Source organism: Schistocerca americana, chromosome 7 (genome assembly GCF_021461395.2).
Source record: "Schistocerca americana isolate TAMUIC-IGC-003095 chromosome 7, iqSchAmer2.1, whole genome shotgun sequence".
Lineage (NCBI taxonomy): Eukaryota > Metazoa > Arthropoda > Insecta > Orthoptera > Acrididae > Schistocerca > Schistocerca americana.
The window spans coordinates 479134706-480288138 of record NC_060125.1 but is presented as its reverse complement, the minus strand read 5'-3'; the positions used below and the strand labels follow the sequence as shown (position 1 = coordinate 480288138).

At 42.6% G+C, this 1153433-nt stretch overlaps 1 protein-coding gene across 1 annotated transcript; it reads left to right on the top strand.

Moving 5' to 3' along the window:
- The first annotated feature begins 553227 nt into the window (after positions 1-553227).
- Positions 553228-1119921, top strand: LOC124623028 (zwei Ig domain protein zig-8-like). Its single transcript, XM_047148820.1, has 6 exons — positions 553228-553264; positions 553482-553639; positions 732780-732990; positions 827459-827586; positions 1033600-1033768; positions 1119659-1119921. The coding sequence occupies exons 1-6, from the start codon at positions 553228-553230 to the stop codon at positions 1119781-1119783; spliced, it is 828 nt and encodes a 275-aa protein (XP_047004776.1). The 3' UTR covers positions 1119784-1119921.
- Positions 1119922-1153433: the final 33512 nt, after the last annotated feature.

Sequence of the window (1153433 nt, the reverse complement as noted above, 5' to 3'; positions counted from 1 at the left end):
TTCACAGTGCATGGCGTACCAACACAGTGTATCCAATAAGAATATCATGTCCATACACTTTCCTATCCACTCTCTAACTGCTAGTCCGTCCAACCACAGTCTCTCTTGCCGAGGGCGCAGAGCGCTGTCAGCGATATTAACACAGTCTATAGCGCTGCCAACATACAAACAAGCTACTTACACTATTATTTCCAGCAGCAAACATAGAACTCGAACAAGGACTGAAATATTTTAACAGACCCAGTTTTAAGACAGACAGTATGAGAAGATTAAATTAAATAGGCAAATAAAAGAAAACTTCGTCTATCCATCCTTTGCTACTTTTCTCTAAAAGTGGTTAGTGATAAGTAGTGGAATACTACGAAAAATCACCTATATTGTCCCATCGATTCTGATTTTTTGAAACTGCTCGAAAAGGATCATACCATTTTTTGGACTTTACGAATAGTCAATGGTAAAGCGTGAAAACTAAGGTTGAAGAGCTCTAGTTTTCGTGTTAATTTGTCCATTTTGAGCAGCTACAGCACATAAAGGCATATTATCTAGACATAGGCAGCAAATCACCTGTTTCCTGTATTCATAGTGAACTATGGATGAATTTTTAAGTTTCCTCCTAATGTGATGCCACATGTTTGTTGAGGCTACTCCCGTTTTTCATATTTTAAAGCACATTAAGCATTTTGCTTCATGATACCGCACTTCGTAAAACATTTTCCAGTCTAAGGATGGTATCAATTTGTAATACAGCTGATGTACGACGGCGACAGCGAGAACCTACCATACAGGCCAGACGCGACAAGTTTTTCACATTGCATGTACAAGTGTACCATTTAATAGACCACGACACATGGTAACAGCTACAATATTGTCTCATCAACGTTGTATCAATTCGTATGCCATGTGTCTGTTGCTTGTTTCTATTTGCATTATCATTGAAACAGCACTGACAGCTTTACCCATTTTCTACTACAACGCAATATTTCAAAGCAATGGAGATTTTACCATTAAAATTACTCGGTTTTTAAGAAAGATTTAATTTTAAATAAAAAAAATAGTACTGCTGCTAAGGCTAATTGAAATTTCGGCTTTTCTTACACGGTTAATAGTACAAAATGAAACATTTCTGTTATAACAGAGGCCAAATAAATACTGAAAAATATCGGTTACCGAGAACTAAAATACTGGCATCGGTTTTAACCGGTGTGTTTTCCCCATCCCCAGCATTCACTAAAGACATCCGTGGCTTTTGAGAAGCTGATCGATCATTGTACCCCATTCATTTTAACTACCTACGCACATTATGCTAGTAGGACTCCTGGCAGGACTTTTTGCAACTCCCGTGTGATTTTTTACAATCATCCTTCGCAATGTTCGAAAGTCCACATCCATCAGGACATGAAGTCTTCAAGGTCTTTTTTCGCTACCGTGTTTTTTTCCCTCTTTTTTTTCGTTTCCACTTTACAATCGCATCACCAACAGTCGACATGGGCAGCTTTAGAAGGGCTGAAATGTCCGTAATGCATCTGTTGCCCAAGTGACAACCATTAACTAGCCCACGTTCCAGTCACTGAGCTGTGCCTTCCGATCTATTCTGTTATTACTGTATCACTATCGAAAAAGCACTCCCCGCCTTCACTTATAATGGTAAGTCCGCCTCTCGCGACCTCTTGTGGTCCGTTCCACACACACACACACACACACACACACACACAGTGGTTTCCGTACAGTTTTGATAAGATAGCGTACTTACGTCCTGCTGCCGCCCGCTTTCTCCACCAAATTCTCTGCTGAAGCTCCTCACAAATGGTTGTGTATAATCCCTAACGCTTTAGAATGATCAAAAGTTCCAGCAGGCCGCTTAATAAGTTTATTTCTTTACGATCAGGATTTTGGCAGTTTTGCCAGTATCAAGGAGTAGCTCAGGTTGCAGTGAAGGAGAGGCAGAGGCGTTTGATCTACAACCAGGTCAGAATATCGATAAGACCAGCATAGGCCTGAAATAGACAGGGCGCAAAGCTAGTGGCTAATGCAGGACCCGACTGCACTGGACTATTACATTCTGGCGTCATGCAGTCTTAACTTCCGCTGAATGTGCTAATGAGTTATCACTCCGCTAGTTGAAGCTGTTGGTAACGCGCTCGACTAGCCCAGTGTAACAAAACCACGAAGTGCATCTGGACTTCATATTGGATCTTGTTTGGACGGCTTCCACACTGCTGCTGATGTACTTTGCTATGTTTACGGAATGTTTAATTTCTAATTTCTCCTATGAAATTTCCCGCCCCCATATGCAGCCAGTTTAGAAAGCCAAACGTAATCATTACGTTGTCCAGCTAATCCACGTGTGTCTAGTCGTTCTGGACTCGAATCTGACTCACATTTTTATGAGACACTGGTTCAACACACGTGACGGAATGAGTCTGTATCTTGCGGGACTGAAGTGTCCAAATGGAGCTGCAAGAATCGAATATCTAAAATCATAGATATTGTATGTAAGCTATAATTCATGAGTTGAGGAACAGACGGACATCTCGCAATTACGAGCTAAACATTCTATTGTAATCTATATAATACCTCACTTTTAATCCAATGCACTATATTAATTGTAGGTAATAAGAAGCACATGGAACAATAAAAGCGCTCAGTGACAGTAAAGGATACATAAAAGAGCGTGGTTAAGCTGGAATTGAAATGTAGTTCGTCCACAGTAAGGAGCGCACAGTAATTGGGATGGATATTACTTTCAACTTTATGTTATTCTTTGAACGTGTTTTTCATATTTCCAATGATAACTGCGAGTTGTTCGATGTGTCTGCCTTCCAAGTTGAATTAATAAAATTTTCTCAGAAAATGAACCGAGTTGTATTATGTTGATAGTTCCACTGATGTAGCAGTGTACCTAATTTTCTAAACACAGGATAAACAAAGCACGTCACCAAAATAGCTGATACAGTAGTAAGTAGGCTGTTTAGGTTTTTTATTGGTAACGCCACGTAGCGCTCTGTATGAAAATCACTGGCTGTGCTGTGTGCAAGTCTGTGGCTGGTTTGCATTGTTGTTTGCTATTGTAGTGTTGGGCAGCTGGATGTTAACAGCGCGAAGCGTTGTGCAGTTGAAGGTGAGCCGCCAGCAGTGGTGGATGTTGGAAGAGAGATGGCGGAGGTTTGAGAGTGGATGATATGGACGTGTGTCCATCAGAGACAGTGAATTTGTAAGACTGGATGTCATGAACTGATATATATATATATTATGACTTTAGAACACTATTGAGGTAAATACATTGTTTGTTCTTTATCAAAATCTTTCATTTGCTAACTATGCCTATCAGTAGTTAGTGACTTCAGTAGATAGAAACTTTCATTTAGCTGGCAGTATTGGCGCTCGCTGTATTGCAGTAGTTGGAGTAACGAAGATTTTTGTGAGGTAGGTCATTCATGAAAGGTATAGGTTATTGTTAGTCAAGGCTATTCTTTTGTAGGGATTTTTGAAAGTCAGATTGCGTTGCGCTAAAAATACTGTGTGTCAGTTTAGTGTTGATCAGAATAGGTAAAGAGCGAAATGTCTGAGTACGTTCAGTTCTGCTCATCTGTTTGAAAAGCAAATAATGTAAGAGGTTTATCAGCACAGTCATTTATAAATTTTTCTAAGGGGACGTTTCACAGTTTCTAACTGTCAACTAAGTTTCACATTCTATAATGTAATATGTTCGAAATTCTCCATAAAATTTTGGCATAATATAGGACTAACACAGCTATCTATCTAGGTCATTAGCCTGTTGCCCGCGAACAGCTCTTGGCATTGGTATCGTTTGACATCACTATCTCAGTTACGATTCTTACCAGAAATTAGTTGAATGAAGCTAAAGCAAATCCTCTAAACATACATGAAATAATCGTTGCTACGCAGATAAGTGTAAAATGGAATAATTTTTAGTTTCAGGTAACATATTAGTGAAAGTCTGTTGGGTTATCCTGTCAATCCCAGTAATGTTGCGAAAGGTCTTGAGGAAGACATTAAGGCTATAAACCCGTGTCCGGAACATAATCCAACAACGCTACAGAGCGTCGAAGTTATAGCCGCCATCGCCTGAGATTAATCCACCCCTTCAGCAGCCAACGTGACACTGAACGCTGGCAGACCACATGCGACACACAAAACTTCTGACAGTGTTGGTTGTTCTTCAGTGATAGCGATAGGGTGCCACAATCGCCAATGAAGAAGATGGAGCTAGCTACAGCATGACACGCCTAGTGTTGTGTACATAGTTCCGCGTAGTCAGCGCGTACACAACTATCCCAATAGAGCGCGCCCCGCTAAGCACAACAGCGCAGGCGCAGTGCTCGTCCGTCTCCGCACTACGAGGTGGCGCTGTCTTAGAGACGGACCAAATTCTGCTTCCGCCAATCCACGTATTAATATGTAACGCAGCCAATGAGATTGCTGCTAACGTAGAACCTTTTCTCCTCTGGATCACACTCGCGCAGTGATACCTGAACGCGCGAGGTATTATAACGAGTGTACAGACCTCCGATTAGTCAGTCTGCATTAGTCTGCATGAGTCTGTAGTCAAGTTTCAATCTGCGCCTAGTAAGATTACCATATTTCCTGTACATAGCCTGGCAGGGTCGCCATATGAAACTTCCCCTTTGAACAATTTATACATGACTGTCCTTAAACTGACACACAATATTTTGTTAGCGCAACGCAATCTGACTTTCAAAATTCCCTACAAAAGAATGGCCCTGACTAACAGTAAACTATACCTTTCACAAATCACTTACCTCACAAAAATCTTCGCTGCTCAAGCTACTGCAATACAGCGAGCGCCACTACTGCCAGCTAAATAAAAGATTCAAACTATGGAAGGCACTAACTACTGATAGGGATAGTTAGCAAATGAAAGATATTAATAGAGAACAAACAATGTATTTACCTTGATATCATCATATATAAATATAGCAGTTCATGACAAATTTCAAAACTCCGCCATCTCTCTCCCCACATCCACCACTGCTGGCGGCTCACCTCCAACTGCGCAATGCTACGCGCTGTTCACAGCCAGCTGCCTAACACTACAATGGCGAGTATTACAACAATGCAAAGCAGCCACAGACTGCACACAGCACAGCCAGTGATTTTCATACAGAGGTGGCGTTACCAAAAAAAAACCTAAACAGCCTACTTACAAAATGTATGGACACTTTGTCAAGTATCAGAGATATGTGAGAATAAAATTAACGTACCAATACCAAAGGAACTTCAGATTGTCAATTGTAAACAGCATCCAGAATCAAGTTCCGTAGTGTCTATCCTTTTCATTATTTTAAAAAATGTGTGTGAAAATTAATCAAGTTCGGTTTAAAGCTGGTCACCGTCAATCTGCTACTCTGAGCGTGCAAGTGGCATTTCTATCGTCTGACCTAACGGCAGAAGATAAACACGCCACGATAAGACCACGAGACATATTGGTGACACTCGCCTACTTCGTTAGAGCGACAGGTCAAATAATCTGATGGTGTGTGTGTACCGGAGGTCAGTACGCAAACCACACCTAGTCTCTTACGAATACGATGCAGTGTTGCCTTGGTGGATGTCGGTGCCCAACTGCAGTTTATTTTTCTCTTGTAAACCGAAAAACATTGGAGATTTCAGTGGGTTCCAAGAGAAAAATAAACTGCGGATGGAAACCGGTGTCCTAAACCGTCATCCACCAACAGAGCATGGCTTTCATAAGAGACAAGGCTTTTCTGCGAAGCTTCCCCACCGGTGATTGTGGCAATCAGTCGGGATGTATGAACAACAAACAACTTTGCGAGACGTTCCGCCTACGGTTCGTCAGCGTTCAAGTTCTCTACTGATGCCCACGGGATAGCCTAGCGACAGTCGCCGGCGGCTGTTACTTCGTCTCTCTGTGGCATCGTTGGATGACGTCTCCGAACACCAGTTCTTAACGTCGATTTGTTTTTCAAGACACCATATACAACCCGGGATAATTTGTCGCAACATTTCTGGGACACCCTGTGTCTGGTTCAAATGGTTCAAATGGCTCTGAGCACTATTGGACTTAACATCTATGGTCATCAGTCCCCTAGAACTTAGAACTACTTAAACCTAACTAACCCAAGGCCGTCACACAACACCCAGACTGTGTCTGGTATAGTCATCCTTATTCAAATAGAGAGAAAGTAAACAAGTAGAATACCACACTGCGTTCTGCAACGCTTATATGAGACAACAAGTGTCGGATGCTCACACAGAGCATCTCCGATGTAGCGATGAGATGCCGATTTTGAAACTTCCCCTTTGAACAATTATACATGACTGTGCTTAAACTGACACACAATATTTTGTTAGCGCAACGCAATCTGACTTTCAATAATCCCTACAAAAGAATGGGCCCTGACTAACAGTAAACTATACCTTTCACAAATCACTTACCTCACAAAATCTTCGCTACTCAAGCTACTGCAATACAGCGAGCGCCACTATTGCCAGCTAAATAAAAGATTCAAACTACTGAAGGCACTAACTACTGATAGGGATAGTTAGCAAATGAAAGATATTAATAGAGAACAAACAATGTATTTACCTTGATATCATCATATATAAATATAGCAGTTCATGACAAATTTCAAAACTCCGCCATCTCTCTCTCCACATCCACCACTGCTGGCGGCTCACCTCCAACTGCGCAACGCTACGCGCTGTTCACATCCAGCTGCCGCTGCCCAACACTACAATGGCGAGTATTACAACAATGCAAAGCAGCCACAGACGGCACACAGCACAGCCAGTGATTTTCATACAGAGGTGGCGTTACCAATAAAAAGACCTAAACAGCCTACTTACAATTTTCCCGAACGGCTATTTCACGAGTGTACCGTGAATATCAGGAATCCGATAAAACATCAGATCTCCGACAACGCTGCGGCCTGAGAAAGATCCCGCAATAACGGGACCAACGACGGCTGAAGAGAATCGCTCAACGCGACAAAAGTGCAACCCTTCCGCAAATGGCTGCAGTTTTCAGTGCTGGGCCATCAACAAGTGTCAGCGTGCGAACTATTCAACGAGACATCATCGATATGGGCTTTCGGAGCCGAAGGCCCACTCGTGTACCCTTGATGACTGCACGACACAAAGCTGTACGCCTCGCCTCGGCCAGTCAACACCGACATTGGGCTGTTGATGACGAGAAACATGTTGCGTTGTCGGACGAGTCTCGTTTCAAATTGTATCGAGCGGATGGACGTGTACGGGCATGGAGACAACGTCATGAATCCGTGTACCCTTCACGTCATCAGGGGACTGTTCAAGCTGGTGGAGGCTCTGTAATGGTGCGGAGCGTGTGCAGTTGGAGTGATATGGGTCCCCTGTTACGTCTAGATACGACTCTGAGAGGTGACACGCACCTAAGCATCCTGTCTGGTCACCTGCATCCATTCATGTCCACTGTGCATTCTGCCCAACTTCGGCAATTCCAGCAGGACAGTGCGACACATCACACGTCCAGAAGTGCTACAGAGTGGGCCCAGGAACACTCTTCTGAGTTTGAACACTTATGCTGGCCACCTGTCCCCAGACATTCACATTTCTGAACATACCTGGGATGCCTTGCAACGCACTGTTCAGAAGAGGTCTCCACCCCTTCGTACTCATACGGATTTATGGACAGCCATGCAGGATTCATGGTGTCAGTTCCCCCCAGCACAGCTTCAGACATTAGCTGAGTCCGTGCCACGTCGTGTTGCGGCGCTTCTGTGTGCTCGCGGGGGCCCTAAACGATGTTAGGCAGCTTCTTTGGCTCTTCAGTGTAAAATGAAATTCAGTTCGCAGCACGAATTTTTTCTGATCTTCATCAGAAACTAACCACTATACTAGAGCCTTCAATTAGTGACCAGCTTGGGTTACTTTTGCGTTCGGTGAAACAAGCTGAAAAGAAGAACTGAACATAAATATCCGTTGTTGATGTTTTGCAAATAAAATAAATGGCCTCTTTAGACAAAATGCTATCAAAACTGAAAGGACTGGATATTTCGTGTTGTTCTGATCGAACGATGACTGAGAGGACGAAATACAGCCAGTAGCAGGCTAACTTTCCGCCCCGTTTCAACTTCACGGTTCTAAGAAACAACAAAGAGACATTCGCTTAAACGAAACCCATCCCCTCCTTAGATTGCCTTAGTTTGGTGTGGTGTGGTGGGGACTTCTGAGCGAATTCCGGCTCTGAGAGATGAGGCGGGACGTTCAGCGGAGGGTAAAGGCTGGGTGAGAATTTAAGTTAAAGGGAAAGGTGTTGGCGCCGAGGGGGCGGCGAAAAGTGTGATTGCCGCGGGCGAGATTTCGTTTAAAGTTTGTAATGAGGGGCGTGCGGCCTAAGCAGGCCCGGCCTCGGAGGATGACAGAGCACCGCCGGAGCGCAGGCTCTGGATCTGGCTAGGCTGGGTTCCGCTGGGCGGAGCCCAGGGGGTGAGGTGTCTTCCTCGGAACAGAGTGTAATCGACTTTATCCAGCACTCTCGCAAATCACGGATAAGCAGAAAAACACAATATACGCTTCCTGAAAGTTATTCTGGACTGTTCGTCACAGCTGTTAGATGGAAGGACTCCTAGCAAATACTCTTGGAAAACAGAGAGAAATTACTGTACATGAATGTTGCTTTGGGAATGCAAAAATCCGATATTCACAATATACAGTTTGAACACAAAGTTCACTGAAAAGATTTCAGAAGTTATTCTGTGATATTTGTCTATCACATGCGTATTCGAAGAAGTTTCGGGCTTGCAGCCGGTCATTGATAACTACAATTCACAAGATTTCGATAGGGCACCTGCCAGTCATCTTCAGGTGAGCCATTATAAAATAAAGGCGATTTGCCCCGTTTCTTGGCGCGATGTGTGTATTCTACACATGGATTAAGATGGTGGACACAGATTGGCAACACTACTAAGCGGGTATCTGTGACAGAATGAATCTATGCTGTCCTCAGCGTTGTCAGTAACAGCGGCCACCAGCGTATTCTGTATTCATAGTTTCGAGCAAATCGTGGAAATGATGGGGTTCCCCGCTTTTTGCAACTGGTAGCCGCTTTCCGGCCATGCGCATGTCCGTGGATTTCTTGAAGATGCAAAACCAAATGATGTTACAGAAGCCAACATTATTGTCTTACTACGCTCCACTGAATTCCGGGTGAAGATACAATGACCAGCTATAGCAGAATTGGTTGGTTGCATGAGGAGAGATCAGGTTTGATGTTCGTAGTAAAGTTTTCCTACGATGAGCGTCTGATCTGAATAAGACCAGCCTCCGCAGTAACAAATCGATATTCACTTATGAGAGGATGGCTGACATTTGAGATGGATGGAAAACCGCTTTGACATACTTCTATCATGAATGAATTGTAGGCAACAAAGGGAAGCTAGGGATTTAGCAAGGGACATTTCCTCCTCGCCCACTTGCTTTTGACTGACAGTGCTCTGTTGATCTGCTGGCTATAATATTCCTTTTCTCCGAACCCTTTCTCTAGGTAGGCAAGCGTAGGTAGACTATTTGTATCCGAGACTATGTAGAATCTGAGTGCAGTCGAAGCACTTTCATAGTTTGTGACGTGCGATGAAACCTCGCCGATTGGAATCATAATTTTTAATTAAAATTCTTAAGAAAACTTAAAGAAATATCCACCCTTTAAACAAAGAATGTTTAAGGGTAATCAGTGTAAAAATAAAATATTATATTCACGCAAAACATGATTCTGTATAGGTGGTCTTACAAACAACTGAATGCCCTAGAGAGTAGCCATTCTTCAATCCAACCACAACATCCAGGAAAGGCAGAGAACGATTTTTCTCTATTTTCAAAGTGAATTAAATGTTCCTATCAATGCAGCTGAGGTGCTGCAAATACTCCATTAATTTATCTTTACAATCAGACAACACTATGAAAATTTCATCCACATACTTCCAAAATGAAGTTGGTTTCACTTCAGTTCTGCGTTGGCGATTGTGGGGGAACCAATGCGATCCCGTCAGTATTCTGAAAAAGTTCTTGTGCAACATAAAATTCTTTGAAGAAACAGAATGCCAAAACAGAGCAGTGGTGTATGCCTGAAATTTACTAATTAGTGCTAAAGACTCTGCGAGAGGCATTCCCTTAAAGAATGGTACTATATCGAAGTGAATTAGATTGCTGAATTACTTAGGTGAAGAGCTCCCAGTTTATCGAAAAAATCGGGAAGTTACTTATGTGATATTAGCATTTTCCCACCAACGGTCTCAGCAAGGAAGCAAGTCTTATCTGAGAGTACCGATATTACATACTATTGGCTATGAAGCAGAGTCTCTTGACGCAATTTAGGAAAGCCGTACGGCCAGGGTGCTAAACAAGTATGTGGTCTCAATCACTTGGTGCTCTGTAAGAGGAAATGAGTAAGAGTTCACAAGTTCAGAAAATTCCCATTGACCATGTCCTATGGGGTCATAATGAATCTTTCTATAGGTCGTGCCACTTAATAGACTACGCTTCTTAACCACATACACACTGCGAGGTAATAGCAGTTTTGCATCATCAAAAAAAAAAAAAAATGGTCAAATGGCTCTGCGAACTATGCGACTCTACTTCTGAGGTCATCAGTCGCCTAGAACTTAGAACTAATTAAACCTAACTAACCTAAGGACATAACACACATCCATGCCCGAGGCAGGATTCGAACCTGCGACCGTAGCGGTCGCTCGGCTCCAGACTGTAGCGCCTAGAACCGCACGGCCACTCCGTTTGCATCATCGTTGTCGACTTCCAGTAGCATTATTACAGGATTCTATTGGAGATTTCATAGTGCAGCCCTTTCTGCGGAGGTTAAGATCCTGTATGGAGTAAGGGCTTTCAAAAGTGCAGAGAAGTTTTCCTTTTTTATTTCTTCTGCAATATCCACAGTAAGGAATCGTAAGGCTTGTTCAGCACCACTCATAAGACTTAAAATATTGTGCTTTTGGAGTGGGTGCAAAATTCATTCTCTTACCTAACACAGACAGCACTGCATCACGCTCAGCATCTCCTACTAACCGCAACAGTCGTCTTTTTCTCCGACTGGCACTTTCTTCTGTCTATCTCTTCCCACAGTCTCCATCTCTTCCCCGGCTCTTCCTTACAAATATCTCGCTCTTCGCCATTTTGTCTCTCTCTGTCCCACTGCAATTGTCTTTGTCGCATTCCTCTTATCTCCCATTGAGACTGCTTGTTTCTTTCTTGCATACACAGTGCTGCCTTTCTGTTCAACCACCATCATCTCCTCTCCACACATGTCCTTGGTGATGGTTTACTCTGACTTTTGATGCCTATGCAAGGAAACTTTAACACATGGGTGTAGGAGTGCAGGAAAGTGAGCAAATTTCTTCGTGCTAAGTTTCGCCGGCTCTCTTTCTCAATTCTGCTTTCTCCTGTCACTTTTACTCCCACCGCTACTGTTTCCAGTCATGCCTCTTTCTCTTTTACTACCACTGTCTCTGACTGAGCACTACTCTCTCACTCTCCTTGGCTCCAGCTAGTATTCAGAATGAGATTTTCACTCTGCAGGGGAGTGTGCGCTGATATGAAATTTCCTGGTAGATTGAAACTGTGTGCCGGACCGATACTCGAACTCGGGACCTTTGCCTTTCGGGGGCAAGTGCTCTACCAACTGAGCTACCCAAGCACGACTCACGCCCCGTCCTCACAGCTTTACTTCTGCCAGTATCTCGTCTCCTACCTTCCAAACTTTACAGAAGCTCTCCTGCGAACCCTGCAGAACCAGCACTCCTGAAAGAAAGGATATGCGGAGACATGGCTTAGCCAAGCCTGGGGGATGTTTTCCGAATGAGATTTTCACTCTGCAGCGGAGTGTGCGCTGATATGAAAATTCCTGGCAGATTAAAACTGTGTGTTGGTAGAGCACTTGCCCGCGTAAGGCAAAGGTCCCGAGTTCGAGTCTCGGTCCGGCACACAGTTTTAATCTGCCAGGAAGTTTCATTCTAGCTAGTATTGTCTTCAGCCATCTCACTTTCTCTTCCACTATCTCATTTTCTCTCCCACCATCACTGTCTTCTCTCTATTTCTTTTCCACTGGCACTGCCTCTTCTCTCCTCCACCGTCAATGTCCATTTGGCTCTGTCTTTCAGCACCAAAGTGCGAATATGTTGGCGTACCAAAATTTTTGGTGATGATCAGCGAAATGAGGAGACTTTCGAAAATGAGCATATTGCCATTTTTTGTGCTCTGACAGAAACATTTTTCAGCTAGCTCTCTTTTTTCCGCTCTTACAAGAGGGTATGCTGCTTGAATACAACGAATTATGTGGGTCAGTGAGATTCTGACCGTTTATTTATATACTTCAACACATTCAGATACGTATGTGTTTTTTTGTAAGGTACTTACGCCACCACCTGGCACAATCGAATAATTTCCATGTCAAGACAGTCTCTATAGGCACAAAGTCATAAAAAATGTTGGTGAAAAAAATTGTGTCTACAAAGATAGTTTGGTGACATTAAAACCTTTTCGATGACCGCAGAACCCTTTACATGTGTTCACTGCGTCAATTAAAACTATGCTTACGCCTCAGACGTGATATTACGTTCATAAGTAAGGTACTATTGAACCTCAGGATCTCAGTTATGGATAAGGATATCGAAAAATTTTCAGTGTTCTCCGAGAACATCATTCTATGAATATATGTTACAAAATTCGACGATCCTCCATGAATAGAAATCACGTAAATGGCCATCCCCAGAATTGGTACTTTTGGTACCCAAAAAATACGGTTTTACGGCGTTTTCTCCACGAATCGCCCATGAACAAATAGTGCGTTTATAAGTCATTAAAGGGTCATCTTACAACACACTTAATACAAAAGAACTAACCAATTTACGCAATTTGCCTGGGCTGGAGGAAGTGTGTAATGTTTAGATTTTTGACCTTTACTACAGTATAGATACATTATGCCCGTTCTTCCGATAGGTATCAAATTGGTCGCTAGGCCATGAGCTATCTAAAGCAGTTGGTATCTCTGTGATCAATAGAACCCGATATTTGACCGCCTGAAAAATCCCATATTGATACCGTTCAGTGTCGTGCACGGAATGATATTTCTTTTGAGGTTGGCTTCACGCATACTGTGGTGGCGGAGAACACACCACAGCTTCCCACACTTGCAGCTCTACAACAAGAACCGGCCAACTCGTCACCATGTACAGATGGGAAAGCACAGGAAAAAAGGTCTCCCTTACACTGTTTTATAGTCTGAGCACTTCCTCTACGTCTTTCATTCACTCCATTACATATAGTGTATTACCTGTCTCCTTCTGAAGCGTCCAACTTCCAACTTGTCAAGTATAATGTCAGACCTGCTCCAGATGGAGTCCTTAATTTCACTACAGCCAAGGAGACCGTCATGTAACAGGTGCTCAAGTTTATTTCACATTATTTTCCAGATTATTCTGCTCAAAAAACTGGATGCGTGAGAGGCAATAGTTTTTGTGACCCTGCAGAGAGATTACCCGCCAGAATAAGGCTACTGATTAGAAAAATAGGCCTTAATTTAAGAAAGATATCTGAGAATGTAAGACTTGACTACAGCGTATTCAGCAATTGATATATGGCTTATGCGAAAACCGGAAAATAAGAAAGTGGAAATATTTTAATGTGTTGTTGCAAGAAGAATCTGAAAACTATGTGCACTGATAAGACAACAAATTAGGTGGTTTCTTGAATCGTCGAGGAGAGGAAAACAATGGTGACGTTGTGTAGAAGAAATGACAAGATGAAAGTGCATGAGGTTATACATTTCACAATATTTTCCATGATTCTAGAGGGAGTTGTAAGCCGCAAAAATTGTAGGGAAATACGTTGATTGGAATATATACTACAGAAAATTGAAGAAATTAGCTGGCAATGGATCTCTAAGATGAAGAAAATGGCGCAGGAGAGGAAACACAGACGACTGTATAAGAACAGAGACACGACTAATATCTGATTATGACTGGCACACGAAATTCTGAAAAAGACCGTGAAAAATTTGACTCAATTTATTCGCTTTCACTCGTTGAAACCCTGCGGAAGATGTAGATAGATGCGTTAATGATGAGTCCTTCAATGTAAGCAACAGTTTCACATGGTATAGAACGTGGAATGTATACGAGACTTCTCGGGCTTTCGTAAAATCAGTTGCTATATCCTCTACCAAATGGGTACTGCTTCCACGTTGCGGTCAAACGTAATCGTGTTAACGAACTTCCCGGGCCAGATGATCTTGAGCTGCCTGTAGTTCCTGGGTGAAGGCAGCTCCGCGTGATATAATAATGTAAGACTGCAGTAGTAGAAGCACTAACTACTTAATGCAAATGTAATTAGTGTACTCGGCGCCAGTGTAGTACCACGTAGAACTGAGCACTCATTTCCCGTCGAGTTTCTCGGCTGACATAAAATTTCTTTAGATGGCCCTATTAATGAAGGCAGCTCTTGAGTGGTGACACGGCAGTCGTAAATGAAACGTCCAAGAGAAAAAGAGAAGGACTCCGCCGATAAAGAGGAAGATTTTTATTAATATCTCCATTACCACAGTAAAAAGGCGTCGTAAGCCATTAAGCATAACGACTTAAGTTAATTAACTTCTTACTCAAAAGATTCCGCTATTAACATTAGCCATAATTCTCTCTAAGAATATTTTGTGTGCATTCATGTTTGTAAGACCTCTAATTTATTTACTTACGTTTCGAAAACTGTAAAGACCTCTCATTTCATTTAATTGCACCAGCACGGTGCTACATTTACGTTTCAGTCGCCTGTCGTATTTCTTTTATGACAAGTCTTCGGAAATTTTATTTTTTGTTATTGGTGCTCTCTTTAATAGATTTATATCCAGAATTTCATATGAAGAACAGAAACTTACTTAAATGAAACTATAGAATTTTAAATAAAGTGGTATGGAATGATCGGAAAAAAATCACTTTTTCACAATTTTCTTACAAATTCCACGATAAATGGTGGTCACTGGCGATTCATACACTTTGTAACCCACAGCTTAATGTCTATGTTCCACTTTTGCCTAATAGTGCCTTCAGCCAATAACTATATCCATCGTAAGAAGTGAGTGTAATTACTTTTAGTCAGACACTAAAACAAAAGTATCCAAAACCTTACAGTATCACCATTAGATGCTGTGATCATCCTTTAATATTCCTAACTGATCGTCGTGTTACCTTAACAGTAGTATGACGGAAGAACAGGCGTGAGTGTATTTCTTTCAATCTGACTAGAAATTGAAGCTAGTGGAGATATTTCACATATCGATCACAAAGAGGAAATTCGCTATGGGGCACCTTGGTGGACGTTTCCGACTTAACTTTGTAAAACACCACGGAACACTGAAGAATCCTAATGCATATACTAATGTAATCACCCAATTACAACTCTGATGCTTTTTCAAGGCACAGTAAGACCACATTTAAGCGTGTAAACCTCTGTTAAACTTAGAACCGACTTAGTTCAACGTACACTCCAGATTCAGAGCCACCAGAATGCTATCTTTTCGGAATATCGTTTTGGTTACCGCACTGAACTGGAGAGACTTCAGAATACACCGAGAGACATTAGTGGAGGGTGACAGGCAGCGTTCTTTGTCGAACTATGGCTGCATAAAATTTTTAAATGTGGATATAAACTGTTGCGAGTGGTTAGAGACTTTATTTCCTGACAGGCATGAAGAAGAGAACAAGGCAAAGAAGCTTATGGGTTGGTTAAACCCTATTTCTGGCACGTCTACACCATCTTCATATACACCCTGTGAATTATCATAAAATCAATGCCATAAGGTAGTTATCACAGCACGATAAATTAAAATTTTACTGTTACGTCCACGAATAGAATTTGGTAAGATTGATTGTTCGGTTTGAGCTGTTAGTAGACTAATTTTACTTTCAGGACCTTTGCATACTGTAAAATAATTAACGCACTGAAAGAGAGCCTGAGGATATTTGTATGTGACCTTTGTTAGCTTCTTTCACATTTTTCTACCACTTTAAATTCAAGTACATGTAATAGTTATCTATATCTTCACTAAAAGGAATAGGCGGTAATCTCCACTGCAAGATCAAAGCAACTTCATACAATAACAAACATGAATGTACAAGTGTAATCCGTATAAAGAACATCTGTATTAAATGTTTACTGATGTTCGTTGACAAATAATTTAGGAGTCCTAGACTTACCGCATCATATGTACTCGACTCATAAACAAACTTGACCGACTAAGACCCAGAAATTTCTGAATGTTCAAAATGGTTCAAATGACTCTGAGCACTATGCGACTTAACTCTTGAGGTCATCAGTCGCCTAGAACTTAGAACTAATAAAACCTAACTAACCTAAGGACATTACACACATCCATGCTCGAGGCAGGATTCAAACCTGCGACCGTAGCGGTCGCTCGGCCACTCCGGCCGGCTTTCTGAATGTCGTACATCTTTTAGAATATGTCGAATGACTTCAGTTTAATAATTGGGTTAATGAATGCAGAAAGCATCTCTGTGTACGTCTGGGAACATCCCTTCTACTTCTTTAAACCGCCACAGTATAATGCCTCCTTTCTGCTTCGTCCTCCACGGAAGGGCAGAGGTCGGTGACACAGAGATCTAACTGGTGGTATGTGAACAGTGCTTAGTTCAGATTCAAACCCTGTTAGCGGGAAGTACCTCAGTAACGAGCCTGATGCCGAATTGTCCAATTTGTGGTGAAACCACCGCTCCTGCCGTCACAACCACTAACGCTAATACCGTAAAAGCATTAGTGACGTGTGTGGTAACCTCGGTTACCACTCCACTCGTTTCACAATGCATTGCAGAAACTCTCCCTTTCCGGAACTACGTTATACTTTCACATAATGACACAATTAAAATATAGTGAATTGATTAATCATCCAATAGACAAGTATAACAGATATTATAGCATGTTACAAATGTTACAAAGTTAAGAGCGATTGACTGAAGCACTTCTCTTACAAGGCCGGTGAACAGGGTCTTCCAGAAGATTGTTGCTACAACTTCTTAAGATATCATAATTCTATTTTCACTCATATGAATTGTGAGGAACTGCTTATTAAATTCTGTTAAGTCACTTCTCATAGCCATATTAGTTTCAAGCATAACTGTAATAATTTCTCTTGCTAGTATCGTAGTCCAAAATGAGACGAATTAAAATAGTCAGTCAATTTTCAAAGTCAGGTTACTACGAGGGGAGTAAAGTAAGTAATGCAGCAATTTTTTCTGAAATCAGGTTTTTTTTTTACCTTCAGGGTTCCAATGTACCATATTATTTCCCACTCATTTGGCTACAAAATCCGATTTTTCAAAATAGTCTCCGTAAAATGGGAAGGACATACGCCGCTTTACTGGGAGGGCCTGTATGCTCGCATAGTTCTGTTCTACTGGTTGACGTCAGAGTCAACGCCTCACTGCATCAATAGCCTATCCATCATCCATGTACTATTTCCCGCGGAGACCATCCTTCATTGGGCCAAACAGATGGAAGTCGGAAGATGCGAGATCCAGACAGTAGCTTAGATACAGAAGAACAGTCCAATGAAATGATGAAATTCAACAAAATATTGTCACTATCAGCATCGTAAAGCGCAAACAATTCCGGACTGATGGTTTTTCGTTGCTCTTTATTTTCTTCTGTTAGGCGGTGAGAAAACCAGTGGGCGCACAACTCTGAGTACTCCAACTAAGGAACATGTTTGTCAGCACCATGTAATGGTACTTGAATTACGTAACCATTACGGCACCCCACCTCAACCCCTCGATACCAGCAATATTCTACTGTGTTTCTGTAAAATAGTTAACATATTTCTGTAACATTTCATTAATGTAGAGGTACCTCGATACATCGATATGTATATGTTGCAGTGATATTTTTCTTATTTGTATTCTTTCTTTTGTCACTATGATCTTCGACGTACTTGTAACTCTGATTTTTGGGCGCGTAAGCGGTTACTAGAGAGTCTAGCTTTGGTCGTCATGTTAAAAAGACGCAAATTGTAGTCAGTTTATGAAATGTGAACTTTAACAGTGAGGAAGATATTTTCAAGTATGTTTTATATTGTGAAGTGATGTTTTGGAACGAGTTTCGTGATATTGCAACAAAAGTAATAAAAAAGAAGTGTAACTTAAATTCGGAGTCCTGATTACTTTTTTTACATCACCATTGTCCTCATTTGCAAAAGTTTAATCTTCAAGAATGGTTTATGAAACACATCTATAAAACTTTTGACTATGCAGAATAACAACTAGGCCTCTTTGCATCGGAGCTTGGAATCATCACTACCTAGATCTTCGACGATTGAGCCATGAGTTCACAACGAGACCAGCGTCGGAAACATGAAAAGATGAGTGCCTAGTTTATCCATTATTTCAAGAAATGACTTTATTAACTGTGCTCTAATGACACCTGCCACATAATATTACTTTGTTGTTGCCTGAAAATGCAATACTTAACAGCGAGAGCAACACTACAATCATAATTAATTTTTGACCTTTGTTGTGGTAGGGTTGTTAGAACTACCAACACAGATATCCAGCTGAGCAGTAGAGTGTTTCACTGTGATCCGTTGATCACCTCGAATGAGAGTGTCCGCACGTTCCAACATTGCAAAAGCCACAACTGTTGCGGCCGGCCGGTTCGCAGGAAATCGGGCAATTTTCCGCGACCTTGTTATGATGATGACAGACGACACGCCCAACGACTCACCGTGGTTTTGTTCACTGCCGGGTCTCTGTAGACATTCTGCAGGGGCCTATGGATATCTGCGATGCTCTGTTTTTCCTTCAAAAGAAAGTCAGTGACCGTTCTGTTCTTGAAACGCAAATCTGTTACAGACGCCACTTTGAAGGTTGCGTATAGCGCCACCACCTGTAGGAGCTTCTTGAAACTATAGGGGCTGAAGCGGGAGTATTGCGCCATGTCTTGCTTTTTTTAACCGCTGAGAAGAAAGAATGAGTTACTTATTGAACCCTCCTCGCAATTACACATTGATACCTCACGACTACGATGGGATATCTTTAAGGAAAACACATAAAAAATGGACCCAAAGGTTTCGTCATTTGTTTTTTCATATAACACACTGCATTACTTAACAACAATATTATCATTACAATTTAAAAACTTATTAAGAGAGTCAGAATACTCACAAAACTTGAATAGACTCAATTCATTAAAAAGCAATTTTAACAATTGTGCCATTAAGAGCAGGGGATGAAAATTGGAAGTACACAGTTCCCAGAAATAAGAAAAACATCGCACCAACTAGACGTGGCTGCAAGCAGGTTCCAAAAACAATTTTTATAACCAAATGGATTATAATAACATCCATTAAATGTACTAACAATTTGCAAGCTTAGATAACCATTGCACAGTCTGACAACATTCACCCAAATATAGGAACTCACGGCACTGATTACAGCTGCTGAAAGGCAGTGCGTGTTGCAAACTTTTACTGACCATCAAAGTAGTCACCAGCATTGTGTGGGGAAGTCGTAGGATACTCTTAGCAGTGCCAGTTGTGTAGACAGTTCGAGCGGCGTGGTGTATTGCCCCACGAATTTGTAGCAGTTCTGAAGCGAATGCCGTGAAGTGTTTCCTTCCGTTTAGAAATCGAGTTGAACTGACAAGGGCTTAGGTCAGGGGAGTGCAGTAGGTGGTACAGCACTTAGCAGCCCCATCAGTCAAACAAATCAGTAACAATAAACTTCCCGGCAGATTAAAACTGTGTGCCGGACCGAGACTCGAACTCCTCGAGTTCGAATCTCGGTCCGGCACACAGCTTTAATCTACCAGGAAGTTTCATATCAGCGCACATCCCGCTGCAGAGTGGAAATCTCATTCTGAAATCGGTAACAGCTTGCACTGTACGTGCTCGAGCATTGTCCTGCAAAATGATGGTAATGTCCTGCTGAAAGTGTCATCACTTCTGTCTCTAAGCTGGTCGTAGGTTGTGTACCAAAAATGAATAGCATAGAGAGAGAAGTGATGAGACTTTCTGCAGGACCTGACCTGCGTAAGGTGGACTCAAGATTACATCTGTAACCACATTTATTGAAATGTATGTACGATACGCCAATGCTCACGACCGTTCTTACATAATCTTTCGAATACTAAACTGTAGACTTTCACGGCCGGAAATATCATGTCCATTATAGTTATCCAGTCTGCAACCACATTTATTGAAATGTATGTACGATACGCCAATGCTCACGACCGTTCTTACATAATCTTTGTAATACTAAAATGTAGGCTTTCACGGCCGGAAATATCATGTCCATTACAGTTATTCGGGCTGTTATGCCGTGGTCGGTTGATGTATTCTGTGTTGTTTCCCAACGTTTTGTCCCCGTCTGCGGGAGACATCTTCAAGGGGGTCTTAGCTCGATAGAAGGTCCAACACACCCACTGTCTCGCTACTGACTGCCGCTAAATTCCGTGTCCGCGCGCTCGCGCGCCGCGGCGTGACGTCACGTGTTTTGAAAACGTCAGTGCAGTTGGCCGCTGTCCGTTGCCGTCGATCGCCGTTGCCGTCACGCAGTAGTGGACGGGTGGTACACATCTTCTTTAACGCCGTCATCCATATGCCGTTTAATTTCACGCCCTCCTCCTTTCGATTGAAATTATTAGGGTGTTTAGCGATTTCGCTTGCCTCCCTGTAGGCCCATTCATAATATCCGCTTGTGGCAGCTAATACTTGCGTCTCCTCGAAACGAATATGATGGTGCCCTGGCTGGAAAGCATGCTCCGCAACAGCTGATCGTTCCGTTTCTCCTCTTGTAAAATTGCCCTGGTGCTCTTCCAGCTAGAGCTCTTCGAGCTACAGACCCCCTTGAAGATGTCTCCCGCAGACGGGGACGAAACGTTGGGAAACAACACTGAATTCATCAACCGACCACGGCTTAACAAAAAAAAAAAAAAAAATGGTTCAAATGGTTCTGAGCACTATGGGACTTAACATCTGTGGTCATCAGTCCCCTAGAACTTAGAACTACTTAAACCTAACTAACCTAAGGACATCACACACATCCATGCCCGAGGCAGGATTCGAACCTGAGACCGTAGCAGTTGCGCGGTTCCGGACTGAGCGCCTGAACCGCTAGACCACCGCGGCCGGCCACGGCTTAACAGCCCGGATAACTATAACGGACATAATCTTTCTAACAGAAAATGTTAAGAGTTATGGAGTTATTTTATCCAGAGTCGTCTCGAAGAATTTCGTAAGGGCACTAAAGATCCTGATGTCGTGCACCCGTGATCATCTAGCCCATCCATCCATCCATCAATTCATTCAGCAGTCATCACTTCGTCAATTGCCGGAGTGTTGTGGCGGAGGAGTGGAAGGAGGAAGGGTGGCAGTATAGTAAGAGACAGGGCGAACGAACGTCTGCCATATCGCGGCGGTTCAGCGGCCGACAAGAAGCACTACCAGCGGAGGACAAGTTGGGGGAGATGTTATTTCACGATATCAGGATGCGGCGCGCCCCAGTTCTCTGTATCTGAGGGAAAGCCTGATGTCCCCGGCTTGAGAACCGCAGCAGCTGCGAATCGTCGCGGACAAACTTGCTGCGTGGGAGTGGTGCGGCGAGGGATGGTTCCAGTAGGACGGGCCGCGCAGCGCTGTGGCTGAACGAGACTACTGCCGGGTGTGAGGGGGGCGGGAGACGGAGGGGTGTGGCGCGCTGAGTGGGCCGGCGGTCGGCGGTAATCGAGTTAGTCACACGCAGCCATTAGCGGCCGTCGGCAAACAGCTCGCAACTGGGCCGGCGGCGGCGGCCCCCGGAACTGCTGCCGCGGAAACACAACTCGGCCGCTGGCGCTGCTGCAATTCCGACGTCACTCGGTGGACACCGCCGGCGTTGTTGCGGAGGTTCAGACCGCGAGCGGCGCGGCGCTCGGTTTATGGCCGCGCGACGGAACGGCCACTCCGCGGCGGACTCTCTCAGAAGGGGTGTACGCTTTTATGGACACCGGGGCTAGTAGCCCACCGAACGAGGCAGCGCGTTAGCCTACATGCACATGGTGTTTGACAAGTCGCAGTACAAGCTTCTGTGGGTTGTAGAGAAGACTTAGGAGACAAAGTTTTGATAGGGAAGCAGCGCCCGGAAATGTACTGACTGGATATAAACTACCTACTGGCAGAAGTGAAGCTGTGAGGACGGAGCGTGAGTCGTGCTTGGGTAGCTCAGTTGGTAGAGTACTTGTCCGCGAAAGGCAAAGGTCCCGAGTTCGAGTCTCGATCCGGCACACAGTTTTAATCTGCCAGGAAGTTTCACATCAGCGCACACTCCGCTGCAGAATGAAAATCTCATTCTGGAAACATACCTTCCTAGGCCGGATCAAATGGTTCAAATGGCTCGGAGCACTACGGGACTCAACTTCTGAGGTCATTAGTCACCTATAAGTTAGAACTAGTTAAACCTAACTAACCTAAGGACGTCACACACATCCATGCCCGAGGCAGGATACGAACCTGCGACCGTAGCAGTCTCGCGGTTCCAGACTGCAGCGCCTAGAACCGCACGGCCACTTCGGCCGGCTCCAAGGTCGGATCGCTGTCAAAACGGAGTACATTTCCAAACACGTATCAGCTCTACAGATGCTCCGCATTATTCATAAAACTGAAGGTCATCTCACCCACTTTGATAAATTATGAATCTGGCACTTAACTGACCATATATTTACATCGGTATCTTCAGGGTACGACTGTAGTGTTGAGATGTGTCAGTACATATAAATCTTGTACTAGCCTAAATCGTAATAGCTCAGGGGGTGACTTCAGCTACCAAATAATGAAAGTTCTTTCACTTTACCTTCTGCGTGTTTCCGACACTCAGGCAACTGATTCACAACATTCATTCAGCTTCCACCGTAAGATAATTGTCAGCTCCTCGCACGATCTACGGAATTACATCTACTCGTTACGATTGCGCAAACATATCTAACTCTTTCATGGCATCTTCTCCTCAAGCGAGAGAGAGCAGAGATATAAAAATTATAGCAAAGAATCTAATCATTTACAAAACTTGTAATGAAAGCATTTCAACTGCCAATACACATACACTCCTGGAAATGGAAAAAAGAACACATTGACACCGGTGTGTCAGACCCACCATACTTGCTCCGGACACTGCGAGAGGGCTGTACAAGCAATGATCACACGCACGGCACAGCGGACACACCAGGAACCGCGGTGTTGGCCGTCGAATGGCGCTAGCTGCGCAGCATTTGTGCACCGCCGCCGTCAGTGTCAGCCAGTTTGCCGTGGCATACGGAGCTCCATCGCAGTCTTTAACACTGGTAGCATGCCGCGACAGCGTGGACGCGAACCGTATGTGCAGTTGACGGACTTTGAGCGAGGGCGTATAGTGGGCATGCGGGAGGCCGGGTGGACGTACCGCCGAATTGCTCAACACGTGGGGCGTGAGGTCTCCACAGTACATCGATGTTGTCGCCAGTGGTCGACGGAAGGTGCACGTGCCCGTCGACCTGGGACCGGACCGCAGCGACGCACGGATGCACGCCAAGACCGTAGGATCCTACACAGTGCCATAGGGGACCGCACCGCCACTTCCCAGCAAATTAGGGACACTGTTGCTCCTGGGGTATCGGCGAGGACCATTCGCAACCGTCTCCATGAAGCTGGGCTACGGTCCCGCACACCGTTAGGCCGTCTTCCGCTCACGCCCCAACATCGTGCAGCCCGCCTCCAGTGGTGTCGCGACAGGCGTGAATGGAGGGACGAATGGAGACGTGTCGTCTTCAGCGATGAGAGTCGCTTCTGCCTTGGTGCCAATGATGGTCGTATGCGTGTTTGGCGCCGTGCAGGTGAGCGCCACAATCAGGACTGCATACGACCGAGGCACACAGGGCCAACACCCGGCATCATGGTGTGGGGAGCGATCTCCTACACTGGCCGTACACCACTGGTGATCGTCGAGGGGACACTGAATAGTGCACGGTACATCCAAACCGTCATCGAACCCATCGTTCTACCATTCCTAGACCGGCAAGGGAACTTGCTGTTCCAACAGAACAATGCACGTCCACATGTATCCCGTGCCACCCAACGTGCTCTAGAAGGTGTAAGTCAACTACCCTGGCCAGCAAGATCTCCGGATCTGTCCCCCATTGAGCATGTTTGGGACTGGATGAAGCGTCGTCTCACGCGGTCTGCACGTCCAGCACGAACGCTGGTCCAACTGAGGCGCCAGGTGGAAATGGCATGGCAAGCCGTTCCTCAGGACTACATCCAGCATCTCTACGATCGTCTCCATGGGAGAATAGCAGCCTGCATTGCTGCGAAAGGTGGATATACACTGTGCTAGTGCCGACATTGTGCATGCTCTGTTGCCTGTGTCTATGTGCCTGTGGTTCTGTCAGTGTGATCATGTGATGTATCTGACCCCAGGAATGTGTCAATAAAGTTTCCCCTTCCTGGGACAATGAATTCACGGTGTTCTTATTTCAATTTCCAGGAGTGTATTTTTTACGTAAATGTAACCAAATTTAATGAAAATAATGTCATAACTAATTTTACAAAATGTACCTGGTTACTTTTCTTGTTAACTAACTTGAAAATTTTTCTATTCATATCAGATGAAAGCGGTGGTTTACAAAGGAAACCGTTTACGTAAAAATAGATTTATAAAGAATTGTTTTTATAAATTAAGTGATTGATACCCACCAGTATCGGACGGTAATTTAAATAAATACGGCTTGATTACATCACACGTCGTGCGCATAAAAAATGAGAAGACGGTGCAGTCGTCAGCTCTTGTTGCACTGGGACATCACATAACGTTTTCGTCCGGCTCCAACAACAGCTGTGAGAAACTGCCACGGCCCAACTCGGAGGGTTGACTCTCGTGCTCCAAATACAAGCCGCACCCTGGCTTTGACGTGGACGTCGTTGGTCAAGTAGAAGAGAACCTGAAGACGAATGGAAGAGACACAGAGCTAGGTTCTACGGGTAACCAGTCAATACAATGGACATGAATCGATGGAGGTGATGAGACAGGATGCTTACGTTCGTGTCACGTGTCAGAGTCGTATGTAGACCTAAGAGCTGTGTCATATCACTCCAAATACACAGGCCCGAAACCATTACAGAGCCTGCACCAGTTTGAATAGTCCCCTGCTGACATGCAGGGTCCATGGATTCATGAGGTTTTCTCCATACGTCAATCCGCTCAATACAATTTGAAACGAGACTCGTCCGACCAGGCAACATGTTTCCAGTCATCAACAGTCCAATGTCGGGTCGGTATGGATGGGCCCGGGCGAGGCGTACAGCTTTTTATCGTGCAATCATCAAGGGTACACGAGTGGGTCTTCAGCCCCGGAAGCCCATATCGTTGATGTTTCGTTGAATGGTTCGCACGCTGACACTTGTTGATGGCCTTGCATTGAAATCTGCAGCAATTTGCGGAAGGGTTGCATTTCTGTCACGTTCAGTCGTCGTTGGTCCCGTTATTGCAGGATCTTTTTCCGAACGCAGAGATGTCGGAGATTTCATGTTTTACTGGGTTCCTGATATTCGCGGTACGCTCGTGAAATGGTCGTACGGGATAATCCCCACTTCATCGTTACTTCGGAGATGCTGTGTCCCATCGCTCGTGCGCTGACTATAGCACCACGTTCAAACTCACTTAAATCTTGATAACCTGCCATTGAAACAGCAGTAACAGATCTAACAACTGCGCCATACACCATCTGTCTTATATAGGCGTTGCCGATCGCAGCGGCGTGTTCTGTTTACAAACTTCTGTATTTGCAAACGCGTGCCTATATGAGTTTCTTTGGCGCGTCAGTGTACTTCAGAGAACTGAAAACCAAACAGAGTCTTTGACTTCTGCTACACCAGAAAATCGTCTCAGACACTTATTGGGCCTCGTAACAGTTTCGGCTACTTGGAAATTGATATTAATATGAACACAATGTGCCGAAACCTTAATCGTTAAATTAACTTCCAGGATAACAGAATACGCAAGATTAACACATACGCCCATCGAGGTTTTAAGCTAAGAAGATGGGCATTAGCAAATCAACAAGCATACGCAATAATTCGCAAGAACCACCCAGCACAAATCCAAAGAAAATATGGGCGCTGAAACAAATGGACTGGTTAACATACGGTAATTGGCTTATGTTCGTCCCACTTGCCGAACGGCTGCTCGGTTCAGTACAGATTGTGTAACATACACACAGAAAACACGTTAAATTTACATAACACTCAAATGGCAAATAGCACGTGGCTTTTCTGATCTTAAATGAGAATTAAACCTGGTATAGGAACCTAAACGTGGAGAGTGAACACACTAGCAGTGCACATAAACGGAAATCTGTCGGGATCAGAACTAACTAACAATAAAAAATTTTAAGGTACCTGAATCTAGGAAACACATGAACCAGTAGCCCAGTTAAAGACTGATCTTCCTAGATCAAGCTTCACAGACAGAACACCTAGTAGTTGAATACACCGCTTCAGCTGTAAATATCTTTTATTATCACGAACGGTTTCGGGCTCTCATAAGCCCATCCATAGGTGTCGCAACTGTGCTGCGACCCCCGAGCGCCGCGGTGGACCTGTACTAGGCCGGTCGTGGTAATAAAAGAAAATTTACTACTGAAGCGGTATTTTCAACCTCTAGTATAATGCTCAGTTGCGGATGTTCGTCCAACAGGATTGTTTGTAGACAGTACAAGGCTAAACTAAAGCCCTGTTACAGTTTAACAGCTGTTTAACTCGGGCATGTCCTGACTGCCGGGAAACTGATACCTATTACGGGCGTCGGCCAAAATAACGGCCAGCAGTACGAGCCATATCACAGTACAAACCATATCACCTTATGGGGAAAACATCAAACGAAATTCAGTAGTAAAGGCACAGTGATTTTTACGAACTTTGCCTGACGCTTTACCGCACATGAGAATTGGTGCTCAGCGTCATACTTGCGTCATTCCTAGAAGAGTTAAGATAGGTGTATGTGGCCTCGTTCACCAACCAAGGGAGCAGGAAGCAAGCCTATCGAACACCAGGATTGCTCTGCTACCGCACAGGCAGCTGAAAGCGGCTGCTCTCCAGTAGGCGTAGGCACGCTTCTCAAAGTAAACATCCGCCATCCGAATGCGGCGAGCGGTCCTCCACAGCTAACAAGGTCAGGTCGTGATCCAGAGAGACTTTCTACCAGTCAACCCCAGCAGAAAGGCCTGCGCGCGCACTAAATCCTCCTCGGGGCGCCACAAGACCGCCACCCACCTAGCAGCCAGAGAATCTGTAGCTAGGTAACGAAACCCAAATGCGTTGCGCAAGGAAAGTTATCGCTGTGAGCGCGTGCACCGCTGAGATATCCCGTGGCACAGGCATCTACAGAGGTCACACGTCTCATTACCACCATTTTTTGCATTCAGTTAAGTGGGGGATTTTAAAGTTTTTTGAAATTTATTTTAGATCGAAACGGTGCCATACATTTCCGGACATGAATTTCTTATTACAACGTTATCTACTAAGTCCCCTCTGCAACTCCTAGAAGCCTGTATCAGGAACTGTGGAAAAACCTGTTCACTTTGCAGGCCACGTCATGGTGTGTGATGAAACGTACTCTGTGTACCAATATTTCTTCGATCCTATACTGTTCCAGTGGCGAGTGGAGATTGGGAAGAAACAATGTACGACGGGCTGGCTGACAGGAGGAGCTATATCAATAGAAGTGGTTGCCGTCGTCAGTTCCTGCTTTAATTATGATGTCACATACCATTTTCGTCAAACTGCAACAGCTGCCAGAAACTGGTGCGTTATTAACTACGAAAGTTAACTTGGCAGTGTGTCGTATGCTAGGAACAAACGGGCAGAACTCGGTTAAATCAGGGAGTGTTCTGAGTAAAGGAAGTCCCAGGCAACCAACTGCCGGCCGCTGGTGGCCGAGCGGTTCTGGGCGCTCCAGTCCAGAACCGCGCTGCTGCTACGGTCGCAGGTTCGAATCCTGCCTCGGGCATGGGTGTGTGTGACGTCCTTAGGTTTAAGTAGTTGTAAGTCTAGGCGACTGATGACCTCAGATGTTTAGTCCCATAGTGCTCAGAGCCATTTGAACCATTTTTTGCAACCAACACGGAGGTTCATTAATTACATACTTTCTGTTGGAGTATCAGTGAAAGACGTATGCAGGGGGTGTTCGTAGTAAAAGATTCATGTCTTACATAAAGTTTAGTGCTATGAATAACGAGATGTGAAAATGTAAAATTCCAGACGATTTGTCGGACAGTCACAAGATCGGCGCAACCACAGCTCAGCTGATGCCGAGAGAGCTCCACCCCCCCCCCCTCCTCCGACACCCCCATCCACCAAAATGTTTCCTTCACGTGCGTTAACGAGAGGGAGAATTCATTACATTTTTGGTGACAATGTTGATGACAAAGACAGATGACACTCAAGTACGTTCCTGGCATTATGATCAAACTCGTACCTTGTCTGTCGTATCCACTGTCTCACTATGGCGAGACTGGTCCTCTTCAAAATTCTGTCCACTGCAGCAGTTCGAATGTGGTGCTTGACTACTGTGGCGTTAAGTGGCTTCACTGTTGTTACTTGTTATTTGACGGACTGGAGAACACCCCGGTGAATTCGTTTGCTCCTAGTTCCCAAGACAGCTGTGCTACGAGGTCGCACGTGTGGAAGTTTTCAGCAAGCCTCACACAACTGTGTCGCAGGAAACACCAACGTGGCTTACAGAGGTTCATCGTTTTAAGATTACAGATATCATCAGCCACTCCGACCGTGCGACTCAGCCAGGAAGTTCAAGGCATGTGTTTGTACCTGGTGAGACGCCATAGCCGGCCGTTGTGGCCGTGTGGTTCTAGGCGCTTCAGTCTGGAACCGCGTGACCGCTACGGTCGCAGGTTCGAATCCTGCCTCGGGCATGGATGTGTGTGATGTCCTTAGGTTAGTTAGGTTTAAGTAGTTCTAAGTTCTAGGGGACTGATGACCACAGATGTTAAGTCCAATGGTGCTCAGAGCCATTTGAACCATTTGAGACGTCATAAAGAGTGTTTGCGTTGCTTCTGTTTGTTCACAAGAATCAGTACTCCTCCTGGTTTCGGCTCTCGGTTCCTTCCACATAAACACTTGAAAATTAAGACTTTGTAATCCTCTCTGCAAGTTATAATTAACTCCAAGATCTTCATAACTTCAGAACTCTATCAATCTTTCAGAAACATCCAGTAATGTTTTTCGAAATGTACCTCAGTAAACCTCAGACCAGTCCTCCCACGAGGGGAAAGCTGTGGCAGTACCGGCAGTCGATCCTGGGTTCTCCAAATGATAAACAACAGCTCTGACGACTCAACTACGGAGGTGCACTGACTGTAACAGAAAACATGTGTATGTGTTGCTTTTCTACTAGGTAAAGTCAAGCAGTAGACTTATCGGATGGTTATAATTAAAATGCAGCCACTGGCGGAATATTAGTGTGGGCTATAATTATCGATTGACAGTGAAACTTGGTAAACGTTGTAATCAGTTAATGCGACGCCGAATTACCTTGGAAAAAATTAGTTCTAATTCTGGTCACCAGGTGAATATTGGCACTCTGCGTGGTCTCGTCGACATCTCCAGTGCTCATTTTGAACAAATTGTGTACGTTGCCATTAACAATAAAACCAGTGTATGAATGCATGGTTTCGCGGCGATATGAACTAATAAAATTTTCTCGGGCTTCCAACCATGTCAGGTGGTTAAAATCCTACGAGCTTTCGACCGAACTCTCCTGAGTCATCGTCAAGTGGTAAAACTGACTGCTATGTCGTCATGGCCGCGTCGTTACATAGCCGCACTGCTGGCTGTGACGTCACTAGTGCTCTCCTCGTCGCCATATATGGTAATGTTTTCATCCCATGTCCATCGCGCCCGTTTTAACCTCGCGATGGCTGGGTCCCAAGCTGTGCTTAGCTGCAAACCGCCGTCCCTGTTGATGGTGTTTTCAAAGGTTTTAATTTCAATAGCTTCTTTTGTGATGCTATATCAAAATCCCTTCGTCCTCATAATGACAGATGTTTCGTCGAATAGAATTCGGTCTCCATTTTCTAAGGCGTGTTCTACCACGGCTGTTTTTTCTGGATAGCGTAGGCGTAAGCACCTCTCGTGTTCCGTCCGGCATTGCTCAACAGTGCATACTGTTTGGCCGACGTAGTAACAGCCACACTGACATGATATCTTGTACACTCCAGGCGTTCTAAGGCCTAGATCGTCCATCACAGGCCTCATGAGCTGTCGAACATTTTTTGGGAGCCTGAGCACCGAGCACCTCTCTTCATGAGCAGGCTAATCTTTCCCGACACTGTACCACAGAAAGGCAAAAACACAAGTTTCTTGCTTTCTTCTTCGGTGGTGTCCTCCGCTCTGTTGGTGTCTTTCTTGCGTGTCACACTAGATATAGCCTGTGGCACCTGTCCGTGGCTGTACCCGTCTTCAGGGAAGACTTTTCGGAGGTGGCTCAGTTCTAGTGGCAGACTTTCAGCTTCTGAGACGACTTTATCACGATGGACGAGGGTATTCAGAACGACACGCTTTTGTGCCGGATGGTGGAGGCTGAGAGCATGCAGATTCCGATCTGTGAGTGTCGGTTTCCTGTAGACACTGTGGCCGAGGTGCCCATTGGGTTTCCGTCGAACGAGGACGTCAAGGAAGGGCAATGCAACATCTGTCTCGACTTCCGTCGTAAACTTGATGTGGCCGTGAATGCTGTTCATGTGTTCTAAGAATTCTCCCAGTTTTTCACGACCATGGGGCCAGATTGGAAAAGTGTCATCCACGTAACGATAAAGGCAACTTGCCTTTTCTACCTACGTCCCATTCCTAATCTATTACATATGGAAATACACTACCGCCCATTAAAATTGCTACAAACGCGAAATTAAACCGACAGGAAGAAGATGCTGTGATATGCAAATGATTAGCTTTTCGGAGCATTCACATAAGTTTGGCGCCGGTGGTGACACCTACAACGTGCTGATATGAGGGACGTTTCCAACAGCTTTCTCATTCACAAACAGCAGTTGACCGGCGTTGCCTGGTGAAAGGTTGTTGTGATGCCTCGTGTAAGAAGGAGGAATGCCTACCATCACGTTTCCGACATGGTAAAGGTCGGATTGTAGCCTATCGCTATTGCGGTTCATCGTATCGCGACATTGCTGCTCGCGTTTGTTAAGATCCAATGACTGTTAGCAGAGTATGGAATCGGTGGGTTCAGGAGGGTAATGCGGAACGCCGTGCTGCATCCCAACGGCCTCGTATCACTAGCAGTCGAGATGACAGGCATCTTATCCGCATGGCTGTAACGGATCGTGCAGCCACGTCTCGATCACTGAGTCAACAGATGGGGACAACAACCATCTGCACGAACAGTTCGACGAAGTTTGCAGCAGCATGGACTATCAGCTCGGAGACCATGACTGTAGTTACTATTGACGCTGCATCACGGGCAAGAGCGCCTGCGATGGTGTACTCAACGACGAAACTGGGTGCACGAATGGAAAAACGTTATTTTTTCGGATGAATCCAGGTTCTGTTTACACCATCATGATGGTCGCATCCGTGTTTGGCGACATCGTGGTGAACGCACATTGGAAGCGTGTATTCGTCATCGCCATACTGGCGTATCACCCGGCGTGATGGTATGGGGTGCCATTGGTTACACGTCTCGGTCACCTCATGTTCCAATTGACGGCACTTTGAACAGTGGACGTCACATTTCATATGTGTTACGACCCGTGGCTCTACCCTTCATTCGATCCCTGCGAAACCCCACATTTCAGCAGGATAATGTACGACCGCATGTTGCAGGTCCTGTACGGGCCTTTCTGGATACAGAAAATGTTCGACTGCTGCCCTGGCCAGCACATTCTCCAGATCTCTCACCAATTGAGAACGCCTGGTGGATGGTGGCCGAGCAACTTGCTCGTCACAGTACGCTAGTCACTACTCGTGATGAACTGTGGTATCTTGTTGAAGCTGCATTTGCAGCTGTACCTGTACACGCCCTCCAATCTCTGTTTGATTCAATGCCCAGGCGTATCAAGGCCGTTATTACGGCCAGAGGTGGTTGTTCTGGCTACAGATTTCTCAGGATCTATGCGTCGAAATTGCATGATAAACGTGATCACATGTTAGTTATAGCATAATATATTTGTCCAATTAATACCCGTTTATCATCTGCATTTCTTCTTGGTGTAGTAATTTTAATGGCCAGTAGTGTATTTCTATACATCTTTATTGCGTTCACTGCGCCAGATTAGCACCTAGTGACGGGATTTGGAATTAATTTTTTTCCAGCCTAAATTGGTCCCCCAATAACACATTACAACATACACCAAGTTTCGATGTCATGCGCTTGTTACAACTCCTACTGGACCTCCGTGAGCAGCTGGTACGTAAATTCCCTTAAAGAACGCGTCTTTCCTGTGACGTACAATGAGAATTAGATCCTCCAGCTACTAAATCTCTTCCACCAAAATACAAAGATTTTCCTTACTCGTATTGCTTAAGGCTTGGGAATATCAAAAGTGTAGTGTGTCCTGTTGATGGCTAGCGCAGTTTTGGTGTTTACATCAGTCTCGGCTACTCGAGAAACGTTTAGACGCGCTGGAGATCGGACGTGATAATCCGACGGAATTTTCGGGCGGCTCGTGTTTGCAGGCGGATCACAAAGCTCGCTGCGGTGTTTGTATACAGGAGGCAACGCCAGCCAGCCAGCCAGCATAAAGGAATGGCCCGCCGCCAGCGCTGCGCGGACTCGCCGGCCAGCGAATGGCTCCCGAGGGCCGGCCGAGCTAATCTCGCTCCCAAACTGTTGTCCGGCCGCGCTTTTTCTCGCAAGCTGCGGCCGCTTGATTTAGGGTGCTATTCCGGGCCTAACTGCGAGTAATTCTCCGCACATTTGTCTCGCGGAATAAAAATGCATTAAAAAATAGACAGCAGTAATTAGGCGGCGCGTCTACAAATTGCAATAATAACAACTGCCGCTGAAGCGTAATGTTCGCACAGCTAACGGGGAAAGGGTGGACAGAGAAGAGGAGCCTTCAGATGTGGTGAAATTATGCGGGAAGTAAAACTAATGTCGTGCACCACAAAAGTGTTTTTTGGCAGATTAGTATTTGGGAAAAGCCTTTAACGTGCCTACCGATTTTAGTAATGTAGCCTGGTGCAACATAAAATTCACCCCAAGGTATTCATACCTGTAGAAGTCAAACAACTTACAACGGAGGTCACTAGAGAACGAGAAAAAGCTAAACGGGCCAAGGATAGGGCTAGATGCAGTTAATGGATTCGTCTACATCTAGACATATACAGCGATAGCCACCGTGTAGTGGTTGGGAGAGAGTACTTTTTTGCTGCTACTGTCATTTTCTCCGATTTCCTGTTCCCGTTGTGAATATTCCGCAAAGATCAGTGATTGTTTGCAACTCTCCATCTGACGTAGTATTTCTTTCATTTTACCTTTATGTCTTCAAGCGAGATGTGCGTAACAGAAAACAGTAAAGTGAGTGGTAACATTGTGGAGCCACATCAAAACCGGCAAAGCGAACCGACGCCACAGTCATTAGCGAGGTTCTCTGCAATCCCCAACAACCAGAGAGAGGCACTCTAGAAGACACGCCCTCCCTCTAAGCATAGTAGCGCACTTACGCAGAGGTCACAAGGGTGTCTAGCATGCAAGTGTCGTGCCCAGTGTGACACTGCAGCTAAAGCAGTCAACGTCGTAGTGCAACATTGTAGCTTGTCGATACTTTCTGAGTAGGTGCCTCGCTGATTCCTACGGATGGGCACCGCGATTGACACTTTGAAAGGTATGTGCTAAGATCTGATCAGGGTAGATCCAGAAAATAAAGTCGATAGTTGCCAACCGTAGGTATAATATCTTTGAGTAGGAGGATCTTTGATGGTTAAGAGATTCGAGAGCGCGCAGTAAAAACCCGCAGCTAGGTGCCCGGAGGAAGCAGACGTGTCGTGACAGCTTCAAGGTGGATCGTGCAACGCAATTGTTTTTGGTTGCACACTGAGCAGCCTTTAGCACATTAATGGGAGAAGCTATATAAGGATTTCAAAATGGGTTTTGTTAGATAATGTTCAGAGTTAGGATTTGTATGTCCAAGGTTTAGCGCAGTAAGCGTTTTGTAAAATTTTTTGTAAGATTGATTCGTGCTACAGAAATGTTGGAAATGGTAGTTTTTGTGTATGACCCAAATTTTTAACAATATATATATATATATATATATATATATATATATATATATTTCGTGCATCATCAAAGTGTTTTTTGGCAGATTACTATGAGGGAGAAGCATTTAACGTGCCTACCGATATTAGTAATGTAGCAAGATAAAATTCACCCCAAGATGTTCATACCTGTAGAAGTCAAACAACTTACAACGGAGGTCATTTGAGAAAGAGAGAAAGCTATATATATAAGTTTAAATCTAACAGCCTGAATCATAATCCACATTGAATATGAATATGAAAATGAGTAGTAAAGTAAAGTTACCCACCAATGAAAGAACGTAAAGAGAATGAGGCCTCTATAAAATACATATGTGCAGTTCATGGTTTGAAATCGATTTTGGTATAACTAAAGTTATCAGTACAGTTATTTCAAACAAATAATTTTATGCCATTGCACAACTGGCATTATTAAAGCCAAGACATAATTTCATTAAGTAAACATCAGCGCCAAAAGTTAATTTTTCAGTACCATTTTAATAGCAATGCACAAACGACATTATTCTCTTAAATTTTATTGCCGAGTCAAATACATGTTTCATTACTGGCAAAATGGAGGAGTGCACGAAACAAGTTCGCAGACGCAGTCAGATGCAAGTTTGTTGAATAATTATTTTGGAACAATTTTATCTATGATACTTTCAACTTTGAACATCGCCAGCGATGAAGAACCTCCAGGCCGCCGGCCAATGACGGTGTTATAAGCGACGAACACCTGAATACTAGCCCTTCTGAACAAAGTTGAGAATATGGCTAACGAGTTTAAATAAACCTTCCATTTTGTAACTGATTACCTATGTTTTCATGAAGTTTTCACCTTCTGGTTGCTGCTATAGCTATGTACAAAATTTTAATATCTTTGTGTTTATTGTCTACCCTTGTGTACTCCCGAATGTAGTTATACGTGTGAAGATTTATCTCTGATAATAATGAAGGAATCTACTGGGCATTCAATAAAGTGATATAGGAGCTGGTTTCACATTCCAGCTTATAACACATGTGTAACTTACCTCAAGTGCGTAATCACATACAAATAAATTTTCGGGAAAAAAGGTTAAAATTTTTTGAAATAATTTGTCAAGAAGTAAGAAATGAAATAAATTACACAAACATTTGATGGATCTTTGAATAATACTCGAAATCATGTAAAGCTGATGTTATGCTCTCACATTAGTGTTGTAAGGAGACTATTGAATGGAATTCCAGCTAATATCCCGTAGCACTATTTCAAATTCTAAGTTCTTAGTGACTGAACTTTAAATTGTCAATCGGTATGAGCGTCTCAGCTGCTACACATGATTTCATATGGTTGCAGTTCAAGAGAAAGCAGAGAAGTTTCATTTCACATTGTGGTTTTGATATTTTTTTACACTTCATTTATAGAGCGAGCAACGCCTGTTCGCAATATGTTTTAATTACCCTCAAATCACTAATTACGTCTTTCTTAATTACTCAGATCTCTTTCAGGCAATTAAATCTTTCTTTGCTAATCTAGAGTTGACGCTGGTCAGTTTGATACTCCATTCGGCCGTTCCCAACTCTTCGTTTAGCTATGAAAATTAGAAAAATGGTTCAAATGGCTCTAAGCAGTATGGGACTTAAAATCTGAGGTCATCAGTCCCCTAGACTTAGAACCTAACTAACCTCAGGACATCACACACATCCATGCACGAGGCAGGATTCGAACCTGCGACCGCAGCAGCAGCGCGGTTCCGGACTCAAGCGCGTAGAACCGCTCGGTCACAGCGACCGGTTGATGAAAATTAGAAGAAAAATCCATTATGTAATATGTAGGGTGTCTTGTTTTCACTCCGCTGAAAAGTTTGGCGAGCAACCGCTCTTTCAAAGTACAATTTGCCTTGACACCGCTCGGAAATGAGCTTATATTGGTCGCCGTATGAAATCTAAGCCCTCAACTAATTAAGTCACATTTAAACTAAAGTCCCCTAAGGCCCGACAACAGTTTCGGCGACTGATAATAGGCCAAGAGCACGTAAAGGGCACGTAATTTTGTTCAGATGATTGTGCTCTCTGCTGTTGTATCAGCCCAGATAGTTTTTAATAGAACGATGTGTGTTTTTATTGATATTTGTAAGCTCACGTACGTACGATTAGAGTCATGCGCCTCTCCTTGATGCTGAAGTGGAACTTTTGTAAAGGTATTCGAGAAATGTGCTAAAGCTGAGAGGCAAGGCGGTCGAAATCGACTGCCGCTGTGTAAACCCAGACAGCGTCGTAACATGCACAACGAAGTTGCGCGTTCGTTGCTAAAATATAAATAAATATTGCCTCTTAACCAAGTTTACACCACATACAGAGGATCGTTAGCGTTTTTTGTAAATTTAACTACATGCTAACGTCTAGCGTATGAGGTAAGTCGCAGGAAAACAGTTTGAGATGGAGTGGTTGTACTTGTATTTACGTGAACAGCTGTAGTAAAAATATGTAAGACTTGATAACAAAGGCGCCGTGTGGCATGAGAGCCCTACTTGAGTCTTTATTTCTTTCTTTTTTTATTTGTTTCGGGGGGGGGGGGGGGGAGGAGGGAGACCAGATGCGGCTGGCCTCGAATTCCTCCCCTGTGCAAGCATCTTCATCTCGGAGTAGCACTCGCATCCGAAGTACCCTAAAGTTTCTAGCGTCTACAGCTGCTTCTCAAGTACCACCGAAGTTATTCTTTGACTTCTGAACATATGGCATACGCTCTTCTTGTTAATTTTTTTCGTATGTTTCTCTCCTCACAGATTCTTCGGGGAACCCACTTCCTCATTTTGTCCATCCACCTAATCTTCCATATCCCTCTATAGCACCACACCTCAAATGCTTCATTTCTCTTCTTCTCCGGTTCCTCCCACAAACCACGACTCTCTTCCATAAAAATCTGTGCTACAGTCTTACAGTACCAGATTATCTTCCTCAAAACGATGCTGATGTTAGATACTAATAGACATCTTTTCTCCTGGAATGCTCTCATTACTAGTGTTAGTAAGCTTTTAATGTTCTTCCTTCGTCTACAACGTGCTATTTCCGTCACTGCTTCTCCGATATTGAGACTGAACAGTAGGCGCGAAATGCTGCATCCTTGTCTTAGGTTTCTAATCAGAGCACTTCGTCTTGTACTTTCATTCTTATTTTTTCTTCTTGTTTCTTGAAAATATTGTACATTATTTGTATTTCCTTATAGCTTACTCGTATTCTTCCCGGAATTTCGGCATATTGTACCATTTTATATTGTGAAACTCTTTTTCTAGGTCGAAAAACCCTATGAACACGGTTTGAGTTTTCTTAAAATTTCAAGCATCAGAAATATCTGTGTTTGTCTGTCCGACATTCATTGCTCTTTTAGAGATGTCTGTTCCTCTTCAACTGAACTGCTTACTGTGATATTTGCCATCTCAGTATCTGTAGCATTTAAGGATTTCAGACGAACATCATCATTCCGTAGTACTTCAGTATTCTAGTTATTACTACGTTCATTCTTCCTGGGGACAAACATTATATTGATTTACTCGTATTTTCAAAAGTTTTCGGACTCTTTAAAAAGTACTTCGTTTTATTAAAAAAATACTTCGTTGCGTACCTCGATTATACAAGAGTTAACAGTATTACCCATAATTCAAGCTGGATTACTTTTTCATACACATCATGAGATTGCTCTCCTGGATACTCCATGATATTAGTGGAAAATGAAAAAAATTGCGAAAAGGTAATCGCTCCCTTTTCCCTCCCTCCCTTCCTCCTCTCTCTCTTCCTCTGTCTCTCTTCCTGTGAACCATAATCTAACAGTCATATGCGGAAAAACTGTGTTAATACTCCGCCAGCCTGTATGCATACTGCGAGTAAAATCCTCTTGTCTAGTCTTACTTGTCTCCGAAAACAAGGGAAGGAAGGAAGTTAGCTATGCGAAGGACAACATAATTAGCAATGGGGCATAAATTACAATAGGGGAAGCAAATCGGCCATTTTGTTTTCAGAGCAGCCATCTCTGCATTTGCCCAAAACGATTTAGGGAAAGCACGGCAAATCTAGCGCTGGTTGGCTGGAAGGGTTTGTATACCACCTCCTTCTCCCGGAATGCAAATATCCCCTTAAAAGAATCCCACTGTTTACCCATTATCCACAACGTCTAAATATTAGTATTGCATTGTTTGTTGAGATGATCCTTTGCCGTATAACAGGCATTTTTCGTAGTTGCGAGATTACTATTCTACAAAAAAAAATGCTTAACTTTCTCTACCTATCTCTGAATGCCTCGTTGTCTGAAGACTCAGGAACGTTAATTGAACTTACCCCTAGTTTGTGTCACAAAGAGAACGAGTATCGGAAATCTAGCTAATGGACTTGAGATCGACGTATCTTGGATGTAACTTTACTAACTGTTTTCTAGTAACTTTCCCTTACGGTGTACATGAGGTCAGTGATCACAGGAGAAACAATGGTGTTGAAGGCCGGGTGGCCGAGCGTTTCTAGGCGCTACAGTCTGGAACCGCGCGACCGCTTCGGTCGCAGGCTCGAATCCTGCCTCGAGCGTGGATGTGTGTGATGTCCTTAAGTTAGTTAGGCTTACGTAGTTCGAAGTTCTAGGGGACTGATGACCTCAGAAGTTAAGTCCCATTAGTGGTCAGAGCCATTAGAACCATTTGAACAATGGTGTTCTGGTACGCACAATGGTGAAAGTTTAATGAACTAAACTGAAACTGAGGGAAAGTTTATTCACAAGGTAGAGAGTACTGCTGAGCAGCATTAAACGTAGAACGCGTGTATATTCCTAACACTATGGTTCCGTAAAAGCTAACTCTACTAATCATTATTATTCAGTGAGGATTAGGTTACGTCAGGGGCGCAACATGCACGCACCTATACTCACATGCAAAGTTCCGTACATTCGCAGAGTTACCGAAGATAATATTCACCATTTTATAGACGAAGTTGAGTAGACAAAACTGGCTGGCGCTTCGCAGGGGAAAGCATGAAATGAAGCATGAACAAGTTTGGCCACACTTGAATTTAGCTAAATTACGGCGAGATTATCACTCCCGAGAACTCCATACGTTTCCATCAAATGACTTTAAAGTTACGGAAAGGTACTAACTCAAAAAAATCCGGACTAGTTATCACCCCAAAATCAGAGACTAATTAAGCGCAGAAAAGACATATCATACTCACTATACGACAGCACAGCGACTCGTGTGCGAGTAGTCTCTTCCGTGGCTACTTAGAATCAATCTGTATCGCCTCCATGCACAGAGACCGAAAAAATCGGGACGTGGCGAAGTGACAGGTGAACAAGACCAATTCCTTAGTAGTACCAGATACATACTCCAACATGAAGACAGGTGGAACGACGCCTGTTTACTGTTTCTCAAAATTTTTACATTTCTTCAACCTGTTAAATCTCAATGAACGAGTCACTCGCGCATGACTCGGAAAGAGCCAATCGCGAGAGCGGCCATTATGAAAATCCGGGCAGATGATTGCATGTGTTTGCGATTACAGGTACATTCAGTCAGTATAGTGACTGCCAATGTTTGGGGTGATGGTTACAGATCCATGGTATGCTCTATATCACAATTTAATAAAAATTTAATATAAAATACAATTAAATTTCGGTTTCCATCGGGATGATCCTGCCTGACAAGGAGAAAATAAAAGAAAACAGGCAGAGAAAAGACAATGCACAACTTGACAGAACCACCAAATTATATGAAAGGTGGATCGACCACCGCCTTTCACTGTGTCTTTATCACCACACCAATATGATAGTTTCCAGCAAAGACCAGAAGCGTTTTCTTTGGAGTGGGAAACTTTCCTCCAATTAAAATGACATACTTGACCCGAAGTAGCTTCTTATTGCAATTTCTAAGTAATGGATGGACCAAAGTCTCATTACACACATGCGCTATCAGAATAGATCTATTATTTAGGCTCTTATCCCTATTCTGAACTATTAAGAACGCAATAACTATTCAAGGTTACGTATTCATACTTGCTCACATTCCGCAAAAGTAAAAAAAAAAAAGCGATACGAAAACGTAGGCTCTAACGAAGTTGAAATCTATTTTTACATGGAAATCCGTACATATAATCATACTTGCAATAACAGAATCCATCACCGGCCACACGATAGTTGTATTGGTGTAGACATTAGGTAATTTTTATCATAAAATTATGTCCACTTGTCAGGAAAATACGGTACTACCGAAAGTGGACAAATAATATTAACAAAAAACATCACCAGTACTAGCATTTAATTTCTATTGTCGTTGTTCTAGGTACACGATGGACATTGTTTCCTTCGCTTCTGTGTTTATTCTGTTCCCAGACACACATCTCGTAAAATTACTACAAGTAGTTTCTAGTCTTTCGTCAAAAAATAGGAGGCTAGATGCAGTTAAATGCCACTTCGGCATTCAGTCTCTAGAGAAATTAGCGTTTCAACAACTTCTTTCTTCCCCCTTGTCTACTGGCTGGAGAAAAACTCTTTCTCTAGCATATGAAACTAGCATTCTGCCACGGAGCGTGCGCTGCAGTGAAACCTCCTGAGAGATTAAAAGCTGTCCGCCAGACTGGAAAAACCCCATTACCTCAAAAATAACAGGCTGTGTTCAACTGACAAGTGTATTGTAGAGTGCCGCTATGGAACTGCAAACGTACTAAGTACATAAAAATACAATAGTTACGGACACAGACATATGTTATTGTAATGTGACGCTGAGCAGTGATCTCATTGCTTCTTTTAGTCCAGCTTTTGTTCGGCATGCCATACTATCAAGCAGAACTCACAGTATGAATGATCATGCAACTTGCTTGATCGACATCTTACATACATAAGTGTTACATTACCTTTATCGAGTCATCCAGAGCCGGCCGGAATGGCCGTGCGGTTCTGGGCGCTGCAGTCTGGAACCGAGCGACCGCTACGGTCGCAGGTTCGAATCCTGCCTCGGGCATGGACGTGTGTGATGTCCTTAGGTTAGTTAGGTTTAATTAGTTCTAAGTTCTAGGCGACTGATGACCTCAGAAGTTAAGTCGCATAGTGCTCAGAGCCATTTGAACCATTTTTTTTGAGTCATCCAGTCAGATACTTATATTTCTTAAGCTAGAAGCAGCTTTGATTTACGAATTTCATTACTTGTTAAGGCGGGTCGTATATTATTCGACTATTCTGCTTCATACAAATCCTGCTTACGTCATGTAATTATCCGAGCGAGATGGCGCGATGGTGAATGGATTTCCATTCGGGAGGACGACGGTTCAAATCTGCCTGCGGCCACACATTTTTAGAATTATTTTGATTCTCCTAAACGCTAAAAGTCAGGATAATTATTTTTAAACCTGCACGATACAGATCTCGAAACGACGTGTCTCGCTGCCGACTAAGGAATAGGAAGTCCGCCTTATCGTAATAGCACTTGCCAGCACTCAATACGCTAATGGAATAGTAAGGAAAATCGATAGTATTGGTACTGTGTACCCTCAGCCATGCGTTATACAGTTGCCTTACGAGTATGGTTGTAAATGTTGAAACAGGTAATTGCCGCAAATTAGCCTATGACACCGATACCGGCGACCACCCAAAGTCTACTGCACATGGAGTTATTGATGAAACCTAATATGGTATAACTTGGTAAAAGTTGGAGGGGATTGTTTTCGAAACGACTGGGAGGACAAATGCGTCGCTTAATGTAAAGGCGGACAGTGGAATCCTAGCGGGCTCTTCTGACGAAACAATGATTGTGTTGACGATCGAACGCTTCTGGTTTATGCTTCCATGCTGTTTAGTGGGCGATTTATGCATTAGATTCCTTATAATTCCTTCATTCGTGACATACTGAATATAAAGTCAGCCTGTCTGGTTACCCACTAAAAGTAGTTATGGTACTCCGATGAATTTTGTGGGTAAACGCCTGGATGAGGCAAAGCCGAGACTGCCGTGACGTCTCGAAGAAACGCAGCTGGTTGACCCTATCGACAGGAAGATTGACTTCTATGGTATGCTGCCGAGTTGTTTCGGTAACGATGATGTTGGAATTGGTAAACTATAGACCCGTTAGAGCCTCCCGAAGCCCTCGCTTCCAGTTATTGTAAAGTGTTGGCACCATTTTTATGTAGTGCATAACGTGAGCACGAATTATCGTGCAGTCCTGACATTCTGCACTGGTGTTCCATGAAAGTATACCCTCTGTATGCTTATTGGGCTGATGACAAAGGCTTGACTTCTGCAAGCATTGAAAGCTAATCGCTTTATAATTAAGTGGCTAATATGAACAGTCAAGCCTCTAAGACGTCGGATAAAGCAGTGTCTCCATCTTTTTTTCGGGAATTCTTCTCTGTATTTTCACCACATTTTCTCTCTATTTTAATTATAAATCATACCACGCCTCTCAATTTCCAAATTTCCATAACGGTTAAACTCAATAGAACGTGAAGAAAGACTTTCCGTTTATCTGTTAACAGAGCAAAAGTAACCTTTACCACTTTAAAACTTTGACTACTATGCCTACCTAAAGTTTAAGTTTATCCTCCTGGTGTTGAGTCTCCCTATGTTTTCACATCCTGTAGGTTTGCAGGCCGATTAAATCTTAAAGGCTATTCTGAACGAAACTTGACTAGCTTGAAGGGGCAAACCAGATGGCGCTATGGTTGGCCCGCTAGATGGCGCTGCCATAGGTCAAACGGATATCAACTGCGTTTTTTTAAATAGGAAGCCCCATTTTTTATTACATATTCGTGTAGTACGTAAATAAATATGAATGTTTTAGTTGGACCACTTTTTTCGCTTTGTGATAGATGGCGCTGTAATAGTCACAAACATATGGCTCACAATCTTAGAGGAACAATTGGTAACAGGTAAGTTTTTTAAATTAAAATAGAACTTATCATTTCTGAGAACGCATGCTGTTTCAGCGTGATTACCTGTAAATAACACATTAATGCAATAAATGCTCAAAATGATGTCCGTCAACCTCAATGCATATAACAATACGTGAACGACATTCCTCTGAACAGCGAGTAGTTAGCCTTCCGATTTGTTCGCACATGCACTGACAATGCGCTGAAGCATGTTGTCAGGCGTTGTCGGTGGTTCACGATAGCAAATATCCTTCAACTATCCCCACAGAAAGAAATCCGGGGACGTCAAATTCGGCGAACGTGCGGGCCATCGTATGGTGCTTCGACGACTAATCCACCTGTCATGAAATATGCTATTCAATACCTCTTCAACCGCACGCGAGCTATGTGTCGGACATCCATCATGTTGGAAGTACATCGCCATTCTGTCACGCAGTGAAACATCTTGTAGTAACGTCGGGTGAACATTACGTAGAAATTAGCATACATTGCACCATTTAGATTGCCATCGATAAAATGGGGGCCAATTATCCTTCCTCTCATAATGCTAAAAGGTATCAGATAGATTATATAATGGTAAGACAGAGATTTAGGGACCAGGTTTTAAATTGTAAGACATTTCCAGGGGCAGATGTGGACTCTGACCACAATCTATTGGTTATGACCTGTAGATTAAAACTGAAGAAACTGCAAAGAGGTGGGAATTTAAGGAGATGGGACCTGGATAATCTGAAAGAACCAGAGGTTGTACAGAGTTTCAGGGAGAGCATAAGGGAACAATTGACAGGAATGGGGGAAAGAAATACAGTAGAAGAAGATTGGGTAGCTTTGAGGGATGAAGTAGTGAAGGCAGCAGAGGATATAGCAGGTAAAAAGACGAGGGCTAGTAGAAATCCTTGGGTAACAGAAGAAATATTGATTTTAATTGATGAAAGGAGAAAATATAAAAATGCAGAAAATGAAGCAGGCAAAAAGGAATACAAACGTCTCAAAAATGAGATCGACAGGAAGTGCAAAATGGCTAAGCAGGGATGGCTAGAGGACAAGTGTAAGGATGTAGAGGCTTGTCTCACTAGGGGTAAGATAGATACTGCCTACAGGAAAATTAAAGAGACCTTTGGAGATAAGAGAACGACTTGTATGAATATCAAGAGCTCAGATGGAAACCCAGTTCTAAGCAAAGAAGGGAAAGCAGAAAGGTGGAAGGACTATATAGAGGGTCTATACAAGGGCGATGTACTTGAGGACAATATTATTGAAATGGAAGAGGATGTACACGAAGATGAAATGGGAGATACGATACTGCGTGAAGAGTTTGACAGAGCACTGAAAGACCTGAGTCGAAACAAGGCCCCCGGAGTAGACAACATTCCATTGGAACTACTGACGGCCGTGGGAAAGCCAGTCCTGACAAAACTCTACCATCTGGTGAGAAAGATGTATGAGACAGGCGAAACACCCTCAGACTTCAAGAAGAATATAATAATTCCAATCCCAAAGAAAGCAGGTGTTGACAGATGTGAAAATTACCGAACTATCAGTTTAATAAGTCGCAGCTGCAAAATACTAACACGAATTCTTTACAGACGAATGGAAAAGCTAGTAGAAGCCAACCTCGGGGAAGATCAGTTTGGATTCCGTAGAAACACTGGAACACGTGAGACAATACTGACCTTACAACTTGTCTTAGAAGAAAGATTAAGGAAAGGCAAACCTACGTTTCCAGCGTTTGTAGACTTAGAGAAAGCTTTTGACAATGTTGACTGGAATACTCTCTTTCAAATTCTAAAGGTGGCAGGGGTAAAATACAGACAGCGAAAGGCTATTTACAATTTGTACAGAAACCAGATGGCAGTTATAAGAGTCGAGGGACATGAAAGGGAAGCAGTGGTTGGGAAGGGAGTGAGACAGGGTTGTAGCCTCTCCCCGATGTTGTTCAATCTGTATATTGAGCAAGCAGTAAAGGAAACAAAAGAAAAATTCGGAGTAGGTATTATAATCCATGGAGAAGAAATACAAACTTTGAGGTTCGCCGATGACATTGTAATTCTGTCAGAGACAGCAACGGACTTGGAAGAACAGTTGAATGGAATGGACAGTGTCTTGAAAGGAGGATATAAGATGAACATTAACAAAAGCAAAACGAGGATAATGGAATGTAGTCGAATTAAGTCGGGTGATGCTGAGGGAATTAGATTAGGAAATGAGACACTTAAAGTAGTAAAGGAGTTTTGCTATTTGGGGAGCAAAATAACTGATGATGGTCGAAGTAGAGAGGATATAAAATGTAGACTGGCAGTGGCAAGGAAAGCGTTTCTGAAGAAGAGAAATTTGTTAACATCGAGTATAGATTTAAGTGTCAGGAAGTCATTTCTGAAAGTATTTGTATGGAGTGTAGCTACTATGTATGGAAGTGAAAAATGGACGATAAATAGTTTGGACAAGAAGGGAGTAGAAGCTTTCGAAATGTGGTGCTACAGAAGAATGCTGAAGATTAGATGGGTAGATCACATAACTAATGAGGAAGTATTGAATAGGATTGGGGAGAAGAGAAGTTTGTGGCACAACTTGTCCAGAAGAAGGAATCGGTTGGTAGGACATGTTGTGAAGCATCAAGGGATCATCAATTTAGTATTGGAGTGCAGCGTGGAGGGTAAAAATTGTAGAGGGAGACCAAGAGATGAATACACTAAGCAGATTCAGAAGGATGTAGGTTGCAGTAGGTACTGGGAGATGAAGAAGCTTGCACAGGATAGAGTAGCATGGAGAGCTGCATCAAACCAGTCTCAGAGCTGAAGACCACAACAACAACAACTCATAATGCCGCACCATATATTAACCCGCCAACGTCGCTGATGTTCCACTTGTCGCAGCCATCGTGGATTTTCCGTTGCCCAGTAGTGCATATTATGTCAGTTTACTTTACGTCTGTTGGTGAATGACGCTTCGTCGCTAAATACAACGCGTGCAAAAAATCTGTCATCGCTCCCTAGTTTTTCTTGTGCCCAGTGGCAGAACTGTACACGACGTTCAAAGTCGTCGCCATGCAATTCCTGGTGCATAGAAATATGGTACGGGTACAATCTATGTTGATGTAGAATTCTCAACACCGACGTTTTTGACATTCCCCATTCTTGCGCAATTTGTCTGCTACTGATATGCGTATTAGCCGCGACAGCAGCTAAAACACCTACTTGGACATCATCATTTGTTGCAGGTCGTGGTTGACGTTTCACTTCCTGTTTCCCGAAATAATGTAACTATCCGGCGAACGGTCCGGACACTTCGATGATGTCGTCCAGGATACCGAGCAGCATACATAGCACACGTTCGTTGGACATTTTGATCACAATAGCTATACATCAATACGATATTGATCTTTTCAGCAATTGGTAAGAGGTCCATTTTAACACGGGTAATGTATCACGGAGCAAATACCGTCCGCACTGGCGGAATTTTGCGTGATACCACGTACTTACACCTCTGTGACTATTACAGCGCCATCTATCACAAAGCGAAAAAAGTGTTCCAACTAAAACATTCATATTTCTTTATGTAGTACACGAGCATGTAAAAAAAATTGGGATTCCTATATAGTAAAACGCAGTTGATATCCGTTTGACCTATGGCAGCGCCATATAGAGAGCCAATCACAGCGCCATCTGGTTTCCCCCTTCTAGCTAGACGAGTTTCGTTTTTGTTTTGTTTTTTTTTTCTTTTTTTTTCGTCGTTTGATGCTTATTTCGTGAGATATTTGTCCCGGTCACTATCAATGGACCACACTGTATACAAGGTGTACTAAAGAAATAATGCAAAATTTTTTCTGAGTGGTGGATGGTTTCATTCAGTATCCTAAGACATGATTTTATTCTCCACTCCTTCGGCTGCAAAGCCCGTTCTTCAACATAAAGTCTGTTCAGTGCAAAATCCTTACGCCACCTTACTGGGAGTGTCTGTATGATTGCACGGTACCGCTCTAGTAGTATTCTGTTAGGCACCGCACACCTTTGATTACTCAAAATAGTGGACGAGTGTGTCTGCGCTGCCAACAGAGACGTCCAGTTGTGCAGCAAGGTGTTAGACTGTGATCCGTTCATCACCTCGAACTAGAATGTCCACACGTTGCAACGTTGCTGCAGTCATAGCTTTGTGAAGCCGGTCGGCACGTGTGAGATTGGACAAGTTGGAGTAACGTTGTTCCGATGATGACAGATGTCTCGGGCAGCCACTCACAGTGCTTTTGTTCACTGTCAGGTCCCTGTAGACATTCTGCAAGCGACTACGCATATTTACGATGCTCCAGTTTCCGGCAAAAAAAAAAAAAAAACTCAATGACAGCTCTCTACTGGGAATTCACCTCCGTTACAGACGTCGTTTTGGAGGCTACGTATAGCTCCCCCACCTGACGAAACTTACGAAACTCTACACGTCGAAGACGGAATATTCCAAGATGTCCCACAGCAAATTCTGCATTTTTTCAACTGAAATTAGCGAAAAAAATTCTGTTGCATTACTTATTGAACGCCGCTCGTGTTTACCCCATCTGTCTGCGTTTAGGGTCATACATGTGAAAATGTGAGAAACTTTCTTAAATAATGGTTCAAATTACTCTAAGCACTATGGGGTATAACATAGAGCTACTTAAACCTAACGACATCACACACATCCGTGCCCCAGGCAGGATTCGAACCTGCGACCGTAGCAGCAGCGCGGTTGCGGACTGAAGCGCCTAGAACCGCTTTTTTTTTTAAATTTCATCTCGTTCACCTTTGTTCGTTGCAGCTGCTAGGGGCGGACGTCGTAAGACATCCGTTTAAGTTCGTTGCTGATCGATTAACTGAGATTTTTTTTTTTTTATTATTATTATTACAGAGGGCAGCTAACCCTCTGACCGAACACGCTGAGCTACCGTGCCGGCTGTCACCTGACATCTGTTCAAGTTCGTTTGTTGATCGTTTTATTACAGAGGGCAACCATCTCTCTGACCGAACACGCTGAGATACCATGCCGGCAGATAAACTTCGGACTGCCTCATCTCGCTTTGTCTTTTTTTCTCTTTTTTGTTCGCTTTTGTTCGTTGCATCTGCTCAGAGCGATCGTCGTAAGACGTCTGTCTAAGTTCGTTGTTGATCGATTAACTCAGTTTTTTTTTTATTACAGAGGGCAGCTAATCCTCTGACCGAACACGCTGAGCTACCGTCTCGGCCACAGCGGCTGGCTTTCCTAAATATCTGCAAATCGTGTAACTGAGGCGGAACGAGAGATGTAACCCGATGTTCACCTAGTCCGATGTGGGAAACCACCTGAAAACACAAGGGCCCTCGTGTTTAATGTCCCGATGGGGGGGATTCGATCTGGGGCTGTCGAAATCCCGGAAGCGACATGCCAACGCACGCTGCTATGCGAACGGGTTTTGCAAGTAGTTTGAGACTCAAATAACTGGACAGTTTGAAGAATCGTTGTATTGGTTAAATGGCAGTTAGACTAGTGGTATTGTACGAGATGTCCCTACCGCTGCGCAAAGTGTGGAAACTTGCAGAACACCGATGCCGACACTTTCCGTTTGCTCGTGAAGCGCTCCATATGAGGCCCTGGGAAACGTCTGCTAGGGAAATTTACTACGGAGCACTTAACCACTGCCGTCTGGAGTGTGAAACTTTATCGAAATATGAAATCTGCCTTCGCAGCAGCACTGTGGGGGGAAAGTTAAGGAAAACAAGATTACTGGCGTATTCCGAGTGCTCACTTGAAGAAATGCCAGAGATAAGGACAGAGGCGCGGGTTGATGGACGGGGTGGTGTGGGGGAGGGGGAGTGCAGCAGCAGCAGCAGCAGCAGCAGCGCAAACAATAGGCGGGGGAGGCCGACTGGGCCGGGCCGCTTCCGGGCGTGCGCCGCGCCGCGGCTCGAGTGTTGGCGTGGGAGAGCCGGCAGCGCGCGCGCCTAATGGAAGGGCCGAGGTCAAGTGGCTGGCACAGAGGGACAGCGCAGCGCACAGCCCGGGGTACACAGGGCTGACACAGCGCGCCCGCCACCGCCGCTATGCAAAGCACTGAGGCGCCGTCCGTCCCTACCCAAGTCACGGTAGCAACACAAACACGGCCAATCACCTGAGTGGCCCGTCCTTTGTGCAACGCTATTACAAATGATTGAAGCGATTTTATAAATTAACTATACCCACATTAGCGATCGAAATGAGGTAGCGCCTAATACGTATGCAACACACATAACTCAGAGGTAATGCGGATACGATCTTAGCTCTTGAAATGTTTGTTGTTGTTGTGGTCTTCAGTGCTGAGACTGGTTTGATGCAACTCTCAATGCTACTCTATCCCGTGAAAGCTTCTACGGCATCGCGTGGATTGCAAGTCATCGCAGCTCGTCACCAGAGAGAGGGTGCGCTCTAGCTGAGGTCCAGAGTTCGACAAACTGCGAGGCAGCGGAGCGTTACCGAAACCTGTAAAATATACAGTTTTCAAACTAAGTTGTATATATTTAATGTTATTTAGAAGCTGCAGGACAACCAAAAGTAAAATGAGCTAATTAAATAATAGCGAGAATAAGGCTCAAGAGACATCAGAGATGCATGATGTATTTCATCGTAGTCACGATCAATGATATTACAGGTAATGAGGGGCAGGAAGTCCCATTAAATACTTTAGATACCACAGAAAATACTGCTGAGTTGGACACTCAGACAGTGATTGATGCAAGTATGACGACAGGATTCATAATTTAAGATGCAAGCCATGTTTTCAGCTATGACGAGTAAAATAGAGGAAAATGCTAGGGAAATAAAAAACTGGAAGTGACCAAGGAAAAAATAGAAGAACCTGCTACGGAAACTAGAAGAAAATAATCAAAAACTCGAAGCTACCAATAAGAGAATAGAGGAGAGTGCTAGAGACACTAAAGAACATTTGATAGAAATTATGAAAGAAATTAACAAGAACACAGCTCATTGGTTGGATACTAACCACAATTTAAAAGTGGTACATGAAACAGTTGAGAATATAATCAAACAGCAGTGGGCAGCGTGACAAAATTTGAAAAAAAGAGTCACCATTAGGGATGTAGCCGTACTAAATCACAGTAAATTTATTAAAGAATTACAATAGAACTTTAAAATTTTAGATTACAATTTTGATACAGACTCTGAATAAAAGTGAAGCAACGATCTCCAATGTAATTAAAAAATAGATGAAATAGACATATCTTTATCTAGTAGGATATCTTCAGCAGAAACAAGTACTAAAAAGATATTCAAAAACGTAGCTAGTTGTTGTTGTTGTTGTGGTCTTCAATCCAGGGACGGGTTGATGCGGCTCTCCATGCTAATCTATCCTGTGCAAGCTTCTTCATCTCCCAGTACCTACTGCAACCTACATCCTTCTGAACGTGCTTAGTGTATTCATCTCTTGGTCTCCCTCTACGATTTTTAACCTCCACGCTGCCCTCCAATGCTAAATTTGTGATCCCTTGATGTCTCAGAACATGTCCTACCCTTCTTCTTGTCAAGTTGTGCCACAAACTCCTCTTCTCCCCAATTCTATTCAATACGTCCTCATTAATTATGTACCCATCTAATTTTCAGCATTCTTCTGTAACACCATATTTCAAAAGCTTCTATTCTCTTCTTGTCCAAACTATTTATCGTCCATGTTTCATTTCCATACATGACTACACTCCATACAAATACTTTCTGAAACGACTTCCTGACACTTAAATATATACTCGCTGGTAACAAATTTCTCTTCTTCAGAAACGCTTTCCTTGCCATTGCCAGGCTACATTATATATTCTCCCTACTTCGACCATTATCAGTTATTTTGCTTCTCAAATAGCAAAACTCCTTTAGTACTTTAAGTGTCTCATTTCCTAATCCAATTCCCTCAGCATCACCCGACTTAATTCGACTACATTCCATTATCCTCGTTTTGCTTTTGTTGATGTTCATCTTATATCCTCCTTTCAAGACACTGTCCATTTCGTTCAACTGCTCTTCCAAGTCCTTTGCTGTCTCTGTCAGAATTACAATGTCTTCGGCGAACCTCAAAGTTTTTATTCCTGCTCCATGAATTTTTATACCTACTCCGAATTTTTCTTTTGTTTCCTTTACTGCCTGCTCAATATACAGATTGAATAACATCGGAGAGAGGCTACAACCCTGTCTCACTCTCTTCCCAACCACTGCTTCCCTTTCGTGCCCCTCGAGTCTTATAACTGCCATCTGGTTTCTGTACAAATTGTAAATAGTCTTTCGCTCCCTGTATTTTATCCCTGCCACCTTCAGAATTTGAAAGAGAGTATTCCGTCAACATTGTCAAAAGCTTTCTCTAAGTCCACAAATGCTAGAAACGTAGGTTTGCCTTTCCTTAATCTTTCTTCTAGGATAAGTCATAGGGTCAGTATTGCCTCATCTGTTCCAACATTTCTACGGAATCCACACTGATCTTCTCCGAGGTCAGCTTCTACCAGTTTTTCCATTCGTCTGTAAGGAATTCGCGTTAGTATTTTGCAGCTGTGACTTATAAAACTGATAGTTCGGTAATTTTCACATCTGTCAACACCTGCTTTCTGTGGGATTGGAATTATTATATTCTTCTTGAAGGCTGAGGGAATTTCGCCTGTCTCATACATCTTGCTCACCAGATGGTAGAGTTTTGTCAGGACTGGCTCTCCCAAGGCTGTCAGTAGTTCTAATCGAATGTTGTCTACTCCCGGGGCCTTGTTTCGACTCAGGTCTTTCAGTGCTCTGTCAAACTCTTCACGCAGTATCGCATCTCCCATTTCATCTTCATGTACATCCTCTTCCATTTCAATAATATTGTCCTCAAGTACATCGCCCTTGAATAGACCCTCTATATACTCCTTCCACCTTTCTGCTTTCCCTTCTTTGCTTAGAACTTGGTTTCCACCTGAGCTCTTGGTATTCATACAAGTGGTTCTCTTTTCTCCTCCGAAATTGTCATACGAACTGCACACCAGGGTCACAGGGACCCTCAGTTTATTATTTGCTGAAGAAAGTACCTGAATATAGAATATTTTATAATGAAATTGGACTCTCATATACTAAATGCACTTTATTCCACCTCTGGCGTGTACTTTTTCGATCAACGTTAGTATTAATACATCCATAATTCTAAACAACGTAAATCTGCCATGGAAACTGTTCAATAACGAAACTTGAAAGCGATATGGAACTAAAGACACTAAATGCAGTTTATTTTCACGAAGAAGCTACTCATTTAAAAAACGCACATCTTACTCAAATATTTCGAGATGTTCTCAGTTATTACTAAATCGATTCATTCATTCTTGCCACACTCTACCAATGTCGACTGTATTGTTGTAGGCAATTGGCTGGTCTCTTCTGTTAGGGGCAGCTGTGTTCCATAAAGACAATTCTAACCGTAGGCGACCGTATTTTCTTAATAGCTATCTGAAATACGGCAGCCTGATAAATTTCGCAATCGTCCACAACTGCATCAGCATCATGAGCTCCAGAATCACTTTCATCACGAGAGTCAATTGCGTCTCTTTCACGATCGAGACTTTCTAATATTGCTTCCCATATAACAGCTTTCGTTAGTAAAATGTCACTCTTATGTGTCATTTTCACATAAATGTACTTCACACTAGGCGACAGAATAGTTACACGATATGTATTCCACGTTCACAGTGACTCTTCAGTAAGCATTTTTGTGAAATTACTTAAACAACAATTGCTTCATTTACTGTAGTCTACGGTAGCCTACATTAGTTTTACAGGGCTGGTGCTTAGGTCCGTAGCGTTTATCCATAAGTGTAAATAACACAACAGTTACAATAAAACATACTTTACTCTTAAATAATACATAGGCCTTCACTACTCACAACAGTCTGCCAACGCTCGGATAGCTTTTCCGCTTTCGCGACTGTAGAAATCAAATAGTTTTGAGACGAAGAACTGGTCGAATCATGTTCGGAGGGTATTTTCATCCGGGATGGAAGTGCCTTGAAGATTGTTCGACAGAGAGAGGAAGAACTGAAAATCTTAGAGCGCAAGATCTGGTGGGTAAGGTGGGTGTGGAATGACCTTCCGATCCGACTGCTGTGTAGTGTTTTCTGTCAGTCTTGAAGAATGCGGGTGTGCGTTTGCGTCGGTTAGCACCACTTCATGAAGTCTTCCTGGTCGTTGGTCTTGGACAGCAACTGCAGGAGGTTTCAGTTGTTGACGATAAATAACAGCAGTGATGCTTACAGCTCGTGGAAGCAATACCATGCCTGGCTGTTTCACCAGAACCATTATATTATGCTTTGTGGATGAGCGCAGGTGTTTTTACGGGAAACTGCTGCTACGTTTGGGCACAAACATTCCTCTCTTTTTCTTACGATGATATAAAGACAGCATTTCTCGTAACCCGTAACAATGCAGAGCAAGAACTGTCCGTGCTTTTCACGAGCCAATTGATGACGAACCAGCAGAGATGAAAATATGGTCACCCGATGATTTTTCAATTTTGGCCTGGAGCATGCGGTACTCATACACTCGATTCTTGAACCTTCCTCATTCCGTGAAAATGCCGCACGATGGTGGAATGATCATAGTCCGTCACATTTGACAGTTCTCGAGCTCACTAACGCCCAACATTGTGGATTAATACGTTTAAACGATCTTTAACAAACCCCGTTGGTCTTCCTAAATGCGGAGAATCCCTAACATCAAGACAATCCTCCTTAAAACGAAAAAACCATTTTATTGCCGTGCTCTGTCCAATGGCATTATCCCCATACACGGAGCACATATTTCTGGCTGCCTCTGCTGCTGTCATCTTTGTGTTGAAAAACAGAAATGTTCCTATCTCTCCACATGCCGCTCCATTTTCTAGCTTTCACACTTCACTCACCACGTCCAGATGACAAAATAACAATAAGTAAAGTCAAACAACAAAACTGAAATACAAATGAAAAAGGACCATCGATAAGTAATCCCATAGAAACGGGATTACCAACATACAAAAACGCTACGAACGTGTGCTCCAGTCTAATATAAATGATTGAAGCGATGGTATAAATTCACTGTAGCTACATCAACTGACGTATTGTCACAAAACTGAACGCTCGTACTGGAAAACTCAAAAAGTTCCGTGGGTGCAGCTGCGGTTCATATACTACTGGCCATTAAAATTGTTACACCAAGAAGAAATGCAGATGATAAACGGGTATTCATTGGACAAATATATTATACAAGAACTGACATGTGATTCCATTTTCACGCAATTTAGGTGCATAGATCCCGAGAAATCAGTACCCAGAACAAGCACGTCTGGCCGTAATAACGGCCTTGATACGACTGGGCATTGAGACAAACAGAGGTTGGATGGCGTGTACAGGTACAGCTGCCCATGCAGCTTCAACACGATACCACAGTTCGTCAAGAGTAGTGACTGGCGTTTTGAGACGAGCAAGTTGCTCGGCCACCATTGACCTAACGTTTTTAATTGGTGAGAGATCTGGAGAATGTGTTGGGCAAGGCAGCAGTCGAACATTTTCTGTATCCAGAAAGGGCCGTACTGGACCTGAAACATGCAGTCGTGCATTATCCTGCTTTAATGTAGGTTTCTCAGGGATCAAATGAAGGGTAGAGCCACAGGTCGCAACACAACAGAAATGCAACGTCCGAAGTGTCGTCAATGCGAACAAGTGGTGACCGAGATGTGTAACCAATGGCACCCCATACCATCACGAAAGGTGATAACGCCAGTACGGCGATGAGGAATACACGCTTTCAATGTGCGTTCACCGCGATGTCGCCAAACACGGATGCGACCATCAGGATGCTGTAAACAGAACCTGGATTCATCCGAAAAAATGACGTTTTGCGATTCGTGCATCCAGGTTCGTCGTCGAGTACACCATCGCATGCACTCCTGTCAGTGATGCAGTGTCAAGGGTAACCGAAGCCACGGTCTCCGAGCTGATAGTCCATGCTGCTGCAAACATCGTCGAACTGTTCGTGCAGATGGTTGTTGTCTTGCAAACGTCCCGATCTGTTGACTCTGGTATCGAGACGTGGCTGCACGATCCGTTACAGCCATGCGGATAAGATGCCTGTCATCCTGAGTGCTTGTGATATGAGGCCGTTGGGCTCCAGCATGGCGTTCCGTATTACCCTCCTGAACCCACCGATTCCATATTCTGCTAACAGTCAATGGATCTCGACCAACGCGAGCAGCAATTTCGAGATACGATAAACCGCAATCGCGATAGGCTACAATCCGACGTTAATGAAAGTCGGAAACGTGATGGTACGCATTTGTCCTCCTTACACGAGGCATCACAACAACGTATCACCAGGCAACGCCGGTCAACTGCTGTTTGTGTATGACAAATCGGTTGGAAACTTTCCTCATGTCAGCACGTTGTAGGTGTCGCCACCGGCGCCAACTTTGTGTGAATGCTCTGAAAAGCTAATCATTTATATATCACAGCACCTTCTTCCTGTCGGTTAAATTTCGCTTCTGTAGCACGTCATCTTCGTGGTGTAGCAATTTTAATGGCCAGTAGTGTATTTCTGCCACGTGAGCACAGCAGTAAGTAGTTAGGCAAGATGGCGACAGGCGCCGACAAAGCTTACTTTGTCTTCAAATGCATACACGTCAGTCTGCCGTAACGGTATAATCACACTTCAGAACAAAGTTCAACAAAGACCCACCCTGACAACACCATTCGCCGATGGTATGCGCCGTTTAAAGCTTCAGGATGTCTCTGAAAAGGGAAATCAACCAGTCGGCGTGCACTGACGAGGAGAATATGGCTGGTGCCACAACCCGATTTCCCAGAAACTTTGGTCAGTGGAAGAGGGGTCAAAATAAGCGAACATGTATCTTGGCTTATCCGTAGGTATTCCACCTTTAAATTAAAGGGAAGGTCAGCGTTGGTCGTAATATTGATGGTTTATAGATTTTCTGAGAAAACGACCTTCAGAGTTTTCAAGGTGTTTTTTGTGCCTTTGCGTGAGTGAATGGTTCAACCGAAATGGTGACAGAGTGGCTGGTGTAGTGGCTGCACTCTTTCGTGTCCCGTATTCAAAAACTGATTATTATTATTATTATCTTTTTTTTACCTTCCATGTCCATACAGTATTAGTACACGAATGTTTTCCAGTTTATACTATAATAACGTTGTCCTTATTCGTTTACTAATAGTATCCCTGCTGAATGGATTTGAGAAAATAATAAATTAATGAAAAAATTATTAGAAATTGTTTCTAGTGAAATTCCATTGTTTATTTTGATTCGTAAGCAAGTACTAGCGCCAGTTTTCGGAAAAATGAATGGTTCAAATGGCTCTGAGCACTATGGGACTTAACATCTATGGTCATCAGTCCCCCAGAACTTAGAACTACTTAATTCTAACTAACCTAAGGACATCACACAACACCCAGCCATCACGAGGCAGAGAAAATCCCTGACCTCGCCGGGAATCGAACCCGGGAACCCGGGCGTGGGAAGCGAGACGGATAAATGATCCGTAATGCGTGGTTTTAGGTGAAATTATTGCCAAAGAGTGAAATCTTCAGCAATGGTGACGACGTTTCTTTGATGTGTGAGATTTACACGAAGAAATGTGGCTGTGGCAAACCTGCCTTCGCACGAAGCTCGTGGTCTACGGAATTTCTCTGTTTCAAAAGTTTCTACGACTGGTATGATCTAGGGGTAAGCACAAAATATTCCTGAAGAATAAACATAAAAATATAATACAAGGATCTAGAATTGATACAAGAGTGGAATACAAGAATCCGAGAGTTTGAGAAGACTGTGACCTCTGTAAATACTACACACATGTGTATTATGCAATAAATGTATGGCATTAATATAATGCTCTTCTATCACCTGACGTGATAACAGATAGTCGTGTATTAATCTTCTACAGACAAGAGTAGGTAAACGAAAGAAACAAAATGAAATAAAATAAACAGTAACCGGGTTTCGAACACAGGACGCAAAAAGCGAGAAGCTACGAGGCTAGCCACTGTGCCACCAGTTGAGCTGAGCTTATCAACTACTAAAAGGCATCCATATCACAGCTAAATGACGGTCATTTTCACAGAAGCGGTCGAGTAACTACGGGTAAGCCGAAACACATTTTCGTTTATCTTGGCTCTGCTTCAACTGAGCGAGATTCTGAGTAATCAGACTATGGCGCTTATCGTGTTGTTTTCGAGAGCGAAGAAACGGCTGACCGCGTGCGGGCGATTTTCACATGTAGTCCACACAAGTTGACGAATTACCCACGCAAGTCGACGATCAGAGCAAGCAGCAAGCTGAACATATCGCAATCGACCGTTCCTAAGATTTTAAGGAGACTGAAGACGAAACCTTATTGCTTGCAACTGTCACAAGCCCTACTGCAGATGACACTTTGATATTTAGGCTCAGTTTCACAGTCTATGAAAGAGGGTGCTTTTGGGAGAAACTCTTCTTCAGTTATGAAGAGACTTCTTTTTTTTGTGAATAGTGCAGTGAACTGGCTGAATGTGCGGGACGGAGAATCCCCGCGCATTCGAGATTTGCCTACAAATAGTATGTTCTTTGTGGCCTGCCCGTTCAATGTTTGTTGTCCCTTTGTCTTCAGCGAATAGACTACCATAGATCAGTCGTATCTGTACATGCCACAACTGAACAACTGGACACCAACAGTATGGGCTTCACCTGTCGACAGGATAGAACACCACCCCACTTCCACCATGATGTTCCGGAATTCTCAGACACGACATTGAGAAACCTATGTATCGTTGGCGTGAAGACTCATCAGTCTCACGATCAAACCCCATACGATTCTTTTGTGTCAGGTTAGGCGAAAGATTCAGTGTTTACGCCTCCTGTGCCAATAAACTTAGAAAAACTGCGAGCTCGCATTAACAGTGCTTTTCAACAGATTGATAAGGACAAGCTGCATCACGCATGGGAAGATATTGACTATCGACTTGATATCTGCAGCATCAGTAGGTGGGGGAAGGGGCAGAGGGGGCGTAATACACATATGGACCACTTGTGATCCGTGAGAAAAACTTTTTGACTCTTTCTATCATTGTATAAAGCCCTGTTACAATGTATAAAATAACATAGCTCCAGAAAAACTGCTAAATTTCCTCAATTGTGTGTAACAACCACTTTCGTGAATGATTCAAAGAGTCGGAATGAGGTTTTCGATAAAATACAGTAGTTTGGCTTTATGGGTTCAACTGCTTCATACAGTTCTATTTAACTCACTGCTGATGTCACAAATCTGAGACCGATTGAAGCCACTCAGTATGTTCCACTTAAGTTGCTTCTGATGAAAAGTTCTTCGTAAAGTATAATCTAAAATTGTACGTAATAAAAGACTTTTTTCTATAAATATTGGCAACTATCGCGTGAAGTCTAGCTCTCTCTCTTTCATCAGAAAACAGGTTGGTACGACATTCCTTGAGTTTTGGGAGACATTCTATAGAATTGTGCACTGTCTCCAAATGAGCAAAATACGACCATAGAGAGTATCAGACAAACTGAGTGACTACATTGATGAGTCTCTAGCAAATAGAACACCGCATGTCGTTGTTAACGGAGAGGTCTTCAGACGTAAAAGTAACTTCGGGCGTGACCCAAGGGTGTGTTGTAGGACGCTTGCTTTTGACAAAAATTAGGGATAAATGTGCACATATTTATACTGATGATTCAGGGGTGTATGGAATAGAATTACATCAGTATTTACTTCATGCAGACTAATACTTGTAGCTGTTATAAGTAGTATGTTTTTGGGGTGGTAAAGTATACATGACACAAGCAAGCCACTGAAGTTTATTTATCCCTGGGCAGCAAGTCAGGTATTGCAGTGTGTATGCCTCAAGGCAAAAGGATAGTCTATACTGACGGACAGGAATTGTTTTCAAGTCATCGAAGTTTATTTGTTTATTCATTTATTTACACGTCACGTTCCGTAGGACCAAATTGAGGAGCAAATATCCAAGGTCATGGAACGTGTCAGTACATGAAATTACAACATAAAAGTAATAACAGATAAAAATAAATGTTCATGAACCTGAAAAAAGTCAGTCCATAAGTTTAAGCAAACGCTATCAGCAATACAATAAGAATCAGCTTAATTTTTCAAGGAACTCCTCGACAGAATAGAAGGAGTGGCCCATGAGGAAACTCTTAGGTTTCGATTTGAAAGCACGTGGATTACTGTTAAGATTTTTGAATTCGAGTGGCAGCTTATTGAAAATGGATGCAGCAGTGTACTGCACACCTTTTTGCACAAGAGTTAAGGAGGTTCGATCCAAATGCAGGTTTGATTTCTTCCCAGTATTAACCGAGTGAAAGCTGCTTATTCTTGGGAATATACTAATATTGGTAACAAGAAACGACAATATGGAATATATATACTGAGAGGCCAATGTCAAAATACCCAGACTCGTGAACAGAGGTCGACAAGAGGTTCGTGAGCTAACACCGCTTATTGCCCGAACTGCCCGTTTCTGAGTAAAAAAAATCCTTGTAGAATGGGAAGAGCTACCCCAAAATGTAATACCATACGACATAAGATAATGAAAATAAGCAAAGTAGACTAATTTTCGTGTCGAATTATCCCTCACTTTTGATACCGTTCGAACAGTAAAAATGGCAGTATTAAATCTTTGAACACGATCCTGAAAGTGGGCTTTCCACGACAGCTCACTACCAATCTGAACACCTAGAAATTTGAACTGTTCAGTTTCACTGATAATATGCCCGTTCTGTGAAATTAAAACTTCAGGTTTTGTTGTATTGTATGTTAGAAACAGTAAAAACTCAGTCTTACTCTGATTTAACGTTAGTTATTTTCTACAAGCCATGAACTGAGGTCATGTACTGCACTATTTGAAACCGAGTCAATGTTGCACACAACATCCTTTGCTACCAAGCTAGTGTAATCAGCAAACACAAACATTTTAGAGTTACCCGTAATACTAGAGGGTATATCATTTATATAAATAAGGAACAGGAGCGGCCCCAACACTGATCCCTTGGGTGCCCCCCACTTGACAGTACCCCACTCAGACGCCACGTCACAGCCGTTATCAACATTGTGAATAATGACCTTTTGCTGCCTGTTGCTAAAATTCAAGGTGAACCAATTGTGAGCTACTCCCCTTATTCCGCAATGGTCCAACTTCTGGAGAATTATTTTGTGATCAACAAAATCAAATGCCACAGTTAAATCAAAAAATATGCCAAGCGTTCGAAACGTTTTGTTTAGCCCATCCAGTACCTCACAAAGAAAAGAGAATATATCATTTTCAGTTGTTAAGCGACTTCTAAAGCCGAAGTGTACATTTGATAGCAAATCGCATGATATGAAATGATCAATTATCCTTACATACACAGCCTTTTCAATAACTTTTGCAAGCACTGATGGCATAGAAACAGATCTAATATTTTCTACATTATCCCTTTCTCCGTTTTTATAAAGCGGCTCTACTACTGAGTACAATCGCTCAGGAAACTGACCATTCCTAAAGGAAAAATTACAGATATGGGTAAATACAGGGCTAACATGTGCAGCACAGTTCTTTACTATTCTGATAGACACTCCATCATAACCATGAGAGTCCTTAGTCTTCAGTGATTTAGTTAATGACTCAATCTCCCTCTTGTCTGTATTTCAGACATGTCTCGGAAAGGCGTTTGCCAAGAAAGTTATATGATTTCCTATAGAAACTAAATTTCTGTTTAATTCACCAGAAATGCTCAGAAAATCACTGTTAAATATTGTACATATATCTGATTTATCAGTACCAGAAATATTTTTACTGCGAACTGACTTTATATCGTCGACCTTGTGCTGCTGACCAGACACTTCCTTCACAATTGTCCGTATGGTTTTAATTTTATCCTTTGAATTAGCTATTCTATTTGCATACCACATATTCTTTGCCTTCCTAAGGACATTTTAAGCACCTTACAATACTGTTTGTAATGGGCTACTGTAGCTTGATTGTGACTACTTCTAATATTTTGATACAATTCCCGCTTTGTTCTACATGATGTCCTTATCCCACTAGTCAGCCAGCAGGGCTGTCCATTACTGCTAATACCCCGTTTAGAATGTTCTAATGGAAAGCAACTCTCAAAGAGCATGAGAAATGTCTTATGGAAAGCATTGTATTTATCATATATATTATCGGTACTATAAACATCCTGCCAGTCTTGTTCCTTAACAAGTTTTAAAAAACTCTCTATTGCTGTTGGATTGACTTTCCTGCATAGTTTGTTAGGTTAGGTTAGGTTAAATATGACATTGGTTTGAGTGCAAAAGCCTTTTAGTGTTAAAATTTGTGCATCATGGACTGAAAGGCCATTCACGCTTTTAAACAGAATGCCCATCTAGTAATGAAGTATGAATAAATATATTGTCTATGACTGTGCTGCTGTTCCCCTGCACCCTAATTTGAAAAAACACAGTTTGCATCAGATCATATGAGTTTAGGAGATCTACTAACATCCTTTTTCTTGCACATTCATATACAAAATTAATAATGAAGTCACCAGATATAACTACTTTCTGGTACTTACTACAAAGTGAATCAAGAACCCTCTCTAACTTGAGCAAAAATGTACTGAAGTCGGAGTTAGGGGACCTATAAACAACAACAATTAGAAGTTTAGTTTGACTAAATTCAACTAACGCTGCACAACTTTCATATATCTGTTCGGTGCAGTGTCGTGATACGTCTACGGACTCAAATGGAATACTGTTTTTTACGTACATAGCCACTCCCCCACTCTGCAAGGAACTACTTGAGAAACAGCCATCTAATCTGTTGCCTGGTAAAAGAAGCCTCTGAATTATAAAATATTTTAAGTGGTGCTCTGATATACCAATAATTATAGAGTCAATATCTATTAGCAGTTCACTAACTTTATCTCTAATACCTCTTATATTTTGATGAAATATGCTAATTCCTTCTCTACTTGGAAACGTTACATCCTCTGAAGTTGACCTCTTAGTTAGAGGGACTTCCTTTAAGCAGGTATACCTATCAGCTGACTTCAATCTAAAAAGGGTGCAGCTCTAATACCAAACTACTGCATGAATTTTTCCATGAGTGGAGCACTCCAAAACCGAATTCACGGAATCCAGACACAGAGGGCTCTAGTTATGCAAGTATCGATATATACAACTGTCTATACATATAATCCATAGCGGGCAGAGGATGACGTTATTTATGTGCCGAAAGTGGGCGTCCATAATAAAGTAACTTCTCAAAACGGCTGTTTTGGCGATTTTCCTTGGTAAATAGCAATGTTAGCAAAATGCAAGAAGACCCGCAGAGGATCGATACTTTTTCAGAGAGTGGCAACTACCTCTCAACATAAAAAATGCAGCGTACTGCGTATACATAAACAAAAAGACATATTACCGTATGATTACATGATTGGAGAACGCTCACTGAAAGCAGTTACTTAAATAAGGTATCTAGGAGTACGCGAGTGGAGCGATTTGAAGTGGAACAACAACATAAAATTAATTGCGGGTAGCGCGGATGCTAAACTGAGATTCATCGAAGAATCCTTGGGAAATGTAGTCTATCAGCAAAAGAAGTAGCTTACAAAACAGTCGTTCTCCCAATGTTGAATTTAGCTTCAGATCTTGGAATCGTATCAGACAGGACTGAAAGAAGAAATAGAGACGATACTAGGAAGAGAAGAACATTTCGTTGCAAATTCATTTAGCAAACACGGAAGCGTCACGTAACTGCCCAGTAAGCTCCACTGGCAAACGTTGCAAGAGATGTGTTCTACGTCACTATGTGCTGTACTGTTAAATTTCCGAGAGAGCACGTTCCTAGAAGAGTCGTCAAACATATTGTTTCCTAGCACAAATCTCGCGAAAAGACCGTGAAGATACAGTTAGAGAGATTCGAGCTCGAGAAGAGGCTTACCGGCAATTTACCTTCCCGTGAACCATTCCCGATAGGAACAGGAAGAGGAGTTGGGGACTCTGGAACACAAAGTACCCTCCACCATACATTGTAATGAGTACTGATATAGATACTGGCCTTGGAGAACAAATCTGTAGCCACTGGTTTTAAAACAGATGTATTATTCGTCTTCAATGACTTAATTTACTAAACGTCGGTTTCGGTTCTATTTCAAATATTCTCAGTTCTCACTCTATCGGTTACAAGAGTAATCCGTCCAAAGTTCAGTAAATTTACAAGCTTCGTGAAATAATTAACTGTCTTTATTATATGACGCAGCACCGCACGTGATCTCACGTTAACCATGGCAGACATCGTTTAGTTGGTGCATTCTTAGAATCAATGAGGTGCATTACACGGAACGTGCTAATCATCGTGATTTGCGACTGCTGCGTTGTTCATCTGTGTAACCACAGATATCTGTAGATGGTTCATATCGAACGGAAAGCAGTCATTAAAAAAAATTTATGCAGTCAAGATGGATATTAAATCTGTTTTAAAGATTGTACTGATACAACATAAATCGTCCGCACACGGAACGAGAAGACATTCTTGGACGAGAACCTGGTCCAGTTTTTTTGGCGCCAAAGCGGAGAATTTCATGTTCCACAGCATTCCGCAGTGTGAAAGACTGAGTAAGAAAAGTCAGAATTTTGCTTCGTTGAGAGGAATGTGGCAATGCGATGCAACGACGCAATCAACGTTACTGCCTGATTCGGTCACATTCACCCAAATAACGCCGGGAAACGTGATTTCTTTATAGCTATTGTTTATAACTGTGTGCACAATAAAGCGTGCCTAAACGCGCGCACACACACACACACACACACACACACACACACACACACACACACACACACACACAAGCACATTTATATAAAGTACACAACCTATAACACAATATTAAAGCAAATATTTTTCTTTTTCTTTCACTTTATCTACTGCACAAGAGAGCTTGCGCGGTTAGGAGGAGAATATTTTGTACGTTTTTATTTCAGATCCTATTTTTCACATTTTCTAAATATTCTGCTCCTGAACCGAAGCAGTGATCTAGCATGAATAACTTCACCAAAATTTTCTCGGTTTACAAGCTGCGTAACTTAAAGCACTTGAGCTTTCGATAGTTTCTCGGCTATCTTCATAAAAAGTTAAAAACACTGTCTACAGAGGCTTGGTATGGTGTCCTACTTACATAGATGTCATGTTAGCACTTGAGCTTTCGATAGTTTCTCGGCTATCTTCATAAAAAGTTAAAAACACTGTCCACAGAGGCTTGGTATGGTGTCCTACTTACATAGATGTCATGTTAATTAATGTCAAATTTAGTCCAGTGTGCCATTTAGGATGTTATAAATGGCCAGCATATACCCATTACTCACACTAATCATGGGCATGTACCCTGTAAACTGTCTCGTTACTAAACATTTAGATAAAATTTGTTTAAATGATAAACTGAACATGGACACTATTTGATCAAAACTATCCGGACACCCCCAGAAACATACGTTTTTCATATTAGGTGCATTGTGCTGCCACCTACTGCCAGGTAATCCATATCAGCGACCTCACTAAACATCGTGAGAGACCAGAAGGGGCGCTCCGCGGAACTCACGAACTTCGAACGTGGTCAGGTGAGTGGGTGTCACTTGTGTCATACGTTTGTACGCAAGATTTCAACACTGCTAAACATCCCTAGGTCCACTGTGTCAGATGTGATACCGAAGTGGAAACGTGAAGGAACACGTACAGCACAAAAGCGTACAGGTCGACCTCTTCTGTTGAGTGACAGAGACCTCCGATCATTGAAGAGGGTCGTAATGTGTAATAGACAGACATCTATCCAGACCCTCACACAGGAATTCCAAACTGCATCAGGATACACTGCAATTACTATGACAATTAGGCGGGAGGTGAGAAAACTTGGATTTCACGGTCGAGTGGCTGCTCATAAGCCACACATCACGGCGGTAAATGCCAATCGACGCCTCGCTTGGTGTAAGGAGCGTAAACATTGGACGATTGAACAGTATGGAAACGTTGTTTGGAGTGACGAATCACGGTACGCAATGTGGCGATCCGATGGTAGGGTGTGGTTATGGCGAATGCCCTGGGAACGTCATCTGCCAGCGTATGTAGTGCCAACAGTAAAATTCGGAGGCGGTGGTGTTATGGTGTGCCGTGTTTTTCATGAAGGAAGCTGACACCCGCTGTTGTTTTGCATGGCCCTATTACAGCACAGGCCTGCATTCACGTTTTAAGCACCTTCTTGTTGCCCTCTGTTGAAGAGAAATTCAGGGATGGCGATTGCATCTTTCAACGCGATGGAGCTCCTGTTCATAATGCACGGCCTGTGGCGGACTAGTTACACGACAATAACATCCCTGCAATGGACTGGCCTGCACAGAGTCCTGACTTGAATTATATAGAACACCTTTGGGAAGTTTCGGAACGCCGGCTTCGTGTGTGGCCTCACCTACCGACATCGAGCGCAGCACTCCGTGAATAATGGGCTGCCATTCCTCAAGAAACCTTCCAGCACCTGACGGAACGTATGCCTGCGAGAGTGGAAGCTGTCGTGAAGTCTAAGCGTGGGGAAACACCATACTGAATTCCTGCATTATCGATGGAGGTCTCCACGAACTTGTAAGTCATTTTCAGCCAGGTGTCCGGATACTTTTGATCACATAGTCTAACTTACCAATATGCAGGTCAACTTCAAAAAAAAAAAATGAAGTGATAGCTCCTTTCCTGTCCTTATTAATCACAGCTAGCAATCTAATGAGCCCGAAGTTTACGAGACATTTAAAAACATTGCATCATGTTGTGCTCTTTTGCTTCGTCACGGACAGCTGTCACGCAAGGAGACGTGCCGCTCGTTGATAAGCTAATACGAGCGTCATATTTCGTTCGGCAAAATCTTACATATCACGCCTGGACACTGATTTATTACTACTAGTCTCTGCGGTAGCCAGTTACGAAATTCGTCCAATCTGTAGTAAACATTTTATCAATATACCATAAACATTCAGTGATTTAGTGAACTTTTGTATCGCAGCTCTTTTGCGAAACACTTTGCGGCATAGCTTGATTTCGGTGCCTGAAGAGAAAAACATGGCCTACTTATCAAATATGATAAAATGCTTGAGTACTGAAGGATTAGAGGTAGACAAATCATGAACGGCTGAAGGGGCAGCAAATCGAATCATACGACTCGCTGAATGTGTGAACATTCACCTTGTGTACAAAGATAACATACACAATTATCTGCCAGTTTTTTGCCGTGAAGAATGTGAGCCATTCAGATGACGTGTTAAAAACCACCATTCTTAATATCTTTACTGTTCCCACGACGCTTATGACAACTATCACTTGTTCAACCACCGGAATTGCATTCTCCGTATTTATTTTCTTAGCTGTGATTCCGCGTCTTAGATCCTTTTTATATCGACTATAAATGCTTTGAAAAATATTTGTGTTTTTTTTTTTGTTTTACCTGTCCTGAATCGCTGTGCGATTACCAGAAACCAAGTAATCAGATTCAGTAAAGTGCGGAAGGAATTGTCTTGACCAGTACGCCACAGATAGACACATCAAAGAATTAACGTAGACTCCAATGGAGGGAGAAGGCCGTGTGAGACACGCCGGCGTCGTCCTCCGGAATGCATGGAAGTTGCAAGATGCATGGCACGGAGTGGCAGTTGCCATTCATGAGACGGCCGCTGGCCGCGGTCGTATACTGGAGACCTCATCCACTTGAAGACGTACGTACTGGTGCACGAAGCAGCGATGTCGAAAGAAGGCTGGACCATTAGGGATCGACTACAGCAACCAGGACAGGCCCACTACTCGCCTGTCGCAGTTTTAAAGATGAAGGTGTCATCAACCCGATGATTGATCTGAATGCCATACTGCTTTTCTAGGCGTGGTCCTATTGGCGTGCTGTGGCCTTCCTCCGACCTTCGCAGACAGCTGTGGCCGAGCGGTTCTAGGCTCTTCAGTCCGGAACCGCGCTGCTGCTACGGTCGCAGGTTCGAATCCTACCTCGGGCATGGATGTGTGTGATGTCCTTAGGTTAGTTAGGTTCAAAAATGGTTCAAACGGCTCTGAGCACTATGGGAACTTAGAACTACTTAAACATAACTAACCTAAGAGCATCACACATATCCATGCCCGAGGCAGGATTCGAACCTGCGACCGTAGCGGACGCTCGATTCCAGACTGTAGCGCCTAGAACCGCTCGGCCACGCTGGCCGGCGGTTAGTTAGGTTTAAGTAGCTCTGAGTTTAGTAGACTCATGACTTCAGATGTTAAGTCCCATAGTGTTTAGAGCCATTTGAACCTCAGACCTTTGAACTGGATCCCCCAACCAGTTATAAGGATCAGAGAGCATAATGTAGACTCAACTCCTGCATTTTTCAAATTAACACATACTGCAATAGGTGAAACTACTTAGGACTGAATGAGGATAGAAGACCAGACATTTGGACTCGAAATCATGCACTCTACTTCCCAGCCACGGAGGTGTAGAGGGAAAAAATGGATGTATGGAAAGTGGCTTTGATACACGTGTAGTCACATTTATTTTTATACTACATTTATCTAAATGTTGTTCACTTCTTCATGATCAAATTACTCCCATAAAAGTAAGAATACATATCTGCGTCAACATTAAAGTGAAAATGCTTAATTCACCAGTTATGACACAGTGATCTGATGCTTCCGTATCGCCGACCGGTGTTGCCGAACGGTTCTACGCGCATAAGTCTGGAACCCCGCGACCGCTACGGTCTCAGGTTCGAATCCAGCCTCGGGCATGGATGTGTGTGACGCCCTTAGGTTACTTAAGTTTAAGTAGTTCTAAGTTCTAGGGGACTGATGACCTCAGAAGTTAATTCCCATAGTGTTCAGAGCCATTTGAACCATTTGAGCTTCCGTATCATGTACGGATACCTAAATTTATTCTTGGATGTTTGAAATGTTGACTGCGTAATTAGCATGTGTGTGTGCACAGATCAGAATCTAGGTCATTACTGTTGATGAATACGTCTTTGAATCGTACTTAAATGTTCCAGAGTTCCCTGCATAACATATTGCCTGATTACTTCGCTGTTCACACCCAATAATTGTCTTCCGCTGCCACGCAGAAATTTAAATAAATTTAGCTCAAAGGTGACTCCAACTTTCCTCTGTAACGGTGCAAGCGCGTGGCGCCTGCAACGTCACCCTCGGGATCGGTGACGCTAATAGCCAGGTGCAAGACGTGAAAAAGAAGGGCCAGAGCTTATAAGTTGATGTAGGACGTAAGGTGGATTACTGGTACCAAATTCCACCACAGTTCTATCCAGCCCCACCGTGGACGTGTTACACGATGCGCAGGTCATCACTGCCCCTATTTGTCACCTTTCACTCTTCCTTTGACGCCTCTGCGATGACGGTCAGAACCGTGACGCCCAGCACTCAACTTTTCTGTCACAATGGGAGACAATTACAGGGACTCAAGAAAGTGACCCTGTGATCGTGTTGTGCAGTGTGGATTAGACTGATTATTGAGCAGCACACCACACTCATCCTTCCTGAGTTATGGTAGTAACTCACACTTCGTGAGAGTTTAAAACTTTGTACTAGACCGCATTCAAATCTGGACCCTTACCCTATGCGGACAAGGCTCTTTCTGGTTGAGTTTTCCAGACCTTATGGTTGTTTAAATGCTTCTGAAAAATTTACCAAGCTTCACAGAAGCTCTCCTTTATACCCTGTCGGACTGGGACTCCTGGAAGAAAGGCTATCATGGGGAAATGTGTTATGAACCATTCGTTAAATGCAACACATGACCTGTGTAAAAAATAGTAACTGATACCAGAGCGAAACCTTGACGAGTACAGTAGACCCTGGAATGCTTCTGCCACCATGACCGAAATGTGGTTGCTATTTTCTTGATTCGTCCGTCATGGGTTATGTTACTTTCAACTTCGTCTACTTCATGATGAATTTTAATGATCAGTGGGGTAGCCGTGCGTCTTGGTCTTGTTACGGTTCGCGCGGCTCCCCCCGTCGGAGGTTCGAGTCCTCCTTCGGGCATGGGTGTGTGTGTTGCCGTAGCGTAAGTTAGTTTGAGTTAGATTAAATAGTGCGTAAGCCTAGGGACCGATGACCTCAGCAGTTTGGTTCCAAAATCCTTACCACGTATTTCCAAATTTTTAATGATCACTTTCTCGCTATTCTCATTTTTGCTGCGTTAATTAATTCTGTCTTTTTCCCGTTATTCGCAATCCTTAGCCTGTACTCATTAGATTGTTCATTCTAGGCAACAGAACGTGCACTTCATCTTTGCTTTCACCTACGATGCAATGTCATCGGCGAATCTTATCGTTGATAGCCTTTCTCCCGAAGTTTTAATCCCTTTCTTGAACGTTTCTTTTAGTTCCGTCGTTGCATCTTCGATGTCTGAATTGAACGTAGAGGTCAAAGGCTGCATCCCTGTCTTACACCTTTTCTAATCCGAGCACTTCGTTCTTGGTTCTTGGTCTTCCAGTCATATTGTTCTTTCTTGGTTCCTATACATGTTGTATAATACCCACCTTTCCCTATAGCTTATTCCTATTTTCCTCAGAATTTCGAACATCTTGCACCATTTTGCATTGCCGATCGCTTTTTCTGGGTCTACGAATCCTTTGAATGGTGTCTTTTCTTCAGTCTTGCTTCCAGTATCAACTGTTACATCACAACTGCGTCTCTGGTGATTTACCTTCCCTAAAGCCAAACTGATCGTTATCTAACGGGACCTCGATTTTTTCCGTTGTTCTGTGCGTTATCCTGGTCAGCAGGTTCGATGCATGAGCACGCATATGGTCTAGCTATCTCCGAAATTGTGTGATATTTTGTCGAAAGGCTGATGGTATGTCACCTGTCTCATAGATTTGACACATCAAATAGAATACTTGTTTGGATGCCACTTCCACTAGTGATTTTAGAAAATTCCGGCGGAATGTTACCTAATCCTTTTGCCTCATCTGATGTCAAGTTTTCCAGAACCTTTTAAATTCTGATGCTAATAATGGATCCACTATCTTGTCCATGTTGATTCCAATTCTTTGTTTTATTTCTTCATCGAACAATTACACCTCCTCTCCAAATATGAGTTTCATATTACTCAGTGAAGACGTGGAACTATGATCATTTCCAGGCAAGTGTAATTGTATGCTTCTCTGTTCCTGATGATGTTTTCTTTTTCGGAACTCCACTCATAATACGCACTCACATACCCTAGGCTCAGCAAAGACGTATTTCCGTTGCGTCACGCAGCGCCTTACGGTTAGGACGTCATTTACCTTTAGATGTCAGATTAAAGTGGCTATCGCCATTAGTGTGCCATTCACGTATAGAATTTATTACTCTTGATTTCGGGTTTTAACTCTTTACTGTCGGAAACAAAGACCACAGAAAATTCAAATGGCAAACGACCCGAAACTACACTCAGCTGACAGCTGCATGATATAGAGTCCAGCAAGCCGGTACGATTCTTGTACGGGCCTCTCCTCAGTCTGTTAGGTGTGATGCTGTACGATTAATGATTGACACAATTTCTGTATTTACACAGTATCTGTATATTACATTACGTGGATCTTCAGACACTGTATAAAGACAGAAATTGTGTAAATCATTGGTATAATCGTATATTCCTCGACGAGCTAAAATGGCGATAATAATGCGATTGTCCCTCCCTGGGCAGGAATTACCAAGTGTGTGCACAGGGGGATAAGGATAATATACGAGGGTTGGAACTGTAATAGTGACAGATATATATTTACAGCTCCTACAAAGTAGAAAGTGTTTCAAAGTCTTACTGACCTTCAAAATAGTCACCAGCGCTGTGTATAATCCGTTGCCAGCGATGTGGAAGTCTTAGGATACTCTTAGCAGTGCCAATCATATTGACATTTCGAACGGCGCTGTCTATTGCCCGACGAATTTGTAGCGGTTCTGAAGCGAATGCCGTGAAACGTTTCCTTCAGTTTAGAAATCGAGTTGAACTTACGAGAGCTTAAGTGAGGGGAGTGCAGTAGGTGGTATAGCACTTACCAGCCTCATCAGTCAAACAAATCAGTAACAGCTTGCACTGTACGTGCTCGAGCATTGCCCTGCAAAATGGAGGTCAGGTCCTGCAGAAAGTGTCATCACTTTTGTCTCTGTGCTGTTCATTTTTGGAACACAACCTACGACCAGCTTAGAGAGAGAAGTGATAACACTTCCTCCAGGACATGACCATCATTTCGCAGGACAATGCTCAAGCACGAACAGTGCAAGCTGTTACTGATTTGTTTGACTGATGGGGCTGCTAAGTGCTATACCACCTACTGCACGTCCCTGACTTACGCCATCGTGAGTTCAAATCGATTTCTAAACTGAAGGAAACACTTCACGGCCGACCGGAGTGACCGAGTGGTTCTAGGCGCTTCAGTCCGGAACCGCACGACCGCTACGGTCGCAGGTTCGAATCCTGCCTCGGGCATGGATGTGCGTGATGTCCTTAGGTTAGTTAGGTTTAAGTAGTTCTACGTTCTAGGGGACTGATGACCTCAGAAATTAAGTCCCATAGTGCTCAGAGCCATTTGAACCATTTTAGCCAAACACTTCACGGCATTCGCTTTAGAATTGCTACAAATTCGTCGGGCAATAGACGTCGCCGCTCGAACTGTCAACACGACTGGCACTGCTAAGAGTATCCTACGACTTCCACAACCCTGGCAACTGGTTATGCACAGTGCTGGTGACTACTTTGAAGGTCAGTAAAACTTTGAAGCACTTGTCTATTTTGTACGAGCTGTAAATAAACAGTTGCCACTATTAAAGTTCCAGCCCCGGTGTGACATGAAAGTTTGGGTCGGTGGGAGGCGTGCACGGATAACCGAAGCAGTTAAGGCGACGACTCACAATATGAGGGAAAAACGACTAGGAGTCCCACTTCGGCACAAGTTTCCATGTGTCAGTAATAAAATGGCTATCAGAAGTTAACCGTATTCGCAATCTGAAAATTCATTTCATAATATCTGTACAATAAGCTGAAGACATACCCTTTCCATTTCACAATTTACACGATTGGTTGCCATAAACACTATGGCTAGAGGATATGACCCATGGCCAGTCCCAAACTTCCACATGTTACCCTTCCTGCGTCGCAGCTTTTACTCGTACACTCAGTACAGGGGACGACATGTTAATTGAAAGTCGTTGGCGAATATATTTCACGTATTTGATAACGGCTGTAATCGGCACAGTGCCTCTCGCATCGTTCTTCTTCACAACGCCGGCACTGCAGTATCGTACCTACTTCTTGGTGGGCCTTTTGCTATGTTTACTATCTTTAGGTAAAAACAGATTTATAAATAACGTAAATGTCACTGACCAATTTTGCTGGTGCGCAGTACGTCGTTTACTGAAAGGCTGTGCTCGTGTGCAATGAGGCCGACTCAAAGTTTCAATCCACCAGAATTCCTTTTACCATCCGGTTCGTTGTTTTGTTTCATCAGGTAGCTACAATGAGACGTGCACTCGACCACACAGTGTGAGCCCAATTTTGGGAAAGCAACTGACTAACTTAGTAATGTGTATCTCTTTCTATTAATATGAACGATTTAATGACAGACACTGAGACAGTTGATCGCCCAATAGAACTTGCGAAAGGCACTCTACACAGTTTCGCATCCTCCTGCAATGAACAGCTAAGTTAAGGCTGAAACGTCCCGTTGACGACTAGATCAGTAAAGACAGAGCACGTGCACGGGTGGGGGAAGAGGAAATGATTTAGGGAAATCGCAGAAAATGTAAATCTATTTGCCCGGATAGAGATTTGAACTGCTGTCTCTGCAAATAGGAGTCCAATACGTGAGCAAAATATCGGAAGACGTGTAGGACTGGAGTCGGTATTTACCCGCAGATAGAATACAACATATTTCTTTCAATGGGGCGAAACCGTCATGGATAAAAGTAGCTTCAGACGCAGGCAAAGAACGCGTTATGCACCTCTATGTTTCACGATATGTATATGAATAAAAGCAAAATTGAGGAAGAATGGAACTAATTGATACTCGAAAAATAATAACTGTAACGTACCGCCAAACATAGGTAAAATGTTTATTCTCATTCAGTTACACTATTCGCGATTGATCACTGTAAACAGAATCGTATAATATTAAGGAGCGTGCGTATGAAATGATCTAAAGCGAAAGGACTAAATATAATACGTTTTTGGAAAATGGGACGATGAATCAAAAGTTGTCGGAGAAATTCTAAGGAAACTGAATTCTCCCATGAAAGAGGTAGCCCATCAAACCAACGTTAGATCGATTCTTGAGTTTCCATCTGTCTTGTCCTGCTCGAGGTGGGATTTGGTTCATTAGTCCACCAAACCCCAGTGGTAGATGCTGAGAGACGTTGTCGACCGTGGGGAGATTTGTCACTTAAAATGCCGAGTATGAACATTCCCATACGCATCTCTCGAAATGAGCGTGACAAATAAATCAGTTACACCTTCGTTCATTTGAACTCATTCTACCCAGACATTTTCGTAAGTGTAACAGGAAACGAAATTACTTGAACGCCTGAGGACTCATTCTTTCTGAGCATTTTCATAAATGTAACAGGAAACGTAATTACATTTACAAATGAACCTGAAGGTAATGACCTACTACGGTAATATTGACACTGGAAGATATAGTGGCCGCGAGTGGCAGCAGCGATGCTGAAAAGACATTGTTGTACATTGTATCTCTAGCTTTGTTAGGACTTGGAGGTAATTTCTATTTTGTTTTGTTTTGTGTTGTCTTCCTAGCGGGAGTAGACGGAGGTATATATGTGGTTGTATGAAGGGGATAGTCTGCCATTACGATCAGAATTGTGACTATAATGTTTGGCGTCTATACAGAAAAGGTGCTAGGATAAAAAATTTATTATAATTCGAAAGAGCTCATCTTGATGAATAAATGGTGAATATAATCATCGTCAAAGACAACAAAACAGGAAAAAGTAATTCATTGTTATAAAAAAAACCGACACTTCACATTGGACATTATATATGATTAAGTTTTACAGGCAAGATTTACATCCTGTGGCGAAAATAATTTCAAGAGCCTGAATTTATATTAAAAAGGATCAAGAACAGCGACGAGCGTCATTGCCATCTTTTCTCAAAATTAACATTCAATAGCCCGGACGCGGATATATTCTCGCTACAACGGTTAAGGATCTGCTGACATTTTCATTCCCCTCCCGTTTTTCTTTGAGATTGTGCAGAACCATCAATACTAAGTCATCTATCGTCGCAGCTGTTATTATTATTATTTATATTATTTCCAGAGACTCATCAAGACTTTTTTGATAGGAAAAGTCCTGCACTTAACTTCACAAACATTCATAATATTCTTGTTTTAGTTTCTATATTTTTATGTACACAGTCGCATAGTATAGTTCACATTCATTAGTACATTACTGCAAATTAAGTTGGGAATAGGATAATATATACTCGAACTATGCTAGGGAACCGTGATGCTGATTGCGAAGTGTAAATGTGTAAGTAATGTTCTGCGTACGATATTCCACAGCAATATGAAGTCTAGTAATACACTCATTAGCAGCGGTTAAATAAATGGTATTTGCACGCCTCTGCCGACAGTCATGTTTATTCACTATTCGTTCAACTAACACATTCTTTTCGTATTTCAGTGACGCGCCACTCCAAAACGAGTTGGATTTAATACCACTTTCTACTTAAACACAAGTGCACCCTCCGTACAAGCGCTACCCGGAGAGGCTCATGCTGCTACTCCACACTGCAGATATCGTCCAGGCGGTGAGAATATGATGCTTTAATACGTGACTGACCGTCGACATTGCTAGATCGAAATGTATACGACCAGTCAGTGCTAGTGGAAGGGTCCAACTCAAAACAGTCGCGCTCCCGTGTTTAACAGTCACCAGGCACGGAGCTGGAAATTTTGCTATACCGTGCACGCGTCAGATGGAAACAGTAACGAAGGTAGTCAAAATATCCACGGGTGTGCTGCCGGTCTACAGTGTCCAACGGGCACAATATTTCGGCGATCATACATGTCGCCATCATCAGGTGAACTGACGGACTGAGCTCCTGTGAACGTGCCGGCACGGAGATCCGTACGCTATGGCTGCTCAAGGACGCAGATTTACCGGAGGGTGACGCTAAGAAATTGTTACCCCAAGGTCCGGTACCGCCTACACTATATGGACTCCCGAAGGTTCACGAAGAGGGGATACCATTACGCCCCATTGTCAGCAACATCAGGGCACCTACATATTTGTTGGCCAAATACCTGACGGGAATATTAAGTCCTTATGTGGGTAAATGCCCTCATCACATCCGTAATTCCGTGGATTTTGTTAAACGCCTTGACAGCTTCAGGTTGGATGAGTCAGATATCATGGTGAGTTTTGACGTCGTTTCCTTGATTACGAGGGTACCCCTGCGAGAGTCACTAGAATTGATTAGTCAGAAGTTTGACGAGAAGACCACTGAACTTTTTAGGCATGTCTTGACTTCCACGTATTTTCTTTTTAATGGAGAATACTACGAACAAACGGAGGGAGTCGCCATGGGTAGCCCACTCTCACCGGTGGTAGCGAATTTGTACATGGAGAACTTCGAGGAGGAAGCCCTGTCGTCATCCGTATGGAAACCGACTTGCTTTTTCCGTTACGTGGACGACACGTTCGTCATCTGGCCACATGGTATGGATAAACTCCTTGACTTCCTTACACATCTAAACTCCATACACCCCAACATCAAATTCACTATGGAGACTGAAACGGAGGGTAAATTACCTTTCCTTGACGTCTTGGTCAAGAGAAGGGCTGACGGCACCCTAGGTCATGGGGTGTATCGGAAGACTACGCACACTGATCTGTTTTTGCACGCAGACAGCTGCCACCACCCTTCACAGAGGAATGGGGTACTTAAAACTCTAGTACATAGGGCGCGCACTATCTCTGACGCAGAGAGTCTACCTCAGGAATTGGAACATCTGAGAACTGTATTTCGAAAAAATGGGTACTCAGAGTGGCAGATTCAACGTGCTCTCCGCCCAACCACTGCAGCACAACCTCTTGAGATGGATGAAGTCACGAGGGAGGAGGTAGGCACTGCATTTATTCCTTACACAGGCGCACTCTCGGGGAAAATCGCTCGCATTCTGAAGAAAAACCGGGTCGGAACTGTGTTTTGTCCTCCAAATAAAACTCGTGCTCTGGTGGGGAGTGCCAAAGATGACCTCGGTTTGAGGAAGGCCGGCGTGTACCAGATTCCGTGTCAATGTGGCAAGTCGTATATTGGTCAGACGATGCGTACCGTCGAGGATCGATGCCGTGAACACCAGAGGCACACTCGTCTGATGTATCCGAGCAAGTCGGCGGTCGCTGAACATTGTTTGTCGGAAAATCACGCCATGGAATATGACCGGACGAGGATTCTGGTACAGACGTCGAGATATTGGGACAGCGTTGTTAGAGAGGCCATCGAAATTCGCAGCAATGACGACCTCATAAACCGTGACTGTGGCTATAATCTTAGCAAGGCTTGGGAACCAGCGATCGGGCTAATCAAGAGTAAATCGAGCAAACGTATAGTTGTGACGACCACGGCGGACAGAGCCATCACTCCGACGTCATCTCAGACGCCGTCGCAATCTGTTCCACCGCGCGACCGTGGCGCGGGGCGCGGACGGCGGAGGGAGCGCGCCGCGGGCGGAGGGTATTTAAATCGGCCGCCGCCGCGACCGAACCCAGTTCCCTCTGAGCAGCCATAGCGTACGGATCTCCGTGCCGGCACGTTCACAGGAGCTCAGTCCGTCAGTTCACCTGATGATGGCGACATGTATGATCGCCGAAATATTGTGCCCGTTGGACACTGTAGACCGGCAGCACACCCGTGGATATTTTGACTATCAAATACGCCGGGAGAAACTCAAGAATCACAGTAACGAAGGTCTTCCGCCGACAGCAACAGTATAGCAAAATGTGGATTAAATGCAGTGTTTGACTGAGAAACCTCATGGGCCAAACCGTCAATTTACCGTTACCTGGCTTGATTATTCAGTGCACGAAGCAATCTCTAATTTTGTACTGTAGTCCTCTTGTGAAAACCACTTTATTTGCCAAGATCACTAAGTTGGCACAATTAGTGGATTACTAGTTTCGGCAATATGTATTTCTGATCAGAGATTCATAAAACCGAGCAGTCATAGTTACATCATACGCTGCTTACAGCACTCTGTCACTTGGGGACTATACAGTATACTTAAAACAGTAGAGGCATTAGAGTGACATGTCGGATGTGCTGTCATAAATTATATAAGTACTCATGGGACGTACGAAAGAGAAAAGATGTGGCAATGTCCCTCTTGGTCATGTCATTCGTATTCCAAGTTTTACATACTTTATGGTAGCACACCTGGGATGTTATTGTAATGCCTCGACTTTTTATGCATATTGTATGACTCTCATGTTTCAGAGCGGTTTTTGGATCTGAAGATTTAATACATATCGCTGAATCTAGTAATCCAGTAAAGGTTAAATAGTGATCTTCGCAAATTAATTGGTTTTCAAAAGAAGACTAGAGTACAAAACTTTATTTGTTACGGGCGGCTTCGACTCGTCGAGTAATTGATGTCTGCGCAAAAGCACCGTGCGTGGGCTGGCGCACAAAAGTGTTCAAGGATTTCATTAGGGAATGAACAGCGCAGGATGTGGCTTCGCTACAACTGATGAAAGTTCCGTAACCAACAATGAATAAATGACAGTAGATGCTGAGTGTGATTCCAAATTAAAGCCCACAAAAAAAACAACAACAAGGAAAAACTACGAACTGCGGTTCTATGCTGCCAGACAAGTGAGTGACGCGTTCCTTTGTTCGTATTGCGGTACTGCTGGAATCCCGACGTTCCATAACTGTCGTATGGTGCCTGCACTACCGGCGGTCGTGCGCAACCGAACAACGATGACTATTCATCGGTTCAACAAATCGCTACGCTGTTTTAAAGGACCTACAGGCGAAAGTATTTTCGTGGTTTTGTCAGCAAAACAAGCAGACTTCGACGCATTATACGCGGAAATTAACATTACTCTTTTATTGAAAGACAATAATTACACTAAAGTCACCGTGACTTGTGATGGTGTGCAGGACATTTCATACTGGCAGGACATGGCTCTTGATAGGATGTGTCATCGCCATGGAAGAAAATGCATTCTCTGAAACTTATTCCCATGCTAATCACGAAGTTGGCAAGGAGCTCCCGGTAGGGGTTCGATTCCTCATCCAGGGCGGCTGCCAAGTGCTGGGTGGCCATTGGTGCATGTGGACGTGCTGAAATGCGTCACTACAACGAATCTCAACGTGCTCCATGGCATTTAAGTCGGAGGGACTAGCACGCGACTCCATTCTGCGGATATACTCTCGTTCCGACAGGTCCTCCACCTGCGCTTTTCGGTGCCGTCGCGCACTGTTAACCATAAAAATGAAGTCAGAGCCGAATGCACACTTTAAAAGTCTCACATGGGGAAGGACTATAATCTCATAATAACGTTGACAGGTCAGTGTACCGAGTTCAGAGGGTTGGAGGGCAATACTCCCATGCAACATTATGCCTACCACAGTAAAACACCTGGACCAGCAAACCTGTCAATAGGTATTAGCCCTTTTTTCTTCTGCCTGGTTCCCACAAAGCCTTTTCGGTTTCAAACCGTCGTCACGGTATCTGTATACATCCAAACAAAGCATGAAGAAACCATAATTACATAAATACGATAAAGGGCAGTCAGTCATATGTCGGTAGAAGAAATTAATGCTTACAAAAGATAAAATATTATGTCGTAGCATATCATATAGGTAGCGCAAACGATATACAGGTTATTGAGTGTTCACTGTTCAGACTGAGGGATGCGATGACGGCGACAGCAACAAATAGACTTCGTTAAGCAAGTAGGAGGCATCGGAGACGCACACATGAGTAAGGAGTAACCAGGAGGGCAGTGGGTATGACTGAAAATAAAAGTGTTAAATATTTTTAGTCCTATGTTGCTCTAATTAATCATACAATAAATGTTCTAAATGAGAGCCCTTTAACGTTAGAGCAACGCCGGTATCGACGTAGTGGTGGTGGTGGTGGTTAGTGTTTAACGTCCCGTCGACAACGAGGTCATTAGAGACGGAGCGCAAGCTCGGGTTAGGGAAGGATTGGGAAGGAAATCGGCCGTGCCCTTTCAAAGGAACCATCCCGGCATTTGCCTGAAACGATTTAGGGAAATCACGGGAAACCTAAATCAGGATGGCCGGAGACGGGATTGAACCGTCGTCCTCCCGAATGCGAGTCCAGTGTGCTAACCACTGCGCCACCTCGCTCGGTATCGACGTAGTAATGCGTCCCGTGTTCGATGTGGTGTGTTCCGTATGTCTTTGGCCGCTGCAAGAATTCTTGCAGTTAACTTCTCCCGTCAGTCACAAAGGTGATCTATACATCGATTTTCATGTAATTCCTAAGAAGAAAAGTGTAACGCGGTTGTAGATCTAGCCAGTCAGTGTACAACTCCTTCTTGGCCCGTCCAACAGTTCCAGAAGTACTCGTTACTGCTCCAAGTACGGGCTTTTCAAAGTGCGCTGAGGCCTCACGTGGCAGAACTACGTCGTCCCTGTGGTATGCATGGATACTTCCTCCAATAGCGTCGCCAGGTGCTGTTGCGAGAACAGTGTGTATATTGGCCACCTGAGTCGAAAGAAGCAACATTTATGTCCGAAAGCAAGCAGTCGCCCACGATACTACCCCAGATAATTATTTAACTCCGATGATCTCACATCAATGTTGTACGTCGGTTTTCGTCAGCCCATCAACTTCGTTGTAACGATGTGTGAGAAAGGTACTTTTTGTTATCTCCTTCACCACTGCTGTACTTATGCTCACTCAGAATGTGTTTCTGACACCTAGTTGCTCAACGAAATACAACACAGGTCTGTGACAAAGAAAAAGAAAAGAAAAAAAAAACAGCATAGGATTTTTTAATATTTTCTTGTAAATTTTGACCTCTCAATAACAGGAAAAATGTTCAAAAAATTTTATCACATAGGTTTTTGTGTATATTGCAGTATCTATGGTCATTAGTAATAAACCTATTTGGTTTCATAATTTAATAATTATTAAAAATTATATCAATTATAATTGATAAAATGAACTTAAATTTAAAAAATTTACGATATTAACTATTCTTTGTTACCACTTGCAGGGTTTACCGTGAACTCCTGGGCGCCAGAAGCAAATGCAAACAATCTTATTGTTCAGTTTTATCGTGTTCCGACAAATCAAATGACGATTTGTATCTCGCATGAAATGAAAAGAAACTCTGAGTAGACATATTGCTATTCAAGTCAACAGTGCTGTTGTTTCTGTCTAGCCATGGCTACAAGAGGTTGCGTTATTTCTCCTAAACAGTTTTTGTTATATCTGTGGTGAACACAATTTTAAAAGTCAACAGAGAAACATTAGTGTTTTTTGAGGAAAGTTTATTTTGCTTACTTTAAACTGAAACTTGGTGATCAAGATAAACCATGGGCCCCACATAAGGTGTGTAGAAAATGTTAAGAAGTTCTTAGTTTGTGGTTTAAGGATAAGAAAAATGCAAACCGATTTGGAATTCCTATGATACGGCGTGATCAGAAAAACCATGCCATTGATTGCTACTACTGTTCAGTTGACGAAAAGGGATTCAATTCAAAAAACAAAAGAGGCTTAAGTTATCCTAACCTTGACTCAGCTACGCGTCCAGTGCCCCATAGCTCCGAAATACCTATCCCACAGCCACCTTCCAGTTTGGATGAATACCCGAGTGAGTTGTACGACGAAGTTACATTATCTCCTCAGGGTGAATCAAGCTCAGGTTTTTCTTCAGACGAAGATGAAAGGCCTCAACTATTTTCTCAAAGTGAGGTCAATGATTTAGTAAGAGATTTAGGTATTTCAAAAGACGCAGCCGAACTGTTAGATTCCAGAATTAAAAATAAAAACCTTTCATCATCTGGAACCTCATTTTCATAGTACAGACACCAAGAAAAAGAATTTACCCAGTTTTTCTCCAAAGAACGAAATTCAGTTTTTTGCAATGATGTGGAAGGACTCATGCATTGCTTTGATATGCAGTATGACTCATCTGAATGGCGCCGGTTCATTAATTCATTCAAAACTAGTCTTAAAATAGTATTGTTGCGCAATGGAAATAAATTTGGATCGCTTCCGATGGGACATTCTGTGCCTATGGACGAAAACTATAACGATTTGGCCATTAACCTGGAAAAATTCAAATGTCAGGACCATCAATGGATGGTTTGTGGGGACTTCAAAATACTCACGATGCTTTTGCATCAGCAGGCAGGCTACACTAAACACCCTTGCTTCTTATGCTCGTGGGATAATAGAGCCAGAGAACAGCAATGGACTAAAAGTGATTGGTCACCCCGAGAAACTTTAAAACCTGGAGAGAAAAGTGTTATCAATACTACTTTGGTACCACTAGAAAAGGTTTTGTTGCCCCCCTCTCCATATCAAATTGGGGTTGATGAAAGATTTCTAAAATCGCTGCAAAAGTGTGGGGACTGTTTTAAATATCTGCGTACAAAATTCTCGAAGCTGTCAGAAGCAAAGTTGAAAGAGTGAGTTTTCACTGGCCCCGACATAAGAAAACTATGGACCGACACCCTCTTTATGGAAAGTATCAACGAGAAGGAAAAAGAAGTTTCGGTGTCGCTCAAGGAAGTAGTGCGAAAGTTTTTGGGGAATACTAAGGATCCTATCTATAAAACCATTGTTCAACGGATGCTAGCGGCATACGAAGCTCAAGGCTGCAAGATGAGCTTGAAGGTCCATTTTTTACACTCCCACACAGACAGTTTTCCGAAAACCTGGGAGCTTACAGTGAAGAACAGGGGGAGCGGTTTCACCAGGGTGTCGGTGAAATCGAGAGATAGTACCAAGGAAGATGGGATGTCACTATGCTTGATGACTAGTATTGGATGCTTAAGCAGGAAACTAAAGATGGAAATTGGAAAAGGACTCGGCGAAGTATCAAGAAAAAGAAGAAAAGGTTCCATAAGAAACATGAATAAGTATTAAATTGTTCCTATATGTCTCAAAATAATGTTTCATTGGCTGTAAAAAGGAATTATGTTTGCTAATTTGCATAAACGAGTGTTTTTACCACTTTCTTGTGTTTGAATTTGCAAAAAAAAACATTATGTGATAGAAAAAATGGACATCATTTCTGAAATCAGCACATTATAAAACATATAATTCAGTAAAAATATTTCATGCAGCTGAAAAAAAAAAATTGCAGACCTGTGGAATTGTTGTAGGCTCTGTCGAACTATCTGCAAGTTTGGGCATTGGATATCTGAGCACATTTTAAGTGTTGATCCAACTGAACTGTTGAGCATCCGCAGTGACCGCAGTTTAATGTAGGAGGAGTGTCCAACGTGAAGGCACTGCAACAGCTGATCATCAGTTAGTTGTACACACATTAAGCAACAGCATACTTTGATGTGCTTTTGCGGTTAGCTGATGACTAGCTGTACTATGATTCAGTCTACGTATCTTCTCTTTTCATTCCTTGTATGGGATGGGAGATAGGAAAGAAATATACAATCTTGCGGAGTGCTGAAGTAGACACGAACCGGAGTTTACTAAACGTATAACACATACTTTATGCGCTGGTTCTGCGGTGCTTTAGAAGGCGCAGACGAGATGGTAGCCCCTGTTGCAGCCCATATCCCCCACCCCCATACCCTATCACTCTTCTCTCTGCGGACGCCACTCACGCACACGCGCCCCCTCGCCGGGTCTCCCCCCATTCTGGAGACTTGTAGGCGATACGTGTCTCGGGAGCCCGTCCCACCCCGGGCCGCCCCACTGTAGTATCGCGACGCCGGCGTCCCGACCCTGCGAGCCGTGGGCGCTGCCCTCCGCCCCAGCAAGTGCCCGTGGCGCGCACTCGACGAATCTCCGCCCCGCTGGAGCACCCGCCGCCAATGCCGCCACTACTCACCTCCCGCCTGAGTCAGCCGTATCGCCCTCACAGCTCCCAACACAGTTACCGCCGCAAATTGGTTGCCACTCTGCGCTGGAAGGTTACCGGGTAACGTGCATCGTATTCCTCTCGGTAAATCACTTGACCTCTTGACGGCGTACCTAATCTACATCTGTATCAATACTCCTCAAGCCACTGTGTGTGGTGGAGGGTACTTTTATTAGTATTATTAACCTCACCCAAATTTTCCCTGAAGTAGTCCTGAATAGTGAGAATGGTAAACGACTGTCACTCTACTTTCTCTAATTTTTACCATTTTTTTATTATGTAGCTTTCTTGTCTGGTCGGTGATACGTCACTGCATAAGTCGCTTGATTGACTTTCATGGATGATAGACACTTTCAAATTTCTGATGGCTCAAATGGCTCTAATCACTATGGGACTTAACATCTGAGCCGGCCGGTGTGGCCGAGAGGTTCTAGGCGCTACAGTCTGGAACCGCGCGACCGCTACGTGCACAGGTTCGAATCCTGCCTCGGGCATGAATGTGTGTGATGTCCTTATGTGGGTTAGGTTTAAGTAGTTATAAGTTCTAGGGGACTCAGAAGTTAAGTCCCATAGTGCTCAGAGCCACTTGAAACATTTTGAACTTAACATCTGAGGTCATCAATCCCCTAGACATAGAACTACTTAAATCTAACTAACCTAAGGACAAAGCACACATCCATGCCAGAGGCAGGATCCGAACCTGCGACCGTAGCAGCAGCGCGGTTCCGGATTGAAGCGCCTAGATCCGCTCTGTCACAGCGGCCGGCTTCACATTTCTGAACAGCATGACTTTTCTGTCGGTACTTCTATAAACTCAAACCGGGAGAAAGATAATCAGCTTGGTGCTACATCTCGCAGCCATTCAGCCTTGGTGATATTTCAATACTATATAAGAATATCTGAATTGTAGTTCATATCAAAATCATTTTCCGCATCAGCTAGATACAGCTGGGTGCTACACCTCGCAGCCATTCAGCCTTGGTGATATTTCAATACTATATAAGGATATCTGAATTGTAGTTCATATCAAAATCATTTTCCGCATCAGCTAGATACATACTGAGAGTTTAATTTCATACACAAGAGCAGTCATCATATATCTGCTTTATCACGTTATGTTTTCCTTGTGCCATCCTTCTCGTTGTCTGCTCAGAGGCATGTTTGTCATTTGCTGAGTATCTGGATGTCTTTGGACCTAGTTTCTCTGAATGTACGGACAGCTTACCCAACTTCCGTCTGTAGCAAGGGGGAACTCATCTTGGTCAGAGAAACGCTGGCGTACGATATAATCCGTCGCTTCATTTCAGTTTGAACATGTAGGATATGCACGCTATCTGTGCGCCAGTTTCCGGACAGCGATAGGGACTGTGCGAGAATCGCGAGCAGCCTCACTGCGCTTTGAATAGCCGTTGCTGTTCTTTATAACACTCTCGGTTGAGTTACAAAACCACATTTGCAATTGCGTCTTGGAGACCCCAGCATGATTTACCATTATGGAAGGGTATGAGCAGTCTTTCAATAGCGACATTCACGCACATATACATGCTTCATAGAGATTCAGGACAAATGTGACAGTAGACAAGAACATCTCGTTTTAGTCCTCAGCGTTGCATCTTGTGAATGTATAACGTTCAGCTTAACCGAGTCTTTAGTTCATTTCTTAGTAGGTTGCATCTATTACTGAATAACTTGGGCTTCCTTCCATAGGCAGGAATTTAGAATAATTTTCAATTTTTGGAATCTATAGAAGTTTTTGCTTTGTGCTCTATGAGTGGATCTCTGAGTGTGACTAGATTGGTGAATAAACCGTGTAACTGTTTGTGAGCAATGTGTATGGTTTCAACATTCAGTAGGCAAGAGAAGACCACTGCATTTTGTACAGATTTCAGTCCGATTTCTTTGTGCATGGTTGGTAGCCATTAGCACGTCTTCCGGCCGAGATTGTTCTGTAGTGTTCTGTGCTAGCAACTAAACCAGTTTCCCTGCAGAAGTTTCGTGATCTTTCTTGTCGTAAAATTTTATTATACTTTATCAGTTTTTTTTTAGTAGGTAGCCACGTAATTATTAGTGACTGTCAATGGCTCCTACCTTTTGGAAGAATTGTTCACAGGAAGCAGTTCCTATTTATTGTTCTTAACTGCAGTCTCACATAAGTTTCTTTTATAAATTTGTAATAATATTGTGCTAAAGTATTCGACCATCAAGGCTAACCTCTCTCCAACCCCATTTAAATCTTATTTCTTTCATTAAATTATTGAACAACTTCTTTCTCTGTGATGAATGTTTAGGCTGCGTGTGTACTTATGTAGCCATCTTTCCCTTGCCATTTCCGATTTCATCGCGTTAATCACAGGCATTTCAGTCCCTTTCGTCAGCAACCTTCAGTACCAAGAGTCCAGGAAAGCTTAAAGTTTTTCTATTAAATGTACGTTTGTTCATTTGTTTCCCATTTGAAGATTTAATCCTGAAATAACTGAACAATGAAAGGCATTGCTGGTGTTCTATAACTCACCCAGTATTTATCCAATTTGCTATTGAGGCTCTTCCAGGTCAGTTTAGCTCACACATGTACGATTTTTAGTATATTTAAGAGTATTCTTATCCTGGTTCTCTTGGAGACTTAATCAAGAATTATCAAGGTGTATCAACATTTCACTAATCTTCCTTAGTTGTTGCCTGTCCACTAATCGCTTTTTATTTCCAGGCAAATGTTCAGGGTAATTAAGTGGTAGGTCAGGTCTTGCAATAATGCATCAGGCTATGTAACAATAATTTTCCATCAGCCAAGCTAACCATATAACAAAACATGTACCGGTACATTACATTGGTACAAACCTCGTATCTGATTTTAATCCAACTTCCCACTGAACAATAGACTTGAAAGCTTAAACATAGCTCAGAAATGGATGACGATGTAGTATTAACTCGCTTTCTTGTAGGTCTGTTCTGTAGAGGTGGGGTTGGGGTGGAAAAGGTAGGTAACACCTGACAACTCGGCTGCCCAACGGGACTGGCGTGTTTTGCAGGTAACATCAGCATAGTTTCTAGGCAGTATAAGAGTCGACGGGAATGGCTTAGCAGAGAAAGGGGCAAAGACAATACGGGTATTGCTTTCATGTGTTCCTTTTTGGTACAAACTTTACAGTTGTTTTTAAACCAACTCCCCTATGAGCTAGAAGCTTTGAAATTTTAAACACTGTTCAGAACTGTATGACAGTGTGATAATAACTTCCTTTCTTGAATGGTGAGACTCATCTTGCGACTTACTCTAAGAATTTCCGGACGATACGCGGCTGAAACATCAATGAAAGAAATTTTATTTGTGGGGCTGCATGCCTGAAATATAATGGACTGTTCGTTACTCCACGAAAAGGTGAAAATGCACAGAAGGTATTTTGTTTGCAGCAGTCATTTCCCATTAAGCTTGAGACTTGAAACTTTCAACGTAGCTCAGAACCACATGCTCTTCCAGGTCTGGTGTGTGGCGGAGAGTACCTTTTTACCACTGCCATTTTTCCCTTTTTCTGGTCCAAATGTGAATGGTTTGTGGGTGAACGACTGCTGGTAGGCCTCCGTCTGAGCTTGAATCTCTCTAATATCTACCTTCACGGTCTTTTCGCGAGATATATGTGGGAGGGAGCAATATATAGGTTGAGTCAGATGAAGAGAAACTGGCATAAACTTCAAATTTACCACATGTGTCTGTTGCAGTTTCAGCAGAATGTTTGATATCGATGGAAACCTTCATAGATGCAGGTCTGAAAGGCAGGAAATCATTATTTTATTAAAAGTTAATGTTTGAAGTACCACATTTTTCAATCATATGCATAAACTAATATCTTCTAGCTCCACATAGGTTCTTGAACTTATACAGACAGTCCTGAAAATTAATGGTTGTGAATTTTTAATAAGTATGAAAAATCTTCGTAAGATTTAAAACCAAAAACGTGGGGTGCATGCGAAACATAACTGATGCATTAACAGTTCATCCTATTACTATTAAACATCTTACTAACACACGAACAACGCGTCCCCTTACTACTATGTATCACCTATTCCCCACACTCTTTGTTTTAAATCTTACAAGCCCTTTGTAGCTATTGAAAATCAAGTATCACAAATTTGCAAGACCACCTGAAGAAATATTTATTTTCTTAATCCGATTTAAAAATATATATATTAAAATTACGTTTGTATTTAAACAATTGTATGCGTTGTGGTTGTGTCATGAGATATTTGAAGGAAGAAGTAATATGCTGCCCAAGTCTTCTTGAAACTTTAGGTCGCGGAATTTCGACTTTCGGTCTCGGAATTTCGAAGTATGTCACTGTAATGTATTGAGCATCATTGTAACGCTGTAGCGCTTACTAAACGAGTCCGTGACTAAATGGGCTTCTCTTCTTTGGACTTCTTCCACATTTTCTTTATTCCAAGTTGATAAGGCAGCCAGACATTACAATCGTTCGATCAAGTGTTTTGTGAACTTCCTCTTCCTTGGATGAAATTTAATGCTGCTTATTAAAAGTACAGCGCCAGGACGCCAGGAAAGGCTCAAATAACGAAATTCTACATATTGTGGTTATGCAGTACAGTAGGGCGAACATATGATTAAATTGTAGGAAATTTGGAGGTGTAGACTGCAGAGAGTGCGATATTTAGTACAAAGAGTTGCCATTTCTGGCAGCAACAATGAATCCAACATGGCTAGACACTGCGCCGAATGGAACTTGAATGAGTGACATGGGTAGGTCATGCCATGATGTTTCAACTGAGTACCAGATTTCATTAATGATTGTGGATGGGAGCGGTGAGGTGCGAACATAAACCACAATGTTTCCAACGGGTGAGACATATAGAGAACGTCACGGCAGAGGCAGCATTCGAACGTATTCTGTATCAAGGTAGATCAGAACTGTACTGGCAAAATGCGGTCTTCCGTTATCTTGTTGAAAAATAACTTCTTGATGACCTCTATGATCGCTCTCATATAGCGGCTTCAACACGTCGGAAATATAGTGCCTTCTGTCAGAATTACAGGCTAAGAAAACGACTCAGCGCCACCATGCAAGGCGCAGGGCCAGAAGACTGTGACCAATGCAGTGTGGCTACGTTTGTTGTCCCCTGAGTTTCCACATCCGGATATGTCTGTGGTGAACAGACTACTGGGATCGTTTAAAAAGATGAGCAGCTGCACTCCTCTTTCCGGTGTCGTAGTTGTCGCCATGTGCATCACTGTCGTACCGCCTTTCTTTTACTGGGAACAGTGGAAACCGCTACTACGGTCGCCTTGTTGAAAATCCATTGTACTCCAAACGTTGTAGCACTCTCCATGTAGATACTTGTCAGGCTGGAATCAATCCCATATTCTTACTCAAGGTTCACAGACCTGCACGGCCTAGCGAACAACGCGTCTGTCATTTCATGGATCCAGTATGGCCCCCGTGACCCCATCATTGAGTATTCAAACGACAGTCATCGGATACCAACCAACGTCAGCAGTAATGTCACGGCACTACAAAGGGCAGGCTTGATAGCATATAACCTAGTCATCGGCATATCTAGAAGCGTACCGCATGGTTGAAATTAAAGTTCAGCTATTTACTGATAGGTAGCAGAACTTGGTAGGTATGCTAATGCGTTAATGCGGCGCCATTTAACGCTGGAAAAAGTTGATTCCAATTTTGGCAAAAAGGTGGACATTTGGCGCAGTACATTGGTGATATGACGGTACGATATCCACCCTGACATTTGACAATCCATAACGAGAGTGAACAGCGTGGCTATCGATGTGAGAGACTGTGCACCGTTAGCGAAACTGTTTTGTGGGAACGACAGCAATAAACAGTGATGCACTGAAAGAGTATCGCCGACGGAAAGGTTGCATTGGTTGTGCAGTGTCACGAGAATTGTACATCCCTTGATTAATAGCATGGAAAGTTCTGCAGTTTGTACTACACGGTTGCACAATGCTGAGGCGTGAGCGACTGCCTAACGCTTCAATCCTTACTTGAGTGCAACGATACCTAATGGGGCGGCTACTAGGGATTGGTGATCAATGGCCAGCTTCAGCTCGTATTTACGGATGGTATTTCTGTACAAGCTACAGCAACTTTCTGAACTCGCTCTGCGGTTTCTGGCACGGATAGAAGTTGATGACATGTGGCCAAGGAAAATTCTATGGAATAACTAGGCACATTATATACTACAGGTTGTAGTAAATACATAGAACTGAAAAATTTGGGGTCCTGTTAACCCCTTGCGTTGTGTACGAAGAGCCATTGCACCTGCCATATGTGACCGTGTGACGCGGATCCACAAGCACCCTTAGCCTCGGTTAGTTTTTTCCTGAAGACAGTACACTCAGAGTGACTATCAGGTATACCGTGACGTCTGCATCTTAACGAAACCGCCTTCTACAGAATGTGATTCCTGCTTTGGAAGAGCGTAACTGCTTGAAAATCACTGTTTTCGTGCAAGATATGGCGACACCTCATTTTGCTCGCCCAGTGAAAGACCTGCATTATGCAACCTTCCTTGCATTTCCTGCAAGATGTCCTGATCTGAATGCATTTGTCATTTCGCTCTGGGGATATGTAAGGGAATATTTTTACCAAGGACACGTTTGACTTCTACCTGATCTGGGGGCCAGTACACAAGATTACGTAGCTCAGATTACAGCGGGACTGCTCCGAGCAACTATTAATCATGTTGCTTTACCGATGCAGCATCTTTTCGACGTCTAAGTGCTCATACTGAATAACTGTGTAAGTGGCGTTTAGTAATAAAATCAACATTATGCCTTTGTCATTTGTTTGATCTTTCCTGCCCACGTACCTTTCCTAACCATTTCACTACCATACGATAATTTGAGCCCACAATGGACCTCTGCGAGTAGCTGCTTATTATTTATAACCATACGGTAGTACATTTAGCGCCGGTCTGACATTGATTACATGCCACTTCCCTGGTTCTTCGATGTTAGTGTCTAGTGGTGTAGATTTCCTTTCGATTCTATCAAGGCTCTACGAATCGCTTGTGCACACTATGCTGCTAGGTACACAGTACGAATACTGAGTGATGTTCTGTCCCTACAATTGATTATATTGTTCATAAGCACATGATAAGAAAGGAAATGCACCCTATTCAATTTTACAGCGGAGGAATATGAAACCTTAAATTTCGCACAAGATATTGATGGATGACCAGCATAATGTGGGTGGTAATGGGAAAGAAAGTAGTGAAATCCTACCTTTCCACTAAAGAAACACTCGAATAACACTAGTGAAGGGAAAATTCACAAATAATGAGAAAGAGAAACAAGGAAAATACTGTTAGTTTCCCCACACACATACAAAACCTAGAATGTGAAAACATACGGAAAATGAGTTACAAACACAAGAAATTGCTAGGATCGACGGCCCCAGTGGAAAACCAAAATTATTACCCTTAATAAGCGGGTATTCTAAGTAAGTGACTGAAGGTTTATGTGCGAGTGCAATCGACAATGATGTTACTTGACAGGCCACAGAGAGAGAGAGACAGAGACAGAGACTTTGTCTTTTCAAATTGTTGTTATTATTAGCGCAGATCGTTATCAGACTGAAAAAGATTCTAAATCCTCACAAAAGCGTTGGCCAACAAAACTAGGTTATTTACATAAACGGTAGCGATTGCTTTACTGGTTAACTTAACCGTTCAAATCAACAGTTCGTTATAAGAATAAACCATGTTATCTGGACAGGTGTGACCCTCCTAGATAGCCAGACGCGTTAGCACACCGTATTCGGGATCCAGGGAAGCTCGCCGGCCTTGGATATAATCCGTCCAGTGAAGTAAAGACCAGGATGTAGCTTTTAGTTGGTTTACTTCATCCGATGAGGTGAATACCGCGCAGTTAGCCACTTCCCGCTTCTGTTACAAGATAATCAAACATTTCGAAAACGTACTAACACTAGCATGTAGGCTAACACCACACACAGACAGAAAGAGTGCATAAATTCTGTCCCAGGGGTAAGGGATGGCGACAGGAAAGACATCGGCTACCCCCTACTACCATCACTGCAAAATCCTGAACAACATGTTGCCCCTGTCAAGAAACGGGATGAGTCACGCAAGAGAAAATCCTTACAAGTCACTATGTTATTACGTCGCACCTATAGCGCACAGGTAACGACACTAAATGTCTTAGTGTTGCAAAACTGATAGTCTGGGATAAGGACAGCACTTTCCTTCGTGATTTGGAAACACAAATTACATGTACTGTAATTACTGAATTAAGTTAACTCATTAACTCATTTGCAAGTGGTACATACCCTAAGAAGAAAAATGAACCAAATAAATTTTTCATATCAAGTATAGTACAAACACACTTATAAACGAGTTTGCTTGATTCCCACGTACATAGCGATAAATGGCTGTCGTAACGAATTAAGAGAATTCTGAACACGCTCGGAAGGATTTAGGTACTCATTCTTCCTACGTGCTCTACGAGAAGGGAACGATCGGAAAGGGTGAGACTGGACCTACGAATGGAATATTAGAGTAATAATATATAAGGGGTAGGCAAATAAAAACGAGACACCTGGAAACAAATTAAGCAAACGGCATTATTTAAAAAAAGATCGCCATAACTGTGAATAGATATACCTCACTATGAGACAAGACAGCGCGTAAGTGCCAAAAATTTTTGCAGTTACCTACGGAGCCATGCGTATATTCAGGCGTGCACCTCTTCAGTCGAATCCAGTCGATCGCCACGAATGCCATTCTTCAGGGGCTCCAAAAATATGGAAGCCGCGTTGGGAGAATCAGGACTGGCAGCAATTAGATAAATGCATTAACAGTTATGGTGGTTACTTTTTAAATAATAATGATTTACTTACTGTTTTCAATCTGTCTTGTCTTTATTTTAGTGCCCTTATATATGTAGACGTAAATATTCCACTCATCAGACTTTGCATTTTGGACTTTTTGTGACTGAACATGATTTTCTTCCCAAAGTGTCTCCTTCAAAGATATTCCTTGTGATTTCGCTGTGTTGAAATAGATGTCTAAACAAATTTCTCGTGTTTTTTTCTATAGAGTTGACCAGCGTTCATTTTTCACATATTTTACTTACAGTTTGCTCACTGCATTGTAGTACAGTCCACCTGCACTAACTCTGTATTTTCTTTTCCTTTCCTGATTTCTTAGTGTCCACTTGACAGCTGTAGCTCAGAACATTTCTAAAATAACTCCATAATTTTCTTGCTTATAATTTAAGTAATTTACTCTTGTTTCAGAAGGCGTTTGGCCAATTCGGTTTACTAGCTCTCACTTGTACATCCTATTTATCTATTACCGACTTTCCTGTTACATTCTCAATACGTAATGCATGCCGCCCTCTTTCTTTAGAATATCATCAACATATTTCATGAAACGTAATTGTTTCCCATTCATTTTTAGACCTTTTTGTCATTCTCAATGCTTATATTGCAGTTTCGACAAGTGTGAAAAATAATTGTGGAGACAGAGGATCCTGTAGTCAAACGCTTCTTCTTATTCTAGTCGATTTCTGTAGTCAAGACTGGACGGCCAACCTGCACTGCTGACGTGACATTGTTTGTTAACAACATCGAAACGCATGGGTCACGACACTTCGTTAGCTCTTTTAAGCAGCAGTTTACGCTCGGTGCACCTTTTTTTGAACCATTTTATATACAAAGAGTAACTAAGTACATGTGGTCCATTATTAGAGCACTAGTCAGTTATTCCATCAACACAGTTCTATTCATCAGCATTCTTCTGTAGAACCACACTTCGAAGCCCCTTTTTTTCTTGTCTGAACTGTTTATCGTTCATATCTCAGTTCGTTACAAAACTATCCCACACACACACAATTACCTAGTTATAAGACCTCCTAATATATAAATTTATTTATTTTAATTTATTTTAAGTATTTTCAGATACTTTTTTTTCCTATTTTGAGCTTCACTTTTAAATTTTCTCTTCGTGGGCCATAGTCAGCAATTTTGCTGTCCAAATAGTATCTCATTTCCTAATCCAAGTCCCTTTTCTTCGCTTGATTTACTTCGACTACATTCCATTCCCTTTGTTTGACTTCTGCTGATATTCGCCTTGAAACCTCATTTCAAGATAATATCTGCTCCGTTCAACTCCTCTTTATGTCCTTCACCGTCCCTCATCGACAAACCTTAAAGTTTTCCTTTCATTCTCCTGAACTTTTCTTTTCTTTTCAACCTTTTCTTTGTTTTCCTTCCCTTGTTAATCGATGTACAATTTTAATGACGTCAGGAATAGTCTACAACTCTACCCTATTTCATTATCAATTAATGCTTCCATTTTGTGTCCTGCTCTTTGTAACTACATAAACTGTAGTCATTTGTCGCTTCTTTTTAATTTATCTCTGATACTGTCAGAATTTTAAAGGTTGTACTCGAGTCATCAAAGGCAAAAATATCTCCCAATCCACAAGTGGCAGAAGCGTAGGTTTGCCTCTTTGTAAGCTACATTTTAAGAGGTCGTGTGTTACATCTCTTTAATTATGTGGCAATATTCTGTGCATACCACTGTATATTCAGCTGAAAATTACTTTATGTCCATGATTATGATTAATATTACCCATATTTGTTGTTTTCTTATGAGAATATCTGAATTATCCCTCGCAGTACCAGTGTTTATGTGTATATGTGATGAAGGGGAGGGGGGGGGGGGGGGGAAAGCGGGGTACTTTTGAAATTATTGTATACTAGTCAGTTACTTTATATTTTTAAATTTTGAGAGAGGATTAATGGCTTTTAATGAATTCTTCTACCAGATTCCATAAAAGTGTAAAATTTTTCAGCTTTACTTAACTCAAAAATTTGAGTCCTAGTAGTAATGTCACTTTCACCAATGTATGTTGTATTTAATATTTCCAGGAATGTTGTGAGAGCAAGTAAACAACAATTAGCGAATTCTGCATTCTTAAAATTTTTATGGTGGACATAAATTAACCATCTCACAACTCTTGGTAATGTGCGTTGTGGAAAATGCGTGGATACTGGTAAGGTTAGTTAACTAAATACAGAAGCTCCAATGAGAAAACTTTTCGTTATTCTACGTAGTTGACCTAATCTCTGTTAATGAATTCCTCTCGTCATCTTGCTTTTCGTGACCTAACACAGGATATTAGCAGACATTGAACTAATTCCGAGTTGACGAGAATATAGTCAGAACTCGATAGCAGTCCAGTCTGTCCGCCACGACTTGATGTCACAGTGCGCCGTTAAATGTCTGAACAGAGCGCCTCCTCGTTCAACTGGTGCTCTAATTACGTTGTGGAAGTGATCTCTTTAATGCAGTTCTCGAGTTTGTTGGTCTGTGTCGGCAGAAGCCGTGAGCTCGGCGAGTGGGCCTCATTCATATTCTGACTACGTGTCTCACCGGGACTCGTTGGGAAGTTGTGTCAACAACAAGGGTTAATGGGGCACTTGCAAAGCGCAATTGCCTTGGCCGAAATAATCAAGAACTCGGCGTGTGGAGCTACTGAAACCGTGCCAAATAAACGCTATTACAGCCACCCTCGCATATTTCTGCTGCCACCAACTTCAGACGGGAAACCTCGGCAAGATGTGTCAACATGATTATGAATAAATTAAGCTCGTTTTCTTATTTTAAAACAAACTTCTGAGAAATGGGATGTTTCTTGAAAAATTTTTGACTATGATCTCATAAGATTAAAGTAACACTTCATCTGTATGCTCTTCTATGATAGGCTGTCTACACTTTCTAATATTACAGCGGAATGAACTTGAAAGCGAAATATGTCTGTTTTCTTGAACGAAACAACCACCACTAAGAAAGAGAAATTGACAAATAATTAAATTAAGTGTATCGCGAACACCAATACAGGTTCGAGCAAAATTCACTGGGCACTGATTTAAACAAAAGATTGAATTTATGTTTCATTACAAAAACTAACAATACATACAACTATTTTTCTATGTTCAAACTCTTCTCCATCTTCATTATTATATATTTGAAGTATTTTTGAATAGTATTACACACTCTATGGTATAATGTTGTATGTCATACACTATTCGTCCACAAGGTGGTTTTGATTTAAAGTGTCTTCTCCATTCATAACCACAGCAGTAGCACCAGTCCTATGAAATATTTTTAAGCTTTCGTTAACATCATGACAATTCGGGAAGCTACAGCTGTAAATACGTCTCACAGATCACGCTTTCAGCAATTTACTACTTTGAATATTGTGTTTATTTTGTTTGTCTTTGCATAGCATACCAACTTGAGAAGGCGTAATTATCAGCATTTGGTAATAACAACTTAAGGAATTAAAACTTCCTAGTGTAGTATGTCTTGCTGTAACCTTTGTTTTCTTTTAACCAACTGTACAGTGACTTTTGCGCCAACCTGCATGCATCCCACAAGAGGCTGCTGTCAGGTTTATTTTGCAATCTCAAGAGAAGAATGTTATTAACATTATTACTGTTGATGTAATTTTAATTTGCATTGTGCTGATTACTAAATATGGCCTTCATTCATTCTTTTCAATCTTCTAATCCAAAATTCTGTCATCAACCCGAACTTTGGTTTGACTCAACATTACTTTATTAAGTTCACTCGTATTGTAGGTGGCGTGCTTTAGTCTTCCTGCGACCTTTTGAACGCAACCAGACATAGCGTGACTTCCACTTCCACGTGGACTCATGAAAACAATGAAACATACAGCTTTATACATGTATAACTCATTCGTATAGATGAAAGATAATATAAAAGAAAAAAAAGAAAAAAAAACTGATTGAGGAGCAAACCCTGAACGTTTGGTTCGTAGTCTGACAGTTGTCCATCTAACAACAATTTGTTACTTTTTTAGGAGCAAATTCTTGGTGATGGTTGTATTTTCATGAATAATATAATTTCTCCCCATGTTCTTGCCGTTTCTGTGCCAGTTTTCTGAAATACCTGATTACTTAAAATTGGAACCAAAGTATCGGTACTGTGTTGCACCTTATTTAATGATTTTCTACAAAACGGAGAATACTAAAAATGATGTTATCAGTTTACGCTAATCTTGCTCATGATGATTCAGATTCCCATAGCAAGTCCTGAGGAGTATTGATTAACAGACTGAAGTAATTTCAAAGGAGTAATTTCAAAGCAGTCGATGTTACAGTTTCCATCTCCCTACAACCCCGCAGATACTACTTACCTACATTTTTAACGTGCCACAGATAGCTAAAAATTTAATAATAATGACAATAAAACGTGTAAAACGTTTTAAAATAATAATAATTTTTACATCAGTATTAGTGCGTAGTTTAAGCATTACCTCCGAGAAATTGCAGTTCGGAGAATATAGCATTTGAACCGCATTCACACCAAAGTTTCTGTCGTGCAGTTACTTTAAGAACTTATAACAGTAGCGAACTCACAATTCTGAGAGCACAGTCGACGTGCGCATTCACTCATGATCAGCGCTTCACTTGGCACTAACACTACGACTGAAAACGTAAGTCTGAAGACTATAGCTTGAATATTACGTGCCTCATGCTGTAAAGAAGATTTAGTGTCTGTGAACTCGTATATTAAACGGAAAGTATGTAAAATTTTCCTATATTATGGGACGCGTGGCAGAATTAACGTGAATAGTGAGACATTTAACAAACCAGGATAATGTCGGAAAAAAAAGATCATCAGCCTGCGCATGAACTACTTCTGCTGTAAAACATTCGAGTGGTTGACACTCGTTGCCACCTCTTGCATGTCTTCTATTTTCAAAAATATTGCCAGGTCACTGCATATAACAGACAATAGTCACAATGAAGTAAATATTTTAGAATTGCAGCTGATTATATTTATTGTGTATGGGTCACGATGCAACAAGGAAGTTGTATGACGTTGGGGACTCCAAAAAGTAAGTTACATCGAGAAAATAAAACCTTCATTTAATCTTATCAAGTGAACAACTGACAAATAATCATACTTGGTGATATGCTGAAAATTGTTGCAAACTAAATTGAGATGATTGTTAACTTCATGTGGCTCATTTTTAACGGGAAGTTTACAAGAAGCAAAGATGAACAAGACTTTCACATCTGCACTGCTCGCAAAAACAAGATAAATCAGACAAAAAAATTTAATGTAGATAATTCAGCATTTAAGATGCGTAACCAAATGAGTCAACTTCCAGCAACTATGAAGTCGGATTACCTTACCACCCGAGCAAAACTTACAGTCTTCGATTACAGCCTGATGGCACCTGTCAGCATCGGACGAGAGTCGGGAACTCGGTCCTTTCAAAACTCTCTCCTGAACTCTCCACAGGCCCCAAGCTCTATTTGGAGCGGAGGTTGACAATGCTGCCAATTTGACGAACGAATACGTTTCCTTTTCTAACCAGAAACTGAGGAAAGTAGCTGAAACTTACCACTCAGTGCTTGCAAAATGCATCATTACGAGCCATGTGGCTGATACTGGCTTCAGATAATCTCCCAACACTGGTGATCATTGCCTGGATCGCCTCTGGTGGTGGGGGCGTTACTTTGGTTGGACAGTCCGTAATTTTGGAGAGGAGCAACGACATTACTACTGGTGGCACCGTGCCTGTGGCAAGCGAAGTGGCACCAAGATCTGTCTACCAGAAGCATTTCGGGAAACAGGGCCATTACTGCAGAATTGGCTGAAAGCTGGGTACTTCGACCAGTTGTTAATTTCCTGAAATAGGACAGTATGGTTGCGAATTGTTATACCCATGTATTGGAAGTGACGCGTTGCGTGACATTGCCAAAAATATATAAAACAATTTGTAACCATGTTGTTGTTGGAGCCTTCAGTCCTGAGACTGGTTTGATGCAGCTCTCCATGCTACTCTATCCTGTGCAAGCTTCTTCATCTCCCAGTACTTACTGCAACCTACATCCTTCTGAATCAGCTTAGTGTATTCATCTCTTAGTCTCCCTCTACGATTTTTACCCTCCACGCTGCCCTCCTGTGCTAAATTAGTGATCCCTTGATGCCTGAGAACATGTCCTATCAACCGGTCCCTTCTTCTTGTCAAGTTGTGCCACAAACTCCTCTTCCCCCCAATTCTGTTCAGTACCTCCTCATTAGTTATGTGATCTACTCATCTAATCTTCAGAATTCTTCTGTAGCACCACATTTCAAAAGCTTCTATTCTCTTCTTGTCCAAACTATTTATCGTCCATGTTTCACTTCCATACATGGCTACACTCCATACAAATACTTTCAGAAACGACTTCCTGACACTTAAATCTATACTCGATGTTAACAAATTTCTCTTCTTCAGAAACGCTTTCCTCGCCATTGCCAGTCTACATTTTATATCTTCTCCCCAAATAGCAAAACTCCTTTACTACTGTAAGTGTCTCATTTCCTAATCTAATTCCCTCAGCATCATCAGACTTAATTCCACTACATTCCATTATCCTCGTTTTGCTTTTGTTGATGTTCATCTTATATCCTACTTTCAAGACACTGTCCATTCCGTTCAACTGCTCTTCCAAGTCGTTTGCTGTCTCTGACAGAATTACAATGTCATCGGCGAACCTCAAAGTTTATATTTCTTCTCCATGGATTTTAATACCTACTCCGAATTTTTCTTTTGTTTCCCTTACTGTTTGTTCAGTATGTCTTATTTCAATAATTTCTGCAAAAACTGACACCTACCCATGAGACGCTCGTTTCCTGCTTTTGAGACACCATGAAAGGCCTTCTGCTGATACTACAGGCTTGCTGAGCACTCTAGACCCACTCGCTTCTCATTCCCAGTAAAAGTACGAAGCTCATGCCAATAGTAACTGAGCTGAAAGAAAAACATAAAACGATATGTGACAATCCTGTTATACCACCCACGTGAGATTTTAAATGAGATCTTTTTCTATCAGTCGTCTGTACATGTGTTTGGCAAATTAGTATTTCTGGTATAATTTTTTTCTTAGGCGAAGGTCTTCCCCCACTCAACATTTTGTGGTTTGTATTTTCTACCTGTGTACAAACCGTGTCGCATTTGTTGGTGATCGCACGTAGGGCAAGATAGACATGTGCAACTTTACCAGACTACAGTATTATGGGTCAGCGCCTAAGACAACCTGTGTGGTGTTCAAATCAAATGGTTCAAATGGCTCTGAGCACTATGGGACTAAACATCTGTGGTCATCAGTCCCCTAGAACTTAGAACTAATTAAACCTAACTAACCTAAGGACATCACACACATCCATGCCCGAGGCAGGATTCGAACCTGCGACCGTAGCAGTCGCGCGGTTCCGGACAGAGCGCCTAGAACCGCTAGACCACCGCGGCCGGCCTGTGTGGTGTAATGGGGCCAATTGTTTCTCTGATCCTGTCCACTAACATATTTCGGAAGATGATATGCGAATTCCCTTGTTCAAATAGTTGTTCAGTTACACTGCTCAGGAACTGCTGATCTGGGTTAGCATCGCCAGCGGCTGTTTTCATTTCACTATCATTTTCTTTTCCTTTCCTAAGCAGTACGGTTGTAGAAGATAAGAAGCCTTTAAAGAGGAATTTGCCATCATAAAAATGTTGAGCGCTGGCCAGAGGCGCAGCGTCAGGTACACAGATCGGCATTCGCGGCCTTTTTTTTCCTCAAGCTAGCTCTCTAAGTGGGACCCGGGACGGGATTTTTCTGTCGAAAGAACACAGAATTATTCGCAGAAAGCTTTTGGTAAGATAAGATGTCTCTAACTAATTGTGCTTTCTCACAGGGCTTTTTAACTATCGTTACGACGCCTCAAAATAATATTCGGCTTAAATTTTCAGAATCTAGCTTTCTGACAGGGTACTACTGTTATTTTCTGGAGAGTTCGAGCCTTTTTGCTGTGTCTACGTGCACATTATCTGACAGGAACTTGTGAGCACTGTGAGTTGGAGGGGAAGAGATTTGCTGTCTTCCACCACAATTAACAGTCCTATTAGTTCAACATAGAGATAATATACAAGGGTAGGGGATTGTTTACGTCTTCACTCGATTTTTATTGGTTTTCGCTCACAATCGTTGCCATTATTGGGCAGTGAGGTGCTGCTCCGATGAAAAACAGGAAAGTTGCAGAGTGACTAGGAGGAGCACGCTCCGGTCTAGGCCCATGCAGAGTACGGACTTCACTGTAAGCTTTTGCACAATATTAACTTCATTTTGGATTTTCGAAGAGGAAAGACTTTAGGTTAGGAGAGGTGAATGATGAGACGAGTGTTGCTGCCACTAGATGGAGCAAGTACAAAGGGACGGCGGAAACCGTATTCCCCAGCCGCTGCTGCCGCCAGCTTCCTTATCCACGATCCATATGCTTAGTAAGATAGGCCATCGTCATGCCCGCCGATGTCGTCCAGACGCTTTCAGCAGCAGGGAACACGATTTTAAAGCCACACATTCAGCTTGTTTTTCTCAATACCCAGTTTGGCAGTTTTATGGTATTCACTCCTATCTTTCCGTGCGCTTTCTACATTTAACTAACAACTTATGCAGTCACTCGCTGTGTCTGCAAATTACTAACGTAACTGTGTTTCATCCGCCCCATTCACCTGTGCCAAGATTAGAGCTACAGTCCCTAGTGCGTACGTCAATGGGTACCAGTGGGTGATATTCGTGTTTAAAAACAACAATCCTAATTTTGATAGTGACTAATTTTCCCTACTCATACCCAGAAGATCCTTCGTCCAATTAACATAGCTGTATGACAGGTGTGATACCTATTTATTTCATGCTTAATTGGGCCACCTATGTTAATATTCATTTAAATCACCCGTTCCCGTTGGATAAAAGTAAGCTTACTTTACATTAATTTGCATGATCGTTTGGTGTGGTTCCTCACACTATAAGTTACCAGAGTTTGGTTCTGTGCATCATTGGGGTATGCACGCAATCGCAACCGACACCCCACAGTGCGAAAGTCACTGGAAAGTCTCATGCTTGAAATTTATCAATGTGATCTAAAAGTCAGCCGACTGAAAATAAATGTGTCTGTAAATAGGAGCTGAAATGTATTTGCACAGAGAGCTGCAAAGGTATTAAAGGCAACAAACAAACACGGCAATGTAAAGGATGAAGGTCACATGATATCTATAGTAATGAATTATTCATTTTCCGAAGATCAACTTGGTATCGTTCAGGAATATTTTGCCAGTTTTCGGTTCGCACATGCTGTAGACATATTTGATGGGATGTACTCAGATGCTGCAGGCCGAAAAATTCAACTGTAACGAGATTAATCGCCTGCTTCTCGGAATGTGAACCTACTGCAGGTAAGGAAAAGAAACTGGCAACCAGCCATTTTGACAGACAACAAACTGACTTACGTGAGGGACGTGATGTTGCGTTAGCCTTAAAACATTTGGAGAGAGAAGTTAAATGCTTCGTGCACATGATGATGTTCGTAGTTTTGTGATGGAATTGAATGATCCGGAAAGGAAAAGCGTCTAGCATGCTGCACATGCATTCGGTGACCTACTGACAACTATGGAATGACAGAAGTGGATCATGTTTTCCTCTCTGATGAGGCATGTTTTCGCCTTATTGGATACGCGAGTTGTCGAGACACTAGGATTTGTCCAACTGAGAAACCCACATGTCTTTCACGAAAACATCTTGGACATTCAGGATACTGGAGTGTGGTGTGTCGTATCGCGTCGTAAAATAGTGGTGGGGCCTATTTTCTTTAAAACAACAGTGAATAGTTTTGTGTGAAGATCATTGTTGGACAGTTAGCTTCGCTACTAAGCACAGTTAAACGTTATTGTTGGTTGTAGCAGGACTATGCCACTTGTCATAAATCTAACGAAACAATTCCCTATTTCCTGGAATTTTTTGGTAATCGAATAGTCTCTAAGGGTTATGGCCCCCACTTTCTCCCGATTTAACGTTCCCAGACTTCTTCGTGTGGGGCTAAACTAAAGGAAGAGTATATGAAACAGGCCTCAAACACACTGGTGGAACTAAAGATTAATATTACACTGAAGATGAACAACATCAGTCAAAACGTCCTTCATAAGACATAGTAAAACGTGCATGCGTTACTGAAGGCGGTAACTGTTTTACTCCAGAAAATACAATGAACGGTAAGCAATAGTAACTCACAGAGTAGCAAACTATGGTTCGATGGCTACGAGACAGACTACAAACCAAAGGGCCAGAGTCCGGTCCACATTTAGTTTTTCTGCCTTTTATAACACCTATCATTTCTCCAAATCATTTATGCAAGAGGAGTTATAATTGACGCAACAAATTAGGTTCTGAAATCAGGTTCCAGTACACCAATTATTCCCCACTCTTTTGGCTACAGAACCCTACTTTTGAACATAATCTCCATTCAGAGCGATGGCCTTACGGTATCTTACTGAACAGGCCAACTATTTTGAGCACATCTTATAAACAACGTGAATGAGGTTAGTATGCTATGGACTAAAACAGGAATAATATGCCCAGTATACTCGTACATGGACTGCAAATCCACTAAGAACTAAGAGCACTTTCTCTTATTCGGTAGTGGAAAACATATCTTTCTACAACCACTTTCTATACATATTTTGAGACGAGGTAATGTGAAACAAAACAACAAAAAAAAAAAAAAAAAAAAAAAAAAAAAAAAAAAAACAAGTTTCCAGCAACAGTTGGTTCTAAAATGCGTACCTTAAGAGCTATAAGAACTTGGGCAGTAGGCCGGCCGGTGTAGCTGAGCGGTTCTAGGCGCTTCAGTCTGGAACCGCGCAAGCGCTACGGTCGCGGGTTCGAATCCTGCCGCGGGCATGGATGTGTGTGATGTCCTAATGTTAGTTAGGTTTAAGTAGTTCTTTGTTCTAGGGAACTGATGACCTCAGATGTTAATTCCCATAGTGCTCAGAGCCTTTTGAACCATCTGAACGTGGGCAGTAAAGCGATATACAGCGTGGTCCATTGATCGTGACCGGGCCAAATATCTCACGAAATAAGCGTCAAACGAAAAAACTATGAAGATCGAAACTTGTCTAGCTTGAAAGGGGAAACCAGATGGCGCTATGGTTGTCCCAATAGATGGCGCTGCCATAAGTCAAACGAGTTTCGTTCTTTGTAATTTTTTCGTTTGATGCTTATTTTGTGAGATATTTGGCCCGGTAACTATCAATGAACCACTCTGTATATACTAGTGAAGATGAAAAAGTTCATATAGCTCACAAGGTATGCATTTGAGAGCGAATGTCTACTACACATGTTTTTCTTCTTATGGTCCACACTAACATGTCAGAAGGCTTTTCAGTAGAGTTCTGGATCACCCTGTATGTACTTTGTGTAACATTGTAAATGCCTCTATCGAAATATGTTTGGTGGAAGATGGGGATGATGCTGGTTGGTGGTAATGACACACATGACAGTCCCTCTCCTGCCACGTCGTCAACATCAAAAATTCCTTCTCGAGAGTCCTTGACATAGACGTCGCATTCCGTTAAAGGTCTCTACAAATTTGAGAATTCAAAGCTGTTGAGATTTTCGTGGTCACTTGTTGAAATACTGCCTGTTAGCGCCTGTCTCGCGACCTTCGGCCGACGCTCGCTTTAATCGTTTTCCCGACGCTTCACCAGCTGTTAGCCATCAGCTATGCAGGGTGAATCTTTTCAGTGCTAGCCACTTGTGCTGGCGAAACGTCAGGAAAGTTGCTATACAAACGTTTGCCGAAGACCCATTGTCAGAACTGAACAGGTGATGCGTTTGTGTGAATCCCGCTATTTGGAATGGATGGCGGAATGCTTCGTCGTTCCGTTCTCTCGCTGACGTCCTGTGTGAACGGCGGCTCTGTTATTGAGAAGCGGCAGGTGTGTCGCCTGACTCTGTGGCACGGTGGGTGGGCGGAATGGGGACCGGGTCCGGCCGGCCTCGTTGCCGGGCCGCTCACGTACGGCGCCACCGGCGCGCCGACAGCCGCCATGCGACCCCGGCTCCCCTAACCGGGCGATTTATAGCGCGCCCTGGCCAGCGGCCGGCGGTCCATCGCCACTGGCGCCAGCGCAGCGCCGTCACGTGCGTCTCGGCCGCCACGGCGTGTCTGTTGACCGTTACGAAGACCGGAAACGATTATCATATTGCCATCGTTGGTAGGCGCGCGCAGTCACACGGTTTTTACGTCATCTGCCTGACAGAAAGCAGAGTGTGGCGGTCCTGCATCAGCCATAACTACAATAGTAGATTCTCAAAATTAAAAGCAGTCAGACATGTTGGATCGCTAGCTTCTGTTTTGGCTGTCTTGTTGTTCATGATTTACACAAAGATCTTACATTTCCACCGCCAAATGGTTTAAATTGTCTGTACACTGATCACCCAGAACATTATGACCAAACTACTATTGATATAAACACGTCCAGGCGATGGTATCATCACCTGGCGGGGAGTGACTGCTAGTCAGACCCACACATGGTGCATGCAGTATCAACGCCTGTGCGATCCGTACGTAGAATGAGGAGAGTGCGCGATCTGCCTAGGTTTGACCAAAGGCAAATTGAGATGGCCTGGAGGCTCAGCACGAACATTTCGGGAACTGTGCGGCTTGTCGGGTTTTCGACGAGACCTGTGGTGAGTGTCTTCAACACTTGGCGAAACCAAGTTGAAACCACATCCAGATCTCACTCGTCATTCTCCACCCCCCCCCCCTCCCCCCATCCCCCCCCAACCCCCACCCACTGCCGATGTCGGACGTCATAGACTGGACAGACTGATAAAACAGGACAGGCGGCGAAGTGTGCCAGAATTATCAGACTTCAGTGCTGGGAAGAGCACAAGTATGTCTGAACACACAGAGCACCCAACACTCGTAGCGAAGGGCCTCTGCAGCCGACGACGCATGCGTCTGCCAATGCTAACACCATGAAATGGCAACTGCGACTGAAAATGGGGACACTACCATCGGCTTTGGGCGTTGGTGCTACTGCAGAGCGTTGCATTGTCTGATGAATCCCGATACCTTCTTCATCATGCCAATGGGACGGCGCAAATGTGTCGTCTTTGAGGGGAACAGCTCATTGACCCCTCTACTGCGGGCAGATGCAGGCTCGCGGAAGCTCCATTATGCTTTGGGGAACATTCACGTAGGTATCCATGGATTCAGCAGAGCGCGAGCAAGGCACAATCACGACCAAGGAGTATGGTACAGTGGTTGCAGACCACATATATCCTTTCATGACGTTTATGTTCCTCGATAGCAATAGCATTTCTCTACAAAAAATGCAGCATGTCACAGGGCCAGGAGTGCGATGGAGTGGTTCGAGAAACACAGTGACGAATTCCAAATGATGTGCTGGGCCTCCAAATCGCCAGGTCTGAACCCAGTCGAACAAATATGGGATGCGAATGAACATATAGCACTGTTACCCCTAGGTTATATGGCCTTCCGAAGGTACACAAGCAAGTGCTTCCTTTCCGTCCTATAGTGAGTAATATCGGCGCTCCGACATATCATGTAGCCAAGCGTCTTGCTTCTCTGTTGAGTCCACAAGTTCATCGGTGTGAACATCATAGGAACTCGGCTGATTTCGTACGTCATTTGGAGCGACTGCGGTTGAATGAATGTGATATTTTAGTAAGTTTTGAAGTGGCCACTGTCTGCACTCGTGTTCCTCTGTCTGATTCGTTGCGATTATTAGAGGTTAGGTTTGGCGCCGAATTAACTAATCTCTTTCGGCATGTGTTCACATCCAACTACTTTTTATTCAATGACCAGTATTATGAACAGACAGATGTAGTTGTTATGGATAGTCCGTTGTCTTCTGTGATCACAAACTTGTTTATGGAAGACTTCGAGGAACGTGCACTGGAATCGGCGTCCTTGAAACCTACCTGTTTCTTCAGTAGATTCCCTGTCACTCTGCTGTCCTTCTAACAGCTTAAGAAAGGTTTTATCATCTTCTTATGCGAGATAAGACCATACGCCTGATATGTTTTTGTCTGTTTTCCCTACGTACAAATTTAGAAATTCTGAAGATGCCGCAACACGGCGAAACGCCTCAATAAAGCTTCTGCCGTCATTGTAACCTGAACTGTGTTTTCCTACTGAAAACATGTCAAGGTTCCTGCACGATTGCCGTAGAGTTGGAGGATATACACTGATCAGCCAGACCGCTACAACCACCTGCCTAACAGCCGGTATGTTCACCTTTCACACGGGTAACGGCGGCGACACGTCATGGCATGGAAGAGATGTAGACTCTTGACAGTCTCCTGCGACAAACCACTTTAATTCAGGAGGCTGTGCACTGATATGAAACTACATTTCTGACTGTAACTGTGTGCCCGACCGAGACTCGAACTCGTGAACTTTGGCTTTTAGGGGCAAGTGCTCTGCCAACAGAACTACCCAAGCATGACTCACGACCCCTCTTTACGGCCAGTACCTCGTCTCCTACCTTTCGCAGGAGAGCTTCTGTGAAGCTTGGAAGGTAGAAAACGAGGTACTGGTGGAAGCAAAGCTGTAAAGACGAGTCGTGAGTCGTGCTTGGGTAGTTGAGTTGGCAGAGCACTTGCCCACAAAAGACAGAGGATCCGTGTTCGAGTCTCGGTGCGGCGCACTGTTTTAATGTGCCACGAAGTTAAAAAACATCAATAGCTGACAAATCAAATGGACTACCATGAATTTCTTTTAAAGACTGAGGACATACGGTCCATCTATGCTCAGAGAGCTCTAAGAGCTGTAAAAGAATCTACAGAAACTAATTTATGAGAAACAGATATTGTAGAAATCTTGAGAATCCATATAAATCAAGACGTGTATTGAATAGTCTGAGTTTAGCTACGTTAGCAGTATAGATCATTATTAATGTATTTATTTTAATTTTATTTACTGATTGGTTTATCCTGGTCAGATCATCGTCATCAGGCCATATCTTACGTCTACCAGGCATTCTACATATCTTACTCTTAATGGCAGATACCTTCTGAAAAGATTCACATTCAGTAAACAGTAATAATTCCCATATCGTTGGTAGAATGGTCCCCTTCGTCTCAACTAGACTTATTTACTTTCTTTACCGCATCATGGGGCCGCAAGGCCATCATGCGCCCTGGGCAGTGGTCATGTATTTTTGTTCATAAATGTACATTTGAATATGTTTGTAACGACAGAAAGCTGAATCTAGTGAACTCAGGATCTGACTCGAGCAGTGTAAATGCAACGCTCCTTACGAAAGAAATCTTTGATCTTACAAGAGAAACGAGTGCAACGCTCGTTCTTTTTTCTGAAATACATAATATAACTGATTGTTGAATTTGGCCACTGCACACAACTAACACTCTCATCACAATTGTATAAAAAAATAGAGTAATGTAGATAGAGAGGTAAAAATTGACACACATGCTTGGAATGACATGGGGTTTTATTAGAACAAAGAAAAAAAACCAAGTTCACAAAATGTCCGACAGATGGCGCTAGTCAGTAAAACGTCAGTGACTGAGCATGACAATCGTGTAGAAAAGGAGCTCTAATGAGAGAGAGGATCAGATGCGCCAGCAGTCGCAGCATGTTGACGTTACTTGAAAAGGCGCTTTTAGTGAGGCTGTATTATCAGAATGGAGACTGTGCTAGTTCAGCGTTACGACCCTATCGCCATAGGAAGGGGATTCGAACGGGTAAACGTCCGTTGACAAATGCAGCTGTGGCGAGAATGATTTCGCAGTCCGAAGCCACGGGTTGTTTAGACGATAGACTCCTTAGTGGCCGACCGAGCACAAGGATTAATGCTGCTGAGACAGTTCAGGAAGAAATAGAGACTGTAGCGGGTTCGTCTATGAACGGGGAAGTCAGCGCTCGTGCAGTCGCACCGGCATTCCATACACTACTGTTTGATTGGCCCTGAGGCATACCCTCCGATGCTATCCGTACTAAATCCATCGGCATCATGAACTGTTACCTGGCGATTTAGTGAAGCGGAGGGCATTTGCGATGTGGGCGTTTCAAAAGATGGCGGAAGAAGACGATTGGTTGAGTAATGTATTGTGGACCGACGAAGCTCATATGACGCTCCGAGGGTCTGTCAACGGCCACAAGTGCAGAATTTGGGCTACCGAAAATCCTAGAACTGTCGTTGAAACTCCATTGCACGACGAGAAAGTCACGGTATGGGTTGGATTTACCACATCTACCGTTATCGGGCCTTTTTTCTTCGAGGAAATGAATGATTCTTGTTTTGTAATTGCTACCGCGACGGGTGAGAGGTACGCCGATATGTCACAGAATTGCATCATACCCAGCCTGGTTGATGAACACCTGCTGGAACGTACGATGTTTATGCAGGATGGCGCTCCATCCCATATTGCTAGACGCGTGAAAGATCTCTTGCGCGCGTCGTTCGGTGATGATCATGTGCTCAGCCGCCACTTTCGTCATGCTTGGCCACCAGGTCCCCAGACCTCAGTCCGTGCGATTATTGGCTTAGGGGTTACCTGAAGTCGCAAGTGTATCGTGATCGACCGACATCTCTAGGGATGCTGAAAGACAACATCCGACGCCAATGCCTCACCATAACTCCCGACATGCTTTACAGTGCTGTTCACAACATTATTCCTCGACTACAGCTATTTTATAGGAATTTTGGTGGACATTTTAAGCATTTCCTGTAAAGAACATAATCTTTGCTTTGTCTTGCTTTGTTATGCTAGTTATTGCTATTCTGATCAGATGAAGCGCCATCTGTCCGAGATGTTGTGAACGTTTGTATTTTTTTTCGGTTCTAATAAAACCCCATGTCATTCCAAGCATGTGTGTCAATTTGTACCTTTCTATCTACATTATTCCGTGATTTATTCAGTTTTCAAATTTGTACTGACTTTTTCATCACTCGGTATTTGTTATTTGTGGATCGCCTAACCATAGGAAAGTTGTAAGATAGTGAAGTATCTTGAAAGCTGAATGAAGATTGAGATTGACGGATAAAAAACTGATATAAAAACTATAGAATTAACAGAGCACAAAAATCTGGGATAGTCAAATCGAATTACAAAATGATGTTAACACTGTGGGGAGGTAAGTGTAGAAGTCTGCATGGAGGAAGCACCAGAGGACCTGCTGAATTGAGAAAATCAGAAAATCAAAATTAACGATGTAACAAGAACATACAAACTAAAGCCAAAATTAAGCCAGACGAATTGTTTGGACAAAGTAAGCAAGTAACTATCTGCTCAGACTATAGATCGTGCAGCGGCAATTGCGAAAATCATGTTTCGGCAGCAACAGCTAGCGTGCGCAGATCAGCACCGGACGGCGACCGGTGACAAAGCGATCTCAGCCACAGTGTGCAGACGAATTGTCGTTTAGCAATGAGTTTTACACTGTCCCTGAATGGCGATCGCCTGCAGACGCCAAAACTCCCTGGCGCAATTGCGCCGAGGCTTGGAAGAAGGGAGGTAGGCTGGAGGCGAGCTGTCTGAGCCGGGCCGGGTATTTGCGGCCGCAGCTCGGAGCCGGCCTGATCGCCGGCGGCGGATGATACGGCCGGCTTTTTACCAGACCAGAGCTGCAGTCCGAAGGAGCCAGGGTGCTCCCCCAGGGGACCGCGGACCCTGGCTGCTTCTCCACTCTCGTGGGAGCCCGAGGCCCAGCAGCAGCTCAGCTGTCCCCGTCCTCAATGCGCCGCGAAGCAGACTGCACTGGGTGTTAGTTCTGCGGATACCCACAGTGGATACTCCTTATAGCGGTGCGGGAGAAAAGCTGCAAACGCCGCAATGAACTAATCGCGAATGAAAGTATCTCTTATCACTTTCACGAACATTTAGACACTGCCTGACAGATCAGAACACTGTGCTGGATCAGAGATTACATCGTAGAACCTGGCCACTCATTCGTATTTCTCCTACCGACCTCACCCCACCGTGACCCAGTTTCCCTCACAACTTCAATTTATACACTCGCATTTATATAATTACAGTGCAAGCTACCATGCGATGCATGGTGGAGAGCAGTGCATGGCGGAGGACGCTCTGTACCACTGCCAATTCTACTGAGTTTTATCAAGACTCGATGACGACCCATTTGGCTTTAGCAAAGCGAAAAGCTGTGCGGTTTGGGATCCGCATCAGGTGGGACTGACGGATGACACCGAAAAACTACAAGGAAAGGCAGCTCGTTTTGTATTATCGCGAAGTAGGGGAGACAGTGTCACAGACATGATACGTGAATTGGAGTGGTAATCATTAAAACAAAGGCGTTTTTCGTTACGACGAGATCTTCTCATCAAATTTCAATCACCAGTTTTCTCCTCCGATTGAGAAAACATTCTGTTGCCACCCACCTACGTAGGCAGAAATGATCATCACGACGAAATACGAGAAATCAGGACTCGCACAGAAAAATTTAAGTGCTCGTTTTTCCCGCGTGCCGTTCGAGGGTGGAACGGTAGAGAGACAGCTTTAAGGTGGTTCACTGAACCCTCTGCCAGGCACTTTATTGTGAATAGCAGAGTAATCACGTAGATGTATATGTAGAGACACTTTTCTAACTTCGCGCTTGATGTTGGTAGCAAGACCGAAGAAAAATCAAGACACGTTCATAGGATATGTCGACATGGAAAAGGCGTTCCAAAATATAAAATGGTGTAAGATTTTCGAAATTCATAGAGAAAAAGGGTTAAGCTATAGGGAAAGACGGGTAATATACACTACGTACAACAACCAAGAGGAGACAATAAGAATGGAAGATCAAGAACGAAGTGCTCGGATACAAAAAGGTGTAAGACAGGAATGCATCCTTTCGCCTCTACTGTTCAATCTGTACATCTAATATTCAACGACGGAAATAAAACGTAGGTTACAGAGTGAAATTAAAATTCGCAGTGAAAGGATACCAGTAATAAGATGCGGTGATGACATTGCTATCCTCAGCGAAAGTGAACAATTACACATCTTTTGAACGGAATAGACAACGTAATGAGTACAAAATATGGATTGAGATTAAATCGAGTAAAGGCCTAAGTAATGAGAAATATCAGAAATGAGATCAGCGAGATACTTAACTTCATAACTGGTGGGCACAAAATAGATGAAATTAAGGAATTCTGCTATCTAGACATCGAAATAACCCATGACGGACGGAGCACGCTAATAGGCATCCGTCAGGTTAGACTAGATATTGTGTGGTTAGGTCACAGTACATAACTGTTAAGAGGGATGAGCGTTGCTGTAAAGAAATGGATGTCGAATTAATAGCATAGATATAGGAAAGCTAACTACAGGTGCCTGTAACTAAAGTAAATATGTCAATGAAAAACTCAGGATAAAGGAAGAATAGGGTTCATGGCAAAATCATTATAGACAGTACCGGAGCACGGACTGGACATGGACAACGAAGGAACTCAGCTGGTACAGTAGATCACTTTACAATGTTTTGCAAAACAAGAGAAACCGACTGGAAGGGCTTTCGAACTCCACTTCCCACGATTACAAGGCCAAAAGCTTATTCAAGCGTATAGCTGAGTGCAATATCAACCAGCCGGCCGCTGTGGCCGAGTGGTTCTAGGCGTTTCAGTCCGGAACCGCGCTGTTGCTACGGCCGCGGGTTCGAATCCTGCTTCGGGCATGGATGTGTGTGATGCCCTTAGATTAGTTAGGTTTAATTAGTTCTACGTCTAGGGGACTGATGACCTCATATGTTAAGTCCCATAGTGCTTAGAACCATTTGAACCATTTGAAAATCAACCACAATATTAATGATGATGATACTTAGTAGAGAAACTGAAACTTTAGTAGAAGCAGAACACCTACTGCACCCAGAATTTCTTGTTTGGTCTTATTGCTCGAAAGCCCCGAAGATTCGCTAAGAATCCCGAGAAGGGTTTTCATTTCATTCACTTGCAATGAAATCCGTACTGACGACCGAATTATTTCCTATGTCTTCAGAAATATAGAGGACCGTCCGTAAATTACGTAAAACATGTCTGCATTGTTAACCCCTGACTTGTTAATTTCGGAAAAAAAACAAGCTACCAAACAGTGGTGCATAAGTATCTTTATTAGCCTACAATATCAAAATATTTACCACTAGAGCAAACATTACGTTGCAACAGAATACATCTATGATACAATCACGTAGAAGATAGTATTGCATTCGTTGTTTTATTCCTAATTACGATGTGATGTTCCTTTGAACATGGATGCGTGTCCGAAGGAACACACACTCCGGAGTCTGACTGTTGTCAAATACAGGAAGTATACTCGCAGCAGCATTTATGGACACTGTATTGCCGGCCGCGGTGGTCTCGTGGTTCTAGGCGCGCAGTCCGGAACCGTGCGTCTGCTACGGTCGCAGGTTCGAATCCTGCCTCGGGCATGGATGTGTGTGATGTCCTTAGGTTAGTTAGGTTTAAGTAGTTCTAAGTTATAGGGGACTGATGACCACAGCAGTTGAGTCCCATAGTGCTCACAGCCATTTGAACCATTTTGACACTGTATTTATGTGCAGACACCGGACACGCAACCTCCATGTAAATTGCCTTTTCTATCCGGAAGTGTATATACAGGTACAGATTGTAGATACTTCGTTGATGATGTATGGAGGCTTGGTTCTAGCCTTGAGTCGAGCTTGGATTTGCAAATAATTAAAATTAAAACACTATGCAGCTGATGGTGGTCCATATTCGGAACTGTGAAAGCATTTCTTCCAGTTAGCAAATTTGAAAATGGTTACATTAATGATGTTTGAAGGCCTATTGAAAAAGGCCATTTTATAACAGGATCTGCTTCAATTTATATGACGTTATTCATCACACATGTTGTCGCTTATACTGCTCTAGCCAGGCAGAAGAACAGTACGGGAGATAATAGAGCCACTAAACAACGAGAACGAATTAGAAAATACTATCGGTTGTAATTTCTGTACGTTGTTTAAGAGACTTGCCCAAAACGGATATTCAGTCCGCAGTAAGGGCACAACAGTACCAACACAAATATTTTATTTCTACAATACAGCAACGCAACCCGCCTCTCAATGGAATTTATTTACAATCTCTTCAACCTTTACCCATGTCTCTCTCACTGAAATTAATCCCTGCAGAAGTACAAAGCTTTCACCTTTTAACAGGCAGAACTTTTGGCGTATTTCTTAGACTTGCGGTTGGTCAGCTGTTGTCGCCACAGCTCTTTAGAGTTCTCCGTGAGGAAATCTGGGCCTTAAAAACTTTAGTTTCACTGCAGCAGCGTTATGAATTTATTACGTGAGGAATTCTGCTGGCAGAACAAAGGGAAACCAGAAAGTGGGGAGAAGGGGGAGAAGGCCAGAGATGCCAGACAAGCCTCCCTCGTTAAAATAATCCGAAATTCTCATATTTAAAGGAGAAGTATCTACATGATCAAAGGAAGCTTTGCGCTTAGTGAACAATATTACCCGCTGTGTACAAAAGGCTGCTTCCTTTCTGTGATTTTCACGTGGAAGAAATTTAATCGCTTATGGCTCGTATTATGAAATCATCAAGCAACCGTCATCATTTTAGTTTTTATTTACTAACAGCTTATGAGAAGATGTATGAATAGAAATCTGGTGTACAATATGAGAGATATTGTCAGATGACCTCTATTGTGGCCATAATATGAAAATTTAACACATAATTCCCGAGGGGTTAACTATGAACTTAACTACCCTATTTCACTCGAAGAAGACATTTCTCGGCGACCGTCAGCTACAGACAAGATGAACTATGGTCCTGATCATAACTAACGTTGTAAAAGTGTGACTTTCTTGCAACAAAGAAAGAAATTCTCTGATCGCATTTAAGAGCTCTTTCCGAAATTACTGAAAACCCTAAATAAACGCTATTTTTAACGGTAAATATATAGAGAACTACGAACTTCCGCAGATATTACTCCTAACATTGTCGATTTTTCACTTAACAGTTAATTTCTTTATAAATGACATATACGCTTTGTGAGGTGATCACTACAGTGAGAGATAACAACCGTCCCAAAACATTCTTGTGAAGGTTACCACGAATATCCCCACTGTTGCTAAGTCATCAATTGCTCTCATGACACTTTTAGGACCTGTGACCACAAAGTGTGTCCATTCATTTCAAGCAAGAAGGAATTTCATAATAACATTAACAACTATAAAGGAATCTATTCGTCTGTTTCTCGTAGATCGTAATGGAAATTAAGGCTCACCCAAAAACTGTTGGCTAATAGGCATGGTGGGTTCGGTTCTTCACGTAAAAGGACTCTGACGCGCTATAAATTTTTACCCTTCCTTTTATTTTCTTCGTTTCATAGTTCAGCGTAACTTCACCAATTGGTTTCTTTTCTTTAACATCACAGTTTCATGACAGATACTTCACAATATTTTACTCCATTTCAGACATCTAACTTACGATACAGATAGCTTGCAACAACTTGTGCCATATCTCAATTACCGTCGTCATACTAACTCCATAAGGCCCTAAAACGCTATTACTACTGTCCTGATATTCCCATCACCGGCTGGATAGATGATATACAAAAATTAACAACAAAGATGCCATAGCTCGTAGCTCAGAGATATATGAAGACATCGCTCTTTACATCCAAAGAGTCTAATACGATTTACTACTTCTTGTTACATGTTTTCAGAATAGATCACACTGATACGCACATTGACAATAGCTTATAACTATAATTACCCTTTCAAATTAATCTGGTAATATACCTTCTGTTATTTTTATGTAGTAGTTCTGCTTATGTAAAAATATGAGAGTAATTTAGGTTTTTATATAACAATAACAATCTCCTTTGGATCGTCTCAGAAATTTAACGTGAATATCGTGTAGTACAATAAGAGAGGGAGAGATAGAGAACCACTGACCAGTTCTGTTACAAGGTGCACTTGCAACCAAATTTAACTCTACTTATTTTTGTCCATCCGTTTCCGTAGCTGCGGCCAGCGCATCTGAATGCAATCAGAAGGACTCGGGTTTGACACCTGGTACTGCGAGGTATTTTTTGTTTGGAAAGGTGACTGGGACGGAGTCCACGCCAATCTCGTAATTGCAGTTTCTGCAGCGGTCATTATTCAAAGCTTGGAAAAAGTAACAATTAAAAACACTAGGTATGTTTTATAAGAGACATTTCTCATGATCCGAAAATCTTAGAGGTATTCGATAAGAAATATGGTAACTCCCTTTCATAAAAATACTCAGAATATCAGAGTGTGGGATATAAAACCGAAAACGTTGGAATACGCGAAAGAATAAGACTTATGAGTCGAAATATGGCAGTATTGGGATTCATTATGAGCATTTGTTGGGACCTTTACGAAAATATTGTAACTTCCATTCAGATATTTTACTGCCGCCGTAGCTCATTTCGTGTAAGGACTGCGAAGATAAGATCAGAGAAATTAACGCTCCTACGAAGATATATAGAGAACCGTTTTTACCTCGCTCTGTTTGTCAGTGGTACAAAAGGGAACGAATAGTGGTGGCAAAAGGTACCCTCCGCCATGCACCATATGGTGGCTTGAGGAGTATGTGTGTAGAAGTAAATGTAGATCAGAAAAACGGAAATGTTACGCGGCAACATCTACAGATAAACACGTCACCAAGCAACTTTCGCAAGACGGAAGAGGATAGAGAATTTCATGGATATAGCTTATGAAAAGTTTTATACTTTTGTCTTTGTGAGGCAGAATATTTACAGAGACATAACGAGGAAATCTACATATACTGGAAGATGAAGATGAGAAAAATCTACACGTTAACTGATGGTGTTTGCAGGCGGTAATACGAATTCTTCCCAAGTACAGGAACGATCTCACAGTACAATAGTAAGCTGTTATCCCTGTGTGCAGTGTAATATTTAGATGGAAGTAAGAAACGACACATTAAATACTGAGCTGCACATGAAGGAAATTTTCTAAAAATAAGGTATGGAAATTGAGTAATGAAATATTCTCTCATAGCCGGCCGGTGTGGCCGAACGGTTCTAGGCGCTTCAGTGCGGAACCGCGCGACCGCTACGGTCGCAGGTTCGAATCCTGCCTCGGGCATGGATGTATGTGATGTCCTTAGGTTAGTTAGGTTTAAGTAGTTCTAAGTTCTAGGGGACTGATGACCTCAGATGTTAAGTCCCATAGTGCTCAGAGCCATTTGAACCATTTTGTACTCTCATATGTACTAGGTGCACGTTAATGAAAGACAAATTTGTAATAGGATTTTCCAGTCTCCAGATAAAGCTAAATATTTTAAATATTCTGTTCAGAAATAGCAAAAAAGATTATTGTCATGTTTCAAAGCCGTGGATGCCCGAACAGTAAAATCATATCTCTGAACAAGGGACAGAATCTTGTTCACAAGGGATACACAAAAATTTCTAGCTCACAGTTTTTAATACTTTGTGTGTTGGAGTCTTTTAAGTGAAGAGCTACAAAATCGGCAGCGTCATCCCAAAGATTTTCACCATGTTCGAAATGCTTCTTTTGAGTGAATATTTGAAGTAAAAACGCCTGACTTGACCTGAGGGATGAACAACGTGCATTGTGCACATTCTGTAACTTTTCTGTTATCCAAACCAGTATTTTTTCGCCATTCAAAGTGGTTAATAAATTAAATTTCTATCCCTGCACTTGAGAGGCTCCTATCAATAAAATATAAAAATTTTCTTCCCTGGATCGCTTAGCAGTTCTCCATATAAAATTTGGACAAAATCTTAGATGGTCGAGTGCTGAAGATTTTTCAAACTAGAAGTTGGATCCCTGCAATCATGACTTTTCCTTATTACTGATTCCACAATAGGTCCACCTTTCTTAACGTACCTTGTTTGTTAAAGATGGTAGCTCTTCTTCTCATATCAAGTGGCATTTCTATAACCTGCCAGTTCATAGAATTGCGTTTAAAATCTTCGTAAAAGCATAGGCGGCTGCTCTGTACTCAACGCAGCAGTGTGGTGAGCCATCCGTATTCTGTGGGACCAGACATTGAGTTCACAGCTCCAACAGAATTTCGACATAAACCATGTCTCCTTTCTACTACTCAATAACTTCCCTCATTTTAAAACTACTTCTAATACTCTTTGTGGACCTGGTATGACCATCGCTCGTTCATTGCATCTGTTAACCAAATGCATTGCAATTTTTTTTAAATTTGATTAACGGGTTCATTGTTAGTCTCGCTTTAAATAATGTGCAAGTGAATTCTTGTGATGCTACCACGAATCGTACCTAATTACATGATTTCACGGAGATGTCGAAATTAGCTGTTAGTGAACCTCTGCTGTTGGCATACTCTAAAAATATCACCCTGTCAGCTTACGCTAAACATATAAACATTTACCGTATGTTTTGGAATCCCTCCAGCAGCCATTCTAAGCTGACATCCCTGCATTTGGACCCACAAACACAACCGAAATACGTATGCTAACCTTCTCTTTTGTACTTGTTACCACTAACATATTCAAAGAAGTTTTCAAATGCTTGTACACTTCGGCCTCGGTTATAAGTTATTGATCCATCGCTATATAAACTAATGAAATGAGAAATCTGTCCACTACAAGTATCGGCATTGTTTCTTCATACTTTTCAATCGTTCTCTGATCATACATTAATTACATCTTCTTACATACTTTCCTAGTGATAAACATTAGTCCAGCAATATCTGTCATGGATCTATTATCATTTGCTGGAAATCGTCACCTTTGCAACAGCTGTTTTCATCCTTCTGAAATTTCCTTTTAACCAGCCATGTTTATATGACAACAAAAAATTTACAGTCTCCATGCCAGATGTAAATAAGGGCAGTCACTCAAATGTTTTCATGTTTTATAGGGGTATTTAGCATAAATACATAAAAAACCATGCCATTTTTCTTATTGCAGTACAGCTAGCCACACAAAAATTTTTCAGACCATAGAACATCAGACGTAGCGCTGTCCATGTGGCCACTGTATATTAAACGTAGTATGGAGGGGAAAGGAAAGCGTTTCTCAAGAAGAGAAATTTGTTAAGATCGAGTATAGATTTAGGTGTCAGGAAGTCGTTTCTGGAAGTATTTGTATGGAAGTGAAACATGGACGATAAATAGTTTGGACAAGAAAATAGAAGCTTTCGAAATGTGGTGCTACAGAAGAATGCTGAAGATTAGATGGGCATATCACATAACTAATGAGGAGGTACTGAATAGAATTGGGGAGAAGAGGAGTTAGTGGCACAACTTGACAAGAAGAAGGAAACGGTTGGTAGGACATTTTCTGAGGGATCACAAATTTAGCATTGGAGAGCAGCGTGGAGGGTAAAAACTGTAGAGGGAGACCAAGAGTTGTTTACACTAAGCAGATTCAGAAGGATGTAGGTTGCAGCAAGCACTGGGAGATGAAGAAGCTTGCACAGGATAGAGTAGCATGGAGAGCTGCATCAAACCAGTCTCAGAACTGAAGACCACAACAGCAACAACAACATAGAGGGGCTGCGGATAATATTTCCTTAGTAACGTGAGTTTCTTTGTAGATGGCAGGAAAGCAAGCAAGACCGGTGCACGGTTCGGATGCGTCCTCGGAAGCACAAACCCGCGTTCGCATAATGCCGCAGGTGGCGCCCGGGCCGATATCGGAATTACAAATCATCCCACATCCCACAGTTCATCCGCACAAGGACTCTTTTTCTCTGTGCCTTTCTTGTCTCAGTTGGACTTCAACCAGCGTGTTACATGAGAAAATACACGCACACACACACACACACACACACACACACACACACACACACACACTTACACTTACACACACGCACGCTCGCAAGTACACACACACACACACACACACACACACACACACACATACATGCAACCTAAGGCACCCACGTACCCACGCACCACATAGACGCACTTCCACATCTTGAAACGAAGTGAAACAGCTGTGGTGTCGGTCGCCACAAAGGAAAAATCTACTGATTGTGCAGCCCCAAGGCTACAATGAATCCTGCCACACTCTAACACAGTCCTTTATAAAACAAAGAATGCGGTACTCTGGGCATGCCATTACCTACATTTTCGTCGACTACATACTGCTGCTTGTTGAGACGAGCTAACGAAGTGGTTTACAAATAACACATTGCATTTTAGCTTCATAACCTCAAGCGGCACTGAATCTAACGCTTGCGAATCAGCTTAACTATTCCTGGAAGACACTACGCCAACACAGGAGTTCAACATTTTCTTTTAAGCTTAATCTGAGATTTTTAAGCGCAGGTATAGAGGAAAATATGTCAGTATTATTGAAGTAATTGTAAATTCAATTTTTAAGATAATATAGCATCCTACATTCATCGGAATGTAGCCTGGACAGTAGTTTTGGACGTTAACCTTGTAACAGTCACGCGTAAAGTTTGAAAAGTATCAATCATCAGTTTGCAGTTTGCAGGCGGACTGTCTAAAATGGAGATTGTTAAACAAAAAGCAGGAATCATGGGTTTTTTCTAATGTCTTATAAAATTTAAACCCAAGTAAGGGCATTACATTATACGGTAACGTCAGAACTAATATAGAAGTTAACATCCATAAACACGATTGGTCACAGTGTAAATGGTATCGGAGCATGAATTTACTCCTGTAATTATTTGTTTCGAAAAGATTATTCATTCTACCTCGACATTTGCGGGTACCGTAAGCGGAAAGAATTTTAGCACAAAATTGCTACGTCAAAATTATTTACCGTTACGGCTTGGAAGCATTTATCAAGTTAAAAATTCCTGATAATAATTACGAAAGCAGCTTTAGACAGTCAGCTCGAAGTATATTTAAGAAAATCCAGCATAAATATATGATTAACAGAGCGTCATTTACTGGCTACAGTCTATGGATTCAAAGAACTATTCATTTTGTTAAATAAAAAAGATGGAACGTAGGTTTAATTAACCCTGTTCACCTCACTTTTTATTCCACACTATCTACACGTATACGAGTTTATCGTTACCTATGATCAACTGTACGAGTATACCCCGCAAATACACCATTCGACAGGCTTACAGTTTGATGTTGTTTAAGCGCTAGCATAGTTTTCACTGGGTGTCACGCAACGACAATCTTCTTTTACCTTAGGTTTCGCTTACGATAAAATCTTAGCGTCCCCTTCAAACGACCTTCTTTTTTTATGATGAATAACATGGTTGGAACTGCATGTGAGTCAGTCTATTATTTTTTACTTAAAGATCCAGTTCATTTTAATGGGAAACTGAACTGCTCCATTTCTCGCTGTAATCAAAGCTCTGCTTGGCGGAATGGTCCCCTATTATATTTCACAATGTTATGGAAGTAGAAAACTAAAAGTTTATAGGCTTCCATATCGAAGATGAAAGTTATCGAGTCAGGGTGGCTCGTGAAACTTTGATATTCTAGCTTAACTCTAACAGTATCAATGGATTTTTCATAACGCGTATTACCAACGGGGAGAGGAGGAGGGTTACTTCATACCCACCCTAAAAAAACTTATAAAACGAAAACAAAATTTGTTAATCGTAGTTGACATATATTACTAACTCACGTTTTAAAGAGGTAGTGACGTATCAGAAAATGAGTAATATCAACACACTTTAAAAAGAGTGAGCCACCAGCAGAGGGGGCAGGATATTTTATGCTCACCCTATCAAAAAGCTAAAAAATGTTTATTTCGTTAATTTTTGTTTACTTTTATCCAGAACATATTATTGAAAGAAATACTGATGTATAAATAAGGTCCTCAACCTGGTGTTATTGAATATAAGTGTTCTTTACAGAATGTGACATCCACTGCAAAGACTAAATTTTTGGGTTAAGTTTAGCTGAAAAAAGGAAAACATTTATGGAGTCTGGTAGAAGAAATCATTGATGTTAAGATATATTCCTTTCAAAATTTTAAAATATAAAGTAACTGAGTAGATTACAATAATTTCGAAAGGTGGTCATAAAATATCCCTCTTCTCTCCCCCATGGTATTGCGAGGATTAATGCATTGCGGATAGCAGATCTGACGAAGATGAAGATGAATTAAGGCCAGGTTCAGATGAGAACAGAAATTTCTTTTAAGACGTTGAAAAGACATGCAACGGATCTGTTTGGGGACTTTGATTGGTCATACTATGAACTTTATATTTTAGATTTTCAGTACAAAAACAAAAAGCAAAAGTACGCAGACTGCGTACAGTGTAGCTCCCCAGAAGCTATGTGAAATAAAAAATGGGTAACATCTGTCGGTACTGAATTAATTTTATGGTAGCTTATACCTAATCAAAATGAAATAATCTTAAATTTAATGATATAGTTCTAATTTGAATGTTGATCTCCAATTTTGGTGGGTTTCTTTCACGCTTTATGGTTTACAAAAATAGTTAATATTAAAAAAAGAATTGCAGTTAACCAAAAAAGGTGTTTTCGTTACTTCCGTTTACTTTGCAATTCCCAGACCGTCTTTCAACCCTTTCTCTAACTCGAATTGATCCTGGAGAGCAAGTCCCTAGTTGTTCTTGGCAAGAAAAGCCGGTCCGGCTGAGCAGAATGTGCTGTGATCGGCAGCCTGCACACATGTTGTTCGTCAACTTTTTTCGGCAATTATGTTTGCATGCTTTTTCTTGGTCATAAGTCTACTGACTGGTTTGATGCGGCCCGCCACGAATTCCTTTCCTGTGCTAACCTCTTCATCTCAGAGTAGCACTTGTAACCTACGTCCTCAATTATTTGCTTGACGTATTCCAATCTCTGTCCTCCTCTACAGTTTTTGCCCTCTACAGCTCCCTCTAGTACCATGGAAGTCATTCCCACATGTCTTAGCAGATGTCCTATCATCCTGTCCCTTCTCCTTATCAGTGTTTTCCACGTATTCCTTTCCTCTCCGATTCTGCGTAGAACCTCCTCACTCCTTACCCTATCAGTCCACCCAATTTTCAACATTCGTCTGTAGCACCACATCTCAAATGTTTCGATTCTCTTCTGTTCCGGTTTTCCCACAGTCCATGTTTCACTAACATACAACGCTGTACTCCAGATGTACATCCTCAGAAATTTCTTCCTCAAATTAAGGCCGGTATTTGATATTAGTAGACTTCTCTTGGCCAGAAATGCCTTTTTTGCCATAGCGAGTCTGCTTTTGATGTCCTCCTTGCTCCGTCCGTCATTGGTTATTTTACTGCCTAGGTATCAGAATTCCTTAACTTCATTGACTTCGTGACCTTCAATCCTGATGTTAAGTTTCTCGTTGTTCTCATTTCTACTACTTCTCATTACCTTCGTCTTTCTCCGATTTACTCTCAAACCATACTGTGTACTCATTAGACTGTTCATTCCGTTCAGCAGATCATTTAATTCTTCTTCACTTTCACTCAGGATAGCAATGTCATCAGCGAATCGTATCATTGATATCCTTTCACCTTGTATTTTAATTCCACTCCTGAACCTTTCTTTTATTTCCATCATTGCTGCCTCAATGTACAGATTGAAGAGTAGGGGCGAAAGGCTACAGCCTTGTCTTACACCCTTCTTAATACGAGCACTTCGTTCTTGATCGTCCACTCTTATTATTCCCTCTTGATTGTTGTACGTATTGTATATGACCCGTCTCTCCCTATAGCTTACCCCTACTTTTTTCAGAATCTCGAACAGCTTGCGCCATTTTATATTGTCGAACGCTTTTTCCAGGTCGACAAATCCTATGAAAGTGTGTTGATTTTTCTTTAGCCTTGCTTCCATTATTAGCGGTAACGTCAAAATTGCCTCTCTCGTCCCTTTACTTTTCCTAAAGCCAAACTGATCGTCACCTAGCGCATTCTCAATTTTCTTTTCCATTCTTTTGTATATTATTCTTGTAAGCAGCTTCGATGCATGAGCTGTTAAGCTGATTGTGCGATAATTCTCGCACTTGTCAGCTCTTGCCGTCTTCGGAATAGTGTGGATGATGCTATTCCGAAAGTCAGATAGTATGTCGCCAGACTCATATATTCTACACACCAACGCGAATAGTCGTTTTTTTGCCACTTCCCCAAATGATTTTAGAAATTCTGATGGAATGTTATCTATCCCTTCTGTCTTATTTGACCGTAAGTCCTCCAAAGCTCTTTTAAATTCCGATTCTAATACTGGATCCCCTATCTCTTCTAAATCGACTCCTGTTTCTTCTATCACATCAGACAAATCGTCACCCTCATAGAGGCTTTCAATGTATTCTTTCCAGCTATCTGCTCTCTCCTCTTCATTTAACAGTGGAATTCCCGTTGCACTCTTAATGTTACCACCGTTGCTTTTAATGTCACCAAAGGTTGTTTTGACTTTCCTGTATGCTGAGTCTGTCCTTCCGACAATCATATCTTTTTCGATGTCTTCACATTTTTCCTGCAGCCATTTCGTCTTAGCTTCCCGGCACTTCCTATTTATTTCATTTCACAGCGACTTGTATTTCTGTATTCCTGATTTTCCCGGAACATGTTTGTACTTCCTCCTTTCATCAATCAACTGAAGTATTTCTTCTGTTACCCATGGTTTCTTCGCAGCTACCTTCTTCGTACCTATGTTTTCCTTCCCAACTTCTTTGATAGCCCTTTTTAGAGATGTCCATTCCTCTTCAACCGTACTGCCTACTGCGCTATTCCTTATTGCTGTATCTGTAGCGTTAGAGAACTTCAAACGTATCTCGCCATTCCTTAGTACTTCCGTATCCCACTTCTTTGCGTATTGATTCTTCCTGACTAATGTCTTGAACTTCAGCCTACTCTTCATCACTACGATATTGTGATCTATATCTGCTCCTGGGTACGCCTTACAGTCCAGTATCTGATTTCGGAATCTCTGTCTGACCATGATGTAATCTAATTGAAATCTTCCCTTATCTCCCGGCCTTTTCCAAGTATACCTCCTCCTCTTGTGATTCTTGAACAGCGTATTCGCTATTACTAGCTGAAACTTGTTACAGAACTCAATTAGTCTTTCTCCGCTTTCATTCCTTGTCCCAAGCTCATATTCTCCTGTAACCTTTTCTTCTACTCCTTCCCCTACAACTGCATTCCAGTCGCCCATGACTATTAGATTTTCGTCCCCTTTACGTACTGCATTACCCTTTCAATATCCTCATACACTTTCTCTATCTGTTCATCTTCAGCTTGCGACGTCGACATGTATAGCTGAACTACCGTTGTCGGTGTTGGTCTGCTGTCGATTCTGATTAGAACAACCCGGTCACTGAACTGTTCACAGTAACACACCCTCTGCCCTACCTTCCTAATCATAACGAATCCTACACCTGTTATACCATTTTCTGCTGCTGTTGATATTACCCGATACTCATCTGACCAGAAATCCTTGTCTTTCTTCCACTTCACTTCAGTGACCCCTACTATATCTAGATTGAGCTTTGGCATTTCCCTTTTCAGATTTTCTAGTTTCCCTACCACGTTCAAGCTTCTGACATTCCACGCCCCGACTCGTAGAACGTTATCCTTTCGTTGATTATTCAATCTTTTTCTCATGGTAACCTCCTCCTTGGCAGTCCCCTCCCGGAGATCCGAATGGGGGACTATTCCGGAATCTTTTGCCAATGGAGAGATCATCATGACACTTCTTCAATTACAGGCCACATGTCCTGTGGATACACGTTACGTGTCTTTAATGCAGTGGTTTCCATTGCCTTCTGCATCCTCATGTCGTTGACCATTGCTGATTTTCCGCCTTTAGGGGCAATTTCCCACCCCTAGGACAAGAGAGTGCCCTGAACCTCTATCCGCTCCTCCGCCCTCTTTGACAAGGTCGTTGGCAGAATGAGGCTGACTTCTTATGCCGGAAGTCTTCGGCTGCCAATGCTGATTATTTATCAAATTTTAGGAAGTGGTGGGGATCGAAACCGGGACCGAAGATGTTTTAATTATGAATCAAAGACGCTACCCCTAGACCACGGGTACTTGCATGCTTACTGCAATATAAATTATTTTTTGACTGTACGTCACGGCCCAATTTTTCTGCCTGAGCCGGGCGTCTCCGGCTGAAAGCGCCCCATGGCGGCAAGGACTTGCTTCGAACAATGCAATGTGTTGCAGAAACTTTCGTAAGGCACAGATTTAAAAACCTTTTCGTCTCAACATTCCAAACATATACACCTCCAAAAATTGCAGTTTCAAAAAGAAACCAAATTTTCGATTATTTTCAATGAGAACCTGTCCGTAACGCTACTGTCTCTTCAAACAGCAAGAAGGGCATAATAACGTATAGGGACTTCAGAAAGCTAATCACACAAGAAAAATTAGTCACTTCCACAAAACATCATGGTAACACCGTGTAACATCGCTTCTTGCATTGATACTGGCCTCCGTCTGGTGAGGAAGAGAGTGCACAAGTTGACTATGCCATATCCATCTGAACCCACTAGTTGGTCATTACACCGTGTAAGAGCGGAGAGTTGATTGCTAGCCTTCACCGAGTGTTCCAAATAACTCCAGGCATTTTCTATACGAATGCGGTCGATTACCGAGCGGGCCAGTTGAGGTGCAGTAGGGTGTTTGGATAGTAATCGAACAAGAAACAACTGAGTGCCGCCACATTATCTCGGCTGTTTTCAGCTTCGAAGAAACGTCCTCGCCATGATAATGTAGAATATTCGGGTTCATTTTCGCGGTAAAATGAGTGAGTGATCCACGTCGTTGTACGGAAACACTCCCAGAAGCTCCACAGAACGATCTCTAGACACTCCGTGTTAAACGCGTCATTTGGCCGCCGGTTCACTCGACATCTCGATACACTTGGAATGACATAAAATCGCAGTACCAATCTACAAGCATCTATTGGACTACCGTCCAATTCTGTCTGTACTCTTTGGCCGATTGAAGACTTGCAGCTTTACTTGCCACTGTGCGCTATGTTCTTTTCCGAGTCCTTTGCATACGGTTCCCTTTTCCCTTCTCAATGTTCGCTCAGAATGTAATTGAGGTGCACTTTCATTCGCCTGACAGCAACAACTGCAGTCGAGTTTGAGACCGTTCATCATTGACCTGGCTGGCATGTGTCTCAGTCCGTGTCGGTAAGAGTCCTCTCACATTACTTTCCTTATCCCGTGTTATATTGTTGTGAATGGTTCACCATTCCATGTAGCCACGAAAGACAGTTTAAGTTAAACTTCCTTTTTTATTTGCCTTTTCTTAATTCTCTCCAATATCGATCTTTTTATGTATCGCTTTCGGCACTGATACTGGCATTTCGTGAACTGATGCCCTTACTAACGCACATTCCCCACCCCCGAGAACCCTCTTTGCAGTTAGATGAAAATATTTTGTTACTGCGTCGCCTCTAGCTAAGAACAGTGATACACTACTGGCCATTAAATCTGCTACACAAAGAAGAAATGCAGATGACAGACGGGTATTCATTGGACAAATATATTATACTAGAACTGACATGTGATTACATTTTCAAACAATTTGGGTGCATAGATCCTGAGAAGTCGGTACCCAGAACAACCACCTCAGGCCGTAATAACGGCCTCGATACGCCTGGGCATTGAGTCAAACAGAGCTTGGATGACGTGTACAGGTACAGCTGCCCATGAAGCTTTAACACGATACCACAGTGCATCAAGATAGTGACGGGGGTATTGTGACGAGCCAGTTGCTCGGCCACCATTGACCAGACGTTTTCAATTGGTGTGAGATGTGGAGAATGTGCTGGCCAGGGCAGCAGTCGAACATTTTCTGTATCCAGAAAGGCCCATATAGGACCTGCAACATGTGCGCATGCATTACCCTGCTGAAATGTAGAGCTTCGGAGAGATCGAATGAAGGGTAGACCCACGGGTCATAACACATCTGAAATGTAACGTCCGCTGTTCAAAGTGTCGTCGATGGGAACAAGAGGTGACCGAGACGTGTAACCAATGGCACCTCATACCATCATGCCGGGTGGTACGCCAGTATGGCGATGACGAATACACGCTTCCAATGTGCGTTCACCACGATGTGACCAAACACGAATGCGACCATCATGATGGTGTAAACAGAACCTGGATTCATCCGAAAAAATGACGTTTTGCCATTCGTGCACCCAGGTTCGTTGTTGAATACACCGTCGTAGGCGCTCCTGTCTATGATGCAGCGTCAAGGGTAACAGCAGCCATGGTCTCCGAGCTGATAGTCCATGCTGCTGCAAACGTCGTCGAACTGTTCGTGCAGATGTTTGTTGTCTTGCAAACGTCCCCATCTGTTGATTCAGGGATCGACACGTGGCTGCACGATCCGTTACAGCCATGCGGATAAGATGCCTGTAATCTCGACTGTTAGTGATACGAGGCCGGTGGATCCAGCACGGCGTTCCGTATTACCCTCCTGAACCCACCGATTCAATACTCTGCTAACAGTCATTGGATCTCGACGAACGCGAGCAGCAATGATGCAATACGATAAACCGCAATCGCGATAGGCTACAATCCGACCTTTATCAAAGTCGGAATCGTGATGGTACGCATTTCTCCTCCTTACAAGTGGCATCACAACAACGTTTCACCAGGCAACGTCGGTCAACTGCTGTTTATGTGTGGGAACTCGGTTGGAAACTTTCCTCATGTCAGCACGTTGGAGGTGTCACCACCGGCGTCAATCTTGTGTGAATGCTCTAAAAAGCGAATCATTTGCATATCACAGCATCTTCTTCCTGTCTGTTAAATTTCGCGTCTGTAGCACGTCATCTTCGTGGTGTAGAAATTTTAATGGCCAGTAGTGTATGTATAGCTATTACAAAATAGGCCTACAATGTCGATCAGGCCCCGCGAACACATATGCTTTAGCGTAATTGCCTGCAAATCATCAGTTTTCTCCGTTCCCCATGTCGCCCACCCTAAGAACGTTCTGGACTGACAGTCTGGTGTCAAAAGTTAGGCCATAAAACTGGATTTTCGAACGAAATTCGCCACTGGCTTCACACAGTAATGTCTCCGTGTAAACCAGGTTTAAGTTCACGACTAACAATCAGAGAGCCAGTCGTTATAGAGGATATAAATGCCAGTCTTGAAAGTATTTCACTAGTAAACGAAATGTTATTTCTTGTACAAATCCGATGTCACTTTCAAAATAGAAATTCTACACTCTGGAAAGATACAGTTGCGCGGGTCTATGGAGCCATTTTGGAAACAGTGTAAAGATAAATATGATTAACGGAAGCCATTTCACTGGGTGTAAGGCCAGCACCAAAGCTGTCTGACTTCACGCTTCCGAGAAAATAACCGGTGCCCCCCCGCAACACGCGACGCTATGAGTAGCCTTTCAAGGCATAGGCTTGACGTAGCAGCGGCTGTGTATACAGCCAGCAACAAAGAAAAGCCGCAACAGGGGTGCTGGCCCGCTGGTTTGTAAACAGGTCGAGCCTGTGCTCCCCAGGCCCCGTTATTGTCTGGGCGCCTTTAGAGCGCCGCTAGATAAATTTAGGATGAAATCGATCCTCCGACTTGAGGAACAGCACCGCAGTACACGAAACCTGATATGAAATTTTAAAGCCACTCACTCCGAGGTGATAATAAATTTACGGCTTCCAAATACGGCCTTATGTAACGAGTAAAATGCTGCTGCGATGGTATGTTAACTACATTTAAACGTAAGTTTTTTTGTATATTACCGAGCGAGGAGGAACAGCTCGAGACAAGGTCGCAAATCCTTTATCCACATATATGTTTTATGAAAACTTATTAAGAGGAATTCTGGGTTGTTTCCTTTGAAGAGGGCACAGATGGTGGCGTTTCAAATGACCATCCGCTCCAAGCTTCCGCTCCGTTTTTAATGACGTCGACAAAGACGTCCTTATTTTCACTTTTCTTCTTTGAACTTCTGTTTTCGGTGATCGGTTGTTGCAGAACTTGAAATTACATCAGCATCTACCTCCGTACTCACGAAGCTACTTTGTGATGCACCATCGAGGATACATCGTGTGCCACCATAATAATCGAGGCTAGTGTGTTGGATATTTGACAGTTTTGGTTACTGTCCGATGTTGAAACACGTATGTTGTGTGGCGGCGATGGCGAGGCATTGCAGAGTCTCTGACCAGAGAGCTATCTGTCGTTCCTAGTCTGCGCTTGACCGCGCGAGAGTGCAGTTCAGTTGTGAGTTAGAGTTCGAGAGTAGTAGCGCATGTCAGATGACATAGTCTGTGGCAGTAGCGCGCGAGAGATAAGCGCAGTTGTGTGTGAGGAGTCGGGAGGCGTCGACATGGCACTCTGGTCAAGATTCACGACAAGGTATATTATTTTTAAATAAGGTAATGAAGCAGCATTGCGCACATTTGATAATGTAATGTAAATTAACTGTAACTAATTTGTTCAAGAATCGCCCCAATAATAATTTTGTTTTTGAACGAAGCATTTTTAACAAAGAATCCTTTTGAAAGAATATTTGGCTTACATTTCCATAAAGAAAAGTTCCCTTTAACTTCAAAAAAAAAAAAAAATATTTTGCGATGCATTTCCTCCAAGCTATGGTGAAAAATAAGAGCAGATGCAGTTTTACTGAGGTAAGAATTTGAGTTCGATCAGGGCCTAAGATCGACATTTCGGTCTATTTGCGTTTTCATTATCATTGAATTGTCTTTCATTTTTGTGGGTAGCTTACATTTGGGTCAGATTGCTATTGTATTTTCATTTAATTGTCATTGTCATTAAATATAATTACGGGGAGGTTACACTTAACACAACATTTTAATTTTTGTCTTTAGTAATTTTTGTGGGGAGGTTACACTTAGCTCTATTCCCATTAACATTTTTTTTAATATTGTCTTTCAAATTTCTCTGGGGAGGTTACAATGTACAGTATATATAACAAAATTTACCACATTACGACCACTGCCGACCAAGGCGGAAGTACCACAAAGCAGGTCGGCTGCTCGCGTGCTGGTGTCGTGTGGCGTTTATAGTCTCAAATGGCTCTGAGCACTATGGGACTTAACATCTGAGGTCATCAGTCCCCTAGAACTTAGAACTACTTAAGCCTAACTAACCTAAGGACATCACACACGTCCATGCCCGAGGCAGGATTCGAACCTGCGACCGTAGTGGTCACGCGGTTCCAGACTGAAGCGCCTAGAACCGCTCGGCCACCAGCGGCCGGCATTTATCGTCTCCTATTTGAAAAGCAATTATTGAACTCCGACTCAAGTGTAATTACCCGAAAATGTGCCCTAATATCCCAGTCTCCAAATAAGCGCAACGGATATTGAATTGGAATTGTCAGTGATTTCCCGGCCGGAGTGGACGAGCGGTTGTAGGCGCTACAGTCTGGAACCGCGCGACCGCTACGTTCGCAGGTTCTAATCCTACGTCGGGCATGGATGTGTGTGTTGTCCTTAGGTTAGTTATGTTTGAGTAGTTCTAAGGTCTAGGGGACTGATGACCTCAGCAGTTAAGTCCCATAGTGCTCAGAGCCATTTGAAACATTGTATTTTGGTCAGTGATTTGGCCATGGATCTGCATCTAACTCTGTACGTAGTCACTCTCGGTCTAACATAAACACACATGGATCTAAGCTGAAATGATACTAGCGCCATTAGCGGCAAAAAAGTCAGTCTTAAGGCTAATGTTTGCTTTTAATTAAATCCCAACTTAATTAAGGAAATAGTTATTAAATTTTTGCGTTCTAAGTCCCAATAAATTATCAAAAGACGTGAAGGGTCTTGAAATAAATGCGAAAAGAGCAGAATGTCACTCATTCAGTGACATAAACTGTAGAATCTTGTACAGTAGGTGTTGTATCCAAGGACCGAACCAACCAACCAACTTCGCACGCGCGCCCGGACCGTGACATCGCTGGCCACAGATCCTGTAGCGGCGTCGGCGTCTCGGGGCGTTACCTCCGACGGAAGAGGTGGCGCCATGGCTGAGCTCGGGTCCGCAGCGCCCTCTGACTTTTGCATATAAGGAGGAGCGATGACCCCGAGACGGACAGTCTATTGTCGATTGTCTATTGCTAGCTTTTCGTGGAGTTTATAGCGGAGCCATTGCAGTGTGATATTGTATTCGACTAGGCTCAGTACACGGATTACTCTAGGATATTACTTGGACTTGTATTGCTGGTGCACGTTTCGTCAGAAATAAAAAAAAAGTTCTCTCTTCATTCCAGCTGGCGCAATTCCTGTCATTAATTATTTTTCGGCCAACAGACATAGCTACATTCTGCTCACTACCCACACTTTATACAATTTGTGGTGGCTGCCCCAAAAGTACCGCCGAGGACCTTGGGTTTGGAAGCCGCCACAAAAGTAGGAAGCAAGTGAGAGGATGTCGTTATGGGTGGCCAGTATCCTCTTTCTACAAAAAAATTCTGAAGTGGATTAAGACAGTTGTTTATTTACATGAACTGTAAGCTTTTACTGAACTTGAATAGATTCCACGTGTTGGGGTACAAGCTTTTCAATCATTGTCTTCACGAAGACACAATCGGTAATCTTGCTATTACTCTAATCTGGTCCTGTTACGTACTGGCGTAGCCTAACGTCACTCTGCGAATGAATGACGGACGCCAAACTAGAGTGAGTCACTGAGTTAGTGACTGAGAGTGACCGTGAGGCCCTCCGGTCAGTGGGGGCCGCCTAAATACTTGCTGTCGAGAGGGGGTTGGCGGTTGTTGCTTGCGAGTGTGTCTCTGGCCGCTCTTTTGACAGCGGCACTTGATCCAACCCCAACCATCGATATTCGCGCTACATCTCTGCCGACCAGTGTGCTGAGGACAGCCTACACCAGTATATAAACTACAACTTATTCATGAAGAAATACTGTCGAATAAGTCTATAACTGCAGATGACTCCGTTGAAAGCAATGGAAAATAAACACAGTATTTCATGCGTGAGTAGCTTATATTTTTGCGGCTGTCTGTTCTTATGCGAAATGCAATAATTTCAGTGTTCCTGTCACCAACCTGACTCACCGTTATGATAATCGCTGGATAGACAGAAGTCCACCAGTTGCTTGGTGCTTGGTCCCCACACTCACCTGACAGAAATTCGTTACACATTTTCCTTTGTAGAGCCATTTCAGAGCGTTGCTGTATGCCACACCTGTAGAGGATGAAGCATAACTTTTTACTAGAATTCAGGTGGGAAATCAAAGAATACTTTCAGCTCCAGGACATATTGAACGTGTTCGTGACTCGCTGCATCAACGAGCAGTAGCCTGCAGACCTGAAGAGGGTGGGCATTCAGAACACATAAGTCAGTGAACTGGGTGCATCACTATGATAATAAAAAGGAGTTTTTCATGTTCTAGCTGACCGACTTCCGAATATGATACCTCAATACAGAACTTAAAAAAAAAAACAAAAAAAAAACAGGCACTGCAATATCGTATTTATCCGGTAATACTGGACAGCCGCTTTTAATTAAAAGCTCCTCCTCTGTACATGAATTAAATAACATGTGAACGAGTACAGGTTGTGACGAGGGAACGATGACATGTGGAAGTTCGTGGATCTGACCGTGACTCGCACACAGACCGAGCGAGGTGACACAGTGTTAGCAGCTTGGACTCACATACTGGAGGACGACCGTTCAAATCTCCGTTTCGCGCGATTTCCCAAACTCGCTCATGGCAGACGCTGGGGTGGTTAGGCAACAACCGACTTCCTTCCCCAGCCTTCCGTAATCCGATCTTCTGCTGCGTCACTAATGACCTCGCTGTCGGCGTGGCGTTAAACTACAATATAATCTCCTCTCGTTAACGGCCAGCCAAAGCGGTTAAGGCGACTACTTGTGTAAAACGGGAAATCCGGCTTCGAGTCCCGGTCCGGAACAAATTTTCGTCGTCGTTATTCTCTTATACAAATGAGGGTAATTCTTTTTCGGAATCGCGAATACATTTCATGCTTTTCAACAAATGTTCATTTCCTGACCCATGTTCATATGACTTATTTGATTTCCTGCGTGTGTTGAACCTCGTCCTGAAATATTGCCGTGTATTTTTGGAACAGCCTGTAGATATAAAAAGGTTGTGAATATCCCTCTGATAGATCATTCAATAATAGCTCTGTCTGCTGACTCGTGTGCAGTTTCTTACCAGAGTTAATGTGGAATATCAACAAGCAATCCAGGCTATAATCATTGTTTTCTTAATGGTAAGTGGATCGTAACTCACTGTTGCGCCTGTCGTTTACGGACCTTTTTTTATACCATTTCTTCAGTTCTGTCGCAGTGGTTATGTGACATTTCAGATCCTTGTCGCCGGCCGCGGTGGCCGTGCGGTTCTGGCGCTGCAGTCCGGAACCGCGGGGCTGCTACGGTCGCAGGTTCGAATCCTGCCTCGGGCATGGGTGTGTGTGATGTCATTAGGTTAGTTAGGTTTAGGTAGTTCTAAGTTCTAGGCGACTTATGACTTAAGATGTTGAGTCCCATAGTGCTCAGAGCCATTTGAACCATTTTTGAAGATCCTTGTCTTTTGCTCATTAGCCGACAATGCGTATTACAACGACAGTCTTTCGGAATTCAATGAACACAGAATCAACATGGACATCGCTGTCCACTGTCACAAAAATGGAGTCGTTAATTAAAGTTAGTTACTCAAATAACTTATCGAGTACCTGGTGATGTCGCTGTTCCACAGAATGATGTTAGAAATTTGATAAGAAAGCAGCAAACATGGTTATTTACTATAATATTTATTTCAGTGTCTCACTTATAAGACTGTAGTACAGCACACGTTTAAGATCCTAAGACATTGTGACACAAGTGAAAATAGAATTTTTCATTGGTCTCGTCTCTCATGAAAACGGAAACAAGTCAGTTTGCCAAACTATCACGAAATCTGGGTGACGCTAACTGGAATAATACCCTAGAGTATTTCAGAATGTTCGTATACTAATAAAATCCAAAATAAAAGGGTCGCTGCATAAGATCGTAGCGCTCTTCCGTAAAAAAAAAAAAAAAAAAAAAAAAAAAAAAAAAAAAAAAAAAACACAGACTTTAGTCATCAATATTATATTCTCCTTCCCTGTTTACAACAGTCTGACAACACTGGAGTTAACTTCTCGATTCCGCGAATGTAGAAATGATTTTGAGGCAGAGAAAAAAAGGTGTGTCAAATCTTATGGGACTTAACTGCTAGGGTCATCAGTCCCTAAGCTTACACACTACTTATCCTAAATTATCCTAAGGACCAACACACACACCCATGCCTGAGGGAGGACTCGAACCTCCACCGGGACCAGCCGCATGAGGCAGAGATTTCGTCGAACCATGTTCTGAGTCCATTTTCATCTGGAAAGGAGGTTCCTTCAAGATTTTTCGATAGCGGAGAAGGTGAAAATGTGAAGGTGCAAAATAGGGTGAGTAACGTGGGTACGTAATGGAACATAAGTCCTGCACAGTGTTTTTATTTTTTTGAGTTTGCTAAAAGCGTATGTGCTATATCGTGGAGAAGCCGCACTTCACGCAGTCTTCCAGGTCGTTGTTCTTGGACTGTGTCTCCAAGACGACTTTGTTGTTGACAGCAAATGTCAGCAGTGACGGTTACACCTCGGGTAAGCCATTCGTAGCACACTAAACCGTCGCTGTTCCACCTGATGTTAACATTATATTTTGTGGAAGATCAAATGGTTTAAATGACTCTGAGCACTATGGGACTTAACATCTGAGATCACCAGTCCCCTAGACTTAGAACTACTTCGCCCGAACTAACCTAAGGACATCACACACATTCATGCCCGAAGCAGGATTCGAAACCGCTACCGCAGCAGCAGCCGGGTCCCGACTGAAGCGCCTAGAACCGCTCGGTCACTTATGTGGATGCGCGCAGATCTATGTACGGGTAGCTGCTCCTCTTCGCTTGGGCACCACCATTCCTTTCTTTCCCTTATGTTAGCATCAAGACACCATTTCTTGTGACCAGTAACGACAGAGGATAGGAGTGGTCGGTGTTGTACTTGGGACAATTGATGACGAGTAAGCTCATTTTTGAAATTTTGGCTTAAAGAATGTGGTATTAATACATGCGATTCTTGAACCTGCCCACTGCATGCAAATGTCGCACGATGGTGGAACCATCACGGTTCCTCACATTCTCGAGCTCTCCAGTACACTAATGGGGACTATCGTTGTTGTGTTGGCAGAAGAGCCAACACCGTGTTACTAGAGGAGGCCGAAATGCACGCGTCTTAGCTCACGCAGGCTGGCGTGAGGAGGGAAGGACTATACTGACGTGAGGTCTGGAACATGACAAGGAATTAGAATTCAGAAAGCGGACGTAATTAGTTTGATATTAACCTTAATCCATTAATGATGAACGTCGCTCTTGACGGTACATGATTCACAATGTTATCTGTTCTGAAAACATTCGTAGTAACTGAATATGGCGCCTTGCCAGGTCGTAGCAAATGACGTAGCTGAAGGCTATGCTAAACTGTCGTCTCGGCAATTGAGAGGGTATGTAGTCAGTGAACCATCGCTATCAAAGTCGGCTGTACAACTGGACGAGTGCTAGGGAGTCTCTCTAGACTAGATGTGCCGTGTGACGGCGCTCGGTCTGCAATCACTGATAGTGGCGACACGCGGGTCCGACGTATACTAACGGACCGCGGTCGATTTAAAGGCTACCACCTAGCAAGTGTGGTGTCTGGCGGACACACCACAATCGTGGATTAATGCGCGTAAACGTCCTTCATCAAAACCAGACGTTCTTCCTGAACCTGGAGAGTCACTAGTGTCAAAACGTTCCCCCTTAAAGGGAGAAAACTGTTTCCTTGCCATGCTCTGTCCAGTGGCATTATCTCCACTCAAAGCGCAAATGTCTCTGGCCGCCTCCGCTGCTGTCACCCCTTTACTGAACTCAAAACAGAAGAATACGTCGGAAATGTTCCGATATCTCCACTTGTCACTCCATTTCTAGCGTCTACCGTTGCACTCACTATCACGACGTGTAAACTCAAATGGAAAAAGTGATCTGCAATTAAAAATAACAACTGATAAAAAAATCAATAGCAACCGGAATACAAACATGCAAAACCAAAACGCTTCGAATTTATGCACCTGGGCTGTTAGACTTTGTATCAAGATTCATAGAAATTATTATGTTCATTGTTCTAATCTGTATGTCACTGTACCATCATATTACTGTGAGATTAAAAAGCTAGAAATGCAGACGAAAATAAGTTAATGAGGCAGAAAATAAATAGTCGATCTCACTTTCACAGATGGGTAATATAGCTGGAATATAAACCGAATCAGTTTGAGGAAGAATAAATAAATGTTCAAGCTCTGCTAATGAAGAAATAGTTAATGCAATTTAACCTTCCCACTTCGCTTTAGAAAAATTTCGCAGTAACCCGTGGAATCATAGAACAATCTTGTATAGCTGACCGTTGTGCGAAAAACCGCAATAAAAATATTGCTACCCTCACGTGCTTAACGAACAAAAAGCTTACATCTAAAAAGTACAATTAATATACGGTGAAGCTGTATGAGATGGAAGCGACTAGGAAAACTGATGAGATGTTTTTTTTTTTTTTTTTTTTTTTTTTATAGCGCACTGATTAATTACGAAATGCTATTCAGACAATTAATTCAGCACATTATTATTAATTGCTCATCTTTTCACCTTCACTTTTTCGTAACGCGCTGTAGTGTCCCAATCTGTAAGGTGTTTCAGTAGAACTTGCATTAAACATAGGAAAGTAGTTGATAGGGTATTTAAAATTTATCCTGTATGTCATGCTGACCTTTATATTTCTTTCCATGTCCAAACCTGTGCACTGAACAGAGTTTATTGTACGTGCAGCCATTTCATAGGCTTTGTCCTTTTATTTGTTTCGCTGTTGCCAGCAGTCGCGTGTTGTGTGTTGACGCACCGAGTGTTTCCTGTGGTTTCGATGGCTGTGGTAGGCGGGCTTTGTCCGTGTGTTTAACACAGAAGTGAGACAGCCTGGAGCATCATTCCCAGTTTACAGTTTTCGCTCTGAAGCACTCAAACTTTAACCTTTACGCTATCAATGGTTCCAAAATATGGATTTGTGTTCTGCTACAGCAGATGTCCTCATGGGCAATTAAAGCAGTGGGAGCAAAAACGATAATAATAGATACTGACAATATGGCACCAAATCAAAGCTGCAAATGAGTATCTCGTATTTTTCGGTTTATTTTTCTCCCTGCCCTATATCGTGATGGCAACGGTAAAAGCTGAATCGTTACGACAGACAAACGTATTGCATGTGGCAGATACAATCGCTTAGCATTTTTCTATGTTTGAGATGTATGGCTTATTAATATTTATCTGGAAAAGCACTTCTTGGAATAGATTGTCGTCCATGCTACTGGTCTCTTACCAGATTTTATTCACGTGAGAACACCGTTACAGAGGAAACTGATAATGTTTTGTATAAAGTTAAGTAACTACGGTTTACGCAAGACGATTAAAATACAGTCTGTGCATAAAACTAACATCTCTAGCGTTTTTCCATCACCGTAATACATCTGCATCAACATGCTAAATCTACACTGTAACTCGGCAATTCCCAATTAAGTGCCTAGCAGAGGGTTCATCGAACCACTTTCAAGCTGTTTCTCTACCGTTCCATTCTTCAACGGCCCGCGGAGAAGAGACATCTTCCCGTGCAAGCGCTGATTTCTTCTATTTTATTCTGACGATCATTTCTCCCTATGTAGGTGAGCGCCAACAAAATGTTTTCATAATCTGAGGAGGGAGCTGTTGACCGAATTTTCCCCCTATGTAGGTGAGCGCCAACAAAATATTTTCATACTCTGAGGAGGAAGTTGTTGACCGAAATTTCATCAGTTTTAACTAGTACCATCCCAATTTGCGTATCATATATGTGGCACTCTATGCACCACTCAGCGAAAATATCAAAGGAGCTGCCCTTCTTTGAACTTTCCCGATGTCCTCCGTCAATCCTCTCTGATACGGATCTCACACCGCACAGCTATAGTCCAGAAGTGAGCGGACCAGCATTCTGTAAGCAGTATGTTTAGTAGACCAATTGCTTTCTCTGAGTGTTCTCGTTTGCTTACCTCACATTATCAAAGTGATCTTTCCAGATTAAGTTACTCGTAATCATAATCCCAAAGTAGTTAGATGAATTTGCAAACTCTAGATTTATATGGTTTATCGTGTAACCGAGATTTAGCGGATTCATTTAGCACTCGTGAAGATAACTTCACGCTTTTCATTATGTAGAATCACTATATAAATAAATCTAACATATCTCCAGAATTCTGGCTCATGGACAGCCGCAGTTCGTCTCAGAGTGTAAGAAGTCAACGTGGTACTTTGGGTGTGATATACAGCAACGAAAAACTGTACAGCAATAATTTGCGAACAATTGCTTCTAAGCCTTATTGAAACTACAGATGTTTTTGAGAAATGGCTACTATATACAAATTTTTATAGTTACAGTTATACAGACTGGAATGTTACATATGGCAAGCTGGCGCACCACTTTATTTTGCTATCTAAGCACGGCAATATCCCGGATTTACATTGGCCTAATAGCATCCTGGCATTTATCAGGATTTCGAGTCAGTCATGTTTATTAGCAGAAAAAAAATTTATCGTATTTCATCCTTGATAATACGGCGTAGCCCTTAAAACTCCGCAAGTCACCTTGCGGTGCGAGGCAAAGGGTACCCTGTATATCTACTAGCCATTTCCTGTTCATGTTCCATTCGCAAATAGAACAAGTGGAAAATGTCCTTCTATATGTCTCAGTACGAGACAAAATTTCTCTCCGTGGTCCTCGCAGTAGAACTGTTACGCAGACAGCTTTAAATGTCGGTTCTACCAATTTTCTCAATAGGATACCTCGAAACGAATGCTTCTAGCTAAATCCATTTGAGTTCCCGAAGCATCCGTAATACCTGCATGCTGTCCGAAACCACCGGTAACAAATCTTGCTGCTCAGTCTGAATTGCTTCCACGACTTAGTTTAATCCGGCCTCGTGTGGATCCTATACACTCAAGCAGTAAGCAGGAATAGGTCAGACTAGTGTGCTATACGCGGCCTCCTTTACAGATGGAACACACTTTCATAAGATTCCCGAAATCGACTATTCGGCTTCCCCACTATAGTCTTCACGTTCCCTACTGCTACTCCTACATGCTCGTTCCATTTCATATCGCGTTGCAATTTTACGCCTCTATATAACGTACGGCAACATCAAAACACTGCTTTCTCTCGATGGAATTACATTTTCCTGGAGACATATGAGTCTCAACTTTATCTTCGATAAGGACAGAAGCTGAAGTAATGAAATAAAACTTGTGCCACGGCCGGGATTTAATACCGGGTCTCGTTTTTATTAGACAGAGCGCTAACCACAACAACACCACACATAGCGGTATTTCATTCAAAAAGTTGGCCGAAATTAGTGTTTGATATTTTCTGTACTATCAGACTACAGAGAATACATTTGCAGGACAATAACGTACATACACACTTTGTAACATGAAATGAAACAAAATAATGGTATTTTTATTAGATTTTTTTATACGCTGCTCAGAAAAGTTTGGAATACTATCTTAAAATGTAGTCTACGATACCAGAGGTCTCACTGACTTAGGTACTTCATGCATTATCCAGTTAGAGCCCATGTAGTAGACGTTGCTTACTACTGGCATGCTTTACGTACGTTCCAATGTCGTATAAACATACCTCTGCCACAGTGGCAGTCTGGTATCCACAAGAGCTGCATTCAGTTTGTGTTCGGCAGTAACAAGCTAGGTAGAGACGAACAGCACTTTGATAGAGCCAGGATAGTAGCTTTACTTTCAGCAGGTCATACACAGGAAGATGTTTCCGACCGGTTAGATGTCAGTCAGAACTTGTGTGTCTAAGTTGCGGACAAAGTACGGAGAGATGGTAAATATGAATGATAGACCTCGCAGTGGTCGCCCTCGTATGTCAACAACAATGTAGGTTCACTTCATCCACTTGTCGGCTTTTAGGCGCCCATTGTCGACTGCCAGATATATTGCAACTGAATTCTCCCTGGGTATAGGAATTCCTATCTCAGACGAAACAGTGCATAGAACATTGCATCAGAGTGACCTTCATTCCAGAAGAACGATGAGAAATTTTGCACTGAACCAAGGGAAACGACGCAATCGAAGGACCTGGGCTCTTGCACGTCAACACTGGACCGTTGCAGAATGGAGTAACGTCACGTTTGATGAGGAGACCAGGATTGCTCTGGGCACTATGGGACTTAACATCTGAGGTCAGCAGTCCCCTAGAACTTACAAGGAAACCTCCCCATCGCACCCCCCTCATATTTAGTTATAATTTGGCACAGTGGTGGATAGGCCTTGAAAAACTGAACACAAATCAATCGAGAAAACAGGAAGAAGTTGTGTGGAACTATGAAAAAATAAGCAAAATATACAAATTGAGTAGTCCATGCGCAAGCTAGGCAACATCAAAGACAATGCGAGCTCAGGAGCGCCGTGGTCAGGTGGTCAGCGTGAGCGGATTCAGAACGAAAGGTCCTTTGTTCAAATCTTCTCTCAAGTGAAAAGTTCAATCTTTTTTATTTTCAGACAATTATTATCTGTCCGTCCGCCTGTCCGATGCGAGGTAACTGCGCCGTAGTATGGGGACGCTACACCTAAACAAACATCGAAACACACGACGTCAGTCGACTACAGCGCACGGAAGAGAAAGTATTCCTGCTAACGAGGCTCCCTGGCTGGCAGATGACCAAATTATTCCCTGACGCTTTACTACATGTTCTGTTATGCTGTACTTTCTTCTCGTCACTGTTTTCCATATGTTCCTTTCTTCGCTTACCAGTCCACCTAAGTCTTCTAAAGCATCACATCCCAAACGCTTCGGTTTTACACTTTGCGGCACTCCCACAATCCATGTTTCACTATAATTACATTCAGTGCTCCAAACGTGCATTCTCACAAATTTGTTTCTCAAGTTAAGGCCTATGTTTGATACCAGTATACTTATTTTGATCAGGAATGTTGACTTCGCCTGTGCTGGTGTGCTTTCTACTCCTTGCTCCGTCCACAATGGCTTATTTTGCTTCTAAGGTAGCAGAATTTCTTAAGCTTATGTACTTCGTCGTCCACAATTTTGAAGTTAACTTTCTCGCTATTTTCATTTCTGCTAATTATCAGTACTTTAGTCGTCTTCGCTTGACCCTCAGTCCATATTCTGTAATCATTAGACTGTTTATTCCCTTCAGCCAACCCTGTAATTCTGCTTCAGTTTCACTTTCATCGTTGATATCCTTTCACCCAGTATTTTAATCCCACTTTTTAAACTTTCTTCCATTTTAGTTATTGCTTCTTCGTGGTATAGATGGAACAGTAGGGACCTCATCACTGTCTTACACCCTTTTTACTCCGAGCACTTTAGTTCTTGGTTTTCCAGGCATGTTAGTTTCTGTTGGTTCTTGTGAATGTTGTAAATTACTCGTCTTTTCTGATATCTTACCCAAAATTTCTCAGAATTTCTCCTATCTTGCAGCATTTTACATTATCGAACACTTTTCCCCGGTCAACAAATCCTTTGAAAGTGTATTGATTTTGTTTCATTCGTCCTTTCATTCACAAGCACAATAGCAAGATTGCCTGTTTATTGACTCTATCTTTCCGAATGCCAAATTAATAGCGATCTGCGGACCCACAATTTTCTTTTCCAGTCTGCTGTATGTTACTCTCGTCAACAATTTGGATGAATGAACTGTTAAACTGAATGTGCATTTACCAACTCATGCTATCTTTGCAACTGTCTGGATGATAATTTTCGGTAAGATAATTCACGTCTCATAGACTATACACACGAAGATGAATGTTCGGTTGGTTAGCACTTCCTTCAAAGATTTTAGAAATTCCGGTAAAGTGTTCTTCTATTTATTTGTTCTCAAGTCTTCCAGCGCTCTTTTGAAATATAACTGTGATACTGGATCCCCTATCTGATCCATATCGACTCCTGGTTCATCTTCTCATACGTCATCAGGCAGGTCCTTCCCCTCACTGTACTCTTATCACCAATCTGCTCTCTCTTCTGAGTTCAACAGTGGGATTCTCCTTGCATTCTTAATGTTGCCACACTTGCTTTCAGTTTCACCGAATGTTGTTTGAGCTTTTCTATAAACGAATCAGTCGTCCCCACAGTCAAAAGACATAAGGTACAGAAAGCTACTTGAAAGTGGGAACTGTTTCCCGAAAAACTTAGTACAAAGTATTAGTAACAGGAAAATTACGTACGGTGGCTTGCGGAATGTGCATGTGTATGTACATGCACCTTAGTTTTTCAGTAAGAAGCCGAACGGCAGGTAATGTTACAGTTTTCAACTACTTCGCACAAGAGCGATCTTGTAAGGTTGTGTTCTTCTGCTTGTGTAGGCCTGTGTGTTCATCTCTTCCAGATGCTCAGGCCGAGTTTCAGCTCCGCACAGTCATCAAGTGATTTTTCAGAGCGCCATTATTGAAGTTACGTTTTTGTTGTATATTAAGAAAAAGAAACAAAGGACTTTCGCCCAATGTTATGACATCAAGTTTTGTCTTAAACTTGAAGAACTGCAATTGTGATATTTGAAAAGCTGATACAGGGTTATGGGGAACAATCCCTATCCAGAGAACAAATATTTCGCTGGCACAAAGCATTTTTGGATGGCCGAGAACACGCTGAAACTGAACCTCGCTCAGGAAGACATTCAACTTCAAAAATCGAAAAATCGATGAAAACGTCGAACATGTGCGTGCTCTAGTGAGTCAGACCGCTGTTTAACAGTAAGAATGATGGGTAACCTTTAAATTTAGTGGTAAGTGGCAAGTGGATGATGCATCGTGACAACACCCCATGTCAGACGGTCATTTACATCGCAGAACTTTTTACCTCAGAAGCCTCAGAATGAATTCCTGTTATTCCACTGCCCCGACCCCCTCCCCCCCCCCCTCCCCCACCAGACCGCCGATCCTTTTTACTTGATCCGACAATAAACCCCTTCAGTGTTAGATCGCAAAAGGCCAATGATAGTCACGGCAATTGACGCCCCACATATTGTCTACGATGCAACCATACTATTGACAGCTAATGTCAATTGGAGGCGGGATAGAGCTATATAATGGTGAGCATAGCATGAGGCTACGGAGTGTAGTTAAACTACGTAGTCGACGATTCACTCACAACAGTGCTACAGTGCTAGTGGTGTTGATGCAAAGCAGAGCTATGTCAACGATAAACGATACATTGAGTTACATTTACAACAGTTACCGAAGTTGACATTTCGTCAGAAATAAATCCAAGGCAATTCGCAGAGATAGAAAGAAGTGGCAAATAAAATATTAACGTTTTCGGAAAAGTGAGGTATTGGAATGTGTCGCGCTGTATACACCCGAATGTACGCCCTTTGTACGTGGGGAGTGCAGTGATGACGATACGCGCTTAACAAGTGACAGTGGTGTTCAAACAGATGTCGAGCCATATAATTCATTATCCTTGTCGGATAGGGACCCGCAAATCCTTTCTGCAGTGAAATATAGTAAAGGGCAACCGTTTTAGAAGGTGCGGTTACTATACATATTTACGTACGTGGAAGATCATCCGCATCATAGTAAGTAAACAATAATGAACAGATTTCGAATAAGTCCATAGCAATATGACCGTACAGTACGTTAGAAAAACTACGGCTGTACAAGGGAGGACAAGGTGCACTTGTTTCAAAAACTAATGTTTGATCACTTCAAGGTTGCTCGATACGATTTAAAGGACGTGCACGACTGTGACCTCCTACGTTATGCACATCAAACTGCGCGCGACATGGGTTACAGTGATTTCAGGAGAAGCAGTGCATGACTGCGTAACTTCAAACAGTATCACAGAATAGGAAGACGTAATATAAGGAAATTTCAAACAAAGCGGCAACTTAACAATGCACAGCAAACTCCGGAATCGGCCCAAAAATTTGTAGAGGAGATAATCGCGCAGTAAGGAATTTATTTTCAACTGCGACCAATCGGGATTTGCAGAGGAAATGCATATGAAAGGAGCAACTAATATCAATGCTTTAATGCATTCATATACAGTAACGCCGACCGTTAGTGTGGATGGTAAATTGGCTGGAAGAATATTTATTGTTCTTCGAGCAGTTGGAGGTGCTCTGCATCTTACGATTCTTCCGAGTGTCCGTAATCTTGCAAGGGCATTAGGGAATACTAATATCGCAGGAAGTGTTCATAAGAGAACTACAACTTTGAGCACTGCTTTTGGCCAATACCTTGTCAAAAACCTTGCTTTTGCTTGATTCCTGATCCTCATAGAAAAATCAAACTGTTTTAGAGAAAACTATTCATCCTGAAATGTGTGTGACATTGCAATTCATACCGCCTGGAACCACTGGACCAATTCAACCACTGGATGTTTTTTTTCCGTGCCTATAAAACATATTATCTCACTGTCTGCTACTACGCCTTAAGGATAACTAGTTTCACAATAAGCTACACAGAGACTGATCCGCAATGTGTTGTATGTTATGAAATTCACTCAGTTCACAACACCCTGGCACACCATTATGATTATATGTGCATACTTTAAGAGCGGTTACCTAACTGAACATCCAGCATGGTTTGTAACTCCCACGGAATTCGCCTTCGATCTTGATGATTCTAATCTCTGAGATCACTGTGGCATGCCATTTTTCATTCGGTGTTAATGATTTTTTTTCATTCGGTGTTAATGATTTTTTTTTTACCATCTCTTGAATGTCGACGATGTCCATTTTGTGAAGTGTAATACACATATCCCATACAAGATCGATGTGTGAAATTCCCTGACACTCATTTTCTGTCACCCTCCTGATGCACGAGGTGAGTCATTAGCAACTAATACTTTTCTTGTCGTAATTCTTTTTTTCAAATGTGTGTGAAATCTTATGGGAATTAACTGCTAAGGTCATCAGTCCCTAAGCTTACACACTACTTAACCTAAATTATCCTAAGGACAAACACGCACACCTTTGCCCGAGGGAGGACTCGAACCTCCGCCGGGACCAGCCTCACAGACCATGACTGCAGAGCCTCAGACCGCTCGGATAATCCCGCGCGGCCTCATAATTTTTAACAGACCACGTTCAAATGAGCGTCATTAAAGATTCAACTTGCGACCTGGCATTCAAGGGATTCCTTGTGACTCTTTTCATTTCCGAAATTAAAAAAAAAAAAAATGTATGAGAAGGACTTCATTTTTGGTCTCTGGAGAACATTCAAAAGAATGCTACTGACATGTTAAAGGTCATAGCAGGTGAAGCCTTTGAGCGCTGCTACCACGACTGGGAACGATTCCACCGCTGTATAAATTCCGAAGGGAACTACTTTGAAGGGACAATATCGTTGTCTGAAAGAAATAAAAGCTTTGGTACATAAAAAATCTGTCTCAATACTTTTCTCGCATACCTCGTAATTTAGTTAAGAAATATGTAACAGAGGATGAGTAGCTACAAAAATATTGCTCACGCGTGAGAGGTTCCGACAGCGGATTAGGCAGCCGTGTTCCTGGTGGCGCCAGCTAACAGAGGCGCGCAGTTCGCCCCCCAGCTTCTGCCTTTTACAAAGTGCGCTCGCGAGTCCGACCGAGCTCTCGACGCCCTCCCCAGCTTCGTCAGCTGATGAATTATCAAAAGAAAGGCGCGCGCTGCACAATGAGTAGCGCGTCGCCCCGGTGGGGTCGCGAGGCCCTCCAGGGGGGAAGAGGCAGAGTGTGCGTGCAGTACAAGCGGGGGCGTGTTTAGCCGAGCCATTCTGCGGAATGAGGGCTATTCCCCGGAGGCAGTTAAACCGAGGCCTGCGCGCTCGACCACCCACCGAATGCAAATGCGATGGTTGAATTTCGAGAACACACGCGGCATAGCAATCAGTGCGGGGTAATATGTGGCATTGGCTGGAGCGCTCGCGCAGTCTCTTACCCTGCTACTCGACACAGCCGACCCAAAACAGGGAGGCTCATTTAGTCTCCGCCTGTCACTGAACAACACTGAATTCCTCAGACGTGTTGTGTTTCTTGTTACGTATAAACGGCCTTAATTTTCGAGCGAGCATGCGGCGGGAACCTACCTCTAGCTTGCTCCGGACGAGGTAAGTCTCGGTAGCTTACGAATGTGGTCATATAGCGGTAATTATCATCTCGGAGAAATAAAATTACCAATTTACCTTGTTTATTTGTTCGAAAGTATATATATTTGCAGTCCGTGCACACAACACTACTGGAGGACGCACTAATGTATGATTATACGTTCGCAGAACATTCCGTAGTAACAGTTACATCCATTTCATATGAAAATATGCGTAAAAAGACGGATATTTCATCTTTACTACAGCACCTTTCAGTCTGAGCTCCGTCACCAAATTCAACGACTTCTAAATTGTCCATGGTATCGACATCTACCAACTGTTCATTTTGAAACGCCATTAATGCAAGCCTCCCCAGTTTCTTGAAATGACTGAGACACATTATGGATAAGGACAAAAACGTAGCACAGTGTTTGTTTATTTGGCTTTACAAATAAAAAAAGGCCAGTGGGATGCAAGCCATTATCTCACGGCACCAGTGTTGCTAACTTAACGCAAAAATAGTACTGAGCAATGATGAGAACATATACACATCTGTACTATCAAGATGTCTCCTTTCTACATCTGTCGAAATCACGTGAAGACTCTCACCACTACCGTTAGCAGAAACTGTTTTCATTCTAGTGGTTTCACATTCAAATGGTACCAGACAAGTTTTAGGAGAGAATTACGCGGTGTTCTACTAATGTAATTAATTTTCATGCAATTTTAAGTTATGCTGAAGATGGGATTCAAATTTTACAATGTGATCAAATGACATCTGGAGTCTCCCACAAATTGCCTGATCGCATAAGAATCAAGTTCGTAATACAGCATGATTCCGCGATGATGTACAAAAAGATAAATATATCGATTGGAAATAAGAAGCTATGGTCCGGAAAAGACTGAGTGGAAATTTTTAAGCGAAAATCGTTCTGAAACTCCCGATAGGACAATACATGTACCGTTTCTGCTGTTGCTAAGGCTGTACTTTAGGCAATCCCGACGACCACTTAGGTGTAGAGATTGGGTAATAAGTCAACTAATCCTATGCAAATGGCACACTGTGCACTGACATGAGCCGTTCTGGAGTACAATGTCTGTAGTGCAGAAGACAGCATTTATAAGATGAAGCCTGAACCAAATGAAATTGTACGATATTGCAGTGCCTGCCTTGTTCAGAACTAAGATGCAGTGTTCGTTCAGACATGCATGGTGCCCAAAGGAACATCCACTGCGTCGACTACAGCTGTTATTAAATCGGACTCATATGTAAGGCGAGGACGACGCCGTGATCACTTCAGTGCGGATGCACACCACACTCGAACTCTTACGGGAATCAGCAAAATGCTGCGAGTAATAAGGATAATGGGCAAGGGGCACCACGTAAGTAGTCAGCGGATGATCTCTGCCTCCGGATAGCGCAGTTATCAGCGAAACTGCGCAGTAAGCTGGAGGACCGGGTTCGGATACCAGTCAGGCACAAATTGTCTACCTTCCACGTTGATTTAAATCAGTGCCCACTGGGAGCTAATGTGATTATTTCCGTGGCGTCTTGTTATGAAAGTCATGGAATGTTTACACAGCTGTGAATACAGACAACCATCAGCTTTGTAATGGAATGACAACATTGAAAATTTGGGGGTCGGACTCGAACACAAATTTCCCACTTATCGCGAGCTGTAGCCTTACTGTAGGCTCCCGAGCGTGCTTCACGACCAGATCCTAACCCGATCGAGTCGTACTCGGTGACGGACTTTGTAGACATGATTTTCGCATATGGGCAAGCAAGTGGAAGTAGCAAAGAAGCGGAGATATTGTATAGAACCAAATACCCCTGTAGAAGACATCTGGCGCACACCGTGTTTCCAAGGCTGTTCCAACGATTATGTGGGATATGTACTTGGTAGGCTTTGTATACATGATTTTCGTGTATGGGCAAGCAAGTGGAAGCAGCAGAAAAGCGGAGAGACTGTACAGGATCAAATACCCCCGTAGAAGACATCCGGCGCACACCACGTTTCCGAGACTGTTCCAGCTATTATTGCACGCGCCTCATTGACTTGAGGAAGCGTTGCATGTTCTAAGGCGGGTGTCTGTATAGTTCTGAAGCATGTTCGGACAGCCTAAACTAAGGCTACAGCTCGCAATAAGTGGGATATTTCTGTTCGAGTCCCACTCCGGCACATACTAGGTTCCTACAACAAAACCCACTTGCTGTTCGTCAACAGATGTGTCTCCAAGACGGGGGCCCTACCCCACTTTGGAGCCGGCTAGGGTGGCCGAGCGGTTCTAGGCGCTACAGTCTGGAACCGCGCGACCGCTCCGGTCGCAGGTTCGAATCCTGCCTCGGGCATGGATGTGTGTGATGTCGTTAGGTTAGTTAGGTTTAAGTAGTTCTAAGTTCTAGGGGACTGATGACCACTGCAGTTGAGTCCCATAGTGCTCAGAGCCATTTGAACCAACCCACTTAGGACTGAGGGTTTATTGACGCCTGGTTCAGATATTCCATGAAAGTTGTGCACTGGCCTGCACGTTCCTCTGAGAACCCATCTCATTTCTTCTTGTGGGACCATGTGAAAAGTGTAAGATACTGAAAAGGTTCTTCTGCCAAGAATTCTCGCTGTCTGCGACACTGTTCAGACGACACCTAGGATATTAGAATGGGTACGACAGAACTTTATGCGACGGTGCCACACTGCGCTGATGCTGGTGGCCGCCATTTTGAACATCTGTAGTGAATGTAGCAGTTTGTGAAACTTGTGCAGGTAAATCGAATTAACTATTGCTGTACCGTAGACACATGATTTTTGATCCCTCTGTCAGCAAGTTACTTGCGCCGCTACTACTCCATAAACCGAGAGTATCATCTGAAGGTACAGGAGGAATTTAGTACGTCATGATTAGCGTTCCTCAAAGACCATTAATTTGAGCACTGCGTGAGGCTAAGGTTGAATTTGAGTAGATTCTCCTGTATACCATTCGACTCAGTCGCCTCCGGATTGGGGTCCCACACTTCAAATTGATACATTTATTCTTCTTTGCCACACATGACACTTTGTAGTATTATCAATTTATCTATAGTGACTGATGGAGCCCCTCACCAGACCGTCAAGACAAAGGGGATATGTATCGACCACCATGTCATACTCTGCGCTGCGGAGTCATGCGAATTTAGTATGGATGAACGTGTGGTCAACACACTGCTTTCTCGGCCGTCTCACAGACTATCCTGGCCGTTGAACCGCTGTTACTGGGTCAAGTAACTCCTCAATTGACATCAAGAATCTGAGTGCATCCCATATCAGTCCTCTCACCAAAGAAAAGTATGTTTGGCTGTACCGGGAATCGAACCCGTGCCCTCCACGTGGCCGCCATCTATTCTGACCACTCATCTACGGATGAGGAAAATATATTGTTTGAACTGGGTTGAAAAGGGGTGGAACGACCAAAAACATCAAAATTCAAAATTTTGAAATAGAAAACAAACAAAATGTTATGCATACTTAAATCCACTTCCTGCAAACCACTGTGAAGTGTTATTTACGGCTTCTGCTCATTTCATTCTCATATGGAGCGTGGAATGATTGACGTTTTAAGTGTGTCTGAGCGCATTCTAATTAATGTAACATTGTTCTCACGATACCAACGGGAGCGAGACGTAGGGAGTTGTAGCATTTTCGTACAATTATCATTTAATGCTAGTTCTTGATACTTTGTAAGTAGTATTTCTCGGAATAGCTTGTGTCTATCTCGAAGTGTTTGCCAGTTCAGTTTCAGCAGCATCAAAGAAAAACTGGACTATTTGTGATGCTATTCTCTGAATACATTCAGCATCCTCTGTGAGTCCTATCTGGTACGGATCCCACACACTTGAGCAATATTCTAGTATGGGTTTATGAGTGATATACAAGAAATCTGTTTTGGATAATATTTGCATTTTCCTAGCATTCTAAAAGGTGAACCGAAGCTTGCTATCTTCTTTACTTATGCCTGATCCTATGTGATCGTTCTATTCCATATCCATAGAAAGTTTTACCCTCAAATATTGATATGTGCTGACGCATTCTAACTGTGACTCACTCATATTATAGTCATACTTAACTACTTATTTTCCTTATGTACAGTGGAAAATTTTACATTGCTGAACATTTAGCCAAGTAGCCAAAACTTGCACCACTTTAAAATCTTTTCAGTATCTGACTGAATAATTGTACTTCAATACAGTTAAACGCATCATCACTGAAAAGTCTGAGTCAACTGTCTGCAAGGTCATTAATGTGCAACACGAACAGCAAGGATCCCCACACACTTCCTGGGGCACATCCGAAGTTACTTCTGCATCTGTCGATGAATCTCCAGCCAAGACCACGAGGTGCGTCCCCCCTACCAAGAAACCGTCAACCCAAACACAAATGTTGCTGGTTTCCCCATACAATAGTACATTTCATAACATGCGTACGTGTGATACAGAGTCAAATACTATTCGGAGACCGAGAGACTATTTCTCTACGTGACTTCCTCGGTCGATGGCTTTCAGGATGCGGAAGCTGTCGCATGCTCGCTAAGCAGTTTGGTGCAGTCACATAGTTTGCAGTTGCTTGTATTCTGAATGAGAATTTGTGGGAGGCGAAGATCTACATCCCGAATTAGTAAAGTGCGTAACTCATGTGGTAAAAAAAGCATGGAACTTATCTTTCTATGACATACTACTGAAAGTGTAATCAAAGTACAGCGGCAAAACTCGAAAATACCTTTCCAAAGGTAGGCATGAGCCTATGTGTATAAATTACTACTAATCAGATGTGAGGGTGATCTTTCAGTATTATGATTTGAGAAGAGTACATCAAAAAGAAAACTGCAAAAGGACTACTAAATGCAGAAATTAAATCACTAAAACAAATTAAGATAATGGGCTTATATACGCATCGATACATTTGGAGTGTAAGGGGATCTTTGTTCACCAATCGCAGAGGTGAAAAGAAAGGGTTAGATTGAATATGTAGTGAATATAAGAAGCGGAGGCTTTAGAACAGTGAAGGAGATTAGAAAAGTTGTATGCACAGGAGATCATGCGCTTCGTCCATCAAGTAGATCTACCTGTATATTATTTCCTCTCAGTAGTGCAGAAATACGTTGACCAATTTGGACATTTTATATTTGAAGAATAGATTCATGCACAAATCATTCAGTTTTTGTAATATAGAACGGGATTCACGTAGCGAAAATGTTATGTCTGCCGTATATCAGATGTGTTGCTTCAGTGCATAAACAACCATAGCTTAAATTCTTTGTGAACAGTTTATAGTGTAACGTGCTCATTTCTCTCTTCAACATTTTAAATGCAGTTATACTCCCTTGCATAGACTCTTTCCCACAAAATAAACAAATTACTTTCGTTAAGCTCAGAAAGTGCACTCGTTTGTTGCAGTATTCATTTCAAATCTTCGAAACGAATTCTGTAATCACATCAAGTTAATATCGAGACGTAAATAGAGCTGAGGTATACTGCTGCCGGCTGTATTTGAGACATGCTTCGAATTGCGACAGCAGGCACCAACGGAAGTCGTTCGCGATTGTTAGCTCATTGTGCCGAGGCAGTGTTTTGTTCTCAAGCAGTATTCAATTACGGCGCTGAGGCAGGACCCAATTCTGCGATGAAGCTGCTTGTAACTCTTTCTAATTACACTACCAGCCGAGGGATGAGTTGTCGTTTACTGCGGGATAAATGATTTACTTGGCACATCTGCGTCCCGGAGGAGAATAAATGAGTTATAGCGAAGTGATTCTAGAGAGAGCATAAACATTATCGCGAGTCATTATTGTACCAGACTTGGAACACAGCTTTCTGTTGGAGGGGAGTGTACACGGTATCAGTATTTTATTAATGTGGGTAATTTATGTTCACTGTACGAGCTCGTCTCAATGATACAAAAATGCCGTATCATTCTCCATTATTTACAATTAACATTAAATACTCCAAAATGTAATTTTTACCGATTTTATTGATACAATTGCCATTTTAATTAATGATAATATATAACTGTAATTTCGGTGGCATTGGTAGCACTGATCATAAAATGTCATTGCTACTATGAGGAGCTCTTCAACTCTTCTCCATTTTGCACATTAGCCTCGGAGGTCCGAAAAACATTATTTCACCACCTCTTCATCAAGACTGTCTTAATGATACTGTGATAGGTTTACCCAAAGATGGAGAAAAAAAATGGTTCAAATGGCTCTTAGCACTATGGGACTTAACATCTATGGTCATCAGTCACCTAGAACTTAGAACTACTTAAACCTAACTAACCTAAGGACATCACACACATCCATGCCCGAGGCAGGATTCGAACCTGCGACCGTAGCAGTCAAAGATAGAGAAGGTTTCAACCATATCTGACACGATTCATCTATCAGAAGCGATACCGAAGATGGCATGTTTGTGACCTTTCATTTGAAAATCACCTTTCATTTCAAACTGAAATAAAATTTACTGAGAGTGAGAGAAGACATGAGTATTATTCGTGGAACTCATCATTAATTTCTTAGGCAACAAAGAGCACCGACAACATATACATGTTACAGCCAGGATGTTGGGAAAACTTCCGGAAATAAGTGTTTGTTGAGGATCAACATGCGAGGGCAGTTCAATAAGTAATGCAACACATTTTTTTTCTGAAACAGGGGTTGTTTTATTCAGCATTGAAATACACTAGGTTATTCCCCAATCTTTTAGCTACACAACACTATTTTTCAACGTAATCTCCATTCAATGCTACGGCCTTACGCCACCTTGAAATGAGGGCCTGTATGCCTGCACGGTACCATTCCACTGGTCGATGTCGGAGCCAACGTCGTACTGCATCAATAACTTCTTCATCATGCGCGTAGTGCCTCCCACGGATTGCGTCCTTCATTGGGCCAAACATATGGAAATCCGACGGTGCGAGATCGGGGCTGTAGGGTGCATGAGGAATAACAGTCCACTGAAGTTTTGTGAGCTCCTCTCGGGTGCGAAGACTTGTGTGAGGTCTTGCGTTGTCATGAAGAAGGAGAAGTTCGTTCAGATTTTTGTGCCTACGAACACGCTGAAGTCGTTTCTTCAATTTCTGAAGAGTAACACAATACACTTCAGAGTTGATCGTTTGACCATGGGGAAGGACATCGAACAGAATAACCCCTTCAGCGTCCCAGAAGACTGTAACCATGACTTTACCGGCTGAGGGTATGGCTTTAAACTTTTTCTTGGTAGGGGAGTGGATGTGGCGCCACTCCATTGATTGCTGTTTTGTTTCAGGTTCGAAGTGATGAACCCATGTTTCATGGCCTGTAACAATCTTTGACAAGAATTGTCACCCTCAGCCACATGACGAGCAAGCAATTCCGCACAGATGGTTCTCCTTTGCTCTTTATGGTGTTCGGTTAGACAACGAGGGACCCAGCGGGAACAAACCTTTGAATATCCCAACTGGTGAACAATTGTGACAGCACTACCAACATAGATGTCAAGTTGAGCACTGAGTTGTTTGATGGTGATCCGGCGATTATCTCGAATGAGTGTGTTCGCACGCTCCGCCATTGCAGGAGTCACAGCTGTGCACGGCCGGCCCGCACGCGGGAGATCAGACAGTCTTGCTTGACCTTGCGTCGATGACGACACACGCTTTGCCCAACGACTCACCGTGCTTTTGTCCACTGCCAGATCACCGTAGACATTCTGCAAGCGCCTATGAATATCTGAGATGCCCTGGTTTTCCGCCAAAAGAAACTCGATCACTGCCCGTTGTTTACAACGCACATCCGTTACAGACGCCATTTTAACAGCTCCGTACAGCGCTGCCACCTGTCGGAAGTCAATGAAACTATACGAGACGAAGCGGGAATGTTTGAAAATATTCCAAAAGAAATTTCCGGTTTTTTCAACCAAAATTGGCCGAGAAAAAAAAGGTGTTGCATTACTTATTGAACTGCCCTCGTACATTTTCTGAACAGTGACCTCCATTTCTTGCCTGAAATTTTTAGAGATGTCAACGAGGAACAATGTGAGCACTTTGCGTGACAACTTCATTTGGTGGGAAGACGGAAATACGTTCTATCGCATACTCAGTGTGAGGGAGTGATTTCTCGAAGCATACAACAGTCCATCCGTCGGAGAAAATACTGTATTAGATGCAGAAGGAGAATGAGAAAAGGAAATATGAGACGATGGACACATAACTATCATGTAATGATATATGTGTCTTCTTATTTATAATTCAATAACATCCTTGCTCATACTGTAAAATTATATCACCTCTCAGTTCAGTTACACGTATTTAGCTAACATTCTAGAATATGCTGAAATAAGGCTGTGACAAAAGCACGTGAAAAACAAATGTGGCGAGATACAGCTTCAGTGCCTAATAAAATCACAATATTAAAAAATGACCTAAAAAGCAATAAACAAATATTTTTTTATTAAATTTGTCCTATTAATTCAACTGAAATCTAAATTTTCATCGAATTCAGTGTAACGAATTTATAGCTTACATTAACGAATGGAAGGGACATGGCACAGAGAGCTCTTACTACATGCGAAAAAATATCACTATTTACTTTCAGACGAAAAGTAAACAACTTCTGTAGTTTGCTTCCGTCTTTATAACCATTCAGTTGGTGGAAAGAACCTCATATATCAGACTATGTAAACTGTGCCTCAAAAATTTTTTGTGACTTCAACCATAGATTAGAAGCTGATGTTTTCTGTGAAAATTGCGTTGAAACGCTTGGCTTTTCCGTATTGGATGAGTTAAAATTTGGCAGAGATTCTGCATTTTAAGTACGCTGTTTGTGTCATTGCCTGTTCATGGAATAGAAGTATTACTCGTTAATAGTATACTTCATTCAGACAAATTAAGAACGTAATTATACAAATTGCACGCGTCATTAAGCGAACTTGTTTTCTAATATACCATGGTTTCTCCCAGGGCGCAACTAGTGCGTAGCTCTTTGATTTCCTGTGCTCTGGGCATTCAAAGCAGTCACAGAAATTAATAAACTGTTGTATTTTAATTTCGTTATTCCTCTCACTTTTCTCCTAAATTTCTGTAGCTAAATTTTCGTCAGAATGATTACAAATACCGGGTAGATGGTGAGAAGCTGTGAGCTACCTTCACGGTTGCAAATTAATTTCTGTGTACTTCCGTTAATAAGTCAATCGGCAGTCTGCAGGGCTGCGTGGGTTAATGCAGGTCATATGTTAACCATGACGCTGTGAATCGCAAATAATGATAAACACTTTCACTAACAAAAAATTTTATCGTTACTATACGAACAGTTACTACTGATTCTTGTTCCTCATATATAGGTTTCCCACTAATGATGATTAATGATCTTCTATTTCGTATTGCTTTATTTGGAGATCATAGTTCCCAATTCGAGATTTGATCAGGAAGATGCGAGAAAGGGTTAAAACCCTCCCTAAGGATAGTCATTTTATGAGACTAATGTCGTTTCGCCAGAGCTCGGACTCGAGTGCAGCTCACTTCAGTTAACTCGATTTATACGAGCAGTTCAACAAAAAGAAATCTTTGTTACAACAGCAGAGACCCACTGATGCTTTTATATTTAAAAAAAGTTTATTTTGTACCTTGCACATGGAAGTCGTAATCCCCTGCTTTGTGGCTTGCACGATCACCACGTCATTTTTATATCATATATCCTTTTACTGATACTCGTAAGTGTGACAACGGTATGAACAAGTATACTGGGGAATTTAGGCGATGTGATACTTTTTATAACAATGCCTGAAGCTATACGGACTTTGCTTTTCTTTTTACCGAGAGCGACCACTCATAAAACGGTACCACTATCTTGCGAAAGTCCCTGAGTACTATGCTGTATAGCGCCCAACAATTTTAAATCAATTCGTTCATCCATACAAAAACAAAATAAGGATCGTAGCTACTCATCACAGTACAAATTAGATACCCGTAGCTGCATTTCACTTAGGTAGTTATACTTGATTTCTGGGGGATCGGCTGTGGCCATGCGAGTAATTTTCTGCTTGGCACAAAAATGCATGAAATAGCAATCTTGGAGGAAGACCTATCCAAAGGCAGACTTCACAAGAAATGCCTAAACTACCAAGAACATGAATATCGCACGACATGCTTAAGGATATGGGCTTATTTGCGATAAAGTGAAAAAAGGAGGTCTCATTAGCAGACTTTAGGAACTGAACATTATGCACGGAGTAATCAAATAAACAAAAATTATTTGAAATTTCTGACGGACGTGCGGTCTCCACTAGCCGCAACGGCGGTATATGGGACTCTTTTAAAAAAATTGTAATGCGTTATACATTCAAACTACTGAAGGTAGACCGATCGATGGTCAAGATCAGTTGCTGGCCAAGCAGTATCCATACGTTAAGATTGGCAGAGGGTATCCGCTACGGCCAGGACATCAACATATAGAATTCTGTGAAAGCAACTCTTTTCCCATGTTTAATCATTGCTGAGCAACAACATAAGTAAAAGTATTAAGTTTGGCAAGGACGGTTGTATTTCAATTGAAAGTTGTCATTAATATTTTTGGAACTTAGTAATGAATAGCGCAATTAGCTCTGGTACTGGGTAAGACAGAGTTGTCTATGAGGGAAACGAAGCCAGATCGCAGATTGTCTTGACGAACTGAAGTGGTGTTCGACAGCGTTCTGTTGATGCTACGATGCGGTGGCTGTAGCATGTGGCTATATTCAGAAATTAATAGGTACACATGAAAAAGAGCTACGTTTTATTTAAAAATCTCTAAGAGTTTTCACACACAAAATTCTGAGGCATTTAGTTCCGGGATGCCCCCTTAGGTATAGATACTACCTCCGAATTTTTGTATGAAAGTAAAGTTTCTTAAATAAAACAAACGTTATCAATATTCTGCATGTTTGCTCTTCGTCTCTATATATTTGCAACAGTGTATCGCTAGAGGATTCCACGTTGTATCGTATAACATGGCGGCGTGTAAAGTAACTATGCTGGTGTGAGGGAAACAGCGTGCTGTAATCGAGTTTCGAATTCTAAGAGTTCGTCCATACATGGAACACACTCTCCTTCAGCGTGACAACGCTACACTACACACGAGAGCTGCGACACTGCAACAATTCGACGCCTTGTGTTCACCGTCACCGATCATCCTCCATACAGTCCCGATTTGGCCGCATCCGAATTTTATCTGATTCCAGAACTTGAAGAACACCTTGGAGGACTTCCGTTTTACATCTACATCTACAAAGATACTCCCAAAGACACAGTACGGTGCGTGGCAGAGGGTACGATGTACCACTACTTCTCATTTCCCTTTCGGTTCCACTCGCAAAGACAGCTAGAGAAGAACGGTTATCTAATACGCGTCTGAATGAGCCCTAATTTCTCGTATCTTATTTTCGTGGTCCTTCCACTCAATGTATGTTCATAGCAGTAGAGTTGTTCGACAGTCAGCTTCAAATGCCGGATTTCTAAATTTTCACAAAAGCGTTTTTCGAAAGGAACGACGCCTCCCCTCCAGCGATTCCCATTTGAGTTCATGAAACATCATCGTAACACTTACGTGTTGTTCGGACCTACCGGTAACAAATCTAGCAGCCCGCCCCTAAATTGCTTCGATGTCTTCCTTCAATCCGACCTGGTACGGATCTCAAACACTCGAGCAGTGCTCAAGAATAGGTCGCACCAGCTTCCTATATGCGGCCTCCTTTGCAAACGAACCACTCTTTCCTAAAATTCTTGCAGTAAACCGAAGTCGACCATTCATTTTCCCTATCACAATACTCGCATGCTCGTTCTACCTCATATCGCTTTGCAAGGTTACGCTCAGATATTTAAATGACTTGGAAGTGTCAAGCAAGACACTAGTACTACTGTATCCCAACATTACAGGTTGGGTCTTCCTACGTATTCACATTAGCTTACATTTTTCCACATTTAGGTCTAGCTGCCATTCATTACACCAACTGGAAATTTTGTCTAACTCGTCTGTATTTTTCGACAGTCACTCAACTTCGATACCTTACCGCACACCAAGGCTGCTCACCCCATCCGCCAAATCGTTTATGTATATAGAGATCAACAGCAGATCTATCACACTTCGCTGAGGCACTCCTGACGATACCCTTGTCTCTGATGAACACTCTCCGTCGAGGACAACATCTACATCTACATCTACATCTACATCTACATTGATACTCCGCAAGCCACCCAACGGTGTGTGGCGGAGGGCACTTTACGTGCCACTGTCATTACCTCCCTTTCCTGTTCCAGTCGCGTATGGTTCGCGGGAAGAACGACTGTCTGAAAGCCTCCGTGCGCGCTCTAATCTCTCTAATTTTACATTCGTGATCTCCTCGGGAAGTATAAGTAGGGGGAAGCAATATATTCGATACCTCATCCAGAAACGCACCCTCTCGAAACCTGGCGAGCAAGCAACACCGCGATGCAGAGCGCCTCTCTTGCAGAGTCTGCCACTTGAGTTTATTAAATATCTCCGTAACGCTATCACGGTTACCAAATAACCCAGTGACGAAACGCGCCGCTCTTCTTTGGATCTTCTCTATCTCCTCCGTCAACCCGACCTAGTACGGATCCCACACTGATGAGCAATACTCAAGTATAGGTCGAACGAGTGTTTTGTAAGCCACCTCCTTTGTTGATGGACTACAATTTCTAAGCACTCTCCCAATGAATCTCAACCTGGTACCCGCCTTACCAACAATTAGTTTTATATGATCATTCCACTTCAAATCGTTCCGTACGCATACTCCCAGATATTTTACAGAAGTAACTGCTACCAGTGTTTGTTCCGCTATCATATAATCATACAATAAAGCATCCTTCTTTCTATGTATTCGCAATACATTATATTTGTCTATGTTAAGGGTCAGTTGCCACTCCCTGCACCAAGTGCCTAGCCGCTGCAGATCTTCCTGTATTTCGCTACAATTTTCTAATGCAGCAACTTCTCTGTATACTACAGCATCATCCGCGAAAAGCCGCATGGAACTTCCGACGCTATGCTGGGTCTTCGAGCCACTCACGTATCTGTGGACTTATTCCATACGCTCGAACCTTCGTTAACAGTCTGCAACGGGGCACCGTGTCAAATCCATTAGGGGAAATCTGGAAATATGGAGTCTGCTTGTTGCCCTTCATCCGTAGTTCTAAGTACACCATGTGAGAAAAGGGAAACTTGAGTTTCGCATTAGCGATGCTTTCTAAAACCATGCTGATTTGTGGACATAAGCTTCTCAGTCCCAAGAAAGTTTATTATATTACAACTGAGAATATGTTCAAGGATTTTGCAGCAAACGGAAGTTAGGAATATTAGTGTGTAATTTTGCGGATCCGTTCTTTAACCCTTCTTATGTACTGGAATCACCTGCGCTTTTTTCCAGTCGCTTGGGACTTTGTTCTGGGCGAGAGATTCACGATAAATGCAAGCCAGGCAAGGCGACAATGCCGTAGGGTACTATTTGTAAGCCGGCCGCGGTGGTCTCGCGGTTTTAGGCGCGCAGTCCGGAACCGCGCGACTGCTACGGTCGCAGGTTCGAATCCTGCCTCGGGCATGGATGTGTGTGATGTCCTTAGGTTAGTTAGGTTTAAGTAGTTCTAAGTTCTAGGGGACTGATGATCACAGCTGTTAAGTCCCATAGTGCTCAGAGCCATTTGAACCATTTTTACTATTTGTAAAATCGAACTGGGATTCTATCCTAACCTGCTGATTTATTTGCTTTCAAATGTTTCAGATGTTTCTGTACGCCAGGTATGCTTATTACTATACGGGAATCCGTCCGAAGTCAAATCACGGTATGATTGTGCAATTTTCCTGTATGAACGATTTCTTGAACGTGAAATTTAAAACTTCGCCTTTCGTTTTGCTATCTTCACCTGCCACACTATACTGGTCAACAAGGGACTGATTGGAAAAGGGACTGATTCGAAATCTTAGACACGCTTAGCGATTTTACATAGATCCAGAATTTTCTCGAGTTCTCTGTCAAATTTTTTGCTAGGGTGTGACTGTAGTAGTTGTTGAATTCTTCGCGCATAGCTCTCTTCACAGTCGCCCGAATCTCTACTTACCTTCGCTTGTCGTCATTTACGCATTCCCTTTTGAACCGAGAGTTCAACAGCCACTATTTCCTTAACATCCGCCGAATTTCGTTATGAAACGGAGGTGGGTCCTTGCCATCATTTATCCACTTATTAGGCACATAACCATCCTGACCCGGTTTACAATCTGCTTAAGCTTTGCTATAGTTCCTTAGTATCCATCTTGCTGGAACTAAATGATGCCATTTCACTGTCCAAGTGAGATGTTAATAACTAATTCTCTGCTCTACCTAGGAAGAACACTCTTCTAACCTTCTTGATTGAATTATTAACTTTCATAATCATAGTTGCTATAATGACAGCATGACTGCTAATCCCCGTTTCTATACTGACGTTGTCGACAAGGTTCGGCCTATTTGTAGCTGCAGAGTCTAAGATATTTCCATTGCGTGTGGGCTGCCGAGCTGGGTGCTCAAGATAGTTTTCAGGACGCGTGTACCAAAGTAATTCGCATGACTACGAGTGACTATCTGTCTGTACCCCCCCAGCGAATCCATAGACACACCAGTCTTTACTCGGTGAGTTGAATTCGCTCGAAATAAGGTTGCATGATCTGGGTATTTACGCGCTATTGACCGTAGACTTTCTTTGAATGTCTCTAGAACTGTCACAGCACAATCGGGTGGCCGGTAAAAATACCCAACAACTAACTTGGGTTCACCTACACCTGTTATACCCGACCCAATGACTTCAAAGTCACACTCAACTGCGGTCTCAATAGAGACAATATTTTTGTCAACTGCAATGAACACTCCGCCTCCTATGGCTCCTAATCTGTCTTTCCGACATACGTTCCACGACGCGCTTAATATCTCAGAGCTCCCCACTGAGGGTTTCAGCCAGCTCTCAGTCCCAAGAACAATTTGAGTACGAGAACTTTCCTGGAGGGCAGTAAATTCTGGAACTTTATTACGAATACTTCAACAGGTTACTTATAATGTTTAGTTAGTGAAGAGGCCATGTAAGCAGAGGATGAGATTGAGGCAACGAGGTTATACATTCTAGAGTGACGGTATCAACAGACTGGTCTAACGTTGGGAGAAATGCTTTCGACGCCGGAGCGACTATGTTGATAAATAAACATGCAGACATGAAGGATAAAGATGGAGATTGTAAACTACGTATGTTTTATTTAAAAAAATTTAAGAGTATACAAACAAAAACTTCGGAACCATTACTTTTTGAGGTGCCCTCGTACATTAGCATGTACCGTAACGTAATTAGGCCCCACTCCGCAAGACTCTACACAGTGCGTGGCAGTGGATATTTGGTATCATTGCTGGACATTCGTTTCCTTTATCTCAACTGGAAACAGAATTACTTAAAAATGATTGTAATTTCCTCTCTCTGCGAGCTCCGTCCTCCCTCAGTTTGTTGTTGCTGCCGCGCGGGATTGGTTCAAATGGCTCTGAGCACTATGGGACTTAACATCTGTGGTCATCAGTCCCCTAGAACTTAGAACTACTTAAACCTAACTAACCGAAGGACATCACAAACATCCATGTCCGAGGCAGGATTCGAACCTGCGACCGTAGCAGCCGCGTGGTTCCGGACTGAGCGCCTAGCGCGCGGGATTAGCCAAGCGCTCTAAGGCACTGCAAAATCAAATGGTTCAAATGGCTCTTAGCACTATGGGATTTAACTGGTGTGGTCATCAGTCCACTAGAACTTAGAACTACTTAAACCTAACTAACCTAGGGACATCACACACATCCATGCCCGAGGCAGCATTCGAACTTGCGATCGTAGCGGTCGCGCGGTTCCATAAGGCACTGCGGTCATGGACTGTGCTGCTGATCGCTGCGGAGGTTCGAGTCCTCCCTCAGGCAAGGGTGTGTGTGTTTGTCCTTAGGATAATTTAGGTTAAGTAGTGTGTAAGCTTAGGGACTGATGACCTTAGCAGTTACGTCTCATAATACACTCCTGGAAATGGAAAAAAGAACACATTGACACCGGTGTGTCAGATCCACCATACTTGCTCCGGACACTGCGAGAGGGCTGTACAAGCAATTATCACACGCACGGCACAGCGGACACACCAGGAACCGCGGTGTTGGCCGTCGAATGGAGCTAGCTGCGCAGCATTTGTGCACCGCCGCCGTCAGTGTCAGCCAGTTTGCCGTGGCATACGGAGCTCCATCGCAGTCTTTAACACTCGTAGCATGCCGCGACAGCGTGGACGTGAACCGTATGTGCAGTTGACGGACTTTGAGCGAGGGCGTATAGTGGGCATGCGGGAGGCCGGGTGGACGTACCGCCGAATTGCTCAACACGTGGGGCGTGAGGTCTCCACAGTACATCGATGTTGTCGCCAGTGGTCGGCGGAAGGTGCACGTGCCCGTCGACCTGGGACCGGACCGCAGCGACGCACGGATGCACGCCAAGACCGTAGAATCCTACGCAGTGCCGTAGGGGACCGCACCGCCACTTCCCAGCAAATTAGGGACACTGTTGCTCCTGGGGTATCGGCGAGGACCATTCGCAACCGTCTCCATGAAGCTGGGCTACGGTCCCGCACACCGTTAGGCCGTCTTCCGCTCACGCCCCAACATCGTGCAGCCCGCCTCCAGTGGTGTCGCGACAGGCGTGAATGGAGGGACGAATGGAGACGTGTCGTCTTCAGCGATGAGAGTCGCTTCTGCCTTGGTGCCAATGATGGTCGTATGCGTGTTTGGCGCCGTGCAGGTGAGCGCCACAATCAGGACTGCATACGACCGAGGCACACAGGGCCAACACCCGGCATCATGGTGTGGGGAGCGATCTCCTACACTGGCCGTACACCACTGGTGATCGTCGAGGGGATACTGAATAGTGCACGGTACATCCAAACCGTCATCGACCCCATCGTTCTACCATTCCTAGACCGGCAAGGCAACTTGCTGTTCCAAGAGGACAATGCACGTCCGCATGTATCCCGTGCCACCCAACGTGCTCTAGAAGGTGTAAGTCAACTACCCTGGCCAGCAAGATCTCCGGATCTGTCCCCCATTGAGCATGTTTGGGACTGGATGAAGCGTCGTCTCACGCGGTCTGCACGTCCAGCACGAACGCTGGTCCAACTGAGGCGCCAGGTGGAAATGGCATGGCAAGCCGTTCCACAGGACTACATCCAGCATCTCTACGATCGTCTCCCCGGGAGAATAGCAGCCTGCATTGCTGCGACAGGTGGATATACACTGTACTAGTGCCGACATTGTGCATGCTCTGTTGCCTGTGTCTATGTGCCTGTGGTTCTGTCAGTGTGATCATGTGATGTATCTGACCCCAGGAATGTGTCAATAAAGTTTCCCCTTCCTGGGACAATGAATTCACGGTGTTCTTATTTCAATTTCCAGGAGTGTATTTCACACACATTTGAACATTTTGTTGTTGCTGTCAACACGAGAGCTGAAAGTTCGAGAATCTTTCTGCAGTCTGGCGCTAATTGGAATATCATCCTCAGTTGGGTTCTTCGAAAGCATCATCTTCTTCCTTTCAACAATCGTCAACGTATCACACTGTTCATTTCTGCACGGTTCTCATATTGATCGAACCTAGTGGTAACAAAGCTAAGAGTCTGCATCTGTATTTCTTCGATGGCTTCCTTTAGTCTGATAAGTTGAGGATCTCAGAGGCGCACTACTCAAGAATACGTAGCTCGAGTGTTCCTGAGAAATCTTCCAACGAATCGCAGTTACGTCTCATAATATTTCACACACATTTGAACATTTTGTTGTTGCTTTCAACACGAGAGCTGAAAGTTCGAGAAGCTTTCTGCAGTCTGGCGCTAATTGGAATATCATCCTCAGTTGGGTTCTTCGAAAGCATCATCTTCTTCCTTTCAACAATCGTCAACGTATCACACTGTTCATTTCCGCACGGTTCTCATATTGATCGAACCTAGTGGTAACAAAGCTAAGAGTCTGCATCTGTATTTCTTCGATGGCTTCCTTTAGTCTGATAAGTTGAGGATCTCAGAGGCGCACTACTCAAGAATACGTCGCTCGAGTGTTCCTGAGAAATCTTCCAACGAATCGCAGACGGCCATTCATCCTTCGTATGGTTGACCTTATGTGCTTGTTCCATCTAATGTCGTTTTTCCGCCGTATATCTAAATATTTAGCTGACTTGACGGAGCCAAGCAATATTACATTAATACTGTGTTCACACGTTACGTGAATTGTTTTCTATCGATCTGCATTAATCCTTTAAGCACGAGAGCTATCATAATGGACAGAGTAAATCTGTGACCCACAGTCTTCAATATATGTGTAGTGTCTTTGAGATCGTTAGGTTAGCACAAGCCTTTTTTTAGGTGGCTTCGGAGAGAATGTAGTAAAAAAAGGCTGTAGTGTGATGTAGACAGAGGGAGAAGCCGGAACGTAACGAGTCAAGAAATGGTTGTCATATGAGGAAGATTTGATGTAGAATAAGTGTGAAAGTGGTCCAAATACCAAAGAACATTGGTACTTCTGCCTCGATTAGTGAATATTTTGCAGGGTTTCACATAAAGGGCCCGGAACATAGACGAGTGTTGCATATCTGTTATCCTCTCACGTGGTGTGTAATTACTGTTGAGTTTGGAGAATGAAAGCAGAATGAAAATTAGGTTGTACTGTATGATGGTACACTTTAGAAAAGGAATGGATGTTAGTATTAACTGAGCAGCTTACAACGAGACGGACCAACGAAAAGCGTGCCCTCATTATGAGATGAAACAAAGTTATTAAGTTATCCGCTGTTACCAAAATAGATTAAAAAAATGGTTCAAATGGCTCTGAGCACTATGGGACTTAACATCTATGGTCATCAGTCCCCTAGAACTTAGAACTACTTAAACCTAACTAACCTAAGGACAGCACACAACACCCAGTCATCACGAGGCAGAGAAAATCCCTGACCCCGCCGGGAATCGAACCCGGGAACCCGGGCGTGGGAATCGAGAACGCTACCGCACGACCACGAGCTGCGGACCCACAAACAGATTAATAAAATGTAATCCAGCCCATCAAAGTTACAATTTCTTATATTACTTTCTTCAGTTTTACCTCTCTTAGTGAAGTAATATATAAAAATACCTTTATTAAAATGATTAATTCCGCTCGTAGTTCTTTTAACTTTTCTTATGTTTCTGGCCGTCAATAGATAATGATATGAAATAATAAATTGGTAGCTTCAATTGCTACATTGTGACAGAAAGTGTCTGAAAAGGTTGTAATGGTGTTGCAGGGTAGTTTGTACTGAGAAATATTTGTTGTGAAGAAAATCGATACCACTATTTACTTCTTTTACAGACTAATAATGGTAGTTATTAGGAGTAGTGTATCTTTAGGGTGATTAGTACTTTAAGGTATATGTGGCAAGAGCTAGGTTGATTGGTTGGTTTGGAGATTACAGGGACTACATCTACATCCACATCTACATGGATACTCTGCAAAAAACATTTAAGTGCCTGGCAGAGGGTTCATCGAACCACCTTCACAATTCTACATTATTCCAATCTCGTATAGCGTGCGGAAAGAATGAACACATATATCTTTCCGTACGAACTCTGATTTCCCTTATTTTATGGTGGCGATCGTTCCTCCCTATGTAGGTTGGTGCCAACAAAATATTTTCGCATCCGGAGGAGAAAGTTGATGGTTGGAATTTCGTGAGAAGATTCCGTGGCAACGAAAAACGCCTTTCTTTAACGATTTCCAGCCCAAATCCTGTATGATTTCTCTGACACTCTCTTCCATATTTCGCGATAGTACAAAACGTGCAGCCTTTCTTTGAACTTTTTCGATGTACTCCGTCAGTCCTATATGGTAAGGATCCCACATCGCGCAGCAGTATTCTAAAAGCGGACGGACAAGCGTAGTGTAGGCAGTCTCCGTCTCCTTAGTAGGTCTGTTACATTTTCAAAGTGTCCTGCCAATAAAACGCAGTCTTTGGTTAGCTTCCCCCACAACATTTTCTATGTGTTCCTTCCAATTTAAGTTGTTCGTAATTGTAATACCTAGGTATTTAGTTGAATTTACGACTGATTTATCATGTAACTGAAGTTTAAGGAGTTCCCTTCAGTACTCATGTGGATGAGCCCACACTTTCCGTTATTTAGGGTCCACTGCCACTTTTGGCACCATTCAAATATCTTTTCTAAATCGTTTTGCAGTTTGTTTTGATCTTCTGATGACTTTATCAGTCGATAAACGACAGCGTCATCTGCAAAGAAGTGAAAACGGCTGCTCAGATTGTCTCCCAAATCGTTTACATAGATAAGGAACAGAAAAGGGCCTATAACACTACCTTGGGGAACGCCAGAAATCACTTCTGTTTTACTCGATGACTTTCCGTCAGTTACCACAAACTGTCACCTCTCTGACAGGAAATCACAAATCCAGTGACATAACTGAGACGATATTCAATAAGCACGCAATTTCACTACGAGCCGCTTGTGTGGTACAGTGTCAAAAGCCTTCCGGAAATCCAGAAATACGGAATCGATCTGATATCCCTTGTCAATAGGACTCAACACTTCATGTGAATAAAGAGCTAGTTGTGTTTCACAGGAACCATGTTTCCTGTACCTATGTTGACTGTGTGTCAATAGTTTGCTTAAAGGTAATTCATTATGTTCGAGCACAATGTACGTTCTAAAATCCTGCTAGATATCGACGTTAAACTACAAGGTTATCAGTCCCTCAGAGCTAGGCATTAATGTTTATTTTCCCTTGGGCAGCAAGTTAGATGTTGAAGTGTGGGTCCGTGGAGGCAAAACTGTTGGTCTGTAGTGATAATGTAATCCACCAACTGGTGCAGTTGCGAAGTTGGATGCAGAGGAAGAGCAACTAACACACCGAGGTGGGTGCTTATTAAGTTTACAATGATCACAATACGTGCTGCTATACTAGCGCCCACTTTGGACGGAAAGCGTCAGTTTGTTTGCCGTTACTAACTTAATGATTTTTAAATTGGAATTTTATGTGCCCATTCGACAGAGCGGCCCCAAAGTACATTCGTTTTATCGAAGTAGGGAGACTAAGCTAGTATTTCACCAGCTGCTGAACAACACTTCTGCATGGCCGTAGCAGTCAGCGCGTTACAGGGTGGTGCTTTCACTGTTGTTGTATCGGCTATTGTTCGTGTTTTCCAGTCCCTCTTACTACAGATCGACAAAAATAATATGGCACTAGACTGATCTGGGAACGCTCTGTCGGACGGGCACGTGGAATTCGGAATTAACAACCATTTTCGTTGCAACAGGATGTAAAACGACGATATCCGTCTACGCTGGGCGTCGCATGAAAGATGTGACAAGCAGTATTTCTTTGGGATGACCGCAGCTACATTTCGCATAAACGAAACCACTAATAAAAAGCTTCCTCTAGTGCTTATTTTTGGCTACTGGTTTCGATAGATATAACTCATCTGCTGCTCTTCAAAACATTTTCGTTACAACTGCAAACATCGGCCGAGACACCAGAGAAAATGCGACTGACGACACCTAGGAGAGGTATTTAATTAACTATCAAACACATAATACGAAAAAGCGTTCCTTAACGTTAAGCACTGCTGGATGTTTATTTTTAGGAATGGTATGCAACAACATCTCCTTCCCAATGTTACAATTTGCAAAATTATATGAGGTCAGTCGTAGCAGTCTACAGAAATCCGTGCGGACGATCCCATATTACGTGAGGTTTTATTGTATGATTATTGACAGCATTAAGTGGTTCCCTTACGTTAATCCACATTTGGCACACGCTCTCATTCATACAAAAGAATAATAGTAATAGAAACTCTACCCAATCTATTCCGAATCCCTCTAAACTCACTCAGCGATGGCTCTTTCCGTATACAACAGCGGGACCATTTAACAGTCCCCCTGCGAATGATCATGAAGAACGGAAGTGCTACTATTTCGCTTACATGGAGTGGTGCTACAGCTGCTTTTGTCTATATTTGCGAAGCGTTGGATGTTTCCGTTATTGGAAACAGTTTATGTCAGAAAACTTCAAAACCCGCCAGAGAAGCCTGTGATGACGTCTCCCGTTGCAGGAGATGGATCGCTTGGCAGAAAATTATTCCTGAAATTTCGTGATTGCTGCTCAGAGCAATCCACGTCGCCATTTACTGTGAGAGAATTGTAAACGTGGCAATTGTTTGCTGTCGCTGTTTCGGACTCAACGGTATCGTTTAAGACTTGGACAAAATGTAAGAAAAATGTACAGGGGATTCATTTGGAAGCAGAAGAACACGTCAATTTTGAAATGGAGCGGTGGGCTGCGTTTGAACGTTGAAGACGAAATATTTTAGAGTAATTTTGCTAAAAGCGCCTTTACTTAATTGTTCGCATCCAATACCTGCTGGAGCCTCCAGCTGGAAGGAGTACTTTCGCGGAGCTTCGGTCTGCCGCTTCTTGGAGAGTCGAGTGCGTGAGAGCTGCCAGCTCTGAGATGACCGCGAAACAATAGACCGCAAACTCCAGCAGCTGCGACCATTCTGCACGCTAGTGGTGGGAGCTGGTGGAGGCAGCGTTGCCTGTTGGCGGGGGGGGGGGGGGGGGGGGGGGGGGGTAGAATCTGGAATTGAAAGGCGGGCGGAAGAAGGGGAAAGCGATAGAACGCTCTGCACCATCGAGTTCGCTACCGACATTTGGGACAACGCAATGTGTGGGACCTGCATTTTACAAGATCTGAATGGACTCTCGCTTCGTACCTTTATTGAACTTTTCGCCCCTCCGTGCAGTCATCAAGCTGGTACATCATCGGGCCTCGTAGCGAAATTATTTCTCTTTCTATCAGCGAACACTTGTCCGAGAGAGATGCTTGAAAGTGAAGAGGTATTCATGTTGTGTTGTCTGTTCTTTTTAGATCGGTTTCTCACGTCTACTCACCAATTTTTTTCCGGTGTTCCCATAAGCAATTCAGAAAACTATTCCCACAGGTAAAATTTATAGCTCCTTCCGATAAGTTTACTTCGGCCTCTCTGTTGCTTCTACGGAACTAAATGCTACATCCATTATTGTTTCGTAATAATTTCTGTCATACCTCGCTAAATTGTTAACTGCACTGTAAATAAGGTAATATGTTATATAATTTTTCAGCCTATTTCTTTTCAAAGACATACGTGGCTGTTCCATGGATCTGTTTATGTCAGACACGCTGTTAACTAACGATATTATTTTTTCCTATTTCCTTATGAGATGGTTTACCCACAACAATCGTAACGGTGTTTCTTTTTACCAGTTAATTTAGTTTGCATGGCAAGAACAGAGCCTTGCCTTACCTGTGACCAGGCATTTTATATCTTTTAAATTAAATTCATTATGAAAAGCGGGTTAAAAATTGCGTCTAATACACCTGCAGAATACTGACTTAGAAATTACAAATACAACAGTATGCATTAGCTGATCAAAACTGTCTAGACGGCTGTAAGCGGATATTAATAAGAAATGTATCCACCCTTCACTTCTACATCTACACCTACATCTACATTTATACTCCGCAAGCCACCCAACGGAGGGCACTTTACGTACCACTGTCATTACCTCCGTTTCCTGCTCCTGTCGCGTATGGTTCGCGGGAAGAACTACTGCCGGAAAGCCTCCGTACGCGCTCGAATCTCTCTAATTTTACATTCGTGATCTCCTCGGGAGGTATATGTAGGGGGAAGCAATATATTCGATACCTTATCCAGAAACGCACCCTCTCGAAACCTTGACAGCAAGCTACACCGCGATGCAGAGCGCCTCTCTTGGAGACTCTGCCACTTGAGTTTGCTAAACATCTCCGTAACGCTATCCCGCTTACCAAATAACCCTGTGACAGAACGTGCCGCTCTTCTTTGGATGTTCTCTATCTACTCCGTCAACCCGACCTGGTACGGATCCCACACTGATGAGCAATACTCAAGTATAGGTCGAACGAGTGTTTTGTAAGCCACCTCCTTTGTTGGTGGATTACATTTTCTAAGGACTCTCCCAATGAATCTCAACCTGGTACCCGCCTTACCAACAATTAATTTTATATGATCATTCCACTTCAAATCGTTCCGCACGCATACTCCCAGATATTTTACAGAAGTAACTGCTACCAGCGTTTGTTCCGCTATCATATAATCATACAATAAAGGATCCTTCTTTCTATATAATCGCAATACATTACATTTTTCTGTGTTAAGGGTCAGTTGCCACTCCCTGCACCAAGTGCCTATCGGCTGCAAATCTTCCTGCATTTCGCTGCAATTTTCTAATGCTGCAACTTCTCTGTATACTACAGCATCATCCGCGAAAAGCCACATCGAACTTCCGACACTATCTACTGGATCATTTATATATATATTATGAGAGCCTGAAGTCTGCTGGTGACACTGTCAGTCAGGTGGCAAAAAGTCCAAGGAGAAATACAACGCAGTGATCTTCAAGAGTCAAAACCGGAGAAAAAAGTGATGTTGGACGTCTAGAAGGAAGTCAACATTGTAGGTAATCCCAAAGATGTTCCATTGGGCTCAGACAGGGACTCAGGACTGTTCACTTCAGAAATGTACGTAAATCATTCCCTCACAGCTGCTGCTTCACAACAATGTGAGTTGTCATGATGATGCAGTCATCGTCTCCGAACCGTTCCTCTACTTTAACTACGAGAAACACCCAATTCCATAATATCACCCCTTGCGTACTTCACTTCTGGCTCTACACATAACGGCACTAACGTCCTACAGGAATTAACCGAAACTAAACCCTTCCAACGGCCTGCTATAGTGTCTGCGTTCATTTTAAGTTCCTGCTCACGATACATGTGCTAGCTGGAGTAATGGTAGCACTTTGGAACTCATGAATGACTCATTCCATTGATTTCATGTAATTGTTTACTACCACGTATCGCAGTGGTCGACGGTGCTCACCATTAGTATATTAGGTCTGCAACGTCTTGGTTCACATGTGGTTTTTCCTTGACATTTCCACTGTACAACTGCATCATCAATCGACTTGACCAGCTTCAGAAGGGCTGAAATGTCCGTGATGATTTGTTTACTTATACGAAATCCAACAACTACCTCTCGTTAAAAGCCACTGTGTTGCTGTTACTGCTTCACTACTGACAATATTCCATGCGGGCGAGGCCACGTCTCCTGGCATCTAGTGATTGATTCCACCTCTACTGGCAACACTCCCTGCCAAATTTTATACTGATGAGACCCACTTTCCTGACATCTAGTGATCAGTTCCACGCTGCTTATGGTGTACAGAAACTTTCAATCACATATTGTAGACATGTTAAAGGCAGGCAGACTCATACTTTGAGTACTAGCAGCATTGCACACCAGAAAACGGACGGAAGTGCAAGAGAAGTCTGTCTCACAGATGAGAAGGTAAGAAGCAGAGGAGGTGGAAGCATTTGGCTTACAATCTGAGAGGGAAACTGGCCATGCAGTTGAGTGGTGACAAGTCATTTGGCTTGTATTTATTAGCGTTTTCACATTTTAACAGGTGCTGAGGCTGTTCTCTACTTTGATGACAGAGCTTGAGAATTTCTCGCATGATGGACAGAAGAAAGGCGATGCAGGGTATGGTAGAAAAAAAAAATTATTCTCAAGTATGCAGATGGAACACGGGGATTCGCGGAAGCAGAGCCGGCCATGCTAGTGGTAGGGGGAGATGTGTTGTCAGGGTGAATGTTGTGTCGCTGGGTAACTGCCATGTGGAAGACAGCTTTTGTTTGGTTTCCACTCCGGCTAAGATAACAGAATATGGGAGTAAGAACTTGCATCAGCAGCAGTCGAACGCTCTGCTGTGTTCAGAATAGTGCCTTCAGCAGATCAGAATTTCCTGCTTCCAAAAAAACATTAAGAGCTGCAAAATTAGCAGCTAGCCGCAGGGACAGTTTTTTTTAACTCTACCAGGAGATGGGAAGTGAGACTAGCTGCTGGGAGTGAGAACGCCGAGTGGTAAAATTCATATGACGGCATGAGGCTGGATCTCATAGAGGGAAACGTTTTAGAGAAGGGGGAAGCATAGAAAAGTTATTGGAGTTTTTAATGTTATGCACTTCCTCGGTGGGATATTTTGTTGAAGAAGCAATTACGCCACCGGTGGACAGACACTAGCTGTAAAATTATTGGTAGACGCGTCCCCTTGGTGGAAGGAAAAGAGTGGGCTATTCGATTTCGATAGCCAAGAATAGAGCTCGACGTGGGTCTTGAGGCTAAACACACCTTACCAGACTGTGGTCCCCAATGCAGCGGCCAACTTGAAGTCGGCAGAAGCACGATGGTACTGCATTATACTTCAGAGACCTAGAGACGGAGGCAACACTCTGGTCATCTTCTGGAGATGATTTATGATGAGCAATAATTGCAGCGTCAGCATGTTAGGACAACCCTTGATCAGAATTCAGTCTAAGCATTGCAGTTAACTGTTCCACTTGCATCAGTCCGTTAGTACATGCATGCATGTGACACAGAGCCAAGCAGTCACTGCAGTCGATCGGTAGGAGAATCGTGAGTTATTTCAGTACGTCAGTTACGATTGAGATGCCGACTTTAGGATTTAGGCTTTGCCGATCAGAAGATTCCCTTTTCTAAATCCATCAGACACTTTCACATTTTTTAAACTTTGTCTATTGCCTTATACGTTTGTTTTAATATTTGTGCTTATTTGGCTAAATTAACACGTTCATTCAAATCATGCTTTTGTTAACACCTTCAATATTTTCATTTCTGATACTAGGCAGTGCCCCCCCCCCCCCCCGCCCCCCCCCTTTCTATAGGATCCACAGATAGGGCCTTAAAATTTATTTTAGTTTATTAATCCGTTTGCGTAATTTAATTTAGCATTGGTCTTAGGGTGTGTAGGATAATTAATTTACTTACTTTCAACAGATGCTTAGTTTTGCAAACCGGTGAATCTTTTAGAAACCTCAAAGTTTTGTAATAATGTAAGGAAACAGGTGCAACGGCAATATTTAATACGAAAAGTTACATTAAGGTTGAATCTCTACATCGATAGGTTCGAGGGAGACTGTCAAGTGTCAAATAATCGCGTTTACACGACTGTTTCAATATGACGATCCCTACTGTAAACAGATTGTCGGCCGTTTTGTAGCAGTACAAATTTTGCCTTGTTTTCCTCTCAAAGCAAATCGCTGTGTACGGCCAGCATCAGCTCGGGAAGAGACCAATCAGGCGACGAGATCGCCCTAGTGGTCGCGCCGTACCTGTTGACGGCAGGCGGGATGCTTCCTCCAGAGGCGCTTTGATCCATCAGCAGCGGGAAAGCGGGAGCAAGCGGCGCGGCCTCATCACAGCCAGCCTTTCATCAGCTCCCCGCTACTTCGCCTCCTGCGGTGCTGCAGCTCACAAAGTCGGCCGTTGCCTACTTTTCTGTCATCTGCGTCGTAACGAATCGGTTTTACCGGAATTCATTGTCATTACTGCCGCGATCGCCACCCGGAGAGGCGCTGGAACAGGTAATCTGGCAGCGCATTTCGGCAAAGGTGCAGGGTAGTTTCCAGAGATCAAAGAAGACGGGCACGAAGTTGATGAGAGTATCGGTTTCACCCTGTCCACCACTCTTGCAGTAGTTCCCTTCCGGAATGATGAATATCTTCGTTAATGTTTGAATCTTCGTTATTTCGATGACTGCAACTGCCGACACGGTACCAGTAGTGCTCTGGACTCTGTGTTTATTAGTACGAATCCTTTTTGTTTTACATGAAAATTCTCTTGTGTATATCAGTTTTACTACTGTTACTTCGATAATACATAACTAAATGATCCTTGAAGTATTATATTCAAATGATTAAAAAATGGTGCAAATGGCTCTAAGCATTATGGGACTTAACATCTGAGGTCATCAGTCCCCCATACCTAGAACTACGTAAAAGTAACTAACCTAAGGACATCACACACATCCATGCCCGAGGCAGGGTTCGAACCTGCGACCGTAGCAGCCGCGTGGTTCCGAACTGAAGTGCGTAGAACCACTCGACCATCAAATGATGACTGCCTACAAGAAGCAGAATATGAGCTATTAACAAATTTTATTTTATCAGTGATAGAGAACATCGCAGTTGTTTCCGTAAACATCACTGTAAAAAAAGAAGAATTGCCACCATCCACGCTTATTGATGAATTTAGGAGAGGCTTCAAATATTTGTAAAATAAAGTACTATCAAAATGTCAGTTTGGTTTCGATAAAGGCGTTTGAACAGAAAGTGTTATACTATGCTAGAAGTTTGTAACGGAAATTTCCTATCACCCTGTGTATTTAGCAACAGAAGGCGCTGCTTGCGGGGGGAGCGACTGCTAAAACTATGTTTTTGAAAATAGCCACAAGCCACTCTTACTCTTTTTTATTTACCGGTTTCGCTCTTTAACTGAACAAAGGTATCATTAGAACATACAGTTTAAAGTAAGTTTAGAGTACAGTAGTAAATGATGGCACTGACAGCGCCAAAGATGAAACTGAATTTCACCGCTGTACTTTAAACTGTATATTATGATCTTGCTCTTGTTCATTTGAATAACGAAACCGGTAAAATAAAAAATTAAAATTGTGACTTTTAGCTGTTTTCAAAAACTTACCCTGTGGATTAGTGACTTGCCGTGTAAAGTAAGGTTTTTTGCTGATGATGATACAGGTATAGTAATCACACCCAAGAAACAAGAATTATCTGAAAAAATTTGTTAATAACATGTTTAAGAAAATAATCAACTGGTGCTCTGCAAATGTATTCTCATTAAATTATGATAAGACACATTGATAACACCATTAATAAATATACAGGGTGGTCCACTGATCTTGACCGGGCGAAGTATCTAACCAAATAAGCGTCAAACGAAAAAACTACAAAGAACGAAACTTGTCTAGCTTGAAGGGGGAAACCAGGTGGCGCTATTGTTGGCACGCTAGATGGCGCTGCCATAGGTCAAATGGATATCCACTGCGTTTTTTTAAAATAGGAACCCCTATTTTTATTACATTTTCGAGTAGTACGTGAAGAAATATGAATATTTTTTCACTTTGTGATAGATGGCGCTGTAATAGTCACAAGCATATGGCTCACAATTTTAGGCGAACAGTTGGTAACAGGTAGGATTTTTAAATTAAAATACAGTACGTAGGTACGTCTGAACATTTTATTTCGGTTGTTCCAATGTGATACTTGTACCTTTGTGGACTTATCATTTCTGAGAACGCATGCTATTACAGCGTGATTACCTGTAAATACCACATTAATGCAATAAATGCTCAAAATGATGTCCATCAACCTCAATGCATTTGGCAATACGTGTAACGACATTCCTCTCAACAGCGAGTAGTTCGCCTTCCGTAATGTTCGCACATGCATTGACAATGCGCTGACGCATGTTGTCAAGTGTTGTCGGTGGAGCACGATAACAAATATCCTTCAACTTTCCCCACGGAAAGAAATCCGGGGACGTCAGATTCGGTGAACGTGCGGGTCATGGTATGGTGAATCGACGACCAATCCACCTGTCATAAAATATGCTATTCAATACTGCTTCAACCGCACGCGAGCTACGTGCGAGACATCCATCATGTCGGAAGTACATCGCCATTCTGTCATGCAGTGAAACATCTTGTAGTAATATCGGTAGAACATTACGTAGGAAATCAGCATACATTGCACCAGTTAGATTGCCATAGATAAAATGGTCGCCAGTTACCCTTCTTCCCATAATGCCGCACCATACATTAACCCGCCAAGTTCGCTGATGTTCCACTTGTCGCGGCCGACGTGGATTTTCCGTTGCCCAATAGTGCATATTATGCTGGTTCACGTTAACACTGTTGATGAATGACGCTTCGTCGCTAGATAGAACGCTTGCAAAAAATCTGTCATTGTCCTGTAATTTCTCTTGTGCCCAGTGGCAGAACCGTACACGACGTTTGAAGTCGTCGCCATGCAGTTCCTGGTGCATAGAAATATGGTACGGTTGCAGTCGATGTTGACGTAGCATTCTCAACACCGACGTTTTTGAGATCCCCGATTCTCGCGCAATTTGTTTGCTACTGTTGTGCGGATTAGCCGCGACAGCACCTAAAACACCTACTTGTTCATCATCATTTGTTGCGGGTCGTGGTCGACGTTTCACATGTGGCCCAACATTTCCTACTTCCTTAAATAACGTAACTATCCGGCGAACGATCCGGACACTTGGATGATGTCATCCAGGATACCGAGCAGCACACATAGCACAAGCCCGTTGGGCATTTTGATCACAATAGCCATACATAAACACGATATCGACCTTTTCTGCAGTTGGTAAATGGTCCATTTTAACACGGGTAATGTATCACGAAGCAAATACCGTCCGCACTGGCGGAATTTTACGTGATACCACGTACTTATACGTTTGTGACTATTACAGCGCCACCTATACCAAAGCGAAAAACGTGGTCCAACTAAAACATTCTTATTTCTTTACGTACTATACGAATATGTAATGAAAAATAGGGGTTCCTATTTAAAAAGACGCAGTTGATATCCGTTTGACCTATGGCAGCGCCATCTAGCGGGCCAACCATAGCGCCATCTGGTTTCCCCCATCAAGCTAGACGGGTTTCGTTCCTTGTAGTTATTTCGTTTGATGCTTATTTCGTGAGACAGTTGGCCCGGTCACTATCAATGGACCACCCTGTATACTTGGACAGAAATATTCATTGCGTGCAGTCAGTATAACAGTTGGAGCCAGCCCAAGACCATCTTGCAGACATTTATTTAGAAACTATAAATGTTCACAGTAGCCTTATAGTTATTCAATTATGATTTTTTTTTAATAACCGATTCCAGTTCAAAAGCAATGCAGTGCGCATAACTACAACTCCAGCAGAAAGTTTGATCTGCACTATTCTGGATTAAATCTAACTTTCGCACCGAAAGGGATGAATTATGATGCCCCAAAAGTCTTCGGTCGCTAGGTAAATAACATAATGAATCTGACACAGAGCAAAAAAGAATTTAAAAACAAATTTAAGAAAATTCTGAGTGACAACTTTTTCTGCACAACAGATTGTTTTTTTTAGATATAAATCAGTAATTTTACAATTATTAAACAAATGAAAGTATCTGATGTAAGGGAATCTTTTGTTAAACTGACATGTGACACATCATTACGAAGCGTCGTATTCACCCTACCTATGAAGCAAGTATGAATCTAATCTATTCCAAATTCGGTGCGGACTAGTACCTGTACAAATACCATGGTTCTGCCTGTCAGATCACTAGTCGACTTGTCGCCTGGTGTAAGCACATGTGTCCGGCAACTTGTCTGTAGTCAAGCTCACGTTCAGCATGCTCCATATCGAAGCTGCAGACTCGTATGCTGTAATGTACAGAAGCTTTAGTTGACCGCTGATGATGAAGACGTACATGTGTGACGCTATACTTTGCACTAACAGTTTCTAAGATATTCTGAAGGTTGACTTCGCTTTAAACGCGTCAAATATAAATTTTTGGATAATAAATGATCTGTCCATTTCAAGCAATACATTCAGAAGTCGCGTTAGAAGCGCTCTCTATTTACACTATGGTCTCAGATCTGTAGCGCGGCTTTATTCCAAGTCTTTTGTTAAATGAACTTTACTTACCAGAGTCACAGACTCCTAGAACCCCTGTCGTTTGAATTTCTCCCGTCAACTGACTTATCCCAATAACATCTCACTCCTGTCCTGTTACAATTCCATCCCATTATAAGCACAGCCACATCCTGTTTCTTTACTACAGCTCCTGCAATACATACATGAAAAATTAACTTATCCCACACACACTCACTACAGCTCCTCAAAAATGTCTCAGTTCCTTTTCTGTCCCATATTCCCATTGCATCTGGTAACATAGTGACTGAAAACATCTCCAGTCGAACCCAAAAGCAACTCTAACAATAATACAATCAGCAGCCTTACTTACTGTAAACCCACCACCATCGCTGAAATCTTTCACCACATCACGATACTTTCGTTCAATTGATGAAACTTGCCTTTGGTACCATCCTTTCGTATCCGTTTTCCAACATCTCTCGAGCCGAAATTTAGCTGCTGCCAACCCGCCTCCTTTGGCAGAATGAATTAGTAAATGTAAAACAGCATAGGATTTATTCGAATACACTGATAAGACTAGTCATGGGATACCACCTAATATCGTGTCTGACTCTTTTTAATCGGCTTAGTGCAGCAACTCTTGGTGTCCTGGATTCAGCAAGTCGTTGGAAGAACCCTGCAGAAATACTGAGTAATGCTGCCTCTGTAGCTGTCCATAATTGCGGAGGTGTTGGCAGTGCAGAATTTTGGCACGATCTGATCCCTCGGTTACGCACATAAATGTTAAATAGGATCAATACTTGGTGATCTGGGTGGTCAAATCATTCAATAGTATTGTCCAGGAGGTACGTCACACCAATCGCGACCGACTGTGGCCTGGTGACTTGGCTTATTATCTTAAAAAAAAAAAAAAAAAACTGTTTGGATTCATGAAGTACATGAGTGTCTACAAATGGTCCGCAAGCAGCCGACCATAACAAGGACCCAGCCCATTCCATGTAAACAGAGCCCATACCATTATGGGGCTACCAGCTGCTTGCACAGTGCCTTGTTGACAACTTGGGTCGACGGCTTCGTGGATTCTGCTCCACACTCGAACCATACCATCAGCTCTTACCCATTGAAACTGGATCATCTGACCACACCAAGGTTTCCCAGTCGTCTGTGGCCCAAACGATATGGTCACGAGCCAGGAGAGGCACTGCAGGTGATGTGCTGTTAGCAAAGGTAATCGCGTCGGTTTTATGCTACCGTAGACCATTAACACCAAATTTCGCTGCTCTGTCATACCGAACACGTTCGTCGTACGTTATACACCGATTTCTACGGCGCTCTCATGCAATTCTGCGTGTCTGTTAGCACTTAAAGGTCTATGCAAACGCCGCTGCCCTCGCTCGTAGAGACAAGGCCATCGTCCACTGTGTTGTCAGTGGTGAGAGGTAATGGTTGAAAGTTGGTATTCCCGGCACACTCTTGACACTGTGCACCTGGGAATATTGAATTCCGAAATGGAATGGCCCATGCGTTTACCTCCAACTACCACTCCGCGTTCGGAGTGTTAGATACCGCCAAGCGGCCATATTCTCATCAGAAACCCTTTCACATAAAGCATCTGAGTACGAATGACAGCTCCGCCAACGCATTGTGTACGCGACACTAACATCATCTGTATATGTGCATATCTCTATCCTATGACTTTTATCACTTCAATGTACACTACTGGTCATTAAAATTTTTACACCACGAAGATGACGTGGTACGGACGCGAAATCTAACCGACGGGAAGAAGATGCTGTGATTTGCAAATGATTAGCTTTTCAGATCATTCACACCAAGTTGGCGCCGGTGGCGACACCTACAACGTGCTGACATGAGGAAACTTTCCAACCGATTTCTCATACACAAACATCAGTTGACCGGCGTTGCCTGGTGGAACGTTGTTGTGATGCCTCGTGTAAGGAGGAGAAATGCATACCATCACGCTTCCGACTTTGACAAAGGTCGGATTGTAGCCTATCGCAATTGCGGTTTATCGTATCGCGACATTGGTGCTCGCGTTGATCAAGATCCAATGACTGTTAGCAGAATATGGAATCGGTGTGTTCAGGAGGGTAATGCGGGACGCCGTGCTGGATTCCAACGGCCTCGTATCACTAGCAGTCGAGATGACGGGCATCTTATCCGCATAGCTGTACTGGATCGTGCAGCCATGTCTCGATCCCTGAGTCGACAGATGGCGACGTTTGCAAGACAACAACCATCTGCACGAACAGTTCGACGACGTTTGCAGCAGCATTGACCATCAGCTCGGAGACCATGGCTGTGGTTACCCTTGACGCTCCATCCACAGACAGGAGCGCCTGCGATGGTGTACTCAACGACTAAACTGGGTGCACGAATAGCAAAACGTCATTTTTTCGGATGAATCCACGTTCTGTTTACAGCATAATGATGGTCGCATCCGCGTTTGGCGACATCGCGGTGAACGCACATTGGAAGCGTGTATTCGTAATCGCCATACTGGCGTATCACCCGGCGTGATGGTATGGGGTGCCAATGGTTACACGTTTCAGTCACCTCTTGTTCGCATTGACGGCACTCTGAACAGTGGACGTTACATTTCAGATGTGTTACGACCCGTTGCTCTGTCCTACATTCGATCCCTGCGAAACCACACATTTCAGCAGGATAATGCACGACCGCATGTTGCAGGTCCTGTACGGGCCTTTCTGGATACAGAAAATGTTCGACTGCTGCCCTGGCCTACACATTCTCCAAATCTCACACCAATTGAAAACGTCAGGTCAATGGTGGCCGAGCAACTGGCTCGTCACAATACGCGTCATTACTCTTGATGAACTGTTGTATCGTGTTGAAGCTGCACGGGCAGCTGTACCTGTAAACGCCATCCAAGCTCTGTTTGACTCAATTCCCAGGTGTCTCAAGGCCGTTGTTACGGGCAGAGGTGGTTGTTCCGCGTACTGATTTCTCAGGATCTACGCACCCAAATTGTGTGAAAATGTAATCACATGTCATTTCTAGTATAATATTTTTGTCCGATGAATACCCATTTCTCACCTGCATTTCTTCTTTGTGAAGCAGTTTTAATGGCCAGTAGTGTAGTAAGGGTACAGAAGTAAGTCGGACATTTGTGTTCCCTAGCATCCCTAAGAAGAAGGCAGTCTATGTAATAATGGTCCTAGCATGAAAAGTTTTATTTCAATAAGACTTAATACACTTTTCTGTTAACTGAGAATTTCACTGCACTGCAGAAGTGAACGGGTGTTGTTGGTTGAGTGTTACAACCCCGTCTTCTCGTCTGGATTAACAGGAAATTCCGATTTACGTTTCAGCAATAATGTCAACAGAACATTAGCCGTCACAGTGGAAGGCTGTAAGTGGTAAATCGGTGGCGTTACACCATTAAATGAATCCGTAACTCATATTGCCTCCGACTAAATCCCCAGAAAACTGTTACTTCAGCATTCCACCTACGGAACAGACACTCTGACCACAAACCAGAAGCTAAATTCCGAGGACAAACGTTGCAGTACTGCAGCACTCCGAAGTACCTCGGAATAACACTCGATAGCTCCCTAACTTTCCGACAACATCCCTCCAACGTGGCCGCAAAAGTGAAGACCTGTAATAATATCATTCAGAAGCTTGCAGTGCTGAAACCCTGAGATCAACTGCTTTGGCACTATCATACACTGTAGCTGAATACTGTTGTCCAACTTGGATGAACGGTTCTCACTGAAGAAAGATAGGTGTGCAACTCAATCAGACAATGTGACTTATCACAGGCTGCATACGTAGCACTCAAACTGCATGGCTACCACTTTTAAGTAGCATGCAACCTCCAGCTCTACGAAGATCAGATGTTCTCCTGAAGATAAGGAGAAACATTCAGAAGAACCCCCAGGTACCCGTACACAGCGATATATTAATAGCAGAACATCAGCGTCTGAAGTCAAGGAAACCACCTTAGCGAACTGCACAACATCTTGAAGCCTCAGACTTTAACATCAACGAAGTATGGAGAAGTCAGTGGGAAGAATCGTCAGTGTTCAACGGTCATCTGATGGAAAAGCCTCCCATGCGAGTTCCAGCTTTCACACTCCCCAGACGCCAGTGGAGAACCACCAACTGCATCCGAACAGGACAAGGGAACTGCGGATATCTAAAGCACAAATGGGGCTGGGCAACATCTCCAGATTGTGACCGTGGAGCTGCCCTGAAAACAATAAATCACATTGTTGGTGAATCCCCGAAACGAGCCTTCGGGGGTTCAATAAATGACATCCATCATGCATCATCTGATACGCTCAACTGGATCAACAGATTGGACTTAGAAATCTAAGAACTTGTGTAATGTGTAGAAAATTTAGCATAATACTTTGAACATTTGATTCTGTACATGTATTTTGCTTGTCATTTATTACACTGTATACTCTTAAAACTATGTATTTGATCCGAGCTCTGTATCACCATACGATAAATAAATGAATAAATTGCTTCCTCTATAAAATGAGTCTTAACGAAACCGTGGAGAGTCGATTAGAGCAAAAAGCGCTGTTCCTCGTGTTAATCTGTTCGTTTCATTAATAATGTGAGGGTAAGAAAGGAGACAAAGGTAGTACCGACAAACAGCCTAAGCCACCCGCAAAGCCACCCGCAAAGCACCAGGGGAAGCGCTACGCTTAACCTGTCCATCGAATGGATCATCATCAGTAGCGTCTAATGCCTTCGATCCATAAAACACTGCTCTGAGGTTTGGTAGTTAACCCTGGACTTCGGTAGAGATTTTGGTGATCTACTACTCTCGCACCAATTTTAAAGCAGAAATTGGATGAAATTGGAGGCGGTGTACGTAGAAATAATGAGCCTATGATTTAGTAAATTTCGCAGTCACAGCTAGCGATTAATTTCTTTGCGGATTGGCGGGCGACCGGGAGTTTTGTATTCTGTTGGTTTCGAATTTTCACTAGCGAACTTGTTACGAACCAGAAATCTGTCCTGTTAGGAAAAGTTGCTAAAGGAAATGGAAGAAACGGCAATAACTTCGTGGCAGATTAAAACTGTCTGTAGCCTGGGAGCCGAAACCAGTAGTCACCAGATTTTGCATAACACACCTGTTACTCGTCAATTACAAGAGCTATGAAATCTGGATTTTATCAACTACACGATGTTTTTGTATTTCTGATAATCTAAAGAAAACAGAAATCTTGATTACACTATGTTGTCTTCTAACTGCAAATAAGTCTGTCAAATAAATCATATATCATGCCCAATTTTAGAAGGTTGAAGGATCTACACCTCGTCAGCCACAACGGGAGTCCACGTGTTATTTTTTGTCAGTTTTTTATAATTATCGTTAACATTTTACGGTCAGCGCTCTGCTGTTGTAGCGACACGCGCCAGCTACAAGAGTACAGAACAGATGGAACACGACCATGTGTTCGCGTTACGACAGACGTAGGAGCCTGTTTCTAAGGCCTTCATCAGAAAAATGGTTCAAATGGTTCTGAGCACTATGGGACTTAACATCTGATGTCATCAGTCCCCTAGAACTTAGAACTACTTAAACCTAACTAACCTAAGGACATTACACATATCCATGCCCGAGGCAGGATTCGAACCTGCGACCGTAGCGGTCGCGCGGTTCCAGACTGAAGCGCCTAGAACCGCTCGGCCACAGCGGCCGGCCCTTCATCAGAAGCATTTTCCCAGCGTACACGTGTGAAAGACCTGATTCCTCAGCGGACCACAGCCGACTCTATCAGTATAGCCCTTTTCCTTCGAGTAGCATGTATCATGTTATAAATCGGCCGCATAGCATCCAGCTCGAGATCATGTGGTACATGGACTGCTGAGTGTACATGATGTACTTGTATTAGTGTAAAATATTATGTATTATGTATGGTAGTGTATGCCAAGTATATCATTTGTCACTTCTCTGGCCAAGGGCGAATAAATAAATTATTGTATAACGTGAGACAGCAGTGACCGCAAATAGTACAGAGTCACTACGAAGACGCAGTGTAAATTAAACTCTGGTGATATGCGTATGATGCAGACTAAAGCTCGGGGTAACGTTCTTAAAATTTGTACTGCGGGTGACTCATGCTGTCTATCTCTGGTCTCTCTCTTTCACTTTCTCTTTCACTGTCTCATTTTCGCCTTCGTCATAATACCAGCAACTTTTCCATATTCGGATAGAGATAACCCTACTTCTAAAATCTATCTAGTGCCGTGTCCATTGATATGTTAACATATGTCCTACCAAAATGCCTATTCGTCTTGTATTATGCACGTATTCTGTGGAGAATCCCATTTTACATTATTTCACCTAATTCCCACAATCCATTTGTAATACTACATGTCAAACCGTTCGATTTAATTATTTTCCCGTTTTGTCAACGCCCATAATTCATAACCATACGAACTGCTGCCTCAGACGAATATTCTGAAATATTTTGCCCCCAAATTATGGCTTTGTCTGGTACTGGAGGGCTTCTTTTAGCGAGGAATTCCCTTTCTGCCCAGGTATTTTGCATTTTATATCTTATTGCTTCTTCTGTAATATGTTATTTTCATTCCAAAGTAACAGATTACCTTCATCTACTTTGTGGTCCCCAATTTCGATGTTACGTTTATCGCTAATGTGATGTGTGATTCTCCTCATTACTTTCGCCTTTCTTTGGTTTCATCGTTATCAAAATTTTGAGCTCATAAATCTATTCGTTTCACTCCATAGGTCCTCCAATCCTTCTTCGCATTCACTGACGATAGAATATGGCTAATACGAATGCTGACTTGTCTTGTATGTTATTTACCAACTGGTTCATCTTCAAGACCGTGCTCACTGTAGTCATAATGTTATTAAAATACCACACTACATGTCACACGCCTTACGAAAACACAAGAGAAATAATGAAAGGGAAACTGTGCAGCTGTAATACACAATAAATGCGTGAGAAGCAGGCCCTGATCAGTTCGAATTAAGAACAGCAGACTGGCTCGAGGGAATCAACAAACAACATTCTTGGGGCTTACTACAATACTAAATCCATTCCTAATCGCTAACATTTATCAGAATTTTGAATTACCCTGATTGTTTACGCTAATGGGAATATGGTTCAAATGGCTCTAGGCACTATGGGACTTAACTTCTGAGGTCATCAGTGCCCTAGAACTTAGATATACTTAAACATAACTAACCCAAGGATATCACACACATCCATGCCCGAGGCAGGATTCGAACCTGCGACCGTAGCGGTCGTGCGGTTCCAGACTGTAGCGCCTAGAACCGCTCGGCATGCTAATGGAACACAATCGGATGTAGTTTGTTTCCTGAAGCGTCAAGTATCGAAAGGAAAAGTTAATCGAACATTAGTCGGACCAACGGTACATTGCTTAAGAAGTAAAATTTGAGGTCTTAAAAATGAGTTACGGTTACATCGATGACAGCCCCGAGCCAGATCTCCTGTAACGTGCATTGCACTGACACCAAACCACCGCCATTTGCAACTTCAGTTGTGTCAAGCGACAGCTTATTGGAGGGTCGAGTGCAAGTCTGTTGTGTTTTCTGATGAAATCCTGTTCTGCTTCGGTGCCAATGATGGCCTTGAGTTGGTTAGAAGGACACCAATTGAGGACCTGCAACCAACATGTCTGCATGCTAGACACACTGGACCTACATTTGGAGCTGTGGTCTGTGGTGCGATTTCTTATGACAACAGGAGGACTCTAGTGATTTTTCCACGCACCCTGACTGCAAATTTATACGTTAATCTGGTGATTCGACTTGTTTTGCTGACATTCATGAACAGCATACAAGGAGTGTTTTCCAACAGGGTAACGACTGTCCACATACCGTTGTTGTAGCTCTACAGAGAATCAACATGTTGCCTTTGCCAGCCTGATCACCAGAGCTCTCTAATCGAGTAGATAGGGGACGTTATCGAACAACAACTTTAGCGTCACTCTCAAACAGCATTAACCGTTCCTGTATTGACCGACCAAGTGCAACAGACATGCCGCTCTATCTAACAAACTGACATCTGGCACCTATACAACACAATGCATGGACGTTACATGCTTATGACAACAGGAGGACTCTAGTGATTTTTCCACGCACCCTGACTGCAAATTTATACGTTAATCTGGTGATTCGACTTGTTTTGCTGACATTCATGAACAGCATACAAGGAGTGTTTTCCAACAGGGTAACGACTGTCCACATACCGTTGTTGTAGCTCTACAGAGAATCAACATGTTGCCTTTGCCAGCCTGATCACCAGAGCTCTCTAATCGAGTAGATAGGGGACGTTATCGAACAACAACTTTAGCGTCACTCTCAAACAGCATTAACCGTTCCTGTATTGACCGACCAAGTGCAACAGACATGCCGCTCTATCTAACAAACTGACATCTGGCACCTATACAACACAATGCATGGACGTTACATGCTTCATTTAATATTACACCGGTTATTAATGGACAAGCATTTAACGCTTGCAATGGCTTATCTCGTATTCATTTTAACCTATTATCTTGTAATGTTAATGATTTACATATGATACATAGAAAAATTTATTCCAAAAATTTAATGACTCTATATTAATTATTTTCTGAAGTTGCGATTTATTGCCATCGATGTATTGTTACTGACATGAGCAGTAATTGTTTCTGTGGATTGTACGTAAACTTTTACACAGAGCAGAGCATGAAGTGTCCCTGAGGGCCGTGAATCTTTTAATCTTTTATAGTTTAAGCAAGAAAATGAAACACATAATTTTAATAGCACAACTACTTCAATTATAATTAATTAAGTTTTGCACGACCTTTCACTGTGACTTACCCACTGGGTAACTGACAATAACAAGGGATACATAAAACTGTTAATTTCATATGCGTTTGATGATTAAGTCTTTCAATAATAAACAATAGCAACAACTTAAATAAAAGGAATATATACACAAAATCACACAAAATCACTATTTACAACTTGCTATACCAACATGACTACTATAGGGCTTCAAACTACAATGACCCAGACTTTATTTCTGTAATTACAATTCATTAGTAATCTGTATATTCTGAGAAATGATTCTAATAATTTTTGAAAGTTTAACTCCGGAATAAAATTGTAGCTAATTACGTTTTTACTACGGACAGAACCGAGAATCTTTGATTACCACGAGGAGCATTTCGTTAAAATACTATTTGCATAATCAAATCATGTTACTTTACAAAGTTAGTAATAATTAATCATTTAAGCACTTTTACTTTATACGGAAAAGAAAACTCGGGAGCTTCTTGTAGCAAGAACAAGATCCTTTCAAGGTGAATGACACAGAATAACTCACAGATCGTAATATAAGATTAGTATTAATCACATATTATTCCAAAACTGTAGCAAACATTAATCCATGCATGCATTTACGGTATTAAAAGTTAATTCACCTGAAGTTGAATGCATTGGTGACCCTCTGTGTTTATAGAACGAAGTGATGTGGTGTAATCATGGCTCTTGATGCCCTACGCTCTATATAAAACTTTCTTGGCGTCGTAAATTCAGATTTTAGAGCAACCCAGTAATAGGCGTCATACACCGGTCAACAACAATCCAAAAAATGGCTCTGTGCATCATGGGACTTAACATCTGAGGTCATCAGTCCCCTAGAACTTAGAACTACTTAAACCTAACTAACCTAAGGACATCACACACATCCATGCCCGAGGCAGGATTCGAACCTGCGACCGTAGCGGTCGCGCGGTTCCAGACTGAAGTGCCTAGAACCGCTCGGCCACACAGGCCGGCACAGCAATCCACATCCGAGGCATAACTGCACCACTTTTGCAGAAATCTTTCCCTGACTGATCACTTGGGATGTTGACTTGTCGAGAGCTAGCCACTGACTACATGCGCCACAAAGACTTCTCACGCCAGTTCGCGATCTTCCATCTTTTTTCATACCAGTCTAAGTCCTTTCGTTTCCTTAGGATTTATCTCCAGCTCTCCTGTCGCACACATTTCTACATTTCCTAAACATGAATCAGTTATATATTACAGTGTTCTGCATGAAATTAAATTGTCCCAGGAAAGACCTTAACAAACTATTTCCAGGTTACATTTCAGAATGAGAAAAATTACTTAAATACATCTCAAGTTCAAGAAGTAACATATTAGAAATATACCGATATTAGACATAAGTGTTACAGTAGCAATAACATCAACGAAACTTACAACTGTTATCCCTTCACCGAGCATTTTAGTCTCACTCCTGAAACTTCCTTTTATTTACTTTACTGATTTTTCGTCTTATGGCATTGCTTCTTGGCTTTCACAGTTAGCGAGAAGGAGTACATACATCCTTGTCATGCACCCATTTTCATCAGAGCGCGCCGCGCGGAGTGGCCGCAATGTTTGAGGCGCCATGTCACGGACTGCGCGGCCTCTCCCGCCGGAGATTCGAGTCCTCCCATTGGGCATGGGCGTGTGTGGTGTTCTTAGCATAAGTTAGTTTAGGCAGTGTGTAAGTCTAGGGACCGGTGACCTACACAGTTTGGTCCTATAGGAATTCACACACATATTTGAACCTCCGAGGGCTTTGCCCTTGATTTTCCATTTACGTAGGTCGCTTTTCGTTACGCTACATGATGTATATTACCGGTGATTCCTGTAGATAACCCATATACTGCAATAAACACAAACTTTGTTGGAATAAACTTACGTGTCCTTAAGCTTGCCTTCATTTTATTCGGGGTCCAGTACAAATGACAATAACAGTCGCGCACTGAAGAATATATAATAGACGATAAAAACACTGAAGCTGAAAAAAAAAAAAATTATTGTGCTGCTCATGAATTCAAAATTTGTACTAGAAGAAAGATATCACAAGGAAGAAAGCGAAAGACTTTTCAGTTTAAAATCTGGAAAACAAGAGAAGGCGTAGACAGACCTCAATTCCCTAAGAAATAGATAACAACTCTGTTTTATTAGTAATTTTTGAGAACGTTCCTCGCGGAGAAACAGCGATCTGGCTTTTAAATGGATTGTAAACAGTCTCGACAGCAAACACATTTATTTAGATGGTCACCGCTACCGCCTATCATCATGGTCTGAGCATGCCCAACACTGACCGAAACCGGACGCAAACGAAATGAGTGTTTATGCAATCGAGACTGTTTATAATCTATTTTCAAAGTTGCTGATGTTGTCGGCGAGAGAGTTATAGTCTATTTATATAGCAAGTATGAGCGTATGTGCTGCTGTGGTTACTAATTAGAATTCTCGCATTAAGGCACTTCAGCGATGTCATCTCGTGAACATATGATACCGTGAGACGCACGCCCCAGTGCCCACACACCTACTACTGACGCATCCACGGGATGAGTCACTTCTCACATCGCTGCCACCTCCCCTCCCCGCCGCCACACTTAAACTCCCACCTACAACTAACCGACAACGGAGCCTTCCCGAGGTCAAGCCAAAACCTGTCTCTTTGTGAATATCCTACGACACTGTTTCCAAATTGCAAAACGCAGTTAACCTTATGCAAAAATCTTTCATATATGTTAAATCCGGGAAGTTATTACAATATTACTTTATGGATATGTGGAGGAACCAGTTCCACATCTAAATTTTGCGCAGCCTTATAATGTCATAGGAGCGCAAGCAAAAATGGAACTTCGCTGCTGCAGCGAAAACTTGTTTATCTACTTGCTCGTTCATCAGATGATGCGGTCATCGAAATGTTTCTATAGAAATATGGGCCTGGATAAAGAGACCGAAAGAAAATAGTATAGATCTACTATGAACGGAAAGCGAAGGATGAAAAATCTCACATGAATACTTACTGTCGTTCCGCTTGTTACCTACTTTTATCCGAAAACTGTTTGGAAATATCGGTGTTTTCTCTTCATTTCGATGGAATCCAACGCTCTTACATTTCTGATTGTCCAGATATCACGAATCATGTTCACACATGACTTATGCGTTTTTCGTAGTCAGGGAACATGTTCAATGCCAGCAGGGTATACTATGTGCGAACTGAGGGCATGCAGTGTTAAGCATTCATTTGTAATTATAATCACTCATCAGATGGCGCTCAGGAGGCCTCTCTGTGCCCCCTCAGTTTTAACTCCGCAAGTTGTAACTGTGATGACTTTGGAGATGAAAAGTGTTGGCCACATTCATTCTAAGATACATTCAAGCCCCCTTATGAGTACACACATCTGTTAAACTACACTTATGCTCATAAATTAAGTATAATGCTGATACATGGTGAAACAACGCTCTTGTGGGCGGTTTGCGGGTTTAAATCACCTCGGGGTATGATCATTCGGTGCATCTGACCTGCTGTCGTCGGACGGTGGTGCTCGCAGCAGTCCACATACGCAGAGGTGTGTTGGTGCATGTCAAAGTACGGTGCAGCGAGTAAGTGTGCAGAGATTTTGAGACGTGCTAATCGTGACTGTGTGTTGAAAATGGCCCAAAGAACACATATTGATGACGTTATGAGCTGTAGAATACTAGGGCAACTGGAGGCTTGTCAAACGCATCAGGTCGCAGCACGGGCCCTCTGTGTGCCACAAAGTGTGATCTCAGGATTATGGCAGCGATTCCAGCAGACAGGAAAGGTGTCCAGGTGCTACAGTAGGGGACGTCCACAGTGTGCAACACCACAAGAAGACCGATATCTCACCATCAGTGCCTGCCGACGGCCACGGACTACTGCAGGTAGCCTTGCTCGGGACCTTACTGCAGCCACTGGAACAGTCTATAGACGACTGAACAGACATGATTTATTCGCCTGGATACCTGCAAGGTGCATTCCACTGACCGCTGGTTACAGAAGAGTCCGTAAAGCCCGATGTCAAGAACACAGTACATGGTCATTGGAAGAGTGTTCCCAGGTGTAGTCTGAATAGTGATTCTCGCAGGGTTTTCATCTGGTGTGAACCAGGAACCAGATACCAACTCCTTAACGCCCATGAAGGGGACCTGTATAGAGGTCGTGGTTTGACGGTGTGGGGTGATTGGTGCACGTACACCCCTGCATGTCTTTAACAGAGGAAATGTGACAGGTTAGGTGTATCGGGATGTCATTTTGCACAGGTATGTCCGCCTTTTCAGGGGTGCAGTGGCTCCCACCTTCTTCCTGATGGATGATAACGTATGGCTCCACCGAGCTGCCATCTTGGAGGATTACCTTGAAGCAGAAGATGTCGAATGGAGTGACCTGCCTGTTCTCCAGAACTAAATCCCAACGAGCACGTCTGGGATGCTCTCGGTCCACGTATCGCGGCACGTCTTCAAACGCCCAGGACACTTCATGAGCTCCGAAAGGCACTGGTGCAAGAATGGGAGGCTATACCACAGCAGCGGCTCGACCACCTGATGCACAGTATGCCAACCCGTTGTGAAGCTTTTGTACGTCTGAATGGTGATCATATCACATATGATGCGCAGGAAACAGTGGCGTTTTGTAGCACATGTGTTTCGGGACGGTTTTCTCAACTTATCACCAATATCGTAGACTTACAGATCTGTGTCATGTGTGTTCCCTATGTGCCTATGCTATTAGCGCCAGTTTGGTGTAGTGCCACGCTTTATGGCACCACATTCTGCAATTATCCTTAATTTATGAGCATGAGTGTACATCAGTCATTTCAACGGAGTCGCGTTGTGAGCCTGTAGGAAACTGGGTGGGCTTGTCGACGGACTGCTGCGCTTCTGGGACAAAATGAATCAGTGGTGTATCATCGTTTACAAGAGTGGCCTGTGGAACATACCCACACCTGTAGATCATGTTACGAACGTCTGCGTAATACAGTCACACGTCATAATCGAAGCTTTGAGCAGGCTCAGGTTACCACCGAACATCATATGAAGAGAAATCCTGGCGCATATTACACCTGCTGGAAATCGTCTGCCTGCAGCACGCTCGAGATCACTTGTGCTCCTGGGTAGGAACCACTGTCACTACGACACCGCCAATCGTGCCTACACTGGTGTCGTAAAACCGTTGACTGGAGATTTTAACTGCGCTGATGAGAATAGGTTCCGTCTGTATGAGAATGGTGGACATAACCGTGTATGGCGTATAATTACTATACTTGGTAAGCTGCTTATTCCACAGTGCATCCGCAGACAACATACGGGTAACATCCCGAACTTCATGGTGTGGGGGGGTCATCAGTTACAAGTTGTGGTGGCGTATGGTGTTTCTGCAGAATAAACTAACCACTGATTTCCACATTGCGCAGGCTGTTATCCCCATTTCTTCGAGAGGAAGTTGAGGTTATTTTTCAAAAGGAGAATGCACGTCCACAAACTGCTACTGCGACGCTAGGAACTCTTCGTGGTGTACAACAATTTCCTTGGCCAGCAAGATCACCAGATCTCTTCTTAATTAAACTTGTATGGGACACAATGAAGTGGTAACTTACTTGTTGTCCAGGGCCTACCGATCTGCAACAAATGGCACAAGATGGCTGACAAAATCTACCACAGGATCCCATTCGGAACCTTTCTGATTGTTTATATGAGAGAATACAGTACCGCATTGTCGACAGAGGGGTTGCAGTGTGTACTGATTCCACTACCTGTGCATCCTTTGCTGTGACATGTTTGCTTCATTTGGTCTGGATTTGATATTGTATACGCCTACAACAAATAACTATATGTCACCTCAAGACTATGCAGTTTCAATGTTGTCAATAATATTATTTCTCAGGCAACAGTTGTAACCGCTTAACGAAATGGCATGCTCACACATTGCACGGATATTTTACACTTATCGGCCAAAACAACAAGACCGCTGCCGACCGCGACGTTGAATGAAGCTTGCTGGCGTTGCGGGCATGTCACACGGTAACGAAAGTAGGTATGTGGAAAAGACGTGGACGCGAGACCACCCTGTCGAAGATGGGCTGTAAAGCCACTCTAACAAAGTGCACATACTTATGACGCAGAGCCTGTGAACGAGTATCACAAAAACGATGAAGCTGGTCAAATTGTCACGTGCTACTGTCGTGAGCATCTACGGAAAGAAATAGGACAGTGAAACGAGCACTAGGGGCCAAATGGTTGGACGTTCACGATTCTTCACTGGACGCGGAATTCGGGGGCTTGTCTGCTTTGGAAAGCAGCGTAGATGGTTAACTGTGGAATCACTCCGTAGCAGACCACCTCTACGTGTTCACATGTTGAACCAACGCTATCGAAAGTTACAATTGCAGTGGGCACGGTTCCATCGGGATTCGACTGTCGGTCAATGGAAAAGAGTTAGCTCTTCGGGTGAATCACATTCTTGCTTCTCTAGGTCGGTGATCGTAACCATAAACGCCGCAGGCGGCTCGAAACGTGCAGCTCGCATGGACGCCGGCAGTGGGAGCAGCATTATGCTATGGTAAACATTCTGCTGCGATTGTACGGGACTTGTGGTAGTAATCGAAGAGACGCTGACAGTTACGAACCACCTGCAACCCTTCATGCTTAATGTCTTCCCTGGCTGCGATGTCATCTTTCAGTAGTATAATTGTTCGTGTCTCGCAGCCAGAACCGTGCTACAGTGCCTTGAGGAGCATTATAGTGAACTCATGTGGATGTCTCGACGACCAAATTCTCCTGAAGTAAATCCTATGAAACCTTTCTAGATTGCTATCGGTTGCCATCACCGCGTACCTAAATCAACGGCTTGCTATTTATGCGAATTGCATGATCCATGCATAGATATCTAATACCACGTGTCTCCACAAATCTACCAACAAACTGTCAGATCCCGGATATGCTACTTGTCGACCCCTTTCGATCTGCTTGACCGCACACAGACACCATCTCGGCTTGTTCGTGACATGAATACCGGATCGTTCTGCTGCTTACAGTACGCTGCGTCAATCACACAGCTTGCAACACATGAGGAACACTCGGCACTTGGTCAGAGGAACTTTGATTCGTCAGCGCCATCTACAGTGGCAACAACGCATATACGGACACATGCTCATAGAAAATTTTTCTTTCATTTCCAGTCAGGAACCCATCCTGGGAGTTTGTTGGCTTTATCGATGTTCACCCTGTGTAAAGGACCTAAAGAACTTGAGAATGACTTATGCATTACGAATTTTGTATAATAAATCCATTCTGACTGCATTTTTGAAGTTAAACTTGGTTCGCATGTACGCAACACTGAGAAGAAGGAGGTCAATTAAGCCAGCTGTAACGAAAACCAACGTTACTTGACAAGCACTTAAGAATGTTAGACCTCTAGTTGCAGCTATAATTGTCATGATCTCTTTTTGAAACAAGGCGATGACGTAGTACCTTAAACTCATGCAACTGGATAATCTCCCGTATGACCATCAACCTGCAAATTGCAGCTTACAACCTGGCTTGCTCTAAGTCACGTTTCCAGCTATGCACTGTTGTTGTTTTGGTACTCATGAATGGATGCTGTTGCATGACTATAGCGAACGATACTTTCCAACGCATTCAGCGCCTTTTCACATTCTGAACGATCTGAAGATGATTGCAGATAGCAAATGAAACTGGTTATCGAACATTAATTGTGATAGCAAAATTTTGGTCTAACTATTAAAAGTTTTACTTAAAAAATAATTATTTAATAAATTTACGCGTTTATCTCTTCCTTTTGTGAGAACGTTGGTACAATTCTCATTAAACAGCAATACTTGTAGAACCTGACTCAGTCTTCTAGCAAACTGATGAATTAGGCGATGGGTATTTCTTTCCAATTGTAGTAAAGCGTCAAAGGTATGAATGGTTGCACTTGCAAAAATATTAGCATATGAAGGTGAGATAACTGTCCTTTCGTGCCAAACTCCTCTGAGGAAAATTTCATCCAGCCTGTATACCTGACGGCATATGGAACTGTCTACATAAATACATTCCTTTCAGTCTATGACGTATGCTGGTCTGTTAGAGAGAACGTCTTGTGAGTGTGTACGGGGATGCAGAAAAGATTTGACAGACGTATCAGTTGGGTATCAGTTTGAAGAAAACTTGTCCATTTAACAGATATTGTCCACTGTCAAGTGTACCCAAAATACTGTACTTTGTCTTGAAATATAACAATCATTGTAAAACTGTGTGCCGCACCTGAAACATTTCTATCATGTGCTAGCGCTCTGTCGACTGAGCTATCCAAGCACAACTCACGCCCAAACCTCACACACTACATGCGCTGCTACCCTTTCTCAGATGATATTTGCCTGCAAAGGTAAATGTTCCATGTTCTTTTCCCGGACCAGCTTGCAGTGTTAACGTGCTAGGAAGTTTCAAATCAGCGCACAATCCGCTGTAGAATGAAAATTCATTCTGGAAAAACCTGTTTTCTCATTCAGGAATTTTTCCACCCTCTACTCTTCCCCACCCTCCTACCTTTTAAGCCAAGTGCTCTTTGGTTCGACATAAATCACTCAAAGTAAGTAACTTTCTTTAAATTTCATAACTTTACGTTAACATTGAATGAATGATTTGTGGAATGAGTATTGAACTCTAATTGTCGAGTTGCGTGTTGTAAGTGCAAGTGGTGTGCTTACTCTGTGTCATTGTTAGCGAAACTTTACGAGTCGGTTGAGCAAGGCAACTCCCTATAGCAATAAAGAAATACAATCACTGCAAAATACATTCAGCCCCTTAAGCACTGAATCCTAAAGGTCTGTTCAAAACTAATAACTTTCATCCCTGTGCACATGACAAATAAATTAAATTGTCTTACCACTAAAGCAGCAAAGGAGTAACGCAATATATTCTGGTCTCTCATAAATAAATATAAATATGGTAACTACAGGTTTACCAATGTGCAATGCTGGCCATAATACTTGAAATGCGTATGAAATTCATTTGGCTGATATACTAGAACTTTTAAGAAAATCCAAAGTCTTTGAAAAATATATGACCTAGACTGGGAGGCTGTACTGATTATTGAGAATTATTAACACTCAATTTTTATTAGCAATATTATATAATGCAAGTTATGTTTGTCTTTTCAAAAACATCTGACAATTGAAGTTACATTACTTACAATTGATTCACAAACAATGAGATTTAAACAACAAGTATTATCTAACTTCATCAGATCATTAAATTACACATATCTCTGTTAACAAATCTTAAAAGCGTTACAAAAATTAAATATTTAAGTAGCCTTTATATCATAACCGTTTATGTGCGTTCTGGGGTTACTCAACAATTACAAATTATCAGCCAACTCATCTAGACTAACGCACTGGCAAAAGCAGAAATCATAATTACTGAACATCTTTACCTAATTTGTACGAAGACTTCTGCTTCCATGTTCAACAATATTGACACACCTACATTAATCTAACTCTTGGTGGCTTCACACAGAACACCCCAAAAACTGCCTACTCCATCGTCTTTCCCCCTGCGACAGCTACCTACAACTGTGCGCCAAGCGCTCCCTTACTCCAACACTAGCAGTATCTTTGGCTCTGCGGTCGTGCACAGTCAGCGATCCGCATAAACAAGTCTATCAGAGACATTCATCGTTTGTAGTATACTAGTTTCATTTTGATTTATTAATATTTTATCTTATTCTGGTGCCACATACAAGTGTGCCCCAGTATACTCCTTTCAAGTTTCTCTTCTTTCCTCCGTAAGTGCTTCCCGCTTCTATTGGCAAGTAATAATGGGAAAATCCGATACCGCTTTTTTAGTTTTGAATAACCACTATTTTTTGGTATTTGTTTGGTCTGTGTTTATCCATTTCTTACTAATAAATGGATAAAAAACAAGCATATCAGCTTGCTGTAGCAGCAGAGCTAAAATTATTGGTTTTAAGTAAAGCTTCGTGTAGAAACGAGTACTGTTTTTTCGTAAAATATCCACTGCTTTGAAAAATTCGATAATTATCAAAACTGGGAAAAGCGTTCAGTACTATTTTTATAGCAACGCCTCCGGTAATAAACTAGCAAGAAACACGTGGTATAAGAATCACTACAATATTGCAGCGACAATAAAGTACCCATTGCTCTGTGGCGTGGCATATTAAACGGTACATGTGTACGTGGTACGTGCATCATTTTCCCTAACCTGGTCTGTCTTCCCGGGCACCAACTGCATTGCAGAATGTTACCATCCCTAGTTTGGTAGAACTTTATAAAGTGAGGTAGCAATGAACCACTATAATCCATTCGCTTTTAAAAACATGGCTGGAGGCACAACAAACCTGCGACACTCTGTAAGGACAACACTTTCACAATGTTTCGTGAAAGACAAGGTGAATTTAACTGATATATCTACAGTTTTATTGACGTGCTGTAAACTTGGGATGATAACTAAACTTGGAATAATAACTGAAACCTTAATTTTGCACTGGACTCGCATTAAGGAGGACGACGGTTCAATCCCGCGTCCGGCCATCCTGAGTTAGGTTTTCTGTGATTTCCCTAAATCGCTCCAGGCAAATGGTTCCTTTGAAAGGGCACGGCCGACTTCCTTCCCCATCCTTCCCTAATGCGATGAGACCGATGACCTTGCTGTTTGGTCTTTTCCCCTAAACAACCCAACCCAACCCTTAATTTTGTTAACAGAATAAAAATAGCATCAGCTGCTAGTAATTTTCTTAATTCACTCGACAGTACCGGTGGGCCTTCAAGGCCTGCTCGAACGATGTTTGTATTCCACGACCTGTTTCGAAGCTTAAAGCTTCATCTTCAGGTACCACCAAATAATTATGAAAACATGAATGTGTGCATTGGAGCCAGCTAGTCCTATTCTACCATCCGGTTGTTTGGTACATGAGTGTGACCCCTAATGACTGACGAGCCCGACCAACACATATTAATGTTTTCATATTTATTCGGTGGCACCAGACTATAAAGCTTAAAGCTTTGAAGCAGATCGTGGAATAAGTTAAGAAAATTACTGACAACTCAAGCGGAAGATTTGATCTATAAATGCGTTTCTCAGTTGCGAATGTTCACCTGATCAAAATCTCTTAATTTTTTTGTTGCTTCAGGGTAAAAAACTGATGTCATACAAAAGTGACTATGAAGGGAAGTATACAACTTGTAATCTTTCGCTGCTGCTGTCACCGCGCCAGTCTCATCCACCTTCGGAAACTTTGCTGGAGACAATGAGACCGATATCTGCCACTACCTCATCCCCATATCGCTTGTGATTACCTTCATTAGAATTATTCGATCATTGTTCCAAGTCGACGTTTTTTACTGGAAGCAGTAGCAATAAAAAGAAACGAAAATAGATTATTTCAGAAACTGGTTATTTCTGGTCAGTTTAACAGTCAGGTTAAAGTGGAGACGAAAAGGAACCGGATGTTTCAACGATCACTGCTCTCTCTACTGGCAAGTCACCGCAAGTGGTTGCGAAACGGACACCACAGCAACTCGCAGAGAAAGAGCTGTGTTTGGCAGATTCCTGTCCCTGCCAATTGTCTTGCTGAAATCAATCACCAAGTTACTTTAAACGAAGTTTAGGCCCCAATTGCGGTGCTCCCACACTGGGCAGACGCATCCCGCGGCCGAGAGACCAGAGAGTACGTAGCCTGTTGCACCTGAGTGCCGACTGGGGAGCCATCTGGTGAGTAATGGCCAGCTGCGTGGCCGCGAGCGGAGACGACGCCGAATCCCGGTGCGCCCGCTCCTGCTAATGTCGCCGTAATGAATCTCCGATGACCCGTGCCGGACCGCGACCCACATCCATAATTCATACGTGAACCCGGCCTGCCGACAGCGAGCCCGCAATGAGTCCACACACAGGCACCGCCGGCTATACGTCACGCGCAAACCTGTCCCAAGTACCATTACGCAGTGCATCATGTACTCCGTATGTGGTTTCGCTTTCAAATATGGCGCAGTTAATTTTTTTTTCATTGCCTCACGTGACTTTCACTGTAATTGATAGAGAAGAAATACACTAAGGTAAAAAAAGTCGTGGGATAGTGATGTTCACTTATACATATGGCGGTAGTATCTCACTCCCAAGGTATAAAAGGGCAGTGCATTGGTGGAGCTGTGATTCATAGCCAGGTGATTAATGAGAAAAGGTTCCTGGCGTGATTATGGCTCCACGACACGAATTAACAGACTTCGAACGCGGAATCGTAGTTAGAGCTGGACCGATGGGATATTTCATTTCGGAAATCGTTAGGGAATTCAGTATTCCTAGATCCACAGCGTAAAGAGGGTGCTGAGAATACCATATTTGAGGCATTACATAAGGACATTGTATTTGCCGACGGTCTTCACTTAAATGGGGTAGGACGTGAAACAGGCCGACTTGGAGCAGGAGAGGCACCACAGCACATTTTAATTTCCACTGTCAATACTTTTACAAATAAATTCATAAACCTTTGTTAGCATGACCAGGAAGGGTTGAGGATTCACACTCATAGCAGAGGAAGTTCAAAAACATAACAAAACAATTTTTTTTACATGTGAAATTTCATCATTTTTTCACTTGGTATTGGTTGCGTTTGTTGCTGTAGGTACACTTTTCTTCATAAGTAAGAGAGATTCTTCGATGAATTTTCTCAGCATGCAAACCATACTTACAGGTGTATGAAACTCCAGAATATCTCAAATCTGTTTGTGGTAAAAATTAAGATAATTAACTATAAAAGTCGAGTTTGCTCTAAACACGAAGTTTAAAACGTAATAGCCCATTCATTTTTCCATAGATTAAATAAATTCTACAGTTTCATACACCTGTAAGTATGGTTGTAAGTAGGCTGTTTATGTTTTTATGTTGGTGGCGCCACGTAGCGCTCTGATGAAGGTCACTGGCTGTGCTGTGTGCGGTCGGTGGCTGGTTGGCATTGTTGTAATACTAGTTACATGTTACCTTCCCACAGACTAAAACTCCACACACAATGAGCATGGAATTTTTAAATAAAATACGGAAGGGGAGTATTACAACAATGCCAACCAGCTACCGACCGCACACAGCACAGCCAGTGACCTTCATCAGAGCGCTACGTGGCGCCACCAACATAAAAACCTAAACAGCCTACTTACATGGTTTGTAAATTGTGCAAAATTCATCGAAGAATCTCTCTTACTTATGAAGAAAAGTGTACCTATATCAACAAATGCAGCTAACAGTAGGTGACAAAAATCATCAAATTTCACAGTTAAAATATATTATTTTTTCGTGTTTTTAACTTATACTGCTATAAGTGTGAATCCTGAATCCTTCCTGGTCATGCTGACAAAGTTTTATTAATTTCTTTGTAAAAGTATAGACAGTGAAAATTAAAATGTCCTGTGGAGCCTCTACTCCTCGAAGTCGGCCCGTTTGACGTCCTACTCCTTAACGATCGAGTGCAGCAGCGTTTGCGCCCAATTGTCAGTGATAATAGACTAGCAACAATTCGTAGAGTAACTACAGATATCAATGTGGGACATACGACGAACGTGTCCGTTAGTACAGTGCGGCGAAACATGATGTTAATGGGCTATGACAGCAGACGACCAACGAGAGTGCTTTTGCTAACAGCACGACATCGCGTGGAGAGCCTCTCTTGGGCGCGTGGCCATATCGCTTGGACTGGAAAAGAGTTGCCTGGTCACTCTAATAAATATTTTAGTTGGTAAGAGCCGATTGCAGGGTTCGAGTATGGGGAACACCCCATGAAGCCATGAATTCAAGGTGTCAACAGGACACTGCAAGGTGGTGGTGGCTCCATAATGGTCCTCTGGTCAAACTGAACCGATAACTGACTGGAATTGGTTTTGTTCGGGGTCATGATTACATGACATCTCGTCATGTAATCGCTTCACAGTTGTTCGCGATTGGGTTGAAGAACATTCTGAACAATTCTAGCGAATGATTTGACCATTCAGTTCACCCGACATGAATCCCATCTAACATTTATGGAAAAAACCTGCACCGGCAACCTTTTCACGGATACACTTGGACACAATTCACACACTGCGAGGTAAAGGTCCTCTGTGCGCAAGGATGACATTTCAATCCAGTTAGGCACCCGAACCTACCGCTCGCAGCCTCACCAGTAAATAATGCCATACGATTCCATCGAAAGACGACATTTATTGGGGCCGCTACGGTTTTTTATTGAATTATGAATGTCTTTCTTCAGAAATCGACGATGTGTTTGCAGCCGTTAGAGAGACATGTTACGCTCCACCCACGGCTCTTCCCTCATTTTTAGTTTTTCCTCTCTATGCATCATTGTTGCAGATGACGGAATGTAGCTAGTAATCTGCCACCTCGTGTCTTGAAACGCGAGGCTCCTCATCGACGAAACCTTCACTCCGAAGACGATATTAACCTATAGAATGTAAGTCTAGTGTGTTCAGGAAAAGTCATTAACTAAACACTACGTTACCACTGTAGTAACCCTAACCAACGCGTGAAACATCTTTAACCTCGACCGAATTATGAATACCTACAATATTAAAAAGAATTTGTAATTTAAGACAAAACTAATCGCCACTGTATTTCTACTTTCTAATTGTAGTTAGAAATTTGAAATTTGTACATCTAACTTTGCGACTGTAGAAGCACTTTTCTGAGAGGATACAACTAAAGACCTTGGCTGTAAACAATGATGAAAGACATGTTGGTTGTTTTGAGAAACTGTGCCGTAAAGTTTCAATAATATCTCGTAAATGAAATCTTTCAAGAACCATGCAACGTGATGTTTTATTCAGACAGGTCGTTGTTTTCAGATATATCTATGGTAACGACATATTTTCAAACAGGTGACTTCTACCAGAAATTATATTCTTCAGTTTTAACAATGGTTCGTTGATAGTGTTTACTTCCAAACTGAGTGAACTTAACATGGGTTGGTACTGACTTACCACTGTTTACCTGCAGCAAGAGCTTTACTACGAAACATCTCAAAAATACAAATTTACAAGGTCTCAATTGTCTCAGTTTGTGATACTTAGATATGAAGTAAGGATTTTTGTAATAATAAAGTTCAACTGAGTCTTAGTTATCCACATCTTTCTCAGGCTCGTACGGACAGACACCGAAAACATTTTCCAGCACACGTCACCGCTACTGGCAGCTACTACTGGCAGCCATGTTTTGGCCACTTTTCTTTTGTTTTCTTGGGTCATTAGTCTTCTGGTTGCTTGGATGCACCCACTAGAAGTCCTCCCCTGCGCCAACCTGTTCTTCTCCGATTAGCACTTGCAGCTTATGTACTCAACTATTTGAGATACATATTCTAATCTCTATCTTCCTCTACAGCTTTTGCCCTTACAGTTCCTTCTAATAGCAAGGAAGGAGGCAAATTTACTTTTATTTGTTATAAATTTTCGCCATTCTATTCCCTACAATTTATTAAAAGTCTAGTCTCACAGTTTTGGCTAAGAGAAGCAGTGGGGGGCCCCCAGGTAGAGTTCATACTCTCCAAAGAGACACACAGCAGAAGTCTTGAAATTTATTCGAAATTGGGAATATGGACAACTATCAGCTACATAATGAAATGACGACAGTGAAAATTTGTGCCAGGTCGGGAATCGAACCCGGATTTCCGCTTATCGACAGCAGTCGCCTTACCTTTTGACTATCCGAGCATGGCTAACAGCCAGATGCATGCTTGTCCGAAGGAACATCGCATCGTGTTTCGGAATAACACAGGCATTGCAATATCGAACCCAATAGAAGCGTTAGAAACTTGAGTCGAAGGCAGACTCCACTCAAGAAAGACACATTACAGGATTCCTACTAATTTCTCGCAGAGATGGTGGAATGATCGCATTGGAATGCCAGAGTTAAGCGTTCAAAGACCGTTGCTGTTTCTCTAGTGTAATCGGTATCTGCTGTTATGTGACTTTTTTATCCAAAACTGTCCCACAAGATATATAAAATCAGAGTGTAAACACCCATTAGACGGGAATAATCAATCGACACTGAGAAATGTAACATGACAGTAAAAGTGGTTGCTGGTAGTCAATTATCGTTGTTTATATTTCATTGAATTATCAGACTTTACATAAGAAAGAGGACGTTGAACGCAGATTGGGATGATGTGGCAATGCTTGGGCAGCAGTGGATTCACCTAGGTAAACAAAGGAACCACTCTCGGAGCAGTTCTCAGAAGGTCTTGCCGACAGGGGCTCAGATCATTGCTATGCAGTCCACCGAACTCTCTTTTGTAATACCACGCTTGGGTGACGGACATACAGCAGGTAGGATAGTTACTGTCTGCTGTGACGTTTTATGGCCCATAAATGGAAAGAGGAGAACACTGTTTTTGGAATGCTCTACTGTATACCAAAAGTAGGCTACGTTTCTTTGGATTAAGCTGTACGATATACAGTGAAGCGCCAAAGAAAGTGGTGTGGGCTCGCGTATTCAAATGCAGAGATAGATAAACAGGCAGAATACGACACTGCGCAGTTGACATGTCGGTTACTGCTGCTCCAGCAGCAGTTTATCACGATTTAAGTGAGTCTGAACGTGGAGTTACAGTCGGCGCACGAGCGATCGGGCACAGCGGCTTCGAGGTAGCGATGAAATGGGGATTTTCCCCTACGACCCTTTCGCGATTGTAGCTTGAAGATCAGGAATCCGGTAAGACATCAAATCTCTGCCATCGCTGCGGCCGGATATCCTGCAGGAACGGGACCAACAGCGACCTCAGAGAATCATTCAACGTGACAGAAGTGCAACCCTTCCGCAAGTTGCTGCAGATTTCAGTGCTGGGACATCAACAAGTGTTAAAGTGGGAACCTTTCAACGAAACATCGTCGATATGGGCTTTCGGAGCCGAAGGCCCACTCGTGTACCATTGATGACTGCACGACACTAAGCTTTACGCCTTGCCTGGTCCCGTCAGCACCGACATTGGACTGTTGATGACTGGAAACATGTTGCCTGGTCGGGTGAGTCTCGTTTCAAATTGTATAGAGCGAATGGACGTGTAAGGGTGTGGAGACACCCTCCTGAATCCATGGACCCTTCGTGCCATCAGGGGACTGTTCAAACTGGTGGAGGTTCTGTAATGGTGTGGGGCGTGTGAAGTTGGGGTAATACGTCTACATCCTATCTGTTCACCTGCAGCCATTCATGCCCATTGCGCAATTCGACGGATTTGGCCATTTACAGCTAGATAACGTGACATACTAAACGTCCATAATTGCTACAGAATGACTTCAGGAAAACTCTTCTGAGTTTAAGCAATTCCGCTGGCAACCAAACGACCGAGACATGAACATTATTGAGCATATCTGGAATGCCTTGCAATGCGCTGTTGAGAAGGGATTTCCACCCCCTCTTACTATTACGGATTTATGGACAGTCCTGCAGGATTCGTGGTGTTAATTCCGTCCAGCACTACTTCAGGTATTAGTCGATTCCATGTTACGCTGTGTGCGGCACTTCTGCGTGCTCGCGGGGGCCCTTCACGATATTAGGCAGTTGTACAAGTTTCATTGGCTGTTCAGTGTAGATAACATCTAGGAAATCTAGTGATAACCTGCAGTTTGAGACACATTTCAATGCCTGAGATGCAGCCCAGCGTTGGATTTATAAAAAGTCAATGTTCAAGCAATATAAGAAAAGCCAGGATTAGCTAATGTAAAAAAAGTTGGAGGTTAGTAAGAGAAGTTCAACTGTGTCACTGAGGAACCACCTCATTGGCCGTGGAAAGATACAGAAACAGGAATGCCATTTATCACCACTAAATGGTATGACGCCCTTTAGTGGTTAACCACCTGAAGAAAATCCCAGCATTTTCTCAGGAATATTTTTGTTGGTCAGCGCTTAGAAGATCCGTAGCCCAGTCTGCCCACACCCGCGCAACACGCGGAATACAAGAGTTTTGCTTTTAGTAAGCATTCGCAATAAAATTATTTCTTCACTGGGAACCTTCATGTCTTGATCACTGAGGGCCTTCATCGTTTAATCTCCGGGAGCCTCCATCCCAGCGCAGATGAGCTGTGGGTCTCCGAAAGATTACGAGCTGATTTCACTTAGCTGTTGGTGAGGGTCGTAGCTGCGACGTCAATAGCTGATTCTGCAGCCGTTTCGACTTCCACCTATAGTTTGCTATGGTGAGATGAAGACACGACTATGAGACGATGTGTTGGGACAGATAAGTTATTTTCGTAGTATTTACATCATTTCAAGCCTCACTTTGAAGACTTGGATTCAGGTTCAGATGAACAGCTTGTTTACACCTCCGACCACAAGTGCAGCACATTCCGTTCTATAGTACTACCTTCTTTTGCACTAAGATCGCGTCAGAAACGGTACAACTTCATGACTGCAATTGTTTTATTTACGCAATTATCAGAATCTTACCAGACGCATTTATCAAATGTGACAAGGTTTCATTTTAATATTATTACTGCTTGTCAAATTTCTTACGAGTCAGTTTAACAGAATAAACCGAATTAATTGTATTTATTGTCTCATTTAGTTTCCAGTGAGCTCCTAATTCATTATTCTGGAGTGTGTCTTGTTAGTTTATGTCAGATCATAGGAGCAGTTTACATATCTCCACTTTAAAAGACGATTTGTCACTTTAAAACAGTTATTGTATAATTTTTAACAATCATTTGGTTTTTTCTGTTCACATAGACATTAAAAGCCTCCTAGTATTTTATAATTAGCTCGATATGGACGTCCATGTGGACGTGAAGCGTAGAATAGTGACGCTGGAGTAAAGACTGCAGATCTAGGCGCTAGCAGTTGAGATGCAGTTAACTGCTGTACTGTGTTGGAGACATTCAAAGAGGAAAAAGTACTAGCGGGCAACTCTGTTCTTAGTATGGAACGACAAACGGAGCCCCCATCAGTGATTTTCGAACAAAAGCTAAAACATTTTGCATAAATTTATGTGTACTTTATTGTTTTGCAGTGACAGATACTGTGTGAGAACAACACAGTGATATTAATAATACGGTTGGTTTTGAACCTTGAACTTTCTTTCATAAATGCATATATCTGGCTGTACGTTTATGATCATGGAATAGCCGTATTTGTATTCGAAATCTCATCCCGCAAATTCTAACATATGTGTCGAGAATCGGCAAAATACCTCGTTCATATTGACCATACATTCGACGCTTCCTCGCCCTAAGCACGCAGTGGTCCAAATCCAATGGCCACCGAGCTAGCCGCTACGAAAAACTCGTGCATATTGACACTCACTGGCGAAACGTTATTGGTGTTCTTTTGAGTCTCACCAGCATCGTAATTCCGTTCGTACTACAGATAAATACGGGTGGTTTGCTCGCAGTGAAAGCATGACGTCGGTAATACCTCAGCCGTGTTTCATCATTGAGATGTAAGAACGGAAATTAGTATCTGATTAACAGCTGGATGTTTGCAGTTTAGTGGTGAGCCTGGAATGGCACGCGATCGGATGTGTTAAATGACAAACTCGTTATGCAAATCCACTGATTTGTTTCCCCGTACCCATACTGCTATTGAAGTGTTTCAACGAAAGAAAAAAGTCTTACACTTCTTTTGCCGGGTAGTTTTGAACTATTTGGCTATGGTTTTACGTTCTCCGTATATTCCTGACGAACCAAGTTCTGCTCATCAATCACCTCATGTAAATGTGATACATATTGTTCTCTGTATGCTCCGTCAAAATTTCTTATCTGTTGTACGTAACGAGTCTTTATATTTCACTGAGCCTCCCACAGTGTTCTTCTTGGCACATTTGTAAATTGTGAAGTTTTTATCTGTCCTAATTTTTTTCTTCTCTCAACTTCAATCTCATGCTGTGTTCACGCTGATTTTCAAGGTGCTCTTGTATTGTTTTCAATGCAGCATTAGGTATATGTTGCTTTCCTTAACAAATGCATTTCAGTTTGACCGAAGTATTCTTTACTTTACTTGAATCAGCAGATGTTGCTTCCATTGACAAGTAGGATTCCCTCGCTTTACATACAGAAACAGTCAAAGTTACAACTCTATGCCGATGTTATTACCTCTATTGTGTTGCTTGGTATTTGATGGGGACTGTGTGAAATTAATGTATGGGCTGTACTTGCTCCATGCCGATGTTATTACCTCTATTGTGTTGCTTGGTATTTGATGGGGACTGTGTGAAATTAATGTATGGGCTGTACTTGCTCCAAATTTCCGTTACACTGATTATTCTTATTTTATCTGTAAGATTAAGGATCAGAGAGTAAATATAGGTGATTGTATTTCTTTTAGTATGCTGTTTGCGGGATGCATATAAATCATTAGAGCTACACATGAAACTGAAATCAAGTTTCAAGCTCACGCCTGATAAAGTCGTTCTACATTGAACGAATGCTGCTTATCCCACTGTTGTATAAAGTTACATTTATTTAGTGAGAATTTTGTTCTTAGTAATGTCCAGGTTAATTATTCGGTGCCTGTAGGAATAATAGCAGTTAATTGAAATAATATTAAGATTTCTCTGCATAACTTTTAGTGTTCTTTTAAATATAAATAGCGTGAAGGAAAACATAAACCATCAATTTCGAAACCTGAGACGCTCTGAATAAGACTCGAATTGGAAATAACTATGATGATGATGATGAGCGTTTGGCGTATGAATTTTACTGATAAGCTGGAGTATATGATGTCTTAACTAATTTTCTGCATTTGGAGGGCAACATACTGCAAGAATTAAACCTGAGTTGAGGGAAGTTAATGGAAGCAATGAGACAGCAAGTGACACAGTGGTTGGGACGCACTGAGGCTTCTCCTATGGTAAAACAAATCTGAACGACAAAGAACGAAGGTATTGACCATCTCACTGTGAAGAACCGGGATTCAAAAGAAATCGGGAGACTCTGGTGTTCAAAGACCGACATAACACTATCGAAAACGTAAACCAAAAGGAGAAAAATCGCCCAAGAAACATTTTTTACATCTACTAGGTATGAACATAGGGTTCTCTCCTGCTGACATCAAAGCCTACCGAATAGGGAAAGCAGCCGCTAGCGCTACGCGCGTCCATACGAATACTTTAGCCGTGGGTTAGTGCTGGGTCTGTCGCTACGGCCCCAAGCCAAACGAACTAAGCATATTGGAAACTTGTATATTGGTCATTATCGTAAAAGACGAAGAACTATCATTGGGCAAGATCATACAGCCCTTTATTCTTTTTTCCTTTCTTCTCCTTCATTTCAATTGTCTTGGTGTGGGCTGTCCAGTGAGATGTTTTCGCTCCACTACAATGATCTCGGTCATTTGGCACATTACATAGACACACATGCTGCAGCTTTGCATTATCGAATTTTACCTTCTACCCCACTTTCTTCTGATACGCAACCGACGACCTTTCCTCGTTTCTTAGGATGAAGAAACCATTGTCCACTATTCGTCTCCACAATAAGTATCACGTGATTTTAGGGGTAGAACGTTCCCTGAACAGCCCAAATACAGATGCGTGTATCACCTAGGACTCCGACAAGGCCTCCATCGTTGAGGAAAATGTGTCTTATTAAAAAGTACACTTGGAGAGAAGGACTGGCACCATCATTAACTCTCGTCCTTGTTGTTTAATTTTTGGAGGTGATCATTAAAGCTCTATATGAGTCCAACATGGATAACAGTCCATCAGAGCTTCTAAAACCGTTGAGGGGAAATAGCAACAAAGCAGCTATTCACGTCAATGTGTAGAATTTATGAGTCTGCCGATATATCACATGCCTTTCAGAAAAACTTCATCCACACAATTCCCAAGATTTGAAGAGTCAACAAGTGCGAGAACTACGGCATAGTCAACGTAACAACTCTTATATCAAAGTAGCTGACAAGAAGAATAAAGAACAGAAGAATGGAAAAGAAAACTGAGGATGTGTGACAAGACGATCAGTCTGGATTTAGAAACGAAAATGAACCAGAGAGGCAGGTCTGATCTTACGGTTGATAATGGAAACAAGAGCAAGGAAAAATCAAGACACTTTCATAGGATTTGTCGACGCGGGGAAACCGTTCGGCACTGTCAAATGGTGCAAGGTGTTCGAAATTCTGAGAAAAATAGGAGTAAGCTACAGGGAGGGACGAGGAACATACAGTGTGTACAAGATCCAAGAGAGAACAATAAGACTGGAAGACCAAGAGCGAAGCACACGGATTGGAAAGGGTGTAAGACAGGGATACAGACTTTCTACTGTTTAATCTGTACATCGAAGAAGCAATGATGGAAATAAAAGAAAGGTTCAGAAGCAGGGTTATTATTCAAGGTGAAAGGCCATCAATGATACGATTCCCTGATGACTTTGCTATCCTCAGTGAAAGAGATTAAGAATTACAGGATCTGCCAAATGGAATGAACAGTCTATTGAATACAGAATGTGAATCGAGAGTAAAGCGATGGAAGACGGAAGTAGTGAGAATTAGGAAAAATCAAAAAATTGAGAAGCTTAACAGCCGGAATGGTGATCAAACAGTAGACGAAGTTAACGAATTCTGGTGCCTAGGAACTAAAACATCCCATGACAGACGGAGCAAGAAAGAGATAAAAGGCAGATTAGCATTGGCAGTAAGGGCATTTCTGGCTAGGGGAGGCTTACTGGTATCAAACATAGGCTTTAATTTGAGGATCAGATGTCTGAGGAAATACGTTTATGGTGGTGAAACAAGGACTGTGGGAAGAAACGGAAGAGAAGAAAAGCGAAGCATTTGAGATGTGGAGCTACAGAAGAATGTTCAAAAATTTGGAGGACTGATAACGTAAGGAATGAGGAGGTCCACCGGAGAATCGACGAGAGGAATATATAGAAAACATTGACATGAAGAAGGGACAGGATGGTAGGGATCTGTTAAGATATCACGGAACAACTTCGATAGTACTAAAGGAAGCTGTAGAGTGTGAAAACTGTAGGGGAAGACAGAGACTGGTATAGATGTAGCAAATAATTGAGGACATAGGCTGCAAGTGCTACTCTGAGAAGAAGATTTTGGCACAGGAGGGAAATTCGTGAAGAGCTGGATCAAACCAGTCAGAAGACTGATGACTCCAAGAAAGGAACAAAGTCCAAAAGACAGAGACAGACCACGAGGAAACTGCCAAATGGTTCAAATGGTTCTGCTCAGTATGGGACTTAACTTCTGAGGTCATCAGGCCCCTAAAACTTAGAACTACTTAAACCTAACTAACCTAAGGACATCACTCACATCCATACCCTAGGAAGGATTCAAACCTGCGACGGTAGCGGTCGCGCGGTTCCAGGCTGAAGCGCCTAGAACCGCTCGGCCACTCCGGCCGGAAAATGCCAGATCGATGGGACAAAGACCCCTGGAAGGTCGCTGGAGTTAACTGGCTAAATATCGAACAAGACCCGTTGCTCATCGAAGAAGAAGCTTCACACATAGCTAGACTCAAAACTAGGAGAGGCCACATTATTTATTGATGGAAGTTGCTAATGATGAAGCACTTGATGTAAGTGATGTTTGATACGTGTACAAGCTGTTAATAATCTTTTACCTTTCTGTAATTTATCCCTAATAATTTCATAGTTTTATAGAATAAATGCAATAGTGTATTTCAATTTCTTCCAGTTATAGTAAGAGTAATGGATTGTTATTCTGTCGGACATAGCAAAAGGCTTGGAAGTGCTGTTGAACAAACTGGACAATGTGTTGAAAAGAGGATATAAGATAGACATTAACAAAAGTAAAGAAAGAGCAATGGATGTTACAGTGGGAAATGAGAAGTGGACACAGTAGAGAGTATATAAAATGGCAAGGAAAGCATATTCTGAAGAAGAGAAAATTTTTAACAATTTTTCTAAAGGTATTTGTTGGGAGTGTAACCTCGTGCGGAAGCGAAACGTGGACGATAAGTAGTTCACACAAGAAGAGAATAGACAGGTTTGAAATGTAATGTTGAAGAAGAGTGCTAAAGGCTAGATGGGTACTAGAATAACAGTTGAGGATGTTCTGAAAGTAATTGAGAAAATGACACAACTTTACTAAAAGAAGGGATCGGTTGATAGGACACATTGCCCGGCATCAGGGAATTGTGGATTTGATAACGGAAGGACGTGTGGACGGTAAAAATTTTTACAGGGAGACCAAGGCTTGAATATAGTAGCTAGGTTCATATGGATCTTGGTTCCAGAAATTATACGGAGATAATGAGGGTTGGACAGGATAGAACAGCGTGGAGAGCTGCATCACACCAGTCTTCCGTCTGGAGATCTCAAAAACAACAAAGGGACAATAGCGCAGAATCCACGCGCAGTATGAAGGAAATCATCTCTCGCTTAACAGATGTCCTACGTGACCGCAGTAACTACATTGTTGCGTCGCTCCGGGGATGGCGTCTTGTCGCCACACATTACGCGCTCTCCCAGCTAGGCTTGGTTCAGGCGAGGCGGGTCGTTATCCGACCGAAAACGGCCCGCACCCGGTCCAAGGGCTCTGCGAGAGAAGTGATAACGCTTGTCTTCCGGGGGAGCGGGCGGCGAGTTGAAGACCTCTGGGAGAATGTGGAAGAAAACACTGTCGAGGACGTGACCCGCACTTAAAGGCCGTACAGCGAACAGCCGGTACCCTGCAGGGCGATAAGAAGAGACGGCCGCCGTCGCGTCGCCACAACCTGCGGACAAAGTGACTCCCGAGGAAGACACCCTGCTCCACAGTGCCTTCATCGATTCGACAAACTGCGCCGCGCGATCGGAGCAACTTTAATTTCCTCTGCTTATTTATTTAACTGGCGGTGCGTTGTGCGAAAGCAGGGCAGTCGCACGCGCTCTTCAAAAGCCAGAGGCTTCTGCGGGAAATAATGAAAGACCGATAGCTCTGCAGCAGTAATTTTACCAGTGGGTGGTGCGTAGTGTTTGGAAAGAGAAGGTCCTGTTTCCTATGGCTGCTGCATCTCGGGGAGGGACGCTGTACAGCACATACGAGTGACTACTTGCATACTGTAGTCATTAACTTATATTTGAAGAGTGGGAAATGTCAAACGTAAACTTTTCTTCCAAAAATCGTTTTAAGTGCTTTTGAGTTCTGGATATACTGTTGCATGTCTCTAGACTTGAAACAAGTGCCAAATCAGTAGAAATGTTCCATACATTCATTACTATCTACATCTACATATATATTCCGCTATCCACCAAGCAGTGTGTGGCGGAGGGCACAATTTGCGCCAAAGTCATATTTCCCCCCCCTCTGTTCCACTCGCGGATCGCGCGAGGTAGAAACGCCTCAGTACGAGCTCTATTTTCCCTTATCTTTGAATGATGATCATTATGAGATTTGAAAGTCGGTGGTAATAATATATGCTCTACATCCTCGGTGAAGATTGGATTTCGGAATTTAGTGAGTAGCCCCTTCTGTTTAGCACGTCGTCTATGTGCAAGTGTGTCCAACTGCAAACTTTCTATGAGATTTGTAACGCTCTCGCGATGGCTAAATGTACCAGTCACGAATCTTACCGCTCTTCTTTGGACCTTCTTAATCTCTTGAATCAGACCCAACTGGTAAGGGTCCCATACAGACGAACAATACTGTAAGACTGGACGAACTAACGTATTGTAAGCTATTCCCTTTGTTGAAGGACTGCATCGCTTCAGGATTCTACCAATAAACCGCTATCTAGTGTTCGCCTTACCCGTTACTTGTGTAATCTGATCATTCTATTTGAGACCATTTCGAATAGTCACACCCAGATACTTGACAGATGTTACCGCTTCCAAAGACTGATCATTTATTTTGTACTCGTACATTAACGGGGATTTTCGCCTTGTTATACGCAGTAGGTTACACTTACTAATATTGAGAGATAACTGCCAGGCATTACACCACGCATTTATTTTCTGCAAATCCTCATTGATTTGTTCACAACTTTCATGTGATTCTACTTTCCTTTAGACTACAGCATCATCGGCAAACAGTCGAAGACCACTGTCAATACGATCAACCTCATCGTTTATGTAAATCGTAAAAAGCAGAGGACCTATTACGCTGCCTGGGGCACACCTGAAGTTACTCTTGTTTCTGTTGAAGTTACCCCGTTCAGGACGACATACTGCTCCCTATCTGTTAGAAAACTTTCTATCCAGCCGCATATGACATTGGATAGGCCGTAAGCGCGCACTTTTTGTAGCAAGCGACAATGCGGAACTGAGTCGAGCCCCTTTCGAAAGTCGAGAAATATGGCATCAACCTGGGAGCCGGTATCTAGAGCCTGTTGTATATCACGCACAAAGAGGGCCAGCTGTGTCTCGCATGACCGCTGTTTCCTAAAACCGTGCTGGTTTCTGCAGATGAGCTTATAAGAGTCTATAAAGGTCATTATGTCTGAACACAAAATATGTTCCATGATTCTACAACAAATCGATGTCAGTGAATTTGGCCGGTAATTATGTGCATCCGATTTTCTACCCTTTTTATAGATTGCTATGAGGTATATGGTTTTCTTACTAGAGATTCAAGTGCCAAGCGTCAATATCTCCTCCATTTAATAGATACACACTTCTTGGGCACGCAGAATGCTTGTAAACTTTTATGTATCAATGAGACATCTTTTTAATGGAAGGAGGTCTTTTCAGTTGTAGAGAAACGGAGAAAGGTAAGCAAGGTCTTTGTACCAAAAGACTTACACAAGACTGTTGAGTCAGCGAAAGCTATGAACCGATTCGGAGTAATTACAATGCATACAACTGACTTCTCTGATTTTAAAAATACTGTTGAAAATATTGTCCATGCAGGTTTACAAGACCTGTCTTATTATGATTACAGCACCCCATTCTCAAACAGCTATTAAAAATATTAGCTCCGTAAGAGAAGAAGCTTCATCTCAAACAAAAGAAATGTTTATGAGATGAAAAACAGACATACATGTTGACGATGTTTCTATTTCCTTCGCAACAGCATAAGGGATACTAAAGGAAATTTGAGAATTTGTGATCACAAGTATCGAATTGGGTACGAAACATTAGTCAATACTGAGAGAGTTTTTCTTTAATTTACTTTGTTATTCCCTTGTAAAAAGTTTGAGAAATACGAGAAACGGTTTGTTGACTGCACTTCTACTACATAAAACATTACTGCTGTATTTGTTTAATCACAAATTAAACCTAGTGCCTCATTATTAATTGCCACTCAGGACCCGTCAGTCCCCCAGTATACCAGGTCAACGTTCATAATAAATTATTTACTTTATAATGTGTGTCTTTTTTTTGCGGTGATGAGATCAGCAGCATAATTCTGTGACAGCAGAATACATCTTTAAAATAAAATTTAAAAAAACACTAGGCTCCTCCCGTAAATAACTTACTTAACTTTCGGTTTCGTAGCTTAGAAGCCACACCATCATCTTGTTATTCAATATGTCTATTTATGGCTGCGGTTGTCCCTGCTAAAACATAATATATATCGATACAAGTTCGTAATTTTCTTTCGATATAAGTAAGTTGCTGATAAAAAGGGGTACATTATTTGTTTCTTCCTCTGACAAATGTGAGATTTTACGATTACTTCCTATAGTCATCTATTAATATCTTAGCATTAATGTCTACCCTGGACATGTAAATCAGACTATACAGCCACATTTTCATGTCTAACAAGAAATGTGTATAATATTTGTTACTACTTGTTGCTTACAAATACTACAAAGAAGAAAAGAACCTAATACTACAAGAAAGAAACAGTAAAAATTCAACATTCTCACAGTACAAAACTACAACTGACCGTTAATTAATCACCAAAATTCAAATATTAATGTTGGTACGAATGCGCTTATGACTGAAATCGTATACTTTTTATGGCTAAAATGAGTATTTTTCCCTTATTTTTCGTTCCCTGCTGCCGTAATTTCCTTGCGAAAAGTAGTTTCCACTACGATATCTGACTTTGGTAATCGATTCCACGGCGACTATCTCTTCTTAGATCCTTCACTCCCGCAATCTGTTGAAGATCGTCCCTTCACTGGTTGCTGACCCAGCTACTTTCTCTCCAACCGTATGGAACGTCTGCGTTCTGTGTATTTTCATGATATATACTTGTGAACTGCAGTAAAAATGTGCTGCATTAAGCGTTTTAACACGTCTTCATGGGATAGCTTTGTCCCCGGCTGTTGTTTGCAGTTGGTTTTAAAATAATTGCCCGATGAGCTACAAACCTGAAAGTTTCAGCGTAATCCAGAACCGGACGACAATATAACATTAACTCGCTATTTTCTTTGGTATTTAGTGGAGGGTAGTTTTTGTGCCATTACCATTTCTCCTTCTTCCTGTTCCAGCCGCGTATGGTTCGCAGTAGGAACTATTACCTAGAAGCCCTTCATGTGAGCTCCAATCTCTCGAATTTTATTTTTGCGGTCTTTTCGCGAGATGTATGTTGAAGGAAGTAATGTATTGTTTGACTTAGGTGAAGAGAAACTGAAATGAATCCGAAAGTTACCAGATGTCGCAATTTCACTACAGTGTTTGAAATCGATTGAAAATTTCGCACACGCTAGACTGCAGAGCAGAAAATAATTATTTAAATGAAACTAGATTCTGAATGTACCACTTTTAAATCGGACTAAGGAGCATAAAGTAATTTCTCTTAGCCATATGCAGATTCTTAAGCCCATACAGATAGTCCTGAAAATTTGTTGCTAGTTTTCAGCAGTTTTTAAAGTACTTCTAAGACTGAAAGCGTGCTTTGTACAACTGACGCGTGACTAGTTCATAACCTTAGTATTATATTACAAGTGCTTTTATAGCTATTATAAATTCACAATCATAAATGTTCAGGACTCTCTATAGGGAGTTGCGAATCTGTATATATATGCCATTGTGGTCGGTCTGTCTGCCGCCTGAGGAACGGGTAGACATTTCAAGTTGAAATTTATGTTAAATACTAAAGTCGCTTGGTGCTGAAGCAATTTAATCTAGTTGAACCAGGAAGTACAACTTAACTGATTTTTTTCGCCTGTTCACAATGGAACGAAAATCTACATAGGTGAGATGTATCCGCAAATTGCGAATCACTATACATCAGCTGTACCATTTACCAGAAACTCATGGAAAGCTGTGTTAGACCTAGACTCAAACCCAGATTTCTCACATATGGCGAGCAGTCGTCTTAATAACTTCTGCTAGCCGAGCACATCTTGGGGATCGATCCAAACTTAGATATGTGTTAGTGTCTCGTCCCATGCTGTTCGCACATTATATGATTCCTGCACAGGGAGAGCCGATGTTTTTCTCGTCAGTTTGCTTTCGCTTTCGCATGAAATAACATTGTTATTGCAGTGTGTGTGTTTAGAGTGTCTGATTTGTTGGATGCGAACATTCTTCAGACATGCATGCAAGTATGAAGGACATTTGCATCGATCTGTACAGACACTCTAGATACAGACACTGCAATAACCACTTTATTATTACGTTGTAATTTATGAATTTTATAGGGGTGAAAGAAATACCTTAACTTTCTGAATTTACCGAGTCAGACTTATTTTCTATTTTATTTCATTAATGCGCTTACATTAATAATCTGTTTTCTACTAACTAAAGCAGCAATTACCGACTATCAAAAATGGTTCAAATGGCTCTGAGCACTATGGGACTCAACTGCTGTGGTCATAAGTCCCCTAGAACTTAGAACTACTTAAACCTAACTAACCTAAGGACAGCACACAACACCCAGCCATCACGAGGCAGAGAAAATCCCTGACCCCGCCGGGAATCGAACCCGGGAACCCGGGCGTGGGAAGCGAGAACGCTACCGCACGACCACGAGATGCGGGCTACCGAATATCAAGCTCATTTCTGCTTTCTCTTTGTATTATGCTAAGACTTGCTTTAACGCATTAAAACTGTTCCCAGTGCTGGGTGTCAGGGTGATAGAAGCTGCCTTCAATCAGTTTCATCCCTCTTTGACGAATACTCATCCCAACTTCACAATTAGGTCACGTTTGTTTCAAGGGTGTGTGTGAAACTGCTGTAAATAACTGATGAGAAGAAACTTCCTGACAGATTAAAACTGTGTGCCTGACCGAGACTCGAACTCGGGACCTTAGCCTTTCGCGGGCAAGTGCTCTACCATCTGAGCTACCGAAGCACGACTCACGCCCGGTCTCACAGCTTTTCTTCTGCCAGTATCTCGTCTCCTACCTTCCAAACTTTACAGAAGCTCTCCTGCGAACCTTGCAGAACTAGCACTCCTGAAAGAAAGGATACTGCGGAGACATGGCTTAGCCACAGCCTTGGGGATGTTTCCAGAATAAGAGTTTCACTCTGCAGCGGAGTGTGCGCTGATATGAAACTTCCTGTTTACCCGACCGAGACTCGAACTCGGGACCTTTGCCTTTCGCGGGCAAGTGCTCTACCATCTTTTTTATTATTATTATTATTTTTTTGTTCGTAGGCACGAAACTCGACATGTTTACGTATTTGAAACAAATACCCATGTATTGAACTTGAGTTATCGTGTGCTGACATTCGTCGTCAGCCGTTACAGGAAACAGATGGCGCTGCAGATGTGGTCTCACGGGCGCTACATTCGCCGCTAGCACCATCTATAGGCAAATTCCGGTTTCATGTTTCTACACCTGGTGTGTGAATAGGGCCTCCCGTCGGGTAGGCCGTTCGCCGGGTGCAAGTCTTTCGATTTGACGCCAGTTCCGCAGCTTGCGCGTCGATGGGGATGAAAACGATGATGATTAGGACAACACAACACCCAGTCCCTGAGCGGAGAAAATCTCCAACCCAGCCGAGAATCGAATCCGGGCCCTTAGGATTGACATTCCGTCGCGCTGACCACTTTTTTTCACTTTTTCTCGGGTCTGCTTCCTCCCGTTCAACCCGTCCTTTACGCTCAACAATTTTTGCCTTCTCGGTACGGCTTCTCCGCCTTTAAGAGAGAATGTAACTTGATGATGTGGAAACGCGCTTCTTCTGACCGACAAACTAAGTATACCCCTTCTGCTGCTTTTGTTTGCAACATGGCTTGAATAAAAGTAAATGTAAATTCTATTGAGAAGGCATTCACATAACTGTTATGGAAACGTAACTGCTTTTATAACTTTCTTTCTCCGTGCGTGGTAAAACGGAAAGAAGCAAACTCATTATTGCTGATAAGTAAAATTCTCTACTTCAGAAAGGTAATGAATTAAAGTAGGCTTCTGCTGCTTGATGTTACACATAAATAACATAAATATGTCTTCCTGTGAAATGAAGGAATGAAAGAAAGAAACTAAATAAAGGGTAGATATCAGTTTCATCACTGTGTCCTATGCTTCCCTCAAAACAAAGTAATATATACATATAGGCTTAACTGGTCTATATTGATGATCTTCTCTGATTCCTTGCTGTTGAATATCCTCCTCTTGCTAGGTGAAGTGCAACCTTGTACCACAAAACATTCGTCTAATAAACTAAATGCTTCGGTGGATAACGTAAATTACGCACTTCTATTGGTTAAAGTATTGTTTTAGTTACAAAATTTGCGTAGTTTTCTTTGTATTTTTTAGTACACATCAACTTGTGGTACTCAGTTGTAAGGTATACCCAGAAGTCCTCCATATTGCTTGATTCTTTTGTTAGGAGGTAATGCATCGTTTGGTCTTTCAACCAGTTGATTGTGTTTCGTTTTGTTTTGGGGTAAGGTATACTGTCAGGGTTTAAAAATTCAGCAGGCGTAACGGCGTTGGGCGTAGTTCAGCTGACGCTCGCTATCTTTTGTCTTATGTAGAGCCATATGTCTTTTACCTTGTCACACAACAATCTATGCTCTTTGGTATCTGGTATATCACATAATGTACACAGCGGTGACTCGGCCAATCGAATAGAGTGCAGTTTAGAGTTCGTTGTAATTTTCCTGTTTACAGCATAGTACCAGGTCGATCTAACATACGTTGGCAGGTTCCGGCAGTGAATATTTTGCCATATTGTTTCTCAGTTATAACAAGGATACTTCTGTTCTACGTCGTTTCTGGGTTTGTCTTTCATCAAGTTATTGTAAAGTTCTTTCACCTTCATGATGTCTTTTTCAGGGATCCTTGCCTGTATGTAGCTGTATTCCACTAAAAAGTATTTCAAGTGGTATAGTCCGTTGGGTATGTGTTGGACATTTATGGGTGCACTGATGTCAGCAGGAGCTATTTCATTCAACAAATGTGCAGCAAGGGTGCCACGTAGTTCCTTCCATTGTTTGTATGTGGTTGAAAGGTATAAAGCTTGCGCTTTTTTGCTGATATCGGTGAGATTTAACCCACCCCATTTCGTAGGGAGCATCAGAATGTCATATCTGACTTTGAAAATATGACCGCGGCTGACAAAATGTACTAGTGCAGATGCGATACTTTTCGACAAAGGCGCAGGTGGTGGCAGAACTTGTGCTACGTGATTGACTTTGGATGTGATATATACATTTGCCACTATTACTTTCTGAAGTTCATCGAGTTTCCTAATACTATGTGCTTTTACAGATGCGCGTTTGCTGTTAAGTAATTTTCGATAATTCGCAGCAATAGTATGCTTGATATTTCTTTAAAATCTATGCCGAGACATTTCATGGTTACAAGCTCGCGTAACAGACTCTGCGTTTCCGTCCCAATTCCACAGCCGATGTTGAAAATCCCCGACTTTGTTCTATTTACTTTTGCACCTGATGCCTGTCCATATTTTGTTACTATTTGTAGTGCGCTCTCTACTTCAGTGCCATTCACGACTAGGAAGCCAACATCATCAGCGTACGCCTTGCACACGATCTTTTCTCCATGTATTTGTAGCCCTTGTAGATGTTTCATAAGGGAGGCAAGCAGGGGCTCGATGGCAATGGCGAAGAGTGCCATTGACATTGGACACCCTTGCCTAATGGAGCTGGTGACTTCAATCGGGCGGCTAATGTGCCCATTGATGACAAATCTGGCTGAGTTGTTTGTTAATGTATTTCTTACTACTGCAATGAATCTAGGAGGGAAGCCCATTGCGCCCATGGTCCGAAGGAGAAAACGATGATTTACCCTGTCGAATGGTTTATCAAAGTCGAGTGAGGTGAGTGCACATTTTATTTTGCAGACGTCGGCCGTAGAGATTAGGTCCCTGTAATCACAAAGGGTCTGGGGAATTCTCCTATCTTTGCCCACACTTGTTTGATAAGGGCCAGTGACGCTGGTCATTGTGGTTTTCAGCCTGCGAGCGAGGATGCGGCCAAAGATTTTGTAATCGCTGTTTAAAAGCGTAATTGGCCTCAGAGCGCTTACAGTTTTCGTGTTGGTGGTTTTTGGCACTAACACTACGAGTCCCTCACGAAATTCTTTCGGGATGTCATTTTCAGGGTTTAGTAGTTCGTTGCAGATGAGGGTTAGCTTGGCTTTTACGAGGTCACTAAATCTGCGATAAAATTCTGCCGGAATTCCGTCTTCCCCTGGAGCCTTAATTTTCATGCTTCCATATATAGCTTCTTCGACATCTTCTTCAGTCACTTCCGAGATGAGAGTTCGTGCTTCCGCGTGGCATACTTTGCCCTGGAGGTTGATCGTTAACTCGTCTTGAAGCTGTTCGTCAACTGGTTGACTGGACATTAAGGATTCAAAATGCTGTACGATTGCCTCTTTAATCTCTCTTTGCTTCGTCAGCTTCCTTCCATCATCAGTTGTTATTTCAGAGAATATCTTGCGAGACGCCCTTTTGCTTTCACGAATGACATGATAAATGGAAGTGACCTCGTGCTGTGCTATATTCTGGGCACGCGACCGTATTTGGTAACCTTCCAGTTGTTTACGCTGAAGAGCCAAAATTTTTGCTTTAATTTTGTTAATTCCTACGTAGTTGTCCACAACTGTTGCATCGGACTTGTACAAATCCCTTAGACACTGAAAGTTGTATTCTATAGTTGATTTGTACCAAAAGTTTTTGTCTTTTGAGCAATTTATGAAAAACCTCCGTGTTTTAGGTTTGGCATGTTTTAGCCACCAGTCAGCGCCAGAGTTGTACGAGCTAAATTTGCTTTCACACTTGTAAAATGCCTCCTGATAAGCTTGGTCTTCCAGATGTGACACCTTGAGCTTCCATGTGCCTCTACCTCGGTAGGTCTCTTGTTTTGTCAGATTGATTGTGCATATGTACGCAGCATGATCCGAGAAAACAGTAGGCCATATTTCGGACTGCAAAATGTGGTGTTTCAAATTATGAGTTACGTATATCCTGTCTAGAGGGCTCGCCGAGTGACTTGTAGTGTGGGTGAAACCAGGGGCGGCACCGTGCATATGCTCCCACGAGTCTATTAGTCTTAGGTCATTAACTATACGTTCCAGTTCAGTACACTTGTTGAAATTGGGAGTTTGGTCTTTGGCATGCAAAACACATTTAAAATCTCCTCCCAGGATAAGGTGTTCATATCGAGTTCCAAATAGTGGGACTAACTTCTTCTTTAAAGAACTCCGCTCTGCGGCGCCTGTTGCTGGATCCTGAAGGGGCCTATACGTTAATGACTCGTATTTTGTTTATTGTGGCCGCTATGTCTTTACTGTTTGGTAGTTTTACCACATCTTGGACTACTATGCCCTCCTTTGCGAGCAGATCTGTGTCCATTTCCGTTCCATGCCCTGGGTTTATAATGGCGTTGAAGCCAGGTACGTTACCGAGCTCAATGTCTGTCACTTCTTGTAAAAGGATAATGTCACTGTCAGAAGCATATATAAAATCTTTTAAGTTCTGTAATTTAAAGGAACTATGAATCTTATTAAGGTTTACTGTAGCGATCTTGTACGCTTGTATGTCAGACATTGTTCGTTCTATTTGATCAAACTTTAAACAAAATTCTTCCGTTTTGTCTCGCAAGCGTCAGCTTTAAAACTCATTTTAATAATAATCACCGGTAGCAAATGTTTCAGTGGTCTGTCCTTGGTCTTTAGAAATTTCGTTCACGGAGACGTCTTCGTTGAAGAAATCAGCCACCTTTGGGGCTGGAGTACCGTCTGTTTTAGTTTCTGAAACTTCTGTCATTTCTTCATCCGCGTTGTTATGATCGTATACGTCTGCCCAGCTGGTTGACGTTGTCGTCGTGGGTTGGACGAGTGAATCTTCAGGAGAGTGACACGCTTCTTGAGGGTGGGTCGATGCTTTCTTTGTTAGCTTTCCTCGGACGTCCCGTTTTTCCAGCGCAGAAGCGGAACGCTCCTCAGAAACTGGTGTCGCTTTCGTGTTGCCAGCCATCTGTTGGCTTAAGCTACTACCTATTTCCTTTGCTTTTTGTCGAAGTGTAGGAGCTGTCTCCTCTGCACCTTTGCGTGCCAGCCAGCGTTTCTTATTTTTTTTGGAGTGTTGCCTCTCGACGGACTTTCTTCAGTATTCAAGTTAGTTTCGCTTTCCTGCAAGGTGTGTCGGTCTTCAACTTCCGGCGGATCTGCTGCCTTAACAGTTGCAAGTGCCTGTTTCGGTGGAACTTCAACTGTTTCCGTAGATTGGCGGGACTCTTGTAGGTCTTCAGCTATGACGGCACTGACGTCCATCGGAATTTCAGTGTCTGGAGAATTTGTATTTGCACACGATTCAGGGGCTGAGGAAGCAGTCGGCCGTTCGCGTGCCAAGGCGGCGTAAGTTCCAGGCAGTGTTGTCATCACCGGTGGCCTGGCGGCCTCGCCGGTCGGCAGCTGTGCAACACACCGCTGTATACATTCTGCGCGAACGTGCCCAGGCTTGTTACAGGCGGCACAGTTTCGGGGTTGGTCGTCATAAATTACAATCACTCTATATCCGCAGACATTGATGTACGACGGGATGTGCTTTTGTAACTCTACTCGAAGCTGCCGTACTCCATTTAGTAATGGGAGTTTATGCGCGCTTGACCATTTCTCGGCAAAGTTGCTGAGCACTTCCCCGAAGGGTGAAATTACGGCATTAATTTGGTCTGTTGAAATCTCAAAAGGCAACTCGAAGATTCGAACTGTGCGAATGCCAAAACCAGCATGTGCAACGGTGACTTCACCAACGTTTCCATCTGAGTGTTTGAATTTCATGACACCTCCGGAAGACTCAAGTATTTTCTCGGACAACTCGGAACTACGTATTTTAACAAACACGACACAAGCTACAATCGACAGGTGGATCCCGATTATATCATTAAAGGAGAGCTTCACATCTTCTTCTAACCAATTCTCTACTTCAAACGACTTAGGTCTGGCATATCGAGAATCAAAGGTAAGTTTCAACGTATCTTTTCGACTTGGTTGAGCCATCACTGCATACTACTCATTACTTCTCGAAGTGTTCGATAAACAGAGCTTTAAGCAGCAGCAAGCGCAAGACTTACCACGCGGAAGCACAGACGGCGCAGCGCACACCACACTACGTCCTACCTCCATGCCGTCCGCCGGCGAACTGGCCATCTGAGCTACCGAAGCACGACTCACGCCCGGTCTCACTGCTTTACTTCTGCCAGTATCTCGTCTCCTACCTTGCAAACTTTACAGAAGCTCTCCTGCGAACCTTGCAGAACTAGCACTCCTGCAAGGTTCGCAGGAGAGCTACTGTAAAGTTTGGAAGGTTGGAAACGAGATACTGGCAGAAGTAAAGCTGTGAGACCGGTCGTGAGTCGTGCTTCGGTAGCTCAGATGGTAGAGCACTTGCCCGCGAAAGGCGAAGGTGCCAAGTTCGAGTCTCGGTTGGGCACACAGTTTTAATCTGCCAGGAAGTTTCAAATCAGCGCACACTCCGCTGCAGAGTGAAAATCTCATTCTGGAAACATCCCCCAGGCTGTGGCTAAGCCATGTCTCCGCAGTATCCTTTCTTTTAGGAGTGCTAGTTCTGCATGGTTCGCAGGAGAGCTTCTGTAAAGTTTGGAAGGTAGGAGACGAGATACTGGCAGAAGTAAAGCTGTGAGGACCGGGCGTGAGTCGTGCTTCGGTAGCTCACATGGTAGAGCACTTGCCCGCGAAAGGAAAAGGTCCCGAGTTCGAGTCTCGGTCGGGCACACAGTTTTAATCTGCCAGGAAGTTTCATATCAGCGCACACTCCGCTGCAGAGTGAAAATCTCAATCTGGAACCTGATGAGATGTCGAATGGCAGGCCTTCGTTTCATATATTTAATATGTGCCTCTGAGCCATGACCGGTATATTGGGATACAACAAATACGTTGATTTTAATACAAATGTAATACAACGATCCGAATAGCAGAGAATAAGATAGTGAATGACACATTGATAAAATGCTGTCCTACACTGATAATAGTTGTCCCCGTGCTCTGTTTCCAAAAAGATTATGTCACCGTATGTATGGGTAGAATAATTGTATGCAGTTAATGCCATGTTGATAACTTGTTTTGTGTTGATGGCAGCTGCCTGAGGGTCAAGTTTGGAAATTTGAAATTTATAGAATTTAGTTGAAAAATAATAAACTTACCTGAAAAGAGAGGAAACTGTAAAAGACCACTTTTTCTCGAAAATAATTATAATACGAAATATACACTCAATTACTGTACAGAAAATCACAATATTCCTGTTACGAACTTATGGCACAGAGTTTTTCTGCTTCTGTTACCTCATGAAACTGGCTGTTACTAGTAAAATACATTACTAACATGTTCTTAGTTAGCAACTGTACGTATGTTTCAGGAGTTTTCCCAGTGCCTTACAGAATAATAGTGTAGTAATCATCTGACTTGCTGACATGTTATTGTGACTTTTTCCAGTATCAGAATTATTAAAACCAGGACCAATATTCCTAATAACAGCAACGAAATCGATGCTAATTGGGACAGGGCAAATTCTTTCAGAGATGAGTAACTGCGGTTCTCATTTCAACTTAGTTCTTCAATAAATTCTCACGCTAACTGCTATTGTAATAAATGCTGGGCGTTTTCTTTCAAATGCTATCGTTCACCTGGGATTTTATTGGTCAGAAAGTTTTCCTAATTGCGAACTAGAATTGGCGTTCCAGAAGTTTGATAACTCTCGAATCCTCACAGCTCGTTGCCAGAAAGACGCCGTTTTACTGCCAGATCGACGGTGCTATCTCATTCTGATCTGTCGTCCCTGTACTTTTTTCATTAGTGACCACGAAGGAAAGAATAGCAGCATCAGATTGATAGCCATGCTGTCTTAACGCAGTCTTCTTTCCCTATTGAAGATGATATATCGTGAGAAAATACTTCATATATTTTGAAAATCATGAGTGCACAGCATTGTATTACAAATGTCCGTGAGAAATGACACGTTTTGAACACTCTGCGCATGTAACCATGCGATTGACAGCAGTTTCACGAGAGGGGCCGCACATTCAGGCACACATCGCAGCAGGCACTGCTTAGTTCCATTCTGTCAGCACTCAAATGGCACTCATGCACTGGAACTAATTTCTATTTCCTTTGCGAGTCCTTGAACACGTCAGATCCACACGCTGCAAGTGATTTTAGCATCCACAGAGAGCGCTGCTAACTGGAACTACTTTACCCTTCCGGAAAGTAGTTTGCAGATGGAAACCATTCCACAGATCTTGGGAAAATGGGAATTCCCCCACCCCACAAACACACACTCGTGCAGCTGCGGGTCCAGCTCACAATTGTCGGCTGACACTGATCGATAGCTGCCGCCTTAATAACAAGCAGTTATTTACGAGTCATCATTGCGCAGTTAAACGCTAGTTGTCTGCGTGTTCTTGAAATTAGGGCCAGACTTATAAACAGTCAGAGACTGCATCCGCAATGAACTTAATAACTGTCATAGATATCAGGCCAAACAGAAATCTAACAGTCTCCAGCGACACGCACCATGCATCACCCAATGCTGAATATTATCTATTCATTTAATATACGGGGTGGATGAAGAATAGTGGTAACACCACCGTAACGTGAAGAATGTACGCGACATAGCGTTCCCGTCGTCTGTAACTGATAACGGAAGGTCAGATGAAGTAGTGCAGTGAACAGATTGGATATGTTTGAGTCAGTTGCAGTGTGTACTGTCTGAAAGTGCGGAGGGCCAGTTCAAGTACCCTAACAGTATGATTAGGAAACACTAACTACGTGCGTGGATCAAGACTGTATTGCTTCAAGGCCCGATTGGCACGTGGTCGGAACGAATCACAGTGGCCGGCCGAATTGGCCGAGAGGTTCTAGGCGCTACAGTCTGGAATCACGCGACCGCTACGGCCGCAGTTTCGAATCCTGCCTCGGGCATGAATGTGTGTGATTTCCTTAGGTTAGTTAGGTTTAAGTAGTTCTAAGTTCTAGGGGACTGATGACCTCAGAAGTTAAATCCCATAGTGCTCAGAGCCATTTGAACCATTTTTTTTTAATCACAGTGTTTTCTTGTGGCACTGCATCTCATTGTCCTCCATGACAGTGTACATGCCACAGGGCGAACCCTGTGCACGATCTCCTGCGTGCATGTGGGTGGAAGACACTGGAACATCCACCGTATTCACGGGACATGTGTCTCTGCGATTATAAGCCGTTCTCCAAAATGAAGGCCGGCCGAAGTGGCCGTGCGGTTAAAGGCGCTGCAGTCTGGAACCGCAAGACCGCTACGGTCGCAGGTTCGAATCCTGCCTCGGGCATGGATGTTTGTGATGTCCTTAGGTTAGTTAGGTTTAACTAGTTCTAAGTTCTAGGGGACTAATGACCTCAGCAGTTGAGTCCCATAGTGCTCAGAGCCATTTGAACCAACCAAAATCAAGGAACCTCTTCGAGGCAACACAAGAGAAGACATCACCAGTGCCATAGGATGGACCATCCAAGAAAACAGGATGGAAGCGCTGGTAGTGGAAGACGTCTTGCATCTTTGTAGGGAAAGGTGATCGAGATGAGGTTCGATTATATTGATGGCATGTAATACAGTGAACGTCTGTCAGTAAATAATGACATGAGTTACAACCGTGTTACCGCTACTTTAACCAACCCACGTATATACCTATTACATGTTTTGTACTGTGTTACCCACTCTAATAGTCTTACAGATATCGCACTGTGAGCACATCCACAGCAAGTGTGCAAGCCTGCAACCGTGCACAGCCACGATGTATCTGTGGCAGGGATTTTGCTTCCTCCTACCTTGAATTTCGGGTGGTAAGCTTGATTTAGTGAGTACAGTTTTGTGTATGTTGGCACCAATGTCCATTAAAATTATAGAGTTGCGGTGAGTAAAGGAATAATGTTGGCAAACATAAAAAATGGGTATTTCCGTAATTTTACGATCTTCTCTCGTAAATAAAAACTACGTGCTCTAAACTCGGCAACTCGACGCGAGAAAATATAAATGTACTATGCTGACTTGCAACAGCGGCGCAGCTCCATGCCCTCACCGTTCACGTGAGACAGCAGCGCACGTGACTCGGTCGCAGTACGAACAGTTTGTGTGTGTGTGTGTTACGTATGGCCGGCTGCGACGTGACGGCGCGGTATGCCGGAAACGCGCGCGCAGCCCTGTGGAATGCGGGACGGATGGCGCCTGCCGCGCTGGAGGTATGCAGACCCGCGCACCACACCGCGCCGTTCAGTTTTGCGCAGTGTACCTACCGGCCGTGCGCGCAGCAGCCCGCAATAATCGTTCCTATTATTTCTTCGCGCCGCGCTGCTGTGTAAAAGTACCGGGCCGTTTATCTGGTGCTCTTCCTTTCTCGGTAATAAAACGCAATAAAAACAGAGGGGAAGCGCGGCAGTCGAAAAAATCTGCTCTTTACCAAAGGTGGCCGCTCCATGCCCCGCGGTGCGGGCCGGCTAGCGCACGGACTATCGATTTCGCCATCGCGTCCTGTTTACTGTTTACCCTCTGCGCTGCCCCTATACAGCCGCCAGGCTGCCACTGCTCGCGGTCGAGTCGTACGTTCTTTGGAACAGGCGCGATTATATTTCCACGAGCAATCCACATAACCGTTTGCACAGAGATATAGCGGGTGTTCCGTGTCATACCTATTGCCGTAATAAACAACTCAGACAAAGATTACGCCAACTGAATACCTGCGAATGTGGTGGGCTTAGATTCAACGGCAGCAGGGAATGGAAGAATAACAGTAAGAAAATAACTACAACTGTTTTGTAACATGACAATATAAACATACAAAAATAAAGCTACTTTTAATACAGATGCGTATCTTTCCATACATGTAAAATCTAAATCTGCTACTTATAACAGTCAACACTGCGTTCATGCACATTCGGGCCTCCATGTCGAGTTGTCCACAAGCTGGAACAGAAGAACGGATTGCTAAGAAAAAATTTCATTAGCAACCAGGGCTATGTGATTAATTACAGCACCTGTTTTATATCAGTTACTGCAACATATTCGTAAGCCCACATATGAAAGTAGTATCTGTGTTTCCACAGAATAAAGCGTGAGGCCCTGAGGAGGGCCTATTGCGTGTCACGCAGGCTTGATAACTTAACTAAATTATTTTTTATAGTTAGAGAACTCGCCAAATCTAATACAATATTTATCGACTTTTTTGAAACAAATCATTAATTGATAATTATTTTTCGAAACTGAAAACCTGAATTTCTTGTGTGTATTTCACATCTTAGTGGCAAACCATTTGCGCAAAGCCAATTAAAAATTTCAGAAATAGACGTTGCTGTCAATTTATTTGGTAAAAGTGGTTTTATCATGTACAAACATCGTCCACTCTGACCTCAGACAGAAATAAAGTACAATTTGGCAATGCCTGTTTTGTTAAGAGAAACGATGCAATGTTCCTGTGTTCATGGGTGCACGTCGGAATGGTTCTAATGGCTCTGAGGTCATCAGTCCCCTAGAATTAGAACTACTTAAACGTAACTAACCTAAGGACATCACACACATCCATTCGCGAGGCAGGATTCGAAACTGCGACCGTAGCAGCAACTTGGTTCCGGACTGAAGCGCCTAGAACCGCTCGGCCACAGCGGCCGGGACGTCGGAAGGAACGGATACTGGGGCAAATACAGCCATGACGAAATGCTATAAATGTATTCGCAGCTGCGAATACGAGCAACCATCAGCTGTATAATGGAATTTTGGCAATGAAAATTTACGCCGGACCGTAACTCGAATACCGATTTCTCACCTTGGGGGAGCGGCTGCCTTACCCGCTTTGGCTACCCGTGCCAAACTAACGACCAGACAAAATTTCCATATGTCGTCAGCCATGTCTTTACAACCTGTGCTCGTAAATCAGTTATGTATTTTCCCGTTAAGAGGAAATATTTTACTTGAAATTCACTTGCCCGGTGCGGGCGGTTAAGGCTAAAGCTTTATGACCACTGTCCACCGTGACGTTGGATGCAGCCTGGTGGTGCTGCGCGCTCGTGAATTGGTAACAAAAGCACATAAGCCGAGGAGCACGGACAGGGGATCAACCTAGCTAAGATATGGGCAAATGTGGAAACCCATTGAGATAAGCGACTTCGAATGGGCAGATTATTACTAGGCAGAGCGTGTGAACGAGTATCTCGAAAACGGAGAAGCTGGTCGAATTTTTTTATGCTACTGTCTTCAGCATCTACAGAGAGAGGTAGAAGAACAGTAAAACTACCACTAGGCGCTAAATGGTTCGGCGCCCACGACCCTTCACAGAACGTCGGCTCTGTGAAATAGGACAGATGGTGATCTATGACGCCCCTGGCGAAAGAGCACGATGCTGGTGCACGCACAAGTCTTTCGGATCACATTGTTCATCCTACATTGTTGAGATTGGAGCTCCGTAGCAGACCACTCCTACGTGTTCATATGTTGACTAAATAACATCGTCAAGTATGATTGTAGTGGGCACAGTTACCATAGGGATTCGATCGTAGTTCAATGGAAGCGTGTCAGCTCTTCGGATGAATCACATTTTTACTACAATAGATCGATTGTCGTCTCCACAAACGCCTTCATCGAGGTGAAAGGTGACTCGGAAAGTGCAGCACATCACGGAGATGGGAGCAATATTATGCTACGGGAGACCTTCTCCTGCTCTTCCATGGGACTTTTGGTAGTGCTCGAAGATACGCTGACAGCTGTGAACTGACTGCATCCCTTCATACGTGATATCTTCAGCGACGACGATGTCATCTTTCAGCAGTATAATTGTCCGTGCCTAGGAACCAGAAACTTATTACAGTGGTTTGAGGAGCATTATAGTGAACAAACGTTAATGCTTCGGCGACCAAATTCGCTTGATAGAAATCCTATGGAACCCATCTCGTACGCTATCGGGTGTCATCACTGCGTACTCAAATCAGCGGCCCGTTTTTTTACGTGTATAACATGACCTCTAGTAGACATCTGTTACCACATACCTCCAAAAACCTACCAACAAACTGTCGGAATCTTGATACGCATGATCAGTGATGTATTTCTTTCCAAATACGGACAAACAATCTATTAAGCAGGTCGTCATAATCTTTTGGCTCATCAGTTTACAATCATTGAGTGATTTTTCCAAAAATCATTACAGCTACTGCCCAAAGTGAGGCTGATAGCCACATCATGCAAATGCCGTGATGGTTTCTTTGATAGCGCATGGGCGACTTCCTTCCAAATCTTATCCTAATCCGAGCTTGTGCTCTTTGACTTATTACCTCGCTGGCGATATAACGTTACACTGCTCTCCCTTCCTTCCTTTTTGAATAGCTTTGCGGGAAATGCGCACTAAGAATAATGCATGAGCGAAACCGAAGCGAATGGGGAATCATTCCAGCAATGATACCGGCTGTAAAAGGAACGTAAAACACTTTGCTGAAAGCCATATTTTTATCTCCCAGCGCTTGGGAACGAAAACCGTCGCGAACTTACTTTGAAAGTTTTTGAAAGTCGATGAAACCATCAGCAGGCAAAGAAAGATAGGCTGTTTACGGTCTGTCGCGAGAAGAAGAAATTTGAAGCTGAACTTGAAAGGCGATTTGTCGACACAGTGTTGGTGCAGTTAGAAGTGCTTCGGTGCACACCGCTCAGTGCACATTCTTTAACATGCCATACACAAGTGATGTCCCCTACATGTTACCATGCTGATCAAATGACATCGTGAATAACGGTTTCAGAGGGTTCGGGATCATAGAGATGGGACCGTTCCTCATCGGTAACGTGTCGACTGGACAGATAAATTACATCGAGTGAGACCTATGGTAGGAATAGAATACAGCATAACAGCTGTGAATATTATGGTAACTATCTGCATCCTTTCAAGTTTCTTCTCGACGGCCAGGTATCTTCCAACAGGATAACCTCCATAGGCTATAATTGTGCTAAAGTGGTTGAAGTAGCATGATAGTGAAATAACTTTAATTTCTTGGCCACCTAACAGATTGTGGATGCTACCGGCGTCAAGTCCGCGCCGGTAACAAAGTGCTCGTAAAATAGGGGAATTGCGTGATCTGTGCGTAGACAACCGCAGGGAAACAATGAAAGAATTTCCGAATCCACACCACACACAATCGCTGCTGTGCAGCGGTCCAAAGGAAGATAACATTCTATAAAGCACGTTTTTTCTCATAAATGTCTTTTGTAACATAATTTTAAGTGTTGTGTAGGATGACAAACTTCGTTATACTGAATTGTGTTTCTTCACAAGGACGAGAAAAGAACCCTCTTTTCCAACTGAAATTTATTCTTTTGCACCAGACATGTTTTTCGTATTCATGTCAGTTGTTCAAAGGTACAAAATCACCAAAAAGGAAGAAAGATCAGAGGTCAATATAGAAGTAAAAGGTGATTGTTTCACCTACAGAGGCAGAAGAAGCTGTACAATTTTCATACACAGAAAAAGCAATAAGAAAGACCCGTCCAAGTGCAGAGAGATAAATCTGCTGAGTTCAGTCCTTAAAGCCGTAAAAAGTTGTGGGAAATATAATGAAGAAGAATTACAACCCTTGCAGAGGAGCAATATGTTTTTAGATCCGGTATTTCACGTATAGATGAAGTGCTCATTCTTAGCAAGGTCTTTTCAATATAACAGACAACCTTACCTTTTTTTATTGATTTACAATAGGTTTCAATACGATTCAGTTAACCGATGTTATAAACCTGCTCTAAAAATGGACGATCCCTTCCAACTTAATAAAAACAGTGGATGACATTTATTCCAAAAACTACGTACAGGCGAAAATTGGTTCCAGGTTAAATAGATGCGTAGCAGCTAATAGTGATATTAGACAAGGTGACTTTCTAAGCGCACTACTTTGTGATATAGTTGTGGATGAGGTGATAAAGAAGGTATTGACTAATAGTGGTTACGGAACGGGAGGCGAAGAAAAAAAAATCATATATTATGCTGATGATGCAGTTCAGTTAGCAAACAGTGAAAATAACTTTTAGAGACTTTTACATGTATTTAACGTGGCTGCTGAAACCCTAAATATGGTCATATCCATTCAAAAAACTAGATGTATGGCGAGATCTATAGAGACAGTTAGATGAAAACTAGAAGTGAACGGACAAATAATGCAACAGGTACCGACATTTAAATATGTTGTTATTGAACTGTCAGCGAAAATGTCTAAAATGGTTAAAGACCAAGTAGGAAAAGCAAATAAACGGGCAGTGTGTTTAAATAATACTGTTTGGAGAAACAAGCATGTAGAAATAGAGGCAAAGACAAGAATACGCAAAACAACAGTGAGTTATGTCATACACAGCCATAAGAAGACCGGAAACATCAGAAAGAAAAAGACTTTTGGAAACCAGAGAAACGAAAATTCTGCGAAGGATTACAGGGAAGACCCTGCTTGATACAGTGAGAAGTGAAAACTTTATAAAAGGAGGTATCGCAAGCTCCCATAATGAGTGGGTACATAACAATTCATGAATGGAACGAACACATAGAAAGGATTGATAACACATGAACAGGATGGTTGAAAATCGTAGGAAATATACTATTACCCGGTAAAAGAAGTATTGGCTGTCAAAGGAAAAGGTGGAGTGACAACCTCAGGGTCAACTGAGGGTACTGAGGGAAACAGGCTTTAGCCCAGGAAGAAAGGAAGATGAAGATGAAGGAAAATGTTAGGTATCTTCAGAGGTAGTGGTACAACTATGGAATATCACTTTGTTCTTCGTTCACAAATTTCTCAGTTTTTCACATTAAGTAAATGAAATATCTGTAGCTCTTACTGTGGGATGTTCTTTAATGCTTCCTATATTTTCGAACAGATACTACGTTAGGAACCTTTCTAATTTAGGCTTAACACAAACTTTGACAATTTTGACTCTTCACATTTTGGGGTACAAATATGAAATAATCCATTCATTTCAAATTTGTTAGAGTTAAAACAAATAATAGAAATTGGAGTAATTCATTGTCAAAGTAAACACAATAAAACATAATAACACGATCGAAAAACACGTAATATGCTATTTTCAGTTATGAAATATTGTCGCATTTTCTCTTGTGAAACCTTTAGATGTACGAGAGTCATTCAATAAGTAATGCGCTACATTGTTTTCAAATAGCCATTAATATAAATAGACAAACGTCCTTGACGGTGCTTCACATTTGATTTTTGTCCTGTGCGCCAGTGGAGTTTCTAACCGTTCTGGCAGCTGGTAGAGCCGTATTACAGCGTCAAAGTGGCGTCTACATACGACTCACGCTACAAGCAGCGTGGTGTTATTGAATTCTTGTGTGCAGAAAAAGAAACCATGGTGAAAATCCATAAACGTTTCTGTGCAGAGTATGGCGATGCAGCAGTTAAGAGGAGCACAGAAGGGCGATGGATAAAAAAAGTTACAGTCTCAGGAAATGCAGAAACAGAGTTCCTTTGATCAGCCACGCTCGGGACGTCCTATCACAGCCACTGCTCCAGACATGCTGAATCGCACGGATGCCGTTATTTGTGCCGACCAGCGCATCACAACTCGACAATTAGCTCTACAGTTGTCGGTAGCATTGGAAGTGCGTCTGCAATGATGGAGACTCTCGGATATTCAAACAGGTGCTCACGATGGGTTCCGTGAATGCTCACAGTGGACCACAAAATTGAAAGAAAGGCCATCTCATCTGAATTTTTTGAGGATTTTGAGACCGACTGAGAAGCCTCTCTGTCACGGATCGTTACGGGGGACGAAATCAGGGTACAACACTTTGCGCCGGAAACAAAAAGGCAGTCCATGGTGTGACTATCCTCATTCACCACAAAGGAAGAAATTCAAGACAAGCCACTCTGCCGGAAAAGTGATGGTGACAGTCATCTGGGATAGTGATGCCATCATTCTCGTGAATGTGATGACAGGACGGTCAACCATCAATTCAGAGGCATACGTGAAGACTCTAAAGAAATTCAAGAACCGTTTCCTACTTGTTAGATAGGACAATAATCCAGCAGCAATCTTGCTCCAACACGATGATTCATGCCCATGCACGTCTGAGAACCCGGGAACATGTCGACAATTTGGGTTGGACATCATTGCCTCATCCAACCTATACTCCACACCTGGTACTCTCGGACCCTCTAGGGGGAACATACTTTGAAGATGATGAGTGTCAGTCATGTAGTGAAAATATGGTTACGCCTTCAGGGGAAGAGCTTTTACCAGAAAGTAAAGCAATCTCTTCTACAACGTTGGCGTATGGCCATAGAACGTGATGGAGGCTACGTAGAAAAGTAGGACATGGAGTAGACATGTCCAAGTATACTTTCACCAAATTCTGACTCTTAACAATAAATATGTTCTGAGAAAAGAAATGTGGGGCATTACTTATTAAATGACCCTCGTAATATATGAAGTTGCTGTAGGTTTTCGAACCGAAATATCCTTCCTTTGTCGCTTCAAGAATAAAAGGGTAACCACCCTTTTCCAGCCTGCTCACGCAAAAAAAGGTTGTAGATATTATTGGCTTTGGCAAACTGAAATGCCGTCTGTTGAAGGTCCTTTCGGGTATATCCAAATTATTTTGTTTTCATTATCATGCCAAATTCAATCGGCTGTTGTTTCTGTTAGTTAGACAGAACAGTTTTAGCCCAAGTTCAGTCTTTGAGGCTAAAGCAGCAGGTAAATCTGATTTTACGTAGTTTTCAAGTAGCTCACCAGAGTACAGCAATTACAAGGCGAGAAGCAACAGTATTTCATATTACTATACCTATTTCACATTTGTACCTGTTACTCTATCCGTATTTATATTCTGTTCATGCAGCCTCTTGCAGTTGCACAGGGGGACAATTACTGAAATGTATGTGTGGTGTCACCGCCAGACACCACACTTGCTAGGTGGTAGTTTTAAATCGGCCGCGGTCCATTAGTACATGTCGGACCCGCGTGTCGCCACTGTCAGTGATCGCAGACCGAGCGCCAGAGATACTAGCACTCGCCCCAGTTGTACAGCCGACGTTGCTAGCCATGGTTCACTGAGAATTACGCTCTCATTTACCGAGACGATAGTTAGCATAGCCTTCAGCTAAGTCAATTGCTACGACCTAGCAAGGCGCCATTAACAGTTGCTATTATTTATACCGTACCGTCAAGAACGATGTATACAAATGATGGATTAAAGTTAAGTATCCCAGCAGCTACGTACTTTTCTTTATAGCATTCATTACGTATCCTGCTTCAGACCTCACGCCAGCCTGCGTGAGTTTAACGCGTGCATTTCGGCCTTCTCTAGCAACATATCAGTATGAATTCAAATCTGTGTAACTTCTGAACGGTTTGAGTTAGGATGTCCAGACTGCACGCTAGACCGCGGGGCATGATGGGAATTCGTATGCGCTGTGTGGTTTGGTTTAGCGACGAAATCCTCTTTCATTTGGATCGGTTCGACAATAAGCAAAATATGCGCGCTTGGGGGACTGAGAATCCCTGTTTAGTGATCTAGAAGTCTCTTCACCCTCAACGAGTGACTGGTGACGTGCAATGTCCAGTCATGGAGTAATCGGTGTGATATTCCTTGATGGCATGGTGACTACCGAACGGTACATGAAGTTTTTGGAAGATTATTTCATCCCCATTATTCATAGTGACCCTGATTTCGACAAGATGTTGTTCATGCAAAAAGGAGCTCGACCGCATAGCACCAGGAGAGTATTTGATGGAGAAGCACCGTGGGGACCGCGTTGTTGCTCTGGGGCATCCAGAGACCACTGGCTTGACCCTGATTGGCTACCATATTCTCAGGATCTGAACACATGCGACTCCTTTTTGAGGGGCTATATTAGAGAAAAGGTATAGAGCAATAACTTCAAAAGAACTGCTGAGCTGAAAACAGCCATTCAGGAGGTCATCGACAGCATCAATATTCCGACATTTCAGCGGATCGTGCAGAATTTCGCTATTCGTTAGCGCATCATCGCTGTCAATGATGGCAGACATACCGAACATGTCATAACCTGAATCCGAATATCTGCAGTGATGTTTACATGCTGAATAATGTGTATGCACGCCATAGTTTGTAACTGACTTAGGTTCCTTAAAATAATTGTCACCTGTAGATATGCTAAATGCACATAGTATATACTTCTTCCAGTCAATATTGCTTCAAATGGCTCTGAGCCCTATGGGACTTACCTTCTGTAGTCATCAGTCCCCTAGAACTTAGAACTAATTAAACCTAACTAACCTAAGGACATCACACACATCCATGCCCGTGGCAGGATTCGAACCTGCGACCGTAGCGGTCGCACGGTTCCAGACTGTAGCGCCTAGAACCGCTCGGCCACTCCGGCCAGCCCAGTCAATATTACTTTGCACGTAAACTACACCGTAATAAGCTGCACATGCTCGCACTGTTCTAGGTCACATGCTTCTGACAGAGGTATCAGTCGGACTTTTCTCTGATATTTATGATAAAACATAGTTGGAGTTAGAAACTAAAGCACATTGCTGCAGTTATTAACAATACCTTATGTTGTTTGCATTTGTATGTATAGTCCATGTTTCTGCCATAAACTTCACCTTGCCGGCCGTTGTGACCGAGCGGTTCTAAGTGCTTCAGTCCGGAACTGCGCAGGTTCGAATCCTCCCTCGGGCATGGATGTGTGTGATGTCCTTAGGTTAGTTAGGTTTAAGCAGTTCTAAGTCTAGGGGACTGATAACCTCAGATGTTAAGTCCCATAGTGCTTAGAGCCGTTTGAAACATTTTTTTAAAACTTAACATTTCAATGAAAGATACTGTACTCTCGTCATTAACACTGGCGCAAATCGACTTACAGAGGGTATGGAATCTTTTCTGAAGTTATTTGAGTAACAGTAGCAGCAGATGATACCAGGGAGACGGTAGCCCAGCGTTGATGTATTGCACGCGGTGTCCTCCGGCAACGCTCTGGCCGTTCGCTTTAAAACATTTACCGACTCCTAATGAGTAAACGATGGACAGGCTTCTGCCCGGCCTGACATTTGATTAATTATTGGCCGGCGCACAGCACGCTCCCTGCTACATCATCCAGGCCGTGGCAGCAGCTTCGCTGTACACTGCTCACCGTCCTATCATTAACAAGCAATATGGTAGCTGCCGCAGTAGCAATCCAGTGAATCATTTCCTGTCAATAGTAGGGCAAACCCAGTAATTAATTCGCGGGCGAGTTCCTGTGATTCTCTTGTCATCAGCTGTGGATGACATCACACTGCACTTCATGCTGACAAAACCGGAATTATAAAATTGCCTCTTTCCCTGTTTTCCCGCACGTTCCGTGCAATCATATGAGCTGAAGCCACTAGGTCGCTGGCTGAATAACTGCAACCAAAATATTTGCAGCAGAGTACAAAGTGTTACATTTACCTTGGCCACCAAAAGTAAGCTTATGTTCAGAAAAGAAATAAGAAATAGATCAAGAAAGGTTGTTTAGCTACAAGAGGTATGTTAACCAGCATGACTCGCTTTCTTATAACACTTGTTCGTTTCCACACTATGAACAGCCGTGCGTCGTTCTTTAAACAGTGCCCTATTCATTCGGTAATCATTTTCCTCTCCTCAAGACCAGTTGGAAAAGTAGTGTAAACGTAGTGTAAACAAAACTTTGTTAAAATTTTACACAAAATTGGATCTAATTCTTCTTTACCAGTGCATGTGCACACGATAACGTAATACATCCTCTTGCTGCAGTTTACAGCAAACAAATGGAAAGACAAGGAGAATGCACATCGGACATTACTGTTTTGCAACGGTTGACTAAATGACCGAGGATCAGTTTCGTCGTGTTACCATTTCTTTACTGGCAGCAAGCAGACGAGTTACATTAATAGAGAATGCGTTCTACAGGCAGATGTTATCCTCATCGAGATTGCTAACTGATCTTCCCCATGCCTTTCACAATAACAACTTCATGATCTACAAAATATTTTTCCATATGTCGTGTTGAGCGACTGATCATTGATATATAAATTTTTACGATGGTTTAGCGACGGCACAGGCTAAGGAGTGAAAGCGGCCGGTGGTTGTGAGGACGAAATGTATTTTAACAGTAGGCTTGTTATCAACAGGCTCTCACAGTTATGAAGGCCAACACAAGCAATAACAAAAGCCCATAAATCCAAATGACCACCTCCTAAAAATCGTAATCATAAAAGAAACGCAATTAAATCATCAAAGTCTTAAAAGAAAATGCTCCTATCGTGCAAAATCCTTTAATGGATGAGAATTGTATGACGAAATAAAAGTAACAGTAAAATAAAATCACATTTCAATGTACGTCAAATTACATCTACACCTACATCTACATGATTAATATGCAATTCACATTTAAGTGCTTGGCAGAGGGTTCATCGAACCACAATCACAGTATCTCTCTACCATTCCACTCCCGAACAGCGCGCGGGGGAAACGAACACCTAAACCTTTCTGTTCGAGCTCTGATTTCTCTTATTTTATTTTGATGATCATTCCTACTTAAATAGGTTGGGCTCAACAAAATATTTTCGCGTTCGGAAGAGAAAGTTGGTGACTGAAATTTCGGAAATAGGTCTCGCCGCGACGAAAAACGTCTTTGCTTTAATGACTTCCATCCCAACTCGCGTATCATATCTGCCACACTCTCTCCCCTATTACGTGATAATACAAAAGGAGCTGCCCTTTTTTGCACCCTTTCGATGTCCTCCGTCAATCCCACATGGTTAGGATCCCACACCGCGCAGCAATATTCTAACAGAGGACGAACGAGTGTAGTGTAAGCTGTCTCTTTAGTGGACTTATTGCATCTTCTAAGTGTCCTGCCAATGAAACGCAACCTTTAGCCCGCCTTCCCCACGGCATTATCTATGTGGTCTTTCCAACTGAAGTTCAAAAATAGTTCAAATGGCTCTGAGCACTATGGGACTTAACATCTCAGGTCATCAGTCCCCTAGAACTTAGAGCTACTTAAACCTAACTAACCTAAGGACATCATACACATCCATGCCCGAGGCAGGATTCGAACCTGCGACCGTAGCGGTCACGCGGTTCCAGACTGAACCAACTGAAGTTGTTCGTAATTTTAACACCCAGGTACTTATTTGCATTGACAGCCTTGAGAAGTGTACTATTTATCGAGTAATCGAATTCCAACGGATTTCTTTTGGAACTCATGTGGATCACCTTACACTTTTCGTTATTTAGCGTCAACTGCCACCTGCCACACCATACAGCAATCTTTTCTAAGTCGCTTTGCAACTGATACTGGTCTTCGGATGACGTTACTAGACGGTAAATTACAGCATCATCTGCGAACAACCTAAGAGAACTGCTCAGATTGTCACCCAGGTCATTTATATAGATCAGGAACAGCAGAGGTCCTAGGACGCTTCCCTGGGGAACACCCGATTCACTTCAGTTTTACTCGATGATTTGCCGTCTATTACTACCAACTGCGACCTTCCTGACAGGAAATCACGAATCTAGTCGCACAACTGAGACGATACCCCATAGGCCCGCAGCTTGATTAGAAGTCACTTGTGAGGAACGGTGTCAAAAGCTTTCCGGAAATCTAGAAATACGGAATCAACTTGAGATCCTCTGTCGATAGCGGCCATTACTTCGTGCGAATAAAGAGCCGCATTGAAGTCCGTGCCAAATTTCGCGCGTCTGTAAATTTTAGCCAATCTTCGGGATTTCACGTTCTTCTGAACTTCGCATGCTTTTTCCGTTGCCTCTGCAACAGCGTTCATACCTGTTTTGTGTACCGTGGGGGATCAGTTCCATCTCTTACCAATTTATGAGGTATGAATCTCTGTTGCTACTATGTCATTGAATTTGAGTCACATTTCGTCTACTTTTGCATAGTCAGTTCGGAAAGAATGGAGATTGTCTCTTAGGAAGGCTTCTAGTGACACTTTATCCGCTTGTTTAAATAAAATTATTTTGCGTTTGTTCTTGGTGGATATGGAAGAAACGGTATTGAGCTTAGCTACAACGACCTTGTGATCACTAATCCCTGTATCAGTCATGATGCTCTCTATTAGCTCTGGATTGTTTGTAGCTAAGAGGTCAAGTGTGTTTTCGCAACCATTTACAATTCGCGTGGGTTCGTGGACTAACTACTCGAAATAATTTTCCGAGAAAGCATTTAGGACAATCTCGGAAGATGTTTTCTGCCTACCACCGGTTTTGAACAAGTATTTTTGCCAACTATAACCCTATTAGTGGGGTATTTATTTGTTACGAGAATCAAATTTTCTCTGAACTGTTCAGCAACTATATCATCGGAGTCTGGGGGTCGGTAGAAGGAGATTATTATTAACTGAGTTCGCCTGTTAAGTATAACCTCCACCCATACCAATTCGCACCCTGATTGTTCCTCAACATTTAAGGTTCTTATAACACAGAATAAATAGAGTCCAAAGTACACCTAGAAAGCTGGCTATAGACTACAAATATCATAAGAATATTTGCCAACAATGACTAGAAAAATAATGAAGAAAAACTAAAAGAGCTAAACAACTCGTCAAGAAAAGTACTGCAACATTTAACTCTAGAATTTACCATTTTTTGTAAACAACGTTTTACAGTGCCAAAATCAAACTGCCACGTACTTCATCAAAACACAAGTTCAGCAACAACGGTCTACGTAAGGAACACAACTGTGCTTTCACAATTATCAAGACCAAGAAGAGGAATAACAAGAGGACATGCATCTAAGTGAACATTTTATAAAAACGATACCCATAAAATAATCGCAATAAAATCATGAAAACCCTTTAATGAAACAATCCAATCGCGGAAAATTTTGTAATGAGTGAAATCTTCATTCCAAAATAAGAAATGACAGTAAAATAAAGTAGCACATCAGCACCAGTCAAATTACAGTCCTAAAGTTTCCTCCTCAGTTAAAATTTAAAAAATTGTTCAAATGGCTCTGTGGTCATCAGTCCCCTAGAACTTAGAACTACATAAACCTAACCTATTTAAGGACATCACACACATCCATGCCCGAGGCAGGATTCGAACTTGCGACCGTAGCGGTCACGCGGATCCAGACTGAAGCGCCTAGAACCGCACGGCCATAGCGGCCGGCTTAAGATTAAAATTACGCAGGATAAATTAATTCCAAGGTGCAGATTAAGGTTTGGCTGTAGACAACAACTATTTCGGAAGTACGGTCTTTTTCATTGCACGCACTTGTCAATAATTGTCAATCCTTAACATGAAGAATTCGGCCATTTTTGTAAACAATATCTTAACAGTGCCAAAACAAATCTGTCACAAGCTGTTCTGAACATGAAGAATTCGGCCATTTTTGTAAACAATATTTTAACATTGCCAAAATTTATATGTCACAAACTTTGTGAAAACAACAGTTGCGACAATACCGGTGAATCTAAGGCAGTTGTACCTGTGAGCAGCTAGTCGGTAACACAGCGGGCAGACTTAGAAACAAAACACACATGGGAAGCCGTTGCGTTGAGCACACTGCAAAACACGCTGTCACTGTCTAAGGTTCTACGACAGACTTCTCAGACACCTAGACAACAACGCACTCTCCTTGCATTCGGGTCCCTTATCTCTGTGCTGTTTCCGGCCATACACCAGATATCTTCCAAGGCGTACATACCAGTCCCGTCAGTTCTGACCCTCCCCGATAGACTGACTACTACACTCGGATAGCGTTCATGAACCGCTCTGCTTATTTGGAACTAAGGTGAAGATGAAGTGTACGTTCCCAGGAGTAAATTTCCATTAAACCGAGTATGACAGTGAGACCAGATACTCACGTGTGCGAGCGAATCCACGTGAGTCGCAGCATTTTAGCAGAAAAAACCGCAAAGCAATTGTGAAAGTAATCCTATAAACGTCACTGGCGCTTGTTCCTGACATAGTAGTTTATTCCGTCATTTTACGTTCCGGCACAACCACACTCTCGAAAACCGCAACATATTCGGAAATGAGCAGGCAAATATTTGTGAGATGCTGGAAGTCTCCTTTTTCTTGCGCCTATGTCCAGCATCGGGGTAGGGTCGGCATGAACATCAACTGGTCAGATATGGTTAATGAAAGGGATGGCCGGATGACCTTTCTGTCGCCCACTCGTTACCCACTAACACGGAATATGTGTACCCTAACAACCTGCATGCACGTAGTTTTATTCATATGGAAGTGGACAAAAATTTTCTAAATATTTGCAAATATTGTAACTGAGATGGGAATAGGGTACCTTCCTGCATTTACCTAGTAGGATACTGGATGCCAACCATAAGCCACATGCACACTTGCCGGCACACCGGCTCTCGTCGCTAATCCGCCCGGCGGGTTCGATATGTGACCGGCGCACCTCTCTCTCACGGAAGCAGCGCTGTAAGGCGTGTACGTGCGGGTTCATGAGAAGCAATGGACACAGAAAATAAATGTACTCTTAGGTGCCTCCCTAGCCACACCATCTGAAATAGCGCAATATTCGGGAAAAAGGGCAAATACTCGTGACAAGCAAGAAATAGAAATGTCATTTCTGGTCGTATATCTCGCTAAAATTTCATCCGTTTTTTAATAATAGAGAATTCACAGCATCAAAGAAACTCATTCCTGAGTGAGCACACTCTTACATGTAAATTATTTCGAATATTGCAAACTATACACTCTTTTCATGAAGAGGAGAGTCACAGAATCTGTTATTAAGTGGAAGATGAAAGACGAAAAAAATATTGGCGTACAGCATGATGCTAACCCAGCTCAAACCCGTAATTCGCAAGACCAAGACAAGAAAATGCAGTTCTCGAAACATTATCATTAACTTTAGGATCCCCTGCAGTCTTTTACCGATGATGCGTCCTTAACTGACATTTAATTACACGAAAACGTGCCATGAATGATGTGTTTACGTTAAATATTCAATCCCACATTACCTCGAAGCTGCGGACTACCATAACAAGCGAGTTACGACACACAAACAACGAAATACAATAAAATCAACATAGTGTCTCCAAAGTTGATTGCTGTCGTCGCGTCGAGCGAAACATCATTTTGAAGTCAGTTCCGAATACGCTGAGCATGTCACGAATGCATTCCAGACACCACGGCCACTAGGTGGCTTGTTCATACCGGGTGAAGCTGAGGCTCTTCCACTATTGATATCATCGACGTCCCGGCAGGCTGGGTTGGAACTTGATCCAGGGTGCGACATCGTGGCACTGTAGTAAGAAAACCTGCCTACCCAGAAAAGAATCCTATACTACTCTCCAGTTCACGGCACAACAGCAGGATTCACATATTTTCTCTACTTTTAGTCAGTTAAGGGGAGTAGGACGTCTAAAGGGCCGACTTGGAGCACGAGAGGCACCACAGGACACTTTAAATTCCACTGTCTATAATTTTACAAATAAATTCATAAAAGTTTGTCAGCATAACCAGGAAGTATTCAGGATTCACACTCATAGCAGAGGAATTTCAAAAACACAACAAAATAAATTTTTTTTACATGTGAAATTTAATCATTTTTTCACTTACTATTGGCTGCATCTATTGATATAGGTACACTTTTCTTCATAAGTAAGAGAGATTCTTCGATGAATTTTGCCCAGCATAAAAACCATCCTTAAAGGTGTATGAAACTCTAGAATTTTCCAAATCTATTAAAAATATGGTAGAAACTGCGATAATTAACTATAAAATTTGACTTTTTTCTAAATACGAAGTTTAAAATGTAACAGCTCATGCATTTTTTCATAAATTAAATAAATTCTAGAGTTTCATACACCTGTAAAGTATGGTTTGTATACCGTGCAAAATTCGTCGAAGAATCTCTCTTACTCATGATGAAAAGTGTACCTATAGCAACAAATGCAGCCAATAGTAAGTGAAAAAATGATGAAATTTCACATGTAACAAAAATTTATTTTGTTATGTTTTTGAACTTCCTCTGCTATGAGTGTGAATCCAGAATACTTCCTGGTCATGCTGACAAACTTTTATGAATTTGAAACTTCCTGGCAGATTAAAACTGTGTGCCGGACCGAGACTCGAACTCGGGACCTTAGCCTTTCGCGGGCAAGTGCTCTACCAACTGAGCTAACCGAGCAGGACTCACGCCCCGCCCTCACAGCTTTACTTCTGCCAGTATCTCGTCTCCCACCTTCCAAACTTTACAGAAGCTCTCCTGCGAACCTTGCAGAACTAGCACTCCTGAAAGAAAGGATATTGCGGAGACATGGCTTAGCCACAGCCTGGGGGATGTTTCCCGAATGAGATTTTCACTCTGAAGCGGAGTGTGCGCTGATATGAAACTTCCTGGTAGATTAAAACTGTGTGCCGGACCGAGACTCGAAATGGGGACCTTTGCCTTTCGCGGGCAAGTGCTCTACCAACTGAGATCTTCTGTAAAGTTTGGAAGGTGGGAGACGAAATACTGGCAGAAGTAAAGCTGTGAGGGCGGTGCGTGAGTCCTGCTCGGACAGCTCAGTTGGTAGAGCACTTGCCCGCGAAAGGCAAAGGTCCCGAGTTCGAGCCTCGGTCCGGCACACAGTTTTAATCTGCCAGGAAGTTTCATATCAGCGCACACTCCGCTGCAGAGTGAAAATCTCATTCTTTTATGAATTTACTTATAAAATTATAGACAGTGGAAATTAAAATGTCCTGTGGTGTTTCTCGTGCTCCAAGTCGGCCTTTTTGACGTCCTACTCCCCTTAAGAACAGTCCAATCCTCTCACATGTATTGCGTAGTCGTTCTGGTTCAGTTATCTTAAGTTATGGAATCCTCTTCCACGTAAGTTCTTCCAAGTTTCCAAACACAGAACTGGTTTCGGAATTATACAGAAAATCATCGATGTTCAAAATAGAGGAGTGCTTCGAATGTCTGGAAAAAACTTCTAACCACCTTACAGATATTCGAAAACAGGGACAAATACCTCATTACGGCTTTTTTCTGTGAGACTGTTTGAAGAGGGTAACGAAGGATTACTTGCCATTACATATGAATCATGTGACAGTCGCAGTACATCTTAAAACCACCTTAGTTCTACGGAATGAAAACAGAATCTAATCTAATCTAATCTGCACCTATTACTCTTATTCTCTTACTCCTATTTGTAGAGGTAAATCGGAATCCTTTCATCTGATTTTCGGTGTTCTTGTGTTTCATTGTTCAGTTCGTCTGTATTTGTTTAAGAGATTTTGTAGTCTGTCAATGTCAGTTTTACTAATATGTTCTTTCCACTTACTTTTGTAATAACCTGTTTTTTTTCATTTAAAGATGTTAATCCTAATTCTGCTCTTATTTCTATATTTCACTTTCGATCTTGTCTTGCGGTCCTGCTACAGGCCACAGAAATCTCATTTCCGCGCTCAGGATTTTTTGTATATCCTCTTGTTGTTGTCCATGTTTGAGTTTCTTTCATTAGACATGATAGTGTAACAGTTTTTCTTCTTTGATTGCGGATGTCTACTTTCTTACTTTCCTTCGTAAGGTCCGTGGAGCAATAATAATCATGAAGAAAAATTTCTCTATTTTACGTTGAAAATCAATATCGTCTTCATGCGTATTATATGACGTTGTGAGCATTAAAATTTTTTATTTGATCTATTATTATCACATTTATCAGTGTTTTGGACGTCACTATCTTTTTTCCCGTAGTAAGCCCTCAGGTTCGTTTTGTTATAAGAGTTCTGCAAGTTGCGTAAAACATATATTCTCTGTAGTTGATAAGCTGTTCAGTGTAGATAATTCCCATTATTAGCAATAAATAAATATTAATCTACAACTAGCATCGTCAGTATACTCGTATATTCTGGACTTTTAGGACCAAACAGTAAATTGTTTATTCCCTTATACATTTCATTCGTTTATGGAGATGTTAGAATGGTGATGAACTGCATGTTTGTTTTATGGCTTGGTTTATTGCCTCTCTATTTGATTACTTTTCCTGCAGCATATACCTTTACCTTTATGACATTTATGAGATGTTTAACTAAACCTCTGTTGTATCAGTCAAAAAATTCAATGAAATGAAATTTATGAGATGTTTAAGTAAACGTCTGTTGTATCAGTCAAAAGCTTCTATGAAATCACAACAGTTTCATGATAATTACATAGTAAACATAGATCGTCCCTCTCCTGGACACTAATTGCTCTTGTTAGACGACCTCAGCAATTTTGCTTAGTCCTCGATTTTGACATATTCCTTGTAGGTTGTATTCAGTAAGCATTCCTTGACAGTTTTCGCAATTTGACCTGTCTCCTGTCATGAATACACTATCACTGTATATTTCCCCTACAATGGAAATGTTTGCTTTTTCATCATACATTCGTGAGTGTTATAAATCACTGACTATTTTATGTGGTAGTTATTTAAATAATTCGCAGTTGTTATTGTCAGTGCCTATTGCTGTTTTATTTTGTATTTCTTTTATCGCTTGGACTAATTCTTCCAACTCTATCTTATTCATTAAGTATTACCATCCGTATCTACTGTCACATTTCCCTGCTATGGGTACGGCTACGGCTATACAGGAATATTTCAAGACTACTAATGTAACAAACAGGGATCGCTGGAATGCTCCTTTTAAACGAAAAATGGTAAACGTACGGACAACGAAATCATTCAAGCGAAATTGACGCCCTCTGTGTTCCATGTACTAGAACCGTGACGAAAAGTTATAACACATGTTTCAAACGTCATTGTCCTGTTACTCTGTGACATAATGCTACCTTTACAATGACTTGAACTGCAGTCATTAAAAGGAATTGAGGAGATTAAATTGCAATACTGGGACAACAATGAATGCAAAATATTCTTCTGCGTTCGCAAAAATATAACTCTACATACGACGGTATTCAATATCATTTTGGATAACTTTCACCTCTGTTTAAATCGCATTCTCAGGAGGGAATATTCACGGTAATTTCTTCAACATATCCGTACCGAGAAAAATGTCTCATACTCTGAAAATGAAGAGAGAAATGCAGGTTTTATTGTCGGATGCTCGCTAGACATTTTACTGCTCGAGAGGTTCTGTTTTCCTTCTTGTTTTCTTTCCACAGTGTCGGATGCGTCTGTTCTCAGAGACAGGCGTCACTTAACGTGGAAATGTGTGTTCGACTAGCGCGCTCTGTTCTGCTTTGCATACTAACTCATGCAAATTCACTAATTAAACCTCGTCATACACAGGCGCGCACAGTAAAGGTTTCGCGCTTCACAGCCCAAACAAATGTGCTGTAACCGGAAATTACTGCAAATATTGAAATGAACAATTTCTTTAGTCTCCTCGCAAAAGGTCATAGGTACGGTCAATGAAACCAGTCTGCAGGCAGTGTAGTATATAAAGTAAGTATAATGTTGACCGTATGCGCAATAAAAGGTGTCGGACTTCAAGGTCGGGAGTTTTGAAGCTGTTTTCTGTGAGGAGTCATTCATTTTATGTTTGGAGAGTGTTTCATCTCTATTTTTCCGAACGAAGTTGTAATTTGATCTGTGACTGTAAATCAGAAAATGCAGAACCGTGGATGTCCTGTAGCGGAAATTCAGGTTGGAAGTGCGAACAGCAGTAGCTATAATAGATGAGACCGAAAATAAGTAAACATAAATAGTGACTCACATTACAGAGTTGCTGTTTTCTTAATTTAGTGTTTTTCCAAAACTGAAAATGATATAACTCATTCCAATACAGGATATTTATCACTGCCGAGGCAGGATTCAAACCTGCAACCGCAGCAGTCGCGCGCTTCCAGACTGTAGCGCCTAGAACCGCTCGGCCACTCCGACCGGCTATCACTCTTTTCCATGTATAGACCCTTCACAGTGCAGTTTCAGATATCTCTATATCTTCATATATTTCTTGCATTTTATGTATCACAATGTTGAGTAAATTAATTGTGTCTAATTGTATTTGCTCATAGCGATTAATGAACTTCCGTTAAATAGTAGTAACAAATCCATGCCTTGCTGGTTTATACAAAGACAAACACGGGCGACCAAAGTGTTACCATCATCATCATTATCAAATTCTGCACTTATTACACTTTGCCTACCCCATTTCCTTATAGAGATATCTGAATCTTTCTATTTGCTTTTGGTTCTCCCTGTACGTCCTCCTCCTTTGGTTTGCTTTTCTACAGTATTGTTCGTTGCTATCCTCCATCCTACTGATGTGCTCCTTCCATTTCCCAAGCAAGTATTTTATCAGCTACGGACCTGCCAGTAAAATTCACCTTGAAAGTAGTCATCAAGTATAGTTTATTAAGCTTTTATTTTCGTTATATAGAAGAAATAAATGCTTTATTTTTATTTCATGTTACAATATTACTTAGTGCATTGATGTGTGATTGGCCCACAGCCTTCGTATATTAATTAAACACTGTCGTTTATAAATGTAATTATTAGTTATTTTCTTATTATTTTATCTAATGAGATTGCTATGTCGAGTATTGTTGGGTTTTTACGCTAAAATCCAATATGCAGGAATGCACTCGTCTGTATTTACGCCTTTGTGGATATTTCCTTGGAGTTTCCTGTCTGAAAACGAGTATTCCCTTCATATAAATTGCATTCTCCGTGCATAAAAATTAAAATGAAGTATCTTCAACTTTTGTAATCCTGTCGTCCTCAGATGTGAATGATATTACGGTAAGTTCATAACTACTGCTTTGGCATCGTCTAACACCAACCAAATAAAACACAGCTTTTGTGCGATAGTCACTTTGGATTCGTTCTTTGCAAGGCATCTTCAGTGTCTTGGAGTATGTACATAGTGTTGTGTATATTGTGTTGCTTACGTTTAGAACGTCGTATAGGGGAAACCGGGAGTTGTCACGCGGCGGACGATCGCACTCATTGCAGTTTGTCAGTTGGAATGACTTCATATCTTCTGCAAGATGTGCTGCAACCTCATGCTACAAACACCAGCTAGTGCGGCATTGCCGCTCACCATATCAGACTGCTTAAGAAGCTTGCAAAGAACAGATTGTATTTTAAGGTACTTTTTTCTTATTTTGAAAGCACATTCAATGCAAGTTAAGGAAGATTTATATAGTTTATCTATCTTGTTATCCTATCACATGCGTAGCGATGATATTATTTGTCTTTATGTAGAGTTTTAGGGAAGATGGTTACATGACTTTCTTTTGTGGATATATAATTCATTTCAGTATAGGTTGCGCTAATCACAGGCACTTTTGTTGACTGCTTGATATTATCCCTCTATGGGCAACTCATATCTCCGAATTAGTGAGGAAATTCCATTAATTTCTTTATTCGATAAGTAACTGACTGAAGCATAAGTTATATTTTAGGTGTTGCAGAACTACGTAAGAACCACCAAAAAATGCAAGACGACACAAGAAACTTTAATAATTGTTTTAGAAGACATTAAAGGGGGCAAAAAAATTCGTGGAGTTTCAAGAGGCTTTGGAATACATACACTCAGATATGGTTTGTGATTACTACAAAATGGACGAAGTGAATCCTGAATGTAGTGCAAAAGTGTATTGAATGTGTGGTGGGTTTGGTAATGATGGCGAATTTCGGTCTAGACCTATAATTTGTAGCAACTGGAGTCTTTATGAATGCAGCTGGGACTGACAAATGAACTATAAATGTGATCTATATTGTTAACAAAACTACAAATTTCTGTTTCCCGTTTCAAACAAGATGTATTTTATTTTTATTTTTTTGTTGATAACACATATTTTTGTTCAAAAAGCACATTGTCTGAAGTTAACCAACAGGCCAGGTAAAAGCACGCTACTCTCATAATTATTAAACTTTTTACCTTACAGGAAATGCAGCAACATATGGTCGTCAACTAATATACAACACAAACTGGATGTCTTGGAATATTTGAGGAAGGGATGTGAGGCTATGTCATACAAAACGTAGCCAATATGAAGACTTTCCTAGAGGTTTGTGCCGCTCTGACAGCATCCCCTATACTGGTTATAAATGGTTCTGGTACTTTCTGCGGTTCTACCTACAGATTTCATGGATTTTCATCCACACCTTTGTTCTAGTTCCTTTGCTACAGCTGTTCTTCTTCCAATAACTGCCATTTGCAGTTTCTTCTTCGCACTTCAAGACTCTACGAACTAAACACCCGTTCTGGTGTTTTAGTGGTGTTGCGAACTGTAGTGTGCTGTTGCCAAGTATAAAATGTGTTTTTGTAGTATGTGATTGAGTGTATGCGGGGATATAATATTATTAATTTTTTGTAACTCTCTCTCTCTCTCTCTCTCTCTCTCTCTCTGTGTGTGTGTGTGTGTGTGTGTGTGTGTGTGTGTGTGTGTGTGTGTGTGTGTGACAGAGAGAGAGAGAGAGAGGGAGAGGGAGAGGGAGAGAGAGAGAGAGAGAGAGAGAGAGAACGTTGCTACACGTAAGTGGTCGTTATCAGAACAAGAACGGCTATAACAAAGGAACTTGCACGCAACCTATAGATCAACACCCACCGATTCTGTAAGCAGGAGTTTATTATTACATCATAGACAAGCAGAAGGTGTCAGAACCGTTTATAACCTATATGTACAACGTACTAAGTGAACAGTAAAACGAAAATACACTCCTGGAAATGGAAAAAAGAACACATTGACACCGGTGTGTCAGACCCACCATACTGGCTCCGGACACTGCGAGAGGGCTGTACAAGCAATGATCACACGCACGGCACAGCGGACACACCAGGAACCGCGGTGTTGGCCGTCGAATGGCGCTAGCTGCGCAGCATTTGTGCACCGCCGCCGTCAGTGTCAGCCAGTTTGCCGTGGCATACGGAGCTCCATCGCAGTCTTTAACACTGGTAGCATGCCGCGACAGCGTGGACGTGAACAGTATGTGCAGTTGACGGACTTTGAGCGAGGGCGTATAGTGGGCATGCGGGAGGCCGGGTGGACGTACCGCCGAATTGCTCAACACGTGGGGCGTGAGGTCTCCACAGCACATCGATGTTGTCGCCAGTGGTCGGCGGAAGGTGCACGTGCCCGTCGACCTGGGACCGGACCGCAGCGACGCACGGATGCACGCCAAGACCGTAGGATCCTACGCAGTGCCGTAGGGGACCGCACCGCCACTTCCCAGCAAATTAGGGACACTGTTGCTCCTGGGGTATCGGCGAGGACCATTCGCAACCGTCTCCATGAAGCTGGGCTACGGTCCCGCACACCGTTAGGCCGTCTTCCGCTCACGCCCCAACATCGTGCAGCCCGCCTCCAGTGGTGTCGCGACAGGCGTGAATGGAGGGACGAATGGAGACGTGTCGTCTTCAGCGATGAGAGTCGCTTCTGCCTTGGTGCCAATGATGGTCGTATGCGTGTTTGGCGCCGTGCAGGTGAGCGCCACAATCAGGACTGCATACGACCGAGGCACACAGGGCCAACACCCGGCATCATGGTGTGGGGAGCGATCTCCTACACTGGCCGTACACCACTGGTGATCGTCGAGGGGACACTGAATAGTGCACGGTACATCCAAACCGTCATCGAACCCATCGTTCTACCATTCCTAGACCGGCAAGGGAACTTGCTGTTCCAACAGGACAGTGCAGGTCCGCATGTATCCCGTGCCACCCAACGTGCTCTAGAAGGTGTAAGTCAACTACCCTGGCCAGCAAGATCTCCGGATCTGTCCCCCATTGAGCATGTTTGGGACTGGATGCAGCGTCGTCTCACGCGGTCTGCACGTCCAGCACGAACGCTGGTCCAACTGAGGCGCCAGGTGGAAATGGCATGGCAAGCCGTTCCACAGGACTACATCCAGCGTCTCTACGATCGTCTCCATGGGAGAATAGCAGCCTGCATTGCTGCGAAAGGTGGATATACACTGTACTAGTGCCGTCATTGTGCATGCTCTGTTGCCTGTGTCTATGTGCCTGTGGTTCTGTCAGTGTGATCATGTGATGTATCTGACCCCAGGAATGTGTCAATAAAGTTTCCCCTTCCTGGGACAATGAATTCACGGTGTTCTTATTTCAATTTCCAGGAGTGTATGTACATATTCCAGGCCACTGAAGATACCTTGATAAACATAAAGACGAAAAGCGTATCGCACTAAAATAGTGTTTTATTCAGTTGTGATTAGACTGTCCCAAACTAATGAACATGCCGCAAAATACACTACTGGCCATTAAAATTGCTACACTACGAAGATGACGAGCTACTGACGCGAAATTTAACCGACGGGAAGAAGATGCTGTAATATGCAAATGATTAGCTTTTCGCCCCCGAAGTTGGGCGATCGAGCTGCAGTGAAGCGGTAGTCCGACCGCAGCGCCGCCATCGGAGCGACTCTCCCTGAGGGACGCTTCCGGCTACCGTCGCCCACAAGGTTGGCGCCGGTGGCGACACCTACAACGTGCTGACATGAGGAAAGTTCCAAACCGATTTCTCATACACAAACAGCATTTGACCGGCGTTGCCTGGTGAAACGTTGTTGTGATGCCTCGTGTAAAGAGGAGAAATGCGTAACATCACGTTTCTGACTTTGATAATGGTCGGATTGTAGCTTATTGCGATTGCGTTTTATCGTATCGCGACATTGCTGCTCGCGTTGGTCGAGATCCAATGACTGTTAGCAGAATATGGAATCGGTGGGTTCAGGAGGGTGATACGGAACGCCGTGCTGGTTCCCAACTGCCTCGTATCACTAGCACTCAAGTTGACAAGCATCTTATCCGCATGGCTGTGACGGATCGTGCATCCACGTCTCGATCCCTGAGTCAACAGATGGGGACGTTTGCAAGACAACAACCATCTCCACGTACAGTTCGATGACGTTTGTAGCAGCACGGACTATCAGCTCGGAGACAATGACTGCCGTTAGCCTTGACGCTGCCTCACAGACAGGAGCGCCTGTGATGGTGTACTCAACGACGAACCTGCGTGCACGAATGGCGAAACGTCATTTTTTCGGATGAATCCGGGTTCTGTTTACAGCATCATGATGGTCGTATCCGTGTTTGGCGACATCGCGGTGAACGCACATTGGAAGCGTGTACTCGTCATCGCCATACTGGCGTATCACCCGGCGTGATGGTATGGGGTGTTGCTGGTTACACGTCTCGGACACCTCTTGTTCGCATTGGCGGCACTTTGAACAGTGGACGTTACATTTTAGATGTGTTACGACCCGTGGCTCTACCCTTCATTCGATCCCTGCGAAACCCTACATTTCAGCAGGATAAAGCACGGCCGCATGTTGCAGGTCTCGTACGAGCCTTTCTGGATACAGAAAATGTTCGACTGCTGCCCTGGCCAGCACATTCTCCAGATCTCTCACCAACTGAAAACGTCTGGTCAATGGTGGTCGAGCAACTGGCTCGTCACAATACGCCAATCACTACTCGAAACATGGTTCAAATGGCTCTGAGCACTATGGGACTTAACATCCATGGTCATCAGTCCCCTAGAACTGAGAACTACTTAAACCTAACTAATGTAAGGACATCACAGAACACCCAGTCATCACGAGGCAGAGAAGTCACTACTCCTGATGAACTGGGGTATCACGTTGAAGCTGCATGGGCAGCTGTACCTGTACACGCCTTCCAAGCTCTGTTTGATTCAATGCCCAGGCGTATCAAGGCCGCTATTACGGCCAGAGGTGGTTGTTCTAGGTACTGATTTCTCAGAATCTATGCACCCAAATTGCGTGAAAATGTTATCACATGTCAGTTCTAGTATAATATATTTGTCCAATGAATACCCGTTTATCATCTGCATTTCTTCTTGGTTTAGCAATTTTAATGTCCGGTAGTGTAAAATGTTTCAACTGCAAGCGAAATGACCACGTTAAACCACCTTTCCATTTCGGTTTCATACGATTGATTCTTCCTCTCTTCTTGAGCGTATGCACACGGTGTGGAGATGTTTTTCAGCATTTACACTCCAATCGGTCTTTGTCAAATAATATGTAGAGCCAGAGATTCTAGCAGGTTACGTGGAAACTCTGTGTGACGTAATGCAGGGCCTCTTAAACGTGCTGTGTGGGCGCTCCCAGTCTTAGGTTGGAGCCCCGAAGTTGGGCGATCGAGCCGCAGTGAAGCGGTAGTCCGACCGCAGCGCCGCCGTCGGAGCGATTCTCCCTGAGGGACGCTTCCGGCTACCGTCGCCCACGCCACCTGCCGCGCCCCCAAGTGTCCGCAAAGTGGCGTGCTTACGCCGGACCCGTGGACCCCACAGCCCATCCGTTATGTCAGAGCACTGGTAGCCCCACACGTGATACTACGGCAAAAGTTTGTATTCTCATCCTGTCCACAATGAAATGCACATACGCAGATGGCGGTAGTATCACGTACACAAGATATGAAACAGCAGTCGTGTGATTACGACCGCACGAAGGGAATTGGACGCTTTTACATCTGCATCTATATTTATACTCCGCGAGCCTCCCAACGGTGTGTGGCGGAGGGCACTTTACGTGCCACTGTCATTACCTCCCTTTCCTGTTCCAGCCGCGTATGGTTCACGGGAAGAACGACTGCTGGAAAGCCTCCGTGAGAGCTCGAATCTCTCTGATTTTACATTCGTGATCTCCTCGGGAGGTATAAGTAGAGGGAAGCTATATGTTCGACACCTCATCCAATAACGCACCCTCTCGAAACCTAGACAGCAAGCTACACCGCGATGCAGAGCGCCTCTCTTGCAGAGTCTGCCACTTGAGTTTGCTAAACATCTCCGTAACGCTATCGCGCTTACCAAATAACCCTGTGACGAAACGCGCCACTCTTCTTTGGATTTTCTCTATCTCCTCTGTCAACCCGACCCCGTACGGATCCCACACTGATGAGCAATGCTCAAGTATAGGTCGAACGAGTGTTTTGTAAGCCACCTCCTTTGTTGAACAGTACATTTTCTATCGACTCTCCCAATGAGTCTCAACCTGGCACCCGCTTTACCAACAATTAATTTTACATGATCATTCCACTTCAAATCGTTCCGTACGCATACTCCCAGATATTTTACAGAAGTAACTGCTACCAGTGTTTTTTCCGCTATAATATAATCATACAATTGAGGATCCTTCTTCCTTGTATTCGCAATACATTACATCTGTCTATGTTAGGGGTCAGTTGCCACTGCCTGCGCCAAGTGCCTATCCGCTGCAGATCTTCCTGCATTTCGAATGGTTCAAATGGCTCTGAGCACTATGGGACTTAACTTCTGAGGTCATCAGTCCGCTAGAACTTAGAACTACTTAAACCTAACTAACCTAAGGACATCACGCAGATCCATGCCCGAGGCAGGATTCGAACCTGCGACCGTAGCGGTAGCGCGGTTCCATACTGTAGCGCCTAGAACCGCTCGGCCACTCCGGCCGGCATATTTTACACTGCTCCTGCATTTCGCTGCAATTTTCTAATGCTGCAACTTCTCTGTATACTACAGCATCACACGCGGAAAGCCGCATGGAACTTCCGACACTATCTACTTTTAGTTGTAGCTATACACATGGGACATTCAATTTCAGAAATATCTAGGAAATTAGATATTACGAGGTCCACAGTGTCATAACGTACCAAGAGTACGAAATTTCAGGTATTACCTCTCACCACGGGCAATGCAGTGGTTGACGGCCGTCACTTAATGATCCAGAGCAGCGTCTTTCCGTAGAGTTAACAGACAAGAGACACTGCTAAAACAGGCAAGAGACACTCCCTTAAATAACTGCAGAAATCAATGTGTGACCTACGACTAATATAACCGTTAAGACAGTGCGGCGAATTGTGGCGTTAATGGCCTACGATAGCGGACGACCGATGCGAGTGTCCTTGTTAGCACGATAAAGCGTGCAGCGCTCTCTTTGGCTCGTGATCATATCGGTTGGACCCTAGATGACTGGAAGACCTTGGCCTGGCCGGACGACCACCGATTTAAATTCGTAAGCAATTATTCAAAACCAGTCTTAATGGTATTTATTATTATTATACCGCCAACCGGTTTCAACCCGACTTAGGGGTTATCTTGTGGGCGTTTACACCATTGGCCGACTGCTGGTGGTGTCACTCCTGTCTACATAACGGCAGGAAACACCAGTGATAGTTATTATTACAGATTAAAGCACCCAGAGATACTGAGGCTCAATGTCTCCTGTCTCCCCCCCCCCCCCCCCCCCCGGGCACTATCCCAAAGTTTGAGAAAACACCCATAAGGTTAATGACGCTCAATCGACTTCACTTAGATAAGTGAAAAATGAGCATTTTTCATCATGTTTTTCAGCCGGAAAAATATTTTCCGAAAAATCTAGGCAATGATTTTTATCCTCATATGTACCGATAAACGCAAAGCGCTTCAATGCAAGTAGCGCTGGCGTACCGACCAAAGCTCCTGAGTCATTAATTTTTGTTACCACATAACCAACCTGTGAAACATGAGCCGAGTCAGTTGGCTGTGCCTAAGGCCTCCCACATGTAAGTTTAAAGCGACCTTACAGGTACGCTGACTGACTGAAAAACAGTATCTTCTAATGAAATGCCCAGAGAATATAAGTTTTCTTTCACCTACCTTTGTCTTTTTACGATGGGCGTGGTAAAAAGACCACTCTGCAACAGACTAAGCGTAAACAAAATTACAAACTAAGGATGTTTTAAGGACATTTCTTTTTTTTTTTTTTTTACAGTTCATCCAAGGTGTATTCGTCACACATATGAAGTGACTGATATTTCATGTTGATTGAATATAAGGGTCTATTCGAATAGGAAGGAGAGGATTATTTGTTTTACATGCTAGAGTGCTAACGGTCATGTCTTGAGTGGATCTGAATGTTACATATTTTCGATGAAACCGCCACGAATTTCGTAATGCAATTCAGCCGTGGCGCACGATTAATCAGTCACTCTTATGATGAGTGACTGACCCTCGCTCTTGGTCGATAATTAGCATCTTTTATGGTTTTCACCATGTGGTAAGCCGCGCGGGTTGAGGCCATGTCACGGATTGCGCGGCCCTCCCGCCAGATGTTCGAGTCCTCCGTCGGTCATGGGTGTGTGTGTGTTGTTCTTAGCATAAGCTCATTTAAGTTAGTTTAAGTAGTGTGTATGGTTAGGGACCGATGTCCTCAGCAGTTTGGTGCCTTGGGAATTCACACACATTTGAACATCTGAACCATGTGGAAGGCGGAAGATGCGTGGATGCAGAGACGCTCATGCGCAGTTACAGCTCTCTAGCGACGATGCTCTTAGAGCGGTTACAAGCGGTGGTATTATTACCGGCGAGAACGCTCAGTTGTGTTTTAAGATTTTGCCTAGTGCAAGAGACGGCAACAGAGCGTGAAGTGCAGCTGATAGCCGGCGACAAACAACAGGGCTTAGTCTCTCGTCAAAAGACGTGAATTCTTCTTGAGAGTTCGCTAGCTGAGGACGCATTAAACGTATTTACTTCTACAGTTGTTTGCCTTGAGCCGTTACGAGAATGTACGTCACTTGGCCGTATGTCGTTCCCACTATGGTAGCCCGACCAGCATACTTCGAGGGGACTCAGTGTTTGTTACAATGGTTAGCTTCACCCTTCGCTAAGTTTTTTCAAGAAGTTATCCGCTTCGTCTAAGAAGCCTACCAGAATATATCATCCTGGTTTCCGGCATGTCGCAGGGTGGTTTATGAAGAGTTCACGGAGAGCGCGTTGTACTCCATGTTGTGTTTAGAATAATGTGAAACATCAGGTAATAGGTTTTCCGCTACGAAGTACTTACGTAAGTGTTGCCATTTACCGAAAGACGCTGTGCTGTCCTGACGCGATCGATTAAGTTATAGTAACGGTTAACCAGTACTTATTCGTTTCTGGACAGTAAATTTCCAGGACCGTTGGAAAATTACTTCAAGCAATATGGTAGTGGCCGCTGTGTAATAATTTAAAGCTTCAAGTACGTTAGGCTGTTGAATTTAGGACGGATTTTTTATGTGAATTTGATATTGTGTTACGGGTAGCATATTTATTTTGTTGTGAAAGCCTTAAAGCCTTGAAACTATATGTGGTTAATGTGATTCATTAAGACTCCATTGCTACAGCGACCTTCAGTATGTACACCAGAGCATGCAAGACCACAAGTCCGGTAAATTACAGTTGTAAACCTTGCATTTTGTTCACTTAAAATAACATCTTTTAAACATTGAAAATATATTGTCTTGAATTTCATGCATCATTACTGAATTTTACGAGTTTTAATTGACTGAAGAATTTGTTTAAATACTATTTTTAATCGTGAGTTTAGTATTTGTTTTTGGTCGGAGGTATTTTTAATTATATTCATTCTGATTAAAATTATTACTTCCTTCGTCCATTGTGGATTTGATTCATTTTGAAAGAAAAAAATTCAAATTGTTTTCAAACTCTGTGTGTTTACCTATCGAAATCATTTTGTTAAAAAGTAGCGTGGTATTTATTAAAGTCCAGCGCATCTGGGCTTCACTACCTAGTCCTTATCATTTTAAAATATAAGTTGGCTTATAAGATATTTGATTATGGTTCCTGTTTCGATATTTCTCAGGTTCTTCCAACCTTTATTAAATCACTATAGTGCCACATGATTTTAGGTAACAATTTAAAGACACATTTACATGCTTATTGGCAACATTTTCCTGTTGTCCAAAGAAAACAAGCCTACAGCTTAGGCACGTCTCCGCGGTACTTCGATTCCGGTCTTTAGTTCACGGCTGTGCTATCCCGTATCTGTCTGGGAGTGAGGACGTCCACTTTGTGGGTATACGGGATCTATTTTGCTGACCAGTATTTGCTAAAAGCAAAATAAAGCTATTCAGGACGGAAACTGAGGTTCGGTTCTACTTTGTTTGCAAAAGTATCAGCCATTCGTAATTTATTCTTGGACGTCTCTGTCTGCTAGTTTATAGCTATCATATTAATATTCAAAAGCGATTGTGTTCATTCGATGGGCATTAGCATGGATTTAATCACGTTACATTTGTATCGCAAATAACAGTATTGAATTCGTTGGTACAGCTCACGCAGAGTTTATGCTAATTAACTCATTTCAATACGACTAGGTGCTCTGTTATCTGATGATCTGTTACCTGTCGTGTTGTAAATAAGTTACAAATAGCTGCATATATTAATTATTATGACACTAATGATGAGTAAATAACAATCTGGTAATATTTACCACCTTCAGGAAAAAACAAATACTGGGATATTATTTGATACAAGCAAGCGATCGCCGGAAAAGTCACTTTGAACTTATTACTGCGCAGTAAATGTTGTTGATTCTGGACAACGCGAAGCAGGTAGGAAATCATCGCATTCAAACAAGCTTCCTTATGTAACTTCCACGTGCAACATTATTAAATGAATGCTTTAAATGAGAAACAGTTGCCATCGCAAATTTTTGCACTAAATCTTGAATAATATACTGTGTGTAATTTGAAATAGTCATTCATAGAAAATGTTCGCTGACGTAGTCAGAATTTTCGCAAAATGCGGGACAGCTGCAGACTGTCTCTACGACATGAAGTATTACGAAAGTATCTAATTTGTATAGCTTTAGGGGGTCTTCCATTAATGACAGTTCCTTGTCTAATGCTGTCCTTTACAATCACGTACTAAGGACAAAGAGTACTTAAATACAATTTTGTGTTGAAGATTAGTATGCTTACGATGGTTGTTAACGCATTTATTTACCGATTCGCAGAAAAAACTAAATCTCTTTTAGAAAATATAAAACACGTTGTTAAAGGACCTGGCGATGGAGTACTGAACTTGTAAATGCATTATTTGAACTGTGTTCATTAGATTTTAACGCGTACCAGTATGCATTTCTTTTTAACACTAAAACGTGAGACTTTTCCGAACAGTCATAAACAATAAGGTTTTCGATTTGTCAGAATATTGTTGGAAAAACTCGGTTATAAACAGGTGTAGAGCTATTATAAATAAGCTCCATTCATCATCCTCGTTTTATAACAGTTCTCATTTACTCCCATGTCTTTTGATATTCCGCTGTACGTATCTGCAATATACTTTACCTACATAATAGTGTCTGCTAGCTCTAATGTTTGTCTTGCACAGCAGATTTTCCATTTTCACCTACATATGTACTCTGTAAGCCGTTGCGGATTATATGTACGCAGAGTTTATGTGTACGAACATATTTGCCTTGCACCCTTCCTATTCCATTGGAAGATCTGCATCTAAAAGAAACGGTGATTATACCGATTTGAGTATGACAGTGTTATTCACAATTATCTCTGGTGTTAGCCACGCGACGTACCAATTGTTTGGAAGTATCATGATTTTCTCTTAAGTCAGAACGTGAGATCTCATTGGTTTGAGAGTAAGACCCCACACAATCCACGGCACCTTTATTGTAAGTTCTGCCACCAGAAACCAATGACTGTCACTGTAAGCTCTCGCTAAGGCTGTACTAAACAGTTACGACATGTGCAGCTTTCCTCTGAATCATCTCCATCTCTCCATCTATACTTAATTTTTGTGGCTATAGTGTCCGTAGTGGCTTCGCAGTTATTAAAGATATTTAAGAAATGACTTTGTAATAACTAAACATTTACACATACTTCACGGTATACGTTTAGTTTTTTTATCTCTAACAACATCAGTGGTATCACTTTTGTCTTGAAGTAAGAGATCAGATAAAAATGTTGCCAGTACGATGCTAAACAGCAGGGAGAAATACGCTTGTGGTGACGCTTAGTTGCAAAGGCAAATTTTAGACACGTTCAGTTCTTTTTCTAATCATTACCAGAAAATTCATCTTCTAGTTTCCCCTTGATCCATTAGAGTATCCTCATTTGGTGGGTCCCTGTCATACACATTTAAAACATCTCCCACATCCTTCTCCAAATGTGGGTAAAACATCAGGCGAGTAAGACAACAGACACTTACTCCAGTTCTCAGCAGTTCATTATGATGAAACCGTGGAACGCAAAGGAACTGAATGACCGTCTTCTGCTATGACTGATACTTGTGTGTGTTGTGTGTGTGTGTGTGTGTGTGTGTGTGTGTGTGTGTGTGTGTGTGTGTTTGTACGTACGCTGGTGTGCAGCAACCAGGAATTCGTTTTCCAGAATTATCACAGATGTCACAGAGCACTGAGTCTAATTTGTAAGATGCCCGGACTATCAGTTTTATACATTATGGTTTATGCTGTGAGGACTGCGACTGTTACAACGGAAAAAAAAACCAGATAGTTCTACGTCAGTCATGACATTTTATGAATTTCACATACTACGCTGGTCGGCAAAGGAAGATATTAGAAATGTTTACGAATATGATAAGTACTAGAGCGTATACATTTAAACCAAATGTGTAAACACTTCCCGAAAAGGCCATGAAGGCCCAACGGTACCGACCGGCCGCAGTGTCATCCTCAGTTCACAGGCGTCACTGGATGCGGGTATGGACGGGCATGTGGTCAGCACGCCGCTCTCCCGGCCGTATGTCAGTTTCCGAGACCGTGAACCAATTGTCGATACTGACTACCTTGGAGCCACTTTAACAAATGAACATTTAACCTTAGATTTGAAAAAAAGCTTTTCGTAATGTGTTACCATCCGACGTTTTCCATCGGCACTAGACTCAACATGAAATACGCGACGATTAGCTTTTCATCTTGCTGATTAAATGTATGAATGTGGTTCTGAGACAGATGCGATGGGTTTCTGACGCAATTACACTACTGGCCATTAAAACTGATACACCACAAAGATGACGTGTTACAAATGCGAAATTTAACAGACAGGAAGAAGATGCTGTGATATGCAAATGATTAGCTTTTCAGAGCATTCACACAAGGTTGGCACCGGTGGCGACACCTACAACGTGCTGACATGAGGAGAGTTTCCAACCGATTTCTCATACGCAAACAGCAGTTGACCGGCGTTGCCTGGTGAAACGTTGTTGTAACGCCTCGTGTAAGGAGGTGAAATGCGTACCATCACGTTTCCGACTTAGATAAAGGTCGGATTGTAGCCTATCGTGATTGCAGTTTATCGTATCGCGACATTGCTGCTCGCGTTGGTTGAGATCCAGTGACTGTTAGCAGAATATGGAATCGGTGGGTTCAGGAGGGTAACACGGGACGCCGTGCTGGATCCCAAAGGCCTCGTATCACTAGCAGTCGAGATGACAGGCATATTATCCACATAGCTGTAACGGGTCGTGCAGCCATGCCTCGATCCATGAATCAACAGATGGGGACGTTTGCAAGACAACAACCATCTGCACAAACAGTTCAACGCCGTTTGCAGCAGCATGGACTATCATTTTGGAGACCATGGCTGCGGTTACCCTTGACGCTGCATCACAGACAGGAGCGCCTGCGATGGTGTACTCAACGACGAACCTGGGTGCACGAATGGCAAAACCTCATTTTTTTCGGATGAATCCAGGTTCTGTTTACAGCATCATGATGGTCGCATCCAGTATTGGCGACATCGTGGTGAAGGCACATTGGAAGCGTGTGTTCCTCATCGCCACACTGGCGTATCACCCTGCGTGATGGTATGGGGTGCCATTGGTTACACGTCTCGGTCACTTCTTGGTCGCATTGACGGTACTTTGAACAGTGCACGTTACATTTCAGATGTGTTACAACCCGTGGCTCTACCCTTCATTCGATCCCTGCAAAATCATACATTTCAGTAGGATAATGCACGACCGCATGTTGCAGGTCCTGTACGGACATTTATGGATACAGAAAATGTTCGACTGCTGCCCTGGACAGCACATTCTCCAGATCTCTCACCAATTGAAAACGTCTGATCAATGGCTCGTCAGAATACGCTCGTCAGAATACGCCAGCCACTACTCTGTGGTATCGTGGTGAACCTGCATGGGCAGTTGTACTTGTACACGCTATCCAAGCTCTGTCTGACTCAAGGCGTATATCCGCCGTTATTACGGCCAGAGATGGTTGTTCTGGGTACTGATTTCTCAGGATCTATGCACCCAAATGGCGTGAAAATGTAATTACATGTCAATTCTAGTATAATATATTTTTCCAATGAATACCCGTTTATCATCTACATTTCTTCTTGGTGTAGCAGTTTTAATGGCCGGTAGGGTATATACATCTAAAAATGATACAGGGATGTCGAAACTAATCATGGATTTAAAAAATTTTGCAGCTGGGACAGAAAAACCGGATGGTTATAATTAAACTTTCTCTATTTAACACATTATAACACGCTAACTAATTACCGTATGAGCAATTAACTTGATAGCATTGGTGTCCAAAGTATGGGGTATATGATTTTCATGCGTCACAGCCATGCGTCATACCCATGCGTCCACTTCGATCTGTGGCCATCTGGTGCCTTGGCCGGCCGCGGTGGTCTAGCGGTTCTGGCGCTGCAGTCCGGAACCGCGGGACTGCTACGGTCGCAGGTTCGAATCCTGCCTCGGGCATGGGTGTGTGTGATGTCCTTAGGTTGGTTAGGTTTAAGTAGTTCTAAGTTCTAGGGGACTTATGACCTAAGATGTTGAGTTCCATAGTGCTCAGAGCCATTTGAACCATTTTTTTGAACCTGGTGCCTTGATCAGTCATTGTGATCCACAATCTCACACACCTAGCCTGTCGCGGTGCACTTGTTGATGTGTCAACAAGAGCTTGATGAAATCGGTGTTGCTATGGCAGACAATGCTGCGCGCAATTCCCGATCGACAGGCTATACTGTGTCACGACAGTTGAACATCCCGTGGTCCACTGTACCCAAGGTGCTTCGAGCCAGTCTCAAATGGTATCCGTACAAGATCCATATCGTACAGCAGCTTGCAGCACGGGCCGCACAACGACGTGTTAACTTCGCTCTCCATTTTCTCTCAACGATTGACGTTGACAAGGGCAAGCCGTGGATCCTCCTAAGGCCAGACGATGCTTATTTTTCTCTGATGTGTGAGGCGAACACACAGAACTGCCGAGTGTGGGATCTTCACCTCCAGTCAATGTGCATAACTCACCTCGGTATGGTGAACGTATTACCATATAATGTGGCTTCACGTCTACGTTCGTCATTGGCCAGTTCTGTTCTGAACAGGTTGGCGATCAAGGAACAAAGACGCCCAGTGTGACTGGCCAGCGTTACTGCGACATGCTTCGCGTCCTATCCATACCCGCCCTACAGGGAAGAGAGACGCATTCAACTCAACAGTTCCCGTGCAATATGGGGCTCCACCGGACATCGCTCGTGAAGTTCATTTACTTCTCCTTAACACATCTGGAAATGATAGAATTATCTGGCGTTTCCAAATGCTTGGCCGGCACGATCACCGGATCTCATTACCTTTAATTTCTGGTTTTGGGGCTTCCTGAAGGACAAGGTAAACCAGGAGAACGTTCACACATGTGCTGATATGTGGCGCAGCGTATCAAGAGAGGTAGCCAGAATACCTACCGACATGCTCCGTTCTGCTGTGCAGAATGTAATCCTGCGCTTTCAGACTCTTCTGGACACTGATGGGTGCCACACTGAACCACTTTTGTAACAGTAATGGTACTGGTATGTAATGGTATGATGTACCTTAGCAGCACATTAAAAGTGTTTCAGGTGAACTGGTTTTGCATTATTTCTCTTCCCCATGTCCTTGATATTGAACCTTTCAAGCCTGGCACTCGTGCAGTAATTAGTTTCTGTGTTATAACATGTTAACTGGGGAAAGTTTTATTATAACCAACCGGTATACTATAATGATTTAAATATCAATACAATTGCTATTCTCTCTCGACAAATATGCCATCTATAGTGGCATCAATCCCTTGTGATTAGACTTCTAATGAGGCCCACCATGACTTCCTCACCGGAGCCAGCCTCGTCATTTGCACACAGAGCCCTTAATTATTTAATGTATATATTCCTCGCTCTCTTGCTCTGCAGTTTTTATCCTCTGCAGTCCCTCTAGTACTATGGGGATTCTTCATTGTTGTGGTAACAGATGTTATTGCATCCTGATATTTCTTTCTTGTCAAAGTTTTTCCACATGTTCCTCTGCTGGTTGAATGTACGGAGAATCTCATTTTATATCACTCTGCCTAATTTTCTACATCTTTCTAAAGTACCACATCGCTAGTACTTGAGATCTCTTTCTTTCTGCTTTTCCCACAGTCCGTGACTCACTTTCGTGCTTAGCTGTTCTCCAAATGTATATTCTCAGAAATTAATTCTCTGAGTTAAAGATCATGTTCGATACTAGTAGATGTCTTTCGGTGAGGAATTTCACCTTTGCCTGCGCTAGTGTGATTTTTATCTTGCTTCGTTTGTCAACTGTTACTTTTTTTCCAAGGAAGTTAAATTCCTTCATTGCGCCTACTTTGCGACCCGTACGTGTGATGTTATGTTTATCATAAATCTCGTTCTTGTTACTCCTCATTACTAGAATCTTTTTACTTTTAATCCTGAATGTCTACTCGTTAGACCTTTCCAACAAATACGTCCTAAAATTTTTTCCTGCCTCTCATTGGGGATGGCAATGTCGCTAGCGAAGCTCGTAACTGATTTTTTTTTTCGCCCTGAATATTAATCCAATTCCTAAGCCTTTCTTTTATTACCGTCATTACTTCTTCGCTGTAGTGACGGAACTGTAAGAGCGAAAGAATACATACCTGTCTCATACAATTTCTAATCCTAGCAGTTCGTTCTTGGTGTATTATTCTCGCTCGATTCTATACTGCAAAACCCTATGAACTTGTCGTAATTTTTTTTAAGTCTGGCTTCCGTTATCAAGTACAACGTACGAACTGATTTTCTTCCACTCATCTCTACAGTTAAAAAGGTTGATCTTGCGAAATGATTGCAGGAAATTCCGAATAGACTTAATGCCGCGTAGACCCGTATTACAAGCCATTTCATATCTCCGGCAGGATTAGTATGTTTTGTAGGTCTCTTACTTCAATTTTCTACACACATAAACTTCCATCAAAGATAATTTTTCACTAGAAAGGTGCAGGCAGGAAATTTTATGTTGCCCCAACGACCGATATCATTGTTTCCATCTCAAGGAATTTTCCTGGCATTTGTCTACAACCTTTTAGGAAAAACACAGAAAATACGAATCTGATGGCAGAACGTGAATTTGTACCACTCTTCTCCAGAATATAAGTCCAGTGTCTTACTACTAAAAGTCAGCACGTATACCGAGCTCTTACAATAAAAAGACACCTTTCATTGAAAATGAAAATGTGTGGGAAATCTTATGGGACTTAACTGCTAAAGTCATCACTCCCTAAGCCTACACACTACTTAACCTAAATTACTCTAAGGACAAACACACACACGCATGCCCGAGGGAGGCCTCGAACCTCCGCCGGGACCAGCCGCACAGTCCATAAGTGCAGCGCCTTAGACCGCTCGGCTAATCCCGCGCGGCACAACTTTCGTTGGTTGGATATGGTAGCACCTAGGTGGTGCAAGGGTGACGTTATGTCCCATTTCCGTGTGGACACCACGGACCTGGTCGACTGTTTTATACGAAAGACGCCTTTTTATGACCCAGCATACTCACAGGATTTGGCGACCGATAGGCAATTCAATTTATCAACAATTTTTTCTATAGTAGTTTAAATGTAAACCGTATTGAAAGACGAAGACCTCATCAAGAAACAGCACCGCCACTGTGGCTACGGAGGGTTCAGTCGGGATCGGCCAACTGTCGTGTAATCCACAGAGAATGGACCATTGGATGCGGCACGGAGGGCCACGGATACACCAGACATTTTCGCCTGCCATTGTCGGATTAGCAAACCTGAAATTGTATGACAGAACATGTAAAATCACACCATATACGACCTACTATATAATAACAAGGAGCATATCTTTACTTAAGAAATAAATAAATAAAAACCCCAGTGGTTTGGAAGGCGCGTGAATAATGACCCAAAGTAATTCGCAATGAGCGAACCTTTTGCCGTAAAACCGTGTAGTTGCTGTTTAAGTAGTACCAAAAATCTAACAACCATGCAACGCTCTCACTATAAAAGTATGATAATATACCTTTAACCCAAACGGTGACGTTGTGACGAGTAGCATGATAGTAAGTGACGTCAGGATGGATCAGTTCTTTGGAATCTACGTACTGAGGCGTCCGTTATAGCAACAATGCCAACATGCGCCGTGTGAGGAACCGGCAGTCAGCAGTCGTATCAGAAACGAAATGGTGCATGTCGGTGTCGACAGCGGCGCATCTGGAGCAGAGAGGACCCTCGGCTAGATGTATAATCTAAACGTTGTGGGGTAGGGAATTATTCAGTCGTTATCGTATATCACAGCGCCCTCATAGCGTTGGGAAGGAAAGGTGAGGGTATGTTACTTCACACCCACCTTCAGTCAATCGCCGGATGTCTGCCTTCCTTTACATTAGCTCGTGTGGTAGGTAGGACACTCAATAGACAATTTATGTCGACCAGATAGGTGCGAATGTGACACAGTGCTGGCACAATGTGGCCAACAGGAATCGGCGCCACCTCCTCAGTCAGTGTACTAGGTCCTTGTCCGAAGTACGTAGGCGATGCATCGTCCGCAAAGAGAGAGCGCACACCCTATTGTGCACGTTTAACATTGCAATGCTGCCTGCGTGTGTGGGCAACGTTAGTGTGTCGTGGCGGTTCTTGAACACCCTACCCTCGCTAACGAAATGTCCTAAGGCCGCCTGGAACTTGGCAGCTACCGTTGCAGCCACTGGGAGAACGTTTGTGTAATGTTTAAGTTTCGGAGCGAGGTAGACGTTGACAAAACGTACCCGCATGATCAAATCAAGTGTTCGAAAGGTATAGAGACGAACTTGCATGCGGCTCACATTAAGTAGTCTGCGATACGTATCTGGTGCTGTACACTGCACGTTCCCACGGAAGGTCACTCCCAAACATTTCATCGCCGGAATCTTGGTAGTGGGCACTGGCGTACTCATATTCAATCCTGTACCCACATAAATGTAGTGCGACATGCACAGGTTGGTAAGGCTCCCGTCCTCCTCGCCGTATCGCTGAAGCAACGCCACCGCCGTGCTACATCGTTAGCCTTGGCACCCAATTTTAAATGCACATTACGGAGGCTAATGCCCTCCGAAAGTAGTCGTAGTCCACGAAGTGCAGGCTCGAGGGTGACGGCAAAGAGAGAGGCAGAAAGAGGGCACCCGTGTCGCACTGAACGCTCAATAGTGAACGTTGAGCGGTAGCCAAATACTAGGACTCCGGAAGGGGCTCCGCGGATGAGACGGAAAAAAACACCTGCCGATATTGGTGACAGTCCCATCTTCTTTAAGACAGCTACTAAGAAATGCCGCTCAACTTGGTCAAATTCGTGGTCTAGGTCAGCTGCCACGAGGGCACCTTCTAAGCGGCATGCCGACATTAGTGCCACCACATCTCTGCAAGAGCTTAACCTCCCAGACGTGTTTGATCAGCACGAATGGCATTTTTGACAGTAACGAGGAGGCGAGCACGAAGTATGCAGGCGAGCAATTTGTAATCCGAATCCAGTAACGTCAACGGCCGAGAGTCTTGCGTCTGTCCCCCCCCCCCCCCCCCCCCCCCCCCCCCTCGCCTCACCGCGCCACTCCGGTTGGTTTTGGCAGTGGGATGATCGTGTGCGCGTGCACTCGAAAAATAATTCGAGGTGGACGCGGAAGTCTGGATCCTGGAGATCGCAGGACATCCGGCGCCAAACTTCTCCCAACAGGTCAGAAAAGGTGCTATAAAATTCAATCGGAAGACCATCAGGTGCAGTTGATTTATTTCTCGCGCCACGCGGCAGGGCCATGCGCATTTCTTCCCAAGTGACGGCCTCCAAGAATGTGGCGTCACCTGACGCACTACCCCAAGGGAGCAGGTCGTGCAGGACGTTCCCAACGTCATTGTCAGGCCGTTGACCCGCTAGATAGAGAGCGCGATAGTAATCTGTGAGGACACAGGAGATGGCGTTGTGTGTCTCTGCACATTGCCCGTCCGTTGAAATAACTGCCGTGATGAGTCACCTCTTACGACATCTCCGTTCTCTGACGATGTCATAAAGAGAGGCACTTTCCTCTGGCATGGAATCTTGCAGTCTTGCTCGAACACGTGTGTCGTCCAATCTGTCAGCGGTGATCTGCAGACGCCAGGCCTGTATCCGTTGGACGGCTATTTGGCGCTCTGGCTAAGGTTGTTGCGACACTAGTTCTCGCAATACCGTGTAGTAAAACTCATAGGTCGGCCGGAGCCAAAGCTCCTTGTCTCGTCCATACGCCATGAGCGTGCGGCGAAGAGCTGGTTTGGTGCAGTGTGTCCATCATTGTGTCGTGGAATCATAGGTAAGACGCCGCCGCTCACATATGCATCTCTCAAAAATTAACGATGTTTTCCTACAGTGCCATATATTCCTACCAAATGCTTGATTGGGAAACTTGATTGCAATAAAATCTTTGAATGAAGCACTTCGGATACGGTTCTGAATTCACGACATCCAGGAATATGTGGCACTGTATGAAAATAACGTTTATTTTTTAGAGACACATATGGGGCCTGAAGATGGCACAGTGGAATACCGAAACTGGTAGTCAAAATAAAATAAAGTAACATCTCAGTTACACGGCTGTTGGCGAATTTCATTGATAATATATGGTAACCTTTGGGGCGCGGTCGCCACGCCCACTTTAACTCACCGGATCTCAGGCCGTAATCATCTGCAATCCACCATCTTTATTGAGAGTTTAGGCCAAACCTTTATCTCTATCACTTCGTTTATTACGCTCTCCCTAAAGCTGTTGATCCGTTTAATAATACAAGTCTCGTCGAATACAATTCGCACTCCGTTTTTCAGTGCATGTTCTACTACAGTTGACTTTTGTGGATAGCGTTGGTGGAAACAACTCTCGTGTTGTATGCGGCTCTGTTCACTAGTATGGACAGTCTAACCGGCACACAAGTGCCGACACCCACATGGTATTTGGGTATGCTCCAAGTGCTCTGAAGTCTACATAGCCTTTCACCCAGGCTTAATTGCTGTATCTTTGCTGCGGATCTGAAAACTGTCAATTTTCTGTCTCTTCAGGAGCCAGCTAATACACCCTATTATTGAGACATTAAACCGTAAAAACGCAATCTTCTTCGAGTCTCCTTCGGATACCTTTGCTTTCGTGGGTTACTTGGAACTGCTTGCGAAATTTTTCTGTTGTTGTAAGCGTTCTTGAAATCTTTACTTCAGTGGCTCAGTTCCCTTGAAAGGTTTTTAGCGTCTGAGAAAGTTTCAGTTCGGCGTACCAAGTCTTCAGAAAAGATCGTTTCTGTGCTAGGTGGTGGTAACTGGTAGCGTGCAGATACCTCAGAATAATTTGGTAATGGATATCGAACGAGAGCATGCATTCGTTCATGACTTGTCTTACATGATGGGTGCTGTCTGTGTACCCATACTTTTCTTGTGACACGCACGAATTGATGAACGTGATGATCAGTCCCTTTCTGTTTTTCACTGAGTCTGAAAATCCGTTTTACTTTAGCAGTCTGTGATACACACTATATCGTGTCTTGAGAAACAGCCATTCGCATGGTGTTTGTTTCACACTACCTCAGCCAACAGGGTTTCTGGAACAAACAAATAGAATGTGTCTGACAACCGCAGAGTGTATAGTACAAATCAGATGAAGGTATATCATTTGCCTTTGCTACACACATATAAAATTGTAGAGACGTCCAGCGTTTTCTGTAATTTTTCCCGATGTTGAACGAGAAACCTACCATAAATTTCTAAACGTATTCATAGCACTCCCTGAACATTAATGCCAACTCGTGAAAAGTTCTGAGTGGAGGCTTTGATAGGGTACCGAAAGAAAAGCTTTAAACATTGATGCCGGCCGAAGTGGCCGTGCGGTTAAAGGCGCTGCAGTCTGGAACCGCAAGACCGCTGCGGTCGCAGGTTCGAATCCTGCCTCGGGCATGGATGTGTGTGATGTCCTTAGGTTAGTTCGGTTTAATTAGTTCTAAGTTCTAGGCGACTGATGACCTCAGAAGTTAAGTCGCATAGTGCTCAGAGCCATTTGAACCATTTTTTTAAACATTGATCACCTCTCCTAATAAACAATTCCTCCTGTGAGAAGCTGACACTGAGGTCCTTAATTTCGTGTGATGAATGCGCTTGCGAAGGCGCGGCGAAAATGGACGAGGCCCGGATAGAGTCTCGTAAGTGCCCGAAATAATTTATAAGCTCTCCCGCGAACGCCGTGGAAGGGACGGTGGGTCGGCCGCCACGTTTTTACTCAGACCCGCAAAAGCCGGCAACGCCAGTCAAATGAGATTAAGCTCGCCATTCCGGTAATGCCAGTTTAGAAATAGAGAGCGGCTTCGCGTTTCAGCAGAATTAATCCTCGTAAGGGAGCTGAAAACCTGATTACTCGATCATTGTGGCGGGCTGGATTTTAACGAAGATCAACGACAGCCTAATGGCTCGACGGAGCACTGACTGTAAAAGCGCAGACAGATGCTTTACGAATGCCGACTGGGAGAGACCAGTATTGTATTGCTTGAGCGGGGTAGGATTCGAAATACTATGCAGTTCTTCCCCACCCCTCACAAAAAAAGAAAAGAAATTAACTGTGGAGAACAACTACATATAAAAAGAAAACACAGACATAGACTTACTTTATATATGTTCCTCGTTGATTTTATCCACACCTATGTCTTTACTCCACTTTACGGTATGTGGCGGAAGGTACTTTATATAACAGTGTAACTTCACTCTTTCCGGTTCCTGTCGCGCATGTTGCGCGAGAAGAACGATAGCTGGTAGGCCTCCGTGTGGGCTCGATAGTTTTGTCTTGATGGTCTGTTCGTAAAATATACGTGGAAAGAAGAAACATGCTGGCTTACTGTTCTAGGAACGTTTGCCCCTGTAAGTTAGCAGTAGACCAGACCCTCATGCATAACGCCTCTCTTGCAGCACCTCTCTTGCAGCATGGAGTTGGCTAAGCACCTCCATGACGCTTTCGCAGTTACTAAGCGACCCTGTGACGTTACATGCTACCTTTCTTTCGATCTGCTCTATTTCATCTATCAGTCTGGTCCGACAATATTTTTGTTTTGTTTTGTAACCCACTTCTTTTGTTGATAAACTACTTTTACTGAGGAGTCTACTAAAGAATCTCAATCTGGTATCTGCCTTTCTCACGATTAATTCTATGTGGTCGTACCAGTTCAGATCACTCCGTACTCATACTTGTATATTTTTTGTGGAACCCGGCCTAACTGCTTCCAGTGATGGTTTTGCTATCACAAAATAAAGGGTGTTTCTGCGTATGCATTCGCAGTATGTTACATTTGTTTATTTTGAGGGTCAATCGTCAATCCCTGCACAAAGCATCGAGACTCTGCAGGTCTTCCGACATTTCGCTACAATTTTCTAGAGTCGGAGTTTCTCTGTATACGACAGCATAATCCGCGAAAATCCTCAAGGAATTTCTGACGTTATCTACCAGGTCATATATATTCAAGTATATGTATGTATGTGTGTGTGTGTGTGTGTGTGTGTGTGTGTGTGTGTGTGTGTGTGTATCAACTGAAATGAAATAAATAGATCGAAGGGGAGCAGATCAATGAAGATGCTGCCATATGGAATGATATCAGAGGAAACCTTTTAGATATGCTGAACTGATAGTGATTGGGATCACGATCTTCTGCTTATTGCTTGATTGTGTGTTGGGGTATACATGAAGTCAATACTTTCGGCGTTCAGTTTCAATGGAGGATTTGCATGATATCATTTCCTGTAATTATAACATTATCAACTTCATTCATATTGACCCTTTAGTTTCGTTTCATAGCATTTAACTATTTCATAAACATCCCTTGTGCTCCATTTACTCTGTACCCTTCATAGATTTACCAATGGGAAACCCTCTTGCAGTAGTATCCCAAATCATTGGTGGAAACAACAGTAGGAATGAGAGCGTTAGTCTGGTCTGGAGGTGTTCTCTGACTGGCTAAAGATGAAGGCGATTGTTCCCAAATTCATATATCTGAGTGGGATTCTCTCTCTCTCTTTCCAAGCATTAATCCCGACTTGCAGGGTCTACTGGCTAACCGGATGTGGCATGTTAATTTTAAGGGATGGCTGGATGCCCTTCCTGTCGCCACCCCATACTCCCCAGGAATGTATTAGTGTATCCCAATTGTCTGCGTCTAATATAATCCATGGAAGAGTGCGAATATGTTCAGATGTCTGCGACCGTGTAACTGAGGCGTAACGTAGGGACCAACGCGTTATTCACCTAGAAGGATGTGAAAAACCGACTAAAAACCATATCCAGGCTGGACGGCACACCGGCCCTGTCGTTAATCCGCCGTACGGATTCGATACAGGGCCGGCGCGCCGACCCGAGTCCAGGAAGCAGCGCGCTAGCGCTTACCGAGTGGGATTCTCTATCTGGAACAATTTCTCTATCCGAATTAAATATTTATCTAAGATTTAACTTGATCGTAGACGAAAAGTGGCTGAAACAGATACCGTCGTGAAGAATAGCAATAACTACCTATAGGCATATCAAATTCTTTCAGTGTCAATCCTTGTCATATTTGATTACCTATTTGCGCTTTTGAAGTTATGCTGCATCTTCACTGTCAGTAGATGTGTGTATTGAACATAGTTACATTCTTGTTTCGAATGCATGGAGTGACGTAAAGGCAGAATTTACAAGGGCAAATACACGGTCGTTGAAGCAGATACAAAAATCTGTCCAATACGCCTGTTAAATTTAGAAGTGTTAAATTTGCAGGTGCACATACGAATTTCTGCTACATATTATATTACGAATATAAAAAAAGTAAAATATAGGGTAGAAATTTCCATGCGCAGTAGTGAAAAATTTAATTAGAAAGCTGTTTGCAATACTCTTTGTTTCAGACTTAGGAACGATACAAGTCGTCAGTTTTGTGCTACAAAAGAATGACAGACAGTACATTTCACTTTAGATTTCTAAAATGCTATAGAAAACGGACTGCAACGCTATTTGTCGCTGATGTTAAGAAAACCCTTTTTCTGCACGTGCTGGAAATCGTCTCATACATATACTTAATCATGCAATGTTGTCTAAATCTTTTCATCTTGTTTTTGGTCCTACTGTTACGATTCTTTGATAATTAGACAAGGTTCTTGCTACTGGCACAGTCTTTCCATATTCCTGCAGTATCGTCGAATATCTGCATTAAAGACTTTATTAATATTCCGTTTTCATGTATAAATGTGTTTTTTTCTTCTTCAAATAGCAATAAGATCTATTTGAGAGAACCTCTCTGTCTTACATTGACAATTAGCTTCATATTAATGTGATATATTCCGCCCTAAGTGTGTAAAATTCTGTACTTGCTATTTAATTTTCCATTTATTACACTCCTCAGTATTAAATCTACGTTCGGTTTCACTTTCGTTTCTCTTTGTATATTCCTTTTCACAGTTAGCTCTACCTGCCTGGTTATCTTCAAACAGCACGCCACTACATAGTCTAGAATTTTGAAAACAGAAGAAACAAAATACCAGATCATTTATAGATTACAAAGTATTTCGTTTGAATATGTATTAAAAGCAAAGGTTGCAAATGACACACTTGTTATTAGCCTCAGTTGATGTCCTTTCAATTTTGACCAGTTCTACTTGCTCCTTTTACATGCGTTTCGTAGCTTCTATTAAATGTTTATGGGCACTCCTTTTGAACAGCATCCACAAGAACATTCTTCTCGTTACATGCCCAAAAGCTTAACTGAATTAATGGAAATTATTTTTGATTTTAGACTGCATTTTCCTGATATACCACCATCCTATTTTGAATCATAATTATTTTTGTTTAAATGGACAACTAATTTAGCTATTTTTTTTTTGTAGTGATTACAGACTAACATTACAGATCATATAGAATAAGTTTTTTTCATCTGATCAATTTTCTACATGCAGAGGAAAATATTTGATTCTTTGACACATATTAACAATTTTCTGGATTTTGTATGGTTGAAGTATTGTATGATTCAGCATATCATAACTATACGTATCATTTTTGTTTTTCCCATTTTTAATACTTTACATTAATTTTTTGTATTTTATATGACTCTTAAGATGTCCCATTAGTTTGTAACCTCGTTACTACGCCCATGTACCCCTGTTTCGACATTACATATATATTTGTCCGAGACTGTATCTCGATTTTTTCTAATTATTTTTGATCTCCATTTTATATCGTTCAGTATATTGACATCAGGTACACTTCCTTGCAGCATGCTTCTAAATTCATCATTCTTTCATTACACTGACGAATTTCACACCTTTACTCCAGATGTTCTCCAATTACATTTCAAATTGAGTTCGAGATTCTTCTCTTCCTTTATAATGTAATTAACTGCTTTGACTGCACATTTTCTTCTTATTATTTGCTTCCGATACAGATATAATTTGGATTCAAACTGTGGAACGTGAGGTTTCGAGCGAAATAGTTGAGATTCATTTCCACACGGTTGTTGTTGTTGTTGTTTCTATCATAGGCTTTACTGTGTGATAGTACCTGTTACAGAACATACGTCATAACTGCAGTTTGCTCTCGTGTCTGAAAAGAATTTAGCTATTTTGTCTGTGGTGTAGAAGGAGTCTATAGTTTCCTATCTGCCACCATTTCACTGTATACAGGTTGATTAAGCTGCCCCTACCGGTGGGTTTTATGCAACTCTCAGTTCTTTCAGATACCATGTCTAAGATTTTACCATTCTCGTTAGTGTGTGCATACTGTTGGTATCGCAGAAAAATAAATGATCAGTATCTTTCTGTAGCAGATTGAATATAGTTACATTTTGTACCGGGATTCATTTTCACTACAGGCCATAGTTTTCGAATTATTCAAGAAAAATGTGAAAAGGCGATCTTCAAAGGCCTTTGTATTGAAAAACAAGAGAACCATGGTCTCGAGCTAAAACATAATTCAGTAAAAAATTTAACTACTTTACATTTACTACAAAAAACGTCCCGTTAATTTTTGCTGTTGGACTAATAGATTGCGCAAAGCGAGCCGAAGTATATGAAAATCTCTGAAGTGTTTTTTGCAACCTGCATAAAATGTCACTCATTTTATTTTTGTAGTCTTCACCCATACAGGAAATATGTAAATGGGTCAGGTATGAGAACATTGGTAACCAGCCACGTCAACGTTGTTGAAGATGAATCGGCCGTGGAATGTTAGATTCAGACCGTGTGTTACCTAACTGCTAGAATGTACAAGGGCCCCCGTCATTTTGGAAGGACATCCAACGCTTATGGGCAAAGGAACACCGAATTATACTCGCTTTCAACAATAACAGCGCCCTCCAAGGGGATGCGATACTACAAGTCTAAAAAACTGATTCTTTCTTATAACACACCAAGGATTTACAGAGAAATTTTCTTGAAACTTCTCCACAAAGGCATGTGGGTTAACGTTGAGCGAAAGATGTGAGTTACGAGTGCCTCGACCGAAAGTGCCTTCATCAGGAAACTCGGCGATCCACAACTAGCCAACGACAAAATTCGAATCGTGTATCTTCAGATTCTTGTCGAAGGTGTTGGATAAGCTGTAAATGATAAGAATACTGTCGGTTCATATTTAAGGAAGGCCGTATTCTTTTATGGGGAACAACAATACGTTTGGAACGCTGTGTGTCATCTTTTGCCGAATCTTCTACTTCCCTCACACACTATTTATTCGCATGTTTGCATAAACAAACCCGTAGCAAATGGACTATCCACATGAGAAAAGAAGACTTTGGGAACACCTGTATGTCTGTAACGAATGAGAACTAGGAGCATGTTACATGCGAATCAGTACTGGGAATGTTACGCAGCATTTGTGAAATGTGTGATGTTTTCAATTTAATACGTTCCGGAACAACACGTACCAACAACCACGTCAATACATGAAATCTGTTCCCAGTTTCGAATATGGACAATAATCAGCTGTATAATGGAATGATGAGAATGAAAATTTGTGCTTGGCCAGGTCTTGGAACCGGATTTCCGATTTATCGGAAGCGGTCGTGATAACCGAGCACGGCTTGGACCCGGACTTAGACATCTACGTTTCGTCAACCACGTGTCTACAGCCTGTACTCGGATATTCATTACGTATGTTCCTGTAGGTGGAGACATTTTAATTGAAAGTCGCTTACCAGGTATCAGCGGATAAATACGATATTGCCGTGCCTGTGTTGTTCACAAGTACGATGCAAAATTCCTTCGGACATAGAGGGATGCCGGAAGGGACTTTTCATCTTAATTCGGAACAACGCAGGCACTTCAGTATCATACGTGATCACGTAAACATCTATATTTTCGTGCAGTATAACGTACCTTGATGTTTCGATGCGTTAGGTACCTTAGAAACATAAAAGGCGAGCAGCAAACCTGAATCGTCAAACATATAACCATTCCAGTGACATTTCACGTTGGCGCATACTGCTGTAAACTAAAGGCAGCTGTCTCAGCCTAACAGAGATAGTACTATTCTATAACGCATATATCACAGCCATCAAGAGTACCACTATCTATCGTAAAATTTCTGTACAATATGTCAAGTCCTAGAAAATCGTGAAACCCAATACTACACTTGTGTGGCAAAGTGTGCATCCATATAGAATATCCAACTGCACACATTAACACTTAGCCCCGTTGACATGGGGGTCGTGCCTACGCTTCATTACCGAACTTCTCCAAATTTATGGTAAATTTAGGGCTTGGTGAGAAAATAAAGTGAGAGGAGTGGGGGCTCCAGATGGCAAAGCGTTTGGAAAAAGATAGCGTTTTTGTCGCGGGTTGGGTGAAGCATCGGCAATATATGTTAACGTTTTTTCCACACAGTGGTTGGCGCTGAGGAAATATTACAGAACAGTAAGTTGTGGGGCGTCGATTCGAGTTCGGATTCAGGAAATTACAATTTTTTATTTTCAATATTTATGTTCCCTACGCTACAAATAAATCGAGATAATGTTCAGTATATTGTATGTATTAATTTCAAAACAGTCATGAAAAGGAATGCAAAGGATGATTTCAAAGTGCAAATAAATTTCAAACAAAGGATTGTACTTACAGGTCCTCGAGCACTCTGCAAGTAACATTTCAAGAAGAGATTGTAATTAAAGCTTTCGAAACTTCACGCTGCGTTAGTTTCATTTTGACTTTTGAGAAGACTGCATCAAAATACATTCAATCGTACATCAGGAGCTATCCTCCATATATTTGGCGACTTGTTGCGTTTTCTTGGTTTACTACCAAACCAAGCGATTGTGGAAACTTTTTATGAAAGAAAACTAGAACAACCAAGTAATTCAAAAATACTGTCTTTATAAAAGAGGCATGATGCCGAAAAACTTAATGCTTCCGCCGTTTTTATGAAGAATATACCCCAGCGCGTGTAAATCATCAACTGTAAAATAATAAAAGTATGTAATATTACATACGAAATTCGAGGGTTTGCATTACAATCCATTCATGGAAATTCATTTGCAATCCCAAATTTTGGTATGCCTTTCCTTCTCATGCGTATTACGAAAATATTTAAAAAAAACCTCTTTATTTACCGGATAAGTAATGTAAAAACTGAAAATAAAATAAATTTCTGCATAAGAACAAGATCCTTCGAACATCGGATTACCATTCTGTGATAATTTCGCTGTGCCAACGGTTACCAGAAAATGGCTGATGCCGCGCCAGACCCGCGCCAAAAATGATATTTCCTTTTAAACATTTGCCCATCTGGAATTCCCGTTTCTGTCACTTTGCTTTTTGTCCAATTCCATTTCGTAAATCGTTAGGGACTTTATTAATCTGTGGTCTACATTGTCAAGAGTGTACCGAGGATACCAAATTTCAGGCATTACCCCTCACCACGCACAACGCCGTGGCCGACGGCCTCCACATAACGACCGAGAGCAGCGGCGTTTGCTTACAATTGTCAGTGCTAACAGACAAGCAACACTGCTTGAAATAGCTGCAGAAATCAATGTGGTATGGGGCCGACAAGATATACGGGCCTTGCAATGAATATGTGACATCACACTAGTCTGCTTGTCCGCCACATTGCGCGAACACTCGGCCCCATGCAGGGTCACGAGAAATCAATATTTAATTGATTAAGATTTTGTGGTATGCTATCGGGAAATTTCATGCATATAAATACGCAGTGAAGAATTATTAAACTAGTCTCAAACAGTTAATCGCTCTCCATCGGAGATATCTGCTGGCACTCGTATGACCTCCAGTGTCACATGCCGTGACGTACGCGCCAAGCCCTGGCGTTCTCGTGGGCCTCGACGTGTGACGTACGATGAACGTATGCTTTAGGACAGTACGGCGAAATTTGGCGTTAAGGGGCTATGTCAGCAAGTGACCGACACGAGTGCGCTTCTTAACAGCTCGAAAACGCCTGCCGTGCCTATCCGCGGCTCGTGACAATATCTTTGTACCCTATACAACCGCAAAACCATGGTCTGGTTAGATGAGTCCAGATTTCAGTGGGTAAGAGCTGCTGATAAGTGCTAACGTGTAGCGAAGACCCCACATAGCCGAGGAAACAAGTTGACAACAAGGCACTGTATAAGCTGGTTGAAAAATGGTTCAAATGGCTCTGAGCACTATGCGACTTAACTTCTGAGGTCATCAGTCGCCTAGAACTTGGAACTAATTAAACCTAACTAACCTAAGGACAGCACACACATCTATTCCCGAGGCAGGATTCGAACCTGCGGTCGCTCAGCTCCAGACTGTAGTGCCTAGAACCGCACGGCCACTCCGGCCGGCTATAAGCTGTTAGTGGCTACGTAATGGTAGGGCTGTTTGACATGGAATGGAATGAGTCCTCATGTCCAACAGAACATTGATTCGAAATGGTCATCTTCGGCTACTGGAGGACCATCTGCAGATATTGATAAACTTCATGTACCCAAAGAACGATCCTCCATGCCCCAAGGTCACAGTTCTTCGTGACTGGTTTGAAGAACATTCTAGACAATTCGAACAAATGATCTGGCCATCCAGATCACCCGACACGAATCGCACTGAACATTTATGGGACATAACTGAGAACTCAATTCCTACACAAAATCCTGCGCTGGCAACACTTTCATGATTATGGACGGCTACAGAGGCAGAATGGCTCAATGTTTCTGCAAGGGACTTCCAGCAACTGGGTGAGTCAATGCCACTTCGAGTGCTTAACTACATAGGGCAAACGGAGGTCAGACACGACATTAGGAGGTATCGCATAACTTTTGTCAGCTGAATGTATATAATGAGTTTCGAGGTAACAGTTGATGATGTATATGCACGGCCCTCCCGTAAGTACAATAAGCTGTTGGCTGCTTGTCAAAGAAGATATTGTTGAAGTAGGCCCAGAGGTGCCCCTAGGAAACTTCTGTCTTCTACGGCATAGAAACCTCAACATACTTTACAAAAATGGTTCAAATGGCTCTGAGCACTATGGGAGGTCACCAGTCCCCTAGAACTTAGAACTACTCAAACCTAACTGACTTAAGGACAGCACACACATCCATGCCCGAGGCAGGATTCGAACCTGCGACCGTAGCGGTCGCGCGGTTCCAGGCTGTAGCGCCTAGAACCGCTCGGCCACTCCGGCCGGCATATTTTACGCTGCAGAGCAATACAGATTTTTACATGGTTGTCAGTATGTGTATTACTGAGATATGTGGATTTGACTTCTGATTTTACATCACATGATAATGGAATAACGTAGTCTCGAAACTCCATCACTTCATCACTGATGCGTAACATTCTCAGTACTGATTCATGACGCATCTGTGCGATGACTTTACAGCAGATAATTACATGGTAACTTTCATTCGAATTAGTGAACACCAAAATTTTACGAAATCTTTAATATTCTATCTGAAGCACTCTGCGTGTGAACCTTTGCTGCTACTACTCTGTTGTAAGCTACGATATCATTCAGCGCTAAAGCAACGGGCTGTGAGGCTCACGTGTGTACAGCCGGTAACTCTCCCAGAGGCTTTGTCTGGTCGCCGCCGCGGTCCTAAATAAGGCAAAAATCTACCGGAAGGCAATTTGCGCAATTTGCAAGATCCGAAGCTTTGCTCGCAGCGAGCGCCCGCTTAAATTAGCCCACTGCAGGCAGCCCAGTACAGCAGAGCACTGTGCGGCCGGCCGCGCCGCGCGGTGGCCCGGCCAGGAGAGCAGAGGAGAGTAGAGGGCAGATCAGATTAGGCGGCGCCGGCTTAAGAGCTGCTTAATTGTGTTTAATGGGCGTGCCACGGCCCGTTAGGCGGACAATCTCACCGGCTGGCCGCCGCAGGCCCGCGAAAACTCGCCGGTCCCCCACCCGCCTGTTCTGCTTACTGTGCAGTCCACAGCCACCGCCGGGTGCGTCCGCTCACAGCTGACGTCACGGCACTGTAGGTGTCAACAGTGGGGGGATGCCTTGATTATATAAATATCTTTCTGATTTTTCTCTCTCTCGGGATTAGTACCATATCCAGAGCAAGTACCAATTACGTTCCTCACGACTTTTGACCATGCTCTACTACCTGTTGGCGTTACATCGAATCACTCGTTCTATTGTATTTTATTTTCTTTCGTCTGACCCCATTTTAATTCACTAGTCTCTGACGTGATATAATTAGCATTTTCCCCATTGCTTCGCCCGCATATGCATTCAGTGCATATAATGAATATGACTCCGCCTATCCTCTCTGTGTCCACATGTTCCTCCCTTAATCGGTCTACTCCATCCTCCCACCTCTATATATATATATATCTGCTCCTCGCCTTCTCTTTGAGCATTTCCCCCACCCCATCTCTGTAACGATATCTTCTTCCCCTCCCATCTGGCCATGTCCTCTCCCACCTCTCCTATTCCATCTCCACTTACTCCTATCCCTTTTCCACTCGCCCACCACATCTCTACAGCTTCCACCGGCATCATTCATCTCCAGCTCCACACATCTCTCTGTACATTTCCTCCTCCCCTCGTCCTGTCAATCTTCTCCTCTACCCATCTGAACCTATCTCTGGCCATGTTCATCTGTACATTTAGCCCCTGCAGTGGAGTTCAATAAACCCACCCAGTTCGAATCCAGTAACACACTTGTCACGCTGGACAGGCTACACATCAGGGGCTTGAAAATTAATTTGGCTCTGATATACAGACTGCCATGCAAAGCAGGTTGATTGGCAGGCCGATACTATTCCCAGACAACCTGCTTGTCGTGCAGGGTACATTATACGCCAGGGGCTGAAAACAAATAAGTTTTAGCCCCACACACCTATTGGAGCTACAACACTATACATTCTACTGTGCTGATACTGTGAGGCGCACTGCGCCAAATTTTGTTGATACCGCTCAAGATGTCTGCAAGGAGATCTCAAACTCTGATTTATACATGTAAAAGTCTTAACTCATTCATTCTGAAACCAATATACGCTTCCAGACCAAAAAGATTAAACAGCCACGTAGGGAATAAGAAACGCAAGGAAACTTTATATAGTGTGAGAGTATGTGCTGTCATATTAGTGATAAAATTGGCGAATAAAATTTACAGCGAACTAGTATGAGCCGACATACTAATACGACATTGCACCACCTGTGGTCTCACGCACAGATTCGTTTGGAAAGGCTGTCATAAAGCCATTGTATCCTCTCCTATTGCAAGCTGTCCAACAACTGGTGTAATGATATCGTGGACACGCGCACTGGGATGGTATTCACGTGGTTCTGAACATCAAATATTGGGGGCATATGGCCTACAGGAGTAGCCCAGCATCATGCTCATAGAGACGAGTGTCATTTGTGGATGAATATTAACCTGTGTAATTGTTCAGCATGGAAGTAACACGTCTGTATGTATGATGTCCGCAACATACCTCAGGATCGCCAGAGTTCCCTCAATCACTACCAACAATGAATCAAAGTCATACCTCATGGCTTGCCAAACCATGACGTCAGGAATAAAACCGCAGTTCTTCTCCAAAATATTGAAAAAGTTACCTCTCTCCACGTCACCGCCATACTAGCCGACCATTGTCACCCGCAGTACTGCAGAACCTCGATACAGCCCTGAACACGACGTGACGCCATTCATCAGTTGATAATGCATACATGTAGAGCAGTAGCTCCCTAGTCCTATTGCTGCTAATCTGAGAAACAGAACGGAGTTACACAGCATGTTCCAAGGGTCCATTACTTGTAATCTGACAGCAGGATCAGATGTGAAGCGGTAACGATGTTCGTGAGGACAATACGGCTATCGTCCATTGTAATCATCAAATGTGGTCGACTGGCACTTCGACGTGTATGTCTTCGGCCAAGTTCCCATGCAGTACATCATCAGGGTACTGTCGCACGCTAATGGGTTGGGGTTGGGTTGTTTGGGGGAAGACACCAAACAGCGAGGTCATCGGCCTCATCGGATTAGGAAAAGATGGGGAAGGAAGTCGGCCGTGAACTTTCAAAGGAACCATCCCGCCATTTGCCTGGAGCGATCTAGGCAAATCACGGAAAACCTATATCTGGATGGCCGTAAGCGGGATTGAACCGTCGTCCTCCCGTATGCGAGTCCAGTATGCTAACCATTGCGCCACCTCACTCGGTCACACGCTAATTCTTCACAAATCAGAGTACTGAGCGATTCGACCGGCCACCCAGATGGAGACCCACAATGGGGCCCTTCCAATTTCGGGTTCTGATAATATCTCACAAGACTACGCGACATCACCGTGTCGTTCACAGTGATCCGGCAACACCTGACACAGTTCACGCCACTTATATATCCTACCATACGTGGTTACACAAACACACTAACGTAATCTGGTGGCCGTTCTAAATGTCACAGAGAGTTGTTATTTTCACCGTTTACATGCCCATCGATAATCTGTACATGTTTGAAGTTACACTAACATAGAAGCATGTCAGCAGAGTGCTTCATTTTTTCTATCAGGGATTCTAACACTCTTCCTCATTCCTTTTACACCACTCTATAAATATTACACTGTCGCAGTCTTATATTATTCCCCTGTCATATGAACGACCAGAAATAACTACGACATTGACTCATAACAAATTATCTTTTGTCAGTCATTATAGCTGCTTCTTATTGCTTTTAACCTTACTACTTACATTGGGAAATATAAGGTTCCCCTTGATAAATCAGGTGTATACAACACAGATTGGATATAAAGCAAAGAAACTTGAAATGTCCAGACTTGAACAGTAGATAGCCGAATTGTCTGTAGCAAACTTTCTGAATTTTGAACCATTCAGGAAGACTGTCTTGCTTATATCATACTGCAGTCGACAAAATATTAATCGAGGCCAAAATTGAGCCTGAAGTTAACCGGACGTAGGTAACATGCCTAGCGGAACTCAAATTAACTGTCAGTGGTTTTTAGGGCTAACAGTTGCAGAATCACTCGGAGAAAGTGTACTCTCAGTAGCACGAAGCAGACGGTCTTGTGAAACATTTTTCTTGCAACTGTCTTGAGCAAGAAGTTAGACAACCCGCACGAAATGACACTATTTTAGACTTCATAGCTACAAATAAGCCTGACCTTATCAACAGAGTCGGTACAGGGACACTGGTTAGCCATCATGATGTCATCAGAGCGACGATGTTTAATGGATCACTAGATGAATAGATCCCTTAAGAAGGTTAGGAAAATTTTTGTACTGGAATTATCAGAAAATCACTTCTTAGCCTTCTACATAGACAATTAATGGACATCTTTTAGCATATACTAAAATGGCAGGTGTAGAGGAATCATGGGCAAATCTTGAACTGATTGTAAAGCCTGCTTTCGAGAAATATGTGCCCTGATGATGGCAATACCTACTGTGGATTAATAACAAAATTCGGAAAATGCTAAGAAAACAGAGATTATTTGACTACTTATTAAAAAAAGGAAAGAAGGAAGAAATCCCTACAGATAAAAGGTGAAAATTTTTACGCCTATAAGATAATCTGTTCGGGAAACAGACAGTACCACCGCCTTACGGTAGCGAAAAATCTCGCCTGGAGTCTAGAAAATTGTGGATCTAAGTAACATCACTAAGCGGGTGGAATGCTTCTTTCCAGCCATTCGTCAACTTTTGTGATGTCGCAATAGAAGACTGGAAAACGAGAGATGAAGTTTTAAATTTCTAGTTTAAAAAATACTTCACCCAACCGTATCGAGCAGGCATATCTTCTACTGAACGTCGCACAAACTTTAGTAAGAAGGTCAAAGATATAGATGTTACTGGTTCTGGAAAGCTACTAAAAGAACCAAAAGAAATAAGTCTTCAGGTCCGGGCAGAAGCCCCATTCCGCATTACAAAGTACTCTTCGGCATTGACCCCTTACTTGTCACGCATTGATTGCGACTCTTTCGCCCGGCGACAGGAAAGTAACTCAAGTCTCTGCCGTAAATTACGAGGGTAAAAGAAAGGACTTGTGAAATTACATACCAATGTCTGTAATATCAGTATTTTGCAGAAGATATAAAACGATAAAATTCCTCGAGCACGGTTTTAGAAACCACTACTCGTATGAAACTCAGCTTGCATATATCTCGCACGATATACTGTGACCCACGGATAAAGGACAACGAGCTTACGGATCTTTGATATGTGAGTGGCTCGAAGACTTCTTATGTAACAGAACCCACTACATTCTCCTCGACGGAGAGTATTCATAATAGACCAAACTGTAGCCAGTAGTATCCCAGGGAAGTGTGACTGAACCGCTCTGGTTCTTTATATATACAAATGATCTGCCTGTTAGAGTGGGAAGAAAATTACAACTCTTTCTTTAAGGTACGGCAAAATTTTGTCGCTGTGTGATTGCAGGAGAATACAGGATGAATTGGGCAGAATTTTTATTTGATCTGATGAATAACAGCTTCCCCTAAATGACTAAAAATGTAAGTTAATGCCGATTAGTGTAATAACAAAACCCATAATGTTTGAATGAAATGCTAGTGGTGTATCGGTAGTCACAATCACGTCGATTAAATATCTTCCTCTCCTGCTGCATCTAATACAAGCACACTTCTTCCTTTCGGCATACTAACTTATTTCCGAATCGTACGTAGGCTGATTCAAAAATGCCAGTCGATGGCTTTCGTCGCAATTTCTTTCCGTTTATTGCTCCAAATAGAATGTTACAGTGGAATGGATGTGGCGTATTATGCAATTTATGCACTCATATCTTTGTTCAGTTGTTTACTTAATTGTGTTTCCTATGCAGTTGTGACAGTTAAGCGGTACAGATAGCAGTACGGTGTAACATAGTCCAAAATACTTCACTGTAAGGTTCCTAAGAATCACATCACCCTGAAGTAAGTAACTGAATGCCGCTCTAAAAATAAAGGTATGCGTCTTTGTCTCCACTTACGACAGCGTTTCAATGAAGTCTTCACCATCAGGAAAATGATGTCCCCACCATTAGGAACAGTAATAACTGGTTCATTAACAAATACGATTGTGCAAAATAAAATATTGTATGATTTTTCCTTTCAAATTCTCCTTAATTTATTAGTTTAGTATTATATCGAATTCATAAGGTCTCTTTAAGAGGAAACTGGAACAGTTGTGGATGACTTTCTCGTAGGCAAATATCGTATTATATAAACAGCGTGCACTAAAATGCTTACAGCCTTAAAACGCACTGTTATTTCTTTTCTTTCAGTATTTTCCGGTGTGTATCGATACTGCAGAGTAGCAGCAGTAAAGAAGAAATTTGACAAAGACGTCCATAATCTATAAAACTTCTAGAATCGGGAATGCACAGTGTAATACGTGAGAACGGCTTTGTATTAAGTACTACATTACATGTTTATTTGCTTCTAGTATCGGAGAAAAAATTGCTGAAGAACCATAAATTTTGCGTTCTAAGTGCCTACAGCACAAAAAGGTTTTAAGATAACGTGTGGGACAGGTTTCACTTTCAGAATTTCATGCTATCTTCTACCCACATATCTTTTCACTCTCTTCCCTTCTCCACTCTTGTTAGATTTTCCACAAGAAGATCTCTGAGAAATGTCGCTTTGCAGAAGCAGATATTCCTTTCCTTTAGTTGTCCTGTTTTCTCAGATACCGGCCACACTACATATTTCTTCCTTCACTTCACGAGGCCATAAATTCAGTACAATGAGCCATGTGGGTTAGACAGTCTCCGCTATTCCTTAGATCGTGGCCAGTTTTCGTAAACACAAATTGTCGTGGTAGGTGGGGAAAGGTTTATGGAAGTATAAAATGACTATACAGAGGATTGTAAATTTGATGTTTCTGTGTTAGTAAAGTAAAGAGAGCGGCACAGTACATGGGGGTAAGCATAGAGTGTTACTAAATCATTTGCATTCACTTTTCTTCTCCTTCTTAGCTGCTGAAGGACAATATAGACCAAAATTAACGTAACATTTTGACAACTCGGTGGAAACTAATCAAATTGCGGCAGCATGTTACCAGAGGTCTCCCAGTCGTGCACAGAAAACGGATCGTCACATGGGGTGATGTAAACATCACTATAACTCAAAATGAGGTTGGCTTAGCAACGTAAGGTATTTTAAGGAGTGGGAAAGGATAGTGTTTGCAACTCAGCGAGTAGTTACAATGCCCTGTAGTGGGTTCCTCATTACAGCATGACACGGAGACAACAATCGGAAAACCTCACTCAGGGAAGAATCATCGGAAAACTGCAAGAAGGACGAAACGTGACGAGTGTAGCCCAGGGACCCGTACTGGTCACAGCACTGTTTCACGTACATGAGGAGCCTTCCGAAACCACAGGCATAGCTTCCCGAAGGAGAGGAAATGGTCAAGCACGGTCAACTACAGCAGCGGATGAGAGCACTACTGTGCAACAGGCAAGAAGGAACACAGGCCAATGAGCGAATGGAATTGCAACATTCAACGGGACTGCAACACAAGCAATCTCACACTTTACAATGGCACGGCGACTGCGGGGAGAGGGAAGGGTCTCCCTGGCCGACGACGAGCAAGCTGTTCCGTTGACACACACACATAGGCGGCACCGTTTATGATGGGGCCACGAAAATGGTATTTGGACCAGTGAGGAGTGGGGTCGCCCGCTCTTATGGGATGAGAGCAGATCAACTCTGAGTAGTGATCCTGGATGTATCCTCAGATGGCGAGAGGTGGGAACACGTCATTAACTCAGGAACATTGTCGAAAATGACCATTTTGGTTGTCCAGTTGTTATGCTATAGGGAAGAATACTGTTGGATGGGCGTACTGACCTCCCAGCTTTCTTACTTCTCCACAGGGTGTGTCTTTTCATGGATGCATTCGGTTCTGCCTTCGTTTTTAAGCGTAAGGATATGCGACAGCATCGAACAGTGCATATGGACAAACTATTGGAACGAGAGGATATTCGGCGAATGGGCTGGCCTGACCTTCCCCCAGATTCAGATCCACCTGTGGAATGCGTTGGAGAGACCTACATCAGCTTGACAACGCGCACACACAAGTAACGGGCAAGGCGAACTCTAGCTGGCGGTTTATTGGTAGAATCCTGAAGCGATGCAGTCCTTCAACAAAGGAAATTGCTTACAATACGTTCGTTCTTCCAGTCTTAGAGTATTGTTGGGTCTGATTCAAGAGATTGAGATGGTCCAAAGAAGAGCGGTAAAATTCGTGACTGGTACATTTATCCATCGCGAGAGCGTTACAAACCTCATAGGAAGTTTGAAGTGGGGCACACTTACAGATAGACGACGCACTACACGGAAGGGGTTGCTCACTAAATTCTGAAATCCGACATTCGCCGATGATGTAGAGCATATATTATTACCACCAAATATCAAATCACCCAATGAACACCATTCAAAGATAAGGGAAATTAGAGCTCGTACTGAGGCGTTCAGACAGTCGTTTTCCCTCGCGCGATCCGCGAGTGTAACAGAGGGGAGGGGGGGGGGGGGGAGGAGGAAATATGACTTTGGCGCGAATTGTGCCCGCCGCCACACACCACTTGGTTGCTAACGGAGTATATATGTAGATAATTATTGTGATAATAAAGGTTAATTTTGTGAAAAATTTTAAAATTAGACATTTGTTTCATATTATTAGGTCTCCAAGGGTTAAATCGATAATTTTAACGAAATAGCTGACTAAGCCTGTGGCCTGATAGCTTTTTCAATGAAGACCCAATAACGTACAATACCGCAAATAATTCGTAATTCGCTAAACCACTGTCTCTAGCGAAACGTCTCCCGGTACAAAATTAGACGCAGTCAAGTTCCACATAGAAAAGGCTCCAGAACATTTCTTATCTAGGAGTAATACGTTTCTCGTAGGGAACGAGGGTATATTGAATATTACAAATGACGCGCATGTGCTGTAGCTTAGTTGATTTTAGTGGGCTAATTTGAGGTAGTTTTGTGAGATCACAAGTGTACATTATCAAATTGTGAAACGTCCCCTTAGAACTATTTATACATATGAAACGTCCACTTAGAACAATTGTACAAGACTGTGCTTAACCTGACACACAATATTTTTAGCGCAACGCAATCTGACTTTCAAAATTCCCTACAAAAGAATGGCCCTGACTAGCATTAAACTATACCTTTTACAAATCACTTACCTCACAAAATCTTCGCTGCTCAAGCTACTGCAATACAGCGAGCGCCACTACTGCCAGCTAAATAAAAGATTCAAACTACTGAAGGCACTAACTACTGATAGGGATAGTTAGCAAATGAAAGATATTAATAGAGAACAAACAATGTATTTACCTTGATATCATCATATATAAATATACCAGTTCATGAAAAATTACAAAACTCCGCCATCTCTCTCCCCACATCCACCACTGCTGGCGGCTCACCTCCAACTGCGCAACGTTACGCGCTGTTCACAGCCAGCTGCCGCTGCCCAACACTACAATGGCAGACAACAATGCAAACTAGCCACAGACTGCACACAGCACAGCCAGTGATTTTCATATTGAGCGCTACGTAACGTTGCCAATAAGAAAACATAAACAGCCTACTTACATAGAGAAAACATAAACAGCCTACTTACATACAGAAAACATAAACAGCCTACTTACATAGCCCCCATGCTCCCCACAAAAAATTTTACAAAATTTTTTTGGGCAGTGGCCAATAATGATTTGATAAAATTTTTCATAATTACAATAACAAAGAAATCAAATGCACACACTTATTGATACAATGTTGGTCAAAAGCTAAAATTGTCTCACAGTCCATAAAGACAGTCCTAATCGTACATAACAGGAGAATAGCAGTGTTTTTCTCAAAGTCTGAGCAGTAAAAGAAAATGCACACGGAAGTAGTGGATTTCCATGGAGTCTTGAAGAAGCAGTGTTGTCCTCCCAACGGAAAGACAGTGCTGACTCTTGACATGCATACAGGTAATGGGCCACAACAGAGCAAACCCACAGCAGAGTCAGTCGTAGTTTGGAAGAATATTGGTAGGTAGGTCATCGCAGAACAGACCTACTGTAGTCCTGGTAGAGATTACGGTATTGGTGGGCCACCAGAGGTGCAGACCCACTGCAGTCCTTGTAGAAATAATGGTATTGGTAGGTCATCATAGATGCAGACCCACTGTAGTCCTTGTAGAGATAATGGTATTGGTGGGCCACCAGAGGTGCAAACCCACAGTAGTCCTGGTATAGACGGCCAGCAGCCATCCGTTGCGACTGTGCAGGTGCACAATCACCATCGAAGATTCTTGCAGAGAATATAGCAAGTCCATAAACCACCACTTGTGCACTCAGAAAGTTTTTCTTTTAATTGTCCTTAGAACCAGCAATGCTGTTATCCAGTCCCTTGCTGAATTATTAACACACGTGCAAACACTATCAGTCCCTACTTCTCACATATTGTCCATGTACTATGACCAACAGAAACGTGTGCAGTGAAATGTTACTTAATTTGAAGAACTGGTAACAATTACAATTTGGTAACATAAAAATACAATAACAAAGGTACAAAATACATCATTAAAAACATAACAATACAGATAACATTTGTAGTACAGGCTTTACAAAAGAATCGAACTAACATATACATCAATGGAATTATGACATGAGTACATACATAAAAGATCACAATAACTTTTGAAACATCTACTTCACACATGAGCATTAAACAGAACGGAATTAATAATGTATAACATCTTTACAAAGTAAATAACATATTATTAATGCCAATTATATTCGAGGATAACAGTATTCCTCATCATAGTGAATGTAGCTTAATATTAAAAGAAAAAAAAATTCTATGAAACTACACAGAGACAAGAAGAAAACAAATACACAAGGGTACACAAACACATAGTAGGATAACACAAAAGGGAAAGGACAGGGTTTGTTTTACTGCAGTATTTTGCATGGAGATCTCCCTTTGTTCATCATTATTCCCAAAAAGTCCTATCTATACCTGCTTTCTGTATTCTGTTCACATCCTCTGTCAAAAATAGTTTTTCTCCACTGTACAGTATCCTTCTTTTTCGCCCAACCCGTTTTCATATAGCTTCTCAACACATTTCTTCCAAGTCATCATAGTTAGTTTCTTATATAGTCTACCCCCTCTTAAGCTAACTTAAATCTACTGAGCTCAGATGCTAAACTAAGGGACGAGGCAATGCAGCAGCACATAAATGAGCAAAAGTCAAATTCAGTAACACTATGCCTGGCAAACAGCAGCAACTTATACCTAAACATGACATAGCGCAAGCAGAAAAAATATTACACTAAAATGGCCATGTCTAATACCTATGTCACATCTTAACATTAGAGTGATGCATCACAAAAACTTACGCTAGTAGATAAGTTACCAAATCGTAAAAAAATTATTTATGCAATTCCTGTGAAGGGAAATTTCTTTTTGTGCTCCCTCATTTGTTTTGGATGGATCATAAAATTATTTACTGGATCTGTAGGCATAAAATATTTATATTAGTACATATATTAAATTTTATTTTAACCATTGCTGCAGTGCAGCTAGAAACTTGATATTAAACAAAATGTGTAAATAAATACATAAAGCAAGCCATATGGCATTTTTCTTAACTAACAAGGCAATAGCTGTAAAATGTTTCTCATCGTTTCATTAGGCATTTCAGTAAATATCATAAATTACGAGCTCCACAGTATGCTTTCAACAAGGAGATGTCAGTAGCGCGGACAATGGCCTTCCCTTTCTTTTTTTTTTTCTACCTGTGCCGCTGAAAAGGGCTCGCAATAATGGCTTTTTCTCCAGGCGTCTGACACAGTTGGGTGCCCGCGACGCATTACGTGCAGGTGGTCACTTTGGTTTCCAACATCCTGTTTCACAAGTCAAGAGTCCCTACCCACTATTCATTACTCCTTACCTTATTACACATATACGTATCCATCGACACTCGTCAATATTTCGTCATTATAAATATGAAGCATATTCAAATAACTCGTATAGCCTCAGCCTATTAATCATAAACATACCTCAGCAGCATAATACACATCGTCGTCGTAAAAATAACCTCATAACACTTCAGTCAAATCTTAAAATCGTCGTAACTTCCTCCAATAATTAAAAAAATTCTCTGCTCATGTCAAAAGTGTCATCTGCCTCAAACGTACTTTAAAAATCATAATCCCTTTACCAAATACATCATTCAAAGCTCTCATAGTATCACAATGGTTCCGAAAAAATATGAACAGTTTACAATGCACAGACAAAATACAGTTTCATAAGTATAAAGTTACCCAACTGTGTATTGCGTAAACATCTGTCACTGATGTAATAAAAAAATGTTTATCTCTCAGTTAAATGATCAGATAGCTGTGTAATTTGTGTGTTAGAGAAATATGGTACCGATGTGTAAAGTTGTATAAGCAAATACCATATTAGCTAGGGTTCCTTGTGGTTGCCACACACATGGTACACAAAGTAGGCGTGTACCCCCCTGAGGATAAATGTAATTATACCCTCAGGTGTTACAAATTACAGCAATGGAATGAAATGTATCACGGAAAACTTTCTTTGTAATTAAAAAAATCTTTGAAAATAAGTGTTTTAAGTATAAGATTAATCACTCAAATGCGTGTCCTGTAGCGCTAAATGCGCGTCTTGCTGTAAGATAATTCTGTGGAACTGTCGTAGTTATCGTCCTCTGTAAGCAAAGTTCTGCTAAAGTCAATGTACTTACCTCATGATACACAAAAGTGAAATGCTTTACGTATAGATATCTTAGTTATTACGCTTATTGCCGTGATGAGGAAAGTACTGTACAGTAACGTATTGTTATGCCACGAAAAAGGCTGTCTCATTGTTGCTATACCACAAAAGTTACTACTAAAACATGTTTTTCTTCCTAGAAGAATTCAGAAAACTGTGCAGATATAAAACAGATACACTGCAAAAGCAACATTGTAAATTGTCACTCATTAGTAGCGTCGTGATAAAAATCGTGTAGCTGTCACATAAACTAACCTCTGTGTCATCTGGTATCTCTCAGAAAGTACTTTAAATCCGGAATGTATTTTCAAGTAAACCAAAATGTTGCATTAAAATCTCATTAGCAGTACAGGTAAATGTTCTAATCGTACAACTAACAAGCAAGAATGTACACACACAATTACACTGTGTCGTCTGTTCACTATAACAATGCATTCGTAATTTCTGTTTAAAAATGTTCCCTAGGTTCTAGACTGGATATTTAACTTCAAACATTGTTGCATGTTAACAGTTTCTTAATTCTGACAAAGCATACTAGAAATGTGAAGTGAAAAGTTTTATGGCAAAGACAAAGTTAAAAAGCAGATTATCTTTCAATAAATGGTTTTACATGTGAAATGTGGTGTAAACCCTTACTCTTCCTAGTACGCAGAGTTTCAACTTCAACGCAATTATCATGTGGTATACGTCGGATTCTGTAAGGTCCATTGTAAACTAGAAAGAATTTGTGACTCAAGTGTTTCTTCTTATGTGACAATGAATGAGCTTTAATGAGAACTTTCTGACCAATATACAATTTCTTTGTATTTGCTTTACCGTGTAGTTTTCTCCTTTTGTCTGCTGCAGATTTTATATTTTTAAGAGCCAAATCAATTATGTCTTTGTGTCGAAGTTTACGTGTATTTGGGAAAGGTACAAGCTCTCTGATTCTGTTCGGTGGTTCTTCATTCTTTAGTACAAGAGTAGGTGGTAAAGCAGTGGAATCATGAGGCATTTCATTCAGCACATTTTGAAATAAGTGTAAATATCTGTCCCAATGCTGATGCTTTCTGTGACAATAAAGTCTGCAAAGCTTATTGATTTCTTTCATAATCCGTTCAGACGGGTTACAATGTGGTGAGTACAATGAAATAAAAACAGGTTTGATTTTATGGTTGCGAAGCATGCGTGACCAAACAGCAGATCTGAATTGCGGTCCGTTATCTGAAATGACTTTACTAACGTGTCCAACTTCACGTAAGAAATTTTTAACAAAGGCGTTGGATACAGACCGTCCAGTGGCTTTACGTAACGGTGTGAAAGAAACAAATTTTGAAGTAAGTTCAACAGCGACTAGAACGTACGAAAATCCATTAGATGTTCTGACAAGCGGTCCCAAGAGATCAACAGCAGCAAATTCTTTTAATTTAGAAGGAATGATAGGAAACAACGGAGCACGATGTGAGACAGTAGATGGTTTCGCCTTTTGACAAAGTTTACAAATAGACAAGACTCTTCGAATTCGCTTTTCCATATTGTTAAAATAACAAGTCGTTCGAAGAATATGATAACATTTTCGTGGACCAAAATGTGCGTAGCTGAAATGAATGTACCAAATGAGCTTATTAACAAAATCGTCAGGAATGCAAAGTACCCATAGCTTGTCATCAACAGTGCAGCGTTTGAACAGTATGTTGTTTCTAACCAGATAATAATGCCGAATCTGTGTGTGTGTCCTTTCATGCCATTTGCTCTTGATGTCTTTCCAAATCGGATCTTTATCTTGTTCATGAGCAATGTCCTTTAAAGATGTGGTGATGAAGTTTTCAAAGGCGACTTTCTGAATGTAAAGAATACTGAAATTTTTCTCGAGGTTGCCTTGTGTGGTACTTTTCTCAAGCCCAGCCGGTGCGCGTGACAGTGCGTCCGCAACAATGTTCTCCTTGCCGGGAATGTAGACTATTGTGAAGCGGAATTCTTGCAGAAACAATGCCCAACGTTTTAACCTGTCATGATTTAATTTTGAAGACATAAGAAATTGTAATGCACGATGATCACTGTATACTTTTACGTGCTTACCAGAAAGAAAGAAACGGAATTTGTTAAATGCCCAAACGATAGCTAAAGCTTCTAATTCAGTAACGGAATAATTTTTTTCAGATTTGGTTAGCACTCGGCTAGCAAAAGCAATGGTTTTCTGAATGGTAGTGTCATTTTCTATGGCTTCTTGAAATAAATGGGCACCAAGACCGACTTTAGAAGAATCCGTGCTAAGGCAGAAATCTTGTGACAGATCTGGATGAGCTAAGATTGGCGCGTGAAGTAACGCTTCTTTCAAAGAATTGAATTCCAATTGTGCTTGTTCGTCCCAGTTCCAAATAGTATTTTTTCCAGTGAGAGAACAAAGTTTTGGTGTAACAAGAATTTGCATATTCAGAAAACGACGGTAAAAATTTACGAGACCTAGAAAACTGCGGACTTGTCTTTTTGTGGATGGAACTGGAATGGCTCTGATTGCTTCTAACTTTTCAGGATCCGGCTGAATCCCTTCAGAAGAAATAATATGTCCCAAAAACTTCACCTTTGTCCTACCGAATTCAGACTTTTCCAAGTTAACTGTAATTCCAGATTCTGCAAAAATACGTAACAAACTGTTGAGGATGCGATTATGTTGTTCCCATGAAGCTTCTGCTATCAGAATATCGTCCACATACAAGGTGATGTGACGTTTTAAGAACTCAGGTAATATGGAATTTAACCCACGAATGAATGCTGCCGAAGAAATGTTCAAACCAAAAGGAAGTTTCCGAAACTGATAACAAACGCCGAAACAAAGGAAAGCTGTGTATTTTCTACATTCTGGATGAAGTTCGATCTGATAAAAGCTGGATCTGAGATCAATGGAAGACAACACTTTTACACCATTAAAATTTTGAAGAAGTTCTTCCATCGTCTGCGGCCTGTCTGTTTCAGGAATAATGATAGTATTGATTTGTCTCGAATCTAAGACAAGCCTGATCGATCCATTTTTCTTCTCCACAACATGTAATGGATTGTTGTATGAGCTTACTGCAGGCTCAATAATGCCCTCATCGAGCATAGATTGTATTTCTGTTCTAACACGGTCCCTATAATGTGCTGGAATTACATATGGTCTAACACAAAATTTAGTATGCTCACGAACACGAAATTGGTATTGAAATCCCTTGATTGTTCCTGTTTTATGAGTAAAAACTGTGGAATGTGCCTGTAAAATCTCAAAAAGGTCCTGCCTATCAGTGTCATTACAATTCTCAATTGTTTGAATTTTATTCTGAATTAACTTATTAGTGTCAAATGCGCCGTCGATATCATCCCTGTCAGTACTTGCAGAGTGATTGTTAGTGTCTAGTTCCGTAGAAAATTCCGAACTGTTGTCTAACAGAACGTAAAGCCGATTAATTTCCTCATCATGGTTTGAGAGCCAATCTTCAAATTTCAAAGCTATTGACTTACCTTCTTTTTCAAAAGTTATTTCAGCATCGTGAAAGTTTAAGATTGCTTTGTATTCATTCAAAAAGCCTACTCCCAGTATAATTTCCGTCGACAATAATGGAACAATAAGGAAGTTCGTAGAGAAGCTGTGGCTTTGACAAAAGAATTCTAGGTTGGTTTGTTGGCGTACATCTACACTTTTTCCAAAGATTGCACCTTGTAATTTAATCTTACGTAACGGAAGTGTGGGGCAATCGTTCGATTTGTTGCATTTGCTAAAGGCTGTTTCACTGATTACTGAAATGGGACTGCCAGAGTCAAGTACTGCCGTAAATTTTACGTCATTTACAGTAATGTGAATCACAGGATATGCAATGTTGTTATGTTTTACGTCGTGTTCCTGGAGTAAGATGTCCCTAATGTCTTCCATTTTTACGTAATTACTAGCTACGGCAGCTGCGTCGTTAGTGTCATAAGAACGTTTTGTGGCTGCCAGTGGTGTGAGTCATTGCCTATTGTCTCTTTGTTGGCGCGCGTCGTTATTGGGATTTGGAGACCTAACTTCTACAAATTCACCGTGACGAGAGGGCCCTGCTCTGTTTGAATCCCGCCAGTTCTGATGCAATTCAGGTCTGTCGTTACGATCATATCGTCTGTCGTCACGTCGGTAGATTCCATAGTTTCTTTCTTGTCGGTCACATGGTGGAGAATTTCTCCCTGAATCGTAACTGCGCGCTGGTCCGTTGCGTCTAAAGTTATTCTGTCTCCCTTGATAGTATTTATTTTGGTTCCCATATTGTCTGTTTCTCTTATTGTCTCTGTGATAGTCATTACCACGGAGAGGTGATCTTTCCCTGTAGTTATTACTACTCTGCCAACGGTTGTCATACGGGTGGTGTCTGGTTTGGTCACGATTTGTGTTGTGAGAATAGCCTTGTCGTGTCAAGTTATTACTTCTTTCATCGCGGAATTGCGACGGATGTGACCTGTAATTGTTGTGTTCCTGGTTTCGCGTTCCGCGATTGTCAGTGTCAATTTCTAATTCTTGTAACAGTCCCTGAAATGCTTCAATGTCGTCTTTGCAACGCCCTGCCAAAATAATGTGTCGTAAATGTTCAGGTAATTTGATTAAGCAAATGCGGATGAGTTCTGAGGGGCTGTATGGGTTTGACAGGTACTGATTCTTGTGCAACATGTCTTCAAAATATTTCACAAGACTGGAAAATTCAGATTGTTCGAAATGTTTCATCATTATGATGCCATGTTTTACGCGGTCTTGTGTGGCTTGAGACCAATATGCTGAGAGGAAGGCATGGTAAAATTCTCCTTCACTGTGGCAATCGTGAATGACCGATCGCATTCTTACAGCTGGTTCATTCTCTAAGTAGCCACACATAAATTCCAATTTGTGCTCCAATGACCAGTTGGGAGGAAAACAATGAGAGAATTGATGGAGCCATGCTTGTGGATGAATGTCGTTGCCAGAATTCTTAAATGTTTTGAATTTACGTGTAGTAATGAACAGCTTATAGTCAAAATCATCATGTCGGCGAGTCGCATATCGATCATTGTTAGGTCGTGTCGGCCGTTCCATCTCAAAATTCGGTGCACATTCCCAATTTCTTTCATTACTTCCGAAATGCCCTGTGTTATTATTTTGCAGCTTTTCCGTGTTTCTAAGTCCCTCTTCCCGTGTTGGAGCGCGAGTGTCCTCTGAAATACGTAATTCTTGTATTACCTGTGTCAGCTGATCTTGTACTTCCCGGATTTCTCTTTGGTGTTGTGTATTAATTTGATTCTGATTTTGTTTGAATTTTCTTATTTGTTCATACTCTTCTGTGTCAGTGAAGGCTACGGGTCTTGTGTCATTCAGATCATCATCTACCTTTGTAGATAAGTTAGTGAATTGATCCGAAAGTTCGGCTACTTTCTCCGATAGTGTACTTATTTCCTCAGCGTGTTTTTCTGAACCAAGTTTCAGAGTATCTACTTTGTCCTTTAAGTTTTCCTGAGCTTTTGCAAGTTGCGTAACCGAATCGGTAGATGCAACTGAGTCAAATTTAGCCCACAAGGTCTCATGATTTTCATGAACAATGGTTTGCAGCTCTTTTACGGCTGCTTCGTGATTCTGTAATGCATTTTCATGCCGCGAAAAAATAGGTTGAAAATGCTCACAAATTTGTGTTTTTACGTCATTACAGACTTTTTGACATTTCGATTCAATGTTATGTAACTCAGTAGTTAAATCTTCACGCGTTTGTTCAAGAGTTTGTTCCAATGAGTCTAACTTTTGAAGCTGTTGCTGTGTTTGTCTCTGGTGTTGTTCCATTGTGTCTAACTTTTTAAGATTTTGTTCCATTGTGTCTAACTTCTGAAGATTTTGTCCCATCTGTCTCTGATTTTGTTCCATTTGTTGCATTAATTGCAATAGTAATGTATTAGTGTCTGGAATCTGTTTCTCTATGCTTTTTGGCAGTGCATTTTCACCGGCAACATTCACATTTTGACAAGCAGAAAATGTGTCTTGACTCATTTGAGAAAAAGGTGGGGACCCAAAACCTGAATCTACAGTATTTGCGAAATTGTGTCCTGTCATTTCGGATTCCTGAGGCGAGCTGTTGCCGACCGATCGATCGATAATGCTTCCCTCTTCACTAATTGTTTCACTGTCCACGCCATTGTTTGCCGCCCGCTCCATTTCCCTATGCACAATTACCAAATTACTACTTTGAACATCAGTTAATTCATTACTCGGTGGCGCTAACACACTGCTTTCATTTTCACTGCCATTTCTCAATTTACTTTGGAGCCTAGTATTACGTTTTTCACACGCCATTATTGTCACAATATTTCACACGATAACACAGAAAATCACAATTTGAATAGCAAAAATAAGAGAACACATTAATATAGCACTGAAAATAATATCTAGTTAATTGCAGCTGCGAAATACTTGGTGCAAATCTACATGCATGCCACAACTGTTTTACAGTACAACAATGAAAGACTGCAACTACAAAGGAGATTTTCTCTACAATTACGCGCTAGCAATAAACAAAAGCTACACTAAATACACAAACTACAAGAAAAAATCAGAAGATTCCAGTGAGGTATCCTAGGCTAAGGGTCGACATATGAAACGTCCCCTTAGAACTATTTATACATATGAAACGTCCACTTAGAACAATTGTACAAGACTGTGCTTAACCTGACACACAATATTTTTAGCGCAACGCAATCTGACTTTCAAAATTCCCTACAAAAGAATGGCCCTGACTAGCATTAAACTATACCTTTTACAAATCACTTACCTCACAAAATCTTCGCTGCTCAAGCTACTGCAATACAGCGAGCGCCACTACTGCCAGCTAAATAAAAGATTCAAACTACTGAAGGCACTAACTACTGATAGGGATAGTTAGCAAATGAAAGATATTAATAGAGAACAAACAATGTATTTACCTTGATATCATCATATATAAATATACCAGTTCATGAAAAATTACAAAACTCCGCCATCTCTCTCCCCACATCCACCACTGCTGGCGGCTCACCTCCAACTGCGCAACGTTACGCGCTGTTCACAGCCAGCTGCCGCTGCCCAACACTACAATGGCAGACAACAATGCAAACTAGCCACAGACTGCACACAGCACAGCCAGTGATTTTCATATTGAGCGCTACGTAACGTTGCCAATAAGAAAACATAAACAGCCTACTTACATAGAGAAAACATAAACAGCCTACTTACATACAGAAAACATAAACAGCCTACTTACAATTGTTAGTCTCGACTTCCCATAAACACTGTGGTACGTTGTAAACACGAATTTTCTTCTTCTGCATATATTTGGAGTATCGTGTCTCGGTTACGTTACACCGTATCTTGTTTGACAATATTCCCAGACCTCTCGTTGTGTAATATTTAAGTAAAAGGCTAATGTGATGTCTTAATACATTACGTACTTTATGCCGTAATCCTGTGACAAGGAAAGTATAATATTATCACGTAACATTAAGGGTACGGTATATTGATGGAAACAAGTCTCAAACATCCATGCCTAATGAAACTGTGTAATGTGGTATCCATAACAACGTACCTGCAATGGGAGTATCAATTTATTATTCAGTCCACAAATATACAGTAGAAAATAGAGGCGATTAATGCCCTGATTAATAGTTTAAGGGAGAACAGTGCGATCTGAACAGGATAACCGATTTCAAGTTACGGCGCCCGGACCGTACGACCTACCCTCCGTATATCTGGGTCCGGTGCTGTAATTACGCTAATGCCGTTATTGCAACTTATGTACCTCGCATCGAGCCATTCGGCAATAAACCGATCGCTATAAAGCAACGCCGATAATCCAATTGCACGGCAACTGCCTTCTAGGTACGGACGCGTGCCTTCGTTGTTGGTTCCGTTCCAATAAATAACTCGCGTTCTTTTATAGATGGTTGCTGCGATCAGTCGTCAAATATTAGCAGTTAACATTTAAGCCAACTGCAACTCAAAGTAGCTTGCAAGATATATTTAATCAGTCATCCGTGACAGCCATATTTTATTAAAACTCCAGAGGATATCCTGCCGCATGCAGCTCACTAGAAAAGTTTAAAAAGAGAAAAAAATGCGGTGCAAATTACAGGCTGCTGCAATCAAAAATAGACTCCATAAAATAGTACCAAATGAGATACATAAGAACACAGTAGCTTTCCTGGTGACTTATGGACTGTCTGAAACGAAGATATCTTTTTCCGGATAATTTATTCGAACAACGCCATCGAAAATCATCACATATGGAAGGGAAAAAATGAAAAAGTGGTTTCGTTTGGCTCAGTGGTCTGCTACAAGCCTTTCCATGAGACAGCACTTCGACGTCTTACCTGTCCATAACCCACCCAATTTACCCAACCGGAGAAAAGGAACCTGAAGCTTGACGTGGACTGCTCACATCATTGGAAATGAACGTCAGATTAAAACGAAGGCTGAAAAATCAGTTGGCATCAGAAATTCGCCCCACAACATCACGGTTTTCAGACACACGCTTTACTCCTAAGCAGCAAGGCCGAAACGTATACAGACACTTCGTCTATGGATTCTGATAATTGGGTTTGTGTGTGTCAAAATATGTGACATAAATGGCCCTGTTTTTTTATTGCGTTGAATTACAAATTTAAATATTTTACACGTAAGGGACAGTAGATCTCAGAGCTTGACAAAGTTTCAAATTGATACCTCTTCCCGTTCCTGAGAAAAAGAGAGTTTTGACGCAATCGCAGATAGACGGACAACAAATGGCGGAAAAAATGTGATAATTACAGATAAACAGTTACAAATTTTTTCCTTTACTTCTACTATGTAATCTTGCTTCTTGCCATTATGATTCTAGGTCATCAGGAAGTGCCCTATATGTTTTGGTGAGTGAGTTTTACAACTATCAAGATATGTGAAATAAACGGTAGTATCGTTTCACTGCATTGACTTAGAAGCTGAAATTTTCCACACTGCCAAGACACCGCAGACCTTAGTATGTGAAATGAGTTTCAACTTGATACCCCCACACTTTTCTGAGAAAAGGGCGTCTTAACTGTCTAACAAACAGGCAACAAAGTGGCCATATAATGGTTCCGTTTTTACCCATTAGGGTACGGAACATTAAAAAGGGAGTTCTTATCAGGTCTCATTATCTGTCGAGTTCGGCATTTGTTTTCGCGTAGTTCATAAAACAGTACCAAGAAAGTTTGTTCATTTTAAGCACATTTAACAGTGGCATATTAATCAGGTATTAATCTATAGTCCGCTGATAACGCCTTCATTAATTGACCGAATGGAGGATACTACCGTGACAGCGAGCTTTTGGACCAAATGTTTGAATGTTGTAGCATCAACATCTTCATCATCAATGTCATCATCATCATCATCAGCGTCCTAAGCTTCATTGAACCTTTCGCGTAATATTGTAAGAGGAAAAATTCCTGGATCTGCCCCCAATTCCACGTTTGTTTCTTTTATGCCTGCATGTGTTAGGCAGTATCGGCGTCCTTTTCTATACGTATATTATATGTACAGAAAAAAATGGTTCAAATGGCTCTGAGCACTATGGGACTTAACATCTGTGGTCATCAGTCCCCTAGAACTTAGAACTACTTAAACCTAACTAACCTAAGAACATCACAAACATCCATGACCGAGGCAGGATTCGAACCTGCGACCGTAGCAGTCCCGCCGTTCCGGACTGAGCGCCTAGAACCGCTAGACCACTGCGGCCGGCATTATATGTACAGATTACTTTTATTTCTGTCTAAGAGCAATACTTAAAGACAAACTGCCGATACCTACACCAAGTGTCGTCAGATCATCGAAGTTCACCAGTGGGATAGGTCACAGTCAGGGTCTTCGAAGTTGTGTTGGCAAGCGAGGTCCACTCAGCCCTTGCGAGGCCAATTGACGTGCTGTTTGTCTGAGAAGTAGCGGCACCAGTCATGAAAACTGACAACGGAAGGATGACGACTAAGGGTTCAGGATGTCATGACGGTCGGTCGGTGCCATTGGGCCTTCAAGGCCTCATCGGACGGTGTTAATTTCTTCTATAATTTTTTTTGTATTACGGCTTTCCTATAAACAAAAACATCATTCATGAACAGTCTCTTAGCGTACGACGATACAAGCTAGCTCATTTATATGGTTCAAAACCATTCACTCAGGTAATGTTCTCTTCTGTTTAGTTGTGTGCTACATAAAAATGTCACAACAAAACTGTAGCTCCCTTGATTTGTATATGATAGTTCCCAGCAACATTACTGTGGTAATGAAATGGAAATGAGCGTTTGGCGTCATTGGCCGGGAGGCCCCTCGCGGGGCAGGTCCGGCCGCCATATCGCAGGTCTTATTACATTCGGCGCCACATTGGGCGACCTGCACGCCGGATGGGGATGAAATGATGATGAACACAACACAACACCCAGTCCCTGAGCGGAGAAAATCTCCGACCCAGCCGGGAATCGAACCCGGGCCCAGAGGACGGCAATCCGTCACGCTGACCACTCAGCTACTGGGGCGGACATTACTGTGGTGATAAAATAACAAACTATCGTATCAGTGCTATTTTTCCGCTTTCTGTCGCGTCTGGATCCGTGTTTTTGTTTCTTACAGGGTCACTATTTCAGGTGTACGGAAATGTAATGTGGAGAAATAATAGATATAACTGAAACCAAAATTCCTGATCCACATTTTGGAATAAATAGTGGTTTAGGCAGTCATTTAAAATATCATCCCTGGGACAAACAAGTATTCAAACGCAAATGTCGTAGAATGCAGCCACGCGGAAGCCTTACTGTTTTGTATCATGTTGACAATATATGGCACTTCAGATTGGAGCCGCGCGACCGCTACGGTCGCAGGTTCGAATCCTGCCTCGGGCATGGATGTGTGTGATGTCCTTAGCTTAGTTAGGTTTAAGTAGTTCTAAGATCTAGGGGACTGGTAACCTCAGATGTTAAGTCCCATAGTGCTCAGAGCCATTTGAACCATTTGACAATATATGGTGGGTACGTACCAGGAGACGTACGTCGCATCCGCTAGACAACATTCGTCAAATAATTATTCCGGCCGCGTTTAGTGGAATTAGTTTGCTTCAGACGTTACGACCCTCCTATGCAAGCTTCCGTACCGATACCGGTTGTGAATATTGCGAACGATATTCTTTATTTAACCGAATCCGTAACATGATTCTTTCTGATATGACCAATTGACGCCTGAATTACTTCGGTTCTGCTCTTCTGGATCTTCTTTTGTAAACTGCAAGAAAGTAGTGATAGCTGCGTAAAGTAAAGAATTGTGTGATCAATGGTACACAACTTTTCGAGTTCTCTCATTGTCATTTACATGTCCCTTAATTTTCACGGCAGATTGAAACGCCAACTTGTAGGGGAAGGTGTGGAAAAGTGGTCACTGCTAGTTTTTGGTCCTGAACGGGACTGATATCTGCCAAGAAGAGGTCAAAGCTATACTAAAGTATACCATAATCGTTGTGAGTGACTGTGACAGGGGAATTTTGTTACGTTATTTATTAGTAAAAACTTTTCTCATTTTCAGTCGTCTGATCTAAGGAAAGGAAATTAGACATTAAAGTTCGACAACGATGTCGTAAGAGATTTTGCTGATTGATGCTCGGGTTGGGGAAGGACTGAGGAATAAATCGGATGTGCCCATTGAACCATCCCGGCATTTGCCTTATCGACTTAGGGAAATCACGGAAAACATATATCTAGATGGTCGGACGTGAGACTGAACCATCGTCCTCTCGACTGCGACTCCAGTGTGCGAACCACTGCGCAAAAAACTGGTTCAAATGGCTCTGAGCACTATGGGACTTAAAATCTTAGGTCATCAGTCCCCTAGAACTTGGAACTACTTAAACCTAACTAACCTAAGGACATCACACACACCCATGCCCGAGGCAGGATTCGAACCTGCGACCGTTGCAATCCCGCGTTTCCAGACTGCAGCGCCTAGAACCGCACGGTCACCGCGGCCGGCGAACCACTGCGCATCTTCGCTCGTTATGGCTAATGTAAGGTAAGTGAATTATGTTATTCTTGTTACATCACTTATATGTAGAGTAATACTTTTTTACAATATCATTGTTCAAACAATGTCTTTTGGCCTACATATGTAGTTGCTTGTTGATTCATGGCGGGTTGATAGTCATCTGTAAACCACTAATGCTGATATGGTGTCCGATAGGGAAAAATCATCACACTGCTCGTGGAGAAAAGCGGCAAGACGTTCATCGGAATAAAATTTAGTTAATTCCACGTATCTTGCATAATACAACAGATGAGCTTGACTTCTTAAACTGTTTTATTTGCGAAGACTTCATTCGTGGTTCTATTACTTAGTGACGTTTAATTAAGTTCAATTAAGTAATTTACACCCGTTGAAAATATTTGCTATAATCCGAAAATAGTCCTGAAAATGATCTGCTGCAATAGCTTACAAGAGTATCATTACGTCTAGAAAATATGCCCGAAAATGTGGAAACAAATATGGAATCGTGTTACGATCGCACTGGCCGCTTACCCCGCGGATTCGATATTCCTAGATTTCTATAAAAAAATTTACACAGCGCCACGCTGCCGACCGTTAACGAAGGTATGACCATACGGAATACGTTTCCAGGCATGTGAGGGACTCGATGGCTTCTTAAGAAACAAAACCCAGGACATTGTCTTCGACTGAGAAACAAAGATATCGTCAGGAGCGCCCCAGGGAAGTGTGATAAGAGCATTGTTACTTTCTATATACATAAAGAACAGTTGCACACATGGTCTACGGGTAGCACTCTTGACTACTAATCAAAATATTGTCCCTGCCATGCTCGAACCCCGACACCGCCTAAATTCTGAATAACAAGCGGCACTGCTAGCCGAAGACTTCCGGCATAAGAAGTCACCACTGTTCTACCAACGACCTTATCAAAGAGGGCGAAGGAACGGGCAGATACCCAGGGAACTCTCTTGCCCTTGGGGTGGGAAACGGCCACAAATGGCGGAAGAATCAGCACTGAGCAGATAATGTGTATCGACAGGACATGTGGCCCGTAATTGAACAGTGTCATTATGATTTCTCCATTGGAAAAACATTCCGGAATCGTCTCCCATTCGTATCTCCGTGAGGGAAATGCCAAAGAGGACGTCACAATGAGAAAGAGTGAAAAACCAACGAAAAGATAACGTTCTTCAAGTTGAAACGTCCCCTTTGAACAATTATACACGACTGTCCTTAACCTGACACACAATATTTTTAGCGCAACGCAATCTGACTTTCAGAATTCTCTACAAAAGAATGGCCCTGACTAACATTAAACTATACCTTTCACAAATCACTTACCTCACAAAAATCTTCGCTGCTCAAGCTACTGCAATACAGCAAGCGCCACTACTGCCAGCTAAATAAAAGATTCAAACTACTAAAGGCACTAACTACTGATAGGGATAGTTAGCAAATGAAAGATATTAATAGAGAACAAACAATGTATTTACCTTAATATCATCACAAGTCATAATATATATATCAGTTCATGACAAATTGCAAACCTCCGCCATCTCTCTCCCCACATCCACCACTGCTGGCGGCTCACCTCCAACTGCGCAACGCTACACGCTGTTCACAGCCAGCTGCCTAACACTACAATGGCGAGTATTACAACAATGCAAAGCAGCCACAGACTGCACACAGCACAGCCAGTGATTGTCATACAGAGGTGGCGTTACCAATAAAAAACCTAAACAGCCTACTTACATAGAGAAAACATAAACAGCCTACTTACATAGAGAAAACATAAACAGCCTACTTACATAGAGAAAACATAAACAGCCTACTTACATAGCCCCCATGCTCCCCACAAAAATTTTTACAAATGGTGTTGGGCACTGGCCAATACAGATTTGACAAAAATTTTTCACAATTACAGTAACAAAGATATAAAATGCACACACTTATTAATATTATGTTGGTCAAAAGATCAAAATTTCTCACAGTCCATAAAGACAGTCCACATTGTTCATCACAGTAAAAATGCAGAGTTTTTCTCAAAGTCCAAGCAGTAAAAGAAAATGCACATAGAAGTAGTGGATTTCCATGCAGTCTTGAAGAAGTAGTGTTGACCTTCCAACGGAAAGACAGTGCTGACTCTCGACATGCAGATAGGTAATGGGCCACAATGGAGCAAACCCACAGCAGAGTCATTCGAAGTTTTGAAGAGTATTGGTAGGTAAGTCATCACAGAGCAGACCCACTGTAGTCCTGGTAGAGATTACGGTATTGGTGGGCCACCAGAGGTGCAGACCCACTGCAGTCCTTGTAGAAATAATGGTATTGATGGATCATCAAAGATGTAGACCCACTGTAGTCCTTGAAGAGATGGCCAGCAGCCATCTGTTGCGACTGTGCAGGTGCACAATCACCCTCGAAGAGTCTTGCGGAGAATATAGCAAGTCCATAAACCACCACTTGTGCACTCACAAAGTTTTTGAAATTGTCCTTAGAACCAGCAATGCTGTTATCCAGTCCCTTGCAGAATTATTAACACACGTGCAAACACGAACAGTCCCTACTTCTCACATATTGTCCATATACTATGACCAACAGAAACGTGTGCAGTGAAATGTAACTTACAAGTTAATAATGACATGAACTGGTGACAATTACAATTTTATAACATAAGAATACAATTACAAAGGTACAAAATACATCATTAAAACATAATAATACAGATAACATTTGTAGTACAGGCTTTACAAAAGAATAGAAAGAAACATATACATCAGTGTTACAAAAATAGTGACATAAGTACATACATAAAATAATGAGAATAGTTTTCGAAACATTAATTTCACACATGAACATTGAAACAGAACAGAATTGTAAACAACTTTACAAAGAAAATAACATATTATTAATGCAACTTATATTTGAGGATAACAGTATTCCTCCTCATAGTGAATATAGCTTAGTATTAGAAGAGAAAAAAATTCTATGAAACAGTACACAGAGACAGGAAGAAAACAAATACTCAAGGGTACACAAACACATAGTGGGATAACACCAATAGGAAAGGACAGGGTTCGTTTTCAGTGTAACATTTGGTACTGCAGTCCAACCCAAAACTTCATATATCTTTCCTCTTGTTTCATCCTCTGTTTCCACCAAAAAAAATTCTATCTAAGCATGCTTTCTGTATTTATATGTTCACACATTTCTTACCTCATTTTTATTTTCCATGATCTTACCTCATCATTTATTTCCAAGAAAATCCTACCTATACCTGCTTTCTGTACGTTTTTCGTATAGATTCTCAATGCATTTCTTCCAATTCATCGCAACTCATTCTCTTAGAGGCTACCCCCTCTTAAGCTAACTTAAATCTACTGAGCTCAGATGCTAAACTAAGGGACGAGGCAATGCAGCAGCACAAAATAAGTAACACAAACAGCAATGACCAAAAAATTGGAAAATTGCAAAGCAAGCTACAGTAAATCTAAATTAACAGAAAAAATGCAAAATTACAACTAATATGAGCCAATGTGCAGCAACAAAAAATAAATCTGGCTTAGCAGAGTAACACAAATTAAAGTTCAGTAGCACTATGCCTGGCAAACAGCAACTTATATCTAAACATGACATAGCTCAAGCAGAAAAAATATTACAGTAAAAACAACAATGCAGATAAGGGAAATGTATAATGACATCTTAATGTCTACGTAATTAAAGTGGTGCACCACAACAACTTATTGTAAAAAAAATATTACCATCTAATTGAAAAGAAAATTATGTTTTACTGTTACTAGTTCCTTCTTATTGTTCTTTCCTTTCCAAGTGCTCCTTTTTTAAAGAATGTGGATCATAAAATAATTATTTAATAGATCTGTTGACAGAAAGTGTTCACATTAGCAAATGCATTTTATTTTATAAAAGCAATGCTGCAACACAGCTGGAAAACAGGTATCAAATGAAATAAGCAACTATGAAAAGCAAAGCATAAAAATATCATTCAGTAGTCATGTGACATTTCATAAGTTAGTAGAAATTCTCTCAACGCTCATAGAAAGACACTTGTCATAATCAGGTGTGCAGATGTACGAATATTTCCCATCAATTCATAAGCATTTCAGCAATTAGCACAAAGTGCGAGTAATCATATGTTTTCAAGTAACGAGGGTGTCGCATTAGCGATGAAAGGCACACCCTAATGGCTTGTTCTCCAGGTGTTTTCCTGTGCTCTGAAAGGCACGCGCTAATGGCTTTTTCTCCAGGCGTCTGACACAGCTGGGTGCCCACGACGCATTATGTGTAGGTGGTCCGTTAACTTTCTTACGGAAATATTTACGACACCAGCTTCCGCTTCGGTGACAGTCTCACATAAAAATATTTCACAGGTCAAGAATTAGCGTTGCAAATCTGTAGAAACAAAATGCTATGAATATAACAGTGTCCAAAAAATGTTCAGTGGCATTGTGATACATTCACACATGATTCACACATGTCATAACTCTTAAAGTACGATTCTTGGTTTCCAACATCCTTTTCATAAATCAGAGTCCCTAAACACTACTCATTATTCCTTACCTCATTATACATATACATATTCGTCGACACTTCTTCAATATTTCATCGTGAGAAATACGTAGCATAATAAACATTCCTCAACAACATAATACACATCGTCGTCGTAATAATAACATAATAAAACTTCAGTCAAATCTCAAAATCGTCGTAACTTCCTCCAATAATTTCTAAGCCTAAAAAGAATTCTCTGCTCATTTAAATAGTGTCATCTACCTCAAACGTACTTTAAAAATCATAATCCCTTTACCAAATACATCATTCAAAGCTCTCATAGTATCACAATGGTTCTGAAAAAATATGAACAGTTCACAAAGTACAGACAAAATACAGTTTCATAAGTGTGAAGTTATCCAACTGTGTAATTATGTAAACACCTGTCACTGATGTAGTAAAAAAAGTTTCTTTCTCTGTTAAATGATCAGATAGCTGTGTAATTCTGTGTTAGAGAAATATGGTACCAACGTGTAAAGTTGTATAAGCAAATACCATATTAGCTAGGGCTCCTTGTGCTTGCCAAACACATGGTATACAAAGTAAGCATGTACCCCCCTGAGGATTAATGTAATTATACCCTCAGGTGTTACAGATTACAGCAATAGAATGAAATATATCACGGAAAACTTTCTTTGTAATTCAAAAATCTTGAAAAATAAATGGCTTAAGTACAAAATCTCTCAAATGCGTGTCCTGTAGCGCTAAATATGCGTCTTGCTGTAAGATAATTCTGTGGAAGTGTCGTACTTATCGTCCTCCGAAAGCCAAGTTCTGCAGAAGTCAATGTACTTACCTCATGATAAACAAAAGTGAAATGCTTTACGTATAGATATCTTAGTTATTACGCTTATTGTTGTGGTGAAGAACGTACTGTGCTGTAACGTATTGTTGTGCTATGGAAAAGACAATCTCATTGTTGCTGTACCACAAAAGTTACTACTAAAACATGTTTTACTTTCCAGAAGCATTCAGAAAACTGTGCAGATATAAAACAGATACACTGCAAAAGCAACATTGTAAATTGTCACTCATTAGTAGCGTCGTGATAACATCGTGTAGCTGTTACATAAACTAACCACTGTGTCCTCTGGTATCTCACAGAAAGTACTTTAAACCCAGAATGTATTTTCAAGTAAACCAAAATGTTGCATTAAAATCTCATTAGCAGTACCAGTATGTGTCCTAAGTATGTAAGCCTTATAGTCGTTCCATAATCGTGCAACTAACAAGCAAGAATGTACAAATACAACACTGTGTCGTCTGTTCACTATAACAATGCATTCATAATTTCTGTTTAAAAATGTTCCCTAGGTTCTAGACTGGATATTTAACTTCAAACATTGTTGCATGTTAACAGATTATTAAGTCTAACACAGCATACTAGTAATGTAAAGTGAAAAGTTATATGGCAAAGACAAAGTTAAAAAGCAGATTATCTTTCAATAAATGGTTTTACATGTGAAGTGTGGTGCAATCCTTTACTCTTCCTAGTACGCAGACTTTCAACTTCAAAGCAATTATCATGTTGTTTACATCGGTAAAGAATGCTAAATCTTTTCTCAAGGCTAGCGTCTTTGTTATTTTTCCCTGAGCCAGCGGCCGCACGCAGCTGCCTGCTGTGCGAGTCATTGTCTGTCTCTTTGTTGGCGCGCGCTGTTATTGGGATTAGGAGACCTAACTTCTACAAATTCGCCTTGCTGAGAGGGCCCAGCTCTGTTAGAGTCCCGCCAGTTCTGATGAAATTCAGGTCTCTCGTTACGATCATATCGTCTGTCGTCATGTCGGTAGTTCCTGTAGTTTCTTTCTTGTCGGTTAAGTGGTGGAGAATTTCTCCCTGAATCGTAACTGCGCGCTGGACCGTTGCGTCTCAAGTTATTCTGTCTCCCTTGATAATAACAGTTCTGGTTACCATATTGTCTGTTTCTATGGTTATCTCTGTCATATTCATTTCTACGGAAATGCGATCTTTCTCTGTAACTACTATTCTGCCAGCGGTTGTCATAAGGGTGGTGTCTGTTTTGGTCACGATTTGTGTTGTGAGAATAGCCTTGTCGTGTCCAGTTATTACTTCTGTCGTCACGGAATTGTGACGGATGTGACCTGTAGTGATTGTTTTCCCGGTTTCGCGTTCCGCGATTGTCAGTGTCAATTTCTAATTCTTGTAAAAGTCCCTGAAATGCTTCAATGTCGTCTTTGCAACGTCCTGCCAAAATAATATGTCGTAAATGTTCAGGCAGTTTGATTAAGCAAATGCGGATGAGTTCTGAGGGGCTGTATGGGTTTGAAAGATACTGATTCTTATGCAACATGTCTTCAAAATATTTCATAAGACTGGAAAATTCAGATTGTTCGAAGTGTTTCATCATTATGATGTTATGTTTTACACGGTCTTGTGTGGCTTGAGACCAATATGCTGAGAGGAAGGCATGGTAAAACTCTCCTTCACTGTGGCAATCGTGAATTACCGATCGCATTCTTACAGCTGGTTCATTCTCTAAGTAGCCACACATAAATTCTAATCTGTGTTCCAACGACCAGTTGGGAGGAAAACAATGAGAGAATTGATGGAGCCATGCTTGTGGATGAATGTCGTTGCCAGAATTCTTAAATGTTTTGAATTTACGTGTAGTAATGAACAGCTTATAGTCAAAATCATCATGTCGGCGAGTCGCATATCGGTCATTGTTAGGTCGTGTCGGCCGTTCCCTCTCAAAATTCGGTGCACATTCCCAATTTCTTTCATTACTTCCGAAATGCCCTGTGTTATTTTGTGTCTGTTCCGTATTTGTATGTCCCTCTTCCCGTATTGGGGCGCGAGTGTCCTCTGAAATACGTAATTCTTGTACTACTTGTGCCAACTGATCTTGCACTTCCCGGATTTCTCTTTTGTACTGTGTATTGATTTGATTTTGATTTTGTTTGAATTTTCTAATTTGTTCATACTCTTCTGTGTCAGTGAAGGCTACAGGTGTTGTGTCATTCAGATCATCATCTACCTTTGTAGATAAGTTAGTGAACTGATCTGAAAGTTCGGCTACTTTATCCGATAGTGAAATCATTTCCTCTGTATGTTTTTCTGAACCAAGTTTCAGAGTGTCCATTTGTGTTGCAATCGTGTCTACTGTGACCTTTAAGTTTTCCTGAGTTTCTGCAAGTTGCATAACCGTATCGGTAGATGCAACTGAGTCAAATTTTGCTTGCAAGGTCTCATGATTTTCATGAACAATAGTTTGCAGTTCTTTTATAGCTGCTTCGTGATTCTGTAGTGCATTTTCATGACGCGAAAAAATAGGTTGGAAATGCTCACAAATTTGTGTTTTTACGTCATTACAGACTTTTTGACATTTCGATTCAATGTGATGTAACTCAGCAGTTAAATCCTCACGTGTTCGTTCAAGAGTTTGCTCCAATGAGTCTAACTTTTTAAGATTTTGTTCCATTGTGTCTAACTTTTGAAGCTTTTGCTGTGTTTGTCTCTGATTTTGTTCCATTGTGTCTAACTTTTTGAGATTTTGTTCCACTGTGTCTAACTTTTTGAGATTTTGTTCCACTGTGTCTAACTTTTTAAGATTTTGTCCCATTTGTCTCTGATTTTGTTCCATTTGTTGCATTAATTGCAATAATAATGTATTAGTGTCTGGAATCTGTTTCTCTACGCTTTTCGGCAGTGCATTTGCACCGGCAACATTCACATTTTGACAAGCAGAAAATGCGTCTTGACTTATTTGAGAAAACTGTGATAACCCAAAACCTGAATCTACAGTATTTGCGAAATTGTGTCCTGTCATTTCGGATTCCTGAGGCGAGCTGTTGCCGACCGATCGATCGATAATGCTTCCCTCTTCACTAATTGTTTCACTGTCCGTGCCATTGTTTGCTGCCCGCTCCATTTCCCTATGCACGATTACCAAATTACTACTTTGAACATCAGTTAATTCATTACTCTGCGGCGCTAACACACTGCCTTCGTCTTCACTGTCATTTCTCAGTTTACTTTGGAGCCTAGTATTACGTTTTTCACACGCCATTATTGTCACAGTATTTCACACGACAACACAGAAAAACACAATTTGAAGAGCAAAATAAAATAACGTAGCAATGGAAATAATGTCTAGTTAATTGCAGCTGCGAAATACTTGGTGCAAATCTACATGCATGCCACAACTGTTTTACTCGACAACAATGAAAACTACAACTACAAAGGAGATTCTCTCTACAATTACGCGCTAGCAATAAACAAAAGCTACACTAAATACACAAACTACAAGAAAAAATCAGAAGATTCCAGTGAGGTATCCTAGGCTAAGGGTCGACATATGAAACGTCCCCTTTGAACAATTTATACATGACTGTCCTTAACCTGACACACAATATTTTTAGCGCAACGCAATCTGACTTTCAGAATTCTCTACAAAAGAATGGCCCTGACTAACATTAAACTATACCTTTCACAAATCACTTACCTCACAAAAATCTTCGCTGCTCAAGCTACTGCAATACAGCAAGCGCCACTACTGCCAGCTAAATAAAAGATTCAAACTACTAAAGGCACTAACTACTGATAGGGATAGTTAGCAAATGAAAGATATTAATAGAGAACAAACAATATATTTACCTTAATATCATCACAAGTCATAATATATATATCAGTTCATGACAAATTGCAAACCTCCGCCATCTCTCTCCCCACATCCACCACTGCTGGCGGCTCACCTCCAACTGCGCAACGCTACACGCTGTTCACAGCCAGCTGCCTAACACTACAATGGCGAGTATTACAACAATGCAAAGCAGCCACAGACTGCACACAGCACAGCCAGTGATTGTCATACAGAGGTGGCGTTACCAATAAAAAACCTAAACAGCCTACTTACATAGAGAAAACATAAACAGCCTACTTACATAGAGAAAACATAAACAGCCTACTTACATAGAGAAAACATAAACAGCCTACTTACAAAGTTGAGGCATGAAATGTCAGAAGCTTGAACGTGGTGGGGAAGCCAGAAAGTCAGAAAAGGGATATTCAGCGGCGCAGACTACATATAGTGGGGGTCAGAGAAGTGAAGTGGAAAGAATACAAGGATTTCTGCTCAGATAAGTACAGAATAATAATATTGAAGGCAGCAGAAAATGGCGTAACTGAAGCAGGATTCATTATGAATAGGAAGGTCGAGCATAGAGTATTTTACTGTGAACAACTCTTTGGTAGAGTTTCTCTCATCAAAATCGACAGAAAACCAATATCGATAACACCGACAGGTATAGACACTGATGCCGCAAAACTGAAGACGAAGAAATAGAGAAAATGTATTAATATTGAACGGGAAATTCATATGTAAAGAAGTATCAAAATTTAATGGTCATGGGTGACTGGAATGCAGTTGTAAGGGCTTGGCACAAGGAATGAGAGAGGAGAAAGACTAAGGAAGTTCTGTAATAAATTTCGGCTAGTAATAGCGAAGTGCCATTGGAAACGGTCAGACGGAGATTCCGGAATCAGATACCCGACTATAAGGCATACACAGGAGCAAATATAGACTCAGATCACAATGTAGTAATGATGAAGTGTAGGCTGAAGTTTAAGAGGCTAGTCAGGAAGAATCAATGCGCAAAGAAGTGAGATATGGAAGCACTAAGGAATAAAGAGAATCGCTTGAAGTTCTCTAAGGCTATATGGACTGCAGTAAGGAAAAGCTCAGTAGGAAGCTCAGTTGAGAGGGATCTGTGAAAAGAGGTATCACGAAAGTTGGAAAGACAGACGTAAGGTTAAAGAAGGTCAACTGCGAGGACACTAAGAGTAACAGAAGAAATCCAGCAGTTGATCGATGAAAGTAGGGAGTACAAATATGTTCGGGGAAATACAGGAATAGAGAAATAAAGGTTGATGAGGAATGAAATAAATAGGAAGCGCAGGGAAGCTAATGGCTGCATGAAAAATGTGAAGAAGTAGAATAAGAAATTATGGTAGGAACCACTGACTCAGCCTGTATGAAATTCAAACCAACATTCCGTGATATTAACAGTAAGAATGATAATATTAAGGGAGCAACGGGAATACCACCTTTAAATTCAGAGGAGATAGCGGATACGTGGAAAGAGTATGTTGAAGGCCTCTATTAATTTCGAAGCCTGCAAGAGCTGAAAGGTGCGAGGATTGTCACACATTCACCTTAACAGCTCAGACATCAATCTTGCTGACAAGAATAATATACAGAAGAATGGAAAAGAAATTATAAGTTGTTTAGACGACGATCATTTGGCTTTAGGAAAGATAAAGACACCAGAGTGGCTACTCCGACACGGTGGTTGAAAATGAAAAGAAGACTAAAGAAAATTCAAGACACATTCATAGGATTTGTCGATCTGGAAAAAGCGTTCGACAATGTCAAATGGTGCAAGATGTTCGAAATTCTGAGGAAAATGGGAGTAAGCCGTAGGGAGAGACTAATAACGTACAACATGTACAAGAACCAATTGTTAATAATAAAAGAAGACCAAGAATGAAGTTCTCGGATAAAAAAGATGTGAGGCAGCGATGTAGTCTTTCGCGTCTATTGTTGAATTTGTACTTCGAAGAATCAGTGATGAAAATAAAAGAAAGTTTCAAAAGTGGAACTGAAATTCAAGATGAAAGGAGATCAGTAATATGATTCGCTGATTACATTCAGTGAAAGTGAAGAAGAATTTCATGATCTACTCGATGGAATGAACCATCTAATGAATACAGAATATGGCATTTGAGTAAATCGAAGAAAGGGGAAAGTAATGAGAAGTAGCAGAAATGACAAGAGGAAGAAAACATCAGGATTGATAGACGTGAAGTTAAGGTATCCTACTACCTAGGCAGCAAAATATCGAGCAACAAACGGAGCAAGGAGGACACAAGAGGGAGACTGGCCCTGGCGAGAGGGCATTCCTGGCAAAGAGAAGTCTACTACCATCAAACGTAATTGGAGGCAGAAATTTCTGAGAATGTACATTTGGGGCACAGCATTGTGTGGTAGTGAAACATGGGTTGTGGGAAAACCGGAAAAGAAGATAATCGTAGAATTTGACATGAGGTGCAACAGACGAATTTTGAATATTAGGTGGAATGATAAGATAAGGAAAGAGGAGGTTCTGTACTGAATAGGAAAGGAAAGGAATGTGTGGAAATCAGTGACAAGAACACGAGAGAGGTCTATAGGACATCTGTTAAGACACCAGGGAACTGTAGACTAGAGGAAGCTGTTCGGGGTAAACATTGTAGGGAAAGACAGAGCAACGAGTTGATGACGTAGGCTATAAGTGCTACTGTGGGATAATGAGGTTGGCACAGGAGAGGAATTCGTGGCAGGCCGAATAAAACCCGTCAAGAGACCAATGACACAAAAAAAAAAACAAAAAAAATCAAAAAAAGAGGGGAAAGAAATTATGTGGGCGACAGGGTAAGCGACAATTCTATGGCTGTTGCTGATGATGCTGTGGTGGATAGGATGGTGTCGTCATTGAATGACTGCAGGGGGATGCAAGATGACTTGGACAAAATTTCTAGCTAGTATGGTAATGGCAGATCAAAATGTAGAGGAATATAAGTTAATGAGGATGAGTAGGGTAAATAAACCCATAAAGTTCGAGCACAGCTTGACACAGTCATCTGCTCGTAATAGCTATAATTATTAGTCCGCAAATGAAGTAAATACTTATATGATGTTGTTCAGTATATTTTCCAGAATCATCAATAGAAACATCTGCACTTATACCCCCAACATCCTGTATGATAATTACAATGCTACAGTGTACAGAGAGGCCATTGGAACTCAAAAACTGAAAAACAATTCTAACAGAAGAGAAGAAAGGTTGATACTAGAGAATCTGTGGGGCTTTGTGCTAAATAACGCAAACAGCGCCAACTCTTCTTCACTATAAGCTCCATAAGAAACGCTGCTGCGAATGCACCATGTTAGGCACCACTCTGGCGATGTCACGAGCTGACAGTTGTTTGGATACGTATAAATGATTCTGCTTTCTGAGTTTGTTTGAGATTGTAACTGTGTTCTGAGTCGTTGTGTCCTCCGACGACGACTTTAGATGACGAAACTTTAGGCAGAGACATATAGCTTTCATCACTGCCTAATACTCATAAAACAAAATTTACCAGATGACAACAAAACTAACGATTAAGTAGAAGATTAAATGAAATGGGAGAGGACTCCAACGAGCGCTCAGCAGAAGAGCGTACCTCGGCAAAGTTCCGCGGCAGTAGCTCGTTCTCCCACAGCTAATTTGCCGCGCTTAAGCGGCCTGCGACACGAGTGTTGTCATATAATGAAGAGGGCCACGCGCAGTAAAGCCCGTTGCGTGTCACGACGCCGGCACGCAAACAGCGCCGAAGAGCGATGTGAGTGCGCCATGCATTTCACACACACACAAAAACACACACACATATACACGTAAGCACGCGCGCAAACCCGGATCCTGCTGGTACGACGCCATCGTCGTCGCTGTAATGTCTTATGGTAGGAGTGGTGGATGAGGAGTGCGGGAATGAAGGTGAGCAGGGGTGGGGGTTAGTGCCCGCCGGTATCGGCCCCCTATCGCCCGCTCCCCCTGTCTCGCTAACGGCCCCTTCCCTTATCTACACGCGCTTGTACAAGCATAATCTGCACTTCACATTCGCTTCCGCGCCCACTGGGAGCTCTTAACGTAAAGAGCGCTCCGCCATCCCGCACGCACGCACCTACATCACGCACAGCCGGTACCATGATGTTTCGCGTAAACTCATCGCCATTGTACGTCTGGTTTGACTTTGTACTGGACAGCAGTGTAGAGACAATTAATCAACTAGGAGCAATATTTAATGAAATCGTTTCGCCGGCCGGTGTGGTCGAGCGGTTCTAGGCGCTTCAGTTTGGAACCGCGCGACCGCTACGGTCGCAGGTTCGACTCCTGCCTCAGGCATGAATGTGTGTGGTGTCCTTAGGTTAGCTAGGTTTAAGTAATTCTAAGTTCTAAGGGACTGATGACCTCAGATGTTAAGTCCCATAGTGCTCAGAGCCATTTGATCCATTTTTGAAATCGTTTCCAAATAGAAGTAGGTCAGTTAAAGTGTCTCACCGAACCCTGCGTGTTGGTAGAAGGTTGCCGCTTACACATCTTGAGTCTAAAATTTATAAGTCATCACATCAAATATTTTTAAACGAAAATGATAAAATATTGGAATTATATTTTTCTGAAGTCTTGCATAATGATCAGTACTATTATCTGATGTACATTAATCAATATACACAGCTATATCTACATGCGTACCCGGCAAGCCACCACGCAGTGCTTGGCGGAGGGCAGCCTGTACCACCATTAGTCACTTCCTTTCCTACTTCACTCACAAATAGGGTGAGCGAAAAACGACAGTCTAAATAACTCCGCACGAGCCCTTAGCTCTCTGATCTTATCTTCATGGTCCTTCCGCGGAATGTACCTTGACGGCAATATATCGTCTTGCAGCAAGCTTCAAGTGCCAGTCCTCTAAATTTTCTCGGTAGCCGCCGTCGAAAAGAACGTCGCCGTCCTTCCAGTACGTTCTCGGAGCGTCTCCGTAACACGTGTGTTTTGTTCTAACCTACCGGTAACACATCTGGCGGCCCATCTCGGGATTGCTTCGGTATCTTCCTCCAGTCAGACCTCTGCGGATCCCAGACACTCGGGAAGTAATCAACAGTGGGTCCCACAAGTGTCCTATATGTGGTCTTTTCTAAAAAGGACCATTCGCATTCCCTGCTACAATCCTTACAAACTCATTCTATTTCGTTTTGCTTCGTAATGTTGCGCCTAGATATGTACACTACTGGCCATTAAAATTGCTACACCATGAAGATGATGTGCTACAGACGCGTAATTTAACCGACAGGAAGAAGATGTTGTGCTACGCAAATGATTAGCTTTCCAGAACATGCATACAAGGTTAGCGCCGGTGACGACACCTACAATGTGCTGACATGAGGAAAGTTTCCAACCGATTTCTCACACATAAACAGCAGTTGACCGTCGTTGCCTGGTGAAACGTTGTCGTGATGCCTCGTGAAAGGGGAGAAATGCGTACCATCACGTTTCCGACTTTGATAAAGGTCGGATTGTGGCCTTTCGCGATTGCGGTTTATCGTATCACGACATTGCTGCTCGTGTTGATCGAGATCCAATGACTGTTAGCGGAATATAGAATCGGTGGGTTCAGGAGGGTAATACGGAACGCCGTGCTGGATCCCAACGCCCTCGTATCACTAGCAGTCGAGATGACAGGCATATTATCCGCATGGCTGTAACGGATCGTGCAGCCACGTCTCGATCCCTGAGTCAACAGATGGGGACGTTTGTAAGACAACTATCTGCACGAACAGTTCGACAACGTTTGCAGCAGCATAGACTACCAGCTCGGAAACCATGGTTGCGGTTACCCATGACGCTGCATCACAGACAGGAGCGCCTGCAATAGTGTACTCAACGACGAACCTGGGTGCACGAATGGCCTATCGTCATTTTTATGGATGACTGCAGGTTCTCTTTACAGCATCATGATGGTCGCATCCGTGTTTGGCGACATCGCGGTGAACGCACATTGGAAACGTGTATTCGTCATCGCCATACTGGCGTATGACCCGGCGTGATGGTATGGCGTGCCATTGATTAATCGTCTCGGTCACCTCTTGTTAGCATTGACGACACTTTGAACAGTGGACGTCACATTTCAGATGTGTTACGACCCGTGGCTCTACCCTTCATTTGATCCCTGCGAAACCCTACATTTCAGCAGGTTAATGCACGACCACATGTGCAGGTCCTGGACGGACCTTTCTGGATACAGAAAATGTTTGATTGCTGCCCTGGCCAGCACATTCTCCAGATCTCTCACCAACTGAAAACGTCTGGTCAATGTTGACCGAGCAACTGGCTCGTGACAATACGCCAGCCACTACTCGTGATGAACTGTGGTATCGTTTCGAAGCTGCATGGGCAGCTGTATCTGTACACGCCATCCAAGCTCTGTTTGACTCAATGCCCAGGCGTATCAATGCCGTTATTACGGCCATAGGTGGCTGATCTAGGTACTGATTTCTCAGGATCTATGCACTGAAATTGCGTGAACATATAATGACATGTCAGTTCTAGTATAATATATTTCTCCAATGAATACCCGTTCATCATCTGCATTTCTTATTGGTGTATCAATTTCAATGGCCAGTAGTGCACACGCCCGAGTAAGTCTTCACATGTTATTCATTTCATTAAAGACTTTTGCGCAATAAAGAAAGCCTTTTTGTGACGCCCTCTGTATGAAGTACGTAATATATAAACTTCATAGTAAAGCGGTTATGGTCGCTTTTGAAATTTATAATCTAGCACAGGAATAAAACAAAGTAAAATATTGACGTTGCCGCGATGACTTACAGCTATATTTAACAGTTGACAGCAGAAAATGTCAGATTTACTCCTTGTTAGCCACTTTTTTTGTTAATCTTTGAAAGCATTGGCAAAATCGGTTTCATAAAGTTTCCCAAATATTTACAAACTGCTAGGAAGCACATGATGCCTTATGCTACTATCATAACTGATTTGAATATTTTTTTTACTTATACTTTTATTTTAAACGTTGTGAGGAGGTATGTGGCACCTATTACTTGCTGAATAGTTCATATATGACGCCAAAGATCACCAAGATAGATCGTTGGTGAGATTTGCCTATCCGTAACGGGTGTAAAGATTAATGTTTTCCGCGCTACTTCGAATGGTTCAAATGGCTCTGAGCACTGTGCGACTTAACTTCTGAGGTCATCAGTCCCCTAGAACTTAGAACTACTTAAACCTAACTAACCTAAGGACATCACACACATCCATGCCCGAGGCAGGATTCGAACTTGCGACCGGAGCGGTCGCTCGGCTCCAAACTGTAGCGCCACTTCATTCACATTATTTAATAATTTGTGCAATTAAAATAAGGTACTGATTTCCTGGTGACAGCAATATACTCGTATCTGTATCAACGCAACATAGAAATAGTTACGTAGGTTCAATATTATAACCATAGTATTCGTACAGTTTTACATCAGTGACTGCTCACGTCACTGGCTGCTACATATTGGTAAGAAGTCAGGACCTATTTCGTACCCCATGGGTCGTATTTTTCACTGCTTCTAAGTAAGCAGTGTTTATAATGACCAGATCATTAATCAGGTTGCACCTAACATATTTCTGATGGTAAAAGATCTCCAGCTCTTCTGGCATGTCGAGCAACCTCCCTTTCTCACCGTTATACAGCAATCTCACATCAGACGTCAAAGTCGGAGTCCTATGCTTTCTTGTAAGCAAATGAGCATCCATACTGAATCTCTCCGAGGAATTATTTCTTTCCAATTTATTATTGTTTGCGAATCGTGTAATTTAGGCGGGACGTGAGTACCAGCGCGGTATTCGTCCTGTCGGTTGCGGGAAACCACCTAAAAAGACATGCAGGCTGGCCGTCGTCGTTAATATGCAGGCAGGATTTGATCCGGGGCCCACACGCGCATCCCGTGTCCCGGAAGCAGAGGCTTAAAGGGCACACATATCTGGGAGGGAGGGTATGACAGCTGTTTTTATTATAGAATTTGACATTTGTGTGTCGAGTAGCTCTAGTGACAGCACGCGCACACGCACAAGCGCACGCGTACACACACACACACACACACACACACACACACAAACACACACACGAAACACAACACAAGTACGCTTTTTGTGACATGATCAAAATTTATCTGTTACTAACAGCATTATGATAACGTGAAAAATATTTCTAACAGACAATGTCATCATGTCGTTTCTCTCAGTCCTGTTAGATGCGTAGATGTTTCGTTCGCAAAGGTCGTGGGTGCCTGCAAAAGTAACGGAAAGGTCAGAGGTAGGGGAAAGGTACATAAGTGGAACCAACCAACCTTTAGTGCACCGTCTGTGTATTTCATTAGACTCTGGCTTAGCTCTGAAAACGTAGAGCGCGTTCCGGTTTACCCACCAGTCGAAGGGCACTGTATATCCACCCCTTTCTCCCTCTTCCACACACACACACACACACACACACACACACACATACAGACGCACACTTACACACTCACTCGTGCACATAGAGGAAGAAAGGCCAGGCGGTGTTCTTTACATTTCATTGTGCTAACGCAGCAGCAGTTCGCAGTCGCAACACGGCAGAATTATCCGCCGCTCCGGCGGTACCGTGCCCAGTCTGTCCTCGTGTACCCGTCACTTGTTTACTGAAAGGGGCCTACCTGCGAAAAGGGTATTGACAGAGCAAAATGAGTCGTAAGGAACCCTTGTTTGCACACAGCCCCCAGCTGGAAGAAACGCAAGCAAGTATCGGGACTCGAGACATTGATTACTTGGGGATTCCGCCTGCGGGGAGATTTCGAAACGCAGGTCTCGCTAAAATTTTTTGTGACCTGTAATCCCAGGCGTTCCTTTCATTATTCTGCTTGGCTCTCTCTCTCTCACGGCTGTCCTCCCTGCTCTTCAATACTCGCAGAAAAGCCTTTTCACTTTTTCTCTCTCTCTCTCTCTCTCTGGTCTCCGCTTCTTCCCACTAACACACTTTGTTTTTTTGTCCCCACTACCTTCCCTTGCTCCGCCAATCCGTTCATCTCTTTCAGAGCATAGCTTCGCTGTCTCTACTTAAACAGCAGGATCTCCAATTATTCACAGGGCGCTATCGAACGAAAATAAATCAAAATTAGAATGTTTCAAATATCTTGCTGTGTGACAAGAACGCTTGGCAGGTTGTAACCATTACTTGAAATTCTCTGTTAGGTGTCAAGTCGTATTTAGATAAAAAACGAAACAGCAATAAAAATCGTTTAACCAAGAAAAATTACCGCGCTGAAGTTCTATAGGACGTGCAAGATCAGTACAGAGATATAAGTATTATCGATTGCTGAGTCGAAAATACAGGGTAACCCGAGAGTCCGATAAATCTGAAAATTGAGTACTTTATGGAATAATGTAGGTTGAGAGATAAAACTAGACACACATGCTTGAAATGATACGATGTTATATTAAAACAAAAAAGAAAACTGTGCTTCAAGTGACCAACTGATGGCGCTTCACATAGTACAAAAGTAATAATTAGCATAACAATAGAGTTTTATTGAAGAAGATGTCCTTTCTAATAAATAGTCAACATGTCGGCTATCATTGATAAACACGGCCTCTATGCATGACTGAGCCCGTTTAGAACCACATGTACTGGGTCTGAACAGAGTAAAATTTTCAGAATTAACTAAAGTACAAAGCATAAATGGAACTTTCACTCTTAACTAATAATGCAAAATATCAAAGATACCTACAGCCAGAGCGTACATGCATCAGAAGTGCAAGTAAAGGTAAATCTTCTTGGTTAAAGTAAACCGACAATGAAAGCTGTACAGACACCTAAACCTAGAAAACACACGCACCACGAGTGCAGGTAAGGCCTATCTATTTAGATCGAGTTTAACACACAGTTAAAGATACCTCAATCTAGGAAACACATACACCAGTAGTGCAGGAAAAAGGAAGTTTTTCTAGACCAAGTACTCAGAGACAGAATTAGACAAAATGCAAGGCCTCTCTAAGTAGAATAAATGTTAAATTCGGAGATGTCTTTACTACCGGGATGGTAATCCATGTTATACACTTTGGACAAAACTACGACCAGCAGTATAATATGCCATTTCAGCTTATAAACAACAAACGAAATTCTGTAATAAAACCACTGGGTGTTTACGAAACATGGCGGACACTTTACCGCACACGAGAAATAGTACTCAATGTTTCTCCTGCGTCAGGCCTAGGACATTTAAGGACCAAATATGTGGTCATGTCTACCAACAAAGGCAGAGGGAAACAGACCTACCTGAGCACCAGAGTATGGTCCGCTACTGTACACGCAAAGGGAAGTGGCACCTCTCTAGTACGCGTAGGCATGCTCCTCAAAATAAACATTCGCGACCCAAACGCGGCGCTTCATGGTGAGTAATCTCAGGATGCAGTCCAACGAGACTCCTTCCCAGATAGTCAAACGCCAGCAGCCAGAGATCTAGTGTGTGCTGGGCGTACACGTAACTCCCGGTCGAGGACCTGCAGGGGTGCCACCAATACAGACGCTAAAGAAACCGTAGCTTGGTAATGAAACCTAAAGCCGTTCCACGGCAAAGTTATGGAGGTGAGTGCACATGTGGCTCACTTATGACAAAGTCTTTTAAAGGCGTTGGAAAACTTGTTTCTTTCTGTGTTATGTCGAATATCGCATCCTTTGCCAAACCAGTAGAGTCAATATCCATATCAGTGTTAAAATATGTATTTAGACTCAGCGTAGATACATTACCTGAACAGGATCCTCAGAGAATAATGTGCTTACTGGATCTGTTACGAGGGGCCACAGTAGTAGGTAACTTCACCTTCCCTGTCTTATTCACTTTCTGTTTTTATTTATTTATTTTGAGATTTATTTAACCTAGCACGTGGGAGAGGTAATGTATATGACATTAAAATAGTTTGTCACCTCATTAAAAGTGGAACAACAAAAATATTTTACAATCAGTTAGATATAAACTGCGGGTACATGTAGTACCGTATGTGAGAGAACAGGGGGCAGGGACAGAGAGGGAAAGTAATGGAACTCAAGTAATAAAGGGAGGTCAGAAGAAGTGGCGTGGCTAATTGAGAAACAGAAATAGATAGAAGAATAATCGTGAGAGGATGAAAGCATTTGCTTAAAAGCATTCAGAACCTCTGGCTACTATTGCGTACATTAAATTTCACTGTGTTTCAGTTGAAACGGAAGTATTTTTTCCCAGCTGATGCCTAACGTACACATTTGTGAACGTCAAACATTTTGATAACGCGCAAGTGCTTCCAGCTGTTGTGCATCACTATGAAAATATCAGCCAGTCAATATAACAGCGCGCAGCAGTTCGTGACCACCAGCATACACGGATGTTGTTGGTTCACTACATTCCACTGTATAATTGAATGTTGTTGTTGTTATTTTGCATGATAGCTATTGATTGATAATTTTACTATTCATTACAATAGAGAATATTAGTTTATTTAGTTCATAAAATGAAGCCATGTGTATGAATTGTATTTTGAAAATAGGTACACATTTTTGAATAAATCTTGCATCTAAAATCATTTAAAAAATCACCTAAGAGCATTACCTCATCAAAGAAAAATTTTCCTTCCTCCAGCAAATATTCAGGGCTGAAAGGGTTAATGACTGACTGAGGGAGAAAAATGGTCATGTAAGTTATTTATTTATGGAGAAGGATGCAGATGGATATTTTTAATTGATTCGATAAGAGTTTAATCCTTATAAAAAATGTTAATAAATAGATCCAGCTACATATGGAAGCAAGAATGGAAGGAAGAAGTAAGGGATTTTTGTCGACAACACAAACCTGGCAGAGGTGCAGACTGGAAGAGATTGGATCGGAAAACTTATCGGCGCCATTCTGAAAATACAAGTCCTTACCCACGAGTACGTAATTTGTCCTGTCGTTTGAAGGTTTTATTATCTGTTCATTTACTCAGTATGACTTTTGATTTGGAGTTTGCAGTCGTATTAGTTCGGCTTCGGACTATTTGTGGACAGCATTACATATCAACTTACGCACTGTAATAACTGACACAACCTAAAGACCACAGGAAGTATATTCAGAGTACACTATTCACATCACCCCTCGAATTACCCAGTGCCATTTTTGCTTCTTTCCAGTTGTAGTAAATAAATATATATTGTTCCATTTTGCACGACACTAATCGTTGCATAAAAACTACGCACCCATACTCGCATTAATGGAAGCCGCTCCCAATCGTTCACTCCACGACCCGGTCTGGCAGAACAACAGTCAATGCATTGGAAGCTCACTCCACTTCCTAGTTGATGGGGCATCCCCACGTCGCCTGTGAACTTGTGTCCAGCAAAGGTAGGACTCGATAGATCGTAGTAGTTAGAAATCTGTACCGCTACAAGTGATATTTGAAATTATGTGAGACTTATTAAGCTAATTTAACTCTACAACTGCGATTATTATTCTTCATCAGCTGTAGAATATTTCAGAAGAAATAAAAATTTCTGCAAAACAGGGGATAAAACGTGGATATCCTGCTTGTTGTGAGTAGTCGCCTTAAGCACTTCGCATATCTGAGCACACTTCCAGGAGCGGTCCAAATCACAATTTGTCGTGTTGTCTACTCTCCTTTGTGCTCGAATTATATTTCATTGATTCTCACAGAGGGTGGACTGTTTTCTCTCACTGTTGCCTCACTATGGCTTCAAATGCTGCAGTTCATTGTGAATACTGTGTTGACTATCAACTGCCGCATAAAGTTAAGAATAAGCTCGCAAAATGCGAGACTGGTTCTATATCTGCTATAGATTATTTCAGACCAAATGAAAATTTATGCCAAACTGGGATTCGAACCCAGATTTTCTGCTTGCCGCGAGCAGTCGCCTTAACCTCTTGGACTACCAGAGGATGCTTCCAGGAGCGGTCCAAACCTCCATTTGCCCCAGTGTTACTGTCCCTTGTGCTCGCACTATGTTATTCTGAGTGCCACATGAGGCGCTGAAAACACTAAAGACACTGAGCCAGTGTCTCACCCTGTATGGAAATGACGCTGCTGTACTGCTAGCACAAGGGATGGTAGAAGCGAAGAAAAATGGAGATTTGGGCCGCTTCTGGGAGCGTGCTCGGATAGCCGAAGTTTTTAAGGCCATCGCTTGCGACAAGCGGGAGATTCAGGTTCGACTGCCGGTCCATCACAAATTTTCATTTGTTCTGAAACTTTCTGCAGCTGATGTGGAATCACAGTCTGTGACTTCTTTCTTAGTTGAATGTCGCTGCTCATCGTCAACGCAGTGTCTCAGACATTGCGCTGCAGGTATTCAGGGTGGCTGAAAAGGGACTTGGAAAGAAATAGGCCTTCCTCTCCCTCCCTACAACCACTGTGTTTTAAGGATTAGTACGATACGGTACAACATGCTGAAGCCGCTTTGACGTTTCAGGCAGCTGTATGCCGGTTAGTACTTGCCGCGGCAGGAGGACCAACTGCGGCCTCCACAGACGCTTTGCGCTGTGCCCAGAGCTTAACTACAGGGCGGAGCGGTCTGCTAGCGGCTAGCAGCTGCAAGCTGCTCGCCCGAACAGCACTTAATGCGGCTGTTTACGTCTCGGCCGCAGGAAGCTCGGCGCCGCCCTTGAAGCCGCTAACTGCCGTGAACCTGCCGCTGCGCCGCCTCCACCCACGCAGCTCGCTATATATAGGTGGCGCAGAGTGCCTGTCGCGAGCGGGCGCCTCTGTTCCGCGGGCCACCGGGGTGGCGGTCGCGCCGTTTTAAGCCTTCTCGCAACTGCACTTCGCTACCCGTAAAGCTGAAGCACCCACCGTCTTTAAACGAGCGCCTACAAGAAGTTTGCGCCTACTTGCGCCACGCGACTCTGACTGGCGCACATCCAGCTAACCTTTTCCTTCGCCGAAGACGTGAAAATAGCAATATCCTCACGTCTAAATGTAGTTCAACGTGCCAAATGTGAAGTAGGCCACAAGAGGCTATACTGACGCAACGTAATGAAAGTGACTGAAGTCGGTGCTCCATTTGCAGCCCGCAAGCTGAGTACCAGTATCATCCCCTCTCCCCCAGAAAAAACCCACCCCTTCCCACTACCTGTTCCTTTCGATGATGGTATACGGAAATGAAGATTGTCGGCATTAATCTGCACGTGTACGGATTACGCGAGACGTAGACTATGAGCAACAGCATAGTGATAACTGTATACGAAAATAACGCGACAAATTATATTTAATGCGTTTATAGTGGACCCATAGTGAGACTAATTTCCTGTACTTCGACTTCTTTTTGTTCCTCTTTTCCAATTCACACCATTTCACGGCACGTAGGTTCCCTTCGTGCTCGTGAGTGTGCTAAAAGTATCTAGTGTTACATCAAACTGGGAAGGCACTGTTATATTGACGGAAAAACTCTTAGGTTAACGCCATATCTAGATAAATGTCCTAAAAGTAACACACTGAGGTTTCACTTCGTTCATAAATATATGGAATATAATTTAAAAAACTACGCAGTTTTACATACATTAATACAAATTAACAGAAACAACTCTGCTACCACCAATTACGTCGTCCGCCCCCGGTAGCTGAGTGGTCGGCACCACGGAATGTCAATCCTGTGGGCCCCGGTTCGAATCCCGGATGGTGCGAAGATTTTCTTCGCTGAGGGACTGGGTGTTGTCCTAATTTTCATCATTTCATCCCCATCGAGGAGCAAGTTGCCGAAGTGGTGCCAAATCTAAAGACTTGCACTCGGCGAACGGTCTACCCGAAAGGAGGCCCTAGTCAGACGACATTTACATTTACCTATTACGTTGCTTTCTGCTGTTCTGACCTCAGCGCCAGCTCGCCCGATCACGACGAGTCATCAGACCAAACTCAGTATTTATTTACCAGTAGAACTGGCGGATTAGACCTAAGTTCTGCTCCCAATAGCTGAGTGCTGCCTACAAGGCATTACGACGAGCGATCTATGATCGTCGGATATGTGGTTAATCCTTCCAGCCTTTGAGGACAGAAGACGACTGCTGACGCTGTTGCTTATTCTTTATTCGATCAGCTCCTCACATGGCCTCATGATGTTGAGTGGACGCCATCCCACGCTTCCCAACCTTAGAAAAACCGTGAGGAGGTAGCGGGAATCGAAGCCGGGCCTCCCGCAACGAAGGCAGCGACGTTAGTCGTTTGGCTATAGAAGCGGTCCCTTCTACGTCATAGTCACTAGCTTCGATGATAAGTTTATTCCTAATCTCATTTCCATTACGCCAAACTACTCATATCTTTCTTCAGCTTCTTTTCAGTCCGTAGCATTTGTTCATTACACTCTTAATTCATTTAAAGCGGTTCTCAAATTATAACTCACTTTTATTCTACTGTACGGCCAGCAGCATAATATACGTCTGATAACAACGTCATTATTAGAGTACATACAACAAATAGCTGCTTATTGTGAGTAGTCTTTACTTACGACAGAATGTTTCGGCTTTATAGCCATATTCAAGTACTTGCAGCTACAATTTTGGAAACAACAAGTATGGATGCCAATCTAATTCATGTTTAAGTAGCTGCATTGTACTCACCTATAGATTTATATGACATCCATATTATGTCATTAGTGGACCGTTTTATAACTGTCACACCTTTAATAAGGTGGTAAATGATGTCAAGATGTTGAAAATAAAATGTTAATTACGACGCCACAACAGTTTGACAATCTTCCCCTTACGACGCTATAGGTTTACAAAGATTAACAGTGATAATATTTTATAAACTAAAATGTGCCACGATTGTCTTTTATTGTTGCACCTACTGCTACAGATTAATCCATTTTCGTCTTCTAAAAGTTCAATAAAGTTTATGACGTAGTTCGTTTAAAATGTTTGTGGGTATAGATTTGTAATTCCTCAAGAATGTTCACTGCGAAACCGTTTGGTACTCTGTGAAAAATATGTAGTGCACTTTCGATCGCATCAGCAGTGTTATTTGGATTTTTCAAGTGTATAAATAAGCTGGACTGATTATATTCGCTCTCTCTAATGTGTTCTTTATATCTCACGCTAAAATTTCTTTCTGTTTGGCCAATGTAAAAGCTATTACAGTTGCCAAATGTTATTTTTTATATGCCTGGGTTATTACATTCGATTGGTGGTGGAACATTATTTTAGTGAAAGTTTGTTATTGGTTCGAAAGGCTAGTTGAATATTTGTGCATTAATCCTTTTCGAAATTCTATCAAGGTGACTGCTGGTACGCATCTTATTTTCTGTGTCGGTGATGTTTCTCGAGTTAGGCATATCTCGCTATGTATTGTGTTCTGCTTTGATGTTTTACATTTGTAGTATAATTTTGTAATTATGTTGTGACCAAAATCATTTGTATAGGCTACATAATGAAGTGTGTCAAGTTCTTTCTGAATTGCTGGCTTTTCTAATGGTAGGTTGTTTAATCTATTCGTTATTGAATGGAAAAATGATAGTTTATGAGCCACTGGATGACAGGAATTGGCATTTGTAATGTTGTCGGAAGTGTTATTCTTTCTATAGATATAAAATGTGTGGCGACTATCATCTTTGACATTGTGAGGTCTCGATAGTTAATTGTATTGTTTTCCTCAGTTTCCATACTGAATTTAATTTTAGGGTTTAGTTGGTTCAGTTTTTGGTGGATATTTTAGATATCTGCTTGGCTGCCATCTACCAGTATGAGGTATCATCTACATACCTAAAATAGTATACAATTTTCTTGAGAATAGGCAAATCTGAATGAAAGAAGTTGAAGTCCAAGTATTTCTTCCATTCCATAACGTTGCTTTGCTACTACCTTCCTTTTACATATGTTTGTCTGTCCATTTCAGTGACTGCCTGTTTCATGGATGTCCAATAATCTACAAGTGAACTGCCTACTGTGGATTATTCCCGCGATTCTCTCAAAATTCATTCTACTGCAAGTCAGTCTACTGTAATTCTTCTACTCTTCATCATTACTAAACTGCATTCGAGTCTGCAAATGCTCTTGGGTAAGCCCTACAGTCCATTATCTGATTCGAAACTCTTTTACCACGATGTAGTCCAGTTGGAGTTTTTCTGTCTCCCCTACTCCTCTTGTGATTTTTAAATAGTGAGTCAGCAGAACTTATGTAATCTTTCTCTTCTCTCATTCCTACCACGATGTCCATATTCTCCCGTAATTATTTCTTCGTTTTTATCCTCTATTATCACATTCCTCTCCACTCATGTTTTGTTACAATGTAATCTCCCTTCACATATTTAATTAGCTGTTCAGTGTCCTCTTATATTCTACCAACCTTTTTCTCTTTTTCTTCTGTTGTGCTTTATGAAACAAAGCTGAATAAACATAAAAGTTTACCTTTCCGATATGCGACCTGGAATTGCTTGTGGTTCACATATGTCAGACCCTGCAGCAGCTGGTTCGACGCCCCTCGGCGGAAATAACTTGAAAGAGTATGCTTCTTTCCGACGCTTTAGCCTATTCATTTATGGAGACAGAGAAAAGCGACTCTTTATACGTCTACGTATACTATCTAATTTCATGTGTCACTGCACAGATTGTGGGTACGTTTGGTACTTGTTATTTACAGTTGTTCGTCAAACTTCAAGAAAAAGATTTAAAAATAATAAAGTGCTTTTTTTCCAAAATTTATTATTATTTCAGTAACTCGATAATATATCAGGTTACCGTCCATTCATAGGCTGTTGCACGCAGCGACCGTTAAATTTGATTAGTAAATAATTCAATGAACTGTGACCAAAGCCCGACCAACAGGCATTACATGCATTGACCAAAAATGATTGTGCATTGAGAATGGCTAGTTTCTAGCTGAAATCTAGATCTGCCAATAAAAATTCCAAATGACGACTGATAGCGGAAGTCTATTATTGATAATATATGTTTCTCTAGCATTGTGTGTGTGTGTGTGTGTGTGTGTGTGTGTGTGTGTGTGTGTGGTGTTTCTAGTAGTATAATAATCCTGTGTCGAATATCAGAGAATTAATTATCGAATCAAGATAACCGTATTAATTTGTTGATTATTATTTGAAGTATATCTGTTATGTAGTGTTCTCCATTCGTTGTATCGAGGTAGTTTGACATCCTGTGTCGTATGCAGTAGCACCGCGTCTCTGACATGTGCTGTAATTAGTGTGATGTAATATGCAAATCACATCTCATATTAGGTGCGTTGGATCAGTTTAATGAAGCAGCCCCCGACAAATCCTATTATGTCGTTAGGAACCACGTGTAGCCTACTCCTGTCTTCCAATAAATTTGCCGCCTACACAGAGAACTGGACGCGTTTATTGGATTCGTCCGCAGATATTAAAAGTAAGGAATGATCAATTTGAAGTGTTTTTAATGCCTAACAAATAAGTATTACCCAAGAGAAATACATCTTTTGTTAGTGGTATATGTTGTAAGAAATCTAAATTCAACTGAAATATTAAGGAAACTGAGGTTATTCGTAGTCCCCTGTTGTCGCTGTCAATCTAGAACGTGCAATTTTTCTGTTATGCATCGAAGTGATCAGTTAGTTTCAATTATATGACAACTTTTTTTTGGCAATTGTGAAAGTAGTGAGAATAAGGTTTATGTGCGAAATGGGTAAAAGAATAAAACGGTTCTTCAAGAGCAAAGGACAACGTACAACAGTGATGTTGCCTTTTGAAGTGAGAGTAATGAAAGTGTGCATGATGACTCAATGTCATTGACGTGTCATGTGTCACAACCACTGACAAATTTACCGCATAAAAACCTCTTCGTGTTCTTCCCAGTAAAGGATAATGCTTGCTTGTTATTTTTGCCCCTGCACACACCATACAGCAATGAATAATGTTAAGTAGGCAAGTAGCAATAAAGTAATTCGAAGAATTCAACTCTCTATGCATACGCTATAAATCTAAAAAGTTGTGAATAGAAAATGGAGTACTGAAGTAAAGTTGTCAGTTAAAGAGACATACGTTCCCTATTATGGAAAGAAGTTTGCAAATAGGGTAACTGAAGCACTGTTCTGCACCACCTTGTGACGTCAATCGTTCGAACAAAAAGCTATAAAGTAATATTTTAATGTATGGATTTTGATGCTACTTGCTAATGTTGATAATAAAGTCTATACTAATATTAAGATACACTGTGTAATCAAAAATAGCCGGACACCTGGCTGAAAATGACTTGCAAGTTCGTGGCGGCCTCCATCTGTAGTTCTGGAATTCAGTACGCTGTTGGCCCACCCTTACCTTTGATTACAGCTTCCACTTTCGCAGACATACGTTCAGTGAGGAGCTGGAAGGTTTCTTGGCGAATGGCAGCCCATTCTTCACGGAGTGCTGTAGTGAGGAGACGTATCGATGTCAGTCGGTGGGGCCTGGCTCGAAGTCGGCGTTCCAAAACAACTCAAAGGTGATCAATAGGATTCAGGTAAGGACTCAGTGCAGGCCAGTCTATTACAGGGATGTTATAGTTGTGTAACCACTTCGCCACAGGCCGAGAATTATGAACAGGTGCTAGGTCGTGTTGGAAGATGCAATCGCCATCCCTGAATTACTCTTCGACAGAGGGAAGCAAAAAAGTGCTTAAAATATCAAAATAGGGCTGTGCTATGATAATGCGACGCAAAACAACAAGGAATGCAAGCCCCCTCCATGAGAAACATCACAACACCATAACACCACCACCTCCGAATTTTACTGTTGACACTACACACGCTGGAAGGTGACGTTTACCGGACGTTCGCCATACCCACACCCGGCCATTGGATCGCCACATTGTGTACCGTGATTCGTCATTCCACAAAACTTTTTTCCACTGTTCAGTCGTTTATGCTCGATACACCAAGCGAGGCGTTGTTTGGCATTTACAGGCGTGATGTGTGGCTTATGAGCAGCCGCTTGACCATGAAATCCAAGTTTTGAATTAACAAATTCAGACGAAGTACCCTCCTCTGACGGCAGCGCAAGTAAGTATTCTCTAACACAAGTGATCATAAATGCAGGAAGGACATCCTGCAATAGATTGTCCCAAGCATCTTGCGTCTACTGTTGCAATTCGGCAACGGTTCTTACAGGCCGAGGATAACGAGTAAGTTCCCGCTTCATCATGTCCCATACGCGTTCAATTGGCGAGAGACCTGGTGATCTTGCTGAGCAGGGTAGTTATTCCACACCACAAAGTGCATGTTGGATTGCAGCACAGCACTTCCCTGTCAAAGAAATGACAGTAGCACGGGAATAACTGCCTGTGCAGTGTAGCGGGTACTGTTTCAATAGGTACTTTACCCTGGAGAATCACCAACGGCGGCCGCGAGTTGTAACTGAGCCTCCCCCCCCCTCCTCCCTCCCTCTCCACACAACACCCCAACATGAAGCCTGGGATGGGACCCATGTTTCATCAGCGAATGCGCTCTGGAATATGCAGCTCATACACATGCATGTCCATAACACGCTTGCAAGCACAACCTATTGTCTTCATATGTTCATCAAGACAACAGACCACCTTTCCAGTCTGCAGTCAACTCTCGCAAGACACAGGAGTAGCCACGAGTGGCGGTGTCGAGGTGACAGCGGTAGCCTGGCCAAAGACACACGTGATATTAATCCTGCTGACGATAATGCAGTGGCAACAGGTGCCAGGATTTCGTCCCTCGAAAATGTCGGCCACTACTTCTCGCATAACGCTTCGATCTTGACGTGCGTCTACATTACGTGGACGTCTGGGACCTGGTCTATAGGTGTCAGAACGTTCCACCGACCGCCGGTGAAAGCAGCAACACATCACCGATACATTGTGCTCAACAAGTCCAACAATTCATCGATACGTCAGTCCGACTTCCCGCAAGCCCTCGGTTGAACCCCATTTAAATAGCTGAAGCTACTCAAAAGGAGTAAGTACCCAAGAATGAATATTACAAACAACTGCGCACCTCTATAATCAGCATAGCTACAGCCTGCAGTGGAGTTGCCTGAAGCCTACTGATTTCGGGCCACTCTATCAAATAGGGAGGCGTCAGAAAAAACACCTGTGAATGGATCCTTATATGCAACCCTTATTCTATGAGATGAATCTTATCGTTGTTGTTGTTGTGGTCTTCAGTCCCGAGACTGGTTTGATGCAGCTCTCCATGCTACTCAATCCTGTGCAAGCTTCTTCATCTCCCAGTACCTACTGCAGCCTACATCCTTCTGAATCTGCTTAGTATATTCATCTCTTGGTCTCCCTCTACGATTTTTACCCTCCACGCTGCCCTCCAATGCTAAATTGGTGATCCCTAAATGTCTCAGAACATGTCCTACCAACCGATCCCTTCTTCTAGTCAAGATGGGCCACAAGCTCCTCTTCTCCCCAATTCTATTCAATACCTTCTCATTAGTTATGTGATCTACTCATCTAATCTTCAGCATTCTTCTGTAGCACCACATTTCGAAAGCTTCTATTCTCTTCTTGTCTAAACTATTTATCGTCCATGTTTCACTTCCATACATGGCTACACTCCATACAAATACTTTCAGAAACGACTTCCTGACATTTAAATCTATACTCGATGTTAACAAATTTCTCTTCTTCAGAAACGCTTTCCTTGACATTGCCAGTCTACAATGTATATCCTCTCTACTTCGACCATCGTCAGTTATTTTGCTCCCCAAATAGCAAAACTCCTTTAGTACTTTAATTGTCTCACTTCCTAATCTAATTCCCTCAGCATCACCCGACTTAATTCGACTACATTCCATTATCCTCGTTTTGCTTTTGTTGATGTTCATCTTATATCTTCCTTTTAAGACACTGTCTATTCCGTTCAACTGCTCTTCCAAGTCCTTTGCTGTCTCTGACAGAATTACAATGGCATCGTCGAACCTTAAAGTTTTTATTTCTTCTCCATGGACTTTAATACCTACTCCGAACTTTTCTTTTGTTTCCTTTATTGCTTGCTCAATATACAGATTGAACAACATCGGAGATAGGCTACAACCCTGTCTCACTCCCTTCCCAACCACTGCTTCCCTTTCATACCCCTCGACTCTTATAACTGCCATCTGCTTTCTGTACAAATTGTAAATGGCATTTCGTTCCCTGTATTTTACCCCTGCCACCTTCAGAATTTGAAAGAGAGAATTCCAATCAACATTGTCAAAAGCTTTCTCTAAGTCTACAAATGCTAGAAACGTAGGTTTGCCTTTCCTTAATATTTCTCCTACGATAAGTCGTAGGATCAGTATCGCCTCACGTGTTCCAACATTTCTACGGAATCCAAACTGATCTTCCCCGAGGTCGGCTTCTACCAGTTTTTCCATTCGTCTGTAAAGAGTTCGCGTCAGCATTTTGCAGCTGTGACTTATTAAACTAATAGTTCGGTAATTTTCACATCTGTCAACACCTGCATTCTTTGGGATTGGAATTATTATATTCTTCTTGAAGTCTGAGGGCAATTCGCCTGTCTCATACATCTTGCTCACCAAATGGTAGAGTTTTGTCAGGACTGGCTCTCCCAAGGCTGTCAGTAGTTCTAATGGAATGTTGTCTACTCCCGGGGCCTTGTTTCGACTCAGGTCTTTCAGTGCTTTGTCAAACTCTTCACGCAGTATCATATCTCCCACTTCATCTTCATCTACATCCTCTTCCATTTCCATAATATTGTCCTCAAGTACGTCACCCTTGTATAGACCCTCTATATACTACTTGCACCTTTCTGCTTTCCCTTCTTTGCTTAGAACTGGGTTTCCATCAAAGCTCTTGATATCCATGCAAGTAGTTCTCCTTTCTCCAAAGGTCTCTTTAATTTTCCTGTAAGCAGTATCTATTTTACCCCTAGTGAGATAAGCCTCTACATCCTTACATTTGTCCTCTAGCCATTCCTGCTTAGCCATTTTGCACTTCCTGTCGATCTCATTTTTGAGACGTTTGTATTCCTTTTTGCCTGCTTCATTTACTGCATGTTTATATTTTCTCCTTTCATCAATTAAATTCAATATTTCTTCTGTTACCCAAGGGTTTCTAATAGCCCTCGTCTTTTTACCGATTTGATCCTCTGCTGCCTTCACTACTTCATCCCTCAGAGCTATCCATTCTTCTTCTACTGTATTTCTTTCCCCCAATCCTGCCAATTGTTCCCTTATGCTCTCCCTGAAACTCTGTACAACTTTTGGTTCTTTCAGTTTATCCAGGTCCCATCTCCTTAAATTCCCACCTTTTTGCAGTTTCTTCAGTTTTAATCTACAGTTTATAACCAATAGATTGTTGTCAGAGTCCACATCTGCCCCTGGAAATGTCTTACAATTTAAAACCTGGTTCCTAAATCTCTGTCTTACCATTATATAATCTATCTGATACCTTTTAGTATCTCCAGGGTTCTTCCATGTATACAACCTTCTTTCATGATTCTTGAACCAAGTGTCAGCTATGATTAAGTTATGCTCTGTGCAAAATTCTACCAGACGGCTTCCTCTTTCATTTCTTAGACCCAATCCATATTCACCTACTATGTTTCCTTCTCTCCCTTTTCCTACTGACGAACTCCAGTCACCCATGACTATTAAATTTTAGTCTCCCTTCAGTACCTGAATAATTTCTTTTATCTCATCATACATTTCATCAATTTCTTCGTCATCTGCAGAGCTAGTTGGCATATAAGCTTGTACTACTGTAGTAGGCGTCGGCTTTGTGCCTATCTTGACCACAATAATGCGTTCACTATGCTGTTTGTAGTAGCTTACCCGCATTCCTATTTTCCTATTCATTATTAAACCTACACCTGCATTACCGCTATTTGCTTTTGTATTTATAACCCTGTTGTTCCTCTTGCCACCGAACTTCACTAATTCCCACTATATCTAACTTTAACTTATCTATTTCCCTTTTTAAATTTTCTAACCTACCTGCCCGATTAAGGGATCTGACATTCCACGCTCCGATCCGTAGAATGCCAGTTTTCCTTCTCGTAGCAATTCATAAACTCGTAGGTTCCAAATGAATAATCTGTTGACCATGTTGTAACAAGTTACCCGGCCCACAGCTGAACTCCTCGTTTTCACTTCCCCGTCGATACAAAATTAGCCTTGTGCCGTCCGCGTCATGAATGATACAGGTTATTCCTACAGCCGCAGACAGCTCAGCTTGCCAAGAATTTTATAGCGAGAAACCGGAGCACCTTCGCGTCGCAAACATCCGCCCCCACTATGCGTAAGCTTTTCCACGGAATACAGCGCACTTCTTCAGCTAATTCGTTGCAGATCGTTGACGTTTCTTGTTTTATGCTAAACGCGTCGAAGCAGCTATTATGACACGGGTTCGTATTCGGGAGGAACGGAAGTAAAATCCGTTCAGAACACCTTTACTTATATCTACTGTAGTTTCCAACACTCGCTTCAGGAAAATCAAACAGCGCCTCCTACAAAGAAACGTAAGATCTCTGTCCATGCATGTAAGGTTTCCTTCCGTGCTCCCTTCACTAGTGTAATATTTTTCTCTTTTTATTGGATTACATGTTATGCAAATACTGTAGATCTTTGTCTCTGTTCGAAGCAACAGGTTCTCTCTGTAGGTTGTACGCTGTGCGCGTAGTCAAAGCAGAAGCCGTTGAAGTAACGACCAGTCAGGATTGTTGCCTATAATTATTTTTTAACCACGGGGCAGCTATTAATCTACAGCACCTTCACTACATTTACTGGAGGATTACTTTGTGAACAGCTCCGAAGTCCCTGTAGAATACCTCAGATGGTTTCAAACGATTTTAAACCAATGTGCATCAACAATGATGAGTAGTGAATGTTTCCACAGTGCATTGACAATTGGTTACCACAAATTAGATGATTAAGGAATTCTGTAACCTAGGCAGCAAAATAACACATGACGGGCTGAGCAAGAACAACATACAAAGGAAACTAGCATTGCCAAAAAGGGCATTCCTGGCCAAGATAAGTTTTCTACTGTCAAACATAGATCATTATTTTGGGGAAGAGATTTCTGAGAATAGTGATTAAAATTCTTCTGGGTATTATGCCGCGTCATTGCTTAAAACTAACAACAATTATTGTTATTACGGTTGTAAGTTTTTAGCAATGACGCGGCATAATCCCCAGAAGAATTTTAATCACTATGACACCGGCCGCGGAAGCCTACGTCTTATTTCTAAGAATGTTCGTTTGGAGCATAGCACTGTATGGCAGTTAGACATGGACTGTGAAAAACCGGAACAGATGAGAATCGAAGAAACGAAGCATCTGAGATGTGGTGCTACAGACAAATGTTGAAAATTGGGTGGACTGATAAGGTAAGAAATAAGGCCGTTCTCCGCAGATTCGGCGAGGAAAGGATTATGTGGAAAACACTGACCAGAAGATGGGACATCATGGTAGGACATGTACTGAGGCGTCAGGATATAACTTCCATGGGAATAAAGGGAGCTGTAACGGGGAAAAACTGTAGAGGAAGACAGATAATAACTCTGGATGAAGGTGGCAAGTGGAAGGCACAAGAGGGGAATTCGTGGAGGGCCGTATCGAAACAGTCAGAAGACTGATGACAAAAAGAAGTCTTTTACATATTGAATGCTATAGAGTGATATTTACGACGCCTCACTGTAAGCTATTCTATCCCTGCTTTGCGCTTAAAACTTTGTTGTATACTGCTGCACCACACTGACGGAACGATGCATTACAGGTTCGTACTCCTCAATTTTTTATCAAGTCGTATCACGTTAAACGCCACGTAGGACGAACCTACATAGGTAGTTCACACAAGTATTAAAGTAAATCTTCTAGCATCTTAATTTCTTCAGTCTTTGTTATACATGGTATTATAAAAAAAAAAATGAAGCACCGAGAATGGGAGGAGAAACGAAAAGTCACGAATCGAGGGGTGTGGGATATTATTGCAGTGATTACATAATAGAGTCATATTTGCTAAGAACAGTATGAAGCAATTTACGATAAGTAGCAACCCCGGATTCGATGCATGCAGTTAGTCTGTTAGGAAGGCCGATGTAAATCCGTGTCCTCTCCTGAAACAAGCTGGCCTACAGATTTTGAACCTGGTCCTTCATATCCTAGATGCTGGCAATCGCAAGGATTTGACGTCAGAGCTGATTCTACATGTGTTCTATCAGGGACAGATCTGGAGATTCAGATGACCACAAGACTACCTCAACGTCATGGAGACGTTCATACAGACGCGAACCACGAGTAGACTAGGATTGTGCTGTCGAAAAAGGGCACCACGATTCTGTTATATGAGAGCCAACATGTGGAAGCAGGACATTCGTGACTTTATGCCGACATATTTCCCTCAGTCACTACTATCGGCTGTGATCGGAAAGCACTCTCGATGGCTTCTCTCGCCATGACCTTAGGAGCAACATCACTGTGTCTCTCCAAAAAGTTTCAAGAACGAGACTTCTCCCAATTAACGGACGATAGTCATCCGCGTTACTTCCGATCCCCGACTAATTCCTGAACACTGTGCCTCCTTGTCACTCCACCACTCCATAAGCAGCCTTCTGTGCTGTGGTCTTAACGGCACACTAGGCGTAGGTTGACAATTCCCTAGTCTGGCTGTTGCTTGTCTCCATCAAACAGTGCAGGATTAGACAGAATATTGCGGTAGTTCCTTCCTTGTTCTCGCACGCCAGGCACAGATAAGAAGTGTCGATGTGTTTGGTATACAATACGGTGAGCCTCCCTTGTGCTTCTCAGACGTGGTCGACCTGAAACTTGACGACGAATATCCCTACACTCACTTCCCCTAGCAGTCCAACACCTGTCTACTCTCGCCTCTCAATGTACCACTGATTTGGATATTGCAATGTTCCAACAGCCAGCCAAACGGAGATTCACATTGATGCAGTTTCTAACTCTGAAAGACACTGATATCGTTTTTTGCACGAGTTTACGGCAACTTCGCTCCTTTCCAGCGATCACTCAACGTGTGACGTCATATGTGCCAGGCCCGGACAGTAAACGCGAACAACAGTAGTGCATTCTAGTGGCCGTTCAGTCACACAGAATCACTCACTTACCCGCCTGCGGTGCGTACGAGTACGTCAGGCCATGTCTTTTGTAAGAGTCAGTTTTTTTCTTTTTGGTCACACGTGTACATCTTTCTATGTATTACACAATTCTTTAGTACTGAAAATAAACTTTGGTAAGTTTGTAATCGAAGACTAGCTGTTAGGTGAGTAGTAGCCGAAAAACAGTCCCACAATGAATATTATAGCACCTCTTTATATTGACCTATTGCCGAGGACAGTCCGCTACAAGCAATTACAGTTAATTTCACTCCATGCAGGAAATACTACACTTGCGTCAGAGCAATGCAGATTCAACACAATACGGGCATGAATAGAGACAGAAACGAAAATTGCAGTCAGTATACATTGCTATCAGAGCACAGTCCACACGCCTGTACATACATCCATAAACCCTAAAGGTAAAATAATCGGCGAAGCACTGCCTCCACAAACAACTGAACGGGATACTGTTGTTTTATTTAGTTGTGGCTAAAAAATTTATATCGAAAAAACAAGTAATTTAAAAGTATGCAAAGTGCAATGCCGTTATTTAATTACCCTTTTTTTTGGATGAGTAGGCAACTGTAGTCGCTATCGAAAAATGGTAACACCATCGTTAATGAAGGGGATAATTAAACTTAATAATGCATTGAGAGAGTAAGCGAGGTGTTAATGGGAACAATTAATTTAAAAATGCACAGAGATAAGAGGTGTCTGAATATATTCTGACTCGTCATCGGTTAAGCATCCACACAGAAACTCTGAGTGCAAGATCGGTGCCAGTGCTCCAATATCGCCTCAAAAGTTACTGAAATGTTCACAACCTTCGTCTATCGTCCACATCAGACTAATGAAACGTGTAATTCTTTTTAAATATTGGAATTACAAACTTTATGTGTGCAGCCAATACATTTGAGATTTCAGTTTATAATGCTACTGCATAGCTCTTGAGAAATTTCATAAAGTATACTATATTTTTTATAAACCCTTAATCTCAATACGATACGTGAGTTATCTTTAGGCTGTTGACACAAACAACAGATAACAAGATCTGCTTGCCACATTAAACCACCGGGGTCTCGGTTTCGATTCTCGGCTGGGTTTGGGATTTTCTTTGCCCGGGGTCTAAGTGTTTGTGTTGTCGTCATCAATTCATCATCATCATCATTTGTGTAAGTGACTAGATAGGATTGTGAAAAGAAAATGGACCGTGTAAAAATTGGGACTTTGTACGAGGGCTGATGACCGCGCAGTTGAGCGCTCCACAAACCAAACATCATCATCATCATCATCATCACATTAAACCACATGACTTTATTATACAAACTAGTATCGAAGTGTTAAATAGTTTTGTGGAAAGAAAAAGGTAAGCGAGAGTCAGTGTATCGGTAAAACTGTAACCAAGAGTGATCATCTAGTTAGAAATAGGAAGAAAGGATACCCATAAGTCGTCAGGTGTGCCACAGTCAGTGGTAGCGAAACTTATGAATGCTGAGGAGACGCTGAAGCTAATTAAGAATAAAATGATTGCCGGCGTGCTACACAAAGTCTTAATATTTGTCACTCTGATAACAGCCAACACTAGTGTAAAATGGAAAATCAGCAAACTGAAGCAAAGGTCCCTCTTCCTTCATCAAGGTTTCGTCTCAAAATGGTTCTAATGGCTCTGAGCACTATGGGACTTAACTTCTAAGGTAATCAGTCCTCTAGAACTTAGAACTACTTAAACCTAACTAACCTAAGGACATCACACACATCCATTCCTGAGGGTTCCGTCTCATTTACTAGATTTAAAATGGTATGCAATAATAATAGCAGTGTCGTACACCCCACTAGTTGTCACTCTCCGTCAACACAGGAATCATAAACAATAGTACAACGAGTTCTCAGCAGAATCTACTTTCATGAATACAACTTGAAATCCATCGTCATCCATAGCTACGTCTGTAGCTATGCCAATAGAGAAAGGCGGCTTGGTGATGAGGTGTGAAAACAGATCTTCAAAAGTGGACACGTATTCGTAGTTCAGCCAGAACAGCAGACGATTTTCGATGTTCATAACTCAATGAAATATTGGTCTCACTTCGGGACAAGTTGCATGTCTTGCAGATAAAATGACTGACTTTTATATTTATATATCTTGACACAACGACATGAGCATTTCATAATGCTGTTTCGACTAGCCAGTGCACGTCCTTAGACTGTCATAAAACCTAGAACTCTTCAGTATTATTGACAACGTAGCTGAAACCGCTTGCTGCATCATGTGCGTTTACATATAATTATATATATTTTTAATCTCTACGTAGAAAAGTATTTGGCAGATATTATAGAAAATAAAAAGTTTCTTTATATCCTCCTTTTACTAATTCACCGGCTGAAAATGGCCACTAACTGGTCAAAACCGATAGTGGAATCGTGAACTGCTCAATCGATGACGTCTGAAAAATAAAAATAACAGACTATCGCTCCCGATTAGTGACGTGGGTCCCTGCGATCAGAAAGCACGTTGGGACTTCAGAAAGTTACACATGTCGTCGGACGCTACAACCATTCTGCAAGTAATGTTGCGTGTTATCGGAAGAACTCTGCAGTGAAATGGATAATACATACTTCGCAGATTGCGTCTGAAACGGCCTGATAGCTGGAAGCATACTCTATAGAGTATACGGGACACTACGATTTTTGTGGGAGAAACACCCAAATTGAAACGTAGGTTATTTTCAGGAAGTCGAACCCCACAAATTTTATACATTGGAAAAATGTCATACTGCTGCCTTGAACAGCTGGTAAAATACTTTTGCTTACACAACCAGTTTCAGTTGCCTGACAGTCATCGGGTTCATAAACGCTTTCGCAGTACCGTGTTAGACAAAGTATAAAATCATTATCGTCAAGTGATAAAACAATGTTCCATATATTGTTATCATATCGTAATATAATGATTATGTTCACAGCGTTAACGCCATGTATAGTTTTAACAAATGGTTCAAATGGCTCTGAGCACTATGGGACTCAACTGCTGAGGTCATTAGTCCCCTAGAACTTAGAACTAGTTAAACCTAACTAACCTAAGGACATCACAAACATCTATGCCCGAGGCAGGATTCGAACCTGCGACCGTAGCGGTCTTGCGGTTCCAGACTGCAGCGCCTTTAACCGCACGGCCACTTCGGCCGACAGTTTTAATATGAATGAGTACACTACCCAACACAATTTTCATAGGTTGGCCACGTAATTTATGTCACAATACGACGACAGTCGGGTATAATTCATGATTTTATCGTCTGACTGTAACGATGTTATGTTTCGTGAATACTTTTATAAACCTCATGATGGTCAGAAGACTGAAACTGGTTGCGTAAGTAAAGTATTTTATCAGCAGCTCATGGCGGTAATAAGACATTTTTCAAATTTAACGCAGATTCATAGCGAAATTCTCACTGTACGAGGGTCATAACATTGTCGCGTTCAGCCGTAGCGAAGTGGCGGCAACAACTTGTTCCAGGCATCACAGACGTGGGTGACGCTGACTGCCAAGTCCAGAATTTGCACCCTCTTTTCGGCAAGCTGAAAGAACACATGCGCGAGAAAGAGATTTTCCAACGATGACGTCATTCACAAAGCGGGTCCCGAATGGCTCCGTGGCCAAGGGCTGGATTTCTGCTGTCGAGGAATTCAGCAGTTGGTAGAACTTTTAATCATATTTTCCTCGATACATTTTAGTCTCATATTTATCTACTATAATGATGGAAGCTTTAATAAATGAATTAAAATTTGCGTGCCTGCCGGGACTTGAACCCAGGTCTTCTTGTTTACTTGGCAGAACTGCTGACACTGCACCACTGTAGCACTGTGAGTAACATTGCTGCACGGACTCACAAGTCGAATGCCCTCTCCAACACAAACTTCGGTTGATATCTTCATCGCAAGGGCTCTCCGACATTGGAATAGCACGCCAGTGATGGACGTAATGGGGAAATCCTGTACCTCAGGTGGTCATATACATCTTATAATTAAATTTTACGGGTTCAAGTACGGGCCTTCTCACAAGTTTTATTTCATTTATTAAGCTTCCATAATTATTGTAGTCGGTAGAAAGTTCACCTGTATTTTTCAGAGACTTGGTGACGATGTTGACGAATAGAATCGTGTATCTGTGTCACTTTGAGGAACAGTTCAGCATTCAATGAAAGTTACTTGGTCTGCCACAATAATGCGTAACTTAATTTTTTCAGTCCCCATGTTCTATCTGTCTGACGCAAGCTCTCGCCTCTGGCGTTCGAGATCAGGACGGCAATCAAGTGTATTTTCCATGGTCCCTCTACATAAATACTAACACACAGCTTTTCACTAGCCCAGTGTGTACTTCTTCGGACGTATTACGAAGGCACTCTCAGACATACAGAAAAGCACTTCGTCCTCAGGCCATAAGCGGCCCATCGGGACCATCCGACCGCCGTGTCATCCTCAGCTGAGGATGCGGATGGGAGGGCGTGTGAACGGCACACCGCTCTCCCGGTCGTTATGATGGTTTTCTTTGAACGGAGGAGCTACTATTCGATCGAGTAGCTCCGCAATTGACATGATAGGGCTAAGTACACCCCAAAAAGTAGCAACAGCGCATGGCGGCCCGGATGGTCACCCATCCAAGTGCCAGTCACTCCCGACAGCGCTTAAATTCGGTGATTTGACGGGAACCGGTGTATCCACTGCGGCAAGGCCGTTGCCAGACTAATAGAAAAGCCACGTTTAAATTATATTTACGACATGAATTGTATTCGTATCGACGGGAAGTTAAATCTGAACCTTACTTCCTTCTACTTAAAGGTTTTTATGGCTCTGAGAGCATTAAAAGCGCTTAGAAAGTGTTACGACAACAGGACTTAATTTCACTGGAAATGAATATTTCACTTTTTGGCATTTTAGTTGTCACGTGTGTTAAGTATTATGGCTATCTACGTTTTGTTTCAAATCTGTCTTCCAAAAACTGTCCAAATAGTGTTTGAATGGTACCAGTACTATCAGTCATGCTTAACTTCTGCAGACTATAAATAAGTTTGGGCTGGTGTTACAATCAAATTCAGTAGGCCCGTAAATCTTTTTGCTTTCACTAACCAAGCAGGAAGAGGTCAATAACACATGTAACGTAAATGCAGTGTTATAAACAATAGAAGGATTTGAACGTTTCACTTTGGAGTTCAATGGAGATTTTACGCAAGCGATTGTAAGACAAGTTTCCGAAAGAAATCTTCCTTGTTATTTAGCTATTCGAAAAAGTATGATTTTAACGTTTCACTCCGAAGCACGATGAAAAGTTTCAGCCATTATGAAATATAATAAGTCTGTTGGCAGTTGCAAATATGGACAACCATCAGCTGTGTAATTAAATGACGACAATTTGGCTAACCGAGCACGGTCACTGTCATACCCAAACTTCCATATGTCATCAACCATGTGTCCGCAAGCTGTGCTCGTACATCCGCTATGTATATTCCCGCATTTGAAAGTCGCTTGCCATTGTCGGCTGATAAATTCAATGTTGCGGTACCTGTGTTATTCCTAGTTAAGACGCAAAGTTCCTTCGAACATACGGACCTGGATCTTTGTGTCCTAATTCGGAATTACGGCCGGTCGGTGTGGCCGTGCGGTTCTAGCCGCTTCAGTCTGGAACCGCGTGACCGCTATGGTCGCAGGTTCGTATCCTGCCTCGGGCATGGTTGTGTGTGATGTCCTTAGGTTAGTTAGGTTTAATTAGTTCTCAGTTCTAGGCGACTGATGGCCTCAGAAGTTAAGTCGCATAGTGCTCAGAGCCATTTGAACCATTTCGGAATTACGATGCAAAGATCCATGCATGCATGTTCGAAGGGACTTTGCATCGTAATTTGGAATAACACAGGCACTGCAACATCGTATTCATCCGCCGACAATGGCAAGCGACTATCAAGTAAAATGTCTCAAATGTTCGGGAATCGCTACGGTCGCAGGTTCGAATCCTGCCTCGGGCATGGATGTGTGTGATGTCCTTAGGTTAGTTAGGTTTAAGCAGTTCTAAGTTCTAGGGGACTGATGACCTCAGAAGTTAAGTCCCATAGTGCTCAGAGCCATTTGAACCATTTTTTTGTTCGGGAATATACGAGGGTAATCTCAAAAGTAAAGGCTCCTATTTTTTTTATAAGTACAGAACGCTGTTTGTGTGGCAGTTGGTCACACTGTTATAAAGAGTGCTTCACGTGCTGTGTGTAAACATGTGCTCGCCGCACTGAGGCGCTCAGTCTTGGCTTGGCAGCCGTTGAGAATGGAGCTCCCGTTGAATGTTACCGTCAAGTGGGAATTGCGCGCAGTTATTCGGTTTTTGAATGCAAAGGGCACTGCGCCGATTGAAATCCATCGCTAATTGACGGAAATGTATGGCGAATCGTGCATCGATGTCAAAAATGTTCGTATGTGGTTTAGAGGCTTTTCAGCTGGTCGGACCGAAATTCACGACGAGCAGAGGAGCGGGAATCCGTCAATTTCTGAGGAGACAGTATTGAAGGTTGAGCAAAGCATGCTTGAAGATCGGCGGACCAGCCTGGATGATCTCTGCACGTTGGTTCCTGAGGTTTCCCGATGCACCGCTCACAGAATTTTAACGGAAACACTGAACTACCGGAAGGTGTGCGCAAGATGGGTGCCACGCATGCTGACTGAGGACCACATGCGGCAACGAGTTGATGCTTCCCACGCATTGCAGGCGAACAGGACAGATTTCTGGACTCAGTTGTCACGGGTGTCGAAACTTGGGCATACCAATTTACACCTGAGACCAAGCAACAATCACGCCAGTGGCGGCATCCTTCTTCGCCAAAGCCGCGGAAGTTCAAACAAACACGATCTGCCGGTAAAGTCATTACAACCGTTTTTTGGGATCGGAAATAGGTGTTGTTGGTCGACTTTATGTCCACTGGAACCACAAATAACGCTGACTGGTACTGTGAGACTCTGAAAAAACTCAAACGGGCAATCCAGAACCGGAGAAGAGGAATGTTGGAAGCAAGGGCGTACACATTCTCCATGATAACGCTCGCCCACACATCGCTCGGTAAACCGTTGCTCTCCTGCAACAGATTCAGTGGAACATAATCAACCACCCACCCTATAGCCCTGACTTGGCGCCCAAAGTTCCCTAAGTTAAAAGAATATTTGGCCGGAAAGCGATTCAGCTGCGACCACGAGGTGAAAGAAGAGGTTAATAACTTTTTGAACAGCGTGGCGGCGAGCTGGTATGACATGGGCATACAAAAACTGCCACAGCGTCTACAAAAATGCATTGGCAGAAGTGGTTATTGTGTCAAAAAATAGCTAAATGTTTAATCTGTAAACTAATGTAAACCATTGTGGAAATAAACAGGTCTATATACTTATAAAGAAATAGGAGACCTTACTTTCGGGATTACCCTCGTACATAATGGATGAACTAGTACATGCTGTAGATACGGTTGACGACATATGGAAGTTTGGGTCTGGCCGTGAGCGTGCTCGGATAGCCAAACGTTAAGACGACCGTTCACGATAAGTGGATTCGAGCTGCAGTCCGACACAAATTTTCATTGGCGTCATATCATTATACAGTTGATGAGAGTATATTTCGCAACTGCGATTACATTTCTTTTTTTCCATTAGAAATGTATCAATAAATTCTGATGAGACAAGGTTCTGGAGGGAGCCTGGTCGCGTTGTTTCTCAAAGGGGGTAATTCCTATATCAACCTTGCTCGGTAATTGACCTTAGAACTCAGGTTGTCTGTGTGAGAGAGTATTATGGTATACTTTCAAATACACGTCCATCGATCCAAGAGTCATGTAATGGCAACATCAAATGGAAAGCTGTTAAGATGAAGCCTGTTGACTGTGATTCCAGTTGTACTCCAGCAACTGTTTTGATACTCCTTTTCTGTAATGTTAGCTACTGGTCATTAATTTTTGTGGATGGAAGGTAGAGCTGCAGCTGATGGGAGACTCAGCCCTTTTAAATTTTGGTTTTCGAGACTGCTGATTGCGTCAGCATTCCTTAAAGATACATACCACGAGGTGTCACCTCTCACAATGGACAGCACAACGATCGAGTACGTTTGCTTAATGAACCAGACTGACGAAGTGTGAGCAAACTACTCCTTTCTGAGAGACAAGTGGCAATGTGTTACGCAACATTCGAAGTAAACGAGGATGTACGAGAGTAGGTCAATTAGATAAGTGGACAACATTTAGCGTTGTTGCGATAAAGCAGCAGAAACGAAGCGGAGGAAAGTTCAGTCGTAGCGCACAAGCAAGCCTTTTTAGGACTCAGCATCATAATCATCATATGATTAACTTGTAGCAGAGTGTAATGCCCAACACATTTACACACGTTGCTACATTTCTCTTTGCTTTCATTGTGGGTACTTGTTTTAGTAACGTAAGTAATCTAAAATAGAAGTGACGGTTCGAAATATTTTGTGTTTTTATGTACTGTCCTATACATAGTTATTTCTACCAGAGTTCTATAGTACCAAACGATTTTAGTGTTTCCCTGTTTCTAATATAAAAGTAATAAAAGTTTGCACCTGAAGAAAGGCAATAAGTTCTTCAACCATAGGACTGCAGGTGACAAGAGTATATCGTAGTTTTGCACGATGAGTCAAGAAAACATCTGCGGTCCAGCAACCCAGAAACCACGATCCACAATGGATACCAAAGCTCTGTATGAAGTGCTGATGCCGTGATGGCAGGATCATATTTTAGTGGAGAGAGTGAGTTCCTTTGTTGGGATTCGGTAGACACTCATTGAATATTGCAATGCTGAGTACCTAGAAGTGAGTTCCTACGTAACAATGTACAATTCCTGTCGAGCTCCGTTAGCAGAACTTTGGCTATGCTATTAAAATCGCGACTGAGCGCTCAATTACAGTAAAATTTTCAGTGTGGATGTTCGCAAGATAGCGAGGGTAGTCTAGACTTAACACCCATACTGAAGACCGATTTTGTTTAATGGTCAGCCTAACCGCAGGTTCTTCGATCTGTCTTGGCAAAATGCGTTCATTCTCCATTTTTCCTCTCACAAACGGAACATCTAAATATCTTTACAGAAAAACACAATAAAGTTTGCAGTTTTCATAGACGGATCACGTACACTAGCGTCTTCCCATAGAGAGACTGAGGATTTTAGCAACAGGACGGAAATAAAGTTAGCTGTCGAACCGCGATATGGCGATCAATCAAATTTAGTGGTACGGTGCTGGCGTTGTGTCATTCTGTACCTCACCGTGATACGAACCCACCCAAGAACGCCAAATGCCGCAGCGAGTGGGTGGACAGCGGCGTAAAGCTGAAATCAAAGGATGAGTCGAGAAGTAACCAACGAATAACAAATCAGGTGACAGATTCGGGATCTTTTGATAAAAAACAAACTGCTGCTTGTTTGTAACATGCATATGAGTTTTATTTCGAAGTACTTAAAACTTCAACTGCAGATAAAAGTATTAAAGTAATCACACAGAGGAAAGAATCATTAATATAACAATTCCCTACTTATCGAAGCACCGAACATACTACTAATTTGTTCAATATGGTGCGGACATTAAGAAGATTTCATTCTCAACAGAGCATCTTCTTGCTCATGAGACATGCACGAATACAGAAAAGCAGGCAGGTCCAACGGTTGTAACGGCTATGCGTAGTAAATCTCTGGGGAAAAATGGAAGCGGGCAGTTTCTACGGCCCAGCAGTCGCCAATTAGCCGTTCGCGCACCCAGTAGGTTGGCACCGCCCCTAACCTCTGAAGGTGTAGATTTACTAATGTGAAGCGCCGGCTATCTACATAAATCACTTTGTATGTATTGTATGTTAGCAGGGGGACTCGAAACGACGGAGAGGCTCCGTCTCAGCCGCAGCCGCAGTGGTCCACAACCAAACGACGACTACCGCAGTGCACTTCACTCCTCCGCCACCCCACACCAAACCATTGTTTCAGGATTATTGTGCGGTTCGGCACCCTGTGGACCCCCAACCCCCCCATGGAAAGTCTGACACCAGATGACTGTAACTCCTACGTTTGCGTGGTAGAGTAATGGTGGTGTACCCGTACGTGGAGAACTTGTTTGCGCAGCAATCGCCGACATAGCGTAGCTGAGGCGGAATAAGGGGAACCAGTCCGCATTCGCCGAGGCACATGGAAAACCACCTAAAAACCATCCACAGACTGACCGGTTTACAGGACCTCGACACATGTCCGCCGGGTGGATTCGTGCCGGGGACCTGGCGCTCCTTCCCAATCCGGAAAGCCGAGCATTAGACTGTACGGTTAACCGGGCGGGCATAAACCACCTTACTGCCATCACATTATCCATTGTGAAAGATCTGCGTGGAAGGACCAACTGCTGCCGCTCGCCGGCAACCGCATCTTTGCTATACGCACTGACCACGATGCTGCACTGAGTTGTTCATTACTTTGGACAGAGTTTAGTAATGTCGCACGGATTCGATCGCCTGTTTATTTGTTTGGCCATCGCGAGTATATAACAGTACCCTGACGTGACAAAAGTCTTCCAATACCACCTAATATTGTGTCGGACCTTGTTTTTCACGGCATAGTGCAGCAAATTGACGTATTATGGAGTCAAGAAGTCGTTGGAAGTCCCCTCCTGAAATATTGAGCCACGCTGACTCTAGAGCCGTCCATAATATGAAAGTGATGCCGGTGCTTGATTTTGTGCACGAACTGATCCCTCGCTTATGTCCCATAAACGATAGATTACATTCTTGTCTGGAGATCTGAGTGGCCAGATCATTCGCTCGAACTGTCGAGACGGTTCTTCAAATCAATCGTGAACTATTTTGGCCCAGTGACATGGGGCATTGACATCCATAAAAATTCCATTTTACTAGGTAACATGAACGAATGGGTGGATAGGGTCTCGAAGTAGCCCAACATAACGTTTCAAGCAGCCTCCAGCAGCTTGTACAGTGCCTTGTTGACAACCTGGGTCCTTGGTTTTGTGGAGTCTTCACCACACTCGGACGCTATCATCAGCTCTTACCAACTGAAACCGGTAGACATCTGACCAGGCCACGGTTTTCCAGACGTCTACGGTCAAACGGATATAGTAACGAGCCCAGGAGAGGCGTTGCAGGCGATGTCGTGCTCGTAGCAAAAGCAACAGCGACGGTCGTCTGCTGACACAGCCTATTAACGCCGCTCTTTCCTAGCGAATACGTTCGTCGTACGTCCCATACCGATTTCTGAAGTTACTTCACACAGTGTCGCTTGTCTATTAGCACTGAAAAGTCTACACAAACGCCTCTGATCTCGGACGTTAAATGAAGGCACTCGGCTACTGCGATGTCCGTGGTGAGAGGTAATACCTGAAATCTGGTGTTCTCGACACACTCTTGACGTTGTGGAACTGGGAGTATTGAATTACCTAATGGTTTCCGAAATGGAATCCCACATGAGTCTAGCTCTAACTACCATTCCGCGTTCAAAGTTTGTAAATTTCCGCCGTGTGGCCACAATCACGTCGGAAACATTTTCACGGGTGTTACCTGAGTAGAACAGTCTGATACAGGATCGGAAATTAATCTGAAATCTCGACGGCCAGTTAATGTTTATGTCGTGTGAAAACCGTGGCAAGCTCTTTCCAAATATACCGCCCGGGACTCGAGCACTGTGCCAGTCAGTTTAGGTGTGGTGGCGCGCACTTCATAGTACTGGACGCAGTGCTTGAGAAGTACGCTGCGATCACCACATAGGCTCCGGTCCGCTCCTCTAACTTTGGGAGGTGGCGAACTGGTTTCATCCGAACTCACGGCTTAGGATGAATGTAAAAAAGTAGAAAGAACATCGTCAGCTGTAATTTCATCTCCAATATATTTTACAGGTTACTGGTTTTGTAAGTAGGCTGTTTATGTTTTCTTATTGGCAACGTTACGTAGCGCTATGTCTGAAAATCACTGGCTGTGCTGTGTGCAGTATGTGGCTAGTTTGCATTGTTGTCTGCCATTGTAGTGTTGGGCAGCTGGATGTGAACAGCGCGTAGCGTTGCGCAGTTGGAGGTGAGCCGCCAGCAGTGGTGGATGTGGGGAGAGACATGGCGGAGTTTTGAAATTTGTAAGACTGGATGTCATGAACTGCTATATATATTATGACTATTAAGGTAAATACATCATTTGTTCTCTATCAAAATCTTTCATTTGCTAATTATGCCTATCAGTAGTTAGTGCCTTCCGTAGTTTGAATCTTTTATTTAGCTGGCAGTAGTGGAGCTTGCTGTATTGCAGTAGTTCGAGTAACCAAGATTTTTGTGAGGTAAGCGATTTGTGAAAAGCATAGGTTAATGTTGGTCAGGGCCATTTTTTTTGTAGGGATTTTTGAAAATCAGATTGCGTTGCGCTAAAAACATTGTGTGTCAGTTTAAACACAGTCCTGTATAATTGTTAAAAGGGGACGTTTCAGTTTCAACGATGTAATAGCACGTAAAATAAACCTGATTTGAAATTAGAGCTGACGATGTTCTTCATATTTTTTACATTCATGACCGTCTATAAATTTGGGAACACCAAGTTATTATGTACAGTGGAAAAGATATATGTCATAAAATCGCACTTTATAGTCTTCTAAATATTTATTAAGCTCAAACAGTACAAAGGTATATGCAGCTATTGATTTTAGATTCCGCGGAATAGGAATCCTTTGCGTTAATCATTACCTAGCATACTCTCGGCATGCGATTGCTCAAGTTTGCCAGGGTTTCGGTTGGAATTGGTGTCCATTCTTGCTGCGGGACCACCGACAAGTGTGGCCCCTCATGATTCCCCGTTTCCGGGTCCTCCTGTCCATTTCATCCCACAGTAGCTCGATTGAGTTTCCATCAAGAGACGAGAAGGCCATTCCATGTTTTTCAAAATTTTCTGAACCCCTGGAGACTTCAAATAGTTCTGACACAAGTGGGATATATGTTTCGGATCGTTGTCCTGCCACAAGACAAACCCTTTCCCAATTAAATTCGAACCAGATGTGTCGGAATATCGCATGAAAATCCTTTTGGTTCATTTTTCCATCTGCTTTCGCCAAATCTCCGACTCCAAAAGATCCTCATACCATTACAGAACTCCCTCCATGGTTCACATTTGGAAATATGCACTTAGGATTCAAGCGACCATGGGGTAAACGACGTACGAATTAACGGTGTTTACTTCAAAATACTTCGCATCAGGACTCATCAGTGAATAAGACTCTTTCCCAATCCCCTGCTATCCAATGTAGGTGTGTCGTAGCACACTGAAGCATATTCTTCTTGTTGAAAGGGCGCAAAAATTTGTTCTATGCTGTTACATAAACCTGGAGGTTGTTTCCTGCCGGACGCCGTCACACTGTTGACTCAGTCACTGGTGTACTGATAGTTGTGTTTAGTCCAGCATTCAGTTCCCGGTCTGTTTTGAATCTATTACGTTTACTGGTCACTAATAAATACTTTTCCTGGGTTCTGATATTTTCCTGGGTGCTCATGAACGAGGATGATAATCGTAGGAGCCTGTATATCGATGGCGATTTATGCTCTTGCATACTACCTTCACACAAACGGAACTACAACTGAACAGAACTGTAAACAACACAGTCGTGCTGTCTACTGGCGCCACTTGTCGTGTCTAGTAAAGCTGCTTCGACAATTGGGTCAGTTTGTATAAAACTCAGCGATACTAGCATCCACCAATATATATATTTGTGTAATATACTTATCTGTACACTACTGTGTCATACTTAATCGTTATTTAGACTACTATTCTAACTAGTAACACTGATATATATATCACTCCTTTCTTGCTCCGTTGTGATACCCAGCATGGTGTTTCCAAACTTAACGGATTTAGTATACATAACGACAACTGAACCACCATTCAACAAAGCAGGAATAAATGTACCTATGTCCATGAACATGGTTACATAGTTACGACAGTCTGCACTTCAGTTTACCGTGTCAGTAGCATCTGCTAAGGGGACTGCGAACATACTCAAACGGACATCTCACATAGTAACGGTAGCTTATCAATAGTAACGGTAGCTTATCAACTGAATAAATCAGGTAATATTGTTCGATGTGTCTACTGATAATACTGCATTTTGTTCACGATGGGGAGATTGATCCTGAAATGTTATTTTTCTATCGTGAGGCGTGGGGGTGTTTAGCAGAATATGTGAACTCTGGGAACAATGGAAGCTGGAGTGCTGATTACTGTAATCGGCAATATCAATAGAGTTTGCGTGATATGGAAACAGGAGTGTGACCTGAAATTAGAGCAACAGCAGTTATAGCCTACCGGTGGCATAATGTACTTAATACATGTAATGGAAATGGAAGTGAGAAGCTTGATACTTGGTGCTAATTAACAGAACAAATTCCAAGAGGAAATAATGGAAACTGGGTTCGAATATTGTTGATGAAGTAGTGCTAAGCAGTACAGACGATAATGTGATTTGCTCGCTTGCGGAGACTTATCAAGGGTAAGAGAAGCAGACATAAGAGTAGAGTCTTTACGGCAAGACACGGAATATATTAAAGCAAAACTCAGTGAAATAAATGGACAGGAAAGCTAAAGCTAACTGAAGATATAAACGTTCATTTGTTCAAAACATTAACTCTCGTAAAGGTCTTCACTAATTTCTCTGAAATTTTGAAGCATTGATGTATTCTAATACGGACGCATTTTCATGTAATTATTTGTAATGTATGTATAACATAAAAATAAATATGAAATACACCCTCCTGTCCAAAATTAAAGCAACAAACCGCTGTTTCTCCGCCTTGTGTCTAATTAACGACCGGCAGCTGTGGCCGAGTGGTTCTAGGCGTTTCAGTCCAGAACCGGGCTGCTGCTACGGTCGCTGGTGGGAATCCTGCCTCGGGCATGAATGTGTATGATGTCCTTAGGTTAGTTAGGTTGAAGTTATTCTAAGTCTAGGGGACTGATGACCTCAGATGTTAAGTCCCATAGTGCTTAGAGCCATTTGAACCATTTTATCTAATTAACGATATAATCATGCAAGCTGTCAACAAATGTCCGTACGATCGTGTTCTGCACGGACGATGGCATTTCGGTCAACGGACAACTACGCCAACGATGATGCCAGGGCACCTATCAATGTTTGCCTGACAGACCCACATTCGCAACGGCCGTGTACACAATCACAGACAGTGCAGTGTGGCACAGAGAAGATGCCTACTATACTCTCTGCGGTGGAAGGTAGTAGGAAGAATTGAAGCATGACAGTCGCCAACTCATGTAGTTTACAGCGATCGAAACTGTACCACGAAGACCTGGACTGGGGCGACCACGTGTGACATTAGAAAGAGAGGACCGTTATTTGGCGGTAAGGGCACGACAGTACCGCCTTAGTATTGCGCTGTAAGTGACATCTGTCCTCGCAGCATCCACGAGACGTGTTGTACCGAGGCAAACTGAGTAAAGAAGGATGCGACGGATTGGCATTTACTGTCGGAGAGCTGATGTATGTTAGCCTCTGGCGCGTCTTCCCAGGAGGGAACGTCTAGAGTGGAGTCGTCAACACGCCACCTGAACAGTCGAACAGTAGGCTAATGTTCTTTCTACAAAAGAGTCCCAATTTGATCTGGACAACGGTTCTCGACGGATCTGCGTCTGAAGCGAATGTGGAATACGATTTCGAGACTCGAATATTGAGTAAAGAACCGATATCGAGGAGGATCTCTATAGTTGCGGGCAGCACTGATAGTGACCATTCGAACATCTCCTCATGAAATTGTACTGGTGAATCGGAAAGGTTTAACTGCTGTCAGGTATCGTACAGCAGCTGCTGCGAGGTGCGCCAGACTTCGTAGCGATGGGTGATATGGTCGACCTCATAGAGCACGAGTGTTTGATGTATTCTACGAAACGGAAGATACTGCAAGCCTGGCCTGGCCTGCTCGCTCTCCCAATTTGAATCCCATACAGCAAGTCGGTGATCCACTAGGGAGATGAGTGGCATTGTGTCAGCATCCACCAATCATACTCCAAGATTTACGAGCAGATCCACAGGAAGAATGGGCATTATTGTCTCAACATGACATCGATGACGTTATTCGCAGCATGCTCCGTCGTTGTCAGGCCTCTATAGCTGCCAGAAGTGGTCACACCCAACACTGACCACATTAATCAGTTGTCGGAATGTGTGTGCATATCTGTTAAGTTGGAAATAACGAAGAACATTTTGTCTACTGTTATGCAAGTTGCAGTTGTTTACGTTCTGCATTCTTTACATTGTTTCTACTTTGCTATCAACTGTTTATTCTGTTTTGTGGAAAAGTGAACACAATCTTGCAATATTTCCATTTGCTGCTTTAATTTTGGACACGAGTTTAGAAAGAGAAAGAGTTATTACCAAAAACATCTCTAAAAATTTTTGACTGATTTACTTGAAATATTTACACAATACTATAACGAACATTCGGACGGTCATAATCTATAAATTTTTACTATATAGGGTAAATCACTTAAAACTAGCACTTGAAATATTACGGGAATGGCTCAAATGGCTCCAAGCACTATGGGACTTAACATCTGAGGTCATAGTCCGCTAAACTTAGAACTACTTAAATCTAACTAACCTAAGGACATCATACGCATCTATGCCCGAGGCAGGACTCTAACCTGCGACCGCAGCAGCACCGTGGTTCCGGACTGAAGTGCCTAGAACCGCTCGGCCACACCTGCTGGATCTACGGAAATGGAAAGTGCTATTGAGGTGCGGTTTTCACAGAGTATATTGGTAAGGAGGGGCTTTTACTGTTATCTAATAAACAGATTTTTAAAAATATACAGAAAGGATATTTCTGTGCTAACATACATTTTTTTAATGGAACCTACCTGTTGACATTAACAAACTGAAGTAGGGTAAATTAGAATGGTATACTGAAAAGTTCCCACCCCGATACTTATGCAACACCTGTGGTAGCACACACTAAAGAACAACTCAAGTGTATACGCTGATTATCCGCAGTCTGACCAGTAACGAGGCAACTGAGCACCATACGTTGTGTTCAAAATGACCACCGGCAGCGGCAATACACGCTTCTGGCCTGGTATGGAACAACTGCTGCGTGCATGCTAGCATTTCAGGAGAAATGTTTGAGCAGGCTGCAGTAATACGGCGTTGCACATCATCGAGTGTAGTTGGTATATACTAGTAGACAATGTCTTTCAGGAGTCGAATACTGAGAACGCGTCAGCCAAGGTACAGATCCTCTGCGTCCAATTCATCGATTTGGAAGCATCTCAGGAAGATATCCTGTAGTACTTCGTGCTCTATGGGCTGGAAAACCATCATGCTGGTACCGCAGGTGCTCTTAGTCTGCAGAGGAACTTCTTCCAGCGGCCGTGGAAGATGGTCTGTTAGTAGGCTGCGATGCATGTGCGCGTTCAGTGTTCCGTCTATGAGAAACGGGCCTATCAGCTGATTTTTTCACTATTGACACGTTAACGCTCCATGGACTCTGACGTTACACCTGATGGAGACAACGGGGATTGTCAACAGATCAGTAGAGCATGTGTCGGCGTTTTACCTATCCATGATTGGTAAATGTGGGTTCATAATTAAACAAGATACGTGATACATCTGGAGTAAACCTGTCGTAATGCCGATGTACAGGAGTTAACACGATTCTCATATTCGTTTCCATGCAGCTCTTGAGGAAGAGAGGTGTGATAGGGACGGAACCTATGCCAATGCAGAGTCCGTAGGACACTTGCGTGATTCGCGCGACTTTCTTGTGCGATTGCGCGGGAGCTAACATCTGGACTAGCTGCAACAGCAGCAAGAACATTAATTTCACCCTCACCTGTCGTCACTTCTTTCATTCAGTTACGTTGTTTAGGCGTTACACTGTCAGTTTCACGTTATAAGTTGAAGAGTTTGAGAAATAACTGCCCAGATGTTTGACATCTATTTGGATATCCGACACATACAACGTACAAAAGCGAACTGCATTACTCCTACATTTCCTTACACGATGAGCAAGTCGGGTTCCTCTGCATTGGTAAATCCCATCGTCCGTTCACGACCTACTGCTTCAACTCCCACACACTGACTTTCAAGTCATAATGCACTCAAGGATCACACATGCATACCGTAAGCAAACTTAACACCTTCTTATCTAGGTACCAACGCAGGTAGAATAGCACAAACAAGTGTCACTGTGGAAACTTTACACAGTACGGCATGACGTAAACGACTCACATTATATTCCTGCAAGAAGCATCACTGACATTCTAATTTACACTACCGTTAGTTTGTTAATGTAATAGGCATTTTTCCATTTAAGAAAGAGTATGTTGCACAAAAACTACACTTACTATGTATTATTACAGTCCGTATTTTGGCTAACAATACAAGCCCGTCACTACTAGTCCATTCTGTGAAAACCACACATCAATATCACTTAACCATTTCCAAAATATTTGCGATGCAAGTTTTAGGTCATTCATCCTGTGTGTTATATATAACTATATGTACAGCGTGAAAGGTATTTAAATCAACAAATCCTGATAGGTTGTATGGGACACTAAAACAAATATTTTTCTCTAACCTCTTAATTTCCTTTTTAATCCGGTAGATGGCCTATTCGCCCTCAGTTTTAATGACTGGTTTGTTACTGTAACGGTCCCTGTCGTGCCGGCAAAGCGCATACATCACTTTTCAATTGTATCAGTTGCTTCACATCTCCATTTAGTTTTACATCATGACACAGAACAGCTCTTGTTTACTAATGGAGTAATGCATCTGGTGCAAGTACACTGTTATGCTTACTACATAGCGAACAACAACGGACAAGCATCACAGCGGGTTTATCAACAACAGTACCTCATTTGACGTTTGCTGCTGTGTATCACATCTGCGTGCGACCGAGTCATTTCGCACATTAACTGGACGGGGACGAAATCGCACAATACGAACTTTGAAATTTGGCAATGCTGTCTTGCAGCAAGTGGAGCAACGTCCTTCCATCAGCTGGATAAATTGCCGCATGCTACAAGATCAATTGTGCTGTACGTCGACTCTTGAACTGACACTTTCCAGCCGGCCGCGGTGGTCCAGCGGTTCTAGGCGCTCAGTCCGGTCGCAGGTTCGAATCCTGCCCCGTGTATGGATGTGTGTGATGTCCTTAGGTTAGTTAGGTTTAAGTAGTTCTAAGTTCTAGGGGACTGATGACCACAGATGTTAAGTCCCATAGTGCTCAGAGCCATTTGAACCATTTGACACTTTCCAGAAAAGTAGTACTGCACAATGGCCTAATCAGTACACTGATCTGACCTCTCTCGACTTAACTGTGTAGGGAGAGACGAGCAACCTTGTTTACAAAGCCCCTGTTGAATCAGAAGGGGATTGGTTGCAAAGATAACAGCAGCGGAAGGAAAGATTAAGAACACTGCAGCATTCTTAGATCATGTTAAGCAGAACATGATCCGCCTATGTAACCTTTGTTTACAAGACAGTGGAGTCATTTTTGGATCTCTGCTGTAGTTGACGTAAGCTTGTTGCGTCAGTGTTGTTGTTTCCTGCTAATAAAGAATTAAAAGTATTTGCGTTGCCTTCTATCTACTATAAGTAAGATTTAATGTCCTCATAACATGGTACCTTACAGGAAAACACATTATAAAAAGTGTTGCCAATGTCCTGTGCTACGTCCAGAGTATGATGGTTTAATTACGTTGTACCCCGAAAAACTCCATCAGTTTGAAAAAGTCCTCACTCGAAAATATGACATCACGAACAGGAAAGTAGTAATAATGTCTTATTGGCTTATGATTAGAATACTACTACTGCTATTACTACTACTACTACTACTACTAACGACACTGGATTCGCAATAACATTAATAGGCTCAAGGTCAGAGTGAGGGGTTGAAACGAGATGGATAGAGGTTGGGAGGAAAATGGGCCAATAAAGTGGAAAGGAGGAGAAAGACCGTGACAGGGGCAGGAGGAGATGGAGAGAAAGAGGGAGGCGGTAATGGAAAGACAGAGAAAGGTCGTAAGAGAAGATGGAAAGAGAGAGAGAGAGAGGTCGTAGGAGAAGATGGAAAGAGAGGACGAAGATGGGTAGGGGGGACGGGAGGAGTTCATGGTCAGAGAGAGGGGGAGGAGAAGATGGACAGAGAGGGAGAAGCAGATGATCGAGAGGGGAGATGAGGAGGAGATGGACAAAGAGGAGGGCAGGAGGAGGAGATTAGCTGAGGAAGGGGCCATGAGTTTACGAGTAGGACATATCCAGTTCGCATAAATATTATAAACGTGTGCCTTCTCTTTCCCTTCTTTTCCATTTAAAGAAACAGCCACAGCAATACATGTCTCGGAACAGCTAGTTCTCAATGAAAATACTTGTTATACATGTTGTTATAAACAAATACCGTCATAATAGGCCATGAAGGTCCAATGGTACCGTCCGGACACCGTGTCATCCTCACCCTGTATGCGACACCGGATCACGATATGGATGATGATTTTTGGATTATGGGGCCCTCAACTGTGCGGTTATCAGCGCCCGTACAAATTTCCAATCTTTGGTCAGTCTAATCTCGCCACTTGCATGAATGATGATGAAATGACAAGGACAACACAAACACCCAGTCATCCCGAGGCAGGAGAAAATCCCTGACCCCGCCGGGAATTGAACCCGGGACCTCGTGCTCTGGAGGCGAGAACACGGCCGCGAGACCACGAGCTGCGGACATGAGGATATGGAGGAGCATGTGGTCAGCACACCGCTCTCCCGGAGGTTGTGACCAGTGCCGCTACTTCTCAAATGGTTCAAATGGCTATGAGCACTATGGGACTTGACTTCTGAGGTTATCAGTCCCCTAGAACTTGGAACTACTTAAACCTAACTAACATAAGGACGTCACACACATCCAACCCGAGGCAGGATTCGGACCTGCGAGCGTAGCGGTCGCGCGGTCCCAACCTGTAGCGTCTAGAGCCGCTCGACCATTCCGGCTGGCGCTACTTCTCAGTCAAGTAGTTGTTCACTTGGCCTCAAAAGAGCTGAGTGCACCCCGCTGGCCAACAGCACTCGGCAGATCCATATGGTGACCCACCCAAGTGCTAGCTAAGCCCGACAGCACTTCACAGGGATGATGTGACGGGAACCGTTGTTACCACTGCTGCAAGGCCGTTGGCATACATGTTATTAATCTTCTGCCAAGTTTCAGACGGTCGAGGTCCGGAAAAGAAACGTTACACAGCTACCTACCTTCCAAACATCACAGAAGGTGTCTTCCTTATTCTGCAGATAGATGGCCCACGCTAATATCTCCTGTACTCTTTCCAGAACTGGGTGATCTTTTGTGAATACTGGATAAGAGCAGAGTTGTTTTGCCGTAAGTGAAGTTCTAAGAGTGAATCGTGAGTCGTAACTGAATTGCAGTCACTATGACCTAGCAAAAGGTGAGGTACCAAGTGCTAACATGAAGTTTCCTAACAGTCCACCTCGGCAGCTCCATCGTCAGCGCGGCGCATTCCTAGGGGAAGGGGCTCGAAAAATTTGGAAATTCGTGGTAAGGTCTTATGGCACCACACTGCTGAGGTCATCGGTCCCTAAGCTTACACACTACTTAATCTAACTTAAGGTAACTTACACTAAGGACATCACACATATCCATGCCCGAGGGAGGACTCGAACCCCCGACGTGAGGAGCCGCCTGGACCATGACATAACGCCTTAGACCGCTCGACTACCCCACACGGCAAGGGCCCGAGTTCGATTCCCGATAGGATGGGAGATTCTCTGCGCTCTGAGACTGGGTGTTGTGCGGTCCATACGTTAGTATTGTCTTAATTGACATTACATTGTTCAGATGGCTAAATGGGCATGGCCAGAAAATCAATAAATTGAAAAAAGTTTCCTAATATTATACTCGGTTGTCGAGCGACGGAATCAGTCGGCAGAGCTTACCGTTTTTCCTTCACGAGTGAAGTTCAGTAGTTCTGCAACATGGACCCGAGCAGGAAATGTCGTTCAGAAAGAGGTGGGAGGACTCATGAATGGCCAGGGTAGACCATCGCAGGGGCCAGCGGCGGCGTCGGGCCGGTGAACCTGGCGTTCGCCCACACGTGCGCGACACGTGGCCACGAATAGCGGCGCGGTGAGGCGGCTGGCCGCCGGCCAGGCTGTCCGCGGGGCTGGCCCAAGCAAAGCAAAGGAAAGCAAAGCAAAGGCAGAAGCAGAAGCATAGGCAGAGGTAGAGGCAGAGGCGGGGTGGCGCGCGTGCCAGCATGCAGGGCACCTGCCGCTGAGTCGCGACACGCGGGCGGCGCCGCGGCTTAATAGCGCCTCATTATGCTAGGAATAAAACGGCCGGCACCGCGGAGAGTGGGCGGCCGGTCGGGAAACAAGGGGGACGAGAAAAGAGACGAGGCTGGGACTCTGCGCAGAGAGGGCGGTCCCTGCGAACCTTCGATCGTTCCGAGCTTCTCATCCTAGTCGGGAACCACTCGTAAATAAATCCCCTTATCGATACCCTTGCGACACAGTACGCCAACCGAATACGTTCCAGACGCGGCGCATAAAAACAGGATTTGGTGATAAAAACGGTAGGGTCAATTATTTTGGACAGCCTTTGGGCTAGGGACCACTTGTATATACAACAGAAGAATCGTCTCAGTGTCACTAACCTACAGTACAGGGTCACAGTATGAATATGACACACATCATCCTACTTAGGCATCTTGAGCGAATCAGTTGGGCCGGCCGTTGTGGACCAGTTGTTCTAGGCCCTTCAGTCCGGAACCGCGCTGCTGCTACGGTCGCAGGTACGAATCTTGCCTCGGGCACGGATGTGTGTGTTGTCCTTAGGTTAGTTAGGTTTAAGTAGTTCTAAGTCTAGGGGACTGATGACCTCGGATGTTAAGTCCCATATTGCTCAGAGCCACTTGAACCATTTTTGAAATCAGTTGGTTCCTTCTGCGTCTGATGTGGACTACGGTGATACTGACGGTACCCGAGCATAACAGGTGCTTCCTATAAAAAACCCAAGAAAATATTTTTTTCCCCATGATTAAGGGACCAATACCCAGTCGAGGAAACAAAGACGGCTATGGACAGATCTCACGCAAAATTTTCTAGACATCTTCATCCGTTTCCAGTATAGTTTGAAAGTTGCCCTACTTCAACACACAAAATGATGTATGAGGCGCAATATAAGTCTATATATTTACCTTGAAAACAAAAGGAAGTTCAGAGTCCACACAAGATTTCCTAATCTGACGTCTATGTATGTGATACATAAAGGGGAAAGGTTGTTACAAAACATTTCTAAAAGTTCTAGGGCTATTTTCTTCATATTTCTAAACGATACCCAATTTTTAGGCGGACGTAGATATATATATCACTTCGGTTCCGAGAGTTCCGGAACCTGTACAGAAAATTAGCATAGCTATCAACATAAACATCATTTCCGCCCTTTTTATTGGTCATGAAAGCAACACATTGTGTGTTGTACCGCCATACACCCAGACCTTCAGAGGTGGTAGTCCAAATTGCTGAACACACCGGTACCTCTAATACTCCTCAGCGGCGATTCGGTGTGGATCTCTCAGCGTGTCTGGTAAGTCACGTCGTCCATATACAGCCCTTTTCAATCTATCGCAGGCATGTTCGATAGCATTCATGTCTGGAGAACATGCTGGACAGTATAGTCGAGTGATGTCGTTATCCTGAAGGAAGTCATTCACAAGCTGTGCACGATTGGGGCGCGAACTGCCGTCCATGAAGACGAATGCCTCGCCAATATGCTGCGGATACCGTTGCACTAACGGTCGGAGGATGGCATTCACGTATCGTACAGCCGTTACGGAGTCTTCCGTTACCACTAGGGGCGTACGTCGGCCTCACATAATGCCACCCCAAAACATCAGGGAAACTCTACCTTGCGACACTCGCTGAACAGACCGGGTTGCCTCCAAACACGTCTCCTACGATTGTCGGGTTGAAGGCACATGCGACACTCATCGGTGAAGTGAATGATTTGCCAATATTGAGCATTCCATTCGGCATGTTGTTGGGGCCCATCTGTACCGCGCTGCATGGTGTCGTGGTTGCAAAGATGGACCTCGCCATGGACGTCGGGAGTGAGGTTGCGTATCATGCAGCCTATTGCGCACAGTGTGAGTCGTAGCACGACGTCCTGTGGCTGCACTAAATGCATTATTCAGCATATTGGCGTTACTGACATGGTTCCTCCGAGCCATAATCCGTAGGTAGCGGTCGTCCACTGCAGAAGTAGCCCTTGAGCTTGTAACCTCCCCCTCACTTATCGACCTTAATGACAGTGAAAAATTAAACCGCGTGTACCTAATGGAAACTTGGGAAAAGCAATCGTCACCGAAGTTAATCTGTCGGTAAAGAGGGAGGAAAGGGTTACATCTTAATGAAAGGAAAAATGCAAATGAAACTGGTGGAAATTAATTTTGAAAAGTGGTAAAGTTAATGAAGAAAGTAAATGTGCGGCCGTTACGTTAACAATTAACTAGCGGTAATTAGATATTTGAGATTTGGGGGAAATTACGGTCGCCAATCCTAAGGACAATTACTATAGTAACTGAAGAAGAAAGGTAATTACACATATAATTAGCACTAGAAGCGTGGCAACTGAAGGGTGACAAGTGTAGTGTGAAAACTGAAAGTTTGTCAGAAGTAATAAATTTCGCTACACTCTGACTTAATTTAGCAAAAGAATTAATAAAACCGGAAAATCGAAAGTTAATTTAGTGACTGAAGTTAATAGTGAGCTTTCTTTCTGAAGCACATCGAAATTCAGTAAAATACGGTTAGTCGTGGATTACCTCAACAATCATTTCAAAAGCAACTTGAATCTACGCAATTTAGAAATAAGAGATTTAACCTTGAACTTGAATTAAATGATTCTGAACAATTAACAATAGTAAAATTTAGCACGTACCAAGCTGAGCTGCAGTCACAGGTAAGCTAAAATACGGTAACAAAACTCGCACTCTTAATTTGTGCTTGCGTAATCTAAATATTGTAGCCAGCTATGAATACTTAAACTGAACTTTGAAATTAAAGCAGTGAAGTGCAATGATTGTACTTTAATGCTGGCGTCTGAATTTCAACGACACTCGGGTTCATTTCGGAAAAGGAAGGGACCCTGCTTGGTAATGCAATTGGGACAATGAGCAACAAAGGTTCATGCTAAGTTGCTGTAATTTTGCGAGGCAAATGGAACAATTTGAAAAGCTGAGGTCTGCCATACAGTTCTGAAACTTTACGTGCTTTTAGTCTTCCTTGTTGGTTGATTGAAGGTCTGAAGCCGTCGATCGAGGAGGTGGCGACAGTCACTCATTGTCGGCCGTCGCTTTTGCAGAAGCTGGATGTTGGCGCGCCTTCTTCTCGACATGGTCACCAGACGAAACGGGCTCTTGATGTGCGCCAGCTAATGCTTCCCGTCCGCGACGCCATGTCAGAAACTAACATCGCAAGTCGAGCGCAATTACATGCTGCCAAACCCCGAAAGCGCGGCAACTCGCGGGAGCTTCACACAACACACCTGCTCCACTCGCTACTCCAGCCAGACTCTCTCTGCCCGCGCTCCACGCGGCAGAGTTAACACTACCAAAGATCCTACACACTTTGATTCTTCACACGACCCATCGATGTAATCGTTCGATAGCAGTTTTCCCTAGGCAAGACCCAGCGTAAAAATACGAATAATATTTACGAAACAAACCAATTATACATCGACATAAGTGCATAAATATATATATACAAACAGTAAAACAATTACAATATATAAAGAGACAGAAATGTCATATCTTGAGGTAACAAAACAAGGAAAAAAAATAATAGTACAATAGATGGAAATAGGAGGATATGCATTTCCGGCGTTACAGGGTGCCTGAGTGAGGCACGTTATCGACAGTTCCTGTGTCTCTGTATCTAAAAAATGGTTCAAATGGCTCTGAGCACTATGGGACTCAACATCTTAGGTCATAAGTCCCCTAGAACTTAGAACTACTTAAACCTAACTAACCTAAGGACATCACACACACCCGTGCCCGAGTCAGGATTCGAACCTGCGACCGTAGCAGCCTCGCGGTTCCGGACTGCAGCACCAGAACCGCACGGCCACCGCGGCCGGCTATCTCTGTATTTCCTCCATGTCCGAAACATAATTTCTTTGATTCACTCCGAGACACTTCCCTTGTTGAGAGCCCTTCCTGGCACAAAGTAACAATGTGGATGCGATTTAACCGCGGTATTGACCGTCTAGGCATGGTTGAAGTACAGACAACACGAGCCGCGTACTTCCTTCCTGGTGGAATGACAGGAACTGATAGTGTGTCGAACCCCCTCTGTCTAACATCTACTGCTGATGGATGGTTGTTTACATCTTTGGGCGAGTATTAGTGACGTCTCTGAACAGTTAAAGGGATTGCGTCTGTGATACAATATCCACAGTCAACGTTTATCTTCAGGAGTTCTGGGAACCGGGGTGATGCAATGCTTTTTTTTTTATTCTTCCCGTTTTCAATAATCTTTATCCGTTATCGAGAAATACTCCAAAAACATATTTATCAGTGCCAAAACCCAGCCACGAATTTTAAAACGGCTATGCACAGTAAATGCCTGTAATTTTAATGATGGATTCTAAGATACCTCGCTCTCGATTGAAGTCGAAAATTCTACTCATATCTTTATCCGTCCCCGAAACAAAGATATTCATCGTTACCCTACATTTACACGTAAATTATGTACGTGTGTGTGAAGAAAAACAGTTTATGAAGCGATGTAGAACGGAGAAATGTGCTGTACATTGTCTCCGTTACCAAGTTGGTACATGATTTTCTTTTTTTATATAAAATCTGGTTTGTGATGTAAAATTAGTTTTTCGTTGCTTCAGTTTCACATAGCAACCTATCTAAATTTTTCTGCCCAATACATTTCTTTTCATATGAGTTACATGCCGTGCTGTATCAGGGAAGACAAGGAACCAGCGGAAAATTTCTCCTATCGGCGCAAAAAAATTGCGAATATTATTATGTTTATTTAAAAGTATCTGTCCGAAACTGGAGTTCCAGCTGCCTCATTCATTCTACCTCAGCACCTTTCAGATTATCTCAAAAGATTTTTCATGTGAACATATTCGCACATTCCTACGCGGAGAGAGAGGAAAGTAGCGGTGACGGAGAGACGAAAAAGTAATAAATACCTGAAGATATTAGACAAGTGATTCTGGTATAGAAAGAGTGAAGGAGAAAGGAGTTAATGATGGTGTGAAGGAAAGAGAGGAACACAGTGGCAGCCGAACATAGATGACTGTGACAGAACAGTGCTATGAAAAGAGTGAAGGGGACAGTGCAGTAGGGTGACGGGAGAGAGGGAGGGAGTAAAGAGGAAGTGGATGTGACAGAGCCAGTGATAAAGAGAGACGGGGTATGTGACAATGACATCGAGAAAGAGAGAGATAGTGACAGAAGAGAGAGCATCAGTTGGAAGGAACGAATGAGATATAAGTGGTAGGAAAGAGCAGTAAGTCTCAGTGACAGTAAGAGGAAACAGTAATAGCAGGACAGAACGAAGAGGGCACTGGCTGCGACAAAAGACACAGTGACAAGGAGACACAAAAAGATAATGATGATGGGTTGGGCTGAGTGAGTGAATGAGAATGGACAACTGGGAGTGAATAGATATAAGCGACTTACAGCCATGGATTAGTGGGTGTGAGTGAGTTACACTTACGGGAGCTTGTGTGAGTTTGAGGCGAGTTTCATGTTTAAAATTGTGCGGTATGTTTGAGCATGTCGAAATTTCTGGGAAATTTTTAAAGGTGCTGAAAAACTACAATAAGGCAGCTGATATCTTTTGCAAAAAATCTTTTAAATAAACAGGAACATATCCGCATTTATTCTGCTCCGATAGGAGCATTTTTTCTGCTGGTGCGATTTGTGTCGCTACTCTTGCTTCTCAGCAACATTCTTACCTCTACAATACACCACTCACCGTCAGATAACAGAAGTTACATCTTGTAGACCAAACCCGATCATAGCTCGGGCCGTAACTTCCTGTTAACAGGACATGTGAGTCGTCTATCACTTGAATACGGGACTTACTGCGTTTCAGAGCTATCTGCGGACGTCTTGCTATCTATTCCGCTTCCGTTTCTAGAATTATTTCGAAAGAGACATTAGCGAATGTAACATCTGCTGTCGCGAACGGCTGAGCAAATGTGACCATATTGACGCAAATTCGTACGAGTAATAATTGGGTTTCGATGTTTACTATAATTCTACTACAAATACATGCTTTTTGAGTGAGTGAGAAATTTTGGAAGCTCAAGAGGAAAGAAACTGCCCAGTAACACGTCTCGCCGGTCAGAGTGGCCGAGCGGTTCTAGGTGGTACAGTGTGGAACCGCGCGACCGCTACGGTCGCAGGTTGGATTCCTGCCTCGGGCATGGATGTGTGTGATGTCCTTAGGTTATTTAGGTTTGAGTAGTTCTAAATTCTAGGGGACTGATGACCTCAGAAGTTAAGTCCCATAGTGCTCAGAGCCATTTTGAACTCACCTCGAGCCTTTTTCAATAGGATAATTAAATATGTGCAGTAATGCTTCAAATAACGGCATAAACATATGGCTTTATGTTCCTGATGTTATTCTAAGTGTCCACTTACCAGAATGTTAAGCATCGTCGAGCATGACTCGTTCATGTTGTTGGCATATTCCCCTCTGACTTTCCGCAAAAGCGGAGGACGGATGGTGGCATACAGTTCCTGGTAACCAAACTTTGTGTCATTGTCTTGGATTAAATTCCAAATCTGTCTGAAGTGTCTCGTGGAGTGAGGATATGTGACGCTCTAGATTGCGATCCATCCGTCGGACAGGGATTTATACTTGGGGTCTTCCTTGGTACGATTCGAATGGAACACAGTAGACGCTGTCACTGAGTTTCACCGTCTCCCTTCACTCTTTATCGCACAATGCAAATACACAATTACACACACACACACACACACACACATCTACACTTTCCTGGTACACTTCACACACAACTCTCACAGTTTCGGAAGAAAAGGAGCCAATATACCTGAATGACAGGAAAGACCTCTCCAATTAGGCGGTTGAACCCGCCCCTCGAGCTCTTCCAGCCAATCGTAGTACACAACTGCTTATTACAACCGTCTTCGAAAACTTAGAGGTCACACGATATTGAATCCGTTTCGAATCCGATGGTATATTTAGAAAACAAAAAACTAATTATATTTTATTATTATAATTATTATTGTTGTTATTATTATGTAGAGGGTTACTGATTCAAAAATTGTTGTTTGTTTGAAGGCTGTGGTATGCCTTGTGTAAGGATGAGAAATCTGTATTATTTGTGTAATGACTTTCTTGGTGTGTGAACAAACAGAGAAGAGATTTCAATCTGGAGTCGGTATTATATCCAAGGTGTTAGAAGAAAATCTGTTACATACTTTGAGAGATGACGGTACGGACCAATAAAGGCAAAAATACACATTATACATGGGCTCTAAAATGCATATTATTCGATAGTGTCAAACACAAGTCTTCTACTGCACAAGTTCTCTCAGCTTTTAGGTTAAGCATTTTAGAGCTCGTGTTTGCTGGATGCTTGTTGTTGTTCCCCATACTATCACCTCTCAAAATATGAAATACCTTTCTAACAGACTGTAATTTACACCGAGGAGCCAAAGAAACTGGTAGACCTGCCAAATATCGTGTAGGGCCACCACGAGCACACAGAAGTGCCGCAACACGAAGTTGTATGGGCTCAAATAACGTTTGAAGTAGTGTTGGAGGGAACTGACACCATGAATCCTGCAGAGCTGTCCCTAAATCCGCAAGAGTATGAGAGGGTCGTGACCTCATCTTAAAAGCACGTTGCATGACATCCCAGATGTGCTCAATAGTGTTCATGTCTGGGGAGTTTGGTGGCCAGCGGAAGTGCTTAAACGCAGAAGAGGTCTGGTGTGTCGCGTTGTTCTTCTGGAATTGTTCAAGTCCTTCAGAATACACAACGGACAAGAATGGATGCAAGTGATCAGATAGGATGTTTACGTACGTGTTACCTGTCAGAGTCGTATCTGGAGGTATAGGCAGTCCCATATCACTCCAACTGCACACGCCTCACACCATTACAGAGCCTCCACCAGTCGAACACTCCCCTGCTGACATGCAGGGTCCAAGAATTCATGAGGTTGTCTTCGTACTCGTACACGTCCATTCGCTCGATATAATTTGAAACGAGACTCGTCCGACCTGGCAAATGTTTCCAGGCATTAGCACTCCAGTTTCGGTGTTGACGGGCACTGTCGAGGCATAAAGCTTTGTGTCGTGAACTCATCAAGGGTACACGAGTGGGCTTGAGCTTTCGGCTCCGAAAGCCCATTCGATGACGTTTCGTTGAATGGTTCGCACGCTAACACTTGTTAATGGTCAAGCGTTGAAATCTGCAGCATTATGCGGAAGGGCTGCACTTCTGTCTCATTGGACGTTTCTCTTCGGTCGTCGTTGGTGCCGTTCTTGCATGATGTTTTTCCGGCCACAGTGATGTCGGAGATTTGATGTTTTACAGGATTCCTGATACTCACGGAACATTTGTGAAATGGTCGTACGGGACAATCCCCACTTCATCGCTACGTCGGAGATGCGGTGTCCCGTCGCTCGTTCACCGATTATAGCTCCACGTTCAAACTCACTTAAATCTTGGTAACCGGTCATTGTAGCAGCAGTAACCGATCTAACAACAGCGCCAGTCACTTGTTGTCGCCGGCCGGGGTGGCCAAGCGGTTAAAGGCGCTACAGTCTGGAACCGCGCGACCGCTACGGTTGCAGGTTCGAACCCTGCCGCGGGCATGGATGTGTGTGACTTCCTTAGGTTAGTTAGGTTTAAGTAGTTCTAAGTTCTAGGGGACTGATGACCTTAGAAGTTAAGTCCCATAGTGCTCAGAGCCATTTGAACCAACTTGTTATCTTGTATAGACGTTGCCAACCGCAGCACCGTATTGTGCCTGTTTACGTATCTCTGTATTTGTATGCGCATACCTATAACAGTTTCTTTGGTGCTTCAGAGTATATACAGGATGTCTGTGCTAATAGTTGTCATGCGCTACTCCTTTGTTTGTCGACAGATATTTGCGATTTTTCTTTTGCTATGTGTAGCTGGAGGTAGCCAAAGCAAACACTGCTTATTACGACTTTCGTGCGAAGTGCAGTGTGGAGATAGAGCGTCGGTTTGTTTCCCCGTTGCAAACAAAATCAATTTGAAAGCAGAATTTTACGCGCCTATTCGACAGGGCGACCCCAAACTAGTCTACAGCCTTATTTGTTTTACTGATGTGTATTAACTGTGTAAAATACTAAGAATAATCAGTACTCCGACAGAGACTGAGCAATATTGCTACTGCATGGCGGTATAAGTCACCCCAGGCCAGGGTAGAACCGGTGCTTCGTGTTATACTATCCCTGTTGACATACATCTATAGCACGAACTTCGCTCTTTCGAACGGGCAAGTTAAATTCTGCTTTAAGGATCATTTCATTGTAACGGGAAACAAACCGACGCTTTCAGTCGCTTGAATGACCTGAGAGCGCTATTTCTTTTGGATAACTGCAGCTAAACACAGCAAAAGCTAAATTGCAAATATCCACCGAAACACCATAGAAAAAGCGTCTGATGAGTCTTAGAATATTTTTTAAGTGTCTCAGAATGTCAATAATATGCAGACAACTGAAAAATTATTGTCCTAGCAGATGACACAGAGCTACTGGGAAAGAAGTGGAACGTAATGTGTAGCTAACAGGGTAACCCATAACACTGGTACGTGACATTTAGAGAACAAATTAACCCTTAACTGCAACAAAACTTTGCTTGCTTTCACTCCGTTATCTCCCAGTGTGTTATATTGTGGGGCAACTGTATGCACATACCAAGAATATTTTTATCACGGAAAATGATAGATTTACCTGTGGTGTCAGTGCGAGAACTTCTGTAGGCCGTTACTTAGGTAATTCAGAACTCTAACTCTGAAATCCCAGTACACACCTTCCGTAGTGGGATTCCTTGTTAACAATATTGAATTATTCGGAAGAGAGTGCAACTTTCATTCCGTGAAATCTAGACGGAAAAACGATACGCACTTGGATAACAGTTCCTTAAGCTTTGTACTTATAGGCAATCACTATTACGCAAAGGCTTTCAGCAGTACAGAAAAAAAAATTAATAAACCCGAAATTTTTAGATTCAAGAAGGAAGATTTCCTTATGGCAGACTCCTGTTCTGTACAGGAGTTACTCGCTATACCAGAGAATAAATATCATTGTTTATACGATCTAAAAAATGGTTCAAATGGCTCTGAGCACTATGGGACTCAACTGCTGAGGTCATTAGTCCCCTAGAACTTAGAACTAGTTAAACCTAACTAACCTAAAGACATCACAAACATCCACGCCCGAGGCAGGATTCGAACCTGCGACCGTAGCGGTCTTGCGGTTCCAGACTGCAGCGCCTTTAACCGCACGGCCACTTCGGCCGGCTTATACGATCTACTCACAGAATTTTCAGTAATTGTTTTGTAGCATCACATGTCAAACGCTTATTTTCTCCTCCTGTCTGGAGTGTTAGTTGGCCAAGTCTGACTTCCATACTGGGCTACTCTCCCGAAAAATACTTTTAGAAAAGATTACTAGCAGTCAAATTTACATTCGATGTCAACAAATTTCTTTTTTTCAGAAATGTTTCTCATGCTATTTCCAGTCGGCGTTTTACATTCTCTTTACTTCGACCATCAACCGTTACTTTTATACCCAACTACTGAACCTCATCTACTACGTTTAGTGTTTCATTCCCTAATCCAGTTGCCTCAGCATCGAATGAATTAAGTTTTCTACCTTACACTGATTTTGTTTTACTTTTGTTGATGTTCACCTTATTATCTCATTTAAAGACATTATCCACTTCATTCAACTCATCCTCCAAGTTCTTTGCTATCTCTGATGGGAATTACTCTATCATCGGTAAACCTTAGTTTAAATTACTCTTCCTTGAATTTTAACTCTTTAAAACAGCTATCTCACGTTGTTACAGCAGTCAGTGGTGGTCAAATTTAAATAACGTCTTTTAAACATATGTTACGAAACAAATACTGGCTGAGATATGAGGCATTTTACTTGTGTCGGTCAGTCTCAGCTCTGATGACTATGTTCCTGTTGATGTTCTTTGGTCATTTCTTAACTAGTGTTTCACTCTGAAATAAGTCCTCTGGCTGTGACGCTTTTGCCAGAGCACTTATAACTGTCTCCTACATTAGCCCTTCTGTTTATACCATCCTAATGTTACACTGGCATTCCGTAGGGTGTGAAAAAGGTACGTAATGAATTACATTTCATTCATACCCATTGACGGATGGATGCTGCCTCATGCTCACCTGATGTACTTGCGCGTCTATAATACCTCGCCTCTCGAATTTTGTGCTTGTTGAAGGATAGTGTCTGTGAAATCTGCTACAGTGCAAGTGTAAAGCAACAAAACTATGCAAAAGGTTCTAAACAGCATTTATTTTGCATGTATAAAGTATATCAGCTGATTTGTCCATCTCCAATATCCCTCTGCAAGCTGCAAAATTTAGACCTGAGAGCCTGCTATAGAGTAAATAGAAGCTATCACAGGCTCAATAGCCCTTTTCTTAACACGTATTTGTTTGTGAACGTATAATTACGGCATCTTCCCTGATTGAAAAACTGTTTCTACGTACATGCCGCTGTCTTATTAGATGGGACAACAAGTCGAACTTTGGGGAAGAGGTTTGAAATTATATACAACACTCAGGACATTTCACCATCTATCACTAAGAAAGTGTCTGTACTTTATACGAAAAAGGTCTGAATCAGTAAGCGAGGAACCATCCATTAAGAGTTTCGAATGGAAATTTCGAAGATGTAATGTTTCCTAAAAGAAGTCATGTAAAAATCACTGGTGGATTTACTTGTTACGCTTTAATCCCCTGTGTGGGTCGTTACCCAAGGGTTCTGTTAGAGGACACACGGTAGCATCACATAAGAGTACAACATCGGTCATCGTCTTACAAAGTAAATTTATAAGGTATTAGAAGTAACAACAATGTTCTCTACTTTTTGTTTGATTCATCAGGTCATAATTTACTTATTGTGTTTTTTTCACACTATCGCTATCACAGTAGCAGATCGTCCTGGGTTTGTTCAGTTAGCACGACAGTCACGAAAAGGCTACGGAATGTCACGATAAGACGTTATCCAAAATACAGAATACTTCTGACGCATTGCAGTAAAGTATCCTGCAAACGAGAGATGCCGACTCGCTGCAGCCATCCATGACAGTGAAATAAAAGAGGTTTTGTCTAGTACATCCTTGTGTCCTTGTGCTGTACTGCCTGTAAAATATAGGAAAAGGGTGTGGGAAATGAGAGGACTGGGAGCGATGTACGTAAATGTCTCTGCTGATGGAGTACTGCAGAGTTAGCGGGCTGACGAAGACGGATCGCTTCGGGAACTTTGCCTTAGTACGACATGAGGGATGAAACAGTTGAAAATCACAAAAAATTGTGAATTGTGGCTCAAATGGTTCTGAGCACTATGAGACTCAACAGCTTAGGTCATAAGTCACCTAGAACTTAGAACTACTTAAACCTAACTGACCTAAGGACATCACACACACCCATGCCCGAGGCAGGATTCGAACCCGCGATCGTAGCAGTCCCGCGGTTTCGGACTGCAGCGCCAGAACCGCACGGCCACCGCGGCCGGCTGTGAATTGTGAAAAAATTAAAACTCACAATAATTATGTTACAGATAAAGGGGTGTAAAATGACAACGCGATCCGAAAATGAAGAACCCAGGTGAAGTAGGAGGAAAAATCCATTTTTTGCTTAACAATATTACGAGAAAGGAAGTTACTACTCACCATTTAGCGGAGTTGCTGAGTTGCAGATAGTCACGACAAGAAGACTGTCACAAATTTTTTGCCTAAGTCATTTACTGTGTCACTCGTGTTACTTAATGCATGTGTTTTACTGTGTACAAATGCTTTAGAGAAGACAGACGTCACTCACAATAGAACTGATTATTTTAATATACACTGAAGCGCAAAGAAACTGATATAGGCATGTTTATTCAAATACAGAGACATATAACCAGGCAGAATACGGCGCTATGTTCGTCTACACCTATATAAGACGACAAGTGTCTCTTGCAGTTGTTGGATAAGTTACTGTTGCTACATCGGCAGGTTTTAAAGATTTATGTGAGTTTGGACGTGGTGCTATAGTCGGCGCACGAATGATGGGACACAGCATCTCCGAGGTAGCGATGAAGAGGGGATTATCCCGTACGACCATTTCACGAGTGTACCGTGAATATCAGGAATACGGTAAAATATCAAATCTCCGACTTCACTGTCGCCGAGAAAGATCCTGCAAGAACGGGAATAACGACAACTGAAGGGAATCTTTCAACGTGACAGAAGTGCAAACCTTCCGCAAATTGCTGCAGAATTCAATTTTGGGCCATTAACAAGTGTCAGCGTGCGAACCATTCAACGAAACATCACCGATACGGGATTTTGGAGCCGAACGCCCACTCGTATACCCTTAATGAATGCACGGCACAAAGCTTTACGCCTCACATGTGCCCGTCAACGCCGACATTGGACTGCTAATGACTGGAAACATTTGCTTAGTCGGACGAGTCTCGTTTCAAATTGTGTCGAGCGGATGGAGAAGTACGGGTGTAGAGACAATCTCATGAATCCATGGCGCCTGCATGTCAGCAAGAGACTGTTCAAGCTGATGAAGGCTCTGTAATGGTGTGGGACGTGTGCAGTTAGAGTGATATTAGGCCCTGATACGTACAGATACGACTCTGACAGGTGACACGTGCATAAGCATCCCATCTGATCACCTGAATCTATTCATGTCCATTGTGCATTCCGACAGGCTTCGGCATTTGCAGCAGGGCAATGTGATACCCCACACGTCCAGAATTGATAAGTAGTGGCTACAGAAACACTCTTCTGGGTTTAAACACCTCCGCTGGGCATCAAACGCCCCAGGCTTGAACATTAATGAGATGGTCTGGGATACCTTGCAACGTGCTGTTCAGAAGAAATTCCATCCCTTCACACTCTTACGGATTCAAGGACAGCCCTGCAAGATTCATGGTGTCAGTTCCCTCCAGCACTACTTCAGACATTAAGAGTCCATGCCACTTCGTGTTGCGGCACTTCTGTGTGCTTATGTGGGCCCTACACCATATTAGGCAGGTGTACCAGATTCCTTCGATCTTGAGTGCAATTGTACAAGGGAAAAAGGAGGCCAAGGTAGTCTACTGGAATGAAACAGGGGCACCTGTGTAGATGTTGCATTGCCTCATATTGTTGGAGTTCGTCTGAATTTTAATACTGAGTTAATAAACTTGCGCTTAGTTAAAGTGGCTGCTGTTTTAATTCTCCACTTCTGTCTTCCATGTAAACCATACACTACATATGTTTAAAGATTATGTGTTTTCAGTGCTGTGTTGTAATGAGGTCACAGTTAATTGCTCCCACGAAATTCTATGCTTCACTGCCAGTTGTATGATGTACTACAACTATCAAAGTAATGAAAGTTGATAAGCGGATAGCAACACACAACAAAATGCCATTTTTCATGTTATTATAAACATTTTTGTACAGTAGTCTAGCATTACCTCTTTTGACTCAGAGCTGCTTCCTGTCACATTAGTTCCAGTGTGTTTCTCTGTTCGGTACAAAAATGAGTAAGTAACAGCTAAAATACGTAGAATTACTCCCGTAAGCGAGTACTAACAAACATAAAGGTTAGTGGAACAAGAGATTGGGGTATGAATCATTGTTTTTCAGCTTTTTAAGTTGTTCTCCGGTAAATTTTATTCATGCGGACTTATCCCTTATGTCCCATTGTGGTCTTAAAAACCATATTTTGCTTTTAACTAAATAAAATACCCCTAATTGGAAGCCATGTCTTTTAAGGGAAATTGGGAACATTTTTATAGCAAGTAGGGAACGCCCTGGGGGAACGTTGGAGTGTAGCGCTTATTAGTATCTGCCGCATTTTTATGCAAAGGAATTGAATTGTGAATCGTTCACTAATACAGCTCAGATTTATTTCAGCTGTCTGTTAAACGCTTTCCCGCTGTAATTTTGAAGACCTCTTGACATCGTTAATAAGATATGTTCCTAGTGTTGGGGCATTTCACTGACACAGTCTGAACCACCTCCTTGCTTTGAAAATGGCATCAATTGGGCGAAGAATTCAAAAGTTTTTGCAGGTTTGCCATAAGCATCTGAGGCCAATAAATTATGTCAGACCCTGTCGAGCTACTAAACTATGAGGTGTTGATAGCTACTATACACTCACTATATGATAGGCTCCACGAACTGAGCCCTCCACATACCGTGCACTAGACTTGTCATTGGGCCGTCAGCAAACATGGCGCCTTGCATCATTCGAAAACAGGCAAATTCGTGACACGTCAGACCACGCGAAACGCCTCCGGTCAGGTACTTACCAATTTTTGCCTTGTTTCGTCCACAGACAGTCGCTGGGAGACCTGGTCTTTAGCGAGAAACTCGGCTTCAGAATTCCAGTGCATTCAGTTCCCTTCGAAATGCTCCCTCCGAAACTGGTTGAGATGGCTTTCATTAATTGAGAGCAGCTGTTCCCGTTGGTATAGGACTGTCATTGACGAAACGTGACACTTGCATCTTGTCTGTGCCGACTAGGACCACAGCTATTGCATCATGTTACAAGGCTGTGAGTTACAAGCCACTCTTAAAAATAGACATACACTGAGGTGACAAAATCCATAGGATAGCGATATGCACGTATACGGGTGGCGGTAGTATCTCTTACACAGGGTATAAAAGGGCACTGGACTGATGGAATTACCATTTGTACTCAGATGATTCCTGTCGAGAGGATTCTGACGTAATTATGGCCGCACGGCTGCAGTTAACATACTTTGAATGCGGATTTGTAGCTGGAGCTAAACGCATGGCTCATTCCTTGTCGGAAATCGTTACGATATTCGATGTTCTTGCATCTACAGTGTCAATAGTATCCCGAGAGCACAAAATTTCAGGCGTTACCTCTCATGCCGGATAACGTACTGGCCGACGGCTTTCATTTAACGACCGAGAGCTGCATCGTATGCGTAGAGTTGTCAGTGCAGATAGATAAGCAACAGTGCGTGAAATAACGGCAGAAATCAATGTGGAACGTACACGAATGTATCTGTTAGGACAGTGCGGTGAAATTTCGCGTTAATGGGCTAGGGAAACGGACGACTGATGCGAGTGCATTTGTTGCCAACACGACATCCGCCCGCAGAGCCTCTACTGGGGTCGTGACCGTATTAGATGGACCTTAGGCGACTGGAAAACCGTGACCGGGTCAACTGAGTCCTGATTTCAGTTTGTAAGAGCTGATGGTACGGCTATAGCGTGACGCAGACGTCCCGAAACCATGGACCCAAGTTGGCAACAAGGCACTATGCAATCTGGTGTGGCTTTATTATATTTGGGCTGTGTTTTTAATGGAATGGACTGGGCCTTCTCGTCCAGACTGAACCGATCATTGACTCATTGACTGGAAACGGTTCTGCTGGGCTGCTCGGAGACCATTTGCAGGCATTAATGGACTGCTTGTTCCCAGACAATGACTGAATTTTTATGGATGATAATCCTCCATGTCACTGGGCCATGGTTGTTTGCAATTCGTTTGAAGAACATTTTGGACAGTTCGAACAAATGATTTGGCCACCCAGATCACCAAGGAAGTGACAAAATCGAGAGTTCAGTGGCTGTACAAAGTCCTGCGTTAGCAGCTCATTCGCAATGACAGCATTGCTCGATGATACTACAAGGGACTTCCAAAGCTTGTTGAGTCCATGCCACATCGACCTGCTGGACTAGCCGGCCAAAAGGAGTTAAATCACGACATTAGGAGGTGTCCCGTGACCTTAGTCACCTCGTTGTATTTGACAGTCCCTAGTTACACATCAGCAAACTGGGCTACATCGTTTACATTGAAAAAAACGTGATTTCTCTATTGTGGCATTCCATCAAGTCGCTACATCAATTCGTTCTACTACTTTGATACCAAAAAATGGACGGGATAGAAATGTTGCTGCGTCAGACGCGGAGTGGTGATGGGCTTCACTGCTGCGAGTTCCGTCAGCGATGGATACTCACATCACAGTACGCTGCTAGTCTTGCATACAGTACACTATCTGATCAAACTGATTACTTGATGTTATGAGAGGTGGAGCCACCAGTAAAAAAAGAAGCATAGTATTGTCAGCAGAAAAGCAGTAGCAGCAGAAATGTTTAGTCAGGAAAGCTAAGTGACTTCGAACGTCGATTGGTCATTGGATGTCAACTGAGAGACAAGTACATCAGGGACATTTCACCCTTTTGAAGCTACCCAATTCGTTTGTTGATGTTGTGATTGTGGTGGAGAAATAGGAAAGAACAACCCCAGATAAATCAAGCCAGACAGACCTCATGCGCTAACGGACAAGAATTGTCTAGCATTGCGTAGTGTGGTTGTAACGGCATGATCACTCGTGAGTTCCAGGGTGCTTCCAGCAGTCCAGATAACACAACGGCTGTGTAGTAGGAAGTTATTCAAAAAGGATATGTCCGAAACTGGAGTACCAGGTGCCTCATTCATACTACCTCAACACCTTTCAAATTATCACAACATATTCGCACTTTCCTACGCGGAGAGAGAAGACAGTAGCGGTGAGAAAGAGACCAAAAAGTAATAAATACTAGAAGATAGTAGACAAGTGGTTGTGGTATAGAAAGAGCGAAGGAGAAAGGAATTAATGGTGGTGTGAGAGAAAGGAGGGACGCAGTGGCAGTCGAACTTAGTTGACAGTGACAGAACAGTGCTATAAAAATAGTGAAGGAGAAAGTGCAGGAGGGGGACAGGGGACGGGGAAGGAGTAATGAGGAAGTGGATGTGACTGACAGTCAGTTAAATTTCTCTTTTTCAGATATCTTTTTCTTGCTATTGACTGTTGGCGATTCACATTCTCTTTACTTCGACAATCAACCGTTACTTTTCAGCCCAACTAGCGAACCTCATCTACTACGTTTAGTATTTAACTCCCTAATCCAGTTGCCTCAGCTTCGAATGAATTAAGTTGTCTACTTTCCATTAATTTTGTTTTACTTATCTTGATGTTCATCTTATTATCTGTTTTAAAGACATTATCCACTTAATTCAATTCATCCTCCAACTCTTTTGCCATCTCTGATAGGAGTTACTCTATCATCGGTAAATCTTAGTTTAAATTTCTTTTCCTTGAATTTTAACTCTTTAAAACAGCTATATAATGTTGTTACAGCAGTCAGTACTGGTACAACTGTACAACTGTATAGCAGATCCTCATGCACCGCACATTTCCGCAATGAAAACTAAGAACTCTTAAAGTGTAAAGGGAGACAACAATGGGTAATAGATTATTGGAAATGAGTGATTTGGAAATGTGAATCACGCTATAGCCTGTGGCAATCCTGTGGAAGGATTTACGTTTGGCGCCGGCCTGGAGAACGTTAACTGATTTCGTGTGTAGTGCCAACAGCGCAGTATCAAGGAGGTAGTGTTACAGTATAGGATTTTCTATGTATTTAGGATGTGTGGTTTCCTAACTGCGCTTGAGAAAACGTTAAATAAGGAAGGACGTAAATGCTTTTACCAAATAATGCACTGCGTACATTAGAGGAAAAGTTCAGGGAAGATGACTGTATCAGCACGACAACACCGTCTGTCAAGAAAGAGTATCTGTGGGACACCGGTTTGTGAATAGCAAAAGTCCAAGTAAAACCATTTATTTCCCTTACTTCATGTCTATGGTCACAAAATTTTTGTCATCCGACTACCGATTTCGGTCCATAACGACCACCTTCAGAGCCATTATGGTTTTTTATAAAACAGATCTGAAGATGTCATTGTAGACCGAAACCGGTAGTCGGATGACAAAATAATTATGACCATGGACATGAAGTAAAAGAAATTTATTCTATATTCGGGTCACTGTTCAATTCGCGACCATGTCGCAGCTTATGAAAACAATTTATCTGCGTGAGTCACTTTATTTTCTCCCACAACGCGTTTCGATAGTTTATAGTCTCATCTTCAGGTGGGAAACAGCAATATCTTGTTACATGTGTACCAACTGGTGGCAGTTAGTCGTTTGTTTTGGTTTCATTTTGCTAAAAGAAGTGTAACAGGCGCTTGTTTCCGTCATCTGGCACTAAGATTATACATTTGTAATGGTGATTGAGTTACTTACAATCAGTTACAGTGTACAGAACAGACCGTGATAAATGAACATATTTATTTGATTTGCCACACAGAAACACGAACCGCTACTATAAACATACCAAAGATTGTAGCGATGTAAAGAAACTGTACTTTGCCACCGAGCGAGGTACCGCAGTGGTTAGCACACTGCAATCGCGTTCGGTAGGACGACGGTTCATCCTGATTCAGGTTTTCAGTGAATTCAGTAAATCGTTTGAGGCAAATACCGGAATGGTTCCTTTCAAAGGGAACCGCCGACTTCCTTCCCCATTCTTACATAATCCGACGGGACCGATGAACTCGCTGTCTGGTCCCCTCCCTCAAATCAATCAATCAAGGTAGGGTACTAGGCCCTAGAGACCATTCATAGCCAGTTTACATTGTTGATCAGAGACACATAACAGCAATTATAAAATTATTTCTCTCTTTACAAAATCTTGTTAAAAGTATTACGTTGCAAAATAAACAACAGTAACAAAAAAATATTAACAAAAGAATATGAACAAACACATGCACATGTAACAAAATATAGCTGTTTTCCACCTGAAGGTGAGAGTATAAACTATTGAATCGCCACTTGGGAGAAAGTTATATGTGACATATATACTTTAACTTTCAGAAGTAGTTTTATAATTGCTGTATCTATCTCTGACCCACACTGTAAATTGGCTACGAATGATGCAAACTACCGTATCTTTACTTCGCTACAACCTGTGGTTTGTTAATACACTACTGGAAATTAAAATTGCTGCACCAAGAAGAAATACAGATGATAAACGGGTATTCATTGGACAAATATATTATACTACAACTGACATGTGCTTACATTTTCAAGCAATTTGGGTGCATAGATCCTGAGAAATCAGAACCCAGGACAACCACCTCTGGCCGTAATAACGGCCTTGAAACGCCTGGGCATTGAGTCAACAGAGCTTGGATGGCGTGTACAGGTACAGCTGCCCATGCAGCTTCAACACGACACCATAGTTCATCAAGAGTATTGACTGGCGTATGTGACGAGCCAGTTCCTCGGCCACCATTGACCAGACGTTATCAATTGGTGAGAGATCTGGAGAATGTGGTGGCCAGGGTAGCAGTCGAACATTTTCTGCATCAAGAAAGGCCCGTACGGGACCCACAACGTGCAGTCGTGCATTGACCTGCTGAAATGTACAGTTTCGCAGCCACGGGTCGTAACACATCTGAAATGTAACGTCCACTGTGCAAAGTGCCGTGAATGCGGACAAGAGGTGACCGAGACGTGTAACGAATGGCACCCCATACCATCATGCTTCCAATGTGCGTTCACCGCTACGTCGCCAAACACGGGTGCGACTATCATGACGCTGTAAACAGAACCTGGATTCATCCGAAAAAAATTATGTTTTTCCATTGGTGCACCCAGGTTTGTTGTTGAGTACACCATCGCAGGTGCTCCTGTCTGTTATGCAGCGTCAAGGGTAACCGCAGCCATGGTCTCCGAGCTGATAGTCCATGCTGCTGCAAACGTCGTCGAACTGTTCGTGCAGATGGTTGTTGTCTTGAAAACATCCCCATCTGTTGACTCAGGGATCGAGACGTGCCTGCACGATCCGTTACAGCCATGCGGATAATATTCCTATCATCTCGACTGCTAGTGATACGTGGCCGTTGGGATCCAGCACGTCGTTCCGTACTACCCTCCTGAACCTACCGATTCCATATTCTGCTAACAGTCATTGGATCTCGACCAACGCGAGCAGCAATGTCGCAATACGACAAACCACAATCGCGACAGGCTACAGTGCGACCTTTATCAAAGTCGTAAACGTAATGGAACGCATTTCTCCTTCTTACACGAGGCATCACAACAACGTATCACCAGGCAACGCCGGCCAACTGTTGTTTGTGTATGAGAAATCGGTTGGACACTCTGCTCATGTCAGCACATCGTAGGTGTCGCCACCCGCGCGAATCTTGTGTGAATGCTCTGAAAAGCTAATCATTTGCATATCACAGCATCTTCTTCCTGTCGGTTAAATTTTGCGTCCGTAGCACGTCATCTTACTGGTGTAGATATTTTAATGGCCAGTAGTGTATGAGTGGTTCGTGTTTCTGTGTGAAAAAATCAAGTCAAATTTGTTCGTTTGTGACGAACTACAGGGTTCTGTTCACTGGAATAGATTGTAAGTAACTGCATCACTATTTCAGATGTACAATCTTAGTGCCATATGACAGTCACAAATGGTTTTCGTAGCAAAATGAAACCAGTACAAACAAGTAATTGCTACAAGTTGGTACACATGTAACAATATATTGCTGTCTTCCACCTGAAGATGAGAGTAAAGCCTCGAAACGCTTCGTGGGAGAAAGTAAAAGATGACTGACAAAGATTAATTGCTATATTTGAGCCTCTGCTAAAACAGTCGCACTTTCCTTGAGAAACTGTCCAACTTAGACGACATAAAGTAAAGTGGTTCCTGTACAATAACATTCTTGAAATGGACTGGCCTGCCGACTTGATCCCAATGAAATATCTTTGGACTGAGATAGATCTTCGACTTCGCTCCCGAGCACAGCTGGTTTCGGCTTTTTAGGAAGAATGTACTACCATTCTTCTACAGACAAACAGCCACACCATTTAAAGTTCGCCAGCAGAATTCAAGCGGTCACGAAGGCGAAGGGTGGCCACACCCCATGTTCATGACCACTAACATGTGTCCGAATACTTTTGACAGTGTATATTTCCCCAGGCCGACCTGTGGGCTCTTTTACGAGGTGACTAACGCATTGTCCAGTTACATTATAGAAAAAGCACTTCGTCTTCATGCCACAAGTGGTCTACCGGGACCATCCGACCGCCGCGTCATCCTCATGCCGGATGTATATAGGAGGGGCGTGGAGTCATCACACCGCTCTCGCGGTCGTTATGATGGTATTCTTGACCGAAGCCGCTACTATTCGGTCGAGTAGCTCCTCAATTGGCATCATGAGGCTGAGTGCATCCCGAAAACTGGAAACAGCGGATGGCGGGCTGGATGCTCACCATGCCCGACGGCGCTTAACTTCGGTGATCTCACGGGAACCGGTGTATCCACTGCGGCAAGGCTGTTGGCCATTGACATTATAGAGGATTAATAATAGACGAGTACATCAACTCATTAATGCACAATGAATTGTAGAATGAGTTTATTTTTTCACTACGTCGGTAGTTTGTGGGACATTTACACGTTGATAGTAAAATCACTCGTAAGTTGAGAGTGTTCTGTAATAATTGTGTTTTTACGTTGCGTGTTTATGGAACAAACAAACAATTTAAAGAAATGCTCTTTTTCCACGGTTAGATCTTACTGTAGACAGGAAGACGATTAATAAGTATGGGTGTGTCAGAAATGGTTACTAAATACCGCCTACTGACTGCAATAAATATGCTAAACGTATTCATCGTGTTTGATTAATGCGAGTCGTTGAAGGTCCAACCCACGCTCATTACATCTGTTGTTCAGCGTCGGAATTAAAATCGTTTTACACTCTTTTCATCGAAATGTGGCCGAATCCAGACTACGTAATTGATATTTAAACCGCCATTACAAATGCGCTACACGGGAACCTAATTTAGCAACGGCCACCCCCCGTTTCTGCCACAGTCAAGTTTACACGGCCGCGGAAACAGAATTAGCAGCACTGCGTTAAGCCGTATACTGACGCTGCAAAATGGATTCAATTTTGAGCGGGTTACGTGCGCGAGCCACGCGACCCTGCGTCACAGGTAGAGCGAGCGTGTGTGGTCCGCCGCGTTGTGTCGCGTCGCGCCAGTCGAACGGCGACGGACCTCTCTGTGACGGCCCCCGCAAGCAGCCGGCCCTGGTAATCGCATTAAGGCGGGCGCCTGATCAGTGGCCAGTCGAAGGGTTTACGACCCGCGAGCCGGCGCTAACATTTAATGAAGCCGCTCGACCAGGTACGTCCGGAAAACATACGTTCGACGCTAGCCGGCCACGCAGCTGCCAGGAAAGGTGGAAAATTAAATAATGAACAAGTTATCCGCGAGTGATTTGTGTACCCTCGGTTAAAGATGTTTAAAATAGTCTCACATCTGCTGATAATGTTTTGGAAGGGCGTTATTATCTCGTCACGAGCGGATTTTACGGATTGGACTGTTCTTCATATCGCAACATCTGCACTTATATCTTTCGTGCGAGAAGTTTCGGGTCTTACAAGTCACTGTTGCAAGATACGCCCGCAAACTAAGCTGGCAAGTAATTCCTTTAATAAAATGAGCTGCGTAACATATCTACTTCTCGGTGTACAAAAGTCGATAAAATGTTTAGTATAAATACAGGGTGGCGCACGACATGTGTTACCATTTTGTTTTTGAATATAAACTTTATTGTCAATACAATCTGAAAGGAACATATACTACAATGAATAGCCGTCCATGGAGATTTGTTCTAACTCAGAACATGCTCAATATGTCCACCATTTCGTTTCCTAACTTCCTTCAAACGAACACTGAAGTTAGTGATTACCCTACGGCACATGTCTTCCGTAATTTCACTGCAAGCTTGAAGAATACGTCTTTACGTCTTCTGACAAGGGAACCTCCCCATCGCACCCCCGTCAGATTTAGTTATAAGTTGGCACAGTGGATGGGCCTTGAAAAACTGAACACAGATCAATCGAGAAAACAGGAAGAAGTTGTGTGGAACTATGAAAAAATAAGCAAAATATACAAACTGAGTAGTCCATGCGTAAGATAAGCAACATCAAGGATTATGTGAACTTAGGAGCGCAGTAGTCCCGTGATTAGTGTGAGCAGTTCCGGAACAAGAGGTCTTGGGTTCAAGTCTTCCCTCGTGTGAAAACTTTAATTTTTTATATAATCAACTTCGCTCTACAAAATTCCAGGACATGTTCAGATTTGCTTGGACACATGCCGGATTTGACGGTCTACACACGGAAAAAAATTGAAAACGTTAAAAACATATGTTTTGACACAGCACAGGGAAAACTGTGCGACTGTGAAACTGTTGCATTCATTTGTTGCAGTTTATGTGACGAACTCATGTTTTCATCACTTTCTTGGGAGTGATTATCACATCCACAAGAAAACCTAAATCGGGCAAGGTAGAAGAAACTTTTTACCCATTCGCCAATTGTACAAGTTAGTTGGGTCGACAACATATTCCTGTCATGTGACGCACAGGCCGTCACCAGTGCCGTATAGAATATATCAGACGTGTTTTCCTGTGGAGGAATCGGTTGACCTGTGACCTTGCAATCAAATGTTTTCGGTTCCCCTTGGAGAGGCTCGTCCTTTGGTTTACTAACCGCACGGTTTTGCGGTGCGGTCGCAAAACACAGACACTAAACTTATTACAGTGAACAGAGACGTCAATGAACGAACGGACAGATCATAACTTTGCGAAAATAAAGAAAGTACACTTTTCACTCGAGGGAAGACTCGAACCAAGGACCTCTCGTTCCGCAGCTGCTCACGCTAACCACGGGACCACGGCGCTCCTGAGCTCACCATATCCTTGATGTCGCCTATCTTGCACATGAACTACTCAGTTTGTATATTTTGCTTATTTTTTTCACAGTTCCACACAACTTCTTCCTGTTTTCTCGATTGATCTGTGTTCAGTTTTTCAAGGCCTATCCACTGTGCCAACTTATTACTAAATCTGAGGAGGGTGCGATGGGGAGGTTCCCTTGTGAGCTCCATTAAATCACGTGGACGTTTCGGGAAATTTTTTTTCTCTAGGTACCCCCAAAGAAAAAAGTCACAAGGATTGAGGTCTGGACAATTGAGGGGCCAATCTTGTCCGTCATTGGAGCGACCTGGAAAACAGAGTGAAATGATCCGCATGTCGAAATGGTCGTGTAAAAACTCCAACACAGTGTTTGCAGTATGTGGCCTTGCTCCATCTTGCATGACCACTGCGTGTTGAAGGGCAAGGCAGTAGCAAGAAGCTGTGGAATGAAGCTATTGCGAAGCATGCTCAAATAACGCTCGCTGTTCACAGTTTGTTCAAAGAAAAACGGTCCAATAAGTCCGTGACTGGAAATTGCTGCCCACGCTCTAATCCTCGGAGCATAATGTTGTCATCCATAAAGCACTTGTGGGTTTTCAGTGGCCCAAAAGCGTACATTTTGTTTGTTAACCACACCGTCTAAATGAAAATACACCTCGTCTGAAAACCAAACGTTGTTGAGAGTTTCTTCCCTATACTCCACCCACTCAGAAAACAGTAGTCTCTGCTGCATGAGTTCTTCAGTGAGCTTCTGTGCACAGGTCATCTTGTATGGGTACATATGGAGATTACTTTTAAGAATGCGTTGAACGGAGCATCTGGATATTCCCAGTTGCACTGTTGCCTTTCTACACGATTTCCCGGGACTTCTCTGTACAGCAACTCGCACCGCTTCAATATTCTCCGGCGAACAAACAGGCTTAGGCCGAGGTCGCTTCGCTTCCTATACTGCTCCTTCCTGTACAAATTTATCGTACAACCTGTGGATGGCCTTCTTGCAAGGGACCCATCGTGTGTTAAACTGTTGTCGAAAACGCCTCTGAGTCACAACAAGGCTTTTCGTTTCATGAAAAAGTAACACAATTGCCGATCGTTGCTGTGTCGTCAGTCTTCCATTGTCAGCCATTGTTGCTTACTAGTCTCCTAGCGGCAGTATCGTGAATTACACGTCATTTCGTAACTCATTTGTTTTTCCAGGCTCTGCTGATACTGCTGTAGAGATCCCAGCGAGATATCTAATGTGCGTCGTAAATTGTAAAAGAAACAATTGGTAACACATTTCGTGCTCCACCCTGTACATCGCAACGAGAAGCAAAGGCACATTAGTGGCAGTATGTCAAAGGTTTTCCGAAATGGAAACGTAAGCCGTAGTTCTAACTTTGACGTTATGCTGCGCTACACCCGCTGTCCTATGCACGCGGTTTGTCACAATGTCTAAATTTTGTGTTTAGTTACAGTAAAAAGAACAGATATTTCGGAAACGTATGAGCTAACTGGTTCTAGCATGTTTAAGAACGTCAGAGGACCAGTGACCGCGAGGCGGTTGTAGAAGCCTTCAACAACTGCTGTAACAGAATAATATCGAAAGACCACTCGCAAAATGTAAAGTAGTTATGGAAATATGTAAGGGCTCCCAGTGGCACCACACACTGTCCCGACACTCAGTAGATGACACAGCAACTGAAATGTGTGGTAGAAAAGTAATAGCGGAAACAATTTTGACGCCATTGCGGAAGACAACTATCGCACTTAATATTTTAGTACAAGTAACTGTCCAGGTATCAAAATTTTTAATTCATATTTTGGTACAAGTAAATAGAATGTGAGCTGGGGTACAACTTTTACTAAACCAGGGGTATGCTTCTAACCTATTGGTACAGCTTAAATTACAGATTTAGGTACACAACCTCAGTTTCTCTCATCAGTGCAAGTAGGAATGTCATGAATACTAGTGTCAGTGGCGTTAAAAACAGTTGAAATTCCTCCGATTGTACGAATCTCTAGGTTCCAATGAAATCCAAAACAGATTCTACAAAACTAGCGGCTGATTTTTGCCTTCTTTAACCGTAATATACCGCACATAATTCGAGCAAAAGGCTGTGTCCAGTAGTTACAAGATCGTTCAGGTCACTCCAGTCTACAAAACACACAGCAGACGTGATCCGCAAAAGTACGATACAATATGTATGACATCTATCTCTTAAAAATGAACCAGGCTACAGTGAATACAAACTTTTAAAAAGTAGGATTGACAGAAAATGCAACATTGGCTAAGAAGGAATGGCTAGAGGACAAATGCAAGGCTACATAAACCTGTATAACTATGGGAATTGTAAATGCTACCTATAGGGAAATCAGTGAGACTTTTGGAAGGAAAATGAAGTAACTGTAAGGATATCAGGAGCTCAGAAGATGGCAAGCTAGTAATAAGCAATGAAGGGAAATCAAAAGATAATACGGAGAAGGGCTGTACTAGAGAAATGAAGTTGTAGGTGATATTACGGAAAGGATGTGGCCAATATTACGCTCCATAAAAATTTTATAGAGCACTGGACTAAACTCTTGGAGTAAACGACATTCCATCAGAATTACGGAGTATGCTATCGTCCAAAGATAACGATTGCACACCTCAGTAGACAATTCTTCTCCATACGACATACTATAAAGAGGTCTTACTGCAATCCAAAACAGTGAACTGGAGAAGCTAAAGAAATGCGCTGTTTCTCAGCACTCAGCGCTTTCGCACGGAGGTCAATACATAGGCGAGTATGGAAGCACTTTGCCACAGTTCGTGGCCTCTGCTGAAGAATTCAGCACCATGGAGTAGCACAAAATAATTACTCAAGTCTCAGACGGAAATGTGTTTTTGTAAATGTTGAACATTAAAGAGAACAGTTTGTTAATTAGTGCATCAAGTGATGCTTTGTCAGTGGCAGTTGGAAATTATCAAACACTCCTTTTATACATTCATGTAGTAAAGTGCACTTTATATCATACGTTGCAATTCCAAAGAGGCATCTTGCAGGGCACTCAGAAAACGCACAGTTATGGCCAGACGGATGTAATTTCATCTGCTCATAACATCGAGATTGGTGGGAGAGCCAGCCATATCAAAACTATTCCACCTTGAAACATTTTCAGATTTCGAGTGTAATGTGATAATACCAGTTCCAAAGAAGTCAGGTGCTGACAGATGTGAATATTAACAACCAAAAGTGTTTACAGTGACTGAGATAACTTGGTCATGGAAAAGATCAGTTTCGGTTGCTGGGAAAGGTAGGAACATGCTAGGCATTACTGACCTCTCGACTTACCTTTGAAGACAGCCTAAATAGAAGCAAATGTATGTTTACAGCATATGTAGATTTAGAGATAGCTCTTGAAAGTATTAGCTGCAATAAACTCTCAGAAATTCTGAAAGAAGCAAGAATAAAAGACAGACAGCAAAACTTTATTATAACTTATTAAAAACCAGCCCGTAAACACAAGAGTCGAAGGATGTGAAATGGAACCCGGGATTGATAAAGGAGTGGGACAGAGTAATAGCCTATTTCCGGTATTATTCAATCTCTATATTAAACATTCAGTAAAGGAAACCAAGAAGAAACGTTGAAACAAAATTAAAGTTTAGGGGAATAAAATGATAACTTCATCATTTGACGACGACACGGTAATTCTGTTTGAGACAGCAAAGACCTTGGATCGACAGGTGAACAGTATTGACAGTATTTTGAAATGAGGTTATAAGATGAACATCAACAAAAGCAAAGCGAGGGTAATGGAATGCAAACGAAATAAATCGTGCAAATCATATAATGCGATGCTGATGGACTAACGTAAATCATTGTATCAAAACAGTCTTCGGGTTGAGCGCCTCAACAACTGTTGAAACTCATAGAGAAAATTCTGAGCTCAACTGCCATGAAGTAACGCGAATTGAACGATCTCTTCCATGCCTACCAATCCCAAAAACATTAGCTATGCGAAAAGTAACTCGCATTTTTTTTTTAACATGACAGCCTGAAGCCCGTTGATCAAGACAGGTAGATGCAGTATTTCTTGACTTCCGAAAAGACGTGGGCAAAGCAATTGATTCGATTCCACACTAGCGCTTATTAATGAAAGTACTATTTTATGGAATATGAAGAGAAATACGTGACTGAATTGAGGATTTATTGTTAGATATTCGGCAACTCGCCGGTAGGAATCCTGCTCGTGAACAGGTAGCATTTTCGTCCCTTACCTTCAGCATTACATTTGACCTATAACACTTAGGATGTTACTGTTTAATGCCAACAGTGAATGCCGCTAGGTTAAGCAATAACATACCCTGTATTTATTTATCTATAACAGTTCATATTTTACAATTAATTTTTTACACGATGAATTTTGAAGGTACATTATAAGGGACATCATGCGTCTAATATGACACACCTAGTCGGACTCCTCTCAAAATCTATTGAGTTATGTTATGTCTCACACTATAAAGGGTGCAATGGGTATCAGTGCAGAATTTTTTTTTATGAGGTGCCTTAATATGTACACATATCGGTGTGTTGGTTGTTTGCTCTGTATCGAAAGTCTTTCCACAAACTTCCCAACCTCGTGTATTCTGCCTGGCCGTACCCAGGAGGGAAGTGAATGACGACTGACAGTATAAATTACTGGATTTGCATCTACGCGTCAGCACTGTAATATATGGGCTGTTGCCGTCGTGAAAATGCACATTAGTGGCTCCCTTGTAGTTGGAGATACTACCCAGCCTAAAAACACACAACTTATAATATTGTTTCAGAACTGAATAGTAAAGGATAAAAATTACTAAATTCAGGTCGTGTCAGAGGTAGCGGCGGAAGTAAATGGGTCAAGTTGAAGACACTGTCCACCGAATAAAAAATAAGCATTCAGCAGAAAAGAGGACGGAAAATCAAAGGAAAAGAGACAAGCACAATCTTTAGCTCGTCAGGCGTGTTGCAAGAAGCTGTATCTATTTCGTAAGAGCAAATGGCGAGGGACCGACACATCAATTAACAGCCCGTGAAATGAATATAGCAGAAAAATGAGGTCACATTCGGTCATTACGAGGCGAGCCTAGCGTCAAAACCTCACGCTAGCTCCCTTTCACACTCCAGCTCTCCAGCGCTCGTCATGAGCTGATAATTGGGGGCGATGGAATTCACAGTAATAGCACTCAATTCTACGATCACGCCACTGTAGTTATTTTATGCCCTAGATGCTGCAGCACAGGCTATGAACTAGCCGAAGATGAACTCAAGGTGATAGTCTTCACCGGATCAACTTCATGCTGCTTTCCGCCTACCATTTACTGATGGTGAATCTGAGTCTCTTCTGACCAAACCACACTGCAAGAGTGCTGCCAATACTGGTCTTCAATGCGTATTTGAACAACAAGGCCTCTCGGGGCCCACGTTCGTGTTCAACAGTCAGGTGCCCTCGGCTGCTGTTCAATACTCAGGCGCCCTCGAATGCTGAAACTTACCAGGGAAGGGAGAAAATGAACCGACCCCACGACTACCGACACCAGGTACATCACGGATGGGTCATAAAGGATCATCGTAAAACTTGGAGTGGGACTGAGAACACACGACAGTCAGCGCGAGAACCACTTCAAGCTGGGTAGCCGCCACCCCGCTGGCCAGCTGTCGCCAGTGTCGCTCACATCGGCTCCTGGTCGTACAGACGCTGAGCTGACTCGATGGATGTCGGCTACAGCCCAACACGCCGCTGAATGAGCAACAGCTGAGGCCGCTGCAGAAGAACGAAGACTTGTAAACATTATGAACAAGTAACTGAACTCTAATAATGTTTTACTGGAGTCGTTGACGCTTCACAGGTTTCCAACAGCTGTCCTGATATCATGCAAAGGTGTCTGCCCTCAGCCCTCCGCAATAACTATAATTATTAGGAGGTGTTGTGTGCTGTCCTTAGGTTAGTTAGGTTTAGGTAGTTCTAAGTTCTAGGGGACTGATGACCATAGATGTTAAGTCCCATAGTGCTCAGAGCCATTTTTATAATTATTAGACCACAAATGACATACATACCGATGTGCTGTTGTTCAACACACCGTCCTTATTCACGAGTAGAAATATCAACATTTATACTCATTACGCGCTGTGTAGTTTGGAACGCGCTACACATTATTATTGACGGTCGTTCTTAGAGAAATTAATAATTAAGTGAAGCAATATATAACTCAAATAATAAAATGTGAAGGTTAATTAAATCTGGGGAGATGCCTGAGAAAGTTTGAGCGATATTAGACGCATGATATTCCACGTAATGATACCATAAACTAAATTTGCTTTCAGAATTCATCGCGTGAATAAATTGTTTCAGCAATCAAACTGTTATAGATAAATAAAAACAATTCATACTACTATCCACCAAAAGTTATGCACTGTTGGCGTAAGATACCAACTTGCTAAATTTTGCAGATGAAGAGCAATGCACTCTGAATGTATGGGATAAAAATGCTATCTGTTGATGAGCAGGTAATCCTAAAAGATCTAAAAGTACTCTTTCCGAACAGGTGTTGGAAGGATCAATGATACCGGCCGACCGGCGTGTCATTCTCAACCCATAAGCGTCACTGGACATGGATACGGATGACCGTTTGGTCAGCACACCGCTTTCTCGACAGTTGTCAGTTCTTGTGACCGGAGCCTATACTTCTGAATGAGTAGATTCTCAGTTGGTCTCACAAGGGCTGAGTACACCCCAGTTGCCAAAAGCGCTCGGCACACGCGAATGTCATTCATTCAAGTGCTAATCAAGCCCGACAGCGCTAAACTTCAATGATCTGACGTAAACAAGCGGAAAGTCCAATGGTCCCTTTTAAATCTAAGAAATGTGAAATTAACCATTCCTCGGAATGAAAGACTGTAATGTCTTACTACTGCAATTTTAATGAATACCTGCTGGGGTCAGTTAACCTTGGTGAATGATCAGATACGATCAGCCGTGTGTAGGACAGATGACTGACTTCGAATCATTGGTAACTATAGTCATCTACAGAGGTGGAGGGGTGGCTACGACATACGACGGCAGGCGACAGATACTTGAGACGAGGTAGCAGGCTAGTGTCGAAATTAACACTTTGTTTGACTCGTACAAGTGTGGTACGTCGATACAGGGTAACAACGACTCCCACACAGCACATGAGGAGAGCCAGATGACTGGCGACATGACAACGTCCAGTCAGCTGGCTGCAACACGCGCGCCCAGCTCTGCTGGCACGCCACCTAATTGCGTGAGCCCCGCCGGAAACACGAAGGCGGTTGTGAATCTGCAAAGGCAACCAGTTCTGAGATAATTGACTTCGCCACAGCGTAGGGGTTACCACACCACGATGACAGAAGACGGCTGCAGGCACGGTATTCGACCCACTGCCCCCTGTGCAGGTGTCCGGCTTGTCGATGGAGTTAGCTTGGAATATTTGCTGCGTCGTGGCACTGTGCCTGAAATGTGGACTTAGTGGGTGAAGCTGGTACCGTGACAGAGCCCCGAAGGCATGACTGCAGCTGGAGGCTCCTTGTGATCTCCTTAACTGGCATAGCCCTCATGTCCTAGGATAACTGATGGGCCGCGAATGAAACTACTACCAAACAGGCAGCTATTTCTACAAGATATAAGCGGACCTGTTAAGTCAATGCGCCTTTGCTAGTCACGTTTTCGGCTACTCCACTGTAATCTATCGGTGGACGGATCCTCTTGTCTGTACTGTGCATAGCTACTGCTCTGGTGGGTTTCACCAAGTATGCCTGGGCCCGTCTCGAAGTAATTTGCGTGCTGTGTTGTTATAATCAAGATAACAACACCCTGAGCTCTTCAGCTAATAGCAGTGGCTGCAAAAGTCCAGCAAATGTTCCCAAATATTTGCGCATAAAATAGAAGTGGCGCTGCAGTTAGATATCAGGAAAATTCTATGTTTACAAAAGGAGACTGCTAACAAGACGTGAGCGATCAATCCCAGAATATTGATCAGATATGCATGAACTATACAAAATTGGCCTATCAGAGGATACTGAACGTATAAAAAGAGGGGTAACACAAGTTTGCTCCGAGAAAAACGTCGCGAAAGTGGAGAAAACCTGAAGTGGCCTATGGTCAAGACAGATTCCGTGAAAGCTGTGAGTTAACGAGCATTTCGCCCTCATTTAAGTATGTGGCCCAAAGAGTCAGCCTTCAGGAATTGTGAAACGACCGCTGTAGTCCAGGAGGGGGTGCCTCAGAGGGCGCAGATTCACCACAAGATGGGGAAACTGACAGGCGTCTATTGTAATTGAGATCTAAGTGCTGCAGTGTGCGAGTGAGACAGACGAGAACCTACGTGATAGGGAAACCCACTAGAAGGCTTTTGTGGCCAAGGAGACGTAGCAGTGTTAAATATGGCTGACCTAAGATCGGCCACAAATGGAATCATCTATGAAAACTATTTCATTCTGTAGTAGTACAGAGAATCAAGCCAGAGTAATTTTAATCTGCCGTCCTCCATAAATTTTCATGGTGATTCCAATTAAACTTGAATATTGATGATGTCTATAATAGTTTAGGATTTACTGTAAAAGTAAAATCAACAAGTTTTGTAATCTGAACGGTTTTCGTCAATCTTAATGATCAATATTTCATATGGAAGCGAGTCATTAAAATGACAAACGTTGTAAATATCAACTCTGTAACTTCATTTGTTTGAAAGATACAGTAAATTTAAGTTATCAGTATTTTCATTTTAGCATCAGATCATCATTCCCTCCACACGAAACACATTGAACGGTGACAGCTGACACCTTGTTGAACTATTAGAAAATAGAGTATTGGCTCTAAAGCTTAGTACATAATAGTTACTTCCGTTCCTTATCTGTTTATCAGAAATCACATTGGTGGAAGAATACTGGCCGTGACATTCGAAGTTAAGAATGAAATTGTATTGGTTTTCTGTAAAATAGTTGAACGTTTTTTATGTAAAGTATATTATTGTTACTTTATTTAGAACGTGAAAATGGTCAAGCTTTGATTATTTAAATATGGCAAAATGTAAAGTAATGTAGAATAAGCTGTAGCCAATCAGATGGACGGCTTCAAGAAAGGGATCTGAATTAGTCAGTTGAGCGAAGATGTTCGGCGCGCGGGAAACGCGGTCGGACACGGGCAGAGGGCAGTTCTGGTTGAGTCACTATAGGGGACAGTTCAGATGGAGACACGAAAACGTACATTTCGGTTGGAGACACCAATGGGTACAGTTCGGATGCAGATGCTAAAGCGGACGGTCGGTCTTTAGGTAGATAGGAAGTCAAACGGCTTAGAAAATTTCCCGTTGTGTGGAATCGTGGAGGTCAGTCTGGTGTGAACTCTAACTTTTCACATATATAACTTGTATTTAGCGATGAGATTGTGAATTACAGAACTGTGTCTAACGGATATGCGCTCGGGTGTAACAGTAACCATAAATACGACAACTTTCGCTATTAGTTTGCTTTCTGAATAAACGTTATTCTAACCAAATCGCAATTGTGTGGTCTACAGCAGTTATGAGTGGTTAATTTAGTGCCCGATATCATTATCACTGTTATTATATTTTATGTTAAGTTTGCATTTCGCAAACTTGCCATCAGCCAGACAATTTAACCAAAGGGTCAAGAGTGTCTAATTCAGGGCGTGTAATGCGACACGTGCGGTTCAACCCCTTGACGAGTGTGAGCCAAGACATTTCGACGGAGAGGAACCGCATGTGAGACCGAAAATCTCTGGGATGTTAGCTCGCAAAGCCCACTTAATAGTTTCAGGAACCAAGATTGACGAATTTAGGAGCATACTATAACCCTATGTATCACCCCTGTAGGCTCTACAAAGAGAAAATTAGACAAATAACATGATGCATAGACACATTCAAGCAATCATTTTTCCAATGCTCTACACGCGAATGGAATTCGATTATGATAGGTCTACCAGATTTCAGAGAGAAGAAACCGGGACACTTGTGTCTATATTTTGTACCTTACTTCATTACTACACTTGCGCTTACCTTTCTTGTCAGTTGTCATAGTATTTTGAAATCGATAATGGGTCTATGACGATGCAACAGCTGAAAATTCGTTAACAAGAATTTATCTTCATTTTGTGAATTGGAAAGAAAAATGTAGGTACATTACACATAAATAAAATTCTTCTCTTCAGAAACAAAAAATTATTATATATAACTTTTTTACTATAATAGCCTGGATATATTTTCTGCAATGTTTACGCACTTACTAGGTACTTAGGCACAATTTGTTAATCTTATAAAATATGTAATATTACTAAAAATTATCAGATATAAATTAAACACTTCATATTAAAATTTAAGATTTCGGACTGTTAGGGCGAGCGTGCAAATTCATGGCAAAAAAGTTCAATAAGCATTGCTTACACACGCCACATAGCTCACATTCTTCTCGAAATTAACTTCCATATGCCTGCAGGCCTCTTAGGAGAAACGGTGTAAGTCAAGTGACGCTCTTTTATACCTCCTTCGATTTTGTTTCAACTTATTTTGACGGTCGTTAATTGAAAGACAGGGATAGGTACTATCTCCTTTCTTTTCAACATATTCCTTACTGTTTCTTTAAGCATAAGACGAGTTTAACCAAATGACGTAGGCCTATTCATTGTGAAAACATGTATTTATGTAACATTCTACTGCCAGGTAACCTGTTTTTAACCATTATGTAATGAAATGAAAAATGTTATTGCACACATTTTGTTTCTCGGTACACCAGGACATTTGTGTGTGTACAGGGGCTGTCCCTTCTAAACTGGGACGGTTGGTCAGCCTGTAACCCCCTGCCGCAGGAAGTATCCTCTGTCAAGCACTTGTGTTGTTTAAAAAATAGATATTAATGTAGATGTGGAGTGGAAGTTACGGACACGAATAAACTACCAAATTGAGCGGCCATATCTGAAACTGGATTAAAGCAAATTCACCAACATTTAGAGCCCAATGGGAATTTCGCTGTCATACGTAGAGGAGAGAGTGGATAGATGGACAGAGTACGCTGAAGGCCTGTATGAGGCGAGGGACTGATCTGATGACACGATAGAAGAAATGTAAGCCGATATGAAAGACATAGGGGATCCTGTATTGAAGTCAGTCTGGACAGACCTTTGGATGACTCTCCGCCTGCTTAGCTGTGGTAACACGTTTGCCTACCACGCAGCGGGGCCGGGTTTGATTCCCGGCCGGCATGGGGATTTTCTGCGCTCGTGATCTAGATGTTGCACTGTCGTCGTCATCCTTTCACCATCACCGACGGGACAGTCGCTCAATGTGGCGTCGACTGAAGTAAGAGCTGCACTCGGCGGCCGAACTTCCCCGGTTGGGGACCCCTGGCCAACAATGGCACACGATCATTTCCTTTCATTTTTTGGAAGACTTGCGATGAAACAAGGCATTAGTGATACCTAGTTTTCCTACGGAATTTGTAAAAGCATTTTGTGAAGCGGCCATCAAACGACTATTCTGATTAGTGTATAGATCTCTTGAGACGGGAGATATACCATCAGACTATCTAAGAAATATGATCCACACAATCCCGAAGTCAGCAATGGCAGATAAGTACTATCACACAGCACGTTCATCTAAATTGCTGACAAGAATAATGCGCAACTGAATGAAAAAAAATAGAGGATCTATGACAAGACAATGAGTTTCGCTTGCGGAAGGGTAAAGGCACCAAAGAGACTGGTCTAATGTTGTGACTGATAAAGGAAGCAGAACTTAAGAAAAATCAGAGAAGTTAATAGAATTTGTCGATCTAGAAAAGGCATTTGAAACAATGAAGTAGTACTAGATTTTAAAAATTCTGAGAGAAATACAAGTAAGCCATAGGAAAAGGTGAGTAACATACAATACGTACTTGAACCATATTCGCTGGTGACATTGCAGTATCCACTATAAAGTGAGGAAGAAGTACGTTACATACTAAATGGAGCGGTTAAATGGAGTGATGGTAAACCGAAGAGAGGCAGAAGTAATCAGACGTAGCAGAAATGAGATTCACGAGGAACATAAAATCAAAATTTGACTACACGAAGTAGAAGTTGAAGAATTTTGCTGGCTTGGAAGCAAAACAGCACATGACGGACAAAGCAAAGAGGACATAAAAAACAGACTAGCACGGACTGAGAGAGTATTCTTGACCGGAGAAATTTGCTAGTATCAAATGAAGGACTTATTTCAATATTGGTACAAGTCCATTACCTCCACTTTTATGTCTATAATGCTACTTAAATTAATGATCCAAACAAACAGAAAGAAAGGTACATCTCTAGCAAGAAGCCATATGCTTGAATATTTCTGGTATCTCAACTACAGATTTTTCAGCGCTCATTTAACTTTAGGATTCTGTATCTCAATATGGACAAAAATGGACTTGTACCACTATTGAAATAAGCCCTTCAAATGTAAGCCTTAATTTGAGGATGAAATTCCAATAAGTGTCAGTTTGGAGCAGAACGTTGTATGGTAGTGAATCATGGACGGTGGAAAAACTAGAAAATAAAAAAAATCTATGTGTTAAAGATGTGGTGCTGGAGGAGGCTGTTTAGAATTAGGTGGACTGATAAGGAATGAAGACGTTTTTCGTAAAATTGACTTAGAGAGGAAGAAATGGAAATCACTGACAAGAAGGGACGACGGGTTAATATGACATATGTTTGGGTATGAATCAATAATTTCTATGGTACCAGAGGGAAAAAATGTTCAAATGTGTGTGAATTTCTAAGGGACCAAACTGCTGGGGTCATCGGTCCTTAGACGTACACACTACTTAAACTAACTTATGCTAAGAACATCACATACACCCTTGCCCGACCGGACGGAAATGTAGAGGTTAAAAAGCTGTAAGGGAATATTTACAACAAATAGTTGACGGGGCAGCGTGAGTTGAAGCGGTTGGTACAAGACAGGAATTTGGGATGGGCAACATGAGACCAGACAGAAGACAACTAAAAATTATTACGAATATTATACTGTGATGTACGACATAGTCCTTTGTAGGCACATGCGAGCAGTGAAATTTCTCCCTGCAGCTTTATGCTACAGTCAACTACAGCGAATTATCTTTATCATACCTTTGTACTGAAATGACTACAAGCGAGCCGAACTAAACTGAGCTAGCGCGTGCATGAATTTTTTTGCATATGATTATTTTATTCTGTACAGCATTTTAACTATCGGTAGTTGGTGAGTGAGATACAACACCAAGCAAGGAACCTTACAGTCCGTTCAAAAGGCAAAACAGAAATGGAAAACAGAGAAAACAGCTTGTTGAAAGTCAACCACTTCGGTAGAAGTCACATATTCTTCGTAGCTCTCGTGTCACGAGCTGAGGGGGAAATGAAGGTCTTGCATGTAAAATTTGGGGCCGCAATCATCCTGACCTAGATGAAACTAGTACACGGCTGTTCACGCAAACACTGCCGAAAAAGGAGGATAACTAGGTCGTCTTAGGCACGCACACACAATACTCCTGCAGTCTTACTGTTCCTTTATTTGTACGCCTTGCATTTGTTCAGAAAAACAACGAGAGAAATGCGAATGATCAGCACACACGAAACTAACTTTCTTCTACGCAGTTACGTAGCTAACACAGTCTTGTTGCTTGCAGAGGAAAAGCCGTATATTACACATTTCAGCACTCCCTTGTTAAAATCCACGTAGTAGATGGTGTAAAATTATTTGAAACAGTATTTATGACCTTACAGTTTTATTGCATTGCGAGTTTACTGCCCCGAATCTGATGATTGCTTTCCAAATTTCTAACGTATGTATATGACTAGTATCTTCTCATCAGTAATGTCATCTAAAGATGAGTTAGGAATACCATGCAAGAACTCAGTGTCACAAACAATGCCCGGTTTATTTGAGCATCGTAATCCACAGACGTTGACAGTTTCAAAGAAAAAGTTGCAACCGTGGCCTAAAATTTGATCTGTATTGCCAAATGACTCTGGCATATCGCCATAACGTCATTCTCAATGACGCCATTTGTCGAGGTACCTATATCCATTTCTACATGTTAATCTGCATAACCCAAATATGCCTAAGGCAATAAATATACATGACAATAAGGAAATAAGATGAACCGTGGTTCGGATACCGCGTTACACTGATGACAGTCCTGTAACTGTCTAGCTCAGTTAGATCGCAGCTCAGAGGCATACCGCCTTCACGTGGACAATGTCTAGAAAAGCACTGCGGTTATCACAAAACCTTCCGACTGACGTCAGCTTTACTTTACCCTTTCGGAATCCAAAAAATGGTTCAAATGGCTCTGAGCACTATGGGACTTAACATCTATGGTCATCAGTCCCCTAGAACTTAGAACTAATTAAACATAACTAACCTAAGGACATCACACAACACCCAGCCATCACAAGGCAGAGAAAATCCCTGATCCCGCCGGGAATCGAACCCGGGAACCCGGGCGTGGGAAGCGAGAACGCTACCGCACAACCACGAGATGCGGGCCTTTTCGGAATCCACTAAAACAAATTACTGGGTGAATCACCTAAAACTTGCAATGCAAATATTGTGGAATTGGAAAGTGCTATTGACATGCTGTTCACACAGAATGGATTGGTAATCATGGGCTCGGATTGTTAGCCAATAAACAGATTGCAACAATATTTAGAAATTGTATTTTTTGTGCACGTACACTTTTTAAAAGGAATACTTCCAGCTGACATGAACAAATTAAAAGTAGAGTAAATGAGAATGTCAGTGGATTTCCTTGCAGGTTCTACAGCTAGTCGTTTACGAGATTTCGTTTTTTTTTTGTTTTTTTTTGTTTGTTTTTTTTTTAGGGCGGGGGGGGGGGGGGAGGCTCTGAGCACTATGGGACTTAACTTCTGAGGTCAACAGTCCCCTAGAACTTAGAACTACTTAAACCTAACTAACCTAAGGACATCACACACATCCATGCCCGAGGCAGGATGTGAACCTGCGACTGTAGCGGTCGCGCGGTTCCACACTGAAGTGCCTAGAACCACTCGGCCACTCCGGCAGGCTTCGTGTTTTGAAAAGTATCCACAACTACCCCTGTCTATGCCATTCAACCTGCGTAGTAGCTAGATACATTTTAGTTGTTCTTGCGTAAGTGTATTTGTCTGTTCGTTGGGTGCCTTGCATCTTCCTCATCGGTTAGTGACTGACAGTACGCCGTGAGTGGACGATGGGATTTGCCAATCCAGGAAAAGTCGACGTACCTATGGTGTATGGAGGCTGTAGGAAGAAAGCAGTTCGTTCTTGTAGGTTGTATGCGTCAAGATATCTAAATAGACGTCAGACATCTCGGCAGTTATTTATCAAACTCTTCAACTAATTGCTTAATATTGATAGTGTAACGACTACACAAAGCAACAGAAGGAAACAAATGACGACAGATGAGAGTGAAACTACGTTTCTTGCAGCTAATGCAGCTGATCCGCGCGTTAGCTCCAGCGCTATGTTCTTCTGCAAACTACCAGGAACCTGTGGTACCAACATGATGGCTGTAAAGTCCATAGTGCAACAAATACCAAAGCATGTCTTCGAATTCCTTCTAAACCCTTGAACTGCACACAGAGGATCCGTTACTTGGCTTCCCTGGATTTGATGCCTGTAGAGTTTTTCTTGTGGAAAATACTAAAAGACGCTGTCTACAAGGACTTATGAACTTCGCCCGATGATGTGCAACGACGTATTACTGTAGCCTGCTTGGACATCTCCGATGAAATTCTAGCACGAGTTCTGCAGTTGTTCCTCACTAGCCTAGAAGTTTGTATTATCGCGCCGGTAGTCATGCTGAACACAGCTTCTGATGTCTCGATACTGTTTAGAATCCAGATAACTAGCGTATACACATGTGCTGTTCTTTAGAGTGTGCTACCACAGGTATTGTACGAGCGGAAGTGTGGGAACTTTTGAAAATACCATATCACATAACGGCTTGCACTGCAACAAACTCTGCTGAGATTCTAATCTACCCTACTTCTAGTCTGATAATGTCAACAGGCATTTTACCATTTAAAAAAAGTGTGTGTCTGCACAAAAAGGAACTTTCTTAGTATGATTGTGTTACGTACATCAATAACACTTTCCATTTCCGCAATATTTGCGGTGCAATTTATTGGGTGATTTACCCTGTGTTTTGCCTCCCAGCAAGGGAGGTTACCTGAAATAAAATAAAATTGTTGTGACAAAAACGATACTTAAATGTGTCTAATGACTACTTTACACAGAAAATTGCAAAACAGGTGTTATGTTACAAAGCAATCAAGTGTTTCATGAATGAATGTTGAAGTTCAGATTATTGGGAACTACTTGGTTGTTATGCGCCGACTAGAACGCATTACAAAAATTTATGCATAGGGCCCTTCTTCCAAATGGCCGTTCCTTCCGATGCTAACAAACAGGATATTCAAGTATCTGTATTTATGAGCTATGTGGCAACGTATTCTGAACGACAGATTCTCTGTGAAAATTATCATGTGTGATAAAACTACAGGATGAAGCTATAAATCGAATAGAAACTAGGGCCAATAAAATTTTTACTGCTACCATAAGCCAAACTACTAGTCTCCCATTTCAAGATATTAAACATAGTACCCCTTCAGTTTTATATCATTTCAGAAGTCTGTTTGGTGCCCTTTCTTATCGCGGAAGATTTTTTATCTCACACGAATCCGATCGCACCATATACACAAGCAATCAATAATACTGACAGGGTGTGTGTGTGTGTGTGTATGTGTGTGTGTGTGTGTGTGTGTGTGTGTGTGTGTGAGTGTGTGTGTGTGTGTCTGTGTTTGTTTGTTTGTTTGTTTGCCTGCCTGCCTGCCTGTCAAAATCCATTCCAAAATGTGTTACTTTTCTTCTCTGAGCATATCTGACAAACAGCCAATCGCCGCATATTGTAAGACTTCAGTGACAACGTAATATTTGTTCATGCCTATTATCTTTGGCTATAGCGATGATGTACTCGAATATGGTGGTAGGTAATTAACACAAGGAGTCCCCTAATATATCCGGATACAATAAGTTTATCGAGGTGCGACTTTTGGGATCTCATCTCCTGTCGGTTTGACTGTGGTTTGTCATGGAATTAACTTGTTAACATTAGATCAACGTGTCCAAAAATCATGCCTTTGCTATCCTTGTCTAAGATTCCTTCTAAACCGACAGAGAAAAGTATTAAGTCTTAACTAGGGAGAAATGTTTGATGCATTGTTTTAATTCGGCTGCTATAAGTGTTAAAAATTACTTCCGTTAGCCGGAAAATTTGTAGCGTAATACACTATGCTTAATGAAATACCTCCTTTGATGCAAATAAACTTGTGTGTTTCGTTTTTCAATAACCAAGTCATCTGAGATAAATTTCTATGTCTTGGCTGCCCTGAGGTCAATTTATTGCTCACGCCAAAGACTGCGTAATGAACAGACAGTAAATTTTAGTGGTGTTTCACGCTAAAAATGATTTATATCGTTCCATTCTGGTTCTACGCTGTGACGAATATCGCTTTACGTACTATATGTAAAGGTGACGGCGCTAGAATGCCTGCAGATGTTCGGATTTTGGTACAGAGGACAACAATCTATATCAATCAATTCACAATAATACGGTTATTTGTAACGAAATTATATGTTTAATTCACAATTTCTAAGATAAAATGAATTTAGGAAAGACTCTCCATCAACCAGTGAATAGTATATTATGTGATAAAACCCATATTGCTGCTGTAAGAACTGAACCATATCTTTGAACCAGAACGTTACTTCCATTCTTCACAAAATCATGGTTTCATGACTATCTCAGAAATACTACCAGTATTGCCATTCCTCGTCATGCATCCTCACCTAAGTAACTACACAATAAACTAAACCACTCAACACAGTGTTGATTTTACGTGTCTCGGAACTACTATGGTCATCGTAAGTACTTGCGTGCAGCCGTTATTCTACTGCAAATTCTACATACTACCTATTATAGCACTGTACAGACAAATAATTCAGTACTTATAGTTAAATATTAGTTAGCAGATAACACCGAGAAAAGACGACGAAAGTGCTACTAAGCTTTTATTTTCCAAACTGTGCAGCTGGTTGTGTCTACTGAAGACCACAGCTCTGGTTGTCTTAGTTTCCGCGAATCGTTTGAATTAACGGGCTCGCTGACGTCTACCATTTAAGGACAAACAAATACTACATGTTCTGGATGTTCATACAGCCCATAGTCACACATTGCTTATTGTAATTTCTAGGTTTTAAAAACACAGCTGTAAATCAGTAGACTTATGTATGAGAGGAAGGTTGTTCCAGTCGCAGTCCAGTCATTCAGATGCAGTATATTCGGCATATTCCTAAATCGGTTGGATGACTGACGACGGAATGGTCCCTTTTAGGGAGCACCGTCAAATTGCTTTCCCAATCAAAGCTTCCACTCTATCTGAAATGACTTCTTCACAGACAGAGGAGGAGAAAGAAATTATTGTTTAACGTCTCATCGACAATGAGGACTTTAGAGATGGAGCGCAGTCTCGGGTTAGGTAAAGATGGGGAAGGAAAACGGTCTTGCCCTGTCAAAGGAACCGGAATTTGCCTGAACAGATTTAGGGAAATCGCGGAAAACCTAAATCATGATGGCTGGACGCAGGTTTGAACCGTCGTCCTCCCGAACGCGAGTCCAGTGTGCTAACCACTGCTCCACCTCGCTCGGTCTTCACAGACGCCACTTTAAAACCAAATATTCCATTTCCTCTAGTTTCAAAAAAATTTTGCGGCTAGAGACCACGTCTACAATTGAGATGGACCATTCCTTGATATCTGAGAAAATGGCATGAACACTTCCCACTTTATTGGGTTCGTCTTCTCCAAATTTTGTAAACTAGAGGAGAGAATGTCTGAAGCTGTCCCTTTTTCTTAAGCATTCTTATTTAATATGCGAAGTGTGACAGTTAAAAAATGGCTCTGAGCACTATGGGACTTAACATCTGAGGTCATCAGTCCCCTAGAATTAAGAACTACTTAAACCTAACAAACCTAAGGACATCACACACATCCATGCCCGAGGCAGGATTAGAACCTGCGATCGTAGTGGTCGCGCGGCTCCAGACTGAAGCGCCTAGAACCGCTCGGCCACACCGACCGGCGTATGACAGTTAGAGTAGCTACAATTACTCATATGTGCTTCGTAACTGTATCTAATGTAACTGTGGCCACGTGCTCCGCAAGCTTAAAAGACTGCATTCCTATTTTACACAGTATTTAATCCGAAAAATTTGTTCTTGGTATTTAATTCTTATTGTCCTCTCTTGGTTATTGTACGTAATGTATATTAACTTACAATTTCGAACATCAAATTCCATTGTAGAACGCTTTTCCTCGGCCGAAAATTCCAATGAACATGTCCTGATTTTTCTTATATATACTCCCATCATTAAACCCAACGTCACAACAGCTGTCTGATGCCTTAGCTTTCTGATGGCCAACCAGATTGTTATTTAACAATTCCTCGAATTTCTTTAAATTATTCTGTACATCGTTATTGTCATCAAAACAGGTATACAGGTATTTAGGCCGATTGTGTGAGAGTTTCCCCATTTTTCCGGCGGATTTTTCTTTTGGTCTCCCTTGTACTCCACATTTATTTCGTTCAAAAAATGGTTCAAATGGCTCTAAGCACTATGTCAGTTAACATCTGAGGTCATCAGTCCCCTAGACTTAGAACGACTTAAACCTAACTATCGTAAGGACATCAAACACATCCATGTCCGAGGCGACCGCAGCAGCAGCACGATTCTGGACTAAAGCACCTAGAACTGCTCGGCCACAGCGGCCGGCTATTTCGTTCAAAAGTAATTGAAGTTACTGTACTCCTGTTTTCCTCTTTCGTCGATTGAAGTATTCCTTCCGCTATCGTAGCGTTTCTTCACAGTTACGTTACTGGCACCTATTTTTATTTGTCCAGCTTCTGAGACTCCCCGTTTTAGGGACGTCCATTTCTTTTTAACAGGTCTTAACTGAACAGCATGCTGTGGTGTTCATTATCACATTATCTACAGCTTTACCAAACTCCAAACGCATCTCATCATTCGTCATTACTTCAGGATCCCTTTCACATCGTTTCATCTGGACGATTCTGTTAAACTTCAGTGTACATCATAACTAGTCAGTGATCCCAGACTACGACGGCTATAGTAGCCAGGCTGCATAAGGCGGCCATCGTTTTAGTTCCATGAAGTGTGCTGCAGCCTAGTGACGAATAACAATAGGAGCGGTGGGCGGTGCAGGGGGGGAAGGAGTGCAGTAAGGCAAATGACAGCAACCACAGGTAGGTACCTAAGGTGATGTGTGTTGTGAGTGCAAATTTAGGCTACAGATAGGATCATACCGAGTTCTTGGAGAGAGAGGCCCCCACCAAAGGTGTAGACACAGCGGGGAGGCCCAAAAACTGACCAGTTAAAATGAAAACGAGGTAGACATTGTAAGTGTTAAGCGAGAGAGGCGCATAAGTTCTCCTGCCGCCCGTCATTTGTCTGCAAGAGGAAGCCTTCCGATCAGAGCGAAACGAAATCGCATGCTATTTCGGCCATGTCATTGCGTCCAAGTAACATACAAAGAAATGACCTATAGAGCAAGTGTCACTTGGGATATGTGTCAACGGTGCTCTTTATTCACAAAACTGCTGCTTAGACGGCTAACTCGTGTTTTTGCTGCTGCTTCGCTACTATACTGTAAGATCTCAATGGTTGGCCACAGTTTTAAGCGGCCAGGAAGTTTCGTATCAGAGCACATTCTGCTGCAGAGTGAAAAATTCATTCTGGTACCTATAAAACGTTATTGTTATTAGATCACAAGAATTGCTGTAAAATAGTGGTTACAAATTTTGAACAACAAAAAATACACATGCAGTTATCCTAAAGTTAACAAGAGCTTTCGAATAGTATCGAGCGACGGCGACTTTCCATGCAGTTGAAGGTGAGGTCAGGTCCCAATGGTCTGAGAGCGCCAGCGCTGCAAATATCCGTATCACTGGCCGGCTGTTCACGCGGTGCTCCTCGGCCGCGCTGGTTCCCTTTCCGCGGCTGGCAGCCATCCGAACGGCGTCTCGCGTTATGCGGCGACGGCAATGCGCCGCATAAAAGTAAAAAGAGAACGAGAGGGATGGAGGGGAAAAATATGCGAAAAGCTTAACAAAAAACACGCGGCGAACGAATGTCGCTGTCACAGGGGCAGAGCGGCAGCCCACCGCACACGCCTGCCGCATAAAATAAATCCAGCAAACTGTATTTAGAATCCGCCCACGTGCGAAAAATATACACGCATGTGAACGTTGCCGCCAGGAATGAATTTAGTGAAACGTGTTTGACGCGAGCACTGTGATGTGGTTCGTTTAATTTGAGTGCGACGTTCGCGACGCGATGGTAGATTTGGCTTTTAACGCTGCGTTACCGCCATAGCCATTAGACTTTTTTTTTTCGAAATGTTCGTTAGCTAAGGACAAACAGAGATTCTAATACGAACGAATTGCCGTACTCGTCAAAACTTCCGTAGGCCAAGAGCGTAAGTTTACCTGGGTTGGGGAAACAATACAGTGGGAATAACATACGACAAACCCGTGCAAGAGAGGCAGTTATACACATTTTCTGTAATTTTAGAAACAGTCAAGAAATATAATATAGTCCTGACACTCATTGGTGCCATCGTTCTTAGAATGTGACTAACGAGAAATGGCGAGAAAGCCAAATGGCTCTTGACGTAATACGCCCCTAACGATGAATTTCGCTTATAATTCTTTTGCTACTTGATTTAAGAATACTTATTACACCTTTGCATTGTAAGCGCTATTAAAATATCAGGAGATACGATATATCGTAAAATAAATGTAGAGGGTGTAAAAACGTATGAACTAAATGATACAGGTACAAGGTATTGAATAAGAAGTGCTTTCTAAATTAAATATAATTACAGTTGTACACAAGACAATATAAAAATTGTATTTCATGCATAAGAAACATTCTGTTCTTGTATTAAGAGAGACACTATTTCGCACAGTCTAATAATATGCTCATTTCTACAGTTCACTCTTCTTTCAATATACAGTTGTTTTAATGTGTTTGCTTGATCTTCAAAGCTACTGAAGTTAAGATAGTTGTTTTTATATCTTTGGTGTAGCAACTGATTTCTTATTTGTGGGAAAACAGTTTTGTTTTCGTTGCAGTTATTGGTTCAAATGGCTCTGAGCACTATGGGACTTAACATCTGAGGTCGTCAGTCCCATAGAACTTAGAACTACTTAAACCTAACTAACCTAAGGACATCACACACATCCATGCCCGAGGCAGGATTCGAACCTGCGACCGTAGCAGTCGGGCAGTTCCGGACTGAAGCGCCTAGAACTGCTCGGTCACCGCGGCCGGCGTTGCAGTTATTTTCGCTACGTTTTTGGTAGCCTATTAAGTATGTTACATACTGTGGGCACTATGTTCCGTAGCAACTGTTAGTGTTTGTAAAATACTTTGGGTCGACGTGTACCAAATAAAATTTCACCTTATTGTGTAGGTATTCGAAGGTGTTGTACAACACTTCGTCTTCTGTTGTTTACTTGCTGTATGACGTTTCTAGAAACATATGTTCATCTTCACCAAATGTCTGGATGTTACCAGAGTACCGTAACTGAACTACCACGTACTATTTATTAGCTATCAGTGTTACTAGGTAACGTAGAGATAGGCAAATGGGGTGCCACTGTTTTGACATAGTTACTCTTTATTGCGCTAGATGCGAGAGCGTGCCGAAAAGTAATGCACCAGAATTTTTTATGGGGAAATTCTTTAAAGCTTTTTAAATAAAACAAATGTTAGTAAGATTCTACATCTTTGTTCTTCGTTTTTGCAGCCTTATGCTGCTAGAGGGCCCCGAACTGCAGAATGTGACACGGTGGTGTGTAACGTAACTACGTCTATGCCTGAGAAACAGTGTGTTGTAATCGAGCTTCGAAATCGGAGAATTGGTTCAAATCTGGAGCAACCTCTCCTTCAACATGAAAATACCAGACCACCCACGACCGCTGCAACACCAGCAACAATCCGACGGATAGGGTCCACTGCCACCGCCGTACCGATCCGACTTTGGCCCATCCGATTTTCATCTGTTTCTAATACATAAACAACACCTTCAAGGACTTCACTTTGATAGTGATGAAGCGGTGCAACCAGAGATGAGCTTGTGCCTCCTTCAAAAAATCAAACATTCTACAGTGACGGCATTAACAAACTGGTCTCCCGTTGGGAGAAACGTGTTCTTCGTCAGGGTAACAACGCTAATGACTGTGTAGACATGACGAACAAAGGTGTAGAATGTTAATAACGCTTGTTTCATTTGAAAAGCGTTAAGAGTTTTCACATAGATATTTCGAGGAAATTACTTTTCTGCAGGTAACAGTACACACCATCTTACAAATAAATATCTACTGAGTGCATTGTTTTTGAATATCGTATTAAACATTACTACTTAGGAACAACATGACACGCTGCTGTGGCATTGCATAACAAGAGTGTGCAAGTGTGTCGCGATTGTGTGCGTTACACAGTGGGTATCTGATGACGAAGCGTTTTAGATATGGTGCTACAGAAACATGTGGTTCTCCGCAGAAAAGGCGGAGAGAGAAACGTATAAGGAACAATTACGCGAAGAAAGGACAGAAAATTGCGACTTGTATTGTCGTATTAAAACCTTTCATGGTACTTGATTGGGCTGAAGAGGGTAAAAACTATAGTGGACGACAGAGATTGGAATACAGCTTACAGGTAAGCGAGGAAGTTGGTGTCAGTTATACACAGAGACGACATTGGAGAGTGAGAGGATTACGTGACGTCCGCATCAATCCAGTCAGAAGACTGATGACTCAAAACAATATACATATATACTCCACAATTTCTTGTATGAACGTTTGCAAATATCATTTGGTATACGGTAAACCGATCTTGCGTTTTACGGTACAGGCTAATTCACGACTGACAAAGTATGACTTAACCGTCCAAACATTATTGAACTAGCTCTAAAATTATACAAAATGTTAATCACTAAAAATTGTATAAGAGAAGCATCAACAGTATCCTCAAAATAGCTTCAGTATATTACGCAGAGCTTTAGTATGCCTTTATACGTACAAACACTGGACGAAACACATCACGTCTCGCAAAAACAAAAACGGTAGAAAATCACGAAAATTAATTTTGAGTGTCTCTAGTGCTCAGTACTTCGTGACATTAAAAAAAAGTCTGTCACTAGCAGTCAGTAGATTGAAATAGTGTTCGTATGTACACAGTCATGCGGGTGCAACACTCGCCTTTATATTTAACCATCAGGCTATATGAGCGCACCTCTAAGCAGAACTCAAAATACCATTGCCACTAATATTCCCTTAATTAGTTCAGAGCATGCGGGGGTCAATGTCCTTTCCAAAATAGGATAACTCCAGAGGAGGAAAGGATATTGTCAAAGCCGCAGCTTAACTGTACAATTAAACTCACTACCATAATATGAATGTATGTGGCTAGGATGAAATTTATAAATGCGCAGAACAAATGATATCCATAAAATACACCGAAAAATATATAACTGCATTATAATTCATGCATATCTACAGACAAACATGCGAATCACTGCCTATAGTGCTCCAAAGCAGCAGGACGAAAAATTAGTGACGATAAATGTTGAATATGCATCTCGAGTCGTGATCAGATAGAGCCCAAGATAAAACAGCTGCTCGCCAAAGTAGGATATGTAGTTCAAAATCCCAGTATAACACAAATTATCGGCACGATAATTCCACTGGATTAGATTTCTACATTTGTGAACGTATTTCATTGGCATCTTGTCGAATCATCAAATCTTCATTAACTTCATCTCCATTACATGCGATAATTTCATGTCAATTAAATTGATTCCACTAGAAGATAATAAAGAAGGAATGGCGGGCTTTAAAACCCCTATACTGCAAAAAAGTCGTGAGAGATCCCCAAGTACAAAAAGGTGAAAAGTAAGAATAAAAAAGACACAGAATGATGTTACAAGTTTAGATCGTGCATGAATAAATCAAACGACACAAGATGGACGATAATGTTGAAAGGTTATCAGAGAACGCGATAGAAACAGACAATAAATTATGTTAGTGGAATAGGAACACTTTATGTAAGAAATTTAAACGCAGTTTCAGGAAAATGAAAGATGCTGTCGATAAAATCCAAACCGATGATACATAATATATGTAATGTCCACACAAAAATAAAAATAAAAATAAATGTCGAGCGAAAGAGGAAACTAAATGTGGCAAAGACGGGTAAGAACTGCCCATAAAGTTGTACTGTCAATACCGTGACGCGCTAGCAGTGTTTGGAAAGTGTTGAGGGTCGTTTACGCAGGCAGCACGGAATGGGCTCCTGAAAAAACTCCACCGCCAAGGAAAATAAACGACTTCACCGCAAGATCATCACCCACTGCGCCCTGCTGCGTCGCGCCTTTGACGTGTTATTTCCCACAAGAATTTTATAACAGTATTAGCAGCTCCATCTTGGCAACATAACTGGTTTTTTGCGGCTTGTCGCAGTGAACATTGAGAGTTTAGTGACACGTACAATGTTGATGCGCTGCTTCCAAGACCATTTGTGTATCAGATCAGAGGAAGACGTAGGCGTACATCTTGTAACACAGCTGATCCTAGTTCAGACAAACCTATCAGTTGAGGTTATCCTTTTCTCACCTTTTCTTTAATATTTCTGAACCTAAGACAGGAAACGATTATGTTAAGAAGTAATCTTTTATGCCTCAACAGGGACTCATAGCGACTGATTATCATATCCGTTTCGACATAGATTTCATTCTGGAAAATTGTGATTTGATTCGTTTGAATAACAAACTAGAGAAAGGCCGCAGAACTGCCGTCCTCCAGCACTGATTGCAAATAATTACAGGATCTTGTTTAGAAATCTTTGATTACTGAACTCTTTCCAATTTGTTCCCTATAGATGAGACAGTGCTGTGTATGGACTGTAGCTGACACTTCTGAATTTAATTAAAGTTTGTTAAGAACCTATAACTCTTTACGTTTATGAATAATTTTTCTAAAATATAAGTAAATAGAAACATATTACTACAGGTTCTGGCAGGTGATCATGTTCTTCAGCAAGTTATAGAAAATACGTACAAAACTTACAGAACAAATTCAGTCTCTGCTAAGACTGAGACAGAGAATTATCAAAGTGGGGAAGAATCCATGCTGGCGTACGACGTTGTCTTATTTGGATGAATCAAAACGTCGAATAGTGAAGACAATGGTCGCATGACTTCATTGAAACCAAAAACAACATAAAACAAGTTGCTTTACATATTGCAGATGGTGTAGCCCTAGTAGCATCTTGATAGGATAACATAAAGTATTCTGAACATAACTTTCAGTGCCTTACTGAGAAATTCCATGCTGACATCAACACCGAAAAAATGAAAGTTATATCCTTCTATGAAAAACATCCAGCAGAAGGTAAGATCTGTTTGGCACAGTAAAATTCAGAAAATGTAGGCTATAATCGTTTCTGGAAGAAAAGACCTAGTTGAACAGCCACCAAATATACCAAACCAATGGGAGCTACTATAAGGACCAATTCCATATTGAAGAGCCAAAAATGCGGCTGGTCCCAGTGGAGGTTCGAGTCCTCCCTCGGACATGGGTTTGTGTGTTTGTCCTTAGGATAATTTAGGTTAAGTAGTGTGTAAGCTTAGGGACTGATGACCTTAGCAGTTAAGTCCCATAAGATTTCACACACATTTTTGAAGAGCCAAAGAACCTGGTATACCTGCCTAATATCGTGTAGGGCCCCCACGAGCACGCAGAAGTGCCGCAACACGACGTGGCATGGACTCGACTAACGTCTAAAGTAGTGTTGGGCGAGAGGGGGGGCGGAGGACACCATGAATTCTGCAGGTCTGACCTTAGATGCGTAAGAGTACGAGGGGATGGAGATCTCATCCGAACAGCACCTTACAAGCCATCCCAGATATGATCAACAACGTAAGATGTGAGGGGATTTTGGTGGCCAACGGAAATGTCTAACATCAGAAGACTGGTTCAAATGGCTCTCAGCACTACGTGACAACATCTGAGGGCATCAGTCCCCTAGAACTTAGAACTACTTAAACCTAACTAACCTAAGGACATCACACACATCCATGCTCGAGGCAGGATTCGAACCTGCGACCGTAGCGGTCGCGCGGTTCCAGACTGAAGCGGCTAGAACCGCTCGGCCACACCGGCCGGCCCTCAGAAGACTGTTCTTGTAACCACTCTGTAGGAATTCTGAACGTGTGAGGTGTCGTATTGTCTTGCTAGAATTTCCCAAGTACGTCGGAATACACAATAAACATGTACGAAAGCAGGTGATCAGACAGGAGACTTACGTACGTGTCAAATTTCAGAGTTGTATGTAGACGTATCAACGGTTCCATACCACTCAAACTGCACACGCCCCACACCGTTACAGAACCTCCACCAGCTTGAACAGTCCCTGCTGACATGCAGGGTACTCGGATTCATGAGGTTGTCTCCATACCCGTACTCGTCCATCCGATCGTTACCGTTTGAAACAAGATTCGTCCGCCCAGGCAAGATGTTTCCAATCATCAGCTGTCCAATGTCGGTTATGACGAGCCCAAGTGAGGCGTAAAACTTTGTGTTGTGCAGTTATCAAGATTATACGAATGGGTCTTCGCCACCTAAAGCCCGTATCAATTATGTTTCGTTGAATAGTTCGCACTCTGACATTTGTTGATGGCCCAGCATTAAAATCAGCAGTAATTTGCGGAAGTATCGCACTTCTGTCACATTGAACGATTCTCTTCAGTCGTCCTTAGTTCCGTTCTTGCAGGATCTTTTGCCGGCCGCAGCGATGTCGGAGATTTGATGTTTTACCGGATTCCTGATATTCACGGCATACTCGTGAAATGGTGGTACGGGAAAATCCCCACTTCACTGCTACCTAGGAGATGCTGTGTCCCATCGCTCTGGCACCGACTATAACAACAGGTTCAGGCTCCCTTAAATCATGATAACTTGCCATTTTAGCAGCAGTAACCGACCTAACAACTGCGCCAGACACGTGTCGGGCCGACCGCAGCGACGTATTGTACCTGTTTACACATCTCTATATTTCAATGAAGCCAAACAAATAAAGGCCAATGAAGAGGAAAGACTAACAGCATTTAAAATGAAATTCTTGAAACGAGATGGGACCACGAAAGAAGCCTTGTTGAAGGAATTTCAAATGGAACACATGACACATTATAGGCAGAACCACCGAAACCACTTGCGGTAACATTTACAATGAATAAGAGGGAGAAGGACCCCAAGATCAACGATATATTACCACCCCCAGCGTTAGGTCGACCAGTGAAACGACCACATGAAAAACCGACGAGACTGTAAGAGGGCAAGGGTCCCTAGGTGAAAGGAAAAGGGAAAATGTTGATACGCCGCAACCATCTATGTAGCTTTACAGCATGATACATTGACTGTGCTGGCCGCTGTGGCTGAGCTGTTCTAGACGCTTCAGTCTGGAACCGGCCGGCGGCTACGGTCGCAGGTTCAAATCCTGCCTCGGGCATGGATGTGTGTGATGTCCTTAGGTTAGTCAGATTTAAGTAGTTCTAAGTTCTAGGGAACTGATGACCTCAGATGTTAAGTCCCATAGTTCTCAGAGCCAGTTGAAGCATTTTGCACATTGACTGTGTTGATTAAAGATGGATACAATATCTGAAGTATGTACCCACGATGTTAAGTTCCGAAAGAGCAAGACTTAAACAGCAGAAGCGGCAGAATGAGTCTTTTATTTTTCAACAAACTGGGCACTTTTATTTTTCCTGGTAATTTAAAACTGTGTCCTTGGCCGTGACTCGTACTTGCTACTGTATAATTCGTGAATAGTCCTCTTATCGACTGAGCTATCCAGGATGGAATGAAAATCCGCTTTCAAAACTTCATAGTTCACGGATCCGGTATCGAGCCTCGGTCCGGCACACAGTAACTTTTACATGCGAGTATTATGGCTATCTGCATATCTATAAGTTCAGTGAAAACGAAATGTGTTAGCCTTGCACGTGACCTTATATACACACATAGTTTCTTCTATAAGATATAGAAATTGACTGTTAGTCAATAAATAGGAGATTGCAAGCGTTATAGGGAAGTGAATTGATTATCTTTTGAGTCCGTTGCAAAGCTAGTCTATCGCGGAGTCACAGGAATGCAGTTATTGCTGGCTCGAACAGTTTCACAACAATCACATGTATACCAACTGCCGGTGCGAAATGCGCCCAGCCGTATTATAAATACGTGATACTTGAATTACAAACAAGTTGTATATTGGACACCAAATTAGCGTCCTCCAGCAGACATGACTTAAATACCATGTAACACGTTCCCTAAATTTGATAATGGCCTTAATTCGGGGTTGAAGGATTAAAACATTTCCTCAGGTATGCGATATTAGCTCAAGCCACTTACTGACATCGCATGAGTGCCTGGTGATTTTTGTGTGTATCATCTACTGCCCTTGAAAGCGTTAAGTGTCCTGTTTTAAGATTGTTAATAGTAACACAAGGATAGTATAAATGAGTCATGTGTTTCCAAAGCCCCCTATTTTCCGAAGTTCTGCATGCAAAAAAATGACTGATGCATAAATAAAGCCATAAACACACAGAGTTTTCATTGTGCCTACCAGTTGGCATTATGAGTGCAGTGCCTTGACAAAATGTCAAGAAAGCAGGGAAAAAGTGTTTTGTATATTGTACTCTAAGTATGAGATATGTTTATCTGATACGGCAGTGCAGCGTGCATTCATAAGTAATAATGAAGAAGACACGGCATGTAACAGAGCGTTATGCGTTATTATCGACAATTCAGGAACACTGGTTGCCTCTGTAGATAGTAAAGTATCGGTCGACCACGTGTGTCAGATGCAACCATGGAGAGGGTGAGGTAGAGTATCGTACGCAATCCAAAAAGTCGATAGTCCACGCAAATCTCGAACGCAGCGAGCTATATGGAATATATTGCGACAGTGGTTAAATTTCGAACCGCACCGTCTGCAGCTCTTGCAACAATGAAACTCGAAAGATTATGTCTAGTGCCTTCAGTTTTGCTTCACAATGCAGGAAACACTTGAGGATTAATATTTCGCGTCCCACCTGATATTTAGCAATGATGTAGCTTTCCATTCATCTTGAAAGGTTAATCTCCACAACGTGAGAGTGTAGGGCATTGAACATCCTCTTGAAGTTGTGGTGCATGAACGACATTGGTCGAAAGATAATGTTTTCTGTGCAGGGTCACAGTAGAAACCGTATAGGCCGTTTTTCTTCTCTGGATAGACTGTGTCAGGTAGCTCTTACCTTGACATGTGGCAGTCGTGGTTGTTTCCACAACTGATTGCTGAGGCCAATAATTTCATCTTCCTACAAGGAGGGGCATTCCCTCATTTGAGCATCGGTACTCGTCGCTATGCGACGAACTTCCATATCGCTGTATTGGTGGAAATGGTGAAGATGGCGTGGCTCTATTCTCTTGGCCCTCCAGTTCGCTTTACGTAACGCATTGTGACTTTTTCCTTTGTGAATGCATTACGATTGTGTTTACGTAATCCACTATCAAAACACTGAAACAGTCCAGAGATCGCATCAGTGCTGCCTCGATGACATTTGATAGGATGTTGCTACATATGGTTTGGAACGAACTTGACTACCGCTTGGACGTATATAGTTTGACCAGAGGGGCACACTTAGAACGTTTGTGGATTACTAAATGCCAACTGTGTGAATTTACAGTTCTATTCGTACATCAGTCCACCTTTTTCATATAATATTTTCGAAAATATACAGTTTTGGAAAAAAACTAATCATTTATAGCAGCCCTATATTTTTTGTGGTGAGCTTAGATGCTATTTGAAAGCTCATAAGGTCAGTTCTTCCTCTTTAAGACGCTGGTATTTCTACGAATTGTTGTAGAAAATAGTTTTATGAAAATGACACTAATATATGGTCAACTTGTGTATTTTTGCGTTCTCTCTCACCTATTCGGGAATCAGTCTTCAGCGTTTTAGAAAGTCATAAGTACGCAAGTTGATGAATTGGTCCTCTTGACGAAATACAGCTGAAATCTCTAAACAAAATGAATGTTGTCTGGGTAGAATAGGAACAGTAGTATAAGCCACAACATGTATGTTAATAATGCATACGTTTCGCCTGCAACCCGGAACAAGGAAACACCTGAATAGCCTAAACAGATTATAGGACGGAGAAGCAGACGCACGCCGACATAACTTCGCGGAGATGGAGCGCCCATTCTCCTGGGAAATTGACCGGCTTCCCAGGAGAACACGGAGGCCAAGGCACACAGCTGCCCCTGGCTGCGTGGTTGGCCCGCAGCACAGAGCATGTCTGCCGGCTTACGTAACGGCTCCGACCACAGTCAGCACACTGCGTGTTCCACACAACCATGAAGCTCTGACAGCGGTCTTGATTGCATAATAATCTATGGGATTTCAAGTCCGCCTGTAATACCAGCAACTACTACTTTTAAAGCCCAAACTTCCTATCGTCATCAGCTGGTACTATTACTCACGTCCGTGAAATGAAAACATGCTTTAAGTAATTATTATTACATATTACTGGAATAACTTCAAAAATATGAATTCTATTGTGATTATTCCTTCTTGTCGAAATACATGTGCAATAGCTACACTGTTGAAGTGAAAACGCCTGTTCGCTTGTTGATCTAGCTTTCATGAGTAACAAAATACCGTTACATCTGAATCCATACCAAAGACGAGGATGTTAATTAAAAATGAGTAAGCCCACAACGGATAGATCATCTCTGTACGTCTTGGTCGCACAGTATTTATTTTGTCTGTGACGTCATCGTACCAGCACAGGGGCTTGCGCGTGACTGTTACAAATTACCTTTGTGTAAAATTGTATATTGGTGTAACACTTAAATGCGTTTGGCTAGACATTGATTCAGTTCTTATTGTGAAAAGCTTGCGAAGCACTACGGAAACTCAAAGTAAACAAATAAATATGTTCTCCACAATAGAAGATTTTTTGTCATAAGCCTCGTATACAAGCTGCCAATTATAGAAAACGCAGTTCGAAGGATATCTAGCACCGAAAGGAATCTAGAAAGTCTAAAAAGTCCTCTGCTGAGAGAGGGTGACAGCTAAGGCAACATCGAAACAGAACTAAAAATAGTGCAAAGCAATTGCGTAGCTGGATCATCGGACAGGTAACCTCTAAGGACCATATTCAGACGTCGTTGTAAGGTAATCCAGGAAGCAGTGGTAATATGGGCGTAGCTGGCAAAGACACAATGTCTGACGATTATGTGTCGCGATCAACAAATATCATTTTGTCGGCCAACGCTGACACATGGGGCATCGACGTGCGTTCCATTAGATTATATTACATTCAGTTTTCATTCAGAATAGGTGAATACATCAAATAGGAACTGCTAGTATTTACGGAATTAGTACACTGTCAGAATAAAATATTGTTATGCACTTTTAACAAATTTATCACACACAAAATAACTAATCTTGAGAGTTGTGACCTTGACTGCACTGTCTCTAAACTGAAACCTTATACACATTTTTACTTAAGTTTGCCTAACAGATGTAAGTGATTTAGATGTTTATGTAGATTCTTCTTATTCCTACTACTGACATTATTTATTGAGCTATTGACTGGTAATAGAGATATATTAATTAACGATTAAATATATTGAGAAGCAGTGATTAGAATACAAAGTTCCTTGAGCACGTTTCCACGTGAAGTTCTTGGATGGTGCCACGGTTGACAAAGATGTTACTGAGCAACCCACCAGAGAACCATAAATGGCTAATTGTTGGTAAGCGGTGATCCTCACTTTCCCAATGCCTTCAGCACAGACAAGTTCAGTTTTGCATGCAGTACGATTGGCTATGATCCTAGTGAGATATGAAATGGTTGAGGCTAGACACATTTACTATCAGAAATATCCCCCAGTGATACGAACTTGGAATTCATAGCGTGGGTCTGAATGGCGGGCGTTTGCCTGTATTTCATTTCACACAGAATTTCGTATAGAGTAAATTTGCCAATACGTTGAGAGATATGAAGAATGCATCTGTCTGAAACACAGCGTAGAGATGGCTCTATGGCTGGCCCGCTGGATGGCGCTGCCATAAGTCAAACTGCTATCAATTGTGTTTTTTTCTAAATAGGAACCCCCATTTTTTATCACATATTCGTGTAGTACGTAAAGAAATATGAATGTTTTTGTCGGACCACTTTTTTCGCTTTCTTATAGATGGCGCTGTAATAATCAGAAACGTATAAGTACGTGGTATCACGTAACATTCTGCCAGTGCGGACGGCACTTGCTTCGTGATACATTACCCGTGTCAAAATGGACCGTTTACCAACTGCGAAAAGGTCGATATCGTGTTGATGTATGGCTATTGTGATCATAATGCCCAACGGGAGATTTTCGTTTGCAGCTTATTTCGTGAGATATTTGGCCCGGTTACTATCAACGGACCACGATATATATATATATATATATATATATATATATATATAGCTTTTCAAAATGTATGTAAGGTTTTCGAGGTAGAATGGGATAGGAATGATGATGGAAATAGGATCACACTTGAGGAAGTGGAGAAAATGGTCAATAGATTGCAGTGCAATAAAGCAGCTGGGGTGGATGAAATTAAGTCGGAACTCATCAAATACAGTGGAATGTCAGGTCTTAAATGGCTACACAGGATAATTGAAATGGCCTGGGAGTCGGGACAGGTTCCATCAGACTCGACAAAAGCAGTAATCACACCAGTCTTTAAACATGGAAACAGAAAAGATTGTAACAACTACAGAGGTATCTCTTTAATCAGCGTTGTGGGTAAAATCTTCTCAGGTATTGTTGAAAGGAAAGTGCGAGTATTAGTTGAGGACCAATTGGATGAAAATCTCTTAGAGGTTGTCAGGACCAGATCTTTAGCTTACGGCAAATAATGGAGAAGTGTTATGAGTGGAACAGGGAATTGTATCTATGCTTTATAGATCTAGAAAAGGCATATGACCGGGTTCCTAGGAGGAAGTTATTGTCTGTTCTACGAGATTATGAAATAGGTGGCAAACTTTTGCAAGCAATTAAAGGTCTTTACATGGATAGCCAGGCAGCAGTTAGAGTTGACGGTAAATTGAGTTCATGGTTCAGAGTAGTTTCAGGGGTAAGACAAGGCTGCAACCTGTCTCCACTGTTGTTCATATTATTTATGGATCATATGTTGAAAACAATAGACTGGCTGGGTGAGATTAAGATATGTGGACAAAATAAGCAGTCTTGCATATGCGGATGACTTAGTTGTGATGGCAGATTCGATTGAAAGTTTGCAAAGTAATATTTCAGAGCTAGATCAGAAATGTAAGGACTATGGTATGAAGATTAGCATCTCCAAAACGAAACTAATGTCAGTGGGAAAGAAATATAAACCGGTTGAGTGTCAAATAGGAGGAACAAAGTTAGAACAGGTGGACGGTTTCAAGTACTTAGGATGCATATTCTCACAGGATGGCAACATAGTGAAAGAACTGGAAGCGAGGTGTAGCAAAGCTAATGCAGTGAGCGTTCAGCTACGATGTACTCTCTTCTGCAAGAAGGAAGTCAGTACCAAGACTAAGTTATCTGTGCACCGTTCAATCTTTCGACCAACTTTGTTGTATGGGAGCGAAAGCTGGGTGGATTTAGGTTACCTTATCAACAAGGTTGAGGTTACGGATATGAAAGTAGCTAGGATGATTGCAGGTACTAGTAGATGGGAACAATGGCAGGGGGGTGTCCACAATGAGGAAATCAAAGAAAAACTGGGAATGAACTCTATAGATGTAGCAGTCAGGGCGAACAGGCTTAGATGGTGGGGTCATGTTGCACGCATGGGAGAAGCAAGGTTACCCAAGAGACTCATGGTTTCAGCAGTAGAGGGTAGGGGGAGTCGGGGCAGACCAAGGATGAAATGTAAGGACTATGGTATGGAGATTAACATCTCCAAAACGAAAGTAATGTCAGTGGGAAAGAAATATAAACCGGTTGAGTGTCAAATAGGAGGATTCGGTTAAGAATGATTTTGAAGTAATAGGCTTAACATCAGAAGAGGCACCAATGTTAGCAGTGAATAGGGGCTCATGAAGGAATTTTATAAGGGGGGCTATGCTCCGGACTGAACGCTGAAAGGCATAATCAGTCTTAAATGATGATGATGATATATATATAGCTTTTAAAAATGTGTGTAAAATCCACACTACAGTATAGAGACAAGTCGTTGTTTGACATCGAAATGTTCTTTACCGATTTACTTCAAATTTTCCCGTAATGCGATCACTTTTTATGAGAGAATCATTATATCACAAAGGGTCATTATGTGTAAAATGCACAAGTGGTCGAAATTGTTATTGACAGAGTGATCACAGTGCTCTTTATTGAATAAAAAGGTGTAAGTCTGGTTAAAAATTTTGTTGCTCGTATTAAGTCGCTATCCACCTTCGGTTTCTGACAAGAAAAGACGGCCGCGCTAGCAGCAGACAGGGGAGGACGGTCGAGGGGTTGCGACAGCAGGGGTGGCGGCAGTTTACGATTAAAGCGGCGACGACGTCGCGGTCTGGTGAGCAGCGCCCGCAGACTCTGACACCTACCCAGGCGCGCCGAGTAATTGCCGGAAAAGTGCCGCTCCGGCTGCGGGTGAGGGGTGAGGGTGAGTCTCTGTCCCTGCCACCCCCGCCAAACAACCTTACCGTTCACGCAGAGTCAGGTTTCCGCTGCAGCAGTGGGGTGCATAATAATATTCGGCTCATATCCGGCGCAAATCCACAGCAACTTGACGATTTACATAACAAGTGTTTCCTCTGTCTCGGTTGTTCCTTCCGTCAACCCTTGACGGCCCCTAGAATTTCGGCATCAGAAAACGTTATTCTTCCTAACTTCTTGTCTCAAATCACCGTGTGCCGTACATTTCAAGAGCCACAATTTCAGGAAGAGATGTTACTTAATTCCATTCGACATTTTGTGAGTTACAGATGTGTTTAGTGTTCTATTAACATCGGTGGATGAGCGTTGTTAATCATCCGAATACTCAAACACAGAGTCTTGTCAAGGTACCTGAAAACAGCGTGACAATTCTACATCTATATGTACACTTCGCAAGACATCTTATGGTGCAGCGCGAAGGGGACTCCTGGTACCACTATCTCTTCCTCCCTTTGGTGTTCTATACACGAAATTCACTTGAGAAGAATGATCGTCGACATTGCATCGTGTGGGGTACTTCTGAAATTATCTTCAAATGTGTGTATATTATTCCGTTAAGAACGTTGTGCTCGGTCCTGCTTGCAAGGGCCTCCTGTATCAAATCACAAATTGCTCCGATACTCGATAATTTTGTATGTTATTCAACAAACGACTATGGGATGCTTTATACAAGGTGTTACAAAAAGGTACGGCCAAACTTTCAGGAAACATTCCTCACACACAAAGAAAGAAAATATGTTATGTGGACATGTGTCCGGAAACGCTTACTTTCCATGTTAGAGCTCATTTTATTACTTCTCTTCAAATCACATTAATCAGGGAATGGAAACACACAGCAACAGAACGTACCACCGTGACTTCAAACACTTTGTTACAGGAAATGTTCAAAATGTCCTCCGTTAGCGAGGATACATGCATCCACCCTCCGTCGCATGGAATCCCTGATGCGCTGATGCAGCCCTGGAGAATGGCGTATTGTATCACAGCCGTCCACAATAGAACCACGAAGAGTCTCTACATTTAGTACCGGGATTGCGTAGACAAGGGCTTTCAATGACCCCATAAATGAAAGTCAAGAGGGTTGAGGTCAGGCTTTTCGCGGATGATGCTGTAGTATACAGAGAAGTTGCAGCATTAGGAAATTGTAGCGAAATGCAGGAAGATCTGCAGCGGATAGGCACTTGGTGCAGGGAGTGGCAACTGACCCTTAACATAGACAAATGTAATGTATTGCGAATACATAGAAAGAAGGATCCTTTATTGTATGATTATATGATAGCGGAACAAACACTGGTAGCAGTTACGTCTGTAAAATATCTGGGAGTATGCGTGCGGAACGATTTGAAGTGGAATGATCATATAAAATTAATTGTTGGTAAGGCGGGTACCAGGTTGAGATTCATTGGGAGAGTGCTTAGAAAATGTAGTCCATCAACAAAGGAGGTGGCTTACAAAACACTCGTTCGACCTATACTTGAGTATTGCTCATCAGTGTGGGATCCGTACCATGTCGGGTTGACGGAGGAGATAGAGAAGATCCAAAGAAGAGCGGCGCGTTTCGTCACCGGGTTATTTGGTAACCGTGATAGCGTTACGGAGATGTTTAATAAACTCAAGTGGCAGACTCTGCAAGAGAGGCGCTCTGCATCGCGGTGTAGCTTGCTCGCCAGGTTTCGAGAGGGTGCGTTTCTGGATGAGGTATCGAATATATTGCTTCCCCCTACTTATACCTCCCGAGGAGATCACGAATGTAAAATTAGAGAGATTAGAGCGCGCACGGAGGCTTTCAGACAGTCGTTCTTCCCGCGAACCATACGCGACTGGAACAGGAAAGGGAGGTAATGACAGTGGCACGTAAAGTGCCCTCCGCCACACACCGTTGGGTGGCTTGCGGAGTATCGATGTAGATGTAGATGTAGATGTAGAGCGTGGAGGCCATGGAATTGGTCCGCCTCTACCAATCCATCGGTCACCCAATCTGTTGTTGAGAAGCGTACGAACACTTCGAATGAAATGTGCAGGAGCTCCATCGTGCATGAACCACATGTTGTGTCGTACTTGTAAAGGCACATGTTCTAGCAGCACAGGTAGAGTATCCCGTATGAAATCATGATAACGTGCTCCACTGAGCGTGGGTGGAAGCGTAGGTGACGAAACTAAAATGAGCTCTAACATGGAAATTAAGCGTTTCCGGACACATGTTCACATAACATCTTTTCTTTATTTGTGTGTGAGGAATGTTTCCTGAAAGTTTGGCCGTACCTTTTTGTAACACCCTGTAGATTCAAGTACTTATGCTCCATATATTTTCAATATGTGTGTATTAGTACACATAACTGTAGCAAGCTCCTCGTTTGTTCAGTGAACTAGATGCAGCATACGATCTAACAATGGCTTAAAACTGCAAATTTTAAAAATACACGTTGCATTAACAAATATAACTAAATTTAAGGTAAAAGTAAACTTCACCCATAGCTTCTGGCGATCCTCCACCAGTGGCCTCATTAGATGTAGTAACAGAGTAACAACAGAACAGATCAGTGGCTAAATACCGCATCGACAATGCTTTTAATGTCAATGGAATATTTGTTATTATGTAAACGACCAAATTGTACCTTGGAATATTTTTCAGTATCGGAAAAATTTTAATTTCTCACAATAATTATAGTAATTTTGAGAAACCGCTACAGCAAACGTCTTTTAAAAATGGAATAAGAAAATACATTAAACTTCTCTTACAGAGCGAAAGTCTTCAAGGTCCAATACTCTCCTCTACACAGGAGTTTAAAAGAATTGTGAAGGTCTCTTAAGCGGCAGTCATTTGCGCTTTAGAAAGGTAAGGGCACCAGAGAAGCAGTTCTGACTTTGCGCTTGATAATGGAGGCAAGCAAGACGCTATCATCAGATCTGTCGACGTAGAAAAAGGAACCTTTAAACATCTTAATCCATTTTACTTAGGAGACAAACAAAATTTGTAGAGAAACATGGGTAATGTACAACGTGTCAAACAACTTTTATTTGATTTCACTTACTGGTTATTGGTGTGCAGCAGAATAATAATATAACATATCGGTGTCTAAATACAGCATCTATAACGCTTTTAATGTCGGTGGAATATTTGTTCCTATTTAAACAACCATATTGTACCTTGAGACATTTTTCAACATTAGAAGAATAGAAAACTGGGGCAGAAATACTCCACTGAAAATGATGCAAGTTAAACAAGAAGTTTTTTGCCCCCTGCTGTTAAACCTGTAGATCAAAGAAACAATGATCGAAACAAAATATTTATCGTAGTGAGATTAAAACATCCTGTAAAAAATGATGGATAATTACAGGACCTGTTTAGTCCAATGAACAGTCACTGAGCCAAGAGTACGAAGTCTGTTAGAAAAGAACACAACCTTTGGCCCGGGAAAAACACTGGCTTACCTTTAACATAATCAACCTCAAAGTAGTTCCCTTGGGACTCCACAAACTTCTCCTGGTGGTGCTACCATTGCTGAAAGCATGCTGAAACCGCTTCTTTCGGAATGGACGTTAGCTCTGCTGTCGTAGCTGCCGTAATTTCATCTCTTGTATGAAATCGCGTTCTTTTCAATGGCCTCTTCTGTTTTAGAAACAGATGGAAGTCATAGGGAGCCAAATCAGGGGAGTAAGTAGTCAGTTGAAGCACAGGCATGTGATTTTTTTCTCCAAAATAGTCTGATGGAGGCGCCAATTTCCCGTTGTCCGCAAGTTCGGCCTTTTGCGCCGCAGAGCATCACGTATGCGACGGGGAACGTCCCTGTAGTACACTTTGGTGATTTTTGACCCTGTGGTGCGAACTCGTGGAGTACCACACCGCGGGAGTCAAAGGAACCAGTCATCAGCACTTCGATGCTGCAGTGAAACTGGCGGGCTTTCTTTGGTCTTGGTGATGAGAGATACTTCCACTGTGCCGACTAATATTTGGTTTCTGGGTCGTCCCCGTACTCGTCACCAGTGATTATGGTGTTCACCAAGTCGTGGTCGCTGTCTATGGAGTCAACATGTCTTTTGAGACTTCAACACGAAGTTGCTTTTGCTCCGCCGCCAGCAGCCTTTACACGAATTTCGCCGTCACTCTCTCCATGGTCAAATCATCGGTCACAATAGAATATGTCGAAAAAGTGTTGATTCACACCTCTTCCACAATTTCTCTGATAGTCACACGACGGGCCCACATGACGACAGCGTTCGCATTGGCAATGACCTGCTCATTTGGGATGTTGATGGCCCACCAGAGCGTGGCTCGCTATCCACCGATTGGAGCCCTCCTTAAACTGGTTGTACTACTCCTTAATCTGTGTGATGCCCATAGCATCGTCACTGAAAGGTGTCTGAAGCTTCCGAATGGTTTCCACCTGCCTGCCGCACAGCTTCTGGAAAAATCGGATGCAGTACCGATGCTCCAGTCGTTACGTCATTTCCATAGCAACGAAAAACGGACACAAACTACCTAACTCAACTGTTACTTACCAAGAACTGACACTATCGACAGGAGGGAAAAAATTCAGCATGCCCTCCAAGATTCAACGTCGGTTCATGCAAGTGAACTACATTAAAGTCCGTCTGGTATTCGCTAAAAGAAATAAGGTCGGGTACTTTTCTAACAGACCACGTATGGATTGAGATAAATCAACAAATTCGAAATTAATTAGTAGTAGCAAACGTTTTAGAGCGAAACTTAACATCTGAATTTTAGTCCACGTGGTAGATTGAACAGGTTAGTTCTGCTAAGTCGGGAACAAAATAACAGACAATCTGGTAAGTGAACTAGCACAGGAATGGAGTGAATTCCTGCTAAAGCAAGTCTCCCTAAGAGGAGACAATGGCCTTATTGTTAGAAACAAATTTCAAAAAGTCCGTGCCTAACGTTTGATGACGGATTAGGAAAAGAAAAGCTTGGAAGCGTTCCAGATGTGGTGTTACAGAAGCACGGTGAAAAATTACGTGGACTGATAAAATGTAACGGGGAGGTCCTTAGCAGAAATAGGCGAGGTGAGGAGCACGTGCAAAATACTAATAAGAGGAGATGGGATGACAAGATATGTATCAACACAACGAGGACTAGTTTCCATGGTACTGTAGAGAGTTTGAGGATGTAAAAACTGTAGGAAAAGAGAGAGATTTGAATACATCCAACAGTGTTATGAAATTGGAACAGAAGAGGAATATACCAGTGAGATGGTAGAGTATAGAGATTACGCATTTGAAACACAGTAAACAATAATTTTAATGTGTAATTTTTAATTACCAAATAGTATAACTTATAATTTCTTAAGTGCAACATACGAATGAAAAGGAGTTATCTCTATCTTTTGACACATACGGTAACTGATAGTCCTATGTGACTAAAATGGCTGGAATTGAAACAACTTCTGCGAATTGCTTGTCCCTAGCCTACCCTAGTTATCCCCCCCCCCCCCCCCAACCCCAGAGTAAAGGAAACCTGCAATTTAATATGGATCCCGAGACACGCGTTATTCCGGGCTAAGGCTAGGTTCAAGGCACGGACAAATATTTTGTGAGCCGACCCAGTTCATTATCGCAGCCTTTCGCTTTCCAAGCACGCGCCTTAGCACCAAGCCCACTTCTTAGTCGACCACTAGACCTGACTGCTAGCAATCGACTCAACCCAGTTCTTCCAAGGCACTCTTATCTGTAGCCTCAAGACATGGTGATGGGCTCGAGCTGTCTCGCATGGGTGTGACGTAGGCGGATACTGTTGCCTCTACTGTGCCTGTGTGTACTGCAACAGTCTTAAGCACACCGGTCGGTAGCACACTGGACTCGCACTCGGGAGGACGATGGTTCAATCCCACGTCCAGCCATCCTGATTTGGGTTTTTCGTGATTTCCCTAAGTTGCTCCAGAGAAATACAGGGATGGTTCCTGTGAAAGGGCGCAGCCGGCTTCCTTTCCCATCCTTCCCTAATCCAATGAGACCGATGACCTCGCTGTCTGGTCTCCTCCCCCAAAACACCGAACCCAACACCGGCACGTAGTTGCAGTCTCTGAGGCAGGGTGGCCCAAAAGTGTCCGTACTGTGTATTTCTCAATATTGTATTACTGAATATAAATTATTAGGAGACACTTTCAGTATGTCCCACACGAATGAAGGAAGTAAATGTTTCTGGAATGACTGAAGTAGAGTGATGAATTTCGAACAGATTGTAGATAATCTTAAAGATGCATCTCGAAATAACGGATAACTCTATATACTGGAGTGTAAGATGCTCGAAATTCTGAGAGAAATGGGGTAAGTTATAGGGTAAGGCGGGTAATATACAATATGCACAAGAACCAAGACAGAACAATAAGACTGGAAGATCCAAAACGAAGCGCTCGAATTAAAAGTGGTGTTAGGCAGGAATTTAACGTTTCGCTGCTACTGTTAAATCTGTACAGATAAGAAGCAAGGACGGAAATAAAAGAACGGCTAAAGAGTGCGATTAAAATTCAGCGTAAAAGGTTACCAATGATAATATTCGAATATGAAATTGCTACCCTCAGTGAAAGTGAAGACGGGTAGCAGGATCCATTGAATGGAATAAACAGTTTAATGAGTACAGAATATGGATTGAGAGTCAATAGGAGAAAGACGAAAGTAGTGAGGGGCAGCAGATATGAGATCAACAAGAAACTTAATATCAAGATTGGTGATCATGAAGTAGATAACGTTAAGGAATTCTGCTACCTAGGCAGGAAAATAACTCATAACGGATGGAGCAAGAAGCGCATGAAAAGCAGACTAGCAGTGGTAAAAAAAGAGCAATCTTGACCAAGTGAAATCTGCCAATATGAAACACAGGCCTTCATTTGGTAAAGAAATTACGGAGAACGTACGTTGGGAGCACAGTATCGTACGGTAGTGAAACGAGAACTGTTGGAAAACCGAAACCGAAGAGCACAGAAGCGTTTAAGATGGGGTGCTACAGTCCAATGTTAAGAAGTAGGTGGACAGGTAAAATAAGAAACGAGGAGACTCTTCGCATAATCAGCGAGGAAGTGAATATGTGGGAATCACTATCAAGATGAAGTGACAGGATGATTGGTTATCCGTTAAGATATCAGGGAATAACCTTCATGTTACTAGAGGGAGCTGTAGAGGGTAAACATTGTAGTTGAGGACATAGGGTGAAATACATCCAGCAAATAACTAGGGATGTAGTTTGCTATTGATACTCTCAGATGAAAAGCTTGGCGCAGGAGAAGAATTTGAAGTGGGCAGTGTTTATAGAGCAAGAAGACTGACGATTCCAAAAAAAAAAAAATAATAATAATAATAATAAAATAAAACAAAATAAAAAATTGTGCTTATGGTGGCGTGTTTCCTGCATGGTACAGTTCTTGTGGAGGTTGCTGAATTCCATCTAGCAGAGCCTAATGGCATTTTATCAACTTCCAGACGAAGGAATAGAGTGTCTGAAACTACAGTACCAAGCTACTGTCTCTGTGTATCCCTAGTTTCTTTTTTATGCGTTACTAAGCGACGTTAAGTATTAATGTTTTAATAGTGTTTCAGATAGTTTTTAGTTCTAGCATTGGTAGTTTTCACCATTGTAGGAACAATTTTGTAAATTTTGGGCCAGAATGCACTTGAATAACGATTACCACCTAGCGACAAGTTGTACAAAGCGCAGTTTCACGATAGAGGAAACTCCAGATCATAAATGCCCCTTTACCAACATTGACAAGTTTCTTTTTATGAGCGTACTGCGCCTCAGTTGTAGCGAGTTTTCTTTTCTTCAGAACTGATGCAGACCATGCGCCTCAGAACAACACAATCTGAATTCAGTATGCAATTTATTACGCACAATTGTGCAACATGAGCTTCTAAAAGAGCTATTGACACGCTCAAATTTGAATTAAATGGTCATAGATCATTATGTATACAGAAGGCGAGACTAGCTGATTTCATCTAGAAAAAATGAATTGCGGTAATGTAAATGAGCATAAGTGATAAGCAGCAATTTCTTTGTTTTAAACCAGTTTACCAACTAAATGAACTGTTTCCAAACTGGTGGTAACATGTTTTTTAACCGACGTCACATTTTTCAACACTGTAGCACAACAAACCATTCTAAAAATGAACCTTTTTGAGAGAACTGTAACGCATTGTGTTCCTAAAGCTACGTACTGTCGTGATACTCAAGACGAAGAAATACAGCATGCCTGCTTCGCAAACACATAAACCGGCTGCTGCTCGGTTTGCTTCCGTCAGTCAATCACAGCACGAGATCGCTGTCATCACGGAAATATCAATACAGGCAACGTATTAGCAGCTGCGTGTATGAACCACCTTCGGCTGTATGTTAAAAGTGACGACAATGAAAATTTGTGTTGGACTGGGACTTAAGCCTAGATCTGTCGCTTTCCATGAACGGTCACCGTAATTACTTCAGCTGGACGTGCACAAATCAAGTAGGAGTTGTGATACATGAGTGATGGCATATGGAAATTTGATCTGGCCGTGATTCGTGCACAGATAGCCGAAACGGTATAGTATATAGCCCGCGTATTTTGGGTAATTCGGGTTCGGTCTCAGTCTAGCACAAATTTTCACTATCGTCAATATGATACTTCTAATAATTTCCGGGTATGCAGCCGGATCCCGTCGACATTCTGCCACCAATGTCGACGGGATCCGGCTGCATACCCGGAAATTATTAGAAGAAGAAATACGCCGGGAAAATTTCAGAAGTCACGTCATTATGATATATAGTCAATGGTCGATATTCGCAACTGCGAATACTTTATTTCTTAACAGCTGTAGTCGTTGCAATGCCTGTTCATCTACATCTACATCATACTCCGCAAGCCTCATAATGGTGTGTGGCGGAGGGTACTTTCGGTACCACTGTCTCATTCCTCCAACCCTGCCACTCACGAACAGAGGGTGGGAAGAATGATTGCAGGCCGCAGTGGCCGAGCAATTCTAGGCGCTTTAGTCTATAACCGCGTGACCGCTACGGTCGCAGGTTCGAATCCTGCCTCGGGCATGGCTGTGTGTGATGTCCTCAGGTTAGTTAGGTTTAAGTACCTTTAAGTTCTATGGGACTTATGACCTCAAATATTAAGTCCCAGAGTGCTCAGCGCCATTTGAACCATTTTTGGAAGAATGATTGTCTATAAGTCTCTGTACTAGCTATAGTTTCTCGAATTTTCTCCTCAATAAGGGAGATGTATGTAGAGGGAAGTAATACGTTGTCCGACCCTCCTGAAAAGTGTTGTTCCGAAATTTCAATAGTAAATCTCTCCGTGATGCAAAACGCATGTCTTGTAACGTCTGCCAGTGGAGTTTGTTTAGCATCACCATAACGCTCTCTCGCCGGCTAAACGATCCCGTGACGAAACGCGCAGCTCTTCGTTGGATCTTCCCTATCTCCTTTATCATCCTACCTGATATGGATTGCAGATAGATGAACAGTACTCAAGAATCGGATGAACATGCGCCTTATAAGTCACTTCTTTCGTGGGTAAGTTACATTTCCTTAAGATTCTTCCGATGAATCTGAATCTGGCATCTGCTTTTCTTACTATTTTATGAGGGTCGTTCCACTTACGGTCTCTCTGGATAGTTACGTCTAGATATTTTACGGCAGACGCTATCTCCAGCTGTTTGTCATCAATAGTGTAGTTGTGCAATAGTGGATTTCTTTTCCTATGTATGCGCAGTGTGTTACATTTATTTACGTTCAGGGTCAACTGCCAGAGCCTTCACCATTCATCAATTCTCTGCAGGTCGTTCTGAAAATTCTTACTATCTTGTGGCGTTGCTACTTTGGTATAGACATCTGCATCCTCTGCGAGTATCTCTAAAAAGAGCATCCGTCGCTTTCTACTAGATCATTTATATATATTGTAATCAGCAGCGGTCCTATCACACTTCCCTGTCGTACCCTGGATGGTACCTTTACATCCGTCGTTTTTGTTCTGTTAAAAGCGACGTGTTGAGTTTTATCTGCAAGAAATCTTAAATCCGATAATTCGTATTTCTCATTAAACGACAATGCGGGAAGGTGGCAAATGCCTTACAGATATCAAGGAACACATCATCAATCTGAGTGCCGTTGTCCACTGCGGTGTGGGTCTCATGGAACAACAGAGCGAGCTGAGTTTCGTAGGATCTCTGTTTGCACAATACATGTTGATTTTTATAGAGGAGATGTTCACTTTCCAAAAACGTCGTAATTCTTGAGCACAACGTTAAAACACTTGATAATGGCACTTTGAAGCCGAAATCATGATCGTGTAAATGTAACACTGCAAATAAAAAACAGTCTAATGGCGGTATTGACTGTAAAGAAATATATTCCATAATTCTACAACAAATTTATGTCAACGGTATAGGTCTATAATTGTGTGGATCTGTCTTACGGCCTTTTTTAAAATCGGGAAAGACCTACACTTTTTTTCCATTTGTTAGGGATCCTTCGTTACTCTAGCGATGTACGGTAAATTATTGCTAGAAAATGAGCAATTTCTTTCGCACAATCTTTATACAATTTAAAGGTATCTCATCTGCTCCTGGCACCTTTCCACTACTAAGCGATTATAGTTGCTACTCAGTTCCTCGATTATTTATCTCAATATCTGCCATTTCGCGCGTTCGTAAGACGATCTTCCGCGGCTCCAAGTACAAGTGGCAGAGTGGCTGCCGCCTGCAGTCTTATACTGCGGAGGTAGAGGTCGCTCGTAGTCCAGAGCTGCAGGAGACGTGGCTCAGTGGGCGAGCACCACTGGGTCAGCCTAGAGAGCCTTTATAGGGAGAGAGTGGCCAATCGGCCCTTGCCAGCCATGTTTTTACCAGATTGCGCGCGGGACGTAAAATTAGGTAGCAACGCAAGCAGAAATGCTAGCCACTTCACGAGTAAATTAAGGCATGTGTTTGACGCATGAGACCAAAGCAGATCTTCTAGCTTAATACTTAGTACATGATTACAACAAATGACATTCGTCTTTGTTTATATAGTCCTGATAAATTTGTGAACAAATGTAAGTATCGTGAAGCAGTATGTCTGCCGAATTTCAGCAGCTGTATTTTATGGAGCAGTATAAACATTGACAACTGATTAATAAGAAATAGAAGTTTCATTTAATGTATCTCAGAGTAAATGATGCCATTTCAGATTTTGCCGTGCTGATATACATCGCTGAAATTGGTAAACTCGTCTCTTTCCGTCATAACTTAATGCATTTTAAGTGTGTGTCGGTCTTACATTTTCTTATGCTGGCTAAACATGTCATTCTGTACACACTTTTAGGAACTTTGTACCGCAGAAAATGGGAAACATATCAATACTTAGGTACTCTACTGAAACAGCAGAAAGTAATTCAAAATAGGTAACTGAATATCCACACGATAATTATAAGTTACAGGAATGTGAATAGCCAAGGCTTCAGAGACAAGTGTTAGTCGCCTGTCGGTAGTACGTAGACTTAGGGTACCGTACACATGTTAAAACTCATCGTGTCACTCAAGAACCATTACAACTCTAGAAAATACGTTTGAAAAAAACCTGGAAAAAAAAAGTTCAAATTGCTTGGAGCACTATGGGACTTAGCATCTGAGGTCATCAGTCCCCTAGAACTTAGAACTACTTAAACCTAACTAACCTAAGGACATCACACACATCCATGCCCGAGGCAGGATTCGAACCTGCGACCGAAGCGGTCACGCCGTTCCAGACTGTAGCGTCTAGAACAGCTCGGCCACTCCGGCCGGCTCGGATTACAACGAGCAGCATACATTCATCTTTACTTCGGTTTTTGCACCCAACAGCAGAGCAACCAGGCATTCCTCTTGATTGTCCTTAATGATTTTGTAGTTCATGTTATAAGTGACACTCAGTAACTCACATTAAATACAAATTTTGCCTCTAAAATTGCTGTGAAGTTTTAAAAATAACGTCATAGATCCGAGCAACAGAGGGACTGTAAAGTAATTTACATAAAAAAAATCGACAGAGAACTTGCAAAAGTCCTTCAATACCTGGCGTATTACAACCTGTACGCTGTTGTACAATGGAAGTGGCGTCCGAAGCGTTGAAGAAAACCAATAGTACAGAATCACACACAGTATCTATTTGCAATCGTACCAAGTCAGCGTAGGTTTGGTAAAAACATGGCCTCCTCGGCTCTCAGCCAATCAGCGACGCTATCACCATTGGCCACTCTCTCGCTCTCTAGGTCAGCCAGACCCATAATGACCGCTGCCCGTGTCAGATGGAATCTCGCTGTTCTGTTGTCACCTGTGAGACACGTATTGTGGTATCAAATGGTTCAAATGGCTCTGAGCACTATGGAACTCAACTTCTGAGGTCATCAGTCCCGTATAACTTAGAACTACTTAAACCTAACTGACCTAAGGACATCACACACATCCATGCCGGAGGCAGGACTCGAACCTGCGACCGCAGTGGTCGCACGGTTCCAGACTGTAGCGCCTAGAACCGCTCGGCCATCCCGGCCGGCTAACGTGGTATCGATACCTGCAGCCACAAACTGTGTTAAACATCTCTCTAAAATTATCTTTTATTACGACTTGTGATAAGTGTCGGAAAATGTGACGACGGTGTTTAAATCATAGGTGAGCTTTTGGTGCTATTTAGTAGTCCATTATGAAAGATAAACAAGAATGTTATATTAGCACTCTTCGGCCCTCCCACCGTAAACCTCTTTAGTAGTGACAGGCTTCCTGTAGCGTAGCCCGTGGACTAGGTTAGTCGCAATCGGTAAATGTCGCCCGAGTGTACGCCCCATCTCCTCCCAGCCGTGGCAACGGCAGCGGGGCTCTGCAGGTGGCGGTCGCATTCGTCACACGGCGCGGCGCCAAGATGGCTGCGGAGGCTGGCATGTCAGTGGCCAGCGCGTCGATATCGGCGAGAACCGCGCATACGAATCTCGCGGCTTGCGGCGGTCCGCGTGAGGCCGAGGAGGTGATGGAGGACTCTGCCGCCGTGACAGAGCGGGCCTTCACGGCGATGGTCGCGGGGGAGGGCGCAGAGGGCGAAAAGCGTAGGGAAAAAATGTGCGGCGAAAAAGTGGGGAGTGGCGGCGGGGGCGGGGCCGGGCGGGGGCGGGCGGGGGTGGACGGAGCGACGGGGCGGCCGTGTCACGGCCCGGTGGCGATTTTTATTCTGTTGACAGAGGCAGTCGGGGCGTGCGACGCGGCAAATGGCGTGGAATCTCCGAGCTGGCGTCCGAAACGTGTGACGCTCCGCACACGTGTGTGTGTGTGTGTGTGTGTGTGTGTGTGTGTGTGTGTGTGTGCGTGTGTGTGCGCGCGCTACGTCAGAACTTCCCCATGCAACGCTGGGTTTAGCTTTTAGTTAGATACGCTCCGGTTGTTCTCGGCCTGACGTTGGGTAAGGTACGGACTTGCGCGTCCAGGTGCATGGCACACTGTCTGCAGTGAACACCGTCTGCTGCTTTTCGTTAGAATCGAAGTGAACGCTTGGACACAGAGCGAGTAGGGGGAACTTGTAAGCTAGTGTTTCGACTTACATTTATTACCTTCCGGCTGCCCTGTCCTCATATATCACGCTTTCATTAAGGGGAGGTTCGCTATCTTTGGCCCGAAAAAAGCATGTTTTTGAGAATTTTTTTCTCGGGGTGTGCCATAGCTATCAGTGTCAAATTTGGTCCAAATGTTTAGTAATATTTCCTCTACAAACTGCATTTTTTTGACCGGAAATGTTGAAGACCAAAGGCGGAAGTGACGTCAGAACGAAACAAAATTTCGATGTAGACCTCCAAGCGCGGTACGTCACAGGTCAGCTGGTTCGTCTGAAATCGAAATTGATTTAACGTTAGCGAAGTACACAAGATTCTTTAAGAGTTGTTCCTCCCTTATTTGGGTCATAGGAAACAAAATGGCGGCCATTTGAAGTAAAATACGGTTTTTTCATCGATTTTTCAACCTCTCCGGCCAAGTAAAAATATTTATAGTTGATGGATCGGACTAAAAGTGGTATAACTGCTAGACAATTTAGTTAGCTTTGTCGGAAACAAAGAATCATGCCAATCGGTTCAGTAGATTTGAAGTAACCATACGCCACGAAAAAAAAAAAAAAAAACGTAATTTCGAGAAAATCGCGTTTGAAGTTTTGACTACATGTAAATGCAATATTACGCAACTTACGTTCGATCTACTATTCCGGATATATAAACTAAGCCTTGTTCTTCCTCATAGACGGGGTTCTGCTCGGTCTGGGCCATCCTGCGCTGCTCCAGAGCCGCTCGTACGGCCTGTGATAAGCGGTTTTCGGGCGCTTGAATTCGGTGGTCGTCTGAATGCTTGGCGGACTGCGTCGTATAGAGTCCCAGGGTGACGTCCATCGTTGTCATGGTCTTCAGAATTGCTGAATACCCTTCGTTGAAGATGCTCACTACCAGGAAAGTCTCAATCTCCACAGGCTTCTCACCAGAATGCATATGCTTTGGGGCTAACTTCAAAACACACGCGTTCAAGCTTTCATTTGAATGTTGTGTGTTTCCTCCAAAGTACTGATACAATAACTCGTCCTCCAAAAGAAAAAAAAACTGGTGCGTGAAAAAGGCCAATTTCAACCAGGTGCACTTTTTTGTTCAACCGCGAATAACAAACATTTTTGTTCCGTATTCGGAAAAACCGTTTCAGGGATGGATTCTAAACACTTCTATGGATCCAAAAATGCAATTTAATGAAAATCAATTTTTTTAAACTAAGCATAGTAAACCTCCCCTTAACATGTATCGGGTGCAGAACAAAAGATCTTGTATCTGAATCCGTAACAAGGAAAGCAAATGATCCATAAAACAGCGAAAATTTACTCCTAACGAACTCCCTAAGCCCGTTCAGCCTAAACGCTTTACGACCGAACTACACTGACAGAAAATATTAGTGTAGAGTACTAAAATTGTGGGAATACATTTGTCTAGGTAGTCTATATGTGATAAACATGGCACAATCACAGGTTAAAGTACGCCTGAGATAAGTCGTTGCACATGTGATATGCTGGTACATTAGTAACAGATGTAACCGTCATAATGACTGAAAACATCAAGACTGCATTAATTGTCTGTTGCAGGTCTCGGATGACAGTTTATGGGATGGAGTAAGACACTTGTCGCACTTCGTCAGCCTATACAAAGACGGGTAATGCTGTTTGTGAATAATGCCCGTTTTATCATCCAATAACAGAGACAGATCTGGTGGTCGAGCAGGCCACGGTAACATGTCGATACTCTGTAGAGCAATTTGGCTTACAAAAGCGAGCGTTATCCTATTGGAAAACAACCCCTGGAATATCGTTCATTTTTGACAGCACAATAATTCGAATCATCATAATGAAGTACAAAATTCCAGTAGGGTGTGTGGGATGACCATAAGAGTGCTCCTGTAGTCACCCCACGCCTTTAGCCCATGTGTGGGTCCAGTATGCCAAGTACGCCAAAAGATTATTTGCAGGATCCCAACTGGCCTCCTACTAACCAACACATGGCCCACACTAGCACAGAGGTAGAACCAGCTTTCATCAGAAAACACAACAGACCTCCACCCTCCCCTCCAATGAGCTCTCGTGTAACACTACATTTACGTAGAAAACATTTGAGTCAATTTACTAAAACGGCTAATATGGAAGTAAATTGACTCAAATGTTTTCTACGTAAATGTACGAATAGATATATTTTAATACAAGACGACACCAGTTTTTGTGTGTCACTAATTGTTTTATTTTATATTATGGAACATAATGTAATATTCTTTTATGAGTTTTACGAGTTGACTACGGAACATTTGTTATTATTTTATAATTAACAGTATAATTGTAACTCTTTTTAAATTGAATGGTTCCGCTTTCTGTTATTTACTGTGACTTAAATTTAGGTGACTAGTAATTACATATAATAAACTGTATTAAATTCCGTTGATCGCCACTGGGGGTGTTGCCGCCTATTCACGTGATCTCAGCACGCTATTTAAGACCATACGAAGGGTTAGTCTCACATAGTTTCCTGCTGTTATGTAGACAGGAGCGACACCACCAGCAGTCGACCATTGGGTAATATATTTTAAATTTACGTAATTTTAGCTGTTGTATAATGGAGTCTTTCTGACGGATATCTATAATTTCACAGTGTAAACGCCCAGAAGATGACCCCTACGTCGGTTTGAAACCGGTTGGCGGAATAATAATAATAAATGCGATTAAGACTGCTTTGAATAACTGATATTTCGAAGGGGCTCATGCACAATAAGTAAAGGGTAAGCGTATAATGATTTTGTGGACAATGTCCCGAAATTTTTTGAACAGACCTCACATACACTGGCAGGGCGAAGAATATGCGCATGGGTACACGGTAAGTCGTAGTGGATAAAACAGCGAACGGACGACAGAGATATATGATACCGTGACAGGAGGATTTCCAATATTTGAGCAGAATTTTAACATTGTACTCTCCGAAAAGTGTTTATCATCATGGTCACTGGACCTAGAAAGAGTATTCCGGATGCGTAAGTAATGAGGCACGTTTGAAGACATAAGACAATATATGGAAAATTAAATAAAGCCTAGCACTTGGGAGGCTACTCCAGATAACGTATTGCAGCAATGTAGTCCTGTACTTACAAAAGAAACTCATCATCTCGCCCCTCTCAGATTTAGTGATAAAATGGCCCAGTAGATAGATCGTCAAAAATTGAACACAGATCGAGCAAGAAAATAGCAAGAGAGTGTACTGGACTATGAAAGAGAAACCAAACACAGACATTGTAAGGTCCAAGCTTAAGGTGTGCAATATAGAGAGAAATGTAAGAACAATGGTTTCGTGGTTTACTGGTCACGGTGTTGGACTGCAAAGATGACATCAGTGTTCAGATCTCTCTCCTTCCATTTTTATGTACCACAAAATTATGTACCGTCCGTCCGGTCATTGACTTGTCTCTTCTCGTTCTGTAGTCTTGGCATTGGTTGTAGAATATGAGTCATGTGGTAAAAATGTTTTACCGCCGCAAGTAAATGTGATAAATGGTGAGAGCAGGCGAGATGCTGCATAGACCTCTCACAGAAATGAAAACAATTAATAAACGAGTGTCACCTATGTTACAATAATGGAATTCAAGAGTCAGAACATCCAAAACGGAACTTGTGTAGGACAAATAGGAGGTACGTAGGTCTGGAGGTCTCTCCGTTACACCTCGCTGTTGCAGACAGACGTTACATCACGACACAGATCAGAATACAGCGAAGAGACATGTTAATGAACGGATGGACAGTTCATAAGTAAAAGAAATTGATAGCGAGGAAGATTCTAAAACGGTCTCCACCTTCGTAGTCCGTGGCCACATTACCACAACGCCGTTGCTATTCAAATTCGTTCGACTGCGCACATCTTGAGTTTCGCCCGCTCACTGTTTCTACTTTGCTTCTTTTGTCCATTGCTTAGCACACCGTCTTTCTGTTTTCATGCTTGAGGTGTGCTCAGTTTTTAACGGGCTGTCCACTTGGCCATCTTGCCACTAAATCTGGTAGGGGTCAGGGGTCCTAAGAGGAGTTTCCATTGTCAATTAGTTCTTCTACGAATCATTTGAATTATATCGAAGTATTTCCGTAATATTTCCAAAAACTTGTACGTTACGATCGTAACAGGATCATCATTGTTCTTCTCGTCTCTGCAAAATCTTGCTCGTCATTAAACGCAAGGGGATATGAGGCTCTACTCCCATACTGTAATTCACAAGATCACATTTGTCTATCTGCATTTAATGCCCTATATGTAATGCAAAATACCTTTTCAATTTAACAAAATTGGAATTTACGCTTCGTTTCTCAAAATGCCATTCCTTTCTAAAATTGTTTCGCATCATCGTTGACACGCATCTACTTTGTAAACTCTGTGTTTGTTTTCATATGCTGTGAGTCAAAATATGAAGTGTATAATGAAAATTCTTTTTATGACCAAACGACAATGTTTAACAATGCAAACCATTATATGTGATGGTGAAAATACCAGCAACATTGCGAATATGTTTTGTTGGTAGAAAAGTGTGAAAAGGAATGCTCCAGACTGCCTTCTCAATTAAGCTGCACTCCAACACAAGCCTGTAGCACACCCATCTTAGTTACACCTTTGTAACAGAATTTTTGTTTATCCTATGGCAACTCACCAACAAACCAATGCATCATATGTTTTGTAGAAATTATGAAAGTTATCTGAAGATGAACTGTACAAATCCGAAACCCGTAACGGTACTTTTAGAATAAAGTAACACAAAACCAATTTGTGGTTTGTTGCTATACACCATCGAAAATTTATTTCGTGTAACAGCCGCCTTCTCCAGCCCTGATTTTATGAGACTAAATTGCAGATTATGTAAATAATTAAATTTTTTTACTAGTTCATCTTTCGATTGGCCACTGAAAGTGTTTACGAATCTGGACCAAGAATGTCCCATTGTTGTACATTTCCTTCTGGGCAGCAAAATGTTCTACTAACGATCTCTTATAGATAGGAAAGTGCCTTTCTGGTTCCCTAGTGCCGAATAAATCTGTTAATACAACATCCACAGCTCCTTCACTGATTTATCATCCCATTTTGATTCATTACAAACTGCCGATCATCCTCCAATGAAAAATATAGCCTTGGATACATTTTTCTGTAGGCTCACATGTAGCGTCCAAGACTGGGTCACAAGATGGGCTCTGAAAGCATTACTGCTATTAGCATACAGGTAAATTTCGTTAAACAAAAATTATAAATGGACATTTCAGTCAACTGTATAGTAATTTCGACAATCTTACCACAAGATTGTCCAAAACTCCCTCGAAGGCAAACCACCGCCAAAGCGTCATTTTTTGTGGTGGTGTGGACACAGGTGTTGCACGTTTGTTAATGGGTGACAATACCTAACATCAATAACATTTATGTTTTAAGGTGCATCTGAAGTTGGCTCTGGGAGTCCCGAATCAATTATGAATCAAAGAAATTAAAGATCATCGTTATAGGCATAGGCTAATTAATTACTATGGCTACTCATTTATTAAGTTCAAATAGGTAGCGAAATGGAAACCACAGTGAAATAGAAAGTGTGTCGTTTGCAACAGTTATCTACACTTTCGAGCTACTTCTCTGCAAAGCCGCCTCTCCAAGTTAGATATTTAGCGTAGCGGTACACCAACTGTCCAACATCCTTTCCGCCAACTGCCTACGCCCATTTGCAGCTCGCTGTCTCTGCCTGAAGTTGTCTTCATGGCCAACGGATCATGTGAGCAGAGATCAAATTCAGAGAGATCCATGTCGGGGCTGTATGTTGGGTGATCAGACACTTCCCACTGTAATCGTTGCAGGAGAGTTCTTCTAGCCCCTGCAGTGAGTGGCTGAGGATTACCGATTAATGGACACCCCTGCAGGATTCATGGTGTCAGTTTCCTCAAGCACTACTTCAGACATTAGTCGAGTCCATGCCACGTCGTGTTGGCTTTTCGGCGTATTATGGAATCTAACGTTTTGATGATTGTTGACGCACACACTCACAATGTATTTCATTATATGAAATATTAGATTTACTCAGACTGCACTTCGTTGGTGTTGAACTACAGTTTGGTATCGTTGGTACAGCATATAAATGACGCAGGAAATGGTAGGATTACCCTTAGAATCTGTAGCATTAGTAGGAACAGAAGCATAAATGAAGGTAGGAGAGATAAACTAGGAGCCTACGACGACTTCTCTACGTCTTTTCTTTGTTCTTTTTGCACATAATTAGAACTGCACTTCGTTCAGTGTTGGTTCACCTTATATATTATATCCTTACAAAATGTAAACTGCATTTTATAACTAATAGAAATTACTTGTTCGCATAACATCTGTGCTTTTATGTAGTCAAAGCAATCCATTTTCTGCAAGCATAGTCCACATACGCATAAATAAAAAAATCCTGCATTACAATTGTTGTTGTGACTTTGTGCGGTCTTCATCATGATCAAAGACAAGAGTATTGTTTTTTTTTTACTAAGTTGGTATCTCTTCTTTTCGAATCTTAGTAAATATATAGTTAAGGCTCACCGGCCACTTGACCATCTTCTTCTTCTGTGCGAATGCACAAACAGTGCCCGAACTCTTACGGGAATCGTCAACGCACCGCGAGTAATGAGTAGAATAGGCGCGGGCACCACGAATATAGTGCGGGACAACACGTTGAGTGTGGGTTTCGCGGGAGGCGTGCTAGAGATAAATCCCTGCAGTCGTGCTGTCCTCTGTGTCTTCGGTGGCTCAGATGGATAGAGCGTCTGCCATGTAAGCAGGACATCCCGGGTTCGAGTCTCGGTCGGGGCACCCATTTTCATCTGTTCCCGTTGACGTATGTCAACACCTGTAAGCAGCTAAAGGTGTTCATTTCATTGTAATTTAAAGAGTTTTTTTGTTATTATTGGTAATAAGGTTTCTGAACAACAGGAAAATATTATGTATCGACTCGATGAGTTATTCAAACTGTGTTTGATAACATTTTGTTTCACGTTTATTTTTTTAATCTATATTTTCCTAGGAAAATACGCTTTGTAGTGCTACGTGATTTTTAATACAACACATCTATGTTTCACTGTACAAATCAACAGTTTTCGAATAAACCTAAATTAATCATTGACAGTTTCAATCTTGCTATAAATACTGTTTGTTTGTAAATAAGACAGGAAGATAATCAAGTAGATCTTAAGTGTTCCATAGGTTACATGGCCCTTCGTATATTTCCACTGTTTCCAGACGGTCACCGCTTCCGATATCTGGTGGAATGTACGAGTATTAAGACGTTTATCACATATACCAGTAAAGTGATCGATCTGAGGTAACGCCTAATACGTATGCAACACACCTAATGTGCATGTAACGCGGTTAGAACTTAACTGACACTGAATAAGACTACTAGGAAAACTAGCATACCCTGCTCTTACTTACGATACCCTACATTAGCATGCTGTAGTTTTGCAACTCTACTGTTGACTAATTGTTCCTGATATATTATTAATTAGTTTGAGAATACGCATTTCACCATCTGTGTAACAAACCACGACTATATCAATTAAATGAAATACATCCATACATTGAAAGCCGATACCCCCCTCCCCCCCCCCCCCCCCAGTTTCCTGCCCCACTACTTAAGCTCGTAGGTAAAAATCACGTAAAGTTACGCGAAAACTCCTTCCCTTTATTTTGAATCATATACAGTCTGTTAAGTAAGAGCGTGGTCGGCATACACACAGATGGTAAAAGATATCGGCCAAGTTATTTCACAGCCCAACAGAGGTAACCTTTGTCCTTCATGCAGTATTCATAAGGAATTAATTTACTTTGAATTGTTGTTTGAGATGCAAAACACACTACATGAGTGCAGCTTACGAGTCACGCTTTGAGGCTGTGTTTTTCTGTAGCCACCCCAAAGAACAGGAAAAAAGTCATGCAGCGGCGTCTTGATACATGGGGATATCAAAGTCATTTATACAAAAGTGGGTAACACGCTATAACTTGGTAAAACTTGCATGACTTTAAAGAACGTGGCTGAATTGGTAAAGTGACTTCTGAAATGAAAAAAAGAAGGGGTTATTAACCGTTTTCGATAAGTCCATTCTTAAGGTTGCGCCACGAGCAAGCGAAATGTGCTTTGAAACAACTGCCAAGGCAAATTAGACGGGTTTGGAGGTATCTTCCATGTGAATATGCGGAAAACTTGGTTTCATGCATGCCTCGGAGATGACAAGCAATTACTGACGCTGCAGGTGATTGGAGGTATTATTAACTGGGACTGCATTTTTCGTTTTTCACATACGATGTCTATATATGTATTAGTGACTAACCCGACCGCGATATTAGCTAACACACTATATGAATCCCCACCAAGAGCGTACCGACCAAAGCTGCAGTCTATGTACACTGCTGGCCATTAAAACTGCTACACCAAGAAGAAATGCAGATGACAATCGGGTATTCATTGGACAAATATATTATACTAGAACTGACATCTGATTACACATTCAGGAAATTTCGGTGCGTAGATCCTGAGAAATCAGTACCCAGAACAACCACCTCTGGCCGTAATAACAGCCTTGATACACCTGGGCATTGGGTTAAACATAGCTTGGATGACGTGTACAGGTACAACTCCCCATGCAGCTTCAACACGATACCACAGTTCATCGACAGTAGTGGCTGGCGTATTGTGACGAGCCAGTTGCTCGGCCACCATTGACTACACGTTTTCAATTGGTGAGAGAATGTGCTGGCCAGGGTAACAATCGAACATTTTCTGCATCCAGTAATGCCCGTACAGGACCTGCAACATGTGGTCGTGTATTATCCTGCTGAAATGGAGGGTTTTGCAGGGATCGAATGAAGGGTATAGCCACGGGTCGTAACACATCTGAAATGCAACGTCCACTGTTCAAAGTGCCGTCAATGCGAACACGAGGTGACCGAGACGTGTAACCAATGGCACCCCATGCCATCACGCCGGGTGATACGCGAGTATGGCAATGACGAATACACGCTTGCAATGTGCGTTCACCGCGATGTCGCCAAACACGGATGCGACCATCATAATGCTATAAACAGGACCTGGATTCATCCGAAAAGAAATGACGTTATGCCATTCGTGCACCCAGGTTCGTCGTTGAGTACACCATCGCAGGCGCTCATGTCTGTGATGCAGCGTCAAGGGTAACCGCAGCCATGGTCTCCTAGCTGATAGTCCACGCTGCTGCAAACGTCGTCGAATTGTTCGTGCAGATGGTTGTTGTCTTGCAAACGTCCCCATCTGTTGACTCAGGGATCGAGACGTGGCTGCACGACCCGTTACGGCCATACGGATAAGATGCCTGTCATCTCGACTGCTAGTGATACGAGGCCGTTGGGATCCAGCACGGCGTTCCATATTACCCTCCTGAATCCACCGATTCCATCTACATCTACATCTACATCCATACTCCGCAAGCCACCTGACGGTGTGTGGCGGAGGGTACCCTGAGTACTTCTATCGGTTCTCCCTTCTGTTCCAGTCTCGTATTGTTCGTGGAAGGAAGGATTGGCTCTGAGCACTATGGGACTTAACATCTATGGTCATCAGTCCCCTAGAACTTAGAACTACTTAAACCTAACGAACCTAAGGACAGCACACAACACCCAGCCATCACGAGGCAGAGAAAATCCCTGACCCCGCCGGGAATCGAACCCGGGAATCCGGGCGTGGGAAGCGAGAACGCTACCGCACGACCACGAGATGCGGGCCGGAAAGAAGGATTGTCGGTATGCTTTTGTGTGGGCTCTTATCTCTCTGATTATATTCTCATGGTCCCTTCGCGAGATATACGTAGGAGGGAGCAATATACTGCTTGACTCCTCGGTGAAGGTATGTTCTCGAAACTTTAACAAAAGCCCGTACCGAGCTACTGAGCGTCTCTCCTGCAGAGTCTTCCACTGGAGTTTATCTATCATCTCCGTAACGCTTTCGCGATTACTAAATGATCCTGTAACGAAGCGCGCTGCTCTCCGTTGATCTTCTCTCTCTCTTCTATCAACCCTATCTGGTACGGATCCCACACCAGTGAGCAGTATTCAAGCAGTGGGCGAACAAGCGTACTGTAACCCACTTCCTCTGTTTTCGGATCGCACTTCCCCAGGATTCTTCCAATGAATCTCAGTCTGGCATCTGCTTTACCGACGATCAACCCTATGTGATCATTCCATTTTAAATCACTCCTAATGCGTACTCCCAGATAATTTATGGAATTAACTGCTTCAGGTTGCTGACCTGCTATTTTGTAGCTAAATGATAAGGGATCTATCTTTCTATGTATTCGCAAGCACATTATACTTGTCTACATTGAGATTCAATTGCCACTCCCTGCACCATGCGTCAATTCGCTGCAGATCCTCCTGCATTTCAGTAAAATTTTCCATTGTTACAACCTCTCGATACACCACAGCATCATCTGCAAAAAGCCTCAGTGAACCTCCGATGTCATCCACAAGGTCATTTATGTATATTGTGAATAGCAACGGTCCTATGACACTCCCCTGCGGCACACCTGAAATCACTCTTACTTCGGAAGACTTCTCTCCATTGAGAATGACATGCTGCGTTCTGTTACCTTGCAACTCTTCAATCCAGTCACACAATTGGTCTGATAGTCCATATGCTCTTACTTTGTTCATTAAACGACTGTGGGAAACTGTATCGAATGCCTTGCGGAAGTCAAGAAACACGGCATCTACCTGGGAACCCGTGTCTAAGGCCCTCTGATTCTCGTGGACGAATAGCGCGAGCAAAAATGTAGCAGTGAATGTACCCAAATTCGCGACGTCTTACCAACAGTGCGCGACGCTTACCGTTACGCTACTAGCTGCTGCTAACACTCATTGGATCTCGACCAAGGCGAGCAGCAACGTCGCAATATGATAAACCGCAATCGCGATAGGCTACAATCCGACCTTTGTCAAAGTCGGAAACGAGACGGTACGCATTCTCCTCCTTACACGAGGCATCACGACAACATTTCATCAGGTAACCCCGGTCAACTGCTGTTTGTGTATTTGCCTTGGCAGTTGTGTATGAGAAATCGGTTGGAAACTTTCCTCGTGTCAGCACGTTGTAGGTGTCGCCACCGGCGCCAACCTTGTGTGAATGAAAAGCTAATCGTTTGCATATCACAGCATCTTCTTCCTGTCGGTTAAATTTCTCGTCTGTAGCACGTCATCTTCGTGGTGTAGTAATTTTAATGGCCAGTAGTGTATTTATCAAAGTAATCAGCCCCCACTCTCATTAACTTGTCCCGTATCCCATGGATGTTGTTACGCAGCTGCTGACCATATTTCAGTTATGACAGCCGACATCCCCCCTGGCCTACTGTCATCCCTTCAGAAAAAAGATTCAGCTTGTTTCAATCCAAACGGACGATGGCCGGCGGTGATCTCGATAAGCCGTACGGCTTTTATCGGCGGGAGGCGGACAGCCGTCCAATCTCTGCAACAGCCCCTCCAGGGGGCGAGGGCCTGTGTTGCAGGCCCGCGGGCGCCCGGTGCTTGTTGTGTAGAGATATCGATTGGCAGCAGGTGCGGACGGCCGCCTCTGCGTGCAGCTGGGAGGCGGCGGAGGCGCAGGCGGCGTCGCCAGAGGCAGCGCCGTCCGGACCGGCGGGGGCGGCGGAGGCGGAGGCGGCGCAGGCGCCCGCCCCCGCGTCTACTGCGGACCCTTCCGGCCCCAGTACCGGCTCTCGGCGGTCTCTGCAAGTACATCGCAAACTCCGCCTGCACGAACCACTTCCTACGCTGCAGATGAAACTTGACTTCTGGCGCTGATCAGCTTCTGGGCAAACTCTGGAACTGGATCGCTTTATCAACCTCGCTGGAAGACCAGAATTGGCTTACTTTACAAATCTCTCCACCTCTCGTCGAGTTCTATCCGCTTGCCGGCTTTGTGGTTGTGGCAGTCGTACAAAGACATTCCATTCACCTTACTTGAAGCATGAGAGCAATTTACGCTTCCTCTTGTTGTTCTGCATCCGATCTCTGCCTGAGACTTGTATCGTCACTAATATATATCTTCTCTTCATAACAGCTAGTCACACCACTAGCAGTGCATCGTAATAATAAACCCCCCCCCCCCCCCCCCCCCCGCAAGTTATTGATAGTAAGCCTGAATGAAAAATGAAACCATGAAATATTCAAATACTGGATTTTTATGCGAAATTTGTTTACGAAATCCTCTTAGGTTTACTATAATGTAACAGCATCGTCTTCCTAACTGTGGTGTGAAAATGCAGTGTAGTCCACGACTCGTGAGTATCCACAGTTTATTTATCCAGTATTTGGAAAGAGAGAGTACTTAGCGGCATACAACTAACTTTACACATAATTTCAAACCTTTACGCCAAAACATTGTGAAAGGGGAAAAGTTTATCGGTTTCTACATTTTCGCGCTTGATGCATTAAAACTGCTACATGAAGCATGTCGTCTCAATTTATTACTTCTTTAATACCAACTGTATTCTCGGCACGTTTGAAAATATATTCACATGTACCACTGAAATGCCAGAAAAATTATATCACAGCATGATGCATAGTTCAAGCGATATCACGTCACGAGCACTGCCGCATCATGCGTGACGTTAAATTTGTTACTTCTTTGCTAATAACTCCATTCAAAACACATTTCAGAGACTTACACCATTGAATCTGCCTTAAAATTATATCACTGTACGACATATAATTCAAGAACTACGAAGTAATAAACGTTGAGTTGCTTGTAAATGAAATTCGCTAGAGATGGTGTACAAATTGTTACATATATGAGAAATACATTTGGAATGAGTTACGTAGGCAAATTCACGTGTAAACAGCGAATCCTAATACGCTGGAACGAATTCAGCCAAATTGCGGTCTAGAAAGAAATACTGTGGTGGCCCCCTGTTAGGGTGGGGTGATAACGCAGAGAGAAAAGGAGGAGTCGTAGGCGGACAGGAAAAGAAGGGACAGTAAAAGATGAATACAGGTAGACGGCAGGAAGAGGCGGCCAGAGAGAGGGAAGGGGAAATGAACAGAGAGAAAGGGGAAGGAAGAGAATCAGATGGTGGCTGGAGGAGACTGACGGAGGAGGAAGCAAGAGACTGACAGATTACATTTGGTATGGATATACAAGATGACAATAATTGAACTAAATGAAAAAAAAAACGTAAATAAGTTGCAAACTACGGGATGCACACACTTTATTCAACATGTAATCGTCAATACAGGTATTCGGATTTCGGTTATGACATGCTCGATGTGCCTGCCATGATTGGAGATGATGTGCCGCAGACGAATAGCGAAATCTGACTGACCCGCTGAAGGGTTGGGAAATCGATACTGTCGATGACGTCCTGAATGGCTGTTTCCAGCACAGCAATTGTTTTGAGTTTATCGCTGTACACTTTGTCCTTAAGATAGCCTGACAAAAAGAAGTCACAAGTGTTGAGATCCGGAGAACACTGCGACCAATCGTGCCCTGTGCCAACGGCCTCTGCACCGCAGAGTCAGAACGCGGTTCCCAAAGTACTCCTCCAGGACATCAATCTCCTGCTTCGATAGGGTCGAGATACGTCTTGCATGAACCACATCTTGTCCAATCAGGGTCAGTTTGGGTAATGGAGATGAAATCATCTTCCAAAACCTTCACGTACCGTTCAGTAGTCACCACCCCATCAAGAAATATCGCACCGATTATTCCGTGTCTGGGCATTGCACACCACACAGTCACCCGTTGAGGATTGAGCGATTTCTCTGTCGTGAAATGCGGATTCCCAGTCCCCCAAATGCGCCAATTTTGCTTATTGGCTACATTTTCAAGTGTAAATGTCCGACAACGATGTGGCGCGTGCGGATGCGCATACTAGTTCCCTCATGGCCCTCGGCCAACCTTGCAATCTGACGGTCCTAACGCAATCAGTTCAGAATTTATGAAGATCTTATTTCATTTAGTTCAATAATTGTTACCCTGTGTACATACAACACTATTTCCGATTATATTACTTCTGTTGGTAAACTTTAATGAAAAAACATTTTCGTTCTCCTAACAGAAATAATACAGATTAGATGTAGCAACATAAATATCATATGATGTATACCAAAATTTAATCTTTGCATCTACAGCAAACGTTAATGACAACTACATGTATTTCGCAAGAGATTTCTTTTGCTGATTACATATATGCATGTATAAATAGGGAAACGTATTATTACATTCAAACTACGAGATACTGTCAGTGGGATACGCTGCAGAACATCACGTATAAGGTAGGTCGAATTCTGCAGAACATCACGTATAAGGTAGGTCGAATTACAACGAACTGAAAAATCACATATGCGTAAAACACTACACCATACAATGTAAATAACTTATTATAAAGAATATGTGTCTTTTGTGTAATAGCAGATGGGCAACATCCGAAAGTAGTCTGTGAAATAAAATACTACCACAAAGAAGGTTTTGTCGAAGAATTAGTTAATAATACGACACATTTACAGTTCACTGAAAATGCTACTCACAAAGAAACTCCGTCGTGAGACTCAAGTAGTCTGAGAGTATTGTCGGCATCGATGACGACTTTTTCTGGAACTGCAGATGACCACAAGTTTGAATGGGTCTACGTGTGAGAGTAATTGCTGTTTCTCAACGTTTAATCACGACATATTATCTTCAATATCTCACTGCGGGCCAGCGATAACATATAAAAGGTAGTTTGGTCCGATGACTCATTCTTCACTCTCGTGTCAACAACAAACGCGCTTATTCATTGATTGGTACTTCCCACAGTTTATCGCGTAGATGACAGTTAATTGCTATATCTTTGACACTGTTGATATTCTCCCAACATAATTAACAGACAACCGTATCTGAGACCACTAAACTCAACCTATACCACAGATGTAGTCCTCTAATAAATGCGCCATCTCCAGAGCTGATGGAGTTACAGTTCTCCTTGCCAGCTATTTCTACACGTGGCTTGGCGAAGATTCGCTTGAACATGAAACGAGTCTGGTTCCACCATCGGCAGCATACTGCGTCATGCACAGAAATTAAATGAATATTACCTCTACTTTAATTTATGCATGAACAACGGTTTATTCTGCTATAATAAATTCACAATGTGCATTTATGTATTCCGTGATGAACAGCAATTAATATGTAATCTAATGCCACATATCATTCACGCAGTGAAATATAAATAGCTGGTGTCGTATCGCAGTGTTGTCTCACAATAAAGTTCTGCTGCAATTTAGTGGCACATGATAACCTAAAGGGCGTTCAGTAGTTCTTACTACGAATTAATTAACTTCCTGGAGGGGTATTAGTAGATGAAGTATCGCGTAGTAAAACATTCAGAAATGATCGATGGTATTCCCTCGCAAATTGAACCAGTATATCAAATACAGGTCTTAACTTTACAGGAATTTCTGGGAATATGCTTCTGAAGTACAGCTTTGTATTGTAGCCAATCGTGGGTAGCGGGGAGACAGAAAAAGAAGACAAAGGACGTATTCGAAATTCAGTGTTACATAGTACCGCTTAAAATTAACTGACAATTGCACCGTAGAGAATCGGCGGGGAAAGAATATGCACAAAATTCAGGTACAAGAAAGGAAAGGGTGTACATATTTTAAGACAGAAAAGGATTGTATTCATCTTACTCGGAGTAAATTCAAAGATGGGAGGACGGGTTTTGCAAGACTTACATGAAATAATGACGTTCGGTGCATGTACCTTTCTCATATGAACAAGATGGCAAAGAAAACGAAATCGTAGCGAGTTACATTAAACAAGCAGGAGACAAACCATTCAAAAATAAGTAATGAAAAGAAACAAACTATCAGGATAAAAGGGTAATTGGCGATCCGTAACAGTCTTTGAGAGTGAAATGAAGACGGTAAGGTACAACCTGAAAAACTTACCCAGAACGCCCATATATTTGACATCTCATTACTCTCATTGGTGGCAGACTCAATGCCACTTGACGACTAAGAGATGAGCGTCAAGAGGGCGTGACGTGTTAAAATACTCGAAAACGACAGTGTCGGGGCTAAATTCACAGGTTTTTCGGTCTATAGGATCATTGATGGCTGTTCATTCTGGAGCTTAATCCACATTTATTCGAACGGTGGCAATGCAAATCCGGACAGAATGATGCAATCATGTAAGATATCTTTTATTGTGTCTTTATTGTCAGGGAAGTCATTCTTCTTCTTATAAACATTCACAATTACAGTAGAATTTATATATGGACCATCTAGAGGTGGCAGAGAATAGAGGGTGGTTGTGGTAGAGCTCCACTTTGAGTTAATGTTATTGTTCATCGTAATATTATGTATGTTGTACATACAGTTTTGAAAATACGTGAATAATAAAGGAAATGCCGCGCGGAAGACTCTATGAGTGTTCTTGTTATCATTGGTTTACATCTGATGAACGTATCATCTGCGAATCCTGAACTAGTGCTGCAGTGTCCAGTTTGTCCAAAGAAGTGAAAAGGAATTGTAAATTATTGTCGTATCCTAGCGATTTAGGATCGACTGCAGTTCACAGGATTATTTATAGGTCTGATGGTGATCTGCTCAACATATCTAAAACCGGCAATCAAAATTATGCACACAGAGAAAGATCTAGGCTTCATACATTTCTTTATATCAACAAAGTGTTGCAGTCACATAATATGATAGTAAATAATATTACTCTGGCTATTCAGAATGAAAGACTAGAGGCAGTGGAAAAAGTAGGGGCAATTATCTAGTGTGCTACAATCTGGAGGAAACTTAATTTGGCGCTTTAACTGTCACAGACGAGTTCTCTGTATTCCGAGGTGAACATGGCTTTGTTGTCCCTGTACTGTCCCTCTAATGTTAAAACCTGTGCTAAGAGACGGTGTTCCAGCCAATATGAAATACTCAAGAAAATTATTTGATACAAAAGTTTGATTTTTGCACGTTTCATATCTGTTGTGTAAGACTTCGTACGCAATGGTAAGTAGAGATGGCGTACGGTGTGGTGTGGTAACTGTCGTCTTAGGAACGTTAAGCAGAAGTAGGTATGATTAGCGAACACGTTAACAAAACAAAACAGAGGATTTACTTAACGTATATTTCTCCAAACACATGGAGACTCATTAGAAATGATGCAATAAGAAATAGAGTCCAGCTTTCACAATGTCCACAAGGAGAAGTCTCTGCGTACTGAAGCACGGAAGATGAAGGTGGAGGCGCAACCAGGTGGCGTCTGCGTAGCAACTCATTGCGAAATGGATCCGAATGTGAGCGGACTGAACGGCTTCCACTGGCCATCCTATATTGCGGCGGCAGAGGGCGCTCAAAGTACACAGCTGCCAGAGGTGACGCTCAAAGGGCGCACACCATTGGTCTGCCAGATCCCGCGCGACAGTTAATGACGTCAGACGGAGACTTGAAATTCCGTTGACAGTCTTAATACGCCGCAGGGTGGTACTCATACATGATGCCACAATAGTATGCTGTGTCCGTATGATAAGGAACTGAATTTATGGTGAAGAATTCTCGGGCTTCCAGCCGGGTGGCGGTGTCTTCAAACTGCGACGTTTCGACGAATGACATACTCGTATGCCACCCGACTGGAAGCCAGAGAACCCTTCACCAGCTGTATACACCGGGAAAACATACATTCACATTGACTAAATTTATTTTCATTAGTCGTCTTAGTTACTGTGGTGCATCAAATTAAATATTGTTTAAAACGTAACACAAAATTTTTAAGAGTTTGCAGAGGTAAATACGCATTGTGCAGACAGTTTATATAGTTCATTTTTGCTCATACTTCATTTCATATATATATATATATATATATATATATATATATATATATATATATATATATATATATATATAACTAAGCAGATTCAGAAGGATGTAGGTTGCAGTAGGTACTGGGAGATGAAGTGGCTTGCACAGGATAGCATGGAGAGCTGCATCAAACCAGTCTCAGGACTGAAGACCACAACAACAACAACATATATATGTAAATGACATAACGAAATTTAATTTATAGTAGAGAGCAGAATGATACCGCATTTCGCTCTCAAGATATTTGTTTCTACAGGGTGAAAAGTATTTAAACCGACAAACTCTGGGAGGTTGTAGGGGACATCGAAACAAATATTTTTCCCTAATGTCATTTTTCCCTGTGAGGATTATTTAAACCGGTGGAGGCCGTATTACGCTCCTCAGTTGTTAGAGGCCGTATTACGGTCTTCAGTAGATAGAGGGCGTATTACGCTCTTCAGTTGCAGGCAACTGCTGTCCACCAGTGCAGTAGTGCATTGTCTCTGTTTACTAATGTAGCGATACACTTGGAGTGAGAACACTGACGCCGGCCGAAGTGGCCGAGGGGTTCTAGGCGCTACAGTCTGGAACCACGGGACCCCTACGGTCGCAGGTTCGAATCCTGCCTCGGGCATGGATGTGTGTGATGTCCTTAGGTTTAAGTAGTTCTAAGTTCTAGGGCACTGTTGACCTCAGACGTTAAGTCCCATAGTGCTAAGAGCCATTTTTTGAGAACACTGATATGGTTGGTGCGTACTACGTAGCGCACCACAACGGACGAGCTGCACAGTGGGTTTATCAACAACAATATCCCAATCGCCGTATCCCACATCTTACCACCTTTGCTGCTGTGTACCAACGTCTGCGTGAGACCGGGTCATTTAGCAGATTACCTGGACATGGATGCCGTCGCACGGTAAGAACGCTGCAAGTTGAGGAAGCTGTCTTGCAGCATGTGGAGCGGGATCCTTCAATCAGCATTCGTGCAATTGCACGTAGCATGGGGACGAATCAGACGAACGTAGGAACAGTCCTTCGAGAGCAGTCGTTACGTCCATTTGTCTGACAGCGTGTCCACAACCTGGAACCAGTTGGTTATCCACCCAGAGCACAGATTTCGGAGTGGTACCTGGAACAGTGTGAAATGCATCCTACATTTCCATCCTCTGTGTTGTTTACCGATGAAGCAACGTTGGGGGCTGATGGAGTCTTCAACATGCACAATTCGCATGTTTGGAGTGAGGATAACCCACATGACACAGTTACTAGCGCTCATCAAGTGCGGTTCTTCGTTAATGTGTGGGTCGGTGTTGTTGGGGACTGTTTAAGTGTGCCGTATCTGCTACCTAGTTGAAATCTCTTGGTCATAAAAAATGGAAAAGTAATTGTTGGTTTAATTAATTTGCTGCCAGAGCAATCTTCCTCTACTGCTAATAGGAAAAAAGACTTGAGGGAAAAATATTTGTTTTGATGTCCCCTACAACCTCCCAGAGTTTTTCAGCTTGAATACTTTTCACCCTGTATATCCGGCTGACACACGCGCGCTTCGGGCAGTACGCTGTCACGATTTCTGTTCCCGATGGAGGGCTAGAATGCAAAGTGTGGCTTCCTTTAAGGGTGTGTCCGGAAAGCTTATTTCAGTGCCAAACATCTGATTGCCTCATTCCAAGTAATTTCCAGCGAAGTTGAGACGAACACTGGCGACAAGGGGCGCTACAGCCGTACAAAAGTGGACGGATATACCTCTTCAGAGAAGTCTCTGAAATTAAAAATGTCTCCAGAGAGGGAGACAGCGAAAGAAGTGGAGCGGGGTGCGCCGGTGTGGCCGGGGCGGAAAGAACGCGGACAAGAATTCCGGAGCAGAGCTTAGTGCAAATTAATTTCTTCCTTAAGGGCTGACACAACAAATAAACACTTTAGCGCGGCCATACATCACGGCGGTGTCGGCGCGCGGGAGCTCCGAAGTTGTGCGCGTCGCTGGAGACGCTCCTCAAGCAGTGGGGCACCGGCGCCTTCAATTAGGCGGCACGTCGCGGCGCGGGGCGCCTCTGGGCGTCGCGGGGCCGGGCCGGCACAGCACACTGACAGCGGCGTCAGCTGCAGCCGCGCGCGCCTCTGATGCGCTCCCTACCCCGTGACGGACGGGCAGCGCCGGGCGCTGGCCTGTAATGAGGACGGGGGGCTCTCCATCACCAAAGTGCCGAGCAGAGTTGGCTGGCCCGGCTCACTTCGCCCTACACATCACTCACAGCGAGCATTAACATCAATTAAGGTGGCAGAAGTTGGGAAGGAAAACAGGTACAAGGAATGTAGCTGCGAAGAAACCATGGGTAACAGAAGAAATACTTCGGTTGATTGATGAAAGGAGGAAGTACAAACATGTTCCGGGAAAATCAGAAATACAGAAATACAAGTAGCTGAGGAATGAAATAAATAGTAAGTGCAGGGAAGCTAAGACGAAATGGCTGCAGGAAAAATGTGAAGACATCGAAAAAGATATGATTGTCGGAAGGACAGACTCAGCATACAGGAAAGTCAAAACTACCTTTGGTGACATTAAAAGCAACGGTGGTAACATTAAGAGTGCAACGGGAATTCCACTGTTAAATGAAGAGAAGAGAGCAGATAGGTGGAAAGAATACATTGAAAGCCTCTATGAGGGTGAAGATTTGTCTGATGTGATAGAAGAAGAAACAGGAGTCGATTTAGAAGAGATAGGGGATCCAGTATTAGAGTCGGAATTTAAAAGGGCTTTGGAGGACTTACGGTCAAATAAGGCAGAAGGGATAGATAACATTCCATCAGATTTTCTAAAATCATTGGGAGAAGTGGCAACAAAACGACTATTCATGTTGGTGTGTAGAATATATGAGTCTGGCAACATACCATCTGACTTTCGGAAAAGCATCATCCACACAACTCCGAAGACGGCGAGAGCTGACAAGTGCGAGAATTATCGCATAATCAGCTTAAGAGCTCATGCATCGAAGCTGCTTACAAGAATAATATACAGAAGTATGGAAAAGAAAATTGAGAATGCGCTAGGTGACGATCAGTTTGGCTTTAGGAAAAGTAAAGGGACGAGAGAGGCAATTCTGACGTTACGGCTAATAATGGAAGCAAGGCTAAAGAAAAATCAAGACACTTTCATAGGATTTGTCGACCTGGAAAAAGCGTTCGACAATATAAAATGGTGCAAGCTGTTCGAGATTCTGAAAAAAGTAGGGGTAAGCTATAGGGAGAGACGGGTCATATACAATATGTACAACAACCAAGAGGGAATAATAAGAGTGGACGATCAAGACCGAAGTGCTCGTATTAAGAAGGGTGTAAGACAAGGCTATAGCCTTTCGCCCCTACTCTTCAATCTGTGCATCGAGGCAGCAATGATGGAAATAAAAGAAAGGTTCATGAGTGGAGTTAAAATACAAGGTGAAAGGATATCAATGATACGATTCGCTGATGACATTGCTATCCTGAGTGAAAGTGAAGAAGAATTAAATGATCTGCTGAACGGAATGAACAGTCTAATGAGTACAGAGTATGGTTTGAGAGTAAATCGGAGAAAGACGAAGGTAATGAGAAGTAGTAGAAATGAGAACAGCGAGAAACTTAACATCAAGATTGATGGTCACGAAGTCAATGAAGTTAAGGAATTCTGATACCTAGGCAGTAAAATAACCAATGACGGACGGAGCAAGGAGGACATCAAAAGCAGACTCGCTATGGCAAAAAAGGCATTTCTGGCCAAGAGAAGTCTACTAATATCAAATACCGGCCTTAATTTGAGGAAGAAATTTCTGAGGATGTACGTCTGGAGTACAGCATTGTATGGTAGTGAAACATGGACTGTGGGAAAACCGGTACAAAAGAGAATCGAAGCATTTGAGATGTGGTGCTATAGACGAATGTTGAAAATTAGGTGGACTGATAAGGTAAGGAATGAGGAGGTTCTACGCAGAATCGGAGAGGAAAGGAATATGTGGAAAACACTGATAAGGAGAAGGGACAGGATGATAGGACATCTGCTAAGACATGAGGGAATGACTTCCATGGTACTAGAGGGAGCTGTAGAGGGCATAAACTGTAGAGGAAGACAGAGATTGGAATACGGCAAGCAAATAATTGAAGACGTACGTTGCAAGTGCTGCTCTGAGATGAAGAGGTTAGCACAGGAAAGGAATTCGTGGCGGGCCGCATCAAACCAGTCAGTAGACTGATGACCAAAAAAAAGGTGGCAGTCTGCGCAACGTAAGGCACTTTCTGGCGTACAATAAAAGTAGCGCCCCCTCTCAATAGGACAAGAAGTGCTGCTCTAGAGCAGTGGTTCCTAACATTTCTGAAACCACTACCCCTGAGTCCAACCGGATTTATCTAGTAGGCCATCTTCCCATTTCATCTGTAACACGCCACCCGTCACTTATCTGGTTTTGGTGTGTGTTCACCCCAGGTAATTGACTAACAGATCAACAGAGAGTGCAAAACTGCCGCAATATCGGATAACGCAAAGAAAGTAATAAGGCCCTGTGACTCCTGATTGAACTGCGGTGGCAGTGTTGACATTAACTGATTCAGAATTGATCCCTTTTAATTAAAAAGGGGTGCACATTGATGTTATATTCAGCTATTGAACTCCAGATGCAAATGTGGAACATAAAATTAATTAAGAAAGTGATTTGGAATTTCAATACTTGATTGAAAACAGATTCAGTCGATTAGCACAGATTTATTTTAACCCACGACCTTCAATCATCACATTACATGACTCTCCTAACAGGCAGTGGCAATAAATTGCGCTTGCGTGGAGTAAAGCGCGCTAAATCAAAAGTAATTCCTATCGACTGACCCAGGCGTAATGCGAAGTGCGAGAAGAATTCTACAATACACGGCCCATGAAACCCTCGTGGAAACTTTGCCGACGTGATGCAACAAATTAATCAGTTGCCGGAGCGGGCGTAATATCACCGAATACAGCGTGGCGACGCGGCGTCGTTATGCGGACGTCGGCCGACCTCGTGGTGCTGCAAGGCTGCGCTCGTCTATTCACTTCTAGCTATCTTGCTCAGTGCATAGCTGAACGAAAACTTTCTATCTCCAAGCTCAATCGTTCCATTTGCTAAGTCCTAAACTGCAGAGATGCTCACTCTTCCTCAGACTAGCTGGGAACGGAAGACTCCTACGGGGACTTCTCCCAGTCCGCTCTTCGCCTCGGTTTCCCCTCCAGCAAAATCACTTACGCCAATTGCAGCGCAAGTCGCGTTAATTATGCGTCGCTTCCCAGCGCCGACCAATGCCTGCTCCGGGAAGTGAACAAATTCCCACAAAACTTCCCTTCCTCTCAATTCTGCCATTTAGCTCCTCCCAGGCCACCCATCAAGGTTAGCGTCTGCACAAAACACCAATTTTTCCGGAATTCTGACACCCAGGAGAGTACTTCAAATTCCTCGGTCCTACGTTCCCATCGGAGGCCGGCGTATTTCATTCTGTCGCTCTTCACCTGATTTACTTCAAACTCCGCGGACCGTGAATTCAGCGTGAAGTTGCTATAGTCGCGAACACGCATATTTTGGTCTCTCTTGACCGCTCCACCGTAGCTTCGCGCGGCTTTCTCTCATGTTTCACTGAAAACGGGACGACGGACATTTATTAACAGGTGTACAAGTTCTCCATCCGCTTCCTGGTACTCCAGCATGGGGTCAACCACCCACTCACTGTCACTCATCTTAGGCAGCTGGAGGCCGCGCCCCGTTACCACTTTCTCAGAGCTCGAGCCACCCTAAGCTGCCTCTTGTCGCTTCCCTTCTCCGCTCCCAGCCGGCTTCGGTCAACTCTTGAACACTTCCCTGGGATAAACTAGCCTCCAGTAAATCGACGCGTTTCCACAAAGTTTTCATGTCGTGTGAATTACTTTAAAACCATCACCCGACATTAATTATTCCAATACATCCATACTGTACCCTCTACAAGATGCATTGTGCCTTGTCAGTCATTTTTTTTAGCCTTACTGTTCGCTCAACGTGAGTTAGGTGATCTTTAATGACTTCATGTAAGGGGCATAGTTCTTGCCATCTTACACATCATCAGCATGAACCCTAAGTCCCATGAGATACTAGCCAGTAGTTGTACTGCCCTCTGGGTGGACAACACAGTTTTGATAAATTTGAAGAAACACGTCGGCTCTCCTAGGATATTCATTTAACACGCTGAAGAGCCAAAGAAGCTGGTACGCCTGCCTGATATTGCGTATAGCCTCCGCGAGCACGCAGAAGTGCCGCAACATGAAATGGCATGGACTCGACTAATGTCTGAAGTAGAGCTGGAGGGAATTAACACCATGAATCCTTCAGGTCTGTACATAAATCCGTAAGAGTGCGAGACTGAACAGCATGTTGCAAGGCATCCTAGATATGCTCAACAATACTCATATCTTGGGACATTTTTGCCCAGTGGATGTGTTTAAGCTCAGAAAAGTGCACTTGAGACCTCTCTGTAGCAACCCTGGTGAAACTGCCCTGGTCCGTCGGAAAGCAGAATGGACAAGAATGGATGCAGGTGATTAGGCAGCATGCTGACGTACGTGTCACCTGTCAGAGTCGCATCTTTCAGTGTTCTGTCAAACTCTTCACGCACTATCATATCTCACATTTCATCTTCATCTACGTCCTGTACCATTTCCATAATATTGTCCTCAGTTTCAGTGTATAACTGAGAAATTCCACGCTGAGATCAACACCGGAAAAATGAAAGCTATGTCCTCCTATTGAGAACATCCATCAGATGGTAAGATCTATTTGGTGCAATAAAATTCTGAAAAGGTAGGATGTAAATCATTATTTCTGGAAGAAAAGACCTAGTTGAACAGCCACTAAATATACAAACCAGTGGGAGCTACCATAAGGAAAACTTCCATATTGAAGAGCCAAAGAACCTGCTACACCTGCCTAAAATCGTGTAGGGCCCCAGGGAGCACGCAGAAGTACCGCAACATGACATGACATGGACTCGATAAACGTCTGAAGGTAAGATCTATTTGGTGCAATAAAATTCTGAAAAGGTAGGATGTAAATCATTATTTCTGGAAGAAAAGACCTAGTTGAACAGCCACTAAATATACAAACCAGTGGGAGCTACCATAAGGAAAACTTCCATATTGAAGAGCCAAAGAACCTGCTACACCTGCCTAAAATCGTGTAGGGCCCCAGGGAGCACGCAGAAGTACCGCAAGATGACATGACATGGACTCGATAAACGTCTGAAGTAGTGCTGGGCGGAAACGACACCATGAATTCTACAGGTCTGTCCGTAAATCCGTAAGATTACGACGGGTGGAGATATCACCTGAACAGCACGTTACAAGGCATCCCAGATATGATCCTGGGTAAAGTTTGGAAGGTAGGAGACGAGGTACTGGCAGAAGTAAAGCTGTGAGTACCGGTCGTGAGTCGTGCTTCGGTAGCTCAGTTGGTAGAGCACATGCCCGCGAAAGGCAAAGGTCCCGAGTTCGAGTCTCGGTCGGGCACACAGTTTTAATCTGCCAGGAAGTTTCATGATCCCTAATGTTCATGTCTGGGGAGTTTGGTGGCCAACGGAAATGTTTAAACGCAGAAGACTGTTCTTCGAGCCACTCTGTAGGAATTCTGAACGTGTGAGGTGCCGAATTGTCCTGCTAAAATTTCCCAAGTCTGTAGAAATGCACAATGGACATGTACGAATGCAGGTGATCAGACAGGATACTTATGTACGTGTCAAGTTTCAGAGTCGTATCTAGACGTATCAACGGTCCCATATCACTCCAACTGCGCGCGCTCCACACCATTTCAGAGCCTCCACCAGCTTGAACAATCGCCTGCTGATAAGACATAAGAGGAGTCCCATATCACTCCATATACGCACGCCCCAAACCATTGCAGAGTGTCCACCAGCTTGAATCGTCCCCTGCTGACAGACAGGGTCCATGGATTCATGAGGTTGTCTCCATCCCGTACACGTCCACTCGCTCGATACAATTTGAAACGACACTCGACCGATCAGGCAACATGTTTCCAGTCATCAACAGTCCAATGTCGATGTTGACGGGCCCAGGAGAGTAGTAAAGCCTTGTGTCGCGTGGTCATCAAGGGAACACGAGGGAGCCTTCAGCTCCGGAAGCCCATACCGACTACGTTTCGTTGAATGATTTACACGCTGACTCTGAAATCTGCGGAAGTGTTGCACTTCTGTAACGTTGAACGATTCTCTTCAGTCGTCTTCGGTCCCGTTCCTGCACGATCTTTCTCCGGCCGCAGCGATGTCGAAGACTTGATGTTTTACCGGATTCCTGATATTCACGGTACACTCGTGACTTGATCGCACAGGAAGACCTCCACTCCATCGCTATCTCGGAGGTGTTGTGTCCATCGCTCGTTCGCCAACTATGACACAACGATCAAACTCACCTAATTCTTGATAACCTGTCATTGTAGCAGCAGTTAGAGTTTATTGACCAGAACATTTCTTTGAAATTTCCTGTCAGATTAAAACCTTGCAATGGACCGAGTCTCGAACTCGGGACCTTTGTCTCTTACTTGCAAGAGGAGTTCGGGGAGAAAAGAGCAAACTAAATGGTATCCACAAGCAGAATCGTTTGACAATGTTTTGGGGGGGGGGGGGGGGGCAGAGTGGCAGGAGTCGTCCTTTGAGTCATAGCCACGTCCCCTTCTCTGCAAAGGGAAGAAGGAAAGGAAGGGGAGACCAGGGAGAAAAAAACAAACCATACACTATCCAGAAGCACGAATTTTATCTTTCTCATTTTTTTATGATAAAGAAAAAGGAGGTTCGTCTTTCGAGTAAAAGAAATAAACACTCACTCAACTTGTAGTTGCAACTAGGGTTCTCTCGGTTCCTGATCACCTAGCGTGTCTTATATCTTCAGCTGGGTTCCTGAGTGATCTGTTTCCGATTGATTATTACATACCAAGTGGTCTGGAGTCGGAATCGAATATAGCTGCATGGACTGTCCACTACACGACACGCCACAGTGTGTTGGCGGATTTTGTTCCCACTACATTCGTTTGTCGTCTCTATTACAGGGCGCAGTAGGTCTCCATCGCCGTTGCCAAGGGTGGAATCAGGAAGGAGTCACATGTGGAAATGAGTTACAAATGAAAACACCCAACGAAGAAGAACAGTGCTGGGATGTTCTGCAGTGACTGCTGACTCGAGGGAGGCTACCGCTATCGCTTCCATCAGCAAGCGATGCCATAACCGTAAATGTTAACCAACGAAAAAAGGTACCGCTCTATCGTAAACGTTTACTAGCCGTGGACCTCCCCTGTCCTCGGAGAGGGAAAGGAATTCATATTGAACATTGAGCAACATTTCTGTGCTAACGAAGTAGCCGAGAGTCGCTATAATGCTGCGGCACATTGGGTTCGTAATTGGAAGTGCCTTCGCAATGTGTCGGATGCGCAACGCCAGGTAGAGATTGAGATATTGCGTCCTTTGGAGGATGTTCAAAGTCCGCAGTCAGTATTATACCATCCCTACTCTAATTTGGAGCAGAGGCACATGTAGTTAGGGGCCGTAGTATGGCGTATATCGTTCGTGAAGTCTAAACCCAGGCATCATCTGGCCACTGATGCTTAAGGAGGTGACACTCTCAAGGTGGTAATCCTGTCACGATTTGCATTGTTACTGAGTTTTCGACGTTAATGAGGTTACCCGAGGCTGCCCCTTATGTCGTGATCCATATGATGGTGATCCTCATATCATCACCGCCGCGAAGCACCATTCCGTGGTGGAATCGAGCATTATCCCAATGAGTCTACGGCGCAGGCCGTATAACAAGGGTTCCAAGGCATATAAGATCATTAATAATGGGCAATGTTGGCGCACCGAGTGGAATTTCTGGATGGCCAACGTTAAACGAACGTTAACGAGGACCCTCAGCGACGCATCGCATAAGTAGCCACATCACCACTTCGACAAAGCATTCTGGGTATTACGTGCTCCGCAGAGCTGAAGTCGGGAAAGAGAGGTCAAATGCTTGACTAAGGTCAATGGTAGTCATGAGTACACGACCCACCATTCGGTTTGTGACATGCACTACCAGTCCTTCTAAGAAGCTTACTGAAAGTGGTACATCTGGAGACTTTAGTTTTTGACATATCTCCAAAGGGGATGGAGTCTGCTTCTGGGCTCTGTCCGTGGCATCAGACACGTCGTCTTCTGACAAGCCCCGATCATGTCCGCTTTCAATGTCTGCTGAACATAGTCCAGCATTGTGGTCATGAAAAGCCCTGGGTGTATCCCATCGTTTGTTGAGACGTTTACCCTCCGTGTTGATAACGTTGACAAGCGCCCATCGCTGCCTCTTGCATTCCGTGAGTATGTGATACACTGAATGTCGTTCTGTGGGCAAGAGGTCTCGTCCATGCGCGCATACTACGGCTCCTTCCAAATGGAGGTGTGCGAGAGAAGCAAACTTTGCTTTGGCTCAGTTGATTTATGCCTGTCTGATTGTCTAGAGTGGTTGTTCAGAACATTATCCGAGAATGGTAAATTACAACTCCATTGGGTGTCTGCATCATGCATCTGCTTCTCTACCATACGTCATGAAGGTTTGCCTTAGGGCTCGTTTTACTCAGTCAGTCCTTCCTATTCGGGGCCGAGGAGTGAAGGCCACGACGTCAGACACACACAATCCATGTCTTCCACAACTACACAACAGACTGGAGAGAACAAGAGGACGGTTTCTTGCTTCCACGGGCTCCTGGTTCGCTGTACCCTGAGCGGACTGTGGACTATACCATAGATGTAGGCCGAGTAATCAGAAAAAGCTGTAGGCCACAATTCCGCATCACAAATAGCCGCCTGTAATGAGCGAGTGATAAAAATCCATTCGAGTGCGATGGGCGAATGACTGTTGAAGTGTGTGTATTCGTGGCTATCATGTGTATTTGGCGCCACCTGTCCACCAGCAGAAGACTGCTGATGAGAATGTCAAGCTCAGCTCATGGATAATAATGCAGAAGCTGGTCCAAATACGTTTGTGTGCAATTATAGTCCTTGACAATCACCAGATCCTCTATCCGACCCTGTCAGAGCAGCGCGATGTCCTCTGCAAAAAACTGGAGCGTTTCAGCCGTAGATATGTATCAGAAGGACGGGCTCCGTTAATCGTAGCGGCTATGATCCGTGCAGTCATCGGCTACAAAGCTTTCTCTAAATAGGACGTCGACGCCGCTGACGGTGAACGAAGCGTGATAGACATTAGTTGTGTAACCGAAGAGGTCAGGACCCCTTGCGATGTCGATGTCCGCAACATGAAGCATTGCTTGCAACGTGGAGGATTAATGGCACGTTGTGATAGAACTGAGGTATATTGTTGCCAGTCGACAAGTTTCTGCCTCAGGTGGTGTCGCCACGGACGACGATAGAATGGGATACCGTTGCCTAGACGCCACTGACTCACTGCCACTTACCTAGTCGCTGGAGCGGTAAGGGTACACTGGGTGTCGCCTTTACCTTCTTCCCTCTCTTCTGTTGTCGTGCGACATTCAACGGCATCTGCCCATGGCCTACGTTACCAGCTGCTGTTGTGTAGAAGTTCCGAAGGTCGGATCCCGTATCTCTTCGCTACGGATAGCTGATGGCGTCGTAACCAGCAGGCCGAGAGAAGACGAGGAAACCGCGTCTTAAACGTGAAAGGTGTCCTGTACGGCTGCCCACGCGCGTCCGCTATGCCCTCTGCAACGCCGTTACTTTTCTGTTCCGTCGTGCGGAGGACGCAGTCGTCGAGAGGTGCGCACAGTCGCTTTTTATGTGTGCGAGGTAACTATTACTTGCGGAAATGGGTGTCCGCGTCGTAGTGATAATGCTGATCAGCCATTGTCACTCCCTCAGTAAGGAAGGCCGAGGTGGGTACGACCCTATTGTCGACGTCCATCTTTTCTTAAAGTTTGCCCGTTGACGGTGACTGTGGGTGCTGCTGTATTGTCGTCGCCTGGGGTGGAGTCTTGATCTATGTCGTGTCGTCGTTGTTGGAATGCAGGACGTCAGCAACCACAGATGTAATTAGCGAAACCTTCCTCTTCACATTCACAGATTAGTATGTTACTGCATTCCACTCGATGCAGATTATTGGGATATGGACCATGGACTGTTAATATGTGGACCATATCTGGAGTAGGGGCAATATCAAGCAGTTCGTGCGTGTTCCTGATGCTTGTAAATATGCCGTAAACACGCGTTATAGTTCTCCTAGTGTCCCAGACAGACAGGCATTCATGTAACGTCACGGTTCGTAAATGGCTTTTATCAGTAATATGCGTCCATGTGATCTCGTACACACGATCATATTGCTCACGCCCCAGGCAATAAAGTTCTGTACTGTAACGTACCACGATATCATCGAAGATACCCCGAGGCTCAGCAGTAAACACTCTATATGTGAAGTGCGAAAGGCGCCGGTGAGCAACAGAAGTATGCTCCGATGACTTCGTCGCAGTATTGTTTTGTAGCTTTCTAATCTAAGGCGATGCGCCCAGACGCTGGCTGCATAACAAACAATGACGTTACCTTTCTGATACGACCGCACCATAAGCAACGGTAATTCTTAGTCACCAGTGTGACAAAGGCAGTCTTACGCATAATTTTAGATGGTTTCTGAGTAACTTTTATCGTCTAACAGAAAGTCTAAATACCTACAAGCAGCTATCAGAAAAACCTCAGGGAAGGATTGCTCGTAAAAGAAAGTCTGCCCCTTCAAAAGTTTGTATATGGTTTCATGAATAGTTACAGTTAGTTTGTTGCTCTTGCACCAATGCTCAATCAGAGCAAGCACATCTTTCCTCTTTTCCTCTACACCCGCCCTGGGGGCTGCAGACACAACTATTAGGATGTCATCTGCGTATGCAACAACTCTTTCAGTGGTATCTGCCCCACCTAATAGATGTAATAGGGGTTCAATACTTAGGTCTTTGAAGAGTGGACTACTTATGGACTCTTTAGGACAGACCTTGGTAACCATTTAGATTACCTTGCCGTGCCCCGGAAGTCACAGGACGCTACATCCACTACAATAACCTACAAAACTCTCATACAGACATTTGGAGATCCCGACATCTCGAAGGCGTGCGAACATAGCAGGCCAGATAACATTGTCGAATTCGCCTGTGATGTCAATTATGAGCGCGACTGCATGCTTCTATTAACCGCATCATCTATAGACTTTCGCTTTTTGTATCCATATTGAAAATGGTACAGAACCAAGAGCTCCCTGTGCGTCTGTAAGCGATTACAGAGAGGACGTTGCTAAACTTTCACCAAAACGTTTAATAAGCAAGCCGTTGTGGCCGAGTGGTTCTAGGCGCCTCAGTCCGGAACCGCGCTGTTGCTACGATTGCAGGTTCGAATCCTGCCTCGGGCATGGATGTGTGTGATGTCCTTATGTTAGTTAGGTTTAAGTAGTTCTAAGTCTAGGGGACTGATGACCACAGATGATAAGTTCCATAGTGCTTAGAGTCATATGAACAATTTTGAACGTTTAATAAGCAAATAGGTCTAGCTTTTCGGTGATGCCGGGTCTGTATCTTTTCATACAATGAAGGCTTTCACGACCGGATGTTTCAGCTGCTGAGAATTTTTCCGGGTTGTATGGCCGTGTTCTATGGAGCTCTTCAATCACTGACGTATCGTCCAAGGCTACCTGGGACATCTTCGGAAGTGCTCCTGGTTGTGCTGAGTCTTGCCAGTCGGCAAGTGGTGTTGCTTGTCTGTTAGCACTGACAACTCTACGCAAACGCCGCTGCTCTTGGTCATTAAGTGAAGGCCGTCGACACTGCGTTGTTGGTGGTGAGGGATACTGCCTGAATTCGGTATTCTCATGATACTCTTGACACTGTGGATCTCGGAATATTGAATTTCCATGTGTCTATCTGTACCTACCATTCCGTTTTCAAAGTCTGTCAAATCCTGTAGTGCAACCATAATCACGTCGGAAACCTTTCCACATGAATCATGGTTGTACAAATGATAGCTCCGACATTGCACTGCCCTTTTATACTTTGTGTATGCGATACTACCGTCATCTGTATATGAGCGTATCCTTATTCCATGACCTTTGCCACACCAGTGCATTCCAAGTCGCGTACACTGACGATCGTGCTACGAGTAACAGAGCATGACATGTACTTTTTACTTATTACTTACAAGAATGAAAGAATGGTATATCTACATGTGTTACGCAGTTGAGAATGAGCAATGCTTGAAACTCGCTAGTATTGCTTAATAAAATGTTATTTTTGAAGGGTGTAGTTTTTCAACAGTTGTATGTAAATGAATCACCATAACCAAATCGTAGAACACCATTTTACCTATGGCTTCAATAACTGAGATCAAACAGTTACAAGCGAACACCGTGTGACATTTCCTAGCACCAATACATTCCTACAGAGTCCTATGTTTTCATGATTTGTTTTGTTTATCATTATCTTTGGCCGTATGCATTTGCTGCTGCCGTGACAAGAGAACGAAACAAACGAAAGAAAGAAAAAGAAAGAGTGTCTATGTGCAATTAGTACTCGGGCACTGAGGATTCTGTATGAATTTAATTTTATATATATATATATATATATATATATATATATATATATATATATATATATATATATATATATATATTCATCCATCCAGGGAATCGAGAATCTCAACGATTTTTATCTGTTATCGATACTGGCAAGATACTGGTCCTGGGAATTCCAAGACCGAATCCAAACCTCCATAGTAGTTCCTCAGACGAGCCCGGATATACAAAAGACGCGAGCAGGGCACACCATTTCCGTCATTATAATATATATATATATATATATATATATATATATATATATATATATAGAGAGAGAGAGAGAGAGAGAGAGAGAGAGAGAGAGAGAAGATTTATTAAAACATTTTAGTTAACTACTAAAACATGACTACTACTTACATTTTATGTTTCCGTGCAGTAATGTTCGTCTATTATGCTTCTGAGGGATGATGAAAACGGTGACAAAATGCGTATCTTCAAACAGCAAAAAGTATTTTTCAGGTAACAAAATTACAGTTTAAGAAGTTTCAGATTCTTCACTTTACTTGTACTGTGAAACCTTCCTCTTGCCGAATTTCCTTTTTCTAGTCAAACGGGAGGTACTCTATAGGTTTTGGTGAGTGAATCTGCAAGTCTCAAACTATGTGACGACCTAGGATATTACATTTTTCAGGTCGCTGAGGTACCAAAGACCTTAATATGAGACAATACGAGAATTCACAACCTGTTCCACAAGAAAAAGACCCTAACAGACGGATAAAATTGACAAAAATATTTTTTTCTTGTTATGTTATTATAGTTTAACAGTTTTCAGATCTTTTACGTGATGTGTAAAACCTTGTTTCTTGCCAAATTCCATGATTCTAGGTCAACGGGAAGCACTCTATAGGTATGTATGATTTAGTTTTCGAATGTCAAAGTATTTGACGTAAATGGCCGTATGTTGTGATTGAATTGACTAAAAAGCTTAAAATTTTTACAACTCCAAGGGACCGTACGCCATAACATGTGACATAAATTTGAGCTGGATACGTCTACCCGTTCCTGAGGAAAAGATTGCTTAACACACGGACGAACGGACGGACGCATAAACAAGCAGTTCTATAAAGATTCCGTTTTTACGGACTGAGACACGTAATCCGAGAAAAAGAACGATTGCGAGAAGATGTGCGCCTTTTTCTTTCTGTTTGGCGGTGATAAGGCCTCCATCAACAGATTATGGTTATTTAATCTCTGCTCTTGAGACAATACGAGAATTCACAATAAAAACACAAATTTACCTTAAAAGCGTAATTCTAAAATAGTATAAATAAAATTAGACATGCAGTTTACATAAATACAGCTATGCTTCGATATGCATTGATTAAATCGTAAATTTTTCTGCAGCTAGCTCAGCAGAAACATGCTGACTTGGGAAAATATCCCCTGCAATTTGCGGAGAAACAGTTCTTATCGAATGACAGAACTGTGAGAAAAGTTTCAAACGAGATTAAGTAAGCCTCTGACTCAGAGCCGGTCATACGATGTGTTAGATTTTTCCACTTTATTGTCTTCTTGTGTTAACTTATACTGTATCCATATGCAGTGTGCAACACGCTTCGCCGACATTAATGTTCTATAACGTTGGTTCTATTACAATTAATAACTGAACACAGAATGGTTTCTCACCGCTTTGACCTCGAATCGCCCTTAAGGGAGTAGCAATTACATTGTTATTTAACTGGATTTGTAGAGCTCATGTGAAGATTGTGGGTATTTCCACTGTTCACTGAAACTTCTATATCCAGGTTACCCACTCACCCAGTCACCTGCTTACAGCCAGCTTCTATCGCAACAATTTCTTATTCTCGTGATGAAGCAACAGTCTCCTTCAACAAAATTAAAGCAGCAAAAATTCAGATAGAGCGCGACTTAGTCGAGATATTACGGGCTGTAAGATTGAATTATTGAGTGTAAATACCGTTTCCGATGCCTGAGTATTAATATCCATCACCTGTCCCCTTAGGAAATGTTTAGAATTCAGAATAAAGCCAAGTGTAAGGAACGTACTGTACTTAAAGTGTAGGGACTCCGATGAGCTAGATTAGTTAGTGTAAAAGCACGTGTATTTCTGAAAGCATTCCCACATATTTTTTAGCTCATGCCCGGTAAATATTCGTTGTGCCGAGGCATCTGGGAACGTTCCGGAGCCTACAAATCGGGGTAGTTTATCTGAAAGGCTGAAAGAGGTCGCTTCGGCTCCAGTGTTTATGAGGTAGACTCCCAGACAAACTTTTGTAAATAGTGAGGACGGCGTCTTGTCTAGAAATAGCCGATGACAGACGCTTTATTCCTACCACGTGTTGCGTAAGATCAATGTCCATTCTCCTAAGGAACCGCTTCGTAAAGACATTTATTAATATTTCTTCCCGAAACGAATTTGAATACTAAGCTGGATACTAGGTGCGGCAACAATAATTCTTTCACTTTATGCAGTTATCGTCATATCGTCCTTCATTACTGAAACTAAACTCCTTATCCACCCATCAGTGAGCAAAAAAAGAGCCATAAGCGATTGCTGTACCGCTACGGAATGGCTCACGATTTACTTGAAATAGAAAACGAAATTATTAATAGTAGTAATAGGGATGACTGATTTTAAAATGTCGGAAGCAGCTCCCATGCATTCTGGACAGCATTCCACTTCAACGGAACTGAGGAATCTCCATAACTTTGTGGTTTATGTCATGCTCAGAACATTTTCTCAGCCCATGTTCAGTTTCTCTGGTTCCTCAAGCCACTTTTTTCGTTTTTATTGTTATTATTGGTAGTTTCATGAGTTCTCTCATTTCTTTATGTAGTGCGGAAAATTAAAAATAAAGATATCTGCGTAATTTTACAGAAATACAATTTTACCGACGATCGTTGTTTTCATTGTCAGCTTAGCTTCTCTCACATGAACTCTGTTCACATTGCACACCATTCTCGTCTTTTTATTGTCCATTGTGTAGCTTCCTGTTCTCTCCCAGGTTATCTTCCGTCCATTTTTTTTTAGTCTTACTATTAAAACCGAACAGTTGTTTCACATTTCAGACCTTTTGATATCTCTCTCTTTTTCTCTAGCCGCCTTCTTTTACCCGACACAATTATCTACCACTAAGGCGTGGCTCCTGCCGCCTTTTACAATTTTCTTCGTAGGCCTCAAAATTTGTGATGTGTTTTCACCAACTATATTTGGTCAGAAAGTTGTAACTGTGACTTCTGTCACTCCTCCTTAGAGTTCTGTTTGTTGATGATTTAGTAGCGCTGTTTCTGTGCAATCTACAGTCCAGTTTCGAATAGGTGGCGTTTGACAGCTAGCGGGTTGGACTACTCACACCATCAGTGCACCAACGGGAACAATAGCAGAGTTCTCCGCTGTCGAAGGCATTCTGCCTTGGTAGTTTTCAAGAATGGAAGTTTTCTGGACGTGAAAAATTCACCAGTTATAAGGAAAAGCACAACATAATTACAGTTGACAACAGGTCTTTGATATGCTTCAAAACAAGGTAGAAATTTATAACACATATGGTTTTCAGAATCCTAACGTGATTTTGTAGGGAACGGAGACTTTAACGCGATTTTCTATGGCCGCAAAGAGCTGAGAGCTGTGATGACTCCTCGCAGGAAGTTACGTGCTACGACAGCGTCGCAACTTTGGCCGTTAAACGTCAGGTGCCAACTCCTTCATATCATATTTGAGCCATCAGCTGTGGAGGTATGTGATTATTCTGAACTGGTTTCGTTCATTGCAACCATGTTTGCAGGAAAAAACCTGTAAGTTCTGACTTTAGTGACTCCCCTGATTCGGAAGATCTTCGGGGTTTGATGAAGATCGTTTAAACGCATTAATCCACAATGATCCATGTCAGTGTAGTCGAGAAATGGCAAAAGGGATCAGTGGGTGACGATATGTGCACCTCTGCTTGCTCGTTGTCTATTGGCTCGTGAAAAACATTGAACATTCCTATCCTGTATCGTTACTGGTGACGACAAATGGTTCCTTTCAGCTAATGTAAGGGGAAAAAGGAATGCTTCAGTCCAAACAAAGCAGAAATTCCCCGTACAAAGATCTACCCGCATTCACAAAGGATAACGTTAAGTCACCAGCTGCGACATGGTCACCTATACAAACAGTGATCCAATACTGTCAAATGATTTTTATTCTAGTCTTTAATCACAATATGAATTCTTTAGACGATGAACGGTTTCAGTCCGTAATGACCATCCTTAGATCTTTTTACACCATGTTCAAAATGGTTCAAATGGCTCTGAGCACTATGGGACTTAACTTCTGAGGTCATCAGTCCTAACCTAATGACATCACACACACCCATGCCCGAGGCAGGATTCGAACCTGCGACCATAGCGGTCGCGCTGTTCCAGACTGTAGCGCCTAGAACCGCTCGGCCACCCCGGCCGGCTTACACCATATCCTAAAGTGATAAGGCCATAATGGCATCGTTAAAACATATAAATATAATCAGCATAGCGTCATCATATAGATTTATTCTACATCTTATTTTAGACCTATATGACGATGCTATGCTGATTATATGTTTTGACGATCCCAATATGGCCTTATCACTTTAGGACATGGTGTAAAAAAGATCTGAGGATGGTCATTACGGACTGAAACCGGTGATCGTCTAAAGAATTCATATTGTGATCAAAGACTGGAATAAAAAACATAACGTTAAGTACCTAATGGAACAGTGACCTTGCGGTGTGCTGTGAACTGCTTTCCTGAGGTGTAACCATCACTGCCGAGATGTACTGTCAACGTCTTGCAGACGCAATCCAATAACAACGACAAGAAAGACTACGTGATGTGACCATATTCCACGATAACGCCAGCCTGCATTCTGCTAGAATGACAAGAAACACTATAGAGAAGATGGGTCTCGGAAGCCATTCCGCACTCATCTGGTATTTGCATCATCCTGAGCCCCCCAGTTTTCAGCTTTTCCGCTCCCTATAGAACACCCTTCAAGGATCTTTCTTTTCTATTGAAAAAGCACTCCGAACATGGCTTGATAGGTTCTCCGCCTCAAAAACACGTGATATGTACACTCGTGGAATGAAAAAGATATTCCACCGTTGACAGATTGCTGTAAATAGGGAATAAGAGTACATTATAGATGACTAAATTACCTGTTATGTGTATCTATTATTTTTATAAAACTTACGGAAGAAAGCTACGAACTTAAGGTTGGTTGGTTTGGGGAAGGAGACCAGACAGCGTGGTCATCGGTCTCATCGGATTAGGGAAGGATGGGGAAAGAAGTCGGCCCTGCCCTTTCAGAGGAACCGTCCCGGAATTTGCCTGGAGTGATGTAGGGAAATCACGGAAAACCTAAATCAGGATGGCCGAACGCGAGATTGAACCGTCGTCCTCCCGAATGCGAGTCCAGTGTCTAACCACTGCGCCACCTCGCTCGCTACGAACTTAAGGACCAGTCTAATAAATATACGACGCGACGTCTATTATGAATCTACTGTTCTATGCCCGTGATTATTCCTGTCTAGCACGGACTCTGTCCCTTAGAAAGTTTTGAGCATTGTAAGTATCTTAACTAACAATAAACACAAACCCAGAGCAACTATTAAATTACCGCTCTATATATATGACAACAAAGGGAAAAACGGATATTTATATAGATGTTTGGATTTGTAACAGAATGTTATAAATTCAAACATCCACAGTAGCCGGGAAGGTATTCCTACTATAGTTCTATAAAAGGAGGTAAAATGTATTTGCTTGACACGGTGGTACTAGAACAGAAATGTGGCAACACATCAAAAAGTAGCCAATAACATTATTTTTTAGTATTCATGGTAATAGTTCAATGCATGGCACCTTAAGCCCTATACCTACTACGATGAAATCTAAGTAACTTTGATTTCTTTTGTCCGTATATGATATTATCACTAAGACTGAAAGTAATTATGCAGACACTCATAGTTAACTGTATCTATCGCTTCATAAACAGCGACTGCTATGACAGACTGTAGTTATTTTGAATGGAACTTACAGAATTGTCTTCACAGCGTAACTGTAGGAATGCCTGAACAGAAGGAACAGAGTGAACGCCGGCGGCGCATCTTTTTGTTGCTGTTGGCAGAAGAACCTCCATCCGTGCCAACAGTAGGTGGAAGCGAAATAGACCACTGTTAACAGCGCCCTGTCTGTCAGCTGGCAATAGTATCGGCAGACGAATACAACGTGCTGATAGACGATGCACACAAGCGAAGTGTAGCCCCGATTAGCGAGCGCATCTGGGGATGGCTACTCGGAAATGAGAAGACGCAGAAAGGAGTGGTCCGCAGATGGTGGTCTCGCCTTCGCGTTCTCGCTTCCCGAGCACGGGGTCCCGGGTTCGATTCCCTGCGGAGTCAGGGATTTTCACCTACCTCGAGATGACTGGGTGTTTGTGTTTCCTCACCATTTCACCGTATTTCATGAAAATGGCGAGTTTGGACCGAGCAAAGTTTGGAAATTTGTACGGGCGCTGATAACCGCACAGTTGAGCGCCCTACAAACCAAACGTCATCACCAGCAAAAGGGAGTTGCTGTACCAGCGAGGCTGTAGCCTCTCGTGGTATTGGTGCGTACCTACTGCCATGTGCACGGTAAAAGATTACCAACTTTCACTGTTAGATAGAACACGGTGAAGCAGACATTACCTTATCTCATTGATTCATTACTACAATTCCAGTGTTTAGTTCACATCTTAATGTATAAAATACAGATTTTTTTCCAGTGGCAAGCGACGCTAGCTCTCAGGCCTTTTTAACTACAAGTGTAGAAGAGATTTCCAAATGTATCCCTTCTTAATTTACGGAATACAATACACGCCCCCCCCCCCACCATGAACCATGGACCTTGCCGCTGGTGGGGAGGCTTGCGTGCCTCAGCGATACAGATAGCCGTACCGTAGGTGCAACCACAACGGTATCTGTTGAGAGGCCAGACAAACGTGTGGATCCTGAAGAGGGGCAGCAGCCTTTTCAGTAGTTGCAAGGGCAACAGTCTGGATGATTGACTGATCTGGCCTTGTAACAATAACCAAAACGGCCTTGCTGTGCTGGTACTGCGAACGGCTGAAAGCAAGGGGAAACTACAGCCGTAATTTTTCCCGAGGGCATGCAGCTTTACTGTATGGTACTGGGAGATGAAAAAGCTTGCACAGGATAGAGTAGCATGGAGAGCTGCATCAAACCAGTCTCAGGACTGAAGACCACAACAACAACAACAACAACACACGGAATACACTAACAAAAAAATTGCATTACCAAAAAAATAATTAATGTAGAGTAATGGAATTTTGGGAATAGATTTCTCCAAGTATTGTTCAACATTGCAATATCACCGGTTAATGTAGGGGCGAGATAAGCTGTTGCAAACGCGAACTGCTGGTACACTGACAACTAGTGCAACCGCCAGACGTTGAATACAAGGATGCAAACAGGTGTCCGTTGTGTTGCACCGGTGCCGGATGTCGGCTTGTGGGATGGAGCTGCATGGCCGTTACACTTGGTCGGTCTTTACAAGGGCGGTTAGTACTGTCGGTGGATGAAGCTGGAGTTGTCGTCCGATGTGGAGCCACATGTGCTCAATTGGAGACACATCCTCTGATTGAATAGGACGTGGGAACATGTCAACACTCCGTAGAACATGTTGAGTTACAACAGCGAAATATGGGCAAGCTTTATCCTGTTGGAAAACGCCCCATGAATTCCCTTCATGAATGGCAGCGTAACAGGTCGAATCATCAGACTGACGTACAAATTTGCAGTTAGGGTGCGTGGGATAGCCACGAGAGTGCCCTTGCTGTCATACGAAATCGTACCGCAGACCACAATTCCAGGTGTATGTCCAGTGCGTCTAGCACGCAGACAGGTTAACTGGCTTCCTCCTAACCAACGCACTACCGTCACTGGCGCTGGAGCAGAATCAACTTTCATCGGGAGACATAAGAGACTTACATCCTGCCCTCCAATGAGCTCTCGCTTCGCACTATTGAAGTGGGAAGTGGGGGTGGTTTCAGGTCAGTGCAATGCACAGTACAGGGCATCTAGCTCGGAGCTGTCCTTCAAGCAACCAATTTGTAATAGTTCCTTGAGTCACTGTGGTCTGAGATTGCTACTGCAGATGTATTATGATGTGCCAGTGCCAGACGCCCAACACAAAGGTCCTCCCTCTCGGCATAACCACGTGGCTGTTCGGAGTCCGGTGTTCTTGCGATCGTAGATTCTAGTCACCACCATTGACAAGAAACATGTCCTGTGGCTAAATTCCTGCGAGACCTGTCTGAAATATCACAGAAGAGAAATCCAACGTCTCATGGCTCTATTACACGACCTCGTTAATGCTCTGTGACGTATTGATCATAGTGTCTACGTCACCTTCAAGGCATTCTTGACTAACATCAACTCACCACGTCCAATCTCAAAGGTAACTAGAGTTGACGACCGTTCCATCGTATATTTGGAGCAAACCTGATTTGCATCCTCACAGTGACGCTATTAGCACCACTCTTATGAAACTGGTGCGAAATTACAATAAAGATCATTTTTAGATGTAGAAACACGCCTTTTGACGTTAGTTTATGTCGCTCAACTCCTTCTTAGTGTTGCAACTTTTTTCAAACTGTGCGTTTATAAACGTGTTTTATTTATGTCCAGGTTTCTCTATAAACCCGTCCCAAAAAATGGAAAACTTCTCACGATATTCTGAGAAGTCTCTTTGCCATGTACAACAAACGCGCTGTGCCCCGGTGAATTTGTTTACGCAGCTGATGACTGACGTTGCATCTGTGGTCACTACTGACCCTCCGTGCAACGCAGGGCCATTACCGCGAGGAACGCCGCCCCTATACGCATGAGGGCGCAGTAATTGGCGGCTAGGGGCGAATCAGTGCTCCCCTGTCCCATGAGCATGTTTACAGCCACCCAGAGTATTTGCATACATCTGCCATTCAGTGATGGGGGCCTAATGGACCGTCCGCCTGTCGCAACGTCTGTACCCCGGATTAATACACATCACGGTGAGGTGCTTCCTGCATTCGGACGTCTCGCATACTTACCAACAGGAGACGCGCTTTTTCGGAAGCACGCTGAAAGCTGTTACCAGCTGATTGCAAATGTGCAATAGGGCTACTTTGTTTCACAGCACACAATTACAGCACGCTTGTCTCTCGTTTTCGCAGTTCGAAGGACGTCAGAAAATAGTAGCCTTAGACGAAAGGCCGCACCTAAAATAATAACTTGTTATCATTATAAACATGTAGGTAACGATGTTATTCAACACATACTGATAAAATGGTTCAAATGGCTCTGAGCACTATGGGACTCCACATCTTAGGTCATAAGTCCCCTAGAACTTAGAACTACTTAAATCTAACTAACCTAAGGACATCACACACACCCATGCCCGAGGCAGGATTCGAACCTGCGACCGTAGCAGTCCCGCGGTTCCGGACTGCAGCGCCAGAACCGCTAGACCACCGCGGCCGGCCATACTGATAAAGGAAAGCAAATACATGAAAATGCTTACACTACTGACAGCGAGAATTATTAATGTACCTCACAGTTCACGAAACGTTTCAAAATACGAGATACTGCTCTTCCGGACAGCTGTTAAGCACTAGAAACTCTATGATATTCTACAGAGTTATAGTTAACGTGTTTTCCATAACTGAAGACTGACGTCTGAGGAGAAAGTCATTACTTTAAAAACACACGCGTACAATACTAAAAGACGAAATTAATGTATGCGTGATGTGTCACTGCGACGAAACTTGAACTGTTGTTGTTGTTGTGGTCTTCAGCCCAGACACTGGTCTGGTGCAGCTCTCGATGTTTCTCTATCCTGTGCAAGCTTCTTCATCTCCCAGTACATACTGCAACCAACATCCTTCTGTATCTGCTTAGTGTATTCATCTCTCTGTCTCCCTTTACGATTTTTACCCTTCACGCTACCCTCCAATACTAAATAGGTGATCCCTTGATGCCTCGGAACATGTACTACCACCCAGTCCCTTCTTCTAGTCAAGTCGTGCACACAAATTTCTCTTCTCCCCCATTCTATTCAATAACTTCTCATTAGTCATGTGATCTACCCATCTAATCTTCAGCATTCTTCTGTAGCACTACATTTCGAAAGCTTCTATTCTCTTCTTGTCTAAACTATTTATCGTCCATGTTTCACTTCCATACATGGCTACACTCCTTACAAATACTTTCAGAAACGACTTCCTGACCCGTAAATCTATACTCGATGTTAACAAATTTCTCTTCTTCAGAAACGCTTTCCTTGCCACTGCCAGTCTACATTTTATATCCTCTCTACTTCGACCATCATCAGTTATTTTGCTCCCCAAATAGCAAAACTCCTTTACTACTTTAAGTGTCTCATTTTCTAATCTAATTCCCTCAGCATCACTCGACTTAATTCGACTACATTCCATTATCCTCGTTTTGCTTTTGTTGATGTTCATTATATATCCTCCGTTCAAGACACTGTCCATTCCGTTCATTTGCTCTTCCAGGCCCTTTGCTGTGTATGACAGAATTACAAAGTCATCGGCGAACCTCAAACTTTTTATTTCTTTCCCGTGGATTTTAATTCCTACTCCGAATTTCTCTTTTGTTTCCTTTACTGCTTGTTCAATATATAGATTGAATAACATCGGGGATAGGCTACAACCCTGTTTCACTCCCTTCCCAACCAATGCTTCCCTTTCATGCCCCTCGACTCTTGTAACTGCCATCTGGTTTCTGTACGAACTGTAAATAGTCTTTCGCTCCCTGAATTTTACCCCTGCCACATTAAGAATTCGAAAAAGAGTATTCCAGTCAACATTCTCAAAAGATTCCTCTAACTCTACAACTGCTAGAAACATAGGTTTCCCTTTACTTAATCCATCTAATAAGATAGATCGTAGGGTCAGTATTGCCTCAGGTGTTCCAACATTTCTACGGAATCCGAGCTGATCTTCCCCGAAGTCGGTTTCTACCAGATTTTCATTTCGTCTGTAAAGAATTCTTGTTAGTATTTTACAGCCGTGGTTTATTAAACTGATTGTTTGGTAATGTTCATATCTGACAACACCCGCTTTCTTTGGGATTTGAATTATTATGTTCTTCTTGAAGTCTGAGGGTATTTCGTCTATATCATACATCTTACTCACCAGATGGTAGAGTATTGTCAGGGCTGGCTCTCCCAAGGCTATTAGTAGTTCTAATGGGATGTTGTCTACTCCCGGGCTCTTGTTTCGAGTTAGGTCTTTCAGTGCTCTGTCATACTCTTCATACAATATCATATTTCCCATTTCATGTTCATCTAAATCCTCTTCCATTTCCATAATATTGTCGTCAAGTACATCGGCCTTGTATAGACCCTCTATACAGGGTGTTACAAAAAGGTACGGCCAAACTTTCAGGAAACATTCCTCACACACAAATAAAGAAAAGATGTTATGTGGACATGTGTCCGGAAACGCTTAATTTCCATGTTAGAGCTCATTTTAGTTTCGTCAGTATGTACTGTACTTCCTCGATTCACCTCCATGATTTCATACGGGATACTCTACCTGTGCTGCTAGAACATGTGCCTTTACAAGTACGACACAACGTGTGGTTCATGCACGATGGAGCTCCTGCACATTTCAGTCGAAGTGTTCGTACGCTTCTCAACAACAGATTCGGTGACCGATGGATTGGCAGAGGCGGACCAATTACATGGCCTCCACGCTCTCCTGACCTCAACCCTCTTGACTTTCGTTTATGGGGGCATTTGAAAGCTGTTGTCTACGCAACCCCGGTACCAAATGTAGAGACGCTTTGTGCTCGTGTTGTGGACGGCTGTGATACAATACGCCATTCTCCAAGGCTGCATCAGCGCATCAGGTATTCCATGCGATGGAGGGTGGATGCATGTATCCTCGCTAACGGAGGACATTTTGAACATTTCCTGTAACAAAATGTTTGGAGTCACTCTGGTACGTTCTGTTGCTGTTGTTTCCATTCCATGATTAATGTGATTTGAAGAGAAGTAATAAAATGAGCTGTAACATGGAAAGTAAGCGTTTCCGGACACATGTCCACATAACATATATTCTTTCTTTGTGTGTGAGGAATGTTTCCTGAAAGTTTGGCCGTACCTTTTTGTAACACCCTGTATACTCCTTCCACCTTTCAACTTTCCCTTCTTTGCTGGGAACTGGGTTTCCATCTGAGCTCTTGATATTCATACAAGTGGTTTTCTTTTCTCCAAAGGTCTCTTTAATTTTTCTGTAGGCAGTTCTATCGAACCCCAGTGATATATACCTCAACACCATTACATTTGTGCTCTACCCATATCTGCTTAGCCATTTTGCATTTCCTGTCAATCCAATTTTTGATACGTTTGTTTTCCATTTTGCCTGCTTCATTTACTGCATTTTTATATTTTCTCCTTTCATCAATTAAATTCAATATATCTTCTGTTATCCAAGGTTTTCTACTAGCCCTCGTCTTTGTAGCTACTTGATCCTCTGCTGGCTTCACTATTTCATCTCTCAAAACTGCCCTATCTTCATTTGTTGGCCCCATTCTTGTCAATCGTTCCCTAATGCTCTCCCTGCAACTCTCTACAACCTCTAGTTCTGTCATTTTATCTAGGTCCCATATCCTTACTTTCCCACCTTTTTGCAGTTTGTTCAGTTTTAATCTTCAGTTCATAACAAATAGATTGTGGTCAGAATCCACTTCTGCTCCTGGAAATGTCTTACAATTTAAAACCTGGTTCCTAAACCTCTGTCTTACCATAATATAACGTATCTGAAACCTTCCAGTATCTCCAGGGCTCTTCCATGTATACAACCATCTTTCATGATTCTTGATCCAAGTGTTAGCTATGATTAAGTTATGCTCTGTGCAAAACTCTACCACGCGGCTTCCTTAACCCCCATTCCATATTCATGTATTACGTTTCCTTCTCTTCCTTTTCCTACTATCGAATTCCAAGTTGGACTATATGAAGAAAGAACTATTACAGTGTAGCAGGCAGCTGAAAGAAATACGGAATGCAGTGACGAGAAATTTAATTCAAGACAACAATTGCACTGAAGTCACGATGTTTTATGTTGGTCCCCTGGACATTACAAAACGCGGGACATGGTTCTTAACAGCGTTTCTAATCTCCACGGACAGCAACGTGCCCCAATATTCCCCATAAAGTTTGTAACGACTTTTTGTGGCAGGGAGTACCACTCCTCCACCAGCGCGGTTGACGACCGCAGTATGGTTATTGGTGGATGTGCTGCAACTTCTCACCCCAAAACACCCCACACTTGCTCGCTGGGATGTAAGTCGTACTAACGGGCAAGCCAGTCCGTTAGTCGACTATCGTCCGCCCTCGGTAGCTGAGTGGTCAGCGCGATAGAATGTCATGCCTAACGGTCCGGGTTCGATTCCCGGCTGTGTCGGAGATTTTCTCCGCACAGGGACTGGGTGTTGTGTTGCCGTTATCATCATCATTTCATCCCCATCGACACGCAAGTCGCAGAAGTGGCGTCAAATCGAAAGACCTGCACCAGGCGAACGGTCTACCCGACGGGGGGCCCTAGCCACACAGCATTTCCATTTCAGTTGACTCCCGTCTCGTTCGAAGAGCTCCTTGCCCTATGCTGTTGGATGCGGCCGCTCACAGTGGTCCACAAAAATGAAGTCTGGCCTAATGCATCCATAATAGACGCAATGAGATAAGTGTTACAATATTTTTGACTGGCGAATGTATAGTGTCGAAAAGTCACTACGCCCCTGAAATATTATTCCTCCCGACACCGTAACACCTGCATCGGCAAAACGATCATGTTCGTCATCATTCTGGACGTAGCTTCGGATGATGAGAAGTGGGAACGCGTAATGCATCCATGAACATTGTCGAGCATAACTGATTTGGTGACCCGGTGGAATGGTGCAGGGATGCATAATGTTGCATGGGCGATACTGCCCTCCAAATCTTTCTCACAATGTTATTGTGGCACCTTATCGAACTGCCCAGGTGGAAGTGCTCTTGGAACGAGAGGATATTTTGTAAATGGCATGGCATTTCAGTGCCTGCGACTTAAATCCCATCGAGAACGTATGGGATGCGATGGGGTAGGTGGTGCAGCACGTCCACGTGCGTCAACGATCATCCAGAAGTCGTGAATCGCGCTAGTGGGAGGATGGAACGCCCTACCAGAAGAAGTCGTACCAACCGACAGCCAGCATAGGAGCATATTATGGAGCATGGACTGGCAGCCACGGTGAACGCACACACTATTAATATCGATTTCCTGCGCCGTTTGTAATGTATAAGGGACCAAGTGAATCGCGCTGTGTTCAGTGTAACTGTGGTAATTCAATAAAGTGTCGTTTCTGTTCGTCTTATTGTGTATGCCTGTAAGTTACTGTCAGTTTTGTTCGTCTCATTGGCTATTTCTTTAAGTTTCCTTCAGTACTATACTGAAGCACTTCATTCTGTGTATCGTGAGGTTTGTAACTTGCAGTGTTAGATCATGCGAAAGTTATGTTCCTTCATGTTAAACGTTTCCATTTTTGTGCAGGTTCCCTTCGCATTCATATCTAATCGCTACGAAATGCAGTGCGCCTAGAGGGACAAGGTCCATTCAATATACTTCTTACAAGGGAACCTCCCCATCGCACCCCCCTCAGCTTTAGTTATAAGTTGGCACAATGGATAGGCCTTGAAAAACTGAACACAGATCAATTGCGAAAACAGGAAGAAGTTGTGTGGAATTGTGAAAAAATAAGCAAAATATACGAACTGAGTAGTTCAAGGGTAGATAGGCAACATTAAGGACAATGGGAACGCAGGAGCGCCGTGGTCTTGTGGTAACGTGAGCAGCTGCGAAACGAAAGGTCCTTGGTTCAAATCTTCCATCGAGTGACAAGTTTAATTTTTTATTTTCAGTTTATGTGACAAACTCTTATGCTTTCATCACTTTTTTGGGAGTGATTATCACATCCACGTGAAAACCTAAATCGGGCAAGGTAGAAGAATCTTTTTACCCATTCGCCAAGTGTACAAGTTAGGTGGGTCGACAACATATTCCTTTCATGTGACGCACATGCCGTCACCAGTGTCGTATAGAATATATCAGATGTGTTTTCCTGTGGAGGAATCGGTTGACCTATGACCTTGCGATCAAATGTTTTCTGTTCCCATTGGAGATGCACGTCCTTTCGTCTACTAATCGCACGGTTTTGCGATGCGGTCGCAAAACACAGGCACTAAACTGATTACAGTGAACAGAGACGTCAATGAACGAACGGACAGATAATAACTATGCAAAAATAAAGGAAGCAAAATTTTCAGTCGAGGGAAGACTCGAACCAAGGGCCTCTCATTCAGCAGCTGCTCACGCTACGACGGGACCACGGCGCTTCTAAACTTACACTCTCCTTTATGTAGCTTATGTGGCACATGGACTACTCAGTGTATATTTTGCTTATTTTTTCACAGTTCCACGCAACTTCTTCCTGTTTTCTCAATTGATCTGTGTTCAGTTTATCAAGGCCTATCCACTGTGCCAACTTATAACGAAATCTGAGGGGGTGCGATGGGGAGGTTCCCTTGTTAGTCATTTACCAAGTGGACGAATGAATGCTTTGCTAGCGACGTTCACAGGCACTACTATGTGGATGCACAATATAATCTACCTAAATGATTTTGTAAAGCAGTGCCCTTCAAACCTTTTCATCCCAAATGGCTTCATGACATGTGGTCTGTGAGGCGTCTCAGACTGAGAGATGAACTTTTGATACGATAGTCGCTCCAGTGAAACTAGTGCGGCTGAAGTTTGTGCATTTCATTTCTCTCAGCTTCATGTCGCCTCGTCCCTCGCAACTCGACGCTGTCATAACTGATACAGATCAATCACTCCACGTAATTCATTACTTTCGTTTTGTTCCATGGAATCGTGCAGATTGAGAGTTCAGTGTGTATAACAGAAAATTCTTTACGAAATTTCACTTACGTATTAGAAACCCATTAGTTCTTAATCTTTATATATTATAAATTACCTGCTGGAGTTACAAACGGAACGTCTACGGAAGTTACGGACATTCCCTTAAGGCGAGCCATCGGTGGCATGCGGAACCTATCTCAAATAAATGGAGTTCCATAATGGTTCGATAGAATAATACTACAATTTACGAAAATTAATTCCAGTACATCCCGGACAATTATCTTGATGCACGTTTCTGCTCAATTCCATAGAACTCACATTCATGAGCCACTACTTTCTTCGTACTACACGCAAAATAATTTCATACTTCTTTTTGATCAATTTGTTAATGCCTCCAGGTTTTACCACGGCTTACAGAAACACTGTATTGTGTGCTACTTGTAACATCTTAAGATTCCAGTCACTCGAATTGTCAAAACTTCATCTGCTCATTCGCTATTGTCAAGCTGCCAAGATTACCCAGGTGTGGTAATACATCGATATAAAGGGTCAGTCAGCAAACCTGTTCACCTCGATTGTTCCTGAAGCATTTAATGACATCGTAATTCTGTTTTCATCCAGATGAGTTGTGAAAAAGTCCTCACGAAATAACGTCAGCTTCTCTCCATATATTTGTGATGAACAGCTTCGCTGAATAACCCTGTATAGTCAAGCTGCCAACTATGACATAACTTTGGTGTCTCCGTATATGGACGTGCGTGGCTTAAGTGTTCGCTACACGCACTTCAACACGGCGACCGCTCTATCTCAGTAAGAGTTACGACGCCGCCTATAATAGGGGCGTATTTTTTATGTCAGCGGCTACTCCGCTACTCTGATTACACTGTGCCAAAAGCTGTTAGTCGAGCCTAGGCGGAAATTGCAAAAGATTCGGAGACCACTTCCAAGGCGTTGTTAGCTATAGCAAAGTCTTCAGATTAGCGTAATGAAAAGAACCTCTTGCTCTCCTTCCTGTAGTGTTCCTCTGTGTGCACTGTTCGTCCGACGTAGAAATTTTGATTATCCCAGCCGTTCTGAGTCATTCCGTGTCATTTTATGGCATTTTAATCGTCGTACTTAATGCAAATCTTACTTGAGATCCAATTATTTAATAAAGGCTATGACCATTGTTTCTGTAAACCGTTTGTGACTTAAATTACCGATGGGATTATGGGTATGCGATAGTGCTTGATGTATCAAAGACTGTTTCACTGTGCGTTTCAGTACCGTGTGAAGACAGTAGAGGTCGTGCAAGTATTACGTTGGCTTTTTCTACGTGTTCGAGGGATCCATCACGTTTAAGGCGGGCGAGGATGTCGAAGGAGAGCACAGCGTTGTCTTTTTCAACATCCAAAGTGAACTGTATGTGGCTGTTAATGCTGTTGTAATATTCTACGAACTTAGAAGTTTTTCGTGTCCTTGTGCCAAGCACCCAAATACAAGTTATATAAGGGAGCTTAAAATTAGATTGGCTGATAAAAACTGAGGTTGTCCGTGAGTACGGAATTACTTGGAGGTATACGCTAAGAAATTATGAAAAAGAAAATAAAACAAGAATGAAGTAATGAAAGTTGGTATCATCCAGAGATCACGGTGTCACAGCAAAGCCGTGAACGCATATCGACACCACACCCATTAAAGAGGGCTCGCAGCAGTCTCCAACGACACTAGGGAGCCGCTCCTGAAGCCCAGATCTCTCTTCCAGTACGCAGCGTCCTCGCACTGAGGTCAATATAGTGCTGAGCATGCAAGAGCTCATCCTTAGTCCCATACCTAAGCTATAGTAATGAACATCATAGTACAGGACCAAAGAGTAATTAAGCTTGAGAAGAACTGTTAGTGTTTTTAATGTGGAACATTGTACCTCATAAGAAGAATTCGTTAATTAGTGCATCAAGTTATGCTTTGTTTGTCCATGACAGTTGCAAATTATCCAGTACTCCTGTGGCATAGAATTGTGTCAACGTTAGGTACCCCATTTACCTATTATATAGTAAAGTGAACTACAGGCCGTAAATTCAACTAAATACCTAGGGATTACAACTACGAACAACTTAAATTGGAAGGAACACATAGAAATGTTGTGGGGAAGGCTAACCAAAGACTGCGTTTTATTGGCAGGACACTTAGAAAATGTAACAAACCTACAAAGGAGACTGCCTACACTAGGCTTGTCCGTCCTCTTTTAGAATACGGCTGCGCGGTGCGGCATCCTTACCAGATGGGATTGACGGAGTATATCGAAAGATTTCAAAGAAGGGCAGCACGTTTTGTACTATCGCAAAATAGGGGAGAGACTGACACTGAAATGATTAAGGTTGGACATAATTAAAACAAAGGCGTTTTCCGTTGCGACGGAACCATTTCACGAAATTCTAGTCATCAACTTTCTCCTCCCAATGAGAAAATATTTTTTTGACACCGACCTACATAAGGAGAAACGATCACAACGATAAAATAAGGGATATCACAGCTCGTAGAGAAAGATATAGGTGATCGTCCTTTCCACGCGCTGTACGTGTTTGCACTGTACGTGTTTGTAATACACTACTGTCCATTAAAATTGCTACATCACAAACATGACGTGCTACAGACGCGAAATTTAACAGACAGGAAGAAGATACTGTGATATGCAAATGATTAGCTTTTCAGAGCATTCAAACAAGGTTGGCGCCGGTGGTGACACGTACAACGTGCTGACATGAGGAACGTTTCCAACCGATTTCTCATACACAAAAAGCAGTTGACCGGCGTTGCCTGGTGAAACGTTGTTGTGGTGCCTCGTTTAAGGAGGAGAAATGTGTACCAGCACGTTTCCGACTTTGATTGTAGCCTATCGCGATTGCGGTTTATCGTATCGCGACATTGCTCCTCGCGTTGGTCGAGATCCAATGACTGTTAGCAGAATATGGAATCGGTGGGTTCAGGAGGGTAATACGGAACGCCGTGCTGGATTCCAACGGCCTCGTATCACTAGCAGTCGAGATGACAGGCATCTTATCCGTATGGCTGTAACGGATCGTGCAGCCACGTCTCGATGCCCGAGGCAACAGATGGGGACGTTTGCAAGACAACAACCATCTGCACGAACAGTTCGACGACGTTTGCAGCAGCATGGACAATCAGCTCGGAGACCATGGCTGCGGTTACCCTTGACGCTGCATCACAGACAGGGGCGCCTGCGATGGTGTACTCGACGACGAACCTGGGTGCACGAATGGAAAAACGTCATTTTTTCGGATGAATCCAGGTTCTGTTTATAGCATCATGATGGTCGCATCCGTGTTTGGCGACATCGCGGTGAACGCACATTGGAAGCGTGTATTCGACATCGCCATACGGGCGTATCACCCGGCGTGATGGATTGGGGTGCCAATGGTTACACGTCTCGCTCACCACTTGTTCACATTGACGGCACTTTGAACAGTGGACGTTACACTTCAGATGTGTTACGACCCGTGGCTCTACCCTTCATTCGATCTCTGCGAAACCCTAGATTTCAGCAGGATAATGTACGACCGCATGTTGCAGGTCCTGTACGGGCCTTTCTGGATACAGAAAATGTTCGACTGCTGCCCTGGCCAGCACGTTCTCCATATCTCTCACAAACTGAAAACGTCTGGTCAATGGCGGCCGAGTAACTGACTCGTCGTAATACGCCAGTCACTGCTCTCGATGAACTGCGGTATCGTGTTGAAGCTGCATGGGCAGCTGTACCTGTACACGCCATCCAAGCTCTGTTTGAATCAATGCCCAGGCGTATCAAGGCCATTATTACGGCCAGAGGTGGTTGTTCTGGGTACTGATTTCTCAGGATCTATGCACCCAAAATGCGTGAAAATGTAATCACATTTCAGTTCTGGTATAATGTATTTGTCCAATGAATAGCCGTTTATCATCTGCATTTCTTCTTGGTGTAGCAATTTTAATGGCCAGCAGTGAAAAAGAGAATTCTGAAGTTGGTTCGATGAATCCTCTGCCAGACACTTAATGTGATTTGCAGAGTATTCATGTAGATGTAATATTTCATGTGCTCTAGTGTCATATGCCACCTCACTGAACAGTGAAAGAACCCACAGTTGTGGCCGGACGAATGTGAGCATCGCCTGGTCACAGTAGATATACTTCTAGCTTTTTGCTCGCTTCGTTGCTGTCTTCATTTCTTGCCAAGTGAAAAAGGTGAGTGTGGCAGTGCAGTTGTACACGTCTCCAGAGAGCGCGCCACCTACTCGAGCGCTTTAGCTACGTGACGTGGGTAAGCACCGCGGAAAGCAAAGGCTTGTAGCGCTGCGGGTGTGTGGCTCTGTGACAGCTGACTAGCGCACAGTAGCTCGCCACGCGCCTCCAGCCGGCCGCGGAGCAGACACGGACACGGACGTGCGTCACGCGACGCCGTGGCCCGTGGGCGGCGCGCTCCACCTCATCTGTTCTGCCTCGGCGGGCGCGTCAGCGGCGGAACTACTCGTTCACGTAAAGGGCTGTGTGACGTTTTACAGCATACTGAGGAGGCGGAAGAGCCAACAGTTTTCTGCGGAGGTCACACACTGTAGTAGGTTACCAGTAATTCATTCACTTTGTAAAGCACTCCTACGTAATGCGCAGCTGACCATTAGACGTAGCGAGGGGTGGAGCCGCCAGTATAAAAGAGAAGGGTAGTATTGTGCTGACACTAGAGAAGCTGTTACAGCAAGATGAGTCTGTCAGAAGAGCTCAATGACTTCGAAGCTGTACTAGACATTGGATATCACACGAGTAATAAATCCCCAAATTGAATCGTTGGTGATGTGACTGTGAAGTGGAACAACCACGACTAAACCAACAAGAGGCAGGCATCATACACTGAAGAGCTAAAGAAACTGATACACCTGCCGAATATCGAGTAGGGCACCTGCGAGCACAGAGAAGTGCCGCAAAACGACGTGGCATGGACTCGACTAATGTCTGAAGTAGTGCTGGAGGGAACTGACATCATGAATCCTGCAGGGCTGTCCTTAAATCCGTAAGGGTACGAGGGGGTAGAGATCTCTTCTAAACAGCACGTTGCAAGATATCCCACATATAAATATCTTCAACATTTCGCGGCCCTGTCAGCAACTGTGTAATTATTAATTTTAATTTTAATAATTAACAGCCTCAGTTGCACTGTTTGCCTAGAATTTACCTAGGTTTCAGTCAGAATAACCCAACCTTCTTCAGAATAATAGTAACTACCGTATTTCCATAGTGGAAATCGTCAAGCTAAAACTACAAATCCCTAAATTATCGTCAGACTGAAACCTAGAGACATTCTAGGCAAATAGTGCAACTGAGGCTGTTAATTATTAAAATTAAAATTAATATCCCACATATGCTCAATAATGATCATCTCTGGGGGGTATGGTGGCCAGCGGAAGTGTTTAAACTCAAAAGAGTGTTCCTGGAGCCACTCTCTAGCAATTCTGGACATATGTGGTTTCGCATTGTCCTGCCGAAATTGCCCAAGTCTGTCGGAATGCACAACGAACGTGAGTGGATGCAGGTGATCAGACAGGATGCTTACGTACGTGTCACCTGTCAGAGTCGTATCTAGACGTATCCGGGGTCCCATATCACTCCAACTGCACACTGCCCACATCGTTACAGCCTCCACCAGCTTAAACAGTCCCTTGCTGAAATGAAACGTACACGGGTTCATGAAGTTGCCTCCATACCTGTACCCGTCCATCCACTCGATACAATTTTAAACGAGACTCATCTGACCAGGCAAGTTGTTTCCAGTCATCAAAAGTCCAATGTCGGTGCTGACGGTCCGAGGCGAGGCATAAAGTTCTGTGTCGTGCAGTCATCAATGGTACACTAGTGGGTCTTCGGCTCCGAATGCCTATATCGATGACGTTTCGTTGAATGGTTCGCTCGCTGACACTTGCTGATGGCCCACCACTGAAATCAGCAGAAATGTGCTCAAGGGCTGCAATTCTGTCACGCTGAACGATTTTCTTCAGTCGTCGTTGGTTCCGTACTTGAGGAGTCCTTTTCAGGCCGTGGCGATGTCAGTGATTTGACGATTTAGCGGATTCCTGATATTCTCGGTACACTCGTGAAATTGGTCGTAGAGGAAAATCCCCACTTCATCGCTACCTCGGAGATGCTGTGTCCCATCGCTCGTGCGCCGACTAGAACACCATCTTCCAACTTACTTAAATCTTCATAGCCAGTCATTGCAGCACCAGTAACAGATCTAACAACTGCCGTAGACACTTGTTGTCTTATATAGGCGTTGCCGACCGCAGCGACATATTCTGCCTGTTTACATATCTCTGTATTTGAATACGGATGTCTATACCAGTTTCTTTGGCGCTTTAGTGTATTTGACCGAAAGGGAACGTCGAGCATTGTGAGAGGTGGTTCTGAAGGAAAACTCGTGATTTCAAAAATGCTACCAACAGCTCAGCTACCAAAGTGGCTCAGCGTAGGGATTTAAAGGGAGTGGGATTAAATAGTCAAGCAGCCACATGAGCCTCACATTTCTGTTATCAGTTCTGAGCGACATATCTGTAGTCAGTACTAAGCGCCGCCTCAGGTCAAGTAATTAGCGACGTAACTGGACAGTGGATAACTGGAAACGAGTGGTTTTGCATTGATGGCTCTTTCTACACCCAGCCTGGCACTATGATGGAAGCGTTTTTGTTTAGCAGAAGACTGAAGAACATTACCTGCCATCATGTGTAGCGCCAACAGTGGTGCAGTTTGTGTTGGGGGGTGCTACTCCCGATTACGGTGCGGTTTCCTTATTGCGCTAAGAAAACGCTAAACGTGCAATGATTTTACAGCAGTACGTACTGCGAACACTAGGGTAATAGTTCGGAGACGATAACTGTATCAGAATGACGATGTTCCCTGCCATAAATTAGCATCTATGAAGCAGTGGCTTGTGGACAATATCGTTCCTGAAATGTACGTGGTGCGTTTTTTTTTTTTTTTTTTTTTTAAGTAAGTACCGTTTTTAAATTTAAAAAAGACTTGCTAAGATATCTCAATAACTTTATTTTTACATGAAACCTTGTACCTTAGTCTACTTTTCTACGTTATTTCCGTCAATATTGAGGCACTTGTCATAACGTTGTACCAGTTTTTGAATACCCTTCTCATAGAAGTCTGCCGCCTGACTTGTTAACCACTGCATCACCACTGTTTTGACTTCGTCACCGTCTTGAAGACGCTGACCGCCCAGGTGTTTCTTAAAGTGCAGGAACAGATGTTAGTCACTGGGGGCAAGATCGGTGCTGTAAGGCGGATGATCTAGAGTTTCCCATCGAAAAGATGTGATGAGATCTTTGGTCTGATTCGCCACATGCGGATGGGCATCGTCTTGCAGCAAAACGATGCCCTTGCTCAACTTGCCACATCTATTATTCTGAATTGAACGGCGCAGATTGTGCAATGTGTTACAGTAAGCTGCTGCATTGATTGTGTCATTACGAGACAGAAATTCCACAAGCAATACTCCTTTTCTGTCCCAAAAATTGTGCACATGATTTTCCGGGCAGAAATTGTGTGCTTAAATTTCACTTTTCTGGGTGAATCTGAATGCCGCCATTCCATGGACTGTTGCTTTGATTCTGGTGTGACGTCGGCCACCCATGTTTCATCGCCCGTAACAATTTGGCTAAATAAATCATCACCGTCGTTGTGGTACCGCTCACGGAAAGTCAATGCACTATCTAAACTCTTGGTTTTGTGCACATCCGTCAACAATTTCGGTAACCAACGTGCGCACAATTTTTGGTAATTCAAGTGCTCGGTCACAATGCCCTTACAATACACTACCAGAAACATTAGGAAAGTCATCCTGCAAGGAGGAAATCGTAAAGCGTCTGTTTTCTCTCACGTCATTGCCCACTTCGTGCACCAAACTTCCATTAACGACCGAAGGACGCCCACTCCATTGTTCATCATGCACATTTGTGCTGCCATCTTTAAATGCTCTCACCCACTTTCTTACCATTCCATCACTCATAATGTTTTCTCCGCAAACTGCACAAATCTCACAGATTTCCGCACGAATATCATACGAAAAATAGGAATTATTTTCAAAACGCTTCAAATGGCTCTGAGCACTATGGGACTTATCATCTGAGCTCATCAGTTCCCTAGACTTACTACTTAAACCTAACTAACCTAAGGACATCACACACATCCATGCCCGTGGCAGGATTCGAACCTGCGACCGTAGCAGCAGTGCGGTTCCGCACTAAAACACCTAGAACCGCTCGGCCGCAGCGGCTGGCTTTCAAAACGCTCTAGTTGCTCTTGAGTAATACACCACTACATTAGAACTCTGCAAATACTTAAGAAATATCACTATTTGACTATGTGAATTATGGGAAACGTTTTTTCATTAGCATTGACAACTTTTTTCGACTTACCCCATAAGTAGGCAATTTTCCAGGATCAGGACCTTTTCTCCTCGAAATTTACGAGACTCTACTATTTCCCGAGAGCCTTGCGTTTATTGTCCTTCCACTCACAAACCTTAACCTTTAGTGTCCTTTTACGCTCCTTATCGCATCATCATTTGGTTGCGTTACCCATTATTCCTTCATTTATAATTTTCGCAAAGAGCAGTTCTGTGAGTCGAGAACATTACTTAAAAATAGCCTGCGGGATAACCAATTTTATCAACAAGTGCAGCGGGGGAAATTTTTGACAAAAATGTTAGGCACAATACTGTTCATGGTTCAAATGGCTCTGAGCACTATGGGACTTAACATCTATGGTCATCAGTCCCCTAGAACTTAGAACTACTTAAACCTAACTAACCTAAGGACATCACACAACACCCAGTCATCATGAGTCAGAGAAAATCCCTGACCCCGCCGGGAATCGAACCCGGGAACCCGGGCGTAGGAAGCGAGAACGCTACCGCACGACCACAAGCTGTACTGTTCATGCGAACGGTTCTGTCGTACTCTAAAAATTGTAAGGGATTTTTTCACTCTGACATTTTTTGAATCTGTTACTTATTTCGCTAAAAAGATTATAATAAATTCTGTAATTTTGACATTGCATCAGGATCATAATTTTTGAAACACTAGTGGACTATATCTGTGCTTTGATTACAATGTGCAAGGTAAGCCAATATTATTATATATATTTCACTGAACCGCGTTGTCAATACTTGGCGTCCATGTGAAAACTGTAAAATATTTTGTGGCTAGCTGTCTTTCCGGTTTCTCATCTCAGAACGTTACTGTGCTATTACTACTCGTCGCAAAGTGCAGTACCAAATGGAAAATTCACCTTTAAGGAATACTCCTGCCACAGCCGAGAATCGAGTTCTAAAAGTTCACGTAATTGGTTATCTTCTTAAAACAAACAGCTTTTAAAAAAGGTCTTACCACAGATGTTAGGGAGCAGAGGAAACAGACTCGTAATTACAGTGAACGTGACGCCCGGCGCGGCTTTGGCCCTGTGCAGCCAGACGGCTGTCCGACCAACAGGTCCTCGACTAACTGGACGAGGGGATCGCATTCAGACCTGATGCCGCGCGTCTGGGGACCTCCTTTGATCGCCTCCCCTAACAAAGCCAATTTCTTTCAATCTCCACCTTCCCCACCCCTCTCCGTCGCATTCTGTCCCCTTCACGGCCAGTGTCAACCCTTCCCTTTTTGTCTACCGAGGGCTGCTCAGAATTGCAGTAAAGAAGGAAACGTGTCTTCCTGCTACACGTATTCTTCGTCGCTAGCGAATAGCGCTGGGCCTCCATTAGCACTAACGACATTTCCTGGCAAATGTAACTCTGCAACGCGTGTTCTGTTTTCTGCACCGTAGACGTAATGCCCGGCCCTTTGTATCAGGGATACTGCGGAGTGGAGACGGTGCCTGGGCTGGCACTGTGCAAGAGCGTACCTTCCCGTACAACGCTGCCAACCTTCCTTCTACTACGTTTGTTTATGCACTGGTGTTCCTTGATAAATTTTTATTAGCTGATTTATCTGTCCTAGGTTATCTTATTGTCAAAGCCGACAGAAACATTTAGGCTTGTGCCAATAATATGGCAGCTATGCTCATTATAATACAGGGTGATTCAAAAAGAATACCACTACTTTAGGAATTCAAAACTCTGCAACGACAAAAGGCAGAGCTAAGCACTATCTGTCGGCGAATTAAGGGAGCTATAAAGTTTCATTTAGTTGTACATTTGTTCGCTTGAGGCGCTGTTGACTAGGCGTCAGCGTCAGTTGATGCTAAGATGGCGACCGCTCAACAGAAAGCTTTTTGTGTTATTGAGTACGGCAGAAGTGAATCGACGACAGTTGTTCAGCGTGCATTTCGAACGAAGTATGGTGTTAAACCTCTTGATAGGTGGTGTATTAAACGTTGGTATAAACAGTTTACAGAGAATGGGTGTTTGTGCAAAGGGAAAAGTTCTGGACGGCCGAGAACGAGTGATGAAAATGTAGCACGCATCCAGCAAGCATTTGTTCGCAGCCCAGGAAAATCGACTCGCAGAGCTAGCAGAGAGCTGCAAATTCCACAATCAACTGTATGGAGAGTCCTACGTCAACTACCCGAGGCGATGGATCGGCCGCCAGGCAGCCCGTGACAGAGCACTTCATCACTGGCCTCCAAGAAGCCCTGATCTTACCCCCTGCGATTTTTTCTTATGGGGATATGTTAAGGATATGGTGTTTCGGGCACCTCTCCCAGCCACCATTGATGATTTGAAACGAGAAATAACAGCAGCTATCCAAACTGTTACGCCTGATATGCTACAGAGAGTGTGGAACGAGTTGGAGTATCGGGTTGATATTGCTCGTGTGTCTGGAGGGGGCCATATTGAACATCTCTGAACTTGTTTTTGAGTGAAAAGAAAAACCTTTTCAAATACTCTTTGTAATGATGTATAACGAAAGGTTATATTATGTTTCTTTCATTAAATACACATTTTTAAAGTTGTGGTATTCTTTTTGAATCACCCTGTATTTTCCTTGTATTACCGTCGTGAAGAGTTTCCTATCAGTATTAATATTGTTTCCAGAATAAGAATTTCACTCTGCAGCGGAGTGTGCGCTGATATGAAACTTCCTGGCAGATTAAACCTGTGTGCCGGACCGAGACTTGAACTCGGGACCTTTGCCTTTCACGGGCAACTGCTCTACCGTCTGGTGGAAGTAAAGCTGTGAGGACGGGGCGTGAGTCGTGCTTGGGTAGCTCAGACGGTAGAGCACTTGCCCTCGAAAGGCAAAGTTCCCGAGTTCGGGTCTCGGTCCGGCACACAGTTTTAATCTGCCAGGAAGTTTCATATAAGCACATACTCCGCTGCAGAGTGAAATTCGCATTCTGGAAGCATCCCCCAGGCTGTGGCCAAGCCATGTCTTCGCAATCTTTCTTTCATCGGTGCTAGTCCTGCAAGGTTCGCAGGAGAGGTTCTGTAAAGTTTGGAAGGTAGGAGACGAGGTACTGGCGGAAGTAAAGCTGTTAGGAAGGGGCGTGAGTTGTGCTTGGGTAGCTCGGACGGTAGAGCACTTGCCTGCGAAAAGCAAAGGTCCCGAGCTCGAATCTCGGTCCGGCACACAGTTTTAATCTGCCAGGAAGTTTCATTAATATTGTTTTTAAAATTTAACATTAGATGATGACAAACTTTGTTTACATTGCCGATATTAACAACACCTTTCACGCAGGCAGTCTGTGCCCCCAATATAAGAGGCCTCATTTTAATAACCATAGAACGTCCTTTCAATTTTCTGTTAGAGTTGCCACGTTAAGAGTTGACACCTAGGACAAAAGAAGAAAGGAAAGCTTTGGATGAACAAAATAAGAGATCTCTGAAGGAAGTACAGAGCAAAGAATGGGGTTGATTAGGCTGCAAAATGTGGGCACGTTCTTCAAGAAGATTTCTACATTTTACATTCTTAGAATAATGTCGAATTTTATAAAAATGTCAATCTTTAAATTTTGTATAATTTTTTGAATCTGTACTATAGGAATCACATTAGAAGTCCAATCTTTTGCATATTGTGTATTGTGCCTTGAAAGAAATTTCCTTTTTCCTCTCATGCATGATACCTCAGACATTATTTGATAAATAAGTAAAGACATGTCCTAGCATGTGTTCAGGAAGTTTGAATGATAGAAAAGATAATGTGGCAATAAAGGAAAAAAAAACGATGCGGGGTTCTGTTACACAACCTCTTTCTATGTATTATAATACGTATTACACATAATATGGAATTCAAAAATTTACAAATAGCTACTATGCAAATAGCGAAAATCATAACAGCCATAACGAAAAAATACGGATTATGTGGTTTTGTGAAAGGTAAAATAACAAATCATTAGCGGGTACTGTGGACAGCAGCAAAAATGACGTGAGACTACAAGTGTAAGATGGATTAAAATAACTTTATAGATCCCAAATAATGAAGTAAGAGAGAAGGAAAGTGAAACAACCGCCTTGGAAAAGGAAACCAATCATCACGGACTATAGCAAACCGGGAAATGAAAGCAAATTGAAGCATCCGATATTTGGTGCTATAGTAAGGATGTTGAAAAGTAGAGGGGCCGATAAGAAACTATGAGGTTGTCTGCAGTAACGGCTACGGCAGAAATATACAGGAAACACTACCCGGAAGAATGGACAGAATAATAGGACATGAGAAAAGACAGCAAGGAATAACTTTTACGGTACTTGGAATAGCTAGGCTAAAAACTGTGCGAAGGGGCAAGTAATGACATTGCCTACAAATGTTGAACAGAAGACGTTGGGACAGGAGATGATCCCGATAACAGTTCACACCCACTGGCGGGAAAAAAGGGAAAAAGAAATGGCATTCTAGCAGCTCCACATAACACAAGTCCAAGAGTATAAATACATGGCAAGAACAGAACTATCACGCGGCGTCGACATCTCGCTGCAGGATAAAGCGTCCCCCGGATGCAGCCTCCAGCTCTCCGTAGTTATCTTCGAACTATCCAATAACAACCCAGCATACGGTGTAGGGTATCACCTCGCAACCGAAATAAGACAGTAAATAGCTGAAGACCATCACGAGTGTGCATCAGTTGGTCACTCAAAAGAGAACACCTGCAAATTCAATTGAAACGTCGGTATTTTAGTTGTTTCAGTGCTTCATAATTGCTCGACCAACTACCCAAAATTATTTGATTGAAATTGACACTGACCGTGGAAGCTTACGAAATTGAATAAAAACTCATACGGAATACTGTTTTACACAGGTGGATTCGGCACTGGTACTTTCTATCGCTCCAGACTACTTTTGCAGCTGTAGTATATATTTAAATGCGAATTTGCATCCCAAGAAAGGTGTAACATTACGAAATGGGTACCATCTGAAAAAAGACACACTGTCGAAATCAGCTGATCGTCCGTTGCGGCTAACAGTGATTCCGAAATAGCTAAGGTGGAAAATGAAATTCCATTATCGATACAGGACCCCGGAAACCCCTATTGGAATGATGACACTACCTCAAAGATTTCAAGTTCCGACATACCGTATATCTGTTCAACGTAGTCGACACACACTTATCGTCTTCTTCATCCACGATGGCGACCCTCGATGTGTGCCCCTTCCTTGACAACTAAGGACCCGCTGTCGGCACCTTCACGGAATCCACTGATCCGTCTCGCCAGTGTAGCCTGCAGGCCCACTCCACGCTCCTCTCTCTCTCTTTGAGCATGCAGCGGGACTCGCCATAGCTGACTAGAAGCTATTCTCCAACCAGTACTGAGTGACTCGTTCGAGCCTTAATCCAGTGAATGTATTTCGTACCCCACGTGAATGTCTGTGGGTGAATATCGTTGGAGACGACCACATATAAGGGGCGTTCAAAAAGAAACGAGCCGGAGGCGTAACTACAGAAACCAGTACCTGTATGTTGGAAGTATTGACCCTGGCTGATGAAACACTTGTCCCACTGTGGCACAAGGCGGTGAATGGCTGTCTCATGAAATTCCCGGGGCTGCGTTGTTAACCAGTTCCACACTTACGGCTGGACAGCGTTGTCCGAGGTGAATAGTTTGCCCCTCAGATCGTTTGACCAAGAAGACCCTCTTCTGATTCACTTCTGCAGCACGGGACCACAGTGAATGCCCAGCGTTACTTGCAAATCTTGACCACCCTTCGGCAAGCGATCTAATCAAATCGACCAGGCAATCTCATTTGTGGGGTCATTCTGCTCCACAACAATGCAAAACCTCATACGGCCAATACAGTCGTGGCACTCTTGCATAAATTCAAATGGGAGGTTCTGGCCACCCTCCATACAGTCCGGTCCTCTCTCCCTCTGATTACGCCATTTTTGGAACCTTATAAAGGCTCTGAGGTGCAAGCGATTCACCTCGGACGACAACGTCCAGCTGTGCATGCGGAACTGGTTAACATCGCAGCCCCGGGAATTTTATGAGACAGCCATTCACCGCCTTGTGTCACAGTGGGACAAGTGTTTCATCAGCCAGGGTCAATATTTTTAACATAAAGTTACTGGTTTCTGTAGTTATGCCTCCGGCTCGTTTCTTTTTGGATGCCTCTTATTACATGGTTCAGAAGTCTTTTATAAAGGCGTTTGTCTGGAGTTTAGTCTGGTGCAGAAAGGGAACTTGGATGCTAATCAATTCATACGGGAAAAGGATAGAAGCTTCAGAAATGCAGTGTTACAAAAGAATCGTGAAGATTTAATGCATAAATCGAATAACTTAAAGGAGGTACGGAATCGATATGGAGAAGACTAAATCGATCTGTTGATAGGACGCAAGAAAATTAAATTTGCTAATGAGGGAAGTGTGGATGATTGAAATTGTTGGGGGAGATCTGATCATGAATATAGTATGCAAGTTTGAGTAGATGTAGGTTGCAATATTTATGTCTGTCTGAAGAGGCTTCCACAGGATAGACTAACGCTGGGAGATGCGTCAAACCAGTCTTCGCACTGAAGACTACATCAACAACAAACTCGCAGTATTAGTTGCCGAGGTCTTAGCTTTGATATCGTGAACAATTTACGTAATACCGCTGTTGACCTCGTAACGTGGCATATTCAGTAAAACCCGCAGAATTGTGCAGTGTCTTCTTGGGAAATGGTGATGTTGTCGCGGCGTGCTGTTTAAAATCTGGTGAAGCGTATATATTGCTGGCGGCGCCGACATGAATGAGGATCAGCATTTGTTTGTCTGCTACGAGGCGCGAGCGCCGCAGACGCTGTGACGTCAGGACGTCGGCTGACGCGCTCCGTCGCGCGTCGGAGCGACGGGCGTGAAATTGTCGGCGCTCACAATCGATAAACGTCGCCGAACGTCGCGTTTGCCGCCGCCGCCGCCGCCGCCGCCGCGGGCAGCCCCTGAACAGCGGGGCGGGGATTCACCGCACGCCCCGCCGGCTACGGCGTCGACAGAGGTGTGAAAGTCCGCGCCAGTTACGTTCTCGTGAGAGGCGACACAACATTCTGGACATCAACTTAATCGAGGAAACTGACAAGAAGTGATAATTTTGTATAAAGTGGTTTTGGGTGCTGGGCCGCGTCATTGTAACTACTAAAACAGCTATATTCCCGACGTTTCGACCGATTTGCTGCGTACCTCTTCAGCACCACCCCGAAGAGAACCGCAGCAAGTCGACCGAAACGTCGGATGTTTAGATGTTGTACTTATTACAATGACGCGGTCCTACACTCAAAATTACTTTATTCGAAATGACACCGGTCACGGATGCCTACGAACTTACGCAAGCGAGAATTTGTGAAAATGGAGCCGTTCGTTGATGTATCTGGTGTAACAATGAGTAAATCTAAGACTATAAATATGTGGATGAGGGGCATGAAAGGGAAGCAGTAGCGTTCTCGCTTCCCACGCCCGGGTTCCCGGGTTCGATTCCCGGCGGGGTCAGGGATTTTCTCTGCCTCGTGATGGCTGGGTGTTGTGTGATGTCCTTAGGTTAGTTAGGTTTAAGTAGTTCTAAGTTCTAGGGGATTTATGACCACAGCAGTTGAGTCCCATAGTGCTCAGAGCCATTTGAACCATTTTTGAAAGGGAAGCAGTGCTTGGGAAGGGAGTGAGACAGTGTGGCAGCCTATCCCCTATCTTATTCAGTCTGTATATTGAGCAAGCAGTAAAGGAAACAAAAGAAGAATTCGGAGTAGGAATTAAAATCCATGAAGAGGAAATAAAAACTTTGAGGTTCGCCGATGACATTGTAATTCTGTCAGAGACAGCAAAGGGCCTGGAAGAGCAGCTGTACGGAATGGACAGTGTCTTGAAAGGAGGATGTAAGACGAACATCAACAAAAGCAAAACGAGAATAATGGAATGTAGTCGAATTAACTCGGGTGATGCTGAGGGTATTAGATGAGGAAATAAGACGCTTAAAGTATTAAGTGAGCTTTGCTATTTGGGGAGCAAAATAACTGATGATGGTCGAAGTAGTGAGGATATAAAATGTATACTGACAATGGCATGGAAAGCGTTTCTTAAGAAGAGAAATTTGTTAACATCGAGAATAGATTTAAGTGTCAGGAAGTCTTTTCTGAAAGTATTTCTATGGTGTATGGCCACATACGGAAGCGAAACGTGGACGATAAATAGTTTAGACAAAAAGAGAATAGAAGCATTCGTAGCGTGGTGCTACAGAAGAATGCTGACGATTAGATGGGTAGATCACATAACTAATGATGAGGTACTGAATAGAATTTTGGCGAAGAGAAATTTGTGGCACAACTTGACTAGAACAAGGGATCGGTTGGTAGGACATATACTGCGGCAGACAGGGATCACCAATTTAGTACTGGAGGGCAGCGCGGAGGTTAAAAATCGTAGAGGGAGACCAAGAGATGAATACACTGAACAGACTCAGAAGGATGTAGGTTGCAGTAGGTACGGGGAAATGAAGCAGTTTGCACAGGATAGAGTAGGATGGAGAGCTGCATCAAACCAGTCTTTGGACTGAAGACCACAACAACAACAACAACAACAACAACAAATATGTGGACCGTAAACCAGGTAGCAGTCATTTAAAAATGTTACCAATTTTATGGCTTTTGATCGGTGAGACAATCTCTAATGATGATGCATATCAAGAGGGTAGTTGGCTGCTCTGAAATGCGTCAGGTCTAATGTTATCAGTTTTTAACCAGATTAACTTAATCGCGGATGAACCTGTAGAGCTGCCCTAGATAATCCGTTTGCAGGGATGACAGAGGGCATAGAAGTTCCCTGCCAGCTGGTGGTATTGTGAGATACAGGACGCTAACAACGAAATAAAATTTGTTACTTTGCTTTCCGAGCTGAGAATGTCAAGGGGGACCGAATTTAACATTGACAAAAACTTTATACTTACTTCTAACTCACCAGTATATTTTATTGATCGACTTTAAAATTAAGATGTTCGTAAATCTGAATCTGAATCACAGAATGAGACGTCAGTAGCCATCAGTAGTTACGTGCCCTGACGACGGATAAATCGTCTGCACTTTAGGTGTTTTATTGGTTCACAATGACGCTGTCTAATACGCAAAATGATATTACTGAATTTGACACCGGCCCTGGAAGCTTACAAACTGACATTAAAAAAATCGTATCTCATACTGATGAAAAACACTTGTCGATGAAGTCTACGAATACTACGACAGCGGTCACTCACTAAAATGACTGACGTGCGTCTTTATGTAGCAGTGAAGAGCGACGGTGTAAAATCACGACGGTAGGAGTAGCATCTGGAAATGGCTCATCGGTGATATCAACTGATCGTGTGATGTGCTGGCAGTGATTGTACAACAGCCAAGGTGGTAACTGTGGAAGAGAGCCTTTTCGCTCGTCGGTGCGTGGCAAGAATGCCATACCGTGTTCTCATATCAGTATATCAGAGCAGTATATCAAATGTTACATTCCAGCAGGAATATGCACGACCACTCACCGTAGCCCAGAAATACCTTGAGGAATATACAGACCCTAGACTGGTCTGCTTGGCTTCTTAATTTGTCATTCATACAGCACGTCTAGTTTTGCAAAGGGGAGTGAGTAGGCCTAACAACTCATGTCAATGTTGACAAGTGACAGCAGTTCAGCATGGAGTGGTAGTTGCATCATTTAATACTCGTTATGTGTTGAGCGTTTTCACAAAGTTACATGACTATTGGAATGGTACTTCATGGTACAATACTCTTCATTCCCGTCAACTTTGTAATATTCTGCGGTAATTTTGACAAACCGATATTACATTGTAAGTCGTATTGAAACACACCTAATGAGCGAGAAACCGTTTACTTGTGAGCTTATACTTTAGTAGATCACGTACCTGCCTCTACAGTTTCATGGAAACATGAATTTTAGGAATATTTTCCTCTTCCAGGGCCTTGTGACGGTGTTATCCATTCATAATTCCACTTTTCGTGAAAACGTGCTCTATGGACGCATTTTTATTAGACAGGTGACTGCATTTTGTACATTTGTATGAAACCAGCACGTCAAATCTGGTAAATCATTCATCGCCTTTCAACAGAACAACAATATAAGACCCTACCTGTACCATATAACTTTAACAACAGTGTCTGAATAACTGCAATGTTATGCTTGATGATGCAATGACGCAGAGAAAAATAATTTTAATGAAACGATTAACTATCATTATCTGTGACAACCTTCACCAGTGTTAATGTGAGAGAAACAGAAAAGCGAAGCAAGAACGCGAAATAAGTCGATTAAACAGACAGTACGAACGCAAACGCTCTTTGTGTGGGTCCAATGACTACAGTTCTGTGCCACAAACTGCCGGGCTGTCTTTGCCGGCCGGAGCCGCTAAAGGCTGTAGTTACTTTAAAGTACTAGCCTCTGCTAGTAACGTAGACAGTTTCGGTGAAGCCATAATGTCAGGCTTGCTTTAAGCACGTGGTAAATAAGTAGTCGAGGAAAGAAGGACGTACAAATACGTTCATGGAATGACAGGTATTCAGCCCCATTGCAAGCTGTTAACGAAAGTACGTGCATAAGGAACAAGTCCACATATATGTGAGTGGCTCAAAGAATTCTTAAGTATACAACCCAGTGTGTGTCCTCGACGGTGAGTGTTCATCAGAAACAAGGGTATCGTCAGGAGTGCATAGGTCATCGGTTCCTAGACTTAAACTAACTTATGCTAAGATCAACTCACACATCCATGCCCGAGGGAGGACTCGAACCTCCGGCGAGAGGAGTGGAGCAAACCGGGCGGCCTTTCCCGCAGGACAAGCCAAAAGAAAAAAAAACAACTGCAATATAAACGAATGTTTTGATAATTCGTCCAGCCCTTTAATCAGAGAGACAGAGAGAGAAAAAGAGAGAGAGAGAGAGAGAGAGAGAGAGAGAGAGAGAGAGAGAGAGAGAGATAGAGAAAGAGAGAGAGGGAGAGTACACTGGGAGATTCGTCAAAATGATTAGTATCTATGAGAATTGAGGAGATTGAAGCCTAGACAGGAACAGAACAAAGTAATATTACGGAAACATGGCTAGCATAATCCCACGGGCCGATTGAGGTGTAAACAGATGCGTTTCCACTAATTCATGACAGAAATAACAGCGGTTTCATTATGGTGAATGCAGAACTGCACTGAACTGAACTGTGAGGTCCGTACTTTCTACTAAAAACCTGTAGCAAGCACAAGCACGTGCTTATTAGGAGATCAGCAACCTACACCAACAAAGAACTGGCGACGACTCAGGACGAGAGGATCTCTCTCCTCAGTTTTGTTATCGAAGGCGCTGCACCTCAATACGCGTCCGCTGGCAGTAACAGGCTTGAAAGTTATGCTTCGTTCTGGGCATTAAGACCCGGCTTCACGGTTCAGAGGCTGGGTTTCCTGGATGGACGGTAATTTTGCGAACGGGCGAGAGGACGAGTATTTCTGCGCCACGAGGAATCCATGACAGGAGCTTCAAAGTAACGGCTCGACCGACCTTTGTGGCTATTCCCCATTTCGCGAGTTACTGTGAATAGTTAAATCGAGGCTCGGAAAATTCTTTCGCCCCTACGAGTCAACAGTCCCAGGCAAGCCTACGGTCATCTCTAAATGCCGGGGCAAGTTACTTTGATACCGTTTAACTAACGGTTAGCTTCATCAACATTTGCAATATTACAGAGCTCAAATTAAATGGAGCAAACTACCAAAACTTAAATACTACGCCCCCTCCCCCTTCGTAGGAGGTTCGAGTCCTTCCTCGGGCATGGGTGTGTGTGTGTTGTCCTTAGCGTAAGTTAGTTTAAGTTAGAGTAAGTAGTGTGTGAGCTTAGGGACCGATTACCACAGCAGGTTGGTCCCGTAAGACCTTACCACAAATTTCCAAATTTAAATGCTAAACAATGTGACACAGAAAAACGCTATAATTTCATTACATTGGTTTGTCTGTAACGTAATTCTAGCTGAAACAATGTTTCTACCGTGGGCGGGAATATGTAGAGTATGTAGCAATCGTGTCACCTATAAACATTTCTGTATTTGTCTCGTTGCTGAAGTTATGTTGCTTCAGGAAAGTTCGGTCAACCATAACATACTATCAGAGGCTCCGTATAGTCACTGTGATGGAGGAGGAAATGAGACAGGTGGACATTGCGGCAAATGCCAGTGCGAGTAAAGGTGATGTCTCCAGAACCTAGAACAATTTTCTGGCAACAGTATCGGTTGAGGATCGTCACATAAAAGGCCATGGTAGAAAAACAACGGTTGTGCAGGACCGGCTCTACGTATAACAGCAAGCAGAAACTCGCAGCACAGTGCTAGATATCCATGTCGCCAGTTACAAACAGGTGCAGGAGTGGAGGTGACAACACAAACGGCGCAAAATGCGCTCCATGATCAGGGATAACACTCCAGGAAACCTCTCAGGACTCCTCCTCACACGTGGGTTCGGAGAAGGGCTCTTGTTTCATCGGCACGAAACTACCCTTGGTGGATTAGCAGTGGAACAACACCCTTTCTTCCTTGAGACTCGTGTCAGTCTCCGGTCTGACAGCACTGATATTCGTGTGTGGATGCAACGAGGACAACTCTTACACCTCGCATGTATGGTACACCGCCACTCCTATCAAGGCGGCCCGTTCACGTTTTGGGGTGGAATAATGTATGGTAGCAGCACATCCCTTCTGCCGACGCATGGGGTGATGACAGATTTGAAGTATCGGCAAAACATACATGCACGCATTGTGCCTCCAGTTTTCGAACATATTGCAGGATCTACACTGAATGGCGACAATGCACACCCCCAACGTCACAATCATGTGAACACTTTCCTAGTGGAACATAGAATCTGACAGAATTGCCTTCATAGTCTGCAGAAGTAGACTACATTGAGGGTCCACTCTAAAGCGGTCAGTTCGCAATCGTCCTGTCCCGTCAGAGGCATTTTAGGGCACCATAGACGCTACCGTGAAGAAAGGCGGCACTATCCAACAGATTTATTTGGAAAATATGGTAAGGAGAATGCGTAACCACATTCCAGTGTCCAATTACAAGGAGGGCCAACTGGTTAATAAATGTTATGCAAGATGACAGTGAGAAGAAACAGTTATGTCTGCAATGGAATTTTTCTATGTTTGTTTTCCTGTTTTTTGTTTGCTTTTAACAAGTGGAAATGTGTTTATCTACTTCACTTTTGTTTCCTTATGGCTATACATGACACAAAAAGTGAGTTTAGTTTCCTACTACTTCAGTACCGACAATAACGCAGTCAAAAACATTTGCAGTGAGATGACAAAACTCATGGGGTACCTCCTAACATCGTGTCGTGTCGGACCTACTTTTACTCGGGGTAGTGCACCAGCTCAACGTGGCATGGACTCAACAACTCGTTGGACGTCCCCTGAAAAAATATGAGCCATTCTACCTCTATAGCATTCCATAACTGCGAAAGTGCTGCCAGTGCAGGAATGTGTGCACGAAATGACCTCTGTATTATGTATCATAAATGTTGGAGAGGATTCATGTCGGGCGTTCTGGGTGGCTATATCATTCACTCGAACTGTGCAGAGTGTCCTTCAAACCAATCTCAAATAGATGTAGTCCTGTGATACGGCGCACTGCTTTCATAAAAATTACCATTTTTGTTTCGAAACTTGAAGTCCATGAATGCGGTGCAAATGATCTCCAAGTAGCCGAATATAATGGTTCCCATTCAATGATTGGTTCAGTTTTTTTGCTCCGAGCACTATGGGACTAAACATCTGAGGTCATCAGTCTCCTAGGACTACTTAAACCTAACTAACCTACGGACATCACACACATCCATGCCCGAGGCAGGATTAGAATCTGCGACTGTAGCGGTCGCGCGGTTCCAGACTGAAGCGCGTAGAACCGCTCGGCCACACCGACCGGCAATTGATTCAGTTGGACCAGAGGACCCAGTCCATTATGGAGCAACCACCAACTTGCACAGGACCTTGTTGACATTTGGATCCATGGGCTCGTGGGGTCTGTGCCACACTCGAACCCTATCACAAGCTCTTACCAACTGAAATCGCAACTTATCGGACCAGGCTTCGGTTCTCCGGTCATCTACGGTCAAATGGGTATGGTCACGATCCCAGGCCATGTGCTGTTAGCAAAGGCACTCGTGTCGGTCCTCTGCTGCCATAGCCCATTAACATCAAGTTTCCGAGCACTATCCTAACGCCGCGCGGGATTAGCCGAGCGGTCTTAGGCGCTGCAGTCATGGACTGTGCGGCTGGTCCTGGCGGAGGTTCGAGTCCTCCCTCGGGCATGGGTGTGCGTGTTTGTCCTTAGGATGATTTAGGTTAAGTAGTGTGTAAGCTTAGGGACTGATGACCTTAGCAATTAAGTCCGATAAGATTTCACACACATTTGAAGATTTTTTAACACTATCCTAACGGATACGTTGCTAGTACGTCTCACATTGATTATTTTACGCAGTGTTGCTTGTCTGTTAGCATTGACAGCTCTACGCAAACGCCACGTCACTCGTTCGTTATCTGAATGCTGTTGAGCACTGCGTCGTCCGTGATGAGAGGTAATGCCTGAAATTTGGAATGCTCGGCACACCCTTGACACTCTGGATCTGGGAGTATTGAATTCTCTAACGATTTCGGAAATGGAGTGTACCACCCGTCTAGCTCCAACTACCATGCCGCTTTCAAAGTCTGTCAATTTACGCTGGGCGGCAATAGTTACACGGGAACCTTTTCACTTAAGTTACCAGACTAATCCATTGCCCTTTTATATCTTGTGTCCGCGGTACTATCGCCGCCCGTATATGTGCACATCGCTACCGCTGAGGTATGTCACCTCAGTGTATTTTGACCACTGTATTTGGAACGACCCCTGATACAACGAGTCATAAATTTCCGTAGACTGAATGTACACTATGTGATCAAAACTATCCGGACATCTGCCTGAAAATGACTTACAAGTTGGTGGCGCCCTCCATCGGTGATGCTGGATTTCAGTGTTGGTCCATGACAACTTCCACTCTCGCAGGCATACGTTCAATTAGGTACTGGCGGGTTTGTTGAGGGATGATAGGCCATTCTTCACGGAGGGCTGCACTGAGGAAAGGTATCGATATCGGTCGGTGAGGCCTGACACGAAGTCGGCTTTCCAAAACATCCCAAAGGTGTTCTATAGAATTCAGGTCAGGACTCTGTGCAGGCCACTCCATTACAGGGATATTATTGTCGTGTAACCACACCGCCACAGGCCGTGCATTATGAACTAGTGCTCGATCGTGTTGAAATATACAATCGCCATCCCCGAATTGCTCTTCAACAGTTGGAAGCAGGAAGGTGCTTAAAAAATTAATATAGGTCTGTGCTGTGACAGTGCCACGCAAAACAACAAGGGGTGTAAGCCCCATCCGTGGAAAACACAACCACACCATAACACTACCGCCTCCGAATTTTACTGCTGGCACTACACACGCTGGCAGATGACGTTCACCGGAACTCGCCATACCCACACCCTGCCATCGGACCGCCGCATTGTGTACCGTGATTCGTCACTCCACACTACGTTTTTCCACTGCTCAATCGTCCATTGTTTATGCTCCTTACAATAAGCGAGGCGTCGTTTGGCATTTACTGGCATGATGGGTGGGTCATGAGCAGCCGCTCAACCATGAAATTCAATAGAAATAAAAATATGGCGTTTCAGTCTTTGATCGCTATTCTTTATTTTCAGTGACCGGTTTCGGGCTAGCTGCCCATCTTCAGATCATATATTGCAGTTACAGAGTAACTTGTCAGTACAGTACAGTCAGTACAGCGAACCGATTGTTCTGTAGTGACACGTTACTCTGTAACTGCAATATATGATCTGAAGATGGGCAGCTAGCCCGAAACCGGTAGTTGAAAATAAAGAATAGCGATCAAAGACTGAAACGCCATATTTTTATTTAATGAACGATCGCGGAATTCCCATTAAGACAATCATGTCTAGTTTTGAGAAACAGGAAATCCAAGTTTTCTTACCTCCCACCTAACTGTCATAACACTTGCACTGGACCCTGATACAGTTTGGAAATCCTGTGTGATGGTCTGGATAGATGTCTGCCTATTGCACATTACGACTCTCTGTCGGCAGTTTCGGTCAGTCAACAGACGAAGTCGGCCTGTACGCTTTTGTGCTATACGTGTCCCTTCATGTTTCCACTTCACTCTCACACCGGGAATAGTGGGCCTAGGAATGTTAAGGAGCATGGAAATCTCTCCTACATTCGTATGACACAAGTGACACCCAATCACCTGACTACGTTCGAAGTCCGTGAGTTCTGTGGAGCGCCCCATTCTGCTCTCTCACGATATCTAATGGCTACTGATGTCGCTGGTATGGAGTATCTGGCCGTAGATGGCAGGAAAATGCACCTATTATGAAAAGCGCATCTTTTTTTTGGGTTGGGGTGGGGGGGGGGGGCGGTGCGGATACTTTTGATCACGTAGTGTACCTTCGGAACCGCCAGTTGTATTTTAGTAGGTCATTCTGTCAGGAAGGCTGCACAGGAAGACAGTCGTTCTACTTCACGCCTTGTGGTAGGCTAAAGAACTGTCTCTGCTCTACACGCTCAAGTGGAGGGAATCCATCCGATACGTTTCAAGCAAAGAAGCTGACGACAGGTCGTTCCACACAGGAGACAGAAAAACGGAACGCAGCTGCCGGCAAAGTTTAGTGGGCTACGGTTAACGGAAGTTTTCCGTTGCAGAAGAAGTGTGTTCGGAGCGATGGCGTGGCCCTTCTGCACGCGCGGACTCATAACTCTGGGCGCAGTTTTCTGGCACTGGTCCTTTTTTTTCGCCGCCCTTGTTTGGGGTAATAAACGACGGCGAGCGCCGCAGAGCAGAAAGCACTTGCGCGCGAGATAAGAAGCTGCCAGCGGCGCCGTGAGCCGGCGCGGCCTGCGTTATAAATGAGCCCTCAGCAGGCAGCAGGCAGCCGCCGGTCACGTGGTCGCGGCTGCAGGCGGCGGCCGGCGGCCCGCGGGCTCTGCTGCAGTGGCGCCCTAATTACGTTATACAGGCGCGGCCGGCGCCAAGGCGCTCCGACTAGGAACCGCCTGCCTGCCCGCGTTTTTGTTTCACTGGCCGAGCTATTGATATTCAGATTATGAAGCTGTCTCTAAATGGGCTCAATCAGCGCACGGAATCCGGTCCCTACTTAGAGACAATTGACAATGCCTGGAGTCCCACTCTGCTGCCGGAGCTGTAGGTAGCTAGTTAAGGAAGCTGCCCGCTGCGTGGAATAACTGCGAGCACTGCTTCGGTGTATAAGGAAAGGGGCGGTACGTAGGGCGTCTGGAGTTCGTATTACGAATTCTTTCCGAGCAAGACCACCTCGGAACAGTAGGCGGAAGTGACCTGAAGTTACAGACACTGTTGAAGTTCTGATCTTTCCGAAGAATATACCGGCTACTTTTGCTAAACTGAAGCTTTAAATTATAAAGTTTAATTTTTTATAACTTAATTTACACTGAATGTAACGGAGTTTGTGACGAACATCTTTGGAAGGTCACATAAATGTCCCACCTTTAGGCTGTACTGACGCCATCGTGGAATTTAGTGGGCGCGTCACCCGGGGGGGGGGGCTGCTGTTTGGATTTACATACATGTAAAGGAACTGAAGCGGCAGGGAGCAGATTGGCTATTGGTTTTGGCTGAAAATTATAAAAATATTTTATCAAATAACATTTATTTAACAATATTTCATATTCCGTGTGCACAGGTATACAATTAAAAACACCTTTAATGAATGCAGTCCTCCAACGTACACGCTTCTAGACATTTCCAGTTCATTAAAGATTAATTGTTGCAGCTGTGCTTCTGGGTACATGAAATTATTAAATTTACAGATCAATAGCACAAGTGGTTCTGAGGTACAAGGTATCGACCCATCCTAAAACACTTGTATTGGTAGGTGGTGGTATTCTCTACGTGCGACAGTGACGGCTGTAACACTACCCTTGCTACTGTTATACCATAACTTCAAAGGCTGTAGACAATAGTACAATGAAACTATGTTAATAACCCAATTATGGCATTTAGAAGCAGTGCAATGTTATCCTTTGAAAAGAATTTTGTGGTTTTGATCGTGATGTGCCTAATGGAGGTTGCCTATCGGATTTGAAAGTCAGAATTACGTAATTATACAACAAGTAACAGATAATATTTAACCTATTTAAACTGTTCAAATGATAAAGGAAAATGGTCGCCAGCCTAATTAGGCATAAGAATGTGTAACATTCCCGTTCAAAAAGATATATTTACGTAACTTCAATGGATAGCGACAGCCTATACTTTCCCACACGAGAGTGCAATGAACTCAGCCACGTTAAAGAGAGTGCTGACAGTAATAGTAGAACAAACCTATTCGTATAACATATAATGACACACACTTTTGCGTTCAGGGCATAGTCAAACACAATCGTTTCAATAACACTACACATGCAAATCACTGTTAAACTGAAAATTGGGCAGAGGCCTAGTCTTCCTTCATCAGATGTTTTCTGCAAAGTACAAATTTAAATAATCTTCACATGCAATAAGTTTCACACTATTATTTAAAGGCAAAGAAGTAACCGTTCTCTGGGATAATGACATTTATAGCAACTTTACCTTCAGTGAGGATAAAACAGTAAGTGGGTGCTCATAATTGATATTACACTCCTTAGAACACAATGAGCACACAATTCAACGTAAATATCAAGAGTAGTTAGAACTTGCTATAATCAAGTGACATTGTGCATTTGAGCAATTTTCAATCGGGAGGGGTAGCTTAATCTTGACCACTGTAGTAAAGCAAGCTAAATACATTTTCATAAACAATCTAAAGAACACCAACTTAAGAAAACAGTTTTTATGTAACGTGACTCACCTTGCGTATACTTTTAACACATTCTACAGTTAGTATGTTCACTAGGTATTGCTTTTCAAACCAATCATTTAGAACATTTAATTTAAATTGACCTCAGAATGGTTTGTTATCTATTATTTATTATCATACTTCTTTACTTTTTAAACCACACGTGAGAAATTTTGAAAGATCTTAAAAACAAAAAAATACGACACTGGGAGGTTCTCATAAAAGCTACACTTACTTCCTCCCTCGACCTCACCAAAATCCACAATAATTTTAGATAATTCATTTCACTCAGTGTTGAACAAATTTAATTGGGTAATGGTCTTTCCTTTTGAATATTAATATTCAAAATCAGGACACTCGGAATTTATAGTTCTAACGGAGAGGAATCTGAGAGGAGTTCTGATCAGGAAAAAATCAAGGTAGGTACATAAATTGAAAGTGCTGATCCATCACTTTACAAATCTATAATTCTTTAATTTCGTTGCAGTGATTGCGCCATGTGGTGGAGAGTACATCTTGGCAGGTGGATTTGCTGTTGGTAATAGTAAGCTCTGTCATTTCTTGGTGACAATGGTAGGTACCATTTCCAAAACAGGGCTAACTCATTAATCCATCCATCCGAGGCTTCGGCACATTGGAAAAAGGCACGAAAAGCCCTTTTCGGCACGAGCACAGTCCCGTGTTGTTACATGACTGTTGGCGATTCAGAAACCGTGCCCGACTAACTCGTTCTCCCACCTCTTTCTTCATGCCAACCACATTTTGCGCGCGCTGCATGATTCCGTTCCCGAGGGGAACCAGAACACCTTTTATACATATAAAGAACTAAGAACCCTAACTGAGGATCAGCACATATACAGTAGCAAACAAGCATTTTGAATAAAACTGATCAGTTACACATATTGACATTTCTACAAAGAAATGTTCACACAAAAATTACAATTATATACAGTAAGTTTTGTCTCCCTCCAAATGAGGCAAAGACTTTAACTGATAGAGACACTATCTTACATAGGATCAAACCATGACATCCAAGTTATTACAAAGGAAAAAAGCAAACACTCCTGTGGTATCGACACAGTCAAATAATATTTACAACAGTTTAACTGCGGGATGTTAAATGAAACAAAAAGGCAAAATAAATCTGCAAACTGTGTGTAGTGTCTGAGCTATGGTGTTACACGGCGCTGACTCTAGCATCCAGTCGATCGTACAGATGGCGAATACTGTCGTGGGATACGATATGCCACGCCTGCTCGACCTGTTCCACAAGAGTTGTTGGTCGCATGATTCGCGTATCGCACCATCGTATCCCAAACTTCCTCGTTTGGAGACATGTCCGGCGATCATGCCGGCCAGTCACTGCTTGCAGAAAACGCTGAGTTTCACGGGAAGTGTGGAGCGAGCATTATCCTGCTGGAACAACATATCGCATTCATGTTGTAAGAACGGCAAAAGAGCAGATCTATCAGCACGTACGAAACGCCAGTTAGCTCCCCTCCAGAAACACCAAAGGTGATCGAGAGGTGTAGCTTATCATACCCCAGTTCATACGGCGTGGGGGGAGGTGGTGGGGGGGGGGAGGCAGAGTGTCTTGGATGAATGCACTCAACGAGACGGTGCTCACCAGGACTACACCGTACCCTCAGTTGCGTGCAAGCAGAATCTGCTTCCAGAGCTGAAACCACTGCACGCCATTCCGAGTGAACCTCTGACGGCACCAGCCGAGTCATTCACGTCGATACTGTGGCGTGAGTGGAAGAGAGGCTAGAGGTGTGCGTGCCACTAGTCCCTGTACTAATAACCGGTTCGCAACCGTTCGTGTTGACACGTCCTCTTATCTGTGCTGTGACGGCTGCACGATCTCGTGCTGCCGCCCTGACAATCCGACGATACTGGCAGACGTCTGTGCCGCGTGGCAGTCCAGATCCCCTTCCGTGAGTATGAGATGACTGTTCACTTGACCACTGGTACCAGCATCGCTGCACAACAGAAGCAACACGTGTAACGTAAGTGGTGGCTCTCCGAAAGGACCATCCCGGCATTTGGAAGGGCACAATTTGATCCATTTCAAACTCACTCTGTTGACTGTAGGAAGCACGAGTGGGTCTCCATGGGATGTTAGCCTACTTGTTTCACGCGTTTGTATTACACTGAGTCTTCTGACTGTGAGCATATCTTATTAAATGGTTGACACAGATGGGGCTCTGGTAGCTGTACTACCACGCTGTCTGTTATCAGTACATCTACTATCACCCAGGTGGCTTACGCCGCCAGCGCATAAAAATCGACGTCTTCTTTCCAGATGTTCTAATTTTTCCGGCCGTGTATTTACTTAAAAATTACACTTAATGTCTCTATTACCTTAATGCATGAGTCTGGTGCCAGAATAGCTTTAAATTTATGTTACTTGAATTCTTCAACACTGTCTCTGATCGAAATGCTACAAATGCTTACTAACGGGAGAAAACTCCGAAAATTTCTTAATAAGCAAGACTCTTTATATTTGGGATGAAGTCCCTTCGGATGTACCACATAAACAGTACTGAAGGCTTTCAGCAAGACAGTAAGCGCAAAAATAACCTAGAAGAACAACTTTAAGTCTAGAGAACAGAAGAATTAATAAAAGTAAAGAAATCTTAAAACATTGTTCAAACGTTCAAATGTGTGTGAATTCTTATGGAACTTAACTGCTAAGGTCATCAGTCCCAAAGCTTACACACTACATAACATAAATTATCCTAAGGACAAACACACACAACCATGCCCGAGGGAGGACTCGAACCTCCTCCGGGACCAGCCGCACAGTCCATTAAAACATTGTTCTAGCAATTGAAATAACTAGAGGAAAAGTTGTAAACATGGACACCTTCTTCCATTTCTGACTTACAGATACTTTCTTTTGTAAAATTCTAGGTTTTATACCTTCGTTAACAACTATAACAAGTTTAAGAAATGATGAGTGGCGGAACCATGATTAGTATCCATTATTTCTATTCGAAAACAAAGATTTACAAAAAGCTTGTAAAATGGAACTTAAAAACACTAGGTGCAAATTGGGTCATCCACAAAATGATGCAAGAAATCTTTTGAAATATTTCAATGAAATGGGTTAAAACAATACAAAATGGTAGACTCGGCTACAGAAAACAACTTACGTACAGTTATGCATGAAATCTAAAGTAATTTACAGGAATCGCAAACGTAAGTAGCTCCTTCAGCGCAAGCACAATCCAATTGTGGCCACATTTGGCACATAACACATTTAATCCACACCTCTCCTCTCCTGTCTTGAGAGAACTTTTCATCAGAAAATGTGCAACTTGCATCGCTTGAGTCTGATGTATCCTCATCGTCCACATCAAGCTCATTATCGCTGTCCACAGGGTGAGGGCTGCAGGAGTCTGAAGAGTCCGATGAAGAATCAGATAGTTTTGTGGAACAAATTTTCTTTTTTTGAGGACCTTTGGATTTCGCACCTCTGTCCGCAGGGCGGCCTCTAACCGCAGAGAAACTCAACGGCCTATCGACAGCACTTTTGTCAAGCGACTTTGTCAACTGTTCTTCGTATGGCGTTCCAATGATGTGGCAGGCGAATGCCGATTTCGTCCCCGCGTTGTAGTTCTCTTTTTAATATTGGGGACAGGAGATATGCCGAATGGTGAAACCGCATTTGTTGAAGTCCCTGGAGAACTTCCCGGTGTTTCAATGGCTTCATCAACTGGCACAGCTAGAGCTTGATGTGACTGTACATCAAGGTAACTCGAAGAATCCAGAGATAGCAAGTAGAGTAGCATATGATTCAGAAACATTAGGCCTACGTTACACTGTGGAGCACGTTTATCCTGAAACCTACTCAGCAACTATGAAATTAGCGTCGGTGAAAATATAACGGTTCATAACCTCCGTGTTACTTTGAATCAGTTTATTGGTATCTCAGCTGGTTGGGTACGAAGGTAGGCTTGGCCAAAAACCTCCATAACGTCGTAAAGTGTGAGAGGACGCCCTTTGTGATGCAACAACCCCCTCACTGCCTCGCTGTAACGTTTTCAGAGTTTCCACGAACGTCTTATCTAGAGGCTGCAGTTTTTGGGTGCAATGTGGAGGAAGTGAGATGATAGTCACTCGGTGTTCTTTAACCAAGTCAATCACATCTGGATTTCGAACGTGCCTATAATGACCATCCAAGATGAGAAGGACAGGCCATTTCTCAGTCTGACATGTTTTCTCAATAAAGTGAACGAAACATTCGGTGAACAAATTGTTTTGAACGCATGCTGAAGGATGGGCTGTACTACCTGAACCAGGGGGCAGCCTCTCATTAGAGCTTAGGACATATTGGTTCTGGGAAAAATTGTCATTGGCTTGACGTAATGTCCCGAAGCGCTCATGCATGCGATAACTCTGATTGCAGCCACTCTTTCTGCAGATGTTAGAGCTGCAACTTGTTTCTTCCCTTTCATCCCTATCACTTTTGGAATTTTGCTTTCGACAATGGACAGGCCTGTCTCGTCCACGTTATACACTCGGTCTGCTGGATGTGTTTGTTGAAAGCGTTTGCCAATAAATCAAAGAAAACCATCACATTCTCTTCATTTAAGCCACGGCTGTGGCATATAAAGTTCCACAAGGTTTGCGAATTGACAGTTGCTCCTTGTGTGGTCTCAACAAAAAGGTCGACCCAAGCTCGTCCCGCTTCTCCTCGTCAAACTATTTCTTTGGACAAGTAAAGATGCCATTCTTCTCAGAAACGCTAAAGTGCACTAAAGAGTTTTTGCTCCATCTCAAGGAGATAAGAAACTAGCTGTTTTTCGAGGTCTCCATTTAAAATCGGTTTCCTGCCAAGCTTTGTCTTTTCAACTTCTTGCTCAGGGATTTTATCAAGTTTAAGAAATGTCTGCAAAGTGGTACGAGGCACTCCGAATGTTCTTGCAGCAACTTCCACAGAGGACTCCTTCGCTTTCACAGCTCCTATGACACGTATCATCTGAGATTTATCACACTGATGCAGTCATTGCGCTTTTTCGTTTCTGCATTCTGCAACGACGGACAATAGCACTAGTGGCTATTATCGCGTTTTGAAAATTTTATTTGTTTGTTTGTTACTGTGAGAGTTGTATATATGAGGTTTAAACAAAATTAGACTCACCATACACTCTAAAATTATTTAAATGTTTTATATTGTTTAAGAGAAAAGATTATGTAATTATGGGCCCTCCTTAAGTAGAGGCCCATTTGTACACCAATCCAGTGGGCTCATATTTACACGAACCATAAATATGGTTCAAATGGCTCTGAGCACTATGGGACTTAACATCTGAGGTCATCAGTCCCCTAGGAGTTAGAACTACTTAAACGTAACTAACGTAAGGACATCACACACATCCATGCCCAAGGCAGGATTTGAACCTGCGACCGTAGCGGTCGCGCGGTTCCAGACTGAAGCTACTAGAGCCGCTCGGCCACACCGCCCGGGACACCAACCATACTTAAGCAACATGGCCACTATCACGTCTAACCTAGAAGCGTGTGTAACGTAAAACGTGCTTCTAAAAGTAGCTGAAGATTCCGTTGTTCCGGATATCACTGAGAAATATTTTTAAATTAATCAGAAGGATATAAAAAGAAAACGTTTGCTTATCCCTGCCAAACGTTTGAAGTCCTGAACAAACACCAATTCACACAATAACGGACGCTGTAACTACACTGCTTGAAACAATGCTGCCAACGGTTCACTGCTACCATCTATCAACAACAAGCGCCGTTTTAAGTCCCGGTCGTCAGACTGCAGCACTTCCCATACCCTCTGCGTGAGCGGTGCCCATAATTACACCTGTGCCGATTTTTACATTGTAAGTTTTTGCATCTTTTCCTCTATATAATTAGAATTTTTATTGAGAAGAGAGCAGCAAAATGGTTCAAATGTCTCTAAGCACTACAGGACTTAACATCTGAGATCAACAGTCCCCTAGACTTAGAACTACTTAAACCTAACTAACGTAAGGACATCACACAAGTCCATGCCCGAAACAGGATTCGAACATGCGACCGTAACAGCCGTGTGGCTCTGGACCGAAGCGCCTAGAACCGCTCGACCACAATGGACGGCAAGAGGGCAACAGGTTTGGTTCGACGGAAAACAGCAACGGCCCATAAAATTACTCTAACAGCTGTTTAAAAATCACTATCTTCCCGCTAAACGTACTTTGGCCAGAGCTCAGTGCACAGTCACAAATCACATTAGATATATTGTATTCAAAACTATTAAAGATGCAGTCTTGCATTCTAAGGCAGCTTTCCTGACCCACAAGACGATGTATGTAATCAATTGGTCAAGCTGACACTTTTAGCAGTTCTGATACATGGAGCTTAGAAATTTATGACCTGGCAAGAAATTTTAATACAGCTAATAATTAAAATAACTTGATAATTTAATTAGTGTGTCACAAATATATTATATGTTTTCTTTTACTCAGAACGAAGCTTATTAAATTACACGCAACAACAGTGCCAAAACACATGAACAATCATCTAACTATTTTACCATACCTTCTGAGCATTGACCAGTTACGTGCAAACACGACCGTATTTGTTGAGCTCAATACGTTAGGTTAATATGCCAGCAACGACTCAGTAGGTTCCATTAAACATCATAAAACAAAACTGGGTCCTAAGCAGAGAATCTTATAGCAGATCGGACAGCACACGACAAATAATTAAAAAAAAAATCGCACGTTCTCTCGATAAATAACAAGGAGAGGCGAACCAGAATACTAGCCAGCTAACCGCTCTTGCAGAACTGCAACTGCCACCACTTCTACAGAACGTGGGCTGAATAAAACTAAACGGGCGTACAGCGGTCACCACTTAACGAACAACGTCTACAAACCTTGAATCTCACACAAGTAGAATGGTAAGATCGAACCAAGAAACTGATCACGATAGCAGTTCATTGTTCGGCATTGATGTTATTCCAGTATCGGCTTTCTTATAAATCTCTATCCAGCACCATATTACAAAACAGAGATCACTGGGCAACATACACAGCCCCTTCCGTCACGGCCACAGGCCCCTCTGCCGATACCAACAAGCCGCGGGCAACCAAGGCCCGCAAGCCACATTTGCACTCGCACTTCCTCGTCCAGGTCACTCTCCAATGTATTGCCTATCCTATTCCTGAAACGCGTTCCTCAGCGGGTGCCGCAGCCAAGGAACCCGGAAGTTCGTTCCGACAGAAGCGCCCAAAGAGCACAAGCAAAGAAGAAGGATCGATACTAAAAGACAAGTCGCAAGCATTGCTGGCGGACGGCACAAGAACCAACAGGGAAAAGTACGAATGAGAGGCCAAGAAAAAAAAAGCGTGCTGACTGGCAGTGATGAAAGTTAAGAATGTAATCATTCGCCCCTATTGTTCAATCCAGCATCGATGGAACGATTACGGAAATAAGAGCGCGGGATTTAAGTTCAGTGTGAAAGATGTCAACGATAAGATTCGCTGATGACATTAGTACAGTCAAAATGAGAAATACGTAGGTAGTTATGAGTAGCAGAAATCATATTATCGAGAAACTTAATGTCAACAGTGGGGAACACAAAATGCACGAAGTGAATGAATTCTGCTGCTTGGGAGAACGTGATGGTCGAAGCGTGGACAAACTGGTTCAAATGGCTCTGAGCACTACGGGACTCAACTGCTGAGGTCATTAGTCCCCTAGAACTTAGAACTAGTTAAACCTAACTAACCTAAGGACATCACAAACATCCGTGCCCGAGTCAGGATTCGAACCTGCGACCGTAGCGGTCTTGCGGTTCCAGACTGCAGCGCCATTAACCGCACGGCCACTTCGGCCGGCGCAGCGTGGACAGTGTCAAAAAAAAAAAAAAAAAAAAACAGAACACATTAAGGGAATGTTTCTGGTCAAAAGGAATCAATCAGTGAAGCCAGACAATGTCAGAAACGAGGCAGCGTTCGTAGAGTAATACATTTTTTTTTTCCACTGTAAAACCTTTTTTTGCTTGGACCTCAATTTTCATTATAAAATAATAACGTGATGACGAGTAAGTAGCTTTCTACAAACATCTTCATATCGTTCAAATGATAAAAAATGAATTGAATACGCATTTAAAAACGTAAGCTGCAGTCATGCTGTGACGTGCATACGTGTAGTAGACCAAAAAGAGTATGACAACATGTAGTTGAAAGCTTCATCGTGAGCGAGCCAGGTTGTAAACCATAATCTCGGAACATACTGGTAATAAAGACTACAAATGACCACTGCATTAGTAAATTTCCTGCAATTTTCACTAATGCAACACGCTATTTCACTTCTTTATTACCTGCATGTTGCGAGAATATTAGCATTTCTTGCCTGATGTTTGATTTTTACCTTTGCGACCCAGTTAGCCTGAACGCAGAATTATTAATTAGCAAAGAATAACTTACACGTCACATGAGGGAGCTGTGTAGGGTAAAAACTCTAGAGCAGTAAAGGGATTAATAGCACCCAAAGTCACTGGCGACGCGTTATGTTTCGTAGATCAGTTCGAGTCAGACTTCACCTCGTTGCACATTAAATCTCAGCTTTAGATTTTCGAAAACCTTAGTGTAACCTTCGCCTTCTTTCGTCCTAACAACACACTGGCGATTGTTTCACATCGTGCATGCTTTTACTTCAATACCAAAATATAGATAGCCAAATGGAAAAATAAAAGCACTCATTTCGGATTTCAGCCCCATCCCATCGACAGAAAAGTGATTGTAAGGTGCCTTTTCAACAGTTGCAATTCAACTACGTATTTTTCTACGCAGAATTTCTCGTGTTTGTTGTGAGAAACATAACCTATTTTCGTTCTACATTATCATCCAATATCCTGTTGGTAATCTGTATTCCAATGTATATAATATTCGCTGTCCTCTGGTAAAATGTTGTACGGACACTCCTAGTATTGAAGATTCTACCCTGTATGACACTTTTTTGAGTCACCAGTCTCCTGACTTGTTTGATGTGGCCCACCACGAATTGCTCTCCTGTGCCGATGTCTTCATCTCAGAGTAGCACTTGCAACCTACGTCCTCGGTTACTTTCTGGATCTATTCTGTTTTCCCCCACAGTTTTATGCTCTACAAATCCCTCTAGTACCATGGAAGTTTTTCCGTAACGTCTGACGTCCTACCATCCTGTCCCTTTTCCTTTTCGGTGTTGTCAATATATTTCTTTCCTCGCTCATTCTGCTGAGAATCTCCTCATTCCCTGTCTTCCCATTCCACCTCATTTTCGACATTATTCTGTAGCACCACATCTTAGACGCTTCGATTATCCTCTTTTCAAGTTTCCTCACAGCATGTTTCACTACCATACAAGGCTGTCCACCGAACGTACATTCTCAGAAATTTCCTCCTCAAATTAAGTTCTATGTTAGATACTAGTAGATTTCTCAAGACTTCGAATGCCCGTTTTTCCAGGACTAGTCTGCTTTGGATGTCCTTCTTTGTCCGCCAGTCATTGGTTATTTTGCTGCCTAAGTAGAAGATTACCTTAACTTCATCTACTTCGTGATCACCGGTCTTCGTGTTAAGTTTCTCACTGTTCTCACTTCTGGTATTTCTCATTACTTTCCTCTTTCTTCGATTTACTCTCAGCCCATACTCTGTACTCATTAGACTGTTCATTCCCTTCAGCACACCCGTAATTCTCCTTCCTTTCACTGAGGGTAGCAATCCCATCAGCGAATCTTATCACTGATATCCTTTCACCCTGAATTTTAATTCCACTCTTGAACCTTTCTTTTGTTTCCGTCATTGGTTCTTCGATGCATAGGTTGAACAGTTTGGGCGAAAGATTACATTCCTGTCCCACACCCTTTCTAATCCGAAAACTTCGTTCTTGATCTACCACTCTTATTATTCCCTCTTGGCTCTTGTACATATTGGATATTCCCCTTCTCTGTCTATAGTTTACCCCTATTTTTCTCACAAATTTTGAACATCTTGCACCATTTTGAATTGTAGAACGCATTTTCCTGGTCGACAAATCCTATGAACGTGTATTGATTTTTCTTTAGTCGTGCTTCCATTATCAACCGCAACGTCAGAATTGCCTCTCTGGTGCCTTTATCTTTCCATTAAGCCAAATTGATTATCATCTAATATATCCTAGGTTTTCGTTTCCATTCTTCTGTATATGACAAGCTTACTGAAACGAAAAATTCCTTGGCGGTATTTATTAACTCTTTCACAATTTCCAACGCTACACATAACGTGCCTTTCTATATAGCGTTTGAAATTTCATTGTTATCAGTCTCTCAGAAATTTATTTTTTGGTTCCTATATGCTGCCGTTGCTTTTTTCCTCTAATATTTGTTATCACAGTATTCCAATCAGGCATACCAACAGCGAGGACGTTTCGCTCTATCGTCACTGACAACAAGTAACTTTCAATGAGCCAGTGTCGGCCAAACCAGTGATTTGCTCTGCTGCAGCAGATCATGCCTGCTACTGACCACCTATCAGGTTAGCACTCTGCTCCTTAGAAACTGCAGTCCTGTTCACCTACTGTACTCCTAGATTTTATATCTTGCATCCATATATAATGGAATTTTTTAAAAGAGTAATAAAACGATTAAAGCTGATGGACCGTTGTGACGAGAATTGGACAAGTCGTGTGCCACTTGGTGTTCCTGGAAATAGCAGTGAGAAAACTGAGTACAACAAATAAAACTACCTGTACTTCCTTTTACCAAAGATGCATCTTTCATAGAGTGCTCTTTTTACTGAGAGGCGGATAAAATTCAAAGCATAATACAGAAACCAATTTTGCTTAACACTGGTACTGTAAGAGTGTTAGCATGACGTCATAGAGCTGTCTAGCTACTTAAGCGCGTCATAAGGAATAGGAAATTCTATAGTGGGTGTGTCTGTAGATCATTTTACCACAGAATTGCGATTTTTTTTATGCACAGGTCTACAGATCTGAAATAGGCTGTTGAAGATTATAAAGAACCGTGTGACATTAATGAAAATTTGTCACATTTATAACAACAGATACGACAAAGTTTTAGGCATGTTATATTAACTTTTATATCAATGAAATGGGATCGATTCTGTAACGAATGGATTTCATACATCCGTTTGGACATCCAGATTTAAATGAGCTCCCTGAATTGTTGCAATGACTTTCCGTCCATTAAAATTTCTTTTCTTTTCACAGTTTTCAACTGAAGATGTCTAATTTGCTTTCAGACAAATTGGAATCATGATTTCGTTTTTCCTTTTGAAACGAATAAGAACTTAAATGTGTCTTTTCAATATTTGGAAGTTGTACAATGAGACGAAATTGTAAACTTAAATAGATAAGATAATAGAAGCTCTATGCGCATACTTCATTTCTTGATTTCATAGACATTTTAAGCTAAGTACGCTTTTGTTTTTTCATAAATGTTTTCGCTTTCGTAAATGAGCTCCGATACCTTGATAATCAACAGAATCATAGCGATTGATTAACCAGGAAAACAGAGACGTTAACATACAGTTTTGAAGAAATCTGTACCATACTGTGCTGAATAAATCAAATGTAATGGATTTCCAAATAAACAGGTTTCCATCTTTGTCAGCATAATGGAACCTTGAAAACAATCCTATACGTATTATACATTCAAATATTTTGTGAAACTATGTGTGTTACTGTTTCACGCTGAAAATTCTGGACGGATCTGGAAGAAATATGGAATGGTTTTAGCTTATAATCTGAATTAATACACAGGCTACTTTTAAAATTGTGTAGTACAGGGTATTTCCCCCCTGTGAACCATGGACCTTGCCGTTGGTGGGAAGGCTTGCGTGCCTCAGCGATACAGATAGCCGTACCGTAGGTGCAACCACAACGGAGGGGTATCTGTTGAGAGGCCAGACAAACGCGTGGTTCCTGAAGAGGGGCAGCAGCCTTTTCAGTAGTTGCAGGGGCAACAGTCTGGATGATTGACTGACCTGGCCTTGTAACACTAACCAAAACGGCCTTGCTGTGCTGGTACTGTGAACGGTTGAAAGCAAGGAAAAAAACTACAGCCGTAATTTTTCCTGAGGGCATGCAGCTTTACTGTATGGTTAATGATGATGGCGTCCTCTTGGGTAAAATATTCTGGAGGTAAAATAGTCCCCCATTCGGATTTCCGGGCGGGGACTACTCAAGAGGACGTCGTTGTCAGGAGAAAGGAAACGCGTTCTACGGATCGGAGCGTGGAATGTCAGATCCCTTAAACGAGCAGGTAGGTTAGAAAATTTAAAAAGGAAAATGGATAGGTTAAAGTTAGATATAGTGGGAATTAGTGAAGTTCGGTGGCAGGAGGAACAAGACTTTTGGTCAGGCGAATACAGAGCTTTAAATACAAAGTCAAATAGGGGTAATGCAGGAGTAGGTTTAATAACGAATAAAAAAATAGGAATACGGGTAAGCCACCACAAACAGCATAGTGAACGCATTATTGTGGCCAAGATAGACACGAAGCCCACGCCTACTACAGTAGTACAAGTTTATATGCCAACTAGCTCTGCAGATGACGAAGAAGTTGAAGAAATGTATGATGAAATAAAAGAAATTATTCAGATAGTGAAGGGAGACGAAAATTTTATAGTCATGGGTGACTGGAATTCGGTAGTAGGAAAAGGGAGAGAAGGAAACGTAGTAGGTGAATACGGATTGGGGGTAAGAAATGAAAGAGGAAGCCGTCTGATAGAATTTTGTGCAGAGCATAACTTAATCATAGCTAACACTTGGTTCAAGAATCACGAAAGAAGGTTGTATACATGGAAGAACCCTGGAGATACTAAAAGGTATCAGATAGATTATATAATGGTAAGACAGAGATATAGGAACCAGGTTTTAAATTGCAAGACATTTCCAGGGGCAGATGTGGACTCTGACCACAATCTATTGGTTATGAACTGTAGATTAAAACTGAAGAAACTGCAAAAAGGTGGGAATTTAAGGAGGTGGGACCTGGATAAACTGACTAAACCAGAGATTATACAGAGTTTCAGGGAGAGCGTAAGGGAACAAATGGCAGGAATGGGGGAAAGAAATACAGTAGAAGAAGAATGGGTAGCTTTGAGGGATGAAGTAGTGAAGGCAGCAGAGCATCAAGTACGTAAAAAGACGGCGGCTAGTAGAAATCCTTGGGTAACAGAAGAAATATTGAATTTAATTGATGAAAGGAAAAAATATAAAACTGCAGTAAATGAAGCAGGCAAAAAGGAATACAAACGTCTCAAAAATGAGATCGACAGGAAGTGCAAAATGGCTAAGTAGGGATGGCTAGAGGATAAATGTAAGGATGTAGAGGCTTATCTCACTAGGGGTAAGACAGATACTGCCTACAGGAAAATTAAAGAGACCTTTGGAGAAAACAGAACCACTTGTATGAATATCAAGAGCTCAGATGGAAACCAAGTTCTAAGCAACGAAGGGAAAGCAGAAAGGTGGACGGAGTATTTAGAGGGTCTATACATGGGCGATGTACTTGAGGACAATATTATGGAAATGGAAGAGGATGTACATGAATATGAAATGGGAGATATGATACTGCGTGTAGAGTTCGACAGAGCACTGAAAGACCAGAGTCGAAACAACGCCCCGGGAGTAGACAACATTCCATTAGAACTACTGACGGCCTTGGGAGAGTCAGTCCTGACAAAACTCTACCATCTGGTGAGCAAGATGTATGAGACGGGCGAAATACCCTCGGACTTCAAGAAGAATATAATAATCCCAATCACAAAGAAATCAGGTGTTGACAAATGTGAAAATTACCGAACTATCAGTTTAATAAGTCACGGTTGCAAAATACTAACGCGAATTCTCTACAGACGAATGGAAAAACTAGTAGAAGCCGACCTTGGGGAAGATCAGTTTGGATTCCGTAGAAATATTGGAACACGTGAGACAATATTGATCCTACGGCTTATCTTAGAAGGTAGATTAAGGAAAGGCAGACCTACGTTTCTAGCATATGTAGACTTAGAGAAAGCTTTTGACAGTGTTGACTGGAATACTCTCTTTCATATTCTGAAGGTGGCAGGGGTAAAATATAGGGAGCGAAAGGCTATTTACAATTTGTATTGAAACCAGATGGCAGTTATAAGAGTTGTGGGGCATGAAAGGGAAGCAGCGATTGGGAAGGGAGTGGGACACGGTTGTAGCCTCTCCCCGATGTTATTCAATCCGTATATTGAGCAAGCAGTGAAGTAAACGAAAGAAAAATTCGGAGTAGGTATTAAAATCCATGGAGAAGAAATAAAAACTTTGAGGCTCGCCGATGACATTGTAATTCTGTCATAGACAGCAAAGGACTTGGAAGAGCAGTTGAAAGGAATGGACAGTGTCTTGAAAGGAGAATATAAGATGATCATCAAGAAAAACAAAACGGGGATAATGGAATGTAGTCGAATTAAGTCGGGTGATGCTGGGGGAATTAGATTAGGAAATGAGGCACTTAAATTAGTATAGGAATTTTGTTACTTGGGGAGCAAAGTAACTGATGATGGTCGAAGTAGAGAGGATATAAAATGTAGACTGGCAATGGCAAGGAAAGCGTTTCCGAAGAAGAGAAATTTGTTAACATCGAGTATAGATGCGTCAGAAAGTCTTTTCAGATAGTATTTGTATGGAGTGTAGCCATGTATGGAAGTGAAACATGGACGGTAAATAGTTTAGAAAAGAAGAGAACAGAAGATTTCGAAATGTGGTGCTACAGAAGAATGCTGAAGATTAGATGGGTAGATCACATAACTAATGAGGAGGTATTGAATAGAATTGGGGAGAAGAGGAGTTTATGGCACAACTTGACTAGAAGAAGGGATCGGTTGGTAGGAAATGTTCTGAGGCATCGAGGGATCACCAATTTAGTATTGGAGGGCAGCGTGGAGGGTGAAAATCGTAGAGGGAGACCAAGAGATGAATATACCAAGCAGATTCAAAAGGATGTAGGCTGCAGTAGGTACTGGGAGATGAAGAAGCTTGCACAGGATAGAGTAGAATGGAGAGCTGCATCAAACCAGTCTCAGGACTGAAGACCACAACAACAACAACAACAAGGTATTTATTTATTTGAAGTATATAACGTGAAATGTGGAGCAATAATTACTTTTAGAAAAATCTTTTTACTGTTGGGCTTTTGAACTGTATCGTAATAACGAAAATGCTTTTATTATTTAACGTGTCTCACATAATACGATTCAATGTAATGAATACAATCCTTATACAGTCCTCATCGTGTTTCATCCATACTTCCACCCAAGCTCGTTGCATTTTAACCGCTAAGCGTCAGGTGTGTCTTACAGCTTCTGAAACGCTTGAAGATCCATGACTACGGTGCTTACGAGCATAACGTGGTAGGATTTTAGTGAGGCTGTATCTGATTATGATATGCGAGCGTATCTGCTGATACCCTCCACACACTTGAGTAGAGATGACGTTGTTGCATGGACAAATATTATAAAATTTGTGCTGCACCAAACAATAAATTGCTTATCTTCTTTCTTCGTCGAATCAGAACGTTTATTATTCCTTCAAGATAAACCGTCAACCGGTACAGTGCGGACAAGAGACGACGCTGCGACATACCCTGTATATTTTCTAAACTCATCAGAACTGACGGGACTGTCGTAACGCAAGCTGGAGGTGAAGGTCGGTGTGTCTGTTACACTAATGCGTCACCTGAAGGACCAAGATTGTGCATTGGCACCTGGTTAGGCCTCACGGAGCTGAGAAGGCATATCGTCCAGGCCACCATCATCATCGGCGAAGCCAACAGAGAGACAGTTTTGATAACACACGAATTCCTGTCATCCCAACAAACTTGCCTTTCCAGTTCAATCGCTTCCAGTTCCCTTTGAAAGTGGCATTCTCGATCACTATAAGATTCAAGGACAAAAATAAAATTGGCAGGTATTCATCTGGGCACACGATGTTTCTTGCACGGACTAGTCTACATTGCCAGCTCACGTGTATCGATAACCATAAATCTCTGCATATACGCATAGAAGTTTCGGAACGTTGTTTACAGACACACAAAACAGTAGATTTCTGGCTCTCCTTACACACCAAGACAGTTATGATCTTCAGTGTATGTTGATTCATTGTGGACGTGGAACAGCGGCTGTTCAAATATTTACTAAAGAACAAACAACGGTGCAAATTGCGAAGTTCTTTTTTCTTCGCTACCAGTTTCGGAATTTTGGTACGCCATCCTAGGCCCCAAAAGCACCTGTAAAAAATTATCGATATTGGCATGCTGTTGTCGTCTGTTCCAGGATGTCGTGAATTCTACAACGAAAGCGCAACTTATTACTTGAGGTTTGAGTGTCTGTGCTTTTAGTGCAGAATTTACGACATCCAGAATCAGATGGCCCCAGTATGCCAAGATCGATAATTTTTTAGAGGTGCATATGGGACCAGAAGATGGCATATTGAATTGCCGAAACTGGTAGCTAAAACGTAATAAAATAACTTCTCAATTTGCACGGGTGTTTGGCGAAGTTGTTTATTAAAAATTATGATCTTTCCAGTGCTAGGTATATCGCAGACAGCCATGAAATAATTTACTTCCTACACTGGCACATTTAGTAATTCACTACTCGGTCGGGTAAACGTTTTTTCCTTAAGTAAACGAGTGGATCATGAGCGACATGTGTTCTGTCAGCTTCTGACGTTTCAAACTTCTCTTCGCGCGAATTGCTGGGCTCCGTGCGGCTCTCACCTCACTACCTCCAAGACATAAGAGGTAACTTTTGTACTTGGGAATACACGTGGATGCTGAGTTTTAACATTAACATTTGTTTACAAATAACTGGTTATCCACGTTAACCCCGCGGGGCGCAGCTAGTACAACATGAAAGTAATAATGGATAAGAATGTAAAGAACAACGTTGCTGTAATAATAACGCACTACACGTAAAACCTCTCACATTGTCCAAATTTTTTGCTGTGAATTCAGGAGCGTTACTCGTTTAATACTGGTTTTTGTTTCAAAAGAGAGTAAACGGAAAGACAGAGGTTACGTTCTCCCTCCACCACAATAACCTATTAAAATAAATTTCCCTCCCATAATTCCTTAAGTGACTAATGAAACTAATTACCTTTTGAAAATTATGACGTAATGGCATGCGCAGTGAACAGTAACAACAACAAAATAAAGGACACTGCATAGCTAGAACGCACCATTACACCCAGAAGAAGGCCGCTGCAATCGTGGCCGAAACGTTGGTTTTTCTCCAGCAGCAGTAGTTTTGTACATTATGACGCGGTACCATACCCAGAAAAATTTAATGTCGAGTGACTCTGGCAGCGGAAGCCGACGTAATTAAAATTGGAAGTAGATAAACAACATTAAATAAAAAGAAGTACAGAAAAGGTACTGGAAAAAATAACCAAGTAATACATGTTGACTCAGGTCAGTAAACACTGTTAATAATTTAGCCAATTACGATTTGAAACGTTACAGAGTCCATTTCACAGACAAAATGTATAAAAAATAACCAATGCCAGCTGTACCCCAGTAGAATGAAACAGATCCGCGTTACTGGCACAAAGCTCACCTCTAATTTGTTCAATGTTTTACGTAACCTGTGGCATTTTTCATGATCTGAATATGATACTTGAGCGCTTCAAACCTGTTATTTTGTAGTGTTAGCAGTGGTTGTGTCCTCTTCGCCTAATAATTACTTCTAACGCATTGCGAAATGTGGCGTTTAGCGGTTCAAACGCATTGCGAAATGTGGCGTTTAGCGGTTCAAAACAAAGAAAATAACCAAATGTGCAATACAGCTGAGTCTTACATATATAAAGTCAACTTGGTAACTGCCAAACGCATTCAAAAGACTAAAAAAGTTATTAACCCTCTGAAATGTACGTCTCTCAATGGAGAGCAACACCTTAACCAAAATACTTAGCACTACCCTAGTTACGTAGTTACCACATATACAGGTAATAAACCATTTTCGCAAGCATTATTTGCCAAACAGGCTAAACTTTGCAGTTTGTTACATTTCTTATCTATAAGTACATAAAAGCAGACGTTAGTAATTATTCAGTTCAACACACAAAATTACATGGAAATAGTAACGAACCACAGTTTGTTAATTTATTTCTCCTCTATTCGAATCTGGCGTTGAAATTAGCTGATTAACTCTTGTTTCATAACTTTTACTATTACCTGTAATGATCATTTTCCACTGAATGTCGTGCGACACGCATAAACATTTCGCAGCGTTCCACGAGCAGGGTGTAATTTTCGAACAATGTCTCGTTACGTGATCAATTACCTGAACTGCTGGTGCACGTGTCATGCGATCAGTAATCATTGTGGCCAGCTGACTTTTTCATTAATTCTGAACTTTTATTTTTATCTTGCGTCAAAGTGGTCTGATATCTCTGATACATTCCCAGCTGCCAGCTTTTAATAAGAGGCACGTACAAAATTGTAGATGTGTATATAATAGAGATGAAGTTCACTATTTCTTCCGTTAAATGACATTTGCTTCGTGGAAAAATTCAGTTTTGCCTTCTTTGGCAATAAGATAAGGTCTGAAGACAGAAAAGAGAACCATGCCTACTTTGCAGAGCGCCTTATGCTACGCCAATAAACGAATTAAAGAATTATAACATAATATATTTCGATTGCCGAGTATCTGAAGGAACTGTGTTGACTACACTACCCATTATTATTTCTGTGTGACCTTCCATTACAAAAAGTAGTCTTCACGAGGAAGAAAACAAACATTTCGTACTGAACATACGCTCTGCATTAGGCATTGCATCTCATGATAACAGCCGCCCTGATTCCAATGAACACTTTCTATCAATACTGAAGAAATCTTATCTGAAGTTGAACTGTCCACCTCGAAAATTGTAGACTTCAATAACAGGCTTCTATGTTAACAAAGATGGCTCAAAAACCCATATCTTCCTCAAAATAAGACTGAACTTCTGACATACCCTCTACATGTCTACATTCCACAGTAGAACTACATTGACTATCAACTGTTTAAAACTGAAAGTGATCCTACGTAATGAAAAGATGCAGATGACGGGTACACTAAATATAATGCAAAATTCTTCTGAATAGTGACTATTCACTGGAAGTGTCGAAGACTTCCTTTCTTCCCTGCAGCGTGCGAAAGCAGCATAAAATAAGAAGATGCAAATATCAGGACCATCCTGATAACAGGGACTGGGTGGGCTACGACAGGCATATTGGAGGGGATTTCAAGGTAATTTCCAGCTGAAAAAGACTGTCGTCAAGGGACACAAAACAGCTCTGTACACTATGAAAGTGGTAGAACCAGGCGATGGCCGTACAATATATAAGAAGTGATATTGGCTCCATGCTGGTGGTATTACATCCATAATACCGATATTATATTCGCTTAGTCCTGAGCTTCAGTTTCCTAAAGTTTTGCGACCTATGAAACTCTTTCACATCTAACACACTTTTCCTGAGTTCTGGTAAAGAAAATATTCTAAGGAACATATTAATATGTCATCCAGTGTTATGTACATATTATGTAGATATGTGATTCAGGTGCAGGTATATATATATATATATATATATATATATATATATATATATATATATATATATATGATGTGTGTGTGTGTGTGTGTGTGTGTGTGTGTGTGTGTACGGATTTTTTCCGAAATACAATCTGCAAGTCCACGATATTGGTGATAAGTTGAGAAAACCGTCCCGAAACGCATGTGGTACACAACGAGCTGGAGAGCTTCTGTAAAGTTTGGAAGGTAGGAGACGAGGTACTGGCGGAAGTAAAGCTGTGAGTACCGGGCGTGAGTCGTGCTTCGGTAGCTCAGTTGGTAGAGCACTTGCCCCCGAAAGGCAAAGGTTCCGTGTTCGAGTCTCGGTCGGGCACACTGTTTTAATGCGCCAGGAAGTTTCAAACTGCGTGAACTCGAACGGTGTTCGTGTGGTCCCCAAGGATAGACGTATAGCTGGTTTGATAAACTGGGCCTTCCAGAAGTACGAGATCATTCCGGCAATACCATTCGCCAGACCAGAAAGCTCCCTCCTCTAGTCTGATTTATACCGTTTTTAATCCCAGAACTTCGTTCTTGCTCTTCCATTCTTACTGAACCGTTTTCGCTCTCATACGTATCGTACTGCATACAATCCGACTTTAGCCTTAATTTACGCCTATTTTCCCGAGATTTGAAATATCGATCGCTTTTATCTGGGTTGGCGAATTCTACGAAGGCATCTCCGATTTTACTATGTAATGTTTCTCCTTTATGTATTGCAACGTCAGAACGGTCAGTTATTGAAAGGTACCTGGATACTCAAATGAACTTAATACAATACTGGCCATTAAAATTGCTACACCAAGAAGAAATGCAGATGGCAAACGGGTATTCATTGGACAAATTTATTACACTAAAACTGACATGTGATTACATTTTCACGCATTTTGGGTGCGTAGATCCTGAGAAATCAGTACCCAGAACAGCCACCTCCGGCCGTAATAACGGCCTTGATACGCCTGGGCATTGAGTAAAACAGAGCTTGGATGGCGTGTACAGATATAGCTGCCCATGCAGCTTCAACACAATACCAAAGTTCATCAAGAGTAGTGACTGGCGTATTGTGACGAGCCAGTAGCTCGGCTACCATTGACCAGACTTTTCAGTTGGTGAGAGATCTAGAGGATGTGCTGGCCAGGGCAGCAGTCGAACATTTCCTGTATCCGGAAAGGCCCGTACAGGACCTGCAACATGCATTCGTGCATTATCCTGCTGAAATGTAGGGTTTCGCAGGGATCGAATGAAGGGCAGAGCCACGGGTCGTAATACATCTGAAATGTAACGTCCACTGTTCAAAGTGCCGTCAATACGAACAAGAGCTAACCGAGACGTGTACCCAATGGCACCCCAGACCATCACGCCGCGTGATACGCCAGTATGGCGATGACGAATACACGCTTCCTACGTGCGTTCACCGCGATGTCGCCAAACACTGATGCGACCATTATGATGCTGTAAACAGAACCTGAATTCATCCGAAAAAAATGACGTTTTGCTATTCGTGCACCTAGGTTCGTCGTTGAGTACACCATCGCAGGCGCTCCTGTCTGTGTTGCAGCGTCAAGGGTAACCGCAGCCACGGTCTCCGAGCAGATAGTCCATGCTGCTGCAAACGTCGTTGAACTGTTCGTGCAGATGGTTGGTTGCAAACATCCCCATCTGTTGACTCGGAGATCGAGACGTGGCTGCACGATCCGTTACAGCCATGCCGATGACTGTCATCTCGACTGCTAGTGACATGAGGCCGTTGGGATCCAGCACGGCGTTCCGTATTACCATCCTGAACCCACCGATTCCATATTCTGCTAACAGTCATTGGATCTCGAACAACGCGAGCAGCAATGTCGCGGTACGATAAACCTCAATGGCGATAGGCTTCAATCCGACCTATCTCAAAGTTGGAAACGTAATGGTACGCATTTCTTCTCTTTACACGAGGCATCACAACATCGTTTCACCAGGCAACGCCGTCAAGTGCCGCTTGCGTATGAGAAATCGGTTGGAAACTCCTCATGTGAGCACGTTGTAGGTGTGAATGCTCTGAAAAGCTAATCATTTGCATATCACAGCATCTTCTTCCTGTCGGTTAAATTTAGCGTCTGTAGCACGTCATCGTGGTGTTGAAATTTTAATGGTCAGTAATACAGTATTTTTCATTTCTCTTACGTCAGTGACTGTATTACTACGGAAACCCTGTACTACATTTAAGCCGTGTCACGCCGCCTATGAACATGTCGCCACCTGGCGGCGCGTCCGCCACCAGCAGTAACAGTGTGCGCGAGTAACGGGTACGGCTGACAAGGACTGCCGGCCGGGCTTGTTAGCGCGGGGCTGCCGCTGAGAGACTAAGCTATTGCTGCAATTATGGCCGCGGCTGCAGCAATCCGTTTGGAACAGGACACTCGAGGACAGGCCGGTGCGGCGGCCGTAGCCTCGCCTATAAATTGACGGGCGAGACCGGTGGCTGGTGGCTGGCGGCCATGTTTATCGAGCAGCGGTGGAGGCGTCGGTTTCGGACTCGGCGCCGGCTGCGGCGTCGGCGTCGGCGGGCTCATTGACGCCGCGCGCAGGCGCCCATACGTCACCGCACTGTGACATCCGCACCTAATGGTGTGAGGGAAACTGGGGTGGGGAGGGGGAGGAGGCGCTCGTCTGCCAACTGGGTCAAGGACTGCCGGCGGCCGCTGACCGCCTCTCCACTGTCCGATCGCTGCCGGCTGGCTAGGTGCGGGAGGGCCAATTAAAGATCAAGTTGGCTACAGGCAGCTACAGTTTCATAGTGCAAGAGGACATACGCGGAAGGTTAGCGTACTGTCACAGAGCTGACACACACAGTGGTTACGGTTACTACAAGCCACACCACAAGTTGGGAAACGGGGGAAAATTTCTAGTAGTTTACTGTCGAGTTGAGATTTTCTTTATGGTCGTCAGTCTACTGACTGGTTTGATGCGGCCCGCCACGAATTCCTTTCCTGTGCTAACCTCTTCATCTCAGAGTAGCACTTGCAACCTACGTCCTCAATTATTTGCTTCACGTATTCCAATCTCTGCCCTCCTCTACAGTTTTTGCCCTCTACAGCTCCCTCTAGTACCATGGAAGTCATTCCCTCATGTCTTAGCAGATGTCCTATCATCCTGTCCCTTCTCCTTATCAGTGTTTTCCACATATTCCTTTCCTCTCCGATTCTGCGTAGAACCTCCTCATTCCTTACCCTATCAGTCCACCTAATTTTCAACATTCGTCTATAACACCACGTCTCAAATGCTTCCATTCTCTTCTGTTCCGGTTTTCCCACAGTCCATGTTTCACTACCATACAATGCTGTACTCCAGACGTACATCCTCAGAAATTTCTTCCTCAAATTAAGGCCGGTATTTGATATTAGTAGACTTCTCTTGGCCAGAACTGCCTTTTTTGCCATAGCGAGTCTGCTTTTGAAGTCCTCCTAGCTCCGTCCGTCATTACTTTACTGCCTAGGTATCAGAATTCCTTAACTTCATTGACTTCATGACCATCAATCCTGATGTTAAGTTTCTCGCTGTCCTCATTTCTACTACTTCTCATTACCTCCGTCTTTCTCCGATTTACTCTCAAACCATACTGTGTACTCATTAGACTGTTCATTCCGTTCAGCAGATCATTTAATTCTTCTTCACTTTCACTCAGGATAGCAATGTCATCAGCGAATCGTATCATTGATATCCCTTCACCTTGTATTTTAATTCCACTCCTGAACCTTTCTTTTATTTCCATCATTGCTTCCTCGATGTACAGATTGAAGAGTAGGGGCGAAGGGCTACAGCCTTGTCTTATACCCTTCTTAATACGAGCACTCCGTTCTTGATCGTCCACTCTTATTATTCCCTCTTGGTTGTTGTACATATTGTATATGACCCGTCTCTCCCTATAGCTTACCCCTACCTTTTTCAGAATCTCGAACAGTTTGCACTATTTTATATTGTCGATCGCTTTTTCCAGGGCGACAAATCCTATGAAAGTGTTTTGATTTTTCTTTAGCTTTGCTTCCATTATTAGCCGTAACGCCAGAATTGCCTCTCTCGTCCCTTTACTTTTCCTGAAGCCAAACTGATCGTCACCTAGCGCATTCTCAATTTTCCTTTCCATTCTTCTGTATATTATTCTTGTAAGCAGCTTCGATGCATGACCTGTTAAGCTGATTGTGCGATAATTCTCGCACTTGTCAGCTCATGCCACCTTCGGAATTGTGTGGATTATGCTTTTCCGAAAGTCAGATGGAATGTCGCCAGACTCATATATTCTACACACCAACATGAATAGTCGTTTTGTTGCCACTTCTCCCAAAGATTTTTAGAAATTCTGATGGAATGTTATCTATCCCTTCTCCCTTATTTGACCGTGAGTCCTCCAAAGCTCTTTTCAATTCTGATTCTAATACTGGATCCCCTATCTCTTCTAAATCGACTCCTGTTTCTTCTTCTATCACTTCAGACAAATCTTCACCCTCATAGAGGCTTTCAATGCATTCTTTCCATCTATCTGCTCTCTCCTCTGCATTTAACAGCGGAATTTCCGTTGCACTCTTAATGTTACCACCGTTGCTTTTAATGTTACCAAAGGTTGTTTTGACTTTCCTGTATGCTGAGTCTGTCCTTCCGACAATGAAATCTTTTTCGATGTCTCCACATTTTTCCTGCAGCCATTTCGTCTTAGCTTCCCTGCACTTCCTATTTGTTTCTTTCCTCAACGACTTGTATTTCTGTATTCCTGATTTTTCTGGAACATGTGTGTACTTCCTCCTTTCATCAATCAACTGAAGTATTTCTTCTGTTACTAGTGGTTTCTTCGCAGATACCTTCTTTGTACATATGTTTTCCTTCCCAACTTCTGAGATGGCCCTTTTTAGATATGTCCATTCCTCTTCAACTGTACTGTCTACTGCGCTATTCCTTATTGCTGTATCTATAGCGTTAGAGAACTTCAAACGTATCTCGTCATTCCTTAGTACTTCCGTATCCCACTTCTTTGCGTATTCATCCTTCCTGACTAATGTCTTGAACTTCAGCCTACTCTTCATCACCACTATATTGTGATCTGAGTCTATATCTGCTCCTGGGTACGCCTTACAATCCAGTGTCTCATTTCGGAATCTCTGTCTGACCATGATGTAATATAATTGAAATCTTACCATATCTCCCGGCCTTTTCCAAGTATAACTCCTCCTCTTGTGATTCTTGAACATGGTATTCGCTATTACTAGCTGAAACTTGTTACAGAACTCAATTAGTCTTTCTCCTCCTTTATTCCTTGTTCCAAGCCCATATTCTCCTGTAACCTTTTCTTCTACTCCTTCCCTACAACTGCATTCCAGTCGCCCATGACTATTAGATTTTCGTCCCCCTTTACATACTGCATTACCCTTTCAATATCCTCATACACTTTCTCTATCTGTTCATCTTCAGCTTGCGACGTCGACATGTATACCTGAACTATGGTTGTCGGTGTTGGTCTGCTGTCGATTCTGATTAGAACAACCCAGTCACTGAACTGTTCACAGTAACACACCCTCTGCCCTCCCTTCCTATTCATAACGAATCCTACATCTGTTATACCATTTTCTGCTGCTGTTGATATTACTCGATACTCATCTGACCAGAAATCCTTGTCTTCCTTCCACTTCACTTCACTGACCCCTACTCTATCTAGATTGAGCCTTTGCATTTCCCCTTTCAGATTTTCTAATTTCCCTACCACGTTCAAGCTTCTGACATTCCACGCCCCGACTCCTTTCGTTGATTGTTCAATCTTTTTCTCATGGTAACCTCCCCCTTGGCAGTCCGCTCCAGGAGATCCGAATGGGGGACTATTCCGGAATCTTTTGCCAAAGGAAATATCATCATGACACTTCTTCAATTACAGGTCCCATGTCCTGTGGATACACGTTAGGTGTCTTTCATGCAGTGGTTTCCATTGCCTTCTGCATCCTCATGTCGTTCATCATTGCTGATTCTGCCGCCTTTAGGGGAATTTCCCACACCTAGGACAAGAGGGTGCCCTGAACCTCTATCCGCTCCTCCGCCCTCTTTGACAAGGCCGTTGGCAGAATGAGGCTGACTTCTTATGCCGGAAGTCTTCGGCCGCCAATTCTGATTATTTATCAAAATTTAGGCAGTGGCGGGGATCGAACCCGGGACCGAAGACGTTTTGATTATGAATCAAAGACGCTACCCTTTTTTTTATTTCTCATTTTGTTCGTTTTGGTTCGTTGTATCTGCTCTGGGCGGACGTCGGGAGACACCCGTTTCAGTTCGTTGTTGACCTATTAACCCAGTTTTTTTTATTACAGAGGGCAGCTAGCCCTCTGACGGAACACGGTGAGCTATCGTGCCGGCGACCCCTAGACCACGGTTCGAACCTGAGATTTTCACATATGTTTTATTCGTATCTTACAGAAACTAGCAGTACGGCAATAAAGAGCCTTTTAAACAAGCCGCTAACGGCAATCAAGTAATTTATAGCAATACATCAGTTAAAATTTTTTTTTAAAGAAACACAGAAACTAGCAGTACGGGAATAAACTACCTTCTAAAACACGCCGCTAACGCCAATCAAAGTAATTTATAGCAACACAACAATTTTAAAAAAATTAAAGAACTTTAGTAAACGGGCTACTAAAATAAATACAAACTTTGTTAATAAGGTACGGTGAGGTAGTGAAGCTACCAACACCGCCATTAAAAAAAATTGAACAGGTCTCAGCAAACATACGATTAATGGCAATAAAATGAATTTAAAAACTTGGAGGAATTTAAAACATTTTATACAAAAGTGTCCTGGAATATCATTAGAACATAACAGATATGACGGACCCGTGTGAGGCGGCCACAAATCACCCACTCAGGGATGCTCAGGCTAGACAGAATACTCACCAATTTAAATACGCCCGTAAACACAATTGCCACTCATTGCTGGTCACTACAACAATTTTTAGCCAGCGAAAACTTGTTATAAGATGGCTTAACTTGCTGACAGAATTAGAGCTAACTTCGCGCAAGGAAACATTACACCACACAGTCCTGAATGAGCGACCACATGACCAACGAACAAGAAGCATGAATTTACTCATGATCCACGACAGAGTAGCGAGACAATTAAACTGCCCAGAACTACATCTCCCATCGGACAGTAACGAGAGGAGGAGGAAAGATTACTGTCTTCAGCTACACCGGTGCCAGGGACAGGAAACCCGGTTGCCGGAGGCCACAAGACAGAAGAGACGCTGGTTACACAAAATTATTACTCAATGATTAAACTTTCCACGAACTTAACTTGCAATTATGCTCGAACAGGCAGTACACGACCTCCGATGGCAAGGATCCGCACATCCGACAGCGCACGCGTCGCCAGCGTACCCAACACGCCACGGTTACGCGACAACTCGCTCTCACCGGACTTCACGTCTTCTCTGCAACGCTGACGGGTAGTGACCGCTCCTTCATGTTAGGTGTCTCCTTTTGAACTCCATTGTTGGAACGGAGTATTTAAAGAAGCTTGTTAACGTCTCACCAAGGTGAAATGAACAGCAATTAGTCGTTGGGCGATTCTGTATACAACCAATACGCGGGGAGCTCTTCCGTCAACTCGACCCGCTCGTTACACACAACCGACATATGTCACGTGGCGACTCGATGCAACCGACCACGCCTGCTTTGCGCTGGAGAGACACACTGCCCTCCCGTGTCCACACCACACTCTCTGCACGCGCAACGCCCCTGCTACCGCGCCACCACCCGATGTTACAACCGGTCAAAGATCTCACTTCCTCCATAGCAGTTTCCCGGAAGCAAATACGCAGATATCGATAGCAGAGGGAAAAAAACAACAAAGCAGCTACTTAATGACAGACATCATATCAAGCAAACTTGTCAGGGGAAGAAAGGAAAACCAATGCAATCTAAACACAAGGTGTAGCACGAGTCGATACACGGCTCAAATACGTAGCTGCTCTTTGAGGCGTAGTCAAAAGTTGTATACGTCATCATCATAATCATCATTATCGCCAACGATTGGGCCTTTTGGTCCATATCGTCTCCTTCAGAATTGGCCAAACCATCTTTTCACTGGTCCTCCTAACGATCTTTTTCATTAAAACTTCCGGAATAAGAGGCCGTGGTCAAACAGTAGAAATTCTTCCTCCTGACGTTACGGTGCCAACTCAGGGCAACATCTTCCGAGCTGACTCAACGACTGGCTACTGGACGGTGGAGGTCCCGTTTAGACATAGCACATAGAGGACGCCACCACTCGTCGCCTGCTGTCGACAGTGGAACTATCTCTGTTGTGTATTGGCAGGAGAGCCAACCCAGGAAGACTAAAGGAAGCCGAAAGGCACGCGTTTTAGCTCACGCAGGCTGGCGTGAGGTCTGGAACAGGAAAGGCAAATTAGACTTTAGAAAACGGACGTAGCTGGCGGAATACTTAACTTTATTCCGTTAAAGGTGAACGTCGGTCTGACGGTATATGATTAACAAGATCAGTAGCAACTGATAATGACGCCTTGCTAGGTCGTAGCAAATGTAGCTGAAGGCTATGCTAACTATCGTCTCGGCAAATGAGAGCGTATTTTGTCAGTGAACCATCGCTAGCAAAATCGGTTGTACAACTGGGCTAGTGCTAGGAAGTCTCTCTATAGACCTGCCGTGTGGCGGCGCTCGGTCTGCAATCACTGATAGTGGCGACACGCGTGTCCGACGTATACTAACGGACCGCGGCCGATTTAAAGGCTACCACCAAGCAAGTGTGGTGTCTGGCGGTGACACCACAATCTCTGACTAACGTCATTACTCTCGATCGACTGTCACATCGTTGGTGCAAAGTCGACCGCCATATCTTATCTAACTTTAAGCCTTCTTCTTTTCTGTTAAAATTATTGTGCTGTTTATAAATCTCTATAACTTCTCTGTAGATACGCGCATAATGATGCGATGTCTTAGCTAGCACGCTTGTCTCACTACTTTTTATTTCATGATCACCGTTTTCAAGAAAATGTTTCGCTACAGCAGATGGCAACGATGCCTTTCCAGACACATTTTCACCGGACCTTTTATCTTCCCTTTCCTGTCAGGATGCCGTCCCTCCAGTATGCTGGTTTTATAAATGTTCACTGTGTTCACTGTATATATATTCTTACCACCTTTACTAATATTGTTTTATTATATCAGTTATACTTAGTCTATTCAGTTCGGTCGGATTACTCATGTAACGTGTACTTCAGATAACGTATTCAGTTCTTGAGAAAAATTGACTGACGTGAACAGTGTAGTGAAATAAAACATTAAAGTTCACGAAATGCAAAATCTGAAATAACGAAAATGAATATAATTAAATGTCAAAGGAAACTGAGTGAGCAACATAACTAAAACTCAGTACCAAAGCACATTATGAACGTCGCGTGATTTGAAGTGCAAAGTTTGACTTGGAATAGTCACAAAATTAAATCACTGCTTCACTTCCAAGAAAACAGCTGTTTAACATCATCAACACGATTCACTGGTAGTTAATGTATATGACAGCACGACATCAGAAGATCCTGACTACAGACTGTATGCCCAGGAGTGGAACGTAAGATGTGCTCTAACACAAAGTGTCGTACCTCTCATTCTGCAAATGGTTCAAATGGCTTAAATGGCTCAAATGGCTCTGAGCACTACAGGACTTAACATCTGACGCCGTCGGTCCCCTAGAACTTACAACTACTTAAACCTAACTAATCTAAGGACATCACACACATCCATGCCCGAGGCAGGATTCGAACCTGCGACCATAGCGGTCGCGCGGCTCCAGACTGAAGCGCCTAGACTCATGCTGCATTCCGTTTTTGTGCCTGGAGTCAGACTGTTGACATTTTTAAAAACATCAAAAAAGATATTACTATCAGCCCTTGATATATCGACTAAAAGTAACGATTTACCGAAAGAAAAAATCTCAACATCAGCGTACAAAAATATCGTTGGCATATTGTTAATGTAGCATACTGCCGATTTTAGAGTTTTAGATTTAAGTACTTCTTTATTACTAGATATTCTGTACATCGACAAGCTAACTGCCTGCCTATTCCACTTAGAGCAAAACTTGAAAGAAAAACACTTAATTCGAAAAATTTTTAGTTAATAATGGGACGCTGTGCAGATGAAAATCTTGTGTTACAATACTTTTTTGGTCGACTATTGTGTTGTACTGTGTTGTTAATTAACAACAGTCTACATGCTGCATTTTCTTGTAATATTTCATTCGAGTTAACCTCTCATACCTTATTTTCTTAATATCTCATTGGATACATATCGAAATGAACCATCTTTTCACGGTGATGATGGGAAATTGCATGGTGAAGCAAAACGTTGCAATTTCTGTTGGTAGCGCCCAGCGCCGGTTACTTGAGCATTTCCGCTCACACGTCTGCACCCACCGCCAAGACATCTTCTCCTTCAGAAATCTCTTCATTACTTTTTGTAACTATTTTTGAATAATTCCAATGTGAAGAAGTAGAGCACCCGTTGTATAAAAATTATTTTTTTATGCAACTAGTGTGCTATTTCTTTGCATGAGAAATCTAGTTATTACATTCGCTGCGCCACACCCTCCCCCCTTGATAAATAAGAAAGGCTGCACAACACAAGAAGACTCTGACAATAATAAAATCCATCATTTCAAAGAAACTAAAAATATAACTTTAAAATCCTCAAAAACCATCACTGTGTAAGTATTCTACGTCAGTTTTCATCTCCATAATAAAGTATTCTAGATAGCTTTTCCCATATTCACAGAAAACAAATCTCATTCTTTAAAAAACTCAGCTGCACGTTACTATGCCGCAAACAAGAATGTCTCAGCGATGCACAACTCACTGACTAGCACGTCCACCACAGATAAAACTGCACTCTGAGTCAAGGACCTTTTTCATTACTCCAACACTGTTCTCATTCATGTTTGTCCCAGTACAGTAAGGATGAATTATTTACAACAGCAGAAGGCATATGACAGCCTCACTAACTTTAGTAGAGTATGTCTCTGGACTTTCTTTCCTAATGTTCTGCGTAAAATTCCACAGAAATAGTTAAATAGGTCTAACTTAGTTTCTATTCATTGTTTGCCCTATACGTAATACGTACCCTAAATATTTAAATGCATTAACTACGATCTGCTTGTCAGTTTGAGTCTTAACTTGGAAGGGTTGGTATCTTAAAGTTGCTACTGATTTTGTCTTCGTGATGGAGATGTTCAGATTGTATCCTTTAGCTATTTTACTTCTAGTAAGCCATTTTCATTCTGACTAACAATTACTTGGTCGTCAGAAAGAAGCTGTATGCTAATATCCTCATCGTTAATTTTTGAGTGTTTTATTGTCTTTAATCAATTTCTGGTTATTTCATCGATATACATATCAAAAAGGATGGGTGAGAGGGGACACCCTCAACTAAAGCCTTGATTTACTACATTCATGTTACGTCTGCTGCCAGCTAATTTTGTTTGTATTTATTTATTGATCTATAAACCCCCTACAGCTCTTATAATATAAGATGGAATCCCGCTGTTTCTTAATATTTTCCACAGTTTGTTCCGATTTATTCAATCAAATGCCATTTTCGTAGTCAATGAATGCAAAAAAGTTGATAAATTGAATTGATGATGTTTTTCTATTAGTTGTTTCACGGTGAAGACACAGTTAGAGCATGATCTCCCATTTAGAAAACCATGTAGGGCGTCAGGTAATACGGTTCCAGCAATTGACGGTTGTCGTTTTGTTCAAAGCCCAGCACACAGTTTATAACATGAACTCAGGCTGATACCCATGTAGTTCTGACATTCACGTCTGTTTCCTTTCTTATACATTGCTATATTCCACTCGTCAGATATATAACCACCTAGCCACCACATATTCATAAAACTGAGTATTCTTATTTTTGCAATATCTGGTACGTATATTATTAGTTCTGTATTGATTTGGTCACACCCTGGCGTCTTCCTATTCTTGCTAGACGTTATTGTATGCAGTAGTTCCTCCAACGTCATTAAACCAACGTTTCTATCTCGTTCAGACAGACCCACCTGTGTATGCTGCGCATCCGTCCACAGTGTTTTATAGTACTGCAACGAATTGAAAATCAGATATTGTGTTTATTTGCTTTTACTTATGACTGCTAGTAAATATAATAACGTAATTAATTTACGTGTCACTTTGCAGATACGTGTCTGCTGTGGTAGTACGCCCTGAAATCCTCGCAGAACAACAAAAACGAAGTGGTGCAGCACACGAATGAAGTGCAAATGGACTGCACCATTTTCTTTTGGCTGCTATAGTGGCGTGCTGCGGTAGTCTGGTGCGGTAATTTCTGTGGATAACGGCGTTGCAGATCTGTATACGCGAACGAACAAAAAAATTGATGAGGACTGGGTCCACAGCCTTAATGCGATTACTGATTCATATCGGTACACATTGTGCAGGAAGTATTTATTTTTTATGCAGGTTGATTTATTGTGCTTGCCATTTGGTTCATGAATACGTACAAACTAAACAACAGTGACAGAGTATCATCTGTATTTCACTGCAGTCTAGATTTCAGCTAACAGCGCAGCTGTCTTCAGTGCTAAGACCGCAAAAATAACATGAAAATAAGACACTGATAAAGCACACTAACCATGAACCAAGTTATTGTTGTACAAAATGCCAACGTTAGTAGCTTACATTGACGTTAAAATCTACACTGCGAAGTGAGCACTGTGTACACTGGAAATATGACTTAGTGTTTGAGCTCAAATACATTTAATACATAGAGGTGGGAGCGCTATGCTCAGTGTGTCACTCCTAGGTCGCCATATTGCCTTTTATTGAGGAGGTGGCTTTCAAAAGCTCCCAAAAAGGGTGCTTCTCGTTACCACTCGCTCACCGAGCAACAAGGTGCGAGGAGATTTTTGATGGCCACGTCCTACGTAGAAGGCGTGGTGTCGACGTAGGAGGGGTGCATTCAACCTAGCGGACCCATCCCCGTGTAATGATGGACGACAGTGTACCATGTTAGTTGAAACCGTACAACTAAAAATCTAAGCCGTCTTGCCAGTATTTACAGAGTGTTGACTCTTTAATGTAGTTCTCAACATCAATGTTCTCTGAAATCTGTTAACAAGCATATTATGAGCATTTCAGTGTACTTCAGTTCAGGTAGGCAGAATTTCAGAATTTCATTAGGTATTATCTGCATATATTTCTAATTGTGATTAAATTACGAATACAAATGCATGCAGATAATACATAATAAAATTAAACATTTTTTGATTATTAAATACAGTAAATACTGGACGATTATAGTTCCGTTGTCAGCTTGTTCTTTTTGTTTTAATATTTTATGCAGTAGAAAGTTTCACGATAATGGACTGCGGTATAGCATTATTTCCTCAATTTCTATTTTGATGTATATGTCTCCTGACAAAATAATATTTTATTATAATTATTTTGTTTAATGTTACTGTTATGTATAAAATTTTTTATCTTAATCAACTTCTTCATACATGAAAAATGGAAATACAGAGCGTTGGCCATCTTACATGGTGTAAACGGAGGTTAGTTGTGTAGGTCTCTAAACAAAGGTCCCAGTCTCATAGATGCTTCTACATGCGAAAGTTATATTGTAATATGCGCCATTGTAGCTATGTTGAGCCTCCATGACTACCTGTAATGCTTCTACATGCGAAAGTTATATTGTAATATGCGCCTTTGTAACTATGTTGTGTCTCCATGACTACCTGTAATTGTATGTCATTGTGCAAATGACATTTTATACACCTGTGACATGGTTCCATTGTGATGCGATTTTCGAATATCTGATTGCTGCGTTAGTCTACTTTTTTATTTCATAGTACTGATGATATCTCTGCTGTTAACTGAAATTTAGATCTGCAATTCAATAGAGGTGGTATGTCGATCGATGCTATCTGTCCAGGATTATATCACGGTCGTGGGGCAAAATTAACTCCGTGGAGTCCCAACCTGATGAAATAACTATGACCTTGATCAAGCACATTTCCGAATAAAATAGATGAATTGTTGGAAGAACTGTATGTACGAAGTCTCATATGGTGATTTCTCTTAACCATTCCGAAGTAGTAATTAAAAATTTCTCCGCTCCACCATGACCTCAATATGTGAGAGTGAATCCTTACTATCTGGATCTTCTTGTAACTGGCCAGTTACGAAATCACCACGACCGAGATACCTCTTGACATGCTCCCTGTGGAGCTTTATTACAGTTCAGCATTTTTATTCATTTACAACACTCCCTTGGTGTTAACGGGTTACGTGTCGCGGCGTTTGGTTGTGGTTGGAGATGTACAATTCTGCCACAGCTCGCTACGTTTCTCTAGAGAACACCTTCCTGATTCTTTCTCCATATCTCCCTCTCGTAGCTGCTTTTAGCACCAATTCGTGGCTCTGTTGAGATGTTCTATTATTTTTAAGTTAAAATTGTAGGAAAGTGAGGAGTTAACCTGCAGTAGAAAGCACAACGTATATTTTAAGGGATGCCATGTTCCATTATGGACTTGCCCATTACGCTGTGTTAACACAAAATTTGTGTGTACTCTCTTTGCTTACGGTCACACTATCACTTGCTGGTACATGACTCAAGTAGTGACCAAAATTCGTGTCTGCACACCACAAGTTGAACGGTGTGATTCTCGTAACAGTTGAATATTGTCGTCACAATCGTGGCCTCATACTTTATCCGCGCGTCCTGACTTATCGTTAATAAACAATTAATACAACTGTCTGTTTCACAATGGCTCTCCTGAGACGACCCTTCACTGTGGCTGCATCCATTAGACTCTCGATCAACAATAGTTCCCATGATAATTAACGCAACGGCCACCAGCAAGACGATGCACTGCTGCTCCCGCTACCAGATTGTCACCTACCAGCCAAAAAGTCCTATTTCCTGCCGATACAACGGAGCTTCCGGAAAGAGGCCTTCCTCGAATCATAGCAAAGAAAATTTTAGTGCAGCCTTGCTTAGTCAGCAGCAACTGAGGATGTTGTTCCCGGGCGGGTGACGCCGTATCACGTTAACCAAACTCCGTAGTACCACTGATACGTGTCTTTCTGCCCAGATTGTACGTACTGGGACAGACTGCGCCAAATTACGAATGTATTCGATACCCATTTTAACGTAATTGTTTCATACTGATCCCTTGAAGAACAACATACACCTTTAAGGAACGTGTCGTTTAATGTGTTATCATTTTAAATGTCGCTGATCCAAAACTATTGTTTAAATTTCCGTCCTTAAAACGATTCTTTTTTCCTAACTACAGCTATCCATTGACTCGATTATTATTTGCCGAGCGACAAGGCATGCTAACTAACATTGGACATCATTGTAAACTAGAGGTAAATTAAACGGGAGTGCAGTATTGCCAACAGCTGGTCTCGTATTCGGGGGGCGGACTACCGTTCAGTTACCCGGGTAGCAATTGATATTTTGAATTTCTTTGTCTTTGTTAAGGTAAATTCTGGGATGATTCCTTGGTGTGGATAATACACATTTCCTATGCCATCGTAGTACTATCCAAGATTTCGTTATATCTCTATTGGTCTCACCGTTGATGAGACGCTGAACTCTAATATTCCTCCCTTCCTTCCCTTGGAGCGTATAGCAAATGGAATTAAGTTGCGAAGTGGCTTTGATAGGATCAGAGTCCTGTTATTTGTAACAGCGCAGTGTGTTGACCACTCACATCTTCGCCGAGACATAAGTCACAACGCCCCACTCGGGACTAATGGGGCACGAACGAGTTATAACGGCCATTGATGTCAAAGCAGATATATTGACAGACATCTTACTGCTAAGATGAAGAGATGTTGAGTCAGATGTAGTAGCGCCGTTCAGGATGATCCTGTTTATTGTTAGCTTTAATGCTACAGCAGGGACTAGGATGTATGCAAACGGTCTACTGACGACGTAATAGGGTTCTAATCAGCTGAGGAAACGGTGCTGGAGCGCTCTCTGACATTCTAACTAGGATTTACAGCTATCGTGCTATGATTGAAAGGATGCTACCATAAACATTGATTATAATTTACTGGAAATATGCCGTCTGCTCTCGATGAATAAATTAACTTAGCTTGTTTAATAACTGTTGCTGAAACTATCGAAACAAAACAAAAGATTCTTAGGCGTACCTAATATATGAAAATCTGACTCCCATTTTCACAATAACTTTAGTTGAGTGAAAGAAGATAGCAATGGTAGTTAGGTAAAGAACATGTAAAAATTATGTTTTTAATGCAATCAAATTGCTTGCAAAATTTAATGAATAAACAAGCACAGCACAAACGACATGAAATCTTTTATGCGGCTGCAGTAATGAATATGTTACTAAATGGTACACTGCATGCGAAAAGTGGCGCACAGCTTTCTTTCGCTATTTCACAAGCAACAGAAAGACAAGCTGGCTGACAATGGCAGCGTATACTAGGAGAACCTACTACAAAAAGACTATAGCCTCAAGTGTCGGTCAACACCACACAAGAGACTGGTGTAAGTGGTGGAGTGTATCTGATACGCAAAGTAGCACAGGGAAATTTTCTCTATTTATGTTCATTCGGGACAGATAGGTGAAATAAATTGCACTTAGGGTAATTCATTGCAGCTGTGGGCTGAACGTAACTGTACTCATTCATTTTACAGCAGGAACTAACAGGGATCTGAGCTCTTTGCCAATAATTCATTTCCTCATTACTAGAGGGAGAAAGAGAGAGAAAGAGAGAGGGAGAGAGAGCGCGCAAAGTAAATTCTATAAGCATACGTGTATAAGTCAATCCAGAGCTACGAAGCTCAATACTTCTAACCTCTGCTCTTACATGGAGAACACAAATCAAACGTCTGATGTTATAAATCCTTAACGTGCACGACCTCCCTTCACTTTCTGCCGCTGTCAGAACTAACGAAATTTTAGGTATAATAGCGTGTAGCATGGCATCATCAGTAGAAATAACTAAGGGATATTAAGTCGCATTTGGAGTAGTTATGGATGACTACGATTACTTTCACGTCATCTCATAAATATTCCGCAGATATTTCAGCAGAAGTATTTATTTTGTGTTATTCGTTAAAAGGCGGTTCGTTAAATCAGGTGAACATAGCATACCTAATTCGAGAGGACGATAAGATTTCTAATCAGTGAAGATTCCCTAACCATAGTGGGTTTAATTTTAGGAAATAGGAAATGGAACCTTGCAGGTTTTGATCATTTGTGTACAATATCCACTCACGTTGAATAGGTATTCGATCTTTCTAGGTAGTGTCCTTGGGGCCTCTTGGGACTGAGTTCCTGTACGATGTCACTCGATTTCCTACAGTGGAAATCCAGTTTAGGACCTACCACTGTTTTTTATTTTTTGTCTTTCGAACTGTTGGCAGTCTTGACAGTTAATCAGAGATTCCATCCTTACGTTGCAGCTTTTATTTTCTTGTCCTTCGGCGATTTAGTTTCCATTCTAAATTGATGAAAAATGTTGGGTCTTCCCTATATCCCCAGTGTTGATCGTCTTATGATCTGAGATATATATTCACCTGACGATGTTGTTGTAACCAGTCAGAGGCGTACAAGAAGAGTTTTCGCACAAGTGAAGCTGTTTCCTAGTTTCCAGGTTTTATTTTAAATATTTAATACTGTAAGCCATGTATTACTTTTAGAATCTGCCTATATATCCTGAAGCAGTGTAACTTTTGGCGCGCAGATTACCCGGACTATATTTATCCTGTATTTAAGAATGAGAGAACTTAACGATTTCCTACAAACTTCACACGTAATTTGAAACTTTTATGAAACTTTCCCACTGACGTCCCACAGAAAATGATGAAAGGAAGGAGGTTTATCACTTACTATACTTTCGTTGTTTATGCAGTAAAACTGCAGCATCTGGCATGAAATTTTAATTTATCACTCATTTACCACTAATTCAATTCGCAGCCCGTTTTGCCGACAGCATCAATGAATACCACCGAATGTACCTGAAAAATTGCGTGATTACATGACACACTATTCGGGACATATAATGTTTTATGCATGGGAATTCCATTGTTTAAGGAAACAGGTTCTATCAGGTTTCGAGAGATTACTGATGCTATACTAGCGACCTGCCCCATCGTGCAGACGAGACCCCACTGGGCTTCTAAGGCCTCTCGCGGTTCTGTTGTCATCCAGTCAACAACCACATCACGTGATCTGGACTCAGTCTCTCGCCACGTCCAGAGGGCGTACTACTACTTCTTACTTTCTTTGGAAGAAATGAGAGATTGCCTGCATGTAAAAAAACGTAATTCACACATTGCAACCCAGAGGATGGCCTCTGATTGACGTCACTGGTCAATTCTCTCTGCGTTCTGATGATACACTGGCGTAACAGAATGATCAGATAGGGCGCCATGTGACTTAGTGAGGGCCAAAATTAAGAGGCGTGTAACCTGACTGATTCTAGACATACTGTGCCAGGAAAATGTGACTCTCATCGGTCAGTAGCACTGACTGCGTATCGTATTAGCGGACAGAATGCGTAGTTCGTTCGCATGTTGATAAACTGTTGCACTGGTGAAAAGTACGTCAACTTTACCGCATCCTATAACATTACCTCACAAATGGAAGTATATCGTTCTTTGAATGATAACAGAGTAAAATAAGAACCTGCCTTTACTCAGTGGGTGAGATATCATCTGCCTTTGCGCTCAGCAAGGAAGTTCGCCAGCAACTTCTGGTGCCTCACTAATTGTTTCTTTTACTGTATGTTGACGCTATTACCTGTATAACAGATTCGTATACGCACCATCTCTTTTGGCTACTAAAATGCAAGTTTCAGTTGCTTAATGAAGTTAAAAATATAGACTTCAATCCCTTAGTGCTGTACTGCATGCCTCAGAGCATGCACGTCAAAGATTCATCTTTTTTTTTCAGTTAAAAGGATTACTAAACTTTTGGAAGAATATTAGGTCCATTGAAAACAGTAAGTGACACGTATTAAAAAAATTTTAATATTTCTTTTAGACACAGTAACTGCTTTTACTTATGACCGGTTTCAGCGATATAATGGCTCTCTACTGAAACCATTGTAATTAACAAACATATGATAAGTTGATATATGTTGTCCAGTATGACAACATGTGCCCTGTTTCTGTCATCATATTGTGACTAAAGCCTCCAACACAACTGGCGAAAAAGTTGCACAACACTGTATACGCTGTGGCGACAGTATCCATTCAAAGTCGAGGGTCCACGGCTTCAGAGTCAGTTTCACTACAGAAATCGGCAAATGTTAAAGGAAACAGGCTAACACTGGGATTAAGCAGAAAAGATCAGATAAAAAATAACTAAAACAACAACAACGGTACAAGTTTATGTACTATGAACTGGTGTATTTATATGTGGATGAGACATTACTGGATATGTATACCTCTAATTCTTAGTCAGAATTAATAATAATACTTATGTGTACATATGTAATATTTCTCATTGTCGTATAGATAAAAAATCGGTGTACTGTAGTGTCTAAATTGAGAAATTAAATAAAACGTATTTACGTTATTGGGAGACTATCTTCAACGCTTTCACCGCTATCCGTACGCCGATTTTCCCTGGACTCCATGGCTCTGTGGTGTATATTCTTGTGGTTGGTAACTAAACTACTCTGTTTTTTTTTTTTTCAGAGAAGTACATTTTTCTACTTACACAAATTTTTGCGCTCTCTCCTGAATTGTGATTTAAATTCTGTATTTTTTTCCATGTGTTATGATATTTGGCACTTTTTTGCCAAATGGGACATAGAATTCCTCTTTTTGTTTCTGTTTTTGTAGTCTACGACTGTCACATCCCACAGATACAACCTATTTCCAGTCTCCTAACTAGAAATTGACTCTAAGGGCGTACGGACCACAGTAAGTCCTGTAACGTTCTCACGTGTTCCCTATTTCGATAAGGAACCTGAGGCTTGCGGCGTTTTTGTCACGACGTTCGTGTAGCACGAGAAAAATGTCGCGGAACATTCGTGAAACATGTCCCGCTACACGTTTTCAGCGACTTTGTCGCTAGGTGTGTAAGAGGCTTAAGACTTACCGTTTGTAAAGATGGTGAGTGCATAGCTGTAAAGACTATCGTAAAAAACCTTCGTACTGTATGTAGAAGAAAGAATACTTTTTTGTAACATTCGAGATTTGTGACTTACATTTAGAAAACACATATTGGAAATCCTGAGAAGTATCGACAATGTTAAGTGGCAACCCCTGACGTTTCCTTCTTTCGTGCGCAGCTGGCGGGTCGCAGCCACCTGGAGGCAGTGCTGCCAACCAACTGGGAGGCGGAGGGTCCGCCCCCTACTTCGACAGGTCGGCGTCGCGCAACGTGACGGCCCTGCTGGGGAAGACGGCTTACCTCAACTGCAGGGTCTACAACCTCGGCAACAAGACGGTAAGCCGCCCAGCCGCGAGGCGTTTTGCTACATTTTCTTACACGCTTCCTGATGCCGTATCATGTGCCTGTGGCACAGTGGAATAACTAGAGCCCGGATTATAAGTAATTACATATTCTTTTCTTTTATATGTACTTTAGTTATAACAAAAACTAAAATGCTGATGAATTACACTAGAAGGATACTTATTTCAAATTTTTCCGAGGAGCGTTCCTCCTTTTATTCTGCGCCAGTTTCTGTTGAAATAATACGGAATTTGTTTTGGGACTTCCTGGAATGTATCCGCTTCATGAAGTTTTGATAGGTGGTGACTTTCTACATAGTCTTCAGAAATAGTGTCTGTAACAGAGGAGATTTCCAAGCAGAGTTTTTTTTGGGAAACCATAATTGCTGATAATCATAGGCGCTTTCATAATGCCTTCAGACAACTGGCAGCGAACAAAAGTGTGGTGAGACGTTGAGCGAGGCATCTGCCATAATTGCAAACGAGATGGCGTTAAGCTGACCGATCACCCGCGTTCCTGCCGGCCGCACGCTGCTGCGACTCCGGCAATGTTGGAAAACTGTAATATGAGGTGATCGACTGATCACATTCAAACACCTCGTTACACCGTGGGACGTCTCTGTTGGTAATGGTCAGTATACTTCATTGATCTGTTCTTCCTCATCCACCCTATAGCCTGGGCCTCGCGTTGTCTGACTTCCACCAGCTTGGCCCAATGAAGGATGCACCCTCTGGGAAGCAGTACCTGGATGATGTGGAGGTTATTGAAACAGCAAAACACTGGCTCAGACGCTGGCCAGTATAATCACACGACGCAGGCGTAGGGGCCTTTCGAGTGAGGTGGCGTGAGGTTGTCGCACTGAACAAAGATTATGTTGGAAAATCGGGTTTTTTAGTCAAAAAGTAGGGAATAACATGGTGTACTGGAAGCCTGAGTACGACGAACCTCCTTTCAGAAAAAAATGTGTAGCATTACTTATTGAATGCCATTAATTTTATATATTTTTAGGAATAATACACATTTCACAGCATACTAAAGATTTTTTCGCATTTTAATATTTTTGCGGAGTTGTCTTCTATTTTCTAAGCCCCATACAGGAAAAATTTAAGCTTTCATTACTGTGTTTACAAACCAACAGCAGCCAAACAGGAAACGAACGACTAGACAGATTGGAGTTCACATCATCATTAATCATTGTTTATTGAAACATATGTATTTAAGAAAAATAACTTAAATCAGGTCGGTTAACAGGATCAAAAACAGCACTCTGAAGTTTTCAAATTTAAGAATTTATACACCTTCGTTCAGTGGTAGTTTATACAAGGCAATAGTTAAAGTCAAAATCTGTATCTGACAATGGTTCTTAGATTTAACACTCAGAATTTCCAACTCTTCGAACCACAACTCACAAAATGCTTCAACAAATCAACAAATAATTAACATTTGGAAACAGATATGGCTCTTTAAGACTCTTCTCAAAAGGTTAAAAACTTAATACCTGTAGAGGAAGGCAGACTAACTTATAGCTGCCTGGAGACAACTAGGAAAAAAAACACTTGAAATACACCTCTAATTTAATAAAGTAAACAGGACGGCACCCGTGGTCTCGGGGTAACGTGCTTGAGTCATAATCTAATAGGTCTTCGGTCCCGGGTTCGAATCCCGCCGATGCTTAAATTCTGACTAATAGTCATCATTAGTGGCCGAAGACTTCCGGTATAAGAAGTCACCCTCATTCTGCCGACGGCCTCGTCAAAGATGGCGGAGGAAAGGCTAGAGGTTCAGGGCACTCTCTTGCCCGTGGGGAGTGAAATTGCCTCTAAAGGTGGAAGAACCAACGAGGATCAACGGTATGACAATGCAGAAGGCAATGGAAACCACTGCATTACAGACACGCAACGTGTATTCACAGCACACGAGGCCTATAATTGAATAAGTGTCGTGATGATCTCTCCTTTGGCAAAAGGTTCCGGAATAGTCCCCCGATCGGGCTCAGGGAGGGGACTGCCAAGGGGAGGTTACTGTGAGAAAAGATTGAATAATCAACGAAATAATAACGTTCTACGAGTCGGGGCATGGAATGTCAGAAGCCTGAACGTGGTAGGGAAACTAGAAAATCTGAAAAGGGAAATGCAAAGTCTCAGTTTAGATGTAGTAGGGGTCAGAGAAGTGAAGTGGAAATAGAACAAAGATTTCTCGTCAGATAAGTATAGGGAAATATCAGTAGCAGCAGAACTGGTATTACGGGAGTAGGATTCATTATGAATAGGAAGGTAGGGCAGAGAGTGTGTTACTGTGCACACTTCAGTGATAGGTTTGTTCTTATCAGAATTGACAGCAAACAACACCGACAACGATAGCTCAATTGTGTATGCAGACGTTGCAAGCTGCAGATGAAGAGATAGAGAAAGTGTATGAGGATATTGAAAGGTTGAAACACTATGTAAAGGGAGACGAAAGTCTAATAGCCATGGGGGACTGGAATGCAGTTGTAAAGGAAGGAGTAGAAGAAAAGGTTACAGGAGAATATGGGCTTGGGACAAGGAATAAAAGAGGAAAAGATTAATTTAGTTGTGCAATAAACTTCAGCAAGTAATAGCGAACACAGTTTTCAGGAATCACAAGAAAAAGTAGTATAGTTGGAAAAGGCAGAGTTATGTGGGAAGATTTCAGTTAATTACATCACGATCAGAGAGAGATTCCGAAATCAGATACTGGATTGTAAGGCTTACCCCGGAGCAGATATAGACTCAGATCAGAACGTAGTAATATTGGTCTAGGCTGAAGTTCAAGACATAGGAAGAATCAATACGGAAAAAAGTGGGTTACGGAAGTACTAAGGAATGACATAAACGCTTCTTGTTCTCTAAGGCTATAGATACAGCAATAAGGAACAGCTCAGTAGGTAGTGCAGTTGAAGAGGAATAGACATCCCTAAAAAGGACTATAACAAAAGTTGGGAAGAAAAACGTAGGTACTAAGTAGGTAACTACAAAGAAACCACGGGTAACAGAAGAAATAATTCAACTGATCGATGAAAGGAGGAAATACAAAAATGTTCCAGAGACTCTGGTGTACAGAAATACAAGTCACTGAGGAATGAAATAAATAGGAAGAGCAGGGAAGCTAAGACGAAATGGCTGCATAAAAAATGTAAAGAAATCGGAAAAGAAATGATTGTCAGTAGGATTGACTCAGCATACAGAAGTTAAAACAACCTTCGGTGTCATTGAAAGTAAGGGTAGTAACATTAATAATGCAACGGGAATTCCATTGTTAAAATGCAGAGGAGAGAGCGGATAGGTGGAAAGAATACATTGAAAGCCCCTATGAGGGGGAAGACTTGTCTGATGTGATAGAATAAGAAACAGGAGTCGATTCAGAAGAGATAGGGGACACAGTATTAGAATTTAAAAGAGCTTTGGAGGACTTAAGGTCAAATCAGGCAGAAGGGATAGATAACATCCCATCCGGATTTCTAAAATCGTTGGGAGAAGTGCAACAAAACGACTATTCACGTTGGTGATTTGAATGTACGAGTCTGGTGGCATATCATCTGACTTTCGGAAAAATAGCGAAGACGCAAAAGCTGACAAGTGCGAGAATTATCGCAAAATAAGTTTAACATCTCATGCATCTTTTAAGCTCATGCTTACATGAATAATTTCCAGAAGAATGGAAAAAAATTGAGGATGCGCTAGACGACGATCAGTTTGGCCTTAGGAAAGCTAAAGGCGCGAGGGTGGCGATTCTGATGTTCCGGTTAATAATGCAAGCAAGACTAAAGAAAAATCAGGACGGGTTCATAGGATTTATCGACCTGGAGAAAGCGTTAGACAATGTAAAATTTTGCAAGATGTTCGAAATTCTGAGAAAAGTAGGGATAAGCTGTAAGGAGAGACGGGTCATATAGAATATGTACAACAGCCAAGAGGGAGTAATAAGAGTGGACGGCCACGAACGAAGTGCTATTATGAAAAAGCGTGTAAGACAAGGATGTAGTCTTTCGCCCCTACTGTTCAATCTGTACATCAGTGAAGCAATCATGGAAATAAAAGAAAGGTTGAGGAGTGGAAATCAAAATTCAGGGTGAAAGGATATCAATAATACGCTTCGCTAATGATATTGCTATCCTGAATGAAAGTGAAGAAGAATTACATGATCTACTGAATGGAGTGAGCAGTGTAATGAGTACAGAATATGGATTGAGAGTAAATCGAAGAAAGACGAAGGTAATGAGAAGTAATAGGAATGAGAAGAGCGGGAGACTTAATATCAGGATCGATAGTCACGAAGTAGCTGGAGTTATGGAATTCTGGTACCTAGGCAGGAGAATAACCAGTGACGGACGGAGCATGGAGGTTATCAAAAGCAGACCACCAATGGCAAATAGGGCATTCCTGGCCATGAGAAGTCTACTAATATCGAATGTCGGCCTTAATTTGAGGAAAACATTTTTGAGAGTGCACGTTTGGAGGACAGCATTATATGGTAGTGAAACATGGACTGTGGGAAAACCGGAACAGAAGAGAAACTAAGCATTTGAGATGTGGTGCTACAGACGAAAGTTAAAAATTAGGTGGACTGATAACGTAAGGAATGAGGAGGTTCTGTGCAGAATCGGAGAGGAAAGGAATATGTGGAAAACAATGATAAGGAGAAGGTGCAGGATGATAGGACATCTGTCAAGACAGGAGGGAATGACTTCCATGGTACTAGATGGGGCTATAGAAGGCAAAAACTGTAAAGGAGGGCAGAGATTGGAATACATCCGGCAAATAACTGAGGTCGCAGGTTGCAAGTGCTAATCTGAGAAGAAGAGGTTGGCACAGGAGTTGAATTCGTGGCGGGCCGCATAAAAGCAGTCAGAAAAACGATGAAAAGAAAAGCAGCTACTCAAATTTATAGAGCTGCTTTCAGGCAGACAGAGCGAGTTTCTTAAATCTCGCCCCATTGAGCAGTTATGCAATTAATAACAGAACGAGAGTCCACAAAAAATGTTCAAACGTGTGTGAAATCTTATGGTACTTAACTGCTAAGGTCATCAGTCCCTAAGCTTACACTCTACCTAACCTAAATTATCCTAAGGACAACACATACACTCATGCCCGACGAGGACTCGAACCTCCGCCAGGACCAGTCACCCTGTCCATGACTGCAGTGCCCGAGACCTCTCGGCTAATCCCGCGCGGGGAGTGTGCACGGATTTATATAATTTCCTTAAGGCAGACAGTGAAAATTCTCTTAAGGTATATCCTAGGAAACAAATAAGTGATTCAATTGGTGAACGTGTATGCATAACGTCTCGAGAACGCCATTTAAAGAGGAGAATCAAATGGTTCAAATGGCTCTGAGCACTATGGGACTTAACAGCTTAGGCCATCAGTCCCCTAGAACTTAGAACTTCTTAAACCTAACTAACCTAAGGACATCACACACATCCATGCCCGAGGCAGGATTCGAACCTGCGACCGTTACGGTCACGTGGTTCCAGACTGAAGCGCCTAGAACCGCTCGGCCACTCCGGCCGGCGAGGAGAATCAATAATTAGTACTCAGAACCAATTAGTAACAAAAGGTAAACATATAAGTAAATAAATAACTAAAAGGTGTGAAAAGCCCACCATATGAAAACATTTAAATATCAAACAGTGGAACAATTATATCTTATCAGCTGTAACTAGCCCTGAAACAGGGAATAAATTTGTTTTATACTTCAGTTCACAAATGACTAGTGGACAAACACATAAGAAACCTTCGGAGAATAATAACACTCAATAGTTTTACACCCCTTTGCTTTTTTATACCCAGTGAACGTCAAATGTACATGTTAGTTATTATCAACGGGCTGTGATTTCCCAAGCCCGGACGACATCTCTCTATGACAAATGCGATTCATACACAACCCACCAACATGCGGTCATCCTAAGAGGGCTCTACACTATGTCCAACAATAGCACTTGTCTCGAAAAAAGCCCAAAGATAAAAAAGTGTACAATTTTAATACAATTTTCAAACATTAATTTACATAACTTGAGTGAAGTCAACCCAAGGCTAGCCGGCGGCAACACATTCCACGAAGCCGATGTACAGAGGCCACGTTAACAGCCACAATACGAGCAGCACACACTGGGTCCAGGTCGAAGACAGTCAAAGCGTGCCACAACAGGAGAAAACTGGAACAGACTAAGGGTGCGTTAAATCCACCCTGATTCCCACTTAATACAACCCTGTGACACAGTACTTGTGCAGTCAACGGACGCTTAGATGGGTCCTCTTCAAAAACTTGGTCTAAGGCTAAACGTGGTCGCACTTAAAACAGTGTACAAAAAACTGAACTAAGCTCTGCCGTAACAGGCCATGAAGGCCCAACGGTACCGAACGGACGCCGTGACTGGGTGCGAAGGGGCATGTGGTTAGCACACCGCTCTCCGGACGTCGCTTTAGGAGCCCAGAGCCGCTACTTCTCGATCAAGTAGCTCCTCATAAAACACTGTACAGGATTACCAAACCATCGAATCTACAACTGAACATGGGAAATTGCACTGCAATAACAAGTGTCTCCGGGTATCACACGTTATCCTAAGCCCTTTGAAGGCAGTGCCTCAAGGTATTCAGTCGCGAAACACAACTCAAACCAATTTATCGGATCGGAAAGCTCCTTGCATAACGAGGTTTCCACCGGGAAGAGCCAACAGAAAATTCACCACGTTAACAGCCACAATACGAGCAGCACACACTGGGTCCAGGTCGAAGACAGTCAAAGCGTGCCACAACAGGAGAAAACTGGAACAGACTAAGGGTGCGTTAAATCCACCCTGATTCTCACTTAATACAACCCTGTGGCCACAGTACCGTGCGGTTCTAGGCGCTACAGTCTGGGACCGAGCGACCGCTGCGGTCGCAGGTTCGAATCCTGCCTCGGGCATGGATGTGTGTGAGGTCCTTAGGTTAGTTAGGTTTAAGTAGTTCTAAGTTCTAGGCGACTCACGACCTCAGAAGTTAAGTCGCATAGTCCTCAGAGCCGTTTGAACCATCAAAGAAAAGACATTTAAAGGGCTTCTAATCACTCCACGGCACGTCAACTTCGGCCGAACGGCACCTACTGACCACGGGCTCTGCGCAGCTTATCTCCTATTCACACTGTTGGGCCATTTCATTTTTCCAGTAGTCTAATTTTCCATTGTTGCATCCTGCCGTGTACCAGTTGCAGGAAGCGTTCATACTACAAATCACGTGTGCTGCCCGTGTTCCGGTTTCACCAACGTACGTCGCTGCTATCACTACGAAGTCTGTAGACGTATAGAGCTTTCTTGGAGCTGCTAAGAAATGTTGACTTAATTCCTCGGAAGAGCAGTATATCCCCCACATGGTCTAACGTAAAGAGGACTAGCAACAAGTAGTTTTTCCCCGGATCATTTTCATATTTTGTCTTTGCTATGAGATACAGGTATCAGTGTTACTGATAAAATGTAAACTAGAAGTTAGATTAAGAAAAGAAGATATAGAAAACTACCTTCAACTATTTACAAACCGTTATGTACCCAAAGGAGTAAGGGACGTAGGTCGGCCCAGGGAACAATGGAGCTAGGAAGCTGAAACGGACAGGTCCCTCGAACCTACTCCATGAAATTAAATGATGACGATGTTGACGACGAGGAACCTGGCTCTCCAGTGAATTTTTAAAACAGACAAACATACAATAGAAAATACGTTCATTGTTTGAGGGCCAACAGTATGTCACGGCTTGTGAACTATAGACCATGGTCAACTTCTTTTCCTTCTGATCGTGCGTGTATTCTTGTGTGTTTATTATGAAACATTTGCTTAAGGTATGTTACGCTGCGAAGAGTAACTGTGTATTATGGAGACAAGTCGATCTTGTCTTCATCAGGCAGTCACAGGAAGTCTCTTTACTGTAAACGTAATAGTGCTCCGCAAACATACATAACTGACTACAGGCGATGGTTTACCGATTTCGTTAAATGAATGAAGCGGGTTAAGTACACTTAGTTCCAGATGCTAAACAAAGTTTTCTTCTTCGTTGTTGTTGCTGTCACTGTTGTCATCGCATATTATGGAGAGATCGATATAAGGGTCATTTGGGTCCGTAAACTATCGATATCTTGCCTTACAATTATTTTAAAATCATCTTTCTGGAGTTCTGTTACTAGTGTACAATCGTTGGCTTGTTCCAGAAAAACTTCTGAATGATGTTTGTTCATATACTCTGGAATGAGGTTTCGCTCAGCAATATTCTCACAGCATCGATTCCGTGAGTATTTTAGAGAAACTCTCCCTCCTACCTTGTCAGACTAGTACGCATTGAACGAAGAATATCACGGAGAAAAAATCTTGTTACAGCGAAGAGGATTCTTCAGAATCAATCTCTCATCCTGATTTGGATTATGTGCTGTTTTGAAATTTCTGAGAGGGTTTACAAGTAGATAAGAGGCTGAATTAAACGTCTGAGGATGGTGTTTCTCCGACAGACATTTAATTATCTCTCTTTTTTTCCCCTTCAGTCTTCTCCCTTTATCTTTCCTCTTTGATCTGACATACTTCGTCTAAGCTTTCGCTACGCAATTACCGTTGTTTTCGGTCACTATCAATTACTTCCACAATACGGTGCTGACATAACTAGAACTCGATAAAATTTCAGTTTCTTTTTACTCGTTCAAATTATTATACAACCAAATTATTTCTTTAATACATTTCAGTTATATCTGAATGTGTGTGAAATCTTATGGGATTTAACTGCTAAGGTCATCAGTCCCTAAGCTTACACACTACTTAACCTGAATTATCCTAATGACAAACACAGACACCCATGCCCGAGGGAGGACTCGAACCTCCGCCGGGACCTCCAGTTATATCTGATATTGAAGCCAAAATAGGTACACCGATAAATTTCTGCAGTTGGCTTCTTCTGCAGTAACTTTCCTTGGAGTAAAATTATTTTATGTTTCCTTTATTCTTGTTTTATAATAGGAATAAATGTGACTGTGAAGTGTAAAATTGTAACATTTTTCTGTGCTTTCCTATACTAAACGATTTTGTGAAAAATTCAGCGCCTGTTAGGTGACATATCAGCCTACTTTTATTTATAGTATTTACATCATTTTCTTCAGATATATCGTCCACACACGTTAATAAGCTGTAGGATGGCCGCTCCATATATTACAAACTTATAATTGTGCTGTTTTAATAAGAATTTACCAAGTCAAGTATTATAAAGATCGATAAAGTAGATATTAGAGATTAAATAATGAAATTCGTGTTTGGTGTTCAGAAACGGCCTTGAATTTTCAAACCGAATAGAGCAAGTACTGTTATAAGTAGCGACACGCTCATTTTGGAACCGGCACGAAAAGAAGTTGCTCTGTAAAATACTTTCACTGTCCTTCGCTCATTTCATGTTACTTCAGTTGAAGCGTCAAATTAGAAACAAACAGCTCGAATGAAGCGCCGCTATCACGGAAGGCTTTCTGTTATTGAATTACCTTTTTTCTCTCTCTCTCTGAGAGAGAGGAGCCCTCTCAACAAAATCTCATCAGAACTGGAACCAGAAACATCGTTTTGCGTTAGAAGCCAATATTCGGACCGTAGTCTGCAAACCCCCATCGCCCCACCCCCTCGCTTTTTTTTTGCGAATGGATTTCTATTTCACATGCATGAAGCGAATCTCTTCGTGCAGGCCACGCAAGCAATAAGCAATAAATCCTCGGCGAGCTGTGGTGATTCACTAGCAATCTGGCCATGCGAGCCTCAGTGGCAGCCAGCTAGAACGGCCGGGGGTCCGAGTGCGCCGTGGGAAACTCGGCAGAACCTTCGGTCGCGGTCGGTAGACGGATGGGTGGAGAACACCGGCTGGCGTCCACTTACTCCTCACAAGCGACTCTAAGCCGCAGAGCTGAGCGACGTTCGTGCCACAGAGTTACGTACGATTTAGCAGCAACTGATACTTCAGAGTATCTTTGAGGAAGTACTTGATAATTTAGAAAAGAGAGATAGAAGGTTAGGGGAATCTTCAAAAACATTCGCCGTGCTGTTGATACTGTTTTGATTGGTGATAATTTTTATGGTCCTCAACAACTTGTCTACGTATTAGACAATATCAGCGCCAGAAAAACGCATCTTATGATTGTCACACCACAGCATGTCCCCTTTAGAAATGCAGGTCTTGGATTCAGTGGCTCCTTTATAGAAAAAGTAGACGACTTTAAGTAACTTGGATCTTGGCATAGTGAACATTGGCGACCAGAAGAGAGATCAAATGTCGCACAGGGAACGACCTGGCTCTCCATATTGTATTTATAAACGATGTCCTGACTGACTAACTTACTCACTGACTCGTCATCGCCCAGCACAAAGCGCTAGGGATAGAAACCTGAAATTTGCAGAATGTTTTGATCTTATAGTGTAGGTGTCGATTGAGAAGGGCGTGAAACAGGGGATGAAAGGCTTTGTGGAAATAAGTCTCTATTAACACAATTTTGAAGGTAGACGTACAAAAATTGGTATTTGATTTCTGGGTTAGAGATACATATTTCGACATTTTTGAATATTCAACCGTTATGAAATAAAATAATGGGTGGAAGTTTTTCTTAAATAAAGCATTATTAAAGAGCAACTAAAGTATATTTAAACATACAACTGTTCAAATTGGCATTTGACTTCTCGGTTAGAAACAAAAAATTTCATGTCTCATTGTTCCTGGAAATTCTACCCGTAAGGTGGTGAAACAAGAGATGAAATGATTCATGAAATTATTCTACTTTGAAAGCATTTTTAAAGGTAAATCTATGAAAATTTGAATTTAGCTTATCGGTTAAAAATAAAATTTACGAGTTCTAGTGTTTTGGAAATTCGACCCCAACGAGGTGAAATAGGGTCTGACTGATTTATTGCCCGTCATCGCTTGGGCCTAACTAGTTAGGGTAGAAAATCGAAATTTGGAGAAGATGTCTGTCTTATACTGTAGGTATCGTTTAGTACGGGATTCCTCGAAATTCCATCCCAAAGGGGGTGATGTAGGGGATGATGCGTTTTTCAAAATATGTCGCTATTAAGACAGATTTGAAGTTAACACTATGAAAAGTGGTATTTGGTTTCTTGGTCAAAAATACAGAAACTCGTGTTTCAGAATGTTTGGAAGTGCAACCACCAAAGGGCTAAGATAGTGAGTGTTAGGTTTTTAAAAATAGGTCTTAAGAAAGTACTATTAAGACATTTTTAAAGCTACGTCTTTTAAAAATTGGTATTTGGGTTCTCGGTTGGTAGTAAAAAAATACCTGTTTTAGTGATTTTGGAAATTCAACTCGTAAGGGTTTCAAATACTGGATGAAAACTTTTATTAAACTGAATCATTATGAAAAACCATTTTTTAAATCTAAAACTACGAAAATTTGTACAATTTTCAGTTAGAAATAAATATCCTGTTTTTCATTGTTTTTGGAAATTAAACTCCTGTAGGGTATGTAAGGATAACTTTTTTTTTTGTAAACACATGTTTATTAAAGAATTACTAAGGCGTTTTCAAAGCTCCTTCTTTGAAAATTGGTATTTGACTTTTCTGTTGGATATAGAGGAGTATGTGTTTCAGAGTTCTTAGAAATTCAGTCTCCTAAGGGAGTGAAATTGGGGATGAGTTTTATGAAATTCTTTTATTATGAAAGCATTTTTAAACTTAAATCCATAATAATCTGTATTTGGCTTCTCGGTTAGAATTACAAAAAATACATGTCCCACTGTTTTTGGAAGTTCAACACGGAAGGAGTGAATAAGGGATGAAAATCTTTAAGAAGATATCTTGTTATATCAAAAAATTTTAAAGGTAAGAATTGATATTTCACTTCTCGGTTGGATATGAAGAAGTATGTATTAATAAATGAAAGTTTCTACGAAAACTTCACCACAAGAAAGCAAAAGTCATGATTAACAAAAACCTCGGACTCCAGCTATCAGAATCGTTTTTTGGTCAGAAGTACATTCGGCAGGGACCGTGCTTCTATGGCCTTAATTAGCGTGTAAAGTTTAGAAGGTGTTGGAATGATATTTGTGATCAACAATAAAAGTTAGATTGAAGAAAATCAAATCCAAGAGATATATGTACAGGTCATACAGTCTACGTGAGCAAAGCAGCGGGCGTTAAGCTAGTGCTTTCATAAAATTTAAAAAAATTGCTATGTCCAACCAATCCAGATGCCTGAAGAATTAAATACAGGCTATTTCTATTACCCAACTTTAAACTCAGTGGAAAGAAATTTCCATGAAACGAATGTATGATCGTCTAAGTCACTGAATATTTTGTAGCAAAATATTTGATCAGGTGAACACCCGCAAGTAGGTAACATATTTATAGAATGAAAATGCGCTTCAGTTGCAACTAATTTTCTAAATTACTGGCAACTCAAGCGAATTTTTATTCTACAAAAACATTCTGCTGTATCAGAACCCATATTTCAAGTGGATGCAGACTACGTTGAAAAATAAGGTGATATGTTTGTTGCAACATTACTGAATTTTGTTCTTCAAAAAACGTATAAAACGACGCTCGTTAGTAAGGTAATCAGTGGAAAAACTGCTTAGATTGATCCCAGTGTAGTCTTGAACTTGACACGTTATACATGTTGCTGAGCTGGAATTCCATGTTGTAGGGGAATTTACATGAATAAGGAGAGACGTAGCCACTCGGGGCGCGTTTCTTCCGCGACGCCAGCAGGAAACATTTCCCAGAGCGGACTGCATAATAACAAAGCAGGCCGCGGTCGCTACACGAGCTGCACCCATTGTCTACCTGTCCGTGCGGCGTCGCTGCCAGAGCTACAGACACGCTAATTGCCGCCATTACCGCAGACAAACTCCGGACGGCTACTGCGAGACTGGCTCAGTAGCGACCACAGGTCTACCGGATACTCTTTCTCCAACGGAGGGCATTAACAAGGGTTAGGTCGCTGCCTGTCCAAGTACAAAGCTGCCATTATGTAGGTGTTCATAAGGCTTAACACGTATGATTCCTCTTCTCTTTCGGAAACGATTAAATGTTATTTTTTTATGTGATTAGTAAGGAGAGAAGATAGAATTATGTTAATGACGGGAGTGGGTTTAAAAACTCGGTCCAATCAGTGATTGTTGTTCCGCTACTAAAAGCGTGATGCATGACCGTAGAAAAAAAACATAAATACTCCAACGCTAGTTTCTGCGTAGAATAGGAATGTTTCTTTAAATGCATCTTACTTCGGAAAACAAATTTTGGAAAAACATGGGTTGTTTTTATAAATTGTACAATATGCATTTAAGGCTGCAGCAATGGCGGCCGATCAGTAGCATCACCGTGCTAGTAACACGAACGCCATTTCTGTCCCCGATTACAATCCTGTAAAATAAATTCAAAAACAAGGGTAAGACAGGAAAGAAATGAAATATGAAACAAAATAAATTAAGGTTTGTATTATTCGTAATTAATCTAAGTCCTACTTCAAATAATCTCACTTTCTACTTTCCATGCACACAGAAGTTACTGGTGCAGAAATAATCAGCGAAAGCCGTCTGTTGTTTTAAAACAGAAACATGACGAAAATATTTCACAGAGGTTATAATATCTACTCCATTTCAGATCTCTGAAAGCTGTGATCATGAAGGTACAAGAAGAAGGGAGAAGGCGCTATAGACTTACAGTGTACATGGTTTTGAAGCAACAGTGGACGTGGCCTGTCGCCGTCTTAAATAGCCGAAATCGTTTGCAGACTACAGTTCGCGAGTGCTTATTTTTCATTATTTATGTTGTGTACTCAGAACACCAGTTGTAAATACTAAAAATTACAGTGCTTACATGAATAACATAGTGTCACGAATGCATTTTCGAACGTTTTACTTTTATTGAATGCGTATTTTCTCTAGTAATATGATACATTTGGCCTCATTAATGTAACTTGTTTTTTGTTGTTATTTTTCGAATTACCAACAAGAGAAGCAGTTTAATTGCACTTTTACTGTGTTTGCACCGACAGTAAGTGAATCTGGAAATCCGAGATCAATGGCTGTTTGCTCACTGGTAGTGCTTCTTGTTCGTTACATTTTCAGCTTTCAACTCGTATGCAAAACATTTTTAATGTTCATGTTTCTCAAGAACTTACATACGAGTTCTTTATTACCTCGTAAAAGTCTACACTGAGGAAAGACGAAACGCATGCTATCGTATCTTGAATGATTATTGAAATGTCAAAGAAACATAAATGCATGGATGTGTACCTCCCTGCAGAAGAGAGTTCTTGTATCCTTAGATTGTCGATGCATTAGTATCATCTTAGTTTATATATGCTATCGGTTTGAAAGCTTACCTATCAAGAATCATTCAGTGTGTGCCCAGTAATAGCAATTTCCGGGGTAAAACGACAATATATTTAAATATATTCCAGCATTCTGCAAGGCTGTAAATACGATAAGGGAATTGTCTCAGACGTTTAGACCCGATAAAACGAATATTTTGTTTTAGCGTATATGTAAGACATTTTTACTTAATATTACCTAACTTGTGTGATACATAGATCTACCTTTCCAACACTAGTCTATTTTTTTTTTTTTCTTTTCGCGAAATAATTCTCGCCAGTAACTCTGTCAGTTTTTCTCGAATAACCGAACATACCACAATTCAAACGTGTGTCTGCTTTAACCGTTTGCTTGATTTTACTTTTGAATTTCAAAGGATATATGCCTTTACCGAACTTTGTTATATACCAATAGACAATCCACTAGTTAGTTAGTTCCAAGTTCCATGTACCATTTGCGTGGCAAATCACAATGATTTTTAACGAATCATTTTATATTAACATCAATTTTTTTGTAAAATTTCTTCAGTGTTCATCATTTATTAGTTTTCCTTAAATTAAAGACAGACACATGGTGGTAATTCTTACCCATCACCATTTACCCATTACAATGGCAAATAATCTGCGAATAGAAGGCTCTGACAAAGAGAAACGTTTTCAGTTTTGATAAAATCTTGTTCATCATTCTTGATTTCACATGTACAGAACTATTTCCGTGAGGTTAAGGCGATTATTTTTGTGATTTTTTTTACGGGAGTGGCTTGCCGAAACCGACAATATGAACATTTGTGTAATAATTATACAATTAGAAAAAAAACTCATTGAATTCTAGCTTGAACTTTATTCTCTACCACTGGCATCATTTGTCGTTGAAAAATGCAATAAATTTACTACAATACTAGCATTTTTTATCAGAACAAGCTTCACTTAACGATTATCGTGGTCACAATAAACGTTTATGAAAGCTGTGAATTTGGTGTAAAGCAACGACGTTACAGCAACACGATTTTCTTCTTGAAATGTTTTTCAGTATACATGTTCAAAGTCGGGCTTTCTCATCGTCGGATGGTTCCAATGGAAATCATTTATAGGTAACAGATAAAGAGCTAGTTTGGTAATAAAAACGGTGCAAGTTCCGAAATGATTTAATAACTGCAACTACTTAATAATATTTAGCTAATGGCACTAGCTAAATATTTTACGATGCGTCATTGTTTTCTGAAAGTGTAAAATCGTTTCTAATGTTTCCAGGACAGTGTAAGAAGATGCCTATTCCTGGCCAAGGGAAGTCTACTAGTATCAAACATAGGCCTTAACTTTGGGCAGGAATATCTGAGAATGTACGTTTGGATCACAATATTGTATTGTGATGAGACACGGACTGTGGAAAACCGGAAAAGAAAAAAACTTGAAGTATTTGAGATGTTGTGCTACAGAAGAGTGTTGAAAGTTAGGTGGACTGCCTACCTGAGGAATGAGGAGGTTCTCTGCAGATTGGGCGACGAAAGGAACATGTAGTCAACACTGAGAAGAAGAAGGGACAGGATGATACGATATTTGTTAAGACATCAGGGAATAGCTTCCATGGTACTAAGGAGCTGTAGAGGATAAAATCTGTAGAGGAAAATGAGGACAGGAATACATCCAGCAAATACTTGAGAACATAGGTTTCAAGTGCTACTTGAAATGACAGTCAGAAGAAGGAAAGAAAGGTTTTGCATTGGTTTTTCGTTTTTTAAAAGAAATGGTAATAGTAATATAAACTTTTGTTCTTCAAAGCCATTTCTATGACACCATTAAAAGTTGTACATGTATTTTTCCCATTGTATACGGTGTAAAAAACATCCAGTTATCATTATTCTATTGGGACTTGATCCATAACTAATGAACAAGGACACTTTGAGAAAGAAACCCTGAGCTGTTAATTTTGGTACAGAATCCTCAATGCCAATATCAATTTTTCGCCTTCTTTCTATGATATCAAATATAATACAATGTCCTGGGAAAACCGTGTTCATTGTGATCATTATATGTATTTCCGTATGGTTCACCATGATTGCTAGTATCTATCTGTTTATCAGACCATCCTTGGACCCAACTCAGGAGAGTGCAGTGCTTTACAGAACTTAAAAGTTCTGTGTTCAACGTAAAGCGAATTTTTAAGTCATTAACTCATTATTAGTATGGTCTTCGAATTTAACTGTATTACTTGCTCACTTCATCTAACATACACTGATTTATTTCAGTACGTAGGTACTTCACAAAGTCATTCATACAACCAACGTTCCTTCTTTTTCTATGTTGCTACCGATCTATGATGCTCTTAATATGGGAACAAAGCAAAAAGTTCGATCGGGATTAAATATTGTAAGATTTACAGTAGAAGTTTCATTCTCTGATTATGTTTTTTACAGATGTTAGTATGGGTTCTTTGCTTTCAGCTTTCATGTTATATCACCGTTAGGACTTTCAGAGATATAGCATCAGCTATTGATTGGTTGGATCTAACTTATCATCCCTATGGAATATTTTAGGGAATCCAGAGGATACAGAATTAACGGCGTCCGAACTAGGTTTTGGGCTCGACAGTTTCTAACTACTTTTCTGTTACACAGGTACTATGTCGCTGGCGTAACAGCTTGTTGTTTTTGCAAATGTTTTAATATCAGCCTCATGTTTATTTTATATGGTAACTGTCAACAGACAGAGAATTGGCTTTAATAATACACTATATTCAGAATGATTAGGTGACAGCTATCCATAGCAAGGAAATTGTAATATTTGAATCAGCCCTAACCTCTGATAAAGTCATATTTAGCTAACAGCTCCGTAAATGGAGGTTGCTACATAAATAAAAGACAAGTTGATTTTTCCATCTGTCCGGTAGATTAGACCACAGAGCCCTTGATACCTGTTTGAGCGAGACACACTTCGTCAAAAAAGCTTCCAAAGTACTTTGGGATCACGTCAGGCAGCAGACTTTCCTTTAAGGAGCACCTGACACCAACATCTGCTAAGCTCAAAAGCAGAAATAAAATGCTTCTTAAGCCCTGTGAGACTAGCTGGCAATCGTCAGCAGACACTCTTCGTGTCTCGGCACTCGACTGGTGTACTCCAGAATACAGTGCGTATGTTTAATAGTTTATACTATAGATGTAACATCCGACGATTCCAAGCACATTCGTAGTGATCAGGAAATCTCTACACTCACATACAGATTACCTATACTCCGTCACACTCCACTCTGTGATATCTAAAGGAGGAGTGCGCTACTATGTGAATACTAGCAGTTGGTTGACAACCCTATCTGAAATGATGTGTTCCTCTTGAGCCAAAACGATTCATATCTTATGACAACTAAAAATGAATTCAATGCCATGGATGAATGTAAACGCTACTGGCAACAAAACTGTCGTCCACAATCCCTGAAACAACACTGATTGCAGAAGAATTTCCCTGGATATGACCAGCCTCGGGAAGTTTGGACTACTCTGAATCGCATCCAAACGGGCCATGGATGTTGTACAGACGCTCTACACAAATTTGACAAATATTTATCACCATCTTATCATTGTGGTGCTCACTGACAGACAGCTTGTCGTACTGTATCAACATTTCCTGCACATGCCTACAAGGATCCTTTGCAGATTTCCTAACGGTGACGACTTGTAAACTGTATAAAACATCTTGATATTGGTCTGTAGCTATTGTCGTTTGTATTATACTCTGAAGAGCCAAAGAAACTGTTGTTGTTGTTGTTGTTGTTATGATCTTCGGTCCAAAGACTTGTAGCTGCCCATGCCACTCTACCCTGTGCAGGCTTCATCATACCCGAGTAACTAATATAACCTATATCTTTCTTAATCTTCTTAGTGTATTCATCTCTTGGTCTCCCTCTACTATTTTCACCCTCCATGCTTCCCTCCGGTACTAAATTGGTGATCCCACGATGCCTCAGAACGTGTTCTACCAACTGATCGCATCTTCTACTCAAATTGTACCACAAATTTCCCTTCTCCCCAATTATATTCAGTGCCTCCTCAATAGTTACATGATCTACCCTTCTAATCTTCAGCGTTCTTCTGTAGCACCACATTCCAAAATCTTCTATTATATTCGCGTCCAAACTGTTTATCGCCCATGTTTCACATCCATACATTCCATACAAAAACTTTCAGAAAAGACTTACTGACCTTTGAATCTATACTCGATGTCAACAAATTTCTCTCCCTCAGAAACGCTTTCCTCAACATCGCTAGTCTATATTTTATATCCTCTCTACTTCGACCATCCTCACTTATTTTGCTGCCCAACTAGCAAACCTCATCTGCTACCTTAAGTGTCTCATTTCCTAATCTAATTCCCTCAGCATCAGACAGGTTTCTTACATACATGTCACATGTCACAGACGTACCTAAACGTGTCGGTCAGACGTCCCATGTCACTCCAACTGTCCACGCCCCACACCATTACAGAGCCTCCACCAGCTTTAACAGTCCTCTGCTGACATGCATAGTTCACTGATTCAGGTGGGTGTCTCCATACCGTTACACGTCCGTCCACTCGATACAATTTGAAACGAGACTCGTACGACCAGGCAATATGTTTCCAGTCACCAACAATGTCGGTGTTGATGGGCCCAGGCAACGCGTTAAGCTTTGTGAAGTGCTGTCATCAAGGGTACACGAGTGGGCCTTCGGCTCCGAAAGCCAACATCGATTATATTTCTTTGAAAAGTTCGCATGCTGACACTTGTTGATGGCCCAGAATTGAAATCTGGAGAAATTTTCGTAAGTGTTGCATTTCTTTCACGTTGAATGATTTTCTTCAGTCGTTGTTAGTCCCGTTCTTGCAAGATCTTTTTTCCGGCCTCAGCGATGTCGGAAATTTGATGTTCAACCGGATTCCTGATATTCAAGTACACTCTTGAAATGGTCGTACTGGAAAATCCCCACTTCATCGCTACCTCAGAGACGCTGTGTCCCATCGCTCGTGCGCAGTCTATAACACCACGTTTAAAGTCACTCAAATCTTGATAGCCTGCCATGCAATTAGTGTGATTCAAAAACTCTTAATGTACGCCATACAATAAATAATAATAATATTTTAAGAATGATTTTTCATTCTGCAGCGGAAAATGCGCTGATACGAAGCTTCCTAGCAGATTAAAAATGCATTCCGCATCGAGACACTAAACCGTAGCAGAGTGAAAATTCATCCTGGAAACAATTTCCCAGTGTTTACTGATCCATTTCTGTGCAATATCGTTTCTTCCAACAATGCTAGTCCGTCAAGGTACGCAGGACAGCTTCTGTGAATTTTGGTAGGCAGGAGATAGAGTACTGATGGAAGTAAAGCTTTAAGGGTGGGTCGTGTTTCGTGCTTGGGTAGCATAGTCAGTAGACCACTTACCCGTTAAAGGTTAGAGTCCTGGTACAGCTGACATTTGCTATAACACTATCATTAACACTTGTTAATTTGTCATATACTCAAAGCGTTACCAGCAGACGACAATTCAGTAGCACACACATGAAAACTGTAGGGGTAACGGCAAATGAAACCTTCAGTCGTTCGATTTGCCTTCTAGCAAGTCTGTTGTGCCACTGATTCATATGAAGACTGCTGTAGTCAAAGTATTATGCACTCTCTTTTGCATGAAGACCAGACGTAAGGCCCACGTGAGAGGAAAATGATCGAACAGACGTCGCTACTGCGTTACCGCCATTCAAGAAGGAGAAAGCACTCAATGGCAGTGCGAACTACATAAAAGAGTCGTATAACCGACCGTGGAGGGAAAAGACGTGCGTGCTTAGAGGCTCTCAGGTTTCGAGAATGCCATGGCGTCCCGCTGGGAAAGATTACAGGCAGTACGTCACGTTTCACGACGATTCGAGAAAGCCTCGCAGTCACCGCAAGGTGTATGACGTCTGCAGGAAAGGCTACGAAGCCGCTTCACCCCACACACATCAGATTCACACGGTCTGGCTCTGTTCGGCACTTTACGATCTCCATCATTCAGACCCTCAATCATGTGGATACATCGCCGCATCTCTCAACAGGAACTAGCAGGGAGGATGCTGGATGTACACTGCTTTTGTCAGTGACGATAGCAACGATCTTTCACCGTCCGCAGTACTCTGTCGTAAAACTTGACTAAGCTGACTTTCTCAGTGTTGCCTCTACGTAACTAGGAAGCGCACAGAACGTTCAAATAGAATCAACGGCCAAACATTGTACGAGTAGTACTCGTAATCGTACATCAAAAATAAAGTAATAATACTAATCATCGAAGCAATGCAACCTCTGAGACTGTTACAGCAACACCTGCAGCACTAGCGCACATAGCTCCTTTCCATCTCAAATTTCTACAATCATCGCGAAGCATAGGCCCGGCCATACAATGAGATCATCGAATTCAGTATTGCAGAGCTCATCTAGTACACTAGACACCCTAGCACCAGCCAATCCCTATGACTTGTGAGTGGCAGGCATGCTTTTGTAGTCTATAATAAACCTCAGCGCTTTCAATGTGTTCAATGGTTCAACAGGCCGTCGGCATCATAACTAAAGTTGACCAGATGGATTTTTTTCTTCTTTTTTTTTTACCTGAAAACCTACCTGGATTAGAACATAAATAGACTCAGAAATACAGACAACGGAATTGTTACAAATGTTAACGGTGGCACGTATTTTCTTCTTCATTTAAAACATCAGTCTTTTGTTATTATCTCGTTCAACTACGAGGGTTATTCGGAAAGTAAGGAACCATCGGTCGCGAAATGAAAACCATAGTGCAAATCCAATGAAGTTCTGCACAGGTGTGTTCAGCAGTGTCTCTAGTATGCCAGTCTACCGCGTTACGTCGTTCTTTCTAGTTCTGAACACACAGGGAACAGATAAAGATAACTAGGATAATATTGTCTCCCGCCAAGTACTAGGGCCTGGTGAGGAATTTCGCCTGAACCTATGCAGCCAATATTACATAAATGTCGTGCGTTTTCTTCTTCAAGACAATTCTCAGCCACATTCTGCAGGGGCAATGAATATGCTCCTGCATAGTTATCAATTGGAAATGTTTGATTACCCACAATACAGCCCTTAATTTTCTCCCTCTGAGTTTATCTCTGCTCACATGAAGCGCTGGCTATAACGACAAAATTCTGGTACAGAAAACGAGCTGTAGGCCAGCGTAGAGAATTGGTGGAAAGCACTGCCGGCTGCCTTCTATAACGAGGGTTTTCGAAAGTTGGTACAACGCTGCGACAAACGTCTAAGTCAGATCGGCGACTATGGCGATAAGTAGCTGGAAGTTGTAGCTAACTGTTGCAAATAAAACAGTTTTGAGTTTCATTTTGGTTTCCATTTCGCGACCTATCGTTCCTTACTTTCCGAATAGCCCTCGTACAACAAAATGCTCAAAGAGTGGCTCCTGCTTTAATTCAGTTGCAACGGAATAAATTTAAAATATCGATTATCTCTGCTGTTTGACCTTGTATCGTTTGATAGAACAAACTGCACAGTTTGCCCTAAACTTCACAAGCGTGCCGAGCGATTCTCCAGAAGAATTTTGTTGAAACCTGATGTCTACGTATTTCCATTTGCCTGTCTCTGCACTCTTGATGATTATAATGAGGTCCCCCTTCCAATCTACATTATTAGTGACAATTCAGTGAACCAAGTGTAGCTCATCAGAAATATCCGCAGAATATTTCCTGTAGTTGGGTTGGGAAAGTCCCTGAGCTTCAAGCGCTAATAGAAAGCACAGAAGCTGAAATCGTTATAGGTACAGAAAGCTGGCAAAAGCCTGAAATAAGTTCTGCAGAAATTTTTACGAAGTCTCAGACGGTGTTCAGGAAAGATAGATTAGGCAGAATTGGTGGTGGAGTATTTGTGTCTGTCAGTAGTGGTTTATCTTGTAGTGAAGTTGAAGTAGATACTCCGTGCGAATTGGTATGTTATACTTAACAGCCGAACTAAGTTAGTAATTGGCTCCTTCTAACGACCCCCAGACTCCGATGATATAGTTGCTGAACAGTTCAGAGAAAATTTAAGTCTCGTAACAAATATATACCCCACTCATACGGTTATAGTTGGGGGGGACTTCAACCTTCCTTCGATATATTCGCAAAAATACTTGTTCAAAACCGGTGGTAGACAGAAAACATCTTCCGAGATTGTCCTAAATGCTTTTCCCGAAAATTATCTCTAGCAGTTAGTCCACGAACCCACGCGAATTGTAAATGGTTGCGAAAACACACTTGACCTCTTAGCCACAAACAATCCAGAGCTAATAGAGAGCATCATGACTGATACAGGGATTAGTGATCACAAGGTCGTTGTATCTAGGCTCAATACCGTTCCTTCCAAATCCACCAGAAACAAACGCAAAATAATTTTATTTAAAAAAGCGGATAAAGTGCCTCTAGAAGCTTTCCTAAGAGAGAATCTCCATTCCTTCCGAACTGACTATGCAAATGTAGACGAGATGTTACTCAAATTCAAAGATATAGTAGCAACAGCAATTGAGAGATTCATACTTCATAAATTCGTAAGAGATGGAACTGATCCCCCATGGTACACAAAACAGGTCCGAACGCTGTTGCAGAGGCAACGGAAAAAGCATGCGAAATCCCGAAGATTGGCTAAAATTTACAGACGCGCGAAATTTGGCACGGACTTCAATGCGAGATGCCTTTAATAGGTTCCACAACGAAACATTGTCTCGAAATTTGGTAGAAAATCCGAAGAAATTCTGGTCGTATGTAAAGTACACAAGCGGCAAGACGCAGTCAATACCTTCGCTGCGCAGTGCCGATGGTACTGTTACCGACGACTGTGCCGCTAAAGCGGAGTTATTGAACGCAGGTTCCCGAAATTCCTTCACCAGGGAAGACGAATGGAATATTCCAGAATTTGAAACACGAACAGCTGCTAGCATGAGCTTCTTAGAAGTAGATACCTTAGGGGTTGCGAAGCAACTCAAATCGCTTGATACGGGCAAGTCTTCAGGTCCAGATTGTACACCGATTAGGTTCCTTTCAGATTACGCTGATACAATAGCCCCCTACTTAGCAATCATATACGACATCGCGCTCACCGATAGATCTGTACCTACAGATTGGAAAATCGCGCAGGTCGCACCAGTGTTTAAGAAGGGTAGTAGGAGTAATCCATCGAACTACAGACCTATATCATTGACGTCGGTTTGCAGTAGGGTTTTGGAGCATATACTGTATTCAAACATAATGAATCACCTCGAGGGGAACGATCTATTGATACGTAATCAGCATGGTTTCAGGTTTCTTGTGCAACGCAGCTAGCTCTTTATTCGCACGAAGTAATGGCCGCTATCGACAGGGGATCTCAAGTTGATTCCGTATTTCTAGATTTCCGGAAAGCTTTTGGCACCGTTCCTCACAAACGACTTCTAATTAAGATGCGGGCCTATGGGGTATCGTCTCAGTTGTGCGACTGGATTCGTGATTTCCTGTCAGGAAGGTCGCAGTTGGTAGTAATAGACGGCAAATCATCGCGTAAAACTGAAGTGATATCAGGTGTTCCCCAGGGAAGCGTCCTGGGACCTCTGCTGTTCCTGATCTATATAAATGACCTGGGTGACAATCTTAGCAGTTCTGTTAGGTTGTTCGCAGATGATGCTGTAATTTACAGTCTAGTAAGGTCATCCAAAGACCAGTATCAGTTGCAAAGCGATTTAGAAAAGATTGCTGTATGGTGTGGCAGGTGGCAGTTGACGCTAAATAACGATAAGTGTGAGGTGATCCACATCAGCTCCAAAAGAAATCCGTTGGAATTCGATTACTCGGTAAATAGTACAATTCTAAAGGCTATCAATTCAACTAAGTAACTGGGTGTTAAAATTACGAACAACTTCAGTTGGAAAGACCACATAGATAATACTGTGGGGAAGGCGAGCCAAAGGTTGCGTTTCATTGGCAGGACACTTAGAAGACGCAACAAGTCCACTAAAGAGACGGCTTACACTACACTCGTTCGTCCTCAGTTAGAATATTGCTGCGCGGTGTAGGGTCCTTACCAGGTGGGATTGACCGAGGACATTGAAAGGGTGCAAAAAAGGGCAGCTCGTTTTGTATTATCGCATAATAGGGGAGAGAGTGTGGCAGATATGATACGCGAGTTGGGATGGAAGTCATTAAAGCAAAGACGTTTTTCGTCACGGCGAGATCTATTTACGAAATTTCAGTCACCAACTTTCTCTTCCGAATGCAAAAATATTTTGTTGAGCCCAACTTACATAGGTAGGAATGATTATCAACATAAAATAAGAGAAATCAGAGCTCGAACAGAAAGGTTTAGGCGTTCGTTTTTTTCCCGCGCGCTGTTCGGGAGTGGAATGGTAGGGAGATAGTATGATTGTGGTTCGATGAACCCTCTGCCAAGCACTTAAATATGAATTTCAGAGTAATCATGTAGATGTAGAAACGTATGACTTACTTGGCTCTGAGCACTATGGGACTTAACATCTATGGTCATTAGTCCCCTAGAACTTAGAACTACTTAAACCTAAATAACCTAAGGACATCACACAACACCCAGTCATCACGAGGCAGAGAAAATCCCTAACCCCACCGGGAATCGAACCCGGGAATCCGGACGTGGGAAGCGAGAGCGCTACCGCACGACCACGAGCTGCGGACTATTCCGGGTTACTGCATGAGCTGCGTGAGAGGCACAATAACCTGATTCACGGAATATGAACTTCCGTCTCCTCTACTTTGCTTCCAACAAAGTTCCAGGGTGGTGTCCTAGTTCTTTGGACTTCGCTTAGTTCGCTGGTATAGTGAAAGTCTTGAGACGCCGGTCGTGGTATCGACCGCTTTCTCGTTCTGAGCTCGGCTTCCTTATCATGTGTACGCTTCTGCTCGACAGAGACAATGAGTTAATAAAAGTCTTGTTTTCTACGTCCATCTCATGAACGGTTTTGAAGCATACTGGCAATATTAAATTGCTCCCACTTCCAAATTTCTTGACAGTTTTAATGTGAATGTTATGAAGTAGTAACCAACGTACAACACATCTGCCGTAGTTTTAAAACATACATACCACTACATAGCAGTAATGAAATTCAGCTGTATGACTTCTTACATAGACTGAAACGTATATTCTTTAGAGAACTGTATTACGGTTATAGATGAAGAAAGTGGTTTAAGGTTCATTTTGCGATGTATTCACACTTGGTATAGTTTCTTACAGCATTAAGGCTGTGTAGGAACTCGTGAAGAGACTGATGCATGCACTTTGTGATTTGCTATAGCTCAGTTGCGAAAGAGACATGAGCATATGCGGCCGCAACAACTTCGTGACATTGGTGTCCATAAGGTGCAATTTTAAACTAGCAAAACATGGAGTATCATGGCTGATATGAGTTTGGTTCACACTCTAACAAGAGCTAAGCGACTTCCTTTCTACTGAAACAGTCTCATATCAGTGCCGTGCATGTTGCTTCAGTAGGAAGATGGGGATTCAAAAATTATGGCCCGCTATTGCAAAGGAGAATGAAGGAAAGATTAGATGAGCATTTTGCAGAAAGTGTATGGGGAACCGACGAGCACGCAAGTCCAAATTCCCTTTCATTACAGGAGCGAAAGGGACATATATTTTAGGTTGGAGTCAGGGCACAGACAGACAGCACTGAAAGAAATTAGAGCAGAACAGGACCATTTTCCTGAAAAATTAAATTATTTTCTTTCATCGCAACATAAGGGGCTTGAGAAACAAGACAGATGAGATTGTTGTATGCCTGGATGTGGAAACTTCTAAAGTGATAGATATTCTGTGCCTCTCTGAACAACACGTACCCACAGAATTAAAGAAGTTAAAGTATCATAGATTACAGACTACATCATTTCCGTATAGTATGAACCCAGAAAGATGAGGAGTTGCGACATAAGTAAAAGTTGGACACAAAGTCAAAAATATTGAAACAAATAATTTTCTTATTGATGAGAATTAGATGCATGGGCTTGTGGGTTGTTACTGCAGAATACATGTCTGATAAGTGTAACAGCCTTCAGAACCCTTCTAGGAAAGATTCAGCTGTTTATCAAAAATCTAGATGTACTATTGAGCTACCAGTCAGACAAGAAGAAACTCTTAGTAGTTTGTAGAGATTTCCGTTTCTGTTTCTTAAATGATAAGAGCAGGAAAAATGAAACAGAATCTTTATTAGAAAATTTCAACGTAATTTAAGTAGTGAGTTTCCAACTCGTGTGCAGCAAGCTAGACACTGCTCAGAATGAATCAATGTGCACACAACTGCTAACCGAATACCTGATCATAACTAACGTTAAAACAGTTCGGAACCTTACAGCCCTGAGGCAGGCTATTACACAGCAATGACTCTTATTTGTGAGAACAGGATACAATGTTTTAAAAGTAGGTGAAATGGAATGAGAATTTTAGAAAGAGATGCTACGTCAAATTAAATTTATTCCATCGAAGTGTCAGTATTTGAAAGGTAATTTCCTAAAAAGTTACCCGAAAGATCAATACAAATGAAGAGGAAGCCTTGGATAACTAAGTGAATTTAAATCTCTGTAATAAGAGGAGGAAAATTTATAGAAAGGCCAGAGTAAGACAAGATCTGATATTACTTGCACATTAGAAAAAAAACCGTAGTACTTAAAGAAATGTCACTGAAATATCCAGAGGTATAAATAAGTAATGTAGATATTAAGGTAAGAACGATAGGGGTTTGGATCTGTGGTCTAGTGGTAGCATCTTTGCTTAGTAATCAAAACGAAGGGTTTAAACTTGACTGTTGTCTCTTCAGTATCGTAACAAACGCGTCGATACGCCCTTACGAAATCCTTACAAACTTTATCTGTCTTTGAGCCCTCACCTCTTCGGGTGCATGCTCACTCTAAGGGTCTACAGAGCTGACGATGGTCTGTTGGCAGGTTCTCTGGCGTCCTGTCTGTTTGCCTCATAGTCGGGAAATATATTTTGCCCCGTAAGTGACTCGTAAGATGATCATAATCAATTATGCTGTTCTTGTATTGTTTGAGGTTCCTGTCTGTGTCCTGTGATGTACCCTGGTACTTGTCTTCGTCTTTGGTTAGTGTACGCTGGTAATTTTGTGTAGATAGTCTATTTGTCAAAGTATTATTAGGCAGATCATTTGTATTTTGCATTAGGTTTCCGCTGTCTTCGTTATTAGGATACTGTCTGTCTACTTCGGGGCTATGTAGCAACTGAGTGTTTTCTTTTAGGCTATTTTCTCGTGTGTCTGTGCAGAGTGTACTGCCACCATATGTAAACCGTTGAGGCTTTGTGTACTGCCTGCTTGACACGTGGTCGTCAGTGGCTCCCTGCACACATATTTCGTCTACGTAATCAGTGATGTTAAAATATCTTTGCTATATTACGTCACACGGTTGCAGTGATGGAAGATAGTTCGTTTTTTTTTTTTTTTTTGGTCATCAGTCCACTGACTGGTTTGATGCGGCCCGCCACGAATTCCTTTCCTGTGCTAACCTCTTCATCTCAGAGTAGCACTTGCAACCTACGTCCTCAATTATTTGCTTGACGTATTCCAATCTCTGTCTTCCTGTACAGTTTTTGCCCTCTACAGCTCCCTCTAGTACCATGGAAGTCATTCCCTCATGTCTTAGCAGATGTCCTATCATCCTGTCCCTTCTCCTTATCAGTGTTTTCCACATTTTCCTTTCCTCTCCGATTCTGCATAGAACCTCCTCATTCCTTGCCTTATCAGTCCACCTAATTTTCAACATTCGTCTATAGCACCACATCTCAAATGCTTCGATTCTCTTCTGTTCCGGTTTTCCCACAGTCCATGTTTCACTACCACACAATGCTGTACTCCAGACGTACATCCTCAGAAATTGCTTCCTCAAATTAAGGCCGGTATTTGATATTAGTAGACTTCTCTTGGCCAGAAACGCCTTTTTTGCCATAGCGAGTCTGCTTTTGATGTCCTCCTTGCTCCGCCCGTCATTGGTTATTTTACTGCCTAGGTAGCAGAATTCCTTAACTTCATTGACCTCGTGACCATCAATCCTGATGTTAAGTTTCTCGTTGTTCTCATTTCTACTACTTCTCATTACCTTCGTCTTTCTCCGATTTACTCTCAAACCATACTGTGTACTCATTAGACCATTCCGTTCAGCAAATCATTTAATTCTTCTTCACTTTCACTCAGGATAGCAATGTCATCAGCGAATCGCATCATTGATATCCTTTCACCTTGTATTTTAATTCCACTCCTGAACCCTTCTTTTACTTCCATCATTGCTTCCTCGATGTACAGATTGAAGAGTAGCGTCGAAAGGCTACAGCCTTGTCTTACACCCTTCTTAATAAGAGCACTTCGTTCTTGATCGTCCACTCTTATTATTCCCTCTCGGTTGTTGTACGTTTTGTATACGACCCGTCTCTCCCTATAGCTTACCCCTACTTTTTTTAGATTCTTGAACAGCTTACACCATTTTATATTGTCGAACGCTTTTTCCAGGTCGACAAATCCTATGAAAGTGTCTTGATTTTTCTTTAGCCTTGCTTCCATTATTAGCCGTAACGTCAGGATTGCGTCTCTCGTCCCTCTACTTTTCCTAAAGCCAAACTCATCGTCGCCTAGCGCATTCTAAATTTTCTTTTCCATGCATCTGTATATTATTCTTGTAAGCAGCTTCGATGCATGAGCTGTTAAGCTGATTGTGCGATAATTCTCGCAATTGTCAGCTCTTGCCGTCTTTGGAATTGTGTGGATGATGCTTTTCCGAAAGTCAGATGGTATATCGCCAGACTCATACATTCTACACACCAACGTGAGTAGTCGTTTTGTTGCCACTTCCCCCAATGATTTTAGAAATTCTGATGGAATTTTATCTATCCCTTCTGCCTTATTTGACCGTAACTCCTCCAAAGCTCTTTTATATTCCGATTCTAATACTGGATCCCCTATCTCTTCTAAATCGACTCCTGTTTCTTCTTCTATCACATCAGACAAATCTTCACCCTCATAGAGGCTTTCAATGTATTCTTTCCACCTATCAACTCTCTCCTCTGCATTTAACAGTGGAATTCCCGTTACACTCTTAATGTTACTACCGTTGCTTTTAATGTCACCAAAGGTTGTTTTGACTTTCCTGTATGCTGAGTCTGTCTTTCCGACCATGATATCTTTTTCGATGTCTTCACATTTTTCCTGCAGCCATTTCGTCTTAGCTTCCATGCACTTCCTATTTATTTCATTCCTCAGCCACTTGTATTTCTGTATTCCTGATTTTCCCGGAACATTTCCTTTCAGCAATCAACTGAAGTATTTCTTCTGTTATCCATGGTTTCTTCGCAGCTACCTTCTTTGTACCTATGTTTTCCTTCCCAACTTCTGTGATGGCCCTTTTTAGAGATGTCCATTCCTCTTCAACTGTACTGCCTACTGCGCTATTCATTATTGCTGTATATATAGCGTTAGAGGACTTCAAACGTATCTCGTCATTCGTTAGTACTTCCGTACCCCACTTCTTTGCGTATTGATTCTTCCTGACTAATGTCTTGAACTTCAGCCTACTCTTCATCATTACTATATTGTGATCTGAGTCTATATCTGCTCCTGGGTACGCCTTACAGTCCAGTATCTGATTTCAGAATCTCTGTCTGACCATGATGTAATCTAATTAAAATCTTCCCGTATCTCCAGGCTTTTTCCAAGTATACCTCCTCCTCTTGTGATTCTTGAACAGGGCATTCGCTATCACTAGCTGAAACTTGTTACAGAACTCAATTAGTCTTTCATTCCTTGTCCCGAGCCCACATTCTCCTGTAACCATTTCTTCTACTCCTTCCCCTACAACTGCATTCCAGTCGCCCATGACTATTAGATTTTCGTCCCCTTTTACATACTGCATTACCTTTCAATATTCTCATACACTTTCTCTATCTGTTCATCTTCAGCTTGCGACGTCGGCATGTATACCTGAACTATCGTTGTCGATGTTGGTCTGCTGTCGATTCTGATTAGAACAACCCGGTGAATGAACTGTTCACAGTAACACCCCTCTGCCCTACCTTCCTACTCATAAGGAATCCTACACCTGTTATACGATTTTCTGCTGCTGTTGATATTACCCGATACTCATCTGACCAGAAATCCTTGTCTTCCTTCCACTTCACTTGAGTTCGTTTTTAGGTCTCTTAATTGTGTTATACCCACATGTTGTCGCCAGATGGCAGCACGCTGCCAATCTCTTGTTGTAGTTGATTAGGAGTTATGTTTGCTCTTGCATGTATAGTTTCTTTGCGTATCTATACCTGTGTTTTAGAAGGGGGCTAATGCCTGACCGCTTTAGCTGTAATCTGTGTTTGTGAACGTTGTCGATAATGTCATATTCGCTCTGTTTGTCTTTCGTAAAACTGCTTGTAGGTAGGGTAATCACGCCCTGCTGTCTTACCACATATCCTGTTCCTGTATTTACATGATATGCGTCCAGCTGCGACATACTCTCGGTATTCTGACTGGTTGTGACCCGGCTTCACACATTTTCCACAGACTGGTTCCTTATCGCACCGTTTTTGAGGATGATCTAGAATCCAGCAACTGAAGCCTTTCTGAACAGTCACAGAATCTTTGCTATGTAAGGACTCGAACTGAACATAGATTCTTTCCCTTTGCAGAACATGACCTACAGCATGTTATTTATTGTTCGTTTACCTTTTGTGCCTGTTCTGAACTTTATTCTAACTTCGTCGTAGCACTCTTCCTTAGAGATATTTTTGCTTAAGGTGATTTCGTGTAGGTCCTACTGGAAGTCACTTAGGTTGTTAATGTATGCACGAGACAGTCCACTGCAAATGTGACATGCTAGTACATTAATAACTATGTCATCGCTAGAATGTTGAATGAAAGCATGCAAAAGTGTGTGCATTGTGTAACGAAATCCAAATTGCTGCTGTAGGAGTTTAGATACTTTATTGTGATGGATCCATTTCGGCCGGATTACAATCTTCAGACCATGTCCATATACCATCAGTGGTCGCTGTCACTCTCTATATTCTACTGCAACGCGGTGTACATTTAGGACTCTATAACATTACAAGCTAATTTGTGGTTTGCGTCTGTTGTTAATTGTCCTTTCTCTTAATTTTTATAATTTAATATTTTGTCGTCAGACTAACAAATCGACACTTGTGACATTTGGTCAAAGATCTGTGACAACAGATTTTAAGTGTATTTGCGTGATTAGGACTAGAAAATACGTTTATTAATGTTAACAAATGGTTCAAATGGCTCTGTGCACTACGGGACTTAACATCTGAAGTCATCAGTCCCCTACAACATGAACTACTTAAACCTAACTAATCTAAGGACATCACACACATCCATGCCCGAGGCAGGATTCGAACCTGCGCCCGTAGCAGTCCGGACTGAAGCGCCTAGAACCGCTTGGCCACAGCGGCCGGCTAATGTTAACACTAGTCATGTGCACATATCCGGTTTACGACTCGTTTTACATCATGTCGGTAAAGGAATCGTCGAAATTATCAATGGAACGTATAAGTAACTAATTAACTAACAAACATGGCGATTTAATATTTAATAAGACAATATTTCCATAAACGAGAGCGTCAAATGACAGTAGTGTGTGATTAATTGTGGAACGAGTTATCAATTGTTTCAATTACAAGATCGTAGAAAATTATCCCAATGTATAGGGAGAAATACATAATTTCCATTTTGATATTCAAATTTTAAACTAAGTGCAGCGTTATTGTATCTATATATGAGTCTCTCAGACGTCCGTGAGTCTGGATTAGGTTTTTCGCAAGTCGAGTTCGAGGTCCAGAAAACCACGGCGAAATCCTGTAGTTCCACAGTTAGGATTTAAAACTAATTCCAGGCTTATACACGATAGCCGCCAGAGCTGAAACCCTAAGTCGACAAACTGTAACTCCCATCAAACTGTATCACTTCGGACACACTTTTAGTTCAAACTTCTTGCGCGGTCATTTTTTCTTGTCTGATTCTGTGGTCAAAGCTTGAAAGTACAGAACGAGGATGGAGGGCTCACAAAGCTGCTACGGATCACCGGCTGCAACGATATTGCAGAATGCCCAGATACGTCAAAGTGCTTGGTAATATTTCGGAGGAAACAAACAGACCACCGAATACCAAAGATTTGACTTTGTTGTTGATATTTAGATGACTGCGCGAATTGTTCTTTTTAGATCTTCTGTGAACTATCTAAGAGTACAAAGCTTGCTAATTCTACACAGTGCTCGAAGCTAAAATGGAAATAATACAGGTAGAAGACTTCCACGCTCAGTACGTGGTACTCACTCCAGTCGTATCACGACGCTCTGAATCGTTTTAACGGCCATCAATGCAAATATGACTTTTTTTTAAATTTAGAGACTTTGAATCTGGGAGATAACAACGGACTAATTTAATTCTAAAAAATTGTCTTGACGGAGACTGTTAAAAACGCTTGAAGACAGATGATTCAAGTTGGTGATAACGTAATATGTCACGCTAAAACAAAACAGTTAATCGAGAAAACGACAAAGGGGTTGCAAAATATACAGCGGGAACATGGACCAAATGATGGCGCCTTATATTCTACGTACATTGTTAGACAATGTAATTACAGAACCTGGAAGGATATCGAATAATGTTTATTCATTGAGCTCATAAACATACTGGGAATAATACGTGATACGGTTTGTACGTGATTTGGGAATATAGAGTGTCAAAAAGTACAGAGAGCTGCCAAATTTCCCAAAAACAGTGTCTCTAACATGGTTCATCTATTTCTACGTGATTATCCTGTAATTCGCATTAAAGTGCCTGGATGAGGGTTCAATGACCCACCTTCAAGCCGTCTCTCTACCGTTCCACTCTCGAACGGCGTGCGGGAAAAACGAGCACTTAAATTTTTCTGTGCGAGCCCTAATTTTTCCCTATGTGGAAGAGTGCCAGCAGAATGTTTTCGCAATCGGAGGAGAAAACTTGTGATTCAAATTTCATGAGAAGATCCCGTCGCAACTTAAAACACCTTTGTTTTACTGATTGCCACTCCAATTCACGTATCACGTCCCTGGAACTGTCTCCCCTATTTCATGATAATACAAAACGAGCTGCCCTTCTTTGTACTGTTTCGATGTCATCCGTCAGTCCCACCTGATCGGGTCCCACACCGCACAGCGGTACTCCAGAATAGGGAGGACAACCGTGGTGCAGCAGTCTCTTCAGTAGACCTTTGCACCTTCTACGTGTTCTGCCAATGAATTGCAGTCTTTGGTTTGCTCTACGCACAACATTATCTATGTGATCGTTCCAATTTAGGTTATTTGTAATTGTAATCTCTAAGTATTTAGTTGAATTTACAGCCTTCATATTTGTGCGACCTATCGCCTAATCGAAATATAGTGCATTTATTTTAGTATTCACGTGAACAACTTCACACTTTTCTATATTCAACTGCCACTTTTCGCACCCTACAGATATCTTATCTAAATCGTTTTGCAATTAGCTTTGGTCATCTGATGACTTTACAAGATGGTAAATGACAGCATCATCTGCAAACAATCGAAGACGACTACTTAGATTGTCTCCTACGTCGTTAATATAGGTCAGGAACAATAGAGGGCCTGTAACACTTCCTTGGGGAACACCGGATATTACTTCTGTTTTACTCAATGACTTTCCGTCTACCACTACGAGCTGTGACCGTTTTGAGAGGAAATCACGAATCCAGTTGCACAACTGAGGCGATATTCTATAGGCACGCAGTTTGGTTAGAAGACGCTTGTGAGGAACGGTGTCGAAAGCCTTCTGGAAATCTAAAAATATGGAACCAATTTGACGTCCCCTGTCGATAGCACTCGCTACTTCATGAGAATAACGAGCTAGTTGTGTTTCACAAGAACGATATTTTCTAAAGCCGTGCTGACTACGTGCCAATAAATCGTTTTCTTCGACGTACTTCATAATGTTCGAATACAGTATATGTTCCAAAACCCTACTGCATATCGACGTTAGTGATATTGGCCTGTAATTCACCGGATTACTCCTACTTCCCTCTTTGGGTATTGGTGTGACTTGAGCAATTTTCCAGTACTTAGGTGCGTATCTTTCTGTAACCGAGCCGTTGTAGGTAATTTCTGCATAAGGGGCTATCGTATCAGCATACTCTTGAGAGGAACCTGACCGGTATACAATCTCGACCGGAAGTCTTGCCTCTATTAAGTGATTTAAGCCGCTTTGTTACACAGAGGATTTTTACTACTATGTTTTTCATCTTGGCAGTTGTTCTTGACTGGAATTCAGGAATATTTACTTTGTATTCCCCGGTAAAGGGGTCTCGGAAAATCGTATTTAATAACTCTGCTTTAGTGGCACTGTCATCAATGACTTCAACGGTGTCATCGCGCAGTGAAGGTATTGATTGCGCCTTGCCACTGGTGTGCTTTATGTGTGATCAGAATCTCTTTGGTTTTTCTGTCAGATTCGTAGACAGAATTTCATTGTGGAAATTATTAAAAGCATCTCGCACTGAAGTACACGCTATATTTCGAATTTCTGCAATACTTACGAGTCTTGGGGATTTGTGTTCTTTTAAATTTGACATGCTTTTTTTCGATGCTTCTGCAACAGCGATCTGTCCCGTTTTGTGTACCATAGGGTATCAGTACAATCACTTATTAATTTATGTAGTATATATCTCTCAATTGCTGTGGATGCTATCATTTTGAAATCATTCCTCAACTTTTCTACGCTTACATGATCAGATAGGAACGAGAGAGGACTGTCTCTTAAAAAGGCTTTAAGAACGTTTTTATCAGTCTTTTTTTAAATAGATATACTTGGTGTTTCATTTTGATGGTTGTAGGTGTTACGGTATTCAGTATGAGTATAGAGTTGAGCTGACCTCGGATAATATACACGGGTACACCATTCCATGTTGTTTAGTTCAGTGCCAGAATCCATCAGTCGTAATATTTGGCGAATAGCAGCGTAGCGACCTTTGATAACCCATGGATAAATGTTTCGTATCAAGGAGGGGCGCGTAGGACGGCTAAATATGAGCAGTGTTTCTTTACTGAAGATTGGTGAAGGTAGCTTGCGGGCTCTAGAAACCCTTTATTGCTGTTCATTTACATTCATTAGACATCGACTCTACTTCGAGCACGATAAATACGTTGACATTGAGTTTCTCGATTATTTCAACCTCCGGAGGGGCATTGCAGGCTGTAACACCGACAGCGCGCTACAACTTGGCTGCTGAAAGTCGATTCCGTCGAGGTTGCAAATGCTGCGGAACTGTATACAGCCTCTTGTAACTGACTAGTCACACGTAGTGGGAATATGCTGTTGAGTTGGTGGCATGGCAAGCAATTGTCCAGGAGGCTGAAATAACTGAGCATATTCTTCTAAAAACCTCTCAATGTCCTCCGTATATCGTCCTTTAGAAATGATTCTTCCCTCAGTGCAGTTAAACTGACAGACTGTCTCGGTGCCGTATAGGCTGACGTGAAACGCCCTTCTCGTCCATTGTTTCTAGGTGGCTGTCAGAGTACTACGTGGAAGGTACACTTCCACTCAACTGGAGTTACTTTATCATTAATGGCGACAGTGTCTGTGTTGATGCAGTAACTGCATTTATAGCAATACGATGTCCATCAGACGCACATGAAAAATGGGTTCACATGTGAATACATACTAGCGCCAGCTCATTGTGACAAATAAAAATCTGTGCCGACCGGGACTCGAAACCGGGTTTCCCTCTTCATGAGTGGTCGTCTTAACCATTTCAAAGTATACGAGCATGTCACTAGTGCTTGTCCGAACCTCTACGTGTCAGTCAGTGACAATATAAACGCTCGCTCTTTCACGAAACTATGCATAGGAAGACGTGTGTTATGACTTTCTTCTCTCGCTGTAGCCCCACCGGGGTTGATTATTTTATTAATGGCGACAGTAACTGTCTTAATAAAGTTACTGCATTTATTACAATAAAACATCCTTCAGACGTGCGCGTATGACATAATCTCGCCTGGCGGGGCTAAACCGACGATACAAAGTAACAACAAAGGTGTTCCTATGCTTAGTTTCATAAAATTGCGAGCATCTGCATTGTGACACCGTGACATAAGGAGGTTTGGACCAGCACTGATGGCGTGTTCGGCACAAATTTTCATTTGTCACAAGTAGCTGACGCTAAAATTTATTCACAAATGTGAATCCAATTAATAAACTTTTCAGTCGTGACAGCCACAACTCTGCGTTTGACAATTTCTCGTACGTCGGACAAACTACGTCGTGTAAAACGTTGTGATTGTGCACTTGGTTCTTCCTTGTAACGGTGATGGTTTTCCAGCCGTAGAACCGAGAAGACAAGGCGTCCCATTCACCTAATTCAATTCTGGCGTAATGCGCAACCAGGAAAACTAAACCAAGTATGACTCATACTCAGTGCCAACAACAGGGAGAACTTCTACAGTCACCCAGACGTTACTTCCCCAGTTACTTGCGCCACTCATCCCAGTATTTCCACACCGACTGTATCAACACCACACTCCAGTGTGATGCTGCTCTACTTGCCACCGGCAACGGCCTTGCCGCAGTGGATATAGCGATTCCCGTCAGATCACCGAAGTTAAGCGCTGTCGGGCATGGCCGGCGCTTGAATGGGTGACCATCCAGGCTGCCATGCGCTCTTGCCATTTTTCGGGGTGCACTCAGCCTCGTGATGCCAACTGATAAGCTACTCGAATTAACAGTAACGTCTCCTGTCAAGACGCTGGGAGTGAGGTGTGCTGTCCATACGCCCTTCCTATCCGCATCCTATTTTGAGGATGACACGGCGGTCGGATGGTCCCGATGGGCCACTTGTGAGCTGAAGACGGAGTGCATTTTTTAATAGCTCTACTTGCCACAGACACTTGAGACAAAGTATTTACAAGGAGGAGTAAAATAAAAACGAGACAGATGGAGAAAAAGTAACTAAACCGTTTATTGTTTCAAAAATAATCGCCAGTTTCAATACATTTACGATGTTGCTGCGTCTATGTTGTTAAGAAGACATGCGCGCTTGTCCGAAGGGAAACTGCATTGCTCTTCTTAACAACGCATGCACTGCAATATCGTATTTGTCTGATGCAGGACAGCGACTTTAAATAAAAAGCAAAGAAGTCCTCCCTTGTACAGGAATTATCTAATGTGTTTACGAGTACAGGTTGTGACGCAGGAACGACGACATATAAGAGTTTTGTTATGACCGCGAGTAGGGCACTGGTAGCCAAAGCGGATAAGGCAACTGCTCGCGTAAAACGGGGAATCCGAGATCGAAACCCGATCGGGCACAAATGTTCATTGTCATAATTCCCTTACAGAATCGATGGTTGTTCGTTTTCGCACATGCCAATACTTTTCATGTAGTTAATACATTTATCCCAGGATGGGACAAGACGACCAATGACTTCATGGAAAAATATTTGCAGTAGCCTCCGGAGCCACTATAGTACCCAGGCGAACACTTCTACGTCCAAAGCAAGTAGGCGATCACATTTCTCAAGGTTGTTTCCGTTATGCTGCAAAAGCTTCGAGCCCCGAAGATATATCAGTCGATTTGCTTAGGATGACGAGGTGCACTCCTGGGTAATCACAAAGAATTTTCCATCAAGTCATTCACCGTCATGTGTCACAATCGATAAACGTTGTAACGCTTATGACGATTACTTTGGAAACAATAAACGGTATACTTGCTTTTTTTCCAACTGCCTCGTTTCCATTTTACTTCTCCTAGTAATAAGAATTTGCATAGCTTTCCTTCGACTGAGCCGGTCAGAAAAAGTGTCTACAACAGATTCTGCACAGAGGTGTCCCGTGTTAACCTTTGTTGAGAGCGTTGTACATTGTACACACACCCCGTGTCCCGTAACGGTAGAGTATGAGGACCCCCTGTGACTACCTTCCCTCTCTCTGTGAACATCTGCGAATACAATGCCTCTCACAGTGTCCAAAACTTTTACATATCTGACGTTCCTGTTCCATATATTACGCTTAATTTGACCTTCATGAGCACATGTTAGACACTTCATATCCACAGGGTAATTTCTATTAACTTTTAAAAACTCCCGGAGCGACGTAGATGGTGCTCAGCCAAGTAATTTAATATAAGAAACATGGGCCAGCAAATATTGGGAAATACTCCACAAGTGGATGGCAAATATTGAACATGTCACCACAAGATGTATCTTGCCGCACGTGCAGCGGTGGGGCCTCCCTCGCCAGTGTGCCTCCGGGCCTACGGGCTCGACTTTAGAGCTAGGGGCTCAGGGTTCGAGTCTTGCATCTCCAGTCAGTATTTTGTTTTGCAGTGCGTTAGGCAATTATTTGTTGACATTGAGGTAATATTTATTATTTTATGCACGGGTCTTGCGATCTCCGCAGGTTTATGGCAAAGTACAGTACAACAGAAACCTACCATTTGCGTTAAAAGTAAATAATTCCTTTCGAACTGCGAAGCTACTTGTAAATGTACGTGTTCTTTACTAAATTCAGTCTGCAGAAAAGAGGGATAGAAAGACAGAAACACTAAATTACAACAGTTTTTGCTTGGTTACAGCCAGAACAATAATTTTATAACTTCTACATTTACAGAATATCACATTTAAAAACGCGTTGGAAAACAGAGTGGCCTAGCGGAGCGATGTGTAGTACTGACCCCTACCGAAGAGGGTTAGATTGACAAACCCTGCATGTGCAGCAATGTACGTCATCTGGTACGTTCCATGTTCAATAATTGTCTTCCAATTTAGGGTATTTACCGACATTTGCAGCCCCATTTGTCTTATATTGAACAATTTATTTCAGTGTCTACTAGGACCATTCGGAGTTTTTAAACGATATGAAGACTCACCCTGTATATTAAATGTCACATTCTTTTCTCACATCAGTTTCAGCTAAGGTCACCGCTGTGTCTATTGCTTCATTCGAAGCCTTTGGGACTTCCAAACGAACCCTAAATGGCATTTATGATGGTTATCCCAGGGGAAAAAAAAACATTATGAAGTGACCCTACCCTCTTTTGCTCCTTCAGTTGTCTTATTTCTACCTAAAAATTAGGCATCTGATACATGAGACGTTGAACAGCATCCTGAGCAGAAGCTGTTTTAGACATACCACCATACGTACACGGTGAACGAGTTGTGTTGAAACTGTTTCATTCATGTTAATAGTACTTTCCAGTTAGCAGGCTGGTTTTATGTGTATCCCGATCCGGTACTCTTCCAGTTCGACATGGTGCCTCAGTGTTCTGTCCCTGCAAAGCCCTACTTCCCTCCATCCATCCTGTATGAATGAGTAAGTAGGCAGACGAGAGTATTTCAAAACTCGCTCCAGTACAGACTGTTTGGTAGTCTGGTGTGGTTTGATGTAGTATTTCCAACTCAGACGCCTGGGTAGGGAATGACGGGACCAAAGAAGGTAAACTAAAGGCGTGATCGAATCACCGCTTGTGTATATATAGTGGAGGGGTAGTTGGTAACTGTATGAAACGTCCCCTTTTTAAAAATTTATATACGACTGTGCTTAAACTGACACAATATTATTAGGCCAACGCAATCGGACTTTCAAAAATCCCTACAAAATAATGGCCCTGACTAACATTAACCTATGCGTTTCACAAATCGCTTACCTCACAAAAATCTTGGTTACTCGAACTACTGCAATACAGCGAGCGCCACTGCTGCCAGCTAAATAAAAGATTCAAACTATGGAAGGCACTAACTACTGATAGGGATAGTTAGCAAATGAAAGATATTAATAGAGAACAAACAATGTATTTACCTTAATATCATCAAAAGTCATAATATATATAGGAGTTCATAACATCCATTCTTACAAATATCAAAACTCCGCCATTTCTCTCTCCACATCCACCACTGCTGGCGGCTCACCTCCAACTGCGCAACGCTACGCGCTGTTCACATCCAGCTGCCCAATACAAACTAGGCACAGACTGCACACAGCACAGCCAGTGATTTTCATACAGAGCGCTACGTAACGTTGCCAACAAGAAAACATAAACAGCCTACTTGCAACTGTTCTTCCCACCCAGCAGGTGGCCCGAACATTAGGACAGAGAGAGCCGCGTGGAAATACATTTGGTTTTCGGTGACTGGATTGGTACGGTGTGGAGATTCCTTTTTTTGAATTTAAGTCAAAAGTTCATGGTAGTCATGAAACTTTCTCAAGATTGAAGTTCCAAAATTGTCCGCCTCGGTCGTTGCGTGGACCTCGCGACGGATTGGATACCCAAGGGGCCCGGGTTCAATTCGCCATCAAGGAGTAGAGTTTCTTCGCCTGCTATGTGTTGCCCTGATGTTGTATCATTGTAAATGTCGTATGTGTGCAAGAGCCAAGAGGGAATAATAAGAGTGGACGACCAAGAATTAAGTGGTTGGATTAAAAGAATGTAAGACAGGGGTGTAGTCTTCCGTCCACGCTGTTCAATCCGTACAGCGAAGAAGCAATGATGGAAATAAAAGAAAGCTTTAAGAGCGGAATTAAAATTCTAGGTGAAAGGATACTGATGATACGATTCGCTGATGGCATTGCTACCCAGAGTGAAAGTGAAGAAGAATTACATGATGTACTGAATGGAATGCACAGTCTAATGAGTACAGTATATGGAATGAAAGTAAATCGAATAAAGACGAAAGTAACGAGAAGTAGCAGAAAAGGGGATAGCGAGAAAGTTAACATCAGGATTAATGGTCGGGAAGTACATGAAGTTAAGGAATTCTACTACCTAGGCAGCAAACTATCCAATGACGGACGCAGCAAGGGGACATCAAAAGCAGACTAACACTGGGAAAAACGCATTCCTGGCCGAGAGAAGTCTTCTAATATCAAACATAGGCCTTAATCTGAGGAATAAATTTCCGAGAATCTACGTTTGGAGCTCATCAATGTATGGTAGTAAAAAATGGACTGTGGGAAAACCTGAACAGAAGAGATGTGGTGCTACAGACGCATGTTGAAAATTAGATCGTCTGGTAAGGTAAGGAATGAGAAGGTTCTGCGCAGAATCGGAGAGGAATTAAATATGTGGAAAAAACAGACCAGGAGAAGGTACAGGATGATAGGACATCAGTTAAGACAGGAGGGAATGACTTCTATGGTACTAGAGGGAGCTGTAGAGGCAAAAACTGTAGAGGAAGACAGAGATTGGAATATACACAGCAAATAATTGAGGACATAGATTGCAAGTGCTACTCCGAGATGAAGAGGTTGGCATAGGAGGGGAATTTGTGGCGGACGGCATCAAACAAGTCAAAAGAATGATGACTGAAATTATACTGTTCAGAAACCTGTATGGGCACACCCTGGAAACCAGTTATTTAAAAAGAAGACCTCCTAATCTTAGATTCTGTTAGGTAAATGCTAGTGTTTCAGGATTTGACTAAGTTATTGTAATTCTATTTCCTGATATACATGCTAAATTTCCTAATTTTAACTAGCTTTCTTTGTGGGCCGCATCTTTGGTGTTGGTGTCTTCAGCCAAGCACGTGGTCCTTACTTTGTCTCTCTTTGTGGCAGGATAGAAATAACATGATAGCCTGTGTTATAATAAGTACAACCATATACAAGTTGGGTGTGTAATTTGTATTTTAACCAGTTTCCTTTGTGAATCGTATCTTTGTTACAGTGGCGCTCAGCCTAGCAATTGATCGTTAGTCGGTCTCCTGACATGATAAAATGCTCGTGTGTTAGAATAAGCACGATAATACACAATTTGACATGTGAAGCCTTGTATTTTTGAATAGTTTTCTTTGTGAACTATTCTTCAAGTTTACGCCATGATCGAACCAAGTGATGGGTACTTTATAGTTCGTTGTTTTTGGGGCTTGACCAGGATTTTGATTTAGCAGTACATTAAAGAAAAATTCATTCTCTCTTAGTAACCGCTCGCTGTGGTCGCTATTGAGATTAGCATTACGGACGTACTATACACCAGTACAAATGCTATTAGATGCCATCAACAGTTTTTGTGCCCCAGCATCTGGGACACACAAAGTTGAGTAAATTAGGGGGAATTTACCGGTGGCTATTTGAGTAAATGAACGTTCCTCTTTTGGAACCCACGCATAATCATCGCTTCATCACCCACCGACCAGCGCTGTACAAGGTTAAATAAATCTAGTTTGTTTAAATTCTGTTTAAGAGATCACTTTTATCGCCAATCTTTCTAAAGCACTGAATAATTAATTGAGAGACCGTAAGCGCGTAACATATAAAGTCTAGTTTTCCCTAGCGCAAAGAAAGGAAACAGTTCAAATTAATGAAACCAGTTTAGATGCTAATCAACTCGAGTCACTTCTTTCCCCATCTTGTTCTCCCTGCGAGATATTTCACAGTATTATTTATTACAACGAAAGTGTTGTATCAGTAATATTACGGGATGACCATCCATATTAAGGTGACATAGAAAATCTCGGACGCTTATGAGTCCACTTTTACCACACCGCCGGCCGAAGTGGCCGTGCGGTTAAAGGCGCTGCAGTCTGGAATCGCAAGACCGCTACGGTCGCAGGTTCGAATCCTGCCTCGGGCATGGATGTTTGTGATGTCCTTAGTTCAGTTAGGTTTAACTAGTTCTAAGTTCTAGGGGACTAATGACGTCAGCAGTTGAGTCCCATAGTGCTCAGAGCCATTTGAACCATTTTTTTACCACACCTTACGTACTTCCAACTATTCATACAGGTTAACATTCGTTTTAGTCGTTGCGTAGTTAAATAATTATTAACTATCATTTCATATCTTATATCGGGACAAACCATTTGTTTTTGGGATACAATTTCTGCCGGGTGTATTTCGAATATGTATTTGGCTTGCCTAAATGCAAAGAGAGACGGTCTTGCAGCACCTATAGTAAAAATAAAAGAATGGCAGCAGTCAGAGCAGATACGTACAGTGTACACAAGGAAATAATGAAGAATCAAGGATAGGAAAAACAACCATATAGAGCCAAAAATCCTTAATATCGGTAGATACTCGTACTGCTGTGGAGGATACTCCTGCTCAGAATCATGGAACTTGCCGTTCTCTCCAGGTTGCCGTCCTTCTTCACTTCAGTACATCTTTTAGTACCATTTATAACGGAGTGTGAGATGGCTAGGTGGGACAGAGGTACTCCAGCAAATGCGGTGCAGGTACAGCAGAGAAGGTGGCTCATGGATACCAGAAAACCATAATTGCTATTCATTTACATTCACTACATTACGATGTCACAAGTGATGATGGCGAATGTGTTAAATAAAAAGACACGGTGTCTCTTGGTACGTCCTGCAGTTCTGACCACCTAATACCGCTGGTAGACCATTATGACTTTCGATTGCTGGGAATATGGCTAGCTGCATCGTGCCCTCAGTGACAGAGGACCAAGGAGTCCTCTGCTGGAACCTCAGGCGAGGATGACTATAACCCCACGTCGCAGACCCGACCCACAAGGCACCAGATTCCGGAGCTATCCAAGCAGCCGTGTGGTCAGGCGATGGACCGAGGTAGGTCTAGCGACAATGGTGATGGCAACATAATTGGTACAGGGCTGTGCGCACAGACTTGACGTCATATTACTCCCCAGCTGCTCGATAATGATGGGTTGTTTTCCGGGGTTTCAATGTAGCTACGTGGTGCTGACTTCATGGAAGGGTCTGCGTTTGCGTATCACAGGAAAACGTCCGGAACAGGGTCGGTGACCAAGTACTGTCTGTTTAAAATGGCTCTGAGCACTATGGGACTTATCATCTGAGGTCATCAGTCCCCTAGGACTTAGAACTACTTAAACCTAACTAACCTAAGGACACCACACACATCGTTGCCCGAGGCAGGATTCGAACCTGCGACCGCAGCAGTCGCGCGGTTCCGGACTGAAATGCCTAGAACCCCTCGGCTACCGTGGCCGGCTACTGTCTGTTGTCGTGCGGTAGTGGTTCTAACCACAGAAGCTTCCTGGAGGTTGGTAAACGTCCCAGGGCGTTGACGCGTTGGAAATATGATGTCATAGTAGCGTCACGCCGTTTCTGAACAGACACGGCGTTTTCTGGCAGTGGTCAATACTAGGAATCCAGCATTCAGTCTAAGGCACAGTGCATGGACTGTGTTTTATTCTGTTAGAAATGGGTGAGAGATCTGGAGAAGATAATGACCAGGACAGCAATCCAAAACCCTTTGTACCAAGCTAGGACTCGTAGGAACAGGAATCATGCAGCCTTGCGTTATTTGTTCAAAGATGACGTCAAGTCGAGATAGAGCACAACAGCCAGCCTTAACACGTCAAAAATATGAAGGATTCTGTCACAATTTTCTAGCTATACGAACAAGAGGTGGTCGTTTCGTGTATCCAATGGCACCTCAAACCACCACATGAGATGCTGAGCCCATACGACTCCACGTTACGAACGATACTTTTGTGCTTCTCTAAAGTTCCACACACAGAAACGTCCAAGTAATACTGTATAAAGAATCGAGAGTCGTCAGAAAAGACATAGCACGACTCGAGTTTCCAGTGCTTCGTGCTTCCTCGTGATAGGAATCCATAATGAAAGCCGCCGTGTTGACAGCCACTGATTTGCCAGACGTCGTCGCAGTTACTGTGTGACCGTACTCGATCCCATTTACTAACTAGAAGTACATCACGTGACTTTATGAACTAGCACACGGTGGCGAAGATTTTATTTGTATTATTTTGCGTTAATTATATCAAGCCGTGGAGATCCTATATGGCGTTGAGTGTGATCGCCCTGAACCGTTCATTCCACATTCGTCTTACGTCAGTGGGATTCCGAGTAACACAGGCAGCAATATCGAGAAACTATAAACCTCCATCTAGACGGTCCACAATCCTGCAGCTGTCGAATTCTGAAATGTGACTATTTGCCTCTTACCAATATAATGTGTTAGTACCAAACCATGGATTCCCAAAAAGCTCACAGCGTCACCTCGCCCTATTATGCTGGGGTAGTGTGTATCTGTATCATACTCCGTAAGCCACCTAACGGTGTGTGGTGGAGGGGACATTTGTACCACTAGCTGAGTCCTCCAACTCCGTTCCACTCGCGAACAGCGCTGGGAAGAATACTTGTCGGTAAGCCTCTGTACTGGCTCTAATTTCTCGACGTATTTGGGGAGTGTGGGGAAGTAATATGTTGTCCCACTCTTCCCTGAAAGTTCTTTCTCAAAATTTCGATAGTAAATCTCTTCGTGATGTGCAACGCCTCTCTTGTAACGTCTACCAATGAAATTTGGTGAACATCTCCGTAAAGCTTTCACGCCGGTAAACGATGCCGTGACGAAACGCACCGCTCTTCATTGTATCTTCTCTACCTTTTCTATCAGTCCTACTTGCCAGGGATCCGAGATAGATGGACAAAACTCAAGAATCGTCAATCTAACTCCTTATAAGCCACTTCCTTCGTGGACGACTTACATTTCCTCAAGATTCTTCCTATGAATCTCTGTCTGGCATCTGCTTTTCTCACAATTTGTTGTATGTAGTCATTCCACTTACAGTCTCTCTGGATTGTCAATCCTAGATTTTTACGGTAGATGCTGTTTCCAGTGGTTTGTCATCAATATTGTAGCTGTACAGTAGTGGATTTCTTTTGCTATGTATGCGAAATATATTACATTTATTTACATGCAGGGTCAACTGCCGTTTCTCGACGGTGCCAGATCAATGTATTTCTACTGTTTGCTTTGCTCCACTGTGTCATGGTCGTAGCTAAACACCCAACACTCGCCCAAGGTGATTATGCAACTGAATGTGTTATCTGGAGTGGTCTCATTCATGTACGCTGCTACCTGATTTCGAGTGCTCTTTGAGTAGGGGTTAGCAGTGACTGGACCTAGCGACCGGAGATCTTTTTCACGTTCAAAATGTCATGCTGAAAAATTATCCACAGTTGATTTTAATTTTTTCCAATGTTGCGTTGATTTTGGCACGCCGATGGTTGAGCACTAGTGCCTCCAGTTCTCTTGCGACTCTTCTTAGATACATAGCTACTTAGTTCAGAGGTCGTCAAGAGCCAATACTTAAAAAGTGGTGCGTGACTTCTGGCCGCATTTGTACCGATTTATTATTAACTGGTAACCTACATAAATTGATGTCTCATGTGCTCCAAATAAGTAGCTATCGAACGGGCGCGGAAAGTTGACCACCGGTCCCCAAGTACTGATCGTTAAGAGTCGGCACCATTCGGAACGCTTCGCGTCGACTGGTCTCTGTCTCAGATTACTGCCATCCTCGGAGCCCTCGTAGCTGTGACACGGTAATTTCCTAACGGAGGTGCTGTTTGTCTGAGCGGATGATTTACTGAGTAATAACAGTAACTGTACTCATATTGTGGACCCTCCCGCCGGAGGTTCGAGTCCTCCCTCGGGCATGGGTCTGTGTGTTGTTCTTAGCATAAGTTAGTTTAAGTAGTGTGTAAGTCTAGGGACCTCAGCAGTTTGGTCCCTTAAGAATTCACACACATTTGAACATTTTGAACTTACACTGAAATGCATCACGCAACATCATAAATGTTTACCAATTGCTCTGAATCTCATTTTTCGTCTACACATTGTGTTGTACTACAACAGCCTTTATTTAATATCATATTCCTTGCAACAAATGCGTACCGCATTTGAAGATGGCCGTCACTATAATGCGCGTTCATAAATACAAATTACTTCCGTGCCAAAATTTACAGCACAGCAGCTGATCGGTACGAGTCGCACGTGCACTAGGTTTGTCAGTACTGATAGACAAACAATAAAAACATTCCCACTCTCGCATTCCCTAAACGCGCAGTGGCTACGCTGCCCCTTAGGTAAGCGGCCAGCGTAGCGCACGGTAGAATTCACCAACGTTAGTGGTTCAAATAGTTCAAATGGCCCTGAGCAGTATGGGACTTAACTGCTGAGGTCATCAGTCCCCTAGATCTTACTACTTAAACCTAACCAACCTAAGGACATCACACACATCCATGCCCGAGGCAGGATTCGAACCTGCGACCGTAGCGGTCGGGCGGTTCAAGACTGTAGCGCCTAGAACCGCTCGGACACCCCGGCCGGCACCAACGTTAGTGAAACACATCTTAAATATTACTGTATCCGTATTTTTGGTTTCCTGCAGAACAGGAAAACTACACTCCTAAGAACCTCTTAACTTTAGCTGAAGTTTCTGCATTCAGATGTTGGTTCGTAGATGCATGTTATTATACGAGGACTATTCGAAAAGTAAGGTCCGATCGATCGTGAAATGGAAACCACTGTGAAAATCAACGATGTTCTATTTGAAACGCTTAGCTCCACCTTCCAGCTACCTATCTATGTAGTCTCTGCTCCGATTTAGACATTTGACGTAGCGTTGTACCAACTTCTCAGTGCCCTCGTCATAGAAGGACACCGCCTGTGTCCTGTTGTTTTCTGTCAATGCTCTACGCTGGTCTGCCGCTCGTTGTGTGTGTTAGAACGCTGTCTCCATAGCCAGCGGTTCATGTGAGCAGAGACGAAACTCAGGGAGAGTCAATTGCGGGCTCTATTGTGGGTGGTCAAGCACTTTCCATTGGAAGCGCTGCAGGAGCATCTTCATTGCCCCTGCAGATTGCGGCCGAGAAGCTGAAGGAAGCGCGTGACAATTATGTTATGTGGGCTCCATGACATCATGCGAAATCTCGCGCCAGGCCCTCATACTTTGAGGGAGACATTATTGTTCTAGGCATCTTTACGTGCTCACTGTGGCCTCAGAAGAAAAGAACTACGTTATGTGATCGACGTGCATATTAAAAACACTGCCCAACGCATCGGTCTAAAACTTCATTGGATTTTCACATTGGTTTCCATTTCGCACCACATCAAACCTTACGCTCCGAACAGCCCTCGTACAATAAGGCTGAGAACCGCAGGTTACACGAATGCTTGTTTCACAGTATGACGACCACCGTTTTAGTACTTCGTCACTCATTCTTACCTACCCACGCTGATGGCTTTAGCGCCATCTAAACACGGTGTCATGAGATAATTCTTTATGCCATATGCTTCTACCAACTCAGCATGGACTGTTGCAGCATTGTTCAATTGCAGAAAATTAATTTCTTCACGATACTCATTCTTGTCCTTCCCGCGTGCTCTGATACTTTGGCAAGGTGGTTTCAATGTATACAAAAACTGAATGAAAGTTAGAAGATCTTCCAAAAACGCTTCTAAAAATTATAGAGTCTGCTTACTGTTGCTGGTCCTCGTTCATTGTGCAATCAGATTTCGTGATAATGAACTGTACCTTAATGTTAATCTATTAATCTACGGCAATGTACATAGAAATGTGAGGCAGTTAAGTGCAAAAACTAATAGTGCTTGCTACGAAGGAGGAGGAAAAGTATTCACTTGGCTGTATTATAGTAAGCCATTAAACCAATAAAATTTCCCAGCGTTCTATAAATCGCTTATCCTGGCAACATCAACTGCTACGAATGTTGAAAGATTACGGTCATTGCCGAGTGATATTCTGATTTTGACCTGAAAGTAGGATAGACACATGGAAGAACGCGAAACTGTGGTATCAGAATCCAATACGGCATCAGCTTACCGGTGTTGAATTCCTGTTAGTACTTAAAAAAACGGCTACCTAGGCTGCGCTGAGGAAATGATGATATCGTGTGCAGATACAGCCACTAACAATTCATAGTACACATTGACCTGGTCAATGGACCGACATGCCACGCGAGCACTAGTAGATGCCGGTAGAGGGCACAAAGGTTGTATGGGAACGTGGTACCTTGTTTTTTCGAAAATTAGGCGTCGGTTGCAAATGAAATCGACAACATAAATTACACATTAACAATTAGTGTTGCTTGTCGTTAACATTATTAACATTTTTGACACAGTGGAAAAATTATGGGTAGTGTGCTTAGCATTTTAGCTCTTGTACAAACCCCACTAATTAAAACTTAAAGCTTATCAGTTATTAAAATTGGACCCAAGGAAAACCAGTTTGAAATAGATGAATGCTTACGATTGTAAGGTAAATTAACGAAAGAATTAAAACTGAAAGGTAATTATGCTACACAACAATTTACAGAAAAACTGGGTGAATGAGAACCAAAATTCAAAAGGCAGAGAACGTGAGATACTGCAGTTGTTATTGTGAAGAGGCCGCTCGTAAAGGAGGGTATATACGATCAAATATATCTGTATTCAAACAAAAAATTAGTTAGCTGACTTCATTTTCCTCGAATGAAAACTAATACTTTATTATTACCTCTCAAAACTGACGAAATATTTGAAAATATTCTTACATCTACGGAAGCAAAACTACGGCAGTAGTTGGAAACCGAATGGTTCACTTGTATCCAAGAAGTACACGAATGAGTCTTTGGATATTTCACACCTACCTCCCTTTGTTTAAGGTTCAACGGCGTTACCATGTTTCCAAGTTGTAAATGCCCGCCCTCTGTGGAGGGAGGGACGCACCAGTTGGCAACTTGTCGAGGAAGTAACTTCTGTCGAAACTCGCGTTAACTTCAGACAAGGTCGTCAGGAAACATTAGTCTTATCTCTAAAAGCTTTATTCGACTTGGTCTCCTATTACAAAGTACTGCGAGGTCCACGGAAGGGGGGTAGTTAGGATAAAATTAAAGCAAGAGACTCAGTGAGTTAGTAATCAGGCTTCAAGTTCCAGCCGACGGACCGATATCACGAGCACCGCTCTGCTCAAGTTTGCCGAACTGTAATGCCTTTGCTGGCCCTCTCTACACTTACATACTGAACTAGCTAACAACTGCACTCTCCTTTCTACGTGGTTTTGGGAATTAAATTTTTTCCAGTCACATATGGTTCGAGAATTTGTAGCACTTGTGCAATACAAATGGTTCTTGTCAAATTAAAATCAAGTGGAATTATACAAAAAATTGTTTAAACAAACAGAGAACTTTTAATTCTAATCCACTACATTTTGTGTGTGCTATTCTCGGTGCAACTACTAGAGTATTTGTGAATGTTGCTACGTAATCCGATTTCATACACGTAAGCTCAAATCCCGCAGAACTAGCATCCATATTTCGCAGAGAAATATAGCAGACTATGCCAACAGATAACGACTATCTCGGGAAGGACATATACTGTGTGTTACTAGCTCATTAGTGGAGACGAATGGACTTTTCCCGTATTAAAACTGACAGCAGACATTCCTGTGTGCCATCAAGCATGATTGCGATATGATACGATGTCTTACACATACCAGTTTCCTACTGAAGACTTTAATGTTGAAATTATCTTACGACAACGAGACTAGAAGTTAAAAAAACAACATTTAAATAAAAGGTGTTTCACTGTTGCAGTCACTTGACCCTACGTAGAATCCACAATAGTGAAAAATACTTGGCAGTTAACTTAAACGGGGACGGTGATATGGATAATGTTGAGGGGAAGGCAAACCAAAGACAGCGTTTTATTGGCACAACCTTGGGACATGCGACAGGTCTGCTACAGAGAGTGATTACACTACGTTTATCTGCCCGCTGCTAGAGCACTGCTCTGCGATTTGGGATCCTTACAGGATAAAGTTGTCGAGGACAGTGAAAAGATTCAAAGAAAGGCACGGATATGCTTTGCGAGGTGGGGTGGCAGTCATTAAGACAAAGGCATTGTTATTTTTGGCGAGATCTTTTCACGAAATTTTGCCGGCCGAAGTGGCCGTGCGGTTAAAGGCGCTGCAGTCTGGAACCGCAAGACCGCTACGGTCGCAGGTTCGAATCCTGCCTCGGGCATGGATGTTTGTGATGTCCTTAGGTTAGTTAGGTTTAACTAGCTCTAAGTTCTAGGGGACTAATGACCTCAGCAGTTGAGTCCCATAGTGCTCAGAGCCATTTGAACCATTTTTCACGAAATTTCAATCTCCAACATTGTTCACCAAATGCGAAAACATTTTGTCGACACCCACCTATATAGCGAGAAACGGTCTGGCAATAAAATAATGGAAACTGAGTTCACACGAAAAGATTCTAGTGTTCATGTTTTCCGCGAGCAGTTCGAGAGTGGAAGTGAAGATAAATAGAGCGAAAGTGGTTCGCTGAAGCCGCTTCCAGAACTTAATTGTTAGTTGGAGAGTATTCCTGTAAATTTAGATGCAGATGTAGTGTTATCCGTGTGGAAAATAGGTCAGTAGTCTTGGCGAAAGCCGCAATGTACTGAAATTGCACAGGGAGATAGTGTTCATGGTGGCGCTATTACACTTTGTTACGTCCTGTACTTCACGACGCAATTACAGCGTCATTTATTAAGAGAATGTCGAAAAAGTAACTCGGTATGGAGCACATTTCTAATGCAGAAATTTTCAGTCTTTTTCGTAATAAATCACAATCCTAGTGACTATTCTGCTAACAGAAGAATTAAGGATGGAAACAGAGCTTTCTAGTATCGACCGCAGTTAAAATTGTGGAGTAGCACTCGGAAATAAGACAAACCATGATCCAACTTCCCATTCAGTTATTAAAAACCAGGAAGGTTTATCACTTATAATTTAATGCTTATGAATATAAATTACAGCTACTCAAATTTAGGTAACATACTACTGCAAACAGATGTTGCGTTAAACAAAACAAAATTGTAGATCAAATTTATCCATTACAATATGTAAAACTCTGCTAGCTTTAGTTGTTTATTATTAAGTAAAATGTATCTCAAGGAACAAATAATGTTGGCACTGAATTAAGTATGAATAAGTGCAGTGTTTACTTGAAGTAAAGAAACGTCCAATAATTCATTGACGAACTGTGACAATACAATTCTGTAACGAATAAGAGTTTGTCAGTCACTGATCAGAGTGAATAAACGCACTAAGAAACAAGCAGAGCGACAGACTTGTTAAAGTCCGTGACGCAAATTATTCACTATGGTCATCGTCAGCTGCTATGAGAACTTCTGTTTATTTATTGGCAACTCCATAGAGTTCTGTGTGCACGATGCCCATACGGTAAATAAAATTAGAAGGAATGTCAGCATTGGCCGTAATTTTGATGATTTATTAATAGCAAAACTCGATTTTCGGTTACATAATTGTCATCTTCAGTGCTTTAGCGTACAAATTAAAGCTCATAGACACTACTGTCTAGTTATTAGCAGTCAATAGACTACGAGTGCTTACGAGCATTAATTTGTACGCTAAAGCACTGAAGATGATCATTATGTGATCGAAAATCGATTCTGGTGTTAATAAATCGTCAAAATTACGGCCAGTTGTGACATATTTATAATTCTACTTCTATTCATATTCACAAATATATTTATAATCAACGTCTGCTGGCTTCAATGGCCGAGCGGTTCTAGGTGCTACATTCTGGAACCGCGCGGCCGCTCGCATGTTCGAATCCTGCTTCGGGCATGGATGTGTGTGATGTCCTTAGGTTAGTTAGGCTTAAGTAGTTCTAAATTCTAGGGGACTGATGACCTCAGAAGTTAAGTCCCATAGTGCTCAGAGCCATTTGAGCCATTTTGAACAGGCTATGGCAATTGAGGATGGCAAACACATTCATAATGTCATCCACCAACAATTAGCGTAGTAGCAGCTATCAGAGCACTATCTGTGTCTATCCTTTAATAGATGCTCGCATTCGGAAGGGTCAGTGTGGGGCAAACGTCGGAAGCAAGCAGGCAACCACACCAGGTAGAAGCAGTCGTGCTCCAACAGCCAACTGAGCGAGTTTGAAAGGGGGTCAAATTGTGGCCTTCGATTCGTGGGATAGTCCTTTCGTGCAACGACGCTGGTACTAGTGGTCACAACCGTAAACGAGGTTCTGGACGTCCAAGTAGCACAGACGTCCGCCAGGGTCGTCGAATTATAAGAGCAGCAAAGGAAGCTCGTGCAGCTGCCACAGCTTGTGAGCCCAGACGTGTCAACACGAACTGTTGCGAATAGGTTATTAGCACTGGGACTGTGGGAATGCACACGACTAACCAATCTTCCACTCACAACATAGCATCAAACTACTCAGCTCGACTGGTGTCGTCAGAGGATCACTCGAAAGATGGAATGGCGCGTAGTGGCGTTCAGCTATGAAATCAGGCTCTACCTGCAGGCAAGTGATGGCTGTTTGCGCTTACAGCGTAGACCTGGTGATTGATGTCTCGTAGAGTGCATTCGTCCAAGACACTCTGGCTCCATCCCAGGCGTTATGGTCTGGAATGTGACAAGTCATCCGCTCACCTTCGGTGTTTCTGGTCAGGACACTAACTATCCCTCGGTACGTGCAGAATGATGTTGGACCCATTTCTTTTGTCGATCTGGCAACAGTTAAGGTTGATTTGTTATTCCACCAGGGTAACGCTCGTGTCACACATCCCGTGACACTCAAAGTGCCCTGCAAGACCTGCAGCAGCTTCCATGGCCGCACTATCTTCGGACTTGTCTCCATTCGAGTATGTGTGGGATATGATGGGACGAGAAGTGACTCGTGCGACTCGTCAACCAGCATTTACAGAACGATGTGAGCAAGTCTAGCAGCCGTGTAATAACGTATCGCTATCTGTACGATCGCCTGCACCCCAGAGTCAACGCCTGCGTTGCTGCCCGTCTAGGCGGAGGCTACACCACTTACTGATATGGGTGTTTTAACATTGGCCCATACTTGATACTCCAAAACCACTTGTGCTAATGATCTGTAAATTTTCATTTCACTGCCACTGTTTCAGCAATAAATCTTCATTGAATTGGAAACCTCAAAAGGGGTGTACAAATATTTTTTCAGGTAGTGTATATGTGGTTACAGATATGTCCGAAAGACACGACATATATATCATTAAGACGAGGACGGCCAATAATCCCTCCAGTGCAGATGCACACCAAGGGAAATAGGCGAAATATCACGATTAATGAGGGCGATGGGGCACTGCATATATAGTGTGTAGATACGTTGACTCTGAGTGCAGTCCGTGCAGTTGTGTTCACCACTATGTCCGGATGGCGTAGAGGTCTACCTATTAAGGAGGAGACCCAGGTTAGAATCCTGGTCTGGCACAAATTTTCAATATTTTCCCATTGATATAAATCAGTATCCACTAGCAGCTGATATCTTTATTTCCTTTGTCTCTTGATAATAAATAATGACCTATTCATTAATTTATGTGTGCAATAATTGCATCACCAAGTTGTCTCACTTTGTGACTTGTGTCAACACCTTTCCACTAGTGTGCCATACGTGTCCTTAATTTGTCTGTGAGCAGTTGTAACGTAGTTCCAATTAATAAATGTTTAAACAATAATAGTTCTTTCCCCATAACTCGTATGACTGGCGATGATTTTGTCGGAGTCCAGAGCTTTTCACGATTTTAAAAGCACCTTTGATTTCCTTGTAGCACACTTGCAAGCAGTCTCACATTTATATGAATGTATAGTTTCTTTTTTTTTTTCAATCTAATGTTTGAGTTGCTAGTGCATGATGGGTTCCATTCCTCTCTCATGCGTGCCGTTGCGGCCAAGCTGTTACCTGGTAAAACCCTGTCGCTGCTCAACGGCTCGTCGTTTGGCAGGTCGTGTCCGCCATGCTTTCGTTGCATCACACGCGTCCTCCATGACCCAACCGTACATCGCAATCTGCCAGCACCCGAAGCTCGCGACGACCTCGTTAAAATAATACAGGCAAGTAGGCTGATAGTAAGTGGCGACACCAGTACTTCTCCAGCGCCGAGCTGCAGAATTAAGTTAATTTCTGGCCAGCGTAACACATAGCTGGTTATGTAGGCATTCCTGGAATCAGGTAATAACAGTGAGTAAAAAGATCGACATGGAGAGAAATGAATAGTTTCAAGCAATTTTATGTGACAGCTAGTGTTGCCGTCTACCAAACCTACGGGTCGATAGTTATGGTAAAATACATAAATGACTTAGTAAATCGTAGGGTACGGTAGTATCGGACACATTGCTAGAAGATGAAAAGCGAATGTATGTGAGAGAAAATGAGAGCCTACGACTCCTCTTTGTTGTTTGTTTGTTTCTTTCTGTGTTTTGTACATATTGATAAAAGCACATCGTTCACCATCAGTCCACTGTATATGTTATCACCTTACAAAATAGAAATTTCATCTTGTAAGTAATAAAAATTAGGTGACAACGTAAACTCTGCGACCTTATGTAACCAAAGCAATTACTTTTGATGCAAGTGCAGTTTTCATGCATAAATCGCCATAATTATTGTTGTGGTTATATACTAGATAGAATGAGCTACGTCATGATCAAAGGTCCACAGTGTCTTGATATTATTGATAAGTATGGAAGTTATTGATAAATAACAAAACGTTGTGTACAAGCTCGAAGAAGTATTGAAGCAGTGTTTGATACATTTTTATTTTGAAGGTATATTTTACATTTTTGTTTTGAGGAAACTGCGTTTTCAAGCAAAGTATCAAAAACCTGTTCTTTTTTTTAAAATTTGTGCTCCAAATTTCCCAGTTTCACGTTAGAAATCAATAAGTTTCAAGTAAAATCAATGAGGGTTTGGTAAGTCGCTGGAGAGATCTGGCACTACAGCTGCACATACAAGTCTCCTAATTCCCATTGACTCCAGGGACGAGTCACAGCCCAGATGTGTTCGATCGAGTTCAATTCTGGCGAGTTGGAAACGAATGAAATTAGCTACTGTGTTCATCGACCCACTCCTGGACTTATGACATGGGGCATTACATTGTTGTACAATTCCTTGCTGTCGGGATAAATGATCCTCATGAAATGGTGTACATGGTCTTGAACCAGTGTACGATACTCCTTGCCATCCACGGTGCCTTATAAGATCTCTACTGGACCTATAAATGCCCACGTTGGTGTTCCCCAGAGTGCCAGCTTGTCTCCGACCCACAATACAGTTGTCAAAGAGCTGTTCAGCTAGAAGACGACGGAATTGCGTCCCTCCATCGGCATGATCAAGAAGGTATAGGGATTTTTCAGGCCATTCAACGCTCTGTCACAGCTCCCATTTCCAGTGCCGATGGCCGTATACCTATTTCAGCCATAGTTACTGACGCCATGGCACATACATAAATCATTGGCTGCGGAGGCCCATCTTTAGGAGCGTTCGGTGCACTGTGTGTTCAGACCCACTTGTACCCTAAGCAGTATTAAAGTCCTGTTTTACCAGTCTGTGGAGCCTCCGATGTCCGACATCTCTTATGCGTGGGGCCGCCCAATCCCAAGACGCCTGGACGTGGCTTCATTTTAGTTTAGTCACGTATTGAAGACACTGACCACAATATTCCTCAAAAATCCGACAAGTCGTAGTGTTTCCGGAATGCTCGTGCCGAGCCTCCAGGATATCACAATCTGCTCTCGATCAAACTCAGATAAATTGCATGCCTTCCGCATTCTGCACACGGACTGACTGATAGTACATCTACAGTGCATGTGTCTGACTAGCTGCCATTTCTCGCCAGGTGACGCTGCTTTTGCCTGGACGGGTTTATATCGATAGCAGGTCAGTGGTCATAGTGTTCTGGTTAAATGGTTGAAATGGCTCTGAATACCATGGGACTTCTGAGGTCATCAGTCCCCTAGAACTCAGAACTACTTAATCCTGACTAACCTAAGAACGTCACACACATCCACGCCCGAGGCAGGATTCGAACCTGCGACCGCAGAGATCGCCCGGTTCCAGACTGTAGCGCGTAGAACCTCTCGGCCACCCCGGCCGGTTTCTGTTCTAGCTGATCAGTGTCTGTCTTCACTCAATTTCTAGACAGTTCACCACCTCAGCCTTCTAGAGGAATTTAGCAACATATTGATCAGATATGTGAAAAAAAACTATAGATCTGAGGTAACGCCAGACAATTATGCAGCACATCTAACGTACAGTTAACACGGTTACAATGTTTACTGACCAAGGTTAGAAGGATAACCATTGTTGTTTGTGCTTACATTTGACAATCGATGGTGGTCTACAGCAGTTTTAGGTGTTTTATATCTCTAGTGGCAGGCGAGAACGGCCCTATGTTACGTCCGGACAAATGTTTATAGATGAAATTTTAGGATATGATGGGAGAAAAGCGCCTTCATCCTGAGTAATCGATTACTCTTAGATCGAATGTGCGTGATCGATCTTAGATTTACGAAAAGGATTGAGAACTCTGAGCACTACATCTCAAGGTAATGGTGCTATTACTGTCACACCGCTCGAAGTGGAGTACACGTGGTTAGATGCAAACGGGTGGCGAGAACTAGTAGATGCGCAGTCTGTACAAGCGGCAAAATGACGAAGGCACTCTGCCGGGCTCTGCTCAGCTCCACTCCCGCGATACCCGATCGTCGCGTCGCCAGAGAGCAGGGATCGGGGAGCGGGGAGCCCTTACAGCCAGACGTTCTAACAAGAGCCGCGCACCGCCGGCAGCGGGCTGCGTGTAGCGGCGCGGACTACAATACGGAGCAGACGAGCGAGGAAGCAGCGCGGCGCTGCGGAAAAGGCGCGGCGGAAACGGCGCCGGAAAGAAGAGCGTGTGGGCGTGTCGTGGGGGCGGCGGGGGCGGTGGGGCGAGGAGGCGGCGGCAGGCAGTCGGCAGTCAGCAGGCGGCTGTGGCTTCCTCACTGCCTGGAGACCGCGGGCCCGCGACTAACGAACCGAGCAGCGCCGCGCGCGCACAGGAGCACACGCCAACAGCTACGTGGGCGGAGCTAGCGCTGACTAAGAGGGCGCAGGCGGAGGACTACGTGTGGTATCACTGGCAGGTCACTGGAAACAGATGAACTGAGGCAGGTAACGGTAAATTGTCCAGAGACCTATAAAAACTGCTCTAGTTTGCAAAATTAAACAAGTACGATGGGCGGTCAGTAAATAATACAGGTACACCTATCCCTGGAGGCGCGTTTCAAGCAGAGAGCTGTCACTGAATTTCTTTCGGCGGATAACCGGAGCATCGCAAATATTGATAGGTGATTGCAGAATGCTTATGGATACTTTACAGTGAACAAAAGCACGGTGAGTCGTTGGGTAAGGCGTCTGTCATCACTGTAATAAAGCACTCCGTTTCAGGCCACAAGTGATCCATCGGGACCATCCGACCGCCGTGTCATCCTCAGATGAGGATGCGAATAGGAGGGGCGTGTGGTCAGCACACAGCTCTCCCGGTCGTTATGATGGTTTTCTTTGACCGGAGCAGCTACTATCCGATCGAGTAGCTCCTCAATTGGCATCACGAGGCTGAGTGCACCCCGAAAAATGGCAAAAGCACATGGCGGCTGGATGGTCACCCATCAAAGTGCCAGCCACGTCCGACAGCGCTTAAGTTCTATGATCTCACGGGAACCGGTGTATCCACTACGGCAAGGCCGTTGCCGCTCATCACTGTAAAAAGTCGCTCAAACAGGTCGATTTTCCCGCGCGCACACATCTCTGACACCAGCAGTGTTGGAATGTGTGGACACTGTCAATCGAAGTGATCGACGGATCACAGTCTCCCGGCGGAGGTTCGAGTCCCCCCCTCGGGCACGGGCGTGTGTGTGTTTGTTCTTAGCATATTTAGGTTATGTGTAAGCTTAGGGACTGATGACCTTAGCAGTTTAAGTCCCATAAAACTTCACACACATTTGAACATTTGGATCACAGTCAGACCCATCACTGCTCTCTGTTGATAATACTGACAAACTCGTCCACCAGTTGGAGTACTCAAAAACGCATGCCCGATGGGTTCCTAGCCGTCCAAAAGAAGAGCATAAGGAGCAAAGGAGAACCATCTGTTAGGAACTGTTTGCACGTTTGATGCTGATCGAGACAATTTTCCGTCGAAGATCTTCGCAGGCGGAGAAACATGGGTTCATCACTTCGAATCGGAAACAAAACTGCAATCACTAGGCCGGCCGGTGTGGCCGGGCGGTTCTAGGCGCTTCAGTATGGAACCGGGCGACCGCTACGGTCACAGGTTCGAATCCTGCCTCGGGCATGGGTGTGTGTGATGTCCTTAGGTTAGTTAGGTTTAAGTAGTTCTAAGTTCTAGTTGACTGCTGACCTCAGATGTTAAGTCCCATAGTGCTCAGAGGCATTTGAATTTTTTTTTCAGTCCCTGCACTGATACTATATCACCTCCCCTCCGACTAAAAAGTTCAAAGCCACACCCACAGCCGATTGAGTCATGGCGACTGTCTTTCTGGGACTCTGAAGGCGTTATTCTGTTTGATATCCTCCGTCATAGTCCAACGATCAACTCTGAAGTGTTTTATGCTTCCCTGAGGAAACTGGAGAAACGACTGTCCCAAAAATGCTGACGAACTCCTCATTATTCATGACAACCCAAGGCCAAAAACACGCCTGTGTACCCAACAGAAGCTCACAGCTGAAATGTTCTTTCTCATCCAGCTTACAGCACATATCTCGCACCCAGTTAACGATGCACTGTGCATGGGAAGCAGTATGATGAAAGGGAAGTTGCTGATGCTGTAAGACTTTGGCTCCGGCGTCAACCAGTACGGTGGTACCACATGGGCTTGCTCTCAATAAGTTGCGTGAGGCCGTGTCGTTGAACGGAGATAATGCTGAAAAATAGGGTTTTGTGGCCAAAATAGTGGAATGAACCCAACCAGCTTTCAGAAATCAGTGTGCCACATTGTTATTTGAACGCACCTCTTTTGCAAAGCAAAGAGTCAGACCGCTCTCGAGTTTCTGACGAAGATGTCGCATGAATTCACACCACTTTCCTACTTATTCCTACAAAATCAACTCGTCGTGCCAATCGAGGAATACAGATGCTTACAATAACAATTTAGCGTGCTTTGAGGCGTCGGTTGGTTATGAAGCCATACAAGTTACAGCTGTTGCAGGATCTACGACATGACGACAAACACAAACGTGTAGCATTTTCTAACGAGCTACGAGGTGCGCAACTTCGCTTCCGCCGTTTGCCGATAGGTGGCGACAACGGTAAGTAGCGGTGGAAAGAAACAGATCGCAGATTTCAGACAGTTAGCTTGTACCTCGGTCAACATAACCTCATTCAAACATTAGGCGATTGTGCCTACATCATAAAATTGTTCTTGATTGAAAATGTCAGTTTAGAGCCTAATTTTCGTCATTTGTGGGAGGTGTTACTGTTTTGTTTCAGTATGAAGAAAACAGCGGCTGTCTCTCATCAAATGCTCTCACGTACGTATGGTAAGGACGCTATTAGTGAAAGAACGTGTCGTGAGTGGTTTCAACGCTTCTAGAATGGTGATTTTAACGTCGTAAGCCGGCATAGTGGTGGAAGAGAGAATGTTTCCGAAGATGCAGAATTGGAGACGTATCTGAGTGAAGACTCGCGTCAATCTCAAGAAGAATTGCCACGATTGGTGGGAGTGACACAAAAACCCATTTCAAAACGTCTCAATGCTATGGGCGTGATTCAGAAAGAAGGAACTTGGGTCCCGTGTGAGCTGAAACCAAGAGACGTTGAACGGCGTTTGTGTGATTGTGAACACTTGCTTCGGAGGCAAAAACGGAACGGATTTCTGCATCGCATTGTGACCGGGGACGAAAAATGGGTTCATTACGATAACTCTAAACGCAAAAAATCATGAGGATATCCCGGCCATGCTTCCACGTCGACGGACAAACCGAATATTCACGGCTCCAAGATCATACTGTGCATTTGGTGGGTACAGCTCGGCGTCTACCATGAGGTGTTAAAACCAAGTGAAACAATCACAGGTGCTCGTTATCGAACGTAGTTAAGGCGTTTGAGCAGAGCATTAAAAGACAAACGGCCGCAGTACAGCGAGAGGGACGATAAAGTAATTTTGCAGCACGACAACGCTCGACTCCACGCTGCAAAAGAGGTCGAAACGTACTTGGAAACGTTAAAAAGGGAAGTCCTACCGCACCCGCCGTATTCTCCAGACATTGCTCCCTCTGACTATCACCTGTTTAGATCAATGGCCCATGGCCTGGATGACCAACACTTCTGATTTCATGAAGAATTCACAAATTGGATCGATTTGTGGATCGCTTCAAAAGATGAACAATTTTTTCGACGCGGCGTTCGTACACTGCCCGAAAGATAGGAGAAAGTAGTGGCCAGCGATGGAAAATACTTTAAATGGTACATGTGTAACCAATTTGTTTCAATAAAGCCTCAAATGGGGAAAAACGGCGATAGCACAGTTGTACACCTTGTCCTATTATAATACTTCCGCGCAACGCGTCGTGTTCTGTAGTGGAACGGCTTTCCACCGCAGTGACAAATGAAAGAAATACAACGTTCGAATTTGGAGCCTACAGAACCCACATGCACACACCGAACAATGATGAGATTTGCCGAAAGTCAATTTGTGTGATTTAAGATTCATCTGTTTACCGCCCAATCTTTCTCGTTGGAAACACGGTTAACGGCCATAGGCATGTTGCTATGTTACAAAACCAGTTGTCTCCGACGCTGAATGAGGGCAACTTAGTTTCTCCACAAGACGGGGCAACCCCTCAGTATAATCGCCAATTGGCTGAATATCTGAATGGAACTCTACCGAGCCGTTGGATTGATCGTCAAACAGCAGCCCTCCGCGGCCACCGGATTTGATGCCCTGTGACTTTTTCCTGTGGGGTTCGTTAAGGACAACGTTTATACACCAGTAATACCACAGAACCTGAAGAGTTCCACAACCCTATCCTTAATGCCACAAAATCAGTGACGATGGACATGCTTTAGCGTGTGTGAAAGGAACTCGAGTATCGATGTGATATTGTTCGTGTCGCTGATGCAGGACATGTTGCACATGTGTAACCTAAACTTGAAACTTTCATAAATATGTGACCCAAGATCCATAGATGCATGTTTCCCAGTTTAAAAAATATATGCATTCTAGTGTATATGTAGATTATATGTTCTTTTTGAATCACTGTAAAATTATACAAGCGGTCCTTCTCAAGTGTCATCAAGAGCATTTTATTTGGTGTTTTGGTAAATATTTCCAATATCGTTTTTGCAATGTGTAGCTGGAATCAATTCAAACAAATACCGGTAGTCACGCATTCCACAGTGCTTTCTTTCCTGTTATAAACAAAATTATTTTAAAGTTGAATTTTCACTGCCTTTTCGATAGAACGGTGACATATTAGCCTCGTGAGGTATTCGTTTTATCGATATGTGGTAACAGGGGCATTTAAAAGGGAAGCATAACCAGTACTCCAGAAGCGACTGAGTAGCGTTGCTGCATGGCGGTAGCAGTCGGCGTGAGCCAGAGTGGCAACCAATCTGTACTAGACTTCTGGTTATTCAGCCTATTTTACTGTCTATATAAATACGTACCGGTACTGGGAAAACAAATGTTGCAGTAGACTAATTTAGGACAGCTGTGACAAACAGGCACGTAAAATTGCGCTTTAAAAATAATTACTTTCGTAACACGAAACAAACCAATGCTTTCTGTTCACAATGGGTGTCGTATGAAAGACCTGATGGCCAGAATTTGTTTGGCTGTCTTCAGTTACTCATTACAAGTATCTGCCAAAATACCAGAAAAAATGCGCATGGCTACTCACTGGAGACTCAACAGGTATATGAAAGGATGGACAGCTTGAGCAGACCACCGTAGATATATCCATAATGAATAAATATATCGATGTCCAGTTTTCGCCATGTTACAATGGATAATATGATAGTGGGTAATATAGGTGAACCTCCTGACGTTTCTTAAGTAAATTGTATCGGGTATAGTTGTCGAATTATAACATCAACATATTTTCTTTTTTCTTTGGAGTTCGAAAGAAACACCTAAGAGAACTTCAGGGACATATAATTTATGGGACGTGATCAAATAGTATCAGGATAACAGCGCCGCAAATGGCCGTCCCGCCGTCAGGAGAAAAGGTTCCACAAATGTGTGCCCTGTTGTACGATATACTACACGGGTAAGTCAGGTGTGGTCCTTCTGTTTACCTCTGCCTTTGATGTCCATCAATCTGCGTTCTACTGTTGTATCAGTCAGATAAATAGCTCGTAAAGCTTGTCTGGAAGTACATGGCAAAACCTGCCGCCATTGGATAAGCAGCTGCAGCAGCAAGTCGTATACTCTTAGCTCACTTATTTGCTACATAGTTTAATTCTTAATTTCTCTGCGTGTTTTTGGTATTTGCGTTGTTTAATTCATAAGTATCGGGCGTATTGTAGTATTTGAGAGTTGTAGCATCGCGTTTTAGTACCTGAATAGTGTAAAATCGCGTAGTCTCCTTCCGCCGCCGAGCGGTGTGTCAGCAGTGCGCAAGTAGCAGCATTACTGCATTTACTATGCAATCTTGTATTTTAATAACCGTTTAAATTTTGTGTCGAATTGTTTGTGCTCTCTGTAGATTAGTTCAGACGTTCTTTGCACAACATTTTTTAGCATGGATAGGGACTGCAACTGCTGTGTTCGGATGCAGGCTGAGTTGGCATCCCTTCGCTCCCAGCTTCAGGCAGTGTTGGCTTCGGTCACACAGCTTGAGGCTGTTGCCAATGGGCATCACTGTGGGGTTCCGGATGGGGTTTGTCGGGGACGGCCAGCTCGTCCCACGCATCCCCCGATCGGACTACGACTGTGGCTGCCGGGGATACTGCCCACATTGAAGCTGATCCCTCACCTGTGGTAGAGTGGGAGGTCGTCTCGAGGTGTGGCAGGGGGCGAAAGATATTCCGGAGGGCTGAACGGAAGGCCTCTCCAGTTTGTCTGACGAACCGGTTTCAGGCTCTGTCTCAGGCTGATACTGATCTTCGGCTGGACATGGCTGCTTGTCCTGTTCCAGAGGTTGCCCCTCAGTCTGCAAGATCCGGCCGGTCGCAGAGGCTGGGCTTACTGGTAGTTGGGAGCTCCAACGTCAGGCGCGTAATGGGGCCCCTTAGGCATACGGCAGCAAGAGAGGGGAAGAAAACCAATGTGCACTCCGTGTGCATACCGGGGGGAGTCATTCCAGATGTGGAAAGGGTCCTTCCGGATGCCATGAAGGGTACAGTCGCCATCAACGATGTGTGTCGCTATGGATCGGAGGAAATCCTCTCTGGCTTCCGGCGGCTATCTGATTTGGTGAAGACTGCCAGTCTCGCTAGCGGGATGAAAGCAGAGCTCACCATCTGCAGCATCGTCGACAGGACTGACTGCGGGCCTTTGGTACAGAGCCTAGTGGAGGGTCTGAATCGGAGGCTGAGACGGTTCTGCGACTGTGTGGGCTGCAGATTCCTCGACTTGCGCCATAGGGTGGTAGGGTTTCGGGTTCCGCTGGATAGGCCAGGAGTCCACTACACGCAGCAAGCGGCTACACAGGTAGCAGGGGTTGTGTGGCATGGACTGGGCGGTTTTTTAGGTTAGATGACCTCGGGCAAGTACAGAAAGGGCAGCAGCCTCGAAGGGTGCGGGGCAAAGTCAGGACATACGGGGGCCAAGCAGCAATCGCAATTGTAATTGTGAACTGTCGAAGCTGCATTGGTAAAGTACCGGAACTTCAAGCGCTGATAGAAAGCACCGAAGCTGAAATCGTTATCGGTACAGAAAGCTGGCTGAAGCCAGAAATAAATTCTGCCGAAATTTTTACAAAGGCACAGACGGTGTTTAGAAATGATAGATTGCATGCAACTGGTGGTGGCGTGTTTGTCGCTGTTAGTAGTAGTTTATCCTGTAGTGAAGTAGAAGTGGATAGTTCCTGTGAATTATTATGGGTGGAGGTTACACTCAACAACCGAGCTACGTTAATAGTTGGCTCCTTTTACCGACCTCCCGACTCAGCAGCATTAGTGGCAGAACAACTGAGAGAAAATTTGGTATACATTTCACACAAATTTTCTCAGCATCTTGTAGTCTTAGGTTGAGATTTCAATTTACCAGAGACAGACTGGGACACTCAAATGTTTAGGACGGGTGGTAGGGACAGAGCATCGAGTGACATTATACTGAGTGTACTATCCGAAAATTACCTCGAGCAATTAAACAGAGATAACATCTTGGATCTACTGATAACAAACAGACCCGAACTTTTCGACTCTTGTAAGTGCAGAACAGGGAATCAGTGATCACAAGGCCGTTGCAGCATCCCAGAATATGGAAGTTAATAGCAATATAAAAAAAGGGAGGAAGGTTTATCTGTTTAGCAAGAGTAATAGAAGGCAGATTTCAGACTACCTAACAGATCAAAACGAAAATTTCTGTTCCGACACTGACAATGTTGAGTGTTTATGGAAAAAGTACAAGGCAATCGTAAAATGCGTTTTAGACAGGTACGTGCCGAGTAAAACTGTGAGGGACGGGAAAAACCCACCGTGGTTCAACAACAAAGTTAGGAAACTACTGCGAAAGCAAAGAGAGCTTCACTCCGAGTGTAAACGCAGCCGAAACCTCTCAGACAAACAGAAGCTAAACGATGTCAAAGTTAGCGTAAGGAGGGCTATGCGTGAAGCGTTCAGTGAAGTCGAAAGTAAAATTCTATATACCGACTTGACAGATAATCCTAGGAAGTTCTGGTCTTACGTTAAATCAGTAAGTGGCTCGAAACAGCATATCCAGACACTCCGGGATGATGATGGCATTGAAACAGAGGATGACACGCGTAAAGCTGAAATACTAAACACCTTTTTCCAAAGCTGTTTCACAGAGGAAGACCGCACTGCAGTTCCTTCTCTAAATCCTCGCACAAAAGAAAAAAAGGCTGACATCGACATAAGTGTCCAAGGAATAGAAAAGCAACTGGAATCACTCAACAGAGGAAAGTCCACTGGACCTGACGGGATACCAATTTGATTCTACACAGAGTACGCGAAAGAGCTTGCCCCCCTTCTAACAGCCGTGTACCGCAAATCTCTAGAGGAACGAAAGGTTCCAAATGATTGGAAAAGAGCACAGGTAGTCCCAGTCTTCAAGAAGGGTCGTCGAGCAGATGCGCAAAACTACAGACCTATATCTCTGACGTCGATCTGTTGTAGAATTTTAGAACATGTTTTTTGCTCGCGTATCATGTCGTTTTTGGAAACCCAGAATCTACTCTGTAGGAATCAATATGGATTCCGGAAACAGCGATCGTGTGAGACCCAACTCGCTTTATTTGTTCATGAGACCCAGAAAATATTAGATACAGGCTCCCAGGTAGATGCTATTTTCCTTGACTTCCGGAAGGCGTTCGATACAGTTCCGCACTGTCGCCTGATAAACAAAGTAAGACCCTACGGAATATCAGACCAGCTGTGTGGCTGGATTGAAGAGATTTTAGCAAGCAGAACACAGCATGTTGTTATCAATGGGGAGAAGTCTACAGACGTTAAAATAACCTCTGGCGTGCCACAGGGGAGTGTTATGGGACCATTGCTTTTCACAATATATATAAATGACCTAGTAGATAGTGTCGGAAGTTCCATGCGGCTTTTCGCGGATGATGCTGTAGTATACAGAGAAGTTGCAGCATTAGAAAATTGTAGCGAAATGCAGGAAGATCTGCAGCGGACAGGCACTTGGTGCAGGGAGTAGCAACTGACCCATAACATTGACAAATGTAATGTATGCCGAATACATAGAAAGAAGGATCCTTTATTGTATGATTATATGATAGCGGAACAAACGCTGGTAGCAGTTACTTATGTAAAGTATCTGGGAGTATGCGTGCGGAACGATTTGAAGTGGAATGATCGTATAAAATTAATTGTTGGTAAGGCGGGTGCCAGGTTGAGATTCATTGGGAGACTCCTTAGAAAATGTAGTCCATCAACATAGGAGGTGGATTACAAAACACTCGTTCGACCTATATTTGAGTATTGCTCAACAGTGTGGGATCCGTACCAGATCGGGTTTACGGAGGAGATAGAGAAGATCCAATGAAGAGCGGCGCGTTTCGTCACAGGGTTATTTGGTAACCGTGATAGCGTTACGGAGATGTTTAGCAAACTCAAGTGGCAGACTCTGCAAGAGAGGCGCTCTGCATCGCCGTGTAGCTTGCTCGCCAGGTTTCGAGAGGGTGCGTTTCTGGATGAGGTATCGAATATATTGCTTCTCCCTACTTATACCTCTCGAGGAGATCACGAATGTAAAATTAGAGAGATTCGAGCGCGTACGGTGGCTTTCAGACAATCGTTCTTCCCGCGAACCACACGCGACTGGAACAGAAAGGGGAGGTAATGACCGTGGCACGTAAAGTGCCCTCCGCCACACATCGTTGGGTGGCTTTCGGAGTATAAATGTAGATGTAGATGTAGATGTAGATGTAGATGCAGACATCTATACATTTATTCATTATGGATATATCTGGGGTGTGGCGGCCCTAGCTGTACTTCCGGGCATATACCTGTTGAATTTCCAGTGAGTAGCCATGCGCATTGTTTCTGGTATTTTGGCAGATATTTGCAAAGAATAACTGGAGACAGCCCAACAAATTCTACCCATCAATCTTTCATAAGACTGCAGTGAGAGTCGAGAAAGTGTATATCGTCTATGGCGAATGTCGCCAAACTATTACAGCAGCGGTACAGATGTATGGTGAGGAGTATCTAGAATATGACAGAATGTCTTTCCAAACATTATAAAAATATTTTTTTCTAGAAACTGGAAGAGTTGAGAGTAAAATACGCCAAAGAAAAAGAAGAACAACCAACAAAAGAAATGAAACTAACATTTCAGCAGCACAAACTCACAATACAAAAGTCAGTAAGTGTTATCTCGGAAGTACGTGAGGGATAAATAAACCGAGTGTTCTGAGAACATTATACTCCATCGCAGTTCATCCGCTTCAGACTTCACTGTGCCTACAGTTTCATGGCAAAGACTTTAAAAATGGTTACGGTTCACCGAATGTTATCTTCTATACGGAAAGGGCAAAGTGATGCGGCATGTCTATGCAAAATTTAGTTCGTGGGAGAAGCATTGTTTACAAACCATGTGAATCTTCTAAATATGCAATAATCGTCAGCTTAAAATCAACTCTAGCTCAAAGAAGTGGATAAAGCAGCGCTCTTGTTATGTTAACGTTTGGTGCGTGATTCTCAAGGCACCAATCACTGGTTCCTGTGTTATTGATGGGAAGCCAAATATACTCAAATACACTCCTGGAAATGGAAAAAAGAACACATTGACCGTGTCAGACCCACCATACTTGCTCCGGACACTGCGAGAGGGCTGTACAAGCAATGATCACACGCACGGCACAGCGGACACATCAGGAACCGCGGTGTTGGCCGTCGAATGGCGCTAGCTGCGCAGCATTTGTGCACCGCCGCCGTCAGTGTCAGCCAGTTTGCCGTGGCATACGGAGCTCCATCGCAGTCTTTAACACTGGTAGCATGCCGCGACAGCGTGGACATGAACCGTATGTGCAGTTGACGGACTTTGAGCGAGGGCGTATAGTGGGCATGCGGGAGGCCAGGTGGACGTACCGCCGAATTGCTCAACACGTGGGGCGTGAGGTCTCCACAGTACATCGATGTGGTCGCCAGTGGTCGGCGGAAGGTGCACGTGCCCGTCGACCTGGGACCGGACCGCAGCGACGCACGGATGCACGCCAAGACCGTAGGATCCTACGCAGTGCCGTAGGGGACCGCACCGCTACTTCCCAGCAAATTAGGGACACTGTTGCTCCTGGGGTATCGGCGAGGACCATTCGCAACCGTCTCCATGAAGCTGGGCTACGGTCCCGCACACCGTTAGGCCGTCTTCCGCTCACGCCCCAACATCGTGCAGCCCGCCTCCAGTGGTGTCGCGACAGGCGTGAATGGAGGGACGAATGGAGACGTGTCGTCTTCAGCGATGAGAGTCGCTTCTGCCTTGGTGCCAATGATGGTCGTATGCGTGTTTGGCGCCGTGCAGGTGAGCGCCACGATCAGGACTGCATATGACCGAGGCACACAGGGCCAACACCCGGCATCATGGTGTGGGGAGCGATCTCCTACACTGGCCGTACACCACTGGTGATCGTCGAGGGGACACTGAATAGTGCACGGTACATCCAAACCGTCATCGAACCCATCGTTCTACCATTCCTAGACCGGCAAGGGAACTTGCTGTTCCAACAGGACAATGCACGTCCGCATGTATCCCGTGCCACCCAACGTGCTCTACAAGGTGTAAGTCAACTACCCTGGCCAGCAAGATCTCCGGATCTGTCGCCCATTGAGCATGTTTGGGACTGGATGAAGCGTCGTCTCACGCGGTCTGCACGTCCAGCACGAACGCTGGTCCAACTGAGGCGCCAGGTGGAAATGGCATGGCAAGCCGTTCCACAGGACTACATCCAGCATCTCTACGATCGTCTCCATGGGAGAATAGCAGCCTGCATTGCTGCGAAAGCTGGATATACACTGTACTAGTGCCGACATTGTGCATGCTCTGTTGCCTGTGTCTATGTGCCTGTGGTTCTGTCAGTGTGATCATGTGATGTATCTGACCCCAGGAATGTGTCAATAAAGTTTCCCCTTCCTGGGACAATGAATTCACGGTGTTCTTATTTCAATTTCCAGGAGTGTATATCGAGTTCATAAGATATGCTGCTTCCAATGAATTTATTGGGAGACATCCCACTGGGTATAAGGCAAAGTGGGGCCAAATTTACGGATGCCCCTCCCACTGCGCATATGTAACGTCAGACCCCCTTAAGGAAACGTTTAGATAGTATTGAAACAGTGGTTCAGAAAACGGAAAATGGTTTGCACACCCACCACACTTAACACTTGTACACTTTTATCTGTGGCGACACTTAAAACAAGAATTTAAACAGGTGGTCTATTAGAAAACACCGTCGACTCTCGACACCGTTAAATGACGTATAATATCAGCCAGTGCTGACGTTAGTTCCAAATGAAATTCAGCGTGAAGTATTGTTTCACCAGAATCACTTTATAGCGTGCTCTGTGGTCAGGCTCAACATTTTGAGCATTTGGTATGACAGCTGTGATAATAAACACACGAACTGTATCTGAGTTACGTGCTAGCTCACATTTGGTATAAAAGGGCAAGCGTTTGTGCTGATATCCGAACACGCCTGCAGGATCGACATGAGCTTCCAAATGTCACGGAGTCCTCAAGTCTCACGCTCACTCATTTCGTGATGAGACAAATATTTTATCGAGATTTTAGCCCATCGTGGTATCGATAGATAACTGAGGGTTACAATGTCTGTGTTTATACAGCGTCTGTATCCTCACATTACAATTTCCTTCACACTTGAATGCAAGGTACCCCTATAAAATTGTTACCCCCGCTCCTCCCCACTTCAGTCCAATATTAAATTGATGATCTCTCGATGTGTCCTATCAACAGATTCCTGGTTTTAGTCAATTTATGCCAGAAACTTCTCTTTTTCCCTAGTTTCAATCAGTACCTTCTCATTGGTTACATGATCTACCCTTCCAATCACCATCGTTCATCTATAACACCACATTCGAAAATCTTCTGTTTTCGTCTGCTGATTCACTTCCCTACAAGGCTGGTGTTTCACTTCTGTACAAAACTGCACTCCAGACATGTAGACAAGGACTTCCTATCACTTACACCTAGGTTCCATGTTGACAAACATGTCTTCTTCAGAAACGCGTTTGTTTCTCTTTGGCAGTATACACTTTATATCCTCTATACTCCCGCCACTATTAGTTGTTTTATCGCCCATATAACAAAACCAGTCTACTGCTTTGAGTGTCTCATATCAAAACGTGTTTCCCTTAGCAGCGCCTAATTGACAGCATTCCGTTGGCCTTGTTTTGTTTTTGTTAATGCTCGATTAGTATCCTATTCCAAGATACTGTCCATTCCGTTTAATTGCACGTCCTAATCCTTTGCTGTATCTTAAATCAGTGAAGTTGTTTTTATTGTACTTTAGCTGTAATTCCCTTTCCAGATATTTTCTTGCTTTGCCTCACGATTTGTTTAATGTACAGATTGAATAACTTTTATGACAGGCTATAACATTGTCTCACTTCCCTTTCATGAACTTCGAATCTTATAATTTCCGCCTGCTTTCTGTATAATTTGTAAAGAACCTTCGCATCCCACATTTCATTATTTCACTTCTGCTACCTTCAGAATTTCAAAGAGTGTGTTCTAGTCAACACTGTCAAAAGCTTTCTCCGAATCTACAAAAGTTATTAATGGTTTTCCACCTGAGCTCTTGATTTTCAAAGATCTTCTCTTCTTTTTTCCAAATGTCTTTATAATTTTTCTATAGGTGAGATTCATTTTTCCACTAGTCGTATTTTTCTTCTAGGTCCCTACACATGTCCACTAGTTCTCCCTACTTAGCCGTTATCATTTCCTGCCAAACTCAACTTTTAGGCATTTGTATTCCATTTTACGTGCTTCATTTGATGAAATCTTTATAATTTCTTCTTTCATCAAGTAAATTCATTGTAGTCTGTGGTATCCAAGGATTTCTTGTGTGTCTCGCCTACCTAATTGACCTTCCGCTGCATTCACATTTTCATCTTTCAAAGCTGCCCACTATTGTAATGTACCCCTTCCTCTGTGTCAGTTCATCGTTGCCTAATGCTTCCTCTGAAACTCTCAAAGATCTCTGATTGTTTCAATTTATCCAGATCGCATTTCCTTGATTTCCTACTGTTTTGCAATTTCATCAGTTATAATCTATTGTTTATGATCAAATAAATTGTGGACAGAGTCGACCTCTGTCCCTGGACATGTCTTACAATTTAAAATTTGGTTCCGAAATCTGTGTCTTACCGTTATGTAACCAATTAGAAATCTTCCGGTGTCTCCAGGTCTCTTCCACGTATACAAACTTCTTCAATGATTCTTGAACCAAGAGTTAATGATTAAATTATGCTCTGTGCAAAATTATATTATGTGGTTTCTACCTTCATTCCTTTTCCCCAGTCCATATTGACCTAGTATTTTCCCTTTGAATTATTATTTAAAAAAGAAAGTTTTCTCTGTTTTTGGTGGTGCTCTTTAGTGGTAATTAAGAAATAAATTTTGATGAGAGGAAATTAACCGGAGTGCTGTTAGTTAAAAGAAGCAGCCAAGTAAAAAGAAATGCTAAGTTTAAATTACCACACTGCACAAATAAATTTACCACTAAGAGAGAGAAAATCGATAATTCCGGATTTTGTCTAAGCTGCTTTGATAACATGGAGCTGACTGACCGCGCACATTGTTTGTTGGCCGTATAGCGATCATTAACATCTAGCATTATGCATAGAAGTGCTTCCCGGAAACTGCGTTTAAAGATCGGCTTAACAGATCTCAGGGACGCACGAGTGGCTGCTACAAATCCGAACATCAATGATGTTCGGCAGCGGCCAGCAGCAAACGATATGGCAGCAGTCTTGCAGTCCTCGTAGCTGAAACATAGAAAAGTGGGCAGGCAAGGTTAATGTAGTTGAAACGAAACATTCGTATGCTATAAGAATTATTCATATATTGACGACACTTTTACATAGATAAAAACTTTACACACTGTCAATTATCTTTCATGTGCAACTGCCTGTACAAAATCATTCGAGAAAGCGATCATTAAGAGCGAGCGATCGACATGAGCGGGGATTTCATTAGGGAGCGGTCCTAAAGACGGAGGGACAGAGAGAGAGAGAGAGAGAGAGAGAGCCAGACGCCGTTCCTTTTTATTATACAAGCAGACAACTTAAGGCAACTTTATTTTCGTTTTTCCTCAGTCTCTTCCTGTTCTGCTGTTCTGGAAGCCTCTTTCGTGGAGAAATGTTCGAGAGGCTTGACTGCGCTCCTTTCCGGAGCAGCTGATCGCATAAAATTTGATTGTTGACGCCGCATGCGCTGCATCTGTTGCGTTATTAGCCAATTATAAATTGCAATTGCTCTATTTCGCTAATTTTAACATCTGTATGCTCTCTCACACTAAAGAATTAATAACAGTTTTACATTATAGGGCAATTTAAAGACAATACACGGAATTCATACGAAACTACAGCATTTCTTACATAGGTTTAAATAATTTATTTTAGTTTTGGGGTTTAAATTTATTTACACGTTGTAGGGAAGCAGCCTACTCACGCTGTAGTAAATTCACATCAGTTTCCATTGTGTGCCAGCCAGTCTGCTGTAACTAGCTCTGATGTCATAAATGTTGTGCAATACCTTAAAAATCAAGCAAATGACCTAAAACTTTTCTAGCATGTCAGGAATAATACTAAATTAATGTGTGTTAAATATCAGTTCGATAACTTCAGCCATTTTCGAAATTTGGACGTTTTTCCGAAAAAATCATTGGCGCAACAGAAAAGAGCTAGAGACTTCAAAATTTATATTTAGATTCATCTTTCATAATGATTTAATAAAAACAGTACTTTGGATTTCACAAATTAAGATTTTAGTGGAAATTCATGATTTTCTGGTTTTCGTCTCAAAACTGAAGGAAGCAAGATAGATTAAGTAGGCTAATAAATAAGGCTAGGATGTTTAGACTTAAATAGGTTGGAGGTCCGCTATGACTATGAAGATGTGAAAAGTTTCTTTTGAATACCTATAAAATTATAGCGATAGCGGATCTCAAAAGGGCCAGTTCAGAGCTCATCTACTGCATCCAGTGTAATTAAATTAATTCTCTCGCCCAAAATATTTAACTTAGCCACGTCAAAATTTTATTATCAATACTTACCTGCGTGCTGAATGCACGTTTAAATTAAGAGCTTCATCGGCCATCAGCAAAAGAAGCTATAAATTACTATGTAACTTGAAGTGGTGCGTTACTAGCCCAGCGGCTAGTCGGGAGAGCCGATTTGATCAGGCGTTCCCTTAGCCGTCCGCACCGCGGCTATATATTTAAGAACGCTGCGTGAGGAAGGCAGGCCCCACTTCTCTCCAGACGCTGAATAACATGCCATCTGTGTCGGGAGTCGCGTCGCATCGGTATCACTGCTACAAACAGCCTCGGGTGCCGTATTAAGTTACTAGAGATACGCGGAACCATGAAATCATTTCAAGTGAAGGGTTAATTCTGGGATGATTTTCATTATCTAGCTTCAGTTTGCGTATTGTCGTATTTTCACGTGCCGTCGTGGGACAGACATTCTACCAATTATTTAGCGTGGCGTTTGATGAAATACTCTCATCAAATTATGGCGAGCATTCTTTTTAACATTTAATTCGGACATTTATAGTTGCATCAGCGCATTAGACTCTGAACTGCTCTGTTAGTTAGGTTGTAGGGATACTTGCGTTTTTTTTTCAGTGAATTTCAGAATATACTCAACTATTTTGGAAAATCGTTTTTGATTAGAAATCCCGGACAATCTCCTAATTCCTCAGAGCTATAAGCTGCAGCTATAATGGTATTCTCAGATGAAGTGGGCACTAGGAACTCTAATTACAGGCTTCACGTTTTGTTAAATCACTTTCTGGGTGCTAAAAAGTAAATACAGAGCCAGTGTTGAGAACGGCGAAAGACAGCATTAACAACATTCTAAAAGCCAGAAACTGATTCAACATGCAAGCATTTACACAGCAATTTAGATTTTTTACAAATTATTCGCCGCCCCACAACGTAAAAAGAAACGTTACATCTTCTCTTCCATTACCTGTTATTGAATTCCGGACTCCGTTCACGATTGAGCTCTCCTCGCCCGTAACTATCAGAATAATTCACTTGATCTCGTAAAAGACGATTTTAGTCTCTTCATCTGAGGAGCTAGCAGGCACATGAAACTAAAATTTTGAAACGTACGGAATAGGAAACAGGAACTCTTAGATGTATATCTACGAAATAGGGTCGCCAATCGTACCTGGATACCCCAGTAAATATGAAATTGCAACTGAAAGACAAGTTTTCGCCTTCAGTTCCCAGTCTGTCCTATGGTTTTAATCCTCAGTGAAGTTCCATAACAGCACGTACTCAGCTGCGGAGGTAAAGATTTTTTTTCTCGAAATAATCCCCTAGGCCGTGACAGCCATTTCTCCTCTACATCTTTTCGTCCAAGAGTGTTAGTCCCACAAAGTATTCAGGAAAATTTCTGTGAAGCTTTAGCATGTCCATCCCTGTGACTGATGGTCTCTGGTACTTCCACTGTTCACTTCGTAATCTAATGAAACATATGCATCCGTCGTATTGATGTTCTGTTTTATATTGCAACCGGTTTCGGTGACTCGGTACACCATCTTCGAGCCTTAACTGACGCTGAGGTGGTGAACTCCAACCGCATACACGATGCCGTCAGCGGCCAACACCAATGAACTGTCTTCCATCACACAACATCAGTTACACCGTATTCTGCAGCAGCCAGTTCATTGATGTTGGCCACTGATGGGTTTCGTATACACGACTGGAGTTCACCTCCTCAGCATGTTTTAAAGCCTGAAGATTATGTGCTGAGTCACTGAAACTGGATGCAATATCATGAAATAATATCTAAACGACGGCTGCAGGTGTTTCATTTTATTACGACTCTTCTGTGAAGGTGGGTAACTAGTAGAGAGGTTAGAAAGTGCATCATGTAATAAAAAGGTGCACTTACGTTTTGTTTTAAATATCGATTTCGGTCAAATTCTAAACATAGTGTAGCCATAAAAGAATTACTCCGTCTTGTAATGTAACGTGGCACTGAAAATGATGGATCAGAAGGAAAATATACATCTGTACACACCAAAGCAGGTACTCTTTTCCTTGTGTGTTTGTCCCACACTGGCGTCACGTCAGCATCGGTATTGCCATCATCAAGGGGTGGACAGATGAGCTTCCTGTCACCAATCCAATACCCCGTGCGACAGAATATGCGTCCCACAAGGGTTTATGCATAGTGCTCTTCATGTGAAAATGAGCGCAAGTATTCCAAAATGTATGTGAATCATGTAACTGAAGTTGGACTTGAGTACCAGACCAGTATTCATCCAGTGGGATGGCGAAACTGCTGAGAAACGACATCCAGGCTGGTCCATCCTGTGACCCTCATTATTCACCCTATAGTTAGACTATATCCAGAGTACTTAACTTCCCTCAGCTGTTGGGAGGAGGTCAAAACCAACTGACAAATGCTTTGGTTTGTGGTTACTACTGGAGAAGCTGGACAACCTTTTTTCTGATATTAGTAACATAAATTGCACTGAAAGTGGTATGTCCCTAGCAAGAACAATAGTGCTTATTCCTACTAAAGAATCATTTTGCGATAAGACAGTTGTAGTTAAAATCTGTGATCAGGTGGAGTGTCAGGTTCAGTTACAAATTGGAGATCTGTACCATTAAAGAAGGAGATGTGTGGCTAAATTAGTATTGTTGTCTGTGGTGGGCACATGAAATTAGTGTGTAATGGGGTTTCTGGCGCATTTTGTTTGCACATTTAGGGGCAAGTATAATGCAGAATCAAATTATGCCTTTCCCCTTCTATTAACCTACTGTTATGGTAAATGATTTATGACAACCCAGGGACAATCCATCCCTCTGAGTAACCCTCAACCCCTTCCCTCCTCCACCCGAACCCCTTTGGAAAATCCCAACTTCATCAAAAGGTCTCTCCCCACTAAATCTCCAACTCTTGTAAATCCCAGGCCCCCCTCACCCCTCTCCCCAACCCCTCTCTTCCCCCTGATCTTCCCACCTTTCTTAGAAAAAATTGGCATGAAAAGTCTCTCAATCTTTGCTGGGCTGTAAGACTGGAGGGATGTCGTGACAAGAAATTGAATTCAATGTCAATAACATATAAAGGGAAATATTGTTTATAAAATTCACTTTTCATATTCTTTATTTAATCAGTATATGGAAGACAGGGCTCCCTTCGCTCCCTATACTAAGCTGTTGGTGTGGGTGGTATTGTGTTGGAAATTTTTAGAGAAAGCTCACAATGTGTGTAATTAAGCAGATGCTGGTGTTGGACAGAGAGGTGTTAAAAAACTAAATTACCTATAAGCATGCAGCTGAGGACTGTGTCCATAGAATACTACATGAGGAGCAACAGGAGGTGATAATGGAGGAGTGTAAGAAGAAGAATACTTTTTAGTAAATAATGGTGATGCAGTGGGAGAGTTTGGAGATTCATTTCACAACTCTTGCTAATCGAGGCTTGTGGTGGAACTGTCTGTCCTCTTTAAATTGGCCAGTCAATATGTGTAAGAGAGGAACACCAGACTGACTGACATAATTCCCAATACCATCAAAAGAACGCGATCTTACGGTCATGAATCCTAAAATTTGCTGTACTTGCAATACACTTGTAACTTCCCAGTACCACTGCGCTATTATGCGTGTAATGTGCTCGTGGGAGGGACCTTTATGTATATGGTTGAATTAACACAGCTTTAATTTATACTACAGATCTTTATGAGGACAGGTTTTTGGACACAATAATACAGTGCAGTAGAGTTTGTGGCTGGATCTGAACGCCGTTTTGAAGGGGATTGTACAGTGCAGTATTCGCACTGCGAAGTAAAGCTCTGTATCCGAACACGGTTCTCTGTTGTGTTGGTACACAGCAATAGCTTACAGAAGATTGTAGTGCTGTACCCGGGAGTTTGCAATTGGATTGCAAGTACAACAAATTTGGAATTTATGGCCAGAAGATCACATAGCCAGAAGTGCCGATGTCTTGGATATTTAGAGTGAAAAAAGGTGGGAAGAAGGACGACACCAACCGATGAACGCTTTGTTTTATCGGATAAATTACACCTAGAATGGTAAGTTCACTAGCAAGAAGAATTTAATTTAGCCACCAACAACAACTTAAAAAAGAAACTGACGTATGACATCTCACATCCCACAGAGAAACTTAACAATTCAGGAATTTATAAAATTACATGCAGTGCTTACAACAAATATTACATTGGCCAAACGGGAAGAAATTTTGGAACCCGCTTTAAAGAACACATTGACTGTTTCAGACTTAGCAAACCGAATAAATCAGGTTCAGCGGAACAGGTAAATGAAACAAGACATATTGTTACAAAAGACAACGATCTCAAAGTACCAGATAATATAGAAAAGTGCCGCGCGGAGAATAACGAGAACCTGAATGAATTGAGGGACTTAAAAAATTCACATTTCTTTTACAGTTTCACTACAGTACTCTTAGAATAAAAGATACACAACATGACAGTCGTTTAACTCTAGCCCCAGCAATAGCTTAGAAATACGTGAGATATGTAAAATAAATAATTATCATGATCTGTACAATAATATTGTGATAGGTGCTCAATTTGTAATGTATTTCGTCAACCTACATATGTAATAAGACAACTGGACGTGCAGAAGACATATAAACATCTGACACCACATAGATCGACAGATCGATTGTCAAATCGATAACAGCTGTATTTTGAGCGCCATCTTGTCCACTGCACTATCGATTTGTGTGTGTTCGTGTTTCCAAGTTACTATGACGTTAGTGAAAATCCACGGAAATAGAAACACCTCAGCTCATCACAACGAGACTGCCACACCAGAAGACCAAAGTGAGTGACTGTTACAAAACATTTTCATGCAAACATCAGTCCAGCTTCCAAAGCTCTTTCTGAGTTTTCTCTTCTTCCACAAGATAACCACAGCATATATTATGAAAGACTATGTAACATCCGTATGATCTTATTGTGAAATAGTTTTTGTAATGCCATTTAGCCTGAAGATGAGGAATTCTCTCGAAACATGTCGCACAATAAATAAATAATACCTCAGTTAACAAAGTTTGTGATTGGTAGCGATAATTTAAAAAAAAATTACATAAGAAGAATTTAAAAGTGCTTACTCCTAATGCAGAACACTTTTTTGATAGCATTGTGATAGATAAAAGCTGTGATCAAGTAGACTGTCAGGAGCAGTTAGAGAATGGGCAATGTCTAATGTTAAAAGAAGGAGATGTATGGCTCAATCATCTATTATCTACGTAGAAAATTCTCCACGTTCGTCACTGTAAGGCATGGTGTCAACGCGAGGCTGCCATTTCTCCTTCGCACAAACGGCAGCAAGAGGAATACTCGATAAAATCGGCAAGGTAGCACTTGAAACAACCAATTTTTAACAACGTTCTGCAGTTTAAATACTAGGGTAATATGAGTACTGGAATATTGAATGTTGTGTTAATAAGTCTGCAAGACTCTCAAGACCGAGAATAGTCTGTTAGTTATGCTCTGTCTGCATACATTTTTAATTATCGAACCTGTAAACTACGTAAAGACTCGCAATACTGGGAAATATAAGTATTGCAGACAACTTCAGTATTAAAGCAGGAGAAACAATTTACTCTCAGTACAAGACATTTTTCGCCACAATACCGTCGGATACAGATATCACAGAATTGGGACTGGTTCTACAAATAATGTTATGCCACGAGTCTTAAGAACAAGAACCAATGTACCAAACAGACCTAAACCATTCCACATTACACCAATAAATCCTTGAAGTGCAGTTAAAGTACTAAGTGCACGAAATACACTGGAAATAAGAGGTGGAAGCCGAAAACAACTGTCGCAAACGAGGAGTATAGCTGCTTTTTGAAGAAGAAGAATGCAACCGCTGATGTGCAAGCAAGACTAACACATCACTTTAACCACAGAGTATGGAAAAACCTGGATACAAGTGGAGAATGTAAGACATCATCATTTAATGTAAATAACAGTTGTAAGCGACTATATGTTGAATTGCTGCCCATAAAGAGCGTTTACTACGTTGAAGGATACACGAAAAATCTGTTTATAAAGCTACATTCCCATTTGGATACGCTTAAAAAGAATGGTTACGTTGTTTCTGAATCTTGTAGCCATGGTGGCAATGGTGTGAACGTACCAAAACAAACGTTTGCGGGGTTTAAGGCTGATGGGGTAATTACATTTAATGGCAATTCGTTTGCAAACGTAAAGTCAAACTTCTGTACGGAAATTCCAGAACATTGTGCAGCTGGTGATTTGTCAACATACACCCTGAATATTGTGGTGTGTTTTAATAACTGTGTTATGCAGGAAATAAGAGGGAAAACAAAAATTCTTGAATCCTCTTGTCTAGAAGAACTACATGAAGAAACAGGACTAGCCGTTGAAGTTATAAAGGAGATAGTTTACAGGAAACAAAGTAGACATGTATTATAATTCGAGATCATACTTTCTTTATACTTATAAAATTACTCACATGTAGACGTAGACTTATTAAATTTATTAAAACTGCACCAAACAAAAATATAGAAAGAGTTGTTTTTTGTGTGTAAATATATATGGAATAATTAATAAATGCCTTTGTACAAAACTATTTCTTTTCATATTCTCTGGTAACGTCCTAATGGAATCACCTATTTACAGTGATCTATGCACGTGCCTGTTCGATTGGGGAGTTATAGGACGGGGTTGATGTTGAAAAGTGGTTGAAACTAGGAAGCCGAAAGTCTAGTAACACTCGTTTCTTCCCTATATGAGGGTTATCCAGGCATCGACGCAACAAATGCTCAAACACCTCTGTAACGTCCCCCCCCCCCCCCCCCCCCCTGTTATAATTTTGGTAGATAATGCCTAGATAAATGTAGAACATGTATCAATGACTATTAAAATATATTTGAAAGCATTATTCACATATGAATACTTCTGGAAATCTGCAACATCAGCCTGCCATAAGACATCCAAAGGCTTAGTCATGCCTATGACGGTATGCTTTGAAGGCTGGTTTATGCAATTCTGTAACAACTGTCGCCGTAGTTATTCGATTATACCTCTCTCTGTAAGCTCAGAGTTTCCTAAAACAGCCTCACTCGAATGAGCAGTATTACCAGCAGCAGCAGTCATAGCCAGTCAATTAACTCATTGAGATTGTTGTAGTACCGTATAATACTTCGTGGGTCGACTGCTGACTCTTACATGCTGAATGTAAGTACCATCACCAATGCTATATCAAGAATCAAAATAGCATTTATAACGGATCTGTATTTCAAACAGTGTTAGTTTTCCACTTTCCTATGTACGCCAGTCAGTTGCAATATTTCACCATAAATCTCCAGATCTGTAAGTAATAATTTACAGTTTTTGTGGGATTTACGAAAGTAACGTTTATTAGACCCATTGTTCTTTGAATACCCGTTCACCTGTCTGTATTGTTGTTTTTTTCAAATTTATGTGTTGAGTGCCCAACAAGTATGATTTTTTTTCCCACTGACACTGAATGGTGTCGCTGTGAGTTTTAATGAAACACTAATTTCATAGAAAGATTTATTACCAGGTTTAAACGTTTCTCTCAGTATCTACTCTCAATCCTGACGTACTAACCTGTGCATTGATTACTTCTGTGCTGTGATGATCTCATGTTTACTCGACATATTGTTGTATACTAAGCACAATTCTTCATTGGGTGCACCTTACAAACACTCTGTCCACAGAAAAGTTATTTACGTTGCATACAAGCTGAGTAACCCTAATACCTAATTCGTTGGTCTGGATTTACATCTTCAGAACCTTATCTTAATATTCGAGAGGATGGAATTTTCTGTCTATGTATAGAAGAAATCTCTTTCTATGTATACCAATCCTCTCTGATAGAGTGTCCAGGGCGTGTGCGAACTTGTCCTTGGCGTGACTTATACTGACATACGCACCAATTTCTCTCTCTCTCACACACACACACACCCACCCACACACACACCCACACACACACACACATATATATATATATATATATATATATATATATATATATATATATATATATATAGGGTGTTACAAAAAGGTACGGCCAAAGTTTCAGGAAACATTCCTCACACACAAAAAAAGAAAATATGTTATGTGGACATGTGTCCGGAAACGCTTACTTTCCATGTTAGAGCTCATTTTATTACTTTTCTTCAAATCGCATTAATCATGGAAGGAAAACACACAGCAACAGAACGTACCAGCGTGACTTCAAACACTTTGTTACAGGAAATGTTCAAAATATCCTCCGTTAGCGAGGATACATGCATCCATCCTCCGTCGCATGGAATCGCTGATGCGCTGATGCAGCCCTGGAGAATGGCGTATTGTATCACAGCCGTCCACAATACGAGCACGAAGAGTCTCTACATTTGGTACCGGGGTTGCGTAGACAGGAGCTTTCAAATGCCCCCATAAATGAAAGTCAAGAGGATTGAGGTCAGGAGAGCGTGGAGGCTATAGAATTGGTCCGCCTCTACCAATCCATCGGTCACCGAATCTGTTGTTGAGAAGCGTACGAACACTTCGACTGAAATGTGCAGGAGCTCCATCGTGCATGAACCACATGTTGCGTCGTACTTGTAAAGGCACATGTTCTAGCAGCACAGGTAGAGTATCCCGTATGAAATCATGATAACGTGCTCCATTGAGCGTAGGTGGAAGAACATGGGGCCCAATCAAGACATCACCAACAATGCCTGCCCAAACGTTCACAGAAAATCTGTGTTGATGACGTGATTGCACAATTTCGTGCGGATTCTCGTCAGCCCACACATGTTGATTATGAAAATTTACAATCTGATCACGTTGGAATGAAGCCTCATCTTTAAAGAGAACATTTGCACTGAAATGAGAATTGACACATTGTTGGATGAACCATTCGAGGAAGTGTACCCGTGGAGGCCAGTCAGCTGCTGATAGTGCCTGCACACGCTGTACATGGTACGGAAACAACTGGCTCTCCCGTAGCACTCTCCATACAGTGACGCGGTCAACGTTACCTTGTACAGCAGCAACTTCTCTGACGCTGACATTAGGGTTATCGTCAACTGCACGACGAATTGCCTCGTCCATTGCAGGTGTCCTCGTCGTTCTAGGTCTTTCCCAGTCGCGAGTCATAGGCTGGAATGTTCCGTGCTCCACTAAGACGCCGATGAATTGCTTCGAACGTCTTCCTGTCGGGACACCTTCGTTCTGGAAATCTGTCTCGATACAAACGTACCTCGCCAAGGCTATTGCCCCGTGCTAATCCATACATCAAGTGGGCATCTCCCAACTCCGCCTTTTTAAACATTGCACTGACTGCAAAACCACGTTCGTGATGAACACTAACCTGTTGATGCTACGTACTGATGTGCTTGATGCTAGTGCTGTAGAGCAATGAGTCGCATGTCAACACAAGCACCGAAGTCAACATTACCTTCCTTCAATTGGGCCAACTGGCGGTGAATCGAGGTAGTACGGTACATACTGACGAAACTAAAATGAGCTCTAACATGGAAATTAAGCGTTTCCGGACACATGTCCACATAACATCTTTTCTTTATTTGTGTGTGAGGAATGTTTCCTGGAAGTTTGGCCGTACCTTTCTGTAATAAATATATATATATATATATATATATATATATATATATATATATATATATATATATATATATATATATATATTACTGGAAGTTGTGACTCTACCCAACATCATATCAATAACAATAAACCTGTACTGCGTGTGTATCCAGCAGTCACCACCTATCTTTACAAATTCGTTGAATGAAATGTCAGTTCATCAGTGATCATGGTAAATGGGCTTTGAACTCAGATTGGCTAGTTTGAAGGCTATAAACTGGTTTGCATTATTCCTCACGAACTGTCGCAGCATGCTGGAATATTTTTGACTCAAATAAAATACGTCAGCACAAATATGACCAAAACAAAAATATCGTAGAATCCGATCCTGGTTTTCCACAGCAACATTGTGAACTGTGAACATATTGTTTGGCTTTAGTTTTTCTGGCAGAGATTTGTGACTGCTTTGACTCAATGTCTTGTATGTTACACCATCGACACTTTTCAGTATCTTTTACAGCAGCTGGTACTCAGGCTGAAACAGCGTTTTCGAAAATGCACATACATGCTCAGAGCAGACTGTATCAGGGTGTGACAACAGCGAAACCAGAACATTTGTTTTGTCACAGTTGGATGGACCTAAAATTATTTTTCGTATACCATTAGGCAGAAGTATTTCACTCTTCTTCATTATCGTCTTCTGCTCTTCTTCTGCACCACCACATGACGAGTACCTTACAAAAAAGTTGTGATGCTTCACCGACCCTGCCATGATACTGACTATATCAGGTTTTGATGAGCAACAGGTTTTTATAAAACCATATTTGTCACCAATTGAACTGCAATTGTCACAGCGTTTATCTGCACTTGAAAGTATGGTCTATAATTCAGTTTAACAATGACTGAAGACGCTGGCTATTGTGATAAGGTGATTCAGATATCTTGTTGGTCCTGCAGTTTTTTAGACATTTCAGTGAAAGTACTGGCGGCAGTAACATTGTAATGAGAGATATAAACAAAATGAAAATGTGGTTTTTGTTAATATAGATATTTTTATTCAACAGCCATACATTGGGTGCACTATGCCAAAAAAATCAACTACTTCTTTCTGTATCTTCACACCTGTACAAGATTTAGCAGATGAAGCTTTCTTGCTGGCACAAAATTCAGGTTGTATTTCTCTCAAACTGTCGAGTGTTCCTTTGGCTTCTTCTTCCAGCACCACACCGATGCAGTGTTCCAAATCGTCTGCAGGCACACTATAAGGACAGAGACAACAGTTTGAACACAAGGCAGCCGCCTGTTCCATCGTTACAACGCGAGAGATTTTACCAAACATAGTCTGAACAAGTTTGCAATGGTGGAATATTCCAGACAAATGATCGTCATCCATATCTCACCATGAGTGCCTCCCATCATGCAGTGATGTGGAAGATAGTGTCAAGCCAGAGGATGAGCGAGATAGACAATACTTGGAGGTCATTTGTCGACTGATGTAGGCTATTGCACGATGCAGTTCATCCCATTCCAATTCCATAAACCACACTTTAACACCTCTCGGCTCATTTTCAGTCTCTAAAACACTTGGATCATTTTCAGTCTTTAAGAAAAAAGGCAAGTCACTGTCCGCTGATGCTTCTATGCCAATATTTAAGCGCTTTGAACTACTAACAGTTAAATTATAAGTTGAAGTTAAAAGCAGTAAAGTTCAGGGAGAAAATGGCTGCATTCACTAAATCGATACTCTGTCCTTGCCGTAACACCAGAATGTCCTGGAATAGTACGTATTGACCTGCACTGTGCAGTGTAGAGCCCCCTAGTAAATTTGGGGACACGCTCTGTGTCTTCATCATTGAGTGGCATGGATAAAACTAGCTCCTTGTCCTGCTCCAACATGCTAACCAGACGCCATATAGGCTCCCATGTGCCACCCACGTTGCAGGTCTGGTCACCTTCAAGGCTACTGAGATGAAGAATAAATGTTATTTGTGTCAATTAAATATTGATAATAATAATGGCAACTACAGAGAAATATAAAGGAAGACATGTAATGATTACTAGCTTTTCTGTTTCTTCCTATTCTGCTGGGAGGTGCTGGATGATCTCAGATGCTGTTGCTGTTGATGTCTCTTGATTCATCCACTGACTGACTGTGAATGGCCAACTACCACGCTCACCTCATATGCCATGACGTCACGATAACCTGACTGGATGCTGCATTCCTGCATTGCCATTTGTTAAAAAATTATTCACTAATTTGAGTGCACCCTGGTGGCAGCATTGTGGTCTAGATCAGTTAGGCTGGGGCTGTTGAAGAACACATGTTCATGTCTTTCACATGTGGACTAGCCACTTCAAAAAAGCTAGTCAGTTCCAGCACGAGCAACGATCTGTGTGAATTGTTAAATGCAGCTTCAAACCCTTCCACTTCATCATCATTATTTGCTGAAATATCAGCACCTTCCATTCCTCATGTATGCAGTCCTCGGCTGCATGCTTACAGGTAATACAGCTATTAAAACCTATCTCTGATCGACAGCAACATCTCGTTAGTTGAACGAGCCTTTCCCGCCAATTTCCAACAGAATGGAACCATAAATAAAGAAGATAAACCACCTTGTGTCCTTCCACACCAACAGCTCAGTACAGACAGCGATTTTTCCCACCATTTTCCAGGGAAGGGATGTGCCCAGTCTCCTGCGAAATGATTAAATAAAGAATATGCCAACTGAGTTTCATAAATAAACAATATATCCTATGTAATGTAATTGACATTGATTTATATTTCTTGTCATGACATCCTTCCAGCCCAACAGCTCAGCACAGACTGGCTGGGGAGGAGGAGAGGGAGGTCGAGGTTTGGGGGATTTTTAGAATGAGAGATTAACCCCAGGATGTCATAGGACAATTACCGCAACAAAAGATTAAAAGGGGGGGGGGGGTAATTTGTCTCTGAACGTATGCTTGCCCCTCAATGTTTGTAACCAACAGAAACAAAATGCGTCAGAACTCGCCTGCGCCACTCTTCACCAAATCAAGTTCAAAAATGGTTCAAATGGCTCTGAGCTTTATGGGACTCAACTTCTGAAGTCATCAGTCCCCTAAAACTTAGAACTACTTAAACCTAACTAACCTAAGGACATCAGAAACATCCATACCCGAGACAGGATTCGAACCTGCGACCGTAGCGGTCGCGCGGTTCCAGACTGTAGTGCCAAATCAACTATTGTAACACAGTTATCAAATGTGAAGTTTTGTATCTAGGGAAAAGCTCACAGTCCACAGAAGATGTGATCTGGATAATAGCCTAACAGGAGAATGCAAAATTGTAATTAAGATGCTTGACCCAAAAGATCATAAGATGGATGCAGACTAGAATCCCTAACGACAAAGCCTATCGGATCTCGCGGCGTCACAAGAAAAAGAAGATTTAAATTCTATGGGGGTTTCCACAGTCTCCCAACAACAAGACTCACTCATAAATCTACGACGTAAATACAACTCAAAACCATATGCCAAACTATGAGAGTCAAAAAGATTTAGAAAATACACATTCAATTCCATCAGACTTTTCAACAGAAACACACACTGATAAGCCAAAACACTATGAGCACTGCCAGCCACTATAATAGGTACCGCCTGGTGGTGTCCCAGGCACGTGACACAATAGCAGTTAAGCGTAGCAGACATGCACGGCGAATAACGCCAGCGATTATATGGCTGCAAATGGGGAAATCCTATGAGACAAGCGAGTTTGGGGAATGACAGATTATTATTATTCAGAGTCTGCGAATGAGTACCCGAAAATGGCGAAGCTGATCGTATGTTTACATGCTACATTCACGAGCATCTATGGAAAGAGCTAGAAGGACACTAAACTACCACTAATCTCTAAACGGTAGGACGTCCACGACACTACACAGAACGTGAGGTTCGGAGGCTTGTCTCCTCTGTAAAGTAGTATAGACGGTGATCTGTGACGTCTCAGCCGGAACAGAACAACTCTGGTGCACGCACAAGTATCTCGGAGCACACCGTTCATCATACATTGCCGAACATGGAAATACTCACCAGACCACACCAACGTGTTCGTATGTTGACAAAGTTACATCGTCAATTACGACTACAGTGGGGATTCAGGTCTGTCAATGACAACGTGTTAACTCTTCGGGTGAATCACATTTTTGCTACAGAAGGTCTATGGCAGTCTCCACAAATTCTGTCATCGAAGTGAACGGTGCCTCTAAATGAGCACCACGCCATGGACGCCGGCTGGTGGGAGCAGTATTATGCTACGCAAGATATCCTCCTGCGTGTGAATGAGCCATGTGGTAGCTGACACCTGCAAACGATGTGCCTCCCTTCATGCTTGGTGTCTTCCCCGACGGCGATGTCATCAGCATTATAGTGAACTAAAGTTGATGTCTCGGCGATCGAATTCGCCTGATGTGAATCTTATGGAATCCATCTGGTTTGCTGTCGGCCACAGTCACCGCATACGCAAATTAGCGGCCTATTATTTACGCGAATTACATGAACTGTGCACAGACATCTCAGGCCACATCCCTCGAACAACCTGCTAACAGTCTGTCTCACACGCCTGATACGCAGAATCAATTATGTATTTCATTCCAAAGATGGCCCTCGAAGCTATTAAGCAGGTGGTCACAATATCTTAGCTCGTAGATGTATACAAAAAAAATTCACAGACAGGAAGTACTGCAAGAGAATGAAGTCACCACTATTGCAGGGGAAAGTGAACTGATGAAAAAATAAAGATAAGAATCCACGGAGAGAAAATGAGAGCTTTCTGGAAACTCCAGAGATGTAAACTTAAAAGCTTTTCGTGATCAATAGGTCCATCCACACTTAATAATAACAATAATTATCTTTATTAGCCGACTCAACAAACCCGAGTGGATGTGTAAGCTGAAGCACAAGTAAAACACCTATTGCTCACATAACAGAAAGCAAAATAAAGATATTATACAATATAACATGCAGCAAATATGTCTGCCTCTCAACATGCGTTTGACATTACAACATGGTGGGCATAAAACAGTATAGATAAGCGATTATGAAAGCAGTAGAAGAATGACCATAAAGACCCAACGTTCTAACGAATTAGTACTGGACATATCCAAAAAATACCCTGTTAGAAACAGACACTCCAAACTAATACCATTAATTTCTGTCAATTAACAGGGAGACTATACTCGTATAAGAAAACACACTGAACCGGGTTACCCGCTGTTAACCACAGGCCACAATAAGTTATGTTAGTGATTGAGACGACGCCAGCAGTAAACAAACAAACCAAAAAGAAGTTCAACACAGTCTGTTGTATATAAGAAGTGAAGCTATAAAATATTGGGATTATCACTGTAAAACTTTTTATTCAAAAAATATGTGTTTAGGTATTGCCACTCTCAGCATACTCCCCTCCTCTGTTCCTACAACGATTCATGTGAATTTTTTTCCATTGGTGGAAACAGAGCTGGTAGTATTCGTCTGTGAATTCCTCAATTAATCTGCTTCAACGGAATGCAGTCTTGTTGCTTTTAATGCATATTTGACGTTGAGGATAGATAAAAGTCACATCGTTCTATGTCAGGCGTATAAAGTTTGTGTTCGAACGCTTTGTTGCTGTTCTTTGCTGGAAAGCTCTAACAGATCATGTGGTGCATTGTCTTGGCGCAGAATTCATGACAAATTCTTCCACAAAATTGCCTTGCACAGTCTGTGTCAGATCCTACAGTTTCAGCAATCGATCGACTCGTCAACCGACGGTATGACCGAATCAGATTACCTATTTTCTCGATCTTTTCATTCGTGATTGATTTTGAAGGGCACCTTCAACGTCATATCTGCCATCATGGAACCACGCAGAACCTGCGTACATGATAAACAGTCATTGCTATTCACTTATTTTAGTTAAAGCTAGGTTTTCTGTGGCGGTTTTTCCAAGTTTCATGAAAAACTTTACCACAGTTCGTTGCTCTATTGTTATAGGTATCATGATTTCGGAAAAACGAAATAATAACTCTTACACAAGGTGAAGGCCATGGCCACACTGATTTGTCTATAGACACCATTCGACCGAGAAAGCTTCACCCTTCAAAGCTATTAGTCGTTGATCTTTGGTGCATGTTTACTTACGCCATGGCAGCATCTATCCTGCCATTTCATATGCACACTTCACGTGAAGCGAGGACCCCCAACACCCCTGCATCGATTGCAACCAAATTTCGCACAGACACAGCAGGCCTTATGAATATCAGCACTTTGGAGTTTATAAACTCCTTGCTCTGATAGGAGCAGAAATGGGAGCAAAGCGTCTGTAATATAGGCTAACCTGAATTAAAGGCGTGTTACATGGGAACAGTTGGTTCAAATGGCTCTGAGCACTATGGGACTTAACATCTGCGGTCATCAGTCCCCTAGAACTTAGAACTACTTTAACTTAAGGACATCACACATATCCATGCCCGAGGCAGGATTCGAACCTGCGACCGTAGCAGTCGTGCGGTTCCGGACTGAGCGCCTAGAACCGCTAGACCACCGCAGCCGGCATGGGAACAGTACCAGCCTGTTAAATGAAAGAGATTTGGAGGAAACCTTGCATGTCAAGTGCAAGAAATGGGTTTTCAGTCTCTGACATATACGAAAGGCATGATGTGTTGAAGGAGTTTCGACTTGCTCTGTTGCTTAGCATGGCAGTCTTTACATGAGCAGCAGATAAATGATTTTCAAATCCCTGGTGTGTAGCCACCCCTGCTTAACATGTGTATTGTGGGAGTAATATCAGTCTGCGTTACTGACCTCTATTACAGTGCTTCATGTGCCGAAGAGCAAGCCTGCGATAGGTTGAGATAGATAGAAGAGTGGATGAATAGAGCGAGAGGAAGGAGGAAATGGACAGAGAGAGGGGTGGAGGGGGAGATAGATAGGACAGGAGGAAGGCAAGAGGGGTAGGGCATGTGGAAAGAGTTAGGGGAAGGAGGGTATGGTCAGAGGGCTGGAAGAAATAGACAAAGAGAATGGGACGATGAGACAAGGAGACAGAGAGAGTTGAAGGGCAGATAGGTAGAGTTGGGAGGAAGAGCTGAACGGACAGGAGTATGATGTGGAGTCAGAGAGGTGGAGAAGGGAGTGTATTCAATACAAGTGTCAAATGCATACACAGGTGAAGTTGTGGGGAAGAGGCTGGTTTACAATAAAACATAGATTCCTAGGGCTCAACACAGTAGGTCCCAAAGTAGTCTCAGTAATACAGAAATATAATTGCTTACATAATTTAATTGAAAGCATGCCAGATGCATAAAAACATTTGCACTGAACACAACAGGCACCCCCTCTTCTAGCTGTTGTGAACGAACATACACCACAGCTGATAGTGGGTCGCATCTTGGGAACATTGTCTTCATCAGATCAGTGAAACCGAGTCCCAGCCACTCACCCACATGGGACCCTCTCCTAGCTGCTGTGAACGAACATACACCAAAGCTGATAGTGTGTCGCATCTTGGGAACACTGTCTTCATCAGATCAGTGAAACCGAGTCCCAGCCAGTCACCCACATGGGACGAACTGACGCCTTCTGTTGACAGCAAACCCAGACGCCAGACTGATGTGAGGAACCTCCTGCTCCACTTAATCCAGTTGACTGCCCTCTCGATCGCTAAGCTATTGTGTCTTCTTGCTAGCCGTCTGCAAACTGACACAGCTCTGTTGACGCTCCCTGTAGCTGTAATGTGGCAGCATTAGCGCTACAGATTGGCCGCCATGCATCCGGCGTCCTCTGTATGAAGCGCCGACAGATCACATTGGACATGTTCCCAAAATGGATGGGATACAGTTGTGCTGCATATCAAAGTTCAGTAAACAATGTGGCAGGAACAAATTTAGATAGTCAAAATAAATAAATAAAATATTATGGCTGTGTATTAAACTATGCAGTTTCTGATCACTGATGAATACTGTCCAACACCACCTATACAAAATATTTGAGGAGAGAGCTGCTGCACTTAAGTGTGAACCAGCTGTGAGTAGTCAGAGGACAGGGCTGGTCAAGGTTTGTGCTCCCGCATCACACGCTCAATCTGTGAGGGCAGCTGAGCCTGTCCAGCACTCCAGCTTCCCCCACCACTGCACTACTCTGAGTAGGTGTGGCACAAGATACAACTACTACTAAGAGTGAAAATTGCAGTATACTGTTACAAGCAGGATTTTATCACATGTGTCTATTTTCAACTTTCTTTTTTTTCTGCCAAATCAATAACTTTTGTTACTTGCTTGGGAAGTACATTACATACTGTTAATTTGGTGAGCCAAACTACAAACAGCCGTACGTACAGGCATTTAACGTTACGTTGTGATGATTACAAATTAATACATGTTGCAATTTCACATGTGTAATATATCCAGAACAATAGTTCGTGATACATTCGAATATATGGATTTGTGCAGATTAAAATCTGTTGCACTTGAACGTTGTGCCACGTTGTCAATTTCATAAGAGAAAAAACGCATTGAAATAACTTTAGCAGCCGGCCGGAGTGGCCGAGCGGTTCTAGGCGCTACAGTACGGTCGCAGGTTCGAATCCTGCCTCGGGCATGGATGTGTGTGATGTCCTTAGGTTAGTTAGGTTTAAGTAGTTCTAAGTTCTAAGGGGACTGATGACCTTAGAAGTTGAGTCCCATAGTGCTCAGAGCCATTTAACTTTAACAGCTTGTCTGTATAGTCGAGGATATTGCTTTTGGGGTGACATTTTATAAAAGTTTTGTAAATACCTAGATTGGACAAACATGTCGTTGAGCAGGGTGTACATTCTTTGTCCGTTAGCTTAAGTTGGAAGTAATCAGGTATATTTACAGGCAATAGCGGGAAAGAAAGCTGACACATAAATAGAAATCCGTCTTCATTCGCGCAGTTTCTTGGAATCTCTTTGAAAAATCAATATGAAATATTTTACTTAATAAAACGTAGACGGGCGTGTATGGTCCACAAGTGAGTACCTTGACTTATAGGAAATGTTCCGTGTCATGGTTCTGCTGATATTTTCCTAGGACTGCCTCTTTTTTGATGTCACCCTTGTCCGTCATATGTTACCAAATGATTCTCCCCTTGCATTAATTCATTTAATGAATTAAATAAATACATAGTGTTGATCACAAAAAAATTTATCACCATTCTACTTACCTTTAATTCAGTTTTTGTCCTAATGGGTGCCTGCACTTCAGTCATCATTCACTGTCGTTTGTCAGAAGAGAAGTGCCTGAGATTATCTTTCTTTTTGTTGTTGCAATGACGTCCCAGTAAGTGATTCCCCCGTCGATCATTGTGCAATGACATATTAAGACTTTGTATTGCCTTTAAACGTAAGGCAGCTCCCATCCAGCACTGGGCATCTCCAGTTTTTACTTTTTACATAAGTATGTGGGCTCCATAGTACTCCTAATGCCGAACGCAAATCTAATTTTGCGCAAGTAGTGTTGTCAGTAAACTACTTGGCATCTGACAAGGCGAATGCTCCGCTGAAGTGTCGCTCGGATGCATCCTTGCGTTTCCTCTTCCTCCTCAACTCTCGACCCCACTCTACGCTCAGAGCGTTGCAGCGCAACCGGAGCGCTGGCGCTTGCGGAACGCTGTTCGGCCAGGGCTGTACTCGGATAATCCACTCGCCAAGGACAAGGTCCTGGGCTCCATTCCCAGACTGGTACAAGACATTAATCTGCCAGAAAATTTCATAACTCTCCAGAGACGGCTTAATAGGGAAACATTCCAATTTCCCCTCCCTCCCTTCTCTCTCTTTCTTTCCCCCCCCCCCCCTCTCTCTCTCTCTCTCTCTCTCTCTGCCTCTGTCTCTGTCTCTGTCTCTGTCTCCCTCTCCCTCTCTCCTGAATGTGAGTGTGTATACACGTATGTGTGAGTGAGAGAGAGAGACAGAAATGAAATCTTTCACTCTTCAGCCGACTGTCAGTTGTGTTACATAATTTCCAGCAGATTAAAAATATGCCATTGTGGATCCTGTGTATGTTAGCGTGTGTGTGAAAGAGCGAGAATAAAGAAAAAATTAGGTTTTAATCTTCATCGTCTAACTACCAAGCTGGATGAATGTCCTATTTTGTAGGGCTAAAACTAAGAGTGGTAAAAAAAAAAAAGACGTGCACAACAACTGGATACGTATTCACTCAAATTATAGTACAATAGAAGGTACTTTCAGATGTCGACTGATATTCATACCTCAGCAGCCTTATCTGTAGTTACCGGGACTTATATGCATACATCGCCAGCAGAACTGAGAAAGCTACAGTCGAATGCGATCCATGTGGCAGTTAGGCGTTCAAGTATGTCCACAACATACTATCTGTGGTCCTCTCCTCTATAATTCTACCGGCGGCCCAAAACACATGTGACAACTGGAATATGTCAGAAAAATCTCCACTGAAGATTGATGTCTCTCACCAGCCCCTCTTGACGCGAACTTCGAAGACCAGCTATCGCGATAGCGTTTTAGATGAAGTGCTGACAAGAAGCCGTCTACGCACCCTGTCTAAAATCGTCGCTGGAAGAAGACCGAAGCTTGCGAGGCATGTCATACACATGAACTATCGAATCGTTCCCAAATCAATACTGTTCTGGAAACCAAAGGATGGGTACAGAAAAAGAAGAACACCTCGAAACAGCTGGGAATGAGCTTTTGCAAAGTAACTTCAGTGCATGGACGTCAACTGCGAGGAAGCTGAGAACCTGTAAGCTCACTGAGTTCGGTGAGAAAACTTCTCACCTGATGTGCTACCTAGCATTGGACAAACTAAGTCGAAGTAGGTAAGTCTTCTCCCGCAGATGTCTTTACACTGCGTATGTCGAGGTTTTGGCTCTATCTCTTGCGAAAGTAAGTATCTGAAATTTGTATAATCGCTCCAGGAAGTGGCAACAAAACGAATATTCAAGACGGCGGTAAAATTTGTGTGTCAGGTGACATACCATCAGACTGTCAGAAACAAATGTCACCCACATAATTGCGAAGGTAGCAATGGCAGATAAGTGTGAGAACTATAGCACAATTACCTTAATGGCTCATGCATCCAAGCTGCTGGCAAGAATGATATACGCAAGAATGGAAAAGGAAATTGACGATCTATTAGATTACGATCAGTTTGGCTTTAGGAAAGTAAAGGCTCCGAAGCGGCAGTTCTGCCGTTGCAATTGGTAAAGAAAGCAATACTGAAGAAAAATCGAGATGCGCTCGTAGTATTTGTCGATGCAGAAAGAGCGTTTGACAATATAACATGGAACATGGTGTTCAAAATTCTGAGAACAATAGGAAGAAGCTACACGGGTAATGTAAACTGTATCCAACAACGATGGGGTAACAATAAGACTGGATGACCAAAAATAAAGTGCTAGAATTAGGAAGGGTGTAGGGCAGCTATATGTCTATCACCCCTTTTGTTCAATCTAAACACAGAAGAAGCAATGACGAAAATAAAAGTTTGAGGTATCAATGATGAGACCTCCTGAAGACACTACAGGCTCCAGTGATAGTTAAGAATAGTTACAGAATCTATTGAATGGAATGAACAGTCTGACCACTACGGAATATGGCTGAGAATACACAGGAGAAGACAATAGTTAACAGAGGTAATAGCAATGAGAATAGGGAGAAACTTAACAACAAAATTGATTAAAAAGTATATAAAGCTGAGGAATTCTGCTACGATGGAAGAGAGGTAACCCACGATGGACGATGGAAGGAGGACATTAATAGCATTCTAGCACAAACAAAGAGAGCGTTCCTCGCCAAGTCTGTTAGTATCAAACACAAGCCATAATTCAATGAAGAAATTTCTATGAATGAACGTCTGGAGCACAGTATCACGTGGTTTGAATCGTGGACTGTGGGTAAACTGGAAGAGGATGGAAGAGTTTGAGATAAGGTGCTACAAACGTCTGTTGAAAACTGGGTGAACTCACAAGGTAAGAGATGAGGAGTTTCTCCTCAGAATGGACGAAGAAAAGAGCGTAAGCTAAACACAGGATGCTAGGACATGTGTTAAAACACCATGAAATAGCTTCCATGGTACTAGACGGAGCCGTAAAGAGTAAAAACTGTAGAGGACAACAGAGATTCGAATACATCCAACAAACAATTGAGGAAGTAATGTGCAAGACTGCTCTTGACCAATGATGCTCATTTATGACAGCGTACGCTTGGAACATTGCACTGCACGAGTTGTTTCTTTGTATGTCGGTGTTTCCTAGAACCTCTTGTGCTGTGTCCATGGCACACAATCAGTGCGATGAGTCCTCGGGAGGCGCCGCTGCTACATTGAAACAATGGGATCGCGTTTCATGCGCTGCTGGGCCAGAGTAAAGGGGACAGATCTGATGTCGCGCGTGAGTTACGCTCAAACACCGGTTGGCTACGCGGAGCAGATAACGTAACCCACTTAGTTACTCCACTGGTTGTTGACACTGTTGCCGGTGTTGATGCGGTGTGGTTGCTGCTGATGGAAGATAGTCTTGGAAGCCAGGTGTTCTCGAATGACCGCTACCATTGTCACTGGGGAGTCTGACATACTCCTGTCGTGATTTTCTTCAAAAATGTCCTGGCTAATACCCAATCTTCATTAAATAAGATTTTACCTAATGCAGTTTCTAGAATGAAATGCTCAGTACGCTTCAGGCTTTCGTGGTATTTAATCCATTTTCTTTTTCGGAACAGAAAATACGTTGCTAATTTTTAACCATCACTTCATTAATGGAAATTACGATATTCCTTTCTTCATCATGATGAATTGTGGAACTATGAACCTTCGCAGAGATCTTTTCGAAAGTAGTATTCGCCTAGATTTAGTGACCATATTATCGTTCATGTTATCTTAATGACGAAAGTACTTCATTTACATTATGTAAATGGCACAGGCGATTACAATCAAATCACAGTTTCTGTAGTGAAATATGAGATCCCCAGTTTATGCGAGAATGACAGAATCTCCTACAATTAAGAAGTAATCACGTAACGAATTTTTTAATTTGTTTATGTGTATGTGTGTGTGTGTGTGTGTGTGTGTGTGGAGGAAGAAAGAGCGAGCGTGTGTGTGTGTGTGTGTGTGTGTGTGTGTGTGTGTGTGTGTGTGTGTGTGTGAGAGAGACAGAGGGACAGATTGAGAGAGATGGGGTGGGGATTCTTGGTGTTTATACCCTGATAACAATTGACACCGCTTTCAAAATCAGAGCAACCTGTAAATAGTTATAGTTGCGTAGGCTCCCGCAGTCAGGATCAGTTCAAAAAAAGTATTCAGTGTCGTATCACGTCATATACGAAAATATACCGCTGAATGTACCAATAAAATTATTTGACTCTACGACATACAGTTCAGGAGACATGAGGTCATAAATACAGCTGCATGAAACACAGCCACATCATCCATAACGTTTTAATTTATGACATATTTACAACCAGCTATATTGTAAACAAATTTCGCAGACCGTATGCAAATATATACTGAGTGTACCTCAAAAACAATATCATTGTACAACACATTGTTTATGAGATATGACGTCATAGATGGAGCTGCGTGAAAACGAAACTGAAGGACAAAATCCGCTAGAGATACAGGTGAAAATTTCTGCAGATGTGTGTGAAATATGTTAAATATAAATGACGAGTGTAAACATTTTCTTTTTAATCTCTGTACTGATTTCAACCAAACCTGGTAAACATATCACTGACTGGAAAGAGATATTGCGGGGGCAAGAAGCAGCAGACTCCTGCTGGGGTAGGAGTGATAACATGGTGACTGAAGGGGAAGAAGAGATGAACAGAGGAATGAGGGAGAAGGAGACTGAGAAAGTAAGGAGGGAGGAGGAGGAGGAGGAGAGAGAGAGATGGGGGAGGAGGAGATGGATAGGGGAAGCGGGAGGAGGAGATAGATGGTTAGGAGGAGATGTATCAGAGTTGGGAGAAGTGTATGGACAGTGGGGGAAGCAGCACATGGACAAAGGGCTCAGGAGCAGATAGGAGAGAGTCAGGTGGGGCAGATGGAGAGCGAGAGGGGAGTAGCAGATGTGGAGGGGGAGGAGCAGATGGACGGCGAGTGGAAGGCGGAGGAGGTGGATAGAGAGTATGGCTGAGGAGATGAACAAAGAGGGGTCCGCAGCTCGTGGTCGTGCGGTAGCGTTCTCACTTCCCACACCCGGGTTCCCAGGTTCGATTCCCGGCGGGGCCAGGGATTTTCTCTGCCTCGTGATGACTAGGTGTTGTGTGATGTCCTTAGGTTAGTTAGGTTTAAGTAGTTCTAAATTCTAGGGGACTTATGACCATAGATGTTAAGTTCCATAGTGCTCAGAGCCATTTGAACCATTTGAACAAAGAGGGGAGGGGGAAGTATGAGACAGGCTAATAGTTCAAAATGGCTCTGAGCACTATGGGACTTAACTGCTGAGGTCATCAGTCCCCTAGAACTTAGAACTACTTAAACCTAACTAACCTACGGACATCACACACACCCAAGCCTGAGGCTGGATTCGAACCTGCGACCGTAGCATAAATAAATACCCAGGGAGCGCCCGGTACTCAGCGTTACACAATTCTGTAACTTTATTTTTTTAAAAGATATAGTAAATTTAAATTATCAGTATTTACATTTAAGCATTAGATCATCATTTCCTACACACAAAACACTCTGGACGATAACAGCGCGACACCTTATTGAATCATTAGGTAATAGAATATTTGTTGTAAAGTTTAGTGCATAATAGTTACTTTTTTTCTTTATTTATTTACCAGAAAGCACACTGATGCACGGCTACTGGCTGTGACATTCAAGTTTAAGAAGGAAATTGTATTGGCTTTATATATAAGAATTTAACAATGGACATTATTGTTGCTTTATTTTAGAACGTGAAAGTGGTCAAGCTTTGATTATTTAATTATGTTAAAATGTAAAATAATATAGAATAAGCTGTAGCCAATCAGATGGACGGCTTCCGGAAAAGGAACTGCCCGAGTCATTTGAGCGAGGATATTCGGCACGCGGGAAACAAGGCCGGGGACGGGCGGAGGGCAGAGCCGGTGCAGACGCCAAAGTGGACAGTTCGGCTGGAGACACCAATGGGAACCGGATTGAGTCGCGAAAGCGGACAGTCGGTCTTTAGGAAGCTAGGAAGTGATACGACTTAGAAAATATCTCGTTGTGTGGTATTGCGGGACTTTGAGCGGTGAGCAGCCGCGCGCCTCGTGTAAACTCTATTCGCGTAGTTAACGAGGTGGAGTGTTGGACTTTTAATTCACGGTGAGAGTGTGAATGAGCGAATTGTGTCAAATGGATATGAGCTCGAGTCTAACAGTAATTCTATATACGACCACTACCGCTATTAGTTTGCTTTCTGAATATTCTAAACAAATCGCAATTGAGTGGCCTACATTATTTATGGGTCGTTAATATATTTACCCATATTATTTCTGCTGTTATTATATGTTATGTTAACTTTGTATTTCACAATCTTGCCATCACTCACACAATTTAACCAAAGTGTCACAAGTGCCTAATTTAGGGCGTGTACCGAGCGAGGTGGCGCAGTGGTTAGCACACTGGACTCGCATTCGGGAGGACGACGGTTCAATCCCGTCTCCGGCCATCCTGATTTAGGTTTTCCGTGATTTCCCTAAATCGTTTCAGGCAAATGCCGGGATGGTCCCTTTGAAAGGGCACGGCCGATTTCCTTCCCCATCCTTCCCTAACCCGAGCTTGCGCTCCGTCTCTAATGACCTCGTTGTCGACGGGACGTTAAACACCACTAACCTAACCTAGGGCGTGTAATGCTACACATGCTACCCCGAGACGAGTGTGAGTCAAGAAATTGGCATGTGAGCCCGAACATCTTTGGTATGTTAGCTCGCAGTTGGTATGATTTGAATTTTAATCTAATGTCTTCCGATATATTAATTTTCAACTGGATGCTGACGACTTCTACGTATATTCGTTTTTATGGAGGAGGATGCCATTAGCAGACGAATACGTCTGCAGCGATGGGACAGCCAACTAACGGAGAATTCTCTGAAAACGCAGTTGTAGAAGTGACTTCCTCTTTTTAGATCCGTCTGTTTCAACGGCAAGAAAATATACTTTCAACCTAGCTATCATTTGTTACGTTTATGAACCGGGTCTTTAAATAGGAGCTACCAACATAATTCGGACTTTTATCGATTCAGTGGAGTAACCATCATTAAAATCTGCATCGGACTGACTAGTACAATTTGCTTCGTGCTAGATTCCATTCGGGGAGATCCTTGATTCTGGTATGTGCCCACAAATGTAGATCCTGATGTTTAGAGTGTGAGAGTTGCAGTCGATCATCGCAATGTCCTTCATTTATATGTTAGCCTGTAAAAGCGTACGATCTAATTTAAGTGCATAATTATACCGTGATGTTGGATCCTGCCCGGTGGCGTTGCGGGTACCTGACACGGTAACAAAGTATGTAAGCGGAGCAGACGTGGATGGAGGATCGCCCTAGCGAACATATACGCTGCAAGTGTGCAAATCCTTGGAGATAAGCGGCTTTCACATGGCAGATTATTATTACGCAGAGCCTGTAAAAAAGTACCTCGAAAAGAGGTAGAGGGACAGTGAATCTACCACTCAGCGTTAAATGGACGTCCACGACGCTTCACAGAACGTAGGGTTCGGAAGCTCGTCTGGTCTGTAAAGTAGAACAGATGATGATCTGTGGCATCTCTGCGGAAAGAGCACAATGCTGGTGTACGCGCAAGTATTTCGGAACATCACGTTCATCCTAGACTGTTGAACATGGCGCTCGGCAGCTGACCACCCCTACGTGTTCACACGTTGGCAGAATGACATCAGTTACGGTTCGACCGTCGATCAACGGAAAAGTGTCGGCTCTTCGGGCGAATCACATTTTTGCTACACTGGGTCAAAGGTCGTCCCCACTAACGCCGTCATGGAGGTGTACGGCGGCTCGAAACGTGCAGCGCGCCGTGAACATAGACTGGTGGGAGCAGTACGAGGTGCATTCAAGTTCTAAGGCCTCCGATTTTTTTTCTCCGGACTGGAAAGAGATAGAAACATGCGCATTGTTTTAAAATCAGGCCGCGTTCATTGTCAATACGTCCGAGCGATGGTAGCACCGTATGGCAGATGGAATTTTACCGCCAGCGACGAGAATGAGAACTGTTTTAAATACTTAAAATGGCGACGTTTTCCATACTTGAACAGCGTGCAATCATTCGTTTTCTGAATTTGCGTGGTGTGAAACCAATTGAAATTCATCGACAGTTGAAGGAGACATGTGGTGATGGAGTTATGGATGTGTTAAAAGTGCGTTCATGGGTGGGACAGTTTAATGAAGGCAGAACATCGTGTGACAACAAACCGAAACAACCTCGGGCTCGCACAAGCCGGTCTGACGACATGATCGAGAAAGTGGAGAGAATTGTTTTGGGGGATCGCCGAATGACTGTTGAACAGATCGCCTCCAGAGCTGGCATTTCTGTGGGTTCTGTGCACACAATCCTGCATGACGACCTGAAAATGCGAAAAGTGTCATCCAGGTGGGTGCCTCAATTGATGACGGACGACCACATGGCTGCCCGTGTGGCATGTCGCCAAGCAATGTTGACGCGCGACTACAGCATGAATGGGACTTTCTTTTCGTCGGTTGTGACAATGGATGAGACGTGGATGCCATTTTCCAATCCAGAAACGCAGTGCCAGTCAGCTCAATGGAAGCACACAGATTCACCACCACCAAAAAAATTTCGGGTAACCGCCAGTGCTGAAAAAATGATGGTGTCCATGTTGCGTTCCAAACGGCACTACGGTAACAGGTGCATCCTACGAAAATGTTTTGAAGAACAAATTCCTTCCTGCACTGCAACAAAAACGTCCGGGAAAGGCTGCGCGTGTGCTGTTTCACCAAGACAACGCACCCGCACATCGAGCTAACGTTACGCAACAGTTTCTTCGTGATAACAACTTTGAAGTGATTCCTCATGCTCCCTACTCACCTGACCTGGCTCCTAGTGACTTTTGGCTTTTTCCAACAACGAAAGACACTCTCCGTGGCCGCACATTCACCAGCCGTGCGGCTATTGCCTCAGCGATTTTCCAGTGGTCAAAACAGACTCCTAAAGAAGCCTTCGCCGCTGCCATGGAATCATGGCGTCAGCGTTGTGAAAAATGTGTACGTCTGCAGGGCGATTACGTCGAGAAGTAACTCCAGTTTCATCGATTTCGAGTGAGTAGATAATTAGAAAAAAATATCGGAGACCTTAGAACTTGAATGCACCTTGTATTATCGTATGGGTGGCATTCTCCTGCGTGCCCATGGCACCGTGATAATAATCGACGATAGCCTGACAGCTGGGAACCACCTGCGTCACTTCACGATTTACGTCCTCCCCGACGGCGATGTCATCTTTCACCAATATAACTGTCCGTATCTCGAGGCCAGTGATTTGAGGACCATTATACTGAGCTCACGTTGATGTTTCGGCGACCAAATTTGCCTAATGTAAACCAAATGGGTCGCTATCGGGCGCCATCACCGCGTACGCAAATCAGCGGCCCGTTATTTCCGCGACTTACATGACCCGTGCGTAGTCATCTAACGCCACATAGTTCCACAAACCTACTAGCAAACTGTCCATTATAATTTTCCGGGCTGTTATGCCGTGGTCGGTTGATGAATTCTGAGGTGATTCCCAACGTTTCGTCTCCGACTGCGGGAGACATCTTCAAGGGGGTCCGTAGCTTGATGGAAGGTCCAACTCACACACTGGCTCGCTACTGACTCGCTACTCAGTCAGTAGCGAGCCAGTGTGTGTGTTGGACCTTCCATCAAGCTACGGACCCCCTTGAAGATGTCTCCCGCAGTCGGAGACGAAACGTTGGGAATCACCTCAGAATTCATCAACCGACCACGGCATAACAGCCCGGATAATTATAATGGACATGATATTTCCGGCCGTGAAAGTTTGCATTTTAGTATCTACTAGCAAACTGTCGAATACACGCAGGATAAGCGATGTATTTCGTTCCAAACAGGTATTAAGCAAGTTGTCATAATACTTTGGCTCACCAGTATTTCTTGTGCCAACTAACGCTATGGTGTTGCTAGGCTCTGCTGCATAGATCAGAAATAGAAAATAACTTCTATTTCTTTGGTTTAGATGGTCTTTCAGTTTGTTCGGCGTTTAACACGAGCTTGTCTCTGGAGGTTGTCAATAAGTCGACGAACCGCATTACGATGAGGTACAGCTGTTCCCGGGAATTTTTCAGCAAGTACCGCCAGTACTACATCTGCGTCTGGTTCGATTTGTCGAAACGCATATTCTAGAAGAAAAATACGTCGAAAGCAACACAATTTAAAACCAACTGAACATGTAGATACTACACATTGCATTCAATTGTTAAATGTAACGCAACATTAGAATGAGTTAAAAACCAAATCGCTTGTCTAAATAAAAAGTTCTGCCAACTAGCGTTCTGTCAACTCTGTTTCGAACTTCGGCCGTATACTATATCTGTAGTCCGTTGCCGGGAGATTTTCCGAAAGCACTGTAGTGGCTCGGTGGCAACAATTGGAATAACAATGTGGCGTCGGAAAATGCAAGTGCGTGCTGTGTCCCAGCAGTGCTCTTCTATTTAACCCTCTGAAGCCTCATTTCAAATCATCAGTGTACTGTGGCTCTTGGAACTTACTGACTCTCACAAGCTCAAGAAATTGCTACAAGCAGTAGCTTTGCCCTAGCCACATATTCTTGACACCTCACTCGCAGATAAATCACGTTTCCCACTCTTCTCGCAACTGTCTTCGTGTTGGCGTCAAGTTGATACCTGACAGTTGCAACGGGCTGGGCGCGCCAGCTTCGTGGGCCTAACTCAAGCAATGACATAACGCGATTTCGTAAACGTCCCTACGGTAAAGTCACAGCTCTCTAGACGGCTGCTGCCGTCTGGACTAGAGCTATTTTCTGCGCGTAGGCCACAGATTCTGTTACCCACTGTGAAATTATTATTGACTCATACAAAACACACCTGAAAACTGTCATTGTGTTTACTGTGCCAAAGCTACAAGAATGGTTTTTACCGTTTATAATACATTCAGTATCTCATATATTCTGTAATAAAATTGAAACGAGAGTGGCAGTGAATGTATGTAATACAAAAATAAAAGTAGTTACAGTCGATAAAAGCAATAAAACGTAATAATTGTAAAGTAATGCTGTACTATTTTGTGACACGCTGTATTGTAGTGTCACAAGTAAAGAGCTATTTGAAGGGTTGTGCTCCTGTACACGCGTCCTGCTTGTTGAATACTGCTCCACGTCACTCGACGACGGGAGAAATAACTGGCTGTGTTCTCTTGAGACGACGTCGTTGAATAGAATAACGAAGTCCACGGAATGTCTAAATCAAAATAGCTCTGTGATGGTTTGGATAACACTGACCGCTAATTCGAGTCCAGTTTATCAGATCTATCTACGGCTGTTGCAGCCACGATTGCTTCATTGTCGTTCACGTCATCTTGCGTGCCAGTTCTTGGGCAACGTCGGCACCAACAGTGTTGGTCCAAAGTGTGGATCGATGAAATGGCATTGGAACCAACGTTGGTAGCATTGTTTGTACGTATCCGTTCCATGTCGATGTTTCGACCGAACATCAAAACACGATGGGCTATTTTATCCAGCTTGGTTCTTTGTTTGTTCGTCCGTTTGTTCGTCGTCGTCGTGTTTATTTCGAAGTTAAGATTTTCACAATGTCTCAGCAACAGTGTAGCTATATTATTCAAACATACAGCCGCAAATGCAACGGCCGCGATCTGTGCGTGACACACTTTTACTTTGGCTCTATGTGGCTTCAAATGGACGTTGGTTCCAATGTGTGAGCACTCTCCAATAAATACTGACCGATGTTGGTGCCAGCGCTTGCACCAATGTGTGGACCAAGTTCATAGCAGGCAACTGACTTACTGATCGGTATTTGCCACACTCTGAAGACGCAATGTATTGTTTTGTACGTAGTACTACATTTCGGTGAGCTGTATTTAGCTGACATGGAACAAGTGGGGAATGCTACGTCCTGAGCGGCCATTTGTGGTACGGCTTGCTAGCCAAATCCAGCAATTAAATACTATTTATTAGTTAAAAGAGACATCAAATAAAATTATCCAGACAAGTAGAAAGAAGTTCCTCTTCAATGAACCCATCAATGTACTTATTACGAGCTACCATGGCTGACAAAAACGTGAAAACCCAAAAAGAGGAGGAGAAGCGAAAGAGCAAAGGAATCATACGTTGAAAGTATGTGTTAACGTAATGAATACAAATTCGAGTCAGATTTTAAAACAACTTGGCAGTATGATCCCTCTTATAAGTAAGACGTTGCTCCCCATCTGGCTAGGACGTACACACGTCAACAAAGTATTGCATCACCCCGGTTTCCACAACTCCTGAAGATAGACTGCGGATATTATATCACAGACACAGCTCCTCTGACTGTTCAGAGTTGTCACTAAACCCACGCAAAGATGTAAACAACCATGCGGAGGCAGCGCCTATTAGACAGAGGGGGTCCGAAAGCCAATCCGTTCCAGTCATTCCACCAGGAAGGAGGTACGCGGCTCGTGTTGTCTGTAGTTCAACCGTGCCTAGACGGTCAATACCGCGGTTTCTATCGTGTTCACATTGTTACTTTGTGCCAGGAATTACAGCAAGGGAAGTGTCCAGGCGTCTCGGAGTGAAACAAAGCTACGTTGTTCGGACATGGAGGAGATACAGAGAGACAGGAACTGTCAATGACACGCCTCGCTCAGGATGTCGAAGGGCTACTACTACTGCAGTGGATGACCGCTACCTACGGATTATGGCTCGGAGGAACTCTGACAGCAACGCTACCACTTTGACTAACGCTTTTCGTGCAGCCACAGGACACTGTGTTACTACTCAAACTGTGCGCAATAGGCTGCATGATGAACATCTTTCCTACCGACGTCCATGACGAGGACCATCCTTGCAACCACGACACCATGCAGCGCGGTACACATGGGCCCAAAAACAAGCCGAATGGACCGCTAAGGTTTGGCATCACGTTCTATTCACCGATCGGTGTCGCATATGCCTTCAACGTGACAATCGTGGAAAACGTGGTTGGAGGCAACCCGGTTATGCCGAACGCCTTAGACACACTGTCTAGCGAGTGCAGCTAGGTGCCGGCCGGTGTGGCCGTGCGGTTCTAGGTGCTTCAGTCTGGAACCGCGTGACCGCTACGGTCGCAGGTTCGAATCCTGCCTCGGGCATTCATGTGTGTGATATCCTTAGGTTAGTTAGGTTTAAGTAGTTCTATGTTCTAGGCGACTGATGACCACAGATGCTAAGTTCCATAGTGCTTAGAGCCATTTTTTTGCAGCTATGTGAAGGTTCCCTGATGCTTTTGCGTGGCATTATGTGGGGCCGACGCACGCCCCTGGTGGTCACGGAAGGCCCCGTAACGTCTATACGATACGTGAATTCCATCCTCCGACCGATAGTGCAATCATATCGGCGGCATATAGGTGAGGCATTCGTCTTCATGGACTATAATTTTCGCCCCCATCATGCATATCTTATGAATGGCTTCCTTCAGGATAACGACATCGCTAGACAAGAGTGGCCAGCATGTTCTCCAGACATGAACCCTATCGAAACTGCCTAGGATAGATTCAAAAGTGCTGTTTAGGGACGACGTGACCCACTACCACTCTGAGGGATCTACGCCGAATCGCCGTTCAAAAGTGGGACAATCTGAACCGACAGTGCCTTGATGAATTTGTGGACAGTATGCCACGACGATTACAGGCACGCATCAATGCAAGAGGACGTGCTACTGGATATTAGAGGTACCAGTGTGTACAGCAATCTGGACGACCACCTCTAAGGTCTCTGTGTATGGTGGTACAACATGCAGTGTGTGGTTTTAATGAGCAATAAAGAGGGCGGAAATACTGTTTATGTTGATCCCTATTCCAGTTTTCTGTACAGGTTACGGAACTTTCGGAACCGAGGTGACGCAAAACTTTTTTTGATGTGTGTATGTACTGATTTGTTTGCGAAGGCTGTCAGTGAAACCGTGTGCTCTTTCCTGAGGTGAGCTAACCCCCCCAAAGGATTAGATCTGGTCCTCGATATCCTGAATACTGGCTCTTGGATAGCGTTGGCGTCCGAGCTGGTCCCACACAAGTTTTAGAATGGACAGATCTGGAGATCTTGCAGGCCATTGGAGGACCGCAACACCACTCAACAGTACATAGAGGTATGTTTTATGCATTGACCGGCATTACCCTGTTGAAAAATGACACCAAAATACTATCCGATTGGGGGTAACACTTTAGAATGCAGGATGGCCGTGGCGTAGAATTGTGCCATTAGTGTTCCCAAAACCTCTATCAGACGTGGCCTGAATTCATATCTGATGACTCACCACACCATGACGCTAGGAGTAACACAACTGTGTCTCTCAGATCGGTGGAAGAAAGAGACCTCTTCCCAGATCGCTGTCATACTCAGCGACGTTGGTCACTTGCAGTCCGCGCTTCCCTGTCATGGCACCACGTGCCTATTGTTGGGACGGTAGTTACCTAGTCCGTCTGCTGCTCGTCTCTGACCAGTGACATGGGATGACATAAAATTGTGGAGCTGGGATTCCATTAGCTGGCCGGGGTGGCCAAGCGGTTCTAGGCGCTACAGTCTGAAACCGCGCGACCGCTACGGTCGCAGGTTCGAGTCCTGCATCGGGCATGGATGTGTGTGATGTCCTTAGGTTAGTTGCGTTGAAGTAGTTCTACGTTCTAGGGGACTGATGACCTCAGAAGTTAAGTCTCATAGTGCTCAGAGCCATTTTTTCTGGGGTTCCATTATTTATTCTCGGATGGAATGCGCAGATGTGTGAGTGTTGTGATGTGTCTGGTGTATAATATAGCGATCCACCCTTTTGGTAGGCTGATTACGTCGACTGGAATTTTGACGATGAGTATGCCTGCCCTGACGTTCCCGTACAGTTCACTGTAACATCCGACTGTTCCACACATCAAGATATTTCGCGATTTTCCCCGGCGGCAAATTGGAGACGCACAATATGGCTTCTGTCTGGTGGATTTAACGCTATCTCACACGAGTACACGGCATCTCCGTGTCCTTCACATTGATCACTTGCTATCAGACATTGCTCACCACACTACCAGGCAAACTAACATCAAGAAACACGAAGAACACTAATGCATTCTGGTGACCGTTCTCCAGTCAGAGAGAATTGCAACTCTAAATGATTGACAAATATTATGATGGGGCCGGCCGGAGTGGCCGTGCAGTTCTAGGCGTTACAGTCTGGAACCGAGCGACCGCTACGGCCGCAGGTTCGAATCCTGCCTTGGGCATGGATGTGTGTGATGTCCTTAGGTTAGTTAGGTTTAATTAGTTCTAAGTCCTAGGCGACTGATGACCTCAGAAGTTGGCCATAATGCTCAGAGCCATTCGAAGAAATTAAACCTGGAGACATTTGAACCATTTTTTTATTATGATGGTGTGTACTTGTACTCAAGGTACAATGACATCTCATCACGTCTCCAACTTTCCTTTCACACAGTATACAACTTTTGTAAAAAAAAAAAAAAAAAAAAGAAAGGCAAGATATAAAAGCCTGAATTATTCTGTGCCTTGTCGGTTTGTCATGAACAATGTCCCAGGAACTGATCCGCAATGGCTTTATAGAGAGATGGGGCCCCTCCACGCCCGCACCAACGTGGTGACCAAACCAAAAGTTCTACTGTCACCTCCGTAAACATGTTAGTTATCTAGTAAGTGGATCACAGGATGCTGGGCTGTGATGTTGTCCGTGCGTCTGGGTAAGACTACGCATTAACACGGTCCATCAGGTGATAGATAGTGGACGAAACGCGAGTGAGGGTAGCGATTTGAGGAGCAGAGGGAAAAAAGTGCCATGGCTCGTGCCGTGGGAAGAAAACCTCTGCGACAGTGGGATGGGTAGTAAGAGTAGTAGTGGCTTACTAGCTGCGATAGTTCATGCAAGGTTGGATTTGTTGGTATGGGTATCATGCATCATTACCGTGGCAAGCGATGGCGATATATCGTAGTTGCTGCAGCCGCTACATTCCTGGAACAATCAAAATCATCATACAGTAGTGGAAGATCGGTCATAGATCATCTCACTGGGTGGGGGATGTGTGGAGCTGGCTGTTGGTCGTGGATTGCACGCCTTGTAGACAACAATGACTTTGCGTTTCGGTGCGAGACTGTGAGCAACGCTCACCAGTTACTTATTAGGAAAGTTATTAAATTGTTCCATGCGCATGAAAAATATTCTTGCGATATGTGTGGCTTAACTTACGTATCGATTATAGATCGTTTATCTTTGTGAGTGTTAAGAGGGAGGAGGGGGGAGGAGAATGGGCACGGCCAGGGACAAATTTATTTGCCTGGAATACCGCAAAAGATCTTATTGATGATTGTTTGAAAACACTTACAATAAATTTAATCAAAAGTGATCAATATAAAACACTCGTGAAAATTTAAAATAACAATAGTTGATTGTGCGCTAATCCATCACAAAAACAAGAAGACGAAATACCAAGTTGCAACAAGCTGAACTAAGCAAGGACGCATTGTAAAATTATTATTTTTTTGAACTCCGAATAGGTTCAGAACCCAGTCACAGTAAATTGCTTTTCACTTATTACAGAAAGTCTAAACAGTCAAGTACATGGATCCCAGCCAATACCTTTCGCAAGCTTACTCACTCTGGTAACATCAAATGGACTAGGACTTCGACGTCCACTCATCAAGGCCTTCACAACATCAGAAATTATAAAGCCCGACAAAACTGACCGGCACTATAACAAATAAAACACGTAATTAGGCACAGCCTTAAAACCTATAATCTTAATTACAATAAGGGGAAACATAAGCATGTAGCTAGTGCACTAAACTCTTTAAGCAGTCAATCTTCTGAGAAGAAAGGGGAATACTATTAACTCGGTACAGAGAATAATGATACTATCAGATCAGAAACTGCAGTTTCTTCTTTAGCTAACGTATCAATTCGCTGTTCAAGTTCTATCACCTCTTATTCTGGTAACGGTGGCAACACAGGACGTATGAAGTTCACAAATTGCTCACCATGTAGTTTTCCTCGGCGGTGCTCATTCAGCATTCCTAACAGACGCAGATCAACGTTAATGAAGCCGGACGGCTTTCGTTTCTGAGGAACTCACATAACGAGCGCAACTTGAATATCAGGTGGGTCCAATGCCGACACGCGGCTTCACACACAGTCACAGCCCAAGCTGCCTTCCGTCGTTGTGACTAGCAAGCCAGGCACGACGTAATCTGGTACAGTTGATGCTGTCACAGCACCGTGAATAAAATAACTAGTACCCATCGATAAATTTTGTCTACCGCACATGATGGTCTGCCGAGACGGTGATGCAGTTCATTTCATCAAACAGTACCTGATGAAAATCCAACGTCTCGCTTATCACGGGGCTGCGACAAACTACACTACTGCCCATTGAAACTGCTACACCAAGTTGAAATGTAGATGATACACGGGTATTCATTGGACAAATATATTATACTAGAACTGACATGTGATTACATTTTCACGCAATTTGGGTGCATAGATCCTGAGAAATCAGTACATAGAACAACCACCTCTGGCCGTAATAACGGCCTTGATACGCCTGGGCATTCAGTCAAACAGAGCTTGGATCGCGTGTGCAGGTATAGCTGCCCATGCAGCTTCAACACGATACCACAGTTCATCAAGAGTAGTGACTGGTGTATTGTGACGAGCCAGTTGCTCGGCCACCGCTCACCAGACGTTTTCAATTGGTGAGAGATCAGGAGAATGTGCTGGCCATGGCAACAGTCGAACATTTTCTGTATCCAGAAAGGCCCGTGCAGGACCTGCAACATGCGATCGTGCATTATCCAGCTGAAATGTAGGGTTTCGCTGAGATAGAATGGAGCCACGGATCGTAACACATCCACAGCGATGTCGCCAAACATGGATGCGACCATCATCATGCTGTAAACAGAACCTGGATTCATCCGAAAATATGACGTTTTGCCATTCGTGCACCCAGGTTCGTCGTTGAGTGCACCATCGCAGGCGCTCCTGTCTGTGATGCAGCGTCAGGGGTAGCCGCAGCCATGGTCTCCGAGCTGATAGTCCATGTTGCTGCTAACGTCGTCGAACTGTTCGTGCAGATGCTTGTTGTCTTGCAAACCTCCCCATCTGTTGACTCAGAGATCGAGACGTTGCTGCACGATCCGTTACGGCTATGCGGATAAGAGGCCTCTAATCTCGACTGCTAGTGATACGAGACCGTTTGGATCCAGCACGTCGTTCCGTATTACCCTCGTGAACCCACCGATTCCATATTCTGCGTACAGTCATTGGATCTTGACCAACGCGAGCAGCAATGTCGCGATACGATAAACCACAATGGCGATAGGCTATCATCCGACCTTTATCAAAGTCGGAAACGTGATGGTACGCATTTCTCCTCCTTACACGAGGCATTACAACAACGTTTCACCAGGAAACGCCCGTCAACTGCTGTATGTGTATGAGAAATCGGTTGGAAACTTTCCTCATGTCAGCTCGATGTAGGTGTCGCCACCGGCGCCAACCTTGTATGAATGCTTTGAAAAGCTAATCATTTGCATATCACAGTATCTTCTTTCGGTTGGTTAAATTTCGCGTCTGTAGCACATCTTCGTGGTGTAGCAATTTTAATGGCCAGTAGTGTACTTGAGGTAAAGACGTGAGATTAGTACGCTGCGACCATGAAACGGACTAAATTCTCAGTGTAAATGAAGTCCTTACTGTGGACACAGTGGTAACATATCTAGGAGGAGTGGTTTCATTAAAAGTAAACCTTTAAACCGTGGGTAATTTCCCATAATCCCGGCGTTATTTCGTTCGTCGCGATCGGCCATGCAGCGAGCGGAGGTCGCGCCGTTTGTTGGTGACGGTGAGAACCAGGCGAACGAATACGCAGGCGGGGCGTAAGTCGTTTTCGAGTTTTACGGCTCTGGCCGCCATTGATCGCACTGGCGGCAAGCGGTGACGGAGGCCCGCCAGCGATTTCGGCGCGCCTCACATCTATGCTTTCCCCGAGGAGCCGGAGGGCGCGACGTAAGTGGAATGTGGCCATCATTCATGCTCAAACAGATGGCGCGGCAGTATGCTCTCATGCGCTACGGTGCGCCACATTTATTAAGACTAGCGTCTCCTCAGATCTACATCACACATGGTGAACGTAATTTTCCGGTCATCTTACGAGAGGACCTTCAGACTTGTTAGTCACTGATTTTGACGAGTCTTAGGTATGTAGGAGAGGAACTGTTCTAAGTACTCGGCTAGCAGGTTTCCATGCGTCGGTCTCCAGTTTCCGAGAAAAAAAGTTGAAGTTTTATGCGTACCTGATATATCCACAACGTTGATCGTCTTCTGATCAAGGAAAAGTGGCGCAGCTGCTGAGGTTTACTGCTATCGCGATGACAGTCATAGTCCGTGTACGATTTTTTGAGTTTCATCGTACAGAATATCTTTAAATAGTATATGTCATGCACAAAATAATCATTTTAGTTATAGTAATTTCATTAACAAATTGATCATTACAGCAAATTTTCTTCAAACGTGTATTTCGTTTGTAGTTCGTAGTTAGAAGGCCAAATATTTTTGAAAACGTTCGCCTGCTTCGTTGAGAGGTCAGATTTGAACGCACCGTTAACGATGAAATTTCTGTAGACGATGAAAGAGAGCACCAGCCTACCCCAATGTACTATACTATGCCAGCCCTCTGATAATTTTTCCAGGCAGGTTGAAATTGTCACGAACAAAAAAATTTCAAAATGGTGCACGCTTGCTAAAGACTAACGAACAAACCACTTGGATCGATGAAACCATAAAAGTACAGTCTGCTTTCACAGGAATGATCAAATCAGCGTGGTTCGCATCGAAGCTGATGGAAGAAAGAACAATCGTTTTGAATATAAATTTACTGTGTCTTCCCGAAAAATCCATGTGTCAGCAAGACAGCTGCTTCCGTTAAATGTGCATGGCGCTCTAGGAATCAGTTTATCAATTTCTTCTACGATAAATATCATCCGAAATTCTGTATAGCAGAACAAGCAGTGCAAGCTATCTCTAGGAAGACGATATTGTATTCTGTTATGAAGCAAACTGTAAACGCATTTGAAGAAAGTTTGCTGTAATAATTGATTCAGTAATGAAAGTATGTGTCGTGTCGTAGAGTATTGTGCTATTTCAGCAAGACAACAACAAAACCAGTTACTTATTATTAACGTAAAATGAGGTTTTATGACTGCTTTTCTCGGCTAATGATTGTTATTTCGTTAAAGAAATCTCCACCTGGGAACGTGTAGCGTTGTTGTCTGTCAAGCAGTGTAAATGACACTAAGTTCATGCACAGAAGTGATCATATATAACCAGCAAACAAGCTAAACGTGTGAGAAGCAATCTCAACCATACAAGAGTAATGATTTTTAGCAATCTTCAGTTCTGTAGCATAATAGTCTTATTATTAGTTACAGATCGTCTATCGAATTTACCGCTACTGTTATTCGAGGTGGAAACACTTTCCTTTAAGGGTAATGAACAGTTTTGTCACACAATACCACACGCACACAACACTAATATATTTTTCCCTGCCAAAATATTTCATAAAACTTCTTACGAAATACAGGGCTCCATACATCAGCATGTAATTGGTATCTCGTAAGATGCTGTTTGCATTGACATAAGTTCATTTAGAGATTATTCATAATCTAAGTGTAATTTATGGCCCCAGAGTGGGTACTGGGACAATAACACACAATTCTTATCGCAGTAATGACCAACAACATTTACGTCTGATTAAAAATTCAGTTTCAAACTGCCGCAATATTTCACTAAAATGGCGGCTAACCTAGAACAATCACTTATCGAATCTCCTTCAGGCACTGTTTTACTACTAATAAGTAACATATATTAAATCCATATTTATAGCCTTACTATATTCACAAACATTTGAAAATATTTGTCGATGTTAATCGTTTATTATTCAGCATTTACCAATAAACCGCGCTGTCGATCAGTAACGCTAAAGGCTGTTCTCCATTGTAGGTGATCAGAAAAACTTAACATTAATATATGACAAGAATCACAATGAAATAAAATTCCAAGCAAAGAAGATTCATTTTAATGACACAGAAACTCTATTTTTCAAATATTAATTAACAACAGACCTCTGTGTTACCAGATGTCAATCCAATCCGATTAGTACAACAGTTCGAACACCAAGAAGGATTATTCTAGAACAATTACAGATAGCAAAAGATTGAGATTTTCTTCATCTTTTTTCATGGGTATTTTCCGAGAGATAATTTCTTACAGAATATTAAATTATGTCATTGACAATAATTATTTATTTTTTTAGTAACGATGAAGTCCTTTTTTTATAAATATCACGAGAATATTCATTCACATTCCACACACAACGCTGTCGCGAATATGATTCTGAATAATGTATAGGCGTGGATGTTACAATTACTACTGTGGAAATAACTATTTTTGAATAATTTTGCATGAAACATCCTATTTAATGATATTCAGTACGATGAAATTGAAAAAAAGTACACACGCTTGATTTGAATTTCTACCGTCAGTGTGATAGCCTTGCACTTCAGCCACTGCACTACTTTCATTTGGCTGTAAGATGACTCACGTCACGACTATATGGGGATATGCATGAAACTTCAGCAGCTGCTAGCCACATACTCAGGCAAGTCCTTCTACAATACACCTAAGACTCAAGAATATCCGAGATTAGCAAGCTGTTGAGCTGTTCTGGTGCGGCCATATAACTAAAGGGCACTTCAAATTTCTAATTATTCAATTACCTGTGATAACCACTACGAAAGTGATAACGCAGTGGTAAAGCGCGAGAGACAAATACGCAATGGCGACTGTGAAAATTGGTACCAGGCCATCAAATTAAGGTTTTCCAAGATTTTCGTAAGCCACTTAAGGCGAACACTAGAATGGTTCCTTTGAAAGATCACGAATGATTTCTTTCCCCATCCTTACCAATCCGAGCTCGTGCTCCCTCTATAATATCTCCGTCGTTGACGGGACATTAAACTTCAGTCTTATTACGGACAGCAAAATCATTCTATACTTCCAGTCAGCTCTGTCTTATTCGCAGTAGATTTAGAAGCAACTATGGCTTAAATTGCATGTCTTTAGCATTGTCATCCATGTGTTAAAGCACATCCTGTTAATGAATCCTGTAGTATAGTGATTACCACGTTGATTTATAGCTACCACACTAGAAGACATTGCTGTATATTGGAAAATCGACACATTATCACATCGATCACGATGAAGCTGTAATTACTGCGAAATCGATTGAAAATAAGTTAAAACTATAAACATAGTTGAGTGTCCTCCATAACAACGACGAAGTTAGCATGAGTTTGAATTGGAAAGTATTTCTTTTATTTACCGTTTGGCATAAACATTTGGATATGTATGGTAGAGTGGACATTTAAATTACTCCAGATTAGGAGTTAAGGAAACAAGTACAACAAGTTCAATGTACAGTAATTGTAAAACACATAAAATTCTTAGTAAAATAGACAGTACCATGTTTTATGCAGCAGACTGTCCAATAACCAGTAAAAATGGTATTTGGGATAGCAGGTAAAATGAACAGTAATTTGTGCATTAGGATGACCAGTTAAACGTAAATTAAAGTCAGCAGTAAAAGGCATATTAAAATGAAGAATGAGATAAGCAACAAAAAGGACAATGAAAAGAACAATAAATTTAAGCTAATAAAGTTGACTGGCTTAAGTTCCATGGACAGCAAGCGTAATTCTAATACATTAATGTCTTACAAGGGGAGGCCGCCAATTGTGAAATTCAGATTCGATTCATACTGTGCATAATAAAAGCTCATGGCCAGAGGTGTAATGTGGCAAAGCACCAAGATGCACTTCTCAGCCGTTGTCGAGAAAATCGACAGTTAAAAGAAACCGTTGCGGTGAAATACTCTCGACGCTTAATAATTTTCTACAGCGTCGTGGCGCGGCGATAAGCGCTCGGGTTCGTAATCCGAAGGTCGCCGGATCGAATCTCGCGCCATGCAATTTTTTTTATTATTAGTTTTTTGTAATTTTGTAATTTTCTCGACAACGGCTGAGAAGTGCACCTTGGTGCTTTGCCACATTACACCTCTAGCCATGAGCTTTTATTATGCGCAGTATGAATCGAATCTGAATTTCACAATTGGCGGCCTCCCCTTGTTAGCAACCCAGCCAAGAAACTGCAGCATCTTTCATAAAGGTTTGTTTTTTATGACGGGTATGCTTCGATGTTGCACTAACACACAATATGATCAGCTGTCTGACGCAAGACATCGCAGTCACACTGAGAGGTTGACGATTTCCCTCGTTTGTACAGAAAGTCCTGGCAGGCTTCATGTGATGTCCGAATCCTGTTAAGAGCTTTTTGCTGTCTTCTGGGAAATTCGAACCCAGTAGGTCTACGGCGGTGTAAACAGCTGCAGATTCTAAGTCAACGCAGCCAAAAGATAATGCTATTTATGTCACACATTTTGATGCTCGCAAGCTCACTCCTCAAAACCTATAGGGTACTTCCCGTTGATCTAAAAACATAAAATTTGGCATAAAGGTAGGTTTCACAGTACATCCAAAAGAAAAAAATCCGAAAGTTGTAAATTTGTAACTATATCACACGGAATTTTTTTGTCATATATTATCTGGTACTCTGTCTGTTCCTTCGTCTATTAATATCCCTTTCCATCAGGAACGAGTAGACGTATCAAGTTGGAAATTGAGTCACATACAAAGATCTACAGGCCCTTGGCGGTGTACAAAATTGAAGCTTCAACATCAATACGGCCAAAAGATACGGTAATTGATGTCACAAATTTTGATACTCGCAAACTCAGTCATCAACACCAGCAGGGTACTTCTCGTTCGCCTACAATCGTGAAATCTGGCATGAAGCGAGGTTTCACAGTACAAGCAAAGAAATAAAAATTCTGAATATGGTTAATTCTTAATTATATCACGCGAAAAAATATTTCTCTTGTCTTCTTTTCCGACGTCGGATTTGAAATTAAATCATTTGGTAGTTCTGTAGTTAGACTGACTGGGTCGCAATGGTAAAAGTCAAAGATTAGGCAAGGAATGACTTAACTGTCGATATGACGTGTTTCGGAACTTATCGATCGCCAGATATCCAGGAGGGACTGCTACATGCACGTATGGAGTTTCAAGTTGTACGTGAAACAGACATTTGCAGACTAGTCATCCCTTGTCTGATGTTAGATTTTTACCTTTGCGACGAATTAAGGCTGAATGCAAAGCTGCTGATTATTATGAGAATGGCTGCCTACCTCCTGCATGACGTTATGTTGCATTTATATTACTGAAATTAAACCATACTCGAAAACCTTGGAATACCTGGGAACGATATCTTGCCAGTATCAATGTAGGAAACAGGCAAAAATGTTCGAGATTCTCGATTTCCGATAGGGATGAACTGTCTATATACATACTTACTTTTGTACAGAACCCTCAGTACGCCAGTTCTACTCAAAACTGGTCTTTTTTTTTCGCTAGGTGTTTTCCAACATATCCAGTTTTCTGTATGTAATAAACCTAAAGTACCTTTATGACTGCAGAATTTGCACTGAGGAATATATGCCGCACTTTTAATTCTACCAGCAACACTGTTAATAACGAACACAGTATTTGAAACCTGTGCGCTGAATGAAATAAAAGTATAAACTGGAGCGGAAGTGTTGGCGTTGGTATCGTTTAATATAACCTCTTTTACGTTAATCTTCATATGTCAGCTGTCTGTTGTTCGAACCTCCTCCAGCTGTTATCCATATATGCTTCCCAGTATTCCTCGTTTTCTAGGAGAGAACCAGTTCACGCTTTTTGGCGTTCTTTTTCCCTCATTTCTTCTACGTTAGTCATACCGCAGCGGCTTATTTCGTCCCATTTTATCCGTATTATCTGCCGTGATCTTCATTCCCTATTTTATCGTTTTAATCAGCGTTATAGTAATACCCTGTAGCTTCTAGCTGCAGCTAAGCGAAAACTTTCCTACTTATTGCTTGAAATATGTTCCCAACGCAACATATGCTACAGTTGAAATATGTATAAAAATCTAATACATGTCTTTACATTTGATAATACACTCGCACTATTGCCAGCTGCCTTTGATCAAATGCACCAGACCGTCTGCATGTACGAACGTATCATATTGACATCATAGACTGTGTTGCAGTTACATGTAAGCAATCATGTCATTCGATTTAACAATTATAAAGTGTATGTATTGATATACGGTGACTACTTGTTACTTGGCAAGCACTCTCACTTGTCTGTTTGAGCAAATACCTGATGCATTTCAGTAAACACTCCTGAAATGAACACATTCCGAAGCCGGTACTATATCCCTTAGATTAGATTAGATTCAGTTTTCGTTCCACAGGCGCAAAAAATGAGAATATTCTCGTGGGTGTGGAACACTGTTATCCACTATCAATAAACTCATCTTACGCAAAATACCTAATCTTGACTGTTGTGACCAAGTGTTGTCAAAACTGAAATCTAACAGATATTTTTACTTAAGCGGACTTAACAGTCTCTGTTAAGATATTCATCTATGGAGTAGAAGGAGTTGCCCATCAAAAAGTCTTCCAGACTCTGTTTAAACCGAGGTTTATCCGAAACCAAGTTTTTAATGGTTGCCGGCAATTTATTAAAAATGTGTGTTTCTGAATATTGGACCCCTTTTTGGACCAAGGTAAGTGATTTTAGGCCTGGTATTGATACTGTGTACTGAGCTACTGGTTGAAAATGGAGATGTATTACTTGCAACAAATATCTTTAAGGAATAAATATACTGAGAAGCAGTAGTTAGAATACAAAGTTCCTTGAACAGGTTTCTACAAGATGTTCTTGAATTTACACCACAAATTATTCTTATCACATGGTCTTGCACCCTAAGAACTTTTTCTCGGTTAGATGAATTGCTCCAGAATATGATCCCATACGACATGATGGAATGAAAGGAGTTCTGGTAATATATTCTTAGCCAAATACTTAAATCAGTTGCCAAACCGCGTATACCACTAAACTGAGAATACACTGAAGACATCAAGTGATTTCACAGCAAAAAATAATACTTTTCCAATTTATTTTATGTTTTCAATCACGTAATTTTCTGTGCAGTGTCTGACAAACACTAGAAATTTACGGCTATTTTTCAACTGATTTTAATCAGTCAAAACGTACATTTCGTTATGTTTTGAAATGGATTTCGGCTCCAACACTATCCCCAGACCAACAACACATGACGTTCACTTTCCATTGTTGCTTGATAACTGACCAAAGTATTAATTCATCAAAGATAGCGACTCTGCCACTCCATGGGTACTATTACATTTTTCCGAGAATGGTCGCATAACCGAAACCATTTACCCAATACAATTAAATCTAAATTTAGACTATTTTAAGGTTAAGTCTTTGAACTGTCAAGTGAGTTCGATATTACAGCCAGAAAAATAAAATTTCACTCATAGCTAAGGCCTTAAAAGAAAATGAAATACGTTTGACAACTATCAATTTTATTATTCAGCTGGAAAAATGATTAAATTACTAATTTTTGGTATAATCATCTGTGATTAAGTCGTTAAGGATATTTATATACTTATGGACATCGACAGTGAGTATGAGTTACTTCGAAATATTGATGTACCTGTCTGAGAATTTCTCTTAAAGCAAAAACAGACGTAATTTTATCCTTTTCTAGCCTGTTGTGGCACCTCTCACGTTAGTACCTATGGCTCCTGAGGGGGGAAAATACCGGAATTGCGCGTTTTAGAAGGGGGAGACACCCAAAGGTAATAAAGCAGACGATATCCTTCCACAGCAATACAGGTAGACTGTATTGCAGTAAATTTCAAGTGTTCTGAGCATGACTCCTCGGCGCGTGTGTTGACTGTCGCAATCCGGGCGCTGATTGACTTTTCGCGTGACTCACAAGCGAGTTATTGCATAAATTACTGGCTAAGGGAAAAATGCTGTAGTTTACGCATGAAATGCTGGCGCTCAGTGTGTCAGAGACATTTGCTGGAAGAATATGAAGTGTCCTGACACACCCTCGGTCACAAATTACGGCTAGGTACATGATTTTCTTCATTATTCTACTTTCGCTACTGCTTCAGTGCGAGAGTTAACACCACGAAACTTTCGGCACTTGTGATACAGGCGCTGCGTGAGGTGGAAGTTATGAAGCTGAGCTTCTAGTGTGATATGTAAACAGAAATTTAGCATTTACATTCTTCATTGTGTACGTCTTGAGTACTTTCGTTTGCAACAGCAAACTTTGATATCTTAACAGTTTTTATGCAAGGGAGTAGCACATAATGTGAAGTGAATTTTGCGCGATTAACAGAAAATTTCGTGAAACAAGTGTGATGTTTAGAACGGGTAGCATTAGTTGGACCGTCGTCTCTAGGCGTATTATTAATAGATTTTGGAATACAGAAGCGTTCTGATGCAGAAGTTATACTTTTGCGATTTAGCTACTGCCTGATTCTAATAATAATACACACGTCAATAAAAGTTTTGCATCATTCCGATTCCCAGAACTCCTGAAGAGAGACGTTGACTGTGGATATTGAATCAAAGATATGGACCCTTTGACTGTTCAGAGATATCACTAAACCCGCCCGAAGGTGTAAACAACCATGCATGAGCAGCGCCTATTACACGGAGAGGGTCCAACAGCCGATCAGTTCCAGACATTCCACCAGGAAGGAGGTACACGGTCGTGTTGTCTGTAGTTCAACCATGTCTAGACGGTCAATACAGCGGTTGGATCGCGTCAGTATTGTTACTTTGTGCCAGGAAGGGTTATTAGCAAGGGAAGTGTCCAGGCGTCTCGGAGTGAACCAAAGTGATGTTGTTCGGACATGGAGGAGATACAGAGAGACAGGAACAGTAGATGACATGCCTCGCTCAGGCCGCCCAGGGGTTACTACCACAGTGGATGACCGCTACCTATGGAATATGGTTAGGAGGAACTCTCACAGCAACGCCACCTTGTTGAATAATGCTTTTCGTGCAGCCACAGGACGACATGTTAACGACTCAAACTGTGCGCAATAGGCTGCATGAAGTGCAACTTCACTCCCGACGTCCATGGCGAGGTCCACCATTGCAACCACGACACCATGCAGCGCGGTACAGATGGGCCCAACAACATGCCGAATGTACCGCTCAGGATTGGAATCACTTTCTCTTCACAGATTAGTGCCGCATATGCCTTCAACCAGACAATCGTCAGAGACGTGTTTCGAGGCAAGCCGGGTAGGTACACTGTACAGCGAGTGCAGCAAGATGGAGATTCCCTGATGTTTTGAGGTGGCATTATATTGACCCGACGTACGCCTCTGGTGGCCATGGAAGACGCCATAACGGCTGTACGATACGTGAATTCCATCCTCCGATCGATAGTGCAACCATATCGGCAGCATATTGGCGAGGCATTCGTCTTCTCGGGCGACAGTTCGCGCTCTATCGTGCACATCTTGTCAATGACTTCCTTCAGGATAAGGACATCGTTCGACTAGAGCGGCCGACATGTTCTCCAGATATGAACCCTATAGTACATGCCTTGGATAGATTGATAAGGGCTGTTTATAGACGACGTGACCCACTACTACTCTGAGGGATCTACGCCGAATCGACGTTCAGGAGAGGGACAATCTTGACCAACAGTGCCTTGAAGAACTTTTGGATAGTAGCCATGATGAATACAGGCATGCATCAGTGCAGGGGGACGTGCTACTGTTTATTAGAGGTGGTGTTATGTACAGCGATCTGGACCACCATCTCTGACGGTCTCGCTGTAAGGTTGTACAACATGCAATGTGTGGTTTTCATGAGCAATAAAAAGGGCGGAAGTGATTTTTATGTTGATCTTTAATCCAAGTTTCTGTACAGATTCAGGCACTCTCGGAACCGAGGTGATGCAAAACATTTTTGACGTTGTAGGAATGAATGAGCGATATCTGCAGATTTAAAGAACATCCATCGTATACATCCCGTTCTACTACATAAACTGTTGAATCGGTATACGACTGGTTTTTCCTAAATCATTCCATCACTGGGTATTACATTACACCACAATGTATTCTATGACACCCTAAAAAAGGATGACGTTTAGGATGGTGCATTGCCATCTTACGCAGCCTACCATTTCTTCTAAGTGAAATATCGAATACTGTCACACATATTGCTGTGGAGACAGTCAATTTCAGCGGTCACAGTCATTCTGCCCAGGGATTTGTCAAAGAGGGCGGAGGTATGGATACAGGTTCAGAACACACTCTATCCCTGTTGGTGAGGAGCTGCTCCTAAGCGCTGACGGATCGGCAGTTGTGAATGGCATTTCATGAAAGACACATAAATTGTATCTGTAGAAAATATGGTCAGTGTCGAAAAATTTTTCGTCATTATCTCTCCATATACTAGGAATTACGGATCACTTTCCCACTCGGATTTGCGGTGTGCGCCTACAAAGGGGGAGGTGACTGTGACGAAAGGAAAACATTTAATGAATCGAAGCGCAGAATGTGTTAGTGAAGCTTGAAAATGTGAAAAGGAAATGAAACGGCTCATTCTACATATCAAGAAGGAAGTGAATAACATTAAAAATAAGGTAATCGTAATTTCCTATTAGAAGAAAAAAAGGTAATATGAATAGCAGCAAAAAACTGTATTACGGAAATACGTAGCATCCGCTGTGAATTGGGAGGTATAGGAAAGAATGAGTCACCATGAACAGTTCTCATCAGATACAATAACAAATCCAATAGTTATAAATTCCCCCAAGCAAAAGCATCAAAAGTGACGAGTTTCGAAGAAGGAAGTCTTGAGGCTTACTGCTTCGAAACGCGTCAGTTGTAGTGCTTTTGTATTATGAAAGGTGGTGCAGCGTACATTTGGATATTGATTTTTAACAAACACGAACTCGTAACCATCATGATACAACCAATAATTATAGTTCAAGTAGGAATACCGGCATCACAATCAGAATATGAAGAGATAGGGAGGCTATACAAGCAAGTAAAATGATTTGTAAATGAAGTGCAGTTCCAATAATCATGTGAAATCAAAGAAATCTGTTGTAGGAGAAGGGCAGAAGGGAGAGCTATAGGTTGACACTAGGACTGCAGATAATTTTAAAAATATCGGGAATACGATCTACCGATATTTAAAAAAAGTATCATTATCGGTTCTGGATATATCGAAGGATTGTATCAATACGTCTAGTATTCGACGGAAAAAATATCGACGTCAGTTTGTATACAAATATCGGCGGCGCTTTGTAAATATACTGTCAGTTGTAGAGCTGTATATTTAAGTGTTGATTTATTGTTAGATATTCTGTACATCAACAAGTAGCAGCCAGCCTATGCCTTTAGAGCAAGAAGCAAAAGGAAAATAGTGCGATACACGCTTGGCAAGAACCACTTTGATAACTTGGCAAACGCACGTAAGTGGCACAATAAAAGGAGCTCGATGGGTCCGTCCTTAGGGTCACTCACATACAGGATTTTTCCGGAACAGTTCATGTCGACTTCCCTATTTTTTTCATTTCTGCCAACATCAGCGACCTAGCATTCATAGTTTCAAAATTTCGTACTGAAGCTAAAATTTGCAATTACTGTTGGTACTGCAGAGTGCCGATTACGTCAGCATTTCCCCTCAGGAGTCTCCACCCATCGCAGACCGCAGTCTTGTCTTTTAGATTTTTGTTCATCATTTTCAGCAACTGTTTTCGAAGAATGCCGATGTGAAGAATGAGCATACCACTTGCGTTACAAACGCTTCTATAACGCAACTGCTGTGCTGTTTACTCACATGGCAAATCTTGTTATTCAATTTACACCACATCCCCCAAATGCAATCGGACTACTTCTGTTGTGCCACATATACTCGCTTGACGCAATCGAAAGAGAAAGATTAGGTGTGATGAAAGTCCAAAAAGTAGTGAGACTCCTTCACACACCGAAAGTAAAATTATGTTCCACTACAATTTCAAAAGAACAACATCAAATATTTACAAAAATTTGTGAAACAATCTAATATAAAATAATAATATCGGCACTCGGTATTGCAATATTGATATTGATACATCGATCTATCAGTGAAAAAACAATCGCCAATACGTATTTCAATGCTCTTGCAGACAGTATCGATACATCGATGTATCGCTGTTTTATCAACAGCCGTTGTTCATACGGGCTCGGTAGTGGGAATGATAGACAAAGCCAATCACGATAAGCTCACGGTTTTGACAAGTTTTCTTTTTTCCTGTAGCCATAAAAACTTTTATTATGTGTTATTTTTATCCACTTGACATTTTGTGAGTGACTTCAGCGTAAAATGAACACGTTTGGCAACCAAAGATTTTAAGACATGCAGATGACAGCATAATCTGTTGAAACCGGTTGTCTTCAATAAAAATTATGAGATCTTAGCTATTGAATGGTGTTTCACAAAAAAATGCACACGTTAGAGTTTTGCTCGACGGTAATTCCCCTCAAGAAATTGCTATGTTATACCTAGTCTCAAATTTTACTTTATTTGCCCGATTCCTCCTTCGAAGAGGAAATACGTTTTAACCTTGCATAGATAGGACGTATGGTTAACAGAAAACAAGTAAAGTAAGAAAGTTACTTTGATGGCAGTTTTCGAACTTTTGAAGCCTTTACATTAATGGCTCTAGAGCGCAAACAGCCTACTGTTAGATCTTGTACTTTTGAATCACACAGATTTCTGTTAACTTTCCAGAATAACAGTTAATAGGAATACACTACTGCAGCATCGGTGCTTCAATTAACTGTATTGTGGCCCCAATGGGAGGCAGATTAATAACATTAAACCATTGCTAATAGTCTGTTTTAGCCAAAAACGCATTTGAGAATACAATGACAACTCAGAAGGTTTAATAGATCAAGTTCCGACGAGACGATTTAATCACTGTAAGGTGCAGTATCAGCGGATTAAAAATCGACGCTTTTTATTTTAAACTGAAGTACTTGAAGTGGAGAGCAGCTACCTGGGCTTCTTACGATATGTGAGTTAACACTAAAATCTCAGAGTCCTAATATAATATGGTCTCTAGCCAAAGAGTGTACAGGAAATAATTCTCTCGTATAACGGACTATTTCATTCTAAAGTTATTACAGAGGCAAATTACGCAGAAAGTAGCTTCTGAGAATTCATTGGTGTCACAATAACAGGTATGCTCTAAATACAAATAGTATTTGGTAAGAAATTTTCTTAAATCATGAGCAAAGACGATGGTTTGCTCAAGCGCAGATACCAGAGAGCTACAAATTGTCTTTAAAACGTATGTAGTTGCCAGCAATCCTCTAAGTCAAATTCCAGTAGAAATGGAGAAGGTACGCAGAGAAGATCGAGAGGACTAAGACATGCTGGACCTCTTCCCACTGCGCTGGAACATTTGGGGAGTCCGTCGTTACTGGCGGATATCTGCAGGAAGCGTTTAATTTGTCGCCTCGTTATTTCAGCAGAGCGCTCCTAAACTATGGTCGAGCAGACAGAACTGTCGCTGCGGGCATCGTTAAGGTCTCGCAGTAAGGAGCTTTCCGCTGGAGTGGCTTACGTCGCCAAGTAAGTCACGTGCCGCAGTTTATCAGCATCCAGAGGCTGGAGGCGGACTCCATACGTAGCCGTCGATGTGAAAGCGGAACGGTGCAGATATACTCTGAAGCAGGGGCTATCACGAACGAAAGCACTTGTTCATACATTACTGTAACAACAACTGGGAAGCCGAGGATATATTTTGAGAACGAAGATTATGTTATTGCTTTTCGCACATTTCAAGTTTGTGAAGTCTTCAATAGGGACATCGGAACGTCTTATTTTACTAGCAACATGGCTTTTGATTTGAGGACTCGGAATCATCGTAACGAACCAATTAGAAGTCCAATATTTTCGTAAAAATAAAGCACTTGAAACAGTTGCCGCCAAAACAGCAAAAACTAAGTCAGATTGGAAGAGGACAATGGCTACGCCTCGTAGGTGTAACACGTTATTACACTATTGCCCATTAAAACTGCTACACCAAAAAGAAATGCAGATGATACACGGGTATTCATTGGACAAATATATTATACTAGAACTGACATGTGATTACGTTTTCACGCAGTTTGGGTGCATAGATCCTGAAAAATCAGTACCCAGAACAACCACCTCTGGCCGTAATAACGGCCTTGATACGTCTGGGCATTGAGTCAAAGAGAGCTTGGATGGCGTGTGCAGGTACAGTTGCCCATGCAGCTTCTACACGATACCAAAGTTCATCAAGAGTAGAGACGCATATTGTGACGAACCAGTTGCTCGGCCACCATTGAACAGATGTTTTCAGTTGGTGAGAGATCTGGATAATGTGCTGGCCAGGGCAGCAGTCGAACATTTTCTGTATCCAGAAAGGCCCGTTCAGGACCTGAAACATGCGGTCGTGCATAAACCTGCTGAAATGTAGGCTTTCACAGGGATCGAATGAAGGTTAGAGCCACGGGTCATAACACATCAGAAATGAAACTTCCACTGTTCAAAGTGCCGTCAGTACGAACGAGAGGGGACCGAGACGTGTAACCAGTGGCACCCCATATCATCACGCCGGATGATACGTCCGTATGGCGATGACGAATACACGCATCCAATGAGCGCTCGCCGCGATGTCGCCAAAGACGGATGCGACCATCATGATGCTGTAAACAGAACCTGGATTCATCCGAAAAAATGACGATTTGCCATTCGTGAACCCATGTTCGTCGTTGAGTACACCATCGCAGGCTCCTCTGTCTGTGATGCAGCGTCAAGTGTAACCGCAGCCATAGTCTCAGAGACAATAATCCATGCTGCTGCAAAAGCCGTCGAACTGTTCGTGCAAATGGTTGTTGTCTTGCAAACGTTGACTCAGGGATAGAGACGTGGCTGCACGATCCGTTAGAGCCATGGGGATAAGATGCCTGTCATCTCGACTGCTAGTGATACGAGGCCGTTGGGATCCAGCATGGCGTTCCGTAATACCCTCCTGAACCCACCGATTCCATATTCTGCGAACAGTCATTGGATCTCGACCAATGCGAGCAGCAATGTCGCGATACGATAAACCGCAATTGCGATAGGCTAAAATCCGACCTTTATCAAAGTCGGAAACGTGATGGTACGCATTTCTCCTCCTTGCACGAGGCATCACAACATCGTTTCACCAGGCAACGCCGGTCAACTGCTGTTTGTGTATGAGAAATCGGTAGGAAGCTTTCCTCATGCCAGCACGTTGTAGGAGTCACCACCGGCGCCAACGTTATGTGAATTCTCTGAAAAGCTAATCATTTGCATATCACAGCATCTTCTTCCTGTCGGTTAAATTCCGCGTCTGTAGCACGTCACCTTCGTGGTGTATCGATTTTAATTGCCAGTAGTGTAATTATTCAGTCTTTAGAACGCACTCAATACACGAAATCTGGTGCAGTAAGGTGGTGCCATGAAAGGAACACAACGAGGTGAAAAATATATCCAGGGCATTGTAAATGACGTACAGTCTCAATAGGACAGAACCATTGCTACTAAGGCAACACCACAGTATTATTAGAATCGTATGCGATGACGGGCCAGCACCATGACACCTGCTCAATATCGGAACGCAGTGCAATAGCCACTCGAGGTGGCTGCAAATCCTTGGTAGGTCTTGGGAACTACAATGGTTTGAGACAAATGGGGAAATGCCACGAGAAATGCATGTTTGAACATGAAACCTAATGTTGGCCTAGCCTGCAGGTTGCGCTGTTGTATCTGGCCACGAATGCACCTCTGTAATTTTTGGACAATACGGTTGTGGAGATTAAGCAGTGATTAGTATGATTAATCAATTATTCAAAAACAGTCTTAAATGCATTTTACTGCCGCAGTTTCCTGCCGTTATGTAGACAGAAGTGACATCACCAGCACTCGGCCAGTGGTGTAAACGCCCAGAAGATGACCCTTACGTCGGGTTGAAACCGGTTGGCGATATAATAGTAATAAATGCGATTAAGACTGTTTTTTAATAATTGACCTCCTTAATGCCTGCAATGTCATTCGTGGTCAGAACAGTGTTCTGTGTTGTTGTGAGTAAATTGTGTTGGAGCTGAGTGAATTCGAAGGGGGGTGAATTATTGGCGCTCGTACTCTGTGTGTCTCCGTGATCGAGAAAGCCCAAGCGTTTGGTATTTTAAGAGACACTGAATCCAAAGTTTATACTGCATACAAGGAAAGCGGGAAAATGTCATCCGCTAAGTTACAACTCTGACGAAAGTGTGTTAGCTGAGTGATTACGACGGGCGGTAATTGAACAGGACTGTTAAGAAAAGTCAGAGAACGACAGCTGCAAATGTCACTGCAGTACTGAACGTTGCAGCAAAACAACTAGAAGGGATCTCCATAATCACGAAATTGCAGAGCGAGCTGGAAATCCAAAACCACTAATCAGTGATATAAATGTCTGTAATAAGGCAAGATGTGCCCATGTTATAAAACCTGGGCGATGATAGAAGTCATTTGACTGTAATGAGTCCTGCTTCTACTGTTTTCAGAACGTCCACGTCTCAAGAATGAAACAAGGCGGGGGTTCGATGATGAGTTTGACAGCTGTTTCGTGATATTCCATGGCCAGTATGGTTACTCTGCAAGGTCGCATTAAAGCAAAAGAGTATACGACCGTTTTCCTCGATTGGGTCCATCTTGATACAATGTTTATTCCCCAACTGTGATGCTCCATTCGAAGACGACAGGACACACAGCCCGTATCGTCCAGGACTGGTTCTCTGAGCACGAGGATGAATTGTTGCAACTCTCCTGGTAACCACAGGCATCATTATCATTGAACTTCTGTGTTCTGCCCTGGAGGGAGGGGTACTTGATCTCTATCTACGTTATCTGAACTTGTCACTACTTTGGATGAAGAGTGATATAAGATTCCCGAGAATACCACACGGAATGAATAGAAGGTATTTTGAATACTACAGGGTTTCCCACACCCTATGGGCATGGTAATGCATTGTGTTTCCATATATTTGTCAACGCACTGTATCTGATATCACACTGTATCTCTAAAATGGGTCATACGCTTCCCGTAAATTACTGTCTGATTAGTGAACAGTCAGCGTGACTTCACTGTCAAGCTCCTAAAACTGTTTAAACACGAAATCTAATCCAGGTTCGACGTACAGATTTAATCTATTGCAAAGTTTCCTGCCAGCTCACTCTGTGTTGCACAGTACTCAAGTCGTCCGAATGTTAGAAGTGCACAATATCATTTCAGTATAGTCGTTGACACGGCGCATTGAATCAGGAGCACATTAGCACAGTGACTATATTTCCTTTTTGAACACTTTAACGCTGCGATGGTTGAATGCGTTTGTTTTGTTGAAGAACAAAGCATCAGCCATTGAGTTGAAACCAGTACCTCTCTTTTGTTCTTCTTCTCCAATTCATATAAGTTTGCACATTTCCTTAGTTTTCTTAAATACTCATTTTGAAATTTAACAGTTCTCTACATTCCTTGCGGGATTACTGCATCCGTTTATTCCAGAGTACACTTTTCAGAGATTACACTAACCGCCGGCCGCTTGGCCGAGCGGTTCTAGACGCTTCAGTCCGGAACCGCGCTGCCGCTATGGTCGCAGGTTCGAATCCTGCCTCGGACATGGATGTGTGTGATGTCCTTAGGTTAGTTAGGTTCAAGTAGTTCTAAGTCTAGGGAACTGATAACCTCAGATGTTGAGTCCCATAGTGCTTAGAGTCATTTGGACCATTACACTAGCCAACAAAGTTTTACTTGTTTATGTAACTGGCGTTACCATATGCAATCCGGCTGTGCTCGTAGCAAAAATGTTAAAGAAAAGGTAGGTCTCCTCTCTTTTTGAAGTTACGATAACTTTACATTATTGTGTATACAAGCCCATGCATGTATTTACTTTGGTGTTACCCCTCGGAGGAAGCTCGCTGGAGGCGCAACCGTTTTGCCTCGCGCTTGTAATTTTCAGCTTGTGATTCCCTGATTAGTGTCCAGCAACAATCAGCTAACACTGACGCACTCCACTTTCCCTGGTATCCCATTTCCATGTCCGAAATTTGCTGGCGGAAGCGTTCTCCGTGTTCGTGGGTTACAGTACCACAGTCGTCAGGAAAGAAGTTCAAGTGGGAATCTAAGAAACGTAACTTGAAGCACATGTTGCACCCCAGTCTATTGTAGAAGCGCAAAAAATTTACAAATCCTTGTATTTTTCTGCGCTCTTATTTCCTAGAAAGAATGTTGACATTTGAACAAAGGCATCCCTTTTCATCGCCTTGCCGGTCGGTGTGGCCGAGCGATTCTAGACGCTTCACTCGAACCGCGCGACCGCTACGGTCGCAGGTTCGAATCCTGCCTCGGGCATGCATGTGTATGCTGTCCTTAGGTGAGTTAGGTTTTAGTAGTTCTAAGTCCCATAGTGCTCAGAGCCATTTGAACCATTCTCTCTCATCGCCTGTCAGGATGATATTGAATGCTCATCTTTGTACAGTTTTCGTATTCGGAGATCCCCGAAATTCCCTTTTTTTTTTTTTTTTTTTTTTGCTTTCGCCTAACACGTGGATACATCTCCAGCAACAAAGAGAAATGTTTCCCCGTTTTTGTTTATGGGCTTAATGAAGTTTTTCGTTAGGCCAATTATATATGAAGAGCAGGGAGAATTATGTTCTTGGATTCGATAAGCGCCTCGTACCTAACATTCTGAGATCCTGGTTCAAGTAACTGAAGCTTAGGCCAATATTTCCTTCTATAATGAAGTGCATTGGCGCGACTATCCCAGAGGCACAGGAAGCGACAGAATCTGGAGTATCCATGTTGTAGCTCAAGTAATATACATACGACTTTCATATCCCCGGCAATCTGCCATTTTAATTTCTGATAGTTCAGTCGCAATAATAAATGTTTCATGTTATCACATGTTTTTTTCATGTAAGATGCATAACCAAATGGAATTGATGGTAACACGTTACCATAATGCTGTAGCACAGTCATGAGACTTTGGAGGAACCAATGGTCGACGTCCATTTTTATAGTCCATGCCTATAGCTGTCATTAATCCCATTACATCACTACAAAATCCGAAGTTCTTTTCACTTTCGGAAAGTGGAAATAATGGAATATGGTGGCTACGGGAGGCAGTCACATTTTCCGTCTTATCAATACATTTCCATTGTTGTAGTCCTGACGCCTACTCTTCAGCTTTACCTTTCGACAGTTCCAGATCTCTCATTAGGTCACTAACTTCACACAGAGTTATTTTGTTAACCTCTGTAGACTCATCGTTACACACAAATTCAGAATCTTTCGAAGAACTAGGTTTTGTAGGTGATGGTACGGCTGTCGTTTGACTACCCCTCTTCACTAACACAATCAGGTGGGACAGGAACAGGCAGTTCGTCTCCGTGAGGGACCTGTCGCGTGGCCGGTATTTTAGGATTTGTCAAGGAAGACTTTTTCTTCTTGGAAATACGATGTGTTAATGGAGTTGTCATAAAAGAATAACCGATACATGTTTGATGGTTCTCGGCAAATCATGGGTATAGTAAAGTCTATGCAAGATCTTGTACGATTCACACACGAATGAAGACTCGAGACACAAGACAGGCGTTTGCATCATAGATGGGAGTCCAGGGAGTTTTCCTCGCCCCCGATTTCCCATCCGAAGTACAGTCTGTATGTCTCCCTGGTGTATGGTGTATATGAAGGTAGTATCTGTTCCCGTGAGAACAGATACCACTGATGACCGTGCAGCTTCTCTAGAATGAAATGATAGTTAAATCGACACCCTACCAGGAAACAGGTGTTGATAAACATCAATGGAGACATGTTGAAAATGTGTGCCCCGACCAGGACGCGAACCCGGGATCTCCTGCTTGCATGGCAGACGCTCTATCCATCTGAGCCTCCGAGGGCACAGAGGATAGTGCGCCTGCAGGGACTTGTCCCTTGCACGCTCCCCGTGTGACCCGCAATCCCAACATGTCCACACCACTACATGACAATTAAATAGACACCCTAGCTGCAAACAGACGTTGATATGCAATGATATACTCGTATATGAACGCCTGTTTGCAGCTAGGGTGTCGATTTAATTATCATTTCATAATATATGGTGTTTTAGGCCCGAAGTATAGCCTGTGAGCCTTCGTAATATATGGTGTTGTTGTGTAGCCAGACCACAAATGTAGCAAAAATTGTCAGCACTGTTTAAGCATTTGTGGGACATATTGAATCACAATGACCACACTCAGGAACTATACTTAGTAACACGTTCACCCAGCACGGCTTGTAACAGACTAAAGCTACGCTTAAGTGAAACATGCTACACTTCTCCCTTCCTCTTCCCCTTCCCCCTGTTTCTACGAGCCCGGGCTAAAAAGACCGCCAAAATACCCACCACCATTGTTGTCTGAAACTTCATCACTCTGTCTAACATCAGAGGGGCTCTGGAGCCTATACATGGTGAACATTAATAAAGCCGACAAACTGCAGGGACAGCATCTTGACGGGAAATGGAGGAAAGAAGGCCCTTTGAACCTGTGTCCGGCAATTGTGCGTACAACGGCAACATATCGTCCTAGAACTCAGTACAGAGCTCCATCGCATCCACGTCACAACAGATATTCAAAGCGACTCCATGGGATTGCAAGTGATACGGGTAGCAGCGGTGGCCATGCAGAATACACATAATCGTACTTCAGCTTCCACCACGTGGCGGGCCACTTGCCTGGAGACTGTATTAGGGTTCGTTCTCAATATCCTGTAGAGCCCATTCCACCAAATGTCGTGTACGTAGGCACAGTCCACCACGTTCCTGCAAGTTCGTCTGTCTCGAAGGACCCATGATGCCACAAACGCCCAGACAAGGGCTTAAAGTGTCGTGTGATGTGATTGGTGTCTGTGAGGGTTCTTGTTTTGGTATAGCTGCGTTGCCTTTTGACCGTTCTCATTTCTTGGCCCTAGACAGACACTATCTCGGCCTGTTCCAGATATGAATACTGCACCATCCTGATGCTTACAGTACGCTGCATCAGTCACAGAGCCTGCAACACACAAGGAATAGATGACACGTAGTCAGAGGAAATGTCTGCCACTCGGGAGCGACGTCTATAGTGACAACGGTGCATTTCTGCGGACATGATGATAGGGCCTTTTGTTCCCCATTTCCATTCAGGAACCTGTCACTGCAATTTGTCGCTTTTATTAATGTTCACTCTCTATAGGAAGGGACTGACAATGAATATTCATAAAATATAACTATAATCAAATTCTCAAACCTTAAACTTCGAAGCTAGAGCTAATTCGAATTTTTCATTGCAGTTTTCGTGGTGGATGTAGCTTAAAAACAATTATTTCATCCCAGTTAACATTTTCACCGTTGGCTAATGTTATCTTTGTAAGGAATAATGTGCAACACATTATTTATACAAAAATCCGTCTGCAATATCTCACTTCTACGTACAAGCGATTTCATACACATGTCCCTTTTCTCAGTCGAATCTCCGTGGCATCTTTACCTAATTTATGCCTCTGTGTGGTATTGAAAGTTTTAGTTGGCCACGCTAGTAATGTCTCCCTCTCTCCTTGCATTGTCAAATTAACAGGACTTGCGTCTCTCATCTGATCTCTTCTTTCCCCTTGGGAGTTTTGATAAACTGATTTATTCCTTTTTTCTGGTAATCATCATTCTGTGTATGGACATTAAATTTTATAACAGAATTCAAATACTGACTAAATCTTCTTCAGCTTCGAGCTGTCATCATTCGGAAATGCGTAATTTGTGTGCCTGTTTTGTTCATTTTCATTAAGATGCATATCTTAAGGCTCACAGCAGCCTATTTGTTTATCTTGAACGATTCCAGTCCACAGTTTGGTAGAGTTTCTGTGCCGCGAGCGTGGTACTAAGCGTTTTCGACGCTCCAGACGTGGCTATGTACAGCACCATCCCACTGAGAAGTTCTCGTTCGCTAATGGACGTTGCCAGACGTACTTTGGACTTACACCCAACTTTAAGCAATACCTTCATAAAATTTTATGCTGGAGCTAAGGTTATTGCGTGGAAACCTTAATTCCTGATATAACAACGGAGAAAACACTCAGAGCGACAATAATGAAAATGCTATAAATCATTTGCAAATTAGATTATATTGATGACGAGAACCACTTTTCCTTCTTGAATTATTGTGACGATATCAATTAACGATTTTAATTAGAATTTTTCATAGTTATTTCTATAATACACTCCTGGAAATTGAAATAAGAACACCGTGAATTCATTGTCCCAGGAAGGGGAAACTTTATTGACACATTCCTGGGGTCAGATACATCACATGATCACACTGACAGAACCACAGGCACATAGACACAGGCAACAGAGCATGCACAATGTCGGCACTAGTACAGTGTATATCCACCTTTCGCAGCAATGCAGGCTGCTATTCTCCCATGGAGACGATCGTAGAGATGCTGGATGTAGTCCTGTGGAACGGCTTGCCATGCCATTTCCACCTGGCGCCTCAGTTGGACCAGCGTTCGTGCTGGACGTGCAGACCGCGTGAGACGACGCTTCATCCAGTCCCAAACATGCTCAATGGGGGACAGATCCGGAGATCTTGCTGGCCAGGGTAGTTGACTTACACCTTCTAGAGCACGTTGGGTGGCACGGGATACATGCGGACGTGCATTGTCCTGTTGGAACAGCAAGTTCCCTTGCCAGTCTAGGAATGGTAGAACGATGGGTTCGATGACGGTTTGGATGTACCGTGCACTATTCAGTGTCCCCCCGGCCATCACCAGTGGTGTACGGCCAGTGTAGGAGATCGCTCCCCACACCAAGATGCCGGGTGTTGGCCCTGTGTGACTCGGTCGTATGCAGTCCTGATTGTGGCGCTCACCTGCACGGCGCCAAACACGCATACGACCATCATTGGCACCAAGGCAGAAGCGACTCTCATCGCTGAAGACGATACGTCTCCATTCGTCCCTCCATTCACGCCTGTCGCGACACCACTGGAGGCGGGCTGCACGATGTTGGGGCGAGAGCGGAACACGGCCTAACGGTGTGCGGGACCGTAGCCCAGCTTCATGGAGACGGTTGCGAATGGTCCTCGCCGATACCCCAGGAGCAACAGTGTCCCTAATTTGCTGGGAAGTGGCGGTGCGGTCCCCTACGGCACTGCGTAGGATCCTACGGTCTTGGCGTGCATCCGTGCGTCGCTGCGGTCCGGTCCCAGGTCGACGGGCACGTGCACCTTCTGCCGACCACTGGCGACAACATCGATGTACTGTGGAGACCTCACGCCCCACGTGTTGAGCAATTCGGCGGTACGTCCACCCGGCCTCCCGCATGCCCACTATACGCCCTCGCTCAAAGTCCGTCAACTGCACATACGGTTCACGTCCACGCTGTCGTGGCATGATACCAGTGTTAAAGACTGCGATGGAGCTCCGTATGCCACGGCAAACTGGCTGACACTGACGGCGGCGGTGCACAAATGCTGCGCAGCTAGCGCCATTCGACGGCCAACACCGCGGTTCCTGGTGTGCCCGCTGTGCCGTGCGTGTGATCATTGCTTGTACAGCCCTCTCGCAGTGTCAGGAGCAAGTATGGTGGGTCTGACACACCGGTGTCAATGTGTACTTTTTTCCATTTCCAGGAGTGTATTAGCAAGACCCGTCTTGTTAAACTCATGAAATTCTCATCATCGTCTCCCCACGTCCTTCCCTCTGCCCCAAGTAGCCTCACTCCATTTGCCCTTCTACCTCCTCTCCCGTCACTCCTACCTCTAACATAAACCTGTTTAAAAAACTGACTGCAGTTGCAAAACACAGTACTCTGTTACGAGATTTTGAGTAGACAAGACGAGATGCTCACGCCACTACTTACGTAAATACTACATTTATGCACAGTTATATTCTTTTCTACTTATTGTAAAATATTTGATGGTATATATTTAGTTTTACTTTATTTTAGATCTGAAGATGATCCTGAGTGATCGAAACAGGTAATCTAAATAAAAATGTAGCTGAGTTGGAACAATAAATGAGAACTATCTTAAATAATTCGTTACTGCTTCTGCGGCTAAAGGGTGCCGCAGTTGTAGATCCTGCCACAAAATATTCAACACTGCGGGATCAAACACGACATGCGACCAATGACCTACTGCTATGGAGCTAGTTACCAGACAGGAGAACGGTAACCAGTCTCAGACTCCTAAAACGTTCAAACAAAAAAATCCGTGTTCGTTAAGAGCAATAAGGGAGAAGAGGTAAGAAAAGACCTAGACTATGATCTTGAGTAAGTGGAACGGATGACTTCAGGAGAGATGTCCGGGAATCTAGATTAAGGGCAGCTGCTGATTCACGGTAACACACGCCCCCACATCGCAGACGTCGTGACACAGTACGCCTACTCAAATGGGAGACGCTCCAGCATCCACCCTGTAGTCCTTACCCCGTGCCATTATCACGCCTTCGGTTGACGATTCCTGTTGAGTGGTGATGTGAACAGACAGCTTCACACGGCAGGACACGGTGTTTTACGAAACGAGCATCTTCAACTAGTTGTGTCGGTGGGACGATGGCCTCAGTGCTCAGGGCGGATTGGAATGATTGTCATACGGATTCTGGACTGTACCGCCTTCTAACGGGAACTTTTTGATTTCTCTTTGTATTCCTAGACTCATAGATTCAACATACCAGCCTGGATAGTCGTTTGCTTGTCAGTTATCCTAGTAAATCTAGAAATTATTTGTTAATCGGTGTTATAAATGAACTTCCTAGTTACCTTATTACATGGACATTTCTTCCTGAACCAAATTATTTTAGTGTTTCACCAGCGTCGTAAAAAATTTCATAAACGTCCGAATAACAATGTGTTTGGAGTCAGCTCGGTAATGGTAAGCTAGTGGGACCCAGAATCTGCTCGTCTGCCATACACGCCACACTTCTTGTCCCGATCCACACTGATTTAGTCACGTAGTCGCTCTGTGCTTTCTGCTCACTAAGCAGATACGTTTTTAGTAAACGAGTATAAGTTCTTACATGCCATTAGTGTTGCGCTCTACAAGAAATATGGTTCGGTAGTTTTGGTACAGTAGCTAAATGAAGAAGTAAATAGTAGGATTACTAATAGTAGTTGTAGCATTGGTAGGGGAGAAAAACTTAAAGGAATGAGTAAGAGAGAAACTGGTAGCCCACGCCTCCTTTTTTTTTTGACGTAGTTATAACCTCAAATCACTCAGTGTTAGTCCATTCTGTATTTTATATCCATGCAGAATATAAATTGCATTTATATATACATGGTGGTCCATTGATAGTGACCGGGCCAAATATCTCAAGAAAGAAGCAGCAAATGAGAAAACTACAAAGAACGAAACTCGTCTAGCTTGAAGGGGGAAACCAGATGGCGCTATGGTTGTCCCTCTAGATGGGGCTGCCATAGGTAAAACGGATATCAACTGCATTTTTTTAAAAATAGGAACCTCCATTCTTTATTATATATTCGTGTAGTACCTAAAGAAATATGAATGTTTTAGTTGGACCACTTTTTTCGCTTTGTGATAGATGGCGCTGTAATATTCACAAGCGTGTAAGTACGTGGTATCACGTAACATTCCTCCAGTGCCGACGATATTTGCTTCGTGATACATTACCCGTGTTAAAATGGAGCGTTTACCAATTGCGGAAAAGGTTGATATCGTGTTGATGTATCGCTATTGTGATCAAAATGCCCAACGGGCGTGTGCTATGTGTGCTGCTTCGTATCCTGGACGACATCATCCAAGTGTCCCTACAGTTCGCCGGATACTTACGTTATTTAAGGAAACAGGAAGTGTTCAGCCACATATGAAACGTCAACAACGAACTGCAACGAATTATGATTCCCAAGTAGGTGTTTTAGTTGCTGTCGTGGCTAATCCCCACATCAGTAGCAGACAAATTGCGCGAGAATCGGGAATCTAAAAACGTCAGTGTTGAGAATGCTACATGAACATCTATTGCACCCGTACCGTATTTCTATGCAGCAGGAATTGCATGGTGACGACTGTGAACGTCGTGTACAGTTCTGCCACTGGGAACAAGAGAAATTACGGGACGATGACAGATTTTTTGCACGCGTTTTATTTAGCGACGAAGCGTCATTCACCAACAGCGGTAATGTAAACCGGCATAATATGCACTATTGGGCAATGGAAAATCCACGATGACTGCGACAAGTGGAACATCAGCGACCTTCGCAAATTAATGTATGGTGCGGCATTATGGGAGGAAGGATAATTGGCCCCCATTTTGTCGATGGTAATCTAATGATGCAATGTATGCTGATTTCCTACGTAATGTTCTACCGATGTTACTACAAGACGTTTCACTGCACGATAGAATGGCGATGTACTTCCAAGATGATGGATGTCCGGCTCGTGTGCGGTTGAAGTGGTATTGAATTGCTTATTTCATGACAGGTGGACTGGTCGTCGAAGCACCATACCATGGCCCACACTTTCACCGGATCTGACGTCCCTGGATTTATTTCTGTGTGGAAACTTGAAGGATATTTGCTATCGTGGTCCACCGACAACGTCTGACAACATGCGTCAGCGCATTGTCACTGCATGTACGAACATTACGGAAGGCGAACTACTCGCTGTTGAGAGGAATGACGTTACACGTATTGCTAAATGCATTGCGGTTGACGGACATCATTTTGAGCATTTATTGCATTAATGTGGTATTTACAGGTAATCACGCTGTAACAGCATGTGTTGTCAGAAATGATAAGTTCACAACGGTACATGTATCACATTGTAAAAAACGAAATAAAATGTTCAAACGTACCTACGTTCTGTATTTTAATTTAAAAAACCTACCTGTTACTAACTGTTCGTCTAAAATTGAGCCATGTGTTTGTGACTATTACAGCGCCATCGGTCACAAAGCGAAAAAGTGGTCCAACTAAAACATTCATATTTCTTTACATACTACACGAATATGTAATAAAAATGGGTGTTCCTATTTTAAAAAACGTAGTTCATATCCGTTCGACCTATGGCAACGCCATCTAGCGAGCCAACGATAGCGTCATCTGGTTTCTCCTTTCAAGCTAGACAAGTTTCGTTCTTTGTAGTTTTTTCGTTTGACGCTTATTTCGTGAGTTATTTGGCTCGGTCACGATCAATGGACCACCCTGTATATTTATAATTATTATATTTTGACTAAAGTTCAGTCTTGATCGCACCATTTATGTTTTAATGATATAGGTAACCGGTTTCGGTTCTTTTTACAAAACCATCATCAGACCCATGGCACCCTTAGGATGGTAGGCGGAGCTCTCCTAGCTGCTACGCAGTCAACTGATCGGTTCTTTTTACAAAACCATCATCAGACCCATGGCTCCCTTAGGATGGTAGGCGGAGCTCTCCTCGCTGCTACGCAGTCAACTGATCAGTTGACTGCGTAGCAGCGAGGAGAGCTCCGCCTACCATCCTAAGGGAGCCATGGGTCTGATGATGGTTTTGTAAAAAGAACCGAAACCGGTTACCTATATCATTAAAACATAAATGGTGTGATCAAAACTGAACTTTAGTCAAAATACACTCCTGGAAATGGAAAAAAGAACGCATTGACACCGGTGTGTCAGTCCCACCATACTTGCTCCGGACACTGCGAGAGGGCTGTACAAGCAATGATCACACGCACGGCACAGCGGACACACCAGGAACCGCGGTGTTGGCCGTCGAATGGCGCTAGCTGCGCAGCATTTGTGCACCGCCGCCGTCAGTGTCAGCCAGTTTGCCGTGGCATACGGAGCTCCATCGCAGTCTTTAATACTGGTAGCATGCCGCGACAGCGTGGACGTGAACCGTATGTGCAGTTGACGGACTTTGAGCGAGGGCGTATAGTGGGCATGCGGGAGGCCGGGTGGACGTACCGCCGAATTGCTCAACACGTGGGGCGTGAGATCTCCACAGTACATCGATGTTGTCGCCAGTGGTCGGCGGAAGGTGCACGTGCTCGTCGACCTGGGACCGGACCGCAGCGACGCACGGATGCACGCCAAGACCATAGGATCCTACGCAGTGCCGTAGGGGACCGCACCGCCACTTCCCAGCAAATTAGGGACACTGTTGCTCCTGGGGTATCGGCGAGGACCATTCGCAACCGTCTCCATGAAGCTGGGCTACGGTCCTGCACACCGTTAGGCCGTCTTCCGCTCACGCCCCAACATCGTGCAGCTCGCCTCCAGTGGTGTCGCGACAGGCGTGAATGGAGGGACGAATGGAGACGTATCGTCTTCAGCGATGAGAGTCGCTTCTGCCTTGGTGCCAATGATGGTCGTATGCGTGTTTGGCGCCATGCAGGTGAGCGCCACAATCAGGACTGCATACGACCGAGTCACACAGGGCCAACACCCGGCATCATGGTGTGGGGAGCGATCTCCTACACTGGCCGTACACCACTGGTGATCGTCGAGGGGATACTGAATAGTGCACGGTACATCCAAACCGTCATCGAACCCATCGTTCTACCATTCCTAGACCGGCAAGGGAACTTGCTGTTCCAACAGGACAATGCACGTCCGCATGTATCCCGTGCCACCCACGTGCTCTAGAAGGTGTAAGTCAACTACCCTGGCCAGCAAGATCTCCGGATCTGTCCCCCATTGAGCATGTTTGGGACTGGATGAAGCGTCGTCTCACGCGGTCTGCACGTCCAGCACGAACGCTGGTCCAACTGAGGCGCCAGGTGGAAATGGCATGGCAAGCCGTTCCACAGGACTACATCCAGCATCTCTACGATCGTCTCCATGGGAGAATAGCAGCCTGCATTGCTGCGAAAGGTGGATATACACTGTACTAGTGCCGACATTGTGCATGCTCTGTTGCCTGTGTCTATGTGCCTGTGGTTCTGTCAGTGTGATCATGTGATGTATCTGACCCCAGGAATGTGTCAATAAAGTTTCCCCTTCCTGGGACAATGAATTCACGGTGTTCTTATTTCAATTTCCAGGAGTGTATAATAATTAGTTCATCACTGTTTTCAAAAACTGTTTATCCAAATTTATAATTATTGGTATTTTGTGCACAATCTAAGTCAACAGATTCCTAATGTTACTGTTAAACACGAAAGTAGTTTATGATTAAGAGGAAAACACTGATCAGCCAGAACATTATGACCACCTATCTCAGTGTGGGTCACGGCACGCATAGCACTGTCGACGCGTAATGGCATGAAAGCAATGAGGCCCTGGTAGTTCTCTGGAGGGAGTTGGCAACACACGTGCACACACAAGTCACCCTATTCCCGTGAATTCCGGGGAGGGGGACGATGAGCTCTGACGCCACGTTCAATCATATCCCAGATGTGTTCGATCGGGTTCAGATCTGGTGAGTTGGGAGTCCAGCACATCAATCGGCGCTCGCCAGTGTGTTCCTAGAACCACTATATCACACTCGTGGCCTTGTGACGTGCTACATTATCTTGTTGACAAATGACTCTGCTGTCAGAAGACATGATCGTCATGAACGGTGGTCTGCAACCAGAATAGATTAACCCAGGGCGTGACTTTGTTGTTATCATCTATCATTTCCGATTTCTGGATACGTGATGAACAATGTTCACGCACTCCTGCACCCTGTCTGGGTCCTGAGTTCTTACAAGGTCATATCGGTACTTTTCTCGATATACTCTGTCAACATTCTCTTCGGTTTTCCTCCCCAGATGTGACCTTATGTCCACGTGAGCATTATTGCTATTTCTAGTGATCCTTCTGCTCTCAAGATAAGTTAAAAGTACCCAAGTTTCATCTGCAGTATTTCTTCCAGAACTGCTCTACTGTTTACTTTTTCACTCCATAAAATCAGTTTTCTTACGATCCACTTTTTGTATTGTCGAAAGATGTAGGAAACTGTGGGAGCGATCAGAGATTCAGTCTTTCCTTTTGATTTGATCAGTCGTGGCAGATTCCTTCTTTACTTTTACTAATGTGCTTAATTTAACTGCAGCGGCTTCGAGGACGTACCCTCGCTGTTATAGGAGGTGCTCTTTGCTGTCGTAGATCTTAGCTCCCTCAATGGTTTCTACGTCCATCACCGTATTGGCTTTTATTCCAATTTTCAAAGTAATTTCCTTCCAAATGTAGTCCTTATGATACTTTTTCTTGTTTTTTTCGGAATACTTGTAATGTCATCTTCACAGCCTATTACAATTGTTGCTTAATCTGCATATGATAATTGTTGATTAAAATGCCTTGCCCCTTTTTTCAAATCTGATTTACATATCTGCTTGGCCTGCAATTATCACTACATATTGACCTCAGAGGCGTAAAAGAAATTGAGATGTCTGACGTACAAAAATATGGTGACCGATGGAAATTAGTGGTCAATAAATTATTTCTCGGTATCTATCACTTGCGGCCCAAATACTGCTAATTTAGTTTGTTTGTTTGGAATAAAAGGGCTAATGTACAAAACTCGCCCTTTGTGGACGACTCGAAGTTACTACCCTCCATACAGAAAAGAAAGGTTATATACTTTTATGGAATGGTGTCTGCTCAATCGGATATGTCCGAAAGAGCAGACACCATATCCATATAAGTATACAGTTCTGGCAATACCGGCCATGACCCTCTTCTGTGCGGATGCACACATATTCCCCGAACTCTTACGGGACTTGGTAAGAATGTCCTCCACGAGTAATGAATGTGTTAGGGTGGGACACTACGAATATAGTGCGTGGACATATAAGGTGAGAATGTGGGTCTCGCGGGAGGCGTGCGTGAGATAGTCCCTGCAGTCGCACTAGCCTCTGTGCCCTCGGTGGTTCAGATGGATACAGCGTCTGCCATGTAAGCAAAGAGATCCCGGGTTCGAGTCCCAGTCGGGGTACACATTTTTCACCTGTTCCTGTTGGTATATATAAACGCCCGTCAGCTGCTGAACGTATTAATATAATTCTAATTTCGGTAAAGGTTATACGTTTGATATTCTTGAAGAAGTCGAACTTATTAGGCGTATATCTCTTAATGATGGTCTCATTCTCAATGAACAGGTACAATGGCAAAATGCAAATTTCGTTAATGACTGCAAGCCGCTATTTGAAACTGTCTCATATACTGTCGATCTTCGGCTAAAGATCTTTACAAACTGTTCTAAAACATTGTTTCCTTCCTCTTTTGCCGGCCTGATGGCCGACCGGCTCTAGGCGCTACAGCCTGGAACCGCGCGACCGCTACGGTCGCACGATCGAATAGTGCCTCGGGCATGGATGTGTGTGATGTGGTAATGTCCTTAGGTTAGTTAAATTTAAGCAGTCCTAAGTTCTAGGGGACTGATGACCTCAGCAGTTAAGTCCCACAGTGCTCAGAACCATTTGAAACATTTTCCTCTTTTAATATACGAGGCCTGTTCAGAAAGTAAGCTCCGATTGATCGCCAAATTGAAACCACAGTGAACATCAGAAATGTTTTACTTGTAACAATTAGCTACACCTTTCAGCTACTTCTCTACGTAGTCGCCGTTCTGACTTAGACTTTTGTCATAGCGTTGTACCAACTTTTCAATAGCCTCATCATAGAAGGCAGCCGCCAGTGCTTTCCGCCAAATCTCCACGCTGGCCTACTCCTCGTTGTCTGTGTCAAAATGTTGTCTTCAAAGACAGCAGTTCATGTGACCAGAGATGAAACTCAGGGGGAGACAATTGCGGACTGTATTGTGGGTAATCTAACATTTCCATTTGAAAACGATGCAGGAGCATCTTCACTGCCCCTGCAGAATGCGGCTGAGAATTGTCGTGGAGACGAAACAGCACGACAGTTATGTAATGTTAGCTGCATAGCTTCAGGCGAAATTTCTCACCAGGCCCTAGTACTTGGCGGCAGACACTATTTTCTAGACATCTTTACGTACTCGCTGCGAGCTCAGAAATGAGAAGAGCGACGTGATGCTAACTGGGGTTATACTAGAGACACTACCCAACACATCTGTGCAAAGCTTTATCGGATTTTCATAGTCGTTTCCATTTCGCGACCGATCGGAGCTTACTTTCTGAACGCCCCTCGTATAAATATTTTTTAATTCTATGGCTGTAATTGTACAGGTGGCTCTCATTGCTCGTAGCGGTGAAATCAGTTGACAAACCTTTCTGTCTGATGTCGGTCCTAGTAGCTTTGCTACATTTATCATTTTATAAGTTTTACTTATTTGACTTGAACATCATAACTATCCCACCATGCAATGTGTTCTTAAGGTGTTAGATATGGCTGTTTCCTTCTATATGATTCAGAAATCTTTATAGGTAATTCTGATGAAGATACCTTTAGCAGGTGAATACAACGAAATTTTTACAACCCGTTGGCTGGTGTTATCCTTCATTAAAACTTGAATACGGTTGTTGTAGTTCAGCCTTGTTAAAGATTGCGAGTACTGGTAATGAAGTGTTCTCTGATCTGTACAACACTATTCCAGTATCTCCGCCGGCCGGGGTGGCCGAGTGGTTTTAGGCTCTACGTTCGCAGGTTAGAATCCTGCCTCGGGCATGGATATGTGTGATGTCCTTCGTTAGGTATAAGTAGTTCTAAGTTCTAGGGGACTGATGACCTCAGATGCTAAGTACTATAGTGCACAGAGCCATTTGAACCATTTTCAACCAGCATCTCCGAGTCGGAGCTAAAGTAAACCGGCAAACTCTGTGGCACAGACGGACACGCAAGTGGCTGTGTACGGTAGTGATGAGAGCGACTGGATCCGGCGCAGAGTGTAGAGGGCGGTGTAGGTGCAGCAGAGACATCGCTTTGAACTGCGGGTGAAAAAATACGAGCGGGCGGATTTGTCGGAAGCCGGCGCCCGGCGTCGAGGGCAGCTGCGGCACGCTCTTACTGCCGCTGCGAGGCGTCCCCCATACACAGTGGCGCGTGCTGCGAGGGCCGCACCACGCCGCGGCCGGCCGGCTCGCCACGCCAGTCGAGCCGTATCGGAACTCGGCCTCTTGCTCTCTCTCTTTTCTCCCTTCCGCTTAATCAAGTTTAAAACCTGACTAATGGATTCTCTCGTTCCCCCAATTTCCCGAGCCACAACAAGGCTGCGCTTCCGGCCGCATAAATCTGAATGTGATTAATAACCGGCACGGCCAGGAGGATAGGCCGGTCGCCGCGCCGCGGGGAATCCCCCTGGCGGCCCTCAGCGGGGGATCCCCCTGCCCGCCCCGAACCGGCGGGGAAGCCCCGCCCCTTTTCTCCCCGCACACCCGCGCACAAACGGCGGTACGCATTCACACGTGGACACACACACACACACACACACACACACACACACACACACAATGGGAAGCGTCGCGACGCCCGGGGAGCGGGTCGGGCGTCGCCTGCGGCGTTTTAATTAATGAGTCGGGATCGCCGCTACGCACAGCAGCAGCGCGACGCCACCGACGCCGCCGGCGCGAATTAAAGGTCTGCCGGCGACGAGGACGGCGGCGACGAATCGACCGAGCATAAAACACCAGCTCCGCGTGCCGGCTCTCTTCCTATTAGGACAGAACATTCTGTCTCCTCCCGCCGGCGGAATATTTACTCACCTAACAGATAGCTCCGTGAAGCGAGTGAGAGCGAACGTTGCTCCAGTCCTCAGGAGGACACAATTTCAATTATGTACCCCTCGACGTTGCGCTCCAGTTAATCTCTTTCTTGCGTTTCAGCGATAAAAAAGTATGGGTCGTATGTAGATAGGAGCTACGAAGAACGTTAAAAAATTTCGAGGGGGAATGGACTCTTTCATTAAAACATATCTCGAGACTCATCGGTACAATAAATTTTCTGTTTCCCTTTTCCTTTCTCATGTTGATACATATCCTTAACTGACCTACACTACTTGCATAGGGATATCGGTTTCACGTTGCATACTTAGAAAATGAAACAATTGTTTTAAAAATTGAAGTTATACAAACAATTCTGAATGTGGTCGTTGTGAAAATTCTGAAGTCAGGTTTGTACATCGAAAATTCCGGGGACCAAAAGTTATGCACTTGAATGGAGTGCTAAGTACTAACCCAGTTATATATGCCTATGTGTACGTCTGTATCTGTAAATATCTTTTCAACGCAAGAAATGCTCTGGATAGAGGATATGTCGCTGTCACGAATCTTGTTGGGGTGAGTAATGTTATCAGCTCTACAACCTGGTGAGAATTAGTTTGGCTCGCTCATGTTATTATACTAGGTTATTTTCGCTTCTCATCCGCAACTCAGGTAAAGTACTACTACTTATATGGCGTCGAGAGGCGCCTGAAAGCTTTAGTCAGTGCTTCCTGCTGCTTACAGCTGTATACGTTTCACAGTGGAATGGACAGTTCTGCAACCTCCATGACGGATGGCCCACTTACTTACTGTGGTGTCTTGCCCACTCGTGTCATATAGGGTGCCTAAAGGATGCCGCGTCCTCGGAATACTATGAAACAGTTCAAGCCATAACATTAATAGTTTTACTTCGATAAAGCAGATTGACAATAATTAACTTTGTATTTAGAACAAGTGTCGCAAGCGTTGGGCGACATGCAAACAGTAATTTTCTTCTTCTGGTAAACCTTGCGGGATGTAAGGTCGTGGTCCATGAAACTCTTCAGCTCCTAACGTTTCGTCCAGTGCTTCGCTGGACATCTTCAGAGGGGTGTTTCTCCTCCGGTGAGTCTTGCCGACTCACCGGAGGAGAAACACCCCTCTGAAGATGTCCAGCGAAGCACTGGACGAAACGTTAGGAGCTGAAGAGTTTCATGGACCACGACCTTACATCCCGCAAGGTTTACCAGAAGATATGTCATCCGGTCGTGAAAGCCTTCATACTATGAGTAATTTTCTTCGCTATATACAAAGTCGAAACAAGCAGTGGATATGGATCACTAATAACTCATATCTTAGCACTCTCTGCTAGGCCGTGCCAATACTGTCCACTAGTGCTCGGCCGAGGCTGGCAAGAGGGGCGCTTATATTCACTACTTGCAGATGTCGCTCCTGTCGTGACGCGGCTATTGGCTCGCGTCGCCTCACCGCCCCCTCTGGTCTTGCGTTCTTCCTCTTCGTTCCGGCGCTTGTGGTTACGCCAGAACACTTATACTACTGACCAAACGTATCGGAACACCTATTAGGGAACACTGATATGAGGTGTATCCGTCCTTGAACTCTGCTGATAACACTTCCAATGAGGTGTCTGAATGTCTGTGGAGCAATGGTAGCCTATTCTTCCTCAAGACTCGAAACCAGAGATAGGGTATTGTAGGACACTGAACGCTGAACACAATGCCCTAAGATATGTTAATATGCTTCCACATCTCGTGTTTCCTTCAGGGTAGTAAGGGAACAACATTCTAACTACCACCATATCGTAACGCCACCTACTCCGCACTTTACTATCGGCACTACATGTGGCGGCAGGCAAGGTCCTCCAGGCATTAGCCAAACCCAAAGACTTCCATCGGATAGCCATTGGGTACAGCGTGATTGATCACTGGAAATCACTCGTTGACAGTCATTCACTGTCCAGTGGCGTCCCTCTTTACACCTAGCGTTGAGTAAATGAATGTGTGGTGTACGACGAGCTGCTCGTCCCTTCCTTTCAAATCCCTAAGAACAGTCGGAGTGGGTAGAGGCATGCTTTGGAACTCACGAGTGATTCCTTCCGCCCACTTCCACTTCACAGTGGTCACCGGTTCCTGTCCATCAGTACACGAGGTCCACCTCGTCTTGGACTAACTGTGTTGTTCTTTCGCGTTTACACTTCACCAACAATCGACATGGACAGTTGTAGAAGAACTGAAATATCCCTGAAGGATTTATTACTCTGGAGACATCCAGTGACTCGTCCAGGCTCGAAGTCAACGAACTCTCCCAACCAACCCATTCAGCTGTTACTGCTTCTCTACTGGTAAAATTAGCTGCTTCCTTATTTACTGGCTGGTCCACCTCTCATCACATCTGGTGGTCAATTCATCATTACATGCGGGGTGTTTCTGATCATACGGTGTACGTTAATTGACAGCATAGGTGGTGAAAGTCTGCAGCGCTCCTTGGCGATCATGTGGGACGGTCGCTTTGCTGTCTAAAGACCCTCGCTGAATTTTCGCGTAGTTGTTGTCTAGGTAAACTGCTGGCCTTTTTAAGTTGTACTGACACTCTACACTTGCCTACATATTCTGCTGTCATCGATTTAGTATGCTGACAGTACTGTATTGATCGCACATGCTCCGCTATAAGTATTGATGAAGCCATCTGTCTCACCACTGCAGGCCATTACACAATCGTAGCTAAGCACATACGCTTCTGGGGTATGAAGCTTGTCATAGTGGAACTCAGGTCGTTTCTTATTTCTTTGTTGCTGTAGTACATATTTGCTTCCCCCTCGCTACAGGACGTGGAAGATTCTGCGCCAACAGTGGTTTGAGTTTCGTCGTCTAGGAAGACAGTTATTGAAAGCAGCAGGCCGGTGGTGCTTGCGGAGCTCCACCGTCTACTGATGTAAGCACCACACTGCAGGTAACAGAACGCACTTACGCGTCTTCAGCGTCACCTGCCAATATGTAAACAGTATTAAATCGTGATGACAGGTTTCATCGGGTTCGTCTATAACGACCAATAGAACCTAATATCAGCAATAAACATCAGATACCCATCCCCGTTGATTCTTACGCCGCATAAAAACGCAGTACACTAGGTCGCCTACTCCTGTTCTGATATTATAACAGAAGTACTAGTCACACCCACAGACCGCGTGGTGTGGCCGCGCGGTTTAACACACCATATCAGGGATTGCGCAACCCCTCCCGCCGGAGATTCCAGTCCTACCTCGGGCATGGGTGTGTGTGTTGTTCTTAGCATAAGTTAGTTCCAGTTAGTTTAAGTAGTCAATAAGTCTAGGGACCGATGACCTCAGCAGTTTGGTCCCAAAGGAACTCACACAGCCGGCCGGTGTGGCCGTGCGGTTCTAGGCGCTTCAGTCCGGAACCGCGCTGCTGCTATCCTTGAGTTGGTTAGGTTTAAGTAGTTCTAAGTCCAGGGGACTGATGACCTCAGATGTTAAGTCCCAAATGCTTAGAGCCATTTGAACCAAAATTAGAGAGACTCGAGCGCCAACAAAGTCTTACCAACATTCGCTCTTCCCGCGCATCATTCCTGATTGGAACAGAAAGGTTGGGATGTAATAATTATATGCACTGTACTCTCCCACATACCACACATGATTTGCAGTGTATAAATGTAGTTGTAAATATTGGAAGGCATACACGCGCGACATGGATGCGTACGGCTCATGACAGTACTGGCAATAAAATTACAAAGGAAACCTATCCCACCAGCGGAGGTCGCATTTATTTATTTATCCGCATCAGAAGCCAAGAATGATCAAATATAAATTTCTTTACATTGTAGTACTTAACTACAAAGCATATCAAATCGTGTCTGCCTAGAATCGTACCAAATCACGTCAATGGTGCATCTCAGAAGGCACTTGCTGAAGTTCGTGAAGTGGGTGGTGGTTTGATCTTCGCCTTATTCGCAGACAAGCGTACTCTGCAGCAGAGTGAGAGCGCAGGCAGTAATTCTGTCTCAGGTGGTGTACCCTAACTGGTCAAAGTCAATTTGCGAAGCATGTTGTTTCTAACTGACGCTTACTGTGCTGTTTATACAGTGCTTATAGTAAGTGAGGATGCGATCTGTTCTTACATCTAAATACTCAGCTGTGGTCAACGGTGCAACTCATCATTCTCCTAAGCTACTTGAAATTTGCTTGAAGCCTGGTCGGTCTCTAAAAGGACGACCCGTATCTGAGTTTTTGAAGAGTTATGCTTCAGTTGGTTTTCTTTGTAGTAATAGCTTAGTTTAATCAGGGCTTCTGAGAGCTTTTATTCAGCAACCTAGTGGGTTTCCTGAGTCGCAATAAGAAACTTCTAGGAGTCCTGGAAGGGGCTGCGGTGTTCTTATAAATGTTGAAGAGAATTAGGGCAAAACACTTGCTTATGATAAGCCTCGTGTTGTTCTCTCCATAGAGTAGTCGGACCTTGATATTCACAAAGAACAAGTGGTTTGTTAAAAGATTGCATTAATCTGGATAATCTTATAATCGTTTGTTGTATTATATATTTTGCAGAACAGTGTGCGATGATTACCTGCGTCATATGCAGAAATAAGACGATAATGGCTACTCCTGTCATTTTATGATAAGTCCAATGTAATTGTACTGCATCATATGCAGGACCAGTGAAGTGTGTATAAATTACCTTCTGGCGTTCTCTGGACAGTTTGGTAAACTTTACATATCGAATGACTGAAGATGATGACGTTGTGATGAAGCAATAAGTTTACCAAGTATGAATGAAATTGGTAGAGCCATTTCTGAGTGGTGCGGGTAGATACAGGGAAAACACACAAAATACCCATTCACTCCATAACACACATTTTTGTTCGCTGATTTTCCAGATTGTGTCCGTAAAAAGGACGGTAAACAAGACTGCATAAATAATGTAATCTCATTAATTAGAACTTCCTACTGGTTTCCAAGGTTGTTCAGGAGAGAATGCAGGCATATTTAAAACAGTGAATACATGGGAAACAAGCGTGTTTTATGATGGATCGATCGATCTCTGATCAGATATTTGTATTGAAATTATCCAAACCAAAATAAAGTAAATACAAAAAACAATGACAATATTATTTGTCGATTTTCAGAAGACAGGCGTAGAATATTCCATGGGTTTTGACATAAAAAGTGGAGTCAGGTAAAGATGTAGAATATTAACAATACAGGGAGCACCAGATGCAGGAAGCGAGGGAAAAGTTAGAATCAGCACGAGAATAGAGATGAAGTACCGGCCTTTGCAGATGAGGTAGCAATAATTTTTTAAAATTTATAGGATCTGAAATTAATGGCAGGAAAACATTTTTTAAAAAGAGGGGTAATGGATTATATGTAAAATATGGGAGAAGAAAATTAATGAAGGTAGAAAGAAATTACAAAACACAAGAGGCGAAAAATCATGCACATGTGAACACTATGTTTAAAGAAGCACAAGAGTTTAGATGTAGGGGAGGGTGAGGGGGTTGTGGCAAACAACAGAGATGATAAGAAACAAGAAATAGATGAGAGAATTAAAGCTACATTCAGAGCGTCATATTAATTCAGCCAAAAATTTTTGCAAGAGGAACCAAAACAAGTATAAGACTATAATCACACCAGTATATCTATAAGGAGCAAAAATATGGACAATAGATAAATATGCATAGAGGAAAATAAAGGTTTTCCATAATAAAATCCTACAGATGGTATTTGGACCAATTTGTGATGGAGGGGAATGGCGAAGAAGAAATAACAGGAAGCTCTTGGACTATACAGGGTGTTAGGGATATACGTATTGAGATTGTGCTCATTGGTACCATAATACGTACCACTTCAGAGTTTTAGTTCTTTTTTTTTGTCTGCATGTAACAGTGTTCCCGCGAACACATCACACAGTCGTAATTTCCTACGCTTGCCGTCACATACTGTGTTTATCGTCCAGCAGCCCCACACTTCATTACCTAACCTGCTCCTCGGGAAAAACAAACACTGAAGCTTGCTTCTGTCATGTGTACTTCAAGTTACTACCTAACCTACTCGTAACAGCTATAATTATTCGTCTGCAAAATAGCAAAAAAGCAAATACTGATGTAATTTTGTGCAGCAGACTAGCCTCAGCCATCAATAGAAACATCTGCACTTGTGCCCCTAACACCCACTTTAATAAGCGGATGTTGTTGCTAACGCCAAGTTAAGGGCTGAGATGGGCTGCTCACATCTACAGAAGAGAGCCAATATCAAGATTGAGAGAAATACCAGAGAATGAACCAAAATGACCGAGATGTTTAGGCAGACTCCAGATGGCCACTGTTTTAAGATAACCAGAGCAAGGAAATAAGATGTCAACACTGTGGATGAGGCTATTTGACGACGCCAAAAACCGACTGTGAATCGAGCGATCAGGAGAGCAAGTGTTAGGGATATATAAAGTCTTTGCTTTTATAAATAACAGGTAATTGACAGTAAAAATAATAAATGCTCAAATTTTCATCGCAGTAGACGAAACTTTAAAAAGACAGATATGGCAGAGGCAAATACGCCATGCAGTGCCGCCTCTTAAATCACGCGCGTATAGGAGGGATAGCCTACCGGCCACTGAGACCCGTTCGTCCTTTGGCGCGACAAATCCGTACCGCCGCTCGCCACACGTCCTCCCCAGCCGTATCACCTGCGGGTAAACAACCCCAGCCGCCGGTGTTTACTCTCGTTTTTAATCTGTGCTCGGAGAGTCACGTGCGGCAGATTTCCCAGCGGGCGACTCGCACTTCATTCCCGAGCAACTACCAACTTTTTCCTCAACTGCGCCACACAGCGTCGCTAGCTTGGGGCAAGTTTCACCAGAAACGGCTGTCGCTTGTTTCGCAAGGCGCAACTTTCTGGCGAACGTCCGCACAATATGGTTAACCGTGTTGATACCTCGTGCACTTATTTCGTCACGTCGGGCTGCCTGTGATCCATGTATTTCATTTCTCGGCTCGCAACGATGAATTTTTTCGGGCTGCCTCCGTTCGCTTTTAATATCTACAAAACTTCAGACGCGTCTTTGCTTACGTAGAGGAAGAACTTACTTAACCGTAAAAAACATAACGAATTATTTATTATGTTCTGTAACGTGAATTTTAAAAACTTTTTGTTGTTTTCCATATTCCTCCATAAAAGCTTTTGCAAAATATTATGATGTTTTTGGATTAATTTTCTCCCTGCGTGGATGCGATTGCGCCTTCTTTAGTCATGAATGTTCAGTAAATCTTGACCAAAGGCCACTTCCATCATTTGTTTAACTAAGTTTTTGAGAAATAGAGCGAGTGTCCTCCTAGTGAAAATTGGAAACGTCGTCTTCATCCATTATGGTGTGTTTCACAAAAATTTGCAAAACAATGAAATTATTGGAGTAGGGGAATTAATTCATACTACAATTATATAAATATTCCCCCTACCACTAAGCCACAGTAACACATGTAATGTATGTACATTTCGTAATCAGTCTTCTGTTTCTTATAATCCCCTTACGTATATTCTCTTGTTTTAAACTATTTAGCGAAGCAGTGTAACTTACTTGCCATATAACAATAACATAGCAACAGTATGTGACTGATGTTCAGTGAAAAGTATAAGCAAATTTCAGCGTCAGCACGCGATAGTACTTCGTCTGTGTATTTTGTAGTCCATTGTAATGCCATAACAACTTCCACACACAGTACGGTTGTATATTGTGCAACTATTGAAGAAGGAAAAAATAAAATGTACTAAAACATTTTCGAAAGGAATCGAAGCATGTGTCTATGGTATGGTCCCTAAGGTGTCTGCAGATACTGTAGAATTTTCACCTTATTTTGCCATATCTGTTTCTAGATAGTTGAGCAGGTACCTTCTGATGTGTCAGCGTTTCCAGCAAATATTTTCTACAGCCGTGTCTGTTTATCAACGTTGTTTCTAGTACCTACATTATTTTTAACATCTTACTCAATTTAAACGTTTTCTTTAACATTTCTGTGCCATTCTGACGATACAAACCAGAAGCAAAGCGTCATATTCTCCTTTAATGTTCCTCTTTGAATCTTATTCGTTAATATATAAAATGATAAATTAGCTGTTCCAAATCCTGGTCCGATAATAGTTTTATTCTGATAATAGTTTTATTCAGTTTGAGAGCTAGGTGTCATATGCAAGTACAGGGGAAGGAAAAACATCTGCACTTCGCGGTCGGCATGTGATTCCTCATTCCAAGTGAAGACAAAAGTGTACGTAGCAAAACCTACACCTGCCAAAAGGATTAATATAGAGGCGATTCTAAAAGAACAAGACTCTGGTAACGCTGAAACGCTGTGTAGCGTAGCCAAGAATAGGTACCATGAACTCTGCACTCTGCTAATGCCGTCCCGTTAGCTCAGTGATAACGTGGCAGTGCCTTGGAAAACGAATGTGCAGACTCGTCTGTGTTCGACTCACGTTCGCGCCAAATCTAAAAAAAAAAAAAAAAAAAAAAAAGCACCAAACTGTATCTAGCTTACACCTTAATAATGCGGTGTCTTGGGTATTTCTGTCTGTTACTGTTACTCTTATTTAAGCATTAAGACGTAACATGGACCTCTTACAGACGTAAACTACCAGTTTGTAAACGTTTAATTTAAAGTTACGCAAATTCATTCCAAAGCGTGGCGATCCACCATCATGCTGAAACCACAACTGTTGCCGATCACCAAGTGGAGCGTTTCCAAATGCGTCAGGAAAAGTATCACAAAGAAACGTACTCCACAGGGACGCATTCAACTTGCAGGGCAACAGGTAAGGGCCGCAAAGGATTCAGTCCACGATTCCTGCCCACATGTTTATGCCATAAACTGCCTGAAAGCCGAGTTCACGGGTGAAATATGGGTTGTGTTCCGACGACCAATAACAGCTGTTGTGGTGGTTGATAATACTTACACGAGTGGCGCTTGATTCGTCAGTCCATATAACATTATTTATAGAATGTTCTTTATCTTCCACTTAGTGCAAAAGTCATTCACAAAACAGTACGTGTCGAATGTGGTCATCTGGCCGTCGGTGACGAGATGAAGTGTAATCATATGGCTCCAGGTTTTCGTCGAGCAACATTTCGGCAGTCAGTGTTTGAGATACCTGCAATTGTCTTGCAGTATGACGGGTACTCGCCGATGAGACTGGTGAACAATATCCAGAATCACATATTCTTTTTGATGTACATCTAGTCCTTGGACTACTTCCGTCCATTATATGAGGCCTAAGATTACTGATTTTCCGAAGACATTACTTCAGGCGACAAAAATATCCTTATCAGGGTTGCGTCTCTGAGGTCCGCTTCCGTAGCGTAGCGATAGCGTTACCGCCTACCACGCAGGGGGCCTGGGTTCGATTCCCGGCAGGGGACTGGGTGCTGTGTGTCCATCATCATCTTCATCATCATTGACTCGCAAGTCGCTGATGTGGCGTCACCTAAAAAGGACGGCAGCCGAACTCCCCCGAATGGGGCCGCCCGGCCAACAATGCCATACGATCATTTCATTTCATTTGCGTCTCTGAGGGCACACTGCAGCAAACGCGAGAGCAACAGAAGCAGGTTGGTTATCGGATGTACTCATCACCAAAAGCATATCGACATGCTCATGGTTGTCTACTCCATCGGAAAGCCACCCTACATGAACTTGATAAGATTAGCCAAGGTTGTGCACTGCGTTGTTGGTAGGCACATGCGTGCAGTTTAATGGACCCCACTGTCATGTAATAGGCTATTGTCATCCGACAATACGACGTCGTGCTTAAAAACGACGAGAACTAGGGAATGGACGTCTAAAAAGTAAAAAAGGAAGCTGATGATGTTCCTTACCATAGCTCCATGGTAGATGTGGCTTTGATGTCCGAGCAGTGCTACTCACTCACCGACGACGGCTGGTACGGTCGTGCACTGCACGATGCTACATTGTTGCCAGCTCCTCGTTTTCACACTTGTGTTTTCAAAATGCCCCCGATTTCATTTTGTTAGATAACTTTTGACTTGAATCAGGAGAGGAATCGCAAACCGACGACCGCCAAGTGCGGCATTTTATCTTCACCCTGCATATGGCGAAGAATCTTCAATCTGAAAATTATTGCAGGCAAAGGCTATCTAATTTCCAAACGTATTATCAAATTTATTGCGTCAAAGCTGAAAATAATTTTCTAATATTTGAATACTATAGGAAATCAACATGTTTTCCGTATAATCTCGTGGAAGAAAATTGTGGAAAATGAAATCGGCAGCATCCTGTTCAAATGAGCTAACACGGTACTTGTCTCGAAATCTCGGATATCAACTGAGTTTTAACGTTGTTGCGCCGTATGAGTCGGTTGTTACACCACTGTGCCACCCCATTCGGTCACCCAATCTAGGTCTACACCTAAACCTGGCAAGCTGCCGTCCGGCAGTGGGGGAGGGGGGGGGGGGGGGGGGAGAGGGTGCGTCATGCGCTACTGTCACTTTCCCATTCCGTGTTCCAGTCGAGAATAACGAGGACATAGCGCCTTAGTTGCTGAAACGATTACCCTATTTACTCGAATCTAAGCCGCACTCGAATCTAAGCCGTACCTAAAAAATGAGACTTGAAATCAAGGGAAATAAAAAGTTCAAGAATCTAAGCCGCTCCTGAAATTTGAGACTCGAGATTCAAGGTGAGAGAAAAGCTTTAGACCGCCCCTCCAAATCGAAACAAAGTTGGTCCACTGTAACATGAAACACAGTTGAGGTCGAATGGGTGAAGATACAGCTACAGTAGTTTGGTTCGAGTCGTAAGCTTAACAGTTAAGCTTTACCAAGTTGCCATTGCTATGTGCCAGGCGCTCCGTCCGTATTTACGAATGTACCCTTCCTTTTTCGCGTGCTTCGTCTGGTTTAAATCGATTGCTTATTTTGCTTTGATCTGATAAGTGCCGGTCTCTTTGTTATAAGTGTTTTCGTCAATCTAAGCTGAAAATGCATTATTTTACTGTGTGGTGCATTGTTTGTTGCATTCTGATAATGAGTGTTTACGACCTGTCGCCGGTCGCGGCATGGCTTGCTTTTGTACGCGCTACCACGGCTTATAGTAAAAACAACGAGAGGAATTATCTCACAAGCGAAACAGTGGCAATAGACTGCTGTTTGTTGTTACTTACACTGCTGCTTTCTTTGATAATGATCAACAAGAATCAAATAATAGGCTGCGTATGTAAGATAATGTTCTGAAAGAGAGTTTAGAACACTTTTCTCCGTTTGAAAATCTTATCAGACTCCTCTTTAGTACATTACATTCTGCACAGTAATTAGAGTCATCTTAGATTTAAATATCAAGTCAGTTGCCATGCTTCATTTCTGACTGTATCACTATTAAGTATAAGAATAATACGAATATAAACATGACATGATATGTATATTCTCACGCGTCTGCTGTTGTCTGACTGTGGTTTCGTAGTTTATTAGGCAGACAGGATTTAAATGAGATAGCAGCAAACACGAAATAATACATGGCATGATGAAACTTCCTGGCAGATTAAAACTGTGTGCCCGACCGAGACTCGAACTCGGCACCTTTGCCTTCCGCGGGCAAGTGCTCTACCAACTGAGCTACCGAAGCAAAGGTCCCGAGTTCGAGTCTCGGTCGGGCACACAGTTTTAATCTGCCAGGAAGTTTCATATCAGCGCACACTCCACTGCAGAGTGAAAATCTCGTTCTACATGGCATGATGTTTACATTCTTCCAGCTTTTCTTTTAATTTATCTATTGACGTGGAGGTTTTGACGCCAACATTTTTCTTTGTACCTGCAAAGCATGCCTGTGTAGCGTTACATATATTCGACGGCAGAAGTTAGTTGTGGCAGCACCTACCAACATTTTTCAGAACTTCCGCTTACTTTACACTCGATTCTAAGCCGCAGGCGGTTTTTTGGATTTCAAAAACCGGAAAAAAGTGCGGCTCAGATTCGAGTAAATACGGTGGTATTACGGGTATGCCAAGGTAGGGGTTCTGATTACAGTCTGCAAAAACTACCACCTTTCTTTGAAAAAAATTTAAAAAATTCATAATTAAACACACTATGTTCCTTTATTTTCTCAGTTCCCTTGCTTTCCTTCATACTCGCTCATAATTTCTGTAGTTTATGGTATATACGTGTGTCTATATGAATTAAAATGCACACCAGTTTTTCAACTGGGCGGTACGAACTTTCAACAAAGTGTGTCGTGGTTTCCGATAATGCAATGGGGCCACATTGAAGGCCGTGTAACGGAAAAGAACCCGTCTCAATTTGGTTTGCTTTTACGCTAGTGAGCCCTGTGGCGGGTGTGCTCTTTTTTGTGAGCATTGCGGCGAAATGCCGAGGAAAAAAGTTTAGAGTAACCATTTGTTTAAAGTGGAAGCGAGTATTATTTGTCTGAACTCAGTTGGCCGTAAAGACTGCTTATATCTGAAATAAACGTGCGTTGCTGCGACAACAGCGGTTATATATAAATGTAACTGTATTTATGTAACAATATTGTCTTTCTCTCTGGCAGAAAGGCGTAATACGGATTTCGTTTACCTACCAACGCTAGCTACTGCTATTTACGAGACACAGAATTAACAAGACAGATTTTCACCTTTAAACACACTGATTTAAGTCTGTTGCACTGAATACTTTGTGGGCATGTGGTGTCACATTCACCTGTATCAATTAATTCCCTCACCAAATGTAAGAAATAATAAACGATTTTCAGTTTTCTCGATCAGTAGTCGCAAAGAGTATGTCACGTAGGTTGCTTCGCCATTAGACGTATCGGAATAGTAGAATAATTTAAGTAGAGTAAGTGTACACCAGTCCTTAACTCCTTGCAACGAACTGCACAACTTGCTAAAATAAGCAAAGAAAAAATGAAAACTAATGACAGCGTGGATCACACTTTATTCAAATGGAACATACTCGCAATCATTCAGTAATTAATTTATTATAGGAGTACTATTATCATTAGTCTTAATCTACGATGCTGTGATTTAGTAATAAAGTACTTTTTTTTTTTACTACAGTCAGCCTAACTTAGCTGAACACTGGCGAAAGCTCAATCCAGGAAATGCTTTCAATTATGTATTGTAATTGTTCCTTTTCTGCAGCTTATGTCTTGAAATCAAGAATCAGGTGAAACTAGAGTTTTTTGCGAATTTAAAAAAAAAAAAACATATCTTGGCTTGTAGCACTTAATTCCTATATGGTTATCCTCTTTAAAACTGAAAAGTCAACAAAAAGGAACTGAAATTGGTACAGAGGCTGGTTAAATACCTAACTCCAAAATATAAATACTTGTATAAAAGTTATTACCTTTCGATAATTTATATTTCAGTGAATATCGTGCGGACAGTGTAACGCAATGCATTGTACATTATTTAGACGTGGGACAAAATTCAAGTATTAATTGCGTGCCGGCCGGAGTGGCCGAGCGGTTCTAGGCTCTACAGTCTGGAACTGCGTGACCGCCACGGTCGCAGGTTCGAATCCTACCTTGGGCATGGATGTGTGTGATGTCCTTAGGTTGGTTAGGCTTAAGTAGTTCTAAGTTCTAGGGGACTGATGACCTCAGCAGTTAAGACCCATAGTGCTCAGAGCCATTAATTACGTAGATTAAGTCTCAACTGAAAATTAGAAACACCCTCTATTCACATAAATGTTAGTACTAATGGCATTTTTGTGTGTTTGTAGCACTAAAACAATATTTATAACTTCAAAAGTCATGTTTAGAGAAAAATAAAAATTAAAATGTAATGTTATTTTTAAGAACGTCGACAATCATCATACTGCCCAAATTACTGGGCCCATTTGAAATAGGAATGCTAAACTGTATTTATATAGAATCTAGCCATTATATAGAAGAGATGTTTTTACTTTAAAGTTACCATCATCTGTTAGATATTTCATCTACATTTGAACAATTACCAATTACTCTCACAAATAAGTCCACGTGTAAAAACTTGCTTAGCTTTGCAATGGTGTGTCATGTTTATTACGAAAAAACTGCGTTGGAGACGTGTCACATGTTTTACGGGCACGAGGATTTTTGTAATTTCCACACTTTTCAAAGTGTTTCTAAATATTAGTGCCATTTTTATACTGTAATGTGTATGATACGCACGTTCAGCTAGAAGAAACAATATATCAAAAGTATTACTAAAATTGGCGACATTTTATCAATCCGCTTCTATAGGTTTGATGAAATCTATCGTAGCTATGTATCTATTTAGGTGTCAACCTCTTCATATAACCTGTCCATATACATCCACCGAGATATATGGGGGAAAGTACTTGCGTTTGCTGTCGTCTGCAGTGTCCTGTTCGTTAATACCACTGATCTGATCGAGCAATTTGAAATTTAGTACAGCGTGACGGTAAACCCATCGTCCTGTAATAGTGTACAACGTTATTTAAAGTTACTTCGTAAACTGTATCCTGAATATCATTTATTTCAATAGTTACAGGATTGTGATCACTGGATTATTTTTCCATTCCCACACTACAGTATTTTGTGTCTACTCATACTGTTTAACGTCTCATATCGCGTAACCGCCTGCATAATTCTTCATTACCGCGTAATATCCAACGAAACGCCTGTAGTCTCATGAAGCATTAATTTTATTAGAACACTGGACACAAATTTGTCTTTTGTGGTAATTACCACATGATACTTCGGCATTATCTGCATTGTTCCCAATCTCCCACCACAGCTGCGGTAACGTCAAGTTTTCAAGAATTATTACACACACCTTTGGGAAATTTTAGTGGAAGAAGTTTCCATGTGCACTCAGGGTACGTTATCTTCCCTGCAGGACCAAGTTTTACCGACAAACTTCGACTGCTACCGAAACTCCGTATTAGTGCTAGAGTCAATTACCTTAGTTCACTTTCGCTTGCGTAACGTTACTGAAGAATCGCAGGGAATTAGCAGAGAACTCTCACTTCCATGAAGGAACATATTATTCGCAGAACTTCTACTCTTTCGCAGACTTATCACCAGCAATCTTGCTCTAGCGCCATGTTGGTTTACATTCTTACTGATGATCTACAAGTTTAAACATGAATCATTTGTTCGTGACGATATTATGTACACGATACACACTTTTAGGTTGTAGCCGTCTTTTCTAGATTTGAAATGTGACACGCATTACTACTAACATATTATATTAATACTGCAGGTGCAGGCAATTATACACAGCTGTCTAGCTTATTAAGCGGCGAACATTGATAGCTATGCTTAATGCTTTTGATCAGCTTTACATGTTTTTAGAAATTTTCACCACTTTATAAACCTGTGGCTAGTAAAACTTTGACTCTGTATCAATATAAATAGAGTTCTTCGCGTGGCATCTGTATGATTGTGTACCAATTAGTTTCTATTTAGAATATTTGATGATATGGGTATATTCTCAGCTATCATGTTCGACTGCTCGTTCGACGAAAGATCCATACCTAAAATCTAGGAAGTTGGAGAGGCGTACTGCTATACATGAAAGGAAGTGGAAGTAATCAACTAAAGTATAGATTCATTTAACAGACATTGATTTCCGGTACGATTTCGGAACGTATTCTGTTGTCCAATACTATGAAATACGTGGAAGAAAACTATCTGTTGTCACATGACGAGCACAAATTCAGAAAATATCGTTCTTGTGAAACACGACTGGCTCCTCTTTCAAGCTAAGTAATGAGCACTATCCATAGTGGTTTACTGTTGACTTCAATATTTTTTTTTCAAACTTCTAAACATCCTGAAGGCTTCTGAAATCGTCGCTCACAGGCGTCTCTTAATTAAATTACGTGCTGTAAGCTGTGCAACTGAATTCGCGATTTCCTGATAGAAAGTTCCTAGTTCACAATGATGGACGAGAGCTTACCTACTGAAGCCGTAGTTATATCTGGCGCTCTCCAAGGAAGCGTTATTGCCCCCTAGTGTTGTCACTTTTCGGGCAAGATATACAAGATACCTACATTTAGCGAAAACTGGCATTTAATGCTGAAGAATAAAAAGCGTGATTTCCTCCTCTTAGATACTACAAAAATACCTAAAATTCCGGTTACACGATAAATCGCACTAATTACAGGTTTTCGACTCAATACTGAGGGATTACAATTATGAATAACTTAAACTTAGAAACTGGGGAAAGGCGAACCAAGAATTACGTTTTAGAGGCAAGCGTAAGATGCAACAAATCTACTAAACGGACTGATTACGCTAAGTCTTTGTACCCTCTTCTGAAGTAATGTTGCATGGTATTGGAATCTTACCAGTTAGATTTATTACCATTACCCTATTCGAAAACGGACCGGTTGTTTGCCTCCTCTGCCAAACACTTAAGTGTGAAATTCAGAGTAATCATATGAAAAATTCGCATATATTTGTTCATTTTCCATGTATGGAACAGTTTTCTTCGAATTCTTTCTGTTCGGCGTCTTCATTACTTTGAAACTGTTCAAATTCGTTACAGCTCGGAGACAAGAGATGTATTGGTAAATACTGAAGGAACGTACACAATTTCAAGTTTATGAAGGCGTTGGAACGCTAAGCGGTGGAGCTCCTGCGAAGAAAATAATGTTTTTAACTGTGGAAGGAACATGTGGAGACATGTGTGGAATCAAACTGGTCTCATTTTAATGTGAAGATCATTAACCGATTTTTTTTTATTGAAACACCCGGACTTCCAGGAGGCTGCAATGACGGACAGGTAGTAAATAGTTTTTTACTTTCATTTTGTTGACTGGTAATAACTAATCAACAGGCAATTACTTAGCACGTTGATTAGCCCCCTTTCTTCTGTCAACGTGGTATTTTCGGAAAAATGTCGTTGAAGAGCTTTTTTTCTATATTGAGCCTGTCATTATATCACATCTGGTAATAACTAGCGGTGGCCTCTTTTGTTTCTTGTTTGTACTCGAGGACATAATGAGTTACAGTACGACGTAATACACTAACTTCACTACTTGGAATCCGCCTGAAAATTGAATCCTTCAGAAATATAAAATAATAAATAACGAAATAGAAATTAAAATAAGGTGAAAAGATTGTGCTTGGAAATAAAGAAAAGGTACGTTGAAAAATAAATAATGTTTTAGCCGGCTTCCATGACTGAGGTTGAACGGAAGCTCTACTTTACAGATCGTCAGGCCTCAGACGGAAAGAGTAAAGAACACTTTGACCTACTAATTGGCCACGGAAACGAATGTTGAATATTCATAGGCTGCTCCTCGAGTAGTACAAAGGAGCACAGCAGTTATGTGGAAAAATACATACGATAAATCGGGAACAGAGAGAGGAAAACGAACCAGCATTGAGGAGCGGGAAAAGCGGACAAAGAAAACCAGAATGAAAAGAACACTCCGAAGTAAGAACGGAAGGCCTATAAGGAGGAGGACACACGGTAATTAATGGAATTATAAAAGGCGTATCAAGCATTTAAGGGAATATATAACAGTGGACACGAGGCAGGTATTACGTAAAAGCGTTTACTGACAAATGTGACATGACAGTCTCTCTTGGACAATACAAACTGAAATCCGCTTCAGAACTCAGCTGGTACGGTTATCATAAGAAAGAACACTATATAGTAGCCACTAGACGACGAATTTCCGTTATAGTTCCAATGGGTGAAGTAAATAACTGAAATTCGGTACGTAAGTCTTCCTGGATAGCCTGACTTTTGACAGAGTATCTACAGAAATTGCCTATACAGGGTGAGTCACCTAACGTTACCGCTGGATATATTTCGTAAACCACATCAAATACTGACGAACCGATTCCACAGACCGAACGTGAGAAGAGGGGCTAGTGTAATTGTTTAATACAAACCATACAAAAATGCACGGAAGTATGTTTTTTAACACAAACCTACGTTTTTTTAAATGGAACCACGTTAGTTTTGTTAGCACATCTGAACATATAAACAAATACGTAATCAGTGCCGTTTGTTGCATGTAAAATGTTAATTACATCCGGAGATATTGTAACCTAAAGTTGACGCTTGAAACCTCCGACGTTCAGTTGCGTGTTGTAACAAACACGGGCCACGGTCGGCGAGCAGTGTCATGCGCATAATGCATCGTCAACGCATTCACCCGTTTCATGTGTCGCTACATCAGCAATTACATGGTGATGACTTTAATCATGGAGTGCAATTCTGTCAATGGGCATTAACAGAGAATGCGTTGCAGCTCTACCTGTTTACCGATGAAGCGGGTTTCACAAACCACGGGGCAGTGAATCTACGGAACATGCATTACTGGTCCGTGGACAATCCTCGCTGGCTCAGACAGGTAGAGCGACAGCGACCGTGGACTGTAAATGTATGGTGCAGAATCATTGGCGACCACCTCATTGGTCCTCACTTCACTGCAGGGGCTCAAACAGCTGCAATATACATCGCGTTTCTACACAATGATCTGCCAACGTTGCTCGAAAATGTCCCACTGGAAACGCGTCGACGTATGTGGTATCAGCATGAAGGTGCAACTGCACATTCCGCAATTAACACTAGGCTGACTCTTGAGAGGATGTTCGACGGGCGTTTCATAGGACGTGGAGGACGCATAAATTGGCCAGCCCGTTCTCCTGATCTTACACCTCTGGACTTCTTTCTGGAGGTACGTTAAAGGAGAATGTGTACCGTGATGTGCCTACAACCCTAGAGGATACGAAACAACGTATTGTGGCAGCCTGCGGCGACATTACACCAGATGTGCTGCGGCGTGTACGACATTCATTACGCCAGAGATTGCAATTGTGTGCAACAAATAATGGCCACCACATTGAACATCTACTGGCCTGACATGTCGGGACACACTCTATTCCACTCCGTAATTGAAAACGGAAACCACATGTGTACGTGTACCTCACCCCTCATGGTAATGTACATGTGCGTCAGTGAAAGAGACCAATAAAAAGGTGTTAGCATGTGGACGTAATGTGCTGTTCCAGTCTCTTCTGTACCTAAGGTCCATCACCGTTCGCTTTGGATCCCTACGTAATTCGGTGCTCTCCGATACACACGATCGAACAGCGGAGGAGTGGTATTCAAGCTTCAACTTTAGGTTACAATATCTCCGGATGTAATTAACATTTTACAATGCAACAAACGGCACTGATTACGTATTTGTTTATATGTTCAGATGTGCTAACAAAACTAAAGGGGTTCCACTAAAAAAACGTAGGTTTGTGTTAAAAACATACTTCCATGCATTTTTTTATGGTTTGTATTAACCCATTACACTAGCCCCTCTCCTCACGTTCGGTCTGTGGAATCGATTCGTCAGTATTTGATGTGGTTTACGAAATATATCCAGCGCTAATGTTAGGTGACTCACCCTGTATAGTTGATACAAAAAATGAAATGAAATTATCTTGTGGGATTGTTGGCCGAGAACCCCGTCCGGGGAAGTTCGGCCGCCGGGTTGCAAGTCTTATTTCAGGCGACACTACATTGGGTGGCTTGCGTGTCGGTAATGATGATGAAAGGGTTATGAGGACAACACAACACTCTGTCCACGAGGTTAGAAAACCTCCAATCCAGCAGGGAATCGAACGTGGGCTCGTTGAATAATAACCAAAAACGTTACCATTCAGATCAGCAGGCGAACATTGGATACTCAGGAAGCATGAATAAAAACACATTCAGTAACAATATTTTCGTGTTTTACTAAATTGCACGGTGCATTTCGTACCCCATGGTCCCATCAACAGGTGCAACTCGTCTAATACATAATTTTCCTTTGCTTTTGAATGAGGTGAAATGTATATATATCATCTAATTTTCTAATAAAAGGGTAGGAAAAAAATCGTGTAATTTAATAAAACGCGAAAAATTGGGACTGTACGTGTCTTTTTTTTTCATACCTATATGTCTTGCACTACTCAAGCGTCAGAATACGAATAAAATTAGAATATACAGAATCACTTGAAATATACACCCCCAATTGTCAGTGCTATTGATGTGCAGTTTTCACAGAATGGATTGGTAGTCGGAGGCTCGTACTGTTTAGCGAATACACAGATTGTAACAACACTTAGGAAGTGCCTATTGGCAGTAACAGACTAAAAGTAGGGTAACTTACAACATAAATGGAGTTTGTTGCATGGTAATAGTGCGTGTCGTTTACAAGATATCCTATACTGAAAGTTTCCAAACCGAGACATTTTTGTGTCATTGAACCGGCGTACTTCCTCGGTACGATGTTGTTATGTTTGCTTGTGTTTCGTGAGTGCATTGCGACTTGGTAGTCAGTTAGTGTGTGACAGTCCCAGAAGCACTTAGTGATTGGACGATGGGATTTACAAGTGCAGAAACAGCAGACATGCTCATGGTGTATGGAGAATGTAAGAAGAATGCAGTTCATTCTCGTACAGTGTATGCGGCAAGATATCCCAGTAGACGTCAGCCACCTCGGCAATTATTTGCCAGCCTCATCGTTTACGTTAAAGTAGTAATGTAACATCTTTACAACGTAACAGATGATGTTGATGATGATAATGATGATCGGTTTGTGGGGCTCTCAACTGCGCGGTCATTAGCGCCCGTATAAATCCCAACTTTTACATAGTACTAAATTTTTTACAGGTTACGATCTAGCCACGGTCACGAACTATGATGATGAGAATGAAATGATGAGGATATCACAAACACCCATCCCGGGGCAGAGAAAATTCCTAACCCGGCCTGAAATCGAGCCCGGGACCCCGTGATCTAGAGGCAGCAACGTTAGCGACTAGATCAAGAGCTGCGGACCGACGTAACAGAAAGAAACAAGTGACGACGAAAGAGGGAGAACTTAATGTTGTTCTTGCAGTTGTAGCTGATCCGTCTGTTAATTCCCACGCAATTGCACGAGAAAGTGGTAACAGTAAGGCAGGTGTCCTAGGCATTCCCCGTGAACACTATCTCTTGCACATCTCTCTCCATCAAGAGCTGCATGGAAAGGATTATGAGATTCGTGTTAACTTCTGTACATGGGAATTACGACAGGAAACTCCAGATGTATCATGTAGTGATGAAACTAGATTTACCAGTCATTGCCAGGTTAACCGCCGAAACATGTCGGTTGACAATTGCCGTTGACTTCGTCAGGTGGAACGTCAACGTCCATGGAGCGTAATCGTGTGGCGTGGGGTAGTGAACCATCAGATCATAGGCCCGCCTTTTTCGTAGACGGAACACAGAACGCGCAGAAGTATCGTAGTCTCCTAAGGGACCAAGTTCCACGGATGTTAGAAGACGTTCCTCCGCTGACTAGGAGGAAGCTGTGTTATCAACATGACGGCTGTCCAACCCATAGTACACGAAGCACTTCAGCATACCTTCACGAACTGCTTCCATGTCGTTGGAATGGATGCAGGAGTCTTGTACATTTGGCCCACCCGTTCCCCGGAATTTACCCTGTAGCTTTTTCTGTGGGGGAAGTTGCAAGACATTGACTACAAGGACATATCATGCATATGCATAGACGTATAAGTGCCGCCTGCTCGGACATCTCCACTGAAATGCTAATCTATCTATAGCAGTCGTTACACACCAGACTTGAAACACATATTGTCACTCCCAGCGGTCATTTTGAACACAACCTGTGATGGTCAGTAGTCTCGTTACTGTTCAGAATCCGCATAACTATTATATGCACTTTTATTGTTCTTTTATGTATGCTACCACAGGTATTGTACATGTGTCGGTGTAAGAAATTTTCAAAATACGGTATCTCGTAAACGACTAGTGCTAGAGTCCTTTAACAAACACCACTAACTTTCTACTTTACCCTAATATCAGTCTGTTAATGTCAATAGGCACTGTTCCAACAAAAAAATTTATGTTGGCACAAAATATATATTTTTAAGTGTTATTACAATTTGTTGATTGGCTAACAATGCGAGTCCCTGACTAAAAATCCAATCTGTGAAAACGACACGTCAGTAGTACTGTCCATTTCCTCAATATCTACGGTGCAAATTTGAGGTGACTCACCGTATATATACAATCAAGAGAAACGAAACTGACATTCTACGGTTCTACGGTTCGATGAAATGTTAGATACCTTAATTGAACAGGCAGGTAGGTTAGAAAATTTAAAAGGGAAATGGACAGGTTGCAGTTACATGTAGTGGGAATTAATGAAGTTCGGTGATAGGAGAAAATGGACTTCTGGCCAGCTTATAAATACAAAGGGTTATAAATAAAAAGTCAAATAGGGGTAATGGAAAATGTTCAAAAAAATGTGGGTGAAATCTTATGGGACTTAACTGCTAAGGCATCAATCCCTAAGCTTACACACTATTTAACCTAAATCATCCTAAGGACAAACACACACACCCATGCCCGAGGGGGGTAATGCTGGAGTGGGTTTAATAATGAATAAGAAAATATGAGCGTGGGTAAGCTACCATGAACAGCACAGTGAACGCATTATCGTAGGTCACGCCTAGCACAGTAGTATAAATTTATATGCCGACTAGCTCTGCAGAAGATAGAGAGATTGAAGAAATGTATAATGAGAGAAAAGATATTATTCAGATAGGTAAAGGAGATGAAAATTAAATGTGATGGTGGAATGGAATTCGATAGTAGGAAAAGGAAGAGATGGATAAATAGTACATGAATATGAACGGAGGGACAGGGATGAAAGGGGAAGTCGCCTGAAGTTTCGAACAGAGCTTAACTTAATCGTCGCTGACTGTTGTTTTCAGAATCGTGAAAGGAAGCAGTACACGTGGAAGAGACCTGGAGGCACCGGAGGGTTTCAAATTGTTTATATAATGAGTGTGGAGAGATTTAGGAGTCAGGTTTTAAATTATAAGATATTCCATGACCAGATGTGCACTCTGACCACACTTTATAGGCTATGAAATGAATATAAAAATTTGAGTAACGGAAGAAAACGTAGGAAATTAAGGAGATGGGACCTGGATAAGTTGGAAGAACCAGACCTTGCTGAGAGTTTCAGAAGGAGCGTTAGGCAACAGTTGACAAGAACAGGGGAAAGGAATATAGGGAGAAGACGAATAGGTAGCTTTAAGAAATAAAATAATGAAGGTAGCGAAGGATCACATTGCTAAAAACAAGGCCTGATATAAATCCTTGGATAACACGAGAGATACTGAATTTAACTGAGGAAAGGAAAAAGTTTAAAAAAACGGCTAATGAGGTAAAAGGAAGGAAATAAATACGTTAAAAAATAAGCAAGACAAGAAGTGTAAAATGGCTAAGCAGGAGTGGCTTAAGGACAAGTGGGAGGGTTTAGAAGCGCACTTCACAAGGGCAATATAGACACTGTCTACAGGAAAATTATAGATTCCTTTGGGGATAAGAGAAGCAGCTCTGCGAATATCAAGATCTCAGATGAAAATACAGTCCAAAGCAAACAAGGGAAAGCTGAAAGGTGGAAGGAGTATATGGAGGGTCCACACAACGGAGACGAACTTGAAGGTTTTATTACAGAAAGGGAAGTGTACGTAGTTGAAGATGAGGTAGAAGATATGGTACTGCGAGAAGAATTTCACAGAGTTCTAAAGGATCTAAGCCGTAACAAGGCCCCGGGATTAGACGATATTCCGCCAGAACTACTGATAACCTTGGCAGAGCCAGCCAACGTAAAACTCTTCCATCTGGTGTACAAGGTGTATGAGGCAGGCGAAATACGCTCAGACTTCAAAAAAATGTAGTTATTCCAATCCCAAAGGAAACAGTTACTGACAGGTGTGAAAATTACCGAATTATCAGTTCAATAAGTCGTGGTTGCAAAATACTGAAGAATGGAAAAACTGGTAGAAGGCGGCCTCGGTGAAGACCGATTAGGATTCCGGAGAAATTTAGGAACGCGCGAGGCAGTACTGATTCTTCGACTTGACTTAGAGGACTGGTTTCGGAAAGACAAACCCACGTTTAGAGATTTGTAGAAAGCTTTTGACGTTGTTAACTGGAATACTCACTTTAAAATTCTGAAGGTAGCAGGGGTAAAACATAGAGACCAGGCGGCAGATAAAAGAGTCAAGAGGCATGGAAAGGAAGCAGTGGTTGAGAAGAATGTGAGACACGGTTATAGAATTTCCCCGTTGTTATTCAACCTGTACAATGAACAAGCATTGAAGGAAAAGAAACAAAAATTTGGAGAAGAAAAAAAATTTTTAACGTTTATCAGTGACGTCGTAATTCTGTCACAGCCAGCACAGGATTTGAAAGAACAGCTGAACTGAATGGACAGTGTATTGAAAAGAGAATATACGATGAACATCAATAGTTGCAATAATTATTTGGAGAAGAGGAGGCTCGCACAGAATAGAGCAGATGTTCATTTTAATTGAAGACTTTGTCATATCTGAAAACAACATATCGTATCAAAAATAGTTACAATTCCAATTTTTTTTTTTTTTTACTCGGAGGGTGACATCCAATGACACCACACCCGACCATCCATCCCACCTCATGGCTGACGGGGACAATTTTGGAACCTTAAATGGGAACCTATGTTTCGTATTGCAGATTACGAATCTACGACAAAATCAGTAAGGTTTGATATGAAGTATTTTCTTCGTTTCGGCACAGATAGCACTGTAGTCGGAGGAACAGAAATTGGTGCACATCGTAATTACGACATGCTATGCAAGGCCCTTGAATATACAATAGCACGGGGAAGCCCACCTCCATGCTATAGTATTTAGCATCTTCTAATTGGAGACCACATTTCCAACATTGTATTTCTCTGACATATCGAACAAGGGACTACCCGACGCGAGACTGCGGCCGTTTCTCGAGGCGAAGGCTACTCTACTTTCCCAATTAGAGTAAGAGTTCAAACGTATTACCGCCAACTTCATTTCACTCAGTATCCACTTATCAAATGACCGCACACAGGACAAAAGCATATTTTCGGAAATGTCACCAAAGGCGTTTCTGATGCGATCGCCCATGACTTTACGGCTTGTTGGCACTTGCTTGTGCACCTTATCTTTTAAACATCCCCGCAGAAAGAAATCCGGCGACGTCAAAACCGGTGACATAGCGGACAAATTGATAACGCCACCTCTGCCGATCTACCTACGAGTATAAACACCGTCTGATACCTCTCGCGCTTTAATTGCGTAATGAGCTGGGCAGCTATCATGCTGAAACCACATACGTCGACGAACGTCCAGGGCAACATCCTGCAGCATTAACGGTAGTTCCCGTTCCAAAAACGTTCGATATTAGCGTCCGTTCAAAGTGGCGTCTATAAAATAAGGGCCGGTTGGAGTGGCCGAGCGGTTCTAGGCGCTACAGTCAGGAAACGCACGACCGCTACGATCGCAGGTTCGAATCCCGCCTCGGGCGTGGATGTGTGTGGTATCCTTAGGTTAGTTAGGTTTAAATAGTTCTAAGTTGTAGGGGACTAATGACCTCAGACGTTAAGTCCCATAGTGCTCAGAGCCATTTTTGAATAAAATAAGGACCATTGTGTTTGTTCCCCATGATGCCACACCACACGTACACCGTTGATGGTCAACTTGCTGTAACCAATGGGGATTGTCTACACTCTAGTAATACATGTTACGCCGGGTGAAGCGATCATGGTTAGCGAATGTAGACCCATCGCCAAAGATCGTGGGAAGTTTTCCATTTATTGACGTACCCATTCCCAAAACACTACGCGGTTATTGAAATCAGCGCCATGCAGATCTTGATGGAGTGACACGTGGTATGGATGATACTTACGAAGATGCAATATTCTGTCAATAGTACCTACGGACACGCCGGAATTTCAGTGTAACTGTGTGGCGCTTATCCGTGGGTTGTGATGCACTGGCGCTAGTACAGCTGCTTCATTCTGTTCTCCTGTAACATGTTTGCTCCATTTCCTTTTGCCGGTCTGTACGGTGCCATTAGATATAAAGGCATTCACAACCTTGCAAAAGAAAGAACGAGAGCGAGCTTTTTCTGGAAAACGCTCGGCATACAAGGCAACAGTAGCCTCAACATTTCTCCTACAGTCTCCGTAAATCAGGATCAATTCAGTTTCTTCTTCTGTGGTTGCCACATTTATCCACTGGCACGTATGTTCGCCAAATGATAGGTAGGTGTGCAGGCAATAAACATTCCTCAGGTGTTGTAATGTATTGAACCGCTATCTGTTCTATTCTTCACGATACGTGATCTGCGGTCGCACCGTACTGCCTCTTGTGATACGTCGTAGTTCGTACGCTTACAAGGCCACGTTGATGCGTCGAGTAGTCCCCTGTTCGATATGTCGAAGAAATACAACGTCGCACGAATGTGGCTCCGTTATACATGCCGACGTCACAAGCTGAAGATGAAGAGATAGAGAAAGTACCGTGTATGGGGATGTTGAAAGGATAATACATTACGTAAAGGGAGAGGAAAATCTAACAGCCTTGGGGTACTGGAATGCAGTTGTAGGGGAATGAGTAGAAGAAAAGGTTGGGGGAGACTATGGGTTTGCGACAGTTAATGGGAGAGGAGAAAGACTAATTCATTTCTGTAATAAATTTCAACTAGTAATAGCGAATGACCTGTTCCAGAATCACAAGAGGATGAGGTCTACTTGGAAAAGGCCGGGTGATACGGGAAAAGTTCAGTTAGAGTACATCATGCTCAGTCAGAAATTCCGAAATCAGATACTGGATTGTAAGGCGTACCCAGGAGCAAATATATACTCAATCACCATTTAGTAGTGGTGAAGAGTAGTTTCAAGTTGAAAATATTAGGAAGAATCAATAAGCAAAGAAGTGGGAGACGGAAGTACTGAGAAATGACGAGATACGCTTGGAGGTCTCTAAGGCTATAGATACAGCAATATGGAATAGCTCAGTAGACAGCACAGTCGAAGAGAATGGATATCTCTGAAAGGGGCAGTCACAGAACTTGGAATTAAAAACATAGGTACAAAGCAGGTAACTGCGGACAAACAGTGGGTAACACATGAAATACTTCAGCTGATGGATGAAAGAAGGACGTGCAAAAATGTTGAGGGAAATTCAGGATAAGTCGCTGAGGAATGAAATAAATAGGGGGTACAAGGAAGCTAAGATAAAGTGGCTGCAAGAAAAATGTGAAGTAATCGAAAAAGAAACGTTTGTCGGAAAGACTACTCATCAAATAGGAAAATCAAAAGAACCTTCGGAGAAATTAAAAGCAAGGGTGCTAACATTATGAGCGTAACGGGAATTCTACTGCAAAATGCTGAGAAGAAAGCGAATTGTTAAAAAGAGTACACTGAATGCATCTGTGAGGGAGTAGATTTGTCTGATGTGATAGGAGAAGAAACAGCAGTCAATTTAGAAGAGATAGGGGATCCAGTATTAGAACCAGAACTAAAGAGAGCTTTGGAGGATTTAAGATAAAATAAGGCAGAAGTGACAGACAACATTCCATGAGAATTTCTAAAATCATTGGGGGAGAGTGTCAACAAAACAACTATCCAGGTTTTTGTATTCCGCCTGGATAGGCGGCGCGTGGATCTGCTCCTGTGAACTGCTTCTGCAAAATAGGTCGAGAGTGAAGGACGCAAGTAGGAACAGGAAAAGGTGAAGTACTTCGGTACTGCGTGTAAATTTAAAGCATCTTTACTATGGGAAGAATATGAATACATAAATTGTTACTTACCTTTGGCTGAGATGAGCATGTAGGTGCGAAGCCGTACATCAATCAAAGCTAAATCCGACTAGGAGTTACAAAGACAAAATCAGTAGTGGCTCGCACACTATGCAATAGAAACTATGTTGCTTGGTCGTCTGCTCGTGATAAAAATGGGCTGAATCTTGAGCGGCGTTCGTAGAGCTGCACAGTGCCGGCTAGAGGGCACTGGCGTCGGCGAAGATCTCACGCTCCCGTAGTGCCAACCTTAGAACGGGCACCTACGCTGTGGCATCGTAGCTGTCGACAGCACACACGTAGCCGTGTAGAATGTATGATCTGGCAACGTACCGTCTAACTCTCGGAAAACTATCATCCAAACAATTCCGAAGACTGTAAGAGCTGGAAAGTGCATGATTTATCGCACAGTCAACTTAACAGCTCATGCATCCATGTTGCTAACAAGAATAATATATAGAAGAATGTAGAAGAGAATCAAGGAGATGTTAGATGACAATCAGTTTGGCTTTAGGAAAGGTAAAGGTATCAGAGAGGCAATTTTGACGTTGTGGTTGATAACGGAAGCAAGACTGAAGAAAAATCAAGACAAGTTCATGGGATTTGTCGACCTAGAAAAAGCGTTCGACAACGTAAAATGGCGGAAAATGTTCAAAATTCTGAGAAAAATAGGGGTAGGCTATAGGGAGGGACGGGTAATCTACAATACGTACAATAGCTAATAGGGAATAATAAGAGTGGACTACCAAAAACGGAGTGAGCGGCTTAAAAAAGGTGTAAGAGAGGGATGAAGCCTTTCGCCCCTACTGTTCAATCTGTACATCGAAGAAGTAATGACGAAAATAAACGACAGGTTCAGGAGTGGAATGAAAATTCAAGGTGAAAGGATATCAGTGATAAGATTGGCTGATGACGTTGCTATCCTGAGTGAAAGTGAAGAAGAATTACATGATCTGCTGAACGGAATGGACAGTGTAATGGATACAGAATGTGGATTGAGAGTAAATCGAAGACAGACGAAAGTAATGAGAAGTAGCAGAAATGAGAACAACGAGAAATTTTAACACCAGGTTTGATGGTCTCGAAGTAGATAAAGTTAAGGAATTCTGCTATCTAGGCAGCAAAATAACCGGTGGCGGACGGAGCCAGGAGGACATCAAAAGCAGACTACCACGGAAAAAAAGAGCACTCCTGCCCAAGAGAAGTCTGCTAGTGTCAAACGTAGGCTTTAATTTGAGCAATAAATTTCTGATAATGTACGTCGTACGGTAGTGAAACATGGAGTCTCGGAAAACCGGAACAGAAGTAAATCGAAGCATTTGAGATATTGTGCTACAGACGAATGTTGAAAATTGGGTGCACTGATAACGTAAGGAATGAGGAGGCTTTGCGAAGAATCGGAGAGGAAAGAAATGTGTGGAAAACATTGGCAAGAGAAGGGACACGATGACAGGGCAGCTGTTAAGACATCAGAAAATAACGTCCATGGTACTAGAGGGAGCTGTAGAGGGCAAAAACTGTAGAGGAAGACATAGATTGGAATACATCCAGTAGATAATTGAGGACGTAGGTTGCAAGGGCTACTCTGAGATGAAGAAATTGATACAGGAGAGGAATTCGTGGCGGGCCGCATCAAAGCGGTCAGAAGACTGATGACTCAAAAAAAGAAAAAAAAATGGTTCCCATTGAAGATTTCAAAGTTGCGCACGCCACTCAGGCACGGGGTAGGTTGGTGGGTCGAATGTGAAATCGTTGGATGTCCCCTTCCGAGACAAAAAGTTTATAACTTTTTTTGACCCGATGTACAGTTTTCGAGATATTACAATGTCTTATATCTTCCGTTAAAATGAACACGCTATCTACCGTCTTTAATTGGATGTCTGAAACATTTCTTAAGAACTTTGGGACTTGTCTACAGAACAAAACCAAACTACATTTACGTGTTTTTCAAAGCATAATGCTGGCCATTAAAACTGACACTCTAAAAAGGATAGCAATTAATTAAGTTTTACTTGACGTGCGTTTAAGGTAAACTGGAAATAATGTAGCATTAAGTCTGAAGATGATACGGAGGTATAAAATGTGTGAAATTTAATACACAGAGCTGCTCTTTCAGGCAGAAGGGGTAGGCTCTTATCTTCCAGGATTCTGAGCTCAGTTAAACTTGAATAACAGGTATTCCGTGCTGCTGTAACCCTGTAGTTCCCCTATCCTTGCGCTTGGCGAGAGGTAGCATTCCTGTCTCTTGGCAATCCATGATAACTTGTTTTCATTGGGTGAGAAATCAAGACAATGTGCTAGCTAGGGGAATAGCCGAACACCTTCTTTACGAAGATGGTGAGAACAGCATAAGAGAAATCTGGCCTTGTGATGTCTTGTTGAAAGACGTCGAAGTTACTGAAGATGGAAAACAGCCTACCAGTTTCAGAGATACAAGGCTCGATTGCTTGCTTGCTGAGCATCCTTCATATTTTGAATGGATTTCACAGGATGGATCAATTGCTCGTCGTTCAAGTGCTTTTACTACTGATTTAGTTTAAACTAGATGAAAAGCGTTCACAAAATATTTGAATCTCCTCGAAAGTGTTAACTGGTTCTCACTGCCGAATTCTGTATCTACAATGGTCCTTACAAAAAAACGTATTGTGATACATACATTTATTCAGACTGTACGTTCTTTGTTTCATGATCCTGTATCTCTTCATTGTCAATAATCCCAGTGAAAATATTTTATTCTAGTAAGTGATATATAATCACAAATGTCATTGTATGGAAAATATGTCTCCGCGCAGCGTATAAGGCTCAAAGATGTTACAAAATCTGCAAATAAATCTGTATTCTACACTGTGCCTATCAGAGATTTTTATAGAGATGATTTTGAAATATGAGACATCGTGGTAATTTCAGCATTTGTACACAATTCTGGTAACATCAGACTGACAGTTCCTCTAGGAATCTACCATTCCAGAGGAAATGGAGGAAATAAAAATTAGATCCACAAAGAACTATCTACACGCTTGTGAATTAAGTCAGAAAGAAGACTTACAATGTATACCTATTTCTGCCGTATTCTAATGTCTTTAATTTTGAGAAAACATTTAGTGTAATCTCATTAGTTTCATACAAACTGTTTAATCTATGCACCTAGGGACTGATATAAGTAATTGCAAATTTATCCATCTTAATGTTTTACGCCAGTTTTACGTTTTGCTTTATTTTCAGTTTCACGGATTATTTCACATAGATAAATTCTATTGTCAGTTTGAATACATTTCCTAAGTTTCAACACTTTTTGCTAAAGAAACCTTTCCTCCTGGATCTACGATTAACGTCCGACATTTATTTTGCAAGATGTTACCCACTTTGATTGGTGTTAGAAGTGTGACTGATACTATTATGAAATATTTGAGCTAAAATTACGATCCAGTAACAATCTCTAAATGTATTTCAGATTCTTGAATCACTTAAAGTCCGGAAAAGGATCACACTTATTACTGTCACTGGTCGCAGCATATACACATAGGTTGGTTAAGAGGTGGTATAGCCACGACAAAAATACTTGTTTTTGCCGGAATTTGTCACAGCTTCTATCATCTCCTTTAGTAACGTAAGGCTCAGGCAAATGGCACCGAGCAACATGGTGCAGTAGTCAGCACACTACGAGTAGATTCGCATTCAGGAGAAGGGCCGGCCGGCGTGGCCGAGCGGATTTAGGCGCTACAGTCTTGAACCGCGCGACAGCTACGGTTGCAGGTTCGAATCCTGCCTTGGGCATGGATGTGTTTGATGTCCTTAGGTTAGTTAGGTTTAAGTAGTTCTAAGTTCTAGGGGACTTATGACCTAAGATGTTGAGTCCCATAGTGCTCAGAGCCATTTGAACCATTTTTTTTTTTTTTTGCCAAATCCGCATCCGGCTTTCCATATTTACGTTTTCCTTTATTTCCCTAAATCGCTCCAGTAAAATGCCTGGTTGGTTCCTTTAAAAAGAGCACGGCCGATTTCCTTCCCCATCCTTAATACAAAACGAGATGGTGCTCTGTTTCTAATCACCTTGATGTTGACGGTACGTTAAACCCAATCTTCCTTCCTTCCTTCCTTCTTTCAGATAAATTTCATCGAAGAACAGGGTCTGCTGTATCATATGACACGCTTAAACATGTTAACTTTATTAGTACTTTTACATATTATTAAAATTTAAACTATATTACACGACGAGGTCCTTTAGGCGAGGACTTGCCACGAGAAGGCTTTATATTGTCTTGTACACTAAGGTATTTACATAAAAGTTTCCCATCGATTTGAGGGTGCCTTGTTATTTATTTACATTCAAAAATACACAGTTTTGTGAAATCACTGAAAAATTATTCTTTTAAAATCTATACCTAAAATATTGTTTTGTACAAGACAGATGACTAGTTCTTCACTTTCGATTACGGATGGAGAATAATGAGGTTCCCATGGATACGATTTCGTTTATATCTCTACTGAAACATGAGGGTAACCGTCACGGAAATTTCTGAGATGTCGATTCTGAAGGCATTAATTGTATGCTCTTTGTAGCTCTGTCATCCTACTTTTCCTGTGTAGAAGGCAGGGCCGCTAAGGCTGTAGACTGAATACTTCACAACTTTCTTCTATGTCGGTTACTCGTATAAAGGAAAATATTTGTTGTCGGTAAAGAAGAGAGCCGTACGTTACTATTCTTAAAAAATAGTGGATTTCAGTGTCTAAATACGTACTTTTACCCAAATGGGTTGTATCCTGTTGGAATTATATACTGCTGAACAATCCATTTGTGACTTATTTCTCTTGGTAAGTATTACCAGTAACTGAGATATAAGGGTGTTACCAGATGAAGAATGGCGTTAGCAAAAATTACGGGCATTGTCTTGTACGAGTACCAGTTAACTACGTTTTCTCAATAAGATGTCTAGAGTACAACGTTATCCTTCCTCTAACGTTTCTATTTTATTCCCTTAAGACTCTGTGTTGCCCTTCCACATGGACTAGTATGCTATGTAAGCCAATTACGACACTAAAAGTATCCGTTTAATTTTCTTTGATATTTTTTCTCCCATCTACTTCAGTACACCTCCAAAAATTACCAGTGTTTTAGACATGGGGGAGCTAATATCTTACATGCGATAACACGTATGATGCACAGCACCTTCCTAGATCTCGCACAACAGTCTTATAACGCAGATAATGGTCGAGATTATAATAAAACTTACAAATGCTGTGTGTGTATGTGACTATTTCTGGTGCTTAGCAAAACGGTATGTTATTGCCCCAAAGTTTCTGACAATGTGTGGAAATGTGCACCCTCAAACGTTCAAATTTGTGTGAATTCCTAAGGGACGAAACTGCTGAGGTCCTCGTTCCCTAGAATTACACACTACTTAAACTAATTTATGATAAGAACAACACACTCAACCATGGACTCGAACCTCCGGTGGGAAGGGCCAAGCAATCCGTGACATGGCGCCCTAGACCTCGCGGCCAATCGGCGCGGTGCCGTGCATGCTCCTGGTGGACATTGGGAAGCGGCGTGCTTTTAGATTCGCTGCACTGAATGCCAGTAGCGAACCAGTTTGAAGCGCACCGGCGGTCTGGAGGCTGGACATTCCATTTCGAGCAAAGGATAGTGCTGATCCAGATATGTGACTTCTAGGGCTCTATCACTGAAAAATATACGGAAATAAAAATTAAAAACTGAAGGGTACTGTTCAATGACCAATTCGCAGATGCTGAGCAGGATCATGGGCGTAAGACGGTAAGCATGCTGGAGATCAGGGCAAGGGACCGAAACCGTCACTGGAACGGGAATATAGGTAAGAATTTCAGAACCGATAACACAGTGCACGGGGGAAATAAGGAGCATAAAATGATGTGAGACTGCTCCAGACTCACAGTTTGACTGCCATGGTACCTGAAGTAGGCAACTTGTATCTGTTGATACGGGGTGAACGTTTACGTCGATTTGTTCCGATCCACTTCCCAAACACTGTTCAGCGACTGGGTTCTGATGAGTCATACGTATACCTACAACACTGAGCACAGTTTCGTTTCGTCAGAGGAATGTGCACATTGTGAAGATGGGCAGGAAAGCGTTCATGAAAGTACAGTATTTCAGTGGCATCATCAAACCATTCAGCAAGGTCAGCAGTGTGTTGTGATACACGTGTGTTTACTTGTCTGGCAGGTGTCGTGGGTGCGGCACAGGGACGTGCACCTGCTGACGGTGGGCAGGTACACGTACACGAACGACCAGCGGTTCCGCGCCATCAACCAGCCGCTGAGCAACGACTGGACACTGCAGCTCAAGTACCCGCAGCACCGCGACGCCGGCGTCTACGAGTGCCAGGTGTCCACCACGCCGCACATGAGCCACTTCGTGCACCTCAACGTCGTCGGTGAGTCTCATTTCATTCGTTCACGCAGGCAAGCCAAGCGTTCCTGTTGTTGGTAGCCAAATGTATTGACATTTTTCCCACTCGCTTATTTTACTTAGTAAATGGTGTTAACTCACGGTTCACTAGTAGCGGCAGTAATCCATAAAATAACGTCTTTCTCTTCAGGGAAAACCGCAGTGCTGAAGATGGGTACTGCTGTGAGCGATCATAAACAATCCATGCAAGTAGTAATGCAAAGGACAGCTGAGTACCGCACCAGCGAGGGTGCTGACGCTATATAGTGTAGTCCGTCGGTCGACTAGATTGTGAGGAATACTCACAGCCCTCTGCATATTGCCGGAAGGAGGACGTGTTTGTCAGTCTTTAGTGGCTCATAGGAGGATTAATGTGGGATGGGGGGGGGGGGGGAGCACAATCGGAATATCGTGTAGTGTAGCTGACAGCGAGCGCAAGACCGAAATTTATTCGAACACTCAGTGCTCCGTGAAAATTTTAAAATTCGTAAAAACATTTCGTGATCATCCAACTACATCTACATCTGCATCTATACACCACTGGCTGTCTGAGGTACTTTAGAACCCTATCATTTCCGCTCTCTTAACCACACCATTCTTGTACCTTGCATGTGCATTCTAGAAACTTTCACACTGTCTTCGTGAAGCACAACACCACTGCTCAGTGTATATGCAACTTGAGATGGATGAACATCTCCGAGAAGTTGTAGAAGGTCTAGGTGTTCGTTTTTCCCGTGCACTGTTCGGGAGTGGAATGGTAGAGAGATAGTATGATTGTGGTTCGACGAACCCTCTGCCAAGCACTTAAATGTGAATTGCAGAGTAGTCATGTAGATGTAGACATGTAGATGTAGATGCTTACGTAAGGAATCCGGTATGATGTGGTTTCTTTGAATCTACAACCTCTAACTGTTCCTCCATGTAAGAGTTTTAGACGGATGGGCAATGCTACAGAATACATCTAATATGAGTTTTATAACCAACGTCCGTCGTGGATGCATGACATTACAATGAGATCCAGTTTAGCAGCTGTTTCTGCTGTTCCTAGTTTGATGTTGCCTTTTCGACGTGAGCCGTTCAGAATTTCGTGATGGTAGTCCATCACACCACCGCTGCCGCGTTGCCATTGGATTAGAAAGGGTAATTGTCACCCAGAGAGAACAGATTTTCCGCGTCTCACCCCTTTTCCATACGCCAACGTCGTCCCATTTTTGTGTTTAATCCTCACCGCTGTTTACCCATTTATTGAGATCAACATGACTTTACAAGGAATTAAGATCTACACCTGTCAGTAATTCTTTTGTGGATCACCCAGTTCAAAAATGGAACACCACATTATCCAAAGCTGTATTCCTTGTGACCATACCGAGCGAGGTGGCGCAGTGGTTAGACACGGGACTCGCATTCGGGAGGACGACGGTTCAATCCCGCGCCCGGCCATCCTGATTTAGGTTTTCCATGATTTCCCTAAATCGCTCCAGGCAAATGCCGGGATGGTTCCTTTCAAAGGGCACGGCCGACTTCCTTCCCTGTCCTTCCCTAATCCGATGAGACCGATGACCTCGCTGTCTGGCCTCCTTCCCCAACACAACCAACCAACCAACCTTGTGACCATAAAGCGATTTTTCTCTTTCATTCATTCCAACCCAAGTTAATAACTAAGGAACAAACGCTATATATACTCTTCAAATTACCTAGTGTTGGTTGGCGGTGGCTCCATCTAGTACATGAAACCAAGAAACAAACATGTCTTTCCAAATGAAAGACCTCGTAAAACTCTTGCTTTACACACTTCAGTCGCAATCTCCTCACCGAGCGAGGTGGCGCAGTGGTTAGCACACTGGACTCGCATTCGCGAGGACGACGGTTCAATCCCGTCTCCGGCCATCCTGATTTAGGTTTTCCGTGATTTCCCTAAATGGCGTCAGGCGAATGCCGGGATGGTTCCTTTGAAAGGGCACGGCCGATTTCCTTCCCCATCCTTCCCTCAGCCGAGCTTGCGCTCCGTCTCTAATGACCTCGTTGTCGACGGAACGTTAAACACTAATCTCCTCCTCCTCCGCAATCTCCTCAGGATCCCCTTACAGACATCGCCCCCTTCCAATTTCTTCATTACTTTTCCCTCCTAGTCTTCCCTGCGTCTTTCCTTTTCTTTTGCCTTGTTTGACATTTTTTCGCCCATCATAGAACTCTGTCCCCAGAGGAGCGGCGCAGTGTTCATGCATCCCGGTTGACATACCATGTACCCCAATTCCTGTTGTGACAGACAATTCGCAATTTTTCACGACACAACTTTTATTGATGTAACTTCACAAGGTTAAAGACTGAACATACAAATGAAAGGTAACAATAAATAAAAAGTCTCCTAATTGAGGCAAACAGAAGTTCACTTCTTATTTTCCACAGACGATTGTGGTAACACACTCACACACTAGTAACAGTCCAATTCCGATACGAAGACGTGATCTTCGACGGTTGCAGTACACGAGGTCGGCCTTCGGCTTGAACTGAACTTCGGGCCTGGTTCTAGCCCCTAAATAGCTGTCTCCAGCCAATCAGATTTCGGCGTAGTGATACTTCCTGCAGGCCGTGGATGGAGCTCCACCTGCAGGAAGTAGTGCTCGGAATGTCTGTTTCCATTATCTTGTGTGTAAATAACCGGTGTTTACCATCGTGCTTTTGGGTACGCCTCTGGGCATAGACAACCTCGTCCTGTGTGGTGTTATATGGGTTGCCGGCCGTCTGGGGCTACCTTGGCTCAGGTATAACACTTCCAACCATCCCCCCCCCCCCCCCCCCTTCGTATCACCAAATCAGACACGAGCATGAGCAAAAATTTATTCATTTTTCCGCAGAAAATTGTTATAGTGAAACTGTCCTTCAGTAAATCTTCTTGGTGTGACACTGATGGAGAAGCCCACCCAACGTTTCCGATGGTTTCGAAGATCCTCAACCATAATGTTGTGCTGTTCGATTAAATTAACTTCCCTGACTGCAGTGTATTGATACTATCGTTTCATATCCACATTACTTGTTCCTAATCTTCGATATCCCAAAATTGATAATTATAAACAAAGTAATGCAGGAAATACAGGGAAGTCCAAGATGTTAATTAAGACAGAAAACGCTGATGGAAACTACAAAGATTCTCTACTCCTTGTGAACGCAAATGATACGTTAGTTAACTGCTCACGTGAAAAGCGGAACTCTGAGAGCGTCGTTTCCTTCCGCAGAACATAATGGCTTCTATCCTTTCCCTCAGTAACGGGGCACGTGTCAGATTTTTACGTATGCTATGCTCCATGTTTTAGTGAGCCTACCACATTCTTTCAGGAGGTGCTACAAATTGTACCCTTGGTTCGTCATGCACATTTCGCGTCTTTCAGACACTTATTCGCCTTCAGAGCTTCTCACTCCACTTTTATGGACAAATAATCGTCGTATGTAGGCGGAGGTACCTTTAAAGTCCCATCGACGACGGGGTAATTACAAACAGGGCACAAGGCCAAATTGGGCAAGGATGTCGAAATAAGTTGGGCTTGTCTATATCTAGTAAACCATCCGTGAATTTGGCACGAAAAACCCACATACGAGCGCCCACGTCTACATCTACGCGATTACTCTCCTGTTCACAATAAAGTGCCTGGCAAAGGATTCAGTGAACCACCTTCAAGCTGTCTCTATACCGTTCCGCTCTCGAAAGACGCGCGGGAAAAACAAGCACTTGAATTTTACTGAGCGAGCCGTGATTTCTCTTATTTTAACGTGAGCATCATTCCTCCCTATGTAGGTGGGTGCCAATCGTAGGAGAAAATCGGTGATTGAGATTTATGAGAAGATCCTGTTGCAACGAAAAACGCCTTTGTTCTAATGATTGCCACTCCAATTCACGTATCATATCTGTGGCACTTCCTCCCATATTGCGCGGTAATACAAAACGAGCTGCCCTTCTTTATGCTATTTCGATATCAGCCGTTAGTCCCACCTGATCCGGTTGGTTGGTTTGTTGGGGGAAGGAGACCAGACAGCGAGGTCATCGGTCTCATCGGATTAGGGAAGGACGGGGAAGGAAGTCGGCCGCGCCCTTTGAAAGAAACCATCCCGGCATTTGCCTGGAGCGATTTAGGGAAATCACGGAAAACCCAAATCAGGATGGCCGGACGCGGGATTGAACCGTCGTCCTCCCGAATGCGAGTCCAGTGTCTAACCACTGCGCCACCTCGCTCGGTCACCTGATCCGGATCCCACACCGCACAGCAGTACTCCAGAATAGGGCGGACAAGCTGGTGTAAGCAGTCTCATTAGTAGGCCTGTTACATCTTCTAAGTGTTCTGCCAATGAAATGCAGTCTCTGGTTTCCTCTACCCAAAGCATTATCTATGTGATCGTTCCAATTTAGGTTATTTGTAATTGTAATCCCTAAGTATTTAGTTGAATTTACAGCCTTCAGATTTGTGTGACTTATCACGTTATTGAAATTTAACGGATTTGTTTTAGTACTCATGTGAATATCTTCACACGTTTTTTAAGGAATTTCATTTGTACCTCGTGCCTACGTATAAAGTCTATCAACCATTTCGCAATATTGTAAGGTTATTTCGAGTTAACAAGAGAGAAACAGCAACATTATTGTACGTTTTGGCTTCTGACAAATGACTGTAATCTTCAAGAATATTCTACATCATGATTTCATCCCCGAAATTGAAATGTCCCATCTGCATGACGGTTATTTGGTATAACGAGGTGGGGTACTAGCCGCGGTAGAACAGTCAAATTGCACCTGCTCCATAACGCGGCCGGGTGAAAGCAGAAGCTTTTTCGCTGTAATTACTCTCCGCACACGTCACGCATTTGGCATGAATTCTGGGCGGCAGATTTAATTAACAAAGTGGCGCTGTCGGGGTTTGTTTGAATTGAAACATCTCCGCCGGCCTATTTATTCTGCAAGGTACACAGGCGGTTTGCATATGTACACCGAGTGGTTTAAACACTGATACGTGATCTGTTAACTACTCTAGTTGATGAGACTGTTGTAGTTACAATTGTAGCAGTCCGTGATAAGCAGTTACTGTAGCACTAATCAACAAAACTCGTGCACCAACTACCGTGACTACAAAGTTCCTGACAGCACTTCGGCGCCGCTGGTTTTAATCACTATGCAGATTACCCCGTTGCCAGGAACATAAACGATATCTGAAGTAACAGTTACCCGCAACAGACACAGAATCATAAAAACACTGGTAGTGCAACAAAAAAAAATAATAAAATAAAATAAAATAATAAAAAAAGATGGAGAACAAAGTAACGTTTATACTGGAAACAAAACACGAAGGAATTGCCCAAATGGATGTTACGTATGTGACAATCAAACAAATGGTTTACTGGAAACAAAACACGAAGGAATTGCCCAAATGGATGTTACGTATGTGTACAATCAAACAAGTGGTTACAATAAGAGAAAAGTAGGATTATTTATTCAAGAGAAAGAGCTTCATGAATTGAGCTAGTCAATAACACGTTGGTCCACCTCTGCCGCTTATGCAAGCTATTATTCGGCTTGTCATTAATTGATAGACATTCTGGATGTCCTCCTGAGACGTATCGAGTTGAATTATGTCCAATTTTCGCGTTGGATCGTCAGTATCTCGAGCTGAGTGTAGGGTCCTGTCTATAATGCTACAAAAGTGTTCAGCTGGGAAGAGACCGGACTCCTTGAGCGCGAAAGTAGTTTTCGGCAAACACAAAAACAAGCGTTAGAGACTCTCGCCGTGTGACAAGTAAGCCGCTATGACTTGCCAGGGAGGGCAACAGATAGTGGTTGGTATCACCACTGTGCAGGGCGCCTCCAGACACAATCTTCTGCCTGGAACATCACTGACTGGAGTAGAACTGTCTTCAATGATGAGTCTCAATTCAGACTGAGCCCCCGTGATCAGCGAGGACCTGTCTGGAGTCACCCACCATGCGGCCCGATAACAGAAATCATGTTCGGTTGTGCCATTTCATTTCATAGCAGGATCTCTTCGGTTGTCATCAGCACAGTGATACGTCGACGATGTTGTACCCCACATTTTCCTTTCCTTCGTGGCAAGCCATCCTGGGCTTACATTTCAACAAGATAATTGTGCATTTCAACATGATAATACCAAACACTACCTTGGCCAGCAAGGTCGCCGAATCTCTCCCCAAATGAGAACGTTCGGAGCATTGTCGACAGAGCCCTCCAACCAGCTCGGGATTTTGACGATCTAATGCATCAACTTGACAGAATACAGCACGTTATTTCTCAAGAGGACAACCAAAAACTCTGTCACTCAATGCTAAGCCGAATAACTGCTTACATAAGGGCCAGAGGTTGATCAACGAGTTAATGACTGGCTAAGTCGTTTGTTTGTCTGTGCATGTACGTGACATCTACCTATTTCAATCCCGTTTGGATAATTCCTTCTTGCTACTTTTTTTTGTCCTAGGGCGAATGTAATACGCAATCATCTGATTCCTGAATCGTTAGGTATTACAGCAGTTGTTCGAAAGTGCCAGTACTGTGCAATAGTTAAGAGGCTTGGTTGTTATTGTCAAGGAGCGATATTCTCATTGTGGCCGACCATCTCCAGCAACTTCCTTTAATCACTTTAAGCGAATCCTGGAATTGATTCATAGAAAGGGGGACACCCCTTTATCTTCTCTCATTTCATCCTGTCGGAGCCAGTTTCTCGTCTCAATGACCTTCATAAATCGACGAATTGGTAATCTGTTCGTATAAAATTGTTTCGCTTGTTGGAACATTTACAACTTAAAATCACTGACAGTGATTTATGGAACAGCAACACCTATTGGCGTTAAGTATCCGTAGGAGATGTAAGTCCTCCAGTTTAAATACCTTGGATCACGTTTCAACAGTAAAAATATCATAAAAATGGATATAAATGAAAGAACATACTCAGGGTCAAGGTGTCTGTACTCACCAAGCAACCCACTCAGAAGTAAAGCTTTGTCAATCCCCACAAAGATGAAGATATACAACACTATCATCTACCCCTTAGTATTGTACGGTTCAGAAAGCTGGACGCATACAAAGAATGAAAGAGAAAACCTGAATGTTTTCGAAAGAAAAGTAATGAGAAAAATCTGGGGAACCCTGTTGGAGAATGGCGTATGGATGATTCGAAAGAACAATGAAAAATATCAGTTAATGAAGCAACCCACTATCATCCAGAAATTAAAGAGTAGGAGACTGCAATGGGCTGAACACGTGGCTAGAATGGAAAACAACAGAACCACCTAGAAAGGATTTGATAGAACTCTCCAGGCAACAAGACCATTAGGCCGACATCGTAAAAGGTGGAAAGATGACACAGAGAAGGTCATCGCAACATTAGGAGTTTTCTCAGGTTGGAGAGAGGCTGCGAGAGATAGAAGGCGGTGGAAGCAAATCGTTGATGCAGCGCGTGGTCTACAGGGCCTGTGATCACTGAGAAGAGAGAGAGAGAAGAGAGAGATGTACGTGATTTTAAATCCTGTTTCTGTGATTCAACAATGATCTCTAGTAATGGTGATTCTACTGACAATTCAAATGTACGTTTTAAGGGAAAACAATTTCTAAACAGCTGAACAATGCGACAAAATTAAAGGGTGTAAAACGGTTTGTCAATATTGTCTGGATGTCTGAACTCAAAAGACATATTTTATTTGTGATTTAACAGGTAGAAAGGATTATCTTCCGATGTATTGCAGCCCAGTTTCTTCTCTGAAGATCCTGCCTGAACGGAACAGTTAGATGTTTATGCCGTATGTATTGTTTCACGGGATGTGTCGATCTGGAGAAAAGGTTCTCCAATGTAAAAATGACGCACATTAGAAATTCTGAGAGAAGTAGGTGTAGCCCGTAGCGAAACCCAGGCAATGTACAATACCCATAAGGACCAGGAAGGAACGATAGAATGAGAACTTCAGAACGAATTGCACGGATTAGATAGGGAGTAAGATGAGGATGTATCCTTTCGCTCCTACTGTTCAGTCTGTACATCGAAGAATCAATGACGAAATTATGATAGGGTAAGAAGCGTAATTGTACTTCAGGGTGAAAGAATACAATGATAAGTTTCGCTGATGACACTGTTACCCTCAGTGGAAGGGACGAAGAGATATCAGATGTAAAGCATGGAAAGAGAAATAAACTGTCCTCACACTACGGACTGACAAAAAACCGAGGACAGACGAAATTAGCAAGGAGTAGCAAATATGATCACAGTGAGGAATATAACATCAAAGCTAGGGACAGGAGCAGACGAAGAGAAGAAATTTTGCTACGTTGGAAGACAAACAACTTACGAGGAATGAAACAAGCAGGACATGAAAAGCAGACTACCCTATACAAAGATTAACTCAAGGCCAAAAGAAATCTAGTATAAAACAAGGTCTTAATATGAGGAAACAATTTCCGTTAGTATACGTATAGACTACAGAACCGTGTGAAAGTGAATCATGGACTTTGTGGAAAATTGAAAAGAAGAGAATCGAAGTGTCTGTGCTGTGGTGCTATAGGGTGACGTTGATAATCAAGTGGACTGAGAATGTAGAAATAACAAAATTATAGGGCATAAGGTAAGATATCGGTGAATAACTGGCAACGAACTAAAGCTGTGGAGAGTACAAACTATTATGAAAGACAAAAATCGGAATATATTCAACCAATAACTGAGGACTTTGGTATAAGTGCTACCCAGAGACGAAAATGTTGGCATCTGAGAGCAAGTCGTGGCAGGTCACATCAAAGTAGCCAGTGGGCTCAAGACTCCAAAAAAATATGGCTAATCAGATTGGAACTCTATATGAGTAGACAAATTATTAAGCCACATTATGTTACTTCGGAATCAGGTTTCCCGTCGATTCCGAATTTGGGAGAAACTGGATGGGTTCTTCACTGCGTACTAACGACGTAATGATAGTGATTCATGTCGTTCTCTTTCGAGTGGAAATTAGACTCTTAAACGTTCTTAAAATTAGTATATAATAGGAAACCGTTAACATGAAAATAGTTTTATATAATAGGAAACCGTTAACATGAAAATAGTTTCTCACGGAATTTTGTGTATCATGTTCTATACAACCGACGTTTTAATCATATATATTTGAAAATTACTTTATTAGGCAATATGGTTTACAACCACCTTGATTACAGTCGAGATACTTGCACCTTTAATTTCTTTCTCGAAGTATTACGCATATCAAGTTTGGTTTAGAGAATCTCCCTAAACTTTAAGATGGGTACCATTCGAAATCGTGAATACACAATATTATGGACACAGGAAACATCAAGCTCTGCTCATTCCGGCCTCAAAAAGTCACAGAGGTCTGCTCATGTGTTTAGATGTCATCACTGTCGGCTGAAACATCCTTTCAGGTTTCCCCACAGTTATCCACTTCGGTTCAAATTATGAAACTTTGGAAACCATTTGGGAAGAGCTCCTCGTAGCAAGTTTAACATGGTGGACAAAACAACACCGGTAACGAATCTTTCTGCGTAAAGAAATGTGAAACTTTACTGTCCAGGAAGAAAATAGGGTTGAAGTGTGTCTTCAGTATCACAGCGTCCTTCGGAAGCAAATTTCCCTAAAAAAATTCCTTAGGTTTATGACAGATCCCACGACGCTCATTGTTCCCGTATATTCAAAAAAGAAATCGGTATGCCAATATAACATGTTTTCATTTATCCACGGGTTCGCTGTCGGCGTTTCATCGCTTAGTATTTGTCAACATTATGAGAAGAATTGAGCAAGGGGGCCGCTCGAGCATCCCAGTTACAGACTGCTCATGACACTCACTTAAAAGCTCCCACCAGGGGTTTCCTTCCCCGGAAAACTGTATCCAGTCATGTTATTGTACTCGATGATATGAACTTGAGTTTCGTATCTTGACGCTGCACAAGAAATAACAAAATCATATACCGCATAAACACCGTTAAGCCATATTCCCGTTGCCTTTAATGTTTTCGCCACTAGTGTTGCTGTCCATAACATGACAGGCAGACTGCTTCTATCACTTGGAGTGGGGAGAAAGAACGTGTAGACAGCTAATTCAGGAAATTAAACTGCGGTGGCTGCTTCGCTGAAACTACGAGGTACATCCCTTACAAAAGCGCTAAAAAAGAATACATGTGGAACATCATAAGTCAGGTTTCAGATTTCAGTGTCGCTGTCCAGGTTACTACGGCTCACCTATGTTAGATTCTCGCCCCACTCAACCCCCCCCCCCCCCCCCAGCAAATGCGGCAAAAATTGATAAATTTAAAGTGTGTACTTTCTTACGGTGCGTGTTCTTGACCGACGTTCCTGTTAAAGAGACACTGGCGTGAGATAAGGGATTCAGATACCTGTTAGGCCAATGGAATTAAGGTACTCTATTCATTCTCTCACTGGAGACAAACACCGAGATGTACCTAGGAGCCACATGACCTACACGTTGGCAGAAATGTACACACAAATTTCTATACCGTTCTGCCGTGATAGTACTCTCTCGCTAAATAATTTTTAATTGCAGAGCTAGAACATAATAAAATGTCAGCCAACCAGTGCAAAGGAAACTACACTCCTGGAAATGGAAAAAAGAACACATTGACACCGGTGTGTCAGACCCACCATACTTGCTCCGGACACTGCGAGAGGGCTGTACAAGCAATGATCACACGCACGGCACAGCGGACACACCAGGAACCGCGGTGTTGGCCGTCGAATGGCGCTAGCTGCGCAGCATTTGTGCACCGCCGCCGTCAGTGTCAGCCAGTTTGCCGTGGCATACGGAGCTCCATCGCAGTCTTTAACACTGGTAGCATGCCGCGACAGCGTGGACGTGAACCGTATGTGCAGTTGACGGACTTTGAGCGAGGGCGTATAGTGGGCATGCGGGAGGCCGGGTGGACGTACCGCCGAATTGCTCAACATGTGGGGCGTGACGTCTCCACAGTACATCGATGTTGTCGCCAGTGGTCGGTGGAAGGTACACGTGCCCGTCGACCTGGGACCGGACCGCAGCGACGCACGGATGCACGCCAAGACCGTAGGATCCTACGCAGTGCCGTAGGGGATCGCACTGCCACTTCCCAGCAAATTAGGGACACTGTTGCTCCTGGGGTATCGGCGAGGACCATTCGCAACCGTCTCCATGAAGCTGGGCTACGGTCCCGCACACCGTTAGGCCATCTTCCGCTCACGCCCCAACATCGTGCAGCCCGCCTCCAGTGGTGTCGCGACAGGTGTGAATGGAGGGACGAATGGAGACGTGTCGTCTTCAGCGATGAGAGTCGCTTCTGCCTTGGTGCCAGTGATGGTTGTATGCGTGTTTGGCGCCGTGCAGGTGAGCGCCACAATCAGGACTGCATACGACCGAGGCACACAGGGCCAACACCCGGCATCATGGTGTGGGGAGCGATCTCCTACACTGGCCGTACACCACTGGTGATCGTCGAGGGGACACTGAATAGTGCACGGTACATCTAAACCGTCATCGAACCCATCGTTCTACCATTCCTAGACCGGCAAGGGAACTTGCTGTTCCAGCAGGACAATGCACGTTCGCATGTATCCCGTGCCACCCAACGTGCTCTAGAGGGTGTAAGTCAACTACCCTGGCCAGCAAGATCTCCGGATCTGTCCCCCATTGAGCATGTTTGGGACTGGATGAAGCGTCGTCTCACGCGGTCTGCACGTCCAGCATGAACGCTGGTCCAACTGAGGCGCCAGGTGGAAATGGCATGGCAAGCCGTTCCACAGGACTACATCCAGCATCTCTACGATCGTCTCCATGGGAGAATAGCAGCCTGCATTGCTGCGAAAGGTGGATATACACTGTACTAGTGCCGACATTGTGCATGCTCTGTTGCCTGTGTCTATGTGCCTGTGGTTCTGTCAGTGTGATCATGTGATGTATCTGACCCCAGGAATGTGTCAATAAAGTTTCCCCTTCCTGGGACAATGAATTCACGGTGTTCTTATTTCAATTTCCAGGAGTGTATATTGGAGACACAAAGAGTTCATACAAAGGGCAATTAAATACGGAGGCTTTCAGAATGTAGGCATAAACAATTTGCGTAACTCGTCTAGGATATCAGTGTTGAATGAAATAATACATTCCTCTTGTTGTGTCTGAAACTAGTGGTGCGTCAGTAAGTGTTTTACGGCAGCGTAGCAGGTGGCCGCATTGTGTCTGTTCTCTATGAGATGCCACGTCGCTTGGACGTTCATCAGTGCTTTTTGAACATCGTATGACATAGTGGTGCACGTCGAGCTAGCGTTCAGGTAATTGAGGAGGCAAGAGTGAATTCTATGTCTTCTACGTTAAACCTTATGTAATTAAATTCATATTATTCACCAACAGTGGGAGTCAAATTAGCCACAGTACTGTGTGTTTCCTTTAATTATGAGGGCTGCCCAGAAGATACTGCACTGCCGTTTTTTCTTTAACAGTTCTTTATTGAACATAATGAGAATGACACATACGAAAGAACGATGTTTTACGAATATCTGCACACCTTATTTTTCCACATAATCTACATCCCGTTCTACGGCCTACCTCCAGCAAGAAACTAGGTCGTGTATGCCCTGTTGGTCCTGATGGCAGGGCCAATGCTTCACTGTGTAAAGCACCTACTCTTCGTCCTCAAAAGTCTTCCATGAATGGCATCCTTTAATGTCCTCGCGAATGATATCATCACCTCGCTGCAACATGTCACCTGTGACAGCCATGGATGGTCTCCCCAACCGCTGCAAATCGCCGAACCACCTTCTGATGATCTCACCCCCCGTGTCCATCGACTAACTGTACTTCTATCGACCACATACGCTTCACAGACTTTTCACAAGCGTTTGTGAGTATTCCCCACAGTTTCTTTGTCTGCAATGAGAAATTCAACGACGGTACGTTGCTTGTAACGTCCAGAACCTACAGACTCCATTTTCAAACTGTACCGCAGCAGCGCTATCTGTCGGAAGTGACGGAAACTTGGCGCTCTCTCTCAGGAGACTTCAAATAGTACATAAGCAATGTTTTGCATTCATAGCATTGTTTTCGGCTGAAAGAAAAGATGCGGTGCATTACTTTCTGGGTATACCTCGTACTTTCCAAAGATTCATTCCGCAGACGAAATAGTTGTGATGAGCTTTACATTTCCACGAGTTAAGCTGACGTATATAACTAGTCTAGATAAGGCTGTGGATTGACTTCCTGCTTGTTACGAGCAGATGTCAGCGGTAGACTTGAAGGGCCTCTTCCTGTCGCAAACGATTCTCAGAGTTTGCCGATTTCATGTACCTCACAATGTTGCCTAAGCAGGACCCCGATATAGCACCAATCATTCGCCTGATGCTAACTGCCATGCAGTGCACAAATCTGGCTGTAATTACACTATCGGATCTAAAGTATTCGCATACCTGTTAGTGACTATTAATATAGGGTATTGAAACGTCCCCATAGAAAAATTGTACATGACTGTGCTTAAACTGACACACAATATTTTTTTAGCGCAACGCAATCTCACTTTCAATAATCCCTACAAAAGAATGACACTGACTAACATTAACCTATACCTTTCACAAATCACTAACCTCACAAAAATCTTCGTTACTCGAACTACTGGAATACAGCGAGCGCCAGTACTGCCAGCTAAATAAAAGATTCTAACTACTGAAGGCACTAACCACTGATAGGCATAGTTAGCAAATGAAAGATTTTGATAGAGAACAAACAATGTATTTACCTTAATAGTGTTCAAAAGTCATTATATATATATATATATATATATATATATATATATATATATATATATATATATATCAGTTCATGACATCCAGTCTTACAAATTTACTGTCTCTGATAGACACACGTCCAGATCATCCGCTCTCAAAACTCCGCCATCTCTCTCCCCACTTCCACCACTGCTGGCGGCTCACCTCCAACTGCACAACGTTACGCACTGTTAACAGACAACAGCCCAACACTACAATAGCGAACAACAATGCAAACCAGCCACAGACTGCACACAGCACAGCCAGTGATTTTCATACAGAGAGCTACGTGACGTTACCAATCAAAAAACCTATACAGCATAGTTTCATAGCCCCCATGCTCCCCACAAAAAATTTTACAAATTGTTTTGGGCAGTGCCCAATAATGATTTGAAGAAATATTTCATAATTACAATAACATAGATATCAAATGCACACACTTATTGATACAATGTTGGTCAAAAGCTAAAATTCTCTCACAGTCCATAAAGACAGTCCTGATCATTCATCACAGTAAAACTGCAGATTTTTTTTCTCAAAGTCTGAGCAGTAAAAGAAAATGCACACGGAAGTAGTGGATTTCCATGCAGTCTTGAAGAAGTAGTTCAAATGGCTCTGAGCACTATGCGACTTAACTTCTGAGGTCATCAGTCGCCTAGAACTTAGAACTAATTAAACCTAACTAACCTAAGGACATGACACACATCCATGCCCGAGGCAGCATTCGAACCTGCGACCGTAGCGGTCACGCGGTTCCAGACTGAAGCGCCTTTAACCGCACGGCCACACCGGCCGGCGAAGAAGTAGTGTTGTCCTTCCAAGGGAAAGACAGTGCTGACTTTTGACATGCAGAAAGGTAATGGGCCACAACAGAGCAAACTCACAGCAGAGTTAGTCGAAGTTTTGAAGAATATTGGTAAGTAGGTCATCACAGAGCAGACCCGCTGTAGTCCTGGTAGAGATTACGGTATTGGTGGGCCACCTGAGGTGCAGACCCAGTGCAGTCCTTGTAGAAATAATGGTATTCGTGGGCCATCAAAGATGCAGACCCACTGTAGTGCTTGTAGAGACGGCCAGCAGCCATCTGTTGCGACTGTGCAGGTGCACAATCACCATCGAAGAGTCTTGCGGAGAATATAGCAAGTCCATAAACCACCACTTGTGCACGCACAAAGTTTTTGGAATTGTCCTTAGAAGTCTTGCAGACAATATATCAAGTCCATAAACCACCACTTGTGCACTCACAAAGTTTTTGGAATTGTCCTTAGAACCAGCAATGCTGTTAATCAGTCCCTTGCTGAATTATTAACACACGTGGGAGCACTAACAGTCCTCTTTTTTCACATATTGTGCATATACTATGACCAACAGAAATATGTGCAGTGAAATGAATGCTTACAAGTTACTTAATTTGATGAACTGGTGTCAATTACAATTTTATAGCATGAGAATACAATAACAAAGGTACAAAATACATCATTAAAGAACAAAACAATACTGATAACATTTGTAGTAATACGGGCTTTACAAAAGAATCGAAATAACATATACATCAGTGTTACAGGAATTATGACGTAAGTATAGCGAGCGCCAATACTGCAAGCTAAATAAAAGATTCTAGCTACAGTAGGCACTAACCACTGATAGGCATAGTTAGCAAATGAAAGATTTTGATAGAGAACAAACAATGTATTTACCTTAATAGTGTTCAAAAGTCATAATATATATATCAGTTCATGACATCCAGTCTTACAAATTTACTGTCTCTGATGGACACACGTCCAGATCATCCGCTCTCTGTTAACAGCCAACAGCCCAACACTACAATAGCGAACAACAATGCAAACCAGCCACAGAATGCACACAGCACAGCCAGTGATTTTCATACAGAGCGCTATGTGGCGTTACCAATCAAAAAACCTAAACAACCTACTTACAGTATGTCTACCCTTTACCCTTATGACAGCTTTAATTCTGCTGGGGCCCCATTCAGTGATATGTCTGAAAGTCTGTGGAGGAAATGTAGCCCATTCTTCCTCAAGAGCAGGAACTAGAGACCATACTGATGTGGGACGCTGTGATCTGGAACAACGTTGACGCTCTAATTCATCCCATTTAATTAGGTTCGTGTGGAGGCTCTGTGTCGGCCACTCTATTTCGGGAATATTATTGTCTACAAAACAAAGCTTCACAGATGCTGCTGTAAGACAGGGTACGTTGTTTTCCTGATAGAATCATCGTCTCAGAGCTGTTCTTGTACTGTACCTAATACACAACGCTGTAAAATGTCTTCATCCCATTCCGCTTTTAGCGCTTTGCCAAGCGCAAGAAGGGGAGAATTCCATATCCACGAAAAACTCACCCATGTCGTAACATCATCAACTCCTTACCTCACTGTTGGGATTACACGAGGTGGCAGTCAACGTTATCCAGGGATTCGTCAAATTCACAACTTTCCACCTGATTGCCACAGGCTGTTGTGTGATTCATTAGTCCAAATCATGCGCATCCACTCACCCAGCATCACTATTTACACCACCTCAAGCGTCGCTTAGCACTGACTAGAGATATGTGGCTTATGAGGAGCTGTTCTACCGTTATACTCTGTTCCCCTCAACTCCCCAAGCACAGTCATTCTGCTAGTTGCACTTGTGGTAGCACTCATGAATTCACGAGTGAATCCTTCCACTGTTTTAATGCGATTTTTCGTTATCGCTCTCTGCAATGTTCGACGGTCCCTATCCACCAGTGTTTTAGATCTGCCTGTTGCTGTTTTAAGTGTTGTTGTTCTTTCACGTTTCCACTTGAGAATCACATCACCAACAGTCGATTCTGGTAGCTTTAGAACTGGGGCGGCCACGGCGTGCGAAATTTCACGCAGGGGCGCCAAAGTGCGGCCTGTCACTCGGGTTTGCTCGGTCCTTATCGGAAGTATACGGTGCGGCGTGACATTTCACATAGTAGTGCGATGCGGTACTGTCTCTTCCGGGTTGGATTTGGATGAAACTCATCAGTGTCTATTACGTAGTCACATAATCGTCGGGCACTACAGGTATGGTCTAGAGCGGTATTACACCACAACGGAACGGGAATTTCAATATTTAGTTGCCGATCAAAGAGAAAATAAGTTGGCGGACCTAAAAAGATGTGGTGTTGTACAGCAAGCCACTCTCAGCGTCAGTAACGCACGGAAATCATTGTATGTGTGGTGTTTATATTTGTTTTTATATGCTTATAGAAATCCAATGCGTTTACAGTCCGTTCTGTTCTTTTTGATTTCCAATCGGAAACCACCAGTAGCGGCCCGCCATTTAAAGCAAGCTACAAAACGGCGCTGGGATGTAATACACCTTTCAGCGGTGGCGAGTACCTTAAAAAGTGTATTGTTGAGGCAGCGGAACTCGTGACGGGATTGGAAGTACAAAAGTTTTCTGAAATTAGTATGTTGCACTGCCATGGCAGCGGATGTCAACAGGCACTTAATTGATAATGCCAGCAAGTTCATGGCGTTATCAGTTGTTTTGGGCGAGTCCATCAACATTTCGAACACGGCCCAACTTGCGATTTATGTTTCTGTAGTCGGCAGCAATTTGCACTAAGCATAAAAACTGTTAGGTTTGGTGCCAATGAATGACACAACCAGAGGAATCGACTCTCTGGAAACTGCTGAAAGTCAGATGGAGCCGGTGGTCTGAATTGGAACACGTTGGTCTCAGTTGCCACTGACGGAGCGCCAGTGATGCGCGGGGCACAACGTGGACTCTTGGCATTGTTGCGCAAAGAACTATAACGATCAACAATTTGTACGGAATTCATTGTTCCGTGCATCAAGAAGCACTTTGTCTAAGATTGCAGGGGTGGAGAACGTCATGAAACTGGTGTTCTGAATAGTAAATTATTCTGTCATACGGTATAGAACACTGTTAGTTTCAACAGTTTTTGATAGAACTGCAGGAACAATATGGAGGCGTGATTTACTACAGCAAACTATCTTTTTTAAGTCGAGGGTCTTGCTTGGAACGATCCTTCGAGTTAAGAATACGTTAGTAATCAATTTACAATAGAAAAAGGAAAAGAGGAACCTACATTAGAAGATACGGAATGGATTGCAGATCTCGCGTATTCAGTTGAGTTGACATCCTCAATAAGACGCTGCAAGGTGAGAAGCAATTAATATCTGATTTAACGGGGAAAGTTGGATTCATTTAAAATGAAAATTACATTGTTGAAGGAACAGCTTCTGCCGGCCGAAGTAGCCGTGCGGTTAAAGGCGCCGCAGTCTGGAACCGCAAGACTGCTACGGTCGCAGGTTCGAATCCTGCCTCGGGCATGGTTGTTTGTGATGTCCTTAGGTTAGTTAGGTTTGACTAGTTCTAAGTTCTAGGGACTAATGACCTCAGCAGTTGAGTCCCATAGTGCTCAGAGCCATTTGAACCATTTTTTTTTTTTGAACAGCTTATGAAAAAGGGCACCGTCCGCTTCCCTGAACTCTCTGGTGTTAATGAAAATGCGCATTTTGAAAAAATACAGGAACACCTTTCAGATCGTTTTCAGGACACTGCCAACCTCGCATCTGTTTTTTAGACTCTTTCAAGATCATTTGTTGTATCAGTTGAAAGCGCCCCCGTTGATTTGGAAATGGAACTGATCGATCTGCAATTTCATTCCTTATTGAAAGATAAACAGTGTTAAGTTAGAACCGTCGAGGAATTGTACGAATGTTTTCCTCGGGAACAGTTTCCACGTTTCCATAACGAGCTTGCAAAAGTGATAGCCATGTTTGGATCAACTTATGTTTCTAAATTTTGTTTTCAGTAATAAAACTAAATAAGTCAAGGTTACGTGGTAGCCTCAGAGACGACGATCCGATAAACTGCCTGTACCTGTCAGTGTGCCTACAGTTCGTACAAGATACTGACATTTATGTCTGCAGCGAACCTGAAGTAATTAGATAATGAGGGTAATTTTGTTCTGTTTATGATATATTAAGTTGAGAATAGTAGCCATGGCACTGTCGATAGAGAAGTGGTCAATAGCAATTTCTTTTTCTGTCAAATGTAGTCACGATAATTTATTCCGTTCCTAACGCTATGCTATAGAGACTATTTGCTAAATCCGCTGGCCAAGAATCAACTCATTTTCCCAATTTTTTTTATTAAGGAAACTACAATAACCCACCAACAGTAACACACTCTTCAGAAGCAACAAAACAATAACGATCCCTTCTGCGGGTCAAGCAAATAACAACTGATTCTTATAATCAGGGTTCCCTTCGACTTTATACGGGTACAACTGTTCCACGTCGAAGTCGGCTGTTAGCAGCTAGTAGATAGCCTAACACCACGGAAGCGACGTCTCACAATCGTTGCGGAAGAGAGGATAGTCAAGGTGGCACATCGCTGAACAGGCAAATATTCTCCGCACACGGCTAGTCTAGAACTGCCTGCTGAACGGCCGGGCGCCAGCTTATCTAGCCCCGGGCGGAAGGATATTTCCAGGACTGTTTGTACACACGTGATCTCCAAGGAATATTTCTTCGATTGTCACGCCCCCTTCCTCCGCTGCTGGTTGATGCCCTCTGATAGACGTTGACCGTACCCACTTGTTTGTTGTCGACTATGGTACTTGCTGGTAAACATTCTTGCGTTTGCCAGACTTCACAGCGGAGTCGGCAACCAGCGTCGCTGGTTTGTCTGCAAAGTTGACGCTTCAGAAGGCGTCTGTGGTTACTGCAGCGCTATTTATTGCCTCTTTTTAAATATGTCAACTGGAAAGTAAAATTTTTACGTGTAACAATGTGTCTGGCATAATATTACTGGTGTAATGCCACTGCAAATTCAACTATATTTTATTTGTATTTTTTTATCGTCTCTTGTATCAAGCTGGCCGCTGCGGCCGAGCGGTTCTAGGTTGGTTAGGTTTTCGTAGTTATAAGTCTATCGGACTGATGACCTCAGATGACCTTAGTGCTTACAGCAATTTGAACTATTTTTTCTCGTACCAAATTCCAGGAACAGTACATTGCCACTCGTTATTCCACATAGCTTAAGCTATTCAGCTTCCCTAATATAGTGTAATACGAAATCAAGCCACACGCAAGCCGGTCTGTGTTCTGTGCGCCACCGCTCTGCAGTCTGAGCGGCGCGTGTGCAGTTTCTGCAGAGAGAGAATAGAGTGCTGGTGGGGGAAGCGTGCACTGAGACGAGAAATAGCGGCCCGCGTGCGGAAGCGCCGCTCGTGTGCTTATTTTCTTGCCGGCCCTGTTTTAGAAGTGTTAGAATGTCGCTGATGGATTAGTTACTTAGGTGACATCCAGTCATGAGTCCATATTCGCGATGAACGACCCCTCCTGACTGAGACGTTCGTCTGTTACTGTTCGCTGCTGAAAACACAGTACTCCACGTCCCGTTTTATACTTGCAGGTCCGCCTCTCGTGATTTCTAGTAGTCGATTCTGCATTACATAGGGGTCTGCAGATACTTTCAGTCAGTGAGTGTTTTTCACGTGATAATTCAAAAAGTATTAGTTTTCAGGATATGTGTGATGAAAATAATATAACTGTGAAGTGTTCTAACTATACAACGAGATCCAAAACGCAACCTCCTTCTTGACCTTTGACATCATGGATCCAATTGATAGACTTCGTTATATATACAGGATAAAGGTTAGGTTAGTGCGTAAGTTCATAACGTTTTTCCGTAGGCTCATAAACACAACAGACCCATACAACAGAGACTTTAATCATCAATAATATATTCTCATTCACTATTTACAACAGTCTGTCATCGCTGTGGGAACTTGTCGAATCACGTGATTTTGAAGCGAAGAAATAGGAGAACCATTTTGGGAGTGCATTTTCAACCAGAAAGGAAATTCCTCGGAGGCTGCTTGATAGAGAGCGGAAATCTTAGTGCTCAAGAACGGATAAATAAGGTAGGTGTGGAATGACTTCCCATCCCAGCTCCTGTAGAGCGTATTTTGTCAGTCTAGTAGAATGTGGGCTGGCGTTATCGTGAAGTACCACTTCATACAGTCTTCCTGGTCGTTGTGCTAGGACTGCGTGTACAAAGCGTCTCAGTTGATGACACTAAACGTCAGCAGAGATGGTTACACCTCGGGGACGCTCTTAGTACAACATACCGTCGCTTTTCCATCAGATGCATAACATTTTCTTTCGTGGACGCGCGCAGGACTTTATAGAGGGAGTTGCTGCTTTGTTTGGAGTTAACCATTCCTTTCTTTTCCTTAATGTTAGCATAAAGACATGATTTCTCGTCAGCAGTAACGATATACTATAGGAATGGTCGGTCTCGTTTATTAAGCAATTGATGACGAGCAAGCAGAAATGCACATATGGCCAGCCACCGATTTTTGTAATGCTTAGGGCATGTGGTATCCATACACCCGTTTTTTAAACCTTACCCATAGCATGAAAGGGTTGCGCCATAGTATAATGATCACAATTATATTTACCAATTGTGGAGAAAAATGATGTGCATCATTGTGGATTAATATGTTTAAACAATCCTTCTCACACCTCAATGGTCTTCCTGAACGCGGAGTGTTACTAATGTGGAAACGGTCCTCCGCAAAAGAGAAAACAGTTTCCTTGCCGTGTTCTGTACACTGGCATTATACTCATACACGGAGAAAATGTTTCCGGCTGCCTGCGCTGTCATCACCCCTCTGCTCAACTCAAACGGAAGAATACGTCGGAAATGTTCTGTGTTCAAAATTGGCACTCCTGTTACTAGCATTCACAGCTCAACTCAGTTCCTCCAAATGACAACATGTAAACTCAAAAACAACATTGACCTAAAAAATGAAAAGTTGCACCCAATGAATAAACCAATAGTATCACGAATGTGGAACAAAAATGCTACGAACTTACGCACCAACCAAATACGAAATTGTTTGGAGTGCTTCATCCATAAATTACCAAGAACAGGCATTATGAGAACCGAGGATAATGCCTAGAACTTCAGTATACAAGCAGATTCCAACTTTTAAATCATTGCAGCATCAGTGACGACAAGTGTGACTTAGAATGAACACAAAAGTAACTAACAGTTCTGTTCAGTACGAGCAACAAGAAATAGATTTCAGGTTACCTGATCAGTCATCACCAATGTTTCACGTCTGAGACTGGAAACCTTGAGTGTAAATGGACAAAGTTCAAGAGTATTGTACGACATTCCCTAGACAAGTATGTACAGTGCAAATTTATTCGACAGCTATGTTAGAAAGCTGCTCAGAATGCAAACTGAAGTTCACCGCAGATTTAAATATTGTCAAAGTCCCGATGACAAAGCCAAGAGGAAGCCAAAATTAGTGGAAGAAAAGCCACCTGTGACGAGACATCAAATTTATAAGTAAAATTCTGTGCACATATCTGACATAAACTTTTAATAAGTTTTGGTCAGATGTTAAATCAGTAGGCGGATGAAAGACATTTGTCCAGACACTCCATGACCATAATGGCGGAAAGGGTAACACAGATAAAACTTAAATACTACATTCCGTATTCCAAAACTGTTTCATCGGAGAAAATTATACTGCAGTTCCCCCTTTCCATCGCTACCCTAACACCTAAATAACAGAAGTCGAAACAGGGGCCGGCGGAGTAGAAAATCAACTAAAATCGTTCTACGGAGGGAAGGCGACTGTATCTGACAGGATAAGGAGAAGTTTATGTATAGAGTATGTGAAAGAAATTGCTCCTTTTCTAGCAGCAGTCTATCGCAGCAGGGTGGAGAAGAAAACCATTTCAAGTGACTCAGAAAAATTTGTAGGTCATTCCCGTTATTAAGAAAGGTCACCAACTGGAAGTCCACGAGCATTGGCCTCTGTTATTGACATCAGCCAGTTGCAGATTTTCGAAGGAAATATGTGCTTGCGAGTTAAGATCTTTCTGGAGACCGAAAATCTTCTCTGGAACAATCGGTTTGGCTCGAGTAAAAAAATAATATTGTGAAACCCAATGAGCTCTCTTCGTCCATGATACACAGAAAACGTTAGACACAGGCACACGGGAGAAATTGTGACACATTTTTGCATTGTCGCTTCAAGCCAAAAGTAGTAGCTTACAGAAACGTTTAGACTGGATTGAATAGTTGCAAGAAAATAAAACACTGAATCTCATTTTGAACTGAGGGGAATATTCTGTCGTAAAAGCAACTTTGGGCGTAGCTCAAGTGAGTGTTGTGGGACAGGATGACCATATTTCCTAAATTAAAATGTGGGACCAAAATTAAAAGCTGAAATAAATCGACATTGTTGGAAGTGGTCGTTAATACTAATTTTTTTATGGTAGATTTGTAATAAACTACTTGGTTTGTGGTGTAACTACATAGACCATCGTATAATCTTGTTAAAAGTCGCTCGAAAAAAACCATCAAAATACGTTGCATTACTAATCGAGTATATATTTTATTGTTTTATTGTTGTCACATTCAAACAAAATGTATCACTTTATCATAATAAGGTCTTTAACTAGAGTAGAAAATAATTATCATCCACATAGATTACATATTTCACACTTTACCTGGAAGTTTCGCCGTGGTTAAGATCTAAAAAATCTATTTTGTTGTATTTGGCAGATAATGTGTGTCAGTCAGGAGTCTGATATTTGCGAACAGAATTTTATAATAATCGGCATATGAAGTATCCTGAAAATGAATCTTAGATATAATTATTTCGGTAACAGTTTCCACGCTGAACCTATTCTTTTCATCAATCCATAAAGCATTCGTGATCCAGGAGACTCTAAATGCAATATTGAGCTATAAATGCTTGCAGCAGATATCTTGAGATTCAAGGAAGCTGAAGACGATAGACCTCCTTCAATCTGGTTAGTCAATGAGGGTATTTCTTCTATTCTTTGGGTGTGTCCACATTTGTTCTCTATTTTGTTATGCTACACGTGACTTAGAAACATGCTTTTTCAAAATATACTGGGCAGTAAATGAAAAAGGGTCAATATATATCCTTTAGGAATTTTGACGGACAGTGGGGCACATAAGGTAAATAAGGACGATCCCGTAAAATACGGGATGTATGATCACCCTACTGTAGGAACATTTTGATCATAATGAACATAAATGACATAGTTGTTAAATTCGCAATCTCCATTAGGCAGTTCGCTGATCAGGCAGCTGTAAATAAAGAAGTCGCAATACTAAAGAATTACACCTAAAGGCAGGAAAACCCTAAGAAGCGCTACTCGTTGTGTGAACTGGCACTTGAGCTATAATACAAACAAATTTAAAGTGTTAAGTGTAAAAAGGAGAAAAGATCAATTTCTACAAGAAAAAACGATTGCAGAATAATCACTGTAGGCCGTAACGTGCATTCGATACAGAAGAGATGTTTTAAGATGGATAACAATATGAGAGTAATCGCAGGTTGCACAGATGGCAAAGATGACTGGTGAACCCTTGCTAAGTGTAGACTAAACATGAAGAAGGTAACTTACAAATGTCTCTTTACAAAAATGCTTCAGTAATGTTCCATGGTCAATGTGCTCTTACAAAACTAAGCAGACGGTGGAAGTAGTGAGCTGCAGAATAGTTACGCATTTCGTATTAGAGATACTCCACCATCTCTTACGGCAGAAGTGAATCGTTGTGCACCACAGCATTGTTTATAGTCCGAATTTTTAAACTGAAAGTTCACTGTGGAACCTACTAATATATTGAAATTGTACATCATCTTGTTGAAGAATGCCACTACCGAGCGGAAACACGATCGTCGTCTGCAACCAGTGTACAATACTCCGAGGCCGTCATGGTGTCTTGCACGAGTTCCACTGAACCCGTGGATGTCCATGTGAATGTTCCGAAGAGCATAATGGAGGCGCCACCAGCTTATCTCCATCTTGCAGTACAGTAGTCAAGGAGCTGTTCCCCTGGAAGATGATGGATTCGCACCCTCCCATCAGCATGATGAAGGAAGTATAGGGTTTCATCAGACCATGCAACACACTACCAGTGCCCCAACTTCCACTGATGATGGTTGAGTGCCCATTTCAGTCATAGTTGCCAATGTCATGATGTTAACATTGGCTGAAGATGACCACAGTAGTGGTCGAAACTGGTCACCGTAATAAATAAATTGTGATCAAGACTGTTTTTGATAATAAATATCAGTACAAAATTAATAAATACGGTAGTCAGGCCTAGTATCTGTTTCTGAGAGTGTTTGCTTGGACTTGAAAAAGAAGATTCTGTCCAATAAGTCTGCAGCATAACTGCAGCGAACTGTGAACTGTGCATAAAACTGGAAAAAGAGACAACAGAGGCGTTTGCCGTGTAGAAAATTGGATGGAGTAATAATAAAATTAGGAGTTTCTCTACAAAATAAGGTGAGAAAGAGAAAGCGTGGGAAATATTGACAGAGACAGGAAGAGAAGGCATGTGTGAAGACAGCAAGAGAGAACGGCATTTCTACTGTGGGAGCTAGCTATTGGAGGTAAAAACTCAGAAACTGGAACACATCCGACAAATAATTGGGTTAGAGTTTGGCACTGGAGAGGAATTCGTGGCAGGCAGCATGAAATTAGTCATAATTGTGACCCAAAGAAAAACATCTATTCACATTGAGGTATACATGCCTCTGCTAATAGTATAGTTTCTCTGCAAGACATCTAACTTTTCGTAACAAACTGGCAGCACAAATTAGCGTTTCATTGCCTACAACAGCGTCACTACACAGAATAACGTTTACTAACTTTAAGAGGCAGCAACCATATACAGGGTGTTACAAAAAGGTACGGCCAAACTTTCAGGAAACATTCCTCACACACAAAGAAAGAAAACATGTTATGTGGGCATGTGTCCGGAAACGCTTACTTTCCATGTTAGAGCTCATTTTATTACTTCTCTTCAAATCACATTAATCATGGAATGGAAACACACAGCAACAGAACGTACCAGCGTGACTTCAAACACTTTGTTACAGGAAATGTTCAAAATTTCCTCCGTTACCGAGGATACATGCATCCACCCTCCGTCGCATGGAATCCCTGAGGCGCTGACGCAGCCCTGGAGAATGGAGTATTGTATCACAGCCGTCCACAATACGAGCACGAAGAGTCTCTACATTTGGTACCGGGGTTGCGTAGACAAGAGCTTCCAAATGCCCCCATAAATGAAAGTCAAGAGGGTTGTGGTCAGGAGAGCGTGGAGCCCATGGAATTGGTCCGCCTCTACCAATCCATCGGTCACCCAATCTGTTGTTGAGAAGCGTACGAACACTTCGATTGAAATGTGCAGGAGCTCCATCGCGCATGAACCACATGTTGTGTCGTACTTGTAAAGGCACATGTTCTAGCAGCACAAGTAGAGTATCCCGTATGAAATCATGATAACGTGCTCCATTGAGCGTAGGTGGACGAAACTAAAATGAGCTCTAACATGGAAATTAAGCGTTTCCGGACACACGTCCACATAACATCTTTTCTTTATTTGTGTGTGAGGAATGTTTCCTGAAAGTTTGGCCGTACCTTTTTGTAACACCCTGTATACCGGGTGGTTATAATGAAAGTGCGGCTGCTTACAGAGGTCCCAGCGTGGTCTGTAACTATCGTATGGCAGCGAAACTTGGCTGATATGGTAATGCGGGACCGATTTACGTTGGAAAAAAATAATTCCTATTTAGGGCATCAGGAGGAAACCTGGCACTGTGAAAGAAAGGAAGAGATATGAGAGTGTTTTGATGTGTTATGGATTCGGAACCTGACTTGGGCTGCAAAGTTCAGACAAGTGAGTAATGCCAGTCTGTTGACCGTGGGATGGACAAATCTTGTGACACTGTACTAACACTAGTACTACCTGGGCCTCATACTGCATGGTCAGTGACTACTACAGCAACCTCTTGAATAGCTTCCACAGAGATAGGACGCTTTCCTCTTCCGTGTTTTCTAATTTCGTTGTGATCTTCTTTAAACCGTTGAATGCAGAACTGTAATTGATGCCGTTCACACAAAACGGTTTCACTAATAGTGCACGATCTCTGTTCTCGATAACCGTACTGTCCACTCACGTTATGGCTTGTCAAGTGGCAGGCAGCGTGGCAGTCATATCGTCAAACAATGTGTGCAGCACCATATTTGCAATGGATGGTTAGCACTAGAACTATTTTTTTCCAGCGTAAATAGGTTCTGCGTTAACACATTAGCATATTTACGTAGTTTCGCTGCCACTCAAAGGTTAGAGCCCACACTGGTTGCAGTTTAGCTATGACCACCCAGTACGTCATATCATAAATTCTTCGACAACTGCCGATCCACAATACCTGATCCTCCAAAATGAAGTGGGCATATATAATTACATTCTTCACCCTTCCAACAATTTAGCTCTGTGTACAGCACGGCGCAATGAATATGATAGTTGGTTTTAATCCTTGGTACGTCTCTGGAAGAGAGCTAAACCTCTCGACCTTTATTTGGGCTAACAGGTTTCTGTGACGGAGCAGATTTATCAGTTGTACTGCGCCTTTTTCTGTTTTCACATGATAAACTTGCAGACACATGGGCCAGCCAGCAAGGCGCAAAAGCAAAGTTGTTTGTCTAAACAATGAAGGTCATTAGTTTGTTTTGGAAGTAATTGCTTTACACACTACGCTGCCTGGCGTTGCAAATACATTGTACTAGTCGAAAAGAAATGTCACAAGCTGGAAGTTAGAAGTACCCGTGCATGAAATGTATCCACAAAGTTTATTTCCGCAGTCGTCATTTTCGTGAAACACGGAGCAACTTCACAAATCCCTTATAAGTTTCATAGCTATGCCATGATTTGCATGTCAGGCACTGTGCTTCCCTGGTCACAGCAGCTACATATGTCAACTCATCCGCTGTGTGTATGTCGGAGGCAAAGTTTGCGATTTGCTCGATACGCCCTGAAAGCTATATAAAACTACACACAAACCTATTAGTAACTGATAACGATTCTATTTCCTTCAGAGTATAAATTTCCTGTAGTAGCCGAAAATAGTTTTCAATACATGTTTTCCAGTTTCCTAATATTTGCAAACGTAATGAAACCTCGGATTTCTGTATGTATTGAAGTTATTGAATTAACTGATGCATGCAATAAAAATTTATGTGGTCCATCTTATTTTCAGCTTTGAAGTGATTCGTGGAGATACAGGTTAACGGAATTTCCATCGTGATTTTAAAGGCAGAGATTGGCAATAATGAACAGTGCACGAGGGTCGTTCAATAATTACTAAAATTCAGTTTTTTCTCGACCAAATTATGTTGAAAAAATTCGGAATTTGTTGAGAGACATCTTGGAATAATCCCACTTATGTCCTGTAGTTTCATGTAGCCTACAAAATAGAATCTGTAGCGGAGGTGCGTCATCTGCTGTGGTGGTCTGTCACGTATTCCTACTATCAGCAACATTCGCATCTAGCAGCGAAACGGAGATCATAAATTACAAGAAAATGAAACGCCTACAGCCGTCCATATGATATTATTTATTGTGTAGCTAAAAGTTTCGCGGCTTCAATGGGCCATCTTTAGGCCGTAGCTGATGCTGACCACATCAGCATGAACTATGGCCTAAAGATGGTGCGTTGAAGAGCCGAAACTGGTAGCTACACAATAAATAAGATCATAAGGACGGCTGTAGGTGTGTTATTTTCTTACAATAGTGAACTGCTGTGGTCCTCAAAACCTCCAGTCAAAAGGATGGACATACAGAAACGAGATCGTGCGAAACTCAACCACAGCTTTTTGCACGTGACTGCCTGAAAGCCATGCATCAAGGCGGTCAGATAAATGCAGTATTTCTGGACCTCCGAAATCCATTTGACGCTGTACTACGCTTACTTCTAGATGGATAGAGAATATCTTGATCGGGAAGAATGTGTTATCTTTGACAGAGAGTCATCGACGAATGCAGAAGTACTATCAGGTGAGTCCCAGGGAAATGTATTGGGACCAGCGCGATTCATGTAATATCTTAATGATCTAGCAGACAATATTAAAAGAAAACGTTGACTTTTTGCAGTTGAGACGGATATCTACAGAGTGTTTCACAACTCAGTTTACTCACTTCTAGGGGATGTACAGGGGGCATAGGAGGCCTTGTTTTACATTGGAGCCGAAATCCGGAAACGGTTCGTTTTACAAGGGAAACAGGAGGCACTCAGTCGCGCGCTAGATTTTTCTTACGCAGTTTGCCTGTTATGCTAGGCTACACACATTCAGGCTTGTTACGATGACGCGATGTCACTTGATGTTCTCGGTTTCCATCTTCCTTGTTTTCACACTCACTGGTGATACGTCAGTTGACATTACGGTGACCAATACTGCAGTAACAGGATGCCTGAGTTCGCAGAGTAGATCGATATGCTATTAATTTACGGTGAAGCTCGCCGTAATGGAAGAGAAGCTCAACGTCTGTACCATGAGTACTTTCCAGATCGTGTGATTCATCTCATTCCGTATTTGCCAGAGCAGAACAATGGCTGCGGGAAATTCACAAGCGATATAGCAAATTGAGGTGCTCCGAGAACGCGGCGTACTGTGGTATTGGAAGAGGAACTGCTCCATCAAATTGAAGAGAACCCATCATCGACGAGCACTCGATCCATTGCACTTGACTTGCACGTGTCTCATTCGTCTGTCTCACCTGTTATGCATAAACAGCAATCCACCCTTATCTCCTTCAGTAGGTACACGCCACGCTCCCAGTGGATTTTGTGCCACGTGTCAATTACTGTACTTGGTATTTGAAACATGGGACTTAGGGAAAGACGGGATTCGTTGTGAATGGGGCCTTAATCAGTTACCATTGGTTGCTCAGTTTTCTTTTTAATCACGTACACTTTATTTTAAACCAGTTGCAAATAAAGTTGGCAATAATGAACAATTATCAAATTTGACTGTTAAGAAAATATCTAATTAAAAATCCTTTAGACAAATTGCATTCATGGCTCAAGGCCTTATTGACCAGAAATTTAAATTATTTGTCGTCTGAAGGCCCCAATAGTAATAACTCAAAAACCATTTGACGACTGAAGGCCTCGATAGAAAACTCCTACTAAAATATTATAAAAAAAGGACAGTCATAATAAGAGAATATTTTTCGACAAATTCCATTCACGGCTGAAGGCCTTATTAATCATCATCACAATCTGATCAAATCAAGAGAAAAGTTGGCCTCAGACATCAACATGGGAAAGTCGCTCAATTTCGTAAACGATGAAACAGGCAGCCAAGAGTTGTATTTACTTAACCGGATAGCAGCTCAAACTAGTGACAGTTTAAACGCCACCCAATACTTTTGAAACATCTACCTTACGTCTGATAACGAAAACAACGATGGAGTATCCCAGGCAAGGAAGAACTGGAGAACAGCACTGCATCTTCTGAATCCAGTGTTAGAACATCCAGAAGCAGAAAGAACCCACTACGACCAAAGTAGTCCAAAGAAACAAATATCAGAACCACAATCAAGGAGGCTGCCTAACTACATGCCTTAACGGACAGCAGCGGCAAGGCGAGGAAAGGTACACTGCCGCAAAAATCACTAACCTCCACTGCAGGTAACTGGGGCGATATCGGCCACTAGGTAGAAAAATACCACTGGTTGAACTTCATCAATTAACACAAGGAACTCAATGATTAATAATAAAAGGTGGCGAATGGGTAATTAATTTCGCCAACTCCAAACACTTCACTCGTTGCTCTTCGTCTCAGCGACCCTGTGAGCAGCAACGCGCAAACAAACGGCGTTATCTCAAAATAGTGGAGATTTCACTACTGGGTTAATGTTCGCTCAACTCAAACGTCCTGGGTCCGGTAGAGAACGAGGTTGTCGCCCTCGCAACGACAGCCCCTCGATCCGGCAGTGTCTGCATGCCGCCAGCAGTCCCAGCATGTCCGCGCGCTGTCGGACCTCACTGCTGCTCCAATCCAGTCGAACTGCCACACACATTCCGACCCGGAAAACCCTTCTAGTTCTTCCAAAGATAGTACCACGGTACTAAGTATCGATAACCGCTACTGCTGCCACTCTTGGACATGCAACGCTAGCAATTGTAGTGGCGCCAGTAAACACAAGAAGAAAACGAGACGCCACTATCCCTATTACACGATGCCAACCTACCAGTGGCACCAACACGAGCTGGAACACCCCATTTTGTTGCTTTTCCGCAGTTTCCAAGGCGAGTTTTCTTCATTGACGAAGCACTCTTGAACGCTCGAAATAGCCACATTTGAGATCAAAGGAACCCCAAAGCCACGTGTACATGGAGATTTCAACACAGTTCTGGGATCAGTGTCTGGGCAAGTATCTGCGGTGAACGTGCGATTGGGCAGAACATCCTTCCTCCCCACCTAACAGGTGCCAAGTACTTGATATTCCTGCAAACAAGTGCTGGCACTGATTGTGGCCCCAGCAATAGGTTTTGCAGCTCGCTCCCGAAACCATCTGAACGTAATCTACGGTGACAGCTGGACCGATTGAGGAGGACCACATGTTTGGCCACCATGATCCTCAGAGTTACCTCCTTTGGAATTTCTCTTGAGATGCCAAACAAAGGATTTTGCTTGCGACGCAGCTGTTTAGTCGGAGGAAGACCTAGTTGCACGGATCATTGCTTCAGCAGAAGTGATTGACCGTACAGCATGCATGTTGAAGAGAGCTTATGCGTAATTACTGCGCAGATGCACAGTGTGCACCGAACTTGGTAATCGTGAAATCTAACAGCTGTAGTAATATCTCAGTAAATAGGAGAGAATGTGCACATCATGTTTTCCTTGTAACATGGAAACGAAGCGTTTCTCGACATGTATTCCTATGTAAAGCTTGATCTACTAATTCCCACCCTACAACCTCTAGAAGCTTGTAACGTGAATTGTGGAACACCCTGTATAACGACGTGCTATCTGAAGCGGCACGTGCGGTTCTAGGCGCTACAGTCTGGAACCGAGCGACCGCTACGGTCGCAGGTTCGAATCCAACCTCGGGCATGGATGTGTGTGATGTCCTTAGTTAGGTTTAATTAGTTCTAGGCGACTGATGACCTCAGAACTTAATTCGCATAGTGCTCGGAGCCATTTGAACCATTTTTGAAGCGGCACAAATAGTCACTCAGATCTGAATAACAGTGTGTTGCAAACATGAAAAGCGTGCTACAAGTGCTCAAAAAAGTAAAATTCTGCACTTCACAAGTTGCTCAAATGTACTATGACTTATATATTAGTGACGCACAACTGGAATCAGTAGACTCATAAATTACCTAACACTAACAATCCGTGGAGGACTCGGCTGACCAACAAAAACGCCCGCTTACATGTTCACAGGTTTTCAGCTGTAAATTATTATGGTCCTAGTACAGAAGAAGTTCAGATCGTCGACAAAAATAGCTCACTGTGCCAACGTGGAACTCCCAAAACTTCGTTCAGAGCTACTCGTAGGGTATTTGCTTCTGTATTTCTTTTTGCAGTTGTTCTTCCTTACCAATAGCAGCAATATTGCGGGAGATTGTATGGTACCTGCTCCTAATGTGTACCACTGCTATAAAATTCGTACCCCTTGTGATGTGAGACATTTTGTGAGGTTAGGTAGAACTGTCTACCTGTTGAAGCCATATTGTCAGTTAGGAGTTCCGTGTAGTGAGAAAGAGATCGTCTGAAAAAGGCGTTGCGTCTGTTGCAGTTTCCATCAAATTTCTTGTGTACGTGATGTAGAGGCTTGCTGTGATGACGTTGAGGAGCAGACAGCCCCTCGGTGTGATTCGTTCCGAGGAAGGTGACAAAGAGAAAAGGGAGACGTTGCCTATAATGCACCACTATGTTTGCGATACTGTTCCGGTATAATTAAAGAAACGTGATCATATAGTGGGCTTTAAAAATGCATACAGCATTATTAGTTCACCATAATGTTCAGTAACAATGTGGTGGATTATTTAATGCGTTCCTTATCCTAAGTAATTAAATAAATAATTATTTCGTGTTATAGTGTGGCAAAGGAAAGGAGCTATTCAGGGTGTTTTACAATGTTTTGACGAATTCAATTCTGAATAACGCGTGCTGGAAACAAGATACAGCTACGGTGGCGCCGTCTGTTTGTAATGTGGAATGTCAAAGTTTCACCTGAATAATCATGTCGTACTGGTCGAAGTAAAATCTTCAGTTCTCGGTGGAGAGCTATTTTCACTACAGTGGTTCTGACACGCGCATGCAATGAACCTTTCTGAGCATTTCAGTATTCAGCAGCGACATCCAGTTCCTGTTCGTGAAGCAATATTGAATGGCGTAAGAAACTTCTCTGCAACTGTGATTGCATCCAATTAAAAATCAACCAGCCCTCGGAAAATTGTCCGAACTTCCGGGAACATCAAACGTGTGCGGAGCAGTTTACGGGAAAGCCCTCGTCGTTTCTTACGAGAAAGTGTCCAAGGCTTAAAGCAGTTACAATATCGCATTCACGGTGGAATTTCCAGAAGTCCTCCAGCAGTTACGAAAGATGTCTTTAATAGTGGATGAAATGCCTCGAGTACTGTGTAGCCCCGAATGGCTGTCTTTTGTCCGAAGTAATATTTCATAGGCGAACTTGAATAAATGTTGTACCTTGTGTAAAATGTTCAACTTTGTTTTGTAGCTAGTTTTTCTGTTATTCAAATCTGAAATCATTAAAACATTGTAAACCACGGTGTAGAAAGTGGAGAACCAGTGAATTTCACTTAGCTGTAAGAGTATATGGCCTAAATCAAAAATTAAGAGACATGCTGAAAGTAAAAACAAAATTGCGAACAGGGATTACAAAAATTTGGCCGCAGTAAAGTGTTTTCCAACGAAGTTGAAAACGAATTGGAACAGCAAATTATTACATTTGAAGACATTAATTTCTGTTTGAACATCTCTGACTTAAGAATACGTGTATTCGGTATTGCAGAACAAAACAGATTGCCCCATATATATATTACAGAAGAAACAGTGGTACATAAAAATGGCTAAAAGTATACATTTAAAAAATATCGCCGAATCCGAGGGGAATGATCAAAACTCTAAAAGAAACACACTGAAATTAAAAAATGTGGATTCATGCAAAGTGTCCAGGAGTGGGTAAAGGCGTGGAAAAGTGAAAGTTAACCCATCTGTGGGCTGTATAAAAATGATTGATTGAGAATCTGGCAGGGTCGTACACAATGAACGTTATCTTGACAGGGTCATACACAATGCAAGTTATCCTGGAAGGATAGGACACAAAGAAAGTTATCCTGGGATGGGAAGCCACAATGAAAGTTAACACTTGGGCTGACTATATAAAAGTGATGATTTGACTGAGAATGTAAGCAAATTTAGTTTACTGACAACATTTACTTTCCCAATAATAAAAACAAAGACAGACATAATTAAAGTCGAACAAATTCTCGTAGAATATCATAAACAACTAACAGGTGGTTTAACATCGCAATGGATATGGATCCAGGGTTGCAAAAGTGAGTCAAGTACTCTGGTCCTAAAAATGTGTATAATGCAATCTGAATTGCTCTGACGCTGATCGTTGATCTATAGAAGTCTCGATGGGTGCAGCTAAGAGCAAGTGGCGATTTGTATTTCTTATGCCCTGCCGGCCGGAGTGCCCGTGCGGTTCTGGGCGCTGCAGTCTGGAGCCGAGTGACCGCTACGGTCGCAGGTTCGAATCCTGCCTCGGGCATGGATGTGTGTGATGTCCTTAGTTTAGTTAGGTTTAAGTAGTTATAGGCGACTGATGACCTCAGAAGTTAAGTCCCAGCCATTTGAGCCATTTTCTTATGCCCAGATAAGGCCGGAGCAGCAGTACTTTACCCTGTTTGCTTCATGCAGCGATGTAACTTGCAGCTGGCGAGTCGTGTGCGGCAGAGACGGGGTGTAAGGATGCACCTGTGAATCGATCACGGCCACGAAAGGATCGCAATTTACTCACTACAAGAACCCTGAAATCACGGTAGACTTCAGTGTGTGACACGCCCGTTTTCTTGTCGTACCAAGGACCAATTTGGCTCACTTCTACGACAGAGCACACAAGGATGCCAAACGTCAAGACTGGTAAATCAAAATCGAATAAGTGTGCCCTCAGCAAAGGAGTAGTTTGAGACGTTTGAAGTCACACTGACGGTACAGTAAGAACTTCACGACAAGCTCCCCAGTCTAAACTACTCGCAAGTGAAGTCAGTCTCAGGACAGGTCCCAAGTACCAACCACACATGCCAGAGCTTCGACCTGAAGTTGCTTCCAGACCTAACTCCAGACCCCAAGTGCCTCACACCTCTCCAGATAAAAATATTCCGTTTTTCCCGCAAAGTGCGCGATAGAAACCGCCTTCACCCCGTCTTTAGACAATCACAGGGCTTTAGTGGCCGTAAATGTACCCTCCTACATGACTGCACAAACTCATGTCGAGTCTGCGCAAGAGTTAAGAAATTTTTCTCCAAAGTCGCGTCGCTTTCCGTGGCAACAAGTGAACAGATACAATCTTAAAGATCTTTAGAAACTCTTCCAGTCCACATGTGGCATAACAGCAAACCAGTGCTTAACTGTATTGGTTAGAAAGTCTTGGTTGCCATTTTTGTTTTTTTATTTTTCAACGACGCGTTTCGCCTTATTTAGGCATCTTCAGGTTATCTTATCTAGATGGACGCGGGAGGAACCAAAATCTCCACTTTCTACAGCGTGCATTTAGCGCCCTACCAGGCTCCATCAACGCCTGCTCAGGCCGTTAACTTCCTAGAGCCTCGCTCAAGTTGTAACAACATCTTTATGAAAAATAGGTGAGAGAGTAACTTGTCCTCTTTCAAAAGTTATATTGCAATGCCTGCAAACAGTGGTATAACAAACAGAATAAGGAAAAATTCCTTACAGGTAGACTAGTTCACGCCTTCTGGCTCTGGAATATTGTTTATATTGGTTGTAAAATCTCAGATTTTGGTGCGTTTCGCGTCCATCTAGATAAGATAACCTGAAGATGCCTAAATAAGGCGAAACGCGTCGTTGAAAAATAAAAAACTAAAATTGCAACCTAGACTGTTTTTAACCAATACTTAAAGATCTTTATCTAAATCGCCTGTGCCTTGGAGCATGTTAGTACTAGCTGTGAGGTGTCATAAAGATTCTATCTCTCAACGTTTCTCAGACGCCACGGTTTCTTCTACTACCGAGTCGGTCAATGGAAGTGTGTCACAGGCCTATTTGCAGTATTGGCGAACACGAAAACTTGTAAATTTTTATTATGCGTGACACAGCACACAGTGCTCGGTCTATGATTCCACTGTGCAAACGCATCCCTTCAGTCTGTCGCCCCCAGCCCAGTCTTTGGCTGGCGCCAATGCACGTATAGCTCGGCATTGTCCTGCTGGACACCTATCTCGACTAGAAGGTGCTCTCTCTGCCCTCTACGGCCATGAGCCTGTCCGTCAAGATTTACTGAGGCATGGACTCGCCACCACTCGCTTACAAGTTCCAACATGCCGTTTCTACGAACTAAGAACCATAAAAATACCTCATGCATTTAGCGCCCTACCAGGCTCCATCAACGCCTGCTCAGGCCGATAACTTCCTAGAGCCTCGCTCAAGTTGTAACAACATCTTTATGAAAAATAGGTGAGAAAGTAACTTGTCCACTCTCAAAAGTTATATTGCAATGCCTGCAAACAGTGGTATAAGAAACAGAATAAGGAAAAATTCCTTACAGGTAGACTAGTTCACGCCTTTTAGCACTGGAACATTGTTTATATTGGTTGCACAATACAGGGTGATTATTATTAATATTTAAAAAACCCCGAAGAGACGTAGACGACGCTAAAATAAGTAATTTCATATGAGGCAGAAGGGGTCAGAAATGTTGGGTTCAAAATGGCTCTGAGCACTATGCGACATAACATCTATGGTCATCAGTCCACTACAACTTAGAATTACTTAAACCTAACTAAGGAAATCGCACAACACCCAGTCATCACGAGGCAGAGAAAATCCCTGACCCAACAGGGAATCGAACCCGGAAACCCGGGCGTGGGAAGCGAGAACGCTACCGCACGACCACGAGCTGCGGACCAGAAATGTTGGGAATTACCACAAAAATTGATATGTTGCACATGTGACATCACCAGATGACGTACCTCGTGGCCGTGTTTGGGCGTGAAGGGATGATGGACTGTTCGAGCAAACGGAGCAAATTGCGAGCATTCTTAATAAATGTGATGTTGTAAATGTCTAAACTAAAAATCATTTTCTTCGCTGTAAACAAGTAAAAGCTATTCTTATTCTTTGTTTCTCTCCATTTGTGAATTCTTTTTTTGTTTGTAGACATTATTTACTAGTAACGGCGCAAATGGGAAGCTTACACTTATTTATATTTGATGCAGTATGGTAGGTTTTTGTTGTACTGTACTCAGCGGAGACCACGAGACCATTAAATAAAATAATAAATATGAACTCAGTGTAAACAAACCAATGAAAAAACTTCTGCTTGCCAAACGTAAGACTTGAACCCCGTGCTCCACGCGCTAAATTCGCGGACGTGGGTCCAGAGTTACACAGACATAAGTAGTTGACTTGGGGTGGGCTAATCAAAAGCAACAGACCAATAAGCGTATCCACCGCACGTGCGGCGACGTATATTATCTGGTGAAGTCACATCGTAAGCAACATTTACCAGCCACTTTTGGGATATTTCCCGCCGTTTACAACCCCATGTGTCTTATATTAAATTACCGGTCTTAGTGCTACCCACGTCACTTCCGAGGTTGTTAAAGGTTGATGAGAATCACCCTTTACAAGCACCCATTAGTAAAAATTAGGATACCAGAATCCTAATCTGTACTACTTCTAGACGTATAGAAAATTAATTGTAATGTGTTCATTTTTCTCAGAATTTGCATTCCTTAAATCAGGTGCCAAGAATAACATTGGCATATTAGGACGGCATCCTATAAACAATTTTTAATCAGCAACTTACTGTTTAGGCTATAATAAATAAAAGCTCAGAAGTGGGAAAATGTAGGCTTCTCTCCCCTATGTTTGAACAGATGATGTCACAGTTACAACTTCAAGGGAACGAAATTGGACGAAAATCGCCTTTGCCAATTCTGAATAACGATAGAACACGATTTTCTAAAAACTTATATAGTAATTGTGTTACATTCAACAACTCTTAAGAACTACAACGCTCAGCTAACCTGTTTCAGCACTTGCTTGCTATCTTCAGATATGATTATTGCACTAATGGATTTATTAAGACATATAACAACCCCGGTTAAGCCTTCTGATTAGGACGTCTTATGAAACATGTCAAAAATACATGATATCTTACCATATGAAAAAACTTGGACATAATAAAATTAATATATAAACATAATTTAGAAGTTCACTTACGTCCATTTCAGCAGTACGCCAAATTTTTAAAAAATCTCCTAAAAGTTCCTACTCGAGACCGAAATGTATTTCTCCTGCCACCGTTTCCTACGAACCCTCCAAGCAGCTGCGTTACATGGATACCGGAAAATTGGACGCTCGAAAGGTCCCTTCGCTCCATTATGCTCAGAATGCTGATGCCCACGTCCATTTATGACATTACCTCTGCCGTAATTTTATTCAGCTGATGGCGAAAGTATCGCTTATCCTTTCCTTATCAAATTGGAAATCTTCTCCTCATCAGCAGTGAAGAGTGTTCTCAAACACAAACACGATAAGGAGAAGTCGAACCGAAGGGATGAGATGTATGAGATGGAGCAAAGAAAATCGTTTTGCTAAAAAGGGAGTTTCTAGTAGCTCCTCAGAAAACCTATTCCCCAGAAAAAATGGATTTGCCCGTGGCGCGATGAGTTTACTACGGATGGCTACAGTCTCATTAACGTAAGGAATCATGCCATCACCACTGTATGTAATTATGAAGAATTTCTCTTTCGAATTCCTACCTGAGAAAATGTGTTGTCTTGTCTGCCTAAATAGGCGTTCTCACACTTTTTGGCACTGTGTTAAGAGTAACGATGCTTTCATTTAAATAATTACTACTACGTCGGACCTGTGGTCTAGGGATAACGTGCTAGATTAATAATAAAACGACCTCGGTTACTGCTTAAATTTTCATTAATAATGAACACTAGCGGCCGAAGACTTCCTGCCTAAGACGTCTCCCTCATTCTACCAACGGATCTCAAATAGGGCGCACGGAGGTTCAGGGCCTTCTCTTGTCCTGGAAGTCAGAAACTGCCCGCAAGGGGGGAAGAACCATCCACGATCAACGGCATGAGAATTCAGAAGGCAATGGCAAACACTGCATTAAAGTCATTTAACGTGAGTCCACAGGACATGAGGCCTGTAACTGAACAAGTGTCACGAAGATCTCTCCATTGGCATAAGATTCCGGATTAGTCCCCCATTCGGATCTCCGGGAGGGGACTACCAAGGGGGAGGTGACGATGAATAACCAACGAAAACATAACGTTCTATGAATCGAGGAGTGGAATGTCAAAAGCTTGAAGGTGGTACGGAAACTAGAAAAGGGAAATGCAAAGGTTCAATCTAGATATAAAGGGGGTCAGTGAAATGATATAGGAAGGAAACAAGGACCTACAGTCAGGTGAGTATAGGGATATATCAGCAGCACCAGAAAATGGTATAATGGCAGTAAGATTCATTGTGAATAGGAATCTATGGTAGACAGTTTGTTGCCGTGAAGAGCTCAGTGGTAGGGTTGTTGTCATCAGAATCGATAGCAAACGAACCCCGATATCGATGGTACAGGTATAGATGTCGATGTCGCAAGCTGAAGACGAAGAGATAGAGAGAGTATATGAGGATATTGAAAGAGTGACACAGTACGTAAAGGAGATGAAAATCTAATAGTCATGGGGGACTGGAATGCAGTTATAGGACGAGAAGTAGAAAAAAAGGATACAGGAGAATATGGGGATGGGACAAGGAATGAGAGAGCAGAAAGACTGATTGAGTTCTGTAATAAATTTCAGTTCCTAACGGGGAATACTCTGTTCAAGAATCACGAGAGGAGGAGGTATACTTGGAAAGCACCGGGTCGTGTGATAAGGGGATCTTTAAGTTCTATTACAATATGGTCAGACAGAGATTCCGAAATCAGATATTGGATTGTAAGGCGTAGGCAGGAGCAGATATACACTCAGATCACAATGTAGTAATGATGAAGAGTACGCTGAAGCATAAGAGATTAGACAGGAAAAATCAATACGCAAAGAAGTGGGTACAGAAGTACTAAGGAATGACGAGATATGGTTGAAGTTTTCTAAGAATATAGATACAGTCATAGTGAATAGCTCAGGAGGCAGTACAGTTGCAAACGAATGGACATCTCTAAATGGGGCAGTCAGAGAAGTAGGAAAGGAGAACGTAGGTACAAAGAAGGTAACTGCGAAGAAGCTATGGGTAACAGAAGAAATACTTCAGCTGAGCGAGGAAAGAAGGAAGTACAACAATGTTCAGGAATACAGAACTACGAGTCACAGAGGACTGAAATAAACGGGAAGTACAGAAAAGTTAAGACGAAATGACTGCTTGACAAATTTGAAGAAACCGAAGTAGAAATGGTTGTCCGAAGGACTGACTCAGGATATGTGAAAACAACCTTCTACTCTGGGATGAAGAGTTTGGCACAGGAGAGGAAATCGTGGCGGGCCGCATCAGACCTGTCAGAAGACTAACGGCTTGTCTGAACACATGATAGAAGAAGAAATTGGTGTCGATATGGCTGACATAGTGTATAGAATATTTGAATCGAAACATTTGAGATGCTGTGCTACAGAAAATTCGGTGGACTGAGGAATGAGGAGCTTCTGCGCAGAATCGGAGAGGAAAGGAATATGTGGAAATCTCAGAGAATGAGAAGGGACTTGATGTCAGGACGTCTGTCAAGACAACAGGGAATGACTTCCGTGGTACTAGAGTGAGTTATAGAAGGCAAAAACTGTAGAGGAAGACAGACATTCGAATACATCCCACACTTTTGGAACATAAACAAGAGATCAGTTCATGCACAACACCCCGCACAGGAAACACTTTCCCAATTATGGACAGCTATAGAGGCAGTTTGGTTTGAGAGTAAATCGGAGAAAGACGAAGGTAATGAGAAGTAGTAGAAATGAGAACAGCGAGAAACTTAACATCAGGATTGATGGTCACGAAGTCAATGAAGTTAAGGAATTCTGCTACCTAGGCAGTAAAATAACCAATGACGGATGGAGCAAGGAGGACATCAAAAGCAGACTCGCTATGGCAAAAAAGGCATTTCTGGCCAAGAGAAGTCTACTAATATCAAATACCGGCCTTAATTTGAGGAAGAAATTTCTGAGGATGCACGTCTTGAGTACAGCATTGTATGGTAATGAAACATGGACTGTGGGAAAACCGGATCAGAAGAGAATCGAAGCATTTGAGATGTGGTACTATAGACGAATGTTGAAAATTAGGTGGACTGATAAGGTAAGGAATGAGGGGGTTCTACGCAGAATCGAAGAGGAAAGGAATATGTGGAAAACACTGATAAGGAGAAGGGACAGGATGATAGGACATCTGCTAAGACATGACGGAATGACTTTCATTGCACTAGAGGGAGCAGTAGAGGGTAAAAACTGTAGAGGAAGACAGAGATTGGAATACGTCAAGCAAATAATTGAGGACGTAGGTTGCAAGTGCTACTCTGAGATGAAGAGGTTAGCACAGGAAAGGAATTCGTGGCGGGCCGCATCAAACCAGTCAGTAGACTGATGACCAAAAAAAAATTGAGGCAATATGGCCCAGTATTGCTGGAGGTGACTTCCAACGCTTTAATGAGTACATGTCACATCGAGATCCTGCACTACCCCGTACAAATGAAGGTCTGACACGGTATTCGGAGTATCCCATGACTTTTGTCACCTCATTGCCTGTATGTGCGGCTCGAGCAGTGATATTACGTGAGGGACTGTGGATTCTTCACACACTCAGGCTTGATTTAGCAGCAACATTTATGCAGCAGAGATTGACCATCAGGAACCTTTTAAGTGATTTTCCGATGTAGACAGAATCTGTGCTGAAGGAGAATAATTCTTTGCCATTTAACTCTCACAGGAAGACAACAAATCATCTGCTCCAGGTCCAAGACATGTATGATGTAAACTGTACAGAAAGAGTGACAAGAAGTATCTATACAGTGAAGTGCTGGGACTGTTATAATTTCATCTGTGGTGACCACACGGAAATTGTTTGCAAAAATAATTGCAGGTCATACATTATTGTTATTGTCCTTTAAATATCAACAAAAGAACAACTCCTTTGCTAGATGTTCATTATTTTAACCTACAGCTGGGTTTGTTATTATTTACATGTGATTACCTATCCAACACCCCGTAGCGTTTGGTTTATGTGTTTTATCAATCATGATGTGTGCTTGAATCAATGAAAGCACTAAAATTGGTAAAACTTCGATTATTTAGAGTGTAACAATTGTAAGTTTGAGGAGGTGAAAGTTCACTCATCTTACCATTTGTGTATTTACGAAAAGATGTTATATCTTAAGGGTTACGCATCATCTAGGAACTGTCTTATATGAGGTTCAAGCTCTAGATCATTATTACTGAGACTGTTAACCCGATACTCGTACGGACGCAGCACCCCAGCAGCAACGAGGAAACCAGGCATCATCTGTTCTTCTACAGTGCGCCAAGCGGCCAGTGTATCATACTCAAAACTACTTTAGGCCTACCATCATTTCAGTACCTTGATGTTGAAAATAGCTGTCCTTTGTGCACCTAACTAAGTAACAATCTCATTTGGACTTCAAAAACAATGTCTAACAAAGTGGAAACAGAAAGTTGATTTTCATAATCCCTCTGTCCCCTGTGGTTTACCGGAAGTTAAAAATACTCCTCCCCTCAAAGGGGCGAGATTGTGTGGAATGAACGAGCGTGAGAGTTTTCCTGTGCCGTGGGGCTCACGTGTACATACTCCTGTTTAACAATGGAGATGTAGAATGAAGATCAGGGAGTTAGCGGCTGCTGTCTGTTCCGCTGACAAAGAAGTGCCAATTAAGGCCACAATATGAAGAGCAGTTTGGTTCTGGAATAGTAAAGGCACCAAAGAGGCAGTTCTAATGTTTTGGACGATAATGGGGTCAAGGCGGATACGTTCATAGCATTTGTCGACCTGGAAAACGCGAACGACAATGTTAAATGCTGCAGGATGTTAGAAATTCTGAGGACGATAGTGGTAACCTTAGGAAAAGACGTTTGATATACAATATACGACACGAAAAAAAATATAAAAATGAGACTGGAGAGCGAAAAAGAAGTGTGTAAGACAGGAATGCGCACATCGCCCTTTCCTGTTGAATGGACACATCGAAAAAGCGGCGACAGATGCAAAACAAGAGGCTGCGGAGGGGGATTAAAATTCGAGGTGGAAGAATATTAATGATAAGATTCAATGATGGCATTGCTATCCTCAGTGACAGTGAAGAGGAATTACGTATCTACTCAGTGCAACTAACAGTAACGATTACACAGTACAGACAGAGGGTACATCAAACGTCTAGTAAAGTACTGACAAATAGAAGAAATGAGAACAGCAAGAAACTTAATATCAAAGTTGGTGATGACAAAGTAGATGAAGTTTAGGAATTCTGCTACCTAGTCAGTAAAGTAACCCATGACAGAAGGAGAAAGGAGAACATGAAAGGCATACTAGCACTGACAAAAAGGGCATTCGTGGCCAAGAGAAATCTGCTAGTATGAAACGTAAGCCTTAATCTGAGAAAGGAATTTCTGACAATATGCGTTGGCAATGAATTGCACGGTAGTGAAACATGGACTGTGGGGAAACAGGAACAGAAGGGAATCGAAGCATTTTAGATATGGTCCTACAGAAGAATGTTGAAAACTAGTAGGGCTGAGAAGGAAAGGAGTGATGAGATGCTCCGCAGAATCGGGGAAGAAAGGAATATGTGGAAAACACTGACAAGGAGATGAGACAGGATGATGGGATATCTGTTCACACAAGGAGAAATAACTTCCATGTATTAGATGGAGCTGCGTAGGATGAAACTGTAGAGGAAGTCAGACATGGGAATACATCGAGCAAGTAATTGCGGACCTAGGTTTCAAGTGATACTCTGAGATGAAAACTTGGACAAAGCAGAGGATTTTTTTTTTTTTTTTTTTTTTTTTTGGAACTTCAAGAAATAAGTCAGGAGACTGATGACACAAAAAAAGCATGTAGTTAATTGGGAAGAATTTAGCTCCTCTGAGGTATGACAGCCCCTTTCCTGAAAAACAGTAATACTATGAAACGTCCCCTTAGAAATATTTATGAATGACTGTGCTGATAAAATTCTTACGTTATTTGATTTTCAAGCAGCTTTTGCAGAACTGAACGTACTCAGACATTTCGCTCTTTATCTAATCTGATCAACACTAAACTGACACACAATATTTTTTTAGCACAACGCAATCTGACTTTCAATAATCCCTACAAAAGAATGGCCCTGACTAACATTAACCTATACCTTTCACAAATCACTTACCTCACAAAATTCTTCGTTACTCGAACTACTGCAATACAGCGAGCGCCAGTACTGCCAGCTAAATAAAAGATTCTAACTACTGAAGGCACTAACCACTGATAAGCATAGTTAGCAAATGAAAGATTTTGATAGAGAACAAACAATGTATTTACCTTAATATTGTTCAAAAGTCATATTATACATATCAGTTCATGACATCCAGTCTTAAAAATGTACTGTCTCTGATGGACACACGTCCAGATCATCCGCTCTCAAAAATGCGCCATCTCACTTCCCATATCCACCACTGCTGGCGGCTCACCTCCAACTGTGCAACGCTACGCGCTGTTCACATCCAGCTGCCCAACACTACAATGGCAGACAACAGTGGAAACTAGCCACAGACTGCACACAGCACAGCTAGTGATTTTCATACAGAGCGCTACGTGGCGTTACCAATAAGAAAACCTAAACAGCCTACTTACATAGCCCCCATGCTCCCCACAAAAAATTTTACTAATTGTTTTGGGCACTGGCCAATACATATGTGTTAAACTTTTTTTCACAATTACAATAACAAAGAAATCAAATGCACACACTTATTGATACAATGATGGTCAAAAGCTAAAATTTTCTCACAGTCCATAAAGACAGTCCTGATCGTTCATCACAGTAATATAGCAGCGTTTTTCTCAAAGTCTGAGTAGTAAAAGAAAAATGCACGTGGAAGTAGTGGATTTCCATGCAGTCTTGAAGAAGTAGTGTTGTCCTTCCAACGGAAAGACAGTGCTGACTCTCGACATGCAGACAGGTAATGGGCCACAACAGAGCAAACCCACCGCAAAGTCAGTCGAAGTTTTGAAGAATATTGGTAGGTAGGTCATCACAGAGTAGACCCACTGTAGTCCTGGTAGAGACTACGGCATTGGTAGGCCACCAGAGGTGCAGACCAACTGCAGCCCTTGTAGAAATAATGGTATTGGTGAGTCATCAAAGGTGTAGACCCACTGTAATCCTTGTAGAAATAATGGTATTGGTGGGCCATCAAAGATGCAGACCCACTGTAGTCCTAATAGAGACGGCCAGCAGCCATCTGTTGCGACTGTGCAGGTGCACAATCACCATCGAAGAGTCATGCGGACAATATAGCAAGTCCATAAACCACCACTTGTGCACTCACAAAGTTTTTGGAATTGTCCTTAGAACCAGCAATGCTGTTATCCAGTCCCTTGCTGAATTATCAACACACATGCAAGCACTAACACTCCCAATGTCTCACATACTATGCATATATTATGACCAACAGAAATGTGTGCAGTGAAATGATACTTAATTTGAAGAACTGGTGTCTATATAATCATAAATTTACAACATAAGAATACAATTACAAAGGTACCAAATACATCATTAAAGGACATAACGATACAGATAACATTTGTAGTAAAACAGGCTTACAAAAGAATAGAAATAGACATACATACCAGTGTTACAGGAATTATGACATAAGTAAATAAACAAAATAATGAAAATAGTTTTTGAAACATTAATTTCACACATGAGCATTGAAACAGAACAGAATTAATAGTGTCTATAAACATCTTTACAAAGAAAATAACATATTATTAATGCAAATTAGTTTTGAGGATAACAGTATTCCTCCTCATAGTGAATGTAGCTTAGTACTAGAAAAATTCTACAACATAAATCGTATTAGCTAACACATAAAGACAGGAAAAACACAAATTCACAAGAGTACACAAACACATAGCAGAATAACACAGGAGGAAAGGACAGGGTTTGTTTTCAGTGTAACATTTGGTACTGCAGTCCAACCCAAAACTTCATTCCATAGAACTTTCGTCATATTTCAACGTTTGTTTCCACCAAAAAAAAAATCCTATCCAAGCATGCTTTCTGTATTTATATGTTCACATATCTCTTACCTAATTACTTATTTTCCATTATCTTACCTCATCATTTATTTCCAAGAAAATCCTACCTAAACCTGTTGTCCCTAAACCCTACTTTTTTGTTCACATCCTCTTTTAAATACTTTTTTGGCCAAACCATTTTCTTATAGCTTCTCAATGCATTTATTTCCATACATCACAACTCATTCTCTTATACAGCCTACCCCATCTTAAGCTAACTTAAATCTACTGACCTCAGATGCTAAACTAAGGAACGAGGCAATGCAGCAGCACAAAACAATTAACACAAACAGCAATGATAAAAAATGCAGATTTGCAAAGCAAGCAGCATTATAGAAATTAGCAAAGCAATTGCAATATTACAACTAATGTAAGGCAATGTGCAGCAAACAAGAAAAATAAATCAGTAGTAAACTGGCTTAGCAGAGTAACACAAATTAAAATTCAGTAGCACTATGCCTGGCAAACAGCAGCAGCATATGCAATAACTTATATTTAAACATGACAAAGCTCAAGCAGAAAAAATATTACATTAAAAATGGCCATGTTTAATACCTATGTCACATCTTAACACTAGAGTGATGCATCACAATAACTTACTCTACCAAAAAAATTACCAAGTAGTTGAAAAGAAAATTATGTATGCAGTTACTGTTATTAATCCCTTCTTATTGTTCTTTCCATTCCAAGTGCTCCTTTTTCGAAGAATGTGGATCATAAAATTATTATTTAATAGATCTGTTGGCAGAACGTGTTCACATTAGCAAATGCATTTAATTTTATTTTATAAAACCAATGTTGCAACACAGCTTGAAACCTGATATCAAATGAAATATGCAACTATGTACAAAGTAAAGCATAAAAATATCATTCAATAGTCATGTGGCATTTCATAAGTCAGTAGAAATTATTTCAACTCCCGTAGAAAGAGGCTTGTCGTAATCAGGTTTGCAGATGCAAGTATCTTTCCAAGTAATGAGCATGTCGTATTTGCGATGCTTTCTAGAAAGGAATCTCAATAGCGAGGTTAATGGCCTCTCCTTTTTTTTCACCTGTGCCTCTGAAAGGCACACACTAATAGCTTTTTTCCAGGCTACTGTCGCGCATCTGGGTGCTTACAGTGACCTACCTTCCTTACTGAAATATTTACGACATCAGTTTCCGCTACAGTGACAGTTTGATACAAATAAAATTTCATAGGTCGAAATATTTGCGTTACAAATCTGTAGACACAAAATCCTACAAATATAACAGTGTCCAAAAAATTTTCGTCGGCATTGTGATACATTCATGCATATACACACATTTCATAACTCTTAAAGTATGATTCTTGGTTTCCAACATCCTTTTTCACAAACCAGAGTCCCTAACCACTACTCATTATTCCTTACTTTATTACACATATACACATTCGTCGACACTTCTTCAATATTTCATCATAATAAATACATAGCATAATCAAATTCCTCATATATCATTAGCTTATTGATCATAAACATACCTCAACAGCAAAATACACATGGTCATCGTAATAATAACATCATAACACCTCAGTCAAATCTCAAAATCGTCGTAGCTTCCTCCAATAATATCAAAACCTAAAGAAAATTCTCTGCTCATTTCAATGGTGTCATATACCTCAAACGTACTTCAAAAATCATGATCCCTTACCAAATACAACATTCAAAGCTCTCATAGTATCACAATGGTTCCGAAAAAATATGAACAGTTCACAAAGTACAAACGAAATACAATTTAATAAGTGTGAAGTTATCCAACTGTGTAATTACGTAGACATCTGTCACTGATGTAGTAAAATAAATGTTTGTCTCTCTCAGTTAAATAATCAGATAGCCATGTAATTCTGTGTTAGAGAAACATGGTACCGATGCGTAAAGTTGTATAAGAAAATACCATATTAGCTAGGGCTCCTCGTACTTGCCAAACACATGATACACAAAGTAAGCATGTACACCCCTGAGGATTAATGTAATTATAACCTCAGGTGTTACAGATCACAGCAATGGAATGAAATGTATCACGGAAAACTTTCTTTGTAATTCAAAAATCTTTAAAAATAAATGGTTCAAGTAGAAAATTAATCACTCAAATGCGTCTCCTGTAGCACTAAATGTGCATCTTGCTGTAAGATAATTCTCTGGAAGTGTTGTAGTTATAGTCCTCTGTAAGCAAAGTTCTGCTGAAGTCAATGTACTCACCTCATCATAAACAAACGTGAAATGCTTTGCATATAGATATCGTAGTTATTACTTACCTTACCATGATCAAGAAAGTACTATAATGTAACACATTATTGTGCTAGGGAAAAGGCTGTCTCATTGTAGCTATACCACAAAAGTTACTACTAAAACATGTTTTACTTTCCAGAATAATACATAAAAACTGTGCAGATATAAAACAGACACACCGCAAAAGCAACAATGTAAATTGTGTCACACATTAGTGGCGTCGTGATATAATCGTGTAGCTATCAAATAAACTAACCACTGTGTCATCTGGTATCTCTCAGAAAGTACGTTAAATAAAGAATGTCTTTTCAAGTAAACCAAAATGTTGCATTAAAATCCCATTAGCAGTATATGTTCTAAGTATGTAAGCCTGATAGTCGTTATGTAATCGTGCAACTATCAAGCAAGAATGTACAAACAACAACACTGTGTCGTCTGTTCACTATAACAATGCATTCGTAATTTCTGTTTAAATAAGTTCTCTTGGTTCATGACTGGATATTTAACTTCAAACATTGTTGCAAACTTACAGTTTCTAAGTCTGACAAAGCATACTAGTAATGTGAAGTGAAAAGTTTTATGGCAAAGACGAAGGTAAAAAGCAGATTATCTTTCAATAAACGGTTTTACATGTGAAATATGGTGTAAACCTTTACTCTTCCTAGTACGCAGAGTTTCAACTTGAACGCAATTATCATGTGGTATACATTGGTAAAGAATATTGGAATTTTTCTCAAGGTTAGCGTCTATGCGGCTGCCTGCAGTGCAAGTCATTGTCTGTTCCTTTGTTGGCGCAAGTCGTTATTGGGATTAGGAGATCTAACTTCTACAAATTCACCTTGTCGAGGGGGCCCTGCCCTGTTTGAATCCCGCCAGTTCTGATGAAATTCAGGCCTGTCGTTACGATCATATCGTCTGTCGTCATGTCGGTAGATTCCATAGTTTCTTTCTTGTCGGTCACGTGGTGGAGAATTTCTCCCTGAATCGTAACTGCGCGCTGGACCGTTACGTCTAAAGCTATTCTGTCTCCCTTGATAATAATTATTTTGGTTCCCATATTGCCTGTTTCTATGATTGTCTCTGTCATATTCATTACTACGGAAATGAGATCTTTCTCTGTAACTATTACTCTGCCAGTGGTTGCCATATGGGCGGTGTCTGTTTTGTTTACGATTTGCGTTGTAAGAATAGCCTTGTCGTGTCCAGTTATTATTTCTTTAATCGCGGAATTGCGACGGATGTGATTGTTGTTTTCCTGTTTTCGCGTTCCGCGATTGTCAGTGTCAATTTCTAATTCTTGTAAGAGTCCCTGAAAAGCTTCAATGTCGTCTTTGCAACGTCCTGCCAAAATAATATGTCGTAAACGTTCAGGTAATTTGAGTAAGCAAATGCGGATGAGTTCTGAGGGGCTGTATGGGTTTGACAGGTATTGATTCTTGTGCAACATTTCTGCAAAATATTTCACAAGACTGGAAAATTCAGATTGTTCGAAATGTTTCATCATTATGATGCTATGTTTACTCGGTCTTGTGTAACTTGAGACCAATATGCTGAGAGGAAGGCATGATAAAATTCTCCTTCACTGTGGCAATCGTGAATGACCGATCGCATTCTTACAGCTGGTTCACTCTCTAAATAGCCACACATAAATTCTAATCAGTGCTCTAATGACCAGTTGGGAGGAAAACAATGAGGGAATTGATGAAGCCAGGCTTGTGGATGAATGTTGTTGCCGGAATTCTTAAATGTTTTGAATTTACGTGTAGTAAGAAACGGCTTATAGTCAAACTCATCGTGTCGGCGAGTCGCATATTGGTCATTGTTACTTCGTTTCGTCGGTTCCATCTCAAAATTCGGTGTACCTTGCCAATGTCTTGCATAATTTCCGAAGTACCCCGTGTTGTTATTTTGTGGCTGTTCCGTATTTCTATGTCCCTCTTCCCGTATTGGAGCGCGAGTGTCCTCTGAAATACGTAATTCTTGTATTACCCGTGTCAGCTGATCTTGTACTTCCCAGATTTCTCTTTGGTGTTGCGTATTAATTTGATTCTGATTTTTTTTTAATTTCCTAATTTGTTCACACTCTTCTGTGTCATTAAAGACTACCAGTCTTGTGTCATTCAGATTATCATCTACCTTCGTAGATAAATTATTTAGCTGGTCCGAAAGTTGGACTACTTTCTCTGATAATGAACTAATTTCCTCCATGTGTCTTTCTGAACCAATTTTCAGAGTATCTACTGTGTCCTTTAAGTTTTCCTGAGTTTTTGCAAGTTGCATAACTGAATCGGTAGATGCAACTGAGTCAATTATAGCTTGCAAGGTCTCATGATTTTCATGAACAATAGTTTGCAGTTCTTTTATGGCTGCTTCGTGATTCTGTCATGCATTTTCATGCCGCGAAAAAATAAGTTGAAAATACTCACAAATTTGTGTTTTTACGCCATTACAGACTTTTTGACATTTCGATTCAATGTTATGTAACTCATTAGTTAAATCATCACGTGTTTGTTCAAGCATGGTGTCTAACTTTTAAAGCATTTGCTGTGTTTGTCTCTGATTTTGTTCCATTGCGTCTAACTTTTGAAGCTTTTGCTGTGTTTGTCTCTGATTTTGTTCCATTTGTTGCATTAATTGCAATGATAATGTATTAGTGCCTGGAATCTGTTTCTCTATGCTTTTTGGCAGTGCATTTTCACCGGCAACATTCACATTTTGACAAGCAGAAAGTGTGTCTTGACTCATTTGAGAAAACGGTGAGGACCCAAAACCTAAGTCTACAGTATTTGCAATATTGTGTTGTGTCATTTCAGATTCCTGAGGTGAGCTGTTTCCGACCGATCGATTGATAACGCTTCCCTGTTCACTACTTGTTTCATTGTCTACACCATTATTTGCCACCCGCTCCATTTCCCTATGCACAATTACCAAATTACTACTTCGAGTGTCTGTTACTTCTTTACACAGTGGTGGCGATATGCTAAGCCCGTCGTCACTATTATTTCTCAGTTTACTTTGAAGCCTAGTGTTACGTTTTTCACACGCCATTATTGTCACAATATTTCACATGATAACACAGAAAAGCACAATTTGAAGAGCAAAAATAAGAGAACAAATTAACATAGCACTGAAAATAATATCTAGTCAATTGCAAGCACAGCTGTGAAATACTTGGTGCAAATCTACATGCATGCCACAACTGTTTTACTGTACAACAATGAAAGACTGCAACTACAAAGGAGATTCTCTCTACAATTATGCACTAGCAATAAACAATAGCTACACTAATTACACAAACTACAAGGACAAAATCAGAAGATTCCAGTGAGGTATCCTGGTAGGGTCGCCATATGAAACATCCCCTTACAAAAATTTATGAATGACTGTGCTGATAAACCTCTTAAGTTATTTTATTTTCAAGCAGCTGAGCAGAACTGAACGTACTCAGACATTTCGCTCTTTACCTATTCTGATCAACACTAAACTGACACACAATATTTTTTTAGTGCAACGCAATATGACTTTCAATAATCCCGACAAAAGAATGGCCCTGACTAACATTAACCTATACCTTTCACAAATCACTTACCTCACAAAAATCTTCATTACTCGAACTACTGCAAAACAGCGAGCGCCACTACTGCCAGCTAAATAAAAGATTCAAACTACGGAAGGCACTAACTACTGATAGGCATAGTTAGCAAATGAAAGATTTTGATAGAGAACAAACAATGTATTTACCTTAATATTGTTCAAAAGCCATATTATACATATCAGTTCATGACATCCAGTCTTACAAATGTACTGTCTTTGATGGACACACGACCAGATCAACTGCTCTCAAAAATGCGCCATCTCACTTCCCACATCCACCACTGCTGGCGACTCACCTCCAACTGCGCAACGCTATGTGCTGTTCACATCCAGCTGCCCAACACTACAATGGCAGACAACAATGCAAACTAGCCACAGACTGTACACAGCACAGCCAGTGATTTTCATACAGAGCGATACGTGGCGTTACCAATAAGAAAACCTAAACAGCCTATTTACAGTACATTATGACAGGATGAATACGACCCTCTTTAGTTGGAGTTTAATTGTTAACTTCTGCCTCGAAAGTCGCATGATCCGAAGGAAAACTATTTCTGAACTTTTATTTGGCTCATTAATTAATTATTTGTTTGGCGTTCCACATTTTCTGCGACTGAGTGCAGTGCAGCGAAAAATTTGGCTTGTGCAATGTAAATACACATTAAATCAGATGGTAACAGATAACCGCAGTAAGAGATCTGGTGGGACCTCTTTTGGTCATCGATAAGAAAAATGAAATGACATTCGTTCCCTTCCTCACATTAATTCGTTGTACTGCCATAAGGCGCTGTACTTCGTTTGTTTCCCTGTGTAGTTGAATTGTATTGCTGATAACTGGTTTGCAAATGTTTTGCTCTAATAGCCAGTGATGTTGAAAGTGGGCTGTCCTGTTTGGAATGGCGATTCTCAGGAAGTTTTGGTCGTAAATGTGAATGAAGTTGCGAACCTGATAAATGTACTCATCCTGCGATATAATCGTACTCTTTGTAATGCTGTATCAGAGACTGGAGATGATGATCAGAGAGGTTAACTTTGCCTTTTCACAGTAAGTCAGAGAGTAGCAGCAGCAGAGAGTGTTGAACAGTCTGCCAATGTACTTGATTTACAAAGGGTGGAAGCCAGCCAGCTGTGTAGTGGAGACAGCAGGATTCTGTCATTTCTGTTATATTTCGGGGAAAGATATTGAGCAAATAAGATTATATCAATGGAAGAAAGATAAAAGCCAAACTCAGTATTGCATATGGTTGAAGTTTGCTATGGGAAATTTGTAAAGAAGCATATGGTCTTGTGTTACAGTTCAATAAAGTGTCAGGGGAGGCAGTTGTACGCAAGAGAGTTATTAAGATATCTTTTGGTAACTTGTCTAGGTGCGAGAACGTTATGAAAAGTTGTATTGTTGTTGTAGCTTAATGAAGCGTAGTTAAAATTGGAGCCTTTACTCTCATTTATCAGTCATTACGATTAGTCCCCCATTTTCATTTATTCTCATGACTGTTTGTACACTCGTATCACAAATCGCGAGTTGTATACTAAAAAACGTTCATGAAGATTGATAAGATACTGCCTTGCACTGTACATGACAAGTACGTCAAATGAAATTAGATTTTCGACAGTCACATCATTATTCCTAATAGCAACAAGGTACAGAGCAGACGCGTGTTCCGTACACAGAGGTTGGCTAATACATTTTATTATCATCAAGGCTCATGTGCACTGTATGGTACAGTGATTGTCATAGTGTATTTGTGAAAATAGTATCAGTATCATTTCGGACCAGTAAAAGGTATCAGTAAAATGTTGTTGTTGTTCTTGTAATCCTCACTCCAGAGACTGGTTTGATGCAGCTCTTCATGCTACTCTATCCTGTGCAAGATTCTTCATCTCCAAGTACCTACTGCTACTTACATCCTTCTGAATCTGCTTAGCGTATTCATCTCTTGGTCCCCCTTTACAGAGTTTACCCTCCACGCTGCCCTCCAATACTAAATTGGTAATCCTTTGATGCTTCAGAATATGTCCTACCAACCGATTCCTTCTTCTGGTCAAGTTGTGCCACAAATTCCTCTTCTCCCCAATTCTATTCAGTACGTCCTCATTACTTACGATATCTACCCTTCTAATCTTCAGCGTTCTACTGTAGCACCACATTTCAGAGCTTCTATTCTCTTCTAGTCTAAACTATTTATCGTCCATGTTTCACTTCTATACATGGCTGCACTCCATTCAAATACTTTCAGAAAAGACTTCCTGACTCTTAAATCTATACGCAATGTCAACAAACTTCTTCAGAAACGCTTTCTTTGCCATCGCCAGTATACATTTTATATCCTCTGTACTTCGACCATCATCAGTTATTTTTTTCCCCAAATAGCAAAGATCACTTACTATTTTAAGTGTCTCATTTCCTAGTCTAATTCCCTCAGCATCATCTGAAGTAAAAATGTTATGTTGTGAACTTTCAAGCGGCTGTTTTAATTTTTACATTCATTTGCTGTATAATTACAATAGCAGTTCTGATACAGTGACAGTTTGAAAGACTAAAGATAGAGATTAAATATATTAAGGGCCAACATTTTAAACTGAATCGTTTTGTTTTGCATTCAGATGGCGTATGTAAATATCATTGAAAACTGCTTTTGAGCAGATGAAATTTTGTTGTATCGGCTAGCCCGGATTTCGCATCGTTTACCGTGAGCTCCAGATATTTCGTGCTCTGAGATTTAGGTACTTAGATATCAAAAATAAGTTTTACACATTTCTCATAAACCAACTTGACACTTAGGAATGCGAATTTAAATATGCTAGAAACTGTCAGTTTATCACATTAGACGACCCCACCAATTTCTGCAGGACTTGCAGTGCTGATGGAGAGGTTTGCATGTAGTAGTACTAGTAGTAGTAGTAGCTTTATTCATCTGTACATCTCTTTTTACAACGGTATAGGACACTCCAAACCATTTACAATTTTAGACCAATTTAAAATAAGCTGATTTATATATACATACACTTAGAGAATTCTAGTTAGAGAAAATCATTGGATTTACTCCTGGTATACAATAATTTCTTATTATTGTTTATTTGCATAACTTTTTTTTACCAAACCCCTACCGTGTTTTATCTAAGTAATCCAGCAATGTATGAAATGTATTGCTTAACAGGTACTTTTTAGCTGCCTTTTTGAATAAGTGAATTCTTGCAATTTCTTTAATCCCTTTTGGTAATTTATTGTATCTAGGTATAAAATGCTTTTTCGAGTTTTATGCTTATTTTTTTTTGTTGGTAAATTAAGTTGCATTTGCTCTGGTTCCATGGTCATGGACAGAGCTGTTTGTGCAGTAACTACCAATGTTATTTTTGATGTGTACAACTGACCGGTAAATGTATTCTCATAGAACAGTTAAAATCTCCAGTGCTTTGAATAGATCTTTACAATGAGCTCGACTACTAATTTTGGTTATTATTTTTGTAGATCTTTTCTGGAGTTTGAATATTGTGTTCCTATTTTGTGCATTCGTTCCCCAAAAACGAAAACCATAGCTAAGAACTGAGTATACATATGAATAGTATGTAACTAAAAGACACTGCATATTACACACCAACAATAGGATTATAAGGACATAACATGCTGATGACATTCTGTTTGCAAGTACCTTTGTGTATTCACACCACTTCAACTGAGAATCAATATTCATACCTAGAAATTTTGCATCTGTTACGCTGTCTATAGAGGTGCCACCCACACTTAATTTAACGTTGTCGTTTTCCTTCTTCAAACCGAAATTTGTGGTATTAGTTTTCTTTATGTTCAATGTCACTTTATTGCTTATTGACCAATCATAAACTTCCTTGAGAGTTTCATTTGCTTTCTCTGTAAGGAGTTATCTTATTTTCTCAGTGACTATAATATTGCTGTCATCAGCAAAGAGAATTTTTTCACCATGAGTAACACTATTGGGAAAGTCATTGATGTGTATCAGGAATAGTATTGGTCATAATATGCTACCTTGAGGAACCCCTGTGTTAATGTATTTTGGTTCTGGTAAGAGTTTCACTAAATGTTCAGATCCACTAGAAGTATGTCTTATCTATCTGCAAGATATTATCGAAACCACTCATTAGCTACACCTCCTTTTCCTATTGCTTCTAATTTATTTAATAGACTCTTGCAGTTGACTGTATCGAAAGCCTTAGAAAGATCCAAAAATATGGTGGTGACACATTCATTTTTTCAAGAGCCTTAATTACAACTTTGTTGAATTCTACTATGGCTGACTCCATATTTTTGCCACTTCAGAGACTTCACTGTGATTCGCTTAAATGATTGCATTTATTCAGGTAATTCATTAATCTGTCTTTCATAATTGCTTCTACTATTTTTGAGAATGGTGACAGTAGGGAAATGGGGTGGTAATTTTCTACATTACCTTTCTTAAGCAAAGGTACAACTCTTGCCTGTTTTAACTGCTCTGGAAAAGTCCCTGATGTGAAGGATTCATTTATTATATTTGTTAAGGGGCCTTGTATAATCACTATGCATTGTTTCATACATATATTGGTACTTCATCTAGTTTTTAGTTTTTGAATAGTTTTATTGCCTTCATTTTTTGTGGTTGGAAGTAACATCGTTGTATTTAATGCAACATTATTTATAGGTGTTTCTTTTTTTTTTGGGGGGGGGGGGGATTTTTGCTGTGACTTTTCTTCAATGCTTGAATATTGCTGGTTTACATAGTTTGCTAATTGTTGTGCATCATTTATTATCTTATTCCCCCCCCCCCTAACAGTATGTTATTCTGCGTTTTTTTGCCTCCCGCTGTTTCCGACATCGCAGCACCCTCTGGACGTGTTGTATCGAGGCAAAAGGAGTACAGAAGGCTTCTGCAAAGTGGTCTTTATTTTCTGAAACCTGCTGCATGTGTACCTCTGAAGCGTCTTCACAGAAGGGAACGTCTATAGTGGCGCCGTAAACATGACACCTGGCTGGTCGAACATTGGGCCATTGTTTCTTCCACAGGTGAGTCCCGATTTGGTCTGGAGACTGATTCTCGACGGATTCGCATCTCGAGGGAACGTGGAACACGATTTTGCTAACCAAACACAGTGGACAGAGACCGATATCGATGAGGGTCCGTAATGATGACGGCAGATATTATGTTCATGACCTTGTACGGTTGAATGGACAAGGTATCGCGACGAGATCTTGCGACCTCATGTGGGGATGTTGCGAGGTGATGTGGACCAAGACATCATACTGATTGACGGTAACAGCCGCGTGGAGTGGCCGTGCGGTTTTAGGTTTCCATGTCACGGATAGCACGGCCCTTCACACCGGAGGTTCGTGTCCACCCTCGGGCATGGGTGTGTGTATTGTTCGTAGCATAATTTGTTTACGTTAGTTTAAGTAGTGTGTAAGTCTAGGGACCGATGACCTCAGCAGTTTGGTCCCTTAGGAATTCACACACATTTGAACATTTTTTGACGATAATAATCATAGAGCACAGCTGGTTGACATTTTATTGGAAGAATTTGCATGCCTGGCGTGGCCTGCCGATTTGGATCCCATAGGGCATGTCTGGGATGCACTAGAGAGACGTGTTGCATCACTTCAGCATCCACCAACCACTCTCCAAGATTTGCGAGAGCTCCGCAGGAAGAACGGGCGTTATTTATTACCTCAACACGATGTCGATGACATTATTCACAGTATGCTCCATCGTTTCCAGGCCTTTGTTGTTACCAGAGGTGGTCACACCCCATACTGAGCTTATTAACCAGTTGTCGGAATGTGTATCTAAATCCATTAAGTTGGAAGAAACCTAGAAGATATTTGTCTACAGTTATGCATGCTGCAGTTGTTAACATTCTATATTCTTTACATTGCTTCTACTTTACTGTCATCTGTTTATACCATTCCATCTTTAAAAAAATGCAACTTTGCAAAATTTATGTCTGTTGCTTTAAGTCTGGATCTAGTATATATAAGCAGCATACCCTGCTGTTAGCCGGCCGCTGGTGGTCGAGCGGTTCTAGGCTTTTCAGTCTGGAACCGCACGACCGCTACGGTCGTAGGTTCGAATCCTGCCATGGGCATGGATGTGTATGATGTCCTTAGGTTAGTTAGGTTTAAGTAGTTCCGAGTTCTAGGGGACTGATGACCTCAGAAGTCAACTCCCATAGTGCTCAGAGACATTTGAACCATTTGAACCTAATTAACCTAAGGACATCAGACACATCCATGCCCGAGGCACAATTCGAACCTGCGACCGTAGCAGTAGTGTGGTTCCGGACTGAAGGGCCTAGAACCGCTCGGCCATAGTGGCCGGATGAAACGATGTGTGAAAGAGTCCTTGCACCAGCAGAGAAACAAATCTCACACATTTTCATTTATTAGCTGATACTTACAAATTCAGGGTGAAAGGTATTAAATGTTACGATTCTCTTACGATATTGCTCATGATTTACATGAGCCATAGGCTGGAATAAACAGAATTTGGCTTTAGTGTAACGCAGAGACAAACAAAAGTAACGAGGAATAGCGTGACGTTTACACCACACTGCACGACCTCAGTTGGTTTAATTCAGAATTACAAGGGTTGAACAAAAATACGGAAATAGCGCGAGAAATATGTGCTTCAACATAAATGCAAGTGCTAACCAAGCCGATAGGTTTAAGTGCTATATACGACCACGAACGGCATCTGTGTAATTTCCTCCATACGTTACAAGTGTCAGTAGTGGTCAGAACAGTGTTTGTTCTGTGTAGTTGTCAGTGAATTTTGTCGTAGTTAAGTGAATTCTAATGTGGACAAATTGTTGGTGCTAGAATGGCGGTTACTTCCGTGACGAATGTAGCTGAAGTGTTCGATATTTCAGGAGGAATCACATAGAAAATTTATAGCGCATACAGGGAAAGTGGACAAACTTGGCCCGTTGTCACAACGCGGGCGAAAGTATGGGTTGAGTGATCGTGATGGATGGCCATTGGGAGGACTCATATGAAAAATAAAGTGGCTTGTCATCTGATTGTGTGCTTATGCAATATCGTCTAAGTTATGCGACTGGATTCGTGATTTCCTGTCAGAGAAGTGACAGTTCGTAGTAACTGACGGAAACTCATCGAGTGAAACAGAAGCCATTTCTGACGTTCCCGAAGACACTGTTATAGGCCTTATGTTGTTCCTTGTCAATATAAACGATTTAGTAGACAATTTGAGCAGCCATCTTAGGTTGTTTTCAGGTGATGCTGTCGTCAATCGTCCAGTAAAGTCATCAGTGGTTAAAAATTATTTGCAGAACTATTTAGATTAATATCTGTATGGTGTGAAAACTGGGAATTGGTCCTAAACATCGAAAAGTGTGAGGCCATCGAGAAGTAAATGCTAGAGGACACCCGTTAAACTTCAGGTACACGATGAATCAATCAATTCTGAAGGCCGTAAATTGAACTAAATACCTAGGAATTACAGTTACGAACAACTTAAGTTGGAAAGAGCACGCAGAAAATGTTTTATTGGCAGAACACTTGGAAGATGCAACAGATCTCCTAAAGAGGCTGTCTACAGTAAGCTTAACCGTCCTTTTTTGGAGTACTGCTGCGCGGTGTGGGATTCTTCCAGATATGATTAACGGAGTACATATAGAAATTCTTGAGTTTCTCCCGGCGTATTTGATAATCAAAATATCCACGGGTATGCTGCCGGTCTATAGTGTCCAACGGGCACTATAGACCGGCAGCATACCCGTGGATATTTTGATTACATATAGAAAGATCACAGAAGGGCAGCACGATTTGTTCTAGCGAGAAATAGGAGCGGGAGTATCACGGACATCACACACATCCATACCCGAGGCAGGATTCGAACCTGCAACCGTAGCGGTCGCGCGGTTCCAGACTGCAGCGCCTACGACCGCTCGGCCGCCCTGGCCGTCGGTTAGTTAGGTTTAAGTAGTTCTAAGTCTAGGGGACTGATGACCTCAGATGTTAAGTCCCATAGTGCTTAGAGCCATTTGAACCATTTGAACATATCGTTTCAATTACCTCTGCTCTAGGGCACGGAGTCCGCGTTATGGTAAACTCTACGCTGTCACTATAATTGTTTGAGTAAGTCAGTTTCATTGGAGGAGGGTAAGTTTGTAACCATTTCCAACAGGAGAATGGCTTTCTTCCTCACTTATACAGTCTTTTCGCATATAAATCTACAAATATTACTGTGCCTTACATGTATAGTGCACCAATTTCAATGAATCAGATAACTGTCTCCGTATTCGAATACAAAATGCTGTATCTGTCAGTGAAACCGATTTTTTGTGATCCTTGCAAACCCATTGGCATGGCTTCATTGTTCCTGCCCTCGTACCCAGACATCAGTAACAAAATAGATCTCGTAAACAATTTATTACTAGCGTTCCTGCAAGAAATTTATGGCAGTATTTTACTTCAGAAGCTGCTTGATACTGACTTTCTGTAACGTACTTTAGTGGGATTTCATAAATGACTACATTATGGAATAGTTTCACACTTGTGCTCTCCAGAAAGTGAATTTAAAAATTTGAAAGTACCGGGTGTCGGCGCTAGGGTACATTAACAGCTGAAGTAGTGACTATAACAACGCTACTATCGCAAGATAAAAGTAGACGAGGAACAAACGGGAAAGGGGCATAAAATACAGTACTAAATTTGTAATGAACTTTTTATTAGTGTCACTTTGAACACATTGTGAGTTCGAATAAATTTCCTTGACACAGATAAAGTTCTGTCCACAGATCGGAACATCTTGGGAAAGCATCGCCTGTGCAAAACTCAGTTTGTCTTTTTCTCTCGTGATTTCCTAGAATCCATGGATACGGAGCAACAGGCAGATTCCATGTTCCTAGATTTCCGGAAGACATTTGACACGATGACTTAGCTCCGAACATGCTGTTCCCACGTTTGAGAGAAGCTCGACGACTTTTTAAGAAATGGAACGCAGTACAGCCGGCCGTTGTAGCCTAGCGGTTCTAGGTGCTGAAGTCCGGAACCGCCCTGCTGCTACGGTCGCAGGTTCGAATCCTACCTCGGGCATGGATGTGTGTGCTGTTCTTAGATTAATTAGGTTTGAGTAGTTCTAAGTCTAGGGGACTGATGATCTCAGATGTTAAGTCCCATAGGGCTCAGAGCCATTTGAACCATTTGAACGCAGTACTTTGTCCTTGGCGGCGAGTGTTCATTAGAGACAAGGATATCGTCAGGGGCGCCTAATGGAAGTGTGACAGGGCAGCTCTTATACTTTGTATACATGAATGATCTTGCGAACAGGGAGAATAGTAACTTGCTGCTATTTGCTGATGAAGTGTAGGGGTATAAGTAATGATTTAGACAGAATTTATATTTGGTGTGATGAATGGCAGCTAGCTCTAAATGTAGAAAGTAGTAAGATAATATGGATGAATAGGAATGACAAACCTGTAACGTGCAAACACAGCATTAGTGGCGTGCCGCTTGACACAGCCACTTCGACTAAACATGTGGTCGTAACGTTGCAAGACTACGTGTGGTTGGTAGTATGGTAGGCAAAGCTCGACTTCGTTTTATTGGGAGAATTTTGGGGAGGAGTGGATGGTCCATAAAGGTGACAGCATATGCAACGCTAATGCAACCCATTGTTGAGACTTGTTCGAGTGTTTTAGATCACCACCAGGGCATCCAAACAGTTCAGAGGGGTGCTGCTAGGTCTTTAACCGCCAGGTTAGTTCTGTTTGCAAGTATTACGAAGGTGATTCGTGAGCTCAAATTCGAATTTCTACAGATAATACGATACCCTTTTCGAGAGGTACTACTGCATACATTTAAAGAACCGGTTATTATTTTATTTATCCGTATGGCCCGGACCCCCCGTCGGGCAGACCGTTCGCCGGTCGCGGGTCTTTCAATTTGACGCCACTTCGGCGACCTGCAGTCGATTAGGATGAAAGGATGATGATGAGGACAACACAACACCCAGTCCCTGGGCGGAGAAAATTCCCCGACCCTGCCAGAGTCGAACCCGGCCCCAGAGGAGTAACCATCCGTCACGCTAACCATTCAGCTACCGAGGGCGGACAAAGAACCGGTATCTGAGACCGACTGTAGAATCATTCTACTGCCAGCAACATGCATTTTTCTTAAGGATCAAGAAGACAAAATGCGAGAAATCTGGGCTCGTATGGAGTCGTTTTCCCATTGATCTGTTCGCGAGTTGTACAGGAAAAGGAAGGAATAGTAGCGGTAGCGGTGCCCTCCGCCATACTCCGTACGATGGCTTTCAAAATACGTCTGTAGATCATTGTGTAGATGTAGATGTACATGTACTTAAAGAAAAGTGATACAACTAGTTTCCGCCGCCTTTACGAATAATATTGTACTTAATGTTCTTCAGCATTCTTAATATCGCTACTGTATTCACTTTCCAGGGGGCATTACGACGACAACTATTGCCTGTTGCTGTGGTATTCGCGTAATGAGTACTGGTACGACGATCTAGAGTCAAAGCGTTGATTTACCAGCACACGTTACCTCTGACGACCTGATAAAAACTCACACAATGGAAACGAGGATAGGGAAAGTCCGTGAGACAACTTCTCCCTGAAAACTGCACGTAGCAACTTATTACATGTAGTGGGGGGCGGTTATTTCTTTATTGTCACTTTTTGTCTCGAATTTTTAAAACACATACTGAATTCAACGAAACATTTGTTACCTCTTGCACTCTTTGAAATGGACACGCATTTGTTCTGAACTTCATCTCCTCTTTGCTTATTTCGGTGCACACAGAACTCTGTATTGGATGGCAGAGGGGGCTTTGGGAGAAAACCGTGCGTTACAAGAATGCATTATGGAAGAGGCTAAAGGACTGCCATCCCCCCAGGAGACACAATAGCTGCTGCCAACACCACATAAATATGTATTGTGGTCATAAAGCAATACTTCATGTAATTTTACGACGCCCTTACTTATTCTGAAACAGTATATGATCTTTTATACTCAGGATGTAATCAAGTAAAGACTGACGTAACTAATGTCCGCCTTGCTTTGGCACAAGTATCTGTTATTTTCTAATAGCTTACATGTCAACACTTCTGAAATAACTCATCTTTCAAACTTCTGAGAAGCTTTTATACGGATATATTGTGGGAAGATTGCCGGCCGCTGTGGTCGAGCGGTTCTAGGCGTTTCAGTCCGGAAGCATGCGGCAGCTACGGTCGCAAGTTCGAAACCTGCCTCGGGCATGGATGTGTGTGATGTCCTTAGGTTAGTTAGGTTTACGTAGTTCTAAATCTTGGGGTCTGATGACCTAACATGTTAAGTCCCATAGCGCTTAGAGCTATTTGAACCATTTTTATTGCGGAAAGAAGGTTCGTGCATAGCGTCTCGTCGATTACTGGGTTATTAGAGAGAGAGGATCCGCTCGGCTTTTCTCCGAAACAAGCCCATTAATTAGGTCTGTTCGACCTTTAAATTCTTACATGATCTGAGTTCAGACCGGCGTGAGCCAGGTCGGTTTCTATCCTAAGATTATTAATCCAGAGATAATCAGAGCAAGACCTCGCACGGAAGAAAGTTACATGGCATACGTAGTCACGTTGTGTATGTACAACAGAAGTAAACTGTCCAGTTACATTAATGTAACCACGTGTCAAAAGCGTGAACAACTACCTTTTGCAGCGCGGACGCCTGCGAGACGTGCAGGAGGAATCACTGAGTTTCTGGAATGTACCGACAAGGATGAGGAGCCATACCGACTCCAGTACGCGGCTAGGTGCGCTAGCTTTCTCGGATGAGGAAGCATGGCGAATTCTCCCCTATAGAAGCCGTCCCAGCAAGTCTCGATTGGGTTTAAATCCGGGGTGTTTGGTGGTCAACGAAGTAAATTCCTACAGGTGCTCTTCGAACGATGCACGTTCATTGCGAGTTTTATGACATGATGCATTGTCCTGTTGGTAGATGCGAACGTATCTGGAAGAAACGAACAGTATTTACGAGTGTGCATGGTCCCCAAGGGTAGATACATACACTACTGGCCATTAAAACTGCTACACCAAGAAGAAATGCAGATGATAAACGGGTATTCATTGCAACAAATATATTATACTACAACTGACATGTGATTACATTTTCACGCAATTTGGGTGCATAGATCTTGAAAAATCCGTACCCAGAACAACTACCTCTGGCAGTAATTACGGCCTTGATACTCATGGGCATTGAGTCAAACAGAGCTTGGATGGCGCGTACAGGTACAGTTGCCCATGCAGCTTCAACACGGTACCACAGTTAATCAAGAGTAGTTACTGGCGTATTGTGACGAGCCAGTTGCTCGGCCGCCATTGACCAGACGTTTTCAATTGGTGAGAGATCTGGAGTATGTGCCGGCCAGGGCAGCAATCTAACATTTTCTGTATCCAGAAAGGCCCGTACAGGACCTACAACATGCGGTCGTGCATTATCTTGCTGAAATATAGGGTTTCGCAGGGATCGAATGAAGGGTAGAACAACGGGTCGTAACACATCTGAAATGTAACGTCCACTATTCAAAGTACCGTCAATGCGTACAAGAGGTGACCGAGACGTGTAACCAATGACACCCCATACCATCACGCCAGGTGATACGCCAGTATGGCGATGACGAATACACGCTTCCAATGTGCGTTCACCGCGATGTCGCCAAACATGGATGCGGCCATCATGATACTGTAAACAGAACCTGGATTCATCCGAAGAAATGACGGTTTGCCATTCGTGCAGCCAGGTTCGTCGTTGAGTATACCATCGCAGGCGCTCCTGACTGTGATGCAGCATCAAGGGTAACCGCAGCCATGGTCTCCGAGCTGATGGTCCATGTTGCTGCAAACGTCGTCGAACTGTTCGCGCAGATGGTTGTTGTCTTGCAAACGACCCCATCTGTTGACTCAGGAATCGAGATGTGGCTGCACGATCCGTTACAGACATGAGGATAAGATGCCTGTCATCTCAACTGCTAGTAATACGAGGCCGTTGGGATCCAGCACGGCGTTCCGTGTTACCCTCCTGAACCCACCGATTCCATATTCTGCTAACAGTCATTGGATATCGGCGAACGCGAGCAGTAATGTCGAGATACGATAAACCGCAGTGGCGATACGCTACAATTCGACCTTTATCAAAGTCAGAAACGTGATGGTATGCATTTCTCCTCCTTACACGAGGCATCACAACAACGTTTCACCAGGCAACGCCGGTCAACTGCTGTTTGTGTACGAGAAATCGCTTGGAAACTTTCCTCATTTGAGCACGTTGTAGGTGTCGTCATCGGCGCCAACCTTGTGTGGATGTTCTGAAAAGATAATCATTTGCATATCACATTATCTTCTTCCTGTCGGTTAAATTTCGCGTCTGTAGCACGTCATCTTCGTGGTGTAGCAATTTTAATGGCCAGTAGTGTGCTTGTGTTGATCCATCGTGCCTTTCAGAACGAAAAAATTACTGTGGGATTGCTCTCCGGTCTCGACCCTCCCCAGAAATGTTGCAGGTATTTCAGATTTTTCACACCGCACACACTAACGGCCATCTATCGGATGGAGCATATCATCTTAAAATGTCATGTGTCGTCACAAAGTGGATGTCCACTTGCGGTACTTAGGTGTAAATTCCAGCCCTCTTTGCCGATGAATAGCAATCACCATGGGTGCATGAACTAGACGCCTACGACGGAGACCCACGCTCAGCAACGTTCAGTGAACGCTCGTTGAGGAGACAATGTTGGTAGCCCGTTGGTTCATTTGGGCTGTCAGTTGCCCAACAGTTGCAGGGCTGTTCGCCCGTACACATCTCCCCAGTCGTCCTTCACCCATGTCACCTATGGCCAGTAGTGCATCACAGTTACTTCGGCGCCAGTTTTGGTAGCAGCATTTTGCCACACACAGTGTAGTTTAACCAAGGCGGCACGCGCACAGCTTACAGACTTAACCATTTTGTAAACGCTTCCACTAAGGGCCTGAAAACAAATGATGATGTCCTTTTGGACGTCAAATGGAACGCTCCATTTCCGCATTGCGGCAACGACTGCGCTGTTTCTCCACGTACCCCCGACGCGCTTTATATAGTCTCCACTGCTTGAGCCGCCACCTGCCATCTGTGAGTAGTCTTTTCACGTTCTTTTAGAACATAAGAATACTCTCATTAATGTGGCTGAACCTTGTATTAGTTCATGAAAAGGCCCATTACTATTAGACAGGCTTAAACCAGCATCAATGAACATGAGGAAAGTCAAACCTGGTAGTAAAGGAAGGCAGGATTTGGTTACGATTGTGGATGGGGCCGTAATCAGATACTATTGGTTCCCTTTTGCAATTACACACATTTATTGTAACACGGTAATTCCAGACTCAGCAATAAATCATGATATCACACGTTATTAATGAAGGAATAAACAACTGTGTAATTAATAGTGCTTCCAGTGCGTTACAATTTACCAAATAAGCATAAATTACAGACACAGCAAATAATGTTTTAAAAACAAGCCAATGTGATCCCAATTAGAATTTTAAGGCAAGTAACCACAGACACGGTTGAAGGCCTTTAACACCAAGAACGGCAATTATAAAAAATTTAGCAAACATACTGTAAAACAGCAATGCAATAGCCAGGTTAATTTAAAAAGACAGGCAACTGGTCACTAAATGAATGAGACAAACTGATGGTAAACTTGGTAGCAAAATCATTTAAACCTGCTATAACGCCAAGAATGGCAATTATATAAAAAAATTAGAAACGTACACTAAAACACCAAATACAATAATAAAACACAAGAGCCAGTCACAGACGGTGCACCAGGAATCGACCTCTGAGTAGGTCTAGCAACAAACACTTTCGAGAGCGATGAGATAGGCAGCCAAGAGTTACATTCACTTCACAAGGTGGTATCTCAGACTAGTGGCAGTCTAACGAATGACTAAGGATAATCTTACTGAGGCTACCTGACGTTCAGTAAACCAAATGCAAAAATGTAAAAATACGCTAAAGCCGGAACTGGCAGTCTGGACTCCACCCGCAGAATACTGTGCTTAGAGCACCCAGAACGAGGAAGGAATCAATACCATCAGTGTAGAAGAATCGCCAACCAACCTACAATCAGCTGTCAAAACTACACGCCTCAGCAGCGGCCTGGCGAGGAAACATACACAGCCATTACGTACACTAACCCCCAGGGCTGGTACCTGGGGCATTAGCGGTCACAAGGCAGGAAAAATACTACTGGTTGAACTTAACAAATAGTAACAAATTAAACGCAATAAATAGTAATTAGAAGTCTAGGAAATCTAATCAGATCCGCCTTCCGCAAGCTTTCCACTCACTGCCCTTCGCCTCGGCGACACTACGAGCAGCAACACGAAACCAAGTCACTGGAGAATTGCAAGATCTCGCAATGGTAGAGGTTTCTCTACTTGAATCCAAATGCACTCAACTTAAAGCTTGCAGGATCCGGTTTAACGGGGTCGTGTACCTTCGTGACCACAGGCCTTCGATCCGGCAGTCCATGCGCGCCGCCAGCGGTTCGAGCATGGTCTCGCACTGCGCGGACCTGGCTCCTCCTGAGTCCCCAACCGAACTGCATACTGACACGACCCAGAAGAACAAAGACAGGGCCACAGTTACTACACGTCTATAACAGCCGCTGCTGCCTCTAGCGGACAGGCAATTCTTGTGAAACCAATTGGCGCCAGTCAACACGAGAGGAAGACAAACAACCGCAACCATGTCAGCTAAACAATACAGTCTGGCCTCCAACAGTGGACGGAAACCTACAAACAGCACCAATGTCGAGCCGCAGCATGGCTGAGAAAGGGGTGAAGGAGGCGCGTGACAAAACACAAACAACGAAGTTAGGACGAAAAAAAGTGGCGCGACTGAGGGACAGAAAGAAACAGAAGCATAACTGTGAGCATAATGCGGCGTTTCCTATACTGGGTGACAGAAATAAAACTAATAATATGACCATTCTTAGGGAAAAGGTTGTGACGTTGACCAAAGGAAGCGTATTCTTTACGGCAACGGGACATTAAATTGTTTGCGGAGTTCAGGGATAAATAGGAGAGAGCGTAGGAGTTAGCAAATATTTCTGTTTTATGGATGGACTCAGTAAGGATACTAGATGAGTGAGAACATGATATCTTGTGTTGCGGCGAAGATGAGGCGGAAGGCATCTGAAATGTGATGTGAGATATGCGCATATGCGCTGAACAGCCGATGAAAAAAACCACGCAAATGTCTGGCCGCAGCTATCGTAACGGGTCGTTTGAGGCACTGATTTCATCCAACACATGGATGTTACTGTTGTAAAGCGCATAACCGCAGTTAGTTCAGTCAAATAGTTGAAATGGCTCTGCGCACTATGGCACTTAACTTCTGAGGTCATCAGTCCCCTAGAACTTAGAACTACTTAAACTGTAAGTAGGCTGTTTAGGTTCTTATATTGGTTACGCCAACGCCACGTAGCGCTCTGTATGAAAATCACTGGATGTGCTGTGTCCAAACTGTGGCTGGGTAGCATTGTTGTAATATTCGCTATTGTAGTATTGGGCAGTTGGCTGTTAACAGCGCGTAGCGTTGCGCAGGAGGTGAGCCGCCAGGAGTGGTGGATGTGGGGAGAGAGATGGCCCATTTTTGAGAGCGGATGATCTGGACGTGTGTCCATCAGAGTCAGTAAATTTGTAAGACTGGATGTCGTGAACTGCTATATATTATGACTTTTGAACACTATTGAGGTAAATACATTATTTGTTCTCTATTAAAATCTTTCATTTGCTAACTTTGCCTATCAGTAGTTAGTGCCTTCCGTAGTTTGAATCTTTTATTTAGCTGGCAGTAGTGGCGCTCGCTGTATTGCAGTAGTTCGAGTAACGAAGATTTTTGTGAGGTAAGTGATTGATGAAAGGTATAGATTATTGTTCGTCAGGGCCATTCTTTTGTAGGGATTTTTGAAAGTCAGATTGCGTTGTGCTAAAACTATAGTGTGTCAGTTTAGTGTTGATCAGAATAGGCAAAGAGCGAAATGTCTGAGTACGTTCCGTTCTGCTCAGCTGTTTGAAAATCAAATAATGTAAGAGTTTTATCAGCACAGTAATTGATTAATTTTTCTAAGGGTACATTTCAAAACCTAACTAACCTAACGACATCACACACATCCATGCCCGAGGCAGGATTCGAACCTGCGACCGTAGCGATCGCTCGGTTCCAGACTGTAGCGCCTAGAACCGCTCGGCCACCCCGGCCGGCAGCTAGTTCAGTCATCCGAGAGACGGATTACATCTCAATAGTGGAGGTTCGGTAGAACGAGTATTTATCTGAGTGAACGTTTCGCATCCTGTGAAAGCATACTTCGAAATTTCTGCGGTACACAGAGGCAAGCAGAAGCCTGCCTGCACTATTTCAGATTTTTTCTGTCCAGCAGAGGACCTCATCAAACGATGAAGTTCATCAATAATTTTTTGATATGAAGTCGGGATACTGACGAGAGGAATAACCGTTGACCACATGTGGGTGATTGCATGAAAATGATTTTTAAAACACCACTGGTGATTTTGACTTGCCACAATTCTACAAATTTTCATTTTTTTTTTTTTTTTTTTTTTTTTTTTTTTTTTTTGCTATCGATATAGAGGAGTTCCGATTTGAAGAAAAGACACTATACCTCCTCGTTTCACCATCTGGATGTGTCCACTGATTCCAAGAAGAAATTGTAGCTATTTCGATCTGGAAATGCACTCTTCTCATCAGACCAGCGTTGAGCACAGGCGCAAATTCGCGTAGCAGCAGCGGCGGCGGCCACGGCAGCGGCGCTGGTGACGTCACGCGGTAATCGTCGCCATTAGTCGGCCGGAAGCCGCAGTGAGCACCTGATGGGCGCCGCCCGGTGAGGCCATTCGGTGGCCGCCGGAAGTCATTTCGCCAATCCCGTCCGTAAACACAGAGCCGAGCCGCTGCGAATCGCAGACTGCCCGCTGTTGGCAGCCCTGACGTAGCCGTCACTCCGCCTGACTGCCGCACACATTCAATAACGTTGAATGACAGTACGTGACGAGGCGCAAAGCCTCCCCCGCCGCTGTAATGGTAGTAATTGCGTTTATGCTGCATTTCTCTCGCCCTCTCTCCGTATCTCTCCCTCTATACCAGCCACACTCATAAAAGAACTATGCAGGGCAAGCACATGTTGTTTCAGAAAGATTAATTCGATTTTATAAGATTGTAATCCCTACATGAATGAAGAAAGAAACCGGAGGTAAATTTTATCCTACGCACATGACAAAAAAGTTGTTTCTTTTCAAAAGCAGCACCGATATTTTGCAGTGGCATATATCTTGAAGATGAATGTACTTACAACTTTAAAGTTCCTTTTAAAGTTACATTTTGGATCAATGTTTTCATTGTCATTTCATGAGAAACATCCAGACGAAAATTGAACTTGACGCTTACTTTTGTGACCCTCCAGACAGTCTAACTCATACAGTGATATCTTCGCAGTTTCTTAACCAGTTTGTTTGATAACAGACTTCTTTTGATTAGGAAACCACTCGTTTCTGCGTCCTCCTTGATTCGTCCGACATTGGCTATTTTGCTTCAAGGTTGCAGAATTCCTTAAATTCGACTATTTCGTGACCATCAATTACGATGTTAAGTTTTCCGCTATTCTCATTTCAGCCACTTCTTTGTAACACTTCGACTAACTCAGGATACTAATTTCATCAGTGAATATTATCATTGATACCTTGTCTCTCTGAATTTCAAATACTTCATTTTCATTTCAAGTGCTAATATTTACATTTTGTCTGATTCCAAGTCATATTAGCTTATTGTTAGTTTTTTGTTTTTACTCAAGTAGTTTAATTATGAAGTAGGAAGACCGACAGCTTTCTTTATTCCATAATTTCGTCAGCTGGAGATACAAGCCTTTCCCTCAGAATACGTAACACCTGTAGTTCAATTTGAGTTAAAATGTAAAGGAAAACAAATCAAACCCAAAAAGCCGGCCGGAGTGGCCGAGCGGTTCTAGGCGCTACTGTCTGGAACCGGGCGACCGCTACGGTAACAGTTTCGAATCCTGCCTCGCGCATGGATGAGTGTCATGTCCTTACGTCAGTTAGGTTTAAGTAGTTCTAAGTTCTGGGGGACTGATGACCTCAGACGTTAAGTCCTATAGTGCTCAGAGCCATTTGAACCACGTTTTTGAAACCCCAAAAAAGGTTAGCGTCACTAACTAGAAGTAGCATGTTCGATCCCAACCACGTCTTTAATTCTGAATATAAATGATCAGCAACAGCAGGAAAGCTTCCCTTAACAAGAACTCACTCTCTTACTGCCAACGAGTTTGTGAAAGCTGCCCATCGCACTCTGAGTATCTGCTCTTTGGATGGGATTCTATCCCTCAGGTGCGAAGATGAGGAAGCATAACGCAATGAAGACCACTGCATTAAGGACAGATGTTATGTATCACCAAGACTTGCAGCTTGTAAGCGAAAAAGTGTTATGTTGTTGTACTCATCAACAAAATCTTGCTGATTAGTTTCCCGTTCATTTGTCCAGGAGATGGCTGCCAATGTGGAGGCAACCATAAGAACCAACGAAAAGGTAACATCCTTCGAGTTGGAGCGTGAAATGTCAGAAATTTGAACGTGGTAGGAGACTTAGACAATCTGAAAAGGGAAATGGAAACGTTCAATCTAGACCTAGTGAAGAGCAAACAAGGAAACTGGGAAGAAAGAAATTTTTTCTGATCAGACGAGTATTTGGTAATGTCAAGAGAGGCAGGAAATGTTGTAAAGGAGAAGGATTCACTATGAATAGGAAGGTAGAGCAGCAGTAGTTCGCGTATACATGCCGACGTCTTAAGCAGAAGATGAAGAGATGGAGTAGGTATATGAGGATGTCCTAAGGGTAATTCAGTATCTAAAGGGAGACGATAATATAATACTCATGGCTGACTGAAATGCGGAAGTAGGGGAAGAAATAAAAGACAGAGTTGCGGGAGAATATGAGCTTAATAGTACGAATGGCAGAAGAGGAAATGCGTTCTGCAACAAAATTAAGTAATTAATATCGGATACACAGTTCAAATATCGCAAAAAGAGGTGATGTACTAGACAAACGCCAACAGGCACAGGAATGCTGCAGGAGGATTCGGTCTTGAGACGCAGAGATTTAGAAATCAGATTCTCGCCTTTTGGGCATACCTAAAGGCAGATGTGGACTCAGATGATTGTTTACTGATGATGGACGCCCGGAGAAGACATTGTGGAAAGAAGTTGGATGCTAAAATATTGTGGACTGGCCAGATGCGTTTGAGGTTGTCTACGTCTCAGTACTGCGATGATGAATATCAAAGTAGGCAGGTCACTTGAAGAACATTTGACACCTTTAAAAATTACAGTCACTGAAGTTTGACGGACATCATATGGGGAAGGAAGGTACATGCGTAAAAATGTTGGGTGAACGAAGAAATATTTCGACTGATCAACCAGACAAGGAGGTACCAATAATTTAGGAAAAGACCGAAATGTAGCAGTGTGAGTCGGTTAGAAAGGAAATAATTATGAAATGGAGAGAAACCAAGGCAAAACGTGCAGGTTAAGCTTTAAGAAATCGAAAAAGGTTGGTCGTCTGAGATACTAATTCGGCATATGGAAGAAACAAAATAACCGTCGATGAAATTAAAAGAGAGGACAAAGAGTGCAGTGGGAATACTGTAGCACTGTTATTTGCAGATGAGAGAGCAAATAGATGGAAAGAGCGCACTGACGGCCTGTACGGTGAGAGGATACGTACGATGACATTCTAAAAAAAGATATGTGAGTCGACTGGGAAGACATACGAGACCCCATATCATAAGCGGGGTTTAACAGAGCCTTCTAAAACACGCGTTCAAGCAAGCCTGATGCATAACATTCCATCGGAGTTCCTAAAATCATTGGGGTAAGTGGCAACCAAACGACTATTCACGTTGGTATGCAGAACATGTACATCACACAATCAGGTTAATGACACGAAAAATATAAAGGAGAATGGAAAAGAATATCCAGGAGCTGCATGGTCATTTTGACATTCGGAATTGTAGGGACACTAGAGAGGCAGTTCTGACATTGCGATCGTTCTTGGAAGCCAGACTTAATAATGAAGGCACGATCAGTGGAAATGACTCTCTAGCAGAAGAGTCCGACATGTGAAATGGTTCAAGGTGATTGAAATTCTGAAGGAAACTAGAAGTGAGCTATGGATAAAGACGGGTAATATGCAGTATGTGTAAGAGCCATGAAGGAAGAGTAGTAATTTCACTCCACGAACGATTTACTCGCATTAACAAAGGCATGAGAAGAGATAGAAGCTTTCGAAATGTGGTGCTACAGAAGAATGCTGAAGCTTAGATGGGTAGATCACATAACTAATCAGGAGGTATTGAATAGAATTGGGGAGAAGGGAAGGGTAAAAATCGTAAAGGGAGACCAAGAGACGAATACACTAAGCAGATTCAGATGGATGACGGTTTCAGTAGGTACTGGGAGATGAAGAAGCTTACACAGGATAGAGTGGCATGGAGAGGTGCATTAAACCAGTTTCAGGACCGAAGACCACGACTACAACAACAACAACAACGATAAATAAAGAATTTCATGACTTATGTCACGTCCTACGACAGTTAGTTCTATTAATCTCACATCTGAATTTTAACTCCGCGAGCCCGCATTCCGTCAGAGAGCGCGCATGTAGTGTCACAACTACGCACGTGCCTCCTCGCCATGGATGGAGTGATGTTCGAAGATGGCGCAGAACATGGCAGAAGTCACTCGCGTAGCAGTTGCCGTTGCCTATGCGTCTCCGCACCAATTTTTCGCATAAATTTGGCGATGTGAAGTGGCAGTCTCCAGCGGGAAAAAGTCACCATAAGAGGGCTGAATGGTAGTTAAACGGAGTACCGTGACAAGAAGTCGACGTCATCCGGCTGCAACACCGAAACATCATGGCGCATTCTCGCAGTTAGGTAACTGAACAGCACTCGCATCCAACTCCTATATTGTCTCTGTCTTCCCATACAGCTTTCACCCTCTAAAGCACCCTTTACTACAATGGAAGTTATCCCCTGACATCTTAACACATCTTCAGTCATTAAAATCTCCGTGTTATGAGAATGCTGTTTTTCTACAGCTACTCAATAAGTGAAAGACCATTCCCGTTGCTGTTATGATCATTAAGTTGTAGACCGATTTCGGCCTTCACATCTAGATAATACTGAAACTGATTTGTTAATTTACAGATGTACCATACAAACTTCTACAATGGTGAACCAAAACATTATGACCACCTGCTTAATAGCTTGTTTCTCCGTGTTTGGAATGAAATACATCACTGAGTCCGCGTGTCAGGAATCCAACAGTTTGTTAGTAGGTTTGTGGCGTTAGATGTCTACTCAAAGGTCATTTAATTCGCTTAAATAACGGGCCGCTTATCAGCCTAGGTCGTGAAGGCGCCCAGTAGCGACCCAGATGGGTTCCGTAGCATTTACATCAGGCGAATTCGGTCGCCGGAACATCAACTTGCTCTTCATACCACTGTATTGATCGGAGGCACGGATAATTACCGCTGAAAGATGACATCGCCGTCGGGGAAGACGTCAAGCATGAAGAGATGCGGGTGGTTCGCAGCTATCAGCGTGTCTTCGATTACAGCCTCAGATCACATGCAAGCGCAGGAGACTGTCTCTCATAGCATTATACTACTCCCGCCAGCCTGCGTCCGTGACGTGCTTCACGTTTCGTGCCGCCGTTCAACTCGAAGACGGCGTTTGTGGAGACGACCAGCGACCTAGTGTAGCAAAAATTTGATTCATCCGGAGATATTGATCGACAGTCGAATGCCGATGGTCCCATGCCCATTGCAGTCCTAACTGACGATGTCGTTGGGTCAACGTGTGAATACGGAGGGGTGATCTGCTGCTGCTGCTGCTGCTGCTGTTCAACAATTTACAATGAACGGTATGCTCCGAAACATTCGTGGGAGCACCATCATTGTGCTCTTTTGGCAATGACGCCATAGACCACTATCTACGGTACTTTGCAGAGCAGACAAGCTTCCGTATTCCACGTTCTGTGACGAGTAATAGGCATCCAACCATTTAGCTGCTGGTGGTAGTTTCACTGTCCTTCCAGCTCTTTCTGTAGATGCTCACGATAGTAGCACGAGGACATTCGACCAGTTTCACCGTTCTCGAGATAGTAGTTCCGAGGCGTTATGAAATAATAATTTGCCCTTTGGCAAAGTCGCTTATCTCACTGGATTTCCCCATTTTGAGCCAGATATTCGCTAGTGTGATCCCCGCCCGTGTCTGCGCAACACCACCTAGACCACAGGCCTGCGCGCACACTTGTGACGTCACATACTGATGGCCGGGTCTGTATCGGAACGCTCCTGTTAAGCACTCTGCAGCTATACGAACTTTACGAGTTTTAGAGCTGAGACCGCATTGAGATTCTCGTGCTTCCTCTCCTATATGTCCTTGTAATGAAAGTATGGAAATTTGTATCATTGCGTAAAGTAACTGAACAAAACTGCCCTATGTTATTTCAAGATGTAAAATTATTTTGACAATTTGCCTTAAATACGTGATTCTAGGCTTGAATACAAACTGTAATTTTAAATCCTGTCTTTTACCTCAGGAGCTACGCTTTCTTGCAGCAAAAATCGGCAATGTGCAACAACAAGCAGACGTTTTCGGTTTTAAATAAAGCAGCTGGAGCCCCTACAGAATTTAAGAATTTGTTTCCCTGGTTATTTTCGTAAATTTTCCTCTCCACTTCAAAATTTGCTGACCTCACACGAAACTCAAATCATTCTATGAAATGGACCACCTCCTGACATAGTGTTTAATAAATCAAAAAACCCGAAAAATATTTTACTTCCTTGTTTCTCCAGATATCCTTGATTGAAATTCGTGTCACAGAGTGCTCTTAATTTAATCATAATGCACTTACTTCGAAATTCTGCTTTCTATACTGCTTAATCTGTCGAACACTGAATTCATTAAAGCAATTTTCTAAGGTAGTTTACTCAAATTGAAATTATTTTCGAATAGCTGCATGTATAAAACTGAACTAAATCATTCTGTAGCTCTTCCAAATAAAAGTACTGGAAACTCAATAATCTGGTAGGAATGATAAGGAATACTAAACATTTTCGAGTCACACTAATTAATATAAATATACTGTGTGACAATAGTTGCTAGTATGAGAGACATTTCATAGCCAGCTTCGTGTTAACCTCGCAGCAATGGTCCAGAATTAAGAAACAAATTATACTGGTACGTAATACGTAACTGCTTTTTAAAACAATTGGGAAATGTGGCGCAACGGAAACAAATAACACGCTAAAAAAATGTTGTCACTTACTTACCCTTGAATGATGCGTACACACAAATTCCTGCCTGGGTATAGCTGCAATCCAGTGATTTCTCAACTTCACACATTTGGGAAATCGAAAAATGTGCACTTTCGTGCCATATTGGGATTTATCATTTCCCTGGCAAAAGGGAGCGCAGCACTTGGATCCCATACTTCGAAGAACTGTAGGCGAATACTGTATGAAATATATGTCACTTTTAGGTGTCACGCGCTTTCAACACAACATACACGCCAACAGGACTGCCGACTGAAGATAAGATGGCCAACAGTTTGTGACGTCACGTGCCAATATGGCCGCTGTGCGTAGGACTTGTATCTAGAAGGCCTTGGTCTGCGCCGCTTAACAAGTCACGTGACCGCACCACCACCAGGCGGCATCTGACGTCACGCTGGGCAGTGGCCATAATGTTTTGGCTGATGAGTGTATAAGGGGCGATCAAACGTTTCTATTTAAGGTCGTTATTGCAGCGTATATGCAACCCAGCGTGATTCCGATGCTAGTATGAAAGCTCCGACAGGTAGGCAGTGGTTAGTGTTCCCTTCGAACAGAAACTTTTTGATCGACCCTTACATATGAGGCTTAGTTTCCATGTTCAGCACTAATGCGTTCTACATTGTAGGTGGGTGTTCCGATATGGAAACTGTTTCCACATCGCACGTTGCGCATGTCCCTTATATCAGCGCTCTGATGACATGGAGCAGCAGTAATTAGCCTCATTGATTCCACGACTCTGAAGCCCGAAGGGATTAGGTTAAAATGTTGCTTTTCGTGGTACGTACACTGTTCACTCTGTTAATGTGCGTCAAACACATCCCTTTTCTCTTATCAAAGATCTACGCATTTGAAACATGAACTAAATTCAAATTTACGCTAAATCAGAATTAAATTACTTCAAGGGAAATTGTATTTCACACCATGAACTACTCGTGTCACTGGTGAAGAGTAACTGGTAGTGGAGCTTTTCTAATTTATTTAATTATGTGGTAGTCGTTGTTAGTAATTTACAGTACTTGGAGTTTCTTTTTCTTCTCCACTTTTGTTACACGGCTGCACCGTGCGACAAGCGAGATTGCGCTGTAATTAAAACACAGGAGCCCTACTCGTGAATAAATGGTTTCAGTTTTCATTCTGTGAATCAAGATTTAATTTTTCCTTGGTCTACATAAAGCGTCTCAGACGAGCGAGGGAGCAATTTCTGTGGAAATTCGAGCACTCTAGGTGTTACCTAATGAACAATAAAACAAGCGTTACCTAAATGATCAGTAAATTAAATGTATACATCAACGTGATTAGAAGTAGCACTTTCTAATTCCTGTTAAAAAGTACCTGTATGTATCTCACAGAAGAAGCGTATGACATTCGTTAGATAAAATAAAGTACACGTGAATAAAAATGTAACTGGATGTTACTCTACACAATCTTAGTCTGTCTTGGAATAAAAATCTTGAGAGATTCGACATTTCCTGTTAAAACTGAAACAAAAATATAGATTAGAATGTCCCACTACTTAATGACAAAATCAAGGTAGCAGATGATATTTGTATAATAAGAGACACATAAATGACACAAATGGGAAAAGGAAGGCGCGAATTAGATGTAGACTCCTTTAACTGTCCACTACGTCGTTACTGACAAGGGATTCAGAGAATACAGGGTAATCTCATTCAGGATGCTTAGACAGGTCTTTGAAATCTTTGAAACAAACATTGAATATGTATGTACAGAACGAGGTCAGAAAACAACTGTTTTGTGGGCGTTGTTCACTTCATTCTAGAGATGGTAAGCAAGACAAGAATAGACGGTTGATATGTACTTCAATTAGATCGACTTTGCCGGCCGCGGTGGTCTAGCGGTTCTAGGCGCTCGGTCCGGAACCGCGGGACTGCTACGGTCGCAGGTTCGAATCCTGCCTCGGGCATGGATGTGTGTGCTGTCCTTAGGTTAGTTAGGTTTAATCAGTTCTAAGTTCTAGGCGACTGATGACCTCAGAAGTTAAGTTGCATAGTGCTCAGAGCCAGCCAGCCATAGATCGACTTTGTTTGGTTGTGACTGATTTATAGTACTGTCGTTGATGGACGACTGGATACGTACAGGACACTGTTGGGAACGGTTGCAATAATAAACAGCGGTGTCTGTTTATTTCGGAGGAGAAACACCGATCAGCAGAAACGTAGCTACGACCATAACCGAATAATATAGTTCGCCTGTGAAATGCATGGCTTTTTTCAGGAGAATGCATATAAAACAAGTTATCTAATAACATTTTAAAACAATAAAACCTCTACGCTTTAGTATAAGACTCATTCCGAACTTCCTTTACAATGCTTACAGTTAGCGTTTCAACCTAAGGTTTAGTTCAGATTTCTACCCATCTTCAAACAAATTGAAACGTGTGCATTAAGCGATAACGAGTCCATAGTAGAAACAAAACATAAATGAAACAAAAGTTCACCGATAAAACTGAATTGTAAATATGAATACAAATTTTTATCTCACTTCTAAATGGTCTATGGGTAATCAAAACGTTCCGGGCTCAGAAAGTGTTTCAAATAAAAGTGTTTCAAATGAAAATTATCAGCAGTAACGGCCGAAGACTTGTGGTATAACGACTCTCCCTCGTCCTTTCAACGGCCGTGTCAGAGAGAGTGAAGAACGTGACAGAGGTTGCAGGCACCCTCTTGTCTAGGGGTTGGAACTGCCTCTAAAAGGCCGAAAATTAGCAATTATCAATGTCATTATGATGCATAGAAACACATTAGCTGTATCCACAGGCCTTGTGGGCTGTTGATTGGATGAGTGTCACCTACTAGCAAAAGCTTCCCGATTAGTCCAGCGTGCGGATATTCGCGAGGGGAAAAAATTGTTCAACTGGCTCTGAGCACTATGGGACTTAACTTCTGAGGTCATCAGTCCCCTAGAACTTAGAACTAATTAAACCTAACTAACTTAGGGACATCACACACATCCATGCCCGAGGCAGGATTCAAACCTGCGACCGTAGCGGTCGCGCGGTTCCAGACTGTAGCGCCTAGAACCGCTCAGCCACTCCGGCTGGCTCGCGAAGAGACTCACAAGGAGAAGATAGATATGAGAAAAAATGAATAACCAACGGAAGGCTAACACTCTACGAGACGGAGCGTGGAGTGTCAGAAAATTGAATGTTGCAGGGAAAATAGAAACCTGAGAAGACAAATGCGAAGTGCCAATTGTGGCGTTCGCCGGGTTATTCAGTGGTTTGGTATTTAACTAATTTGTAAATGGAAATGGTAATATTATTTTATTACATTGAGTAATTACTAAATAATGTTTCTCCCGGCTAAAGATTTGATCAAGTTGCTAAAGAACTCCAAGTTACCGTCGTGTTAAAGTGTTGTCTGTAAGTTGTGTAAGTGTCACTAAATCACAGTTCATACAACAGATTCTGTACAACTGATTAAGATGGAAGCAGTTACCTTCAGCAAAATGATCATTAAAACCACCGAATAACAGCCGCGCACAAGACTGACGTATGTTACCTGAAACAATATTCTTCGCAACTCGTGCGTAATTAATTTCGGCTCCATACATCAGCTAGAAAAGTTTCTTATAAGGATCGTACTATGAGCACTGTTTTTAAAGAACCCATCTGATTCGAATCATTTTCATTAAAATGAGTTCAGGACCACCGGTGCACATTTATTTTTACACATTTGTATTACGTTCAGCATTTATGTCTGCAGAGTTCCGTAATTGGAATTTGCCGCTGAGACAATTGTTAAGATGGCGGCAGACAATTGATAGAGACTTTCTATTGTTAGACCAAATAAGTATTTTAACTGCTTATTAAACTTTACAGAAACTCTACTTTCGTATTGTACACTATTTAGACTTCTTCAAGCAAACATTTGATCTGTTTCTAAGGAAAACACAGACAAAAACGCGATACAAATCGCTATCATCAATGGCTGCGCTCCTTGCAGCGGAAAGAAACAATTAACACAGATAATACCTACTGAGAGAGGAATAACAGTTACAAATAATTATTCACTCATGTTTATAATATTAATGAACTCTATTTTCAAGCAATAATTAACAAATAATTACAATTTCTTAACAGACCTCAGTTGGATATGCGTCTTGCGTGCTGAACCTACAAAGGCCATCCAACAAAAGGTAAAAACAAAAGGAGACAAACGCAGATCATAATATCACTTTACAATTATCATTGTCTTTGTATGATACACATCGATATGTCCAATTATATCGTAGAATATTCTATAAATAATTAATTCACTATAAGTTTTCATTGTTTTTTCATACGTCGAAGACATAATGTTTTTAACTGTTAGAGGCATAATTTTCTCTCGTCGTACTGTAGCCAAAAGTTTATCTCGTGGATGTTACACAATCAAGATATTGAAAGGCGTCTACTGGGACACGCTTGTATGTGGCACCAAAATAAGATAAGAATATTAATAAATTAAAGTGAAACTAGGATACTAAAATGTCTCTGACCGGATCGATAATTCGGATCGCTGACTGTGCGTGACCACAGAGCTAAAGATAGCGCTTTGTGGGAGTATGAAAGCGCTGGGCACACAGTTGTAGGTAGTAGCTGTCTTTGAGGGAAAGACAATGGAGTAGGCGGTTTATGTGGTGTGCTGTGTGGAGCCACCACTAGTTAGATTAGTGTAGGTATGTCAATATTCTTGAACACGGAAGCAGAAGTCTCCCGGCAAATAAGGTAAAGATGTTCAGTATTTACACTTTCTATTTTTGCTAGCTCGTTAGTATAGATGAGTTGGCTGATAATTTATAATTGTTGAGTTACCCCAAAATGTACGTATACGGTTTTGATAAAGAGGCAAGCTAAATATTTCATTTTTTTAGTGCATTTAGATGTGTTAACAGAGCTACGTGTAATTTGATGATTGGCGTTTATGTTGGATTAATGAAGTTAGATAATACTTGCTGTTTCAATCTCATTGTTTACGAATCAGTTGTCAGATGTTTATCAAAAGCCAAACTTAACTTCCAATATAATTTTTCTATAAAGAACTGAGTGTTAGTAATTCACCATTATCAGTACCGTCTCCCAATCGAGGTCATATATTTCTTAAAGAAGTTGAATTTTCTTAAATGTTCTCGTTTATCAGCCAAATGAATTTCATGTGCATTTCAAGTATTAAGTATAGCATTGCACACTGCTGAGCCTATAACTAGCATATTCATATTTTTTATGAGAGACCAGAATATATCGTGTTGCGAATGGCGTCCCTTGGTATAGACATCCATGTTGTATTCACCTGGTTCCAAAGTTCATCTGTGGTGATTGGCACTGGGTCACAGCGGTGCACCCGTCGGTACACCGTATCCCCCACATTACACAGTAACTTGCACATTAAATCTCTTACTGTTAATCCATATATTGGGTTTTTTCACACATAAAAAAATACGTGTTTAGGAAGGAGCAGATATAGACTCTGATCACAACGAAGAGCAGACTGAAGTTTATGCGAATGGTCCGGAAAAATCAACGAGGAAATATGTACGCATTGAAATACTGAGGAATAATGAGATACGGTTGAAGTTCTCTGGCGATGTACATACTAAGATAACGAATACTACAACAGGCAGTTCAAATGAAGAGGAGCACTTGAAGCTGGACGTCAAAGATAGAAGAAAGGTAAAAACAAAGAAACCTTGGGTAACAGAACATTATCGACGAAAGAAATAAATGTGAAAGATTCAGGTAACGACATGAGAATAGCTGAATAAGTTACTTAGGAGTGAAATAAATGGAAGGCAAAATGAAATGGTAGCAGTAGAATCATCCAGAAATCATAAGAAAATGATTGTCGGAAGGACTTATGCAGCATATAGGAAAGTTAAAAAAAACCTTCGGTGAAGTTAAAAGCAAGGGTGGTAACGTTAAGAGTGCAATAGAATTTCCACAATTAAATGCAGAGACAAGAGCGGATAGGAGAAAAGAGTACATTGGATGCTTCTATGAGGGGAAGGACTTGTCTGACGACGTGATAGAAGAAGAAACAGGAGTCAATAGGGAAGACATAAAGGATCCAGCATTAGACTAAGAATTTAAGAGAGCTACAGAAGACTTAAGATAAAATAAAACCGAAGGGATGCATAAAATTCCCTTTCAGTATCTAAAATCACTGACGGAAGCGGCAACCATATGACTATTCAAGTCGGTCTGTAGAATCTATAAGAATATGCGAAATACCATCCGCAGAATTTCGAAGACAGCAAGAGCAGAGAAGTTCGAGAACTATCGGACAGTCAGCTTAACAGCTCATGCAACCAATTGCTTACAAGAATAATACACAAAAATAGTGAAAGTGTGACAAATATTCACGTAGGAGGCTAGCGAGTACTCTAGTAAATATGATTAAATCTGTAGTTAAGTTGGCTAGGTGGCAAAAACAGTCATACAGTAAGTGAAGAATGACTTTATTGACGTATTTAGAATTAGTTTTATCTTCGGAAACTCAAGTGCAGAGGTAACACAAGGACAGGAGCGTGCACGTAAAATGAGGTAGCAGAGTAATATACAGAAGAATTGAAAAGAAAACTGACTATATTTTAGATGACCGTCGGTTTTGCTTTAGAAAAGGTAAAGGTGTCAGAGGGTCAGTCATTATTTTGCACGACTAAACAAAAATCAAGACCAATTCATAACATCTGTTGAAATGGACAAAGTGTTCAACAATGTCACATGGCGAAAGGTGCCCGAAATTCTGAAAAAGGAAGAGTACGCTGTAGGTAAAGACGAGAAATGCACAAAGAACCAAGAGGGAACAATAAGAAAGGAAGACCAAGAACGAAGGGCTCAGATCAAAAAGGGTGTAATACAGGTATGCAGTCAGTCCCCCCTACTGTTCAGTCTATACATCGAAGAAGTAATGACAGAAATAAAAGGTAGGTGTAAGAGAAGGATTAAAATTCAGGGCAATGGGATATCAGCGACTAGATACGCTGATAATTTTGCCATCCTCAGTCAAAGCGAGGAAATACTCAGGATCTTCTGAATGTAGTGAACTGGCTATTGAGCACAGAATCTGGACTGAGAGAATGCCGAAGAAAGACGAAAGTAATGAGAACTAGCAGAAATGAGAGTAGGGTAACGTAACATCAGAATTAATGAATTCTGTTACGTTAGAAAAAAATAAAAGGACATAAAAAACACACTTGCACAGGCGAAAAGGGCATTTCTTGCGAAGAATAGTCTACAGATATCAAACACAGTCCTCAATTCGAGGAAGAAATTTCTGGGAACGTACGTTTGCAGCCAGCATTGTATGGTAGTGAAATGTAGACAGTGGGAAGACCACAATGGAAAAACATTGAAGCGTTTGAGACGTGGAGCTGCAGTGGAATACTGAAATTTACGTGAAGTTTTAACGTAGGCAATAAGGATGTGCTTCACAGAATCCGTGAGGAAATTATGATTTGGGAAACACTGTAAAGATGCCCGGACAAGATGACAGGATACATATTAAGGCATCAACGAATGTCCTGCATGGTACAAGAAGGAACTGTAGAGGGTAAAAACTGAACAAGGAGGCAGGGCTTGCAATACAATAACAAATAACTGAGGACATAGCGTCGAAGAGCCCATCTGAGATGGAGTGATTGGCACAGGAGGGGAACCGTGGTGGGCAGCGTCAAACAAGTCAGAAGACTGATGAAAGAGAAAAGACCCTCTATTTGTTGTATGTGCAGGATGTTTCACAATTCATGTTATACAGTTACACGCTTCTAGAGGATGTAGAGGGGAACTTAATAGATCAAGTTTTACTTGCGAATTCATGATCGCAGACGTCATCCAACGACGCTACAGAGCGTCAAAGTTACAGGCCCTGACGCCTTTAAATGTATGTATACACAGGGAGATTTTGTGATGACGTTGTAACCTTTCTAGGATGATGAGAGAAGGAAAAATGTATCAATCTGAGGTAAGGGTCCCAGTACCGGAATCGTACGAGTTTAAAGTTACAATCGAAAACCGTTCTGATACCTCTGACATTGGAATACATGTACTGGTACTGTTGTTGCTTAGATTGTAGGGTAAACAACTTTCAACGCTGGATGTACGGACCAAAAAATGAAAAAAAATATGTCGTAGACATGGGCTCTAAAGTGCATAATTTAAGAGTTACGGGTACTTTTTCAATAGAGGGGAATTGTTTCGCCGTGCCCTCTACAACCTCTTAGAAGTGTGTAACATGAATTGGGAAACACCCTGTATATCTGTCACCCAGGAACTGGTACCAGGAGAACACAGCACTAGCACACTATCATTCCTATAACCCCTACATTACAGAGACATTGCCACTTCCAGCCCTCCCGCTCCTAAAGTAGGAAAGCGGGATATAGCATATAACAAATACGCATATAGACTCTTGATTGCTTCTTCCCTGCTATCTTGTACCCCCCAGCAACGAAATGGCAATTTTATTTGTACAACATTTGATCCCTCGAAGATTATGTTGGTTATGTTGGCTGTGGTAACAAACTAGATCCCGTCACAACTGAAAAACTGTTCTTTCGCAGTTGAGAAATACACACACAAAATACTATCGGAATGGGATGTAAATCGGTTGATAGATGTTGTGTCCATGTAAAGGCAAGCAACGGGTTACAATTTCATGAAAATTGGACATTTATTCGGTGCGTCATTGGCTAATGCAGTTGACGGATGTCCTCCTGAATGATATTGTGCCAAATTCTGTCCAACTGGCGCATTATATTGTCAAAATCCCGAGAGGGTTCTAGGGTGTTGCCCATAATGCTCCAAACGTTCTCATTTGGGGACCGACCTGGCGACTGTGCTGGACAAGGTGCAGGATTTTTTAATATCTTTTTAACTGTCTTCCGGGTGGTACGAATTCAGCCATTGAAAGAGTGGAACAAACATAAGAAAGACACAACACCCATTTCTCGAGCGGAGAAAATCTCCGACGCGGCCGGGAATGGAATCGCGGCCCCTTGGATTAGCAATCCGCCGCGCTGACCGCACAGCTACCGAGGCAGACTAAGGTAGGGGTTAACGTAAAAGAATTAGTTTTTTAAATGGAACTTGTACTGCAAATTATTCAGAAGACGAAGTAAATATTCCAGAATTCGAATCGAGAACAGCTGCCAAGATGAGTAACGTAAAAGTAAATATCCTCGGAGTAGTGAAGCAACTTAAATCAGTTAATAAAAGCAAGTCTTCTGGTCCAGACTGTACACCAATTAGGTTCCTTTCGGAGTATGCTGATGGATTAGCTCCATACTTCATAGTCATATACAACCGTTCGCTAGACGAAAGATCCAAAGACTGGAAAGTTGCACAGGTCACACCAATATCCAAGAAAGGTATTAGGAGTAATCCACAAAATTACATGCCCATATATGCAGCAGGATTTTGGAACATATATTGTGTTCAAACATTGTGAATTACCTCGAAGAAAATGGTCTATTGACACACAGTCAACATGGGTTCAGAAAATATCGTTCCTGTGAAACACAACTAGCTCTTTATTCACATGAAGTGTTGAGTGTTATTGACAAGGGATTTCAGATCGATTCCGTATTTCTGGATTTCCGGAAGGCTTTTGGCACTATACCACACAAGCGGCTCATATTGAAATTGCGTGCTTATAAAATATCGTCTCAGTTATATGACTTGATTTGTGATTTCCTGTCAGAGAGGTCACAGTTCGTAGTAACTGACGGGACGTCATCGAGTAAAACAGAAGTGATTTCTGGCGTTCCCCAAGGTAGTGTTATAGGCCCTTTGCTGTTCCTTATCTGTACAAACGATTTGGGAGATAATCTGAGCAGCCGTCTTCGGTTTTTTGTAGATGACGCAGTCGTTTATCGACTAATAAAGTCATCAGAAGATCAAAACAAACTGCAAAACGATTCAGAAAAGATATCTGAATGGTGCGAAAAGTGACAGTTGGCCCTAAATAACGAAGAGTGTGAGGTCATCCATATGAGTGCTAAACGGAACTCGTTCAACTTCGGTTACACGATAAACCATTCTAATCTAAAAGCCGTTAGTTCAACTAAATACCTAGGTATCACAATTACTAACAACTTAAATTGAAAGGAACACATAGAATATGTAGTGGGGAAAGCTAACCTAAGACTAGGTTTTATTGGCAGGCACTTAGAAAATGTAACGGACCTACTAAGGAGACTGCCTACACTACGCTTGTGCGTCCTCTTTTAGAATATTGCCGCGTGGTGTGGGATCCTTACCAGATAGGACGGACGGAGTACATCGAAAAATTTCAAAGAAAGGCTGCACGTTTCGTATCATCGCGAAATATGGGAGAGAATGTCACAGAAATGATACAGGATTTGGGCAGGAAATCATTAAAAGAAAGGCGTTTTTCGTTGGTCCGGTATCTTCTCACGAAATTCCAATGACCAACTTTCTCCTCCGAATGCAAAAATTTTTTTTGACACCGACGTACATAGGGAGGAACGATCGCCACGACAAAATAAGGGCAATCAGAGCTCGTACGGAAAGATATAGGTGTTCATTCTTCCCGCGCGCTATACGAGATTGGAATAATAGAGAATTGTGAAGGTGGTTCGATGAACCCTCTGCCAGGCACTTGAATGTGATTTGCAGAGTATCCGTGTAGATGTAGATGTAGATCTGCTTATGCACAGGGGCGCTTTCAAATGAAACGGCAAACAGCCTCAAAAATGGTGTAAGAGTGGCAGTGACCTAAAAACATTTAGAAGACTGTGTAATTCTTTCAAGACCACAATGAACTCTTCCGACCTCGAGTTTTGTTTAACGTCTGTGAACATAGAAAACTTCACTGTGATTCTCAGAATTTGACCCTCCTACAATCCGATTTTCGTTTTAAAAGCATCACTCAGATCAGAAATAAGCTGTTTTACAGTTTACAATGTTCTACTGTCTATTGTACAGTAAAGTCAAATTGAAAAAAAAGTGTCGTAGCTTTACTCCATTTTCCTACATAAATAAACGATAGTGGGTTTTTAAGCGAAAATTTGTTCGAGACCTACCCCCTGAATACGAACAATACTGTATTTGTTCAACTTCATCGAAAATTGTTGCAACTAACAGTGGAATATTGGGTGCGACTTTAGAAATATTACTATTCGTACCATCACTTTCTTCACTTGTTCCACGCCTGAAAATCTAACATAAAGTGCAGAGCATTACAGCTCGTATACCGATCCTTGCAATTTCTTTGGTGTTTCATTGTCCACCAAATTTTTAAATTTATATCTGCCTGTTATTGGAACGTTGTTTCATACAAAATTTTCAGTGAATTCCTCTCCTGTTCCAACTTTTTCATCTCAGAGTAGCACTTGGAACCTCCCCATTATCTTCTGTTTGTAACCCAATCTCTGTCTTCTTCCTCTACAGTTTTTAAAATCTGCAGGTCTCTCTAATACCATGGACAGATGTACCCTGATGTCTTATATGCCTATCATATATTCTGTTCTCCTTGTCAGTGTTTTCCATTTATTCATTTCCTCGTCAATTCTGCAAAGGATCTCATCATTCCTCACCTCATCAGTCCACCAAATTTTCAACACTCTTCGAAGCACCATATCTCAAACGCTTAGATTCTCTTATATTCCAGTCCCCCCAACCGGTGCGCTTTTTACTACCATACAGTACTGCGCCTAATTGTACACTCTCAGATATATTTTCCTCAAATTTAGGCCTATGTTTGATACTAGTAGAATTCTCTTGTGATTCCTTAAGGTTTTCCTGCGTACTGAATATTCTATGAGGTTTCGTGAGTGCAACCGGATCGTGTTGACTTCTTGCCAATTATTGTGGCTAGAAGTCAACATAATCCGGGTGCAATCACGAAACCTCATAGAAAAATTCTCTTGACTCAGAATGCACTTTTTTCCAGTACTACACTCCTTTTTATGTCCTCCTTGTCCCGTCCATCATGGATTATTTTGCTGCCTGGACAGAAGAATTCATAGACTTAGTATACTTCGTGATTCGCAATTATCATGTTAAGTTTCTCGCTCTTCTCATTTCTGGTACTTCTCATTGCTTTAGTCTTTCTTCGGTTTACTTTCAGTCCATGTTCGGTATAAACAGACTGTCCATTCCATTGAGCTGATCCAGTAATGCTTCTTCGCTTTCAATGAGGACAGCAATGTTATCAGTGAATGTTGTCGTTGATATCCCGTCACCCTCTTTTTGTCCCCATTCTTGAACCTTCCTTTTATTTCTGTCATTACTTCTTTAATATACAGATTGAACAGTATGCGCGAAAGACTGCATCTCTATATTACACCCTTTTAAATCCGAGCACTACTTACTTGGTCTTCCGGCTTATTGTTCCGTATTGGTCATTGAATATCGTGTATATTACCCGTCTTTCCCTACGACTTATCACGATTTTTCTCAGTATTTCGAATATCTTGCACCATCTGGCATTGGTGAAAGCAGTTTACGGATCGACGAAGCCTATTAACTTATATTGATTTTCTTCAGTTTTGCTTCCATTATCAACCGCAAAGCCGAATCTTCCTCTCTGCTGGGTTTATCTACTCCAAATCCCAAATGATTGTCGTGTAAGAGATACTCAATTTCCTTACATATTCTTCTGTATATTAGGCTTCTCAGTATCTTGGATGCATGAGCTGTTAAGCTGGTTCTGCGATAATTCTCTCACTTATACTCTTATTGTATTCGATAGTTTGTGGATTATGTGCTTCCGAAAATCAGATGGTATACCACCTGTCTCATACATTCTACACATCAACTTTCATGGTATGTGGTCAATTCACCAAATGATTCCAGTCGAATTTTGTAGATACCTTCTCGTATACTTGATTTTATGTCTCCCAAAGCTCTTCTAAATTCTGTTTTAATACTGGGTCCCCTTTCTTTTCCCTGTCGACACCTATTTCTTCCTCCAGTAAGTGTCAAGCCCGTTCGCCCTCTTATTGAGGTCTTCAGTGTACTGTTATGTAGTCTTTCCACTTACCCGCTCTCTCTTCTGCATTTACAGTGGCAACCCCGTCGCATTCTTACTGTATCCTTGCTTTTAATTTGAGCGAAGATTTTTTTAACTTTCCTACATGCTGAGTCAATCCTTCTGACAATAATTTCTTTTCGATATGTTCACGTGTTTCAGGCAGCAATTTCGCTTTAGCTTTGCTGCACTTCCTATTTATTCCGTTCGTAAGTGACTTGTATTACTGAATTTCCATGAACATTTTTGTATTTCCTTGTTTCGTAGATCGACTTTAGTATTTCTTTTGTTACCCGCGGTTTCCTCGTAGCTACCTTCTTCGTAGCAATATTTTTTTCCTTCCAACTTGTTTGGCTGCCCGTTTTAGAGGTGTCCACTCCTCGTCAACTGTACTGTCTACTGCGGTATTCAATATCACAGTATCAATAGCATCAGAGAATTTGAAGCGCATCGCTTCGTTACTTAGTACTACCGTTTCCCTCTTTTTTGCCTACTGATTCTTCCTGACTAGTCTCTTACTCTCAGTCTACCCTTCGTCATTATCAAAATAATGATCTGAGTCTACATCTGCTCCTGAGCACGAATTGCAGCCTAGTACATGATATCGGAATCTCTGCCTGACCATCATGTAACCAGATGAAAATATCCTGTATCTCGTGCGCTCTTGTGATGCTTGAACAGAGTATTCGCTATTAAGAGCTGAAATTTATAGTAGAACTCAATTAGTTTTTTCCTCTCTCATTCCTATTGCCAAAGTTGTATTCTCCGGCAAACCTCTCTTATATTCATTTCCCCACCACCTAACTCCAATTACTCGTGGGTTTCTCTTCATCTTCTGCATATATGCCTGAAATGTTATTTCGTTGTTGGTTTCCTACGGATTCTGGTGCGAGCAACCGTATCACTGAACTTTTCACCGTAACTTACTCTCTGCCCTACCTTCCCATTCATAACGAATCCTACTTCTCTTATACAGTTTTCTGCTGCTGTTGATATTACTCTGTACTCCTCTGCTAGGAATCCTTTTCTTCATTCTAGTTTAGTACTCTCACCCCACATTCTCTAGGTTGTGTCTTAGTGTCTTTCTCTCCAGATTTTCTTGTTTCCCTAGCACGTTCGAATAGATGACATTCTAGGTTACCGATTGTAGGGGATTACCCTTTTGTTGGTTTTTGAATATTTTTATGATGGTCTCAACCCTGGCAGTCCCCTCTCACAGACCGGAACGGGAGAACGGGAGATAACATCAGGACTCTTTTTCAATTACAGGCCACATGTCCTGTGTGTACACTTTATATGTCTGTGATACAGTGATTTCGATTGCCTTCTGCATCCTCGTGCCTTCGATCATTGCTGATTCTTTCGCCTTTTAGGAGCAGTTTCCGACCCCTAGAGGAAAAGAGTGCCCTGAACCTCTCTCCGCTGTTCCGCCCTTTTCGACAGTGCCGTTGGCAGAACGAGGGTGACTTCTCAAAATAGAAGTCAGCATGCACCATTGCTCATGATTTTTATTCAAAACTTAAGCTGTGACTTGTTTCGAACCCGGGACACAGGACGTTTTGATTACTTGTGAAATAGGCTACATTTGGCTTTCTTCAGGTCACCAACGAACAGCGAACGCTAAAAAGCTCTGACACCTCGATTCTCAAAACTGCAGGCAATTTCACCTGCCGAAAAATGCCATAACGCAACACTAAATGCTATGTCGCACTATAGCGTTACTTCCGAGAAGATTCGGCTGGATTTCGATCTTCACCAGGCCCACACACTGTGCTCGCGAACGGTTTAGCACCCCGTCGCAGGCCCAGATATAATGAAAAAAACATCGATAAATGAAAGCATAAATATGTACATAACTGCATGTATAAAGAGTAACTGTTGACATAATGGTTGTTGGGGAAATAAAGTAATCGGAAGAATATTTCTTCAGTTTAGACTGCAGGAAAATATTTTCGTATTAATTGTTCCAGTCATTAACTACTGTGGCGGCACCTTATAAATGGAAAGTGATATCCCTGTAGTGGCACCTTACATAATATATTTAATTGAGGCCGGCCGGTGTGGCCGTGCGGTTCTAAGCGCGTCAGTTTGGAACCGCGTGACCGCTACGGTCGCAGGTTCGAATCCTGCCTCGGGCATGGATGTGTGTGATGTTCTTAGGTTAGTTAGGTTTAAGTAGTTCTAAGTTCTAGGGGACTGATGACCTCAGTAGTTAAGTCCCATAGTGCTCAGAGCCATTTGAACCATTTAATTGAGTCAGTATACACTAGAATGTCAAATTTTGCGATGATGTAATACATTGACGTGCATCCTATTATATCTTTTAACGAAAGTGGGAATCACACTCCTACCTTAATCACTATAGTCACCGATTATCGGACACGCTTTGGGGCACCATGTCACGGACTGCGCGGCCCCTCCCGCCGGAGGTTCGAGTCCTCCCTCGGGCTAATGTGGTTGTGTGTAGCTCTTAGCATAAGTTAGTTTAAGTATTGTGTAAGTCTAGGGACCGATTACCTCAGCAGTTTGGCTGCTTAGGAATTCACACACACACACATTTGAACCAATTATCGGATAAAATGTAATCTTGTTTCACGGACAAGCGCATTAAGTAAAGAAGACTCAGTCTCTTCGAAGACCGGCGATTGCATTTTAGGGATAAATAATAGGTAGCGGTTTTCAACGGAAATTCTTTGTTACTTTCTGGTGTGAAGATGGTATCGAAGTTCACATTAACATAACTGTGTTAGTGTTTACTTTTTTAAGATTGACATTCTACTCGGAACAGGTATTTTATAATAACTTCCAGTTCCTATGACGTGCGATAGCGGCTTTATTAATTTCCTGCGCCTTCTATGTTTTTTTATTTTAGTCGATACAGAAGCAGGATATTTCAAAGAAAAATGCACGTTGCGGAACTTCGGCGAGGGATGGATCGTTGTGTTATGTAAGTATTTCAATTTCGTTGAAGTGTCGTTTCTAATATCATGCATTAAGAAGTTCTTGCTACGCTGCCTATAATGTACATAAATTTTCAAAGAAAAATTTCCCTTATGTAATGTTATCTCTTTCTAGGGTTCTAATTTTTGTGATTTTAAATTTAAAGAAGAAGGTAAAATGTTGGCGAAGGAAGGAACCATCATATTGCCAGAAAGAGGAGAGAACATAAAGTTGTGAGAATTAGAGGAATGTGTTGAACTTACAACGTCCTTGCGGCGTAAAATACTTCTGCAGGAATGTATTTCATTACTGATTCGATATTCGCCTTATGCCATGAAGTCGTCGTTGGAAAGCATTGAACTTTGTGACACGAAACAGTGATATTGTTAATAGTTGATTGCAAAGTAGTAGTTTGTAGAAGAGTAATAATTACATTGCGACTTCGCTAAAAACACAGAATGCTGGTTTGATTTATGAATGTAGAAATGCGAATGCAATAGTGTGCTTAAGGCGTGCATTCAACAACTAAAATAAAGATGTAAATAATTTTTAGAACATTCCTCGTGGAGTAAAAGCTATCTGGCTAGAAGTAATTTAAAACTTGATTAAATAAGTCTCTACCGGAACAAAACATTTATTTGCAGTGCTTACCGGTTTCGATCAGAATGTAATCATCTCTTCCGACCACCTATAACATCATGGTAGGCGGTGGCGGTGAACAAAACAGGCGTTATGAATACACGAACCTCAACTCCGCCGCCTACCGTCATGGTATAAGTGGCCTGAATATGGTCAATTCTGACCGAGAGAGGTGAGCATTGTAAGTAAACGTTTTGTTGTGGTCTAAAAAACTAAACTCTGCCCGAACAGGGCATGAATGTCCAACGGCACCGACCGGCCGCCGTGTCATCCTCAGACCACAGGCCCGCGGATATGGAGGGTCATGTGGTCAGCACACCGCTCTCTCGACCGTATCCCAGTGGCTTTACTTTTCAAACAAGTAGCTCCTCAGTTTGCCTCAGAAGCGCTGAGTTTCATTGCAGTCTGAACTGTTTTTTACTCCGTATTTGAAGTTTATGCATGGCTTAAAATGTTGTTATTCCACAATTAAGTTCATCGTACAATAGATCTACCAGATCGAGCGAGGTCGTGCAGTGGATAGCACACTGGGCTCGCATTCGGGAGGACGACGGTCATAATCCGCGTCTGACCATCCTGATTTACGTTTTTCGTGATTTCCGTAAATAGCTTCAGGCATAGGCCGGTATGGTTCTTTTGAATGGGCACGGCGGACTTCCTTCTCCACTCTTCCTTAATCCGATGGGACCAATGACCTCACTGTTTGGTTCCTTCCCCCAAATCAACCAACCAACTAACCATTGCCATCTACAAGGCAGCCAAGATGTCGATCTACTAGTAGCTAGTCCCGAACACGAAGAAAGTAGAATCCGTTTTCTTATTTTTTAATAAAATAAAAATCAGAATTTTTATGGATGAGGATTATGACATCAAAATAGCGTTCATACCTTGAGACATGACGTTACAGCTAATATGGCCGGAAGACAGTGATTTGTTACATCGTGACACTATATGACGTATCTTTGAAAATAGTTCCAATGCCGAATTTTCCACTTTTTTAGCAGTGGTACACTTAAATCGAGTCATCTTGTGTGAAAATCTATGATTTACACTTACGTAGCAAATAATTTTAGACGGATCAAACTGTGGAAGCCCTAGTTATCAGCTAGGTGAACCGCCTTCACAGCACTGTTACGTTCAAACAATACTTCGCTGTCGATATCGGCTCTAGATTAACCCTTCCTGAGCCGCAATTGTTTCAGCTGATATTGCCGCGCTGGAGCAAACGAAGTGGAACGCGCCGCTGAATAAGCAGAGCTGCACAGCCACGAGGTGGTGCAGCGCCGTGCAGTGGGCGCTGCTACGGAAGTGTGTGTGTGTGTGTGTGTGTGTGTGTGTGTGTGTGTGTGGGCTGCGCTTCCGCACCCTACGCCCTAACTGCATCTACGTCCGCTTTTGCAGAGCCGACGACGGAGATCGTGGGCGGTCCGGACCTGTACATCGACCGCGGCAGCACCATCAACCTGACGTGCGTGGTGCTCTTCAGCCCGGAGCCGCCGGCCTACATCTACTGGAGCCACAACGACAACGTGAGTACACCGCTGCCTGTCTGCGGCTGCTCACAGCACTGCGCCGCATTTACCACAGCCGCGCGCCGTCGCCGTGCATTCTGCTATACGGCGGAGCGGGGGAAACTAGTTGGAGAAATGTATCCATTCTATACTACAATTCAGGAAAATATTGGAGGGTCCGACTGTCAGAATAGACGGTTCACCAGTTCTCCGACGACGTGAGACACGCTACCTAGGAGTTATCATTGATGAGAAGTGGAGTTTCGGAAAACACATTGATACTGTCATCCAGAGAGCCCTTCAGATATTGAATAACCTCAGTTCAATAGGCCATAAAAGATTCCATCTTCCTCCACACCTAATTAGACTCTATCATAACCTCAGTTGTGGGCTATCTACATCTACATCTACATCTATACTCCGCGAGCCACCTTACGGTGTGTGGCGGAGGGTACTTATTGTACCACTATCTGATCCCCCCTTCCCTGTTCCATTCACGAATTGTGCGTGGGAAGAACGACTGCTTGTAAGTCTCCGTATTTGCTCTAATTTCTCGGATCTTTTCGTTGTGATCATTACGCGAGATATATGTGGGCGGTAGTAATATGTTGCCCATCTCTTCCCGGAATGTGCTCTCTCGTAATTTCGATAATAAACCTCTCCGTATTGCGTAACGCCTTTCTTGAAGTGTCCGCCACTGGAGCTTGTTCAGCATCTCCGTAACGCTCTCGCGCTGACTAAATGTCCCCATGACGAATCGCGCTGCTTTTCGCTGGATCATGTCTATCTCTTCTATTAATCCAACCTGGTAAGGGTCCCATACTGATGAGCAATACTCAAGAATCGGACGAACAAGCGTTTTGTAAGCTACTTCTTTCGTCGATGGCTCGGGAGACTGGGCGCACAGGCTCACGAGGGTTGTGCCCGCCATGGCAGTGAGAAGGGTCCAGAGAAGCATGGTATTAAGATCTGTGGGTGCCTATAGAACATCTCCAGGAGGGCCCTATTAGTTATAATGGGGCTCTGCCCTCTGGACATAAAGATAAGAGAGCAGGCGGCTTTGTATTGGGCAAAAAAGGGCAATTATGAGAAGATCCTAGATATCATGGGTATTAGGGTGGGGGTTAAAAGAGAAATAAGGAAAAGAGGGGAGGAGCTCTGGTAGGAATCCTGGGAAGCAGAAGAGGCTGGACGCAGAACTTTCCAGTTTATACCTGATGTAAGGGAACGCCTGGAACTGAAATACTTTGAGCCTACTAGAGGTTTGATCCACTTTCTCACTGGCCATGGACCCTATCCGACATATTTATGTCGATTTGGGAAGAGGGATACACCTGCGTGTGACTGTGGCAATCCGGAGGGTACACCCGAGCATGTAGTTTACGAATGTCCCCTCTTCAATGATATCGCAAACAAGCTACAAGAGAGACTACCAAACTATGACACATACCAACTACTCAGACGAGAGGAAACTTTTCAGACGTTAAACACATTGGCTAACAAGGTATCTCGAAAAGTCCTAGCTGAATACTTAAGAGAGATACATGAAATAATAATAATGACAATAAACACCGATTGCGTCCAAGAGCCCTATTCCCATGCCGCCTGTGCGTGGACTGGCCGACTTCATCTCAGTTGGAATCCGCCACGTGCAGGATTAGGGGGAGTAGGGGTCAACACCACCGACTGTGACATACACCCAATAAGACGTAGGATAAGTTAGTTTGTAGGACTTAGTTGTAGGCTGTTACGATAGGAACTGCAGCGAATTTAACATCGAGGCCTGCCCAGTGCCAGGGGCATGCTCTTCGGGATTAGCTCGAAGAGCAAGGCAGATCAACTAGGTTTATATCTTTTCACTGGCACACATGTGGCGCTGCAGAATATATACAGATTAAAGTAGACATAGGAATTAGGTATAAACAGTAGATGTTAGATATTAAATGCCCATTGTTGTTAATAACTGTAGCTCACTTATTAAAACTAAAACTAGCTGCAAACTTAACGTAAATGTATAACTGTTACGACCCACTAATGTATTAAGGAAGTGGGTTAACTTGTATGATTATAATGGTTTTGTTAATAAAGAATTTTTTTTTTAAATATTGGAGGGCCCTTTTCCTCAGTCAGCATATAACAGACGCTGAGAGCCTGAATGGTAGAACTAAATTTTTTCCACTACTGAGAAATGAAAGGTTTTGCATATCATTTAATGTAAATTCATGCTTTAAAATAATTCGTCATGCTTAAGGCTTGTTGACTGGACCCTTTCTGATCAGTTAATTTTAAAAAAAAAATAACGTAAAAATAAAAAAGGAATAGTTGTATGAGTAGCTGTGACCATGCATTACACTCTGCATGGATCGCAGTATTTCTTTTGAGTTATTTTAGTACGTTCCTGGATACAATATATTTATGCAGTTGCAGCGGCAAGACGAGGTAAGTTGTCTGTTGCGTGCAGAAGCATTGCAGTATAATTGTTAGGAGACTGAAGTGCAAAAGAAACTGGTGTAGAAATGCGTATTCAAATACAGCGCTATGTAAAGAGGCAAAATACGGCGTTGTGGTCGGCAACGCCTGTATATGACAACATGTTTCAGTTGTCAGATCGGTTACTGCTGCTACAATGCCAGGTTATCAAGTGAGCTTGAACTTGGTGTTACAATCGGCTCACGAGCGATGGGACACAGCATCTCCAAAGCAGCGATGAAGGGGGGGGATTTTCCAGTACGACCATTTCACGAGTGTACCGTGAGTATGACGAATCTGGTGAAACATCAAATCTCCGACTTCGCTGCGGCCAGAAAAAGATCCTTCAAGAACGTGACCAACGACGGCTGAAGAAAATCGTTGAACGTCACAGAAGTGCAACTCTTCTGCGAATTGCTGCAGATTTCAATGCTGGATCATCAAAATGTGTCAGCATGGGAACCATTCAACGAAATATCATCGGAATAAGCTTTCAGAGCCGAAGATCCACTCGTGTACGCTTGATGACGGCACGGCACAAAACCTTACACCTCGCCTGTGCCCGTCAACACCAACATTGGACTGTTGATGACTGGAAACATGTTGTCAGGTCCGACGAGTCTCGTTTCAAATTATATCGACTGGATGGACGTGTACGGGTACGGAGACCACCTCATTAATCCATGGACCCTGCATGTCAGCAGGAGACTGTTCAAGCTGATGGAGGCTCTGTGATGGTGTAATGGGACGTGTGCAGTTGGAGTGATATGGGACCCCTGATACGACTAGATGCAGGTGATACGTATGTAAGCATCCTGCCTGATCACTTCCATCCACTCACGTCCATTGTCCATTCCGGCAGACTTGGACAATTCCAGCAGAACAATGCGACATCTCATACTTACAGAATTGCTCCAGAGTGGCTCTAGGACACTCTTCTGGTTTTGAACACTTCCTCTGGCCAGCAAATTCCCCAGACGTGAACAATATTGAGTGTGCCTTTCAACGAGCTGTTCTGAAGAGATCTCCAAGGTTTCATACTCTTGAGTATTTATGGACAGGCTTGCGGGATTCATGGTGTCAATTACCTCCAGCACTGTTTCAGACATTAGTCGAGTTCACGCCACGTCATTTTCCGGCACTTCTGCATGCTCGTGGGAGCCATGCACGATATTATGGAGGTGTACCAGTTCCTTTGCCTCTTCAGTGTATTACAGTTACTACAGATATTTTAGTCACTTGTACAACAAATACCTTCTTTTTAGTCCCTAAAAGTTGGAGTGCAGCTTTTTCCTCTCAGAAATTTACTCGTAGTGAAATGTAAAGTGGTACAAATCAAGAGATTTACCATTCTTTTTAAAAACGTTTTGGTGAAGTGGAACATTTGAGAAGGAATAAAGCAATACGCTGTCTTTTAATCTCCATTATTGCAAATTGTTTATAAAACATAAACATAATGTGACACAGTAAACGTAAGTCTGCCCTTATTGCTCACGTTATGCACTTTTCTCTCACAAGTTGAATTAAAATAATGACATTCTTTTTGTTAATTACTAGGATGCTACCTACAGAGTCTACCTATAGTTCAGGAATGCGCTCATCTACGGATTATAAATAAGTTGTTGTTAAGAAATGTCGAACTTTCTTAAAACGTAATTCTTGTCTTGCTGATATATGAAGAGTAACAGTATTGTGAAAAGGAAGCTGCTACTCAACTTATAAGGGATATGCAGAGCCGCGAAAGGACTGTCAGAAATTAGCTTTGCGCCAATAAGGCCTCTGTCAGATATAGACAACACAAACACACACACAGTCACACAAACGCAACTCAGACACACACACATGACCACATGACTGCAGTCTCTGGCAATTCAGTTGAGACTGTGTGTGTGTGTGTGTGTGTGTGTGTGTGTGTGTGTGTGTGTGTGAGTGAGAGAGAGAGAGAGAGAGAGAGAGAGAGTTGCGTTTGTGTGAGTTGTGTGTGTGTGTGTGTGTGTGTGTGTGTGTGTGTGTGTCTGTTGTCTATTTTTGACGAAGGTGTTACTGGCCGAAAGCTGATTTGTGATAGTCTTTTTGTTCTTCCTATCTGCGACTCAAGATCTCCTCCACGAAGTGAGTAGCGTCTTTCCTTTTCATAATATTGTTATAGTCTATCCTGGATTTTCCATTGTTTGATATTTGGACTTTATAATGGAGCATTCTATTTACTCCATTTCACCGTCCGCAACATCTTCCTCTGCCAAAGGGTCAACATGTCCAGGTACAGATACCTGAGCCGACCTAGCAGTTATCACTTAGTTGAAGAAAGCATCGTTCACCGGAGGGCAGTGATGTATGGAAGAAGCTTCATCATGTATTTCCTTTTTACCTTGGTGAAAGGTCGCACAGCATTGTTGAGAGGGATGAGTTTTATGGTTGTTGAGTTTAATGTGTGACATCACAGCTCGATTCGTGTAGGCTTTAATCTGGACTTCAACATGGATGCATACTTCCCTTATAAAGACAATTTCAGTATGTAGACTAGAGGACTTCCCTCACCGACACACTTCATTCTGGATAGAGAAACATTAACTCTTCGGATATGGGGCTTAATTATGACAGAATTTCTTTAAAAAGAATCGGAAAATGCTGTCCAAGAATTATTAAACAATATGCAAAACGGTTTACTATCATTGCTTCACTCATTTTTCTAAAAAGATCGGAAAGTCGCTTATTTTATAGGTTTAACTGAGAAGAATAGACTCTTACAGTATGAGCTTTATACTACAATAAATTACATCATTACAGTACAAAACCAACAGGGAGTGTTTAAAAAAAAACATTTCCTCGTATTAAACATCTTTAGAAAGCAAAGTTATTTAAAGCAATCACCGATAAAAAGAAAACACTCGCTCACTAGGTGCCTGGCTTCCTACTAAGAAGTTATTCCACCGCATCGGTAACCTAAGGGGACATGCAGTGCAAAATATGTGGTCAGTAATAGGGAATAAGAAGTTCATTTTTACATCTACATTTACATACATACTCCGTAAGCCACCATATAGAGCATGATGTGGGGTACGTTGTACCACTACTAGCCGTTTCTTCCCTGTTCCACTCAAAAAGCAGAGCAAGGGAAATGCGACTATCTACATACCTCTGTAGGACCCCTAATTTCTCTCATCTGCGTGGACCTTACACGAAATGTACAATCGTGGACAAAACGAGCGAGGCCCCTCGCCTTTTCGTTATGCTGGTCCGCACGGCTTTGAAGTCTGCTACGCAGCATAACAAACTATCTGAACTTTTTTAGACTGTTTTCAATAATTTGTAAGACTATATTAATGCTGATTAGTGTGTTAAACACAACACGTAAATTTTAGACAGAAATGAAAGAAGAAACGCTAATTGGTATGAACTGTAATAATAAAAATGATTTTCAACTTATCGAGATAACATAACTGTTTTATTAAGACAAAGAACTCCAGATCGTTACGAATTAGCAAAATATTATCCGCATTCGGTCGCGAAATGGTCTGTTTCAACGTTCAGACCAGTCATACTGGATTACCGTTGCTGACCTACCATGAAAGTGTGCAAATTTAGCAATGCTGAAGATTCATAACGAAATTCAGTTAAAAATCATTCAGTGCCACACTTAAGTCAATTCCATTATTGACAGAAGCGGAAAAAGTAGGCAGTAACATGTATGAAATTTACGAGAATGTCATACAGACATCCACAGGGCGCCAGTACAGAATAAAGGTAGCGATAAAACGTATTAGGGGCGCGAGAATTTCTTAAAATTGCTTTACTGATATTTTACCTGCCTCCTTCGAAATTAGAACCGAAAACAAACCAGACTTTCTTTCACTACGCTAGCAGACAACCCAGGCAAACAGCCTTCTATTATTACCCCAGACATGAATAAGCCGGCAATTTCGCAATGAAAATGGCAAAATGGTATGCAGTTTCTGTTGCATAGAGCTTTCTGGACTCAAAAACATGAATTTTCTACCTTTATGTCACCGTTTATGTGACAATTATTCGGGATGTTTATCGAAATAACAACATACATTTATTAGCGAGTAAATTAAGTAGGATAATTCTGCACCACCCCAGGAAATAAACGGCTACATAGCTGCCAAACGTATTCTACACTGTTTCGAATCCTCCACTAGTCTCGCCACAGCCAGAAAACGTTCATTATCCGACGTATTTCTTAAGCTAGCTAGCAATGGGAATGTTTGCACTTCTAAAACGCGGTGGCAATAATGATGGGATTTGAATTATCACGTGTATAGGCACATGTATTTTCCAGAATGAGATTTTCACTCTGCAGCGGAGTGTGCGCTGATATGAAACTTCCTGGCAGATTAAAACTGTGTGCCCGACCGAGACTCGAACTCGGGACCTTTGCCTTTCGCGGGCAAGCGCTCTACCAACTGAGCTACCGAAGGTTGGAGACGAGGTACTGGCAGAAGTAAAGCTGTGAGTACCGGCCGTGAGTTGTACTTCGGTAGCTCAGTTGGTAGAGCGCTTGCCCGCGATTGGCAAAGGTCCCGAGTTCGAGTCTCGGTCGGGCACACAGTTTTAATCTGCCAGGAAGTTTCACATGGATTTTATTTGCATTCCTGCAAACGTGATTTGGATCGAAAGCGTAGCTACGATTAATATGCTGATGTATCCACTGCAACTAGAACATTTCGAATAAAGAGTAGGGGGTGTTATTAATGCGGCCCTCATCTTTAGTAACTGTCGTAGCTCTTTTCGTTGTTAGGATTTCGTCACCCAAACCGGTAAAAACGGAACCCTACTAGTATCACTTTCTTGACCGTCTATCGGTCTACCCAACCCTTAAAACCCGTTTACCTCGAGAACGGGTAGACACAATAAGCGGAAATGTATCTCACTTCTTGCGGTAACCGGTCCCTTGGTGGTGTAAAAAAAGTGAGCTTCTATGTCAACGCAATCTAAAGATACGGCCGTTCATGTAAAGAAAATATGCGTGAAAGGTCAAGAAATGGCTCCAAGAACCATGCTACCAAACTGCTTAAGTCATCAGCCCCTAGATATAGAACTACTTAAACCAACCTAACCTAACACTCATCCATACCCGGGAAGGATTCGAACTGATGGCGCAAGCAGCCGTGAGATCCGCGACATGACGCCGTTGAAAGCACGGCTAACCTGCGCCGACAAGCTGTTAATATCATCTGATGTTGCTAAAAAGTTATTTACTTCTGGTGAATGATTTTCTGTGCAGTTCATTTAAGATAGAATAACTAAAATATATTTGATGTTACGGAAGACGAAGGACGCCGATTTCATTTCCCTCTCTTTACTTATGATGTTAGATTCACAATCTGAGCTTACTTATTATCCATAACTACACTTTAGCGCCACAGAGATATGTGAATGCAACACATTGGCTTATACTCGAGGTATTTCGTTTCCCATGAAGTGGTGGCAGACAATGCTATGTCGTCTTCGAAGCGCGAGCTTCGTCAGTGCAAGATATCTCAGCACAGCTGAGCGAACGTTTTCTTCCTGCTGCTAGTCTAATGGACAATGGCAATACTGTAGAATACTTTTGACAACTATGTGACCATCGATTTACGTTCGTGAGTGGTTCATAATTATGTTAGTAAATTCACTCGATATTTTTATGTTCTTTAAATTACATTTGCTACATGATTCGCATTGAAGACGTTGAAAATGTATGTTATTTGGCCCAGGAAGCACGTTCCAACAGAAACTGATGCTTACATTGACATTTATGTTGCGAATCAGTCGTCTTACCCATCACATTGATAACGAGGATCCTCGGTCCGTTTTGCTACAGTTGTTTCATAGCTTACAAGGTAACCTCCCCATCGCACCCCCCTCAGATTTAGTTATAAGTTGGCACAGTGGATAGGCCTTGAGAAACTGAACACAGATCAATCTAGAAAACAGGAAGAAGTTGTGTGGAACTATGAAAAAAAAAAAGCAAAATATACAAACTGAGTAGTCCATGTGGAAAAGAGGCAACATCAAGGATAGTGTGAGCTCAGGAGCACCGTGATCCCGTGGTTGTGTGGAACTATGAAAAAAAATAAGTAAAATGTACAAACTCAGTAGTCCATGCGCAAGATAGGCAACATCAATGAGAGTGTGAGCTCAGGAGCGCCGTGATCCCGTGGTTAGCGTGAGCAGCTCCAGAACGAGAGGTCCCTGTTTCATGTCTTCCCTCTAGTGAATAGTTAATTTTTTTATTTTCAGACAATCATCATCACACGTACTGTTTATCAACAAGTGTAGGAAATAATCATACAAATGTTCGACAATCGTTCGATCCCTTAAGGAACTTTCCGATTCCTTACAGTTTGGAAAATATTCATTGATCTTGTTATTGAAGTCGCGAGCTATATTTGCTGGATTCATATTGCCCACGGAATACATCTCACGTATTTAATGCACTCTCGTCCAAAGTAGCGAACAGTTAACTGCCAGCCAGGGAGCCTCGTTAGCAGGAATACTCTCTCTTCCGTGTGCTGTAGACGACTGACGTCGTGTGTTTCGATGTTTGTTTATTTTTAGCGTCCCCATACTAGGGCGCAGTTACCTCGCATCGGACGGACAGATAATAATTGTCTGAAAATAAAAAAATTAAACTTTTCACTCGAGGGAAGACTTGAACCAGGGACCTCTCGTTCTGGAGCTGCTCACGCTAACCACGGGATCATGGCGCTCCTGAGCTCACACTCTCCTTGATGTTGCTTATCTTGCACATGGACTATTCAGTTTGTATATTTTGCTTTTTTTTCATGGTTCCACACAACTACTTCCTGTTTTCTCGATTGATCTGTGTTCAGTTTTTCAAGGCCTATCCACTGTTCCAACTTATAACTAAATCTGAGGGGGAGGGGGGGGGGCCATGGGGAGGTTCCCTTGTTAGTGGTATTGTGTGTTGGTGGCGTTGCCAGTTTACATACTGTGCATGTAACACACAATAAATGTGTTGGATGCCTCCTGTGATCAGTTTACTTCAAAAACGTTTGTTGTCATCGTAATTCATGTAACTGGCTCTTCGACTTTTAATCTGACAATTTGTGGAAGAATTGTTTACCTTGCTAGTCCTAGTTTGAAACATTGTCTGACAGAAAACGTAGGCATGAAGGAGTCAGTAAAAGCAATTATTCGCTATTATAGCAAGCTTTTGAATCCACTGGACACTTGAATTCTCTATATTGATTCTGAGAGTTTTGTTATTTCTATTGTTATTTACTGTCTCAGTGTCATCCGTGAGAATAAAATCAAAGGCAGTTGGATTAGGTTCCTGATCTATAAACTATGATTTAATATTCTGCGCTGCTAAATAAATTTTGATGGTTATATTCTTTACGTAAAACAGAGTATCGGTTTCAGTTCTAGGATTGACGATAAACTTCAGAAATACAATTGCAGAATAGAGGCATATCGATTATGGCTCCTCACCATCAACAATAGATATTACCCATAGTTTCGTATTTGCTATTTGACCGTCGTTACCCTTTAGAGACCAACCTGATCTTTCCACAATGCCATTTTTGACTTGCTTCTTAATATGTCCTATAACTACAGATTTATTGAAAATATTAACTGTTAAATACGCTATTCCACAAATTAAAAACTTCCAGTTATTCTTCATATCTTGAAACTTACTACCGTTCACTTTCACTGAAGAAAAGATACATAATAATAACATGAAATCAAAGATTAGAATGTCAAACCATAGTGTGAATGGTTAAAATGAAATGAACTAAAAATCATCTTCTTGTCTAAATCACGTTACTGTTCCAGAGAACTTCGGCACCTCTCAAAATGTTTTACACCTCTGATGTTTGGCCATATGTCGACAAATAGTGGGTCTCATGGTACAGCACTGTTTAGCCGTCACAAAATAAAGCCTCAAATATCAGTAAATAAAACTATTCTTCTACTGTTGCTCCTAATCGCATATACCAACCAAAAATGGTTCAAATGGCTCTGAGCACTATGGGACTCAACTTCTGAGGTCATCAGTTCCATAGAACTTAGAACTACTTAAACCTAACTAACCTAAGGACATCACAAACATCCATGCCCGAGGCAGGATTCGAACCTGCGACCGTAGCGGTCTCGCGGTTCCAGACTGTAGCGCCTAGAACCGCACGGCCACTCCTGCCAGCATATACCAACCGCCCTCTGCTGCGACAACGACTCTAAGTCTATTGAGCATTTGATTTTTCTCTGCTTTTTCGGGCCTCCTTACCACTCCTTCTGGCCCAACCTTTGTTCTCCAATTACTCCTTCATCGGCGAGCTTCTCCTCAATATTTTTCATTTGTGCTGAATCGTTTTGTACCCTTCTTGCATAAACACGTGTGTCATGTATTTTTGGAGACTGCATGAATATATAAGGTGAGTATTTCTTCTCTTAGCAAATTAAATATTACATATCTTGCTGTGAATTAATTTGTTTGTCCACATTCCACTTACTGCGTTTCCCTAAAATTATGTAAAATATACATCTGTTAAAAAAAAAAAAAAAAAAAAAAATAAAAAAACGAAACTTGAAACATCTGTTGCAGCTGATTGGTGAAGGGCTGAAAAAAAAAAAACCACCTCTGCTGATGCTGCTTCGTATCGCGTATGTATAGCCTCCATCGGCTTCCACAACAGCTCTAAGTCTGTTGGGCGTTGAGCCCACAAATCGAGCCACATAACTAGGAGATTCAAGTAACTCATTCCAAGCGTCATGAATCACACAGAAAGCTGTCGGCGAGTCGACGGTGACTGCCCCTTTTCTCGTATTACTCTGACCATTTCTGCTCAAATATTCTCAATGGGATTCATGTCAGCTACTTTAGGTGGCCATTCCATTACAGTAATATTAATACGGTCGTCGAACCACCTCTTAACCACACGTGCCATATGAATAGGCGAGCGATCTTGTTGGAACATGATCTGATCATCGCCAAATCTTGCTGTCAAAGAAGGCAACATCACGTTCTCCATAATTGATATATAACTGCGCGCATCGAATCTTCCTTCCACTTTGCACAGAAGCCTACACCCTTCGACCGATATCCATGCCCATACCGTTACCGACTCCCTGCCACTCCTTCGGCAACAGTAAATATATTTATGCCGGTAAACATGTACTTTTCCGGTTGATGCCGTAGATAAAACTTTTTCATCCCTGAAAATCACTCGCCTCCAAAACTGGAGAGGTTTGTCGACATTTTCAGCAGCAAAACCAAGGCGAGCTTCTCTGTGCAAACAGTCAATGTCTCTTTCACAACAGCGCTTCTTGCTCTCAGTCCACCTTCCCGTAGACGACGAGTGACGGTCTTACTGCTAACACTGAGACCCAAAGTTTGCTGAATTTGTCGTGCGTTGGCAAATGGGTGGTTCTCACTGAAACGGCGTATCTGCTGATCTTGAGTTGCTGTTGTTTTGCGCCGACGGCCATAAGGCCTCCCATTCAGGTTACCACTCTCTTCCTTTCGTCTAATCCACCTGGCTACCATCGACTTGTGAAGACCCATAGTTCCTGCTATATAGCCATTTGAAGATCCCTCTGCATGGAGTGGTATTATAGCGCCCTTGTCTGCCTCAGCCAGATGGGCCATTTAGCGCTGACTGAATGACTCGTCGCGGGTAGTATCTGCTGTGGAAACAGCGCTAGCAGGAAACAGACTGCCTCCTCCACGACGGCAGCCACACCGCAGTGGTCAAGTATGTGTAACACGGAAATCGATGGCATAAACGAGAGATCGCAAGCCAGTACCCGTGTCATTACATAGTGGAGCAACTTATAACCTCTAATTTTTCTCAGAAGGGACTGGTCCACTCTTGTCATGTCTTATCCTGATAAATATTATATGAAATGAAATGCTTACGTTTTGCATATGAGGCAGGCCTAACGCAACAAACATTTCTGAAATATCTGAGGCAACCTGAAGAACACATCGTGACTTTTAGGTATAGAAGGTAGACTTATAAGAAGTAAAACGTGTTTATCCTCGCTCGCCATGTTTCCAAGTGGCGCAGTTTACTCTGAGGCATACATAGCTCTCGCCGGGCGTAAGAAGCGACTCGACTAACGAGGGGAACTCGCCAGGTGTCATAGGCTGATTGTCCGGAAACTTTGCTCAGTGAAGGAGAGGACAAAATAAGCGATCATGTGTTTCCACTTATCTGCAGACACTCGACCGTTTCCGAGAAAACGACAGTCAAAGTTATCAACGCACTGTTGCTATAGTGTAGATACTTTCTGCAGCCGAGAACGCAATTGAAGCGGTGGCTCAGTGGCTACCGTCATTCCTTCTTAACTTTGATTCCCGTGTTCGAGACCATACTGTTCTTTTCATTATTTTTCTTTCCTGCCTAGCAGAATTATCTACGAATGTTTTTCTTCTAATTTATGTTGAAATAATGTGCCCTTTTTTCCAATTAACTTTATCTGTAATTAATGAATTTAAAAGAAATAAACGAATGAGAGAAGCTGATCTAAAATCATCTAGTGTGCCTCATGTATCGTTATATCCAAATGGTTTATAAATGTTAATCTACATTCAGATCCGATGATGGCACTTTTAGTGTGTTGAAACCGGTTATCCAGTAAACAGTATTTGAGCGATCCTGGCTTCTGAATTATTTCTACAACAGAGTGATCGCCCCACTACGCACTATGTGTTCCCTTTTTAACTTCTTTCTTTACACAGTAAATTAACTGACGAATAACGACAACATTGCTTCACAATAAATTGTAATAAACATGCGTAGATAATTCAGAGAGTGAGGGGAAAAAAAAGGAAAAACCGAAGTCGCGATGGCAGCCGCAGAGCCACCGCTTCAGTTGATTCCTTACCCGCTAAGAGGTATCTACACTATAGCACAGCACATTGAAAACTTTGACCGTCGTTTTCTCAGAAGCGGTAGAGTGTAAGCAGATAAGCCGAGACACGTATTCGCTTATTTTGTCCCCTCTTTCACTGAGCGAAGTTTCAGCAAGATCGAGGTATGACACTTGGCGTGTTCCCTCGTAAGTGGCGTGCGTTGCGATTCAGTAGACAGAATGCGTCAACTTTCCTCGACTACTCATTGACATGTTTGGAAACTTTCTTTCTCGTAGTGGCACATTGCATTATGTGGGTTGGCTTTCCTGATAACGATCTACTAATGGACTTTGCTCCTAATTTAAGTTACTGTGTAGGAGACCTACTTCAACTACTTGAACAGGAAATGTTTGTTTATTTGGATACTCCGCTTCTTAGTTGCTCTATTTCGCTATAATGTTTTCCTTTGTTTCAAAACGGCAAGTTTAGATGACCACTGCAACTTGGTAACATCAGTAAGAATTTAATACTTTGAAACAGTTATGCGTGGTGTACGAGGAGTGTACTCAGTTGAATGAGGAATACATTAAACGCGAAAGCTCCGTCCAACAACAATAATTAACTTTCGATTACATGACAGAACACAAGTCGAAGTACTGTCAGTTCATCTCAGTACCCAGTAAAACTTAAACTGGAACGATAGAAAACATACTTTTGTGGGGAAGGCAAACGAAAGACTGCGTTTTATTGGCCGCACACTAAGAATACGCAAGAGGCCAACTGAAAACACTGCCTACACTACGTTTGTCCGTGAACTGCTATAATATCCTTGACAGATGTGATTGACTGTGCACACAAAAACGTCCAAGGAACGGTAGCACGATTTGTAATGTCACGAAATAGAGGAGAGAAAGTCCCAGATTTGATAATCGAGTTGGGGTAACATTCATGAAAACAAAAGCGTTTTTCGTTGCCGCGAAAACTTTTCTGGATGCCAAAACACTATTTCCTCGGGAACTTACACAGGAAGAAACCATAGTAATAATGTAATTGAAGGCTCGTAAGAAAAGATTTAAATGGTCCTTTTTCCCACACACTGTTAATGAGTGGGACGGTAGAGAAATAGTCCGAACCTTCTGCCAGGCACGTAAGTCTGGATTGCAAAGAAATCCTGTAGATGTAGTCATGTAGATGTAACAACGAAATTATGTTGTAATTGCGACATGTGAGTTACATTTGATTTGAACATCGAAATTGTTTGCTGTTTATTTACTTTTTGTTCATTATTTTCAGCCATATACAAACACCTAGGTGCGTTAAATTGATACTGAAATAGTCATGCATGGACCAATAACAATAAATTCTTACCTACTTGTTATGGTACTGCAGTATCCGCCAGCGTCTTCAGAAGTGGATATCGCATACGACGTTCCTAGGGTGTTTATAAATGGATATTGCAGACGACTTCGAACAAAGTTTGAATGTAGCTTCGTAAAAGGTCCGTGATCAACCGATCTGAGCTGCTGGCGAATACAGTTTATCCTCACTACAGAGTACATATTATCATTATACATGAGGTGAATAGGGTGTCGCCGGGTTCGGTGGCCGAGAGGTTCCAGGCGCTTCAGTCACGAACCGCACGGCTGCTTCAGTCGCAAGTTGGAATCCTACCTCGGGCATACATGTCTGTGATGTCCTTAGGCTAGCTTGGTTTAAGAAGTTGTAGGTCTAGGGGACTAATAACCTAAGCAGTTGGTCGCATAGTTCCTGAAGCCATTTTTGACTTTTCGCGTAAATTTTCTTTCCGTAAACGGCCGTATCTTTCGATTGCGTTGACATAGAAGCTCACTTTTTTACACCACCAAGGGACCGGTTACCGCAAGAAGTGCAATACATTTCCGCTTATTGTGTCTACCCGTTCTCGAGGTAAACGGGTTTTAAGGGTTGGGTAGACCGATAGACGGTCAAGAAAGTGAGACTAGTAGGGTTCCGTTTTTACCGGTTTGGGTGACGAAATCCTAACAACGAAAACAGCTACGACAGTTACTAAAGACGAGGGCCGCATAAATAACACCCCCTACTCTTTATTCAAAATGTTCTAGTTGCAGTCGATACATCAGCATATTAATCGTAGCTACGCTTTCGATCCAAATTACGTTTACAGGAACGCAAATAAAATCCATTTGCCTATACACGTGGTAATTCACATCCCAGTATTTCCACCGCGTTTTAGAAGTGCGAACATTCCCATTGCTAGCTAGCTTAAGAAACACTTCGGCTAATGAACGTTTTCTGGCTGTGGCGAGACTAGTGGGGAATTCGAAGCAGTGTAGAATACTTTTGGCAGCTTTGTAGCCGTTTATTTCCTGGGGTGGTGCAGAATTACCATACTTAATTTACTCGCTAATAACAGTATTTTGTTATTTCGATAAACATCCCGAATGATTTTCACATAAGCAGTGACTTAAAGGTAGAAAATTCATGTTTTTGAGTCCAGAAAGCTCTATGCAACAGAAACTGCATATCATTTTGCCATTTTCATTGGGAAATTGCCTGCTTATTCATGTCTGGGGTAATAATAGAGGGCTGTTTGCCTGCGTTGTCTGCTAGCGTAGTGAAAGAAAGGTCTGGTTTGTTTTCGGTTCTAATCTCGATGGAGGCAGGTAGAATATCAGTAAAGCAATTTTAAGAAATTCTCGCGCCCCCAATACGTTTTACCACTACCTTTATTCTGTACTGGCGCCCTGTGGATGTCAATATGACACTCTTGTAAATTTAATACATGTTATTGCCTACTTTTTCTGCTTCTGTCAATAATGGAATTGACTTAAGTGTGGCACTGAATGGTTTTTAACTGAATTTCGTTATGAATCTTCACGCATTGCTAAATTTGCACACTTTCATGGTAGGTCAGCAACGGTAATCCAGTATGATTGGTCTGAACGTTGAAACAGACCGTTTCGCGACCGAATGCGGATAATATTTTGCTAATTCGTAACGATCTGGGGTTCTTTGTCTTACTAAAACAGTTATGTTATCTCGATAAGTTGAAATTAATTTTTATTATTACAGTTCATACCAATTAGCGTTTCTTCTTTAATTTCTGTCTTATATTTACGTGTTGTGTTTAACACACTAATCAGCTTTAATATAGTCTTACAAATTATTGAAAACAGTTTAAAAAAGTTCGGATAATTTGTCAATTTCACGCCTGTGCATAGTATGTTGGTAGCACTTCGTCGCCTTGCCTGTTATGCTGTGTAGCAGACTTTAAGTCCGTGCGGACCACCTTAACGAAAAGGCGAGGGGTTTCGCTCGTTTTGTCCACGACTGTACAGTGTCGGCATAGAAATCTTTCACCAATCAACTTCAAGTGTGTATGCCATCACAGGCCTTTTTTAAAATCTACGAATAATATGTGGACATCTACACTGAAATTCCATGCCTCTCAGTTACTTGTCTTAGGGTGAATAAGTGATCTAGTGTGGATCTGTTTCTGTGGAAACCGCATTGGTAGTCCCCAATCAGTTCTTCTCTCAGCCTGTTTAATAGGCAGTTCGGTAAGATTTTGAAGGTGACACCCAGTAAGGCAATTCCTCTATAGTTATCACAAACAAGTGGATCATTCTTCTTAAATACGGGGCACACTTTAATTAAACTCTTCCAATAAATTTAAGCCGGCCATTGGCCTTTACTTCTATCGCGCTTACCTGCAACTTCCATTTCATATCACTTTGCAGCATTACACCTAGGTATTTAATAGATGTGACTGTGTCAGGTACCACACTACTAATGCTGTATTTCTTACTCAAATGCATCAACTTACATTTTCCTACATTTAGAGCCATTTATTACACGAACTACAAATTTTGTCTAAGTCATCGACGACGACGAGACCTTCCCGTACACCACAGTGTCATCAGCAAACAGCCGAACATCGCTGATCACCTTGTCCGCCACATCATTCCTGTACATAGAGAGCGAGATCCATGTTGCCACACTTCCCTTGGTCACTCCTGAAGGTACCTCAGTTTCTTAGAAACACTCGCCGCCGAGGACAACGAACTGGGGTCTATTACGTAAGATGTCTTCGAGGAACCTGTTCCATATGGTCGTACCTGCGATCACAGTCTGTATTGGGCCTTTCCAGAAATCTAGTAATATGGAATCTGCCTCTTGCCCCATCATCCATAGTTTGCAGGATACCGTGCTAAAGATGCCAATCTGAGTTTCGCACCAGTGAACTGATAGTAAGCATAGTGTCATTTCAGATATTCCACGCACTGATGTTGAATTTTGTTCTGAACAGGGACGAATTACTCTTTTTCCACAGAGTACAGTTCTGGAGCCACTCTTGTTGTTGCCATATATAAGCGGTCTTGCATCTCACACTGATAAAGCAGAAATTGTGCTCTTTGCTGACGATGCGATAATCATAATCAGACTCAACAGAGCAGCAACAATAGAGCGAGCAGTAAAAAAGTGTTTCTGAGTGGTTCACGACAAACTGTCACTTATATAAAAACACAGTTCATTCATTTCTCTACTAGGCGAAATATACCACCAATAATAAGAAAGAAATCGTTCAAATGGCTCTGAGCACTATGAGACTTAACAGCTATGGTCATCAGTCCCATATAACTTAGAACTACTTGAACCTAACTAACCTAAGGACATCACACAACACCCAGTCACCACGAGGCAGAGAAAATCCCTGACCCCACCGGGAATCGAACCCGGGCGCGGGAAGCGAGAACGCTACCGCACGACCACGAGCTGTGGGCAATAATAACAACCTAACACGATAAAAACATACGGTAAAACTGATTAGTCAAAATTATTGGCGTGGATAGCCATGAGAGCGTTAACTGAAAGCCACATGTTATCGATACTCTCAGATGTTTGAGCCCAGACTCATATGCGCTACGTCTGACTGCTGATTCTGGCGATGAAAGTGTAAGCAGATTAGCTTGCTCTCCCATTCATTCTTGTCATTGGGAGTAATTTTCTGTGGTAATAGGGGCGAAGTATTCATTGCACATAAATGTGCTGTGGACCACCACTGCCGCGTGAAGTGGCCGCACGGTTTGAGGCGCCATACACGGATTGCGCGGCCGCTTTAGACGGAGGTTTGAGTTCTCCCTCGGGTATGGGTGTGTGTGTTGTTCTTAGCATAAGTTAGTGTAAGTTAGGTTAAGTAGTGTATAAGTCTAGGGACCGATGACCTTTAGCAATTAGGTCCCTTAGGCATTCACACACTTTTGAACATTTGAACCATCACTTGGCATCCGGTACTAGGTAAGTACATACAGATATTTCCATCCATTCGGCGTTTCAGCTGTACGTTTCGTACCATTGCTGTGTCTTGTCAACTGGCATCTACTCATCTTCCAACAGGTCGCCGTCTCAGCCTTCATATCTTACAACGTAAGAAGAACTGACGAACTTTTGCTGACGACCTGGTGATTCTTTGTCAGAACATTCTAACAGCACAAAAATAAGTTGGGATATAGAGGTTGTTGAAAAATAAGGGAAAAGAGTAGGTCTCCAAATACAAACTGCAAAATACATGTCTAGCAACGCTACAGTACTCAAAATTCTGAAAATTAAATGAAGGAAAATCGAGAGACTTTCTGAGTTCAGACATTCAGCCGAAACCATCCAGAAAAACGGCCTGGAAAAGATTTGTTACGAAATTCGTTGTGAAAGAATGGAAAACGCTTTCTGGCCTACAGAAGACATATGTTACAAAAATGTATCTTAGCACACATGAAACTGAGACACTACAAAACTTTCCAGAAAGGGAGTCTTTGTGGATCTGGAACACTCACTTCAAACAGAAAGAGAGTCACAGAGGAAATGCAAAAGAGAAGAAGAAAAATTTTTAAGCGCAAATTATACGAGAAATTCTATACACAGATAAATCCAGTAAATAAGCTGAACAGTTTGAAACTTCCTGGCAGATTAAAACTGTGTGCCGGACTGAGACTCGAACTCGGGACGATTGACCTTCGCGGGTAAGTGCTCTACCAACCGAACCACCTAAGCACGACTCACGCCCCGTCCTCACAGCTTCACTTCTGCCAGTACCTCGTCTCCTACCTTCCAAACTTTACAGAGCACTTTCCCGCGAAAGGCAAAGGTCCCGAGTTCGAGTCTCGGTCCGGCACACATTTTTAATCTGGCAGGAAGTTTCATATCAGCGGACACACCGCTGCAGAGTGAGAATCTCATTCTGGAAGCTGAACAGTATACCCAAATTTTCTCGTAATTCTATGAGACTCACGGTAAAGCTAATATACTCGTAAAGGAATGAAATTGATCAGTATAGTAAAAAAAGACCTAAAAGTAGCAAGAGTAAAACAACTTGATTATCAAAAACACAGATGTACAGTACTGATGTTCCACAATAATATTTATTTTGCAGTACGTCATATATATGAAATAAATATTATTGTGTAACATCAATACTGTGTATTTAATTTTCTAATATGAATGCAGTTCTCCACGTACCGACGAAAATTACATGAATAATACTTGAATTATCAAACAGAAAAAAATTTTAGGAAGAAAGTTCACTACTGAAATCGTTAAAGTACACCGTGGATGCAAAATAGTTGTGTCCTAAACCTGCGCCGAGGTAGCTGTGATGCATCGCAAGCCATAGATGACAGGGGCGAACGACGGCTGCAGAGTTGCGAACGGACTAATAAACGTGCAACTGATGAGTAATTGAACTCCAGAAGAACCAAGGCGCAACCAACAGTGTCTCCTCTAACTACCGTTCAGCGAATGTTGCTTCTCATGGACCTCTGCAGCAGGTGCCTTGCTCATGCAACCCAAACTGACTGCCGTTCATCGGCGACGACTGCTAGATAATTGCATGGTAGTGCTGGAACTGGACTTCTGCTTGGTGGAAATAGGCGCCATTTTCAGATGAATCACGTTCTATGCTCTATCGAACAATGGCCGCTGGCGTGTACGGTGAGACACGTCTGAAGTGAAACATCTTGCAAGACCGAGGGAGCATTATGGTCTGAGGAATGTTTTCGTGGCAGTCCCTGGCTGATCTCGTCATTCTCGAAGGCACAATAGATCACCACAAATATGTTCTTATCCTTGGGAACGGTGTCCACCCTTATATGAAATATGTTTCCACTCCGCACGATAGCATTTACGAGTAGGACATGCAACGTGTCAGACAGTTCGCAGTGTATGTGCGTGGTCGCGAGACAAGCAAGATGACTTTACGGTACTGTCATGACCTCGAAAGCTCTCCGATTCCTACCCAGTCAAGAATCTGTGGGAAGGCACAATAGATCACCACAAATATGTTCATATCCTTGGGAACGGTGTCCACACCTATATGAAATATGTTTCCACTCCGCACGATAGCATTTACGAGTAGGACATGCAACTTGTCAGACAGTTCGCAGTGTATGTGCGTGGTCGCGAGACAAGCAAGATGACTTTACGGTACTGCCATGCCCTCGAAAGTTCTCCGATTCCTATCCAGTCAAGAATCTGTGGGACCACCTTGATCGGGCTGTTCGCGCCATGTATCATCAGCCGAGAAACCTACTGCATCTGGCCACACCACTAGAGTCAGCCTGACTCCACAGCCCGGTCTGCAATTACCGAACCTCGGTGACTTTCTTCGTGCACGTCTCAATCCGAAAATGCTATTGTTTAGGCTTTTCACTGGTGGTCACATTAATGTGAATAGGCACTGTACATGACATTACAATTTAAAAATGTTTACATGTAAGCAGCTTTATATAAACACTGCTAAACTACTTCTTTAAATTAGCAGAAAAAATGTGTGATTTTGTACGTGTTGTGTCTGTTCTTTCAGACACCTCCGAAGAAACAACCACCATTAGTATTTCGGTAGCCGCAGCCTAATATAGAGGGTGATCCATTGATAGCGACCGCGCCCAATATCTCACAAAATAAGCATCAAACGAAAAAACTGCAAAGAACGAAACTCGTCTAGCTTGAAGGGGGAAACCAGATAGCGTTATGGTTGGCCCGCTAGATGGCGCTGGCGTAGGTCAAACGGATATCATCTTCGTTTTTTTATTAAATAGGAACCCCCATTATTATTACATATGTAGTACGTAATGATATATGAAGGTTTTAGTTGGATCACTTTTTTCGCTTTGTGGCAGAAGGCGCTGTAATAGTCACAAACGTATTAGTACGTGGTATCACGTAACATTCCGCCAGTGCGGACGGTATTTGCTTCGTGATACATTACCCGTGTTAAAATGGACCGTTTACCAATTGCGGAAATGGTCGATATCGTGTTGATGTATGGCTATTGTGGTCAAAATGCCCAACGGGTGTGTGCTACGTAAGCTGCTCGGTATCCTGGACGACACCATCCAAGTGTCCGGACCGTTCGCCAGTTAGTTACGTTATTTAAGGAAACAGGAAGTGTTCAGCCACATGTGAAACGTCAACCACGACCTGCAACAACTGATGATGCCCAAGTAGGTGTTTTAGCTGCTGTCGCACGCTAATCCGCACATCAGTAGCAGACAAATTGCCCGAGAATCGCGAATCTCAAAAACGTTGGTGTTGAGAATGCTACATCAACATCGATTGCAACAGTACCATATTTCTATGCACCAGGAATTGCATGGTGTCGACTTTGAACGTCGTGTACAGTTCTGCCACTGGGCACAAGAGAAATTACGAGGCCATGACAGATTGTTTAGCGACGAAGCGTCATTCACGAATAGCGGTAATGTGAACCGGCGTACTATGCACTATTGGGCAACGGACAATCCACGTTGGCTGCGACAAGTGGAACATCAGCGACCTTGGTGGGTTAATGTATGGTGCGGTATTATGGCAGGAAGGATAATGGGCCCCCATTTTATCGATGGCAATCTACATGGTACAGTGTATGCTGATTTCCTACGTAACGTTCTACCGATGTTACTACAAGATGTTTCACTGCATGACAGAATGGCGATGTAATTCCAACATGATGGATGTCCGGCACATAGCTCGCTTGCGGTTGAAGCGGTATTGAATAGCATATTTCATGACAGGTGGATTGGTCGTCGAAGCACCATACAATGGCCCGCACGGTCACCGGATCTGACGCCCCCGGATTTTTTTCTGTGGGAAACGTTGAGGGATATTTGATATCGTGATCCACCGACAACGCCTGACAGCATGCATCAGTGCATTGTCAATGCATGTGCGAACATTACGGAAGGCGAACTACTCGCTGTCGAGAGGAATGTCGTTACACGTATTGCCAAATGCATTGAGGTTGACGGATATCATTTTGAGCATTCATTGCTTCAATGTGGTATTTTTGGGTAATCACGCTGTCACAGCATTCGTTCTCAGAAATGATAAGTTCACATAGGTACATGTATCATATTGGAAGAACCGAAATTAAATGTTCAAACGTACCTACGTTCTGTATTTTAATTTTAACAACCTACCTGTTAGCAACTGTTCGTCTAAAATTGTGAGCCATATGTTTGTGGCTACAACAGCGCCATCTATTACAAAGCGAAAATAGTGGTCCAACTAAAACATGCATACTTCTTTAGGTACTAGACGAATACGTAATAAAAATGGGGGTTCCTTTTCAAAAAAACGCTGTTGATAACCGTTTGACCTGTGGCAGCGCCATCTAGCGGGCCAACCATAGTGCCATCTGGTTCCCCCATTCAAGCTAGACAAGTTTCGTTCTTTGTAGCTTTTTCGTTTGACGCTTATGTCGTGAGATATCTGGCCCGGTCACGATCAATGGACTACCCTGTATATGACGAAAGAGAAATTCCGAAGTCAGCTGTAATCGAGCACTGAAATAAATTCATTGGCGACAAGTGATATGTGCTGGACCGGGACTCGGACCCGGACTTTTCGCTTCTCTCGAGCTGTCGCCTCAACCACTTCCGCTGTCCGAGAGTGCGTCCCGTCAAACACAAATTCCCGTCGCACACTACACATGATTTGTCTCCTCTCCATTATCCTAATTGCTCGCAGCCTGACCTGATCCCGGCATGAGTCGAACGAAGAGTGCATCTCTCTGAAGGTATCAATATCTGCTGTCATGGAGCATATACTGTATTTATTTGTGTGGTGTTTTTTCTTTCGGACATGTTTAAAAGAACAGACAATTCATGTTTCTGCAGCTGTATACATATGACGAAAAAGAAATTCAGGCATCAACAGTAATCGAGAATTGAAATAAATTAAACGGCGACAAGTGAAAACTTATACTGGACCAGGACGCAGACTTCAAGAACTAGCTTATCGCCAGGGATTGCCGTAACCACTTCGCCTATCCGAATTCGAATCCCACCTGACACGAATTCCCATATGTCGCGTACTGCATACTTAGTGCCCCCTGTCCATTATCCTCGTTCCTCGCAGAATCACCTGGTCCCCACAAGAGGTCGAACGAAGAGAGCGTCATCACTGAAGGTTATTATATGCCATCAAGGCGCACATATTTATAATTAGCATCGAATTAATAAGATTCCGGGATCTAATTGACACAGTTTTGGTTACAGTTGTGTCCTGTTTTCAATTGTAAGCAGATGCTCATCAAAGAGAAAAGAGAACTGAATCTAAATGGCTAGCCACATAAACTCCTGAGTGAGTTGCGGTTTTAACGTCAGTGGTATTCAGAATAAAACAAGACACTGAGTAAATCAGTGTTGGGTCTGAATATCCTGTTCGGAAAAGTCGAAGCAGCTCATTATTAAATGCTGGTCGGAGAAATACTTCTACTAACTCTTAAGTAATTTCTGGAGTACTATGAAAACGATAATTAATATCAAGTGGACCGAAACAATAAATACATAAATTTAAACAGATAAAGTACTTCAGTTTTCTTTAAACATACCAAGCACAGGTTGGAGAGAGAATAAAAATAATTTAATACATTTTTAGTGCAGAAACAGAAAATTTCTAATCACAGATAGTCAGTTGATAATTCTGGCAGCTCACGGTGGAAATCGAAGTACCGTACCCTCCACTGTGTAACTAAAGTGCCGTGTGTCTGATAATTTGCCTGTTTGTAATTTTCGGGGCAACATCGTTTCGTGTTTGTCAGAACGTTTGTGAGGTGGCACACAGTCGCTTCCGTAACATGTGCACAGCTCATTTCATAAACAAACATAGGCCGTGTACATAAGCGCAATGTTTGTGTTGTTTTCTTGTGTTGTCGAGTGTCCCAGAGAAGAAACAGCGGGTGTTGTTCTGTTATTACACAGAGCATCCCGCTATCTATTAATTAGGTTGATACCGAAGCGGAACATTCGTAATTTCCACTAAACTCAGAGTACGAATAATGGTTCTGAATGTAATGCAAAGTTTTTGTCCTTTTCTTAAGGGAAATTACTATGTAAAACAGTACGAAAATTATTAACAACGTCAATAAATTCTCTCACAGTCACATAATTTTGATACAGTTATGTTCTAAAAGCAATTATATGCTCCTCATTCGTTTTTGTTACTGCTCCTATTTTATTGTAAAAAAAAAAAATACAACTACGGCTGAATAAAGCAGCATTAATTTAGTGCTATTAATGTAACAGTAATACCCACTTTTGTCTATGTCTACGCACTCCAGCTTCCATTTAGTACTGCTCGGTTACGTATCGGCTTTGTCGGGGGCACATTATCAGTGATACCCAACGGTAAGAATAGGTGAAGTGTTTGCCTCTTGTGTGCGCTCACTGAATGCGTTGGAAGAGCAGAACAACGATGCTTGACGAACTGTAGTTGCAGAGACGGCAATCAAGTCATGGCACATTTGCATCAGTGCATATGAGCCTTCGAGAAACCGAATCCTTCCGTGTTACAATGATTTTGTATTGCAGCCATTTTCATTAATATGAAAGTAATTTTACAGAAACAAATGGGGCTGCCTTAACGAAGCCAATAAATCCTATTTACAATATTGCTCTGTAATCAGCCGCCAGAGACCGTGTGTCCCTCATTGCAAAATGCTCAGAAGCTGTCTCTGAACAGCCTCTGAAAGCCTGTCGGTGGACTTCTGGTTCAGCTGTGTGATCACCATTACAAAGATGGCCGCAACATATTTTTGGGCCACCTGTCCATGTAGAGCGGCTGTCATCAAACTTTTTTGCTTGAGAACCAATACTGACGTTGTGGGGTGACACCTAGCGCCGCTTATGTGCCGACCTTACTATTAATTTGGAACCTGCTTATGTTAGCGTGTTATAAGCCACCAAGACTAGCTACACTAAGGGCGCGATAAGTTGGCTGCCATCCCAAAGTACTGATCGTTAATAGTCGGCACCGTTTGGAACACTTCGTGTCGACTGTGCTGTCTTCCAGATTGCTGCCAACCTCGGCGATCTGTGACACTACATTTGTGTGGTGAAGTGTTGTTGGCTTTACTATATGTACAGAAGACTTCGATTAGTGAAAGTATTTGTACGTACATTTAAATTCACTATTGAATAAGGAAGGACATGCCACAAATTTTGATAAATGATGTAAATGTCAGCTTTATTCTACTTACTATATTGTCTTACAACAGTCTTAATTGAATGTTCGTTGCTACAAATAAGTACCGCATTTGAAGGTGACATTTTCAGTAATGAGAATTCCGAGTCCACGTTAGTTACGTGTCAAAATTTATGCTTCATTATTTGTTTATTTACCACTTATTTAATCTGACCAGATTAGGCCTTAAGGCCCTTACTTACATATGACCAGAAACAACAGATACCATAAATAATACAAAAATATTCACAGAAATAATAATAGTGATAATGGTAACAATGGTAATAATATAGCTATTCGGTACGAATTGTGAACGCCTATAAGTTGTCAATTCTGGAAGAAAAACAATACAATAGTCCCCCTCCAACACCCTTTAACCCGCAGTGGCACAAATACTTATCCTTCTGACCTAATATAAGCGGTCATCTTTGCATAGCTCCTAGCCGAATTCACGAATGTCAATTCAAATTAAGCAAATATTAAAATATTACCGCCTCTGTAAATATTTTTGTTTGTTCCTGAGCATTAAAACTGAGCTCTTAAGAAAATCTGAAAGTTAATTGAAGCTTTCGGATTTTGTTGTTAATTTATAGATGAGTATTATTATAAAATACGGCTGAGAACTGTTAGCCGCACGAATACTTGATTCAGGCTGCATTCGGCCCACAGGTCACAGTTTGGCGACCACTGATGTAGATATTTGGTCGCTCATTTACCAGTTGCTACTTCGGTCTCAATATCTTTATCACATATGATGTTCCTGGATACAATATAACACAATATTTAAAAAAAAATTATTTTTTTAAATTTTTTCATCTTCGAGATCTAAAAACTTCACTTGTTGCCAACAACTGTGTCTTTTCGAAACATTATTAGATCCTATATTGCATCTTCCTGCTGTAATTTATCCAGTCTATGCTCTATATCTTTTCTACTGTTTACGAAAATTGTTTACTCATCTGCGTAACATAGTGAATACATTTTGTCCTGTCCAATTAACGTAAACATTTCTGGATAATTTTTGTAGGAAGCCTCCAGCGCTTAGTCTTTGTATATTAAAACGGATATAGACCATAACCTTGCTTAAGATCTTTGGTGTTTTTAAAGCTTTCTGTTATTCTTTTCCTCATGTTTACTTTTAGTTCAGTCTCTTCACATATTCTCATAACTATGTTACTCCACATATCCCGTCATTTTCGTCTCTTCGTGGCAACTGCAATTTCAAATCTTAGAATCATGCATACTTTTTCCAGATCCGCAAAACTCATGTACATTTCCTGTGTTCCATTCTGCTGATAATCCAAGACAGTGGATATTGTGCAGAAGTGATGTGCCAGCCTAAAGCCACTGTATTTTTACGAGGAATCTGTCATTTCTGTTCGATATTTCCCTTAAGGATGCTACACAAGTGATTTGCTATTGAAGGTATTACACCAATTACCCTACAATCTAAATAAGACTTCCAGTTTCCCATTTTATAGATGTTACGAATAAAAGACATGTTCCAATCCCCAGGTATGTCCTCCCCTAGTTCTGTTTTGTTAAAAATTACACAAAAATATTTTATTGTCTTTTCATCTCCATATTTCAAGAGTTCCATTCTAACAATTCCTCAAACAGTGGGCTTATTACTTCTTGCTCTCTTTAGAGCGTTCTTCACATCCTCTGTTATTTCTTCCTCTGTCCTCTCACATTCTAAAACCACATCCTTTCTCATATAATGCCGTCTGTTCTCTTGTAACAGTCTACTGTAATGTGTTATCCACTGATTTGGTGATATTACCTGTATCGTACCCCTGTGTCTTGAACAACTCTCACACTGCTTGTTGTCTTTCATACCTCAGGAGATTTCTTGTAGCCAATCGTATTATCATTTCGTGCAGAAACATTTTCCCAGTTGTGTTCTTACTGCTTTTTCTCCATCGCTTTGACTCTCTTCATCAAAACAATGTTCTCTTTTGAACCCTGAACAATCTTATATTATTACGATTCGAGGTAGGATTTATTCTTCTCCGTAACAGAATGTACGAAATCCCGCTCAGTTTTTCCTAATACAGTATTTATTTCCTTCTTGTCTTATTCCCTAAGGCTTCTGTGGGTGCTTGGAAGACTGGCTTCAGGTGATCATACAACTATTCTTGTGTGCCCATCCTGTCGAGAAATAGTTCTTTTTTCTCCTGCTTAGTTTAGTATAACAGCTTAATACTATTTAGTCTCAGTTGAACTATTTTAAATATGGGTCCCTGCAGTCTAATTTCATTTCTGTGCTTTTGTCCAGTAGATCTCATTACTTTTAAAGGATAACTTACTCTCCATATTATCATACGGTGCTCACCTGCACATTCAGGTTGTCAAAATACTCTTTACATATTTCACCCTCAATGTTCTGTTCCTGCGGACTATCAATGATAGACCTAATATCTCGTGATACTGTCTCTTAGGTGTGCGTGGGTATTTCCTTGTGTTGACATAAAGTATTTGCAAATACGTATTTACATCCTCTACATATCTGCTGTTCTCTGTGACGACTTTGCATCCTCTCTCTAGTGTCTTGCCACATTATTTTCACCGGAAACTATACTCCTTGAATCTTCAAATAACATTATCTCGTTATGGGTATTCATTCGAATAATTTGTCGACTTCGTTAAACTTTATTTTTAATTTACATATTCCAAGACTCATTTCGGGTTTTGACCCATTTTTAATTGGCGTAACACATTCATATTTTCATATTTTGTATTTGTCTGTCGACAGCTTTGAAAGCTGCAGCTGCCTTGTGCCAAATAATTGTTTTATTTACCACATTTCCCAAATTATATGTTCATGTTTAATTTATGTCTCAAAATGTTAGCTTCTCATTGATCTATTAGTTGGATGACCGTTTCTACTAATTGCAAATATACAACATTTTGTATCATTAATGTTAAAGAAGTTTTCTTGTAATATAGTCTACACTAACCACAGCGGATCGAAAGTTTTATGTTCGTCAACGAATGTAACACTATTCATGTCTTCATTCACAAAGAGGTATGTATGAACTTCTAAGGTGAGCAATACTAAATCTGCAATAACAGTTGACTTCTAAAGCAGTTTTTTAATGTATAAGGCAATTTTAGCTAAGCTTTAGGTGTTTTTACGGTGTAAATAAACACATATTTGCCCTTTGGCGATGCTGCACAACACCAGCACATTAGCGAATCTAAAAGTATATGAAATATGCATATAAATGCCAAATAACAAGCTACAATTAGGAGACTGAATCAACTGAGAAAACGTTAGAACAAATTAAATATACGGCCCTTTAAAGGTAGAAGCTGAAGGAATTTTGATCTGGATAGGACAGCTGCAGCATTCAAGACACAAACGTCGAATAAAAAATGTTACAAGGCTACGGCTCCTACTGTAAACTTTTACGTAAAAGGTTGAGATACATTAAGAAATACACATCTGTGTTAGGAAACTTCAGTGAAGACGATCGAGTTCATCTAGAATCCACTCATCATCGCGTCCAAAAAACGTCTGAGCTACGCATTTACATCAATAGAACACCAGTTATCAGTTATAGACTGTCCCATAACTAATATTAGCTGTAAGAGCTTTACATAAATGTTATATTAACTTCAGAGACGCATATATGTTGTTGTTATCATTGGCGATAACTTTCATTGCATGGTGTAAATGCCTAGCTGAGATGTTTTTTGCACACGGTGATGGTTTGTTCCTAGACCGAAATTTGTCACCTTAAATTATATATATTGATACACAGCTGTGTATTTCATAATGCGGTTCTCAACCAATACTAAAACTGTACATCACCATCTACACAAAATATTTGATTTAAAAGTTGACAGGAACCTCCCAATGAAAGACGTTGCTCTGTTTGTAATATTGCAGGAGAAATGAAATAAAGCCTCACTATTATTCCCTTATAAGTGTGACCGCACTCTGTTTCAGATAACTATCCCAAGAGGTCTGCCTATTATTAAGGATGAGTTGTAACGCGAACTCCCATATTCTGTTGTGACAAAAGGCATGGGAGACATCCTTATATCGTCTCGAACATCCTTTTTCCCGGCTTATCGCGGCAACTCGACTTGGAATGCACTCAATGAGTCGTTGGAAGTCCCCTGCTGAAATACTGAGCCATCCACATTTACAAAAGTGCTGTTGGTGCAGGATTTTGTCTGCGAACTCACCTCTCGATTATGTCCCATAAACGTTCGCTGTGATTCATGCGGGTGGTCAAATCATTCACTCGAACTATCCAGAATGTTAGCCGATGACATGGCGCATTGACATCCATAAAAATTCCATGATTGTTTGGGAATATAAAGTCCACGAATAGCTACAAACTGTCTCGAAGTACTTCATAAAAGCAGCCGAACACAACCATTTACAGTCAGTGATCGGGTCAGTTGGATCAGAGGACCCAGTCCTTACCATGTAAACACAGACCACACCGTTGTGGAGCCACTGGCAGCTTGCACACTGCCTTGATGAGAACTTGGATCAATAGCATCGTCGGATCTGCGCAACACTCGAGCCCTACGGTCAGCCGTTACCAACTGAAACTGGGTTCGTCTTACCACGCCACGGTTCTTCAGTCGTCATGAGTCCAACCACTAAGGTCACGAGCCCAGGAGAGGTGCTGCAGACGATGTCGTATTGTGAGCAAAGGAAGTCGCGCCACCCGTCTGTTGTCATAGCCCATTAACGAACGCCAAATTCGCCTCACTGTCCGAACGGATACGTTCGTCGTGCGTCCCGGGTTGATTTTTGCTGTTATGCCATGAAGTATTGCTTGTCTGTCAACACTGACAATCCCACGCATACGCCACTGTTCTCGGTCGCTAAGTGGAGGCCGTCGGCCATGCGTTGTCTGTGGTGAGAGGTAATCCCTGAAATTCTCTACTCTCGGCACACTCTTAACACTGTGGATTTCGAAATATTGAATCCCCAAACAATTTCCGAAACAGAATGTCCCATGCATGTAGCTCCTACTACATTTCGCGCTCAGAGTCGTGCCGCCGTAATCACCTGAGCTCCGCCAATACACTGCCGTTTCACACCTTGTGTACGCGATGCTCCTGGTGTCGAATATGTTCATGTCGCTAACGCATGACTCTTGTCACCTCGGTGTGTATCATAGAATTTTATGCTTACCCTTTGTTTTCCAAATGAGGAGGCGAATAGCTGTTGTCTTACTACGAGCCACCATGCATGGAATTTCGCCCGCCTGGCACACTTTTCAAACTTTATCAAGGCTCTAAAAGGAATTGGCGTGTGAACTAGACTCCAGTAGTACGACTCGACTGCAGAATGACGAAATGCCCTTCCCAGAGACATTTACTGTGCATAAAATTTCATTAGGAATAGACTTGAAACCCGATGCTTTCTGGCAAACATTTAAATAAATGAGACATTAGACAGACAAGGCTGGTTACGACTGTGAATTTAATCCAGTGATTAATAAACCCCACGCGGAACACAAATCCCAACATTAGGCTAGCAACAAAATACCGGGTTATTACAAATGATTGAAGCGATTTCACAGCTCTACAATAACTTTATTATTTGAGATATTTTCACAATGCTTTGCACACACATACAAAAACTCAAAAAGTTTTTTAGGCATTCACAAATGTTCGATATGTGCCCCTTTAGTGATTCGGCAGACATCAAGCCGATAATCAAGTTCCTCCCACACTCGGCGCAGCATGTCCCCATCAATGAGTTCGAAAGCATCGTTGATGCGAGCTCCCAGTTCTGGCACGTTTCTTGGTAAAGGAGATTTAAACACTGAATCTTTCACATAACCCCACAGAAAGAAATCGCATGGGGTTAAGTCGGGAGAGCGTGGAGGCCATGACATGAATTGCTGATCATGATCTCCACCACGACCGATCCATCGGTTTTCCAATCTCCTGTTTAAGAAATGTCGAACATCATGATGGAAGTGCGGTGGAGCACCATCCTGTTGAAAGATGAAGTCGGCGCTGTCGGTCTCCAGTTGTGGCATGAGCCAATTTTCCAGCATGTCCAGATACACGTGTCCTGTAACGTTTTTTTCGCAGAAGAAAAAGGGGCCGTAAACTTTAAACCGTGAGATTGCACAAAACACGTTAACTTTTGGTGAACTGCGAATTTGCTGCACGAATGCGTGAGGATTCTCTACCGCCCAGATTCGCACATTGTGTCTGTTCACTTCACCATTAAGAAAAAATGTTGCTTCATGACTGAAAACAAGTTTCGCACTGAACGCATCCTCTTCCATGAGCTGTTGCAACCGCGCCGAAAATTCAAAGCGTTTGACTTTGTCATCGGGTGTCAGGGCTTGTAGCAATTGTAAACGGTAAGGCTTCTGCTTTAGCCTTTTCCGTAAGATTTTCCAAACCGTCGGCTGTGATACGTTTAGCTCCCTGCTTGCTTTATTCGTCGACTTCCGCGGGCTACGCGTGAAACTTGCCCGCACGCGTTCAACCGTTTCTTCGCTCACTGCAGGCCGACCCGTTGATTTCCCGTTACAGAGGCATCCAGAAGCTTTAAACTGCGCATACCATCGCCGAATGGAGTTAGCAGTTGGTGGATCTTTGTTGAACTGCGTCCTGAAGTGTCGTTGCACTGTTATGACTGACTGATGTGAGTGCATTTCAAGCACGACATACGCTTTCTCGGCTCCTGTCGCCATTTTGTCTCACTGCGCTCTCGAGCGCTCTGGCAACAGAAACCTGAAGTGCGGCTTCAGCCGAACAAAACTTTATGAGTTTTTCTACGTATCTGTAGCGTGTCGTCACCATATGACAATGAATGGAGCTACAGTGAATTTATGAAATCGCTTCAATCATTTGTAATAGCCCTGTATATGTAGTTCCTCGTATGTGGAAGTTACTCTTAATGTAGTCACAAGAAAACACCAGCAGCCCGCATCTCGTGGTCGTGCGGTAGCGTTCTCGCTTCCCACGCCCGGGTTCCCGGGTTCGATTCCCGGCGGGGTCAGGGATTTTCTCTGCCTCGTGATGGCTGGGTGTTGTGTGCTGTCCTTGGGTTAGTTAGATTTAAGTAGTTCTAAGTTCTAGGGGACTGATGACCATAGATGTTAAGTCCCATAGTGCTCAGAGCAATTTTTTTTTAAAACACCAGCTCGAAACAAGACGTGAAAACCGGGAATCCACAAAAATGGAGAATAATCCTGCATTAACATTAAAACAGACACACGCAACCAAATAACACAAATTCCTCCACCAGTATTTAACTACACTGTAGCAAAATGTCGTGCTCCATTCACGCTTCAGTTGAGTCACAGCTTTCCACTAAACTTGATAAGCAGTTAATTATTATCTGCATCGGCTCGCAACTAAACAGAAGGAGGCACTACGCTTAAATAGGCCTTAGGTGATTTTCAAGTTAGGAAACAACAGTGCTGATGGCTCGTGTTCCTTGCAGGTACGAACATAGGAAGAACTCGAATAAAGAAATGACTGGTTATAATTGCACGAAAAAACTAAACGACTCGAAATGAACAACATCCATGAACATGAAGCGAAATTAAAGTAGCGTTTTCCTAATATAGCAGCAATACAGCACGTTTCTAAGACATCTGTTCTTACCACATCGGCGTCTTACTCAACAAACATCATCGCCAGTTGCAAGTCAGTTGTCGTTGTCCGGAGGCGCCCTTTGAGGGTGGGGGAAGGGGGGGGGGGCGGGTTAGCCAATGGTTCAGGAAGCCAGAAGAGCGAAAGAAGCTCTTACTCACCGAAAAGGAAGTGCGTCAGTCAACCATTCAACGCTGATAACAAAGAAGACCAGTCTTTCCCTAAGGGACTGGGGGTTTATCTCATTGCCAAGCACCAAAAACAGCTTGTCCGAATGGGGCAAAAATCTTTTGGTGTGATCCGGGACCTTTCTGGCCAAGGTAGAGCTTGGTAAGCATGAAGAACCGTGGACTCTCTCGTTGTGTGCGTGTAGGCATTATCTTGCTGAAATTTAAGTACAGGATGGCTTGCCATGAAGGGCAACAAAACGGAGCATAGAATATCGTCGGTGTGTCGTTGTGCTGTAAGGGGGGGTGAAGATGACAACGAAAAGAGTCCTGCTATGAAAAGAAATGGCACATTATACAATTAACTGCTGGTCATCGGGACTTCGTTTGGAGCGGGACTCATAACTGAAGACATTTATAGTCGAGTAAATGAGATTCCAGGCCGAAGACATCTGGAGATACCATAGACAGCCTTGGTATACTAACCTGACTATCGTCTACCATAACGCCAGACAACCTGGAGCGATGGTCTTCAGTGCCATATCTTTCCATAGCAGGACATCTTTGGTTGTCATCTGCAGCACCCTTACGTAAGTCTACGATGTTCTACGCCTCATTTTGTTGCCTTTCATGAGGAGCCAACCTGGACTTACATTTCAATAAGATAATGCCCGCCCGCATACGGCGAGAGTTTCCACTGCATGTCTTAGTGCACGTCAAAGCCTACATTGGCCAAGAAGGTCACCGGATCCCCGCTAAACTGAGAAACTTTGGAGCATTATGGACAGGGACTTCCAACCAGCCGGACGGAGTGGCCGAGCGGATCTAGGCGCTTCAGTCTGGAACCGCGCGACCGCTACGGTAGCAGGTTCGAATCCTGCCTCGGGCATGGATGAGCGTGATGTCCTTAAGTTTGTTACGTTTAAGTTCTAGGGGACTGATGACCTCAGATGTTAAGTCCCATAGTTCTCAGAGCCATTTTAACTTTCACGCAACTCGGGAGTTTGACGATTTAAGGTATCAGCTGAACAGAATTTGTCACGATATCCCTCAGGAGAACATCCATCAACTCTATCGATCAATACCAAGGCGAATAACTGCTTGCATAAGGGCCAGAGGTGAACCAACGCTTTATTGAATTGCTCCATTTGTTAAGCTCGTTCTCTTGAGTAGTTCATTCAGAGTTTTTTTTTTAAAAAAGGAAAACACTGTGCTCCTTTATTATTCACATCTACAGATCTCCGTCGCATTCCATCTTTTCTCTTAGATTGCATATAAAATTAATCTGGTTTGCAATATTTCTTCAAGTAGTTATGAGTCTAATAAATGACGACATGAAACAAAGGGACACTTTCCCGATGAATTACTGTGCCTAGTCGCAAACAACTCCTTCAAAAACTGCTGCACCGCAGGAGCCCAAAACTGAAATTTCGCACAGTCTTTCGTTGTTTAACATTCATGAATTCGTGCAGCGGCTCCACCACACTCTGCAAGTTGTCGATGGTGTCGATGGCCGAACGAACTGTGGAACGGGTACGGCTCGTGTTGTATTGGGGGCGCATTGAAGCCCTGTGCCTCTTGTAATCGATTGTGCGCCAGGCAGCACGATCCGTTATCCCCGGCGACGACATGGCTCCACGCCCGTACCAATACATCCCGCATTGTCATGCTTCATGATTCGTGACGGCCCCTGAACGTTCACGACCCACGTTCATTACATTCAGCTTCAAAGACAATGTTCTACAACCCACCTATCAATCACTTACCTTTCAAAACCCGATCAATTTTCGTGTAGCTAGAATCAGTTGAATACGGGAATAACTAGAATAGGAAAAGTATCATTCACACAGAAATACAGACACGCGCGCGCGTGCACACACACACACACACACACACACACACACACACACACACATACACACACACACACACAGAGAGAGAGAGAGAGAGAGAGAGAGAGAGAGAGAGAGAGAGAGAGGGAGGGAGGGGGGTGAGGGAGAGAGAGAGATAAAGAGAGACGTATACCTGCCATGGTCTAAGCAAGAAGTATTTCACTGTATGCACGAAACAGGCAAAAGATAAGCTGTAACTGCATTGCACATGTATTTCACACTTTTACTTATTATTCATGTCTTTATATGAAGACACGTTGTCACAATTCCAGTTTAACAACACTGTTTCAAAACTAATGTAACACGGTATTCCTCAGCAAAATTACTGTGTGATTGTTCCCTACATAGTGCTGTGATTTGGTATTCAAGACGCTGAGGCACAAGACGAATTAGTACTAACGTGAGAGTAAATCAGTTTCGCTCAAATTCGTAACTTTGCTCCCCGTTACAAGGTAAAAGCGTAAATAATCATAAAGTTGCCTTTCCTAAATCGGAATTATCATTGGCTAAATACATACATACACAAAATCGGTTGTCGTGACTTTACAGAAGTGACATCAGGATCGAAACATTCTTGAATAGTTAAAATCAATGAAATACTCCATAATTTGTGAATCCGTCTAGATAAGAGACGTTCTTTTAATAACACTGCAAAGCAAGACTGACGCTACGGGTCTCTTCGATGTAGTACCTCAGATAAAATGTCACTGGCAGTAAGTCTGATTTTCTTAAGATATTATTCTGGAGCTTCATCTTGCGTAGATGGTATCATTACTCTCTCTCCGACGGAAAGTTCTCCTCTCATTGCCATGAAATTAATCTTCAGTTCATTTTCGTCTGGTGCGTTTTCTTGGAGTAGCATCTCAAGAAGTAAAAATAATTTTCAGCAGAACACATGAACTTAGTTGCAGTGAATCTGTCACGTTCCTCAGTGAGGAACAAAGTCAAAGTTTGACATCTTTCATGTTGTGGGGAAAGCTTCACATGTTAAACTATAACTGATTTTCAGCCTACTTACTCCTCCTTGCTTTCCGATCAGAAACATTAAATCACTATTGCATCTTACTAGCCGTGGGTGTGAGGAATGATATGACAGCCGGTTCTAACACAGGAGGTCATCAGATGATACTTCAGTGGGGTTACATAACGCCAACCTACAGATTCGATCAGCTGGTGGCGAACTGGCCTTCCGTCTTCTGTTATCGACGGCTCTGTGGCCTCTTAGTCCGAAATCAGATTTTGAGTGACAGCCTTACTAGATAATATATCAGTGTGGTAGGTTTCATCTACTAGTTCGTCATGTGAAACAGTTAATCAAAGTCCAATCCTTGAGATTTCCTTTCTGATTACACTCTGGTCCCAACCTCCCGACCTGCAACGGAGTTCACCGTAGACTGTCTGGAACCTGTAGGGAAAAGTTAGTTTTATTACTTGCTTTTAAACACTCGCACTCAGATCTATTAATTGCCTGCTGTATCAAACATCAATTAAACTGCTATGTGTTCACAATAACACTGACACATTTTCGCATCTTACATAGCCAAACATTGATTCTCTTGTAGGTCATCAGTTCAATTCCCTTAATAAGGAAAATTTTGCAAGAGCACACGGGTGCGGAGTGGAAGGACTGAATGCTGGGAGGGTGTAAACATATTTCCCTAGCTAATACTACTTTATTGTAAAACAAAATTGTACAGTAACCAGAAATGCGACTGGACTTCAGAAGCAACAGCAATAAAATAAGATATGAAATTGCTCAAACTCTGAAATTCAGGTAAGGAGGTATTTTAAAAAGTTCTATGACCAACTCCAACAGGTAATCGGAACCTAAAGCACTACAAAATGCAATAAGAGAACTAAAGTATATAATCATTCCACATTAAGCACTGCAGCACGGCATGATCAGCCAGATGAAAGTAAACTTCGGCAGAACAGGGAGGCATTTCAAACGAGGCATTTCAAACACAAGAATTCTACAGACTACCAGGAACAACACCGCAAGGTACGCTTCCGCCGGCACTGCTCTGTGTAGTCGGCGCCGTTGCCTCTGTGCCAGTGTTTTCGCCCTTTCTGAGGGCTAAATGTCTTATATTACGCCTGGTTCAAAGTAATTTTATTTTGACCGGTATTTAGGGAAAGTTGGGATGTCATCGAACCAAGGTGGCAACCGTGTGATTTATAGGGGCACCACTGAATAAATTACCCTAGTCTGTGGCCCCACCGATTTATTAAAAGGAACTCCCTCACACTCTTATCTGTAAGGGCGACGTCGGAAGTTAGTTGTTTTATGCCTATACCAATCGTAAGAGAAGTTGTCCGATTACGCCGGTGCATGTGAAGTATAGAGGAAAAGCAAATATGCCGCTGCGTGGTGTCGGGACGCGAGGATGTAAACGTTTCCGTGTTTGTCTTGCAGACTGACAACTTACGGCCATGCACGCCTTTTACCCATGAGATGCTATGGGAAAAATAATGTTGAACAACCTCAATAACTCGTTTGATAATGCCTTATCACATTTCAGGAGTTACGTCCACTCGGTAACCATTGATATAAATACATTCTTTCAGTCAAAATCACAACTGTATATACTACCTGAAGTGTGCAATTTAGTCAACAAAGAGCACCAGAACAGTAGAACTGATTGCAACAGCTTCTTGAAAACTGATATGACTGAAAGAGAAATTCAGCTTAATAACGACTATATTTATGTTGGAACGAAGGCACATGCGATACTGAAATGTTTAAAGGCGAATGTCCTAATGGAAGAAATAAACAAATTTAATGTAAGTTGCCGGGAATCTTTTTGTGAAAATAATGTTGCAGATAAAACAGCGCTTCGACTTCGATAAGAAACTTTTCGACCCATCGAAATAAATAGATACCGAGGTAGCAAGAAATCTGCAGAAACAGAGTTTAAAATATGTTTAGTGATTTTAATTTTTTGGTAACAAAAAGCAACATGCAAAATGCAGACAAAGAATGGAGATCTTAACCTCTCATGGAAGCCAAACATTTTCGGATTGAAGGTGAGGAAGAAATAAAAAAAAATTCCAGCTGAAATTTATTGGAATAACATTCTAAGCTAGATGATCATTATGACAATTTCGTTTAATAAAACCTCAAAGAGATCATTAAACTTTTACTGGCAGTTCCATCGTCAAACACTGAGGTAGAAAGATTATTCAGCGTTTTCAAAAGTGTAAAAGCAGTCACAACATAGACTCAACAACGAAACACCGGGTTGCTTCATACACAACTAGGAGAGCTAGCATACAGTTGATACGTTTTACAACCAAACAGTGTTATGCTAAATGCCGCGAAAAATAATACTTCCGTGTCTGGTTCTGCAAATTTATGAATACCTTGTACAGAGTACTGTAGGCGTTTTATGTGATTAAGTACACGAAATCCTATGTTGGTTTTTATTATATTTATATGTCCTAAATATAGGCATCTCTATCATTCTTTAGGAAATTTTAAGGGTAATTCCGAAATAAATTAGGGTAAAACCAAAACTTGTAGGTCGGAACACGGCTCTGTACTGCCCTCCCAACTCTACCACCACCGCGCACCCCCGTTGCTCGCTCGCCGTCCTGCCAAGCCGCCAGCCGCCAAGCTGCACGTTCCACTGCTCCCGTGAAGACTGCGCATCACGGAACACCAAATTATGAGTCACGATACGCGAACAGAGGTCGACAGCAACGCTCCTAGCGACATGGCATGGAATTATGAATACGAGAAAAAATGATGGAAAAAATCGTACTTTCCGTTCAAAATACCAAATTTAGATGACAGAATTTCTCATTTGCTACTGTGCTAGGAGCCTAACGCATAAAATACAATGTGTGCGCCTTGAAACATACCCGAGAAACCTCAATCGTAAACCAAGATTAACTTTTTGTAGTTGGGGTCCACAGGTATATAACATTTTAGCAAACGATGTCGTGGTCGTCTTTCGACTTCAAATTATTTGTTTGGAAAATCCAATAATGCTATTTAGACCGTTCTACCATTATCAAGTGAAAATAATTGCGCCCTATCATTCTACGAATTGCATTATGAATATGTTACTTGTATTCCGATTTATTTTTCAATGCATCCATAATACACATCAAAAATGTTTTGCACCACATCGGTTCCTAGAGTTATGGAACCTGTACAGAAAATTGGAATACAGATCAACATAAACATCATTTCCGCCATTTATATTGCTCATAAAAACCACACATTGCATGTTGTATCACCATACAGCGGGAGCTTCAGAGGTGGTGGTCCACACCGGTACCTCTAACACCCAGTAGCACGTCCTCTTGCATTGATGCATGCCTGTATTGGTCGTGGCATACTATCCACAGGTCCATCAAGGCACTGTTGGTCCAGATTGACCCACACCTCAACGGCGATTCAGTGTAAATCCCTCAGAGTGGTTGGTGGATCACATCGTTCATAAACAGCCCTTTTCAATCTACTCCAGGCATGTTGTAAAGGGATCATATCTGGAGAACATGCTGGCCGCTCTAGTCGAGGGATGTTGTTATCCTGAAGGAAGTCATTCACAAGATGTGCACGATGAGGGCGTGAATTGTCATCCATGAAGACGAATGCCTCGCCAATACGGTGCCGATATGGTTGCACTATCGGCCGGAGGAAGGTATTCATGTATCGTACAGGCGTTACGGTGCCCTCCATGACCATCAGAGGCGTACGGCGGCCCCACACAATACCACCCCAAAACATCAAGGAACCTCCACCTTGCTGCACTCGCTAGACAGTGTGTAAAGTGTTCAGCCAGAATGGGTTGCCTCCAAACACAAACGATTGTCTGGATGAAGGCATTGCCACACTCATCGGTAAAGAGATGGTGATACCAACCATTGCATGGTGTCGTGGTAACAATGATGAACCTCGCCATGGACGTCGGGAGTGAACTTGCGCATCATGCAGCCTATTGAGCGCAGTTTGAGTCGTAACACGACGTCCTGTGGATGCACGAAAGCATTATTCAACATGGTGGCGTTGCTGTCAGTGTTCCTCCGACCCATAATACGTAGGTGGCGGTCACCCACTGCAGTAGTAGCCCTTGGGCGGCCTGAGCGAGGCATGTCATTGGTAGTTCCTGTCTCTCTGTATCTCCTTCATGTCCGAACAACATCGGATTGTTTCACTGCGAGACGCCTGGAAGCTTCCCTTGTTGAGAGCCCTTCCTAGCACAAAGCAACAATGTGGATGCGATCGAACCGGATATTGGCCGTCTAGGCATGGTTGAACTATAGACAACATGAGCCGTGTCCATCCATCCTGGTAGAACGACTCGAACATATCGGCTGTCGGACTCCCTCCGTCTAATAGGCGCTACTCATGCATGATTGTTTACATCTTTTGGCGGGTTTAGTTACATCTCTGAACAGTCAACATCCGTCTTCAGGAATTCTGGGGATGTGTATAAGGTGGAATAAATGATTCCATTTTTTTTAACACAAAACAGAAACTGATTTCGTAGCATAGGGATCCGTGCACCTTTGCAACTGCTCAATTTAAATGCACTGTAAGTATCACAAGCTGCGACATGGACACGAATTGGTCAGTGACCCGAAAATAGGATAAATTTACTTTACTTCACGTCCATGGTCACAAATTTTCAAGGCAGGAGACTACCAGTTTCGGTCAGCAACGGCCGGAGCAAGTGCTAAATAAAATGTCATCAGATCTGAAGATGGTCATTGCTGACCGAAACAGGTGGTCTGAAGACTTAAAATTTTGTTACCATAGACGACAAGTAAAGGAAATTTGCACTGCAAGTATACTGTTTTTATTCTACTTTGTTTTCGTCTCAACACGTATTTTCGTACTTTCTCTCATTTAGTGGCAGAATTCGTGTTCTATTTTTCTACATCTTGTCATGGAATGATGTTGTACTTCGATTACAAATGGCGTTGCTTGCAAAATTTTCAAGCATACTCATTTAATGACTAAGGCATTCGCCCTTGCCAATGCTTTACAGCGACCGTAGAAAAACATATGTGTTCGCACGTTATTAACAGCTACTACAAGCAATACACTTCAGCAGAAATCAATATACTAAAATCATCCTTCCACTCCAGTAACTTTTGATAACATTTAGCACATCCTTTCATGCTTTCGTCATCGGAATTCCGTATAACTGGAGTTCACTATATGCATTAGCATTCGTACGGTTGAAGTACGATCACACTATACCACACAATACCCTGAACAAATATGCACTTCGATGCTGAAAATTCTTGTTGCATAGTAGAACCTGGAACGATATCCACCTTGAACTGTACTAGTCCCCATAGTTGCATTAGCTTTAGGCAAACTGGTATAACGTGAGAGAGTGTATAATTAATAACTGTACTTGGCTGCCTCACTTTATCGCTAACTTAAAACATGCATGTTCGACTGCCAGGCCATGTTTGGCTGTATTTATTTGGTCAGCTTTGCAATTAGAATATGTAAGTACATATTTTATTTTTCAGTGGCTATTATTTGACGTTCTAGCCAAGACTGATACACCACACCGCCACTTTCTGCGGAAGTTCTACAATGACGATCACTGAAACTGCCATTGATTTTTCAATTCTCTCTTGAATGAAGGCCGTTAAGTTGTTACACATGCCTCTTGGCGAAGGGTTCTAGCTGTCACGAGTCTTCGCACGGTGGCACCACATGTAAACTGTTGCTGGGAACAGTGCACAGAACACACAGGGTGGACAATCTGTTATGAGCCTTTGACCTGTCTAGAAACTCGCTCTTATTAGTTACTTTATATCTAAAGGGTTTTCTTCGGGTTGCACAATGTAAGAGGGGGATCCTTAAGATTGTGATCTAATGAAGTAATAGTTTGAGTTATTTTATTGACATGCTTATCAAATGTTGAGCCTCCATCTGAGTGAGATGTTTCAAGATTTATTCTCCCGTATGTAGTAATTACTTCGTGGAGTACGGTTTGTGGATTGGCTAGCGTATTCCGAAGAGTTTAACTTCGGGTGGGGGCCTGGAAGGAATTTTATAGCCACAAGTGGGAGTTAGTTAGATAAGAATAGTAACATTTTGTTGTGGTCAGCGCTACGTTGCTTATTTTTTAGATAATCAGAGCCATATTCTGCTCTAGCTTGTAACTGAGTCGTCAGTATTTAACTTAAGTATTGACGGCTGGCTTGTATCGTATGGATCTCCTTTCCACAATAGCTATCAGTGCTACTCATGTATTATCGTATCTTTTACGAGTTGTTTTGTTACATTTCCTGCCATATAAGTTTGTTTTCTAAATTTTTGTTACCTAAATGCACCTGTTTAGTTAGTAAATCCTTAAGTGGTCACTCTGTACATTAAAAACGTAGATCTCGCACTACAACATCCTGTGGTACGAATTGTAGGTTGCGGTCCACAATTTATTTCAAGACGCCTCTCCGAGACTTCAGCTGTTTTCACGTATCCTCCATTTGGCTGCATATTGGAAGTTGCCACTTAGGTAAATGGAAAATTTATGCAATCAGATGCAGTTTTCTAGCAGAACTGTAACTCGCTCCCCTGCGGCAGACAACTACCATGTGTTTCGATCTATTCCTCGCGATAAAATCCGTGACTAGCAGTCGGTCGATTTTGATTAACGTGTCTAGCAAGGAGAATATGTACTGGAACCAGAAATGTCATTTCAGAAGGTAGCGTCAGTAGAAATTCTTACGTATCAGATTACTCAGTAATGTCGGCGTTACTGTGTGGGGTTCGTCACGGTAGGCACACTAGAATTCGCGCGGCAGTATAAAGAGCATCTTCTGACCAATTTATACGAAGTGCTGTGTGCCACTCTAGGGTAAACGGGCTGGGCAGTTTCTCCGTTCCGCCGTTATTACTGCACTGGTGGCTGTCAACTGGTGACATCCTTTGCTAATGCCTGCCATCGCAAAAATACATCTTGCTCGACCCTCAACAGTAACGTATTTCTCTCTCGTGCGCCCTATCCTCATGCAGTGATGGACGATCTTTTTAACTCTTCTTATATGTAGTAACAGGTGCGATTTTTACAAAGATTATCCTCCGACGTCCAGTGATGCATGTAATAAATATGCAAATAAATAAATGGCATTCTGAGGAGGAGGGAGAGGAAGAGATTAGTGTTTAACGTCCTGTCGACAACGAGGTAGAGCTTAAACTCGGGATTATGGAAGGATGGAGAAGGCTATCGGCCCTACACCTTCACAGGAACCATCCCTGAATTTTCCTTAAGCGATCTAGGGAAAGAACCGAAAACCTAAATCTTGATGACCAGAAACTGGTTTGAACCGTCGTCCTCCCGAATGCGACCTGTGTGATAACTAATGCGTTACCTCCCTTGGTTACAGTATGAACTAATGAGACTCGCACTATTCCTTCTCTTATATTGTTAAATAGTTTTCAATCATTGAACATTTATCTCTTTTTTATTAATTACTAATCAGTTTTAGCAAGTAACCAACTTTTATTTCAGTTAGAAACCAAAGCGTATATGCTTATGGCACATACATTTGTAATATCGTGATGGAAATCTTTATGTTCTATGTAACGTGTAACAGCCATATACATGAGAGTACATTCCATTTGACGACTCAGGTTTGGGGCGTAGTAAGGTGTGATGGCGACAGATCGTATCATTAAAATTTACTCGGCGAATACCTCAGTTCTGCGTTAATGCATCCACTGTTGTAAAATTTACAGACTTGTTGTGGCCTCTTAAATCTCATGGATGTTTATCTCCAGAATTCTCCTTCAGCTAATTAATACGACATTTCAAAAGTAAATAATGAGTTTACGACAGTCAAGTTTACTTCTTTACTTCATTTTCACTTATTGCTATACATATAAGGTGATCAGATTTTAGATAACAACTTTCACTATTAATGTCAGAGAGACCTGGAACTCAAGAGGTATGTGACTGCCCTAACAACGTTTCACGTGTGGAAACAGAGAAAACTAACAGTTTGAAATCGCTCACTCAGTACTAGATATGACTGAATAAACGGCTGAACATAGTGAATAACACAGATCTGCAGCTAACTGAAAGTTCTGTTCCAAACTTTTCTTGTTTTGTTTTCCTATTAGCCATTGTCCAGCATTTTAAGAATTTCGTGTGGTACTAAAAGGTGGGAGTACACTTATTTAAAAACATAACAATTTGTTTTAAAATTGATGTATTATGATCACCAAAAAGATCTGCTTTATTAGTTGGTACTCGCTGTATGAAATCCGTTTACTCCTTTGAATACAGCTTGCATTTAAATAATGTGACTGGCACCTGCTACTCTTAGTCTATCACATTCACAACGATTGTTTGGCACGTGTGTTCGCTGCAGATACCTGGAGAATCCTACTGACTTCCACACGCTCAATATTCAGTACAGACGACCCATCGATTATTGCGCGACTTCTGTATAAAGACGTAATATAGGAATTTAAGGAAGATGGTAAAATATAAATGTGTCCTGCAATTTATGCAGGAGGAACGGTGAAGCTTGGAAAGTAGAAATACTGCCAGAAATAAAGCTGTATGGGGTCTTAAGCTATGATCGCATAGCTCAGTCGGTAGAGTAGCTGCCAGCGAAAGGGAAAGGTCCTAGTTTCCAGTCCTGGCCCGCCACACAGTTTTAATCTGTCAGGATATTTCAAAACTTCGTGTACTCCACTGTAGAGTGAAAATTCGTTGTGGACATGAGTCCCTCGGGCTATAATAGTGTCGGTTCAGCTGTTTCTAATGTAAAAGATCTCACAGCTGTTTCTCAGTTCACTGTTTCTCACTTTGACCAATGTACAGACGACTACCTTGGCTTCTTCGCGAACCTGTTACGTAGAACACACCGTCTGCAACGGAGGGAGCTACTGGCCGTGCACTCTCCTCACGCAAACAGCTGCTGCTGGCACAGCATTTGTACATCGGCACCGTAAAAGCAAAGTGGAATTTAGTCGTAAAATGGGGCGTCGCACACGGCCGTAAAAGACTGCGCAGAGGCAGGTGAGCGCTTACTGGCGTTACTGGGTAGACACCAGACTCTCGTGTCTGCAGCCACCGGGCTATAACCACCCGCGATTGCCGAGTCCGTGGCTTAATATAGAGCGCACACTGCGTCGCTCAAGAGTGTATTCTACCCCAGCGTGGTTTTAACATGTGGCAACAATTTTTGGTGCACAAGTGTTGAGTCTCTGAATCTCCAAGCTCCCACTTCTCAGTCACTCAGTATTCGTAAATCAGACGACAACCTAGTTGCGTAGCGTCCCTTCTGTTCATGATGACAGCGATGACGTGTCGCTGAACACATGAGAAACTGGAAGCGTAAGCAGCCAAGACTGTTGAGATTGCCGCATATGTCGCGAGGGTTGGCTATGACTGGGAGCAGGGCCCTCATATTTCAGTCAGTGGCGTATTAGAGCTGAGGACTGGTAACTGGCTAAGAATAATTGGTCCTTACACAGCACGCGGAAGCGCACGTGGACGAGAAGCTTTTCATGTTCCGTGACGTCATAACGTGGTATTTCACAGTCAATAAAATTTCTCTGGATTTGTGACCGCATATGTAAAACTACCGACGTTGCAAAAGACGTGGCTGTTATCTAATTCTGATAGGCTGTTAAGGATGGAAGGGAGGGATAATAGAAGTTCTTTAATAGTGTTTTTGTTTTTTCTTTCAATTGGTGGAGACCTAAAGATTTGATTATTTTTTTGCGTTACTGCTTGTAGCTGGTGGAAATCGGAATGGGAAACCAGGCGGCAATTCTATCGTGGCGTTGCAATAATGCAAACACTAATCAAAACGTCTGGTTTCCACGAATGAAAAGAATAATAAAAACACCATTAAAGAACTTCTAACATCCCTCCCCTTCATCCTTAACAGCCTATTAGAGTTAGATAACAGCCATCTCTGCAGACATATAAGAAACAATGTTTTCTCATTCAGTAGTGAACAGAAACACCCTGAAGGAGGTCACTTATGACAGTACCTGTAGCGTCGGTAGTTTTTACATATTGACAATGCGGTTAGAAACCCAGAAAAAATTTTGTTGACTGTGACAATAATCACGGATTCATACGTTTATATTGTGCCATTTCACATTCTCCAGGACTCTGATGCGTAAAAGGCTGAATACGAGGTGTGCTATAAATTGATGGTTCAAATGGCTCTGAGCACTATGGGACTTAACATCTATGGTCATCAGTCCCCTAGAACTTAGAACTACTTAAACCTAACTAACCCAAGGACAGCACACAACACCCAGCCATCACGAGGCAGAGAAAATCCCTGACCCCGCCGGGAATCGAACCCGGGAACCCGGGCGTGGGAAGCGAGAACGCTACCGCACGACCACGAGATGCGGGCATAAATTAATGGGACTGGTGCTGTTTCAGAATAAGTATGCAAGCGCCAAAGATAATCGACCAGTAGCTGCGAAGCGTGAAGATTTCTCAGTCGAATGTTGTACATATGGCGTCTGTAGACAAATCAAAGTGGCTGTGGTCTTCATTTGTGTAAGACCTGTTTTTTCTTTTGCCAGAAAAATGGTGAGCCATATAAGAGAGCAACGAATTGTCCCGGAGCACCGTTTGAAACATAAAAAACTGCTACTGAAACCTATATTCTACTTAAAGAAGTATCGGCAAAGACTGTTTATTCATTCACGCGAGTTTTCAAGTGGTTCAAGCGTTTCCAGGATGGCCGAGAAGACGTTGAAGATAACTCCCGCCTAGGGCGGCTTTCAATATAAAAACGGATGGAAATATCGAAAAAGCAGGTAATATGAGGAAATGACTATCGGTCACAGGTGTAGTAACTGACAAGCAATGCGTAAGACAAATTTTAATAACGTGGGAAATGTGTGTGCCAAACTGGCGTCGAAAATTATCACGACCGAAGAAACAGAAGCTCTCAAAAATATTTGTACTTATACTTTGGATACTTATAAAATGTTCCTAATTTCTTCTAAAGGGGGGTGAGATGTGAAGAATACATGTTTTTCGCTTGTGATTCAGATAGCAATCATGAATCCATGTATCTGAAGAGCGGAACTTCACCGCGAAAGAAAAAGCTCGAAGATTCAAAGCGATGGTTTTTTTTATTTTTATTTTTAGATGTTCATGGAACTGTGTATCTTTATTGGGTTCCTGGAGGTGAAACTATTAATCAACATTACTACCTTGAGGTTCTTGCTCAAATCCGTGCGAAAATGAGGAAAAAAAACAACGCGTATTGTGGCAGAGCAAGTTATGGGATCTGCATGAAGACAACACACCGGCTCATACTTCACTGTCCGTTAAGAGGTTTCTAGCGACGTACATGATTCCAGTGTTACACCACGCACATTGTTCGCCTGACCTAGCGCCATTTCCCTATTATCTATCTATTATCTAAGAAAAAGCGACACATGTCATCAAGGAGCTCACAGGTGTAGACTTACAGCACTGATCCTAACAATGGAAAATTCGTTTGGCTCTGAGCACCATGGGACTTAACTTCTGAGGTCATCAGTCCCCTAGAACTTAGAACTACTTAAACCTAACTAACCTAAGGACATCACACACATCCATGCCCGAGGCAGGATTCGAGCGTTGTAGTGATAAAGAAGAGGAGTATAAAGGGGGTGACAATAAGTACAAACGTATATTTGTGAAATAAAATGTATTACAACAGTAGTCTTGAAATTTTATAGCCACACCGTGTAAAACAAATCACATATCTGATTCGGGCAATGAGATACTAGACTGCGTTCTACGTCAGAAGTAGAACTTGGAAGACGCCACACTGGATTACAACATTTGCAGTTGAAGGCCGTATTACGTGGCATTTATGTTATGAACACATGCAGTTCCAAAGAACTCGAACGTTGACGTTGTCTCGAAAACGCGTCGTTTTTTTTATGCTATTTGTTGCAGTAGAATGAGAAGAAATATCATATTGACGGTTAAAGGGTTTTCGTATTTGGTCGTGGTCGTTTTATAACTTGCGAATTATGAAAGTATGCCATTTCAAGGCAACGACGCCTTGAAGATTTATTTTGAAATAATTTGTAATAATGGAATAGTTACTGGCATATCAGCGGTTAAAACTTTCAGGATATCTGAACGTCAAAGACATCCGCAACACCAGTTCATCGAAAGAGGCGCGGAGTTGCGTAAGTCAAATAAAGGTGAGCCGCGTCTCGGCTACCTCCAAATATTTCTTTTACTCACCTATGCGTTTTTAAATTTTTTGAGGCTTTTTTGTTAATTTAATAGAAGAATGGTCTGTAGAGTTCGATGTTACGCGTATAAAAAGACTCTTTCTGTGGTAACTCTTATAAATTTTTATCGCTCTATTTCTAGTGGAAAATTTAAAACTGGTGCCCTTACTGACCAGACATGGTACTTCTATTTTTGCCTCGTGTCATGCTCATAAGTTTTAAGTTTTTTGTATATATGTAAAATAAAGACAAAACTACATGTCTAACATATGGATAACGGAGAATTGCCCGTTTAATACAGACAGAGTAGCTCTTTTATGTGTGACAGTTTTCAAAATCAGACTGTATGCTTTGCTACGCAGATACAACCGACAACCGCCGTTGGAGAAGGCTGTAGTCGCGAATCATGATGCTGAGTACGTTCCGTGCGATACACCAGCCTGTTTCGAAGTGTGCATTAACCACAATGCACAATGGAAGCCACGTCTTGTATGTTCCACGGTGAGAAACATATCTCTTGTGGGAACGACTGGAATGCTGGTTAAGGATTGGACTTCACGGCAGTGGAGTCTCCGACTTGGCTTCGGTTGGACAGGAAATGCAGGAAATTAATGTAGGTGGATGGAGAGGACTGCCTTCTGTCTTCGCCCAAGGTTTTAGATAAACTTGTACATAAAAGTCTCCAGCAGCTGTCAATTTTAGTAGACTTCTGAAGTCTCACAAATATAGAGAATTAGAAGACTGTACAAAAACATATTTCTGTATTCACTTCACGAGGATAAGACGTACAAATGCTGATATCAAGCTAACTTCAAAAAAAAAAAAAAAAAATTGGGCGTGGGATGGTAGTGAGGACCGAACCCTAGCCAAAGGCTGAGCAGTCTCATGCGCTGTTATCTGCACAATGAGAACAACTGACACTAAATGTATGTGGCGGGCAACTTGAATCTACGCGCACGACGGGCTAATGGGCTAACGTAGAAGGTAATTAACTCGAAAACGGCACAACGTATCGAATGTTTTTCTTAAAACTTATTTCTCAGCATAACCTGCTCTGCCATAACCTTCCAAGCTATTCAAACTCTTCCCGACCACCCTTTGTGTAAGTGTGGCTAAGTTATTCAGTATTTTAGGAGCAGTGTGTAAACACTTCACTATTAGATATTAATACTAACGTTTGTTCGTATTGACGTCAAATGTAACAAATGACTCCCAGCTCTCTCTCGACGCTTCAGCGCGATGCGGCATATTATCTTACCTTTCCCACAGTTCCTCCTCAATTGTTAGTTCTGGAGAAGGTGTCTCCCGTTCCTGCTTGCTTGTAGAGTTACAGCATCGTAACATATAATAAAAAATGACCCTCAATATTGCATAAAAGCCACATCTAGCTTCCTACCAACAATTTCAGAAGTATCTTCCTCAAAGGGAACTAAGAAAGACCGGCCTTCCTGCCTTTAACACTCACCTATGAGAACAGCATGGTCGGCCCAGAGCAGCGTCAGCTTATTGAGGCTCATTTAAGAACGACTCATTATTCCGAGGTTTCCAACTTGTCCAAGAAGATACAAACACAAGTGAACCTTGAGAGAAAACTGACAGGCAGTACATGGGGAGCAACCACATCAGTTCTCCGAGGACCATCCCTTGCACTGGTATACTCGGCAGCAGAATACTGTGCACCAGTTTGGCTCCGAAGGACCCACGTAGCGGAAGTAGACGTCCAATTGAACTCACTTATGAGAGTAATTAGTGTTACAGTCCAGTGTACACCTACTTGCTGGCTACCAGTGCTTTCAAACATCTGTCCACCAGACCTCCGTCGAAAGGCTGCTCTTTACAACCTCTGTCAGCAAGTTTCTGATAACAACTCGATCCCTCTTCATGGCGATTTGCTATCACTGCCCAGGAAACGCCTCAAATCTAGAAGACCAGCATATGAAATGGGAGTCCAATTGCTATCCACAGGATTCGACCAGGACGCAGAGTAGAAACGTGAGTAGCAAGCTACAAGAACCCGAAACCACGAAGTTGTAGACAATCCAACAGTTCCAGTTCCAGGCTTCCACCAACCAATTGAGGTGTGGGTGCAGTTAAACAGATATCGGACTGAAGAGGGTAGGTGCAAATACAACATGCACAAGTGGGGCTTTTCAAGTGACAGTGTCTGTGACTGTGGTGACACCCAAACAATGAGCCACATTGTGAATGACTGTCCAATCAGATGCTTCCCTGGTGGCACTGAGAAGCTCCATCAAGCATCCCACGAGGCACTCCGCTGGATCGAGTCCATCGACATCCGAGTGTAGTCTGAGCCGTTTTAGAACTTGTGTACTATATATAATTTCACATGTTCATTTTTATATATATTTCCTTGTTTTGCTAATGTGTATCACTGTAATTGATTCATACGATAATAATAATAATATTAAACGTGCCATCAATAAAGTTAGTAGTAAAGAAGTAATAAATTAAAACGTCGTGCCTAATGAGGCAATTTTACTGCATGGAAGGCGAAAATGTAGTAAGCGATTATCTCTGACAGTAAGTGATGTGTATACCAAGTTTGATTGAAATCGGTTCATTGATTTAGAAGGAGAAAAGGAACATACGTATATACACACACACATACTGTGGTGACAAAAGTCATGGGATAGCAATATGCACATATACAGATAGCGACAGTATCGCGTGCGCAGGTTATAAAACACAATGCATCGGCGGTGCTGTCATTTGTACTTAGGTGACTGCTGTGAAGAGGTTTCCGACGTAACTACAGCCGCACGACGCGAATTAACGGACCTCGATCGCGGAAGGGTGGTTAAAGCTAGATGGGACATTCCATTTCGGAAATCATTAGGGAATTCAGTATTCCGAGATCCACAGTGTCAACAATGTGCTCCGAATACCACATTTCAGACATGTCGTCTCACCACGGAAAATGCGGTGGCCGACGGCCTTCACTTAACGACCGACAGCAGCGGTGTTTGCATAGAGTTTTCAGTGCTGACAGACAAGCAAGACTGCGTGAAATAATTGCAGAAATCAATGTCTGACGTACGAAGAATGTGTCCGTTAGAAAAGTGCGTCGAAATTTGGCCACCAACAACAGATCACCTGCAGCGCCTCTCCTGGGCTCGCGACCATCTCGATTGGACCCTAGCACTCCGTCATCAGGCCACATGTGGACCACCGGAACCATCCGAACGCCATCTCATCCTAAGATGAGAATTCAGATAGGAGGGGCGTGTGGTCAGCACACCGCTCTCCCGATCGTTATGACTGTTTTCTTTGACCGGAGCCGCTACTATTCGTCGAGTAGCTCCTCAATTGGCATCAAGGCCGTTGCCCCGATTGGACCCTAGAGGATTAAAAAACCGTAGCCTGGTCAGGTGACTTCTGATTTCCATTGGTAAGAGTTGATGATAGTGTTAAAGTGTGATGCAGACTCCACGATGCCATGAACCCAAGTTGACAACGAGGCACCGTACAAGCTGGTAGCGGCTCCGTGACAGTGTGGGCTGTGCTTACAAGGAATTGGCAGTGCCCTCTGGTGCAACAGAAACGATGATTGACTTGAAGAGGTTACTCATGGCCTTCATGCTCCCAAACAACGATGGAATATTTATGGATGACAATGTACCATGTCAACGGTCCACAATTGTTGATGATTGGATTGAAGACATTTCTGGACAATTGGAGAAAATGATTTGGCGACCCAGATCGGTCGACATGAATGCCATCGAAAATTAATATGACATAATCGAGATGAATGTTTGTGCACAAAATTCTGCACCGACAACTCTTTCGGAATTACAGACGGCTATAGGGGTAACGTGGGTCAATATTGTTGCAGGGGACTTCAGTGGCATCATTATGCAACGTCGAGTTGCTGCACTACTCCGGGCAAAACAAGGTCTGTCACGATACAAGGGGGTTTCACATGATTATTGTTATCTCAGTTTATATAAGCACACCCATTTTTATAAGAATAATGGATAATGTAAATCTCAGCGTTACAGTCGGCGGGAAGATGTTCAAGTAAGTGTACACACACAGTGCTCTACATCTACACCTACGTCTACGTGATTACTCTGCTGTTCACAATAAAGTGCCCGGCAGAGGGGTCAATGAACCACCTTCAAGCTGTCTCTCTACCGTTCCACTCTCGAACGGCACGCGGGAAAGACGAGCACTTAAATTTTTCCGTGTGAGCCCTGATTTCTCTTATTTTATCGTGATGATCATTTCTCCCTATGTAGGTGGGTGCCAACAGAATGTTTTCACAATCGGAGGAGAAAACTGGTGATTGAAATTTCATGAGAAGATCCCGCCGCAACGAAAAATGCCTTTGTTTTAATGATTGCCACTTGAATTCACGTATCATGTCTGTGACACTATCTCCCCTATTTCGAGATGATACTAAACTAGCTGCCCTTCTTTGTACTTTGTCGATGTCATCCGTCAGTCCCACCTGATGCGGATCCCACGCCGCACAGCAGTACTGCAGAACAGGGCGGACAAGCGTAGTGTAAGCAGTCTCTTTGGTAGACCTGTTGCACCTTCTAAGTGTTCTGCCAATGAGTCGCAGTCTTTGGTTTGCTCTACCCACAATATTTTGTACGTGATCGTTCCAATTTAGGTTATTTGTAATTGTAATCCCTAAGTATTTAGTTGAATTTACAGCCCTCAGATTTGTGTGACTTATTGCGTAATCGAAATTTAGCTGATTTCTTTTAGTACTCATGTGAATAACTTCGCAGTTTTCTATATTCAGGGTCAATTGCCACTTTTCGCACCATTCAGATACCTTATCTAAATCATTTTTCAAGTCGTTTTTATTATCTGATGACTTTACAAGACGGTAAATGACAGCATCATCTGCAAACAACCTAAGACGGCTACTCAGATTGTCTCCTATGTCGTCAATATATATCAGGAACAATAGAGGGCCTATAACACTTCCTTGGCGAACGCCGGATATTACTTCTGTTTTACTCGATGACTTTCCGTCTCTTACTACGAACTGTGACCTTTCTGACAGGAAATCACGAATCCAGTCCCACAACTGAGGCGATACTCCGTAGGCACGCAGCTTGATTAGAAGACGCTTGTAAGGAACGGTGTCGAAAGCCTTCTGGAAATCTAAAAATATGGAATCAATGAGACATCCCCTGTCGATAGCACTTATTACTTCCTGAGTATAAAGAGCTAGTTGTGTTTCACAAGAACGATATTTTCTGAATCCGTGCTGATTATATGTCAATAAATCGTTTTCTTCGAGGTACTTCATAATGTTCGAATACAGTATACGTTCTAAAACCCTACTGCAAAACGACGTTAGTGATATAGTCATTCCAGAAGAAAGAAGGATTAGAGTTTGTCCCGTTGTCAACAGGATAATCAGGGACGGAGTACCAGCCCGGATTACGGGAGGATGGGGAAAGAAATGGCCTGTGACCTCACCAGGCGCTTACCGTCAGTGATTTAGGTAAATTTGGAGATCGCCGGACAAGGCAACAGCGTATTTCATTTCAGTCACATACCTAGCGATACGTAGCGAAGCATTACGTAAGTAGCGAACTGTACACGCCTGTTCTGTTGGCAATGAGGCGGAGAGGAAAGGTGTCGAAGGCTTTACGAATGTTAGGAAGCATTAAGCCTGCTTCGGCTGCACAATCAGCTGCATACCTCGTATCTCGTGAATGGAAGGAGGAGCAAATTGTCTCACCATCGGTAATCTGGGAAGCGTTGTTGGTATTTAGTGAGGAACAAAATACAGAGATCTGAGTTATTATAATCAACATCCGACGCATGAAAGGTTCTGGGTTTGTGTCCTGGTCCGGCAGATTTGATCCATCAGTAAGTATTTTTTTTTAATTAATCACAGACTCATTCTTCGTAAGTAATTTTCACGTATCACGGACTAGATTCTTTTCAAAGTAAATAAAATCTCTACGTTTCAAACAGTCAATAATTGCTGTGCCAATCGTTGCGCCTGTCAGCGACCTGGTGGTAGTCCCGCTGCGCCCTGCACTGCGTGTGCGGCCGGCGAGTTTCAAAGCGGCGTCCATCTCGCTGGACCGTTCGCTGGATTCTGTTCTGTTTAAAGCGGCCAGACCGCCGAGGGAACAATGGGACAGCGCAGTTTATTGACGCTGCCCTCAGAGCTTTGATCTCGTTGAGTTTTCTGCGGCGAGTGTTCAGTTAATGGCAAGTGGTTATTACGTCCGGTTCAAGGGCTTTCACTTGCCCGGAATCAGAATGAAACAAGCCCACCGCTAGCCGGGAGCTGCGTGCGCACGCGTGACTGACGGTTCTGCTGCATTATAACGCGCTCCCTTTCGTCCTCTCTTTCTCTCACGCTCTCTCTCATTCTCTCTCTCTCCCTCTCTCTCTCTCTCTCTCTCTCTCTCTCTCTCTCTCTCTCGCTCTCGCTCTTCTTTGATGCTCTCATTATCCCGGAGCTTTACATTTCCCGTCTCCTGACGCGCTCGCTGTGGAGATGAGCTTTAACACGCTCCTGTTTGCAAGGGGCTGCAATTTGCTGGGCGAGGCACTCAGTTCGCTTTCTTTCAGCCCTCGCAGCCGCTGCGACGTGTAAGAAAAACAGTGCAGCCTTTTACCCAACATAACTGAACAAACGAGAACAGTATTGTCATCATTATTTTAAACATAACGTTCGGCAGTGACATCTTTCACACTCGTCGCGACTTTCACATTTTGCAAGTATTATTGATCAAATAATAAGAACGGCTTATGGTGTCATATTCAACACCTTAATCTAAAATAAGATTTTCGTTGTCTTGACCACACGATATGTGAACATATCGAGACATACACAAACGCGTTACTCTAACCAGTGCACATGTGACAGAATGCTCAACGAATACATTCCAAAACGGCGCGCATAAAAAGGGGATTTTTCCGGTCCTCATACTTCTGGGTCTATTGGTGACAGAAAGGTAGTGTCATGTGTTTGGATATCCCTTGGGCTAGGGACGATTTGCATACTCAATAAAAGGGTAGTCTTACGACAACTATTCTATAGTATTTTGCTTCAATATTACGCATTTCCCCCAAGTTGTGTAAATGGAGTAAATCGGTTAAATCTTTTTGCATTAGATGTGGTCTATAGTGCGCCATTAGAGGTTTATTGAGGCACGATTTAATTCATAGGTGCTTCCCGAGAAAACCCGAAAAAAGCGTTTTTCACCATTTTATCACAGACATCGGTGGATATTTGAATAACTAACAGCAGGAAAGTGCTCATATTTTGAGATTTGTTCTCTAGGAATTTGCCTACAGGCGAAATCTTCCCGTTTTCAAAAATCCTTATCCGTTATCAAGAAACACCGCAAAATATGGTTTTCCAGTACCAGTTCCCATTCACGGATTCCAAGACGGCTATGCACAGCAAATCGCTGAAATTTTTACGGTGTACTTCGAAGACCCTGTCTCCTAAAACTTTGAAAACTTTCTTGATATTTGTTTCCGAGGTAAGGCAGTTACCCGGTGTGACTCGAAAACATATTGTTAGGTGACGTATCACGAGGAAATATGGTGTAAAGTGTCTCCATTATCTTCAGAAGGATTCTGGGAGCCCATTGTTCTACAAATGAAGCACATGCAAAATTCTTGTCCACATAAAATCAAGTCTGGGTTCTAAAATTAGTATTGCGTAATTTCAATTTTACGCGAATAAACTACTAAAATTTTGCGGTAGCAGGGAAAAGACTGGAACCAGCGGAAAAGTGCTCCTATCGGAGCAGAGAAAACACGAATATGCTATTGTTTAAAAGGCTCTAACTCAAATGTGGGTTCTACCTTCCTCAAAACCTTTAACAAACTTTCCAACAATTTCGGCATGGGAACAAATTCGTGCTTTATTATGCTGGGAGAGAAGCAAATAGAAGCAGTGAGGAATAGATGGAAAAGTAATAAACACTGGAAGATAGCAACCAGCGATGGTCATATATGATGAAGACAATGAGAGTGTGATAGAAAGAGAAGGACACAGTGACAGAACAGCTATAGGGAAAGGGCGAAGAAGGCATGCAAGTGGGAAAGGAATACAGAGAAGTAGGAAGTGAAAGATAATTAGAGGCAGTAATAATGAGAGACAGGGCGTATGACCATGACAACGATGAAGAGAGGGATAGTGACAGTAAGAACAGTCTGTTACAATGGAAAGGAATGAATGAAAAAGTAGTGGTAAAAGAGAGCAAGAGGGAGAGATTGCCAGAGAACGGAGACTGTGTTAATAGGACAGAACGAAGGACATTGAGCCTTTGAAACAGGAGACAGTGACAGACAGAGAGAGGTAATGACAAAGAATTGGACTGAATGACAGGGAGAATGAACGTATGGGATAGGTATGAGCGACTTACAGCGATGGAGTTGTGGGCGTGAGGGAGTTACAGTTAAGGGAGGTTGTGGGAGTAAGAGATGAGCTGGATGTTAAAAAGAGCGAGAACATGTTTACCTGCGCCGACCGCTGTGGCCGAGCGGCTCTAGGCGCTTCAGTCTTGCACCGCGCTGCTGCTACGGTTGCAGGTTCGAATCCTGCCTCGGGCATGAATGTGTGTGATGTCCTTAGGTTAGTTAGGTTTAAGTAGTTCTAAGTCTAGGGGACTGTTAAATTCAGATGTTAAGTCCTATAGTGCTTAGAGCCATTTGAACTAAATTTGTTCGCCTGCCATAACTCATGGGAAAATTTTAAAGGTGCTGAGGCAAGTAGAATGACGCAGCTGTGGTAGAACAAATTACGGCTCGATTGTGTGATTACATTAAACAATAGTTTTAAAACTTTCCTACACGTGACTTTATTCGTTAGGTTGAAGATGACATTTAAAATTCAGTGATCCTCCCTTTTATTTAAATACAGCACACAATGTGATACTATATATCACTAATTATATGGAGATGTTTGATACAACTTTATTAATTAGAAGTGTAGGGCAGAAATATGGGATCACCGCGAGAAATGCATACACGAGCATAAACGAAGTTCTAACCAATACCACGTGTTACACTTTTGTAGTATATTTGACCACAAAGAGCACCAGTGCGATATCCTCAGTGCGTTTGGAAGTGTCAGCCTTGGTCAGGACAGTATTCAGTGTACAACTGAGTGTGTTATGTCCGAGCTAAGTGAACTCGGACGTGGCCAAATTCTTGGTGCTTGCATAACGTTTGCTCCCACGTACAAAGCAGCCAAGGCGTTTGGAGTTTCAGGAGAATCGTATTAATGACTTATGCTTCATACACATCATCTGCCAAATCACAACAAGTAGGAAAGTGTGTGTTGAGTGATGGTGGCGGTTGGTCATTGACCAAGATGGAATGTAAGAGGACTAAAGCTGCGCAAATCACTACAGAACTGTATATAAGAACTCGCGATCCTTGTCAGCACCAAAGCAACACGAAGGGAGCTCCAAAAGGAGGGACTGCAGGGCGAGCTGGATTTTCAAAATTCAGTCATCAGTGATGCAAACGCTCTTAGCAAGAAAACGTGGTATCGAAGAAATTAAACCTAGAAAACCTGGACGATGGAGGAACGGAAGAAAATAGTTTTGTCGGATGAGCCTTTTTGCGCACTGATTCCAACTTACATCCCAAGAGTGAAACATGATTGGGGATGGATGATGATTTGGGCAGCCACATCGTGGTGTTTCACGGATCTTATGGTTAGTTTGCAATGTGGCGTTATTGCCTAGTATTAAGTGACCATTATGACAGATCACGTCTATCCCATGATACATTGTTCTCCAATGATGACGCTGTTTTAAAAAACGACAGAGCGCCTGTTTACAAAATTCGTATCGTTCAGCACTGGTTTTGTAAGCATAAGAATGAATTGTGACTTCTTCCCCGGCCACTACAATCACCTGATCTCAATATTATCTAGATTTTTAGTCTACTTTGAACAGCATATGCATGATCGCTATCTACCTACATCATTGTTACCTGAACTCTCCACTCTTTCGCAGGAAGAACGGTATACGATTCCGTTGAAAACCACACGGGACCATTATGTATTCATTCCGAGGTGACTGCATGATGTTTTGGATGCCAAAGTTTTTTCTGCGTGTATTAGGCGTGGTGACGTGTTTGGATTGTGTTTTTTATCATATTTTTCTTGTCTCCCTGTCATTCTTCCAATGTAAAACAAAGCCTCACCACACAACACATTACTTCGTAGAGTTAATCACAATGAGATAGTTCGTACTGAGTATTCTAAGGTGACAGCGAAACAATAGAGTTTTTCTAGGGCCAGGAGGAAAGGATTATCAACAAGGAGAATACAAAAATTTCGTATTTAAAGACTGTTGGTTGCAGCCGGTGAATTTTTAGTATGTAAATGTCCTGCATTACGCACTACGGCTAGTTAACGAAACAGGGATTATTTTTCCCAGGTCTGTGTTAGCTCAGGAGATTTAACATGTATCAATTTTTCTCTGTCATTATAGTTCGGAAGTACATCAGTTGTACTGTATTTACTGACGGAAAAGTAACCTGAAGCAGTATGGTTTGCTAAAACTCAGTGGCGTAGAGAAAGTTATATCTAACAATTAAAGATCAGAAATCTGATGTAAATGACATAGCACCCAGACAACGATCGGTTATTACTGATTATTTGATGCAAGACAACCAGATACACATGTATCATACCGTCGAGGGTTATCGAAGCAGTTGATAAAAATTGCTTAAGTATGAGAGATTTTTATGTCCTGCTAATATTTTTACTACAACAATAACACAGAAAAAACTCTGTTTATCTTTAGTGTTTCAGTCATAATCATTTCTCACAATATAGAGGATTTAAATACATGCTGATGGAAGCTGCAACAGAAAATTGTAGCTCATATGCTGCATAATCCTTCAGGTACTAGAAGCCTTTGCTGGATTTTAAATTTAAAGAAATTTGTTTAAAAATTCTCTTGCATACAGATCAGGCAATGTAAATGCCTCCGGTGATAATTCCTGTACCTTGAAATAATTTGTTTTTTCGTGTTATTAAGAAGTAAATGCGAAAAAATAAGTTACAAGTTACTATGGCAGGTCAAATGACTTCTTTACTTGTCCTACTCCTCAAAGTGACACGGATGTCTGACGTGTAGTCGCATTTGGAACGTTCTGTCAATGGTTCATGGTTCAATTACTCGACTATAGAAATGCATTCCTTGGTTACGGACCAATTCGAGAACCGCCATGTGAACGTCGTCATCGTTGGAGAATCTTTTCCCCCGTCCCCCGCTCTATGGCCTTTCAGCAGTTCTGCAATTACCGGTCAGCATCATCTACGTCCGTTGGGCTTGCTTAAACAGTTGGCTCCATTTCAGTAAGGCTTGAGACGACGCTGAATTTGGTCCACATACCACCAGAATTTCACGGTGACATTACACCTTTTGCTCACAAGGATCGAACCGTCCCGCGTACTACAGTTTCAGAATACGTTCTCAGTTGTCAGGCACATCACTCGCATCCTGTGACGCACGTGTCATCAGTACTGTAGTAGACTGTGACTGCAGAAAACCTAGAACATGTACTCTTTTCTGAGAATGCGTTATTCCTATTGAGCAATAGTCCAGCGTGGGACAGCCAGTGCAACTTCTTTTCTGAATCCCTAGTTATATGTACATGATTCAACATAAATAAAAAAGTAAATGTTCATTTGTTCTCAATATTAAATCTCCTGAAGTACTGCTCCATTTCTACAGTGTGGAACCGCGCGACCGCTGCGGTCGCAGGTTCGAATCCTGCCTCGTTCATGGATGTGTGTGATGTCCCTACGTTAGTTAGGTTTAAGTATTTCTAAGTCCTAGGGGACTGATGACCTCAGATGTTAAGTCCCATAGTGCTCAGAGCCATTTTTTGAACTGCTCCATTTACTCGTAAATTTTGACACTACGTTGCATTCGAATACGTGTGTGTTTTTATACTGGCTGTCTCAAACTTTTTGGGTGAAACTAATGTAGTTGACAGTGGGTCCATAACCGATTAGTTTGAGGTAGGAAACCAATGAACGGAAATCCTTATTTATTGTGTTGTGGGCATCCACAACGTAGCTCATTGTTCAAAGTGACGACCGCTAGTCACAATGCAAACATGGCAATGGTGCATGAAATTCTATTGGACTCTCTCAAAGATGCCTGGCGTCTGTTGTGCCAGGAGAGAGGCAGCTTGGATTCTATCAAGTAGGTCTTCATTTGTACTTATGGGGGTTTCACACATCAACGTCTTGGCGTAACCGCAGAGGAAAAATTCTAGAGGTGCGAGATCCGGCGAACACCACTGGCCATGAGATAGGACCTCCCTTTCCAATCCAAAAATGAGGGTACGTGCTCCTCAAATGTTCGCGTATATTTACATCTAAGTGGGCTGGTGCTCCAATGTGTTGAAAGCACATCCCTTCGGCGAGCACAGTGGGTATACCCTCCAAGAACTGTGGCAGCACATCTCGCAGGAACACCAGGTACTGTGGACCAGTCAAATGGGGAGGCAGTACCGAAGGTCCTATTAGACAATGTCCGCCCGTGCGTTGATAGAGTAGTTGCTGACGGCCACCAATTTGGGTGGCATGGGGTTTTTTCTCACTCCAGACATGGCTGTTGCGGCTTTTGAAAACACCATCATGGCTGAATGAGGCCTCGTCCATGAACAATAGAAATTGTACAAATTTTGGTACTGCACCCCTTTGGCGGATAATCCATCGACAAAAGTCAACGCGGGGCTCAAAATCAGTTTTTCCCAGTGTTTGCACACGTTCGTCATTGTAGGTGGGTAATATGTGTTTCGCTAGTTCTCTGCACATTGTATTCTTCGAGGTGTGCGTTTCACGGGCAGGTTGACGAGTGCTTATTTCTGGGCGGTCGGCCATGTGATCCAGGACCATCTCTTTAAAGTCTTATGCTCGTACATATCATTGGCGGGAACCTCGATGGGCTTTCTGTGACGTGAACAATCCCGTCTCTCGTAAGTTGGTATCTACGGAGATCCCAGTTCGGATGACGCCTGTTGGAAAAGTGCTATCTGCCTTATGGACACTACTTCCTGCCGCACAGCACGTCAAATGCGTGTCTGCCAACTCTCATGACGAGTAACGTTCCATCTTCGACTACGCGTCATGCATTGTACACAGTAACAAACCCCACCATGGGCACATCAGAAGCTCTCTGATGCAGTGGACAACGGATATTAGGGATAGAGATGCGTGTGCTGCATAGATTAATGTGCCAGTGCGATACACGGGTCAGGGGTTTACGCTGTTTATGATCCGCTGCCTGTATCAGTGTGCAACATATTCTCGTGATTTTTGCGAGAGTGCGAGAGTTCTGCATGTGCTGTTGCAATACAAATATAGAGACTGGCGATCATCGCTTTACACAGTTACTACGAGCTACGTTGTTGATATGCGGTCTACACCGTATATGTCCACAACACAATTGAAAATGCATTTCCCATCATTCGTTACCTAAGTACAATCGATTGTGGGCTCACTATCACCTGTTTCAATTTGACCCAAAAGATTTGAGACACCCTGTATAACTACTGGCTTAATATACAGCATGCTATAAAACGGTACAGAAAACTTAGAGACGTTATAGATAGTGTCATGAGGATCAAATTGAGGACAGGAACCCGTTTCCGTAACGTCATCCAACGAAGCTACAAAGTGTCGAAATTACAGGCCCGGGACATGCCGCTACGCAACCCCTTCGGCAGCAAACGCGACCTTGTACGCTCATGAACCGTAGGCGGAACGTCTTGCGATGTTGTCTGTTGTTCAGTGAAACTAGCTGCTGCCTAGACAGGCGTCGTCTCCTATGAATGTGATGCTGTCTTGCTTCGGTGGATGACAGTCCGCAGTTCACTTTTCTCCTGTGCACCGAAAAACAATAGAGATTTTGAGGGCTCAGGGTAAAAAAATATACTGCGGACGGAAACCAGTGTCCGAAACCATGAACCACCGAGGCAACAGAGCACCGCATTCATAGGATATGAATGTTGTCTACGCAGCCGCTAGCTCCATTCCCTCCACTGGTGATCGTGGGAATCGTTCGCGTTCACGAAATAACAAACGACATTGCGAGACATTCCGCCTACGGTCCCACCGGATACAAAGTGGTTAACTAGCAACAGGCACCTGCGCCTGGTGCTTTGACACTCTGTAGCATCGTTAGATGACGTGTCCAGACACTGGTACCTATTCTCACCCTTCAAATGTGTCGGTATCGTTTTCTAGCACACTGTACATGATATATAAATATATATATTGTATTGTATATAAAAGGGAAACTTATTAACAAAAAATCTGTTACAATAGAATGCTAGAAATAAAATGCTGTGATCTGCTCTGATATGCTTATGTTTAGTCTCGTTTCCCTTCTTGCAGTCAGTGAAATGTGATTCTCTCTCTCTCTCTCTCTCTCTCTCTCTCTCTCTCTCTGTGTGTGTGTGTGTGTGTGTGTGTGTGTGTGTGTGTGTGTGTGTGTGCTAAAGAAAAATTGTATAGAAGACAATATGCTGTTTTGTTTCCTGCCACGCAATCTGTTTTCTCAGAAAACAGAAAAGTTTCAATTATTGCTTGTCAGTTTGTGATAAAAATATTACTACGGAATCTGAATTTGCAATAATAATAAAGAAGGATTAAGAACACAGACGGCGAGTAGATGGATAGCAAAGTGGGTGAAGGAAATGTAAATAGAGAGCGAGAAGCTGGAGATGGAAAGAGAGAGGTGGAGGAGGAGGTGGAGAAAGAGAGAGAGAGAGCGAGGTTAAGGACAGAGAGGCGGGCGAGGAGGTGATTAGGACATATTTCCAGTTCCCATACATATTTAGCAGTTGCAAAGCATGCGCGGTAGGTTAGTTCGAGAATAACTTTCAACCTGCGTGTAATTAAATGCTATGTTCAGAAACCTCATTTGGTTGTTTCTCGAAACAGCAAGCAATCAGGACAACAGGTTGCGCGATGAAACCCCAGGGCAGAGAATTAGTTCATTTTTCCTCGGCAACGGCCATTTCACCGCATCGTACAACGCCGTGTAATCTCGTCTTCACTGGCGCAGACAAAAGTTTGTTTTGCTGTGCCCGACTCGCATCCGTTTGTTTGGATAACTGGCGACGAGAACTTTACACAAAACAGAACTCGCCTGCAGAGCTACACAGCGACTCTGCAGAACCCTGCACAAGCAGAGGTGAAAACGTATCGAAGAAACGAACAGCTCCATAAAAGTTCTCTTACCAAATCTGAAATATCTTCGAAATTGTGATGCTGCAGGCATTTCGCTACCAAATGATACGAACGATAAGATAGATTCTCAGTGTTACAGACACACTAAATCTTATCAGTGTAAGGGCGCCCATTTCTCGGTACAAGAGGGGTGGTGTCGTAAACACCGCCCCCACCTCCCCATTAACTCCCATGCAAAGGAACCAAATATAGTATAGTAAGGCGTTTTTCTCTATAGTTAGTAATTTAAAAGTTGGTATTATGTAGGTTTTTAATTGGGTGGTAAGTGATACTTTTTAATGGCTAATTACGAGGCTCCATTCACCTTCAAAAATATTTGAAATATTTCATACCTCTAGGCCTAGACAACGCTCCTAAAAAGTATCGTGTTGGTGCTTTTGTATCAGTGTGCCTATATATCATGAACCGTCACTAACTATAGCCTCAGAAAATGTGATTCATATAACGTATTTAAGATTTTTATTTGTTGTTATTCAAGGTAATACTCATGGTCGCCGCGGAATGTGATGCCATCGGAGCTGATGCTATGGATCTAAGAAAATTAAATAATTTTCGGTACCGGTAATATGGCAGTGGTCTGCGGTTCAAATCACCCACCCCTCTCGCCCACTACCGCTCCCCCCCCCCCCCTCCCCTCTGCCCCACCCCGTCCTCCGCCCACTTCTTCTGCGATTCGCCTATCCATATTTAGGTTTTCCTTTTGGGCCTTCACTAAAATGCTTCATAGAAATGACAGTTCCGCTACTTTCGAAAGGTAACTACAGATTTACCTTTGTATCAGCCAGTGCCACAAACATATGCAATGGTACGTTTATAGTGAACATAGCAGTTTCTGCGCAAGATACGTATTGTGATTGTAAGAAGAAAGCATACAAAATATGACATTTTTTCTTCCATTATTATGTGATGTTCTAGTTCCTAGTAAAAGAAATCGCAAAACACGGACTTAGTACATTTACACCAACAGAATGTTGAGTATCTACGAAAAACATGAACTATTTTTGACGACCATTGTAATGTGGGAGTTATAACATATCATAAACAGCTGAAAATAATGAAATAAATTTTTGCACTCGTGAATACCCCTACATGAGCTTCTAAGTCAGTGGTAAATGTTATATCTTCCTAACATAGAAGGACATATTGCTTTTTGAAAATCAGTGACACTGCAGAATGCTAAGACAGGCTTCTTATCTATTAGAGAGAACATTTTCTCGAATATGTATGGGAAATGTTCTCTCATGTTATCAAATAAATTAGAATATTTCTTGGCTATTTTTGCGAAAAAGTAGTTAAAACTCTCACATGGACTGATTTACAAGAAACAATAACTTCCACGGTAGAGAAAAAGAGAGAACCTTGTACTCAGCATGCCATGACGCATGCACTAATTGCTCCATGTGCTTCCTGTCAGAAGGTCGACGGAGCGTTTGTATGGTCAACAAGCTCTAGAATTTGCCTCTATTGTTAAGATAATTACATTTCTCGAATCAAGATATTACCACCATTATGTGGAGACTTGTTAGAGGACTGTTCGCAGTGTAATCCGATAATGCTCTTCCGAATGACATCCGATACAATCCACGACCGTTCAATAATAACCCACGACCCAACAGATTTGTTAGGCGATGGAGTAATCACACGCATATTTCGTACGATTGCTTGAGAGATGTGCTCATTACAACTAAGACAATTTTACATGAAGACGTAAGCATCCTCATGACCATGAAATGATCTTCAGATCCTCCTGATAAAATTCGTTAACCGGGGTGGAATATTAAAAGTTCAGTATTGGCTTATCGATTGCGTGTTCCATACGTGTGGTACGCACGAGCTAGTTGCTGTCAGATACACTGATATTCTTAGCTCCACTACGATCTCGCCAGCCAGGACAGGCTATCCGTGGGATAGGAGTTTCATTGGACAACCTGGCCTCATCCCCTTGGATCCACCTACGACCAAGACAGTAACGTTGGCTGCTATCAAGGCTTTAACGATCCATCACACCTGACACGAGTCACGCCAAACCATGAACAAAACGGCGTGGCCTCCTGTACGTTGCTCTTCCCGGCCGACGCTCTCCCGCAAACACGGCAGGTAGCCGGCCGCAGCAACGCCACAGCGCTTTCTGGCTAGGGTAAGAAAACAGCAGAGCGCGAAGCGGGAATTTCTAAAGGAACGCGCAACTGACAGAGAGGAAACGCAGAGAACCACCCGTGACATTTCGTCACGTTTCACCTGGAAGTAAACGAAAGCACGGTAAGTCGTGGGGCGAGGTGTCTGTCATCATCGCAACTAGGACTAGAGAAACCTCTCCAATCTCCCGCGCACCCACCGGGCTCGCTCACCTGTGACTCCGGCAAAGTTCTCCTCCGAAAAACAGTTCAAAGCTACACCCTCAGCGGGTAAAGTCGTGGTGACGATCTCTCTGGGAAAATGCAAGACTTCATACAAGTCTGAAGGCGATAGGAGCTCACAGATCTTGACTGGATCGTTCTTTCTCATCCACCCTACAGTTGGGGTCTCGCTCCTTCCGACTTCCATCTCTATTTTGCAATGAATGATGCACTCTGCGGGAAGCAGTACGTGGATGATAGAGACGCAGCAAGGCATTGGTTTTGAACTCGACCGGAAGAATGGTGCCATTCAGGCTGTAACCTCCGCCTCACTTATCGACCGTAATGACAGTGAAAAATTAAACCGCGTGTGCCTAATGGAAATTTGGTTCAAAACTGGCTCTGAGCACTATGGGACTTAACATCTATGGTCATCAGTCCCCTAGAACTTAGAACTACTTAAACCTAACTAACCTAAGGACATCACACAACACCCAGTCATCACGAGGCAGAGAAAATCCCTGACCCCGCCGGGAATCGAACCCGGGAACCCGGGCGTGGGAAGCAAGAACGCTACCGCACGACCACGTGCTGCGGACAATGGAAATTTGGGAAAAGTAATCGTCACCGAAGTTAATATGTCGGTAAAGAGGGAGGAAAGGGGTACATCTAAGTGAAAGGAAAAATGCAAATGAATTTGGTGGAAATTAATTTTGAAAAGGGGTAAAGTTAATAAAGAAAGTAAATGTGCGGTCGTTACGTTAACAATTAACTGGCGTTAATTAGATATTTGAGATTTGGGGAAAATTACGGTCCCCAGACGCATGGACAACTAGTACAATAAATGAAAATGAAAGATTAATGCACATATATTTAGCACTAAAAGCGTGGCAACTGAATATTGACGTGAAAACTGAATGTTTGTCAGAAGTAATAAATTTCGCTACACCTTGACTTAATTTAGCAAAATAATTAACAAAACCGGAAGCTTGAAAGTTAATTTAGTGACTGAAATTAACAGTGAACTTTGTCTCTGAGGCACTATGAAATTAAATAAAATAAGGTTAGCCTTGGGCTACCTCAACAATCATCTCAAAAGCAACTTGAATCTACGGAATCTATAAGTAAGAGATTTAACTTTGAACTTGTATTAAATGATTTTGAAGAATTAACAATAGTAAAATTTAGTACGTACAAAGCTGAGCTGCAGTCACAGGTAAGCTAAAATATGGTAACAAAACTCGCACTCCTAATTTGAGCTTGTGTAGTCTAAATATAGTTCTGTTTGGTTATTGTAGCCAGCTATGAAGACTTTAACTGAACTTTGAAATTAAAGCAGTGAAATGGAATGATATTTCTTTAATGCTGGCATTTGAATTTCAACGACACTCGGGTTCATTTCGGAAATGGAAGGGACCCTGCTTGGTAACTCAATTGGGACAATGAGCAACAAAAGCTCATACTAAGTTGTTGTATTTTAGTGATGCAGATGGAAAAGTTTAAAAAGCTGAGGTCTGCCATACAGTTCTACAACTTCACGTGCTTTCAGTCTCTCTTGTTGGTTTATTGAAGGTTTGAAGTCGTCGATCGAGGAGGTGGCGACACTCACGTATTGTCGGCCGTCGCTGTTGCAGAAGCTGGATGATGGCGCGCGTTCTTCTCGACACGGTCACCAGACGAAACGGGCTCTTGATGTGTGCCAGCTAATGTTTCCCGTCCGCGACACCGTGCCAGAAACTATCATAGGTAGTCGAACGCAATTACATGCTGCCAAACCCCGAAAGCGTGGCAACTCGCGGGAGCGTCACTCAACACACCTGCTCCACCGCCCTACTCCAGCCAGACTCCGCTCTGAACGCTCTCCACGCGGCAGAGTTAACACTCCTCAAGACCCCAAACACTTCGGTTCTCCACATGACCTATCGATGTAATCGTTCGATAGCATAGTTTTCCCTAGGCCAGACCCAGTGTAAAAATACAAATAATATTTACAAAACAAACCAATTATACATCGACATAAATACATAAATATACACTCCTGGAAATGGAAAAAAGAACACATTGACACCGGTGTGTCAGACCCACCATACTTGCTCCGGACACTGCGAGAGGGCTGTACAAGCAATGATCAGACGCACGGCACAGCGGACACACCAGGAACCGCGGTGTTGGCCGTCGAATGGCGCTAGCTGCGCAGCATTTGTGCACCGCCGCCGTCAGTGTCAGCCAGTTTGCCGTGGCATACGGAGCTCCATCGCAGTCTTTAACACTGGTAGCATGCCGCGACAGCGTGGACGTGAACCGTATGTGCAGTTGACGGACTTTGAGCGAGGGCGTATAGTGGGCATGCGGGAGGCCGGGTGGACGTACCCCCGAATTGCTCAACACGTGGGGCGTGAGGTCTCCACAGTACATCGATGTTGTCGCCAGTGGTCGGCGGAAGGTGCACGTGCCCGTCGACCTGGGACCGGGCCGCAGCGACGCACGGATGCACGCCAAGACCGTAGGATCCTACGCAGTGCCGTAGGGGACCGCACCGCCACTTCCCAGCAAATTAGGGACACTGTTGCTCCTGGGGTACCGGCGAGGACCATTCGCAACCGTCTCCATGAAGCTGGGCTACGGTCCCGCACACCGTTAGGCCGTCTTCCGCTCACGCCCCAACATCGTGCAGCCCACCTCCAGTGGTGTCGCGACAGGCGTGAATGGAGGGACGAATGGAGACGTGTCGTCTTCAGCGATGAGAGTCGCTTCTGCCTTGGTGCCAATGATGGTCGTATGCGTGTTTGGCGCCGTGCAGGTGAGCGCCACAATCAGGACTGCATACGACCGAGGCTCTCCTACACTGGCCGTACACCACTGGTGATCGTCGAGGGGACACTGAATAGTGCACGGTACATCCAAACCGTCATCGAACCCATCGTTCTACCATTCCTAGACCGGCAAGGGAACTTGCTGTTCCATCAGGACAATGCACGTCCGCATGTATCCCGTGCCACCCAACGTGCTCTAGAAGGTGTAAGTCAACTACCCTGGCCAGCAAGATCTCCGGATCTGTCCCCCATTGAGCATGTTTGGGACTGGATGAAGCGTCGTCTCACGCGGTCTGCACGTCCAGCACGAACGCTGGTCCAACTGAGGCGCCAGGTGGAAATGGCATGGCAAGCCGTTCCACAGGACTACATCCAGCATCTCTACGATCGTCTCCATGGGAGAATAGCAGCCTGCATTGCTGCGAAAGGTGGATATACACTGTACTAGTGCCGACATTGTGCATGCTCTGTTGTCTGTGTCTATGTGCCTGTAGTTCTGTCAGTGTGATCATGTGATGTATCTGACCCCAGGAATGTGTCAATAAAGTTTCCCCTTCCTGGGACAATGAATTCACGGTGTTCTTATTTCAATTTCCAGTAGTGTATATGTAAATTGTAAAACAATTAGAATATATAAAGACACAGAAATGTCGTATCTTCAGATAACAAAGTAACGAAAAATTTATACTACAATAGATGGAAATAGGAGGATATGTATTTCCGGCGTTACAAGGCATACAGGCCCTCCCAGTGTTACGGACGCCAAAATCATCTAGACGTACTGTATACTGCATAGTCTATAGTATTGTAAACTACTGTATAATACTCCAGTATTGTCAATAGCTATACACAGGAATAGAAACAAACATTAAACAAAGTCTGTATTATTATCAGGTAGCTGGATAACAGCACTGTGCCCGAAATAGGCCAATCGCAAACCTATACAGCACTAAATATTTTAAACCAGCATTGCTTTGGATTTTTCTACTTATAATGTCTCTGAAGAACGTACATCGCGCTGTGGGCTCTCGAGAATACCAACTGTTTGTTTCTCCATGGTTATTAAAATACACCTTCTGCAGAGGGTATCTGTTTCATTTATTCATCGATTACGGATCTCGATGTTAACTGGAACATTCGGAAAATCGAACGAAGATGGAGCAAACGAAGAATCTACGAGACGCAGGCGAAAATAAATTCTGCCAAACTACTCAAGCAAATGCTAACCGACGTGAAACAATTGCCGAACGAGAGGTGCTCATGTGGAGCTCGCGGACGGGCGGGATGTGATGCCGGGTCTTGTGGCCGCCACCGTGCCGTTCTGTGAGCCACGCTCCCCCTTTGCCGGAAAGTTTTAATCTCAAGAACAACACGGGAAGCGGTGACTGCCGCGCAGAGTTACGCTAATGCGGCCGCGGAACTTGCGGCAAGTTTTATATTAAATTTCAGAGTCCCTACTTCCTGCACACGTTCAGAGTGCGTGCTCGTGTCAAAGCGCGAACCGGGAGAGCTTTTCAAAGTTACGCGACCCATATCCCTCCTGGCGGCACGTACGTCGGCGGCTAAACCTAAGGATTCATGGAATGCCTGTAATGTTTGTGCGCTGCTGGTTCGGATCTGCTTTGAACGTGCCTGAAATTAGCTACAGTAAAAGGGCAGTAGGTCGTAAATGAAAGGGTCGGTGCAGTAGAGGGACTCGTGACCTCCCGCGTCAAATCAGTCAGATTTATAATTTGAGGACTATTTGAAGTCGGCCTCAACTGAAGGTTCATTGAAGTAGATACCATCTGCAGCCTGGAAGCAGAAACGTCTTTGGTGGTGGTGGTGGTGGTGGTGGTGGTGGTTGTGTTGGTGGTGGAGGAGGAGGAGCAAGACATGAAGTTTAGAATATGCATGATTCAGGAAGGAACAGATTTCACTGGATCCTCGTTTACTCTGACCAGTTGGAATCTTAAATCAGCTGGATTCCCGAAAATCCGGATTATCCGGAAATAAAAAAATTTCAACGATTATTTTAAATGCTCTAATGCAGAGGGGTCCAAAAAATGTATCCACTATTTAAAAGTCCATAACTGCCAAACTAATTGACGGAGTTGTCTCATCTTTGGTAGTGTAATAGTTTGTAGTTCCGTCAATCGCCACACAAGCATTGTATTGCGTTGTTTTGTTTTGTCAGATGACAGTCGCCAGGTAGTCAGTGTTTTGTTCTTAGTAGCACCTAGTTACTCGAGTAAATATGGATGGCGCAAGGCTTACATTCGATGAAAGGAAGTCAGTTATGAAGTGGTCTTTTAAGTAGGGAAACATTTATGAGGTTCCACGGCAGTGGCGAAATGAGTATCAAACAGAGCCACCGACACGTTTAACGATTCGTCGCATTCGAGACAAATTTGAAGCCGAAGGCTGTGTTAAAGATGTACACAAACAACGATCTGGACGACCTCTAACAGTAACAAGTCCAGCTAACTCCCGTCATGTGTTAAAACAATTCCCTCGCTCACCACAGAAGTCTGTAAGACAGTGTGCCCGTGAAACTGGAGTGAGTCGCTCAAGTGTTCGGTGAATTTTGAAGACAGCAAAGTGGAAGTGCTACATCCCACGATTGCTACACGCAATGAACGAGGACGACCCAGATCGCAGAATGGCGTACTGCGAGTGGTTTACTAACATGGTGCGCAACGATTAAGAGTTTCCAGAGATGATTGTGTGGCCTGGTGAGGCACAGTTCAAACTCAATGGTACAGTAAATCGCCACAATTGCATCTACTGAGCAGCCGAAAATCCGAACGTGAAAGAAGACAAAGCCGTGAATTTGTCAGGAGTAAACGTGTGGCGTGGGTTGTCTTAACGGGGCTTGATTGGGCCATTCTTTGACGGCACAGTTACCGGTGAGGTGTACCTACAGAAGCTTCAGACATCCATTTTACCTGCCATCCGAGACTTGCATGGAGACGGAAGAGTTTATTTTCAACACGATGGTGCCCCAGCCCACTACCAAAATCGTGTTATGGCGCATCTCGACGAAAATGTACCAGGAAGATGGATGTGCCGTAGAGGTACTGTGGAGTATCCACTACGTTCTCCAGACCTAACTCCTCTGGACTTTTACCTGTGGGGAACACTACAGGACGTCGTTTATCGACAAAAGCCACGCACATTGGATGAGCTTCGAGAATCCATCGTACATTCATGTGCAAATATTCAACTGAATACGTTGCAGTCAGTAGTTCATGCCCCAGTTCGGCGTCATCGTTTGTGTGTGGATGTTAATGGTGACCATTTCGAGCACCTACAGTGATAATCTTTAAGTTGGCCCTTAAGCTACACTTTCACCAAAAATTAGACAACTCCGTCAATTAGTTTGCAAGTTATGGACTTTTAAACAGTGGATACATTTTTTTGGACCCCTCTGTATTGTAAGAGACGATTAAAGAGTTTACTTTCGAAGGATGTACAGTCCAGAATCGGTATGCCAATTATGTGAAATCACCATGAGCATTGAAGCAATCATCTAACCGTCGCACAAAGTTGAAGACACCTGTTTGGTAAAACACCGAGTTGCGCTGCATGAAGAAGTCCGTAAAAGCCTGCTACGCATTCTCGTCCGACAGCAATCTTTGACCCTTGAAGGCCTTTTTTTAAGGGACCGAAGGCTTGATAATCGCATGTCAGAGATGGCTACTTTGGGGCGGGTGCTCAAGTGTCTCCCATTGGGTTGCCCTAACGTTTGCTTTATGACATTTGCGATATGCGGACGTGCGTTTTATGCAGCATCATCCATTGTCGTGCACCATTCCACAAGGGCGGTATTCGACAGACACACTGCCTCTCCGATGGATGTCACCAGCCAAGGAAAGAATAACAGCACGTTGTTTCTGGTTGTACACATTTGGTAATAACATCGCCATTCATCACTTTTCCATATTTACTGCACGCGCGCCAGCAAGACACAAACGCCACACTAATACCCTGCATACGAGTTTCACTCCAAAAGAAATGCACGCTATTTTTGTAAAAATGCAGTTTTCATTCTGCATGTGTGAAAGTTTTACAGTGTGTAGATACGTCCTTCCCGCTTGTTTTCAGACTTAGTTCAACCTGTTCCCGTCAGTGGAGCCGTCACAGCATGTCTTCAAGGTGGCTGCTGAACTTGACGTTCGTCAGAAGCAACGTGCTGTCATAGAATTCCTGTGCTGTGAAAACGAGACGGTGGGAAACATCCACAAGAGGTTGAAAAAGGTGTATGGAGATGCTGCTGTCGATCGCAGTTCAGTTAGTCGGTGGGCAAGAAGATTACGTGATGAAAGCGGGCACGGCAATATTGAGGATGGTCCTCGCAGCGGCAGGCCTCGTACTGCACACACTGCAGACAACGTGGAGAGAGTTAACGAACTGGTGACTGCTGAAAGACGCATCACTGTGAATGAATTGTCACGCTACGTTGTGATAGGGGAAGGAAGTGTTTGCAGGATACTGAAAGTGTTGGCGTTAAAAAAGGTTTGTGGCAGGTGGGTTCCCAGGATGCTGACAGTGGCTCATAAAGAAACAAGAAAAACGGTGTGCAGTCAACTTTTGGAACAGTAAGAGAATGGTGGAGATGAATTTCTTTGAAGAACTGTGACAGGTGATGAAACATGGATCCATCATTTTTCACCAGAGACGAAGAGGTAATCAATGGAGTGGCATCATGAAAATTCACTCAAGAAAAAATTCAAAACCACACCTTCTGCTGGAAAAGATATGGCTACAGTGTTTGCGATTCCGAAGGATTCTTCGTTGTGGACATCATGCCAAGTGGAACCACAAATTCTGATGCATATGTGACGACACTGAAGAAACTTCAAGCTCGACTGAGTCGTGTTCGACCACATCGGCAAAAGCAGGATGTTTTGCTTTTGCACGACAATGCACGGCCACATGTATTCAAAAAACCATGGAAGCGATCACAAAACTCGGATGGACAACACTGAAACACCCGCCTTACAGTCCTGACCTGGCTCCATGTGACTATCATCTCTTTGGGAAACTGAAAGACTCTCTTCGTGGAACGAAGAGAGTCGCACGCTGCCAAACAGTGGCTCCAACAGGTTGGTCCAGAATTTTACCGTGCGGCTATACAGGCGCTGGTTCCAAGATGGCGTAAGGCAGTCGAGAGAGATGGAAATAATGTGGAGAAATGAAAATATTGTTCCTAAAGGATGTATCTACACTCTGTAAAACTTTCAAACATGTAGAATAAAAGATGGATTTTAAAAAAAAAAGTAGTGTGCGTTTCTTTTGGAGTGACCCTCGTACATGTCGGTGCATCAGAGTCGGCGTACGTTGTGTATAGCTGCAGCAACGCACTCGTACCGAAACATTTTCATTGCCTCTTAAACATTTAATTTAATGCAGACCCAAAAACTATACTTTATTTTCACAAAATAATTTTGTCAGATGTTGAAGAACATTGTTGTATACGCTGAAATAATACGTTTTTTGACCGAAATTGTTACGTCGTTTATGTGCAGCCATTTCACCTGAAATTGTTTGTCCCAGGCACTTCATCTGTTGTCGTTATTACATCGAATACTGTTCGGTTACTATGCTTAAAAGGAGAACAACCAAAGGAAATTGAGCAAAATCCAGATGAAAAAAAGGTATGGCTTAATATGGGCCGGACAAATGAGGTTTCACTTTAGTGATTTGAGATGATGAAAAAACAATCACAATAATCACCTTAGGCGGTTTATACCAGGGAGGAAGTAGAACTACTGTAGAAATGATGATGAAGGAATGTGCACTGTAATCATAAGAAGGGGCTGAGAGAAAACACGAAATATCGCATTAAGGGTGAATGAAGGAGCAGCCAGTCATCTCAGATAAATCATGGAGAATTCGAAGTACTATAATTATCTACAGCAATATTTATCCTCTACAACCCACCGCAAAGAAAAGGGCGTAAGATGTGGCTCTAAGTACTCTGGGGATAACATCTGAGGTCATCACTCCCTAGACGTAGAACTACTTAAACCTAACTAACCTATAGACATCACACACATCCATGCCCGAAGCAGGATTCGAACCTGGGTCCGTAGCAACAGCGCGATTCCGGACTGAAGCACCTAGAAGTGCTCGGCCATTGCGGCCGGCGGTGGAAGATATGTATCACTGTAAAGGTTGTCAGCGCTTTTTCCCGTTCATTCACAAAGGGAACACGGTAAGAAAGACTGCTTAAACGACTGTGAGCTCGCTACAATAATTCTAACATTGTCTTCGCGATCCTTATGGGAGCGATACGTAAGAGGTTATAGTATATTATTAGATTCATCATTTAAAGCTCGTTCTAGAAACTTTTCCGGTATGGAATGAATTTATTTCCGCTTATGCTCACAAACTTGTTTCGTCCTCAGACTACCAGTTCTGGTCAGCAGTGACCAACCAACTTAATATCTGTTTTAAATACATGTAATAATATAATGGTGACACAGTGGCATGGCCGAAAGACACCACTATGGCTCCATTATATCAGGACACGTTTTTAAAACATGTCTGGCGATGGTCATTCCTGACCATTACTGGTAGTCAAAGAACCTAACAAGTTTGTGACCATAGACGAAAATAAAGAAATTTATTCTACACTTTCTGATTCACTGTTCTGTTCGCAGCTTGTGATTCATGGGACAGTTTGCCTCTATAATCAAAATTCTGCAATTTCAATTCTTTCAGCAACTTCATTACACTGTCCCATGGGTCAAACAGCTTGCGACCGTTCATGCTGGTATCTTTGTATCCGTTCACTGTAGCCTTTTAGTCCTATTTTGTAAGAGTCCCACACATCTGAACTGTAGTCTAGGCTGGGTTGCTCGTATGTTTTGTATGCCCTGTCGTTTGTAGATGAATTGAACTTCCCTAGAATTGTACCAATGAACCGCAGTCTGCCACCTACTTTTCCTACGTCTGAGTGTATGTGAGCGTTACATTTCACATCCTCGCAGATTATTACACTCAAGTATTTCTATGAATTGACTGATTTCCGTTTTACTTACTTACGGGTATATCGTAGACATACGATACTAAGTCTTCTTTCGTTTTGTAAAGAACGTAATTTCACATTTTCTCGATCATTGCAGCACTTCGAAATATAGTCGAGAGATGAATGAATATTTATGCAGCTTCTTTCAGCCAGTACTTCATTATTGTAACAGTATCCATCTGCGAGAAGTTTGAGTTTATGATTAAAAATCGTCTGCAAGGTTTTTAATAGGCAACATAAACACAGTTGCCTGAGGTACACCTCAAGTTAGTTCTCTATCCGTCGCTGACTCTCCATCCAACATAATGTGCGTGTCTCTCCCACCTCCCCCCCCCCCCCCCCATTCAATCCAGTCACACATCTCGCTTGACACCCCATATCACTGTATTTTCGACAACATACGTATTTGTAGTACAAAGTTTAAACACCTTTCGGAAGTAAAAAACACTGCATCCACCCGGATGCCGTGATCCCTGACTCTCAGGATGTCATGTAAGAAAAGCGCGTGTTGTTTTCCACATGATGAATCTTTTCGAAAATCATGCTGAATCGTGCTGGTTGGCATGGAGGAGTCATTCTGTTCAAGATACGTCTTTGAATTTGAGCTCAGAATATATTCTAAGTTTCTATAACAAATGGATGTCAAAGCTATTAGGTAGTAGTTCTGATTACTTCTGCAGACCTTCTTGCAGATGTATGTGACCTGTTCTTTCCTCCAACCAGTGGGAACAGCATTTGTGCGAGGGGTCTTCAGTGTATTATGTTAAAAGAAGGGCTATATCAGCTAATAGGGATTCCATCAAGCCCTGGGGCTTTATTCAGTTTTAATGACTTCAGATACTTCTCAGCTCAACTAACCTAATACCCGTTTGACTCACCTTTGCAGTGTTGCGAGAGTTAAATTGGGTATTAGGCCTCCGTTTCCTTTCGTAAAGGAATGTTTGAAAACGGAGTTAAGCAACTGCGCTTTTCGTGTGCTACCCCTAATTTCAGTTCCTGTCTCACCCATGGAACACAAACTTTGGCTTCGACCAACACTTTGTGCTTCTTACAATCTTTTTATACGGGCACAGTTTCTTTGTGTTTTGTGAAAAATCATTCAATAATATTCTGCTACGGTAGTTACTGAAGGCTTCACGCATTTCTCTTTTGACAGCCAAACGTGTTTCATTCGCCGTCTCTCTATCTATAGCCTTATGCTTTGTTTTACATCAGTCACAGTACTAATTGCTTTTTATAAGTTTCTTCACACAGACACTATACTATGAAGGGTCATTCCCGTCGTGAACTGTTGTACTAGGTTCATATCTATCCAGAGGATGTCGACTGTTCATTCATACTAGATCTGTAGTTCCACTACATGCTCTTGTCCTAAGTCAAAAGCTTCAAGTTCCTCATTCATATATGACACTACTGTTCAATCTGGGAATCCTCAAAGGGGTCTGACCTATTTCGTGCCATTGAATCCGATGTATTTTGCCAGACAAAAGTGTGAAGCACACTTATGACATGGCCACAGTCAATGTACTTTGTACATGTACACACCCTTCTATGTGACAAGTACCAAGGCCACTAGAGTTTATTATTGTTTTCGTGTTTAGTGACGCTACCAGGCTTTATAGGGTTCATAACTCACGTGAACATCCTTAGATATTGAGTGATCACTGTGAAAGACACGGATATGCCACGTGCTTGTGTATCATAGGATTATCAGCACCTTCCAGAGTTTGGAATGGGTCTCTTTGGGTGTCTGTTTTCTCTGCTGCTGGATTATGAAGTCTCTAGATTTGAGGGTCATTCGGATGTGACGGTTACCCGATGATGGACTGCGTGGGGCCCTGAACGAGGGCTTATTCGTCAACAAGTGTTTCGTCAAGTGTCCAGTTATCTCAGTCTCATCACCAAAGGGGAGAGTGAATCCTTGTTCTGCACCACGCCGTTTGTGCGTTGTCAGCGAGTATGGCGCTAACTTGGATAGAGGCCCTATTCTTCCAATATTTTGGAAGACACATAGGTGATATTCTTGGCGTCGTGTGGGTAACTTTCGGGTATGACTTCCAGTCCTGCGTCCTCAGTCCAGATATATAAAAATTTTTACACTAGAATAATGCTTGTCCAGACAAGTAACTGTCTCTGCGAACCAAGTGCATGATGATGATGATGAGCACGATCCCAGATCTGTCAGCGATAGGACACGTGTGGGACCAGCTTTTACGTCAGCCCTGTCCCTGTGCCAGTATCAAGAATATCAAGGACAGCTCAGTCAATTTCTTCGTGTGGCGTACCACAGCAGTGCATTTGTTAAAAGACATTTTAAACTTTCGCATCTCGGCTGTTGGCGACAAGTACTCCGATTATTGAAGTTCACACACTTACAGGCCATTTTCAAGAGCAGTAGGCTCCAGTGTATTGCAATATATCCGATTTTTAAACGGCGGACATTGGATGCGCTCGCTCTTGGACATGATATCACTGCCGTTCAATACTTGGGTGGTACCTGCTACACTACTGACCATTAAAATTGCTACACCAAGAAGAAATGCAGATGATAAACGGGTATTCATTGGACAAATATATTATACTGGAACTGACATGTGATTACATTTTCACCCAATTTGGGTGCATAGATCCTGAGAAATCAGTACACTGAACAACCACCTCTGGCCGTAATAACGGCCTTGATACGCCTGGGCATTGAGTCAAACAGAGCTTGGATGGCGTGTACAGGTACAGCTGCCCATGCATCTTCAACACGATACCACAGTTCATCAAGAGTAGTGACTGGTGTATAGTGACTAGCCAGTTCTCAGCCACCATTGACCAGACGTTTTCAATTGGTGAGAGATCTGGAGAATGTTCTGGCCAGGGCAGCAGTCGAACATTTTCGGTATCCAGAAAGGCCTGTACAATACCCGCAACATGTGGGCGTGCATTATCCTGCTGAAATGCAGGGTTTCGGAGAGATCGAATGAAGGGTAGAGCCACGGGTCGTAACACATCTGAAATGTAACGTCCACTGTGCAAAGTGCCGTCAATGCGAACATGAGGTGGCCGAGACGTGTAATCAATGGCACCCCATACAATCACGTCGGGTGATACGCCAGTATGGATATGACGAATACACGCTTCCAATGTGCGTTCACAGCGATGTCACCAAACACGGATGCGACCATCATGAAGCTGTAACCAGAACCTGGATTCATCCGAAAAAAATGACGTTTTACCATTCGTGCACCCAGGTTCGTCGTTGAGATCACCATCGCAGGCGCTGCTGCCTGTGATGCAGCGTCAATGGTAACCGCAGCCATAGTCTCCGAGCTGATAGTCCATGCTGCTGCAAACGTCGTCGAACTGTTCGTGCACATGTTTCTTGTCTTGCAAACGTCCCCATCTGTTGACTCAAGGATCGAGACGTGGTTGCACGATCTGTTACAGCCATGCGGATAAGATGCCTGTCATCTCGACTGCTAGTGATACGAGGCCGTGTGGATCCAGCATGGCGTTTCATATTACCTTCATGAACCCACCGATTCCATATTCTGCTAACAGTCATTGGATCTCGACCACCACGAGCAGCAATGTCGCGATACGATAAACTGCAAACGCGATAGTCTACAATCCGACCTTTATCAAAGTCGTAAACGTGATGGTACGAATTTCTCCTCCTTACAAGACGCATCACAACAACGATTCACCAGGCACCGCTGGTTAACTGCTGTTTGTGTATGAGAAATCGGTTGGAAACTTTCCTCATGTGAGCACGTTATAGGTGTCGCCACCGGCGCCAACCTTGTGTGAATGCTCTGAAAAGCTAATCATTTGCATATCACAGCATAGTCTTCCTGTCGGTTAAACTTCGCGTCTGTAGCACAGTGTTGACTGGAATACTCTCTTTCAAATTCTGAAGGTGGCAGGGGTAAAATACAGGGAGCGAAACGCTATTTACAGTTTGTACAGAAACCAAATGGCAGTTATAAGAGTCGAGGGACATGAAAGGGAAACAGTTGTTGGGAAGGGAGTAAGATAGGGTTGTAGCCTCTCCCCGATGTTATTCAATCTGTATATTGAGCAAGCAGTAAAGGAAACAAAAGAAAAATTCGGAGTAGGTATTAAAATCCATGGAGAAGAAATAAAAACTTTGAGGTTCACCGTTGTCACTGTAATTCTGTCAGAGACAGCAAAGGACTTGGAAGAGCAGTTGAACGGAATGGATAGCGTCTTGAAAGGAGGATATAAGATGAACACCAACAAAAGCAAAACGAGGATAATGGAATGTAGTCGGATTAAGTCGGGTGATGCTGAGGGAATTCGATTAGGAAATGAGACACTTAAAGTAGCAAAGGAGTTTTGCTATTTGGGGAGCAAAATAACTGATGATGGTCGAAGTAGAGAGGATATAAAATAATGGCAAGGAAATCGTTTCTGAAGAAGAGAAATTTGTTAACATCGAGCAGAGATTTAAGTGTCAGGAAGTCATTTCTGAAACTATTTGTATGGAGTGTAGCCATGTTTGGAAGTGAAACATGGACGATAAATAGTTTAGACAAGAAGAGAATAGAAGCTTTCGAAATGTGGTGCTACAGAAGAATGCTCAAGATTGGATGGGTAGATCACATAACTAATGAGGAAGTAGTGAATAGGATTGGGGAGAAGTTTGTGGCACAACTTGACCAGAAGAAGGAATCGGTTGGTAGGACATGTTCTGAGGCATCAAGGGACAACCAATTTAGTATTGGAGGGCAGCGTGGAGGGTAAAAATCGTAGAGGGAGACCAAGAGATGAATACACTAAGCAGATTCAGAAGGATGTAAGTTGCAGTAGGTACTGGGAGATGAAGAAGCTTGCACAGGATAGAGTAGCATGGAGAGCTGCATCATACCAGTCTCAGGACTGAAGACCACAACAACAACAACAGCACGTCATCTTCGTGGTGTAACAATTTTAATGGCCAGTAGTGTACAACATATTGGCGCCTACTGCATTTGAAAATGGCTTGTGAGGCCAAAACTGGTCAACCGTGGGAGGGTTAATATACTGGATATTTAACAGCAACAGTCGAGGTGGAAACCTTTAAAATATCTTTTATTGAAGACATTTCTTACACTAGTTGTGGGCCAGCTAGCCTCTGGAGTTTATACAACGTAACACACTTCCAGCCGAATCATTGCATGGATCCAGGCCAGTGTGGGTGCGACGTCATACCCATAAGTGGGCTAATTCAAGGTAGCTCTGACTCGCTGAAATAATAACACAAACCCCCTCATTCCATGAAATTTCATTTCTTTTCCTCCTTCCCTTCTCTGTGCTTCACTCTCTTTGTCAGGCAATTTATCCAACGTGAATGGAATTCCTAACTGTTCTAAGTAGGTATGTAGTAACAATTTGCAAGATTACGCCCAAATCTGATCAAACTTTAGTTGGATGAGTTTTCTCCGATTACAACATGTGATTGAGGAACTGCACTAGTGAATTAAGACTTTCTCGGAAGTTTTCTGTTACGTCATAAGGTGAGTGTGGTAGTCTTTAGAATGATCCAATGGTATTTTGGTGCTGATACTGAGTCTTACCTAGAGAGTATAGCATGAAGCTTCAGTTCCTTACATCGATAGGTTTGAGTTTCTTCTCTCTTGAGACAAACCACCGCCTCCATTTCCCATATCCTTCCGCTATAAGATTAATTTTTCCCCAAATATTTCACTGCTCTTAATTTCTGGTTTTGATAAGATTTCTGTTCCTAGTATTATGTGGGATTCCCTTTTACGGGCTTCTTGAACTCTAGAACTTTGCTGTGATATTTGTGCGGCATTTTTTTCGATCTTACATGAACACTTTCCGATCTCCTACAATTACCACTCTCTGTATGTAATGGAGAGTCGTCTAATTACCATACATGGCCAGCTACCTGGATAACATCCTCTGATGAGTAGTACACATCTCCATTTATGGCGCAGGCCTAGGCAGTGACAGCCTAGCTCGTTACAGAACTTTCGTAGTCTGTAGTTGAAGCCTTCCACTCGAGCCAGAACCAGGGCTTCGATCGGTTCTGGGGACAGTGTTGCAGATTGTGACCTTCATTCAAACTCCATGAGTAACTCTGGTATTCCCAGACTCCTCATCAACAGCTGGAATGATCCAATTATGCCGGCCGCGGCGGTCTCGCGGTTCTAGGCGCTCAGTCCGGAACCGTGCGACTGCTGCGGTCGCAGGTTCGAGTCCTGCCTCGGGCATGGATGTGTGTGATGTCCTTAGGTTACTTAGGTTTAAGCAGTTCTAAGTTCTAGGGGACTGATAACCACAGAAGTTGAGTCCCATAGTGCTCAGAGCCATTTGAACCATTTGATCCAATTATGTTGTCAGATCCTAGACGAAAGGCGTCGTTTGTTCCAACGTTCTTCACAATCTGCAGTTTGTTGCACCTTGTTGCCTCAGTGCCTGCTGGAATAGCTGCTTCAGCATACTGCGTGAAGCCCACATGCATACGGACTGAGTCAACGCAGTGCTGTTTCCCATCACGTGCCACAAGTTCAGGAATAGGTATCATTGTTAGCCACTAGTTTCAAATGCTGATGATTAGTAGATTCCTCCTCTTTTGCATTTGTCTCCCCTTGACGCGGGAGACAGTGAGTTTCCCAACTAGTTATGTGGGTCTCACTGGCTCAGTTTCAAATGCAGTGACGATAACATGTCAAACGTGCGTTATGACAGAAGATTACCCAGTAAGAAAGGAAGTAACTGGCAAGGAGATTTTGGGTTCGTGTCCCAGTCAAGCAGAGAATTTCGATTCGTCAGTATTCGTAATGAGACGTCTCGGCACACTGGTGAGTGAGATACATATTCAGGACTCATTTTCATTTTAGTGACTTTATTTTTTTCCTTTGTATTTCCTACTTTAGTAACAGATTCCAATTCGCGATAAATTTGCAGAGTTATTGGCTTATCACAATTAATAAAATACTCCTGGCTATTATGCCGTTGTCGAATGGATTTCACATTAAAAAACCTCGTTTCGTTCCTGCCTGCGGAGGACATTTTTAAAGGGGAGCACAGCTTCTTTGAGTGTCTGATTCACAACCTAGCCCTAGTGACAACAGCAAAGGTACGTTTACGGGCGCTTCCGCGTGATGTCACGTGCTTTGTATATCCGAGCGCAAGTTGCCGGTGTCGGTTGCTGCCATCCACTGTCGGTATCACCCCATGATGCATCAGGATCCAGATGTCATTCGTTTCAAGCCTTCCTTTTTGTATTGAAGTTCCTCGGGTGTTTAATAGTTTCTTTGGCACCTCTTTATCGGCTTTCAAGGTACCCAATTATGGCTGGCAGAACAAGAGTCCTATCAAAATGAATGTGGTGGTCTCCTGGCTGCCAAGCTTGTTCCGCAGCAGTTGTCCTTTCTCCAGTTGCCCTTGTACTCTTCCAGTCTTTTTTGACGATCGTTTTTGTAGTACTCGCGTATACCTCCGAACAAATACACAGAATCCCAGAAATTCGCGCTTTTTGCAGGGTTCTGCGAGCAACCTTGGTCAATTTTAGGTAATCCTTTTCTTCCGGATGGGTCTTTAGATTACCACGACGTCCTGTTTTGTCAAGATTTTTCCTTTGCGGTCAGTAACGTCCTGAACAAAAGGCAGGAAAATATCGATCTCACAGTAGCTTAGGCGTCGCTATGATTTTTGCGCTGCCTTTATATAGCCCTTTTTACCTGAGCAGATGAATAACAGTTCTTGAGCGGTGCCTTGGTGAGGGGTTCTAGTTCCGCATCAAGAAGGTCTGGTCGGGAAAGCTCTGTACGCCAATGTTTTATGACGCCTCGCTTTTGTTGCAGGTGATGGCTTTAATCCGGTTTCAATAAACTGTGTGGCATAAACAGCAATCATCTTTCTTGAAAACTTCGGCTCAAGAAAATTTAATCTTCCATCTGCCTCCTCAATGATGGTAAAATGAATCTCCCGAAATGTGCTCCTCAGATGGGGACCATACTTTAGGTTTTACTGTGTAATCCATCCGATCACGGTATAATAGCCCAGAATATTTTATTAACTGACATGTCCGGCCGTAAAAGCTTACGTTTTACTGGCGTATGTGCCAGAACTGAAGCCACCTACATGACCCTTCTTCTATGCTCTCTTTACATTTTAGTTGCGCAGCACCACATTTCTCAAGAGATCAGAAAGTGTACGTCAGCGCCATGATCACATAAGCGCTCTTTCTCTCGCCACAGGTGATGAGTAGCTCCCGCCTCAGCAGAAGTCTGATTTCACAATATACTTGCCTAAGTGTTTGCCAGCGGCGCATGCCGTCATACACGGTGCAGCACGTGAAGACGGTAAACATACTGTACGGGCTTCAGGTGGCTTTTAGGCAGATTAAACGCCGAGAGGTGGCCTGTCGCGCTGTCAGTTGCTCGGCCCCGAGTTGTGTTACTATTCATCAAAGGCTTTCAACGTAATTTCGGGCTCCTGCTCTGCAGTACGGTTGCTTAGTATGGTACGTCCAATGTTGGATGTAAATCAGTTTTATAAACAAGTTATTCTTTTTACTGTAACAAAAACTTTCCATTAACATTAACTTTAGAGAAGTTTCCTCTATTTTTAATGCAACTGAAAAAAATTGGTAGAACGATAATGAATTTCTAGGTAAATGACACTTCTGCTGCCAGCATACAACAGATGCATTTAATTTTAGTTTGAAATTATAGCATACGAGTCCAACGAAAGACGCGATACAAGAGAAAAACGCTAGCCACAGTGGTATGGCAAAGATCTCACAGTTTCAGATCCTACATTCAGTGAAAATTGCATTTTTAATTTACGGAAATTCAGTGAGTATAAATTACAGTTCAAGGACGTAACAAACGTTTAAATTAAAACTGATCACCAAAGTACAGAAAATGATAGAAAAATAGATTTCCCATGGAGGAAATATGCAGATTTAGAAACAGATAGTCTCCTTGGCCACATGGCATATGTGATGAACTAATAGAATACGGGGACAGCCATTATATCAGCGGCTTCATATTTTGCTTAACAGTATCATGAAGGAAGATAGGACACCAATAGATTTAAATTAAAGCATTAAAATTGCAATATATGAAAAAGGAGACAAGCATGTATGTTAGATAATTACCGAGAAGTTACCCCGCTTGATATCACCTTAAAACTATGAACATCAGTGACGAGATACAGAATACAGAATTCTATAAAAATAGCAGAACAACACCAAGAATTCAGGGGATAATAATCTAAAAATTATCTTATTCCCAATCTGGATTCAACACGTTTTCATTTGCAAACGTCAGGAGTTTACAAAATAGTCTGCGACTCTTGTCCGGCCTATTGCATGGGACAAACAGGACGAGCTATATTTGTCAGATTTAGAGAAAATTTTTTAGGAAAAAAGGCTAGTAATATTCATAATTCATCTTTTGCTGTACAGTTGCTAATCACAGGCCATAAACACAAAGAAATGCAAGATGTTAGTAACCTACATTCTGAAAAATATGGTTTCCCACTCGATATCCTTGAAGAACTACAAATTTTCAAACACCTGTCGCTTAAAAAGGAGTTTTATTCTTAACGAACACTTGCAGTTGCGTAATAAAAACTTATTTCAAGGCTTAGAGCCGTTACTTATAACTGCCTGATATTTGGAATTTTCTTCACAGTAGTGTCGGGAATGTCGGTTTCCTTTATTCAGTTGCCATTTTCAGTCTTCTACTTTATTTAAAACTACTTGTAAAAAGGCTGATTTACTATCTTTGCGCCGGCCGGAGTAGCCGAGCGGTTCTAGGCCCTACAGTCTGGAACCGTGATACCGCTTTGGTCGCAGGTTCGAATCCTGCCTGGGGCATGGATGTGTGTGACGTCCTTAGGTTAGTTAGGTTTAAGTAGTTCTAAGTTCTAGGGGACTGATGACCACAGCAGTTAAGTCCCATAGAGCTCAGAGCCATTTCAACCAACTACACTCCTGGAAATTGAAATAAGAACACCGTGAATTCATTGTCCCAGGAAGGGGAAACTTTATTGACACATTCCTGGGGTCAGATACATCACATGATCACACTGACAGAACCACAGGCACATAGACACAGGCAACAGAGCATGCACAATGTCGGCACTAGTACATGTATATCCACCTTTCGCAGCAATGCAGGCTGCTATTCTCCCATGGAGACGATCGTAGAGGTGCTGGATGTAGTCCTGTGGAACGGCTTGCCATGCCATTTCCACCTGGCGCCTCAGTTGGACCAGCGTTCGTGCTGGACGTGCAGACCGCGTGAGACGACGCTTCATCCAGTCGCAAACATGCTCAATGGGGGACAGATCCGGAGATCTTGCTGGCCAGGGTAGTTGACTTACACCTTCTAGAGCACGTTGGGTGGCACGGGATACATGCGGACGTGCATTGTCCTGTTGGAACAGCAAGTTCCCTTGCCGGTCTAGGAATGGTAGAACGATGGGTTCGATGACCGTTTGGATGTACCGTGCACTATTCAGTGTCCCCTCGACGATCACCAGTGGTGTACAGCCAGTGTAGGAGATCGCTCCCCACACCATGATGCCGGGTGTTGGCCCTGTGAGCCTCGGTCGTATGCAGTCCTGATTGTGGCGCTCACCTGCACGGCGCCAAACACGCATACGACCATCATTGGCACCAAGGCAGAAGCGACTCTCATCGCTGAAGACGACACGTCTCCATTCGTCCCTCCATTCACGCCTGTCGCGACACCACTGGAGGCGGGCTGCACGATGTTGGGGCGTGAGCGGAAGACGGCCTAACGGTGTGCGGGACCGTAGCCCAGCTTCATGGAGACGGTTGCGAATGGTCCTCGCCGATACCCCAGGAGCAACAGTGTCCCTAATTTGCTGGGAAGTGGCGGTGCGGTCCCCTACGGCACTGCGTAGGATCCTACGGTCTTGGCGTGCATCCGTTTGTCGCTGCGGTCCGGTCCCAGGTCGACGGGCACGTGCACCTTCCGCCGACCACTGGCGACAACATCGATGTACTGTGGAGACCTCACGCCCCACGTGTTGAGCAATTCGGCAGTACGTCCACCCGGCCTCCCGCATGCCCACTATACGCCCTCGCTCAAAGTCCGTCAACTGCACATACGGTTCACGTCCACGCTGTCGCGGCATGCTACCAGTGTTAAAGACTGCGATGGAGCTCCGCATGCCACGGCAAACTGGCTGACACTGACGGCGGCGGTGCACAAATGCTGCGCAGCTAGCGCCATTCGACGGCCAACACCGCGGTTCCTGGTGTGTCCGCTGTGCCGTGCGTGTGATCACTGCTTGTACAGCCCTCTCGCAGTGTCCGGAGCAAGTATGGCGGGTCTGACACACCGGTGTCAATGTGTTCTTTTTTCCATTTCCAGGAGTGTATTTTTGCAAACTTTCATATTGCCTGTTATCTGGGTATTATGTATTACTAATGTGTGCTTAGAGCTATGTAATTATGCTCTTAACGTAGATGTTTGTAAGTTTGGCGCTTTGTTGGAAGATGGCACAACTAATCCTCGTGTCCATCTCATGGCAGTGTCAGCTTACATGCCGTTTAGTCTCATGCCTCTTGCGCTGTGTATGTGCCAGTCAGTCTTAGCTGGCTGGCTTCAGCAATTAACTCGTGTCGCAACTTGCAACTATAATTGCATGATTCTCTGATTGAAGTCATTCTTTTTTATTACGACCAATACTTTTGTTATGTGAGTTCATGTAAGTACAGTTTTCTAGTTTTTATTTGAGAATTTTCACATCTGCAACCATTTGATGTATATTACCTGTACCTTATATATTTTTCTACGTAGCTTTTACCATTCTGATGAAGACAATCTTAGGCTATCGAAACCTGGTTAACGCGTATTTTTTTTGTTTTTTTTTTTTTAAGTGGGCTACGGGTTTGCTGACTGTTGCATTTTGTTTTTTATATCACTGCATACTTGGTTATTTCATCCATTTTAATGCTTTATAGTATCAACAAAGTTGTCAACATACCTTTTGTGTCTTGCTCAAGGCTATCCCGACGGACTAGTTCTGTATATGGTTCTTGTGCGAGATGTCTGACGTCGTTATGAAAATTTCACGATATTTCAACGGCACTACTGACCGACATCTTCAGGTGCGACGAACACACTGCTTTGTGATTAATGTCGGTTTGTTCGTTAAATAAATTTAGAGGGTTATTGCGTGCAATACTAAGTAACACACATCCATAGCAACAGCATAAACACAGTACAACAGATATAAACACCAACAAACCATCACAGATCGTAAACCATAAAAAAATTATTTTGTGAAAATAAAAATATGATGTCATAATCGCAATACGAACGAGACGAAATTTCAGGTAAAAATCATAATCAGAACCAAAACTAAGAAAATGATCGGAAGATAGCCGAACTTCCACACATCACCTACTTCTAGTGACAACTATAGAAACAGGTAATATTGCTGATCCAGTGTCATCCAAGCTGTCAAAGGGCAAAATGATGCACAACAACTGACTAACCTATATCTAACAATCAGATATAACAGTACGTCTACAACGAATGTCCAAATAACGTCTAAATACAATTTCCAACCAAGGCAGTATATGGCAGCATCGTTATTACACGTAAGATAAAACCACCAGTCTGATGTTACGGTCATATTTACATTTTACAAAAAATGGTTTAAATGGCTCTGAGCACTATGGGACTTAACTTTTAAGGTCATCAGTCCCCTAGAACTTAGAACTACTTAAACCTAAGTAACCTAAGGACATCACACACATCCATGCCCGAGGCAAGATTCGAACCTGCGACCGTAGCGGTCGCGCGGTTCCAGACTATAGCGCCTTTAACCGCTTGGCCACCCAGCCCGGCTTACATTTTGCAGTATCAAGACTGTCACCTATTAATGTATTCACAGAACACATGACGATGACAATATACCGAAATGAGCTCATTGCGACTTACGTAAAAAGACACCTATAAGAGGACTGTAACTGGTATATGAGTATCATAATCATGTCACTACAAAACTTATTTTGCACTGTGGGCCGCAACGGAAAAAATGCCACCAGTTGCTTCTACAAGACAGATTGATGGAGGTTTTTGAAAGTGTCACATATCCCTCTAGTCGAATCTTGAGCATGGAATGCATTTCATACAAACTATTCAAGAAATTTTCCTTCTAAATTATGTTTGGTTGAACTTCAAGTAAGACAGCCGACATTAAAAAATAAAAAGAATGAGCACAATGCAAGAAATAGACTAACGATATCAGATATGAAGTTTTTAAATCAAATTGTTGTAAATGGTATGAAGGTCGAATAATGTTTCATTTACTTAGTGGCTATGTTCCTTTCTTAGATCTCTAGACGTTGATAAAGCATTGCTTACTTTTCGAATTAGAGATAGTAATTTTCAGCGCCAACCTAAAAATATTGGTAATATCTTCGGATATTCCGGATTTAATCATGTATAGGTGCAATTTCAGATAATTAACTCAGAGATGAGATTCATAATCGTATTAATAAGACTAAGAAATTAGTAAATACTAATGTAATATGCGCAGATCTTAGGCGTCAAAGAAAGCAACTATCACGAAATATTGAGTGTAAAACTATAGATTCCGTGAGATACGGCACGTTATGTGTGGCTCCTGTAAAATTTAGTTCTTGGGACACGTCACGTCTGCAAAGAGAGCCGGCCGCTGTGGCTGAGCGGTTCTAGGCGCTTCAATCCGGAACCGCGCTGCTGCTACGGTCGCAGGTTCGAATCCTGCCTCGGGCATTGATGTGAGTGGTGTCCTTGTGTTAGTTAAGTTTAAGTAGTTCTAAGTATAGGGGACTGATGACTTCAGATGTTAAGTCCCATAGTGCTCAGACCCTTGTGAACCATTTTTTTGCAAAGAGAGAACTAACAGTCGTGTCAAAACTGAGTTCAGCAAACATCCCTGTAGACTGAACAGGATAAACTGCTTCAGGAAACGAGAGCTGATCCGTGTCCATATCGTTGAACTCGAAATTCGAGTCCGCAGCTCGTGGTGTAGTGGCTAACTTTGCTGCCTGTGGATCACGGGGAACCGATGACCACGCAATTTGGCCCCTCCCCCCCTCTCCCCCTACCCAGAAACCAAATCGGAATCAAGGGGTCCCAGATTGTATTCCGGGTGGGTTGGGGATTTTCTCTGCCCGGGAACTGGGTGTTTGTGTTATCCTCACCATTTCATCATTGTCATCATCATTCGTGACAGTGGCTAGATTGGATTGTGAAAAAATTGGACTGTGTACAAATTGGGACTTTGTGCGGGCGCTGATGACCGCGCAGTTGAGCGCTCCACAAGCCAATCATCATCATCATCATCATTGAAATTCGAATAAAGCTGCTCGCAGTTATAGAAGGTTATTCATATTTACGTCCGGTTTTGAAGAAGACGACTGAGAGAAAACTTGACATACAGAAAATAAGTGCATTGCAGTGGATAGATGTGAGAGGTTTTAACCCATATTACAGTTTTTCAATATGGGTATTGTTTGTGATGAGGTAAACGTCAGTATGACAGTGACAATCTTGCCATACATGAATGACAAGCATTGCTTCATTATTGACAGTGTTTCTACATACGTGTCAGCTAGTGGTGTCCTGTGCAATTACGCCACGGCGTGTATCACGTATCGAAATTTGGAGAGATAATCTGTCCACTAATCTGGGTCATTTCTGAGCATGTCATGTAGCTTTCACGATCGGTCTTCCGAAACCGCCGAGGTAGTTATGAATTACCCTGCATGTTGTGTCTACTGCCTCCAACTACAGGGTGCTTATTTAGGTAGGACTACCTTTTGAAGTCTCGTAAGGAGACCCGTCAATCTCGGCTCTATACATTCGAGTAATTGTCGGTTTCAGTCAGATTACTTGCCCACAAACGGGAGTCCGAAATCGTCGCGTAATTGTGGTTGCCCGTCTGTTCCATAATTCGTGTGTTATCGACCGGGATGGCAGCTCGTCGGCGCGAGGCGGCGCCGGCTGGAGGTTTGTCCTGGTGACAGGCGTGCGCGCCGGTGGGCGGTAATTATGCGGTGCGCGTCTCCCTGGGCTCTGGTCGATCTGCAGCGGCAGCGCAGACCGCAGACCGGCCGTGCGTGTCACGTCACGCAGGGTGCCCGCATGTCGGCGGCTGACCGCCGTCTGCCCTGGCCGGGCGCCACGCGGACAACGTCGGCTGCCAGCGGCGCACTACTTTTCGTGCGTGACGTGTCTCTCGCCCGACAGTCACGTGGTAAACAGGTGTACCAGTTCACTCATCCACACCATTCGTCTCCTTCAGAACATTCTACTTCCTGACAACATCGAATAAGTACTCTTAGAAGATATCCGGTTAGCACACTTGACTCGCATCTGGGAGGACGATCTTTCAAACCCGCATGCGGCCATCCATGGCGGCCTAGACATCAGACGCCGACGGCACCACTCACAATCGCCCATCCGGCCTGGATCTCCGCCCCCCCCCCCCCTACCTTTTACAAATCCCTTCAGATCCTTGAATGCCATGCTCTCCGCCTCGCCTATCGCATCCGTCTCCCCTCCCCCACGCGGATCCTGTACGACCTAATTCCGTTCCCCCACCTCCTCCTTTTCCTCGAACGGATACGGATCCTCAACACCTCCCGTAAACTCGATCCTCCTCACCCGCTTGTCTCACCCATCCTCTCCCACCCCCGCCCGCTGCCGCGCATGTATTCACACGTCCCACCCGGCCTCCATCTCTCCACCCTCCTTACCTTCTCCCAAGGTGGCTTCCGCCAGCTCCCCCTCCCTGATGATGTCCTCCTCCCCTCCATCTACCCCTCCTATCAACTTTGATCCTCCGCTCCCACTTCCTGTGTCTTTTCCTTTGGGCACTCTCCCTCCCTTCTCTCTCCTTTTCCCCCCATCCCCCCTTCCTCCACCCCTCTTCCCCCAGGCTTCCCCTCCCCCTTCCCCCCTTCCCCATATCTTCCCTGCACGTGGCATCTCTGCTCTCCCCTCTCCCTCTCCCACCCTCCCCTCCTCCTCTCTTGGCAGGTCCCCGCACTCGTACACACTCAGTGGACATTCGCGCGCCGGAGATCATCGCCATCAGTGTGTCGTGTGTGTGCCTTCGTTTTGTGTTTAGTGTTCTTTCGCCGTCACGCCACCACTGTTCACCTGTGCCGTCGCAGTCGTCCGTGTTTTGTGCGCCGTGTCAACTGGTGTTAGTGTTTTCTCTCGTCCAGCGTGAACGGCTCCATGTTCATTGTTTTTCGTGTCTACAGTTTCTGCCCGCCGTTTTTATTGTCTTATCTGTGCCAACTATATGTCATATTTATTGTACCACTCGCGACTGAAGAGCAGCGTAATATGCTGCTGACAGCCCGCCTTTGTTTAAGGTGATTAAAATAACAATAAGGGAAAAAAAACCACTCACGATATCTAAGCAGGTGTGGTTGCCGCGAGCTTCGCTCCTACGGAACGGACGTCACTGGAAGTTATACTTCCGCAAGTCCGCGGCCAGAACAGCAGGTGATAACAACAGTGTTCCTGCTAGGCCACGAGACAGCATGCACGCCTACGCTAAAGGTCATTGACGTACCGCACCTTTTCCGGTACCTGCAGCATCACGCGCAGCAAATGGGTAGCCATTTAGGCCGGCGCGCGAGCGTAGGCTGCCAGACGCGTCGCAATGAGCAGCGTCTGGCTGTGCCCTCGACCACCATCTTCCAGGACAGCACGCTACCTTATCCCATGCACTTAAACAGCGTGAGTCTGAGGCAGACACCTATATGCACATGCGGGGGAGAAGGTTTCCCAGAACACACTGTCTCTTTCTGCGGGCAATACGCGAACAGTAGACATACATTACACTTAGACTACAGACATACAGACATAGATATATACACAGCCATTAGAGACGAAGAACAATGGGCACAATTAAATGCACTGACAAACAGTATTTCAAAAACAACACATGAAGAGTATATGCGGACACGACATTACAGACATGCCTATGTGCAGCATAAGAGAAATCTTCAGAGGATGGACAGCGATACCCACAGTGACAGCGAAAATAGTGACAATAAGGAGGAACAGGAGGAGGAAGCTGAGATGTGACAGTAAATAAGCAAAAGTGATGGCAATCTAGCCAAGAAAACACCAAATGCTGTACATGGATGGGCACCAAAAGTAGTTTATACATAGGATTAGCAACAAATAGAATAAGCTACATTATTCTCTACTAATAACTATTTGTGTGTGTGTGCGTGTGTGTGTGTGTGTGTGTGTGTGTGTGTGTGTGTGTGACTGGCGGTCAACGGCTCGAAGAAACCATTCCGAGGTATTCACCGTCAGTCACATTCGGTGATGGTACTAACAAATCTCTCATCTATCCTATCTTCTTTTCATATTCTTCTTAAAAAACAGCAAATTTCATTTATATTTCAACCTTAAATAATTGTTATTTTGAAAAGTATCATTCTTTGTAAATGTTGTAGATAAAACAAAAGGAAAGAAAACTCCAAAAAGATAAAAAACGAAAATATTAAGATGTACGACCTGTTTTATACATCAGGTAACAGGTCTATAATTTGGCAATAAATAAATACCTGTACCATCTGGACTCTGTGGTCGTCGACATGCTAGCCGCGTATAAATTATGCGCGTCTTTTGGAAGTCAGTGCTGGAAACTAGAGGGATCTGCAGAGATTGAATAAGAGTCCCTAACCGTTCTTTCCACCAACCTTTCGTCTTCTTAAGTTGTGTCCCCAGCGTGGAACACAGCTCGTCGCTTATATCGCGAGTAATTGGTCGCAACACATGGTCGGTATCTGCCGTAGAGGGACGAATTACAATTCTACTAGAAAACTGCATCTGATTGCGTAAATTTTCCATTTACCTAAGTGGCAACTTCCAATATGCAGCCAAATGGAGGATACGTGAAAACAGCTGAAGTCCCGGAGATGCGCCTTGAAAATAAGTTGTGCACCGCAAACTACAATTTGTACCAAATGGCTCTGAGCACTATGGGACTTAACATCAGACGTCATCAGTCCCATAGAACTTAGAACTACTTAGACCTAACTGACGTAAGGACATCACACACATCCATGCCCGAGGCAAGATTCGAGCCTGCGACTGTTGCGGTCGCACGGTTCCAGATTGAAGCGCCTAGAACCGCTCGGCCACATCGGCCGGCTACAACTTGTACCAGAGGATGTTTTAGTGCGACATCTACCTTATTAAAGTGCAGAGTGACCACTTAAGCACTTACTAATTAAACAGGTGAATTTTGGTAACAAAAATTTAGGAGACAAACTTATATGGCAAGAAATGGAAGAAAAGAATTCGTAAGAAATGCGATATTACAATGAGTAGCACTGATAGCTATTATGCAAAGGAGGGTGCACCCATACGTAGCTTCTGGAATACTTAACTTTAATCCATAATTGGTGAACATCGGTCTGACGGTACATGCATCACAAGATAAATAGCAAATGATAATGGCGCCTTGCTAGGTCGTAGCAAATGACGTAGCTGAAGGCTATGCTAACTATCGTCTCGGCAAATGAGAGCGTAATTTGTTAGTGAACCATCGCTAGCAAAGTCGGCTGTACAACTGGGGCGAGTGCTAGGACGTCTCTCTAGACCTGCCGTGTGGCGGCGCTCGGTCTGCAATCACTGATAGTGGCGACACGCGGGTCCGACGTATACTACCGGTCCGCGGCCGATTTAAAGGCTACCACTTAGCAAGTGTGGTGTCTGGCGGTGACACCACACTCAGTTACAAGCTAGAGCAGAATATGGCTCCGATTATCTAATAAATTAGTAATGTAGCGCTGACCACAACCAAATGTTACTGTTCTTATCTAACTAACATCCACTTGTGGCTATTAAATTCCCTGCAGCCCCGCGTCATAAAGAGATATTACCACCCCAACCAGAAGTTAAACTCTTCAGAATACGCTAGCAAATCCATTAACCATGCTCCATAATATAATTATCATAGAGAGTAGAATAAATCTTCGAACATTTGACTCAGATTAAGGACCGACATTTAACAAGCATGTGAATAAAATAAATCAAACCATCACCTATCGGAGCGAGGTGGCGCAGTGGTTAGCACACGGGACTCGCATTCAGGAGGACGACGGTTCAATCCCGCGTCCTGCCATCCTGATTTAGGTTTTCCGTGATTTCCCTAAATCGCTCCAGGAAAATGCCGGGATGGTTCCTCTGAAAGGGCATGGCCGACGTCCTTCCCTAATCCGATGAGACCGATGACCTCGTTGTCTGGTCTCCTCCCCCAAACAACCCCAACCCCTCAACACCTATCTTAAGGAGCCCCTCTTACATTTTGTAACCCGAAGACAATCCTTTCGATATAAAGTAACTAATAAGAGCGAGTTTCTAGACAGTTATAAATCATGCATCCTTTGGAAGCCAGATCTGGAAGCTGGAGGGATCTGGAGAAATTGAATAAGAGTCTCTGACCGTTCTTCCCGCGAACCTGACGTCTTCTAAAGTTGTGTACCCAGTGCAGAAAACAGCTTTTCGGTCATGGGATCTTCTTCGGCGGAGGCTGCTATGCTGTTAACTTGAACGTGTGATTGTGCTTTTTATGGGATGCCACTTACATAGGTAAGTCTCTGTATCTACAGAGGGCAACATCCGTAGTACTGACAATGATGGTAGGCGACACTTCTCGTTACTGTGTCCTGTTTTGTTATATTTTAAATAATCACACATTTTACACGTCTTTTACAACACTCGACACAGCTTTCTTAATTGCACGGTAACTTTTGTATCCACTTACGATATAGAATATGACATGTCCGTTCCTCCTGAACTACCGAGACATAATTACACGTCCGTTCTTCTAGAACACCTGAAACAGAGTTACGTGTCACTCAGGGAGAAATAAGACGCCACTCGATTGCGACAAAATGACAAACAACGAACGGCATCAACGCGAGCCGGCCTCGGCTCATCTAACTTTATTCAGTCCTCAGGAGTTCGTTCATCTTTAAAGAGTGTTGCGTTATCACTTACCAACGGCTTATTTGCAGGTATTGAGAAATTTAATGCTTTTTTTATTCAGGAACTTTAATTTTGCTTACCACTGAGAACTATTTATTGTTTTTTACTTGTGGGAGAACTTTATTTAATTTCGACTAGACCAAAATTTTCCTCTGTAATGGCGACTTTGTATAAGTTTGTTCGAGAAATAAACTTGTTGTCTTGTGACTATCTGTCTCTCTAGTGGATAACTCCTTCGAACCAGACGTAGCAGTCTTATCTTTCTGATGTCCTTGCTCATATCGCTGTCGTTCTCCCCTTACGTTCTTCATTACCACAGTGGTAACGACCAGGATTATGTTCTCATAGGCTGGCGCGACACGTACCGGGTGGTTATAATTAAAGGGCAGCTACTCACAGTGGCCCAGAATGGGCTGTAATTGTCGTATGACACCGAAACTTGGTAGATATTCTAATGTGTTACTGAGAAACCAACTTACGCTAAAAAAAAAAATTAGTTCCAATTTTGGCAACCAAGTGCAAAACTAGTGCTGTAAAGCATCTCTTAGACGTCTCGGTGCTCATAGTGAAGAAACTGTGTAATCGGCGCTTAATAATGTAATCAACATTATGCCTTTATCACTTGTTTCACCTTTTCTGCCTACGACCCTTTCCTAATATATGACATACGGAAACATTTCTTCAATACGTCTATCTTGCATTCATAGCGCATGATTTGAACGTGGTGACCAAACCTTGAACAAATTTTTTTCCAGTATAACTTGGTTCCTCATTAACACAATAGAATATCCACCAATCTTCCCTGCCATACGACAATTCAGCCTACACTGTTTGTCTTTGAGTAGCTTTACTTTAATTATAAACGTCCGATATATATAATCGGCCGCTCTGAGCTCGACTGCAGTCCACCATTAGCAAGGGAGGGTGAACCGTTGACAGTGGCAGTCACTCGTGCTGGAGAAACCTCAAGAAATCCTCGGTCGAAGAACCCCGCGCAGATTCCAAAAGGTAACTTATCAACAAGTGGCCACGACAGCCTCAACAACTTGTAAGATCGCCTCGTGATAGTGGCTTCGGAGAGGAAGATAACCTGCAGTTTCGTCCAGGTACCCAACGGTAGCCACTTATTGATGATTAGACCTCATAAAGCTATCTTACTGCGAGGACGCTGAATGCTAGTTGCATCCTCTTTTCCAAGTGGTCCAAGATAATTTCTGCCTTAGCAACATTAGGTGATCTTGAGGGCTAGTCAAGATGCGATGATGCTGTTCACTATTGGTCAAACCAGGAACATTTGAGTGCAGCTTTGTGAATATGACTGTTGTGATCTTGGAAGAGGGGAGCGTCCACATCATTCTCATCATGAAGACTTGCGAAAGGACTACACTTGGTCTTCTAGAAAGTTGAAGTAAATTTCCTGATTTATATTCAAAGTTCCCTGAATGAATCGCCACAAGTGGTATGAAAGAAACCCCCAAAATTTCACGTAGCCAAGAATGGCTTTAATAACAACTTCAACACATTGAGTGTTAAACGTCTCATTGCTCCGTCGGTGCTCTCAACTCTATGAATCATTAGGAAAAAGGGAAAATCGCAATTCGTCGGACTACATTACATGTCTCTGTTCAACTTCTGTCACGTTTATGTTGCTTGTCCCATTGAAAACGCCCAGTCTTACAAGCCGCTGTTTGAAATAGCGTTTGCGAGGTACACAACTCGATATGTCCATTTGATACAGTTCCTTTCGCAATCTTCGTTCATAAGCTTATTGACAGGGAACTGTTTTCATTGACGGCTGCAGTTCCTGTCCCGATTAAAAACCGAATCACACTGTGAGTGACACTCGTCTTCGGCGGCTGCCGGTTATGATCATATTTACGAGCACTGTTATTATGCCGTATTACATGGCTGCGAGTGGTATGCTAATCTTCAAAGATACCCTGGACTGCCTCCGCTGACTCACTGACAAAACGCAGAACTTCATCCACGGGCACGTCCCAAACAATAGAAACTTTCTGCCACTATACCACGTTTCCACGTCAATCAACCTTACAGCACTCATTCCGTACAATCGACTGGCCTATGCACACCAATTCACTTCCATGACTTAAGTCAGCAAAAGGGGTTCACGTTAGGGCTAGGTACAAGCTGCACATCATCTACACCGCTACAAAGTGCTCAGTGTGCTGTTTGCGGGGACTGGTTAACATTGTTCATTGAGCTCATAATGTCGTTGTATTCGGCACGCTCTTCTTCCATCCATGTAAAAATATTTACATTTTGATAACAAATATAGTAAAATGTAGTGGCGCGCAGTAAGATTCCGTCTGAGGGCATTGCTGCAGCGTATATGCAACGTAGCGCGAATCTGATACGGGCATACAGGTGCTGACATGCAGACAAGAGTTTAGTGTGTCACTTGTATTTTTCTGACGCGCTTGTGGTAAATGCGGAAACATGAATTATGGCAACGTTATTATCAAATGCGTTCAAACGAGGCCAACGTGCTGCTTACCTTTCAAGACTGCCGAAAGACAAATAACGGTAGAAATTGATTGGAGAATGAAGAATGTGTGTGGGGCAGCATGTCTGTCTAATACCACAGTTGTTGAAAGGAACTGCTTTTTCATGATAACGCACGTACCCATTTCGGAAACGTAACGCAGGTGTTAAGCCATCTCAAGCGGGAGCTACTCGAGGCCCCTCCCCCTATAGTCCTAATCTCTCGCCATGCGGTTATCACCCCTCTGATCCGTTAAAGAGGGACTTGAAGGACAACGATTCCTCTCGGACGAGGCTGTGCAGCAATCAGTTATGGACGTCTTCATGCAGCGGGACACGGATGTCTAAAACCTGGAATTTCGGTCAGTTGATTAGCTCAACGCACACGGAGGTTCTTCCTGATTGGCATATCGATTGTACGGCCTTCGAATGGGACTTTTATTCGCCCCTTGCTTTTTAATCATTTTATTTTAGGAACAGTTCCGTTAGCTTTCATATTCCTTTACTTCTCTATTTTTTTTTTTTCACACTTTAATACTTAGCTTTCAGTAGCGTTAGGACATTTATACAAATTTTGTGTGCAATAAAAGAATTGAGATCATAGTCAAACCATATAATAACGCTCTAAGACAATCCTCCGTTACCGTTAATCACAAAGATTTTCAGGTTACTTCGCCTCTACCGTTTTCATCGTGGTTTGTCCAAGTTTCTTCATTGCACTTAAGTATCCACAAAACAAAACAGTTACTGTTTATTGTGAATGATGTGTAATTGTACATAGAGAGTGTAACGGGTGTAAGTGAAGATTTCTGTTGGTGACTGAGGACTGTGACCGAACAACATTACATCATTATTTACATTTGCAGACTAATGATTATAGTCATTGTAAGTCGTATGTTTTTAGGTTGGTTACCTCCAGGTACATGAGGCAAGAGCAAGCAATTAATGCTTAATTTCGCATGGACAATAGGGCAGATGTTGAAGCGTGGATGTATGTACGCAAAGCGGTTAGATTGTACCGACAGGCATAATCAACCCACTTATGCAATGTGACTTTGTAAGTGACAGCAAGTCGAAAAATGTTTTGACGTGTTTGTGAGAAGTTTGTTAGAGAAAAACAACTACCACGCTGATGTGTGTCATGTAATTAGGTACAACACAAGAAATGTCTGCACTTACACCAATAACAGCCTGTATAGTTCTCAATGTTCTCCTTTCGGTTAGTAGACCATTGTGCACAACAGAGCAGTAGATATTGAAGTAACTTTTCTGAGAATGTTTTATCAACGAAAACAAAAACAGTGACAGTTCCTACAATATTCGTTTATCTACTAAACTGGTGTTTCATCTTACAAGGCCAACATGTGAAAATAACTATTGTCCTCGCACACATCACTAAAATGTAAAACAATTCTGCGTTAGATGTTAGGTATGAAAGGCGGGCTGAGTTAACTCACCGTATAAACGTCACGTCAGAAAGTCTAGCTGTGAGGCATAAGACACCTTTTCATGCTGTCAGATACCACAGACTTCATACAGTCAGTGAGAGACAGAACACTGCACGGCTGCAGTCCAGTCTGAACACATAACCACTGACAGACATAAAATAGTGCAAGCAACGAGCACCAACAGAAACAGTAGCAAAACGTTATTATTAGTAAGCGATTGCAACTTAACAATCTCGTTACAAATGTCTGCTTCCAACATAAGTATCCCTCCTCACATACGTGTGATGTTACCTTGTATTGTAGCTCTTAAACACAAGTAACAGCTCACAAAACATCAAAATCATTCAAACAACTCTACATGCGCAACTGGTAACCATAGTGTCAGTATGGTCTTACGTCGACAATACGTAGTTTATGTGATCGAAGTGCATTTAAAACGGCCATTACTAATGGAATCATGTGGCGATCCTCGAACATGTATGTTTTCATTCGAGAGCTCTTATCTTTTGTGAATTCTTCGGAGAGTTTTAACATTACACAGACCTCAAGCTGATTTTTTTCTATAATGTCGAAATCGATCCCAGTATTAGTTCAATACTGAAAGAAGAATGCCAATAAGCGGTAAATATGTGTGCCCCAATAAATACGTAAAATTTTTATTAAATTAACTCTCGATTATTGTTCTATTACGAGTCTCATTTCTTGCGTACTTTTACGTAATGGGAAAAATTCGTAATATTTTTATTTTATTTTAAGACCTGTAACTGTTTGGATTTATTTATAGATGGATGCTCGACCTATAATCGGTCATACTAAGTACTGTCTGTACCTATACAAGCATACTGCATCATTGCACTGATTACTTTTACAATCACCGCTGATAACCAGGTAATTATCACGCAGTTATTGGAAAGTACGCTCGGAAAATTATCAAACTCTCTGAAAATGAAAACTCTAAATTGACGCATGGAAGCACTCTGTTATGAGCACGACGGGGAAGAGCGCTATGTTTGTAATTAACTTCTGTGTCAACAGGAGAGTCCGTAAAATTGCCATTTGAGTGGAACAGTGAGGTCCTTTTGATCAAAACGAAAGCTAATGCAACATTTTGATTCATGGGAATATCGAAAGAACGATTTAGGCTCGTAGTTTTCTGTGATACCCACACACGAACATGATGATGTAGCTCGCCAAGTCAACGGACCGTTTAAATTTTTTGCTCTTAATTATCTCTGCACTGTTAATATACTTCCTTTTGACGGCCATTTCCATTAGAGAAGCAAACTTCAGGAAAATATTGTTCACAGAAACACAAGAGGTATTCGTTCATACTTTGTACAAGCTGTGAGGCAATTAGAGCTACATTCCAAAATTTTTATACAAAGAGATGTTTCATTTAATTAGTTCACTAAAACATCGCTGAAAAATGACACCTCATACTCTGACATTACTTCTGTCTAGAAGGTCGAAAGCGTTGTATTATTATTTGTTCGGGATAATTTTATGAAAAAGTGGCTGGCTCGAGGCAAATATTCGAAATACGTAACGACTGATAACTCGATGTTTAGCATTTGTCCACCAAACTACAGGAAAATACTTTCCACTGCTTATATTCCGATAGTCCTGCAGTTCAAGCTTTTGTAGCCTGAAGAACAACAAGCGTCAAAGTAGTAATATGAAACTGGTTATTAAACATGCGAGAATAAAGCGACAGATGGACAGAAAATGAAGGCATCAAAATACTACAACCTCTGGTTGCCCTCAGTGCACAGTTTTGAATGTAATTAAGAATTCGTGGACACATAACAGATTTATGCCTGCAGAAAATGAGTCACGGTGTAGAGACTACGTAGATCTGTGTGCTTCGATTTTAAGATAACTAACAGTACCCCATCATAAGTTAGGGCTTCCATCGAATAAAAACACGCTGATTCACTCCTACTGCCTACCGTCGAGTCGAAGTCACTGCCCTAAAATGCTCCTGCTAAAGAAATATGCTTCCTTAATAAACCTGTTAATTGCAAATAACACAGCAGTCATGACGTCACTGAATTTTCGATTTGCGCCTACTGTGGTTTCTCTCCTTAAGCCCTATTTCCTTGAGAGTCCACGCTGGTTACCCAAAGTAAATATAAGTATTAGGCCTTCAGAGCTACTGAGTATGTGGCACAGTATAGTTCATGCATCAGGGTGACTCAACCCAGAACACTCTCGTGGGACCTCTAACACTCATTCTCTATTCGGTGTTCCTGAACACCAGACGGACAGTAGTATCCACATGGCGTTGTGGATCGGACCAGAGGCTAACCTGAAGTACTCCACCTTGCTTTGTAAAGTTTCCCGACTGACATACTAGGTTCGAATAAGTGAAATATCTATTCCAGGCTGCCGGCAGCCTCACGTGTCTTTCGAAACAAACTATGAAAAACCATCTACTGTTTACAGCAGCGATTTTGCGCGGCATGGATTTGACAAATCCTTGGTATGGTCTCCCAATTCCCATAAACTAAGGGGAAGATAGTGGTCTCTGGTGATGGACCTGGCTCTCGATATCCTTACAGAAGTATTCCATCGGGTTCAGAACAGGCGAAATTGGTGTCAAAAGCCAAATCATGAGTTCACTATCTTACTTTGAAAATCATAGAAGTATTATACTGGTCGTTTGACAAAGTAATTAACATGTCGGAAGAAGCTGTTGCCGTCTGGAAGACATCAACCGTTAAGGTATACAGGTGGGCCGCAGTAATGTTCACGAAGACCACACCTCTCACGGTGCCCCTCAGACGCACTGCGTCCATGGCGCGGTGCATATTTCTACAGCAGCTGCCGTTCAGCCGCCTGATGGTCACGCCCACGGACCTAGTTAGACATGTTAGCAAGGTACAACCTCCGTGCTGCCGTGCCCAATCCAATCTTAATTGTCTATGGGAGCACAATGGAGTCTTCTTCTGCGGAAATCACGTGTTCTAGAACTACGCTGAACGCTGTTCTCCTTAACACGGTAATTTCATGTTCTCGTTAGATAAAACCTCTCCTCTTTTATTGAGTTGGCAAGCCTCCACGCGTCGACGTCTCTGAAGTGTGGCTTCACAGTCGTTGAATCACTTTCAATATACAGGGTGGTCCATTGATCGTGACTGCGCGAAATATTTCACGGAATAAGCGTCAAACGAAAAAAGTACAAAGAACGAAACTTGTCTAGCTTCAAGGGGGAAACCAGATGGCACTATGGTTGGCCCCCTAGATGGCGCTGCCATAGGTCAAACGGTTATCAACTGCGTTTTTTTTTAAATAGGAACCCCCATTTTTATTACATATTCGTGTAGCACGTAAAGAAATATGAATATTTTAGTTGGACCACTTTCTTCGCTTTGTAATAGATGGCGCTGTAATAGTCACAAACATATGGCTCACAATTTTAGACGAACAGCTGGTAACAGGTATGTTTTTTAAACTAAAATACAGAACGTAGGTACGTTTGAACATTTCATTTCGGTTGTTGGAATGTGATACATGTACCTTTGTGAACGTATCATTTCTGAGAACGCATGCTGTGACAGCGTGATTACCTGTAAATACCACATTAATGCAATAAATGCTGAAAATGATGTCTGTCAACCTCAACGCATTTGGCAATACGTGTAACGATATTCCTCTTAACAGCGAGTAGTTCTCCTTCCGTAATATTCGCACATGCATTGACAATGCGCCGACGCATGTTGTCAGGCGTTGTCCGTGGATCAAGATAGCAAATACCCTTCAACTTTCTCCACAGAAAGAAATCTGGGGGCGTCAGATCCGGTGAACGTGCGGGCCATGGTATGGTGCATCGACGACCAATCCACCTGTCATGAAATATGCTGTTCAATACCGGTTCAACCGCACGCGAGCTACTTGCCGGACATCCGTCATATTGGAAGTACATCGCCATTCGGTCATGCTGTGAAACATCTTGTTGTAACATCGGTAGAACATTACGTAGGAAATCAGCATACATTTCACCATTTAGATTGCCATCGATAAAATAATGCCCATAATGCCGCACCATACATTAACCCGCCAAGGTCGCTGATGTTCCACTTGTCGCAGCCATCGTGGATTTTCCGTTGACCAATAGTGCATATTATGCCGGTTTACGTTACCGCTGTTGGTGAATGACACTTCGTCGCTAAGTAGAACGCGTGCAAAAAATCTGTCATCGTCCAGTAATTTCTTTTGTGCCCAGTGGCAGAACTGTGCACGACGTTCAAAGTCGTCGCCATGCAATTCCTGGTGCATAGAACTATGGTACTAATGCAATCGATGTTGACGTAGCATTCTCAATACCAACGTTTTTGAGATTTCCGATTCTCAGGCAGTTTGTCCGCTCCTGATGTGCGGATTAGCTGCGACAGCAGCTAAAACACCGACTTGGGCATCACCATTTGTTGCAGGTCGTGGTTGACGTTTCACATGTGGCTGAACACTTCCTGTTTTCTTAAATAACGTAACTATCCGGCGAAAGGTCCGGACACTTGGATGATGTCCTCCAGGATACCGAGCAGCAAACGTAGCACACGATATCGACCTTTCCCGCAATTGGTAAGCGGTACATTTTAACAGGGGTAATGTATCACGAAGCAAATATCGTCCGCACTGGCGGAATGTTACGTTATACCACGTACTTACACGTTTCTGACTATTACAGCGCCATCTATCACAAAGCGAAAAAAGTGGTCCAACTAAAACATTCATATTTCTTTACGTACTACACGAATATGTAATAAAAAATGGGAGTTCCTATTTTAAAAAAACGCTGTTGATATCCGTTTAACCTATGGCAGCGCAATCTAGCGGGCCAACCATAGCGCCATCTGGTTTCCCCCTTCAAGCTAGAAGGAATTCTGTTCTTTGTAGTTTTTCGTTTGATGCTTATTTCGTGAGATATTTGGCCCGGTGACTATCAATGGACCACCCTGTCTACTTACGACACTAGCACGCGAACCGCTGACCATCTTTACCGTGCACACAACGCCACCAAGCCAAAGGTCGTTCACTCTCGCGGTGGACAATGGTCATAATGTACAGACTCACGATTGATTATAAGGAGTGATAAAAAAGTTTCCGTTTGCAGGATGTACAATCAAGAACTAGTATGGAGATTAGGCTAAACTGCCGTGAGCATTGGTACAATTATCCCATGACACACCACGCTGAAGATACCCTGCTGCGTCCATAATTGAATGCTCCATATTCTCGTCCTACTGAGACTTCGACCCTTCTTGGCTTTTTTAATGGACCCAAGGAGTGATAATCACATGAGGAGAGACCAGGACTATAGCGTAAATGCTCGAGTATCTCCCATTCTGATATCTCCCAGATTCCCCGCCGTCCTGTGTCGAATGGCGCCTAGCACGCAACTTGTTTCACCATTCCACAATGGTGGTTTTCAGCCGGTGTGTTGCTCCATAAACAGTCTTCATTCTCTGACTGATGTCTCCTAATGTTTGTCCTTCGGAAGCCAACAGAAGAATAACAGCACGTTGGTCCTGTTTGGATACATTTTGTAAAAACATTGCCTAGTTCATATTTCCGCATTTACCACACGCGCGTCAGAAGGGTACGAAAGCCACAATAATACCTTGTCTACAAGACGGTGCTTATACACCCGCTTCAGAGTCGCGCTACGTTGCATATACGCTATAGTAAAGCCTTTAAATGGAAACATTTTGTTCGCCCCTTACATATAAATACTTTATGGTTTTCCTAATGTCCCATATGGAGAAATCGAGAGTCCAAGGATTCCGTGACATCTGGGAAGTCACGTCGTTTTCATTTTCCCTATGGGCCCACTGACTTACTTCCTTTGCCTATCTATTACCAACTATTCATTCTAAGTAGTCATACGAAGGTAATCGCTCTTGCTGAGAATAACGTCCATTACTTTATCTTCCACTTTCTTTGTTTTTCTGAATTTTTCAGTCCTGATAAAACGGACACTTCTTCAGTAATAAACCATTTACATTGATAGCATTTACTTTTTTATGTGTACTTTCTTTCCCGCAGTTTTGACCGATTATGAATATGCGTGGTTCGTATATATTTTTTAGTGTTATCTTTGAAAACTTATCACTCTAAAGAATTGTGCTTAATTGTAGGATAACACTTGTCTGGTTTTATTTTTAATGTCGTCTACATCTTGCTATTGTCAGGTATAGTTGTACAGTGTTTAAAAGAAGAACAATGATAACTACTACAATTCTTAATGTCTAAATCTTGATATGCGTGACCACACACTATTACAGAATTCTGTTTGTCCTGTGATTACTATTTAAGGCCGACTTCCTATTTTCCTAAAAATAAGGTATAGTCGTCACAACGTACGGAAATAATCACCCAGTAATCAAAGAATTGGAAATATTGTTCGTTATCTCCCACTGACATTCCCATCAACAGCGTTCACTTCTATATGTGTTTGATATTTCTTCCAGACAAATTTTAAGTAACGGAAAAGTCGGTGGACAACTATTTCGAGGCCCTCTTCTACTTTGTAGTTCTGTTATTAACAAATTATCCACTGTAACAGAGTTTTCGAATCCAAACTATAGGACTTAATGCATTTACATAGGGTATTATTGCGCCATTTCTTCCCATGGTATGCCATAATTTACTTAACGCTATTGAACCAGGCACGTTTTCTACATCTGTGACTGTTAAGAGAATTCCACACACGTTTTTTTATTTTTTTGGGTCCAAAATACAGTCTACACATTACCGGTTAGGTAGGAACCCAGTATGGTCTCCCGATTCTTTAAAAACTTTGTCAATTCTGTTTTCTAACAGTCATCCGTAGAACCGAGTGAGATACCGTTGTGGTTAACGCACTGAAGCACAATTGGAGGACGACAATTTAAATCCGCGTCCGGGCATCCAGATTTAATTTACCATTACTTCCTTTAAATAGCTCCAGCTAAATGCCCAGATTGTTCCTTAGAGAGGGCATGGCCGATATTTTTCCCCGTCTCCAATGACCTCGCTATGGACGGGACGTTAAATACTAATCTTCCTTCGTCAGTAGGTTCTAGCCGCTGACCCAATTTCCCTTATGACTCAATCACTCCTACAATTCTTTCTTAAAAATACAGTATATAATTGTTTTCTTTTATGCAATAGGCGCATCTCCGCCATTTAAGCAACTAGTAAACGCTGTTGGAAGGTTTTCCATTAAAATGTTGAGTGGAAACATTTCGCTAATTAGAAAATTTAGCAATTTTGAGTCTGTTAACACTTTACTTATTCTTTGTCATCCTCGATTTCTGCTCTACTCTCAAACAAAATATTCAGCATATAATTTTTTTGCATTCTGATTAGCCATTTCCTGTGGTATCCACGATACAATCCCTGAGCTATTTAATGACTTCCTAAGCTTTTTTTCCTCTTGCAAAACTATTCTCTAACAAATTTTCCTCTCTAACAGCTAGTATATTATACAGAATGTACTCTGCACCAAGGTGGAAAAGGACGCCATCGCACTTTACCTCTAATTGTGACAATAAAGATGTGTTGAAGCTGACAGTTATAGTAGATTTTCTAGTTAAATGTCAATAAAACCGAGACACTACTTAATAATATCAAGTATTGTCACAGACTAACGTGATGCTTATTGCAAGAAAATACTCTTGATGAAACTGACAAGGTGCAAAAATTTTAACATTATGGATGCAGTTACCAAACAAAGAGCACACATTCGACAAATCCATTCTAACTTTTGTTCCAATGATCTTTCCCGAAGCAGGTACTGCCGTAATCTTATAATTTTCGTGGATTGTAAGGTCACTGCTCACTCAATTGAGAGACATACCACATAATATAACAGTTAGTACCCTCCAGTACAGTAGCAGAATTTATTCGTCTGTTAGATACACAGACACATCGGTTTGTTGTCTTCGTCGTTAGTAACCTCCAGAACAGGGATGGTCAAGAACTCTGCATCTGTGCCGATCTCTCTCGTCTGGCTGCACACCAACCCCACCAGTCTCAACAGGAGGATTATCGTCCCTCAGTTAGCCACGTAATCGTGACATACTTAGGTTCATGACCGGAAAGAACTATTTCGCATATATTGATCGAAATATTGATATAATTTTTGCAGCGCAGTATGCATATGTGAAAACTGTTCCCATGGGAAACTTCGCAGAACGCCGGGACAATTTAAAAGTAAAAATTTGCCTGTAAAACGGGAATTACATTACAAGCCAATGGCATCAACCTTCTGCATTGTCATTTGAAATGGCAAAGTGTCTCGGAAACAGCTCGTAAAAAGATATGAGACTGGCAGTGCCCTGGAAACGTTCTGAAAACTGTTCGAGCGATTCTATCGATGCCACAACGAAATCCTCAAATCAGTTTTTTCTTTAATACCAAGTAGAGGGATACTGACAGTGTTGTTTGTCAAAAGTTGTCCCTTGCACAATGTGATTCCTTTAATGCTTCCACTTTCCCCATCAAATCATACATGAGTCACATCTCACCGTCTGACTGAGGATGTTCAGGTGTGCCACCAGGTCCACTAAATATACGAGGTCTACAGCTCATTAAGGAGCTTTAGCTTTCAGGTCCTGCTTTCCTTCTTTCCTTCAGAAATTCAACGATACTGGGTAAAATCAAAATATTGTTCAAAGGATGACCCTAGACGTAATCAATATGCCTCGTATTACGTCTCCGTACTCTTCTCTGAGTGTCATCGAAAACTTTTGACGCTGGTGGTGTAATAACCCATACGACTGCAGCAAATTTATTGTTGTTACCTCTAATTTCATCACGTGTCCTATGTCTGCAAATTTAACACAAAGTGTTGCTCTACGTACAAATTAATCAGTGTCGTACAAATCGTCTGTTGATCATTGTAACTTTTTCCTTTTTAGTTGCCAATTAAATCTTCAGAATCTTTGAGTGTGGTTTTGTAAAGCCTTTCTATAGCGAATTTTTGATGCCTGGTTATTGTGCAACTGCATAATAGACAGTGAGTGTCCTCGTCCTTCAACTCGAGAAAGAACTGTGGTACCCATTCCTTTATAAAGCTTGAGACGAAATGTCGCTATATTGCCTCTTTTTGAGTGAATGTTCCTTTACAACAGCCACTAGACACTTTTAACTTCTTCACCACCAAGAGTCTATCGAATTGAAGAAAATGGTGCTAAGCGAAAAATGCTTCACGAAATACCGGAAGAAACACTGTCACGTCACACAGTTAAATGAAATTTCGAGCCATAGCATGGCGTTTCCAGAAGGATCAAGTATAGCCGAGATGCACCCAGTGAAGTTGAGACGTGCCGCCTAGTGGCGAGACAGATGACGCCCTGGCCTGCACATATGCATCGCGTTGTGCACACGTGAAATTTTGCAGGCTGTCCCCAACCCTGCTCCAATCTTGGATCTAATCCGATTGTACTTGCTTTCATAAGAGGCTGTGGCAGGATGACGAACAATTCCAGTGCAAAATTCTTGAAACTAATACTGCTGTAAAATACACTGTCTCCTCATCCTATGCTGACATCATAACGTTCGTGTGATCTCATAGATCAGCATATTGCAACACTGTTATCAAGCACAGTTTGTAAGATTGTACTGGGGACTTCTCACTGTGTTGAATTATTAAACATGAAAATTTCAACATTGAAGGAAGTCTGAAAACAGGATGGTGATATTTGCTATGAATGTGAGCTCGTCCCATAGCATAAATTTTGTTTTATGTCCCGCTACTGATCCAAAGAGGTGTACAGATCACGCACTGATGTACTTCACTTACAGCAAAGATGTAGTGAGGAGTGGCTAACTATGCATCTCTTTTGTCACAAATCTTCTTTCCCTATGGAGCAAACTCAGCTCTGACATGGTCGTATGATACCATTCTGTGCAATTCTCCTCTTGTTCTATACGTTTTGGTCATTCCAGGGAGTTCTATAGCTCTACCTAAACTGCACTGGTTGCGAATACCGTCGAGTCTGGAGCCATTAAACTGTTGTAACTTGCCACAAATTAACGCTGCGGAACCCAGGTCTGACAGCACGCAGTGGGTGTTGTTCTGACGGATAGCTTAATATCCGTGGCAATAGCATAATTCACCTCCTCATTTCCTAATAACGGCGACGTAATACTCCAACTCATAACGCGCAGCGAAACACCAATGACACGATGACACGCCGTGTGGCGTAATATTAATCGTTCTCCCAGCTACCCCTTTTAACTGACACCATTTCTGTCATTTCCAACCTTCTCTCATTTTCAAGTGACATTCTAGATCTTTTAGTTTTGTTATTCTGTGGTATCTGCTATCAGTTCCAGGTACCACTGTATCGGTCTGGAAGAACGTTTTCGTCGTTTACAACGGTGCTGTTTTAGCTGAGTTTCCTCAGTTACACAACGTCATTAGCTGTAATTAAAATCAGAGCTCTTCTGAGCCTAAATTAATTAAACGCTCTCCACAATGACGATGGCTTGTGAATTTACTCTTGTCTGGATTCGATTAATATATTTGCACCAGCTCAGTACAGCAACAGTACTACACAAATCCAACTTCTGGATTTCATTAAAGTAATACGATGACTTTGGTAACTACAGTTTATTCTTGATCTCTGGTCCAGAAGTTCACTTGCGCTGTCGTGTTCTATAGCTCGGTGCATGTTCAACATCGGTAAAAAAATATACTATCAGTTCTTAGTATTTTCATTTAAACAGCTGATTGAAGTGACACATGACTGTCATCTGACAACTTTACAAACTGTTGCCAACCTACATCTGTTGGATTTCACACAAATAAAATCTACACGAGCAATTCTCTTTCATGTACCGTTTATTGTCTACACAAAATATATTTAAATACATCAGTATCCTGACCAGCTTACGGGTTCTGATATCAGAAAAATGAATTATGAAAACGTTTATACTAATATGAAATATCGGTTTTAATTTGAGGAAGAAATTTCTGAGAATGTACGTCTGAAGTACAGCATTGTATGGGAGTGAAACATGAATTGTGGGAAAACCCGAACAGAAGAGAATCGAAGCATTTGAGATGTGCTGCTTCGGATGACTGTTGAAAACTGGGGGGACTGATAAGGTAAGGAATGAAGAGGTTCTGCAACGGAGAGGAAAGGAACATGTGGAAAACACTGACAAGGAAAAGTGACAGGATGATAGGATATTTGTTTAGACATGAGGGAATGACTTACATGGTACTAGAAGAAGCTGTAGAGGGCAAAAACTGCAGAGGAAGACAGAGATTGGAATACATCCAGCTAATAATTGAGGGTGTAGATTGGAAGTGCTACTCTGTGATTAAGAGGTTAGCACAGGAGAGGAATTCGTGAATGGCTGCATCAAATCCGTCAGAAGACTGACGACAAGAAAATATACAAGTATCTTAATAAAATTCAAGGGCCTCAAGGATAGCTCTTCCTTCTTTTATATCAAAATTAACTTACACCAATTTTATATTGCATGTGAAACCATTTCAATGTGTTTTATTATGTTGGCAGCCAGAGTCCAACACTTACAAAAAGCAAAAACTTATGAAGTTCAAAATAGTTTTGAATTAATGTTCCATAGATGACTTGCACCACAATTGATAATGATATGGAACTAGTCGTTTGACAATCACATCACAAATTAATTGGTAAATATTGCTACACGCTGAACATTTATATACATTTTTAATGAAAAATATTGTGGTAGAGCTAGTATTTCCTCTCCACCACCTTTTAGATATTACAATAGTAGAATTTATTTTACATAATAGAGTGTGTTGTCAAAGACAAATTTTTTCTGTATGTTTTCAAATTCTAGTTTTCTGTCTGTCAGATATTTTGTATGACTGGTCAAGCGATAAAAAATTGTATTTGCGGTTTTCTGCACCCCTTTGTGCTACATAAGACTTCAGTGGTGTAATGACTCTACTTTCTCTTTTGGAATGGTGATTACGTTTATTATTGTTTCTCCTTTTTAATTGCAGTGGATAACTTACAACATACTTTACGAGGAAATAAATATACTGTGAAGCATTAGACAAAATGTCCTACTCCTTAAACAGATTACTATTAGATGATAGAGGGTGAGCACAACCTATTATTCTTTCCACACATTTTGCAGTACTGAAGACTTTCTTTCTTAAAGATTAGTTACTCCAGGGCATTAGTCTGTATGAATTTTTGAACAAAAATATCTAAAATATATCAACTTACTGATTTTTCTCTCCGCAACAGTTTCAGTGGGTCTATATGCAACTGTGGCCAAACAAAGCTGCTTTAGAAGTTCCAAAATGAGCTTTTCCTAATTCAAATTTTCATCAATGTGGAAACCTAATAACTCTGAGCTTTTCACTCTATTTATTATTTCACCGCCATGTGTTGCACTTATCACTTGTGCAGCGTCTCTAGATGTGAAGAACTGAATACTTTGTGCCTTTCTTTAAAGCTGAGAGTGAGACGATTCGCAGAAAATCTGTCAAGCTTTAAGAACATTGTTTACCATTTGTTCTGATGCAGCACGTATGTTAACGTGAAGTGTCTCATTTTAAGGTAAATTTAATGCTATATCAAAAATGCTCTTACGTTTAGTGGAGTCTGTAATACTTTTGTTTTGGTTTATTTAACATTATGATCTATTTTCTAGCAATATGTAGTCAGTTGCTGCGTTTGCATTGCAGCTGAATGTGTAAATAATGATCTTTTGCTTTCGAGCACCTGCTTAATAAATGCTACATTCTAAAACATTCACGTAACTGAATCTGACTATTATGCAGTTACCCGTTGTTCATATCCTATAGAATTTGGGTATTAGCCAAACGAATTGGTGCCAGGCATCGTATTACCGTATCATGTTCTTCGGTTGTTATCGAAACTCATTTTGTGGAAGCCCAATATGGGGCACTGAATTAAACTGGTTTCAGCTTTAGAAATACCGATTTCTGTCAGCGGTTCCTGTTATAAATCCACAGCATCGCAAATTCCACAATAAACCAATTCCAAAACGCAGCAAAATGGAAGTGTATTTATGTAACCTGCCTCCAGCTCTGGTTGCGTCCACTGCTCGGCTACGTCCTGCAGCTCCTGAGAGTCCCTATGAATGTGCGGCGAATGTACAGGAGTGTGTTTGAACGTACGTTATGCTCCGCTAAAAAAAAATGGCCTACTGATATTGTCATGATTTAGGCACAATATACGATGGACTCGTACATTACAATAGGTGCTAGTTGTTAAGAAAGTTAATTAGATCCATTTTCCGTAGATCATGTTCGCGATAATTTTATGGTGTGGACCGACGTTTGGGCATAAAAGTGAGAGCCTCGCCAGCTTCACGACAATCAGACTTAACCCTTGACGACGATGATGGAGACAGTCATCGAAAGCTTGAGATGTTATCCAAATTTGACTCTTCAAGTTCAACGAGAACTTTTTAACCAACGCAGCAAACGATTGTATAGAAAAATTATAGCTAGCTTCTAATAGACTTCTAATCGACCTCATATTCATATTAACAAATTCAGAACAACAAATCCCTGAATAAAATGCCGTTAACGGGTAAACGTGATGCCGAAGCCATAAAATCTGGACTATGGAGCAAAGCATTTTGGTCGGTTGCACGCTGTTTCCAAGATCTGGCCACAAGAGTCAAGCACTGTGTGGGGGGGGGGGGGGGGGGGCGGGGGGGGGCGAGGAGGGTCAGTGATCTTCAGATAGCGATACTGTGGTATTCCATACGTCTCATGGGTACTCTGCAGGGTCACATTACTGCCAGAGATTATGTCACCATTATGGCTGATCACGTCCACCCCATGGTGGAATATATGTTCCCATATGGTGATGCTGTGTTCAAAGACGACTGGGCCGCTGTTCGCACACTTCAACTAGCACTGATTTTGTGAGCGAGACGGTGAATTGTCGCATCTCCCATTGCCACCACAATCACAATATTATTGAGCTTTTGTGGTCTACTTTGGGGAGAAAGATGCGTGATCGCCATACAGCTCTATCATCATAACCTGAAATGGTCACTATTTACCAGAAAGAATGATATAATACAATGAGGTGACAGAAGTCATGGGATATCTTTTGCCCAACGTGGTGTAAGAACTCGACGTGGCATGGCCTCAACAAGTCAATGTAAGTCCCCTGAAGAAATATGCAGCCATGCTGCCTCCACAGCCGCCCATGATTGCGAAATTATTGCCGGTGTATAATTTTGTGCACGAACTGACCTCTCGATTCGAGCTGGGTGGGCCAATCATTCGCTCAAAGTGCTGTTCAAACCAAACAGGAGTAAATTAGACCCAGTGACATGGCACATCGTCATTCATAATAATAGCAGTTTTGTTTGGGAACATGAAGTCTATCAATGGCTGCAAAAGATCTCTAAGTAGCCGAACATAACCGTATACAGTCAATGATGGTTTCTGTTGGACTAGAGGACCCACTCCATTCCATATAAACACAGAAGATGGGGCCACCACAAACTTTTACAATAGCTTGTTGACAACTTGGGCCCATCTCATCATGAGGTCTGCGCCAAACCCGAACCCTACCATCGGCTCTTACCAACTAAAATTGGCCTCATCTGACCAAGTCGCGGTTTTCCGGTCGACAATGTAATCACGAGCCGGCCGGTGTGGCCGTGCAGTTCTAGACGCTTCAGTCTGGAACCGCGTGACCGCTACGGTCGCAGGTTGGAATCCTACCTCGGGCTTGGATGTGTGTGATGTCCTTAGGATAGTTAGGTTTAAGTAGTTCTAAGTTCTAGGGGACTGATGACCACAGAGTTAAGTCCCATAGTGCTCAGAGCCATTTGAACCATTTTTTTGTGGTCACGAGCCCGCGAGACGCGCTGCAGGCGATGTCGTAATGTTAGCAAAGGCAGTCGCGTCGGTCATCTGCTGCCATAGCCCATCAAGACCATTTTTGGTCGCTCTCCCCTAAAGAATACCTTCGACGTACGTTCCGAATTGATTTCTGCGGTTATTTCACGCATTGTTGCTTCTTTGTTAGCACTCACCACACTACTCAAACACCGCTGCTCTCGGTCGTTAAGTGAAGGTCGTCGGCCACTGTGTTGTCCGTGGTGATAGGTAATGCCTCGAATTTGTTATTCCGGAAAACTCTTTACACTGTGAAACGCGGAATATTAAATTCCCTAACGATTTCCGAAAAGGAATGACCATTACACCCAGCTCCAGCTATCATTCTGGGCTGGAAGGGATTCGCTGATTCAGTCTCAGGAACTGAGGAGGACGTGAAGCCCTACGACCTGTGGTTGCTTCAGCCATTGGCGGGTGTCACCTTTGCCACTGGCAGGAACCTGGGAACGGAGTGACCAAAGTGATCCCTCTTCCTGGCGAGAGGAGCCAAAGAAGACTTACGCGTAAGTAAGGCACTGCGAAGGCACCCACACCACCACTAAATACAAGCTCTGTGTCTGAGGATAAGGTGGAGATTCTGGCGTCTGCTGAGGACCTAGATCTCGGCCGGCCAGGATGGCCGAGCGGTTCTAGGCGCTTCCGTCTGGAACCGCGCGACCGCTACGGTCGCAGGTTTGAATTCTGCCTTGGGCATGGATGTGTGTGATGTCCTTAGGTTAGTTACGTTTAAGTAGTTCTAAGTTCCAGGGGACTCATGACCTCAGATGTTAAGTCCCATAGTGCTCAGGGCCATTTGAACCATTTTGAACCTAGATTTCGCTGAGCCCTCAGACACAATGGATGTCGATTGCACAGGTACTCATCTGTTGGCAGCAGGTGACTCTGAGGCATAGACTGCCTCACTGAGAGTTTCATGCCCAGTGGGGTGGTACCCTGCTTGCTGGCCGAGGTAGGGAAGCTGATGGTCAGGTAGGCTTTGCGTATATTGATGGAGGAGATATTGAACAGCACTCTTTGCTAGATGGCGGTAGCGTTTTCACTGGAGAGCTGGCGGACATATCTCGTGCTCTTGAGCACATCCGCTCATGCCCTGGTGAGTCATTTCCCCTGTGTGCTGACTCCTTGAGCAGCCTACAAGTTACCGACCAATGTTACCCTCGTCATCCTTTGGTAGCGTTCATTCAGGAGCCCTTCTGTGCCCTGTAAAGGTCCCGTCGTTTAGTGGTGTTTGTGTGGACCCCAGGACACGTCGGAAACCCATGCAACGAACTTGATATGGCCACAATCATGTCGGAAACCGCGTTAGATTAATCACCTAAGTACGTATGACAGCTTGACCAATGTGCGGCCCTTTTATATGTTGTGTACTCTATACCACTGCCCTCTGTTTATGTGCATGAATTTGTCACCTCAATGTAATATTGCCTTGACAACCATACAAGATCTTTATGTATCCATTCTGAGACGAAAGGAAGTTGGTTTCGATGGGAACAATTTATCTACACTGTTACAGGCATGCTAATGTGTTGTGTCTTTGGTGACACCGCACTTCTGGCCACCCAATGTGTATCCCTCGACCAAACCATGAATATAAAATTTGAAAAATTAGAACTCGCGCGAATTCTTACAGTAGTGAGACAGCAAGTAACGGTTACAATGGAACAATAAGTAGTCTCCGCTATAAACCGTAGGTTCGCTTGCGGAGTATAAAAGTAGAAGCAAAGACTGAAACATATAAATCAGTTACATTCCTGTTGGTTTTTCTTATTTATGCGTATCCAGATTTCAAGGTGTAAATAGCCACCTTCAGCGCATTTGAGTGAGTCACATTCCGACAGTCCCGCAGCAGTACATGTCGACTCATGACCTTACGGTGCATAGGCAGAAGGGAATGAATTGTAATTCAGTCAAATGCACTGAAGACGCCTATTGACAGCTGAAATCTGGATACGCAAGAATAGTAAAACCCAATGGGATTGCTTCTGACTACTGTGATCCTATCCTCCTGTCTGGGTTTAACGGTTCCTTTTGGAATCAATGTTTGTTATTAATGTAAATGTGGGTGTAGATCGATCATCCTTCTTGAAGACGGGAATGACGCGGTAACAAGGTTTGGCCGAAGAACCATCTGTGAAGCATTTAATTGTGAATTGAAGAGTAATGTATATGTGGATGTGCACCAGTCGGCGTTCATAGGTACAGTGTTGTCTCTACAGAAAGGCATTGGCTCAATAATAGCACTTCAGACTGGAAAGGGTAGGAGGAGTGCAATCAGTAAGTCACCCTACCCGCTGGTACTGCATGCTGGAGAGAGTCGTCAGCGGACGTGGCGTCCTCATTAACGCGCGCCGGCGGCGACGGCGAGACGTCGTCTGCCCTGCCGCGCCGCGCCGTGTGTGATCGCATTGCGGATTCCAGGGGCGCGCGCCGCCGCCCACCTGCCACCGCTGACGGAATTTAATTAGAGCGGCCAGGCCTCGCCTCGCCTCGCGCGGACCGGCGGCGGCCGTGCATCGTGCGCCTAATCAGGAGCCGTCTGCTGCCCGCGGTACACCGGAGCAGCGCGGCCGGCCGCTGCAGCGGGCGCTGCCCCAGCCGGTACATGATAGGGTTCTCTTGGTTACATTACCTTTAGCAAGGGGGAAAAAAAAGATCCAAAACAATGCTGCGCTGAATCTCGCTGCCTATTACCAAGCAATCTTACTTCATCTTCCCCGTCGCCATTTCACCTCATTTTGGTTTTTCACCTTTCACCCGCAGGCTTCCCGCAAGGCTGCTGCAAATTGATTATGCCAACGCGGGACACTAAGAGATTCCAGAAGAAGACTCCAGCAAGGGGACTAAATCTCGTGGAAGAATGAAGGGCAACATAATGCAGACACTATCCTTCGAAAACCATGAACGTACTTGAATCTGATATATAAACCTCAATCAGTGTCCCATGCTGAGAACCCACAGGAGGAATACTTTGTATGTCATAGACTTTTCCACAGCGATTCACGCTTACGTTGGTGATCAGCAGTCAACCGTTACTATCAGGTGTTACAAAGGAAAAACGTTAATGAATCAGTGCAGTGCAGATTCAGACTGCTGATGAGATTACTCCTCAAATGGGTCTGTTATGGGTCAGTTGCGTTAGATTGAGCAAGTCATTGATTTAGCTATTCACAAAGTTCTGAAACTACGTGGTCTCGACTACGGATTGGCCTATGATGTAAGACCAGTTCTGTGGTTACACTAAGTCAATTTAGTCAAACCCCACTATAACGCTGACTTCTAGGGGAACGATTTCCATTCAACAATTGTTCAATACAAGCGCACCAGCGGTTATGTTGGCCGCTATCAGAGTGGGCAATGCACGACTTAGTTACACTCTAAGATAAAAGATGGACATATCACGAACATATGTGACGGAAATCCGTAGATGTGATGTACATGTACTACCAAACAAGTGATTACAATGAGCAAGTCAATAAATCATTGGTTCACCTCTGGCCTTTAAGCAAGCAGTTGCATGGCTTGGCACTGATTGACAGAGTGTTGGATTTCCTCCGAAGGATATCTTGCTAAATTAGGTATCGCTAGCGCGTTAGATCGACAAAATCCCCAGCTGGTTGGAGGGTCCTAGCCATAATGTTCCAGAACTTCTTAATTGCGGAGAGATCCGGCGACCATGCTGGCCAAGGTAGATATTCGCAAACTCGAAGACAAGCAGTACAAACTCTCATAAGTATGCGGGTGGGCTTTGTGTTGCTAAAATGTAATCCTCGGATGGCTCAGTATGAAGCAAAACAAATTGGGGCGTATAACGTAGTCGACTTACCGCTGTGCTGGAAGGGTGCCACGAATGACAACCATAGAGGTCCGGCCATGGAAAAAAATGGCGCCGCAGACTATCCCTCCTCCACCATATGGGGGCGATAGTCATTTTGGTATGCCATAACTGTCAGAGGCATCTCAAGACACGTTTTCGGGCTGGTATCTCTCTGATTGGAGTAGAAGTGTCCTCAGTCCTGAATATTGCTACGAACTCTGCCCCGACGGCCTGCGAAGACGTGTCTGCAATTGTGCCGGAGTTTGGTGAGATACCATTTTGATTGGTGCCCATCATATGAGCTGCAGCCAGGAGTGATGGTGAGGGGTGCTGTTTATTTTCGTAGCAGGACTCCTTTGGTTGTTATCTCCGGCACCCTTAAAGTACAGCCGTACGTCGACGCCTCTTTTAGTTGCCGAATGTCCTCCTGAGGGATAGCATGCCAAATTATGTCTAACTAGCGCGTTGGTTCGCAACCAGACAAAATTTGGCCAGATATCCCGAGCTGGTTACATTTCAGCAAGATAGTGCCCACCCGCACACGGCGAGTTTCTACTGTTCGCCTACGTGTTTGCCAAACCCTACCTTGGCCAGCAAGTCAACCGATCCCTCGCCAATTGAGAACACGCGGAGTATTGTGGATAGGGCCCTCAAATTATCTCCGGACTTTGATGATCTGACGCGTAAAATGGACAGAGTTTCGCACGATATCCATAGGAGGATATCCAACAACTCTGTCAATCATTTCCAGGCAGAATAACTGCTTCCATAAGGCTCAGAGGTCGACCAAAGCGTTACTGACCTGCTCAATTTGTGAAGATCTTTCTCTTGAGTAAATCGTCCAGTTTTACTGAAATTGTAATCATTTGTTTGTGTATCTACAACACAAGTACCGGTTTCCCACCCTCTTTCCGATAATTCCTTGGTAGTGCGTCGTTCTTGCTGTGTATTTGTTGGCCTGACTTGTGAAAACCGAGCGGCCGGTCGTGCACCGTCGTATCCAAAATCCCCTTCATCAGACATAATCAACCCATAACACTTTTTAGTAAAATGATTAAGACAAAATTAGAAATAAATAAGAAAATCGCTAGATTAAATCCATTGGGTTTATGAATGTGGCAAAACCATAAACTTACAGTTTACACCGAAGAAATGTTTAGTAAATTGAGTGCACGCTTATCAGAATGGTGGCCGTGCATGGATTGCGAATACAAAAGAAAAGGACAGGGGGAAGTGCTAGAGAAGGGCTAGTTGAAATCGCGCTCCGAGTATTCCTTAAAAACTGAATTATGTGTAGTGATAATAATATTAATAATAATAATAAAATCGTGTGGCTCATCAGTCTGGTGCAAGTCTTTTTACTGGACCCCAATTCGGCGACTTGCGTGTCCCTAACCTACCCGAGTAATCCAAACAGCGAAAGTGAAACAAGAGCTCAACATGGGACCCCAACCAAGTGTTATTTCTGATGATTCCTCACATCCTTCAAATTTGGAGACTAGATTAAAACGAAGACTTAAAAATCAGTGGTCCTACCGAGACTCATTCCCGCGACGTATGCGTTTACAGGTATTCGCTGTATCGCTAAGCCACCAGGTGCACCATGTATGTAGACAGTTTACCTACAGGTTTTGATGAGTGAGTTTGCGAGCATCAAAAATTGTTACATAATATAAGGCAGTCTTATTTGATTGCGTCGACTTAGAAGCTTTAATTATTTACACCGCCAAAGGACTGTAGACCTCAGTATTTGACGTTAATTTCAACTTGATAGGCCTGCCGCTTCCTGAGAAAATGGGGTCTTAACAGTTGGACAGGCAGACAGAAAACTGACAGACAGACGGACAATAAAGTGTTCGTATAAGGGTTCCAGTTTTACCGACTAAGATACGGAAACCTAAAGAACAGTTAAATAATTAGCTATGTAGTGCAAGTAGGGCGTTGGATGGCGACACACATGCAAGCGAAGTTAGTTAACTACAAAGTAATTCAGGGAATCAACAACGTTCAAAGTCCAAAACAGTTTCCTATTATCAGTCGTTACATAAACTAAATTTAGTTATCCTCAATAATCATTGAGGAAACACAGCACAAGTCCATTACATACAAATATAAACATAAAATGCAGCAGGTAATTACAGTTTTCAGTTTTCACACGCTCTAAACGAAATTACAGTTTACGTGGTCGTGCGAATTTAACCACCAAAATCACAGTGAAAGACTCTTAATCCAAATAAAATTTAGTCCACAACTCATGTTCATGAAATTATTGCAATTCACTATAGTGTTAAAGTATTTACTTCACCTACGGCTGCTCGGCAGGATAGCCTCCTGACAGAAAAATAGCAACTACCAATAGAATACCACCGAGAGAAGATCTTGATGTCCTGTCGCTCACCCTCAAATGCTGTCAGTGATGTCACACAATAATGAATCGAAGTTATACACTTAAAGAACAACCACCATTCAAATTTAAAGTTATCTGTACAAATTCATAGTGTACTGGATTACAGAGATAATCGTTGTTATTTTATGACCTCTCATTAAAATAACAGAACAGTGCTAAACAAGTTATTAACAAAGTTCATGTAGTATGCCTAAATTCAGTTTTGCAACATGATAAAGCTTTGCACAAAATTACAAATTCGTATGAATAATAAATTGTGGAAAGTCATGCAGCCTTCATATTATGTTACTCTAAAGGATTAATGGTACTGGCAAATACGCACTGCCTGAAACAGGTCGGCCATGTGTTTTGCAAGGAACATGAAAACGCAACAAAATAGTGCTCCCACAAAACCCTGTTGGTCGAAGAAGCGGGGGAATACCATAACTTTGAGACTGGGATTACGTATAAACAGTTCTAAAGATTATTTGGGCTGCTAATGCAACACACTTGACAGGGATGAATGGTATGTTGTCCTAGAGTAGGCCAAGGCCCTGCAAAAGCTGTAGAACCAGGAAGAACAAGAAGAAGATTTGTATATCAACTTTTAGTGAACTCGTTTATAACATATCTAATTTGAAAAGTAATTTATTATGGTGTTTAATGAAGTCATCAGCTTTAAAACGAGGCATCATATGCGAAGATAGCTCCAGTGACTTGTTTATTAATTTTATAGTCTGTCATAATTAAAATAATAGAAAGTTTTATAATAATCATACCAGTTTCATACTCGATGTTGCAATGAGCTCGTATCGTGGAAACCACTTTTCTAGTGTGCTGAGTTGTTCTTCAACATAATTGTAGGTTGTGTAACATAGTTTAATTAAAAATAAGTCTTTCGTTTTGTACTTCTCAGCTTGCGTTGAGACATCTCTACAGGCTCCAGCCAGGCGTGCACGGTGCAACCTGGGGAAAACCAGCCTCTGGCCGCTCAGTCATCAGCTCTATTCGCATTCTGCACATGCCTTGCTTGCCCCTCCTGCATGGCCCCTGACACGCGATTATCATGCGATGTTTATGTTAACAATACAGACACTGATCACTAGTGATACGCCTCTCACTTCCCAACAAGCAAAGAACTACGCTATTTTATGGAACGTAAAGAATACGTGTTGGTGGTGCAACACAACGGCTGAGAATTTTACTATATGTGGTGCAAAGCCGAAGAAGCTAAATAAAAGATACATACACGGAGAGAGAGAGAGAGAGAGAAAGAGACAGAGACAGAGAGAGAGAATACTGACACTGCAGGTGGAGTTGAGGAGTAGTAGTTGTAGTTTCGAGGGTAGACCACATGAAAAAAGAATATAAAAAACCGCCGAAGACAGTAAGATGAAAAATAATGCAATAGAAACTACAGCGTTAAATACTGTTTATTATTTTATTTATCAACAAAATCGATTTTATTGCTATAAACATATACACAATAATTTCTCTGACAAGTATAAATGCCGTATTTGTGTTTTTAGTTTGCTAGCCCTGAGATATTAGGATACCAATGAGTAATGATATCAGTATTTTTGGTTGGACTCTGAGGCAGTCGTCTTCACAGCTCATTTTGTGTTCAGCAAACATATGTCACTCTAATGAAGAACGAACAATGCAGATAACTTTGTTTCACAAACTATCTCGAAAGTATTAGTCACTTAGGTAATGTAAATTATTTCCGCTAACAGTGCACGTAAATAAAGGACATTCGACTTAAAACGAGACGGGAAAAAATAAGGAAATTGTTCATTATTTCAAAAGTAATCATCATAACTGTAAATACGTTTATCCCACAGTGAGACAAAACGGTCAATGTTTTCGCGATAAATGTTTGTGTTTGACTACGGAACAATGATCGTACCAGGTGTGCAGCTCTTCGTCCGAAGCAAATTGACAGCCACGAACGTCTTTCTTCAGGGCTCCAGAAGAACGAAAATCGCATGGAGTCTGATCGGAACGGCATGGCAGACAAATAAGTGCTTCCTAGGGCAATTTGTGCAGTGTAATGGAAACAACCCAACGTGGGGGACAATGTATTAACCGTTATGACGATCACTTTCGATGTAATGAATGGTTTGCTTACTTTTTCATCTATGTAGTTTTCGTTCCATTTCCCCTTATAGGATGATAACTGAAAATATTAAATGTCACGCAAACGGCTTGCAAACACTTAAATGTTATAGACATATTTTTTACTCGTTTTAGGTTAGTTTTTATAATCAGAGGGACCGTAGTGAAAAAAGAAATATCCTCCCGAACAGGCCATGAAGGCCCAACGGTACTGATCGGTCACCGTGTCATCTTCAGCCCATAGGCGTCACTGGATGCGTATACGGAGGGGCATGTGGTCAGCGCACCGCTCTCGTGGCCATATGTCAGTTTCTGAGACCGGGCCGCTATCTCTCAATCACGTAGCTCCTGAGTTTGCCTCACAAGGGCCGATTGCACCCCGCTTGCCCACATAGATAATATTGTGGGGAAGGCGAGCGAAAGGTTGCGTTTCATTGGCAGGACACTTAGAAGATGCAGTAAGTCCACTAAAGAGACAGCTTATACTACACCCGTTCGTACTCTGTTAGAATATTGCTGCGCGGTGTGAGATCCTTACCAGGTGGGACTGACGGAGGACATCGAAAGGGTGCAAAAAAGGGCAGCTCGTTTTGTATTATCACGTAATAGGGGAGAGAGTGTGGGAGATATGATACGCGAGTTGGGATGGAAGTCATTAAAGCAAAGACGTTTTTCGTCGCGGCGAGATCTATTTAGGAAATTTCAGTCACCAACTTTCTCTTCCGAATGCGAAAATATTTTGTTGAGCCCAACCTACATAGGTAGGAATGATCATCAAAATAAAATAAGAAACATCAGAGTTCGAACAGAAAGGTTTAGGGGTTCGTTTTTCCCGCGCGCTGTTCGGGAGTGGAATGGTAGAGAGATAGTATGATTGTGGTTCGATGAACCCTCTGCCAAGCACTTAAATGTGAATTGCAGAGTAGTCATGTAGATGTAGATGTAGATGCTTGCCAACAGCGCTAGGCAGACCGGATGGTCACCCATCCAAGTGATAGCCCAGCCCGACAGCGCCTAACTTCGGTGATCTGGCGGGAAACGGTGTTACCAGTGCGGCAAGACTGTTGGTTCGGATCGTAGTGAAATTTATGAAATATCTTTTACGTGTACGAGGATAACGTCGTGGAGGTCGTATAGGTCCATGTCAGGTCTGTTCTGACAGATCGTGTAATGAGATGCTTTGGAGAGGCTACAAAAGAGCATGCGGAAGATTCATAATTTGAACAAGAATCTGCTGTAGATGATTTCGTTACTGTTCCTACCGTTTCAAACACTGATAACTGATAGTAGCCTGACCTACACAGTGTCAAGTGCACCAGCGGGTGAATCGCATGTGAACAGATGCAACAGGTACGACAGATTGCCAGTGCTTGAAGAAGGATTTCATGAATGTCGTGAAGCTTCCTCTGATACTAAAGTAGCTGCAAATGTGGAGTTACGTCCATGGTCTAAATCTGGTTGTGAATCACAGTCATGTGCAAATTTTTTTCTTCAGAGGGCATCTGATTACTAATAATGGTTGACACACATAATTTCCAACAGACATTTTCTTAATTTACCAGTCAAACTATCATGTGAAATTTTGTGCTTCTGATTTGTTGGTTTTACCACTCAGTAACACACCATGGACTTAGAAATACCTAATAAATAGACCGGATCTATTTTTTACTATTCTGAAAATGTATTTCATTGTTATTCTAGATAAAACATTTTTCACTTGGAGCTTTCGCACTACATAGCCGCTTGGTCACGAGTGACAATGGCACACGCCAGTTGTTTCTATGATGATTATCTCGGTATTACTATAATCACACAGTGAGACATCATTATGGGAAAATTTCGTGCAACCTCTAAAAGAGAGTTCTTGTTGATATGCGTTTTGCATATTGCGTAGAATTTGTCTTAAAAAAATGTCGCTTAGTGTGAAGTGGGATAGGATACAATATTGTGAGGAACTATTAGGCAGCAATGGTGTCGAGCGTCTTTAGCTGCAAGACGTTAGTACGAGTATGTGCGTGCAACGCTTTCTCATTAGGTGCTTTATTCCCACAGATTACGTGGTACGCTATACAGCTTCCGTAGGCGAGGGAATTAATTCCCATCTGTCACAGTCACGATGATTGGCCTGATTTAGCCGATGTACACGACGTACATTGTTAGCTGTAAAATATTGAGAGATTATCGGAAAAATAATTAAATTTTAAGAAGCTCAAATATAAAGTTCGACGGGGAATATAACACCTACGAACTTTGTTCATGAACTTGCTTAAAGAAAAGAAAATGAGCGGTGAAAAGCCTGTGAACTTCGGTGAGTTATCGAAAAGTACGACAGATAATTAACGTGCGAAAATCAGAATTAGAACTGTGCGGCTGTGCAACATGTAATTAAAAAGAGCATTGGCTTCTATTGAAATAAATACGAGCTTACCGAGTATCGGACCACATTTGCTACTGGATTCAGAGCTTCATTGCTAAAAGAACACACAGAACGTCGCTCTTAACGGAACGAAATCGACAGATGTAAATGTACTTTCCGCAGTACGCCAAGAAAGTGTGATAGGACCGTTAATTTTTACGAAGTATATAAATGATCTAGTACAAAGCGTTCGAATCTCTTTAAGACTCTTCGCATATGATGGTGTTGTCTACAAGAAAGTATCGACGTTAGAAGAAAGTGTCGATCTGCAGAATGACCTGCAGCGAATTGCTGAATGGTGTCGGCTCTGGCGGTTGAACCTGAACGTCAATAAGTATGACGTACTGTGGGTACATAAGAAAAGAAATCTAGTGCTGTGCAACTACACAAACTGCTTAAAATAGGATCGAGCGTACAATATCTAAGAGTGACTACCCAGAGCGACCTTAAGTGGAATGATCACATCATTCAAATACTCGTAATAGGAAAAGCAGATGCCAGGCTCAAATTTACAGGACGAGTCTTAAGGAGATGTAACTCATCCATTAAAGAAGTGGCTCCCTAGGTGCTTCTTCGACCGATTGTTGAGTCCTGTTCATCAAGCTGCGATGCTCACCGCATAAAGCTGATAAAAGAGATACAGAAGATCCAACGAAGAGCGGCGCGTTTCGTCAGGGGATCGTTTAGTCGACACGAGAGCGCTACAGAAAACATCAGCAAACTCCGATGACAGGCACTACAAGAGAGGTGTTCTGCATCACTAAGAGGTTTTCTACTGAAATTCTGAGAGCACTTTCCGCGAAGAATAGGACAACATATTTATTTCTTCGACATGTACCTCGCGAAAAAAAGAAGAAAAAATTCGAGAAATTAGAGCTAATGCAGAGGAATACCGACAATCATTCTTCCCTGTAGACGACGGCATCTAAATCCATTCTCGTTTATTCTTCAATCTCAGTTGCACATTTTTAAGTAATCGAAACATGTCTTGAACTTGAAAATGCGCTGCTGAGACGAAGCAATAAATGAGAATTACTTTAAATCGTTCTTCACATGTACCATTCAAGAGTGGAACAGAGAATTTGGGATCAGTTGGTAGTACAAAATGTACCCCCCGCCACTTGCCGTCATGTGGTTTGCGAATTGCTGATGTACTTGCAGATATAATGAAAAGGGAGGCATGTGTAAACGTGACTATAAGTCGCCTATTTGACACGAAAATCTGTTTGACTATACTGACTCGAATTTGACGGTTTTAAAAATGAAGTTGATTTCAGCATTCATCAAAGGTGAACATGCCATAGGCATGGAAGGAGAATGGTCCGCAACTGAGGGAAGCAAATTATTGCAGTTATAATGTTACATATCTGATCAGTACGTAAAGAGGCAAATATTTTGCTGCACTCTTTGACTTACGAATTATTGGAATAGTTGCTAGCATTTATTGGAAATTTGTGGTAAGGTCGTATGGGACCAAACTGCTGAGGTCATCCGTCCCTAAGCCTACACACTACTTAATTTAACTTAAACTGACGTACGATATGGACAACACACACACGCATGCCCGAGGGAGGACTCGAACCTCCGACGGGAAGAGCCGCACGAACCGTGACAGGACGCCCAAGACCGCTCGGCTACCCCGCGCGGCGAGCATTTATTGACACCACCTGATCACCTTCGAGCATGTGTTAAGTTTGCAATGAAACTTATTGTGAGAGATGTACTCCACTGGAAGCTATAAATTACAGTACCTTCAAGGGAGAACGAATCGTATTTCAAATTTCATGAAGTATACCACATGCTTGGATAAGCAAATGATCGGTCCCGGCGGAGGTTCGAGTCCTCCCTCGGGCATGGGTGTGTGTGTTTGTTATTAGGATAATTTAGGTGAAGTAGTGTGTAAGGTTAGGGACTGATGACCTTAGCAGTTAAGTTCCATAAGATTTTACACACATTTGAACATTTTTTGAAGCAAATTATCAGTATCAAGTGTTCAGCATTTCCGCGCAATTGCACCACGCGGGTATAAGCAATGTCATGGTGGTTCTGTAAACAGGGAAATACTTGCTGTAGGTTTATCATTATTGCATTTGAAAGCTGATTTCTTATGACAAGATCATGTTACGTCTCGTGTAGAATGGGGAAACGTCTACCAGGACGGGTCGCAGGACGACAGCAGTAGGATCGTCCCATATAGAAAATAGGGTTCATTGTTCGATGATATTTCTTCCCACGTAGGTCTGTATAACGCGACTGTCGTGCCAATATGGACAGGGCAAATGGGGTGCTAGTCAACGCCATGCAGTATCGTAGCTCCCACATGTAACTAGCGCCTGAGATGACATACTGCTGTTGCGTGTCTCCCTCGGAGTGCTGGGGACCGAATGTCGGCAGGTCGCACAATTCAAACGTCCGCGGCTCCACTCGAACTGCGGCATGGTCAAGAAGTCAGCGAGTGGACCACCAGAGAGCGACGCCACAGGCCGCGACAGAATCTCAATCGTCGGGCGCAGCTAGCACCAGCGTGGCCCAGTCGAGACTATGTTCTGCTTCCGAGGCCCAGCCAAACAGCCAGTCAGAAAGACGTACGAGGCGTGTTTTTTAAGTAAGGTCCGTTTGAACATAAGAACACAACGAAAGGTTTTTTCAAAAAAGTAAATTTATTTTCAGAACGTACATACTTCGCTCTATTTTTCGACGTAGTTGCCAAGTTTGTTGAAACTCGTATCATACCTCTCAACCAATTTTAAAATACCCTCTTCATAAAAACTTGCCGCCGATAACTAAAAGTTCACTGCTGTTTACACGTCGTCGTCATCATTGTAACGGTTGCCACTGAGGTGTTGGTTGAGGTGGAGGAACAGATGGTAATTGCTCGGCGCCACATCAGGACTGTAAGGGTGGGTGGTCTAAAACTTCCCGGCCGAAACTGTCCAATAAATCACGGGTCTAACATGCAGTGTGAGTCTTGCATTGTCATCGAGAAGGGCAACTCCCTTTGTCAGCATGCCGCGTCTTTTGTTTTGAATCGCTCTGCGTAGCTTTCTCATGGTTTGGCAGTATGCATCTGCATTTATAGTGGTTCCTCGTCGCATGAAATCAACCAACAAAACACCATGCCTGTCCCAAAACACCGACGCCATAATTTTGAGCTGGGACAGAGCCTGTTTGGCCTTCACCTTTACAGGTGAGTGTGTGTGTGTCTCTATTCCATGCCCTGTTACTTCTATTCGATTGTTATTTGTGAAACCCATGTTTCGTCTCCAGTTACGATCTGACTCAAGAAACCATCACCTTCTTCGTGATAATGAGTCAAGAATGTCATCACACACACAAATCTTTGGTTTTTGTGGTCCTCTGTTAGGAGTTTCGTGACCTAACTGGAGCAAAGTTTCCTAAACTTAAGGTGTTCAGAAACAATGTTGTAAAGCATTGACCTCTACACGTCATGAAATTCCTTTGAGAGACCTGTCACTGTGAATCGACTGTTCCCACGAATCCTCGCTGCAGCTGAAGCCACCAAATCGTCTGTAATGAAAGAAGGGCCACCGGAGCGTTCCTCATCATGGACGTTGTCACGGCCATCTTTGAATTTTCGTACCCACTTACGCACTTTATTTTCACTCATAACAGTAACACCTTACACTTCGCAAATCTGTCGGTGAATTTCTGCAGCAGACAGGTTCCTTGCTGACGGAAACCGTATGACTGAGCGAACCTCACACGCTGCGGGCGAGTTGATACTCTTAAACATTTTGAAAGCACAGAACAGAACCGTACAGATTAGGTACAGAGCTGAAACGGAGCACAGTTGTTCCCGAGGCATGCCGGTTCACGATGCACGCACTCGTTGGGGTATAAGCGCGAACTACTAGTACCTACAACAAAACGGACCTTACTTAAGAACACGCCTCGTAGCACTCCACACATCGAGGATCTACGATCGCGCTACGGTAGCTGAAGGCAGTGACATCATCAGCCTGGAATCGATAGACCTGACAAGAGCTGCTTCCACTGCTGCTCTTCAACCTAGACATAACGCCCCAACGAACTGGTCTCCACCATTTCGGCCCATCCCGATTTTGTCAGCGTTTCAGTGATTGTAGCTGGGAACGTTAACCGTTTAACTACCCGTACTCAGCAAGGACTTAGCGTTCACAACGTGTGTGCTGCACAGTGACTTGTCGGAACTTTAACTCCTGCTTTAACAGTTACATTGTCCAGTAAGGACATGGATGCATGCATGTCCAAAGCGACACTGCATCGCACTTCCGAACAACACAGGCACCCCAATATTGTATATGTTAGTGTGTCCAGCACTAGCCTAGTGGCGTCTTGCAATCCATACAAGGGAGGAGAAGAAGGTGTCAAGAATAAATGGAAGTCAACGGGGAAAAATAATGGAAAACAAAATTTACGCTCCATTATGTAACGATCAGTTTCGCTTTAGGAAACGTAAAAGTACTATAGGCATGTGTTGAAGCACTTTTAACGTTGCACCACTCAGTGGCAGTAAAAGTTATGGGAAGTTAAGGAACATCCTGTGTACCTACAGGACATGTGGCCTGTAACTGAAAAATTGCCATGATGCAGCAGTAGCCTGCCGCGTCGCAGGCAGCAAAAGGGGAGTAACCGATTTTGTGACTTCTACGAGTTCCTAAACAGGAGCGAATTCTATAATATCATCTGTGTGTTTTAATAGTTTAGTTTCTTGTATTTCCGCGTGTTTATTTAACATCTAATAGCCACAGTTCTCGCGTTTTCGTTTGCAGCGGAAAGTAAATCGATTTTGTGACACATTACAAGTTCCTAATCAGGGGCGAATTATTTAGTTTGACCTGAGTGCTTCGGTAGTTAGGTTTTTGAATCTGTGCGTGTCAGTCCAATTGATGAGACACAAGTCTTGCGGTTTTGTGGGTGTCTATATTAGAGGTGCGTAGCACGTGCCGATATTCTGTTTATCTGCGTAGTTTAGTATTCCTACGGTCTTTAGTATGGACAGGGACTGCGATTGTTGTGTGCGGATGCGAACGGAGTTGATGACACTTCGCTCTCAGCTGCAGGCTGTGATGGCTTCGGTTACACGGCTTGAAGCTGCAGTGGATGGGCACCACTGTTGTGGGCCGGCCGCAGGGATCCAACCGACGTCCAGCCCGGCCGAGTTCTCCTTTCGGTTCTCACCAGTGGACAGCCTATTTACTGCTCTTACTGAGGTTGACCCCTCACCTGTGGTCGATTGGAAGGTTGCCCAGGGGCGTAGCAGGCGGCAACAGTCATCCTAGGCGGCCGCACGTAAGGCATCCCCGGTTGGTCTGACAAAACAGGCGCTGTCTGTGGCTGACGCTGTCGCTGAGCCAGATACTGCCGCCCGTCCTGTTGCAGAGGAAACCTCTCAGCCTGCAAGATCCGGACAATCACAGGGGGTTGGATTATTGATAGTTTGGAGCTCCAACGTTAAGCGCGTTGTGGAGCCGTTTATGGACATGGCTGCCAAGAAGGGAAAGGAAACCACTGTGCACTCCGTGTGCATACCGGGCGGAATCATTCCAGATGTGGAACGGCTCCTCCCGGATGCCATGAAGAGCACAGGGTGCAGCCAACTGCAGGTGGTTGCTGACGTCGGCACCAATGATATGTGTCACTTTGGATCAGACGAGGTTCTCTCTGGTTTCGAGCGGCTAACAGAGGTAGTTAAGGCTGCAGATCTAACCATTTGCAGCATGTACTGAGTCGAGTGGAGGGTCTGAATCAGAGTCTCAGACGGTTTTGAGACCATGTAGGCTACAGATTGCTCGACTTGCGCCACAGGTTTTTTGGATTTCGGGCTCCGCTGAATAGATGAGGAATCCAGTATTAGCAGGAGGCGGCTACAAGGGTAGCAGGGGCTGTGTTACGTGGACTGGGTGGTTTTTTAGGTTAGAGGATCTCAGGAAAACACAAGAAGGGTTTCAGCCACAAAGGATGCATGCCCAACACAGGAAGAACGTAGATACAGGAACCATCGGTATAACAGTTGTAAATTGTCGTAACTCTGTTGGGGAAGTACCAGAGCTCCAAGTGCTTACAGAAAGCACTGATGCTAAAATCGTTATAGGCACTGAAAGCTGGATAAAGCCAGAGATCAGCTCAGCCGAAATTTTTGCGGAGAACCTAACGGTCTTCCGAAAGGATAGGCTAAACACGGTTGGTGGTAGAGTGTTTGTTGCTGTTAGAAGTAGTTTATCTTGTCGCGAAATTGAAGTAGATAGTTCCTGTGAATTAGTATGGGCAGAGGTTATTGTAGGAAACCGGAATAAAATAATAGTGGGATCCTTTTACCGACCTCCCAACGTAGATGATACAGTTGCTGAAAGATTCAATGAAAATTTGAGCCTGATTTCAAAACACTTACCCGACTCATGCGATTTTAATTGGTGGTGGCTTTAATTTACCCTCGAAATGTTGGCGACAATACATGTTTAATTCCGGAGGTACGCATAAAACATCATCCGAAATTGTGCTAAACGGATTATCTGAAAATTATTTCGAGCTGTTAGTTAAAAAAATGGTTCAAATGGCTCTAAGCACTATGGGACTTAACAGCTGACGTCATCAGTCCCCTAGAACTTAGAACTACTTAAACTTAATTGACTCAAGGACATCACACACATCCACGCCCGAGGCAGGATTCGAACCTGCGACCGGAGCAGCAGCGCGGTTCCGGACTGAAGCGCCTAGAACCGCTCGCCCACAGCGGTCGGCAATAGTTCATGAGCTCACGCGAATAGTAAATAATTGTGTAAACACACTTGACCTCGCAGCAACAAATCATCTTGATTTAATAACGAGCATAAAAGCGGGTACAGGGACTAGTGAACACAGGGTTGTCGTAGCGAGATTGAATATTGTAACCCCCAAATCCTCGGAAAATAAACGAAAATTATACCTACTCAAAAAAGCCGATAAATATTCACTTGACGCCTTTTTGGGAGACAATCTCCACTCTTTCCAAATTAATGATATAGGTATAGATCAGATATGGCTTGAATTCAGAGGAATAGTATCGGCAGCATTTGAGATATTTATAACAAATAAATTAACAAATAACGGAGTTGATCCTCTTTGATACACAAAATAGGTCAGAACACTGTTGCAGAAATAAGGAAACAAACATGCCAAATTTAAACAGATGCAAATCCCCAAGATTGGCGATCTTTTACAGAAGCTCCAAATTTAGCGCAGACTTCATTGCGCGATGCTTATAATAGTTTCCACAATGAAACTTTGTCTCGAAACCTGGCAGAAAATACAAAGAGATTTTGGTCGTATGTGAACTATGTTAGCGGCAAGAAACATCCAATACCTTCTCTACGTGATAGCAATGGAGATACTATGGAAGACAGCTCTGTCAAAGTAGAGTTACTAAACACAGCCTTCCGAAATGCCTTCACAAAAGAAGACGAAATAAATATTACAGAATTCAAATCGAGAACAGCTGCCAATATGAACAACGTAGAAGTAAATATCCTCGGAGTAGTGAATCAACTTAAATCACTAACTAAAAGCAAGTTTTCTGGTCCAGAATGTATAGAAATTAGGTTCCTTTCGGAGTATGCTGATGCATTAACTCCATACTGGACAATCATATACAACCGTTCGCTCGACGTAAGATCCGTACCCAAAGACTGGAAAGTTGCACAGATCACACCAATATTCAAGAAAGGTAGTGGGTGTAATCAACTAATTTTCGGGCCCATATCATTAACGTCGTTGTGCGCCAGGATTCTAAAACAAATACTGTGTTCGATAATTATGAATTACCTCTAAGATAACGGTCTACAGACACACAGTCAACATGGGTTTAGAAAACATCGTTCTTGTGGAACACAACTAGCTGAACACAACTAGCTCTTTATTTACAAGAAGTGTTGAGGGCTATTGACAAGAGGTTTCAGATCGATTCCGTATTTCTGGATTTCCAGAAGGCTTTTAATGCTACCACACAAGCGGCTTACACTGAAATTGCGTGCTTGTGGAATACCGTCTCAGTTATGTAACTGGATTCATGACCCCTGTCAGAGAGGTCACAGTCAGTAGTAACTAACGGAAAGTCATCGAGTAAAACGGAAGTGATTTCTGTTGTTCCCTAAGGTAGTGTTATAAGCCCTTGGCTGTTCCTTATCTATATAAACGATTTGGGAGACGATCTCAGCAGCCGTCTTAGGCTGTTTGCAGATGGCGCTTTCGTTTATCGACTAATATAGTCATCAGAAGATCAAAAAAGCTGCAAAACGAATTAGGAAAGATATCTGAATAGTGCGAAAATTTGGCAGTTAAAGCTAAATAACAGTGTGAGGCCATCCACATAAGTGCTAAAAGAAATCCGTTGAACTTCGGATATACGATAAATCAGTCAAATATAAAGGCCACAAATTCAACTAAATACCTCGAACAACTTGAACTGGAAGTAACACATAGAAAATGTTGTGGGAAAGGCTAACCAAAGACTGCGTTTTATTGGCAGACACTTAGAAAATGTAACAGATCAACTAAGGAGACTGCCTAAACTACGCTTTTCCGTCCTCTTTTAGAATGCTGTTTCGCGGTGCTTGATCTTTAGCAAATAGGACTCACGGAGTACATCGAAAAAGTTCATTGAACGGCAGCACGTTTTGTATAACGGCTAAATATGGGAGAGGGTTTCACTGAAATGGTACAGGATTTGGGCAGGACATCATTAAAAGAAAGGCGTTTTTCGTTGCGACGGAATCTTCTCACGAAATTCCAACCACCAACTTTCTCCTCCGAAGGCGAAAATATTTTGTTGACATCGACCTACATAGGTAAAAACGATCACCACGATAAAATATGGGAAATCAGAGCTCCTACAGAAATATATAGGTGTTCGTTCTTACCGCGCGATACACGAGATTGGAATAATAGCTAATTGTGAAAGTGGTTCGATAAACCCTCTGCCAGGCACTTAAATGTGATTTTTACAATATTGTAGATGATTTCTCCATTAGCAAAAGCTTCCAAACTAGTCTGTCATTCAGATCTCCTCTCGGAGACTGACGAAGGGGAGTTGACCGTCCGAAAAATGTTGAGTAGCCAACGAAAGGGTCGCGTTCTACGAGCTGGGGCGTAGATTGAGGGAAGTTTGACTGTATTAGGGAAGGTATACAATCTGGAAAGGGAACTCTAAGGCTCAGTACAGATATAGTGGGAGTCAGTGAGGACCATGGAAAGAAGACAAAGATTATGGTCAGACGAGTATAGGTTAATATCATCAGTAGTACAAAATGGTATAATGAGAGTGGGATTCGTTATGAATAAGAAGGCGGGGTAGAGAGTGGGTTACTGAGAACAGTTCAGTGATAGTGTTGTTCTCATCAGAATCAACAGCGACTCAACACTTACAAAATTAGCTCAGGTACACGTGCTGACGTCGCAGACAGAAGATGAACAGATAGAAAGTGTATGAGGGCACTGAACTGATGGTTCAGTATGTAAATGGAGATGAATGGGTTGGAATACCGTAAGAGGTGAATGAGTAGAAGGGACGGTTGTGGGAGAATATGGGCTTGTTAGTAATAATGAGAAAGGAGAAAAACTAATTGAATTTTGCAATTAATTTCAGAAGTGCTGACTGGTGGTATTAAATTTAAAGTTAAAATGATATTAGTGATAAGATCCAATTGTGACATTGCTACCCTCAGTGAAGATGAAAGTAGTGAGGACTTGCAGAAATGAGATTATCAATTAACTTAACACCAGATTCGATGACCACGAACTGACGAGTTAAGGAATTCTGCTACCTTCGAAGACAAATAACACGTGACGGCTGAAGCAATAATGACTCGAAAAGCAGACTAGCAGAGGTACAGAGGACATTCCCATCCAAAACATTCCTACTAATATCAAAAATCGGCCTTAATCTGGAAAACAATGTTCTGAGAACCGTCTTTTGATTACAGCTCTGAATTGAAACGCATCATTAAGAACGACGAAAACAAGGAAGAAGAGACTCGAAGCTTTTGGGTTACGGTACTACAGAAGAGTGTTGCAAATTATATGTACTATTAAGATAATAAATGAGGGTGTGCTCCGAAGGACTGGCGCTTAGAGGAACATGAGGGAAACATGAAAAAGAAGAAGAGACAGGATGATAGACAGGTGTTAGTCCAGCAAATATTAGCAGCCACCGTAACTGAGGGAGCAATAGAGATAAGACCTGCACGAGGCGACAAATATTGGTGTCATACAACTTGTAACTGAAGACTCTGTGTGCAGGAGGCACTTTGAGATGACGTGGTTGGGACATGAGAGCAGTGCATGGCAAACATCATGAAGTCAGATTGAAGCCTGTTGTTCCTCCCTCACAAAAAGTTTTAATAGTGCCTACTCCTGTCAAGGAACATGTAGGGCATCGTTGTGCAAAAATGTTCTGAAAACAGGTAGGTGGGTGTGAATTAAATAACTAATAATCATAAAGGAAATTGGTTTATATCTCTCTTCTCCATTCGTGGAGCAGTGTGTAAGACAAATATGATACTCTCGAGCACAGAGACACACATATTTCCTACAAACCATCCAATATTTGAAAGTTATGAGCTACGTACGTTACAAATAATTTTCATGTTATGGGCAGCACATGTAGCAATGGAATAAATCAAGGGGCACTGTGATGGGGTTGTGTTACCGTGCTTAACAAGCTGCGCGGAGTGGCCGCGTGGTTTGAGCCTCCATGTCACGAACTGCGCGGCCCCTCTCGCCGGAGGTCCGAGTCCTCCCTCGGGCTTGGGTATGTGTGTATTGTTCTTAGCATTAGTTAGGTTAAGTTAGTTTAAGTATTGTGTAAGTCCAGCGACCTATGACCTCAGCAGTTTGATCCCTTCTAAATTCACACACACACACACACACACACACACACACACACACACACATGCTTAACAGTATCCTGCCTATGGTGCCCCACTTCATAGACAAAAAACTATTTCCCAGTGGATTGTTTGTTACAAACGCCTATAAATTAAGTTATGTCTTGAACTATCTTGATGTTTATTTATTTTGGTCATTCCTTTTGGGAGCAGAAAGATTCAGATCAACTATTTAAAACTGCTATGTGGGGCTTGACCATGATAATGAAGAGTTCCTTGATATTGCTCATTATATTGCTTTTTTTGTAGATTTACTAGGTGCTATGCCCAAAAACGTTACAGATCGTGGGCTGTTAGTGAAGATAGGCTTAGTCATTATTCTTTTTGAGGTCCGCTCAGCTGTAACAAGGAAACTCGATTTATTTCAGCAGTGGCGTTCCTCTTCGAATGCTATAATTAAGTGACGTGGCAAAATTTCAGTGAAAATATCTTATGTTCCATTGGACTGTGGAAGGATGATGAAGGCCATGGCCCTGCTCTTCCTCAGAAATCATTCTTGCATCATACTTAAGCTATTTCTGGATATCACGGGAAACGTAAATGTAAAAATTTAGACTGGATTTTGAAACTCTGTACCTGAATACGATTTCAGTGTGTTGACACTGCGCCATCTCGCTCCATTTGAATCAGGCTACTTCCAACACACCATGCAAGCTGTTTTTATGACTTGCCAATATAATTGTCTAGAGATAAGATACAGAAAGTTGATGCAGTACGTTGGCGAAACGATCGCCAATACTTCTTCTTTGCGAACAGAAGCGCGGACCAAAGTGGTAGGTAATGCCATAGGGTAGTAGCGAGAACGAAATCTCCGTTTGAATGAAGCTAGCGGCATGAGCCAACCGAGAGCGCAGTATGTGCCCTGCGCCAAGAGCCTCTTTACATCGTTTACGATGTCGTATATCTGGGTTAAACCGCGACAGGAGCCAGAGAGTTGACGTCACCCTCCTTGGAAACATCCGGTCGGAATAAACTTACACTATACTCGCATTGCTGTTGACGTTAACGTTATATATTCTTCAGTCTTCTGCCTCATTCTAAGCCGTTATTTACTCGTTCCATGTAATTCCTAATGTCCTTAGGTATCCCTTGTTTGTAAAAAAGAAATAATTAATTTATGTACGAAAGCTACACCCTGATCGAATGACTTCATATTTTCTCAGTACTTTTTTTTTACAGATAATGCTCTGTTACGATCTATTAATTGAATTACACAAATAGATTAACTGTGTCTTCTTCGTACGTGTGTGTTCTTTTTTCACATGTGTCTCGCGGTGACACAGTGTTTTGGTTCCTTAAATAAACAGAGTACGTCACTTTGTAGGCCTGTGTGCGCAATCCAACATTTTCATATTTTACTACTACGTATGTTTTAAGTGCGTGATTGATGTCTACGTTGACTACAGATTCGCACAGAATGTTCCGTCAGTGATGTAGTCGTTAATGTTGGAGTAAGACTTTCTGTAGCTATACCACCATCTTATCGTCATATTGTCTTCCGACTTGTAGAAAAAAACTAACGTTAAATCATAGTAAGACTCAGTTTTTACAGTTTCTAACACATAATTCAACAAAACCCGACGTTTTAATTTCACAGAACAGGCATATGATTAGTGGAACTGAACAGTTCAAATTTCTGGGTGTTCAGATAGATAGTAAACTGTCTTGGGAAGCCCACGTTCAGGACCTTGTTCAAAGACTTAATGCTGCCATTTTTGCTATTCGAACGGTATCTGAAGTAAGTGATCGTTCGACATAAATGTTAGTCTGCTTTGCCTTTTTTTCATTCGCTTATGTCGTATGGTGTGGTATTTTGGGGTAACTCTTCCCATTCTAAAAGGATATTTTTGGCTCAGAAACGTGCGGTTAGGGCAATAAGTGGTGTACGTTCGCGAAGCTCTTGTCGGCCTCTGTTCACTAGTCTCGATGTTTTGACATTGGCCTCTTGTGTAGAAAGGTGTGCGGTCTATTACTGCATCCATTTTCAATAAGCTGCCCCAAGAATTCAAAAATCTTAGCAGTAATCCATACGCTTTCAAATCGAGACTGAAGAGTTTCCTCATGAGTCACTCCTTTTTTCTGCTGAGGAGTTCCATGAAAACTTAAGCTGATTCTTATGCTTTATTGCTGACTGTGTTTACTGAAACTTATGGCTTGACTTTTTTGGGTCATAAACATTTTACTTTATCTGTTATTACCTTTATGTTTTAATTTCATGCACTGACACGATCCATGATCTTGGAGAATTGCTCCTCAATTTGATCCTAGGGAACTTGACGTGCAAATAAATAAAAAATTAAACTACGCCCTTTGGAGTTAGCATTTGGATGGTGAAAGACCAGAATTTCGGAAACCGGGTGGACAAATTGGCGGCCTTGGCTATTCGAAAGTTATCCATTGTCCACTGTGTGAGACAGAGATTGGTCGTTTAACAGTTCTCTGATGCCCTTGTACATACATACGAAATGAGCCGTGTAATAATTTGTATGCAAGTCACTGATTTATTAATATGCATAAAAAGGACGCACTAGGTAAATCCCATTGGATCAGTAATGTTGACTAATGCAACAAATTTGTAACTGAAAGAAAACAGATGTTTACTAATATTACTCAACTATCATTGAAAGATGGACTGACAACAGTACATATTCAAAAGAAATTTATTAACAAGTATCCATTAATGAAGTACAGCACCACGGCTAACGTGGACCTTGTGTAAGCGAAGTACGTTGCTTAAAACGTTAAGTCTAAAAATCTATAAGCAAACAAGTCAGGAAGCACTTTTCCTCCACCAAAGGCGATTCAACATTACGCTGGAGGAACAAATGGCAAGTTACCACCGGATGGGAGTGATTCACAACTGTTACTATTTATAATGTATGTACACTGAAGATCCAAAGAAGCTGGTACCTCTTCCTAATATTTTGTAGGGCCCCAGCGAGCACACAGAAGCGCCGAAACATGACCTGACATGTACTCGAATAATGTCTGAAATAGTGCTGGAGGGAACTGACACCACGAATCATGCAGGGCTGTTCTGAAATCCGTAAGATTACGAGAGGGTTGAGATCTCTTCTGAACATCATGTTGCAAGGCATCCTAGACATGCTCAATAATGTTCACGTGTGGGGCGTTCGGTGGCCAGCGGAAATTTTTAAACTCAGAAGAGTGTTCCGACAGTCACTCTGCAGCAATTCTGGGCCTGTGAGGGGTCGCATTGTCCTGCTGGAATTGCCCAAGTCCATCGCAATGCACAGTGGACACGAATGGATGCAGGTTATTAGACAGGATGCTTACGTACGTGTTACCTATCAGAGTCGTATCTAGACGTATCAGGGGTCCCATATCACTCCAACTAAACACGCCCCACATCATTACAGAGCCTTTACCAGCTTGAATAGCCCCCTGCTGACATGCAGAATCTACGGATTCATGAGGTTGTCTGCATGCCCGTACACTTCCGCCCGCTCGATACAATTTGAAACGAGACTCGTCCGACCGGGCAACATGTTTCGAGTCATCAAAAGTCCAATGGTGGTGTTGACGGGCCCAGGCGAGGGTAAAGCTTTATGTCGTGCAGTCATCAAGGGGACACGAGTGGGCCTTCAGCTCCGAAAGCTAATATCGATGATGTTTCGTTGTATGGTTCGCGTGCTGACACTTGTTGATGGCCCAGCACTGAAATCTGCAGACATTTGTTCTCTATTAATATCTTTCATTTGCTAAGTATCCCTATCAGTTGTTAGTGCCTTCAGTAGTTTGAATCTTTTATTTAGCTGGCAGTAGTGGCGCTCGCTGTATTGCAGTAGCTTGAGCAGCGAAGATTTTTGTGAGGTAAGTGATTTGTGAAACGTATAGGTTAATGTTAGTCAGGGCCATTCTTTCGTAGGGATTTTTTTGAAAGTCAGATTGCGTTGCGCTAACAAAATATTGTGTGTCAGTTTAAGCACAGTCATGTATAATTGTTCAAAGGGGACGTTTCATATGTCGACCCTTAGCCGAGGATACCTCACTGGAATCTTCTGATTTTTTTTCTTGTAGTTTGTGTAATTAGTGTAGATTTTGTTTATTGATAGCGCGTAATCATAGAGAGAATTTCCTTTGTAGTTGTAGTTTTTCATTGTTGTACAGTAAAACAGTTGTGGCATGCATGTAGCTTTGCACCAAGTATTTCGCAGCTGCGCTGGCAATTAAGTAGACATTATTTCCATTGCTATGTTATTTTACTTTGCTCTTCAAATTGTGCTTTTCTGTGTTATCGTGTGAAATATTGTGACAATTATGGCGTGTGAAAAACGTAATACTAGGCTCCAAAGTAAACTGAGAAATGACAGTGAAGACGAAAGCAGTGTGTTAGCGCCGCAGAGTAATGAATTAACTAATGTTCAAAGTAGGAATTTGGTAATTGCGCATAGGGAAATGGAGCGGGCGGCAAACAATGGTGTAGACAGTGAAACAGGTAGTGAACAGGGAAGCGTTATCGATCGATTGGTCGGAAACAGCTCGCCTCAGGAATCGGGAATGACAGAACACAATATTGCAAATACTGCAGACTCAGGTTTTGGGTTCTCACCGTTTTCTCAAATGAGTCAAGACACATTTTCCGCTTGTCAAAATGTGAATGTTGCCGGTGCAACTTCACTGCCGAAAAGCACTGAGGAACATGTTTCAGACACCAGTGCATTGTTATTACAGTTAATGCAACAAATGGGACAAAAGCTACAAAAGTTAGACACAACACTTGAACAAAATCAGAAACAAATGGGACAAAAGCTTCAAAAGTTAGACACAATGGAACAAAATCTTCAAAAGTTAGACACCACACTTGAACAAACACGTGAAGATTTAACTACTGAGTTACATATAATCGAATCGAAATGTCAAAAAGTCTGTAACGACGTAAAAACACAAATTTGTGAGCATTTTCAACCTATTTTTTCGCGGCATGAAAATGCATTACAGAATCACGAAGCAGCCATAAAAGAACTGCAAATTATTGTTCATGAAAATCATGAGACCTTGCAAGCTAAAACTGACTCAGTTGCATCTACCGATTCGGTTACGCAACTTACAAAAACTCAGGAAAACTTAAAGGACACAGTAGAAAGACACATGGAGGAAATTAGTTCATTATCAGAGAAAGTAGTTGAACTTTCGGATCAGCTAAATAATTTATCTACGAAGGTAGATGATAATCTGAATGACACAAAACCGGTAGTCTTTAATAACACAGAAGAGAGTGAACAAATTAGGAAACTGAAACAAAATCTGAATCAAATTGATACGCAACACCAAAGAGAAATCCGGGAAGTACAAGATCAGCTAACACAGGTAATACAAGAATTACGTATTTCAGAGGACACTCGCGCCCCAATAAGGGAAGAGGGACATAGAAATACGGAACAGCCACAAAATAATAACATAGGGCATTTCGGAAGTTATGAAAGAAATTGGCAATGTGCACCGAATTTTGAGTTGGAACCGCCGAAGCGACGTAACAATGACCGACATGCGACTCGCCGACATGATGATTTTGACTATAAGCTGTTCATTACTACGCGTAAATTCAATACGTTTAAGAATTCTGCCAACGACATTCATCCACAAGCGTGGCTCCATCAATTCTCTCATTGTTTTCCTCCCAACTGGTCATTGGAGCACAGGTTAGAATTTATGTGTGGCTACTTGGAGAATGAACCAGCTGTAAGAATGCGATCGGTCATTCACGATTGCCACAGTGAAGGAGAGTTTTACCATGCCTTCCCCTCAGCATATTGGTCTCAAGCCACACAAGACCGAGTAAAACATGGCATCATAATGATGAAACATTTCGAACAATCTGAATTTTCCAGTCTTGTGAAATATTTTGAAGACATGTTGCATAAGAATCAATATCTTTCAAACCCATACAGCCCCTCAGAACTCATCCGCATTTGCTTAATCAAATTGCCTGAACATTTACGACATATTATTTTAGCAGGACGTTGCAAAGATGACATTGAAGCTTTTCAGGGTCTGTTACAAGAATTGGAAATTGACACTGACAATCGGAGAACGTGGAAACAGGAGCACAACAATTACAGGTCACATCTGTCACAATTCCACGATGAAAGAAATAATAACTGGACACGACAAGGCTATTCTCACAACACATATCGTGACCAAAACAGACACCACCCGTATGACAACCGTTGGCAGAGTAGTAATAATTACAGGGAAAGATCACCTCTCCGTGGTAATGACTATCACAGAGACAATCAGAGAAACAGACAATGTGGGAACCAAAACAATTATTATCAAGGGAGACAGAATAACTTTAGACGCAACGGTCCAGCGCGCAGTTACGATTCAGGGAGAAATTCTCCACCACTTAACCGACAAGAAAGAAACTACAGGAACTATCGACATGATGACAGACGATGTGATCGTAACGACAGACCTGAATTGCATCAGATCTGGCGGGATTTAAACAGGGCAGGGCCCTCTCGTCACAGTGAATTTGTAGAAGTTAGGTCTCCAAATCCCAATAACGACGCTCGCCAACAAAGAGACAATAGGCAATGACTCACACCGCTGGCAGCCACAAAACGTTCTTATGACACTAACGACGCAGCTGCCGTAGCTAGTAATTACGTAAAAATGGAAGACATTAGGGACATCTTACTCCAAGAACACGACGTAAAACATAACAACATTGCATATCCTGTGATTCAAATTACAGTAAATGACGTAAAATTTACGGCAGTACTTGACTCTGGCAGTCCCATTTCAGTAATCAGTGAAACAGCCTTTAGCAAATGCAACAAATCGAACGATTGCCCCACACTTCCGTTACGTAAGATTAAATTACAAGGTGCAATCTTTGGAAAAAGTGTAGATGTACGCCAACAAACCAATTTAGAATTCTTTTGTCAAAGCCACAGCTTCTCTATGAACTTTCTCATTGTTCCATTATTGTCGACGGAAATTATATTGGGAGTAGACTTTTTGAATGAATACAAAGCAATCTTAAACTTTCACGATGCTGAAATAAGTTTAGAGAAAGAAGGTAAGTCAATAGCTTTGAAATTTGAAGATTGGCTCTCAAACCATGACGAGGAAATTAATCGGCTTTACCTTCTGTTAGACAACAGTTCGGAATTTTCTACGGAACTAGTCACTAACAATCACTCTGCAAGTACTGACAGGGATGATATCGACGGCGGATTTGACACTAATAAGTTAATTCAGAATAAAATTCAAACAATTGAGAATTGTAATGACAATGATAGGCAAGACCTTTTTGAGATTTTACAAGCACATTCCACAGTTTTTACTCACAAAACAGGAACAATCAAGGGATTTCAATACCAATTTCGTGTTCGTGAGCATACTAAATTTTGTGTTAGACCATATGTAATTCCAGCACATTATAGGGACCGTGTTAGAACAGAAATACAATCTATGCTCGACGAGGGCATTATTGAGCCTGCAGAAAGATCATACAACAATCCATTACATGTTGTTGAGAAGAAAAATGGATCGATCAGGCTTGTCTTAGATTCGAGACAAATCAATACGATCATTATTCCTGAAACAGACAGGCCGCAAACGTTGGAAGAACTTCTTCAAAATTTTAATGGTGTAAAAGTGTTGTCTTCCATTGATCTCAGATCCAGCTTTTATCAGATCGAACTTCATCCAGAATGTAGAAAATACACAGCTTTCCTTTGTTTCGGCGTTTGTTATCAGTTTCGGAAACTTCCCTTTGGTTTGAACATTTCTTCAGCAGCATTCATTCGCGGGCTAAATTCCATATTACCTGAGTTCTTAAAACGTCACATCACCTTATATGTGGACGATATTCTAATAGCAGAAGCTTCATGGGAACTACATAATCGCATCCTCAACAGTTTGTTACGTATTTTTGCAGAATCTGGAATTACAGTTAACTTGGAAAAGTCTGAATTCGGTAGGTCAAAGGTGAGGTTTTTGGGACATATTATTTCTTCTGAAGGCATTCAGCCGGATCCTGAAAAGTTAGAAGCAATCAGAGCCATTCCAGTTCCATCCACAAAAAGACAAGTTCACAGTTTTCTAGGTCTCGTAAATTTTTACCGTCGTTTTCTGAATATGCAAATTCTTGTTACACCAAAACTTTGTTCTCTCACTGGAAAAAATACTATTTGGAACTGGGACGAACAAGCACAGTTGGAATTCAATTCTTTGAAAGAATCGCTACTTAATGCGCCAATACTAGCTCATCCAGATCTGTCACAAGATTTCTGCCTTAGCACGGATTCTTCTAAAGTCGGTCTTGGTGCCCATTTATTTCAAGAAGCCATAGAAAATGACACTACCGTTCAGAAAACCATTGCTTTTGCTAGCCGAGTGCTAACAAAATCTGAAAAAAATTATTCCGTTACTGAATTAGAAGCTTTGGCTATCGTTTGGGCATTTAACAAATTCCGTTTCTTTCTTTCTGGTAAGCACGTAAAAGTATACAGTGATCATCGTGCATTACAATTTCTTATGTCTTCAAAATTAAATCATGACAGGTTAAAACGTTGGGCATTGTTTCTGCAAGAATTCCGCTTCACAATAGTCTACATTCCCGGTAAGGAGAACATTGTTGCGGACGCACTGTCACGCGCACCGGCTGGGCTTGAGAAAAGTAACACAGAAGGCAACATTGAGAAAATTTTCAGTATTCTTTACATTCAGAAAGTCGCCTTTGAAAACTTCATCACCACATCTTTAAAGGACATTGCTCATGAACAAGATAAAGATCCGATTTGGAAAGACATCAAGAGCAAATGGCATGAAAAGACACACACACAGATTCGGCATTATTATCTGGTTAGAAACAACATACTGTTCAAACGCTGCACTGTTGATGACAAGCTATGGGTACTTTGCATTCCTGACGATTTTGTTAATAAGCTCATTTGGTACATTCATTTCAGCTACGCACATTTTGGCCCACGAAAATGTTATCATATTCTTCGAACGACTTGTTATTTTAACAATATGGAAAAGCGAATTCGAAGAGTCTTGTCTATTTGTAAACTTTGTCAAAAGGCGAAACCATCTACTGTCTCACATCGTGCTCCGTTATTTCCTATTATTCCTTCTAAATTAAAAGAATTTGCTGCTGTTGATCTCTTGGGACCGCTTGTCAGAACATCTAATGGATTTTCGTACGTTCTAGTCGCTGTTGAACTTACTTCAAAATTTGGTTCTTTCACACCGTTACGTAAAGCCACTGGACGGTCTGTATCCAACGCCTTTGTTAAAAATTTCTTACGTGAAGTTGGACACGTTAGTAAAGTCATTTCAGATAACGGACCTCAATTCAGATTTGCTGTTTGGTCACGCATGCTTCGCAACCATAAAATCAAACCTGTTTTTATTTCATTGTACTCACCACATTGTAACCCCTCCGAACGGATTATGAAAGAAATCAATAAACTTTGCAGACTTTATTGTCACAGAAAGCATCAGCATTGGGACAGATATTTACACTTATTTCAAAACGTGCTGAATGAAATGCCTCACGACTCCACTGCTTTACCACCTACTCTTGTACTGAAGAATGAAGAACCACCGAACAGAATCAGAGAGCTTGTACCTTTCCCGAATACACGTAAACTTCGACACAAAGACATAATTGATTTGGCTCTTAAAAATATAAAATCTGCAGCAGACAAAAGGAGAAAACTACACGGTAAAGCAAATGCAAAGAAATTGTATATTGGTCAGAAAGTTCTCATTAAAGCTCATTCATTGTCACATAAGAAGAAACACTTGAGTCACAAATTCTTTCTAGTTTACAATGGACCTTACAGAATCCGACGTATACCACATGATAATTGCGTTGAAGTTGAAACTCTGCGTACTAGGAAGAGTAAAGATGTACACCACATTTCACATGTAAAACCGTTTATTGAAAGATAATCTGCTTTTTAACTTTGTCTTTGTCATATAACTTTTCACTTTACATTACTAGTATGCTGCGTTAGACTTAAGAAACTGTTAACATACAACTATGTTTGAAGTTAAATATCCAGTCTAGAACCTAGGGAACATTTTTAAACAGAAATTACGAATGCATTGTTGTAGTGAACAGACGACACAGTGTTGTATTTGTACATTCTTGCTTGTTAGTTGCACGATTACGTAACGACTATAAGGCTCACATACTTAGAACATTTACCAGTACTGCTAATGAGATTTTAATGCAACATTTTGGTTTACTTGAAAATACATTCTGGGTTTAAAGCACTTTCTGTGAGATACCAGACGACACAGTGGTTAGTTTATGTGACAACTACACGGTTTTATCACGACGCTACTAATGAGTGAAAATTTACAATGTTGCTTTTGCAGTGTTTCTGTTTTATATCTGCACAGTTTTCTGTTTTATTCTGGAAAGTAAAACAGGTTTTAGTAGTAACTTTTGTAGTATAGCTACAATGAGACTGCCTTTTCTGTAGCACAACAATAAGTTACTGTACAGTACTTTTTTCATCACGGCAATAAGCGTAATAACTAAGACATTTATACGCAAAGCATTTCACTTTTGTGTATTATGAGGTAAGTACATTGACTTCTGCAGAACTTAGCTTTCGGAGGACGATAACTACGACACTTCCACAGAGATTATGTTGCAACAAGACGCACATTTAGCGCTACAGTACACGTATTTGAGTGATTAATTTTGTACTTAAAACATTTGTTTTTAAAGATTTTTTGAATTACAAAGAAAGTTTTCTGTGATACATTTCATTCCATTGCTGTAATCTGTAACACCTGAGGGTATAATTACATTAATCCTCAGAGGGGTACACGCTTACTTTGTGTACCATGTGTGTGGCAACCACAAGGAACCCTAGCTAATATGGTATTTGCTTATACAACTTTACACATCGGTACCATATTTCTCTAACACATAAATTACACAGCTATCTGATCATTTAACTGAGAGATAAACATTTTTTTACTACATTAGTGACACATGTTTACGCAATACACAGTTGGGTAACTTCACACTTATGAAACTGTATTTCGTCTGTACTTTGTAAACTGTTCATATTTTTTCGGAATCATTGTGATACTATGAGAGCTTTGAATGATGTATTTGATTAGGGAGCATGATTTTAAAGTACGTTTGAGGTAGATGACACTATTGAAATGAGCAGAGAATTTTTTTTAGGTTTTGAAATTATTGCAGAAAGCTACGGCGTTTTTGAGATTTGACTGAGGTGTTATGATATTTTTACGACGACAATGTGTATTATGCTGTTGAGGTATGTTTATGATCAATAAGCTGATGCAATTATGATGAAATATTGAAGTGTCGTCGCAAGATTGACGTGTCGACGAATATATATATGTGTAATAAGGTAAGGAGTAATGAGTAGTGGGACTTTGACTTGTGAAAAAGGATGTTGGAAACCAAGAATCGTACTTTAAGAGTTATGAAATGTGTGTATATGCGTGAATGTATCACAATGCTGGCGAAAATTTTTTGAACACTGTTATATTTACAGGATTTTTTTTCTACACATTTGTTACGCAAATTTTCGACCTGTGAAATGTTTATATGAGACTGTCACTGTAGCGGAAACTGCTGTCGTAAATATGTCGGTAAGAAAGGTAAGTGACCGTGACGTAATGCGTTGCGAGCGGCCAGGTGTGCCAGTTGCCTGGAGGAAAAGCCATTATTGCGAGCCCTTTTCAGCGGCACAGGTAGAAAAAAAAAATAAAAAAAGACGCCATTAACCTCGCTTCTGACATTCCTTTGTAGAAAGCATCGCAAAAACGACACGGTCGAACTTGAAAACATACGATTACACTGGATGCCTAATGAAATGACGAGAAATATTTTTATGTCTATACACCTGATTATGACTACTGTCTCTCTAGTTGAGAGATTTTTCTACTAACTTATGAAATGCCACATGGCTATTGAACAATGTTCTTATGCTTTGCTGTGTACATAGTTGCTTATTTCATTTGATATCTAGTTTCTAGCTGCACTGCTGCATTGGTTCAAATAAAATTTTGTAGATGTACTAATATAAATATTTTCTGTCTACAGATCCAGTAAATAATAATTTTGTGATATATTTCAAAAAAATGAGGGAGCACAAAAAGATATTTCCCTTCACAGGAACTGCATACATAATTTTCTTTACAATATTTGGTAATTTATTTCATAGAGTAAGTTATCGTGATGCATCACCTTAGTGTTAAGATGTGACGTAGGCCATTTATACTGTAATATCTTTTCTGCTTGAGCTTTGTCATGTATAGATATAAGTTTTATATTTTTTATATTTGCTGCTGCTGTTTGCCAGGCATAGTGCTACTGAATTTTAAACTGTGTTACTCTGTTAAGCTAGTTTTACTACTGACTTATTTTTCTTGTTACTGCACATTGCCTCATATTAGTTGTAATGTGAATTGCTTGGTAATTTAGATTTACTGTAGCTTGCTTTGCAACTTTCCATTTTTTTTGTCATTGCTGTTTGTGTTAATTGTTTTGTGCTGCTGCATTGCCTCGTCCCTTAGTTTAATATCTGAGCTCAGTAGATTTAAGCTAGCTTATGAGGGGGTAGACTATATAAGAACCTAACTATGGAGAATAGGGAAATAATGCTTTGAAAGTTATATGAAAACGATTTGGGCCTAAATGAGTATTGTACAATGAGCCATATTTATTTTGAAAGAAATATGGTTAGAATACAGAAAAGAGGTACAGATAGGACTTTTTGGGAATAATGATGAACGAAGGGAGATCTCCAAGAACAAAAAAGGTTTTGCTCGCAAAATACTGCAGTACCAAATGTTACACTGAAAACAAACCCTGTCCTTTTCTCCTGTGTTATTCTGGTATGTGTATATGTACCCTTGTGTATTTGTCTTTTTCCTGTCTTTATGTGTTTAGCTAATAAGATTTATGTTGTAGAATTTTTCAAATACTATGTTATTTTCTTTGTAAAGATGTTTAGACATTATTTATTCTGTTCTGATTTAATGCTCATGTGTGAAATCAATATTTCGAAAACTATTCTCATTATTTTATATATTCACTTATGTCATAATTCCTGTAACACTGATGTATATGTTATTTCTATTCTTTTGTAAAGCCCCTATTACTACAAATGTTATCTATATTGTTATGTTTTTAATGATGTATTGTGTACCTTTGTTATTGTATTCTTATGTTATAAAATTGTAATTGTCACCAGTCCATGATATTATTAACTTGTTAGTTACATTTCACTGCACACGTTTCTGTTGGTCGTAGTATATGGACAATATGCGAGAAGTAGGGACTGTTAGTGTTTGCACGTGCGTTAATAATTCAGCAAGGGACTGGATAACAGCATTGCTGGTTCTAAGGACATTTCAAACAAATTTTTTTGTGAGTGCACGAGTGGTGGTTCATGGACTTCCTATATTGTCCACAAGACTCTTCGATGGTGATTGTGCACCTGCACAGTTCCAACAGATGGCTGCTGGCCATCTCTACAAGGACTACAGTGGGTCTACATCTTTGATGACCCATCAATACCATTATTTCTACAAGGACTGCAGTGGGTCTGCACCTCTGGTGGCCCACCAGTACCGTAATCTCTACCAGGACTACAGTGGGTCTGCTCTGTGATGACCTAACCACCAATATTCTTCAAAACGTCGACTGACTCTGCTGTGGGTTTACTCTGTTGTGGCCCATTACCTGTCTGCATGTCGAGTCAGCACTGTCTTTCCGTTGGAAGGACAACACTACTTCTTCAAGACTGCATGGAAATCCACTACGTCTGTGTGCATTGTCTTTTACTGCTCAGACTTTGAGAAAAACACGACAATTTTAGTGTGATCAATGATCAGAACTATCTTTATGGACTGTGAGAAAATTTTAGCTTTTGACCAACATTTATCAATAAGTGTGTGCATTTGATTTCTTTGTTATTGTAATTATGAAAAAAATTTTTCAAATCTGTATTGGCCACTGCCCAATCCAATTTGTAAAATTTTTTGTGGGGAGCACGGGGGCTATGTAAGTAGGCTGTTTACGTTTTTTTATTGGTAACGCCACCTCTGTATGAAAATCACTGGCTGTGCTGTGTGCAGTCTGTGGCTGCTTTGCATTGTTGTAATACTCGCCATTGTAGTGTTAGGCAGCTGGCTGTGAACAGCGCGTAGCATTGCGCAGTTGGAGGTGAGCCGCCAGCAGTGGTGGATGTGGGGAGAGAGATGGCGGAGTTTTGAAATTTGTCATGAACTGCTATATTTATATATGATGATATCAAGGTAAATACATTGTTTGTTCTCTCTTAATATCTTTCATTTGCTAACTATCCCTATCAGTAGTTAGTGCCTTCAGTAGTTTGAATCTTTTATTTAGCTGGCAGTAGTGGCGCTCGCTGTATTGCAGTAGCTTGAGCAGCGAAGATTTTTGTGAGGTAAGTGATTTGTGAAACGTATAGGTTAATGTTAGTCAGGGCCATTCTTTCGTAGGGATTTTTTTGAAAGTTAGATTGCGTTGCGCTAACAAAATATTGTGTGTCAGTTTAAGCACAGTCATGTATAGTTGTTCAAAGGGGACGTTTCAATATATATGGCAGTTCATGACATTCAGTCTTACAAATTTCAATACTCCGCCATTTCTCTCCTCACATCCACCACTGCTGGCGGCTCACCTCCAACTGCGCAACGCTACGCGCTGTTCGCATCCAGCTGCCCAACACTACAATGGCAGACAACAATGCAAACTAGCCACAGACTGCACACAGCACAGCCAGTGATTTTCGTACAGAGCGCTACGTAACGTTGCCAATAAGAAAACATAAACAGCCTACTAGCACAGCCAGTGATTTTCATACAGAGCGCTATGTAACGTTGCCAATAAGAAAACATAAACAGCCTACTTACATAGCCCCCATGCTCCCCACAAAAAAATTTTATAAATTGTTTTGGGCAGTGGCCAATAATGATTTGATAATATTTTTCATAATTACAATAACAAAGATATCAGATGCACACACTTATTGATACAACGTTGGTCAAAAGCTAAAATTTTCTCACAGTCCATAAAGACAGTCCTGATCATTCATCACAGTAAAATTGCAAAGTCTGAGCAGTAAAAGAAAATGCACATGGAAGTAGTGGATTTCCATGCAATCTTGAAGAAGTACTGTTGTCCTTCCAATGGAAAGACAGTGCTGACTCTTGACATGCAGACAGGTATTGCGCCACAACAGAGCAAACCCACCGCAGAGTCAGCCGAAGTTTTGAAGAATACTGGTAGGTAGGTCATCACAGAGTAGACCCACTGTAGTCCTGGTAGAGATTACGGTATTGATGGGCCATCAAAGATGCAGACCCACTATAGTCCTTGTAGAGATAATGGTATTGGTGGGCCATCAAACGTGCAGACCCACTGTAGTCCTTGTAGAAATAATGGTACTGGTGGGCCATCAAAGATGCAGACCCACTGTAGTCCTTGTAGAGACAGCCAGCAGCCATCTGTTGCGATTGTGCAGGTGCACAATCACCATCGAAGAGTCTTGCGGAGAATATAGCAATTCCATAAACCACCACTTGTCCACTCACAAAAAATTTGTTTTAAATGTCCTTAGAATCAGCAATGCTGATATCCAGTCCCTTGTTGAATTATTAACACACGTGCAAACACTATCAGTCCCTACTTCTCACATATTGTCCATATACTATGGCCAACAGAAACGTGTGCAGTGAAATGTAAGTTACAAGTTACTTAATTTGATGAACTGGTGTCAATTACAATTTTATAACATAAGAATACAATAACAAAGGTACAAAATACATCATTAAAACATAACAATACAGATAACATTTGTAGTAATACAGGCTTTACTAAAGAATAGAAATATATATATACATCAGTGTTACAGGAATTATGACATAGGTAAATATATAAAATAATGAGAATAGTTTTCGAAACATTAATTTCACACTTGAGCATTGAAACAGAACAGAATTAATAATGTCTAAACATCTTTACGAAGAAAATAACATAGTATTTGAAAAATTCTACAACATAAATCTTATTAGCTAAACACATAAAGACAGGAAAAACACAAATATACAAGAGTACACAAACACATAGCAGAACAACACAGGGGGAAAGGACAGGGTTTGTTTCCAGTGTAACATTTGGTACTGCAGTATTTTGCAAAAAAAACCTTTTTTTTCTTGGAGATCTCCCTTCATTCATCATTATTCCCAAAAAGTCCTATCTATACCTGCTTCTTGTACTTTTTTCGTATAACTTCTCAATGCATTTCTTCCAATTCATCGCAACTCATTCCCTTATATAGTCTACCCCTCCTTAAGCTAACTTAAATCTACTGTCGCGCAGCTGGGTGCCCACGACTCATTACGTGAATGTGATCACTTAACTTTCTTACTGAAATATTTACGACACCAGTTTGCATTACAGTGACAGTCTCATATAAAAAATTTCACAGGTCGAGAATTTGCGTTGCAAATGTGTAGAATCAAAATCCTATGAATATAACGGTGTTCAAAAAGTTTTCGTAGGCATTGTGATACATTCGCACATTTACACACATTTCATAACTCTTAAAGTACGATTCTTGGTTTCCAACATCCTTTTCCATAAATAAGAGTCAATAACCACTACTCATTATTCACATACGGTTTCGTCGACACTTCTTCAATATTTCATCATAATAAATACGTAGCATAATCAAATTCCTCATATATGGTAGCATCATCTTATTAATCGTAAACATACCTCAACAGCATAATACACATCGTTGTCGTAAAAATAACATCATAACACCTCAGTCAAATCTCAAAATCGTTGTAGCTTTCTGCAATAATTTCAAAACCTAAAAAAAATTATCTGCTCATTTCAATAGTGTCATCTACCTCAAACGTACTTTAAAACCATGTTCCCTTACCAAATACATCATTCAAAGCTCTCATAGTATCACAATGGTTCCGAAAACACATGAACAGTTCACAAAGTACAGACAAAATACAATTTCATAAGTGTGAAGTTATCCAGCTGTGTAATTGCGTAAACATGTCACTGACGTAGTAAAGAAAAAAATGTTTGTCTCTCTCAGTTAAATGATCAGATAGCTGTGTAATTTATGTGTTAGAGAAATATGGTACCGATGTGTAAAGTTGTATAAGCAAATACCAAATTAGCTAGGGCTCCTTGTGTTTGCCAGACACATGGTACACGAAGTAAGCGTGTACCCCTCTGAGGATTAATGTAATTATACCCTCAGGTGTTACAGATTATTGCAATGGAATGAAATGTATCACGGAAAAACTTTGTATCATTGTACTTCAAATATCTTTAAAAATAAATGTTTTAAGTACAAAATTAATCACCCAAATACGTGTACTGTAGCGCTAAACTGTGCGTCTTGTTGTAAGATAATCTCTGTGGAAGTGTCGTAATTATCGTCCTCCGAAAGCTAAGTTCTGCAGAAGTCATTGTACTTACCTCATGATAAACAAAAGTGAAATGCTTTGCATATAGATATCTTAGTTATTACGCTTAATGCCGTGATGAAGAAAGTACTGTGCTGTAACGTATTGTTGTGCTACGGAAAAGGCTGTCTCCTTGTAGCTATACCACAAAAGTTACTACTAAAACATGTTTTACTTTCCAGAATAATACAGAAAAACTGTGCGGGTATAAAACAGGTACAGCGTAAAAGCAATAATATAAATTGTGTCACTCATTAGTAGCGTCGTGATATAATCGTGTAGCTGTCAAATAAACTAACCACTGTGTCATCTGATATCTCTCAGAAAGTACTTTAAATCCAGAATGTATTTTCAAATAAACCAAAATGTTGCATTAAAATCTCATTAGCAGTACCGGTACATGTTCGAAGTATGTGAGCCTTATGGTCGTTACGTAATCGTGCCACTAACAAGCAAGAATGTACACACACAATAACACTGTGTGGTCTGTTCACTATAACAATGCATTCGTAATTACTGTCTACATATGTTCCCTAGGTTATAGACTAGATAGTTTATTTTAAAACATAGTTACATGTTAACAGTTTCTAAGTGTGACAAAGAGTACTAGTAACGTGAAGTGAAATGTTTTATGGCAAAGACAAAGTTAAAAAAAAAAACAAAAAAAGCAGATTATGTCTCAAGAAACGGTTTTACATGTGTAATGTAGTACAATCCTTTACTCTTCCTAGTGCTCAGAGTTAACTTCAAAGCAATTATCATGTTGTATACGTCGGTAAGGAATGCTAAAATTTTTCTCAAGGTTAGCGCCTATGTTATTTTTCGTTGAGCCAGCCGGCGCACGTGTCTGCTGGGGTGCGAGTCATTGTCTGTCTCTTTGTTGGCGCGCGTCGTTATTGGGATTAGGAAACCTAATTTGTACTAATTCACTTTGTCGAGAGTGCCCTGCTCTGTTTGAATCCCGCCAGTTCTGATGGAATCCAGGTCTGTCGTTATGATTATATCGTCTGTCGTCATGTCGGTAACTCCTGTAGTTTCTTTCTTCTCGGTTAAGTGGTGGAGAATTTCTCCCGGAATCGTAACTGCGCGCTGGACCGTTACGTCTAAAGTTATTCTGTCTCCCTTGATAATAATTATTTTGGTTCCCATATTGTCTGTTTCTCTGATTGTCTCTGTGATGGTCACTACTGCGGAGAGGTGATCTTTCCCTGTAATTATTACTACTCTGCCAGTGGTTATCATACGAGTTGTGTCTGCTTTGGTCATGATTTGTGCTGTGACAATAGCCTTGTCGTGTCCAGTTATTATTTCTTTCATCGCGGAATTGCGACGGATGTGACCTGTAATTGTTGTGTTCATGTTTTCGCGTTCCGCGATTGTCAGTGTCAATTTCTAATTCTTGTAAGAGTCCCTGAAAAGCTTCAATGTCGTCTTTGCAACGTCCTCCCAATATAATATGTCGTAAATGTTCAGGTAATTTGATTAAGCAAATGCGGATGAGTTCTGAGGGGCTGTATGGGTTTGACAGGTACTGATTCTCATGCAACATGTCTTCAAAATATTTCACAAGACTGGAAAAATCAGATTGTTCGAAATGTTTCATCATTATGATGCTATGTCTTGTGTAGCTTGAGACCAATATGCTGAGAGGAAGGCATGATAAAATTCTCCTTCACTGTGGCAATCGTGAATGACCAATCGCATTCTTACAGCTGGTTCATTCTCTAAATAGCCACACAAAAATTCTAATCTGTGCTCTAATGACCAGTTGGGAAAAAAACAATGAGAGAATTGATGAAGCCATGCTTGTGGATGAATGTCGTTGTCAGTATTCTTAAATGTTTTGAATTTACGTGTAGTAATGAACAGCTTATAGTCAAAATCATCGTGTCGGCGAGTCCCACATCGCTCATTGTTACTTCATTTCGGCGGTTCCATCTCAAAATCCAATGCGCCTTGCCAATTTCTTTCATAATTTCCGAAGTGTCCTGTGTTATTATTTTGTGGTTGTTCCGTATTTCTATGTCCCTCTTCCCGTACTGGAGCGCGAGTGTCCTCTGAAATATGTAATTCTTGTATTACTTGTGCCAACTGATCTTGTACTTCTCGGATTTCTCTTTTGTACTGCGTATTGATTTGATTTTGATTTTGTTTGAATTTTCTAATTTGTTCGTACTCTTCAGTGTCAGTGAAGGCTACAGGTCTTGTGTCATTCAGCTCATCATCTACCTATGTAGATAAATTATTTAGCTGATCCGAAAGTTCGACTACTTTCTCTGATAATGAACTAATTTCCTCCATGAGTCTTTCTGAACCAATTTTCGGAGTACCTACTGTGTCCTTTAAGTTTTCCTGAGTTTTTGAAAGGTGCGTAACCGAATCGGTAGGTGCAACTGAGTCAATTATAGCTTGCAAGGTCTCATGATTTTCATGAACAATAGTTTGCAGTTCTTTTATGGCTGCTTCGTGATTCTGTAATGCATTTTCATGCCGCGAAAAAATAAGTTGAAAATGCTTACAAATTTGTGTTTTTACGTCATTACAGACTTTTTGACATTTCGATTCAATGTTATGTAACTCAGTAGTTAAATCTTCACGTGTTTGTTCAAGCGTGATGTCTAAACTTCCGAAGATTTTGTTCCATTGTGTCTAACTTTTGAAGATTTTTTTCCATTGTGTCTAACTTTTGAAGCTTTTGCTGTGTTTGTGTCTGATTTTGTTCCATTGTGTCTAACTTTTGAAGCTATTGTCCCATTTGTTGCATTAATTGTAATAACAATGCACTGGTGTCTGAATTATGTTCCTCAGTGCTTTTCGGCAGTGAATTTGCACCGGCAACATTCACATTTTGACACGCGGAAAATGTGTCTTGACTCATTTGAGGAAACGGTGAGAACCCAAAACCTGAGTCTACAGTATTTGCAATATTGTGTTCCGTCATTCCCGATTCCTGAGGCGAGCTGTTGCCGACCGATCGATCGATAATGCTTCCCTGTTCACTAATTGTTTCACTGTCTACACCATTATTTGCCGCCCGCTCCATTTCCCTATGCACAATTACCAAATTACTACTTTGAATGTCTGTTAATTCATTACACAGTGGTGTTGGTAAGCTACGCTCGTCGTCACTATTATTTCTCAGTTTACTTTGGAGCCTAGTGTTACGTTTCTCGCACGCTATTATTGTCACAATATTTCACACGATAACACAGAAAAGCACAATTTGAAGAGCAAAAATAAGAGAACACATTAACATAGCGCTGAAAATAATATCCAGTTAATTGCAAGCGCAGCTGCGAAATACTTGGTGCAAATCTACATGCATTCCACAACTGTTTTTCTGTACAACAGTGAAAGTCTGCAACTACAAAGGAGATTCTCTCTACAATTACGCGCTAGCAATAAACAAAAGCTACACTAATTACACAAACTACAAGAAAAAATCAGAAGATTCCAGTGAGGTATCCTCGGCTAAGAGTCGACATATGAAACGTCCCCTTAGAAAAATTATACATATGACTGTGCTTAAACTGACACACAGTATTTTTTTAGCGCAACGCAATCTGACTTTCAGAAATCCCTACATAAGATTGGCCCTGACTAACATTAACCTATACCTTTCACAAATCACTTACCTCACAAATATCTTCGTTACTCAAGCTACAGCAATACTGCGAGCGCCACTACTGCCAGCTAAATAAAAGATTCAAACTACTGAAGGCACTAACTACTGATAGGCATAGTTGGCAAATGAAAGATTTTAATAGAGAACAAACAATGCATTTACCTTAATAGTCATGATATATATAGCAGTTCATGACATTCAGTCTTACAAATTTCAATACTCCGCCATTTCTCTCCTCACATCCACCACTGCTGGCGGCTCACCTCCAACTGCGCAACGCTACGCGCTGTTCGCATCCAGCTGCCCAACACTACAATGGCAGACAACAATGCAAACTAGCCACAGACTGCACACAGCACAGCCAGTGATTCTCATACAGAGAGCTACGTAACGTTGCCAATAAGAAAACATAAACAGCCTACTTACAATATGATGAGGAGGACGACACACCACCCAGTCCATGAGCAGAGAAATTCTACGACATATCCGAGTATCGAACCCGGGCCCCTTTGCATGGCATTCCACAACGGTGGTCACTCAGTTATCGAGGCGGACGGAAGCAAGATAATTCATAACAGATGAAACGAGGAGGACATGCTAAAAAGAGTAGCACAAGGAAAGAGGTCATCCCCAGTCATAAGGAAAATCCTTTTTCGTGTATTGCATCTTCCCACTGGTTTGGTGCAGCTCTCCTACCTTGTCACTATCCATTTGTACATCGCGTATTTCTTCATATTCCGCTTGTGACACTCGCATGAATACCTAAACTGCTGGCGCCGGTTTGAAGTCGATTCTGATGATAACAGTCCTATCACTGAACGGTTCACTGTAACTAACTCTTTGTCCTACCTTTTTATTTATAAGGAATCGTACTCACGTTACACCATTTTATGCCGCTGTTGATATTATCCTGCATTCGTCTGATCAGACGTCCTTATTTCCATTTCGTGTCAAGAACCCCTACTGTATCTAGATTGAGCCCTTCAGGTTCCACTTGTAACTTTTCTAGTTCCTCTAGGACGTTCATACACCTGACATTTCACACTTTGACAGCCCTCTCCAGGAGATCCAAATTGTGGACTAATCAGCAATCTTCGACCAACGGAGGGACCTTCATGACAAATTTTTAATCGCAGACCACGTACATATCCACTGGATAAACATTATGTACTTCCATTACGTTCTTCATGCTGTTGATCATTGATTCTTTCGCCTTTCAGGGGCAGTTTCCCACCCCAAGGGCAAGACTGGGCCTGAATCCGTCCATTCCTTCACCCTCTTTTCAAGTCAGTTGGCATAACGAGGTGATTCTTTGTAACGGAAGTCTTCGGACTCCATTGCTGATGGTTTTTACTCAGAATTTGAGCAATGGTTGGAATTTTAACTGGCTCTGAGGACGTTCCTATCAGTAGTCAAAGATGCTGCCCCGAGTTCCGGAATGCCATAAGTCTACCAGTGTCAAACATGAGCCTCAATCCGAGGAATAAATCTCTGAGAATGTGGGTTTGGATTATAGCATTGTATAGAGGTGAATCATGCGCTATCGGGAAACCAGGCCGGAAGGAATGGGATCGATTTCGATGAGGCAGTGTAAAAGACTTTTGAATCCGCTAGGAAAGACACACATGTAGATCACTGAGCAAAAATAGGACAGAATGATAGTACATGTGTTAGGATATCAGGGAACTTCCGTGGTACTAGCGGGAGCTGTAGTGGAAGACGGACTTTGTAATAAGTCCACTAAGTAATTGAGGACGTTGGGTGCAGCTGTGAATGAAGAGCCTGGCATATGTGGCGAGACGCATCAAACCACTCAGAAGACCTATCAGAATTTGGTGGGGAGGGGATGGGGGATGGGGGGGATAATACCCTCCACCCACTGACGATAGTATTAGTTGTGGGGAATAAATGTAGATACGCTTGTACAACACGCAGGATGAATGGTGAATGCATACCATTAAAAACATTGCTGAAAAGCTGGTTGAAGAAAGTCTTCTGATGGTAGAACAAACCAAAATTGATTTACTCATGGATTTCGCTTACGAGGACAGTTTCTATAGCGTGAATATTACTGGAACACTATCTTATACTAATTACTGCAAAAAAAAACTAATTGGTAAATAAAATTAAGTAAACAGTAAGTAAGAAAATAAGCACTCGAACCTTGTTTATACGAAGTTGTTGGGGGCTGTACGTCATCCAAATTATCGAAAATCCAGACAGTACGGAAACACAGAAAAATTAGAATGACGTTGGTCAAATGCCACAGGCTAACACACTACACATGTTGCAACGAACTGTGACGAGTCGAGATTGTCACCACTATACCCAACGTGCAGATCACGTCAGTACGCTGGCTGTAGACTATCTTTCCAATATGACACTGTTGAAACTCCAACAAAAATTTAGAAGGAATGATTTTCATCAATTATCCATATTCCGTTCTAATCAGTGCTTCGTTATCACTATGAGCATTACCACTTCCTCTCTCTTTGATATTATTTTACACTCTGATCGAGTGAATTCCTCTCCTGCTCGAACCTCTTCATTCAGAGTAGCATCTAAAGCCAGCGTCCTCGATAAATCGGGACCTGAGAGAACTTCGGACATGCTTTACAGGGTTATCACAGGGTTATTCCTCGACTACAGCTATTGTTGAGGAATGATGGTGGACATATTGAGCATTTCCTGTAAAGAACATCATCTTTGCTTTGTTTTACTTTGTTATGCTAATTATTGCTATTCTGATCAGATGAAGTGCCATCTGTCGGACATTTTTTGAACTTTTGTATTTTTTTGGTTCTAATAAAACCCCATGTCATTCCAAGCATGTGTGTCAATTTGTACCTCTCTATCTACATTATTCCGTGATTTATTCAGTTTTCAGATTTATACTGACTTTTTGATCACCCGGTATGTACCATCTCCCAAGAACACTACCTGGCGGCGTATTCAAGTAGCGAGACGAGTGGCTCGCTCACTATAGGCCCTTATACACGCAGCAATTTATCGCTCCACCGACCTACAGATCCACCGACCAATTTCGTGGCAGCTTACACATGTCCCAACAGACTGCACTCCTGAGACCAAAGCGCTCCCGTGTTTTTGTGATTTGTTTGTCTTAAGTTCACTGAGTTTTTTGTTTCTCTTAAGTACACTAAGTTTGTGTCCTACGACGTTCCTCTTGGCGTTACAGAAAAACCAAAACGGAGGTTTGCCTTTGCGGTGTTAGAGGTAACAACTAAAAAACAAAAGAACAAAAAAGCCGAGAGAGCTTTGGGCAAAGAAGTAGCTAATTCAAGGAAATAAATTCTGTGACATTCTGTTACTTAAGCAGCTGGGAGCCGATAATTTTTGTAACTATCTAACAATGAATGAATCACGCATTTCAGAGTTGCTGAACATCATTAAGTTACTCTTAACAAAAAAAATTATTCAAATGGCTCTGAGCACTATGGGACTTAACCTCTGAGGTCATCAGTCCCCTATAACGTAGAACTACTTAAACCTAACTAACCTAAGGACATCACGCACATCCATGCCCGAGGCAGGATCCGAACCTGCGACGTAGCGGTCGTGCGGTTCCAGACTGAAGCGCCTAGAACCGCTCGGCCACTGAGGCCGGCCGTGAAAATTGCAATGTGATTTATAGTTGATAGAGGGAATGCGTCATAACACAAAGGAAGATAAATAAAAGAAAAGATGTGAATGTAAGCGTTACTAATTTCTTTACGTACCGTAAATGCTGACCTGTAAGTTTACGAAAGCCATTTCAGATTCAAAGAAGAATGGCTACACATGGTTGTGGCGCACATCATCCAATAAATACAACAAATAGATAAGAAATTAAGCACTTAGTAGGCATCAGAACTGTAAACCAATCCCATACTTTAGTCTCCAAAGGAGAGGGCTTGGATAAAGGCTGGACTTCTTTTTTAACCGTTACAACAATGAAGCAAGTGTATTTTATGAATCAATGTCCATACTTCGGTTTTTAGATTTCATTTCCGGTAAGTATCGGAAATAAAACTTAAAAGCAGAAATACAGAAGGTCGACAGACTCTTATTCTGTATGCCAGACCAAATCATTTTTACAAAATTGTTAAGGATTTCGTGGCCACTTGTCGACAACTGCCTGTTGGCTTCTGTCTCGGTTTCTTCGGCTGATGTTCGATGATTTTTATGATGTTTCGCCAACACGAGTGGCTGTCATTGTCAAAGCGTCACCCTCCATTGGAGTGCACCACCGGAAGTGGATGGGTGAAGCCTTCAGGATGCCAGCCACTTGTACTGGCGATAAGTCAGAAAGAAACCTCAGCCAAAGAACTCAAGACTGAAGTCTACAGTCCTTAATGATTACTAATTTGTTAAAAAATGAAAAACGTGTTTAATTTCTTGCATCTGTACTGCTGTACTCCTCGCACTATATGTCCCACGATCATCTGTAATCTTTAAATTCCTGCAGGAACTCTGCCCTTAAAGTTTCGTCCACCTCCCATCCTGTCATGTATCCCGAAGAGAAAAAACTTCGTTGGTCGGTCGGCCAAAATGCATACAAATGTCCAGTTTGTCAATTGGAGGGTCGGTCGGTCGGTTAGTGCGTGTGTAGGGCCATATGCGGGTGTAGCGCTGGGGTGATACTATGCCCTCTAGCGACCGTCTATATCCGTTGCCTCCAACGGGCATTCCGCGGAGGCGGATATCAGACTTACAGTGCCGCAGATAAAGTTTGATCTGGTGTTAAAACGAGACCCAGAGCCGAGAGCCAGACAACAATGTTGGACACTATACGAAATGGGAGGATATCTCCGGCAAACATCTGGCAGAATGTTGAAAGACAGTCGACTAGATGGAAAAGGTCGTTGGTGGGACTAAACTGGTCGCAATCGGGGGGCGGGGGGGGGGGGGGGGGGGATCCCAAATTGCACTCCACGTGGGCCACGGCCCTTGAAGTGCAATTACTGTGCCGATTGGCGCGCAGCCCGCGACTCTGGTGATTATCGATACGCTCGGGTCACGGGGTCGCCGCACCGGCACGCCGCAGTCGGCACGCTACCGCCCGGAGGGCACGCAAATATTTCTCCGCAGTCGGACGCAAATATTTATGGGCTGTAATGGTGGCGGCCGTGGTCGCGCTGACCGAAAGGAATGGGCTTTGTTCCACACACACACACACACACACACACACACATGCGGTAACAGTCAAGCGGTGGCGACGGCCCAGTCAATCTCAGGAGACACAAATAAACCGGCACCAGGCGCCGACAGCTGAATTCCACACAACCTGCTGAATGTTGGTGCAAACGGGTGTCAGCTCGTGCGGTGTTATTGTGGCAGGAAACGGCCTGCGCGAAGTGACGACGTGAGTACACGCAGCTCGTTGTGGGCACACTTCTGTTGAAAGCGGACAGTTATACGCGAATTCCTCTGTCTACAATCAAGACTGCTCTATGTCTCTCTCCATTGGCACTGCTTGTATCTAACATTTCATTCGGAATGAACATGGAACGCATTTAACCCTACGGCACGTTCAGAGACAGGAATGAGTCTACATAACTCTAAAAATATTTTAAGGGAAGCAGATAATAAATATATGAGATATTTGAAATGATTTGTTTTTCTCTGTAACTTACAAAATATTAAGTGGAACCTATATTTATTTACGTGGGTAACCGTAAAAGTTGCTACTTTGTCTGCGGAGTTATAAATATCATTTGTTTGGTTATTTTGTCAAGAGATATAATTTCTTGAATAGGACATTAGTTTAATAATGGATAACATACAGTCAAGAGAGATGCGGAACTGTATAAATTTTGAAAATATTAATGATTATATGGAATCCGCCTCGATTGCAAATAGAAACCGGATATTGACCTAGGTTTCGGCGCGGATAACCACGCCATCTTCGGTACAAACTAAAACTACAAACTGCCTAAAGAGGCATGGTTCAACATTAATAAAGAACGCACAAAAGTGCAAAAGACTCGCATAAAACGTAAAAGAAACGGTACGTGTGTACCATGTCATAAGCTGTACTTTTCTCAAACGACAGAAGCGTGCTTCCCCACCCCAGCTAACGAAACCTATGTCAGCATCCTGTTTCTATTTGCAATCGAGGCGGATTCTGTATAATCATTAAATTATTCACGATTGCTGACGCTCTGCAATGTTAAAAGTTCTTTGAAAATATTCATGGCAATAGTCTCAGTTACAATGAGTCACTCATGATGACGAGCTTCGATAGCATTTAGTGTTCATATGATAAATCACGAGGTGTGAAAAGTCAAAACTCTTCTCTCCGTGGTATCTAGCATTTTACTCTACATGACATACGTCACAGTTGTTGTCACAACTGTAGTACAATGCTGTCCATTTTATGTCACAGCTTCTGAATGTCTTCTTCCAAAGAATTGTGACGCTTCAAACTCATGTTTAAGCAGATCTGAAGATGACCATTAAACGTGGTTGACACTAGTTGACAGATTTGATTAATTGATGCTGAGGCCGTTAAAATAAATCAGCTTAGCTCAAATTTCTATCAATAAGTTTTAAGGGTGGTTGTAACACGTAGCACGATTACGAACCCGGCTGTATTCAGATGTATGTTCTAGTGGCGGAATGTTCTTTTCAATGGAGTGTTGGAAAGAGCGCCCATTTTACTGAATGCACAATTCAGTGCATCTTGTAACAGACCTGCGAACGAGATGTAAGGTTGCTAGTGTCTCTTAGCGACGCGCTTTGTCGAAGACGCTTCTGGAGTCGTGGTCGATTTTACTGTAGAATATTTGATTAGATTGACGTTTACAAGGCACATCAGAATGAACAAAGAAACGTGATTCGGCATGCCATGGATATTCACGTATTAATAAACATGGCGTACACACCCAACGAGTACGATGACATGTTGCTGGCGCTTGGCGAAACCCGAATCGATGCCGATCCAGCAGCCGCAATTTATTCCGTGAGACATTCTCGTTGAATTGCTTCATCAGTAAAGACGTTCTTACTTTCTTATGAGAAGTTATTGTGGTCATTGGTATCAGCTTTATATCAGTGTGGCGAATAAAACACGGTTACAGATTTCATCCGTCACTTGCACAAGAGTAACAACGGAACGCTTTCAATTGAAGACTTAACGTGCTCCGAATGGACCATGTGTAAGTCCATTGTGGATGGCTTACCAGGCGTTGTGTGCTCTGATGAATCCACACTCACAAGCTATCCTGTAGCGAACTGCCATAATGGGTGTTAGGTGCCACAGAATATAATAGATGAATAAGTCATATCTGTCATCAAAGAAGGTGGTCCATTAACGTGTGGTTCTATATCCTGTATCATCATTCGATGATATTGATGCTTCCGGGATTCTGTATGCCTCTCTGACGATTCCTCGGTCCTCACGTTTTGTCGTCTCTCTAGGTCGACCGCTTCCTTCTTGACGCTGTGTCCGGCCATGGTTGACCCATACCTGTCAACATCATCGAATGGTGGCACTGCTCCTCTTCAAATGTTGAGCCATTCGCCGATTACTCCAACCTGCTTCTTTGAGCCCTACTACACGTCCTTTCTCAGATGCTGACATCTGCGTATACTGTTCACGCGCCTTTCCGCTGGGCGTCGTTACTGTCCAACTGAAGACACGGAAAGATATTTGCAAAAACTTTATGCCAACTGAGTGATGATATTGCGCTGCCACGTCATACGTTCACCTATCGGCCGCCAAAGTTTACAGTTTTACTTTTTCCATCTACATTTGTATGAATATTGATTTGTGACCAGGTTACTTAACTTCTTCGTGGTACACCGTTTTTTTTCTTTTTTGTCTTAGAGTGCACTTTACCTTTATGACAGAAAAAATAGTTGTTTACAAGTTTATAACTAGTTGCAGTAGCTCTCTGCAAAATAATAAAATAAAAATGAGATATTCTACTCCGCAGAAAGAGTGATGTTTCTTAAGTTTACCTATTGCAATAAATATTTCTTTCACTTATTTTTTAAGTTACAGGAAAGCATCTTATCTGGAACACAGCAAATCCCAATATTTTACGGTAAAAACTAGGTATCCGTTACATTATCCTGGAGTTAGTCGAGAGGAGAAGTCAGTGCGCCGGCACGTGGTTTCAGCCTCTCACCACAGTCATCCACACGACGAACTTCCCAGTTCAAAGAAGATTGGAAGAAACCAATGATAAATCATCTCCACTAGGAACGTGGCTAGAACGGCAACGCCGGATTCTTCAGTCTGTGATATTCGCTATTTTTGACTTCATTAAAACAGCAAATACGAGTAGTTAATACTTTCAGCCAGAAGGCAAATACTTGTTTATAAATAATGATTAATGTATAATGAGGCGTCGCATGGCGACGGTGGAATTTTCTAAATAATGTAATTCGTCGTCTTTGGGCGGCAATATAAACAGAAAAATACGGATAGATATGCGATCCTTCACTATTTTGTTCGCTGGAGAACAAATGAAGCCTTGAGCGCTAAAAAGACTTGTACGGTTTTTCTCAAGTAAGACGGACCCAGATTTGTGGCAGTCTGATCTAATTTTTACCAAATGTATAAAAACGTGTATGTCTGAGTTGAGTGAAGTGTAAAGAACTGTTATAACTTACCGTGACGACGCACGAGCGACTCAAAGAAGACAATGGCTATATAAAAGAGCGCTCAATGGACATGATACGGACATAAAAATCTACCGTCATTGTAGTACTAAGCTTAAGACACCAAGATTAGCAGTCCAATGTGCGTGTTACATTGATAAAAAGAAAACGTTTTATCGTCTTCTTGCATCAGCTTTAATATTGAATTTCCCTTTTGTGTGATGTTACAGTTGTTTTTGCGCCCTTAAGAACATTCTGGTCCCTTAGGAAATTGTTTTGTCATAACAATAACTTCACAACCGGGTATGATCGTATCTACGATCATGAAGTAATTAGAAAGACGATAATGCGATTTCTTAATCAATAGCACGCTAGTTGTGACTGCCTCAAGCCACACGAAACTGCAAGTAAAAACTAATCACATCTCATAATGCAATATTTTATGACAATGGTCAATCCATTATTCTAACGCCAATTGTGATTGATAAAACAGTAAGCTAAATCTCAATTTCCAACTTTCCATTGAATAACAACATCACTTTTATTTTGTAACATCACAAGTCTGTTCCCCTAGGTTCACTCTCTGAATATGGTACTGTTTTGAATTTCAGATAATCTTAAAATACTTTGAGATAAAATAAATAAATAATTCCTTTTATTGACGAAAACAGCTTATACCTTATGGCGACGGCTTAGGATCATGTCAACTGATCAGAATATGGATAATCTCATTGCATTTTGCAGCAGTGTCCAGAGTGACAAAGATACCGACGTCAAGCTCATGTAATTGTACAAAGTCAGCAAGCAGGACCTTATTTGCTCCTACTCCGTTTGACAGGTGCACTTTACCTGATATTAATGCTGGATGTGGTGCTACAAAAAAATGGTTCAAATGGCTCTGAGCACTATGGGACTTAACATCTGAGGTCATCAGTCCCCTAGAACTTGGAACTACTTGAACCTAACTAATCCAAGGACATCACACACATCCATGCCCGAGGCAGGATTCGAACCTGCGACCGTAGCGGTAGCACGGTTCCAGACTGTAGCGCCTAGAACCGCTCGGCCACTCCGGCCGGCTGTGGTGCTACAGCTGATGGGCAGTGTCTCCGTGGCACACTGACATTTCCGCACCGAACGCACCATCACATTCACATCTCAGTGTATGGACACCTGAGTAACAGGTACCTCCAACTTTCAGTAAAAGTTCTGCTCCCCAGTCAGCATGATCAACGCCTCTCAATTCTACTGCTGGTGTGTGGAAGGCCAATAGAAGCTGAACTAATTGGTAGGGATTTAGCTCTTGTTTCAATGCGCATAACATAATAAGAAAATTCGTATGTAGCAAAATTTTATGTGTCGTTGTATGTATTCATTAACAGTAGCAGCTGAAACCTGGTAGTCAAGGGAAGGCACGATTCGGTTACAATTGTGAACGTGGTCGTAATCAGTTACTATTGGTTGCCTTTTACAGTTACACACAATTTATTTTAAACCAGTAATTCCAGACTCAACAATAAATAAAAATACCACACGTTATTAATGATGGAATAAACAACTGTGTAAATAATAGTGTTTTCAGTGAGTTACAATTTAGCAAATCACCATTAAATACAGTAATGGCAATAAATTAAGAATTGTTTAAAACTCGCTGTAATTTTTTACGAAGACGTTAGCCATGTTTAGTTTTTTTCCCCCTTTCTTCACGTGTGTAAATCCTGGTAAAATAAACATCGAATTTCTCTGGATACGATTTCGGTAATTACTTGACCCGATGTCACTTGAATATATATTAACCAAGCCCATCACATGTACTAGTATGTGAGGGACGCGATTTCTCGTGACGATTCCGTGGTGAAAATCTTCTTTTAAAACATATAGCTTCCTATCAGCCCACAAGCCATAGCATATAGTCCTCATTTTAGTATTAGTCATTGATGCTCAGGCATTAAGAGAAGCTTGTAATAATCAGTAGCAGAATCAGTAGCAGTTCCATTTAGCTCCACCCCACATAGTCCCCCACAGATGGATAACTTTCAACACTAAATCTACCGTGCTTTGTGCAGTCCCTCGTCCAACAACTTCTTACGGTGACTAGCTATAGTAATGTTTTCATTCCATGTGTGTGTGTGTGTGTGTGTGTGTGTGTGCGTGTGTGTGTGTGTGTGCGGTCATTTTTAACTACATTCCCGTTGTTAAAGGCGTCAGTAAACTCCTTTCATTTAGTTTTTCTTACAAGGCTCCTCAATGTGTTGAGTAACTGAGGCATGAAGGAGATACCTTATCCCTTGGAACATTTCATAAATCGGAACACCAATATCATGAGGATTACAAGTTTCTAAACAAGAATGAATTGCTTGTGCACATCATTAATTATAGACTGAAAAACCAAAGAAGCTGGTACACCTGCCTAATCTTGTATATGGCCCCGGCGAGAAAGAGGGGTACCGCCGGCCTTTGCGGCCGAGCGGTTCTAGGCGCTTTACTCCTTAACCGCACACCTACTACGGTCACAGGTTCGAATCCTGTCTCGGGCATGGATGTGTGTGATGTCCTTCGGCTAGTTAGGTTTAAGTAGTTCTAAATTCTATGGAACTGATAACCTCAGATGATAAGTCCCATAGTGCTTAGAGCCGTTTGAACCATTTTTTGGAGGTGTGCCCCAACACGCACTCGACTAATGTCTGAAGTAGTGCTGGAAGGAACTGACACCATGAATCCTACACGACTGTCCAAAAATCCGTATGAGTACGAGGGGCTGGAGATCGCCAACGGTAGTGTTCAAACTCGGAAGAGTGTTCCTAAGAGCCACTCTGTAGCAATTCTGGACGTGTGGGACGTCGCATTGTCCTGCTGGATTTACCGAAATGCACAATGGACATGAATGGATGCAGGTGATCAGACAGGATGCTTACGTACGTGTCACCTACCATGGTCGTATCTAGACGTATCAGGGGTCACATCTCACTCCAACTGCACACGCCCCACATCATTACAGAGCCTCCACCAGATTGAAAGGTCCCCTGCTGACATGCAGGGTCCATGGATTCATAAGATTGTCTCCATATAAGTACCCGTCCATCCACTCGATACAATTTTAAACGACACTCATCCGACCAGGCAACTTGTTTGCTGTCATCATCAGTCCAATGTCGTTGATGACGGGTGCAGGTGAGGCGTAAAGCTTTGTGTAGTGCAGTCATCAAGGATACGCGAGTGGTCCTTCGGCTCCGAGAGCCCCTATCGATGATGTTTCGTGGAATGGTTATCATGATGACACTAGTTGATGGCCCAGCATTGACATCTGCAGCAATTTGCGGAATGGTTGAATTCTGTCACGTTCAACGATTCTCTTCAGTCGTCGTTGGTCCCGTTCTTGAAGGATTTTTTACGGCCTCACCGATGTCGGGGATTTGAGGTTTTACCGGATACCTGATATTCACAGTACTCTCGTGAAATGGTCGTACGGTAGAATCCCCACTTCATCGCTACCTCGGAGATGCTGTGTCCCTTTGTTTGTGCCCCGACTATAACATCACGTTGAAACTCACTTCTGTGTCGATAACCTTCATCTGTAGCAGCTGTAACAACTGCGCCAGGCACTTGTCTTACGTAGGCGTTACCGACCGCATTGCCGTTTTCTGCCTGTTTACGAATCTCTGTATTTGAATACGCATGTCTACACCAGTTTCTTTGGCGTTTCAGTGCATAATCATTTTCGGAGTGTGTGAATTAATATCGTACTCTTAGATAGGCGCAAATTTGTTACGCATTTAATACAGGTAAATTTCATATGCAAGAGGCGTCTGTTGGACGAGCGCAAGTGGAGATGATCTGTGTCAGGAGACACTCTCCCAGTTCGCTCCTTGGCAGTTTTCCTCGAAATGATTGTGGTGACATGTTGCCGCTGCTAGGCAGAGTGAAAAAAGATTTAGAATTACTTATTTATTTCAGTCAGTTAGAATCTGTGTCTTGACTTGCTTTTGACATCGATTGCCGACGCCTAAGAACTGCGACGTAAGCGTCTATCAATCCGCTCTTGGTAGCTGTTGCCGCACTCGCCGTTCTTGACCAGCAGCTGGTATGGCGGTGTGGCTCCGGCGCTGGTAGTATTGCGATGCCGCCGCAGTCAGTCAACGCCCATCTCGTCATCTGTCGAACTAAGCTGGCGGTTGCTGTGCAGCCGTGTAGTACGATGTTCCTGGCCTGCCGTTCAGGTAGGCTCCGGCCCGTCCCCCGAAGCATCAGGAGCGTTGTGTCCAGGCCCAGGACGATTGAGAAGCCGGCCGCTGTGGCCGAGCGGGTCTAGGCGCTTCAGTCCGGAACCACGCGGCTGCTACGGTCGCAGGTTCGAATCCTGTCTCGGGCATGGATGTGTATGATGTCTTTAGGTTAGTCAGGTTTAAGTAGTTCTAAGTCTAGGGGACTGATGACCTGAGATGTTAAGTCCCATAGTGCCCAGAGCCATTTGAACCATTTTTTTGATTAAAGCTAAGATTTTTGAATTCTTGTTGTAGCTTACTGAAAATGAATGCAGCAGTATATTGCAAACCTTTCTGCACCCAAGTCAAAGAAGTGTGATCCAAATGCAGATTGTACTTCTGCCTAGTATTAACTAAGTGAAAGCTGCTAATTCTTGGGAATAAGCGGTTCTCAGACTGCCGTGCTTACTTAACGAGTTTGTTGTAATGTAGGACTCCGTCGCGAAATGTTTTGAAACGCGTTTTGCATTAACAGTAGCGTTTATTTTATCAAGTGACGAAGATGACATGATGTTGTCTAGCTTCTCTTCCTGTTGCATTTCTGCTGAAGTCCCCCGTCCGGTTTTCCAGAAGTGGTAATGTTGTGTCTCCCCCTGACCAAGTCTCGGTGGTGAAATGTTATTCCTCTCGTTCGCCTCGTGTAGACACCGCCGTAATGTAAGCGAGATAGCTTCGTCTTGCGTCTTCGAAAGTTTTAACCGTTTGCTGCCTTGCACAAAGTTGGCATACAACACACAGATAAACTTACAGGGTGTACATAATTTAATTGATCACTTGAATTGATTCTGTGACTGGTAGCGACCAAAGACAAGAGATTGCTGAGGCACCTGGCATAAGTATTGAGCATTGCATAACGCATTTTATTAACTAAACCGACTCATAATTTAATTTAAGAACAATTTCACTTTGCGAATATCGCAATTTTAGGTAACCATAATTTTCTTTGAAATACTCTCTTCTACCATTCGGCTCCTCATTTCTAAATTAATGCCTGTTTCAAGCGAGCAACTTTCTCTTCAAAACAGAGTAATCTCTGTGGATCCGAGTCATGTGTCTGCACGTAATTCAGCCAGCGAGCACGTCGCGGCTGTATTAGCCATGCCAGTGATCAACGTAAAATCTTGAGTATGCTGCAGACTGCGAATGCACACAAAAAGGGGACTGTATCATCGTCTGCTAACATCGTAAATTAACCTTCTCTCGCCGCCCTCACTTCTAAATGCCTTGTGTTATGGTGTCTTCTTAATCTCTCGGCTTTTTGTTTGCTTTGCAAAGATTGCATAAAAGCGCCGTATTTCTGCTGGTAGTGTTCTCCCACAAGAAAGACGAAATATCTGAAAGCGAAAATGTATATACGTCTAACAGTTCCTGGATAAAGAAAATGCCTACACTATGCAAGGAAGTAGATGGATAAACGTTTTTAATGGGAATTGTTTCATCAGCAACTAAGTTAGATCCGTTTAACGGGAAAAACAATTTTCAATGTTATTTGGCGCACTGAAAGAAAACTATGTACAAGCGATAAAGTAAGAAAAGGTTCTATTTACTGTGTTCTAATAACGTTCGATGTGCTTATATCTAATTTTTTCTTAAGTCATTAAATATATGCCGCTTGAACTGCTTGAACAACACTTCCCCTATTCTGTCAGTTCTCAGGTTCAAATGGTTCAAATGGCTCTGAGCACTATGGGACTCAACTGCTGAGGTCATTAGTCCCCTAGAACTCAGAACTAGTTAAACCTAACTAACCTAAGGACATCACAAACATCCATGCCCGAGGCAGGATTCGAACCTGCGACCGTAGCGGTCTCGCGGTTCCAGACTGCAGCGCCTTTAACCGCACGGCCACTTCGGCCGGCAGTTCTCAGGAATGCGGAGAATTTAAACGAGCCTTATCAGTAACGTCTGCTATGAATATTGCTTCGGTAATTACTGAACATTGTTACCATTGCTTTTTCCTAAATTTTTTTGTTATAGTTTGATATTTCTGTAAAATGGACGGTCCCTGATGAACTGCACGGCAGGTAACTCTAGCAACACACTGTTTTGTTATGTTGATAATTACTACTTTGGATCCATATTTCGTGTCGTGTTGGTTTAGCCCCTATTATGTGTAAGGCATCTTCAATGGCCTATTTGTACATATTTTTATTTATACTTTCTGTTCTTTACACTTTGAACACAATTTATAGCATGAAACAGTGCGTACCTTAATAGCTGCGGCTACTTGTTCATCTTCGTTACTGTGTAGCGCATGTATTCTACTGAAGAAGTGCCCATAGCTATTAAGGTATGCATTTTAGAGCCCGTATTTACTGCACGTTTTTGTTTTGTTTTGATCAAAACTATCTCCTTCAAAAATATGGAAAGCAAAGAGGTTGCAGTAGAAGAGATGTGTTTCATCTTATCAAATAGGAAGAAGGCCCATAACTTTTGAGGTAGGCATTTTAGAGCCCTTGCCTACTAGACATTTTTTTCTTGTTTTGATCCTGACTACCACCTCTGAACGTTGCTTACCCTACATTCTTAGCAACAACAGGAAAGGTACATGTAATCCTCTTTTCAGAGGTATCAGAACGATTTTCGCCTATAAAACTCGACTCCAGCGTTTCTTTACCAGCCGCTTGCCTAAAATTAACACGAGGGTGCGCTGAAAAGTAATGCCCCCGATTATTTGTACACTCCTAGAAATTGAAATAAGAACACCGTGAATTCATTGTCCCAGGAAGGGGAAACTTTATTGACACATTCCTGGGGTCAGATACATCACATGGTCACACTGACAGAACCACAGGCACATAGACACAGGCAACAGAGCATGCACAATGTCGGCACTAGTACAGTGTATATCCACCTTTCGCAGCAATTCAGGGTGCTATTCTCCCATGGAGACGATCGTAGAGATGCTGGATGTAGTCCTGTGGAACGGCTTGCCATGCCATTTCCACCTGGCGCCTCAGTTGGACCAGCGTTCGTGCTGGACGTGCAGACCGCGTGAGACGACGCTTCATCCAGTCCCAAACATGCTCAATGGGGGACAGATCCGGAGATCTTGCTGGCCAGGGTAGTTGACTTACACCTTCTAGAGCACGTTGGATGGCACGGGATACATGCGGACGTGCATTGTCCTGTTGGAACAGCAAGTTCCCTTGCCGGTCTAGGAATGGTAGAACGATGGGTTCGATGACGGTTTGGATGTACCGTGCACTATTCAGTGTCCCCTCGACGATCACCAGTGGTGTATGGCCAGTGTAGGAGATCGCTTCCCACACCATGATGCCGGGTGTTGGCCCTGTGTGCCTCGGTCGTATGCAGTCCTGATTGTGGCGCTCACCTGCACGGCGCCAAACACGCATACGACCATCATTGGCACCAAGGCAGAAGCGACTCTCATCGCTGTAGACGACACGTCTCCATTCGTCCCTCCATTCACGCCTGTCGCGACACCACTGGAGGTGGGCTGCACGATGTTGGGGCGTGAGCGGAAGACGGCCTAACGGTGTGCGGGACCGTAGCCCAGCTTCATAGAGACGGTTGCGAATGGTCCTCGCCGATACCCCAGGAGCAACAGTGTCCCTAATTTGCTGGGAAGTGGCGGTGCGGTCCCCTACGGCACTGCGTAGGATCCTACGGTCTTGGCGTGCATCCGTGCGTCGCTGCGGTCCGGTCCCAGGTCGACGGACACGTGCACCTTCCGCCGACCACTGGCGACAACATCGATGTACTGTGGAGACCTCACGCCCCACGTGTTGAGCAATTCAGCGGTACGTCCACCCGGCCTCCCGCATGCCCACTATACGCCCTCGCTCAAAGTCCGTCAACTGCACATACGGTTCACGTCCACGCTGTCGCGGCATGCTACCAGTGTTAAAGACTGCGAAGGAGCTCCGTATGCCACGGCACACTGGCTGACACTGACGGCGGCGTTGCACAAATGCTGCGCAGCTAGCGCCATTCGGCGGCCAACACCGCGGTTCCTGGTGTGTCCGCTGTGCTGTGCGTGTGATCATTGCTTGTACAGCCCTCTCGCAGTGTCCGGAGCAAGTATGGTGGGTCTGACACACCGGTGTCAATGTGTTCTTTTTTCCATTTCCAGGAGTGTATGTGGAAAATCTCAAAGCTTTTTATATAAAACAAACGTTATTAACATTCCACATCTGTATTTTTCATGTCTATGTATTTGCACCCCTCTGCCGCTAGAGGGCTCTCGTAACTATGTCGGTGCATGAGCAACAATGTGCTGTAATCGAATATCGAATTCGGGGAGTTCGTCCACACGTGTAGGAACCTCTCCTTGAGCACGACAATGCCAGGCAACACACGTGAGTTGCAATATCTGCAAAAATCCAATACTTTGGGTTCACTGTCATCGATTACTCCCCATACAGTCAATAGCTAACACCATCCAATTTTTATCTGTTTCCAAAACGTAAAGAACACCCCCGAGAATTCACTTTGGTAGTGATGAAACCGTGTGTGCAGCCAGAGGTGTGGGTGTGGCTCCACCAACAAAACCAAACATTCTACAGTGACGATACCAACAAACGGTCTCTCGTTGGAGAAATGTGTTGGTGCCAGGGTGACTATGTTGAGAAATATATAAGTAGATTTCAAGAATAATGTAGAATGTTAATCATGTTTGTTTTATTTACATAGCTTAACGTGTTTTCACTTAAGAATTTGAAGGCATTACTTTTCAGTATGACCTCATAAATTTACTCTTCTCCAGTTCTGCAAGTATATAACCCCAGCAGAGCATCACCTTGCTTATTGAGATTATAAACATTTCTGGCACTTTCTGCTTTCCTATTATACAATAATAATTTAAATTCCTACTTCCATATTCCGTAGTTGCTGATCTAGGTCTGCTCTTTTTCTTGTTTTACAGCTATCCTTCATCTCTTTACTGCTATACGAAATTTCGTTCCCAAAACATTAGGAAATGGACACTCGTTTTGATGTTACGTTTTAGATGGTGTTGCCAACTGTTGAATGTTATTGCAAACCACTGTGTGTGTTATATCGGTGATCTGTGTGTGTGTGTGTGTGTGTGTGTGTGTGTGTGTGTGTGTTGACGTGTGTGACTTTTATTTGTTCTATAATGGGAGATCAAAATGATTCCGTTCGAAGGCAGTGAAATCAAAAATCGGAATGGCAATGAGGCAAAACCGCACCATGTTGAAGATAGCCATTTGGTGAAACACCGTCTCCTGCTGCGTGAAGAGGTCCTGAAGAGGCATACTGCACGTCCTCATCTGACGGGAATCGTCACCCCTTCAAGTCCTTTTTTAATGGACCAAAGACCTGATAAAAGCATGGAGAGAGGTAGGTACTATAACGGAGGGTGCTGGAGTGTCTTAACTTGTCCGTAATAAATGAGGCTGTTCTCCCAAATCGAACGGCGTCTTGTGTCTAACTGCGACCAGCATGGAACTTGGCGCACCATTCCACAACGGTGGTTTTCGTCAGACAGTCTACCCTGTACAGTTTATTCATTCTCCGATGGGTGTCTACCGTTATTTGTCCTTCGGCAGGGAAGAAAAGGACAGCAGGTTGGCCCTGTTTGGAGGCACGTCGCCACTGTTCACATTGCAGCACATACGTCGGAAAGACACAAAGGCCACTCTAATTCCTTGCCTACACATCGGTGCTCATATATCCGCAACAAAATCGCGCTACGTTGTGTATGCACTGCAGCAACGCCATCAAAGGGAAACATTTTATCGACCCTTATAGTATAGTTTGGTGTGTGTGTGTGTGTGTGTGTGGAATCTTTCGTGTGTAGCTATGACAATAACTGTTTCAATATATCTGATTAGGGGGATCCAAAGTAATATAAACGAACGTAATGCTACTGAGGGAGACAGGACAACAAATTCAAAGATGTGAGACACGGTTTTGAGGAAATCGACCAGCCATAAGAGGCGATATAAAGAAAGAGAATAAAAGGCAAGAGGCCATACAGTTGTTTTACTTCCAACGAATAACACAGCTCTACAAAATAAAATTTTTTTTTCGTTGCCAGGGAAGTTTGAACGAAAATGGGATATTGTTATGATACTCATTCCGAGTATATTTGTACTTTTTCCAAATTGGCTCTGGTTTTTGAGATATAGGTTATTTGTGGAAATGAGAGTTTCATGTGGATAATATCGACTGCAGGGTCCATATATGGTGTAATGTATTTGCTACCTGTTTTTTAATTAGTGATATTGCACTATCTTTATTAAACAATTGTGCTCAGGGAGTGCATCTGTGTGGTTGAGGATTACATCATGCAAACATCACACTGTCAGCATGTGTTCAGTCCTGTTGTGCGGTGCGTGTGTTGAAGATATTGAGGGTTGTGCAGATTTGAATTCGGCGGTACTCGACATTCATTTGTTGGCCGAGGTAATCCCCGCAACAGCCGATAGGTAGCGTTCAGTGTAAACAAGAAAAATGGCGATGGTCGAAAGTCACACACATGTGCAGTGCAGCTTCAAGGAGATCAAGACAAGGCGTGGGCACCCCATAAAGTTTGTAAATGCTGTGTGGAGTGCTTACGGCAGTGGACAAAACGAAAAAGGAAAAGCTTAAACTCCAGAGTGCCTATGGTATGGCGAGAGCAGAAGAACCATACAGATGATTGCTATTTTTGCATTGTTAATGCGAAAGGTTTTAATAGGTTCGAAAAACGAAAGTGGGAATATCCCGATTTGGAGTCAGCAAGAAGACCGGTGGTGCACAGCAACGATGTTCCTGTACCAACCTTCACAACATTACCCACGCTAACATCATCAGATGACGATGTGCACGGCGAGGAATGTACAAGTAGTGGTTCGGAATACGAAGGACGTGAGACACAACCCCAGCAGTTCGACCAGAAGGAGCTCAGTGACTTGATAGGAGAACTCAATCTTTCAAAGCAAGCATCAGAAATCTTAGCATGCAGGCTTAAGGAAAAGAACTGTCTTCATCCAAGTGTTAAAATAACAGCTTACCGGACGAGAGAAGAAAACCTTCTTCCATACTTCAACCAATAAGACGTTATAGTGTATTGTAGCAATATACCTGGACTTTTAATTGCATTGGGGCTGCCGGAATATAGACCACAGGACTGGCGTCTCTTCATAGACAGTTCCACTACAAGTTTAAAATGTGTTCTCCTACACCATGGCAATCGTTACGCATCTATTCCAATTGCCCACTCAACAAAACTTTGTGAAGCATATGCTAACATCAAGATGGTTCTGCAGAAAATTCAGTATATGCAGCACCAGTGGTTGATTTGTGTTGATTTGAAAATGGTGAACTTCTTGCTTGGACAACAAAGTGGATACACAAAGCACCCATGTTTTATCTGCATGTGGGATAGTAGGGCAAAGCACGAACATTGGAAGCAGAAAACATGGCCTCCAAGGGAACATATGGCTGTTGGTGAAGCAAACATCATTAATGAACCTCTGGTTAGTAGGGACAAGATTGTTCTTCCACCATTACATATTAAGTTAGGACTAATGAAGCAATTCACCAAAGCTTTAGACAGAAATGGTAATAGCTTCACATACATCTGCAATATGTTCCCTGGACTCAGTAGTGAAAAACTTAAGGCAGGAATATTTGATGGTCCTCAAATTCGCAGGCTCATCAACGATACCAATTTTACAAGTGTCATGACTGTCACTGAAGCATCGGCCTGGAACAGTTTTGTCGCTGTTGTAAAATGTTTTTTGGGCAATCATAAAGCTCCCAATTACGAGGAACTGGTCAAAAACATGCTCACTAACTTTCAAAACTTAGGAGCTAACATGAGCATAAAATTGCACTTCCTTCACAGCCACTTGGATCGATTTCCTCGTAATCTAGGTGATTTCAGTGAGGAACAAGGAGAGCGGTTCCATCAAGATATGAAAGGAATAGAGGAAAGATATAAAGGAAGATGGGACAGGCATATGATGGCAGATTATTGCTGGAATCTGCAACGTGACTGTTCTGAAGAGACCTATAAAAGGAAAGCGTGCAGGAAGCGGTTCGTCATGGACGGAAAATGATATACTTATAGAGAAACTTTTCAGTTATGTTTTATACGTGGACAAATGCCTATCTGGTTTTCATAGAAGCTATTTATAAAGATTATTTTCTTTTTTCATTGTACTTTGTAGCGCTCGAGTTCAGTATTAGCAATTTTTTCTAATTTTTTGAATAAATCATGCATTATCTCAAAAACTAGAGCCAAACTGCATAAATGGTTGCTATATTCGTCCTCAGCACCACTAACCCATCCTAAAGCCACTCAAATATCCTTGGCAAGAAAATGAGTGTTGACCAATGTAATCGATTGAGGCAAAGAAATTCTGTCTTGTGAAAGGAATTTAATATTCAACAAGGCTGTTTATGAGGATATGGTCATGTGATGATTTGAGATTGCAGGTGCTCAGAAATTTCCTTGGAGACGTTTTTTACTAACGGACAAACGAAACATCCTCATCGACATTGCAAGGTGTTGCAGCAAGCTTAGATTTACTTCTGGAGACGGTCGAGTGGATACCAAAACACACAACAACTATTACATCACTTTATTGTTATTTGAACAATATAATGCACTAAACATGCAAACTATCCATGTCCACATGAAATACAGTGTATATTACTGTCGCTGAGCTCTGTGACTTGTCGTTTGTTACAGTACGGTATGTTTATCTCATCTCAAACTACAGTTGATTATAAAATTTGATATACAGTTCTTAATAATATTTCTGTTAGTTGCTAGCCGTACATGATTACCTAAGACGACACTTTCATCGTAGGCGATAATTGCCAAGTGGGCTAAGCGGCGCTGCGCTGTGACAAAAGTAACCTTCCGACAGCGGCTCCATATGGTACCTCTTAAGGGCGTGTCTACATCGACGTTTCTCATCCGTGCTGCGTCAGGCCGCGACAGTCCTCACTTGTAATTCCGTCGTGAGGTACCAACTTTGAGCTGGCCCAGCGGAGGTTCGAGTCCTCCCTCTGGCGTGGGTGTGTGTGTTTGTCCTTAGGATAATTTAGGTTAAGTAGTGTGTAAGCTTAGGGACTGATGACCTTAGCAGTTAAGTCCCATAAGTTTTCACACACATCTGAACATTTTTGAACCAACTTTGATATGGGGCCTCTTCTTCGAATGACATACGATGTGTTTCTCGAATTTTCTATAAATCCTCCCTCTCTAAGGCTATGCAGCAGGAACCTTAGTGATATGTTACCAGTAAGGAAAAAGTCTGCGTTGCAATGACAGCAGAAGCTATATTGTTACGTTTCCGCTTTTCGAGGCGTCTTCAGAATTTCCACACGGAAAAGTACATAAAACAGATTATGAATATGGTCATGTCTAGTATGGGGAGATGGTAAAAGTATTAAATAACATTCGGAAACCAGACTGAAGGGGAACGTACGTTTAGTAAGTAGGGGTAGTGCATTAGTCATAAATAGCTAAAATTTTGGTATGTACCAAGAATGTAAAAGCAAAAGATTTTAAGGCGTTTAACTGGTCTAACAAGGAAAAGCCAAATGCGTAGCGGATCCGTACAAGAGACGCCGATTGTTGCTTTGACTCACTTGCATCTTGAAACATAAACATTGGAATACAAACTGTAGTGGCCGTGAATACAGTACTTCAGCACACATTCGCACGCTAAGTAGAACTGCCAGGTAGGAATCAGCCGACGCAGCGGACGGAAGCTCCGCTAGGCAACGTTTACGTGTTAGGCAGTACAATAAATAAGAAAAAACTAAAACATGTTGTCAGTAAATTCAACGCAAATGAAAAATAAATTTGAAACAGGTAACACATGTTAAATAAGTGCAGAAACAGTTGATGCAATAAAATATCTAACACATGGTTCATCTGTTGGCATCAAGAGTAATGACGAGATGTACGTAAGAAATACATACCAATTACAACTCCTATACGAAAGAGACATAATTTATACAAATTTTTTGAAAGTCAAATGTAAGAGATAAAATCACTCCGACCGCCGTGTCATCCTCAGTGGAGGATGCGGATAGGAGGGGCGTGGGGTCAGCACACCGCTCTTCCGGTCGTTATGATGGTATTCTTGACCGAAGCCGCTACTATTCGATCGAGTAGCTCCTCAATTGGCATCACGAGGCTGAGTGCACCCCGAAAAATGGCAACAGCGCATGGCGGCCTGGATGGTCACCCATAAAAGTGCCGGCCACGCCAGACATCGCTTAACTTCGGTAATCTCAAGGGAAAAGTGTAGCCACTGCGGCAAGGCCGTTGCCTAAATATAAGACATAGGCAAATTAACATCTTCATGAGGAGAACGATTTTCATCGGTGAATTATAAAACTTATGATTATAGGTACTCGGTTCAAAAAAATGGTTCAAATGGCTCTGAGAACTATGGGACTTCACTTCTGAGGTCATCAGTCCCCTAGAACTTAGAACTACTTAAACCTAACTAACCTAAGGACATCACATGCATCCATGCCCGAGGCAGGATTCGAACCTGCGACCGTAGCGGTCGCGCGGTACTCAGTTGGTCATTAAGTCTTCAAAAGTCAATTTCTTTCTCTTAGGCGCACGGTGCAAAATTTGAAGCGATTCTAATGCAGGTTCTATGTATGCTCTAGCTTTTAATGCTCAGCAATCGATGAACTATTTTTAGTTGCTCCGTTATTTTTAGTGAGCATATATTCCTGAAATCTCGTCCTAAACATTCAACCTGTCTGCTCAATATAAGTAGTAGGGCATTGACAGCATGATAATCTGCAAACGCCAGAATGAGAGAAATTTTGTTTGTAGGGCTGCTCATTACATATAAAGTTAAATGGGTCTTGAATTGAGAGCTGTAAGCTGCTTTAATATTACAACTCTTAATCGCCTAGCGAGCTGATAGCGAATGTTACCCAAGAACGTCTGCACAACAAACTGCTACTTTTCTAAAGTTTTTTTGTTTGTTTTGTGTACAACTTCGTACAGAGTGACAAGGAGAGATGGGCTACAGAGTGTTGCAGCAGCCGCCAGCATAGGACAGCTGGACAGGAGCAGATTTAACACAGTAAACAGAAGATTTACTTAACTTATATTTCTCCAGGCATACTAAACCTCTTTACAAATACTGCAGCAAGAAGCAGAGTGTAGCTGCCACAATATCAACAAGGATGAAACTCTCTATACCAAAGCACGAATAATTGCTGCGGCACAGGCTGCTCGTATTCCTGAGCCACTGGAGGCATGGCTCAGTGGGCATGCTCCATTGGTTCCGCTGGATTCCACGCGACTGCTATTAGCGTCTGACGGAAACTTGCAATTCAGTAGGCAACATTGGGATGCCTGTGGAGTGCTAATGATATGTGATCCCACATTTTGTACACTTTATCGACAGTGCTCGGTTTACATCCATTAGTACCATACTAGGAACGAACAATAAATTGGCTAGTACGCAGTGAACACTGGCAGTGGTCGAAGGAGGTTCGCAGAGGCGGGCTAAGGTGGCTATGAAAATACTCATTTTACGTTGATATACACTACTGAGCATTAAAATTGCAACACCAACAAGAAATGCGGATGATAAACGGGTATTCATTGGACAAACATATTATACTAGAAGACATGTGATTACATTTTCATGCAATTTGGGCGCATATATCCTGAGAAATCAGTACCCGGAACAACTACCTCTGGCCGTAATAACGGCCTTGATAGGCCTCGGGATTGAGTCAAACAGAGAGTGACTGTGGCAATGTGACGAGCCAGTTGCTCGGCCAACATTGACCACAGGTTTTCAATTGGTGAGAGATCTGGAGAATTTGCTGGCCAGGGCAGCAGTTGAACATTTTCGGTATCCAGAAAGGCCCGTACATGACCTGCAACATGCGGTCGTGCATTATCCTGCTGAAATGTAGGGTTTCGCAGGGATCGAATGAACGGTAGAGCCACGGGTCGTAACACATCTGAAATGTAACGTCCACTGTTCAAAGTGCCGTCAATGCGAACAAGAGGCAACTGAGACGTGTAACCAATGGCACCCCATACCATCACGCCGGGTGATACGCCAGTATGGCGATGACGAATACACGCTTCCAATGTGCGTTCACCGCGATGGTGCCAAACACGGATGCGTCCATCATGATGCTGTAAACAGAGTCTGGATTCATCCAAAAAAGTAACGTTTTGCCATTGGTACACCCAGATTCGTCGTTCACCATCGCAGGCGCTCCTGTCTGTGTTGCAGCGTCAAGGGTAACCGGAGCCATGGTCTCTGAGCTGATAGTCCATGCTGCTGCAAACGTCTTCGAACTGTTCGTGCAGGGGGTTGTTGTCTTTCAAACGTCCCCATCTGTTGACTCAGGGATCGAGACGTGGCTACACGATCGGTTTCAGCCATGCGGATAAGATGCCTGTCATCTCGACTTCTAGTGATACGGGGCCACTGGGATCCAGCACGGCGTTCCGTATTACCCTCCTAAACCCATCGATTCCATATTCTGCCAACAGTCATTGGATCTTGACCAACGCGAGCAGCAATGTCGCGATACGATAAACTGCAATCGCGATAGGCTACAATCCGACCTTTATCAAAGTCGGTAACTTGATGGTACGCATTTCTCCTCCTTACACGAGGCATTACAACAACGTTTCACCAGGCAACGCCGGTCCACTGCTGTTTGTGTATGAGAAATCGGTTGGAAATTTTCCTCATGTCAGCACGTTGTAGGTGTCGCCACCGGCGCCAACCTTGTGTGATTGCTCTGAAAAGCTAAGCATTTGCATATCACAGCATCTTCCTCCTGTCATTTAAATTTCACGTCGTACCACGTCATCTTCGTGGTGTAGCAATTTTAATGGCCAGTAGTGTATATAGCATTGCGAAACGTGGATTATTGAGTCGATTATATATGACTTGCGCCAGATGTCAAAATTAATTTCAGTATTAGCGCGTGGAAGTTTTACATGCAAATAATTAAGCACTTTGTGTGGCACCATTGTTTCAAACGTGATTCTTATTGAAAATTTCGGCTATTCGAGGCAAGATTATGGCATTACAAGGCTGTCGGTGAGAGGTGACCGGTGCGAAATGTGGCGTTTGCCCTGGCGGGGACAGCGGCCCTCCGTGTGGGCCGACACGGGCTGAGGGGGCGCCGGCGAACAATGGCGGCGAGAGCGGCCTGGAGGGCCCTCCAGCTCCAGCCCACAACAAAGGACGCCCGGCCGGCGGGGTCGCCGCCGCTTCCGGCCGGTGCGGCGTTCCGGTCAGGACGCGCCGCCCGCCCGCCTGCGAGGTATTCCAGGCCCTAACGACAGCCGTGCGGGGCGCCTGCCAAAGGCCGCGGGGGCACGGGCTCGCACCGTGTTCTCACTACCAGGAGCCTAGGACTAGTAGGGTTCTACCTGCTTATAGATTAAAACACGGTGATAGACTCTCCAAAATGCACAGAATGGTGGCTGTCGGAGCATGTAGATAATACAGCTTCCGTGCATCAGCAAAGAGTCTACGCCGGCCGGAGTGGCCGTGCGGTTCTAGGCGCTATAGTCTGGAGCCGAGCGACCGCTACGGTTGCAGGTTCGAATCCTGCCTCGGGCATGGATGTGTGTGATGTCCTTAGGTTAAAAAATGGTTTAAATGGCTCTGAGCACTATGGGACTTAACTTCTGCGGTCATCATTTCCCTAGAACTTAGAACTACTTTAACGTAACTAACCTAAGGACATCACACACATCCATGACCGAGGCAGGATTCGAACCTGCGACCGTAGCGGTAGCGTGGTTACAGACTGTAGCGCCTAGAACCGCTCGGCCACTCCGGCCGGCTGTCCATAGATTAGTTTAGTTCTAATTTCTAGACGACTGATGACCTCAAAAGTTAAGTCGCATAGTGCTCAGAGCCATTTGAACCTTTTTGACAGAGGCTACTAGGTAATCATAATAGATGAAAATCCAAACAGGACTAAACACCTAACTGCAACGTGCAAGAAAGCATTAGCATCCCTCCAGGTCATACAAAATAGAAAAAGCTCTTCCCTCTTGAACTGAAAAAGGGACTTGTACGAACATTAATACTTTGAATTATTGATTACATCGATGATATTCTGCAACAATCTTCTCAGGAAGGCTCACCGTGCCTAGATCTGGTTAAGAACGCCTGTGTTTGACGTATTTAGGATGTTCAGGTATTTCAATCTCACCATAATGTGGTCCGCGGCTCGTGGTCTTGCGGTAGCGTTCTCGGTTCCCGCGCACTAGGTCCCAAAGTGCTTCTCACCAAACATCTACCATGCTCGCGGCCAAAACAGTGTCAAAAGTATGCCCAGTAGTACTACCAGTCTTTTATTAATTTTTTTTCATCATTTGTACTATATTGTCTAGGAGACAAGCATTACTTAGTGGAAAGTGCCAACTACTCACAATTATTATTATTATTATTTCTTTTTTTTTAAATGATTTTCTTTACTTTGTGCCCATAAAATTCTATTGTTTACTCACACTCTCCTTTCTGCATCTCTTACATAATATGACAAAATTTTCTCTCTTCTTCAATTTTGGTATAATCTGTAGTATATCTAAAAAAGTTCCTTACACTTCTGCTCCATCTATCATGGTGATGTTTCCCTCATACTGTCCCACCTAACAGTGTAAACTAGAGGAAGAGATCAAACCAGAATACACAATGTGCCTGTGGCATCACAAGTGCATCACATACAGAAACATAAACTCAAAATCAATGCATCGATGCTAAATATAAACAGTTATGCCTGTCCTGCAATGTCTCAATGTCTACCCCCCGCCCCCCCACCAAAAAACGACAAATGACCATGTAAAAGGGTTTAAGGAACAACAATAAGAGAAAAACGAAAAAGGAAAAATATAATAACGAAAACCTATAAAACGGCAGTAATATTAACCAACACTACGAATATAATAGGTTAATAGAATAAAATGTATTTTTTTAATGTATCGTTGTTAATATATTTAAATAAATGTATATGGTTACAAAAAAAAAGGCTCGATTCCCGGACGGGTCAGAGATTTTCTCTATCTCTAGATGACTGGGTGTTGTGTGTGTTTCATTATCTTTTCATCCTCATTCACTCGCAAGTCGCCGTAGTGGCGTTAAACAACTTGTGGAGCGGCGGCCGAACCGCCCCGCGAGGGGTCTCCCGGCCACCAATGCCATACGCTCATTATTATTATTATTACCATCACGTGCACAGCTATACTGACTGCTTGTGGACAGCAGCAGAGGTTTGCATATACTCTGTCTCTTCTAAATTCTTGTCAACATACGAGCATCGTCCCTTAACACTCTTGTCTGAACAACATGAGAGAAAAACGCATTCCTATCCATTGTGTCCCACTTCTTTGTTCTGCCACTTTCTCGAAGTTCTTATCAGTAGCAGGAGCCAGACTCTGTCATCTCTGTCATAGTCTCCCTCATTGTATTCTTTTTTTTTTCTTCTGACTGGTTTTATGCGGCCAGCCACGGTTTCCTCTCCTGTGCCAAATTCTTCATCTCGCAGTAGCACTCACAACCAACGTCATCAAATATTTAGTGGATGTATTCAACCTGTCTTCCTCTACAATTTTTACCATTAACGATTCCCTTTAGTACCATGGAATTTATTCACTTATGACTTAACTGATGTCCTACCATCCTGTCCCTCCTTTCTGTCAGTGTTTTCCACATATTCCTTTCCTCACTGATTCTGCAGAGATTTCCTGTGTTCTTACCTTATTAGTTCATCTAATTTCCAGAACTCTTCTGTAGTACCACATCTCAAATCCTTCGATTGTCTTCTTTTCCGGTTTTCACAAAGTCCATGTTTCAGTACCCAACAATGCTCTGCTCCAAACGTACATTCTCAGAATTTTCTTCCTCAAATTAGGGGCTATGTTTCATAGTCGTACACTTCTCTTGGTCAGGAATGCCCTTTTTGTCATTGGTAGTCAGCTTATTATGTCCTCGTTGTTCTGTCCGTCATGCATCATTTTGCTGCCTATGTATCACAATTCCTTAAATTCATCTACTTCGTGATCACCAATCCTCACTTTCAGTTTCTAACTGTTTGCACTTCTGCTACTTCTCATTACTTTCGTCTTTGTTCGGCTTACTCGCAATTCGTATTCTGTACTCATTAGACTATTCATTCCATTCAGCAGATCAAGTAATTCTTCACTTTCAGTGAGCAGGGCAGTGTCGTCAGCGAATCTTATAACTGATATCCATTCACCTTTAATTTTAATTTAACTCTTGATGTTTAAAGTCAATACCGCCGTTAGACTGTTTATTATTTGCAGTGTTACACGATCATGATTTCGGCTTCAAGGTAACATTACCAAGTGTTTTTTGCAATGGCACCTTGAAGCCGAAATCATGATCGTGTAAATGTAACACTGCAAATAAAATACAGTCTAATGGTGGTACTGAATTTAAAGAAATATACACTCCTGGAAATGGAAAAAAGAACACATTGACACCGGTGTGTCAGACCCGCCATACTTGCTCCGGACACTGCGAGAGGGCTGTACAAGCAATGATCACACGCACGGCACAGCGGACACACCAGGAACAGCGGTGTTGGCCGTCGAATGGCGCTAGCTGCGCAGCATTTGTGCACCGCCGCCGTCAGTGTCAGTCAGTTTGCCGTGGCATACGGAGCTCCATCGCAGTCTTTAACACTGGTAGCATGCCGCGACAGCGTGGACGTGAACCGTATGTGCAGTTGACGGACTTTGAGCGAGGGCGTATAGTGGGCATGCGGGAGGCCGGGTGGACGTACCGCCGAATTGCTCAACACGTGGGGCGTGAGGTCTCCACAGTACATCGATGTTGTCGCCAGTGGTCGGCGGAAGGTGCACGTGCCCGTCGACCTGGGACCGGACCGCAGCGACGCACGGATGCACGCCGAGACCGTAGGATCCTACGCAGTGCCGTAGGGGACCGCACCGCCACTTCCCAGCAAATTAGGGACACTGTTGCTCCTGGGGTATCGGCGAGGACCATTCGCAACCGTCTCCATGAAGCTGGGCTACGGTCCCGCACACCGTTAGGCCGTCTTCCGCTCACGCCCCAAAATCGTGCAGCCCGCCACCAGTGGTGTCGCGACAGGTGTGAATGGAGGGACGAATGGAGACGTGTCGTCTTCAGCGATGAGAGTCGCTTCTGCCTTGGTGCCAATGATGGCCGTCTGCGTGTTTGGCGCCGTGCAGGTGAGCGCCACAATCAGGACTGCATACGACCGAGGCACACAGGGCCAACACCCGGCATCATGGTGTGGGGAGCGATCTCCTACACTGGCCGTACACCACTGGTGATCGTCGAGGGGACACTGAATAGTGCACGGTACATCCAAACCGTCATCGAACCCATCGTTCTACCATTCCTAGACCGGCAAGGGAACTTGCTGTTCCAACAGGACAATGCACGTCCGCATGTATCCCGTGCCACCCAACGTGCTCTAGAAGGTGTAAGTCAACTACCCTGGCCAGCAAGATCTCCGGATCTGTCCCCCATTGAGCATGTTTGGGACTGGATGAAGCGTCGTCTCACGCGGTCTGCACGTCCAGCACGTACGCTGGTCCAACCGAGGCGCCAGGTGGAAATGGCATGGCAAGCCGTTCCACAGGACTACATCCAGCATCTCTACGATCGTCTCCATGGGAGAATAGCAGCCTGCATTGCTGCGAAAGGTGGATATACACTGTACTAGTGCCGACATTGTGCATGCTCTGTTGCCTGTGTCTATGTGCCTGTGGTTCTGTCAGTGTGATCATGTGATGTATCTGACCCCAGGAATGTGTCAATAAAGCTTCCCCTTCCTGGGACAATGAATTCACGGTGTTCTTATTTCAATTTCCAGGAGTGTATTATGACTGTGGTCCCACATTATAAAAAATTATTAAACGCTTGAACCTTTCTTTTATTTCCGTCATTGCTCCTTCAATGTACAGATTGAAAAGAAGCGGTGGAAGACTATATCCCTATCTCACACCACTTTTAATCCGAGCACTTAGTACTTGGTCTACAGCTCTTATTATTCCCTTTTCTTTCTTGACCATATTGTATATTATCTATCTTTCCCATATAGCTTAGCTCTTTTTTCTCAGAATTTCGAACATCTTGCACCATTTTACATTATCGAACACTTTTCTCAGGTCGACGAGTCCTCTGAGGGTATCTTGCTTTTTCTTTAATCTTGCTTCCATTATTAGCCACAATGTCACAGCTGCTTCTCTGGCTCCTTTACCTTTCCCAAAGCCAAACTGATCGTCATCTAACAAACCCTGAATTATCTTATCCAATCATGTGTATATTATTCATATCAGAAACATGAATGATAAGCTGTAAGTGCGATAATTCTCTCGCCTGTCGGCACTTGCAGTTCTTCGAAATTGCCAGAGTCTTGTATTCTACACACCAACGTGAATAGCCGTTTCGCTTGCCACTTCTCGATATAATTTTAGAAATTCTGGTGGAATGTTATCTATCGGTTCTGCCTAATATGATTTTAAGTCTTCCAGCGCACTTGTAAATCTACATTCTAGCACTCGATCCCCTTTCTTTTCTGTATCGACTGCTGCTTCTTCTCCCACCACGTCATCAGATAATTCGTCCACCTCATAGAGGCGTTCAGTATATTCAGTATATATTACCCTATACTCATGTGACAAGAAATGCTTGTCTTCTTTCAATTCCCCCCCCCCCCCCCCTTTCTGCATTTGATACTGGAATTTCCACTGCGCTCTTAATGTTACCGTCCTTGTTTTATTTTCAGCGAAGGTTCCTTCCGACAATCATTTCGTTTTCGGTTGCTTCACATTCTTAATGCAGGCCATTAAGACTTAGCTTTCCTTCACTTCCTGTTTGTTTCATTCTTAGGTGACTTCTATTTCTATATCCCAGAATTTCCGTGAGCATATTTGTACTTCGTTTCTTCATCAATCAACTGAAGTATTTCTTCTGCTACTCATGGGTTCTTCGCAGTTATCTTCTATATGCCGATGGTTTTCATTCCAATTTCTGTGACTGCCCATTCCTCTTCAACTTAACTGCCGACTAAGATATTCATTATCACAGTATCTACAGGCTCAGAGAACTTCAAGCGTATCTCTTCATTCCTTAGCTATTCCGTATCCCTCTTCTTTGTGTAGGGATTCTCCTGAATAGTCTTTTAAACAGTAGCCTACTCTTTATATCTGCTCTTGGGTACGCCTCACAATCAAACATCTGATTTTGGTATCTGCACTTGATCTTTGTGTAATCTAGTTGAAATATTTTCGTATATCCCGGCCTTTTCCAAGTATATCTCCTCCTTTTGTATTTCTTGATCCTAGTATTCGCTGTTGCTAACTGACATTTATTGCAGAACTCATTCTTTCTCCTTTCTCATTCCTACTACCAAGCCGTATTCTCCCGTAAACAATTAATCTGCTCCTTCCCCTACAACTGCAGTCTGATCCCCATAAGTATTAGATTTTAGTCCCTCTTTACGTACTGTATTACCCGTTTAACATCCTGACATACTTTCTCTATCTCTTCATCTTCAGATTGCTACGTCTGCATGTATACCTGAGCTATCTTTGTCGGTGATGGTTTGCTGTCGACTCAGAGGAGAACAACCGTGTCACTAAACTCTTCGCAGTAACTCACTCTCTGCACTACCTTCTCATTCACAACGAATTCCACTGCCGTTGTAACCGTTATACCATTTTCTGCCGCTGTTGATATTACCCTATACTCATGTGACAAGAAATGTTTGTCTTCTTTCAATTTCACATCACTGACCTCCGCCATAACTAGATTGAGCCTTAGCGTTTCTCTTTCCAGAATTTCTATCACCACTATCAAGTTTAAACATCTGATATTCCACACCCCGACTCGTAAAACATTACCCTTTCGTTGATTATTCAATCTTCTTCTTAGGATCTTTTGTGAGTGGAGAGATCATCATGATACACTACTGGCCCTTAAAATTGCTACACCATGAAGATGACGTGCTACAGACGCGAAATTTAACCGACAGGAAGAAGATGCTGTTATGTGCAAATGATTTGTTAGAGCATTCATACAAGGTTGGCGCCGGTGGTTACACCTTCAACGTGCTGACATGAGGAAAACTTGCAACGGATTTCTCATACACAAACAGCAGTTGACCGGCGTTGCCTACCGAGCGAGGTGGCGCAGTGGTTAGCACACTGGACTCGCATTCGGGAGGACGACGATTCAATCCCGTCTCCAGCCATCCTGATTTAGGTTTGCCGGCCGAAGTGGCCGTGCGGTTAAAGGCGCTGCAGTCTGGAACCGCAAGACCGCTACGGTCGCAGGTTCGAATCCTGCCTCGGGCATGGATGTTTGTGATGTCCTTAGGTTAGTTAGGTTTAACTAGTTCTAAGTTCTAGGGGACTACTGACCTCAGCAGTTGAGTCCCATAGTGCTCAGAGCCATTTTTTTGATTTAGGTTTTCCGTGATTTCCCTAAATCGTTTCAGGCAAATGCCGGGATGGTTCCTTTGAAAGGGCACGGCAGGTTTCCTTCCCAGTCCTTCCCTAACCCGAGCTTGCGCTCCGTCTCTAATGACCTCGTTGTCGACGGGACGTTAAACACTAACCACCACCACCACCGGCGTTGCCTGGTGAAACGTTGTTGTGGTGCCTCGTGTAAGGAGGAGAAATGCCTACCATCACGTTTCCGACTTTGATAAAGGTCGGATTGTAGCCCATCGCGATTGCGGTTTATCGTATCGCGACATTGCTCCTCGCGTTGGTCGAGATCCAATGACTGTTAGCAAAATATGGAACCAGTGGGTTCAGGAGGGTAATACGGAACGCCGTGCTGCATCCCAACTGCCTCGTATCTCTAGCAGTCGAGATGACAGGCATCTTACCCGCATGGCTGTAACGGATCGTGCAGCCACGTCTCGTTCCCTGAGTCAACAGATGGGGACGTTTGCAAGACAACAACCATCTGCACGAACAGTTCGATGACGTTTCCAGCAGCAAGGACTATCAGCTCGGAGATCATGGCTGCGTTTACGCTTGACGCTGCATCACAGACAAGAGCGCATGCGATAGTTTAGTCAACGACGAACCTGGTTGCACGAATGGCAAAACGTCATTTTTTCGGATGAATCCAGATTCTGTTTACAGCATCATGATGGTCACATCCGTGTTTGGTGACATAGCGGTGAACGTTCATTGGAAGCGTGTATTCGTCATCGCCATACTGGAGTATCACCCGGCGTGATGGTATGGGGTGCCATTGGTTACACATCTCGGTCACCTCTTCTTCGCATTGACGGCACTTTGAACATTGGACGTTACATTTCAGATGTGTTACGACCCGTGGCGCTACCCTTCATTCAGTTCCTGCGAAACCCTACATTTCAGCAGGATAATGCACGATCGCATGTTGCAGGACCTGTACAGGCCTTTCTGAATACAGAAAATGTTCGACTGCTGCCCTGGTCAGCACATTCTCCAGATTTCTCACCAACTGAAAACGTCTCTTCACTAGTGGCCGAGCAACTGGCTCGTCAAAATACGCCAGTCACTACTCTTGATGAACTGTGGTATCGTGTTGTAGCTGCATGGGCAGCCGTAGCTGTACACGCCATCCAAGCTCTGTTTGACTCTATGACCAGGCGTATCAAGGCCGTTATTACCGCCAGAAGTGGTTGTTCTGGGTACTGATTTCTCGGGATCTATGCACCCAAAATGCGTGAAAATGTAATCACATGTCAGTTCTAGTATAATATGTTTATCCAATAAATACCCGTTCATCATTTGCATTTCTTATTGGTGTAGCAATTCTAATAGCCAGGAGTGTATTTGAAACAGAGGCCACATGTCCTGTGGATACACATTATGTGTCTTTAATACAGTGGCTCCCATTGTCTTCTTCACCCTCATGTCATTGATCATTGCTGATGCTTCCGCTCATGGAGGCCGGTGGTGTGCAAGTGTAGGTAGTTACATTGAAGCTCCATCATTTATTTTGGGTGCTTCATGTTTCTTGTTAGGCAGAGTATTTTAAAACATAGCTTGCTATACAACGCAGCGTAAACAAGCTTAAAATTGTGGGTGACACTGTGCAGTCCGCTTTGAAACACCACCAAACCGGGGAATTTCATTCACAGAATGGTCATAAGAGCATTAGTCATTCTGTCACGTCTCCACGTCGACCCATTTTATTAAGCTGACGGCATGCTGCCGAAAGGTACATACACATCACTTCAGTAGCAGTAATGACACCAGTCATGGACGGTGACATGAACTGCCTGGTACCAGTAAAAAACATGGGCAGCGCTCCAAAGTGATGATTGTCGCTCATGTAAAGTGGTTGATATTATTTTCCCTGGTGAACTGAGTTACCATATCGGTTACAGATCTCGGTTTCATTGCTGGAGGTATCTTTTCCTTCCATCACTAAGGTTGTAACATCCCCTTTTTTACTGTAGACGAATGGAATATGGGAAGGTACATTTACTCCAGAGCCAGTTTCCAACAATGTGAAATGCTGTCACGGCTGGCGACATGTTTAAGTTTATGTCCAGCAGTGAGTCGTGCTCGGATAGCCTAATGGTAAGAAGACTGATCGCGATAAACGGGAGGTCTGGTTTCGTGTCCCGGTCCGCCACAAATTTTCATTGCTACCCTTCCATTATACAGCTGCTGGTTATCCGTATTCGCAACTGTGAGAACACTTCATGTATTTCATAACGGCTTTATTCAACGCAGTAGATGTATGCATGTACGAAGAATCGTTGTATCGTATTTCTGAACAACTTAGGCACTGCAATATTGTTTCATCCGCCGACACCGGTCTAGCGACTTCAATTAAAATTTACGAACTTCCAGCCTGCTGGAGTAGTTTGGATTAACAGCTTCTTTTTAATCAACAGAACGAAAAAACCAGTAAAGTTGCAAATATTTTATTTTTCATTCGAGACCCAATTTCAAATCATGTACATTTAAGTGCATACAGTTATCTATACTTACAGTGCATACAGTTATCTGAATGCATCACATATTATTTGATATCGTCGAAAACGCCATTTTCGAATTTGTTATGTTGATTTGAAAATGAGTATCTCCTCGAAACTAATCATCGAATGAAAAATATAATATTTGCACCTTGAACTGGTTTCTCGTTCAATTCAATTTAAATATCACCCTTGTACTGGGAGTTACATAACGAATGTACGAGTGCAAGCTGTGGAGCCTTGGCTGACGACATATGAAAGTTACGGTCTGGACGTAAGTTGTGTTCGAATAGCCTGACAGTAAGGCGATCGCTCGTGATAAGCGGGATATCCGGGTTCGTATCCTGGTTTGGCACAAATCTGCATTATCCTCATTCCGTTATACAGCTCCTGCCTGTCCGTATTCGCAATTGCGAGTACATAACATATATGCGAAAGGTTCTCCAACAGCCTTCATCGTGAGTAACGTGGCATCTTACGCGTATTTACGGGTCCGTCACTGCTTCAGAAGAATTTGTTTACCTTAAAACGTTGTATATCCACCTTCTTTTCACTCAGCTGCTCGAGTGGGCAATGGAGAGCCGTTGCTAGATTTTCTTTTTGTTGATTCCACATATTTCTTACATTCAGAGTAAAGCGCTAGTTCCGTCGATGCAGATAAAGTTCAGAGACAGACGGAGGAAAAATAATATCATAATGTGAGAGTATCGATCATACCTGCTTGTTTACGCAGCCCACTGTTTATCTGCAGGGAATGTGGCGTGCCGTACTCTCTGAGGAAGGAAAATACTGCTCCCGTTTCCACAACGTTACTTTACAGGATCCATGTAAACACATGTTGTATAGCTAGCATTGACATGAGTAAATAACATGGTTCTCAAATTACTGGCATGAATGTGATCAGCTCTGTCGCAGCACATTCACCTGAGTTGTTTTTTTGTTCGAACAGCTTTTCAGAAGATATCAGCCGCTACTGTAGGCTATACCAGAGAATTTTTGATAACAAGGTTAGTTATATGTAAATTACAAATCACTACATTTGTTACAATGACGAGTTATTTACCATTACCAAGCAAAGATTTCGTGTCTTCCTTTAAAAATATTCTCACTGGTTTTAAAACATCACAAGTGGACCGATGATTAAGATAAGAGATTTTCAGTATTGGAGAATAAATATCCATCTTGAGATCAAGACTCATTGTTATTCTGCCAGAAATTCCAGTATGTCCACAGTTTCCCATTGGCTAATTGTACTTCTATAAGTTATTCCACATGATTCTGCTGAAGAGGGACAATACTATTGCTTAAGAAGCTGCTGCATAATATTTTGTTTGTTGCTCTTAAGGATGCAAGCAATAAACAAGTACAGCGAATGTTGTGTGGATAATCAAAAATTCTGCAATAACAGACACAATTCCACCAATTCAGGGCTTGTCTATTACCGTACGAAACCATGGTACTGGAAGCTCTTTTGAAGAATTGAATTTTACAAGTACAAATTCTCCTTGAGGTATCTTAGACATAGTTATGGAAACGTACCATGCAGTAATACGTGCAACTGTAGATTATTTTCAGGGTAAATGTTGTATACGTATGCAAAAATTTCTATACAGGTTGAAGGGGTTATAGGTACAGATATTTTGAATGTGGTACCTTAATACGTACCCATCGTCTGTTTGCTGTTTTTTCTCTGTAGCTAACAGTCTTCCCGTTGACACATCACATACCTCAGCACCTGATGTTTTCTGCAGTGTCGTATCTGTGCCACGATGTGGACTACGCCTGTCAGTGTTGACTGACCGTTTTGTTTCCAATTTACAATAATTGCTCTGCTGCCCAGGGGGGGGGGGGGGCGGGGGGGGGAGCACATTAATGGCTCGCTTGTGCCACTCCTGCTTGGAGATACTAACTCTCCCAAAAACATGATATACGCTATGTAATCAAAAGTATCCGGACACCCCCAAAAAATACGTTTTTCATGTTAGGTGCATTGTGCTGCCCCTTCTGCCAGGTACTCCATATCAGTGACCTAGGTACTCATTAGATATTGCGAGAGAGCAAAATGGGGCGCTCAGCGGAACTCACGGACATCGAACATGGTCAGGTGATTGGGTGCCACTTGTGTCATACGTCTGTACGCGAGATTTCGACTTTCCTAAACAACTGTAGACCCATTGTTTCCGATGTGATATTGAAGTGGAAACGTGAAGGGGCACTACAGCACAGAAGCGCACAGAAGCGTACGGGCCGAGCTCGTCTGTTGACCTACAGTTGAAGATGGTCATAATGTGTAGTAAGAAGACGTCTATCCAGATCATCACACAGGAATTCCAAACTCTATCAGGATCCACTGAAAGTACTGTGACAGTTGGGGGGGGGGGGGGGGGGGAGGGGAGGGAGAAAACTTGGATTTCATGGGCGAATGCTGCTCCTAAGTCACACATCACGCCGGTAAATACCAAACGACGCCTCGCTTGTTGAACAGTGGAAAAAGGTTGTGTTGAGTAACGAATCGCGATACACATTGTGGCGATCCGATGGCAGGGAGTGGGTATGGCGAATGCCCAGTGAATATTTGCCAGCTTGTATAGTACCAAAAGTAAAACTCGGAGATTGTTGTGTTACGGTGTGGTGGTGTTTTCCAAGGAGGGGGCTTGCACCCGTTGTTGTTTTGCGTAGCAATATCACAGCACAGGCCTACATTGATGTTTTAAACAGCTTCTTACTTCCCACTGTTGAAGAGCAATTCGGGAATGGCGATTGCATCTTTCAACACCATTGAGCACATGTTCGTAATGTACGGCTTGTGGCGGAGTGGTTACATGACAATAAATGCCAGTAATGGACAGGCCTCCACAAACTCCTGACCTGAATCCTACTGCACACCTTTGGGATGTTTTGGAACGCCGCCTTCAACCGACATCGATACCTCTCCTCAGTGCAGCACGAATAATAGGCTGCTATTCCTCAAAAACCTTCCAGCACCTGACTGAACGTATGCCTGCGAGAATGGAAGCTGTCATGAAGGCTAAGGGTGGGCCAACACCTTACTGAATTCCAGCATTACCGATGGAGGGCGCCACGAACTTGTAAGTCATTTCTAGCCAGGTGTGTAGATACTTTTGATCACATGGTGTACTTCTAAGAGCCACAATTATTAACCTGCAAGTGATGTAATTGTGATCAGTAGACTGTCGTCAGTCATCAATAAAAATATCGGCATTTATATCCGTAACATCCTGTACATGCTTTATTCATAACTCGTCGTTCATTCATTTTTTTTTAAATCTTTCTTCGATCCCGATCCCCATTTTTTATCATTTCTGTTCCTGTACAGATATGTCTTAACTTCTCACAATGCTGGCAGTGATTTACACACTTCGATGTACTCTAATTATAATATTCCTTTGTCTTGTTTTGGACCCATTTTCACTACAACATAAACAACAACGCCCAGTGATCCAGAGGGAGACTGGGAAGGATATTTTCAATATGCCCAGAGACTGCACAATATTTTTGGGTAGCGCAATATGTTTCTAAATTTTTTGATTTGCTCAGTAACATTATGCTACCTTTCATTCTCACCGCTACCAGACTCGTAGTCGCACATGTATTTCTTCTGTTTTAACTATCTGTGAAAGTTTTTGGTGCCCTGTGGAAATAGAGAAATTTGTTAGGATTCGAACGCTGTCAGTGGTGCCTACAGTGACCGGAGTCAATTTTCCAATCTGACGACCTTGACAACTAACTTTTAAATGCAAGAACACAAAGAACGAATGACGAGGCAGCAGTGAGAGCTTACATCCGTTTAGGCAGGAAATGAGGGAAAGTCTAATAGGTGGATGAAAATGACTTTGTTCTGTCATTTTTGAAAGAATCGTAGGTACTTTTGTGCACAAAATGCTTCAGAAATTATCGTATTTTTGTATGCTTCAAAGAATAGAAAATATTTAAAAGCTAATTCTACCCGTTCCTTGCATTGTTTGTTTAGTGGGATGTAACTACATTTTATTTAAATGGCTGAGACACTGTTAGAAAGGTATGGTAAGCATTGAAAATCATGGATATATTTATGATATGACAGTGTTCACTGGATATAGAAGTTGAACACTGTAAGTCATATACAGTAGGATTGACATTGAATTGTTAGTTTTTTTCTTATGCCCAAAGACAAGTCTGTGGTTACAGCCCTTGTGTTGAATATTTAGTCTATAGTGTGAAACCGTTTTCTGTGCTCGTTATTGCCACGTAACAGTCATTTGAAACTTTTCTAACTTTTATTATCTGACAGCGCGATATTAATAAAACCTGCGTAATATAATGTCTGTTATTTAAAATTACATCCCACTGCATTCATACTGCATGCGCGTGCTGACCTGTCCTCCTGAGCATACCAGTGCCCTATTACGTTTATGTGGGGATGATTGGTTGAGTGCATCGCTTCCATCATGGTGAAATCGCTGTAAACTAGTGGCTGTCAAACCTTTTTGCTCAAGTGCCAATATTGACATTGTGGGCTGACACCACGGGCCCCGGATCCTCCGATCTTATTATTAATTTAAGAGCTCCATAAATTAGTACCTTATGAGCCTCCCAATATACTAGCTGTAGTTATGGAGTAATAAGCCGGTCGCAGGAGACAAGTAGTGATCGTTAAAAGTCGCTACCATTCGAAACATGTATCTGCTCTTCTCTGTTGGAGACTGCTACCACTCTCAGCGACCCCAAAATTCCGACACTCTAGTTATCTGACGAAGAGGTCTTGTTTGTGTGAGCGGATGATTAAGTGACTAATAACAGTAACTGTACTTATATTTACATGGATTATCCAGTATGAGACACAGTCACAAATGATTGTAAGTCTAAAGACGTTACTGAGTTTGTAATTAGTTGTTACTGAGAGGGCAAACTACACTCTTCAGAAATTCTTAACGTTAGCTAACGTTTCTGTATTCGGCTGTTAGTTGCTACAAGCGCATTGTTTGAAACTACTACAGAGAACCGTGGGCCGCACGGGTACTTGATTTGGGCATCAATTTGTCAAGCACTGCTCAAAATCTTTAACGTGGTATTCGTGGAAAGGGGACTTTATGAAAATCGGAAAACCACAGTTGTATAAGATTTGGAGCTGCGAATTATTATTAATCATTTTCATTCTTGGGACCAACTGTTACTGTACAGAGCTACAGCTCAGTCGGCCTAAGTTGATCCTGACAGTTGCGGTGGTTTGGGCAAAGCAGCTTCGCGGGCCTACCTCGACCTGTAAGGTAACGCGATTCTGTAAACCTTTCTATGGCAGTGCCTCATTGTTGGTACAGCTCTATAGAGAGCTACTGTTTTCCTCTGCAGCCGTTAGTATTTCGCATTTGAAAGTTGGCAACAGCGCTGCGAGTTGTCAGGGATCTTCTTAAGCCATTTCGACTATAGTACCCACTTCACCAACTTGGTAGAATAAGATAAGAATCCGCTTCGGTTCTAATTGGTATTAATGGTCCACTCACAACCAAATTCAGGCGATTGTAAGTCCATCTTCAGTTGTACAAAAACCGTGAAACGGGTGGCTGCCACGCACTGAGCACCAGGCTGCGGCTAGGTTCAAATGGTTCAAATGGCTCAGAGCACTACGGGACTTAACATCTGAGGTCATCAGTCTCCTAGAACTTAGAGCTACTTAAAGCTAACTATTCTACGGACATTACATACATCCATGCCCGAGGCAGGATTCGAACCTGCGACCGTAGCGGTCACGCGGTTCCAAACTGAAACGCCTAGATGCGGGTAGGTGACAGCCGCACATGAACCTGAGAACTCAGTTGCGGATGTCCTTTGAAACAAATTTTATTCAACAACTTGGTCAACAGTGTTAGGTACTTCGCTAAACAATGAAGTGAACAGAGTGCTTTGGTTCTTTTTCATTCTTGAAACTCGCACCCTTTTGCACCATCAAATGGATTTTAATTCTTTATATTTTGACAGTTCCGTGCACACTGTCTCGATCATGCTATCCGGGCCATGGGTACACAGCACAATCTCTTCTGCCACTTTGTCACTGTCGCTACCTTCCTGCAGGTTATGGCTTTCGGAACTGTTCACGTGTTCAAATGTGTAAATTCGTAAGGGACCAAACTGCTTAGGTCATCGGTCCCTAGACTTACACACTACTCAAACTAACTTATGCTAAGAACAGCACACACACCCATGCTGAGGGAGGACTCGAACCTCCGGCGGGAGGGGCCGCGCAGTCCGTGACAGGACGCCTCAAACCGCGCGGCCATTCCGCGCGATTTTTGGAACTGAAACGCTGGCGTTTCTTTAGGGTGGTGTCCCCGCCTGCGTGTGGCGCGTTCTGATCACAACAAGAGTTAGGAAGAATTCGGAGTAGCAACATACGTTTCTCGCATAGTAGTCTGGCGAACACAACTGTTTCTTTCAACGACCCCTTTTCTCACAGTACTCCTGTTACCAGTGAATGAAATCAAGGGATGCATTGCAAATTTATTTACTAATTTACCCATTAAATTAATGAAGTGCGTATTAATAAAAATGAGGTGACTTCTGAGGTGTCCGATGACATGATGACCTTAAAAATTTTGAGTAACTGGAATGTTATCAGTTTTGGTGCATAATGTAGGAAAAAATAAAATATATCTTTTTGTGCAACAAGAAACAAATATTATTCGACATGGTCAATTATACTGAAATAAAATTGGTAACGTGTAGATAAATAATCGCATTATAATATCAAACAGGAGGAAAATACTTTTTAGTACGTCGCTTTCTAAAACTGGTTTCAGACAGCAAACTAAGAAGTGACTCATACTGTTGGACTCAAATGGCATGAAGCAGCTTGGCCATTCTCATGGAAAGAAATTATCGTCAGAGATGAAATAAACGATAAGTCGCATGGTAGGCTTGAGGCTGAACCCTCGATCTACGGGTCTGAAGTCTGCTCTGCTCTGTATTTGTATTGTACTGAAAACAGAGCACAATAGTGCAGATGTCGACGGTATGCACTGTCTGTCCTGTTTCGATTTTTTAAAAGTTTATTTGCTGCCGCTTAGAAATGACCTGCCACCTTGTCACTAAGGCAAATCGTAATTTGTCTATATGAAATTGTACATGTACACGAGATGAATCTTGCTTGATTCATCTTATTTTCAATAAGTTTAAGCAGTATTGCACCTTTGAGTACTTATAGATTTAAGAATATTTAAGGAACTGAAAATTTTAAAACTAGCAATTTATATATAGAACACAGTAATTTAGGGAGGTAGAACGGAAGTCGTGACGTATAGGAGGGCGTTCAGTAAGTAATGCATTATATCTTCTGTGAAAGCAGATTGCTTCTATTCACTATTCCAATAAACCATGTTTTCCCCACTATTTTGGTTACAAATCTTTATTGTACAACGTAATGTCCGTTCAGTGTCACACCCTTACGCCGCATTACTGCGAGGATCTTTATGTCAGAGTGGTACCACTCTGCTGGTCGACTTCGTAGCCAGCGTCCTGCTACATCAGTACCCCACTCAGCATCCACGTATTGGTTCCTGCAGAGTGCATCCTTCATTGGGTAAACCTGATGAAAGTGGGAAGGTGCTATGGGATGTAGCGTCGGTGAGGAAGAATACTGCAGTAAAGTTTTCTGACCTCCTCTCGGGCGCGCATGCTTGTGTGAAGCCTTGTACTTGCTTTGCCATGGAGTTACTTTGCATTTTTGTGGCGACGAACACGCTGGGGGCGTTTCTCCAACTTCCTGGTGGTGACACGATACATTTCAGAGTTGATTGTTGCACCATGAGGGAGCACATTAAACCAAAATTACACCTTCAGAGTCCCACAAGACCGTCGCCATGGCTTCGTCGGCTGAGGTTTTGGCTTTTCTTCGCAGGACAGGTGGTGTGGCGGCCACTCCATGGATTGCCGGTTTGCTTCACTTTCGAGGTGATGAATAACCGTTTCATCGTCACAGACGGTCAACCTCGTAGTGCGCAAGCAATTACGCACAGGTGAAATGAAATGATCGTATGGAATTGTTGGCCGGGATGTTCTATTCGTGTTCGGCCGCCAAGTGCAAGTCTTTATTTCATCCGACGCCACATTTGGCGACTTGCGGCAGATGATGAGGATGAAATGATGATGAGGACGACACAAAACCCAGTCCACGAGCGGAGAAAATCTCTGACCCGGCGGGGAATCAAACCCGGGCCCAGTGCAAGTACGTTACCTCCCAGTTAAGCAGGCGTACGACGCACAGATGGCCGCCCTTTGTTGTTCTCCATGGTCGTCTTTTAGGACGCGATGAACACAGAAGGCACACGCTTCTGAATACCCCAAATGGTGGAGGGGCGTGTCAGCGCTACCAACAGAGACGTCTAGCTGAGCAGCAAGATGTTTGATTCTGATCAGTCGATCACCTCCAGTGAGAGTGTACGCACGTTCAAACATTGCAGGAGTTCCAGCTGTGTGCTGCCGATCGGAACGCGGGAGATAGGACGGTTTTGCGCTACCATTTTGCGGTGATGACTCGCCTGATGACTGACGATTGTTTCGTTCACTACAATTTCTCCGTAAACATTCGGCTAGCACCTATGAATATCTGCGAAGGTCTGGTTTTCCGCCAATAGAAACTCAATGACAGCCCTCTGCTTGGAACGGAGCTCCGTTACAGACATCACTTTGAAGACTACTTCCATCCCCTCCACATATCGGAACTTCGTGAAACTTTAGGGGCTGATGCGGGAATATTCCACGATGCCTCACAAGAATTTTCGCATTCTTTTAACCGAAACTGGTCGATAAAAGTGTTGCATTACTTAATGGAAAAAAATGGATATTTGTGATAAGGACTATGAGAGAAAACTACTGAGGTCATCGGTCCCTACGCTTACGCACTACTTAATCTAACTTAAACTAACTTACTCCAAGGAGAACACACGCACACCCGTGCCAGAGGAAGGACTCGAACCCCCGACGGTGGGAGCCGCGCGATCCGTCACAAGTGACTTAGACCGTGAGACTACCTCGCGCGGCATTTTCTTAACGAAGGCCCCTCGTATTGTAACTTTGTGGCATATTTCGAGGGTTGAATGAAAAGTAATGCCTCCACCTTCGTTAATTGGGTTTGGATGGGAATATTTTAGTAAATCAAAGGCAGAAATAATCCTTAGAATGTGATCTTTAATTACCAGTATTAACTTTTCCACATAATCACCAACTATTTGGATACATTTCTGCCAACGATGAACAAGTTTTCTGAAACCGTCACGGAAGAAAAAATGGCTCTGAGCACTATGGGACTTAACATCTGAGGTCATCAGTCCCCTAGAACTTAGAACTACTTAAACCTAACTAACCTAAGGACATCACCCACATCCATGCCCGAGGCAGGATTCGAACCTGCGACCGTAGCGGTCGCGCGGTTCCAGACTGAAGCGCCTAGAACCGCTCGGATACACCGGCCGGCGTCACAGAAGAAGCCGACACACTGTTTCCGCAAACACGTTGCGTCTCCAGGTCGTAATGGTGTACCCACATTTCGTCTCCTGTCGCAATTGAAAGGAGAAAGGCGTCACCTTCATTCTCGTAATGCTGGAGGAGTTCCTGGCAAATTTCAAGTCTGTGTGCTTTCATTTCAGGAGTCTGCATCCGGGGTACCCATCGTGCACAGATCTTCCGATAGCCAAGCAAAGCAATAATGTGACCCACACGTTCTTGTGAAAAGTCAATTGTGCTTGCAATTTCTCTCAGAGTGATACGACGATCGTCCTGAATTAATCTGTCAACATTTTGCTTGTGAAACTCGGTGGTTGCTGTCACTGGACATCCAAAGCTTGTTTGTCACGCAGGTCAGATGTTGCCGCCTCAACATCTTTAAACATACTCGCCCAACGAAGCACAGTACTCACATCAACAAAATCACCATAAACTGCTTTCATTCTCTGATGAATCTTCCTTTGGGGTGACACCTTCTGCTGTCAAGAATACAATGACTGCACGTTGCTTAAATCGCATTTACCGACCGTCTGCGCAGGGCTCCATACTTTATTGTGTAACTTCACAACGGTTCAGTGCTAAGGCTCCCCGCCAACTGCAGCTGTAGAGAAGAGGCTACGGAACAAGCCAGTACCTGCCGCATACCAATGCTGCCAATTGTTGAAGAGTTACGAAGTTGAAGGCATTACTTTTCAGTCATCCGTCTTATAAATACGGAAAGCTTTCCTAAAGTAATGAAATACTTGCATATCAGAAGAAGAACTGGAAGATAGTAGGAAACTACGTAGATACAGGGTGGTCCATTGATAGTGACCGGGCTAAATACCTCACGAAATAAGCGTCAAAGGAAAAAACTACAAAGAACGAAACTTGTCTAGCTTGAAGGGGGAAACCAGATGGCGCTACGGTTGGCCCGCTAGATTGGGCTGCCATAGGTCAAGCGGATATCAACTGGGTTTTTTTATATAGGAACCCCCATTTTTATTACAGATTCGTGTAGTACGTAAAGAAATTTGAATGTTTTAGTTGGCCCACTTTTTTCGCTTTGTGATCGATGGCGCTGTAATAGTCACAAACTTATAATTACGTTGTATCACGTAACATTCCGCCAGTGCGGACGGTATTTGCTTCGTGATACATTACCCGTGTTAAAATAGTCCGTTTACCAATTGCCGAAAAGGTCGATATCGTATTGATGTATGGCTATTGCGATCAAAATGCCCCACGGGCATGTGCTATGTATGGTTCTCGGTATCCTGGACGACATCATCCAAGTGCCCGGACCGTTCACCCAACAGGTACGTTATTTAAGGAAACAGGAAGTGTTCAGACACATGTGAAACGTCAACCACGACCTGCAACAAATGATGATGCCCAAGTAGGTGTTTTACCTGCTGTCGCAGCAAATCCGCACATCAGCAGCAGACAATATGCGCGAGAGTCGGGAATCTCAAAAACGTCAGTGTTGAGAATATTACAACATGGATTGCACCCGTACCACATTTCTATGCAGCAGGAATTGCATGGCGACGACTTTGAACGTAGTGTATAGTTCTGCCACTGGGCAGAAGAGAAATTACGGGACGATGATAGATTTTTTGCACGCGTTCTATTTAGCGACGAAGCGTCATTCACCAACAGCGGTAACTTAAACCGGCATAATATTCACTATTGGGCAACGGAAAATCCACGTTGGCTGAGACAAGTGGAACATCAGCGACCTTGGCGGGTTAATGTTTCGTGCAGCATTATGGGAGGAAGGATAATTGGCCCCCATTTTATCGATGGCAATCTAAATGGTGCAATGTATGCTGATTCCCTACGTAATGTTCTACTGATGTTACTACAAGATGTTTCACTACATGACAGAATGGCGATGTACTTCCAACATGATGGATGTCCGGGACATAGCTCACGTGCGGTTGAAGCGGTATTGAATAGCATATTTCATGACAGGTGGACTGGTCGTCGAAGCACCATACAATGGCCCACACTTTCACCGGATCTGACGTCCCAGGATTTCTTTCTGTGGGGAAAGTTGAAGGATATTTGCTATGGTGATCCACCGACAACGCCTGAAAACATGCGTCAGCGTATTGTCAATGCATGTGCGAACATTACGGAAGGCGAACTACTCGCTGTTGAGGGGAATGTCTTTACACGTATTGCCAAATGCATTGAGGTTCACGGACATAATTTTGAGCAGTTATTGCATTAATGTGGTATTTACAGGTAATCATGCTGTAACAACATGCGTTCTCAGAAATAATACGTTCACAAAAGTACATGCATCACATTGGAACAACCGTAATAAAATGTTCAAACGTACCTACGTTCTGTATTTTATTTTAAAAAGCCTACCTGTTACCGACTGTTCGTCTAAAATTGTGAGCCATATCTTTGCGACTATTACAGCGCCATCTATCGCAATGCGAAAAAAGTGGTCCAATTAAAACATTCATATTTCTTAACGTACTACACGAATATGCAATAAAAATGGGGGTTCCTATTAAAAACAAACGCAGTTAATATCTGTTTGACCTATGGCAGCGCCATCCAGCGGGCCAACCATAGCGCCATCTGGTTTACCCCTTCAAGCTAGACAAGAATCGTTGTTTGTCGTTTTTCGTTTGACGATTATTTCTTGAGATATTTGGCCCGGTCACGATCAATGGACCATCCTGTATATACTAGAGATCCCACCACCTTGATAAACCGTGTTGCGGAATCGGAAGGAATATTTTGCTATCTTTTCTAAACTATTCCTTCCTTTCATGCTTAGCATAAAATATTTAACACATTACCTTACTATTGTAGTCAGGAGTTGGAAGCTGTTTTTAATAAATGGGAGTCCAGCTCCTTAAGGAATCGGGTGTTTTACTGGTTCTCTTTTCTAGGAGAAGACGTAACCTCGCCTACAGCGCCTGCCGCGACAGTGGCTAATGTGTGTGCGTGCTATGGCGCTGTTGCAGATCATCAGCTACGACAGCCCGCGGGGCGGCGTGACGGTGATCACGGAGAAGGGCCCCACCACGACCAGCTTCCTGCTCATACAGCGCGCCACGCCAGCCGACTCGGGCCGCTACCAGTGCAACCCGTCAAACGCGCAGGCGCGGCCCGTCAACGTGCACGTCCTGCATGGTAAGTGGAGCCCCTCGACCAGAGTGAGCAACGCACAAATTTCCGTAATTAAACGTCAGCCGTGAATGTAAGCGTAGGCTTTCGCGCCCCTTACCACGTTCTGTAATATTCTTCTGGATATGTCTCCGGATCGTCGATGTGTAAAACTTTCAGACTATTCTGTCACTGTTGCCAAGGGGCTTCCTCGACGATTTTTTCCCCAAAAATTAGTAAAGACTCCCTGAGGAAGGACACATGTGGCCGAAACGTCGAAAATTTTACAAAATGGCAATGCAGTCACATACCATGAAGAATTTTACTGACTATCACCCATCAAGTTTGAGACTATCATGTACGAGTCTGTTATACGACATCGTGCCCAACCATAACTAGTAATCTCACTTCACATTTGTTGGCGCTTACATCGACTGGAGAAATTAACCCTGCTTCTCTACATCTACAGCTACACTACAACTCTACAACTCACGTAAGTGTTTGGCAGACTATTTCTCTACCATTCCACTCTCCAACAGAGAAAAATGGACACTTAAATCATTCTGTACTTTCTCAGATTTCTCTTATTTTATGATGATGATGATAATTTTTCCCTGTGTATGTTGGCGATTATATAATATTTTCACATTCAGAAGAGGAAGTTGATGTCTGAAAATTCGTGAAATGATCTCGCTGTAGAGTAACACTCCTTTACTTAATGACTTCCATCCCAATTCGTTTATCATTCCCGCGACACTTTCTCCCGTATTTCGCTATAATGCAGAACGAGGTTACCTTTCAACTTTTCCGATGCCCTCTGTCAACCTTATCTAGTAATGAACCAGTACAGCACGGCAGTACCCCAGCAGAGGACGATGATGGTGATGAGAATGTCTGGTTTGTGGGGCGCTCAACTGCGCGGCTATCAGCGCCCGTACAAATTCCCAACCTTTGCTCAGTCCAATCTCGCCACTTTCATGAATGATGATGAAAGCAGAGGACGAACACGCGTAGTCTAGGCAGTCCCTTTTGTACGTCTGTTGCATCAGCTAAGCTTTCTGCCTACAAAACGTAGCCTTTGGGTTGCCTTCCCCACAACATTATCCATGCGACTGTTCTAAATTAAGTTGTTCAGCCTCTTTATGTGTAGACAATGTTCCGGCAGTGTCAAATCGTCTTTCTTCCAGCATCACACTGAACGTTGATGGTACTGGATTGTGGAGGGCTCAACATCGTGGTTATCAGCGCCCGTACAAGTTCCAAGTATTTCCGTATCTAGTATCGACACTTCAACAACGATGATGAAATGATTAGGATAACACAACCACCCAGTCCCCGAGAGGAGAAAATTCCAGACCCTGCCGGGAATCGAACCTGGGATCCCGTGATCCAAAGGCAGCAACGCTAGCCACTAGACCATGAGCTGCGGACCACACTGAAAGTGGTAATAACCACTACATACGACTATCTATGGAACTACGCCGCCCTAACAGTGGAACATTTGGGGGATTTTGTTCAATGGTTGGGTTGTTTGGGGAAGGAGACTAGACAGCGAGGTCATCGGTCTCATCGGATTAGGGAAGGACGGGGAAGGAAGACGGCCGTGCCCTTTGAAAGGAACCATCCCGAAAATTGCCTGGAGCGATTCAGGGAAATCACGGAAAACCTAAATCAGGATGGCCGGACGAGGGATTGAACCGTCGTGTTCCCGAATGCGAGTCCAGTGTCTAACCACTGCGCCACCTCACTCAGTTTTGTACAATGATGAGGAAAGATAATTCGTACTGGAGTGGGATGATACCGCCGGTACGGCCAATGCACGAAGCACTATTTAAATAAGCTCCAGGCAGTCACTTCAATAAGGTATGTACCATACCTCAGTGTTATCATTTATCAACGACGACTCTAAGAACGCAAGAATCTTATTGAAAAACGAAGACTAGCTACATATGGTAACAGACTGAAGTTATATATGTCTGTATCTAGAAGAACAGTGACTATCATGAAACTAACGTATGATAGCACATATAACAATTTGAAGACGTGGAAAGCTACTCATTGTTAGCTACTAAATAGCAAGCCAATCATTTCTACCTACGACCTCGTCTACACTGCCACATTTAGAACACATATCAAATGTATTAAAACTATTTCAGTACGTGCTGTCTTGGTCCGTATAAGTTGCGTATTTCGTTATCGAATACAGTCATGTCTCACAACCATTGGCTGTTACCGACGCTATGCCGAAGGCGGCAGGTGGACCTTTCGCTGTTAAACCACTAGCGACTAAGCCTTATTCTGTAGTGTTATTCACACCCCTCCAGAGCGGCATGCTCCATGCTACTGTCCCCTACTTTCACCGACGGTATATCAGCCATGCGTTTATATTATTTTATGCGTTTGACTGTATTCTAGTCCTTTGACAACAAAGGATGTGTATTACCCTTTTTCATGGAGTAAAACGTTCTCATAATGATACTATAACAGTTCTAAACCACTCGAAGCCGTACCGATTAAGACTTTTAGGTCTATTAGTGAAATTATTTTATTGTAGTTTTATTGATCGATGTTTTCTCCACGGACAATGTCCCGAGAAACTGTTATAAAATGCGATGCCTTCTCGCTCGTATTGTTCGCCATTTACATGCTGTCTCATTAACATGTATGTGTATCTCCTGATTATAATTCCGGAAAACTGACATACTATGTAAAACAAAAACGAAGTTGCAAGAAGCCTAAGACCTTTTTTTTTTTTTATTTGGCATCTTCGGGGTACGTTATTAATGTGAAAGCATCTAATTTTCCAACTGCCTTTGCCACTGTACGTTTCTGGATCACTCCAAAGGTGCTCTCAGTATTCTAGGACAACTGCTTCGACAAAGCAACGTTGCGTAATTTTGTCTCTAAGTAAACAGGTTGGTTTGCTCCCTGCTTAAGCAGCAAAATTCGCTGTAAAGCAATTTATCTCTTAAAAACTATGAATCTAATTCTGCTCATTACATGCCAGTTAAATTCCATGTATATACTCCAAAAGCCATTACAAGGACATTCTCAATTTTACTCATTCTTGGGCTATTCACAGATAGAACGTTGCAACAAAGACGACATGTTGTATGTTTTACACTTTATCCGTAATTTAACCGTTGTGTTCGTTACGCAAGCTACATGTTAGATGAAGCGATATTTTCCTCGATTCTTACTGCAATGTACCTCGCTGGAATAACACGAGTATGTCACTCGTGATGCATTCATTCAAGTACTTTATGGCCTTAAAGGCACTCGAAATTGCTGATCTTTTCGCTTATATTTATTATTATTACTATTATTATTATTTCCACAAAGATAAAAGATTAGTCGTCAGCTGAACAAGAAGACCTTTATTTGGTTCACTTTACCGGTTTCAACAGTTCAAACTGTCGTCTCCACGCTTGAAATAGATTAAAAATCGTAAGTAAAAACTAAACTAAACTCCGTCGAAACAGGTCATGAAGGCACAACGGTACCGACCGGCGGCCGTGTCTTCCTCAGCCCACAGGTGTCACTGGATGCGGATATGGAGGGGCATGTGGTCAGCACACCGTTCTCCCGGCCGTATGTCAGAGACCTAAGCCGCTACCTCTTAATCAAGTTGCTCCTCAGTTTGCCTAACAAGAGCTGAGTGCACGGCGGTCTGCCAAGCGCTTGACAGACCGGATGGTTGCCCTCTGAAGTGCTAGCCCAGCCCGACAGCGTTTAACTTCGGTGATCTGACGGGAACCGGTGTTACCACTGTGACAAGGTCGTCGGCAAATAGATGCTAAGATAACCTCAGGATAAGAATCGGACCGCAGTGACCTTTACAATTCGGTAAAAGAAGCTAAAGAATTTGTCCGCACACTAACAAGTCATTCCATTTCTCGGTCACATGTGAACCAGATAAAGGTCTTCTTGTGCTGCTGGCGGTCATTGATCATATAGTCTGCAGCTACTCAACTACATGTTAATTGCAAACATATCCGCCAAAGTTAGAAAATTCTTTATCAACCGAAGTCTTACACGAAGTCACTATACACTTCCTCAGTTTCGGGATCTTTATCCCACCATCAGTTGTGTCTGAAATCTAGCAGTAGTAGGGCGTCAAGGTTATGCCCCAAGAGCTAACAGGCTAATGGCTATCGTAGATAGGCTGTCAAATATTAATACGGATGCGGTAGATGTTCGCCTATTAGTTGTTAGCGCCTGGACATGACGCACTATTATTGTTAGGTTTCAGTTACACCTGATGATGGGGCTAAGACGCCGAAACCATGGTAGTGCAAAAATTTGATAAATAAAGTATTTTATAACTGAGGCGGATCTGTTTATTATTAACATGTCACTGAACGGTTGTGGACGTCCCACAAACAAAAATTTATGCTGAAATACAGCTATGAACAAAATTATTATTATTCACACTCGTTGAATTAATATATGTACATACTGTTGAAAAGTACCCGGACGCTGCTTTGTTATACAATGAGGCGGAGAGAAGACGGGGAGTGTCGTGCCATTAGTAGAGAAGCAATAACAGCAGAATGTGTCGGTCTGGAGAGCTCAGTAACTTCGGACGTGTAGTAGTCATTGAGTATCAACAGAATAAACATTCTGTCATGATCAGTGGAGCCTTTCTAGAACTGCCCACGTCGACTGTTAGTGATGTAAATGTGCTGTCGAAATGCAAGTAACAACCGCAGATGTACAAAGACCAGGCACATCTCATGTACTTACGGACCTGGACCGTCAGGCATTGCGAAAGGTGATTGCAAGTAATCACATGAAGTTAGCGGAAGGAATGACTCGTGAGTTCCAATGTGCTACCTGCTGTACAGTTAGCACAAAGATCGTTCGTAAAGATTTTGTGGACTGGCAAGACAGCCAATCCACTAGGACGGGATGCCGAAGGGCACGCTTTTAAAGCTCACGCAGGCTGGCGTGAGGTCTGGAACAGGTAAAGTAATTATACTAGCAAGAAAAGTACGTAGTTGCTGGAATATTTAACTTTAATCCATAATTGGTGAACATCGGTCTGACGGTACATGCATCACAAGATAAATAGCAACTGATAATGGCGCATTGCTAGGTCGTAGCAAATGACGTAGCTGAAGGCTATGCTAACTATCGTCTCGGCAAATGAGAGCGTAATTTGTCAGTGAACCATCGCTAGCAAAGTCGGCTGTACAACTGGGGCGAGTGCTAGGAAGTGTCTCTAGACCTGCCGTGCGGCGGCGCTCGGTCTGCACTCACTGATAGTGGCGACACGCGAGTCCGACGTATACTAACGGACCGCGGCCGATTTAAAGGCTACCACCTAGCAAGTGTGGTGTCTGGCGGTGACACCACAAAAGAGATAAGGAGATCGGAAACAGGGACCGAAAGCTTTTCTGTAGTCTGTGTTAAGCGAAGCTCGATGTGGCGTAAAGAGTGACGCCATTGGAAAGTGAATGACTGGAAACGAATGATTTTGGGATGATGAATGGGCCGTGGCGCGGTTGCTGGAGTCACCTTTCGAATTCCCGGCGCCACTAGCTCGTTTTCTGTCATGCGATTTACCTCTGGTTTGCGGCCACTAGGGTCTTTGCTCGAGATGGTTGATGAGGAAGGGGCGTGTTGTGGAGTGGCGAGTTGGCGAATGGTAACAGACTGAGAAGGACGGTGTGAGAGGTCCACCCGGCTAGCAAGGCGACCACTTGGGCAACCGTATTGGGCACGGGGTTCGGCAAAAGGTTGCTGGCCACATCTGGGGATTGATTTGAATCCGTGGCTGACTTTGAGTGCCGTCTTCGTACGTAGCCTGGGCAGCCAGTTCTGGGACATGACGTACCGATGAGTGAGTTGAAGCTAGTTTCGCCGTGCTGAATTCTGGGCCCCCTTTGGAACGGGCAAGCTTCAGCTCCGATTCCTAAACTTCTGTTAAGGTTTGGATTTTGAGGTCGTAACTATTATTTTCTTATTGATACCCATAGGCCATCATTGCGATTTCTTGGCTGATCTATCTCACCACCAGTTGGTTCCTTGGATTGTGCCTGTTGTTTGCTTTTCTTGAGTCGAGACTGGCCTTGGTTGTTTGTTAACAGGATATCATAAACTGTGTGAGACGATGGTATTTCGTCCGCAGCTCGCGGTCGTGCGTTAGCGTTCTCGCTTACCGCGCCCGGGTTCCCGGGTTCGATTCCCGGCGGGGTCAAGGATTTTCTCTGCCTCGAGATGACTGGGTGTTGTGTGATGTCCTTAGGTTAGTTAGGTTTAAGTAGTTCTAAGTTCTAGGGGACTGATGACCATAGATGTTAAGTCTCATAGTGCTCAGAGCCATTTGAACCATTTGAACCATTGATGGTATTTCCTGAGCCGGAGCGATAACGTGTTCCTCCTATTCTATGCTGTGGCCGCAGTACTTATATGGTTTAGTTTTAGCCGACTTCCCTGCCAAAGTTCTTCGAAAACCAGGTAAGTACCTCTCTTGAATGAGATTTTCACTCTGCAGCGGAGTGTGCGCTGATAGGAAACTTCCTGGCAGATTAAAACTGTGTGCCGGATCAGATTAGAGTTCGGTAAGTGCTCTACCATCTGAGCTACCCAAAAAAGACTCACGACCCACCCTCACAGCTTTAATTCCGCCAGTACTTCATCTCCTACCTTCCAGACTTCACAGAAGATCTCCTGCGAACGTTGCAGAACTAGCACTCCTGGAAGAAAGGTTTATTGCGGAAACATGGTTGAGACACAGCCTGCTGGATGTTTCCAGAAGTTTGGGAGGTAGGAGACGAGGTACGGGCGGAATTTGTGAGGGTGGGTCGTGAGTCGTGCTTGGGTAGCTCTGATGGTAGAGCACTTGCCCGCAAAAGGCAAAGGTCCCGAGTTCGAGTCTCGGTCCGGCATACAGTTTTAATCTGCCAGGAAGTTTCAAGTACCTCTCTTGTAATACTGCCGAGTGCCAGTTTCGAAAAACCTTCAGGTATTGCAGATGTCATCGCTCTGTTACTTATATTGGTTTAGGAGGTGCCTGCGTCTCGAAATTTGTAATTTCTGAGGCTATGTAATTGGGTTTGGCAGCCTAGTTTTCTTTCTGGCGTTGCGCCGTCGTTGTTGATGTGATATCTTGCTGTGACGTGGGTATACCCTTTGGCTGGTTATTGTTCCCTTCTTGTAATCAACCTTACTTCCTTAATATTTCTTTTGCCGGTCTGTACCCAACCAAAAGGGTCTCTGAAGGCTGGTGCTCTCGTTGTAGCTTTACTTGGCCTTCCTATTCGGTGAAGTCTTGCACTCCTTGCGTATGAGCCTTCTGGTGTACCCGTTGTGAGGAGGCAATTCAAACTCTAGGTTACTTAACTGAAGCAGTTATTCATGAAGGCCCCCCTTTTTTCTATTTGATAGTCTTACTTAACTGAAGCAGTTATTCTTGAATGCCTGCCTGTTTTCTATTTGGGAATTATAATTAGCTGATTAGTTGAAGAGCTACCTGTTGTCTATTTGGTAATTTTACTTAACTGAAGCTGTTATTATTGAAGGCCTCTCTGTGCCCTTTTAATTACATTAAGAGCTATTTCATAATTTGGGATAGCTGAAACTCTCTGTTAATCAAGGTCTACTCTTTTCTGCAGTCCTATTATTGAGATCTGATATATTAATCTACGTTACAATGAACTAAAACTGATTGCCAACGGTCTACCTTTTCAGAGGTATTTATGTCAATAAGATAGCAACAGGAGATGACACATGACGGTACATGGGACCTAACCTTTCACCTTACATCCCTTTACCCATAATTGTAGGTTTCAATGGATTACGCTGTTCCATACGAAATTCCGATGGATAGTTGATGCCTGGAGAACGTTGGATGACATCATGTGCATTGTCAACAATGAACTACGGAAGTGGTGGTGTTACGGTATGGTTTGTGTTTTCGCTTGGTTCTTGTGTGATCCCGTTATTGTTATCAAAAAAGTCTAAATGCGGAGGGAAGGATATGATCACATTTTACAGCATTATGTACTGCGTTCAGCGGAGAAGATTTGGGGACGATGAGTGATTGGGTCAGCATGGAAATGTACTCTTGTCATATAGCAGCATCTGCGAGGAAATGTTCTGTGGCCAGTAACATTCCTGAAATGGACTGTCTTGTCGAGAGTTTCGACCTGAAGCCCATGATACGCCTTCTCTGGTTTCAGGTCTTGAAGAGGAATGGCTATCATTCCTCCACGTATTAAGATACATCATCGAAAGTGTCCTCAGTTGCGTCTGAGTCGCCGTAAAGGTGAAGGGTCGACACAGCACATATTAATGTCCGCAGGTAGGTGTCAGGATACATTTGAACAGATAATTTATACGACATGAGAAATACACATAAAATTTTTTGTGTGTGTATAGGAGATATATGGAAACCTTTTCATGTGACGAAAATGTCACTTGTGCCCCGTTTCCGCGTTAGGAGTCAACGTAGGTCTTGACGCTAGAGATTATTTCTCGAAATGATGTCCATTTCCATTAATGCACAATGACATCCGTGATAATGATTGTCTAAACGCTCAAAATCCAGTTATTTCACGGATAATGGTTGCAGCTTCAGCCGAACATACGACGTGCGGACTGGAATGTCCTACGGTGCATCATACACTAAATGCTTCATCTCCTCATACGGAAATAAGTCCATTTTAGTGAGATTTGGATAACATGGTGGCCATGGTACAGGCTCACTCCACCAAATACAACAACTGGGGAAAATACTGCTAAATCTTTTCTGAAATCACGGCATTACGTAGTGGTGCCTGACTGCGTGCTGGCCATTGTTCAACATTTTCGGTAATGTTTCATGAGAAAAGGTACTGTAGTGTTCTCCATCGAGAGTGTTAGACGGAAGATGCACCCCAATCAGATGGTCGTGAGCAATACCGGCCCACTTGCCTATGATAAATGTCCATTGATGGTGGAACACATGTATTGGGTTAGAGTTCTCCAACCTCCGGACATAGCTATTATGACTGTAGCATATTTTTTCCCTGGTGAAGGCAGCTTTGTTTCAATGTGTTTATCAGCAGGCGCCGTAAGAAGTGTTACTGTAGAATATGTCATCATTACAGCCGAGATGTCAGCAATAACATTAAAGTGGAGCACAATGGTTATTTATCTTTCTATCTTTATTTCTGAGACCACAGTAATAATGACGCCATCTGGCCTACAATAGAAATTGTGTCGCCTTATGAAGCTCGTATCAGATAAAGGTTTCTTAGACAAAAATGTCTTCCTCTACGTTCCATTTTCAGGTGCAGTTGGTGACAACTACCGAGGAGGAAACCTATAAGACATCTTTTAACAAAAATTCTACTGCGGTACCCCACAAAAAGTTAATGATTCTTTCAAATGATGTAAACTAAAGAGCAGCAAATTTCATCCTAAAACGTTACCTGCACCATTACCGTGTAGGCAGCACTTTTGTTAAAGTATGACTCGCATTCGCGAGAAATAAGGATCGATTCCTTATTTGTCCATGAGAATTTCCAGCGATTTTTCGATATCTATTAAGGCAAACGGCGAGGATCCTCATCGTCCATCCGAAGTTTGTGTTTAGTTGCTTACGACATTGTCACAGCCTAGACATTAATCCCTAATCATCACAGCCCAAGAAGAACAAGTCTGTAACCGACGTCCATCTTGAGAGACCTCCCATTTCTTCCCTTTTCACAAACATCTTTCAACCCCAGTCGATTCAGAACCTCTTCAACAGTCATTGCATCTAGCATTCGTCTGCTGCGTTACATTTCAGATGCTTTCATTCTCTTCTTGACAATCTTATTTTTTCGCGGAAGGTACACCTAAATACTTTCGCGAAAGTCTTTGTTTTCCTTGCTCTTGAGTTTTTGCGTTTTATATTCTGATAACCGCTCCATCGTCAGCTATTTCCACGCCCAAATCTAAAAAAAAGCAAGAAATACATTTATACTGTGTTTATACTGCTCTTAGTGTTACTTTGTCAATCCTATTCCTTCAGCATCACCCGATTTAATTAGACTACATTTCAGTATTTTTCTTTCACTTTTGTTGATGCCTTTCTTTCAACCACTCTTCAAATCATTATTCACTCCGTCCAGTTGGAATTCCAAATCCTATCACCCATGAAATAATCTTGTTATTTTAAAGGTTTAATCTTTTATCTCCTGTCCCTTCAATAACTTTTACAAACTTCTACTTGGTTTCCTTTACTGTTTTCCTGACAAACAGTTTCGACAACACGGAGGCAAGGCTTTTAACGGTGTCTCAGTCCCATAGCCATTGTCTCTTTTTCTTCTCCTCTGACTAACAAAGTGCAATCTGGATCTGTGTAGGTAGCGAAAAAGCTTTCTTTCCCTATATGGGGCGGTCACAAACAGTCTGAAAAGCTTGTAAGGTTACCGGGTGACCAGGTAGGTTGTGCTGAGAAACAATTGTTAAGAAAAGATTCGAAGAGTTCTGCTCTTTCTGATACAATTAGTATCGATGTTAGCCAAGCGTGTCGTAACGCGTGCAAATTCTAATGGCACGCCAGTGCCAATGTTGCCAAACGCGTTTGTGAATACAGAACGAGAGAGCGATACAAAAATTAGACATGGGACGGTAGTAAGGATCGAACCGATAGGAAGTGTCCAAGCATTTTCTAGTTGAGGAATACGCGCAATAGTAGCTTAGCGTCCTGTGCCAAGCGTCGTAAGGATTTCCAGAGAGTCTTTGATTACGGTCGTAAAAAGAAAACTTTTGTGACGCAACGCAAGTATTCGAGAAACTGAGAGACTTGGTTCTAAATACAGTCCCTCACATTCCCAAGTAACAATACATGCATACATAGGGAGAGGGATGAGATGCCTCTTCGACGGGAGAGATGTGATGGAGGGGCGTTATTCCAATGCGACGCCTTTGAAAGGTGATTCCATGCGGCAGTCACTAATTACGTGGATCGTGACACGGCAGAGTGCGGTCGCTCTTGGTTACGGGTTCCCCTTTTTGCTTTGTGTGTGTGTGTGTGTGTGTGTGTGTGTGTGTGTGCACTAGCATACGTGGCGCTGATACACATCTCATTATAGCGCTTGCATTATCTGTGGCCCAGAGTTAAGCCGTGTGTACTGCTACTCATTCAGTGGTTCGCGTCACACAATGAAACACCTATTGAATGAGCGCAAAACGTTGCCACCTTTTAGCAAATAACTTGTACTGCCGTAGGTAATAAATGTTAACAAAACCTACCTTGCATACGTGTGCAATTTAGTTTTCGATCTCACAAGAGACAAGTGAGGAACATAAAAGTATTGAGGCTTTTCCTTGCTTTGTTGATATACACTGAGCTGACGAAAGTCATGGGATAGCGATGTGCACATATGCAGATTGCGGTAGTATCGCATATACAGAATATGAAAGGGCAGTGCATTGGCGGAGCTGTCGTTTCTACTCAGGTGAATCATGTGGAAAGAACCGCGCTGGCTAGCCGCGCGGTCTCGGGCGCCTTGGATCGGTTCGCGCGGCTCGCCCCGTAGGAGGTTCGAGTCCTCCCCCGACCATGGGTGTGTGTCTTGTCCTTAGCGTAAGCTAGTTTAAATTATATCAAATAGTGTGTAAGCCTAGGGACCGATGACCTCTGCAGTACGATCCCATAGGCTCTAACCACCACCACGTGAAAATGTTTCCGATGTAATAATGGCCGCTCGAGGGAAGTGACAGACTTTTGAACGCGGAATGGTAGTTGCCGCTACAACCATGAGACATTTTATTCCGGAAATCGTTATGGAATTCAATATTCCGAGATCCACAGTATCAAGAGTGTGGCCAGAATACCATATTTCAGGCATTACCTCACACCACGGATAACGCGGTAACCGCTGGCCTTCGCTTAACGACCGAGAGTAGCGGCGTTAGCGCAGAGGTTGGGATGTTTTGGGGGAGGAGACCAAAAAGAAGGTCATCGGTCTCATCGGATTAGGGAAGGACGGGGAAGGAAGTCGGCCGTGCCCTTTCAAACGAACCATCCAGGCATTTACCTGGACTGATTTAGGGAAATCACGGAAAACCCAAACCAGGATGGTAGGACGCGGGATTGAACCGTCCTCCTTCCGAATGCGAGTCCAGTCTGCTAACCACTCCGCCACCTCGCTCGGTCTTTGCTTACAGTTGTCACTGCTAACAGACAAGCAACACTGGGTGAAATAACCACTGAAATCACGTACCTGTTAGGACAGTGCGGCGAAATTTGGCGCTAATAGGCTAAGGCAGCAGACAACCAACGCGCGTGCCTTTGCTAACAGCCGAAAACGCCTGTTGTGGAAGCAGGAAGGGACGCAAGTGGTTCCAAGCTGTCGGCATGTCTCAGGACCCTTGCAAGTACAGGAGAACGTCTCCCATACCACAATAATGTTCCCACCAGCATGCGTCCTGCGTGCGCTGTGCGTTTCAAGCCGCCGTTCACTCGAAGAGCCGACACGTTTCCATTGATCGACAGTCAAAGCCCGATGGCCCCCTGTGCCCACTGCTGGCGTAATTGGCGACGTTGTTGGATCAACATGTAAACACATAGGGGTAGTCTGCTGTGGAGCTCCATGTTCGTCAAAGTACGATGAACAGCGAGCTTCGAAACACTTTTGCGTGCACCAGCATTTCTCCGACAGAGATGCTGCAGATCACCTTCTATCCTACTTTACAGAGCAGACAAGCCTCCTAACCCCACGTTCCGTGAAGAGTCACGAACGTCCAACCATTTAGCGCTTAGTGGTAGTTTGACTGTCTTCCTGCCTCTTTCCGTAGATGCTCACAACAGTAACCCATGAACATTTGAATTTGACCAGCTACGCCGTTTTCGAGATACTCGATCACAGGTTCTGCGTAATAATAATGTGCCCTTTGTCAAAGTAGCTTTTCTCAATGGATTTCCCCATTTGGAGCCAATATCTTCGCTAGGGTGATCCCCTGTCCATGTCTGCTCCCCTTACAAAAATGGCTCTGAGCACTATGGGACTTAACATCTGAGGTCATCAGTCCAGTCATCAGTCCACTAGAACTTAGAACTACTTAAACCTAACTAACCTAAGGACTGTAGCGCCTAGAACTGCTTGGCAGCCAGGGCCGGCGCTCAGCTTACATACTTTTGTTATTGCGTCAAGTGCCCTCAACGCCGCTGGCGGCATCCAACAACGCGGTTGACAGTGGTCATAATATTTCGGGTTGTGAGTGTATCCCTGCTTACACTGGTGCGATGCTGTGCCACTTACACCACGTTGAAGTCAATTAATTGTGCGCTTTCAGAACCACTGAACTTAGTACTCTGACAGTAACTGACAATTTGAAGGTGTCGCCTTACCACAGATAATTCTGTGTACGGAATAACCCAGAAATGTTGCGATACTCTTCGAGTTGCTGTAGGTGGTATCTTGAGGGTCATATAGAGAACAGGAACCCATGCCCGCAAACCGTGTCCAACAACGCTATACAGTAGGCAGCACATTCGGCAGCAAATGTGATTTTGTACACTGACAAACCGTAGACATGTCATGCGGTGTTGTTTGTTTTTCAGTAATAGCTACTGGCTGCCACGATCGACAGTCGAGTACGTGGAGCTAGCTGCTGCGTGGACAGGTCTTGTCTACTATGAATGCTAAAGAGCAAAACGTGGTCACCGAGTATGGCAAAGAAGACATGGTTAAACTCGCTGGAAGGCGTAAAGCGTAGTCCTATGTTGTACTAAATTCTTTCTCCGAAAATTATTTTGAGCAATTAGTTCAGGGGCCAACTCGATTGCTAAATGGATGCAACAACATACTCGACCTCTTAGCAACAAATAACACCGAGAAAATAGGGATCATTATGACTGATACTAGGTTTGCTCACCTAATGGTCGCCAGACTGATAGTCGCAGTACCGAAAGCCATCAAAAATAAACGCAAAATACATCTATTTAAAAAAGCAAATAAAATTCGCCTGACGCCTTCCTAAGGGACAGCCCCCATTCCTTCCGAACGAACTATGAAAGTGTAAACTTGATGTGGCTTAAATTTAAAGAAACAGTGTCGACAGCAATGGAGAGATTTATACCGATTAAATTAGTGATAGACGGAACTGACACCCCATGGTACACAAAAGAGGTCAGAACACTGTTGTACAACAAACGAAAAAAACATGCCGAATTTCAAAGAACACAAAATCCCCAAGACAGGCAAAGTCCTTCAGAAGCTAGAAATTTAGTGCATATTTCAATGCCAGATGCATTTAATAGTTTCCACAAGGAGACTCTGTCTCGAAATCTGGCAGACAGTTCAGAGAGATTCTGGTCGCTCACAGAAAGATCAGTACCTAAAGACTGGAAAATTGCTCAAGTCACACCAATACTCAAAAACGGATGTAGTAGTAAGCCGGCCTGTGTGGCCCTGCGGTTCTAGGCGCTTCAGTCTGGAACCTCGTGACCGCTACGGTCGCAGGTTCGAACCCTGCCTTGGGCATGGATGTATGTGATGTCCTTAGGTTAGTTAGGTTTAAGTAGTTCTAAGTTCTGGGGGGCTGATGACCACAGATGTTAAGTCCCATAGTGCTCAGAGCCATTTGAACTATTTTTGATGTAGGAGTAATAAGCAGAATTATAGGCTCATATCACTAATGTCGATTTTTAGTAGGGCTTTAGAACATATACTGTATTCGAACATTAGGAAGTACCTACAAGAAAACGATTTTTTGACACATAGTCAGCACGAATTTAGAAAATATCGTTCTTGCGAAAAACAAAATAGCTCTTTATACTCATGAAGTAATGAGTGCTATCGACAGGGGATGTCCAATTGATTCCATATTTTTAGATTTCCAGAAGACTTTCTACACCATTCTCCACAAGCGTCTTCTGACCAAACTGCGTGCCTATAGAATATCACCTCAGTTGTGCAACTGGATTAGTGATTTCCTGTCGGAAACGTCCCAGTTCGTAGTAATAGAAGGAAAGTCATCGAGTAAAACGGAAATAATATCCGGCGTCCCCCAAGGAAGTGTTATTGCCCCTCTATTGTTCCTGATCAATATTAACGACATAGGAGACAATCTGAGTTGCCCTCTTACATTATTTGTAGATGATGCTGTCATTTACCGTCTTGTAAAGTCATCAGATTGTATACCAGTTACATTCCTTTCACAATATAGCTGATACAATAGCTCCGTACATAACAATCATACACAGCGCCTCGCTCGACGTTAGATCACTTCCTAAAGAATATAAAGTTGCACAGGTGAAACCAACCCCCATAAAAGAAAGCAGAAGTAATTCGATGAATTGTAGACCCGCATCACAGATGTCTATCTGCAGTAGGATTTCGGGTATATGCAGTGCTCGAACATTATGAAATACCTCAAGCAAAATGATCTGTTGACACATGCAGCGGATTCAGAAAATATCTTTCTTGTGAAACACAACTAGTTCTTTACTGTCACGGAATAAGGAGTGCTATCGACTGGAGAGCTCAGATTGATTCCATATTTCTAGATTTCCAGAAGGCTTTTGACACATTTCTACATAAGCGACTTCGAATGAAATTGTGTGCCTCCTGAGTAATGTCTCAATTGTGCGACTGGATTCCGAAAGACCACAGTTCGTAGTAACTGACAGAAAGTCATCCAGTATAACAGAGTTGATATCAGGCATTCAGCGAGGAATTGTGACAGGCGTCTTCTCAATACAGACTGTGACATTAAGACTAAATATTTGTCTGCCATTGTTCAGAAAGAGGCTTTTTTTTTTTTTTTTTTTTTTTTTTTTTTTTTTTGCTAATGATTGTTCTTCTCGACAATTCTCGTAGCGTTCAACCGCTGCTGCCACCATTTTTTGTGGCCGGAAGAGGCTGAAGACTAAGAGACGTAACACATCAGGAAGCATGGTGCTCGAATTCAGACGCAAAAAAGCAACGACCTATCGTCGGAAAGATGTAATTCCTTGCTTATCAGGAACTGCCACAAAATACACGGTTACTCATAAAGTGTCTAGGGCACTGATTAAGAGAGTGAGATTATCTTCTATTATTTTACGACTTAGTAGAATTTTCGTCAGTAACAAGGTGGATATTTTCTCTCACAAGCAGCTCTACTAACTATTATTTTGAAATTTTCGTGCAAAACTAGGCAGTGGAATTAAATAGTGCTCTTTCTTGTCCCATCATTTGAAGTGAGACACAGAGTTCATGGTGTTAAGCCTTTCAGTGGTTTGAACTTTGACAGTGATGTAGGTGTTAGTCATTCCATGCAGTTTACTTCGTTTCTATGTTCAATACGTCTGGGAGTGGAAAAGTGATATGTTTAATTGTTACATAAAGGAAAATCCAGTTCTTCAGAGGTGGATTGATGATTGATGTTAATACATTTGAATAGAAGAAATATCCGGTATTTCTGTTTTCTTTTCTTGGTTCCGAGTTACTTAGTTTGTAGAGGAGAATGACAACGGGAACAATTTGTAATTCATTATGGGTGTTCGATTCGTGGAGATATTTTCCAGCTGTGTTTTAGAAGTATCCAGTTTCTGCTGCCTGCTGATGTTTGTTTTCGTACGTTTTTGGTTTCCTGATTATTTTCTTCTTACGACTCCTTACAAAACCTGATTTGAAAATGTACTTTATTACTCGAACCTCGTTCTTTCTAGTTGCCATTCTATGCCTGATGGGCCTAGATCGTAGCAGAAGTGTTTCCACTGTTTTATTTTCACTGTTTCCTTATAATTACTGTACTTTTCCGGATTCCAGTTTGACGAAATTCCCACCGATGCATTCAGTCGCAGAGAAATCTGTGGCAAAGGTCCTTGTATCAATCCTTTATTTGCGTTGTCCACCGTGACGATGTGATTTACACAGGTAGTATTACATTTTACAGACTGACGAAGTGAAGTGTTTACGCGATAAGAGAATGGTACATTTTGGAAATAGTTGAACTAACATCGTTATTATGCTTCATTAGTTTGCGTTCCTTCTTGAGAAAAACGAATAATATATGCAATAAATTTTACACACAATTTTATTATTTTGCTGTTACCATTGCACGTCTGCTCAATGTTTTTCTCCCTGGAGCACACACAGAAACACACTTTGTCGAAGTATACGAACTCGTAGTAGTTGTAGCGCTATGCTCCGCGCGCAAAACAGTCTTGTGGACTTGCGGGATAATGTTCGCAAAGGGAGCTGAGCAAGAACCAGCTGTAGAGCGGTACGGTTGATGTGTACGTAGGGGACTTGTAGAAGGCTTCTGCAGGGTACTAGTCATACTACGTAGCTTCCAACTAATGCCCCAAATCCGGCTGGCAGAATCCTCGCCTAAGTAATCTCTCTCTAGGCGTTACACAGCAAGTGTGCTAAGTCTTCCCCAGAGTGCGCAGGGACGACGCCATGAGCTTACACTGCACTTGCACGTTCGTCGCTATGTCTTCAGCAGATAAGTGGTTTAGTGAAAAAGTTTAAACTTCAGACGATGTAGCTTGTAATTTCAGATACGTCATTCTAGACTAACTTTATGAATTATTATGAAACTATTGGTGGGAAATGTAGATCCTCGTACGTAAAACAGGAATTCTGTCTATCCACGACTGTGTCTGTGTGTCATAGATGCTACTGGGCGTAGCGATTAATTACATCGTACTATTTATCATCGGCCACTGATACACTCATGTTCTAATTAGCCTAAAATTAACGTGATGATCTGTGACTGGAATTTGCTTAGCGACAAGATAGTACATCTACATCTACGTCTACATCTACATCCATACTCCGCAAGTCACCTGACGGTGTGTGGCGGAGGGTACCTTGAGTACCTCTATCGGTTCTCCCTTCTATTCCAGTCTCGGATTGTCCGTGGAAAGAAGTATTGTCGGTATGCCTCTGTGTGGGCTCTAATCTCTCTGATTTTATCCTCATAGTCTTTTCGCGAGATATAAGTAGGAGGGAGCAATATACTGCTTGACTCCTCGGTGAAGGTATGTTCTCGGAACTTCAACAAAAGCCCGTACCGAGATACTGAGCTTCTCTCCTGCAGAGTCTTCCACTGGAGTTTATCATCTCCGTAACGCTTTCGCGATTACTAAATGATCCTGTAACGAAGCGCGCTGCTCTCAGTTGGATCTTCTATATCTCTTCTATCAACCCTATCTGATACGGATCCCACACTGCTGAGCAGTATTCAAGCAGTGGGCGAACAAGCGTACTGTAACCTACTTCCTTTGTTTTCCGATTGCATTGCCTTAGGATTCTTCCAATGAATCTCAGTCTGGTATCTGCTTTACCAACGATCAACTTTATATGATCATTCCATATTAAATCACTCCTAATTCGTACTCCCAGGTAATTTATGAAATTTACTGCTTCCAGTTGCTGACCTGCTATATTGTAGCTAAATGATATGGGATCTTTCTTTCTATATATATGCAGCACATTACACTTGTCTACATTGAGATTCAATTGCCATTCTCTGCACCATGCGTCAATTCGCTGCAGATCCTCCTACATTTCAGTACAATTATCCATTGTTACAACCTCTCGATATACCACATCATTATCCGCAAAAAGCCTCAGTGAACTTCCGATGTCATCCTCAAGGTCATGTATGTATACTGTGAATAGCGACGGTCCTACGACACTCTCCTGCGGCACACCTGAAATCACTCTTACTTCGGAAGACTTCTCTCCATTGTGAATGACATGCCGCGTTCTGTTATCTAGGAACTCTTCAATCCAATCACACAATTGTTCTGATAGTCCATATGCTCTTACTTTGTTCATCAAACGACTGTTGGGAACTGTATCGAACTGGTATAAGAAATACCAATGTTCCAAAGAAAATCAGCGTCTTTTGTAGTACGTTCGTTTAACAAGTGTGAAAGTGACACGGAAGTGTTTATAGAACTCCAACGGCAGATACTGCAAAGGGGGAGGGGGGTTGCATCTCGGTGTAATTTACCTTCAAATTTCCGAGTGAGTATGTCCCTAGAAGACTCAACCAATTAACAGGATGGCCAGAAACAGTATTGAAAAGCTTGTGAAGATGTTGCAGGCAAAGTTGTGCTGAGAAATAACTTTAAGAAAAAATTCTACACGTTGAGCCGAGATCATTAGCACTGACGATAACCAATCAAGCTACTGTTCCCCGAAAATTCAAACGGCCCGCCAGAGACGGTGTCATCAAATGCCAACTTCTTTTGGTTACCTAACCCAAGAGAGTGGTAAAAGAACCAAATGTCGAACAGTGCCGCGCGCTGTCAACTACGCTAGATCAACTGACACTAGTTAAATCTTGTGTACCGCTTCAATTGCGCAGTCAATGGCCTGACTGATTAACTTCAGTGCCGGTTAACTCGGAAACAAGGCAATGAGTACCCTGTATCAAATCCTCGCGGCAAGACCGTGATAGTAGAATTAGGTGCTAGCTCACACGTAGAGCTTTTCCAAGATCCATTCCCGACCCTCGAAAGCTGCTCTCATATGGAATACCCCCTTAAGCAGAATATAATGGTTAGTTAATTTTTAATATTACTACTGTGCGATTCACTGACAACTTTTTGGGTGCTAGAAAGCGCATCTCACCATATGCGGCACATTATTCTCTTAAGCACATAGTATTACTATTGCAAAAAGAGAAGAACATAACTTCATAAAATATGCACCACTCATTTCAAAAACGAAAATATAAGCGGCATAGCTTGACAGAACACTACAAAGCGTCCTATCACAAAAGAAAAGCAGCGTCAAGATGAAAATGTAGGTTGAAATCTACAGAAACAAAACTGAATATTTCATATGTAGTACATCACCCTCATTCCAATAGATACGTTGCTGCAGTCAGAGGTGAGTCCTAACATAGAGCTCGCGAACCTCGACAATTTCTGGGTTATCCATGCTACATCGCCTTTAATTTTCTGTCATCCATAATTGGTATTACGTCCGTTAGTTCTGTTACATTTTGACGGTGTATCAAACTGTACATTGTTAAGCTTAATGCCGCTGATAGACAGCGAGGACACTCGAAGACAGGAAATCGGAGGTACAACGCAGAGAGCAGGCAAATGTGTTAGCGCTTAGGTTACACTTGATAAACAGTAAAGGAAGAAGATTGCGAGCTGCAGACGCTCTGGTCAGCTATGCCAGAGTAGAAGTTTCACTTCAGAGAATTAGCTGGTAGCTCCATCCATCGCGTAAGCACGTAGCACGACGTCGCTGTAGAAGATGTTCTCATAGAAGTACCTCTTAACACAGGCAGCAAGCTTAATACTTTCCCCTGAGTACTGCAACGTCAGTGAGTTTACACACGTTAGCGTGAGAGGGGAAAAGGGTAGGACTGCTGTAACAGTGGTCCCAATTCACGAGAGGCCTCGGACGTCGCCAACTGATGTAGGAAACTGTCGTTGCTAGCCGTAATAGAAAGGACAATGACGTTTACCATTATGAGATTTTCATTCTGCAGCGGAGTGTGCGCTGATATGAAACTTCCTGGCAGATTAAAACTGTGTGCCGGACCGAGCTTCTGTAAAGTTTGGAAGGTACGAGACGAGGTACTGGCAGAAGTAAAGCTGTGAGGACGGGGCGTGAGTCGTGCTTGGGTAGCTCAGTTGGTACAGCACTTGCCCGCGAAAGGCAAAGTTCCCGAGTTCGAGTCTCCGTCTGGCACACAGTTTTAATCTGCCAGGAAGTTTCACGTTTACTATTCACCAACTGCTTTTTCTACCAAACATGGAGACTGTTAATGTAAAGGACGGGAACATCCACACCTACAGAGTACGAGGGGGAAGGACCTGAAAGTAGTTGGCGAAGGGCATCAGGGAGGTGCAGAACCCAACGTGAGACTGGCCGATGTCCATAAAGTGCCAGCGCTTGGCGGGCCCACGATATATAGAGAGAAGTACTGCCACCACAATCCTTTGAAACAACCTTGTTTTCTTGTTTTTTTGTTTTTTGAGACGAGTTATCAGACCGTTGGTATCTGAACTCCGTGTCGCTCGTCGCCAGCCTCGAGAAAGCTCCGACAAGTCTTTTATTCTCATTTGAAGTGCTTCTCTCATAGTTTACGACTTACAGTGCTGCTGATTGCTAGTTCTGTTAGCTCTCACCCCACCGACTAAAACACTGACTTGTTTCGTACACTGTTGCATTCTTTGCTTTTTCTAATGCTTAGGATTAACCTTCAATGTAATAGTTAGTCTGGATTCAAATACACCACTGGCCATTAAAATTGCTACACCACGAAGATGACATGCTAGAGACGTGAAATTTAACTGACAGGAAGGAGATGCTGTGATTTGCAAATGATTAGCTTTTCAGAGCACTCACACAAGATTGGCGCCGGTGGCGACGCCTACAACGTGCTGACATGAGGAAAGTTTCCAACCGATTTCTCATACAAAAAACAGCAGTTGACTCGCGTTACCTGGTGAAACGTTGTTGTGATGCTTCGCGTAAGGAGGAGAAATGCGTATCATCACGTTTCCGACTTTGATAAAGGTCGGATTGTAGCCTATCGCGATTGCGGTTTATCGTATCGCGACACTGCTGCTCACGTTGGTCGAGATCCAATGACTGTTAGCAGAATATGGGATCGGTGGGTTCAGGAGGGTAATACGGAATGCCGTGCTGGATCCCAACGGCCTAGTAGCACTAGCAGTCGAGATGACAGGCATTCTATTCGCATAGCTGAAACGGATCGCGTAGCCACGTCTCGATCCCTGAGTCAACAGATGGGGACGTTTGCAAGACAACAACCATCTGCACGAACAGTTTGACGACGTCTGCAGCAGCATGGACTATCAGCTCGGAGACCATGGCTGCGGTTACCCTCGACGCTGCATCATAGACAGGAGCGCCTGCGATGGTGTACTCAACGACGAACCTGGGTGCACGAATGGCAAAACGTCATTTATTTCGGATGAATCCGGGTTCAGTTTTCACATCATGATGCTCGCATCCGTGTTTGGCGACATCACGGTGAACGCACATTGGAAGCGTGTATTCGTCATCGCCATACTGGCGTATCACTCGGCGTGATGGTATGGGGGGCCAGGGTGGCATTGGTCGCACGTCTCGGTCACTTCTTGTTCGCATTGACGGCACTTGAACAGTGGGCGTTTCATTTCAGATGTGTTACGACCTTTGGCTGTACCCTTCATTCGATCCCTGCGAAACACTACATTTCAGCAGGATAATGCACGACCGCATGTTGCAGGTCCTGTACGGGCCTTTCTCGATACAGAAGATGTTCGACTGCTGCCCTGGCCAGCACATTCTCCAGATCTCTCACCAATTGAAAACGTTTGGTGAATGGTGGGCGAGCAAGTGGCTCGTCACAATACGCCAGTCACTACTCTTGATGAACTGTGGTATCGTGTTGAAGCTGCATGGGCTGCTGTACCTGTACACGCCATCCAAGCTCTGTTTGACTCAATGCCCAGGCGTATCAAGGCCGTTATTACGGCCAGAGGTGGTAGTTCTGGGTACTGATTTCTCAGGATCCATGCACCCAAATTGCGTGAAAATTTAATCACATATCTGTTCTAGTTAATGTATTTGTCCAATGAATACCCGCCTATCATCTGTATTGCTTCTTAGTGTAGAAATTTTAATGGCCAATAGTGTAGATAGCGTTATATAGACCCCTTAGATCGTCGACTTTTTGTTGCGAGTATCCTGTCGAGTTCCAAAACAAGCCTGCTATCACTGGAAATGCAGACTGAACTACCATCCTCTGTCTTCCCTCTCTCCTATGTTAGCACATGACAGGTTCTTTTAGCTAGCAAAATGCCAAGAGTAAGGGACACAGATATTCATTACGCAGAACTGTAATACTTCGTTTCGGAAAACGGCTGCAATAGATCATAGCTAGCGTCCTCTAAAAAGCGTAATGCAATAATAAAAATTATTATCATGGTGCCATCGATCGACCGGTCCCAATTAGTGGTATCGATGGTATATGGGAGTACACCCGTTCTTAACTGGTGATAACGTGTTTACTCTCTTTGCCCCCAGGGGAGCAGTCTTGTCCTTGAGTGATTTGTGACTTCAATACCGGTGATGGACAAGGCCTGGTACGTTGCCACGTGGCTCTATATTGTGGTCGAATAAGTCCGCCTCGTCGCCATTCTAATTCTCATGCGCTCCTGCAGAACAGTCCTGACTATAAACTTACTGGAGAACCTTGAGAAGGAAGTTAGCCTGTTTTCGCACGACACAGAGCAATCACTCCGTTACCCCAGAACGATCCCATAACAATAATTAGTTGTGGAGAACCTTACGTTAAACTGGCCTCGGATCTCAACTGTAAATTAACACTGAACATTTGCCTTTTCTGCCTGTTGTGGTTAATACTGTACTGCTGTCTTCCTCTGCCGGACGGGGTAGCCGAGCGGTTCTAGGTACTACAGTCTGGAACCGCGTGACCGCTGCGGTCGCAGGTTCGAATCTTGCCTCGGGCATAGATGTGTGTAATGTCCTTAGGTTAGTTAGGTTTAAGTAGTTCTAAGTTCCAGGGGACTGATGACCTCAGAATTTAAGTCCCATAGTTTTCAAAGCCATTTGAACCACTCCTTTTTGTCTTCCTCTGTGTCGTCTGCTAACTCTTGAGAACAGTCTGCGACAGTTTTCAACATGGCTGTCTTTCAACCATCGTATATAAGTTACATTGGAGAAATAACACAGCCAACCTGTTGCAAATAATTGGTTAATGCTTCTACCTAGGTTTCGATACCTCTAAGGATGTCTTCATCAGAACAACAAATTTAAAATCCGTAAAGATTCATTCGGAGAAAGAAAAGTCAGAGTTTATAGCAGACTTGCTCACCCTTTGTTACTCACACCTTGCAGGGAACAACATCAATCGTTTTAAATTTTTCATTCTGATGAAGACATCCTTAGAAGTGTCGGGACCTAGATAAATGAATTAAACCATTATTTCCAACCAGTTGGCTGTGTTGTTTCTCCAGTGGATAGTGTTTTACTTTTAAATTTGCCACATTAGCTGGGACACCTTTTAAAACGCGTAAATTTGCGTTTTAACGATGTGTTATTTAAAACTGTTCTTGTTTCTCTCGTATAGTTCTGCGTCATATGTTTACCTTAGTATCTTTTATTACCATTTACAAGGCTCCGATGGGCTTGTTATGTTTACATCTCACCATTGTGCTGAAATAAAAGTTATATAACGACTTCAATTCAGGCCTACGTTGCTTATTAAATTGTGTTGTTTTATTAAATATTGAGATTTGTTTCCAAGGAAATATTATGTTCTGAAATTTAATTTCCATATAAGTTTAATATTGTGAAATTTAGTGATTCTGTTAGCTCTTTGAAGGCCTTTACTGCGAATGAAATGCTTCTCTCCTGTTAAATTTTGGTGGTTTAGTTGATAATGGTCTGTTGTGATACAACTATCCAGGACAATCATGTTACCCTTCAATAGCTACAGTAATCTGTATCAGTTTCAACATGCTTACTGCACACCTCTGTAATATTTATTCTCTCCTGCTCCCTCCCCCCTGTCCTCCCCCAAACACAATAACATCCCCGCCTCCCCATTACCCAATTGACAATTCCTTGATGCTTCAGGATGCTTCCTGTCAACCGATTTCTTCTTTTAGTTGTACCATAAATTCCTTTTTTATCTAATTCGACTTAGCACCTGCTTATTAGATATTCAAAAATGGTTCAAATGGCTCTGAGCACCATGGGACTTAACATCTGAGGTCATCAGTCCCCTAGAACTTAGAACTACATAAACCTAACCAACCTAAGGACATCACACACATCCATGCCAGAGGCAGGATTCGAACCTGCGACCGGAGCGGTCGCGCGGTTCCAGACTGTAGCGCCTAGAACCGCTCGGCCACACTGGCCGGCTATTAGATATTCAATCTACCCATCTAATCTTCGGCATGCTTCCGTAGCACCACATTTTAAAACATTCTATTCTCTTCTTGCGTGAGTTGCTTATCGTCCGCTTTTCAGTCCCGCACAATGCAGATAATTACCTTCAGAAACATACGTTTCTTCAGTAATGCTTTACTTGCTACTGCCAGTCTGCATTGTACAGGCGAATCACCTAAAACTGGCACTGCAAATATTGCGGAAAGGGAAAATTCTATTGATTCTTCACAGAATGGATTGGTAGTCAGAGATTCATACTGTTAGCCAATAAACAGATCGTAATAACACTTAGGAAGTGTAGTTTTTGTGGAAACGCTGTTTCAAATGGAACAATGGCTATTGACTTTAACAGAACATAATTTTGGGTAAATTAGAATGTCAGTGTTGTTTGTTGCAGGATTCTAGTTCGAGTCGTTTACGGGATATGGTATTTGGGAAAGATTTCACAACGATATTTATACCACACCTGTGGCTGCACACACTAAAGAGCAACACAAGTGCATAAATTAGTTAAGTTTATTATGACCGGCAAAAGACAACTGACCATCACAGGCTGTGTTAAAGATGTTCACCTGCAGCCGCAATACACGCTTCCAGTGTGGTGTGGAACAACTGCTGTACATGTCCTAGCATTTCAGCGGAGGTGTCCGAGTAGTCTGCAGTAATACGTCGTTGCATATCATCGGTTGTCGTTGGTATGTCTGTAGATAGCATCTCTCAGCTTTCGCCACAGAAAAAATTCTACTTGCGTCAAACCAAGGGAAGGGGCTTGCCAAGATACAGGTCCTCTGCGTCCAACCCAACGATTTGGAAATAATTCTTGAAGACATGCTGTAGTACTTCGTGCTCTGTGGACTGGACAGCCATCATGTCGGTATATAGGTTCATCCCAGTCTGCAGAGAAACGTCTTCTAGCACCCGTAGAACACGGTCTGTTAGGAGGCGGCGATACTAGTGCTTGTTCAGTGTTCCATTTAACTATTGTACACCACATGTTGACACTCGATGGACTCTGACATTGGATTTTACGAAGCCAACAGGGATTCTCTACAAACCAATAGTGCATGTTTCTGAAATTTATCAGTATATTACTGGTAAATGTGGCAACACAAGCAGGAAGATTATTTTCCCCTCTTCTGTCGGCACTTGTTTACTTCTGTTACGTTGTCTAGGTGTTACACTACCACTTTCGTGTAACTGGTTGAAGAAGTTGATAAATAAGTGCCGAGACGGCTGACGTCTATTGGGATATCTTACCGCATACACCGTACAAGAACGAATTTCATTCTTTCCACATTCTTCATACACCACGAGCGTGTAGGCTTTTTCGGCGTTGGTAAATCCCATCGTCCACTCACGACCTATTGCTTGTGCCTACTGCACTACATTCCTGCAACCATCAACACTGACATTCAAATTCACCCTGCTTGAAGTTTTTTAATGTCAATAAGTAACGTTTCATTTAAATAGTGAATGTTTGCACACAAAATACACTTTCTACGTGTTATTACAATCCGCTGAACGTCTAAGACTACCAGCCCCTGGCTACCACCCCATTCTGTGAAAACTGCACATCAGTAGCACATTCCATTTCTGCAATATTTTGCTGTGCAAGTTTTAGGTGATTCACTCTCTATATTGCAAAATATTTTCACGGTATCTTCCGTTTTATTTCTATTCTGTTTATATGTTCCTTCCAGTTCGTCTTACAAGGGAAGTTCAAAAAAAAGTTCAAATGGCTCTAAGCACTATGGGACTTAACATCTGAGGTCGCCGGCTGGAGTGACCGAGCGGTTCTAGGCGCTTCAGTCTGGAACCGCGTGATCGCTACGGTCGCAGGTTCGAATCCTGCCTCGGGCGTGGATGTGTGTGATGTCCTTAGGCTAGTTAGGCTTAAGTAGTTCTAATTCTAGGGGACTGATGACCTCAGATGTTAAGTGCCATGGTGCTCAGAGCCATCTGAGGTCATCAGTCCCCTAGAATTAGAACTACTTAGACCTAACTAGCCTAAGGGTATCACACACATCCACGCCCGAGGCAGAATTCGAACCGGTGACCGTAGCAGCAGCGATACAAACATTTTAAGCTCATTTCTGACAGCGTCGTTACCTAATCTATCTTCTGCTTTACGTAGTTTAACTAGTCTAAGGTTTTTAATTTCTGACATCACGCTTCGATTAATGTCATCGTTGTTTGCTGTCGATGATGATGTTTGGTTTGTGGGGCGCTCAACTGCGCAATCATCAGCACCCGTACAAAGTCTCAGTTTTTACACAGTCCATTTTTTTTCACAATCCATGCTAGTCACTCTCACAAGTGATGATGATGTTGAAATGATGAGGACAACACGAATACCCAGTCCCCTGGCAGGGGTGTTTGCTGTCGAAGCCTCAGATCCGTAAAGCAGCTAAGATTTTATACATTTTCCGTCGCGTTTCTTTAGTTACCGTTTCTTTTAATGCTTTTCTTCTAGTTCCACGGACTCCCTGAACTTTTACAGTTTAATTATTTATGTCTTCATCGCGATGAAAAGAAATATCACAACCCAGGCTGTTACTTGCTCGATTATTTCATTTTGTTCCATTGTTTTTGATCGGATCTGTTGTTTCCCTCGCAATGAAATTGCTTTTGTTCATTTTTCATAACTATGCAGAAATTATAATTTTGCCAATCTGGGGTACATTAAAAATATTTCATTGTAGTTCTTCTTCTGATGTAGTTATTATAGTTTATTTATCAGCATAAATTACTGGTTTCATATAATGGTTCCCCTACAGTTTATGCTTTTTGTTTCCTCATTCCACCTGCAATGCACCGGCGTGTAGAACTTAAGAATGAAAGTAACTTCCGAATGATGTGACACCGGTAGGTAACACAGCTGGATGAAACATGAATCATGTAAATAAGATCTGCTATACTGTAGCATAGAAGGTAACTGAAACGACACTTTATTCAAAGATAGTACTTACACTGAAGTCAGCGCGTTTTGTAATGGTCCCTTGGTCATTACAAAAGACGAGATATGGCTCTTAACAGAGTGTGTGATCACCAGGAAGGGCAAAGAATGCTCTCCCATGTGCTCCCAAACTGTCCACAAAGTCAGTTCCGTTCCTCCACTAGGGTCGCTGACAACTGCTGGTAGGGCGTGTCCCCATCGCATCCCACACGCCCTCCATGGGATTAAGTATCAGGAACGGCCAGGCAAATCCATTCGCCGAATATCGGCCCCTTCCAAAACCCCTTCACCTAAGCGGTTCGATACGGTCGCGCAGCCGGCCGCGGTGGTCTCGCGGTTCTAGGCGCTCAGTCCGGAACCGCGCGACTGCTACGAATCCTGCCTCGGGTACCGATGTGTGTGATGTCCTTAGGTTAGTTAGGTTTAAGTAGTTCTAAGTTCTAGGGGACTGATGACCACAGATGTTAAGTCCCATAGTGCTCAGAGCCATTTGAACGGTCGCGCATTGTCACCCATAAAAATGATTAGACATAAATGCTTCCGTGACGTTGACCAGTGAGTGTATCATGTCAAAAGATCTGGAGGTCAGTTCACCCATGCAAAATTATCGGTCCCCAAATCACGAGACCTTAATCACCAAAACGATCAGGTTCGATAATGTTAGTGGGTGCATTACGTTTTCCACCTTTCGGCGTATGAGGGTACGTTCAGAATCACTACTCAGACTGAATTTGCTTTCACGTAAGGAGAGTACATGTCCTCGCTTCTTGTCGGCCCAGTGCCTGTGCTCTTGGCACCATCCAAATGGTGCAGGCAATGTGTGGGTGTAAACAGTACACAACGTACTGCTCGTCGGGCAAAGAAGCTGTCTTTAACCAATCGCTATGCCAGTGAGGAGCGAGAGTTAGCGTCGCTTGCACTCCTGTTAACGTGGTTGCGGTAGCAGCCGGTGCTTGACGTTAGTGCTGTCCTGCCTGTTCCACACCGTAGCGGTCTTCTGCTTCTATTGGTACGAGGGCCACTCCAAAAGAAATGCACACTATTTTTGTAAAAATACAGTTTTAATTCTGCATGTGTGAAAGTCTTACAGTGTGTAGATACATCCTTCCCGCTTATTTTCAAACTTCGTTCAACCTTTTCCCGTGAGTGGCGCCGTCAAAGCATGTCTTCAAGATGGCTGCTACACTTGACGTTCGTCAGAAGCAACGTGCTGTCATTGAATTCCTGTGCTGTGAAAACGAGGCAGTTGGAAACATCCACAAGAAGTTGAGAAATGTGCATGGAGATGTTGCAGTCGATCGCAGTACAGTTAGTCGGTGGGCAAGCAGGTTATGTGATGAAAGCGGGCACGGCTATATTGAGGACTGTCCTCGCAGCGGCAGGCCTCGTACTACACACATTCCACACAACGTGCAGAGATGTAACGAATTGGTGACTGCTGACAGACGCATCACAGTGAACGAATTGTCACGCTACGTTGTGATAGGGGAAGGAAGTGTTTGCAGAATACTGAAAGTGTTGGCGTTAAAAAAAGGTTTGTGCCAGGTGGGTTCCCAGGATGTTCACAGTGGGTCACAAAGAAACAAGAAAACCGGTATGCAGCGAACTTTTGGAACAGTACGAGAATGGTGGAGATGAATTTCTTCGGAGAACTGTGACAGGTAATGAAGCATGGCTCCATCATTTTTCACCAGAGACGAAGAGGAAATCAATGGAGTGGCATCATGCAAACTCACCCAAGAAAAAAAATTCAAAACCGCACCTTCTGATGGAAAAGTTATGGCTACGGTGTTTTTCGACTCCGAAGGACTCTTGCTTGTGGACATCATGCCAAGTGGAACCACCATAAATTCTGATGCATATGTGACGACACTGAAGAAACTTCAAGCTCGACCGAGTCGTGTTCACCACATAGGCAAAAGCAGAATGTTTTGCTGTTGCACAACAATGCACGGCCACATGTCAGTCAAAAAACCATGGAAGCGATCTCAAAACTCGGATGGACAATACTGAAACACCCGCCTTATAGTCCTGACCTGGTTCCATGTGACCATCATCTCTTTGGGTAACTGAAAGACTCTTTTCATGGAACTAGGTTTGAAGATGATAAGATGATGACTCCCTTGTGCACACTGCCAAACAGTGCCTCCAAGAGGTTGGTTCAGAATTTTACCGTGCGGGTATACAGGCGCTGGTTCCAAGATGGCGTAAGGCAGTTGAGAGGTATGGAAATTATGTGGAGAAATGAAAATATTGTTCCTAAAGGATGTATCTACACACAGTAAAACTTTCAAACATGTAGAATAAAAGATGGATTTTTAAGAAAATAGTGTGCATTTCTTTTGGAGTGACCCTCGTAGTTGGCCATGGTCGACAACCTGCTCTACTTCTGGCAGCAGTGCTTATGGTTCGGAATGCTGCCACGTATATGAAACAATGCTGTGAGCAATGCTGAACTCCTGGGCTACATTTGTCACACTTCATCCTCCTTCCAGTTTCCCGTGAATCTTCCCGTGTGAAGTCATCTAAATGTCACCGCGTCATACTGTAATGAAGAACAGCATCATGGTGCACTGCAACTGTTTGACAAACACTTTTACCAGAATGTGATTTTCACTCTGCAGCAGAGTGTGCGCTGATATGAAACTTCCTGATGGTTAAACTGTTTGCCGGACGGAGACTCGAAATCGGGACCTTTGCCTTTCGCGGGCAAGTGCTCTACCATTTGAGGCATCCAGGCACGACTCTCGCCCAATCCTCACAGCTTTACTTCTGCCAGTACCTCGTCTCCTACCTTCCAAACTTTACAGAAGCTCTCCTGCGAACATTGCAGAACTAGCACTCCTGAAAGAAAGGATATTGCGGAGACATGGCTTAGCCACAGCCTGGGAGATGTTTCCAGAATGAGATTTTCACTCTGCAGCAGAGTGTGCGCTGATATGAAACTTCCTGGCAGGTTAAAACTGTGTGCCGGACCGAGACTCGAACTCGGGACCTTTGCCTTTCGCGGGCAAGTGTTCAACCATCAGTGCTACCCAAGCACGACTCACGCCCCGTCCTCACAGCTTTACTTCTGCCAGTACCTCGCCTCCTACCTTCCAAACTTCACAGAAGCTCTCCTGCGAACATTGCAGAACTAGCACTCCTGAAAGAAAGGATATTGCGGAGACACGGCTTAGCCACAGCCTGGGGGATGTTTCCAGAATGAGATTTTCACTCTGCAGCGGTGCGCGTGCTGATATGAAAGCACTTTCCCGCGAAAGGCAAAGTTCCCGATTTCGAGTCTCGGTCCAGCACACAGTTTTAACCTGCCAGGAAGTTTCAAATACTTTTACCATTCCTTCAACTGCCGCACTCTGTTGAACCAGCGCCATTCGGCGCTGACCTGACAGCACGTCACGTCCAATTTTCTTTGCACGAATAGAAGACCTCTAACAGCATGCTCCCGCATTTTCATTCATTTCAGCTGAAAGTTAATTTATGTTACTTTACCGGAATCGTCTTTGAGCTTTGCAGAGCAGTGTAAAATTGATTTTTGCCAACTGCCGATTGGTGAACTTTTATCCACGTCCTCGCACTGCGCCCGCAGCTGCGCGTGCGTGGCGTGACGTTAGCGACAGACGAGGCGCGCTCCATCATCAGCGGAGTGTATCGCGGGGATTAGAGTGCGGCCCGCCGCCAGGGCGCGCTCGGCGGCCGCAATTCGGCAGCGCCTGCCGATGGGCCAGTGACAGCCCTGCCGAGGCAGCAATCCGTCAGCCGGCCGGCGGGCGCGCCACTATCGGAGTCGATGCGGGCCCAGATAGTCGCTGCAGATGGCAGATTTACTGCCGACTGCGGTGTCGCACTCATTAACGGCCGTATCGATATCACGGCGGCCCTCGATCACTCCGAAACGAAGCGGAGCGGGACCGCCGAATAAATCTCGCGGATAATTCGCAGAGAGAGCCACGCTCGTGTGCGAAGGTGCCGGCCGCCGGTCGTCAGCGAGGGCGTGAAATGTGGTGTAGACGGCGGCGGTCGCCCATCACCGGCGGCGCTATGTTCATCTTCCGCCAGTCGCCTGACCACAGCCATTCAATAGGGAACCTGAACACGTGGCAATCATCGCGCGTGACTGCAGCTCGTAATACTGTACAAGAGAAGAGAGACTGCTCCTGTGACTGGGGGAACATTTATCGTAGCGTATTACTCTGCTTCATAATGATACCAAGTGGAATATCTTCAGCTGATTAGCCTGAGCAAGAGGTTGTAAATAAAGGAAGAATCGCTTGTCATCCTCATTAGAAATCACCAACGTGCTCCGTACACTGGCTTTGAACTCTCCAGCGAATGGACCCAGCAAGATGTGCGAGCCCTACCATGAACCTCTGACGTCAAAATGGTAGGCTTGTTCACCACATTTCGGGGACGCTCGGCTGCGTGAAGGGCCAAAGGGAACTTAATCGAAAATATGACAACTAAAGCTCTTAATTTGCCCGCCCGGTTGGCCGTGCGGTCTAACGCATGGCTTTAAGGGCGGGAAGGAGCGCCTGGTCCCCAGCACCAATCCGCCCAGCGGATTTGTGTCGAGATCCGGTGAACCAGCCAGTGTGTGGATGGTTTTTAGGCGGTTTTCCATCTGCCTCGGCGAATGCGGGCTGGTTCCCCTTATTCCGTCTCAGTAACACTATGTCGCCGATTGCTGCGCGAACAAGTTCTCCACATATGCGTACACCACCATAACTCTACCACGCAAACATAGGGGTTACACTCGTCTGGTGTGAGACGTTCCCTGGGAGGGCCACCCGGGGCCGAACCGCACAATAAACCTGGGTTTGGAGTGGGGCAGCGGAGGGGTGAAGTTGACTAGAGCAGTCGTCGTGGGGTTGTGGACCACTGCGGCTGCGGCGGGGACGGAGCCTCTCCGTCGTTTCTAGGTCCCCAGTTAACATACAATACAATACAAAGGTCTTAATTTTGTCGTGTGCTATCGAGAACGTGCATGCATTCAAACGCTCAGTGAAGAATTATGATGTTTGTCCAGAAAGTAAGATCCGATCGGTCGCTAAATGGAGACAACAGTGAAACTAAGAAACCTTTTATTTGCACGATTAGCTACACGTTTCAGATACTTCTCTACGTAGTCGCCGCTGCGACTTAATCTGTCGGAGCGCTACACCAAATTTCCAACACCATCGTCATAGAAGGCAGCCGCCTGTGCTTTCCGATAATACTCTGCTCCGGTCTATAGCGCGTAGCCTGCGCCCTGGTGTTGTCTTCGCATCCAGCGTTTCATGTTAACAGAGATGGTACTCTGCACGAGATAATTAGAGCTGTTTTGTGGGTGATCTAACACTTCCCATCGAAAAGGCTGCAGGAGCGTCTTCACTGCCCCTGCAGAGTGCGGCTGAAAATTGCCATGAAGAAGGAAGTGCGTGGCAGTTGTGTTAGGTGGGCTGCATTCATTAAGGCGAAGCATCTGAGCAGGCCCTCCTACTTGGCGGGAGACATCGTTGTTGTAGGCGCCTTTACTCTCTCACAGCGAGCTCACAACTGAAAAGAGCGTCTTCAAGCGATCGACGGTCATACTAGAGACACTACCCACCACATCTGTGCAAACCTTCATCGGGTTTTCACTGTGGTGTCCTTTTCGCGACCGATTGGAGCTTACTTTCTGGATAACCCTCGTATTAAACTCTTCTGAAATAGTTACTCGCTCCTTGCCGGAGACTCGTGAGACCTGTAGTGTCACGTGATGTGACGTAAGCGCCACGGCCTGTCTTTCTCGTGGCCTCGCCAGTGAGTCCTGTGACGTCATCTCCGAACTCACTGTCTCTGTGTGCCCGTAGACTCATCAACTCGTGAGCCTCCGCCACAGCCCGCTCCTCAACTGAACCTGTTGTAGAGTGGAAGTGAACTCGACTTGCTCAGGAGATCGAGTACACGAGATTGCAGCTGTAAGAGCCGACTCGGGACATTCGCGCTAAAATTGCAACCACCGTAAAAGAAATTTTCACCATTAAGCTACAAATTTCGGTTCCTTTACTTCACATAACCTTGATTTCGGCGTTATAGACCTTTTCACCTGCCAGTTGAAATGTCAAAATGTTTGATCTGCCTTAATGACAGAAGTAAACGTAAGGTCTGACGGTTTTTATACACCAACATGACTGCTTATCAATGAATATTTTTACGTCCATTCATGCATCTATACGGCGTAATACAGTGCCGCTACTGACAAGTTTTCTGCAACCTTTAACGTCTTCAAGAACCACATCTGAGATTTTCGTATTCTCTCTTTCACTACACACAAACTGTTAACCACACACAAGAAAGGAACCATAAATTTTATAGGATACTTAATGTAGTTGAATTTTGTGCTAAGATAAGTGTTCTCTGGAGGCCATAGTTTTTGAATTATTCAAGAAAAAAACGTTTTAAGGTCACTTTTGCACATTTTTCTTGAATTCGAGACTTTTAGCCTCTAGTGAGAAGAATTAGATTTCCTACAATTAGTTCCTGCTCATGTTTTCCGTAGGGCTACTGGTTTTCACATGCAAGTGGGAGAATATAAAAATCTTGTGCGTAGTATTTGAAGTCACTGTGGGTTGCATAAAACTCATCGGTAGGGGTAGCTGAATCACACTGTGTAGATAAAACGTTTTCGAAGATTACTCTAAATTTATTTTAATATTTAATATCGGTTCATAGAATGTCTACCAATTACGCTGAAATATACACACCTTCTAGGCGTTGCTGAGTCTGTACTAAAAGTATCAGAAAACTTGACATGAGGATGAACTGCACTCTCTGATGGCGATTAATCATTAATACATATTGCAGAAATGAATGATAACCTACACAACTCGTAGTTAGTTTTTTGTCGTAAAGATATAAAAGTGATGCTGTTCTGAGTGCAGTTTTCATTTGACGTAGCACGTACGTTTTCTCGTGCTGGAAGAGGATTAAACCAGAATAACTATTTTGTTTGCACTGGGCGAAATTTGTGTGTCCTTTGCCTGAACTCTGAACAATAGCATCCAATTTTTTTCCGATATCACTTCTCCTCTAACGGAATACATTTACAATTGTGAGCTTCGTATCAATTAATATTCCTCTTACATTCTTCACGTACTCACAAAGCCGGCCGCTGTGGCCGAGCGGTTCTAGGCGCTTCAGTCCTGAACCGCGATTCTGCTACGGTCGCAGGTTCGAATCCTGCCTCGGGCATGGATGTGTGTGATTTCTTAGGTTAGTTAGGTTTACGTAGTTGTAAGTCTCGGGGACTGATGCCCTCAGATGTTAAGTCCCATAGTGCTTAGCGCAATTTCAACCATTTTTGAACGCACAAAACACAACGTAATGGCCATCTGACCCCGACAACCGATCATTAGCCTTGTCAGTGCTACTTTAGAGCAGCAAGATCATACACTCATCTTCCGTACTGGCAATAAGTCATGATCAGCCTTACACTCCAGCATTCTTTAGTAACTAGAGAACGAGACTAAGAGTATGAAGAAACTGCAGACTCTTCATGGTTGGGACCGAGCGAGGTGGCGCAGTGGTTAGCACACTGGACTCGCATCCGGGAGGACGACAGTTCAATCCTGTCTCCGGCCACCCTGATTTAGGTTTTCCGTGATTTCCCTAAATCCTTTCAGGCAAATGCCGGGATGGTTCCTTTGAAAGGGCACGGCCGCTTTCCTTCCCCGTCCTTCCCTAACCCGAGCTTGCGCTCCGTCTCTAATGACCTCGTTGTCGACGGAATGTTAAACACTAATCTACTCCTCCTCCTTCATGGTTGGGAGGCTACAGCGCAGATGAAGGAAGTCTATGAGCACTGATGTGACAGTAGCGCGTTGATTTGAGAAGTTTGCAAACCAGAACATTACTATCGTACTCGCTCCATTACTATCTTTATTTGTTATGGTACCTGGATCTCATAAAAGTTCCTTACCCACTAAGAAATTCTCCCTCTGCTAATGTTAACAACGTGTCCACGGTACTTGTCTCACTTGTACTGCAACTGCTGTCGGTGTCGCAATTGCACTTAATTCTTAAGCTGTATTGATCTGGAGTCTACAAATTATTTGTCCCAGCAAAGTGATAGGAGAGGCATCGAATCGTGGTCGGGCACTGTTGATTGAAATGGACTGGTACTATACGTGATTCGGATATTCAGGTGTAAGAAGACTGTTCCGTAACATAGTCGAGAAGTTGTTTTATTGCCGACATTAGCATTGGTCAAAATTACAAACAACATTTATCAGAAACTCGAGTACTCACAAGGATCAATGATTTAGAACAACGTGCAATACAATCCAATAATGTTACAAAATAGACTGTCCAAACACAACAAGCAATAAATAACTTTCCTAATTTAATCAGTCAGCCTTGCTCGCTGGTGCACCAACACGAAGCTTTAATGCTGCTTGCAAGGAGAGCACCCTACAAGTATCTGCGGGCGTATATCTCTTCTTGGAATAGGGGATAGCAACTTGATGCTAAGTTTCTAGATATCCAGAAGGCTTTTGATACAGTTCCTCACAAGCGCCTTATAATCAAGTTTCGTGCATATGGAGTATTATCTCAGCTGAGCAACTGGATTCATGACTTTCCTGTCAGAAAGATCAAAGTTCCTCGTAACTGACGGAAAATCGATGAGTAAATCAGAAGTGATATGTGGCGTTCCCTTCTGATGTTCCTAATTTATATAAACGACTTAGGAGACAATTCGAGCAGCAATCTTAGATTCTTTGTTAGTGATGTTATCATTCCCCCCTCCCCCGTGAAGTTGTCAGAAGATGAAAACCAATCGCAAAGTGGTTGAGACATCTGTAAGATACAAAAAGTAGCAATCGACAGTAAATAATGGAAAGAGTGATGTCATCCTCATGAGTACTAAAAGAAGTCCCCTAAATATCGATTATGTGATAAATCACACAAATTTATAGCCCGTCAGCTCAGCTAAATACCTAGGAACTGCAATCACGAATAACTTACATTGAATAAGGGGAGGAAACCAAAGACTGCGTTTTTTGGTAGAACACTTAGATGATGCAACAGGTCTACTGATGAGACGGTTATCCGTCCTCTGCTAGAGCACTGCTTTACGGTATGCCATCTTCACCATAATGGATTGACACGATAACTTGTTCTGTATTATCACTAAACAGAGGTTAGAGTGTCATGGATATGGTACACGAGTTGGGATGGCAGTCATGAAATCAAAGGTATCTTTCGGTGGTGGTGATGGGGAGTGGGGGTGGCTTTTCACGAAATGTCAATCGCTAACTTTCTCCTTCGAATACCAAAATATTTTTCTGACACCCATGATCACTGTATAAAGTAGAAGAGATCATGTCTGGCGCGACGTTCGGTTTTCCCGCGCGCTGGTGGAAAATAGAACGGAAGATGAATAGCGTGAAAGTGGTTCGATGAACACCCTGTCAGGCACATCGGTGTGAACTACAGAGTAGTCTCGTAGATATAGACTTATCGTGAGAATCTCACAACGATGAAGTTATTCTGGCTCTTACATTCTTTTCTTATTCACAAATATTATGTTGGAGTATTTTAGAAATTGAAATACGCAGTACTAAGATTTCATATTATTTATTTTATATTTATTTCTGTACCGACTTTTGGGTTTCTAGGCCATCATCCGACACTATAAAACTAGACAGTTCGCGCAATATCAGATACAACTTCTTTCTGGACAAGTATTGTCATTTCCTTAGATCTGTGTAGATCTGACGACTATATATGCCAAAAACATAAATTTCAGAGCTTCAGTTTTATGTAAGTGTAAATCATGACGTATTCTGCATTGCTGTATTGAATGTTTTAAACTGTACAGAAACCGGTATAAATCCTTAAACTCATTGACTGCATGACGTAAATACATTGAAGAACTAAATAAAATGGTACACCTGCCTAATATCGTGTAGGACCCCCGCGAGCACGCAGAAGTGCCGCAACACGACATGGCAGGGAATCGACTAATGTCGGGAAGTAGTGCTGCAGGGAATTCACATCATGAATCCTGCAGGGCTGTCCATAAATCCGTAAGAGTAAGAGGGGAAGGAGAGCTCTTCTGAACAGCACGTTGCTAGATATTCCAGTAATGCTCAATAATGTTCATGTCTGGGGAGTTTTGTGGCCAGTGGAAATGTTCAAACTCAGAAGAGTGTTCCTGAAGACAATGTATAGCAATTATGGACGTGTGGGGTGACGCATTGTCCTGCTGGAAACGTCGACGTCCGTCGGAATGCACAATGGACATGAACGGACGCAGGTGATCAGACAGGATGCTTACGTACGTGTAACCTCTCAGAATGGTATCTAGACATATCAGGGGTCCCATATCACTCCAACTGCACACGCCCCACGCCAATACAGAGCCTACACCAGCTTAAAAGTTCCCCTGCTGACATGCAAGGTCGAGGATTCATGAGGTTATCTCCATACCCATAAACGTCCATCCGCTCTATACAATTTGGAACGATACTCGTCCGACCAGGCAACATGTTTCCAGTCATCAACAGTCTAGTGTCGGTGCTGACGGGCCCACGCGAGGCGTGAAGCTTGGTACTGCGCAGTCATCAAGCGTACGTGAACGGGCCTTCTGCTCCGAAAGCCTATTTCGATGATATTTCGTTGAATGGTTCGTATAATGACACTTGCTGATGGCCCAGCATTGAGATCTGCAGCAATTTACGGAAGGATTGCACATCTGTCAGGATGAGCGATTCTCTTCAGTCGCAGTTGGTCCAGTTCTTCCAGGATCTTTTTTTCGGGTCGCAGTGATGTCGGAGATTTGATGTTTTACCGGATTCCTGATATTCTTGGTACAGTCGTGAAATGGTCGTGCGGGAAAATCCCCACTTCATCGCTCCCTCGGAGATGCTGTGTCCCATCGCTCGTGCACCGACTATAACACCGCGTTCAAACTCACTTAAATCTTGATAGACTGCAATTGAAGCAGCAATAACCGATCTAACACCAGCAACAAACGCCTGTTGTCTTACTCGTAGGCGTTGCCGACCGCAGCGCCGTATTCTGCCTGTTTACATATCTCTGTATTTGAATACTTTCTTTGGCGCTTCAGTGTATAATGAAATGATCTCGTGGAATTATTGGCCAGGAGACCCGCCTCAGCGGTAGTGCGCTTGCCAGATGTATGTTTTCCTATCTGATGTCACTTTTGCGACTTGCGCGTCCGGAATATAAGATGAAATAATGAAGACAACACATACACCCAATCGCTGAGTGAGGGAAATCTCGAGCCAGCTACAAATCGAACTAGGGATACCAAGATTTAGAGGCAGCACTAAGCCACGAACTGAGGATTGACTGACGAAAACATTGTGCTAAACAAGTTGTACATGTATCTGTTCAGGTCTCTCAACTGTACACAAACTGATAAACTGTCATTAAGCATACCGATAAGCATACTGAATTACATGCATGATATCGATCTGGTTTTACACTTTTCACATAAATTTCGACATCCATGTTACGTAATGTCTTATATCATTATTTTAGTTTCCAACAACTCACATTCTCGTCGCAACAACTGCTGCCGTACAACGACTTACAGCTCACAGCTTCACTCTTACTATTATTGTGGCCTAACACTTGGTCTTGTATGTATGACTACATGTATGTATGTATGACATGAGAAAGTATGACTACATTTATATTTTTACAATTCCAGTTTTCATAGTTTAAAATGCAATCAAGTTTGTTCAAATATATTTAATTGCGACAAAATATTCAGGACAAATGAAAGACCGATTTTAAATAAACTGTTTTGTAAAGCATTAAGTTTTTCTGTGATAAATTTCGCAACATAAATCCCGTACCAATTAACTTATTAATATGCACGGAATCATCAAAATCAAATTGCAATTACAGTCCCAATCCTTCATCGTTTTATACAAGTGGCACTGGTAGAAAGTATACTGAATATGGTAGAAGTTACGTTTCAGAACATAATGATTACAATTTTCTGCCGACTTCTGAAATTTTGTTAATATGTATTGTTCTGTATGTCACTTATTATTACCAGTTCGGAAATCAGTTATGAATGCAGGTTGGAAACAAAACATAATATCAAATGTATTTGCTCATGCACTGAAGTTACAGTGCATCGGGATGTATATTTGGAATACGTATTTTGTATGTACTCTAAATTGTCAGTCTCTGTCAGTTACATTAGAACTGCTAGATTATTTGGTTCATACACTTCGTTAAATTGTGTGGAGCACACCAGCTACTAAGTTTCCTTTTATGGAGAATAATAACTGTTTTTAACGTTTATTGCAATTTTGTCTCAAGGCAGTTGTATTTATTGCTTTTTGATTAGTTGCTGTCTGTTTCATAGCATTAAGGATTCATCCTCAGTCACTTAGCGTGATAATCTATGTCTTATTCCCCCACAATTTTAGGACAAGACAGCAGTGTCTGTCGTGACTATAACGCGGCTGACAATTTATCTGAACCTGAGGGAATATAAGACATCAATTATTACGCTACATGCGTGAAGATAAAGCTTTATAGTTTTGAAATCGATTGCAGGTATTAAAAAAAGGCTCATTGGAGACAAAACAATAAGAAAATGGGATAAATGAGAAAAGGGGATACGTACAGTAGTATTTAGTCAGCGTAATTTTACACCATGACATTTTGTCTTACCTCTTGATTAGGTCTTAACCCAGTTTGAGTAATGGCTGACGAGCTCGAATTGTGAAAAGATTGGTTAGAGAAAACTAAATCTGGAAGAATGGATGGGAATTTCAATCGTTGTCCTCTCCCATGCTAGTCCAGCGCCGTATCAACATTATCACCTGGCTCAAAAAGATAAAGCAATATGTGTTTTAATGTTCCTCTCCAGAAAGTGTTCAAAACAGGTGATAATCAATCATGAAAAGTTGGCAAACACACTTTACCGCTCAGTTATACTTCTGGTAAATCCTCTTGTCACACTGGCAGCGGCTGGTAGGAGGAAGAGGAGAACGTTTACTGGTTGCACTGTAATACATACAGCATAGCACGGCTACTTTTGAACGAAAGAACTAAAAGAGACTACAAAGTATAAAAAATCGAGGACAGGAAATTAAGAAAATTTCGTGGAGTATGGAAGGACTACCCGAGCGGAGCCAGATGACCATTTGCACGACAGGCCCGATATTCTCCAGTAATGATTGAAGGAGTTGACAAACAAGATAAATCTTAACATCTAACTGGTATCTCAACCACATTCCAAATATGTCCGCCCCTGGTAGCTGATTGGTCAGTGAGACTGAATGTCATGCCTAACGGCCCGGGTTCGATTGCCGGCTGGGTCGGATATTTTCTCCGCTCAGGGACTGGACGTTGTGTTGTCCTTATCATCATCATTTCATCCCCATCGTCACGCAAGTAGCCGAAGTGGCGTCAACTCTAAAGACTTGCACCAGGCGAACGGTCTACCCGACGGCAGACCCTAGCCACACGGCATTTCCAATTCCATTCCAAATATGGATCCAACGTCCACTGCTCTACGTTTATGGTTGCGAACTAGGGAGCTGGTACCGCTTTCTTAATCCTGCTAACGGAGATCGATTATGTCATACCCTCCAAATGATGATAAAGATTTAATCACGTCTGTGATAATTAAGACGACCACAGCTGTATTTCAGGTACACTGATTCCGCCACAACCGCCTTCGTTCCAAATGAAAATTAGACGTACATTTACATCTACATATACGTACATATTCCGCAAGCCACCGTACGGTGCCTGGCGGAAGATATCCTGTACCACCAATAGCCGTTTCCTTTCCTTTTCTACTCGAAAATAGAGGGAGAGAAAAACAATTGTCTATATGCCTTTGTGTAAGCTCTAATCGTATCTGATCTTCGTGATCCTTACACGAAATGTAGAATCGTTCTTTAGTCAGCTTCAAATGTCGGTTCTCTATATTTTATTAATAGTAGAGTAAAACATTTTTCAGTCTTTGATCACAAAATTGTTGGGCTCTTAGCCTACCGGTTTCGGTCAGCGATGACCGTTTTCAGATCTGTTTTAAAACGTTCTAATATAATGCAGCCATAGTGGCTTCTTTATATTGTGATTTGGTTCAAAACACATCTGAAGATTGTACTTATTGACCGAAACTGGTTGTCTACAGGCCTAACAGCTTTGTTTTTCTTCTTGATGCAATAATTTACCATCAGCCGTATGTATTGTAGAAATTTATTTTATTTTATGAAGTTCTATGTGCTACCAGTTTCGGCATTATATTGATGCCATCTTCCGGCCCCACTCGTCATAGTCGTAAAATAACTCCTTCCGTGTATAGCGATTTTACGACTATGACGAGTGGGGCCTGAAGATGGCATCAATATAAGGCCGAAACGGGTAGCACATAGAAGTTCATAAAATAAAATAAATTTCTACAGTACATACGGCTGTTGGTAAATTATTGCATCAAGAAGCTTATGCCAACCGTCGTCCCACGATCCATAATGGATCAACGAAAATTAACAGTTTTGTGTTCAAAGACGGAAGTAAAAGATTCATTCTACATTTTCTTTATCATTGTTCTATTCGCGACCACATCGCAGCTCGTTTCTCAACAGTGTTCCTCGAAAAGAACATCGCCTTCTGTCAAGGGACTCCCATTTGAGCCCCCGAAGCATCACCCTAATACTTGCGTATCGTTTTAACCTACCGGTAAGATATCTAGGAACCCACCTCTGAATTGCTTCAGTGTCTTTCTTTAGCTCGACCTGGTGCGGAATCCTAACACTGTATCAGTGAACAAAAATTGGCTGCTCTAGTGTTCTGTACGCGGCCTCGTTTACAGATGAGTTCCACTTTCCTAAAATTCTCTCGTTAAACCAAAGTCGACCATTCGCCTTCCCTACTAGAATCCTCATATGCTCGTTCCATTTCATATTGCTTTGTAACATTGGGCGTAGTTATTTAATCGACCTGACTGTCAAACAGGACACATTGCTGTATTCGAAAATCATATGATTGTTTACTCATCTGCATTAACTTACATTTAGAGTTAGCTGCCATCCAGCACATCAACCAGAAACTCTGTCTATATCTTCTTATGTCATCCTGCAGTCACTTGTCTTCGACACCTACCCGTACATCACAGCATCATCAGTAAATTACCTCAGATTGCTCCCCGCCCTGTCTACCAGATCGTTTATGTATACAAAAAATAACAGCTATCCTATCACACTTCCCTGGGACACTCCAGACGATGTCCTTGTCTCTGATGAACACTACTGCTCGCGAACAAAGTACTCCGTTCCGTTACTCAAAAAGACTTCGAGCCACGCACATAACTGGGAAGTTGTTTCGTATGGTCGTACCTTGGTTAGCATTCTGCAGTGGGTGCCGCTTCAAATGTTTTTGGATAGCTAAGAATACGGAAACTACCTGTTGTCCTTCATCTATAGTTCACAAGATACCATGTGAGAAATGGGCAAGCACAATCTCGCACGAGCGATGGTTTCTAAAACTATGCTGATTCGTTAACAGAAGCTTTTCCATCTAAAGCAAATTCATTATATTCACGCTGAGAACGTGTTCATGACTTTTGCAACAAATCAATGTTAACCTGTAACTTCCTTTACCCTTCTTATTTATAGCAGTCATCTGTGGTTGTTTCCGGTAGCTTGGGCATTTCCGTTGGACGAGAGACTCGCGTTAAATGCAAGCTAAGTAAGGGGCCCAAGGCGTAGAGTACTCTTTGTAAAACCGAAATGGGACTCCTTCCAGGCATGGTGACTTATTTGTTTTCAACTCTTTCAAATGGCTCTGAGCACTATGGGACTTAACATCTGAGGCCATCAGTCCCCTAGAATTTAGAACTACTTAAACCTAAATAACCTAAGGACATCACACACATCCATGCCCGAGGCAGGATTTGAACCTGCGACCGTAGCGGTGGCGCGGTTCCAGACGGGAGCGCTTAGAACCGCTCGGCCACACCGGCCGGCTTTCAACTCTTTCATTTGCTCTCTACGCCAGCGATGCGTATGTCCTCGACATGGGAGTCTCTACGATTGGCAAACTACGGTATGTTCATACGATCCTCTTGAGTGACCTATTTCTTAAACGCGAAATTTAAAACTTCAACTTTCCTTTTACTGTCTTTCTACTACCACAGCAGACTGTAAAATGAGTCACTGGATAGAAGCATTAGACCCGCTTAGCTATTGTCTTAGGTTCTTTACAAAGCATTTCGCTACAATATGACGGCGGTAGTTATTGTATGTTGCTCGCATCGATTGTTTTACAGACGGACGAATGGCTGCTAACTTTTGCCTGCCGTCATTCGCGCGCTCCCCTGTGAACCAAGAGAGCAGAGGCCTTGGCTTCCCCAGCACTTTTCGAAACTGCTGGGGATCTTTTCCGTCCTTAATCTACTTACTCGGCACATATTTCTCCAGAGCAGGAATTGAAAATCTGTTTAAACTCTCTTCGCAGTTATTTTAGTCCGTCGTATTGGAACTAAAAGTCGTCAGTTTGTTTTGTAAGTGGGTTGCTAAGAGCAGATTATCTGCTCTTTCTATCAGAAGCACCATCCAAGACTTCTTGATTGATTTATTAACTTCAGTGACTAATCATAGTCGCCTGGATGACATAATGATCACTAAGCCCTGTCTTTATACTTACGCAGTCTAGAAGTACGGCCTATTTACCGCTACTGGGTCTAAAATATTTCCACTGCGTGTACGCTGTTAAACTGTCTGTTCAAGACAATTTTCGGAAAACGTGTTCAGAAGTACTTCGGGAGATTGTGCCTGAGCCCCCTGCAGTGAATCCACAGACATCCCAGTCAATTGTCCAGTGATCTACAGCTCTACAAGACACGGATTAGGCTAATAACTACTTAACTAGGAACATAATATACAGAATGTAGCTCACATAGAAAGGTCACTAACAGTATTCGTAATTAATATTCAAAGTGGCGGAAACATGTGTCACGATTCCAGAACCGACCAGACAGAGAACGCTAAAAGTACAATGTGGAACACGAGGAGCTTGCTAAAGCATTTACCGGCAGTATTGCAGACTCCCAAGGATGATCATTTGCCTGACAGTGATACCCTACTGGTACAAATGGAGATGATTCATTTGTGGTATTCATTGAAGGTACGGGTAACTTTCATAGTATTCCGCTTGTCATCTTACTCTCCTAGAACGAATTACGACTACACTCTGTATGACAAACATCACTCACAAACTTATGTTTTGGTAACGTTCCCTGACGACAATGACTTCCAAAACGACACACTGAAAAAGCCAAAATAAATTTTCACTCTACAGCGGAGTTTGCGGTGCTATGAAACTTCACGAAAGTTTAAAACTATGCACCTGCCTGGGACTCGAATCTGGAACCTTTGCTTTTTACGGGTAGGCGCTATACCGATTGAGCCATCCAAGTGTGATTCATGGACCTCCCTCAGAAGTATGAAAAATGTCTAAATGACTTACCACCCACACTAGAACGATAACACGTAGACCATTTTTTCGGTTAAGTTTTAACACAAAGAATCTGGGGCCGCTTACTATGCTCACACCAATCTGTAACACTTATGTCCTGTTAAGTATTGCGAAAAACAAAAATTTTGACTAAAGACAGTAGATGAGATTTATTCATTTCAGTCACAATGAAAATAGTCGTCCAATTCATTGTTCATTTCTTCCATAAGCTTCCAACAAAATGACAACCAACACTGCTTTATTAATGAATGTGGCGTTCGTACATAGTAATGTGGTCCTAAATCTTATTAAAACTATCGCTGACAATACATTTGCAAGGTGTTGAACGCTTCAGGAGGCTAGCAGTACCAATAGCAAAGCGATGGACTTCGAGGAGAGTTCGAACCCAAATTAGCGGTTACTAGACAGAGGCGCTTTGTACTAAAGCGGACGTTAATCCCTTCACTTGGACTTGGGTCCACCTCTGCTCCCCTCTGGTTGTAAGGATACAGACGCTACGCCCATCACTGTAATTGGGGTTAAGTGGACGCTTTGAGTGAAGGACAGCTGGAGCGTTCTTGGACAAAGTACGAGTACACAGGGTGTTGCGCTATCTGAAGCGAGGTGGCTTGCTGCCAGCTTTATCGCGCCTCTAGATTCCTTCTAAAGATATCGGAGGCAATAGTATTGTTACATTAGGCAAAGCAAGTGCCAAATGAAGATGATGCAGCATCACAGAAGACACCACGATATTCATTCTGTACGAGAAAGCTAAAAAAAATAAATAAATAAATCTTAATAACCCATCGACGATGATGTCATTAGAGATAACGTTCTCTAATGAATATGACCTTGAGGCAGATCTCAGTATTTGGGGAAACAACCAGGCGCCGTTTATCATCAACTGAAATAAACTATACCGCAAGCCTCAGAAGCACCCGTTCTAGAAAGTACTTAATCCCGATATGAGTGATTTTTCATGTTATTGCAGAAATCCGATGAAGCGAAGAAAATGGCTTTCTTTACATCCTAATGTCATTTGTTTTATTCACATGATTCTTGTACGAGATGTGCCATGAACGCACCATATTTTGTTGCAGTTTTCCTTGAATACGTGTTCTTTAAATCTATGCCAAACTGCACAACGAGAACCATGTCGTCCATCTTTTAACCATTTCAATTTGACACGTTTCTTCTAGTGGCCATTTTCGCAGCAGCTGTATATAAATTGAAGTTGTTTCAAAGGAATTTGTGTGAGTGTGTGTGTGTGTGTGTGTGTGTGTGTGTGTGTGTGTGTATGTGTGTGTGTGTGTATTAGAGAGGGAGAGATATTTCTTTTTTTATTAAAATAAAAATTATTTAATTTATTTTTATTACTATTTTTATTCATTTATTTATTTTTAAAAATAATAATAATTTCTCTCCCTCTCTAGTAAACACGTACACACACACGCACACACACACACACACACACACACACACACAAGCACAGACACACACATTCACAAAACAGTTGAATGAAGAAAACTGAGAATGTTGGTAACACTTAGAAATCAAATGAAACTTTGCATTAAAAAGATGGCAGTTACAGTGACGTGTAACGTAAACAGTGAATTGAAAGTTAACTATAAGATGTCCACCTGGTTGTCAGATGAGAAAAAGCAGTTTGCTTAGATGCAATGAATTAGAAGTTACTTGTAAGCACCTTTCCATTTCATAAAAAAGTTAAGGAACTGTTTTTAAACCTGTAACCTAGATGTGAAACCATAACGTATGAATGAAAATGGACAAGTCATGTAATATTTCAGGACACTTACTGAAGATGCCTTGTAAGAAATGAGAAACGCGTCTGGATGCATAAATAAAAATAAAAATTTCGATATGCAGCATGCAAAAAAGGCATTTTCTTTGAAACAACTGCAATTCATTGCACTTTGATTTACGTGAGCATCTCTTTCGAACGGGCTACTGACCTGTTACTATCCTAACAATGTGCTTCTCAATTAGTTCGATATTCACTCTCATTCCATCGTCATAACGACTCCACACACTTTTGGAGTAATTCTGCAGTTCGACGCATTAGCACCAAGAGACTTCTTTTACAGATGCACCGCTCTTTCTGACAGCAATTCTAGCAAATTATACTTCATTAACCTTCCGTAATCCTATTTCGACAGCTTCTTAGTATTACCTCTAAGTATGTGGGCCATTTGAAATGTTTCAAAAGATTAGCGGATACTATGGGCTATTTATCTTTGTTGTAGCTACTATATCGCAATTATTGACAGTTAAAATGTTTTTACATTCAGTGAACTACGCAAGAACAATTTCTACGCCATTCTATATTTCCTTGAGACCTTCAAGCGACGATACTTTTTTGCAGACTGCCCAATGGATCAACCGGAGAGCGCCTGAAGCCATCCGACTGTTTGAGAACTTCAGAGATCCTACAACGCATGCCATTCAAACGTCCAGAGCAGAAATACTGATTTTGGTTAATTCCTCCATACGCATCTTCGTTTTTGCACGCAAGGACTTCCTTTAAGCTGTTAATCAGGGGTTTAACAATCTGCATCCAATTCTCTCTCTGTGACTTACTTATATTCTCGAATGCTCTATGAGATAATCTACTATAATATTCCCACCATCCTGTTACTTGTCCACATATGCTAGTGCTTCGTATTTTGTGCTCCACCAGGATTCTCAGTTTTTTAAGATTCTCCTGAAGGACCAGAGATGAAATATTTGTTTTCTATGTCTTCAAGTTTTATAATCGATTTCCTTTGCTGAAGGGGTAAAAATTTAGAAATTTATTACTCGTATGCCAGTATTTGAATCCAGTGGAGCTTTTCGGTGAAGTTTATCTGTACCTCATCAGTTTGGTTCTTACGCATTTATTGATTGGCTATCTTCTGTAATCACACACCCCATAGTACTCTTCTACTAATGTATCTCCAAAGAATTTGATATGAAGCTACCGCTTCTTTTTCGTGTAGCTACTTCGTCGTCTAAGCCTATGTATTGTTTGTACTTTAGTTAAAATATTTACTACTGAGCCGTCCGCTAGTTTATTCTTGAGAGAAAGAAACATTTTCTGGTATGGTGTCTGTTTTATTAAACAGATCTCTGTCTTGCAGTGCATTACTACTTTGAACTAGGAATAATATGTGGGCAACTTCCATATTTACTCTATCCTGAATTTAGCTTAATCGTTCTCTGTCTTTTAGGCATTGTGCCAAACCGTATTGACGATGTGTTACAACCAAGCAGTAATACTTCTGAACAAAAAATAAGTATACTATTTTTGAATTTCATTGCCAGTGTTCAGACCTAGTTTTAGAATATAATAGAAATTTCTCTTTTGTTTTTATACCCTACTCATAGCACGATTATAAATATCTTACTATATGTTATATTGTTGTATTTATCGAACTTCACAAATATAATAGAAATTGACCTTTCTTGTTTCTTCCTTGTTTCGTTGCTTATGGTTATAATTAAATTAACGGTGCTCAGACTGCTGCACAGCGGACTGTCTACATCGCAGACGCAGAAACATCGTAGTTATATTCATTAACGGCTGCGCTCGTGGAGTACGTTGCAAAAAATTAATAATTTCACTTTCTGCCACCAGTTTAAACTACGGCGCTGTAAGCAGTTGCAATGTGGTGTGGGCGCAGGAAAGGGGGGAAGAACGATCGAACACATGGGAGCGGTGGTTCCGGCGTATTTGCTAGGGTATGGGTCACAAGTTACGACTTGCGTTCAGTGTAGTCTCCCGACTCAAAAACATGCTGCATCCGTAGCACGACACGGTCGACAGTTGCTAGCAGTATATCCGTTTAATCAGAGTCATTTGTCGTGGTATGCTATCCTTCGGATTAGAAAGGATCCAGACACATCCGTAATAGACACGATCTTTCAGATATTCCCACATCCAGAAGTCACATGAATTTAGGTCAAGATATCTGGAAGGTCTCTAGAAGGTTTCACGTGGCATGTGGTGCCGCTCCATCTTGCATGAAAACAGTGGTGAGGACACAGTTCTTACAGAGCTGGAATCACAAATTGAGCCAGGAGGTCCTTATAACGTGATATCACAGTACACTTAACAGACGTGCAGGTTATCTCCTCGAAGAAATGCTGACCATTGGATTAGGGAGCTTCTGAAACCGCAGCGAACAGTCATATAAACTGAATGGAATGAAGGTACTTGTGCCAGTCAATTGGGCATCGAAAACCAGTCCGAAAAATCGATATGTCTCCACTACAGTGAGGGGATCGTCAGTAAGGTAAAGTTCAGGTTCCGGATGAACGGTACGACACCGACAGAATTGCATAACACACGACTTTGCGGCCGGAAACTGGAAGCCTTGGGCTAAAGCCCATGACTGCGCCTAATTGATGGCTCCCTATAGGCAACAAGTACTGGTAGAGCAGTACGAAATGCAGAGCTCGTCTGCAAACAGGAAGGGTGAGGCGGACAGCCCTACAGCTGTAGCTGGACGTTTAATGGCCATTAAAAATAAAGATACACTCAATACAGTGCCCTGCGGGACCCCATTCTCCTGGATATGGGGGGAACTATGGGAGACACCAACTTGGAAAGTACGAAGAGACGGGAAATTTTGGATAAAAATCGGGAGCGGACCTCGGAGACTCCACTCGTACAATGTGGCAAAGATATGATGTCGTCAGGTGGTGTCATATGCTTTTCGTAAATGAAAAAAGACGGCAACAAGGTGTTGGTGTCTGGAAAATGCTTTTCGGATGGCAGACTCGAGGGACACAAGATTATCAGTGGTAGACCGACCCAGGTGGAAACCGCCCTGGCACGAAGCCAGTAGGCCACGTGACTCCAGGATCCAACCCAACCGCCGACACACCATACATTCCAGCAGCTTACAAAGAACGTCGGTGAGGCTGATGGGCCGATAGATATCCACATCATGCGGGTGTTTGGCGGGTTTGAGCACTGTTATGATGGTTCTCTCCCTCCAGTGCGATGGAAATACGCTATCACATCAGATCCCGTTGAAGATCACGAGGAGATATCGCTTGTAGTCAGACGAGAGACGTTTAATCATCTGACTGTGGATTCGATCTCGCCCAGGAGCTGTGTCAGGGCAATATCCAAGGGTACTGAGGAGCTCCCACTCTTTGAATGAGGCGTTATAGGGTTCACTGTGGGGTGTAGTGAACGAGAGGACCTTCAATTCCATCTGCCGTTTGAGAGTGCGAAAGGCTGGAGGGTAATTCTCCGATGCAGAGGCGCGAGCATAGTGTTCAGCAAAGTGCTCGGCAATCGCGTTTGCGTCGGTAGTGAACACGCCATTTATGTTAATACTGGGAACACCTGTTGGGGTCTGGTACCCAGAAACTAGTTTGAACTTTGCCCAGACTTGGGAAGGTGACGTATGGTACTCAATGGTCGAGACGTATCTCTCCCAACACTCCTGTTTCCGTTTTTTGATAAGCTAGCGAATGCGGGCACGGAACCGTTTAAAGGCTATGAGGTGCTCCAGGGAAGGGTGCCACTTATGCCGCTGAAGACGCTCCTTAATTGCCTCGGCGACCTCCGGCGACCACCAATGAACTGTCTGTCGCCAGGAGCACCCTAAAGAGTGGTGGATCACATTTTCCGCCACAGAGACAATCGTTGTAGTTACCTACGAAACCACCACATCGATGTTACCATGTGGGGTTGGTTCAGCGGTGACAGCAGAGGTAAAAGTGTCCCAGTCTGCCATGTTTAAAGCCCATCTGGGCAGGTGTCCGTGGGCCTGGGGTTCTGACAGGAAGATGGGAAAGTGGTCACTAACACACAGGTCGTCATGTGCTCGCCAGTGGATGGATGGGAGACGGCCAGGACTGCAAACCAAGAGATCATTGGCCAAATATGTGCCATGTGGTGCACTGAAGTGTGTGGGGAAACCTGTATTTAAGAGGCACAGGTCGAGTTGTAACAGTAAATTATCGATTTGAATTGGATTGTTTGGGGGAGGAGACCAAACAGTGAGGTCATCGGGAAAGAACGTCAGCCACGTCCTTTCAAAGGAATCATCCCAGCATTTGCCTGGAATGATTTAGGGAAATCAGTGAAAACCCAAATCAGGATAGCCAGACGCGGGATTGAACCATCGTCCTCCCGAATGCGATTCCAGTGTGCTAACCACTGCGCCACCTCGCTCGGTTAAATTTTCGATATCTCTGTCTCGACCAGTAAGCACGGTGCCACCCCACAAGGGGTTATGAGCTTTAAAATCCAACGTCCAGGGCTACTGCACCATCTGGAGGAAGATATACGTTGCAGACAATTATTTCCTGCATTTTCCTTGTCCTGACAGCCACAGCTTCAAATGGCGTTTGAAGGGGCACATGTTCACTGCATACTGAGTTCAGGACATGGACACAAACTCCACCTGACACTCTATTATAGTCACTACAGTTATTGTAATATCCCCTGTAGTTGTGGAGGGCAGGGGTCCGAATTTCTGGGAACCAAGTCCTGAAGGGCAATGCAGAAAGCAGGTGTAAAGATTTGCTGTAGCTCAGCTAGGTGGCGGAAAAACCTCCGCAATTCCACTGGAAGGTTATGTTATCATGAGGGAGAGAAGGCGTGGAGAGTCCAAGGAGGCAGGCTATGCCTCCAGGTCTTCTGCTGCCACCTATTGTGTATTTTTAGCCATTCTTGTGGTGTACGAGGCATCAGTGAGATCCACCGATCCTCAAATGCAGCTGTGATAGGGAATGGTAGTGTTGGGGCCACCAGAGGGTCCTGTTTCTTAGCAGACTTTGCTAGCTCTCTCGCTTCTCTTTAGGGGCTTGCTGGGAAGATTTCTACAAAGCAGCTTCAGACACAGAGGAAGATCGTAAAGTTCTTCATCCAGCAGCTTTTTGCTGCTTGAGCCACTGGCGAGTATTCGCCCTGGCATTAGTGGAGACATTGGGAGAGGAGCCGGAGGAGGCTGTTGCATCTCCGGAAAGGGGGAGGAGACCAATTTCCCCAGTGTTTGTGGGGGGGGGGGGGGGGGGGCTTGGTCACAAAATAGTTGCTTTGGGAGCAACGGAGTAAGATTTGCCGTCTACCATCACTGGGGAGATGTATTCTGGTGGCCCAGATGGCCCACTGTTGGTGGCACAGAGTGAGGAACCACTTGCACTTGGGACATCGATGGTGACGTAGCTACAGCATATGTCGACGTCAACCAAATTGGGTGTAACCTTTCAAATTTACATTTAGCCTCTGTGTAAGTCAACTTGTCCTGGGCCTTGTACTCCATGATTTTCCACCCCTTTTGGAGTACTGGGCAGTCTGGCGAGCAGGAAGAGTGGTGCTATCCACGGTTGATGCAAGTGGGAGGAGGTGCATGTGAAATATCTGGGTGCAGTGGACGTTCACAATCTCGACATGTGGCGCTGGCAGTGCAGTGGGAAGACATGTGCCCAGCACTTAAAGTACCGCTTAGGAGGAAGGACGTATGGTTTAACGTCACAGTGGTAAACCACCACCTTGACCTTTTCAGGCAATGAACCATCCTCAAAGGCTAAGGTGAAAGCACCGGTAGCAACACTGTTGTCTTTGGGTCCTTTGTAAACTCTCTGGATGATATGAACACCCCACTGTTTTAAACTGACGTGGAACTCGTCATCAGACTGCAAAAGGAGATAGCGATGGAAAATGATCCCCTGAACCATGTTGAGGCTTTTATAGGGAGTGACAGAAACAGGAATATGACCTGGCTTGTCACAGCCGAGTAACGCTCGGGATTGGGCTGGGGATGCTGTCTGAATCAAGACTCTGCCGTTTCGCATCTTGGAAGCGCTGTCACTTCTCCAAACTTATCCTCAATGTGTTCAACGAAAAACTGAGGCTTTCTTAAGTAGAAAGGAGTCCCCATCAATTCTGCTACAGACTAAAAACCGAGGTGACTATGGCTCTCTCCGTTCTGTAGTCCTACGTTCCTCCCACGGTGTAGCGCGGGAGGGGAACGATTTAGGGTCATACCTGTAGGCATTGTACTCGATCCTACCCTTCTTACAGACAGTAGGTGTCATACGGTCACCAGCAAAAGAAGACAGTCCGCTTCATTGCGGGTCATCCGCCCTGATGCCACCCACTCCGATCAGCGGCTCTCCCCACGGGCGCCAGCCAGCCACAGCAAAGGCCAACTGGCTTGATGGCCTTTGCCGGGAGTCCTGAAGCCCCAGGAAGACAGGGTGAAGAGCTTAAAGCTCAGGCATCAGCAGCGGGATCCCTGTGTTGTCAGAGGGCTTCTACCAAATGGGTACATGACGGCTCCATCACAATGGGCTGGCCACCGTGCTGGATATTGGTCGCAGAGAAATCCAATATCTTCATGGGGGCGAACGGGGACAGGAGACAACGGAAGAAGACGACATTCCCCAGATAGTGTCCTCGCCCAAATAGTTGAATTGCAGGTGGTGATGCAAAGCCATGACAAGACATTCAGGAGATCGAATCTACAGGCACTATGGATAACTCGAGCACCACGTGAGGCGTCCTTCACCATATGGCCCGCACTTCTGTAGAATTTTGAAAGTGGCAGGTCAAACCACAGAATGGGACCTGAACTCATAGGGCCGAAAAGTGTGAGACTCCTTTTAGTCACATCTTACGACAGGCAGGGACACCTCGGGCCTGTTCTAACCCCCGGACCCGCAGGGGGGGTGCAGAATTTGAGGCACGTGCTGCGCGGTTAGCTATAGCTGCAGCAACTTCACCAACAATTGCCATGGGAATGGGCCACCTCCCTCTCGTCGCTACATTAACCATGCTAGCGTGTTTCTTTAAATGTCTTCACTTTCTTTCGTACACTTATTGACGTGACGTCTCTTCGCAGTTGTTTAGCTGCTTCTGTCGGTGATATTGCCACAATGAAGTGCTCCTATTGCGGCCATTATGATAATAACAACTTTATCAGCAGTGCAAGTTCGTTGTTTTCAGTACCCACTGCGTTTCGTAACGAAAACTTAAATTTTGTTAACCATTTACATCAACAATCACTTCACAAAGGAAATAAACGCGCATCGTCGAGTGACAAACAGCATATTGACGTCAAACCATTCTGAGTGCTTACAGCGCAATATCTTCACCAGTTGGGAGAAAGCGAAACATTTTTTCAGCATACTCCCCGACCGCACCGATTAAGGAACAAACCCCCCAGTACAGACCTGCATGAAGTGATTTTTTATACCTTAGTTACTGAATGCCAGTACACTATACAGTTTACGTCTCTTGTTGCACCTAGAACGAGCCTGACGACGATACACTGCAAGTAAAATTCACTCTTGCTACTTTATTAGCATAACATAGACAAAAGGAGTCCCAATATATAATTTTTGTGGAACACCATTAGTAATTTTTCTCCATTCAAAAGAAGATCCGTCTTGTACACACAATGACCTGTCAGACTTCACACTTTCCCTCATCCGTTAAATATGAAGTACTTACGGATTACTTAATGTTTCTCCGAATACGTGGTTTGTTGTATCGAGTTCCATAAAAAATTCCGGTTGTGTATAGTTGACATAGGGCTCTATAACAGTTCATTTGCCTGTACTGTAAATCGATTGAGAAGAAGTTTGTGTGACGGTATTAGTCGAATGAGTCTGCTTTACCTTTCCAGTTGATTTCCTGAGCAGCTTCAGGCATTCATAAAATCTGTCCGCTGACCGAGATCACTGCCAATTTTTAGCCACAACCTGGCATTAGGCTTCGCTATCAACTACAGTTGGATCGGTTTGCCGCTATTTGTTTTTTCAGTCGCCAGAAGTGGTAATGGAACCAGAAGAAAGGAATGACACACATACCCATTTCAAAATATTGGGTTTCATTTTTATAGTAGGGTTCGGGTACTCAGGAGCATAAATCTGAGAAGACGTTTTTCACTGCTCATCTAGTCTTCACATGGAAATCACTGTAAGGAAAGCACGAGAGGAGTATCGACGGTAAGCTTCGTGATTGCCTTAGAAAGTGACGATGGTACACAAGGTGATACAAACAAACGCCGTATGAACCCATACCCGTTGCTGGTTCACCTACGGAAGAGGTATGACGCATGCGCAAAGTGCCAGAGAAGAGAGAGTGGCAGCAGACCAATGTGCCAGAGGTTATTTGACCGCAAATCACGATGGCAAAAGGATGTGTACTGACAATATGGTCACCACTTTGCTGAGATCGGGTATGGGTGGACACTCGGGGCTAGTGCGTACATCATATATGAAAGCCTACAGCCAGTGTATGGTAAAGAGTTAATGTCTTTTCAAAATGTTGGTCGCTGATGTTGCATGTTCAGGGAAAGTAAGGGAGAATCTCGCAGATGGAACAGGATATGAGGCAATTCGTTGCATCGCAAGGCACAGAGTTTTAAGGGTGGTTTCTTCAAACTAATTACACGCTATGACGGATCTCTTTATATCGGTGGCAACTACGTCAAAAAATAGCGCAAGGTGTATAGTTCATGATACAATGGTGTATTTGGTATCGGCAATAACGTTTCCGTTTGAAAAACAAGGACGAAGCTTACTTTCGGAATGTCTCTCGTAGATCAGAAAGCGAAGCTGACCTAAAAGTAATATCTATTCTGAATCATTTTCTATATATCAAAGAACGTTGTTCCAGAAAAATGTTTGAATATAGGTTTCTTCCCTTTCTTGGGAGGCTTTCACTAATTCAGTTATCATAAATGTTTTTCAAGGACTTGTGTAGCTTGCAGTGTTAGTTTGATCCTTCTTGCGGTACTCCAGTATTTGGCCATCCTATCGGCCAGTGGAGACCGAGGTGAGTGCAAATTCCTACAAAATATCCTGTAGGGCATCGTCATCATAATTACTGATCCCTTCGTCAGTATATGTTATTGCAATCGTTTTAACCTGTTGGAATACTTAATAAATACAACCACAATGAAATGTTCTTAGTTTCTCTTTAGGAGTGAAATGTGTCCATCAGTATGTTTCAGTACCCACTGCGTGGGGTACAGCGAAAACGTGGTGAGGAAATTCCACTGTCAGGCACGTGCCCGCCGCTGCAACGTCGCTCGGTCGGTCTCTTGAGCCTTAGCGGCGGAGATAATTGCTCCGTGTTTGCTCGACCTACTTTGCTCGCTTTGGCAGCTAAATTACTTTCAAATAAAACACGGAGCTGGAGCAAGAATATAATTTACAGCTGCCAACTGCGACATCGTGGCAGCAGTTGCAGCCAGTTACATAGGAACTTGTTGAAAGGCAACACGCCCGAAAACATTATTTTTAAAGAGAAGGGTTACGAAGATCGTCCGTGGCGTTGACAAAACTGGCATGGCAGCCTAGGACTTTACATATATTAGTGAAAGTCGTTGACGAACAATTTCCTGCATTTCTAGCAGAACGGAGGTAGCATATAACACAAAATGTGGAGAAAAGTTCGTGGGGTCTGTTCAGAGGAGATACTCATACACAGATTGACAACGCCACACCACCAGATAAGAATAAAAACTCGGAAGGTTCCGTTTCGTCGTTCGGCAGCATGACACTTATAAAACTGACCCTAACAAACAACTGTGACACCTTACTGAGGCAGCAAAAGTTAATAATCGACACTAGCATTAAACACAAAATATGTATGGACCAATATTGCAGAAAAGGTACGGGGGAACATTAGCCTCATCAAGGTAAAGAAATATGGAAATTCAAATAACTTTCTGGTTTATTAGAATAATTACTGCAACAAAAGTTGGCGTAAATTAATACAACACGGAGCTTCCGCTTCACTTAACACAGCTGCATTTGGCTCGATTCCTCTATCGGAAATATTAAGAAAAATACAGAAATATTACCCACCTGTTTGATGAATGAAAACAATGATTGAGTAACTTACCATCACGCGTTAAATACTGGACGCGAACGTAACGACCGGCCGTTGTGGCCGAGCGGTTCTAGGCGTTTCAGACCGGAACCGCGCTGCTGCTACGATCGCAGGTTCAAAATGGTTCAAATGGCTCTGAGCACTATGGGACTCTACATCTTAGGTCATAAGTCCCCTAGAACTTAGAACGACTTAAACCTAACTAACCTAAGGACATCACACACACCCATGCCCGAGGCAGGATTCGAACCTGCGACCGTAGCAGTCCCGCGGTTCCGGACTGCAGCGCCAGAACCGCTAGACCACCGCGGCCGGCGATCGCAGGTTCGAATCCTGTCTCGGGCATGGATGTGTGTCATGTCTTTGGGATAGTTACGTTTAAGCAGTTCTAAGTTCTAGGAGACTGATGACCTCACATGTTAAGTCCCGTAGTGCTCAGAGCCATTTGAGCCATTTGAACGTAACGCACGCTGCGTACTGAGCCCACCCTAATCGTCACCTAATCAGTCACACTGTCGCTAGATACGCCCGAAGTCGTGAGGAAAGGAAACTAGTAACACTTTACCTGGGATCACTGAGAAGAATGTATAGAGAAAGACAACATCTGCTTGTCAAAATTAATCAAGGAAAAGATAAAAACACAGTTCGCTGTCTCAGACACGACCACTCTCAGTACCGTTACCAGTATCACTCTTTCCCCTCAACTGAGTGGCAACAGAATTATCAGACCACAGCTTGTCCGATATAAATAATTTCCAACCGCCCTCTTCCGGCACTGCCTGCTTGCAGCAGCTAACAATAACATGCAGTTCACTCGCAGAACTGCTCAACATCGACTAACTCATAACAACATGCAATGAACAACATGACAAACCCGCTTAAGACTGCGCACACCTGTCAATAACAGGTTGGTTGCTTCACTAAAACTCTTTACCACTACCACCTTTAACCGCCCGCTTTCTTTCCTTCAAATATTACGCTGACACGTGGCACCACAACGCCCCTGGCGTTCGTTGGCTAAGATACTCACTCCATAGATCGCCAATGAAACATAAATATTCACCGTGTAGCAGAAGGATAGTGAAATCGACAGTCGAGAGGTCTGAAAATACACCAAAGACCTTTCCCTGTAATCGATGTGCAAAGGTACACAGTCGAAATGAAGGGTGTTTAAATGAACAGCCATCTTCCAAAAGATTGTACTTCATGACTCCTAAACGACTAGAAATTATTACGTGTGAATACAGATACCACTTACACTTCCTGTTGATTCTTTTATGTGACTCACCGTATCTGAAAAATATTATGATTTTTTATTGACAACAATTTTAGAAGTAGAAGTACTAGCGAAACCTATCCGGGTAATATACAATTTCCATCGAGAAATTTTTGTCGCATGGCAATAGTAATCCATTGTTCACCTCTGCGATCGAAGGCATCCGCGATCATTGTCATCTCCAGTGAAACGTTTCCGAGTAAGTAAACACGTCATTATGTTGTCTTACAGACAAAAGTTTCGTCCAATGTGGCAAATGGCTTCATCAGGATGGTGTTTTCACCACTGGGCCGGTTCTGCATTCCCATATTACACAGGGCGTCTAAAAAAAGCACCACCTATTCTCACAGGAGTTAGCACTTGGCAAAACTGTAACAAAATATCCTATAATGCATGATGTTGATATACTTATGGGCCTATTTGTCCTCACGTTCCCCCGTGTTTATTACATAATAGTAGACACTACAGGCACTGCTGCATGTGGTTACCACGTACCAGGCACATCCTTCAACTCTTCTTCGCAGCGAATTACGTACTTCTTCTGATATACCTTGCGATGTTTACACTACGTCTTACGCATTCATCGCACTGTCCTATACCGTCTGCACATTGTCCATGAGTTGGGCATACACACATGCCTTTTAATGTTCCCATAGTCTGTAATTCAACGGATTCTCCTCCGGTGAGCGGAGAGGACCTCATACAGAATCTGATCGCTCAATCCTTTGCTCGTGGAAGGTTGGCTTATGAGATTGTCGCAAGATCCTTAGAAAACTGCTACGGTCTCAGGTTCGCATCCTGCCTCTGGCATGGATGTGTGTGATGTCCTTAGGTTAGTTAGGTTTAAGTAGTTCTAAGTCTAGGAAGCTGATGACCTCAGATGTGTCCACCCCCGGTAGCTGGTTGGATAGCCGGCACGGTAGCTCAGCGTGTTCGGTCAGAGGGTTAGCTGCCCTCTGTAATAAGAGAACTGAGTTAATGGATCAACGACGAACTGAAACGGGTGTCTTGCGACGTCCGCCCCGATCAGTTGCAACGAACGAAAACGAACAAAATGAGATTTAAAAAAAAAAAAAAGTGGTCATCGTGGCAGAATGTCAAACCTAAGGGCCCGGCTTCAATTCCCGGCTGGGTCGGAGATTTTCTCCACTCGTGGACTGGTTGTTGTGTTGTCCTAATCATCAACATTCTATCCCCATCGACGCTCAAGTCGCCGAAGTGGCGTCAAATCAAAAGACTTGCACCAGGCCAACGGTCTACCCGACGGGAGGCCCTGGTCACACGACATTATTATACCTCAGATGTAAAGTCCCATAGTGCTTCGAGCCATTTGAACCATTCTGAACCTTACAAAACGTATTGGTGCTCCCGTCGTGCGTAAGCTGTAATCGTATTTAAAAGACCTACGGGAATGCAGTCGGTTGACGCCGTCGCCAAAAGCCGACATTTCGACAGGTGACTACCCTGTCATTTCACGGCACAGCTGCAGCAAGTAAGAGCTGTGCATTTAAAACCTCTTCTTGCACAGCAATTCCGGAAAGATAAAACACACACACAAACTGTAGACACTAGCGCCACTTCACAGCCGATGATGAGCGCCGGCAGAAATTATCGCTCGTGAAAATTACTGAGCAACAGATGAAGTCACATTAAATATGTCCCTATGTTTTTTGAATTGGGAGCGAGCAGTATCCAATGCAGAACTGAAGCAAAAACCTCAATCTCTATTTAAAAATTGCGCATCATATTAATTCTCCAGCCGACGGCCGCATCAGGCAAGGCGCTGGCCTAGCTCTTGTCCGTGAGAGGATTCATTACACTTCTCGTCGGTTGGATTTTGTTTCTAAGGAATTGTTTCGACTCCACTTGACGACTGCTTGAAAAACGGCGTTAGTTTCTTGGGATCGGCTCGGCTGTGCTTCCTGGTGGCACTATGACCGGTAATTTCATTCTGTAAATGCCCGGCATTTGGCGAAGTGTGAACGCTTCCATGGCTCGGAGTCGAACACTATATCTCGACGGTCTGTGATAAATCCCACGGAGAAAAGTTTTGAGGACGCAGCGTACAGCGTACTGGGCAAATATTTAAATTTTGCACCATAGTCAAGCGTTTGCCCGTGGTTGATTTTGTTAGCTCTATTGAAAATGTTGTTTTTAATGTGCCTCCTATGGTGTAACAAAGTAAAGAAAACTCTAATTTTGGTGCAACGAATTGATATTGTGGTGAACGGCATATATCGATTGCGAGAATCGGACGTTCCGTGCTACTAACGCATCTCTGTGTCTTACCAAACCAAAGATTATATTTTTGAGACCCTTTGTGAAGGAGAGATCGGACGTTTGAGATGAGAGAGATTGTATTGTTGTGAGACGCCATTACGATATATAGAAAATGTTCAAATAATTTTTTGCAAAAAATAAAATCCAATAACTAACATCAAGCATTCAAGGTGTGTATATCTCCATAGCGAAATTTGTTAATATCACGGTACAGAGATTACGTCACGTAGATCGCTCAAAGGTGAAGTTTGGAACGATAGTGCGAACCTGAGTTTTCCACAGTCAGAATTGGTTGAGAGATTATCTCCGAATTAATGAACTCTAACTTGCTAAATTGTGGGACCTATCATCCAGACTCATCAAACAACATAGCACACAGCTGTGCCGAACGATCTGCGTAGCGGGTAAAGGTTTTAGAGATTTCAGGTGGAGCAGATAACGACGAGGAATTTCCGCGAGATCGCCGCTGTGGAACTCATCTCTTTCTCTCATGTAGTATTTAAAAAGAAATATGTTTTTCGGGTTTTCAGGAGAGTAAGGTAAAAGGAAATAAGGAACTAAACTAAACCAACCGAAACCAATAACTAAACCAATAATTAACATAAAAGCACGGATAAAGAATATAATAATAAATAAATAAATAATATTTTTGATTAACTAACCAATAATAATTTAATAAACTCCAGAACTCCAGATGTTTCAGAGGAGGCTAAGAGGGGCGCATGTTGTATGTACACGGACACGTCCATCTAATAGTAATATAACGGCCGCAGAGAAGGCTGTTTTGCGTCCGCTGAGAGGTGATGGATATTTTTATTTTATCCGCTGACAAGACCAATGCTACAGCTTTTCTGCACCGGCAGAATTACGTTCAAAAGCTGCAGTGCTTACTATCTGATTTAACGCATATCAGGATCGGTGTTAACCTCACAAAACTTTTGAGTGAAAGACTAACAACCTCCTGAAGAAAAGTTCCTTGTCACAGGAGCTCCTCATGGGTCTTCAACCCATTGTGCTGTCGCTCCCTAGGTTATATGGCCTTCCTAAGGTGCACAAAGAAGGGGTTCCTCTTCTTCCGATTGTGAATGACATTAGTATTCCGACATACTCTGCTGAGCCCGCTAGTTGGTCGACGTCAGCATAACATTAATAACTCGGCGGATTTTTATACATTGATTAGAGTTAATGCGTTTGAATGACTCTCATATTATAGTAAGTTTTGATGCAGTCTCTCTCTTGACTTGTGTTCCTCCGATTCGTTGCAGTTAACTGAGGTTAGGTATAGTGTTGAATTAACGAACCTATTTCAACATGTGTTGACTTCGACTTACTTTTTATTCAGTGACCAGTAGTATGAGCAGACAGATGGAGTTGCGATGGAAGGTCGTTGTCACCTGTTTGTGCCAGGAGGGCTTCGAAGAAACTTCCTAGGAGTCGACTGCTATGAAGCGTGCGTTTTCTTTCTTTTTTTTCAGATATGTAAACGATACTTGATGGTTGTGAGAATTTTAAATGAATTTTTAAAACTCCTGTGTTCAACATACCAGAATATTCGTTTCACGATGGAAGTGGAAAAGGACGGCTACCATACCTTCCTTGATATTCTGGCGAGGAGGAATGTTAATGGTACGTTGGGACATGCTGTTTATAGAAAGTCTGCTCGCACTCACTTGCATTCACAGTCTGGTAGTTGCCACCATTCGGCTCAACGTGAAGGGCTACGCCGTGCCTTGCTTCACAGGGCTATCATCATTGTATTCCCTGAGAGTTCGTCAGCTCATTTAGCCCATCAAGAGGTCATCTTCCGTCAGAATGGATACAGTGAAAGGAAGATTAGAAGTGCATTGCGCTAATGACCAACCGGAAACCGGCTGAGTGATGATAATATCGAGTTGGGACCTATGTCTGTAGCTTTTATGACTTACGCAAGCAGCATCTCCAACAAGACTGCTCGTGGGGTTAGTGTTTACAAAAAATGTTCAAATGTGTGTGAATTCCTAAGGGACCAAACTGCTGAGGTCATTGGTCCCTATGCCGACACACTACTTAACCTAACTTATGCTAGGAACAACACACACACCCATGCCCGAGGGAGGACTCGAACCTCCGGCGGGAGTGGCCGCGCAGTCCGTGACATGGCGCCTCGAACCGCATGGCCACTCCAGCGGTTAAGTAAATTGAACACTGTATATGTCGCGAAAACCTCAGGTCTGCACGGGTGACGTTTTGCAATTGCTCCGGAAATTCATAGTGAGGAAATCTGTGACACACAGCACTTGTTAATATATTTGGTAAAGTGTACGACCCTAGAGTCCGCCACAGATAATTCATGCCCATGTACTGTATTGATAGTGAAACGACGCTGATGCCTCGCACCCATAATTGCTCGAGTATGTCCAAACGTGCGTGTTGTGATAATTTATTCTGCCATCTCACGTGAACAACGGGCCACCAACCCATCGCGCGACATTACTTCGCCGCAATATGTCGTGGCAATGGCCTGGTCGAAGAAGCCTGGTATTTTGGACTCCCATTTCACCGAAACAGAATCCATCAGGATTTCTGGCGTTGCTGGCTGTTAAGGGCATTATGTATGCCCAAGCCATGGACAATGTGCAGCTGTTACAGGAGCGTCGTAATAATGTTTGTGACGCAATACGAATGGAGCCAGTTGTATTAGTGATATAGGGTTGTCAGCATGTGGCGCAACCTCATGCAGCACTGCCATTCGGTCTATTTCTGAGTACCAGTAACAGACAGACGGGAACGAGAGGTCAGATTAACCCACATTGACATACAATTACGTGGAACTTTCTTCTCGTTAATATCAATATACCTCCTACAGGAATATGACACATTTTTGAAGACACTCTATATACGAGGATACAGAGGGTGGTCGGAAGTATGGAAACACTAATACTGTAACACACTACCATGCTTAATGTGCCGTACGAAAACTGTTGCCATTCAGAAAAAAACAGCTTCCAATTGTCTCCAAACGTATGTATATAGGTCCTGTACAGTTTTCGAGGGGATCCTACACAACAATTCACGCAAACTAGCGGCTGATAACAGGGAACGAATCGCTCTCATAATCCATGGCAATTTTTCGAACCAGTAGAGTGACCGTGGGGCCCATGGAATACCACGATATCGTTGCACAAATGGTCACCGAACTCTCCCCATGTTTCACCCTTGTCAGCTAGCAGTCTGCATCATAGGCCTGGGACGGTGTCCGCCAGTCGTAAACTCGTCCAGAATTTTGAATCAGTGTTAAAGGAGACTTACAAGGCCAAATGACTTTCTTCAATTGCTCCATAGACCTGGTTTCATGGCTTCAGTACCATGTGATCAGCCATTGGCATTTGCACCACAGATGATTCGTTATGTAATTCCATCTAGCCATTCAGCTCCCTGATTATAGAACTGCCTTCGTGTTACTCAAGTGCTGAACAGTTTGCGAGTGAGACTGAAATTCTGCATTGACTTACGCAGCTGTCGTCCTTTTATATTCCGTCAGACTTTTCATCCATGACTACCTGTCAGAATCACTCAAGACATGCTTTCGGCTGCGTTGTGGCTTAGCTGATAATATTTTTTCGTTTTTCATGTAAGGGGTATAGATCTTCGATACCATACTTGTTGACACAACAAACACTTCGGCTACCTAGGCTACGGAAGCGGCTACCATTCGAGCACCAACAATTTTCCCACGTTCGAATGCTCTGAGCTCCGACATAATGCACTCACAACTTCTGTTCCACACACTACTGACACTTGCAACGTGTTGAGAAGGTTGCACAGGCGCCGTTGATGGTTAAGCTAAAGCGGCCAGTAAATATAGCATCATACTGTTGATGCTCCCAGTCCAGCTGTGTACAAGCTGCCAACCTTGATGGCACGTTGACACAATGAGTGAACAAAAGTGCTCTCACTCTGGTTAATGACAATGTGGACAGTTAGTGTATAACGTACTGTCGAAGCTTCCAGTGCAACTGTTTACTCGCTTCCACCGCTGATGGGACGCAAACACACGAGTGAACCGAAGCGCTCTCACGCTCAGGTGTAATGATAATGTGGTCGTTTAATGTTAATGTGGCCGGTTAATGTATGTATGCTGCCATCCCCGATGGTGCGCCAACAGACGATGAGGGAAGCAAAGCGCTCTCACGCTCAGGTGCACCGATATTGCGGTCAGTTAATGATAATGTGGCCAGTTAATGTAATATCGTACTGTCAATGCTACTAGTGCAATTGTGCATACCTTCTCACCCCTGATGCAATGACATACAATGAGCGAGCTGTAGCGCTCTCACTGTCAGGTGCAGTAATAGTATGGTCAGTTAAAGATAATGAGGACGGTTAATATAGCGTCATACTGTCGATCATCCCAGCGAAACTATGTATATACCACCACCTCTGATTGCACTCCGACTCTTGATGAGTGAGCTGAAGCACTCTCACTCTCAGGCGTAATGATAATGTGGTTGGTTAATGATAAAGTGGCCTATTACCATAGCACCATATTTTCAATGCTCACAGTGCAATTGTGTGTATGCTGTCACACTCGATGGCGCGCCGTCATACAACGAGTGAACCAAAGCGCTCTGATTAATGACAGTGTGGGCGGTTAATATAGTATGGTACTGTCGATGCTCCCAACACCGTTGGGTACATGTTGCCACTGTTGATGGCATACAAATTCACAAGGAGCTGGCCACAATGCGTACACTCCAATGTGCAATGAAAAGATAGTCAATTAATGTTTTTTTTTGTGATATGTTACAATACAGCATGACCGGTTTTGTGTGGTCTAACTGTGTTGGTGAGGCGTAAATCCATCCACAGGGCAGTGACGCTGCGTCACTGCAATACACTTCGAGTCCCCTACCACCCTCCAACGGTGACAGTACTACATCAGTCAGGCAGAAAAATTTAGCCCGACATGGGCAGGTAGGGTGGGATGCATTGAACGTAGAATGGGGGGTCGGTCCCGCCAAGGGATGCATCTGTAGTGGGAGTGCCAGGCCTATCGTTAGCCATGGTCGGAATCCGATTCCTCTAGGATGGCTAGAGGAACCAATGTCGATGCCAGCGACGTGCAAGTGTGCTCACAGCGTGGCGTAAATCATGGTTAGTGTCCCTCAGGGCATTCACTTTCTCATACAGCCGATTCCTCTAGGACGGCTAGAGGAACCGATGTCGATGCCAGCGACGTGGAAGTGTGGTCACAGCGTGGCGTAAATCATGGTTAGTGTCCCTCAGGGCATTCACTTTCTCATAGAGCCGCCGCGCGTTGTTCTGTATGGTCGTCTTGAGGGGGACGATATCCGCTTCCTCGTGGAGGGTAACAATTCTCGTGAGTGGCGGGGCGTGCAGGCTCCTCCTGAGAACCTTGTTCTGCAAGTGCTGTAGCGTCCGCATTCTGGTGACACTAATCGTGGCCAGTGTAGCAGTGCCATACGTGAGGGCAAGCAGGATAGCTGTTCGGTAAATGCGGAGCTTGGTGTGCAGGTTAAGTTCTCTACCGCGGAAGAGTGGGTACAAGGCCCTGATCAGCTCTTGCCCGTTGTTGTTTTTTTTTTGTGGACTTGTAGTCCGGGGTGATAAGTTACAATACAGCATCACCGGTCTATTGCGGTCTAACTGTGTCGGTGAGGCAGTAAATTTGGCCACATACTTCGCATGACATGTAGTATTATTGTAATTGTAGCTGCGAGAGAGCTTCACATTGATTACAAAAATCATTATCAGAACATTCTGTTTGTTTCTTTTCTGAAGAAATGCAAAATACAGCCCTATGTCTTTATTCTCACACATGTATAGTTAATTAAAATGCTGTTCTCATATATTTCAAAACGAAGTAGATCGAAGTGTACCACTCGCTGGAATATTCATTTGTCTCATCTGGCTTCGTTTACACTGAGTCAGATGCTCTTTGATGTGGGCACGCTGCATCTGTTTTCGAAAATTGCTGGATCACAGCAAGAGGGCGGTTGTTATCTTATAAGTAGGAATAAGAATATTATTTAATAAAAAGCAAATAAAATTCCCACTGCTGGCCCGACTTGTCATCTTGTGGTTGAATGTACACTGTAAAACATAGAAACTGTTTCTGAATACGGTGCGGGGCCGCATTATGTCAGGATGGTATACATATGCAGACACATCAATACACAAACTACAGGAGTGGCTGACAACCTCCCTTTGCAATAGAGTTCGTAGAAGGGCGAAAACCACCATATCTCTTCTGTTCAAAAAACACGAAAAACAGCTGAGTATATGTGTACTGCTAACAGGAACCACGGACTGTTTGCGTTCTCTTAATGACATTGCTCTGGTTTGGAGCTGCCCGACGTATTTTCGGCTCTGTCTTCCTATGTATTCTGTGCTTGATCTTGAACTATTGGTTCTCGCTTTTCTTCTTGTCCTCATAGTATTCACCTCGTACAGGGTTCTCTTCTCGAAATTACAGCAAGCTAATGCAACAATTGTGAAGCAATAGTCCTCTAGAAAGTTCCGATTTCTTCTCACTTCGTCATATTGTTACCGTGGTCTGGATCTCCGTACATTACCTCTGAATTCTTCTTCAACTTCTTCACCTTTAACTGCAACGAAATCTGTTCTTCCTCCCACAAAAATAATAAATTTTTCACTAATTAACTCCGCGGTCACGCCCGTCTGTCGATGCACATCACAGTTAGTATAGAGACTGATCCTTTCACTTCTTATTTCTGCACTTATAGCTATTTTTCATAGGTTAAATGTTCCCCACAAGACAAAAGCTTCAGAACACACAAATGTTACACGTAATTGCACTGACAGAATAATATTAGAGATTCATATAAAATTTTTCCTTACATTTTCACTTAAACTAAGGCATGAAATAAATAAAAGCAACTAAAATGATTGGCTACACACAAATGTTGTACATTCCACCCGAGCATTAGACTGGGGAGATGCTGTTTTGTGATCAAAGCAGGGGATGAAAATATGCCCGTTATACTCGTAGATTAAGAATAACAAAGTACCGTCTGGTATGCATCATATGGTGGCTTACTGAATGTGTAGGTATATGTGGGTTTGGAAGGGATATGACAAAAAATCGCTAACTTTAGTTTGAAGTACCCTCTCCATCCCCACTGCCATGCCGCTCCATGGGACCTAGATAGGATAAATCAGGGAGAGATGGTGCACATATTCAAAATCATTATGTGAAGTCCCATGGTGCACTTTTTTTTTTTTTTTTTGTGGTACGACTAAACACACCAATTGCTATGACAAACAGTTTTTCTGGAGTTTTCAATGTAATATTTAAACGTAATATTCGACGATGAAATTATCAAATTATCTTTACATTTAGGGTCCTATCGCTTATGCTATGGGTGATATGCTGCAGCCTAGAAATCCTCAAAAACATCCATTTTTTCAGACAAAACCTCTATGTATATACTTATAAATAGATTTTTGGTTTTTAAATATGTTGTTGGAAGAAGAGAAAAAAATTAAGTGTTAACAATAGTTTTTCTTAATGATAGTTATGTATCTAATTAGTTTACTGGTTTAGATAAGTAGTTTACTTGTTGATAGTTGCAAACATTAAAACCAAGATATATGTTACCTTTATTCAGCAGACTCAAATATTCCTACTCATACGTTAAATCAAAAACAGAAGTAATATTCATGAATTTTTATTAGATATTTTAATCTAAATATTTAAAATGTAATTTCATTTACAAATTGGCTATACTCATTTTTTCAGTGTCTGACGAACTAATTTTAAGTCATTGGCTAATATATATTTATATTCGTTAGCTATTCTTGCTTCATAAATCAAACAGCTATTTAAAACTGCTATTTGATTTATTCAGCCGATATATGTGCCGGATTTTATTGCTGCATGCATTCCGATTTGTTGGTTAGAGACGCCGCACCTTACAAATAAACGTCTCTGATAGCACAAGTGGCCGTACTCGAATCAAAACACGCCCAACAGAAATTACGGTTTATGAAAATACTCAAATATTTGGAAATATTACACTATTTAGCGTAGACTATGAACTAATCCTGACACTGAAAAGGCTTTGAAGGGGTATTTACAGACTCACTTCAGTTATTCCCCCAGAGCTTAAGTAAAACGTACTCAATCGGAACGTAAACACTTTTATTAGGGCATGGCGTCGACAGAGAAACTGCACTGCCGATACGCGCACACTTTGTCGGTGTACACCGAAACTAGGCGAGGCTGTGCGCAGCCTATACCGCATGCGGCGCCGCTCTCGTATTTACCCTACAAGCTGTGGAATAAGGACGTGTCTTCCCATCTCTTCCTACCAAGGACCTGACAATATAGATATACTCGCAATCTTCTTCAGATTAGATACTTTCTTACTCGTACCTGGCGCTGGAAGGATACCAAAAGTGCCAGTAATATTCAACAAATCTTTATAGACCAGCATACGTCTGCGACGGCAATATCCAAAACGGCGAACCATTCTCGTATGATGCTATTCATATAATGAATGCGCGAGGTTGCATCAGCAGCTATTTATAGTTCAAGATCCAAGCGCACGCTGCTTAGTCGCCTGTAGAAACTCGTCCCCACGGTTATCAGCTCCATGTTAAATAGCACTGGCAAACTCCGCGGCACGGTCCTAGTATTTTTAAGGACGAGCCGCGGCGTTGATAAGACGATTGCGCAACAACATACAACTGTTACATAAGATATCTACTGTGAGAGGCCACTGAGGAGGGCCAGGGGAGCAGGATACTGAGTGAGGTGTGGTGCTACAAAAGAATAAAATCGCTTCTCGGCTTTTGGCAAGATCAATGTGTAGTTTTTATTAATGATAATAGACCATACAATCACCAACAAATTTACAATCTTCCATATTAGATGTACCACTTATTTTTGACCAAATATAAATTTTTTCGTCGGAATTAATCTTACGCCTAGACCTACAATTAAGAGACAATGAACCATAAGGTACTAAATAAGAACCTTCATTAATAACAATAATTTCGGACAGATGTACAGTACGAAATGCCAAAACTTCACGAGATGTAAAACTTTCCAATCCAGTCCTAGAAGCATCATGCTTTACAAATTGATTCCAGAATGACATTACACTATATAAGATCTGAAAAAGGCACTGTCCCATTAACACATACCTACGCCTCCCTGATCAAAACCACGTTCAACAAAGCTAAAACCGCTGACACAAACGTTATATTCAACATCCTATTCCACTTCCTTCACCCGCTTCGAAAGGTTCTTTTAACCAGTTGAGTCCCAACAACATGAAAAAATGTTATTTAAAAATTTCCACAAAATTTACCTTCACAGTGAGCAACCAATATCAGAAGAAACTGACAAAAAGCGAACACTCAATTGTTTCAGGTACGTGGTTTCGCTTTGGAACCACTGGGACATACAGTTTTCAACCACATATCATTTAATATGATACATTTGAAAGCAATTTCGCATTATTCCTAGATGCAGTCTCAAATTTCTGAACGCCTATGAACTCATAATGCCCAAAACAAATTATACTCCTAAATGAAAAGCTAAAATGATCCTAAAATTTAAAAAAAATTATAGTAAAAGTACATATTGCTCCAGTGGTTTCATATCGAAAACACTCATAAAATCAGTAGTATGAACTCAGATTTACTTTACAATAAAGATAACTTATTTTCGCTGTCAATAATCTTCTCAATATGACTACTATAAAAAAACTACGGGGCACAATCTCCTACAGTCATGTAACACAGTCTCCGCACAGACTGTTGCTTTGAACACCGTAAATGCATGCTTAATGCCTTTTTCGGGGAACTGCCTCAGTGTACCACTACATGCCTCTGTCTTGCAGTAGCGTCATAGGTTTCATGCCAAAGGCACTGGCTGTTCATAACAAAATTAATAAGCCTAGTTCTCCCTGCTCCACAATGACATACCAAGAAACAGTGTCCACTAAACGCCTGTTGGCAGGCTGTGAAGCACAAGAGTACCGGTACGGGCAGACTTCTGTGCGATCTGAATAGGACCTCGACGCGAAACAGGTTATTAGTACGGAGTTCCTGTTTTTGGTCGAGCTGATGAGACATATCGCTTAATTTGTCTTTCGAAGAAATGGTGCGGTTGATGGATGCGGACGGAACTATTTGCATCCTCCTGTCGATAATGGCACTACGAAATTAGATGTGTGTGTCCAAAGCCCCGCCATTATTTTTCTTATAAAAGAAAAAGGAGATCTGTTTAAGTGACAAATAGAACTCTTGTTCTTCGTGTAGAGGAGAGTCACAGAAGACGGTGAAAGTAGAATTCAGTTTCCATCTCTTAGTTACTTTAAATAATAAGCTGTTCAATACCTAAAAATCTCGAACTTTGTATCTGCAACTGATTCGTTGAATCTGAATCGGTCTATACTTGGAACTACCGGTATTATGACTTTCCGTACAGTTGCTGAGAGTGGAATAGCTATAGAGCTAATCGAGCTTGGACTCAGCTCGGTATGAACTGAGTATTTCAAATAGACCAGTACCTCGTAGATTAATTCTAAATCGCTTACTCACCGTATCATCAGATATGACCATTTCGCACAACGATACTAGCGGTGTGACATCTAAAAGAACCTCATTTGTGGGAAATCACGTATGAGGATTTCAGTAGAAACTTTGTTTTTTTAAATGAAAAAGAATGAAAGAATTAAAGTATTAATGATGCCATGGCTGAAATGAGAAGTTTAAGTATTTAACTTTCGCTGAGAATATAGTCAATCGAAAATTTATTACTATAAGGTTTTCGTTAATCACCAAAAAATTTAGATTTATCACATAGCCATCATATTATTGGTTATGAGTCGTACCATTTTACTCTTATCAAGAAATAAAGAATTTAAATAAAAACCAATTATCTTTTCAGATATAATTACGTATAAGTTGTCTTTGCAATGTACAACCATACCTAAGGTTTTATCTACGTAATTATTGGAAGTGTAAGTCGGCACTTCTTTCCAGTCATTAATGATCTGTTTCGTATTTTCCGGCGGATTCAACTTAGTTTTTCATGAATTGAATATCTTTTTCGTTTCCTCTCCTTTTCTTGGTTTGATCTGTCTTTTCCTTTCACAAAGACTTAACCTTTGAATATTTGACTGCTTTATTATCTTCACTGTAAGAGGTGCAGTGGAATGACCCAAAGGGAACTTCTTGGCGAACCGTTAACATTTTCACAATTCCATTATTAAAATTGTTAAAGTCTGTGGTAATCGTGAAATGTTCCCCGTGATCACTCGAAAAGTCTTCGAAATCCGTGAAATCGCCACATAAAATGTGGCGGATTCTTCTTCTTGCTTCTAATCAGTGAACATGTTAGTGTGGAATGTATACTCGGCCTGACTTAACTTGATCACCTTATCTCTGTTCCAACTAGTGAACGCTCTCCGTCTCCTCCATTTTGAGTGTACCCATTCATGAGGTATTTATGGGCAACTGACTTAATTTTCTTGAATTTATACAAGATGTACATATAGATGACAATTGTATACCTTTTTATTTGTTGAGGCCAGCAGTTGTTTGAATAACATATAAATTCTATGAATTGCCATTGTGTGAATTCACAGTTTGCGCAATTCTGAAGGCCTGTTTGCTTCCATCTCTTTCACGCCACGCGTACAACGTTCCTTATTTCATTCTGTAGTCAAATATTTTCGTGTTTTGTTAGGCAGTCTACTTTTGTAATAGAATATTAAGATGTTTCCTTTAGGGACAGGAAGCTCCGCTTGTAAATAATGGGCACATCGGTGTCTGGAATCAGTTAACACGTTCTTTTTCGACGCCTCCAAGATTCTTCTCCAGTTGGTATACATGATAACTCGTCAGTCTCTTGCTGCAAGATAATGTCATCAGAGCTTCCGTATGCCGTGTAAATTTCTCATTAATCTTTTTGGGCATGAGAAAAGCTTTATTGATTTAAGAGTCGAATATTTCTTAAAACGAACAGAGTACCATTATTCTTACCATTTCTTTTGCAATCTTTTACGCAGTCTCCGCAGACCCTCGCAACAGGTTTCCTTCTTATATAAACTCGTGAGATGTGAACGGTCCTAGAGAATGACTCTCAACGCAGGCAACTAATGTAAAGTGTGCGCGCATGCCTTTTTTAATGTTACCGTCAACACAGCCACAGTTATATTATCAGCCCGGAAGATCTTATAGCAGGAATACAAAGCTGGTTGAAATCTTTAGTCGGTTAACATCCAAAGTGCCCATAAACACTTTAAACTTATTCACGGTCCATGGTTTATCACTCACAGATGGTACGATTTGTAAAGTTTATCTTTGAAAACCTTCCATTCGTATGGATGGATTGCTTTATCTTTCCTTTGGTGTTATTATTATTTTCGGCTGCGAGGTATTCTTCATTGGTGATACCAGCTGGCCGGAGAGTTTGATCACAATCCGGGTGAGGGTTCTTTCTCAGTTGTTGGTCTTCGTAAGTAAAGAACTTCATGCTTTCGGTACACTTCAATGGAATCTTCTTTGGAGCTCGGCTTATTTGTTTCTGTATTTCCTTTAGCTGTCGCTGTTGTCCTTAGATGAATCGTATTCTGCTTCTAATGTCTGATTATAGTATCGTTCAAGCTAAATTAGAATCTTCTATGCTGTCGTCGCTATTAAGAAAGAGTTCATAGTTATCGTTGTCTGGTTGGAAGTAACTTCTTCTCTTTCAGCATTTGACTAGACGAGAAGACGGCAGAATCCTTTTTCCACGAGAACTAATTCTGCTCACTTATGGACCGCAAGCATTGAGCTTATTAGTAGCAGCACGGTGGCCCAACATTTCCACTGTCAGTATGTTTCTTAAAATTAAGGCAAGCACCTTTATTACAACTTCCCTTTATAGTTTTATCTGTTCCTTCCGTCTTTGGCAGCCGCTGTTTCTGGATGGTCCTCAGTGTTTTGTACCTTGGCAATCAAAATCATTTTTCAGCCTCTCCCATTGAAACCTGGGATTGACATGTTGATTTTAACGCCAAAAATACTACAAAAGCAAATATAAGTAAATGTAAAGGAAATTATGCCTTTAGAATAAGTCAACTTTTCTGTTTGGTGGAACGTTGCAAATGAAAATAACAGACATGAGAAATGCTGATAGTTCGACATGATTAGAGAAGTAATGCGAGTTTCTAAAATCCTGACGGCGAGCAATGTGAAAAGCACAAATTCAGTACTCTAGTAACATGGTAATTAGAAAATTCTACGGAAAAACGACAAGCAATGAAACAACTCAAATCTCAATCTACTACACAGTCTACTACACAATGGCTTGGTGCCAGCTAAGGGATTCCTAATAGTCACGATGCTGGACAAGCCGATCCCCTCTTTTTCCTCCAACTGTTACAAAAACCATCGCTCGGCAGGTCTGCACACTAAGATAATCCCACTTACAAAGATCTGTAGAGCGCATTCCGCACTATTTGTTTATAGTGCTAATTAAAAATTCGTATTTTTTTGAGATGTCACACTGATAGTGCCGGTGTCCGATTTGTGTGCTACCTACGCACAACACAGGAAGACAACGTCAGAGCTAACATTCAACTAATAATCTTATCTGATTTAAAACGATAGTTTTTGAAAGCATATTTCCTGATTAGCAGTACATTCTGCCCTACCGAAGGAATCTTCGAACTGCTGTTAAAATGTTCTTTTCTGCAATGCGTGACAAATTTTAAACATAAGTTTTTGGATAGTTTTCAAAAATATGTATATTGTCTCCCTAGAACGGAATAGTTTCTTACCAAAAACTGCCTGCAGCGCCTGATAATTATCTTCCACGTATGAGAATGAGAAACAGTCTTAAAACTTATTCCCGCTTTTGACAGAAAGACCTGTTGATAACCGAGTTTTGGACACGGCAAATCATTCCTAATATCTAAATGAAACTCACCGTATGAACGGGAGACAGAAGTGTAAAATAATGTGAACAGATTTAACATAATACGTAGAACAATTTACAGACACGGAGGGCAATTTACAAGCACGCGAAACCTAAAACACGAAGATAATCACGTAAAAATTACGAAGTGGAGCTTTGGTTACGGAATTTGACCCACATTCAGGAGAAGCGGTGTTCCTATTGTCATCCAGCCAACGTTTTTCGTTTTTCTGTGATCCCTGTAAATTGATAGATTTTTATCTACAGCGGCTGTTTCTTCCAAGAATTCGAGGTGGTTCAACTTTCTTATCACTTAGGAAGACAGAAAAATAGCTAGCAGTCGATTTTGCGACCTGTGTTCCTAATGTGAAGCCTCTTATTGCTTCATTTTCATTCACTTAGTCTCAGTTATCACAATGAAATCAGAAGCAGGTATATGTTGTTGGTTTACCACATCATGCAGTAAATATAAAAATAGTCTCTTGTCAGTGTGTGCTGTAGTGTCAGGATGAAATCATAAAAGGCTTCGAAAACAACTGAAAATAAATGACAAGCACAACTCCGTAGAACATCGATTAGTTGGCTGCCGACCCCTACTCCTTCCCTCTCCCGTCGTTCAAAAATCTGAGGTGTACTACAGCAGTTGCCTCTAACTGATTTGCTCACTAGTGTGTCCATCATAACGGTAAGGCCCCAGACACAGCCAATCAATTCGACTTATATTGAGCAGGTCGCTTGCGTGCAACCTAAAATGAAAAACTGTAAGAAATTTCGTCTCAATCTCCTCGTTTTCGAGAAAATTCTCCTAAAATCCTTGAAGCGCAATCGAATCAAATCTGACAGGATAGATAGATTATTGAAAACTGATCATTTTGCAGTATCATATATGGGATTCGCAAATGCATATTATCCTAGAAATCAAGGAAAGAAAAATTTTTTACTTCCGCTTATGTACCCGCAAGATGAACGCTGTGCAACGAAGGTGCTGCCTGGCGTAGCCACCTAGGCATGTGGATGGGGAGCAGAGAACCTTTCTTTGATCTAAAAGTAGATAATTTTTTTTTCATTTGTATTCTATCCGTTTTGAAACTGGTAGGAGTAGGAGGGTTAAAACGGTATGTAAATCAATTGCGGCACCAAGACAATCGACTGAATGCAATTTTCGCGCAGTCACACACACACACACACACACACACATACACACACACACACACACATGAGCGAGAGGGGATTATCGGAATGGAACGGTTTACATATACAGACACACAAATGATAATAGTTTTTAAGAAATGGGTGATTTATTCAAAAAGTAGTGCTTCATGCGGCCCTTATGGATACAATTGTGTAGCCTGGCATTGATTGACACAGTCGTTGGATGTCTTCGCGAGGGATAACGTGTCAAATTCTAGTGCATTAGATTGTAAAATTACTGAAGTCATTGGAGGGCCCTGCCCATAATGCTCCTAAAATTCTCAGTTGAGGAGATATTCGGCGATCGCGTAGGCCAATGTAGGGCTTGGCAGGCACGAAGACAACCAGGAGAAACCCTGATCGTTTGTGGGCGGACATTATCTGGCTGAAATGTACGTCAACAATGGTTTGCCTTGAAGGGTGGTGTGCTGTAAGGCTGACGCGAATGCCAACCAAACGGGTCATGCTATGAAAATATTGACACCCCAGACCATCACCCCTTGTTGTCGGACTTTATAGCGGCCGGCAGTCAGACTGGGATCCTACCGCTGTCTACAGAGACGTCTTCGCTGGCCATCGGGACTCATTGCGAAGCGGGGCTCCTCGCTGAAGACAATTCTTCTCCAGTCAACGAAATTCCTGGTCGAAGTCTTGTGGCGTTGCTACTTTCTTATAGATAACTCCGTCATTTGCCACAGTCTTAAAGATCTTCCGATGCTTTCTGCCAGATCATTGCCCGTCCGGCTAGACCCGCGGTCTAACGCGCTGCTTCCCGAGCGGGAAGGCGTGCCGGTCCCCGGCACGAACCCGCCCGGCGGATTAGTGTAGAGGTCCGGTGTGGCGGCCAGCCTGTAGATGGTGGTACGTGGATCCCCTTTTCGTACCACACTTAACCAGCATTTCTCAGATACCATAAACGAAGAAGAGGGATGGAATCATGATTGGTAGTCACAAATTAAAATTAAGACAGTTTATTGACATTAGGCCTTTTAAGGAATTTGCCAAATGTGCACGAGCCACTAGATAAAGCTTTGCAAATACAGTTAGAAACCCAACGTACTCAGTACTTAAATAAACAGTCCCTTAAAAGAAAGTTATAAAAAACCTAACGTGCCAGGCATTTCTAGAAACCTTAAGCATAGCAATTATCTATTACTTCACACAGCCACTTCATCAAACTCCTTAAAACCAGTTATTACATCAAGATAACCACACTTAAGATTCTTAACTAAAATACCGTTATAAACTTACTATTTCAATCCGTTAAAGATGCACATGTTAAAAGGTCAATTTCAAACTTAACGTTTCCGTGCACTAATACCCCTCGCTTTATTTTCCCTTTAAACAGAATTACTGACAAACTTCAGAAATTCAAAATCCCACATAAGATTTCCCTCAAAACGCATATAATGAAAACAGTTACCAATAAAGTGTGACTTAATACCACTTCAACACTAGTGCCAAACTAAGATCCAATTACATAACATAACAGAACCACTTACATAAAAAACTACACCAGAACCACTGATCTTTAATAATGAATGTTCACGTTGTAATGGTCGCCTAGTCGTAGATATTGCTAATTGCTATAATCGCACTATTTCACTCCAATTTACGGAGCTTGTTAGCACTTGATGTTAGGTTGGCACCATTAAAATGCATTGTGGTAATCGCTACTGCTTGCTGGATCGCTGCTGTGTCTCGATGCTGATGCTGGCTCTAAATCTGGTTGTCTAGGGTTAAAAACATGAGGTCCCGTGTTGATGTGCTTTTGATGACAAAGAACGAGCGAAACCAACAAATATGTTAACTTCAAGTATTTATTACTCTGGTGGCCATCTTAATTCCACTGTCCACCAAAGACCATGACACAACACAAAGTAGTACTTCCTTTACACGTTCTTTGCATTGCTTATCCACCTCAAACAATAACACACAAACACGCTTTACCAAAGTGACTTTCCGACTGCGTCCCGACCCTTCTTGCTGCTTGTATTTATAGCATTGTCAAAGAACTACTAAAAATAAATATAGTTTATAAGTCACATGTACATCTGTTATCATAATTTGTGCAGAAAATTTATTAATTTGCATCGAGTGACATAATTTAACATGTTATTAAATTGACAGACAGATTTGTTGACTTGCCAGAATAATTCTTTGCTACAAAAAGGCCGTTTTATAGAAGTTTGTCAATTGACATCTCTAATTTGCATAAATAAGTAAGTAACATGAATTATTAAGAATTACATTGGTTTTCGTCTAAAATAGGATTGATTACGTGAATACTGAGAGAAAACGCTCCTGGTGAACAAATAGGTTTCACTGGGTGATTTTTATTTAACGAGATCCTAAATACCTAAGATGGCCACTATTTTTGGTACTTCATATTAATTATTTAAGATAAACTTAGTGTTTTTACATGATAACATTTGCTATATCAGTGATCAAGTGATATTAACTTTTGTGTGGGTCAGTGATTCAGTATAATTTAATGGGTTGACTGTTTAAGGAGACATGTTGTGCAATCATTGTTAACATACACAATAACTTTTCTATAATCATAAATACTCGTTAAACTGGTTGAATTTGGAGGGTATCGCATACTTCGGTAAAGTAAAGCCTTTAATATGTTCCGTTACAACGTGCTCAGACGTGTTAATAAAAGACTACCAGAAACAGCCGCGCAAGGAACTCAGCAGATGCTATGCAATTTAAAGTTAAACCAGTTGCCAAAAAAATTGTTCAAATGGTTCTGAGCACTATGGGACTTAACTGCTGTGGTCATCAATCCCCTAGAACTTAGGACTACTTAAACCTAACTAACCTAAGGACAGCACACACACCCATGCCCGAGGCAGGATTCGAACCTGATACCGTAGCGGTCGCGCGGTTCCAGACTGTAGCGCCTAGAACCGCTCGGACACTTCGGCCGGCAAACCAGTTGCCAGTCGCTAATATTTAGGAAACAGGTTCGTATAAGAACAGGTTACATACAATATATATTTATATGCCTACCAGCTTAACCCACCTTGGTGGAAGGAAGTAAAATACTAAACTTTGGAAGGCGGTCTGTGAACAACTCCCGGTAGTGGCCAGGTTCTTAAACACTGCCAGGCCTAGACATCGGATGACATTTCACTCCCCGCCAAGGCGCTGGCACAATCAAAGGGTTTTGTTCGAATCACAAAAACATTCCAATAAGGAGGAGATTAGTGTTTAACGTCCCGTCGACAACGAGGTCAGTAGAGACGGAGCGCAAGCTCGGGTGAGGAAAGGATAGGGAAGGAAATCGGCCGTGCCCTTTCACAGGAACCATCCCGGCATTTGCCTGAAGCTATTTAGGGAAATCACGGAAAACCTAAATCAGGATGGCCGGAGACGGGATTAAACCGTCGTCCTCCCGAATGCGAGTCCAGTGTGCTCACCACTGCGCCACCTCGCTCGGTACATTCCAATAACTCTGAAATAAAACCTTTGTCTCGATATATGGGTAAGTGTGTAAAAGAACACGTTACGCTACTGACAAATTCGCAACTTTGACTTTAAGCGCCCGCCGTAGTGGCCGAGGGGCTCTAGGCGCTTCAGTCTGGAACCACGCGACCGCTACGGTCGAAGGTTCGAATCCTGCCTGGGGCATGGGTGTGTGTGATGTCCTTAGGTTAGTTAGGTATAAGTAGTTCTTAGTTCTAGGGGACTGATGACCTCAGATGTTAAGTCCCTTAGTGCTCTGAGCCATTTGAACCATTTGAACCTTAAGCATTTTACACATGGACAACTGTATTAATAGAGTGCTGCCTTTGAAAACGCCAACATAAAATCATTTGATTACAAGAAACACAGAGCACTAGTAGAACTTCTGAGAAAACTTTCAAATAACGGCCACCATTTAAGTAGGCCAACTGAAGTCTTCCACAGCATCTTTAAGTTCGACTATGAAAGTCTCACCATAATAATAAAATTTAAGTGCCTCTGAGTGCGTCGGTCAACAAAACACAATTACGACCACTTAGTGCATATCACGCACACAATATGAAAGGGCGGGTTCCACAGCTTCACTTCAAATGTTTATCCCAGCGAAGTAAGAGTACTTGCATCTCCAAGCTGCCCACGTCGCCAAAACGCCCGACCAATTTCACATCACAACATGTAACGGTCACCACGCGCGTTCGGCAGCCTTTGACACTCGTCTCCCAGCGAATCTCACGAGATCTCGAGGGTTACCCGTTTAAGGCTCATAACCCAATCGATTAACCAAGCGGTCTAAGGTGCTGCAGTCATGGACTGTGCGGCTGGTCCCGGCAGAGGTTCGAGTCCTCCCTAGGGCATGGGTGTGCGTGTGTTTGTCCTTAAGAATATTTAAGTTAAGTAGTGTGTAAGCTTACTGACTGATGACCTTAGCAGTTAAGTCCCATAAGATTTCACAGAAATTTGAACATTTTTTTTGATAACCCAATCCCTTCTCCCGCCAACCGGGAAGATAGGAGACGCGAGAAACAAAGATAGCTTTGCTGAACCACAATCGATTTCAGCGATACATGAACAAGATAACACTGGCGCCAGCTCACCACGGCTCATATGGTTTTTAGGCGGTTTTCATCTGCCCCGGCGAGTGCGGGCTGGATCCCCTTATTCCGCTTCAGTTACGCTATGTCGACGATTGCTGCGAAAACACAGTCTACATGTACACGTACACCACGCAAACATTTTGGGTTACATTCGTCTGGTATGAGGCGTTCCCAGGGAAAGGGGGGGGGGCTCTGGGGGCCTAACCCCATAATAACCCTCGGTTCGGTGAGGGGCGGCGGTGTGGAGGGTGGACTGCTGTGGCCTGTTGTGGGGTTGTGAACCACTGAGGGCTACGGCGGGACGATGCCTCTCCGTCGTTTCTAGGTCGCCGATTTAATATGCACACAATACACCACATCACATGACCATCGAAGATGTCTCTGAAGACAGCGGTAGGATTCCAGTCTGATTGCCGGCCGTATACGGTCCGTCAACAAGGGATGATGCTCAGTGGTGTCACTTCTGTTCATAGCAGGACGACTTTGGCTGGCATTCGCGGCACTCTTACAGCACAACGCCCTTCAAGGCAAACCATCCTTGACGTGCATTTCAGCCAGATAATCTCCTCCCCCCCCACCCCCTACCCCATACACACACGATCAGGGTTTGTACTGGTTGTCTTCGTGCCTTCTAAACCCTACGTTGGTCTACGCGGTCGCCGAATCTCTCCTCAATTGAGAATTTTTGGAGCATTATGGGCAGGGCCTTCCAATCAGTTTAGTAGTTTTACGATCTGATGCAATAGAATATGGAATGTTATCCCTCGCGAAGACATCCAACGACTATGTCAATCAATGCTAGGCTAAACAGTTGTTTCCATAAGGGCCGGAGCCGGACCAAATTGGTGAAGCATTCCTTTTGAAGAAATCCCCCAATTTTGGAAATTGTAATCATTTGTGTGTCCGTACATGTAAACCCTTCCATTCCGATAATTCCATCTCGCTCGTGTGTGTGTGTGTGTGTGTGTGTGTGTGTGTGTGTGTGTATGTGTGTGTGTGTGTGTGTGCGCGCGCGCGCGCGAAGATTGTATTCATTCGATTCTCTTGGTGCCGCAATTGATTTACATACCGTTTTAACCCTCCTACTCCTATCAGTTTCAAAGCGGAAAGAGTCTACTTGAAGATCAAAGAAAAGTTTAGATTATAAACACTAGCCATCCTATGATACTTCTTGGCTTCTAACTGAAATTATCCATCCCTCTCGTCAGTTTTGATTCGACTGCACGTCGTGAAAGTTAGAGGCAGTTTTCTGAAGAAATGATGCGGGATCGTGGTGCTTTGAGTCAAAATATCTTGGAACCTTAAATGTTAGAGTGTACACAGACGACCTGTTAAACGAGAGCCAAATCTATGAAAATGAATACAGGACAAAGCAATGAATTAAAATATGTACCAAGCCCGGGATTTGAACCCAGGACTCTTCTCATTCGGGTGATGCGCCGTCCTGACGCTGCTACTAATAGACGTTCAGAGATTACTGTACTACGTCTACCTCCCTAATGTTGTTGTTGTTGTTGTGGTCTTCAGTCCTGAGACTAGTTTGATGCAGCTCACAATGCTACTCTATCCTGTGCAAGCTTCTTCATCTCCCAGTACCTACTGCAACCTACAACCTTCCGAATCTGTTTAGTGTATTCATCTCTTGGTCTCCCTCTACGATTTTTACCCTCCACGCCGCTGTCCAATACTGAACTGGTGATCCCTTGATGCCTCAGAACATGTCCTACCAGCCGATCCCTTCTTCTTGTCAAGTTGTGCCACAAACTCTTCTTCTCCCCAATTCTATTCAACACCTCGTCATTAGTTATGTGATCTACCCATCTAATCTTCAGCATTCTTCTGTAGCACCACATTTAGAAAGCTTCTATGCTCTTCTTGTCCAAACTACTTGTTGTCCATGTTTCATTTCCATACATGGTTACACTCCATACAAATACTTTCAGAAACGATTTCCTGACACTTAAAACTATACTCGATGTTAACAAATTTCTTTCCTTCAGAAACGCTTTCCTTGCCATTGCCAGTCTACATTTTATATCCTCTCTACTTCGACCATCATCAGTTATTTAGCTCCCCAGATAGCAAAACACCTTTACTACTTTAAGTGTCTCATTTCCTAATCTAATGCCCTCAACATCACCCGACTTAATTCGACTACATTCCATTATTCTCGTTTTGTTTTTGTTGATGTTCATCTTATATCCTCCTTTCAAGACACTGTCCATTCCGTTCAACTGTTCTTCCTAGCCCTTTGCTGCCTCTGACAGAATTTCAATGTCATCGGCGAACCTCAAAGTTTTTATTTCTTCTCCATGGATTTTAATTCCTACTCTGAATTTTTCTTTTGTTTCCTTTACTGCTTGCTCAATATACAGAATGAATAACGTCGGGGACAGGCTACAACCCTGCCCCACTTCCTTCCCAACCACTGCTTCCCTTTCATGTCTCTCGACTCTTATAGCTGCCATCTGGTTTCTGTACAAAATGTGAATAGCCTTTCGCTCCCTGTATTTTACCCCTGCCACCTTCAGAATTTGAAAAATACAGACTCCAAAAATGGCTCTGAGCACTATGGGACTTAACATCTATGGTCATCAGTCCCCTAGAACTGAGAACTACTTAAACCTAACTAACCTAAGGACACCAAAATGTAAACTTTCACGGCCGGAAATATCATGTCCATTATAATTATCCGGGCTGTTATGCCGTGGTCGGTTGATGAATTCTGTGGTGATTCCCAACGTTTCGTCTCCGACTGCGGGAGACATCTTCAAGGGGGTCCGTAGCTTGGTGGAAGGTCCAACACACACACTGGCTCGCTACTGACTGCCGCTAAATTCCGTGTCCGCGCGCCCCCGCGCCGCGGCGTGACGTCACGTGTTTTGAAAACGCCAGTGCAATTGGCCGCTGTCCGTCGCCGTCGATCGCCGTTGCCATCACCCAGTAGTGGACGAGTGGTACACATCTTCTTTAACACCGGCATCCATATACCGTTTAATTTGACGCCCTCCTCCTTTCGGTTGAAATTATTTGGGTGTTTAGCGATTTCGATTGCCTCCCTGTAGAGCCTTTCGTAGTATCCGCTCGTGGCCGCTAGTACTTGCGTCTCCTCGAAACGAATATTGTGGTTCCCTGGCTGGAAAGCATGCTCCGCAACAGCTGATCGTTCCGTTTCTCCTCTTCTACAATTTCCCTTGTGCTCTTCCAAACGTTTAGAAATAGTTCTTTTGGTGGTACCCACATAAACATCACCACAGCTGCATGGGATCCTATACACTCCATATTTTTCCAAAGGTTTGCGAGCGTCCTTGGCAGGCCTAAGGTATTCCTGTATGTTCCTGGTGGGCTTGTAAATTACGGTAATATTTCGCTTCGTCAAGATCCTCCCTATTCTTTCCGTTACATTTTTAACAAACGGCAGGAAAACCTTAGATTTTGCAGTAGCCTGTACGTCAGTATGATTTCTGCCTGGCTGCCTCAACGCACGTTTTATTTCGGCGGACGAATATCCGATTTTCGTTAGTGCATTGTGGAGATGTTCCATCTCAGCGTCGAGCAACTCAGGTTCACAAATATTTCTAGCTCTATCCGCTAACGTCTTGATAACACCCCGCTTCTGTTGTGGGTGTTGGTTCGAATCCCGGTGCAAATAACGGTCCGTGTGCGTGGGTTTGCGGTACACTGAGTGGCCCAAACTACCATTTTCGTTTCTAAACACAAGCATATCGAGGAAATGTAGTTTGCCGTCTACCTCCTCCTCCATTGTAAACTGAATTCTTGAGTTTAAACTGTTCAGATGTTCGTGGAACCGGCTTAGTTCCTCCCTACCATGTCTCCACAACACAAACGTGTCATCCACGTATTGGAACCATACATTTGGTTTCTTGCTGGCAGTACCTAAGGCCTGTTCTTCGAATTTCTCCATAAAGAAGATTGCAATTACGGGACTTAGGGGGCTTCCCATAGCCACGCCATCCGTTTGCTCATAAAACTGTTCATTCCACTTGAAGTATGTGGTCGTCAAACAACACTTAAACAGCTCTAAAATATCGGCAGGAAAAATTCGATCCAGCTGTTCCTATACATCATTAAGTGGAACCATGGTAAACAGCGATACCACATCGAAGCTGACCAATATGTCCTCCGGCTGGACCACTATGCCATTCAATCTGCTGATGAAATGTGTCGAATTCCTTATATACGAGTCCGAACGGCCCACATGTGGTTTTAACAGCGTAGTCAAAAACTTGGCTAACGAGTAGGTTGGCGAACCAATGGCACTTAGTATCGGTCTTCACGGAACATTTTCTTTATGAATTTTGGGCAATCCATAAAGCCTCGGTGGTAGCGCAACCGAACTGCAGAGACCTTTCTGTACACTTTTTTATTAACCGCGACACAGTTCTGAGAACGTTGTTAGTGGGGTCCATATTCAGCTTCCTATATGCTTGCGGATCCAGTAGATCCGTAATTTTTCTCTGATAGTCGGCCACATCCATAACCACCGTTGCGCTTCCTTTGTCAGCTGGGAGAACCAAAATACTATCGTCGTCGTTCAGGAGTTTTAAAGCTCTTCTCTCACCCACAGTTATATTACTTTTCGGCGGTTTTGCATTGGCTAATATTCTCACTGTTTCTATATGGATTTCTTCAGCTGTTACAGAATCTACACTGCGAATTCCTGCTTCTACATTGGCTATAATTTCTTCCGTGGGCACAAAACGCGGATTAACAGCAAAATTTCCTCCCTTGGCAAGCACAGATGTCTCATCGTCAGATAACGAACGTTTGGACAAATTGATAACGGTCCGGGAAACGTCTAAATGCCGAACAGTCTGATTAGGTAGCAAATTATCAAACTTCTTCTTCTGTCTACTAGACGCCGTCAACATACGCTTCCCCATAGTATCATGCAGTAGTCTATCAATTTTATCCCAGTCACCGCTGCACAGTTTATTACTGATCGTAATATCGAGAGACATTAACTTAAAGTGTGTGTGTTGGACCTTCCATCAAGCTACGGACCCCCTTGAAGATGTCCTTCGCAGTCGGAGACGAAACGTTGGGAATCACCACAGAATTCATCAACCGACCACGGCATAACAGCCCAGATAATTATAATGGACATTACCTAAGGACATCACACAACACCCAGCCATCACGAGGCAGAGAAAATCCCTGAATACAGACTCCAATTCAAACCTCAGTTCATCATTGATGGTCATCTTCTTAACTTACATAAATACTGCAGAGTCTGTCCGACATTGGAACGTAATGGGGATCATTCTGCCTGTACCATAAGCGTACTTCAGATGAAGTAATATGTTCCAGAGAGATATTATGTCTTACATACATCTGTTCATTATCGTAGATACTGTTAATAGTTAATGTCTTTCTGGCCTTAATCTTATCATTGTCATATGATGTATGTATTTGTGTCACGACGACAGACGTGGTGTCCGCGCGTGGTGTGTCCCTGTTGCAGGCGAACACCCGGCGGCGATGCAGCACGGCAACAGTGGTCGGCGTTCAGCGCCGTCCGGCGGACTCTGCCTGGCTCTGGCTGCGTGGGCGGTGGCGGCCGCTGCCCTCGGCTCGCTTCTGTAGCCGCCTCCACCGCCCCCTCACCGCAAGACTGCTCCGAGTCGTCACCGAGAGCTGCCTCTGTCGGCCGGTGCCTCCGTCAGGAAACAACAGCTCGAGTGAACGCGTCCACCCGGTGCCACCTGCCGGCACCGCAGTATCCTCCGGACATAATCGATGCGCGGGGTCGAAACTGGGCCTGGGAACAGCCCAAGTTCGTGCCTCTTTGTGCGCCCATGCAAAAGTGGAGTAACGGTGCCGGGGAGGATGGGGAGGCAGCGAGGTGAAAGAAAGGCAAGAAGCATCGCGTGCGCACTGCTACCTGCGGTCGTGTGGCGTGTATTTCGGTAGCCGGCGGGCCGGAACGGTGCTACGGCGCCTCTAACGGCGAGAACGCACGCCAGGCCTAGCCGGGTGTGGCTTCCGTAACACCTCGCCTTCTCCGGACAGCACTGCAGTTTTCCGACACGGCGCGACCGGATATTAAAGTGTGCGAGTGCGTATGATGTTGCGGAACTGAGAATGTTGGTGTGACTACGAGTAAGGGTGAATGAACGTGCTACCTACCGTCGCAAATGGACGACTCATGCGTAGCAGGATGTTGCTGTTAATTTTTAAAATTCGTAGCATTTCACCTCACAGGAAGTGAGAAAAACTTTGCCTCTCGTAGTACACGTAATACCGTACAAAATTTATGGAAGAAAACTGAAATCAGTGACTGTTGCTGTAAATGCACATCCAATTCCTTGCGAAATGTCTTTTTTGTTTGCTGAGAATCTTCACGTAAATAAGACAAAGTCTTACTAAAGTATTTTGTGTCGATACCAATCGTTCTTGTGGGAACAGATTGTGAGGAATGACTCACAACTGTGCCACATTTTCGGGGATAATATGTCAAATTGTGGCCATATGCGACCGACGTTTATCGGATTTAACAAATATGTGGTTAATACAACGGCATCAACACAAAGGTAACCTCATCGGAGAGAATTTATAAGGAAATACTGTTTACCAGCACCTAAGAATGTGATGAACTTTGAAACGCTGTAGAGTTTCCCTGTGTAAAGCGTTATACAGTGCAGGAACTACGAATGCAATAGCCAGGTAAAATTCTGTAAGAACACGTGCGACAGTATGACAGTGACAGGAGCAGAAACTAGAAGTGATGGAAAGGTTGTATATTTTTCTTTAGAGGTTAAACGAGTATTCAGCTGTCCCAGCGTGCAGTGGTGGCAGCCAGACGAACCTATGTGTAAGACCTGCAATTTAAAATGTGTTTCTCGAAACAATGAACAGCAGTCTTATTGCCTGTGTTGTAAAGTCAGATAAGCAAATTTGCAGAAATAATGAAAGGAGCTTCTGGCCAGAATGACAGCCGTGTTGAACAGCAGAAACGTGTGCATTGGCATTAAGATGTCAGAGGAGAACAGAAATTGTTTCAAGTGGGCTGAAATAAATCTGATGCTATCACCTGAAAAATATTAAATTTAGCAGCTTTGGCCTCTTGAGACTACCAGGCATTGGTGCTACTGAATTACATTTCGTTAAACATGGAACTTGAAATCTCAATTTAGCGAAACCTATGACGACGTCGCCAAATTTAGGAGGCGCTTTTCTCTTCCCAAATTGTGTTTAATACGTTATATACTTGTGCAATGTGTTGTACAGTGAAGCGTGATCGAAATAATAAACTGCCTTCAAAGCTTTTATGACCAGTGTAACACATTATGGCAATTTTTCAATGCCAGATTAAACAACTATGTCAAAACCTGTAATATCTACCCGGCCCTGCTAATAAATAAATAAATCTGTTGTCGAAGGCCCATACTGAAACATTCGATCCTTAGTTTTCAGACATATACACAGCAAGTGTGCCATTGATATTTTCTATTTGCAACAAACAACATTTGTCCCACTGAATTTCATTAATATCTTCTTCATACTACTTAAGTGTAATAAAGTCTCAAGTACTGACATCATGAGCTGTGAAGTGTAGGAGGTTTAAGAACATTTCTAATAATTTTGTCAAACCATAGTTTGAACCAAGAAAAAATCAAATTCATTACTGTAATACTCCTTCCATATCACTTCTGAATAATTTCTGAATGCATTGCATAGTTCCGCACAAATCAATGGCGTGACACAATTCCGAGTTGGATTTATCCCATTTCAGTTTCGTTTCAGTCTTGTAGGAGAAGGTTTTTATACGAGATTAGTTTGTAATCACATAGTAATTTTTGTACTGAATCATGGTCTTTCTCTACGTTCTCAGAGGTGCAAAAGGAAATCGTCTGCGTCTCCAAAATCCTGTACATACCAATTCTGGTTCATACTGTGAAGGTAGATAACAAGGCGAACAAGGAAACTATTTCGCCACAGGCCCATAATGAAGTTTCATTTCACTTAGGAGAAATCCCTAGAACAAGTACATCAGTTCCTCTACTGTAAGTCTTCCTCGCTGTACGTAATTTCCCCTTCGTTATGGGAGTGTGCTAGAACCGATGTGAAGCTCTATAAGGACTATGACAAATTGAATCCACTTAGTCGGGATAAGGGTGCCAGGAAAAACAATTGTAAGTCCAAATATACTGATCACCTACAGGTCATCGATTATCGAGGCATATACTAAAATCACCAAGCCGGATATTTCCAGGTTGGGTATTAATCAGATGTATTTCGTAAATGATTTATCCACACCTCAGTTGTGGCAAACTTGGCACAGTTCAGTTATAGGACGGTCAATATTTGCTTGCATCATCAATCATAAGCTTTCTTCTGACTGTAGAAGGTTAACTCTGGAAGAATATAGTTACTTTAGGAAGTATTCGTTATGAAAATGAAGAAAATGTGACAAACCCGTTTCGTCCAGGTTCAGTTTACACAAAGAACATGCTATTGGCTGGAGATATAAGGACAAACTGAATTTCAATTTGTTACTCTTGTAGTATACGCTGCAACCACCAACGACAGCCCATTTGAGATCACTGTACCGATATTTCGATTTATAAAAAATACTAGTTATAAGTGTTCGGTTGGCTCATAACCTCCTCGTGTAAAGGCATAATTTAATATCTGCTGCAGAAATACGATTCTCAGTTCTAATACCAAGCAATACACAAATATTGGCGATATTCATTATTGCTATTATAGCGACTGACAGCTATCATACCATGATTTCATAAATTTAGTCCTAGTGGATACGAAGCAGATGAAACGTTGTGCATAGTGGTCATTGTGTCGTTGTTTAAATTTATTGCGTATCTCTTTGGTTGGATAATAACAGTCATAAAAAACTTCTCCTTTTTAGCGTTTAAAATCACTGAAAAATTTGGTCGTGAAAAAATTCTTACTATAAGATTGGACCAGCGGCACAAACTTACTGCTGACTGCAATTGCACTCGTTGGAGTGAGTGGTGGTGATGATGGGCTGGGAGGCCCAGTGAAAATGCTATTAGTCAACTTTAATTACATAACGAGTTGTTTTGTTGAGGGGGGCAAACACACCTCACTCCGCTGATCCTGGCTGAAGCTGGCTCGTGGCCGGCAGCGAGGAGGTACTCGCCAGGACGGCTGGCAGCGTTAGTAGACCACTGCCGTGACGTCAGCGGCACAGCTTGTTATGCTGAGATGGCATTCCTCTGGAGTACGGCCTCTCCTTGGGACTCAGCCTCACACACATTTACCACGGCGGCGCACGGTGACTGATATGCGCTTGTTGCTACCCATTGCCATCTGGTAGGAGTCGAATGGCAGCTGATTCGAATGACATGTCGTTGATGCTGAGGCACGAAGTCCCGCAAGGAACTCCGTGGTGGTGGCAGCTTGCCCAACCCGGACTCGAACCCATGGCTGCTATTGGCAGTGCACACTCATTTTATCGCCCAACGTGGCCTAGGTGTCATGGCGCTAATCGACTATGCTGTGTCTCTGCTTCGAAATTCAGATCTATTTATACGCCTTCGGTGCGCAGCTGTTGCACCCATAACAGGAGTCTTTCCCTTGAGTGGTGACGTCAACCGCCTGCTACAGCTATTACCGCTGCGTGGTGCATTTTTACAGTGAGCGTTGCTAGCCTATCTTGCAATCCTGCTGCACTTGTGGATTCGTATGTTTCTGACCCACTAGTCACTACACTGCGGCAACCAGACCGCCGCCGCTATTTCAATACAGCAACACTGCTTCCGTACCGCTTCTTATTAATTTCATTAAAAACAGGGCTGGGGCACTACGTTACTCATCAGTGCAATTCCAATATCGAAATTTGAAATCAAAGATTCTCAAGCCCTTGTCGTTATGCTGGTGGTTGTACTCATTCCGAAGACCGGTTTTCTGCAGCTCTGTGCCCTAGTCTACCTTGCACAGTCCTCTTCGTATCCGCATAAATATTGCACTCTATATCAGTAATTCTAACGTTTCTTCCACCACGCCATCACCCCGTCACACACACACAGACATTCCCCCACTAACAAATTTCCGATTCCTTGATACCTCAGAATGTCTCCAATCAGCTGATTTCTTGTTTTAGTCAAGATTTATCATACATCCTTTTCTTGGATTCGATTCAGTACCTCCTCCTTAGTTATCTGCTACACTCCCCAGCCATCATTATTCTTCTGTAGCTCCGCATTTCAGGTCCCTTCGCAAATGTTAAAAATTATTTGGCTGAATGCCAGGCATTATTGCAATCAGCTTCCGCAAGGAAACGTGTGTGAGTGTGACTGTATGTGTGTGTGTGTGTGAGAGAGAGAGAGAGAGAGAGAGAGAGAGAGAGAGAGGGGCAGATAGACAGAGAGACAGAGAGAATGAAAGAGAGAGACAGAGAGTAGGAGGAGGAGGTGGAGCTGAAGGAGAAGGAAGTGTAATGACAGAGAGTGACGGAATTCGTGTTGGGAGTGAGGAAGGAGCTTGGCTAGGGTTACGGTGGCGCGGTGCCTGCGTGGGCGTCGGTCCGGCACAGATGGGTGGCGCGCGCGGCAAGCGGAGCGTCCGGCGATCAAAGGCGGCCGCCACTGGCCGATCGAGCCGCCTCTTGCCGGTCCGCTGCTCGCGAACCTCCGCTGGATTCACAGCGTCCAGCCAACGACGGAAATCGTGAACAGGAGACTGGAAAATGTACTGGATATGTTTCAACACTCCGCGGTCGAGGACGCTGAACGTGCACCTGATCCAGAGGTACGCCTTTGAAACCCTGATGGTGGAATCTTTTGGGTGCCTCGAGTAGTGCCATTGGTGACATAAACCTCCTTGCCCTCCCAAACTCTTGACCAGTAAACCATTTGCCACTGCCTCGTATGAAATTCCATATGCCTCTGAAGTGGATCAATGGATGTTAACATGCCACTGAGCTGACTACCTATATTCCACTGTATGGGGAATTCGATTTCAGAAGCTTTTTGATCAAAGTAGGTAGCACTGCATCGCAGGGTTCGTCTTGTTCGTTCCTGTCACTCTACATGTTTCTCTGATAACACAGAGTTAATGCTACGCTGCAGACGCAATCTCATTCATGCGAGACGTACACAAGTCTTTATAACAGATCACTGCGCAACACCTCTCATTGGACTTACCTCCAACACAAAATTTTAATCTATGGTTCCTTTTGGGTCATCTGTCGTTCGACTGCTTTCAAGCGGGCCGCCACGACTTCACCTTTATGACGAACTCCTATCTTAGTATAGGGGTTTCTACCAACGTCCTTGATTATTTATTTGCAATATCAAATCTTTGTCTTGCGCTGCAGTATTTTACCCCCATGGTTCTCCTACAGAAGTTATTACCTGAAGCCGTAACAAATCTCCTCTCATTCTGCCCCTACTACTACTCAGTGTTTTCTATATACTCCTCGCCGATTCTGAACTCATCTCTTCATTTCTTGCATTAGTTGTCCACTTAATTATCAGCATCGTCTTGCAACACATCTGAAATATATCTGTTCTCTTTTTTCGTTTCCCACTGAGTGATTAAATTTCATACATTGATCTTCTCCAGACGCACAGTTTTAAGCGTTTCTTCCTGAAATAAAGACACGTATTTGATACTAGACTTCTTTTAGCGAGGAATGTTTTTTTTTTTGGTGTGTTGGTCGTCTTCTTGTACGCACCTGCCTTCGTCCCTCAGTTGTCGTTTTCAGTGTTCCAGAATTACTTCACTTCGTTAGCTATGTGGAGCCCCGACGCTTACTTAATACGTAATTGCAACATTGTGTTGGTATAAGGATCAGCAACTCAGTATATTCATAATTTATTAATTAAGTTTTCTTTCAGATTTGCAAATTAAATTTTTGTTAGTGACTAGTTCTAACATTTTTTACAGTCTGAAACCATTACCAGCATTAGAAGGCATACTGTTATTAACAAAACTTGAACCACATTATTTTCAAACATTTTGTATTAGAGAAGGGCAATAAATTTGTTATTACACACATGCATCTTAAAGCTTCACTGTAGATAATACCTATGTTTTTCTACATCATTAATAGAACAAATGTTACCTGATTGTTTTACGATTGTCTTGATGCATCCAAAATTTGATGGGTGTCCTTAGTTGATTACATATAAAAATTTGATATGCGCCTTCAGATGCAAAAATAAACGATGACTCCAACAGCTCACCACAACATAAAAAAGACATGTTTCTTTGCTATGTTAGCTCACCTTTGCAAGCTTTCACTGGACGAAACGAAACGCAGCTGGCGTTATGCATCTTCAAACATGTATCAGTACGAAATGATTTTAAGGTATGCTTAGTTACACAGGTTCTCGAAAAATACAAAACCGAGAAACAAACGGCATAAAGTTGAAAAAAGGTTTTCTACGTTGAAATATTATGGCCGCATTACGGAAAAGTTAGCGCACGCTTTCCCTAAGCAATGAACAACAGCATTTCGAAGAGCAACTCAGGTAACATTTAAACTAAGAGGTAAAATTGTAAAAAATGGAAAATAGTGTTTTCCTCTGATGTGTATCGCTTACAATGTGGAATACGTGATCGGCTTTATACAGCCAAGACCAGTCGGAATTTTATTACTTGGTACATGAAACATATCAGCCCAAACAACAAGATTGCATTTGGCCGTTACTAGCGAAGCACAAATTGTACAGTAGGTGGTATTGAGACTACTACGACAATTTTACACGTGGCACCTAAAGGAATGCAATAGACATACTTGAGGAGTGGGAAATACATGAACTGATTGTAAATGAGCCAGACAAATTGATGAACTAAAAGCGAATTTAAATACAATAACGTTTGTACTCTTTGCAAAAATGTGTCACGATTCAGTAAGGCAGTTAGCTTATGCCATACCAGCAATTAATAAAGTCTGAGACTTTTATGAATACAGTATTTATTCATGAATTTTAACATTATTATTTGTGAGAGGCAAAGCATAGGAAGACAATAAACAACTGAAGCGCCTCTCAAATTTTTATGTATAAACAACAAAAGATGCCTATCGAATTTCGAATGCACCAAGACAATCGTAATACAGTCAAATAACATTTGTCCTATTAGTCTGATGGAAAAAGGAACGTGTTATATAGAATGAAACATTACAAATGCTGTTATGTCAAAAAGAGTTATTGCACTTCTGTAATCTGTGCACATGAAATGTAGGCAATGGTTTGAGAATAAACTAAAATATTCTAAACTATTCACTAATAAAAATATTATTTACACCTCCGGCGAAAACCTTAATTAATAAATTACAGATAAGTTTATTGGTATTAGAACTTCTGTCACTTTTCACCACTTCCGTCTTTATTTGGATTACCCTCTGCCTATACTCGGCACTCATTACATCGTTCACTCCGTTTAACATGTCCTGTAATTCTGTCTCCCACGTGCTCAGAACACCCAAGTCATGAGTGAATCTTATCGTTGCTATCCTTCCATTCCTCAGCGTGTATTTTATTTCTATCACTACTTCTTCGGTGTACAGGATGCAGAATAGCGGGAAAAGTCTTGCCTGGAGCGTCATATAATCCGAGCTCTGATGGTCTTCCATTCTTACTGTTTCCGTATATATTTCACATTATCCATCTTCCCACTATTTTCTGAGAATTTAAAACATCTTGCACAATTTTAGATTTTCGAGCGCTTTTTTAATAGGTAGATAAATATAACGTAATTATCTAGCGTCTGTTATTTAGGGAAATATCAGGACAGTTTCTGCTGCGTTACTCTTTTTTACCCTCCTCGGCCCCAACCTGCATTTGGTGTTTGGTCTTGTCCAGTAGTCTACTCCAGAGCGTTCTGTCTGGGCATCTCTCCCCATTGTTCCACGTCTCTGAAGATCGTTCGCCGCCTACTCTGTCCATCTTATTCTTGTCCTGCCGAAAGGGTCTTCGTGCCTCCGGTTTTTTTCAGGCTATTCTCTCCAACTTTTCTCCATCTATTGGCTTCCGGAACAATATCTGATTCATTACAAATCTCAATGAGGTGCCCGTTCTTTCTCCTTCGCCACTCACCACTCAAAAACCTAGACCTGATGTCCACTTTTCCTGTAGCCAAATTGATCTTCAAGTAACAGATGCTCAATTTTCTTTTCACCCTTCTGCGTAATATTATTGTCAGCAATCAGGATGCAGGGCATGTTAAGCTGACTACGATAGTTCTCACACTTATTAGATATTTCTATATACTGTATGTCAACATGTACTGTATAACGAAGGTACGGTGAGGCTCGTTTGTGTATTCCACCAAATTTTAATGTACGTGTTGAGAAAACAGGAATTCAGTAATTAAAGACTGATGGATAGCACCTCTTCACATGAACTGAAACAATTATTATGAACTCAGTTGTATCATACCTTAAAGAATTTAACTTCACCCATGATGGGAGAAACGTAAACTAACTTAAGTTTTTCAGCATCTTATCATTCCACGAACAGAAGCACTGGTACAAAAAAAGCCTCCAGAACTTAGCAATTCTGTTACTGGAAGGTCATAACAGAACACTGTAGCAATAAAAGTGCGAAGCTTTCTAAAATTAGCGTCAACATAAGACGTGTAAACACACATAAAATAAAACTTGTATCATGCAGAAAGTGAAGGTATTCGAATTTTAAAACTTCACCAAAACGATGAAAATATGAATTTTTTTCTATCGCTTTATGCAAAACTGTGGACATGCATATAACAAAGACATCGTGCCATTATTAAGGTGGGGGACATATTCATTGACAATTGGTGATTGTTGAAAGAAAACAAACAAATAGAGTCCATTGAAATAAACTGGCTCAAGATGTTATTAAGCCTATCCCCATCATTTAATGTGATTTAAATAACCTTTTTGGAAAGCCCATTACTACTGCCTTACACACTCTGCAGATGTTAAGCAACACAGAGATCCTTTATTTGCATCAAATGTGATTCTTCTGATTATAGATTGATTTCATACCACCTCAACATTCATTGAGAGGACATTACGATGTACTTGAAGTCAATTCCCGTGCTTCGTAAGCGAGAAATATGAGGCACGTCGAAAGAGTGTTTCAAGCAATAGTTACTATTCTGCCTAGAAGTGGGAGGATATGCTCTGTCACAAAATTGTATATATTTGAGAGAATGTGATTTAGTCACTTAGTCACATAGTCAAGTTCCCAAGCTACAACCCACAGCCTCTGACACAAATAACACACAACAATGTTCGTCTCGCCCATGTTCGGTAAATAGATTAACCTGCACCTCAAACTCCGTGAAACGCAACTTCCAAGTGTACTGTAAAGGTGCTCACTTGCTTCGACCGACAGCGTGCGGCTTCGAACACTGTGTGTGACGAAACCCGTGGTGCCCTGCTGGGCAGCACCTTACCGAAACAAAACACAGCTGCGGAAATGAGGATCATTTCCTCGCTTCCAGCGTCCAGCGGGTGACGCTATAGACCTGTGTCACTGAGTGTCGTTCTAAATGGATTCCATTCCAGATACCTGTGAAAGGGAAAACAGAAGGACCTGGGATACACTGTTATTCCGCAAGGAACTATTTTCATCTGAGTTCTGTGAAGCATTGTTTATAGTTCGTAAATGTCAATGTACTACTTTGTTTGGAAATAAAAAAATATGAAGTACTGTTTTATCCTATTTGTCTCTTTCAGCTGTAATTTTCGTTACAGGAATGTTGCTCCACATGCAGAGGAGGAGAAACTAGAACTAACAGCTACCGAACAGGACAATAGCGGTACATTTAAATAGTTACCAAGCACTAGTTTCTGAAACTCAAAAGCGCTGTATTATACTAGAAATGTTTAGTATATTTATACAAGACTTTATAGACATCATTACTACGACACACAGACAAGCACAGTATATTTTATTACTCTGTAAGACGAACCTGTAAACCGGCCCTAGAAGAAACTGAATTTGTCACGTGATAACGTACAGTCACGTTCCAATTCAAAGTTGTATATATTATTACCTAGTAGTGCGACTAGGGAAAGAGTCTGCAGTAAAGGACTTCGCTGGAAACTGCGTTTGCTTCATTAATTGTACAGACAATGAAAAAGAGGTAGGTGTAAGCAGAGAATCGATGGAAAATGTGACAGAATGTGCAAGCAAATGCTACAAGCTAAGGGTAAGTAAGTCAATCGTATGAAAATTACTGTTGGAGGGACACATACTGAGTGGAGCATGGTTCGAGTTTCTTTTAAAATGAAGCATCAAGATTAAAGCGGCAAGGAGTTTAATTAAGCGAATCAGGGATTTATTTGAAATGTAAATAACTATTGTAAAGTGACACTGTATGAAGAATATTATCACACAGCAGTGTCATGCAATATTTCATTGTTATGAATGCCAAGTTTCATTTCATGTTCAATTCTCCTCTATGACTAGAACAGGAAAACTTTGATTCCAGAATTTAAATTGACAGGACAATTTAAAATTACACAGACAACGAAATCCGGACTTTCGGCATTAATTAATTATCACCAACCCCATCCGCGTTATTCCAATGACAAAGTTTTACAAGAAAATGGTTCCCTTATTGCTGCCATACTATATAGGGTGCATCGAAAGGAAAGGTTAATCCTTGATGAGATGATAGAGGATGTTGTTTGCAACAAAAAATATTAGTGAAATTGCTCTGTATTCATCACCGTCTGGAGTTACACCTATTATACTTCCCTTTGAATGTAAATGTCAGTTTACACAATTCTCATGTCATTCACTTTATTTTATTCATGTAAGTTCTTTAATAATTACATTAATACGTATCGTATTTCTTGGTTTGTCTTAGTCCTACCGGAGCAGATGCACGAAATATTCTCCCTTCGCACGGATACAAGCTTCACCATACTGCCTGACTGCTCTCTGCAAGTTACCACATACCTGCCGGCGTATCGCCACTGCCAGATTGTGAATCTTTGCAACGAACGCTTCTTTGCCTTCTGTCTCTGACCTGTTAAGTTCTTCTTTGAAGGAACCTCAGAGAAAGAAGTCCGGTGGTGTTAGATGGGGGAACCATTCTGGTCAAGGACAGGGACCACCTCTCTCAATCAACGCAGCTGAAAACTAGTCTCCAACCATGGTCGTACAGTAGCAGGAAATGTGCTGGAGCGCCATACTGTTGACACCATAGGTGATGACTGTAGGGGAATAGCACCCAGTATTGCTGTAAGCACGCCTTTTAAGAAATAGTGGTAATCAGCACCTCGTTGTCCTGTCCTCCAATATGAATGGGTCAAACAACCACCCAGGATACCTGCCCAATCGTTAACAATGAATCTCCTTTGGAATGAGGCGGAACGAGTTGCACGACTATTTTCGTCAGCATAGATGTGAAAGTTGTGTCTGTTCATAACACCATCTCTTGTGAACCCTGACTCACCACCACACAAAATTTGGTTCAAAAAATCTGGTTGCTCACTAATCATCTGTGATAGCCACTGATACTATGCGAGGCGATGGCCATTATCTTGTGGCTTGGGGTTCTGATGGTATGGATGAAGACCTTGCCGATGATATACCCGCCAACGAGAAGAGTGAGAGAGTTCAAAACGTCGCCCGCGATGCCTTGTGCTGAGAGATGGACGTGCTTCTATAGTTTATTCTTCACGACATGAGGCAATGAGGCATTTCCCGGTCGAATAATATGATGCGAAGGTTATAGCGTTCCTGTATCCTCCATGCGTTGTCGAAGTACTGAAATTCCCGTCTCCTTGGGTGACCTCGTTGTGGAAACCTCTCGGTAATTTCTTCCAGTCGCGATCTCATTACCATTACAGAAACCGTGAACAACGGTTTCTCGTTATTAACCGTTGTGGATGTTCATACATGGGCCTCACCTCTGCAACTGATCACTCCAGCCATCTCTCCCACGAGCACACAGCGCTAAACGAAAGAATCACAATATCAGTAACATTGAATGCTGTACTCTGCTACAGAACCGTAGAGAAATGGCAGCTAAAGTCAGTCACAGAATGGCTGGTGAAATGTGACGGTGAATACGGCGTATAATCGCACCATCTTCCATTTACTAATTTTTTGCGTACAGGGACAATACACAGGAAAACATGATGAATGCGTTAATTGGGATTGGCACTCAAAGGAGAGAAAAATTCCGCGTTTTGGAAGTACATATGTTTAACTCCAAAAGGGTGGCGAATACGGAAAGAAATGCTATACATCTTTTGTTGAAAATGGGATCCTCCAATATGTCATATAGGATTGATGTTATCTTTTGATGTGCCCTGAATAGACTTAAATCGTAAAGAACTGATCCTAATCTTACACAACATGAGATACGTAATTGTAATAAGGCTAGCATCTCGCTGTGTAATCCGATAAAATGATGGGTGATGCGTTTTCCGCTAATACGTCATAGCAGTGTGTTGCCCATCTTGATGCAAGCCTTTAGACGTAATGCCGCTTCGACAACCTGGGATCAAATTCGTTGCTTTTCTTATTCAAGTAACTTTTTAGTTGGCATTACAAGACTAGGTGGACCTGCTTGCAGACAAGTCCAACACAGAAAGATTAGCGGTGGTTGCTTGGGATCAAACCCAGGATCTCGGTGTTACTAGTCGAAAACGATAACCACTTCCTTTAATTACAAATTTTAGTTAATACATAATACACTTTCACACATTCACATCACTTGAAAAAAAAATCTCAATTTACAAACAATTATGCACAATGTAACACATTCACATTTCAGTTTTCAGTATGGAAGTTCCGTAAGAAAATGCCAACTGAGTAACGTCCATGCTGATTTGTTGAAGTGTTTGCAGAATTCACATTACAGTATTTTGACGAACGTTCTGAAAATATGTAAAATACCTTATGTTGTTTAAACAGCTGTCGGCATTTTTCTTTATATTTGGGTGAGGTTCCTCATATTTGTTTCGAAGGCTCATCGATGTTACCATGTTTGGTGATACCAATATTTCCTGTTGAGCAATGTTACGTAATTAGTGTTCCTGTATACAAATTTGTCTTCGTCGGTATCGGTGAGATTACGGATGGTGCCCAATTAGGAATGTACCAATCGAATAGAGTTTGGTCTCCAGTTTGAGGGATTTTTATGCTGACAGAGTAGTACTACTTTCCCCTTACTTTGGTGCCTAAAAGTGAGTTGCGGATGTTCTTCCAGACTTTGTATCACTTGAAGTCTATATACTTCTGTTCTGCGACGTCCCTATTTTTAGGGTGCATCAAGTTTTTGTACACTTCGTCTACCTTGGGTTACATGTGGAGCATAACGAATTCCTCGCCTGAGTCATCCTCTTCATTTAAGAGCAGTACTTGCATCCTCCGTCATCAATTATTGTTGATTTAATTCTTATCTCTGTCTCCCTCTACAGTTTTTATTGTCTAGAGTCCCCTCTAGTAACATGGAGATTATTCCCTTATGGCTTAACATATGTGCTATCTTCTGATCCTGGTTTTCCACAAGTTCCTTTCTTCGCCGATTCTACGAAGAACCTTCTCATTCCTTACCTTATCGATCCACCTCATTATTAATATTCTTACATAGCACCACATCTCCAACGTTTCAATTTCTTCTGATCCGATTTTCCCACGGTCCCCAATTCACTGCCATACAGTGCTGTGCTTCAAAGGCACATTATAAGAAATTTGTTAGTCAAATTAAGGCCTAAGATAGGTACCAGTAGACTTCCAGTCACGAGAAATGACGTCATTGTCTGTGCTAGTCTGCTTTTATGCCTACCCCCCCCCCCCCCCTCCTCCAACGTCCGTCGTGGATTTTCCTTCATTTCGCGTGTTTCGTGATAAAAAAATTTCTTTAAGTTTCTCGCTGTTCTCATTTCAGTTACTTCACATTATATCTGGTTTACTTTCAGTTTACTCTCATTCCATATCCTAAACTCATGAGGCTGTTCATTCCACTCAGTAGATCCTGGAATCCTCCTTCAGCTTCACTGAGGACAGCAATGACATTAACGAAATTGACCACTGACATCCACTCACCCTGAATCTTAATCCCACTCTTGGATCTTTCTTTCATTTCCCTCATTTCTTCATCGATGTTTAGGCTGAACAGTAGTGGCGAATCGTCCATCCGTTTTAATCGGACCACTTATATCTTGGGCTTCCAGTCTTATTGTTCCCTCTAGGTTCTTGTCGATATTCTATATCACCTGTCTCTCCCTGTTGCTTAATTCTACGATTCTCACCATTTTTAAAATTTAGCACCATTTCACATTTTTGAATGCTATGACATATTGCATGAACGTATCTTGATTTCTCTTCAGTATTGCATCCATGGTCAATTGCAAAATCTAAACTGCTTTTCTTGTCGAAACTTCCTGGCAGACTAAAACTGTATGCCCGACCGAGACTCGAACTCAGGACCTTTGCCTTTCGCGGGCAAGTGCTCTACCATCTGAGCTACCGAAGCACGACACAGGCTCGGTACTCACAGCTTTACTTCCACCAGTACCTCGTCTCCTACCTTCCAAACTTTACAGATGCTCTCCTGCGAACCTTGCAGAACTAGCACTCCTGAAAGAAAGGATATTGCGGAGACATGGCTTAGCCACAGCCTGGGGGATGTTTCCAGAATGAGAGTATCACTCTGCAGCGGAGTGTGCGCTGATATGAAACTTCCTGGCAGATTAAAACTGTGTTTCAGACCGAGACTCGAAATCGGGACCTTTGCCTTTCGCGGGCAAGTGCTCTACCATCTGAGCTACCGAAGCACGACTCACGACCGGTACTCACAGCTTTACTTCTGCCAGTACCTCGTCTCCTACCTTCCAAACTTTACAGAAGCTCTCCTGCGAACCTTGCAGAACTAGCACTCCTGAAAGAAAGGATATTGCGGAGACATGGCGTAGCCACAGCCTGGGGGATGTTTCCAGAATGAGATTATCACTCTGCAGCGGAGTGTGCGCTGATATGAAACTTCCTGGCAGATTAAAACTGTGTGCCCGACCGAGACTCGAACTCGAGACCTTTGCCTTTCGCGGGCAAGTGCTCTACCATCCGAGCTACCAAAGCACGACTCACGCCCGGTACTCACAGCTTTACTTCTGCCAGTACCTCGTCTCCCACCTTCCAAACTTTACAGATGCTCTCCTGCGAACCTTGCAGAACTAGCACTCCTGAAAGAAAGGATATTGCGGAGACATGGCTTAGCCACAACCTGGGGGATGTTTCCAGAATGAGATTATCACTCTGCAGCGGAGTGTGCGCTGATATGAAACTTCCTGGCAGATTAAAACTGTGTGCCCGACCGAGACTATAACTAGGGACCTTGGCCTTTCGCGGGCAAGTGCTCTACCATCTGAGCTACCGAAGCACGACTCACGCCCGGTACTCAAGGCAAAGGTCCCGAGTTCGAGTCTCGGTCGGGCACACAGTTTTAATCTGCCAGGAAGTTTCATATCAGCGCACACTCTGCTGCAGAGTGATAATCTCATTCTAGAAACATACCCCAGGCTGTGGCTAAGCCATGTCTCCGCAATATCCTTTCTTTCAGGAGTGCTAGTTCTGCAAGGTTCGCAGGAGTGCTTCTGTAAAGTTTGGAAGGTAGGAGACGAGGTACTGGCAGAAGTAAAGCTGTGAGTACAGGGTGTGAGTCGTGCTTCGGTAGCTCAGATGGTAGAGCACTTTCCCGCGAAAGGCAAATGTCCAGAGTTCGAGTCTCGGTCGGGCACACAGTTTTAATCTGCCAGGAAGTTTCATATCAACGCACACTCCGCTGCAGAGTGATAATCTCATTCTGCTTTTCTTGTCCCTTAACCTTCTCCAAAGCAAAACTGATAGGCATCTAATAGATCCTTAATCTCGTTTTCCGTAATTGTGAGTATTATCCTTGTCGGTAGTTTAGATGCGTGAGAAGTTTAACTGCTCGTGCGGTAATTTTAGCACCTATCTGCCCTTATTTGCTTGGAATTGTGTGGATTATATTCTTGGAAAGTCTGATGGAATGTCGCCAGTCTCATAGATTGCACACACCAAATTGAATAGTCGTTTGGTTTCCACGTCCTACAATCATTTTAGAAATTAAGATGGAATGTTACTAATGCTATATTTGATTTCGTCTATACCAGAGCTCTTGTCAGTTTTGACTCTAATACTACAACCCTTATGTCTCCCATTTCCTCTGCAATTTCTTCTTCCATCAAGTCCTCCTCCTTCTACAAGCCTTTAGCATACTCTTACCACCTACCTGCTGTTCTGCGTTTAACTATGGAATTCCCATTGCACTCTCAATGTCACCACACTAATTTTGAAATTCATGGTAGGTGATTCTGGCATTTTTATGTGCTTAGTAAGTCCCCCTACGATAACGCTTTTTTAAAAATAATTTCTTCACATCTTGCCTCCAGCCTTTTCCTAGTTATTTTAATCCTAAGTGATCTATATTGCTCTATTCGTCTCTTTCCTGAATATATTTGTACTTCCTCTTTTCGTCGATCTCTTTACCTGTTTCTTTAATTACCTAAAGCTTACATCGAGTTACCTTCCTTGTACCTATATCTGACTGCCTAGTACGTGTGTTTTCAGTTTTTCGAGATGTACAATCAGCTGATCTGCATACTGTGACATTTATTATGTCAATATCCAAGTCTTTAGTGAACTTCAAACGGGTCTCATTATTCCTCAGTATCCCACTTCTTGCTCATTGATTCTTCCGTATGCTTCTCTTAAAGTTAAGTCTACTCTTCATCATTACTAAATTGTGATCTTAGTCAGTATCAGATACCGGGTACGCGATTAAAGCCAATATCGAATTTCTGACTCTATGTACGACGGTGTTGTAATCCAGCTGGAATATTTTAGTGTCCGTGGATGGCATTGTCTTCTGATTCCTCAAGTCGTTGAGCATTGTTGATGTTTCAGACTTGGGACAGTCCCCACCCCAAATATATCTCCTTCTCGCCTCAAGTAGACCTCCTACCTCCTTATCTTGTGATTGTTCAATAGAGTTTTCGGTATTACAATCCGAAAATAATTGCAGAACTCAGGTAGTCTTTCTTCTGTTTCATTTCTACTGCCTAGCCCCTATTCTCTCATAAACCTTTCTGCTATTCCTTCCTCTACAACAACGTTCCAGGCTTCCATGTTTATCAGAGTTCCATCTTCCATTACATACTGAATTATCAGCTCAGTATTCCCTTACACTTTCTCTGTCTTCATCTTCTGCACGCGACGTCGGCATGTCTACCTGAAATATCATTGTCAACGTTTGTTTGCTGTCGAATCTGATGAAAACAAGCCTATTGCAGTTCACCCCCAGTAGCTCACTGCTGTGCTTCACTATTCGTAACGAATCCCTCTCCAATTATGCTATTTTGTGCTACTGTTAAAATTACAATGTATTCATCTTGAAATGGACTTTCACGTTTTTTAATACCACCCAAGGGTGAATGACAGAAGGTGTGGACCAAAGGGATTTGAGGCACTTCATTCACTGTTTATTTTTTACAACACACTTCTTTATTAATAACATTGATAATAGTTTTGAAAGGAAACAAAACAACAGGCCTTGTAAATCGCCTAACTGCATAAGTGAACTACTAAAAATAATCGTTAATATGTTTAGGAACACAATAAACTTCAACTCACAAATAGCATACAGTTGTCTACCAATTAATTAAATGTCTGTTCAAGGCAATGTCCCCACATAATCAACACAACTTGAAACCAGAATTCAATACACTTCCTTGCTATTAAATGTCTGCATAAGTTAATGGCCATACATAGTAACCTCTGAACAACAATTAAATTGACTTAAAAAAAACACATCTACCTAAACATGTTTACAGAATTATGGAAAAGAAAGGCATATACACCTTCTGTTTAGCAAATGAACCACTTTCGGCCTGAGCCACCAACAACATAAGCCGTTCTCATTACCCACATAGAGCCACTCCGAAGTACTGGAAGCAAAACATAAGTCTTCCACGTGTACACCAAAGGCACGGTTTCCCAGACTGCAAGCCGTAAGAAACCAGTCAACACGCTCCCGCCACCAAGTACAGGAAGGCATCGAGCTAGTAAACAACGCCCGCTACGGTGGGCGGGTGCGACTACGTAACTGCTTGCCACAGTAGGTCGGTGCCTCCCGCAGCCTCTGCGAAGACCGGTGGTGAAATTAATGAAATTAGCACCACCTGTGACGCAAAGGGCAAGCAACTCACCAACGTAATAAGGACATAAATTATTTGTATATACACCGTGTCCAAAACAGCTGTCTATCCACTACTTCCAGCACCTCAGAGGACACCACTTAACACTGTGAATTCAGAATCGTCTAAACATACCGAAGAATCTGCGCAAAACCACATAAACTTCCTGTGCGTGAGCACACTACGCTTAAGATAAGGAGTACTAACTTAACGCACTGAATTCAGACTCATCTAAGCATACCGCGCGATCTGCGCAAAACCACATAAACTTCGTGCATGAGCGCACTACGCTTAAAATAAGGAGTATTAACTTAACACAACATACAACTCCTAAATCTCCGGGTGACTGGCCTGGACTCGTGAAATGGATCTACCAACACATCATCATGGCCAATAAACCGCCTCCGCTCTCCACTTGCAAGGCACAAATACGATATGTCCTGCAACACACTGATTAAAATATCTAAAACAGTGTTCGTTACAAGATTAACACTCAATGTCACAGGGAAACATTAATCAGAAACAGACATCGGTTCGTTACAATAAACGCACAAATACCGTGGCTGAAAAACACAACCAAGTCAGTGGCACACAAGAAGGCCAGTAATAGTAAGGCCCTTTATCATTTTCCCATTCAGAGGGGCGTAAAACAACAACACTTAAGCAGAGAAGTATCAATGCATTTGAGCAATTCAGTGACTGACAACAACTAAGTTTTTAAATGCAGAACACAAGTCCTCACAGGATAAACGCGGCCTTACGCAATGGACTCCTAATAGTAAGGTCAAGCGTCCAAAGCACACTGCTCAATAAATGCACGACAACGGCAAGCACACTCAGTAATCGCCAGAACGATGGACACTGAGAACAAAATGCTGCTTATATCCAAACCAACTGTGCTCGCAATGGCATCACATCAGTCACAGAGCCATAGAGACGAGAATGTAGTCACTAGAAGCAAACGGTAAATCCATCATAAACAAGGAAGCGGCATGTTCCCGACAGCATCGGCGCCTCTACCCACCAAGTCCTCCGCAAACGCCCAAACACAGCCAGATAACGCGCCGAACTTTCCTTTTGCCACAACACACGGCGTCGGCAGACACGGCTTCACGCTCCGCGCACTACTGCCTATCTCACTGTTTCTGCTCGCCCTCCAAAATCCAACTACTCGACTGTCCCAGGTGCCTCGCCGGCTTCCCCCACGAGGGGGCGGCACTTCTCTCTTTCCTCCGAGATACAGCTATAATATTATACGCGGTATGTTCGATAGGTCAAACCCGAGCCGCCACGGCTCACATCTTACTACATGTCCTTATCTACCGTTCATTCCAATTCACTGACCCCACTACATCAAGATTGAGCCTTTGCATTCCCTTTTCAAATTTTCTAACTTTCGTACTACATTAAGACTTCTGATATTTTTTGCTCATACTCGGAGAATGTTATCCCTCCGTTGGTTTTCCGTTTTTTCCATGTTCATCTCCCTCTTGGGAACACCATCCCGATGACCTGAACGGGGTACTAGTCTGAAATCTTCTGCCAGTGGAGAGATCATCATTACACTTTTGCCGTTGCAGGTCAAAGGTCCTGTGGATGCACGTTATAGTCTTTGCGTTCTGTATCCTTAGGCCTTTCATCATTGTTGATTCTGCCATATTTCTGGGAAAATGTTCCATTCTAAGGGAAGGAGAGTTCGCTGAACCTCTATCCACTCCTCCAATCTCTTTCACCAGGTCGTTGCCAGAGCGAGAGTGACTTCATGCCCGAGGTCTTTCAACTCCATTATTGAAGATTTTTAGGCAGAGGCTGGGGTCGAACCCGGGATCCCTCGTTTACTCTTTAATGTTGTTCGTTATTGTCTCCGACATGTGGTCTTGGCGGACATCAAATCGCCTTCCCTCAAGTATTTCGATGTATAATTCACTCAGTTTTTCATTACAGATAGCAGTCAGTACCCTGACTGAACGCTCTGAGCTACGATGCCGGGATATCCCCAGAAAACGGGTTCATAACTATTCGATGTGCGTTCCTCATTAGTCCTAGTTGTAATAGAACTGTATTCTATGAGAAAGGTCGTCAGGTTACATAATTCGTTCAGTATTTGGTACACATCTATTGAGGTGGCTTTAGCGTGTCTGGCGCTGTTTCGCTTGGCAGACATACCGCTATATTGCTAGGTGACATTGGAAGGTATTTTAGTAAAGTGATGAATGTTATATCCACGTTCAGGGATGTATCCAAAGACATATACATTCATTAAAACCTTATTTATAGGTTTAATTTAAGGTCGCCATTGAAAGATCGTCGGTAATGGAGAGTATTGAGTAATAACGGACTGATCAATTGATTTATGAGTGATAAATTAAACAATCCGATGTCGTAATTGGTGACTGAATGAGAAAATTAATTAATAGTTACTTCAGCATCATGTTATTCTCTTGGCTCGACAACAGATAACTGATGTTTAACAAGAAGAGGATAAGCCTCTCTCCCAGTGGGTAGTGTGAATTCCAATACTGGTTCTTTGTGCGTAGGCCGGCTAAGAGTAGATGACTCACACCTTATACTCGTGATTATATGACCAATTAATCTTTTCGTACCGGGCATACTAACCGTAATTCTCATTTATTTCCATGGCTTGCATTTTATTTCTTGTACGTTAGGCCGGCGGAGCAAACCTTTTTCTGTCTTTAATAATAAGATAGCACTGAGTCGGGCTGTATACATTTGCACAAGAGAAACGCTGTAGTATGTACCCTGTTGTAGAGAGTTGGGATATATGGGGTAAATCACTAGCAGTAAGAATACAACTCAATTCAAATTGGACTCCACATTTATTCTATGTAAAGAGTTAGAAAAACTTGACACATGTAATAAAAACACAGTGGTTCTGGTACATGCTTTGAATAACCCAGTGAATGGAAAATTAACGAAATAGTTTTCTAGATGGCCTTGTTAACGATCGGATACTCGTGAAGCAGAAATAATTTTATGCTAAAAGAAAACATATATGCCATTCACTCACACACTAACAGCACTCAGAAGAAAGAAAAGGCACTACAAGAATTACAACACATACCTCGAACACATATCTACGGCAAAGTTTTTTCCACTGATCTAAAGCATAACACAGAAAACGCACGACGCGTAACTGAATAAGCATTACAATTATAATTGCAAGTCAGGTCGGAGATAGTGATTCAATAACGCACACGAATACTGATCGACCATAGTGATCCACCTAAAGTGGACAGAAGGAACCACGTGGCCAACAACTTATACGAATAGTCAGAGAAGCATATAAGAAACAACAAACTCTGATCAAAACATAATTTAAGCACTACAAATACAGAACACGAACTGAAAGCCGATGAGCTGAAAGCTTGTCCATTTTACAAACACAGGCCTACAACAACAACAAAAATCCGAATGTCGGTCAATCCGTGGAAAAAATTACCAACACAAGTAAATCACCGGGAAATAATTACAAGGGGAAGGAGATTCCGAGAACTGGAGGGTCTCCAAACCATCGATGAACACGTTGGATAGAATAAACAAAGGCAATCGTGTGATTATTGAGTTTCTCCCGGCGTATTTGATAATCAAAATATCCACGGGTGTACTGCCGGTCTACAGTGTCCAACGGGCACAATACTTCGGCGATCATACATGTCGCCATCATCAGGTGAACTGACGGACTGAGCTCCTGTGAACGCGCTGGCTAGTAATTTCACTTCTTTTTCCTGGGATTGTATTGATTGTGTCACCTGGGATGCAGCTGATTCCGCCCATAAGAAGGCAACGGGACGTCAAACAGCTAAGTTCACACGTCTCCTTGATAAACCATCTCTGGAGGTTCCGTGCAAGACTGTCATCAATTTGAGTAGCATGGTGTTGAGTGATGATGCGGTCTCGGTTTTGCAGAAAGGTCTCAACTCCGCTCCCCCCCCCCCCAAGTTCACTCCGGTCGCAGAAATTGTTAGTGCTGTTGAACAGGTTGCAGCTCGACTTCCGCCTGAATCAGCTGAGGAAATATGTCGTGAAACGTGTCGTGCGTTGACGAAATCCAAGCCGATAAAGTCAAATATCACTAGTAAAGAGAGGCGGCCATTCGTGATCTGAGGGAGCGCTCTGAAATTGTTGTCTTACTGGCTGACAAAGGCAATGCTACAGTTGTTGTCTCCCATAAGGACTACACTGATAAGATACAGAGCCTGCTAAATGACGATTCCTACCGGAAGATCAGCGTTGTCCCTACAAAGAAGTAGGAGAACAAGACGAGGTCGCTTCTCAAGGACGCAGATTTACCGGAGGGTGACGGTAAGAAATTGTTACCCCAAGGTCCAGTACCGCCTAGATTATATGGACTCCCGAAGGTTCACGAAGTGGGGGGTACCATTACGCCCCATTGTCAGCAACATCAGGGCACCTGCATATTTGTTGGCCAAATACCTGACGGGAATATTAAGTCCTTATGTGGGTAAATGCCCTCATTACACCCGTGATTCCGTGGATTTTGTTAAAGGCCTTGATAGCTTCAAGTTGGATGAGTCAGATATCATGGTGAGTTTTGACGTCGTTTCCTTGTTACGAGGGTACCCCTGCGAGAGTCACTAGAATTGATTAGTCAGAAGTTTGACGAGAAGACCACTGAACCTTTTAGGCATGTCTTGACTTCCACCTATTTTCTTTTCAATGGAGAATACTACGAACAAACGGAGGGAGTCGCCATGGGTAGCCCACTCTCACCGGTGGTAGCGAATTTGTACATGGAGAACTTCGAGGAGGAAGCCCTGCCTTCATCCGAATGGAAACCTACTTGCTTTTTCCGTTACGTGGACGAGACGTTCGTCATCTGGTCACATGGTATGGATAAACTCCTTGACTTCCTTACACATCTAAACTCCATACACCCCAACATCAAATTCACTATGGAGATTGAAACGGAGGGTAAATTACCTTTCCTTGACGTCTTGGTCAAGAGAAGGGCTGACGGCACCCTAGGTCATGGGGTGTATCGGAAGACAACACACACTGATCTGTATTTGCACGCAGACAGCTGCCACCACCCTTCACAGAGGACTGGGATACTTAAAACTCTAGTACATAGGGCGCGCACTATCTCTGACGCAGAGAGTCTACCCCAGGAATTGGAACATCTGAGAACTGTATTTGAAAAAATGGGCACACAGAGTGGCAGATTAGACGTGCTCTCCGCCAAACCACTACAGCACAACCTGTGGAGATGTATCAAATGACGAGGGAGGAGGTAGGCACTGTGTTTATTCCATATACAGGCGCATTCTCGGGGAAAATCGCCCGCATTTTGAAGAAACACCGGGTCGGAACTGTGTTTTGTCCTCCGAATAAAACTCGTGCACTGGTGGGGAGCGCCAAAGATGACCTCGGTTTGAGGAAGGCCGGCGTGTATCAGATTCCGTGTCAATGTGGCAAGTCGTATATTGGTCAGACGATGCGTACCGTCGAGGATCGATGCCGTGAACACCAGAGGCCCACTCGACTGATGTATCCGAGCAAGTCGTCTGTCGCTGAACATTGTTTGTCGGAAAATCACGCTATGGAGTATGAACGCACGAGGATTCTGGTACAGACGTCGAGATACTGGGACAGCGTTGTTAGAGAGGCCATCGAAATTCGCACCAATGACGACCTCATAAACCGTGGCTGTGGCTATAATCTTAGAAAGGCTTGGGAACCTGCGATTGGGTTAATCAAGAGTAAATCGAGGAAACGTATAGTTGTGACGACCACGGCGGACAGAGACATCACTCCGATGTCATCTCAGACGCTGCCGCAATCTGTTCCAGCGCGCGACGGCGGAGTGAGCGCGCCGCGGGCGGAGGGTATTTAAATCGGCCGCCACCGCGACCGAACACAGTTCCCTCTGAGCAGCCATAGCGTACGGATTTCCGTGCCGACACGTTCACAGGAGCTTAGTCCGTCAGTTCACCTGATGATGGCGACATGTATGATAGCCGAAGTACTGTGCCCGTTGGACGCTGTAGACCGGGAGTACACCCGTGGATATTTTGATTAAAGGCAATCGTACTAGCGGACAGAAATTACAGAATATAAATGACACTAACGAAACACAAAAATTAAACAGTACAAGAAACACATTCACACTGAGGAACACAAATTTCGGCTTATGTCGACCATAACTCGTACAGCCTGCTCCCATATTCCTAAGTTCCGGCCAAGCAAAGCAGCTACCAATAAGATCGAACAATTGTAATGGCCCTACCTTTTCCTCTGCCGAAATGAGATATTCTTCATGACTATGATGATCTGGAACTGTAAAAGAAAGGGGATGAGACTTCAGTTAGGCTGAAACTTGCACAAACTCAGTTGCTACATTCAGCTACTGCAAACTCTCAGCAACGAGTCTGAAGGGCACCCGAGCAAAATCTGCGACCACACAGGTGCCGGAGGTAGTCACAGAAAAGCCCTTCAGCACCTGCCAACTTAAGCTCAATAGCGCTTCGGCCAGAAGGAACCGAACCAATTAGCCTCACTCCATGCCTGTAACCAAGTTGGCTAAACTGCCACACTAGCGGACGAGAACTTTACCCACCACCAAACTCTATGAAAACCCAATATTGGCGCATTGACACTGTCATTCAAAGAGCGAAGGAATAGTAAGCCGGAATAAGAGTACACTATTAAGACATCATAATTAAGTGTAGGGAAGGTACAGAAAACATAAATACCTACTAAATTGACATAAATGCATCTACAAAAGATACAGAACAAGCATGAATTCAGAGACTGCGTGAAGCTGCGACTGATAATGACATATTCAGGTACAAACTCTTTCTCTCGGTCTGATTTACTAAACACATCGAGAGAATGAGATGAAAACTACAGTGACAATGAAGTTAAATTTTAGTGAAATAGGCTGAATTGTTTTTACGTTGTACAGATGTAAAGCACTAGCAATAGTTGTAACATGCAGAAACCTGGTAAAAAAGGAAGGAAGGATTCGTTTACGATTGTGGATTGGGCCTTAATCATTTACTGTTGGGTCCTTTTTGCAATTACACACATTTATTTTAAAACGGTAACTCCAGACTCACCAATAAATAAAGCTATCACACATTATTAATGAAAGAATAAACAACTGTGTCATTAATAGTGCTTTCAGTGCGTTACACTTTACCAAATGAGCATAAAATACAGACACAGCATGTTTTACAAAAAAAAAAAAAACAGTGTGATCCCAATTGGAATTTTAAGGTAAGTAACCAGTCATGGCTGAAGGTCTAGAACGGAAATTATAAAAAAAATTAACAAACATATTGTAAAACAGCAATGCAAAAGTAAGGTTAATTTAAAAAGACAGGCATGTGGTCACTAAATGAAAGAGATAAAATGATGGTAAAATTGGAAGCACAAACATTTAAACCTGCTGTAACACCAAGAATGGCAATTATATTAAAAATTAAAAAAAAACATACAGTAAAACAGCAAATGTAACAGCAAAGGTTAATTTAAAAGGACAAGCAACTGATCACCAAACAGGTGAGACATAATGATGATAAAACTGATAGCACAATAATTTAACCCTGCTCTAACGCCAAGAATGGCAATTATATAAAAAATTTAAAAACATACAATAAAACAGCAAATACAATAATAAATCCCAAGGGCCAGTCACAGACGGTGCACCAAGAATCGACCTCAGAGTAGGTCCAGCAAAAAAAAACACTTTCGCGAGCGATGAGATAGGTAGCCAAGAGTTGCATGCACTTCACAGGATGGTAACTCAGACCAGTGGCAGTCTAACGAATGACTAATGATAATCTTGCTGAGACTACCTGACTTCCAATAAAGCAAATGCCAAGATGTAAAAATAAGCCAAAGCAAGAACCGGCAGTCTGGACCCCGCCCACAGAATACTTTGCTTAGAGCGCCCGAAACGAGAAAGGAATCATTACCACGAGAGTAGAGCAATCGCGAACCAACCTACAATCAAGAAAGCTGTCAAAACTACACGCCTCACCAGACAGCAGCGGCAAGGCGAGGAAACGTACATTGCCGTTACATACACTATCCCCCAGGGCAGGTAACTTGGGCGTTAGCGGCCACGAGGCAGAAAAAATACCGCTGGTTGAACTTAACAAATATTAACAAACTGAACTCAATAAATAGTAATCAGAAGTCCAGGAAAGCTGATCAGATCCGCCTTCCCCAAGCAATCCACTCGCTGCTCTTGGCCTCGGCAACACTACGAGCAGCACCACTGACCCAAGTCACTGGAGAATCGCTAGATATCACAATCGTCGAGGTTTCTCTGCTTGAATCCAAGTGTACTCAACTTAAAGCTTGCAGGATCCGGTTTAACGGGGTCGTGTACCTCCGTGACCACAGGCCTTCGATCCGGCAGTCCATGCGCGCCGCCAGCGGTCCCGGTGTGTTCTGGCACTGTGCAGACCTAGCTGCTCCTGTGTTGCCAACCGAGCTCCACACTGACACACGACCCGGAAGAACCACACGTCGCCCCAAAGATAGGGCCACTGTTATTACATATCGATAACCGCCGCTGTCGCCACTAGCAGACGGACAACGCTTGCGAAACCAAGAGGCGCCAGTCAACACGTGAAGAAGAGAAACAACTACAACCATGTCAACTAAACGATACGGTCTGGCATCCAACAGAGGACAAAAACATACAAACAGCACCAACGCGAGCCGCAACACGGTTCACATGTGTAAGGTTTAAACCGGCATTTTTTGTACTTAGTGCTAGCGTTTCGTATTTCATCTCAAAAATAAGTCCGCAGCACACGAAATGGTCGAAAGCCAATGAAATTATTTTGGCCACATTATTTCATTAGCAGGACTTGTGGCAAGTAATTTGCTATAGACGTTATAAAGATACAGATGGTCAACAAATGCACCTTTTGCGTTTCATCCAGAGTCCTTAGACTTTATTGTCCTATTCAGGCTCTTATGCTCAGAACGGTCCAAACTTTTTCTTTGCGTTGACTGATCCCGGTTTACTACTGCCGTTCGGTTAAGACTGTTTCTGAAAAAGTTACAAAAAAATGGTTCAAATGGCTCTGAGCATTATGGGACTTAACTTCTGAGGTCATCAGTCCCCTAGAACTTAGAACGACTTAAACCTAACTAACCTAAAGACATCACACACGTCCATGCCCGAGGCAGGATTCGAACCAGCGACCGTAGCGGTCGCGCGGTTCCAGACTGTAGCGCCTAGAACCGCTTGGCCACACCGGCCGGCAAAAAGTTACAGGAATTGTCATCCGCCTACGTGTTCTATAACGGTGTAGACAGTATCATAAAATAAATATTCATTTGAAAGTACTTTACTGTATGCTACATATAAAAGTTCTGTAGCAAAAAGTTCACCAAACACCTCGTAACTGTTGTAACTGAAGCGCCACACGCCTTTCCATCTAAAGGAATCCTCTCTCCCCCTTTTTTTTTGGGTCATCAGCCTTCTGAGTGGTTTGATTTTGATGCGACCCGCCACGAATTCGTCTCTCGTGTCAAACTCTTCATCTCAGAGTAGCACTTGCAACCTACATCCTCAATTCTTTGCTGGGTGTATCTCAATCTCTGTCTTCCTCTACAGTTTTTGCCCTCTACAGCTCCCTCTAGTACCATGGAAGTCATTCCCTCATGTCTTAACAGATGTCCCATCATCCTGTCCCTTCTCCTTAACACTGTTTTCCACGTGTTCCTTTCCTCTCCGATTCTGCACAGAACCTCCTCATTCCTTACCTTATCAGTCCACCTAATTTTCGTTATTCGCCTGTAGCACCACGTCTCAAATGCCTCGATTCCTTTTTATTCCGGTTTTCCCACAGTACATTTTCACTCCCATACAATCCTGAGCTCCAACCGTATATTCTCAGAAATTTCTTCCTCAAATTAAGGCCTATGTTTGATACTGGTAGACTTCTCTTGGCCGTAGACTTCTTTTGACCATAAACTCCGCTTTTGATGTTCTTCTTGCTCCTTCTGTCATTGGTTATTTTGCTGCCCAGGAAGCATAATTACTTAACTTCATCTGTATCGCGTCCATCAATCGTGATGCTAAGTTTCTCGCTGTTCTCATTTCTGCTACTTTACGTAAATTTCATCTTTCTTCGATTTACTCTCGATCCATATTCTGTACTCATTACATTGTTCATTCCATTCAGCAATTCATCATATCATGTAATTCTTCTTCACTTTTACTTAGGACAGCAACGTCATCAGCCAATCATATCATTCATATTCTTTGGCCTTGAATTTTAATTCCACTCCTGAAGCTTTCTTTTATTCCCGTCATTGCTTCTTCTATATACTTATTGAACAACGGGTGGGAAAGTCTACATCCCGTTCTTACACCCTTTTCAATCCGAGCACTTCCTTCTTGGCTGTCCACTCGTGCTATTCCTTCTTGGTTCTTGTACGTATTGTATACTACCCGTCTCTCCCTATAGCTTAACCCTATTTTACTCAGGATTTGTAACATCTTGCACCATTTTACATTGTCGAACGCTTTTTCCAGGTCGACAAATCCTATGAACGTGTTTTGAATTTTCTTTAGTCTTGCTTCCATTATCAACCGCAACGTCAGAATTGACTCTCTGGTGCCTTTACCTTTTCTAAAGCCAAACTGCTCGTCATCTAGCACATCCTGAATTTTATTTTTCATTTTTCTGTATATTATTCTTGTCAGAAACTTAGATGCATAACTTGTTAAGCTGATAGTGCTATAATTTTCGCACTTGTCAGCTATGAAGAGTTCGGAATAGTGTGGATGATATTTTTCCGAAAGTCAGATGGTATGTCGCCAGACTCAAATATTCTACACACCATCGTGAATAGTCGTTTTGAATTCAACCCCTAGTCAATCTATTTCTATTCGAAACTGATGCTCCGCTGATATTATTTGGCAGATCGCTCTGTCTCTAAGAAATATTGACTGAGACTGCAGATAGGGACACAAGCATACTTCAGTCAAATACAAAATAAATACATATAAGTGAGACAAGTAAACAGATAAAAATCTACAAACGTTTTTTAGCAAGAGCTGCTATAACAGGAAACTGGTATGGGTTACTGTTTGCTATTGAATGGGGATTTGTGATGTACGAAAACGTTTTTTCACAAAATCAGTAAAGTGGGCGCGTATTGGGTTATTATTGAGCCAACGGCCTTGCCGCAGTGGTAACACCGGTTCCCATCATATCATCGAAGCTAAGCGCTGTCGGGATGGGCTAGCACTTGGCTGGGTGGCCATCCGGTCTGCCGAGCGCTGTTGGCAAGAGGGGTGCACTCAGCCCTTGTGAGGCAATCTGACGAGCTACTTGATTGAGAAGTAGTGGCTCCGGTCTCGGAAACTGATATACGGCCGGGAGAGCTGTGTGCTGACCACATACCTCTTCATATCCGCATCTAGTGACCCCTCTGATCTGAGGATGACACGGCGGTCGGTCAGTACCGTTGGGCTCCATGGGAGTCTTTTAATTGGGTTATTACTGACAGAAAATTACTTGTTTTAGACTTTATCACGTCCTTGGTGGGAAACTAAGTACTAATTACTAAGTACTACAATCAACAAATAAGTAAATGATCCAGCACTGAAATCTTAGTTAGGTTTAAGTAGTTCTAAGTTCTAGGGGACTGATGACCTTAGAAGTTAAGTCCCATAGTGCTCAGAGTCATTTGAACCAATTTTTCTCCCTTTGTATAATTGGCAGTCAAATTAAAATGAGACAGGTTTCAAAATAGTAAGTAAGTAAGCTGTTTCCATCCACTATGGATAAAATTCATTGTTGATATAACCCTCTCTCTCGTTCACTTTAATCCTCAGACGTGCACCTGCCAACATCAGCTGGTCGTCTCATACGTGGTTGAGTACCCTTGGATCCAGCGGAATAGTCAGCCATCCGTGTAGACAGTCGACTCACCATTCGACCGATAACTTCAAAACTCTGCCCCGACATCGAGATTAATAGTCTTGTGATAGCCCTAAATCGCACAATGCGAATGCCAGTATATGTTCTCTTTAGGTCAGGAACGATGAAAATATACAGTCATTTATGTTTTAAATTTGTTTAGAAACATTACGTAGTTTGCCTCCGCTTGTACATGTTCTCCTTCCATAGTCTCTATGATCCTATAGATTATAATTAATTAATAACTTGGAAATGCAGAGAAACTCTTACGACACACATCACCTAGTGTAATTAAGAAATAAACTGTTGCTTCCTCAGAGTTCCTCAGGATCTATGACACACCATAGCGCAAAATTGTGGAGGTACAGCTAAATTAGGTTCAGCGTATTAAGCTCAAGACTGTCGTACTAAGCGGATAAAAAGTGGAAGCCTACAGATGTTGGCTATAATTTGAAACCTACAAGAGAAACTAATAGCGTAAGCCTTTTTTCTACAGTATTACTTTTATTGTGTTAACCGTTTTTGGCTTACAAGCCATCTTCAGACATTTACTGAGTATTCTCATCAAAGACGTTACAATGTTTGTGGACAACACTGGAAGAGAAATCACATGTCTAGATTGAAGCAGAAACATACATTAAGTAACATCTTTGACAGTGTGGTGGTAGTGCAATGAAAAAGTGAAAAATTGAACAGTAAATATATAAAAACGGAGTAGACAGGAAAAAACGTTAACACTAAATAGGTACAGTTGGTTCAGAAATGGCTCTGAGCACTATGGGACTTAACATCTGAGGTCATCAGTCTCCGAGAACTTAGAACTACTTAAACCTACCTACCCTAAGGACATCACACACATCAATGACCGAGGCAGGATTCGAACCTGCAACCGTAGCGGTAGCGCGGTTCCAGACTCAAGCGCCTAGAACCACTCAGTCACACCGGCCGGCGGTACAGTATACCTAAATAACATTTTCTGTTAATAAACAAAACTGTTAAAATAAAATAAATTAGTACTTGACAAAGCTACTTCAGAAGTTACAAAACATGGAGAGTGATACACAAACCAATTAAACGAAGAAACAATTATAAATGTTACTACAGAATATATTAGGAGCTTAGGCAGTATTAATAAGATAAACAGAAATGAATAAATGCAGGAAAATGGAGGAGTGTGAAGGAACATACAGTAAATGCAATCTTTGAGAGTGTGGTGGTACTGCATTTTAAAAGGTAAAAACGCTGAACAATACACAAATACAAAAGGTGCAAATAGGATAAACATTAACATTATACTCAAAACTGTGACTATGTAACAATTTGTATTAAAGTAGTGAACCAATTAAAATAAATACAATATTTGATGAGACAACGACAAGAGGTATTAAACATGAAAAGTAATACAAGTACCAGTCAAAAGAAAGCCTTAAGAATTGAAACTACAGTCTATTTGTTGTTTACAAACATTGTAACTTCTTTGGTGACAATACTCAGTAAATGTCTGAAGATGGGCTTGTAAGCCAAAAAAATGGTTCAAATGGCTCTGAGCACTATGGGACTTAACATCTGTGGTCATCAGTCCCCTAGAACTTAGAACTACTTAAACCTAACTAACCTAAGGACATCACACACATCCTTGCCCGAGGCTGGATTCGAACCTGCGACCGTAGCAGTCTCGCGGTTCCGGACTGCGCCCCTAGAACCGCTAGACCACCGCGGCCCGCCTTGTAAGCCAGAAACCGGTTAACGCAACAAATGTAATACTGTAGAACAAAAGCAAACTAGTGCTTTTCATTTGTTATGATGTTGTTCTACCAAGAACCGACAGAAGATTCAGTTAACATAATAGCGTAAGCCTATTCACTTTTTTCCATTTCCTTACTGCAGTATTTACAAATACTTGTCTAATTTCTTCATGTACTTTATCATAAACTTGACAAAGTTAAGAAAACATTGTTTTTTTTTTCTTTACATGTCTGATTTAGAAATTTATGTCCTTATGACTTATTGTTCGCATAAACAACTTTACCGTCCTTTTGCTAACACATCTTTATTGTTACTAGGATCTGCTTTTACTGACTACTTCCGATGATACAAGAATAAATTTAATCTCGTTCTATACAGCAGTCTTCGGCTTCCTCGTTAAAGCAAATATAATGAATGAACCACTTTTTCAGTACTAATTTTTGGCGTTGCATGCTCCCAATGCAATAGCAGTTATCTTCGTTTTCGTTTCTAGAGCTACAAGTCTAAGGCGCTGCAGTCATGGACTGTGCGGCTGGTCCCGGTGGAGGTTCGAGTCCTCCCTCGGGCATGGGTGTGTGTGTATGTTTGTCCTTAGGATAATTTAAGTTGAGTGGTGCGTAAGCTTAGGGACTGATGACCTTAGCAGTTAAGTCCCATAAGGTTTCACACACATTTGAACATTTTTTTGAGAGCTACAAAATGTCAACAACACGAATTATAGAGTCGATGTCGTACTGTATACAATTTCTAGTATCTACTACCTGTCGATAACGTTTTGTTTATGAGTTCCTCAGCACCGTTCGTATCGTAATGGATTTAACACTTATATGAAAACTAATGATTTCCGTCTTTCTTCAAAAGAGCTAGGTTCTCCTGACTCCTACGTCTTGTAATTTATTGCTATTTCGGTGGATGATCCAACTATTGTTATTAGTATCGAAAGATTACCGAGCGTGCAGTTATTTCAATAGATAATATGGGAAAGTACTTAGAATTTGATACTGTAAGCTGTTGCCACATAACTTCTTAAAAATCTTAAGTTTCCTCTGCTTTCCTCTCCCAAGTATATAAACTGCTGTCACGTCAGCATTTTAGAATTAACAATTAAAACCATTTGTTAGTTTTGATACAGTGATTAATTAACAAGTATCTTTGTTGTCAAGATAAATTGTAACTCTTGTTCTGGCTCTGTCACAGTTCAACTCGTGTACGCGTATATACCATTTGATCAGTTACATTGTTCCTCTTAGCTCCTTTTTGGTCCAAATAACAACGAAATTATTACTTTTCCCCTGTCTCCATTTTTGATAAATTTTGTTCTTTATTTGTCTTTGGAAATTAAAATGAAAACGTTTAAGGTTAACCCATGGGGCTGTTATATAAAAATGATT

Bases quoted from the DNA above. Each gene is read 5' to 3' on its own strand.
- LOC124623028 (XM_047148820.1), top strand. From the start codon at position 553,228: ATGTCCCGCTACACGTTTTCAGCGACTTTGTCGCTAG. The intron at 732,991-827,458 runs GTGAGTCTCATT...CCGCTTTTGCAG, and splicing joins CGTGCACCTCAACGTCGTCG to AGCCGACGACGGAGATCGTG. The intron at 1,033,769-1,119,658 runs GTAAGTGGAGCC...GTGTCCCTGTTG, and splicing joins CAACGTGCACGTCCTGCATG to CAGGCGAACACCCGGCGGCG.